The sequence below is a fragment of the Homo sapiens genome, chromosome 18 (genome assembly GCF_000001405.40).
Source record: "Homo sapiens chromosome 18, GRCh38.p14 Primary Assembly".
Taxonomy (NCBI): domain Eukaryota; kingdom Metazoa; phylum Chordata; class Mammalia; order Primates; family Hominidae; genus Homo; species Homo sapiens.
In genome coordinates, this window is record NC_000018.10 from 55,042,283 (window position 1) to 56,195,715 (window position 1,153,433).

General features: G+C 38.4%; 1 protein-coding gene, 14 long non-coding RNA genes, 2 other non-coding genes and 2 pseudogenes across 76 annotated transcripts, besides 34 other annotated features; 9 read left to right on the forward strand and 10 right to left on the reverse strand.

The window, feature by feature from the left end:
• Window positions 27,501-27,730: an enhancer, noted in NCBI's record as "active region_13351". NCBI's record gives its function as "activates an Ori minimal core promoter by ATAC-STARR-seq in GM12878 lymphoblastoid cells {active_cell/tissue: GM12878}" and the evidence as "EXISTENCE:reporter gene assay evidence [ECO:0000049][PMID:35858748]".
• Window positions 36,768-43,310, reverse strand: LINC03035 (long intergenic non-protein coding RNA 3035). The gene is made up of 2 exons (XR_935478.3): window positions 42,539-43,310; window positions 36,768-36,998 (listed from the first exon to the last, which is right to left on the reverse strand). It is a non-coding gene; the product is annotated as a long intergenic non-protein coding RNA 3035 (long non-coding RNA).
• Window positions 43,311-63,621: 20,311 nt separating this feature from the next.
• Window positions 63,622-82,024, reverse strand: LINC01929 (long intergenic non-protein coding RNA 1929). Its single transcript, NR_110743.1, has 3 exons — window positions 81,838-82,024; window positions 74,672-74,801; window positions 63,622-66,371 (listed from the first exon to the last, which is right to left on the reverse strand). It is a non-coding gene; the product is annotated as a long intergenic non-protein coding RNA 1929 (long non-coding RNA).
• Window positions 104,264-104,363, reverse strand: RNA5SP459 (RNA, 5S ribosomal pseudogene 459; annotated as a pseudogene).
• Window positions 172,132-172,718: an enhancer, noted in NCBI's record as "NANOG hESC enhancer chr18:52881645-52882231 (GRCh37/hg19 assembly coordinates)". NCBI's record gives its function as "activates a minimal SCP1, AML or CMV promoter by ChIP-STARR-seq in naive H9 embryonic stem cells {active_cell/tissue: H9 hESC(naive)}" and the evidence as "EXISTENCE:reporter gene assay evidence [ECO:0000049][PMID:30033119]".
• TCF4 (transcription factor 4) lies at window positions 179,903-593,675 on the reverse strand. Of its 46 annotated transcripts, NM_001243226.3 has the most exons (21): window positions 593,421-593,675; window positions 589,016-589,106; window positions 544,763-544,854; window positions 542,998-543,070; window positions 421,794-421,855; window positions 418,737-418,833; window positions 361,172-361,236; window positions 308,592-308,721; window positions 308,077-308,126; window positions 237,269-237,374; window positions 233,337-233,470; window positions 227,549-227,681; window positions 219,184-219,251; window positions 217,667-217,745; window positions 215,033-215,109; window positions 212,215-212,418; window positions 192,266-192,401; window positions 190,227-190,389; window positions 186,565-186,794; window positions 185,939-186,079; window positions 179,903-185,748 (listed from the first exon to the last, which is right to left on the reverse strand). In NM_001243226.3, the coding sequence occupies exons 1-20, from the start codon at window positions 593,613-593,615 to the stop codon at window positions 185,943-185,945; spliced, it is 2,322 nt and encodes a 773-aa protein (NP_001230155.2). In that variant the 5' UTR covers window positions 593,616-593,675; the 3' UTR covers window positions 179,903-185,748; window positions 185,939-185,942. The 46 variants fall into 46 exon arrangements, with proteins under 46 accessions (NP_001230155.2, NP_001356500.1, NP_001356496.1 ...); NM_001369571.1 differs by lacking the exons at window positions 589,016-589,106; window positions 593,421-593,675 and adding an exon at window positions 547,015-547,529 and having other exon boundaries at window positions 190,239-190,389; NM_001369567.1 differs by lacking the exons at window positions 589,016-589,106; window positions 593,421-593,675 and adding an exon at window positions 547,015-547,529.
• Window positions 192,376-192,670: an enhancer, noted in NCBI's record as "tiled region #5538; K562 Activating DNase matched - State 12:CtcfO". NCBI's record gives its function as "activates a minimal TATA promoter and a strong SV40 promoter by Sharpr-MPRA in K562 cells {active_cell/tissue: K562}" and the evidence as "EXISTENCE:reporter gene assay evidence [ECO:0000049][PMID:27701403]".
• Window positions 198,948-199,057: an enhancer, noted in NCBI's record as "active region_13352". NCBI's record gives its function as "activates an Ori minimal core promoter by ATAC-STARR-seq in GM12878 lymphoblastoid cells {active_cell/tissue: GM12878}" and the evidence as "EXISTENCE:reporter gene assay evidence [ECO:0000049][PMID:35858748]".
• Window positions 207,321-207,370: an enhancer, noted in NCBI's record as "active region_13353". NCBI's record gives its function as "activates an Ori minimal core promoter by ATAC-STARR-seq in GM12878 lymphoblastoid cells {active_cell/tissue: GM12878}" and the evidence as "EXISTENCE:reporter gene assay evidence [ECO:0000049][PMID:35858748]".
• Window positions 207,381-207,440: an enhancer, noted in NCBI's record as "active region_13354". NCBI's record gives its function as "activates an Ori minimal core promoter by ATAC-STARR-seq in GM12878 lymphoblastoid cells {active_cell/tissue: GM12878}" and the evidence as "EXISTENCE:reporter gene assay evidence [ECO:0000049][PMID:35858748]".
• Window positions 221,858-222,137: an enhancer, noted in NCBI's record as "active region_13355". NCBI's record gives its function as "activates an Ori minimal core promoter by ATAC-STARR-seq in GM12878 lymphoblastoid cells {active_cell/tissue: GM12878}" and the evidence as "EXISTENCE:reporter gene assay evidence [ECO:0000049][PMID:35858748]".
• Window positions 224,480-224,589: an enhancer, noted in NCBI's record as "active region_13356". NCBI's record gives its function as "activates an Ori minimal core promoter by ATAC-STARR-seq in GM12878 lymphoblastoid cells {active_cell/tissue: GM12878}" and the evidence as "EXISTENCE:reporter gene assay evidence [ECO:0000049][PMID:35858748]".
• Window positions 225,979-226,208: an enhancer, noted in NCBI's record as "active region_13357". NCBI's record gives its function as "activates an Ori minimal core promoter by ATAC-STARR-seq in GM12878 lymphoblastoid cells {active_cell/tissue: GM12878}" and the evidence as "EXISTENCE:reporter gene assay evidence [ECO:0000049][PMID:35858748]".
• Window positions 226,259-226,308: an enhancer, noted in NCBI's record as "active region_13358". NCBI's record gives its function as "activates an Ori minimal core promoter by ATAC-STARR-seq in GM12878 lymphoblastoid cells {active_cell/tissue: GM12878}" and the evidence as "EXISTENCE:reporter gene assay evidence [ECO:0000049][PMID:35858748]".
• Window positions 226,669-226,718: a silencer, noted in NCBI's record as "silent region_9473". NCBI's record gives its function as "represses an Ori minimal core promoter by ATAC-STARR-seq in GM12878 lymphoblastoid cells {active_cell/tissue: GM12878}" and the evidence as "EXISTENCE:reporter gene assay evidence [ECO:0000049][PMID:35858748]".
• Window positions 226,920-228,119: an enhancer, noted in NCBI's record as "CDK7 strongly-dependent group 2 enhancer chr18:52936433-52937632 (GRCh37/hg19 assembly coordinates)". NCBI's record gives its function as "activates an origin of replication core promoter dependent on BRD2, BRD4, P300/CBP, MED14 and CDK7 cofactors, with strong dependence on CDK7, by STARR-seq in HCT116 cells {active_cell/tissue: HCT116}" and the evidence as "EXISTENCE:reporter gene assay evidence [ECO:0000049][PMID:35650434]".
• Window positions 280,126-280,505: a silencer, noted in NCBI's record as "silent region_9474". NCBI's record gives its function as "represses an Ori minimal core promoter by ATAC-STARR-seq in GM12878 lymphoblastoid cells {active_cell/tissue: GM12878}" and the evidence as "EXISTENCE:reporter gene assay evidence [ECO:0000049][PMID:35858748]".
• Window positions 308,091-308,786: an enhancer, noted in NCBI's record as "NANOG-H3K4me1 hESC enhancer chr18:53017604-53018299 (GRCh37/hg19 assembly coordinates)". NCBI's record gives its function as "activates a minimal SCP1, AML or CMV promoter by ChIP-STARR-seq in primed H9 embryonic stem cells {active_cell/tissue: H9 hESC(primed)}" and the evidence as "EXISTENCE:reporter gene assay evidence [ECO:0000049][PMID:30033119]".
• Window positions 309,165-310,531: an enhancer, noted in NCBI's record as "VISTA enhancer hs1537". NCBI's record gives its function as "enhancer in: forebrain[5/6]" and the evidence as "EXISTENCE:transgenic organism evidence [ECO:0001131][PMID:17130149]".
• Window positions 309,418-310,257: an enhancer, noted in NCBI's record as "OCT4-NANOG hESC enhancer chr18:53018931-53019770 (GRCh37/hg19 assembly coordinates)". NCBI's record gives its function as "activates a minimal SCP1, AML or CMV promoter by ChIP-STARR-seq in naive H9 embryonic stem cells {active_cell/tissue: H9 hESC(naive)}" and the evidence as "EXISTENCE:reporter gene assay evidence [ECO:0000049][PMID:30033119]".
• Window positions 380,112-381,566: an enhancer, noted in NCBI's record as "VISTA enhancer hs376". NCBI's record gives its function as "enhancer in: neural tube[8/12] | hindbrain (rhombencephalon)[8/12] | midbrain (mesencephalon)[6/12]" and the evidence as "EXISTENCE:transgenic organism evidence [ECO:0001131][PMID:17130149]".
• Window positions 396,566-397,343: an enhancer, noted in NCBI's record as "OCT4-NANOG-H3K27ac-H3K4me1 hESC enhancer chr18:53106079-53106856 (GRCh37/hg19 assembly coordinates)". NCBI's record gives its function as "activates a minimal SCP1, AML or CMV promoter by ChIP-STARR-seq in naive H9 embryonic stem cells {active_cell/tissue: H9 hESC(naive)}" and the evidence as "EXISTENCE:reporter gene assay evidence [ECO:0000049][PMID:30033119]".
• On the forward strand, window positions 410,251-440,658 carry TCF4-AS1 (TCF4 antisense RNA 1). Its single transcript, NR_132985.1, has 2 exons — window positions 410,251-410,428; window positions 440,441-440,658. It is a non-coding gene; the product is annotated as a TCF4 antisense RNA 1 (long non-coding RNA).
• MIR4529 (microRNA 4529) lies at window positions 436,939-437,016 on the forward strand. Its single transcript, NR_039754.1, has one exon. It is a non-coding gene; the product is annotated as a microRNA 4529 (primary transcript).
• Window positions 446,117-446,809: an enhancer, noted in NCBI's record as "OCT4-NANOG-H3K27ac-H3K4me1 hESC enhancer chr18:53155630-53156322 (GRCh37/hg19 assembly coordinates)". NCBI's record gives its function as "activates a minimal SCP1, AML or CMV promoter by ChIP-STARR-seq in primed H9 embryonic stem cells {active_cell/tissue: H9 hESC(primed)}" and the evidence as "EXISTENCE:reporter gene assay evidence [ECO:0000049][PMID:30033119]".
• Window positions 467,266-467,784: an enhancer, noted in NCBI's record as "NANOG-H3K27ac hESC enhancer chr18:53176779-53177297 (GRCh37/hg19 assembly coordinates)". NCBI's record gives its function as "activates a minimal SCP1, AML or CMV promoter by ChIP-STARR-seq in primed H9 embryonic stem cells {active_cell/tissue: H9 hESC(primed)}" and the evidence as "EXISTENCE:reporter gene assay evidence [ECO:0000049][PMID:30033119]".
• Window positions 467,266-467,796: a biological region, named in NCBI's record as "NANOG-H3K27ac hESC enhancer GRCh37_chr18:53176779-53177297".
• Window positions 467,747-467,796: an enhancer, noted in NCBI's record as "active region_13359". NCBI's record gives its function as "activates an Ori minimal core promoter by ATAC-STARR-seq in GM12878 lymphoblastoid cells {active_cell/tissue: GM12878}" and the evidence as "EXISTENCE:reporter gene assay evidence [ECO:0000049][PMID:35858748]".
• Window positions 539,899-540,493: an enhancer, noted in NCBI's record as "OCT4-NANOG hESC enhancer chr18:53249412-53250006 (GRCh37/hg19 assembly coordinates)". NCBI's record gives its function as "activates a minimal SCP1, AML or CMV promoter by ChIP-STARR-seq in naive H9 embryonic stem cells {active_cell/tissue: H9 hESC(naive)}" and the evidence as "EXISTENCE:reporter gene assay evidence [ECO:0000049][PMID:30033119]".
• Window positions 543,872-543,947: a tandem repeat, named in NCBI's record as "transcription factor 4 repeat instability region".
• Window positions 543,876-543,947: a repeat instability region, noted in NCBI's record as "repeat instability region; expansion of the (CAG)n trinucleotide repeat is associated with Fuchs' endothelial corneal dystrophy (FECD)". NCBI's record gives the evidence for it as "EXISTENCE:polymerase chain reaction evidence [ECO:0000082][PMID:9302263, PMID:26200491]" and "EXISTENCE:Southern hybridization evidence [ECO:0000078][PMID:9302263]".
• Window positions 547,495-547,724: an enhancer, noted in NCBI's record as "active region_13360". NCBI's record gives its function as "activates an Ori minimal core promoter by ATAC-STARR-seq in GM12878 lymphoblastoid cells {active_cell/tissue: GM12878}" and the evidence as "EXISTENCE:reporter gene assay evidence [ECO:0000049][PMID:35858748]".
• Window positions 547,617-563,172, forward strand: LOC105372126 (uncharacterized). 2 transcript variants are annotated; one of them, XR_007066381.1, is made up of 4 exons: window positions 547,617-547,693; window positions 554,798-554,881; window positions 556,656-556,708; window positions 562,694-563,172. It is a non-coding gene; the product is annotated as an uncharacterized LOC105372126 (long non-coding RNA). The 2 variants fall into 2 exon arrangements; XR_935479.3 differs by lacking the exon at window positions 556,656-556,708.
• Window positions 585,564-586,063: an enhancer, noted in NCBI's record as "H3K4me1 hESC enhancer chr18:53295077-53295576 (GRCh37/hg19 assembly coordinates)". NCBI's record gives its function as "activates a minimal SCP1, AML or CMV promoter by ChIP-STARR-seq in primed H9 embryonic stem cells {active_cell/tissue: H9 hESC(primed)}" and the evidence as "EXISTENCE:reporter gene assay evidence [ECO:0000049][PMID:30033119]".
• Window positions 593,512-594,064, forward strand: RPL21P126 (ribosomal protein L21 pseudogene 126; annotated as a pseudogene).
• Window positions 622,995-800,117, forward strand: LOC105372130 (uncharacterized). 5 transcript variants are annotated; one of them, XR_007066382.1, is made up of 9 exons: window positions 622,995-623,274; window positions 637,230-637,277; window positions 742,617-742,692; window positions 744,304-744,374; window positions 746,331-746,479; window positions 749,435-749,616; window positions 788,102-788,190; window positions 795,549-795,595; window positions 795,967-800,117. It is a non-coding gene; the product is annotated as an uncharacterized LOC105372130 (long non-coding RNA). The 5 variants fall into 5 exon arrangements; XR_935487.3 differs by lacking the exons at window positions 622,995-623,274; window positions 637,230-637,277; window positions 795,549-795,595; window positions 795,967-800,117 and adding an exon at window positions 788,382-788,680 and having other exon boundaries at window positions 741,523-742,692; XR_935488.3 differs by lacking the exons at window positions 622,995-623,274; window positions 637,230-637,277; window positions 749,435-749,616 and having other exon boundaries at window positions 741,523-742,692; window positions 795,549-800,117.
• Window positions 679,015-679,804: an enhancer, noted in NCBI's record as "NANOG-H3K27ac-H3K4me1 hESC enhancer chr18:53388528-53389317 (GRCh37/hg19 assembly coordinates)". NCBI's record gives its function as "activates a minimal SCP1, AML or CMV promoter by ChIP-STARR-seq in primed H9 embryonic stem cells {active_cell/tissue: H9 hESC(primed)}" and the evidence as "EXISTENCE:reporter gene assay evidence [ECO:0000049][PMID:30033119]".
• Window positions 711,101-712,300: an enhancer, noted in NCBI's record as "P300/CBP strongly-dependent group 1 enhancer chr18:53420614-53421813 (GRCh37/hg19 assembly coordinates)". NCBI's record gives its function as "activates an origin of replication core promoter dependent on BRD2, BRD4, P300/CBP, MED14 and CDK7 cofactors, with strong dependence on P300/CBP, by STARR-seq in HCT116 cells {active_cell/tissue: HCT116}" and the evidence as "EXISTENCE:reporter gene assay evidence [ECO:0000049][PMID:35650434]".
• Window positions 720,956-721,250: a silencer, noted in NCBI's record as "tiled region #1296; HepG2 Repressive non-DNase unmatched - State 24:Quies". NCBI's record gives its function as "represses a minimal TATA promoter and a strong SV40 promoter by Sharpr-MPRA in HepG2 cells {active_cell/tissue: HepG2}" and the evidence as "EXISTENCE:reporter gene assay evidence [ECO:0000049][PMID:27701403]".
• LINC01415 (long intergenic non-protein coding RNA 1415) lies at window positions 732,319-739,443 on the reverse strand. 3 transcript variants are annotated; one of them, NR_145452.1, is made up of 2 exons: window positions 738,673-739,443; window positions 732,319-737,748 (listed from the first exon to the last, which is right to left on the reverse strand). It is a non-coding gene; the product is annotated as a long intergenic non-protein coding RNA 1415 (long non-coding RNA). The 3 variants fall into 3 exon arrangements; NR_145454.1 differs by lacking the exon at window positions 738,673-739,443 and adding an exon at window positions 738,406-738,468; NR_145453.1 differs by lacking the exon at window positions 738,673-739,443 and adding an exon at window positions 737,867-738,139.
• Window positions 790,687-791,886: an enhancer, noted in NCBI's record as "P300/CBP strongly-dependent group 1 enhancer chr18:53500200-53501399 (GRCh37/hg19 assembly coordinates)". NCBI's record gives its function as "activates an origin of replication core promoter dependent on BRD2, BRD4, P300/CBP, MED14 and CDK7 cofactors, with strong dependence on P300/CBP, by STARR-seq in HCT116 cells {active_cell/tissue: HCT116}" and the evidence as "EXISTENCE:reporter gene assay evidence [ECO:0000049][PMID:35650434]".
• Window positions 808,289-808,789: an enhancer, noted in NCBI's record as "H3K4me1 hESC enhancer chr18:53517802-53518302 (GRCh37/hg19 assembly coordinates)". NCBI's record gives its function as "activates a minimal SCP1, AML or CMV promoter by ChIP-STARR-seq in naive H9 embryonic stem cells {active_cell/tissue: H9 hESC(naive)}" and the evidence as "EXISTENCE:reporter gene assay evidence [ECO:0000049][PMID:30033119]".
• LOC107985183 (uncharacterized) lies at window positions 810,591-818,607 on the reverse strand. The gene is made up of 3 exons (XR_001753452.2): window positions 818,348-818,607; window positions 817,726-817,761; window positions 810,591-810,665 (listed from the first exon to the last, which is right to left on the reverse strand). It is a non-coding gene; the product is annotated as an uncharacterized LOC107985183 (long non-coding RNA).
• Window positions 815,806-816,305: an enhancer, noted in NCBI's record as "H3K27ac hESC enhancer chr18:53525319-53525818 (GRCh37/hg19 assembly coordinates)". NCBI's record gives its function as "activates a minimal SCP1, AML or CMV promoter by ChIP-STARR-seq in naive H9 embryonic stem cells {active_cell/tissue: H9 hESC(naive)}" and the evidence as "EXISTENCE:reporter gene assay evidence [ECO:0000049][PMID:30033119]".
• A 2,096-nt stretch (window positions 818,608-820,703) lies between the features above and the next one.
• On the forward strand, window positions 820,704-825,370 carry LOC105372131 (uncharacterized). 2 transcript variants are annotated; one of them, XR_002958213.2, is made up of 3 exons: window positions 820,704-821,031; window positions 823,302-823,449; window positions 823,581-825,370. It is a non-coding gene; the product is annotated as an uncharacterized LOC105372131 (long non-coding RNA). The 2 variants fall into 2 exon arrangements; XR_935495.4 differs by lacking the exon at window positions 820,704-821,031 and adding an exon at window positions 821,070-821,251.
• A 14,035-nt stretch (window positions 825,371-839,405) lies between these two features.
• Window positions 839,406-877,917, reverse strand: LINC01416 (long intergenic non-protein coding RNA 1416). Its single transcript, NR_110755.1, has 4 exons — window positions 877,880-877,917; window positions 856,055-856,145; window positions 855,723-855,921; window positions 839,406-841,387 (listed from the first exon to the last, which is right to left on the reverse strand). It is a non-coding gene; the product is annotated as a long intergenic non-protein coding RNA 1416 (long non-coding RNA).
• Window positions 850,298-850,895: an enhancer, noted in NCBI's record as "NANOG-H3K27ac-H3K4me1 hESC enhancer chr18:53559811-53560408 (GRCh37/hg19 assembly coordinates)". NCBI's record gives its function as "activates a minimal SCP1, AML or CMV promoter by ChIP-STARR-seq in primed H9 embryonic stem cells {active_cell/tissue: H9 hESC(primed)}" and the evidence as "EXISTENCE:reporter gene assay evidence [ECO:0000049][PMID:30033119]".
• Window positions 877,918-953,928: 76,011 nt separating the features above from the next.
• On the forward strand, window positions 953,929-983,819 carry LINC03092 (long intergenic non-protein coding RNA 3092). 2 transcript variants are annotated; one of them, XR_001753453.3, is made up of 3 exons: window positions 956,360-956,427; window positions 975,446-975,497; window positions 981,120-983,819. It is a non-coding gene; the product is annotated as a long intergenic non-protein coding RNA 3092 (long non-coding RNA). The 2 variants fall into 2 exon arrangements; XR_001753454.2 differs by lacking the exon at window positions 975,446-975,497 and having other exon boundaries at window positions 953,929-956,427.
• On the reverse strand, window positions 961,331-1,148,980 carry LINC03069 (long intergenic non-protein coding RNA 3069). The gene is made up of 9 exons (NR_148972.1): window positions 1,148,482-1,148,980; window positions 1,145,996-1,146,068; window positions 1,139,067-1,139,192; window positions 1,017,822-1,017,922; window positions 1,014,260-1,014,377; window positions 1,013,623-1,013,772; window positions 985,515-986,658; window positions 983,059-983,113; window positions 961,331-961,622 (listed from the first exon to the last, which is right to left on the reverse strand). It is a non-coding gene; the product is annotated as a long intergenic non-protein coding RNA 3069 (long non-coding RNA).
• Window positions 999,996-1,054,033, forward strand: LINC01905 (long intergenic non-protein coding RNA 1905). Of its 2 annotated transcripts, NR_146510.1 has the most exons (4): window positions 999,996-1,000,062; window positions 1,007,798-1,007,895; window positions 1,046,133-1,046,301; window positions 1,053,793-1,054,033. It is a non-coding gene; the product is annotated as a long intergenic non-protein coding RNA 1905 (long non-coding RNA). The 2 variants fall into 2 exon arrangements; NR_146511.1 differs by lacking the exon at window positions 1,046,133-1,046,301.
• On the reverse strand, window positions 1,037,112-1,037,312 carry LOC124904363 (small nucleolar RNA SNORA73 family). The gene has a single exon (XR_007066477.1). It is a non-coding gene; the product is annotated as a small nucleolar RNA SNORA73 family (small nucleolar RNA).
• LINC01539 (long intergenic non-protein coding RNA 1539) lies at window positions 1,041,074-1,095,254 on the reverse strand. 2 transcript variants are annotated; one of them, NR_040026.1, is made up of 9 exons: window positions 1,095,024-1,095,254; window positions 1,080,011-1,080,247; window positions 1,078,996-1,079,164; window positions 1,063,245-1,063,331; window positions 1,060,409-1,060,547; window positions 1,047,903-1,048,021; window positions 1,045,357-1,045,478; window positions 1,042,923-1,043,107; window positions 1,041,074-1,041,668 (listed from the first exon to the last, which is right to left on the reverse strand). It is a non-coding gene; the product is annotated as a long intergenic non-protein coding RNA 1539 (long non-coding RNA). The 2 variants fall into 2 exon arrangements; NR_040025.1 differs by lacking the exons at window positions 1,047,903-1,048,021; window positions 1,060,409-1,060,547 and adding exons at window positions 1,079,341-1,079,675; window positions 1,087,519-1,087,691 and having other exon boundaries at window positions 1,080,011-1,080,206.
• LOC105372132 (uncharacterized) lies at window positions 1,095,296-1,107,924 on the forward strand. 4 transcript variants are annotated; one of them, XR_935498.4, is made up of 3 exons: window positions 1,095,296-1,095,661; window positions 1,096,320-1,096,433; window positions 1,107,572-1,107,924. It is a non-coding gene; the product is annotated as an uncharacterized LOC105372132 (long non-coding RNA). The 4 variants fall into 4 exon arrangements; XR_007066384.1 differs by lacking the exon at window positions 1,107,572-1,107,924 and adding an exon at window positions 1,100,590-1,100,947 and having other exon boundaries at window positions 1,095,312-1,095,661; XR_007066385.1 differs by lacking the exon at window positions 1,107,572-1,107,924 and adding an exon at window positions 1,097,506-1,097,752 and having other exon boundaries at window positions 1,095,312-1,095,661.
• Window positions 1,148,981-1,153,433: the final 4,453 nt, after the last annotated feature.

Here is a 1,153,433-nt window from a genome sequence, read left to right on the forward strand (position 1 = left end):
CTAAGGGTTTGAATATATTTTATTGATATATTTTGAGCTGCCAATATATATGGAATTGTGGGTTTAGCTCACTTCATTTGTGGAAATTGTCTGCCATATAATCAAATAGGCTGAGGCAGTCCTCACTGTCGAATAAATTGGTTAATCTAATTGAAAAGGAGGGACTCCTCCCTAATTCATTTTATGAGGTCAACATCATCCTGATACCAAAACCTGGCAGAGAGACACAACAAAAAAAGAAAACTCCAGCCCAATATCCTTGATGAACATCAATGCAAAAATTCTCAGCAAAATACTGGCAAACCGAATCCAGCAGCACATCAAACAGCTTGTCCACAATGGTAAAGTCAGCTTCATCCCTGAGACGCAGGTCTGGTTCAACATATGAAAATCAATAAATGTTATTCATCACATAAACAAAACTAATGACAAAAACCACGTGATTATCTCAGTAGATGCAGAGAAGGCCTTTGATAAAATTCAACATCCCTTCATGTTAAAAACTCTCAATAAAGTAGATATTGATAGAACATATCTCAAAATAATAAGAGCCATTTATGACAAACCAACAGCCAATATCATACTGAATGGGCAAAACCTGGAAGCATTCCCATTGAAAACTGCACAAGACAAGGATGCCACCTCTCACCACTCCTATTCAACATAGTATTAGAAGTTCTGGCCAGGGCAATCAGGCAAGAGAAAGAAATAAAGGTTATTCAAATAGGAAGAGATGAAGTCAAATTGTCTCTGTTTGCAGACGACATGATCCTATATCTAGAAAACCCCATCATCTCAGCCTAAAAGCTCCTTAAGCTGATAAGCAACTGCAGGAAAGTCTCAGGATACAAAATCAATGTGCAAAAATCACAAGCATTCCTATACATCAAAAATAGACAAGCAGAGAGTCAAATCGTGAATGAGCTTCTATTCACAATTGCTACAAAGACAATAAAATACCTAGAAATACAGCTACAAAGAGATGTGAAGGGCCTCTTCAAGGAGAGTTACAAGCCACTGCTCAAGGAAATAGGAGAAAACACATACAAATGGAAAAACATTCCATGCTTGTGGATAGGAAGAAAAAATATTGTGAAAATGGCCATACTGCCCGAAGTAATTTATAGATTCAATGCTATTCCTATCAAACTACCATTGACATTTTTCACAGAATTAGAAAAACTACTTTATAATTCATATGGAACCAAAAAAAGAGCCTGTGTAGCCAAGACAATCCTAAGCAAAAAGAACAAAGCTGGAGGAATCACGCTACCCTCCTCCAAGCTATACTACAGGGATACAGTAAGAAAAACAGCATGGCACTGGTACCAAAACAAACACATAGACCAATAGAACTGAATAGAGATTTCAGAAATAAGACCACACATCGACAACCATCTGACCGTTGACAAACCTGACAAAAACAAGCAATGGGGAAAAGATTCCCTATTTAATAAATGGTGCTGGGAAAACTGGCTAGCCATATGCAGAAACCTGAAACTGGATCACTTTCTTATACCTTATACAAATATTAACTCAAGATGGATTAAAGACTTAAGTTTAAAACCCAAAACCACAAAAACTCTAGAAGAAAATCTAGGCAATATCATTCAGGACATAGCCATGGGCAAAGATTTTATGATGAAATCGCCAAAAGCAATTGCAACAAAAGCAAAAATTGACAAATGGGATCTAATAAAACTAAAGAGCTTCTGCACAGCAAAAAAAAAAAAAAAAAAAAAAAAAAAAGTACCTGTCATCAGAGTGAAAAAGCAACCTACAGAATGGGAAGAAAATTTTTGCAATCTACCCATCTGACAAAGGTCTAATATCCAGAATCTACAAGGAATTTAAACAAATTCACAAGAAAAAACAGCAAACAACCCCATCAAAAAGTGGGCAAAGGACATGAACAGACATTTCTCAAAAGAAGACTTTTATGCAGCCAACAAACATATAAAAAGAAGCTCAACATCACTGATTATTAGAGAAATGCAAATCAAAACCACAATGAGATATCATTTCATGCCAGTCAGAATGGCAATTAAAAAGTCAAGAAACAACAGATGCTGGCAAGGCTGTGGAGAAATAAACACTTTTACACTGTTGGTAGGAATGTGAATTAGTTCAATCATTGTGGAAGACAGTTTGGTGATTCTGCAAGGATCTGGAACCAGAAATACCATTTGAACCAGAAATCCCATTACTGGGCATATATCCAAAGGACTATAAATCATTCTATTATAAAGATACATGCACGTGTATGTTTATAGCAGCACTATTCACAATAGCAAAAACATGGAATCAATCCAAATGCCCATCAATGATAGACTGGATAAAGAAAATGTGGTACATATACACCATGGAATACTATGCAGCCATAAAAAGGAATGAGATCATGTCTTTTGCAGGGACATGGATGAATCTGGAAGCCATCATCTTCAGCAAACTAATACAGGAACAGAAGACCAAATACCACATGTTCTCATTCATAAGTGGGAGTTGAATAATGAGAACACATGGACACAGGGAGGGGAACAACACACACTGGGGCCTATCAGTGGGGCCGGGGAGGGAGAGCATCAGGATAAATAGCTAACGCATGTGGGGCTTAATACCTAGGCAGTGGGTTGATAGGTACAGCAAATCATCATAGTGCACATTTACCTATGTAATAAACCTGCGTGTCCTGCACATGTGTCCTGGAACTTAAAATTTAAAAAAATAAAATAAAATAATCGGTTAATCAAACTTACTTTCTGCTAGAAAAATAAAATCTAAGTTTATTTTAAAAATTCAAATGAACATGCTAATGTCACTTTGTGACAGTCTTTACATTTCTCAATTCTGTTTTCAATTCAATCTATAATAGGTAGGGAGATGGACAGACAGACAGCACAATGCTTTGCTGTGAGCTTTTCACCCTGAAATAAAATGCATCCTTCAAGATTTCATACAGCAGCGATTTTTTGCTTGGATCACAAAGGACTGTCCTTTAGAAGTGAGGTATTTCATAAGGAGCTCTTTTGTTTTATTTCCCAAGGGGTTTTATAACTTTTCCAATCATTTTTATGCACTGAAGGCCTTTATACAGTAGGGCAAGAAGATCAGGATAAATGAAAAGTGTGCATTTATTTGGTAAAGTGAAGCAATTGCTAAAAAGGAGGTAGGAAAGGAGACTAGGTTCACCACAGGCCTCAGGAGGATTAACTGCAGGAAAGAATGTGATTGAAGGTTGTGATCAGAAGAGTGATTCCCTTGAAGTTATCCATTCCCATGCACCCTCCGGAAAGCTTTAGTTTATCCCTAAAATTGAAGATTATTGTTTAGATAAAGAGTTGGCAAATGACAACCTATAAGCCAAATCTGATCTGCTGCCTGTTCTGTAAATAAAGTTTTATAGAATAAACTATATTCATTTACTTATATGTGGCTGCATTTGCACTGTAACAGCAGGGCTGCCTAGTTATAACAGTGACTGTATTGTACTAAAAACCTAAAATATCTAGCCCTTTACAGAGAAGTTTGCCTACTCTTATTCTAGATGTTATAAAAGTGCTGTACCTTCAGGTCAGAGACAGAGAAAGAGAGAGAAAGTGTGCATCTTAGATTGGGTTGGTCAGCGTAAAATGTGCTAGCTAACTGAAAAAAATATGTGGAAAGATAAAGAGAATAACAATTGGCAACAAACCATACTGGCACTATATCTAACATAAAAATGAGGAGTCCGTATGATAAACAGGCCCATGCTAAATCTTACAGCCAAGAGAATTATATATGGAGGGAATAGGCCTACGAATAATGCTTTAGTCAGAAAGAATGAGTTATTAAAACACATGCTATCATCCAAACCAATATAAGGGTAAATTGCTCCCAATCACGTGGGCATTTCCCCTGGAAGTCTGCAAGTAGCAGTAGGCAGTGAATGAGATCCTTAAGCAGGTTTTAATAATGGTCGATGTCTTCACTAATGTAACTAATTGATTCAGATCTGAAACGCAAGCTCAGTAATGTAATCTAAGTGGTATTTAGTTTTCTAACGTGGTTCTGATTTCTCAGAACAGACTAGAGTATGTAGGTGACCTCCACCAATTTTTTCACTAAAATTTATTTTGACTCTTAATGCTGTCTTTAAATTGCCATATAAACGCTCTTTAAAAAACGGTGTCAGCAACAACAATAGCAACAAACACTAACACTCCACTTATTCAAACAGATTAACTAAGGCTGCGATTCTTTTTACAGATATTAGAAATCTGACTTTCCTATGGGTGTGGTAAATCCAGCCAGTCCAAGTCCTAGCATAGGGTTCTAGAAAAAATCCTTTAGTGAACTGAAGATTTGGTTGAATTCACTCCATCAATTAGAGCATTCTCAACATTTATTAAAGACCTATCATGTATAAAATATTGGGTATATCTGAGTGCAGTGTGATATATATATATATATATATTTTTTTTTTTTTTTTTTTTTTGAGATGGCATCTCGCTCTGTCACCCAGGCTGGAGGGCAATGGTGCGATCTCGGCTCACTGCAACCTCTGCCTCCCAATTCAAGTGATTCTCCTGCCTCAGCCTCCCTAGTAGTTGGGATTACAGGCGCATGCTACCACACCCAGCTGGTTCTTGTATTTTTTAGTAGAGACAGAGTTTCGCCATGTTGGTCAGGCTCGTCTCAAACTCCTGATCCCAGGTGATCCACCCACCGCAGCCTTCCAAAGTGCTGGGATTACAGGCATGAGCCACCGCACCCGGCACATTTGTACTGATTAGAAGAAATTTTTGGTAAAGAGATTCTTGATTCAACCCCCAACTGAATTATGAAAAAATCAAAACTGAGAGTACCTAAATTCATAGTCTTTCTCTCCAGAGTTCAAGTCCAGTGTTCAAGTGTAAGCAGAGACTACTTCCCATTTCAATATTCAAAATTGAGTATAATTAACATTAAATGCCAGGTATAAAGACAGAGAGCTCCATAGACTTCAACATACTCTAACATTGTTTTCAAATTTACTAAATAAGAAAATTTTTTTATATCTTTATTTACTTAGCATTTGATACATCAGACATGGCCTAATTGGGAGACAAAAACCATGCAGTAATTTGAACAAGGACAGTGTAATATAAAGAACCATTAACAGAGGGTTGGAGTAACAGGGACTTCATTCGTAAGAGTTAAAGAAGACAGCAAAGAATACAGAAGTGATAGATAGCAGGAGCAGCCACTGTACCTAGGACTGAGCTAGAGAACCCATGGAAGTGCCCTGCCCAAACAAGGCTAGGATACTGACTTCACTGAAGAGAGTATCGCTGCGGCTCACTGGACAGCAAGAAGTAGCTGATGTGTCATGTAGGCAGAACTTGCTGGACATCTGTCCTCTGAAATCCTGCAGGAAGGTGCTGGGCTTGAGAACTCACTGCAAAGTCACCCAGGAAATTGGTGTGGGAGGCCCTTCACAGGCCTAAGCCTTGCTGTCAGCACTCCACTCTGAAGCCTCAGAGGAGGTTCCAGGAAGCTGCTGGCTGCTGTGGCTCATGTTAGGCAGCAGGAGCTGGGATATGAAACAGCCTTCCTTTACAGGAGCAGGCACTGAAGAAATTGTACTCTTCACAGGAATTTAGCAAGGAAGGCACACCAGAACACAGATGAAAAACTCCTTTTTTCCTCCAGTGTCCTGTGATTACCCCCACTCCCATATTACAACACTGAACATTGCACCAACTGACAAAAGAGAAATATTTACAGAGCCCACCTTCATGATTACAGAGCAGGCAAAGAAAGACATGCTTTGAGCTAAGGGGTAATACATCCATAACTGGCATGCTTAGCTTTTGTGAATGTGCTGTAGATATTCATCAGTGCTGAAATGAGAATTTCATAGTTGTCCATTTCTCCACATAGCACCACAAATATACTGGGAAGGCCTTTGCTAACCATTTATTCAATGAGCATTGATTGAGTGCCCTTGCTGAGCCTCATATGTTCTCAGAGGTCAGGAGTAAAAGACAAAAATTTATAATCTGGCCACAAAAGATTGTACAATTGAGCAGAAGAGATAAATGGGTAAGTATCCAGATACAATGAGCTGAGCACAGTATCAGAGGTGTGTATACACAGTGCACAGTGCCCGTGAACCACAGAGAAGAAGCTAAGTCTGCCCTGGAGGAGTGAAGGGTAAGGATGGACAACGTCTTGTGCAGAGAGGATGGCCACTTATTGCATCTTGAAAGATGACTGGGAGTTTTCCAGGAAGACAAGAGTGAAAAGTCCTTCTCTCCCAGAGTGCAGTACATGCAAAAGTTCAAGGTCATAAAGATAATGAGTTATTGGCTAAAGGACCAGTAGTTCCCTGAGGCTGGAGACTGCCATGATTGCCAGCAGCCGAACTGGAAAGACCTCATTTTGATAGACAAACTAAGACTTGACTTTAAAGATTATCCTTTCTCCATTTTCTGAAACATTTTTTAGAAAAATATACTATTTTCATTTGTCGTCCTGGAGAGTGAAAATGATAAAATGAATGCTTGGATCTGTACTTTCTGGAGGAATCAGATTGAATGTAAACGAGAACAAACACCATTAAAAAAGAAGTGGCTTGCTCTCTCTCTTTTATTTTTATTTTTAATTCAAATGCGACTCTGGAGTGCAACCATCATAATATATTGGAGAATCAGAACATCTGAGCCACATCACTGATTAGCTTGCTTTTCACCCAAAGCAAAGGGAAAAAATTATTGATGAATTAAATAAATGAGTCATTGAAAATGACTAAGCATGCAACATTTTGGTAAGTATGTCATGGCAACTGTACTGAGTCATATTTCAATTCTGAACTACAGTGGAGGGAAATACAATTTCCTCATTCTCAGCTCTGAATTTTAGAAGAGCTAATAAAGGTTTAACGTTATATTATGAAGACTTGAGGAGCTGCCCAGAGCAGAAGAGGAGGAAAGTCTCCAAAGACTCGTTCTGAATGTGGGGAAGATTCTGTTTTCTTCTTTTCTTGGCTTCAGGGAAAATGTGTCTTCTGAACATAGTGAGCATGGGGAGGAGGTTTAGCTCATGGGTAGAGCAAGCAATCATCTCTATGGTACAGTTTGAAAAATAACCCTCTCCTCACAAACACCTCCCCAAAATAACTTGAATGCCTTCCTCCATTTCCTGACACTTTGCCATGTGATATACTTCTGCATTATAAATATTGATTGAGTGATTGGATTAACTTACTGTCATTTCCAGAAATCCCCTGCAAAAATTAAAAAAAAAAAACCACAAAAACATAGACACATTGGATAGTAATGGCTAACATTTATTGAGCACTTACTAATTCAGTCCATGTCTGAATTATTAAAAATAATAAACTTATTTAATCCTCACTGTGAAAAAGTTCCTTTTAGTAGCCCCACTTTCCACATGAGAAAGCTGAAGCACAGAGAGATTAAGTAATTTTCCCAAGGTCACACAGCTAGTACATGTTAAAGCTGACACATGATGGTAGCCAGACTTCACTCTTCTAAGATCTTGTAGTGACCCATCACTTGCCATTAGAACCTTAGTTAGGATTACATTGTGAAAAAGTTCTTTTCAGTGCTTATATGAGCCAAGTACTGTCCTAAGCATTTTATACATATTACTCTATATTCTCTTCAAATTTAATACTCTGCTAAGATGGGTAACAGTTCCCTGTATTTTATGTAAGAGAAAACTGAGGTGCAAAAAGATGAAGAAATGTTCCCCAAAAACTCAGTTGTTAAGGACAAGGGCAAGATCCAGGTCCTAGGTCTGCCTGGTCCCCAAGCCTACAACTCAGGAGATTGCTCAGTTCTACCAGCCAGTATCCACTCACCCCAAAGTATCATACATGGTTTGCCATATACATTCTTATTTCTGTACATTTTAGTGGAATTGCCAGATTATCAGGTGGCGATATAGTTGGAAGAGGAATGCTAAGTAATTTTCTTAAAGTTGTACTTGCATAACAAGCCATTGTATTTGTTGGGGCTTACAGTAATTATGGGAGGGAGGGTTTAAAGCCCCACTGAAGCAATCTCTTAGGACTATTCATGTTTTCAGAGTGCCCATTCCCATCTCTCTGCTTTCTCCTTTCTTTCCAGCTGAGGGAAATTTCCCATTCCTTCCATAAAGCAATTTTGACTTCTCTACTTCAAGATATTTACTCCCCCTGTGAACTCATAAGCTTTATCAGTAGACCCACCAATTTGATAGCTATTGTGTGTGTAAAAAGAAAAAGAGAGAAAAAAAGAGAATAACTTTTAAAGCATCTACCAAGTGTTGGGTATAATGCTGTACTGTGTAGATATATATCTCATAGATTCTGAAAACATATTTCTTTTTTCACATTAATGTCTCTGAAATTGGGATGCTTTGCACAATCAACTGTGTCTAACAATTGCTGTTGACCAGCCAGTAGTCATGATATAACTGTGTCATTATTCACTTACTATTTTGGTGGAATAACAGGAAAATCCCAATCCCTTGACATCCAATACAGTTAACACTTAAGAACCATTTGAAGAAGGAATGGAAGTTCCGAGTGCTTGAAAACTTTCTATTGAGACCCCAGTATTAAACTTGCACTGAGTGAAAAATTTTGAGTGAAAGTACCATGGGAGAGCTCTCATACATAAGAATGGAACATTCTTTCTTTTATATATGAAAGTGGAACATTATTTCTGCATCACCATTGCTTTTGCAGGCCAGGGGGTGATGTTGTAGGGAAAACATAAACATCAAGAACTCTGAGTCAAAAAGAGACAAAGAAAGATCAGATGAGAAGAAATCTAGGAATACTTGGCCAACTTATTTTTCTTGTATTTTCCCATTTTTATGGGCCCAAGAGTCATATTTTTTTTAAAAAAAACCTATGTCTAAGTAAGTTTTAAAAAACTCTTTGAATAAATAGAAATTCTAAGAAACAAGAAAGATTGTATTTCTGGGATTAATTGGCAGCATATTTTCTTTATTAGTGAAATATAACATAATAATGCTACTTGCAATCAGTGATATCTTAGATTTGAAGAATGTCTTAGTTTAGACTGCTATCACATTTGTGTCTTAGACAACAAATGTTTACTTCTCACAGTTCTGGAGGCTGAGAAGTACAAGATCAAGGTCCCAGAAGATCTGGCATCTGGTGAGGGCATGCTTCCTGCTTTGCAGACAGCCATTTTCTTGCTGTGTCCTCATATGGCTCAGAGAAAAGTGAGAACAAGCTCTATGTCTCTTGTTATAAGGACACAAATCCCATTATGATATGCCACCCTCATGACCTAATAACATTCTGGTATGGTTTGGATTTGTGTCCCCACCCAAATCTCATGTTGAATTGTAAATCTCATGAGATCTGGTTGTTTAAAAGTGTGTAGCACCTCCTCATTTTTTCTCTCTTCTGCCCCAGCCATGTGAAGATGTGCCTGCTTCCCCTTTACCTTCCACCATGATTGCAAGTTTCCTGAGGCCCCTTCAGCCATGCTACCTGTACATCCTGTGGAACCATGAGCCGATTAAACCTCCTTTTTAAAATAAATTACCCAGTCTTAGGTATTTCTTTATAGCAATGTGAGAACAGATTACTATACCATCACAGTGGAAGCTCAGTTTCAACATATGAATGTGGAGTTGGCAGGACACATTTAGCCATAGCAGGAAAATATAATATACCTCATTTAATTCTCACAACAGCCCGAAAATCTACTGTTTGTAGGAAAAACATAGACATCAAGAACTCTGAGTCAAAAAGAGACAAAGAAAGACCAGATGACAAGAAATCTAGGAATACTTGACCAAATTATTTTTCTTGTATTTTCCCTTTTTTACAGGCCCAAGAGTCATATTTTTTTAAAAAAGAAAACCTATGTCTAAATAGATTTTAGGTACCATCGTTCTTAGTTTACAGAAGCAGCAGAGATTGCCAAGCTAGAAAGAATTGGAGTTGAGATTGAGCCCAGGTCATGCCAGACCCACACTCACGACTTTTGTTATCCCATGTGGCCAGTGGGCTTGAGGTTTACCTCTTATCGGTTTTGAGGTCACTAAACAGTTTCCACTTCTATAAAATGTTATAAAAACACCTATGCCACAGAGCTGCCTGGAGGATTGAATGTGGCTAGATTTCACAACCCTTCCAAACTAAAACTACAAGAGACACCATCCTTGTTGTGAATTAGCAACTGCCACATGAAGGCTCTTGAAATGCCTGCCTTTTGTTAGAGCATCATTAGACAAGTTTTTATGTGAATATCCAATCACAACTCAGTGAACAGCATTTTGAGAACAGGGATTTGTTGTTAGAATGAATTTGTATTTTTATAGCATCCTATGCACATAATTGGTATTGAATGGATATTTATCTAAATGAATAAAATAGCATTTGAAAAGTTGTGAAGCATTCAATACTATTGATGTTATTCCCTGTGAACCTGTTGGAACAGAAGACAGGCTGGGAACAGCATATGTTGGTAATGATTTGGCTGCAAAAAGTGTGAGACTTTTTAATAAAACTGTACTAGACCACATTCTCTCCCATGATGATATTTATGACATTTTAGGTAGCAGGAGAACAAGACTCTTGAAAGTAGAAATAATGGAACTAGAGATAGAACACAGAATTGGAAATGGATTTTTTAAAGAATGTGTGGCTAGGAAGGAGTCCCACTTGCTCTGTGATACATGCCTTTTTGTTGTGTACTAAGTCATCTGAGACTCTATAGAAGGAGCTTTTGTCCTTAGAAAGCAATTTTCAGTCAAGTTCCAAAATAATGTCAAACAATTATCTTTTTAAATACATGTTTATGTATTGTAATTAACTTTAGAATTGGTGTTTCTAATCCCCAGTGCCAAAGAAATTCCCTGGAAGTAAGTTAGTTATTTAGGGAAGGGCATTCATTCTGGGCCTGTAAATTTTATTTAAAATTGAGCCATCTTCCTGCTGTTTGTTTAACAGTCCCTGTGTTGTTTGCAGGAAAGTAATGCATCTCCCTAAATGCACCTAACTCACTATCAGCAAATGAGTTGGACACAAGGGCCTCGATATGTAATACCAAGAAGAAATTTGTATACATGAACACATGCCGACAGTGCAGAATTTTTTTAGAGCAAAGATGTATGTGATTTTGCCTTCTGGAGCTTCTCAGCCCAGGTTAACACCCATTCCATAGAGAGGGTACCTTGAAGCCTGCATGGAGGGATGCTGAGCAGAGAGACTCCACAACTGCTCCGATTTATGGAGTACTTAAAAACTAATTAATTAATAGGGAGGTGGGGACAAAGGTTTTGTTTCATAATTCTGATTTATTGCAGACAGGGGATACACATAGAAGAGAAGAAAGCTGAGTATAGAATAGAATTTGAGGGATGCTCCCAAGTCCTGGAATCCCAAATTCCTTCCTTATTCCTTTGCCTTAGCTTCCAAATTTTCTACCATGAATATCATTCCTTTGGATAAGGTCCTCTTTCCTAAGAAAAAGTGATACAGAGGGCAGATTATAAAGTTTTTTTATCATGAAGTCCTGAATTGACCTGAACCTGTTTCCTGTATAGTAGACACAGCGCTCTTTCAGACGGGTTCACACATTACATATATTTTTTTACATTAAAGTTTAGGATTAAAAATGGTGTGGGAGAAAGAGAACTGATCCAGTTGGGGAAGGATTCCACCCTGGGAAGCACGAGAGGCTCCCATGTGCCCAGAAGTGCATGGGGTACAACAATGGGAGAAAGTTGAGCAGCAAAGAAAAATTCGATTTCTTTAACAATTGTGGCTGGCTCAGAGGTTTCACATTCTTTTAAAATGACAATATATACTTCCAAAGAATGACTGTTGTATCTTAATTGAGAGTGTTGCAAACGTAATGTAAGGCAGTGGGAATTCATATCATCTTTTAGTAGGAGGGTCAGTCATGACAGCAAATAACAGCCACACACAACCCCAGCCTAACTTCCTGGATTGCAGAATGCTCGCAAAACCAATTACAGCGGGCTGCGCCACATTACAGAATCCAAACGCTATAACCAATTGTTATAAAAAGAAAATTGAGCCACATGCTACAGTTTTTTTTTCCTTTCCATTAAATCATAACAGAGTATCTTTGGCCTAATGTCCCCTGTGAGACGGGTTGGGCTGATTTGTGTAGAAATTCTCACTTGACAAGCAGCTGTGAAGGCAAGCTTGCCGGGTTGACAGGCAGAGCAGCGCACCATCCACCCAATAACTCAGGGACAAAAAGCAAATCAATAGACATAATATTGCAAAACACTGCAGCAGGATAAACACAGCTCTCACATCTATTTGATTTTTCTCCCTCATCTGTCAACACAATTGAGAAGTCGCACTTGCTAATTGTCTTCAATTGGCAGACTCCACCGACTTTGGCGCTGCGACACTGGTTGCCACAGTCTTTGCCGCTCGTAGTCGCTAGCCTGGCGTTCTTGGAAGCGGCCTCCATTTTGGGCGGGCTGCGTTCATCCGCACGACTTCTCTCTGTCTGGATGAGGCACAGTCTCCATTATGCAGTTCTCTCATCATTAGCACCGACTGAAGAATCTGTGCCATGTTCTCTGTATCCAAAATATTTGAGGGAGGCAAAGAATCCCAGGAAGTCAATGAAAATGCGCTTCTATTGCCAGCTAGCATTTGCAACTGCCAGACTTCCTTGCATTCAAATTAGATTACCCAGCAGAGAAAGGACAGAGAGGGACTGGTTTCAAACTAAGCTTTCTTTTGTGACTAAATGGCTGTGTTTAAAAAGAGGACACTTGATTCACTTTCTAAGAGGTCATGCACCATCAGCACCCTTGTTTGCCCCCTGGAAGATTGTAATGTCATCCACAAAACTTTAAATTCCTCAAAGACACAACAGTGAGCCCCTTGTCCTCCATGCACCTAGCATAGCGCTCGGCAAAGAGTTGGGTCCTGACAAATACTGGCCATATTGACCCAGGGGTGCTAAAACTACACAGAAGAAAGGAATATTAGCCCGGGAGCTCAGGGGTCTGCAATTTTCTAGGAGGAGGGTAAGACACCTGTATCCTGCTGTTGCTAATATCCTGGTTTGGTGTTCAGGTATGGCACAATTCATCCCGTCTGTTTGGCGGTGGTTGTCCAAGGTGTCTTTGCAAAGTCATAAAGTAGATCTCTAAGAACTTAGCAAATAATCCAGGTATAACTGGCTTTATAGGTGAACCAGAAGTAGGCAGTCCTGGCATCCATGGTTAGAAGGTTAGCTGAACTCCCCCCATACCACCTTTCAAAGGCCTTCTCACTAACTGCCAGGGGTACTACTGGGAACTTTCCCTGCTCATGTATGTGCATCCTTCACACTCCTGGGGTCATGGAACAAGAACTGAATCTCCTCCACTTTGCAAATTAGTACCTCAAAACATTCAGTTCTCTCTTGGCTGCTTCACTTTTCTCAGACACCTTTGCCTCATGAGCTCATTCTCTCTTTCTCCTTCTATCTCTATCTACACACGCACACACGCATGCACGCATACACACACACACACACACACACACACATTGCCTCTTTATTACGGACAATTTCAAATATACCAAGTAGACAAATGTGTAAGTAACCTCCATGTATTCAAACCCAACTTCAGCCATATCAACTCATGGCTAACTTATTGCACTGATTTTCCACTTTTCTTCTCTTACAGTGATATCATTGTGAAGCAAATCTCACATATCATATTATTTGCACATGTTTTAGTAGACTGTATATCTTTAGCAAGTAATTAAGTAACATCTCCAAGAAACCTCTAAGCCCTTAGGGTTTTGGGCTTCCTGTTTTGTGCTTTCTTGATACCCTGCTTGCTCCCGACTAAAACGAAATTGTTAGTCTGGCTGTTTCCAGGTTGTCTCCCTTGCTCGATGATAGAACCACGGAAGCCTGAGCTCACCTAACAGATAGAAGCTCACAGAATTGCATCGTGTTGAACAGATCAGCACCTCTTGTATGTACCACAGACTGCATGTCAATCCCCTAACAAGTAAAGTCACAAAGCCAAGTGAGTCAGCCCCTTTCCCAACTCCCTTTGAAGCAAACCATGCAGATAGTGTGAGAAAACAAATTACAGTGTGCTTTATACACTCTTGGTTCTTGAGTTTTTTGGTTTTTAAACTAGCCACTGTTTTAGTGCCTGGCCTTAAAGGCTGTGGGAATCACCAGCTCCATTTCCCAGCATCCTGCAGAGGACCTCATGTTTTCACACTTCTGATCCAGGCACTGACTTTTCCTGCCAGACAACACAGCTTTAGATTATAAAATCCCAGCCACTGAAACAAACTGCTGCCCATTTCCGTGTAGATTTCTCAGCTGCAGAAATTATTGTCTTTTCAGACAGCACTCATACATTTTGTCAGTAAGTAGCCACCCTCAGCTTTCATTTTTGATGGTAAAATAATAGAGAGGAGGAAAAAATGGGTTTTATGAGTGTTCAAAGTTTTACATTGCAAGTCTGATTCCTAATTGTAATTTTCCTGGTCGTAATTCTCCTTAAGTTTTAATACATATAAAATGACTTGGCTATAAAATCACAGAGTGAAGAACAATTTTGATCTCCATGTTAAAATAACCATTTTCAGAATAATCAGGGAAGCCAAATGGTGGCTTTTATCTTAAAAGTTTTCATAGTGTCATTTTATGGAATAGAAAAGGTTGTCTTCAGACTGGAGACATCTGAAAAATAAAAATATATTTTTGTGCTTAAAAATCATTGATTTGAGACGGTTGTCCATGGGACAATTATGTAGAGAACCCTGGCATAGAAAAGAAATAATATGATTTTTTGAGACCTAGGTTCCAGTGAGGAATGTGCCACAAAATAGCTCTGACCTTAAACCCTAAATTACCTTAGTTCCTTGGGTCGAGAGTTAACAGATAAAATAGAAGATGCCCAGTTAAGTTTAAATTTCAGATAAACAATGACTACTTTCTTAGGATAAAAATGTCCCAAATGTCTCTAGGATAAATCTATCCTAAAAAATTGTTTCTATAATTGTATAATTTTACTTGCTAAATCTTGCAACTCTACCTGGGTCTCATCGTCTTCAAAGCCCTGCAGCCCCATTCTTATCTATCCTTTTTGTTTTCCTTTATCAATTTACAATAAGTATTTTTGCTCATCTGAATTTAACTGCTCTTTACGTTGTTAAAGAAATGCTATTTATATTTTCCCATTAATTTTGCAAAGGTGTTTTGAATATCATATTCTTCCTGAATATAATAATTTCTGGATAAAAATCTCAGAATATTAGAATGTATATATTTCAAAACAAATGATCCCCAGTTGTTTCAAGGTTATAGAGTTGAAAACAAAGAAAGAACTAAACCCTTTCCTTTTATGATCATTTTCCCTTAAGTAAACACAGCGTTACTAGCATTACTAGGCTTGATATCCCTCCTCCTGCAATCCTAAGAACAGAAAGGTGATTTGAGCCCAATAATTATTAGTAAACTTCATGGTTAATAAGAGAACATAGATTCATGGCCAGAGTCTAGGGAAAAAAAAACAGCTTGGTACATTAACTGCTTTTTTACTATTTAAACCATGAGGCTAGTTGGGTATTTGTTTACAAACAAGTTATACCTGAAAAAAAAGTTGGTCAATTTAAAAAAATACAAAAGACTGTGTTAACTTTTACAAGTAAGTTTGAATTTTATGGGTCTTACATTCCATCTGAGGCAGCCTATATTAGTGACACTTGTGATCAAGTATAAACTGTGCTCATATATAATGTCTTGAGAATTAAAGAATAAATAGCAAGATATTTTTTTAAGGCCTGATTCATAGTTTTCCTTATCCTCATGTATATTCTTTGTGATTCTCTTTTAGTCAAAATTTATATCTTTAGTGTTTGGGCTTCTAATGAGCTATAGAACAGATTTTTTTCTTTGAAATCTGTATTTTTCACAAAGCTAATGGAAACCATATGTGATTGTACTAATTCTAGTCAAAAATTAAATATGTTTTTGTCTGTTTAGTCCTATTGGAGAGAACGTTATTGAGGCATCCTTGATCTTGTATTCTAAAGATTCAAAATGGAAATCTAAACCTCATCAGGACAGGTGGCAACTAACAAAGTCTTTCTTGAATTCTTAGTTTTAATGATATTTTAAATTCTGTCGGTACCTCAGGCAGAGAAGGATAAAAAACAAGCACAGTACTGATGGTGTATGAGTTAATGGGAAGATAACTGATAAAATTAAACCTTTGCAACCTGCTGAGCTAACCCAAACTTGCTAAGCTACTAGAACATTAATGAGTAAGAGATCTTAATTAAATTGTTTGTAATTAACTCTCCCAGGAGTAAAAAGTGTAAAAGTAGTGAAACTAGAATACCTGTGGCACCTAAATTCAATAAGAAAAGTAATTTCAACCCAAATGACATGCATAGATGTATATAAAATATATATGCATGCATGTATATCAATGCCATACAAACTGTAGTGATTTATTTTCTCTTGAAATTTTTCCAAGCTACATTTTTAGAAGGTTGATATTAATATTTGTTATTTAGTGCAAATAATGCATTCTGTGTTGTCAGTGACAATGCTATGTCCTAAAATAAACCAGGGATTTCAATTAAAGGTACAATATTTTCTATGTAAATTTAATGAGATTTAGATCATCTGTGATCTAATTTGTCATAAGACAAATATACACACCGAAAAGACCTGGTTAGGAAGGAGCAGCTATGTTTAACTATGTACCAAAATGATCTCTTGCTTTTCCAGGGGATCAATGCAGCCATTCTAAGGGCAGTCATGCAGTCCAACTCTATGGGTAGCCTGGTATGACCATGAGACAGGTGGACCATAACCGCTTGAGCCAACCAAACTTACAATATAATCTGATTCATGAATGGCTTATTCATGAGCTCAGGCATTGCAAGAGGTGCTGAGATGCAAAGGTGCATAAGACACGGCCCCTAGTTTATGCACCTTGCAGTCTAGTGGAGTTAAGGGGCAGAGGGTAAAAGTTTCAACCAAATGAGTTCAACTTCTTAGAGCTTATTTTCATTTCTGTGTTTCTTTTCACATTCCCATTGAAACTGCATGTGCTTATTACATGGAAACTTTAAAAACTTGATAAATTAAAATAAATGATAATATACATGAATGTATTTTATTAACTGTAAGACCCTAATGCAAATCTTAATATTACATAGGTGTGACCTGATCCACCCACACCATCTTTAATCTTGACACTGGGGTAGGCAAGTAGCCCTCAGACTTGCGTAAGCCTGATTATGTTTTAAGAAACAGAATATGGAACTGGCTGACTGGCCTGACATTGGTCCTCTTCCCACTTCTCACCACCTTTGCCAGAGTGAAATTCACATGGCCACCATCTTCACTGTCCAGGGAATCCTTTAATATCATCTCTGTTCTATTGAGGTCACTGGACTAGTCCTTAACGGATATTTGAGAGTCAAGTGTGACCCTGGGGAGCCATGTCTTCTCCATTCATGTCATCATTACTTTTGATCACAGAGCTGCCTTTTGCATTCATTACCTGCTGGTTAAAGTAATGTTAAATTAGAGAGCAAAAAGTTCTTTGCAGATTTCAGGGCATCATTTCACTAATACAAGGAGCAGCTGACTCTCAGACAGCAAAAGAAGCAGCCTCCTCATCCTTCTCTTCCCTCCACTTCAACAGGTGAGCAATTCCCCTGTGCATTAGATCAGCTACTGACAAAACTTTTTGAGTTATTATTTTCTCGTAGCAAAGGAGACTCCAAGGTGAACTCCATGCTGCAGAGCTACATTCCATTTTATTTACTTACATTCACTCTCAAGTTTCAAGAGGGTGTGCGTCTCTATAAAACCAGTATCTTGGTTGTCAGGGGTTTACAAGGCTTTTCTGCGTTCCAAGTTCACAAATTCCAAAATCTAGTCAAAAGCCTATGTTCCTCCATGATTTTATATTCCTGGATCATCTTATCCCCAATCCTATGGTTTCCAGGCTGAAGTTTCAAGCTATTTTTTTCTCAATGTATTTTTCTCAGGAGGATCTTTTGCCCCTGTTGAGTGTTTAAACATTTCCCCACTTAGTTAATATACCCAACTCTGAATTCTTCCTCTATGAAATTGAGAAAAATATTTACTGACTCCATTGAGTTGTTGTGAGGTTGAGAGCCATCATCCATGTACAGTATTTGCAATGGTGTCTGCCCCTATCAACCATTAATACCCTGCATTCATGTCTTTTGCATGTTTCTATTTAGACATAAAGGCATACCTTGGAGATATTGTAGGTTCAGCTCCAGACCACCCCAATAAAGCTAATATCATAATAAAGCAAGGCACACAAATTCTCTGATTTCCAAGTACATATAAAAGTTATGTTTTAACTATACTGTAGGCTACCAAATGTGCAATAACATTATGTCTAAAAAAATACATACCTTAATTTAAAATTACTTTATTGCTAAAAAATTCTAATGATTATCTGAGCCTTCAGCTAATCACAATCTTTTGCTGATGGAGGCTCTTGCCATGATATTGATCATGGCTGACTGATTAGGGTGATGGTTGCTGAAGGCTGGGGTGGCTGCCGCAATTTCTTAAAATAAGACAATGATTAAGTTTGCCACATTGATTGACTCTTCCTTTAATGAAAGATTTCTCTGTAGCATGAAATGCTATTTAATAGCATTTTTCCAACAGTAGAATGTTTTTCAAAATTAAAATCAATCCTCTCAAAACTGCTATTGCTGTATCAACTAAATTTATGTAATAAATTCCAAATCCTTTTTTGCCATTTCAACAATGTTCACAGCATCTTCCCCAGTAGATTCCATCTCAAGGAACCACTTCCTTTGCTCATCCATAAGAAGCAACTCTTCATCAGTAAAGTTTTATCATGGGATTGCAGCAATTGAGTCACATCTTCAGCCTGTACTTCTAATTCTAGCTTTCTTGCTATTTTTACCACATCTGCAATTTCTTCCTCCACTGAAGTCTTGAACCCTTCAAGGTTATCCATGAGGTTTGGAATATATTTCTTCCAAACTCCTGTTAATGTTGATATTTTGACTTCCTCTCATGAATCACAAGTGTTCTTAATGGCATCTAGAATAATATATCTTTTCCAGAAGGTTTTAAACTTACTTTGCCAAGATATATTAAAGGACTCACAATCTATGGCAGCTATAACCTTAAGAAATGTATTTATTAAGTAATAAGACTTAAAAGTCAAAATTGCTGCTTGATTCATGGGCTGTAGAATGGATGTTGTGTTAGCAGGCATGAAAACAACATTAATCTTCTTGTACATCTTGACATCTAGTTGACATCTAGTCAGCTCTTGGGTGCCTAAATGCATTGTTAATGAGCAGTAATATTTTGAAAGGAATCTTTTTTACTGAGCAGTAGATCTCAACGGTGGGCTTAAAGATTCTGTAAACCATGCTGTGAACAGATGTGATATTCTCCAGTCTTTGTTCTTCCATTTCTAGAGCACAAGCAAAGTAGATTTAGCATAACTCCTAAGGGCCCTGGGATTTCCAGAATAGTAAATGAACATTGGCTTCAACATAAAGTTACGAGCTGCATTAGCCCCTAACAAGAGGGTCAGCCTGTCCTTTGAAGCTTTGAAACCAGGCATTGACTTCTCCTTTCTGGCCATGAAAGTCCTATATGGCATCTTCTTCCAATAGAAGGCTGTTTTATTTACATTGAAAATCTATTGTTTACCTGTATCAAAACATCTTATGTACTCCATAAATACATACACCTACTATGTACAAAAATTTAAAATAAAAAAATTTACAAAAAGAAAATCTATTCTTTAGTGTAGCCACCTTCATCCATGATCTTAGCTAAATCTTCTGAATAACTTGCTGCAGCTCCTACATCAGCACTTGCTTCTTCACCTTGCACTTTTATGTTATGGAGATGGCTATTTTCCTTAAACCTCATGAATCAACCTCAGCTAGCTTCCAGCTTTTCTTCTGCAGCTTCCTTACCTTTCTCAGGTTTCACTGAATTGAAAAGAGTTATAGCCTTATCTGGATTAGGCTTTGGCTTAAGAGAATTTTGAGACTGATTTGGTGTTCTATTCAGACCACTAAAATTTTCTCCATATCAACAATAAGCCTGTTTTGCTTTCTTGTCATTTGTGTTCCCTGGAGTAGCACTTTTCATTTTCTCCAAGAATGTTTTCTTTGCATTCACAACTTGACTAACTTTGGTGCAAGAAACTTAGCTTTAGGCCTATCTAATCTTTCCACATGCCTTCCTCATGAAGCTTAATCATTTCTGTCTTTTGATGGAAAGTGAGAGATGTGTGACTCTTCCTTTAGAGGCCATTGTAGGGTTATTAATAGGCCTAATTTCAATTTTATTGTGTCTCAGAGAATATGGAGGCCCAAAGAGAGGGAGAGAGATTGGGGAACAGACAGTCTGTGGAGCAGTCAGAACACACACCACATTGATGGATTAAGCTCACCCACCATCTTATACAGGCCTGGTTCATGGCACCCAAAAACAGTTACAACAGTAACATCAAAGATCACTGATCACAGACCATTAACAGATATAATAATGAAAAAGTTTGAAATATTGCAAGAATTATTAAAATGTGATACAGAGACACTCAGTGAACAAATGGCACTGATAGACGTGCTCAACCCAGGGTTGTCACAAACCATCAATTTGTTAAAAAATTCAGTATCTGCAAAATGCAATAATATAAGGCACAATAAAATGAGGTGTTCCTGTGGTTGTGTAGTTGATATTTAGTGTGTCAACTTGACTGAACCATAGAGTGCCCAGGTATTTGGTTAAACATTATTTCTGGGTGTGGCTCTGAGGGTGTTTCTAGATAAGATTGAATCAGTATACTGATTAAAGCAAATTGTCCTCCCCATTGTTGGTAGACATCATCCAATCTGTTGAAGGTCTGCATAAAGTATAAGACTAAGTAAGAAAGACTCTCCCTGCCTAACTGTCTTCAAGTGGAGACATGGATCTTCTCTTGCCTTCAGATTGGAAATCAGACTGGAACTTGTACTTTCAGCCCTCTTGGTTCTCAGGCCTTCAAGCTCAGACTTACAACTATATCATCAGCTCTCCTGGGTCTGGACTTCTCAGCTTCCATAATCTTGTGAGCCAATTCTTTGTAATACAGATGCTAATATACATAAATTATTTTTTAACATATGTCACCCCATTGGTTCTGTTTCTCTGGAGAACACTGAGAATATAATAGTGGAGATTTCCTCAGACTTTTGCATGAGTTCTTTATTATTATTACTGTAAATGTATTTTCCAGACAGTTGTAAAATCTTTGATCTTATTAATTTTTGAGTTTGACTTTGTAAGTTAAATATTTGTATGTAGTTACCTACATTTCTGAAGACTTCATCTTAGCATCTGTGGAGCTGAGCGAAGCAATTCTGGCACTTTTCTAATGACTTCTCTAGTTCATCATCCTGTATTTAACTTGTAAAAGAGAGTTTTTCCAATGATCTGCCCTCTGATTATTTTTTCTTTTCGCAAATTTTATCACACATAACATATATAAAGAAATGAGTCATAAGTGTTCACAAATTTAAAGTCAGCACACCTGCATCACAAACACCCAGATAAAGAAATTAAGAAGGAAAAATAAAAACAGAATCCCAGAAGTCCCCTTGAGCCTGCCCTCAGGGTTACCACTCTTCTGACCTGTAACAGTCTAGATAACATGGCCTGGTTTTGAATTTCATATAAATATAATCATACAACCATGTAGTCTTTTGAGTTTGACCTCTGCTGCTCAACATTATGCTTGTGAGATCCAGCCGTGCTGCTTGTAGCTTTGGCCTAGTAATTGTCATTGTTGTAGAGTATTCCCTTGAATGAATTAACCACAATTCATTGATCCATTTACCTTTGATGCACTCTGGGTTTTGATTCCGTTTTTGATGGTTGTAAATAGTGCTGACATGAACATTCACATAAATGTCTTTTGTGAATGTATGTGCCCATTGTTGCTGGATGACTGTCTAGGAGTGGAATTGCTAGGTTGCAAGACACTTCCGCTTTTTATCTCTTCTTTTAATATATTTTCCTTCATAGGTTTCCTCAATTATGAGGTTATCCTATAAACATGAGTAACTTTAATTTTATATTCCCACCTCTCTGCTGTCTTAAGCACCAGCAAAATTATACGTTAGTTATAAAGAAAAACATTGCTCAGGACTCCAAGTCCTTGGCTTTCATCCCTCCATGGCCTGCCACCCTGCTGCATCCTCCAGGCAAGGGAACACGACTTCCAGCTACAAGTTTGAACTCAGACACCTATCTGGTCTCTTTCTTACCTGTGTTGCCTGGCCACATATGAAATATAAAGATTAATTTTCTCCATGTAGTTAAAGGCCTGGGTGGTGGGAGGAAGGAAGGGCAGAGTAAGCGTCCGCTCTTTCTGGAAGTTTCCATCCTAGTTCCTCTCTGGGTTTCTAAGGTGTAGGAAGGGTTTAAAGATAGAATGGAGTGCCACCATAGCAGGACAAGTCCTAACACCCGCCTGCCTTACCACACCAGCTGCAGGAGAAAACAGTTCTAACAGGGAGACAATTTAAAGAGGAAACGGTCCCTACATGCAGAAGAGAGAGCACTAACCACTCCACTCCTCCCTTGTGCCCTCACCCCAAATGTCGTGATGTGCGTGTGATTTTGACCACTGGGGCTCCTCCTTGGGTAGAGGGAGGAGAGTGTGCACCACTAGCCCATGGTTCCCGGTGTGTCAGGGCTTATCTGGGACCTCAAACTTAGCATATCTAAAACCAAACCCTTATCTTTTCCCCAAACCAAATCCCCTTTCAGACTTCTCAGTTTCTGTCAGCTGTAACATCACAATCATATTCATCGAAACCTTACAAACCATTTCAGATTATTTTCCTTTAATCAGTCAACAAATATTTTTGATTCTTCTTCAGAACTATTCATCTTTAAAGTGACTTTTGTGTCCCCTTGGGATCATCTTTTGTTACCTCCCAACTGGATTATTGCCAAAGCTTTCTGGGACTGTCTCACTGACTCTGCCCATCACCCCATCTGGCTTTGCTGCCATCTTGATATTAAGCTTTCTAAAAGGGTGACTTCCTAACGTTATTCATCTTACTAAAAACCTCTAAGGCCTCCATCAGAGGAACAAGAACTACTGTGAAGTAATGGACATTGAACTGACAATGAGCAACTAGAATTTATATAACGAAATAACTTTTTTTGAAAAAAGTATAGTCAGGTTACTGTTGAATAATGAAGTCTAGAAGAATCAAGACTAGGAAGACCTAAATTTAACCCACTTTATTTATTTATAATTTTTATTTATTTATTTATTGAGATGGAGTCTCGTTCTGTCACCCAGGCTGGAGTGCAGTGGTGCCATGTTGGCTCACTACAACCTCTGCCTCCCAGGTTCAAGCGATTCTCGTGCCTCAGCCTCTGGAGTAGCGGGGACTACCACCGTGCACTACCAAACCAGCTATTTTTTTGTATTTTTTAGTAGAGATGGGGTTTTGCCATGTTGGCCAGGCTGGTCTTGAACTCCTAGCCTCAAGTGATCCCCTCGCTTTGGCCTCCCAAAGTGCTGGGATTACAGGTGTGAGCCACCACGCCCAGCCCCAAGATAGTTCTTTAAACTGGAGAATCAGTCAGTGCTTTTGGGTAGCCACCGCACCTGACCTGATTTAACCCATTTTAGAACTCAAGTGTATGAAACACTTTAGAAAACAGTTTCAGCTGGGCATGGTGGTTCACGCCTGTAATCCCAGCACTTTGGTAGGCTAAGGCAGGCAGATCACCTGAGGTCAGGAGTTCAAGACCAGCATGACCAACATGGCAAAACCCTGTCACTACTACTAATACAAAAATTATTAGCTGAGCATGGTGGCATGCACCTGTAATCCTACCTACTCAGGAGGTTGAAACACGCAAATTGCTTGAACCTGGGCAGTAGAGGTTGCAGTGAGCAGAGATGGCACCACTGCACTCCAGCCTTGGCAATGAAGTGAGACTCCACATCAAAAAGAAAAGAAAAAAGAAAACAGTTTCAATTGGAACAGAAATCCCAACTGCAGATTGCTTTGAAGTGAGTGAAGAAGAGCCATCTTTTGGGCAGCTAGAATGCAGGCCTGAGGAGGACACTAGACAATTAGTTTTGAATAATGCACAAAAATAAGCATTTTCCTTCATGGAAGCCAAAAATGCATAGTCTATTACTACCCCTCTTCAACTAGCACATGAACCTTAGCAGCTGATAAAATTTATCTATGCTTAAAATAGGTAATCCCTTTTCTGTCCCTACCATGTATGTCCAAAGCTGACCCCGGTAATCAATCCACTCCCTCCTGGTCAGCCTCTATGTGGTCAAGGTCTCCCGCTTGGTACATTGCTCCTTCTCCATTCCTGTTCCACATTCCATCATAGACACAAGCATATACGTGAGATGCCACTAGGAATTCTGAAAGGAATGAGAAAGTATACCTGGCCTGACTAACCCCTCCTTTCTCCCGTCCATCTTTTTACAAACATTTGGTATCTACTATGTGCTGAACACATTACCATGCATTTTTTCAAAGGTGAAAGTAAATATTATATAGTTTTTATCTTCACAGTACTTACTCTGTATGTTATGGTTGAACTCTCTCCCTCACTCCCCTCTCTCTCTCTCTCTCTGTTTCTCTCATGCATTCATACATGAATGCATACAAGACTATAATATTGGGATTAAATACGAATTGCATATTGTCTCCATTTCTATTGTGCCTTGTATTATAGGGTCAAGTAAGTGTTAGAATGATTTGAATCTACTGGGCCTCATTGGCCTTAGCCTTCTGCAAGTAGAGCCTTCCTCCCAGGGAATTCAGACAGCTTGGGAACCCCAAGCAAGATAGAAGTGGAGAGAGACTAGAACAACAAATAGAAGTGCCAGAGGAGGCAAACAGAAAATCTGGTCCCCTTTTGCATACATTTTCTATATCGAACCAATGTTTTAACAGCAGAATGCTCCAAAGGGCATAGATTGGTGGTGTGGCCTCCATTTCTCCTGAAGGCTTTGTTCTTCCAGACTACTCAGTCTGTTGTTAATCCTCCTGCAGACAGTAAATGGTCCAGGTAAGGGCTTCATTCGTGGCTGCTTTTAAGAGATACTGAATGAGAGAGTCCTTGGGAGGTCAACAATTAAATCTAGATACATGAAGATGACAGAATAGGACAATAAATATTTGGGAGCTTGCTAATTTGTGAAAGTGTCCTGCTCAGTTCCATTTGGGCTTCCTGAGAAATGTCTAGACCACAGCTGGACACCACATGGGCCCAGAGTTTGATTTCCTTGAACAGAATTTCAACTGTAATACAGGCAAATAAGCAACTATGAGGACTCCTCGGAGGATACTTCCCATCCTCCATCTCTGAATGCTAGGAACACAAAAGCCAGAGGTTGGAGGAAAGTAGAAAGTAGAGATTTTATTTTATTTTATTTTATTTATTTATTTTTGCCATCCAAGGGATGGAATGGTATAACAGTGTTGCTAGTTTTTAATGACCATACAATTTTTGATTCTCCTCCCATCAAGAAGTGAGATCTTTGAACCCTCCCCTTGAATCTGGGTGGGCTTCTGTGACCACTTTGACCAATTAAGCATGATGGAAGCAATGCTTGTGACTGCCGATGTTAGGTCATAACAGGCCATGCAACTTCCACCTTGTGCTCTTGGAATACTCATTTTGGGGAAAACCAGGACCCCTGCAAGAAATTCAAATAATCTGCAGCTACTGTGCTGCAGATGCTAAATGAGAGGGCTTTGTCAACAGTCCCAGCTGAGCCCCACTTTCCAGCCGTCCCCACCAAGGCACCAGACATGTAAGTCAGGCTGTCTTGGCTCCTTCAGACCAGCCCTTCTGCCAGCTGAGAACCACTTATTTATTATTGGTAAATGCTGGGTATGAAAAAAAAAAACAACCAAATGAGCCCTGCCTGAATTCCTGAACTATGCAATCCATAGGATATAATAAAATGGATATTGTCTTAAGCTTCTAAGTTTAGGGAGGGTTTGCTATGCAGCAATGCTGCCCGGAACAGAAGGGCGCATGGCCTGAGGGTAAACTGTCAAAGGTCCTGCTGAGGGTGATCTGGGATGGAGAGGAATGATTGTTCACAAGTTGATGCTGCCAAGTGGGTCTGAATTGGAGGGCAGGGAAGATAAGGATGCTCCTCCATTGGCTTTTTTTTTCTTTTACTTTTTATTTTTCTTTTTTAAGATAGGGTCTCATTCTGTCACCCAGGCTGGAGTGCAGTGGCAAGAACGTGGCTCACTGCAGGCTTGACCTCCTGGGCACAAGGGATCCTGCTGCCTCAACCTCCCATGTAGCTGGGACCACAGACACATGCCGTCATGTCCAGCTAATTTTTTTTATTTATCTATTTTTTGTAGTGATTGGGGTCTTACTTTGTTGTCCAGGTTGGTCTTGAACTCCTGGTCTCAAGAGATCCTCCCACCTCAGCCTCCCAAAGGGATTACAGGTGTGAGCCACTACACCCAGCCCCCACTGGCTTTTGAAATAGGAATACTATCAAAACCCTCACACTCTTAACTCCCTATTGAATAACAAGCCTCTACTGAAGTCACAATAGGCAAGGGTCCTGACAACCTATTTTGTGGCCCCACTGTGTTACTTAAGGATTGTATTAGTTGACTAGGGTTGCCATGACAAAATACCACAAACTAGGTAACTTAAGCAACATAAAGCTATGATCTTACAGTTCTGGAGGCTAGATGTCTGAAATCAAGGTGTCTGTAGCGTTGGCTCCCTCCTAGGCCTGTGAAGTAGAATCTGTTCCATGCTTCTCTGCCAGTTTCTGATGGTTTTCTGGCAATCTTGGGCATTCCTGGGCTTATGGAAGCTCACCCCAGTCTCTGCCTTCATCTTCACATGGTGTTTCTGTGTGAATATCTATGTTCAAATGTTTCCTTTTTATAAGGACACCAGTCTTACTGAATTAGAGCCCATCCAATGACTTCTTCATAACTCAGCAAATTACATCTGCAATAACCTTATTTCCAAATCTGGTCACATTCTGAGGTACTAGTATTAGGGTTCCAACCTATGAATTTTGGGGGCAATTCAACCCATAATACGAGCTGCGTAATCTTGTACTATTATGGAAAATAATAATAAACCTCCGCTATTAGCTCAAAGAGATGCTGAGGGAGTTAAATAATCTAGGTAAACTGGAAAAGGCTGTGCATTGGTTTCAATGCCGAAATCTCCCTGCTCCCACCCTGAGCGACGCAGCATGCGAGGTGTGAGGTGTGATGTCCCACAAGCCAGGTGCTCAGATGCTGTGCCTACATGAGGGTGTGGGCTGAATGGGAGTCTCGGTGGCATTTTGCAAGGGGATTTTTTTGTCTGGTGTTTCTGTGCTGCGTGGGATGGAGCTCATTTATGTTATTTTCACTTCCTACATTAGCAATGGCAGGTGCACAGTTATGGAGAACTTCATCCCTCCCTGTCTGCTTCAGGGGTTTGTGTGTGGTCAAGTGGGACTGAAGAAAAGTAGCACACTCAACACAAGGGGTACAAGACAGCAAAGAATTCCATCCAGGCTACTTCTCTCATGCTGTCCAGCTGGGACAGGTCACAAGAAGGGGGTAATATTTTAGAGATCTTAAGGCAGGGATCTCAGAGTCCAGGAGACAAAGATGACTGCTGAAATTCATCACCTGCAGCCACTTCTCTCCTTCCTCAGCTCACTCTCAATGGACACTTGACCCATTACCCCCGGAGCCCTTGAAGCAGATGAACACAGCAGCAGTGTGTCCATGACTGCCAGGGGAGAGATGCCTTGGGAAGCCCTGTCAGAGGGGCCTGAGTTTACAGGAAAAGTCTAGTTTCCCAGCAAGGGAGACAGGCATTTTTTACTCATTTTATCAAGGCCAAGTTGATTTGGAACCAGTGCCCACTGATTGCCTGAATGGAGGTCAGGACTGTGTCGAAAATCTGGGCACATTTCCCTTTAAGCATTTGCACGTTCCATATTTGAAAGCCAAATCTGAGTCCAGGGACAAAATCTGCTTTAGTGAGGGCATCTGGGTGTCCTGGGATGAGATTGTGCAAAGCAGCCCATCAGAATTCCAGGCCCTGGGATCTTCCATGAAACCTCCCTCCGGTTTTACTGGGATAAAATGAAGATGAGATGACTGAAACCAAAGCTCCTAGGGAAGGAGAAATCTCAAGGAATAGTGTATCAGCTGACATTCTCTGGGGCTGCTATCTCAAAGCCTAAAGCAGAGAAACGGAAAAAGTCTGCTCCCCGGTAAGAAGAAAATCACCAGTTTGAATTGCAGAATATGCACTCAATTCACCCTCTATCCATCATACAGATGGGCATCTCCCTGCAGCTTTGTCCTGTCTCTTTTGCATCCTTCCCCTCCCCATGCCTGTTCTCTTCTCCTCTACAATTATGTTCTTGACTCTATGTGTGTCATAGAAAGAAATAAAATTTCAGGTTTAGGAGCTGGGGTTCTCAAAGTATGCTCTGAGGTCAACCTACATCAGAATTACCTCTTAGGATAGAGAAAGGCATCAAAAATCAGAGTTCCCAGCTCTGTCTTAAGCCTGTAGAAAAAGCAATTTCTGGAGGTGGCATCTGTTTAGGTTCTTGGTATCAAAGTGCGGTCCGAGGATCAGCAACACCAACAGCACCTGGAAGCTTGTTAGAAATGCAGGCTCTCAGGCGACATCCTGGACCCACTGAGTCAGTGACTGCATTTTAGCAAGCAAGCCCTTCCCTCCCCACCGCAGGTGAATCCCAGAGGCATTTATGCATATTAATGCTAAAGGGTCTATTAATTATCTGACCCTCCAGACCCAGAGCTGGGTTTCCCACCCAACCCTGTGGTCTTAGTAGCAAGACAATGATTCAAGAGACACTTTGGCCAGCTGCCCTCGATTTCCATTCTATTTCATCTGGATTAAAATAGCAAAGAAACTACAAAGCAGCTTCTTGGGACCTGACTTGTCAGCATCGTATCTTCCCTGCCCCCACCCTGACACTGTCTTTAGACTTCACATTTCCTGATTTGCAAAGCACAAACAATATTTATTATAGCACCAGTGGAATCTTTGCGTGGAATAAGAGACCCAGCTTTATCCATTCACATTTGGTCTAGCACTTCTTTTCGAATATGGCCAATATTATTTCTAGGTGCCTCACACTGACCTTTCAGTGAAGCACTCGTATGTGTATAAAATACCTATGAAGTGATAAAAAGAAATTGATGGTTACTTCCAGGGAAAGAAAGAAGGTGGCTTTGAAAAATGGGTGGGTGAGATGTCTTCCTGTATTCCCATTTGTAACCACTGAGGTATGAACCTTTACCAAGAAAAAATAAATTTAAAGTAGAAATCGAATTGAAAATGATCCCATCTCTTAATTATCCTACTCAGAGACATTTGCCAGCTCTCATTCCTCCTGCATGGTTGTGAATGTTTTTGTTGGTAAATCAACCGTGCTTGTATGTCCCCCAGCTCTGGATGCAGAGCCAAACATTTGCGTATCGATTAAAAGATGCATTCTTGGAGGTGAAAAGAGAAGAAATTTGAGGGTGGAGAAAAAGGAAAGAAAAAAGAAATAGCATATACGACAACACAAAGATTTAACCTAGAAAAAACTAGAAGCTTAGGGGAAATTGGAAATTGTATGATAGGCTTCTCTACTTGTCCCCTTCTAGCTTTATTTATTTTGTTCCAAAAATCATGACATGCTGCTAACAGAAACTGAAGTGTCTAGGGTCACCTGAAGCTCATCTTCCTTGAATGGCTTCCCAAATGTTGCCCCAAATCACTGTTATACATTCTGGGATCCATGGAAATGACAATAAGACCTCCAGTTACCATTTTGCACAAATATTGAATGATGTGGGATATAGGACAGGAAAAGGGTAAAAATAAAGTTACTTTCTGGACCTTCTTGGAAGAAGTCCCAATCTCATGACTTCATTTTGAAATGGCAGGAAAAACAAAACACATTGAAATAGGGTTTCAGTAGCAGCCCCAACTTAGACGAATGCACAGAGAACTGCTGAAGTGTTCAAAATACTGCCAACTGGCACTTACATATGCAAATGAGTTACAAATGTGAGGGTCCAAATTTTGGGTTATGTGTGCCAGGACCGAGGGGACAGAGAGAGCATGTGTCTATTTCCAGACTGCACCTTTTTTAGAAGCTTATTTCTACATTGTCAGCTTCCCTGAAACCTTTATCTCACATTTTGAATGATAAACATATTTTTAATTCTATAACCTGATAGACATTTCAAAGAGACTATTCTGTGTATCTGGAGGTGGTATCTTGGTTTAAAGAACCACAGTGTTGAACAACATGTCTCTCATCAATAGCATCATTTTTTTTTTTTTTAAGATCATCAAGGTCTGATCTGCTGGCAAAATGCTTTTGCTGAAAAATAAAAATGTCACTAGGACCCAGGGTTTAATGAAGATGCACTAAAAAAGATGCACTACATTTTTATTCTCCTCCAAGAAAATCTATTATAGTGTTTCAAAAGTGAGATGTCATCCTCAAAATGTCTTTTTCTTCTTGGCTTCATGTACAGGAGTTAAGCCAGAGCTAACTCACAAAGCGCTTCCTTGGTTTCCTCACTCCCAAATTGCTGCTGCTCGCATCCCTGATCTAGTCACACACTGGGCCTGGCTTTGCCCTGGGAAAGACAGCGCATCGACCCTCCTGCTGGGTGGATACTCACCCCAGTGACCAAGGTCCTTCCCAACTGCTGGGTCTCCTTGTGGTTCTCTGTTCATCTTGCTCTGTACCTGTCTTGCCCTTCCGGGTCTCCTGGCTCTCGCCTATTTACAAAGTACTGGGTTTTGCATCTAGCCTTATCGCCTGACATTTATATCCTGGTTTTTATCTGTACACCTGGCCTCTGACCTGCCCCTTGCTCTAAATATCATGCTTCACAGGTGCCTTGTCTGGCCTGCTGACTCCTTGGTGACTCAACGCCCTCTCAAAGCTCTATCATGCCAAGTTCTTGCATTAGAACAATTGTTTCTGATTCCCCTGGCTGCATCCAATTGGTGGGCATGCATAACCTCTGATTCAGTTTAATCCAGTCCAGAGTTATTAAAAAAGCAGATTTAACCAAAGCAGTACCTTTTTGCTAGTTACTGTACTGAAGTCACAAACACAACAGAGACAAATAAAGAGCAACAAAATCCTCAAATAAACATACATCTAATAAAAAATTACAAATAATTAATATGTGCCATCATACTTGAGCCATGAATAAAAAAGTATTTCATTTGGGGAAAAGGGAAGAGAGAAGCTGCAATGTCCACTTTCTGCAAGTCTCCACAACAGAGTGTACATGAGAGGGAAATGAATTCCAGGCTCTTCTTGCCAGAAATGCAACCTGTCTTCCCAAATTGAAGTCCCACGCTTCTCTTACCAAGAACTGTGCAGGGACTGGGATTTTACCCTACTTAAAATAAACTAGATTGTTATTGTTTCATGCATATCAGCAGAGGAAACAAGACTCCAGGGTCAGAGACAAAGGACTTTATTACTCACAGCAAAAGCTATAGCTAGTTGTTCATTTTCTTACAGGCTCCCCAGTCTCCTAGTCCCATGCAGGCAATGCAAGTGCCCATCATGGTTGCCTGCATATGCAGTAGGTTGCATCATAAGAGAAGCACACTGAGCTTAAGGGACTCACCATTAGCATGCAGAAGCAAGCCTGCTTTGGGGGGAAAGACATTACCTCATCCTTCAAGGTTGCTCATTGCTAATACTCTGAGAAACATAAGTGTCAAGTATCTTGATCAGAAGTTATTGGGGCTTTGTACTCTTGGCATACTCAGCAAGAATGTGCAGGACTTTCAGGGCCCATGGTGGACTGCTTCTCCCACTGCTCTCAGCTCTACTCTACAGAGGCCCTGCATGCACCTGTGCCCGGCCGTGGCTCATGGTCATGCTGTTCCTCCTCTGTGAAATGCTGTCTGCTGAATCTCCACCCAAGGGGTGTGATCATTCTTCAAGGATCTCTGCAGAGATCTCTTTCCCCTATGAAGGCTTTCCTGAATCCTCTTCTTCCTCTGAGAAGATGCTTCTCCTGCATCCAAGAATGTGCATAGCATTTGCCATGTTCTTTCTTTTCTGAACATTAACTGTATACATGTCTGACTCTCCTCCAGAGTGGAAGGGCCCCATGCAGCCTTATGCCACGTACAAGGCCATGAACATATTAGACAAACAAAACTGACCATGAGAGAGACACATGGGAGGGAAAAATGTTAAAACCTAAAGAAAAAAATTATAGATATATGCCTTTCCAATTTTGCTTTCTAAATACCATTCCCTAACAAAAAGAACCAGGACTATAAAAATTTAATTTTAGAAAAAGAAAAACCAGGGCTCCTTGGAGAAGTGGTTGATTCTAAGTTCGAGGCAGGGAAAACACAAGATAAGCCTAGAACATCTTGTGGTGCCATAAAAAGAGGGTCTGAGAAAGAATGGGGGCATTCGGAAAGAACTCAGGAGGCAGCTTGCAGGATTTCCCAATGGCCAATGCTGGAACAACTTCAGCAACTAAATAAATAACAATAATATTATATTACTAGCATGAGGATGCCCAAAGAATAAAAGAAATATTCATGAGTCCATACTGATATAAATAAATGATAGAATAAATAAATAAAAGGAAAAAAAAGGACAACTCTTTCCTACAAGATAATTCCAATTAATAAATGTAGAAGATATGATGAAAATAGAAAACCCCTATCAGAACACTATAGTAATCATCACTGTAGGCAAGATTCACCCATGAACGCTTATACTAGCAGGCAAAAGTTTAAAGAGGAACAAATTTTGGCATAGTCTCAAAGTATCTTCCCAAAAACAAGAGGGAAAGTGATTATTTACAGTGGCGAGACCTAGCAGACATCACCTAACCCAAGCGATCAATGATAACATCACTGACGTTGTGAAAGGCACGTCCTCCCTGTGGCTTTTGTTCCCAAAATATGTGACCTAAATCTACTCATGAGAAAAAAGTCAGACAAGCAAACTGAGGAACATTTTACCAAAAAAATCACCAGTTCTCCTGAGAAATGTCAAGGTTGTAAATGACAAAAAGGACTGAGGAACTGTCACAGATCAGTGAAGACTAAAAAGACACAACAGTTAAAGAGCAATGAGATTTTGAGCACATCTTCCGTTCCAAGGGGGCTGCATTTACTGAGCTCTAGCCTGAAGTGGTCAAGCAGGAATGCGAGCCTGGTGTAGCCAAACCTTCCATTTTTTCAAAGAAGTTGGGAATCCATTTTTTAGATGTTTTATTGAATACTGGCAGCTGGCGGGGGGTAAAGACGTGCATGAAAAAAACTGGTGAAATTCTAATGAAGTCTATAGTGAGTGTTGCACCAATATAAGTGTCTTAGTCTTGATAATTGTGCCATGATTTTGTAAGATGTTAGCATTAAATGTGGCTGGGGGAAGTGTATGTGGCAAGTCTCTGCAACATGTTTGCAACTGCTCTATATGTCTAAAATTGTTTCAAAATTTTAAAAAAGTTTTAGAAAAACAATATAGTGAGAATTTATGGATAATATTGCTAAGCACTTTATATATATTGACTCTATGATGAAGATTATCGGGTACCTCCATTGTACCCATTTTATAACTGATGAAACTGAGGCACAGGGAGGTTAAGTAACTTGTCTAAATTACCCAGTTAATAAGGAGGGAGGCCGAGATTGAATCCAGGTGTTCTGACTCCAGAACCTGTGCTCTTAGCCATGTTGCCTTATTGGACAAGGGCACTGTGGTTCTTAGGAATAGTGTTTTGTTTTTTCCTGAGTTTTCCAAGCTCCAGAGTAGAAGTCATTGATAACTGGGAAGCTACTATGTCCCAAGCACATATATAATCTCCAAATCATTTCAGGAGGTCTGTCATCTTATTCTGATTTTACAGATGAAGAAACTAAGGCCCAGAGAAGTATGCCAGATGCTACTTTTATTTTATTTATTTATTTATTTTAGAGTCAGGGTCTCACTCTGTCGCCCAGGCTGGAGTGCAGTGGCATGATTACAGCTCACTGCAACTTTGAGCTCCTGGGCTCAAGTAATCCTCATGCCTCAGCCTCCCAAGCAGCTAGGACTACAGGCACACACCACCACGCCCAGCTGATCTTTAAATTTTTTGTAGAGATGGAATCTCACCATGTTGCCCAGGCTGGTCTCAAACTCCTGACCTCAAGAGATCCTCCAGCCTTAGCTTCCAAAGTACTGGGATTACAGGAGTCAGCCACCATGCCTGGCCCAGACATTGTTTTTGATAGTACAGTCTTTGTTTTTCTACTGTCTTCCCAAAAGCCAGAGTTACAAAGTCTGAAAACTTAATTTTCCAGAGTCCGGGGTCAGTGGGTCCCTGGTTGGATTCCACCCAGGAGAGCCCTTGTGTGGGATTGGCTGCCCTGTGGCTGCAGCCAAGCCGAAGCACAGACTGCAGGCTGCAGATGGAAGGTTCTGCCTGTGGTTTCCAGGAGGCTTCCAAAGAATGACCTCGTTGGCTGAGACCAATGGAGTCAGCTTCCCTACAATCCTTGTGTTTCCAGAAATCTTGGTATTTACTTTCCCAGACTCTATTTCTGCTTCAAACCTGATAGGCATTTCCCAACTGAGGATGTTAAGTTCCCCTGGCCTGTGAGCATCACTATGACCGAAACTCACCTATCAGGTTGGACACCTTCAGTTACTCCAGCCTGAACTGAGCTGACTTTTATTACCGACCTCCCTGACAGTTTTACACATTGTGATTCTCCTGCTCCCCAGCAAGGACAGAATTAGAAGCATATAATTCCACGGATTCTCCCAATTCCCTTTTTCTACTGCTGTGGTTCCAATGCACATCATCCTCAAAGCCAAGTTGATGGCGACAGGCAGCCAACATCAAGTTCAATACTCACACGAAGGAACTTTGTAAACTTTACAAACTGCAAAGTGCTAGTAAAAATTAACTCTTCTCTTTGATTGCATGAACCACTGTCCAATTTTGTCCCTAGAAACCTGGCTCATAAAATGAAATTTAAAAGGATATATTTACTTAGTAATTAATGTTAGGAAAGTATCAAACACAAGCTCAACACATTAATAGGTGTGGATCTCTAGCGATTCTATTTAAACAATACTAATGTTGCAGATTTCGGTTTACTCTGTCAAATTTGATATAAGCAGCCATTTCTGGCAAACGTTGCTGATATTCAGTTAATATAAACACTAACCAGGTCTTCTCTTCAACAGGAAGAGTTTTAGATTGAGTTTGATGGGTACAATACTATGTGGAAAATAATAAGAAGACGAGGAGAAAGCAGAGTTGGAGCAAAGAGCAACTTCAAAAACAGGGAGTGATACCTACTGTCGCAGGTCATGGCAGAGCCATAATGTCCAGAGGGAAAGAGACAGATGGTACACAGAAAGATGGAAGGGTGCACATCTTCCATCTGAGGGGGCTGTGTTCATTGAGCTCCAGCCAGAAGTGGCCAAACAGGAATGTGGGCCTAGTGTAGCTGGACATTCCAATTTTCTCAGAGAAGTTGGAAATCCATTTTTAAGTGCTTTATTAAAAACATTCACACATACATGTGAATATATACACATATATACACACATATATACATTTATATATTTGTATATCACATATATAAATTATGTATCACATTTATATAAATATATATTTAAATATCACATATATAAATGTGTGTATCTATATATACACACACATATAAATTTATATCACTCTTAAAATATTGGCAACTAAATTTTATTTTATTAATAAATTTAATAAATAAACTTTATTAAATAAAATAGGGCCTACAATGCAAAATACATCTGCAATTTCTGACTTTATGAATATCTTAAGGTTTGAGATATATTTATTTAAAGAAGATATAATAAAAGGACCATTAGGAGACAGGAAACTGTGGATGAAAAGAATTATCCTTTCTTAAATATTTGCTAAGCATTGTATTAGGCTCAAGGCATGCATTATTTCACTTAAAGGAAGAATGCTATTAAGAGTCGGGGTGGAAAGCAAATAAAAGAAGGAGGAAAGAAAAAAAGTGAAAGGTCCTGACAGAGCGTTCTGGAATGTCACATTCATCACTGCAAGGGTCAGCCTACAAGAGAAGCTCAGGCCTGACTGAGGAAGCGATTTCTAGGGCAGGAAAAGCAGCAGCCTTCTAATGAAAACTTGGCTAGTGTGTTTATTAATTTATTTCCTTCACATGTTTACTTTTATTTTTAGAATAACTGATATACTTGGAATCCTAATATATCATCCCTTCGGGAATTAAAGCCTGTAGCTTCCTGTCTTCAAGGCTCTGATTAAATTTAAACGAAGTTCATTGTCATGTCTTGTCCATGTGTCTGCGACCTGGAGTCCTGGCCCGTTAGTCTCTCTCCCCATTACTGCTGCCCTGAAGGGCTCCTTCAGCATGCAGCAGGGAAGCGGGGCTTGGTAAAAACAGTCCAGGGCCACTGGTGGGGTCAGGTCCATGGAGGGAGTAGGATGTATGCCAGCCACCCTAGCCTCTCCATGGCAACCCCACTGTGGAGAAGTGGATGGGACCCCCAGCCCACTCTTCACCCCTAGTGCCTCCTGTCTGATTTCATATTTAATGCTGGGGAGTGCATCCGTTTCCTAGGACCGCTGTAACAAAGTACCAAATACTAGTGGCTTCAACAATAAAATGTTTTATTGCAACAGAGGCTAGAGCCTGAGATCAAGGTTCGTCTGGGTTGGTTCCTCCTGAGGCCTGAGAAGGAATCGGTTCCATGTTTCTTCCCCTCGTTTCTGGTGCTTTGCTGCCAGTCACTGGCCTTCCTAGGCTTGGAGAATCATCACTCCAACCACTGCCTTCTTCCTCACATAGCCTTCTCCCTCTGCGCATGTCTGTGTCCGGATTTCCCTGTTTTATAAAGACACCACTCATAACTGGATTGGGACCTACCCTCCCTAATGACCTTAACTTAACTAATTACACCTACAATGACCTTATTTGCATATTGGGCCTCATTCAAAGGTACTGGGACTTCAACCTATGATTTTCGGGGGACTCATTCAACCCATAACAGGGAAGAAGTCACTTGTAGATGCTAGAGACAAAATAGAAGTTGCAACCCTGAGAAGAGTGACTAGGGTTGAGGTTCACCGCAGTTCTGAATTATTCCAGGAGAAAAATACCAATATCTGGGAGTGAGAAACAATTCAGAAGCTCCCCGGAGCTCCTGCACAGTCCAGGGGCATTGGGAGAGCCTTCCAGGAATGAGCACTGTCTCACCGCGCAGCCACAGGGCTGTCTCTGGTGCTGAAATGCCCTGGCCTCCCTTGCCTAGCCCACCTTCCCCTAAGAAGGCACGACAGCCACCATTCCTGCACCCAGAACAAACTCATGAAGGGGCTGAGTGCTGCTCTTCTGAGAGCTGATACGGCAATTCCTCCACCCCAGGTGGTTGTCAGCTGGGAGGAGGCATCGCCAACAGCCTGCTTCGTGTTTAATTTGGCCAGCTCTGTAACACATCTCTTACTTCTAGCTATTTGTCTTAAAGGAATGGATAGGCGCTTCCACATCAAGCCACAAAAAAATTCGTCTCTAGTCATTACGTATTTATTTTTAGGCCTTTTGAAGTGAACTCTCTTCTCCATCAGATGCCCCTAACTAGTCGGAAACTGGGTCCCTGCCTGCACTCTGTGAATTCCTTCCGGAGCACTCCTTTTGGTTGCTTCCAAGCAGAGCTGAGGGAGGCGCCTGGGCAGTAAGACAAACAGACCTGGGTGGGCTCCAAGCCCTCTGGCAGCGCTCTCCCAGCCTCCCTGCTTTCTGAGCTATCACAAACTCTTCCAAAATCATCCCAGCCTGCTGTCATAACACAGACCCAGCTCGCTACTCACTCAAAAGTACAGCATCTAGACATGCTTCGTGCAGCCCAGAGAATCCCTAGCAGCCAGGAGAACCACATGGGATATTCTTACATCTCACTCCTGACTTTGGGCCAGAACGTGCCTATATTAATATTTCAATTACTACATGCAGTTATCCTACTGCACATCTATAGCTATGCCCAGGGCAGAGAGTGTTTGACCTATAAACCTAGTTCATGGGTTCCCATTCACATTTCTAAGCCAGACTCTCTTAATTTTGAATTTGAGAGCGTTCAATAGGGAACAGGGCCAAAGTTTATCTTTCAGATCCTACCTAAAACTTTAGTAATACAAATTGATAATGCCAACAAGATGTAAACTGTTTGGATTCATTTCTTAAGATTTTCGAAACAAAGTACCATATACTGGGTGACTTAAAACAACAGAAATTTAGTCTCTCACAGATCTAGAGACTGAAAGTCCAAAATCAAGGTGACGGTAGGGCCGTGCTCCCTCTCAACTGGAGTGGGGAAGACTTCCTTGCCTCCCTCACTTCTGGTGGTGGCTGTAGAGCCTCAGTGTTCCTTGGCTGGAAGCTGCACTGCTCCAGTCTCTGCTTTGCTATCACATGGCATGCCCCACTCTCTGTTTCTGGGCCCAAATTTCCCTCTTCTTATAAGGACACCAGTTATATTGAATTAGGGCACACCCTAATGGCCTATCTTAACTCAATTACATTTACAAAGATCCTACTTCCAAATAAGATTATATTTATAGGTACTAGGGTTTAAGACTTAATACATCCATTGGGTGGACACAATTCAACCCATAACACTATTTGTCAGTAAGAAGATGATCACTTCCAAAAACACACATTTAAATACTGACAGTAGGCATGCAAACTAAAAACAACTGGGCTCAGATGACCCCAATGGCTTCCTGTTATCTACATAATATAGACATAGCAGTGTCTATGCACCTCATCATTCTCATCTTCTGGATCTAGCTGATGTGAAATCTTATCATTTTTGTGAGCACCTATTAGGCTTTTCTACCTCTGAGACCCATTCCTTGGAAGGTATTTTTGTTTTTGTTTTTGTTTTTCTGTTTTGTTTTCACACACCAACATCTTTTGAGATCTCATTCAAATAATATTTCTCAGCTCACACCTGTAATCCTAGCACTTTGGGAGGTTGAGGCAGGTGGATTGCCTGAGTTCAGGAGTTCAAGACTGAACTGGCCAACATGGTGAAACCCTGTCTCTACTTAAAATAGAAAAATAAACAAATAAATAAGTTAGCCAGGCAAGGTGGTGCACATCTGTAGTCCCAACTACTCAGGAGACTGAGGCACAAGAATCCCTTGAACCCAGGAGGCGGAGGTTGCAGTGAGCCAAGATCACATCACTGCACTCTAGCCTGAGTGACAGAGCAAGACTCTGTCTCAAAAAAAAAAAAAAAAAGAAAGAAAGAAAGAAAGAAAGAAAAGAAATAGTATTTCAGCTTAAGCAGTTAGAGTGTCTTTACGTATGCTGAACCTCAGTTATCCAGGTATTACTATAGAGCACAACCCAAAATAAGAAGGGGAAAAGACCATTTAGTAAAAACCACTCTAGGTATTAAAAAAAACCCTCCATTTTTATGAGCTGTTCTAATAAGTTTGGGCAATTGGTTTTCTATATCTCAACAAAATGAAAGAATCAAATTTAAAAAGGCCATGGTGATGTTGGAACAAATGGATATCCATATGTGGAAAAAAAAATGAACCTCAAACTACAACCTTTACATCTCATACAGAAATTAACTCAAAATAGATCATAGATCTAAATGTAAAACATGAAATTATAAACATTTTAGGAGAAAACATAAAAGAAAATTTTTATGGTATTGGCTTAAGCAAAAAGTTCTTAGCTACAACACCAAAATCACCATCTATAAAAGAGGAAATTGAGAAACTGGACTTCCACAAAATTAAAACCATTTGCTCTGCAAAGGATAATGTATAGAGAATGAGAAGAGAGGCTTTAGACTGAGGGAAAATATTTGCAAATCATACATCCAACAAAGGACTTATATGCAGAATATATAAAGAACACTTAAAACTCAACAATAAATAAGCCACCTATTTTTTAAAATGGGCAAATAATTTGAAGAGACACTTCACCAAAGAAGATACATGGTTGGCAAATAAGCACTTGAAAAGATACTCAACATCATTACTCATTGGGGAAAATGAAAATTCAAACCACAGTGAAATATTCCACCACACCCATTAGAATGGCTAAAATTTTAAAGTACTCCCAACACCAAGTGATGCTGAAGATGATCTCTCATATATTGCTGGTGAAAATGTGAAATGGGGGCCAGGCATGGTGGCTCACGCCTGTAATCCCAGCACTTTGGAAGGCCAAGGTGGGTGGATCACTTGAGGTTAGGAGTTCGAGACCAGCTTGGCCAACATGGTAAAACCCTGTCTCTACTAAAAATACAAAAATTGGCTGGGCATGGTGGTGCATGCCTGTAGTTCTAGCTACTGGGGAGGCTGAGGTGGGAGAATCACTTGAACCCGGGAGGCGGATGTTGCAGTGAACCGAGATCATGCCACTGTGCTCCAGTCTGGGCAACAGAGTGAGACTCTGTCTCAAAAAAAAAAAAAAAAGAAAAAGAAAAAGAAAAAAGAAAATGTAAAATGGCATAGAAGCTCTAGAAAACAATTCCTTAAAAAGTTAAAGCATACATGCATTTACCAGGTGACCCAGCAAGCATACTCCTGGGTATTATTCTACAGAAATGCAAAACTTCACATAAAAACCTACACAAATAGCAACTCTATGTATAATTACCCAAACTAGAAATAACCCAGATGTCCTTCAGTGGAGAATGATAAGCAAAGTATTGTATATCCCTGTAATGGAATACTACTCAGTAGTAAAAAGGAATGACTTCTTTATATATACAACGATGTGTATAAATCTCCAAAGGCATCATGCTAAGTGACAGGAGTCAGTCTCAAAAAGTTACATACCGTGTGATTCCATTGATATGACATCCTCTAAAAGACAAAATTGTAGTGACCGAGAAGAGTTCTGAGAGTGTCAGAGTTTAGGGGGAGGGGGAGGGTGTGACTTCAAAGGGATGGTACAAGGGATATTTTCGGCAGCGATGGAACTGCTCAGAGTCCTGACAGTGGCAGTGGTTGCCCAACTCTACACACATCTTAAAATTTATAGGCTTGTATACCCCAAAAAGTCAATTTTGTGTATGCTATTTTAACAAATAAAATTTTAGGAAACTGCACTGAGCAGCTAGAGATATGACTTTCCTGGTGGTTGTTGATAGCTGATAGGCTAAATGAGAAAGAGGATACTACAGCCATCCTGGACTGCAAAGTGAAAAATTAAGCAGCCCAACACATCCCCACAATCCTGTGGTCATCCTTGCATTCCCGCACAGTGAAGACATGCTGCATGCTAATTCAGTAGTAATGGTAGCTACATTGTTTCAGCATGGAATTTTTATTTTCTGAAAAATAAATGTATGTATGTGTGCATGTGTATGTTTCAGGATTTCATTGATTCACTTATGTGCCTTTAGAGCCAGAATTTCCATAGGACAATTTGTGACAATAGATCCTTAGGCCAAGATGTCAAGGTACTAACTCAGTGTGATTTATACCACCAATCTGGGAGAAAGGAAGTCATAAGCCAAAGAAAACTCTAGGTCAGAGGCAGGAGACTCTGGTCACCTGAATTGATTGCATGGACTCAAGGGTGAAGCACACAAAAGGCTGTAAGAAAAGTGTCCCAAATGGGAGCACATGAAACCAGAGGATGTGCAGCCATGGCCAGAGTCAGTCCTGGAGCAACTCTTTCCTTCTTCCCTGAGCCACCTGGTTTGCTCTCACTAGACTGACAATGGGATTGGTTTTGTTTTTGTTTTTTGATTTTTTAATAAATGGCAGTCTCCTGCCAGACTGGCCTGGAGGAACACAGTAAATGTTTTTTTTAGCCAATTTCTATGCCAAATGACTAATATTAATATTTTTAACTCATAATAGGATACACTTCATTTCTTGACAAAACTACTTATGAGGAATAGCTCAGTTACTGAGAAAGCCAGATAATTGATATGTTTCTGTCTCTGCCTTGTCATTTCTATAATGGCAGGATAATGAAGTATTATTTAGCTTAACACAATCACTTGAGCTTCTCTATGGTCTTGGAAGGAATAGACACAAGCTAGGAACCTTTTTAAAGTATAATCAGTTTCTTATACAAGATTATATAAATAAAAAGTGGAATTAATTTAAATGACAAGTGACCCATTATTTATCTTCATTATGTCCTAGGACTGGTGGTTCCATGGAAATGAGTCAACCAAGAACATTTCGTTATTATAGAGACTGAGAGAATTTAGAGTAGATCTATATAAAATAATCTTTTAAATAAGATTAGGGTTAAAGTGCATTATGAAGCTTTATATATTTCATAAGACAGTAAAACTCAGTTAAGTGGGAGAAAAAAATAAAAGTAAATAACATTTAATAGGACAAGGATAGTAAGTCAGAGTGGACTTTTCATTGACTCACATGAGGTCTCTGTTTCAACTCCACCATCTGGCATTTTGCATTTGTCTCTCTGCAACATACTTTCTAAAGGAGTGGACTGATTTTTAACCAAATTCAATACCCTCCCTAAGGAAGAGTAATGAGATACAACTCCAATCCCTTTTGCAGCTCAGTTCTTTTCTTGCAACAGCTGATAAAATCCTGTAAAACAATCTTATAAAGAAATTGTACCAATTTGTTTTGCAAATAACTGCTTAATATTAATATTAACAATATTAATATGTGTGTGAAATATTATGTGTATGACTGTGGCTTATTTGCAAATTAGGTTTACTACTGTATCTGTGAACTGGGAATCTCACTTGGAGTAAGTACATTCTGTATTTTAGCAGCCCTTTCCACATGATTAGGGACAAATCTGTTGAAACAAACAAAGAAATAACAACTTTAAAACTTGCCAGACAATTGGAGGAATGTAGATTTCAGCTATGGGACAGGATTCCCAAAGGGTTAGTGATTTCTCCATAACTAGATGATTCTTTATAACTAATGGTTGGGAGAACTAGTGAAAATTAAAGCAGAAAAAGTGAGTTGTACCTATTGGAAAATCAGAGTTTCAAGAAGATAAATAAATGAATGAAAGTACTGGTGATTAATCTATACCAACAACAATGAAGCAATTGATAATGAAACATTTCAGGCTCTTTAACCAAGTTATCAAATAAAATCCTTCTCCAAGAGGTCCATTAGTTAGGATGCAGCCTTCATGTGGTCCAGTGGGATTGTTGAGTGGGAGCATAACTTGTGTTCTCTACAGAGATAGAAATAGTTACACTTTTCAGGTCCAGGGTCATAGCAAAGGAAAGAAATAGTCATCAAACATGTCTTCAAAATGAATGTAAATTCCAGGAAGTGTAAGCTACAAATTGTGAGGCATGAAATTGCAAAGGGAAAGTTACTGCAAGGGAAGAAAGGTGTTGATTGTTCGAGACTATAAACTGCGGTGCAGTCATGTTAATTAGGGGTTTCCACTAAATTTTCTGGGTTATTTTGAAAATGTGCAAATGTGGCACAGTATACCAGTTTGATCTTTTAAACTGAATCCTAGAATTAGAATAGTAAACCCAGTGAACATAATGCATCTGAATTTAATAAAACACCCAAAAGTAAAGTGTTTCCCTAAGATGTGATTCGAAGAATTGGATTGAACTGGGTGGGATGGAGGCCAGTCACAGAAGTGGAACTTTGGCCAGCGGTCCACATGCAGTGGGGAATGTAACCACCCACTGTGAGGAAGTGGGGAACAGCAGAATAGGGTGAAGGGCTGTTTACACCCAAATATTCAGGAGTGGTTTTGAAAGGTTCCAAAAGTATATATATGTAAAATAATTACCCATAGAATGCAAAATGGGAACAGAAAGCTGTTAGTTCCTTAGGGATGGCAACAAATTTACACATTCCTTCTGGACAGGGCTATGGAAAAGATGCAAATTCTATATTTTAACTTAATCTATCCTTAGCCACATCACCCCAGTTCTGTATTCTTTGAGTGCTTCCAACAGCCTATCTTATTATTTATACTTTGAACCATGCCAGTTTACATTTAATATTATTATCTCATATGTATTGAGTGCTTACACATACAGGGCATTTTAAACTTATTTAATACTTACTATAGCACTATGAACTAGGGATTATTATACTTAACTGGTTGAGGAACAGGGGCTTCAAGACATGAACTGTCCACAATCACACAACAGGTACTACTCAAACCCCAGCAGTCAGCCTCCAGAGGCAAGACCCTTACCCAAAACTTCCCCTCATTCTATTATCTCATTATTCCATGTATCTAGTGTTTTTTTTAACATTTAGATAGTAGTAAAATTGTTATCTATCTTGTCCCTGTCCTCTTTCATGTAGGACAAGCCACAGATATTTCAAAAGAACCCTCAGGCAGAATGTATTCTCTTATTAAATGAATGTGAGGGATCTGCCTGCTCTTGAAACCAAGTTCTGGGGTAAGGGGGAGGAAGCAGGCTTGAAGAAGCACCTAACGCTTTCTTAAGCACTGTTGGACTCATCTGTGAAGGGCAAATACCTTCCAGGGATATTGGAAATCCTGTGGGCGTGAAGGGCCGAAAGAGCCAAAGAGGGGATGTGGGCTTAAAAGAGCCTTTGGAATAAAGCTCTTCTCTTCAATAAAACCAACATGACATAAATTGGTTCTTTGGATCAAACTTCAAAATGGAGCATTCAGCAATGTCTCTGATCTTTGTAACATGTTTGAGTTTTCAGCTGTCACTCCGTGTTCAGCTGCTGAGGTCTCCAAATGTGATTGGGTTTTTGCCAGAAAATAATTGTGCAGGTCCATTCATAGCTTCTTTCCAAGTGAGCTCTCTGTTCACAGGAGAGGCATGTTGTTTCTAAATAAAGTCTCCATCTTATTAAATTCTTTAGCCTATGGTTGTTGGTTTTGGGAGGGTTCTTTTTCCTAAGTGGAAAAAAAAAAAACAAAAAACAAAAAAACTCAAGATTTCTAATTCCTAGAAAAAAAATCCTTGCTCCTGACTATCCAGGATTCTGTGCCCATGTTTTCTAGTTGAGACCATGAGGGGAGTTGAAAACCCCCAGATGAGGCTGTTAGCTATAATAGCATTGAATACCTTATTGGCTTTAAATTACTTTTGGAACCAGCTCTAATCAACTTTCCGAGGATAGGCTTTCCTATATTCCTGAAGTTTAAGAACATGTTATTTTACCTAATTTAAGCAAGAATCCCATAAAAGCCAATATGGCAATATGCTCTCCAAATGGTTTATTGACCTCAGCAACTTTGGGATTATCTACATGTTCCAAGAGCCAATAAAATACTGAATAGAGAATATTAAGGTAAACTGATTAGAGAGACAGTGAAATTTTCTTCTACACCCCAAATTATTTCTTTTACAAGTCAACTCCAGAATGTATGAACAGAGATTTATTTCTTCAAAGAAAAAGAATTTTCTAAGTGCAGCTCCCCCCAGGAGGGATTAAAAGGCTTTTAATTGTTATTAATAATAACTTAATGTGAACGAATTGTGGGCAATGGAGAAAGTTCGCGTAGGAAAGAAAAAGAGAAAAGATCCTAATGCATTTCCCTAGCAGTTACGGCAGAGTAGATTATAGGTCTCTTGGAAGATGTGTTTAAGTGGTATTTAAGATGAGAGATAGTAAAAGGTACCACTAAAGGAAAAGCACCAGTAAAATAGGCAATTTGCCTATTGCACAATTTTAGGTCACTCTTCAAACAAGACCATTGGTGTCATTCACTTAACTACCAGGAAGCCTGTATACGTCTACAGTTTCAGTGATGACAACTGCAGAATTTGAAAGTGACCAAAGAAGTTAGGCTATATTTGCTGGTTAATTTGCAAATACTTGAGTGCCCTGCAACACCACAAATTCTAAAGGTGAGTCACAGAGGCTCTGAAGTCAAATCTTGAATAGCCTTGCAATTGCCCATGCAGTGCCAGGCTGGAGTTTCTCCACTAATCAAGGGAGTTGAATGGGAACAGAGCACACTAACGTTTGGCCAAGGTACAAGCATGTTTACTTTATGATTTTATCCACCTCATAGAAAACCTTCCTGAATTTATAAAGGACAGACAGAAGAATTACTGGTAATATCTTCCCTTCCTCATAAATCCATGGATAATCTCCAATTCTATTTTCTTTGGGATGGAGTTCCTGGGTCAAGGGTAATGAATGCAATTAAGGAAATATTCCAACTTCTGAAGCATCCGGAAGAAATAAAAAAGAGCTGAAGAGTCATTTGTTGATTATGTATTTTCTATTTCAATCTTTCTCACATATCCGCCTCTTAGCTCACTCCCTGCCGTTTTAGTGTGGTTATCAAAAGCAGAGTTTGCAGGATTCAAGCCCAGCCAAAGCAAACAGACCAAAAATTTAGGAAATGATTTATCTTAATCCAAGGGTGGTAATCCAATTTATTTGACTCAAGTGCTTTAAATTTCATCAGCTAAACCAGCAGCATTAGAGTTTGTCAAAATGATATTTAGTGAAAGCAGTCCCTGCAGTGTTGGCCACTTGTGAACAGAATGATTTTCATCTTTGAAATACACATGCTATTCTACCTTTTCATGCTTGTGGCTAGCAAGCAAGGCTGGTGATAAAGAGGTTGAAGCCAACTGAGAGAGTTGTCTTTCACTGTAATGTTCTGCATCCCCAGCCCCAACCAGTCACCTCATAAATGTAGTCACTAATGAAAAGGGAGTGAGGGATGGTGGGTGAATTGATGCATGTCTATCTTCAGAAGTAGAAAACTCCCAGGCCAGGGTGCAATGCACTTTCCACAAAGATAGTATAATATTTAAATGGAAGGGGAGATTGCTTGGTCCTTGTCCCTGATATTAAGCAATACGGAATCTATTAAGTATCTTACTTCTCATCCACAATACAGAAAAAAAATTGAGATCGTGTCCCAGATCTTACAGATTGTTCATCTGTTTGTACTTATGGAAAACTACTTTCATGGCTTTGAAAAGTAACAACATAAATAAAGTAGCATCAAATAGGGCAAAACAGCTCTAATTTAGGAATCCATTGACCTGAGTTCTAATACAGCTCTGCCTCTAATTATAGATAGCTTCCATGATTAAGCCCCCTTACTTCTCAGAGTCCAGGTATCAAATAGATTCCTGAAGTCCTCATAATGACACTTCCAGCGTTAATTAAAGCAATTTCTTTATGTTCAATGCATACCACTAGATTTCTATTACTATCATGTTTAAGAAGTCAAATTAATTTCTATGGTGGTCAAAAATACAGAATTTAAGCATTCCCTAGCCCACAATGGCATGGCCAATGGTGCCAGAGCAGTGGTGAATTAATTTGGCTTTATTATTTACCCCCATTCTTCTACACCTTGGCCCATTGGCCAAACCGGTCCACTTCCTGTTTTACTCAATAAAGTTTTATTGGAACACAGCCATGCTCATTCTTTATGGATTGTCTATGGCTGCATTCCCATAACAACAGCAGAGTTAAGTAGTTGCGACAGAGACTGTATGGCCGCAAAGCCAAAAATATTTACCATCTGGTTCTTTGCAGAAAATGTTGGCTGGCCCTGTTCTACACTTTTAAATCTATGTTCACTATCTTTCCATTGGAATATATGCTGCTCCTCTTATTTTTACTTAGACTTTTGGTTTCCTATCTAACCAAGCATATTTGACCTCACCAATGTTTCCAACTCTTTCTAGCATTTTTATCCTAGTTTTCCTTGTTTTCATATTCATTATAGGGTCATCCTTTATTTGTTCATACAATCCTTTTTTTTCAGCCGAGACTCATTTGTCAATTTAATATCAAGCAATGTTCCTCTCTTTTAAACCTTTAAAACCCTCTTGGAAAGTTGGTCCTGATGAAGGATTTTAATGACAATGACTGCTAGTTTAATGCATCCTTAATCTGTGCTGCATTACTTCCTAGGGCATTTGTGATGATAGATTGAAAATTGTTCAGGGTCAGAGACTAGGTCCTTTGTTTGTTACATTACAATACAGAACAGCCTAGAATCCACAGTATTCACAATGATCTGTAAATTACTTTTGCTTTCTGTCGTGAACAGTTCTCCATGAGTTCTCTTACTGGTCCCCAAACTTGGCCTATCCAAAAACATTTTCAGTTCTAAGCAAACACAGTCTTAACACAAGTTTGAATGTGTTGCCTCAAAAATTTGGTAGACTTCTTTTACAGAGCTTTACAGAATAATCATTGTACACAAGTCTATGAAAGAGTCTTGTTCTCAGTTGACAAATGAGGAAACTTTAAAAGTTTTGGTCTTTACTAGGACACTTGGTAACCTCTAGTTTATCAGATGTAATTTGGTCATAAAGCATGACTCATAGCAGCTTTCAATTTGATAAAAGAAGATAACCAAGATTGACTTAAAACATTGCAGAAGAATGCAAATGTAGTTGGAAACATAATCTACCATTGCATCATTCATCACTGTTGTTAGTCTGACTGTCTTGATGCCAAAGATACACACAGTAGTTCCCCCTTATCTGCAGGGGATATGTTCCAAGACCCCCTAGTAAATGCCTGAAACTAAAGATAGTACCAAATCTTATATATACTATATTTCTTCGATCTGGTAACTGAGACAGCTACTAAGTGGCTAATGAGCAGATAGGATACACAGCATGGATCTGCTAAACAAAGTGATGATTCACATCCCAGGCAGAATGGAGTGGGACAGCTCGGGATCTCATCATGCACAATTTAAAACCTATGAATTGCTTATTTCTGGAATTTTCTATTTAATATATGGAGATCGTGTTTGACTGTGGGTAATTGAAACAGTGGAAAGCAAAATCACAGATAAGGGGAGACCACTTGAAAAGAAACAACTTGCTTTTTCTCCAGCATGTTTGAATTTGGTCCTTATGAAATTAGCTTTGGAGCTGTAGACACACTTGAAGTTTTACAAATATTCATTAAAATAGATAGACACATACAAATACCACTGACTCTACAGCTGGAGTTGTATTTCAATCATGGAGATGTTCTTCACAGGTACCTACTTTTTCTCACCTAGTGACAGAAAGGTATGCTTGTTGATGGCGGCAGGTAGTAATTATCTTTGGGAGCAGCACTGATGTATAGGAGGATTGATTCTGTAACTTTGGCCACTGTGACCGAAGGAGCTCAACAGATGATGTGACCAGACTGACTCCAGGGTTTAATAATCAAAGAAAAGATATATTTGATATCTGATATTTTGGGCATTCTCTCACAAAAACAAAAGTTCCTTTTTTTTTTTTTTTTTTTTTTTTTTGAGACAAAGTCTAGCTCTGTTGCCCAGGCTGAAGAATAGTGGCATGATCTCGGCTCACTGCAACCTCTCCACCTCCTGGGCTCAAGCAATTCTCCTGCCTCAGCCTCCTAAGTAGCTGGGACTACAGGTGTGTGCCACCACACTCAGCTAATTTTTGTATTTTTGGTAGAGACAGGGTTTCACCATGTTGGCCAGTCCGGTCTCAAACTCCTGAGCTCAGATGATCTGCCTGCCTTGGCCTTCCAAAGTGCTGAGATTACAGGCATGAGCCACCGTGCCCAACCACAAAAGTTCTTAAAAGTAGAAGTGTAATAGTCACTCCACAGTAGACATAACAAAATTCATTACAAACATCTGAGTGGGGAAAAAGGGGTAAGTAGAGATTAAAAAAAAAGAATAGGGACTGCTGATGTTGTAGAAATATCACAGAGTCTATTACTTGTGAGATATTTTTGCTGTATCTTATCCAACAAAGCAGTTACTGTATAAGTTCGAGAGATAAGAAATTCGAGAGGATATTCAATCCCAATGCCAATCTCTCCTCTACGGAGTCAAAGTGGAGAGTGAGGTAACTCATCTTTATGTGAGCATCCAGAGGCAGCACTGAATATTTGTTTATTAGAAAGTTGTTAGATTTTTCTTTCTCCTTGGTCCAAGTTCCACCATTTATAACTATACACACACACACCCACACACACACTCACACACACACACACACACACTCACACACACACAAAACCCTCCCAATGTTTATGAGTCGGAGGTTTTAGTGAACCTCTGACTTTATGCAGAGCATGGTCATTCATGATACACTGTTTCCACTTCTACTCTGAGCCACAGACTGTGCCAGGTGCTGAGGATATGAAGAAGAATATAGCATAATGCTGATTTCCAAGAGTTCGACACTAATTGCAGAGAAAGCGAACACCTAATTGCAATCAATGGAAGTGCACACAAAGTGCTATGGGTGTATAGAAAGCAGAAAAGATTTCCTGGAAGGTGTCTCAGATAAGCTGCACCTTGAAAGATAATTAGGAATGTACTCACTGGAGAATGCAGTGAAAAGCATTTCTGGACATAAGGAACAGTATGTGCAAGGGCATGGAGACCTAGGAGATGACACCACAAGGTGGAAGGTCAGCAGATGGCTTGAGCTGAGGTATGTGATTAGGAAGACTAAAAGCTAGGACCAACCTCAAGTAAACTGGAATGAATCAGAAAAATAAAAGTCTTTGTGCTTCTCCAAAGAAGTTTTTAATTTTGTCCACCAGACAATAGAGGTCCTTAAGCAGGGATTTACCTTGAACAACTTTACATTTTAGAAAACATTTTTAGGATAAGTAAAGAATATAACTAGAATGTAGAAAACCTAGAGAATGAGTCCAGTGAGAAGACAGACTAGTACAGATGAAGACTGATAGACTATATTGGTGGTGGGCACCAAGCTAGTAAGGAAAGAAGAGAAAAGATTCAAGAGATATTTAGGTAATAGGATCAACTGCAGCTGGGGAAGCACTGGGTGCTGGATGGTAAGGCAGACAGTGAAGCTGAGGATGACCATAGTTTCCATCTGGGGTTACTAAGTCATAGTATAATAAAAATGGGCAATAGAAGAAAGAGGAATGAGGAAAACATTAATTGGTTTGAGGTGTTTTGAGTGAGTTGCCACTTAAGGATGTCCAGTTACAGCTGTCTAGAGTGAGTTGGAAATATGGGTCTATAACCAGCAGAGAAAAGGGTGAATATACTTATTTGAGAATTGACATTGTTTAGTGGTAGCTGAAGTCATCAGAGCAAGTAAGATCCTCAAGGAGCATGTGTAGAGAAAGAATGAGAACAAGGACTGAAAATTACAAATAAATCCCTGAGGACTATGAGCTATTGAGGAAGTGAAAAAAAAAAAAAAAAGAAAAAACAGAAAAAGAGAAGAGAAACATAGGGAACTTTGAAGTAACATATACTGAAGTTAGAGAGGAGAATTTTAGGATAATGTCATCCATTGTCAAGCTGTAAATGATTATATAGTTTAAATGAGACAAATACTGTAAGAAGAAAATTAAGAAGCCATTGGTTTCCACCCACAAAAATTCAGAGCAGATGATAGTGGTGTTAGAATATGATGGGGATTTGGCAGGTGGGGGGCAAGAGCCAGATTGCAGTGAATTGAAGAGGGCAGGAAATATGGGAAAATAGAGACAGGATCTGAAGGCTCTTACATGATTTCCAGGAAGCATGTGTTTTGAGCCATGAATTCAAACACCAAACACACTACCACAAAAGGATGAAACAACAGGTACCAAGTGAAAAGAAAAAGGTCACATAGGAGTTGAGGGCTAGAGGGTAAGCTCTGTGCATCTAGAGGCCATGATTTATGTGGCCTTTGCAGGGCAAGCCTCATGGGTGTGCAACCTGTGCAGTCACACAGGACCATATGTTTAGAAGGGCTCCATGCTTGGTTTAATGTTCTGCTGTCAGTCACCATCTTGAAATTCTTAATGATTTTTGAACAAGACATTCCCATTTTTATTGTGCATGGGGGCCTGCAAATTATGCAGCCAGTCCTGGGCCTCTGAATCTCCTGCTTGGTCCAAAGCAAAACTGATTGGTATATAACTTAGGTGATCTACTGATCCATGGATATGAATATGTTCAAAAATTGAGCTCATTGTCTCTTTTTTATTTGTTACGCTAAGAGTACCCAGACCCAATTTTTCCTTTAACAATGACATAATAATTCATAACATGTCTTGACCAATTACTACATGCAAGACATTGTTCTATATACTTTATACCTGTTAATTTGTGTAATCATTGCAACAATCCCATAAGTAGGTATTATTGTCTCTATAATAGTAGTAGTGGTTTTTATTGTCATAAAAACACCTACTCATTTAAAGATGAACAAATGGAGGCAGAGCATAGTTAAACAACTTATACAATTCAGAAGGGGTCAATCTGGAGTTAAAACCCACACACCTAACTTCCAAGTCTGTGCACTTCACCAAACCCTTTCAGTCTTTATTCCCAACTTTTCATTCATAGTGTTAGATATGTTTTTGTCACCTTTGTCCCTATTTACTTAACATAGTCCACCACCTGAAACCTGCCCTGTAGAGAGCTGCTGCAATGCTGCAGGAAGAAGACATCCTTCTCCACATGAACCTTCAAAGACATCCTGTGTGAGGGCTTAGGGATCCATAACCTATTTAAAAGTCAGTGGTCAGTGCATACATCTCTCCCACATGGGAAATAATAAGAGCATTGTGACGTGGGCACAGAACAAACATGGTCCCATCCTATGGTCTTTTTCCTGTCCCCTTTCCCTTCCCACTACTCACATAGTTGAGTATCACCAGAACCTTTACTCCTCTTCCAGAAGGGTTGAGTTGAGGTTTGCATTTAGCCCATTCCTCATGCATCTGGTTGAACATTTGGTCACTGTTCAGAGAGAGTTGTACAGTGACTTCTCTCTCCCAGCCCTCCTGTTTCCTCAGATGGTTTAAGTAAGTGAGATCACCAGTAAGATTTGCAGCCCGAGTTCTGCTAAGAGGGTCTATCAGCGTGTGTCTTTGACACAAATCACTGCAGATATAAAAGAATAGAGATGGGAGAGTGGACTTTCAACTTTTCTTATCACTGGAAGTTTTTGAGGAAATGAATCTTTGGCAAAACCCAAATATGCAAAACAATAGAGCAGTATTATAGTAAAACAAATTTATTCCTTCAAAGCTTTGTCACTATTTACTCCCTATGAAGTCAGCCAAAGTGGCAATGGGAGAATGTCTAGAAACATAAACACTGTTAGTGTTTGAGTGAAGTTTGTAGATAGCAACGTAAGACTTATTCAGCATCCATGTGATGCTAATCACGTATTTTTAAAAATTCTGGAGCAGCAATTCAAATTTTAAAATGTGGACTTCAGACTATAACAAAAGATCTCAAGTCCATGCGGAGGAGAAAAATGACAAAGTTCCATACTTACAGCTGTCTTTCCGGGAAAGGTAAAAGAACCAAAATGTATTGGACTTGACAAAGTGCTAGGTAAACAAAGCCATGAGGATTAAGGTTTAGGCTCCAGTGATTAGTAGGGAAGTACAGGATAATAAGCACAGCAGGATGTCCCTCAAGGTGCTTCAGACTCCGGCTGTGTTTATTATCCCATATCAGTATGGAAATCTATGCCTGACTACATTTATGGTGTCATTTAGAACTTTAAAATAGGCACTTATTCTCAGAAAAGGGTTACTAAATTATTCACCCTGTAAGGTTTTCTTGATTAGCATAATTCCACCCATTATCTGCCTTATCAAGAATACCTTTCCACTGTAGGGCATGTGCTCCAGAGAGACGTTCAGGGGTACAATTTCATGGCGTCACGTCAATCCTGAGATACCCACCTTTCGCTAACTTGAAAATAAAATCCCCTTTTATAATTTGCAAAGTAAACTTCTCCAGGTTGACACTTTTCCTGTTGAGGAACACAGTGAGGGATAATCTGTATATTCTTCCCCTGGTTTTCTGCCAAATAGTTTACTTTTTTTATGACCTTTGATGTTAACTTTTTACTTTTCAAAAGGAGAATGCATGACTATCAATGGGCAGAGCCTTCATGTGGAATTTGGGATTTTTTTCATAAGTGCTAAGAAGGCTACGTAGAGAAGCAAGTGTGTGTTTAACTAGAAATGGGGTGATCAGAGGGAGAAAGGAGGCCATGGGGGTCTCATCACTTAACACTAATGGTGCCTCTTCCTGGGAGCTTTTGCGTACTCATGCCTTCATTTCTTTATGCTCATCCATGTCTCTTAAGCACGCCAAGAAGTTTCTGAGCCCACACTAGATGGCAGCATGGTTTACTGGTCATGTGGGCAGAGCCAAGGCCCCAGCAGCCTGAGCCCACATGATGCTCATCCTTGCTTTCTCTCTCTCTCTGTCCCTCTGTCTGTCTCTCTGTCTCTCTCTCTCTCTCACATGCACACACGCACACACACGCACACACACACACACACACACACACACATCTTCTAAAGGGTCCTAGCTTTTCCAATGTCATCTGCAACTCTATCTGGCAAAGTGGGTAAGAGTTGGAAAATCCCCCTGCAAATTGAAGCCATCCCTTCCACTGCACTGTCGGTTTGTCCAAACACTGAGAAAGGACTTTAACTTTGTGCAGCCCTGTTCCTAATCGCATCATCTGGATATCTGTGGTTTCACAAGGTGAATGAGGTCGCAGTTGCTTTATGTTTACTTTGTGAACACCAAAAAGGTCCTTTCGGTTCAGTCCACGCAATCTGCACTCTGTGTGTGTTTGAATCCAAATGCTTCTCTTTCAGAATTGAATATTCCATTTTAAAATGCCTTCCAGTTGCACCCAGGTTCAGCGTTCCTGTCTCAAAAGGAATGTGGAACGGGACCTCTACTCAGAAAGGGAGTGCCCATTGCAGTTTCAAGGGCTGAAGTAGGGGAATCTGACCATAGCATTTGAGAGCTGAATGGGAGCTTAGAGTACATCAAAGTCAGTCAATCTCATTTGACAGATAAGGAAACTGAGACCCAGAAATCTTGACTTGCCTAAGGCCACACAGCTCGTTAGAAACAAAGCCAGGACTGGAAAACTGGTTTCCTTATACTCTGTCCAAGGCCTTTCCCATTGCCCCAGTTGTGATTTATAGAAAGTCATAAATATAGAGCAGATGAAACCCCAGAGCCCTCAGAGCCCAGCTGGTTCACCCCCTGCCTACCCCACCCCCAACCAGCTCCATGAACCTCCATCCAGCCACGCTTGGACCCACCCATGTGCTCCATATCTCTGCCGCCAAAGTCCTCCTCCATGGCCAGGAAGGAGGAGGGATAAAGAGAAAGAGAGAATCGATATTCGTTGGGAAATTGGATTGCAGATACAGAAGTACTGAAATATTGCAGTACTTCCCTTGGCATTTCCTCTTGACCAGAGAAGGAAATACCAGAAATCTCATAAGCGAACCAATTTGGGCAATTTTTTTATACTCAGTATTCATACATTTCACATTTTTTTTCTCCAAACCTTTGAGTACTAATTCAAACCGTCCAGCCTCCAGGCCCCCTGGAGATTCACCTATCACTAAATATTGTTGATTTGCAAAACACACGGATTCTTTTTCTAGAACAGGCTCCGCTTTCATAGCTTTCTTCAGACGCTGAGCCTTTTCCCAATTAAGCGATGGCCCAGCTTCTCTCTGGTTAGGATTACAAACAAACACCACCACCCTTCTGCCTGGGCTCCAGTCACCCCTCCCTTCACTTTGACACATGGTTCTTTTGATCTCAACCCCAGACCATAGCAACAGGCTCCTAATTACTCACCAGCCATAAATCATGGCAGTAATGTGCTCCTTGCTAAGGAAAAGTAGTATTGTTGAGCCATCGGAGCCTGGAAAACTGGGTGTGTTTAGTGTTTCCAAAAGCAAAGCAGTCAGGGAAGGAAGGCAGGAAGAGAAAAGATGCTTTAAATGTTTGTAGAAATAGTTGCTTTGATGTTGAGCCCTCTCCCAGAGGAAGTCAAGAGTCTGCAAACTAAGTCTATATTTTTTCATATTTGGAGAGGTAATAAAATCCATAAGCCCTGCTAGAGGCAGGTGTAAGCTGGGCCTCCTAGAGTGAATACAAAGGAGATGTCCAAGTACTCAGAGTAAGCAGCACAAACATGCTTCTTGCTGTCTATCTCTTAATTTTGTTAATTTAATTTTAGTCACTCACTTGCATGGGAAATCTTAGTTCCTTCTTGTCCTTATGGAATAGTGGTTAATCTGGTTAGGTTTGACATTTTCACTGAGAAACTCTCTGGGAATCCCAAATTATTATTATTTATTTTAAGAGACAAGGATCTCCCTAGGTCGTCGAGGCTCGTCTTGAACTCCTGGACTCAAGTGGCCCTCCCACTTCAGCCTCCCTAGTAGCTGGGACTGCAAGTGTGAGCCACTGCACTCCCAAATTATTTTTTAAATTTGACCTGGACCAGGATGTGCTACTGAGTCTACACAAAAACCAATAATTCTAGTAAAACTGGTCAATGTTGGTCTGATCTGGGGACAGGTCACATGAACTCATTATCATCTTGCTAATGAGGTTTCTGGGTTTAATTGAACTGGAAATCATTCTTTTTAAATTTCAGGATGAGAAATACTGTATAAAGGCTAAGAATAACATATGGACATCCTTCCATTGGTCAATTCTCAGAAACAAATACAAAATATTATGGATTTTTTAAAAATTTAATTGTGTTAACGTTAGACATTCTACTTGGCTGTAACATACAGACAACACTGTGCTGGATAAAATTGTGAGATTTGTCTTTATTCAACAAATATTTATTGAAGATCTACTTTGGGCTAAATCCTGGGGTTATGACAGCTAAGAATTCAATAGCAGACAAGATTAATGTTATTTTTGCTTATATGGTACTTACGTCTAGAACAGGGTTGGCAAACATTTTCTGTAAAGGGGAAGATAGTAAATATTTTAGGCTTTGCAGGTCATACAGTCTTTATCACAACTTCTCAACTTTGCCTTTATAATAGGAAAGCAGCCATGGGTAATACATAAAGAATTAGGCATAGCTGTGATGCAATAATACTTTATTTAAAAACACAAGAAGTGGGCCAGATTTGGCCCATGGGCTATTCTTTGCCAACCCTTGCTCTATAAGGAGACACCTTTAAGTTTAGAGAAGAGGAATCACAGAAGGCTATGAAGGGCAACATGCCTAAATTTGTGAGTTCTTGGAAGGCCTTCTAGGTCTAGTGATCACTACGTTAAGACCTCCTGTGTTGGTAAAAGTCAATCCAGGGAAGTGGACTGGGGAAGAATATTTTAAGGATTAGGAATGGCATGTGTCACTATTTGAAGATAAATCACAGTTGGGGAATGGAAAGAAATTCTGGATCACTGGCTTGGGGGTGGCAAAGGTAAGGTGAGGCTCGAGTCTGAAGCCAATTAAAAGGTTTGAGCAAAATAATCGGAGATCAGACACGTACTTCAAAGAGATCACTTTGGCGCTTATATAGCAAATCTGTTCAGGATCTTTCTAGGAACCTCATTCCCTCCATATCCAAATGGCAGCAGAAAATGCTTTACTGCTCTTTCCTTTTACTCCTTCCTCCCTGGGAGCAAAGGTGCTCCCAGAAGCAGCTAAACACAGTTCATGGGAATCTCTTCCCTCAAACATCTATATTTTCATAGGAATTGAAGCCATGGTTTAGTGGGTGAAGGTCTGATGGTGGTATTTTAGGCAGCAGTCCTTGCAAGATAAAGAATTTCGTTGAGGGAGGAGATGAGAGAATTAGAGCAACAGCCCCCGTGAAATCATACCACCCAGTCATTTTTTCACCAAAGCATAAGAATCTGCATATGAGTTCCTTTTGGGTTAAGTTTTCTGATCAAATTATTCAGTTGGACAATTAGCAATAAAGAGATTTTACTTTAATGGTGGGACCAAGGTTAATATCACCAGTAATAGGGCAGACCGATACTGTGAGCTCCACGATAGGATGCACTGAGAAGCATACAACATCATTACTATGATATTCTTACCAAAGATGCATGACCTCATTCTAATCATGAGAAAATATCAGACAAACCCGGATTGAGGAACATTCTACAAATTAAACAGCACGTCTCCAGAGTGTCAAGGTCATGACAGACAGAGAAAGGCCGAGGAACTGTCACTGATTAGAGAAGATCAAGCAGAACTGACAATTAAAAGCAATGTGGTATCCTGGACTGGATCCTGGGATAGAAAAAAAAGACATTAGTGTAAAAACTGGTGAAATCTAAGTCAAGTGTGGTGGCTGTCCCTGTAGTCCCCGCTACTCAAAAGGCTGGCATAGGAGGATGGCTTGAGGCCAGGGGTTTGAGACCAGCCTGGGCAACATAGTGACTTTTCTATAAACAAACAAACAAACAAATAAATAAATAAAACTGGTGAAATCTAAATAAAGTCTGTAGGTTAGTTAATAGTATTGTGCCAATGCAATTATCTTGGTTTTAATAATTATGTTATGGTTATGTAACATGTTAACATCAAGGGAAGCTGTGTGAGAGGTATGCAGGAATTCTGTGCTACTTTTGCAACTTTTTGTAGTCTCAAATTAGATTAAAATAAAGTTTTTTCATAAAAAGAAGTGAATAAACTTCTTATTCAAATAATCTTGTTATATTCTGCCATTCTAGACAGGAAAGACTGTTAATAAGTGTTTCCTTGTCAAGTTATTAATTTCTCCACTAAAAATGAATGATGATTGCCAAGTTGCTTTTAGATTGTTTCAGGTCTCAAAGTGCTAAAAGTCATCATATGAAAAAAACCAGAGAATCATATTACTTAATTAGTCACTCATATGGAATCTGCCCTTCCTTCTGACAACACTCTGCAGAAGCTTCCCCATCGAACACCACTTCTACCTTTCTCTTCCTCTGGCCTTGGGCCAGTGCTTAGTCGCTGCTATTAAAAAAAAAAAAAAAAAAAAAAAAGGGGGTTCCTTGCTATCTTGTAGGGTTTGTGGAGTATTAGAGAGGGTCTGGCACATTTTTTGGCAGTATTGTAAAGTAGAGAGCCCTGGATAGGGAGTCAGGAAATTGGAATTCTTGTCTTAGCTCTTGAGCCTTGTAGTCTTGGGTAAATCATTGACCCTCAGTAAAATCAGATATTTTCAGGCAAGATCTAGATAAGTGAGTCTCATTCTTGGCTGGGTATTGGAATCATCCAGGAAGCATTTTTTTTTTATGCTGGTGCCTGGGACCCAGTTAAACCCTGATTTAACTGTTTTGAGGTACAGCCGAGGCATCTGGAGTTTTTTTAAGTTTCCAGGATTGGTATTAACAGGTAGCCAGGATTGAGAACCACTTATCCAGATGATCTCTAAATTCTAACCTAGGGTTTACCAGTAATTATTGTTCAAGCAAGATGAGTCAACAGAACTAGGTCTTGAAAAGTATTATATCTAAAGGAATTCTGGCTGTGGGAAGATAAAACTACAGTTAAGAAGCACTTTTCCATGATTTTTCAAGACTGTTGTTTGTGCCTGTCTGATGCATTATCATCTTAACTAATGATTTACACCATGAGTTGCAGTATTTAGCTTGTGGCATATGCCGTAAGGAAGATTAAAACAACAACACCTTTATACGGATGCCTCAGAACAGGGGTGTGAATGTCCTACCCTCAACCCGTCAGTTACCTTGTCCTCTTTCTGTAGTCTTCCAGGCTTCCTCCAGCTCTACGGTCCACAACACTATCTACACCTACCAGAAATCTACACTTACAATAAAGCAAAACAGCTGACACTGGTGACGTGTGTCTATTTAGGTAGGCTGAGGGAGAAAGAGGAAGAAAATTGCACTGTTTAAAGTAGCAGTCCCCAACTTTTTTGGCACCAGGGACTGATTTTCTGGAAGCCAATTTTTTCCATGGACTGGGAAGTGGGGCTGGCGGGGGTGGTTTCAGGATGAAACTGTTCCACCAGAGATCATTAGGTATTAGATTCTTATAAGGAGCACACAACCTAGATCCCTCGCACTCACAGTTTACAATAGGGTTTGTGATCCTATTAGAATCCAATGCTGCCACTGATCTGATGGGAGGTGGAACTCAGGTGGTAATGCTTGCTCGCCTGCCGCTCATCTTCCGCTGTGCGGCCCAGTTCCTAACAGGCCACAGACCAGTATTGGTTAGGGTTGGGGACCCATGGTTTAAAGGATAGCAAGAACTGAAAGCCAGGGTAGCAAACCCAAATGCTTCTGGGAGGACAGACCACAGGGGAGCTAGAGGGCCGTGGAACTAGAGAGCTCATGACTCTCCTAAGGACCACTTCTCCTCTGCTCCAGGCAGTTGTGGCCAGGGAGTATGTTGGCCCAGCAGTGCCAGAACTTTAGATCTTTAAGAAAATTGAGAAATCCATAATTGATTTGTAAATGCTGAAAGCCTTTATTGTTATTATTATTATTTTAGAGATTGAGTGTTGCTCTGTCACCCAGGTTGGAGTGCAGTGGAACGATCATAGCTCACTGTAACCTGAAACCTCTAGACTCAAGTGATCCTCCTGCCTCAGCTTCACAAGTAGCTGGGACTACAGGCTTGTGCCACCACACATGGCTAGTTTTTAAATTTTTTTGTAGAGATGAGGTCTTACTACATATCCCAGGCTGGTCTCGAATTCCTGGTCTCAAGTGATCCTCCCACATCAGCCTCCCAAAGTGCTGAGATTACAGGCATGAATGACGGAGCCCAGCCAAAAACCAATTTTTTAAATAAATATAAACACTGTGTAGGCCAAATGAAACAATTATGCAAGCCAGATCCTGCCAGTTTGCAATCTCTTTTTTAAAGGTTAAAAACTGTGATAGTAGAGTTGCTGGCAAAATTCTTACTGGTGAAGGAGGTATTTTGTTTCATTTGGGAGATGGTGATCTTATGGGAGAGTCTCAGTTGTCCTAAGACACACTGGACCCTCCCAGTACAGTCTTACGGGAAGGGAGGATATTAGTGCCTGGTGGGATGGAGTCTGTGTAAACTACTGAAGTTCCAGACGGTGACATGGTGAGAGCAATTGGGAAAAACACAGCACAGTGTCCAAGCTCAGGGGTGGCTTAGGCAATTATCAAAGGCCAGGGCAGCCCATTTGGCAAGTAGGAGCTTGAGAGTCAAAGAGCCCAGAGGGCAGGGGACAGACAGCCTTGAGTTAGGTGACTCTGAGATGTTGTCAGTGCTCTTAGAACAAGACGCCTTCCAGTGGATGGTGATATGGTGGAAAATTCTAGCAACTCAGGAAAGGAGGGAGGAAGAGAAGAGGAAAGGTGTTCTGACCCCAGCCAAATGGGCTAGGATTCAAGGAAGGGCTCAAGTCCCAGAAGAGGGGATCAGATAGGGTATAGGATGGATGGGAGCAATATGTCAACACTGACACCGAAGGAAGCACAATGCAGGCTTTCAGTTTGCCTGATGGCAACAAAGGCAGTTGGACTGCCCTGGCTCACCAGGAATCAAATCTGTCAGGAAAGATTCTTAATGACAATCCCTACCAGTTGGGAGACTAGGATGGTAAGTTATTTTGGCCCAGCATGAGGGGTGAATTTGGGTGTACAGCTGCAGCTCATTCACCCATTTAGCTGTGGGGAGCTGAGAATGAACAAGGCAGATAAAATGGAGCAAGTCCTAGTTCTCCTGAAATGATCTCAGATGGACAGGTGCCTACTCTGCTTGTGTTTGAAACACTGAGGGAAAAAAATCAGAACCTTCCTGTCATCCACAGTGCCAGCTCTATCCTAGGTCACTGTGCACCTTCAACTTTAAAAATCTATAGTCCTGCCATGGTGGCTTATGCCTATAATCCAAGCACTTTGGGAGGCCAAGGCAAGAGGATTACTTGAGACCAGGAGTTTGAGACCAGCTTGGGCAACATAGTGAGACCTGTCTCTACAAAAAAATTAAAAATTTGCTGGGTGTAGTAACTGTGGTCCCAGTTACATGGAAAACTGAAGCACGAGATTCACCTGAGTCCGGGAGGTTGAGCTGCAGTGAGCCATGGTTGTGTCATTGCACTCCAGCCTTGACAACAGAGTGAGACTCTGTCTCAAAATAAACAGTAAAAATTTACTTATAGATCTGGTCTTGGAATAACACAGAGATACACCTCATATAGACTATTTCAGAAGCACATCAGGGAAGTTCTTAGTCACTGTATTAGTTCATTCTCAGGTTGCTATAAAAAACTACCTGAGCCTGGATAATTTATAAAGAAAAGGGGTTTAATTGGCTCAAGGTTCCACTGGCTGTAAAGGAAGCATGGCTGGGGAGGCCTCAGAAAACTTACAATCATGGTGGAAGGTGAAGGGGAAGCAGGCACATCTACATGGCAGGAGCAGGAGGAAGAGAGAAGGGAAAGGTGCTACTCACTTTTAAACAACCAGATCTCAGGAGAATTCACTGTATCATGAGAATAGCAAGGGGGAAATTCGCCCCCATGATCCAATCCACCTTCCACCAGGCCCCTCTTCCAACACTGGGGATTACAATTCAACATGAGCTTTGGGTGGGTACACATATTGGTTTGGGTTTTTGTCCCTGCCCAAATCTCATGTTGTGGATTTTTCACACTTTCCAAGAGTGAGAGGAAGCAAATATGGACTATTGTCCTTCAAAAGAGACTAACATACTAGCATCATAAGAATTTACCCAGTTTTCTTAGTGACTGTCTTCTACAAATTCCCATCCACCAAATAAATGACAACTCCTTTTTTTTTTTTTTTTTTTGGGGGGGGACAGAGTCTTGCTGTGTTGCCCAGGCTGGAGTGCAGTGGCGCTATCTTGGCTCGCTGCAAGCTCCACCTCCTGGGTTCACACCATTCTCCTGCCTCAGCCTCCCGAGTAGCTGGGACTACAGGTGCCCACCACTATGCCCCGCTAATTTTTTGTATTTTTAGTAGAGACGGAGATTCACCGTATTAGCCAGGATGGTCTCAATCTCCTGAACTCGTGAGCCACCCCCCTTGGCCAACTTCACTTTTATGCTTGCTTTGATTGACCATGCAGTATGCCATAGTGGTAAGAACATAATGGAAGAACTTATCTATGAGTAACTTCTGGCTTCATTGCTTATTTATTGGAACATTTGGGGAAAATAACTAACTTGTGAGCCTCAGTTTCCTTGTGTTCCAATGAATTTAACAACATCTGCTCCATTTACCAACTTCACAGGGTAGTTGAGAGAATTAATGTGATAACTTGGCTAAAGAAATTCACATGCCAGCAAGTGTCAATGCAGAGGGGCTAATTCTCCCAGAAAGGATAGACCTAAATTTCTGGGTGGTTAGAAAAAGGATTGAAACTACATTTTTATTTGGAAGGCAAAGCTCAGCTAAAACTTCGATGTTGATTCTCACCTGGTGGCAGTTCCTCAAGAGCAGATTCCTCATGGGAAAAAATATTTAGGTTTTTCCAAAGGGGATAGGGTTTTGCACAATGCTAGCCTATGTAAATGTAAGATCTTAGTCCTTTGATTTCCATTATACTTAGCATTCTTATTTGTCTTATGTTAACAAAGGTGCATGTTATAAACAGGAGGGACTTCTGATGCTGCTTTAAATCTGGTGTTTTTGTTTGGTTGGTTGGTTGGTCAAAGTGACTTTCACAATTAAAACCTTGAGCCTGACTCTCTCTTAGTGACTCCATTCCTTTGAGAGACTTCAAAGGAAACTTAATAGAATCATGGCATTTGAGCAGGAAATTCAAAGAAATGGCAATCAAACAAGAGGCTTATTTTATTTTTTGAGAGAAAATTTTACAAATTTCATCCTCAGTGGTAGAAACAGTTTTGTTGGCTTGACTGCAGCTGTGATAAACAGAGCACTCCTTGCTGTTTTGCATGTAGATGTTTATGCATGACCAGGGAAGTGCTGAAGCATTCCTCGTTAACTCACACACCTACAGCTTTCATAAAATCTAAGTGAAAACAATCAGTGCAAAAGGTTTGAATTCTGAGTCATATATCAGCATTCTCAACCCAAGCTCCACATCATTTAGTGAAAATGCTGTTATTTCTTCGTAAAACATTACTGTTTTTTTTACCTGCCTCTATTTTTCCATAAGCATTGTTTCTCCCTGCATTTAAGGAAGAATTTGGTATGATGGAAAGCACTTTATTATTCTTTTCGCTAAACAAAATTGGGTTGACTCCACTGTTTACAGTTTGTATGGCTGGGGCAAGGTATCTTACCTGTTTTCTACTGTAAACTGGATACAACCTCAGAGCCTTTCTCTGAGGAATGAGAAGTCAACATGTGTAAAGCGCACGGGATATCATAGTGAATGCTCTATAAATAATTTCTCTCTGGCTTTTTTTTTTTTTTTGGTCTCCTAACATCTATTCAAGCTTTTATTTCATTTTGATTCTCAGTTCTGTTTCTCAAATTTCAGATCAAGGATGCTTTAGAAGTAGAAGTAGCCTATTACAACATTCATCTTATGGGCTCCGGGAAAACACCGGGTGGGGCCAGAAAGCTGAAATGATTTCCCCAAGATGAGACAGAGAGTCTCAGAGCCAACCCATGGTTCCTGATTCTAAGACTAGTGCTCTTGCTATTAAAAAATATTCAACTGTTTCTTTAACTGATTAGCAGAATTTATTTCAAGACTGCTTTGCCTAAAATTATCTATAAGACAGTTACATAAGCCTTTAACTCTAATTTCTTAATACCAATCCAGGATCTTTTCAGTTACTGGAGCTTCACTGTACTGCTATCTTTAGGGTACACGCCAATAAAAAATATTTGTCAGAGGTTATTTACAAGAAGTTCTTTTGCTACTTTGGTAATAAATTATTCTTAGATCCTTAGATCATACGCAGTATGGGCCAACCCTTAGAGCAATTATCACAACCACAAACTCTTCTAAAAACTGACATAGCACCTGCTGAGCAAGACTGCCTTAGGAAATTCCTTATCCATTCTTTGGCTACAATTCCCTACTACATTTTGGCCTCGGCTAATTGGACCAGAGGGTGAACACCTGACCAAAGGCAAACATTCCATTGGCTGGTCAGCATCCTATTAGGAGGCCTGAAATGAAAGCTTTGACCAATAAAAATCAAGATAACAGGTCCAATTAGATTCTATCTCAGAGTGAAAAAGAGTCAAAGTCAACTAGTTTCTAACAAATGCTGTGATCCACACTTCAGATTGGAGTCTGTGAAATATGCACCAACTTCAAGACAATTCCGTGGTAAAACTGGAAAAAATTAGTCATTAAGACATTAGCCAGGATGTTAGTGGTATGAGAGGATATAAACATGCAGCCTTGAAATTAAAATACATAGCCTTTAGGCTTTGACCTAGATATCTCAGCAAAGTGAACAAAGAATAGCATTAAAAGTAAATAAAAGATTGAGGCAGGAGGATAGCTTGAAGTCAGGAGTTTGAGATTGGCCTGTGCAGTACAGCGAGACCTCTTCTCTACATAAAAATGTTAAAATTAGATACAAATATAAGCCCGTAAATAATCTTTGATCTTAAAATTTCTAATTTGGAAAAGTGTCATTTGTATGGTGTTCTATATTATTAATGGTTTCAAACTTTAATCAGAGATATCTTTCCTTTTCAGGCAAAGCACACACCATGAAAGATACTGCTAAAAGTTTTTAATATTGCCAGTAATATTATCAAGGTAATTAAAGGGCTTGTAATAATATTTTGTAATAATATCTGAATATCTTAGTGATTAAACTTGGAAAAGCCAAACTAGATAGAGAATGACACTGAGAAGAGTAGATAGCACAGGGTCCAAGGTCAGGCGTGGTTCAACAATTGTCCATAGAAAGTCTTTGTTTTGATCAGGATATATGAGTTGGAAAATTTCGTGATCGTGGATGAAGTTTTCTTTGTACTTTCATGAAAAACTACCATTTAAAATTTGGCAGATGTTTAAAAATGATGATTTTTTTAAAACTACCATACTAGACAATGTCATTTGTAAATCAATGTGTAATTAAAACATTTTGAAAAGATGCCCATACCAGACCTCCAGATTTTCTCCACATTTGAGTAACTTGGAATTTGATTTTCTTCATAGCCTGTTAGCCATTTTGACTGAAACAGGACCACACCAAAGGCAAAGGCTGGTTGTTTCAGTCCAGAGATGTGCCTCCATAGAAGAATTACTTTGAACAAATCTTAATAGATTTTAGGAAAATATTTTAAAATCAACTGTTGGAGAATTTAACTATTTTCAGATGAACAGTTTATTGCTTGATTGTTTTTCCCTTCTTATTCTTCCATGTGGTTTTATGCAGAAGTGATCTGGTTGTAAAATATGAAGAGATGGCAATAAACTCATTTGGCATTATTTGGATCAAGCAGCTGGTTGACTTAAATCAGTTATATCACTTCTGTCCACCTCCATGCGAAGCACTGGTCCAGACCACCATCTCCCTCACCTGGGTTACTACAGCAGCTCCCAGCTGGTCTCTCTGCTCCTCTTCTCACTTCTCCAATCTATTCTCAATGAAGAAGCACAAATGAAAAAATATTAATTGTATCATGTCACTCGCCTTCATTCATTTAATGAGCCCTAATCACAACTCTTTAGCTTCCTGCCACATTCAGAGTAAAACAATTTCCCATTCTGGCTTTTAGGGCCATCCTTGATCTTGCCCTTGACTCTTTCCAATCTTGACTCCTCTTTCCCTGGGTCACAATCCTCTAGCCCCACTGGGCTCCTCTCATTCCACCCCTGGAGCACACAAGCTTTTCCTCACCTCAAGGCTGTGCACATGTTCTTTGCTCTCTCTACTGATGGTCTCTCCCTTTCCTCTCCTTTTTTTCTCAAAAAGAAACCCCTCTTCTTTTCAGGATAATGTCAACTCTTCAAGTAAGCCTTTAGCACCCAGCTAAAAGATCCCGTCCATCTCAGTCCCTTGCTGGTTATCTTCTCAGCGCATATCACAATTAAGAATGGCTCTATTGCTTTATTCTGTGTTATCCATGGGAGCTGACAAATGTCTGTCCTCTTAACTCATATCTTCCCAGCATCCAGCAGAGTGCCTTGCCCATGGTAGGTATCTAATAGGTATTTTTTGAATTAATAAGTGAATGAACAAATGATATTTCTTTCTGAAATCTTTGTCATCAATCTAATCTGAAGATTGGGGATATTCTAAATACAGTTTAAATAGCCTTATATTTCTTATTCTCAGAAAATGGCCAAGATATACTTCTGGGGCTGAATGGCTAGACCTGTTTTCCTATGGGAGGGTATGGGGATTCTAGCCATGTGAGATAGCCCATATTTTCCATCTTGTGTCATGCCAGCACTCAGCAGTTTTTATCCCAGTCTTAGTATAGCCCTGAAATCATGGGAGAATATGAATACAGTGAAGTTCAGATGGAGGGTGGCTCAGAGTAGGTTCCCTGGACTAGAGTCCAGCAACTAAAATCCAACTAGTCAGGCCAATGGCAAATGGGCAGCTCCTGGGCACCACGCAGGTTGCTACAAAGAACTCAGATTGAGTTTAGGAGCTACTCAGAGGAACCTGGAACACAACACTGCATCAGCCTGGAGAACACTTTCAAATGCTGAGAGCTTTCCTTACTCCAAGGGCATGTTTGTGAGCTATACTATCCAACCCCCAACCCCTCATACTTGGAGAGATGTAAATCTGAATGACACTTAAGCTCTTTCTCTCTCGTGGATATAGACTGAGATCTTCTATGGGCAAATCATTTTCTAAAGAGGTATGTCATTTCATAGTTTCTTCCTAGATTTGAGGGGATGATGCTATCAATTGTCCCTTAGCCTTTAGAAGAGAGTAGCCTAAGTTGAAGAGTTGCTTTTGTCATGCTAACCAACAGCCAAAGCAGCAGGAATTGTGTGATTGAGGGGAACTTCAGGCAGCCCAGGAGGTGCAGGAGTTTATATTCTCTCTCTGTGGCCTACTCAAAGGACTTTCTGATACATACACCTCCAGGGGAGTGGATAGAGTTTATCACATAAACTCCTCTAGGGAGGATTACTTAGGTAAGACTGGAAACTCAGAGGATCTGAGTAGGGCCAAAAGCCAGAAACTGGTACTCTGAATTATAATCCAGATGTCCAGTGGGAAATGCAGCTTGGGAGAGACCTGCACAAAAGTCCTCCAGCATTTTTGTAGTTTTTGGATCGTTTACTTTAACAAGCTCTTCCCCCACTGCACTCCCACCTCTACCTTTGTTTGTTCAACCTTTCCTATATTGACTTTAAATTAAAAATAAATTTTACAAAACATAACACAATAGAGATTCGATGGCTAAGTGATCACACAGCATTTGCCCCAAAGAATGAAACAATTAAAATCCCATCAGTCTTGATAACGTTTTGTACCGTGATGCTAGACTTCCTGTTGCTTTGACCTCTCTCCTTCCGGCATCCTGTCCGGGGACAGAAATGACACCACAAACGTTTCCTGTGCCTGTCCTCTCCACTTCTGACCCCTCACTACATCCTCTCTCCATCTATTTGGAGAGCAATGATTTGGTTCCTTTGGAATTCCTCCCAGTTCATATATTTGATGACACTTGTTGCTAATTTGGGATGCCGACAATGCAGGCAAAAGCCCGGGCTGAGCTCATACCAGCCTTTAGCCTCCTACGCCACTAGCATACTGGCAAATTGGAAATGCAATATTCTTAGCTATTTTTGGTCATAATTTGTTGTGGGATCCCTTCTCACTGCAGTCTTCCTGAGTATCCTGGATATCTGAAATAAATTAATATCTTAAACTCTTTTAGATACTTTTTCTGTGCCCACTCATTTTGAAAACACCTCTTGAAGTATCATAAATCAGTGTCCTGCTGTGCAACTGTGGGAAGGGTCCTCTGGACAGAGGCTGAGGTCAAGGACTCCAAGTCTGGGACCAAGGAGCTACCATCTTGCTATTTGCCCTGGTGCCATAGGAGCCTTCCTTTTCTTCCCCAAGCATCTCATGTCTGTAGAATTAAGATGTCAGCCCATAGCATAACAGCCAATGGCCAGCCATGCTTAATGCTGTGGTCTGCAGAGCATTCAGTACATTGTTGCCAGCCAGAAGATATTAAATACAAGTCATGACCATACTACCATAGAATAATAATTAAAAGAAGATGAGTTCTGTTGCCTTCATGGTACTCTCCTCCCCATAATTTAGCAGCTGATGGGATTGGGAAGCCAGGCCAGGTACAGAAATGGGGCCCCAGGTGCTGTCTGCATACCTTCCCTGCACCAGGAGGCCTTGGTTCTGAGCCCTGTGCTGTCTGCCTGCTGGCCAGCTGCCTGTGGACACCCACAGATGCCCCCCTGCTGCTCCAGACACACCACTGGAATCTATTCCCAAACAGCACATGTTGGGTTCACATTTTCATCCTCTTCCTTCTTAAGATGAAATCTCCCATTTTTTCCTCTACTGAGAGACCCTACTAACTTACTTTATCTGAATCCACACCTGAACATGATCACTTACCTTTCAGAAGCCAAAAATTAATTACTGGCCTTGCCCAAATCTGCATATCCAGAGCCTAGAAATGCTAGAAGTATTTTGCAAAGTGCCTGGCACAGAGAAGGCATTGACTATGTGGCTTACTGAAGGGAGGGAAGAGACAGAGACAGGAGAGGGAGTAGGAAAGAGGGAGTGAGAAACATTCTAAAACCCAGAGACATTCTAATGTTAAGCCTTCCTTGGGTCATTCCAAGCCTTTCAAAGAGACCTACATCTAAGAGAAAACTATGATTTTACCACCTTATGTGGTTATGTGCTTTTATGACTATCAAAGATATGGAGATGCCAGGAAGAACAGATTGACAATAGCAGCAACAAAAGCAGTACCTAAGAGTTATGAGAACTTTTTGGGAGGCACTTTGAAATCTTTGACACGTGTGGACTCATTGAATTTCCAAAACAATGTCATGGATATAGTGAGTAATACTGTTATAGCTATTTGATAGATGAGCAGATGGAATTTAGAGAGATTGAGTAACGTAAAAGTTAGGAAGTTGGAGGGGGTGGTGTTGAATTAGATGTCACATCTACTTAGGGGTTTCTTTAGGTCTTCTCTGAAGGTTCTATGACCCTTCTCCATGGTTCCAAGTTCTCAGAATGTGAAGAAGGCAGGCTCAGTGTCATCTTTTCCTGCTGTCTTAACTTGAATGCTTTATGATTTGATACCCTGAATCCTCTTTGCAACTCTACTTCGGTTGGGATCTCCTGGTGCCCAGCATACCTGTCTCCCTAATCCCACAGCCTCCTGAAACAGCCACGTTCCTTCCCTGTATTGCCTCCTCGTCTTTCAGTGGGGGGTGACAACAATTCAGGCTCTTTCAGTTGGGTGCCATCAAGGCTTTTGTGAGTTGCTGCTATGGAGACAAAGCACAGGTACCGTTTCCATTTGCCACCAATTGCTATTAAAAGACAGGCACGGGATGGGAGCCCAAGATGTTCAGTGAATCAACCTGGAACTTACCCCTTTTTGAAAATTCTAATAGAGGGTAATTCAAGCATGTTTGTTGGTGAGCCATCTGCCTCAGGGACCAAGCACAGGTTAGATAATTAAACTCAACCTGTTCCTGCATGGCTGTCTGACTTACCATTTACCTCATTTCAGACTACTCGCCTCCAAAAACCCACTCTCCAAACTGGTTAACTCATTGTTCCCCCAAAACACCTGTCCTCCCTTCTTATTTTTACTCATGCCATCCCATCCACCTGGAATGCCCTTACTTTACTCTCCCTTTCCAGATCCTTATCATTTTCTTCACAATATGTTCCCCAATCACCTTGCTCACAATGATCAGTCTCTCCCTTGGATTCCAATAGTAACGAATTCTATATAATTTGTCTGGTAATTAATCACATGCTGCCTTACAACATTCTACTCTTACCTTAAACTGTTATTTAAATCTTTAATTTTAACATAACTGTTTCCATATGTTTGTCTTATTTCCTTAATTGGAATATAAGATCTTCAAAGGCAGGAGATATATTATACAATTGTATCCCCTTTAGTACTTGGTATGGGGCTGATTGTTCATCTTTTTTTTTTTTTCCTTTTTTTTGGCAAGTGGACAGCCAAAATTATAAAATTTCAGCCAATTACTTTGGTAATAATAGATCAATAATAGTCAAACATGTATGAATGAGTGGAGAACGTGAGACACTTTCTAACCCAGAGAACTGAGGAATGAGCAGGAACAAGAGGACTTTTAGGAGTCCACTGGCCATATCTCTTTCAGGAAGCTTTCAGTCTGCTTCCTTTCTTCCAAAGGAAGACATATAATTCTAGAAAAATGCCTCCATAATTCTTCGTTTGTCTCTCTTTTTCTCTTCCCCATCCCTTCCACCTTGCAACATGCATACTTTATTTCTTCTCTTTTTCTTTCCTCTTGAGTACTCATAAAGACACGTCCTAATGCTTTTACTGTGGCTGTGACATCTTCCTTTGCTACTCAAGGCCAGGGAGTTTGAACCCTCATTGCACAAAGAAATAATTAAAAAGACCTTAATGAAATTAGTATATGTGGTAGGCAGCCTCTGTGATGACCCTCAAGGACCCCAGACTCCTAATATACACACCTCTGTAGAGTCACATTCCTCGAGTGTGGGCTGGAACCAGTGACATGTTTTTAACAAGTGGAAAATAGCAAATGTGATAGTATGGCACTTTCCAGATAAGGTTCCAAAGAAACTTTGGTTTCTGTCTTGCCTGCCTTCCCCGCCTCCTTTCTCTGAGCCTTCCCTCTAGGGGAAGTTCCTCTAGGGAACAACAACTCATATGTTGTGAACAGCCCTGGGAAGAGACCCATGAGGCAAGGAACTGCCAGTCCAAGGGCCCCGAGGTCAGCTGTGGGAATGAGCTGGGAAGTAGATTCACCCCAGTTGAGTCCTCACGGCCCTGGCCAACACTTCATGGTAGACCCTGAGCCAGAGAACTGAACTACGCCACCGAGATTCCTGACCCACTCTAGCTGTGAGATTGAAAACATTAGATGTTTTAAGCCACCAAATTTTCAGGTAATTTGGTATGCAATTAGATAACTAATACAGTATTTAATTATGGTTAACCATTCAGAAAACAGGCAGGATCATCTGAATGCCTCTAATGATGTTTATAACATTTTCCTTTTGTAAGCTTGAAAAACATAGATGGTTCATTTCAGACAGAATAATTGAGTTGATACTAAGTGGTTGGTCCACTTGCTCCATGTTCTATTGTCCGTCTTTGATCACAGTGAGTCTGGCTGATGATTAGCAATAGATCCAGAGCTGGGCCAAGATTTCACAGCTAGATAGATGTCTGATAAACTAAACAGTGTGGGACAAGTCACTTAGCCTGCTGTAATTCTCAAGATGATCAGGGAAAAACTGGTATCCTCAGTGGCTTAGTCTCCAAAGTTCAGCAAAGTTCTAGTAATTACTCAGGAAAGAACTAAGCTTTTGCTTCACTATTTGAGATTGTACCTTCCCTAGTCAGGATAAATCTCACTTGTTTAATGGACAAACTGGGATCAGCAAACCATAGCTCATAGGCCAAATCTACACCACTGCCTGTTTTTGTAAATAAGGTTTTATTGGGACATGGCCACACCCATTTTTAGATATGCCTGTCGCTGCCTTTGTACAGCAAGGACAAAGTTGAGAAGCTGCAACAGAGTCAGTGAAAGCCACAAAGCCTAAATTTTTTATCATCTGACCCTTTGCAGAAAAAAAATGTGTTAGCCCCTGCTCTAAGACAGTGAATTGCAAACTGTATTTGAAGGAGCACTGTTTCTACCAAATGGCATTAAATGTTACACGGGAAAACAATAGATAGGTTCCAAATGTTGGGAAATACCAGGTCATACAAAGTTAAACAAGTTGTTTGCTGCAGAATTTCTCTGAGCTCTTACTAAAGCTCCAAGAGGAGGATATGGAATGCTGCATGTTTTACAATTTTTTGGACCATAAAGCTCTTCATTTCAGAGAGCATCCCAAGAGACTAGTGTCCAATTTCCTGGGAAATGCTATTCTAGTGCTATGAGAGCAGCAGTTTTCAAAGCATTGACTTTGCAAGATATGGAGTAGACATAAGCATCACCAATTTTTGACTTTTAAAAACATCCACAACACTTGGAAAATACACAAGGAAACGGCCTTACTAATCGTGAGCTCAGTATACAACGGACATTTGGAAAGTCAGATAAATATAAACATAAAGTTGCTTGCTAGTAGCAGGCTCTGTTTTTGCAGAGCCAGACACGCTCAAAAAAAAATCCTAAAGTTGAAAGGAGAACAACCTGATATTTTACTTCAGTAGGTCTCAAATTTTCTACCACAGAGCCGCCATATTTCATGCCATGAGGTCTCTGCCTGGGAAGAAAGAAGGTCTAGGTTTTAACAGCCAATTTGGAAAAAAATATGGGTTTTACTACTAAAATTTACTAGTCCAACCTTTGTTCCAGAAATCAGGAACACACTTCTAGAGCGCCAAAAAGATAATGGTCACAGGTAGCCAGCCATGGACCAATGACCAAGGTTCAGACCCATGTTATAACTTTTCCCCCCACCATACTATCCTGCTCGTGGCCTGTGGGACACATTTTCTGGATGACTGGCCAGGCTAGGGGCCTAGCCCATAAGCTTGGGAAACTGCTAGCTTACTCACAACCTTGTCTGAATCAGCACAGGATAGGGGAAAAAACACCAGAAAGAGTTTGGTGAGTTCAAATGAAGACAATAAATTACAAAGTAGGATGGAGAGGGAGATGTTTCCTATTGTCTCAGAACCATGGTCAAAGTCCAAAGGTGAGCTTGAGTTGTTGGTGATAAACATGTCTCCATAAGGTTTACTAGAGGCTCCATCTCTGAACTATCCCCAATGAAATTAAGAAAAGACTTGAGTTGGGGATGGGAGAGTGGTAACATAAAGTTGCTTGCTAATAGCAGGCTCTGTTTTTGCAGAGGCAGCCACATTCAAAAAAAATCTTGAAGTTGGAAGGAGGACAACCTGATATTTTACTTCAGTAGGTATTTGGTGAAGTGCATGCTAGTGAAGAAAGTTTTTTCTGTCATGTCTTTGTAGTTGTGGCTAGTGGTGGTGCCTCTCTCTCCTCAAAACCAAGTAAGGCAATCTCCAAGGGAATCCTGAATAGATGCTGAAGGTGACTCTAAGAGACGTAGGCTGGCTGGATACATGCTAAACTGCAGATTTTGAGGTCTTCTCTGATGAGAGGAGTGGGGCATTGAGAGAGGATACTAGGAAATGAGGGGTAATGCACACTATCCTTTTTATTTCCTGATGCCTGCTGAGGTGAGAGGAGAGAAGGGTGTGTACTAGATATATGTCACCTGGAGTTTTGGGAAGGTGCATATTTGAGTATAGTAAATAGTGTTCGCTTAGAGACCAGAGATTCCTGAAGGTAGTTGCTCTAGGTCAGTAGCCCAAGACAGCAATGGCTTGTCATGCAATATACCTGGAAATGAGATATGGGCAGCCCCATCCCATTTCAAGGCTCTGTGGACCTGGGAAATACAAAAGAGGACTCCAGTGGCTCCCATAGCTCCATGGGAAGCAACATGGAAGCTGATGATAAGAGCCATAGAACCATTCAGGATGACCACTGGACCAAGCAACAGGAGACCCAGCACAGACAAGGAGTTGGAGATGTTTATCACTGCTCAAGGCCAATATACAACTGCCCTCTCTGGTGGAGGTGGAAGTTCCCAGTGATGGAGGGGGCCAAGATGAAGCTGAATGCTGTCCCTCAAACACACCACTTCTATGGAGGCTGCCAATGAACTGAGAGCACCAACCTCAGAAAGGACTGGCCTGAAGCAGAGCTCGACCAGGACAGCTTCCTCCCACCACACACCAGTCCATCTGTTTCTCATCTGCTGACCATGCCACGATGGGCCAGAATAGGATTCAGGAGGCTTCTGAAGTCTAAAGAAAGGAATTCAAAGAGAGAAGGAAATATGTAAGTACACGAAGAACAAACCACCAACCTTCAAGCCACTGGAGTCACAGACTGGGGGAGTCAACATTTGTGGGGGAGAACACAAGCTCTGAATCTGATTTGAGACTGAAGTATCAAAATACAAAAGACTGAATCTTAAATAACAAAGTGAACTGTTCTAATAACCAAAAGTGACAGGAAAGTTAGAGGAGCAGGCCAAATTGCTGTTAAGGGAGTTACTTTCCAGCAGGAAAGGTGGGTCAACATATCCTCGTTGAAGGGGTTGTCATTGTATAAGTGTAAAACTGTTTCATTTTTATACCCATAACAAGTTGAGACTCCCTAATAAATTTGTTACGTAAGGTAAACACTTTGGACAGAACTTTAATGCTTTCATATTTCTACTGCTTTTCTTCCAAAGGATTCTGAAGGCAACATGCCAATATTTTCCCCATTCTGCAAATTAGCACACGGAGAGAGTGGTGTTGGTTATCAAAGGGACTCAATCTATCTACAGCCTTCTGTCTCATACTCATATCATGAGGCGGCTCACTCCCCCTCAGACCCAAATGTGATCTGTTTTTAATTGGGAACAGAACTTTTCAATTCTTGAGCCCAAAACAAATTAAAAAGTAGAAGAAGGAGGAGGGGAAGGACAAGAAAAAGGTTTGCTTTTCCCCTAATTTGAGAATCTGTGATTTCTCACTGGTTTTATCAGTACCAAGATTTTTTGTTTTGTTTTGTTTTGTGGGTTTTTTTTTTTTAATGATTCTTTTCTCTTTTTTTCACAGTTCTCTATTCAAGACTAAATTTATCTGCTTTAAAAAATCCATCTGGCTTTTGTGTTATGGAAGCCCACACAAGCCTGCACCAACCGTTCTAGAAGCAACAAAGAGTTATCAAACGGAGTAAGTTTCAAATGAAGGGACAGCAAGTTAATTAAGGCCTGAGTTTCTTAATAAGGAATGAAGCACAGTGGAGACTTGAATGATGCCAAAACACATGAAAGTTTCAAAGACTAAAACAGTTTGTGAGGAAGAAAAAAAGAAGAAGTGACTTGGACAATTTTTTAGGTTCTACCCCCAAAATAAATATATCTATTCCCATTTGTATCAACAGACAAATGTAAATATCACTCAAAGAATCTCAAACTAACATTAACATGAGAATGAAATATAAATAATTCTGAATGTAAAGCCTAAGTATAAAACATAGTATAAAAAATGTAAATATAATAAAACTAGGAATAACAACATTGCATTACGTTGATTGTTAAGAGATTGTCACTGGTTTTCTTCAGAAACTTTAGGCAGATTTTCCTCTTCTATACTATTCTTGACAAAGTATAATTTCTTTCAACCAATGGATGAACAACGTCCAATAAAGTGAAACCTTTCTGCAAAAAAAATTATTTTATTCAAGTGATCCTGGTGCTAATGAGATGCATTGTTATTAGGCTTTATTTTTAATATTTTTATATCAATGTTAATGGGCAAGAAAAATGGGGAAAATCTCTTAGGAAAGATCAATATATTTCTAAGTTATTGAAAAGCCTGTAGATTTAAAATGTGCGTAATATATTCCTGCTATACTGGCATGATCTAGGGAGAGGCCCTACTAAACTAAGAATTAAGGGATCTGAAAGCTCATTTCAATCCTGCCTCAGATGTTTTCAGGGAGATGCTTTAGCACATGGTACCTCAGTTCACTCCTCAGAACAAGGAAGCTGTTGATAGCCACACCAAATCCTGCATGCCTCTAGGAAATGAATTAAGAATTCATGTGTGAAATGTTTCTTTGAATTTTATAATGAAATGGCATCTTATAATTGTATGATATGGCAAAGTGAAATCAGGGTGTGGTTATGTTGAAACGTTTCTGTTTCTTTGGCTAAACCAAAGATAAACAAGCAACTTTTTCTGAAAGCAGACTTCCTTGGGGGAAAATCAAATTGTTGCAAATTATAGAAAGGGAGAGAAGACAGGGAGATGGATGGAGAATTTTGAGGAGGGCATAGACCAGACAGGCTCAAAAAGCTCAGTTACCATCCTGTTAAAATATAACCCACAAAATGTTACACCATAGCATTCTTCACAGCCATCTGCTTCTGCCATCAACTTTGATTCCCACAAACAGATTTCAAAAGTTGAATCTGGCCCTCAGTGAGTTTAGGAACATTCAGCAGGACTATCTGTATGTGATCAGAAAATTCACCAACTCTCTATTCCTGTCTCCAGAAACAATCTATCTCTCATCCTTTCCAATTAAGGCATAACATGGTCTTGTAATTCCTTGTAGCTTTTCACATCCTTCACAGGGCCTAGCAGAAAATTTAAATATAGTTTGGACTCCCATCCTTTTCTCTCCATCTCCACTTCCACCCCTGCCCCCAGGCCTACCGTGTCAAGTCATCTTTCCTCAGCTGGATGACTGCGATAGCCTCCTACTGGTTTCCTGTCGTCCACTCTAATCTCTTTCCCACAGCCACAGTGAACTTTGTCCAAAGGAAATCAGATTGTGTACTCCCCTGCTTAAAACCTTCCAATGGTTTTGCATTGCACTCTAAAAAAAAAAAAAATCTAACTCCATATAATAGCTGCCAAGACTTTATATGTCAGTTAGTCATTGCTGCATAACAAACCACCACAAAACTCCATGTCGTAAAACCACAAAAATTATTTATTTTTTATGTATCTGCTTAGCTGATATAGGCTGGACGTGGGCTTATGCACGTATCTTTGGGTTTGGTTGGGGTTCTATTTCACATAATTCTCCTTCTCTTACCCGCAGACCTTATGCTAATAAGCCAGTCTTTTAATGAGGATTTTTTTTTTTTTTTTACAATATTGACAGGCAAGCATGATCTGGGAGTGGATTTACCCACTAGGCATAGAAAGCACAATGACTAGGGCCTGCAACACTTTTAGGAGTCCAGATAATTGCTTTAATTTTACATTATTTTAAAATCAGGAGGAAAACTTGAATACAATATTAATGCATATTTACAAATAAATTCACTAATATATTTGTCTTTATACCAATGCAGTTTTAAAATATATTTTTGAATTTTCTTTATGGAGGAAGTGGCCTGGAAGGTAAAAATGCTGAGGACCACAAAGCTCATAATGCAGCCTTGCACAATCCTAGTTAATCAAACTTGAAGCATAGAAAACTCATTGTTGGTTCTCTGTTCTCTTACTTAAGTAAGTCATGGAACATCATGAAATGTCAATTTCCTCCCTAAAATAACACGGCGGTAACTGGCAAGAGATTCGCCTATCCTTTATAAAAGTAGAGTACCCCAAACACTGGATGATTCCTCCTTATAGTCATTAATTTGCTCTACCCTGGAACTCTTGGCTGGTTTTGCTTATTATGAGAGACACAATTTTAAAACAGTATTGTTCTAGGTCTGTCATTGCCACCATGGGTCATAATATAAAGGAACAATATGGAGAGTTACTTTAGTCCTGTGCAAAGAACAGAGGAAGACTTTATTCTCCAAAGTTTTATACCACTTTCCAGGAGTCTCCTTTACATTTTAATTCTATAAAAGTCCCATTCATATTATCAATTCTATTAGGTTTATAGAAATCTAATGCTGGCCAAACATCATGAGACTCAGAGGGGACGCAAAAATAGAAGTTACTGTTTGAAGAAGAGAAGCAAAACAACTCTTCCTCTGTAAAGATAGTTCAAAAGTAAGAACTTTCTTTATCTTGCATAGTCTTGTCATTCTCACAAGAATAAATGTTCTTAGTGACCATCTATATATATAGTTATTCCATCCATTTTAAAAGAAGCTGTGTAATTTTTTTAGATCACTGTACATAATACATTCCAATGTTAACTGTGTCCTTGTGAAACTCTAAATTAGCTTTATAATCTTTAAAGTATTTTGACATAATTCTTTGCTTTTTTAATGGATAGTTAATTTCCTGTTTCCATGTAACCCTTGATGACTCTGTGAAAGCTTGGATTACTTTTCCTCTCTAGTTCCCAAACCACAAATGGGAAAAACTGCAATCCTGCAGTGGCCACATCACCTACCTAAATATTTTCACAGATTCTGAGATTTGTTTCCTTGCTGAACTGGGAGAGAAACTTTCATGGCATTTTACCCTCTGGAATATAAAATTAATTTAATCTTATCTTTGTTTACACATACTTCTTGGTACCCAGCAGTCCTAAAATACCTCCACGGACTCCATAACAATATGACTTTTCATGGGCTCCATTTTTGGGGTGTCCATGTGTCTTGTGGCCCATGAATTGTAGAAAGCATTTCTTCTTCCCTAACTCTGAATCTCATGCCTAAAATTTCCTAAACTTAGGCCAGTCATCTATTCATCCCTTCATCATACTTCTGAGCATAACACTGAGATATATCTTCAAATAATACAGAGGGAGATTTTGGAACGCCCAAGCATGTCCTCTGTGGCATCGACTCCTGGGCAGGAAGCGTGGGTGGCCCGCTTAGGGTCACCTGTCAGGGTGTCTGGTCTAAAAGAAAAAAGGAAGAACAGGCTTGAATCTCAGCAAGGCGGCCTCTTCCTCTCAGCTGTCTCTTTCATTCTAAGGAAAGGGTCTCTGATTTACCTGGTGGAACTAAGGTAGTGGTTGTCAAAGACAGGCCCTGAGCCAACAGCGATAACATCACCGGGAACTCATTAGAAATACATATTACTGGGCTTCACTCCAGACTTCCCAAACTGGAAACTCTGAGATGGGGCCCACTGACCTGTGTTTTAACAATCCCTTCAAGTGATTCAAGTTTGAGAATCACGGGACTAAGATGTTTTTATTAAAACTGAAAGTTGAACCCACAAATTTTTCACTTGGCCCCACCAAGGCCTTATTCAAATCTGTGCTTCCTGGTCCCTATTAGATAGCTCTGTTGCAGGTGCTCGCTGCAACCTCTGCCTTCCTGGGTGGGGCACAGGTAGTGTCAGAAAAGGATCCTTGTAAGATGCATGCAAAGTCGGCTTCAGTAGCCTCCTGTATTTCCATTCAGGACTTCTATCCTTCAAATTCCCTTCATGAGTTTATGTTGTGCTCACAACCCCCAAATCTCAGTGGTTTAAAACCACAGGGATTATTATCAATCATACCGCATGTCCAGTGTGAACCAGTGGGAGAAGGGAACCTCTGTCCATTACGGTGATTCCCACTGTGGGACCCAGGCTGGTACCAACTCATATCTTGCCTGTGAATGTGGCAAAGGAAAACAGTATGGCAAGGTACAGAGTGGCTCATCAAACTTCTGTTCAGAAGTGACACACAACACTTCTCTCCCATGCCATTGGCCAAAGCAGATAACATAGTTATGCCTGGTCTCAATGGGGCACTAAAGTTTAATCCTACCCCAAGGAGAAGAAGTGTCTATTACCAAAAAGTACTGCAATCTTACTCCATCCTCCAAAGGGCTATACCGTCAATGTAGAATTTCAGACTCCATGCTGGACAATGGAAAACCGTGTTTGTGTGTGTGTGTGTGTGTGCACACGCACTCACACACATGCACATACATGTGTGTGATGTTGAATGGATCCAGGATGAAGAGGGATTCTCTGGGAAACCTACTTCCTGTTGGCTCTTAAGCATAGTCATCGGGCCAATTTCATAAAGGACAAAAAACAGTCACATTGATGGAATGCCATCTAAGTGCTGGCTACTATGCCAGACCTTTTCTATTCATATTCTCTCTCAAGCTTCACAGAAACCTTATGCAGGAGAGAAAGGAACTAACCTTGTTCAAAGAAGCCAAGGCCCAAAGCAATTTAGTAACTTTGCTGTAGTGACAGAGGATATGGTAGCACTAGGATACTAAGTTCTTGAGGACCCACGAAGCTCGATCTACTCCCAGGAAAACACAGAGCTGAAGGGGAGACATCTCTCTCCCATGTAACAAAGAGAATCATTGATTCTTCTGCTGACCTGCATGTTTCTGGTGATCCCCACTGGTGCAGAATTGGCCTCTAGTCATGGTATACAGATCAGTCTTAGTCCAATGTGATTGTTACAGGTTGAACATCCCAAATTCAAATCCAAAATCTGAAGTTAACCAAAATGTGAAACCTTCTTTTATTCTTTAGAGACAGGTTCTCACTCTGTTGCCCAGGCTGGAGTGCAATGTGATATGATCAAAGCTCATTGCAGCCTTATACTCCTGGGCTCAAGTGATCCTCCTGCCTCAGCTTCCCAAGTAGCTGGGACTACACATGCATGTAACCACATCCAACTAATTTTTAAATTCTTTGTAGAGATGGGGTCTTGTTATGTTGCCCAGGCTGATCTTGAACTCCTAACCTCAAGCAATCCTTCCACCTTGACCTCTCAAAGTGCTGGGATTATGGGTGTGAGCCACAGTGCCTGGCTAAAATTCAAAACTTTTTGAGCATCAATATGATGCACAAATGAAATACTCACTGGAGCATTTCAGATTTCAGATCTTCAGATTTGGGATGCTCAACCAGTATAATGTAAATATTACAAAGTTTAAAAAAATTCAAAGTATTTCTCATCCCAAGCATTTCAGATAAGGGATATTTAACTTGTACTATCAAAGTGAAGCTGTTTCTCCCCTATGAGTACAAATTTTCAGGGTTTTAATTGAGAAAGCAGTTCTTCAAATAAAAGTAGAGAAAACTTTGTTATTTTTACTAATGAATATCAAGAAGTCTACTCAAATCTAGAGTGTCCCTAGATGAATAAAACCAACAAACCCTAGCTTAATGAAACCATGAACTCTGCCATTTTAGAAAAATAAAATAAAATAAAATAAACCACACTTTATAGCTTTATTTGAGGGAAGCCCTTTGATTTACATTATTAGTGGTATATCAAAAGAAAACTTCTTTAGCTGTATTTCACCTTCAAAAGCACTGCACAACAAGCAGCAATAATGCACATTAGAGTGTATCACTGGTGGAGAAACTAAGAGGCAAGGATATCCAAGAAACAGAACCCTGCAAATCAGGTAACAAGCAGCTAACTTTGTCAACTCAATCCAAAAGTGCTTACCTCACTCAGAAATGGCACCAAAGCCCTTCATGCAAACGCATCATGAAATTATGTCGATGTGATGCTGAACTCAGCAGCTCCATCAGCAGGACACCAGCTGACTTCAAATGTCTCCCAAGAACACCATGAGCTAATGACCGTGAATGCTATCCAGGGTCAACCCCACAGCATCCCAGGAGACAAACACCAAAAGCCCAAGAAGGATGTAATCTTTCAAAGAGTGAGTCACACTCACTGAAGTGGCTATATGGCATAGAGACAACTAAATATTTATTGTTCTGTAATATTCAAACTGTCACCATTAGAAAACAATTTCCAAGAAATTTGTTGGTTTTTATTACCAAGCCCATTATAAGTACACTTGGAAGAGAAAAAGTCTTACTAACTGAGGAGAAATGCCACAATAACACAGCGTTGTAGTACAATCATGCATTTTTCATTCAAGCCCTAGGAGTGACTTGTGTTAACATAATATGAGCTTGGAAGATCTCAGATGTAAGTTATGGAGCTAGCATAATCTCCAAGTCAACTGCCTATAACATATTCATTTCTTTACAAATTCTCTAAGAATGATAAATCCAGCCTGACTTTAATTACTATGGCATCTTTCTATATTTTCAATAACATACATATATAAATCCTAAAATCCAACAAATAATAAAGCAAAAATCACTGAATACACATACAGTGTACAGTTTTAGGGAATACTCTGAACTGGCTGATAGTCCTATCATTAGCTTGTTACGATCTACAAGCTCAGCCTATAATTTTTCCTTTACTGCACTTTAAACTCCCTCTCCATCTCAACAATGATGCTGAACGTGTTCATATATCACATACAGTATATCTCTTCATGTTTTCCAGATGGTATTGGATAAAATGGAAACAAAAGAAAGATGTCGCAAAGAAAAATAGATGTTTTTCTACTTTCATTCTTAACACAGCTTCTCATCTGGTAGAGAAAAATACAAACCCACACAGAGCTGATGGAGAATCTCTAGAGATACAGTTCATTTTGAGGAGATACACATTGGATCCATAGGTTCAGGCTTTTCTTTTGTCCTCAGCCAATCTCAGCAAACTAAGGGTATGGATTTCCTGAACTCGGATGTACGGTATCGTTGGCTTGTGCTTTCAGCAGCGATTTAGTGGAGTGGTTTGGATATAATTAGACTCATTCCAGTATTTGTCCCTACAATGATCCCCATGCTCCAAAGAAAATATCCACAGTTACAGCAAGTTAGTTTTTTTAAGGTTAGCATTTATAGACCCTGAGACATTTAAAACATAAAATTATCAATTTTGAACAAATCAGAGAAACATTTGAATAAGTTATTTGAGAAATAAAAATACTGAGTTAGAACATGACTTTTCAAAAATTACCTGGAGATTTGACTTTTCTCCAAGCAGGTGACCCTGAGATGATTTTTTTTTCCAAAAAATTTGGATATAAACACTTACGACTTACAGGTCATTTGTGAGGCAAACACACAAAATTTAATAATCTTTGAATGAAATACATTGCAAGGATGGTAAAGAAAATTAACTTATTTAAAGAGGTGATAAATATTATGCACAATCAGTCCCTCTCGTTTCCATGTAGTGTTTGCCATTTTGTTTAACTCACATCCCTGGAAATAAGTTGGGACTATTTACCAGCCACGATGGACTACAAATATGTGCACACACCCACTCTGCATTTCCTATCAGGGCTTGTTCTGATGGTCGGGGGTTGGGGGTGACTCTCATGATCCATCAGCAACACTCACTCTAAGAGCCATCTGTCCTTTTGGCCAGTGTCTCCCCATGTCACTTATAATCTATCTTGGTTAGTTCTTGCTGCTGTAACTAAGTACCATAGACTGGTTGGCTTATAAACAACAGAAGTTTATTTCTCACAGTCCTGGAGTCTGAAAGTTCAATATCAAGGTGCCAGCATTAAGGTCCTCTTCCAGGTTGCAGATTGCTCTCTACTCACTGTGTCCTCACATGGTTAAAAAGAGGGCAATAGTGCTTTCTAGGGCCTCTTTTATAAGGGAACTAATCCCATTCATGAGGGCACCACCCTCATTAATTTATCACTTCCCAAAGGCCCCACCTCCAACTACCATCCCAATTAGAGGTTAGAATTTCAACATATGAATACAGGGGGGCACAAGCACTCACTCTATAACATCATCCCAAACAAACGCCCGAGGTGGGTTACAGGTGATCCTTTTCTGGAGGCTCTCTGAAGCCATCTGCTAATGCACTCAGGTGAAGAAAGGAATGACTGGGACTCTCAAGGCTTCCCTGAGTCCATTTATAAAAACCTTCACTGTGAACCTTACCTGCAAGTTGCTTGGCCCACGCATTGCAAGGCCCAGCCTTCATAGAGAGACATCATGGAAAGTGAAAGTTGGATTCACATTTCTCTCCATTACAAGTTGTTATTGTAGCTTGTTATAAGCTACAATAACAAGTTGAGCTTCATTTTATCATCTGAAAAATGGGATAATAACTCATACATTAAAGAGTTCTTCTGAAGACTAAGTGGGATAATATTTATGAAAGCACAAAATAGGAAGTATCTGGCATATGATAGATGTGTAAGAAATGCAACATTCTTTCTTTTAGTCAATGATAGATAGTTTTCCAACAATCCCCAACTTTCTTTCAGTGACTTAAGTTTTTTTCAGGCTCCTCTAAAAGGTGCTCACAATCAACACTACTAAAATCATGCAGTATCAGAGCTAGAAGAGCCATCAGACACAGTGTAATCTTGCCCCACCCTATGCATTTGCTCCTATCCACATATCTTGCTCAGGGAGTGTGAAGGCAACTAATCTGGATGCTGATACAACATTTGCCCCTCTTTATGATTTTTTTAATGATTTGAATAAACTCAAGCATTAATCAAGATAGAGGAGCATAGCTCATCAGTATAAGTTTCATGTATGGTTTCTTACAAGGGAGCTAGTGTTTATTGAATACCTAAACATCCAAGTGGTTGTTTGGTTGTTTACCCATCCAAATCTCATATTTAATTGTATTATAGCACCCATAATCCCCCTGTGTCATGGGAGGGACCCAGTGGGAGGTAACTGAATCATGGGGGTAAGTTTTTCCCATGCTGTTCCTGTGATAGTGAATAAGTCTCATGACTTATCTGGTTTTATAAAGGTCAATTGGTTTTATAAAGGGCAGTTGCCCTGTTCACGCTCTTGTCTGCCACCATGTAAGACATGCCTTTGCTCCTCCTTCTGCCATGATTGTGAGGCCTCCCCAGCCATGTGGAACTGTGAGTCCATTAAACTTCTTTTTCTTTATAAATTACCGAATCTTGAGTATTTCTTCATAGCAGTAAGAAAATGGACTAATACACCTACTATGTACCAAGTACTAAATCTTTGTCATCCTATATAAGCATCAGGACACCCTTTTTACAAATGTTACATATCTTCTGTTGTTTTGTTTTGTTTCGTTTCGTACCTATTAAGAACACAGTGGTCATGTGGTCAGTAAGTGACAGAGCCAGGTTCAAACCCACATATGTATGACCCAAAACCTGTATTCTTTTCACATCCCTCATGGCAGAGCAATGGCAGAGAAATAACTCTCAGGGATAGATAGATGAGCATAGAAACAAAAATGGAAGTAGAAGTTTCGAAAGTAATAAAGGTAACAACTACCAATGATAGGCATAGCTTTAGGGTGTGTTGTTTCAGGAACTATGAGGATAATTTGGAGAAGATAGAGTTCTTATCAGAAACCAAACCACCCATGAGTGGAAAACAAATCCTGAACTTTGCTAACCCTGAACAGAATACAAAGGTACAGAGAAATAAACATAAACACATAAGAAAGGAGACAGAGCATTTATGGAATTAAAACCAGATTGGTAAATAAATAAATAAAACCAGATTGGTTTGCAAGAAGGATGTATGCTGTATGCAGAGCTACTCTTAATGGAAGCAAATCAATTCTCTTATTACGTTGTTGGGAGGAAAAGATGAAATGTTCTCTGAGAACCCTTTGAAGGGGAAAGCTCTATAAAATGTACTGATTCATTAGTTTATTGAAGAGCGCTCTGGATTGAGAATCAGAGAGATGGAGATCTAAGCCCTCCCGTCCGCTTGGCCTCAAACTTGATGTGTGACCTCGGGTCACCCACTTAAATTTTGTAGTCCTCAATTTCATCAATAGCACAATTCAGAGTTTGAACAAAGTGGTCCCCTACAGCTGTAAAATTTTGTCCCAGTTGCTTATATTATTATCCCAGTTACTGCTGCCTGAAAGACACATACATCTAAGGAATCCCTGTGCCCCTGGATTCCAGGGTGATTGAGAGCCAGTGCCGAGGTTTGTTCCCTCAGCATTGTTCCAAGCAAGTTCTAAATTTGCACATTGTACAGAATCATGAGCGAGCACACACACACACACAGAGAAAGACAGATGGCAACAAACAAACTTGCTAACCTTTAAAAAGACTCCAGTCTGGCTACCCCAGCAGTCTAGTGGCAAGGATCTGTGCCCAGAGGAGCAGAGACAAGTGAAGAACTCCCAGGCTGCAGGGCTCAGGTGCTGAACATGCAGCAAGCTTTGCCCCCTGCCTGGAAAAGAGCAGCCTTGTTCCTCCATAGCAACTGCCTCAGCTCACTGGGGTCTGTGAGCAACAGGAGCCTGAAGGAAGACCCCGTTTTCTCTTGTTCCAGGATTATTAAGGGCCAAGGAGCTTCTGTGAAAATTTGGAAGAGAAAGGAATCCCAAATAAGAATTTGAAACAGACTTATTTTATTTGTTTTGTGGAGTCCCAGTCTGTTGATGGGTTTTCGTGGTGTCTATATAGTCGGGTGATTGCTAAGTAAAGAGGTCAGAAATCATGCCCCTAAATAAAGCATCTTCCTCTGCAGGATGGGGTCCTTGAGGGTCTGTTCATTTCTGTTGAGCAAAATCTTCTAGGAATTTGCCTCAAGGAAAGAATTATTAAACATTGGATTCTGGCTGGCACAGCGGCTCATGCCTGTAATCCCAGTGCTTTTGAAGGCCAAGGCAGGAGGATTACTTGAGCCCAGGAGTTCGAGACCAGTTTGGGCAACATAGTGAAACCCTGTTTCCGCAAAAAATAAAAATAAAAATTAGCTGAGTGTGGTGGTGCACACCTGTAGTCCCAGCTGCTCGGCAGGCTGATGCAGGAGGACCCCTTGAACCCAGGAGTTTGAGGCTTCAGTGAGCTATGATCATGTCACTGCACTCCAGCCTGGGTGACAAAGTGAGACCCTGTCTCTAAAACAAATGAACAAAAAAAGAATTCTACAACAAGATGGACTGGGTATGTGCTATGGGTTGAATTGTTTTCCCCCTGGGAAAAGAAAATGTTGCTGTCCTACCCCCTAGCACCTATGAATGTGACAGTGTCTTATTTGGAAAAAGAGTTGTTGCAGATTTAATCAAGTTAAGATGAGGTTATGGCCAGGTGTGGTGGCTCATGCCTGTAATCCCAGCACTTTGGGAGGTCAAGGTGGGTGGATCACTTGAGGTCAGGAGTTCAAGACCAGCCTGGCCTACATGGCAAAATCCCATCTCTACTAAAAATACAAATTAGCCGGGCATGGTGGCACGCACCTGTAGTCCCAGCTACTCGGGAGGCTGAGGCAGGAGAATCGCTTGAACCTGGGAGACGGAGGTTGCAGTGAGCTAAGATCATGCCATTGTACTCCAGCCTAGGGGACAAGAGTGAAACTCCACCTCAAAAAAAAAATGAGGTTATTAGGGTAGGCTTTAATAATCTGAGATGACTGGCATCCTTATAAGAAGAAGGAAATTTGGATACAGACACAGGGAAAATGCTATGTGAAGACACAGACACATAGAGACACAGAGAAGTCAGCCCTGTGAAGATGGAGGTGGAGGTTGGAGGGATGTGGCCACAAACCAAAGAATGCCTGGGGCTGCCAAAAACTGGAAGAAGCAAGGAAGCCTCCTTCCCTAGAGATTTCAGAAGGAGTACGGCCCTGTAACACCTCGGTTTCAGACTTCTAGCCCCCAGAGCAATGAAGAAATAATTTTCTGTGGTTTTAAGCCACCCAGTTTTTGATACTTTGTTATGGCAGCCCCAGGAAATTAACACTATTTATTTTTCAGTTTACCAAATTCTAGCTGTGTGACCTCTGGACAAGTTCCCTAACTTTTCTAAGGGGTCAGAGCCTCATCTGTAAAATGGAAACAATGATAGTACCTGCCTTATAAAGTTGTTATGGAAATGAAATAATAAATTTAGCTAACTGATTTAATAATTAAGTTCACTAAACATGGTATTGGCACATCGTAACAGCTTATGTATATGTTTGTAATGGTGACAGTGGTAATGATGAGTTTACATTGTTTCCTTTCAAAAATCGTCAATAATGATAAATCTTCACTTTTTAAACCAAGAAGGCATTTGAAGTATATTGAATTCAGGCTGAATTACATTGTTTTAAAACAAAACCATGAACTGACTTTTATATAGTAAGATTGGGTATGAAAGTGTGAAGGCATTTGAAAAGCCCACGGTGCCAATAAATACAGATCAAAATGGCCTATAACCAAATATATAATTTTTAAAAGAGGCAGTTATACTAGGGAAATTTGTTCTCATGAGTGGTTTTCCCATGTGCTACTCCTGCTTCTGAATTTACAAAAAGGCAGGTCTGCATCTCCTAGGCCAACAGTTACAGAGAGCAAAGCCTGACCTCGGGAGAAGTTTTGCCCACTGTCCACGCCCACCTTCCATATGGATGTCGCTCACCCTCTATACCTGGTGTCCCTAAAGTCCCTAGAGAAATGCAGAAGCCCAGCAGGTTTAGTTATGGGTGTTAGTGAGAGTGGAAACTGTTTTACTTTAAGTAGTAATGTTTCTTTCTGGTGAAACAGTATTATTTTAATTTTGGTAAGTTCTTTTCTGATTGTTTCAATAATTGAAAAACCTAGTTATGTGTACATTCATTACCTGGTTTGTACAGGTGCTTTGAAAGGGTAAAAGGTTGTATCTTCCTTAAGAAGAAATCATTACTCTAACGCTGCAAGAAATACATCCTTTTAGGCTGCTCAGCAGGGAAAATTATCTTCAATAAATTACCTCTTGAAAACCACCTTTCCTAAACTCCTCTGTTGAGTGTGAGAGGGACTTAACAGGGATGAGAAGAGTGCCACCCTATTTACAGTCCCCAGGCTGACGCTGGACAGAAGGCAAAACTCTCATCGATTTTCGACTAAGGACACAAAGTGAGAAATTTGAAGTGCTTCCCAAGCTCAACAATTAAACTATGACCAAATGATCACTATTTATTGAGCACTTACTCCATGTTTAGCTCTAAGCTGTGGGCAATATGACTCATGTCTTTTGTGCTTTAAAGAGAAAAATAAATAAGTATTGAGCACATACTATGTTGTGGTTTAATGTCAATCTTTCCACATATATTGTCGTGTGTAATTCTCTCAACATGACATGAAGTATGTATTATAATTCCCATTTTATAGGTACAAATAGAATGCATAATTGTTAGCTCTCCTAAGGCATATTGAGTAGCAGATTCAGGATTTGTCTACGAGTCTTCACTGTTCCAAGCCCTAGATCTTTGCATGACTTTATACTGCCCAGTCTTGTAAAGTACCCAAGACTTATGCTTTAAGATAGAAAATATAAAATAAGATGCAATGAAGGGTCAGGCTGTGAAATTCCTCCTGTTAAATGCAACAGGGTTTGGAGAAAGGAGAGAACTAGATTAGGTACAGGAGGTGGAAAGGTGCATAACATTGATAGAATTGCGTTTTTCTGTCTAATATCAGGATCAGTCACTTGCTTCCCAAGTCAGCAGGAGGAAAAATAAAGTCTTCTTTTAAAATGCTTGGGATTTTAAGGTAAATCATGGAATAATTTGGAGATCAGGGCGTGCTTGTTTACATAAATGTTTATCATCTGTATTTTTTAAAATGTCTAGGCCAAAGGGCTTTGATCTGGTTATGTTGAGAGATAAAGGACAATCTCTATGTTAAAAATTATAACAAAGGTAAGAACACAAGACATGTAGGGAGTCACAGATGAATTTATGTATTTGTTTAATTGATCACTCATTCATTCATGTATTGAAACACATATTTCAGAAACTTCTATTATAAATTTTTGTCATTATTTCCTTTGTTTGGGAATATTTTGAAATCTGTATTTCAGATTCGGAGTATTTTGAAATTGCAAGCCCTATTTCATATTGTTCATTTTTATTTTTTGTTATATTGTTTAAAATGTTCGTTCAACATAAACCATCAGCAAGATGTCTACATGACTCTGATCTGCTCTGCCAGATATGGAACCCAGGCTCACAGAGGTATTTTCTTAGTAAGGTTTATTTTGAAGAGAAGCCTCAGTCTTCTCTCTTCTTTTTCTCTGTCAATCCTTCAGGCCCCGTGACCCTCAGAAAAAGCTTCATTTAAATTCCCTAGAATGGTACCATATAAAATCTATAAAAATTTCACAGTTGAAAGATTTAGTAAAGAAATACTCCACACACAAGAATAAAGGAATTCAAAGGTTTTGAAAAGTTACTTTTTAAGGCCTGTTTGTTATTATTATTGTTACTAGTTTAATGACAAAGATCATGGGAAAATTTTCACTCTCTGGAACCAAGCCTAGCAACTAAAATGAGCAATGAGACAGATACAGCTACAGCTCAGTACTGCACAGAGGTTGAAGAGCAGAGGTGAGGTAGCTGTTGCTAAAGCTGTACCTACTTATACCTCAATCTTATGTAATAATTAATAGATTCCCATACATCACAAGGCAGGGCTGTCTCCTATTTTTAGATGAGCTTATTAAAATGTAGTTTATTGAGGCTTCACTTCAATGTACAAAATAAAAGCACCTATGTCCTTCTTAGATCTGGCAAGACCAAGACTTTATCCACTTTATCCATGACTTTATCTACTCTGTTGGTTCATTCATTCATTCTTTCAGCCAACAGATATGCATGGAGCACCTCTGCTGAGCTAGGGAGTTGTAAGGCATGGAAGACATATTAGCAGATAAACTCTCCTAGAGGTGGCCAAAGAGTGGATGGAAATAGACACCATCAACAAGATACATTAATATAAGTAATATAAGCCCTTCAGATAATGGTTACTGCTGCAGAGAAAAATAAAATGAAGGAGATTAGAATGGGACATGATTGGTGGAGAGAGGGTTCTCAAGGAAAGCTGCGTGGGAAAGATGACATTTCCTCAAGGACCTCTTTGAAGGCAGTGTCCAGGAGGTGTGAGGAGAACGCCAAGCAGGAGCCTGAGATGGGCGCATGCTTGAAAAGGTTCATGGGACAGGAAGAAGACCCGCGTGGCTAGAATGGAGTGAGCAAGGGGTCATACCATGGGGCCCTCTAGCTCAGTAGAGGGGAGTAGGCTTTTCCTCTGAGTGAAATGTAAATGGGCTAGGGTTGCCAGGCTTAGCAAACAAAATCCCAGGACACCAGTGAAATTTGAATATCGGATAAGCAATGTGGTAGGCAGATGAATGGCCCACCAAAATGCGCATGTTCTAATCTCCAGAACCTATTCCTTTATATGGCATGTGTTCCCTTATATGGCAAGTGGGACTTTGCAGATGTGATTATATTAAGGGGCTAGAAATGAGAATAATATCCTGGATCATCTGGGTGGGCCCAAGGGCATGATACGGGTTCTTAAAATGTGTGACAGAGAGAGAGAGGCAGAAGAGTGAAGGAGGAGATGTGTTGGTCCAAGCAGAGGTCAGAGTGACTGGATCACTGCCCTTGAAGATGGAGGAAGGTGTTACAAGCTAAGAAATTCATGCTGTCTTTATAAACTGGAAAGGGCAAGGAAAACAATTTTGTCAACACCTTGATTTTAGTGCAATGAGACACACTTTGGACTTCTTGTCTGCAGAGATATAAGACAATATATTTGTAGGGTTTTAAGACACTAAGTTTGTGGAAATCTGTTACAGCAGCAATAGTAAAATAATATAAAAAACAAATAAATTTTAGTGTAAACATGTCCCATACAACTTTTGAGACATACTCATGCTAAAAAAAATTGCTGATTATTTATGTGAAATTCAAATAACTAGGCATCTCCTATTTTACCTGGCAACTCTATCACAGAGGTTCAGAAGCTTGACACACTCTGAGTTTCATGGCAAAAGGATCACTTTGGCTGCTGGTTTGAAAACAAGGAAGGAGGGCAGGGGACGAAGCAGAGAGATCTATCAGGGGGATACCGCAATCATCCAATCATCCAGATGAAACACAGGGGTGGGTTGGATTAGGGTGGCAGTCATGGAGGAGGTGAGAAGCTGTGGATGCGTCTGCATATCTTCTGATGGGCTCTCTGCGGAAAATTGCACTGAGGGAAGTGTTTTCACATTGTTACTCCCTTTTGCCCTGCAGCCTTCTATTTCCTAGTATGTGAAATTCAGTCTTGCACCTAAAACATGTATCTCCAGTTACTGAAGCCCAAAAAGAGGAGAGCATCCTGGACACAGAAAACAGAACTAACCCATGGTACTTTCATGTGTGCAGGGGGCGGACCATTATTTTCATTCTTTTTCTCTTGTCTCCCGACCCCAACCCCAAGCTTGTGAACCATTAGGGAATGAACACCTGGAGCCCTTATTAATCTGTGAATGTTATTCATCTGTCTAATAAGCAAAACTTTTTTTAAATTCCAAAAGACAGTATTTCTGTTTATAAGGGGTTTCCTTGGTAGAACTACCTCCCCATTACATGTTAGTCTAATCTACAGCAAAACTTGCTGGCTTTGTCAGATTGTCTGAAGAGCATCCTTCTCTCCTCTGTTCTCTCCTTGAGGATCTTTTTTTTCTGACTTTTCCGAAGGCTTAGGAGCCTGAGTGGCCAAAGAGCTAGAATAAGAATTATTTCATGTTGCCTGCAATTGTTCTCCTGGTGCATTTCACTGGGAGAGTACACTGCATTTTTATTTGCCTCTGCTTTTCATTTCACTCATGCAACTAGACTGTTGGTGACCTCTGTCACCAAGATCCTACTATCCAGGGAAGAGGTGAAGAATCATACGAATGAATTCACTGGGTGGGCTGGGTGAGCACACACAGGTTTCCAGACATCAACTTTATCAAGGTCTATAGATCTTCCCATTTGAAGAGGACAATGGGCTCAGACGCAGGTTTTGAAATAGACAAGTGAAGGTTGAGTCTAATCTTGGTCTATTTTGTGGACAGAGAAAATGAAGAGACAGTGACTACAATAGGCATTGAAGTGATTCACATATTTTCCCAATCTATTCCACAAATATTTACAAACTGCCTACTTTGTATAAAGCATTATACCAGTTGTTTAAGAGGTGACTGAGTCATGATCCCATCAGTTTTATACAGAAAGCTTGCAAATTACTAGAATAATCCCTCTATACATACGTGTCTTCATCCTAATCCCTGTTCTCATCTTTAATACTTTTCTCTTATTTATTTTTCTGGAAGATCTGTCAGCAGACCTACAAGTCATGACCCCACTCAGGGCATCCATACAAGAGTATTCCTGTGATACATTCTGAAAGGTGTGCCTAAATCAAACAGATTCTCCAATCCAACAAGATTTTCTTACCAGTCAAGTCGGCAACTATAGGACATTTGTAAGGTACCCAAAGCTTGGGTACAAATAAAAGGAGGATAGGCAATTTTTTCCCCTTTAGGGACTTGTATTATACCAGAGAGAACAGAATGATCAATAGAATGCAATCACTGGAAATGCACACAGGCAAACACGTTAATTCCAGTCACTGGAAATGGAAAATGAATGGAAGAGAGGTCAGTGCTACGTGGGGAAACAGGAGAGAGGTTGGAAATGGAGATAAGATGCCTTGTTTTCTGGGGCCAAGCAGCACCCTTCAGATGTTCAGCCAAAGAACTTACTTGGACATCTCCCTGACCGTGAGTTGTTGAGTTGGTTGGACCTTCATTTGCATTGCTGCCTAGGAGAGGTTATGTCTGAAATAAACTAGTGGTCTCTGGGAAGTCTCATTGTGTGTGCTGATCTTCCCTGGGAGTGCTCTTGACAGTATCCATTCACAAGTAACACCCCCACAGGTCACATAACAAACCCAGTAACAAGTCATGAATTTTGGCTTTCTGATACAACCCCGGTGCTAACATTTCATGTCTAGCCATTTACTTAAAACCCTGAAAAGGGCTCGAATCATCACAGCACTTAACCATGTATTTTTTTGAAAAAGGGTTCCCTCCCCAGGTCTGTGCAGTGTCACACATTAGCACTCTGCTTTCTTGATTGCCTTTCTTTCTCAAAATATGGGTAAAGAATGTGCCAGAGGCTGCAACACTGGGGAGTTTCACATCCTCTGTAAAATGATCGAGAGTAAGCAAGTGGAGAGCTTGAATTGGGGCTTCCCAAGCTATCCAGGCAGGCTTGCCTCTTGTGCTCCCTTCTCACCCCTTCTCTAGGGCACCCCACTCGCTCTAACATCCCGTGAAGCCATCAAATGTGGACCAGATGCAGAAAAGCATCCTTACCGACCTCCTAGCTTTACCTAAAAAATTACACCCACATATGATTCTCCTTCGCTCCAGCCCCTGCTTCAGTCATCTTGCAAGTCATGAAGTGATGGTTTAGGCCAGAGCCTGATGTCTTCCATCGCTTCATTTCCTGACTCCTTCAAAGCCTTGCACCTGTGTTCTGTCCACACAGGAGGTTTAAATTAATAGCAGCCTCACAGAGGATGGGTTGGCCTCCCGGGATTTTTAATGAATTTTTAAATTGTAAGGCTTTAAATCGTAACATACTTTCTTCGAAATGGTCTGTTCTCCGGCACATCTGAAAATGCTAAATGGAAAGCAACAGTTTTTATCTGTGTTCCGTTTTTAAAGAAAACAGAGGATGTGACTTAAATGCTTGAGTATTTGGAGTTGGACATTCGAGAAAAAGGTAAGAGGTTTCTTTCCTAGGAATTCTTAGAGAGTGGCTCATTTCTAAATGACTCAAACCTAGACAGATTTCGTGGCTGTATCAGAGAAACAAAACACCCAAGTATGTAATGAACATTTATAATAATATGGCTCTGTAACAACAGATTTACTTTTATAAAAATCACTGTTACACATAAAAGTCTGGAAATGAAAAAACCATGTGAAAGGTTGTGTTTTGTGGACCACCCAGTTCAATATGCTACACTCTTGTGGGCTTTTTTTTTTTCCTTCTTCAATAGACATTTATTGGGCATCTTTATGTGCTAGGTGTGGGGATTCAAAGATCAATAAGAAGCAGCCTCTGCTTTTATGGTATGTATAGCAAGGGTTACATTTGCCTCTTATAACAGGAAAGCTGCAAAAGCCTCAGGAATCTCCTCTGAACTCTGCATGTTACAGATGGGGAGATCAAGACTGAGAAAACGTAAGACACAGATAAGCACACAAAGGTCCAAATTTTCAGCCTCCTATATTCTGATTTGGATATTTCTAGAAAGCCCAATTATGCTCACCAAAGACATGAGTGGGTAAAGTGGAAAAAGCACAGAGAGGAATGAGGAGCCCCAGTGTTCACCCACTTTGGCCACGAATCTGGTGCATGCAAGGAACCCAGTCAGTCTTTCCTCCCCAGTGATAAAGATTCCCTACAGGGTTTTTGGAGATGGTCAGCTAGGCCTTTCCCCTGGAAATGCTGACTTAGTAGTTCTGGATTGAAGCCTAGACCTCCAGTGAGGCTTATCTTTAAGGAGCTTGCAGAAACACTGAAGCAGATAAGCTCTAACCTTCTCGCTATAAGAATATTTTAAAATAAAGCAAAATCAAAGAAGATGTGGCAAGACAAATATTTGTGTACAGCAAGGTTCTTGCTTCTAAAGCATGAAAGCTTTTACCAAGCTCTGTTTCTATGATCAATATACTTTGCCTGCTGATGTGCTCAGCTTCCTCTGGTCTTCTGAGGAAAACCATTCACAATCACCTACATGAAGGACTCCTAAAATGCAGAGAAACTTCCAGGTACCGGCAGACCACAGCTTATTATAGAATGATGTTACTCCATGTAAACATGTGTCCATATGGGCATGTGGAAGAAACATATTTATATGTCTACATCTCAGTAGAGAGACAGATATATTCCACCAAATTCTGGAAATTTCACCTGGCATACTAAATAGGCTTTTAGGAATTTTGTTGTCATTGTCATTGAACCTAAAAAAGTAAAAATTGTACTCACATCTTCTACTTACTTTCTAAGGTGAATGGTTAGTGTTTGTATACATTATTTTAATACATCTAATGTGCCTAACAAAAATGGGTAGAAACCGTCAGTTAAAAGACGTTGGATTGAAATTAGAAATGTCAACATAGGGACAAATTTGTGAACACATCTAGTTAACAGGCTTTGGACTAACTGATTCTTTTGCATTTTGCCAATGTAGAAATCACAGATTGAGGGTTTTGCTCTGTGGTCCGGTCTCAGCACTCCCTCCATGAGAAAGTCAGAGGCATGCACACACCAGATGGGGTACATTTGATCATCATGCTAGAACAATTTGTAAGCAATTAAAAGAATTTTGTTCTGTTTTGTATTCTCTTCCATTTCTTTGAGTTGCAGAATTAAAGACATCGATTTCAGATATGAAAGAAGAACTGACTGATGATGTTATTCTGGAAGTGTTTAGGCCTGAAATATCTGACAAAGCCAGGTGATGGCTAGACAGGACAACCAGAGAGACAAGAGACTCGAATAATTCAAGCAAAATCAAATTCTTAATGCCTAAGAATGTGTGTGTGTGTGTGTGTGTGTGTGTGTATGTGTGTATACTTAGTTCTTCTGAATTTCTTATCTAGTTTATATGGATCTAATTGTTTATTCTCCCAACAGATAATCATTGACCTCATCCTCTATGCTAAGGCACAATGCCAGACGGTGTTGGGATCCCGAGAAGATGGAATAAAGAGGTAGTGCCTGCTCGTAAAGAGGTAGCACTCTATTCATTACTTACATTTTCTCAACTGTAAAATGGGCATGGGAATGAAAGAGAGGTGGAATGAGCAAAAATCAGGGAACAGCTCTACTCCCAGTGTGGCCACTCTCTAATTGTGTAAACTGGCCCTCAGTTTTCATCTTTAAAATAGATAAAGTTTCCCTTTCAACATCAAGAGTCAGTGATCCCATGCAATACAGAGGATTTTGTGAAGAACAGTTTAAGGATCTCAAAGATACAGGAAAATATGGTCAATGTCATTACTTTCTTGGGACAACTTTACACTGTCACTTTGCCTGGGCAGAATGGGATATTTTGGGTTGTTAGAGATGGGCTTTTTTTTTTTCTTTGCTTTGCTTCTCCTTCCTTCCTCTCTTCCTCCCTTCCTTCCTTCCTTCTTTCCCTCCCTCCTTCCTTCCTTCCTTCTTTCCTTCCTTCCCTCTTTCCTTCCTTCTTCCTTTCTTTCTCCTTCTCCTTCTTTCTATTTTTTCTTCCCTTCCTTTTTCCTTTCACTCTTTTTTTTGAAAGGAAATGGAAGAAAATTTATCCTTGTCTTATCTCTTTAATTGTTTCTGAAGAAGTTCTCTGGCTCCTTGTTCTGGTGATTATGGTTGTTACACTGCAAGTTCCCTATTAATCTCTGGACAGGTAACAGTGCTGAGGGAAGACTAGCCTCCAGAAGCCAATTTTACAATTTAAACCCCAAGCAGAAGTGTTAGATTTAAAATTCTGAGCCCAGCACAAACCTCTTCATTTTCAAGTTCATTTACCCTTGGCAACATGCAACCTCCTGTTACTAAGAGGGGAAAAAAAAGCTTTAAAAGGCTCATTTAAAAGGCTGAGGAGCCTTTTGGGATCTCCACAAGCTCTTTAAAAACATATTTTGATGATACAAGTGTAAACAAATCAAAAGCATATGGATTGAATTTCCCTTAAATTACACAGGATTTTAAAAATGATGGGAGGGTGGAAATGTGTTTGGAAAAATATGTTTTTGGTTTTACTGACTCAGAAACATGCGAATGAGCTGAAGCTTTGACAGACCCGAAATGACGGCGGGTTTGTCCATCATCTGTCTTTGGGGTTCTTTAGTTTTTCACAAGGCTTCTCTGGTTTTGTACCCAGGGAATAGATATTTCTGTTAGTGCAGCCACACACACACACACACACACACACACACACACAAACACACACACGGTGGGGGAGAGAGAGAAGGAGAGAGAGAGGAGAGGGGAGAGGGGAGAGGGGAGAGGGGAGAGAGGAGAGGGAGACCAAAACCACACATGGTGAATTCTACTTTTCCCTTGAGCTAAAGAGCCCTATTTCGTGGTATTTGGCAATGTGGGCTCTTCTTGTACCAGTCAAAAGGATTAGTGTTCATTTTATAAAACATAAGTCTCTATAGGGCTGCACAACCTGGACCCAGGTGCTAATGTCAGCATCTAGGCTGACTTTCTGCAGCCTGCAAGCTGGTGTCACCCCAAAGCCTTTGCCTGAGGTTCCTCAAAGTCCTCTGGAGAGTCATGTTGTCATCATTACACTCCCTTTATCTTCCAACCACAACCCATGTCTAGCCGGAATGATGAGGGTCAATAACCCAGGCCACTGCCTCTGAAGAGTTGCTAATGTCGGGATTTCAGAATGAGGGGACAAGGGCCAAGAATAAGCAGACAGAGAGAAGGGTGGTGGTGTCTTTATGAACACCAAAGCTTCATCCACAAAGCAAAATGTTGGGACCTGTGATTTAGATGCATCTATCCAGTCCTGAAGGAAAATGTGTTAAAATTCTAGACACTTGCTCTTTTCTTTTTTGCATGTATATAATCCAAGAGTTGCAACAATCCCAGAGAACTCCCGGACGATTCCTGGAGATGCAAGGTGGGCTTGGAGGACCAGGATCCTCTGAAGATACTTTCAGCCATCCAGTTCAAGGTCAAGTGAGCCATCAGAATTACTTAGAGACAAAAAGAGCTCTGTGTTTCCATCTTTGCAGAACTAGCTAAGAAAAATAGATCAGGCTGCTCTGAAGAACCTTCAGTTTGGAAAGTTTAGTTGAAAATGTGTGATCCCATGAGAGCTCAACTTACCTAAGGTAAAAAGAAACTTCGCATCATTTTTCTTTTTGAGAAAAAATATCTACAAATGTGCCTCTCTTTTGACACACATTCACCTAGAGGAGTTCACATTAACCACCCTCTCCTCCTTTACTTTTTGCTTCAGAGGAGTGATGTGAGAATTTACTTTGGAAAAATAAAAGGCTCTTCAGTAAAAATAGCTGCTACTCCATTTGTGCCTCTAGTCCTACAGACTCTGCTCCCTTGCTACAATGGTGAATGTCTAACTGGAGCATAATTTTAACAGCACAATTTGCATTGCCTCGGCAGCTGTCTGCCACACCAACTCTATGAAATCCACCCACGGTGTTTGACTCAATTACCTCCTGCAGCTGCGAATTCCACAGGTTGACCACACTCTGCATGGAAAAGTATTTCTTTGTATTCGTTCCAAATTTATTAGCCATTTGAACCATTCCTTTGAGTGACTTGTATATTTTTAAGTGTTCATGTATCACCATTTTAGGCCCCAGTCCCATTGGCCTGTATTTCATATTCAGCTCAGAATATTAGAGTATGGTCTTCAAAGGATCCATGTAAAAGCAGACCTGGTGTGCTGACCCCTGCTTTATTTAAAGGTCTCATGCCATAGACTTCCTCCCAGCCTCCCAGCCCCACAAATGCATGATCACAAGCATACAACAGAAAAGTATTTGAAGGACCTAGAATGGAGCAGTTCAAAACTTCTTCCATGTTAGAAACATGAGTTGGGGGTCATACCTGACACAAAGGGACATCTCTACAGGAGGGAAAAATATTCTTTTACAGATAAAGAAACTGAGTAGAAGAGAAGTGCGGTCGCATCCCATAAGTCACAGAGATACAACAAGCACCCAATCTGCAAACTAGGTATCCTGAGGACAAGTCCAAGGTTCTTGCCTCGTACAGAAAGTTCTATGTAAGAAGGTAAGAGCAAGATTCATGGATAAAGAAGTTGATGTTCCCATGGGCCAGTTGGAATGGATACTCAGGTCTCCCTGCAGTTAGGCCCCCTGGTCACCATGTGCCTTGCTTCTCTCCCTGACAGGTGCCTGTGAATGCGCTATAGAGAATCCTAGGAGTTCCCCTCTACTAGACTAGGAACAGGCTTCAAAACAAATCCACAAATATGGAGTTCCAGCATTTTCACTTGATTTGAAAAGCGATGTTTCTCAGCCACTTCAAAGTTTTTTGCCTCCCTATCATCAGCCTTCAGGTGAGACCACATGGATGTCTCACCCTCACCCTCGACCTTAGGTAATCTCATGTTGTGTAGTTCCTTAACTTCCCTCACTAAAGTTTCTCCTGTAAACTGAGCGGATGCATAGGATAGGCTGCAAGCTTTCACATGTAGTGGAGAGTGCTCCAGATTTGTAGTCACAGCTTTGCAATTCCAGCTGTCCCACTTCCCAACTATGACTACAGGCAAGTTCCTGAATCTCTCAGAGCTGCACTTCCTCTATTTCAGCACGGCGGAAAGATGCCTAACTTGCATTGCTCTTCCATCAGTGATAGTGTAGCCAGGCATGCTTAGCCTTGCGGTCTACCCGTGACAGATAGATAAACAGATGATAGTTAGATAGATAGATAGATAGATAGATAGATAGATAGATAGATAGATAGAGAGATAGATAGATAGATGATAGATAGATAGATAGATAGATAGATAGATAGATAGATACTGACCTTTTGCAACTTTATGCTATGGTTTAATAAGTGGTGCTAGATGATGCTAAAGGTACAACAGACTTTCACATCCTACTGCTTCAAAGGAGTGGTCCAGCTTATTTAACAGCCTCATCTTAAAACTACATGTAGCAGAGACAACACCCTAAACTTAGGTCTATAGCTTAAACCTTTATTCACAATTAATGTATGACCCAAGTTTAACTGTTCATAGCATATACAAAAACAGGGTTGTTTGGTTAACAGAAAGGAAAGCTTTATGCCAAGACACCTCCCTCCCACAAAAAGAGAAGAAAATGCCACTTGGAAGCGAATTTAATAAAGATATGTTAAGTTGGGCACATCTGCTTCCATTCCATGTCAAGAAATTACAGTCTGCACTTGCATTCGGCAATTTATTCTTTTTCTAAAAGTTTCTTTGCTGTCATGTACAGACTATGTTTAGGGTTTAGTGTTTCAAGATGGTTTTGCTGTATAGGAAATGAAAACAGCTATGGGGTATAGAGAATCTATTAATCTTTTGCATTTCTAGGACTGGAATTTCCTTTGCTCTTTTTGAATAATACAATTGTTTTAACCACTTTTTTCACAAATTCTGAATCAGGGTATTGTTTCCTGGTGCTAAGTTAAAAACCCGTCATCAGCAGTTCAGAAAATCTTTGAAACATCCCCGAGTAACATGGTGTCACTATACCCTGAAAAGGTCTTTGGCCTTTGTTTCCAACACCAGCTCAGTGCCCCAGTTGGCTTTGGGCAAGACACTGAGCCACATTCTGCCTTAGATTGATTGTCTACCACAAGAGAACCTTGGGGCTCCATCCATGCTATCTAGCCTAGTGTTGACATTCTACTCTCTATAGTGTGGGATTCATAAGGCAGCCAAAGTTTTGCAACTTCTTTTTTTGTGACCATTAAAAAATCTAATCATTTGATATAGTTTGGCTGTGTGTTCCCACCCAAATCTCACCTTGAATTTTAGTTCCCGTAATCCCCACGTGTCATGGGAGGGACCTGGTGGGAGGTAATTTAATCATGGGGACCATTACCCTCATGCTGTTCTTGTGATAATGAGTGAGTTCTCACGAAATCTGATGGTTTTATAAGGGGCCTTTCCCCCTTTTGCTCAGCACTTTTCCTTCCTGATGCCATGTGAAGAAGGACATGTTTGCTCCCCCTTAGGCCATGATTGTAAGTTTCCAGAGCCCTCCCTATCCCTATATAACTGTGAGTCAATTAAATATTTTTCCTTTATAAATGACCCAATCTCAGGCAGTTCTTTGTAGCAGTGTGAGAATGGACTAATACGTAGTTCAATATATTTTATCAAAGCATTCTTAACTTAGTTTTATATCTGTTTACCTCTATGGAATTGAGTTTATGACATTCTACTAGTAACAATAGAAACAAGTCTATGTAGTTGTAGATTTGAATTTAAATTTGGATACCAACTTTGGCCAAGTATGCATTGAAAGTAGGCCAAAGGAAAATGCCTACCCAATCTGTCTCAAAAATGATGCAATTTGAGGCAGACCTGGAATTTTTTTTTTTTTTTTGAGTGTCTATGTGCTCAGCTTTGGACAAGTCTAGACCCCTTCACTGGTTGCATCAGCTTGAATAAGCTGCTTAGGCTTTCTGCAGATCCATTTTTTTCTGAAAAAGAAAACAAAAAAGGTTATTAAGATATAATTGGTATAACACACAATTCATCCACTTAAGTGTTAAAGTCAATGTTTTTTGGTATATTTACAGGATTGTGCAAACATCACCACAATCGATTTTAAAACATTTTTATCCCCTCTGAAAGAAATCCTGTACACATGAGCTACTTGCATTTCCACAAATCCTCCTCCCTAGGCCCTGGAAACCACTAATCTACTTTCTGTCTCTTTAGATTTCTCTATCCTGGGAATTTCATATAAGTGGAATCATATGATATATGACGTTTTATGACTGGCTTATTTCACTTAATGTAATGTTTTTAAGGTGCATCTATGTCCTAGCATGCATCAGTACTTCATTCCATTTTATGGCTGAACTGATGGACATTTGAGTTGTTTCCACTTTTTTGGCTTTTATGAATAGTGCTACTATGAACATTCATGCACAAGTCAGCACATCCATTTTTGCATCTACAAAATTGTTTTTCTCACATGGCTATTTTGATTATTGGTTGATTTATGTAAAAACACTGGATGAATTATTTGAAAGACAAATTCATCAGCTCCCATATCATCACCTGATTTTCTGTACTTCCTTGATGATTCCACCTTTGCTCCAGGAACTCAGGAATTTTCAATCTTTGGATTGTCCCTTAATTTTGCACTCTGTGCTCAATCAGTTTCTGAATTCTTTTAATATCTGGGACATATCTTGAATCCATGCTTTCTTTTCTTTCTTCATGGTTGTCTCTTAAATTCAAAGCCTCATTTCTGGCCAAATGTGGTGGCACACATCTATAATCCCAGTACTTTTGGAGGCTGAGGCAGGAGGATCACTTAAGACTAGTTCAAGACCAGCCTGGGCAACATAGCAAAACCCTGTCTCTACAAAATTTGAATTTAAAATCTAGCCAGGCATAGTGGCACATGCCTATAGTCCTAGCTACTCAGGGGGCTGAGGCGAGAGGATCATTTGAGCCCAGGTGTTCAAGGATGTAGTGAAATATGATTCCACCACTATACTCCAACCTGGGAGACAGAATGAGATCCTGTATCTAAATGAATAAATGAACAAAGCATCATTTTTTTCTAACTGAATATTGAGTCACTCCACTCCCCAAGTTCCCTTTCTTTCTTCTTTTTTTTTTTTTACCACAAATCTTTAGTCCTGATTATCAAGTATGTTAAATCTTAATGACTCCTTTGCCCAAACTGAAAGGTTCACTATACTAAATCTTTTACCAAGTGCAAAATTTGCAAGCCACAAACTTAGGTACATAAAAGCTATAAATTTGATGATTTTTCTATGAATGAACTTAAATTATCTTTTAAGCCGCCATTTAGTCTACTGACAAAATCTAGCTATAACTAGGTAAATTCAGACACACTGGTAATGTCTCAGTCCTTTCGGCTTTGAAATCAGTGTCTTAAGGTTTGGCCTCTCCTCACCTTTCCTCTTGGCTGGCAGAGACTTACATGGCATTGAGTGAGGAGGGGGCCACATCTAGCCCACAGATAACCTCTATGTCCACAACCCTACTAAGATGTCTCCTGTACCATTTGCTCTCAGCCACTTCCACACCCATCTTTTAGCCTTTCCTGCTTAGAACTGGCTACTGTCCATCCTTCTCTAAGCCCACAACCCATATTGTCATGAAAGGCTTCTCTACAAGGCCTGTTGCCCTTTCAACTTCCGAGGCAGTGAGTCACCTGACCATTTGTCTGAGATTTCTATTGTCCAGCCCCCACCTCCTCCCCAGGTTGGTGGGAAGGAGTAGCACCCCTTCACAAGGAAGAGGCCACATTTTAGCTGCCTTTGCTGTCTCCTTAGCTCCTCCTCTACCAGCTCTGTCAACCTCTGTTGGGGCTATGCAGACAGGCCATTGGACTTTTTACCAATTTTCTTTTCTGTAAGTTTTTCTTCTATTATCAATTGAAGGCTCCTATTCTTTCAGGTGTTTCGTTTTTCAAAACACCCATCTCTTGGGAATTCAGAGCTGTGGATCTCAAGTCTTTTCTATGAGTCTCAAAAGCCCTCTTTGGACTCCCATCCAAGCACTAACCAGGCCCCAACCTGCTTACCTTTGAGATTGGGTGCATTCAGGCTGGTAGGTCGGTAGACACCAGGAGCCCTTTTGGAATGGCTAGTTCTCAGGCCCACTTCATTCCAAACACTGTGCTCCTAACAATTATGGTAAGCTGTCTCCTGCATTCTGGAGGGTGTCAAGAGCTGAAACCCAACAGCCAACACTGTAGGACTCTCCAGAGCCTGTTGGGGTACAGGAGAAGCAGGAGGGAACTCCTGGTCAAAGTAGCTCTTCCAGTTATATAAAAGTCACTATCTTTTTATGTTTAGAGCCAGTGGTACTCTGACCCTGTCTTGCCAGGCTGTCTGATTTGAAGAGCCTTTACTGATCTCTGATTTGGCTTTTTCTCTGCAGTAAACCCTTTGGAAGGTCAGCAAGGGCTCCAAAGAGGACTGTCATATCTTAGAACACTCCAGCACTAGGTCTGCCTCTGCTGGTGCCTCTAAGAGCTGGGCAAGGGTCTTGGGGACCAAATCCCTGATGGTTAACCCAGGAAAGTGAAAGCACGGGGTGTGTAGTACATTCTCAGGAAAGACATGTAGCAAAAACTCATTGTAAATATTAAAATTTGAAGATAAAAAGAAGTTATCACAAGAAGACCCCATTGTTTTCACTGAGACAAAAGTAGACAAAAGTTGAATCCAAGTTCACTGTCTGTCCTCTGAGGAAAGAATAATTAAATATAAGTAGAAAGTAAAAGGACATGATAGTCAATTCCATAAAGAGGAAATAAGAAAGCCATGTAAGATTTTTAGCATTTTTTTTTAACTGGCTACTTTATGCTATTAATGGAAAAAGATAAAGGCTATAATTGCCTATAATCATCGTTGTGAATTCAGAAACTCAAGCTTCTGGTGAAGTTGGGTTTCTGAATATTCAAGTTCTTGCTGCTATCTTAAAATGGGAAGGATCTGAACTGATTGGAGCAAGTGAAGAAAAAATTTTAAAATGTTTTTTTTCCCCTCTGTGTGTCCTTCTAACTTCTAACATAATTAAAAGGATGAGTTTATTTGGCAAGAAGTGCTGCTCAAATTTAGATTTGGTTCTCTCAAAGAAAGAGACCAAAATTGATTTTTTTTCCCCAGAGTTAGAGAAAAATGAAGCACAAAGATGATATATTTTGCATATTTATTTGCAAAAGATACAATATTCTTATGCATATATATATATATATATTTTTGTCTTGAATATGGGTCGTTGTAAAAGGAAAGTCATCTTGCAGGATTACTTTATTTGGTTGTATCCCTTTAAAGACTTAAGAGCAACTTTTTATCCATATTATCTTGTGATAAATCCCCTGAAATTCCCTGCTAAAACAAGCCCCACTGATAGCAGATCAACAGGCTCAGCCTTCTTAAGTTTTATTTTGATTAATCTCTAATTCATTTTAATGACCGACTCCTTTATTCTTTCTGATGCTGGAATTTCTTATCATCTTAATATGCTTACATCTTAATCCACTCATTTCTTCCTTGGTTGACCATAGCCTGCACGGTTTCTGGAAGCTTCTTTTCTTCTCCATCAGCTCACTATCTGCTGAACATACCCTTAGAGAATTTGCTTTGGCTTAGTATTTTGGGCACTTAGCTTCAATCTCTGTAGGTTTCTAGTTTGAAGAAATCACTTTATTGGGCTTTTTTTAAATTTTAGTTTTTAGTTTTGTGAAACATTTAATATGCTCATTCCTGCATTTGTGTTTAATTGTCCTTTTCCTAAGGGACCACGTTTCTCCCCAGTTAATGTCTAATGGCCCATTTTCAGGGGCATCTGCACCACAGAGGCAGCAGCTGATTTAGATTACACCAGAATTTTCTCAGCAGGAACTTCCATTGACCTAAGCATCCCTTTCACAACACTGTCCCTAGCACAGCTACAAGCCAGTGGCCATCCGGGCCCTCAGCCTCCTTGCTTTAATGAGCTGCTACTTATAATTATTTTAAACATTATTTTAATTGCTTGAAGCCATTAAAAACATACACTCAGCATTTGTGCATTTTTGAAAGAATTGCCAGAGTCTCCTCAGACCAACATTTCCACTGACACAATATGACTTAGAGGGAACATCAAAGGCTTGCAAAGGAGACCACTGAAAAGCATTCTTGCTTCTCCACCCATCAGGGCTCAACATTGTCTAAAAATAATGTGATGTCCACAAATTGCTGGCTAACTGCAGATCTTGTGAACTTTGGCAAAGTTGGCTAGTGCAAAGTCTGAGGAATTGGGGGTTTGCTACTTTTAGGGAAGAAAACCATGGGGCCCCTTTGCTAAGATGTTGGCCTCACATTACATTACAAAAGAAGCAATAGAGTTGTGATCCAAAATCTGTACTTAAAGCATTGGGTTCACTCTCTAAGGCTTTGAAGGAATTTAAATGTGTCTCTAGGAGAAATGCATGAAATTCTAGTATGACTAGCTTGGATCTGATTTCGAATTTGGAAAATGGGATACAATATGCAAGGACACCTTCTGGAAGGTTCCAAATCTTCACAGAAATTTCAGCTTGACATAGCTAATTGTGGGAAGAAGGATTATGAAGGAACCATTTTGTATGCCTAGCATGTAACTCAATACTTGGCAATACGTAGTAGTTAAATGGGTAAATGAATAAATGATTGAATGAGCTAAAGTGTGCAACAACTTAGTGCAAACTGAAAATCAAACTAGTTGTGAATTTATCAACATGCCTATTTTTTCTTGCTTTCCTCCCTTATTTGGAGTAGTAGTAGACCTCTCCCTACCCACAATTTAGCCCTCTACCAATAACCTGGACCCTATCCACCCCTACTAGATCAAAACCTTACTCTAAGAATGAATCTTTTCCCCCTGCATCTTCAATGGCTCCCTCTCTCATGTTCACATTCTATGAAGTCTACTCCCTTAATTTCTCTCACTGCTACTGCCTTCTCTGGGACTTCCTTATCTGTCCATTTCAACTATTTCAATGTCTCCTAAATAAGCAGCAGCTCCGAGACTGTAACCAGGATCCGGTTTCTTTCTCTGTCCTTCTCAGCTCTGCCTCTTTGGTGTTGGTTTCATTCTTCACAGGCTCTTCCCTTAGAGTCACAAGTGGCTGCTAGCAGATCTCCAGGCACTTCTGTCCTTGTCCCATCTAGTAGGAAAAAGGAAGCATTCTCCCCAGTATCTCCAGGAAAATATGGACAAGTTTTTCTTTCACAGGTGTTCCATCAAATACTTTCCCTTATCTCTATCTCTGCTCTGCTCATTCTTTAATCCCTGTGGCCAAGGAGGGGTAGGATACACTTACTGTTTTGAGCCAATCAGGCATCACCCCTAAAAGTAGAACTAGGGACAACAGTGAGCAAACTCACACAGAGAAGAGGGGACAGGCAAATTCCCCAACAGGAAGAAAGGTTATGTGGATGGGAGAAGGAGGAGGGATGCTTGGGAGGCCAACAAAATTATCTAGCGCAGGCGTCGACAGGATAGGATTGATGGTAGGGTCTAAGACCAGAAGTTTGTTTAGATAGAAATGGCAAGAAAGAAGCCACAGCCAGAAGAGTTAGTAAAGGTTGAAACAGCAGTCAGAGTCTATTAGCCAGAGCGTGTAATAAATCAAGTTGCTGTGTGGAGAATGGGTTAGCCTGAAATGGTGAGTGGAGCCATGCAGGGATCCTTGGCTGGAACAGTTGGCCAAGGAGGAAAAGTATTAGTCCAGTTGGCTGTACCTCCTGCCTTCTGACGGGAATGTGAGAAGCAGGCAGGCAATTGATTTCCTCTCCAATGGGAAAACAACAGCAGCAAGTTATCGAGCAATTTTCAAATGATCATGTACAGTGAGCTGGCAGCTAAGGCAAGTCCAGCATGACTGCTTCTTATCTCCCAGGTAAATGGACTTAATGTCTTTGTCAGAAAGGGGTGAATTCAGAGCTTTTCAAAAAACATGCAATGTGATCCATTATTTATCAAATATATTTATGTTTTAGATCTCATATATATCTAAACTGTTATATAATGTTATATAATAACAATTATTTAATAATTGATCTGTCTGTAAACTTTCGCTAAGAAACTAAAACATTTAATAAGATAATTTGTCACTTATTTCCTCTTCTGCTAGATAGGGCCCTATATTATATTTTAAAAATGAAAATGCTGAAAAAACTCAGGGGTGGAAGAAAGATCTAGACTGGTACTCTCTTCATCAACACCAGTAACTGAAATCAGTACAATATGTATTTACTTTCTATCAACTTTAACAATCCTTCTAGCCCTAATAAAAGGCAAAGGAAAGATTCAGGAACCTGAAGGTTTGGAGGAGACTTGGCTGTTTGAAATGAGCAAGAGGAATGAAAATCCTAAAAAAATAGACTAGAACGACCTAATTCTTTCCTACCCACTCCAACCTACAGCATTAGTCTAGGTGGGGTGAGGTGGGAGCCTGCAAAATAACACAGCTCCTACTTCGGGTCTCAGCATGTGCTCCCAGCCCAAAATCCTCCAAAAAGAATCTGATTCCATGCTGATGGGTGAAAGATGAGAAACACAGTAGCTTTCTGGTGGATTTCCTTATGTGTCTGTTCCCAAGCCAATTGTTTGAAGATTTTTCTTTTTTCTTTAATGTTTAGTACATCTTCTTTAGGCTTCTTGCCTTCCATGGAGGGGAATATACCCAAAGATGGTCCAAGTGGCTGGGCACTTAACTTTTCATTCTACCGAGTCCTTTGTTTCATTTTAGCCAAAGATCAGCATTGATCTAGGTTATTCCCAGCTGTGCAACAGCTGTGCAATTCAAGAAAACCACACTGGGCTCAGAAGGCTGAGCAACTTTATTAAATTAAGGGGGAAAAGGGGGAAGGTTGGGGTTTCTTCTCTCCCTTTCAACATTTCCCAAATAATTCTGCCCAGTATTAATGACATCATGTATGGTAGAACTCAGGTTTCACACCTCTGCAGGATTTAATGAAAGAGTTTCATTTCTATTAAGATAAAGAAGCCATACAGATGAAAACTTGCTCATGCTGTTTTAGAAATGGAGTGGGGATGGAAAAAACTTTTCATCTGTTCCAGCATGCAGGCAAACTCTCAGCAGACAATCTCTTTTTCCCCCAAAGTCAGAGACTAGATGGGCTCTTTAAAGAACTGAATTTAGAGATTGAAAGAGTGCCCTTCAAATTGCCAAGAATTTATGGTAGGCAGACTACCTTAGCGCCCTAGTAAAATGCTCCTTTCTGGGTCCAAAATACATGGGAAAGTTTTAGAAAGGGCCTTTCTAATGTACTTGATTAATAAACCCATTAGGGCCCAGGAGTGGTAGCTCACGCTTATAATCCCAGCACTTTGGGAGTCCAAGTCAGGCAGATTACTTGAGGCCAGGAGTTCAAGACAAAATGGAGAAACCCCACCTCTACAAAAAATACAAAAAATAGATGGGTGTGGTGGTGCATGCTTTCAGTCCCAGCTACTTGGGAAGCTAAGGTAGGAGAATCAACTGAGCCCAGGGGGGTCAAGGCTGCAGTGAGCCATGATCACACCACTGCACTACAGTCTGGGTGACAGAGTGAGACTCTGTCTCAAAAAAAATAAATAATAAAAATAAACACACTAGGAGGTGTCTAAAGTGGATTTATGCTTTATTTGCAATCGGTTATATACAAGGTTGACACATCAAGGATATATTTGTACCAATTACTATTAACCTAAAATGAAATAAAATGTCTAACCTATAAATTTATAAAAAAGTAGTCACTCCTCAAAAGGTAGATATTCAGCTGAATTTTTTGAATTGGATAATGCTATTATAACCAGTATAGTAAACAAGATTTTTCACACTTGAACTTCACCTGAAGTGAGAAGTACAGAGCAGACATAGTTCACAGCCTTCAAGCTATGTTGCCATCTCTGAGACCTTGGCCTACGTTTTCACATTAGCATTGGCACGTTAAAATTGTTTCTTACTTGGCAATGTCAAACACGAACACTTGAAAATCACATGGAATATGAAATGCAATATTTTATCGGCAAAATCTCCCTTCCAATAAACTTTTGAATGAGATCATTGGAAGCTTAGGGGGGTAAGTAGAATGACTGATTATTTTCTAGGAAACAAAAATGCCATCTTTTCCATGTGAAGGCACCTTCATGGGTAAGATGCAACCTATGAGATATTTAACTAGAAGAGAGGATGGATTTGCTTCTAAACCCAACTGAAATTTGACTGGTGCTATGTGCATTGCAAGGTAGATAGCTGGATTAGGGGTGCAGCCTGTGGCTGTGGAGGAAAGGTTTTGACTGGTCCTTATAGGAAATAAGCTTGTTGCTTGGGACTAATTAATACTCATTTGTTAATCAGTCTATGCATCTATTTTTTTTAAAAGGAAACAGCCATCTTGCTTTGAGAATCCATGACTATTTTATAAGAGAGATGTGTATAGGGTGACTCACAGCCCCGAGTTCATTTTACAGTTACCACAATGATAAAGTCATATCTTTTTCTTGTTTTGACAAGTGAAATTTCTGGTGGACAGAGGAAAACAGTAGTGAATATCTATGTTTTCAGCCTGACTTGCAGGCTGGAGGCCATTTCAAACTATTCTAATGTATGCATCTCTCTTTCCAAGAGTTTTCTAAAAGAGAATGCTTAGGCAATTCTTAACATTAAAAACACTTTCCTTATGTTCCCCAGTCAGCACTTATCTTTTTATTGAATGTTACTTTATTTAATCGCCAAAAAAAGTATTACTTAGTATAATGATATACAGTCAACAGAGACTGGGTTCAACTGTATGATGATCCCAGCTTCTGCCATAAATGACCAGTCACACACCCTTTAATCATGGTTCCAGAGTGATTACTGCTTGGTCCTTTGGGTGGTCTGTGGATAAGTAATGAATGTGCAGGTCAGTCTTGAGAATCCAGATGGACGTTGCCTCTGAACCCTCACCCACATCTTATACACCACTTCTGAATGACTCCTACCCACCTTACAATTTTTGACATCTGTGTTTTCCAGGCCCACAGATGTTCAGCAGTCCTGATTCATTCATCTGAGTAAAACAAAATGAGTCGGGATCTCACCTAGTGTATTTGACCCTGCTCTTTGTTTCTTGTAACAAGTGTATTGCATTTGTGGATTTAAGGTTCCCTGATGTCTCTTGGGGGTAAATTAAGGGCCAGACTGAGTGACCTGACAATCCAGGGGAAAGCTACAGGGTGGTATTCCAGGGAAAAGTAGAAGAGAAAGTCTAAACTCAGTGATTTTCCAGTCACTAGGCAATTAGGAAAACAAAAAAAATTACCCTATGCTCAGGTAAGGAAGAAATCTAGAAGGAAGGGCTCTTGGGAAAGATATAATTGTCTTGTTTAATAAGGCTTTCTGGTTTGAGGTCTGGTTGGGTCAAGCTGATGTCCAGGAAACTGACCAGAACTGATGAAACAAAAATCTAATTTGGTAAGAACTGTCCCATGAAGGAAGCACGTAGGAGTGGCTCAGAGGCAAAAAAGAAAAAAACCCATGAACAGAGCAGTCCACTACATCTTGCTTATTTAAGAGGCCATGAGCCACCTTCAGTGGCTCTTGGTGTTAGGGTTTCCTGATCCAGGGCTCCAGAGCCCCTGAATAAAGGTAGATATAAGCACCCCAGCATCAGGGAGGCCAGAAACAACATTGTCAATGCATCTGGATTAAACAACCTTTGTGACCAGAGCTAGAATTCTACCTTACAAAGAGACTTGCTAACGGTCCTATTCTGCTACACCAGAGCCAGGTGTGTTTCCTAGGTTTACGAGAGGAGGCAAGGCTTCAGGATGAGGATAAGAGATATCCTGGGCTTCCGGAGGCTGGAAAGGCTTATTACCTCCTCTAGCAGGAAGTTTACTTGTTTTTCCAAGAGACGAGTGATAGAAGGAAGTTGGCTTTTATTTGTTTGTAGTTGGTAAAAAACTTTGGCAGCTGATCTAGTTATCACCTGAACATTTCCTTCTTCCCATCACAATATGAGCAAGCCATGGAATGATTACTGCTTGGTGCTTTGGGTAGTCTGTGGGTAGGTAATGAGCATGCAGGTCAATGCAAAAGCCCTGATGGACATTGCCTCTGAACTCCCATGAGGAGTAAGCCACTCAAAGACTTACAAAGCAGAAGACTTCATTGTCTTCTTTAGAAGTTCCCCTATAAGCTTAGCTCAGAAAAGCTTAGCTTAGTCTTCTTTAGAAAAACCCTCATGTGAATCCGTCTGGTCCTGGACTTTTTTTGGTTGGTAGGCTATTAATTATTGCCTCAATTTCAGAGCCTGTTATTGGTCTATTGAGGGATTCAACTTCTTCCTGGTTTAGTCTTGGGAGGGTGTATGTGTCCAGGAATTTATCCATTTCTTCTAGATTTTCTAGTTTATTTGCGTAGAGGTGTTTATAGTATTCTCTGATGGTAGTTTGTATTTCTGTGGGATCGGTGGTGATATCCCCTTTATCATTTTTTATTGCATCTATTTGATTCTTCTCTCTTTTCTTCTTTATTAGTCTTGCTAGTGGTCTATCAATTTTGTTGGTCTTTTCAAAAAACCAGCTTCTGGATTCATTGATTTTTTTAAGGGTTTTTTGCGTCTCTATCTCCTTCAGTTCTGCTCTGATCTTAGTTATTTCTTGCCTTCTGCTAGCTTTTGAATGTATTTGCTCTTGCTTCTCTAGTTCTTTTAATTGTGATATTAGGGTGTCAATTTTAGATCTTTCCTGCTTTCTCTTGTGGGCATTTAGTGCTATAAATTTCCCTCTACACACTGCTTTAAATGTGTCCCAGAGATTCTGCCAGAGGTACAAAGAGGAGCTGGTACCATTCCTTCTGAAATTATTCCAATCAATAGAAAAAGATGGAATCCTCCCTAACTCATTTTATGAGGCCAGCATCATCCTGATACCAAAGCCTGGCAGAGACACAACAAAAAAAAAAGAATTTTAGACCAATATCCCTGATGAACATCGATGCAAAAAATCCTCAATAAAATACTGGCAAACCGAATCCAGCAGCACATCAAAAAGCTGATCCACCATGATCAAGTGGGCTTCATCCCTGGGATGCAAGGCTGGTTCAACATATGCAAATCAATAAATGTAATCCATCATATAAGCAGAACCAAAGACAAAAACAACATGATTATCTCAATAGATGCAGAAAAGGCCTTTGACAAAATTCAACAGCCCTTCATGCTAAAAACTCTCAATAAACTAGGTATTGATGAGATGTATCTCAAAATAATAAGAGCTATTTATGACAAACCCACAGCCAATATCATCCTGAATGGGCAGAAACTGGAAGCATTCCCTTTGAAAACTGGCACAAGACAGGGATGCCCTCTCTCACCACTCCTATTCAACATAGAGTTGGAAGTTCTGGCCAGGGTAATCAGGCAGGAGAAAGAAATAAAGTGTATTCAATTAGGAAAAGAGGAAGTCAAATTGTCCCTGTTTGCAGATGACATGATTGTATATTTAGAAAATCCCATCATCTCAGCCCAAAATCTTCTTAAGCTGATAAGCAACTTCAGCAAAGTCTCAGGATACAAAATCAATGTGCAAAAATCACAAGCATTCCTCTACACCAATAACAGACAAAGAGAGCCAAATCACGAGTGAACTGCCTTTCACAATTGCTTCAAAGAGAATAAAATACCTAGGAATCCAACTTACAAAGGATGTGAAGGACCTCTTCACGGAGAACTACAAACCACTGCTCAATGAAATAAAAGAGGACACAAACAAATAGACGAACATTCCAATCTCATGGATAGGAAGAATCAATATAGTGAAAATGGTCATACTGCCCAAGGTAATTTATAGATTCAATGACATCCCCATCAAACTACCAATGACTTTCTTCACAGAATTGGAAAAAACTACTTTAAAGTTCATATGGAACCAAAAGGAGCCCGCATTGCCAAGACAAGCTTAAGGCAAAAGAACAAAGCTGGAGGCATCACGCTACCTGACTTCAAACTATACTACAAGGCCACACAGTAACCAAAACAGCATGGTACTGGTACCAAAAGAGAGATATAGACCAATGGAACAGAACAGAGCCCTCAGAAATAATACCGCACATCTACAACCATCTGATCTTTGACAAACCTGACAAAAACAAGAAATGGGGAAAGGATCCTCTATTTAATAAATGGTGCTAGAAAAACTGGCTAGCCATATGTAGAAAGCTGAAACTGGATCCCTTCCTTACACCTTATACAAAAATTCATTCAAGATAGATTAAAGACTTAAATGTTAGACCTAAAACCATAAAAGTCCTAGAAGAAAACCTAGGCGATACCATTCAGGACATAGGCATGGGCAAGGACTTCATGTCTAAAACACCAAAAGCAGTGGCAACAAAAGCCAGAATTGACAAATGGGATCTAATTAAACTAAAGAGCTTCTACACAGCAAAAGAAACTACCATCAGAGTGAACAGGCAACCTACAGAATGGGAGAAAGTTTTTACAATCTACCCATCTGACAAAGGGCTAATATCCAGAATCTACAAAGAAATTAAAACAAATTTACAAGAGAAAAATCAAATAATCAAAAAGTGGGTGAAGGATATGAACAGACACTTCTCAAGAGAAGACATTATGCAGCCCGCAGACACATGAAAAAATGCTCATCATTACTGGCCGTCAGAGAAATGCAAATCAAAACCACAATGAGATACCCTCTCATACTAGTTAGAATGGCAATCATTAAAAACTCAGGAAACAACAGGTGCTGGAGAGGATGTGGAGAAATAGGAACACTTTTACACTGTTGGAGGGACTGTAAACTAGTTCAACCATTGTGGAAGACAGTGTGGCGATTCCTCAGGGATCTAGAACTAGAAATACCATTTGACCCAGCCATCCCATTACTGGGTATATACCCTAAGGATTATAAATCATGCTGCTATAAAGACACGTGCATACATGTGTTTATTGCAGCACTATTCACAATAGCAAAGACTTGGAACCAACCCAAATGTCCATCAATGATAGACTGGATTAAGAAAATGTGGCACAGGTACACCATGGAATACTATGCAGCCATAAAAAAGGATGAGTTCATGTCCTTTGTAGAGACATGGATGAAGCTGGAAACCATCATTCTGAGCAAACTATCGCAAGGACAGAAAACCAAACACCACATGTTCTCACTCATAGGTGGGAATTGAACAATGAGAACACTTGGACACAGGGTGGGGAACATCACACACCGGGACCTGTCATTGGGTGGGGGGAGGGGGGAGGGATAGCATTGAGAGATAAACCTAATGTAAATGATGAGTTAATGGGTGCAGCACACCAACATGGCACATGTATACATATGTAACAAACCTGCATGTTGTGCACATGTACCCTAGAACTTAAAGTATAATTTAAAAATTTAAAAAAAAAAGAAAAACCCTCCCCTCTCCTCTGGAGCTTCCCCTCTTGTGCCCTATTATTTTGTTTGTGTGTGTGTGTGTGAGAGAGAGAGAGAGAGAGAGAAAGAGAGTGAGAGAGATGAGGGGTTGGGATAATAAGTATGTGCTCAATGATATCAATTCAGACCATCTTCTCTATTAGCCTAATCTCTACCTTACCTGAGTCATTTCCCAAAATGACTTCAGCCTGGCTTTCATGAAGTTGTCAGAACTTGTTGAATCAAGAAAAATTAAACTCATACAACCCACACACACAGGCAGACATCTCTCTTCCTCCCTCAGTCTCCACGAATGCTCCTGAACACCTAAGTGCTTTGCAAGGACATGATGCCTGCAGACACAGCAACTATGGATGTGGTCTAGTCTATTCCTTATCCTAAAACTATGGGGGATACAGGTAGTCCTGGACTTTTAAAGGTTCAGGGGCTGCCATGCTGTCCTTGACTTTCCTATAATCTGCATTTTGAACATCTGACCATTAAACACAGATATACTTGATCTTTCTCCAGCCAAATGCAGTCTTTCAGTATCAGCGGACATAGGCGGATTGTAGCTTACTGCCACACTGCTCCTCAGAGCCTCAATTGCTGTGGGAGTGGGGAGTCCAAGAGGGAGACTGAGAACCTTACCCTCCACCTTCCAAACCCCCCTCCCCGCAACCACAGACATTCTCTCAGCCCTCAGCTGCCTCAGGCAGAATTTCACTCACTCCTCAGTCCTGCCCATTGGACCTTCACTGAAGCTCTGGACTGGCTAAATGTGAAGTCTATTATGTCAGGTCACAGCTAGGACAGGGTCCTCTTTTAGCCAGGGTGCCCCTCCCCAAAGCAATGCCTGAGACCAGGGCTTGTCAGACGTTTCATTTGGGATGTGTCTTCAGGGAGCAGCCGCGAGCAGTGGGAGAGGGAAAGACAGAAAGAGAGAAAGAGACAGCAAGATTGCCCTGAGGAATGGGCCCACTGCAGACCTCATCACTCCATGTGGGGCTCCTGAAAATCCCTGTGAAGTAAGTCTCAGAACCAGCTACTTGACTGATACAAAGGACAAGCATTTGTCTGGAAGCTTCTATCTCCCATTGGCAAAGGGTTGCTCCATGGAGTTTCAACTCCTGTCACTTTGATTATTCATGTATGAGAGCTAAACCCATATGCACTCCATGCACCATGGTGTCACAGGAGTGCTGGGATCCACATCAGACAGGCACCGGGCAGGCTTGACATGAGGTGCTGAGAGCTCAAAGCAGGTTGGAGCCTACAGGGAACTGATGCCATAGAGGGAACCAGGGGTGACGCCAAGAGGGTGGGAGGTGGTGCATGAGAGGCTTGGAATAGACAGGCCGCCCCCCATCTCACCCCTCTGCCCTCCTTCTACCTCACGCCTTTCACCCCCCACCATGATTCTGAGGCCTCCCCAGCCATGTGGAACTGTAAGTCCAATTAAACCTCTTTTTGTTCCCAGTTTGTCTTTATCAGCCAGCTTGAAAACAAACTAATACAATAAATTGGTACCAGTAGAGTAGAGCGTTGCTGAAAAGATACCCCAAAATGTGGAAGCAACTTTGAAACTGGGTAACAGGCAGAGGTTGGAACAGTTTGGAGGGCTCAGAAGAAGGCAGGAAAATGTGGGAAAGTTTGGAACCTCCTAGAGACTTGTTGAATGGCTTTGACAAAAATGCTGATAGTGATATGAACAATAAGGTCCAGGCTGAGGTGGTCTCAGATGGAGATAAGGAACTTGCTGGGAACTGGAGCAAAGGTATATCTTGCTATGTTTTAGCAAAGAGACTAGTGGCATTTTGCCCCTGCCCTAGAGATTTGTGGAATTTTGAACTTGAGAGAGATGATTTAGGGTATCTGGCAGAAGAAATTTCTAAGCAGCAAAGCATTCGAAATGTGACTTGGGTTCTGTTAAAAGCATTCCATTTTAAAAGGGAAACAGAGCATAAAAGTTCAGAAAATTTGCCGCCTGTCGATGCAGTAGAAAAGAAAACCTCATTTCTTGAGGAGAAATTCAAGCCGGCTGCAGAAATTTGCATAAGTAGCATGGAGCCTAATATTAATCCCCAAGACCATGGGAAAGATGTCTCCAGGCCATGTCAGCACAGGCTCTGAGGCCCAGGAGGAAAGAGTGGTTTCCTGGGCCGGGCCCAGGGTCCACATGCTGTGTGCAGCCTAGGGACTTGGTGCCCTGTGTCCCAGCCACTCCAGCCATGGATGAAAGGGGCCCACATAGAGCTCGGGCTGTGGCTTCAGAGGGTGGAAGCCCCAAGCCTTGGCAGCTTCCACCTGGTGTTGAGAATGCAGGTGCACAGAAGTCAAGAATTGAGGTTTGGAAACCTCCAACTAGATTTCAGAAGATGTGTGGAAACGCCTGGATGCCCAGGCAAAAGTTTGCTACAGGGGCAGGGGCCTCATGGAGAACCTCTGCTAGGGTAGTGCAGAAAGGAGATGTGGGGTCAGAGCCCCCATACAGAGTCTCTACTGGGGCACTGCCTATTGGAGCTGTGAGAAGAGGGCCATCATCCTCCAGACACCAGAATGGTAAATCCACCGAGAGCTTGCAATGTACACTTGGGAAAGCTGCAGACACTCAATGCCAGGCAGTGAAATCAGCCAGGAAGGAGGCTGTACCCTGCAAAGCCATAGGGGTGCAGCTGCCCAAGCCCATGGGAACCCACTTCTTGCATCATTGTGACCTGGATGTGAGACCTGGAGTCAAAGAAGATAATTTTGGAGCTTTAAAATTTGACTGCCTGGCTGGATTTCAGACTTGCATGGGCCCTGTAACTCCTTTGTTTTGGCCAATTTCTCCCATTTGGAATGGCTGAATTTACACAAAACCTATACCCGCATTGTATCTAGGAAGTAACTAGCTTGCTTTTGATTTTACAGGCTCATAGGCAGAAGAGACTTGCCTTGTCTCAGATGAGACTTTGGACTGTGCACCTTTGGGTTAATGCTGAAATGAGTTAAGACTTTGGGGGACTGTTGGGAAGGCATAATTAGTTTTGAAATGTGAAGGCATGAGATTTGGAGGGGCCAGGGGCAGAATGATATGGTTTGGCTATGTCCCCACCCAAATCTCAACTTGAATTGTATCTCCCAGAATTCCCACATGTTGTGGGAAGGACCCAGGACAAGGCAATTGAATCATGGGGGCTGGTCTTTCCTGTGCTATCTCATGAGAGTCAGTAAGTCTCACGAGATCTGATGGGTTTATCAGGGGTTTCTGCTTTTGCTTCTTCCTCATTCTTGTCCCGCCACTGCTGTATAACAAGTGCCTTTCACCTCCTGCCATGATTCTGAGGCCTCCCCAACCACGTGGAACTGTAAGCCTAATTAAACCTCGTTTTGTTGAAAAGGAACTAATACATCCTGTCTCAAAAAAAGAAAAAAAGTGTTCAAGTTTCTTGAATAGAAAAGTATAGTAATCCACTAATATTAAATAAATCTAATTTGGGAAGTGCCACTAAAATATTGGCATGATAGTCAATTCAGGACCCCAAAGCGATGTTTTACTAAGCAGATTTCGTTAGCTGGGAAGTAGCTGAGGCTGGAGAAGAACTCCATATTACCATGCCATGTGGAGTGTTGGCACATTGCAAATGAAAGATCTGGCTTAACAAGGACTTAGGAAGCCTGCCCTCTTATCCTAACACTGTCCCTGACAAATAGTGCCTTTCAGAAAGTTATTTAGTGTTTCTGGCCTTATCTACCCATCTAGAAGATAAGGAGTTTGGGCTACATTATCTCTAAGTCCCTTTGACCTCCCGTATTCCACAATCCCCAATCCTCTCTGTTCACACAACATAGGGACATGACAGGGATATTAATCAATTATAGTTACTGACCAAACAAGAAATCTCAAAACAGGTTTGAAGAAAGGCAATGTTAACCTGTTCTGAGTGTGTTCATAATAAAGAAATACACTCAGACTATCAGCTACCCTGACACATTGGCTTAAGAGATGTGTTACATCTGGGACTTGCTAACTGAAGTCAGCAAAGACTTTCTATTTCCTTGAAAAGACTTCCTGAAGTCATTTTTCACAAGGTTCCAACTTTCTAAGATGTTCTGCCATAAATGCTTTAGCTGTCAGCAGGCATGGAGCCTGCCAAGTTTGGCCTCCCCAGGACATTCCGCTGGTTCTCCCCTGCTCCAGGGAAGTTGAGCACCATGTATGTTCCCACCCTTTGGGAAATACAAGCCATTCTCTCTCCTCCTTTGTTCATACACTATGAGTATCGTGATCGGTCCCAGTGCTCTCGAGCAAAGCTTGGCTGGGCTAGGCACACTCTCCACATACTCTTGTCTGGAGACACAGGAAGTTGCTAAACCAACAACCCTGCTGACTATTGAAAAATCAATATGCACGAAATAGAAAACAGGTCTGTTATGATGAACAACAGAAGAAGAGGAGAAGTGAAGAATAATGACAGATGTCATTATTGGAGACGTTGCAATCACAGAGCATATGAAAACCAAGTCTTCCTCAGGTGCCCCTCAGAACATTTTTGGTCTGACCATTTACTCGTTCATACACACCCTTTCATGTGCTGTATTTTTCAGCATCATTACATTTTAAAGCCCCTGTTTTAAAGACAAATTTGTTAAACCAGTCAGAGCGAGAAACAATCAGCTGGCCCAAAAGATGAGAGAAGCCCAAACACATATTATTGATGGAACATGTGAAAGAATGGGGGAAAATTGAACTTTACGTGGCTGTAGAAGAAATTGAACAAAAGACCCAGTTGGCTTCTATATTGGAGAGATTATCATATATATTTCCTAGGGATTGATTACCAAGGCTAGCTTTGTTTCAATGCTGAGGATCCTGGTAAACAAAAACAAACATGCTGAAATTACTCTGCATCCCACTTGGTCTTAGGTAGAAGATATTTGCTTACCTTTTATTTTGTAATAGTAAATAAATAAATGGGAGACTGAGGCTATTTCTATCTGTGTCCCCAGTGCTAAGTGCAATATCTGGTAATGGCCATAGAGTAAATGAATGAATGAATGAATCAGGTACAAAAATTAGACATCTGTCAAGTGCAGTGACCCACGCCTGTAATCCCAACATTTTGGGAGGCCAAGGTGGGAGGGTTGATTGAGCTCAGGAGTTCAAGACCAGCTGGAGCAACATAGCAAGACCTTGTCTCTACTAAAAAATTAAAAAGATAGCCAGGTGTGGTGGTGCACACCTGTAGTCCTAGCTTCTTGGGAGGCTGAGGTGGGAGGATTGTTTGAGCCTGGGAGATTAAGGCTGCAGTGAGCTCGATCATGCCACTGCACTCCAGCCTGGGTGACAAGGGTGACCCTGTCTCAAAATAAAATAAAAAATAAGACTTCTAGCCCCATCGTTTTTTACACTCCAGCACATCATTTCCCCTCATGTTTTCATTTCTGACCTGCTGTTATAAGCAGATAATCACATTGGATGAAATAATACTAATGGTGAGATTTCTATGTGCAGAGTGCTCATGGCTCCATCACTCTTACCATGCGTTTGTTAGGCATCCTCCACGCATCTTCAGGAGTTCTATCTGCCTTTGAAGCCAATGACTTGCATGTGGAACATGGCTGCTGTCTGTAAACTACAGCCTCAGTATCACTGTGCTTGCCCTAATTGGGCTAAGCCGTGGACATCTAATCACTCGCAACATCTTGTGATTTACCCAAGCAAATGTCTCTGCTATGCAACACCTTGGGGTTTCCTCTAGTGCCGCTGTAATCAGAAACCACCAGACAAGATTATACACTCTTATCTCTTAGACAGGCAGCCATAGCTGTAGTTCTATCTGGCACTTACGTTTGCATGATGGTTAGTGGACACCGCGTCCATTTTACATACACAAGTCTAAGTTTTCCGCAGAAAGGGATAACTCCTCTTTCACATCTTTCAATGCTCCCTTGGCCCCAGCAGCAAATCATAGCACAGCATCTTTGTAAAACAGACACTCAACAAACACCTACTGAGTTGAAGAACGAGACAATGTTGCTAAACCCACACATTGTCCCTTCAAAATGGAATTTTAGCACTGACTTTGCCTTGCCTTAAGCCTGTTCCTTGGTGCTCTACAGGTCTGCAGAGCTATGTTTCAGAGAAGGTGCCATCTGCTACTGCGAATTTACAGTATCTTTCAGCAAATATGCAAAGTAAATAGGGAAAGCAGGAACAAAATTTCTCCAACTAAAAAACTGACACAGCACAAGTGTTCTCCGAAGAAATATTTTCCATTGATGTGCCCAGTCTTAGGTGGAATAATTCCAGGTACACCTTGTTTCACCCTGATGTCTACCTTCTGAAAGAAATCCATGTGAAAATATAGCTTTTCAACTGATCTCTGGTTTCCTGGAGTGATTCTACATTCCTTGATCATTCAGCTGAGTGAAATGGAGGAAATTCAGTTTGAATCTTAGCCACTCATTCCATGGGTCCATGGAGAAACTGCTAAGTTTCACATGCATAAATTTATTACATTATTAGCTAGTCTATGGACTGCTTAGGGAATATCAAGGATGCTTGTACACACATAAAGTACCTATAAAGTACATTTTGAAAATAATGCCATGTTCTGAAAATGAATCTCTCTCAATTAACTTTTCCAAACCACAGCTTCCTGGTGGCTTCAAATCAGTATTAGGTCAATGTCAAATACTGAATCTAAGATTTAAAAATTGACTAAGACTACCCTTCTCTCTGTGAATATATACTTGTGAATTTTCTACAGTGTCTAAGAGCATGTTCTCTGGAGTCAAGCCCACTGAATTCAAATACTTTTTCAACAACTTAATCCTAGTGAGTCCTTGGTAAAAGTTCTAAGTTCAAGCTTCCATGTCACGATCTGTGAAATGTTGATAGTAATAGTCCCAACCTCACTAAATTTTTGAGAAATTTGCACTGGGCAATTGCATGTAAAGCACTTAGCATATATTCAGTATAGTTAAGTCTGTACTTTTTAACAATTATTCTTATTAATAAAAACACACAATTTTAAGTACCTACACATGATTTTTATGATTTTTAGTAAAGCCTCCTATCCTAAATAATGGTTGTCTTAATCTAGCATCCTGTGACTTAGAGACATACCACTGTTTCTTAGATTTACAAAGTACTCAGAGGCCACAGGAAAGTACTTTCTATGTTTATCATTTATCTTTGCATTTTGGAGCTAATATTGGGTCCCCGAGATCTCCACAACACTCAACTATGTGGGAAGAAACCCAGATGGAAAAAATATTCCTGACCTATTGAAAGGTATGGTTCATTTGAACTTGGCCAGCAAATGATAGAGCTATCTGACCTATGACATCTGCCGAATTTCTGTCTCATCTCATATAATTCCTCTCATCCAGAAATAAGAGGCAACTTCAAGCACAGGTGCAGAAAATCATGTCAGTCTCAAAAACCTGAACTGACATGTTTGCATCTGCTTTCTTCCAGAGGAATCTTCTAGATAGTGGGGGCAGATGTCACTTGGGAACCTTTTGAAGATTATCTCAGACTCATTCTCCTTTTGAACACCTTGTTATCACCACAGAGAATCTCACAGTGTAAATGATTTCTAACAGCCTTTGTAGAAAATGACACAGTCTGTCCTGAGAGCTGTTCATGGAATTACTGTACCTTGTGAGTGGGGGTTGAGTTTGGTTGATACTTAAAAGCAGCAGAGGCTCAGGGTTCTCAGATTTGTACATTCAGTTCCTTGGAAGATAGTAAGAGACTTTTCTCATTTTTCCTTTTGCTTCTTTGGCTTCTCTTTTTTTGCCCTTTTTCCCAATTTCTTTTTTAAACAATCAAGAACACAAGTAATTGTCACCTTGGTATTTAAATTCAGAGATCTAGAAGGCTCTTTATTCTGGGAAACACGTAGGCTGAGCATTCCTGAAATGGAATCAACGAAACCTGTGCACTCCCAGGTGTGAAGAGGTAATTGCAGGTGCAAATCGGCAATGGCCTGAACAGCAGGCAAGTGAATGTAATAAGCAAGCTGCATCCAGACGCCTTGGTGCTGCTTTTTGGAACTCGTCTTTTTACTTGAATTCATTTGCATTACTTCAGCATAAGATGTACATAAAGAAACACTCTTTATATATTCCACCAGGCTCATCAGTCTATGACAGGAATTTTGCCTTCAGCTAGTCCAAGTAACTCATAGGTGTGTGTGTGTGTGTGTGTGTGTGTGTGTGTGTGTGTGTACCCGTGCCTTCAACAGCAAAGATGAGAGGTGGAACATATGGTATCAATGCTCTGGCTTGGATCTTTTAACATAAGGACTACTTGTTTGAAAACTCTGTCAAAATGCAAAAGCCTGAATGATTTCCAGAACTCTTGGGCCACACATGGATTTTAAAAGTGAAAGTCAAGAGGGTGTAGGGGAGGTGGAGTGAGCCTGACCCTGATGCCTTGCCTGGGCTGATGAGTATGGCGCTGCTCTCCACAGCATTTCCTCTGTCTTGCCTTTCTCCCACGCACCACGCTTCCTTCTCCTGCTTTTCTCCCTTTCTATTTTCTCAAAGAAAATTAGAAGGGATTAGCCCGGTTGACAAAGACAGAGAGGACAAAAAGGAATTGAGAAATTCTCCAATGTCCATTTTGTCTCCAGCTCAAAGTCTGAGCAAAGTCAAATGCTTCCTATAATGTTAAGGATAAAAACAATGGGGCTGTGTCCTATAATTCCAGCAATTTGGGAGCCTGAGGTGGAAGCATCTCTTAAAGCCAGGAGTTCAAGACCAGCCTGGGGAACATAGCAAAACCCTGTCTCTACAAAAAAACAAAAAAATTAACTGGGCATGGTGATGCATACCTGTAGTACCAACTACTTGGGAAGGTGAGACAGGAGGATCGCTTGAGCCCAGGAGGTCAAGGGTGCAGTGAGCTGTGATCACACCACTGCACTCCAGCCTAGGTGACAGAGCAAGACTCTGTTTCTTTAAAAAAACAAACAAGCAAACAAATAAATAAATAAATGAAAATAACAGGACGCTGTCCTTTCAACTGCATCTCAGAAGAATCTATCATAACCCCATGGACATAAGGAGTCTTGCTTCCCCTGGCCATAGCCTGCTAGAGGTTGGGGATACCATAATAAGCCTGGCAGCTATTTCTCACCAGAATTGGAAAGTACATCTTATGTCCAATAGATGACAGAAAAGAATTGCATCGGAACCCCATGCAAAGATGTTCTAAAAGGATATGTTAATTTCCTTTTGCTGCTATAACAAATTACCACCAATTTAATGACAAAACACACAGATGTATTATTGTTCAGATCTAGAAGTCAGAAGCCCAGCAGGGGGCTCACTGGATGAAATCAAGGTGTTGGCAGGGCTGTGTTCCTTCTGGAGGCTCTGGGGAAGAGCCTGTTTCCCTGCTTTTCCATCTTCTGGAGGTCACCTGCATCCTCGTGCGCATAGCCACTTCCTTCGTCTTCAAATATTTCTGACTGTGATCCTCTTCTGTCTCCCTCTTCTACTTTAAAGGATGCTTGTGACTATATTGTGCCCACCCAGATAATCCACAATAACCCCCCAACATAAGATCAGCTAATAAGCAAACAATTCTACGTACAAACTTAATACCTCTTTTCCATGTTTCCACAGCTTTTGAGAATTAGGATATGAATATCCACATATAAAACATATCCACAGCTACTGAGAATTAAGACATCACGAACATCTTTGGGGGAACTCTTTATTCTGATTACCACAAAAATAGAATAACTCAGAAATGCAAACTTACAGAAAATTGAGACATGCCAAAAAATATGGCCACGAAGCAGAGATAAGCCACAACCTAATATTTCAATATAAGCTAAAGAACATTAAGAAAACAATAGAAGCAATGAAAGAGACTTATAAATTAGAATTAGGAAAATATTAGAAATGATATGGCTAAGTGACAGTGAGACATTTTTTAAAATGCTAACAGAGCTCAAGAACAAATGAGAAAGAAAACAAAAAGCAAAGGAATAAAAAGGAAGTTTCAGAAATTAAAAGGCCTCCCTAGCCAGTGTTGCTAGAAAGAAAAGTTTAGCTTTGCCAGGGGATGCTAAGACAAAGGAAGCTGAAATCAGCCCATCATACGCACCCTACCTAATTAGCACACCTCTCCACCTGCTCCTTCATTACATTTCCCCGTCAAGAGCTCATCACAACCTGTTTGGGAGTGATATGGTTTGGCAGTGTCTTCACCCGAATCTCATCTTGAATTGTAGTCCCCATAATCTTCACATGTCATGGGAGGGAGCTGGTGGGGGACAAATGAATCATGGGGTCAGTTACCTCCATGCTGTTCTTATGATATGAGTGAGTTCTTATGAGATCTGATAGTTTCATAAGAGGCCTCCCCATCCTTCACTCTGCACTTCTCCTTCCTGCCATCATGTAAAGAAGGACATGTCTGCTTTCCCTTCTGCTATGATTGTAAGTTTCCCAAGGCCTCCCCACCCATGCTGAACTGTGAGTCAATTAAACCTCTTCCCTTTATAAATTACCCAGTCTCAGTTATATCTTTATTAGCAACATGAGAACAGTCTAATACAGAAAATTTGTAATTCAGAGAGTGGAGTGCTGCTGTAAAGATACCCGAAAATGTGGAAATGACTTTGTAACTGGATAACAGGCAGAGGTTGGAACAGTTTGGAGGGCTCAGAAGAAGATAGAAAAATGTGGGAAAGTTTGGAACTTTCTAGAGACTTGTTGAATGGCTTTGAGCAAAATGCTGATAGTAATATGGACAATAAAGTCCAGGTTGAGGTGGTCTCAGATGGAGATGAGGAACTTTTGGAAATTGGAGTAAAGGTCAGTCTTGCTATGTGAAGGGAATAGCAGCATTTTGTCCCTGCCCTAGAGATCTGTGGAACTTTGAACTTAAGAGAAATGATTTAGGGTATCTGGCAGAATAAATTTCTAAGTGATGATGTGTCCAAGAGCAAGCAGAGCATAAAAGTTTGGGAAATTTGCAGCCTGACAATACAATAGAAAAGAAAAACCCATTTTCTGGGGAGAAATTCAAGCTGGTTGTAGAAATTTGCATAAGTAGTGAGGAGCTGAATGTTAATCACCAAGATAATGGGGAAAACGTCTCCAGGGCATGTCAGGGACCTTCATAATAGCCCCTGTCATCACAGGCCGTGTGGCCTAGGAGGGAAAAATGGTTCCTTGTGGCCTAGGAGGGAAAAGTGGTTTCCTGGGCCAGGTCCTGGGACCCCTTGCTATGTGCAGCCTTGGAACTTTGTGCCCTGCAACCCAGCCACTCCATCTGTGGCTAAAAGGGGCCAATGTACAGCTCAGACCATCTCTTCAGAGGGTGAAAGCCCAAAGCTTTGGTAGCTTCCACATGGTGTTGGGCCTGTGGGTGCATGGAAGTCAATAATTGAGGTTTTGGGACCTCTGCCTAGATTTTAGAGGATAAATTGAAACACCTGTTTCCAAGTAGAGGCGGAGCCCTCATGGAGGACCTCTGCTAAGGCAGTGCAGCAGGGAAATGGGGGATCAGAGCCCCCACACAGAGTCCCCACTGGGGCACTGCCTAGTGGAGCTGTGAGAAGAGGGCCACCATCCTCCAGACCCCAGAATGGTAGATCCACCGACAGCTTGCACCATGTGCCTGGAAAAGCTGCAGACACTCAATGCCAACCTGTGGAAGCAGCCAGGAGGTGTGCTGTACCCTGCAAAGCCACAGAGGTGGAGCTGCCCAAGTTCATGGGTGCCCACTGCTTGCATCAGTGGTAACTGGATGTGAGACATAGAGTCAAAAAATATCGTTTGGGAACCTCAATGTTTAATGACATCCCTATAGGGTTTTGGACTTGCTTGGGGCCTGTAGCCCCTTTGCTTTGGCCAATTTCTCCCATTTGAAATGGATGTATTCACCCAAAGCCTGTACTTCCATTGTATCTAAGAGTAACTAACTTGCTTTTGACTTTACAGGCTCATAGGCAGAGGGGACTTGCCTTGTCTCAGATGAGACTTTGGACTTGAACTTTTGAGTTAATGCTGGAATGAGTTAAGAGTTTTGGGGACTTTTGGAAGGGCATGATTGTGTTTTGAAATGTGAGGACATGACATTTGGGAGAGGTCAGGGGCAGAATTGTATGGTTTTGCTCTGTGTCCTCACCCAAATCTCATCTTGAATTATATTTCCCATAATCCCCACATCTGGGTGGGAGAGAACCAGCGGGAGGTAATAGAATCATGGGGGCAGTTATCTCCATGCTGTTCTCGTGATAGTGAGTGAATACTCACAACATCTGATGGTTTTATAAGGGCTTTGCGCCCCAGTTCACTCTGCACTTTTCCTTCCTGCCATGATGTGAAGAAGGACATGTTTGCTTCCCCTTCTGCCATGGTTGTAAGTTTCCTGAGGCCTCCTCAACCATGCTGAACTGTGAGTCAATTAAACCTCTTTGCTTTATAAATTACCCAATCTCAGATATGTCTTTATTAGTAGCATAAGAACAGACTAATACAGTGAATAGGTAAGAAACTTGGGGAGGCAGGAGAAAGGGGTATGAATATTGTGTTCATTGCTCTCCTGGGGTAGCCCTGCTCTGTGCTGCCAGGGATGTCTGGTTAGTGGTTTCTCCCCCATGCACCTGTATCACTTTTAGCTTTGCTTTTCACAATCTGACATAGTGTTCTACTCACTCTTCTGCTATACCTTTGAGAAAAGAGGTATTTTCAGCCAAATGAGAAGAGAGATTTTGCCTCGCTCATCAGTGTGACTTCAGGAGCTAGTAGAATGTTCTGTACACATTACATTGCATGCACTGCACACACAACTACAAAACAAGTATTTAATGAAAGGGCATTATCAGCATATAAACTAGACTGGAAATCCAGCAGCTTGACAATAAACTGCATTTTAGGTACCCTGAGATCTGACCTCTGAGAACAGCAGTGACCACCTTGGAGCTGGCACTTCCTGGAATGCTTTGCTGCATTACACATTAAAGGTATATGCTCAGGGAGTAAAGGAAACAGAGCTTAATGAAAAATACCTCTATCGAGGCCAAGCCAAGAGATAGGTCAGGTCTATATCCATACAGCTAGTCTAAGGCTGAATCTCAGTTTCTCAGTGTACAACCAGCAACCAGTAGAAATAGGCTCCACCCCAAAGTGGCCCCAGGCTCTCAGCTTCCTGGCTCACTTTTCCACTCTCCGTGGATAGTATATGCCTGCCTAAAAATTTATAAAAGAGGTTAATAATGAAGCAGGGTACAGAGGTCACCTCTCAGGCTGCCCATATTTTACCTCATAGGTAGTTGCCTTCAACCATCTACTAGGATTTAGACTAAGGCATTACATTTTAAACTAAGAGGGAAAGCTCATCAGTCAAGAAAGCATTCATTGAGCACCTACTGTGTGCAAATCCCTGTTCTAGGCCAGAAGGGCAAGCAGAAATAAATCCTTAAATAGCAAGGTAAGATTGAGATGAGGAGGGCAAGGTAAGGCAGACATTTTTACTTAGTACTGTTTAGGCCAGGTCAACATTTTCTGGACAAAGAAATTGGCAAGTGCATTAGGAGATTTTTCAAATTCTAAAATTTGTATGTAATGGCTTCAATTTTAGGACTGTGTCCCACTGAAATAAATCAACAGATGAAGGTTTGTAAATAAAGATGGTCATTGCAGCATCATTTTATAATATTGAAAAATAGAGATTACCTAATCAAGTTGCACATTAAGAATAGGCAAAATTCTGGGAAATTCATATATAAAATATCTGTAGCATTTAAACCATAACTTTTTAAAAAAGCAAAATGGTATAGTAAAATCAAATGAAGAAAGCAAAAAACGTTTAAACACATTATAGTCTAAGTTTTGCTTTTAAATATATTTTGCAGAAAAAGCTATAATATGTTGAAATTATAATACTCATTATCTCAAAATTATGGAATCGTAGATAATATTCTCTTTCTCTCTCTCTCGCTCTCTCTCTCTCCTTTTTATCTGTTTTCTAAATTTTCCATGATGGGCATGAGTTGATTTTATAACCAAGGGGGAAAATGAAGGGATAATTGCCATGTTAAGATGATGACTAGAACTGCCTTACATTCTTTCACTCCTTTAATAGCTAGAGACATAAACAAAATTATTTTTAAAAACAACAAAAATATATCAACTGCAACAAAGCAATGAGTAACATAATGCCTTGAACTTCAAAACTGATGGCCTAAGAAAGAAACAGTATATTTGAGAGCAGGGATTCAGGAAGTTTGTCCTAATGTCACCCCCACTTCCCACCCCCAAAGTCGTATTATTTTAGGTTAAAAACCCTGAGAAATCTTGCTAATAGTCCTTCTGATTTAAAAAAATCATAGAGAAAGATACTGAATCATAGCCTAATCTTTCCCCACTTCTGACTAGTGGAAGGGGGAGGAGGGGACTAAAGAACTAAAGAAAAGGAAAGAGTGGGGTTGTCTGTCCCTGTGAGAAATGAAATTCCCTAGGACTCATGTTGAAATCAGAAAGAACTTAAAACCTGAGAACATTCCCTTGTGCGAGTGGGATGAACAACAAATTTAGGTAGAATAAACTTTTGTATGATATTTTAAGACTATCTCAGAGAAGAAAAGAAATTCAGGTATTTTTTAAAAACCGCCTGCCTCTACACTGCCATTTGCCCAAGCTACACAAATGTGAAAAGTAAGACATACCCAGCCCTCAGCTTGTGTCTTAGAAGGAAGGAGAGAGAAGAGAAGGGAAACAGAGTTAAGAAGTCAGTCATGCAATAATAGAATTAATAGAAGCTCGAGAGAGAGCTGCCCAAGCATGAGCAATATAGAGAAAAACAGCAAGTCAGTAATCTCCATCATATCTCCAGCATAAAAGCTACAAAAAGAATACATGATGAAAGTGTGCATAAAGATCACAATCTAGAAGAAGAGGCAAGTCAAAAATAATTAAATATCTTTGTAATTGCTTAGTAACAACTAAGACAATTTAATAGCAACACAAAATTGACAAAACAAGATCTCGAAGATAAGATGTTAAAGAGAACAATGAGAAGAAAAGACAGACTGTAGAACTAAGGAAATAAATTGAAGATTAAAAGAATACCATAATAGATACAGGAAATAAGAAATAGCAAGAAACTGAATATTACAGAAAAATCTACCAATAACATTAAAAAAGTTAAGATTAGAGGTATTGGATTATAAAATTACAGATGAACATGCATGAAAATAATTAGTATCTCTAAAGCATAAAAGCCAAAAACTAGAAGACAAGATACATTAATAGACACAATATAAGAAAATTGCCTTAACAAAGAGCATATATCATGTTACCAGAAAATCTGATAAGTAACATCCAGCACTACAATCTCTCCTAGTTAAGCTATTGAAAATCAAGAATAAAGAATGATTTCTTCGGGCATTCAGCTAGGAAAAGAAAATAACTTACAAGGGAAAAGTATCAGACTTACTTGGAGCTTCTGCAACAAATGCCAGGTGACAATGGCATAAAGGTCTTAGGCCAAGACTGACCCAAGAATACTGAAACTAGGTTATCGGTCATCCAATTTAACTGGAAACCAGAAAAGCTTTCAAAACTGAAACAAACCACAAGCCTTTCTCAAAAATAAATTTTATCTTCAGAACATTTACATTTTATAAAATTCAATTAAAATTAATTTTAATATTTTAAATAAACCATGACATCTCTATCATTACTTCATTTTAAATGTGTTTTATATTTCTATCTATATGTATTTATCAAAAAAACTGAAATCAGGTTTATTGATAAATATATAGCTAGAAGGATGGAAAAGAGGGAAAGAGAAGACACAAAGTATCAATATCAGAAATGAAAAAGGGAGTCATCACTACAGAGCCTACAGATATTACAAAAATAATAAGAGAATATTATAAACACCTACATGCCAATAAGTTAAACAACTTAGATGAAACAAGCAAATTCCTTAAACACAAAAACTACCAAATCTGATATAAAAAGAAATGTAATAATCAAATAGCCCTATATATATTAAGAAATTCAATTAATTATCTTAAAAATTTCTCCTAAAACAATCAGGACCAGATGGTTTCTCTGGTGAAATCAATCTGATAATTAAAGAAGTAATCAAACCAATCCTACCTAATATTTTTCAGAAAATAGAGAAGGAACACTTCCCATCTCATTTTATAAATTAACACTACCTTGATATGAAAACCCGATAAGATATTACAGGTGAACTTCAGAACAATATCCCTCACAAACACACATATATAAATTATTAATATTAGCAATTTTAAATCCAGTAATGTATAACAAGGATAATACATTATGATATTGATCCCAAGAATGCAAAGTTGTTTTAACATTCAAAAATCAATGTAATTTAATACATTAACATATTAGAGAAAAAATATGATCACTTCAATAGATCCAGGGAAATCACGTGACAAATTTAATACCCATTTATAATAAAAATGCTCAGCAAACTAGGAAGAAGAGAAAATATCCTAAATCTCATAAAGAACATCTATAAGAAACATAGAGCTAACAGCATACTTAGTAAAGACTCTATGTTTCTTCCCTAAGATTAAGAAAGGCAAAAAAATTTGTATTGACCACTTCTATTATTATTGCTTTGGAAGTCCTAGCTGGTTCAATAAGCCAAGGAAATGAAATAAAAAGCATACAGATTGGAGAAGAGCAAGTAAAATTGTTTTTATTTGTTGAAGATAATGAGGTGTATATAGAAAATCCCTTCAAATCCATTTTTAAAGTGACTAGCACTAATAAATGTATTTGGCAAGTTTGCATGACACAAAATCAATATACATGAATTAATTACATTTTATATGTCTACTTAATACTGACAATAATCAACTGGGAAGTAAAATTCTTAAAAGCTACTACTTACAGTATATCCCCAAAACATAGAATATTCAGGGTTACATTTAATAAAAAAAAATGTAAAACTGTACTAAAAACTATAAAATATGGCACTGAAAAAAAATTCTAAAACCTAAATAAACAGAGATTATACCATGTGTATTAATCCACTTTCACACTGCTCTAAGAAACTACATGAGACTGGATAATTTATGAAGAAAAGAAGTTTAATTGACTCACACGTCCATAGGCTTAACAGGAGGCATGACTAGGAGGCCTCAGGAAACTTACAGTCATGGCAGAAGGTGAAGCGGAAGCAAGGACCTACTTCACATGGTGGCAGGAGAGAGAAAGTGAAGGCGGAAGTACCACACATTTTTAAACCATCAGATCTCATGAGAACTTACTCACTATCACTACAACAGCAAGGGGGAAAGCCACTCCCATGACTCAATCACCCCTCACCAGGCCCATCCTCCAATTTAACATGAGATTTGGATGTGGACACATGTTAACGGATCAGAAGACATCATTTTAACACACTTTTTAGTTTTGAAATAACTTTAGATTTGCAGAAAAGTGGCAAGATTCGTAGAGAGAATTATCATATGTGCTTCACCTAGCTGCTCCTAATGTGAACATCTTACATGACTATAATAGACTTATCAAAACTAGATAAATCAACATAGATAGAATAGTAATTGTATCCATGTTGTATTACAACACTATTAACTACAATAGTACTACAATACTATTAATTAAAGTGTAAACTTCATTTGGATTTCACCAATATTTCCACTAATGTCCTTTTTCTGTTCCAGAATCCAATCAAGGATACCACATTGCATTTAGTAGTCATGTCTCCTTTGTCATCTCCAGTCCATGAAAGTTTCTATATTTTTGTTTTTCATGATCTTTTAAAAAATAATTTTCAGGTATTTGGCATAATATCCCTTAATTTGATTTTTCTAATGTTTTCTCTTGAGTAGATAGAGCTATGGATTTGAGAGAAGAATGTCACAAAGATGATGGGCCATTTTTATCACATCATATCAGTAATACCTCATGCCAACATGATTTACTACTGGTGATGTTAACCTAGATTATATGGTAAAATGACGTCTGGAACAATTGGATTTTCATATGTATATATCAGAGGAACCTTAAACATTACCTCATATCATGCACACAATTTAACTCAAAATGGATTATAAACCTAATAAAACTATAAAACTTTTAGATGAACACATAGAAGAAAATTTTTCCAAACTAAGGTAGGCAAAAAATTTCTTGGATGGGACACACACACTCACAGAGTGAGAGAGAGAGAGAAAAAATAAGTAGAAGAAAAAAATTGATGTTAGACTTCTTCAAAAAACTTCTACTCATCATATTCACCTGTAAAACAATAAAAAGGCAAGCCAAAGATGGAAAAAATACTTGCCCTACATATATTTAACAAAGGACTTCTAGAATAGAAAGGAAAAGAAACACCTTTTACCACTCAGTAAGAAGATTTTTTTAAATGTTTTAACAGAAGAAAGGTTTCAACAATCACTGCCAAAAGAAACTTTTTAAATGGCCAATAAGTACAGAACAGATGCTCAACATCATTAGTCATCACAAACTAAAAATGCAACTAGCTACTGCTACATACTCAATAAAGTAGCTAAATTTCAGAAGACTGACAATACTATGTGTTGACAAGGATGTGAATTACTAGGACCTCTCATGCACTTCAGGTGAAAAAGTAAAACAGTTTGGCAGTTTCTTAAAAAGTTAAACATATGCTTATTTTACAACTTATCAATTCACACCTAGGTCTTTACCCAAGGGAAATGAAAACACACATCATAGTAAGACTTGTTTAAGGATGTTTATAGCAGTTTTATTTATAATTGCCCCAAACTAGAAACAGCCCAAATCCATCAAAAGTTGGATAGATACAAACTACTAAGATAAAGCTACATAATAGAATTCTACTCAAGATAAATAGAAACAAACTCAAAAACCTGTTACTGAGCAAAAGAAGTCAGACAAAAAGAGCACATACTATATGATTCCAATGATATAAAATTGTAAAAATGACACATCTAATCTATAGTGACAGAAAGCCGAGCAGTGGACACCTGGGGTCTGGGTGAGAGAGTGGTGTTGACTACAAGAAGCATAAAAAACATTTTATAGTTATAGAAATGCAATATATATAAATGAAGATGAAGGTTACATAGGTTTGCATACTTGTCAAAACCCATCATAATCACACTTAAAATGACTGCAAATAAAGTTGAGTTTTACAAGTCTATTTGTTCCATAATACACATTTTAGAAACAAGAATTGGGTTTTTTTTCAACAAGACATCTCATATAATCACCTAATATTATTGGAACGTTGGAAATCAGCCATGTAAGCCAAGGCCTTGTATGTCTTGGGCATCAATGAGAGCAGATAGCACATCTCTGGTGCACATCTTTTATATCACGTCTAAGCCTTACTCTATAATTGAGTTTGCTGACCCATTTGTTCTCAGAATAGTCAACTCTACCAGCCATATCCCTGGATTGATTGAACACACCCTACTGTCGGAAAGTAACCTTGAAGTTGAGAAATGTGTTTCAATGTGATTTGGCGAAGCTATAACATAGAGAAAACATCCCCCTTTTTTCCCACTATACTTTCTATTATTAAAGTTATTTTTATGACAGACGAAACCAGGAAACAACTCCTTTTTTTCAACCTTCTCTGTCACCCTTGGCCTTCCAAAGTGTTGAGATTACAGGCGTGAGCCAATGCACCCAGTCCTTCCTCATTAATTTTAATAATGCAGATAATTTCATGGGGCGGTTGTTCCATAGTTTATTCATAGGTTGAAAAGCCAGAATGGTACTATGAAGAAAGAAATCTCAACCTATGAATAAACTATGGAAAAACCCAAGCACACAGGAAAAGATAAATTAATTCCTATACTTTTGAACACAGTAACTTGATCATAAACCTTAGTGGAATGTATGCTAGTGACAAGAAGATTTTCAAAAAATATAAAAATACTGAACCTTATTTAATAATTTGATTGTTGGTAATGATATCAAAAGAAGATTTCAAAACTATGTTCTATGTATTCTAAGTACAGTAGATAAGCACATATACTGATATGTTTGGGAACAGAGCTTCTGCCTATGGGAGAAGGGAGAGACAATATAAAATAAATAAAATAAAAATAATTTTAAAACCCTGTGGTATTTTTTTATATTGGAGGTAATTTAAATACACACACTCACAGACACACACACACACACACAAGTTCTGCTGACCGAAATTACCTGCAGGCAATGGACTTCAGTAGCAGTGAGACACTTAAAATTCAGATCTTGGTTCCTAATTACCATTCTTTATTAAAAGGATAAGGTATCAGTGGGAAAATGGCAGACAACAGGTCAGGGGTAGGAAAAGTACAAGGTCACCCCAGAAATCTGATGTTATAAATCAAAGACTGTCTCAAAATCAGATAGGACAGGTCAAAAACAGTCAAGATCCAACTTGAAGAAGCTCTCATTAACCAAATGTGTAAAAAATTGAGCATAAAAAGGGAATTGTGGTAAAAAGTTATAGCATCTTGAATAAAGAAAAGAGTTACAGATTTATAATGATGCTATAAAAGGGATTGAAATAGCAGCTAAAAATGCAATGCAGTCAATGGAATAATTAAGTCTGCCAGGGATCATTGGTGGTTACCGAAAGCATCAGATGAAAAGCTATAGGAGAACGGGTTATACAAATAATTTCAAAATATGACCCCAGAGTTGAATTATTATTTCCAAAGTGGAAGAAGTGCCTTTTCAATGGAAAAATCAGGTAAATACCACCATAATCAAGTATTCAAATTTAGCATCACTGATTACGGGACAAACTGGGATGAGGTGCCGCCTTAAGGGAGGCAGTGGGAGTTACACAACAACCCTCACGTAGTTCTCCTGTCCAATTTGCTTGACTTGTATCTAACCATAAATGCTGGGAGATATCCTACCAAAAAAGAAGGGGGTCCTGGGATCTTCAAATATCTTCATTTCATGAATATTAAAGGAGTTAAAAAATCATGACAACTAAATGTAATGTGTGATTCTAGATGGGATCAAAAATAAAACCATATTAAAAATTATTGCAAAAATGAATGTTTGACTATGAACTATATTTAATGTTGTTATTACATCAATATTCCAATTCTTGGTTTGATAATGACATTTTTGTTTTGTAAGAAAATACTGAAGCATTTACAGGTAGACAATCAGGATTTCAGGGAAAGTTTCTTGGTGTGTTGGTATGACTCTTGGATTAGTAAATCAGATGGAAGAAGCTATCCTGGAAAATGTATAAAATGTGTGTCATGAATGCTACACCACAGAGTATCTAATTATCTGGAGAGATACCAGTGAAATAAAGAAGGCTTCTGCTCTTGATAAACTAACCAAAAAGGAAATGACAAGCAAACTAATGTACAAGAGCGTAAAAGGAAACACAAACATCATCAATGAGCGTTATTACACCCTTCTTTTACCCATTACTGTGCTAAATTCTTAAAAGTATAAAGCATGGAGAGTGACTGTGAAGAGTTTAAAAGTCCAGTTGGCAAGACATAACTTTTATGTACACATGAAACAATTTAAAAGCGATGCAAGACGCCATGTTCTGAAATGCCAAATTCTGTGGTTTGAACTAAAAATGTAATAGGAATTTTTGGAAGGAAGAGATCAATGTCAGATGAAGTTGCTGGCAATCGGGGCTTGTGACACATTAAAGCGAGTACAGAACTTGATTTTAGTGCAAGAGCTACCCACATGTGTGCCGAGGAAATTCACTAATGGAGAGTGTGTGATTAAATCCAGATTTCATTCATCAGAAGATCTTCTACAGAAGGAGAATTTTAAGCAAAATTTGAAGGAGAGATGGAAATTATAGGAATTGCTAAATATATGTTAGAGAGGAAGTAACCTCAGGGATCACCTTTTCAGTTTTATATTTTTATGACAAAAAAAACCTCAGGTCCAGAGGAAGTCTATAGTTTGTAAGAGAGAAAGGGGAGATTGTGTCAAGGGCAGGAAATCAGATGGGGAATACAGAGACCTGTTAAACTTTGGCAAAACATTCAGCATTTCTAAACCTTTTGGTATGTGGCATTTTTCCAACACAACAACACAACTTTGGCAAAACATTCAGCAACTCTCTATCTTTGGGCTGTCTTCCATAAGGATAATGTGTCTAATCCCCTTCCTTTGAATCTGGGCTCCCCTATGGACTTGCTTGATCAACTGACTGCAGTAGAAATGACATTGTTGAACTTCTGAAGCTAGGTCATTGAAAGACTCATCCTTGGAACCCTAAGCTTTCATGTAAAAAGTCCAACTGCTCAGAGGCCACCATGCTGTGAGAAGATCAAGCTCCACTGTGGGGTCTTGGAGGATAAGAAGCATTACAGGAAGAAAGAGAAAAGCCAAGGATCCCCAAGGCACCAGACAAATGACTGAGGAAGCCATTTTGGAAGTGGCTTCTTTAGGCACTGCCACAACTGATGTTATGTGGATTGGAGTTGAACCATCAATCCAAATCCATCCTGAATCCCTGTCCTACATCTCTGAATAAAATAAAATGGTTCCTTTGAACAACTAAGCTTTGGGAAAGTTGGCTATAAAGCAACAGATAATCAAAAAGCTCATTTCTAGTGTTCCTTACAACTCTACATTTCTTTGCTTTTATATATTTCCACAAGAAAAAAAAATGTGTGCAAATGCTTGGTTAAATGTTAAGCAAATAGAGGGTAACAAGTTGGTTGGGCAGGATAGTAGTTTGTAGCAGAAATAATGGGAAGTGTGTGGAAAAGAAGGAGATGCCAAAACTTATACCACACTTTCGAAGGATATGGGACCTTATTTCTCATCAGCAAAAATATCCTTACTTCCCTTCCATCCATGTAATTGACAGTCCCTTCTGGGTCTAATTTTCCTTTTTCAGAATAACTGAATAATGACATTTGTTCTCCCTACCTCAAAGAGTAGTTGTGATAGCATAATATACCTGTCATCAATGCTCAATAATTTCTAGCTTTCTACTTTCCAGGCATATGGGTGAGTTTGCACCCCCTGTCCCTTTATGATGAGTAGGGTCATGTGATTAGTTATAACCAAGGAGTTGTGAGCAGAACTAACCGGGACCACATCCAAGCCAGAGCATTGAATTATCAGTTCTGGACCTCCCAGAGCTCTCTTTCCCTCTGGCACATTATCCAATAATCAAGATAGTGCTGGCTCCATCATCCTGGATTCCTGAGTAAATCTGATGTTTGCAGAGCTCTGCCAACTTATAATGGACATGTAACGGGAATGAGAAATAGACATTTGTTAATTTCAGTCATAGAGATTTTTGAGATTGCCTGTTACTGCAACATAATACAGGCTTTTCTGACTGATGCACCAAAGGAGATTGAAAATGTTCAGGGAAATAGCAAGCAATACAAAGTGTGAGATACTGTTGTTACAAAGGATAGGCTTTAGCAGGGAAGCAACCCAAGTGATCCATGCACTTGTCTGTTACAAGATTTTGTAACTCCACCATATTTAACAAGTCATCCAGTTTTTCTGAGTCTAATTTCTCTGTGTAGATGATGATGATGATGAAGATGATAATGATGATAATGATGATGACAATAGCAAAAGTATCCACTATTTGTTGAAAGCCTATTGTGTGACTAGAAATCATTGTATATATGATTTCTAGCAGAGCATATCTGCAGAATGGGGATAACCATCCCTGTCTTTACAGATGTAGAAACTGAGGCTAAAGAGAGTCAATATGATGTTCTTTTTCTTTCCAATTTTTAAAATTTCTAGCTAGGAAAGGAAGTCCAGTGCTGTGGTAAAGAAAAGTGAGGGTCTTCTCTATTAAATTCATATAGAATGTGGCAAAAGTTCTGAACACATTATATGCTTGCTTTCACTGGGCTTTTAAAACCAGCCAACACAGCTCTGTGTCCAAATCATCTGGTGCCCATGTGTGTCAATGTGCGTGATTCCCTGTGTCCTCTGAGGATGGCACAAATATTAGTTGCTTAATATGAAAGAGGCAGGAGCTGGGAATAATAATCCTCAGTTCCAAGCTGGCTTGACTTCACCTTCATGGGCCCCAGCACAGTGCCACCCAGGGCCTCTTGGAGCTTTAAAATCATCAACGGAGGCTTTGGCCTCACTCAGGAAATATGGGGGATGGCATCGAGGCTGCAACACCAACCTGATTAAGTACATATGGTAAACTTGAACAAGGAAGACATTCAAAATATCGTTGGCCCCACCCCAAATTTGGGTGGCCCTAAACACCAAACTCAGCCTGGAACTTGCGTTTGTATGCACAGGTCTTAAGTTAGGGTATGTCAAATTCATTTCAGAGTGTTTCAGGCCGGTCTAGGACATGAAGACATTTGAAAAAGTTTGGGGAGAGGACAAGAGAGGCTCATACTGATGGTTCCTGATGGAATGGCATGGATCTGAACAAAACTTCGCTGGCTTATTCTGTCGCCCTCTCCCTGAGACCCCAGCACAAGCATTTCTTCTTCCTTGATAATCAACTCCCTGCCCCTGCATCTTCTGTCAAGTCTCACCCTAAGTTTCAAATGTCTTCCTCCCCTTCGTCCTTTCTCCTATGCCTCTGAAATCCCTTGTTCTACTCTAAGACATCACAAGGAAATAAAGTCTCCCTGTCCATATGCCTGGTCTGAGTTCAGAACTTCTGTGTTTCCATTTCAGGTCTTCCTTCCCACAGTCATTCTCCAGAGTACATCGTCATCACATCCCATAACTTACTTTGGCTTCCTGAACATAAACAGACATGTTGCTCATTTACTCATTTAATTAACATTAATTTATTGGCCACCTAATGTGCAAGGCACTGAGCTTGGCATTGGGCATAGCCGTGAATTATGGATACACCATCCTTGTCTTTATGGAGCTTACATTCTAGCAATGCCCTATTTTCCTCATCTTCTCCAAACCCTCCCACTCTCCATTCCCCAAGTAATCCTCCCTTTAGTTAGGTGTCAGCCTTTCCTGGGGGAAATCCTATAAACCTCCATCAGTTTCTCTTAGCTCATATCTTCTCTTTTAAAAAAGAACCATATCCATTGAGTGTATTATATACATAGTATGAAATACACAGGCAAAAACTTCACAGGCAACGCAGAAGGGGAGGAGAGAATTAGACTCCAAACAAGGAGCCCAAACTTCTAATCAGTCAGAATCTCTCTCTCTCTCTCTCTCTCTCTCTCTCTCTCTCTCTGCCAGGCACTATTTTAAGTGCTAAGGATACAAACAAGAAGATAAGGCACTTGTTCTCAAAGAGCTTAAGTCCTCATAAGGGGTCTGTTAGATTGATTGTGGCTTCAATTTTTTACACTACTTTCACCTGTGCCCTTTGGTAGTGCCCTTTTACACTGACTCTGAGTTTGGTCTTGGGATTTGTCTTAGCTCTTAGGCTGTGGCAGAGGTAGTAGTGACAGTTTGACAGTTCTGAGTCTAACCTTCAAAAGGCCTTACACACTTCTATGCCATCTCTCAGATTCTGTCACTGTCATTTAAAAAAGCCCATGGTGGCCTACTGGAGGATGACAGAAAACATAGTGGAGAGGCAAAGTACCCCAGAGGAGAGCTAGAAAACCTTCTGAATTGACAGACGAGTGAGCTCAGACACAACACGAAGAAATACTCTGATAAACCACAGACTTATGAATAAGAAGCAATATATTATAAGAAATGCATACTGTTGTAAGCCATTGAGCACTGGGGTAATTTGTTATATAGCAATAGCTAGCTGGTACAAGGAGGAAACAAACAAAAATCATGTAAACAAGTTAATAAGTCATATATATTCCAGTATAAGATAAAAATGAAGGCAAATTTTTTAAAAATTGTATAAATGGCCAGGCATAGTGGCTCATGTTTGTAATCCCAGCCAGCACTTTGGAAGGCTATAATGGGAGGATTGCTTGTGGCCAGGAGTTTAAGACCAGCCTGTGAAACATAGTGAGACCCCATGTCTACAAAGAATAAAAATTTTTAAAATTATCTGGGCATGGTGGCACACACCTATAGTCCCAGCTACCTGGGAGGCTGAGGTGGGAGGATCACTTTAGCCCAGGAGTTCAAGGTTGCAGTGAGCTATGACTGTGCCACTGCACTCCAGTCTAGGCAACAGACTGAGACTGTATCTCAAAATATATATATATAGTATTATATATATATAGTATAATAGTAAAATATATATACCATATTATATATAGTATAATAGTAAAATATATATACTATATTATATATAGTATAATAGTAAAATATATATAGTATATTGTGTGTGTGTGTGTGTGTGTGTGTATATACATATATGTATATGATAAAGTGATGGAGAATGATTGCCAGGGGCTATGAAGAAGTAGTAACTTAATTAGGATGGTCAGAGAAAGCCTTATTGAGGAAATGGCATTTATGTTGAGATTTAACTGATAAGAAGGAGACAATCATGTCACTGTTTGAAGGGAATTCATTTCAAAAAGAAGGGACAATGAGATGGGTAGATATCCTAGTTGGGAAGTTGAGTAGGCATCTGAAGCTCAGGGGAGAGAACCAGGCTGGAGACATAAATGTGGAGTCATAGGACAAGCTGGGACCACCTGGAAATAAATTGCTGATAGTGAGGAAAAAAGTCTGAAGAAAATGCCCTGGGGGCATTCCAGCATTTGGAGGCTTGGGGGAAGAAGAGGAGCTGGCAAAGTGATTGAGAGTAACAAGTTCATGAAATAAGAAGAAAAATTTAAGTGCAAGCTGCCAAAGAAAAAAGCTTCAGAAAGGAAACGGTGGCCATTCATGTCAATTGCCATCGAGAATTCAGATAGTATGAGGATGGAGAGTAGGCTTTTCAAGATGTAGGTGACCTAAATAAGTGATAGCAATTGCTGGGGATTGTTAGAGACAAAAAGCCCTATTAAATTAGTCGATGAAAGAGAGGTAAGGAAGTAGGGCAGAAGTTTTGGGAGGATCATAGGAGGATTTGGAAGATAGTCAGATAGTCATATTTATGGGGTTATTTAAAAAGGGGATCATCAGATACTTAATCATGTGGTGATGAATAATAAAGTTGATGAAGGAGTCTGACGATATGAGTTATATTGAGACTGTTCCTGGACAACTGAAAACTGAAAGAACAGGAAAGTGAAGCTTTAGAGCATCTAGCTTTGCCTGCACCTGGAGATGTGATATGGTTTGGCTGTGTTCCCACCCAAATCTCATCTTGAGTTGTAGCTCCCGTAATCTCCACATGTCATGGGAGGGACCAGGTGGGAGGTGATTGAATCAAGGGGGCGGGGTTTCCCCATGCTGTTCTTATGATAGTGAATAAGTCTCACAAGATCTGATGGTTTTATAAACGGCAGTTCCCCTGCACACACTCTCCTGCCTGCTGCCAAGTAAGACGTGCCTTTGCTCTTCCTTTGCCTTCCACCATAATTGTGAGGCATCCCCAGCCATGTGGAACTGTGAGTCCATTAAACCCCTTTTTCTTTCAAAATTGCCTAGTCTCAGGTATTTCTTCATAGCAGTATGAAAATGGATTAATACAAGATGTTATGGCAGCAGGTAGCTTGCTGAAATTAAAGGCCCTAGTACAGCCCGTCACACCCTTAAGGGAAAGGGCTGACTCATGAGTCAGTGCTGCAGATGAAGACTTTGAGGTGGTTGGTGGCATCACTGCTGAACTATCTCATTACCCAGCCATGTGGCTTTCAATAAATCCTTAAATCTTCTCCCTCTATAAAATGGGATATTAATATTTTTTCTCCAATGGCCAGTATTCTTTAAGCTGCAAGGGAAGAAAAAATCTCTAATTGGTTTGGGCAAGGAGAAAATTTATTGGCTCAAGTAAAGTTCAGGGGTAGCTCTGATTTATAAGGGGATCTCAAAAGATATGACAAGTCTCTCTCTCTCTCTCTCTCTCCATCTCAACCTCTCTCTTTTTCTGATACAGAAAAATTATTATATACAGAAGAATTATATTATGCATTATTGTATGTGTATACATATATAATCTTTTGCATTTAATAACTTTATTCTTGAAATAATTTTCTCTATTGGGGTTCAGAGCAGCTCTAACATAAGTTATCCTTACAGTTAGTATTGCCAGAGGAAAAAGAGATTTTCTTTCCCAATGATGCCAATTCAACTTCTGGGGTTGAATATTATTGGCTGGTTTGGAACATGTCTAACCTTGATTTATACACAATGTTTAGGAGGATAGACTATACTGATTGGCTAGACGTAATTCCTGTGTTCACACTTTACTGTTTTTTTTTTCTTTTTTTAATTGTCGGATTGTTTATAAGCATGCTCGGAATGACCCAGGGTCTGGATTTTGAAATCAGTTGGCCTTGAAATCAGAGTGTTCTTTCTCTGTCCAGACTGAAGGCTGATTGGAAACCTGTGTTTCACACATTCAATAAATTATAGCAGAAAGAATTCTGTGTTATTTGCCAAATGTTTTCATGAGAGAGTTTTATCTAATTAACTCAATATCATAAAACTGTTAAGTAATTTATGTGTGTTTTAATTTTACAGCCTGAGTAACATATCTGTGGGAGAACATAACAGATCAATGGCTTGCAGACTCGTGCAAAGAAGACGTGAGGGAAAAAATATTTGCTTAAAAGACTATGGATTAGCCCCTGTCTTAAGCTTTTCCTTCTGTTTATCCTGCCCTAGATAGAAAAATTCTCAGTCCTACCCTCTGGCAAATTCATAGATCATCTTTTAGAAGCCAGGAAGAGGACCAGCCACTAAAGCTATTTGGAACATGTCTACCACAGTGCCCCAACCCCAAAAGGTCAACCCAGCTTACTGGCAATGACTGGCTGGTTGATGGAAAATAACAAGAACAGAGTCATTCTGACCTATTTCATCTGACTAAATCCTTTGGTCTTCTCTGAACTTCAGGCTTGGGCTAATTTACAGTGTGATGAGAAGAATCAGAAGACACACCTGGGAATGGGTGACAGTAGGTCCAAACAGGACAGAAGGGACCAGAATTGGAAATCCCAGTGCTGTGTCTGTGGGAGTGCTTCAGGCAGAGGGTAGGAGAAAAGCAAGTAAGGGATACAATCACTGGAGCAATCACTGTATTCCAGGTACTGTGTGAGGTGCTAAGAATTGCCTGATTCCTGCCTTCAAGAAGCTGAGAAGGGATGGATAAGAATGATGTGGCAAGGAGACCAAAGGCAAATCGGAAAGCATGCTTAGATGTCCACGGGAGCACTTAGAAGAGCACCTAATCAGATCAGAAGGCTATATGGAGGGAGAAATGTGCTTCAAGGCTATGCTGAGATCAAAAGCGGTGGGGAGAGATGCCGGGCAGATGGCACAGCTTGAAGGGAAGCATGGTGCCATGAAACAGCTAAATGCACTCAGGCAACAGTCGTTAATTAGAATGGCTTGAGAGCTTTCTTCATTCATCCTCAGTGTTCCCAAACCTACTAAAAATCCCCTAAAACCGGGTCAATGCTTGTATAGTTTTAAAAGTGTGTGATAGATAACTGTCATGCAAAGTCCTCACTAAGAACATTTGCTTAAGTAAGCTGCAGTGTTGACTGGAGCAAGAAAGTGGCTGCAGACATGGTCTGAGATGAGAGTCGAGAAATCTCGGCAATGGCTTTGTGTGCTCCCCTAAATAATTTGAACTTCATCCTAAAAGCAATGAAGAAGCATGAAAGGATTTTAATTAAAACATCCTGGGATCAGATACACATTTCACAAAGATTGCTCTGGCAGCCTGGGGAAGAATGGGTGTGATTGTGAGAATTGAAAAGGAACAAAGAAAAGGAGTCACAGAGTTCTGGAAGGTCATTTCAGTGAGGCAGGCAGGAGGTTGTGAGGAGAGCCAGAAAGAAATGGCATCAATGGGACTTAGCCCTTCCTTGGATGTAAATGGAGAAAGAGAATCTAGAATGACTTCGATAACTAGGTTGCAATGGAGAAGAAACAGTTTAGGTGGATATATGACTTCCCCGTGCTGCTGGTAACAAGTTACTATATACTTACTGGCTACTACCATCAACAACACAAATGTTATTTATGTTCTTGAGGTCAGGAGTCCAAAATGGGTCATTTCAGTGGCAAGGAGAAGAACAGACATCTGCAAAGGGCACTGACAAGAAATAGCCACACTTAGGAAGAAACCCAAAAACTGAGGGAAGGAAGAGGGGCAACCATTAGGAGGAAAAAGGAATGACATCAGTATCAAATATCAGATAGGTCAAGTGAGGCAGTAGCAGAAATGCACCTGTGGGCTAACAGCAACTCAGAAGCCATGGGCGACCTAAAGAGAATTAGGAGAGGAAACCAGATTGCACGAGGGTAGCAGATAAAAGAGCCGTGAGCAAGGTACCTAGAGACAGAAATAAACATAGCCGATTCCTCCATAAAATTTTCCATGAAATATTTTAAACATGAGAAAAGTATAGAAAATAATTTAAAAGTACCTACTTACTGGCTTTTTCAAAGCTTAACATTTTGCTAGATTTGTTTCAGATGTTTTAAAAACAACCGAAACACTACAGATGCAGTTGAAACCTCCTATATGACTTTCTTTTATCCTATTCTCCTTTCTCCTCACTCCCGTGCAGCCACCATCTTGAGAGTTTGATATTGATCATTTTGTGCATGATTATGAAACTACATATATGCATAAGAATATATATAATATTGTTTTGAATATTTTCAAATTTTATATAAGTGGTGTCAATGTGTATATCATTGGGCAAGTTGTTATTAATTCAGTATCACATTTTTGAAATGTAATTATTGAGATATATATCACTAGTGCTCTCATTTTAATTGCTATATAGTATTCTATTATCACTATAATACAATTAGGAGTTCAAGACCAGCCTGGGCAACATAGGTAGACCCTGTCTCTACAGAAACTTTTTAGAAATTAGCTAGTCATGGTGGCACGTGCCTGTAGTCCCAGCTACTCAGGAAACTGAGGCAGGAGGCTTGCTTGAGCCTTGGAGTTCGAGGCAGCAGTGAACTGTGTTCATGCCATTGCACTCCAGACTGGGTGACAGAAAAAAAAAAAATTCTTTTTTTAATCCAAACAATTTCTGTAGGTTGATCTCATAACACACAAACTTGCAGAACTGTCTTAACAGTTGAACTCTCTTAACAGTTGAATGGCATATAAAATCTCTCAGATTTTATATGTAGAATATTGTATCATCTGGAACAAAATAAAATCCTTGTTCTATTCAAATCTTCACTACCAAATGCTATGCTTATTTCTTTTGTTTGTTTTGTTTCTTTCATTGCATTGTCTAAGACCTTTGTCACATTATTAAGCTGAAGAAGTGACAATGCCCTGTCCCTGACATTTATGGGTGTGCCTCTGAAATTTCACCATAAGGGCCACTTATCCAGCTATTGTTTTGATAGATACAACTTACTCTGGAAGTACTGAGAATTTTGCTCAAATCAAGCAACATATGCTAAATACATTGTATTTTTTTTTTGCATCTGAGAGTATAATTATCCCTTCAATCTCCAAATTATGTGCATTACATTAATACTTTTTTTTTTTTTTTTGAGACGGAGTCTCGCTCTGTCGCCCAGGCTGGAGTGCAGTGGTGCAATCTCGGCTCACCGCAACCTCTGCCTCCCGGGTTCAGGCCATTCTCCTGCCTCAGCCTCCTGAGTAAGTGGGACTACAGGCGCCTGCCACCACGCCCAGCTAATTTTTTGTATTTTTAGTAGAGACGGGGTTTCACCGTGTTAGCCAAGATGGTCCCAATCTCCTGACCTCATGATCCACCTGTCTCGGCCTCCCAGAGTGCTAGGACTACAGGCGTGAGCCACCATGCCTGGCCTACATTTTTTAACATATCCAAACATCCTTGCACTTCAGAGATAAACTCTACTTGGTTGTGATGTATTTTTAAAAATACTTTCAAATTTATTTTGTATCACTCTATTTAAGATATTGTTACCCCCACCTCCCCACAGAAACTGGGATTCATTTGCCTGCCAAGTAACAAACAACTCTCCATGAGAATGCAGGTTTTGATCAAGAGGCATTTTATTGCGGTATTCTCTAAAGCAAGTGTCCCCTCCAGGGAGAGTGACAGGAGGGTTTTATGGGATGATGGAGAGGGGAGAGGGTGTGTCTTCACATGTAGGGGAGGAATCCCATTGGTGCAGATGCAGTGAGTCTTCATGGCAGCCCAAAGGTGGCATGTTATGGTAATGAGAATATAGCTCCTCCCAGGGTGGAGACTTCAGTATAGTAATTAGGAAAAGTTCACTGGGGTTCATCTGTAAATTGCTGGCATCTGTCAGGAGCTGGTTCCAGCAGACTAGGTGGCTGCATTCCACACAGGGTTTAGGAAAAGCCGGGCTGCATAGCAAGAGGCCGTAAAACAGGCTGATTGCTCAAGTTGATTAAATTCCTATAGTCCCTGGAAACCCTCCCTGCCTGCTTACAATAGTTTCTTCTAATTTTTTAATGAGTGTCCTATAACGGTCTTTTCCATTTTGGTGATAAGGTGATATTAGCCTCATAAAATGAATAGGGTTGTCATGCCCTCCTTTTTTCTAATTGAGTAGCTGCCTCTTAAACTATGTATAATCTGGAGTTTAATTTCTTTTGTTGAGGTGTTTTTTAAAAATTTCATTTTAGATGTTTTTAATTTCCAATATCTCATGCTTTTTTTATATCCAGCTATTTTTGTTTCATTTTCACTTGTTTTAGTTTCATAATTTTTATTTTTGTTTTAATAGATGTTAATGCTTTTGGATCTTGTGTGTGTGTGTGTGTGTGTGTGTGTGTGTGTGAGAGAGAGAGAGAGAGAGAGAGAGAGAGAGAAACAGAGAGAGACAGTGTCTTTCCCCAGTTGCCCAGGCTGGAGTGCAGTGGCACGATCACGGTTCACGGCAGCCTCAACTTCCCAGGCTTAGGTGATTTGCCTCCCATGTAGCTGGGACCACAGGCACACGCCCCCATGCCCAGCTAATTTTTGTATTTTTTGTAGAGATGGGGTTTCTCCATGTTGCCCAGACTAGTCTCAAACTCCTCTGCTCAAACGATCCGCCCATCTTGGCCTCCAAAGTGCTGGGATTACAGGCATGAGCCACCATGTCTGGCCTGTATCTTTTTATTTTAATTTCATCTGATGTGAATTCTGGATCAACCTGATTTTAGTTCTTTATTGTTTTATAGTTTTGGTGTGCAGAATCATTCTGAGTGAGAGGTGTGTGTATGATTCTCTCTTATGTTGCCTCTTTATCTTTCTACGTTGCTTTCACCTGGACCCCAGGTTCAGAGTCAGACTTAGACACTATAATGACATTTCATGAGATGTCTCCTATCTTGCTTCAAGCAGCAAGACTGACTCTGCCCCGCATCGAGCCCCTTGCATCCCCACTATCCCTCTCAGAAGTCAAACTCCCTGCTGTTGTTACCTGCTTCTAGAACCCAGGACAGAGCAGAACTGTGGCTTCAGCCCCGCTCTTACCACTTAATGTCTCTGTTCTTTCTGATCCATGGAGAATTTTATTCTGTTCTGAACCCTAGTAATAGTTTTAACTTTGCATTTAATATTTTATTTATCATTATTATATTTTGAGCTGAGAGGCTACATCAAATTATGAACTTCCTGCGATGCTTTGAGCGGAAGTCAACAATCACTTTTCAAGAACCACAAAGGGAAGAGAATTGAGATGCAGTAAATTGAAAGGGATGAGCGGGTGGGCTTTTGTATGTTTGTTGTTTTTTGTTTGTTTGTTTGTTGTTTTTTGTTTTTTAGTGGGGAAAACTTTGCTAGCACATATATTAAAATGGTGAAGAATTGAACATGCTGTAAACTGAGCAGCTTCTTAGACTTTAATGCATATGAATCACCGGAAAGTTCTTGTTAAAATGTCGACTCTGATTTAGAAGGTCAGGGATAGGTCTTGAGATTAGATATTTTTTTCTTTTTTCTTTCTTTTTATTTTTTAAGAGTTGGCATCTAGTTCTGTCGCCCAGACTAGAGTCCAATGATGCAATCACAGCTCACTGACCTCAAGCGACCCTCCCCTCTCAGCCTCCCAAGTCCCTGGGATTGCAGAGTGAGCCAGCCATCACACCTGGCAGATTAGACACTTCCTCTATTTTTTATTTTATGTATTTATCTATGTATTTTTTGAGACAGAGTCTCGCTTGTCGCCCAGGCTACTTTGCAGTGGCACTATCTCGGCTCACTGCAACCTCCACCTCCTAGGTTCAAGTGATTCTCCTCCCTCAGCCTCTCGAGTAGCTGGGAGTAGAAGGGCCCACCACCATGCCTGGCTAATTTTTGTATTTTTAGTAGACACGGGTTTCACCATGTTGGCCAGGCTGGTCTCAAACTCCTGACCTCAAATGATCCACCCACCTTAGCCTCCCAAAGTGCTGGGATTACAGGTGTGAGCCACCGTGCCCAGCCAGATTCAACATTTTCAACAAGCTCTCAAGTGACACTGATGCCACTGCTCCCTGCACCTCACTTTGGATAACAAGGGCTTAGAGCAAAGATCAAGTAGAAAGAGAAAGGCTGGAGATACTTAGAGCAAAGATCAAGTAGAAAGAGAAAGGCTGGAGATACAGGGAAGCTAGGGAACGGTTAATAAAGCAGAGTCACTGATGAGACAAATAGGTGAAGCTGGATATGAAGTATCTGCAGCCAGCCAGAGGATCAGAGTGTGCTGCTTTAGGAAGGCTGAACACAGAACCTGTGTGCCACTCTTGCTTGGTGCTGCCTCTTGGCTGTTGACTCCCAGGATCACAATGTTAACTAAAGCCTGAAGGAGATTAAAGTGACTGAGGGAGATTTTTGCAGACATGGTGGAGCTGTACCTCCTCCACAAATGCATCCAAATTCTGGTGTTTCAAGCTGGCTGTTTCAAGAGGCCTTACTGATCTTGACCTGGTGAGAACTGTAGAAGGAGGAGCAGTGCTTGCTAAGGTAGTAACACCTTCCCTTCCAAGTGGTCAGTAGTTCAGCAGGAAAAAGGTCAACATGAGTTACACTATTTGGAGGAGTTCAGATGTGGCCTTTGAAAAGATGAAAGTTATTTTTATCTTTTTTTTTTTTTAAAGCAACTGGGGGAAGCCAGAATTTATATTAAGGGATCAGGATATTTTAGGCAATTTGTATTCATGATTGTAAATGTGTTGAGATTCAAAAAATTACATTGTTTTCATCCCATCCCAAGTTTGAAACCAACAGAGAAGTAGAAGTTAGACAGACAGAGATAAAACTTTCCCTTTTATCAATCTTAAAAGGTAGGATGGAGAAAGGAAATTTTATGCTCGTGCAAAAACCTGCACAGGAACAATCACAGCAGCTTCATTCAAAATAGTAAAAACTTGGAAATAACTCATATATCCCTCAATAGGTAAATGTTCAAACAAACTGTAGCCCATACACATCACAGCCTACTACTCAGCAAGGAAAAGGGGCAAACTATTGACACACACAGAAACTTGAACAGACCTCCAAGGAATTATGCTAAGAAGAAAAAAAAAGCTAATCTCAAAAGGTTGCATACTGTATGATTCCATTAAATAACATTCTTGAGATGACAAAATTATAGAGGTAGAAAACAAATTAGTAGTTGCCAGGGGGTGGTGGGTACTGCTAAAGGGGGTAGAAAGAGGGCACCTTGTGGTGATGAAGCAGTTCTGGATATGGATTTTGGTGACGTGTACACATTCTATGTGATCAAATTGTGCAGAATTATACGTCCACACACAGGAGTGCATGTAATACTGGTAAAATCCAAGCTCTGTGGACACTATACCAATGTCAATGTCAGTTTCTTGGTTTTGCTATGGAACAATGGCTGTTCAAGGTGTTACCACTGGGGAGGCTGGTAAAGGGCACACAAGGCTTCCCTGTACATATATATATATATATAAAATATATATAAGTATTTATATTTTATATATCTATATATAAATAGATATATATAATATATAATATATAAAATATTTAATATATAATATTTAATTTCCCATGAGTCTACAATTTTTTCAAAATAAGTTAAGCTTAAATTTTACATTAAAAATTGCACACATAATCAAAAGGAAAACAACAAAGTAGGAAAATATTTGCAACAAATACAATCAAAAATCTTTTAATATAAAAAGAGCTCCTACAAATCCTTTAGAATATCTCAATCCCTCTACCCACCTACCATGGAAATGTGAGTTAAATATGTAACTAGGGAATTCACAAAACAAAATAATAACAATAAATTACCTAGAGACATTTAAAAATCTTTAATTTCACAAAGAACTATCAAGGAAAAGATCAATGTATCACTTGCAACCTACAAAATAAGATATCATTTTTTAATGTTTATTAAAAAACAAATTCTTCGTTTCCACTTTTATTAATATTTATAGTGTTAGTATCAAAATATGGGTATGCTCATAATAGCGGTGTAAACTGGTACAAACTTTCAAGAAAGCATCTTGCAAAATACTCAAAAGATGTTTCAGATTTTTTTGTAAAAAAAAGAATAAGTAGCTAGAATGGATGGTATTGCTTAGAGCAATGGTTCTCAAAGTATGGGGTCCCTGAATCAGCAACATCAGCATCATCTGAATACTTGTTAAAATCCAGACTCTTGGTCCATATCCCATAGCTACTGAATAAGGCTATCTGGAATTGGGTTTAGTAATCTATCATTTAACAAATCCTCCAGGTGATTCCCATGCATGCTCAAATTGGTGAGCCACTGGCATAAAGTAAGAACTACAACAATAGGACTGAATGCTCTAGAGTAAATCCTTCAGTGTAGATAAAGGAAGACAAGAGATAAGTGTTGTCTCCAACAGTGACCTCTGAGAAGTTTCTTAGTGCAGAACAAATCCCAAATGATGGATCTATCATTGCACCTGTGCACCAGTGCAACATAAATGTAGTGTTACGGGGAAACCCAGCTCACTCTTTCACTTTTTTTTTTTTTTTTTTGAGACAGTCTCCCTCTGTCACTCAGGCTGGAGTGCACTGGTGCGATCTTAGCTCACTGCAGCCTTTGCCTCCCGGGTTCCAGCAATTCTCCTGCCTCAGCCTCCCGGGTAGCTGGGATTCCAGGCATGAGCGACCACGCCCAGCTAATTATTTTGTATTTTTAGTAGAGATGGGGTTGCATCATGTTGGCCAGGCTGGTCTCAAACTCCTGACCTCAGCCAGCCAAACTCCTGATCTGCCAGCCTTGACCCCCCAAAGTGCTGGGATTGTAGGCGTGAGCCACCGCGCCCGGCCCTAGCTCACTCTTTAATCCCATCTTGAACTTCCAGAGAAGCGAAGCCTCTTCTAATTCCCCCAGGGCACAGTTTATGTCCTTTCTCTTTAAGTTAAAATCTTTGTTTCCACCTCTATTATCAATTGCCTTGTATTAGTTTATTTACATATCTGTTTATTCATTAGACAATAAATGCCTACCTTTATTTTTGAATCCTATTTACAGCTGTGCTTGAAAAAATAGCAGATAAATATTTGTTGAACTAATGAATACATGTGAAAAGTAGCAATTACTTCTGACTGCAAAAAATAAGGGGAGGCTTCTGAGAGCATTAGACTTTGAGATGATCTTAATAATTTTTGTTATTACAAAACTTACAAATCCCAGCATTTTGGGCGTCCAAGATAAGAGCATCACATTAGCCCAGGAGTTTGAGACCAACCTGGGCACATAATGAGACCCCATCTCTACAAAAAAATTTAAAAATAAAAATTATCTAGGCATGATGGTGCACACACCTTTAGTACTAGCTACTCCGGAGGCTAAGGTGGGATGATCGCTTAAGTCTAGTAGTTCAAGACCACAGGATCATGACACTGCACTCTAGCCTGGGCAACAAGCAAGACTCTGTCTCAAAAAAAAAAAAAAAAATACTGTCTTTTGGGGAAAAAAATAATTGTACATGTGAAACAATAAACATAAAAACTGATGTATGTGTTTAGGGGAGCTTAATTTGAAATGCATCAAAACTGTGATAGATGAGAGATATGTAGAGGAATGGATGAATATATGATAAAAACAAGTATGGTAAAATTAGTAACATTAATGGTACAGTCTAGGTTGCAGGTCAGGACATGCTTGTTTTATAAATAAAGTTTTATTAGAACATACCTATATGCCCACTCATTTACATACAGTCTATGGTGCATTTGCACTACACTGCTGCATAGCTGCAACAGAGACTATATGTCCAGCAAAGGCTAAAAGATTTACTATTCAACCCTTTAAAGAAAAAGTTTTCTCATATCTGTCCTAAGCAATGGGTATAAGCTGTATAATTCTTTTCACCTTTCTGTATGTTTGAAAATTTTAATAATAAAATGTTAGGGGGAACATTTTAAGAACAATTTAAAGCAGAACGTGATTGAAAAGCAAATTGAACATAAGTAAATGCCAAAGGGCATTTGGACAAGATTAATAGATACTGAAATTAATATTGATCATCTTATGAAAGAGGCAACATGGGAAGGATTGAGTGTTAATAGAATTAGAGAGAAGTGGGAGGTTTTCCAAGAGCAGTGAATAATACAAGTATCACAGGATACATTGGGTGGGTACTTGCTAGTGTTGACTGCACCCAACCCCAACCCCCATTCATCCCACCCATGCTTTCATCTAGACAGCACCATGCAACACAAACACACCCCATCAGTGTGTCAGTAGATCTCCAGTCATCTACACAGGAGATTTGGTTTTGTTTTTCTTGGGAGAGGTGGGAGAAGTTTTAGAGAAGAGAGAAACTGAGAAGGGGAGAAAAGCAGTTTGGGCCATGGTAATGTCTGTATGCCTTAGTTCCTTGGGCTGGTTTTGAGCCCCCCAAGAAGACAGAGTTTGAGAAGCAGAAGCTGCTTTACTGGGTCTGGTGACAGAGTGTGGTACAATTTAGGGAGGAAGGCTGCCTCTATCATCCATTCTGGGAAAAAGAGCATTTGAAGCTTTTTGGAGCATCTTAATCCAGCACATAGAATCAATATTGAGGTTCTCAGGAAGAAACTGGCTGTAGTGAAGATTTTCCAAGTGTGTGGTGGGCAGAAGTGATAGACAAATCAGTGCTCATGAGAACCAAAACTATCTATACCATGGACAGCCTAGACACAGAACAGAAACCATCCCTTACTGTATACAATAATGTGACTTTCTCTCTCTCTGTCTTCATTAGTGTGGCTTTGTTTTTCCAGGAGTCTCCTGCCTGGGCAAATAGTTTGATTGTTGATTAAGAATTTCCTAAAGGGGTCCTGAAAGACCCTTCAACTCTTCAGTGAAAAGTATCATCAGACCACTTACATCCTAAGATTCTTTGAATCCTATGCCTCAAAATCTTCAGCTTGCTATTCCCACCAGAGTCTAGTCGGCTGTATCTTGATCTTTCCGCATTGCTAATTAAGGGGAATTTGAAAGACCCACCTGAAACCAAACTTCTAATTCTCAAAAAATTCCAACCTTCCCTTTCACCTTTGGAGATGCTACCAAAGCTTTATGAGGTGGAGTTCTCCCTTTCCATGGTAAGCAATCAACTCAGCTTTGTCTTATCAGCAGGCTATGTTAGTGATATTTGGGAAGCCAGCTTTCAACTCCAGAGAGAGAATATGAGCAATACAGAGTAGATACCATTGCTACCACTAATGAGTTTATGGGTATCCACAACTTGGTAATTCCCAGGAATGATGGGAGTCACTTTGGGGATGGGGGTAAGACTTCTACTCACGGTTTATGCAGCTATGAAGTTTAGAACTCTCAGTGTAATTTGTGGCCCTCTTACATGAAGATCTTCATTGCCATTAGTATAAATTCCCAACTCTTTAGCACGTTTTATTACCCATATAAAATGTGGCCCTGCTCTCTTCTCAGCTATAATGCTTACGCGGCCTCCTCCCAGTTTTAACACCTAAAGTCTCATGTCCGAGAAAATCCCTAGATCCAGGCAAACTAGGACAGTCAGTCACCTTATTTCTTGTAATCTTGCCATGATTACACACCAAAGGGAGCTCTAGATTCTGACAGCTCATGTTTGGGATCCTCCACTCACCAACAGGGTGACCTTGGGCATGTCACTGAACTCATGTGTCCAGTGCCTTAGTTTACTAATTGGTAAAGTGACACTAAGAGGAGCAACTGTTTCGTGTGGTTGTTGTAAGAATGAAATGAGATACTACTGGTGAAGATCTTTGAATGCTTGGCACATAGCAAATACTTGAGAAATATTAGTTCAAAGAATAATTGGCTAATAATATTTAGAACAATTCTGTCTTGTTTATAACTTTGTTTTCTGGCTTAGCACCAGGACTGGCACAGAATAAACTTTAAAATATGCCTTTAAATAAATGAATAGGCTGGGTGCGGTGGCTTATGCCTGTAATCCCAGCACTTTGGGAGGCCTAGGCGGGTGGTTCATTTGAGGTCAGGAGTTTGAGACCACCCTAGCCAGCATGGTGAAACCCCATCTCTACTAAAAATACAAAAACTAGCCGGGTGTGGTGGCGGGCGCCTGTAATCTCAGCTACTCAGGAGGCTGAGGCAGGAGAATTACTTGAACCCAGGTGGCGGAGGTTGCAGTGAGCCGAGGTCACACCACTGCACTCCAGCCTGGGTGACAGAGCAAGACTCCATCTAAATAAATAAATAGTAAAATAAAATAAATGAATAATGATTATTATCTTTTTTAATTTGGTTCCTCAAACATGCACTCTGTCATCTGGGAGCCTGTGCATTCTGCAGTGTTGTCTCCTCCATCTGGAGCACCCTCCACTATTCAATGCCCGACCTTCTTTCCCTGCACTTGACCTTTGGCCTATCTGCCTGGCTAACGCTTGCTAAAGTTACAGGTTTCAAATTGAGCATCACTTCTTCTAGGAAGCTTTCCTTGAGAACCAGCTATGCCCAGACTGAGGGAGGTGATGCCACGGCCACCTGCACCCCTCATTTCTCATGGCAGCATAAACCACTCTTTATGGAGTGCTTAATATTTGGTCACCCCATAGATATTAAACTGCAAGAGGGCAGCAATCAAATGGGTCCTTTCACAATTTCTTTCCCAGTGCCGTGCACATTTTGGCACTCAAATACATGTACTTTGTAAAAAGGAAAGGAGGAAATGCATTCAATGAATTATATTTAATTACATTCTCCCAGCTTTGTTGGACATTTTAACAAGTTACTACACTACCTGCCTCTCACTGCAAAACAAGGCTAGCTCTCATCTCAGGGAATTCATTTTCCAGTTCTCGAACAAAACATGGGAAGCAGGAGAGCAGAGACTTGGAATAATTTCTCTATTTTATTCAAAGTAAGTTTATTTTAAAAGGCATCTAATTTGTAGAATGATTTTTCTTCTTTGGAATTTGGTTCTAAACCTTTCTAGTCTAGCATTATACATATCGATTTTTCCTGGCGACATCACACTGAAATCTGATTAGCACCAGATTACAGTATGGCCCAGCTTTTTAAAGAGCCTTGCAAACCAAATCCTAGGCAATGGTTCAACTGATCTAAGTGGGCCTCTTCAAGGAAGCCAGTGAGCGGGGATGCTGGAGTGGCAAACAGAGGAGTTAACTTGTGATAATACTTGCCCAAGCCTTGAAAGTCGAACATCTGCTTCTTGGCCTCAAAAGTGAAACAATCCAATAATTACAGTCCTTGGTGCTTTTTTTTTCTACCTCAGGAAACATTTTGCAACTAACTAGCAATTTCCAAAAATATGGCTCAAGCAACACATCTCCTTATCTCCTTGTGTAGGAGAGGGTGTGAGTTGTGATGAGACAGGGGCTCGTTATCTTAGGGGGCTCTGGCAAGGTGCTCTGGAGGACAGCTTTTAATTGGGTAAGCGTGTGATATCTAGGTCTGGGGCTTTGAAACTGTCTTGCAGGATAGATAGCCAAGGCCCCATTTCTAAGTCTTCTAGTTAGTACAAATTGCAATGGCAAGCCGGGTGGGCAGGAAGAGGGATGAGTGGGGAAGGAAGGCTAGTAAATAGCTTGGCATTTTCATACCCCTCTCTGGGAGCTGAGAGTTTGCTTTCGGTTTTTCAGAGATCCCAGGTTTTTGGAACCTGTTCAGGAAGAAAGACAAGAATTCCAGGTGATCAGCCCACTCGTCACTATAAGTAGCAGGTGGCCAGGTGTGGGGACTATAAATGCTGCCATCAGTCATGGCACCCAGTGATTGCACGATGGTGGGACACTACCAACAAGGCAGGCATTCTCTCTGCTTAAACCAAAGAGAAAGAAACGTTACGATTGAATTGGATTAACTTCTGCCTTGGTGTCAGCCCCGAAATAACTTACAGGTACCCACATTCAGAGCCACATGAAATATGGATCCTTCTATAGTGACAACCGACCTGCCTTCTGTCTTGATTTCAAGACCTTGTATCCATAGCAGTAATTCTCACATTTCAGTGAGCATAAAAATCACCTTTGAGCTTTTAAAAACTTAGATATTGAGATTCAGCTTTGTAGTTGCCTCTTTCAGGCAGTCTTCCCTGATTTCTGAAGCCTCTCTTTTGGGCTCTCATAATACCCTAGGAAAATCAAAAACAAGGAAACTTGTCTATCTTCTCATATTGTCTTTAGAGCACTGCCTCTGACTAATATTAGCCAGCAGACATATTTGTCCCAAGATTTGTTAAACTTACTCCACAAATTTACTAAGGTGCATAAAAACTTTCCAGGGGACATGCATGCAGGGATAGTTAAGGGAGATGATTTCCAAAACCTTAACTTTCCTGGGTGCCCTAAGCTGGCTCTCATTTCCCAAGTCCATTTCTCCCAAGTCACAAAGGAAAATGGAACGAACCACTTGCCCATGCCAAATCTCACTGTGGTGCATAACCCCAAAGTGTAGAAACCTGCAGGGCATGAAACAAAGAGGGGACAAGTGGAGAATGCAGACTCACGAGAGGGAGTGTTTTATGAAGGCAAACTAGGGGAGTGTCGGAAATAAATATTGAAGGCTCATAGCAAGACTCTGTGCCTTGTCTTTCTTTTGAGAATTAAAATTCACGAGAAACACGGTTGTTTGGGGAACACTTATGTGAACTGATAAATGAAATCAGATTTTTTCTGAAAGTGGATTTGATTTGGCTGATGAAATTGCACAATAAATGTGGGCTTTATTAGCTTACATGATGGATACTTTGTGTCGTTTTTTTGAGCTATATCTGAAGCCTTGGTGAAAAGATACTTGAAGCACTTTAAAAAACAAGAGCATTTTTTAATCAACGAGATTGTATTGGCTTAGGTGTATTGAAATTAACAGTATTTCCATTTTCTCAACTTGTTCTGAGAATAAACAAGATGCCTAAGTGGCAGAGTATCAGGTGTAATTACTAAGAGTTTTTCGATCAGACTTGGTAAAGCCTTTTTGGTATATTTCCCAGAAACTAGAAAAATAAATAACTCTAATGACTGGGTAAGGAACTCTTTTACAAGTCAGGTGGCTTCCAATTCTATGCTTTCATCACCACTGAAGAAGACTTAATCGAATTGTCAGCTGAGAGATCATTAGATGTAATTTTTGATGATAGATCCCTAAACAACTTCAAAGGAATTCAGAGAATTGAGGAATGCTACTGTAGCAAAACTCTTCCCATTCCCACCTACCTATTTATGTGAGCAAGTTTTCTCAGTGCATACGATATAAAAAGAAGAGTAGGAATCGATTATGAATACTCAACTATTAAACCAATAGGCAATATCTATCCATGGACATGAGAAAACTGGGAAAAAAGAGAAACTTCTGCATATTTTGTTAGACATGTTTTCCCCATGGATTTTGTTTTTACCATTTATATATTAAAATTATTAATATTTATACTGTATACATAATATTTTTCTCAGTTGTATACTAGTAATAATTCTAATAATAGCTCAATCCAGTATAATTTTATGAAACTATTAGGGCATATTGGTGACGTGAAATAAAAATAAACTTCAATTTTCTACACATTTTTGATGTGCGTGTGTTTGATGAGTAAAGACTTTTAAATATAAAAATATTTTAGGTTAGGGAAAAATGTCTATCAGAATTTGAGTGGAAATATGAATTTAAGGAGAAAAGGTGTGTTGTAGAACTACATTTTGTTCAGTAAGAGTTTGTTGACTATGTTTTAAAGGGATAGTGGTGGATATTAAATTGCTGTCATGTTTAAATTCCATATGATATGCTTAAAAGAATGAATAAATTGCTTTATTTCAAAATACCTGTATTTCTAATAAGTTAGAAATGTCAATGTCTTGAACTACTTTAAACTTATAATGCAAAATTGTAGATGTCACCTGAAAAATGTGCAAGAAAACTGTCTCAGTTATTATTTCCTGTGTAACAAACCTTCCCAAATCTTTGTGGCTTAAAACAACAATCATTTTATTTGTTCCTTACCCTGTGGATCAGGCATCTAGGCTGGGTTCAGCGGGGAGGTTGTTCTGCTGGCCTTATCGGGGATCACACATGCAGTGCAATTATCTAGCAGTGACATAGTCTAAGATGGCCTCACTTCTATGTCTGAAAGTTGATGATGGCTTTTGGCTGCTCCAAGTGGCCTGTCATTGTACAGTGTTTCAGACTGTACATCTTTATCTGGGTAAAGAGAGACACAGACCTCCTGAAGTCTGGCTCAGTCTTCCACATTTTTACTTCTCTTCATTCTAATTGCTAAATCAAGTCAAAAAGCCAGATGAGAGTCAATGGATGAGGAAATAAACTGTAGCTCATGAGAGGAGGTACTGAAGTCACATGGCAGAGGAGTGGGAGCACAGGGATGAGAGGAGTTACTTTGGCCATCTTTGCAAAACATCTACACTAGGGACATTATCTTTCAAGCTTCCTTTAGGGGCACTATAAACAAAAGTGTTTGAAGACCACAAGCCAAATTCATTAGTGATAAAAAGTGAGAAGTTTTGTCTTTCCAAAAACCAATAGAGTTTTTGGGGACTATGTCTATGACCTACTAACTGTGATCTCAGAATTTAGTTTCCTCATCTACCATATGAGGCTAATATTAGGACCTATCTAATTGGGTTGATGTAGAAACTAATGAATAAAAGCAAATTCTTATAACGATGGTATATGTTAAAAGCTCAAGAAATCTTAGCTGCTATCATCATTAATATCACCATCATCATTGCCATCATCATCATTTATTTTGTTCAACCTATTTCTAGGCAATATCCCATCTACTCAAAAATTCATATACTAGGGAATGAATGATTTCATTGTGATTTATATTTTAATTTCTGGCTTAATAGAAGGCTTGGGTAAATTATATTCCTGACCCCAGGATAAAATAATAGAATATTTGAAATCAAGGTCGTTTCAAAAAAGCTGAGTTTAACCCAATAAAGACATTTACTTCTCACCTGTTTAACAGTTTAATATTGGAGTTCAGTGAGAGCTTTTCTCCACATGAGGATTTGAGGCCTCAAGTTCCTTCCATCTGTGGGTCTGCCATTCCAGCCTGCAGAAGGGAAAGGAGAGAGTGAGTAAACCTCAATCCTTTGGCTCAGGATTGATGCCAACTACATTTGCTCACATTACATAGGCAAAACTGGTCAAATAGCCACAACTGGACACAAGGGGCATTTGGAAAATGTAGTCCCTGAGTGGGGGCTCATTTGAAACAGTAAGTGTATATTATTAAAGGAGAAGCATGAATTTGGGTAATAAGCTAGGGATCTCTGCCCCAAGTATACTGCTCCACACTCTTAGCCATTTATAATAAATTACTGTCTTGAAATGTAAAGTGTCATCTCTGTGAAAAGCAGTGGCAGGCATGGACCCATATCCACATGACCTTTGCTCCAAGTTGTCAGTTTCAGAGATAGGGATGTTCTTGGGTCATTCCATCTCCTCATTCTTTCCTTGGATTAGTGCATTCAGTCTGCCATAACAAAATACCACAGACTAGGTACATGGCTTAAACAACAGGTATTTACTTCTCACCATTCTGAAGCCTGGAAGTCCAAGATCAGGGTGCTGGCAAAGTCAGTTTCTGGTAAGGACCCTCTTCTTGATTTGCAGATGGCCACCTCCACTATGTGCTCACATAATCTTTTCTTTATGCAAGCAGAGAGGGAGAGAGAGAGAGAGGGTTCTATGGTGTCTCTTTTTATAAAGACACTAATCCTACTGGATCAGCCTCCTGACCTTATGACCTCATTTAACCTTAATTACTTCCTTAGAGGTCCCATCTTCAAATATAGCCATACTTGGAGGTTAGGTCTTCAACATACAAATTTTGGGGAGACTCAACTTTTCAGTCTGTAACACTCCTAATATCACTTGTGAAAGAGATCACCATCTGGGGGCAAGAGCTGACTGGAGCCACAAGACTTCAAGGGACCCATCTAACTAACAAGCCATGTGACCTTGGGCAAAGCCTCAACTTACTGTTTTATGAAATGCACCAGATGAGCAGTTGGCTAACTTTTTCTGTAGACAGGCAGATAGCAAATATTTCTGACTTTGGGGGCCATGCAGTCTCTGTCACAACTACTGTCATGGTGCTCTGTCACTGTAGCTTGAAAGCAGCTGTAAACAATACAGCCAGTCCTCCATATCTGCAGGTTTGTGGGGACTGTATTAGTCTGTTTTCATACTGCTATAAAGATATACCTGAGATTGGGTAATTTATAAAGGAAAGAGGTTTAATTGACTCACAGTTCCACATGGCTAGGGAGGCCTCAGGAAACTTACAATCACAATGGAAGTCAAAGAAGAAGCAAGAACCTCCTTCACAAGGCAGCAGGAAAGAGAACCTATGAAGGAGGAACTGTCAAACACTTATAAAACCATCAGATGTCATGAGAACTCACTCACTATCATGAGAACAGCATGGGGGAAACTGACCCCATGAGCCAATCACATCCTCCCCTGTAACACATGGAGATTATAGGTCCCTCCCTTGATACATAAGGATTACAATTTGAGATGAGATTTGGGTGGGGACACAGAGCCAAACATATCAGGGATGAATTACTTTTGAAATGAAGACCAACTTTTCTAGCTTTGAAGCACTGTATGGCCATTTGACTAAGTTCTGGTCAATTCTATATAAACAGAAGGGTTATGTGGATGCTTCTAGGATCCTTTAAGAGAGCCAGTGCCAGCCCTTGGCTTCTTGCTCTAGCCCCTCCTCTTTTCTGCTGGCCAGAATGTGGACTTGCTGGGCTGAGCCCCAGAGGTCATGTGATGACCTGGAGGTAGACAGCAGACACAATGGGACATGAAAGTAGAATACTTGGGATCCCCTACATAGAGGCTCAATCCTACCAACCCAGCATTTCCCATTCTGGACTCCATGAATGTAAGAGAGAAATAAATTTTCATTGTTTCCAAGCTGTTATTTTGTGACTCATGCTGCTGCTTCAGAACTCCCTGCCCTCTTTGAGGAGAACAATTCTCTATTGATGAGTTCTTGGAGGCTGTTTAGTTAAGTGTTGCCCTTCACTTCTCCCCATCATCAGGTTGTGAACGTGGTTATTAGCTACTCGGAGACCCAGATTTCTTTCTGTTCATCCACCTGACTTCCTGCTTAGTCTGGCATCAGTACGACCCCTGTTTCCCTCCACCTGGTTGGAGTGCTGGTCAGCACAAAAAAAAGCCTGTGGGTGCTGCATGACTTAGAATAGCAGCTATCAACCCTGACTACAGATTAGAATCAACCCAAGGACTCTTTTCTCTTTTTTTTTTTTTTTTGAGACAGGATCTCGCTTTGTGGCCCAGGCTGGAGTGCAGTGGCATGATCTTGGCTCACTGAAATCTCATCCTCCCAGGTTAAAGTGATTATCATGCCTCAGCCTCCTGAGTAGCTGGGACTACAGTCGTGCACCACCATGCTTGGCTAATTTTTTTGTATTTTTATTAGAGACAGAGTTTTACCATATTGGACAGGCTGGTCCAGGCTGGTCTCAAACTTGTGGCCTCAAATGATCTGCCTGCCTCTACCTCCCAAAGTACTGGGATTACAGGCATAAGTTACCACACCTGGCTCAACACAGGGACTCTTAACCCATATCACCCCCTAGCCCCATCCCAGACAAATGAAATCAGAAGGAAGTGGGGAAAAGGAGCAAGAACACTAATTTTATTTTTTTAGTCTTTCCAAGTGGTTATAATGTGAAGTCCCACATAAGGCCATTGTCTTAAAGGGAAGACAAAGTAAACTACACTCAATACATTTCCAGAAGAGACTCACAATGGCACAGAGCAGGTACCTATTTACTGATCACCTGCTTTTGAGAAGGGCCTCATATGAAGAATATCTTGGCATCATAACACACCCTTCTGTTAGATCTTGTATTAGTGTCCTGGGGCTTCTATACCAAACAACCACAAATTAGGTGGCTTCATACAGAGAAATATATTCTTTCCCTGTTCCAGTGGCCAGAATTCTGCAATCAAGGTGTTAGCAGGGCCATACTGCCTCTGAAGGCTGTAAGGGAGAACACTTCTGAAAGAGTTAGTTTTATGTTACAACTTGGCTAGGCTACAGTACCAAATTATTTAACCAAACATGCATTTAGGTGTGGCTTTGAAGGTATATTGGAGATATGGTTGATATCTTCCACTGGTTGACTTTAGGTAAAAGAGATTACCCTTGTTAATACGGGCAGGCCTCATTCAATCAGTCCAACGGTCGTAAGAGCCAACACTGAGATTCCCTGGAGGAGAGATTCTTCCTTAAGCTTGCAGCATCAACTTCTTGCCTGAATTCATAGCCTGCTGGCTTGCCCTATAGATTTTCAATTTGCTAGGCCCCACCATCACATGAGCCAATTTCTTAAATCTCTCTCTCTCTCTCTCTCTCTCTCTCTGTGTGTGTGTGTGTGTGTGTGTGTGTGTGTGTGTGTGTGTGTGTGTGTATCCTATGGGTTATGATTCTCTGGAACATAACCCGTAAGATCCAGAATGATATCATATCTAGATCCTTAATTACATCACCAAAGACCCCTTTCCCAAACTGTTTTCATTCACAAGTTCTGAGGATTAGGACTTAGACATATAGTCTCAGGGGCAATCATTCAACACACTCCAACCCTTTTATAAAACCTTTATTTAAAATCTGATTTTCCTTTTCTCTTGTTCAACTCCAATTCCCCAGCTGTGGATGTTCTTCCAAGATTAGTTTCCAGGCTACTGAAGATGACTCAGATAGAGCATATGGGGAAGATAATGATCTCATCTTTAGTAGACATTGGGAAGAAAAGAAGCGAGGTGGGTTTGTAGCTGTCCTGTTTTAGTGGCCCTGGCATGATCTTTGGGCAATAGATGGAAAGGGCAGCAGCTGGAAAGAGGGAATTCAGCTGCAAGTCAGAGGACAGCTCTGATGGAGTCGTCATCAAGATGACTCCTAGACCCAGTGTGGCCTTCACAAAAAGACACTCAAAGGATTCTCATGAATAAATGGAGATAGCTAGCTAGCTAGCTAGATTAAAAGAAAACTCTAACTGCATATATTGTGAGTTACCTTTCCAACAACTAGCCCTGACACCCACTTTTTTATCCTACAAGTAGACAGCCATGTCCTCTAAGAGAGGCCCAGCTTCATCTCCACTTTCCAGAAATACATTTTGGCTGGCCTAGTAATTCTATTCCCTAAGCCAGTGATTGGTTCAAAAATGCGCATATGAGAGCATTCCACCCAATGAGATGTAAGGGAAAGTCTTCTGTGATAAGGCTGTTTTTTGTTTTGTTTTTGTTGTTTTTCAGTTTTAACAAATGTCAAAAAAAAAAAAAGATGTCCTCTTCGCACATTTACTGTTCAAAAATAAATAATAATTCAAACACTCAGGCAACCATCAACCAAGTGAAAAAATGGCACTAAACAAGTACCCCAAGAGTCACCTGTGTCCTGCCCCAGTCTCTTTCTCTCCCTCCCAGAGGACACCACTGTATTAGTCCATTTTCATGCTGCTGATAAAGAAGTACCTGAGACTGGGTAATTTATACAGGAAAAAGGGTTTAATGGACTTACATTTCAACATGGCTGGGGAGGCCTGACAATCATGGTGGAAGGCAAGGAAGGACAAGTCATATCTTACATGGATGGCAGCAGGCAAAGAGGGAGATAGCTTGTGCAGGGAAACTCCCCTTTTTAAAACCATCAGATCTCGTGAGACTTCTTCACTATCATGAGAACTGCACAGGAAAGACTTACCCTCATGATTCAATTGCCTCCCACCAGGTCCCTCCCACAACACATGGGAATTCAGGATTAGATTTGGGTGGGGACACAGCCAAACCATATCAACCACTGTTCTGTTTCTTGTGATAATCTTCCCTACGTGTTTCGGTTGTGTGCCATTTTCTGAATGCATTCCCAAATATTGCAGTTTAGTTTCGCCTGGTCTTTGAAACATATATGGATAGCATCATACTTATGTGTTTGTTTACATGTGTTTTGCTTATTATTTTTGTGAAATTCATCCATTTTGCTGCATAGGATTCCATTATGCCAGAATTGGGCAAACTAAAGCTCATGGGCTACCAGTTTTTTTAAATAAAGTTTTTTTTTTTTAATAACATAGCCACACTCATTTGTTTACAGGTCATCTATGGCTGCCTCCAAGCTACAATGGAAGAGAGCAGAAATGGTAGTTGCAACAGAGACTGTGTGATCTCAAAGCCTAAAGTATTTACTCTCTGGCCTTTGATAGAAAAAGTATGCCTATTCCTCCATTTCTGACCATTCTACAATTTATTTATGTATATTACTGTTGATGGACATTTAGAATATTTCAAGGTTAGGCTCTTTGGTACTACAGCTGTGGTCAGTTTTGTATATGTGTCCCAATGTACATCAGCAAGAGTTTCTGTGGCACATACCTAGGGATTGAATTACTGGTTAATACACTGACTTAGAAGAATACATTCAACTTTACTGGGTAACATCAAAATGTTTTCCAGAGTGTGGTATCAGTTTACACCACCTATCAACAATGTACTAGAAATTCTGTTACTCCTGTTCTAACCAATGTGTTCTATCATTATACTTTTCAGTTATGTTCATCTGGTGAGTGTGCAATGATTTCTCATTGTAATACCACCTTCATGTAGCATTTTGGTCTGTGAGTTGTTTACTTTCTTTTCCACTCATCTGTGCATTTAAGAAGGGTATTTCTTTTTAAGCCAGTTATCCAAAATTTTTAGTTGCTTAAGGAAGAATGTAAATTTAGGTATCCAACCTAACATATCAACAGATATAGAATATTATTGTTCTTAACTTGTTTGGTATTTTGCAACCTGTGGCCAGAGGCATTTTAACTGATATGCTCTGCCAGTCTATACTTCCCCCTGAGAACACAACAAAATCCTGGTTCATGCTAAAAGTCTGAATTGGCGTCTATGGGTCAGTCATCTAGAAAGGATTCAAATGCTGACCGTCACAAATCCTCAAAGTTTTAGGCATTTCCGGGATCTGCTGGTGATCGTGGCCAAGGCTGTGGTGGAGCAGAGTTACAGAAAATTAAACACTGAAAGTGAATGTACTAGTCTGTTCTCACACTGCTAATAAAGACATACCTGAGACTGGGTACTATAAAGGAAAACAGGTTTAATGGACTCACAGTTCCACATGGCTGGGGAGGCCTCACAATTATGGCAGAAGGCAAAAGAGGAGCAAAGGCATATCTTACATGGCAGCAGGCAAGAAAGAGGAGAATCAAGTGAAAGGGGTTTCCCCTTATAAAACCATCAGATGTTGTGAGACATATTCACTACCATGAGAACAATATGGGGGAAACCACCCCCATGATTCAACTATCTCCCACCGGGTCCCTCTCACAACACATGGCAATTATGGGAACTTGAATTTTCAAGATGAGATTTGGGTGGGGACACAGCCAAACCACATCAGTGAGTACAAAGCTTCCACCAGCAGAGCAGTCAGCATCTGGCTCCTTTGTGGCACCTACATGGTGGTGAAATTGTCCTTGCTGAAGCAAGCAATGACATGCACCCCATGCCCAAAGGTCACTCACTTGTCTTGACACTGCTGCTCTATTCTCAGCACTTGGCAATGTCGAGGACTCTTTCCTCAAAATGATCTTATTTCCTGGTTTTATGACGCCATTTTCTAGTTCTTTTTAGTCTACGGCGTTTCTTGTTATTTGCTATATTTTCATTTAAATGTTGAAAAGCAAGTGACCAGAAATGACTGACTTATACTTCCCACTTCACTGTCCACTATCAGCCACTTGTCTTCTATTTTATTATTTTTTCTTTTTTCTTCATTTCTCCTCTCCGCCACTCCCCACCCAGCACCCAGATTAAAGTATTTACACTATTCCCATAAATACGTGTGCATTTTTGAAAGCCATTTCACTTGTTATGCTATTTTTCTATATTATTCCACATGCTTAAACTATTTTAAAAGAGATGCAAAGGGTGGGAATAATAACAAATAATTAATAATGTACTATAAATAGCATGGTGCAATAGACATCTCAAACTTTCTTCTGCATCATTCTTCCTTCCCTTCCACATCATTTTACTTAGTGAATATGTTTTAAGAGCTTGTTAGGTCCCAGACAATGGGCTGAGCACTGGTCAGCAAGATGACTGGGCCATGTTCTCACAGAGCTAATAGTTTGGTGAGGAAGATAATCATTTAATAACTGATTATGCAAACAGCAAAGGAATTAGAGTTGTGATAAGCGCTGCATGAAGGTTTAAATATGAAACAGAAGACCCCAACACAGTTGGGTAGGCAAGCATTGCCTATGACAGGGGTAAGGGTCTCTAAGCTACAATTTGAAAAGGTAAAAAATGCTGTCTTAAAGACAGACAGAATTCTAGGGCAGAGCATCAGGGGTGACTGTTGGGGACTGAAATGCATATGTTGAAGTCCTAACCCCCAATGTAACTGTATTTGGAGACGATGCCTTTAGGGAGATAATAAAGATGAAGTAAGGCCATATGATGGGACCTTAATCAGACAGGCCTGATGTCCTTATAAGAAGATGAAGAAGGCCGGGCACGGTGGCTCATGCCTGTAATCCCAGCACTTTTGGAGGCTGAGACAGGTGGATCACGAGGTCAGGAGTTCAAGACCTGCCTGGCCAATATGGTGAAACCCCATCTCTACTGAAAATACAAAAATTAGCTGGGCATGGTGGTATGTGCCAGTAGTCCCAGCTACTCAGGAGGCTGAGGCAGGAGAATAGCCTGAACCCGGGAGGCGGAGGTTGCAGTGAGCCGAGATCATGCCACTGCACTCCAGCCTGGGCAAAAGAGTGAGACTACATCTCAAAAAAAAAAAAGAAGAGGAAGAAGCACCAGAGGGGATCTCTCTTCACGCACACAGAGGAGAGGCCGTGTGAGCACACAGTGAGACAGCAGGCATCTGCAAGCCAGGAAGTGAGCCCTCACCAGAAACCCACCCTCATGCTACCTTGATCTTGGACTTTCAGCCTTCAGAACTCGAAGAAAATAAATTTCTGGTGTTTAAGCTACCAGTCTGTGGTATTTTGTTATGGCAGCCTGCGAAGACTAATGCAAAAACATACTTTGAATCTGAAAGAAACTGGACCTTTTAAAGTGAAGCATTAGCTGCAGCCTGCCCTTGGTCTTCTTTGCTTATTTTATGTACTTACCACGTCCTACAGCAGCAGTCCTCATGTTTTTGGCAGAATTCCTTTACCCTCTTAAATGTATTGAGGATCCCAAAGAGCTTTCATTTATGTGGATTATAACCTTTAATATTTACCATACTAGAAATCAAAACAGAAAAAATTATAAACTTTATATATTAATTTAAAAACTAATAAACCCATTATATATATTTATATGTTTTATTTTTATTTTTATGTTTTTTGATGGAGTCTCACTCTGTCACTCAGGCTGGCATGCAGTGGCGCAATCTTGGCTCACTGCAAGCTCTGCCTCCCGGGTTCATGCCATTCTCTGCCTCAGCCTCCCGAGTAGCTGGGACTACAGGTGCCCGCCACCACCCCTGGCTAATTTTTTTTTTTTTTTGTATTTTTAGTGGAGATGGGGTTTCACCATGTTAGCCAGGGTGGTCTCGATCTCCTGACCTCGTGATCTGCCTGTCTCGGCCTCCCAAAGTGCTGAGATTACAGGCGTGAGCCACCACACCCGGCCTAAACCCATTATATTTTTAAATGAGACAATTTTAAATGAAAAATAACATTTTTCAAAACAATAACTTAAGAAGAATGGTATTACTTTACAGTTTTATAAATCTCTTTAATATTTTACTTAATAGAAGACAACTGGATTTTCATGTCTGCTTCTGATTTCAATCTGTTGCAGTATGTTGCTTTGGTTAAAAATTTGAAGGAAATCGAGCCTCACACAGATACATAGTTGAAAAGGGAGAAATATTTCATAGCATTTTCAGATCATTGTGGGTATTCTATTTTGATACTACACCAAAACTTGACAAGTGGTAGTTTCTTAAAAGTTAGTTGCTATATAGACTCTGAAACTATATCAATGAACTTTATACTCTGTTACATTTAAATCCATTGGTCTATCTTGAATATCCAATAAATCTTTTAACCATGCGTGAATATGTAGCATCATACATTAGTCCATTTGAGAAACTGTGTTGCTGAGCTATGCTGAACTTCCAAATATTGACACATTTTATTATACCACTCACAAAAATTACATTTGTTAATATCATCACTGAATTCATCAGCAAAGATTTTAAGTATTGGGAAGCTGTCAAGCTCACAGCAATAGATACAAGTTTTCCAAAATTTCAGAGTGTTATTTCACAATATTATTTTGGGTTTCCAGGAATTAGTACCAGTTCAGAGCCGGTGTCCAGTAATCCCAGAAAAGTCTGATTATTTCTCCTTCCTCAGTGCCTGGTCACCCTGGTAAATGGCCATGAATCTTTTTGGGGATGTCTGAGAGGAAGATTAATAGTATAAATTAAATTTTGGCAGTGTAACAAGGTCTTTCCTCTGGCCTTCTCTTCACTCAGAGAACTCTGGGTCATTGTACGGCATCAAATCTGGGAATTGAGTGACTGTGACTGTTTTGATGATTCAAGTCAGACTTCAGTTCTCTGGACCTGGGACATTTACATTTACACAGATTAGGTAAGAATCTAGCAGATTTCCCATTGATTTCTCCTCTAGGGACACCATCAGCCATGATATCCAGTCAAGCTGCCAACGCCATGGGTCTCTGTAAATCAGACTGTTCTAATGACTGCTTTGACTCCCCTGTCCATTATGGTAACCTTGCCCACCTTGCCTTTGGCAATTAAGTGCTGCCTTCTGCCTCTTTTCACCCCTGGATTCTGTCCTCCCCATGTTGGGGATACTGGGACTTCTCTCAGGAATTTATTTCTCAACACAGTGGTGAAGGTTTTCATGTCCTCTGGACCCTCCCCAAGTGGGTGAAGAGATTTTACATGACAAATCCACTCTAGCATTTCAATTTCCTTAAGCCTATGAATACTTTCCTCTGTAGGATACCAAGGAAGTTCTGGCATTTCCACTTCATTTAGTGCAGACCAATTTTGAGTCCATATTTTGGTCAAACAACCAAGCAAATAATTAGAACCATTCCTAGCCACTGGAGCTACAAAACATTCTATTTGTATTGTCTGCTTAGTAAGTCCATATCCATTTATTTGGCCTGATCCAATTCCATATTTCTTCCTCCTGGATTCCACATCCTTAAAATTGTTCCCATGCATATTCCCCAGATTTCCATCAATATAATTTAGCAAAATCATCTAATTCTTTTGGTGTACATTGCACCTCCTCACCCTTTGGAATCTGCTGGGGCTTGAGCTTGCTTAAAATAACTCTAAAAGCAAAAAAGGATGGCGGGGGCAGGTTCTGAGATCAGCAGGGCCTTGCAAGGCAACTTTCTTAAGTAGGTCATTATAAGTTCTTCAAGCAAGAAAACACTAACCCCAAGGCAGGAGTGGAAGCACTGCTTCTACTGCCAAGTAAGCTTGTTGGGAACATTTAAGGGAGTTCAGGAGTTCCATGCATCTAGCTCCATCAGAATGTCCCCATCCCAATTTTCAAAATCCCATTTCTTCCCAATCATGCATGCCCTGACTTTAACAAAAGAGACTCCTTCCTAGAGGCTGGAAATTTGATTTGCTTTGCAATTCAGTTACCTGTAGGGTTAGGCTTTCTTCTGGTTTTCAGATGAAATGCTGCAGGAGAAAAGGTTTCTTTCAGGGAGGCAGAGGAGCTTTCAGATCCCTTATACAGACATTGAACTGTAAATTTAAAGCCCTGAGCTCATCTTTTTCTTTTCTCCAAGTTCTCTAGCACAGTTAGAAACAGTTAACCAACCCCATTATATTTCTTATTTTGATTACAATGTTTTATGCTGTGAACTATTAATACTTAGTCCACCAGAATCTTGACTTTCATCAGCATTTAGTTACCAGCTATCTACAAGGAATAATTTGCATAACTGTTTCACCATTACATGTCATCAGATATGATCCACTGGAAACAGGATCATTAACGCCTTTGCATCTAATGAGGTCAGATAATTGATTCCAGAAAACTCAGAACCAATTGAGAAAATTCCTCATTAATATTCAGCTTCCCCTGGGCACTCTCAGGGCAGCTGGTTAAGCCATTCTCTGTAAGGTTTACTGTCTTTGAACCTGAAGCCTCTAGTCCACAGGTCAGAGCAAGGACAGCTGGAATCCACAATCATGAGCTACAGAGCAGGATAGACTGAACCAGGTCAGCTCTTGTCTCTGACCTTGATGGTGTGGATGCCCTGCCATCAGCCTCCCCACTGAGCCCAGCTCACCTAGGGGGAGAGGGAGCTTCTAAAATGCAAATCGCATCAGATCACTACTCTGCTTAAACTCTTCAGCAGCTCCCAGTGCCCGAAGGACAGTCCAGACTCCTTACTGGTATGAGGATCCCTCCTCCTCCCATTTCTCCTTCCATTGACACCAGGCTCCCTATTGTTAGGCCATTTGGAATTCCTTGGTGTTCCAAGAGTGGAGGAGTCAGTGTCACACTTTATTTTTTATTTTTTCCTTGACTTTTTCATGTATGGCAATTTCATTCTTTTCCCCTAAGATTAATTTCAATTTCAATTGCTGTTTTCAGAGTGAAATCTCCTCTGACATCTCTGCTTCTTCCCCAGTCCCTAACTCCACTGGTGTTGCGCTTCAGTACTCTCCAAGCACCTGGGGCTCCTCTCCACTAGAGCACATTCCAATTCTTTCCCATCCCAGCCCTCTCGCCGCAAGACTGTGTTCCTCCCACCCTAAGACTGTGTCTTCTCCCAAGACTGTCAGCTGCTTAAGGGAGGGTTAGATCCTGATCACCTTTGTCCACCCAGCCCTTCCTCCGCAGGTGCTAAGCAGAGGTTTGTGGAATGAATGCACATTTGATGTGTCTGTTTACAAGCTGCGGTGACCTTGCTGAAGACGATGCTAATGGGGGCACCAAATGAAATATTTCTCCTGGAAAGTTCCCTGGGCAAGTTGGGAAGAGAATCTGCTTTTCCTCCTGGCTATGCCAAGTGCTGTGTGGCCTCCAGGAATTCAGAAAGAGAAACTTCCACATCGTGTTAGGTGCTGGCAGAGAGGATAAATGAACACATCTTCATTAATTCGTTTCTGCCTATTGGGTGCTTCGGGGATTAACTCCTCATGAGCTTTTCAGGAAGGAGATGCCCTCTGTGGGCCAGGGCCTGTGATGCCTGAGCTCTTGTATTTACCTTTGCTTTATTATTTCCTTTAGAAAGATTTTGGTATTAAATGGCTCTGCATTGAAATCTCTCTCCCGCTTTTTTTTTTTTTTTTTTTTTTTTTTTTTTTTTTGAGATGGAGTTTTGTTCTTGTTGCCGAGGCTGGAGTGCAGTGGTGCAATCTCGGCTCACTGCAACCTCGGCCTCCCGGGTTCAAGTGATTCTCCTTCCTCAGCCTCCCGATTAGCTGGGACTACAGGCACACATCACCATGCCTGGCTAATTTTTGTATTTTTGGTAGAGATGGGGTTTCGCCATGTTGGCCAGTCTGGTCTCAAACTCCTGACCTCAAATGATCCACCCACCTCAGCCTGCCAAAGTGCTGGGATTACAGACATGAACCACTGCACCCAGCCTGAAATCTCATCTTGATCACTTATTGGAAGCATGATCTTAGTACCTGATCTAATGTTTCTGAGTCTTGTGTTTCTCTGGAAACCTCATTGAACTGTTGTGAAAAATAAGTTGCTTATGAATTCTAGCATTCATCTCATGCAGCAAAATTTTGGGCCCATTTAATGATTTCAGGATCAGGAGTCAGATGGCTTAAACTATACTCTTATCCTTCCCTGCCATTTACCTAACAATCCCTCTAAGCCTCAACTTTTTCATAGGTGGTATGGGAATAAAAATAATACCCAGCCAATAAGATTATGTGGTTAGATAAAACAATATAGCAACTGGGTTTAGAAGAGGAAAAATGTTATCTTTTATTATTGTACTTTTTTAGAGATGGGGGTCTCATTATGTTGCCCAGGCTGGATTTGAACTTCTGGGCTTAAGCGATCCTCCCACCTCAGCAGGTGTCCCCACCTAGCTGGGACTACAAGCATGCACCACCATACCTGGCTTATTTTTTATGATTTAGCTCATTGAGATGGACATTTTTAAATGCATGTTACGATCAAAAATAAGCATTCAGAGATTCCAGTGGTTCCTCTTTTCATTAAGCTGTTTGCATGTTTTATAGCTGCAAGAGATTTAAGTTTCTTTTAGTAACAAGTTTGCCTTCTTCCCGGTGCCCACTACAGTGGTTTTGATCCATGATCTAAGGTCCCAGGACGTTATTGCACTGGTTTCTTGTTTTTGTTTCTCTGAGTTGATGGGACGATCATAGGCAGAATCCAGATGATGGAAAAGATGTGTTTGAATTAAAGAGAAAGAGGAAAACCCTGGTATGTGTGAAGGTTCTGGGAGAGACAGGCTAATGGGGTGCTTGATAATCTGATTGGAAAGAAGCCTGCAGAAGCTGCATTGCAGAGGAAGAACATCATCAGAGAGGGAGGTGGAAGGCCTGCAGTCACACAAGGGGAGCCATATTCTGGATGAGAAAGGGCATTAGACATATTTTAATCCAAGCCAGTGAATCCACCCTCTAAACTCCAGACAACACCAGCAACTTTGGGATCATGAAATGTCTACTGGCTTTAACATCAACAGACCTGAATTTGCCTCTGAGTTACTTTGCCCTGGTCACCTGCACTGACCACAGCCCTCAGAGGCTGGCATGGTCTCTCTCTAAGGTGTGGAGGATAATACTGATTGCTTAGATTTGCAGCGAGGCTTGATGGAATAATGTCTGTGGAAGTGCCATCATTGTGGAAACAGAGCTTTCATGAGGTTGAGATTGCTTGAACATGTTCCTTATAAGTGAGCTCCTTCTGTTTTCAGATTTTTCTAACACTAGGTAGGTGGGAGTTTCATTAAATGTAGGAGAAAATGGGAAATCATAGTAGAATCTGGGAAGATGCACAACTTGATCCAGATGACTTCCCACCTTTGAGGACAGAATTGGGAGTGGGGGTGGGGGCCAGGGAAGACATTGCAAATAGAGGTCATTGCTGCAGTCCCGTGATTAGGGCATGCATGTGTAAATATTCACACATCATACAATCTCTATGTGATGCACTGACACGTTCTCTGTGTCAACATGGATGGAGCACAAGGCAGGTCTTATAATATTTACTCCAAGATGTAGGTGCTATTATCCACATTTCACAGCTGAAGGAAATGGGTCTGTGGAGTAGCTTGTTCAAAAGCATATATCTTGTATGGTATTAGATGGTCAAAGCCCTGTGTGAGTATAAGCTTATACCTGTGACATGAAAAATACAGGAAAGCGTCTATTGCTTTACTGCTGTTAATAATTATCAGTGTGATTTTAAATGTCTTTTGGAACAAAGGTTGGTAAAAATTAAGGAAATGGCATTGCCTCCTCCCACCGGATGTTTTTGTCCAGGCATCCTTTCCTTACCACACTCTGTAGATCCACTCTTCACACCTGCCTAACTCAAAGGCCTATCCCTGTCTCTTGTAAGTGCTCTCCACATTTCACGACCTCTTTCTTTTGTCTTTCTTTTTGAGATGGAGTCTCACTCTGTCACCCAGGCTGGAGTGCAGTGGCACGATCTCCGCTCACCACAACCTCTGCCTCCTGGGTTCAAGAGATTCTCCTGCTTCAGCCTCCTGAGTAGCTGGGATTAGGGGCACAGCCACCACGCTTGAATAATGTTTGCATTTTTTGTAGAGATGGGGTTTCGCCATGTTAACCAGGCTGGTCTCAAACTCCTGACCTCAGGTGATCTGCCTACCTCGCCCTCCCAAAGTGCTGGGATTACAGGCGTGAGCCACCGCGCTTGGCCTCCCACCTCTTATTCATACCAGCCAGCTTCTCCCCTCCTTCATGGAAATTTCCATATTGAAACCTCTCCCTCATCCTGGCTATCATGCTCTGTAGGATACCCCAGCAATCTTCCTAGTATCAATTACTCCCTGCCCAGTTCTTCATTGTTCCTCTATAGCCCCCGTCACTTCCATTTGCTGTTTTAGTTGCTCACACATACCCTTGGGTTGTAGACCTCTGGAGGGCTAAAGTATCATTTTATTGACATAATGGTATGTTGCAAAGGGTTCTCGGATAGGGAGGCAGGCAACCAGAGTTCCTTTTAGGGCTTGGGCATGAGCTTGAGGGAACTGTGCAGATCCAGCTAAGTTCTCAAGGCCTCACTTGCCTTCCCTTTAAAATGTATGGTTTGGCCTAGATTTTCCTATACATCCTCAGAATAATCAATAATACCATGTGGATATTTCTTTTCTTTCCTTTTTAAAATTTTTGAAACAGGGTCTCACTCTGTCGCCCAGCCTAGAGTGCAGTGGCGTGATCATGGCTCATTGCTGCCTCAACCTCCTGGGCTCAAGCTATCTTCCTGTCTTAACCTCTTGAGTAGCTGGGACCACAAACACAGGCCAACACACCTGGCTATTTTTTTTTTTTTTTTTTTTTTTTTTTTTTAGAGACAGGGGTCTCACTTTGTTGCCCAGGCTGGTCTTGAACTCCTGGGCCTCAAGTGATCTCCCACCTTGGCTTCTGAAAGTGCTGGGATTACAGGTGTGAGCAACTGTGCTCAGCTAGGATGCAGATATTTCCATCCTGTACACGTGAGCTTTGAATAACTCTGTAAACCCCAAAGATCAGCCAAGGGTTTCCAGGTATTGTTGCTTGGGTGATGGGAAAGTGATGCAAATGAGAAAAAATGCATAATCATCATTTAAGCTACCATAATTGTCTTCCTACAAGTCTACTTCTTTACAGTGCAGAAAGGCTTGCCATTGTTTTAGGTCCATTATCTTCTCTGCCTGCCGAAATACTCCTCACACCTGGTCACTTTTACAAATATCCCATCTTTTCCGGAAGCAGCTGCAGTGTCTCTCTCCACCACTCCCCAGCATGGTTTGTTCCTACCTTCAGGTAATTATTGTGTTGGTCATATAGATGCATCTATTGCCTTCCAACCGGACTTACAGGTAGGGATTGTTGCCTTTTAACTCCCCCAGTGCTTTTGACTTGATCAGCACTCGATAATAAGTCAATTGATAAATGGATGATGTGATTATTTAAATTTTTCAGGTTATGGGTGCTGTTGGGTCTCCTCTTGGTCCTTTTCCATTCCTGTCTTCTCCTTACTGCTGCAATACCTTTTATCAAAGAGCGATGGATTTTTGAGAGATGGTAATAAATGGGAGGATCTGTAAAAGGAAAGTCAATTGATTTTCTACTATAGTTCCTTTGGGTGGTGTGTGGATGTGATTTGATAAGACCCTGAGATCACGGGATACTGAGATCACGGGATACTGTGCAGACTCGAATTGTGCTGCCCATTTAGCACTTAAAATCTAAGTGGGCCAGACTCATGGCAGTGTGGGCTCCTGAACTGGATTTCAGAACAGAAAAAAAGGATATTAGTGGATAAACTGGTGAAATTCGAATAAAATACCACTGCTAATGTCTTAGTTTTGACAAATGTACCATGGTTATGCAATGTTTTACCTTTAGGGGAAACTGGGTGAAGGGTACATGGAAATGTTATGTATTATTTTTGCAACTATTCTATAAATCTAAAATTATTCCAAAAGACAAAGGTTATTTTTAAAAAAGTGGGTGGGCCAGAGTGAAAATTTTCAGTTTGGCTAGCAGACTCTTGCTGCGTGAATATTCTCACATCTAGTTATATCCCAACAATTTGTAGAATAGGTTGAAAAAGAGAACTGCAGGGAAGTTTAAAAACTCTCCTGTAAAAGATTCATGAAAAGGCAGTAGAAAAAAAATAAAAGCAAAACAAACAAAAAACAAGACTGTGGGCAGCTGGTGGGGGAGGCCTAATATTAAAGGTGGGAAGCCAAGTGGCTGCTCAAAAGGTGGGTCAGTGCAGTGACCCTGGGCTCAAAATCAGGATACTGGCTACTTGTTTTAGCCCCAAGAACTTGAGCACATCACTTTGCCTGCATTTGCCCATCTTTGAAATGGTCTCACTGAGACTCACAAATAAAGATATATAAAATAAAATAATTCCTTACAAAAATCAAGTTTTCCTATTCTCCAAAATTTTGTCATTTTTTGCTCAAGAACAAAAGAGTTCCTCACTCGTGGGCTGGTTATGGTCAAAAACCTCAAAACAGCAAGTCTGATTCTGCATGAGCATTTTCACTTTGCACTTGGCAAGTTTCAGCTTCCTCTTAGAAGAATGTTCATGCCAATGCTAAAGCCATTTGACTTCTAAATATAGTGTAACAGATGTTAATAGGAACAGTATTATTTTCTGTTACACAAAGGGTCTTTCTTTAAAAGCCAGACACCAGCCCAGTTCTGGTTAGGCTCAACCATTTCAATCAAGGTAAATAGGATTGTTTTTTTCCTTTCCCAAGTATTGAAGATTTTGGTATCTTACACCAGATTTTCTTAACTTGACCCATGAACAAGTATCCATGCCTAGATGCTAGAGAGATTTGTCAAGGCCAGGCACCGTGGCTCATACCTATAATCCCAGCACTTTGGGAGGCCAAGTTGGGAGGGTCACTGGAGTTCAGGAGTTCAAGACTAGCTCAGGCAGAAGAGCAAGACCCTGTCTATAGGAAAAATTTAAAAAAATTCGCTGGGCATGGTGGCACATGCTTGTAGTCCCAGCTACTCAGGAGGCTGAGACAGGAGGATCATTGAGCCCAGGAGGCTGAAGCTGCATTGGTAAGATTGTAGCCACTGCACTTCAGCCTGGTTGACAGATGGAGAACCTGTCTCTTAAAAAAAATAAAAAAGTTGAATGTGACGTTTCATACATATATCCTTTTCCCCCCCTCTATGGAGTGGTTTCATTCATCTTCCAAGTGTCCAAAACTCAAAAATGGCAAGAAACACTTGTGCATACACACCACTCCATAGCAAAAAGCCTAAACTATAATTGTTATATTTAGGTACAGATTCAGTAATCTTAATATCTAACACTCCAAACAAATACCCAGATACTGGCTGCCTGGTTGATTTCACTTTTTGACCCCACAACACCCAGCAACTCTGAGGGCTGCACCTCAATGCACATTGGCTTTTAACTATTGCTTTCTCATAGCTGTGACACTGTCTTCCTTTCCTGAAAACATGTGGATTTTCACTTGAGGCACTTTTGTTCATCAAACCTTATCGATTTAAATGATCTCTCAAGAATACCAAAGTGACTCTGGCTCTTCTTGCCCTTCTAGTCCTTTAAAGACTGGCCATGTTTCTTTATAACACAGGCTGTGACCAGTGAGAATGTGGACTTGTAAACCATTTGAATGAGAATGCCTTATGGAACAAGAGATCTTCTGGCTGGCAGAGCATGAAGCGTCCCAAGTGCAATTTAAATGTGCGATCCTGGTGTGATTTGAATATATGCAGCACACTAGTTCCTTCTGTTGATTTCAATGTCTCCCTTAAAGGGGCTTACACATGAAATTTCTTGGGCTGTTCCTCAAGAGAAAGGTGCTCTACAGATGAAGCCCAGAGTATAAATTTCACTTGGTTTCAGATGAATGGACCGAATTATGAGGCTAAAAATGATTCCCTATTTCAGCCCCTTTGGATACTCCTCCCTTCTTCATTTCTAAAATTACTGTGATCTTAACTTCTGGATAATACTTTAGGTTCTCCAGCAATTTAACTTCCCTTTGAAAATGAACCAAAATGTAAGATTAATGTACCTTTTAATGTGGTCCTCTAAAAGAGAACAATGTTAATAGACACTACACAAGATACTGTAGGGGTGCACAGGCACATTCCCCCCCACCCCTTTTCAGTAGTAGTTATATGATCAAATATAATACTAAAAGACTAAATGCTTGTGGCTCTTTTATATATATTTAAAACACACAGTAAGAACATAAGAACATCTCAAATCATTTAGAAGGTAAAAGGGGGTTATCAACCAAAATCTTTGGAAATTTCATAAAATTTAAATATCTGCAAACAGTCCAACCAAAAACGAAAAAAAAAAAAATCCCAACATTTGGCTATGGAGGGCACTTCACATGTGAACCAAATGGCGTTATAACATTTTCCTTCAACTAGTCACTAAACCCAATTAGAAAGAATACAAGAGCAATATTGGAGACATCCCCAAATACCACGTACTTGATTAGAACATTCTGTTATGAAGCGCTCAGCTACCGCGGGCTTTCCTTTACATTGCATACATTACTTTACATTTCTACAGTGCAATGTTGAAATAGCCTCCAAATTTTGCAAAGTAGATTGATGTCCATTCTACAAAAATATTAACTTACAGTACATAACACTGAATAATTTTAATCTGTACATTTTTTTCCTTCCATGATAGTTGACACACGTCAGTTTGTACAAGTTAGAAAAAAACATCTGGTTGTTTACATCTGGATTAATAGTCAACAGAGGCAACCAGAAGTGGTGGGGCGGATGTAGTTTGAGAAAGTATAAATACAGTGTTAATATTAACTGTAGTTAACAATATTCAGCTTTTAACAAAGTGATACAAAATAAATCATCTTAGATTTTTGACTGAAAAGATCTGAGAATGTTCTGCCAAACAGCCGACCAACTGGTGCAAAAGGTTAAGGCTGACTTGACTTAGCAACCTGCAGCACAACCGAAAACACTGGTGCAGTTCAGAGCTCTTCAAATGCATAGCTTCAGTGTTACACACACATTAATTATATTCCTTCAATTAGTTAATCCTCTAGACAGTTTTCTTTTTGTTTTGCATGCATCCCGTTCCATTTTCATTAAGGGCATCTCTTCCTTGATCAATCATGTGCTTTGCTTTTCAATTTGTTTTTGTGATTTTTTTTGTATGTTTTGTTTGTTAAGCTGTCAATACCTCCAACACTTGGAAAATGAAATATAGATGCGTTTTACTTACAGAAGAGAATCATAGCTATATGGACAATGCAAAATGAAATGAAACAAGTGTCAGAAACAGTTTATAAAAATGGCACATTTATTGCTACAGAACGGTCATGTACATGACTTCATCGAATAACTACAGATGGGAAACAGGTAATGGCCTTGACCAAGCTGGGTTTGTTTTTGTCTTGAAGGAACTCCAGCACACAACCTGTTTGGACACTTCTACAAATCAGAAATACACCAAAAACATGAAAAAATCGAGGCACTCAGCCACACATTGAAAACAAGGTGTAACTGTTTATCTTTTTTTTTTTTTTTGAAATGTTTTCCCTTTTTTTTTTTTTAACAATTTTTTTAAGTTTTTAATGCTGCAGCTATGTGTACAGTCGCAAAAAATTTCCCCGCTGCGACCTACAACTAAAAACAAAAACAAAAACAAAAACAAAACAAAAAACAAACAAAAAAGCTACCCATACAGTTTCATCTTGGTAACACATGGTAAAATAACATCTTTTAAATAGTAAAATAAAGTAACAAACTTTTACTCATAATGATTCCAAAAATCTACAAAGAAGAAATATTCAGAATCTGACAATTTTTTTGTAATATTCATGGTATAAAAGGATTGCTCCTGCGAAAAATAAGCCAAATATATTTTTTATTTTTAAATTTAGTTTTTTTTTTTTCCTACTAGGGTGTACTACAGTCTATTTTATAGCAAAAGAGCACTAGACAAACAAAGCTTTATAACAAAAAGCCAGGCACTGATACATGGTAAATCTCTGCTTTTTTTTTTTTTTTCTTATCTTCACTTAATTGCATCACAAGTAACAAGAATGAAAAAGGCCACAGTTCATATATTTTCACCATTACATATGTCTATAATACTTGAAATGAGTATGGCAAAACCAGCACTGCACAAAGATGAGTCCACTTCAAGTCCCATGAGAAAGAGCATGTCTCTAAAGAAAAACAAACAAAACCAAAGCAAAATAAAAAGAGAGGCCTAAAGGCCTTGGTGCCCCATTGTGTTGGAATTCATCATATTCCATCTTGACTTTTTTGCTTCCAGTCAGCCAGCAGACTAAATTTTTGTGCTTGTTTATGCTGAAATTGATTCATTCCTGACTCAAGTTCACTTTTGGACACAGATCATATTCTGCCTGTTGGATGCAAAAGATGAAAATCCTCTTAACTCCAAGTCTTGGTTCGACTCCCTCCCCACTCCCCAACCCCTCATCAAAATCAAGATCACAAATAAAAAAAAAAATTCAGAAATAGGAAAAAGTGAAAAATAAAAAGGAATCGGAAGACTGAATCAGAACCAGTTGCACCACTGGGTGGACTGACAGTTGTATAAACATTAGTGTTCCTTGCAGCTACACAGAAGACAAATGGTAAAAATTTCTAGATGAACAGATCCCTATTCTGCATATTCATAAATTACTTGAATGTGGAGGTGGATCAACTGCTCCAAGTTGCTTTTAAAGTCCGAGTTTCTGAAAGAGATCCCCAGCCTAAGTGTCGTCATACAGATAGCGTAGTATGGACCCTTTTGAAATTTTTGTATAGTACTTTAATCTTAACTGTCTTCTGCTGAACTTCATTTGAAAATCCAGTGCAGGATACCAATATCTTACCTGGGTTTGATAATTACAAAACAACAACAATAAAAAACACACTAAAAAGGCCACATTCCCTTTTTTTCTTTTTTAATGGGGATACAACCCAATTAATATGGATAGGTGCAGATTATGTTTCTCCACCAAGCAAAACCTAGCGAGCAGCTTTCAGTGGCCGTTAGAATTTTCACTTATTTCCAAAGGGAATTCAACAATAGAGGTATTGCATTACTGAGTAATGAATACATCAAAGCTGGTGAACAATAAATTGCAGCTTTTACTCTGAGTGAGAACAAAATATAAAGCACCAATTTAAAAAATAATCAAATGACTACAATTTACTTTTTTGCTTTGTTTACAGATTTGAAAAACTTTAATTCAGCTCTATTAAGCACCTTTATGATAACATGTATCAAAAGTGCCATTCTTAAAATGTACATCAATGCAGGGAGTGTTTCCAGTTCCCTAAAGAGTAAACACCGTATTTTCTTCTGTACACTTATCCTGAATGTGATCAGAGTATACCTGCTTCCTATATAATATTGTTCCTAGGGATACCCGCCTTGGTAGACTATACAAAATGAGTGCAGAATGTACCACTAAAAGGAAATCTTTAACATACGGAGGGAACAAATACACATGGTTTTCATTATTCAGGGAGGAGGAGAGAGTATACATTATTGTCTTCCATGTCCTTCTCTGAGCCTCTTTGTTCATACATTTCACAGGAAAGCCCCAAAATAACTTTTCATGAAGTTTGATTTCTGCTATTCTCCTAAGGTTTTAATCCACCTCCACATTTTAGGAACTTATCAACAAATCAAAGTTATTTTAGTTTTATCGCTACTGAACATATTTACAGTTTTTCAACACACACACAGCTAATCAAAATGTTTATGGGTTTGTAAAAGATGACCACGTGGTAACTATCTTATTTGTTCTTACATTTTCAGAAATGAACATAAAATTCTGATTCTTGTAGCTATTTCATTTAAATGAGACTTCTTTTTAAACCACAGTTTTTAAAAAAAAACAAAAACTGATACAATGTATTAAAACACATAATAACAAGAGTCTACATGTAAAAATATAACTTTTACATACACAATTTCAAAATAATGATACGTTTGCCATTTGTTGCATAAAATTTACAAATGTATTTCATTACTATATAACTGGCAAAACAGGAGAACAGATGGAACATTTAGACCATTTCAATGGATTTATGGCATTTACTCAGTGCTGATAGGTGGAAAAACTACTTGAACAGGGATTTTTTTTTTTCTTAATACATGCCAAGAATTGTGTGGCTGTAAAAATAGAAACAAGTTAGAGACAAAAGGATGCTGACAAATACTTAACTAGGAGCACTATTTGTTTACTGCACTATACACCAAAGTCAATCATTATAAAGATTCACGATGGAAGTTGGTTCAATTGTGCCCAGACGTCAAAGCTAGCTATCTGATGAGTCGCTGTGCCATAGCTTGATCTATGTTTCTATCAAATATGGTAAGTATAAACTTCATTCATACTGGCCAGAGAAATACTGCACTACCCCTCCTCAAAAAAGTGCAACTTAATGCTTTAGGACTTATAAGGCTTGTTATAATGCTGCATGATGATTGAATATTGGCATTTTTCAGACGAAGGAGGAGGCAGTTAAGTCATCTACATTTTAGTAAACCCATTTTGAAAAAAAAAATCAAGAAAGCAACAAAATCAATCAGCTCTGTCACACTACTTGCAATTTTCTCATTTGACGGTTTTTGAACTTTACTTGTTTTTTTTGTTTTTGTTTTTTTCCAAAAATCTGACCATGTATTCAGAAACGCCTCACTGCACACTACTTCGGCTACACAGGTAGGTAACACTTTAATCATTTTGTTAAATCACAGCCACTTTGATTATGTTATGTTTCCGATGATATAAACATTGGAAGGCACAGTGGTAACATTGTAGCATTCTAACCTTGTACCTCTGAAAATCCCAGAATAGGTTCACAAACGCAACATTACAATTCAGACAAACTCTTTTTGCCATGTCTTGGTAATGCTGCTTGTAATATCTACACATGATGTGACTTTTAAGTCCTGTGTTCCCAAAAGACTGGAGAAACAACTTTCTACTTATTTATGAATGAGAAGCAACATCAGGGTCAGCATTTCATCCTGCACTACCCCTCTGGAAGCAGAGTTGGCACTACAGGTTACGATAACAAACCAGGGAAAGGGACAGAAATAAGACCAAAAAAAAAAAAATCCATATTTACAGTAAAATCTTTCTTTTAAAAAAGTTAATCAGTACTATTTTTTTACAGGAGAAAAAAGTCTGAAACAAATGAACAAAAGCTTACCATAGTCACTAAATTTTTAATATATATTTATATATATATTTATATATATATTTGTCATAGGTCTATAAGATCCATCTGTTCCTCCTACCCTAAGGAATGGCTAATGTCATCACTTCGTTGTCATCAGGACGTTTGCTGGTTTTGTTACTAGGGCAGCCGAGCTTCCCCTAATTCAATATCCAGTAATTATAAACACTAGCTGACTTGAATACCAACAAAAACGTTCATGTAGTTTTCTTCAGAAGTACACTTTTTCATTATTGCAAGTTTACAATTTTTTTTAAATTAAATATTTTTTTTTCAGACTTACAAATTAATTATATTTTTTTTTTCCAAAAGAAGTTTAGGCACAAATGCATTGTTCCACAGTGTGGAAAGATTGCCGTTCAGTCTCTGGGCTGTGTCTCAGCCTGTACATACTGCTTTGCACATTCTGAATGATATGTTAAAGAAAGTCGTCCCTCAAGTTGCACTTTTTTCTTTCTTTTTTTTGTTTTTCTGTTTTTTGATAATTGGGAATGCTGAAACCTCTTGCGTCTGCGATTCATAACTACTCAGACTTGTCTTATATTACAAAAATGGGGGTTAAGGAGAAGTGTTTATGTGGGTTTAAGATAATACAGCTGTTAAGGAAGTGGTCTCTTGTTTTAATGAAGCAATGTGGCAACTTGGACCTGAGAAAGGAAAAAAGAGAGAAAAAATTCATTAATATATTTGTAACAGAAAAAGTATGCTTTTTTTAAAAAAAATTCTTTTTCCATGAAAGAAAATATCTGTCAATTTGGGTGAAATTCACTTTTATGGCTGATACACTGATGAGAGTTTTGAATGATCGATCTCAGAAATGGCTGAAAACAAACTTGCCCTTTTACATCTGTCCCATGTGATTCGATGCGTCTCCCATTCCAGGGTGTGGGCCGGCCAAGGAGAGAGGGGGAGGCTCTGAGGACACCTTCTCTTCCTCCCTTCTTTTCAGACACGCAGCTTTCGGATTCAGATTCCTTTCTGTGGAGGATTAAAGCACAGAACCTTTGTTTAATGCTGAGGCTTCTGGCAGAGGGCAGCAATGCACTCTTCTTGCGTGTCTGACCTTTTTCTCAGTGTTTATATTACAGAACAAAAGGAACAGTTACTAAGTACTGTGGCAATCCATTTGGTCAGTCACTAGTAAAAGGTGAACTGCATGTGAGTGTGTACAGCCACTTTACAGTAAGCAAAGGTTGGTAAAGCAAATAAACTAAGCTCAAATTACTGAAAGGATATAGGGAAAGTTGCAATATAATCTTAGTTATAAGAGAATCCCACAACTTAATTACAGGAGAAAGGGATGCTGCCTTATGGATTTAGACACAGTCTGCAATGGAAACAATTCTTTGGAATGATGCTTGAAAGTCTACTGTCTGCCACTGCTCAAGACTGGCGTGCCCATCTCAGCTTGTGCCTGCCACAAGCTCCTCACGAGCTCTGCAAGGAGGCTGGCCTGCACTGACCTCGGACTTGCTGCTCCAGACTGAGGATGACGGCCACCGCCTGGTGGAGGATCAGGAGCTTGGTCTGGGGCTTGTCACTCTTGAGGTGGAGCTGCACCATGCGGCCGAGCTCTTTGAAAGCCTCGTTGATGTCACGGACCCGCAGACGCTCTCGGGCATTGTTGGCCATCCTCCGCTCCTTCTCACGCTCTGCCTTCTGCTCTGGTGTCAGGTCCTCATCGTCATTATTGCTGTGGGACAAAAGGGATGCAACATTTTCTAATGGTGTGGGGAAAAAGAAGGTGTCTACATTACTTTGTTTTCTTCCAGAGTTTTCAGGGAACTTTTCCATCTTATGCCATGTTTTTGGCAGAATTTTTATATCCACTTGACCTTGGGATTGGTTTAGATGGCTTTGACAGTTCACAATACACAAGATATTTGGTTTTCTCGCAGACATTAAACCCAAACCAAACAGGTGAGGGTGACGTAGATTAAAGTTAGAGTGCAGGGTGTGCCCATACTGATACAGGGGGGCAGAAAGGGAAAACAAAGCTTTTTTTATTCAATGGGGTTACACTCTGCAAAGCAGGCATTCACCAACTTACGCCTAGCATATGTTGCATAACCACGCTTCAAAAAGACTTTATGTTTATACTTTATTTTTTAAATATATATAAAACCTTTCATACCGTGACATCTGAAATCTAGGGGAAACAAGTAATTGAAAAATGATTTTGATAGGTCAAAAAAATACAAGGCAGCTTAACAGGAGTAAGAAGAAAGGCCTATATGTAAGACACCAGAGCAATGGGAGTGAAGACAGTGAGGCTTTTATTCAGGTGTCCCCATTACCTTGCTTTGAAGGCCTGGTCAACCCACTATGTGAGTCTCATTTTCTCTATGTATTAAACAAAAAGTTACAAAAACATGACTTCCATGGTCTTTAATCTTATAGATGTTTATGATCCACAGAACAAGTTTGGGAAACCTGAACTGATATCAGTCATGCAAAACGATTCAACAAACCAAACACCTGCAGCTTATGAATGACCATGACCTCATTGTGAGTCAAAAATGAAGCCAGAAAGCTGGGTGCAGTGGCTCATGCCTATAACCCCAGCCTGGACGATATAGTGAGACCTCGTCTCTACAAAAAATAAAAAAAAATTAGCTGGGCACAGTGATGCACACCTGCGGTCTCAGCTACTCAGGAGGCTGAGGTGGGAGGCTCACTTGAATCTAGGAGGTGGAGGCTACAGTGAGATGTGATCAGGCCACTGCACTCCAGCCTGGGCAACACAGCCAGACTCTGTCTCTTACAAAAAAAAAAAAAAAAAAAAGCCAAAAGGTAATTTCTAATTGTGAAAACCAAAATATTCCATGATTCATAACAAATGCATGGCCGGGCCCAGAATAGTCTGAAAAGATAAGATCGGTTCTGTCCATTTCTGAGTGTTACAGTGACAAATTAGAAACTTTTGAATGGAAGGCAAAGAGGATGATGAGCCACCTGGAAAGCATATCATATGAGGAAGTCGTCACAGCAGCAGGGTTCAAATATTCCAAGGGCTGTCATGTAAAAAAGAGAAGTGTGCACGACGTCTTGTCTCAAGAAGGCAGAGCAGCACGTGCTATAAAGCTCTGAATGACTATTGTGAATAAACATGAGTGAGGACTTTTGGGGGGCTTATGAGAGACACAGAAAATGAAACAAACTTCACTGAACATCAGTAGACTCCCCATCACAAGAAACTCCATGGAAGTGACTAACAATTAACCTAAAGGGTAATTTCACACATTGGAAATGTTCACAGAATAAAGATGATTAATCACAACATTTCGGAGTTGGAAGATGTGGGAAATTATCTACTCAATTAAATGTATATTTAATGAATGCTGGTTTAAAATATATGACTCTGATGTTCCATTTTGGAGAATCTCTGGGTAACTTCCAAGTGGCAATAAGGACCAATTACACTTGAGAAGCTCCAATCAATCAAAAGTGGGAGTGGTATTCTTCGGTTGCAAGTATACGTTACACATAAAGATAATGCACGTAAGTCAAGAACACTTGGGTGAAGGAGAAAAGTTAGGGGCAAGGAGGATGACACCACAGAAGGATGCTGTAAGACCAGGCTCCTCTCTCTCCATAGCGTAAGCGCCTTTCCAGATGGCACTGTCTGCCACAGGTGTGTATGGTAAACATGGAAGTCAACTGAGTCCACTGGAAAAGGCCCTCTTTCTCTGCCTTCTGCGGATCCCTCCTCTGCCCTCACCCCCAACTGCTGCCAGTGCCAAGGAAATCAGTAATGATTAATTCACTCCTATATTCTACTATGCAAATAGGCTGTAAAAAGCAAATGAAAACAGTCTCTGCCAGGCCTGTCCGGAAGCTGAGCATTTGGGTGATATTTTTATACATCCAACAAATGCTACACCTTACACAAAGGAGACTGGAAAATAGGAACTTTTCTTCCAAAGATTTTCAGGCTAACGACCAATTAGAATTGGTTATTCACTTACAAATAAACTAGTTATGCAAATAAAACTGCCTAGATTTGAAAAAGCACTGCCTTATAATACAGTTTTGGAGGCATACATAAGTAAATGTCATAAGAGTGACCTTTTTAAATAAGAAGGTTCTCAACAGCGAATGAAAATGTTGTTCCAAAACTTCAAAGAATCCATTAACATGCATAAGTTTGGCCACAATAAGTTAAATTACCAAGAACTGACTGGTCTAACACAGAAGCTGCTAAAGGTATGAAATCCCCTCCTTGGGATTTCTTGCCAAAGTGGCCAAGAATCAGAAAAAGACAACAAGGAAGGAAAGGGGTTATCTAGAAGTATTCGGCATTTTTAAACTTGTGGCAAGACACGGAATTTATCTCAATAATTACAACAGCAACATAAAGAGGCAGCATGTTCTTAATTCACAAAAGATTCCAGATAGAACCTTGAGAACCACAGCCTTTAGAAGGAAAGCTGTAGTCTTAGGACAATTGGTTGAATTTGTGAATAAAAACAACCTCAGGGAATTGAGGCAAAGTACACGGGTGTTGGTATTCAAAAACCATCTGATTACCAGATTAAAGTTCAAGGAGATATAGATTTGAATTTAAAGATAGCAGATATTTAAGAAAACCAGACAGAAGCTATTTTCCTGCAGTTGTGTTTTCTGTAGAAAAGAGTGTCCAGGAAGAAAAACCATAAACAATTAAGGTATTACTCTTATATACATCAGCATGTTTAGGATAAATCTAGGAAATTATTTTCTTACTTTAGAGGTAAGAAAAGAGTTATAGTTGGCACATACATCAGTTGAGTTTTTAACATGGCTACAATCTCTTTTTAGAAATATTATAGACACAACATTTCTGACCAAATTTGTAGAATAAGTATAGTTTTACAAATAAACTGTACTTGAATCAGAGACAAATTTTTTCACTGTGTGTCATTAGCATTGGGTCCAGATTCATAAATGCCAAAACAGTTTAGGCTCCAATAGAGTACAGGTATCTGAAACGATACTTTTAGTACTTCTAGAGTAGGCCTTTAATTTTCTTTTCAGCTGTAAATTTACCTGCCAGGAAAAAACTGAATAGTTTCTTCCCGTTCTGTTCACTTCATCAAAGTCCAATAAAGGAATTAAATGAAGCGACAGTATTATATACTGTTACCTAGATCTTGACCTAGTAATTGATTTGATATCCTTCTTGTCGTCATCTAATTTCTTGTCCTCCGAAGATTTCGTGTCTTGCAGGTTCTCATCACCCTCGTCATCGGATTTGATCTCAGAGCTGCCAGAGGAGACACTCTGCCCCTGTAGTCCTGGTGGCATGCCTGCCGAAAAAGAGAAATCAGGTGACATGTACACCACAATCTCACTGCCTGCACACCAGATTGCAAGGCTGCCAGCAGACAATTCATACTGCTGAACTGTGATCCTTCTGTCACTTTTTTTTCCCCCTGCTATCTGTTGAAGTTTCAAAAAATGCACCTGCAGAAACAAGTTTTCCCTGCATTGGCTCTAAGGTTAAATTCTATTTTGCAATCTTTTGGAGTAGATGGTAATTTCACTGTCTACAAAACATCAACTTAATTGCAATGAAAATCATAATCATGAAAATCACACAGCCAATGTTCTGATTAAGAACCCAAGTAAATATCAGCTATTATATTGAGTTTCTTCCATATGCAATGATTTAATAGAAAAATGTCCTTAAAATATAATTCCCAGGGAGTATGCTAAATATGTGCAGTCAAGACTTCAATAGGTACCCTAATGATATTCTGAAATTAGGCTTCTCTTATTCTCAAGAAGTAATCAGCATTTTAAAATGGTACATATGGAAGGCAGTTTGCTACTCATTTTAGAAATTTCTAGCTTTATCATTGCTCAACTTTCCAAGTCACACTGCATTTTAAAACACGACCCTAATGTAGTAATTTTTTTAAAGGTAGAAGCATATCTGTCAAGTATTCCTCTTTATTTGTAATCTGTGTATTCTAGAACCTTGCCACTCAAACTTTGGTCCATGCGGCCTCATCATCTGTGAGCCCATTAGAAATGGACAATCCCAGACCTACAGAAGTGGAATCTGCATTTTAACAAGATGCTCAGGTTGTGCTTATGTGCAGTTTGAGAAGCACAGGTTTAGGACAAAGAGGGCAAAATCCAAAGCCTCCTGATAAGAAAGGTCCTGGCCAGTTGTGGTGGTTCACACCTGTAATCCCAGCACTTCGGGAGGCTGAGGCGGGTGCATCACTTGAGGTCAGGAATTCAAGACCAGCCTGGCTAATGTGGTGAAACCCTGTCTCTACTAAAAATACGAAAAATAGCCAGGCATGGTGATGCATGTCTGTAATCCTAGCTACCCCCTGGGAGGCTGAGGCAGGAGAATCGCTTGAACCTGGGAGGTGGAGGTTGCAGTGAGCTGAGATCGCACCACTGTACTCCAGCCTGGGCGACAGAGTGAGGCTCTGTCAAAAAAAAAAAAAAAAAAAGTCCATAAAATGATTATTATTCATAAAAAATGGGCAGACATACCCATACATATAATTGACACTCAGATCTGTACAATGTTGAACAGCTGAAAAAATGCCCACATGTATTCCTGTGGCAATGTTATCATTTTTATATTAAATGTGAAGGGACTGAGAAGATGTTATCTAAGCGACTCCTAGTCAGCTGGCCAGCAATAGCCCAACTTCCTGGGGTCATGAAAAGCCGCTCGTAATCACCGGTATGAGGCAATCATTAGAGGGCTAGATGACTCAAGAGCGAAAATCATGCAACCAAGCTCCATTTTTTAAATGCACCTATATTTCCTTCCATCTTAAACAACAAAAACAATTTCCTTCCTTCCTATTCATTTGGAAATATCATTTTCAGGCCACAACTAACCACATTAGAGGACCTGAATGAGAAAAATGTGGAAATAGCTAAAATAAAATTTCCTCTCATCAGTCTGTGGCCTCATTCCCTGCTGATATAGGACCAGGATTTCAGAGGATGTTTGAGGAAAACAGTCCCTGGAGAAACACAATTAGCGGGCGAAGTTCTAAATACTTTGCCATTTCCTTACCATTTTTGTGCCCAATTTGATTCCTGGGTTTCTGCCAGTGCTTCTTGAGGGATGAACACCAAGAGGCTGGGTATCAACACTGGTCCTATTGTGAAAGTGAGGTCAGAAGTGCCCTGGTGAGGCCAACCTACCTCTGTAAGGGTCCTGGGGTGGGTTCAGGTCAGGGGAAGTCGCAGACTGGACAGGAAGCTGTGGAACCGGAACCTGGTTTGGCAGAAGAGAATGGCTGCCTCTCAGGGCCACGCCATCTTCACGATGGGTCCCCACCTGAAAGGGCGAGAGGAACCAGAGAGGTGAGCAGGAACCGGAGGTGCGACAGCTATTTCCAGAGGCCAAGAGGACCTGATGAAGGCTGGCTTTTCAAAAACCATACTCCCAAACGCGTTTCACTAGAGGGCGCTGAAGGACCGCACATGCACCTATAGTTCCCGGCGAAAACACTTAACACTCAGTAAGATGCCGTGCTGTACATTCAGTGACAAATATGGCAGAGTAGCTCAGGCAGGTAAAACGTCAAATTGCCTCCCAGGGTGCTGCAGTGGAGCGCACTGATTCGTACCCATCTGTCTTCTATCATGTCCGCCAACAGATCTGACAATTATCTTAATGCCCATATGCTTAATTGTGAGCTTCTCAATTCCCCCATTGCTATCGGAAATCCTACAGGAATTTCAATTTGGCATTCGACTTTCATTTCAGGGGATAAGATTCTCAGGCCTGCCATTTTTTTTTTTCCATAATGCCAGCTAAGCCTCTGACAGCGGAAGCTACAGCAGTATGGGACACAGCCTCTGCTTGGTACAAATATAATAAAATGTCACCTGGCTTTCCAAAACTGGCAGCCCATTCCAAATTAATGTTTACTGTATTTCATCAGCTGCTGAGTTCCAAATCCAAAGGGGGATGGTTTCTGCCAATGCCACCACACCGGAAAATGTACCAATAAAGGTTTTATTAAACACACCAGTAATGCCATCATTGCCATGCAAGGAAGGATGTTTGGACATTTTTCCATTTTTTTCCTCACTATTCTGACCCTAGAAAGACACCATATTGTAAATACTCTTTATGCTTCCAAGAATAAAATTATAGAGTACAGCATGATTACTTCATTAAAAAAATACTGCTGAGCTTTTTATTAACTACTACTATCGACTCTGGGGTCCAGAGACATTGAACTTGTGGCACTGAGACAGCAACTGCCTACTTCATAGCACATGCCTTCAAGCGAAAACATGAAGCATTTGTCAACTAAGAGGACAATCAGTAGTTCACATTTTCTTTTCTATTTCCAAGTATTTTCTTAGCCTATGGTTAAGTGAGCATTTACACAGGACGGTGGGTCTAAAACACAAAAAATTAACCATACATTTATACTGCTATGAATCAGGTTTATTTTTTTTTCCAGTCAAAAATATGAAACCAGAAAGGAGAATCATCACTCTTGTGTTACCAATATATTTTAAAAGGGTATTTCCAAAGAATGCATCAACAATAAGTATCTGAACCAACAACAAATTCACAGGACCTAATAAGCACATGCTATTTAAAGGCAGCCATGTATTAAGTATCACCTATAATATTTTGCTTTTTACTGAAAATATATTTAAGTAATTGATCCTGAAGTATGCCATTTTTATATTCATGTGTGCATGTGTGTGTGTGTGTGTGTGTGTGTATGCACTCCAACTTTTTTTTAAATTTTGGGTGGAGATGATCACATAAATCATATTAATTGTTTGGATTCAAAATACAGCAAGAATAAGACAACACTTGAGGCTTATGAGCCTCAGGAAGTATAAATGAATGTTTCAGCAGAGAGATGTAGGAAGTCCAGCACTGCTCCCCGGTGCCTGTGTCGCAACACAGAACTTTCTGAATGGTGGTTATTTGGCCTCTGTGGGGTGCTTCAAATGTACTGAGACTGATATCTCCCAAAGAAGCCCATTCCATTTTTACCACAAATTGGCCTCTTTGTAGATTTCACTCACTGATTCTAGTTTCAGCTTCTAGAGCTCTGTGGCGTTAAGTACAAACCTTTTTTTTTTTTTAAACATATTCAACCCTGTTGCCTGCCACACCACTCCTTTCCTCTGTGACTGAAGTCTGCTCTCTTATAGGCAGACCACGCCCACCTGCTCCAGCAACCATTTGTAACTCACTCTCTTATATATTTTAATTTTTATTCAGAAGCATGATAGCTATTTTCCATTGAGGTTTTGATTTGCTATTTTTATATTCATGCATTAGAAAACGGATTCAATCAATGATTATCCTTTCAATCTAAGATGTCAACTTGTAAGCATGAATTTTTACAGGCCTTGATCAAATGGTGGCTCTTTATGTCTGTCAATCAATATAAACCTAAATAATTCTTCGTGCTGATTCATATTTATTTGTATTCCCAATGGATCTAATTTCTTGAATTTCTACAAAGGATGACTCTAAGTCAAAATCACTGAAGGTAACCACAGATTTGAGCATAGAGGAGAAGTGTACTCCTATTTCAGAATCATTAACACTCTCAAGATTTCTTTGCAAGCATCTGTGACATAACTTAAGAGTAATGTTTTGCTTTTTACTTAAAATATATTCAGTTACTGCTCCTGAAATTTTTTCCCTCTAGATCACATTGAGGTAAGTTCTCAAAAGAGAAAAAGAGAACCCATGCAATCGTACATGACAACTGGTATGTAATAGGTACATAATAACTGCAGACAGAATCATGTGTTTTGACTGAAAATACTTGCATGTTATATAGAAATAATAGCCTGTGTAGTTCAAGAACCCCCTCAAAACTCAAGCTATCTTCAGTTACGGTGATCTTTGTCTCTATTTTGTTAAAATCCATTTAATTTTAAATCTTTCCCCTATACAATGACTGTAAACTCTTAAATATTATAAATATATCTGAGGATATAGTTGTTCCAACTACATTTTTGTTTGGATTTTAGGCCCATATGTTACCTAACTCCATCTATTTTCTATAGATCATCTTAAATAATATCAATCATTTTCCATAAAGAATGTTAGAGACAAAGTTGTTCTGACTTTTTTTTTTTTTTTTTTTGGAGACAGAGTCTTGCTCTGTCACCCAGGCTGGAGTGCAGGGGTGCAATCTCCGTTCACTGCAACCTCTGCCTCCCAGGTTCAAGCAATTCTCCTGTTTCAGCCTCCCAAGTAACTGGAATTACAGGCGCCCACCACCACGCCGGCTAATTTGTCGTGATGTTTTAAGACTCCCCTTGTGTCTATTCCAGGTCATGTGAATGCCCTCTGATAGGTCCAGAGCCATGTAATAATGAGCTTGATTCTCCAGGATAGGATCAACTCCATTGCCTGTGGCTGTGGAAGAGTATTCCAATTTGAATAATTGGCTTGGCTTTGCTTGTTTCCTTGGCCACAGATGGCATATTCTAACCCTGTTTTCTTCTCTTTCAGAAACATTATTTCTGGTCACATAAGAGACAAGGGAAGAAACACAGTGGACTGTCGGCACAAATCCATCGCTAGAATAACACAGAAATAGATGGAGAAACTCACACTGTTCTCTGTATATACAAGGGTCAGGGATTTGCCCACTGGCATTAAGGCGGCCCATTCATAGAATGACCCATGTCTGCTTCAAAATGAGCTGGGGCATCCAATGATCTTGGCATTCTGAACTTAAATACGTCATAATGTGACTAGGAGAAAGGAGATTCCCACAAGTCAATTCTAAGCATGACATTTCGTCCCTATTTTTAGAAAATCCATACTTCGTTAAAGCTCTATTTTGATAACCTTTTCATAGAGATAACAATAGTCTAAAGTTAAAAGCCAGCTTATGAAAATTTTATTAATACTCATTGTAAATGTGAATCTTCCCATAGTCACGTATAATGCAGTTTTAGTGATATCTATGCTAAAAATAGAAGATAGAAGTGAAATTTAAAAATTATTCAATGATTATTCATTGATTGATCAGAGAATGCATTTACTAATTTAACAAACATTTTCTAATCTAGCTCATGCCTGTCACTTTGGGAGACACTGGGGATAGAATGAGAAATAACTCAGATGTGGTCCTGGTTTTTGTGGAACTCATAATGATTCTTGGGGGGATTTTTGTATGCTGATCAATTTAGTGGGGTAGTTTTAATAGTAAGGAAGAGAAACCTATTTGAGTTTGTTCAAATAAAAGATTTATCATAAATAGTTTTCTGTAGCTTAGGTTTTGGACTCAGAGAGCTCTTGGGAACCGAATGCCACTCCTCGCCTCTGCTGGGCTATTCAGCCTCTCTCCTCTCTCTGGGGGGACCTCTGCTTCTCTCTGGCTTCTGCCCTCTCATGATGACAGATTGGACTCTTTCTTCATGATACCTCTTGGTGCATTCTTTCTGGTTCTGTACCTCCTGCTAATTTCCTCTTTGTCTTTGTATTTCTAAGCTCAGAATGCCAAGATCACTGGATGGCCCAGCTCATTTTGAAGCAGACATAGGTCATACTATGAATGGGCCACCTTAATGACAGGCATTTTCCCGGTCCAGAGAGCTACAAACGAGGAAGGGGGGATAAGATCATGTAGTCCAAACACAGGCGGCTTGGCCTGTCCCGTCCACATATTGACTGGTACATGTAGGTGTAAATGTCTGAGTTACATTGTATCTTAGGTCAAATTATATTCAAATTCCAACACAGCTATTTGAATTCTCCTGTGTGAATTTGTCAATGGAAATAATTAAATGTCATTAGATATGCAATAATTATTTTGAATCACGTAAGCACCATATAATTTTAAATAACCTTAGTTTCCAAGAAAGGGCTTGACAAACTGATAGAAACACTTTTAAATCACAGAACTTAGACGTCGAGGGCTTGGAGGACCTTGGTTATATATCAGTTAGGTCAAACTCTTCATTTTACAAAGAAAGCTAAGGCCAAGAATGGTGAAGTGACTTAAGATCCAACTTTCGATGCTTAGTTGGAGATCTAAAACAGATTTTGAACTCAGAAAACTTACAACACTGAACAATTATATAGGAGAGGGGAGGAGAGTTAGGGGGCAAGATGCGTTTATTTCCCAGAGCTTTTGTTTTAAAACAGTGTGTGTGTGTGTCCATACATGTATACACACACCTAGGTACAAGCATATAACATACATATATATACGTACATATATAGATAGAGGAAAATCATTTCCTTTTTCTTTATTGCAGGGGGAAAATCATAGTTCATTAACTCAGGCCAAGGCCAAGATGTCTAACTAAATTATAAAATTTAATATTTGCCACGATCCCTCCAACATAAACAGATTTAAAAGACATGCAGATTCAAATTAGGTGGCTGTTGGCAAGGCTGTTTTTATATGGAGATGCATTCAGCATTGTGGTAAATATCCTTGTCCTTATCCTCTAGCTAACAACAAACACCACAAACAAAAAAGACATTCAATATTTTTGCTCTCTTTGTTTCCAGGGAGTATTGTGAAAGTAATTATTCTGTTGTATTTAAGAGGCCTATTTCATGGATGGGAAAATGTATTAAATTTCATTTGGCAGTTATTCAATCCTAGTTAATGTTATCTCCAGAGATAACTGCTTCAAAACAGGCTTTCAGACCTCAGTCACTTCTATTCTACCATAATCCTTCTAAAAGAGTATACAATGGGAACTTTAGGAAACTTGTCATCAGTTTCTAGACCAAGTGATAATGACACAAAACTGGATATACTATTATAAACATTTTGGTACATCAAAATTAAAGTTTGCTATTAATGGCATCTGGTTTCCAATTTTGGACATAGATTTTTTTGGTTTTTAGAAAGAAGAACAACAACAAAATGGGACAAAGACAGAAGTCCTGGTAACTGCAACTTACTGTTACTTTTCTCTGTTGTTTTTCCATTAACACAAAAGAAAAGCTGATGGGTTTTCACTGTAATTAGAAACCCATTGATACAGAAAACAGTTTTGGTGTCTGAACTGTAATCTCCCCATGAAATATCAATTATACATGACAGTTGTAGAGTACTAGATTTCAGTTTCAATTATCTTGCCAGACCTCTGTCATATTAGAGGAAAGCAAACTTATTTTCTCAAATGTGCAAAACACCATTTAGTACAAAAGTGCATCTTTTAAAGAGGTGGGAAGCGGTCATGCAAACTTTTTTAATGGCTCACAGATGGGAATTAGGAAGTTCATGGAATGGCAGCAGTAGATAGATACTGTGAGGAACAACACTAGAGGCACAGAGGCTCTGCAGAAAACAAGACCTACCTCTAATAACCACCTGTTGTGGGAGAAAGAGCTAACATCTGGGACACTCCAACCACAAACATAATTTCCATATTTCTCAGTTTAAAAAATTATCAGATGATTTTTCTTTAGTACATGTGATTAAACCTTTAAGAGACTTTTCATTAACATCAGATCTGGATTCAATTCTTTTGTTTGGATTTTTACTTGATTCTTAACATGTATGTCGGGAGAAGATTTCATAACTGTCTTGAGAACACCTACATTGTTTTCCAGAAACATCACAGCTTCTCTTATGTTCTGTATGAAATGTAAGGTAATTCCTTATTGTGCAATTCTTGGAGATTTATTTAATATTGATTCTCCAGATAATAAAGTAATTTTCAAGAGGATTTAAACATGATCTAAATGATCCTGACCTTGGCAGTGCTTGTCTATCATATGATCAGCTGGGCTGAAACTCCCCTGGATGTTCACCAAAATGGTTAAATGAATGATTCTATGATATAGTTCAAGAAATGCAAACGGATGTGAGCCGACCTCAGTTCATCTTTCTTGTACTAACTCATACGTTCCATCTATTAAAACTGTTTCATTTCTCTCTTCTGTGTCCCACACCCTCAATTCTCGACATCATTTTCCTATACAGTGGAAACCATAACTGGAGAGAGCTCACCTAGCGGGGACACTGGCAGATTAACAGAGCCCATTCCTCTATCTCTTCCTTGCTCCACATAGCAGGCTAGTAAGTAGATGGTATGGAACTAAAGTTAATCCATCCTAGTGAACCAAACATATCTAGCACAGAGAATATGGTGAAGTCTAGCAATTATGTGTAAACAGCTTTTGTTTAAAGGAAAAGACAACTGGACACTTGATTTACACTTGGAATTCTGAATGCCTGAAGTGCAAGCATACCTGTGAGAGTGCACAGTCATGCTGCTGACCTCCACACAGTTTTTAGCCAGTCCAGGTGGCCCATCCCTAAGGATCCCTAGGGATTTACCATTACCCATTGGCCTTTATTTCTTAAATGCTTTTCTTGTTATTCAAGTAACACATGCTTACTGTAATATATTTGAAAAGAGAGTAGAAGTATAAAGAAGCTCACCTAAACGAATGAACCATTTCTTCCCCATCACTTTCCAAATACTCATCTTTTAAATGCAATATTCTCTCTCCATCAGTTGATGCAATATTAAGGCTTCAGCCTGGCTCTTGCTTGCTGTATGGATCCAGTCTAAGAGGTCCACCTTGTGCTGATGCATCCTTCACCTAGACTCCCAGGACCAATGCAGTTCCCTCCTATTTTTAAATTCCTCACTATCAATGTTCAATTACCTACGCATGGCCTCTCATCTGCTGGGTTAACGCCCACATCACTAAGGCTTGAGCAAAGCCCTCCCTGCTCTGTCTGCTGGGCTAGTTTTTTCCTCCTAACTCACCAACTGCTTCTCTTTTATTAGCCTCACAGATCCCCTCACTCTCTGACCCTTCAGGGCTGAGTGGATCTCCAGAAATCTCCACTTTCTTGTCACCTCACGAGCTCACTATGCATTACAGACACCACCCTTAAAACACATTCAAGGTCATTGTTGAATGGTGCAGGGCATAAACTTCAATAAGTTTGTTTTGCTGCCATTCGTAAAGCCTATACTTGTCTCCATTTGTGGGCATCCCATCCCAAGGACAGGAACTGCACAGGTCACTGCACGGGAGTGTAATAGTACAATGTGCAGTTAGATGCTTAGCAAATGATGACACAAATGCTATGGATCTGTGAGACTATGTCTGAAATTTAATTGTTTGATATTGCCAAATATACATTTAGCATGTTTCTATCAAATAAACATTTCACTTAATTTGACAAGCGCCTTATGAAAGTGTACTATATGCAAGGCACTACATGGGCATTTGCAAGGAAAAATAAACACGTCTATGACTTTGCAGGCACTGATTTTTTTTTTTTTTTTTAAGATGGAGTGTTGCTTTGTTGCCCAGAAAGGAGTGCAGTGGCATGATCTTGGCTCACTGCAACCTCCGCCTCCCGGGTTCAAGCGATTCTCCTGCCTCAGCCTCCCCAGTAGCTGGGATTACAGGCGTGCACCTTTACGCCCAGCTAATTTTTGTATTTTTAGTAGAGACGGGGTTTCACCATGTTGGCTAGGCTGGTCTCGAACTCCTGAACTTGTGATCCTCCCGCCTTGGCTTCCCAAAGTGCTGGGATTACAGGCCTGAACCACCGCGCCTAGCCCAGGCACTGATATTTTAATGATGGGATAATATTACTATACAAGGCAAAATACGATGAATGTCATAAAGGAGTACAAGGTCATGTAGGGTTTTAAAAAATGATGAAGTCATACCCGTTTAGGAAACCAGGGACTACTTTAAGAAGAACATGACATTTTAGGCAGGTTTTGAGTGATGGGTCGAATTTTGATATAGATTATCCAAATATATTTTTAAAGAGCTGACGCTTAACACAACTAAATAATATCCCAAATTTAAGTGAAAATTTCATTTTATATCAATAAGTGGCATGATTTAGATACTGTGTATGTGTGAAGAAGCAAGCAGCTAAGGACTGTGTGTTAACATGTGTTTTCATATTGTCAGACTACATATTTCTGACAAAAAGCAGATTTTTGTAAAGCCCTTTGTAAAGCTCAATGGCTTTGCTACAAAGTGAACAACACAGGGCATTTTGGACACAAATGGTACCTCACTGTATGTGTGTATTATTGGCCCAAATGATTCACTCTTATTTAATTGCCATGAAGTCTTTCATCTCGCAGCTATACAGTAATAGTTTCCATATGACCAGTGGCTCTGCTATAAATAAGATCAAAAGCAGAAGAAAGGATTTAATAAAAGAAAATGACATTAAGAGTAGCATTAAATCAGGGGAAAAATACCTATATCCAACTCGTTTTTTGTTTGTTTGTTTGTTTGTTTTTTGAGAATAAAGCACCCAGAGTACTAGGCAGTTTCCCCAATATCTCATGAAAGGTCTTTTTGCAAGCAGTAGGTATCTGCAGAACCCATTGTGTGCACCTTAGAGTGGCAATGATTAAGTTGTGAGGGTACGTGTGAGGGGTAGAGGGCAGAGTGTCCCATTTAGAGTCAGGTTGGAGAACAGGTAATAGACCAAACGGCAAATTTCACATGGTAAAGAGTACAACTGCAATGTGTCAATGGCAAACGTTCACCCATTTCTCTGTCCTTTTCTGTTCTATTTAATGGAGAAAGACTTTTTGGTAATTCAGAGTTTCTCAGAGAATCATAACATTGCTCAATGCTAGTACATGAGTTCTGAGAAAGGAAGTTTTTTTTGGCAAAGCACAGTGACTTGATATGAAAAGCCAACTTCCCAAACAAATTTTCTTCTAGTTCTTAAAAAAAAAGTACAATGTTAATCTCTATTCCCGACTGGATAAACAGCTGCTAATAACCTCCAGCTCCCAGGGGAGGAGGCTTACTTCCTTTCATCTTCAGACTGGTGGATACCTGACGTGCACTGGCCTTTAGTGGTTCCACATGTTTTTTGCTTTGCTTTTTTTCCAGACTGCTTCGGTACGGGTCTTGCCAAGTCGGGTCTCTTTTCCCCCTTTCCCTTAGATTGCATCCAAAACCTTGGAAGATATAGTCAGTTATGGTACTGCTTATTTGAAATAGTAGTTCTTTTACTGTTGGTGTGTTTAAAGAGGAAATTCAAACACCCAAAGGAGACTAGAGCGCCTTGGGCTCTTGTATCTTGAAGCCCTGTGAGAAAAATGACCATTTTAGTTCCTTTCATACTGAGCTAATTATTCACTTGAGGGCTGGCTATGTTCAAAAATACTCAATTTCTAGTAGTATTGCTAGTGCACTTACTTATTAATACTTATAGCCGTGTCCTAAATAAAGGAGCAAACTTCAACACTTTTTCTTCTAATAGGAAGTGCCCTGCAGAAGATTCCAGAGCCAGTCGGCCTCTGAAGTCTTTCTCACTTGCTCTTAAGCACCTGCTTTAATGGTGACCTCAGTTCTATATCTCAAGGTTTAGACATTTTGCAAAACAGCTTTTTAAACAAATACCAGCTGTTTCCCATCTAGACTACAGGGGGAAAATTTTGGGCAGCTTACAGAAACATTACCCAGAGACTACCATTCTCCAATAACTTTCACACACTTTCAGCTCCAAAAGAGACCCGTCCGTGTGCAGAAGCCAGGGAGAAGGCAAATGTGAAATTAAAATGTGGAAACTCAATACCGTGGTTTTTGACAATGTGTCCAATTAACTGCTTTAAAATGAATGTGGCTATTGTATCAGGACAATGCTTCCCTAAAGATGTCATTTCACTAATATTGGACAGATCTTTTGGTTAAACTCAACTTTATAGTTCTAAGATGATTTATGGATATAGAGGAAGCTATAATTATGCACAACTGTGAATGTCAACCAAATAGGTAGAACCCTCGCATTACAGAAAATGTAATGCTACAGCTTTTTTTCAGTTCTCACTCCTAAAGCTGCTTTGCCTAAACCCTCTTCTTACTATGAACCCATTTTCAACTTCTGTTTTCTAAGCAATTAAGATACTTTTGATTTGAAAAATTTACAGCCATAATAAAAGTTAAAATAACACAACGGCCATGGAATGTGAAAAAATATAAAATGGCCAAGGCCTAATCTTGGCTTTTAAACAGTGCCAAGTTGCTCCAGTATTTTCTGTTTTGGTATGAATGACATAACTGAATTACTTCATGAGTTGCTACTTTAATTCCTAAGGGTGGAAAATTCCATGAGTTAACTTAATTTGGATGTAAAAAATATACATGAAAGCTCGCTCTTCCTGTGGACTCTCATGTGAAATATTCGAGCCAACTGCTGGAGCTGCCGTGCTGTGGAGGGGCTTTTCACCCAATGCAGCCCTGGCTGGCAAGCTGCAAGGACTGGTATCATCAGGCAGTTTTCTTACTTCCATTTAGGTGCATGAGCCTTTATTTTCTGTTTTTGGTTTTAAATCATGTTTATTATATGGCTCTGAAACGCCTTTTCTATCCTGTCTCTAATTGTTGAAATTCTATGTGGACTCGAATATGAGCTCAATGGCATCTTCTCCGGGAAGCTTTTCCTAGCGGTCTGAATTGCTCCTTAGGTCATTTCATAATTCTACCTTGCATTATAGTTAGACCCATATTTGTATTATCACTCTACCAGGATAAAAGGCCTGTAAGATCAGATACTTTCTTTTACACGTTTATGCATCCCCAAAAGCATCTGAAGCACAGCAGATGCAGAAAGAGTGAATGAACATATGTATATTTTCTAATATATACAATATATACTTTTCCCTCCAGAAAATCTGCTTTCCTGAGAAAATAAGGGTAATATTGCATTTTTTTAAATGCACAGTTGTGCCTATTCCAAATTATGGATAGTTTAAGATTATGTCCCTGTAACAGTTCATTTAAAAAATGATGATCACTGTGCTATTAAATGTGTCTGCCTGCCTTTTCCTCCACAATTTAAGAAGAAAACCATGTAAGGATGTAAGAATATGATGAGGTTATAGGGTCTATTTTAAATACACGTGTGTGTGTGTGTGTGTGTGTGTGTGTGTATCTTTTATATTTTAAAACTGGGAAAGACAAGGTTTTTGTCTTTGATTTATTTAAAATTCATGGCTCCAAGATGCTAAACACCAGAGAACTAGGATTTGTTTGTCCTAGGTGCAGAGAGAGCAGGGTTTTGAGGTAAACATCCAATGCCAGACTGTTTCAACATCATAGAGTCTGAATTTGAGTAAAATATGTATTCATGTGGAGAGAAGGGGAAATACCTAAGGTGGCCAACCATGTTCACATATGGGCATGCACAGTGTCCTCATCACTTTTCTTAGGGGCTGCTGAATAGAGCTTAAAGGATCTTACTTCTATTGCTGTTTTCAAAATCTTTTGACTTTTCTTTAAATTAATATAGAAATATCAAATGGTAAGCTCAAGGATTCTCAGCTGTTATCACTCATCCATGGCTAAAAGAATTTCTTCAAGTTCTTTTACCTTTCTGTCCTTTTTTTTTTCAGTTTTAAAAAAATAAAGTATGATATTGATAAAGTTCAAAACTTTCGGTTGAGGTTGCTAATCTGCTCTCCGAAATACTTGATAGTTGTGGAGATTAGGAGAGATGACAGAACACTAGAGAAGGCAAATATCCTAATTTAAAGAAAAACAAGATAGTAGCTATTGAAAGATGATGTTGACCACCAATAGCTTGGGTGAAATTCTGTAACAGGGTATTTAGAAAATAGTTTTGAAAGTGCTCTGAAACACAGGAATGGCCTCTCAAACTCAGTTTGGTTCCACCAGAGCAAGGCATTCTGGACAAGCCTCATTTCCTGCTTCACAGTGAGTGCTGCATGCCCGGCTTCTGTGACAACGCTACGGACAAAATGAGCAAAGGTGGGCCATACGGTGTATAAGGAGGGAGACAGAACCAGCTGAGATTAAACTCAAAGGATAGAAGACAGCACTCGTGTAGAAAGAATGTCTGTAACACTGAGCCTCATGGCCTTCTGGTCAATCCCCTCCCCTGAAAATATTGTATTGGTGGCTTTGATGTGGGCATTAGTCACACCCATCACATTTGCCAGCAACAGAGATGGCAGAGTATGTGACTGAATGAGGGCTTCAGGGAAACCATTAAACAGGAATCAGACTGAGGCTACAACATAACATTCAATGGGGTTTCATGAAGTTTTGTACAGACACAACAAAAAGTACACAATGAGACTGGGGAGATAGGTGGCTTATGGATTTCAGTTGATTACAAATTGAATATATGTCAGCAGGACAATGAAAGCATCAAACATAGCAAAACAGGATATTGTTAGGTGGCCTTAATGAAGATACAAGGTACTGAATGGGGGAGGAGATAGATCCACCCTAGTCCACTTGATCCTTTCTTAAGCACTGTGTTCAGTTTGCGGTTCCACACACTAAAAGGTTCTTGTGGAGAAAAAGGCATCCTTGCTAAACTAGGGAGAATGCACTGGGAAGCAATGGAGTTCATGACAGGGAGTCCAAACTTTTTTTCAGGTTAAATATTTGAAGATAGTGATGTTTCGTCTAGAGGGAAAAAACACTCAGCAGACTGTCTTCAAATAACTGAGTTTCTCAAGTGCTTGTTGGACTTGATTTGTGGGCAATTCTATTGGGCAGAAACATAAGGACTGTAGAAAAAAGCAAATTTGGGCTGGACCTAGGAAGAACTTTCAAATATTTGATGAAAATGGACTTTGTGGGCATTTGGAGCTAGTCACCCTTGAAGGAAGGAGGCTGATCAAGACTTGTTGACTGCTTGGCAGGAAATCTGTAGGGAGATTTCAGTAGAGATAATCTCTTAAATTCCCTGAGAGTCCATGGGAATAACTGCTTAGAAATGAAGTATGCACTCAAATAGACACAGAACTTTATGGAATCAAAACCTGTGAAAGCCCAAGAGGAGCAACTGATAAATTGATAAAGATCAAAACTTTCAGTTGAGGTTACTAATCTGCTCTCCGAAATACCTGATAGTTGTGGAGATTAGGAGAGATGACAGAACACTAGAGAAGGCAAATATCCTAATTTAAAGAAAAACAAGATAGTAGCTATTAAAAGATGATGCTGACCACCAATAGCTTCGCTGAAATTCTGTAACAGGCTATTTAGAAAATAGTTTTCTATTTTATCAACTTTATCAACTGAAGATGCTGATGCCTCTGTTGATCATATCTTTGTTGAAGAGGCCCACATAGAAACAGAATCTTCTGACTCCTGCTGCTCCCATGACTATGTACCAATAACTGCCACATCACATCAATGCCCACTACCCTCTCTTTTTGCCAAATATTACTGGTAGAGCTAAATAGCAACTCATTGCAGGCAGCCTAGGGCCAACTACAGAGTTTTCTTGGATTTCATTAGTTAAGTCAGAGTAACAGAATGGTTTCTAATTTCTACCACTCACAGTTTTGAAATGGTTATGGTATTAGGGTAAAGAGGAAGTCGGCTGAGCAGTGTAGGATATAGCACAAGGAGTGCTGGTCTGCTTGCTGTTTTGTCTGGTTTCCTTTTTTGTGTGTGTGGCAGGGTCTCTCTGTCACCCAGGCTGGAGTGCAGTGGCACAATCTTGGCTCACTGCAACCTGTGCCTCCAGAGTTCAAGCAATTCTCCTGCCTCAGCCTCCTGAGTAGCTGGGATTACAGGTGTGCACCACCATGCCCGGCTAATTTTTGTATTTTTGGTAGAGACAGGGTTTCACCATGTTGGCCAGGCTGGCCTCGAACTCCTGACCTCGAGTGATCCACCCGCCTCGGCCTCCTAAATTGCTGGGATTACAGGGGTGAGCCACCGTGTCCAGCCTCTTTTGTCTGGTTTCTAATTCTACTAGTGAGTACCCATGGTTTGGTCACTTCCCCTTCCTAGGCCTTAGTCTTCAAAGAAGGGCAATGGGCTGATTTCCAGGGTACTTTTAGAATCTAAAATTCAGTGGTCTGAGCTCTTAACTATACAAGGAAAACTAACTGAAGTTGTTTGTCCTATGAAGCCCTAAGAGGTAAAAGTTCTCATGTATATAATGTCAGTTAAATAAAAAGATACCACTTTTCCTAAGGAATGCTCTTTTGATAGACTGCATTTAATCCAAAGTAAAACAAAAATTGTTACTGAAAAGAGGAAAACTGGGCAAAGATCCACTTTTATTGGTGATTTCTGAAATGGGTTCCACATCCCCCACCTGCAGGACTCTGAAGGGATGCTGTGGAGGACAGGTGTGTGGGGTGAGTTGCACATGACTCCCCCATCCCTAAGTCAACTGGAGATGACCACTCCTCTACTAAACAACCATGTGATCTTTCACTACTGGATAAGGGTCAGGCCCCTGGTCTTTTAGAGGGCATAGCAGACTGGCAGGGAGCAATCTGCTTAAGTACACATCTTTTCCTACTAGCCTGTGAATTCCTTGAGAGCACAGAACCTACACTTGGTAACCACGGATAAATGTTATTGAAATGAATAAATAGACTTTAAACAAGAAGGATCTGAGAGCTACACTAATGCGATATATGAATAGTAGAGGGGATTTTTAGCTCAATGATCACGTAGTTGCTGACTCTACCAACAAATAAACGGGAACACATAGAGTCACATAAAGACAAGTTTGATGTGGGTTTTGTTCTTAGTCAGTTAAAAAAGCGGTTAGGTCATTTGAAACGCTTCTTTTCAGGCCTCATCTGTGGATGTGAATACTGAATGAGTAACAGAGAGAATTCTATCTGGAAAATTGCCCTTTCCATAATTTATAAGAAATCTAATCATTTAATATCAGGATTAATCATGGAGGTCTCTGAGGCAGAGAGGGAATCATACTTGGTAAGAGTTTCTAACTAGGGTAGTGAAGACCTGGCTATTTCCTTATTCTCCCACATTCAGAGATTTCTGCTTTAATTTTGGAAGAAAAGTGGGTGGTTATAGTAAGAAAAATAACTTGATAACTTAAAATTTGCTACCTCAAGGACCCTGGTAGGGAGAGTTCACACCTCTTAGGCACTCAGCGCAAACATGTTGGTTTAAGAATAAGTGCATAGATAATGTGGGTTTTAATCCAAGCATGCCACCACTTTGGAGGGAAAGTTCTCTGTCTATACATTTGGGAAGAGAGCTGCTCTGGGAACCCAGCCATGGAATACCTGGAAACTTCTTTTGCCAACCAACACTTATCAAGTTTTGAAAATCACAAGCTCCTAGCATTTAAAATAAGTTCTGAAAAGGTGTTCTCATAGATAATCTCTGGAGAGTATGCCTGGTAGTAAAAAAGAGCATTGAATTTGGAGTTGATGTGCTTGAGTTTAAATCCCGCTGCAGGACTTGAGACTAACTGCTCAAACTTCTAAGGCTCACTTTACCGACACCTGAAATGACCACTATTATCATCCTCACTGGGCTGTTGTGAAGACTGCCTAAGACAACACATGCAGAGCGCCTAGCAGAGGGGCTGCCAACTCACACTCACAGAATGTTAAGTTTCCTCGTTTCTTTTCTCCCGTTTCTATGGATGATCTATTTACAGGGGTCGGGGGGAGAGAGACAAAATATAATATGTGAGACTCGAGGAATTTACAACAGTTGGTAAGGCAGAGTCATATCTATAAAAGATGCACAGCTATGCGGAGCTGGTTAAGATAAATATCTAGAAATGGTATGATTCATAGGGCTGTAAGAATAGAGAAAAAAATGGCTAGCATGAGTGGGGTAGCAAGGGAAGGCTTCCTGGAAGAAGAATGATTTGAGTCAGTGCTTTGAGAATGGGTGGGTATTAGGTGTACAGAGATAAGCAGATAGGGCTGGACAAGACAAAGAGATACAAAAGTTCCGAAGGAGAACATACAGGGTGAATTCTGGTAATATGCCCAGCCTTGTCTTGCTGGAAGACTTGTTGCAGATTGGAAGAGCTCAACATAAGGCTTTCGGTAAATGGTAATAGGCTTCAAATGCTGAGCTAAGGAATTGGTCTTTATCTTGTAGAAAATGGAAAGGCAGGGAAGGTTTTTGAGCAGGAAATAAGCATAGCTCAATAATATCATCCAGAGAGCTTGCAAGTATACAAACATTCGCTCTTGTGTTATGAGCCATGCCGCTGTGAAAAAAAAAAATCCCTTTCATTATACTAATACTTAGTAAATCACTGAAGACCTACTTCAGAACTCCAAGGAAAACATTTTATGAATCAAAAGCTAAGGACAATATGTTAGCAATTAAATGAGATAACATAACAGCCGAGGCAGAACCACAGTTTTCCCCACCACAACTTCAAGCTGCTGCAGAAAGAAATGCTTATATCACCTTCCAAGTTATCAAGCCATTTTGTTTTGATTTTTGGAAGGCAGGGAGAAAGGAAATGAGAAGCGTACGGAGGTCGAGAGGATTCAGAGCTGTCTACTCTTTAATCAGAAGGAATTACTGAGGAGAGTTAGAAAGGCGATGTGCTCAATACAAAACCGGGACTGGGATGAGTATCAAGTTACTGCAACTCGCTTCCGCCCAGAACAACAAACGAAGGTGTGTAGTTGGGAATGAGACTCTCACCAGTGCTCTCTGCTGAAGTTTCCGGTGCATACCTCCCACGGCTACTTTATTTACTGCAGCTGGCCAAAGTTTTATAGCCTGTTTCATGTATTAAAATTCAAATGTGGAAAACATTACCAGTATCCTCCTTGAATTTTTTTGTTGTTGTGGGGAAGGGGGATGAGGTTTTTTTTTTTTTTTTTTTGCCTTCCCCTTAAACTTCCTTTTTATTGTGGAATGTATCAAATGGTCAAAGGCTAACTTCAGACTGATTAAATTCAAAAACTATTTCCTTTGTTCTTATGTTTTTGTTTTAAAATTCATACCAGTTTGCACGGGAAAGATAGGCCAAACCAATCCTTTTCACACACATTAGTGTTTCAGGCTGAGGAGCTCAGATTCTGGGGACACGTTGAATGGTTTTCAGGAAGAAAGGAGAGAGACTGCAAAACCCCATTTGGTTCAAAGGGCAGCAGGGTGATGACATGCCATATCTTTGGAGTTACGCTATGATCTGCTTGGCTCTGTGGCTGTCCTTGATTGAATATTAAATGTCTTCAGAGGAGAAAACAGGAACTTATCCTTATCAGCAAAACTGGCGGCTTTATTGCTTTTGTGTGTGTGTGTGTGTGTGTGTATATCAAGATCAAATTAAAGGGGTTTCTATGTAATATTGGCTAATTATTTCCTTTTTTCTACCGTTCTATTCAGTCGTCTCACTTTCGGTTCTACTGAGGTCAGTCCAACTTCCCATCTCCAAAAATAATTCTAGTCTTTTCCTCCCATCCCACCTCTGAATCTGACTCAAAAAGGAGTCAATTCAAAGGTCAAATAGTCCCCAAAAGTATTTATGTATAGTTTAATATTTAAAAGAACCACTTAACCTACATATGGTATTTAAGAAAAACTTTACATATTTATGGAAAAAATAGTCTCTGAAGCAATGCCCTGGGTGCATGTTACATCCGTTTAACATATGCAAAATGAACACAGCTACAGAAATTAAACTATTTTTCTGTTGATTGAGAGCAGATATACAGAAATGGTTATAAGTCACAGATCTGGCTTTTAATAAAGCCAGATTTCTTAATTAAAAGCAGTATGTTTAAACATTGTAGTTAGAAAAAAAAGAGCTGTACAAACGAAAATCTCATATTATATGCATCCCAAGTGTATTTAACACATTACCTGAGGCCAAGCTAAATTAAAATCTAGACTTTTCTTTTGTAAACTCTAAGCAACTGCCATGAACATATAAACAATTTTTATTCAATGATGAATTTTTAGGGCAGAGGTCAAGGGAAAGAAAAAAAGATTTCTCTTTGGCATTCAAAAATATCTTTCCACATTTTAGATGTGAGTTCGTTGCTTCTATTTATAAACCAGTATTTTTGGTTTCAAATTGGTTGCAGATTTCAATACTACACCGTTCAGAATGGTACTCTTAATCTTAGACTTTTATTAAGAGAAACTGAAAGATGGACAGGAGAATACTACTGAGCAAGAACTTAAAAGAACCTCATAATAATTTGTATGTATTTTGCATTTCCTTTTGGGACCATGCTTAAACGAGAAATGCTACAGTGATAATGGAAAATATACCTTCATCCAAGCAACTTTTAGCGAGCCTGTAAGGGGCAAAATAGGACACTAAGGTGCTTAGAGACGAGGTAGAGCTTGTGAGGATCAGAACTACAGAGAATCACTGGTCAAGTTACATTCTCCACCACTCTGGTCACCTCATTAATTGTCATCACTTAATATTCTATTAAGAAGAGTCTCTGAATCTTCATAATCATCCTCAAAAAGAATTATCTCCAAAATCCTTTCAAAAGTAATGAGGAAAAAAATCACAATTGTAATATGGACAAATCTGCTTAAATATAATTCAAATAAAGACTTATTCTAAATAGGTAGTAGTAAAGCTACTCTATTAAATTACACAGTCACATGCAATGTATTTATACAAATAAACATACCATATATTTCTATCTCCCAGACTCAGAATTGACAGACACTATTTTGGCTTCTTTAATTAAAAAAAAAACACTAATATTTGAATTACTAGCAATGTCATATTATAATATGAACTCAAATTGTACACTTTGGCCAGGGTCACCAAAATGAATAATTTCAAACACCAACAATGACCCAGCAATTCATCCTCAAGGGAAACATGTGTCTGCACAAAAACTTAAACATGAATATTTATAGAAGCATTATTCATCATAGCCAAGGAGTTGGAACAACCCAACTGTGTAATGTGGTATGTCCATACAGTGAAATACTATTTGACAATAAAAATGAATAAAGCTCTAATACGTGGCAAACTGTAGAAAAACTGCAACAGTCATGCTAAGTAAAAGATGCCAGTCAAAAAAGACCACCACATGTTGTATGATTCCATATATTCAAAATATCCAGAATAGGTAAATCTATAGACATAGGAAGTAGACAAGTGGTTGCCAAGGGCTGGAAGTGGAGGGATGGGGAATGACTGCTTAATGGGCAACGGGGATTCTTTTCTTTTTGCAGGGGGCAAAAATATTCAAAACCTAGACTATGGTGATGGTTGCACAACCTTGTAAATACACTAAAACACTTGAATTGTACACCTGAAATGGGCTCATCGTATGTTAAGTGAATTATATCTCAATAAAGCTGATTTTTTAAAAAACAGCAACAATAGTATCTATATCTGAAATTCTAACTCTATATGATAACTATAGAGTCTATAAATTTCATCACTTACCATGAGTGAATGTCTGTTGGCTGAAAGAAGGCCGGTTCCATACCCTGAGCCCAGACCACCCATGGCTCCATTATGAGAAGGTCCAATGATTCCATGCATGTCCCCATGACCACCAGGCATAGCTGTGGATGGGCCCACTGCATGGTTCCGGAGAACATGAATAGCATCATCCAGTCTTTCTAAACGATCTTCAATTCGGCTTTGCTGTTGGTTAACAAATGATGTAAAATTTGATTTAGTTCAAAAGGGGTGCCTAAATTATACAAGTAAAATTTTAGTCGACAAAAAACACACTGTGTTTCTAAATACATGTTTCCAATAAAATGTATTTCCTTAAAACAATAATACAAATAGTGTTGTTTCCAGAAAACTGGTAGAACGTGTTAATGTTAAAATTATAGTGTTATTTTTCATGAACAAACTAAATTCAATAATTATTCCAGGACATTATAACATACATGTGCTATATACGGTACTGCCTTTTGAAAGGCAATTTAAATTTATTTTAGAAGAGAAAAACATTCACTGAATTTAAGGAACTTTCTGGCAGGTATTAAGTTAAAGAGTTTTAAACAATTACCACTGGAAAGATGACCTATTTATAGTTTCTTAATTAAATTCTTTTCCTGAAGGTATATTTCTTTGGTCTTCCCTGTGGTATATGACCCAGTGCTAAGTACCAAATCAGAGACAGGGAAAAGCAAATGGATGATAATTTCTTGTTGAGTTTTTACCGGTGTTTCTGGCTTCCTGTCATCAAAACCAGTGGGTGTGTGGTGGTATGCGTGTAAGGGCCTCAAAATGGTTACAGAAAAAAATTATATAAATTCTGTCAACTAAAGTAGTATAAGATTTTAAGACTGAAGAATCACAAACACTTGAATCAACTGTTCACTGGGGGCATCTAACTGAGTTCAAAGCCCCAACTATAGCATAGAATTCGCAACTTTAAACCATTAAAAACCAACCAACCTTTGTTCATCCTTGCCATTAGGATTCTAGTTTTTCACAACTAGACAATGCGTATAGTTTTTAGTGAAGAAAATGTATGTATTCATTTTAAAGGTATGTATTCATTTTAAAAACTGATCAATAATGATATCAAATACCACTCTCCAGTGTACACTTTAAAATATACCATCTCATTGATCCTTGTTTCACGTGTGTATGGGCAGGCAGGGAAGACATTATGATTCCTTCCGTACAGACATGAAAATGAGGCTCAAAGACACAAAGTGAATTAGTTACGTAGTGTCACACTGCTAGGAAATGGTAAAGTCAGAGTTGGAATCTAGGTCTTTTTATTTTAAATCTAGTGACTCTTTGCACTAGATCATGCTACAATTGACTTTGATTTTGAATCGGCTGTGCAAACAAGTGTACCAGCTCTATTGCATGAGAAAAAACATTTCTATTTTATACTGACAGGAAGAATGTGTGTCTAATATAGTAGTCTATGGTACAGAACATTCTGATTTGGTGGGTTTGGGAGTTAAACTACCTCCCCTAGACTGCTAGCTTTGCTACGTATTTGGCCTTGGAAAAGTTACTAAACCTCTTGGAGTGCATGCTTTCTAATTTATAAATATGGGAATGATAATACATACTTACTTCTGAGTGTAAATGTATGCAGGAAAAGAAATCATACATGTGCCTATCACAGTTTCTGGCTCACAGCTTCCTGGTAGAGACAGCAGTTTCTGCTTGTAAATCTCTTCTTCAGTGTTCAGAATTCAAACAGAATGGAAGCTGTGGCCCATAACTATACACCCCGTCTTTACAGTTCTATAGTTGGACGAAGCCTGGTTTTGATGAATAGGCCCCAGAGAATAACTGATGAAGGTAAACACTAAAACAACTAATTATGTGGATGTGGTCCGCAGATTAATTGGGCTGGGTAGTGCATATATGTTTCACTGTCTGGTTTCCTTTACTGGTTAAAATGCATAGCTGAATGATTCATACACTATAGCAAGGAAGAACACAGCAAAGGAGGGAAATCCACCTTTGCTTTTCTTTTCAGATTTTCCTTAAGATTAAGCTGAAAGGGAAGAATATAAGACAACACTAAAGCAGATAGATAAATCTATGTCTTCTTCCATGTGTCATCTCAAGATAGGAGGGAGAAAAGAAAACCTCAACCCCGAGGAACTAAAAGGCTCCTCTCCCTTACTGCTATTCCTTCCCGCTAAATTCATGTACAGCCTAAATGCTGCACAACCAGCATTGTTTCCTGCATATTTCTGGCCCCCACCATCATGAGGAGAGAAAGACTGAAGTGTCAGACACTGAATCATCATGTGAGTATTTATAATAATTAACTACATCCATGGAAATTTTCAGCAATTCACTCCTGGAAGAGTAGGCATTTCTCTACCACGAAGGATACCACTGGGTTTCTACGAGAAGGAAAGCTCCTGTAAACCTGTTATTCTGGAAAGTAAAGCAGAGGTAGAGGGAATCAAATGTTCCAGGTATAGGACCTGGCTGGAGTTCCAGCACTCTGATAGCAGGAAAGTGATTTAATCATTGACAGGGATCTTTCCTAGAGATGGGGAGAAGGCCATTGCCCTTCCAGGATTTTATCTGCTACTAGATATTTAGAGCCCTGGGGCTGCCATTACAGTAGTATCTGGGTTCCCATCTCCAAATAGGAGCAAGCATAGGCTAATGACTCTGGCTCCCGCAAACCTGTGTGCTTAATGCTGACTTAAAGTTACTAACAGGGAAAATCAAAATCTTGGAGAGTAAAGGAGACTGAACAAGAAAGAACATGACCTGAAAATGGGTGGGACAGAGATTAGCAAATGAGACATACCAAAGAGTGTAAGGGTCCTTCATAATTAGGAGACGATGAGGCCTGTCCTCCATTTCTAGACCAAACAGCTGTGCCTGCTGATATTAAAGTGGGAATTACAATCAGATCTAGACACATGTAAAAAGACGCTTGCCAATATTTTAAACAGTCCTTTTGGAAATGGCAATGGCAATGATGATTTTCATTTAAACAACAACGTAAATACATGTAAACTTCCCATATAAGAATTTTGGGACAAGGAAAACATTTTAAATGTAAAATATGTAGACTTTACATAGACTCACAATTCCCCCAGGCTGGCTGTCTCCTAAAAGAGAACATTTAATTGATTCTGAATTTTGGTAAGAAGGGTTCCTGTGGAAGAAAAACTATCACCATGGAATCAAGGTACTTTTAAGGGTACAAAAATGGGATTTTGTTAGACCTTCATGCAAGGCTAGTTTATGTTAAACCAAAATTCTCGCACCAGTGGAAAACAGCTTTGCCACTTGTTTTTAAAACAATCTTTAGAAAAAGATAAATCTTGAAAAACTTTTTAAGGGAATAAGATTAGTTATCAGTGATCCACTAAGCCAGAAATTTAAAGTCAATATACAGCAATGACTAAAAGTTTCTTCTGAAGAAAATAATTTTTTTATGATTCATTAAACTTGAAGGTAAAAAAAGATTGCTGTTAGAATACATATTACATGTCTAACCTACAAAATAAAAAACACTTTAAATGTAAAATAATACACATTCAGTGTAGAAAACTTGGAAAATACATAATTCAAAAAAGGAAAAAATAATAGCTATGATCTCACTGAAATCTCATGCCCCGACACTGTTAGCACTTTTAAAATCCACTCTTCCTGTCTTTTCTGGGTGTGCATGTATATTTTTATGCTAAATAAAAATAGAATATTTTGTTCAATTACTTTTCTTGACAGAATTTGGACAGAGCCGTCGGTGTGAAAATAGCAATCTGTCCCCATATTTGCATCTTCATAAAAGTTCTTTCTTCCTAACATGTGGTCTTCCATGATGCATTACCAAGACCCAAAAAGTGGCATCTCTAGCCTTGTTTCTGTGCCTTTCACTGAGATCATGCTACTCAGGTCGAGGGAATTTGTGATGTTTTCTAGAATGACTGTGCATCCTAATTTTTCTTTCCCACCATTAATCTAGAAATGGATGGCAGAACTGTGAGCACCAGATTTTTGTCCAAGCTCTGCTATTACCACTGGTAATAAACTCAACAACTCAACTCCCTTTTTGGGACTCAGTATTCTCATCTGTAAAATCAGGGTATCAGACTACATTAGTCGTTCTCAAACATTATGATACCATAGAACATTTCTTTTTCTAAATTAGAAAATGAATAAAATGAAAGCTACTTTGTTTGAAATGTGGAAACTGGAGTTCCACCTGCTCAGATTCCTCTATCCCTTGTTGTATCTCTTGTTGTCTCGAAAGGGGGTTACTGACAATTGAAATCATTTTTCAGAGTGTAAGAATCTGGTACAGAACCCGAGGAGTACAACAATACTGAACTCTAGTTTCTATTTCCACCAGGGGGAACGTTTGATTATCCTCTTAAAATCACCTCAATCGCTTCCCAGTTTCAACGCGGTCTCTCTGGACATAGAGACTTCAGAATCCCACTGCCCTCTCTATTCTGTGATCTTCTCATACCACGGAGGCTTGGAAGAGGTTGACATTAAATCCCAGCTAAGCCATGGCCATCATTTCTGAAAGTTTTGTGGCAATGTGAAACCTCCTGTCCTCGACCAAGGAGCTGAGTTTACACTGGGCCATGAGAGCTGCATGCAGGAAATAACAAACGCAAGTAACTCCACTATAAATTACAGTAAGGTAAGGTTTCCATCAGGTACAGATGTGATTTAGGTTTTGTTGCTGTTGTTTTGTTTTTTTAATAAGCCACCTGTCTCCTTACCAAAGAGCAGAGACATGAACCAAGGAAGGCTTTCTGGAAGCATTTATATTGGAAAGACAATGAGTCTCTTAAACGGACCCCTGAAAAGTGAAATTATTTACTGACATAATTCTACAAATTATAGTTATTCAATTTGAAGCCACAGGTCATACGAATGTATTATACTTTGAAGTCAAACATCCCTTCTACCCCACACAATTATTTCACAATTTATTTACAAAATTATAGTTTTCTCTAAACATCCCAATGGCATGTACTTTAAAGAGGGAATTTGGAAAGCCTGAAATTCCTGCAGGAAATGATCCATTTAAATAGTCTATATTTGATGACTATCTAGTCTATATTCATATTCATGACTATATTAACTGAGTTTTTTTCATCTGAGACGTTTTATTGGAATACATTATTCTGCCGTTGGGTGTCTTCTGCAGAGCTAAGAAAAGTGTAAGAAATACATTTTCCATATGCCTGTATATTTTAAAAAGATAATCTAATTTTTAAGAAAAGGTTTGGATGTAAACGACTATACTGTTATCTGGTAATTTGTCTCTCCCACCCTTTGTATTTGTCTGTTATAGGAATGTTAAAGCTTTGGGATTTGGGGGGAAGTGAGTTTCCACCTACAAAATCAGGAAGTACAAGGGGGGAATCATTCTTATAAACTGTTATATGATGAAATGGGATTTGAAATACACTACCTGAGAGAGATGGAGGAGAGCCAACAGGAGTTGAAGGGTTTGATGAAAAGCTGTTGTTAGTGTGATCTGGAGAATAGATCTTAAAACAATAAGGAGAAAAAAAAAACACCCTCATTCATTAAAATAATTCACACTTTTCTAAACTACGAAGTTGTCAACGCAATTCATTTAGAACTTACAAGTTACAGCATACATGTAATAATCAACTACAGTACCAAAATTGTCAAATGAAGAACTTAACAATTATTTTAATTTTTCAAAACAAGAATTACTGATGTGGTATGGGATGGTGGGAAAAGAGCCAGGCTGGGGTCAGCAGACTTCAAACCAACTCTTCGTTCCTACTGGCTGTGTGGCTATGGGCAAGCCAAGCAGATACTTTGAACTTTCCTTTCCTCATCTACACAATGAGAGGTTGAACAGGATCATTCCTAAGATATTTTGCCACTCTTTTGCCAGATCTAGGCGTTTGATTGCATAGCATCAGAAGGCCCAGATGAAACAAAAACTTTTACTTAGGGCACAATGCTAATACAGTGTGAACTTTTTTAATGCTCTCAATGGTAAAAGCCAACTGAAGAGACAAAATCTTAGAGAAAGAAATCTCCACTTACATTTATTTATTTATTTGATGGAGTCTTGCTCTGTCACCCAAGTTGGAGTGCAGTGGCATGATCTCAGCTCACTGCAACCTCTACCTCCCAGGTTCAAGCGATTCTCCTGCCTCAGTCTCCGGAGTAGCTGGGATTACAGGCATGTGCCACCCATGCCTAGTTAATTTTCATGTTTTTAGTAGTGACAGGGCTTCACCGTGTTGGCCAGGCTAGTCTTGAACTCCTGACCTCAAGTGATCCTCCCACCTCGGCCTCCCAAAGTGCTGAGATTACCAGTGTGAGCCACACTACCTGGCCCTCCACTTACATTTCTAAATGACCATGTTTAGCTTTTGACTAAAATACCAGATATACTCTCTGAGACAATGAAGGTATGCCATTTTGTCATCAGGGAACATGCAAGAAATGTTCAATTTTAGCTTTCTGGCAGTAGGTGGGCAAAGCAGAGAAGCTGAGTCCCCCAGGTGCCAATTATGTGACAGTTCTTCATGGACCTCAGTTATTGTCTTTTTTTTTTTTTTTTTTTTTCAAATGCCTCTTTCAAAGTGTTTTAGAACTATTCCTTGCTAAGACAGTCTTAGCTGGTCAATGTGCACCCATATTACTTTAGAGAAAAATAAGACATCAGTATAAAAAACCTATAAACCCAAAGACCAGGAGAATATTCCCACATCCATAATTGAGTGCAGCTTAGTACCATTTTGAGGATGAGAGAAAGAGACTATATACTGGAAGCTTCAGAGCCTTCTCAAATTTTCCAGTGACTGTTATGCAAGAAAGCTAGCATTTTCCAAAAATCAAAGCTATTTGCCATTCATTTTCTAAAATTCCAAATGTCCACTTCTGATTAAAGTTCACCCTTTACAATGGTACATATGGAGTCCAAAGTCAATATTTCCTCACCGAAGCAAGTGCTTTCCCCAGAGCATCTCCAGTCTGGGAGCTGCCGGCTGCCCCGCTTCCTCTATTTGCTGCAAAAACAAAAGGCAGAATATGAAAACCAGGCAGTGAGACGTCTAACAATTTTCTATTCCTGGTCCATTTACTCACAATTTAATTGCATTTTTAATGCTAATTACAACACATTAATCTTTAATTAGCATTAATTTGTTTGCTGAGGTAGATGTCAAATATATTCATGTTACTTTTTTACAGATAAAATATAAACCTGACACCTTGGTTTAAAGATAAAGTGGTTTCCTTGCTATGACTTTCCCCTTGCTGTTGATGAGCTGGTGAATGTAGCAAGCTATGTGACGGTCATTGCTGACAAGTATAGACTACTTTCAGGTCTCTGGAGTCCTCAGAGTCTGGCTTTTCTTTATATTATTTTATAGTAAATGGAATTATCTTCACAAATAACTTCCATCTGTTTTCAAATAAATAGAAATTTGATACATAGCAAAACGGGGTATTCGTCTCACAGTCCTACAGTACACCAAACAAACAAACAAAAATTTCCACAACAGGTCTGGCTAACAAGGAGAGAAAATATTTTTAATGTTTTAAATAACATATATTCTCCACATATTTAAAAGTCTGTGTTCACACTAAAAAAAGTGAACTGGTATGCTACTAAAAGTCAATATGGCCTCGAATTCCAGAGATAAAGTAAGTCTACATATTCATGAAGCTTATCTCTACTGCCTTAAACACTGGTATTTTTATCTACAAAAGAGAAGAACAAAGAGTATTGTGAATAATAAAAGACATATATTACAGTATACAATTCAAAGCCAGCTTTCTTTAACATGTATCATTGGAAGGTATCTTGCCTTTAGAACTAAGTGATAAAATGGGATTTCCAGGATTCTTGTGGTCTTCAGTATTAACAGAATGCCTAGCACTTGGGGTATGTTGTATTTACTAAAGCCTCAACATTAGCAAATAGACATAGTATCTAAATAAAACCTATTAAAGTTCTGAGGGAAGATTGTTTTTCACTATTTTGTGAAATAAGAAAAGGAAAGGTTAAATCACCCAATGAATCCAAGCAAAACTTCATTAAACAGGTATATAATTTCAAAGACTTTCCAGCCCCATTCTTGAACTAAGAGAGCCTTCTTTCTTACAAATGTGTTGTCATCACCTTCCACACTTGTAAAATGCAGTAGTGGGGTCGGATCTTCAGTGGTCCAATTCTATGGCTTTTCCAGGTCATAATTTAATTCTCCTGACCTCTGCTTAGCATAGCTAATTTATGCTTGTTATTTTCATATATTTATATGTTGAGTTTGTCAGATGAGTTTTCTTTTTTGTTTTGAGATGGAGTCTTGTTCTGTTGCCCAGGCTGGAGTGCAGTGGCACAATCTCGGCTCACTGCAACCTCTGCCTTCCGGGTTCAAGCAATTCTCCTGCCTCAGCCTCCTGAGTAGCTAGGATTACAGGCACACGCCACCACGCCAAGTAATTTTCGTATTTTTAGTAGAGACAGGGTTTCACCATGTTGGTCAGGCTGGTCTCGAACTCCTGACTTCATGAACCACCCACCTTGGCCTCCCAAAGTGCTGGGATTACAGGACTGAGTCACGGTGCCCAGCCGATAATGTTTTGATATATACTTTATTTGGTTTACAAAACCCACACCCATATTTATTTGTTAATTGCTAAAATACTGAAAGAAATCTGGCACATGATAAGAAGAACACAATTATCTCGTGACAAAATAAACTTCCATATCACAAAGTTATGATATTAAAATACATGAGTCATTAGTACTCATGATAGGTATTGTATAAGCAAGTTCTTTGAAATGAGGGTCTGACATCATACAATTGGACCACTGGGAGCAGCTCAGATATCAAGAGTATTAAAAATATTTAATATAAGATAAAATACAACAAATTATATCTAGTGTGAAAATGAGAAGAATTTCTGCATTAAGGAGTCCTTTAAAAACTAAAAACATGGATTGCAGGCATGCACCACTATGCCTGGCTAAGGCAGGAGAATCGCTTGAACCTGGGAGGCGGAGGTTGCAGTGAGCCGAGATTGAGATTGCGCCATTGCACTCTAGCCTGGGCAACAGGATCAAAACTCTGCCTCAAACAACAAGAACAACAAACAAACCTAAAAACCATTCTAAAGAGAAAATAATAATGATGTGAAATATAGATGATACTAACCTTTTTTCAGTATGTATTACCATGGTATTTGGGGGTACTTATCTTTTTTTTTTTCCTAGAAGCGATATTTCTTTTCATTATTATATACCTAAAAATTAGATCTATCAGTCAAAATAATCTGTGATATCTGCTTGATTTGAATATAGATTTTCACAAAAAGTTCAGAGCTACATTGGAAAAATCACATTATCTAACAAAGAACCTAAGCCAAAAAAGAACAAGATATTGCTTCACTACAGATAATATCTGCTACAGTAGTGGCTTTCAAAAGATTAATTCTTCCTTTAAACAACTTTAAAATGAAGATTACAAATAATATATATATTTTTATGAAACTAAACAAAGTATTGAAAACCAATACAAATATTTTAGGAGCATTTAAAAACTAAATATATACGCCCCAAAAATCACACGTTAGAAGAGGCAAGATATTATGACCAATCTGATTTCTTTAGAACTACACCTTTCTAACTAAACATTCTATCAGTGCCTGTTTTATGCAGGGAGATATTATGACTCAGGAAATAGAATTAAAAATAGAATCAACTTCTTACCTCATCGCGTCATGAAAATATTTCAGAAAACTACAAAGGCTACCCATGGAAACCACTGATAAGAACAGACTATTTTTTAACATGAAGCGATTTTACCTTGCAACAGCTGGAGTGCCAAACCCAAGGGCTTAAATTTCAAAGCAGTTTACTGGGGCCAGTTTGCCCTTTCACTTGGAATGCCTTTTGTTCTGGTCCAGGAAACACTGGAGAAGCTACATTTTCTAGATTGCCTGAACATGTTAAGCTACATGAGTCTTTCTCTTACAGATTTCTCTTTTTATTTGTGTGACAGATATAACAAAGGGTATAACTGGAAAAGAAATATATTTTAATTCTCAAGTGGCAGAATTTTTTTTTTTTTTTTGCATTGAGAAGTGGGCCATGTTTAGCAAGATACATTAAAGCTGAAAATGTGGGTTTGATGTAACAGGACTTGATTACTCTTTGAGGCCCAAGATTTTTGTCAATTCATATTAGAGATGATCAAAATGTCCATGTAACAGAAAGATGAAAACTAATGCATTTGCTTGGTAAAGACTTTATCGATTTCTAATTTTGGCTCTAATCAATTTATCTTGCCCAAGAGAAATATAATCAGTCCCTAAGTAGAGCTGTAACATACAAATATGAATGGAAGATGAGCAGTTATTAAGAGGAACTGTAATTTTTGTAGGAGGCTTCGACACTGCCTGCCACCCAAGTATTGTTCAGATGGCTTGAACACAGGTGGTGTTGCTGGCTAGAAGATGAAGCAGAAAGAAAGGTTTTGTATCTTGGGTTACATGCTAGACCACCCTCTGTCTCAGCCTCAGCTTTGGGGAAATGTTCATTCCCATTAGAACACACCCTCAACAAAACACTGGGATGAGTGGTGCCTTGGGATCAACTACTAAAAATCAGAATTTGGAAAATGTGTTGCCCCTTTAATGCACACCCATCATCTAAGGCTGGGAACATCATGAAGGCATCAAAAGAATAAGCAGCACAATTCACACTGTGTTTGCCTGAGAGAAGATGACTGCTTTCAAAGTAGGTTTTTCTAAACTGTGTCCGAGTGACCCTCGTGTTATTAAACCATTAGAAACAGCATAACAATGCCATGTGCTTATCTATAAAGATGACAAAAAGAAGGAACATTTCCAGCACTCCTACTACAACCATTTTAAAATACAAACGCAAGTATATAGACTACAATGCACTATTTTTTAACAGGAGGGATTCCTAGGAATTCAGGGGGAAGTTGGGCTTCCTGATCGTGCACAGGAAATGGAGGAGATTTAAATCAAACTAGTTTATTGTTCTCTGCTGGTGGTCTTGGTAACTAAGATGCCTTCACATTGCTGGATACAATTCTTATTACTCTTATGCTCTGTGCTTGTTCATCGCCTGACTACTTCAAGGCTCAATATTCTTGTAAAATATAAAGTGAACATTATGTGACTACTCTAATAATAAAATTACTGTGAAACCAAGTCCTCAAAGAGAAAAGGACATAATGTTTCTACTAGACAAGCCACATACTAACATGTCATTCGAAGTTAAAGTTCTAAGCCAGATTAATTCATGAACCAGATAGATATTCCAGGGTAATCTTTAGCATATGGTGTATTAAATCAATCTTGGTAGTCTGTTCCTTCAACCCTGTTTGGTTTGAGGTTTAAAAACGTGGAAAAGACCACGTATTAGAATGCAGGCCAGTTAAAGACTAATAAAACAATAATAGTTATTATAACCATTATGTTAGTTATATGACCAGTTCTCTCTGAGGGCAAGGGAGTGTGTGTAGCCTCAAACCACAAAGGGTCACACCCTGTGAATGTATACAGATGGTATGTCCCAATGGGGAGACGACGCATTCTCACCCTTGAGCAGTCTCAGTGGTCTGTGCTATGGTAGGAGGTCCTCTTACTTCTTTCCATCAGGAAGGGCTACTGGATATTATTGCAAATAGGAAGGAAGTATGTGGCTAACCAAATGTGTATGGTTAATATCCTGCAGACATTCCTATTCTCTATAGCTGGTATCTAATAACTTACTACACTTCCTCCTCCGTATGTATGCTCAGATGCAGAGGCACTGAACTGCACTGCTTCTGAGAATACCCAGTGGCATAACATTGAAAAAGTTTGAAGAACTGAGTAGAAGGTGCTGATGCTGGTAACTCCCAAAGACCCCTGACAGCTTCTTTCCTTAACTGGGTGCGCCACCAGCTGAACTACTGTGAATCCATGCTGTGTCCCATACATTATATTCCTCTAATTGGAGGGCTAATTAGATGACCTTTTCAATTCAGAAAGGTCTAATATGATCTCCAGAGTTTGCCAGCAAGGCTTGAGAAAAGTAGTGGACTGTATGCAATGAGTAAAATACCTTGTTCTACAATTCTCTTGAAAATCCATGGATGAATGTGTCATGAAAAAAAAAAAATCTCTCATTAATGTAATCCAAGTAAGCTTTATCCTTCTTATGGATTTCTCAAAAAATGATATTGGGTATTATAGGGCAAAAGAAAACAAAACAAGAAACACCTGGTCACTCCCCCAAGCCAAACAAACAGCAAACCTCAGTGGGCATCTTCCACCTTTGAGATGCAGAGAACAGAAGAAGAAAGGGAATGTGGTTACAGAGAGGTTCCCTTCCGAGAGTTCTAGAGCTTGTATCTCACCCCACATGCACTGCGTTGTTCTAGTGTCAGTTCAGGACAACTGCTGACCACCAGAAAGACATATTATAACATGACACTGAGACGAAGGGCAGCAGCCCTCTTCTGAACTGAAAAAGCAGCTTCCTAAGACATCAACACCATGTATGAAAAGACTGCACTGTCTTGCAACTTTTTACCAGGAAAACGTGAAAAATGTGATGTCCATGTGTTAGTGCTCGAACCCCATTCTTAAGGCATTAGTATTGCTTACAGTCATTTTCTACAGAATCGTGTGTAATCTCAAACATGTGTCAGGCTATGTGTTCCCTATTTGCCAATTATTTAATTAGCTCTGTTTGTTCTTTGAGATACAGGCAACGTAATATTTCTTTACTTCCTGCGTTTCAGAATGAGTGAGTATATGCCAAATATTTTCAAAAGTCTGCAGATGTATCCTATTAATCCATACTGTTTGTTAGGGTAGTATCACTAACATCAGAAGAGAAAGCTTCTCTTCTTGTTATACAGACACGCTGCCATCACTGACTTCTACCACACTCAAAAAATCAAACCAAAGCCTAAGAGAACTTAAGTGTGAAAAAACATGGGCCACTCAGACATCACGCAATACTAAGGCTTATTATGCTTAAATTTTCCTCTGCATTTTCACGTACGCAATTGGTGAACATATTATTTTAAAGAAAAACATTCTAGAATGTTCTCCCTTAAAGTAACCTTAAAGTAATATCTGTATCTATGCATAATAATAAAGGTTTGCTCCTCCAAAATGCTGAATTACCATGTCTACCTATTTCCTTAAAGATTATGCATCTTTTTCTCATTCCGCTAGTGGATTTTGACAAGTGCATCCATTATTGTAAAATAATGTATGAAATAAATTTCTAAAAAGCCCTTTTCTGGGTTCTAAAAATCTCATACTTTTGTTTTTAAATTATAGCTCCTTTATTATTGTCAAGACCCTTAAATAAGGCCCTATGGTTTTTAACAAGTTAAGTCTATTCTCAGCATATAGAAGTCACCTATTGCTCCACTCTGGCTAGACCAACAAGTAGATTCTCCTGTTCATCCACAAACTAATGAAGATGACCAGCTAAAACCAAGCAAAACTCATTCCCACTGAGAGCTGTGGCTAAGCTGTCTACAGCTCATGGAGATAACCACCCTATTTCCTGATATGTCCCTTCCAAGTCATAGTGCCTCTCTCTCAAGAGGACTGTTTTGCAAATCAATCAGAAAAAGTTTTTTTTCAAACAGAGCCTAAGTATGTTTTCCTCAACTCAAGGTTCTGCTCCACCTTCATACCTTCCTAAAAAAGAAAATTACTCAAACCACAAGTAGACAGGAAATCTGTCTTGTAAAAGGATGAATGACCGGTCATCCTTCTTTATAACCAGACCTCATGACTGCAGAAAGGGGCTTTCCATTTGTCAAACCACACTGAAGTGAAATATGCTTTTCTCACTCTTTCAGTTCTGCACTGCTTTCTTTCTTCTTGTTTTTCAAATCTGCCAAAACTGCATTGATAGCTAACAAACTTCCCCATGTGACCTCTGTCTGTAGCTCTCCAAGGTCAAACTGATGCAACATATTTGTAGAAGCTTGGTTAGGAAAAGTTAAAAAAAATGGAAACTCTCTCCTCAATTTGCTTCTTAGACAGGATAGCGGAGTGGAGAGGCTGCGAGATAGCTCATCTCAAGTGTGAGATATATTATTGAATACGCAGGGAGGGCATTATTGAGGCAGAAATTATATTTCCAACATTTCAAAACACATCTCTCCTCCAACATCAAAAACTTTCCTACATAAGTGATTCACGCCACTTCCCCAAATTCTACACACTCTCTAAAGAAAACAAGTGCAAAGAGCTAAGAGGACTCAACAGCAGCATTATTCTGTTGCGCCATCTTCTCTCAAAGACATACACTGAGTATTCTCCCCACCGACGCTCTGACAGTGACATTCAGGCCAAGCAAGGAGTTAGTTTGAGCTATAACCGCAGAAAGTGACTACCTGAGAAGTCTGAGGTTTTAATAAGACCCTGGGGCACTAAGCTGTGCTGCTCATCTGAACAACAAGGTGTCAAAGCTGGTTCAGAAGCAGGTAGCTATCTCCCCACCAACTCCACCTCTTCCCTCCAGGGGCAGCTGGACATCCAGCCCAGTTCATTCCTCAAAGTGGGAATACTGACTGGGGAACCACCTATGGAAAAGACTACAGTGAACATCACAAGAAATGAGAGGATGATGGCTCAGTTCATGGGAACAGCATTCTTCTTGGACCTTAACTCATTAGTAAATGTCCTTGGTAAAAATTAATTAATTAATTAATTTAAAAAAGCAGCAAATAATTTCTGGCCAACTGATGCCCACGCATCTCCTCTCTCATAAGTGAACAAATACTTCTTCCCCTCTGAGGGACTCCACAGTGTCACATTCTCCAGGAGATTAACCTCATGTAGTTATTAGCAGTCACCTGAGAATTTCACATTAACCAGTCCTCGGAAGACAGTGGCACATCATGGATAAGAGCCTAGCACAATGACTGGAATTTTGGGAAGTGGTCAATAACTACCATTAAGAGCTATTCTGCTTTGTAGCTCACTAGTCACTGATGGCTCATCTTATGACTTTGTTCACTCTTTTTGAATGTGAGGAACAAGATAGTTTTGGTCTGTTTGAACCCTTGTTCAATCTAATGACTTGCAACGTAGAACGTAGCTAAATTTCAGTGTCTTGTGACGAAAAATATGGTTATGCTCAAGCCAGTGATTTTACTTCTGTTTGGTACATTTGTGTGTTCATTCTGTCATGTGACTAATATTTAGTGCCTAATTGCTATTCAGTTATGAAAGGGAAAAAGAGGTCCTTGATGATTAAACTCTGACACCAATTGTTGGTATCAGAATTGGCATTTCTGTGACTCACCCATTATACTGTCTGTCCCGTTGGCAGGAGGCGTACAGGAAGAGGTGCTGTAATGGTTTGTACCACTACGATGGAAAGTGGACATCGGAGGAAGACTGGAATTGATGTCTGCTGAGGAGTGTGATGGATAGCTCTATAGCAAGAAGCAGAAAAAGGTGGCCATATTTAATCATAAGGTATTTAGTGAGTTATTTTCAAATACTTTTCTCACAACTCTCTATTTTACAATGGAGACAGCTTTTAGAATTTCAAAATAGCCAAGAATATATCTTGTTTAGATCTGACAGCTTTCATTTTTCAAATAATAAGTTATACAGAAACATAGCTTGGGTTTGCATCAACTGTGGAGGGATATAATGGCAATGAGGGACATTGAGAAATGATCACAATCTCGAAATCTACAGATTACTGCTTAAAATCATCTCCAGGGTTTCGGCAACATAAAAGACCACTCTACTATTAATTTTTTTGTGTGGCCTATTGATCAAGTGAAAAAGATTCCACTATATAATGAATAAAACAACATTATGATCCACAGGGCTTATATTACATTTCATCCTGATCTTCTTGAAACTAAATGGCAAAGACTAACCAGTCTCAAATCTTCTTCCTCCCAAATTAAATTTTTTTGAACCCCAGCAACAATAAAATTTAGTAAATAAAAAATTTAAAAAGCACTAATGGTTAAATATCTCTCTTACTCATCAATATGTAACTATTGACTATACTGAATTAAATTAGGACCACATGACTTATTTTGGTTTGAGTACTTTCTTTCCATGCCCCACCTACAAGCAATCCTCACATAGCTGGCAATGAAAGAACAACATCTTTACAGAATCACTTGGTTTAAGACTCTGCTTTGAGTTTAATTATTATATTAGTTTTCCAAATAAGCTGTGTTTCTTGGGTATGCCACAGTGCCTGTAAGGTGGCAAATTAGTTGCAATCCACCCATCTGCTTGGGAATGAACAGCTCACTAAAATGGACATAGTAATTTACAAAAAAGTGCTGAGCTATTTTCAAGATAAAAAGCAGCTTCAAAAGTTATTCTCATAGGCATCTGAATGTGTTATGTAAAGGCAATATATTAAAGCTAAAATACACTTTTTCTTCATATGCAATATATTAATGGATTATGAGTCTTTATTATATCATTATTGGAAATGCTGTTAAAAATTGTTTATTTCAAAATAAGAGATTGAATATGATGCTGATAGTCACGGGTATTTAAAACCCAAGCATTTGCTCACGAGGAATGAAACCATAGTCTCTTGAGTGTTGCCCTGTTTACTCTGTGAGATCCGTCTTGAATTCTACCTCTTTCTTGAAGAGTCCCTGACTACCTCCAACTCTTCCACCATCTCTTCTCTCTAGGTCCCTAATGCACTTACATTCTGCACTATTGTCTTTAACACTTAATTATATTTGGCCTTTCATTTCTTGCTTTTTCTAATGTATTTTCACCTGTATTGTAAACTCTTTAAAGGAATAGAGCTTATAGTTCTGCATCCCACAACTTGTGGCTAACTACTGAACACATAATTATACTATACGCTCAATGAACAATTGGTTATCAGTCAGAATTTAATAAACAGTGGATTGAAGTATAACTTATTTGAGAGCCAACTAGTCTAAGGAAATGAATCTACGTATTAGAGGTAGGATTTTCAAAGACGCATGAATGTTTTTGAAAATATTACCTCTGTATGACCAAAATAGCCCAACTTAAAAGACTTCCGTAAAAAAGTTGAGATGATGCCTTTAAATCTTTCCAAGTTCCTGAGAATGCCTTTCAAATTTTTAAATTCCATGGACCTCTTTCTTTCCTTGACCCCAAAATTCCTTAGGCCACCTGTTAAACTCATTTCTACTTGCCACCTAATGAACACCCAAGGTAGTCCATGGAATTTTCTCCAATGAAAAATATAGTGGGCCCATTCCATAGTACAGCTATTCTGAAAGCTTAGCAGGGATAGAGGTATTTCTGCTATAGAGGTAAGCACTATAACAAAATGGAGGAAAAGAAACAGAATGTGGAAAAAAGAACAAAAAAAGAGATGACTAACTTTAACCTCACTTCTACACAGTCCTATTCCATGTGGAATTTCTGAAGAACAGACGAACTACAAATCTGCCTGAAATGTGCAAAAATCAAAAAAAGAGGAGAAGAATTATAAATATTTAACTAACTATAATAATCAGAAGATGAAACAAAACAGATAATCACATCGGTGAGAATCTTTGGGCCCTTTTAACTTTATGTAAAATGGGCAGTAATTTGGGATTTGACAAAGGGTTAACGCTGAGTTCACAGAATAAAAAGAAAAATTAATCCCCATAGATTATAAAGGAGTGAACCAATGGAATCCATGTAAATCAGTTATTTTTAGAGACTCATAGAAAATTAGTTGTTGAAATAAACTAACGAGATTTATAACTAGATTATTTTACATTAAAAACTATCTTGAAAACTACTGTCATTCAGAGATGTAATAAATACACCACAGAGAATAATGTCTCTTTTAGAGGATTTAGGGATAAACTATAAGAGGTCCTCTTAGTCTCTTACTCCAGCTATTACTGTCTTTCCTGCTTGCTACAAAGGACATGAGGAGTGTGACAAAGTGCGAGGCTTTACATGCCCACTATTCGTTCATTTTAACTTATGATGCCCAAGAGTCCTGTATTTCGTGTCTATTAACAGAGTAATTGTTGGAAATGTTTCCATTACTGATATACTGGTTGATAATTCAAACATTAGAAAAATATAATAACTGGTGCACATAAATAAGAATAAAATCATGCTTTGGGTTTGGGCAGGATTTCACAACCTTAGCACTACTGATCTTTTGTGCCAGACAATTCTTTGCTGTGGAGGCTCTCCCATACATGACGTCATGTTTACCAGCACCCCTAGCCTCTACGCACTGGATTCCAGTAGCATCTAGCCCCTAGTTGTAACAATGAAAATGTCCCCAGACATCACCAAACGTTCCCTGAAGGGAAAAACTGCCATCAGTTGAGAATTACTGAAGTAAGGGTTTATGTTACAAAAAAATAAAAGAAAACAGAACTTCCTTTAAAGGAAAATTCCAGACTCCTAGGACTGTTTCGCCCTGTAGTGCAAAGACCATGCCTAAATCATGCCAGACAGTGAGGACTCTATCCTGTTCTTAAAAAGAACTCTGCCAAGTCATTCCAAACATAAAATCATCTACAACAACCCATTCCAAACTTTAACCGCAAACTCCATTCATCTGAGTGATTTTGTGTGGGTATGTGTAACACAGTAATGATTAGCTGTGGGATTCTGTTGGACAGGCTAAAACTGTAAAGGGGATTTAAAGACTAAACATCAGTAACTTGACAGTCGCTACTGAAATATGTGGATCTTAAGCTTTATAATTACACATTCTGTTATAACATGGCATAAAGTGATGAAGGCAATGATGTTTTTAAAATATTTTATCTTTACAGATAATATCAACTTGGCCAAATTATACCCCAAATAATCCAGGAACAGCGCTTAGCTTTTTCTTAAACTATCCCTTTGTTCAGTATGGGGCTAGCCAGATGCTAAGAATAAAATTATAAGGAACTACCATTATTTTCAACTGAAAGGACACCAACTGCTACTATATATTCAAAGTATTGTCAGTGTCAGATTCTTCTAAGTCACTTCAGTAAAAGATTTTCACATGGTTAAATACTGAAAGTACAATGACAACTAGATATAATAATTCAATAGTTTCACTAACAGTGGGAAAATTCATTAGTATACATTGCAAGATAGCTTATTCATGTCTCCTTTAAAACAAAAACTCTACTCTCTGAAATCTGTTAACTGTTCAGATGAAAAATGAAAATCCTGTGTTTCGTGATAGGTAAATGGCATTGCAAATATGGCTTCTGATATAGCCTACTGGGTTACTACTTCAAAATGATATTTTCTCTCTAGTTCATAATATTGTTTTGGTTCTGTAAAATTTTTTCTAAAAGGAATATAGTTGGTTTCCATTTTGAAATTATACTTTTTGTGCATGGAAGCACATTTTAAAGCTACTTCCCATGCAGTGAACTGGACTAGGATAAAATCAAATCGCCTAACTCAAAACTCTTGAGCATGATAGGAGAAGAAAGAAAGAAACACAGAAGGGAAGAAAAATTAATGTCAAATGGGCAACTCTTAAAAGAACTGAAATTCCAACATGCGGTATAGTGCCTAAAACTTTTATTTGTAATCAAAACTTTCCTTGCTCATAGGACACATACAGTTTTGACCATGAGTTCCCACAGAAGTGGAAAATGATGGTGCAGAAATGAAAATTTTAGCCAAAACGGATTCTAGCATAATAATAGTTGATATAGTTGATATTTCTCTAAGCTTTCACTCTAATATCTCCAAATAGGAGGTGGGAAAAGAGAAAATTTGAAAATAAGTCATCTGCTATTTACTGGAAATGTGCTGAAATGTGAGATAGTTTGTGATTTACACATTCAATCTTGGGAGGTGATACAAAAAGGCCAATACCATTTCCACTGTCTGCCTCTCAGGAATGTATAGGCTAATTGACTACTTAGCATCTCTACCACTAGGACCAACTAAATACGGATTTTCAAGGATATCAGAAATCTTAACTTCTGGAATTTTTTTGATTATTGGAGTAGGAGATCAGATCCTGTTTCTTATCTGTACTGGTTGAGCAAAAGAGAGCAAAGACCACATGAATCCAGAATGATTTCCTTTATCAGAACAGAGAAAGAAACCTAAGTGTAGATATGAGAAGAAGAAAAAGGGGCAAATGCAAGATGAATAGTAGTGATGTAAGTATCACCTGGGATCACTGGATTTCCCATATGCTTTCGCATTTGTAGGATGTGAGGTCCACATATTGTTTAAGCTATGTTCTTGCACAAGGGATTCAAGTTTCATCTTATCTGCATCCCAAATCTCACTCAAGATCTAGGCTCTTTCCTCTCTTTAATGACAGACTTAAGTTCAACAGTGGATTCTGGGCTGTGGTGATATTTAAGGCTAGAAGAAAGTCAGCTGAGTTGTTTCCTCCAGGATAAAGAGACATACTATGATAGATGAATGTAGGTGATGGACAGAGTGGAAATGTTTAGTAATGAAAGACCTAACATTCTAGAGCCCACCAGTTTTCACCTGGAGTGACGCAAAACACAGTATGAGTGGCAGGCTGGGATGGGAATTAAAGTTAAAATACTGAAAAATGGGAATCTGATCTATGTAGAAACCTCATGGTTTCTCTTACTGATGGAAGTCTACAGAAAATACAAACTCCTTCTTTTGGATACATCACAACAGGCCAAAGCTGACATAGGCCAGTCAATGGGAAATGAAATGCTCCTGGGTGATGCATATAATCTACCGACTGTCACTCTGCCCTCTGCAGTACATCTTTTGAAACTACAGATAGAAAAAAAAAAAAAAAAAAAAAAACCAGGAACCACCATGTTAAGATTCTACAACTTAAATAGGTATCTATTTATGTACCCAAGGAAGCTGACATTGTGATAAAGAAGGCACAGAGCAAAACACAATAAACAAAAGAACAATGCCAGAGAGAATCTGGAAGAATTTACAAAGGTGATTTGAACCTGTTATGTCTTTGATCACAGAAACAATACAACTTAAGAATAATGGGTGTGTGCCATTTTTGCACTTATTTGCAGAGTCCTTGTGTATATGCATGGAAAGACAGAGGACGAGGTTTAATCAACTAGCTGTGACATTCCCGTTACCGTGTATGTCTGCCTTACCAAACGTTCATGTGGATGCAGGCTACAGTAGCTGCTGGACTGTGGAATATGAGAAGAGTTGCCCAACATTCCTGCATAGCCAGGCTGATTCATCCCACTGGAGGAGCTCCAAGGGTCACTGCTGTGATGGCCATCTGTAAAGGACAAAGACAACCATGACTTTCTGAGGCATTCAGCCTTGCCTTATAGAATAGGGTTTTTTCATATACTTGAAAATGACTGCCTGTTGTGTTATTCATCTTTGTGTTGGTTAGCTGATTACATCAGAAGACAGTCATCATTTCTTCCCAAGTGGCTCTATATTGTCAAACAAATATAAACACTTAAAAAAGTTAAAGTGTTCTTGGTAAAAATTGAACTGTAAAAGAACAACAGAGTATATTTCTACCATGAATTATGTCAAGTCGCAAGGTAATTACTGCTAAAGGAAACATTTCTTAGAAGTCTTCTAACTGTTTTTTCTATGAAAACCAACTAAAAAGTTAAATTGTTCCTAAACTTTGGGGTGAAAAGTACTTGAGAAATTACAAAGTTGACAAGTTTTAAAAGCATGTAAAGAAGTATTAATTTTAAAAAATCTCAGATTGAAAATGTTTAATTTCATTTTTAACATATACAATAAATAGAATTAAAGTTGGAATTATAATTATATTACGGCATGCAGAGAAGATGAATCTCAAATATATAGTTCTTAGGATATTTTATTTTTATTTTTTGGTGTATAGGTATATAGCTATCTTAAACCTTCAGTAGCAATCCAAAGGGTACAAACATGCCCTAGGTAGCTATTATATTACAGATATTTTTGAGAGTCTCTGGATTTTATAAAACGATTTATGAATTATAGAGGTTTAAAATTATATAAAGTATCTTTCAACATAAGGTTAACCTTTTGTTAACATTCTTATTAAAAACATCCCTACGGATTTTTTCATTCTCTGGGCCTATTGGCCTACAGGTTATTATTAATGATTGCTAATGTTTAGGTTTGGTTTCCCAAGCCTAAGGGAAAAGATGATCTACATTACTGCTAAATTCATTCATTTTTTCTTTGTTTCAATAGTTTAACAAAAAGTATTGAGTACTAGGTATACACTAGGCCATCAGCTGGCTGTTAAATGTATAGCAGATATTGCTTCCTTGAAAATAAGATTATTTTCACCATAACATTTTATATAGTAAAGGCCTATTAAAAAGTTAGGCAATAGAAAAGTTAAATCTGACACTGTATTTCGTGAAGCTCTTTTTCATTGAGTTCTTAAATCCGGAAGTTAGAATTTTGTAACTGGACTCATTTCATATTGGGAGGAATAGTTTGCAGATTCCTCTCTTTAAGAACCATGCAAGCAAAATCATGTCTGTGATTTTGACAACTTCAGAGTTTTAACTAGAAGATGGAAATTGAAGTTACAAATAAGAGGCCACAGTAGTGAGTTTACAATATGCCCCAGACAGTTTCTGAACATCTTTCACCTTAATTGCATATTCCTTCAAGTCTTGAATTCTCAGGGCACCAAGTACCCCTCTACTGAAAGGAAGCTGATGTGGGACAGGACCATGATGCAACTGTTTCTGTGGCCATCATGTGAAAACACATGATTTTTTTTAAAGTTATCATTCATGTACTTGAGCTTTAGTCCTTAGATTACAGAGGTTTAAATGTCACCTTAAATTCAAATATGAAGTTCAAGATCACTAACATTTTAAATAGATGGCACATATGACAAATAAATTGAAAACATATATCACTAAACAAGAGTCTCCTGACAATGTGATACCCTGGGTGGCAATGCGTTTAGGACTGTTAACACAGAGTACTCTGCTTGATGCAGACTTATAAAAATACATATTTTACATAAATTATGCTTTTCACAGTAAATTAATATTTATCACATCCCATGATCTTGGCATAATGTTCTTTTGAAAGAAAGAATAGAATTAGATGTGTGCAAATTAATTGTGCTCATCAAAAATGTCAACTCAATTTTTTTTTTTTTTTTTTGCTTTTCGGGTATGCATATGCAGATAAACAAATTTGTTCCCCATATTTTGTGTGGTCTGCTAGGGAAAGGAGCCTACTGATATAATCTACCTGGCCTCTCCTGCAATGTGCACCCTTCCAGAAAGCCACTTTCCTGGGCAGATAGAAAAAATATATCCTTCCGTCAATGTTTTCAATCGAAATCTGTTTTGAGTGATGGATCCTTGAGTTGCCAATCTCTGTAAGCTCCTGTAGGACAATATCTCCCACTGCTCACAAAACAGGGGACTGATGCTGAGGTAGCTACTGTTTATAACTGAAGGTGATTAGCTTTTTGTCACGGCACAAAACGCACCCAGGTGACATAGCCTGCTGTGTCCCTTTGAGTTACACCTAGGACGGGTCACAAAGTTAAAGGACTTCTGACACACGGGCTCTATTATGCGTGGAACAAATTCTCTCTATTCCTAACAGAGCCATTCCATCCAATTTTATAGATTTCCATGGAATTTCACACGTGAACTAACAAACTAAAAGAGCTAACACACTGAAGGGAAGGAAGATTAGTATCTTTTAATGAGAATGATTTTGAGTGTGTCCACTATATCAGGCTGCTTCCCTGGTACTCTTTGCCCCAAATGTGCTCCCCTTCCTGTGACATGGCCCTTCCTAGAGATGCATAAAGAAGGAAACCCCATGGCCCGTAGACAAGGCTTATACAAATAAGGTTTTCACACCTGGGCAAAAAGAGTTAACATTTTGCACACAGGGGTTCTTGGTAAATTCCACATCTAAATTCAGGGCATTAACTTGGTAACAAGATAATTACATTAGAAAATAAGTGCCACACACATATCAGGATGGAGCCCTTAGGGGCATCCTCCAAGTGGTTCATTCTTGAAGTAGCTGCTATCATTTCAAACATCTTGGTCTTTTTAAAAAATTCATTTATTTATTTGTTTGTTTATTTATTTATTTATTTATTTTGAGATGGAGTCTCGCTCTGTTGCCCAGGCTGGAGTGCAGTGGTGCAATCTCAGCTCACTGTAAGCTCTGCCTCCCAGGTTCATGCCATTCTTCTGCCTCAGCCTCCCGAGTAGCTGGGACTACAGGTGCCCACCACCACGCCTGGCTAATTTTTTGTATTTTTAGTACAGACAGGGTTTCACCATATTGGCCAGGATGGTCTTGATATCCTGACCTTGTGATTTGCCTGCCTTGGCCTCCCAAGTGTTGGGATTACAGGCGTGAGCCACCGCACTCGGCCACATCTTGGTCTTTTTTGAGCAGCAGAAAGGTATACGCTATCAGTAGCAAGACTACAAGCTCAGGGTGGGGGCACACATCCATGTATTTAAACATACTGGACAATTCCATAATTTCCTATATTTGTCTTCTCCCCCAAAAGTTGGGCCTTTTATCCTAAACCAGTTACTATGTTGGGACAGAGCTTTCACCATGTAATATTCCAGTCTGTGGTAGGTTACTTCATCTTGGACCCTTGTTCTTACCTACAAATTAGTAAGTGGGTGAAAATTTTACATAAGGTTATACATTAGGCCAACTTGTTCCCAGTTGGCTAAATCCAGGATGTTCAAAACATACATGGAGCTGAACCACTTCTAAACAAACAGCTACATCGTCTTGGGGATGGTGAAGATGCTGAAATGGTTGGTCATGAGTGGAAGACCATCATAAGCATCGGCTCTAAGTGAAGCAGATCAATCTAATCTTAACCCATTACTGCTTAAAGGGGTTTAATTGTAAAGAAAGACTTAGTACAGTTTTAATTAATACATCAATTTTTAAGGAATTCAATTCCTAAGAAGAGCATGACTTCAAAAATTCTACACTTGCCTACTATTCCATTTCTTCTGCCCCATCTGTGACATTAAGTGACCCAGGAAAATGCTATCCAGTGGCCTTTCCCTCAGAAGCAGCAGCATCTTACCTTGCATGAAGAAGGAGCTAGGGAAAGTGCTGGTTGCTGGTTTGGAGGAAGGATAGCCTGGCGAGTCCCTATTGTAGTCGGCAGTGCTTGCTGATGGAGCATAGACCTGAGGAGAAAGAACCAACTGAGTTTTGCTTTTTGCATTGACCACAGCAGCCCAAGCTCCATTCTTATATAAGAAGTAGGCAGAAAGTGCTACATTTCTACCCTTTCCAGTTTAAATCTGAACAAACCCTAGAAACAGTGCCCTTTCCGAACACACTAAAACAAACACAACAAAACGAAACAAAAGCTCGGTGTATTTGTGCGAACAGAAAATAACCAGGTGTGTTATATTCCAGTTGATGTAAACCATGTCTAGTTGTAAATACACTGTATAATGCCCATAGGGTAATCCTGTGAGTCTAAGCACTTCTTTCTTTTTCTTCTAAACACAGATGGCCCATAAGCATGTGAAAATGGTAAAAACAGAAAGACATGCATCAAACCTCTTTCAAATGGTAGAGTAAAAACTCTACCTTTCAATTAAAATTTTCACTTTTACAGAGAGGAGGTAGGGAGGGGGGAGACAGAGAGAACACAAATGAACTATCCAAACCACAGAAAGTGATAAATATATCTTAGAATATTAAATTCCCATAGTGTCAGCTTTTTGCAGAGATGCATGAAAAAGGCCATTAAAAGCCTGGATCTACATAAGACCACCAACAATCAGTGTGTGCATAGGAAGCGGGAGGAGGGAGCCCTCCTTTTTCATGCTTATTATATTTGTGTGTACAATAAACTTAAAAAGTGTGCCAAAAACCTAATTTACTTACATTCATTTACTAATACTCATGAGACTTGGGAAACCAATTCTTTATACAAATAGCCTGTGTATTTTCTTGTTTATGTTTTTTTTAAACAGGACAGCATAGTAGAAAAGCACAAATTCATAAGGTATAGTTTAACTTTAATTGGTTTTCCCCCTTGCCTTTTCTGCTAAATATAATTTTTTTTAATCCCCATTTTCTTTTGCTCTCAAAGTTCCTCTCTCCAGATGGTCAGAAAGACTGAAACACTGTCATCCTCTTGATGAAAATGGATACCTTCCTGCCTCCATTTTGAAGCAGGCAGCGGCTCACAAAATTGGCAGTGAGCCTACAGTGATATTCACAGGTCACAGTAAAAGGAAAAGAAATTCACCAATAAAAAGGCAAGTGCAGGGTTACCAAAAAATAACTCTCATTTTTTTTTACAGTGCACATCGAATAAACACCCCAGAAAAATTATATAATTGCTCTCAGAACACCATGAATCATAAACTAAGCATTAATACAAGGTTTAGGATTTCACAAAGGATAGGTCCACAGAGACAGATGTGGGAAAATATGCATCTACATCCATACATCAAATAAATGCTACACATGCCCCAAAGTGCCCTTGAAAATTGGGAGGTCCTGGAGCTTTAACAAAACAAAAACAAACCAGAAAAGCCCACTCGCACTTCAGAAAACAGGGATTTTTCTTAAGGCACTAATGGATACAAGCCCTATATTTCACTGGACTTTATTTTGTAATTTTCATCACATTTTAAATGTATAAACAGTGATTTGCTTCTATTTCCAGAGGGCTTACAATAAGGAAAAAAAACTTTTTTGAGTATTTTTAAGAAACAAAGAATAAAACTTTGGCTAGGAATCCAAAAACAAACCAATGATCTAAGTTCTGTCAACCACATCTCAGAATTTTCTTGAGAACTATTAACTAACAAAGAGTTTGTGAATTACTACTGAAGGTATTTAGAGAAGGTCTTGAGAATAATCTAACAAGATGAAAGAAACATCACAGGAAAAAGGGAAACTGAAAACTGACGGAATGATTGTAGTGTGACTATAATATATCTACACGCTATTAGCCTGACAGCAATCTGGCCTCAGTATTAACATAAGCTAAGTGTACTATGGAATATACCCAAATTTCAGAAATCAATATATTTATTATAAAACTAAAAAGAATCTCCGACCCATATTATTAAATCATCTTATGTTTTAAAACAATTAAAATCAATTCTTTTCATATATACTTTAATTTTAATTACATATTCTATTACATTATCCTTAAACATATATATCATTATGTCAACACCATTTGATGACACCTAATAAGGTTTATCCTTTTTCTTTTTTTTTTTCCAATTTGGATAGAATTACTTGGCATTGCTTTTGGAAGATAAGGAAAAATCTTTGGTTAATTTTGGTTATTTACAAGGAGGCTACTTTGACTATGAATTATAATCAAGCTCAAATATCTAAGAGTAGGTCACTTACTCCAAATTCATAAATATTGGCTGCATGGAGAAGAGTATCTATGGAATTGAAATGTTTTTAGGATATATTATAGTATGTAATTTCTATTTTTCTGCTGTTTTAGCCAATTGAAGACTTTTTAGATAACATGAAACTCTTTGTTAATAGGCAACGGACCACTGTTTATAGTTTTTTATACAGACAATTTCTACATATTTTATACATTTTCTTTATATCATAATTTACAAATCAGATACAATGTTATTCATCTTCCATTTAGATACTTTATCATTCTTACCTCAAAAGTTATTTTCAAGGTAAGATCTCTATATTTTTGTTTATATAAATAAATAAATATCACATATAACTATACTTTTTTAAAGAAGGGAACCAACAAATTTTAGTTCAACCTCCCACATTTCAAATATAAGAAAACTGAATAATGAAATGGTCACAGAAACATCACTCTTATTTTTCACCATTTGATAGGGTACTTTTTTTTAGAATGGTGGCGGAGACATAGATGGTATTTATGAAAACACCATGATCATAATTTTCACAGTTCAGTTTATCTCTAATGGTTTAATTTTTCATAACCTGGATGACCAGTGAACTGCTTCATTACTTTTACTTCAGTCAACTCTTTTGCCAATTTCTCAATCAAGCTTTCAAAGTATGGGTTTCAATAAGGTATTTAATACTGACATTAAATTCAATAAGAAAAGCTCATACCCATTCAGTTTTTAGTATTATTATTCTAAGTATATAGAAAGTTTAACAACACAATTGTTAAATAAAATAGCTTTATTTAATCAATAGAATAATAACAAACATCCCAGATCTCTTCAAAGAGTTGGAATTATTTTTAATGACTAACACCAGAAAATCAGTCCAATCTAAAATGAAATAAAAATCCCAAATTCTAGTACCATGTACTAGAGTGACCCCAATGATAAAATATGAGGAAAATCTAATGAGAAACAAATATCTATCCTTGAATTTTTCTCCAATAATACGCTTAGATCAAGGTGACTGTTGGCATTCTGATTCCTCCCACAAGAGTAATTGAGAAGTGTGAAACTTTTGTTGCCGAATTGGAAATGGAAAGACTTGGTGAAACTCATAGGTCACAGCTCTTTTAGTAACCTATTTGTTGAGTAAAAACTTCATGGAAAACTAGTAACACAGTATATTTAACATGCAAAGTTAGCGCCATTATCTCTTCTCTTCTAATTCTGAATTTAGCAGACAATCATACATATAGAAATCCTGAGTTTAACAAAAATCTCTAGATAACACTGAACCTTGAACTGACCAAAGTAAACAAAAATGTTTTCATTTTACAGATTTAATTTTTTTTTTTTTTGGTAATCCAAGAAGTATTACTATGGTACATTAGCTGTTCCATTCAATGTTTCCAACTATTATTTCTGCACTCATCAAAGAAAAAAAAATTTAATTTATTCTAAATAAAACCTGTGCCTAACAGAAAAGAACAAAAAGCAAGCACAGAAACCAACAAACAAAATGAAACAAAGGTATGCCTCCTACTCTTTTCCTTAAGAAGCTCTCATTTTTACTGGTCTTGGCATATCGGTTTCACTTACGGACATTTTAAAATAATAATGATTACTCATTTGTTTAGGGCCTCTTGTGGAACCACTTTGGTGGCAAGAGTTCCACATACATTATATCTAACCTTCATAATGATCACACAAGGTGGATATTATTAATAGTATCTGCCCTATTTCACAAGGCTGACGTATCATAAGAAGGTCAAGTGTATTGGCCCAAACCAGCTTGGGTCTGACTGCAAATTCCACCATTTATTAACTAGGCAATCTTGGACCAGTTACTTTTAACTCTGGTCCTCAGATTCCTGCTTGTAAAGTGGAAATGACAATGCCTGCTATGCAAAGTTGTTGTGAGAATTAGATGGTATAATGTGTGTAAAGAAACTAGAATGGAACCTGGCACAGATTAATCATACAAAAAACATCAGACATTAGTGCTGAAGTCTTGTTGCCATTGTTTGTATTATTTGGACAAATGTGACTCAGGAATGTTAAGCTGTCTTTCCAGGTTGCACATTTTTCAAGGGGTAAAGCAAGGATGTGAACTGATCATCAAAGTCTATGTTCTTTCCATTAAAAAATAATTCCTTGCTTTTAAAGGGCAAAAAAGGTAAATAAAACCTATTTTAAGCTATTAACATTAGGCTATACTTGGGTCATAGTTTATAGAAATACTCTTGTGGCATCTGATAATGACCTTTTAAGAAAATAAAATATCGGCCAGGAACGGTGGCTCATGCGTGTAATCCCAGCACTTTGGGAGGTTGAGGTGGGTGGATAACGAAGTCAGGAGTTCGAGACCAGCCTGGCCAACATGGTGAAACCCCATCTCCACCAAAGATACAAAAAATTAGCCAGGTGTGGCGGCATGCACCTGTAATCCCAGCTACTCAGGAGGCTGAGGCAGGAGAATTGCTTGAACCTGGGAGAAGGAGGTTGCAGTGAGCCGAGATCGTGCCATTGCACTCCAGCCTGGGCGACAGGGCAAGATTCCGTCTCAAAAAAAAAAAAGAAAAAAGAAAAAAAGATAATGTCATAATGCATGTTATGGTGAAATCAAGTACTTGTTAAGTAACCTGCTTCCTGAAGGGGAAACCTTAAATCTGAAGGAATAAAGAAAAGTGGCTTCATATCACATCACCATGTGTGGTTGGGTGGTAGCCACCTGATTGTCCAGTAGACCTTTACCACTCCTCCACGTTACTACCCCCTGGTGATTCTGCAAGTACCATCTGCATATATACTTTCCAAAGAAAAATCAGTTCAGAATCACTGAAACGTTGTAATTGAGGCTTTCAGACCCTTCAAGAGAGTTACTGTATGTTCCATGGAAAGCAGAAAACAGCAAAGCAGAATGGAGCCACAGACGCCCAAGTACTGGCTGGGCTCATTCAGTGACTCAGGCCTTGGGAGAGTTCACAGATATCCTCAACTGTGACAGTTAAACACTCAAATGCCAAGAGTTTACTGAGTGCCACTGATGTCCACAGAACTACCCATGTACTTTGATGCTTCTCTCAGCATCTACTGGGGAAATATACTTGTAGGTGATTAGCTTACTACTCAAGAAGCTGGGTTGGACCCTCAACTCTTAATATTTTTTGAAGGACATAGGCCTCAGTAAGAAAAATGAATGGTTCCAGTGCAGTGATACGTCCATATTCAGAAGAGATAAGATGGACCCTGTAACTGTCCTATGTGACCAAGATAAAGACATTGCTAACTAATCCATAAAGCAAGGAGAAGATGTACTCAGAAGACACAGCATCCGGACAGTACATACACAGATTTGGCAGATTACTAGAAATCACCCAGCTCTGGAGTCTGACCAATTAGGTTCAAATTCCAGCTCTCACAATTCCTTGCGAGGACATAACAAAGCAATTTATCTCTCAGAACTTCAGTTATCTTATTTGTCAAATGAACCATTCTTGTGAGGATTAGGGATAATATATGTCAAACATAATTCTTAATCTGTCATGGGCCCTCAATAAATGGGATTATTAATTCTATCTCATAAGAGGTACTCATTGCTTATAATTATTTTTAACAATGGGTCTAGAAAGCTGCTGTCCAATCAGTAGCCATTAGTAATATGTAGTTATTTGAATTAAACTCAACCAAAGTTAAATAAAATTAAATGTTCTGTCCCTCAGTCACAGTAGCCATATTTCAAGTTCTCAACAGCACATACAGTCACTAGTTACCATACTGAACATCACCAACACAGGACTTTCTCATCATCACAAAAAGGTCTACCGGGGAGTCCCAGTGTAGAGTCATGTTCATCCATGAGGAAGGCACTGGGCCATGTTTGCCACTCGCCGTCAGGACAGCTATCACAGTAAGCCTAGCTCATGTAAGACTTGCTGTTGCTTTAGGCTGGGAAAGCAGGAACTCTTCTGGAGTGCTAGTGGGAGGGGCAAGTTCTAGGTATCCCTGCTACCTGGCATATAACTGCTGTTCAATAAATGTTGATTGTAATGAATGGCAGGATACTGGTATCTTAGCTTTATTTATTATATTTAGAGTCCTGAGTACTATTGCATATTTCTTAAAGTCTTTTTTTCTAACCATCTGCCAAAATACTTGCAAGTTGTGCCAAACAACACACCATGGAAGAGTATCTATGACCCCAGGTTTCTGGATATGCAGGAAATAAAAGGAAGAAACTCTTAATCCGCAATTTAGTCCTTGGCCTCTAGTGTTTTTGACAAACGAATTACAGTTAGACATGGTGTGATCACTTTTTATGGACAATAAAAGCTGAATATGTTTTTAGCTTTTTTGCTGTAGTTTTTACAATACTGATAATTGTAATTATCAGTATAATTGGGTCTCTCTATTCTATATTCTTTGTTTTTAGTACTATTTGTCAAAATCTTTTTCTACCTTTTTTTTTTTTTCAGATGTTCCTTTCTCTTTCATGTTACTTTCACATCTACTGCCCTCTGTCTTGCCTCTTGGCGTCATCTTTTTAAAGCTCGAATGAGTTCAACTTCATTTTGTAAAGGAGTCAAAGGAAGAGGTGAAAGGACTTACGCCAGGGCCTGGACAGAGCCCAGGCTCCTGACTTCTCTGCCAGTTCTCTTAGCATTCTCCTTCCTAAAGTCTTTCCTAAGTAGCTAACTTAAAGATTCCAATGGGCAGTCAAACAGCATGAGAGATTAGTCAAGAAATGGAAGAAGTAGAGTTGTGTAATGCACTGTAAGGCGTCAAGGCAGTTAATCATACTCAAAGGCACAAGACAGTGCAGGTGAACAGTCCAAGACTGCAAACAACCAAAAACCAAACCAAACCACAGGATTAAAGCTCATTCACCTCACATATTTTCAGTATTATCAAGTCAAGGAATATTTACTAATGGAGGAAGAAGAATCCTCCTTCACGTCCAAGTGATGGTTAAAGGGCGATCTCCATTATCACATAAATAGGAAATGTGCTTAGAAATAACACATATATGTCTTCAGTATGCTGACAAATAAGAGGGTATTTCTTATAAGTGGAAACATTTCACTGGTGTAAGCTGTTAAAATTGTGACACTTTTATTCTATCTAAATCAGTTGGAGTATTTAAAAGAATTAACTAAATAGTTCTAAGTGCCCCAAAACAATTCATGGTAAGAAGAGTTTTACTCCTCAAATTCTCTTTATTGGTAGTCTGAAAAAAAAAGAGTATTTCACAACTATCAAAAAGTGTAAAATGTACCACTTATGTGTATGATATTCATATTTCATTTTTACTAACTGAGCAATGACCCATCTTCCGTCTACCAGAATGCACCACAAAAATCTATGAAAAAGAATATATGTATTTCCCCAAAAAGAAATTCCCTGAGCATGTTAATATATTTAGAACACAAACCACTTCAAGTATACATCCATATCTATACACCCCATCACAAAAATCGCATAATTTTCCCGGCTTCTAAATATCAGCTGAGTCATTATTCATTCATGAGTACATTAAACCTGGGGCTAAATCCTGTAAATAATTTCAGCCAAGAGGCGTTTTCCCCTTCTCATTCACCAAATTTCCTTTCCCGTTTTAGGAAGTCACAAAACGGTAAGAATTTCAGTCCCCTTCCTTGTCTGTAACTGTCAATCAAATTACAGAACGGAAAAATGTCAAGAGGATCCAGGAGACGGCACCAGGAAGCAGCAGAGACCTGGGCGATCCACAAAGGAGCAGGAGAGGCCTGAGCAGGCAGGGATGGCCAGAACACAGCCCTGCACTCCTCTACCAGTGCACTCAGCCTGCAGCAAGCTCAGCAAAGGCACAGTAAAAAAAGTGAGCCATGCCAATTTAAGTGTGTGCCTTCTGCGTGCAAAGCACACCAGGGGTTACAAAAACCCTGGCGTTCTTCATGGCTAGGCAGCTCTACCTTGTTCTTTCTTCCCTTCATCAAAAGTCAACAATATCCTCTTATGTTTTTCATATAGCTGGCTGCAGTATATTTTTCAAATCAAATTTCAAACTCTAAATAAAAATGAGTTGGTAGCCTTTGACATGTATAGAAATTTACAAGGGGGAAAAAAAACCCTGCTTCAATTAAAACAAAGGAACTTAAGACAGAGCCACTAATAATTAGAAAGAATAATATTACAAATTAAATCTGCAGAGTGGCTCACTATTTTGGAAGTATTTTCAGTGAGTTATTATTCCAACTCTGAGGCAGCAAAACTGCCAGGAGAGATGTGAGTGGACTCACTCTGCTATGACGTCATAGTGATGTTATCATAGCTATAGAACATTTGAGATTTAAGCTATTTTCCAATATTATCCTACTGAATTCCCGCAGCCATCCCAGTGACATAAGCAGGGATCACCAACGAGAAAAACAGAAAAGAAGTCATTTTCAGAAAAGAAGTCATTATTTATATCTGTTTACACCTATCAGCTCTATTGCAGCCAAACTGTACATATACTCATTTTGCTTACATACTAATCCTATTGTTGCATGATCATCCCAATTTTATGGCTAAGGGATCTGAGGCACAGAGAGGTTAAGCAACTTGCTTAAAGTCACACAGCTAATAAACTGGCAAAACTGAGATTCAAAACCACGTAGTCTTGTTTTGGAGTTTGAGTTTTTAAGTACTACAACCGTATCTCCTGATAACTAAGAATTCTCTCCGCGGTGCTCATGGACTCCTACCAAAACCCAGCTTTGTAGAGTCCTAAGTCCCCTATACTGCCTGGCCATTTAGCAGCCTAGGGCTGTTTTGCCCGTAGAGAAGAACACAAGATCATCTCAGTCAGGGCAGCACAAAGGAGGTTCTTGTGTGTTACTGCAAGAAGCAGGACCATTCATCTGTCTTCCAGACATGAAGTTGAGCTAAGATGCAGCAGGTATTAATACACTTGTTTAATATTACTAGAGACAGAGAGAGGCTAAGTAACCGGCTGAGAGTTACACTAGGGTTTAGTGGTGAAACCAGACCCACGACTAAATATCAGCACACTAAACTGATTAAAAACCACCATGTTATTATCTGAACTATTAAAGCCAAGTGTAAATACAGTCTTGTCTATGTGTACTAGCCTCTGGCTCCAAATACTTCTTTATATTTTTACACCTGCATTTCTCTTGCTCTTGGCAATAACTGAGCAGACACTCTATGTTTCCTATTACTTTCAACGTGGTGTATCAGACGAATGCCCACTGCCAACATTATGAGTACCTTGGCCCTAGCTGAGAGTGCCTTAAACTGATTAAGTTACACCTGGCTAAAGATCTCTTGAAACACTTAATTGCCTAAAATTTGGTCCAGGTGAAACCCTGACTTCTTCCTGGTTACACTCCTTATGTTACTTATTCATGTGGGAGTTGGCTTCATTACCAGGCTCAGGGTTGGCACAGATAAAAGACTGCGGATGCTAAGCACATCACAACTCTAATATGTTCTAAACACTTAACTAAGTTGTTTCCAAACTTTTATTTACCAAATGCATTGATGTGCATGTGAAGAAATTCAAGGTAATGTTAAGGAGAACCTGATATATTATTTCAATTAAACATTATTGCTTCTGGTTATCTTAAATCTTAAACAGATGTAACTAAATTATTTCTATCTCTGTTTACACCTATCATATCAAATTCATGATTGTCAATTATGTCTAACAGATCATCTCACATCTCAACACTTTCTCCTCCTTTAGCAACCGACTGCTTTTTGTTTTAGATGACGACTACTGCTTCATTAGGAGGTGCTGGAACATCAAAATAGGTTTGGTTATATCTGCCAAAAAATAGCTTTGTGACCTCTGAAAGCACTGTTTTATCAATTAAATGAGGGCAGCACATCTTCCAGAGGAAAACAAATTCTATGACTCTACAATAAAGACAGAAATTAATTTTAGGTTTACTCCAATGTTGATTGTTATTTCTTCTATACCCTATTGTACATTAAGAAGGCCTGCTAAGGATAGCCAGTTGCAGAAACAATAAGGTAAAAAAGGCATTACCAAAAAAAAAAAAATGTGCAGGTGTGCTTGGACATATGTGTGTGTGCATGTAATGCCGGGCACAGAATAGGCTCAAAACTTTACTAAGTGCATGCATGCATGAATGAATAAACACACCACACATGGGATACACGTCAAACTAAGAATAACATCATAACACAGAGAAAGATAAACATTCATTGGTTCTGCCAAAATATATTTTAGTGCATTCCACTTCTCTAATGTGTTTAGGGCTGAGCTTTCTTTAGGATATGGAATTACCTATAATGGTCCTAAAGATTTTAAGAGCACCATTCCCTACCCTTTTCCCTTTGAATTCTAGTCCACAGGTTGATGCCTGAAGCCTAAAGCTGACATCCTTAAGAAAGGACTTAAGCTCAAATAACTTTAGATGCGATTGGAGTGAACAAGTTAATTTCATTGCTGCAGACTTTTGTCAAGGTACATTACCAAGAGGGGTAAAAGCCTACATCCCTGAAAGAGTTTCCACAGTCACAAACCCACTTTTCATCACATCTCCAATCACTCCCTGTCTTTGGGAAATGCTGTCACAGTTTGTCAGCAGTAATTACACTTCAGGGCAATGAGGTCTCAGATCTTTTCCCAATAATCAATTTTTAGAAAGCATTTCTGGAAAGCAGAGAAGGTATGAGGGTATTGAGAGGTTGTTACAAGAAGGGAAAGCAGTACAAAGAAAAATGCTAACTACATTATAGTTTGACCTTTTGCATACAACCCTAAAGGCGCTCTTCTTATTTCTCCAGTCCCAAATGTCTTTAGTGCTGTGTTTGTACCTAATAAGCACAGACAGCCAAAAAGCCATCATTCCTAAGTACCTATTCCTTCTCAGGAAGCAAGAGCGATCAGGAAGAAAGTTGCATCAGACACAAGCAGAAAGTCACACTTTGAAGAGTCGACATTCAAGCAAGAATGAAAAGACAGTGAGGCCAAGATTCTAACAGACATAAAATGATAATAATAATACTCAAAGAAACATTTCACAAAATACATAGGTACTTCTCTAGATATATTCTTTGATCTTGAACTTAATTACGTAAAGCAAATTTGACAAAATTCTATCATTAGTCATTATTAAAAGTTCACATCTTCATAGTATTTTAAATCAAAAGGACTTTTCTCATCCATTATCTTCTTTAATCATCATTTTGAGATGGATTATCTGTCTAAGTGGTCAACCATGCTACCCATCTTATACATTCAGGAACATAAGCTTGGAGCGGGTTAAGTGCCTTCCTTTTCCATGAGTCACAAGACAGAGTAAGGGCAGGAATGGGGTTATAACCTAGGTCTTTTCATTTGAAATCCTCAGTCAGAAGTTAGCACTTGACCAGAATATCCTTCCAAATCACCTACAGTCTAAGGAATCTGGTGGACAACTTTTCATATTTGTTAAAGATATCTAATAGTGCTAAGTAGAGTTATAAATGAACTCTGCTGTGCTTTGAAGCATCAAACTTAACTCTGGGTGCTTTAAACAGATGCCTTCATCTTCTGCTTACCAAGAGAATTGTTATGAACAGTGAGTTTCCAATCTGGTAAAGTTTTGAACAGGAATCACTGCCATGGTACACTGTAAAATTGTTACCCCATCTTCCCTTTCATAAAGCTGAAAAAAAGTACGAATTATCTTTTTTCTGTCAAAACATATGGCCCTAACTACTTTCAACTGAAAACAAAAGCATGAAATAATTACCAAATGTATGACTCTGTGGCACAGATTGAAATGAAAAAAATAAGTATGCAAGTTGTCAACATCTATGTCCAATCAGCTGCTTCTCTGTCTGTTACCCATTCAAATGCCCACCCTCTTCCCTCCTGCCCGGGGCAAACTTTTAGGTGAAATCAACCAGCAATATTTCACTAATTTAACTCAGAGCAGAGCTTTTAGCTAGCACAAAGCTAGGTGCTTTGGTAAATTACATACAAAAAATTAGAAGGGCAGAATTTTCACTAGGAACTAGTTGGGAGATTTATGAAGTACAATAAGCAACTAGAAAATGTGATAAAGTGAGTAGCCTTTTGTATAAACCATATGAGCTAAAGAAATGTAAAGGAAGTTATCCTATAGGGTTATTCAGAAATACTTCTTAAAGGAGGTGAAAGATGAATTAAGAAGGGCAATAATATTCCTGAGATAGGACCAGAAGACTAAATGATCAACATTAGTTAGTTCACGACTTCAGGCATATTTAAAATATAATTGAGTTGGCTTTCTCTAAATATTTAAATTTTAGGTATTTTTTCATTTGATCTAATTTTTTCTTAATTCAAAAAAATGTGCTACTGGCTACCTCAAATATTCTTCCGGAATGAGGAGGGCATAAATACATGTGAACAACAGCAATTTCTTTAACAATAAAAATTATAGTAAGAATGACCCTTTCATATTTCTTTCCAAGAAATGTAAACTTTGCTAACTAAATTACTTTGTTCAATAATTTTGGATTTTCAAAAATAGAAATGTAAAACCCATACAATTGCTTAAAATTGAGAAGCAGTTTAAAATTCTCAGTGTTGATGAAATTAATGAGAAAATGTCTTTACAAGAAGAGCAGCAGTTTTACACAACAAAAGGCTCAGGATTATTTCTGTCTTTTTTGTCTTCCTTGATAAATTAGCATCTAGTGAGAATTTAAGAGAAATATACAGACAGGTTAAAAGAAGCAAGGAATGTTTCCTATTTTTCTTTTTCCTGGTGGAGAAACATTCATTAAAGTAGATAGTTCTTTGTTTACATAATTAGGAAATATTAGGTCCTCTGTTTGGAACTTCCTAATCTATAAATAGACATGAATGTGTGTGTGTGTGTGTATACACGTATATACATGTGCGTAGATACATATATGTATACATATATACGTATATATGTATACATGTACATATATGTATATACACATACACACATCCATTTATTTACCCACATTATACATCTTTATACGTCTATATTTACACATTATTTACACACATTATACATATATACATACATATGTGTGTATAGCATATATGTATGTGTATGCCTGTGTGTGTATATAACATTAAAATTAAAGGTTTATAAAGCCTAGAAGTAGGGGGATAGGAAGGAACTGCTTAATGGATACAGAGTTTCCTTCTGGGCTGGGGAAAATGTTTTAGAACTAGACAGATGTGGTGACTGCTCAACATTGTGAATGTACTAAATATTACTGAATGGTTTACTTCAAAATGGTTAATTTTACATTATGTGACTTTCACCTCAATTAAAAAAACAAAATAACACACAGTAGTGGGCCCTTAAGTTACATGTTGTCCTTCAGAAAAAAAATATTAGCAAGGGCCCATCTGTAGGCAGATGGAATTCTAGTAGAGAGGACAAGATGATGGCCAAATTTCTTAAGCAGTAAGCCTTGTTATCAGTTGCTACATGGAACATTTAGGTAAATAATGTAGCTATTATTAGGAGAGGAGGCTGCCTTTCCACTGAAATAAAAACTGCTCTCTTACCAAAGTCACTCATGCTCTCTTTGTTAGCAAACTCAATGTTCTTCATTCCACCAAGAAAATCAACCTATGATTTTTCCCTCATTGCCAAAATGTCTTAAGAGAGCCAAATGGCTATAAATAATGATCCCTAATGTGCTCTACAGAGCAGGAGACATCTTTCTAGATTTGGTTCTATCGTTAATAGATAGAGGTTCTTAACCTCTTTCTCAATCTTCAATATTCATTTGAAAAATGTAGTTCATAGCATTTGCCACTGCAACAAGACACTGAGAAAACACTGAAATAGTAGGGGCCCTAAGGTATTTAATTTGTAGAGCATGTCCAGTGCCTGAATGATGCTGAAAATATTTTTTGATGTTGATGAACCTCAGTGTTCTTAAACAGAAAGTTTCTTGACATGTGGATAAGCTATTCAGCTCTTTTTTCCAGTAAGTCCAAACAGGATTGTGTACTAATAGTATAATATGGAGAGGAATATGGAACAAATATTGGGGAAGAATGAGCTCAATTTTCATTAAATGTATTTCATCTTCTAAACTTTCCAAGGACTTTTTTTTTTTTTTTTTTTTTTTTTTTTTTTTAGAATTCATATCTTGGCCAGGCATTGTGGTTCACGCCTGTAATCCCAGGACTTTGGGAGGCCGAGGTGGGCGGATCACTTGAGGTCAGGAATTCAAGACCAGCCTGGCCAACACGGTGAAACTCCATCTCTACTAAAAATACAAAAATTAGCTGAGTATGGTGGTGGGTGCCTGTAATCCCAGCTACTTGGGGGGCTGAGGCATGAGAATTGCTTGAACCCAGGAGACGGAGGTTGCAGTGAGCCGTGATCGCGCCACTGCACTCCAGCCTGGGCGACAGAGTGAGAATCTGTCTCAAAAAAAAAGAAAAAAAAGAAAAAGAAAGAAATTCATATCTTATATGAATTATCCAGGTCGTATCCCCCGATAAATACTACGGACTCCTTAGGAGCAAAGATTGTGGTTTAGAGCACATCCAATACAATGGGTTGCCCAAAGCAAGCACCCAATAAATAGGAAACAAGGAAGACAGCCAAAGTAGAAGAGAACCAGTCCTTTCCTTCACTTACAAAGTTTAAGCAGCAGAATTTTAGTGTTGAAGGGAAGTATACATCATGCACCCTTTTTCAGAAAAACTGTCCTTTGAATCGTAAGTGGCTTCCATAGGTGTTGTGCGTGGGGTGAACTTCTGGCCTTGTACCAGGAAGAAGATATCATATGGAGATGACCCAGATGTGAAAGGTATCACGCTGCAATTCCACAGTTGTCCAGCACTGGGTGTGCAGAATTTCTCAAGAAACTCATCGATGTAGAATTTACGAATATCTCTGACTTGCTATATTTATCTACACCTCAGTTTCTGCATCCAGATTTTCTTTTTATTTTACTTTTATTATTGTAGGGACAGGGTCTCACTATGTTGCCCAGGCTGGTCTCAAACTCCTGGCCTCAGAGAATCCTCCTGCCTTGGCCTGTGTCCGGATTTTTAAAATAACAGTTGCAAGAAATTATAACAAACCAAGAGTCAGTTTATGACTTTAATCTTCCTCCCAAAATTCGGAAACATAATCAGAAGTCACAGGCAAGTTAAGACTATGCATCATCTTTGATGGTGTTTCCTATTTCCACTGGATGGAGAATCAAAAACAGGTTGGACTGACTTATAAGGAGGCACAATCCAGAATGCAAACCTCAAGCGCACTGACTGCTTGAAAAACTCTCCCATTTCACCTGCCCCCTAATTCTTTCTGTTCTTCATCCCGTTGGCCTACACTGCTCATTTTGCCCTTTGCATGTGTTGTACCATGTGTTGCTGTCTTCTGTTTTATATTTATGATCTGTTTTCTGAAATCTCCCAGGCTGCAGGTGTGTCATTCCTTACCTGGTCACTCTCTATGTCTGGTAGATAAGATAATTGATGCTCATTTTCCGGTGATGAGGACGATGATGATGACGATGATGGAAAATTATCTTGCAATGCCTGTTCTCCACTTCTTTACCTTCCTTCCACACTCACTACTTCAATGAAACTGCTCAAGACCTCCTGGATGCTGCAGCCAAATGTCACTTCTATCTTTCAGCAACATCTGACACTGTTGACAATTTCCTCCTTCTGGTCAGATCTGCCTCCCTTGGCTTCTCTGACTCTAAGTTTTCCAGGTCCTCCTATCCGTCTTGACTTTTAAATTCAATTACTTCTCAGGCATACCCATTTGAAAGGCTCCTCGTCACATTCATGATAAAATCTCAACTCCTTAATAGGGCTCACAAGTCGCTTTTTGATCAGGCCACTGTTTACCTTTTCAGTCTCATCTTTTATGTTATCCTTTTGTACCATAAGCTTCTGGCATTCTGAACTACTTCTGGGTCACCGGATATGCCATGCTCACCCCTGCTTCCAGTTATAACCCTTGCATTTTGCCAGCTTAATTCCCATTCATCCTTGCACTTCACTTCCTCTAAGGCCAAATGTGGACTAGTTGTCCTTTGTATATCTACCTTAAGGAGCCTGTACACCCCAATCAATGCATTATCAGTCTAGGTTTTAATAGTCTGTTTGCCTATCTCATGCTTGTCTTGTTCAGGGTTATATTCTAACAGCTCACTCATAGTAGGCATTTGATAAATATTAGCTGAATTACTTTATTCTGTCAAACTTCTTGCCACCATCTGAGTGAAGGAGTTAGGAAAAGTACATTAAAGTGTTTTTTTTTTTTTTAAACAACCAAAATAACTCCTCCTGAAATAGGAAAGATGAAATCTACTGCCTCTCTGTAACTCTCTGAAACTGATAATCTCAGGCGATAGTGCTAGTCCAAAGAACAGATACAGGATTTCATCCAAGTGCATGTCAATGACTTACCATCAGTGGAAGAAGCCTGAAGCTCTGGCTATTTTTGTTCCTTAAATTCCCTGTGTTCTGCTCCTGTACTTAAAGCCAGATGCAGAGGAATCCCAGGATTTAGAATCTCTCATGTTAGCTCTCTTGAGTGCAATGTGGGAAAGAGAATGAAAACTTCCACTGCTTAGAAGTCTGCAGAGCTCAGGGATAAAAATGAGCAGGAACTCAAGTCATGGTGTAAGGGTGAGAGTCTATGATCGGGCTTCTACTATATGGCTAAGAGAGGGCGTCCTTCATCTTCATCATGTTTTACCTGCAGTGGTTTTTGGCTTCAATTTAATAGCAATATTGTCTTTGGAGCCAGTTTCTTAAAAATGATACGTTTCTTCTGTTATATGCCAGCCACATCAAAGAGGGCCACATCAGTGTGACTGCTCCTAAGGTGAAATAATCTGTGGTGTTTTCTAAAATGGTCTGAGGTGAACAAACCAGGTAAGAAAATGCTAAGATTTGCATTTCCTTGAAATGCAATGTTATTTTTGAGCTCCTAATTGAAAAAATTTAAACTGCATATAATTAAGTGTGGGGGAGTGCACCAAGGTGGCTCACATTTAGGCACATGGTAAACTGATTTGCCGTTGAACTAGAAGGCTAATATTAGGAATGGGTGAGCCAAGCCATGCTTTGTGTTTGTTCAATGTCTCATACTATTTTTCAAACGTCATGGGCTCAGCAAAACCCAAAACACATTTTCTCAGCACTTCTCTCTATTTTTCAACCCATATGTATTTCGAGAGAAGCTTAATTCATATGTTTCTGATTTCTTTACATGCAAGTCATCAGAATGTTGTTTTGTAGGAACTATTTGATGTCCAGAAAGCCTGTTGAGTCTTTTCTTTGAGGTTTTTTTTTTTTTTTTTTTTTTTATCCCTTAGGATCAGGAAGCCATGATTTCCAAATAGAAAAAAAAAAAAAAAGGAAAGAAAGAGTAAAAACACTCATCAGAATCCCCAATATTTTTTCCTCAAAGGTTCAAATTTTGTTTAACAGAGCGCATAGAGTCTGAGTATAATTCTTTCATTGGCAGGCTTGTATCATACTGTATTTTCCTGCTCCTCATTGACACTGCCTTTCTTGAAGTTAGTAATGTCTTCCTTGTGGATACAAAAGTACAAATTTGCAATGTATGAATAACAAGAATAGATCTTAAAGGGAGGTGGTGAGCTAGCTCTTCACACACTAAGTGAATGCATTCTGTAACGTGCTGTCAGGGCTGAGGGAGAGGGTCTGGGTATTAAGAGAGAGGAAAGTAGTTAGCTCCTCTCCAAGAGAGTCCTGTGAAAATAAGCACAATTTTTCACTCCATTAGGCATTGTGCTGGCATCCTCTTTCCTCAATTTATAACTGTAACTCTCTGATTCAAGTGTGGTCTGATGGTTGTTTGCGTGCATTACAAATTATAATATAATTTTATAAATATTTCTCCATTTGTGAATAACTACAAACAAAAAACAAAAACAACAAAAAAAGAAGCAAACAAAAAAAAAACTAGCAATTTTTAGGACTTCCAAGGACAGTTTGAGTATCCCTACATTGAAACTTTTGGCAAAAGTGGTATCCCTTTTTTAAAAAATAAGGTTTAAGACACTATATATTACATGTAGGAGGGCTTTTATCTTTTAACATCATTGATGTCTATCTAAATTTGATCATTTTAAAAGTTGTCTTGAATGTAGTAATATTTTAGAAGACTGAATCAGATTTTAATAGTAGTGGACAGTCTTTTTTTTAAAGGTGCTGTATATAAAAAAGATTGGCTCCTCTGCAAGCTTTCCTAAATTTCAATCTGCAAACCAAATTGATGTTGGGCACGAAGCATCCAGTCGGTATCTAACACTATCTCATGCCTCTGAAGTGTGTCTCTACAAATATAAACCCACATTTCCCAGCAGACTCTTTGTCCTCTGTGAGGGTAGCCAGATTAGGAATGCTGGTTCATCTGAGTGAGAACTGAAAGATTTCTACCTATGCTTCCTTTCAAGGCTGAGATATCTCTATTCCCTAAAACTCTTTTCCATTTTCCCATTTCAAAACCAGAATGGTGTTAGGGCTGAGAAGATTCAAAACAGTCTTCTCAAATCAAATATCTCTCCAGCACAGCTGCTGTTAAGTGACCCACCATGTTCGAAGACAGGCTCACAACCCATATACTACGGTTTTTTTGCTATGAGCCCCCAATACTATATATTTCAGGAAAGCAATGTTTTTAGAAAAAAACCCCAGCAAATTAAACTTCTCAGTATATCACTCTTCAAACGTAGCTAATAGTGGCATGAGCAGCAAACAGAAATGTTGTCTTAAGCTATCACACTGAATGATGATTTAAGGGTACATATGTGTGCATTAAATATCAGGCAAATAACCAAATAGCTACTACTAAAACATGTGACTAGAGCAAATCACTTAATTGCCAGTTGCTCTGAATTCAAACGTATCTCTGAAAACACTTATCCCATTGTATGAAGATTATGAAATAGCAAAATAAAATTGTCATCAAGACTGTTGAAAAAGTGATTATTTAATACACCAATCTCTACATCATAAGGAGAAAGTTGGAGCAAAGAAAAAAAAACTGTAGCCTCATGAAGATATACATTCAGTAACCATTATAAAGATACGGCCAATTTTCTCTCTAGAGTCGATCAGACAGACATTTCCCTACAATTTAGGTCAATAACTTAAGTTTTTTAGTTTCTACTACCTTTTGATAAAGATCAGCTCTAATATAAAGATAAATATGAAGAAGTATGTCAAGCAGTGTGATTAGGTTTCAATAGCTGGCCTTCAAAACTAAAAATTCATCTCACATTTAAAAAACTTTCTTGGCCAGGTGTGGTGGCTCACGCCTATAATCCCAGCACTTTGGGAGGCCGAGGTGGGCGGATCACTTGAGGTCAGGAGTTTGAAACCAGCCTGGCCAACATGGTGAAACCTCATCTCTACTAAAAATACAAAAAATTAGCCAGGTGTGGTGGTGGACACCTGTAATCCTAGCTACTTGGGAGGCTGAGACAGGAGAATCGCTTGAACCTGGGAGGTGGAGGTTGCAGTGAGTCGAGATCGCACCATTGCACTCCAACCTGGGCAACAGAGCGAGACTCCATCTCAAAGAAAAAAACAAGCTTTCTTGGGGGAGCATGTTTCTGCTTTTTTTTTTTTTTTTTTGGGTCTGGTTTGCTTGTTTTCAGTTTAAAAGAAGGAAGATGTTAATGGCAGCATTTACTCATGAGATACCACATTATTGTTTCAAATGGTATAAATTCCTAATTGTGAGTAATATTTTGAAATGCAATAGCCAAAGTGAAAAAAGTCAAAACCTCATGGGCTGCCCATCTTAGAACAGATTACCAGACAGGTAAATTTGAAAGCATTATAGAAAGATGTTACTTTGAAACAACAAAAAAAATGTTGCTGGGTAACATTCAAAGTGCCTATAATGTTCTTTTCTCCTCTTTGCCTCTCACCATTCCCCAATAGTAGACCCTCCCTTGGCATATTCACAGATGCAATCCCTGCTGAGCCACAGTAATGAGGAGTACCCCCTACCATCACAAATTTAGTAAGAGAGAAGTCACTGTGCATGGGAGATGAGTCTCCAACATCTTCCTTCTGAAGGGAAATGCTCATAGAGACACACATGCCTCACTTGCTTTTCCATCATCTTATGGCCTGGGATGTACAGAAAGATGGAACCCCAAAGAACTCCTATCCATTATCATCATCTTCCTGTCCCTATGCAGCAGATGCACAGATTCCAAGAGGTGTCTTAAATGAAATACACACACATACAGATATACACACACACACACACACACACACACCCCACATTAATCTCTATTGCTGCTATTTTTCAGCATCATTTCGATGTTTAACAATCTGAACTAACAGCCATTTTAAAACATGTCCCAAGCTTCTGGAGGGAATCTGCCCCCTATGCCAACCATTTGTTTCTTAACTGTGGTACACTTCCAACCATCTTGATGGACTGACCTGCTCTGGGACTGAACAGAAGAGTGGACAATTTTTTGTTTGTTTTAATTGAAGGTCCTTAATGTGGGCCACATGTTCCTGGCGGTCATTTGGAAGGCAGGGGCAGGGAATGCAAAGTGGCAGGGAGTTGGGGGTGGGGGAGGGGTAAGTGGGGGAGGGGCTGGATGATGAAAAGACCAGTTCCACAAGCGAAGCACATTAGCAACCCAGAGTGGAAAGGGCCGGAAGGAAAACCCACCCACCTCACCCCTGCGTTCATTCTATCAACCTGCAATTGCTGCAATCAAAACCATATGTCGGTTCTTCCAGATCTTTCTCACAGGACAAACATGCGAAGGGCCTCAGGCCTGGCGTTGCCATCAAATGGTAATTGATACCATATGAGCCACAAAATAGAAAAGCACATGCAAACAGCAACCACTCTCGCGGCACCCTCCTCCCTCCCACCTTCCAATCCCCTGCTTGGCCCCTTGAGAGGGATGAAATTGCAGGTCTTGCCGGGCTGCTAAGTGCACAGTGCACCATGAAAAACAAGTGTATGTGGCTCCAGTAACCACCTGTAAATCAGAGAGAAAGGAGGGTCCACTAGCCAAGAGCTCGTCCCAGAGAACAGGCGAAGGCAAAAGGTCACTCTGGGTTAATACAAGGTCATCGATCATGGGGGAAAATGAGCACAGGTGTGAAGCAGATCACAGGCCCAGAGCAGGGAATGACCCCCCTGGTCCCTCAGCACATCCGGCCTGGAGAAAGCTCGTTACCGCTAAGCCACATCTGTCTTCCTCCCCTCCCACCAGTGAGATAGTGGGAAAGTGGAAACCACTCCCCAATTACAAGGCAATTAGAAGAAAAGTGACCCCAATCCCGTATCTGCTGCTCTCCTTTTCTGAAGCCCTTTTGCATCCCATTGTTCTCACAGCAGAAAAAAAAGTCAAGAAAACCCGCTGAGCTGGGGGTTCTGCCAATTGCTGGTTGAATGTAATACAGTAGGTAAAATCCGTCTCTTATTTCCACCAACACTGACAGAAGTACAAGTAGCATACGGCTCTCGCCTCTGCATGTATATATTTTCTTATTAACTCGATCGGGCAGAAATTTGCAGAGATTTGTTTGGATTTAGAAGTCACAACAGAATGTCAGTTTCACAAACCAAGGCTCATTCTGTGGTGAAATGTACAGCTCTGGACCCAATCGTTCACCGCACACAGCTATTTGTTCCAATTCCTCCAGCAGCCGCTTCTGAACAAACAACTAACTTATTCTAAACACACGCAACGGCTCTAATTTTTCTTCCTTCCCCCTATCCCATTATATGTGATATTCTAGTCTTATAGATCTTATGAAGTTTAAATATTTTCCAGATGGGCCTAGGGAGCACAGAACCGTGTAAACACTTTAAATTATAAAAGGGCCAAGTAAACACTTAAAACAGAAGAGGATGATGATGAGATTCTTCTTTTGCAAACAGTAATCTAGTGAGCTAACACCAAAAACTGTAAAAAAAAAAAAAAAAAAAAAAAAGTGGGGGGGGATTCGGGTGGGGGAGAGTTATCAATTCCCTTTCTCCCCCTCCAAAACTCTTGGAAGATGAGCTGATTCATCCTCGTTTAGGTTGTATCTATTTATATCTTTTCTAAGTAAACCGTTTCTGAGAAAAAAAGATGATTTAAGCTCAATTTACAATTCAATACATCACAATGGTAAGAAACAAAACCGTGGTTGTAACCGAATGATAAATTCCACTGTCCTGCAGAGGGAAAATTAATAAGGCCTATTAACTCCGTCCGTTTGCCCTGATCCTCAGCAGTCCTCTATTCCTAAAAGTCTGGCCACAAAAGACCTGAACAAGGTGGCACTTGCCAAGGACCCTCGGCCACGAGGCAATCCAGGAACATTCGTAATGACAGTCAGCACCAATCCAAAAGAAAAGGACGTGAGCAGATGAAGGTGGTAAAGTAACCCGGGCAGAGCGAATTAAAATGAAAGTTCTGGTGAATGCCAGGGAAGACAGAAGTAGTGCAAAGCAAATGGGTAACATACAAGTCAAAGCAGCACAGTGCAGCCCAAGAGGTGTCAAGTCAGGCAGGCTCAGGATAGACCACTTTGGGGAGACTCTGACCTTACCTCTGCTTTCCCTTCGTGGTCCAGGCAACATAGCCCTGTATCTGAGCATCTGCATTGTTTAAATTTCATCCTGTGGTGTTGTTTGCTGATTGGTCAGACATGGCTGACAGCATCAGAACTTCAATCTGACACACAAGGAGCAAGCAGGACCACAGCCCAGAATTCATAATGGGAGGGAGAGAGGGAACTTCATGCTGGATATATGAAACTCAGACCCGCAGATGTCCGCTGTGAGGCCTGTGGCTGGCCTAGGGGTGGGAGGGCCTAGGATGAGACCGGGAGGAGGGCATGAAGAAGGGGAGGTGGGACAAGCCCAGCCACCCAAATGACCAGGCATGAGGCGTCCCCTGGATAAAGCTGCATCTGGAGCCCGTTTAGCAGCTTCCTTCTTGCCACTCCCAGTTCCTGTGACCTCCTGGGAATAGAGGAGGTCTCCTTCCCTGAATGCCTCTTTTACAGAATAAAAGTGGTGTTTTCAGTTTGGGGCAATGCATTTATTTCTCAAAATATCTGACATTTTCCCAAGTAGAGAGAAGCTACTAAAGAGAGCCCAGTTGTCAAAAGCATCCCATCCAGATTTCTCTTATGGTGAGGAATGGCCTCCAATTTAATGGACTTCCTTAACTCTTTGATAGCAGTAAAGCAAAAAAGTAAAGGAAGAGACAAAAAGGTTGAAGGTGTTTAAGACGTGGCAAGTAAACTTGCCATAGAAATAATGAAAACAGACAGAAAAGAAAGAAAATAGCTTGCAAGTGGGAGAGGAAAGAAGAACCTCCTTCTCTTCCTACTTCCAACCTGGCTCCCAGTACGTACACACACACACACACACACACACACACACACACACACACACCCCTACACACCTGACCCAGCTACTGGCAATGGGTGCAACTGAGTTTACCTGATGTAAAATGCAGGATCGCTTTCCCTCCTGAAAGTTTATATGTAGGATTATCACCTCCAATTAAGGGTCAGTGTTAGTCTATTTAAACTTTTGCCTTCGTGTCCCTACTACATAGAATCATGACTGCAACTCTAGGGAGGAATATCAGTCGAATATAAAAATCCAAGCAGACTTCCTAGGGCTCAGCAAAGAACATTACTTGCAATTTTTCTCTTTCCCAATTTCTCCTTTTCCAGAATTCTTTGTTAGAATTTTGGAGAAGGTATCATGGATTCTGTAATAATTACAGAAGAAGAAAAGATATAAGGTGAAGTAAGGACAACAGTGCAATAAAAAAAGATGGATAAAAGTGGCAGGATTTGAGGATAAAATAATGGCTGGAGAGATCAGGTTATTAAAACAAACAAGTGAAATGGACAGAAAAAAGGAAGAAGACCCTTTGGCTGAGGGGAAGGAAAAGGTTAACACGACATGAAAATCAAGATTTAATAAAAATTAATCCTTGAAAACACCATCACTGATTTAAAATCAATTTGAAATAGTGAAATAGCAAAGCAGGACAAAATAAATCCATCTGGTTTAAAATAAAAGAAAACCTCTACCACAACCTTCTCACCTCTTCACTTCCAAAAAAGAAAGAAAGAATCTCATTTTCCTTTCTACGGTGTAAACATTAGTTATATGGCCTAATTTTCTAAATAAAGCTGGAAAGACAAACCAGTGAAATCCAAAGAGTTAAGGAAAGGATATTAGCATAAAGGAAATATATATGAAAATTAGAGCAACAAAGCAGCAGGAGCAATAGATATAAGTAAAGCTAGAGGGTCAGTGTGAATGGCGGAAGTTGTGAATAGGAAAAGAAGCCCAGAAGGAAGGAAGTGGCCAAGGTGGTCTGCATTTCATTCAGTGAAGAAGACGGTATGAAAGAAACATACTAGGCAAGCATACAGAAATGACTGAACACCAGAAAACATAAACAAAAATATAGGAATTCGATGTGAGAGTAAGACAAATAAGCCTAATGTAACAGAGATCAAATAGACATTGGAAAAACAGAATGCAGTTTGTCAGAAGCATTTAAAAAGTGCCTTAAGATACATAGAATTATAAATACAGTTTTGCTAAAGGTATGCTAAACAGCACACCTTTACAACCACTATAGACTGAGGAGATTATATGAAAAACAATATCATGCATTTCTTGAATCTACTTCCTAATTAAAAAAAACTGTCCCAACTTCCAAGATCCATTTACGATTGCATGAGACAACAACGAACATATCACACGAGGGCAGAATTCCTTGTCAGGAATGAACCTAAGTAATGCAAATGGTAGTTTTTTGGGGCACATTTCATTATCCAAGACATTCAAGGTATTAAAGGAATATTCATGCAAGCACCTCACCCAAGACCAAAGGAAATCTTTGGTCCTTATTCAAAAGGTTCAATCTACTCATGAACTAGATATGGGAAGGATCAGTTGAGAAAATGTGATTTAAGAAGAGAGCATTTGTAGCATTAGCTCTGAAAGCCTGAACCGCCTTTCAAGCTCCTGGCCTAGTTTTTAACTCAGAAGAGGATCAACTTTGTTTCAATGATAAACCAATAATTGCATATTTGGTGGAAAAGTCTACAGCTCTGTCAAGCAGCAAAGGAAGCATGGTGACAGCAGTTTCAGGTGACGGGACACAATAAAAACAATGAGGAAAGAAAATGTTTGCTTTTTCTGTCAACTGAGATGTCAGTACCCATTAATAAATCTATCTGCTAAAGCTACTCTTATTCATGTGGGACATCACCAATTTGAAGTAAAATAAATTATCTTTAATTAAATGGAATTGTCGTCTTCCTCCCGCTATCATCCCCAATTATTACATCCTAATCAGCCTTTTAGGGAGAAGGCAAGAGAGAAGGCTGAAAGGCACATTGACTATAAACAATTTCTCTTTCTGTCAACTGGTAAAATTTTTAATTTTAATTATTGATTATAACTACAATTTTTCGATCTAAGTAATGAAAACCACAAAAATTCTGTCACTTACAGGGGGAACACTGTACATGGTCACTTCCAAATTTCCTTTAACTCTTTCTCTGTGAAAATTTCCAAAAACCAGAAGAAATCACTATGAACTAAGCAAATTATCTATTTAAACCTAATCTATTACTTTTATTTCCAGTACAAAAGTACCAGTTTCAATTAATACTCCAGAATGCACAGCACTAACTGAATGCCAGCTAGGATGTATGTTTTTGGTTGTTAAGCTTTCAAAAACTAGGATTACGGAATGGTATCAATTTATGTTTAGACAAGAATGGTATATACACTTTAAATATTAAGACATGTAACTGGATAAATGGAGGTGGGTGATCTTATTACCAATGCTTACGATTTCCTCTGCCCCAGTTTTCAGCTCCCCTAATTCTCTTTTTTTGTAACTTCACCCAAATTCTAACAAAAGCAATGTGTATTTTTAATCAAGTGATTCATATGAAATATATGCTATTATCAGTTTCCATACTGATAGGATAATGCCCTTCAAAATAAATGATGAAATCAATAAGTAAATGAAGTAGTGTGTCACTCCCACTCCAAAGATACAGAGGTGAACTATTTTCCCAAGAGTGACAAAGAATGAATTTAGGAGCAACTGGGCACACCTTCATTTACCGTGCCCCTTCCGACTCTACTCCCAACAACCAGGTTGGATTTTGTTTGCTTCACTTTTTGTTATAACTATAGACTTTGCAAGGGAGGGTGGGGAGTTTTCACCTTCCATGTAACAACAAAATCAACCACTGAAATTGGGAAGTGAATTATTAATTATTTGTTCTACATAGAAGATAAATGTATCTAGAATAAACAGGTAAGGGTGTTGACTGTTTTCTGACTGCTTAGTGTTACTTTTAAAAATGTAATTTTTTCAGGGTGTAGTACTGTTTTCATTTAGCATGCCTTTGAATTGCCGCCTACAGAAGTAAAAAAAGAAACCACAGCTATACAAGCCTGCTGACTTTCTTATAAAAGAACCAGTTTTTAACTTGTTTATACTACTGATTCCAAATGAATTCAAGATGGTGGCTAGTTAAAGAAAGCAAGCCCATGCCAGGGAGTTTGATCAAAGAACTTCAATTCAGCAATGTTCAGTTTTAATTGACCACTAATTAAGCTACATTAGTCCAAGAAAGGTCTGTATCACTTTGAGTAATAAAGAAAAGAATTAATTTAACCCTGTGTCAGTCAGCTTTAGTAAATTCATCTGAAAGCAACTTCTCAAACGACAGGCATGAAAGAGGTGTCTGGTGTTAAATGCCAAATGTGGTCTACAGAATTCAGAGAAGACCAGGAACTCCGTTTTCAAGGGTATTTGTTACTTTGCTAGTGATGTCACCTTGCAGGTATAATTATCTTCATTACAGATACAAAGATGTCAGCTTTACTCCCTGGGTTGCAAAGGGTTGCTTTAAAATTGGATTCAAAACATGGCATCATACCAGCCACAGTTTTAACTTTCCTGTATTCTAGACAAAAATAGAGTGGATTTGCAAAATCATGAGAATTTTCAAAGGCTTGGAACTCTCCTTCTGGGAAAAGTGAGTTGAAGACTGGGTGGGGGCAGGGGGAATAAAACAACTGCAATAACACCACCAAAAAAGCTCATTATAATTAGGAACCACAAGCTATGACAACCATGACAGCAGCATTCAAAGTCCATGTGTTAAAATAGTTCATTTCTGAAAATCCAGTTGCAAAATTTTTATTTTCCCACACATTGTACATCAAAATTTTTTTATCCACAATTCTGATTTAAAAAAAGGCTTTTAGGAAGAGGGAAAAAAATTATAAAGCAGCAACAAACTCCATTTCAGGATTTAACATCAAGATGTAAGATATAAGAAAACACTGCTTTAAAACTTGGGTGTTTATGACTGGTAAAGTCCTTCACCTTAACTCAGAGGTAAATGACCTATGGTCTTATGACAAATGTCAAATAGTAAAAATATGTTTACATTTTAAAAGTAAACCCAAACGTCAATGGTACGCTGGCTTCTATTTTATATTAATTACCTCTGCCCTCCAAGCCTGCATGAAGAGCATTGGCTGTTGTATCACTGAAAGCCATAAGGGTCAAATACTCTTGAAGAGGTGTACTCTGTGGCCTCAACACACATTATATTTCGTCTTAATAGTTTCTGGCAACCAAAGACTGCATTTTCTACAATAGTATTTAATAAATAACATTTTTAAATCATTCTGCCGGTACTCATTAAAATGCACTTGTTTGTGAAATGCAATAGTTAGCTCTATGAAACCAAAATATTAATGCAAATTGGAATTTCTAAGTTTAAAGTGGTATTTGCATAACAGGAACTAAACGTGGCACAAGCTGAAAGAGTGCACAGCACACAAATGCTTCTCAACACCATAATTATTACAAACAAAATGATGGCTTACATATACACCATTAGAAGCCCAAGGCATCTGCCAGTCTGTGTCACCATAGGCTTCCAGTGCTCCCAATGTCTAGACTGTAGCAACGAGAGGATGATGGGGAAAGCTCTGGAATTGTCTCACCTGTTAAAGTAGCACAGGTACAAGGCACCAACAATCTCATTCCCAGTGCTTAATAATAGCCTAGGGCTAGCCCATTCATCTGTTGCCACCTATGGTTATCACTGAAAAGTAATTAATATGATTTTGAGTGCATGTATGAATGAACATGGTCTTCAGCACTACCAACGCTAACTGGGCACATTTGTCCAACTCAGTGATGCAGGAAATGGAAAGATAGTATGGATGTAGGTATGTACTTACTTAAGTACTACTTAAGTGACACAACTTTATAACAACACAAAGTCAGGTTAGGGACTAAATGACTGCTAAGGACAAGATGGACAGACGTTTTCATTTACTATGAAAAATATTTGGATTATGTGAGTAAATACATATTTTTAAAAAATTTTAGATCCAAGGGGTATACGTGCTTGTTGTTACATGGAATATTGCATGCTGCTGGGGACTGGGCTTCTAATGTACCCATTACCCAAATGGTGAATATTGAACCCAATTTAACTTTTGATAAAATACTACTTTTTACTAAAACAGCAAGAGCAGAGGCATGAGCTCTGTAAAATTTGGCAGACACCAGCTCTCTCGGGAGCATTCTACCCAAAGGTCTTGTCTAACTGTATGTATGGACATATGCCCGTATGGTGGATGTGACACATTCATTAGGCTGCATAAACATTTCTTGGTTGTCTACAATATGCCAAAAGGTCTACAAAGATGCATTAAGACATGGTCCCTTCTGGAGGGTATCACTGGCTGGAAATTCAAGGTCCCCATTGTGTGCAGACAGGCAAAGGGCTGTATCCTTTGAAAAGTTTGTGTAACTCAAGCTCTAAATTTAAATTCAGTTGAGATAAGCATTCAGTAAAGTGCTACAAGGTAGCATTAAAATGTCAATTCTTACATCAGATATTTGACAATAAAGCTAAGAAAAATGTAAAAATATCCTATTGGAATATATAGCAGCAATGACTCTATTCTGTCATGACCCACATGATCTTCAGCAAGTTTTAATCCCTCAATGCTTCCATTTCCCAGGCCAGCACCTCCCCATGGAACTTTCTACAATGATACAAATATTCTGTATCTGTGCTAATACAGTAGCCACTGATCATATATGAAAACTCAGTAATTGAAACTTGGCTAGTGCAACCAAGGAAGTGATCTTTTTAAAGTTTTATTTAATTCTCATTGACTGACATCATTTATTTATTATTATTATTATTATCATTATTTTTAATTTTAGAGACAGGGTCTTGCTCTGCTGCCCAGGCTGGAGCACAGTGGCATGATCACAGCTTGCTGCAGCCTCAGCTTCCTGGGCTCAATGATCCTCCTGCCTCAATCTCCTAAGTAGCTGGGACTATAGATGAGCGCTACCATGCCTGGCTAATTTTTTTTTTTTTTTTAACTTTTTCTAGAGACAGGGTGTCCCAATGTTGATCATGTTGATCTTGAACTCCTGGGCTTAGGCAATCCTCCCGCTTCAGCTTCCCAAAGTGCTGGGATTACAGGCATAAGCCACTGTGCCTGGCCTTCATTTGAATGTTAATAGCCACATGGGGCCAGTGGCTACCTCACTGAACAGGCCAGGCTTTGCCTGTGAAATGGGATGATGACTCCTGCATCACCTATCTTACTGAGGTGCAGTAACGATCAAATTAGAACTGGGTTGAGAAAATGTCTGAAAGAACCGAAGCTTACAACTGTATTTTACTGGATATTAATTATTGCTACAATATTTTCTGTAAGCTTTATTTTAACTGTAAGCCACTTTCCTAATAATTAAAAGTCACAGTAAGATTGGTTTTATACTCCATAAATGTCTGAGTTAAATACCACACAGGCAAGCTTCCTGAAGCATATTCTAAAAACACTGTGTAAGCAAGTTATTGTTCTACAATTATTCAGAGGGACATATGGACTATAAGAGAAATACTGAGAGTGCAACACAGATAATCAATGATTGATCAAAAAAAGGTCAATACTCCCTCAAATAGTTTCACTTACAGGAAATTCATGATTTAAAAAAATTACCATCTTCCAGAAACAGAAATATTCAAATAAAAAAATTACCATAAAAATAGTAATCTTTATTACTTGTCTGGCACACAAAAAGAATGTTAAAATTTTCTTTTCAGTTGCTCACTTTGAGTACAGACAACGCTGTACAATAAAAGGTGGAAGACAGTTCAAAATAAATGCCAGTTTAGGGCAAACTTATAGATGGTTACAGATGTGATGTACAAAGTAAACCTAAACACATCAGTGTGATTTTACTAGAATGTGTTGTACCAAGCTGGACAGGGAAACAGGAAGAGTGAAGTGCAGGGTCTGAGAATGCCTGTGGGAAGGAATTGAAATTCCATTAGCTAATGGGCTAAGCAATAAATGAAAGCATATCTGTACACCAAAGATATACTGCAAATCAGAGCTGCCATTCCCGTGCCCAGCCTCCATATCTACTCTCATTAAACCTTGGAGAACTTTGTATATCATGGGGAGGAAATTGAAGAGTGGCTCAAGTTACTGTGAGGCTTGGCAACTAGCTCCAAAATGTGGCACCTAAGGAGTGAGGTCTAGAAGTTGGCAGATGTAAGACTCAGCCACCAGATCCTGCCACCTTCCTCCACAGGGTGCTACAGAAGGCAACTGAGGTTTCAAAATCACTTCCGTATCATGGCCAAGAATTATCCACATTGAGGAGAAGCGCAGCAGTGGCAGGGAGAGAGGTCCCCAGTTGTGAGGAGGTAAAGGAGTTGCATTATTGGGAAAGCTGGAAAGAACATCTTCAATGTTGGCTTTAAATTTTAATCTTTTCTTGATAACAGACGATATGATGTTATGATGTTAATGATGATGTAAACAATGTCCGTAATGCCAAAAAACTTAAAACATAATTATTAATTAGTTTCTTTATGCTAATTTCTTCTTTCCACTTTATGTCCTGTAGGGAAAAAATGGTAATACACTTCCTCATTTAGGATGATTCAAGACAAACCAATAGTTACACTGATAGAGGGTTCTAAACATTTTAAAAGGTAAGACAAATATATGTTTAGGGTATGCAGACATGTTGTGTTACTGACTCAACATATTCTAACAGCTGCTTTGAAGCCATTCCAGTTGGTTCACAAATAATGTACAATATTTAATACACTATAAAATCTCACGTTTTCATGGTAAAACGTAGAAATACCTGGGCAATGCTATAGTGTGCTATGCCAAAACAAACAAACAAAAAACAATGTTTTGGAAACAAAAGAAAAAAGGAAAGAAAAGAAAAGGAAAAGGGAAATAGAAAGGGAAAGAAAAAAAACAAAAAAATGTTATCCTCTATAAATGCCTCACAATGCCAAGATTTAATTATGGAACTTATTATGACATTATTTAATTCTTAAGGTCCAGATATATCACTTTGCAAGCAGGACTTCCCAACCTCAGCACTTCTGAGGGTCTGTCTTGCACGCTGTTAAGATGTTTAGTAGCATCCCTGGCCTCCAGCCCTAGATGCCAGTAGCAAGCTCCTGCCTGACCCCCACAGTTGTGACAATCAAAAGCGTTTCCAGATATTGCCGTATGTCCCCTGGGGAACACCCTGTTCTAAAGATATATGTTTGTAATCTTAGTCTGTCAGCAACAAATATCCACTTTGATTTTCTTAAATCTTCATATAAACAATGTCCATCTCGAGGAGTATCTTCTTTCAACTAAACAAGGAAATAGCCATTGACACCCATGATCACTTAGTATGTGATAGTCTGACTTTGTGATCTTATGGCCCTCCATAGTCTTAGCCTCTAACTTTGACACAGGTAATGTATGTTCACTCTGGAACTTTTAGAACCAACTCTATAGCAGTCTTGATTATGTGACAGCAAATATTTTATCATTTTCAACTAAATGTTCTGAACTACATGCAATAATCAAAATAATACTCTGCAGAAAAATTTCTGAGGAATAAACAAGTTTGAGTAATAAATAATTGGCATTATCTATTACTGTCTAGTTATGAAATCTATCCATCTATCTACCCACCCAACCATACTTTCTCCAATCCAGCCATACATTCATCATCATAAAACCTGTCATGCTTTCAATTCTGATTGAGTTACACAGGTAAAAAGCCTAGGACTGGCCAAAGAGTTTAATCTACATAGCTCCCTATTGGCAATGCATCTGTGAAGACACTGTTGTCTATACATAATTCCACATCAGGCCAGCCATATATTTTATATACTACATCATCTAACTCGAAACAGGAAAATATCTTAATGTATAAATGTGTTTAGGTTTTCTTAAATTGGTTACTTTGTTAAATAGGTAATCTATTGAGAGATGCAAGATTCTAATACGGATTATCCTGAAAAGGTAAACATTTAAACAGACCAACTGAACCCAGGAATCACCATCTAACTTTAAAACAGGTTAAATGGATCTTCAACATGAAGATTAAAAATGTATTAAAGATTCCAAAAACAAGTGCTAGCCTAAAGCTACTTAGCCATGATCTATTTGTCCTTTCTCATCTGTTTTTCCTTTTTCGTCATCTAAAGATAATGGAGGAAAAGCACCATAAAACCAAAACTTCCTTCATAAGAAACAATTCCGTATGGTTTTGCATTTTTCAATGTCATATCTGAAAGGTAAAGCAGCTTCTCTAGTCTAGAGGTTAGGATATCATAATGATTCATGTAAGTCATCTTTCTTGGGGTTAATTAAGGAAACTGAATCCTAAATGATTTTATCAGCAAAAGTGACACTGTAAAGTTGGGCCAAGAGGATCTGCTATTACAGGAATCCTTTAAAATGTAAACGCTTTTAACAATCATGCATCTATTTCTAGCAGTTTTAGCTCATTCCCTGGAAGCATGCAAGAGGTGTGCTGCACTTTGCAACCTCTGGGAAGTAGGATTACCAGATTCACATCAACACATCTAATTTTACAGTTACCTTATTTAAGTTTTTAATACGGCACAGGTCTTTTTCTCAGGTGTTAATAGAAAAATCAATTTTAAGTCACAACAGCTGTGATCATTTTAAATATCACAGCTGTCATGAGTTGAAAATAACCAATTTGAGCATACAAGTTTCTGCTGCAAATGTAAGAAAGTGGAAATGTGATGGAATTTTATCTTTTACTCCCTCTGAAGCTGAATGTCTAATACAATAGTAGAGTAATAACTTATTGGCTTTAAAATAAAATCAGGCTCCCATTTCTTTACTGACCTAGCAAACAGATGGCTCAAAAGAACAGAGAAGAACATCATTTTTAAGATACACTCCTATGGCAACTGTGGAACATGTTTAATTATGGAAGTATTAACTCAGGAAAGAGTGAGTTAAATAGTTGATATCAAAATTGAGAGTTCATTTATGTAAACATTTTGTTGTGAAGCCGGGGGGAGATTAAGTGGGATCCATGCTACATATTAAGTGTTATTAAAATCTAGGAATTTAAATTATTACACAGGACAAAGTCTAAACTGATATGAGAATAGTGTTAACTAGTATCTTGCAGAAAATAATGGCATTGTATCTATTTCTTTGCAAACTCAAACTAGCCACTGGATGGCATGAAATAAAAGTTCCTCTCCCTTCCCCTTCAATCCAAATTTAATGTCATTACGTTTCAAAGACTATAATGACATTCCTAAAGAACTCAAAATTTAAAAAAGAAAAGGAAAGGACAGGGAAGGCATTATTTATTCTACTGGCTGAAGAAAGTTTAGATTTCTCTGTGTGAAATGAATTACGGACAATGAACACCCAAGAAATTCTAGAATTATAATAACAAACAATTATTGCCACCTATGCTCCAGGGGAGAGCCGGGCTCAAGTGTCTGAGAAATGATATTGCATGATTAATACAAGGAAGAACTCAACCAGAAGAAAAGTATAATCTTATACCAAAGCCTTGGTAATGTTACACAACTTTTTCAAAATGTTTTCAAGGTCTCCTAACATCCTGGCTGATATATAAGTAGAAAATAAAAATTTAAAGTATTTTCATCCCAGATCTTCAATCCTACTTCAATGAGTTTGACATTTCCCTCCCCCCCTTACAAATTCACAGAGTAGAGATAAAACGTTGGCGATATTTGCAACTAAACAACTTGTATGAAAAAAGTTGACACCAATCCCCACCCCATTTGGCTTAGGGAAGCTTAGTGCAGCAGGTAGAGGGAAGCCCTAATATCCCATATTATTTGCATATTAATTTCAAAGCGACATGAAAAACACTGTAGTCTTTTAATCACATCAACACACAAAAAGGCACTACAAAGTGAAACTACACTTGTTACACATTTATCCCAACCCCCACATCACACAAAGGAAGCCTAAGAAAACAGCATCCATCCAGCTCCTTTAATGCTGAGCCTCCACTTCTGTAATAACAGGTGCAGAAATAATAATGTGCTGGCCAATCAACTTTTTCCTCTGATTTGTCAGTTTAGCTTAATAATGCCATTAGGAATGTAAACATTTCTGCAATTTATATTTAAAAGTCAATAAAATAATGGGGTGCAGAATTTATCCTTTTTAATTTTTTAAGTAATACATTTGATTATTTTAATCACATCAGTACTTAACTGGATAGGGTTTAAATACGCATGTAACATCAATTTAATTTGTTTTATTCGTTAGAAAAGCTATTGAGTCATACAGTATTTATTCTCCTTAAAAAAAAAAAAAGACCACACATTCTAGGAGAAAGGGAGTACAGGGCACTTGTATCTTGCTTCCCTTCTTGGAGATGGGATTCTGGTGCCTTCCAAATGTCTTTCAGTAGGAGCATTTTAAAATGGTAACCAAAGAGGTGAAGATCCAATACACACACTAGATGGCTGACAATAAAAAAAAGGAGTGTTTCCATACTGTGGATAAACTTTATTGGGCTACAGTAATAGGACTGTGGTTGGTAAATGCATCAACTATTTTTAAAATGGTGTGAGTTTTTCCCAACATAGCAATTCCCACTTAAACAGGATCATTATTGGTGCAGTCATTCAGTACTCTATAATTCTCACCCTTAGGTTTGTGGAGGTGAAAAAGCCAAGTCAAATGTTAGCCTCCATTGTTAACATCCCCTATTCATTTTCAGGACAGCTACAATGGAAGCAGCTGGAATTCAACTCTCCCCACTCTCTCCCACCAATTACCTCAACATGCCCTCTCTCAAGATGAGTGTAATTTGGTCTCTAGGAAAGCACAGAGCTAGGTCCCTGGAGGATGCCAGCCAAAGCCTGCATTTTTTTTGGTTGAGCCTGAAATTAGACCATCATCTACACTGTTCCCACCTCTGACTTCTCAGGTGTTCAAACCCACTCTTTAGCCCCCCTTTTTTAGGTGGGGAGAACGGAGTTTAAAGTAGTATACTCTCCTAAACAGAATGTTAGAGGCGTAGTGTCTCTTTTAAATCTTTTTGGATTAAATACCTCAATGAATATGTGCAGATTTCTTTAAGAAATTAGGAAGAATAGGAAGAAAACTAGGTAAACAGAAGCAACACAGCATTTAGAGACAGAAATATCAGAAATGTGAACTCTTAAATTCTAATCAGAATGTGGTACTGTGCCATAAATACATCTGCAAATAAAAGGTTGTAGTTTGGAACCAAGTCATGGATCTTTAGCACTGCAAAAAGGAAAGTCTCCAAAGTTTAAGTGGAGTTCATGTATAATTCTCAAACCACTTTCAAGCTCAAAACCAGTAAATTTCACCTTAAGTATTCTTCAGAAGAAAAAAATTGTTTTGCTTAATAAAATGCCATGGTATCTATATACCTAAAATGATATGATAATGTGCCAAATAGTTTATTACAGAATTTGAAATGTTATAAAGCCTACAACTATGGACATTTTCTGAAAATTCCAAGTATAACTTTCAGTAGATCACTTCACACTAAAGGAGACAATTTTATACAAGTATCTTTTCCACTTTTGTCACTACTGATCTCTTTTTCCTGGTATACAAACAACTGCTTTTTTTTTAGGACTATGATGATTTCCTAAATAGATTATAAATGTTTTATGAATATACAGATATCCCTTTTTTTTAAGTAATCAATAATGTTTATCATATACAACTTTAGCCTGTGTCATCTTAGAGTTATGTTTGAAGTATTAAGGGCTAATAAAGTGCAATTAAACATATAAAAACTTGAAAAAGCTTAAAACTAAAATTACTTTTAAACTATGTTGACTGTGAAAGATTATTTATTTTGTAACTCTGATAATATTGGAGGGGGAAAAAAGGCCCAGTAATCTTTTATGTGTCCGCATACTGAAATTCTCACAGGTACAAGGCATGCATTTAGGTCAGCTGTGCAGAGCAAATATATGTCTCCACTGTATTTTCTTCTTAAGGCAAAAGTAAATCTGAATTCTAACAACTTTTACAATTGCCAGAACCACATCTAAAATCTCTAAATTTTCTGAATGAGTAAACAAGAGATTCATTTAATAGATCCCTGATGGCAGCATGTAGACCATGTATTTGACCTACAATAGTGATTCTAAAGAACTTAGACTGCAGCATTGTTTTTCTTAGTGGCAGAGCAGTAATAGAAGTTTCAAGTAGGCTTGGAAACACACACATACAAAATTCATATAATGAAATATGACAGTGTCTAAAATCCAACTATGATCAAGCCATTAAAAGATAAGTTATAAAGGAAGACATCACTTATTCTCAAGCCTCCATCGTGGTACTACAATTTAGTAGAAACAAAACAACAACAAAAAAAGCCGAACAGGGGATGTAATGCAAACCACATTTATAGTGGAACAGGAAACAAATGATTCTTCAGCACAATTTCCTGTAGATCAGTTGGAAAGGTATTTAAAAGACTGCATCAACTATTAGATCTTTTTTCCTGACCACTTTTCTCCCCAACCCTCTTTCTCCTATGCCAATGTCCTTTCTCCTAATTCTGCCTGCAATAATGCCATCACCCAGCGACAGAAGGATGCTTTACCAACACTATATTTAAAATGCTTAGACCTAGCAGAAATTAGGAACTAGATAAAATTAACCAAAGATGTAACTGATCCATATTTTTTCCCTGAGAAATTAGCCTCACAGAAACGTTCAAACTGGTATCTGTGAATCTCATGCAGGGATTTTGAAAATTTAATCAGAGGCAGGAAGGCAAGATGTAGCCACAATGTCAAGATTAAGTGTCTGGTGAATTTTTATCAGCTTAAACATAAAGAACAAAATCAACATAATTTTGTTTTAAAGTAATGAAGCATAAAAAAAAATTTCATTGTTATTTTTAAATGGGTAAATTAAAGTGCCAACTATATTTAAAAAATAAGCTCACAAAAAAGCAGTTTTTCCTACATGCTTTCTCTTTGATATGTTTTATTTTATTGAACCAGTGGGGAATTTAAAAATTTGATTACTTTGTGGCCTAAGCAAATTTTTGCTGTGTAATAGCAAGTAAACAGCAATTAAAAAAAATAAAAGCATTTATACTGGCTGCTTTCATTTATAATCATGGTTCTGAAAATAGTAAGTATAAGAAATATATTTTTAAAATGCCAAATGTAATTTGCATAGTTGACACTCTACTGGAAACTTTAAAACCCAGTGGCTACCTATGTCCTATGTGTGGCTGTTCCAACCAACTGTGAGGTTTGGGGGGAAAAAAAAGAGCCATATGTAAAATGTACTGAAAAATGTTATTAGTGGCGTCATTTAAATATTGATCTTTTTATCTTAGCACTTCCTGTGATAAATGAGAAAAAGCTACACTCTTCATACCCCAATTTTCAGCTTTAAAAAATTTAGGTTGCTGACTGATATTGTCACTTATTTACAGGAAAACTTTCTTCTAAGAATAGAGAGTTTCCCAATTGAGAGATTCTGATATTCAAATATTCCTAATTTTTCACCTTAAGCAGGACTCGTAACATTATTTTATTCTTTGGCCTTGATATCAGAAATAATTAACATCCAGTTTCATCTCTGAACTTTATGGACTTGAAAAGCTGCATAATATGACCAACAGTCAGAATATAAACATAAAAAGCTCATTACCATTTACTTTCCGAGATTTGATGATTTGACAAATAACTATTTCAAAACAACTACTTTGAAACATGGTTTGAAGCTTGTTAGTATAAAGCAAAAAGAGCAATTACAATAATTACAGGTTTCTCTCTACGGTTTAACACATGCACATGCTGGCGAGAGCTGATGATGTGATCTTCAATTACCATTACGAGGACATTTCGCCACTTTTGTTTTCAGTTTTATTTGCCATAATTTTATCTTCGTGGATATGCTATAATATTAGATATGTGAAATTTGACCAAATAATCACTTATTAAAATTCTTCTTCAATGAACATGCAAGAAGCCATAAAGATCAAAATTTAGAGCTAGAACTACACTTATTGGAGAGCAGGTAATGCCTAATACTTCTTATAGCCTTAATAAGGACAGACACATTGGCACACTTTGATACAAGCTTGTATTTCCAACACAAAATAAGCTACTGATTTTCTCTGCAAAAAAAAATCTGTTTCGTAGTTCAGAAGTGGTGCTTTAATTTTTTTTAAGCTTAGATTTGGATCCGTTAGTATTTAAACCTCTAATGCATAGAGGAAAAAAAAATCACAAAAATTATTTTATCAAGTTCATGAAACTCTCACCTGAGGAGAAACTGATTTTTAAAAATACATTCTGGTTTATATCCAAAATTTATTCTTTGATAGCTCTTGTGTTACGATTTTTTGTTAAGTATTTTTTTCAGAGTCCACACTTCTGGACAGGTACAGTTGTTCACAGAAACAAGGAAAAATTTTTTTGTGGGATATGGACATGGAAACACTTCATAACTTAAGGTAGTAAAAAAATTCACGTTTTTTTCGTTTGTCCTAAAATATCATTGATTATATTTCTGCTAGAAAGTTAGAGGACAACTGATTTTACAAACCCTATAGTTGCCAGTTCATAAAAGAAGAAACCATAATTCTTGTAATGCTTAATTATATTCTTCCCACAAGCTAAAATCACTGTGTTTTGGAATGATTTTCCATTTTTCTTCTTTTGTTTATTCACAGGGAAAACCTGCTTCCTCTGGCCTCTCTCAGTTCAGGGAGTTCAAACTGAATTTAAACAAGTAATTGACTTGTCACTGGGAAAAAAGAAGGAATTCAGTGCTGTGTTCTCTTCAGAGGAAAACTTGTGCAACAAATAGCTGACCACACTTAACTTCAACAATTCAGGTTCAAACACACATTGGTTAGACATGCACATACACACAAAAAAGCATAGATATTCAACCTCCAAACGATAAGTAAAACTCAAGAAATGTAAAGTCTCTTCGATAGGCATTTTGAACAATTAACGCATGGTATATACAATCTCCACAACATGTCTGGCACCAAATCAAAAGCCACTCAATGCAGAATTAGAGCCAGCAGAATACACACTGTAGAATAAACAAAAATCTGCTTCCTCAGTGTATGCATGAGGGCATTTTAAAAAATGGTATAGAATTGGCCCCTTCCTTGGGACACACACAACTGGACTTTGCTGTCTGTTTCATAAAGCTAAGATGGACAACTGGTAGCCATCCGCAGTTTCAAAAGCTTTCTGCTGGTGTTCCAAATGGCTATTTTTTTTCTAACTATAATGTGTGTACAATTTGCCTCTTTCTAGTGTTTGAATCAATAGAGATACACATCACCAGATTTGTTTTTAATAAACGCCTTAAAACAGTTCCTATAAATACATTTCCTGTGACAGAGCGATCTTGATTTTATGAGTACCATCCTCTCAAAAAAAAAAAAAATCTAACAACCAAAATATTTGGCAACTGAGAGGGCATATTAGTGATATGATGTCATATTCAGCATTTTCTTACGGTGGAGGCAACTGGCAAGCTGTGGGAATGGAATACATATTTTTGAAAATTCCTTTTGGCCAAAAGGGAGTTAAAAGGTACAAAACTTAAATTAAAATTTTGTCAGTTCAGATATTTAAGATGCAAAATTAACAATTAACATGTAAAAGTCACATCATTGGTAATCCTGAAAGATAAAAACCATGGAAACTTATATTCTTTTATAATGTAAGTCTTTCATTACGGATAAGGGCTATCTAATCCCTGAATCTGCTTCAGAGACACTTTTGCTTACTGACTACGATGGCATCATTCACAAAATTTTCATTAAAAGTGCTTTAAAATGAAAGGTGCTGAATAAGTTATGTATGAGAACATCTAAAAGATAATAGGCAAAAGTCTTATCTATATATGAGTAACTACCAATTGCAAATCATGTACTTGTTAAAAAAAAAAAAAGATGTTACATAATCCCAATATTTATGTTTACAGATTTAAACACTTTGATCAAATCACAACGAAAACCATTTGTTTTAAAATTATATTTCCCTTACCACACTTAACTATTTTAATTACACCGTGCTCTTTTTTAAAAAAGATAAAAATAGGATAGCGCTATGAACTTTTGATGATTTACTCGTACTTTTCAAAATAAAAGTAAACGATATTATTTCAAGTTGCCCATTCATAAAACTGGCTTCTTAAATGAAATTATTAATCTTCTGAAACTGCACCTTCAAACAGTTGTGTATATGTATGTATTACAGAATATGCTCATCTAGAAATAACCGTTATGCATGCATCTGTATGTATATACACTCACAGGCATATAGCAGCACATACACATGTTTAATTCGTTTGCGCCAATTGCTACAGCTGAACTGGGCCTTCCTGAAAGCTCTGATCTGTCCCCTTTGGCCCAACTATCCCTGATTAAGATCAATCCAAATGGAAGTTCAAAGTACACAAAGAGAACAGTTTATAAATGGCTGCTTTTCACTTTTCTCTCATTCTTCTTTTCTATTTTAAAACAATAAATTTTTGCTCCTCTATCACCCAACAACTCTTCCCGAGAGCCCCACATACCGATTTGAAAATATTGAAATCCTTTTCCTTCAGTGGGCCCAGACGAAGGAAAAAAAAAATAAACCTCCAGATGGCAAGTATAAACCTTCTGCTGGGGTTATGCACAAAATACCAGACACATTTTTTTCTTAAATAAAGCGTTTCTGTTGGAAGGGGGGGAAATTGAGGGAAGAAGCCACACAGCACAAATAACTTATGACAATACTGTTATATGCATGAATGAACCCGTTTGTTTTTCCTTCCCCATTTTGGCTTTAAATATATATCTAAGCTTATATAATCTACTCCTTAATTTGATCTCTCAGTTTTATGTGTTTGCTCTATTTTAACCTTTCAGGTTCTCTCCACTCTATCCACTGCACTCAAGCTTCCAACTTAGTAAGACTTTAGATATCACAAAACCTCAATCCAGGGAGAAACTTACCCCAAATTTCCTCTCAGCCTAACTTGGGCTTTCTCAATTCTGCTTCTCATATCTGCTTTTCCTTTCTAACAGTCATTTGGAAGGAATAAGAATTTTCCAAAACTCTTTAAAAAAAAAAAATCATACCACCTCTCAACTTTACCTGACTGCAAACTTTCGCTCTAGGATCCACTCTCTAAAGCTCTGAAAGCATCTATTTTTCTACTCTGGGGGAGGAGTGGGGGGAAAAAAAGACGAAGGAGAAGAAGTAGGCAAGAAGAAGATCTTAGGATTGGCAAATGATAAATATTTCATGGCACCCAGGAAGGTGCGGCAGTCCTGCACAACTTTGCAAACAATGATCACCACCTAGGATGCTCATCCCTGCGACAATAAAACTTGTCAAAAATCCCCCTCGCAGCCCGCATTCGCTTACCGCTTTCCCATTATAGTAGTACATCAAAGAGTTGCCGCCCATGCCCGGGATTGTGTATGCGCAGTACATGGTCTCGGATTCTTTTTTCTCCTCAGTACCACTCTAACAACTTTTATTTCAAACTCGCTGTCCCTTTTTTCACAACAATTCCTTCAGTTGCATTTTCCCATATGGCCGGGCCAAGCGTGGTGAATATGCAAAGCAGGAAGAGACCATTCCTGGCGGGCGGGGGAGGCCGCGGCGCTGCTGTCAGACGCTCAACTTTGCGCAGCGGAGCTGGAAGGCAGCCCGGCCCTGATGGAGCTCGAAATCCTAATGCATACGCGAGATCGATTCAACTTTTCCGAGGGGTTTTTATTAGTTCCTCGAATAATGCCGATTCTTACAAATTTCTGCAGTCTTCACTTTTTTCTTTTTCTTTTCTTTTTTTTTTTCCTTTTTTTTTTTTTTTTTGTTTTGTTTTGTTCTAGGCACCCTTTTCTTCTCTAAAATTTCCACTCAACTGCCTTAGGGTAAAAGTGGAACAGGGTCCATTATTGAGCAGAATACAAATGCAGTTAATTGACTCCCCCTCTCTCTCTCTCCCTCTCTTTCTTTTTTGTTTTAATTTGATTAAAAAGCGAGTGGCAGGAAGGGAATCGTATGATGCACATCTAATAACTCTGCCATCTGTCTCTGCTGCTGGCTAGCTCCCAGCATTGTACGCAGCTGCCTGAGAACTCGACTCGGAGAAAGGGGAGGGAAAGGGGAGGGAAGAAAAAAAAAAAAAAAAAAAAAAAAACACCACGTCTCTGACCTCGCTCAAAAGGAGAGAGGGGGCAGTGTTTTCTGACTGCTTGGTCAACAACCTACAAAACGGGGTTGCGGAATGAAACAGAGTAGCAGTGCGGCCCGCCCCGGGCTCCGCGGGCCCCGGCCTCCCCGGAGCTGGTGGGAAGCGCGGCCGCCCATGAACTTCACCTCGCCCCGCCGCAGACAGCCGCATGGGCCCAGAGCCTACGGAGGGGCTGGGGCGCTGCTCCCCTCGCTGGCGCTGGGCGCCCCAAGGGCGCACGTTCTCCACTCTGGAGTTGGGTGCTTTCACTGTAGCTTTAGACAATCTACTGCAACTTCACGCTATTTGCTGGGCTCTAAAGCAAGTTTATTGGTACCTTCGAACCGACGAATATCTTACAGCTGTCAGTTTCCCCAAAGGCACCCCTGAGACCACATTTTCAGAGTTTTGCAGCATCCCCGCAGCCCAGTATCTGTATAAATATTTTAGCAAACATCTCATGCACATTTTTACTAAACTTCGATTTTGCTAAACTTTAAGAACGTGAAAACCTTTGTTCACCTTTATTGATCACAACTGAACAATAGAATCCTTATAGATGGCAAGGTTTCTCACAAGCAAGTTGATATATTTATTTATTGTCTTTTAAAAATATTATACCAATCAACAAAAAGGCGGGGGGAGGTACAAAAAAAGGAAAGAAAGAAAGGGAGGGATGTGGGGAGAGGAGATGGGCTGACTTGAGCTTGCCAAATTCAGAGCATCACAGGAAAGGAGGGCCTCTGGGAATTGATCCCAAATGAAACTAAATCATTTGCATATGCCGAAGCAAATGCCACCCGAGCATACATCTATTCTCAAGAATCAACTTTAATAATTCAAAGCACCTATTTCCTTACAACTCAATATGCTAACAAAACACATACAGTATTAATAAACAAGGAGGAATAGTGGTGTTGGTTCCGAGGAGCAAAGCCCGGGCTAATGGTGGAAAGTTTCCCCACTCTCTAAAATAAACACACACACACCGCACATCCACACACACGTATCGAAGGCCCAGAGGTTTGTCTAACTCACTTGCTCTGCATTTATTCGGAAGGTCCCCAGAGGTTTGTGTAAACAGTACTTGAATTATAATCACACATTTCATTCAAATTTCATGCTTTGAGGATTTTTTCCTCATTAGAACAGTTAGTTGTCAATCTGACAGGATCACATTTGTAACCTTTAAACCACCCTCACTGCTTAATACACAAGGCCAGGGTACCCACCTACCAGAGGACAGTATGTAAAAACCACCACTTAGAAAAGAGGCTGGAATTTAAAGAGATAAGTTGGGGAGTTTCCTGGTTGTTGTTTCTTTGTTGTTTCTTCCCTTATTGAGAAGGCTTTTCTAGATCCTAACTTTCCATGGGTAGACTGCTAGAAAGATCTCTAAACTCTTTTGATAAACAATCATTCTGCTTCATCTACGTTAAATACCTTTTCTTACCTATTTTGCAAACATATAAATGCCTTCCTATTAATTATGTAAATATAAACCAAATTGTCATGGCTTAATGAGCTACAATTCCTATTTTTAAAATTGAAGCTCTCATTTCTTTTAATATATTGTTAACATGTGCATAAATAAATATTTTTAATCTGATGAGGTGAAATCGATTTTTAAACCCTGACAATTCAGCACATAAGACTGAAAAAATTAAAATGAGACTAGAACATTAAGCTTCTGGGCTTCATTGCCTAATGGAAACGAGTCTAAGATTTCAAAAGCACAAATTTACAATGATTAATAAAGATATAATGCTTTGAAAGGTGATCTACGAATTATAGCCAGTGAGACACTGAACGTATTATCATCCAGTGATGTTTGGTTTTGGTTTGCTGACCTTGGAGTACATTTCAATCACAGAACTCAAGTCAGTGGCTTGTCAACTGAGACATTTCTGCGATCTCAGCCTTTGAAGTTTTCTTTGTGACAGAAATATCATCCATGATAAATTTTTAGTGTGATGCGTGGGGAGTTAGAACAGAAGTATAAGAACAACTGAAGCTATATGCATAAATCCATGTGTTTCAGAATAATTTTAAAGAAGTCTTAATCTTAAGCAGCCAATTTTTACAGGACCCTGAACTAGTCTACTGCTTGTTTCACAGACACAGTTTTCACAGTAGTGTATAACTGGACAAGTTACCTTGCCAGCAGTAGGTAACTTGGTTACCTACTTGGTACCACCCCCACCCCCCATGCCCAGCCTTGTTATCGCTGAAATGATGGGGAATGATGGTTAGCCACACTATACAGAAAGCCACCATCCCTCTCTGGTGCTTAGACAAAGCACTATTGAGGACACTGGGGGTAGGCAATGAACCCAGTTGTCTTTTTCTGCCACTTTTGGGGAAAAAAATTCTTACCAGCAAACTGTCTAGAAGTGTTGACCACTTAAATGAAACCCACACGATTCTTATTTTCTTCTAGAATCTAAAGTTTACAGTTCTTTTGTAATTTTCCAAAAAGTCTTTGACAGATATATTTGAGGTGAAGCAGAACTGACAACACACACATACATTTGTTATAAGAAACTGGGAAATATTTGACCTAAAACCCCCAATGCATTGGCATAGTATTACCTACAAGGTAGATGTTCAATAAAAACTTGCCGAATGAATGAATAACTGCATTAAAGAATAAGTAAATATTCAGAATCTACATCACTTGAATGAAGAGCTATATTCAACCATTTCATGAACAATTATTTAGTGATTCCCAACTTTGGGTTAAGCTCCATTTGGGGACATGCACAGGGTTCACAGACATGTCAATTTTCTTCCTGAGAAAATTGAGAAAAGAGAGAAAATATGACTAAAGAATAATGCTTTAATTGTGAAGGCAATCGCACATACATTAAACAATTAGATAACAAACTATTACAGGGTAAAGAGCTGAACTATCCACTCGACCACAGAGCTCATTAGAGTAGATTCTACCTTTATTTCTGAATAATGATAATATTACATGGTTACTGCAAAGTGCAAATAAACCTAATGAACATCTACACACACACAAACTGCCCTGCATATTGCAGTGTAAGGCAGGCAACTCAACAAATAGAAGCTGAATAAATGAATGAATGAAGAATGGTCATATGGAAGGAATTCCCATTTTTCTCCTCCCGAATATAACTTGGTAGAATTTGAACAACTCCATGTTTCTGTTTAAGTCACTGAACACGGAAAGTTGTTTTTTGTTGTTGTTGTTTTGTTGTTGTTGTCTTTCTTTTTTTCAGTATAAGACATTGCTTATTTCTACAATGCTGACCTCTTTTGCCTAGCATGGCTGAATTAGCTAAACATCATATCCTAAGGAAAATAGTGATATTCATTAATATACAATGATTACATAACATAGTGTGAACAAGCCAGCCTATAAATTAAATAACCACCTCAGGTAAACATCTACCCATCAAAAAGATATTTGCTAATAAAACGACACTTAATACATGCACAGTACAGTGACACACAATTTAAAGAACATATAATAATTGCCTTCACTTATTTAATCTCCATAACTAGTACTCTGTGGCAGGTATTATCATTCCCACTTTAAAGACAAAGAATTAAGGCTCAAAGATCCTTAGATGACATTTTATAGATCAAAAGCTACTAAGACACTGGAATCAGGGTGTGAGCAAAGTTATTAAATCAGAGCACTTAAACTTGAGGGTCAGACACATCTTGATGAGTAACCTTGCTGCTCCCCAGCAGTGTGACTCTGGCCAAGCTGTATCACAGGTTTGAGTGTTAGTTCCTTCATCTAGTTAATACACAGCTTCTTTTGAGGCTTAAATGAGAGGACACCTAGTTCAGAGAATCAGCAGCATGTTATAAAGGAGAGTGCATTTCCTTGTGTCTCCTCTGCTGTTTCCTCTATGCAAGAGTGCCTTAAAGAGCAGCAGCAAAAAAAAAAAAAAAAAAAAAAAAAAAAAATCTCCACCTAAAATAGACTTAGGTGAAGTCTGCTAAAATGGAAAAAAGAATTATAAAAATACAGCACCATGCTAAACTCTTCCCAATGGAGCAAAGATATTCAATCACAAATCTTTTTGGAGCACCAAACACGACTGGCCTGAGAATTATGTATGTACTTAAAAATATAATTTCTGCTGATGTGTTAGTACTCAAATCTATGTTCTCATCTTTAAACTTAGAGGAATAGTAAATGTTGCCAAGCCAAGGAATAGGAGGTTACCCTTGTCCATTGAAAAAAGGAGTATAGTTTATTTAGAAGCTAAACTAATTGGTATTTTTTGCTCTCCAGCAGGAGTCACTCCTAACAAAAAATTTAATTCATAAGCTAAATTAAGGCTGATGTTTAGTTAGTAGATGCATATATATGGAATGTTATAAAAAATTGTAATAAATGGTGATAGCTTAGACCCAACAAAGGATCCATGTGTCATATTCAACTTAAAACTGCAATGACAAAAATCCCTAATAGGTATGAGTACAACTTCATAAAAGATCTAATTACTAACAGGAGGACGCAGACAGACAGACACACACACACAGAATTTATTCTGATGACAATAACTTGAGACAGCCTTGCAATTTAATAATGAACACCAACAAACCTCTTACGTGTATATTCCCATATTTCTTTGTATTGAAATCTTAAGACTATGAAATAACTGTTTTCTTATTAAGCAATTAAGATTTTTACTTTTTCAATTGGGATCCTAATTATTTTAAATTTTTTTTCAATATACACACGTATCTGGAGAAAATATTTATCTCAGATAAACACACTTATCGGATAAGTAGAAAATATACTTATCTGAAGTAAATCCATATTACACCAAGAAGTCAGATAAAGCACAAATCATCTCAATCTTTTTAGTGGCATGAACTTATTTTCTTGGCATCATTTAGATATTCTCAGGTAAAATACTTTTAACTATTTACATGGTTCAAATATGGACACATTTAGTTTGGAAGATGCTTTTATCACAGAAAAGTATCAAAATATCAGCGTAAACTGTGAAATCTAATTTTATTTGTGTCTTTTTTAGTGACTTCCTATGTTATCTTGAATTGGTTATTTTTATATGGCCTGGGTTCATATGTAGACATTCAAATGGTTTATCACATGATCAAATATTTATTTTCTGAGTGACTGGTCAGATAGCTTGTATTCATATTGATTATAAAGTAATTCACATTGATTACTAAGGTAAGCAATGGGTTGTTTTTTAACTAGATTTTTGATCCATAAGTAAATATTTGACTTCTACCTTTCTGTGGCACTATTTCCCTTTAGAAGAAAGAAGAGACTTCTCATTTTGCTTTATGTGGCATTATAAAAACTCACACAGACATATATGGTTTGGAGAGACAGCAGCATGCAAAATAGATGCAAAAACCAGATTCTCAAATTTCAGTATACAGTGAAATCTGATCAGATTCATTTCCCCACTTTTCCACATATTTTCATGTCTGAGGTAAAGAATTCAATGAGTATGCCATTATCTACATGAACATAACATCTTCTAGGAAATTCAACAAACCAGAGATACAAAATGGCATCACCCTGCAAACAAGGTAAAATGTAGCTAATAGCATTATGTGATATGGCAAAGTGTAATACCAAGTAGCAAGACCAGAATATATAGATTTTTAGGTTTAATTACACTGGAACCTACACATTTGACTCAAAGTGAAATTCACTTCTTCCTTCCTCAATTTTTTGCAAAGTAACTGCAAAAGTCATAAATTTACTACTAAATCTCTCAAATATTAAATGAAATTAGGCAAACATAGTGCAATTGACACATCTGAAGACTAGATGTGATTTTTATTTAAGGAGAAAAGACTTCATTATGCCTCTTATTTTTCCCCAGGCCGTCAATCTTTTTCCCTTGGGATAAGTGGAATGTTCTTAAAAAAAAAAAAATAACAAACCCTTATCCTAACCCAGTGTAATCCATAGCCAGTCTCCAAGTTTGATACAAAAACAAACCATTTCTATTTTGGTACAATGAGGAAGCATCACACTGGACAATGTAAAAACAGAGATGGAGGAAGTTGACTCAGATTGCTGCACTTCCTAGATGAAGCTGGTTAGCGAGCTTACCACAATCACCTGAGTCAAATGAAATTCGAGGACAATTGTTTTTTTCCCTCAAAATGGTACACGTGTAAATGAATTCCCAAAAAGTTAGAGGGGAAATCCTGGTTATGTTTATTTGTCTGGATGAAGGATGATAGTTGAGAAACTTTTAACAAAAAATGGATGGATGAAGCTGACTGGAATCTCAGCACAGGATGTTCTCAATTTTAAAAAATTTGTGAATAAATATCAGGCTTCCCAATGCATTGCTCGATAATCAGAGGGGAAATGTGATTATTACAATGAAAATGGTTTTCATTCTAAATGAACTAATTATCTAGGGTTTATTAACCCTCTTTGGGGGTGAAGATTCTAGCAATTTCCTGAGGTTTCTAACTGTTGATTACCTTTGTTCTTTCACATCATGGAGCAATAGGACAACTTGCTAGGCAGAGAACAAACAATTGTCAAATACTTTAAATGGCCACCTCTGACAAACGGAATGAAAAGAGTAGGTATAAAGGAAAAACAAAACATAAATTTTAAAATGCAAGTGAATGACCATACAGTGAGAGCATCCAACGTACATCCATCACTGAAGTGCCTTTTCAAGTTCGTGTTTAGCAGATCTAAGTTCCCTCAAGGCCAATCGATAGCCTAAAGCTTAAGCAGGTCATTGGTCCATTCCTAATCTAAATATGGTGTTCTTTAACTCAAAATAAACTTGAATTTTAACGACTGAGTTTTCAAAATAAGCACTCTCTTCATTCTGTTAATCAAAAGCACTTATATACCCACCCCACACATAAACACAGACACGACCAGGAAGGAACAGGTGAGACAAGTTTTGCATCATCTTCTATTAAAAGACAACAACTTAGAGTAAATCCCACGAGTAATCTAAAAGACTTTTTTTAAAGAGATAATGTGCAATTTTAAAAAATTCTGGGTTTTCATTAAATAACAGTGAAAGAAATTCATAAACTTTTATTGAGCATAAACAGTACTAAAATAAGAATGATTTGGGAAAAAAATTGATATTGATAAATTTTGGCTTTTAACATTAACCCAGCTGAATCAGGTATGGGTGATGAGTGAGAAAAAGTACTGTGGCAGTATTGGTCTTATTTCCTTCATTTATGGTTGGGCCAAAAATTGATGTAAAAGTCATCAACTAGCTTTACTGACAGCAATGCCAAAGGCCAAATTATGGTGCTTACCAACCAAAGACATGAAAATTGTCTCTATTTGTTTGACAGGGGTATTTGTTTTCAACAATGTCAGCACTTTGACCTCTTCAGGCATGATTATCAAATGCATTTTGAACATAAAACAACTTTAGCATTTCTAAATATGAGTCAAAAGGACAAACAGGTCAACTCTCACCCTTCCCTCTAGTTGAAGATATCCCTTACTGCCGAGTGGGTTGTGTTCTCTAACATCTGTTCAAGAACTGAATGCCACATTCTTTATGGGGTCTGGACCTGTATCTACTTAGTACCATCATATAGTAACTGTGTTGTGTGCAAGGAAATGGTACAGAACATATGATAAAGACAAGAGTTCCTCAAGATATACCAATTTTGTACATGGGCTGTGACCTTCAAACTTGCCAGCAATGTTGGATTTTTTTTTTTTTTTTTTTTTTTGAGATGTAGTCTCACTCTGTTGCCAGGCTGGAGTGCAGTGGCACGATCTCGGCTCACTGCAACCTCTACCTCCCGGGTTCAAGCAATTATCCTGCCTCAGCTCCTGAGTAGCTAGGAGTACAGGTGTGTGCCACCATGCCCAGATAGTTTTTGTATTTTTAGTAGAGATGGGGTTTCGCTACGTTGGCCAGGATGGTCTCGATCTCTTGACCTCGTGATCCGCCTGCCTCGGCCTCCCAAAGTGCTGGGATTACAAGTGTTAGCCACCACGCCTGGCATGTTGGATATCTTTAACTAATCAACTGCTCATATGTTCTGCAATAAACATATGTCTACTTTATTAAAAATCTAAATGTATTGTGTCCACTACATTTTCTTTTTTTTTGAGACGGAGTCTCGCTCTGTCACCAGGCTGGAGTGCAGTGGTGTGATCTTGGCTCACTGCCACCTCTGCCTCCCAGGTTCAAGCAATTCTCTTGCCTCAGCCTCCTGAGTGGCTGGGATTACCAGCATGCACCACTACCACGCCTGGCTAATTTTTGTATTTTTAGTAGAGACAGGGTTTCACCATGTTGGCCAGGATGGTCTTGAACTCCTGACCTCGTGATCCGCCCGCCCCGGCCTCCCAAAGTGCTAGAATTACAGACGTGAGCAACTGCCTGAGTAAGTTCTAGCTTTGTAACTTACCTGCATAAGTTCTAGCTTTGTCTAAATCTGTTTCCTTATAAACCAATAATTTTCAAATAACTATGAGTTAAATTGTGACCATATAACCTTTGTTCCAATCCCTAACTTCTGTGTTTATGTTTTTATTATAATGTAATATCTCTGGCAAATAAATCTCTGAAAAACATAAAAACAATCAAAAGTTGTTTCTCCAGTTGACCAAGCAAAACTCCACACGGTCCCTGAGATTTTCAGGGAAGAGACAGACAGAAGCTGCTAGACAGAAGCTCAGTGGAGTATCTGTGGTCCCTGTGATTTTCAGGGAAGAGACAGACAGAAGCTGCAAGACAGAAGCTCAGTGGAGTATCTGTGGCCACTGTCTTAATCACACCAGATCTGCAGCTCTCTGTGATCCAGAATCAGGTTCTGTAGTCACTTCCAGATAAGGACTATATTCTAGAATATAGGATTCTCCAGCAAAGTTCAGTGCCTTGTTAAATAAACTAGGCATAGGCATCTACCTTGCTGCTCCCAAATATCTTAAATTTCTAAACAAAGATGATAATTTAGCTTTCTTTGTCCTGTGCTCCAACAATATAATCTGCACACAATAGGAGCTCAATCACACTTTGCTCATTGAGTGAATGAGGAACAAAAAGAGATTTATTTCCTTCCTTTCCACAACAACAGAAATCATCATGTCCACAGAGAAGAGAGTTTGTCGGAAAAACACGATAGCCAGCTGTAACTTCCATTTGAGAATAAGTCTTCATGAAATGGGAAAATGAGCATATTACTAGCCAACAATTTTCAATAGAGCTATATCTACTTTAGACTGATAAAACATGCACACAATATGAGGACCTGTTCCCCTAGTTTCCAAATGTTCTAATTATTATTTTTGATTTCATGAACCTGGTCTGTCCTTTACCTAGATTATAATCTGCTGAGGATCAGGGATGAACCAAATTTTATTTGCTGTCCTGGCAGAGAGTGTATTCAAAAACATATACAATTCACAGAAGAAGGGGGCGTGAGGGATCTAATTTACCTTCCTTTCTCTTGTATAGCGTGGCTACTCTCTCAATACAATAACTAATAATGCCAACAACATGCTAAAGGCATAAAGATGGACACATCTATTGTCACTTTTGAGAGGTGATACTGTTATGCCACTTATTATGTGTGATGCAGACTTCTGTTTGTTTCAAATGTTCTTTAATTTTTTTTGGCAAGTCATCTTTACTTATTTAATCTATATTCTACTTTGAACATTCAATTATAAACATTTTCTTAGAGGGACACCATATTCTATGGTTAAATATTATTTCCTGATGACGTAGAAGAAAACAAAGGGAAGAAACAGGTGCTTTCCATGTCATTTCCACATATTTAACTTCTTATTTGTTGTCCTTTCCAACACATTCCGTTTATCTAGATTTGAGGCAGTACAGAAAAAAAAAAACAGCTTAAAAAATTATTTTGTTGCATTGTTAACAGAAATATATGTTCATAACAAAGGACCTCAACAACAATTACAGTAAGCCAGGTGGCTGATTCCATCTGTATATCATATATTACACTGTTATCATGGACCACATGATTACATAATTTAGGATGCACTTGCTATCACTGTATTTTTAAGAGTCATATAAGCTCTGTGTTTATTAGTCTGCAAGGAGAATCAGTGGTACCAGACCCTTATAAAGCATTACAAAATGAACTCTGATTTGTACAACTACATGTGGCCATACACACTTCGGTGCAAATCTTTCCAATGGCAGAAACATTGGCCATTGCTGTCCACCTTCCAGGAGGCGTGGCACTTAGTAGGTGTGCTATAAATATTTGTGAATTTTTCAACCTCGAACTTTAAGCTGATTCAGTGCCAAGTGAGTGAAAACTTCTGACTCACGTCAGTGTTTCTTTCCCTTTGAGGAGATATAGACTCCATTTGACAATATGGTAGGAATTATACTCTGTATCACCAGTTACTTCTGTGATGTATACACTTGATGAATATAATTTTGTTGACTAGAATTCTAAGAGAAAGGCACTAAAGTTTTATAAAGGCCAATTTGAAATAAACTTAAGATCTAAATACACAGAAGCCCACATCTTTTATGAAACAAGCCTAATCGGTCAAGTCTACCAAAAAATTTACTAAATATATGTGAACAATTAAATAAAACCTTTCAACATTCTTAACAAAGAAATATTTTGTCTGAAAGCATATTCTAAAATAAGTTATCATTCTGGATGTTTTAACCTTTTTTTCTTAAGGTTTCCTAACTCATTGATATCAAAGAGACACCTGGTAGCAATGCTATAGTTAAGTATCTGTCTGGGTTTCCTTCATAATTCCTAATTTTCAGATACTTGTAAGGAAATTGCCAGAATCTTAAATGTGCTATACAGAGTTGTCTGTAAAGATGCAAATATCATTTCTTATTCTCCTTATATTCCTTTCTTTCTACAAAATTTCAAAACTGCTCAGTCATTTTGAATCATACAGTGTATAAAAATAGACTTTTAATACTTGAGATATTTTATCTCTATTGTCTATGGCACTTTCTCCCACCAGAAAAAAAAAACAAAACAAAACAGAAAAACAAACAAAAAAAACCCTCAACTCACCTCCGCATTCCCCAATATATCTTAATTTCTTTGAATAAAATGCAGGTGCTTCATTTCAAATGGGGTCCAAAGACTGACATTTAAAGCTAACATCTTAATAAGTGGCTATGATGCTTAACATGTTGGCATTCACAGCACTTCCACTTGCCCCATGTAAGTAAAATTGGGCCATACCACCCTACTGTGTATTACATCTAATCTGGATTCTGTAATCTCAATTGCGATTATCCCTTTTGTTGTTTTCAAGACTGCAAGTTCACAGTGAAGTTGAAAGGCAGGACGAGGTTTATTTTATAGTGAATATTGTTTTTGCTCTCTGTTGTTGAGTTTGAAGCACAGCTGTGCAAAGTAGTTTCAATGAACCAAGGAATGGTCCCAGAACAACCAGCTCAGAACTTTGCCCTGAGTTCACAAACTATAGGCTACATGATAATTATATAAACTCCTCCAGAACTGTGACCCCTTTCATGAATTTTTAGCTGGATCTGTCTCAAGTAGTATTGATTTACATTGATCTCAAGGGTATTTTTTTTTCTCTGATTTTTACCCAATTTACACAGCAATGAACAAGGACTCAGCCTAATTTCATTTTCTATGCAGTAACTAGTGTTATTTGCATTCCATAAATGAAATGGAATGTGGGGACACAGACTAAACTGCTAATTCAAATAAAACCATAATATTAAGAGCATTATCTTTTATAAAAGAAACACAGTTTTATTTAGTAAAAGCATTATTCTTAATAGTAAAAACAATAAAACATCCTAAGCCATACTCTACATGTCTTAAAATACCCCGAAATAACTTTTATAAATAACATATAAGTCTTGTATTTATAATTAAGTGTGCACAGTAAATGCACTCTTTAGGTATAGTCCAATAAATTATAGGAGAAAAAATTCTGCCATAGTTTCTAATCAAAATCTCCAATTGCATAATTCCAAGATAAAAATGAACCTTAATTTAAAGCATTAAAAACTCTGAGCTAAGACCCCCAGCTTAGAAAAGACATTCCTTTCAAAAAAAAAGAAAACAGCATAACCTCTTACCTACTTAAAATTTATTCTAAATAGGAGTCAGTGCCTTCACCTTTCTAGAAATGAGAGTATATGCTTCAAAATAATAATTCAAAAATAAAATAAGTGATACCAGTAATTTGGGTTGTCAAGTTGAATTAATAAATTATTACTGGGCCAACCTGGAACCAAAATTATCAATCGTTCAAAATAATTCATAGTCTGTTCTAGGAAACATCTTAATCCTAGCTTAGAGAAAAGTCACTGCTCAGGAACACCTTTCTTCAGTGACTAAGAAGCTCAGAGGCACTCAATTTCTAATGTCAAAGATACCCATTTAAATGGCTTAATATCTAAACATATCCTGACAAATTATTCAGATCTTACTTTTCAAATGTGAGAGCAAAGGGAAAGTTTGGCAAATTGGTACTATGTTTTAAATTTAATCATAAAATCAATTCTTGGGAATTGCAAATAATGTCTTAGAAGTCAGCTGAGGACCAGATTTGGCCACTGAATGCTCTGTGACGCTCTTGCTGAAAGACAAGAACAGAACACACACATTCAAGCAGGAAGTGTGCCGGCCACAATCATGGGACTCACACCCAGGGAAACCTGTCCTTAATTTATCCCGTCGTGTGTAGATTTGGCAAGGATCTCCAAATATCATTTACATACCATATGCCCTGAATTACCTAGGCACAATGGCTGTGGATAAATATGTTTCAGGTCTGACTGTTTGCTTCCTTTTATAAGTTTTGCAGCTTTCATTTCATTTTTCACATTGCTAAATAATTTAATGTAATATTGCGTGTTGTAAAAGAATGTTGTGTTAAATCAATAAATAGTTCATTGTGTCCTGTGATAAGCAAATAAATGCTCCTGAGGTAGGTGACCAGGAGACATTATTTCTCCTATGAAAGAATCAAAGAAGGGAAATCAGCTGTTTATGCTTTCAACTCATTTTAACCTTTGCCTTTTTACTAGGCATATAAATGCAGGCATTCAAAAATAAAGAAGACAGAAATCATACAGTCTGACTTATGTGAAACATACAGAACCGGTCAGCAAGTTTTCATGTCTAAAAAAGACCCCTGAAAATCTATTCTTGGTCATTCTTGTATTTGTTCTTCTTACAGTTTACAGACATTATAATTACTCTATGCCTTAGTTTCCCTCTCTTCCATAATACAATGGTATTAATAAAAAATGTAGTCATATTTGTGTAGATTTTCAAATGACACTTAGATTAATAAAAATGTATACTTAAACTAAAAAGATCAAAAGCCTAAAAAAAGGCTTGGAGCAGAACTACATACATATTTTTTGTTGTGTACTATAAATTTGACTGTATAAACTTCCAATTAAAAATGACATTCACACCATCATTTTTGATAGAATTTTGCACAGTAGGAATACTCATTAATGCAGGGTAATACAGTGTGATAAGCAGCTTAGACATCAAAATAGTAAAAAGGAAAAAAAAAAGCCAGTTGGTCTACTTTTTATATGAGTAAGATAAAACTTAAAAAATTAAATACCTGAAGAAATTTGAGAAAACATTTATTGGCATTTTAAAATTATGTCAAATCAAGAGCATCTATTCTCTTGTCAGTTTCTACTTCAGAGATCTCAATTCTAATAAAAAAAATCACATTTCCATCCTATGTTTGATCATGATACATTAAATGCATTTCAATATTCAAAATGAATTTAAATATAATTTTAATACTTTTACTTATTCTACAATTACCCTCCTAAATAGAGAGTATGTCTGTGTATACATTTTTTTTTACTACTATATGAAGTATCTGAAATATTTCAATTTTTTTCAGCATTGGTAAAAGAAAGGCAAAAGCCCATCAGCTACTAACCATGTGCACGTGGGTCATTTTATGATCTTTAACTAGAAAATACAAAATGATCATATAATTATCTATTGTATGTTAAAATAAATGGCAAATGAGGTTTGTCCATATACTAGGAGAGAAATAAATAAAAGGCAATCGAGTAATTTCAGAGTATTATCAAACAATTTTGCTTTCTTTAGGGGGCAAGAAAAAGAAAGAAGCTACCATTTGAAGGCCAGCAATGAAAGGGTTAACAGACATATGCTGTATAATTAGGAGATGCATTAATGATTATGAATAGTAAATGATTTGGTGCAAAGAAAAAAATTTTAGTCAAAGGGACATGTACCTATCTTACATGTTTATTAGTAACTGTATATAACTAGAAAATTCTGCTATTAAGAATCTTGCATTATTGGTGTAAATACTTCCAAGGGTACATCAAATTGTAATCTTTCATACGACATCCATCAAACCAGGCTGGAGATTTTGACAAACATTAAACACAGTAAGGAGGCAATTATGTATGCATGATTTAATCTGCAACTAATTAATATGCAAATTTATTCATATGTTAGTTACTAAATTAAAAATGCAAAGAAGCCCTTATGGTGATTCTCGAAATTTTGCACAAACAGAACATTTAAAATGTAAGAAAAATGAAGTTTTTTAGAAAACTATAACACACTTTTAGTGTCCCCAGAACCTGTTGCATTAAGAAGACTCAAAAATATGTGTTTAAATACTAGATAATAATTTAAAAGGTGTGCTAATTTTACGTGAGAATGTGGGAACAGAAAGGTTAATCAGAATTCTCTCGAACTCTTAAGAGATACACTCTAATTACCAGACAAATGGTATTCTATTTCTAAGCTTCCTTCCCTGCTTTTGGGTTGTCAGAAGTTGGTCATCTTACTGATATCTTATATAAATGGTTAGGAGTTTTGAGGGGAATAAATAGTATTTGAAAGCAACCAGATATAATGAAAATTTAGGGTAACTCTGAGACCATTTGGTGTTCACTAAACATACAATTCGCTCAAGATGGCAACTCGCTCTTTTTGCCTTTGGGGAACAGCTCTTTGCAAACAGAGAAATGGGAGGAAAATCTTGAGAGAGGCTAGAAATTCTACCAAACTCTCTTCCAAATGAATCTTCAAAGAAAATAATGTGGCTAACCAAAAAGCAACAACCTCCCAAAAAAGCAGAAGGTAATTTTATCTGAATTCAATCTGGCTATTTTAGTCCTACATTTTCCAGACAGTCCAAAATTGATTTGAATCCTGTATGTGAGATGAGGGGTGCGGAGTGGTGATAATTTAAAAATATCTTTGGGTGTCTGTATACAAGGGAGTATCCCTTCAAGTGCACTATATATTATTCTTTGGTATTATTGCCTTATGCCAGAACCTGATTCCCCTAAGACTGCCTAGTGATCAGCAGTGAGATTTTGTATGGATCACCTCTCATCTGTTTACCTTTTTCATCCGACGTCCGATGGCCATGTACATACACACAAAGCTCCTGGAGCTGGCTCTTGGAACAGCTGTACTGGCCTCAAGAAATCAACACAAGTCAACTGTATGAGGAAGCACAATAACAGCATCTACGGCTCTTCCTAGGGCACTGAACTCTCACCCATGTTAAAAAAAAAAATCACCATCAGTCTCGCTGCTGCCAAGTGACACACAAAAAGGAAGTTAACCATTGGCTGTGACTTGCATTCACAGTCTGACTCTGATTTCCCTGCTTCCCTTAGCCCATTCTGATGCCAAGCGGACTACAGCTTGCCCATTTCATTTCGACCACGGCAGCCAAAAAAAGCACTGCCCCACCGTGCGACGACAAGCAGTCTGTTTTGATATTAGTACCTCAGTATGTGATAGAAGAGAGTCAGATGTCCTCAAACTATGTGCCCTCCCCCGAGGGACTCTCTCCTGGCCCTCCTTGGCCAGAGAGATGGCAAGCGTGCCACAAATCCTTAGCTTTGAAAGCACAGGGGACGGAGAGGCACTATCCGCAGGCTCAGACAGAAATGGCCATGAGTGCCTCTTCTTCCGGGGAGAGGATTCAGGCCCTCCAATTCCACACTCTAGTCTAACTGGAAATATTAACTCAGATTCTATTCACTCCCTGCCAGCATACAAAACACAAACTGAATTACATAAGAAAAAGAGTCATTTTCTTATATAATTAAATTGTAGTAAATGCTAGTAAGTAAACATCAGGTTTCCTTCTTTTTCTTTCATGAAAGACAGAGGAATATATGGGGTTCCCGAAAATTGATTTTTTCATTGATTCTTAGGGAGGAAGATGAGAGTGAAGTATTCTCCCCCCCACAACAAATTCTGATTTATTTGCTAAATGTACGGAATCTGACTGTAACCTGGTTTAACCTCTGAATGTGCCTTGTAATGTTCTAGTTCTCTCCAGCACTAATAGATCATGCTTTTTATAATTCCAACGAGGCATCGTCAGGTGAGGACTGCAATTGCTGGGCATTTCAAAAGTCTGAGAGTACCCTGGGCATCTTTAATTTTTACAGGTGACTCAATTTTTGTTGTGACCAGAACTGAACATAAAGCTTTTAAAAGCTTAAATGTACACATTTATGCATTCATTACACAGTGTTAAATCTAATTTGTTCTTTTTACTGTCACAGGAAGCACATGTTTAAAGCAATCTGTTTCCTCATGTGAATGCTTTCCTGTCTGTTTAAAAAAAATTGCGACACACTTTACCCTGAGTAACCAAGAGGTGATCATAAATATCCCTAAATAGCATTAAACAGATATGAAAGACATTAACACTTTCAGAATGCCAAAGTAGTATTAAAAAAAAATTCTAACAGATGCTCCTAGGTCAAAAAGTGAAATGTGTGTTTCCTGAAAAAACACTCTCATCAGAATCATAAATGAACTGTGAGTGGAGAAGTGAGGTGTTGCTGAACAAACCAGGATCCTTTTGGTGAGGAACACGGCAATCCACTGCCAACGTGTACTTGCCATAAAAAGCCAAATCGAAATGGAAGTTTGATGAAAACCAATATCCTTTGTAATCCACAAGGTGGCAATGACTACAAATGAGGGGTGGCTAAATCGGATCTATCGGCTTTCCAGAGAAAAATTATCTCTGTGAACTGAAGCATCAGTCCCTGTTCAGGGTGTACACGGAAGAAGTTCAGGGCTCATCAGCCAACAGGGACTTTTCCCGAGGAATCTAACTCAGTGCCTGGTTTTTCTGCAAATTAAAATTGGCTGGGAAAAGACATTCATTGTGGAATGTGGAGACCACGCTTCCGCTCACACCTCCCCCCTCCCTACTTTCAGCAGATGTTTTTTTCTTTAAATGCAAGAAGAGTTAACTAAATCAGCCTTTATATATAAAAAAAAGTGTTTTAAGTTTCTCATAGCCGATGATCAAAAATACCTTTTCTTTTGTGAATTCAACAGGGGCACTGAGAAAAGATACATTATAATGCGTCAAAGGCTACAATCTAGCCATTCTTTGACTTTACCTTAAAACATCTGTACAAATATTCCTGCTCAGTGTAAGAAATCTACCTAAGCAGTCCTAAACAAACTGAACTCTGTTTACTTTATAAAAGAAACAGACTGCCACACAGGTCTACCTAGTCCACACATCTTCATCTTGCCAGGCAAAGCTAATATCTTAGGCCTAACCTTCAGTTTTGCGGGGGGATCTATAGCCAGCCCCACCAAGGGGCTGTGCATCACTTGGGCAGACCCGTTCCCGGCCTATTAGAGAATACCACTGACACAAAACAAAAGAAAAAGCACGTATCTCCTTATCACTTAGAGGCAAGGCTGATTTAGGCATAAACAAATTATTGGCCAAGGGAACCACAGTATAAGCAGCTCCGGGCATCACAGCCGATGTACCAGTTCAAAAGAGAGAAGATAAAGTATTTCCAACACAAACTTTGCAGACCACTAGGTCTAATGATTAAAAGGGCTGACTACGTGTCTTGGTTTGATAGAGATGGGTTTGCAGAGCCTGGGAAACACAGGGAGACCCTGTCTCTACCAAAAAAAAAGAAAAAAATTAGCCAGGTGTGGTGGTTGTGAACCTGTGTACCCAGCTACTCAGGAGCCTGAGGTGGGAGGACCGCTTGAGCCTGGGAGTTTGAGACTGCAGTGAACTATGATTGCACCACTGTACTCCAACCTAGGTGACAGAGCAAGACCCCATCTCAAAAAAAAAAAAAAAAAAAAGCAATATTACATAATTTCAGAAAAAGCAAGTGACCTCTGTTAGGTAAAATTCTTTTGAACATAGCTGAGACCCTGGTCTTAGTTTCTATTCTACTGCTAACTACTCCTAAGTAGGCTGCCATGTTAGATTTGTTTCTCAAATGCCAAATGAAAGGTAGTTACCTTGTTACTGATAATAGCATGACAGTGCTTTTTATTATGTGTAACAATAGTATGTAACATTCAAGGATATTACATAAATGCATTCAAACCCCAATGAGTACTTATTTTACAAATAACTGTGTAGCTAGGAAGTGACATAGCCCCCTAAAAACCCAGTTGATCAGATTTCATACTCTAACCACTATATTATACTGTCTTTGTTTACACAGATGCTCCCCTGGACTGCCTGGCATACTGATTTGCTTGGGCAAAAGTTATAGGACATGACTATACAGAGATACTGATGATCACTCTACAGTGAAATGAAATTTCTGAATATTAATTTATTGTAGATAGTCAAATACTTGCTAACTTAATGACAACCTTGCTGTAGAGAGCTTTTTGGTCTACAGAGTGTCTGAAACGCTAGGCAGCATAGACAGCACTATGGTTAAGAACACAGAAACTTTAGAGACAGGCTGCCCAGGTCTCACTCCCAGCTCTGCCACTTACTATGTGTGACCGCAGACATGTTTCTTCACCTCTCTGTGTCTCATTTTTAAGTCTCTTGAATAAACAGTAGTACCCATCTCACAGGATTTTTATAGGAATAAATGATTCAATAGATGCAAATGATGTAATAGTGTACCACTTAGAACATGGAATAAGTACTCTGGCATGGAATAAGTACTTTGATAAAGGTTTGTTATCAGTATATTGACACCACCTTATTATGCAGGCACTATTTTATACCTGCTTTGTAGACAGAGAAGCAGGTTTGTGACCTAACCAAGGCCACTGGGTGTGTAAGTAGAGGCTGTCAGACGTTATACTTGAAAGGTCTTTTTATGTCTAGTGCAGTGTTTTTTCTACCTTGCTACACCACTTTTACTACTATATTCATTCACTGGAAATATATTTCAGAGTAATACGCATAAGTAAAGCAGTGAGTCTGGTTTCTATAGGACAAAAAAAAATGTATCTAAAACATATCCCTCACTCTCGTAAAGGTGGTGACAAGTGAGTAAGGGCAATCAGCTTAAGGGACAAAAGTCCATGTGTTACACTTTGTGGGTTATTTTATTTTTCAAATGCATGACTTTCTCAAAAGGCTACACGGTATACTCTTTAAAATGCTAAGGTTATTCCTACAAATTGTGACGCAAGTGACACAAGACTGCAAATTTCATTAAACGTGAAGAATCTCAGTTGAAAAGCTCCACGATTTAAATAAGAATACATAGAAGAAAAAGACATGTTCCATGTTACATGGTGTGTCTAGTTTTTAGCTGCAATGAAAAATACTCTTTGAATAAGTATAAACGGAGAAAGGAATGAATGAATAAATGAACATGCTTTTTTCCCCTTCTACCTGGGCACTCCCAGCTTGTTACTGTCGGGTTTCACTTACATCAATATTGGGTGAAGTTACTGATATATTTACTAAAGGGAAAATGAAATAGCATTTATTTGTAAAATAATTACTGACTGCAGTTTGAATTTTGTAATCCCAACTGTATCTGTTAATAATAAATATTTTTAATTCCATTTTCTTTGCTGTTATCAATTAAGCCACAGATTATATGTGCCAATGTCTTATACACCTCTAAAAATAAAATTCATATTAAGATACATGAGGGACCCCAAGGTTCTGGCAATGCAATTTCACTCCTGAATCATATGCCTGAGTATTAAATGGCAGAATTTCGAATTTATTTTATGTAACAATACTTTCAAATAGTACAATAGATACAGAACTGTGCTTTTCTACTTGACCAAATCGTTTAAAAAATTTAAACTAACTCAACAAGTCTAAATAATCAGGCCATAAACATTCTCCTAATAAATTTCAGCTTTAGTAGTAACGCAAAATGAGCTAAACACTGCTGCCTCCTTAGACAATTTTTTTCTTATCCTTTAACGTCTTGAGTTATTAAACTTTCTTAAGCTAGAGCTCCAGTTTTTATACTCCACTTGTTATTAAATTATTTTGTACTTCAAGTTCGTTTCATAAAAAGCAAGCCAGAAAATATTATTGTACTGTGTTAATGTACCTGAGCACCTGTGAAACAACCCAATTCTCCAAACAGGGTTACTTGAAAACATTAATGCTAAGAATCTGCCACCTACTTGAAACTGCTTTCTCATAGCAGCTAATGATATAATGATATACTGTGCCAATCGGTAGAATGAAAGACATTACAATATTATTATAAGCGTAATTCAGGAGGCATATTTAGAATGATATGGGCCATGGAGGGAGGAGGCTCCTGTAGACACTTAGGTATTCTTTCTCAGATGCCATCAAAATAATTGTTCCAAAGTAGCATTTTCCTAAAATCCCTAATGGTAACAGTGACACTTTTTGTATGTGTATGTGACGAATGACACCAGTTTTCATGATTAAATGTACTTGCAAAGGTCATTTTTATGAGAAAATATAAGTCTTTCTAATATGGCTCCATGTTTCACAAAGGAAATGCCCTTTAATCACTGCCAACATATGGCAACACACTGAGAAATTTTCTTTACAGTTTGCTATGAAGAGAGCTTCACTACGAAATGTTCCTATTTCCTGCTCTACGGAATAATCAAAATAAATTTAGTGAAATTTAACACACACACAGTTCCTCTTCTTATTACTCTGGAAGTAAGCACTTATATATCAAGTTTCATCCCTAGTGGCTTATTTATGATTAATTCCTCAGATGACAAAGTCAGACAAGAGACAAGAGTGGGTGTCACTAAACCACTTAAGTAGAATTCTTAAAATGTTCCTTTCAAAATACAACTTGCACATTCTTTCAGAAGTGAAATCTATCCATCTCACCAAATCATAAAGCATCTTTATTTTCAACCCTGAAATTTTACAAAATGCAGAAACTTCTGCACTACCTTAACTTCTCTGAAGAGGGAGTATATGCTCAAGTAAAGCATCAAACTCCTCAAATAGCTCTACACCTATGCAGCAGCTGCAACTTAAAAAAGAATCACTCACATGCTGCTGTTTCCAGATAAAATAATTAAGTATTTAAAACTATAAGTTTTGCACCACATTGTATAAAAGCTCCTATTCCTTTAAAAGAAGCACACTCATACACATGGGTGCACACACACACGCGTGCACACACACATCCGGGGATAGTAGAAATTGATCAAGGCTGAAAATCCTGTGCTATTGCTTTGAGGTGCAATTTTATGTTCAGTTTAATAATCCAGTGCAGTTATGTAAAAAATCAAACAAAAGCCAAGACAAAGCAAGTGTCTGTCAACAGCCTGACAAGTATGGATTCTGCCTTAAGAAAATACAACTTTGACAATTCTTGAAGAGACTCCTTATTCTTTTAGGATTACTGCCACATCTTCTAAGAGAATCTTATTTAGCCCTCCAATTCCTGATTCATTACTTTCAATGAAAACCTTTAGAATTATTCAAAACCAAGAAAACATAGAAAATGCAGAAATTGTCAGTGATCTGGAAAAAAGGAGAACATTTTGCTATGTTAGCAAATAAAACTATTTCAATCAATTAAATTTTAAAAGTTAAAAAATGGTATTCAATCAAATTATCAAGGCATTTATCTACATTATTTCGTAAATATAAATTCACAGTTAAGCTGGATGCCATAGAAAAAGGTTTTATTTTCAAAATACATGCAAGCCCTGTTATAATTCTCTCTGGGTAAAGCAGCCCTGCAGTGGTTTCCTACACTTCTCAGTAATTTAAACCACTCTCGAGTCCAAAACTTCACACCAAAATATACTCTTCAGTGAAAATGATAAAGTTCAAAATAGCAGTTCCCAGAAATGTATTTCTCTTTTCTCAACAAGTCCAGTTTTACACTAAATGCTATTATTGTTTATGTTAGCAGCTGCTAACATCTTAACGAAAGTCCTGATAAATCTTAGCATGCAAAATACTATTTTGAATACTTGATTAAAAATAAAAACACATTGGAGAGTAGGAAGATACATCAGGCACCACTCCTTAGAAGAGATCACTGAGTAGAAAAATGGGGTGCTGCTGGCCAGGAAGGCTTCTTTCTGGGGGAAGGAATGAACTGGTGGTGTTTTGTTTGAGTGTTTGGGGCATACAACCTTTTTGTTTGTAAAGATAAAGCAGGAATAGCTCAAAAATACACAAACCTTTCATCCACAGTTAACCTTCATGCTTGTCTTTTCCTTTATATTTCTTCTCTCTTTCTATCTAAAATATGCACACCAGAAGCCTTCTTTCTTAAAGGGTGCAGGATTGGGCTTCAAGGCAGAGAAGAGGAGGATAGTGGATGAAGGAGCTCATTATTCCAAAATTCCAAACAAAAATTCAGAAATCCTTGAGCAAACTTCTGGGATATTAGAATGCCTAATAGTATGTATGTTGAGTATGTGCAAGCCTCTTGTGTGCTTTCTGAAAAATTTTTAATGGAACAAAAGCCTCCAATCAAAACAAATATAAAGATTCTCCTATATTTTTTCATATATCAGCAATTCATAAAAATCATAAACTCTATAGTCTCAATGTGTAATAGAGAAGATAAGATTGGTTTTCACAAAAAAAAAAAAACGCACATGCTGAACTAGAAGTCTGGTTTAGCAAATTCAGCATTAACTGCACACACACAAAAATACTTTCTCTGTCATGAATATTTTCTCAGCTTTCACTGTTCCCCATTGTCATGTTATATATGCCGTGTAAATTGTGTGAATAGTTTTGTCCTATTTGAGATGACTTAATTGTGCCACTCTTAACCTCCTTCTTGCCTAAACATTAATAAGCACAATTTTAATATCCAAACCTCATATTCCAATATCTTTAATTAGAAAATGGGCACACTAAGTTTAAAAGTGAATACTGAGAGCTATCTTAATATTTTAAACACTTAACAATTATACTTCTTCACAAAGTATCTATCCCTGCAGGGATGAACCTTGAAGAGTTTCCTCCTTTTACGTCTTACCACACAATCGGCTACTTCCAGACTTTCCTAAAAAGGATAGAGCCCAGATGGCTGATATTTCGTTCACTTGTGATCGATATCATATTTCAATAAAACTTTCATCTTAAAGAAAATTGTATTATTACTTGTTAAAATTTGTTGACATGAAAAAGCATCGTTCTGATTTCCCTATGATCAATTTCAAAAGTGATGTAGGAAATTATATATTTCTGAGTTCAGTACTGATTTTTTAAATCATACATAATTTCCAGCCCACTAATAAGGAAAAAACAGTTTACCAATATCTCTTTTAAATTGTTTGTGATTTCTTCAAGCACCTGGGATAAAAGGGGTTTTCCCTAAATAGCTCAAGATATGGATTCAACATCATGTTTGAAATCTTCAAATAGGAAAGTTTTTATATAACACAAAATACATAGGACATTTAAGGCCATTAGCATTACTCATTTTTCTTGATACCCCTAATAATTGCTTCTGTAAAGGAAACTCTAATCCATACTTAAATATTTCATTTTATTTAAGAATTCTTTCCTTATGAAAATTGGTGAACCTAATATCTAATACACATTGTTTTTATTTTTCAAACCTACCTACTGATTAACTAATGTCACAAATATTCTTGAAGCGTCCAAACCTTATTTTAGAATCTTTATAGTAGTAGAAATTGTTTATCTTGGGATCCATGTGTCCCAAATTATCTCTGACCACTTAAAGTTTGCCAGGTCCTCCTGAGTTTTAAAACAAAACAGACACACAAAACCCCTCTGTACTTTAACGTAGAAAAAAGACTTTACTGAGAAGTACAGCTTTAGGAAAGATCACTGGAGATGAGAGGTCATAAACTATTTCTAAGGATAAAATATCCTATTTCCAGAAAAATCTGATGTTCAAGAGATTCCAACTGGGGTCATGGTGAGACCATCATTAAAGATGCAAATCGGATTACAAGTGGAGACAAATTCCACCAAAGTCTGAAGTAGAAAGTTTGTAGTTGTTAACAGTTTCTGATAAAACGTATATAATTTTGAAATATTTCAAATTCTAAGATAAAAGTTTTACATGTTTACATGTTGATGGGCAGAATAAAGTTTCCAAAAGATAATGCCTTTGCTTTGTTTCTGTGTTTGATGAAAGTATCTTAAAACAGCACAATATAAAATTTTTTGCTACTTTCTAGATTTTAGTACTTTCATGTTAATTTCTGTTAAGAATCATAAATCATTTTTTTCCAACTTTAATTTACTATAGTACATTTTTCTGTGTATGAATTCATGATTCAATGTGTATGATTATTAGGTTATATAAAACAAATTTGTTGAAATGAGCAGTAAAGTTGCAAAATATTGAGTTTAAGATGAAATATGGTTTGAAATGGAAAACCAAAATGTAGAAATCTAGCAAAACAAGATGTTCTCATGTAGATTCAAGAGCTTAGACATGCAAAATAAATTCTGACATCAACAAAAGACAACACTTTATTACTAAGGTCTTCGCAAAAAACGAGGGCTACGAGAAATTGGGACGTGACTAAAAAGAGCAACATACTAAAATACGAACCGAGAAGATAAAAATGTACTGCAGTAATAAGCAGAGCTCTCGTGGGCAATTAGATAGCTGTCTTTCACACAGGCTTTCCTTTAAAAAAAAAATCACCTTAGCAAGTACTGGTCTATGTGCACTAGAGGGACAGGCTTCCCCCCGACACGCTGTGCTTGTCCTGTAGACCCTGCCTGGTGGGTCTTCTGTTATCCCACCATCGTGTCATACTTCCACAGTGACGTGAGGTCTCTAGGTGCAGCACACAGTACAAACACACATTCGTGGATCCTGCCAGATCCATGGCATGATGTCTGGCCAGGCCTACGTTTTCTCTCTCCCACAGATGCTGCAGTGTTTTCAAAACAGGGCTAGGCAATCCCCTCTCTCTCCTGATTGCCTGGGAGGAAGACCCAGCCTAATGGCGGCAGAAGTCCAGTCTCTGTACCACAGGCGTGTCACAAATAATACCTGATGATGCAGTGTCACCGTTTAAGTTTTCTTCCTTTTATTATAAGGGAAAGAGAGGGCCCACTTCAAAATGGGGGGTAAAGTGAGTTGCCACAACAGATTGTGACAGATTTATTACTATTTGTCATGGTAAATATGTATCAAAGAAAACATATAAGTGTCTTATGTAGTCATAATCACTCCAAAGGAAACCTTTTATTATCTCCAATCTTTTAGTATCTGTTATACAAATACTCATACATACTGAAACAATTTAAGAAGTATCTCTTATCAAATAGTCATAATTTTATTTGAGCTTTAAAAAAAGCATGGCAGAGGTCTAAAAATATAGAAATACAGATCTGCTACTAGAAAAGTGTGACCATGTCTACTGCAGACCTTTTTTGGAATCAAGTTAAAATAAATATTTTGTGTGGTGGTAAGCCATGTGGATCTTGTTGTAAGTAATAAGCAATTGATATTTACAACAAAGCTTACATAAACTAAGTTAAATTGCTATGAAAATAGAGCTGGGATTTTTTTAGGTAATGAGTAAATGGATGATTAAATTATAAAATTACCTAAACTTGTTCTTCTTGCTCAAAAAATTGCAATAAAAATTTCATTTTGAATTGTATTTTCTTCCTCCTTATATTTCAGAAAAAAGGCTATTCATCAAAATGTTTCATAAGGACCATGAAAACATTTAGTCAAGATAAATCTTCTAAGAAGAGTAAATCCTAAACTGACCACTAAAAACAGAAAATTAAATAGAATAAAACTAAATTCCTAATTCCCAAGTTTTGTTTATTGGGAAAGAAAGGAAAATTATTTTTATATTTCTGAATGTATCACGACATAGCAGCAACACCTAAATTGTCTTAACAGCAAAGAAAACACTGTACCAGTAAAATTTTCTAAAGGGGCCAGTTAGCTATAGGGAAATACTTAAACATTTACAACGAATTATGAAAATTGTTGTTGACAGTGATTAAGCAGATACATACCATCCAATGCCACACCAATGCACTCCTTAGAAATTGTCTAGATTTCTGCCTAATCTTAGCATTGGATAAAACAAGTTAATTTGAATATGAAGCATAAGGAGGGTATGATAGCTTTAAGTTTTTTATGGCTTTTATAGGACAGTTATTCCATTGTTTCAGAACATTCAAAGGTCCACCAAATGCATTTAATATTGTCCATATTAAGTTCAGGCATGTTTAAAATGTAAACAGCTGTTAGGACTGTATCATTTGAAGTTGTCATAAAACCTATTAAAAGCTAAAGTTTCATCAACATTAAATCCACCCCTAACTTCAAGCTTAAAATATGCTTATAAAATCCTTTGGGCATATTAGTCAATTTCAATACAACACAGAAATTCAAACAATAAACAACTGAGTACAATTTTAAGTGACTTATTGCTAGTTGAAAGTGACTATACACCATTGGCAATCTTATTTACACAATATTTTTCTATATTTATGAATAATTTTGTGATGCTTCTTCAACATCACCAACTCTATGATAATCAGCATACAAAATTTACTCTTTTTCCTGATAAGACTTATTCTGATATATTCATTTAATAATTGTTTGGATGAGCTGAACTGAAATCAAGTCAAATACACAGGTGTTTGGGTTAATCTAATCTTAGCACATTTGCAAGACCTATTATTCTTCTAATACATTAAAAATGAAATGAAACTAATATGCAAGCATTGATTGGTAATATACTTTAAGAAATCTAAATATGATTTTATATTAAAGTATAAAAACAATAAGTCTCAGCATTCTTTTCAAAGAATACTAGTACTCTACAGAATTAAATCAAAACTTTATATCACAGCAAGGAAGAATGAAAAAAAGGAGGAAGGATAAAGAAACAAAGAAAGAAGAGAGGAAACTATGTTTTCATTTTATATGAGGAGAAAATTACTAGAAATGGACTAGTCCTAAATAAAATTAAATACAATTATCTAGGAACGTAAGAATTCAAAATATGATATCATGTATTGAGTTGTGATCACAACCAACTTTTGCTGTACTAGGGACCTGGGGGTGGGTGGGGGATATCAGCAACTTCTGCATAGAGCTCCAGCTGTTAAAAAGACCCAGAATGCTCTTGGTTACAGCTGACTACTTCTAGTTGTCACCTGGTAGTAAAGACACAAATGGCTACTGATGCAGCTACCTTTGCAGCCTTTATTCAGCAACCTCTCCAGAAAATAGAGACATTCTTCCTGCACTCTGGGCTGAAACCCATGTAAATTTTTCCTAAATCCTCTCCACAAATCTCCTTTCGCATGCAAATCCATAAATCATCATAATACTGACAAAGAATTTAACCAACACATGAAACTAATACTCATTCTCTTGCAAGCCCTGTACAGGTAAAACTCCTCAAACTTCAGGCACCTTTTCAAGGCTCTCTTTAGAGCTTAACCTGCTGAATATCAACATAACCACCCAGTCTTCCAGGATGTGCAATTAATCACTCCAATGTGGGTCAGGTGGCTGGATGTGCAGGTCATTTCTACCTCATCCACCTTCTAGATAAACGTGCTGCTCTGGGCGCATGGAAACTCATTTACTTCTATCTCCTTCCCATCAATACAAAACAGAACAAAATAAGCAATATACAAAGCAGAAACAAGCAGTACTTACTGAAGATGGCAAACCTGGAGGAACTTTTCGAACTTTCTTTGTCTGTACCTCTGAAAGAAAATGAAGATGCTTTCAGCTCCCAAATGCCCATTTTCCTAACTAAGATAGGTTAAACCACAAAGACTTCTAGATGATACCACATTTCCTTAAATCATTACCTTAGCAAACTGTAGTTACCACGATCACATTCGATTCTAGCAGAAATCAAATTCTGCTTTGTTCATAAAAATGAAGATATTTAACTTTTTGCTACTTTGATCTTTTAATAGCTTCCTTATGGGTGCAGCTAAGAGAAAACTAGACATAAGCAGACACCAAAAAAGTTCTGCTACCATAAGCTGTTAACGTACCTACTCAGTGTACTAGGGGGGAAGTCTCCAGGCTGACAACTGAGCCAAATTTTATGGTTTTCTTGGGGTGGGAGGTAGGATGGGGGGGCGATATTTTAAAGAAAGAAAGAAAAAAAGAAAAAGGCATAATCATCCCTCAGGCATTCAAACAAAGGAATACCTTACCCATGGCACTACTGTGAAGAGGCCTCCTTCGGGGATTATTGCTAGAATACTGATAGTACTGGGAACCAGGTTTGGTGGGCGAAAGGGTTCCTGGGTTGCCCATATCCATGTCACCTCCAAGGAGACTCTGCTAAAAGGTTAAAAAGGGAAAACAAACATATAAGGTTAATTTTTTACTTTCACCACCTCCCAACTGATTGTTAGTACTTAAACCAATGCAATAAAGCAAACAGCATCTGCTAAGCTGAGACAATTAAAACAAAACAAAAACCCAAAAGAAAGGCAGTCTAAGAAGCTATCACAAAGTTTGTGAATTTTTAATTCTTTACTTTTAGGAGGAAAGTAGATGATTCCCTTTAAACAATATTTTTTTAAGTCTTTTAAGATGACTCACGTTTTCATTTCACAAAACAAATGGCATTTATATAAGACTAATGTTTCCTTTCTCTAGACTGAGGCTCATATCTGGGAACTATTCATCCCCTTCCTTAACAAGAAGAACCTCATTTTGTGAACGCACACAACTTCCCCTGGCTGCATACACTGGGGGTAAGTGTAGCCTATGAACTCGACTGAGAACCCTGCCTCTCTGTACCGCATATCATGATTCTCCACGAACTGACATAGCACCCACAGAAGAGAAAATGCCAACTGAACCAAGAGGAAATTCAAATCCTCACACTAACTCTCAAAATTACAGAAATAGCAGATATTCCAAGCTAACAGCCACAAAGGACTTCAGAATGCCCTCTTGAGGTCTATCGGAAGCTAAGACACATCCCACAGATTAAACATTTACCTGAACACTAGAAAACTTCCACAATAACCTATCACAGTGTGACAATTATTAAACTTCTAAAAATGATGACATCAGAAAGATTATATAATATTACATTTTCTAAAAACTACATAGAAACTTACCCATAATATATAAATCGCTTGATTATACTCTGCATTGAACACATTGTTCTTTTAATTATTCTGATATGCAATAAAACAAGAGTAGATAGTACCATTTATATTAAGAACAAATTTACTATTTAATAAAGAAATTTTAAAATTAAGTACTAAAAATCTAACTTTATCGTTACTTGTAATCAACTTTTACTGACTGAACTAATTACTGTCCTTGATAAAGTACAGAATGTGTTTTCCCTAATCTAAATTCTAATCACCATGTCACTCACAACAGACTTAGGGATGCTTCACTAACACACTATTCACATGCAAAATACTCTAAATAGGCCAATTATGACTCTGCCCCTGTTCCCTGGTTAACCCGCTGAGAACTGAAAAATTTCACAAGGCAGTCACCAACTAAAACAAAGGGTCCTTGTTTTAAATTAAGACAGTCTTTTTGATTCCTAAATAGCTCAACAAAGTGGCATGTCTTCTAGTGAAAGCAGTTGGTCAAATATGACCCATAAGCTGGAAAATCAAAAATTCAAACCTCCCCTTTCCACCGCCATATAGCTAAATATCATAAAGAGAACCTCTCTATTCCAAGGGGTTTTTCTGAGTGTTGGATGAGTCATATATAAAGGACTAATCAGCTACTGACAAGCTCGCCTTTACTGATTCCAGTTTAAGACTTTTTCAAGAGATATGTAATAAACATTACTTCAAAATACAACTTCAAGGATGAGATTTCAGATTGAAAGCACATTTTGAGTAATAAACTCATTGCTAGTATCTTAATGTTTACCACATAAATACCTGATAAAACCAGATTTATCAGATAAAAATCTGACATCTGCATGCTCAACTATTGCCTCTTTTGAACTTATGAGACATATTAAAACACTACACAATGACAAACTAAAACATAAGGCTTATTATAATAAAGTTTTGCATAAATCAGAAATCTAGTAACAAATAATTTATCATTTAGGAGTGGCATTCAAAAGTTTTTGAATCTCAACCTAAATTTCACTCTTCGCATTTCTTATTAACAAAGAAAGTTACAGTGAAGTCTGTGTCCAAGTTTTCTTTGAAATTTCCATCAATAAAGCTGTGAATGATTTGAAATCACAACCTCCTTACAGTTTGGTAAATCTACGAATGAGTCTTCATTTCATTGGAAAGAGGAGTTTGAAAATAACTTTGTATTCTAGACACAAATCACCCCTATTTCTTCATTTTTCTTTCTCTAGAAGTATATTAAATATTCAGAAAACGGCTAAGCAAATATGTTGAAATGCTTGCTTGTGTTTTTAAATGAGTTTAACCATTGGTTAATTCCTCTTGGTCCTGGTGGCAAAGGTTTTCACTCTCAAGAAATTAAATGCATTCAAGGGGTCAACCTAAAAACACACACTTGCTATACTGTCTTTTAGCAGCATTCACAATAGAGCTGTGAAAAATATAAAATAACTACAAAACAGCTACAGGCTGTGGTTGACCTTATTGTTGTTAACTTAAAAGAAAATAATTTCATGGGCCAGTCATAATAAATCACGCATCCAACTCTTACATATGCAGGCGCAAGGACTATGTGCAGTAACATAGCACTAGGACCAGATAGCACTTACAAACCTTTAGTGGTTCCTGTTAATCTTTATTTTTTTCACAAAGCACATTCCTGTTTCTTTCTCCTTAGACCTGTTTGTTCCTATTTCTTTCTCACTTGGACAATAGAATCATTCTTCTAAAGCAACAAAAATAAACATTTCCTCACATTTAAGGGGGCCCTAAACACCTCCTTAGGGAAAATGAAGATAAAAATATATGTGTTCTTATTGTAGAGTATACTTATAAAGCGAACAATGACCATTTACTATTGTCTGGCCTTTACGTCAGATACTTAACTCTCTGTAGCAATGAGAAAGATAAATTTTCCACTGGCTGAAAAACCTGAGTTTATGAATTTTAAAAAGTGAATGGCGTTTGATTTAAAGTAAATTAAATTTTGCACAAAATGGATAAGGTATTTGTTTATATTATGAATTTACCTGCATATATAGATATAGCTCTGAAGACAAGTTTCTGCTTAATAAAAGTTAAGCTTGAAAACTACATCTACTTTCAAAATGGGCAAATTCATCCTGGCCTTAAATAGGATTATAATGGTTTTAGGTTTTTCACATTGTGCAAGCTCATGTTCTGCGGTTATGCTGGGTCCCAGTAGTAGGCTGCCCGAATCTGCCAGGAAACACTGGAGGCAGATGTGGCATCTGGCAGAGCTAACCTGTAAATCTTAAACCCATAGTTTAGCATTTTGCTTAACTGTCCACAGTGTGATGAGACAAGCCCTTCCCCTTACTCGCTCCTAATTTTTTTTCCCAAAAGACCTAAAATACTGTAACCAAAGAATAAAACACACTGACTTTATCAACCAGGTTGGAATGTTTTGGGGTTCACCCTCTGCAGCCAATTCCCCTGCAAATGGCCATTCCTAACTTGGCCATTCAAATCCCCAAATACAGCACTCTGTGAGTGTCTTTTTCAATTAAAATTTTGTTGTTTGTTTTACATCGGATTTGTTTGTTTTACATCAGATATAGGTCTCAGAATGTCTTTCGAACACATTCTCAACCCTGCCCCCATTCCTTTTCAGGGGAGCTTCTTAACAGCCTTGATCAACCACTGAACTTTGCTTATACAACCAAGAAAGCAAACCATGAATTAAACTTGAGTAACAGAAAAGCAGCATATATCTCAAATTAGATTTATAACTGAATGGTAATCAAAAATAGAACTCACTGCTTGAAGCTTAAATTATCAACTTTTTTCTAGTTAAACTAAAATCATCTTGCTCTGAACTATTATTTCATTTCAGTCAGCACTTTAAATGTAATGGGTGGGTGGTACATTTCTAAAAAGGAAGATTATATTTACACTTAATTATAGATATGACTGAGATCAGAGTACGATGAATACTGCTTTTTTGGCTTATAATTAATGCATCTAATAGGTGAATGACCTTGAATTTCAGAGTTGGAAACTGGAAGAGGGGAAAAAAGAAGTAGGAGAAAGAAAATCTCTGGAGAAAAGCAAATGTGCCCCTGGTTTCTCAGGGCTTTCTCGATTCTGCGTCACTCCCATTACGTTGTGATCCGGTATCAGACACAACATCTTGGGGGGATGTTGCAGAACAGAGAAAAGCAGTCTCAGATGAAACCAGATTAAGCTCTTTTTCTGAACTATTGCCAAATGCTTGTGAGTCTAATTCATGTTTGGGTATTCTAGTACTCACACAGCTGCAATTCCATTCTTTCATCACAAACCTAAGTGATGTATAGTGGCTTTGTATGGTGAACTGACTCTATAAAGCCAGGATTTTTTAAAATGTTAATATGGAAAAAAATTCTGAACCACTATAAAACTTATGAATGCAAAATATATGTGTAGGTATCTACCAGACTTTGTGGCATTAAATGCAAAATACACATTGAGTGAAATTACAAGTTAGATTTGTTTAAAATACCTTTTATCACAACCTAGGTCATTTCTACATAGCTAATTCTGCACAGAATCGGGTTTTCAAAGACACTGCTGAATAAGATTCCTAACAGCCATGGGGAAGTTTCTGTAAATCCCTGTCGAATAGTTGCTGCTGAATGTGCCATTCTGACCACAGAAGGGCCATTGCTGACTTACTACAGTAGCAGGAGGGGGGCGATAATTTTGCTGCTGTTGGCACTTACTCTGCAACCTAGAATATATCTCGCACCAAAGGGCAATGAAGAACACAGTATTTCCACCTGTCCACTTTTGAACTTCAAAGCTCAAAATTGAAGGTCAGTCTTTGGACAGTCTTCTTTCCTGATTCCTGAAGGTCCAAGAGTACACCTTTATAATTTATTTTTATTTCTGTCCTATGCTTGGTTTCAACAAAAGAGGACTTGGGTAACTTACAAAGACCAAGATATCTTGCAAATCAGGGACTTAAAAAACTGCTGTGCTGCAGAGAAATACAAATTACTGAAATTATTATTTAGCAAACATTTTTAAAGGTTTTTTGTCAGTGTTTTTTATTTCTACATTAAACATATCATGCACATTGTGTCTGTAACAAGTCAGAAGTAGAAGTCAAATCTATTAAGGAAAGAGGGAGGGCTTTAAGGTCAGACCAATCTGGTTGAACCTTAGCTCAAAGAAATACAGACAATGTATTTGGGGGTGAGTTATGCAACTGCTCTAAACCATACTTTCTTCCCGTGTAAAAAGGGACTAATAAGAGCTCTATCATAGGGTTATCAGGAATAGATGAAACAACATATGTAAAATGTTCCGCAGAGCCAGGGTCCAGCACAGAGCTTACCTCTTTCTTATGTCCCACACAAAACAGTCCCATATTACAATCCACTGATTATTATTGAAAAGATGCACCAAAAGTTATGAGTGATCATTAGATTCTCTATTTTCAGATTAAAAAGTACAAGCTGTGATAATAATTTGGAAAAGTTACTATAAAAAGTTAAAAATGAGTTATATATGGGAGTCTACATAACAAAGATGATAGCCTTATGGCCTAGAGCTACACTGGCAACAAGAAATGACTAGGTTTTTTCCATATTTAATAAAGAAATTGCCCAACAATCTTCATAATTAAATTTAAGTGGCCATGTTCCTGGAAATGCCACAAGGATGAGTTCAGTGGCTCCTTTAATTTTGCTTTTGCACGCATGAGCAAACTGCTACTGTTAATTCAACTATAGGTAAGATCAAAACTAGTTACAGTTAACCAACTAGATATACAAAAATAAGAAATGTGTTATATGCGATAGAATTTCATAAATCTTGTGATGTTACATTCGAACTCTTGCTACAGTATTGGTCACTGATAAATAACCTCAAATATGGTTCAATTTTGTGTTTTGCCACTTACGAGGGTAATTATAGGCATTTAATGAATTATTATGTTATACTTATCAAGCGTTGTTTTAAAAAAAATCTTTTACTTCTCCATGACATCACAAAAAAATAAAAATAAATGAATGCACTCCATAGGTTTGGTTGGAAATGTACGTAATTCCCAAAGAAATCAATTGCCTTAAACAAAATTATTTATTTTAGTAGTGATTGTATTTCACCAAACACTCAAAAATTCAAATACATTGTCTTTCCTTATAAGGAAACACACCACCTTATATTTAAATGTCATAATGTGATGCAAAGGTTGCCATGGTAACTAGTACTTAATGTATAACAGAGTAACAGTCAAGTAAAGACTCATGCATTTTGGTATGGAAATTACAACTGCCCAAGGGTTGGCCAGGTTTACGCATATACCTATTTGACTCTCATATTTTTAAAAAAGAATATATTATTTATTGTATACACTAAAGCGAGGAGGTTTTTTGATGGTTTCTGAAAATCCATTCTGGAATCCCAGGTCATCTATTATATATTAAAAGGGGGATTATATTTGTTGGCGGGAAGGTAGAAATTTAGCAAAAAGAAAACATTGAGACAATCAGTAACCTATAATAAAAAATGGATTTGAAGAAATCTTATGTAAACAATACAGAATTTAAGAAAACTATCTTCTTTGTCAGTTTAAGCTCCTTCTCAGTTCAGGAAGTTCATTTAATATATAATTCACTATGTAGTGAGTTGATATGCTATAATCACTACTTGCCTTAAAAATGTTTCCTTCAGCAATTTTGTGCCAAAGTAAAAATAGAACAATTTGAATATGACCTGTTAACATACTAGGGAATTAGCAACACTTTTGCTATAAATATAAACAAGTAGCTATAATAAATGTGCTGAAAAATATATTTGGCCAGGTTGCTATTTTAGCAAAATAAAGGCATATCAAACTGTCACAAGTCAGTCTTCATCATATTGGGTGGAAGTTCCATTTCAAGGTTGTTGTAAATATCTGCCCCTCTGAGCAACGATATATGACAGCCATTTTTATGTAGGTTGGCCTCCCTGGAAACAGGAACCAGGGTCATGTGGCCTACCCAGCACCCCACATAAAGGCTCAATTATAGCCTAATGGCCAACTCTGTAAGATATCACTATAACAAAGTGTCCCGCTAACAATCTGAACCTGTAAATAAGGTGACACCTCCATCACATGATGGGCGGAAATTGAGATTATCTGGAGAAGTAGTAAATGCTCAATGTAATCTTCAACTCATCCTGAAATTATTTAAGTCCTGACATTCCTTCCAAAGCTATGCACAGCTTCAAGCCAGTCTGCACTCGATGAGCACTAACTCTTTCCCTCCCAAGATTCTTTCTTGAATATCTGACCAAGAGTATATGGCGTAAAGGTCAAACTAGAGGATATGGCAGCTAAAAGAGGAAATGACTTCTTCATGTTTTAACTTTCTACAGTGCCTGGCGCAGAGACCTGCCATGGCACATGCTCACTAAATATTGAAGTAAATGCAGAACTAATGCTATTGATCAAATCGAGGTCTTAAATAACTACTGTGCTTCTGTTTTTTAGCATAAATCTTATCTTTGAGGCATTCCAACTACTACTGCTGCTCATCATAACCACCATAGTATTAGCATAGGTAGTAATAGTAGTATGAGGAGGAGGATGGGTGGATGTGAATATAAGAAGAGTGGCAAGGACGGTAGGTATAGCAGGAGCAGCAGCAGCTACAAGTCACAGTGTCTGCTAAGTGCCAGGCACAGGTGCAGATCCTTTACATGCTAACAAGGCAGATGCTACAAACCCCAATGTACAGATGGGGACATTCAGAGTGGTTATGTGACCTGACCAATGCCATGTGGCTGGCAAGCAGTGGAGCCAAGCTGGGAATTCAGTTAGGCTTGACTTCAAAGCCTATGCTAGTTCTCTGCTCCACACTCACCCGCTATCTTCTGTAAACTTGTTTTTTCTCCCTCTCCCACAACCATTAGAAGGCTCATTTTTAAGTCAAGAGCTTATCCTAAAATTTACTTCATAGGAGCCCATCTAATTAAGTAGGGTCAGACAAGCCCTGGTGTGAGTGCCACTTACCCCCTGGATAATCCTGGACAATCTGTCTAACCTTGGTGGGCAAAACTCCTTGCCTGGGAAATGTTGTATAAGAGTGCCTACCCATGGTAAGAATTCAGTTAGATAATACAAAGTGCTTAGCAAAGTTCCTAGCACTTACTGAGGCTTAATTGTAAGGAGTATATTTAAATATGTTGTACATTTTAAAATCTTACTATATACTAATACAGAATGTGTTATATTATAATGTAAGTTTGGAAGAAATGATGTGATGTATGGTATATAAGTCATGCATAGATAGATTATATATATTTCTAATAGGCCCAAGACATGTGAGGCTGTAGAACAGCATGCCCGCTTGGACAACTGAAATTTCAGTTCTTTAGTCTGATCCTCCCAATATCTCCACCTCTGCTCTCCACAGCTGCCTGCCATTCATCTTTAATCTTGATCTCCACAATGGGGTCAATCATCTTCTCTAAAAAGTTTCAAATTATTTTTCTTTTTGTTTATTATTATTTCTTTTCCCCCAGTCTTCTTTCATTTCAGTCCTCTTCCTTCTAGACGTTTCCTTCCACTTCATCTGAAAAATTCAACTGTTGTAACATTTATAGCCTTGTATGGAAAGTAACTCTTTTTCCTCCTTTCTAATCTGTGGGATCCTCAAGCGCAGAAAGTGAACTCTGATCATCTTTGTATTCCTGGCATCCAACAGGGTGGGCCCCGGTACACAGTATGCCCTCAGTAAAGGCCAACTGGATAAAATAATTTATTAGCTATGGAAGATGCTTGCATGATTTCAACCATCCCTAGTATAAATATGCCTTCTCCATCTCTACCCAGTAGACACGTAATTCCTCCATCTCTATATTCAGTCTTGTCCTCAGCGTTCCTCCTGTGCCTCTGGAGTGGTTTTTAAGAACATCACCTCATGAATGCTTCATACAAAACATAAAATTTGATCCTTAATATGCAAAAGGCTCAATGCCTCTTTTCCACAAAACTTCTGCTGATTCCTAATTACACTCTCAGTCCTTTAAAGTACATTTGAAGAGTAAGAACTTGTAATGTCTGTGAGGAAATCAGTTGTATGTTTTTCTAGACACATGATGGCTTACCTTTGTTCTTATCTATGACAGGTTTGGTTGAAAATGGTTAAATTTCTATAGTACATGGGGCTATTAAATGGTTCATCATTCACCCAAAGGGCCCGGTTCTAAAAAGAATTTGGAACAGGTGGGATAATGCAAGCCCTGCCCAGGAGAAACAGATTCAGTAGTGCCGTATTCTTTCAGTAGAAGAAACATTGCAGGAGAGAGGACAAAGAAATGGCAAGAGAAGGGAATGGTTATTGTGGGAACATAGCATATGAAATAGGTTAGGAGAACTTAAAACAGCTGGCTAAAAAAATGACTTCCCTTAGTAGGTAGCAAGGAAGTCTTAACATGACATTGAGCACTTGGAATCTACCTTCTTAACTACTGACAATAGGCTGGGTCAGCTAGGGTCAAAGCCACAAAAATAGCCATAGGAGACTAGAGACAGAACTTAGATAATCAAGACAACAACTTAAGAATTGAATTAAAATTTTGGTGTGTTTCTTCATAGGAAGTGATATGGCCCCATTTTTCTTAGGCTACACATGCATCAATTTGAACTCTTCCAACAATGCCAACTTTTCCAGAATGGCACCATTAAATACCTAAAAACAATCTTCTAACACTGAGGTCACCAAACATTTTTCTTGAAGGACCAGATAGAAAATATTTTAGTCATTGCTGGCCATGTGGTCTCTGTTGAAAACACCCAACTCTGCCATTGTTACGCTAAATCAACCATACATAATATGTAAATAAACAGGTCAGACAGTGTTCCAGTAAAATTTTATTTATAAAAAGAAGCTGTTGGTTGGATTTGGCCTTAAGCCATAATTTGCCCGCCCCCCACCCTTTTTTTTTTTTTTTTGAGAGAAGTCTCACTCTGCCACCAGGCTGGAGTGCAGTGGCGCAATCTTGGCTCACTGCAACCTCCAACTCCCAGGTTCAAGCGACTCTCCTGCCTCAGCCTCCCGAGTAGCTGGGCTACAGGTGCATGCCACCATGCCCAGCTAATTTTTGTATTTTTAGTTGAGATAGGGTTTCACCATGTTGGCCATGATGATTTCAATCTCTTGACCTCGTGATCCACCCGCGCTGGCCTCCCAAAGTGCTGGGATTACAGGCCTGAGCCACCACACCTGGCCTGCTAACCCCTTTTCTAAAAGAAAGCTACAGGACATATTCTCAACATTTGATTGCACTGCTGGGATAGAAATGTCATGAGATTTATGGATGCTATCTTCAGACTTCCCTCTCCCCATCATCCAACCTCACCTAGAACACTGGTGCACTGTGGACAGAATTGGCCTTCTAAAATCCAGAGCTGCTCCTGTTCCTTCAAGGAGACCAAACTTCAGAGCTTGAAAATGCTGAGCCCCCAGCTCCACCCATAGCCAATCTAGTAGTAGTCTACCTCCCAGCCCTCTCTTTCCTCTTTCACACATTTCTCCACTAAGATGCACCGAATACCTACTATGGGCCAGCCACTGTTCTAGGCACTAGGAAGACAGTCCTCATCTGTCTCTTCCCTTCCCTGCAGCCTACCTATAGTCAGAGTCACATGGAATTGCTCACGGTTCCCTAATTACTCTCTTGCTCATACAAACGTTTCTCTGCACTTTTACAAAGGCTAACCCCTCTTCCTGGAAGACCCTTTCTTCCCATTCCACAGCAGAGAAGCCACTTGCAAACAACCATGAGGACTGGTCAAATGTCATCTCCTTGAGACTCCTTCCCCAGCTATGCTGGGGAGGTCCACTCCTCTACCCCGGGCTTCAGGCCACTCCCTATCACAAGGCCTTGGCATTACAGGCAGATGTGGGAGGGAATGTCCTCACTGTTGAGTCCCAAGCACCAGCCCAGGATGCCACTCAGTAAAAGGCAGCAATCATACAAATAACAGCAAATATCTATACAGTGTTTGGTATGCCTCAGGCTGTTGGCTATGCAACTTATTTAATATGAAGAACCCCTCAAGGAGGGGATTCTACTAATACTGCTTTACAAATAAGGTGGGCTGAGGCAGAAATAACTGAAGTATCCACCCGAGATTATCTGAAAAATATTCGAAGATGCATGAATAACCAAACTGTGTGAATTCCACTGATCTTTCTTACATCTTCTGGACTCACACTGTTCCTGGAAATCTCACATCTGAAATTCTCAATAATCAACTCATGCTTTTCCTGAAATCACATGCTTGGAGCCTCCCAACTGTCTTCTCCTGTCTTATCTCCAATGACTGCTAGTTTCAGAACTTCAGCTCTAGTCAAAAGAAAATGGCCAGGTGTAATGGCTCATGCCTGTAATCCCAGCATTTTCAGAGGCCAAGGTGGGAGAATCACTTGAGCCCAAGAGTTCAGGAGTTGGAGGCTGCGGTGAGTTATGATCGCACCACTGCACTCCAGCCTGGGCAACAGAATGAGACTTTGTCTCCAAAAACAAAAACAAAAAAAAAAGAGGAAGGAAGGAAGGAAGGAAGGAAGGAAGGAAGGAAGGAAGGAAGGAAGGAAAGAAGGAAGGAAGGAAGGAAGGAAGGAAGGAAGGAAGGAAGGAAAAAAAAAAAGAAGAAAACATGTATCTGACCCTGACCTTTGGACTCCAATGTCCCTTCCACACTGAAACAGGGACTGTCTCTTTTTCGAAATCCATTCCGAACTTGCTTATTCCATAAAATCTTTGTAAAAATAACGGGCCTCCAATCATTTGGTTTACTCAATATTCACACACAAAACATTATAACCAGCCTTAAATGCTTATGAGAAAGATGCTGTTAAAATAACAAACAAGCAAATAACTTTACAGAGTTAGAATAGGACTGTGATCTTTAAGTTTCCTTAGAGTAATTGTAGAGCATTTGCATTTATAAATATTCTATTTTCTCTCCACGGATGTAAGACAGAAATATTCTTATTATGTTTTCTTATATTTCTCATTATAAATATATTTAGATATTCAGCATACGACACTGACTTGCTGAACTAGTTCACAAGCCAGTTTAACAAAAATCATGAAAGGATTCAGCAGTATAAACACTTCTAAAAGACCGAAATAATCTTGTATATCAATTTTTAAAAGAAAATCTTTTCACACAAATATTTCCCAGGAAAGTATTTGCATAAATGTGATTGGATGACTCAAAATTAAAGGAGACTTTAATGCAAATTCAAACAAATTCCAAAGAGAGAAAAATGGATAGGGTAGAGAAGACACAAATTCTAAAGCTTATCTGGAATATTAATGCATGATAATAGTTAAGAAAATTTTTACAAAGATGTAAGTTGAGAATATATACATTTTAAACAAAGTAAATTAAAGCAATGTGCGGCTGCTGCCAGATCAGGAAATATTACAGAAAGATTTATGGCGAGGCTGTCATTGAAAAAAAAATCAATGAGAAAATGATAAATTATTCAATAAATGGTAACTAAAGTTTGTTTAGCATTTAAGGGGAAAAATTTACGTTTTTGCTTCACACTTCATACTAAAATATGTTTAAATGCAAAGGTTAAAACATAAAAGCCTGAGAATAAAGTACAAGCAATTAAGTAGAGATGGCCTTTGTTAGCTATGACATTAGAGCTAGAAAAATTAGAACATATTGGGACCCAGACTACATACTCGTTTTTCAAAACATTACCCAGCTGGGCGTAGTAGCTCATGCCTGTAATCTCAGCACTTTGGGAGGCCGAGGCAGGTGGATCATTTGAGGTTAGGAGTTGAAGACCATCCTGGCCAACACGGCGAAACCCCATGTCTCTACTAAAAATACAAAAATTAACCAGGCGTGGTAGTGCACACCTGTAATCCCAGCTATTAGAGAGGCTGAGGCAGAAGAATCGCCTGAACCTGGGAGGCGAAGTTTGCAGTGAACCAAGATCTTGCCACTGCACTCCAGCCTGGGAAACAGAGCGACACTCTGTCTCTAAATAAATAAATAAATAAATAAAAATAAATGAAAACATTATCCAAACCATACAAAGTTGAACAAAAATCTTTCTTAACAAATATTTAATGAGAAGATACTCCTAATAAATGAAAAGCTCTTACATTGTAATAAGAATAAAACTAAATAGACTGGGGAAGAACATGAACCATTCCTTTATAAAAGGAATGAATTTGAAATTTGGCAATAAATATATGACAAGCTATCTGGCAAATTAAAATAAGACAAATTTTCAACTGCCAGTGAGGAAGTTCACTTTCATATATAGCTAATGGGAATGTAATCTGGTATAAACTTTCTGGAAGGCAAGTTAAAATGTACTGCAGAATATTAAAAGCATATGCCTTCTGACTTAGAAGTTTCAAGTTAAAAATTTTAACTCTATGGATAATATTGGACAAGTGTACAAAAATACATGTGCATAGATGCCTATGGTAACATTATATCTGTGAAAATTTACAAAAGCCTAGCAGGAGTTTTATTAAATTAATGAAGATATATAAAATAATGTGGTAAATTTACATTTAATGAAAAAGCATGTTTTTAAAAGTAGCTTCTGTAGCACATGACCTGTTTTTCTAAAAAGTATCTTCAAGTTTAACCATTCCCTACAATTCCTCCATCCTCAGTCAAATCATGATGTTCATCAGAATATTTCTCATTCTGGCAAATTCTGTGGTTTATATTTGTTATAAAAAATATAACCTGAGTAACTTCACAGAGTCCTCCAAGGGAACTTTAGGTAGCGGCAAAAGGCAGAATGAAGATTATCTTCATTTCAGAAATCTCTCTTGAACTTTGTTTACTGCAGGATAAAGACTAAGGTGATTATATCTGTGCATGCACACACCAGGTGAAAGCTGCCAGGGGAGTCTATCAGATATTCAAGAGCCTTCTACAGAATGTACTGAAAACAAATCTTTCAAGGTCTATGTATATGAGACAAGACCACTTGACTGATTTTTAAAAATGTATAAGCTAAGTTGATTTTCATTTTCCACATGGAGACTGTCATTATTTATAATTTACTAATGCACATTAAAAATATATAAGGGCTGGGCATGGTGGCTCATGCCTCTAATCCCAGCACTTTGGGAACTGAGGCAGGCAGATCACAAGGTCAGGAGATCGAGACCATCCTAATACGGTGAAACTCTGTCTCTACTAAAAATACAAAAAATTAACGGTGTGGTGGCATGCACCTGTAGTGCCACCTACTCAAGAGGCTGAGGGAGGAGAATTGCTTGAACTCGGGAGGTGGAGGTTGCAGTGAGCCGAGATCATGCCACTGCACTTCAGCCTAGGCAACAGTGTGAGACTCCATCTCCAAAATATATATATATATATATATATATATATATATATATGTGTGTGTGTGTGTGTGTATATATATGTGTGTGTGTGTGTGTATATATATGTGTGTGTATATATATATATATATACACACACACACACATATATATATGATGGCTGGGCTTAGCAGATGTGTAGATTCTCCTATTGCTGGGTCCCACTTTTCTGTTAAGGCTTACTTCCTTACTGCTTTTGCCCAAATTATTTCTTGTAGAAGCACTGGATAAATGCCTGCATTGCTGTCGAGTGAGAACAACTTCAGAGTGGGTCAATTCCACAAAGCAGAGTGGCAAAAGCAGTGATCATGCTGTTTTCCTCATCTGCCAAAAGTCAGCTCCCTAATGCTCTCCCCCAGCCAACAATGGACCTCAGAGCGAGCCCATCAGCCTTTCAACTGAATAGGCTTTGAGGCACAAACAGGATAAAAATCTAAAGTTTTGGCTGGGCACAGTGGCTCATGCCTATGATCCCAGCACTTTGGGAGGCCAAGGTGAGTGGACCACCTGAGGTCAGGAGTTCAAGACCAGCCTGGCCAACATAGTGAAACCCCATCTCTACTAAAAATATAAAAAAATTAATGATGCACGCCTGTTATTCCAGCTACTGAGGAGGGTGAGGCAGGAGAATCGCTTGAACTCGGAAGGCAGAGGTTGCACTGAGCTGAGATAGTGCCATTGCACTCCAGCCTGGACAACAAGAGCAAAACTCCATCCCAAAAAAAGCAAAACAAAAAACAACAACAACAAAAAAACTATTTTTGTGTGGGACGAGCTAATTCTAAAATTGTTTATAGATATAGATATAGATATAGATATAGATATAGATATAGATATAGATATAGATATAGATATATAAGACATATATAGACCATGTGGATAGGCCTTCTTTATTTTATAATTCTAAATCTTCTATGAACTGAAAGAAGGAAGACATTTATTTGAGGGGTTTAAAAACCATGAAAAGTGATTCTTGATTTATTTGTTATTTGGCTTTTGTTTTTCTTCAGAAAAGGTAGATATTTATTTATTTGTTCATTTGAAGGTTCACAATCTTTCCCTCAATTGAAAAATTCCAGAAGGTTTGAAAGCTGTACTTTGTGACAAAACCTGAACTAATGTGAGAATATCTACGTATCTATAATTTTTGTTTTTGTCTTACTAGGTGTATCTATTCATATGTTTTGCTATAGAAATAATAATCTATATATACATTGCGGCTGTTTCAGACTTCACTGGAGAGTTACACAGGACATGTTATATACACCATATTAACTTCATAAAATGCAAATGATTCTTAAATTGTGAAATACCTATGGCCCCAAGGGTTCTAAATAAGAAAATGTGGTGTTTAACAGTCCTTTTCCTACAATGTGCTTAAAGGCATGGCTTAAAAGAAAATTTACTACATCAATCATCTTTTAATTACTTTTAGAGATAATGTCAACACCTAAACCTATTTCACGAAAAAGTGTCTTTCAATTCCCTTAGAATATTTGCACCCAGCCTGCTCAATTTTGGCACATGTATTTGAGCACAGCCAGTTTGTCCAAACCTAGTAGGTCCTCTACAGGAAGACAGTGTAGCATTTTACTTTATTGTTTGCCATAGGGTCATTTTTTTCATTGCTGGTGAGCATTTTCATATGTTTGCTCCATGGTCATTTTTTGATTTACTGCAGAGCATGCTTATACACAAATTTCCATATTTCCATATACATATACATTTCCATACGTATATAAGCATGATCATAACTATTAACAATTTTGGTTGTTCTGATTTGAAAATCACTTACCTGGACATTTAATTTTAAGTGTTATTTGAAGAAAGTTCTATATACCCAAAATAATTTATGGTTCAATCACCCAGGTTTTACTCACATGGTAGAGATGAAAGTCATCTCCCTTAGGACCCAAGGTGATCTTTGCTCTGTAATACGTGTTGCACATTCAAAGCCAAATTCCTCTAAAATTTTTCAGCACACAGCTCTAAAATTGTCAGGGCAATCTGGTGTAGACCAGCTGTGTACATGTGCTCATGGGTGTGATTAATTATGTGTGCTTATGTGTATGCGAGTGTGTGTATGTGTAATATAGATATAAAAACAATTGATATTAATTAGCTTATTTGCATACTTTCTCCATCCCAACACACACAAACCTATCTGCCATCCTCCCTCCTTCTGCAAACATACAGTACAAGTCTTGGAAATTCTATTCCTTTGCCTGAATGGCCAATACTGGCTAAAGGGGTTGAGGAAATTATAATGTATCAAGAACATTTTCATAGTTCAACCAAGTTGCAGGATTCTGCTGTTTGGTGGCCCCTTCACCAATGCAATGTAGGAGTGCCTATGATGTCTTTAGAGGACATGTACAACCTATAAGGTAATTTCTTCCATAAACATTCTTGTCACATTTCAGCAACTATTCTAAGCACTGAAGATAACTGACAAATCAACGTCCTCCTCATTTATGAATGTGCAGGAAAACATGAACCAGGAAATATATTAGAAGAGTAGGATTTAAACAGTTGCCTCTTCTAGTGAAATGAGTGAAGTTTGCAAGGCACCCTCTATATTCAAACAGAAGAAAGAATGTAAAATACCCCACAAAAGCTGTAAAAATGTGCAAAAATGAATGATTAATAGATAGTTAAACTCTAGATAAGATTTAGTAGGGAGAAGAAGCTTCATTAAACCAATTTACTTATGGCTATTTTGCAACCTCCAATGAAATAATCATCAATAGATCCTAAAACAAACAGGTGAAAGACAATGTAAAACTCTGTATTAGGGAGATCTGGTGGGCAGCACATGAACTCACTGAACAATCTAAGCATCTTGAGAAATGAATGGCCACATACTACTTCTTGAATGAAGCAAATAACATATCCAAGATTACCCATGAAAAAACCTCATAGTGTTTTCAGCCGGGCGCGGTGGCTCATGCCTGTAATCCCAGCACTGTGGGAGGCCAAGGCGGGTGGGTCACCTGAGGTCAGGAATTCGAGACCAGCCTGGCCAACATGGAGAAACCCCGACTCTACTAAAAATACAAAAATTAGCATGGTGGCACGTGCCTGTAATCCCAGCTACTTGGGAGGCTGAGACAGGAGAATCACTTGAACCCAGGAGGCGGAGGTTGCAGTGAGCTGAGATTGCGCCACTGCACTCCAGCCTGGGTGACAGAGGGAGGCTCTGTCTCCAAAAACAAAACAAACAACAACAATAACAAAAAGTCATGAGAGTTATAGATGTTATGTTAGTCTCATTCTCCCCATTAACCCAGCCTCACCTAGACATTCATACACTGCAAACAAACTTGGTCTTCTTAAAAAAAACAAAAAAACAAAAAACACAGTGTTTTAAGAAAGTTTTCAAATTTGTGTTGGGCCGCATGTGTCCTGTGGGCCATGGGTTAGACAAGCTTGCCCTAAATGCAAGTATCAGCTTACAGGAAGTATGGAGAACAGATGAACATGGTGTATGACACCACAAAGAAGCAATAAGCCAAATCCATAATGTGGGCTTTCTACAGGAAAATGGACCCAGTTTAAATATTTAAAAAGAGGGAGACTGGCCATGTTGTAGATTTTAAGAAGACTTCAAAGTCATGATAATCAAATGCAACGTGTGAACCTGGTTTGGATTCTGATTCAAACATGCCAGCTGTAAAAAGGCATTTGTGAGACAACTGAGGAACGTCAGTTCTTAATGCTATTAAGAATTCCTAATAGTCTTGCTAGCTGTGATATGGCACCATGGCTATGTAAAACAAAGGAGGGGGCTTATTTGTTAGAGATGCTTCTGAAATATTTATAGGTGAAATAATATGCTGTCAAGGCTTTGCCTTAAAATATTTCAGGAACATAAAGTGAAGGGGATACTATATAACAAAAGACTGGGAAAATGGTGACGTCTGTTGAAACTGGATAATGAATACATAGTAGCGCATCTTATAATACTCTATTTTTGTGTGTATTGAAACCTTCCCTAATGAATAAGTACAAAAAGTTTGACATGTCAATAACATAAATCCTACATGTTTTGAAACTTAAGGAAAGAGATTAAGACTCAAACTGTCTTCTCAACACCAGCAGTGGGGTTAAAAATCTACTGATTCCTTTAAGATTTACATTTTGTCTCTTTCTCAGTGTAACAGAATTTTTTAAACTGCCATAGAGACACACTCCTTGGAGACACCAGACTGAAGGTCAAGCAGATGGTCAGAGAAAGAACCAGAAGTCCCACTTGATTTGAGGACAAGGCTACAAATGTGTCCCTTTGGCCCCTGTGCCACAATGCCAGTTTCCTTTTCAAGTTAGAGGCGAAAGTGGCTGAGGTCCATGAAAGAGGATCAGGTAGCACATGACAGTCCTTGCAAGGAAATACACATTCCCCACAAGCACATCAAGATAACCAACTTCATACACTCTCCCTGTGAATTCATGCTGCCCTCACACCTGCACAGGTGCTCATCAGGAAATTTTAAAATATTTAAATATTCTAATTTTGGCATTAAGACAAAAAAAGTTGTTGGGGGGCGCAGATATCAGCAGCTGTATTTTTTAAGCTGACATAAATAAAAATGTATTCATTAAATGTTTATAAACGTCAAAATTCAGTAGCTTACTAAACCGGGTTCTTTAGCTACTGCTGAAATATCAGCTTGTCAATCTGCAGAAAGGAGCTGGGCATTTTTAGCTTTCAATTAAAAAGTGAACATCAGAGTTTTATTTGTGTGTGTGTGTGTGTGTGTGTTTGAAAATGCATTCTGCAATAGATCAAAGGGAAGCTGCCACTGCCTCCAACACTAGTCTCAGGTACCAGCCTGGCCATCCCATCGTGGAGGGCAGGCCTTCATAGCTGGAAGGCTGCAATAGCTTTACCCACAACCAGCACAGTCTGACCCCAATCTCAATATTACGTTAAAAAGAGAAGGCCGGGCGCAATGGCTCATGCCTGTAATCCCGGCACTTTGCGGGGCTGAGGCAGGAGGATCGCTTGAGCCCAGGAGTTTGAAAGCAGCCTAAGCAGCACAGCAAGACTCAGTCTCTACAGAAAATAAAATAGAAAAAAAATTAGCCAGGTATGGTGGTGCACACCTGTGGTCCCAGCTACTTAGGAGGCTGAGGTGAGAGGATCACTTGAGTCTGGGAGGTCAAGGGGACGGTAAGCTCTGATTGCACCACTGCTCCAGCCTGGGCTCAGTACATAGGTAGGTAGGTAGGTATGTAGATAGATAGACAGATGATAGATAGATAGATAGATAGATAGATAGATAGATAGATAGATAGATAGACAGACATATAGACAGATAGATGTAACATAGAAACACTCAATTGACTGAACAAAACTACAAAGAGCTTAAGTGAGCACCTTAGCCAGTCCTCCTAATTCAAAATGGGCCGCTCACCATGGCGATGTTTTTCTCAGAACAAGAACTTTAGGATGCTCAGACTGTACATATAGTGCAAATGACAACTCTCCCCCCCAAAATTAGAGTGCAGTGATCTAATGAGGCCTCAAAGCATGAAAAAAAGGATGAAAGCATCTCCTTAGATAGGAATAAAATCAATTTGCACAAAAAAGAGACCAACTAAAAAGGTGTGGGGGTGAGGCCACGAAAATATTAACTAAGAGCCAGTTAGTAAGTAGGGAAATAATGAACAGAGAACAGGAGAGGGAGAAGGAAGTGAAGTAGGTATGAGTTAAACTGTAAAATGTGTTTCCTTTACAAAGTTTTTGAGAATGTTTTATACTATGCTATATACTTGTGTGGGGGGAAATGTTATTTTTCTTATAACTTTTGCATTGAATTGAGACATTTCAAGTGACCTGCCCTGATTCAAACCTGAATGTCTAATATAATTCCAAATGAACATGTCATGTAGAAAGGCTGTATCAAAGCTTAGACATATATGGTGTGACTAGCTATTTTGGTATTATTGAGGTCTCTGGAGGTATTTTTATTCCTCCTCCACTTTGGCCACTGTATGCTTCTTAATACCTCCTCCAGGAGGCAGCCAGTTATACCTCTTCATTAGTTTGTGATACTTGGTCTTGGTAGAAACATGATCAGAGGGCAGGAAAGAGTTTGAAAAAAGAGGCTAAAATAATCTGGATGAGGGGGCCATAGGGCCAGTAGGAGTCTTGCCTGTCGGGAGTCAGAGGAACCTGGGATCCAAGCCTCCTTAGACAAGACACTTAACTCCCCACAGCCTTGGCCCCTTCATTTGTGGACAGGAGACATTCACTGTACCTACTCAAAGAGATGCTTGGAGAAATAAAGAAATCATGCCTGTGGAGACTATCACATATGTTAGTACAAAAGGAGTGCTTCGGTGAGAGCCAAGGAAGCTTTGTTTGTTCATTCACTTATTTTTTTTTAAGTGCCAACCAGGGACCAGGAACTTTACTAGATACCAAGAGCACAGCAGTCAACTCATGCCTACATTTACAGCATGGATTTTAATCAATGACAACACTTCCGCTGGGAAACACTCCTCAACACTTCCACTGGGAAGTCTGACATAGAGACGCCTCTCCCCAGGTTCCTCTGCACCTAGCACGTGTCTCAAACATGCATGGAACTGAAATCCACCCTATGCTGAAATTATTGTCACAAGTCTCTATTGTTACCCACTTGCTTCCACTCTCAGCTGTGAGGTCCTGGAAGCTGGGGTTTTGTGTCTCTGGCACTGAGGGCTGCTTATACATAGCAGATGATGCAAATTTAGCCAATGGATTAATGGAGAAATAAATGAAAGAATAAATAAATAAAATGACTTATAACCTCTCAGTTTTCTAATTTATAAAAGGAGAATAATAGCATCTCCTTCCTTATAAGGTACTGTATTTGAAAGCATTTAGAATGTGTAAAGTTCCATATAAAGGGGTTGGCTTGGGATGGTAGATTAAACATAAGCTTCTACTTTTCCTCTAACCTCATATGTCATAAATGATACTGGGTGTGTGTGTATGTGTGTGTGTGAATTTAGAAGAGATATACATGCCAAATAGTGCCAGAAAATAAGGAAGAGTAGCTTCGGTGGAATAACAATTTTGAATTATTCTTAAAGATAAAAGTAGATGGATTTGCTCTACAGAGGAAAAATAAATAAATCACAAGCCAAAAAGCAGCAGCCAATCAAGAAGACTGCAAAGAAACAGCTAAATCTAGGATGCTCCAATCCCAGGGTCAATACATACATGGAGCTGGAGTGGAGTGTGATGCAATAATCGGGTGATTAATTGGGGTGCTACATTTAGAGCTGCAAGGCAAGCCAGAACAAAAATGTGACAGAAAAAGGGGATACAAGACTTTAAAACTCAAATTTTATATGTAGCCAAACTTGCCTTCAAAAAGGTGAGCTAACTACAGGCAATTTAGAAAATGCAAAGACTCTGAAAATTTATACCCCCACACTTCTGAAAAAAATTACATAAGGATATATAACTGTATAATGACAAATCAACCCAAAAAAACCCAGAACAACATGGTCCACAAAAATTAGCAAGATGGGGCAAGGAAACGCTAGTAGACTCTATGTGACTGTTGATGCAATTTAAAACGTCAAAAAGGAAACATATCAACCTCAACATGAGAGGTAAAGGGGAGGAACAAAGGGAGAAACTCAGTAATTAAAAATGTGCTAACACTCTCCGTCATCTTTTTTAGGAAAGATACAGACACCAAACAGATTTAGACTTTAATAGAGATATATAATTTGAAATATGTGAGTTAGAAAGGCAAGAATAACTTTCACAAGAAATAAGATGTATAATTCCTGCACCATTAGAAAAAAAAAGACCTTTTTTTAAGCAGCAAAAAATATAAAACAAAGGAAATGTGATCAAGCCAAGGAAAAAAAGAAAATTAAACTATGTTTATTTGGATATTATATTCCTCAACTAAGTTACAGTGGCTGTCACATTAGGCTAGAAAAATGTAAAGCTAAATGCTGTGTATAACAAACCATCAAAAATAAAACACAGAGACTATGAAAAATAAAAATATATAAAAAATATGTAATATAAAATCTACAAAAATAAAGCATGTAGAGAACATTACTATACATTGAAAGCCAATCTAAGGCAAAAATGTAAAAAAAGAAAAAAGTTGGATATTTCATACTGATGAAACCTATAGTCCACCAAAAATATAAAATATTCCTGAACTTCTAATCATTTATGATACAGCTTTGAGATATATTTTTTAAAATATAAATACCCTGAGCGGTTGGTAAATCCATAATCAAAGTAGAAGACTAGAACAAATATCTCTCAGAAATTTAAATCAATTAGAAGGACAATAAGTAATAAAAGGTTTAATATATTAAAATAGGGAAAATAGGCCGGGTGCAGTGGCTCACGCCTGTAATCCCAGCAGTTTGGGAGGCTGAGGTGGGAAGATCAGTTGAGGTCAGGAATTCAAGACCAGGCTGGCCAAAATGATGAAACTCCATCTCTACTAAAAAAAACAAAATGTAGCCAGGTTGGTGGCACATGCTTGTGATCCCAGCTACTTGGGAGGCTGAGGTGGGAAGATTGCTTGAAACCGGGAGCCGGAGGTTGCACTGAGCTGAGATCGTGCCACTACACTCCAACCTGAGTGACAGAGTGAGACTCCATCTCAAAAATAATAATAATAATAATAAAATAGGGAAATAGTATTCATTATTTTCAAATGCATATGAAATGCTTAAAAAAAACTAAGCATTTTTAAAAATCCTACTAGATTACCCCCAAAGTAGGAAATATCCATGCCATTTCCCCACTCAGAATGCAATAAAATTAAATAGTAAAAACAAAACAGTAGCACTGCCAACATGAAAAACATTTTATTAAAGTGGGACTGTGAAAACAGTGTTTTAAGTAACTCTTGAACTACACAAGAATGCAAAATAACATTTAAAACAATACACAAATAAATGATAGTGATAGCTGTATATAAGAAAATCTAAGGGATGCAGCCAAAGCTGTAACCAATGAAAAATAATGGCCTTAAATTGCAAGATGTAAAAATAAAAATTAAATGAACAAAACATACAATATAAAAAGCTAGAAAAAGTGCAACATATTTAAATATGATGAATTAATAAAATTTAAAATTTACTAAATTTAGATAAAACAAAATGTAGATTATCAATGAAACCAAAAGAAGGTACTTGAAAAAAAAAACCAAAGAAAACACACAAACCTCTGGCAAGTGTAAGGAAAAACAAGAAGAGAGAAAACAGAAATCAACATAATTACAAAATATATTTGCTAAATAGATAAGGAGTTTTTTAAAACAAGAGAAAGTATGTATAATTTTATGTAGCAAATTTTAAAGTCTGGAAAATGGATGTTTTCTAGGATAACAAAAACTATCACAATTGAAACACAAAGAAACAGAAATGGAAAAATTAGTAAAAAATCCAGTTCTGAAGTACTAGTCTTGCCAGGCGCGGTGGCTCACATTTGTAATCCCAGCAGTTTGGGAGGCTAAGGCAGGCAGATGGCTAAGTCCAGGAGTTCAAGACCAGCATGAGCAACATGGCGAAACTCCGCCTCCACAAAAAAATACAAAAATTAGTGGGATTGGTGGCATGTGCCTATAGTCTCAGCTACTCAGGTGGTAGAGACTGCAGTGAGCCATGATCACACCACTGCACTCCATTCCAGTTTTGAGGATAGAGTGAGGCCCTGTCTAAAAAAAAAAAAAAAAAAAAAAAAGTCCCATGCAATTTCCCCCAAATATCAAAAATTCCCCTCTTATATAAGCTATTTCAGGACATAGAAAGAAGAAAGAAAATTTCCCAATGCATTCAACAGGAGCACATAAAGCCAAGATGTCAACTAGGCAAAGCAGCACACAAAAAAGAAAATGACAGGCTCCTCTCAAGGTAGAACCTTGAAACAAACAACATCCCTAGATAAGACGGGATACAAGGAATTTAGCCACCAAATTTCTGAGATAAACCCTGTTTCCATTTTATATTAAACCCTGCTTGGCCATTTCATGAAAATTTTAAATAAAATATATAAATATAAAAATTTAAATAAAATAAAATTCCACATAAAACAACAAAATAGACTTTTACTTCAGGAATTTTGAGAGGATGATTTAAAGTTTATACACACACATGCACACAAGCATACACATATATTTCTACTATATACATATATCTCTTTAGTTTGAACACACACATTCATTTTAAGAAGTGGTGGATCATAAGAAAGTTTTCTTAATCTACTAGATGCCTACAGAAAACTTATTTAATAATGAAACACTAGAAGATTCTTTGCTCAAGTCAACAAAATGCGAAGCTGACCTGTATTCCACTATTCTCTTAACACTCTCCTGTAAGTCTTTGCCAATGTACTAGCACAAGGAAAATATAACAGAAAGACACTTTAAGAGACAACACTCCCAATATTTGCCAATGATTTTCTTCCTAAAAAATCTTAAACAACTAAAAAAAACTACCAGAGGCTAGTAAGAAAGTTCTGGAGTTACGGGTTATAAGATTAACAGACAATAAAAAAGACAACTTTCCTATACCTCAGCTAACCAATGAAAAAATCATAATGGAACAAAAATACAGTTTAGGAAAAAAACACAAAGAATAAAATTAACAAAAACATTTAAAAGTATGAAACTTGACTGAAGCCACAAAAGAAAATTTTTACAAATAGGGAGTAGGAGAGAGGGAAATTCTCCTAAGTAGAAAGGTTCTATGTTATAACTAAGGCAATGATCTCCAGATTAAGTCCTTTTATATTTTACTCAACATTCTCAAGTGTCTGATATTTTAAGAAAGTATCCATGTATTATTTTTATTATATTTTCTTCTCCTTTTTTTTTTTTTTTTTTTTTTAGACAGGGTTTCACTCTGTCACTCAGTCTTGAATGCAGCGGCGGGATCTCAGCTCACTGCAACCTCCACCCCCAGGGCTCAAGGGATCCTCCCACTTCAGCCTCCTGAGTAGCTCAGACCACAGGCATGCATCACCACACCAGGGTTTTGTCTTTTTCTATTTTTATTAGAGACAGGGTCTCACCATGTTGCCCAGGCTGGTCTTGAACTCTTGGGCTGAAGAGATCTGCCTGCCTCGGCCTCCTAAAGTGCTGGGATTACAGGTGTAAGCCACCGTGCCCGGACAATAATATTTCTTAGAACATGAAAATAAGGAAAAGAAAATACTATGCAGTTTTATCACAGTGCATTTTGAGGCCTGCAAGAAGGGGTGGCTCATTGGGCCACTGGGGAGTGCCTGAAACTAGGCTAAAATGTTAGTTAACTCAGAATCAGGTCTAGAATCCAGAGTCTGACCTCCAACCCAATTCTTCTTTTCATAACATGACTTCAAGTCACTTCTTTGTTTCCTGCTCAAACCTAAGTATGCAAAGAGGAGGTGCCATTTCTCAACTATCACAAACTCACAACTGGGGCTTTCCAAATGACTCTTCATAGTTTCAGTTCTCTTCCACTTGCATATATCACATCCGACTTTTCCAGACTTCACACTGGCATGCCAATGTCCCACATTCTTATTGCACAGTCCGGTTAACCTGTGTGGACACCTATTTGATGGCTGTAGGAAAACTCTTCCCAAGAACCTCAATATGTTCCTGCTGTTTAACCTGAAGCACAGCATATAGTTTCTGCCACCAAAATAATTAATCAAGCCTTTTTTACAGATGGTAGAGAAACCATTCCTTCAAAACATCATTTAAGGGCTTAGCTTTCCTGTGAAAATTTCAGCAGGAACTTGCTATCTCCACCCTCTCATTAACGTGGCCAGTAGGAAAGGCACAGCACACTTGAATAATGGCTGAGGCACTAAATGGTGGGTGTCATTACACTGTAAACCAGGGCCCCACACTTTCAGAGCCATTGCCTACCTACCAGTTCTTCCCAGAGCCCATCTTCTTGTCTATATTTTCCAACTAAGTGACTCTCCATCAACATGTTATGACTGAGTCAAAGCGTCTGATTCACTTGATGAGCTTGATGAGGTAAAATGTAGATAAAGATGCCCAATGGAAAGCAAAAGGTTTAAGAACCTTCTCTGGTGGGATGGCTTGAGCCCAGGAGTTCAAGACCAGCCTGGGCAACACAGCTGGCAACTCATTTCAATTTACTACCATCACCCCCACCAGTCTACATCTCCCTTTACCTTATAATAAATATGACAGGTACAAAACAAGCCACTCTTGGAGATAATTTCTAAGAGCTTCCTCTACCTAATGGACACGTTTTTCTTGGAATATGGAATCAAATGATTCATTTTATCCTGTTATTATCAGGAAAAATATAGACCCAGACTCAAGCACAAGTGGGAAGAAATGTTATTTTAAGTAGTTGTACTTACGTTTAACTGATACAAATAGCCACTTGGCCTACCCCAGAAAGTTTTCAAAAAGCTTAATGAAGCACCATAGCCTTTATGCAGATTAACCTGGCTATTTCAAAAAGGACTTTAAACCCCATCATGTTACCACTGTCCAGGGACCCAGTGATGGGTCTGCCACATCTATCATCCTTTTAAAGAGAAAACTTCATTTTACTTGTGGCATTGAACATCTACAAAAATAATCCAATAAATGCTGTTACCATTTGAAATCAAAGGCAATTCTATACTGTGTTGAACTTGTATTACTTTGTGAAACAAGACACATTGCCAGAGAGTGAATCTTTGCCACCATTAACTACTTTGTAGCTCTAGAAAAGTTACTTTATTTCTTCCATTCACGCTATAGAATAAAAAGACAATGTAACATTTTATTAATGTTACTGTGCCATTTTGTAACTTTTTATTAATGTTACTGTGTTATTTCCTTTTAATAAGTTAAAAGAAATACGTGGTTTTAATACCTTGTTTTCTTTTAATATAAAATTAGGCTTTGAAAACTTAAAAAAAATAGAAAGGCTACCTTCTCTTCTCAGCAGGAAATTGCAAAGACTAATGTCACTAAAGTTATGAGTTGGACCAAAATGAAAAGTTTCCCTAAGAATACTTGACCCACAGATTGAGAAACAACGACCTCTTCAAAGATACTGCCCACTCTTGTGCACCCAAAGTTGAAGATATGGTATAGCTTGGCTAATAACCATCAGTTTAAAAATAATATTAGACAACATTTACTGAGCACAGTCTGTAATTTAACACACTCTTATAAGTGTCTTACATACATTAAATTATTTAATCCTCACAAAATCATATGAAATATGTGCTAATGTTAATGAAGAAGGTGCTCACATTATTTAAGACACTCTTCTAAGTGTCTTACATACATTAAATTATTCAATCCTTACAAACCCTATGAAGAAGGTGCTGATATTAATGTCAATTAATAGATGAGGAGACTTAGGTATAGCAAGTTTAAATACCTGCCCCAGGCTAGCCATGTGACTAGTGCAGCTAAGAAGTCTGATTGAAAGGCTACATCCTTCTCCCCTACCCAAGGCATCCATTTAGTGTGACTTTGGTCTCCATATAGTGGGACAGAGCAACCGAATTATGGATTATCTAACATAAAGTCAGACCTTTTCTCTTCTCTTACACATGGTACACAGAAAACTATACTACTTATTATCAGCTCTAGAAAAAAGCCAAAACAGTTTTGACCCGGAAGATTTAAAACTAATCTTTGCTTTCCACACTTGGACGCACTAGCAAGAACAGGTTAATGCAAAGAAGAAAGTGTTCAAAGAGAAGACGTAGGGAACTTGGTCTTTTCAATAGAGGCTAGTTTGAGAACCACAAAAGTTGTTTGAACAAAGGTGTCAAATAAGATGTCTCTTACAAAACTAGCCTAGCACTAAAATCATCTCAACATTCTATTTACTAAAGATGTCACACTCTCAGTTATGTGACATTTTCTGACATATTTCACTTCTATTCATTAGATGACCTCCCTGTTTCAAAGAACATATTTAATCTAATTGTGATTAAGTATACCAGTAGCAGTTATTTATATTGAATTATAAATGTAGAAAAGTGTGAAGAACTTATTTCTTTTCTTTAAAAGGTAGCATCTTAGCAGGGGTCGGGTAGGTGGAGGGTGCGAAAGGAAGGCTGAAAAAGAAGCAAAACATCTAAATCCACATAATACAGAACACAGAGTAGTTTATTAACTCAACAAGCCCATTGAGCAGGTTGTACATTGGACAATGTGCCTGCACAGATGAATAAGAAATAGTCCACTGAAGCCTCTGAAGTGTAGGGGAGGAGCTGAAATCTCAGGCAAGAATTACATCTCAGGGTAGCAGAGATGCAGCAGCTCCAGGAGCCCTGGGAAGGGAGTGTGTCCCTGGGAAGCAGAGGAAGCCTCCACATCAGAAAGCCTGATTGAGAAAAGTCAGGGGATTCACCAGGAAGAAGAGGAGGGAGGAAGGGGACCAGCCTCCAAGTGCATAGCCATTCCCCAGGAACAACGAACATTTCAGTTTTTGGGGTTTTTTTTGGTGGAATAGTTAATTCAGTTAATTTACTCGGCTTGATGATCATTTTCAATGCTCTCATTCCAGAATGCTAAAACACAGGACTTAAAATACATAATTAATGATGTCTAAGTCAATTTAGCTGCTATAACAAAATACGAAAGACTGGGTAGCCTAAACAACAAGCATTTACTTCTAACAGTTCCGGAGGCTAGAATTCTAAGATCAGGACCAGAATGGCTGGATTCCAGACAAGATCCTCTTTCTGGAGGGGTTGGGGAGAGAGAGGGTCTCAGTCTATTGCCCAGGCTGGAGTGCAGTGGCATGATCATGGCTCACTGCAGCCTCGACTTTCCGGGCTCAGCTGATCCTCTCACCTTAACCTCCTGGGTCACTAGGACTACAGAGGTATGTGTCACCACATCTGGCTAATTTTGTTTTCTTTTTTTCAGTAGAGACAGGGTTTCATCGTGTTGCTCAGGCTGGTCTCGAAACTCCTGGGCTCAACTGATCCTCCTACCTCAACCTCCCAAAGTGCTTGGATTACAGGTGTGAGCCACCACGAGGGTCCTCTTTCTGATTTACAGATGACCATCTTCTCGTGGTATCCTCACATGGAGAAGAGAGAAGGCTGGCTAGCTCTCTTCCTTTACTTTTCTTTTTTTTTTTAAATTATACTTTAAAGTTCTGGGATACATGTGCAGAATGTGCAGGTTTGTTACATGGGTATACACGTGCCATGGTGTTTTGCTGCACCCATCAACCCGTCATCTACATCCGGTATTTCTCCTAATGCTAACCCTCCCCTCGTCCCCCACCGCTGACAGGCCCCAGTGTGTCTTCCTCTTCTTATAAGGACATTAATTCCTTCATCGGAGGTCCACCCTCATCACCCAATCATCTCCCAAAGGCTTCACCTCCTAACACCATCCCACTGGGGATTAAGGTTTCAACATATGAATTTGGGGAGTGGGGATAGGACACAAACAAGCAGCCCAAAACGATAAATAAAAGAGTAACGGAAATGTCAGGTATGTAATAAATGTCAGTTCCGTATCCTGCAGTGCTATGCTCATGCCCCACTGTGAGCAGGGATGCTCATTCGCATGGTGAAAACACTCCCACTGTGGTCAATCTCAAGCTACCAATGGTTTAACAAACAGCCCACGCAATGCCTAAATATTTAAACTATTAACATCTATCCTTCATACCACAGATTGTGAGTCAGTTTTAGGTCTTAAAAACTAAATTGCTTCAGGAGCTGGTAGGAAAGTAGCGTTTCAGAGCTATTCATTTGAATATTAACCCGTTTCCTGTGTGATCTAGAGGATACTTTCCAATCATCTTGCCCTCATTTATCAATTTTAAAATTAAGTTAGCATTATGTTATTCTTGACATCTTTTCTAATTAGGGTCTAACACAAAATATATCTCGATTTTTTTAAATCACATGTTAATTAACTAAAAAATAATAATTAAGATTCAACTCTCTTCTCACCCCATCAGTTTCAAAGTAAAGAATAGCACGAAATGTCTTGGGAAATCATTATTAAATCTAAAAATGTTATTTACAACAGCATTTAATAATAAGTGAATATGTATTAAATTTACATTCTTACTGCATTCACATTAACGAGCTTAAAGATTTCACCATTTTGTTGTTGTTGCTGTTTTCTAAGAAAAAGCTAAATCCAGATTCATATTTCAAAGGTGAAAACACCCAGGTTTGGAGAACTATCACAACCAGGCCAAGGTCTCAGTAAGCCACTGTAACATTAGCTGCACTGACAGCTTTTAAGCTAAGCTTGCTAACTAAGTACAGGCCTATGCTGCAATAGCTGAGCCTGCTGCTTTGGCATTCTCAACAACCACAGAGTTCACTAAATATGACCAAATGGTGCTACTGCAGCATAAAGTGTGGCATATATTAAACCACATGTGACAAGTTGGGCTTCTGTGCCTTGTGAAATCACCTATGAATTTAAGTGTAGTAGGCAGAAGACAAGTGTAGCATTCAGAAATACAAAGCAAAGGGAAACCAGCTATGTGCACTTACAGAAATTCAAGTTTCTCCCTCAGAAATATCAACAAAAGATGTGTAGAGTATCGGTTTTATACTCAATCCCGCTTTCATTACATTGCATGGAATTTAGCAGCAAGAATGGGAGCGTCAGGCTACCCAGGTTCTATCTAGTTCCTAGCTGAACTCTGAACAAGCAACTTATGTCTTCTTTTTACTCATTTGTGAAATAAGGAGCTGGATTTGATGATCTTTAAGGTATCAACAAACTCTAGAAGGGTTTTTTTTTTTTTTTAAAAAAGGAAATTCTAAGTGATTTACTAAAAACTTTGACTAGTACTGGACTAGGTGAGAATACTTCTGGCTTAGAAAATGGCAAAGTCCCTTGACCTTCCTTGAAAAAGATATCTGACATTTTGGATACAATAAAACAAAAATAATTCTATAGAGAAAAATTTGATAAAAGCTCAGGAGTGGAAGTTACTGAACTAGAATATTCCTTCTATATTGGGATATATATTTGCATGCATTTCTCTCCTTCCTCAGTGGGCATTAAGTGTGGAGTTCTGGGAGGGTGAGCTCCATGCATGAATTGTCTTCCTAAAGCAATTTGAATCTTTCAAAGTGATTAAAAAGGACATCACAGCTTTAGTCAGCATTGAAACAAAGAAGTCACTTAGTCACGTAGCCTTTCTCAGTTAAAAAAAAAAAAATCTTGCTTCCTCCCCTCAGAATTGTATTTCATCACCTATAAGATGCCACTGAATGTCAAAAACATCATTATCTATTTCCTACCAAGAGAGGAAAAAAGTTGCCAATTGAATTGGCATACCATAAATTTCTGAGATGTTGAAATGTGAAAAAAAAGTCTTAGAATTAATTAAATATGGAAGCCTATGACTTTATCCATAGTTTTCCCAGAATGTTACCCAAAACCATCTTCCAAGGGGAATCATAAGCACGCAGGTGAGTCATGTGTTTCACCTGACCCAATCCTCTCACTATCCTGATCACCTTGTTTTAATACTAAAAAAAAGGAAGTCATTTATCATCTAATAATAAACATAAATAAGAAAAAAAGAGTTAACAGAAATTAAATGTGTACTTCTCAAATGCTTTCTGTATTTATTATTCCCTTCAAGTACAAAGAATTTCTGTCTTGTATGTGCTATTTTGGGAGTATGTTAAATATTTGTGATATGGCTAAAGGCTACCAGGGCATAGTCTCCTTCCTCATTACCTATTCTGATAGTTACAAAACCCTGAAGCTAGAAGGAATCTCATACACTATATAGGCCAAGCCTTCATTCTGCAGAGGCAGAACAGAGCTTTAAGAAACAGCTACTTAGGATTTGAGTTAGGACAAGAACTCAGTTATCTGACCTAGTCTAGGAGGTCAGAACATTCTGCTGAATTCATCTATTATAATCTGTGAGCAACAACTTGGAAAAGGAGTTGCCTGAAATTTCTCTATCTACTTGCCTGAAATTTCTCCAACCAGTTTAATGACGCTACCTTTCGCCAATACTATTCCTCAAATAAGCCCACATCTGTAAAACACTAGAGTATAAACAGTCTGAAACAAATTACTCAAGGCTTCTCAGATCTTCTTTTTCACCCAGGTTCAATGATGAAGGCTTGCTAAGTTGCAAATCATCAGAGGGGAGAACAATGCAAAGCAAAGAAAGAGTAAAAGCAATTTATCCAATACCCACACACTGTCCCTTTCTAAATCAAATGTTCAAATAAATGCAAAGATGTATTTTCCTCCTGATAAACCTAGGATACCACTAAATCACTTCCAAATATAGCAAGCACCCCCATCCTGCAAGCACAGGTGACTCGACCCACACAAAGCCAGCTTGTCTGCATATTGTACCAATCCCAGTAGATGCTCAAATAGAGCTTCATTTGAAGACACTACGACAAGGCAAATAATTAAACATTCAAATTCCCAAGCTGATATCTGTATAATAAACAATCTACCCATCACAAAGTCCACCTTGATATCTCTGGCTTACAGGAAATGTCCCAAAGAGGCAGTCCACGTTACTACGGGGTTGGCCATACATTCCATGCTACTGCATAAGAGATTCTGGAATCTTACGCTAAAAGGGCAGTGTCAGGCCTGGCGGTAAAAGAAAAAGAGTAACCCTCATCCAAACTACACACATCCAAAGCACTACTGTCATTACACAAGCCAAATCAGACATGAATGATGTGACCCAGCATTCAGGCTTCAGTGTAACCCCACCATGAAACACTGGGTCTACCTTGAAAATGAACTTCTCATCCTCTTCCAAGTGCTCAGATGAACTGAAACCCCACGAACAATCACTACCAAGAAATAGCACTTCCTACTGGCCTGACTCTTCTGACAGAGAATCTCATGTCTTCCTCTACTAAGAAAGACTCACAGTCACCTTAAAAAGTGACTTTTTGGTCATTACACCTCAGCCCAAGATGGTCAACGGGTTAATATTCTTTTCTGATCTCTTCAATTATGCTGCCTAGAAGTCTGAGGGTTGGCAGGCAGGGCAACCTTGTCAGAGCTGCAGAGAGCTCTGCAGATGTCTCTGTTGTGTTCACTCAAACTGAAAAGGAGAAAAGATGGCCCTCTGACAACAGACAGCTGTCAATTAGATGGCACGCTCACACTCAGTAGGCCAATGAGCGGCAGTGGAGGTGACAAGTGCTTGGCTAATCAGTGTGCCTATAAAAAATCACAGCCCTTCCCTGCGCCACTCACACCAGCACATGAGGTGACAGCATGTGTCGTCTTCAACTGCTCCTGTTCTCCCTACCCCCAGTGTCATCAGTACTGTGAGAAGGCTCAGGTCAATGCAATATGCCTAGAAACAAAAATCAGACCAACAAAAACTGGCATAGGGAAAGAAATCCCTGCAGCAAAATCACCCAAAAAGGGAAATACATTGATACACTAACCTATTCAGAGCTGGTTCACATTGATACTGAAAGAAGACAACCCATTAGATGCTGTTAACAAAAATACTATCAGAAAAGAAGAGCCAAAAGAAGAGCCAAAGTTATCCATCCACCTGACCTTTTTCCCATCCTCCATCTTGTCTTTTTCTCCTCTAGCCACCAGGGGGCACTTTGGGGCTAGCTCCTTGAGGACACTGGAGATTCTGAGCTTTCACAAGTACCTCAATATTGGCGGTGGGGTCAGTGGATGGGGATGGAATGAATCAGAAAGTAGAGCTAAAGGAGAAACCTAGGGATTCTGTAGAGCAGAAAGGTGAGTTCCCAAAATCTTCAGCTCAAATATACCCCTCTAATCTAATCACTAAATGCTGAATTCACTAAGAAACTACCCGAGCCCGACAGATTTTTACTCACTAATGACAAAAAACAACCTCTCTTTCCTCTTTCTCCCTCCCCCTTACCCCCTTTCTCTCTTCCTCTGCCCCCACCCCGTCTCACTTCTCTATTGGTTTCTAAAAGAGCAGCTGATTGGAAGTAGAGAAATCAGGAAGAAAAACAAGGGGTGGCAGGGGGATAACTGGTAACTATAGAGTCAAATTTGTGGCTATCCACCTGCAGCACAGAGACAAAACAGCATCAGCCTGTTTTAGATAAAGATGAATTTGAACAAAATACAAATACATTTAAACTTGACCCTGATTTAGTTGGGAACTTGCATGGCCATTCTATGCCCCAACTACTTTTATTCAACTCTTCTTCTTCACCTATGCCAAATAAGAGGCCAATCTGCCTGCCATACCCAAAAGAAAACCTCCAAATGTTTTTCATAAAATAACTTTTTTTGTTAGATGGTTTCTCTCTTGTCACCCAGGCTGGAGTGCAATGCACGATCTTGGCTCACTTCAGCCTCTGCCTCCCAGGTTCAAGTGATTCTCCTGCCTCAGCATCCCGAGTAACTAGGATTATAGGCGTGAGCCACCACACCCTGCTAATTTTGTATTTTTAGTAGAGATGGGGTTTCACTATGCTGGCCAGGCCGGTCTCGAACTCCTGGCCTCAGGTGATCTGCCCGCCTAGGCCTCCCAAAGTTCTAGGATTATAGGCATGAGCCACCGCGGCCAGGTAAAATTACTTCTAAAAGACCACTGAAGACTAAAAAGGTCAAGTGGAAAGGTAGATATCAGGGATTAGAGTCCTTCATCTTTTGCGAGTCAATGAAAGAATTCACAGCAAAGTTCTGCTCCAAGGCTTGTCCAGCCCTGCTCAAGTTCTCAGGGCCCTAGAGGCTCCCAGTTTCAAGGCAATCAGGCCATCGCTACTGGGTGCCAAAGCTGCAGAATGTCCACACGGCCACTGCCATCAGCTCATTCCTGGAAGACAAAGCTGCCTTTCTTCAAGGGAAATGTAAGGAGCCATTCAATCTCAATCTGCATTCATGACCAACAAGCTGGAGTAGTGCCAGAACAGAGCCTGAGACTGGCCACCAACTCTCCAACATCAACACCTACACCACATTAGTCAAACCAGTACAGCAGGCCCTACTCCCAGCGCCTCCCAGGTACCTCCAGAAGCATGCTGGGTCCCCACCCAGGGAGTCCCCACGGCTCCGCTGAATGACTACATTGCCAGAATGCCAGGCCAATCTGCTGAGTTCATTAGGGTTTGGGACACACCTGTTCCCTCCTTTGCCATGACTCTTTCAAAGCTATAATACCATCCACTTAGACCCATGGACAGCAAAATACGCCAATATCACACAGCCATGGACATTCAGACCATTTCGTATTCTTTACCACCATTCCAGCTAGTACTAGAATGGGTATCTTCTGACCGAAAGCTTTTTCCCTCTTGTGCACTCTTTCCTAAGCATAAAAATCCAAGGAGCACAATCATAATTTCTTGGTCAAATGCCAACTTGCAATCTACAGTTTTGTAGTTTTTCTCAAATCTCATCAAGTACTAGTTTATTGACTACAACCTTTCATTGTTAATTAAGAAAACAATGCTTACCACAAAAAATAAAATAAAATAAAATTCAAACAATACAGGAGCATATCAAGGAAAAAGAAATATGTTTCAATATATGAAAAGTAAGGAGGTCATTCCAAGCAGCCCTACTCTTCCCCATGCACAGCCTCATAGCAGAGATAAGAGCAGCTCCCGGAGTGCTGGCTACTCTGCTATCTCCTTAACCATCTGAATTTCTCTTTCACCAGTTGAAAAACCAGGAGGGCTCAACCCTCTGTCATTGAGTCTCCACTGTTCCTGAGCATTTCTGGGGAGACTGGAATATAAGGGGTGCTCCAGTTGAGTAGTAACAGCAGCCACATCACAGAGCCAAAGGAGGCACTGGTTTGCCAATGTGTCCATTTCCTCTTAAAGACTCGGATACACACAGGCACCATTTTTACACTAGAACAGAAAAAAGAGGGAGAGAATCATTTCTAGAGAGGAGGAAGTTATTATTAAGAAAAAGCCTGGGCTATAGAGTATTAGGACTGTGGAAAGGTCTGACCACCCATCCACCCTTTGAAAGTCAAAGGGTAGTTCATGGGATCCTCCCACTTATGGCTCCAAAGTTTTTAATCTCTAAGTTCATTCCACATTTTCTCCATGGAACATGATATAGGTGTGGGCTCATGCTTCTGGCAAATGGGCCTTCTGAGAATCACATCTACTGAAAATACAGCATTGCCTGCCCTAGTAGCCTGGCTCAGAGTTTGGGTCTAACCAGAACAAGGGAGGCCTTATCAGTCCTCTGGGGGCTGAAGATAGTCAAGGCTCTCTCTAGTTTCATCAGGGACGACTGACACCCTACCTTACACACTAGCTTCTTAGTTATTGCAAAGCTTTTACATATTTAGGGAGCTTTTCCATCAAAATATTCTGGAATGGCTAGAGGCTCAGACATATTAATGATATCTGCACACATGTGCTTTTTATCCAAGTTCACAGCTCCTGGTCACTGAGGGTAAACAGTGTTATCAGTGATTATTATGGATTTAGTCAAGTATATTTTATTCCTGTCATTTATAAGCACTTGTGTTGGCTGGTATTTACAATGTCGGGATTCTGTCACTTTGGCAACCTTCAGAGACAACATTTTTCCAGTGTTACAGTGACATTTCAAAAACTCAGTATTTACAAGCAAACGACACCCTCTGGCTCTGTGACAGTATGATTCAATGGTAGCTTAACAAAGGGACAATCGTCTAGAAATTTCCTCAGGATGTGTTTCCGGCTGCTGCTGGCTATTACTTCATGGTCTAGGTGACCTTTTGCTCTTTGGAAGAAAGCGGGTACAAAGACATCAAAGGAAAACTTCCGTGTTACAGGCTAGGAATTTTACTTGTATTGTGTGGCTGTGTCTGAGCAAGGTCTGCTTGCTGTGTGATGACGACCAACCTCAACATCTCTGAGCTTTAGTTTTCCACTTGCTACAAAGCGGCACTGGATGCCAGATGATGTCTAGGTCCTTTCTGACTCTAACATTCTATCTTTAAGGATTTCAATGTTATAAATAAAAGCTAAGTCCACTGTCATTCATTTTTTATGTCCTACAACAAGGTTACAAAATTAAAATCATATAAAGTAAACATGAAGAGGAAAAGCTTGATCTACTCAATGCATCCACTTCTTCCCAGTTCTCCCCATCCTCTGCCAAGTTGTACCAGGGAGAGTGAAGGAGAATGAAACTTGGGGGATGAGATGTGGCTGGTGTTGCACTTCTCCCCTGAGCTTCAGGGCCAGAAATTTCCAGGAGGACCATGGTCCTTTTCACCACAACCAGAGAGTAGAGGTACCACTGATGGGCAATAGATAGCATGGGCGGTACGCACCACGCTATTGCAACTGGTACTTACTTACAGGAAACATTCAAAATATTCTTTTTTGTCTATGTAAAGACAATGCTCCTGATATACAGATTGCTAGGTTCTTCATATCCTCTTTAGAAATGCACATTTTTTCTCATTGGCAGACAGAGGTCTCAGCCTGGTAACTAGGTAAGTGCCTCCATGAATGATCCCTAAGTTAATAATGAATAGAGAGCTGGAACCATCTATGAAAAGACTCTGTGGGCTACTTGCTATGACACAAAGCTACACCAACTTTATCCAGTGCTAAAGAAGTGACAAAGAAAATGCCAAATCTGGATCCAAAGGAGTTTGTTCCCCAGTCCCATCTCTGCCTTCAGAGTGAAAACAAATCTCTCTAAATCTCAGTTTCTTTATCAATAAAACTGGATTAAAAATAATCCCAGCCTCGGCTGGGCACAGTGGCTCACAGCTGTAATCTCAGCACTTTGGGAGGCCGAGGCGGGTGGATCACGAGGTCAGGAGATTGAGACCATCCTGGCTAACACGGTGAAACCCCATCTCTACTAAAAATACAAAAAAAAATTAGCCGGGCATGGTGGTGGGCGCCTGTGGTCCCAGCTACTCGGGAGACTGAGGCAGAAGAATGGCATGAACCCGGGAGGCAGGGATTGCAGTGAGCCGAGATCACACCACTGCACTTCAGCCTGGGTGACAGAGCGAGACTCCATCTCAAAAAATAAATAAATAAATAAATCCAGCCTCAGGGGTCATTGGCATGGTTAATTTAAGTCAAGAAATTTGCATGGAAGTATTTAAATATAGTAAGTTACATGCTCACATACAATTTCTTACTATTGCTAGTTCATTCATTCATTCACTCATCCATCCTGTGACTCTGGAACAAGCACTTCCTGGGTGCCCCTGTTAGACACTGCAGATAGAGACGGCAAGCCTAGCCCTTGCCCCTAGCCTTTGCCCTTCTCTGGCTGTAGACAGTGTGATGACTGTGAGGAAAAAGAAGTGCTCCAAAGGCTTCCTGAGCACAGAAGAGAGGCAGCTCGCTCTGCCCTGGTTATAACATCCAGGGTCCCTGAATCTTGAACAAAGCAGGTGAGTTAGCTGGTAGAACAGATGTAAGGCAAGAAGAAGGGGAGGCAAGGCAAAGGTATTTCAGGTTCTTATAAAGACAGAGAGAACCGTGAAAGAACTCTTGAGGGAACTGCAAGCAGCTCAGTAGGGCTGGAACATGAGATGTGAATGGTGAGTACGAAGGCTGAGGCTGCAGGCAGAAACAGGGGCCAGGATACCACCATGCTAAGGACAGGCCCCAAAGCCAAGGAACAATGTTTTGTGGAGACTGTCACTCCAGCAGCAGTGGACAGGAGGCATGTGAGGGAGAAGGTGGGTAGAGGGATCAGAGCAGCACGGGCAGCCACGGTGGTGACTGGGGGTCTAGGAGGCAGCAGCAGATTTATTGGTATCTTGCAAGCAGAATTGATGAGATCTGGAAACTGAGGACTTTTGGAGATGAGGGAGACCGAGCAGTCTCAGATGGTGGCTGGGAGTCAGTCATCACACCAAGGGACACAGATGGAAGAACTAATCCCGACGGACTGAAATCCAATCAATGGAATTCAAATTCAAAAGCACAATACCAAAGGTGAATTATCTATTTTTCTCAACTCACAATTTGGTAATTGCCAAATTTTACTCTGGCTTCTTGAAAAATAAATCCAAACACATGTAAGAATACGAATTTGGAAAGTGATAAATACTTCCAGATGTGGTGGCTCACACCTATAATCCCAGCACTTTGGGAGGCCAAGGTGGGAGGATCACTCTGGCCGGGAGTTCAAGACCAGCCTGGGCAACACAGCAGGACCCTGACTCTTAAAAAAAAAAAAAAAAAAAAAAAAGAAAGAAAGAAAAGAAAAGTCATAAATACTAAGGCCTCATGGTTACTATACTATTAGCTGAAGTCATCTACCTAGAGAGCATGTGAGGATCTTCAGTGGGACACAGGGTGAGTTTCCTAATAAATATCTACTGAACACAGAAAGTCAGAGTTTGGTAGAATGTATTATTGTTGAATGTTCTAAATGGTCTGATTGCTGGTTAAGGCTCTATACAGCTGATTTAGGATAACTACATTTTATTTCTAGAGCTATATGTGTAACTATCTAGAGGAAAGATAAAATTATCTGTACCAGTTGGCTAAGGAAGATATATTAGATGGAACTCCAAAGGAGCCTCTGATCTTGGCATCTATGAGCTTCTGAAAGGTACATTATAAAATTTTAGAGGCTAGTACAATTACCTAAATCATAATAAGATAAAAACCTGCTTCATAATGACATATGGATGGAGACAGTCTGGAGTCCAAAAACTGATAGGGTGTGTGTATTATCTGCAAAAGGACATTAAGAACATGTTCTTTCGAAATAAATCAAAGAATAATCCCTCCCTCTATACATAAAACTCCAAACTTAAATGTTCTTTCCGGTGACAAATGGCACCCAGGACTTGCACCCTCAAAAAAGACTCAAGCGAGTCTTACGTGGTCGCTAGTTGGGAGTAGCATTCTGGGGAAGAAGTTCATGTTAGTGCCTTCTCTTTGGCTGAGACAGTTACATGGCAGAGATGCAGAAAGACTCCTTGAGGGACGATGTCATAGCAGTGGCAGCTGTTGACATTCTTCTTTGCCACATGTCATTGTCCATACAAATCTTTTACCACCACTGATGTTGTATTGTACCAGTCACTCTACACATGACAGTTCTGAGCTGCTTAGCTCAGTGTGACAAACACAATTCACAGTTCAAATGTAATAGATAATATATATTTCCACAGGAGTGAACCACATCCCAGGGATGGGACTTCAAAGCAGTGGCAGGGTGCAAGTTAAGGTGTATTCCCCAACTTTCATGAGTTTTGATCAAAAAGTTTGTTTACAATTCATAATATATATATTTTTTAATTTTCAATATTTTTCTATATGACAAAACTGAAACCCTTCTAAGACTTTAAATTCTGATTCCCTTAGGGTTTGATATCTTACTTGTAAGTGATGACCCTCTCTAGGACTCAGCCCTCCATTCCGTGAAACCTGGCATCTCTGTGAACCAGCAGTGGGGCACAAAATACCCTGGGAGAACACAGAGTGAGCAGAGTCTCCTGGGCCCAGGTAAGCCCAAGTGGAACCAAACGACCACTCACTGACTTGAATCAACATTCCTATCAAAAAAGAAGAACATTCTGCCAGGCGCGGTGGTTCATGCCTGTAATCCCAGCACTTTGGGAGGCCGAGGTGGGCGGATCACTTGAGGTCAGGAGTTTGAGACCAGTCTGGCCAACATGGTGAAACCCTGTCTCTACAAAAATATTAAAAAAAAACTTAGCCAGCCCAGGTGGCACACGCCTGTAATCCCAACTACTCGGGAGGGTGAAACAGGAGCATCGCTTGAACCCAGGAGGCAGAGGTTGCAGTGAGCAGAGATTGTGCCACTGCACTGCAGCCTGGGCGACAGAGTGAGACTTCATCTAAAAGAAAAAAAAAAAATCTTTTTTTTTTTTTTTTTTTTTTTTTTGAGACAGAGTCTCGCTCTGTCACCCAGGCTGCAGTGCAGTGGCGTGATCTGGGCTCACTGCAACCTCCGCCTCCCAGGTTCAAGCAATTCTTGTGCCTCAGCCTCCTGAGTAGCTGGGATTACAGGCATGCACCACCACACCTAGCTAACTTTTTGTATTTTCAGTAGAGATGGCATTTCGCCATGTTCGTCAGGCTGGTCTCGAACTCCTGTCCTCAAGTGATCCACCCACCTCGGCCTCCCAAAGTGCTGGGATTACAGGCATGAGCCATCATGCCCGGCCCAAAGAAGGAAATTCTTTATTTAAACATGTAACTATTTTCTATCCTGACTGGTTGTCAATACTGCTACTACAAGCCAGGCATGGTGGTGTGTACCTACAGTCCCAACTACTCAGAGGGCTGAGGTGGGAAGACTGATTCAGCCCAGGGGTTTGAGTCCCACCTGGACAACATAGAGACCCAATCCCCAACAACCCCACAAAAAAAAAAAAAAAAAAAGAATATCACTGCTTGATTTTCGATTTTCTACCTTCTCTATAACAGTCATCACCTCATATTTATCCGTGACTTGATCCTATGAAATCATCTACTTTCTGACTTTCAACAGAGTCTTTCCTCTGACTCTATGTTCACTTTGGGACAGTATTCACCTCTAACCACTCCCTCGGTCCAGTTATACACAGTTCATCTGAATAGCACAAAATGTTGTTTTGTTTTGTTTTTTTAACTAAGAAACTATAGATAAGGAACCTGCTTACTGTCTTATAACAGTGTGTGTGTGTGTTTCATATATATAGACATACATAATTCAGATATATACGATATATACACATATATGTTTCCCATATAGTGGGCAACTTGTCTTTTTGGATTTTTTCTATGAAAATATAAAGCAAAAAAATTCTTCTTGGTTAAATCACTATATATTGGCATGATTAACTCACATGAAGACCTATACAGATACCTTACATAACTTAAAATAAGTTTAGGCTCACATTTTTATATCGGTAAATATTTTACTCTTATTCCTTCTTTGGATAAAAAACTATTTTGCAGACATCTATTACTGACTCAATCTTCAACAAGTATTAAGACTGTTGGCTGGGTGCAGTGGCTCATGCCTATAATCACAGCATTTTGGAAAGTCTAGGTAGAAGGATGGCTTGAAGTCAGGAATTTGAGACAGCCTGGACAACAACGTGAGACCCTGGCTCTACAAAACATAAAAAAGTTAACCAGCCATGGTGGTATATGCCTGCAGTCCTAGCTACTCAGGAGGCTGAGGAGGGAGGATTGCTTGAGCCCAGGAGTTCAAGGTTGCAGTGAGCTATGACTGCACCACTGCACTCCAGCCTGGGTGATAGAGTGAGATCTCGTATCTATTATTTTCTTAAGAGTAAGTGTTAAGTTATTTAATCCAATAGGAATTCATCTGCATATGCTTTGTATGGCCTACTAACTCATTTCCTCTTCATATTACTTCCTATTCTACCATTATGATGATCAAATGGATCTCAAAGAAGTTTGTAAAAATCACAAGCCACAACGTGAGTTATAAATTTGACCCCAATTTTGTAACCTTTGCATGTATTTATTTAATAATCACTTCAGAGTTAAAGCTGCATGTTAGGGTCCTTTCCCTTTGATTTTATTCTGTTCAGATTCTCAAAATGTTTGCTTCATGCAATTTGCATAATTTTTTTAATATGTAAAGATGAGGGGAGAAGGAAAACAAAAGTGAGAATGGATGAAAGTAACTTACCATCAAAGTACGAGGAAAGCTAGCTACTCAGCTAAATAAAAATAACATATTTAGTGATTTGTAATGTAAGAATAAAATGAACTCACTTGGGTCTCAAGAGGTCTGCAATATGATCTTTGCAAAAGGTAGCTTGCCAATTTAATTGAGGCAGGAGTTATTTAATTTTTTTACAGGTATAGTTTTCAATAAAACTACATATGCCTATAATACTGCAATGGCAGATGTGTCTCGATTATTAGAGGTGGGCTCGAGGGAATACATACAATGGATCTTGAAATCTGTAAGCAGCTGTTTGCAGGGGGCTGAAATGATGGGGAGGGCATTGTTCCACACACACATGTTCTTTAAGTGCACCAATATTTTGTTATTTTACTGCAGGTATATTACAGAGATGAAATTTAATAACTTACTGTATACAATGCCAATAAAACTAAAAAGATTCAGTGCCCTGCTGTTCATTATCATGGTACAAATGAGCTCAGGATATTCTGTGTGCTTGCACAGTAAAACCCCAACACACAGAGACCCCCCCATGTACAGAACTCTAGAGGGTGGGTCCTGCCTAATAACCTCAATGATACTCCTACATAATTATTCCGAAGCACGGAATTGTTATTGTCGCAAATGCATATAAACATGGCTTTGAGGTAGCTTGAAAATAACATATATCTGGTATTCAAGTCATAGAAATTGTTCATTGGAAGATGTCTTCTAAAAGGAGAGGAAAATGGAGATAAAGGGTATGTAGCTTTCATTAAGAACCCTAAGAATGCTAACAGTGATAATATATTCTATTCAACGAGATCTGGTGAAGTGCCGGGCGAAAGTCGCTCTCCCGCCAAAATGTAACTTTGCCCTTTGTTAAGTACAAGAAATGTCTGACAAAAATAAGTGCCATACTATGAAAAAAGCAACATTTGCATGTTGGAAATGCTAAGGCAAATGCAAAGAAATATTCTTGTCGGTTTCTGTTTTCTCCTCCCTATGAAACTACTTCTATGAGATTAGAAAACAACACGCTGAACATGAAAGGTCCATGCTTTAGGAAGCTCAGTTGATCTGTGAGTGAAAGCACATGTAAACAAACCCACGTCAATATCCACAGAGCGCACACAATTTTTCAAAGAATGGGGTGCTTCAATTCTAAGCAGGTTATCACTATCAGGCACGGCAGCAGACTCAACGATATATGCTTCTTTTCTAAAGTCTTTTTTTCTGAAGTCCTTAATAAGTCCATTACTTCAGATTACAGGCTTCTGTTGCTATCTTTCAGTGTTGCCAATATTTTAATTTGGGGGTTCAGTTTTAAAGAGTTTCAGTAAAAAGCTCTCAACAATAAAATAATATCAAGCATGACGTTCAATAAATATTTCTGTCATTTCACATTGAAACACTATCCTGATGTTGAATTTTGAGTATACTGCCTTTCTTACAGAAGGAGGCTATAGAGCTACACTGATCTCTACATGATATGTAGATACGTTTCAACATTAAATTATATCAGATACACCTCAGCATTAAATCAATTATTTCTTTAGTCATTAATTGATTTTTCCCCTTTGTCTTTACACCTATCAGAAACATAAAGATGAAGAACTGTAGTCCTAATTGCTAGAAGCTATTTTAAAAACGCTTAATGGTTTTCATAAGAAAAGAGAAGTTAATCCCATGATTCTGGTGAAATTTCAATTTGGATACTAGGAGTCCATTTCTTCGGTGTCTCATAAATCATCTCAAAGCAATTTCAATGGCTTTTTATGCACTAACTGCCTGAACTGTTGTTGTATAAAACTTGCCTATGCTCCTAGCACATATTCTGTTGTTTCATATATTTTACTTGAGGGCTAAATGCCATAATCGAAAAATTATTGGGGCATATTTAAGAACCTGCTAAAGGTATTGTTTCAGAATCTCGCTGTATGTAGCTCTTGTGTTTTTGGAACAATAATGTGATCTATAATGAATCCAAATTTATATAATAGCAAACCATATTCTGCCTACATTGCACAAAAAGCAAAGCCAAAACATAATCTATACATTTTTAAGAAAGTGTTCACGCTGTTGCTAAAATGTGAATTGGCATATTCCACCCCAGCCTTTTCACAGGAAATCCTCATTGGTTTTAAGGAAATTGCACATGCTAATTCTGAGGATGTTACTGAATAGATTATTCATATAATCTTTTTTTCCCCCCCTTAAGGCTGGGCAGTCAGGAACGATGCGATCTGCCCTCCGCTATGCCTTTCCCTACTGACTGTTCAGAGTTCTAGCTAACCCTGAACGGAGCTGAGTGCAGCTACTCTGTTGTAGATACTGTGTCAGGCCCAGATCCCCCAGTGGGCCTGGAATCGACCAGACAGGGTTTTCTAGATGAGAACTAATATGGACTTCTGAGCCTAAAAACTCCTTCATGGGCTTAAGTAGCAGGGAACCCAAGTTGGAAAGCACTGGCTTTGAAACAAAACATCTTAGAGTTCAGAGTCTGGCTCTGAAACTTACTTGAAGCAAATGATTTGAGGTCTACTTGCTTTACTTCTCTGAGCATCCCTTTCTTAATTATTAAGGGACAATAATATTAACCAACTCAGAGATTTATATTGGCACCTAATACTAGTTACTCAGGCTTCCTTTAGATTAAGCCCAAACTATCTTTTAGAAATTCACTCATTTTGACATTCACTATCAACCATGTCTGGATTGTGCAAGGACTGAGGCAGGGATTATTAGCTGATCCCTGATAGCGCAGCTTCACAGAGCACCACAGCAACCCCCTCGAGTCGGCCAGTCAACTACTGATGATCAACCTTGTGAGATGTTTACTAGCAATTATAGAGTGGCAATATGAGAATCAGAGAAACACAGCTAGGGGCACAGAGGTTGTTGCAAGGTTCCAAATTTCACCAAAAGAATACTGAAGTTTAGTTTACAAGGAAACATGCCTACAATTACCTCCCTCCTCTTACAATTAAAGCCTCTCTGACCATCAGCCTGAGCCATAACTACTTTTCTTATCAATATACCTTAAGAGATTTCAAGAATACTTTAATGCTTCCAACATCCTCCAGGTAAGGAAACATTAGAAACAGTAATTGTTATGACACTTATATAAAATATGAAACATGAAACTGATAGTGTTAAAATGAATGATGAAAGAAACTGCCCTTTTATAGAAGAATACTAGCTATAAATGTGGAAGGAATGATGGAATTTTAAAAGAATCACCAGTTTGAAGTCTTCAGTTGAAATAACTGATTCAGGCAAGGGTCATCAATGTGTGCTAAAACTATTAGGTCAAAGGTTGTTGGGAAAAAGGGGTATCTGTCCATTGCTAAAGTATCAATACAAAGACTATTTGTTAATTGCAGATGGGGAAAGATTCCTTTACAATGGAACAATCCAGTGGTCACCACTTTTGCCAAGTGATTAAAGTTAGCATTACCAACAGCAGCATAGCTCAATATTCTGTTGGAATGTAATTTGATATACACAGCACCCCCAATGAAGTACTCCAGCCGAAAATGTTTAACCTGAACCTGCATAAACCTTTAGAACTAATTTTAAATTTGTAGGCAAAACAAGTGATGAACAAAATTAAACAGCACCACAAGGAAACGAAATCTAATAATTCTAGAAAGGGGAATGTTTTATAGGACAGTTGGCCTGGTCTCTTTAAAGTCACTATCATTCAAACAAACCAACAAAAAAATTACTTGGGAAAATCCCAAGCCCAGAAGTTTGAGTCCAGCCTTGGCAACATAGCGATACCCCATCCCTAAAAAATAAATTACACAATTTAAAAAAGAATACAAATAGAGGAACAGCTCTAGTTTAAAAGAAATTATAAAGAGACATAGAAATCAAATGACACGCGTAAATGGCATTTTAGTTGCCTTTTTTAAGAAAGCTACTGAAGACATTTGCATGAGGACAACTGAAGAAATCTGAATATGGACTGAGATTAAGAAACTACTGTTAATCTCTTTAGGGATAATAACAGTATGTTAGTTAGGCAAATGTCTTATTTTTAAGAGACATGTACTGAAAAATCTATGGGTGCATTCTTATTAAATCTGCAACTTAAAATGGTTGGTTCACTGAAAAATATGTATTCTTATACATATTATACATACACACAAGAAAATACTGTATAACAAATACAAACAACTGTTTAACCTAAATAGCAGGTATGTGGCATTCATTTTATTATTTTTTCAACTGTTCTGGATGCTCAAAAATTTATGCTATGTAAGGTTAAAAATAAAAATAAATAAATAGAGCTCGATTTTCCCCGTTAACATCCAGGAAGCTGCTGGTGGGGATAGAAGGGAAGGTATACAAGATCCCTTGGTTTTTCTCCTGAGTATCTAACACACCACTACAGGGTCAATAAGTATTTCTTAACCAATGCAATGAAAGAATGGACCCATTCTCCCCTTTGATAAGTACCGGCTGACTTTTGAAAGAAGGGTATATACCCATAACAATCCCCCAAAATGAATAAGCCGCTGCCCGAAAAATACCGCTCAGGGACACAGCTGCGATGACATATATACTGCAAACTCAGGCCCTGTGATGTCTGAAACTGTCACAATTTAAAATATCCTGTCCTACCATTCACACTGCTACATTTCAATGTTCGGACCAGGATGCTGACCTTTGGTTCCAACAACACCTCTGCCAGAACCACAGATCATCTATAATTCCCTCATTCAGGCCTTTCCAGATATACAGGCCTAGAACAGTGAAGTCACCAGGTGAATGAGACGATTCAACCCCCCAAAAAGTCAGAGTGGGTGTCTCTCCACGGTATGACTTTGGTGTCCTTCCAGAGCCTGCACAGCATGTTAGAAGGAAGAGCTTCCAAAGGACTTTTTTGGGAGAGTGCAGTTTTCTGGTTTTCGTAGGCATGAAAAAGATGCTCACAATATGGTTCATGTACATTGCTATTCAGACCTTACTCCCTCAAAATGGCTTCCAAAAGTGATGCTGAGGAAAGAAACACTAGGTCATTGCAATTTTTGCCCTGCTAGGCACATGGTACACATTCAGGATAAAGCAGACATGGTCCCTGCCCTCCAGGAGTTTACAGAATCCTGTGGAAATCAGCATGCAACAAACACATAAAAATGATGGCAAATTTTAAAAAGCACGATGAAGACAGGTGCTAAGGCCCTGCAAGGGAGAGCTTCCCAGGAAGGATGCATAAGACCTCGATGGATGTGCTGAACACTCAGGATAAACACTTAGGCATCTTAGTAAATTAAAAAGCGATGTGTATTTCTGCTTGCGCAAGGCCTAATTGGCCTCAATTGCCAATTTCGTAATAAACAAAATAATTTTGTACGGTTTTCACTTACATCCTTTCTATTTTGACTTTAGATAAGAAAAACTAAAAGAGGCCAAAAGTTTAGAATTAAGTCATTTGTAATACCTATTGAATCAAAAGTAAAAATAACAAGACAAAGAAATCAATTCTGAAATGTGAAATTCATTTTGGAATCAACTACATGCTTAATTTCGATGAACCAAAAATGAGCAAGCCTATGGGCAAACTAAGAAAATATGTTTCCTCCCTGGTCTCCAAGTTTCTGGAAATTAACAACAACCTCCTAGATTAGGTCTAATTCTTAAATTCCATTAGTCATTTTAAGATGTAAACATTAAATAACTGTATCAGCAAAGTCCTATTTGATCACTTGCTGAAGAAGAAAAAGAATTTGGATGAGGTTAAAGCCTTGGACTTCACTAGAGAAAACAAGATATGGGCTGGGACATTCAGTTGTGGAATTCTATATAAAGATTTGAAGATTTTCACTATATCACTAATTTTCACTGCCTTTTAAATGAAGTTCATATGCAATATATTTCCATGCCTTGAATAATCAAATTAATGCAAAAAGCCTAAAAGCATTTTCAAGGTCATATGTTGAACACAAGTCATTAATACAGGGTATATTTCTACAGAACATTCTAGGAAATGATAAAACCTAGCTGCACATTAGAATAACCTGGGGAGTTGTCAGAAAAGCACAGGCCCAGCTCACAAGATTCTAATTTGATTGGTCTCAGATAGGCAGCTTTCTTTCTCTCTCTCTCTCTCTCTCCCCATCTCTCTCTCTCTCTCTCTCTCTCTCTCACACACACACACACACACACACACACACACACACACACACACACAATACTAAAAATGAAACCATGGCTTTAGACCTGGGCTATATCCCAGAAAGAAAATACAAACAATTCCTGATAATCAACTCTAAACTTCCATTTAAGGGGAGAAGTAATAACAAGTATTTGTTTTGATATCATCATCTCATTAAAAAAATAGATTTTAGCAAAATTTAAAAGTTTGCAAATCACCCAACATTCTATTCAAAGCAGCAAAAAGAAACCAAAACAAATGACATTTTTTCCCTTCTGGCATTTGCAATGATGCCCATTAAGTTTTAGTTATTGGCTATTATAGTATTAAGGTTGGACTAGCTTGCAAAAAACTTTATTCCCACTCATTTTCGTTTCTGTCAGACTTTCCATTATAAATTTCATTTTCTCTGCCAGTTAAAAGGAGTATGAGGTTACCATTTGGCAAGAACATGTTAAGCTGGGTGTGATTTCTGTACCCCAATTTGATTTAAATTAGTTTTGTCATATTTAGTAAGAACTCAAAAAAGTTCGTTTGGCTACTTTTGCTTATCTATTGATTCATTTTCAACACAATTTTAAAAGTCTCAAAAAGTCACCATGTTTATTTCTGATAACTTCAGGTGGAAATGCATTAATGAAATAATATCTCATTACTATTTTTAATGAAAACAACTTAATTGCTAATAAAGAACCTGCCGGCTTTCATTCTTCTGCTAAAATATATCCATTTAAAAAAGCGTCATATGTCCATCAGTATTAGTGTTAAATCCTTAGGAGAAATCTAAAATATATATCTATTTTTAACTTGATATATTTCTGAAACAACACACGTCTCACAATAATAATGTATTCCTCCAGGACAGCGCTTTGCTACCTGTTGCTTACCACCACTCTGTCTCTACACCAAACAAAAGGCTATTGAGACTGGAAGAAGCATGTTTCCATATAGCACTGCTCACCCCTTTAAGTCCATAGGATACACTGTTATAATACGATAAAGCAGCTTTTGGAGCTCCTTAGGGCACACCATCTGAAGGTTTCCTATTCCGTATCTCAATCATGTAGTAAACAGAAGAAAACAAAAGCCTCCCCTCCACGAGTCACTCACCTTGTCACACAGTGGGGAATCATTTCAGCTGTGATCTGCTATTTAGACTTGAAGCCCAAGATACTGAGATTTTGCCTTTCTCTTTGGTTTGCATAGCTGATGTTGTAGACAGGGATTCAAATAACAATACGGCACAAGAGAAACTGATTCACTGGAAGACACACTATGGTCTGTTCTATTCTCAAATTTCACAGAAAGCAGAAATTCATACTCTGTACATTTTTCATCTTCAGTCCCTATTTTCCCTCTGTCAGCAAATTTCCAAAATTTCACTTTTATTTATCCCTAAGTAATCACACTGTTTATGGAGATTGCTGCGACCACGCTAAGCACAGAGATAGTAGACTCTTGCAAGACTCACAACCATGAAGCACAAATTAAGAATGAAGGAATCTCCACACTCCACGGCTACATTACGAAGGCTTTTTAAGAAAAGCATATGCAGTCATAGTGCTATATACAAAAGAATTTTCCTGGACATTAATGCCTCAAAACGAACCTCCCAAGGCCCAGAAATTCAGCCATCACATGCCAATCCATCCACCTCTCTTCCACCCTCTGCCCCTTTCCACTTCTCACCTTGTGTTTGGAAAAAAAAAAAAATTAACTTCAGTTTCACCCGAGGGAAGTATTCCCCACAAACGGAGAAAGGAGGGTCTGTGTTCTGCACATACACAGACAGACTCACACGGTCTGGATGATGCTTTCACAAGTTAAGGGGCCTCACGCTTACTCAGCAGAGGAAATCTTTGTGTCTGTGAGGAATCACGCCAATTCCTATTAGTAAGAAAGGATACAGGGGTGAGGAAGCCTATTCTCTCAATGACCAGAAAAAGGGGCCCAGCGAAAACAGAGACCTCTGCCATGACCATCTGCAGAAAGGAAGGATGTTGTCAACTTTCTTCTCCCCAAAACTCTAATGACCTCCGCCTTGACCCTCAGAAACCAGACCCACAGGAACACGGTCTTCTGCAGGAACTGAGAGCTTTACACCAGAGACACAGCACTCAGAGGCTTGTCGCCCAGGCTATCTAGCCCGAACATTTGCACTCACATTCCAAAGATGTTTCCGTTGCGCTGGAATGGCTGTAAATTTCTTTCCTGCAGAATTCTTTCCAAACAAACTGCCATGAACTGCACTCCGGCAGGAGCTCTTAACCAAGCACTGTTCACCTCAATGCAACAAATCTTTCAGATGCCGAATATGACTGAATTGGTGGCTGGGCCAAGGGAGTAAACTTTAAAAATGCAAATATATACAGGGAAAAAACAAACACACCAACCCACCAGAAGTCGTACCTTCCTATGTCTGGTACGTAAAGGAAACTTTCCTCATAGGCTCGATTTAATTACAAAAACAAAACTTTGCTTACATTTTTCAGGGGTATATTAAATGGGCTGTTTAAAATAAAATTAAAATAGATTTTTTTCCCCCATCAAGAACATCAGAGGGTGAGAGAGTTCAAGAGAGTAAGCATCCCCTTTCCAGCATTTGAAAAAAAAAAAGTACATTTTGTTTGCGTGAATAATAAAAACAGTAGAGAGCTCTGAATATTAAAGAGGATTATTAAATTCCATCAAGAGTTTTCCAAAGTAAGAAACCAATGCACTTATAAAAAGGAAGTATAAATTTTTAAAAAAGATTTTAAATACATGATTAATACTGATACTGAACTGAAAAAGAAAGCATCTATAAAAACTCAGTTGTCTTGAAACAAAGCTTATACTTTTAGCTATTGACAGTATTTTTAGAAATAGGCTCTCTCTGGAGAGTTTAAAGTATACAAATGCAAAGTGCCCAGAGACACAAACACACACATGCTATACCTTTGTATTACACTGGCATTTTATTATTTAATTAAAGTACTCTTATTTTTCTAGCTCACGCATGCTTCCCTTGAGACGGCTTTGCTGTTAGCCTGCTGGCCTTGACTTCCAGCCAAAAACAATTCAGAAACAAAAAGGGACAACAAATCATATTTTCACAGACATTTTTATCCCTCAATACAACCCTGTTTTCACACAACATCATACAGCCCCTATGAAAACTATAATTTAGGGCAATAGCCACCCGAAACCCAGGGTCTGACACATGACTCCGCGAAGTATTTCCTGCGTAAGAAATTCTTAAGTTCTTAATTGCAAATAAACTCTTTTAATAGAACCACTTTCACCGACATTGCTGGTTTGCAAACAGTGCCACTGGTACCGGCTGATGGATTAAAAAATAAAAACAAGCCCATGAATGTAGTTCTGATACAGCAGCGATCTAAAGATGAGGTGTTTATTAGTTCTAAGCTCTGTGTTATTTCATTACTTAAAGAGAGAGCCATCATCTGACTTGCCGGTGCATCTTTGGTGTCACAGTTTAAAATGCATCATCTAATTTAGAAAACAAACTGATTTACCAGGTTAATCCTCTCAACCCTTCCGCAACAGAGATTCTCACTTACCTGGTGGCAACCCTGTAAGTTTGATTCTCTCCCATAAGATGAGTATGAGCCCCTTTCTGTTTTACCTGCCAAGAGAAACGACAAAAAAGTGTAAATTGTGTTTTTCCTTAAAAAAAAATCTCCTCCAGGTAACAGACATCTACTGCTCTTCCCCGATGTTTACATACGTAAAGTAGGCACTACTGGCAATGTATGCAAGCAAGAGAGGGAATAACACTTCCTCACTCTGGCTATGATAAACTGGAAAAAAATATCCTTCATTCCTATTCTTAGCCAAACTGCTCCACACTTCCAAAAACTGTCATTCCAATGGCCTCCACTTTCTCTAACAAACAAATCGTAACTCCTTATTTTCACTTTCTCTTGCACAAAATTTAAACAATTTCATTTTTATTTACACAGCAGGCAAATTATCTATGTAATGACCCTAGCCTAGTAATTCCCATTGATTATATTGACACTTAATAGTGAGGCCAAAACTAATCAATCACAGGCTCTCCAGATGGTGAATTTAGCAAAGAAACTATTCAAAATTCTGAGTCTCTCTCTCTCTCTCTTTTTTAAAAACTCCCTTTCCCAGGAGTGAACCCCATCATGATCAAGATGATGATGGAATTTACATTTGGGAAACAGGGCTTTTGAAAAATTGCCTACTCTGAACCCAAGTTCAGATTCCACCAATAGACCCAGCAGGACAAGGGATCATGGAATGTGAATGTCTTGTTCCAATTCTAACAACCCAATTTTTATCTGTAGACTGCTCTACAGAGATCTATAGACCCTTCGATGCTATTCGGCCACATCTAAGAATAAAATCAAGGGTGTTCATTTGTTTCTTTTTAAAGTTTAACCCCAATAATCATTAGGGAGGATAATGAAATCACATTACAAGAGATCTAAGCAGTAGAGTCCAGATAGTGACATGTGGAGAATCATTGTAGAAATCTGTCCATACCAGAACATTAAAAGGGGCTAAAAGAGGCAGGCAGGTGCCTAAGACCCCACCCCACGCAAGTCTAAAGGATACTTCTTTCGTCAAGACTGGAGCTTTACAGTAATTGTACTTGATACATAGGACTACAGTATTCCTTTTTCCAACAGGAAAACTCTAAACTTGTATTTTGAGAGGCTGAATAGATTTCCTTCTGAAGTTTACAACCCCCAAGTTTTCCCCTCTCAACTCAACACGAATGCTAAAAGTAACAGTAGTCTTTTTATCTTTTAGGTCAATGGCAATGGCAATGTTATTAGAGTATGCCTTCCTGACCCCACACAAAGAATGTATCTTTGATACATTTATATCCATAAATTTTTCTATGTGGTCAAAAGGGTATCCTGTATCCAAGTCATTACATATATAAAATGGATGGTGGTTTTCAAAGAAAGCCAAACCTAAGTCTTAAAATTAACCCCGTTTCCCAGTATTAACTTTTCTACTGATTTTAATGAATCTTAAAGTTGGGAAAACACCTCCGCCCCATTTCTGGTCTAGCGCTCAGCGCAAAGTATAAAATCAATGCCCCATATCAGTTTCAATTTCAGTGAAACAAGACACCATCGCACAGACTGTCAGTCTTAGAAGATCTAACAGAATAACTTCCATTGTATGAGGATTTTGCACTGAAGAAAAGATAAATTTATACTTGTATCAGCAGTGTGAATGGTCACAAAGACATATTTACTCATCTGTGTACATCAAATTTAAGCTACTTATACCCTTTAACTTCTCTCTATAAATATTACTAACAGAAAAGGCTCGACCTTCATGAGCTATCAAAGGACGCGTGTCCTTCCTTAAGCTCTTGCATCTAAGAATGCTTCAATATCACCATTACATCACTTACTTTGATGTAATATTCACTTGTTTAACAGGTAGATAGGCAGGCAGGAAGCTGGGCAGGTAAGGAGGCAGGCAGAAAGACAGAAAGATGGATAAAGTAGAATCTGCTCTGACTTCCTAAGAAACTGAACATCTAGTGTCCTGTTTTGGTAATTTCTAAAAATCCAAATTGTAAAATACAGTTTAAGGAAGAAAAAGCATCTATTTTTTTCTCTAGAAGGAATTCCTGAAGCTATCCCCTGTAGAATTTCACCACTCAGCATTATTTCCCAACTTGACTCCAACACACAGAACAGGAGGGAGGAATCTTTCTGCCAGGATTTGCCTCACTTATAGATATAAGTTGGGCTACTCCTTCCATTATTTTAAAGATAAAAGGGCAGGATTTTAAAAGGAGAGAGAGAATAAGTAGGAGAAAAACAAAGAGAGGAAGAGTGGAATGCAAAGAGCAAGAGGTAGGAAAAGAAAGAGGCAGGAGGGAGAGGAGGAGGAGAAGAATATGAATTCACGCTGCAGAGTCCCCAAAGTACTCTTGGCTACATGGAACCCAGCATTCTTTACTATCATATCAGATACAGACTGCTTAATCTTAATTTTGCTTGTTAAAAAATATTTATCCAGATACAAAAATAAACCCACTGCAAATTACAAGTTGTCAGGGTTAAAAATCTACTCCTGTTTGTGTGGGGGAGGATAAGAGACCAGCATAGACATGAATCATTCTCAGTAATTTGAGTGTTTCCATGACATCAATGGGCACCCGTCCAGGGCTCTGTCGAAGTCTGCGAGGTACCAAAGAGGCAGCACAGCCAGCAGGAGGCTGGGAGGTGGACTTTTTTTTTTTTTTTTTTTTTTTAAGGATTATGCTCCTTGTAAAGATTTCATCTGTAGCATCCACTTTTACCATCAAATAGATCGGTCCAGAGATCATGAACAAACACATTTCATTCTGATAGTGTAAGCTTTTAACTTTATTACATCTTTTTGTTCCCCAATTCAACTATAAATCTGCCCTCAGAGCCAGAACCCCTGTTTGGGAGCAAAATAATCAGGCACTGTGGATAAAGCCCACGCACCTTCTCAAACATAAAATCGCGATTCCTATCATTTTTTTTAAAGACTAAAAGCAGCCATTTTAAAAGGACACCTCAGTTTCTAGAAAAGAAACTATCTTTTGTGTAAATTATCCATTAAAAATTAGCTATGGTCTTGATGTTGATTTTCTGCTTAAAATTCACTTGGAACATTTGTTTCAGATAATAAAATTTTCAAGAGCGCTGATAACATGTTTGAGTAGGATCCTTAAGTAACTATCTGTGCTCATGAACACAAAAGCTCTTAAATATCTGTGTTTACTCTATGTCAGGCATGGATTTTTGTCACTTATACCAACTGGCTGGCGCGGACAGCCTCTTTCCTCCTTTCTCCATTCTTCACCACCCGCCTCCCCCCATCCCCACAACCACAACGGGGCTTTGAAAGAGCTAAAGATTCTATTTTTCCAATATTTAAAAGAGATAGCAGTGATGAACAAACCCGGCGCGTTCACTGCGGAATTTTCGAGACAACCCTCCGGTACTAGAATGCGACAGCCGCTGCGGATATTTTTTGGCACAAAGACAATGGTGGCAGTGCCAAGCCCCATGGCTAAAACTACTCAAAAGAGGCATAAGGGTAGCATTAATCGCTCAAGTCTTTTACTGCATGGAGTACTGTTGTCCATATTTTTAAAACTAAAAGTACCCGTTAGTAACATTTGTTGTATGCCCATAAAGATGGGGTTGGTGCGGGGGGCGGGGGGAGATTCTGAAATATATACCAGAAACAAATCTTGTCAGGCATTTGATTCATTTTTATACCTAAAAGGACCAAATGTTAAATTTTGCTGCTGGTGACGATTTGCCGTGCATGAAATGAATATGACCTAATGGAGTACACGAAGGGCTGAATGAAAGCTATAGAGAGGATTTCATAAACTAAGTCGACATATTGGCTAAACAACTTTCTTCTGCAAAAATGATGTATACAAGGGAACATGTAATACTATGTCACAATTTTTTAAATTAAACAAGGAAAACGCTGTAAATGAGCAGACACAACATCCGTCAATCAATCCTTCTGGAGACAAAGGAGATCAACATGCAGCCCCGTCTACAGAACAAGTCGGCATCTCCAGTGAGCAAACAGTCCAGGAAGTCAACATGTGTTCTGTCCAAATCGAACCCGTCCGCTGCTAAAGCCTATATTTAAATTTGATTATTAAAAATGGCACCAAATGGCAATCAATAAAGGATTCACTTGCTTCCCCTGGCCCAGAAAAACTAATATGAGCAGGAAAGGCAAGCAACTTCCATATAAAAAAAAAAAAAAAAAAGTCAATGTTTTGCTGATCTATTCAACAATCTTTTATCTTGCTGTCCCAAGAAGGAGCAGGAAAATTTGCTTTTTATTTGAGGGTGATATGGTTAACAAATGTCTATAGAATTTCAAATTGAATATTTTTATATTCTTGTATTATCAGCCATTTGACTTCCAATTTTTCTTCCGATACATCCATGGTATCCTATTGTAAGGGAACTGGGTGACAATGAAAATATTACATGAAGGGAAAAAAATGATCTCATAAATCCATTCCACTCATAGGGATACTTCTAAGAAGGATCACCTTTGGTAGATTACTGCCCCTGGATACACATGACAGTTCTAAACCACCTAGAAAGAGCTAGAGACAGACGAGCAACTTATCAATAAAATGATTTCTAGAGATAAGCTCTAACAGAGATGATCCCTCTTGTGGTTGACCAGTAGGATAATAACAGGGTCATGTTTGGTTGTGTAGCCTTTCATTTGTAAAATGCCACTTTAAAAATTATATATAAATGGTAGGTGTTTCACCCACCGCTGAAATAGATTCATCTATATGGGAGAATATATCATCCCGTGAAACGCCTTGATGAAAAATTATCTGATGCTGCAGGACAACACCAAGCAAGGCTGTTTCACTGTTAATCCTCATTCTGGGAACTGAAGAATGAGCCTTTTGTTCCCTGGCATCAGACTAGGGAACTCATCATAAACATGTTTGACTCAGAATAAATTTCTGTCCCCATCCCCAGTCCCATCCATCTCTGATTACCCTGTGAATCTATATATATGTAGAAAGGACTAGTTCATTAAACAACAACTGAACTTTTTAGTAGTTCTGAACACATACATGAGGTTATTATTTACAGTCCTTCATCGTTTCCATGCCTGCCTTTTCCTTCCCTGTCCAAATAAGAATAGCTGTGTCCTTATCATGTATTAACCACTGCTCAAAGCTCTACATAAAATGATTCATTCAATCTGCACAACCCCATAAGGCAGGTAATAGAAACACCATTTTGCAGATGAGGAAACTGAGATCTAGAAAATTGCCCACAGCCACACAGGTACAAGTGACAGAGCCAGGATTCAAACCCTGGCAGTTTGTTTGCCCAGACTGTGCTCTTAGCACTATGCTATGCTGCTGGTGTTTAAACTCTGGGGGAAAAAAAAAAAAGTATAAATAAACTAGAGGCCCGACACTGAAGACTCTCAAATCCCAGAGCTCAAAACACTCATGAATTTGATATGAAATTAATGAAAGTGTCTTATAGGCAATGATAATTTACATTTACATGGTGTTTTATTCCTAAAAGGTCTCTAGGTACTTTATAGCTGCACAAATGATACACATGGATTCTGTGACATCTTACAATAAACTGCCACCATCTCCGCACATTAACACAAAGCAACTAATTAACAAAAACATGGCAGAAAACTGCATTTCTACACCTCTATGTGAAGACTATGTCTTTGTATTAAGATGTACAGAAGAGTAAAAGTAAAAATATAATTATAATACAGGACAACCCAGCATCACTCAGTGTCATCTATAGAATAGTGATCCCACAACGGGCTCCAAAAACCAAAAGGGAGACTAATTAAAAGAATCTACGAACTGTTACAAGCTATTGCCCTGCCCCCCAACAGATTTACATTGTATCTAGCATGTTAAAGACTCTTGAGAAGTACTGCAGTTAAGACATTTAATTCAGGGTTTTCTTTTTTTTTAATGAGATGGGGTCTCACTATGTTACCCAAGGTGCTCTCTAACTCCTATGCTCAAGGATTCTTCTGCACTGCTCTCCAGAGGAGCTGGGATCACAGACATGAGACACTGTACTTGGCTTTCAATTTAGTTTTATACAATGTTTCCTAAACTGACTTGAGCATACATGCCCGTCCCCATCTTTTTTGTGTCTATTAATACAAGAGCTGATGACCTTTCAGAACTACTATTATTTACAACTTAACACTAAGAATATATCAGGTTACTATATATTTGTAGTTTTCTATCAGATAAATGATGTAGGTTCAAAAATTAAATTTTTATTTTATTTAAATTGATATGAAAACATTTTGACTATTTAATTTGCTGGTTTCTATTGGCTTATATGTCTTACGGTAATCTGTGGCCATGCAGGTATAGCTTCATTGTTCTGACTAGCTAGTCAACTTTACTCCTGATCCCAGTTTGGAGGTGAGACTCTGGGTTTACAAAAAAGCAGAAGCTGACATTATTCTTTCAATTTCCAACATTTCAGAGAAGAGTACTGGTTCTCTCCTACAGAATCTTACGATACAGGGACAACTCTGCCTTCATCCACAGTCATTTAAAAATCTAAATGTAAAATAAATTTGTGCTAAAAGAATTACAACTCCATTCCAGCAAATAAACTAGTCATCCAACAACCTAGGAAATCCTATAAAGACAAATGGGGGAAAAGGTAACTAACTAGGCACATAGCTTGTATGTATCAAGGGATAATGAAAAATGGGCAGTAAACCATTTTTTTCTGGAAAAGACTGGCATTAACTCTCTCTTCCGCTGATGTTCTTTTAGTCCTAAAAATAGAATACTCAGTAATGGCCTATAGCTCTGATCCCACTGGAAATTGGGGAGTTTTGGCTGCATTTCATCACTGATTCCCCTCATCTCATCTAGGCATTGTGCTGCCTTTAACACAGTGTGGGTACTGAAACCCCAGATAGTATCTTAAGGTGCCACCAAAAGTCTTCACTTCAGGGCTCTGCCTAAGTGAAGAATTTCAGATTCTATATTCAATTCTCCATAGAGCACTTATATTTGTAATGCACTATCTCGCATGCAAATTTAACTTACATTATTTAAGGCAACACACCCTAAAAGCTCATTAAATGGGCATTTTAGTCCATGTTTTTATAGACGAAGTCACTAAAATTAAGGGTAACCAGCTCATATAGTTAAAAAGGCTGCACAGATATGAAGTGGTGAAGTTAGCACACAGACCTCCAGTTCCAGTACCAAGGCTTTCCCACAATATGCCACCTCCGTTTGGAGTTTTCTAGATGTATCATTATTAGTGCCTACTGTAGCAACAACCATTGCCTTCTCACTACCGTAATCCTCTCCCCAAATAATTTAAACTCAATTCATAAAGTCAAAGAGTTCTCAAGTTCCATGATGGATGAAAATGTCCGAATCGATAAGCATTTTGAGTGAACATCCTACAGTCCATCAAAAACTACCTTTTCAGTGCAGAATAAAAATATTGTCCTAGATGATTTCACATGGCCCAGACAACAACAACCAAAATCAGCCCCTCACTTGGCATCCTGCTTAGGAGAAGTACACACATTATCAAATTAAAGCACATGAGTTTTATGCTTGATTTTCCGAACGCAGGAAAATCTTTCATTGAAAATAACACTAATTCCACAGAGTGTGCAATTAATCAACATAATCATGGGGATAACTTAGCTGTTTGGGGAGGTGTGTCAAATAACTCTTTAAGGCCACTAAAGTACCACTTGAACCACCAAAGTAATGATTTTCTGAATCAGCAATTTGTACAAGGGTCCCCTAGAGACCTGAAGGACTAAGGGCAACCCTGAAATCACTCAACTTACTTCTAATGAGTAACTTACCATTGGCTTTATGTGAATAACATCTTCACAGTGATGCCTACCCTATCTTATATTTTTACTGCAGTTTGAGTCTATGATAATTGGATATAACCAAGGCAATTAAGGACTTGTGTGGTCTTAGAAAAAACAGCATATGCATTTGAAAGCTTATTTTTTATTCAAAAGAACATAATAGTTTTTCATATAAAAATGAAAAAAAGCTCATCTTGCAATACATGCTAAAGGTGTCAAAAGCACGCAGAAATAAAATATTTTCACTATGTTCTTAGGCAGAAGGAAGACTTGTGATGAGATGGTGAGTGTGGAGAAAAGCAATTTCCTCAAATTCAATTCATGGCTAAGAAACCTTGCTGATCAGGAGAATTATCAGCAAGACTTTTCCTAAAAACAGATTCCTGGGTTCTCTTCTCCATGGTACGTGAATTCGGTAGAGTCTGGCATTCTCTCTTTTTATTTTTATTTTTTTCTTTTTAAGACAGAGTCTCACTCTGTTGCCCAGGCTGGAGTACAGTGGCATGCAGTCTCAGCTCACTGCAACCTCCATCTCTTGGATTCAAGCAATTCTCCTGCCTCAGCCTCCCGAGTAGCTGGGATTACACGCATGTGCCACCACATCCGACTAATTTTTGTATTTTTAGTAGAGATGGGGTTTCACCATGTTGGTCAGGCTGGTCTTGAACTCCCGACCTCAAGTGATCTACCTGCCTCAGCCTCCCAAAGTGCTAGGATTACAGGCATGAGCCACCATGCCCAACAGATTTTTTTTTCTTGCAAATAAAATTCCACTGGTTATTCTGACCAGCTAGGGAGACAAGCAACCAATTTAAGTGATAGGCACAGCTCTATAGGTTACATTAGCTAAAACTCCAATAGACCTGGTAACATGGTAGATAACAAAAAGTAGATTACTACTAGCACTCACCTATTTACGCAGAGTTTTTTAAAAGACAAGGACTTGTTGATCCCCAAGGTCATTTCAGACAGTTACATTTCATGGGTTAGAGAAACCTTTCTCTGGCAGCGTGCTAGGCCTTTAAATGTGCTCATCTCCAATAATGAAGGCTGTTTTTTTTTTTTTTAAGAAATCGATTTTACATTGCCAAATCGATTCCCCTAATAAACAACAGTATCCCAAAATATGAGAATCCCGGAGTTTTGTTAAGGTTGCTCCTCATTGATCAGACCCACTGGCCCGCTGCTCTGAAAGCATCTCTCTTCTATCTCAAGAGTGGATGTCACCTTTAGAATCCAGGATCCAACTCTAGTGAACCTGACCTGGTTCGTTCATTTAAAAGGGTCCTTCTACCCCTTCTCTGTCCACGTTCTGTGGAGGCATGACAAGTCCACAGTGAGGGAGAAAATCCGGTCCTTTCCCTTTCATTGGAGGAGATGGGTGACATTTCTGGCTGAATGTAATAGAGACAACATCATCTGGGCAAGACTTTGGTGCCTGGCTAAATATTTTGGAATTTATTGGAAAATATGAAGGAAATCAGCAGCCGCATTTCACCACACAAATCACTTTTAATCATAAATTATATGCTGCTCACTTAACTGAATGTTCCACCAGAGTCTTAGCAACAGTCAATGTAAAAGATAAAAATGATACAACTCTAAATAAGCCACAGTGAGATGGAAAAGAGAGGAAAAGGTTTGTTTGTTATAGAGTAGTCTACATAGGCACTTAGTTGTCTATATAGAAAAATTATGTATTTTAGCACCATGGTACACAGGTGATGGCCTTAACTTTCAAGCTAAGTTTACAGTGAACAAGAATATAACAATGTTCATCTCTTAAACTATACACATTGGATATGATACTCAAAACTACATCAAAAGAATGGGGGGGGACATGACAATGTTATATACGGTATATAGATATGTATAATACATACATAAACACACATATATAAGTGACATTTTTAACCCCAGACAGAAGATAATCCAACTGCCATTTGTATACGTATCTGTAATATATTAAATGATCATTTCTCTAGCCTTAGCACTGAATACAATTGACCTATATCCCCTAAACATGCACTACTGAGAGAAACTGGAGGGGAGTGGGAGGAACAGCCCAGAATTGAAAACACATTCCAAGGAAGACAAAGAGTAGGAAGATTGCTAACCATTATATTTATAGAAGAATGATGTTTTCCAGCCAAGCCTGCTCTTCAAGATCAACTTCAAGAGAATGGGCCCATAATAATAACCAAACTGCCAGATACGCAGGGCCACACTCCCCAGAGTCCAACCAGCCTGCAGCACTAGTTATTGTTCAAGGAAGGGGAAGGTTGGTAGATGAATGGTCCCATGCTGCAGTGTTTAAGAGAAGCCTCTCAATGACTGAATCTAGGAGCATGACTCAATCAAGAGAGGAAGGTGGGGAGCACAGGAAGGAAGAGGAGAGGCAGAGGGAAGGATGAGAGGGAGGAAAAAGAGAAAAAAGAAAGCAGACAAGGAGTAGCCAGAAGAATGACCTCATCCTATAAAAAGTATGCAAGAAAATAAAATGCATTACATATACTATGTTTACAGACCACAATTTTTAATCCTGAAACTTGCAAAAATTATCATCTGAATAGTGGTGAATGAGGCCTAAAAAACACAATATAGGGAATTTAATATTTGTTGGGTGCTTTCTGTGTAACATGTGCTGGATGCAAGAGAGTCAACAATGCACATTATTCTCAAGGAGGTAAGAGTTTAGATGACTAAATACCAGGAGTAACACAATGCTATCCACCAGTAAGGGATATAATGGGAACCCAGAGAAGCACCAAGAAAGAGCACCCAATACAACCTCATTGAAGACAAGGTGGTAACAGGAGAGACATGTATGTGAGATTTCATGCAAGATGACATTCTAACAGAGGTAATAAGGACTTAATATTTGTTAGAATGCAATTCTTAGTTATTTGACAATGTTAAATCAAAGTAAGTAAAGACTATTAAGTAAAAATTTATATCATTTATCCAAAACAAATTTTAAGGTAACTGGAACCTAAAATTGCAAAGGGGAAAAACTGAAAGAAAAGAAAAGAAAAAAAAAACGTAGATGACATTTCTGCCCTTCCACAGCTCTAAGTTCTTTGATCACTCCACGGTTGGTTTGGAAGTTTTTATGGCTTTTGCTTACAAATTAGAAAAATTTGCAATGTAAGACAAAAGAACTATAAAAATCTAAACTGCCTTCTCTGTACAACAAATACCAAACTGACTCCATCAAGTCATTTAATTTCAGAGATACACAGAAATCACTTATACAAACTAAATTATTATAAAGACTTTGATGGAGCCTTGTCAACAAAAATTGTTGCTATTTTTAAAAGACACACTCATTACACAGAGCCCTGGCCTTCACTACCAGGACCCAAGGATGCTCTCCACCCAGGCAATGGTAGAGAGGCTGACACTCTTCCTCTGTAACTGCCCTTGTATAGTTTAGTCCTGTGTCCTGGGAGTAAAGAGACCATCAGTGATTTGTTCCTTTAACATCTCATACTCTATAAACAGCAACTGCAAAAGCAAAACAAAACAAAAAATATTTTACTCAAACTACCATTCTCAATGTCTGCCAGTGAGCACAGCTTAATTTGGTTTGCAAGGAAACCAAAAATGCTTTTATAAAGTATTATGATGTAAATATACTCATTTTCCTTGGCAAAGCAAGTGAAAACTATCAACCAACCATAACAGGAATTTTTCTACTAGGGATTACCTACCACATCCATTACAGACAAATAATCATATTTCAAAATTTCAATGACTTATCTATCCCCTTTTAAGTTCTATTCCCAACTTAGTCCAACAAGAATACTTCTCAAATACAATCAAGGCAAGGGGAATATGAAAGCAATGAAAATATGGTTAATCGTGATATACAATCAACCACTTAAAAAACTCAAGAGTATTACACACATTGCATGTTATTTGAACTATCAGGACTATCTATTTACCAAAAACACACCCAAAACAAAACCTCACCTTTATTTCCAAATAAAAACAAATTAACGGCCATACTCAGTATTAAGCTACAACTTTATAATCATGGTAAATATCTGATCAGTTGTATAAAAATAAATTGAAACAAAACAAAAAACAAAAAAAACCCAACCTTGAAAAGTAAAAGAAAGAAAGAACCTCACACACCAGTCAGTTCCTATGTGAGCAGCCAGCAGAGGGCGCACATGCCCCAACAAGAGCCGGCTATGGCCAGGCACTCCCCAAACTTATTTAGTACTAAGTCTCACCAAATCTGTATGGGGGAGGAGGGGTACAGTCAGCCGATGAGTGGCATTGATAAAACTAACGTGCTCAATTTAGGATCAGTAAGAAACATACATAAGTACACTTTAGTATTAAATACTGACTTTAACAGATATTTCTTAGCTGCTCGATGGAAAGTTGTTCATTAAAAAGATTTGTACAGAAGTGAGCTTCTGTCAGTTTTCAAGGCCACAGTAGTTTTTATTGCCCTATCTGACCTGTATGAGGACTTATTTGTAATGCAAGGATTTATGGAATTAAATTAAATATTAAATTTCTAACATAATTAACACATATTTTTGTGAGTATATTGAATTACACTTAGCAAAGTCTCTTTTAGTGTATGTATATTTCTGTGTGTCTTATACAAATCTATTAATTAACTTTTGCAACCCTAAAGCAATCAAATATGTAGCATTTAAAGAATAAATTGAGATACATAAGTTCCTTATTTTCCCACTGGTTTGTGCTTGATTGATTACTTGTAAATTGTCTATTCTGTGTCTCTATATCACAATATTTGCTTTGGGGTTTACAGTAGGTTATACCAGAAGAGTACCTCACAGCTATGTATGTACACACACATATAGGTAGGGCACTGTTTATTCTTTTAAAGAAGTTTTCCTACAGATGCAAAAGTCACAAATTGTTCCTACTGTTTTCCAAGCTTGTTGAAACAATAGCACAAATTGAAAAAAAAATTAACTCATAAAAGCACCAAATTAAAATGAACAAAGACTACATTATTTACTTTTACAGATAAAAATTAAATAGTCCATAACACATCCAATCTCTAATTTCAAATAGGTTAGAATGAATGGAAGGTCTGCCCCTAAGTTTCAAGCTAGAAAGCCTGGTAGGATAATTAGCTGCCACTGTCCCTCCACCTAAATGATCATTTCACTTGATCTTAGCCAAAAGGCTAAGAAGCGATTCCTAAATGATCATTTCAACCTCACCTCTCTATTCACGAAACAAAAACAATAAAGCCAAGTAACATTTCCATCATAATATATATATTTTTTAGCATCCTTCATAAACTTGAGAGAACTTAATTTATAGAATCTAAAAACCAGGTGGTCTACGTTACATGTAGGTCACAATAAATAATATGCCTCCTTTGGCCAATATGGCTGCACCATTTTTGCCTAAGTTAAAATGACGATGTTTCATTATTCCTAAGCTCTCAGTTCTGAAATGTTTACACAATCTGTTAAGTCCAGGGAAATTTAAATGACTTTGACATGCAGCCTGCTAAGGCCAGTGACGGGGATAATGCCTCTTTACGTGGGTAAAATTTTGTGGCATATAGGTCACTCTCTTAAGGGGAATCAACTGTGTGTCTCTTCTTTGCACTTCTACCACAATCCTTCATCCTGCAGCCTGGAGCTGAGAGTGAAATGCAAGAAAGGAGCCGAGTGCTCAAAGCAAAAATCTGCTTCCAGGACAATCCATTATATCTGACAAGTTAAATGTTCCATGGTAGGCCATATGGCATCAGAGCAGGCCCGACGACGGAAGAGGGGAACTCAGCAAATGCATCACAATTAAGGAGTTTGGCTACAGACTTTACTTAGAATTACTTATTTTTTTTATCAAAGTTTAAATGCAGTCCCTCACATTTTCAACTGAATCCCTTTGATGAGACCATTTTTCAAGAAGTGTCACAATTTCTTTTCTCATCCCGCGACTGTGGACACTTAAATCTACAGGTAAAGGTAGACATGGCCATTTTTACCAAATGGAGTTTCAAAGATGAGGACCTGCAGCTGCATTTTTAAAACGTCTTCAAGACAAATGCTATGTAAGCCCTATCTGCTCACTAGATTAGGATATTTAAATGAAAGTGATCATTGGATTAGGGCATTTAAATGAAACTGATAGAACATTAAGTAAAACTAGTTTTCAATATTAAGTCTAAAAAATCTTAAAACCTGTACAGTCAGAACTGACATATTCTCGTTTCTTCTGTGGTTTACTTATTATCTATCAAATGAATGAATGGACTGGACTGACTCTGTCAGTCTCTCCTCCTAGCATGGCACCAAAAAGGAACTCTGTACATCCTGCTAATACCATGTCCCAGAGACAAGTTTTATAAGCTCCCTAAGACACTCTGATGATTAAAACTAAGTTGCCTAAAATAATATTTGTCATTAGGGACAACGTAATGTAAAGATTTGTACTTAATCAAGATATGCATTTATTACATTAAGGCAGAGGAAGATAAAATTGATAAAATCACTGAAATAGTTAATATTATGCTACAGCATGTTACCACTCATTTAAATTAAAAACAAATGTTTTTATTTCTCCCAAAGAATTCTCGGGGGAGAACTGTACCTATAATAAAAACTGAAACAGCTTTCAGTAGAAGTATCCAAACTCATCTGCTCCAATGGTAATTTTATCAACTCCTTTACTTCCTGAGGATGATTTTCTTGAGCAAATGTGTGTGTGTGTGTGTGTGTGTGTGTGTGTGTGTGTGTGTATCTGTGTGTGTAGTAATAGGTAGATTCTAAACAATAATGATTATCGTTTAAGTATTCACACTGGTTTGCAAACATGAAATTCATAATGATTAAGAGAAACATGCATGAATTTTTCCAAAAGAGAAGATGTTAAGATTCATTTCCCTAAACTATTTTCATTCTCTATTTCTCCAGAGGGTCACTATTTCCCTCAAATGCATCGCTTTTGCCTTAATTAAGGATAACATTGCGTCAATGAGCCTGTATATACTTTATAAGAATGAGTCATTTTGCTTTATGTTGAAACTTATGAACACATTTTTTTCTGGTGGTCTTAAACTTATCATTTGTTAATAATCTAATGTAACATTATATTTGCATCTCCCTTATTTTTAAATATGAGATGATTTACTGAATTATAAAAGATGGTATGTGGGGTATGAATTGGTCATCTGCATCCTGTATTAACAATCAATTGTTAAGAACTGTTATGACTCCTTATATTTCATTAAGTGCTTTTCAACATACATGCTCAAATGAGCTTCCTCATAATCCTGTTAGGTAGATACCATAACAATTATCATTTATACTTTCATTCTGAATATGAGAAAAAAGGGATACTTGGTGGTTAATTTATTTGCCTTAGAGCACACAGCTATGAAAGAGAAGAGTCACATCTTTTGCCCAGGCCTACCTAAATGTCAGCATTATATTTTGTCATGCCATACTTGAGGAAGTAGGAGCATTAAAAAGATACAGTTTTACTTATGTGCAAGTTTATAGATTATACATTTTTACTTTTTATCTAAGAAAAGTAGCCAAATTCTTTGGTGTTGTGTTAGTGCCCAGTTTGAAAAAGGACACACCTGGCACATAATTACACTTGCCCACACACACACATACATACATATTTATAAAATGTAGCCACATACACCTCAGCACCAACAGAGTGCATTGGGCCATTGTGTACTGTAGATCCTATTTCTGTGTATCCAGATCCACACTTTTATTACTAATTAAAATGTCCAGATGGTAAAATAACACCTGATCCGAGGGGCTTTTAAGTACAGTAATTGTCAATGCTCAACTCCTACCTTGTTAACAAATTGGAAAAATTGGCCTACACTGAGTTTTACACATACTGTTTCCAAACCATCAGTAAAATGTAGCTGAAACTTTAATAATGTGGACAGAAAATGCCTACATTAAACTCAAGAAAAAGATCTGACATTCAAATCATTACCACTGGAAGAAAGCTTATGGACTCCAACAGAAGGAATGTCATATCATAGCAATACAATTGGGTTTTACCAACAAAAAATCTACAGTAGAGGGAAAGAATGACGTTAGAGGTATTCAACATCCAACCATTTCATGAGGCCCTTTCTTTACACCTTTTGTTTTGCAGGTTCACTAAATGATAAACAATTCTTAAAATATATTTTGTCTTGTCAAGTGTTTTTTCATTTTAATGTATGGATTCAGATCTTAATCATAAAGCAAAACCTTTATTATCTTATAGGGTTTTTAAATATACAGATTCCAGAGTGACCCCTGAAATTCAGGTTAGGCAGTGGCTCATGAGTAATATACTTAGGGAAATCACAAATGCTTTTAAAATGTTTAAGCAGTTACTTCCTAATCCTAAGTGGATTCTTTTTTCTCAAGCAAACATTTTTGCAAATATTTAGGTTGCTTTGATACGCAAATGTTCTCCCAAACATTTCCACCAGCCAGCCACTGAAATCTCTCCACAGACCCCAACCAATGGGAAAGTTTGCAAGGGAAATATGAGAAGCGACTGAACGGGAATACTGGCAGGAACACTGGCTTCGCTGCCCACAAACAAATGTTGATTTTGTTGCAACACCTGAAACAAAACATCTGGGTGTCTTAGTGGAACCCCTTCTTTAAAATTCTCAGTCATGGGGCTGTAATTCTCATTGACTGAAGCAGTATCTTCTAGGGAGGGTAAAACTGATCACCCACAGGTTTCCTATTACAGAGTTCAATAACTCCAGTAAATGTGGCTTGCTGCTGGACAGTGGAAATCCCATCACTTTAAAAAGAAAATGCCCACAGGAATTAACACGTGCAAAACAGGAAACGGAAAAAACAACAAACAATGCCATGACAAAGGTCCCAAGCCTTACAGGTATAATAAAGGGAAACACTTTCAAAAACGTTTCCCTAAAGGAATACACCAGGGGAGAAGATGTCTCTAAAGTCATCTTTATCATCAGCTCAAGAAATAATTCATGAAAATGAAGGTTTTCTAGAAATAAAAACAAGAAGGTGGCACATTCAAAACTAACTTGTCAACACAGCATGATTACCATGATTATGTGTAAAAACAATCTCCAATACTCCCTTTCCCTTCCACACTCTACTCCAAAAACATCTTCTAACCCGCTTTTGGAAATAATGGGATTCCTTGATCACGGGACAACGAATCACCCTGAAGTTTTTCTCCAGTTTACTCAGTCACATAAGCCACCAGAGGCTAACCACACTGACAACAAAAGCAAGTCCCAGGATTCCGGGGGCTAATACCATGCTAGGCATTACTTGGGAAGTTATGAGTTGGTATACATCTGTGAATTTGGTGGGAGGAGAAAACTAACAGTAAATTTATCAAAGCCAGTGGAACGTTCAGCGTTATAAAATTACAAGGATCTGCTTCTCGGCGACTAACCTGCTTTTTCACTTCTGCCATCACTTCCTCATTTACACATATTAGAAGCTGGTCAAAGATTTCATTAGATGTGGTTTTGACAATAACAGCAAAGTGCCTAAAGCCACAGATTTTTAAATGAGCCCCAAATTCAGATTTGGGGGAAAAAAGAACCAATCACAGCAGAAAGCGCTTTAAAAGAAAAAAAAAAAAAAAAGAAACATTATCTTGAGCAGTTATTCTGCACTTAGTTGTACTGTGTGAAAAGAAAATAAAAAAAGCTCTATAAAATGTCAGAATTAACCTATCGTTTCAGATTGCTTACAGGTGAAATTCTACCATCTGGATGGGCAGTTTGCCCACACAAAAAAAGAAATAAACTAAAAGGAAAAAAAAAAAGTAAAACCTTCTTTTGCCTGCTATTTTACCACAATAGATTTTACAGGAGAGAGGACAGAGCCACCATAATCTTTAGACATGGACACACACACATTTACACACATGCCTGTGTACACACACACAGGTTCATGTACAAACTGTGACAAAATAAAAGTTGGAAGAAGCAAGAGATTGAAATAAAATTCTGTTTCTTGGAACCCCAAGAGTTTAACAAGGAATGAAACCCAGTCATTCTTAATCACATACAAGGGAAAAAAGATTTATTTTAAAATTTTCGTGAAATAACTGATGATTCTTTCTGTTTTACTGAAATACTCTAAAAAATAAGGCCCCGCATATCAAAGTTTCTCTCTTCCCTTAACAAGGCGTATTATAATCTTTATTTATGCTGGGCTAGCAACTTTGGGAATTACAATTTAACTTTAAATAAACAGGAAACTGCATCTTAGGAACTCCCAGAAGTCATTTTATTCATCTGAGAGTGAAAATGCTTATAAACGTTATAATTTATAAAGAAGTACACTTCTATTTTCCCTTTTTCTTAATCATTATACAAACCTTTTATTAAAACATCTGCCTCAGCAAAAAGACCAGTTTTAATAATCATCATTTTTTAACCTAAAGATCAAATAGAAAATGAAGTCAGACTCTGTTTAAGTTTTTCTTTCTAACCTTGAGGGCCAGATAGAACTTTCAGTTTAACTTCAGGCTTGTCTGTCAAACATGGTACCAGGTTGGCATCAAGTGTACATTTGCCAACCTAAAGTTCCACATTTTGAAAGCAACACACAGAGGCTTTCATAAATTAACAGCTCTCTGTGTTAAATATTTGTCGATATCTCTGCTCTGGGGTTTCTGGGTTTCCATTTTGATTGCAGAGTGTCTCCTAAAATTACATTTGAAGAACAACACTAAACCAGAAGTGTTGAGTGAGAGAATTATGGGCACATTCTCAAACTCTTACACTAAACCACAAAGGGAATAGATTAAAAAGAAAAAGCACAAAAAAAAAAAAACCACTATCATCCAAAAAAAAAAAAAAAAAAAAAAACCCACCCTGAATAGAGAAATCGAATACTTGCTTTTCTTTCGACCTTATGGGTAGCACGCCGAGGGAGGCACCAGAAGATCTAAGCCCAAATACGTGATGAAGAGTCGCCAAAAAGCATGTGGATGAATAAACTGTTGTGGCGTGAATCTGCCAGCCAGAGGACAGAACACAACATGCTGGGGCTTGGCTGTCCTAACATGTTTTACTATGTACATTTAAATAGTCTTGAAAGGGAAAAGGAAAGAAGGGAAAAGGTGGAGGGTTTGGGGGGTTTTTTTTAATATTAAAAAAAAAGTTTGCCAGAAATTCTCATACTTGGGTCACAAATAAAAGTACTTTCCTATTATTAAAAAAAAGAGAATCTAGTTCTTAGGCTAACACTCATCACATGTTTCCTATGATGGAAATTTAGGGGGGTGGTTTAAAGAGTTAAAGACTCCCTACCATTAATTTGCATCTGGTGCTTTTAGTGTGTGTGTGTGTTTTTTTCTTCCCTGAAAAGTTGGCAGAGCCGCCGATTTTCCATAATGCAAGCATTTGGGAATTGTGAGCGGAATGAAACCGATCCAATCTCCTGACTGCGACATGAATTTTCATTAATTACAACCTTGTCAGCAAAAGCATTATCAAAGCTGAATATGAAAATGCTAATGAGTCCTCATTTGCATATTTTTCTTTGTTGGAATGTCATTAATTATTACATTTTATGATGATGAATGCAGCTGTCGAAGCTCTCCGATGCATAATTAGCCATCAGAATGCCAGGAGCCGATCAGCATTTTTGGGTGAAAAAAAACAAATTTCACTTCCACTCTCCCCCAACCCAACACCACCAAACACACACACACACACGCACATGCTCACACACACACGCACACACAGACTCGGAGCCCTGATGATGACAGTCCTGAGGCCGGACTTTGGGGGAAGTTGAAAAGGGCTAGGTTAAAGCAAATTTATTTTTGCCTTAAAATTATTTTGTTTTTAGGCGATAATGGTCTTATACAATAGAAGCAGTTCTTAATAAAAAAAAATCGTTATTCCAGCTTAATTAATGCCACGCTTAATTATAACACCATGATGTCAGCGGTTTTAATTAAGTATTGGCTCCGTTACAAAAAAAAATCCTCACTGCAGTAAGAGTCACAATACACAGAGTTGTGCAAATCATTTCTGCGATATTTTGGTCTTCCGTGGTTCACGAACTATTCAGATATTAACAGGCAGCATTAAAACTCCACGCACACACGCGTGCGCAGGAGAGGCACACGCGCGCGCGCACACACACACACACACACACACACACAATCAAGCAAAGGGGAAAAACCGTACTTTCCTACTACATTACTTGGACAGACTTTAGAGCTTACCTACTTGACCACTTTTTTGAGCTAAAGTGTAAGTGAAGATGACAAAACATAGCTCATCCTCTCTCAGCCTCTGGGAACGGTGTTTATAAGTAAAAAAAGAAAAACAACACAGAGCAGATGGGACCATTACACATGACCAAACCAATCAATCACAGATGAAGGGCCCAGGTGCAGCGCAGCCGTGCAACAACGCACCATTTCACAGTCTGTCAGACACACACACACGGTCGTCCATGAGTGACCCTCCTCAGCTCCCCCCGGACCTCATCTGGGGCGCTGCGCCCCTCTCGCCTGCCTACACTCCAACTGACGTCTTCATAATCGCCCTGTCTTTCTATCTGCTTTGGCTCCTGTAAAGAGAGGAGGATGGAAGGGGTGGTGACTGGGCGGAAGGGGGGATGGGAGGGGAGATGAGGACAGGGGCTCACATCATTGTCACTTATGAGGAGTCCGGTCTTCCTCCTTCTGCCATCCCCATGGCCCCTCCCTCTCCAACCACCATCAGAATCGCTTTTCTAACCATCATTACGCTCATTAATTTTTAAGGGTGACTGCTTGGCTGCGGCACCCCAACTGTCTGCCATTAGAAATAGAAATTTTGTGTGTGAGTTTCTTGCCTGTGAGGAAAAAAGATGTGTGTCACTCGACAAAGTCATGATTAGATGGAAATGTTAGAAATTAATTAATTGGAAGTGGGTAGGAAGACTTTTCTTAGCCCCCTCCAGATTAGTTAACATGAGACTCTAGTTACCCACAAGCTTCCAAGGAATCAGCTCTGTCTCAAGATTTTGTGTCTTAAAGAAATTCCACAGCCTTTGGCATCCTATATCACAAACTCATCCAGGAATCACTGAACCCAAATGAAATTGTACATTTGTAAGGGTCACAAGCTTACACTGGCAACATAACTGAAACACCAACTTAAACACAAAGTTAGGGACAGGCTCCCTGCTTTAAACTCAGAATTCCTAACTCACAGCCTAACTTTCTATGGCTTGCAGCTTTCCTTTCTTTAAAACAAAACAAACAAAAAGCACAAAAATATCAAACAACAACTAAGGGGGGAGCAGAGAAAGACAGTAACCAATAGAATCAAAAGGATAATACACAGCACTGAGGCCCACCTACCCCATTTGAAAAAAAACTTCATCACACCACATCAGAAAAAAGCAGATTGGTTTTATTGATCCAATGAATTATTTAATCATGTCTTCTTCCTTAAGTCTAGGTAATTTATAACAGTTTTTGAGATCTTTTGATACAGTACAAATATTATAAAGAATCAACTATATTTACTCAAAATATTGAAAATGGATACTTTCCCCAGCTTTAGGAGATGCCTGCTCATCCGAAGAGTGATTGAATGTTCTCGACAATTTATAATTTATTTTGCCTATTTAGAGATGAGAAGGAGTTTAGGAAAGCACTCAAACCCTCCAAAGAACAACTATATGACTGCAAAATAGCTTAAAGGATTTATGTCCCAAAATGCTCATGACATTTTAGGCATTACTGAAAATTTACACTAAGAACAAGAAAAAGTTTAATCAAAATAGACCACACAATCCAGCCACTTTAAGGATTAAGTCAAGTTGTCATTTATGTGAAGCTTCATGTAATGGTGGAAAAAATGAAATAGAGTACAGGCTAAGTTGGGTGAGAAAGTGTCCTACCTAAAATCTGCATGCCATTCCATTTACAGGCAAAGGCAATTTTACACAACACTAGGCAGATTGGATTCGTTGAAATGAAAGCTTTGTCTCTTAGCATGGGCCCTATCATCAATTCAAACATATTTTCAGAATGGTTTGATGATGCACTTGTTTTTGGCTTTTTTTTTTTCTTTTGAGGATTCAGTATGCTTCCCCCAGCTCTTCACCAATGAATTTGTCCTTTGGAAACTTTTAAGTATTGAATGAATCTTTCCATTCCCCAATGGATCCTATAATTTTTATGCTTAGTCCTTGTTAGCAAGGAACCTCATATCTGAAGTCAAGGAAAAAAAAAAACAGAAAACATATTAACATCTTCCATAGCTATGTAGGAAGGGATCACCTTGTGTTTTGAATGAGTATATCTTTTCCTCAAGGAACAGACTCTACACATTTGCATTAATAAATTTCTATTTTCAAGCTCAATAGAAATTGCAGTACAAAAAGCAGATGTGTACGTTGGGCTCTTTCAAATTAAATTTCCAAAAGCAGAGCCTATTCTAGCTCAAGATCAAAGGAACTAAAACACGATCTCCTCCCCCTTCCAATATAATTACAGAGATTTCATTTCTTTTGTTACAATGAGCACAACAGGTAAATCTTAAACCTGAGGGATAATGATCAGGTGCTACAGCTCAGCTTTGCTGGGTGGCTCAATCGCTCTGCTCAGTGCCCCTGCTGTTTAAACTACCACTCTACAGGAAGATGGGAAATGCCTAGTGCTCTACTTTATTCTTGGAGATTTGTTTCCTTTTCCACATCAAGACTACGCAGAATAGCTCTGAGATGGATACAACCCATTTTACAGCAGACTTGTTTCTAAAGAAGGGACATGTCCATCCTAAAACACAAACCAAGACAAAAAATTTTATATATATATATATATATACACACACACACACACATATATTTTCATACGTGTCTTTTATTGGTAGGCTACCTAAAAACCCTTTTGGAAGGATATGGGGTATAAATAATAAATAAGTGAGAACTGACATGGTTGTGAAATGTCATATCCTGGCAGTCCTATAAAAGGACAAGACCCTAGGGAGGCAGAAGAAAGAGATGCAGCCACAGATCATCCAAAACTGAGGTTCCACAGAAAATCTGTTCCACTTCAGAATGATTAGCATCATCTACTTCTTTGGGGAAGACAGGTGAAGAGAGAACCAAATTTAAGTCAATACCCACAAAAAGAGTGAACTTTGGGCAAGCACACCCTCTAGGCTTAAACATCCTTGAGAGCAACTGCATTCTACATTTGTATTTCCATCTCCCTTTTAAAATTCCTGGTACCTCATTTCATCCTTTGCTGCCCATAGGCATCTGTTCCCCTCTAATTATTTGCCATTTAGAAAAACTCTGCTTAAATTCCTTGTGCATCTGTCCCTTGCTTAGTGTATATTTGTGATGTTTCAATATGGTGCTTGATTTTAGAGCAGCCTTGCATGTAAGTACAAAAACTTTTCCAACCCAGAAAAATATTTCAATACCCTCTCCCCTAAAGAGTATGCACAAATTAAACACTACCAGTATTTTATAAAATAAATATGTACTTCTATATATATCATACTAATATACAAACATATACAAACACAGACACACAAAGACACAAACACAGACACACAAAGACACACACACACACTCCTCAAAGCTTCTAGTGTGTCTACCAACCAGTGTCATCACAGTATAAATTCCAGTAACAATGTTCTTTCCCAAAATACAGTCTTTTACTTTTAAGGAGCTAAGGTTTCCTAGCTCCTGAATTATTTTTTGGTCATAGATGAAATAAAACACTATTTTGCATGAAGATATCATTTCAAGGATATCTACCTCTTGAGAATATAAGGGGGAAAAAAACTTTAAAAACCAGACAGTTCAATAGCATCAAAAACCCCAAATCCAACAGGTTTAATTATTTCCTATATCTCTTCTACACACCCTTCCTTCTCCTTGCCCATTCCTTCATTCTTCCAGCTTCTTTTCCCTTTTCCATACTCCATTCCTTAAAGAAGAGGTACTGGATGAGGGGAAAACATTGGAAGGGGAGCCTGGAAATATGGCTTCTAAATTTCAGTTCTGCCAATAGCTAGCTGTATGAGTGTCCATTTTCTCATCTGAATTAGAGTAAATGATTCCTCAGCTCCCTTGAGAAATAGTTACTATTAACTACATTAATAATAAGAATAATGATTTTCCCCGTGCCAAACACTTTGCAGTGTAGTGAGATGATTAGCAAAGTGGATCTGAGAGTCAAACCGCCTGGGTTTGAATCCTAGCTCCAAACATCATCCCTGTTTCCAATGAACTGAGAACCCTGGCAAGTTACTAAATATCTTGATGCCTCCATCTTCTCATCAATGAAATAGGACTAGGAATAACATCTACATCATGCTATTGTTGTGAGGAACAAATAAGTGAAGACACTGAACGCCCTCAACATTTGTATTCATTCCTTCTCATCTGTCTCCACCTACAATGAAAGTTTACAGAAAAGGGAGTATCTTATGTTCACCACTATATTCACATAACCTAAAATAGTACCTGCTATTTGTATGGAATTGGTAAATGAAAAACTGTTCAGCGAATGAATGAATAAATGAACAGACCAAGAAATGTGTTTTGTTCATCATGAGAACCAATGATTCTAAGACTAAATACTTAACTAGGTGTAATTTACATGGGATTTTGCATGACCTCTGTCTTCAGGAAACTGATAATTTATTACGTGAATGAAAAGTGCAAACAACTATAAACAATAGAGAAAAATCACATTAGAAGTACATAAAAGAAATACTTTGCCAAGTCAGATGAAAGACAACTCAACTCTGAGGGATGGAAAGTCAGTTCCTATTCCATGATTCCACCAAGAAAACTCTCTGAAAATGTCAACAGTGACCACTAAAGTGGTTAAAGCCAAGAGACACTGTTGAGTACTCATCTTCCTTGATGACCAAAAAAGACACACCCATCCCCTCCTTCTTAAAAAACTATGCTTAGCATAGCTTCTATAACATCACATTTCCCTTCTCTCCCAGTCCCTGGCATGCTCTTTTGTTCTCAATTGAATGTCTTTAAATCTTGAAAATCCTTCTACTGCTAGGCTCAAGGCCCACCTGTTACTCAAGACTCCATAAGCAATCTCATACCATCAACTGGCATCTCTACAAACAGCTCTTCAACTGCAGACTCTCCACTCAGACATCTCTGATCTGCACACCCTTAAATTCAACTGTCTACTTCATGTCTTCACTTGACTGGTTAAAGGTACCTCAAAATTAACACCAAACTCATGATCTTCTCCTTTCGACCTAGATATTTTCTAACATTCCTGGGGTTTTACAGAAACTAAAGAAGAAATGAGGTTACATTTGTTAAGAATCTCCTATTTCTTAGCTTCTCTGCTAGATGCATGCATCTTATTTAATTTTCATTACTATGCTCTATCATTATCTTCATTTTTAAGAGTATTAAAGCTCAGATAAACCACCTCCATTTCATCACAGAGCATGGATTTCAGGCTACATAGCTCAAAATTAAGAGGATAAACAATGTTTGGTGTCAAAAAACAATCTTAATCCCTTAGTTGGAGCCTTATTGCCTTGAAGGGGTTGTCACACGGTAAGCTTCCTGACTCTTACTGGAGAGAGATTTTGGTGAACTGATGAGAGGTCTACTCTGGAGAAGGAGGAGAAGATATATAACATCTTAATAGAGCAAAACAGACAACAAAAAAGAGAAAAGTTACAGAAAATAAATATAAGTGGGAAAAAAACTAATTAAGCAAAACTGTAAAAACCGAGCATATTAAATATATTTTGTCAATGAAAAGTTACAATGATGCAAATTTTTTAAATGCATAAATATATCCATAGCAAATATAGGAAAAAAGAACCATCAAAGGCCCACAGACGGCATATAAGTGAAATGAAGCCTTAGCAGGGTTGTCTAAAGTGAAAAAAACCTCACCTAGTAGTTGAATCTCTCTGGCCAGGGCCCTGGGCCATCCACACAACACCAGGACCAGAAATTTCATGGAGTCTTCTCCTCTATTCTCCTTTGTGGGTCCCCACAGAAGTTCCAAGTCCTGCCACGTTTTTGCCCAACATGAATGACTATACTTCACACCTGGCTTAGGACAAAACATGTTCCCTTCCCATGTACTAGGTGAAATATCAGACTCTGGGATTGCTCTCACTCAAGAAGAAACTTCCATCTCTTCCATGAGAACTCCTAAAAAGCCCATTTGGGGCCGAGCACGATGGCTCACGCCTGTAATCCCAGCACTTTGGGAGGCCAAGACCAGCGGATCACAAGGTCAGGAGATCAAGACCATCTGGCTAACACGGTGAAACCCCATCTCTACTAAAAATACAAAAAATTAGCCGGGCATGGTGGTGGGCGCCTGTGGTCCCAGCTACTCGGGAGGCTGAGGCAGGAGAATGGCGTGAACCCGGGAGGCGGAGCTTGCGATGAGCCAAGATGGCACCACTGCACTCACTCCAGCTTGGGGGACAGAGCAAGACTCCATCTCAAAAAAAAAAAAAAAAAAAAAAAAACAATTTGGTCAGTTCATCAGTGAGTCCTCATCAATCCAGGTGACTTGCTCCCCACCTCCAAATCCTGAAGATTCCACTATTTAGGTCTTGACATGATCTATCAGAAACTATCACAGTTTGGCTTACTCAGCTATTCACAGACACGTAATGGTTGCCTGTCTCCTTGGAGTGAGGACCTCTGTGATTGGAATTCCTCTTTTTGCATATGGACGACTGGGGGTTACCAGACAGAGGAAACTAGACATGTTGATGTTAAATGTTACGTGGTATATTTTTAAATATAATATTAATATTAGAACATTCATCTCTCTGTATTCACAGCTTCAGACCTTTGATGTCTCCAGCTGTCAGGGAAAAATACTTTTCTGGCAGAGGGAAAAGTAGATCAGGCACTCTTATCTCTATCAATCACAAACAGATCCCGTTGCATTTTCTGGCTCACTGGAGAGAATTTCTCCCTTCCAGTACTTGCCATGCCATACAAACTATGATTTGTAACAGGAAAGGACCCTGAGTAAGTGGGGGGAAGCAGAATGGATAAAAGGCTGTTCACCTTTTAGCTCTCATCCAGAGGCCACAACCCTGGCAAAGCCAATAATTTCCAAGTTTTCCAACAGCAAACTGGAAGAGGCAGATTTTTAGAGCACAAACAATTGCATTTGGGCTCCCAATTTAAAAATGACACTTGCAAGCCACACAAACCTCCAAAGCAGATGCCCTACTGAAGATACATGGGTGACCCAAGATCACGCAGCTACTGAGCAATGACATTAAGGAATCAAACCCTACTGGGACTCCAAATTCCCAGCTCTTCCCATGCCTGCACTTATGAAGACAGAAGCAGAAAGCAGGAAAAAAAAAAAGAGTAGTGAGCGAAACAGAAGGCAAGTTAGACGTTTTTAACATTGTGGATGTTGAGGGAGACAGGTTTTAAAAGACAAAACGAACAGGGCTAGAAAAAAATCATGGAATTTGCTGTGCCACTCTAGGAGATGCCAAACTGCCTTGGAAACTAAGTAGTTTTTTGGGAAAGTTGCTGGAATATATCATACTGAGGTATTGACACATAGGCCTGAAGTGGGTCCCAACTTTCACATCATCCCAGGAGATTTGAAGTAAGTGATCACATTTCGCCGAGAAACCACACTTTGATAATCACTGCCAGAGAAGAGAGGATCCATTTGCACATTTTGAAGCAAAGGGAAAAGGAGTCAGGGGAAAGACAGATGATGAAAGAAAATAGAGTTATGAAAAGAAAGGTCCCAGGAGACACAAGTTAGAAGAAGCTGAAAGATGCAAATGCAGAGGGTTGTCAAGAGAATAAAAACGAAGCACATTTTCTTCTAAGACATGGGGGAAAAAGGAGCCAGTTGGAGTTTAGTTGCAGCTCTTCTAAGATCACCTACCTCAAATCAAGGAACACATCTGAGAAACCTGACATCTCATCTAAATTTGTGGAACCCCTACATCCCTTTGATTCCACCTTCTTTCTTGTTTTTTGTTTTTTCAGACGGAGTTTTGCTCTTGTTGTCCAGGCTAGAGTGCAATGGGGCGATCTCGGCTCACTGCAACCTCCGCCTTCCGGGTTCAAGCAATTCTCTCGCCTCAGCCTCCCGAGTAGCTGGGATTACAGGCACCTGCCACCAAGCCCAGCTAATTTTTGTATTTTTAGTAGAGACGGGGTTTCACCACGTTGGCCAAGCTGGTCTTGGACTCCTGACCTCAGGTGATCCGCCCACCTCAGCCTCCAAAAGTGCTGGGATTACAGTTGTGAACCACCGTGGCCGGCCTCCACTTTCTTTCTTACTTCTCTCCTTCTCTGAGGACTACCTGACCCATGCAGGGCTTTGTATTTCTGACTGAACGGTGAAGACTTGGAGTAAACAAGATGGCAGCAGGCGGTGATGAGAAAAAAAGATGAGTTGGACCCAGGTCAGGAGAGGAGATGAAGCGTTAAGACTGCAGGTGCTGGTGGTATCTCTCAAGATCCAGTGTTTCTTCTATTTCAATAAATTTTACTGTGGCACAAACTGGGTTTCAAAATCACTCATGGAAAATGAGATAACTAATGTCGGGGGGGTCTTCCAAAGAAATGGCAACTAGAGAAGCAAGAGGACATAGGGAGCTACCAAAAGGCGGTGCACGGATATCTCTGAAAGTCAACACTGTGAAAGTAATAGCACAGTGCAATGGGAAATTTAGGTTTTCAGCATTTAAAAATGATAATCTGGGCTGGGCAAGGTGGCTCATGCCTGTAATCCCAGCACTTTGGGAGGCCAAGGTGGATGGATCACTTGAAGTCAGGAGTTCGAGACCAGCCTGGTAAACATGGCGAAACCCTGTCTCTACTAAAATATACAAAAATTAGCTGGGCCTGGTGGCACACGCCTGTAGTCCCAGCCACTTGGGTGGCTGAGGCAGCAGAATCACTTGAACCCAGGAGGCGGAGGCTGCAGTGGGCCAAGATCATGCCACTGCATTCCAGCCTGGGCGACAGAGTGAGACTCTGTCTCAAAAATAAATAAATAAATAAATATGATAATCTTCCTTTGCAGCGCTGAACAGAGATTTGTACTTATTCATCCTCTTCATGAAGTAAGTAGCAGGGAGGAAGGAGAAAACCTAGCCCCACTGAAGACTTACTGTGCTTCAAATCTTACACTGGGCACTTTACCCTATACAACCTTGTAAGGTTGGCCTTGTTATCTCCATCCCACACACACAGAAAGGGAGACTGGGGAGTTTAAGTGCTTGAGCCAGGATGCAAACTCACATGTCAGTGAGTGTGGAAACAGGGTCTCCCAAAAAGTAAACAAACTAGATTCATCATCTGTCAGAGAAACTCACTCCTCTACTCGCCCCTCTCCACTGAACATACATGCTACACCGATTCTACTTTAATTCTGATTCTCTAAATTGCTTCTAAGTGCTTTCCTAATATTTTGCTCAAATTTATGAAAGATTGTAAACTACTATGGGTGTAAACACTGACCTGAATTCCACAGAGGAGTCTAATTCCAGGCCAGCAGTGTGCTTGGCAAATACAAGTCCTCACCAGATGCACATATTTCTATTAATAAAGCAACAGGTCTACACTCATCAGCCTCACTTATCACTTATTAAAAAATAATGATGACAATATTTTCCCTTGATTTTGTGACCTGTAATCATGCTTCTTGTAAGGTCTTTTTAAAAAGATTCTTGCTGTGGTTTAGCAGTGTGCTGAAATACATGTTTTTAAAAAAGTAAAAAAAGTGCAGTAGTGAATTCGGTAGTCATATCATCTCGATAACTTATATTTATATCTAATACTTCTAACCTGTCACATCTACCTGTGTTGCCCACCAGAGAAATAAAGTCTGATGGTTAAGAACACATGTTGCAGAGTCTGGCAGAACTGTGTGCTAAGCCCAAAACATACCAGTGACCAAGAGTGGGTCCTCCATCTGGATTATTTTAACCTTTCTGTCCCTCCTACCTTCCTTATGGGTAAAATGCAGATAACAAATGCTCCTCACAAACAGTTGCTATTAGATAAAATTTGCAAACAGCAGCACAGTGTTTGGCACATAGATAACTAGCAGCTACTGTTCCCAGATTAGGATAATATCAATAAACATGTATGGGCTTTAGCAATAAACATTACAGACACTGTTGGACAAAAGTGACTATCACTATTTACAATTTAGCGTTAATGGACCACGGATTTACTTTGCTGTTATGTGGACAAGTAAGCTTTATATTTGTACCACAGATACAAAGACCAGACATTGATCTGGACTGTTTTGAAAATACATGCCTCTGGTGATATGGACTGAGAGACCAGAGAGCCAGGAGATTAAATGCCTCGCCAAATATACCCAACTGTGTGTGCTGCTGATGACAGCAATGTCTATGCAAGAGGCGGCACACGTTTTCAACTTTACATATTTGCATTATGTTACGAGGGAAACTATATCACATTAGTGGCTCCCCAGGCTTTTCACTTTTGCTATTCTATTTTAGTTCCAAGCAAGCCTCCTTGGTTTTATGAGCTCTTCTCTCTGCACCTTTCTCCCTGCTTGTGTCCCTTATGTGCCCAATCATCCATGCGCACGACACTGACAGAGCCATTTCCTCTTCAGCTGTTACCCTTGAGTAGTTTTCCAGTCCTTTGTAGGCTAACACTTTAAGGCATAATTCCTACCCACTTGCAACTTTTATTCTAAAGGAAATAAAACAAATCAGCCTAAGATTGCCAGAGTAAAACAATTTTTTCAAATGCTTGTCATACACAAAATAGTCTCATTCAATGGTCTTAATGTATAGGGCAAATAAACGAAAGCAAATCTTCTCTATTCACTATGCTCAACTACATTTCTCCTTTTGCTTCTATGCACTGACTTCTAGTATCCTCTGCTCTTTATTAATTCTGCCAAAAAAAGTGTTCATTGTAATAAAAACTCCTTATTTACAATAATTCATCTTGAGTGACAAGCAAATGTCTACTTCAATCACTATGTAGAATTTTTTTGTTTGCTGGCTGCATGATAAAATCTTGAGATGTTTCTGTTATTGTGATATTGTTCAAAACTTCAAGGAAGAATTCTGGTTCTGGTAATGTGTTTTCAAACAGCAATACAGGACATTCTTTTTTTTTTTTTTTTTTGAGATGGAGTCTCGCTGTGTTGCCGAGGCTAGAGTGCAGTGGCGCGATCTCGGCTCACTGCAAGCTCCGCCTCCCAGGTTCACGCCATTCTCCTGCCTCAGCCTCCCAAGTAGCTGGGACTACAGGCACCCGCCACCACGCCCGGCTAATTTTTTTTTTTTTTGTATTTTTAGTAGAGACGGGGTTTCACCCTGTTAGCCAGGATGGTCTCAGTCTCCTGACCTCATGATCTGCCCGCCTTGGCCTCCCAAAGTGCTGGGATTACAGGCGTGAGCCACCGTGCCCGGCCAGGAATACAGGACATTCTGATCACCTCTCAAGTATTCGTGTGTGTGTGTGTGTGTGTGTGTGTGTGTGTGTATTTTAATTTTTGTAGGTACATAGTGGGTATATATGAGGTATATGAGATATTTTCATATAGGCTTATAATGTGTAATAATCATATATGGGTAAATGGAGTACCCATCAACTCAAGCATTTATCCTTTATGTTACAAACAATACAATTATACTCTTCCAGTTATTTTTAAATGTACTATTAAATTATTATTGATTATAATCACCCTGTTGTGCCATCAAATACTAGATCTTATTCATTCTTCCAACTCTTTTTTGGTAGCCATTAAGGTCAAGTATTCTTATTTAACAAATAAACCTTCTACTCTTAAGTTCTACTCTGGTGAACTTGAAATACTGATTGCACTAAACTGTAGCACCTTCTCTCAAATGTGGTTTGCTTGCTTGCTTAGCCCAATGCCTGATGCAATGTGAGTGAGCAATAAATATAAATGATAGGTAACCTTCAACTTTACCTGTAAATATGTTGAGTTAAGAATAAGTCTATCTGTAGTTATCAGCTGAGGACTGGAAATGATTGCAAACTTATTTTTATTAAATAGTCTTAGATTTGGCTCCATGATATTGGCAAATGCTGAGTCTGTAACCATTTGGACTACACATACTTCTGACCCATTTTCAAAACCACTAGTGCCATGTTTACTGTTTGTCTCTTCCCCATTTGAATAAAATCTCCACAAGGGCAGGCATTATTTTCTGCCTTGTTTCCTGAAGCCAAGTACCTGACACATAGTGCTGAGTATGTATTTGCAGAATGAATGATAAACACTGAAACATGGCTTGTACAGCCCTTCATGAGCTGGCTCTCATGTTCATGTAGAGCCTACTCCTCATACCCTTCCTCTTCCAGTGATGGGAAGGAGAAATGCACAGTCCTCTCTCTACTTGTAGCCTTCTTTAGATCTGGCTGCCATGACTCAAACACGCCTCCATCCATTCCCATGCCAGCTCCCTCTGGCTGGCTGTTTTCCTGATCACTCAGATCTGAACTTAAATGTCAACTACCCTGAGTTTCTCTGTGCTATGTCCCTCCCTGTAAGGAGCTCCCACAGGACCCTATATTTCTCTTGGCCTGTTCACTACATCCTGTGTCTTACAGCAGACAAAAAGCAACTCCAAGTATGTGGTGATAAAGGGTGTATCTCCAACACCAAGCTGTGCAAGTATGTGACACAAGTCTGATGCTCAATAAGCATCTGAGGAATAGACTTAATGAATGACTCAATACTATCTATGAAAGAATCATAAGAAGCACCTACCTACATCCAGAAAAACTGATAGTAATCACTACATGATACAAGTCAAATAAGCTTACAAACAACATAACTTAAAATCCAATTATGCAATATGTTTTGAGTCTTTCCAAAAGTTATGGGTATTCTTGAACCATTAATAGTGAGATATGCCTTCAAATAAACCACCAATCAAGATTCTGTGATTAGAAAAAAGTTCCTGGGTAAAGAAATGGTTATTAACATCCAGAGAAATAATTTTATATGATTAATAATTTAACTACTTTATTCATTAAAATAAAACAGCTTTAATTCCCCGTAAAGGTTACATTTTCAACTTCCCCAAAATTCTCAATAAAAGCAGGTTTTAATAATTTCAATGGTAAAATGGTATTCTATGATGTAAGAAAACAAGTAAATAAAATTTCTAAATTCCATACATTTTCTTTCTGTTTGGGCCACATATTACAAGACACAGAGGAGACATTAACCAATTTTCTCTCTGCATCTTAATTTTCTTAAATATACAGAATTCAACAGAAGCACAAAAGAAGCAAAATGAAAGATATATGAAATCTAAGAGGTGAAGGTCTACCACCACAGTCAAAATGTTAGCCGGGGACCTCATAGGAGCCTATGAAATTGCAGTGCTGAGCAGCCTGAGGTCAGGTCTGTATCCAGAATGTGAACAAAACATTACCTGTATGTGAAAAACCCACACAGACAAAAACAGTTTTATTATTCCAAAGGTCACTGGACATACAACTAAATATCTTTATTATCCACGTCACTATTTTACAGACTGAACAGCAACAACAACAACAACAAAACTCATAAAATCAAACAACTTGGAGTTTGTATTTCTTTTACAGAACAGACAGCCTTAAAAAGTCTTTGACTGCACAAAATAAGTCCTAGAAGATAGCAGAGATAATATTAGAAAGTGTAACAAAATCACCCAAGTCCCTGAGAAAAACATTCATGCCTACAACCAATATTGAAGCTAATTTCTTAGCATCCTTAGCTATTTCCCTAACCATTTTGCATAAGGCAAAGATTCCCACTTCACTGTTGCTTGGTCTTAGCTACACATTACAAAAAATAATGAATGGGGGTTCTTTTCGAAATATTTATAATGCTGACTTCCCTCTAATTTGGCTTGCCTTTTTTCTAAATTGGTAAAAATCTGCTAACCCTTTTTCCTTTAATACAAGAAAAATCACACCTACCACATACGTATGATGTTGAATTGTGAATCTACAGCAATGAAGGTTTCATTCACAACATTATTATAGAAGCAAATCTTTAGGGCCAGTAGATTAAATCTATCAATTTGATGAACAATTAAAATATAAAAGAGGGATAATTTCAGCCCATTCTCTCTCTCAATGGAAATATGCACGATTTTAACATATTAGAAGTTATCCATTTTCTTTGATCTAAAAATTATTAATTTTTTGCACACAAATATCTTAGTGGTAAATAATTAGGTGCTAAGTAGGTGATGATTCACTTTTCCTGAGTGAAAAAGGATTTAAAAATAAGTATTGAGTTCAAGAAAAAATAACAATTTTGAAAACAAAATTGACAATTTTTTGAAGCAATGTGTAGGTCAGAAATTCCTGTTTAAATAACAGAAGCCTAGATCCCAGCCCAGGCCTCTAAACACAGAATCTCACAGACGGAGCCCAGGCATCTGCAGTGTATGAATGGGCCACATGTTACTCAGATGCACAGCAAGGTTGAAGAACTGCAAAGTGCAATCTTATTTCTCATGGGGTTCAGGAGTCCTGGGCAGACATCTCAAGAATGTCACTCATCAGATATATGTCAGATATATAAGGCATCAGGAAATGGTAGACTATAGTGAAATTCAAAGTAAATATAGGTTTAGGCCAGGCACAGCGGCTCACGCCTCTAATCCCAGCACTTTCGGAGGCCAAGGTGGGCGGATCACTTGAGGTCAGGAGTTTGAGACCAGCCTGGCCAACATGGTGAAACCCCATCTCTACTAAAAATACAAAAATTAACTGGGTGTGGTGGTGCATGCCTGTAATCCCAGCTACTCAGGAGGCTGAGACAGGAGAATTGCTTGAACCTGGGAGGTGGAGGTTGCAGTGAGCAGAGATCATACCACTGCACTCCAGCCTGAGTGACGGAGTGAGACTTCGTCTCAAAAAAAAAAAAAAAAAAAGTAAATGTAGGCTAAGATTGACCACAGCTGCTTCCTAGAGGCCTCTGCTCAGCCCCTCACTCTCTCCTCTCATTAGTCACTCAGCCATTGAGGTGGGGTTGGTATTGCTATGATTATAGTTGTCTCGCACATGTTAGTACCCCCTCAATAAGATGGCAAACTCACCCAGGGCAGGGACCAAGTCTGACAGTCCCCAGAAGAGTGATCTATTCCCAGAAAAAAAGCCAACCAAACTGCAACTCACTCTACATAAAGAAACGCAAATGTGAAAAAAGAAAGTGATGTAGCTCAATGGACCCTTCTCCATTGGATGAAGTCTAACAGCTTTCAGAGACACCTGAACATGGAACATTACATATGAGAATCAAGGGACCACGGGAGTCTGTTTCAACTAAAAGACACCACCTGCAGTCCTGGTAGGAAAGGTAGCACTGGAGATTAATTTTACCAGAAGACTTTTGGCCATGGGAACAAGGACTACAGGACAAAACTGTGTACTGGATGAAAGTTTCTTCAGCCCTCTCCTACACACTCAGAAGCAGCTTCTCTGAAACATTCCATACTCCAGTCCCACACAGCTGTTACAGTAGTATCTGAAGGTGAGAAGAAGGGACCGAAGTGAAGCTCCCTCCTCATAACAGTGTTTGCATTAATGAGTATCTTAAAGTATTCTTTGAACACTAAGCAAAGACAGATTAATGCTGAGAACAGAAATTGAAAGGTGTTTTTAGTAAGCCCAGTTTTGCTGAGCCCTAAAATTGACAGAGGCCAAGAGAAGGGAGTGGGTGGTTCAAATAGAGATGGGAGTTATCAGCCTGGGATGGAGGTGTGTGCACCAGGGCGGGGCAGTGGTTGAAAGGCAGGGGGTGGGAAAATGAAGAAAGGAAAAAGTACTTTTGAAAGTATAGCCTCTTGCTCAGGGCAAAAACTTCATGAATTCCAAAACAGTAGGAGGTTGAGGGGTTTGCAAATTCCTTCGTGGCCACTGGTGGGGAGCAACAAACAAGGAGTTTTGTTTGCAGCACAGGGGATGGAGGAGAGCTTGGGAAGAGAGGGATCCACATCTGAGGATAAGGGCAAAAAGCAGGCACCACGCTGAGGACAGCACAGCACACTGAGCCAGCAACAAAGGAGGCTGCCCCTCTCCAGACCTTTGCCCATCAAGTAGCTGGTTAAAAGCAAGACCAGGGATGATGAACACACTGAAATCAATGCCTGGAAAGAGGTGGGGTTGCTTATATGAGTGAGGAAGAAGTGACTTCAAAAACCCTCAGAAAGTATCTAGCTTTTCCATCCCAGTAGTCCAGGATCTAGCGCACTCCCTGGCACTAAGAAGCATCCATCCAGTAAATACTGGCCCAATCAAGGACTCAGTGATCACCTAGGACACAAAAATCATCCTTAATAAGCACAGTAAACATTCAACGCTGGGCATAATGGGTAACTCGAAAAGAACTTAGCAGGAAAGATGTCTTGGTTATTCAAGGCCACTTAAACGATCATTTTTCTTTTTTCTTTTTTGAGACGGAGTCTCACTCTGTCACCGAGGCAAGAGTATAACGGCATGATCTCAGCTCACTGCAACCGCCGCCTCCTGGGTTCAATCAGTTCTCCTGCCTCAGCCTCCCGACTAGCTGGGACTACAGGCACGTGCCACCACGCCTGGCTAATTTTTTGTATTTTTAGTAGACACGGGGTTTCACCATGTTGGCCAGGTTGGTCTCGAACTCCTGGCTTCAAATGATCTGCCCTCCTCGGCCTCCCAAAGAGCTGAGATTACAGGCCTGTTAGCCTGATAGCTGGAAATTTCTTACTGTGTGTCTATTCTTACACAGCATAACTTTGGGGTGTCTGTTTATTGGATTTATGTCTGAATACGCATGCCTGTTTCCACTCTGGGTGGTGAGCCACCACGCCCAGCCACAATCATTTTTCTTTAAGTATTCTATCTTACTTCCTTTAAGGACAAGTTTCAAAAGGGCTAGTCTAACAAATTAACTAGATAAAAACACACACACATGAAAATATTTCCAGCCTTTCTAAGTGATGCGGGTATGTTTTTCCTCTTCTTGTTAGCTTCTTTGTTCTCACTTCTTGAAGATTTTTAGGTGACTACCGCTAAGCTTTGGGGTTTTTGGGGTTTTATTCATTTTCTTCTTCTCACCCCTTGATCACCTGTTTTAGCAGGATCCTGATTTCTTTTGTATTTCTTCATTCTCCCCTGGGAAATTTGTGTCTGTGTCTGACATCTGTCCCCAACCACCTCCTCCTTTGTGAACACTGGGGTGAAAATTTCATTTATTTTTTAGCAGTGTCTCCATCGTCCGTCAATACATTACCCTTTCTCTGTCTTCCAGGCTTGACAAACCACTTTTCAGGCCCCTTCTTCAGGTACTTTGAGAAACAGCTCATTATTATTTATCATGATCTCATCGGTAATCTTTCTTCTTTTTGGCACTCTTAATTTGGGGATGTTTTCTGATATTCTCAACATCTTCCTGTAATCATGCCAGTCTCCTCTATAACACTTGATGTCAACTGTGCCTCTTTCTTCGTAAGTAATTGCTCTGTGCTCTCCAGTTTTCCATCCTGTTAGCCTGATAGCTGGAAATTTCTTACTGTGTGTCTATTCTTACACAGCATAACTTTGGGGTGTCTGTTTATTGGATTTATGTCTGAATACGCATGCCTGTTTCCATTCTGGGTGCTTTTTCCTTCACTACTTGCTCCTTTCCCCCTTCCCCCCTTATTCTTCTTTATAAGGTCTAACCATCAAGGCCAACTTTTACATTTTGTTTTGAGGGATAAAAAGGCTGTGGTTCTGCCTACACATGGCCTGCATTTCTCAGTGTTTGAATTAATGGCTCAGATAATATTTGCTATGAAAAGCATCATTTGATGACCAAATCCAGTGCAACAATCCATTAGGTCCCAACTCATATGTGTGCTCCAAATTTGCATAACCAAATCAAGCTTCCTTGCTCTTTCTTTCTCTTCTCTTGTTTGACCACAGACTTGCTGAAGCTTCTAGCTGGATTATCACATGCTCTTAAAATACTCTCCCATTCTCCACTTCCAATCATATCCTTTGTTTCAGATAAAACTTAATCAACAGGGGTTTTATGTAAGTTTCCATTTGTACATAATGATAAATAGTTTAAGCTATATTCAGTACATTCACGATCACTATTTTTCTTTCTTTAACATACGCAGATAAATCACATTCTATCCACCCTATTATTTCCCATGATTATGTCCATGTTCTGGCAGTCTTTACTATCTGAGAGACAGAATTTAACTCCTTTCCCACTACAATTTTTGTAACCTTTAATTATTAACCAATATTAGCTTTTCTCAAATTTAAACAATACAAAATAGAACAGCTTGAGCTAGATGGTAGATACCACCCAGTAAATTTGTTATTTTCATTATAATGAATAAAAATAGTAAAATAAGTACTACTACATATTATATATAAAGTAACATATGTATTACATAATCGTATAATAAGTAAGATACAGAAGGATTTTGCTCCTTCAATGTGGATTAGACTAAGGGTGCTACAAAGCAATATTGAGTAATATAGTCACAAATCAGTGGAAACTCTTCAGCAGGCCACAGCATAGTGTGCATTTGTGTGCTGCCCTATTCTCCAAAAAGAACGTTGTCATACCCATTTTAAATAAATGGGAAGTCAACTGAAACTGACTTCTCTAGGATCACTAAGAAATCGCGGTGATCCAGTCCCATGCGCTAATTGGTAATGCTTTTAAGCACATTTCACTGGATTTTCTTATAGCACTAATGTTTCTCCACTGACACAACTTAGCAGGCAATGTATTTACAGAACTATAATAGCCTGAAAAGAATTAACAATGAACAATGTGCAAAATAGTCCATTACAAGCTTACACTTTAAACAAGCACTTACAATGAAGATTAAAAAAACAAAAAACAAACAAACAAAAAAACTATCTTGGCTATTGGGTCATTTTCCAGGCTACTAACTGCTAAACCATGTGCAGAATGTGCTTCCAATTTAACCATCCAGATTTTCTAAAAAGGCAGATAGCTTTGCTCTGCAGGCAGAATCAAGTTGGTCTTCAATTTGATTTTTAAAACAAAGCAGTTCTACAGAAAACCACTAAGCTTTTGCTACAAATGATCAGAAAAAGAATGAAAAGGGGAAGTAGGTTTTATTTTAAAGACCCCAATTTGTCCATCCATGTAAATGAAAAATATAACTTTATTTTATTTTCAAAAAGGGTGACAGAGAAATAAATTCTACAGCCCCATCAGTTTCTAAGGATTATTGGCCACAAGTCTCGGCTCTTCTGAGACATAGCATTGGCAATGGGTGCCAATGCAAAAAATAACACATAGGAAGTCAGGATGATTTTTAAAAGCTACAGAGAAAATCTGCAGTGCTTCCTAACTAATAAAGCACCTCTCAGGTCTTATAAATAATTGGATACAATGAAATCTGAGATCTCAGAATGCATAGCTTCCCTCTTCCGTCACACCGGATCAAAACCCATATACAAGGAAATGACCGGAACAGAAGCCAGGTGCATAGAAGAACTTTTGCATTTCCACAAACGTGCAAAGAACTTTATCACAGTACAGAATGAACACATGAAGCTCTGCACCCTTCTGCAGCTCTAGGTTGTAACCAGCCCAGAGTCTACAGAAATCCTACACACTGGTATAAATGAACCAAGATGGACTAGCTTTTTAAATATACCATTCGTACTTCTTGTGGGTGTGACCAAACAGAGGAAGCTGAAAATGGTTTGTCCAGTGGGAAGTCTGTAGCTGCAAAGTGTGCTGATGACCCTGCTGGCTTGTCACCATTGTGACGTTTACTATAAAAACAAGTCAGGTTCATCTAACCTTGGTTCGGGTCAACCTGGACCTTGTATGGGGTCCCATTGCTTGGTTTTAAAACAGGTTGTTGGATACTAATCTATGCCCTTCCTCTGAGTATGCCTAGCTGTCAGGTTACTGTCCAACAATGGAAACCTGTTCTTAAAACTCCCCTGTGAGCTCACACATCACCCTCCAGATAGCTTGTTTATCACAAGAATCATGTTCCTGAAAATTTGCCATGAGTCTAATTTTCATAGTCTAATATGGGCATTCCTTGGCAAGCGGTTTGTAAAGCAAACAGTTACCTCTCAATCTATCATTAGTGTTAACCCGAATTTTCACATAACCTTCAGCACCTGTATTGAGTAGCTGGCTCACTTTGGAATTTTCTGCCTTAAAATTAGGTGTAGGTAAAGAGACATATTTTCAGGTAATTTTAAGCTTTTGTTGTTGTTGTTCTTGTTTTAGTTCTTTTCTCAAGAGACCCAACAAGGTAGCCAGTTAACTATCAGTCAATGGCAAATTTAGTAATCATCATATCCTATCTATTGCCTGGTAAATTTGGGTTCATCACACAACTCAAAATCAAGAACCACATTTCCTTCTTCCATTCGTCACAGATGAACCACTTGCCTTAAACTTTCTCTCCAGAAAGAGATACTGAAAGTATTCCAGAAAGAATACTGAGAGAAAGGATCCACAATCACAAAAATAGCGCCATTAACTCCTTATATGCCCTACAATAGTAACAGGGAAAAATTACTGAGTGTTGATGATGTTCTGGGGATTCCTCTATGCATTATACATGCATTACCTCATTTACTTCACCCAACAATCCCAACAGATGGATTTTATAATATCTTCAACACAGAGATGAGGAAACTGTGACTCAGAGAAAGCAACTTAGATGTCACCCAGGTAGTAAAGGGTGGGCAGAGCCAGGATATAAATCCAAGAGTTTGCATTCCTAAGCATCACACCATCTCACTTCCTATATCAACAGAGTGAAAGGACAGAATTATTGCACATTTGCAGACCAAAACCAACATGAAGAAATCAGACGAGGATACGTATTAAGTCCCATTCTACACAAAGATGTGGAAGCCCTGGATGTAAAGCAATTAATGTTAAAAACACTTAATGATTTTAGTGGACCACAAGCTCCATTTTCAGTCAATGTTAAAATATGAATGTATACATGGAATCTTAGACTGCATTAACACTAAAAATGAGAGCAGATCCACTATTGATCAAACCAGATCTGGAATACTAGGGTAAGACTTGGATTCACCACTTGGAGGGAAAAAGAGATGAACTAGAACACAGCAGAGGATGGTGACCGGGAATACAAGGTGTGATTAAACCATGTTCTACAATGTGTTGAAAGTTTTCCAGTTGCGCTTTTGAAGGAAGCCAAGATTAGCATCCTTCAAAACATGTGGAAAGAGAGACAATACACAATACTAGTTAGCTTCAGAGGGAAAAATGAGTATTTCAGGCTGACAGCTACAGAATTGAGAACTTTCTAAAAGTTAGAGCTGTCACAATGCAACAAATTGCCTTGTTGGTGGTGGTTCATGTCTCTCTCTGGGGAACTTATCTACTCCCATGACTTCAACTATGAAATATTAATATTGTGTGCCAAATCTGCAATCCCAAACCCAGAATCACAAATCTGTCCACCCACAGACATGTCAAAAATTCATTATTTCCAAAACTGAACTGACCACCTTAATCCCCCATGACCTACTTCTCCTCATATATTCTACATCTTAACAAATGGCACTGCCAACCACCAAGTGGCCCAAGCCAGACACCAAGAAGCCAAGGACGACCCCTGCCTTGCCCATCAGTTACCAAGTCCAACCATTTCCATCATTTTAATATCACTCAAATCCATCCTCCTCTTCATCTTCATTGTTCCCAGTTCAGCTCAATCTCATCATTTCCTCTTGGAATTGCCTTAATCACCTCCTGAGTAATCTCCTTGCCCTCAAGTTGCCTCCTATTCACAGTTGCTTGAGTGTCCTAAATCATAAATCATATCATGGTATCTCACTATTTAAAATCAATCCTTGAGTAGTTTACCACACGCTTCATTGAAAATCTGACATCTTCCACTCCTAAACACAAGAGACCCTTCATTTCTCTGGGGCCAGGATTGTATTCCAGCTTCACCTGTGTATTAGAGCATTTTTATACTGCTATGAAGAAATACCGGAGATGGTACAATTTATAGATTTTAATTATAATTTATAAATAATTATAATTTATAAAGAAAAGGGGGTTTAATGAACTCATAGTTTCACATGGCTGGGGAAGCCTCACAATCATGGTGGAAGGCGAAGAAGAAGCAAAAGCACGTCCTACATGGTGGGAGGCAAGATAGCATGTGCAGGCGAACTGGCCTTTATAAAACCATCAGATCTCGTGAGATGTATTCACTATCACAAGAACAGCATGGGAAAAACCCACCCCCCATGATTCAATTGCCTCCCACCAGGTCCTTCCCACAATATGTGGGGATTATGAGAGCTACAATTCAAGATGAGATTTGGGTGGGACACAGCCAAGCCATATCAACCTGTCATCCCTTCCTCTGTGGTACTACATCTCATAGTCATCTCACAGAATGACTTCAGTTCCAGTATTCCTATTACGTCTTCCAGCTCCCAAGGCTCTGCTCAAGCATCTCTACCAACTGGTAATTTTCTTTCCATCAGGATAGTTCTAACCAACTCACCTTTAAGATGAAGCTCAGGCATTACCACGTATATTATTAAGAAAATTCATGTTGATCCATACAATAGCCATTCCTAACTCCCTCCTCCCTTGCCTGTCTCTTGAGTCAGAGACCCAACCATGGCTCTAAGAGTTCACATTCCAAGCTTCCCTTGCAGCTATGAGTAGATGTCTGCTAGAGGTTTAGCCAATAAGTTGTTAGCAGAATCCTGCTCAAGGCCACCAGATTCTGGTAATGTTTTTCCCCCTTCCTGGATGGAATAGGATATATGTAAGGATAAATGTTACCCTAACCTCTGCCTCCCCTGCCTCCTTTAGGGGACTCTAATGTGCTGTGTGAGGCTCAAGAGCCAGCTTGCAAGAAAGAAATGCAAGAGGAGAGGAAAAAGCTGAAGAATGAAAATCAGCATGCTAAGGAGGGCAGAATGGGAAGAAAGAAACATTGATTTGCTGAACTCACACAGGCAACCTCCTGCCTCCAGACACCTCCTAAAATGAAGGGGAAAAACCCCTTTGTTTTACTAACCTACCATTGTTATCAGGTATTCTATTAGTTGCAGCTGAACCCATGTTTAGCTGCTATTCCACCTCTGGGAATTCTTTCTAAATTCTCTACAAAGGAGGCAATGCAGTGGTGGGTAAGGACAAGGCTTTAGAGTTCAGCAGATCTTGCTTCAAATCTGGATTCTGCCACTTACCAGCTACACAACACTGGGCAAATAACCTAATCTCTCTGATTCTCAATTGCCTCCTTTGTAAAATGGTAATGACAATGTCTAACAAAGAAGTTTATTATAAGGAGCAAGCAGGATAATATGTGTAAAGTACTTAGCAAGTGCCTGGTACACAGTGAGTACCCAAAAATCTTAGCCAGGCCAGGCGCGGTGACTCACGCCTGTAATCCCAGTACTTTGGGAGGCCGAGGCAGGCGGATCACTAGGTCAGGAGATGGAGACCATCCTGGCTAACACGGTGAAACCCTGTCTCTACTAAAAACACACAAAAAATTAGCTGGGCGTGGTGGTAGATGCCTGTAGTCCCAGATACTCAGGAGGCTAAGGCAGGAGAATGGCGTGAACCCAGGAGGTGGAGCTAGCAGTGAGCGGAGATCGCGCCACTGCATGCTAGCCTGGGGACAGAGCGAGACTCTGTCTCAAAAAAAAAAAAAAAAGGAAAAAAAGAAAAAAAAATCTTAGCCAAGCTGGACACAGTGGCTCACACTTGTAATCTTTGGGAGGCTAAGGCAGGATGACTGCTTGAGGCTAGAGGTTCCAGAGTAGCCTGTGCAACAGAGCGAGACCTTGTCTCTACAAAAAATAAAAATAGAAAAAATTAGCCAGGTGTGGTGGCACGTGCCCACAGTCCCTGCCACCAGGAGGCCAAGGAGGGAAGATCTTAAGCCCAGAAGTTTGAAGCTGCAGTAAGCACCCCTGCACTCCAGCCTGAAGGACGGGGTGAGACCGTCTCAAAAAAAAAAAAAAAATTAGACATTATTATGAGGAAGCTGATGGTGGAGTATCCCTGATATGTATGCAACAACACCCTGGGAACACATGGATTATTTCCCCAACTCTCTGAATTGTAATTATCTGATATCTACCTGATTCTTTTATTAGGATGTGGGCCAAGTTGAAAGCAAGAAAAGTAGCATGCCACTATCTAGTACCTAACATAGGGCTTGCAGATCACCAGCTTCCCAAAAGTACTTGCTGGGTGAATGACTGTACGAACCAAAGACTCATTTGAGTATTGAAGTTTATCATTTTGGGCAGCTTCTAGAATAAATGGAATTTATATAAATGGCTTTAAAAAATACATATACTGAGGACCATATGATTGCAGACATATCGATAACATGTTAATTTTATTTATCAAGCAGCCAATGAAACTTTTAAAGCAGTAAGATAGTCTGCTTTGCTTTCACAAATATATCATTTGCCCTTTCCCTCACTGCTGTAAGGGAGCACTTCCTCTATGTCTGAAAATGAAGACAGCTAAGATATGAAGTGTAAAAACTGCTTATGATACAACCAAAGCCAAAAACTGAACTTGGGATCTATGTTTCATCTTCTCTACCCCTTCCAACGTAGCCACTAGAAAAGGCTTTCGCTCTGAATATTTACTTGTGATGAACTTATAAAATGAACAACCCTATTGTTTTGTGGGGGGATGATATGGGGGGGGAGGTGGCTTCTTTGACAAGTAAACTGTATCTGAATATTAGAATGCACTAAAATATTGTTTCTATGCAGTGTTTTGCCACCTACAGTCAAACCCATACAAAATACTATTGTCTAGGAACGCTCTCTAAATGTGACTGCTAAAATGTCACCTAATCACAGTGACCATGGAAAATAATATTTGTTATAAAAACCAGTCCTCCTTTCATCATAAAGGTTTTTCACGTGTAGTGGGAGCACTTTATTTTTCTACAGGCGGGAATATTCCCTCACAGTAAGGAAAGGTGATCTGCTCTGATAAAACTTTAACAGGTGCTGAAATTTATATATTCTATTACAGCCTTACAAGCCTACACCAATTATTAATTATCCGCCTAAATGTATACTACTTTACACATCCTGCTCTTTAACTAGAACACTCAGAAAATCCATTGTACGTTGCCTGACTAACGGACCATGTCTTGAACGGCTAAATGGCCTAGCAAATGCAAAGATTTTCCCATATGTACACTTTACAGTGTTAATGTAGACCCACTGCCTACACAAACCAACTGCATTTCCACAACCACATTCCACCTTGAGGAACACAGGTGACTTAGGGGAGGCATCTATCTGTGGACAATATCAGCAGATTAGAGTCAGTTTATAGAGCAGCTTCTCTAAAGTGCTTGCAAGCAACATTACCGTGTAGTTACTACAGTTGTAGAGATAGTGAGTACTCTCTCTTATTCTGCTCTGTGAATATTTCAAAGAAGTCACATAGAGGCTTTTTATGCCAGAGCAGGTGTGAACTCAATTCCACTCTTAAACTAGTATCAGCTCAGCTGAGAGAACAGCCGTAAATTTTTATTTCAGAACCAAATGAAACTCATGAGGGTAAGGGGCAAAATCTCATTAACTATTAAAATGTCTTGAAAAGACTGGGAGAAGGCAGCTTCTTTTATTCTCAATTGGTGTTCAAACTATACCTACGACTTTGCGAAAAATGGAAAATGTAATCACACAAAAGTATGTCTATTTAGAACTGTTTTATTTCAGGAGAAACAAAAAAATTCAGAGAGCTCTCCCACCCTCTCCTGGCCACATCTCCATGAGTTAGGTCAGTAACAGAAGCAAGGAAACTGAGATTAAAATGAAAAACAGCTTGTTCAAAATCACACAAAGATCATTTCGTAAACTATTGTGTACCAGGTTGGGTTTTTTTTTCCTGGTTTTTCTCTAGCTAACAGGGATCATCCACAGCTACTGAGGCGGTCTGCCAAGATATTTAAGATCTGTGCTCACTGCATCTCAATTTCCAAATAATATTTGTAAGACCATCAATAAATAAGGAAAAAAACTTAAGCATGAAAAAACATACACACCATATAAAGTATGAATTTAATCCTGTCAGTAGACCAATTGTTAAAGCTTTCAAAAACACGGATATTAGGCTCATTTCCAATTACTCTGAAAGTTCTGAAGGAGACAGGGTCACTAATAAATTTTCTTCCATGATTTGGTATTGCCCAATTAAGTGCAATCAGTTACACATAAAGAGTTTATGCTTATATTTGAAGCATTCAGATTTGGCTACTGAGCTGTTAAGAGTACAGCTTGGTCTGAATAGCCAAGGTGAGGAAAAGGCACGGCCAGTCAGTAACCTAGTAATTTCGAGACTCAGAAAGCCAAGCCAATGCTGATAATACAAAGCTAGAAAATCTTACTTTGTGATCTATCGCTCTAAAATTAGCTTTATATGTGTCTCCTTTTCTCTTATCCTTCAATTTTTCTGTCTCCCCCTTCTCCACCAAATGTTATCAGATATTACACACTTTCTATTTTCATTCAGCTTTAATATGGCCCACGAGGGGGTGGCATTTAATTAATCACTTCCACGTTCTGCCAGAATTCACTACATGATGCTCAAGTTAGCATATCACTTTTGCCAAGCTGATCGGACCCAATGAACAGAAAAACAGACTAGATAACATAATAGTAGGTGTAATAATAATTTGCATTAACTGAATTTTAGGGCCAGGTGGCTTTACGTTATTTCTTTTAAACACAGGGCAACTACTTAGATGAGAAATTTCATCACAGTGCTAAAGAAACTTGCCCAAGGTCACAGAACTGGAGAGTGGTGAGCTGGTGCTCACAGCAATGCCCAGCTGACCACAGTGCTCTGCTAGGTCCACCATCCACCACTTCCCCCATGTTAGTTCTCTTGTGGCATTTTCAACCTACGTGAAAGCTTTAAATGTTTTATCTTAAACATAAACAATATAACCAGCTGTATTTTATACTACTTTCAAATGATGCTTCCTTGCAATTTTTCCTATTAATAAATGTGTCAAGGAATTAAGGAGTGATTAATAAGCAATCATCAAGAAGATGAAAAATGTTCGAGCTGTGTCTATTAACCACTTAGAAATAAATTTAATTTAATCTCAACCTATGCTCCATATATTTTGCAATTGTTAGTTCCTAGGCCTCATATTCCGCAAAAGAAAAGAAAATGAGATCCACTGAACACCTCCTTTTACTCAAAACAAAACATGTTTCCTTCGGATTCAAAAACTCTTAAGAGTAAGGGGAATGAGAGAATAATCCAATACAGAGGCAACATTCTATACCAAGCGTCTGTGGAGTAAAGGGAATGAGAGAATAATCCCATATACAGAGGCAACATTCTATACCAAGCATCTGTGGAGAAGAAAGAAATGAAGTGGAATAGGACTGTCTCCAAAACATTCCCAAGAATATGGAAGGTATTTGTAAAACTATCTCCTTGATGAAAACCATGGTACCTTGTAGTGACTCCATTATTCAGATGACCTACAACACAGGCAAAGAAATCTGCATTTGTCAGTGGGTTCTCCCTAGTCTCACCACTCAAACACCACACCAGGGTGTTCTTGGCCTTGTGTTTAAAGATGAAACTTGAGAACATTTAAAATGGAGAGAAACATGGCTGTAGGCAAATATTTCACAAAAGGGAGCATCTGAATCCAACACAGCTGTCCCCAAAGAGGTACTTATTTTATAGGATTACTGTTTTGTGGACTGGCTAAAAAAGAAGCCTTTTCATTTTGGTCTTGATGTTTACAGAAGTGAACATTCTATACTACCTCCACCTGCTCCTGCCTTCTGTTCCAATCTCTTTAGAAGGTATAGGTATTTTAAAATTGCTACCACCCAAAACCCCAAAGTCTATAGATTTTTCCATTCATTACCCAGACGAAAATGACAGATGACCAGTGGTTAGCCTTGCAATGCCCTAACAGTTACACAGCAGAGCACAGTGATTACAAAGTGTATCACATCACCACATCTTTCTCAGTGAGCCTGGGAGGGGTGGGCCAGGCTGGCATCCCTGTCCTCACCTGGGAAACCAGAAAACGGGGGCTCTGAGGAAATTTGCCCAATGTCCCATCACCCATCACTAGGAAGTGAAAAGCCAAGAATTATGCTGAAGTGACCCCTGAAGACCTAGAATCCACTGTCCCATGACACCCTGTAAGATGTGCACTGCTCAAAACAGCTCCTTTGCTTCTTTGGTTCTAAGAATATATAATGTGAACAAAGAAAGCAGTCTTATTTTTATTGAGGATGAATACAGCACTTAAGGTGGACACAGAAGTTTCAAGGATGTGAGGTTCAGGATTCCCTAACTATACTGATGTTATTCTCCTGAAGCCATGGAGTAATGAGAGGTTTGAGAAACACAAAGTGTTTAATCGCAACCCCGCCACCCAAGATCCAGTCCAGAAGTAGGGTACTGGTTAATACTGTCACAGACACATTTTAAGTATAGGGCTTATGCAAAATTCAGAGAAACCATCTTCCCAAGGAAAGACTTAGAGAATTGGCTGGGCACAGTGGCTCACACCTGTAATCCCAGAACTTTGGGAGGCTAAAGCGGGAGGATCACTTGAGCCTAGGTGTTTGAAGATGCAGTGAGCTATAATCATGTCACTGTACTCCAGCCTGGGTGACAGAGTGAGATTCTGTGTCTAAAAAGAAAGTAAGTAAATAAAAACATGAAAATAAATAAAAATGTAAAAACCTAGAGAAAAACTTTTTCTACTAAATAAAAGCAGCACTGTTTATTTCACATCCTGGTTACCTTTAATGATAGATGGTCCTTCCCCCTGCCTCTGTTCCAATGGGTCTGATTCATGACATGAGACTGTTCAATAGGGTTGGGAAACTTCTGGACAAAAGTTGGATCCAGCTCTCACCATTTCATCCAGTCTTGGCATGTTGTCTAAAACTAAATGTCTTTTGGCTGCACCTAATCCTCCACATTAAAAATCAACAACTGCAATTGTGTACATATTAAAAGAAAATAGAGGGTTTTCTCCCCTAGGCAGTAGGCATTCTTGTCTGACTGTTTCATGGTGACATGGCAGGTTGCTGGAGGTAAGTTCCCTGGAAACTGTTTGGGCAATGGTCCAGGAGAAAGATCTTTGTCTGTCACTTGTAGCAGCATGTCCCAGGGACGTGCTCCAGGGTGCCAGGCCTGCTCTGGATGGGTGCAGCAGGAGACACTGGGAGTAAAGCCTGGCCTTTGGCTCTGCCAAAGACCACCCAGGGGACTGGAGAAAAGAGTGGTTGGTGGCTGGAGCTACAGGCCTGTTGCGTGACAAGGGTGCCCTGGACAGGCTGGCAGAAAGTCAAGCCAGAGACCTAAAAGAGAAGGTCCTGGGGAAAGCAAAGGTAAGGAGAGCTGGCTTTGGCTGGTTGCTGCCTTGCTCAAGGGCTTAGGACAATGAAGACACAGGCCTTGAAGGTGAGATGCAAACAGCAGACCTCACGCTCCTTCCCATGCAAGACGCTCATGCCTGTACTTTCTCCATCTTCCTCTTTACAGTATCTTTTTTCCTACTCCATCTTCCTCTCTAATTTGCTGACCAGAAATTAGAGCTGAGACATCTTTTTATATATTTTTATTACATGAAAGTTAAGGCCTTGTTCTTAATTTTCAAAATTATTAAATAGAAAATTATATATTTTTCTCTTTAAAAAATTAAAGTGTGAATTGAACACTGCAAGTTAGTAAGCCCAGTATGAGTCCCAAACTTGCTTCTCTCCTGTCTATTTCCCAGGCTGCATTCCCAGCCCTGCCCCAACCTCTGCAGCTGGAGATGGCCTGGGTTATGGGGAAGCAGTGTGGTGGGGAGACACCACTCAACTCACCCTTCCCCTTCTTTCTGCATCAAACCTGAACTTGACACAAGAAGCTGTGACCCCCATCTTTAGACAATGAGGGGAAGGACAAAAGAATCACAGAGCCACCAGCCCTGACATCACTGAGCTGCAAACCACTTCCAGCAGGGACCTACCACCAGATTTCTAGAATGAGAAAAATTATTCTTAAGCCATCATTAGTCACATTTTCCATTACTTCGAAGCAAAAGCATTCCTACCTGATACAAATTGCTTTTTACTTTTATGTGAAGCTTAAATGATTTATCTTCTCTTTGGGTCAATAACTTTCTATGTGAGAAATCTTCCCCTGGTATTTAGAAGGTCTATACATCTCTGTTGGCCATAGTTTTCAAGTAACATTTTTCTGTTTAGAAATTCTTCTAAATGTTATACGACTTGGATTAGTAAACCTAGTTGGACTCTAAAAGTGTTTGAGGACCACAGCATTAGCTGTGCTATATCACAGAGTAGGCCGGAAAGGAAACAAGACCAATGAGAGAAGAATGGAAATGTCCTCTGACTGGACAAAAGGAAATCAGTTATCTTAGCTCAATACCAGAAACGCAACTTTTTTCAATGGCCTTTCAAATTATTTATAATAATAATAGTAATTATTATTATTATATAATTACAAAAATATAAATATAGTAATAAGTATTATTATTATTAGCAATGGGGTCTCTCTCTGTCACCCAGGCTGGAGTGCAAGTGCAGTGGCACAATCACAGCTCACTGTAGTGACCTCAACCTCCCAGCCTCCAGTAGTCCTTCCACCTCAGCCTCCTGAATGTCTGGGACCACTAGTGCATAAAACCACACCCAGCTAATTTTTTTATTATCTGTAGAAACAGGATCTCGCTATGTTGCCCAGGCTGGTCTCAAACACTTGGGCTCGAGCAATCCTTCCACCTTGGCCTCCCAAAGTGCTAGGATTACAGGCATGAGGCACTATGCCCGACCCAAAATATTATTGATTTTACTTATTTCCGCTTATATATAAAATAATCTGTGGTGTACTGAAAACTGAAACAGGCCACACTGTAATATGGCCCGTTTCCTATCTTGGCAGAATATTTTGCCCAGTCAAGGATATAGTCCTATAGAACAAAATGTGAATTTCTATATGACTGGCTCTGGTTTAGGGTCTTCTTCTTGGTACAGTAAGGTATAGGCCTAACTTTAATGTATGGGCTTTTCATTCAACGTTTAAACCCTATCTATCTAATTCCCTGATTCACTCGACAGTCATTTATTGAGGTCCTACAACCTCTATGCTAAATACTGATCTATGCACAGAACTTTTCTCCTGGTGACTCAACTTAATGAGTTATTATTTTATTTATCCCCAACCAATCCAATTCCTTAGCTATAGATCTGGAATCAGCTGAGATATAAAAGGAATATCTATTTTAGTTAGGCTTTAAAGAATTACATTTGGAAAACACATCACTGGCAAAGTCACTTGAAGGTATTCATAAAATAGAGATGAATGGATTAGAAAGAACAATAAAACATCTCCAAAGAGAAAATATAGTATAAGGATAAAATGACATATCAGAAAGATCAATGGACCATTAGATAATAAAATTATCTCAGAGATCACCTAAAGAGCTGTTCCTCCCTCAACCTAAAGATGTGAAAACGACCTGACCAGAGGACCCACAGGCAGCTGTAGCAAAACAGAATAGAAAACTCAATTCTTGGCTGGGCGTGGTGGCTCACGCCTGTAATCCCAGGGCTTTGGGAGACTGAAGCAGGCAGATCACTTCAGGTCAGGAGTTCAAGACCAGCCTGGCTAACATGGTAAAACCCCATCTCTACTAAAAATATAAAAATTAGCCAGATGTGGTGGTGTACACCTGTCGTCCCAGCTGCTCAGCAGGCTAAGGTGGGAGGCTCACCTGAGCCCAGGAAGTTGAGGCTTCAGAGATCATCCTACTGAACTCCAGTCTGGGCAACAGAGAGAGACTCTGTCTCAAAAAAAAAAAAAAAAAAAAAAAAGAAAAGAAAAAGAAGAAGGAGAAGTAGAAGAAGAAAGGAAGAAGTAGAAGAAAGAAAAACTGAGTTCTCCTGACTCCTGACTACCAGCCTTAGCTCAACAATCAAGATTGCTAAAAACACCAGCGATGAGGCTCAAACGAGTCATACTTGTTAATATTTCAGGAGGGCATTTTAAATTTAACATTAAAGAAATGAAAATTCCCAAAGTAAAATCAAATAAGACCACAATTAATAATTTCCTTTCTCAGAAATTACTTGTGCCACATTATAAGTCCAACACTTAAGAGTTGATGTCGAGATAACATCAAGCTGAAAGGTGTTATTGGAAAAAAAAAAAAAAAAAAGAAGCACACCAAGATGTCCCTAACTAATGAACTAGCAAAGGGGCCTGCTTGTATCACTACCTAATTTCGCTGCATTTAAAAAGTGAACTAAAATTTCTAGAGCTGACATCTATATTCACAGTTCCGTTCTTATGAAGTTACTAAAGATTATTTGACCTTTGGAACTTTCAAACATCAAATGATTGCCATTATTGTACAGGTTTTACTATTTTCTAATACTCACACTTCTGCAAAGAACAAAATATCTAACCATGAAGTCAGGTAACATCTCATTCGTGCTTTGAAAAATTATGTTTCTTTGTAGTCATGCTTTTCCTTTGTACATTAAGGCTTCCAAAAACACTTTTCCTAGTAAAAGCTGATTCATTGGTTATTCTCTGTTTTACAATGAAGAGTAAAACTCCCTGTATTAGCATGTACTCACATTTGCTGTTTTACAAGAAGACTGTGGCACCTGCTTCTGCCACTGGGATTTGAAAACACTCACAACACTTCACCTTTATGCTGGGCTAAACTCAGGGTAGCCATAAACACTCTGAAGTAATACAAACCTAAATATTCCTGCTAGGCAAACGGAGCGGTGGAACCGAATTATAATGAGCTAGCAGCTGTCACAATATGACCACAGTAACCAAATCAAAATATCAACCGCTAACCCAGATGAGATTCAAAGGTCATCCTGTAAGCCAGCAGCTTTCTTCAGTTCTGCCTGAAACCTCAATCTAATCCAGCAGAAAAATGTTCTGCTGAGCTAGGTTAGAACCCAGCTACCCTATGGCGGTAAATTATTTAATGCTCTGGGAGAGTACCATGAGTAGGACTAGAACCAAATACCACAGTAAGGAAACTGAACCATTCAAAATGGGCCATGTGAAAGCATAGCCCCGATGCTGAACTAAGCTGTAGCCAAATGTACAAAAGTATCGCTTTTCACACCCTTCAGTCACAAATGCATGTATGTAATTTTATGGGGCAACTTGCTCACTTATCCTCAATCTAGCTTTCAATCGATGCTCTGGAATAATAAAAGGAAAATGGAATGCTTAGCTCCTTCCTTGGAGCAAACAGTTTTAGCTAGAAAATATATTGTCTACCATTGTAAAAATATCTGGACAATTACCTGCAAAAGTTTAGTGCTTGACAAAGGAAAAAAAAGTTTTTTTTAATGTCCATATTCTTTCCATACACTTCTTGCCAGGATTCTCAAACTATTCCATAGCATATAAATAACCCTCTTAAAAAAACAGAGGAATTAGACTCATCGACCCTTTCTACCATTAGCATACTCTGAAAGGTATCCAATGGACCACCTAGGAAGGTTTCATCAAATTGTTTAAAAACTGCAATGAAGAAGTCTCCAATAGGTCCAGTGTACATTATAATCATTAATAATGATAGGCAGTCACAAGGAAGAAATGATTTATTTTCTCCAGATATAAAACAATGCATGGAATTTCAACTAAGGCAAAATGCAACCTGGCATGTATCTACACAATGAAAGCAACGAGTGAGTTCTTAGTAAATGTCAGGTAAAAGTATATGAATTGGTCAATGTAGGCAGTCAGTACTGACATCTCTCAACCCTGCCAACATCAAAACAAACACAAAGGCTATTCACACCTATTTAAAAAAAATTTAGGAGCTTGCTTTTTGTTTCTGTTAGTTAGGTTCTTCTTTAAAACACTTACAAGTATCAACCACTAAAACCCTGTATGACAACTATAACCACAGACAGGAATACAGAACAATCTTATAAACCAAGAAACGTCATTAAGTCTTCTAGCATGATACATACATTGTGTGTATGGGTGTACATGTGTGTGCATGCATGTATAACCACACATGGGTGTTTTATTTACTTTAGGGATTCACAAACTATCAAATAGTGCATTTTTCCACACACACAAGATTATTTCTAAAAGAATAAATTAAAACAAACATTTTATTACTTTTTTTTGAGATGGGATCTCACTTATTGCCCAGGTTGGGGTGCAATGGCATGATGTCAGCCCACTGCAACCTCCGCCCCCTGAGCTCAAGAGATCCTCCCTCCTTGGCCTCCCAAGTAGTTGGGACCACAGAAGTGTGCCACCACGCCTGGCTAAGTTTTTGTATTTTTGGTAGAGATGAGGTTTCACCATGTTGCCTAGGCTAAAACACTTTATTACTCTTATAATTTATATCCCACTTTGCATAAATGTGAAATAGAGACACAAATGAACTAAGTTTTGGAATTTCAGTGCCAAATAGAAGTATTATGTTTAAAAATCTGTAAAATGCAAAACCATTCATGTGAAATCAAGAAGTTCAGAGTTGTAATAATGGGTTTCATTACCATAGAGGTTATAAACAAATATACTAGCAATGCCTGTTATCATTTCCCTAAAATTGTATACTGCCATAAAGAACAAAATACATAATTAATGATAATCCACTCTCAAAAGGAAAGAGTAGTCCAGTACTTTTTTCTTTCTTTGCAATAAAATAAAACCTTACTAAATGAACAGTTCACCAAAAAAAGGAAAAAAAAAAATCAGGTCATCTGCAGTTAATAACTCTTTCCTATAAAATTAGTGTCACTTATTTCTGTAGCAGACGCCTAATTCAGTCACAGGCTTGATTGATTTGACAATAGAGAATCTGCTCCAATAAAGTGGCTGATTTATTTCTGATGCTATAGCTTTTACCCTGATGCGACATCACAGCAGAATTAAGCCTTTGAGACAGAAACAAATACTTTGTAGTTTTAACAAAAACCAGTTAAACATTCTGAAAGTGGAGACTGGAGTGTTGTCAAACACTTATGCTAAAGTCTACTACCTTCTTTTGGTAGAAGGAAAATATCCACAAAGGTCACAACATGGGCTCTGGGTCTGGACACAAAGTGCGGTTTAGAACACAGCATATATGCTATGAGTTCAAACTGTCCCCTACACCAATAGATCTTACTTTGTTTTTATTATCATTTGTAAATTAATTGTCGTTAATTTCTTGAAAATGATCTATCTTTTCTTTGTAAAGCTGTAACATAACACCAAATATGGCTCATCTGAAAAGTGGTTTCATTTTAAATAAACAGCAGCTTGGGCAAAATCAATGAGAATCTTTGTTCCCCGAATCTAGCCTTCAGATACGCAAGCCAATCAAGAAGGCATCGGGTGTGTGAGAAATTATAGCGATGGGAAGTTTTTAATGCAGCATAAGAGTCAATTCTCTTAAAAAAATTATTCTTCTCTAAACTAAAAATGTAAGGTATTTCATACTTGTTTCAATGTCTTTTTCTCCCTTTTCCATTTTTTTTGCATACCGCGCAATACCCTCTCGCTCTGAGGGTGACTTCCCTGACCCCAGTCTGACACTGCGCCGTTAATGTCAGATAAACCATTTAGCCCAAGCACAATTCTTTTCTGTGCAAAAATCTGCTCGAGGTGGAAAATGTAGCAGTTTGTAAACAATAAAGAGCCATGTTTCAAACCAGACAGCTTATCTAACAGAGAAGTCCTTTCACTGGGAACAGTGGGTGGGGGCCTCGTGGACATAGTAGCATTTCCTATCACAATGCAGGAGACTGTCTTGGTCTCCATATTTAAGAGTTTAATGGGAAGGAGGGCAGACAGGATAAAAGAGCAAAGCTGACATGGATTTGCAGCCTAAACAACAACTAAGTGAAAAGAATCAGCTCTCTCCGCTCTAGACTGTCAGGCCACTTATATTTTAAATACTATTTGGGTTGAAAAACTAATTTGATTTGTAAAGCAGTTGCCCATGAGGAAACATGAACAGAACAATCATTTAATCTGTTTGTACTGCTTGGTGTATTCTGTAATATTAATTTATCAAGTTGTTCTTTAGAGTTAAAACTTTTTTCACATAGATAACATAAGCGTCTCCCTATGAGTATTTATTTATTCTATTTTTCTTACTGTAGCTCATTGGAGGATCATTTTAGGATCCAAGGAAGTTAGTATATTATTTAGGTGCTACTTCTCAAGACTACATTTTCAAGTGAATCTTTTATTCTAAGTGGTTGTGTGGAGATGAATAGAGAAGCAAGGGTGTTAGAAATAAAATCATAACTATTGACACTGAAGAGTCAAAAGCTGCCTTTTAAAATCTAAGTTGATAAATATATCTGGTCACCTGTATCTACATATCCTGAGAACAAGAAACAATGCACCTTTCTATCAACAACTGATAAAGAACTGGGATTCCTGCTTGAGTTACAATGTTAAAACGTAAATATGAAATTTACTACTTTGAAGGCAAAAATAGCACAAAAATAAGAACATTCTATGACCAAAACCAACTTTGTGGTTCTCAAAGTTGGTAAGATACTCAAAGGCACGAACATATGATGTTACCCATTAAAAATAAGTTGCTAGTATTTATCTGCTTTGACTATTTTGTGTTAAATATCTGAAATCCATTTAGATGGATTTGATGGTGATTTTTCAAAGAATGCCTGAGATTCAAGGACCTGAAGTAACTGGTATAGCTTCCAAAGCTTAAAATCATGACATTCTTTAGAAGCATTTGCAGTTATGGTCTCAGAAAAATATAATCATCGCTGTGTGTGTTTCCTTGGAGTGTTGTCCAACAGATTGTACCAAGAAATTTAACTTCACTTATTGACAGATTCTCAAGAGAATTTGGCCAGGTTGAGAGATTTACTAATATTGTTAAGAACTCATGTTTACTAGAACAAAGATCTTTTTTTTTTTCAATCAAAACTAAAGTAGCCAGCTATTGGGACCTTTTAAGCCATTAGGAATCATCTTTTCATTGCTCAAGTTACTGCTGTTAAACAAACATCCCTACAGGGTAGCCAAAAGCAGAAAAACATGCTGAGGATGCCAGGATGAATGGCATGCCGGAGATTCACAGACAGCCTCAAACTAACAGGTAACTTGCTTTAATAAAGCAGGATGGGGTCTGCCTAGGCCATTAGCACTAAAGTTCATGCCTTGATAAATATACAATCAGATTTTACAATTCAACTTGAATGCACTACTCTGATTTAAGCACACTAAGCCCATTAACACCATTTATTTTCATAACCCCTTTAGCAGAAATCACAGTTAACACTGACTATATATCACTGCCAACCAACAAGCCCAGTGATATTTTTATTCTAAATATTCACCACTTTGACTTCATCTACCTTAACTTAGGAAACTACTGATACAACATTGAAACTGTGGTCCGTGCTTTAGGTCTAAGGAAAACAAAATTTCCACATAGATTCAGTATCACTAAAAGCATTTCATTCCATATGCTTGTAAAACTTAATCCTTAATGCACTATTACCAAACACAGACTGCCAATCCTCTCTGCAATTTAAGATTATTACAAGTGAACTGACTAAATATCCAAGTTTCTAAAAGCAGAACCTCTGTCTAGGACATGGTTTTACCTTCTATAGTAAAACTTGAGCATTCAAAAAGTGTAAGTTAATTTAAAATGGGTCTTACTTTGTATTCTGGAATTGACAAAAGGTGGAGAGAGATTGTCATGTGACCCAAGGTCCCTGCTGGTCATGTGGTCATAGGGAGTCCCATCTCCATAGTTCTGTAAATAAAATGACAGTGTAAGTTATTATTTTATATTAATAAACAGCACATAAACAAACATAGCTCCACTACCAAAACTTCTCCCCTCCAAAGAAATTGGAGTCCACTATTCCCTCCCTGGAACTTCACTAGAAGGAATCTGCACTTTCACAGGTATAGTGGCTAAAAGAAAGCTCTAGAGTCTACGAAGTCCAAATTTTCCTCATAATAGCTGAGAAATCTTAGGAATAATAATAATGGTATCAACTGCATGGAGTTGTTGACATGATTAAATAAAATAGTGTATGTAAGACACCAGACACATACAAAGTATATTGCTTATGTTAAAAATTATTATTTTAATAAGGCCACATTAAAGCAAAATTGTGCCACAAGGGAAAATTAGGCATAGCATGCAATGAATTGCTTTTCAAAGACCAAGATAGAGCCATTCAAACAATAACATTTGGTGTTAGGATACTGAAGTTTCAATGTTTTATTATAGTTACTATTGTGGTATTGTGGTTGTAAGAGAACTAGATTGTCACATAAGTAATTAACACATAAGAAAGTTAAGAATATTAGGGTTTAACTAGGATATGAACATCAAAACATTAGCATAAATTAGCATTTCTGGAGTTGGACAAAGCATGTCACAAAAAACAACCAGTTGTAAGGCAGACAAATTTTGACAGAAATATTTCATTATTACAATCAGCTTATTGTTTTAAGGGGAATTTAAAATTAAAACAATGTTCTTAAGCTGTCCAGTTACTTAATTTTAATGGGGAAATTTGATAACGCAATAGGAAAGAGTTAAAATCATCTATACTACATGGTTCAACTTTCAGTCTACTAAAGTGCATAAAGTGACCAAAAAGGGGGGAAAAAGTCATTCTGCTCAGCTGGTGGAACTGCCCATGAAAGTCTAAGTCAAATTTACTCAGAGGTATCGGTTGCATGTGAGCCAAAGGGCAAAATCTGCCCACACAAAAGAGAGGGCTGCTGCATGAACAAGGAAAAGACACATCCCCTCAACCTTAAGGAAAACTACCCCGTTCTCAATCACCTTTCCTCGTGTATAACAATTAACTTGCCTGATACTGTAATCTAATTCTGCCAACATGTCCATCTATAAAAAGAGGCTACATTTTAAATACCCATCATAGTACACTCACTCACTCTATACCAGGCATTGCATAATGCTAATTATCACTTATTAAGTGTCCTCATCCTAGATAGTGTACTAAAAGCTTAATATATATTATCTAATTTAATCCTCAGCACAGTGCTGTAAGGTAGACACTATCCCCATGTTAAGATGAAAAAAGAGAGACCTTGAAAGTACGCCTGGGTATAAATCTGCCACAAATGATTTGTCTCATGCAAACTTCTGGATTTAGAAAATATAAATTACACAAAATTGGTTTGAAATTATTCACCAATATATTCCTTGAGAAAAATGGCAGGACAGCTAACAAAAACCAAAAGCTAGTTAGTTTTAATCCTAAATTAAGATGATTCTAAACAGACCTTGTTTTCTGAAACACAATTAAAAGTACCATGTGTACTGAATGGATAAATCATAAGAAATTGTGAAAATCTGGATGAACTAAACAATTGAGGGGAGTTCTATGATCTCCACTTGCTGTCAAGGGGAATGGATTTATTTCTGCAAGTGCAGACTGTAACATGAGGAGGAGGAAAGATTTCCTCAACCCATCCATATAAAGCATTAGAATGTCAAGCTCGACAGCTGGTGTAAGGGCTCACAAAGTTACTGGTAAGCTTAGAGATCCTGCTGTACCCTGAACACTAGACTAAGGATCACAATGCCAAGGACAGGTGGAAATGTCTAGCTCTGACTTGCTGAAATGCCCTCATTTTGACAGCTTGATTACCTTCCCTGCCTCTTATGCCAAAATGGAACCTTCCCCCAACCCAAATTTGTGTGAACACTTACAGTAAAATGTTACCCTCCCTGCAGAATGCTTCATCTATATATATATAGCTGGTTGGGAAAGGAAGACATGCTGGTTTTACCATGTACACGAAGTGTACTTTTAATCTGGGGCATTGTATGTACATCATAAAAACTGACATGGATTTTAGAGGGCCTAGCAATGATTCAGTTAAAGAAATTTCATACAAAATCATGAATATTTAAACTGGAAGAAACACAGATGATCCTCTGGATCTACTTCCTCATTTTGCAAAATAAGAAAATGAGGACCCAAGAGGTGAAATGACATGCCCAAGATCATATACATACAAGAAACACGTATTGCTTAACCACCCACCCAACTCTTATTCCATGGTCTTCCTATTACATTCCTATTACATTATATTCCTTGGGTCTTCCCCAAGAAACAACCAATGCATGTAGGAAAACTGTGGAGAAGAATAGCAAAAAGTTGAGGGCAAATAAATGAATGATCCATCTAGTGATCAAAGTCCCTACTGGTGGAATGATAACATGTCTACATAGCGAAATCAACTCAGATTCAGTACGTAGATTATACTGGTAGGATAGAACTTCATAGTGTATCTTTGGGATTATTCAGTAGTCTATTCACACCAATACCTTATAGGGATATTAGGAATTTTTTTAAGTTTTTCCATCTACAACAAACAGCATTATGTAATATGGATCAATAACTGACAAAAGAAAGACCAAACATGTAACGAAGGAATTTTCTTCTGGTTAGCAGAAGTGGAACAGGTGTCAAATTGAATAACAGCATCCAATAAGAGAATGGGGGAAAAAAATTCCAAAGTCAAGCTGATCCTCATTAAACTTAGTATGCACATATATGCGTGTGTGTTTGTGTGCGTGTGCATGCCCATGCCTCTGTGTGTGTGTGTGTGTGTGTGTGTGTGTGAGAGAGAGAGAGAGAGAGAGAGAGAAACACACCTTCTGTTTGTCAATTTACATATGTGGGATGTCTGGTTGTGGGAGAAAAGATTAGATATACTTACCCTGGACGGGCTTGGATGTCCTCCATTCCCCCAGGACCCTGAGCTACTTCTGTCTTCTACATCTAGGGACAAGAGAAAAGTTCTTTAGGCTTTCTTGCAGTAATTTTTTCTTTTTGTATATGCACTTTCAAATTAATGTTTCAAATTAATCTCCTGTTGCCTTTAATTAAGAACCAGGCACCGGGCTACCATGATGATAGTGGCTTCTGACCCATCTACTTAAATTAACTCATTTAAATTCACAGTAGAAATGAACTGGACCCTCAGGAACCAGAGGTATAAACATAAAAATTACTTCCATCCTTCACAGTGTTTGATAGCCTCAGTCTTTATAGATGTGAAACTGTACTTAAAGTTTTATTACAATCTTTTGGATAAAATAAGTTTAAAAATGCACTAACATAACTTTAATGCAAAAAAAGTTAAATTAAGGTAAATATCCACACTAACACCTTTAGCATCCTCGCCATAATGCTCTTGGATCCTTTTTGTTCCATAGCCCAGGCTTATCACAGAAGACACCAGACATGCAACAGAAAATGAGACTGAGAAAGTATTCAGTAGTCTATTTCCACCAGCACATTACAGGGATATTAGGACTGAAACAAAACTTTTTTTTAGGTTAAGACAATACTGTCTCTGTCTTTCCTTTTTTTTTTAAACTAGACATACCATTTGGTCTATAATCCTTAATCTGGGTTTTGATATGTGGAAATGAATGTGGTTATTCCATTATAAAGCAATGTTTTGTTTTGATAGATGACAGTGAAAAGACCTACATGAACCATCGAAAAGTTGGAATTCTAAACTCAATACCAGCAAAGTTTTAATGCTGAGTAGATTACGAAATGTTCCATCCACGCTCCAAATGGCAAATACGCAGGATGGAAAGTCTAACAGCTAAGTTACCATATTAATTGCTTAAAACATAAAAGTGTTTTAAAGATCAGTTGCTCTATATTTAGAAATGGCTGTGAGATTTTTGATGAAAGGGCCTTCATAAGTATAAAAAGTTTCACTGTTATATTATTTTGATCACGGCTGATAACAGACGGCCATCACAAACACCCTCTGACAGAAGTGGAGGAGGAAGTGTGAAACTAAGGTTCAGGAGACACAATCCCATTTATTGTGTTTCCTCACATTTCAGTGATACTGTTTATTCTCTTAATGCTCTACTGTCATTCCTTTTATTATTACTGCTATTTTATTATCAGCAGAAGTAATCATAGTATAATTAATTTATTTATTTTGGGATACAGTAGAGTACATGGTGTTTCAGAATATCTTAAGAGATAGAAAAGCAACAACAACTAAGTTATTACCATTAAATTAACTTCTCTTTTTTTTTTTAATGACAAATATTATTTCACTTCCTTTTAGTTGGTGCTTCAGCAGATAACACAAACTGCAAACAGATGTCCCCTATGGACAGTTTAAATCAGTGCACTGTGAGCTTCAAGGCATGTCAAGAAAGCTCTCGGGACTGCACCAAGCCTAGAGAAAAGGTGTAAAACCTTCCCCAGATCTGCTGTTTAACAATCCAACATGCTGGCCTATCCTGTATATGTTGAACTGAAGCACACAAAGAAGCTACTTACAACCCTCTGGGATTCGCACATAAATAAATTTTGTAGCCTACACGGTTCTCTTAATTCTTAAACAAAAACCAAATATTTTCAGCCAAAATAAAAAGTGTATAAATAACAAAATCTCTCAACCACTGCAAGCTTTTAAAAGTCTGGCGCATCTTGACTTTCTTTTCACCTATAACAGCCAGCTTGGATTCATTTGAGAGATTTCTCCTCTTGAATTTGGCCAAAAAGTAATGGAGGAACAGATTTGAATCCCTATAAGTACCATAAGATTTCAAATTGTTTGGACTCATTTTATCTTTTCAATTTTAAAAGAGGATTTTAAACATGAAAAGTAGGCAGAGACTTGGAGGAAAGAGGACGCTACTGCCAGGTCAGTGGGGCTTTTGCATCCCAAAGGACATTTGGCAAAGCCACCCAGGAGACAGTTTTGGTTGTCACAATTTGGGTGTTGCTAGTGGCATTGATCACACAGAGGCCAAGAGTTGCTATTAAATATCTCATAATTGCACAAAACAGCTCTCCACAGTAAGAAATACCCTGTGCAGGGCACAGCAGCTCACACCTGTGATACCAGCACGTTGGGAGGCTGAAGCAGAAGGATTGCTTGAGGCCAGGAGTTTGAGACCAGCCTGGGAAACACGGCAAGATTCTGTCGCTACAAAAATTTTTAAAATTAGCCAAGTGTGGTGGAACTTGCCTGTAGTCCTAGCTAATTGGAGGGGCCGAGGCAGGAAGATCCCTTGAGCCCAGGAGTTCAAGGTTACAGTGAACTACGATTGTGCCACTGCACTCCAACCTAGGCAACTGAGTGAGACCCTGTCCCTAAAAATATATATATATATTTTTGGTGTTCTGACCCCAAATAAAAATTGTGTTGAGATTGAGAAGCCCTGTGCTAGAGCAAAAGGAATCAAGTTGGAGAAAAGATGTATTAAAATTTGATTTATAATTTAGTAAGAACTCTTATTAAATACACAGTTTTTCTTATGCACTTTAAGCTAGACTTGAGCTGGAATGTACCAAGAGACCTTCATATACATCTTCTGTCCACAGAAAAAAGGAAAAGTAATGGTCAACCAAGCAGCCTGCTAATTAGCAGGCAGATAAAACACATCAACACTTGAGTATTCCCAACTGGGCAATTTCAAAAGCGAGCAATCCACTAATTAAAAATGCTGGAAGTCTAGCTTTTTCAAAGCAGGTTAAATACTGGCTGGGTTCCTTCACAAATAGATTCCTGACCAATCGGATCTGACTGCTCTTTTTCCACCCTTTCCCATTTCCATCTTTCCCACTTCCTGACCTCACGCTGCTGCACCTTTCTTTCTTTGATTGCTCTCTGTTGAACAGGCTTCCCCTTCCCTTGGTCTCCTGCTGGATCTCAAGGATGAGGACAAATCACTAGCTCTCCCAAACCTAATAAATAGAATAATCATATGAATTCTAATTATATTTTACCTTTGAAAAAAATCTATAGGACCGGTGCTCATTTATCCATATCCATAGAAGACACTATAAACTAGTGTTTCCATAGCATGCGCAATGGTAATTCATAATGAATGTAAACATGTTACTTTGAAGTCATTTTCTTCCATCTTCCCTCTCCTTGAACTTTGTCAGGCCTGCCCCTTAGTTAGCATTTCCTCAATAACTATTCCAGTGCACCACCAAGTGCATTTCAAAGTGTATCCGCCACCTGAATCACCTGTATGCCCATTTTTAAATTGGCTTATTAGGGTCCGTCTCATATCTACTCAGTCTGAAACTCTGGGGGTGGGGCTGAGAAAACTGTTTTTAACAGGTCCCCAGGTAACTTTTATGCACACAGGAGTTTGAGAACCACAGGACTACTCCACTGTAACACAAGACAAATGCATGCCCCACACCACCAACAGCAGCCTCTCTCACTCCATATCTTAAAATTGCTGTCTGGGTTGCTGGTTTCAGCAGCATTCACTATACACCTCCATCACATGAGCATCCAAGAAGTTCTTGTCCAGACTCATTTTCATGTAAACCTTGCACAGGGCCTACACCTGGCCATTCCTTACTCCTGCTAGGGTACCAGGACACTGCACGGTCTTTTATACCACCATGTTTTTGTAACTGCTATTCCTTCTGCCTAAACTGTTCCTCACCTCTCAAAGAAAGAGTAACAGCTCACATGTGGTGAGCTTGAATGTATGTCAGACACTGCGCTAAACTCTCAAATGCCTTACTAGTATTCTGGTTTTATATATCTGAACTGAGGCTCAGATGGGTTAGAAAACTTGCCCAAGGGATCAGGAAATGGCAGAGCTTGGACACAAAAGGAGGCTGAAGCTCTGCCCACTGCTGTAAAGACTCCCCAGTAAGAATGTCACATCTCTGTCTAACCAGCTGAACGTTCCCTCCTGTCACTTCTCCCCACGCAGAGTGAATATATTTATTTGGGAGTTTATACCCAACTCTTGTGTCCACAAAAGATTACAGAAACACATACAACACAAAATATACGAAATCAATATTTGAAGGACCCAAGTGACTGCAAAATAAAAGTAGCAGAACAGTAAGGCCAGAGGTATGATGAGTTTATCAAAATGCACACAGTGAAGGACTGGCTATTTGCTAGAAGTGGGTCAAAACTTTAGAAGCTATTAAGTAGACAAAGCAGAGAGGGAAACAAGATTGACAATAACCATCAGATAAAAACACACAAAGTGTCCAGGAGAAGCATACCTAATCCTGGTATTAAGCCAGACAGAAAATATCTGTGAGCTCCCAACACAGAGGACAGAATATCCCATAGCAGCCCATAGTATCAACAGTAGGCACAATGATAAAACTTGTATGGCTGGCTCAATACGATAGTTCAGCAAGTACACAGAATTTATTATCCAAATAACCATGTGAATATATATACAGCTATAGAGCTATATACTTATATCATACCCAACTGTGATGTACGTTTATTATAGGAAAGAAACATACTTGACACAAATAACATCTTGTGTGGTACTGTACAATGGTGGGCTCATTAGTTCTTTATTGAAATGAGTTAAAACAGCAGAAAGTGAAAAGTAAGATAATATTGTGGTATGAGAAGTGTTTACATCTAGAGGTGAGACTAAACAATATACAGGAAATAGATGTGTGAAATCCATTAAGGCAACATAGTGACAAATGAAAAACTGCCTGGGATGAAGCTGCTGAATCTATTTAGTTCTCGCCCCCCCCCCCCTTGTTCTATTGCCACCCTTTTTCCAAGATGGGAGAATAAAGAGAAAGATATTACCCCGGGCAAAAAGAAAGGAAGAAAGCAAGTAGATGATAGAAATTCCTGTTCCAAAAGACTGAAATGGGCTCAGTTCAAGATTTTTCTAATTTCTTATTTTACCCTAAACCAAGATAGATTTAGTAACTCTTCCATGGGATTGCTGGCTGCTTTAGGAGGCAATCTGAAAATCCACAAATTTTCATCTTATTTGATTCATTCTGCATGAGTCCCCTCTACAGTGTCTGACACATTGGTCGGGTGCAATGGCTCATGCCTGTAATCCCAGCACTTTGAGATGCCGAGGCGGGCAGATCAGCTGAGGTCAGGAGTTTGAAGCCAGCCTGGCCAAAATGGTGAGACCCCATCTCTACTGAACATACAAAAATTAGCTGGGCCTGGTGGTGGACGCCTGTAATCCCAGCTACTCAGGAGGCTGAGGCAGGAGAACTGCTTGAACCCAGGAGGTGGAGGTTGCCGCGAGCCAAGATCGAGCCACTGTACTCCAGCCTGGGTGACAGAGCGAGACTGTCTCAAAAAAAAAAATAATAAATAAAGTATTTGACAGATCAGTGCCAAAACACAACAGTTTGGGCAGAACTATGACCAAACACTCTATTTAGGGGAAAGATGTTCAGACATAATTCTTACCTTCTGCGATTTCCCATCCACATTCATTACACTTGTAATCCGATTACTCAAAGCTCCACTTTGCTCTTGTGGTCAGCAAGATCAAAACTATCAGACAGACTAGACAAACTTTAGAAAACACAGCACTGGGAGTTGGGATAAAGAGCTGGATTTCAGCAGGGACTCTGCAGTGACCAGTTCTCTGGTCTGAGCAAGTCACTGGCCTCTCCGTACTCATTTTTGTGAACTACGAAATAAGCAAGTTTGATTTCCATTCTTGGAAATAGGGCAGGCTAGTATATTTGGACAACTCTCCCACAGAAAACTAAAAATGATGGATAACAGTTTTTTGAAAAATTTTAAAATACTGAGCAGACAAGATAACAAGGAATCAGGGAGCCAAAATCAAAGTGAAGGCTGGAACCCAGGGAAGAAGAAAACACATTTTTTGCCCTGGGGACATCTGTCAGCCTTGAAAATGTAATGGCCTCTTGAGTCAAGGAGAACAGAAGTGAAAACCCAAGACATACCCCAAAGTCAGTATTCTAACAGAAGATAAGGGGATGATAGTATTTGCAAGATTAAGGAGTTATTGTTAAAGTAAATGAATTAACTAACATTTGTTAAACACTTAGGAAAGTACTTGATCCGTAGTAAATATCTACCATAGTCACCAGTATTTATCATGAGTGCCTAATTTAATAATACCCTCCAATATCTAAGAAAATCTGAGCCTTACATTTTTATGACTCCTTGTTCTGCTAAACAGGTCAGTGATTTTTAAATACTCTCCTGGATCTTAGAAACACCCAAAACGTTTAGGTTAAACAATCCTACCTTCTCCGTGACCCTGTATAACACTATCAGAGTAAGAATTCAGTAAGCATTAGATTTATTCAGTGGCTTAGTTTACCATTAGAGTATTCTCTTTATATCTCAGTGTACTTCTATGTGTAATACACAAATGACATGTTGTCAGAAGTTATGTATGCTGATCAGAGTCCCAAGCTAAGAACACAGACTAAATACCATGTAACTTTCAGCTTGATTTGAAATAAACAAGTATGAAAGTTACCTAGATTGATTTGACGTAGAGCTGTGTAGTTGTCCTTTCTATACTCTGAGCCTACAACATGCCAATCACCCAGGACCCTAGAGTTTTATGAAATTAGAAAAATGCCTGAAATGGTATTTTGCATTGCTCTAAGTCTACAGATTCCTGCTCTTGTGGAAATATATTGATTTCTTAATAAAAATTTCAACACATTCAGAATGCGTTCAGAGATAGGATGTCAAGTTCTTCCAGGAAAGATAATCATTCTGAAACACAATGAAGTCTACACTGCCTCAAAACCTTCTTCCTGCAACAACAGACACTATTAAATATCCTCTACACCATTATGGAGACTCACAGACTGCGTACATCTGTGGCTCCTACTAATTTCCTAGTCCAGGAAGAACCCTTGGCTGAGCCCTCACACAAACTGAGATGGCATATGCTCTCCGTCAGTGCCAGATGAATTTAGAGTTCAAAATATTTCATCAGCAAAGAGCGTGTTAAGGATGTGCACATTTTCATTAGCACCCAGTATAATAAGAGCTCTAAGTAGAGTAATTTGAAGTCAAATTTGAGTACTATTACAGACATAGGAAGAGTTGAGGAGATTCAAATATTGACAGATGATGTCCACACAAGCATGATTGTTTCTGTTTTCTATTAGACATAAGAAATGGTGCTTCAGAATGAGTGATCTGGGCACTAACAAGAAACTCGACAAGAAGCTTCCAGCACTTCCCAAATCTGACTAAGCAAAGGATGAGGGTTGTGTCAATGCTTCCCACACAAATGTTAAGATGTGTCAGGCCAGGTGCGATGGCTCACGCCTATAATCCCAGCACTTTGGGAAGCCGAGGCAGGTGGATTATGATTTGATTACTCAAAGCTCTACTTTGCTTATGTGGACAGCAATCAAAACTATCAGACTAGAAAAAGTGAGGCCAAGAGTTCGAGATCAGCCTGGGCAACATGGTAAAACCCATCTCTACTAAAAACACAAAAATTAGCTGGGCATGGTGGTGCACACTTGTAGTCCCAGCTACTCAAGAGGCTGAGGCACTAGAATCACATGAACCCAGAAGATGGAGGCTGCAGTGATCCAAGATTGTGCCACTGCACTCCAGCCTCGGTGACTGAGCAAGACTCTGTCTCAAAAAAAAAAAAAAAAGATAAGTCAAATATAAAGAATACAGACCTGGGCTTTCCATTTTCAGATGACTGCTGTCAACCCTGGCTTTCTCAGAGCTAATGGATTTCCTAACCAAATAAATCTGAAACTCAAAGGTCAAGCATGAGATCATCTTAGAGTATTTTTCATATGATAAGAAAAGTTAAAGGGTAGATATGCTGGTGAGAAAGTATAGTAGGAAAAAAGTGTTCGCAGACAATTACTGCAATATTTTAGCCTTAATTAACATCCAACTTAAACTTCCATTAATAAGTCCTTTAAAACAGTATTATTTTCCTTAAGTTCAAAATAACCTGTTTTTCAAAAATGAACACTACATTTCTGCTGCTTAAGATATGGAGTTAATTCCATTGTGTGCTGTCATAAACAGGGAAAGCATCTTCCTATAACATAAAATTCAGATAATGAGAAAGTAACAAAATGAAGTGGGTAACTGTTATGTTACAAATATGTCAGTGGTGTTCCTTATATTGAAACTCAGAAATCTTTTTGAAGCTCAAGGTGGTAAACAGTTACATTATGCAACTGAACCAAACGTACATTGAAGCCTTTATATTAATTTATATATTTGGAGGTGTCAACGATCATCTAACTTGAATTATACCCTAGCTTGAATATATAATGTGAAATGCTGAGAGATGAGTGCCATTTAGCAACCTTTCAAGTGTATGGGACTGGCTAGCTGGGGTCTTCCTCTTGAAGAGAAGTTAGTCGTTTGGGGATCCTACCTTTTAAAGCAATATCCTACAAATAAGAGCCATGAATAACTCAAGCAAGAGTATAACGTGAACTATATATACCTTCTTTGACTTTTCGAAATGTGACCAATCTAAAAGCACTTAAAAATCAGTCTTAACTAAGACAGTTTTCTTGGAGAGTAAACATTGTGAATTGCGTGAGAATAACAATTGGAAGTAAGTTACCATATCTGAAGACTTTGAAAAAAAAATCAAAGTACCATCTAACTTCAACATTACACAGATAAGTTTCAAAGTACTTAAATAAATGTGAAAATATTGCAAGGAAGTTTTTAAGTAGGTGTTTGGCACCTCCTAAAGACATATCACCTTCTAAAGATATATCACAGAGTGCAAGAAATAAAAGGTAGATACTTTAGAAAACAAAGTGTTAAACAACTAAGGAATACATTTAAGAATATGCTTCATTTCCTAATAAAACTGAATATATACCTCTGATAATGTCTACATGTAATTACGTGTGTATTTTTCAAACCATACATGTAATATTTATAGTGCAAAATCCATAATATTGTAATGACTTCAGATATACAAACTGGTATTTAAAATGCCTATTTGGTAAATAATTTATTGAATTTATTCTTGGGAGAGGTTAGCCAACATGAAACATGGAACTGTTTCCTCTTTTCTTCTTTTCTTTCCTGATACCTCTTTTCTCCCGAGGGTGCCATTTGTGAGGTTCTGAGAAGGGGAGGCTGGCTTAATTGAAATATCTGTAGGCTGTAATTGCTCTGCCTAACCACAATGGTCTACTTCTCCCAAACGGCATTCTTTCCTCTTGCTTTCTCCTTTTTCTTCTATTTCCTTTTATACTTTAACAAAATCTACTTCTCCTGTTTGTTTTATTGTCATTTCCTATTCCAGATGCTTGACTAATATTGGTGAAGTCAATAGTTTTACATATTCAAAACTCCTCCCTAAAATCCAGTTTTCCACCACAACCCCTTTTGCTTAAAATACTCACTCCCATAAACTGATTTTCATTTTACCCTTTCAACATGGCAATCCTTCCACCTATGTTTAACACTGCAGCCTATGACCTGGCAATGACAAATGATCAATCTTGCATGTTATCTTCAGGGGTCATGTCTTAGTTTTAGGCCAATTTTCTCTGTACTTAGGCTCAAATGTGCAAACCACACTATATTACTCTGCAAAACATCAATGAGAAGGCTTAATTAAGTAACACTGACAGATAAATCCATTTCTTTCATAGTAATCAAATCAAAGCAGGTTGACATAACACAGGAACTTAATGCAGTTATTCCCTTGTAATTGGAAAAAGGCCCTTTACTTCTCATTAAAGCAATCTTCTGGGTACTGGCATAATAAGGAGGCTCAGAGCTTTAATACTGCCCTATAAAAGTCTCAAGATACAGACCCCTTAAGCAAACAAGCCAGATTATCTAATTCCTTGATCACAGCAGAACACGCAGTTCCTACTGTTTTAAACTACTAATTCTTTATCTCTCCTACAATTAAAAAGAGGTAAATTAGTATCAAACACATATAATGAAAATCTGTAAAAATGCATAAACTGTTTACAGTTGTATAAATCTACCTCCACATGTATTTGAAGGGAAGCAGTCTATTAAAATGAATTTGAAATACTTTACACATCTGAAATTGTAATAGCTTGGATCACGGGAAAATCTATTTTACTCCATGGGCTCAATAGGACATGTATTGCCTAAATTTACAGTGTGATACTTAACCATACAGTACAACCTTGTTCATCAGAATTGTAAGAGAATGAAAGTTTTAGTAAAGCATTTAATTTTTGTGGTACGAAAAAAATATTAAGTCATCCGGTCAACTGTAGGCTGCTCTTATTCATCTAAACTCCAGAAAAAATGCGACAATATTATACCATGTTCATATCCCCAAACTAAATAAAATAAATTTCCACTCTTTCAATTCCAATTTTGAGGGTGTTTCTATTACTTATTTATTGGTACCTGACCAATCTTGAAATGATTCCAGCAACTCTTTCTAAAAGGATAATTTATAATCTAGGCACTACATGGTGATCTCCAAATGGTGGCTGACCACCCAAATACTCCAAGGAACCTCATAAAAAACACAGATATCCTAACCCCACCTGGGAACTGATCAAGAAAAGATCAAGGGTTGAAGTCAAGGAAAATGTATAATTTTTTCATTCTTCCCATATTTTACATTTTTATTTTTTTTAAGTTTTGGGGTTTTTGTTTGTTTTGTTTGTTTGTTTTTGAGACAGGGTCTCGTTCTGTCACACAGGCTGGAGTCCAGTGGCACAAACACAGCTCACCACAGCCGCAACCTCCTAGGCTTAGGAGATCCTCCCAATTCAGCCTCCCAAGTAGCTGGGACTGCCACACCAGGCTAATTTTAAAAGTTTTCAATTACAGTGCAGTTATAATTATATAATATGTTGCTTCTGAACCATGTGTAAGTTGCATCAATTATATCCTTTTGCACCTTAGTACTTCTGTGTGCACTTCCTAAGAACAAAAACAGTACTATTATCAAAATCAGAAAATATACTGTGGGTACTTAGATCCAATCCATAATCCATATTCCAATAGGGAACTTCCTCCCTCTCCGGTAGAAGACAAAGTCCAGGATCATGCACTGCACTGAATTGTCTATCTCTTTTATCCATTTGAATCAGACATAATTCCTCAGCCTTTTCCTTCTGTGATATTAGAATTTTGGAAGAATACAGGCCAGTTATTTTATGGAAATGTTTCTCAATTTGGGAGGATCAGATGCTTCCTCATGATTATATTCCAGTGGATATAATACTACAATAGTGGTCTGGTGTCCTTCCCAGGACATCACTTCCAGAGCCCCTTGATGGCATGTTGGTCTGCCCCTCATGTGCTATGCCAATTTTGATCACCTGGTCAAAGTGGCATGCAAATTCTGCAATGTATGATTATAATTTGTCCCTGTTGAACTAATCAGTAACCTATGGAAAGATTCGTTAAGAACATTCAAACTAATTTTTAAGTATGTGCTTATTGAAAAAAATTAAAATACAAAAATGTATAAGGTAAAAAGTGATAATGCCCTCAAGTCTCACTTGTACCACTCTTAGACAAGCGATAACCCATCACAGCTTCCTATTTCCTTACATATCTTCACGTCTCTGATCAACTGGTTTTGACAGCCGCAGAAATGTAGGGCAATAAATGCTAAACTTGACTGAAGTTTCTGTTCTATTTGAATTGGTAAGAAATATTCTTCAATCGTTGATCATCTAGTGACATTTCAATGGAGACAATGATTAGTTGTAGCCCTGTGACCTAGGTGGGAGTGGGGAGGGCAGGAACAAGAATATATTTAGGCATATTTTACTATTAATTTTGAAGGAATTTGGCCAAGATGAAGACAAGATGGACTGATCCACTTGTGAATTAATGCAATGTATAAAGGCAAGTTAAAGAATCAGTTTTGGAGCCATGCTATCCTAACAGGCTATTTGGTGCCTCCTCCCACCACATTCTGTAAACCACTGTGTAAAAAGGAGACCTGCCATTTCAGAGGCACTTCCCAATTAAATTCAAATGCAGAGACAAGCATACTCATGACACAGAAAAATTTAGTGTGGTTTCCATGGGCTGACGTACAAAAAAAAAAATTGGAAACATCTAAAATATTTTAGAAGGGGGAGATAAGTTGAGTTGCCACTTTTAAAAGAATATATTCCCACATTTAGAGAGCAGGTATACAAATGAACTAGCCACCTCACAAAGTGAAGAGTGAAGGGTGACCCCAAAAAAGACTGTGAGAGGAACTTTGCCATTCAATACAGCATAAGCATACCATACAATATTGAGTGAGTTAACTTGTTATAATCAATATAAGGTAGAAACAGTCCCTTTAACCTTTAGATGAAGCCCTCGTTGTTTTTTTGTTTTTTGTTTTTTGTTTTTGTTTTTTTTTGAGATGGGGTCCTGCTCTTCATCTAGGGTATATGTAGTGCAGTGGTGCGATCAGGGCTCGCTGCAACCTCAACCTCCCAGACTCAAGCAATCCTCCCACCTCACCCTCCTGAGTAGCTGGGACCACAGGCACACACCACCACACCCAGTGAATTTTTTGTAGAGACAGGGTCTCACTATGTTGCTCAGGTTGATCTCCGACTCCTGGGCTCAGGCAATCCTCCCACCTCAGCCTCCCAAAATGCTGGGATTATAGGCGTGAGCCACCATGCCCAGCCTACAGCCCTTGTCATTTTATAAACTGAACAGTGCTGACATATTTCAACTGTGATTTATAAAGGCTGAGAAAATGTTCCTCACAATTCCACTTCAGCCAAATGCCTGGCAGACATTGGCAAAGGTTTCTCTTACTTGGGCTTATAAATGTGTGTGTGCATGTGTGTGCATGTGCCTGTGTGTGTAAAATCAGCATACACACACACACGATACACAAACTTGCATTTCCTAATAGTTTCTTGATATCAATGATGGTGTTTAAAACAGTTCCCATATGTTACAACTTGTTCAAATGATACCTCCTTATTTTCTATGAAATTGGTCAGAGGAGTCTGACTGGTCATTTGGTCTCACGATAATGTAACCACAATTTTTAATTATGCTTTCTGCTTCCTATTTTTTATATACTCATCTCATTTAAAATGCAATATCTGGGATCATTTAAAGTATAAAATTGGGATCAAGAGAAGTTACCTACCTAAACACGAGCAGACTAAAATCATTTTTCAAAAGAGGAAAAAACAAAAATCACAAGAAAATTGGTAGATGCCCTATATAAAAGAGGCTATTTTGCATAAGACATACTTTCACCCTTTCATGCTATTACGATTACCTGTTTAATTCTAACAGAGAATAGAATACTTGCTAATGTTCACAAGGAATACTTGCTGAAAGAAGAAAGGTGTACGGTGTTATAATGACTGAGTTTTCACAGCTAGCAACGTACATTTTTAAACCATGTCAGCAATGAAAACAAAACTGTGAGTCTCCCCTCTGTGTGTCCTTTTTCACAGGGCAGTGCCCAGGCATACTGCAACACCATTTCACCACCAGGGCACACGCAGTTGCCATCAGTTTAAGAAACGCCCAGGACTTTGCTAGCAGGACAGGTCTATGACGGAAAAATGGACCAAGGTTTCCTCTAAACCATGCTGCTTCCCTTACTTTCACTTTCAGGTTCTATAAAACATGTTCACTACTGAAGTAGTGAAAATACATCTGCCTTACTTTACTAGTCCAGCTGAAAGAGATGAGAACGCATCAACTGATGATTTCTTAGGTTTAATCACATCAAATTCCTGGGAATAGGCATTTTTGGTTCTAGTAGGTCTGCAACTTGGATGCATCCTGCCTTTTGCCCATCTGATAACTAGTGGAATACCGGTCAGAAAGAGATGAGCTGCTCTGAGGTACTGGTCTTACCAATTCAGTAAGTGGAATGGTAAAAAGCTGTAACTCTTCCTCAGGAATGGAAGATATGTCATTAGTGTGAAAGGAGATAGAGGCAAAGACCTGAAGAATGACGATAACCAGACATCTTGAGAGAAAACAAGAAGCAGGGAAGGGGTTCCGGGAAAGCCGGAGCTGTCAGTAGAGAATAATGATTTATCTGATGAGATTAGCAGACAGTTTGATTAGAAAAGATGCCTTTTTAACACAGCAAAGATTGCAATGTTACTTTAAGATTTGTTGTAGGAAAAAGCCGTGCCTGCCAAATGTGGTCTGTAACAGCACAGGCTAGCCATGAGTGATACAGTGGGAAAATAGCCACTAAGCCAGATTTTATTTGATTTGTACTGATGATTTTTATTAGAATACATGGATCATTGCTTCAACCTTTCCATGTAAAACCAAATCAAATTCAAAAACTCACACATCAGTCACCTAACCTTATGTCATTCCTTCTGCTTTACTCAAGTTGAGCCACATTTCAGCTGATCTGTCCCCGATAAATTGTTCAGCTACTCAAAACTGTTGGGCCAAATTCTGGGAGGCAAGTGGTACACAAAAGAAACCGCGAAATCTGCAGTTACAAGTAAGAAACCTACAGAAAAGAAATACTGCAAGCTTCCGAAATGCAGAATGAATTCAAAACAATATACAGCCATGCAAAACAAGACAAAATGAATTATCCTTATTGTACCAAATGAGTTGTAATTTGTTTGTAAAAGGCCCCCACTTCCCCCAGCTTTTTTTACTTAAGCCCTTTTCAATTCAAGACACTGTAAAGAATTTTGCAACCAGAGAAAGTCCACAGTTCTGTGGCATAAGGAGATTTAAACTGCAACAAACAGTTTTAAAATTAAAAATGTTCAAACTTTAAGGTGAAAATTATAAATGTTAAATATTATATTGGTGGGAAATCTCTGTATTATTTAGAAGAATTGTTTCATTAAAAGGAATGAAGTTTAATTACATGAAATATGGCAATGGGTTTCCAAAGAAAAAGTGCCAATAATCTACTTCCCACCATTTCTTTACCTTTTTTGTTTTTGCATTAACATTTTCCCTTTCTTCCTCAAACATTGCAAGTTTCATTTTAAACCTGTAACCAATACTTATGTCCATTTCTAGTTAACAAATCAGTTCCATCTTCTGATTTCCTTTAGTGTCCCAAACCACTCTGAAATGCAAGTTATTATTTTCTCCTCAGAGAAGGTAAATAACTTCCCCAATGACAGGCCATCAGCAGTCCAATGAAGACATGAAGACCCAATGTCTTCATTGGACTGCTGATGGCCCGTCACTGGGAAAGTTATTTATATGTGGCTCATGCTCAACCTCTGGAAGACACTGGATTTTATCAAATACCCAATACCTCTGAAAACTAGTGGTCACCAAACTTGCAGGCCTCTGGTGTAACCCTCTGTGGCTAAAGCCAGGCTATGTTTTCACCAATCCCCATCTCTTTCTGCCCGTGACCACCTAGGAATCTGAAATTCCCCATCTTCCTTTGCAGTCATGGGATCATATGACTAGGATTTGGCCAATAAAATGTGAGCAGAAGTAATACTTGCCTTGTCCAGACCTGGCCCTTAAAATTTCCCATGTAATCGTCTATGCACCACTCTCCTTTTCCTCTTTGATCAGCCTGATGCCAATATCTAGTGAACTCCAAGGTCCTAGGGGATAGCAGACCTGAGCCATGGAAGAAGCCAGGCTAGGACCAGAGCCCACCCACGTTGCTCTGTGACACCGGAGGGTAATAACCCTCTGCAGTGTTAAGCTACTGAAGTTTGGGGATTGTTTGTTCCAGCAATTAGCATACCCTGACTAATGCATCTTCCAAAACAGACTTCCGTGAATTCTGGCACTATGATTCTATCTTCCAAGTAAAGCAAACATACGCAGTTAGAGCTGGCACCAGTCAGAATTCTGAAGCAGGGGAAACTGGTCTTTGAACTATCCTTCTTTCCCTTTCAGACTTGTTTTCCCCTCTTAGCATTTCCTCCCTCTGAGCACCAAATGTTCTCAGGCTGCTCAGTCTCGTCTGTCTCAAGAAAATAGACACAAGATATTCATTATCCATTCTTTCTCTTAACCATTACCTTTTGAATACCATGAGCTGCCTGCTACCTGGGAAATTCTGAAGAACATCTTTAACATCTCACATTGAATGTATCCTCATCTGTAAAATGGGAATGACCGTATTTACCCTCCAGTACTGTTGTGATGATTACAGATAACAAGGAAAATGTTACCATGGAACCTGGAACACAGTAGGAACTCCAAAAAAAAAAAAAAAAAAAAGCGGGGGGGCGGGGGGAGGATATTATGTGTATTACACTTACTGTTATGGTCATAGCATGATATTTGACACCAAAAGGATACAAAATGTACATAAAATAGGACGCTTTCTCTCTGAAATATATAATCTAGATTGGGAAGAAAATCTTACGAAAATAAAATACAGTATTTGGTTACTAAAACAAACATAGCAGAATTTTTGAGAAAGGTGAGTTATATGGGCTAGAATCAACACTTGCAAGGTACTGGTGATTTAGGACAGAGTGATACTAAATTTCAAAGGGGCCTAACAGAAAGGTTCATGATTAACCTAAGGGAATAAACTGCTACACCTCAACATTTTTCATGTCACCTTGTGTAAGGCGTGGCCCTGTTCCCGGTCTCTTTATTGATTCAGTTATTAATTCTGTGTCAACCCTAATACAGATGTCACTAAAATCAAACAAACCCTAGTATCACAGTGGTGGGGGACAAGGATTGATTTTACTTTGTACAAAATCTGGCATAGGCCAGGCGTGGTGGCTTATGGGCCGGGTGCAGTGGCTCACGCCTGTAATCCCAACACTTCGGGAGGCTGAGGAGGGTGTATCACTTGAGGCCAGGAGTTTGAGACCAGCCTAGGCAATATGGTAAAACTCTGTCTCTACTAAAAATACAAAAAATTGCTGGGCGTGGTGGCAGGCACCTGTAATCCTAGCTACTTGGGAGGCTGAGGCAGGAGAATCACTTGAACATGGAAGGCGGAGGCTGCAGTGAGCCAAGACTGTGCCACTGCACTCCAACCTGGGCAACAGAGCAAGACTCCATCTCAAAAAAAAAAAAAAAAAAAAAAAAAATCTGGGATGTATGTAATTTGGAAAGAAGGAAAGAAAGCAGTGGCATCCTGGTGAGCTCTCCGGCATTATATGTGTATTTCTCTAACTCCATTTCAATTTTGTAACACACTGGTAACTCGGAACTGGCACAATGTTGGAAGTATTTACACCATGGAAATTGGCAAAAATGACCAATAACGGCTTTTATTCTTTGAAAAAGAGGTTATTAAACATTTACCACCACATCAATGAAAACAATCATTCATTGTGAGGTATTTGTACTCAAATTGCTTCATTTAACTTTCACAGCCATTACTCAGGTAGACTGTATTATCCTCATTTTACAGATGAAAAATCAGGCCTCACAATGGTAACTGATTGGCAAGAAATCCTGTTGTCTGTGCTCCCTGCACGAAAAACCAGGATGCTTACAAAAGTGAAGAACACCTGGATTTCTTTTTCTCAGTATATCGAAAAGATATTCCCATGAAGACAGAAAGCTGTACTTTAAAAACATCTAAATTCAGGCAGTACTCCTCCCAAAACCTTTAATTTTCTACTCGGCTTCATTTTGCTTCTCTACTCATGTAACTCTCCACTTAATCAATATATACTTCATTTTTACCACCCTGACTCCTAGACGTCCAATTCAACATTTTGGACCTATGTCCTTCCAAGAATAATCCCTTACAATGTCTCAAGAAATAGACTTATGCCTAATGACTGCGATACGTTATGAACAATCTTTAAATCAGTGATTCTTCATACACCTGTCCTCACCAAGGTAGTCTATTCCATCTTGGCCTGAGCTACAGTTACAATGAGCAAGTATGGGTTTAGAAAGAGCTGGGAGATTCCTTGAATTCAGATGAGGTTTCTGATATTTATTTAATAATGACTGTTGTCAACAGCTAGCATCAGGATTGGAGAAGGGCCTAGGGGTGAGAAAAGCCTGAAAACTTCAACAGGTATCAGGTGCAATCTGAGATACAGTGGATCTACTATATTAGCAAGGACAAAATGGTTCTTTGTACCCCTCACCTCTGACACTTCCATGTCAACTTCACCCTAAAGCAGGCTTCTCTCATGGTCATAGGATTCCAGATCTACTTGCTTCCTCATTGACTTTCAATGGCAGCAAGTTCAGTCTATAAAAGAGCAAAATTCCTGCTGAACTTTGTCCTGATTGGGACCATCATGGAACAATCCCTAAAGCCAAAAAATACCATGCATGGATTTGCTTAGGCCTGGATGACCCGAATTAATCACCGTGATGAGAGGGATAGGATTACCTTGATTGTTTTAGTCCAGTCACAGTAGTCCACCAGGGATGTAGTGATCCCACACAAATCACACAGATAGCACACACTGGGGAAGGAGTAGAGTATACAGTAGTGAGACAACCACAGGTTGGAGACAGCGCCCCAAGAACCACTGGCATATTAATAGTGTACAGTGTATTGCTTAAGAGGTCTTTGTGAACAGACATGCAAACTCCCTCCTTCAGATACTTCAGTCTTCCTATTGATGTCAGGATTAGAGCAACTTTCTTAATTGTGAACATCAAGGTCATCCTGATAACATACCCTCACGCCCTCGTGTTCTCTCTTCCAGTTACCTTGATTGCCTTTGACAACACTCAAGTACTTCATTGGCCCTTCTGCTGCAGAACTTGAACACGTGGTTCTTCAAATACAGTACTTTCCTCCCAACTCCCACCACTCCACTTTCCTACTATGACTATTTCACTCCTCTATCAACTCAGCTGAATCATCATTTCCTTGGGTCAGCTTTCCTTGTCCCCCCTGACTAGCAATAAATGTCCTCCTCAATCAAGTGTCTTGTCCTTCTCCTTCATTGGACTTGTCATAGACGTAATTTTATATTTTTAGGATTCTCAAGTAATGTCTTGCCCACTGAAGAAAAAGCTGCATAAACACAAGGGATGTGTCTGGTTTGCCTTCTATCCCACCCTCAGTACCCAGCACGGGGTAGGGGCAATAAGGCACCCTCGGCGACTCTTGGTGAAATGGATGGCTGTGTCTTTAGCCCCTCAAAGGGGCCGTCCATATATCCAAAATGCCAGCTGAATTCATAAAGTTACGAACCATTCTGCAGTGCTCCTGTGACTTTGAGAAGAATACCTAACATGATGAAAATGTATAATGAGTTTTCATCTTGTCCACTGTTAGCTAGAGAAACTACAACCACAGGTATGCTATAAAGGTTAGTTTGGCACAATACATCTTTTCTCCATAATTTAAATACTCATTCGTTTCACAAATATGCAAGTACAGATTAAGATTCAGCAAGAAATATGCAGATCAGTCCTCTTAACACATTGAAACACTTCACTTGCCAGTCACATGACCAGATGGAGTTAATGTACAAGTCTCAAGCTCAGTGATTTCTATAGTAAAAATGCAGTGAAACAGTCAGACTTCATGTATGCCTTATCCCCTGACAGAAATAATCTCTTATATGGTCATTGTAAAGGGAAATATTTGCCTCTTTATGCTCACTTTGATATGCACCCTAGTGATTTGATACATATTATATAATCATTGGCCTCAGGACAGAGGAGAAAACAACTGTTACCTCTACAGTGAAACAGCTTTCTGTGATCAGGTGATAGCAAGATACAAATTGGGTTAGGCATTCTGCGTCACTTACTTGGATGGCAGTTATAGCTCAGCATTTTTTGGAAAACCTTTCCCCTATAACTTCCCCATTGATGAACAAGAGTACCATTAATATTTAAAGTTCTGCTTCATTTATAATAACCAGAACCACCACACTAACAATAAATATCCTAGAGCAGTTTACTGCTTTCAATTTTTCAAAGCACTTTCGTGCACAGTATTTCATCTTCCTTTACAACTTTATACATCAGAGAAAGTCAGGGCTTGGTCCAAGTCCTCAAGGCAAGTTATTGGAAAAGCTGGGAGGAGAACCTATAATTTCTCCTTTCAACCTCTTTCCAAACTGCCTCTTACCTATTTTCTTATGTTATGAGAGAGAAGTGACATCTGCAGAAACTGGAACTCCAAATTTGGATGAAAGATGTTCTCTGTAGAAAAAGTTATATTTCCTCTTTCAAATTAATTATTCAGAATCCCAATTTCCTAATTATAAGGGCTTTTCTTTTGGGTTAAATATGCCCCACAGAAAACCGCAACGGTTTAAATTAATACTGACTCTGAGAAGCATTTTAAATTCATTTTCATAGACTTTTTTCCTCTTCCTCTACCCAGAAACATAGAGAATATGTTTAAATTAAAGATGCATTTGAGAGATGACAATTCATATCACTTTGTAAGCCATACCTGAAAATTCTCCAAGGCAAGAATAAGTAATCAAACCTATTAACAATTCACCTATGAAGAAAAGTGCTGCTGTAAATAATGAGTTTAGGCAAAGTCTATAGTTCAGTCCAAGTTGCTAAAATCTCGTCTTTTTCTTAATTGTGCATGGCAGTGGGGCCCATAAGTAAACTGAGTGCGGGCCTTGGAAACCAGTCCTTGTGTGGACAGAACATCTATTATAAAAGCTCACTCACATGGACTTAAGCATATGACTGTACCCCATGTGTTGTGGTAGAGAAAATAACAACAGATTTAGATAAATTTTAAAAATACAAACATGACTTCCTTTTTTATTCAGAATGTGAGTTTATCAGAAGATACAATGACACTGTTAGTTCTGTTGGTCCAATATCTATTTTTCTCTTCTTCCTTCTTAGTAGAACGTGCAGCAGTTTTTGGTATAATTGCTATTTGTTCACATAGCCACCACTCCTCCTAGTGGATCAGGAACAGGTGACCTCATTTCCAGTTCCAGAGGGAAACCCCCAAGTCCTACAGCCAATCACACCCCTTGCCTTCCCCAGGCCAGATACTGGTTTCAAAATGAGCACTAAGACACAAAGGTGCAGCCTCTACTGGGTTCTTGGAAATATCTCCCTACTCCAAGGAAAGAGACACATCAGTAGACGACCACTTATCCTCTTTGATGATTTTTCTGTTTGGATGTGATGCCCAGAACCAAAGCAGGAATTTCCTTATCATTCCTAGGATGAAGGCAGTACACGGAGGAAGGAAACCACCAGAGATTTTGGAATAGGTAACGTAATGTAAGACATTTCCCTATGTTTAAGTCCATTTGAGTCAGGGTTTTCTTTTGTTGCAGCTGAAAACATCCTAAAATAAACAGTAGATCTCCCCCTCCACCAGCACCCCAGTAGGTTTATGAACTTACTGCTCACTGAGGTTCTTTAACAAGAAATACCAACTCTGGATAAATCTAGACTTCATCTATCCAACGGCAATCCTCTCCTGGCCACTCATTTTTGTCTAAGTCCACAGAAGCATCATTTTCAGGAAATGTATAAGTTACATGCTGCATAATTCCCCATTTAACCCTTCTCTGATCTGTGCATGCATCTTTGCTCTCACCTCTCCTGGTCCCTGTGGCCCTCACATGAATAGAATCAGCCAGCAAATGCCTAATGAGCACTTAGCACAGGTAACGTTAATGGCTACAAAAGGTAACTAAAAAGCATTTTTTCTTTTGGATTTACCAATATCATACCTACACACATGCTACATACACAGACTAAGGACTGCAGAATTTTCCTCATGTATTTAGCTATACGCATTTTTCTGGGAAGACAGTCTACAGCTTGCATTGGATTTTCAAAGCAGTCCCTGACTTGATGAAGGTTAAGAACCTCACTCTGGATCAGCTACCATTTGGCAAACCACACTGTCTGGATGTGTCACACACACAGAATGTGTTCCCCAGAGCTTCATATTTCTTGCTTGAGGCAAACCATCTTTAAGTATTAATAATACTGAAGTTTTACGGTATTTTGGACTAAATAAAATTTTGTGGGCTCTCCTGGAGCCTCAAAGGCCATTTATATTTTCATTTCAATAGAAGGAAAAATAAATCCTACTACTTAGAAATATGGGACAGAACCTTTCTGTTTGTACCTCTTCAAATAAATTATGAATCCTGAGCTCAAAATTTAGTTGAAGAGACAAAAAGTATATTTGAAAAATAACTAATACAGGGAAAAAGTTTTAAGTTTAAGCTACAAATGGTAAATAAACACCAAGGGATTGTTACTGAAATAGTTTTTGAAAAGGAGACGGAAGTTTCCTTGAAGCAGGACTCTTAAGAAAAGGCAAGAAGGAAAGCCGGGCATGGTGGCCATGCTGCCTGTAATCCCAGCACTTTGGGAGGCTGAGGTGGGCAGATGGCTTGGGGCCAGAAGTTGGAGACCTGCCTGGCCAACATGGTGAAATTCCATCTCTACTAAAAATACAAAAATTAGCCGGGCGTGGTGGCGCACACCTGTAATCCCAGCCACTCAGGAGGCTGAGGCAGGAAAATCGCTTGAACCCGGGAGGCGAAGGTTGCAATGAGCCAACATCACACCACTGCACTCCAGCGTGGGTGACAGAGTGAGACTCTTGTATCAAAAACAAAAAACAACAACAAAGAAAAGAAGACAAGAAGGAAATCAAATATTGGAGAGCACAAAGAAGTGAATTCCAAGGTGTGGCCAGAGAACAGGTGAAATCGTAGAGCCCAGGTAGCAAAGGGTAACGCTTTAACTCAAGACGCATGGAAAAATCAAGACCAGTCTTATTTCACTGAAGAGTGAGTCTAACAAAGTCATGAAAGGTAAGAAGATCTGGGACTTCTCCATAGAAATGCTTCAAAACATTTTACTTGACCTCACTCAATGTAACTAACTGCAGCCTTTGCCAACCCCCTCCCCTCCTTTCCTCTTTTAACTAGCACGTCTCATAATAAGGACCTGAAAACAGGTTCCCTAACTTCAGCAAAGGTGCCCACTCCAATCTACTATGAGCCACTGACAACTGTCACTTCTCCATACAAAAATCTTCAGTGGCTCCCTATTGCTTTGGGTATAAACTTAAAATTCCTTAGGCTAGCATTTAAGGTGCTCAGGATCTGTGTGTACTTTCTTCTCATGTTACTTTACACTGGCACTTCCTTCTGTGCCTCAATCACACCAGACTCCTCACCGTTACCTAATATATCCCTGGCTGTCGAGTCTCGTGTCTTTCCTCAACCTGGAAAACATTCTTTCCCACACAACAAATGCATGAAGAATGAATAAATAAATGCATAATGCCATTGAGGAAACACTCACACACAGATATCAATCAATCAATTACATACATACATATATTTATATTTGTTGGTTGGTATCTTTGTTTATTGATCCCCACCAGGATGCAAGCTTCAGAAGGACAGGAACTCTGGGCACCTATGAACCAGGGTTGACACCAATGCCTGGCTAAGGGCTCAATGAACATTTGTCATGTGAAGAAGTGCATTTATTAAACATGAAAATTCAGAATCTTTGTCACAAAAAGAAAACAGAACCAAATTCATATAATTTGACAAAATAATCATCAATAACTAAAAGAATGTTTTTTAAATGGTGATAGAAATATATTATTACAAGATACAATATAATAAGTAAGAAAGTATTTTTTCCCAGCAAGAGATTCCATTGTATGCTTTATTTCTCTAAAACACTGAGTGAGGGGATCGATAAAAAAAAAATAGACAAGGATGGGATAACAACTTGATTTGAAGCATAAAAATTTCTATGAGATGAAATTCACAAATTATTACCCCTTTAAAATGTAAAACAGATTTGAAATGGCATGACTTGACTACCTGATATATAGTTTATTACTGGTTTACCCAAGGGATTGTATACAAAGCTCTCCATTTTCTTAAAAAAAAAAAAGTAGAACCAGCTGGTAGATATATACAGTGCCCTTCAAAAGCCCCTGTTAAAGCCACAAATAATTGCAAAACTTGTTCAAATCAAATGGACAATTTATTTTATGTATGATTTTGCAAAGCCTTTACAAATATCCATGGATGGCTTTGCACCCCATTTGAAAGGATTTGCTATAAAACTGCACTGGCATAAACAAACAAAACTATTCTCAATATTTATACTTATAACAGAAACCTATGAGGTTCTATATTCAGTTGTGGTCATGAAAATCCTTACTCCCTGGGTTTTCATTGGCTATAGTCTAATATACAAAACAAACAGGGTTTTCCGTTTAAATGTGACACACATACATTCCGTTTTGGTGTCCGTATTTCAAGCATTTTTCAAAAATTCAGTCACAAGGGAGAAAAGCAAAGAGATGTATACATTTTAAAACATACCATAGCCTTCTGTAATATAGAAACGATTACATAAACAGGAGTGAAATTGGTTTTTTTAAAGTCTTTCCTCCAAGTTTTTGGCCCCAGAAGAGGTTGAGAATTAGGAGATGGAGAAGAGAGGGAAAAAAAAAGGAGTATTGGCCAGTAAAATGCCAAACAAAGCAACTGAGCTAGGATAAAAATTGAAAGGTGCTTGCCAAGACAAAAGCACAACTTAAGCTGCAGCTCTGTCCTCCCAGAGACTACACAGGGCAGGGAGCCTGATGCTACTAACCTAGGGTTTCTAATGATTCCAATCCTGCATCCTCACATCAGAGGACAGGAAGGAGAAAGCAAACGGCTGTTCAAACAGCCATCACCAAGTAAAACAAGGGACACTCCCTTGGCTCCTGCAGCTTAGGTATGCCTCAGGAACCTTTTGTTGTTATTGTTCTCTTTTTTCTCTGTCTCTTTGTAATTCAGAAGTGTAGCTTCCACGTAAAGAAGAGAAGTCAAAGGGAGAAAAGACTTTCTTTACAAAACAAGCTTTCCAAACACACCTGTCCCCTATTTTGACGATTGTGTGTACCTGTGCTGATATTAGAAGCATGATCTGTAATCCTCCAATTTACCCCACAATTTCCTGTCACCTAGAATCTCTGTGGCAGTTCATTCTCTAAAGTTCATACAAATACGAATCCCAAGAGTGTGGTTGGGGACACATGACAGAGGCTGGTCCAGGGCCACCACTCCCAGTGGAGCCCAGGAATCTGCAGTTACAAAACACATCCAGCATATCAGGATGTGGGGGCACCCACTTTGAGAAGTACTGGGGCATCAGTTAGAGCCACAGTTTTCCTAATTCCAACTGTCCCTCAGATCTGGAGCACTGTTGAAAATACATATTCCTGGGTAGCTCCAAGAGATACTGAAGCAGATTCTTCTAGATGGGGCCCAAAAGTCTGAATTTCACCAAGCCTCTCCTCTGCCCACCCCTTGACCTCCCCACATACTGTCTGATGGCAGGAAGTGAGCTGTAATCTCTTTCAGGCTCTTTGGGAGGCACGTTGCCTACAAGTGCCACGAGCTGCAGTTGAAGAGAAGATAATAAAGTTCAGAGCCTCAAGTACCAGGCGAGTATCAGGGCAGATGTTAGTCATCACCCCAAACAAGAAAAGTGGACCCACAGTGCACCAAGAACTCCAGAGAACCGAGTGGTATAAATGATGAAAGTACTGATAATCTGAACTCAGGAGGGGAAACTACCAAAAAAAATAGCTGAAGACCAAACAAACAAAAAAACAAAAGAAACCTTTTATGAGGGAAAATGATTTGCCATTTTCCACAAGGCAATCTGCATCCTGAACACAAATAAATGCACCACACAAGAGGATGTAATTTTGAAACAGACCTAGAAATCCTCAACGTTGCTTTCAAATCTCCCCCACAGGACTCACCAACACTCAATGAGAGTCTGTTCTTAAACAACCTGAAACCACGAACACCTAAGCACATGTGAAATATCAAAACAAAACACTTCCCCCACATCCCAATCCCGGCTCGGTGATGAAAAGCAGTCGTCATTTGATTCAATCAGACCACATTCAAAGCAGGTGGTTCTGAGCATTATTTGAGCACACAGTGCCAGCTCCTTCTCCACACGCACCAAAATACATGCGGATACTTTTTTAATGACACATGAAGAATTAGAAAGAACGGTTTCAAACCTTTTTGTGGGTAAAATTTAATCCCCACATTTTTAGTTAAAAAGCATAAAGAATATCTTACTGAGAAAATGTGCCTCAGAAGAGCAGCAAAGCATAAGGAAATACCAAGAAATTAAAATAAGAGTTGTGTGAAGTCTTCATATCAAAGCCAGTCAAAATGGGATTTCTGCGGTTATTTTGCCTCTCTTTGGCAGGCTCCTTTAAAAAGGCAGATTCAAGATATTTTTTATTTATTTAGATATATTTATTTATATTTGCAAATTAGATGCCAAAACAGCAACAAACGTGGGCTAGAGAGGCACATATTTCTGAACTCCAATCCCTTTCTATTTATTAACTATATGGCAGGAGTAATATACTTAATCTTATAGCTCAGTTTGCTCATCTGTGAAATGGGAATAATATATACTGTTTGACAGATTAAATGAGATTACTGATGTACTATACTTAGCAGAGTATCATACACGTTGATATGAATAGTACATGCAAGTGTTTATTATCAACAACTGCTGAAATTAACCTTTATTTGACAAAAATAATTTAGATAGTTTGATTTAGAATGGAGCAAAAAAAAAAAGAAACTGAATAATCACATAAAATATGACTTAATAACTTATTGTGTAGTTCAGGCACGTTAGCAACCTCATTAAAGGCAGACACCATTTCCTCCACTTTCTCCATAAGGCCAGAGAAAGGAATACGGAGATGACCTGACCATTCCACATAAGTAAGTGCTTAACAAATTCTTCAATTTAAAAATAAATCCCATTTGGACTGCACCAGTATTTTTACAAACATCTTCAGTGCGGTATAGAAATGTTGACATAGAAAAGGAATGACTGAGAATGCTATTTAGTTGAGAGAGATTAGAGAAGATATTGGAACAGTATTAATGGAAAGGTTAAGAAAAAGCAAGGAGAAAAAAGGAAGTCTTTCAAAAGATGATTTTCCATTAAACTTCAGTTGATTATGGGGGAAAAAAAATCCAGGCTATTAGTCTGCAGTGTTGGTTAATAGTTTTCCTTATTTTGAGAAAACAATGAAAACTAATGAGTTACATCCAGCAGCTTTAAAAAATGAATTCTGTGCATAATTCGTAAGCCCTTCACCACATGCCTCTATGCAGTCCTTCTTTTAGTTAAGGTTTCAAATTAAGGTTATTATTTATGAGAAAAAGTTGGAGAGACATTAAGAGCTATAACAATACCCCCAGACCATCATGGGGGCGGGACGGCGGTGGTTCCATTCACAATGAATGGAAGACATACTCCAGGCCAAATATTTAAACAGGGGTGCAAAGGATACACACACAGCAATCCGCAGGCACCTGTCACTGCAAAATTCAACACTGACACAATCGAAAGGGCATTTATGTTCACAAATCAAGCAATTATATCCCTAACTATCCATCTGCATATGCAATTACCCAGTCTGTTGCACAGAGAAGCAGATTTTTGCAGGTGTTTCCTTACCATCTTTCCTTCAAAATCCAGTTGCCCTTTATGTCCCCAAATCTGGGCACATACCAGTTCTCTAATTGAATCTTCCTGGCACTATGGTGAGGATCAAGTGTTATGTTTTCACATACCGCGCTCACACACAGAAGATTTTGTAATCTAATCAGGCTCTTGCTCCTGATCACCACTTAACTAATAGTTTAATGGGCTCCGTTTACACCTTGATGTTAAAGCATGTGCAATGTGCCTCATGACTCCTTTGATGAATCTGTTCCTAGGTTCTCTGACACATTCCAATTTTGCATATGTACTTTAAAATCTCAGCGTTAAAACTCTGGTATGCCAAGTAAAGTTAAATAAACAGAATGACAAAGCAGTAGACAGAGAAAATGAGCATGTGTGGTTGAGGGCAGTGCATTTAATCAAAAAGGAGCTTTTTTGAATTTTGGAATCATAGAAATTCAAATTGCAAAGTGTTTTCTATACTCAGAACTTGTTAAACATTTTGTTCCGATTGGTGCAAATTGTGCGTCTGTGCAGTCCTATTATACTTGAGAAATCAATAACTTCTCAGCCCTGAGGAAATCTAGGGACCGGTTCCCCTTTATGTCAATCTCAGACCTAAGTTAATCTCAGACTCAGCTTCATAGAATCTGAGGAACAGGACATCAGATGGCATCAAATCCAATAATCATCACAGGAATAGAAACCAAGGTCCAAGTAAGTGCAAAGATATACCATGTCTCAGACTGTGCTTAAAGGATTGATTCTAGAACCTTCTTATGTTTGAGAGTATTTCTAACTTTAATTTCTTCACTGTATGAATTTAATGTTCATGTTCTGCTACACAATCATTTATATGCATGCTTCTTTAATTTCCTAGATTTTCCTGGATGTACAGTTAAACAACAAAGTCTATTTAAAATAGCAGTAATTTGCAGTTCTAGAAAAGAGAAAAGTTGGGGGGTCAAACTTCTTTCTTCCTTACAGAAGCTTCTAAAAACATAATTAATATGTTCTTTTTAACAAATATTCTACACTACCTTTAAAGCATTGTTATTTAGATTTGAACAAGACACAGATTATTTTCTACTTGCTGTAAATTAGGCAAGCCTGCCAGGCAAGGAGACAACCAAACCTACAGCTCAAGTCTCCTGACTTCTTATCTTCATACCAAGGATGAGATATTGCTGGTCCTGAGATAGATCTTATTTGCCCTGCACAGGATTCTTGGAAATGTTAACTGAATGAATGAGGGGGCACGAATGCCCCAGTTGCCCTAAACTCACCTCTCCTTAACATCTGCTTCACTCATTCATACTATCTGGCTAAAGCCCAAAGTCAGGTGCATTGTCAAGGCTCTGCTCTATACTCACTGGTCACCACTGTGACCAAACTGTTAAGAGGGTAAGAGAAGGAGACACATACACATATCCACCAACACCTCCACCCACAAAGACAGGCCTCTCTTGGAGAATGGACAAAAGCCATCGATAGAGCCAATTTCACATCTCCATTGACATAGCTACCAATATCTGAGAAGATATAGCTATTATTTGGTATTAAAATACTCGGGTAGAGGACCTCCATATCTGTTCACATGTTACCAGTAGTATTTTTCAAGACGACAGGACAGTCAGCATGAGTGGCACAGTGACCCTAGAAAACTGTCCTAAACAAAGTCTATTTTAAAAAACAAGAAACTAAATACCATTACCAACTTGAAAGGCCTTAATTTAAAAAACCTTTTGGGCTGAGTTAGCATTTCACAAAACTCTTCTGCAGAATGTTCCACATGGGAGGTATTTCATGAAAAAAGGAGTTCTCTGGTCAAAGCAATTTGGGAATCATTACAAATAATATCACTCTCTAGGGGTGTTTTACAATATTTAATGCAGAATGGACTGAAAATAAAATTTCTATTAACATGTCTTGAAACAAGCTTTTTTTTAAAATGCTGGTCTACATTATTCTTTCAGAAGGCTCAATAGGAAAAGGGAAGTAATGTAAATGATAAATTACTGTTTTCTGAATTATATGAAATACATTAAAAGCAAATAATGGAATATAGTATAGGCTTCAATATTTACACATCTCCTTGATAATTCTTGAACACAGAAAAATGTGGGAAAGTTAATTTATAAATTACTTGATGAATCTTATTAATATATTGTTTACTTAAGTTTGTGTAAATTAATACAAAATTACACAAATACACAAAATACATATCCCAAGTAAAATATCCAAATACCAAAATGCCTTTGTCTCTCTGCAAAAGATGTGACAGTAGGTTCTTGCCTTCAGTTTTTGTAGTCTACAGTTTCTGTAGACTAGTTAAGCTAGTCCTTAATCCAATTTATTTCCCCAGGTCAAAGATCCTGCACCTGTCCCATCAACCCAAATATAAACAGCAAGATATATTTCACATACATTGAAATAATGTGAGGTGGTGAAACCAACAGACTTAGAAGATTGAAAAATATTGGACTTGAGGTCACATTTGATTTTGTAAATGTTTTCCTCATTTTTATATTACTTTGCATATACTCCCCTACTTAAATATTATATTCTTAAATAACTACTCCAGTTGGCATTGACAGCTAGATTTTTACTTCTCTGACCAAAACACAGCAATGTGATTGAAATATTATGGACACACACACACACACACACACACAGATTAGTCAGGCATGTACAACCAGGAAGAAAAAGAAGTGAAGCAATTTTAGTCAATACAAGCTCTTCTCCAACTAATAAAGTAACCACAAACTGTACATATATTCTATTTGAGAAAAAAAAAAAAAGAAATGAAAAACTGTGGAATCACATGAAAGGTGGTTTGGATGCACACAGAGGAAAAATGGCCAGTGAGAATAAAGGGACTTCTCAGCTAAATAGAGAGTCTTTTAAGATTAGTATTATGATTTAAGTCTACTTCAAAATGGTTTCAGCCTTATTAAAATTACATTAAAACTAGCCCTGATGCATTTGCATTTAAAGGGTTGCCTCACTCTACTTAGCAGGCGCTGAATTCAGTCCCCATTGATTTATAGTATTAGGGCACTACAATCACAGACATTTTTCAGGATAAAGGACAATAATACCCTGACCAAAAGGGTTTAAGGATGCAAGTCATCAGGAATGTGAATAAGAGAACTACATTTATTTGCACAGCAGAACACATTCACCTGCAACATTAAAACAACCCAGAGAATGCTAGACAAGGGAATTACTCTTCTATTACATGGAAGCCTTACCAGTAGGACCACATTCAATCATGAACATTGTACCCTTGTAAGAACATAAATCTTGAAAAGGAAAGAGATAATAAACTATTTTGTTATTTTAAAGCATCTCAGTTCAAGTTATTAACTTTGATCCTTTCAATCCTATACTAATAGAAAGGAGTACCTTATTGCAACATCTATAAAGATCTGAAACAGATAATGAAGCCTTTCTTTAAAAAAAAAAAAAAAGAAATCTACACAAAGAAACACAGCTCAAAGAAGTGGGAGTCTTTACTCTCTTTTAAAAGACTATAAATGCATTCTTAGGTCTGGTTCTTTAATCATCAAGAGCTCAACCACAGGGTTACTGGTTTATTATTTTAACCAATTCACAACCTGTTTGATTCAGACTGTTGACTCATTTAAGCCAATAGATAAGTTGTTTCAGTGTTTTGCACCAAGTGACTTATCAAAAACCTACATTAACATGAGAGAATCAAAAGCCAGAACTAAAGTTCCCATTTCTGTCACACTTAGCCAGCCCAAAAAGTCGGTGGAGAATATAAGAAGGTATTTGGGAAAAAAAAAAAAAAAGAAGGTATTTGAGATACAAAAGTTGGATACTTGGCCACTTATTTCTACTCCAACTGTAGAATAATTTAACTTTTAAATCTTGTCCTAAACATACATAGATGTGAAAGAACTTTAGAAGTTCAAAGTGTCACATAAAATCATTATATTCATTTAATTATGAGAGTTGTTCAGCAAGTACAAGGTTTTATGAGAGCTAATTCTGTTCTACAGTTTAGTTATTAAAAGAAAAATGTGAAGCTAAAAATTCCTGGGCTGCAAATAAATATACTTTTAAGGACCAATGTTTTTAGGAACAACCAAATCAGTTTTTGGAGATGTCACACTTTGTACATTAGTTTCAATATCAACACAGAAAAATACACATTTAACAGGCGTGACAAAAAAGGACAACAAATAAGATTGATGTTGTAGAAAACAATGTCAAAAAATTGTATACTAGGCAGCAATTCCTTTAACAGCAATATAATCTAGACCTAAGAAAAGAGCCATTTTCCACCGCTCTTTAATTATGAAAAGGAATTTATGTTCATTTTTTTAAATGTTGATTTCTGAATCATTTGAATAATTCACGACCTGTCCTTTACATGGAGGTGAGTGGTGAGGTCTTTTTAATTGAGGCAAGAATCATTTCCAAGAGTCGTCTGAGTTCTTCTGCATTTTTCCCTTTCCTAGGTTTGGGCATCAGGAGGTATCTTCAGGTTCTCTCTTCGTCTGCTTCCTAGTGTATAGCCACAAGCCTACTATACTGTGATACATAAAACCCAGAGATGTGGCAAATGAAAGTGGGAGCAACAAAACTACTACAGCGTAAGCCTGTAATGCAAGGCGGAGGAAGGAAAGTAAATGCTTAAAGTTTTCATACAGCTAACTCTGTTGATAGCTGCCAAGTAAAGAACCTAAATTCAAGTGCTTTATAATTGTTACAAATTGTGCCAAAGTACAGCGTGTTACAATAAATTATGAAGCTTATCTAAATTATAAAAGTAATTAAACTTTCCTCAGATACTCATAACTCTGCCCTCCATAAATTTTCTGTTCATTGCATATTCAATACCTATGTGTTCCAGTAAAACAAAAAAACTAAAAAAAAAAAAAACCAGAAGAAAGAACAATCTCCTAAGAACGATGATGCACAAATAGGCATACAGCATAATCTAAACTGCAGAAATGCATGAACAGTTCCTCTCAAGATCTTCAACCATAACAAATGTTAATAAAAATATTTATACTAGAAACAATTCTCAGCTTTTTTGAAGTTTTGTTTTCCTCTTATTATTATAGACATTTGTTTTAACATGAGTTTTCTCCTCCATCCCAACATTTCCTACTGCTGCATGATGCCATAAATCTTTGTTAGCATATTACTGTACAATCTGTCACAATAATAACAAAAATAATGAAAGCCATAGTAACCCAGTTATATAGTCCTTGCCACTTGCAAGAGTCCCAACTTCTTTATATACTCTAAATAGTAGAATATATACAGGATCCATCAATTGCTGAAACACAGCAGTCTACAATGGAATACAGCTGCTGCTGAGAATCAAACTGAACAAGAGCTGTAAAATTACAAAAAAAAAAAAAAAAAAAGTTTAAAGCCACAAGAGAATATATGGAGGATACCATTTCCAAGTTTAAATTTAAAGAAAGACCAAAAATGGCATCCTGATACTCGTAAGGCAAAAAAACATCGTTCTTTCTAAAGGTTCAACCATATTTCCACTGGGAGCAAATCAGCCGAGCAGGTGTGTTAGTGATGAAGGAAACCCTTATTCTATTATAAATATCTTCAATAATCAGCAAACATGATGAACAAATTTTTTAAACACATATAGGTTAAAGAACAAGTTTGTCAAAGGTTCCCAGAATTTTGTTTGATTTTTGTTTGTGTACCTAGTTTCTGAATCCTAAATTAGGCACTTCTATTTCAGTACATATTCCAATTTAACAAAAACATTTATTTTATAAACAGAAAAGGAAATGAGCTTGAATAAGATATATTTATGCAATTACCATATCTAATAGTCAATTACATGTCCTTATATGAACAGATAAATAATATATGCACATACATTTATCAATCTTGTCTATGAGGGAAAGAGAGAAGAAATTAAAAGAAGAGCAAACTATTATATACGGCATGCAGTTTTCATTATTTCATATTTGCATAAGGGGATACAATATTTGTCTTCAATAAGGCTACAAATTACAAATGATTAGTTCAGATCTTTTTAAACCAAACTAAAATATACAAGTTATTAAGTATATCATTCAACCTAGCAGTTATATTTGTTATAACTATTTACCTTATTTTCCTTATTTTATAAATTAAAAGCAGGAGGAATGTTTGAGTTCATGTAAAGCTATTAAAACATTAATTATTTAAAGATCAAGTTAAATGTTTTAAAAACAGAAGACCTCACAATATCCAGCGGGGGGAAAATTATGAGAAGTGAATGAGAGAACAGAAATCAGATCAGATGTACTGTACTTTAAAGTATCCATTAACTAAAGCTACATGAAATTGGAAGGGGAAAAAAAAACCTCTGACATCCACATGAATACCAAATTAATTCATTATGATCAGTGCTACTACAATGAACACAAAATTAATTCATCACAGTGGAATACACAAAGCACTACCCACTTGTTATACCTACTGACAAAAAATAATAGGACGATTATCCTCCACCAGGGTGACACACGTGGCCATGGGCACTGCCAGCTTGTCAGTCACACAAGTGTTTCCTTCCCTGGGAGTCTACACCAAGATATTTTTACAAGGAGGCTCTTTATCAACCACATTAAATGAAGCATAAGATGTGAAGACCTAAATTACCAATGGTTTTCCCTCCTGCTGTTGCTCCCTGCCAGGGCTGGGTCCGGGGTTAAGCAAGTACAGCACCTGGGGGCAATATTTAAGGGGGTGCTCACACACTCAGACTTCTGCAAGCGATGGCCCTCGCCTTACACAACCCTGACAGTGAGTCCCACAGCCCTACACATGGTAAGCCTAGACTTTAAAGCATAATCACCTCCCTTATTCAGGGGCCCAGGGTTTCTGCCATACCAGAGTAGACCAGCCAGTCCTAACACCTGCCAGTGTCATGACCATGGTCAGCTGTCTTCTCTAAGGCAAGCGCTCTGGATGTCAGTTTCTTGAGAAAGCCTTATGTAAACTTACGAGCGTGAGACCAACCATCAGGGTTCTGGGGTCTACCACAAGACTTCGCCATAAGATACGGAAAAATCAAGATGACTTCGTGAATCCCCCCTTTTTACCTCCTCTGAGTCTCTAGTGAAGAGAAATGGCTGCTGACTTTTGTTTCCCACGCCATCAGAGATACAAGGACCTGGCACCTGAACCTCAGGGGCTCCGTCTACTTCCACTTCTAGCACCAATGGCTTAGTGTTGTAAGAGTGTCTTTGCTCAGTAACTTCAAGGGGACTTAGCAGGTGGAAAGTCACACGTAAGACAGGAGAGAAACCTTTCCTAGAGAGGATGAGTTTCTCCTTGGTAATGAGAATGTGATGTAATGTATCTTCTTCCTTTTATTTGTAAGTACCCCTTAAAATACCCCTTAAATCCCTGTGGGCAGTTAGGAAGTAGAGTTTTCATGTACCATCCAGAATACAAGATTACACTTATGGAAATCTTTCCTCTTTCCCTTGACATGGTGAAAGTTTTTGTTTTTTAGATCTTCAACGATGGGTTCATCTCAGACCCTTTTCCAGAACAGGTCCAAGAAATGCAAATGTTAGCCAATGTAATGAAAGGCACCCATTTAATATCACAACTTGCTAAAGAAGAAACTTGTTTACTCAGAATTTTTCTTGGAGTATACAGGGACTCAAAAGATGGATGCTCCTTCCTTTGCTAAACTGCAATTTTGTTCTTCATCCTTATTACTTAGCCTTTGTGGGGTGCTCATGCTATACCAACACATCTGCACATCACAGATGTGATACTCAGGTAGGAAGAAACAGGAATCTGATACAACGTGAGAGCCTAGCATTCTACTCCCACCTGAGAACAGGGTACCAATAAATGTGAAAGCCTTAGTAGAGGCAATACGTTTAAGCTCTGTGTGTGTGGCTAGGGAGGCACAGTAACAGAGGAGTTTTAGCACAGGGTAAAGCATATTCTAAAAGAAAACTAGACTTTTTCAGCTAAACCTAGCTCCATCTGTTTATGTAGGACAGAAGTACTCTAACTTGACTGTACATTAGAATCAACTGGGGAGGTTTTAACTACTCCCCCCACCAACAATTTAATTGGGGGTGGGGTCAAACATCAGTATTTATTCTCCAAGCTCCCCAAGTGATTCTAATTTGCAGCCAGGTCTGCAAACCACTGATATCCAGGCCAGATGGCCATATATCCTGTACCTGGGGAAAGAGCATTTTTACTGTGAGGGGACACAAATCAGTGAATAGTTTCCAAGCCCGGCTGGCTATCTGAATCCTACTGGGAGCTTTTATTAAAATACGGACTACCAGGCCTTGCCTCTAGACCTACTGAATGGGAAGCCCAAAAAAATGAGGTTCAGCAATGTCTGCATATTTTAAAAACATGGCCAGGCACAGTGGCTCACGCCTGTAATCCCAGCACTTTGGGAGGCTGAGGCAGGCGGATCACACAAGGTCAGGAGTTTGAGACCAGCCTGGCCAACATGGTGAAACCCCATCTCTACTAAAAATACAAAAATTAGCCAGGCATGGTGGTATACGCCTGTAATCCCAGCTACTCGGAGGCTGAGGCAGGAGAATTGCTTGAACCTGGGAGGCTGAGGCTACAGTGAGCCAAGATTGTGCCATTGCACTCCAGCCTGGGCGACAGAGGGAGACTTTGTCTCCAAAAAAAAAAATCTTCAAATACATTTTGATTGTCATCTGGGGTTAGGACCACCGACCTGGATGAAAGTCAGAAGCTCTTACCCCTAACTCGATTGCCAACAGAATGTTTCATGTTTAGACGAGTAATCTTAGCCTGCAAAGAATTAGGAATAGCAGGGGAAAGGAGTGGAGGAGGGGAGAAGTATTTAAGAAAAAAATAAAGAGAAAAGAAATTTAAGTGTCCTCTAAGCACCCACAAGTCTGCTTCTTAAAGTGCTGATAATGAGCAGTGTGTGCTGAAAAGACCAATGGAACTAAATTCTGAACCAGTTCATTTCGGCACATCCTGTTTATACGACTATTTAATGAGTCATTCAGCCAGGATGATTTTCTGTCTGAATATGTTAATTGCCATTTTTTTCATAGCTCTCTATTAAACAGTACAGATAAAATAGGCATGCTCATGTTTTTAAGCGCTATCAGCCTCTCACCCTCAAGAGAGTGGGCAACAGGAGTAAATAAGGGAAAACTTTCTCTTTTTTCAAAGTGTTTAATTCTTTTAACATATATTGGCATTTGGGACCCCACTTCAATTCAAAAGCATATGTTAGAGTTAGCATTAAAGTGAAAATGAAATGAGGTGGTTCTCCCCCATATGCCACTGGCTTCATTATATCACAAAGAATGAGCTCAAATAACAGGGCAGCAATGTGAACCTTCTTGCTGATAAATTCTCCTACGTTTAGGTCAGTATGGATATTTGGGGAAAGACAAGTGATAAAGAAACAGAAAAATTCTGACTCACTCTGATATTCCTTTATAAATCAATGTATAATGATGATGATTATTACTGAGAACCCTGGAAGATCTAGGAAATGGGTGAAAGGTCTAGTTAATGTTTAATGAGTGATTAAAAGAATTCATTTTTATATTTCATTTATCCCTAGAGGATGCAGAATTTAGAAATGTAAATTCCAAAACAACATCAATGCAAAAAGTGAAGCAATAAACATCAGTGCAAAAAAGCCATATTTTCATGCACATTATCACTTAATAAATCAAGCCACTCTTAGTATTCATTTTAGCATTTATGCAGTTTCCAGTGCCTTAATTTTAAAGAATTTACATTAAACAAATTACATATGATTATACTGCATTCGGAAGGGAAAAAAAAACCACAACCAACCTTAAGGCCATAACAATATATTTTATTTTTAACGGCTTTGTTTACAAATATTAAATGGTCAAATCAATAGTGTTCTCAATGGCTTTTTGACATCTCAAATTTTTCATAAATGAAAATAAAGCAACTGAAAAGATGAAACTCTAGTGGCAAAGGTTTATTGGTCTTTGTACCTCATTAAAAGGACTTTTATAAATCACGTTTGTTCTTTTGAGTAGCAACTAACACGGCTGAAAAGGACAGGTTGGGTTTTAAAAGAGACAGATATGACCTAAAGGGAACACATTTTACTGTAGTGAAATAAACTGAGGAAACAGTTAGCAGATTAAAAACCCCTTGAAAGGAAGCATCATCTTTGGGAGAAAAAAAAAAAACCTTCGCTGAAGAAAACAGCTGGAAACAGGAAGCTTTTGGGCTTTCATCCTGCCTGCTTTGATTCCACCGCATCCCCATATCATGAAAAGGCAAAGAGACTGATTTCAGCTGTGTCTTCTTTCAACAGAAGAGGGAAAAGGCTTTGTGGAGTGTGAGCAACCCCATCCAGAAGACCCCCGCCCACCCTAATCATACAAACACTAACAATGAAGTGGAGAAAGAGAAATGGTGATAGATAAGTAGCAACTCAGAAGTAACATTTTACAGGCTGTAACAATGGAAGGAGAATATTTGTTCTAAATTAATTGTTTCTCTCAGCAATTCTCATATGAATTTGCAATCCCCTAAGTGAAAAACACTAACCAAGGTAGATATACTAACTATGACAGGTTTTCTCTCTCTTTTATGCCTTTCTAACCTGGAATTTCCAGGAATGCATGACGATGAAAAGTTTCTATTTCTGATATCCACCACATTGTTGTGGTCATTTTTCTTCATTACAGAGAAAAGGAGTAGGTGTTACAACCCCTTATGGTCTGAAATCTAAAGTCACTGAATTCTGGTTTTCACTAAATTTAGATATCTAAAGTCACTCTATTTAGAGATCCAAAGACCAATAAACCTTTGCTCACTGCAGTTTCATATGAGAGGTCCTTTTGGTCATCTCATCTAGATTGTTCCTCACTGCTACCTTGAAAATATTTGTATTCTCATGACATTTAAAGGACAATGCAGCATAGTAAAGGAAAACTTGGATGAGAAGCTTACATCATCCTTGGTAACTACATAACAAAGCAGCTCAATAAACAAGATCATACAAATCTAATACACCCAAGTCACAATTTATTCTTCTGTTGCTATTTTGGGATGCCTTTTAAAGTGGGGATTACAAAGCTAGACAATATAGGGGCACATAAGTGTAAAACTCTGACTTTGAAACTGCAACCGATGTCAATATAAAATTACTATTTTATTGAGGTATCTCTCATGCTCTTCACAAAGGAGAACTGATTTTCACACAAGTTAAGGAAAGGAACTTATATTCAAGTTACATACAAGTTAAGGAATTAGCTAATTCATTTTTCTAAAACTATTCTTAATAGACAGGAAAATTTCACAGCATAAGAGGTTTCAAGCAGGATATGTAAAATGAATATTAACTTCATCTTAATCGACGACTTAAAGTAGGTATCCTGAGATATTCAACCTTACAGTGGAATACTTTGATTCCATGGTAACACTTCAATTTCTAAAATATCTACAGTTGACACTTGGTATGTGCCACCTCCTTACCAATGGATATGAATTACTTTTGATTTATCCTTATTCATTCTAAATGTCTCTTTTTGGAACTGCCTTAGTTACTAGTGCAACATTAGTATAACTTTGAGAATCCTCATGCAAGGTTATTTTAACAGGATACACCGCTAAAATAAAAGTGATCCTCACCAACAAAACAAAATAATTTAGTTATTTGTGTCAAACTTTGAAGGTCTATAGAAACAATGCAGTGGATATCAGAAATAAAAACATTCTATCATCATGCATTCCTGAAAATTCGAAGTTAGAAAGCCGAAAATTCGAAGTTAGAAAGCCATAAATTCAGTCTAGATTCTCCATATTTTGGGCATCATCAATTTCATCATCATCATCATCATCATCACTAGCCATCTTCTACACTTATGAACAGAATTTTCACATATTATTTCATTCATTCTCAAAAGCAACCTAAGAGGAAGGCCAAACAGGCATACTCCTCCTCATAGAATAGATGAATAAACTGAGCCCAAGAGGGTAAACAGAGATTCTACTGACAGCATCCAGATCTCTGACAGAAGTCCTTGTGTTATCCACGAATAAGTACCTAACTCTGACTCATAACTTCCAACAATACCTAGAAAAATAACCAGCTCAAGAACCGCAATTTTCAGGTCAAAGTACAGAATTTTTGTTATTCCTAACACATTCTTGGGGAACTCCGTTTCTTTAGGCAATATGGCCCTGTAGACTTAACAACATACAGGAGGGAGCAGAGATTGGCACAGTCAACTTTTCTTTGAAATCTATTCTAATGGCCGGGCACTGTGGCTCATACCTGTAATCCCAGCACTTTGGGAGGCCGAGGTGGACGGATCACTTGAGGCCAGGAATTCGAGACCAGCCTGGCCAACGTGATGAAACTCCATCTCTACTAAAAATATAAAAATTAGCCAGGTGTGGTGGCACATGCCTGTAGTCCCGCTACTGAGGAGGCTGAGGCACAAGAATCGCTTGAACCCAGGAGGCAGAAGTTGCAGTGAGACCGATCCACCTCACTCCAGCCTGGGCAACAGACTCTGTCTCAAAAAACAAACAAAAAAAGGAATCTATTCTAATTGCCCTAATGTACTCCTATCTCTGCTGCTCTCATATGTATTCGTTCTGCAACACTTACTGATCATCTATCAGGTAGCAAGGACATTGTCAACAATATAAGTCTGAATCCATAAATGCTGCTCCCATGAACTCTACAAAAAGATAAGAAACGTATACATGGGAGAAAAGAGAACTCACATCTGTTGAGCATCTATGAAGACTAAACCATTTCCCAGCTCCTTCCTTGAATGCTCACAACAGTTACATGAAGATGAAAACTGAAGAGTGCTAGTTACCAGTAACTTTTGTGGCACTAGGCTCTCCTATGAAAATTAGAAATCCTACTAATATTTGAGTAAAACTAGCTAAACATTTCAATCACTAAAGTTATCACATGCTAATAAGTATAGACACTGTAATTCTTCAATGCTTTAGAGAAAAATATGATTATACCATTAACAATTTAATCTTTTCCTAGTCATTTTAATCTGCCAAGGCTTTGATTTAGAAACAAAATAGAGGAGGCAAATCACTGTATTGCCGAACATTGGTATCAATACCAAAAATAAACTGAGGCACACATACAAAAACTGACAGAGCTATAACATTCTCGCTCATGCATATTCGCTGCCCCTCTCTGCATCTGCCCCATACACAGTGTGCCCACACTGCCTCTAATTTGTGTTGTCTGTTGGCAAAATGGACTGTAGTACCAACTTTAAAAACCAATCGAAGTATTAAAACAAAACAGACAACCTCTCCCATATTTGGCAGAAAAACCGTAATTCAAATGTTCCAAGCCTCCCCCAAGAACAAGCAATTATAAGGTGCAGAAAGGCAATGGCTTTAAAACAACATGCTAATCCTAATATTAGTACCTTGAAAAAAGGAAAACTGCCAAGATGCTGGAATAGTGCCCAGTTATCCGTCTTACCTACAGCAATAAAACTGTCCTATAAATGTGAACAAGACAGTTAGGATACATTTTGGGGTTAGGTTATTGGCATTTTTTTCCACCTCACCATTCCCTAGGAGAATAAGCCTGACCTATGGAAGCAAAACACAGCAGATGGTAACTCAGCCCAGTACCAAGAGTACTTAGTCAATCCAAATAATTCACACAAAACTGAAGCAAGATGTTCAATGATTTATGGCGCTAATTTCACAAGAAAATTATGGAATCCTTCTCTTCAATAGAGCCACCTTTTTATTGTCATATGCTGGATAGCTAACTAAAGTGTCTAAAAAGCAATATATTATTATATTACTATCAACAATACATAATAATGACATAATCATTAATAACATAATAATTATTATAGCTAACACTTATGCTGGGTACTCATGTAAGTAATTTACAAGAAATAACTTATTTAGTCCTCAGTATGATTCTATGAAATAACTACCGCCACTGTACAGATAAGAAAACTGAGAAAAAATAGCAACCGGGCCGGGCGCGGTGGCTCACGCCTGTAATCCCAGCACTTTGGAAGGCCGAGGCGGGCGGATCACGAGGTCAGGAGATCGAGACCATCCCGGCTAAAACGGTGAAACCCCGTCTCTACTAAAAATACAAAAAATTAGCCGGGCGTAGTGGCGGGCGCCTGTAGTCCCAGCTACTTGGGGGGCTGAGGCAGGAGAATGGCGTGAACCCGGGAGGCGGAGCTTGCAGTGAGCCGAGATCCCGCCACTGCACTCCAGCCTGGGCCACAGAGCGAGACTCCGTCTCAAAAAAAAAAAAAAAAAAAAGCAACCAGAACAAATAACTATGACATGGAGAACCAACCTTCAAATCTGGGAAACATACACCCAGTCCATGTGCCTAACTAATCCAACAGTATAGGAGTGGGTTTAATCTAAAGATTACTGCAAAAATGAAAAATAAAATGTATTTGCAGGAAATAACACTAGACCTGGATTCAGCTGACCTGACTTGTTCACTGTGAAACCTCAACAGAGACACCTCTTTGAGAAATGGTTTCTTCATCTCTGAAATGGAGTGAATTCAAAGCTGGAAAGCTTGTGCTTCCAGTTTTAAAGATCAGATTCTAAGGATAAAGCCTAAATCTGAGTTTTGCTTAAAGACCAGAACACTTTTTATCATTGTTCTAGATCAAGAAATACTGATGACCTGCAGTGGAAATCAAACAGCAGCAGTTTCTCTCTGGTTCAATGATCCTCATCCCACGTGATTCTATCATAAAACTGTACTTCCTCTCTTTGCAGAGAGGATTAGGCTACTTACTAATAAGTGTAACTCCAATAAACCTAGGAGGACCTGAGGCTGCTACTTCCCAGTTCCCAAGTCAAGTCAGGCTTTTGATAATATATTTTATTTATACACACACATATATTCAGATGGAATCATCCAATCAGCTTCCTGATTCTAAAACTGCATTTTCTTTCTACAAAATGAACCCAAATGTCCAAAGGAAAACCATCAGCTAGGATAATACACACACATTAAAATGTCCACATGCAACACACACACACACACATATACATACCCCACACACAAAAATATTTCCACAAGCAAGCATGCATTCATTTATTTAAACATAATCACAGTACTCACTCTAAGAGAGGGATAGGTTTTAAGATCTCCAGCAGATGCCTGAAACCTCAGATAGCACAAAATTCTATATACGCTATGATTTTTCCTATGCATATATACCTATGATAAAGTTAGTTCATAAATCAGGCACAGTGAGAGACTGACAACAATAACTAAGAGTAACATAGAACAATTATAATATACTGCAACCTCAGCATATGATCTTTCTTTTTTTTTTCTTTTTTTTTTTTTGAGATGGAGGCTTGCTCTGTCACTGAGGCTGGAGTGCAGTGGCACAATCTTGGCTCACTGCAACCTCCGCCTCTCAGACTCAAGCAATTCTCCTGCCTCAGCCTCCCAAGTAGCTGGGATTACAGGCGTCCACCACCACGTCTGGCTAATTTTTGTATTTTTAGTAGAGATGGGGTTTCACCATGTTGGCCAGGCTGGTCTCGATCTCTTGACCTCAGGTGATCCGCCCGCCTTGGCCTCCCAAAGTGCTGGGATTACAGGCATGAGCCACCAGGCCTGGCCTTTTCTTAAGTGGGGAACTTTGCCCTTGTAACTTATAGGATGCACTTCATGGCTTTCTTTTGGCATATCTGAATTGCCAGATTCACTACTTTTGTGCTTTGGGGCCATAGTTAAGTCAAAAAAGGGTGACTAGAACCTGAGCACTGCCATAGTAACAGTCAATCTGAAAACCTAGAGGTGACTTATAGGCAGGGAGTGTCTGGAGTGTGAATCTGCTGGACAAAGTAAGGATTCATGTCCCGGATGAGATGGCAAAGGACAGTGCAGATTTCATCAAATGGCGAGCAATTTAGAACTTAGGAGTTATTTCTGGAATTTTCCATTTAATATTTTTGGACCACAGCTGATGGACAGTAACTAAAACTAGAGAAAATGAAACTACAGATAAGGGGGGCGGGGGGACTACTGTATTCTAATTATCTTTTTTGCCTACCTAGGGGTTCCATATTTTGATGCAGTTTAGTTGGATATCAGGCAACTACACATGGGTAGACAAAGAAATGAACACCTTTGCACCTGAACAGCAACAGCTAAGGGGACACACACAGAGGGAACCACTGAATTCTAACCTTGGCTGAAACTTAATTGGGTGTGGATTGGGGAGAAGATTTCTGGGTGTATTGTGTGTGCTGGGAGTAATCTATCAAGTATTGATTGGGTTCAAGTGTTGGTGCTGAGGAGTTACCCTCAGCTTCTCCATTCCCCTAAAAATTCTCTAGGCTGAAATAGCCTTTCTAGGCATTCACTCAAGTAAGGTGGAGAAACTGACCCATGTAACCGGGAAATGACTACAACCAGGAGGAGACACTGAGGCTAATGTGTTGCCTATAAAGTCTCATCCTCAAGTTGATGCTATCCAAGAACAAATAACAGAACCAGTGCGGGACAGGGAGGCTTCCTGACCAGAGGACCAGCAGCAGTGGAAAAAGGCAGCCGGGGAAATGTACCCCCAACACACACAATATACCCCAAAACTTTCTCCCACCCCCCACCAACAAAATGCCTCTGGCAAATAACACCTTATTATTTGATATGTGCAACTGCAAACTCATTTAAAGTAAAACTAGAAGCACCTTTAGAAAACTTTGCTGCTTTAAATTGATCTATAACCTACTCCAGGTCTACCCGCCCTTTCTTTTAACCAGGCTGCCATTCCTAAATTTTCCTCCGTTATAGCAATTCTACCACCACCACTTCTGAAAATGGGTTTTGAATGTTAATATTTTGTTGGATTTTCAAATGTAATGATTATTTCTAACAAGAACTGAGAAACTGCTCCATTATATTTCTCCTCTCTAAATTTGATCATGCTAATAGCTTAAAAATACTCACTGAGCAGTTACTATGGGCTGAACACTGTTCTCAATGTTAGATGCATTCACTCATTTAATTCCCATAGCCCAATGAAGCAGGGACTTGTATTATCCTCATTTTACAGAGAAATTAAATAACTGTGTTGCCCCAGGTTACAGGTAGTAAGTGGTCGAGCTGAGATTTAGAGCCAGAATCCATGCTTTCCAGCCCACCCTTCCCAGCTCACACTTGCTCTTTAATTATAAAATACCAGAAATCGGCACAGTAAACATTGTTGCTGTGCACCTCCTTTTATTCCTAGGAACACTTAATAACAAACTGCAAATAACAAAACCGCAATACACGCTAAATGCTACAAGGTTTCATTTCACCATCCCTGCAAGAAATTTGCTTACTTTTAGAAATTATGTGCTGACTTTAAAAAATCCAAACAAAATGTAAATCGTATTTTTATTAACTGTTAAACAGATTATCTGAAACATTAGAGTAAATCTCCTCTCAAAAATCATAGCAAGACTCCTGTATGTTATTAAATCTCTTTACATTTTAAACAGGAAAAATACTCCATTTCTGAGTCTAAGTTCCTAGCCCTTCAATAATCCACACTAAAAATCAGATTAATTGGAATTTAAATATATCTGTGTGTGTCTTATTTCTGTAAGTCCTTAAGGAACATTATTGTCCACTGTTATCCCCAAGTCTTGCGGACTTCGTAAAGGAGTACTAGACACAGGGCAGGTTTTTAAACCATTATATAAAAAAAAACTTTGATATAATCTAAGTTATTCTCTTCTCTGGTAAAACTGTAGCTACCTAAAAGCAAGTAGGTACAGCAACATAAAACACTCACACAGACAGACACACACACACACACACACAAACACTCAAACACCACCACCACATACTCAGTTAAGATGCTGGTAGTATCGCTACTTGTTTTTTCAGCTTTAATTCACTGTGTTGAAAACTACTCAGAAAATATTTGATGTCTCTCTTGACAGTACAGCATGTAGAGGCAGCCCCCAGAATTATAAACCAAATTGCGTTTAAAAAAGAATGGACTGTTGAAAGAATGATCCCCACTAAAAATACAGTTTAAAGGCAACTAAGGTCATCAAGAGTAAAATGGCTAGTGGCTTAATGTGACATCCAAAATGATTCCCCCAAATCTCATCCCCTTTATACTAAAACAATAGAGGGTTGCCTCTAATAAGTTAATATCATTCCTCAAAATCTTTATTGAGAAGCACCTTTAGACCCTCAAATCTGCCTCCCAGAGGAATTCCATCAATCCAGACATTACTGAAGTTCTGAGCCAAAAATAAAGGGAAAGGGGCGGGGGGAAATCACAGGAAGTTAAACTGTTAGGACTGCAGCCAGGGAAATTCCTTTGATAATCAAGCCCTACCTTCACCCTGAAGCGTAGCTTTCAAGAGTTGAAATAATAACTTTCTTTGGAATTCTTCATCCATGAAAATGCCTGGGAAAATGATCTAAAGCAATAATCCTAAGAAATAACCAAGAGAAATGAAAGCAAAACCAAAGATTTTTAACACTGGTCTTCCATTTTCTGACACTGCTTTTCATGTTTGTCTCCTTCAAGTTTCTACTAAACCAAGGCCAAGTCTCCCCCTGATGTTCTATGCAGCACCACTTACTGAGTAAGACTGACAGTAACCACATTTTCTGACTCAAGGTTAAAGGTGCACATTCATAAAGTAAAACTCCAGATATAGCGCTCAGTCTGCCCCTTAGACTGACTGAGTCACAGCAGAGGATCCAGAATGGTTTCCATTCCTCTATTTCTCCGTCTAAAGAGTCATGACATTTTCAGGCATTTTGGTAGAGATAGCAAAAAAAAGTTAGAGCTTAAAAAAGCAGAAATGTTTATAATATTCCACATTACTTTCTCATTTATATGTGTCCAACCTGACAGAAATTTGAAACCAAAATCCTGAACCATGCATTTCAACCTAGAAGCCTTTGTAAAAACCCCAGTCAAATATGTCCAGCAATTCAAACTTCTAAGGATACAGAAGTCGATAGATCAAACATTTTAATCAAGAGTAAGCTTTTAAAATACAAGTTACATAAATATTTACCTCTGCTGTCCTCTTCCATATGAATAGGAAGTAATAAATTCCCCCAATATATCTGGTGATTAAAATTCTAAAATACTACTTCGTAAACTTTTAAAGTTTGTGAACTGAGACCTCCACTTTAAAAGGCCTTTCTTTTAAGGGGCCTTCCTTGTTACTCTCCTGTGCTCCATGGAAACAGAACATGAGTTAATGATGACCGTAGATTTTAATTTATTTGTATATATCAGTCAGTAGAAGGGGAAATGATACTGGCTGTGTGTTTATGAGCTACATTAGAAATTTGAACAATAGCAGACCTTTTCTGAAACAAAAATAAAATATGAATCAACAAGATCTCTGCCAAACAGAGGTCTCAGGACAGCCTTGTTCAGTCTTCTGGGAATCCCACTGCAATAAGCACAATAAAAGCAGGACGTGCCTCATTTCCTTCAACCGTTCAACATGCCTCTCTTGGAGATGTTTGTAAATTTCCTTCCTTTACGCATCAAGCTGGCAAACTGTCGTCATTTCTTTGGGGTAATAATATCCTGTTGATGTCTGAGTAGGTCTGTTTTGATTGTTTCTTCCACATAACACATATACTTTTAATATCATTTTCAACACACAATACACGGAATTATTTTTCAACATACTCGAACACAGTTCAGCAAAGTATAACCGGAAGCAATGAAGGGCAGAATATGTTAATAAAATCCTAGTTTTATTTTTGGATTTGCAACTTAGATGTAGGTAATAGAGTAATTCCAAAAGTTTAAAAAAAAAAAAAAAAAAAGCATTCTCTGCTGTTTAGGAAGCTGAAAATACTTACCTCTACTATTTTAATAAGGTATATGTTTTCATTCAGTTCCTATACTGGAGTATGGGGAATTTCACATAGCAAAAGTACCAAATCAGCATTAAAACACTGACTTGCAAAAATGGCAACTTTTATTTTACTGGATATACAAATTGTACCAAGTACTTTAACAACAGAGTTCTAAATTCATTCTGGAAGTAAATTATGCTTCAAATCCAGTCAAATACCCTGAGTGATTACAAATTTTTATCTAAATAAATATTTTTTTCAAAACTTAAAATGTATTTGGACCTGACAGTATATTTCTTGGACAAAGAAGTTTTACCTAAACTAAATTATTCCTGATTGAATTGCATTTCTCAATAAAGTTACATGACATAAAGGGAGAAAATTATACACAGTGACAATTTTTTAAAATAATACTCAAAAAGTAAAATAAGACCAACTCTCAACTAATGTAACTTGCACTTAGGCAGACATTCTGGTCCAAAGACAGCAAAAACTGATTTGTGAAATACTAAAAATAATTAATCATTGCTGCAAAGCACTAGATTTGGAGCTAAACTAAATGGCATGTACCATTCACTACAATTCCAGATAACACCTTATTTTACACATGTAATAAGAATCATGAACATGAAAAACGTTCAGTGTCATTAATCCAGAAAATGCCAATTTCTAAAAGAACACAACCAGATACTATGTCGACTACCACGTTAATAAGATAAAAATAATACAAATTGGCACAGCCTTCCTAGATAGCAACTTGGCAAGATACATAAAGAGCCTTTCACCTAATAATTCCCTAGGAAACTATCCTAATAACATCCTTGCAAATGCAGACAAGTGTTTATGTGCAAGGAGTTTAAGATGTGGTCAACAGTTGCAAACTCTTAAAATAAATTATGGAAGATCCATGTGATGGAATATTACGCTGCCTTTAAAAATCACACTTTCAAAACATTCAAGGACATTGGAAAATATTCATGGTAAAATATGAAGTTTAAAAGCAATAAACAAATTTCATGTTATGTTTTTAAAAACCAATGGAAGATAGAATCTACACAGTAATCAAAATATTAACATTGGCTATCTCCACAATGAGGATACGTTACATTTTAATAAAAAATAAAATAAAGGGGTAGGTGTGTGTGTCTATGCATATATGTGTGTATGTGCATATATAGCTGTATATATATGTGTATGGTGTCTATAGACAGATATTTAATTATAGTTTCAAATTTCAAGGATCTCATAGTCTATTATTAAGAATTTATCAAAATCGAGTGGGAGTGGTATATATAGATGAGCCAAGAAGGCAGAATGCTGGTAAATATTGAAACTGTATGATGGTGACACAGAAGATTATTCTACTACTGTGTATACATTGCATGTGTTTAAAAATTTTTCAAAATAAAAAGTTAAAAAAATAATTAAAAGGCAAGAAAAAATACAGTAGCATCATAAGATCAACCTTGAAAGAAATACTGGTACTTCTGAATGAATAGCTAGTAAGATTTCAATAGGCAAAGTAAGTGCTTAAGGGTAGCAGGCAGGATACTGAGCAAATAACACTGAAGAAAGGCAATGACCTTCAGGATCAGGCCAGTGAATAACTGGTAACAAACTCATGGTATCTTACTGCTCCTTCTAGTATTAGATGAAATCCCCTGATAGAAGATAAAGGGGCACCATCTTTTGGATTTCTGTCAGGGTGTAATTCTCCTAATAAGTGGGCATTTCACCTATGCAAATCTTCACCTGGCATGAAGACGATAAAACAGCGTCACTGACTAGTGCTGACTTCAGGTCCCACCCTTGGTCACTGAAGGAAAACTATTCCTTTTACTGGACAGTGATTTCTGCATAATTCCCATGGGTTCTTTATTCTCACTGGACAAAACCTCTCTGAGATCTAGGCATGATGAAGAGTGGAAAACAAAGAGCTCATTTTTAAAACCCTCTACTCATGTCTTATCATTCCTAGCCCTCAGCTTTTTTTTTTTTTTTTACATCAATAGCCCATCTCCATATAAATGTCTAATTTTGCAACACTTTAGGTGCCACAATGACTGTGTGAATGAGTCAGAATATGCATTACCAAATAGTGAAAGAGTGTAGTTTTCCTAACCAATATCTATTTTTGAAAAAAAAATTTTAAAAGCACATTGCTTCTTATAATTTTTCCATAAATATCTAACTACTCTCAAAGCTACCATTTAGACTACAAATGCATCCTTCAGTTTGTTAAAGAAAATTTCCATCACTTGCAACTATAAATTTGGAAAACGCAATAACCTTTAATGGCATACAGGATATGATTTTGCTTTCTCATATTTAAAAAAAAGCTGCTTATTCCTGAAGTAATTTTTCAGAACATATATAATTTGTTTTATAATTTTAAAGCTGATCCCCAATGTTTGATAATTCTCTATCTCTTCTTTCTCTGTGTTACAATCCCAAAATCTTTTAGTTCTCTTTGAAAATACATATGCATTAAAGTTTGAGGCCAGACAGCCAGCATATACTGGTAGTCTCTGTTAAGGCTAATTGAGTTATCATAAACATGCAAATCCCTTTGTATAGAGAAGCCTGGCTTTTCTTTGCCATCTAAGATGAAACTATAATCTATAAAGATAAGCAAAATCTATGTTCTTGATTTGCTTTGCATGTAAATTCTTTCACATAGATAAGCTCTTGACATGTATTCCTCTTCTGAAAGATCAAAGATCATTCTTCAAAAGCCAGGTTTCTCTCCTATCTTCCATCTCTTCTCAGATTTCTACTGTATCTTTTCCCCATGGCTAATGTTCTCTGAAGAGAACCAAATTAATGAACACTGACATTCTTCATACCTATTTTAATGGCATCCTGTGGTGACAATGCAATAACAGGACTATTGTGGCATCGAGCAACATGGTCTCCAAGTTTACTTCCTGACAGTGACTCAATCACTGAGCATGTGTTTGAAATATTATGCATTCATGCATGCACATGCACATCCATGAGCATACACACACATCTATCCATGCACACACACACACACACACACACACACACACACACACACACCCCAATCATACCTACCACCATGCTGGTCAGTACCCACAGCCAAGGAAAAGTAAAGGCCTAAAAACTAATCTAGAAGATGTAAACGTGGTAACAGTTAATTCAAATAAATCATTAAATATAAAAATTTAAAGAAATACACAGCTGCTGATTATCTCAATTCTTAAACTTTGTTCTTACAGGTTCATCACAATTAAAGCCTCTTCCAAGGTGAACTCTGCTCAGGGCAGCCGCAGCATTTGATTTTTTTTGGACAGAAGCTTTTGGTAAGTAAAAAGCAACCAATAAACTGAGGAAAAACATATGATTTAATAAAAGGAGCACACGTAAAAATATATGGATGCACAAAGCAATTGATGTATATTATTTACTCTTTTTTTACAATATTTATAGAATAGTACAATTTTTATATAATGCATACATCATCTGATTATGAATAATACATGTGTAATATATGGTTTATTACTATTAAAATTATTACCATATAATGGTAATTGAATTTGTGCCAGGCATAATGCTAAGCAATTAATAAACATGCTCATTTGATCCTGCCCCACTCTATAAAGACCTATAATATTACTTTCTTAAGGATGAAAATAACTTCAGCAAGATTAGGAAATTTGCCTAATTTCAGAGGAAAACACATAAACGTAAAGCCATAAGACAGTTACCTGTTCTTGTTCAGCCCTGTATCCCAACACTTAATGTAAAGATGGAGAAACAAAGTTAAAAGACCTAAGAAAGTCAGGCAAGTAGATGAGAGAGAAAAAAGTCAGAGAATCCAAGGTAGGAAAACAACCCAGAGTATAAAACTCACGGAAAAAAATGGCCTCACCAAGTTAAGTATGGTCACACTCATTTGTTCATTCATCAGGCATGTACTGAGTGTTGACTATGTTCTGGTCACTGAACTACGTGCAGACACATGGCTGGGGTGCAAGTTCTGAAGACATGATCCTGACCACTCCAAAAACTACAGTTCCGTCAGGAAGACTAAGCATCTCAGCAGCTGTGATTGCTGGCATATGCCCCAGCATACAAGAGGACAAGCTGGAGGGACAATCAGATCAGTCTTCTGTGTTAAGAAAAACTCCCATGAAGAGGTAGACATGAGCTGAGTTTTGAAAGAGAGTAGGAGGTATAGAAGAAGGCTGTGTTCCAAAGTCCAACGCTTCAAAGAGGTAAAGCAGTAGAAAGGTCAAAGCCAATCACACATGCTACTGATGACGTTTTGAGGTGGAATCTTCAGAGAGTGTTGTGGAAAGAAGCCAGATCATGGCACATTATATACAGAATGTCGTGTGAGAAAACTTGGCTTGAAAAGGACAGAACAAAATGAAGAGAAAAGTTAGTCTCAAAATTTGGAGGGGGGTGGGCGTATTTAAATTCATCTTTAAATTTAAAAATCCATCTTTAATTTTAAGATAGGAGAAATGAGCATATTAAAATGCTGAAGAGTCAGGAGAGAAGAGGAGGTTGGTGATTCCGGAGAAAGACTCCTGGTGAACATGCCCTTAGATGTAAGAGGATGAAGGTAACAGCTATTGAGACTAGCAAATATAGACTTGATTAAAAAGTCAGATTGGGTTTAAAAGAAGTTTCCAGAAAATGGTGGTGGTGGTGTGTATGTGATAAAAGACAAATTCCAAAGGTGTGTGTAACAGCGATCATTCAGTGATGACTTACGGAGACAGGGCTGTAGATGGAAAAGATGACTGGACGTGAGTTTGGAAGTCTTGTTTGTTTATTTTCTAACTGTTACCTTGAACAAGTCATTTAACCTCAACCTCAGTATCCCTGACTCTTAAACAGGGATGACAGTTCACTTAACTTTTTCTATGACATATCTGAAAGCACAGAAATTGGTTCATGGAAAATGCTCACTAAATCTTAGTTTGGTCTTATCTAAATCTAAAATAATATACTGTCTGGTTTTTTGGGTTTTTTTTTAAAGGTTTATAAGCAAAATGAAGGGAAAGCTACAGCTTCCCATTAGGTGAACCCAACCAGAAGACTGAGAGAACGAGAGAAAGGCAGTCTGATTATGCAACTGTAGAAGGTTAGCCTCTTGAGACACAGAGCAGGATGGAGAGTGATCCGGAGGCCTGGATGGAGAAAAACTAAGTAGGAAACACGATGGTGAGCATTAGAAGAGGAAATGACTGTAATCTTCAAGAGTGTGGTCAGGGAAGGCTTTCTGATATGACATTTGAGTGAAGAGAGAGATGAAGGACCCAACTATGGAGAACCTGAGTCAAGTGTTCCTAACAGAAAGGATAACAAATGTGAAGACCCTGAGGTGGGAGCTTGCATGGTGCATTTGCAGAACACTAAGAAAGAGTGTGGCTGGTGTAGAGTGGGAGAGAAAGCAAATGATATCACAGAGGTACCAGGGAAGCCACATACCATTTTAAGGTCTTTGGCTTTAACTAAATAAGGTGTAAGGTCAATGAAGTGTTCTGAGAAGAGGAGGAATAACATCTGAATTATGTTTTAAAGATCACTGCTCCATTAAAAAACAGACTAAGGTCAAGGGCTAAAGCAGGCAGTCCAGTTAGCAGACTATTACCAGAGTGCTACAAAGTCCTAGCAACAGAGGTTAGGAAAAGTGGTTGAATTCTTAAAAGTCAGAACCTTGTGGGAAACGGTTATAATAAGAGCTCCTAATGAATAACACCATCCTTCACCCATGATTTTGTGGAGTTTCTTAGCACCCTGATACTGGACTATGCCACATGACACGCTTTGACCAATGGAGTATCTGCAAGCATGATGTAAGCAGAGACTTAAAAAGTGCTTACTCATTTGATCTTGCTCTTTTGTGCGGCTGGGTGATTTTCTACCATGATGTGAAGAACCCTGAGCTATCCTCTGGAGGCCTAAACCACATGGAACAGAAGTGAGCCAATTCAGTTGATGGCTCCCTAAACCAACCAGGCCCTCCTGTCCACCCGCCATCAGACTGTATCCTCATGAGTGACCACCATTGACATCAACAAGAGAACCAACTGGCTGAGCTCAGTCCAAGCAGGTAAACTACATACAGATTTGTGTGCCAATAAAATGGTTATTGTTTTAAATCACTAAGTTTGGGGAATGTTTGCTATGCAGCGATAGATAATAAATATAAGCTAACAACATTTAGGAAGACTTTAAATGTACAATATAAGAGAAAATGGAGATATGAATAATTCCCTAGAGGTTAAGTCTGAGAAATGAAAAAACTAAAGGTGTCTTCAAATGAGATGGGAAGGCTGAGGAAGAAAGTAAATCAAATGTAAAACCCAGAGGATTTATAAACATCCTCAGTGCAAGCAAAGCTACATATACTTCTGTTTAGGTATAAGCAGTAAAGCAATGGTGACTCCTCAGACACACACAGCAGCTCCAATCAGGGAAGTGTGAGAGTCCAGGCCCTTGCTGGTTAGAGCTTTCTCCATCTCTCTTCTGTTTGACCTTGCATTTCAATTTTTGCCATGACCAAGAAATTGAAAGTAACAAAAATTACAATAAATAATCATTTATGTAAGTTTTCATATATCCATTATTCTCCAAATAATACTTTTTGCACAGTAACTTTTCTGCCCATCATTTATCCTAAATGATTACATGAATTAATGGCCTACCGTTAAGTACTTATTGAAACACCTTGAATGCCTGCTTCAAGATTTAGATCTTGAAACTAGCTGTGGTCTTTATATGCAAAATCTCTAATGACTTCTAGAATGCATGGAGTTTATCTTCCTTACATTCCCAGCAATATGATGATTTGCTGTCTGTTATATAAAATGTTTAAATATTTATAGCTAATATGAATTCATCAGGTACAGTTAAGTAGAGCAAATTTAGTTCTATGAAACTACACAATTTCACAGAAACAAAATTTCAAAGACTCTATCAAGAAGCTATAAAAACTGCATATTAGAAAATAGAAACAAAAATGAAAAAACGTGTGCAAAGATACAGAAATAACCAAAATCACCAAATATGTAGGAGAGACTTAAGTAAATGATGGTAAGTCTAACAGTTTAACACTGGTCATTAAAAAATTCAGAATGTAAACTATTGGAAAACATATTCTGTATATGAAAAAATGACACAGAAAAAGAACACAAAAGTATGTAAGCACTGAATAAGAATGTTTTAATTGCTTTTGATCATCCAACAAAAATTTTTTTAACCGTGAGATAACACATGTGAAGCAAGGATGAATAACCCAGAAATATGAAAATTGTGTGAATATATACGAAGGGACACAGACAAAAATCAGTTTATCAGTAACATAACAGTGTTTTTAAAAAGTCATTGGAGGATTTTTTGCTGTAAATCTGTTTAAGTGTATAAAATCTGAAAGAGAATAAAGAAGTGTGACGGGGTCCTTGTATTTTTTTGTGTGTTTTCTCACAATTATCCAACATTTTAACAAGCAGAGGTGTCACGATAGCATCTTGAAAAGTAAGATTTAGTTCCCTATATTCTTACATATTTACACATATCCAAGCATGCCACACAAAAAAGAACATTCAACCCAAACTCACCAGACTATTATCTGAATGTCACTAGTCAATGCTCTTCAATAGTCTTCAGCACAAAGAGGGAAAAATAGGTGGAAACAGGACATTATGAAAGTAAATTACATAAGCAACATTAGCAACAACATAAGACTCCCAACAGGATCATGAATCTTAAAAAGTTAAGACATGTTCTGGCCAGGCGTGCTGGCTCATGCCTTAATCCCAAAACTTTGGGAGGCCCAAGGCATGCAGATCACTTGAGCCTGGGAGTTCGAGACCAGCCTGGGCAACATTGTGAAACCATGTCTCTACAAAAAAATACAAAAATTAGCCATGCATGGTGGCCCACACCTGTATTCCCAGCTACTCAGGAGGCTGAGGTAGGAGGATTGCTTAAGCCAGGCAGGTCAAGGCTGCAGTGTGCCCTGATGGTACCACTGCACTTCAGCATGGGCAACAGAGTGAGACCCCGTCTCAAAAAAAGAAAAAAAAAAAAAAAGATGTGTTCTAATGTTGAGAAACCATTGTACCAACTGTCCCCATTTCCTCAGCTGTCAAACAGATGGGATCTGAATCTCTCTCAGAGATACTTTGGCAAATTTGAGAAATATAATAAAAATAATTATTTCAGAGCCTAAAATAAAGCCTATGTAAATTCATAATATGGAGCATTGACCAGCCATAAGACAGAACTGTGCTACTGTGCACACAACTCACTTACATGCTGAATTGAGATACTCTAGGACCTTCACATTCTTCCTGCATTTCCCTGCTTAGCATATGTGTAACTTCATCTATGGTTCATTAGCAGTAGTCTTCATTGATGTCATGAATAAAGAACCCAAGAAAATCCAGGTAAGTGTCATTTCCCAACTGCAAAAGCAAGTTGTTGAAAGTACTCCATAAAAAATATAAAGTACGAACTGTGGTTGCTAAATGATTCTAAAAAGAAGAAAATGAAGCACTTCACTTCTTTCTTCACACTTTAGCAGGGAATTGAAAATTCAGTTTAGTGCTATAAGAATCTTCTCATCCCTCCACCTTCCCATCCCCTGAAGACCTCCCCACACCCAGTACACAAATACACTCATCAACAATTGAAAGCAATGCCATAAATGAATAATTCAAATTGATTAAGCTACCTAAAATGAATTTTTATTTCCATTGAGGAATAATAATTTTCCTAGAAATTCTCTGTTCAATATAAGGCCAATGATAGCATAAGAATGTCTCTAGGAATCAATTTATTCTTTCAAATTTTGACCTTTAGAAGACCAAATCAAAGCAGTATCTTATCATCTCGGCATTGATAAAGTACTGTAAAATAAAGCTTGTCTATAAACGCATTGAGTCACTTAAATAAAAAGCAATATGTTTCACTTCTTCAGCTATATAAATATAGATATGTATATATAAAAACAAGTATCATCCCACATCCACATATATATGGCATGTGCACATGGGAAGGATCGATGATGTTTATAGATGTCTATATGTATTTATATAGAGATATACATAGGCTCCCAAGCAAAATGTTCGTTGTTTTTAAATTCTCTGATTTTTGTTGGTAACAGTTATTTCTTGTTAACCACATAGTAAATATGAGACTATCACATTATGTAAACCATGCAAAGCTGATTGAGTTACATTTTTCCCTGAAAAACATATTCTGTGAATTTATAAATGAAGATGCAACTTTTGAACCGGAACACACGGCTTTATTTATGAGCAAAGAACTGGTTAAAGAAAATGTGATCATACAGAAAGGGCAATGGGCAGGTTAAGGAGAAAATACCAAGGGAAAGCCTGCCATTCATTAGGCAGGAATCATAACAGAATTGTCTGACATTGCTCCACAGTTTTATTCCTATTACCAGTTAACCATAAAATTTATGTAGAAAGATTTCACTGTGAAATCAGTGTTCCTTAAGCCACTATAGGCTTGTGACATTTTTTTCTTTCAGCCTATTCGTCGCAATTCAGAGTCTAATTATCCAGTTTGTGAAATACCTAGGCCTTGGTATCTTTTCCTTTTCTCAAATTTCTTATATGGCTTCTGCACTATGTCTTTGTGATAAGGCTGAGGGGGGTCAGAAAAATGGTGACATTCCTATCAACCAGCATTGCTACTTACTAGGAATTCTGGAAGCGAGTTTATTTGGAAAGACTGAAACAGCTGTCTAACAATTTTCCCCCAGAAACAAAAATAAATGGAATTATCGTTTCCTAACAATAGATTATACATCATGCAAAAATTATGACAAATCGGATTCAAGTAGGAGTATTTTTAGCATGAAAATAACTTTCTTCAAACAGTTATAGTAATAAAAAATAATGAACTTAACTCATTACCTTAAAAGCATGTTATGTAAATGTTATCTTCTAGCTTCTAATAAAGAATAACACTTTGATTTACATTTCATGCACTGCAATGACCTTCAATAGAGATGTCAATAAGCCTCTTTACTGCTTTACAACACCAAAAGCAAACTGTACACATTAAGTCAAATCTCATAATGCAAAACCTTCTTTCTCCCATGTGTTTGCTACCTACATTATACGTTATCCTCCCAAGAAAATCACACCAGAACTGTCGGCTTACTCTCACCTGAACTTTATTTCTCCAGCTTCCCCACAGTGAGTTGACTGATAAAGGCCATGTGCCTTCTGCAAGGCCATCCACCATTGCTCTAAAAAGTGCAGGTTACTTTAATAACCCTTTTACCTTTGATAGAGTATGACATACACAGCACTTATCAGATGCAATTAGGTTTATAATAAATATCTAGACAGAAAATTTGCTTAAGACACGAGTCCTCAGGATTTGTCATCCTCTTTCTAAAGTCTCATTTTTAAAGGGAGTTTTTAGAAAGCTAACTAACTACTGGAAGACCGCTGCCTTCCTGAACCAGTATGGTTGGATGTGTGGCTTAAACAACATACATTTACAGTCCTCTGGCTTTAGACTTGAGAAGAAGCACCCATGAACAGTCGGATGGAAACAGCTACCATCCCCACGGCTGGGGAAACAGGGAAGCGGTTGGGTTTCCAGAGCCTGTAAGCTCAGAGAGACGTGATGAGGAAGAGACACCAGCAGACTGGGGCTGTTATCTCCAAGGAGGTTAATTTTAGGAATGTAGACAAAACTAAAAACTGGAAAAGACTGATGTTACCAGAGTGATGATAACAAGAACAGGAAAGGCCAAGTTCTTCCTCCTCTAGCCTTCTACTCTCCCTCCAGCGCCTCCTATTGGTAGAGGCTGACATGGAGACCAGCATACCTCTTTACAAAATATATGTAGTTAGCCTCAACATCACAGAATATATTAAGAAAGGCAGATTTGCAGCGTCCTAAAGTTTAACATGTTAAAAACTGTGTAGTGAGAAAAAAATCTGCACAATAAAATATAGGGAAATATGTACTCATAATTCAGAGGGAAATTATACTTTGAAAAACATTTTCACCCTATAAAAAATACAAGTGGAGTCTAGAAAACATCACATTTGACAGTTATATAAAATAGAATATTTCTATAAAATAGGTGTCAACACAAAAGATTTGTGAAGAGATGTAAAAGCAGATGGATGTAATAGGAAATATTGTAAGAAAACTAAAAATGCATTAACAAAATTAAAATTTGCATAAAATTGTAGAAAAATTGTCACTGATGTAGACGACAAACTTGAAAAGTTCTCTTACAATAATACATGGAAAAAAAGAGATAATAATAAAAGAGGGAGTACTGAAGATCAAAGATGAAAATATCTACCATAAACACACAGTCATCATGAATCGCTTATGCATGAGAAACATGTATTATTTTGTGGGAGTGTTTAACACATCTTTCTAGGTTCAAAAGAGATCTAGTTAAGAAAAAACTTTAAAAACTGAAAAGCAAATTAAAATGTACACTACAGAAAATAAGCCACATTTCCAACTATTACAAATATAAAAATAAATCTCATCTGAAATACTGAGAAATTCCTAAAATATCATTTGTTGGGACACTAAGAGTATAAGAAATTTTAAGACACAGAAAATACACTGTTTCTTTACTGGCCACACTTTAATAAAACTAGAAAACAGTTATGAAAATTTTAAAAGCTAAACTTGATAATCTCTTTGAAATTTAAATGAGAGTTCAAGTTAGCTATTGTATTAAAAGGAAAAAACTGCCAAAATAACTTCAGAAACTAGTAACACAGAGAATATTACATTATCAACAAAACTTATGGAATGCAGCCAAATTTTTACACAATACAAATTCATGATCTGGAACATAAGAGTGAAATAATTTAACTCAACAGTCAATTTAAGGAAAATGACTTCTATAAAACTGACCCAAGAAAACAAAGGAATAACAAATGTTTAATGAATTAATAAATTAGAAAACAGAAAAACCATAGTAGTTAAATAAATTCAGGAAACACTACAGCACACATAACCCTGGCAGGTCTTATCAGTTTTTTAAAAATGCAAATACAAAAAAAGAAAAAGAAAAATATATAACAATAAGTATGAATTTATTTAAATAATCTAAAATTGCATACATATTTTAAATTGTATGTATATGTGTACAGATATAAAGACTACCACCAGGCAATACAATCAACTGTTACAGTACTTAACTAATAAGAGGGAATTTTTGACTTTCCCTTTTTATTTTTTCACTATTTGCTAAATGTTCTGCAATACATAGTATCTCTTTTACAATTTTTTTAAAAAAATAGCCCAGGCAATACAATCGACTGTTACAGTACTGAACTAATAAGAGGGAATTTTTGACTTTCCCTTTTTATTTTTTCACTATTTGCTAAATGTTCTGCAATACATAGTATCTCCTTTACAATTTTTTTAAAAAAATAGCTTGAAGGGAAAGGATTTTTCTGTGATGTTCATGCCAGACAAATAAGAAAATTTTAGTTCACACAGATTTAAAATGAAAAATACCACCAATATTCCAATTGTTCTAGTACCAAAACTAAAAGTCAATTATTTTCATGAAACTATCTGCAAACTTACACTTAAATATTCACTGAAAATTTAGAAGGTATTGCCGAAATCAATCTTTCCAACATGCAGATTTAATAATTTTTAATATTTACATAGAAAAGGTCAGGCATGTTATTTTGCTGCCTCTACAGTGTGAATAGACCTAAATGAGGTTTCCTGATATCGGATTGAGTATACAGAAGAAAAATGATTAGTTCTCTTTATAAAATATGTAGAACAGGCAGCTCTTCTACTAGATCACGTCCTGTTGGTCAAGAATGTTTTTCTGCAAGACTCAGATATATTGTTACTATATGGTATTCATTAATAACCACCTTATTAATCAAATCTTACATTTGTGCTGAGTGTATATTCTTCAAGATGCTTTCATACACATTATCTAATTCAATTTAAAAAAAAAACTATGAGTTAACTAGGTCAGAAGTAGAATAAAAACATTCTTCAAACATTAGACTTATAATGGTGTTTCATGAAAAACCAAAGGTATCTTGCTAATCATTTTCAGATATTCTTCAAGTGTTCTTTTCTTTAAATGAGCCTTTCATGGTCAAGAAGACCATGATTATTGATTAAGTAATCAATATTGATTAAGTTATTGATTAAGTAAATCTGATAAATCTGTATAAAAATACAAAGGCAGTCCCCTTCATCATTACAAAATAAAAATCTATTGATGAAGGACTATCCCAAGAAGTATGCTAACCACCCCTTAGGCTAGTTCTGCCTCTCAGCTGGATTTTATACATCCCAAGCACTACTGTGGTGGTCATTTGGCAACTGAAGGCCAGAGAATAATTTCCCATCTGGTGTGCTGCTCTGAGTATCCCATTCAAGGCCTAGTCTCTAGAAGTTTAAGAATAAAAAGTAACCAAAGAACTGGGAACAATGGTCAATTATCTAATTAGCATTTCAAAAGACAGTGATAAAAAGGAATAATACTCTGAGGCCCACAACTCAAATGAACAGCTGTGTGTGACAAGATCAGTTCATTAAGGCTTCAGAAGTTTTCCAAGCCCATCCTAGGTCTTCCTCCATCTCTGGCTTCCTACTTCTAAGCATGTGTATGCCTTTCTTCTAGCTACCCACCATATCCCCTTTCCCCCTCTCTCTCCTATCTTACTCTAATCAGCCCCCTTTAATTTCCTATAAAGCTAGCTTTCTTAACTACTATATCAGATTTAGGTACAGTTTTAAATGTCTCCTGTGTTTTTTTCACATGCCATGTTCCAATCAATTCTAAATCAAGTGAGTTTACATTTTGAATCAAAAAAAAAAAAATCTCAATTACATGACATCGCTTCTTCATTCCACGTAACCTTTGATTGATTTTTTTTTCCTGAAGGTTAATGACTCTCTATAAAGAAAAATACTCTTCTACCCATAATGAAGAAATACCACACTCTAAATCAAAGACCAGGTAGAGAGACTCCCATTTCCTCAATTTTATTTTGTTGCTTAGTAGTAGAGAAAAGTAAATTCGAGGGCCATATTTGTGGTAGAAATCTGAAATGTACTATCATCTTCTCCAGTATAATCCTGCAAAATACAATTAACCCCATTTTATAGATTTGAAAATGAGACACAGTAAAGTTAAATAATTCATTAAAAACTGAGTTTCAAACCCAGCTGTCTTAGGCACAAGAGGCAAAAGAGGTCCCTCAACTGTGCTACCTTCCTATTAAAATACATGATTAAAAAGGCTATCACTAGTTAGATTAACAGTGAACCCAATTTCCACACCTCTGGCCCAAAACTTGCACATGTAGCAAATGACGCCGATTTACACAGAAATGGAATAACTCAGTTCATTTCCGCCTTGCCCTCGGCGGAACCTAGGTGCTGGATATCCATGTGGGCTTCTCTCTACAATAAGGCTTACCCCAGTTTCATGGAAGAAGAAAGAGAAATGAGGCAAAAGAAAACAAGGTGGTAGTCATTATTACTGATAATAATTCTCTGGAAACACACTTTCTTGAAGATACAATAAAATTACCATCAACACCCTTGAGCTGCCAGTCTCTATTCTTAGTGTGTGTGCTTTACAGATACCAGCATTGACATCAGGCATCAGGTAGCCACTTATAACATTTCAGACATCCTTATCAACTTACAATATTTGTGTGTGTCATCAGTAGCTATGTGCCATCTTTGAAGTTCCACTGGACTCAACAATGTATTTACAGAACCACAAAGGGGAGAGAAATGTGCCCCACTTCAGGAAACAAAAACAAAAAATGTACTCTACTGCTCACATCACACTTGCCTATCTAAAAAGGGTTTAGAACTTCACCCTTCACACATTCAGAAACATCACCATAATCCAAACCATTAATATCCAGTGCATAACCCAGAGGTCTCTATAATATACTATGGATATGTATAGCCTTATCTGGAAATACTCTTTAATTGAACCTTTGTTCATTCATAACCAATAACAGTTCTTACATTATTGGTGATTTCTAACATCTTCTCGAGTCTAAGATATTCTAAGAGTACATAGATAACAAGAGATCTAGCAGAGGTTACTCCAGTAAAGGTTACTCTGGCTTCTCATGCTTGGCACTTATTTTACCTCTGACACCACATGGGGCAAGATTAGTTTTGGGAAATTCTTTGTCTATGGAAGGCTCAAGGATTGATCCCAGGAAATGTTCTGTTCCACAGACAGCAGAAGGATTTTTAATCCAGAATCCTTGCAGCAATCCTGAGAAAAGGCACTGTGAACCCTTGGGCCCCTTTCATTACTCTGAGATGCTTTAAGGCTTTCAGATTATTTACCAACACCAGGCAAAGTCTATGGCCAGATCTAACCCTCAACTGGATCCTAATTGATTTTTCCAGGCAGTGTGCCTTAACCTTTGCTGGGTCACAAAATCCTCTTGCTACCCAGATAAGCTCCACAGATGCTTTCTCCCAAACATAAAGGGGTATATATACATTTACAGACACCTCTCTCCATGAATTCTAAGTCAAAACTCCTGGTCCAGGCTCAATCCACCAAGATGTTAGAACCAACCTATCCCAGGGAGTCTGGACAGATATTTTTCACTCTAGAAGCGTAAGCAAGGCAAAATTGTGCACCACTTAGACAAGTGTTCCTGTAAACAATAAAGAAAGGAGGAGATAGGTGAAAATAGTAACCTCACGCATCTGTGCTTCCCTCTGCCAAGAAGTCTGCAAAGCCCACCACAAAGGTCCCCTCACTCTAGCCCGCATCCTTAAGGCAACACTGACCCCATAACAAACATCGCCTTCACATACATGTCTACAAAACTGCAACGGCAGACTTACCACCATCGTGGTGGGTCAAAGAGAGGTTCATCTAAATCAGGTGAGCAGAGGGAGGGACTGTAACAGCTATCTGGAAGAGTCTTTGTCCTGTGATAAAATCCACCCATTACTGTTTCCTCTCCAGAAAGAAAAATAGTAAGGAATTGTTTATATGCATACAAGCACGTTTCTCAATGAATAGGAAATACGGAGGAAGCAGACCAAAAATTCACATCCCTGGTTCTTCTAAGGCCTTGTAACTACCATAGATCATTGGAATTCATCATTTTCTTGGTGCAGATTCAACAAGGTGACATGTCAAACACACAGAGACAAAATGCACGAGGTATTTTTTCTCTAAATATTCAAGGTACCAGCAATTAAAAAGCATAACACCACGTGCATGATAAGCTCTCAATAAATACAGGCTGAATGAATGAGATATCAAAGTTATTGAAAAAGAGAGTTCTTTTTAGGAAACCGATGTATATCCAACTTGAAAATCCAAGAATTTTTTTTAGATTGGCCTCCCCCAAGATTTTCAATTGCCAAGATAAAATTAAAACTGGTAAACAACAAGAGGAAGTTATGAAAAGTGGTCAAAAACGTATTTTCTGTTATAAAAAAATGTTTTAAGTATAGACACACCCTAGGAGCAAACCAATTGCACTGAGCCTGAACTAATTAAGCTCCTACAGTCCACAGCCAATTTGGGAGAAAAAGAAGCCAGAGCTAAGATATTTGTACCTACTTGAAGGTAACCTTGAAACTCTTTTGTTGAATCTTTAGAAAAAATTTGTTACACACAAAAAAAACCAAAAGTGTATGACCGTATGATTCTAATTAGCAGAGAGTGAGAGGGTTAAAGTTGAAAAATCTGTCATAGAAGACTGCTATTTCTCCTACCACTGCAACTTCAAGAGCACAGAACTGGTTTCTCCATGATCTGGAAGCTGCACGATATTCTCTGGACACTTAAAGAACAAATAATTTAGAGGATGGCTATGTTTAAGATCTTAGGTATCTAATGTTTGGTAAGTAATTTGGTGGGGGTAAGAAAATCAATTTCATTTAATAAAAATGAAGTCTAGAACTTCACCCTTCACACATTCAGAAACATCACCATAATCCAAACCATTAATATCCAGTGCATAACCCAGAAGTCTCTATAATATACTGTGGATATGTACAGCCTTACCTGGAAATACTCTTTAACTGAACCTTTGTTCATTCATAACCAATAACAGTTGTTACATTATTAGTGATTTCTAAAATCTTCTCGAGTCTAAGATATTCTAACAGTATATTTTTGACAAGATGTAAAAGCAAAAATATGCTAAAGCCACAGACTTGGATCTGTGTACAGCTAATGTTCAGAATCCACAGAAATTGGACAACACCAAAAATACTACATATAAGTGACTATAGCACTAGTGTCATTAAAGGAAAGCTGACCCTAAGCTACGTTTCTCCAAGGAATTTATGTCTCTTCATTATTGACTATTTGAAATTCCAAAAAGAATCTGAATGAGTAATATGGGTTGTTGTAATTTTCAGTGTCTTTCCCATTTTTTACATTTCTTTTTATTCTGATGTCCTTGTTTCAGTAAAATCTCATTCTTGACTATCAACAACAACAACAACAAAAGACCTTGGCTGGACACAGTGGCTCATGCCTATAATCCCAGTACTTCGGGAGGCCAAGGTGCGTGGGTCACCTGAGGTCAGTACTTCAAGACCAGCCTGGCCAATATGGTGAAACCCCATCTCCACTAAATATACAAAAATTAGCCGGGCATGGTGGCAGGTGCCTGTAATCTCAGCTACTCAGGAGGTCGAAGCAGGAGAATTACTAGAACCCAGGAGGTGGAGGTTGCAGTGAGCCAAGATCGTGCCATTGCACTTCAGCCCGGGTGGTAACAGCCAGACTCGTCTCAAAAAACAAAAACAAAACAAAACAAAGCAAAAACTCTTTTTAGAAAGTATGAAACATTTAAAACTAAATATCTTATTCTTTAGATATTTCTGATTTTGATACCAATAAAATATTTAGCTTCCTAAACTCTAGGAAAGCTACAGTTTAGATTTTCTCAGCATCTCATGAGTAAACAGTTCTACCTTTCATTTCTACTATGATATTTCATCCTTAAAAAATATAGTGTGAATCATTTCAATCTCTGACTTTTATTTTTCTATAGGCAAAGAAGCAGTGAGAGAGAGAACGAGAGAATGTATGAACGAATGGGGTCTTAACCACGATTATTAGATCTCACCAGTTACAAATAATCAAGTTAGTTATGCCTCCAATTTTTTTTAAATAAAAAGGAATGATACAGTTAGCATTTATTGTTTTAGATCAGTTTTCAAGGCAATCTTACCTAGATTTACTTCCTGCTGAGCTAAAATCTCTGCAGGGAATCTGTGAGTAAAATTATCACTGACATTAGGAAGGAAAAACACTGGCAACTCCGCGATGGCTACAGTAACACATTTCTAAAGGGAAGTAAATTGCCAATGTTTACTCTTGACCAGGGAGAAAGGAGCCTGTCACTAGCACACCATGCTAGGAGGAGGACACCAACATTTTAAATATCTAGAACATTACAAAGCCCTCCTTGTGGCCATTTCTGCAGGTGATTCAGTTAACACTCCTTTCATGGCACATGTCCTAGAACTCAGACTTAGAAAAGGACCTAACGCAGTTTTGTGTTGCCAAGCACGCAAGCAGAGACTGCTGTTTCTGAGATAATACGTTAATTTCTGAAGAACAAAAGGTTCAAACCTGACTACTCCAAAATAGCAACCACTAGGCTGCACAAGACTGTGTAACTGATTAGGGCAAAATAACCTGCCAGTAAGAGGCAAAAACTTTGTCATGAAGACATTAAATAACTTTGCATCCACTTTCATACAAAAATTGAACGGCAATTGTGGATCTGTACAAAGAAGCCAAGCAACAAAAAATGGGGACTAAAACAGGTGATTGGAAGGAGAAAGTCTATTCTGAATCAAAACTATGCTATGCATCTTGGCTCCGTGCACTTTAGGTTTATTTGCACACTCTTTTTAGAAAGAGTAGGGGGTTGGGATTCAAGGCGGATGAAAGAGTTATTTATGAACAGACGGGACACCAGGATGGGGTGGTAAGAAAGCTATGGAGGAGTGTCTGGACTTGTGGATAAAGGAAGAAGCAGACATATGGGGAAATCTATATAGAAGAAACAGAGAGAGTGAAGAAGAGGCTAAAACAGGCAGATGGCTGGACGGTAAAGGAATAGCATTATGCGGGGGCTCTGAAGGAGGGGAGGTGGCCCTGAAAAGGGGGGGGGAAACAGCTAAGGGGGAAAAAGAGGGTCAGGAGGTGACTGCTTAGAAAGTTTTTTTGAAAGTTGCAAAAATTAGATATGGATAAAAATATTTTAAATATATATTTAAAAGCCAGGAGGAAAAAAACAAAATGAAAAAGATATCCACTTAAAAAATATATTCACATGAAAAACAGTGTTCAAAATTAACAGCAAACATTTCTGACAGAAGTGTGAAGAAATTATAACTAATAAAAACTACAGATCTATAGAGAAGGGTCCTCTTGAAACAGACATTCTATGAAACTACCACTAGACTGCAAATGACACTCTGGTACACCTTTCTGAATTGCATTCCTGAAACAGAGTAGGCATTTTCTGGGATACCAGAGCATTTTCTTTTTGCATTTTTTTTTTTTAATTGAGACGGAGTCTTGTTCTGTCATCCAGGCGGGAGTGCAGTGGTGTAATCTCGGCTCAGTGCAACTTCCGCCTCCCGGGTTCAAGCGATTCTCCTGCCTCAGCCTCTCGAGTAGCTGGGAGTACAGGTGCCCACCACCACACCCAGCTAATTTTTTTGTATTTTTAGTAGAGATGGGGTTTCACCATGTTGGCGAGGCTGGTCTCCAACTCCTGACCTCAAGTGATCCACCTGCCTCAGCCTCCCAAACTGCTGGGATTACAGTCATGAGCCACCACACCAGGCCTACCAGAGCATTTTCTATACCATCTCTCGTAACACTCATTATGCTGGATAAAAAGTATTTGCTTCCAGCTCTAAGGATAGGTACTGTGACTTATTAATCTTTATATTCCCAGTGTTTACCATGATGATTGGTATAAAGAAAGGATCGCTAAGTAGAGAATGGGGGAAGGAAAATAATTAAAAGTTACCTTATAAATCCCAACAAAGATAGCAAAATAGAAATATAGAGATATGGATGTATACACTGTATATATATAAACACACACATACATATAAATCATGCATGGACACATGAGGATAATTTTGCTACTACTATGGCTACTACTATTTTGTAGAGGAATAGTATTTCACTACTAATATTCAGCAATTTGCTAAATGTGATCAATATTCAGCAGATTAATAAATGGTATCTGTGTTATTCTATCATGTGAATGACTCCAGTCCTCACTGGATGGCTCAGAATACCAATAAAGCCTAGAAAAGTTATAAATTGTGCTTGGGTATGTTCCACTTTCCAAGACTTATTATGGAATTCATAAGCATTTAAGAATAAAGACCCTCTTGAGACAACTAATACAGACACACTTTGCTTAGTCTGATAAACATCAGCCATGACCAATCAATACTATACTCAAACATGGTGAATATAATCTGGCATATCTGTTTAGAAATTTTTATTTCGGCTTCTTGCTTAAATACAAAAATAGCTGTCAAAAATATAAAACTTGCATAGGATGCAAATGTACCAAATTTGTATTTCATTGAATAGTTAGGGTTTGCCACCACAAATGGCTTTAAAGTCGGATTTACTCCCATTACTAAATTCAAAGAAATAAGAAGGTAATTAGGAGTAAGCACAGAGAAGTGGGTCATTTTAAGCCACATAAGGTCCATATATCTTAGGCCCACAGTGTTATTTTCAAAAAGGAATCACCTAGCTTGTACTTCATGAAGTGAATCTTCAATGAACAACCATCAGTTCTGGTGATATGATTAAATATGGATTAAGGAGTTAATAGTCATTGCCATCCTCATCATCATCATCATCAACACGCCATGGCTAGATCCCCAATCCTTAAACCTCAGGTGCCATCTGCCAAGTCACAGCAACTTCTAAGGAGCTGTCTAGTGGGCCCTTGGTGGCTCTTCCAAACCAATCTCTTCCAAATTAAAGTGAGGGCACAAGGGAGCTAATTTCTTTTGGAAGGCTGGTACCAAGGAAAGCTGAAAAGCCACCAAAGGAAGATAGAAAACCGTAATATGACCACTTCTGATAAGTACTGTCAAACCTAAACATACAAAGATGTGTCCTATTCTCTCACTAGTTTCATAGATTTGGAATATAAACAATGGAGCTGCAGGTCATGCACACTGCAAACTTCAAGAGGCAGTTCTAGCTTAAAGGATGGTCCCATCAAAGGCCCTTCTAACCCTAAAGTTCTATAATTCCACTGATATGCACTGAGTTCTACTCTGAAAAGGCAATTCCTGTCCCTTTACTCTTCGAAAGAGTTCACAGAAATGCCATGACTGCCTGGGATTGGTCTCCTATCTAGTAATAAGAGCTCTGAATTCTAATTTAGGTTCCATCCACACTAACCGGCAAGCATGTTTCCAAATTCCACATTCCTTAACTTACCTCTCTGTGAAATGGAGACACAATAGCTGCCTTCTTAATAGGGATGTACATAAAGGTATTATAAAACATGGAAAAAAACAAAAAATCACCAACACAGTGTAGTTATATGACATAAGTGTTACTATTTCTGCTCCCCATATGTTTCCATTCTGCCCTCCTTTCTATCAAGTGGCACAATGGAACAAAATGTGGTTCAAAACAAAACAAAACACCAGCAGGACTACATGTTTAACTATCCTTAATATACTTCATGTTCAAAAATACAACAAGAAACACCCCTGATTAAAGTCTGCCAATCAACAACCGCAATAAAACCAGCCTCCCAGGGAGCGTATGGCTGCAGGGCATGCAACCCACCTTCCCCCATTATTACAGGCAGGCTCAGGTAAAGCACTCTGGCTTCTATCAAAGGGCACATCAAAGAGCAAATATGTACCCTCACATGTTTAGAATTGCTATAAAACCTGAAAATGCAAGATCAATGCAACAGACCACGGGGACCCATAAAGCCCAGAGGAAGTCAGTCAGGGCAGGGTCTACCTGGTTAATGTTATCCTGAGAGGGTGGGTTCTCTGGGCACACAGCTGGAACCCATTAGAGCCTCCTCAGCTGCTCTCAAGATCACCTCATAGCCTCAGCTCCCAAAAGCTGCAAGTCTGAGCTGGAAATTCATAAGACAGTATCTTCAAAGATAAGTTTTCCTAGACCTTCTCCAACCTTTCTTGACGTTTTTCACAATGAAACATTTAGTGAAAATGTAACTGTGAATTTCCATGTAACAATGTCTAGCCTCCTTCCAATACACAAAAACAGTACAACACAAGTTTCTTAAATGACCACTAATAAAATCCCTTCAGTACCAATCATTTTCTGGGGCCCAAATAAGGTATCAGACTGTTCTTTTCATCACCATGTTTCTGTGTTCTTCTTCCCTGTACCTCCACCTCTTATCGTCTCATCTACCTTTCCCTTGTTCTTTCTTTTAAGAAAATACTTACTGAGCATCCACCCTGTGCCAGGCACTGAGGACCCAGTACAGGTTAAGTATCCCTTATCTCAAAGGCTTAGGATCAGAAGTGTTTTGGATGTCTAATTTTTTGGGATTTTTGAATATTTGCATATACATGAGGCAACTTTGGGGTGAGAACCAAGTTTCAACATGAAATGTATTTTATGTTTCATATGCAGCTTCATGTATACCTTACACACATGGGCTAAAGGTAATTTTACAAAATATTTTTGATAATTTTGTGCATAAAACAGTTTGCGTACTTTGGAACAACAGAAAAAGCAAAGGTGTCACTATCTCATGTCAGTGTTCAAAGGTTTTGGAATTTGGAGCATTTCAGATTAGGGACGCTCAACCTGTAATGCTTAAGACTGGGCCTTCATGGAACTTACATGGGTAGTGAAAGGGAAAGCAATGCAGAGACACACCATAAATGAATGCACAAATAGGTCCCATAGACAGTAAGTTCCATGAAGAAAAATACAGCAAATAAGGGCACTGGGGGTGCTTTACTGAGGAAGAGACACATAAGTGAGGGATGGTAGACTTGGGAAGGGGCTCCAAGCCCCTCTACTCCCTCGTCAGTTGCTCCCTCCCCTGTCTGCACTCATCAAAAGACAAAGCTTAGGCTTCTGACCACTAGAATGTCCACCCAGACTTCTTCACTGTTTTAGAGAATAAGACACAGCAGAGTAGCGGCTGGGACTTAAAAGAGTTGCCTTCTTTCCTTCTCTGCAACCCTACTGCTCTTTGTACAAGCAAATCAGGACTCTTCTCAAGTGAAACTGAAAATTCAGCTTAAAAAAAACCCCTTTTCAAGACTGTGAAATCTACCACATCGGTAGCTTTTAAAATATCATGATGTAACTTTATATTCCACTACATGCCTGTGAACATGTCAACAGAATGACACAGTGGTGAATGAATGAAAAATATCACGATGTAACTTCATATTCCACTACATGACTGTGAGCATGCCAATAGAATGACACAGTAATGAATGAATGAGAAAAACTAACAGTGAGCACCTACTATGTGTCCAATCTATTCTATCTCACCCTTTCTCACAACAACAAATGTGCACAGGGAATTCTTGTCATCATCATTTACACTGAGAAAACTGAGGTTCTGTTTCCATTCCTTGTGCCCTTTCACAATTCCTTATAAAGGCACTTTACCATAGCCAACACATCCTGGTTAAACTACAGAATTATAATCTGCATTAAGGTTACCAATAACACCACGTGAGACACTGTGTTCCAGTAGTCAGCTAAGAACAGTCTTAAATCATTTCAGGGTTCGTGCTCTCTTTGTTTTAACTCCAGTGTGATCTCTACTGGTGTATTAAAGTCATGAGTTAGCAAACTCTTAGCAGCGGACTCAGCCTATGAAGATATAAGGGTCTGTCATAAATTGTTAAGGTGGGAAAACCTTAGCAGTCTTTGAAGAATTCAAACTCTGCACTAAAATGAGAAAAAAACCTGCAGCGACCATTTTTGTTTTACTTAAGTATAAACAGCAGTAATGGGAAGGAAAATGTGTAAGCCTAGATTTTCAGAACTGCTATATTAGAAACAAAAGTTATACAAATTCTTTTTCTGATTATTATAAGGAAGAAAATTATAACACTACCAAGCTTTAAAAATTAGTTTTCTTACTCTTTTCATTGTCTGTGAACTCTACTGGATCAATTGAGAAAATGTGGCAATAAAATATATTTTTTCTTGGAGGCAAATCCTAAAACAGAAAGCAAAATCATCTCCTTTTTGCCAAAGGCACACACTAATTGAAACAGAAATAAAACATGAAATGGAAAAGAGATAAAGATACAAAGTTATTTCTTGGTCCAATTAGTAGGTAGAGAGTTAAACAAATTATCAGTTCAAGGCATTCTATGAGTTTCAGCATTAAAAATCAGAAGTAAAATAGCTGTAAAACAACATGCACCTGGTCTTGATAGTAGACTCAACAGCAATTTCAAGAAAGTAATATTTTACATCTGGAAACAGTCCGATGACAAATGAGAACAAACCAGTAAATTCATAAAAGGATCTTACTGAAGATTTTATTTTTTTAAAGAACAGTGTTTCCACATTCTCAATCTGAGATATATTTTACATAAAACTGTACTTCATACTCTTCAGCGGACTAGCCTGGACCCAATATAAAATAACTAAAGTTGCGTTATTTTTCACAATTCATGTTTCAAACAATCCCCTACATTTCAAAGTTATAGTACTCCCATTGGCAAATATATAGAAACAACATCAATGCTAATTTTTTTAAGTTTTTCACATCATGGTCTTCAAGCATCCCAAAGAACATTTTAACTATTAATAAATCAATATTTTCCTACTATAAATTACAGAAAACAATTACTCTTGAAAGTTCTAGAAACAAAATTCCTCCAATAGTCAAACGTACATTCATATTTAACAACAGTAAGGGTGGGAGGAGGAACTGTGATGACCTCTTTAAACCTCTTTCAGCTTCAGACCATGAAACCATAGCTCTATAGGAACAAATCTACAAAAGAACACAATTATACTTAATACAAACACAGTAACCTAGTGCCATCCTAAAAGCATACTTTCAGAACTTGGTGACTCTGCAAAAACATACTTGCAGTCAACACAAAGAGTTATTCAGAAAAACGTATCGGAAGATAAAAAATGTATAGTTATTAGAATGTTGCCCCAACATATAAGACATATGACAATGCTGTATTCAAACCATATTATTAGAACTATCACAAGACAGATTTCCAAAGACTGCCGATAGAAACAATAAATACATTCAACAAACAAATGTTTTAAAATTTCTGAGGAGTAAACATTATGAGTTTCATTGCCAGTAAAACTGAATAAATTTGCTCAAAGAACAAATTTTGTATGTATGTATATTACAAAGTATGTATCTTCCATCATACTTTTAAAAGTACTTCCAGTTTCTGGCCGGGTGTGGTGGCTCACGCCTGTAATCCCAGCACTTTGGGAGGCCGAGGAGGGCAGATCACGAGGTCAGGAGATCGAGAACATCCTGGCTAACATGGTGAAACCCCATCTCTACTAAAAATACAGAAAATTAGCCGGGTGTGGTGGCGGGCGCCTGTAGTCCCAGCTACTGGAGAGGCTGAGGCAGGAGAATGGCATGAACCTGGGAGGCAGAGCTGGCAGTGAGCAAAGATCACACCACTGCACTCCAGCCTGGGCAACAGAGCGAGACTCCGTCTCGGAAAAAAAAAAAAAAAAAAAGTACTTGCAGTTTCCAACTGGAAAGGCTTTACAAAAAAGCCAACTATTATTTCACCAATGTTTGCAAAAACTAAAAACAAGCATTCTGATGTTCTGGCCATAGAACCTTCCTTTCTCAACTAGTTCCTTCCCTTTTTGCCCAGCTTTTAAAATGATGGAATGTTGGCCGGGCACAGTGGCTCACGCCTGTAATCCCAGACCAAGGTGGGCAGATTGCTTGAGCTCAGGAGTTCAAGAACAGCCTGGGCAACATGGCGAAACACCATCTCTACAAAAAACACAAAAACTACCAAGGCGTGGTGGCACGTGCCTGTGATCCCAACTACTCAAAACGCTGAAGTGGGAGGATCACTTGAGCCCAGGAGGGGGTCAAGGCTGCAGTGAGCCATGATCATGCCACTGCACTCCAGCCTGAGTGAGAGTGAGACCCAGTCTCAAACAAAATAATAATAAAAAAATTATGCACTGCTAAAGACTGCCATTCCTATAAAACAGAATAAAATGTGTGTGTACGTGTGTGTGTATAAGTTTGTTGCGGAGTGTGTCTTTACATTAGTTGCAGTGGTCAAGGATCTTAAGAATTAAAAAAGGTTCTCATATTTCAGAAGCTATTTGTGGCAAGGCTGGTGGGCATTTTGTCATTCAAAGGGACAGGCTATTGAGGTCTAAGCCCCTCCTATATAAAGAGTTCCACTTCCCCTCCCAGCCTTCTATGGGACTTATGCACCCAGGAAGGATAAATAGATTTTTAATTCACAAGAGAATGCACTGCTCCTATCGTACATGGTGAGTGACCCAGGCATGAAGGTATGAAAGTTATCCTGTCATTGGCCTTTGTTTGCTAGTCTGGATTTTGCTAGTCTGCGCGCGCGCACACACACACACACACACACACACACACACACACACACACGTCATTAGTTCAAATCAAGAGAAAAAGGGCAAAGGTGTCAGGAGTGATTTTGTTGCCACTAGCTCATTTGATTTGCATTACTGGTAAATGAGTATGCTATCATTTGCCTCTGCTTTGCTTGACAGATGTCTATAATAAAATCAATGTGAAATGTATTCTTGAGGGGTTTTTAGTCCAGCCACAATAATACTGAATGTAACTCTAAAAGTATAATCCACCAGTACCCCCTAAAAGACAAACTATATAAAATAAGTCTTGATCATGCTCCTAGACTTTCTCATTGATTGGGGACATTTTTCCTATGCAAAAAGACTAGGATCCTTTCAAGGCTCTCTTTCTAAACAGATTAATATTTATCCTTACTATTTGAATATATGTAAAACTTTGTTCTAACAAAGAAGTCTGAATGTAACACTGTAGTTGGGGCCTGAGCCAGAAGACTCCACAGCAGGAAAGTTTTTAAAGGATTTCTTCAGTCTCCGGAAGGAATCCAAGACTAAGGTGACAATCCAGGTCTACCAAAGACAGAGGTTTCCCAGGATACTGGACTTTTAGTGTTGGTCATCCTACTGACATATCAGTGCCTTACCCTAAATATTCAATTCAAAGGGAAACAGAACAATTATAGCAATGTTAGACGTATCTTAGCGAGTGATCCTTCAGCAAACAGCAAACACAAAGATGAACACCAAATCACTCTTCTGTGTATTCTCTAGATGGCTGTATATCTATCTTTAAAAAAATTGTAAGATTTTACAGGCGAAAATGAAAGAAGGAAGGTTCGGTATTTCTGACAGACATTCTCCAGGTTCACGAGTCCATTTCGTATTTAATATTACACTCAGAAAAAGAAAGCAAATATCCACATAATAATTGATCTTAGAAATGAGAGGGGATTTCTAGTCTCAGCAATATGATGGTTCAAATAATACACTCCTCCAAACACACTCTCACACACGTGCGCGCACACACACTCCATTTAAAAAAAAAAAGCCTGGATAAAACATGATGAGAAAAAAGTTAAATACATACCCAAACTCAAAAGAAATGGAATTCTGAGAGGGAATTTACAGCCAGAACAAAAAACACAGAACTGGAAACATTAGCAGATCTATGGGCCCTAAGGGATAGGGGCTGGAGTTTTTAAACCCACAGAGGCACAGGTCCTAAGACCCCTGCACAAAGCCAGAGATTTGGAAAGGCTACTGATTCTTATGTCACTGATTCAGGGAAATGGCCAGAAAACATGTCTGGCAAGGGCTTTGGTGGGCAAAGAAAGAGTTGCCTATGAGTAATCCAACCCTGAAAACTTTTCCATATGCAGTTGCAGAATCTAAATTTATACTATTTGCTTAGTTTGGGAACCACAAGCCATAAAATTAATGTAAAAACTAATGCCAAACCAATGAAATTCCTGAGAAATTGGCAGAAACTAACAGAAAACCACTTTGTAAGAACTGTCCCATAACCCAGAGCACAAACTTCCAAAGGAGACAAACATCCCAGATGAAGATGAGCTCACAATCAAAAATTAGAAACACACACAAACTTATCCACTGTGGACAAGTCAGTAGACACACAAAGGAGGATTAGTGCCCCCAAGATCTTGACAAATAGAGTAATTTGAAAGAGATTTTTTAAATGATCATATTTAAAGTGTTAATACAGACAAAAATAATGTACATCATAATGAAAAGATAAGTTTGAATGGGAATCAAATAGAACACCAATAAATTAAAAATACAGCCATTGAAACAGAGCTTGAATTATACAATACACGAGACCAATGAAAGCTAGGTAAAGTGAAAAACAGATCAGAATAAATTACACAGAAATCGTTCATTTATTCAAAAAATGCTTCCACTTGCGCACCGGACATCCATTCTGAGTCACTCTTTCAAATGCTCAATATACGTTATTGAACAAAACAGACTATGGTCCTCAGAGAGCTTATATTCTAGTGAATGAAACAGAGATGCAAAAAAAAAAGTAGACTATATTAAATAGACATAAATAGACATAATATAGAATGAGAATTGTCCAAAACCTTCTTAGAGGAGTTTCATTAAAAAAACAGAGGAGGAGTAAGGAAGAGGCAATACACAAATACTAGTTGAGAAGATTTCAGAATTTTTGCAAGGTATGAAGTCAGCACATTGAAGAAGCAGACTAAATAAACAAAATCAGATGCAGACATATCACAGGAAATCTGCAGAACCCCCAAAACAAAGGGAATATCTCAAAACAAAAAAAACAGAATATTGTTTTCACTAATTATGATATTTTGTCTAATAGAGTAAATGACTGTTCACTATCTGCCCAAAACAAATTTAACACATGAACTTGATGACATCTACTTTGACTGCTTACAAACATCTTTACTTATTTGCAGGTCTTCATTACAGAGAAATATAATTAATGTTTTTTGGCATGTTGTATAATCTGATACTCCTCCCACAGTTTGCCTAATCAAGAGTAAATCATAATATCTGAGGAGTTATAAAAAACATTATTATTACATATTTGCAAAAAATAAGAGAAATTCCTGGCATATAAACTTAGTATTCTTCATAGAATTAGGCAGTTTTATTCAGTTAACAAATATTAAGTCCCTACTCCACAAGCATTAACACTAAGACATATAAATATCACACAATTGAGAAAGCAAAGGGCATAACTTTTATTTCACAAACATCTATTTTGTGAATAAACTATTGTTTTTTGATATTTCAGGATTTCGTCTTTATCCACAGGCCTTCATTCAGTCTTTCCACTTCAAAAATTCAATCGCTGACTATTACTTTGAAAAGGATAGTCCTATATTTATTTTGTTCAAATTATTTTATTTTAGAGAAAAATATACAACAAAACAAAGAATATATTTTAAGAATAAGACTTCAGCCATTGCTAAGGTAATTGTGTGTTTGTGCCCATGTAAAAAAATTATCTCTTTCATATAGTGAGTTCCATAGTATACAATTTGAAGACCACTGAATTAGAAAATACTACCATGTACGTAATAATGACAGTGTAAAGATCTCTCTTGCCTTCTATGCCCATAAAGTGATACATTCCTGTTAAATGCTCTATTCTTGATTTCATTATACACATTATTATCTTTAACATCATTTAACCTTCACATGGCATTTTATACTGCAAATTGCATTTTTAATGTAGTAATCACAATTGTAGGATTCCCTTTTTACACTATTTATGTTATCCTAGTTCAGCTAGTTTTAAATAATCACAATCACTATAAATTAGGAGATCATGATCTCATTTTGATGAGGTACACATAAAACATTTAAAAACACGGATACCAATAATAAGTGTAGTTTATAGGATAAGGTTTACTTATTCTGTATGTGAACTGAAAACTCTCAACATCAAATTCTCTTTTCTTAATAAAAATCATGTTGATGCTACAACATTAGATTTTGGCCCATAACTAAACCTGTCCTTTAAATTCTTACACATATATATCCTAAGCATATTTCTCTGATACAAAAGTACATTTTTCAGAGAATGCAGTTAAATAATTTACAATAAAAATTTACTTATAAAAGATCAAGAAAGACAATCTTATCTACCAGAACCTTTGCTACAAAACTGACAGTATCCTCACTTACAAAATAATGCAGTTGTGAAATATTCATCTGCTTATTGGATCAAGATGGATCATAACACATTCATCCCTGATTATGAAGCCACACTCATCCCTTCTGTACTTATTTGTCTCTTCAGCTGATTCAGCATGGCAAAGGAAGGGAGAATACGACGTTATTTAACACAGTTAGAAAAATTATTAGATAATGACACTCATATACAGTTCCTCTCATGCTTGACTAAGAACAACTAATACCACTGAGAATGTAGATTTATATTTACTACCACAGCAGCAATGGAGAAACCCGGAATACATTTGGATGAATGTGTTGATAGCTGGTACAAGATTCTATAAGCTTTTATATTTGAACACAAGCAAAGAGTAAGTCCAGTAATTGTGCATATCTATAAATGTGAATGTGTAAAATTAGGTGTAAAACTGTGAACACAAAACTATATGATGTTATAGTATTCTTTACTTCAAAAGAGATTTAGGAAAGAACTACTAAAGTGTGTGAATATAGTGGCAAATAAAAGTTTCTTTGTTTCTGAGTTTCCATGAGTATAGTTCCCATAAATGCCATCAACTGAATGTTGGAATATGAATAAATTCATACATCCACATAGAATCTTAAAAGTTAATTTTCTTGACTCATTTAAACACAGATCTTCATATGGCAAGGGGGTTGGAGTAATAGAATCTCTGTATCTTAGGTACTGAATTCTAACTCTTCTATTACTTTGCAGATTTTAGGAAAAGAATCTATAAACTGGCACCCAAAATGTACTGTAAAAGATACAAATGAGTCAACCAAGAAGACATGTTTCATATTCACTACATGGATGAAAAACTTTGCAAAATACTTACCAGTAATAACATTCTCTTATAGAGACAACATAATCCAAAAATTAACCAACATTTTCTTCTGATTTTATTTGCCCACCATTTAGATTTTTACCCTCCTACAGATAGAACAATAGCCAACACACACACACATATATGTACACACAATCTGCCATGTATTAGCACTGCAATCATGTCCACACTAACTAAATATATTTTCATACATTTATGAAGGCAAAATCCAATGGAAAACACAACATTTTAAGAAAGTCTATCACCATCTAATCTGTAAAATACATTTAGAAAAACTCAACAGATACCGTTTTAAATTTACAGGCACAATTTATGAGTCTATTAATTAAACATCTAAAACTCTTAACTTAGAATCAGTTGGGAACACCCATTTGTCTGTTGATGATATGGAAAACAAATCTCCCAGGCACTCCCCATTTACTGTCAAGCACTAAGCAAAGAGGTTTGCACATATATTCTCCTTTTAGATCACAGTGACCTGACTGTTCCCATTTTACAGAGGCTCAAAGAAGTTAAAATTGTTTGGACACAACCATTCTAAATTAAATGGGATGAAATTAGTATCTTTGTAACAGTGGAGACAATTATATTTACATTTATATTTACATCATCATCACAACCCTACTGGGGTAATGAAATAAAGAGAAAGAACCTAGTCTGGATCCTACTTTGCAGCTATATACCCTGAGGCAAGTTATTCAAATTCTCTGAGCCTCATTTTTCTTAGATGCAAAATGGGGATAACATTATCTACAAGGTTGGGGAGGATTAAATGAAATTAAATGAGATAATACACTGCCTTGGCTAATGCCTGGTACAAGGCAAGTGCTCAACAAAGATAAGGCTTCTCCTTATCTTCCCTAACAAAAATTTGCTTTGACAATACACCTAGAAAGTAAAATGCTCTCCTTTTCCATTAGAAAGCAGCAGAAATCAGCCATAGTCTGCATTCATCAAACCTGTCAAGCTGTTCAACGTCCATTATTCTTTTTTATTATATTTAAGGCACTTAAAATAATCTCCCAGTGATTTATTCTCCTTTTAACTAGATGCAGTAATTAGAATATCTTTTATGATACAGCAGAGTTTTCATTTCAGTCAAGGTGTAACTGTTTTAGAAAGCCACCGTTCACTGAAGAATATTACAACCCAGAAACTAACTGCTTTTATTCTCATCTTGAATAGAAGCACAAACACAAAATGAAGAGGATACATAGTGTATTTCTATAGCTGAAAGACGAAAACGCTCAAGCATGCATGAGCCAATAATTCCCAAAATACCTTTCATGAACTGAAAAACAGATATGTATGTTGCCATGGCATTCGGCAAAATTAATACATTTGAAATTTGGATTATGTATGGAAGAAAAGTCTGGTAAGTTTTTTTTTCCTTTCCCATAATGTTGGCATATAACCACATTTTTTAAAAGAATCACCCAATATATAGTTCCCAGAAGAAAAAATAAAGAACAGCAAGAAGTTCAGTATATATTCAGCATCCCAAGTAAATGCAGAGATTATGTATTATTACTTGTCAAATAGAGGATTGCTTTACAGTAATTCTGTTGAATATTACAAGAGTGCTGACGACATGTATGTCAAGATTCCAGCCCTGGCTCAGTCATTAGCTAGCTGGATTAGCCTTGAGTAAGTAATTTAATTTCTCTGGGATTCAATTTCCTCAATTGTAAAATGATAATTTCAATGATAATATTTGTTATGCACTTCCTGTGTGCAAGAGCTGTTTTAAGTACTCCATGTATGTTTATTCCCTCATTCAATCCTCACAACATACTAGGGGGCTGAGTATCATTATCATTCCATTTTTGAAGAAAGGTAAACAAATCACAGAGAAGTTAAATAACTCACACTAAAGTGGACTCCCCTGCTCTTTAAGGATTTTGCTAAGTTCTCTCCCCATTACTTAGAGATAAGATCATTTCTAACATCCCTCACAAGAATAAAACCCCAAGATTCTATCCTTTCTCTTTTGAGGACCATTCTTCATTCTGACTTCTCGAAATTCTGTTTGTCTTCGTGGCCTCATTGTAAGGCTCTTGGGGTCAGATACTAACTATTATATATTACAATACCACAAATAAAGACAAAACTCTGTAAGAATAAGCAAACTTGATGGTTTGTAAGCAAATTCCTAAAAACAGTAGCTGAATTCTTATGATGCAGAAATTAATCACCTGCTGCCCTATGGTTCATAATCTAACACTTTAAAGAAACCAACATGCACACCTACGAGTTAACTCAAAAGACTGGCGTCATCAAGCAGAAAATGACCAGATCAGCACTCGGAGAGCGGATACAGGAGTTTCTTTGATAACATGTGAACTTACCAGTGTTTCTAGAGTACTACCACAGCAAGTACATGAAGTGTCTACCTGTAGATGTACATCATGCACAGCCAGGTGTTACGAACAATTGTGCATGTGATAAACTGCTAGAGGTAATAGACAGTAGTGATTGCACACAGAAACTCTAGAAAGAGACTAAAGTGCTGACATTCAAATCCTGGCTCAGCCAAATAAAAACTCTAGGACTTTGGAAAAGTGAACCTAACCTATGTATGCATCAGTTGCCTCATCTGCAAAACAGGGATCTGCTACTTCACAAAACAGTTGTGAAGACTGACTTACAATATGGAATATGCATGGAAATGAATCTGTCACATAAAAAATGCCACTTAGTATTCTGTGTGTATGCATACATAAAATTCTCCTCCACATCCGTCTATGTAAACATTTTTTTGATCATTTACGACAGATTTGTCTTCTAGTCAAGCAACAGGTACCAAGGAAATGAACCTTGGCTCTTAAACTCAGCACCAAGTTATCCCATTCACTTGTTTTGGTTGTTATTGTTTGGTCTGGGGTTTTTTTTGTTTTGTTTTGTTTTTGTTTTTTTGAGACACTGTCTCACCATGTTACTCAGGCTGGAGTGCAGTGGCGGGATCTCAGCTCACTGCAACCTCTGCCTCCCGGGTTCAAGCAATTCTCCTACCTCAGCCTCCCAAGTAGCTGGGATTACAGGTGCCCACCACCACACCTGGCTAATTTTTGTATTTTTCAGTAGAGACAGGGTTTTGCCATGTTGGCCAGGCTGGTCTTGAACTCCTGACCTCAGGTAATCTGCCTGCCTCGGCCTCCCAAAGTGCTGGGATTACAGGCGTGAGACACCACGCCCGGCGCCATTCACTTTTTTATTCACCCACTTAATGTATTAAATACTCTGTGCCAGACAATATGCTGGGAACAAGGGATACAGCAAAGATTAAAGAAGATGCGGTCCCTGTCTCTAAAAAACCTGTCTACCAGCAAGACGAGATTTTAAAAAATAATTTCACTCATAGGTTCTGGTATTTTTTTCCCCCATAACTTAAGAGTTTCATTCAGGGCTGCACACTGCTTCCTATCAATTTCTGTTGACTTTTAAAATCCAACATGACCTCCTATACATAAAGACATTTAACATTTGAAAATAGAGACGTAAGTGCAGGGTCCAGTGGCTCATGCCTGTAAATCTCAGCACTTTGGGAGGCCGAGGCAGGAGAATGATTTGAGCCCAGGAGTAAGAGACCAGCCTCCGTAACAAAGTGAGACCTCGTCTCCACAAAAAAAATTTTTTAAATCAGCCAGTCTTGGTGGCACGGGCCTGTAGTCCCAGCGACTCAGGAGGCTGAGGTGGGAGGATGGCTTGAACCTGGAAATTTCAGGCTGCAGTGAGCTATGATGATGCCTCTGCACTCCAGCCTGGGCAACAGAGAGAGACCCTGTCTTTAAAACTAAATAAAAACAAATAAAAATTAAAATACAGATGTAGAAACAAGAATAATTATGAATTAAATATTTAAAAGTAAAAGAATCATAATGAAGAGTTCCAACAAACAATATTATTTTTACTGTATTTGCAAAACCAATGATAAGTCAGTGTTTCCAAAAATATCTTCATTATAAGCATTAATAATGAGAGTGACCAGAAAAGCAGAAGCACCGAAGTTGTAGTGGATTGTATTTCTATTTGTTTTTCAATAACAAAAGAGGGCCTGGAGAAGATATAAAGAAGGATAAAGTTTAACTTTTGAAAATCTACAAATGGGTTCCCCAAAATTAACCAGATGCACAGCATGTTCCTATGATCAAGTATCAGCAACCAAAAGTAGGTGAGAAAAATAATAAATTTTCAGCTTTGAAGGCTGTAATAATATCACCATTATAATTCATCCCAATATATCAACACAGGCTTTACGTTAACAGACTTACTTTCAAAAATAGACATAGCACCACCATAACATTTCTTACTTTCAGTCTTTGGAAAGAATGTCAGGGAAAGCTCCCAGCACGTGTTTCCATCAATCAGAGTAAGTGAAGGGGAGAAAAATGGAGAAAAAGAAACAGGGACAGAAAACCACAGATCCTGCATTGTGTGGGCTGAGGAAGAGTTGAGTTCCAGCTCCTGAGGAGAAAACATTCTCCAAAGTTCCGCGCCGATTCCAGACAGATTCCCCACAGCTGTTGAGTCACCAGTACTTTAAAACAGACAGAGCTTTACTACAAATCCACTTAAGCAGTTTTTAAACTTCAAACACCTGATTTGCTGAAGCAAGGAAGACTTCCCCTCCCATCTAAAACTGCACTTCAGTGTCATTGCACTATTCCTATTCAATGTTATCACTGTGTCTTTTTAAAACATGATGGCATAAAATAATATTCTATGACAGGATTCCTAAAAGCCTGTGACTGGATGCATTTTGAAATCACACTATAAATTATTCTGGGAAGACAATTTCTGTCAAACTGACAGCCATGTTATATTTACAATAAAACATTCTGATGGGTTAGATGGAACTGGTCACTTGTTTGAAAACATTTATTAAAATTTCTAGTTGTTTTGACAGCCTGAAGATCTAATCAATACAGAGCTCTGTAGCTCACCACCTACAACTATGACTGGTGTCTATTTACACTCATTGTGTGAAGAGTGTAAGGATCAAGAAAACTACTTGAAAGGCTATTATAATAAATAAGTCAATAAATAAACAGGTGCACACTTTCCTAATAAAGCCTTGTCTATATTTACATTGTAAGACATTTAATACTTCCTAGGCCATCTTTTTGATGAATTGTTTGAAACGTTGTAAGAAAACTTTTGCCCTGGGAAATTCAGTTCAGCCAAATAGGCTGACTGACAACGCTGTAAAATGCTCGCTTTGTGACCTGCTGCTCTGGTCTCAGGCCTCTTTAGAAAACAAACTGCCATTTTCGCAGTGATTCTGTGATATATAAAAACAAAGATGAGGCCATAAAATAACAACTCTATTTTATCAATTTAGACCAGAACTTGAATTCCCATCTAATGTCATAGCACTCATATTCTTTGCAACCAGGGAGCTGAAAAGAAGTTTTGTGACCTCACCAACCCCATCCTCCCCATTTCAAGAACGCAGCCAGCTTCTATGTGTTCAGATGAAACCCTTACTCCGCTCAGTAATCTGAACAAGTCTGAGTGATGCTTTAAAATGTGAATATGTAAAATTTAGGTTAAGATTTGAATCCCAATTCCTTGAAATAGAAAATGTGTGAAATGATTTGCTGGGCATATTGCACTTCGTTTATTTTAATGATTAACATGTGGATTTACTGCTTTGTTTTCTGACAATTCTGAAAGGGAATCCCAGGGAGGAATCACACTCCATCTAGGTGGTAATCTTCACTTAGGTGGTAATCTCCTAGCTGTGGTCAGCAACTTAAATGATTTGCAAAATAATTACGTTCTGTAGCCACACAGATCTTGCCAAGAATGGAGTCAGAATAATTTATTCCTTCTGGTTCCTGGTGGCATGCTAGCATATGCTGAATAAATTTTGACCCCAAATGCCTACACTGTCCCCTGATTTTGATTCCTCTCACTAACCTCAAGGATATCTTTTTTTTTTAACTCAATCTAAAACTACTAAACCAATGGTTTACATTCTGCCCCTTGCAATAAATTAGTTATGTGTTACTTACTGATGTGGATACATTCTGAGAAATACATTAGGTGATTTCGTCATTGTGAGAACATTATAGAGTGTACCTACACAAACCTAGATGGTGTAGCCTGCTATACACCTAGGCTATATGGCATAGCCTATTGCTCCAAGGCTACAAACCTGCACAGCATGTTATTGTACTAAATAGCCACAGGCAAGGGTATCACAATGGTATTTGTGTATCTGAGCATATCCAAACATACAAAAAGGTACATTTAAAATATAGTATAAAAGATAAAAGATTGTACACCTATATAGGGCACTTGCCATGAATGGAGCTTGCAGGACAAGAAGTTGCTTTAGGTGAGTCATGAGTGAATGGTGAGTGAATGCAAAGGCCTAGGACATTCTTGTACACTACCGTAGACTTTATCAACATTGTACATTAAGGATACATTGAATTTTTTTTTTCTTATTTTTCTTTCTTTGGACAGGCATGGTGGTTCACACCTGTAATCTCAGCACTTTAGGAGGTCAAGGCAGGTGGATCACTTGAGCTCAGGAGTCTAAGACCAGCTTGAGTAACACGGCAAAACCCCGTCACCACAAAAAATGCAAAAATTAGCTGCACGTGATGGCACGCACCTGTGGTTCCAGCTACTCAGAAGGCTGAGGGAGGAAGATCACCTGAGCCCAGGAGGCGGAGGCTGCAGTAAGCCAAGATCGCACCACTGCACTCCAGCCTGGGTGACAGAGTGACCCTGTCTCAAAAACAGAAAAAAGATTTTTCTTGCTTTAATAAAAAAAAAAAAATTGACCTTAGCTTACTCTAACTTTTTTACCTTATAAGCTTCTTAACTCTTGTAAAACTTTTTGACTCTTTTGTAATAACACTTAGCTGAAAACAAAACATACTATATAGCTGCACAAAACATTTTTCTTTACATCCTTATTTTATAAGCTTTTTTTACTATTTTTTAAACTTCTTGTCACAAACAAAGATGCAAATGCATACATTAGTCTAGGCCTACATAGGGTCTGGGTCATCAATATCAGTCTTCCACACCTTGTCTCACTGGACAACAACAGCATGGCGCTGTCAGGGGCAACAACAGCATGGTGCTGTCATCTCCTATGATAACAAAGCCTTCTTCTGGAATCCCTCCTGAAGGACCTGCCTGAGGCTGTTTACAGTTAACTTTTTTTTTTTCCTGGAAGTAGAATGAGTACACTCTAAATAATGATAAGAAATATAGATAGGAATTTTTCAGCTCCATTATAGTCTTATGGGACCAAAGTGGTACATGCAGTCCACCACTGACCGAAACGCCATTATGCAGTGCATGGCCTTATTAGCTTACTCCCGGTCCAGATGACTGTTTTGAAAAGCAAGAACTATATACAGATAATATCAAGTCCAATAAATCATGCCCTTGCCTAGCATGACCAATACGGTAACTGTGGATATATCTCCTGGATTCCAGAGGTAAATACTATTCATTGAAGGACCATTAATGTAGGAACTTTTAACATGAAACACTTGTAGAAAACTATAAACTATCCAAGTTATATATCTCGTGATTTCTAGAAATCTTACTCTAACTTCTCTTAGACACACATCAAGAGACTCACTCCTTTCTAATTTGTGTTTCTAAAAGTGAACAGAATGAAACAAGTGCTGCAAGCAAAAAACTACGTATAATAATTATTTTAATAGTTTCCTTTTACATAGTAGCATGCAAACTGGTTGCTACTTTAATGTCAATATTTACAAACTTATTTTTCTGGACTCCTCAAAGTCAGTGACTTTATATTACATTTAGTATAACATGGGCCCGTTTACCATCCCAGCACTATTTATTCTAGTTCCTGACCCCTTATTTCACTGCCAACAATGCGTTCCTCCAATCCCTGTTGCTGATTGGGATCACATGGACTCCCTAACGGTGAGTTACCAAGCTGCAGATAATTTAGTAGGTACAAATATTTCAGTTACAGTCTCTTCTTTGGTAAAATTACACTGGCCAGAAATTTGGTCTTGTGTGCATGTAGTACAGCGCCACATATACGGACTGCGTTATATAAATAATGAAAATTAAATTACAGGATTTTAGGGACACATTCCAAACAATCCGTTTTCCTGCCAACTACACTGGGCGCATGACCAGCTGTGGAGAAAAGAATGTCCTCCTCTTCTTAAATCTTTATGTAGCCCTTTTCATTGATGGTGATAAAAAAGGGTTGAATCAGCTGTTACGCCCAACCTTCTAAAATATCCACATCAAAATCTTAACACTTATCCCCAAAAACCTCTCTGTTTAACGTTTAGGGCTGCATGGTTCTGAAAGAAATGTCCATTCCCTCCCTGCTTCAATGTGACCAAAATGCCAACACCAAACACATCCTCATGTTATTCTTTTTTTTTTTCTATGACACGAAGTCTCACTCTGTAGCCCAGGCTGGAGTGCAGTGGCGCGATCTTGGCTCACTGCAACCTCCGTCTCCCAGGTTCAAGCAATTCTCCTGCCTCAGCCTCCCGAGTAGCTGGGATTACAGGCACCCAGCACCAAGCCTGGCTAATTTTTGTACTTTTAGTAGAGATGGCATTTTCGCCATGTTATCCAGACTGGTCTCCAACTCCTGGCCTCAAGTGATCTGCCCACCTCAGCCTCCCAAAGTGCTGGGATTACAGGCGTGAGTCATATCACCCAGCCCTCTTTACATATTATTCTTCAAACACCTCAAAAATCATTCTCCTGCTGCATGCTGTGGCTCCTGCAATCAATCACAGCTAATACTTCTGGTGCTTTCTGTATGCATCACTTTACACGGACTAGCTTATTTACTCCTCGCAAATCCATGAAGTGGACACTCTTGCCATTTTACAGATGAGCAAACTGAGACTCAGAGAGGTAGGTAAGCTTTTCCAAGGTCACAATGTTAGCGAATGGCAGAGCCAGGCTTCAACCTCAACGGCCTGACTCCGGAACCGAGCCTCTTCAGCACCACCCAGGACTCCTCCAACCTGTCCTAACCACAGTCAAGTTCTCAGGTTTCCATCTCCACGAGAAACTTCCAGTGTTCCTTCCGACTCTCCATGGCTCTGTACCTCTGAGTAATCTTTCACCGTCTCTCCTGCACATGGATTATTCCTGCACCTCATACTTGCCAAGTTACGGTCCTCAATTTATTTCAAATATGCTTCAGAATATCTCGTCCTCCTCAAAAGCCTAGTGGAAAATAAGATGAAGGAAATAGGACTTTTTTTTTCCTCCTCCTGCTCAACTGTGAGGGAAATAAGATTTAAAAGAGCACAAGGAAAAGAGAGAAAAACAAACTCCTGGCTTCTACTTTTTCTGGTAAAACAGGAAAAACTATTTTCAATGCTGAATTAGGCCCCAGACTGGTAGACTAAAAAATGTCAAATGACAATGACAATCACCATTTTCAGTCAGCTCCCAGGAAGTCCACAGTGACATATAAATATCTAAAATTCAAAGGTAACTCTTGAACACACTTTCTTTCAACACTCATTTACTGAAGGTTCTCTAAGTGCAAAGCAATCCTCTATTTAGCTCATTCAAATATCCCATTCCATCTAGGATTGCTTTTGGTCTATACGTCTCCAACTACAGTGTATGCTTCATGAGGTCAGGTACTAGTTCATGCCTATCTCTTTATTCCTTATAGAAACTAGAAGTTCACACCCAGAAATGATGGCTGAAATAGAACTAAATTGATTTCTGTTGTACTTACAGTAGTTTATGAATAAAATTAAGGTCATTAATATATAATACATAATTTAAGTTTAATCTTGACATGTATGACATGGGAAAGATGTTACACTCATCTTTTAAAATTAGCTACTACACCTCTTTGTCAGCCCCAAGATGAACTTACTCTAAAATGAATTAATTACTGACTTGTGACCAATTTTTTCAATGCTAAGAAGACATTTTTTGAGTGATTTCATTCATGCTTAAGCAACACCACCTTAAAGCACTGGGCTTTTATTTTTTCAGTCGCCAAGAGGAGAAAAGGCCAGGCCACGGGACACACCAGTGCTGACTGTGAAAACGCTGCAGAAATGAAATGTAACTGTACCAGGAATACTGTTTTTATACATCGCTTAATGGGCAAAATGCCACTGAACGCATGGCTGCAGTTCAATTGACGTGTTCTGCCATCACCAACAGCTGCAGAACCCCCGGACTGAACCGCAGCCTCCCCATTAAAGCTCGTTTCATCCATTGTTACTCATAATATGATCTAAAGGAACATTTACAGGATCTCATAGAAAGTTTAAATGTTGTTTGATGAGAGTCATTAGACATTTAAATCAGAAATGAATGGCACAGCAAGAGAAGCAATCACATACACCTAAAGTAGAGCACAAAACTTACAGGGTTTTCTCTCTACTCGCTCACTGCTCATATTTGCACTTGCGTACATTATAGGAAGAACAGAAACCACAGAGGGAGAAAAAGCACAGAAGTGTCACATACTGTTTCAGGTATATATTCCCACTGCTCAGGAGCCCAGTGGAAGCACATCCTATGGTATCACACACACAGATCATTTCTATAAGAGTGACTTAGAGACAAACAGCAAAATTCCACATTTGCAACCAACCAAAGCACTTAGATAATTCTGAGGAAAAATATATCATATATACATACATAGCAGTCACTTCATGTCCTCTTTTGGTGGTTTTGTTCACTAGACTTCATTTAGGTAACAACGTTTGCTTCCAATAAATCCTCAACATCAAGACTCTCAGAGTACTTGACAGAAAAGAAGGCAAGGGAACATGGAATAAATGATGACTGTGACTTCGCAAATATACCCCTCAATACCCAAGAGCATTGCTTTAAAATTGGGATTTCCATCTGGGTATACAGAAGTGGTGCCCTAGAATACATAATGATACAGGATAAACATCAAACATACGTCATCCTGAGTTTCAAGTTCATGGATATTCTTTGTTCCAGCATGCAAATAAATTTCAAGCTTTGGGTGGCAATTTTCAGCCAAGTCCCCAACTCCCTGTGTTTATGTATTTACTCTCTGTCTTTAGTTTGGGTGGTAAAGTTTACGAAGCTCAGCAGTCTGTCTTGAACACAGCAGATCAGTAAATATCCAGCATGAGTAGTATGATGTATCATAACATTCAAGGATTTGGGTGTGGTGAAGGTAGCGGCTGCTATAAGCATATTTAGGAGATCAAAGACTTAAAAACTGTATTAAATATGCAAGTCCTAAAATAAGACTCACAGAATATTAGGATGTTATAACCCTAGATAGTATCAAGACCAATTCAATGAATCCAATTTTTCCACTTACTTTAAGAGAAAGAGAAAGGTATGTAAAAGATGATAGTCTAAAGGAAAAGAAAAAAACAAGCAAGCATCTATCCTGGTCTCAAAGCATATTGCAATCATATTCATTATTAAATTTTTGAAAATACATAAAGAAAAATTAGTTAGATGGTAGTGATAAAATTATCTAAAACAAAACATAAAGTCACTCATAATTTTTTTAAAAAAGATTTGCAGAACAGATTTAATGACTAAAAGAAATCTCAAAGTCAGCATAGTATATTGAGATGACAGAACCCTAATTCTACTTTTAAAGGATTATAAACATTATATATTAGACTCTTATGGGTAATGCCATTCCATTCTGTGCTTAACTATCTCAGTAAAATTTAGAAATGTATTTTCTCTTTTAATTTTAGGGTGGAATAGGAGGAGGGGAGAAAATAGAGCATCTATTGAGAAAGCAGAAAAAATTTGAAAAAATTTAATTTATTAATAAACACTAGTTTATTATAGTTTATTAATAAAACACTAGTTTTATTAATAAGGGTACACACTGAATTCTAACTTCCCTATATATTCTTCTCTGGTTTACAGTGAATGGAAGTAGTGGTTTATTTCTTTGTAATCCATGAAATTCTTATATTTTTTATTTTCTGCCTTATATTCGTGTGTACTCCTCTGAACATGACTTCTCATGTATAAAACTGAAATAATCAAATTATTTCTGAGGATTTAAAAGTATTAAAAACATATCTGTGGAAGTACTCTGAAAGTTCAACAGAAAGCACAGATATTATCACACTCTTCTTTGAAGGAAGCAAGCGGCTGCCATATACAATGTGCATGTACAACCCCAGGGGGTGCCATGCAGTGGCCCTGGCATCACCTGGAATTTAAACATCTTCCCCAGGCCCCAGAACAGATCTTCATATGCATTTATTTCTCCATAAAGGTTTGTGAAACCAAAGTGAATTCTGTAACTTCACCATTTTAAAAAGGAAACTAAATGAAAATGTTAATATAAAACATTAATAGAACAAATAGCAGATGCTGCCTATTAATACAAAAACATGAGTGACAGGGATCAACAGCAGGCTTTTTCCTTCCCTTTCTTTATTCAATTCAAAAAATACTTTGGCTTGATATCTTAACTGCAGGTAATTTTTTTTCCTGACCCATACTCATACTTAGATTATGTTTAAATAATTCACCAGGAAAATATGTTTTGAAGAGCCTAGCTCTCATTCATATTTCTTTTCCAAAAATTTTTTGTCCTTCCATTGAACTCTGGAGGCAAGTGGCTGACTGTATCAATCAGCATATGTTCTTAGGTTAACAATAATTTGTCACAGCTAGACACTCAACTCACAAAATGCAACCTGTAAAAATGTGAAAATCTCATACTACAAATTCAAACAATGCGAATACTAAAAAGAAAGCTGCCTACCCAGGCAGGGAAAGCCATCAGTTTGACTACCTGAACTAGATGTGACTCTCCAACAGACTGAGAAGTTTTCAAATTAATTTGGTCACTACTGTAACCATATATCCAGGGCACAAAACACATTAATTCAGCTTAGAGGGGTCGAAACCATAAAATGGTAACATTTTCAGAAATACGACTTTTAGATCTAATAGAAAAATATTTAGGGTGAATAGTTGATCTGATAGTACTGCTGGTACAGATTTGCAAAAACTATGAACATAAATACACTGTACATAATGCATTCCCTCAACAATCTGCCCACTGAATATTTTATGCATATTGTGTGCGTTCTCATAAAAACTGTTGTTATCCAATTCCTACAACTGCCAGAATTAAAGCCATAAAACTCTCAGTTAAAACTGAGGTAGAGAAGTCTCTAATCCTTCCTTCTCAATATGTTATATCAAATGTCTTTTAGTAACTGCATTAGAAAGCAATTACAGCTTAATAGCTGTCTAAATCCATTATCGGTGTACATTTAACCTTTCAATATTTAAAGATAATATTTAATTTGAGCAAATTAATGGACTGCCTGTGAGACCAAATACATCTATTTAGTCTTTCTGGTTTCCTATCAATGATATTTCTCTTTAGAGACTGGGTCTTGTGACAAGAAGTCTGGTAAGAATGGAGTTCTTTCTATTTGTAGTTTAAACAGATATTAATAAAGGAGAAGCCAATCTAACCCCAAATGAGAAGTAATGTCCTTATTAACTGCATGTGTCTTCTGCCATTAACAAAGCTGCTTTTAATTCTTTGCAGATTAATTTGTATCATTAATAGTTAAGTGAGCTTATATACCTTTATCTTTCAGTGTGATTTTTTTTTCAAATTCCACATTGTTTATTCTCTTTGACTTTCAAAGGAGTGAGTGGTTTTCCAGAATAGCATTTTTTTCCACAATGCTCTGTATCTCACATCCCCTGCTCAAGAGCAATAGTGTTTAAGAACTATGATAATGGCTTCCACATCTCAGTTATATTTGATGAGACTAGATCAATCAGTAAAAATGCCACTGTAAAAAGAATAGAGCCTAATTTCTCAATAGTATTATATTCATAAATGTAAATAAATAAGATATTAAATTCACAATAGTAGATATGCAGCTATCAATAAGCAAATGCAAATTCTCCAACTGAACAGTTTCATGATTTAAAGACTGTTGCACTGAGAATTTCTTTCTTTCTTTCTTTTTAAAATAGAGATGGGGTTTCACCATGTCACCCAGGCTGGTCTCAAACTCCTGGGCTCAAGCTATCCACCTGCCTTGGCCTCCCAAAGTACTGGAATTACAGGCATAAGCCAATACACCAAACCACATGGAGAATTTCAAAGGGAACTTTTCCCATTGTATAATAAATACACATGTGTATATTACCTTTATTTTCTTAAATAAAGGTTAAAGTTACTCATGTTGCTAATTAAAATAAAATTACCAAATCATCATACCTCATTACTGTTATTCAGTTCAGTTCATGAGCATTTAGCATCTACAAATCTGTAAAACTTAAGAGAATTCTGTTGACATTTTAGTCACATTGACAGGTTAATATAATCTAAACAAAGTACTTTAAGAGTAATTTAAAATTTAGCTTGTCCCCATCACTTACTTCTCCCATTCCCAACTTTATGTAAGTCTCTGGGAATCTAGGAACAACCCCCTATTTATTGCTCATCATCCAAAAACACCTCTGCTTTTGCTATACCCATCTCCTAAAAATGTAACTTCCATTTCAAAGGACCATTGGATCAACTAATTCATATCGGTATGTGTAATTCCTGTTTAATGCAATGATTTTCTTCCATGAAGTATGGCATCAGTTGGATTTTTAATACTGCTTCTTTATCCAAATCGATGCTTAAAAGCATCTAACGTGTTCTAGTTGCCCATAAACTAATGCAAACACACAGACACACAGACACACAGACACAGACACAGACACACACACACAAAGTAGGGAGCAGTAGTGTACACCTGTAGTCTCAGCTACTCAGGAAGCTGACACAAGAGGATCACTGGAGCCCTGGAGCTGGAGTCCAGCCTGGGTAATATAGGGAGATGCCATCTCTAAATGACAAAAACAAACACAGAAAAAGCCACACTAATAGAAATTACTGATAGGAATGGAATGATGATTGCATTTATTTATTTCATTTATTTTATGATTAAAATTCTGAAGAAAACAATCCAAAAGACAATTAAAATGTAACTTATATCAAGGAGGAAAATGAAAAAAAGAAAAAAATGTTCATAGCTGCTATCAATTTTTTTCTTGTTCAAAAACAAATCTAAATATATTTAGAGAAAATACATTCACATGGTTCAAGGGTCAAAATAATACAAAAAGTTATCTATTTGGAAGTCTCATCCCCATCACACTATTCTTTACTGCCTTCCCCACCCCTACTCAGGTAACCACTTTGGTTTCTTGTGTTTTTTTAAATGCAGATACAACAAAATATAAGCATATATTCCTATTTTCCCCCTTTTTACATGAAAGACAAATTGACATGTAAACTGAAATGACAGTTCAGTCTGACATGTCCAGACTGAAGTAATCACATGGAGTGGGAATATTTAAAAATTACATGAGCTGGGCTGAGTTCTTTAAATGCCAGAACTTGGGGAGACCAAGGTGGGAGGATCACTTGAGGCCAGGAGTTCCAGACCAGCCTGGGCAACATAGTTTGATTCAATTTCTACAAAAAGTTTAAAAATGAAAAACTAGCTGGGCATGGTGGCATACACCTGTATTCCCAGATACTCAGCAGGCGGCGGTAGGAGGATCACTTGAGCCCAGGAGTTCGAGGCTGCAGTGAGCTAGGATCCTACTACTGTACTCCAGTCTGGCAACAGGGTGAGACTGTCTCTAAAAAAAATCAAAAACTAAAAGAAAAAATTTCTGAGCCAGTAGAAACTTGTATCTCCAACCAAAATGTAGAGGTTCCATATAAACTACAGTTTATTTTATGATGCTGTATCTTCCAAATCTGAGTATGTAGGAAAATCATCATAAATCCAGCAAAAAGTAAGCCAACCTACTAAGAACTCTAAATTGGAATATTTCTACTGTCATTTTCCCATTTGAATCTTATTAATTTTAATCAGCAATTATGAAACTAGAAAATAAGTAACAACAATGGATCTCCCTAGTAAAATGTCTATAAAATCAACAAAATAATTTTGAATTACTTATGCCCATACAAAATCTAAGTATTTCTCAAAAATAAAATTAACAACACTAGAGTCACACATCCTGATTATAAAAGTATATGGATAAGCTTGAAAGATGCCCTTTAATTTCTTAATAGATTACATTGGGCCAATCGAAACAAGAATTAAAAATCAACTCATTAAAACGCAGATTCTGTTAGTTATTGTTATCGTTTTTAGGTATGGTTTCCATGGGGCATTTCTCTTTGAAAGGATGTGATATACTTATTTAGGTCACTCTCCAATGGCACAATGAGGCTTTATGCTAATGATCAATAAAAAAGTGACTTTAATGCATTCTAGTACTCACTTTCCTAGATGGGGAGATTGGTTGCCTGTGTGACTCTTAATGGCAGGCAGGAAGAGAGAGGGCTAAAGAAAAAGCATACATTTTGAGAAATATGGCAGTAAAGTCATTGAATAGACTATTTCTGGATAAATACAGATTTCTGGATAAATAAAAAGTATGGTTTGTATATATCTCCCCCCTAAAAAAAAAAAAAAAAATCAGTCTGATCAAGGATCAATCCATACACCCACTAGGCATTCAACCATGAGACCGTCAACATCAAAGCCAACTAGAACACGTTCCCCAAAGCAAAAAAAAAAAAAAAAAAGTAATTGTAAGTTAGACTTCTGCTTGTGGCTATCAGAAATGTTACCTTAATTTGGCCTTAATGACCCATAATCACTTTTAGCATATGCCTTTTAAGACTGCTATTATTCAGCTTGATCTATGATATAATGGAGCAGAACAGAACTGTAGGTATAATTAAAATAAGTTCCTGTAAAAGTGGAATATGTAGTACGTTGCTAATGTGTAAATGAATAAATAACATAATTAGGTGAAATGAAGTGCACTTATAAACACGGATACTTAAACCGAATCATGATAATGTTGTGTGTACATGAATATATTCTTTAAAAAAGGTTTATTAACCAAACAGTAGGGCAAGAAATACAAAGAAACTAGGACCTATAAAATTAACACCAGTTAACATTGGCTTCTGAATATAAACTGATAAAACACAACTTAAATTACTTGTAGCTGTCAAAAATGTTAAAAATTATCATAGGGTTTTTTCTTTAAAAAAAAAAAAACTTATTTTGGTAGAAATCAAATTATAAGTGACCTAGTGCCTTGATTTGGGCTCCAAAGTTTTATGCTTGGTGCTAAAGGGTGGTTTTGTAAAATTAATAATTAAATAAATCTTTTTTTCCATTCCGTAAATGTAAATAAACCTGCCTTACAATTAAACAGAAGCACCTTTCTGGTTGTACTAGGAAAAACATGAATGTTAACATTCACCCAAAAATGCTGCCTCCTGAAGCAAGAAAAAGAAGCAGACAAGCCCAGCGCAGGGGGTGGGGAGTATAAAGTGCACATGTGGGGCCTTGATTCAAAACACAGCTGCTGGATCTAATTTTAGGCCAACTGGCCTTGCCATTGTCTCTTAACAAGAAAAATTTCCCCACTGAATATTAGAAGCTGTAAAATAAAAGCACATAATAATATATATTCATTAGTTAACTTATCTTCACCATTGCTGTTTTATATAGAAAATATGTAATGCAACCCATCACAGAGAAAAAATTAACCAGGGCTGTACAGACGATTTCCGTAAATGAAGTTTTATTCCAAACAAATGACCCATGATGATCCAGAAATACATGGACATATATGCAGTGCGTAATGCAAGACTAACTCACATGTTCAATAAAAGAATTCAAGTATTTGTGAGCACTCCATATATGAACATACATGAATGAAATTACCGACTTTTCATAATTCTAATAAGGGTATTAACTGCTAACATTTATTGAGCTCTTAGTATGTGCTAAATTTAGGGCTCAGTGCTGTCATCAGAAGAGTTAATTCAATCCTTACCACTCTAATGGCAGGTAGGTCCTTTGAGGAGCACCATCTTACAAATGAGGAAATTCTATCCGAAGCCACGTGACTTCTCCAGCATTTAGGCAACTGACATATGTGGACATCTACCAGTAAGAAGGCTTCTCTGATCATGCCTAGGCAACTGACATATGTGGACATCTACCAGTAAGAAGGCTTCTCTGATCATGCCTAGCCATCTCTTTGAGGAAATTATAAATAACAGTATGGCACAATCTCATATACTCCCAGGCTCTTAAGTAATAAAGTCATGATAAACTTCACATAAGTGCATCCAGAGCATTTGCTGCCACCATCAAGCAGGATGATGAAGTATGTGTCTATCTGTGAACTCCTTTTTTTTTTCAGAAGGGAACCATATAAAAAGTCTGTACTGTTCATAAAGTGATCACTACATCCTTATTCCTAAAACTGTAGCAAAATATTGAAATTTTTATGTAAGATGATTTTCCTATAGAAATGTATCATATCTTTCATTAGATTCCCAAAGCATTCCATGGTTCTGAATATGTTCAAATTCCCTGGCTTTCATTGCATGGCCCTAGCCAAACTTTGAGTATCCCATCCTTCACCTGTCTTCATGACTCCAGTTATAATCTTACAGAACTACCTATGATTTGTAAAGTTCACAATTGCACAGACATTTCCCTCAGCTCAAGCTGCCTTTCAATCTTCTTTTGTCTAAGAATCCCTACTCATCCTTCAAGACCCAACTGCTCAAACTCTGTGCAGGTCTCTTGCCTAGCTTCCCTCTACTCCAATGATACAGATTTCCTAGTGGTGCCCTATACATACATGCTTCTAATTGAGAACTTATCATACAATAGGATAATATTTTATATACATGTTTATCTCCTTCAATGTGAGTGCCTCGAGATCCAAAACTATTTTATTTCTCATTTTTTCTATCTCAAGCTTTCAACACAGACCTCCACACATCTCCATAGATGGCTCAATACATTGGCAAAATTAATTAATAAGTGAATGTGTAAACAAATGCTACAAAAATAATCAGTTAAGGACTCTGTCTAACACAGTGCTATACGATGCAAAATTCCTAAGAAACAATCTTTGTCCATAATGATCTTCCTACTTAATATTTATCTAGTGATGTATTTATACCCATCCTGGTTCCATAAAGAATCTAATCTATTCCTTATAAAATGTATTTCACATACATGACATGTTTCTCATAACAATCTTCCTCTACTTTTAGTTTGTGTTTTAATTTTTAGATAGCTTGTCTGTTAACAAGAATAAGACATGCTCACTCCAGTATATTAAACACATTAAAAATATGAAGAAAACAAAAATCCCTCATACAAGAAAACTGTCCTCATTCATTGTTTAATTTTTCTCATCTGTAAATTCCAGGACCTCAAAGTGATGTCCAGAGCAATAAAAAATTAGTGAATGAAAAGCCTGATCTAAAATAAAATGTCAGTTTTTCAAATGAATAAATTCATTAAGACTTAAAGTATATTGTCCAAGATCACATTGCTGATGATGGAAAGGGCTAAGAGGGGAGGCCCTAAGATACATTTCTTTCATCTAGGGGTCTACAAACTACAGTCCCCTGGGCAAAATACAACTACTGTCTGTTTTGCAAATAAAGTTTTATTAAAATACAGTAATGCTCATTGGTTTCTTTGCTGTCTATAACTGGCTTCATGCTACAACAGCAGAATTTAGTATTTGCAACAGAGAGTCTGTGGTTACAAAGCCAGAAAGATTTACCATTTGGCCCCTCTCAGAGAAAGTTTGCCGACCCCTGCTCTAGTCCACATCATTCTACTTTCAGAAACATGTTTATTCTCTAGTTCTTTACTGAGGAAGGATGATTTTCATTTTTAAAAAATGTCCTTTATAGATACCTATATAGCTAAGAGGTAAAATGGTAACATTCATAACATAAGAGACTGAATATTAGCATGAGGCTTTTTTAGCTTTATAAAATCAAACCACGGAAATGTATATTTGAACCAGTGTCCTGCCAGTAACCAAAATATACAGCAAAGAAGGCAAGAGCCAGGGAAGGCCCTAGGGAAGTTCTGGACAAGAAGTTAGTTCCCCTCACAACTGGGCAGCCCCCTCTCTATCTCCCCAGCAGTGTGTCCCCCTGACTTCCTTGTACCCTCTGGCCTTTGGTTTGGCCAAGGGCACACCCTACCAGTCCAATAAAACCAACTCACCCAATCACATTTTCCATATCTATTTCACCTTCTTGATTTTTGCCATAACTAAGTACTAAATGTACTTGTATATGGTTAATATTTTTCTTTATAAATAATTAACTTAAAAAAATAAACAACTTAGCCTTCTACCATAAATAATATCTATAAGTCCAGGCCTAGTTGTGCTAGTTACATTTTTTCTAAAACATATTTAACCAGAGATAGGTAGATAGACAGGCAGATACATAGATACATAAATTATACATACATACATAGAAAGAAAACAGACTGACACAACTACTGGAATAAAAAATGCTTTGGGCCAGACACAGTAGCTCACACCTGTAATTCCAACACTTTGGGAGGCCGAGGCAGGCAGATCACTTGAGCCTACGAGTTACGGACCAGCCTGGGCAACATGCTGAAACCCTGTCTTTACAATAATACAAAAATCAGCCAGCTGTGGTGGTGCACTCCTGTGGTTCCAGCTAGTTGGGAGGTTGAGGTGGGAGGATCACCTGAGACCAGGAGATTGAGGCCTCAGTGAGCCGTGATCACACCACTGCACTCCATCCCAGGCAACAGAGTGAGACCCTGTCTCAAAAAAAAAAAAAAAAAAAAAGTCTGCGTTTTTTCTTTCTCTGGCTAATAAAAAATATCCATCAACAATTTAATATTCCATTGTGTAACTTCACAGAGAGTCCACTTAATCACTGATTGTTTAATTTTTCTCATCCGTGAATTCAAGGACCTCAAAGGGATGCTCAGAAAAATAAAAAATTAGTGAATGAAAGCTTGATCCAAAATAAAATGTCAAAAATGCCCTGCACTCTCTAGAACTTGACATACATATTATGAGTAATACACATGAAAGAACTTTGTGAACTTAAGGAGTTTGCTTAGAGAAGAAATAAGGCAGCAGATATGGAAAGAGTTCTCTCCTTAGAGTTCAAACTCCTGGACTAAACTTAGGCTGTGCCCTCCACAAGGTATGGCCTTGGCCAGCCTAGGGGAATCTCTGAATCTCAGCTCCTCTTCAGTGACTCGGGGATAACTAGATTTCAGGGCCTAACATACGATATTAAGGTAAGAGAACGTGACATATGGTGCTCAGTGAATGTCAGTTCTCCAACCCCTGATTTGGGCCAATATTTTATCCAGCAATAAATACTATGCAAAGTGTATTTGCAAATGCAAAAATTATAATATCATCAGAAATTTTTATGACCTTGAAAATTCATTAAATGAATAGAAAAGACATGTAGTGGTTTCCAATGACACTATGACTAAATTTAAAATGAGCATGATCTCACAGAACTATCATTCCTATTAATCAGCAGATTCTATTCAAAATATGTATGTTTATGGAATCATTTATTAAGCAAATTCAGCACGCACTGAACCAAAGAGTCTTGATTAAACTAGGAAATAAAAGAAAGTCGCCGTGAGAAAGTGGCATTTCAGATGAGCTCTGAATGGAATCAGCCACGCAGAGTGAGAGAAGATGTGTTCTACTGCATGTGCAAAGGCCCTGAATCAAGAAAAAGCTTGACAAAGTCCAAAGCCTAGAAGAATCCCAATGTAGCCAAACAGTATACAGCAGCAGAAGGAAACCAAATGAGGTTGTAGAGGTACCTCAAGTCCATATTAAGGAGAACAGAAGTTATTCTAGGCACTATGAGAAAAACATTGAAGCTGGGAGAAAGCATGCTCTGTTTGACTTTCTTATTTAAAAAATCACTCTGGTTGCTGTGAAATATGGATTCAACAGGGAAGAAGTCAAAGTGCAGAAAGTACTTAGGAGGCTACTAGAGTAGACCAGGCAAGAAATGATGGTGTCTTGAACTCAACTGGTGAAAGCAGATGTGGAGAGCACAACTCACAATTATCATGTGAGATGGTAACACAAATGATAAGGTCAAAGTGTCCGGAACTGGTTTAATCATCTAGGTGCATGGCAGTGTCATTTCCTATATGCAGAAGCCTAGGGAAGGTATACATTAAGGAGACAGAAGAAAATCAAATATAACATACAGATGGCTCTACAAACTGACTCTGAGATGCACAGATCATACTGGAGCAATATATACGTGAGCTGTCATCTTGGAAACAAGAGATGACTTAAGAAGATAATGTACCAGAGAATAAAAGTAGACATGTACTGGATGCCTACTATGTGTTAGAAATGGGCTGAGTGCATGGCAAGTGTTATGTTAATGAATTCTCCCAACAACCCTATTTCTATCCATTTTACAGTGAGAAAACAAGGTCATATTGCTAATAACCAGATGATAACAACTCAGTCTGATTCCAGATTGAGGCACTGCACCAAACTGCCTCTCAATAGAAGAGAAAAAGAAAGCCCAGGTAAGATCCCCAACATTTCCTCTTCCAACAAAAGAGAGGCAGAAAGAACACTAGGAGAGGAAACTGTGTTGTGCAGAATCTAGAAGCACAGAGTTTCCATTTTTTTAAAAAGAACATTTTCTCTAAAGTTGCTGGGAAGAATGGGAGTTATAGGTAATCTTAGCACAACTAGTTTCATTGGAATAAATGGTGACAGAAGTCAGACTGAAAAGGGTTAAAGAGTAAATCAGAATTCTGCTTCCAAAAGTATGACAATACACCCAAGGCCTCTCACACTACAAAACAACCAATGTTCAACATTAAAAAAAAAAAAAATTCTCCAAAAGTATAAATGCAAGAAATAAGGAAATCTTGAAAGCACCAAAAAATAAAACAAAACTTGAGTTTTCAATACTGAAAGGTAGGCACAAGAAGCAGGGATGCTCTGAGAGCAAATGCCAGTATCAGCACTGTGATAAGAAGACTAGGACTCCCAGAGTAGGAAAGAGACTATGAAGCAAAAGCAATTCCTCTCTGGAGAAAGTATTCTCACTTTAGACTCCCAGATTTTCATAGATTCAATACCCACCAGATGTGAATTCATAAGCATCTCACAAAAGCAAAACAAAGAAGCTTAAGTGAGGGTTAGTAGAAATAACAAGACTACCTCAAGCCCATGGAATTTAAGCATTGGATTTGTTAGAAAATATCTATAAAATTGCATAGTCTATTTTACAATTATTAAAGAAAATGTAGCATATATACACAATGGAATACTATGAAGCCAAAAAAAAAACCAGAATAAAATGATGTCTTTTGTAGTAACATGGATGAAACTGGAGGTCACTATCTTAGGTGAAACAAACCAGACATAGAAAGGCAAATATTACATGTTCTCACTCATAAGTGGGTGCTAAAAAATGTATAGACATGGATGGCCAGATACGGTGGCTCACGCCTGTAATCACAGCAGTTTGGGAGGCTGAGGCAGGCGATCACGAGGTCAGGAGATCGAGACCATCCTGGCTAACACAGTGAAACCCCATCTCTACTAAAAATACAAAAAAAAAAAAAAAAAAATTAGCCCGGCGTGGTGACGGGTGCCTGTAGTCCCAGCTACTCGGGAGGCTGAGGCAGGAGAATGGTGTGAACCAGGGAGGCGGAGCATGCAGTGAGCCAAGATCATGCCACTGCACTCCAGCCTGGGCGACAGAGCGAGATTCTGCCTCAAAAACTAAAAAATAAATAAAAATAAAATAAAAATAAAAATGTATAGACATGGATGTAGTCTATCAGTGGGCAGAGAGACAACGGAGATCCGGAAAGGTAGAGGGGCAGGAGGCGGGTGGCTAAGAAATTACTTAATGGGTACAATGTAGTCCTGACTTGACCACTGCACAATCTATGCATGTCACGTTTTGTACTTGTACCCTATAAATTTATACACATAAATAAATACATATAATACAAAAACTGTCATAAATACAAGAAGAACTTAAAGACAGAATCACAAAAATGAACAAGAAATAAGAAAGTATTTAAAAATTAGTAGGCATAATTTAGAGAGAACCAAATGGAACTTTTAGAAATGAAAAAGTAAGCAATGAAATAAAAAAAATTAATCATTGCATTAGATAACACGTTAGAGAAACCTGAAGGGAGAATTTGTAAACTGGAAGATGGGTCTAAAGAAATTACCCAGAATGCAGCAGATACAAGGGGACTGAAAATATGAGAGAAAAGTTAAGAGAATGAAGGACAGAAAAGAAGGTCAAGCACACATGTAATCGGAATCCCCAAAGAAGAGAACAGAATGAATAAAGGAGTCAGAATATTTAAGGAAATAAAAGCTGATAATTTTTCTGAATTGGAGGGAGACATGAAGCCACAGATGCATGAAGAACAATGTAGACCAAATAGAATTTTAAAATTCACAAATAGATACATTACAGTAAAACTGCTAAATGCCAAAAAACAGTCAGGGAAAAGGGTAGATCTACTAGAAAAGAATGGCAATCAGAAAGATACTGAACTTCTTATGAGCCACAGGGAAATTCAGAAAACAGTAGAATAAAACCATCAGAATACTAAGAAAAATAAAATGCCACTCTGCATATTTAAAACATAGCAACATGGAATAACTGAAAACAAAAAATTAAAAAACAGATATATAGACAAATACTACACAAAAGGGAAGTGCAATAATTATACCAATATCAGACAAAACAGAGTTTAAGATAAAAGGGCAGAAAGAGAATAGCCACATACAAACTGAATAAAGGGTTTAATTAACCAGGAAAATATAGTAATTCTTAAAATGAATGCATGTAATAATATAATTTCAATATGTATAAAGTCAAAATAGAAATACAGGGAAAAATTTATAAATTCATCATCATAGCAAATTATTTCAATCTACTTTTCTCAATAACAAATATGTCAGGCAGATTTCGAATATTAGCAAATGTAGAGATGACTTTAAGACACAATCAACAGAGGTGGGTGGATCACTTGAGGTCAGGAGTTCAAGACCAGCCTGGCCAACATGGTGAAACCCAGTCTCTACTGAAAATACAAAAATTAGCTGGGTGTGTTGGCACACGCCTGTAATCCCAGCTACTTGGGAGGCTGAGGAAGGAGAATTGCATGAACCCAGGAGGCTGAGGTTGCAGTGAGCCGAGATCGCGCCACTGCACTCCAGCCTGGGAGACAGAGCGAGACTCCATCTCAAAAAAAAAAAAGGACACAATCAACAAGCTTTAATTTCTGGACACATATAGATCCCTGAATTCATAGAGTACACATTCTTCTGAAGCACACAATGGAACTTTTAAAACTGATTCACAAAATTGGCAACAAAGCAAGCCTCAACAAATATCAAAGAACTGTTGCCATACAGAATAGTTCTCTGACAACAATTAAATTGTAATAGAGGTCAATAATAAAAAGATAAGTAATACATTCATTTGTAAAATTTTGAAGGCACCAAAAAATATTGCAAGTATCAAAGAAGAAATCATACTGTAAATATTAAAATACTTATAAGATGATGAAAATGTAATAAATTAAAACCTATGTAATACAGTCACCACAGTCATCAGAGGGTATTATATTGCCTTAAATTCTTATATTATAAAAAGAAATTATGATAAATTAGTGCACTAAGTAGTCAACTCTATTTAGAAAAAAAAAAAAACAGAATAATAAGCCTAAGTACATAGAAAGCAGGAAATAACAAAGATTAAAAATTAATGAAGTAGAAAACACACAAGAAAAATAATCCACAAAGCCAAAAGTTGGTTTGAAAAGAGTAATAAATAAGAAAAACTTCAAATTAGCTTGATCATGAAAAAAAGAAGGAATACATAAATAAAGTTATGAATGAAAAATGAAAATTATGGAGTCAGCAGAGATTAAAAAGCTAAGAGAATACCTTTGTATAACTTTATGGTAATAAATTTTAAAATGTAAATGAAATAGAGAGAAAACTGACATATATTACATATATATGTATACAACACACACATCTATACACACACACATCCATATAAGTTTATATATATATTTAATTGTTAAAGTATCTGCAGAAAAAGTAAAGCTCTCACTCTCAATATTATTATATTTAAAAATTATATCAGTGGCTTAAAATCTTCTTATACTAGGACCAATTTTACAGATAAGTTTGACCTAATTTCAAAGAACAGATTGTTTCATCCTTATTTAAGACTATTCCAGAGAATACAGAGTGAGAACACTTCCTTATTCTAACTTTGTAGACAAAACTAGACTTAGAAAGTAGGAGGAAAAAAATATTATATGCCAATCTTACTTGTAAGCATAGATGTAAAAATACTGAAGAAAATATTTGAAATTGAGTCCAGGACAATATTTTTAAAAGAGTAATGAAGCTACATCATTAATTTCATCCACAAAATGCAAAGGTGGCTTACCACAGGAAAATATACGGATGTCACTCACGACATTAACAGATTAAAGGAAATAAAGAAGTCATCATTTAATTTTATGTAGAAAAAGTATTTGATAAAATTCAATACCTGTTCATGATAAAAACTCTTCATGAAATATGAATAGAATGAAACTTTCTTAATCAAGTATCTATCAACATCAACATCACTATTCATGGTGAAAATCAGGAATAAGACAAGATAATCAGTATTGCCATTCCTATTTAACAGTGTACTTAAGGTCATATATAGCACAGTAAAGACAAAAAAAAAAAAAGGCCAAGTATTGGGGTTTGAAAGGAAAAAACAATAAAATTGTCTTGAGTCACACATGATGTGACAGATCTACAGAAAAAACTCTAAGGAAAACACAAAGACATTTTTAGAACTAATAAGAGAGCTCAGCAACATGGCTGAATATGAAAATTGATATACAAAAATCAATTGAATGCCAGGTGTGGTGCCGGGCAACTGTAGTCCCAGCTACTTGGGAGGCTGAGGCAAGAGAATCACTTGAACCCAGGAGGCAGAGGTTGCAGTGAGCTAAGATCACGCCACTGCACTCCAGCCCGGGCAACAGAGTGAGATTCCATCTCTAAAAATAAAAAATAAATAAAAATTTTAAAAAAGACTTTCTATATACAAGTAACAAATAATTTGAATAATTAAAAAAATATACTGGTAATAATAGAAACAGAAAAATAAGGTACTGAAGAATAAATCATCAGAAAATGTAAAACTTCATGGAGAAAATTATAAAACTATAATTACGAAATTACAGCTAAAAAATTATAAAGAATTGTTTTGAGATATCAGACACCTAAAACAATGGAGATATAAATGAGTAGAGATAATCATTAAATGCATAATAATTCTCCCAAAATTGATCTTTAGTTTCCATGCAACTTCAATAAAAATGCCTCAAAGGGTTCTCAAAGACCTTGACAAGCTGAATTTTAAATTCACGTAGAAGAACTCAGGCTCCACAATAGCCCAAAGTCAAATGTGTACATATGGGACACGAAAAGTGGGGAGGAAGGGCTTTACCTAACAAACAACAAAATACAGTTATAACATTTATTATAATGTGATACCGAGGCAAGGTAGCCAAACTAACCAAGTAGAATAAAAGGCCCAGAAGGAAAGACCCCACAAATACAGGAACTAAAAATATCACAGAAATAGTATTGTGAATGACTGGAGAAAGGATGGACTTTTCAGTACGTGTGAATGGATTTCCACACAAAATCAATCCCAACTGCATGGAAAACTTAAATGTGATAGGCAAAATTATCAAATCCTTTTCAGAGGAAACATACAAGAGAATATATGTACAACCTTGGGGTAAGAAGGCTTTTCCAACCCTTCAAAATAATTACGTGACTATCTTAAATTTAAGGACTTTATCAAGAGCTACCATAGAGAGAGTAAAAGTCACAAAATAAGAGAAGGTATTTGCAGCATGTATGACTAATAATTATCATCCAAAAATATATCAAGAACACCTAGAAATCAATAAGAAAAAACAAATAACCCAATAGAAAATGGGGGCGGGGTAGATTCCACAGAGTGGACATGAATGATCTGAAATAAATATATACAAAGTTGTTTAACCGAATTATCAAGGAAATGCAAATTAAGACCACAATGCGGCCCTGTGTGGTGGCTCATGCCTATAATCTCAGCACTTTGGGAAGCCAAGGAAGGCAAATTGCTTGAGCTCAGAAGTTCGAGACCAGCCCGGGCAACATGGTGAAACCCCTTCTCTACAAAAAATACAAAAATTAGCTGGGTGAGATGTGTGTGCCTGTGGTCCTGCTACCCGGGAGGCTGAGGCAAGAGGATAACTTGAGCCCAGAAAGTCGAGACCAGACAGTGAGCCGAGGTTGCAAAACTGCCCTCCAAGCCTGAGCAACAGAGTGAGATGTGAGACCCTGCCTCAAAAAAAAAAAAAAAAAAAGACTATAATGGGATACATTTTCTATTTTATACCAGTAGACTGCACCAATAGTAATCCTTTATGCTACAGGTGGGAGTGCAGATCAGTAAGAATCTTTAAAAAACAACTGGACACTATCCTGCCATGCTGGACTTTCATGTAACTCTACAAACCAACAATTCTACTCATAGATATCCACTCATATACCCCACAGAGAAAGTCTTACACATGTGCATCAAGAGAAACATACAAGAAAGTTTGTAGTTCCAAAAAAGAGGAACACAAAGGTTCATCAACTGGAACATGCATAAATAAACTACAACCTATTCATCAGCAGAGAAAATTAACATACACCACATGCAACAACATGGACAATAACATACCAAGTGAAAAAGCAAGTAGCACAAAACAATCTATCAGTTTTATAATCCTCCAAAACAAGCAAAACCAAACAACATACAGTATTGTTTAGGGATACATATGCCAGTCACAATACTACTTTAAAAAGGGCATGAGAATGTTTCTCTCTGGCAGGAAAGATAGGGGAAGGTGGACAGGGAACAAACCCACAGGCCGGCCAATGGATCTGACATTGCTCCAGTACTTATGTTGGTGGTGGGTTCATAGATGTTCACTCCATTATTAAGCTTCACAACTTACATTTGTTACACAGATTATTCTGTAGGTATCAAGTATTATAAGATAAAATATGTTTTCTAATATTTGCTTGGGGTTAAATTTTGAAGCATGCAGTAGCAGCCTGTGTAGAAAACACTTAACAAAAGTCTTGCTAGGAAGGAAGTCAAGAAAGAGGCTATGGCCAGAGGGGAATGTGAATGAGAGGTAGAGGGTGTTTTTTTTTTTGTTATTATATGTTTTGTTTTTAATTATGAAATAATTCAAGCATAAAGAAAACACACATCATAATTCAGCCTCCAACCCATCCCCAGCTCTGTCAATCTTAATATTCTATCATATTTTCTTTTCAAAAAAAAAAAAAAAGCATTGTAGATGCTGTTGAAACTCTCTGTGTCCCTCCCAAAAGAAAGGTAATTAATTATAGTTCATTTCGTTTTAACTAAGAGTTACTAAAGCATCCCTGGATGCTGAGAGGTACTCTCTAGGAGGCAGAAACAGGACCAAGCACTGCCCACTTATCTCCACACTATGCTACCAATTCACCTGCAGTGGGCATGTGCTTTCAGGAGTTTTTTGCTTGGTATAGACAGTTCTATGTTCGTCTTGTTTCAGCACCCTCGTTTGAAGGACACAAAGAGCTCTAGGGTCATAGAACCAACTCTCACTAACTGACACAGATATCAGGATCCAACCCATGCCCACAGTATTACCCCAAGTCTCTAACTAGCTGGTGTAACCAATAATGGAAAGAAAAAAAGTAATATTCTGTTCTTCAACTTCAACAGAGAATAATAGTGAAAGAATGGTGATATTTTTCCTAAAATGGACTAACAAGTATCCTGAGTTGGGAGGTGACTTCCAATAGTAAACAATAAAATAACTGAGAAAATGGAGTGAGGAGGGAGGGGAGAGAGAGAGGTGGTCAACAGAAGAGAGCCAAATGGAATGTTAGCCAGGATTTGTAAAAAGGGGAAGCTTCATTTTGTTCCTAATCAGGAGTTACCAGGTAATTTCCTCCCTGTGACAAAATGCAATCTAACAATACTGCTGCAATCCCAGATAGAATACCACATAAATTAAACCACTCTCCTAAAGTCCACCAACAAAGACATTCAGTAACTTCTGTGGCTGTGCTACCTGATACCTGACCACAGGCAGGAGAAGTGAATTCAATTCAACAGGTCTAACTAAACCATCATAATGTTTACTGCTCATAAGAACATAGGCTATAAAAAGCCTAAACAGGGCTAGGCTCGGTGGCTCACGCCTGTAATCCCAGCACTTTGGGAGGCCGAGGTGGGCAGATCACCTGAGGTCGGGAGTTCGAGACCAGTCTGACCAACACGGAGAAACCCTGTCTCTACTAAAAATACAAAATTAGCCAGGTGTGGTGGCACATGCTTGTAATTTCAACTACTGGGGAAGCTGAGGCAGGAGAATCACTTGAACTCGGGAGGCAGAGGTTGCAGTGAGCTGAGACCGCGCCATTGCACTCCAGCCTGGGCAATGAGAGCTTAACTCCGTCTCAAAAAAAAAAAGCCAAAATGGTACTGAAGACCATTCAATAAGACCCACTTCCACCCCTGTACCCTCGCAGAATTGCAAACTCAATCTAACTTTTCTCAGAAAATAAAAGAGCACTTCTCTAGTTAGTGCTTGGTTGCTAAAAAGGCAGTGGCTATCACACAGCTGAATTAGGTCTCATAATTACTGTCGGAATGTATAAAGTATGGTAGATTTTCAAGTATTAGAAAGTTATAGGAAGTTTCACCAAAAAAAAAAAAAAAAACAAGTAGCCACTATGAATGCTCCCCAATGACCTAAAGGTACAGATTTCAAATAAAGTCTACAAAGTTAATTCTCCAACTTTACCACCCACACTGTAGAACCAGCAACCCTGTCTCTCACCTAAACTTCTGCAAAAACTTCACAACTGGTGTGGGCCACCCACAGTGACTCCCCTTTGGGTCCATGTCCCAGACACAAATCTGATTAGCAGCACACTGTCAAGGCTCCCTGTGGCTCAGTCTTGCGGGATCTGACACCTACCAACCCCCACCAGCCACAGCGGCTGGAATCATGCCCTACCTGTCAGCCAAGCAACCTCCATCCACTTAACTCCTCCTCATCTGTAAGACCACAGTTCACCTGGGCTGATCTCTGAGCCCTTCCTGACTGCTCCCCTTGATCAGATATCCCTATTGCAAACTCTTCTCAGGCCACACACCTCTCAAATGTAGTACTTGACCTTCTTTGGCTGATTATCCATTAATGTCTGTGTCCTCCATGTAGGCAACATCAGAAACATGCCTGTCTTGCTCATCATTTTATATAGAGCTGCCAAAGTATTACCTGACACATGGTAGATGCTCAATAATCATCTACTTAATTTTAAAAGAATATTTTACTGTGTATCAATTTAAACACAAATATTAACATAATTCAAGTGTGGGGATAAAAAAGATAAGCATGTATATCTAGTGTCCTAGAAGTAAATGAGTACCATCTACACATCCAAAATTTTAATTTCTGCTCAAAAAGGACGAATGGAACTTAATTCTCATTGCCTCCCAGACAACCTCTGACACTAAATTTCAGAGTACATTCCTAACACTACACTTCAAGGGCCAATTTCCATAAGCATTCAAATCCATTCGCCTTCCTTTATATTCACATAGAACATGTACACATATACAGAGATTTTAGGATTTCCGTTTCAGTTAGAAATGTGAAGTCTGTACTTGGTTATATTTGAAAAGTGTCCTTTGAAAAAGTATACTTGCATATTTCAACATATTTTATTTTATTTTATTTTTGAGACAGAGTCTTGCTCTGTCGCCAATACTGGAGGGCAGTGGCGCAATTTCAGCTCACCACAAACTCCACCTCCTGGATTCAAGCCATTCTCCTGCCTCAGCCTCCCGAGTAGCTGAGATTACAGGCACCTGCCACCACGCCCAGCTAATTTTTGTATTTTTAGTAGAAACGGGATTTCTACAAAATAATTAAATCATGTTGGCCAGGCTGGTCTCAAACTCCTGACTTCAAATGATCCGCCTGCCTTGGCCTCCCAAAGTGCCGGGATTATAGGCATGAGCCACCCAGCCTGGCCAACATCATTTATTTCAAAAGTACCTTCTTTGAATTACTGTAGAACTTTTATTTAACAACTGCAACATAATGTCCCAGTGCTGAAGTTGAAATTTGTTGTTCTTTGTAGCACCATAATTTCTAGCACTATAACTTGTATCTTGGCTCTCAAAAAAAAAAAAACTTTCACTGAATGAATGAATGAATGAATGAGTGGACGAATGAATGTGCACATAAGTAAATTAAAGGTAATAATTCCTAATAACTCTATCGTTACTCCAGTGAAACACACTCACACTGAAAAAATAATAAGAACATGGCATGCATTCATCCACTTCCACTTTTCTGAAGCTTTCAACCTTCTTTAAACAATCAAGCCTTAAACAATTATGGACTATCTCTCATCTTATCCCAATTCTACCAAAATTACTAAGGATTAAAGTGTAGAATTCCCTTACAAGTGGGACACTACAAATATACACCCCATATAAAAGAGAAATTGTTCAAAATGAGCCAGAAAAAGAATAATAAGATGTTAATAAAATCAGGGGAAAATTAGATGTCAGAAGAAAATTAATCTTGCAGTTAGAAGTAACTAGATTGAAGAATCACAGTGGCCATAAGAGAACAGAAAAGCATTCAATGGTTTGGGGCACTAGTGGACAATAATGTCCAAGAGGGCACATAACAAAGAACAATTATTCAAACAAGCATTAAAACTGACATCGTTTAATATTTCTTTTCAAACTTACAAATTGGGTTATGTATGAAATTGGATATTCAACCTGGAAATATTATTACCACCTGCTGACCAAAGCTTTGAGTTTCAGGTTGTAGGGTTGCAAAATATTTCCAATATAAATCCTTTACTTTTTGAAAAGTGAAGAAAAAGGTTGAGGAATTCATAGGTTCTTAACTGAAATCTTTTACATGAGTCTAGAATATCCTCTTTGTCATAAATTTTTTTTTTTACTCTATACCAAGCACAGTCATTCATTAATAAATTCTTCCTAAGCCAATATCAACCATCATTTGAATTTTTGGCTTCACTATGGAAATTGGACACACATGCTAAGTTAAGATACTTGCAGGTCACAGAGAGAAAGACACTTTAATCTGAACAATATTTGGGGGAAGGGATGGTATACACATACACACACACGTGTATTTTTCTATTTGTGATGTACTTCTGGTCAGTTTCATTAAAAGGTATATCTGGCCACTTCACAATGTTTTTACAAATATTACATTAGTTTTTGCTAAGATCACGGTATCTCCGGAAAAGTTTTAAACGCATTTCTCAATATATAATATGGCAAAGATAACTATCACATTTCCATTCCAGCTTTTGACCAAACAATGTGACACTGGTCATGGTGATGCCAGTGATGATAATAAAAATTATAATGATGAATTTTTGCAATCTTAAAATGTTTTAAATACAGCAGTATTCCTTTTTAAAAAATGTGAAAACCCCTCTTGAATTGTACTGGTGAGTTTCGATTTTGTTTAGTTTTGAGGTGCAGCCTTTAAGATTCTACCACTTCCTCAATATGAAACAGCTACTTACCAGCAAACATTGCAAAAGAACCTAGATTTCCAGAATTTGGCTACATGAACAATTTTCTCCAAAGCAGCTTCATTTGGCTCAAGAAAGTTTCCACTGCTGAGTGATATTATAGGAAGAATTTTGGGAAGTAGGGACACAAAATCTTCAATTTCCATCCCGACACTACCATTAAAAACATATACTTTTGGATGGAACTGGATTATAATCGGTAACACCCCCGAGTGAAACGCAAACTCAGTCAAGAAAATAAACGGCAACCAAGACAGGGGTTTTTGCCTGGAAATCATCCCATGTGTCTAGACCAGAGTTGACTCCACTTTAGAGCCAAGAAACTTCTCTTTCTGGGAGCTCTCTTTAATCTACCCTTTCCAGTTTCTTTCATCTGTGCTTGGTTCACAGTGATCCTGATATGCACGCTCAGTCTCACTACCTACTTGTCAAAATTCTACCATTCCTTCAAGGATTAGAATTGAGTTTTCCATGAACCCTTCATTATTAATTTCCCCATGAAAGAAATAAGTTTTCATTTCTCTAAACTCCCACATTATTGTGTCTTCCCAATGCTAGATGTTAATCACATTTTTACTTTTCTATTTTCTCCTGTTAGAAGAAGCTTGTCCAACCTACAGCCTAACACAAACTCGTGAACTTTCTTAAAACATGAGGTTTTTTTGCAAAAGTTTTTCAGCTCATCAACTATCGTTAGTGTATTTTATGTGTGGCCCAAGATGATTCTTCTTCTTCCAGTGTAGCCCAGGGAAGCCAAAATATTGGACACCCCTGTGTTAGAATATATGCCCTCTGAGAGAAGGTTCTCTCTTCCATAAAGCCCTCTATGTCCTCTAATTGCTAACATGGAGATATGAGAATAGCAGGTACTAAATATATATATATATTATATATACATTTATATATTTATATATGTATATATACATTTATATATTTATATATACATTTATATATTTATATATGTATATATACATTTATATATTTATAAATGTATATATACATTTATATATTTATATAAATGTATATATACGTTTATATATTTATATATGTATATACATATTTATACATATATGTGTATATATACATATATATATATGATGATCCATCAATCAGAATTAGACTAGATAGATGAAAAGCTGACTAGCTAGATGCAAACAACATCCCATCTCCATTCCCAACATATTAAAACCCAAGGGGACAAACTGAAGCTATGCTACCAGTCTCCAGATATAAATATAAATAAAGATACTTTTCTAACCATAATCATTATCAATTTTTACTCATCTTAAGTGAATATAAAAGCAATTACTGACAAGGTATGCCAATTTGCATGTTTTTCATGGCTTGCTCCTCAGCATTTTACACACTGTATGAAAACTGGATTGTCCAGAGTTTCAATAACCTGCATAGATGCTAGGTCTTTTTGCACTTTACCAGTCCTGTAAACACCCCATACTTAAGTCTTCACATGGGAAATTTGAGATTAAAAACCTTCCATTTGGATGCCTTGCAATTCAGCTAAGTACCCCCCAAAAGAATGTTTAAATGAATGGAAGATTAAAGCAAAGCAGAACATTCTAAGGGGTATCCTGTAATGGGGCTTTGTCACCACCTTCTCTGTTTTTATTGAGCAAGTGGTCTTTTCCCAAGGAGCAGAAAGTTTATATGCCAACCATCAGTCCAGTTTAACTATTTGAAGTTTAAAATGTCAGAGAAAAAAGTTTGTAATGGAAATGCTGACAGGCCATGAAGTAAAAAGGCACCAGCAGGTGCTGCTGTAACCCAGGGTCATAATTCAATCAAGCTGGATTTTGACGTCATCCGTTACAGAAAAAAGCCAAATGGTTTATGAACAGCACCAGATCCCCCAAGATTAAATTACAGCCCTGATATTTAATCATGGGTCTTACTTTGTTATTTTTAATAACACAATACATTTTAACAGTTATTTGTCAACTGCCTTGGCCAAATTAGAACACGTGATGACAAGTGGGCTGGATTACAACGTCCATCTTTCACAATCTCAATTTTTAATAATTTTTTCAGAAATGGTAGATTATACACATTTTTCCCTTCTTAAGAAATATACAGTTGGTACCATCGAATTGAGTCCAAGCCTTAATTAAAAGCAGCATGAGGTCTTTGACCAGAGGGTCAGGACATGTGTATTTGTGTCCTATTACAGCCAATAACCAACTGCATGATTTGGGCAAAAGACTTTTAACCCTCCCGAACCTTGGCTCCTTACCTAAAAAATAGAGCATCTCTAAAGTCTCTTATAAATGTAAATTTCCATAAATTATTTACTTGAAAAACAATATTGTGTCATTACTTTGGGATTCCCTGAGGATTTGAATGCAAACTTTTTATAGCAGAAAAGTTGACGGATTTTGTATTTCAGCTAAAATTACTTGGATCAAAGAGACATTCTGGCACATGAGAATTTATAAACTAACATTTTTAGAGGCAATGTCAGCATCAGCAAGTGAAACAGGTTCTTTAAAAAGTAACGTACAAATACGGCTGCACAAATACTGCCGCACATGTGAAGGGGTGTTTGCAAAACAAATCAATAAAGGCACATCCAACAATGGATTGCAGTTAATAAACTACATATAGTAATTACCACCAATGCCAGTCCAGAAAGTCATTCATTAAATGTTAATTGTCACACAAAAGTACAAAAGCACCCATTTGAACAATCAATCGTGTGGCTGCACCTTTAAATAAAATACTTTCTTACAGCCCTGAAATTCACCCACATAAACTGATTTTAAACACACCTGGGTATTTGATATGCTGATTAACTGGGCCTTTATCTTTGAAATGAAAGTAAACATGACAACCTTTTCAACATTTTCACTATTCCTGCAAGTCTAATATAAATATATATATATATATTTACCTATATATAACTTATAACAAAGTGTTAATCTTCTCCAAAGATTAAATTATTATTTCTCTTATATCTCTCTCCTAAGTATTAAGAGAGATATGGGTCAAAAGTATCCACATAAAACCCATGTGCATACCTTATTCCTAGTCAATTGGCTCACGAATGTACAAAATGGGTAGCTCACATATAAGCTAATAAACCTGGTGGTCAGTTGTGAAAATTTTACCCAGAGTAATAAGAAACCAGTAACAAAAATAACCTTTTAAAAAATCTGTAATGTATTTTACATTTTCTAATACTTAGCACTATCTAATTAACTTGGAAGAACAAACACCTGGCCATAAAAAATAGCTCATAAAATACAAAAAAAAAAATAATAAAGAAAGGGCAGATTTTTCTGTTCCTACTTAGCTTCATTTTCATGCTATGTCTGTATAAAATCTGACTTATTCAACTTACATATAGATTCTAAAGGTTTGGCCAAGAACATTTTGGTTTAAGACTTGTAAACTGAAGAACATTTCAAAACACACCATGTTCCTTATTAGGCAACTTAAGATCTGTTATCTTGGCTTATGGGAACAGATCTAAATAGCATCATAATACTAAACGTTGAAAATCACAGGCCTGGGGCCACCAGGACTCAACTCTATGACTTGGACGAGGTTGCAAACTTCCAATATAAAATGTAGTTTACCATTAGGAGTAAATGTTTGATCTTTAAAGCTTACAAAATTACTTTGTTTATCATAGCAGATGAAAGCAAAAAGGAATAATTTTAAGCTCAAAACAAAACTGTTTATATGACAGTCTTTACTGCTCCATGATTCTAAGCATTTAAGACAGATTCGAGCAATTAACAGCATAAACTTTCATTACATAGTTCTATTATATATGTTTATGTGACTTGGCTGTTCATCTGTTATTTAAGTGATTTCCTCATTACAATAGTAGGGTAAGGATAATTTGCTGATGCTGTCAAAAATGTTAAGCATTTCAGTTTCAACAGTTCTTGGATCCCCACGCTTGTTTAATGCATTTTATTTACTTAAGTCAGTGTCAAATAGAGTACTGCTTCTGCCTTCTGAATTTAGAAAATGTAACATTTTAAGCACATGTCTGGTAACAGACATATCAAACCTTCAAAACTGCTTATTTTAGTGATGCAGATAGAATTGAGGGTATTGTTCTTGAATATTAAGTTTCAAAGATCTAACAACGAACTGCAAAACTTTTTTATATTTAAAGACAGGAGATCCTTATTTTTTTACATATTAATACATCAGGCTTGGTTACCTCAAATTCTGAATTGATTAGCTACATAAAAACATGTTTTCATTGGCATCCATGTAGACTATCAACTTACAACAGAATGAAAGCACAACTTTTAAAATATCTACTGTATTTTCTTAGTAAAACTAATAAAGATATGAGAAAGACATATTTAGTCACATTGATATCTGTCATAAATTGGAAGGGTAGTTTATTTGGATACAAAGGCGGGAAAAATAATGGATATGGTTGACATCATTACAACATTAGACACATTTTTAAAAATGCTATCTACCCTAAAGATCACAGATAGCATTTCGTGCGAAGCCTCAATATCACACTGTTTGCCTATATAATCTTGCAAAAATGAGCTGTCTGATGTGTGTGTGTGTGTGTGTGTGTGTGTGTGTGTGTGTATAGAACTCAGGACTTTGAGCTAGACAAACCTGAGGTTAAAACCTAATTTCATTATTGGCTGCCTTAAGATCCAGTTGTTTAACATCTGTCTCTGTTTCCTCAGCTATGAATACAGGATAGTAGTAATCCTTGCATCTCATTAGGTTCTTGTTAGGATTTAAAAAATACAACAGGTATAAGGTACACAGCACACCTCTCTAACACACTGAGAAGCACTGTGACATGCTCACCCACACTATTATTTTACCCAACATCATGCAAAACAGTCACAGGGAAGACCAGGCAAAAGAGAATGATCAATAATCCAAAATTCAGCTCCAAACCTAAAAAAGTTTTCAGAAGGCACATGCATATACAGAAGCATTTACATGCACAAATATCAGCACACTAATCCTCAAGCCCCATTACGCAGTACAAAGGACAGAAAGACAGCAGTGAGACCAAGGTTATTTCCAATAAAGGATTTGCAGGGCCATAGAGAATTAGCAAATAAAAACTTGTTTTTTAAAATAACAAATAAGAAAGCACAGTTTGGAACTCCTTATCTTGGGCCTCAGTTTTCTTTGCCTGTATAATGAAGGCACTGGGCAACATTTCTAATGGGTTTCTATACCCAAAATTCTGTGATTCTAACATAATGGGTTTAACGCCACTGTACTTCTTTTAACCTGTTAAATTACTCTGCCCTTTACAAAAAGCCACAGAACCCTTATGAATTATACCATTTACGATTTTAAGGGTGTTTTCACTCACTTATACACACACACACAATATTAAGCAGCTCTCCTCAACAAATATCTTTAAGGGGAAACCAATTTTTTTTTCATGCCATCACTATGAACTCAAAACTAATTCAGGATGTGACCACGTTAATTTTCTGTATCATACAAAACTACCCACCGGACTGATTTTTTTCCGCCTCAATGAATTCACTAAATTGGCATATTATGTTGGTGTCATGTGGATATAGGTTAGCTAACTTAGGTAAATTTCAGGCAATACTTTCCTCTTCCAAAAATGACCCACAACAGAGATGTGGTGTGTTTTAACGCTGCTCTTAATTGTTCAAACACTCGTTCATTTGACAATCTTTTAACAATACCTGAACACCTCAGTAAAACTAAACAGTCACAGGGGAAAAAGCTCAACTTTTAAACTAAGGGAGAAAGATGTAGTATCTGTCATAGACCAGCAGTAAATACATGTAACAGATGTGACCAGACCTGATCTAACAAGTTCTTTAGAATGTATCATTTTAGTGGCCCAACTTTAAAACGACTTTTTAAAAAGATGTCAAAGCTAGGATGTTTATCTTTTCCTCACAAGAGTCAAAAGTAACCAAATAAACTGTCCTTCTGCTATATCAGAAAATTAAGTCCATACTCATCAATAAATTATAGACTCTTTAGATGATTTTCTTTTTTTGGTAACTTAGGTATCCTACTTTTCAATGAGAATAATTTTCCAATCATCCAGGCATGTGGATGCTTTTAGTTTGTTTTAAGATCAATGATATAACGGATATTAAATCCCTTTGTTTAAGTTACCATATAGGTTATAACTATTTCTTAAAAATAATTCCAGAGCCCACCAATTTTCCCTGTTAAGGTCATCGAAGCTCTGAACCATCATGGCTGAATTGTTTTAGTGCTTTCTGCTGAACACCTGCAAACATCAAACAAAAACTGCTAGTCCTTTCCTGGGTTGACAAAAGCCTTTCATGTGAAAAATGCTCCCTGGGAATGTCAGGCTGTAGCTCAGGTTACATTCCATTCTCCCTAGCAGCCTCACCATTTCTTAAGGTGGTAGGAAAAACCATGTTTGTGAAATGAAAGATTAAAGGGAATATGGCCACACTTTATTTTTATTCTCACATTGCAAATCACTATGGAGCATCCTATATTAATGGAATCAAAAGCTATTGGGAACTTTAAGCATGAATTATTACCATGCCTCACTTTGAAAAACCATAGCTGATTTTTCAAATAGGAACAGTCTACTTATAGTTTAGATCTTTCCTAAATCCAAGTTTCAAAGCAATCCATGAAAGGGACATCTGAGTCCACTCAAGACAATGGATATTAACTTGAGGTAAATTTAGAAAATTATTTCTCTCTCCAAAGTTTCCTAGTTGATCCTTCCAATTAAAGGGCAAAATGCAGTATTCATGATTTTTAAAATGTATTACGCTTTTTAAAAGATTTAACTCTTTTAAGTGGAAATACAACCCGTTTTCTTAACTAACAGCCCTGTGTTCAAATACTATCTTGATAGAGGAAAACTGAACACTCCAATCTGTACCCTACATATTATAATCACCATCATACTACATGAAATGAATACCCTGCATTCTCATTCAGGCTGCCAGAATAAAAGGACCATTACACTTTTTACCCTTACAAGTAAACATTTGGTCCTGAAAACACCATTTCTGGTACAACGTAACTTAAAGTTCCACACCTTCAAAATAATCACTGTGTATGCATTAGAAGCAGTGTAACATGACTTATTAAGAGTGAAGTCTCTCTCCAGGTTTGCATGCATGAACATATGTGTGTATGTGTATGTGTGTATGTGTGTATGTGTGTGTGTTATTGTCTTCAGAACTGTGTAAGTGTTGATATATCATCACTTACCAAAATGCATTAATACATATTCAACTTATTAAGCCTGTACTCTCTATAAACATTTAAACATCACAGCAAGAACTTTATTTAAATGTGAACATAGAAAATGGATCAGACATACAGTTGTCTTTTTAAATGTAACACAATCTCATATTTCTAAACACCTTACTTTATTAAATATCTAATGTAATATACTTAAGTTATTCTAAATGCATATTTTCACAACATTGCAAACTAGTTTTTTAGCATTGACTTTAAAAGTAGTCTATCTCTGTGTCTGTCTGACATAAGCTACTTTTAGATTGAAACTGAATACACATTTTTAAGTTAAGTCATAAAAAAATTACTGTCAAAAACAGTTAGTTTTGATCTTGTCTAACATGAAAAATTAATTTGCCCACAAAAGATACTTGTCCTTACCTTTACATCAAACATGCATATTAATATTTTCCATCTTAAAAGTTGCATAGAGGATACCATACAGAAATTTAAAGATATAATACTAATATAAAAACTATCCCAAATCCCTAAGTGGAAAACATAACCAGGTCCAGGATAGTAAAACACAAACATATTGTCTGTCAATGGTCCTTTTAATCAATGTGCACCAGAAAACTAAAATAAAAATACAAGAAGCATCTCACATTTTTTAAAACAAGTTATCGAGACACAAATTCCCTAAACTTAGGCAGGCAATAGAAGGAGAAGGAACTTATTTGGAAATGAGCAACTTTTAAAGCCATTAGTTTTATAAAAATATACCAATTATACAAATCACATAAGTGAACAAACTTCTTTCATTGCTATAGCACCAAATGAATATTAAAAGATGTTAAATTATATTCATAGTTGACAGACAATTCCACTGGCATCTCACAGTTAAAAGATGTCAACATTTACCAGTCTGACTTAAGAATAGTACTTGGCCTAATGTACTGTTATATACCATTGCCAGAACTCCTAAAATACTGCAGCTGTTTAACAAGCATAAATGGACTTAAGCCACGGACTTAAAGGATAGCAGGCAACAATGTATAACTTTTTCTTATTTGAAATTCATTGGATTAAAAAAAATACATTTTAAATGAATATTTTCACTCTGCACTTTTAATAAGAGATATTCGAATAGCCCTGTAATAAACCCCTCCTTAGATTCCAGATAATCACTGTGCACACAGATTCCTTTGTGAATAGTGCTAGCATCTTTTTTAAGCATCACCCAAAGATCTTTCATTTATAAAACGTAAAAGTCCTTCCAGATTTGCAACTTTAAATACAGTAAAAATTCATTGCACAAGTAAATCGTTAGGGAAAAAAAAACAGCTAAAGCATCAAAAAGGGTATTTTAAATATAAATGAATTCATATTTAGCCTCTAAGATTAGCAAGAGGCTATTTACAGCTATGGTTTACTACATAGCATTCATTTGCAGAATTAAGTGTTCATTTCTTTAAAAGGGTTAATTGTATACAGTACCTAATAAATGATATTATTTACAAGGGATTTTCCCATTTTATGAATGTTAGAGATTTTTTCCCCTTATTTTCAAATAGAAAACATTAATTTATTCCCCATGTTAACACTGGTCTTATCTTCATGTGTTTGATTACAACTGTATTAGAAAATTGCTCTTAAATTAAGTGATGGAATTTTGAGAGAGTTTCCTTGACTTAAAAAAAAAGACCTAATTTTAATCGCACAAGATAACATTTTGTGTAAGTTATACCACTGATGGGTAATGCAATAACCGTATGATTACAGGCTAAAATTCAATGACTTTTTCAGAACTCTTCAACAGAGCCAAAAACATACAATTGAGTAAATAAACAGCCCAGAACATTTAACTTAACACTAAGAAAAGAATTTACATACTTGAGCCAGTAAAATGTCCACTTGCCAAAGAAGTTGGTCCATTTTTCCCACTGCTCACAGGAGGTGAAAACATCTAAAAGAAACAAAGAAATATTACAGTTGAAAAGAAGACACTTGTGCCTTCAGAGCTCCTCAAAGATCTTTCATACTGTTACCAAACAGCTTAGAGTTTATGCTAAGGGTTTATTTAGTAAAATACATCACCATCCAACTTAAAACTAAAAGAGAAACAACATTACAGATCCCACCCCAGCCCCCATTATCACTCTGTTCTTTCTTTTTCCTCAGGTTCATTAGATGGCCAAGCAGTACTACTGCTACATTTGGAACAAACACAGTCCCCATAATGTTATCAAGATTCAGGTTGGAGGCCAGCAGCCTCTCTAGAAAAACACTAGTTTCACCAAGGAGAAGAAAAAAGTTGTTTTGTTTTATATTGAAAACCTTGGCCATAAACGTGGCAATGTCCATTTCCATCTCGTATAGGATTTGCCTGTCATATGTGAACCCAAATAAAAATAAAAGTGCCACCTGCACTAAATTCTCATTTCGTCTCTAACAGGAGAGCAATTTGAAGCAAGACTCTCTCTCTCTCTCACTCTCACTCTCTCTTTCACTCCCTCTCTCTCCAGCATTTATTTCGACCCTAATTGGTTTCCCTCTTCTTCGACGTATCTAGTGGATAATGCACACCTTCCCTGAGTCAGAGCCTGCAAAAAGCAAAGGAACGAATGGAGAAAGTGCAACAAGCAGAAAGGGGGCTGCAAAGCTGCCTGCCTAGGGCTACGTTTCCTGGCAAAACTTCCGAAAGCCATTTCTCCAAAAGAAGGTCTAGAAGAGGAGGAGGAGGAGGAGAAGGAGGAGGAGGAGGAGGAGCAGCAGCAGCAGCAGCAGCAGCAGCAGCAGCAGCAGCAGCAGCAGCAGCAGCAGCAGCAGCAGCAGCAGCAGCATGAAAGAGCCCCACTTGGAAGGCGGTTTGGATTTTATTTGTGTGTTTTGTGGATTCTTTTTATTTTGCTTTACAAATGCATCTTACACCAAACTCATCTGGCATTAAAAATGAATTCATTCTCCTGACATGTCTGGGACTTGGTTTAGGAAAAGGAAGCAAAGGGATGGAGAAGGACCAAGTACAGCCGTAAAACTCCACAAGTGTGTCAAGTTCCGCTTTGTGCTGATCCTACGACTACGAAATTTACCAAAACAGTCCAAAAGGTTCTAAAGAATGTATGCTCAGCATATCCATACTAGTTTTAAGAATCCTAGGAAAAGATGTAACTAGGAGGTAAGATGTAAGGAACAGGTCCTACCAATCCAAAGCATCATTAGCTTAAAACTTTAAAGAGACAACTGGGTCTCCTATTTTCTATTTTCCATTTCCAAAAACAATAAATAAAACGAAGAGTAGTGTGCAAAGTATTAGTAGTCTCAGTGTTCAGACATGGCCAAGTTTTAGGGGTGGTTTAGTTTTAGGGGTGTCTATTTTTGCTTTCCACTGGGGTGAGATTCCATTATTTGGGGTAATCAGTGGGTAGGGAATTGAAGGCCAGTAATAAAACTCAAAAAAAAAAAAAAGCCTGAATCTTCCATCACACCACAAAATTATAGTTAAAAACTTGTCAAAAAGACCTTCATATTTACCAAGGATTCAGCCAATTAAAAATTATTACTGTCCTTTAGATTCCTACTGGTTTCTAGCTGAAGTGTTTGGGTTTTTGTTTTGTTTTTTTCACAGCTGTTGTTAGTTTCCACCGTTCTTTCTTACCGCACTGAAATCCAGTAAATCACTCAGCTCTTTGTCCGTCCCTAAGGCAGCCATTCGCTGTTGGTGATGCATTTTAGCAAAATCACACAAACCTAGAAACATGGAAATAACCGCAATCAGAAAATCCAGTCCCAATCCTTGGAGAAAACACAATCGGATTTTTGGAGACTGGGGGGTTGGGGGTGGGGACGTGGGGGCGGGTGGGATTAAGGTGGAAAGGAGGAAGGGATGGGAGACTTGTTGTTGGGTTGGGTTTGGTTTTGTTTTTTTAAGATGGAATAGGCAGCAATAGCAAAAAAAAAAAAAAAAAAAAAAAAAAAAAAAAAAAAAGCGATATTGTATTTCCAAAGAGACGATCAAACTGGTAACATCCACTATAAAACCAAATCAGGGAAAGAAAAAAAAAAAGCCGCTCTTCAGCGCATCATTTTATGCAACAGGAGGTAGAGCGAGAAATGAATGGATCACAGAGAAAAGAGAAACTACTGAGAACGATCCGATCTCAACTTTCCCCCCACCCTGCACCCCACCCCCCTCGCACACTCACACTCGCACACGCACACACACTCGCACACACCACTCCCCTCCGCTTTTCAAAGTAGCTATCAAGAAATTAAAGATGAGCGTCTCTGGAGTGAAAACACGTCCAAAGGGGGAGGGGTGGGGTGACAGGGTTGGGGGGAGCGGAGTGGAGGGTCGGGTCCTCTAATTGTCCAGCACCCTAATTTGTGAAAGAAAGGGGTTATAAAAATTAAAGTCAGGCCCCTGGCAAAGTCCTCGGTCCCTCCGAGGGGGCATCAAGGGGAGGGGCGGGGGGGCTGGCGGCGAGGGGGAGGGAAGCGGCGGGAGGGGAAGGGGTGTCTCTTCTGGGAGCGCCGGGCGCCGGGAGCCCGCGGCGCGGGAGGCGCGGAGCCGCGTGCGGGGCCGCCGAGCCCGAACCCCGCGCCGCCGGGCGCCTCCGCCCCGCCGAGCCCCGCAGGCGCCGGTACCTACCGCCCGCGCGCGAGAAGGGGCTCTCCGTGCACCGCCGGCGCCGAGGCGGCGTTCATGTCTAACCGCCGCCGCCACCGCCGCCGCCTGCTCCTGCGCCCGCTCCCGCGCCTGCTGCCTCCCCGCCGCCGCCGCCGCCGCCGCCACTACAGATCCGCAGACACACAGCCAAGATCCCTGACTCTTAACACCAACTCTCTTCTCCGGGGAGGGGAGGGGACGGAGGGAAGGGGGGAGGGGGAAACACGCCGAGGCGCACGGAATTGCAAGTTCAGCAAAGAAATGGGTGGGGGGGCTCCGGCGGGGAGACGCGACTTGCTCCGGGTCGGGCAGGCTAGGATGCATCCCCCTCGCACCCACCCCGAGGGGAAAAAAAAAAAATCTCAACACCTCCCCCGCCTCGCCAAAAAATACAAACGAAAATTCATCGAGCACCTCATTTTTCCTCAGATCGTCAGTTACAATCTGAAGCCTGAACAGTTCAGTTTTTGCCCGTTGCATCCCTCGGAGGCACTTTGAAATTTATTCGAGTTTACATCCCCTCACTTCTTTCTTTCTCTTACTCTCGTTCCCTCTCACTCACACATCCACACACGGCAAAGCAAGTTTATACTAGGCTGCAAATACACGTGATGCAAAAAGACTTTGCCAAGAGGAACAATATTTTTCTTTTTCGTCTATAAATCAAGCCACATTTTCCTGGGGAGATTTTCGTTTCGGTAGTTTTGCGTTGGGGGCGAAATCTGAATTGCATACTTTCTTTCCCCTCCCTTTTAAGTCACAGAATAGTATAACTGCAAACTTCGAAAAAAAAAAAGGGCAATTTTTGGGGGTGGATGTTGTTTTGTTTTTGCACTTGAGTTCCTAGGCACGCTAAGTCCCTGTTCGCCAGCACTGTAAGTTTTTAATTCAACATTTACCATTATAGGCCCTGCATGCTCTTAAAACATACTTTTTCACATCACTTTTTAGGATAAAATTTAAGCTTCATAATTCTATCGTTTCGTAATAACAAGCGTGCTTTATCCGGTATATGCAACATAAGCTATTTTAACGTGTGTTTGAAAAAAAAAACACACATTCTACAAATCCTGGTATTGCTAGATGTGCGAGTACATACACAAAATGCATGCACACACTTTTTCCCATTGGCAATTATTTAATAGGTTGTCCCTTTTGTTTTAATAAAACATCGGGATCGACATTTTAAAAATTAAATTCAATTACAAACAGTTTACTCTGACGGCAAATTGAAACGTTACCTTAAATGGCCACAAATATTCTCACAATATTCCAAGGAAAGAGACTTTAAAAAGAGAGACAAAAATCTTCTGCAAGTACTTAGTATCTCACATGTGTATCCCCAAAAAGTATTTTAACTGGTACTCAGTCCTGCTCCAGGGATATCCACAGATTACAAGATTATGCACCTGGCTCTGGTTTTTGCATTTTCCACCATAAAACTGCAACAAAATTCCCTCCCCCAAAAAAGAAATCATTAAAAAAAAATCCAACAACTTTTTCTTATTGTTTATAAAAAAAAAAATGAACACAGGATAGTTATAATTTTTCCTCAAACAATTCTTGTTGGTGATTTTTTTTCTTCTCTCATAAAGTCTTAAACTTGTTCCAAGTTTAGAGGTGTCTCATCATCATCATCCTCCTCCTCATCATCATCACCATGGACTCCCCCGTGGAGTCACATTGATAATAATAGGTTTCCCTGAAAGATACATTGTAATCCATTCACATCCGGGAACTGCGGGCTTATAAAGAGAAGGAGCTGCGGCCGCGGCTGCTCCTCCAGACAATGACTGGGAAGGGGCGGGGCGGGAGCAGGCGACCATAGAGTGGTAAACAGAGCGCCTAGAGAGGCGGCCAAGATGGCGGTGCTGGTCGACCACGCCTCCTCCGGGAGCGGAGGCGGGTGGCTGTTCTCGGGTAGGCGTCGCGCGTGGGGCGGCACTGTGGGAGTTCCCGAGGCCGAGGTCGTTCGCAGGCCCCATTTCCCTGCGCTCTTATTCGTGTTGCCGCTTCTTGGCCGTCCTTGCTCTTTGACACAAAAGTGTAGTTTCGGCACAAATTTACAAATTAAACTCCACAGACTTCCGCAGGGAAGTGAGATACCCCCAGGTCTCCCTGAGGAAGGCTCGGGAAAGACTGGGCCGGCCTCACTCACAGTAAGCCTGACCCTGGGTTCTCCCACTGTGTGGAGCCAGATTTCTCAGCGAGCCTTGGGCGGCATGGGAAAAGGCCTCTGGGCCAAGTTGGTCCTAGGCTGGAAGAGGGATGTGGGTCCTCTCCTCCAACTCCCCCACCCTATCTTCTTATAGAGCGCTGGAAGTGTGTGAACTTTCCAAGTCCAAAAAGTCTTCACTTGGCGAAGACCTTCATCTATTGCTTTGTAGACTCAAATGTAGTTTGTGCCATAAGCCACGACTGACTCAACCCATTTCTGGCCAAGCAGTTACCTTCTGTAGCCTGTTTTCTGGTCTGTGTAAAGCAAATAACGCCCACTTTACGAATTTTATAGTGGATACAGATAAAGATGAAGCCACCACGAAAGAAATAATTCCTTTTCATCTCTTAATTCCTTGCTAAATCAACTGATACCGCTAACCTAGCCAATGGAATTTTAAATGGAAATTTCCCTACTCCAAAACAATAGCTTTTAGTCTTTGCAACAGAAAAGCAAGTAATAATAATGACAGATAACACATGTGTTTACTATATGCTAAACAGTGTTCCTATAACTTCACAAATACTGGCTACTTTAAGCCTAAGAATAACCCTATGGAGTATGTATTACTACTGTAATTTGTATATTGGGCAACAGAAGCAAGTAAAATTGAGTAGCTTGACCCAAGGAAGAAGTTTTGTAAGTGGTACAAACTTAACTAAGTCACACAACTATATTGAGTGACAGAGCCCACCTTTGAAACCAGACAGTCTGTGATAACAGTCCACATTCAACCATATTCCTATATACCATCTGGCAGTGGGAACATCCTAATCTCCATTTGCTGATAAAAGTTTGTGGCAGTAACAGAGTTCAGATCAATTTCGGCGATCTTTTACTTACATGTAAGTTTTTACAGAACAAGAATTAAGGCATTTATTGGTTGTTTCCTGTACATTCACACATGGTGAAGATTCCTGTCTTCCATCCCCATTCGGTGTTCTCATCTCAAAATAATATCTTACATTTAGACATTACTTTTTGCTGCATTATCACAAGCATCATCCCCAATTCTCAGAGTTAACCCCTACAGGTTCTGCTTAGATGATGTAATGAAAAGATCACAAACGTTGGGTTAGGAGAAATTCCACTGGCTCTACCTCTAGTCATTCTTTGAACTAAGGCCCAATGTCAATGTCTTTTGCTGTAAAATCCAGAGGTTAGATTAGATAATCCAATAAAACCCCTTCTAGCTTTTAGGTTTTTAAGACTCCTCATTCCGCTGAATTTCTTTTTTTGTTTGTTTGTTTTGTTTTGTTTTGAGATGGAGTTTCACTCTTGTTGCCCAGGCTGGAGTGCAATGGCACGATCTTGGCTCACTGCAACCTCCACCTCCCAGGTTCAAGCGATTCTCCTGCCTCAGCCTCCCAAGTAGCTGGGATTACAGGCATGCGTCACCCCACTCGGCTAATTTTGTATTTTTAGTAGAGATGGGATTTCTCCATGTTCATCAGGGTGGTCTCAAACCCCTGACCTCAGGTGGTCTGCCCACCTCGGCCTCCCAAAGTACTGGAATTACAGGTGTGAGCCACTGCACCCAGCCCCCTTCTGCTGAATTTCAAGGGCAATAAATAATCTATCCAGAAACCAATGATAGGATGAAGTTTGGGATCTAAAGGTATCCAATTGCTAGTCTCGTTGCTTCTTCGTTTTTTGACCCTACAATCAGAAAACCAGGGAACAACCCTTCGTATTTTAAATTTCAGGGACAAATGTGGGTGTTTTGTCTTCTTTTTGTTTTTGTTTTTCCTTAATTATCAGAGAATAAATACTTATTCTGTCACAGAATTGTCACAGAATGTTATACTTAGAAGATTGGAGGCACCTAAGAAAAGGAGAACCAAGAGGGTCCTGTGAAACTTAAATAAAAAAGGAGGGGTAGTAGGCATGTTTTGGGATGCCTCTTCAATTTGCAGACTCCCTTGCCTAGGAACCTGTTCATAAATCCTCATATAGAAGTATGTCTTAGTCAATTCAGGCTGGCCAAAATACCACAGACTGGGTGACTTCAACAGCAGACATTTGTTTTTCACACCCCTGGAGGCTACAAAGTCTGACATCAGGGTGCCGTCATGGTCAAGTTCTGGAGAGGGCTCTCTTCCTGGCTTGCAAATGATTACCTTCTCACTGAATTCTCACATAGTGGAGAAAGAGAGAGCTTTGGTCTTTCTTCCTCTTCTTATGAGAACACTAATGCCATCATGGAGGCTCCCCCTTCATGATCTCAGCTAACCCTAGTTATCTCCCAAAGACCCCACCTCCTAATACTAGCACATTGGGAATTAGGGTTTCAACTGAATTTTGGAGGAGACACAAACATTCAGTTCATAGCAAGGTAGAACTTGATGGGGGTGCCACATGACTCCTTCTTGCCCCAGCCCCACCAGCCCCAGCAGATTGGACCCCAGGAGCGAAGAGGAAGAGATTGACCGTAGCCTATGGTGAGTGATGGATCACGCCCATCTTGTAGTCAGTGGGCCAGACCTGGTCCCAGCAAGCTAAGCCATGTGAGAGCCATGGTTATAGGGAAACAAGAACCATGAGTAAGCAGAGGAAACTGCTCTTCAGATAAGAGAGAACGGTCTTGGGAGTTCCAAGAAAAGCAGACAAACAATTAAGTCCTAGAGATTCTTTCCCAATTACTATGAGGAGTCCAGTATTCCCTGTCCATGAGATTGCTAATTCCTGCAATGTTCCCCTTCCCCAGGTGAGCTAACCTAAGTACTTTTCTGATCCTTACTACTAAAGAACTTAATACAAAAAAGATTATTTACATTTCAACATTGTCAACACTGTCATTAACATTTTTTTCTAAAGTAGTGACCGCTATTCTAGGGGGTAAACTAAAAAAATTTGCTTCACTCACACATGATAGAGATCCTATCTGATTCATTGTGCCACCTATACTCAGAACAGCACAGACAAGTGTCATTCATTCCCTTTTCTGTCTCTTTGTGACCTTGGGCAAGTTTCACATTATGTCAGATGTAAAAAAAAAAAATTATAACTATCTTAAATACCTTACATGACTGGTTAAAATCAAATGAGATAATGTAAATGAAGGTGCTTTGTAAATGACAAATTTCTATCAAATATAAGGCATCATTATTGCATGAGCTGAATTAATGCCTAAAGATAATGCTTCTTTCACAGTAGTATGGAAGGAGTGGCAAATATTGATACCCCATATTTGCCACTGGATTCATAGACAAAAAACATTATATGTTGAAGGGTACTTGGTCTAAAGCCCTCATTTGTAGTTGAGAATGTCAGGGCTCAAGTGGGATGACTGGGCCAAGGTCATGTCGTTAAGGAGCGGCATAGCCAGGCAGCCCTCTGGTAATCCAGAATGCCCTACCATTCTCCTTCAAATTCCATCCAGTTTGTTCTCCCCGAGTCCCACCTGTGTTAAAATAAACAAGCAAATAGCGCCACAAACAACAACAAAAATTTCCTCTCTGATGCTCTAATGAAATTCATCCAAAGATGCAGCAAGTAATTTTTGAGCATCTACCTTGTGTCAGCAGCCATTCTCTCAGGACCTGAGGCAAAAATGTAGGAAAAAAAAAATCAGAATGAAATAAATGTCAAGGGCAGTCTTGATTGAATGGCTAACTCACAGTAAGCAAGATATAGCCTGTGGCAAATGTGTAGAAAGGGAAGACTATCCCAGCATATTTTTAGGTTGATAAGTCAAATGGGTATAACTAACCAGCTAGGACCTCAATCTGGAGCCCTACTCACACTGTAAGTCTGAGTCAGAAAGGCAGCTGGCAACAGGGATGGGGAGAGCTTCAGCCAGTTTGTGTGAAAGAAGTCCAGAGATTTATGACACACACAGTCCTCTACACACCCCAGGGCCTTTGCATATGCTGGTCTCTTAATTCTTTCCGTCACTGTTCACAAGGCTAACTCCCTGTCATCCATCCTTCTGGTCTCAGCTTAAACATCACCTCCTCCTACAGACCTTCCTAACTATTCTGTCTAAAGTAAGTACTCAATCGTATTATTCTCTGCCATAACATTAGCTTAGGGCCACTGTGCCCAAATGGGATCCTCATGTTGATGCATTTCCTTTTACATTGACCAGCTCCCTCATCAGACTGTAGACTCCATGATGCCAGAGTACATGAATCTTGTCCACTCCATGTCTCTACACCCATGCAGTGCCTGGCACATATAAAGTATTCAATAACTATATGTTAAATAAATGAATGAAGAATCTGTCTGTACCCTCAAGATGCACACTTTACCCTAAAAAGTGCAGCTTTCATATTTTTTCCAGTTTTTCTTGGGGTTTCATTTTAGCTTGATTTCATTGTTAGTAAATGTTGCTGGTGAGTTTGATTTCCAGCAGGCTACTGACTCCTGTCGCTTAAGCTCTAGACCCTAAAGATGTAAGTACAATAATTGCCTTACTTTACCAAGCCATGGGGACAGTGTCTTCATTATTTTTAATACAATACAAGGTGCTGTCATCGTACTGCTTCACTATTATAACATTTTAACATTTTACAGAGGAGGAGACTGACGCAGCCGCATATGGCAGAGCTGAGATTTAAACATAGGTAGACCATGCTTCTCCTTACAGCTCAGTGACATGTGCCATGGCTTTAGGTCATGGACAACTGCAGGGAAGATCTGCATGCGCTGAACTTTAAACTTGCAGCATACACAAGGGAAGGCAGGACCACCCAGGTACAGACAAAATACTCTCTAGCTGACAACCTCATTTCTTCTCTGGATCTCCATTCCTGCCCTAGTCTCCCACTCTGCAAGTCCTCCAAAAAATGACAAAACCCTTAAAATAGAACACTCAGACTGCAACAGAGAAAACAGTTTTATGATTAGAAGGAGCCTTCTCTGAGGCTGCCACTAAATCTTTTGAGTCTTATTTAAATTAATGTAACTTCATGGACACTAAGAATGAAAGATTGTCAAAGATGCGTTTTTCCCTTTTCCTTTCCCAAACCCTCAAAACACCTAAAAGTAGGAAAAATCAAAATTCTGCCTTGGCAGGATTACGATTCAATTCACTGTCTTTCCTCAACACCTTGTACCATTATTTCTGCATGGGTCCCACTGTGCACAATTATTGGTTTATTATGTTCTCTGTTTTCAGTGCATGTTCCCCCTTTAAAGGTGAGGAGCAGGTCTTTGTATCCTTAAGACCCAACACACTGCGTAGTGCATAAGTATTCCTCCAGGAATGACCCAGAAAATTAAGCAATTTTAGAAATCAAGTCATACATAACAGATTGATGTTTAAGATAATAAACCTTCCTTACTAGACCTAGACATATACAGAGTAGAATTTAGATTTTGCCTGCTTTTAGATGGTTTGGGAGTTTAGGAAAAGGAAAAGGAAAAAAATAAAATTTCAACAATCTTTCATTCTGAGTGTCCATGGAATTTTGGTAATTTAAAGAAGACTGAAAAAGATTTAGTACTAGCCTTCTAGAAGTTTCCTCCTAATCATAAAACTGTTTTTTCTATTGCAGCCTGACTATTCTATTTTAAGGGTTTTGTCATTTTTTTTGGAGGACTTGCAGATTTCTAGGGCCAGAATAGAGATCCAGAGAAGAAATGAAGTTGTAGGCTGGAGAGCATTTTGTCTGTACGTCGGTGGTCTCGTTTTCCCTTGCATGTGCTGAAAGTTTAAAAATCAGCATATGCAGGCCAGGTACAGTGGCTCGCCTCTGTAATCCCAGCACTTTGAGAGACCGAGGTGGGTGGATCACTTGAGGTCAGGAGTTCGTGACCAGCCTGGCCAACGTGGTGAAACCCCGTCTCTACTAAAAATACAAAAATTAGCCTCGAGTGATGACTCACGCCTATCCCGGGTACTCAGGAGGCTGAGGCAGGAGGATAGCTTGAACCTGGGAGGTGGAGGTTGCAGTGAGCTGAGATGGTGCCACTGCACTCCGGTCTGGATGACAGAATGAGACTCCATCTGGAAAAAAATCAGCACATGGAAATCTTCATTGCATTGGCTGTCACTTAAAGCTATGGCACATGTCACTGAGCTGTAAGCAGAAGCTTGGTCTACTTTTGTTTAAATCTCAGCTCTGCCATATGCAGCTGTGTAACCTTGGATCTGTACCTCTAAGCCTCTCTTTTCTCATCTATTAAAAGGGTATAATGCTCTGTCATAAAATTATTATATCAAATTAAATATAAAATACTGGCAAAAGCACTTAGCTCATTCAACAGTTGTAACCTAGTAATTAGGATACATATGCTTTAATGCCACATTTTTCATATGTCGACTAAAGTGTTAAAACTCAGGAAGTTTGGATCCATTAGCTTTTTTTCACAATGTGTGGAACCTTTAGAATCGTGCATGTGACAACAGTGATCAGATGTGCCTGAGAAGAACACGTTTCTTTAATGGTCATGAAATTGATTTAGATCAACTTTTTGTTTTTGTTTGTTTGAAGTGAAATGGCATAACGGAAAATACTAACTTGCATCATAACAAGAGTATTGCTGATTTACAAAAGTCTTGTTTCAGCTGTATAATATACAGTATAGTACATGCATACTAGGTTATCATAAAAAAAAAAGTTTATAGCCACTGCTCAAGTAGATGGGTGATATGGTTTGTCTCTGTGTCCCCACCCAAATCTCATGTCAAATTGTAATCCTCAGTGTTGGAGGAGGGGCCTGATGGGAGGTGATTGAATCATGGGGGCGGACTCCCCTTGCTGTTCTCATAATAGTGAGTGACTTCTCATGAGATCTGGCTGTTTAAACGTATGTAACCCTTCCCCTTCGCTCTCTCTCTCCTGCTGTGCCATGTGAAGATGTGCCTGCTTCCCCTTTGTCTGCTGTGACTATAGGTTTCCTGAGGCCTCCCCAGCCATGCATCCTGTACAGCCTGTGGAACTGTGAGTCAATTAAACTTCTTTTCTTCATAAATTACCCAGTCTTAGGTAGTTTCTTATAGCAATGTGAGAACAGTCTAATGCAATGGCCCTCATTGCTTTGCTAGCAAGGGTATTCATGAAGTCTATTATGGGATTATAATGGAGAGGAGAAAAGAAAGCTAATCATCTTTGCATTCTATTTCTTCTCAAACTGCATGATATTTCAAACCCGAGAGCTGCTTTCCCCCTTCCCTCTCCCCCAAAGAAAAGGAGATGGTTAAAAAGGCTGAGGTGGGCGGATCACCTGAGGTCAGAAGTTCAAGACCAGCCTGGCCAACATGGTGAAAGCCTGTCTTTACTAAAAAAATACACAAATTAGCTGGGTGTGGTGGTGTGTGCCTGTATCCCCAGCTACTCAGGAGGCCAAGGCACGAGAATCACTTGAACCTGGGAAGCGGAGGTTGCAGTGAGCCAAGATTGCAGCACTGCACTCCAGCCTGGGTGACAAAGCAAGACTCTGTCTCAAAAAAAAAAAGGTAAAAGTTTAAAAAGAGTAAATAATATAGAAGGAATGAAAGAAATTTTGGAAAACAGATAATCTTTTGCCTATTCCAAAGTGCAGTAAAATAATTGCACTTAATATATCTAATCTGGATTTTAAAATCCTCCAAAAGCTGCCCTCCAACCCCCTCCCCACCTAACTTTTCCAACTTTATTTCCATATCCTCTCCTAAAGGAAGTCTTTGCTCTAGTCAGTTAAGCATAGGACACATGACATTGAGGACACAAGACATTGAGCAGTTTGTCTATGAAAAGCACTATGCAAGGGGCAATGAAGAATTCATTCAAGATGAAAAACTGGGGCCCTTAACTTCCCAGCCTTTACATGCTAATGGGTAGGCTAGACAAGAATAAATCACCCAAACCCCTGACAAACTATATAGAGAGTTATCAAGTGGTAAAATCATGCCGTAAAACTATAATGCAAGGAGTCATTGCTATCAGCTGGAGAGATCTTAGAAGGCTTCTTAGAAGAGATGAGACTAGAGTTGAATCTGGAAAGAAAAGTGGTATTCCCATGAAGCAGATAGAGAGAAAAGAATGTCCTGGGCTGAAGCATTAACTCTGGCAAAGATGAGAAGGCTAGAGAGTAAGGATCTTGTTAGGGTTTGTGAGAAGAACCAAAAGACTAAACTGTTAAAACCCAGCAAATTTGGATCCATTGGCCTTTTTTCTATTTTGTATTTTTTATTTTTTTATTATACTTTAAGTTCTGGGATACATGCACAGAACGCGCAGGTTTGTTACATAGGTATACATGTGCCATTGGCCTTTTTTCACAATGCATGGAACCATTAGGATGATCACATGGTGGCAGTGATAAGATGTGCCTGAGAAGAACATTCTGGAGGCAACATGGAGGATGAATTAAGGTAAAAAGAAACTGAAGGCAGAGACCAGTTAGAAAGCTACTGCAGTTCACTTAACTACTGCTTATGAGATTCTGAAATAGGGCTGTGGCTATGGCCATGAAAACGAGCATTCAAGAAATGCTGTGTATAGATTAGCAGAAAAGCCATCAGGGTTGCGAAGCAATAGAAAAATCAATTCAAACTGGCTTAAATGATAAAGGGCTTGCAAATCCAAAAAGGTTTAGAGCCATCAAATACAGCTCCAGCTTCATTTCTCTACTTTTCTCTCAACTCAGCCCAATTTTATGTCAGGCTAACTCCCTCATGATACCAAGATGGCTACCAGTAAAAATGGAAGCAATCACTCTTTTGTTTGCCTCTAGACGGAGATAGCTGTTGGTGCCCCCTGAACCTTGAAACTAAAGCCTCAGCTGAGGTGAGACTGGACCATTTTAGGAATATACTTGCCTTTGACTCAAATTATGTCATGACTGGTTTACATTCATCCCTAAGTAATTATGTTGCTGAGACTCAAATCTATCAAAGCCTACCCTTGGAGCTGAGTGAAGATTATCCTACATAATACCCAAGGCTTCTCAACTGGTGGGGAGGGAAGATGAGTGTTGAAGAGAAAGCTCAAGATTTTCCAAGCTTTCTTGGCATCTGTGCTACAATGCATTTGTTCTCAGATATTTCCTTCCATGATCCAACTTCCCTCTTGCAGTTTCCCTGTGCAGGTTCCAGCCTTCCATCAAATCCACCTCAATTCTTCCCTCCCCTCTGAAGTCTGCTCTGACTTCTTGACCTTCACCCATCACTCAGTGCTCTGAACTCATTTACTTATTATACTTAACACAAAAACTTGAGAAAAAAAGAAAGCTGCAGACTGGGTGCAATGGCTCATGCCTGTAATCCCAGCACTTTGGGAGGCCGAGGCGGGCAGATCACTTGAGGCCAGGAGTTCAAGACCAGCCTGGCCAACATGGTGAAACCCCGTCTCTACTAAAAATACAAAAATTAGCTGGGTGTGGTGGTGGGCACCTGTAGCCCCAGCTACAAGGGAGTCTAAGGCAGGAGAATCACTTGAACCCAGGAGGCAGGGATTGCGGTGAGCCGAGATCGTGCCACTGCACTCCAGCCTGGGTGACAGAGTGAGAGTCTTATCGCAAAACAAAAAACTGTGGTACAATATATGTATGATAAAAAGTGAAAAACTGTACAGCTCGATAAATTTTTACTTATATATACATCAGTGTAACCACTACCCAGATCAAGATATGAAACATTTCCAACAACCCAGAAGGCTTCCTCCTTCTGCTTCATAGTGAATACCCATCCCATTGAACTTCTGTTGCCACTGATTAGTTTTGCCTGTTCTTGAACTTGGAACATCATCCAGTGGAATATATCATCCAGTGTATATTCAACTCCATGTGGCTTCTGTCACTCATTGTATCTGTGAGATTTGTCCATGTGGTTGCCTGTAGGAGAAGGCTGTTTTTTTTTATTGCTGTGTAATACTCCATTGTAGATATACAACAATTTGTCTACTCAATTTTCCCCAAAATTTAGGTTTTCCAGGTTTTGGTTACTATGAGTAGAGCTGCCTTGAACATTCTATATACATATTTTTGTGGATACAGCACTTGTTTCTTTTGAATATGTACCTAGGATACACCTATTACATGCCTAGAATTGCTAGGTCACAGATAGGCACATTTTAGTTTTAGTAGACACCAGCAAACTGTTTTCCAAAGTGGCTTTACCAATTTGCAATCATACCAGCAATGTATGAGATGAACATATTGCTTCTAATATAAATTATTATGATGTATAGATTTATATATTGCTGCTGCCTCCTCAATTAGACTCTAAACCTCTAAAGGGCCAGTACTGTCCTAGAGTGCTTCATTGTTCCAATGTCTAATATTGTGTTCTACACAGGGACAGTGGAACCGTACACATGGACTCCAATATTATCCACTTTGTCCATTCTCACGGGTGTGAACTCTGGGCAAAGGAAGGTTGTTCAAATGTGCTTTCCACCTCAGCTACACCTGGACCAGAAGTGGTCACCCTCATGTACTCCTAGGCCACAGTATACAGGCTTTGCCACCCAGATAGGTTCTTCTACCCTCTGGTGGCATTCCTCTTTGGGACCATTGGAGTGCAGTTGACTGTCCTTATTTGGGGGTTCCAACATCTGTGGATTCAACCAGCCACAGATCAAAAATACTGTATTCAAAAAAATTCTGTATTGAACATATAAGACTATTTTTTGGCCATTATTTCCTACGCAATAGAGTGTAACAAGTATTTACAAAGAATTTACATTGCATTAGGTATTACTAGTAATCTGGAGATGATTTAAAGTATATGGGGGGATGGCACTGGTTATATGCAGATACTGTGCCATTTTATATCAGGGACTTGAGCACCTGTGGAGTCTGATATCCGCAGGAAGGCCCAGAACAATCACCCTCAGATACAGAGAAATGCCTGTATATTCTTTCCAATAGACCTCAGACATGACCATGTTAATACAGTAGACAGGTTCTAACCACGTTACACACTCAAAAGAAATAAGTGCTGTATCCACAAAAATACATATATAGAATGTTCAAAGCAGCTGTGCTCATAATAGCCAAAACTGGGAAAACCTAAATTTGAGGGACAATTGAGTAGATAAATCATATAATCTACAGTGGAGTATTGTATAGTAACCAACAAGATGCCTGTCCTTCCAGAGGGCTCCTTGAACCCCTGCACCATCTGCCCACCTCTTCCCAAGTGACCAGATTCACATTCCAAAGGATCTTGGGAGAGGTGGCCTTTGAAGGAACTTAAAAGGTCTTTCTGTGCCCTTTCCCTGAGGCCCAACTGGACTTCTGATTTTACATTCCATAACTGAGAAAAAAAAAAAAAAAGGAAAGGAAAGTCTGATTCAAGCTGGGTGCGGTGGCTCACGCCTGTAATCCCAGCACTTTGGGAGGCCAAGGCGGGCAGATCACTTGAGGTCAGGAGTTTAAGACCAGCCTGACCAACATGGTGAAACCCTGTCTCTACTGAAAATACAAAAATTAGCTGGGTGCGGTGGTGGGCACCTGTAATCCCAACTACTTGGGAGGCTGAGGCAGGAGAATCACTTAAACCCGGCAGGCAGAGGTTGCAGTGAGCCGAGATCATGCCACTGCACTCCAGTCTGGGCCATCAGAGTGAGACTCTGTCTTAAAAAAGAAAAAAAGAAGGTCGGCTTCAAGGTGACAAGTATTCACCTACTCCCAAACCGGAAAGTGATTGTAAACTTCTCTCATGGAATAAAAAGGCTTCAAGTTCTTCCTCACTGTGCAACTTATAAGTCACCTGTCTAGTCATTAGGGATTTTTAAAATATAAATGCGCCAGTGTGATAATTATGGCTCTGTGATTTTCTTTCGTTTCTTTTTCTTTTTCTCACTTAACGGGATGTCATGCCATGTTTTCACATCACTATACATAGGTTTGCCGGATTCACGTTAATGCCTACAAAATATAGAAAATATATAGCACTATCACACTTACTATGTGGCAGGCACATTTTAAGATACATTTAGTTCTCAGCACCACCCTATATGGTAGGTATTATATACACTCCCATTTTATAGTTGAGGAAACTGAGGCAGAGAGAAATTAAGTAACTTGCTCAATTAAGTAACTTGCTCAAGATCATAACATTAGTAAGCTTTCAGGGTCAGGGTCAGAACCCCGGCTGTCTGGCTCTGGTATCCACGCCCTCAACTCTCCTGCCCTTGGCTAGGAGATGCCTATACCACAGCTTTTTTAGCCATTCCTTTACTAATCTTGTTCCAATTTTTAATCTTTGTTGGCATCCGCCACTGACTAGCACATTCTTGGATGCCTCTCCTGCCTCACAGTGATGTGTATTTAGGGAATTAAAAATAACTGCTATAGTAGCTTACCTCAAAATTAAAGTGATTATTAGATAGATGACTCTCCTTTTAAAAAGTGTTTCATATTCCAAATCTCAATAAAAATGACTTTTCGATTATCAGCAGCATTGGCAAGTTCACATTACATCCACGGGCCATTACCATCAATAATTGAGAACACACACACATGCTAATCAATCATTTACTCCTGCTTCCCATCTCTCTTACATGGTTTTAGATGTTGTCTATCTTAGTCTTAGAATTGAGAAACACAGGAAAATTTATCACCCTTTGTAGTCCAAAAAATTGTAATTGCAGACACAACAGAGTTTGATAAAGTTGCAAAGAGGTGGAAATTATGCTGAAAGATTTTCCAGAATCACTAGGTATGATTTTATATTATAGCAACATTTCATTGTCTACTAAAGGCAAAATTTCCGCCCCTTCCCCAGAGCTCAGGAAAAAGGGAAACCAAAATGAACATAATGTAAAATGTAATAGGTGATGCTTCCCCATTCAATTCAAGATGAAAGCTTTACAGTTGGGGGACATAGAAAGATACTAGATTTAGAGTAATATACCTGGGTTCAGATTTTACCAGCTTTGTGACCCTAGAGCAGCTTTTCTTAACCTTGGCACTATTGATATTTCAGGCTGGAAAATTCTTTGACGTGGAAGTATATCCTGGCCATTACATACAGTATGTTTAACAGCATACCTGGCTTCTACCCACCAAATGCCCGTAGTCACCCTCTGTGCCCCTCAAGTTGAGGCAACCAAAAATGCTCCCAGATATTGCCAAACGTCCCTCAGTAATTAGTCACCCTGGCTGAGATCTAGGCAAAGCTCTGAACTTCTCAGAGGTACAGTTTATCCATAACGATGAAGATTATTTTATTTGCTTCATAGAGTTATTATAAAGAGCTCATGTATTCGTACCAGTTTTATAAATTATGAATTGTTACTTAAGAATTAAGTTAGGTATTATTATTATTATTTATTGAGCTCATTCTATTTTGAAGAATGCCAGATATGATCTGAAATATAGAATTGTCAAACCCAGAATGTATTTCTGTGCATACTTCTAAGAGAGATTGTTAAAATAGTTAATAACAGGTGGAACAGGCGACACAAACTCCTCACTATTGTCCATAAACTAATAGTAAAAATGACTCCATTTCATAACCACAGGCTGCATCTCTGCTGCTGGTTAACCCATTTAGAAGAGAGCTGCTATCAACCCCAAGGGAAAACATGTACACAGAATATATAGAATAGATGCTTACTGTCCCTGTGAGCAGAGAAAAACACCACAGAGAGCATGTCTCATTTGTTAGGAGGCCAGGAGATCATGGCACAGCATGGGAACAATTCCTCCTGAGGAGAAAACAATTTCTCCGAGCTCTGGGTTGAATAGCTCTATGGTCCTCCTATGGGGCTCATCATTCAGAACCTTGAACTGCTGTGACAGATCCTCACGTCATCAATGTCGTGTCTTTGGAGCTCCCTACTTGACCCAAAGCATCCATGGGGTGGATTCCTTGCGCCATTCTTCCCATAACTGTCACTGGCACATAGAACAGTCCTTACTCAGAACAAGCGTTGGACACATTTTTATTGAATGACTGGGTAATTATTATTTTGCTATATCTTAACAACAATGATTTTTTAAAAGCACTAGATATAGATTCTGCACACAAATATTGAGGGAAAGTTTTAACTCTGCCACTTCATCAGTTTTTTGTTTTTTTTTAAAAAAAGCCGATTCTTCCCTTTTTCTGCCATTCTCCCACCCCCACCCCAGAATCCTTGGAGAAACTGCTCCATTGTGTGTCAAGGACACACACTAGGAAGTTTTTGGTTTGGGTTGGGGCAAGTTTCCTTCCTTTCCTTGTCTTCCTCTTTTTTCTTCCTCTGGTGGGGGTGAGATGGGCCTTGCTGTGCCTTCTGTTGGAAAGTTACGGAAGGGTTAAGAAAGGAGGGAGTGCAAGAGGCCTGCTTGGAACTGGCTCTGGTTCAGCTTTTAACAGAGAGGACAAAGAGGATCTTTGCTTTTAGCGCATTGCCCACCCAGTTGCAAAGAGTGAAATGTTGCAGGGATTCTGCATGGTGAGCAAATGGCAGAGTGTGTGGCAAGACCGGATCTCACTAGGAAAGGGGACAAGGAAAACCTCCACATCTCAAGTAATGGATAGATGAAAAACCAACTTCTGTAAAGGATCAGCAGTATCCTCAGTTGCAAGAGCCCCATGTCATCACCTGGGAGAGCAGAGTGGAGTTATAAGAAGGTTGGTGGTCATTGGTAATGGCTACTAGTTAGGGACAGCCTCCTACTTGCTACGACTTTTCCAGTAGAGCCAGGGGAATGGGAAGAAGTGGGGATGGTCGGCAAAATCACTGAAGGCAGGCCATTGAGGGAGGTAAGCTGACATAAGCATTGAGGACCAATCTTGAAATAAAACAATTGAAATTCCAGCCCTTTTCCCTTTTTAGGTTATTAGAAGATTTCAGATGTACAAGCACAGACCCAGGGAGGACAGCTGGAACACCTCACTGGGGTCCTGTTGAGGAGAACTGAGATTGCAGAATGGGCACCCTAAGTCACACAAGAGCATTCATCTCAAGAAAAGGGGGAGTCAAGACTGGTAACCCTGGCACCATAACATGGTCTGGAGGTTGGGCCAGGTAGCAGTGGGTGCTGGCATTAGCACAGCATGTGGCCTAGACTGAAAACCCATCATACCCAATTGCCCTGTACAGTGGCACATTTTAGGGAAATAACAGCGTATGTGTGTGAGCTGAAAGAGCCGCAATCTTGGATCCTAAGTTTGGGGCACCACTGTGGCCTGTAACGAAACTTGGTCTAGCAAGAGCATTGTACAGATGAAAAATTCCATCCGATGGTGTGAGCTGAGTTTCAAATGGTGACATTGTGTGGTGGAGCAGAAATAAAGGTCAGTGGGCTGATTAGACTCTGAGGTTCTCTCTTCTAGAGTTGGAAGGTGGACTGTTCTTCAAACTGAGTAAACTCCTGAGATATATGTTTTGGGGGAAGGAGGTGGTCTCAAGAGGCAGACATTGAACATCTATCTACATTGGACAAGTGGAGGTAGGAATGATTAACTGGAAACATAAAAAAGACGGACTTGCATTAGTACTCCAAGTTGATGAAGGAAATCATACCAGTTGCATATGCATTTTTCATACACTTACATAAAGATGCGGCTACAATCACATATAGTTTCACACATACTCCAAAACCTGATGAGGCAGATATTAGTACTCCGCATTTTGTACATGAGCAAATAGGGGCAACAGAGGCAAATAACCTAAGAAGCGGTGGAGCCACAGCTGAAACAGGTTTTGCATTCCAAAATATGTTTCACTTTTGCTGTGCTGCTTTCAAGAGCAGTGGTTCCCAAAAAGTGGTTCTCAGACCAATTGTGTCAGTATCAGCTGTGAACTTATTAGAAATGCAAATCCTTGGGTCCCACCCATACCTCCTGATCAGAAACTCCGGGGTGGGCCCAGCAATCTATTTAACAAGTCCTCGTGGTGCTTCTGATGAATGCTCAAGTTTGAAAATCACTGCTCTGAAAAGTGAGATTATGCTTCTGCAGTTAGGGTGCTTCCCCATTCCAGTCCCTAATACAGTATGAGATTCAATAACGGTAACTACCCTCAAGCACTTACTATTTGAATAAGTAGTTGCTTGAGCGACACATTTCTAACCAAGGAGATGAGAGAAGATGAGAGTAAAATAACACACACTTTCTTCCTTTGTCTACACATTTGGTCTAAAGTTACGGGGAACATCTTTATCCCATTACTTTTGAGAGTGTGAAAATGTGATGATTGCTCTTTTACCCCTTTCTGTTCTTCCACTGTGGGAATATTAACGGAAATGTTTCTCTTCTTCTCTGTTCTGAGCCTAATTCACAGCCCAGAACCATAACTCAAAGACATAATTTGAAGCTATCTACTTTCTTTCAAAGTGCCATTGTCATTTTATCCTGGACACAGGCTAGATTTTTGTGAAAGTAATAATATGGATTTATAACTCAGCAATGTTTTCATCTGTGGAATTATTTTGTCAACCCAAAGTTTGGGGCAGATAAAGGTAGAAATTTCATTTCAAACAACAGGTAATATCTATAACTTAAGCAGGGTAAATATTTTTCCAGGCAAAACAAAACAAAACAAAAACTAGATTAAAATAAACCAATAATCAGACTTGATCCTGATGAAAATCGTATTTATTCAGTAATACTTGTTCTCCTGGTGACAACTGAATGACAATTGAAATGATGGAGAATATTTCTCTATTGTAATGATTATATTAAATTAATTCATAATATTTGCTCAATAACATTGTTTGCATATACTCCCATGGCTAGGAAAGTGCTACCTAGTTCATTTTTCACACATCAAAATCTGGTAACTTGATATCATTATATTATCCTCCCTAGAAATGCTGATGGGGTCTGGTCTGCACATCTCAGAGGGAAGGGGGAATGAGAACAGTGGGTGACACCAGGCACCATATGTTCGGCAATACCTACAGCACAGTAGGCACAATGGGTAGAGGTGAGCATGTTCATGCCTCATCTCTTCATTGTTGGGGGATGTGATAAAAGTTACGTTCAGATTTTATTTATTTTCCAAGTATTGTATTTTCTCTTACGCTTTTCTAAAAAAATAAATTCATGGCACATCAGAATATACTCCCATCTTCTCGAGGAACCTGTAAACCAGTGGAAGTACTTTTGATTATCTGACAGTGTCTAACAAAGCATCTGATAAAAATGTGTTGTTCTTAAAAGTCAGTAGGTCAAACGATCAATTGAATTTGATGCTGAATTTTAAGATAAATTTTCCAACAAATTATGAGAAAAAGGTGTGTATAAGGTGGAGTGGAGATTTCTCCCATGTTACAAGGCCAGTGGATCCAAAAAATGATAATTTCTACTGTTAACCCTGCTCCAGGCTGCCTTTCTTCAGCAAATTTAGTCTCCTAAGGGAACTGCCAAACAATCAACAGGACAAAACTCAGGAGAAGCTATTTCCTAAGGGACTAAACAAAGATTTTGGAATTACATGCCTTGAGTCCTAGCCCTAGGTCTGTCAAAGAGCTTCATATGCCACTGTTCACACGTTCCATTTTCTAGTTTTTAAAAATCAGAATAACTATATCATCTCCCATTCTCAGCACTCAATTAACAATGAAAAGGTTGTTGCGGATCCAAATGCTATCATTCCGTCAATAATGATAATCATAAGGATTTAAAATGTGCTAATTCCATTTAAGGAATGAATTCAAGGAAAGAAAATGCCAAGATTTTTTCAATGTGAGTTAACAGCAGTGCAGACTGTAGAATGCCACACTCAAAGGTGTGGGCTGTGTTTATGCTTCAGTTACATTTTCACTAGACAAATACAATTTCCCTGCCCAGCTTTTCATTCAAGTGGTGACTCCTAACACCTGTGAACAAATGTGCTTTGCCCTGCTAATGCTGATAAAAACTACAAATCTGTCTCCTTCACTGTTGATCTACAAATGGAAGCTGCGTGCCACATGCTTCGTCTCACTGTAACCTTAATGGAAAAGCAGCAGGGCTGTTAGCAGAATTTCCTAGACCACAAAAAGATAATATTAATTCAAGCACTTTAGGAAAATTCTCAAAATTTATTTTCTTCTCCTTGATAACATTATAGAAGATTTTAATATACTGATATTTTGAGGGGTTAAGTACTATGGCTTACTAGCAATGCAATTTATTAAACAGTCACGTTAAATGGTCAACCATCTTAAACTCCCACTCCCAATAGCTTTAAAGATTTATAATGCAGGGAGAAAATTAGACCGATCTAGCATCTTGCCACAGTATTTTTTTTTTTTTTTTTTTTTGCAATATGGGGCTTTAGTTGTCACAGGTCAAAATGCCATCTTGGAAATAAATGGACCTTGAGTATGTTTTAGAGGAAGGCATTGAGTTAAATACGCATCTCCATTCCAATTAGTCTGTATGAGCCATTTAAAGAATAAAAGAGATGAGCACATTTATTTTTGGTTCCACAAAATTCTGCTTTGTGACTTGTCTCAAGATTTGCATATTTTTATAGAGCATGTTAGGCAAAGAAAGCACTGTGCTATGGGCCGTGGGAATAATGGTGACTAAGACAGCGTCCCGCCTTCAAAGAAGGTATTATCCTTTTGAATATAAGCTCCCAAGGGCAGGAGTCTATTTTATTCATTGAGAGCCTATAATACACCCTCAATAAATAGTTGTGAAACCAATGAATAAATGGTGGGGTGGAGTGGGCGGTAGGAGGTATGGACATTAATGTATACAAATGCCAGTAGCTAAATTGGAAAAAGGTGGGTACTTTGGACTAAATGCTTGTATCACCTCAAAATTCATGTGTTGAAGGCTAATCCCCAATGTGATGGCATTTGGAGGTGAGGAGGTAACGAGGTCAGGAAGGTAGAGCACTCAGGAATGGAATTAATGCCCTTATATAAAGAGGAAGAGACACAGGCTCTTTCTCTCTGTTCTCTGCTATATGAAGATACAATGAGAAGACAGCCACCTGCAAACCAGGAAGTGGGCTGGGCTCTTACCAGACATCAGATCTGTCCATACCTTACTCTTGGACTTCCCAGCCCACAGAACTGTGAGAAAAAGATGTTTGTCGTTTAAGCCAACTGTTCTGTAGACATTTGTTACAGCAGCCCAAGGTAAGATGGTCGGAGAAGGCTGTGCTAAGTATGAACTAAATATGCCAGTGGTCAGCCATATATTCTCAATGAAGCCACTGCTGCTGGGAAGACTCATACGGGGGGCAGGTTTTTCATGAAAATCCTTGAGGCAATAGTCTAGGAGTGTCCTTCACCACACACATATTCAGAATTTGCTTTCTGAATGGCATTTGCTGGGTGCCTGATGAATTCAGAGAAATGTAATGAAGAGAGATGCTGTTCCCACCAGCAGTTTTCAGGCTCTGAGCAAAGGTGAGGCAGCCTCAGAACTACTGAAACGGGTGTGCTTATGGCTTGTGTGTACAGAGGAACGTGATAGCTGTGAGCACCAGAGTTGCAGTAAAATTGCTGAGTCTGAATTTTAAAACACAAACAAAAAAGGCAGGAGTATCATGACATGAACATGTCATAACCCTGAAGACACAGATGATATGTGAACTTGGCTCACTCATTCTGTTCCAGCCACTTTAGACTCTGCATTTTCCCTAGCATAACAAGCATCCTTCCTCAGGGCCTTTGCACTTGCTGTTCGCTCTGCTTGGTGCACTTTTTCCCTAAATATCTGCAGGGCTCCTTTTCCTACCTCTGTTGGGCCTTTCTTCTAATGTTACCTTCCCAGAGAGGCTTCCCTAGTTACTTTGTTTGATATCACAACTTCCACACTCACCCCCTGTTTGTTTTCTTTTTCTCAATAGCACTTTTCACCATCTGTAGTACCATATGTTTTACTTATTTGCTTATTTTTTTTTTTAGTCTTCTCTGCCAAAAATATAATCTCCATGAAGGCAGGGTTTTTGTCTGTTTCTTCACCTAGTAGCACCTAGACCTGTGCCTAGCCTGTAACAGGCACTGGCCAAATATTTTTGGAATGAGTGAATGAATAGAACTTGGATCCAGAAAAGTAGATTTTATAGGTCTACATGCCAAACCCTGACAAACGTGTTTGTAAAAACCCATCATAAACATGCAGATGAATGCATTTATATAGGTGCAGAGGTCAGGAGGAATATCCATTTCCCTGGCCTAATGTTTTCATGCAGAGGGACTTCTGCCAGGGTAACCGACCTTTTCCCTATGCCTTACTCCTGCGGGTTAATTTGGTTTGAGTTTGGTTGGCATTTCTGAGCATTTTCAGTGCCTTGTTGGACTCCTTTGTCTTTGGAGGATGCCACAGGACATGGAGGCTCTGATCCTTTTGTTCCTGCACTCAGTTTGGAGTAGACCTTTGCTGTCCAGCTCTGTTGGTGACTTGGTGAGTGTTTCATTGATGAGTGAAGTATTAGGGAGATTTCTGGGCCACTAATCAAAAGCCACATTCTCTCACCATCTGTCTGACTCCTGGATCTGTTTTTCCATTGATTCCAAATTCAGAAGATGATAAAAAGGGATGTTATATATTAACTACTTAACAGCTACAACAGGAAGATATCCATCAAGATGGAAAGATTACACCCAGGGAAGTGGTTCACATGGCAGCCCAAGACATTGCAGAGGGAAGAGTCTGGGAGAGTACAATTTAACCGCAAAACTTGGCTCTGCCTTTTGTGACATTTGTTTTGCTTTGCAATTTCAACAGCATTTTACATGAGCTGGATTTAATATAATTGATGAAAATGGAACACTACCTACCATGTACTGAAACGCAGCAATTTTGCCAGTACAGTAGGTACTGATGCCCCTTCTTTTCTTATGGTGAAGAGTTAGACAGTGGGCCCAAGAAAAGCTTCCAAGATTCATTGACACTTACCAATTTCAAACAGTGTGGCACAACACTAGCTGACTGAGAAATAAGAGCAGAAGAGAGAGCATTATGGTGCACAGGAGTTTGGCATGAGGCAAGGCTTTGGGGAGATTGAGATTTTAATCCACAGAGTCAAAAGCTGCGGCTGCTGCTCCAAATCTTGCTTTGGTAATAGTTGCAAGATAAGCAGCTGATTGGGCCCAGACTACTCTGGGCTGGCTCCATCTTACATGACTGCCACAAACAGCTGCAGGAGTGTGACAGATCACAACACTAGCATTGTACCTCAAAATATGCTTGTACCCTAAGGCACAAGAACTGGTTTGACTTACAAAACTGATCTCAGAGTTGGGATCAAAGTTTTTCTACCACTCTACTATGAGTTCATGATCGGCTCCTTTTTCTTCCTAATCACCATCTGCTACCCTGCCAAGGCCAATTTTTCTTCAACTATCACCACAAGATTCTATCCATGACACCCTACCTAGAGCCTTCCACCCTTTTACAAAACCAAAGCTATATAGCACCATGATTATAACACAAGTTAATGATTTTCCGAAGTTGTCATAACAAAAAGCATAACATTGCTTTCCCCAGTAGGATTTAAATCAGTGCTTTCTGACAGAAAGATAATACAAGACACGTGTATAATTTGAAATCTTCTAGGAATTACATTGAAAAAGTAAAAATAAGCAAGTAAAATTAATTTGATAATATATTTTATTGAACATAGTATATGCGAAATATTATAATTTCAACATAAAATCAATGTAAAAATATTTTTATTTATTTATTTATTTTTTGAGACGGAGTGTTGCTCTGTTACCCAGGCTGGAGTGCAGTGGCACAATCTTGGGTCACTGCAACCTCTGCCTCTCGAATTCAAGCGATTCTCTTGCCTCAGCCTCCCAAGTAGCTGGGAATACAGGCACTCGTCACCATGCCCAGCTCATTTTTTTGTATTTTTAGTAGAGATGGGATTTCAGCATGTTGGCCAGGCTGGTCTCAAACTCCTGACCTCAGGTAATCCACCCGCCTTGGCCTCCCAAAGTGCTGGGATTACAGGTGCAAGCCACTGCACCCGGCCAATGTACAAATTATTAATGAGCTATTTACATCTTCAGAAACTGGGCTGTATCTTATAATACCACTTCTCAATTTGGATGAGCCACATTTCTACTGCTCAGTAGCACAGATGGCTAGAGCCTACTGCATTGGACAGGGCAGACTGAGGTGTTACCTCACATTTCTAGGGGGATTGGGAATTGGGAATGATGGGCACTCTTGAATTGAGTGAGAGTTGCTTCGGGATATGAGGGGGGAGAGTGAGAAAGCAGGAATGGAAATGCTTGAGGACCAACGTAATGAAGTGAGGTCTATCTTTTATTTTATTTGCTTTTAAGGAATTCCATATCGTGTTTGTTGCCAAAGCTTATCTGACATTGAGCAAAGTAATATGTTGAGCCTCAGTTTTATCATAGATTACATGGGAACAATAATAATGTAAAACAATAATATGATAAAAATAATCATGATATGTAGCTCACTGTATTGTTGTAATGAAAAAAAAACATGGGAAAGTGAAACACTCCACACTATTAATAATTTATTTTGTGACAATTTGGCTGTTTTATTTTTTTAAATTGTATACATTTAGGAGGTACAGGTGCAGTTTCGATACAAGAATATATAGTTAGCCAGGCCCGGTAATCCCAGCGCTATGGGAGGCTGAGGCCGGCGGATCACCTGAGGTGAGGAGTTCAAGACCAGACTGGCCAACATGGTGAAATCCCATCTCTACTGAAAATACAAAAATTACTTGGGCGTGGTGGTGCGTGCCTGTAATCCCAGCTACTAGGGAGGCCGAGGCACGAGAATCGCTTGAATTCAGGAGGCAGAGGTTGCAGTGAGCCGAGATCATGCCACTGCACTCCAGCCTGGGCAACAGAGCAAGACTCTGTCTCAAAAAATATATATATATTGTTTAGTACTGAAGTCTAGGTTTCAATGTCACCATCACCCCAATAGTGTACTTTGTACCAATTAAGTAATATCTCATTGCTCATGCCCCTCCTACCTTATTTCATATTCTTAAAAAGTAGCTCTGTTGAGGTGTATAAGTGTCAAATATATTTGACATTCAATAAACTGCACATATTTAAGTGTACAATTTAATATGCTTTGATATATATATATATGCCCATGAATAAGAAAATGCACATGTCACCCCAAAAGCTTCCTCATGCCCCTATGTTATCCCTCCTTCCCAATCCTGCCTTCCACTTTCCTTGCCTCCCATCTCAATCCCCAGGCAACCAATAGTCTGCTTTCTGCCACCATGAATAGTTGGGATTTTTTTTGGAATTTTATACATATGGAATCATACAGTGTATATTTTTTGTTTTATTCTTTTGGTCTGGCTTTTTAAACTCAGAATAATTATTTTATGATTCATCCATGTTGTTTCAGGTGTCCATAGTCCATTCCTTTTTATTGCTGGGTAGTATTTTCTGTATTAGTCTGTTCTCACACTGCTATAAAGAGCTAAATGAGACTGGGTAATTTATAAAGAAAAGAGGTTTAATTGACTCAGTTCCACATGGCTGGGAGGCGTCAAGAAACTTACAGTTATGGCAGAAAGCAAAGGGGAAGCAAGTACCTTCTTCACATGGTCAGCAGGAGAGCAAGAGCAAAGGGGGAAGTGTTACACACTTCTGAACAGCTAGATCTCACAAGAACTATCACACGAACAGCAAGGTGAGAAATCTGCCCCATGATCCAAACGCCTCCCACCAAATCTCTCCTACAACATTGGGAATTAAAATTTGACATGAGATTTGGGTCGGGATACAGCGTCAAACCATAGCATATTTCACTGCATGTATGCCACAATTTGTTTATCCATTTACCTGTTAATGGTCATTTGGGTTGTTTCCAGTTTTAGGCTATTATTTATTTACTTATTCAGGCTGTCACTCAGGCTGGACAGCAGTGTCATGATCATAGCTCACTGCGGCCTGGGCTCAAGTAATCCTCTGGTCTTAGCCTCCCAATCACATACCACTGCATCCAGCTAATTTTTAATTTTTTTGTAGAGACGAGGGTCTCACTGTATTGCTCAGACTGGTCTTGAACTCCTATTCTCAAGTGAGCCTCCCGCCTTAGCCTTCCAATGTGCGGGGACTACAAGCATAAGCCACTAGACCCAGTGTGGGACTATTACGAATAAAGCTGCTGTGAACATTTGTACACGAGTCTTTGTATGAACATGTGCCTTCTTTTCACTTAGTTACATATCTAGGAGTAGAATGAGTGCTATATATGGTTAGGTGTGTGTCTTAGGAAATTGTCTCACTGTTTTCCAAAGTGGTTGTACCATTTTAAATTCCCACTGGCAGTATAAGTAGTGTGTAGTGTGTAAGAGTTCTAATTCCTCCACATCCCTAAAGCATAAGATATGGATGATCATTTTAATTTTAACAATTGTAATAGGTGTGTAGTAGTGTTTCACTGTGGTTTTAATTTGCATTTCCTCATTGACTAATATTGTTGGATCTTTTCATATGATTATTTGGCATCAGTATAAAGGTCTGTTCAAATCATTTTCTCTTTTAAAATTGGGTTCTTAAAATTTTTTTTGAGTTTTAAAAGTACTGTATATATTCTGGACACAGTTCTTTTATAATACATATAATCTGGAAGTATTTTCTAGCAGTCTGTGACTTATCTTTTTATTCTCTTAACCATGTTCTTTGAACAGCAGATTTTAATTTTGATGAAGTCCATTGTACTAATTTATTCTGTTTTGGATCATGCTTTTGGTATGGTATCCAATAAATCTTTGCCTAATCAAAGGTCACACAGATTTTCTCCTAGATATTCTGTCAATTTAGCTTTTCCACTTAAGTCTGTGACCCATTCTGAGTTAATTTTTATATATGTTCCAAAGTATGAATCAAAGTTATTATTTTTATTATTATGATTTTGCTTAAGGATATCCATCATTGGTGGAAAAAAGTGAGTTTTCTTTATGTGTGCATCTATTTTTGGACCCCCAACTCTGTTCTTTGTCTGCATTGTGGTAAATACCTCAGTGACTTGATAATAAATTAGAAATATTTTGTCAATTTCTACATAGCCTTCTAAGATTTTCATTGGGACCATGTTGAATCTATAGATTAATTTGGGGAGAATTGACATGTTAACAGGTCTTTGATGAATGAACAGGCTATATCTCTTCATTTAATTAGATCTCTAATTTTTCTCAGCAATGATTTCTAGTTTTCAGTGTACAACACTTGCACATTTTTGTTAGATGTATCTATACATGTACACTTTATTAAATTTAAATTTCTAATTGTTCTTAGTATATAGAAATGTAACCAATTTTTGCATAAGTTATCTTGTATCCTGAACCTGGCTAAACTCAAACTTGCTTTTTTTTTTAAGATTCCACCAGATTTGCTACATAGGTGATCATGTCTTTAGAACAAAACAATTCTACTCCTTCATTTCCAATCTTGATGCCTTTTATTCCTTTCCTTGCCTTATTACATTGGCTATAACCTTAAATGCAATGTTGAATAAAAATAGCAAGACCATCTTTACCTCCTTCCTGATTTTAGAGGGAAAGCACTCAGTCTTTCACTATTAAGTGTGATGTTAGTTGTAGACTTCCATCAATAACCTTTATCAGATTGTGGAAGTCTTCTTCTATTTTTAGTTTGCTGGGGAGTTTAGTTAGGAATAGATGTTGGAATTGTCAACATCAAATGAATTTTCTTTAAAATTTTGGTTTTAATATGGTGAATTATACTGACTGATTTTCAATTGTTAAAACCAGCCTTGAATTCCTGGAATTAATTCCACTGGATCATGATATATTGTCCATTTTATGTAATGTTGAATTTGATATGCTAAAATTTTGTTTAGAACTTTTATATCTGTGTTCATGAAGCATATTGGTCTTTAGTTTTGTTTTTTTATTGTGTTAAGAAAACTTCACATAAAACCTACCCTCTAATTAAAGAAGTTTTTCAGTGCACATAGAGTATTGTGAACTATAAACTCAATGCTGTACAACAGATCTCTAGAACTTGTTCATCTTGCATAACTGAATCTTTGCACCCATTGAGCATCAGTTCCCCATTACTTTCCTTCCCAGCCGCTGGCAACCATCATTCTACTCTCTGCTTCTATGAATGTAACCATTTTACATACTTTATATAAGTTGAGTTATGAAGTATTTGTCCTTCTGTGACTGGCTTATTTCACTAGCATAATGTCCTCCAGGTTCATCCATGTGGTCACACATGACAGGATTTTTTTAAGGTTGAGTAATATTCCATGGTGTATATGCCACATTCTCTTTATCTGTTCATCCATTGATAGAGATTAAGATTGTTTGGATGTGTTGGCTATGTGAATAATGCTGCAATAAACAGGAGATTGAATATCAATTTGAGATCCTGATTTCAGTTCTTTTGGATATATACCAGAAGTGGGATTACTGGATCATATGGTGTTTCTATTTTTAATTCTTTAAGGAGTCTGTATACTGTTTTCCATAGCAGCTGCACCATTTTACCATCCCACCAACAGTGCACAAGGGTTCCAATTTCTTCACATCCTCACCAACATTTATCTTTTCTTTTTTTAATAATTGCCATCCTAACAGGTGTGAGGTGATATCTCATTTGCATTCTCTTGATGACTAGTCATGTTGAGCATCTTTCATATACCTGTTGTCCATTTATATGTCTCTTTTTGAGAAATGTCCATCCAGTCTTTTGCCCATTAAAAGTACTTTTTCTTGCTATTGTGTTGCAGGAGTTCCCTATATACTTTTTATATTAACCTTCTATCAGATATATGGTTTGCAGACATTTTATACCATTTGGTAGGTTGCTTTTTCATTTTGTTGTTTTCTTAGCTGTGCAGAAACTTTTTAGTTTTATGTAGTTCTACTTGTCCATTTTTGCTTTTGCTGCTTGTGTTTTGCTGTCATATCTAATAAATCATTGCCAAGACCAATATTGTGAAGTTTTTCCCCAATGTTTTCTTCTAGGCATTTTACAGTTTATGAATTTGTAAAATTTTAGGGGCTGAAAAATTACATTTAAATCTCAAATTTTCCTGTGTAAGGTAATGGTCCAATGTCATTCTTTTGTGTGGGTATATGCAGTTTTCTCGACATCATTTGTTGAAGAGATTGACCTTTCCCCACTGTGTTTTGTTGGCACCCTTGTTAAAGATCAGTTGACTGTATATGCATACCTTTATTTCCAGGTTCTCTGTTCTATTGGTCTATAGATCTTTTTTATACCAGTACCATACTGTTTTAATTACTGTTGCTTTGTAATATATTTTGAAATCAGAAAGTGTGATGCCTCCAACTTTGTTCTTTCTCAAGATTTCTTTGGCTATTTGAGATCTTTTGTGGTTACATAAGAATTCTAGGATTTTTTTTTCCATTTCTGTAAAGAAAATGCCATTGGAATTTTTATAGGGGTTCCTTTGAATCTGTAGGTCACTTTGAGTACTATGAACATTTAAGCAATATTGTCTTCCAATCCATGAATATGGGATAGCTTTTCATTTATTTGTGTCATCTTCAATTTCTCTCATCAACATTGTGTAGTTTTCAGTATACAAGTCTGTCACTTCCTTGGTTATGTTTATTTCTATTTTATTCTTTTTGATGCTATTATAAATTGGATTGTTTTCTTAGTTTTCTTTTTTTGGTAGTTTGTTACTGTATAGAAACACAACCGGCTCTTTAATGCTGCTTTTGTATCCTGAAACTTTAGTGAATTCATTAATTCTAACTGTGTGTGTGTGTGTGTGTGTGTGTGTGTGTGTGTGTGTAGTCTTTAGAGTTTTCTACATGTAAGATCATATCATCTGAAACCAGAAAAAATTTTACTTCTTCCTTTCCAGCTTGGATGCCTTTTATTTCCTGCTCTTGTATAATTGCTTTGTCTAGAACTTCCAGTACCGTGTTGAATAGAACTGGTAAGAGTGGGCATCCTTTCTTAGTCCTAATCTTAGAGGAAAAGTTTTCAGTTATTCGCCATTGAGTACAATGTTAGCTATGGGCTTGTCATATGTGGCCTTTATTATGTTGTGGCAAATTCCTTCTATACTTAGCTTTTTGAGAGTATAATTATAGCGTTCATTATATTACAAAAGTTTTGAATTTCATCAAATACTTCTTCTTCATCTATTGAAATGATGATGTGATTTTAAAATTCATCATTCTTAGTGTGATCTATCACATTAATTGATTTACATATGTTGAGCCATCCTTGCATCCCAGGGATAAATCTCATTTGGTCTTAGTGTGTGATCTTTACATTTCTAAGAATCTATCCATTTCTTAAAGATTATCCAATTTGTTGATATATACTTGTTCATAATTGTCTTTTATGATTTTTCTTATCTCTTTGTATCAGTTGTAATGTTTCCTCTTTAATTTCTGACTTTATTTGAGTTTTCTCTCTTTTTTGTTAGTCTATCTAAGGGTTTGTCAATTTTATCTTTTTAAAACATCAACTCAATTTCATTGGTATTTTTCTACAATTTTTCTTTTCTCTTTTTTTTTTGTTTGTTTTTTTGAGACAGGTTCTCCCTCTATGACCCAGGATAAAGTGCAGTGGCATGAGCACAGCTCATTGCAGCCTTGACCTCCTAGGCTGAAGTGATCTTCCCACCTCAGCGTCATAACTAACTGGGACCACAGGCACATGACACCATGGCTGGCTAATTAATTTTTTTTTTTTTTTGTAGAGACAGAGTCTTGCCATGTTGCCCAAGCTGGTCTCAGACTCCTGGGCTCAGGCTATCCTCCTGCCTCAACTTCCTAAAGTGCTGGGTTTACAGGTGTGAGTTGCCTTGCCTGACCTCTATTCTTTATTTTGTTTATTTCTGGTCTAATCTTTAAGGTTTTCTTCCTTCTGCTAATTTTGGGCTTAGTTTGTTCTTTTTTTTTCTTGTAATGTCTTTGTCTGGTTTTGGTATCAGAGCAGTGCTGGATTCATAGAATGAGATTAAGGTTATTCCTTCCTATATCATTTAAATGTTTAGTAGAATTCACTAGCAAAGCTATCTGGATTTGTGGTCCTGTGGTTTTGGGTTTTGTTTTGGGTTGTTTTATGTTTGTTTGTTTGTTTGTTTGTTTTGGTGGTGAGATTAAGGAGGTTTTAAAGTACAAATGCTCTTTCTTTAATATATACAGGGGTGTTCAGATCATCTTATCTATTTCTTCTTAGGAAGCATTGGTCATTTGTAACTTTTGAGAAATCCTAACCCATTTCCTCTAACTTGCCAAAATTATTGGCACAAAATTGCTAATCATATTAGCTTATTTTCCTTTTAATATTTATGGAATACGTAGTGCTGTCATTCTCTTATTCCTGATACTGGTAATTTGTGGCTTTTATTCTGTCTTTGTATGCTCTATTTTGGATAGTTTCTATTTCAGTATATTCAAGTTCATAAATCTTTTCTTTTACAATGTCTAATCTACCATTAATTTCAGACATTGTTGTTTTCAGCTCTAAAAGTTTGATTTGGTTCTTTGAAAATATATACATATCCCTTCTATGTCTTTGCCTAACTTTTAGAAGAAATGGGATATAGTTTTAAAAAGTGCCTTAATGTCCTTGTATTATAATTCTATCATCTATGTCACTTCTGAATCAGTTTCAATTACTTAATTTTTTTCATTCCTAATTACTTGTTATATTTTCTTCCTTTTTGACATACCCAGTCATGTTTGTTTCCATTTCAGGCATCTTGAATTTTACTTAGCTGGGTGCTGGATGTTTTTGTATACCTATAGACCTTCTTAAGCTTTTTTCCTTCCCTGGAGTGTGGTTACATCATTTGGAAACTGTTTGATCCTGGAGGATTCATATGGTTAGGCTTTGTGTCCCCACCCAAATCTCACCTTGAATTGTAATCCCCATAATCCCCACGTGCCAAGGGAGAGACCAGGTGAAAGCAATTGAACTGTGGGGGTGGTTTCCTCCATGCTGTTCTCGTGACAGTGAGTGAGTTCTCATGAGATCTAATCATTTTATAAATGTTTGGTAGTTCTTCCTGCATTCATTCTTCTTCCTGCCACCTTGTGAAGAAGGTGCTTTGCTTCCCCTTCACCTTCCACCATGATTGTAGGGTTCCTGAGGCCTCCCCAGCCATGCTGAACTATGAGTCAATTAAACTTCTTTCCTTTATAAGTCACCCAGTCTTGGGCAGTTCTTTATAGCAGTGTGAAATGTTCTAATACAAGGACCTAACTTTTAAAATTTGTTAAGTGGGACCAAATCTGTGCTTAATTGAGAGCTAATATTTCCGACTAACAATGCAAGACCCTTATGAATACTCTGCCCATCGTCCTCTAAATTATGAGGTTTCTTTAGACTGGCTGGTGGTTATAGACACTATTCCTGGTCTTGTGAGAGTACTGAGTAATGTTCCTTCTAATCCTTTCAAATGGTTCATTCCTGGACCATAGGTTGTTTCATTACATGTGTTCCTCAGTACTTTGCTAAATACCTTTTGGTCTGATTCTCTGTTCTACGAACTCAGGTGGCTTTGGTCTTCCCCACTTTCAACTCTGTCTCAACTCAGAGAGCCTACTGAGTTCTGCTTAGGTTTTATCTTCCTGCACTGCAGATCTGAAACTGCCTTAAGCTATTAGGCTGGGCAATCATAGGACTCCCCTTGCTTGTTTCTTATCTTTTAATGATCAGTATTCTTTGTCGTCCATTGCCCAGCAAAGTGAAATTATTATCTCATATATTTTGTCCAGTTCTTTTTTTTTTTTTTGGTTCTTGCAGGTGGCTGGATAAATCCAGTCCATACTCTTCATCTTGGTTGGGAACAGGGTTTCTTTCCTTCTTGCAACAAACATTTATGTACCAGACAATGTGATTTTCCTTAGAAAATTATAATACCACTTTTGTAGTGGCTGAAAGAAAAATATTATTGTTGATAGAGTGGGCCAATAGTATGCACAATCAGCTATTGTGATCTGGTAGTAATACCAGAAATCCTTATAAAAATAAAGAAATCAGAGCTTAGTTATCTATAATGTTGATTCTAAAAGGTTACGACTCTTTATGGAACATAACCCAGACTCTATCTTACATTTCTTCATATAGTTACACTAGCTGTGGGACACAGGTCTCTAGGCCTTCATTTTTTCATCTAGAAAATGGGGATAATTATAGCAACTCCTCATAGGGTTCATAGTGAGGAATAAATGAAATAGTATCTGCAGTGCTATTAGATTCAGGCCTAATGCACAGTAAATGCTCAAAAAGATTAGAAAATATTTAACATATCTTTTTCTTTTTAAGTAATAAAAAAGATACTTTCTTTAAACTTATGGGGTACTGCCTGGTATATGGGGTACTGCCTGATATATATATTATATATAATATATAAAAATATATATATAATATATATAATATATAATATATATAAAAATATAATATATATTATATAATGTACATTATATATATATTATATAATATTATATAATATATATATTATATTATATATTATGTACATTATATAATATTATATAATATATATATTATATTATATATTATGTACATTATATAATATTATATATAATATATATATTATATAATATACATTATATAATATACATTATATAATATACATTATATATTATATTATATAATATATATTATATAATATATAATTATATTTATAATTATACAATTGTATTTATAATTATAATTATAACATATAATATATAATATAATATATATTATATATTATATGTTATATTATATATTATATTATATAATATATATACACTATATACAATGTATGTATTATATTATATATACACTATATATAATATATACATTATATATTATATATACACTATATATTATATATACACTATATACTATATATACACTATATATATTATATATACACTATATATTATATATTATATATACACTATATATTATATATACACTATATATATTATATACACTATATATTATATATACACTATATATAATATATATACACTGTATATATAATATATATATACACACTATTATTTAATGTCCAAAATGGTCTACATTCACTTTATCCTTAGCCCTCATCCTTCAAGATTACACACACACACACACACACACGCACTCACACACACACCCTCTTCTTTTCTTTTATGTAGACTTAAGAGTAACTGTGGCCGGGAGTGGTGGACCATGCCTGTAATCCCAGCACTTTGGGAGGCCAAGGTGGGCAGATCACGAGGTCAGGAGATCGAGACCATCCTGCCCAACAGGGTGAAACCCCGTCTCTACTAAAATACAAAAAATTAGCTGGGCGTGGTGGTGTATGCCCGTGGTCCCAGCTACTCGGGAGGCTGACGCAGGAGAGTCGCTTGAACCCGAGGCAGAGGTTGCAGTGAGCCGAGATCACATCACTGCACTTCAGCCTGGCAACAGAGCGAGACTCAATCTTAAAAAAAAAAAAAAAAAAAAAAGTAACTGCTTTGTTTAGTTTATCATAATAGTGATATTCTAATTGTAGGCATCCATTTTCAGAGTTGGACATGCACTTAGTGACTATCTTATCTAATTCCTGCTTTGAATGAAATTGCAATTTAGAGAAAGCAAGTGATCCGCCCAAAGTCATAAAGTTGGTTGCTGATGAAACTGGGTCTCCAGATTTTCCATCCAGATGCTCTTTCCACACAACAATGTTACCTCTCTTTCTCATTCTCTAGGCCTCTTTCAGTTCCGGCAAATACTTTGATTGACAAATAGGAATTTCACAGAATATTATACATGCATTTGCACGAGAGTTCTCTATCAGATTTAAAAACTTCTTTCTCCACTCTGTGTGTGTGTGTGTGTGTGTGTTGTGGAGATGGTGGGAGTGGGGGAAATGGGAAAATCTAACCAGACACAATGTAAACCAAATTAGTTATTACAACAGAAAACCATAGAGTGGCAGACAAGAGATTCCCAAGTCCATCTCACTCATTTTATAGCTAATAAAATTGTGAATTTGGAAATTTAAGTGACTTGTCTTAGTTTGGAATTTGAGTAAGTTAAATTTTGGTCTGAAATACTTTCCATTAAACACACTGTCTTTTGTTTTTTAATAGTGTGTAACTTCTTGGATAGTTACCATGGATGATTATAATAATGTGTGGTCACTATGTCAAAATTTCTATAATTTCTTTAAAGAAATTCTTTGAGAAGTTTAGATCACCACACAACTTTAAATATTAACACTATTAGTTATTTATACTTTCTTTTTCCCTTTTATATTTAACATACCTCAAGAACAACAAAAATAGTTCTTAAAGCTTTAGCATTATGATCGTAGTGTCTACAGAAATAATAAACAGAAAATGTATCTAGAATTAGATTTTGGCTTTAGGATATGTTTGTAAATAAGACACATTTTTTAAACTGTATATATGTTTTTACAACATTCAAATCATCTTGCAATGGAAGTATGAATTTTATTACATCACAAATGAATACTATGTGAATGCAAAATTGGATGCTGTTTAATCTTAGACAGTCTGGTTTTTAGAATAATTATGTGACTGAAATTGCATGAATAATGATAATTTGTTTGGTAGTGGATCGATATTTTTTTTTGAAAGTGAATCCATCATTTTCTTTAACACGCCTGATCCTTGGATCCTTGGGCATAAATTTTCGGTACAGCACATGGGGATTTAGCTATGTGAGTCCCATTAGTGTGAATTGGAGTTTTGCAGCTAGATCCATGAGCTGAGCAGTTGCTTTTTAATGTTATTTTAATATTTAATGGTTATTGCAGGGCTGTCAAGCTGGGACTATTTCAATGAGAGAGATTTCCAGAACTTATGAGAGAGATTTTAAACATCTATTCAGAGGATATTGCAATATCCTTTATTAGAAGAGGAAAATTCTTTAGAGAGAAACCTCCCAATTCAAAAGAGAGTTTCTCTTTAATTGTGGCAAATTTGAGAATGAGATAATACATTTCTTATTTTTATTAGAATTATCCAAAGGATTTATTAAATTGCTTTCATCAGGTAACTTAGACATTAATTTTGTGAAGTTTTAGTATTAGATAGAGTGAGCAATAAAGGGGTTTTTATTTTTGTGTTTGTTAATGGTCATTGTTTTCATCATTAATTTTATATAAATTTTTTAGTTAATTGGTACTCTTGGTTTTTCTTAAAATTCTGTAGGCAGAATTTTCACAGATCATTGTATTTGAAGAGACCTCCACGAAGAATCAGCAGTTTTTACTGCAAGGTAGATTATTTAATAATTTCAGAGAAGGGTCTCATTATAAGGGACACAAGGCTGCCTTCCTCTCACTGGGCATCTCCCTAAATGCCTGGTGGCCCTCAGGAAGTCAGTGCATGTTCAAGTGTTCTGGAAGAGTAGGAACATCTGGGCTTCAGTCCTTAAAACATATCACATATTATTTTGATCAGTTTTAATAAACATGAATTCTTATGTCTGAGCTAGCCCAAGAAATCAGTCAAAGTCACCAGGGAGAAGTTGTGGAAAGACCCAGATTAAAAAAAAAAAAAAAAAGAATAGCCATATGTATCCATCGCTTATCCCTTTTTTCTCCTGAAGCTCAAACTTTCCTTCTCTTCTTTGACTCCACTTGTCAACCTGTGCAAGTTTCTACATTCTGAAAACAAACCAACCCTTTCTCCAGGCAGCTCTCCCTCTAGCTATGTTCTTACATCCTTCGTTTCATTTACTACCCAACTCCTTGAGATAGCCATCTAAAAAGCACTTTGTCCCTATGTCAGGTATAGTAGGTATTAATCGTACCATTTTGGCATTTATCTTTTTAAGTACCTCTCTGCAACATGCCACAAACTCTTCAGTGTCAAATGCCTGACCCTTCCTCATCCTAGTACCAGTCCTCACTCAATAATGTCTTGGAATGACTCCTATAAAAATAGCCGACTTTTTTTTGGTACAAAGTACTACAGATTGTTTCTAGAAATTATGACCATAGAGATAAATATTTTCATAAAAATCATGGCTTTCTATATTCAAAGTCTGGTATTTTAGAGAATAAAGAATTGTTTTTTGAAAGTTGAGGAATTTTCATAATAGTTTGGAGTATCAATTATTAAAAATCTTATACAAATATTTCATAATCCATATACAGTTATACAAATGTTAATCTTTATTAATGTTATTGTTGCTGCTCAAGCTACAACTTTTTTTTTTTTTTTTGAGATGGGAACTTGCTTTGTCGCCCAGGCTGGAGTGCAGTGGCCTGATCTCGGCTCACTGCAACCTCTGCCTCCTGGGTTCAAGTGATCCTCCTGCCTCAGCCTCCTGAGTAGCTGGGACTACAGGCGCACACCACCATGCCCAGCTAATTTTTGTATGTTTAGTAGAGACGGGGTTTCACCATATTGGCCAGGATGGTCTCGATTTCCTGACCTTGTGGTCCACCCGCCTTGGCCTCCCAAAGTGCTGGGATTGCAAGCGTGAGCCACTGTGCCCAGCCAAGCTACAACTCTTAAAAGTACCACTGTTAAAAGTATTGCCATAAAACTGTTTTTAAAAGAAAGTTGTCCCACCGATGAGAGAATTTTAGTCCCAGCAATGTAAGTTTATTTTACCTCCCAAAGAATGTATTTTCTGATATATTTTTGTAAATATTTTTGTTGATGATATGAAGTCTTTTGTTTTGCTATCATTGTTTTTGCAGTAAAATTCAACAGTTTTCCTTGACCTCTACATTCCTATGATTTTTAAAAAATAGAAGAAAGGAAGTATTTTTTATTTCTTTCCTTTGATATATCCATCCAAATACGATTTCTCGTTCCACCTTCATAAGATGTGTTCTTTTCACTGAATGTAATCCTGGAGATAAACTCAGATTCAGGCAAGTGGACTGGCAGCCTTCCATAGTGGACTACTTTATGACAGAGAATAGTATTTCCGTCCCTTTCCTATTAATTTCTATCAAAAGCCTGCTTTACTTTCTTGTTTCCCAGTGGAACTATTTCTATTTGATTTCAATTAAAAATGAAATGTCAGCATTTCAGGATGTGTTGTACTATTTTATGGTGCACACTATTCCAACTCATTAGGGAGAAGGCAGCATATTTGGAGGAAGCCCAGTTGGGATGGAAAAATAGATGTCTGTTTCACATTTTCATTAGAAATAGAAATCAAAATGTATTTTATCACAACCACTACTTAAAGGAAGAATCTGGGCAATCGGTTTTCCAATTCCCATATATTCACTATCTTGAACTTACCTGGAGGTTTCCTTTATTAGATCATATTTTCCATATTCCCCAGCTAAATTTATCTAGAAACAATCTCGCCTTCATTTCTTGTCTGTGAATACTATATCCTGTTGAAAAAAAGTTCCTAGAGGTTGGTGAAGTAGTTAGAGCTGTTAAAAAGTTGAGGACATCACAGGTGGAATTTTATATATGTTTGGTGTTCCAGGAGCAAACTTCCATGCTTCAATTTTTGACAATCTGAGACTTGACATATAAAAATTCAAACGTGTATGAAACTTCAGGAAAGTTAGCATCACTCTGTTTCTTCTTTCTCAAAGAAATGGGCATATGTAGGTAGTTATGGAAATGCTTTGGTAGTGATGACAGCTTGACCAGGAGTGTAAAAGGTACGATAACAGGATCACTTCTAAAAATTTCAACAAGATATCTCTAATATTTCCTGAAGTACCAGCATCCATCTGGAAAATGAAATGTCTTTCCACTTAAAGGCAAATAATATAATTTTTCCAGTTTTCTTTTTTGTAAGAGGAAAATGATAAAGGAATGTGCTTTCTGACTGTATCATATTTGACAGTACAGAGCACATAAACTGGGAGAAGCACAAATTGTGTAGGCAAATTTCACAGAAAATTAAAATCACTAAACACTGAAATAATCGGGCACCAGCTTCTGTATATGGACAAAAGCTTGAACAAAAAATATACTGACCCTTTCTTTGGTGCCAATGTTCAGCTAATCGATGTGATTACAGTGTGAAGGCTTGAGGTGCTGGGTGAATGGTTAATGTTGCTGTTCAACTTTTGCAGCCCTGCCTCAAATTGAGTCAGAGATTTTTTGCTCAAAATGAGTGGTTCTAATTTGGTAACTCCAATGGCTCCCTTTTCACAGTTACTTGCTGAGTGTACTGCTGCTGAAGGCTGTGTGTTCATTCTATGAACATGTCCAGAAGAATGTTTTTGTCAACAAACATATTGAGCATTGACTGAGTGCTAGATATTGTGTGGAGTGATAGAGAGAAAAGCCATAGAATTCCTGGGAATGCAGGCATTATGGTGCAGTAGAGGAAACAGACCAATATATACATACATGAAAAAAAGTCTCATAGATGTCCCAATAATGGCTTCCACAGGGTACAATGGCAATGCAGGAAGACAGTGGCCACGTGTATTCAGAAGAGTCAAGAAAGGCTTCATAGGCTGGGCGCAGTGGCTCACACCTGTAATCTCAGCACTTTGGGAGGCCAAGGCGGGTGGATCACTTGAGGTCAGGAGTTCGAGACCAGCCTGCCCAACATGGTGAAACCCCCGTCTTTACTGAAAATACAAAAATTTGCTGGGAGTGGTGGCAGGTGCCTGTAATCCCAGCTACTCGGAAGGCTGAGGCAGGACAATTGCTTGAACCCAGGAGGTGGCAGTTGCAGTGAGCCGAGATCATGCCACTGCATTCCAGCCTGGGTGACAGAGTGAGACTCCATCTCAAAAAACAAAACAAGGCCGGGTGCAGTGGCTCACGCCTGTAATCCCAGCACTTTGGGAGGCCGAGGCGGGCGGATCACGAGGTTAGGAGATCGATACCATCCTGGCCAACACGGTGAAACCCTGTCTCTACTAAAAATACAAAAAATTAGCAGGGCGTGGTGGCAGGCGCCTGTAGTCCCAGCTACTCGGGAGACTGAGGGAGAAGAATGGCGTGAACCCGGGAGGCGGAGCTTGCAGTGAGCCATGATCGCGCCACTGCACTCCAGCCTGTGCGACAGAGCGAGACTGTCTAAAAAACAAACAAACAAACAAAGAACAGCTTCATAGAGGACATTCAAGCCACTAGTTTTTAATGAGGATCATTTCAAGGCTGACAACTACCTGGCTTCAGGACTTGGTGGTGATAGTGACCTTGACTTCCTCTCTTGCCCCGTATATTCAGAAGGAACACTAGCAAAACTTCTCTAGGAACTGGATGACATTAAGAAGGAAGGCTGAACTCTCATGTGTACATATGGGAATTTGAGAGAGGCACTGCTTTCCTGGCATCTGGTTTGGCCACTAACATCACAATGATGCATCTTCCAATGAAAATCCTGCTGTTCTTATTTCTGTGTTCAAATTTCAGGCTGAATTTGACAGAATTTAATTCTTTTTAAAAAAACTTTTTAAAAAGTTTTTTAATTGATGTACCACTTAATCTTTTTAATAATCTTTTTTTCACTAATATAGAGTTAACTTATTTTTAAATGTTGTGTTTAGTGGGCCTCCTGTCTTTCATTATACACAGAAAAGCCTTGGAAAAAAATTAAAATACCAGATAATGTCCATTAGTGATGGTCATTGGAAAACACATTCTGTAGGCATGATGTTATATAAAATAAGTATGATCATGCCCTAGGTTGATGTGCAAAATATTTTTCTAGGCCAGAATTAACCAAAACTTCACACCCTTGAAGGAAGCTTTAAAATATTTCGATCAATTTCTACAAAAGAACCATTATTTTGTATGTCTTTGTTTTGCAAAAACACTCATCTGGTTTAAGATAGCAATTTGTATGCATTTGAGGCTGACAAACGGACATCACTAGTTCTATGAAAAGAGTGCATATGTAGTAAAATGCCAGACTAGACAGAAACAAGGAATAATCCTCTAGAAAAATAGACATAAGTCGACAGACTTCAAAAGAATTGAGAACACAATTGTTGCTAAATATTTCTTTATACATTTATAAATAAGTAGTAAATAATTTCATAAATGCACAAAGTTCCCATGTAATAAATATTGTATGCAATGCAAAATTCACAATCTTATATTTTACATAACAATCTTATAAAAAATAATATTTTGTGTGTGTGATACTTTCTTATTTCAATGTGAAAAAAACTTTCATGATTCTACAAATGTCTGGAAAATTCATGACAAGGCCTGTTGATATATTTGGTATGCTGACAAGAAGTCCTAAGATCACTATCAATTGAGACACTCCTACTGTCAAGTGGAAATGTAAAATTCATACCAATATTTATAGCTCTCTGGCAAAGCATTGGCTATTATGCCTCCTGGATATACCAAATTAAAATATCTGGATGGTGATGACGAATGAAAGTTAACTAAATTTAGGGAGGTCTGCAGTGTAAATCATGCTCCAACAAGCCTAAAAACCTGGTGGCAAAGATCATAAACATAATACCAGGAGATGTTTGACAGCCTCTTCCTGAAAGTAAGGTATAAGATACTATGGGGCTTGGGTGCTAAAATACAACAAACTTATTTCATAAAAATGGCAAAGATAAGAAGATTGCTGAAACTCAGAACCCGGGTGAGTGAACGCCTGTGTGCAGCTGCTATAAAACTGGATGATTCTAACAGTTGGACAAGGTTGTGGAGCTATAGTATTGTGCTTGAAGCCAGCGTAGAAACTACAAAGCTGTTCTTCGTAGAAGTACAGAAGAGACCAACAAAGGCACAGGAGTGAAATCTATCTAAAAACTTTTATGTAAAATCACTCTCTTAAACTAAAGTCTTGAACCATGCACAATTGAAATGTAAGACAGACATCACTATTCTGGTTGCTATAATCTTGGACCACGGGGCTTTTGTAAAACAAATGATTTCTAAGTGCTTAAGGTCAAAGTGGAAAAAAAAAGGCATTTTATCAAACTTATTCAAAGGGAGAAAGATCCTCCAAGGTGAATGTCATGCCCTTGGCTCATGTATCATTCGTAGGGAATTCTTTGGGGCCTTTCTAAGATTTCACTGTATGTTTACCTCATCTGTGTAATTTAAACCATTTTGAGCACCATCTGAAGACATTTGTGTCTTCAGCTAAAGTAAAGCAAAGGTTTGTTTTTTAAAAATTACTATATCATTAATTTAAAATATAAAGGGCTGAAAATAATGAACTAACATCTCTGAAATTTTATATAGAATAATAATGTGTTAGATAATTATAACATTTAATTACTTGAGAAGAGCGTGCTTTCAAAGTTGTATACTACTTAGGGGCATTATTGAATTCACAAAATTTTACTACATTAACTATAATGGCACTAAGTTCTTAATCATTATCATGAAAAATAAAAATGTGTTGATTGCATACTATTTCAATGGCACTGTGCTAGACACTGGGAATTCAAAAATAACATAAAGGCCCCTGACCTTAATCAATGATATGCTAACTGAGACTACCAAGCCCATGGCAGAAAAGAAAGGAAATATGTCAGATGAATTACAAGTGTCAGAAGTCCACTGAAAGGGATAATCATTATAGGCTGATTTCTGGAAAGCTTGTTGAAATTTAATCAACATTCAATATGGCTCATTTATTCATTCTATAAAGAGCTATTAAATGTTTATTGTGTGGCAGAAACTCTTGCTAGGAGCATAGCATGCTATGCCTCTTTTCTTTTGGAGTTTATAACCCCAAAGAGGAGGCTTTACCAAATAATCCATAACACAGTGTGTAAAAGAAATCTAAGACTATGAGACCATATAAATAGAGTGCTGACCTAGTTTGATGGCAAGGAAGGCTTCTTGGAGGAATTTGACTTGTTTTCTGTAGGATGAGTGGTGATTAAATGGACAGAATTGGGAAGAGGACTGATGCAGATAGGAGCATCAGCATATGCAAAGGCTTTGTCCTATTTGAAAATAGCAAAGGAGGCCAGAGTGGCCAGGAAACACAGAAAAGAAGGAGCACAATGCAAGATGGCACTGGGTCAGTACATACAAGGCCTTGTTGGACATATGCAACATGTTTATCTTTATTGTAAGAGCAATGGGTTTTTTTTTTTTTTTTGAAATAGAATCTCACTCTGTCACCCAGGTTGCAGTGCAGTGGCATGATCTCGACTCACTGCAACCTCTGCCTCCTGGGTTCAAGCAATTCTCCTGCCTCAGCCTCTTGAGTAGTTGGGACTACAGGCACATGCCACCATACCCAGCTAATTTCTGTGTTTTTAGTAGAGACAGGATTTCATCATGTTGGCCAGGCTGTCTTGAACACCTGACCTCAGGTGATCCACCTACCTTGGCCTCCCAAAGTGCTGGGATTACAGGTGTGAGCCACCATGCCCGTCCAAGAGATAATGTTCTTAGATTGGTGTTTACAAAACATTTGCTGCAGGGTGGAGAAAAGATGGTGGACATGTTAGAATGAAGGCAGGTAGACAAGTTAGAAGATGGTACTGGTAGTCTGGGGAAGAAATGATAATGTTTTGGGTTAGGGTAATGCCCTACAGGGATGAAGACAAGTGCACAGAAACTCTTGACAAATGACTAAGCTGGTGAAAGGAATCACTTCTATCTGCTGCAAATACATAGACACACTTAAAATATATAGCTGAGCTGGAAAGCAAAAGGGAAATTGACGCATGTCAAAAACAAAGCCATTGTTGCAAGTTGAAGATTCAGTCTATTGAGTTCTGAGAGTAGGTGAGTGCCTTAGGAATGATGTTTAATGCCTGTCTTGGTAGTGGAATTCATCCTGGTAGCAGCAGTTATTTCGATTTGCAGTTGTTCCAAAACTTGCATAACCAACCTCGTTGCATCCCTCAGAAACGCTAGTACCAACAGGCCAGCAGACTCTGCTCAAAGGTATTAATTCCAATTCTGCAGGGCCCTTCCTCCAAGTTTCTAAATGTTAGTAATTCTAATCTCATCCTTTTAGTCCCTTAACCCTAGTGGGGTAGCATCCTTCTGCAGTTCCTTCCATGCCTCAATGCCCTCTTTTTGCCCTGATTAACAGTTCTTTTTGTTGTTGTTGTTGTTTTTGTTTTGTTTTGTTTTGAAACGTAGTCTCGCTCTGTGGCCCAGGCTGGAGTGCAGTGGCACGATCTCGGCTTGCTGCAAGCTCCGCCTCCCGGGTTCAGGCCATTCTCCTGCCTCAGCCTCCCGACTAGCTGGGACTACAGGCGCCTGCAACCACATCCTGCTAATTTTTTGTATTTTTAGTAGAGACGGGGTTTCACCATGTTAGCCAGGACGGTCTCCATCTCCTGACCTCGTGATTCACTCGCCTCGGCCTCCCAAAGTGCTGGGATTACAGGCATGAACCACCGCGCCCGGCCAACAGTTCTTTAGGTTAATTTTTGTCTACTAACATAACTGGTGTGTCTGACTGGACCCTAACTGTTATACAGGGAATAGAGACAAGAATCAAAAGGCAATATTCAGGGAGACGATGGAGTTTTTTGAGAGTTGAAGAGCTATATGTCTTCAGATTGTAAAGATCACACCAAGTCTTAGGTAGGATGAATAAAAGCAAACCCAGGTTTAGGCTCAAGGTTATTCAGAAAACATCAAAGGCTATCAGAAGGAAAGATAGATTACCTTCAAAGAATGATGCTCTTACAGAAGACTTCTCATGATCAGCAGATGCCAGAGACAATGAAAGAGCATCTCTATAGTACTGCTGGAGGGTAACATCCTGATTTAAAAACTACATATTAGTTAATTTGGCTGAAATTGATAATGGATTGAATATAGGGTGTGAAGGACAAAGAAGTATCACAGAAGGCCAGAGTTGTAGTTTATGGATTAAGCTCATTATGCCATTAACTGGGATAGGGAATATTGGAGGAAGATCCTGTCTGAGGGAAAGAGACCAAAGTCTCACACATGTTGGGTTTTAGATGCCTTTGAGATCTCTAGGAACAGATGTGGAATAGGTAGTTATATATGAAGGTATGAGGTCATAGGAGAGGTCCAGGCTGTGGTTGTATATTTGAGTCTTTGGTCAGTGGATGGTAAATGAAGGTTTTCTTATGTATTAGTTATCAATTGCTGTATAAGAAATTAACCTGAAGCTTAGTGGCTTAAAACAACATTAAGTATTTATTATCCTCACAGTTTCTATGGGTTGGGTATTTGGAATGTGGCTTAGCCAGATAGTTCTGGCTTACGGTCTGTTCTGAGGTTTGAGCCAAGATGTGGACTGGGCCTGCAAGTCAGCAAGTTCCTCTAAAGGATTGACCAAGCCTGCAGTATCAGCTTCTAAGGTGGCTCCCACATGCCTGGCAAGTTGGTGCTGGCTGTTGGCAGGAGGCCTCAGCTTCTCTCCATGTGGGACTCGCCACAGTCTGCTTGAGTGTCTTTATGATATGGGGGTTGGCTTCTTCCAGAATTAGTGATCTAAAAAGAGCAAAGTGGAAGCCACAGTGCCCTTTATGACCTAGTTTAAGAAGTCACACACTGACACCTCTGCCATGTCCTATTTGTTGCAAGCAAGTCACGAATTCCAGCCTATATTCAAGGGGATGGGGGCTCCACCTTTTGAAGTTAGTTTTGTTGGAGGATTTGTGGACATATTTTAAACCCAGAATACCTGGGGAGATACTATAGCATGAGTAAAGAAAGAGAGGCTAGAGCAGGGGTGGGCAAACTTTTTCTGTAAAGGGCCAGATAGCAAATTTTTTAAGCATTGCAGGCCATATGGTCTCTGTCACAATAATTCACCTTTGCTGTTGTAGCATACTTAATGACAATACTTAAATGAATAGGTATGTCTCGGTTAAGCCCAAAGTAGGTCTGTGGGCTATAGTTTGTCAACCCTTGATATAGAGCATAGCCAGGAGAAACAGCTGTATACAAAGGCTAAAAACCAAACCAAAACAAAAAAGGCACAAAACAACAACAACAACAACAACAACAACAACAACGAAGTCCAGGTGCAGCAGGGAAGTTTAGGATCTAACAAAAAACATAATACTATAATTTAGGCTGGGCGCAGTGGCTCACACCTGTAATCCCAGAACTTGGGGAGGCCAAGGCGGGCGGGTCACCTGAGGTCAGGAGTTCAAGACCAGCCTGGCCAACATGATGAAACCCCGTCTCTACTAAAAATACAAAAATTAGCCACGCGTGGTGGCAGGGGCCTGTAATCCCAGCTACATGGGAGGCTGAGACAGGAGAATGGCTTGAGCCCAGGAGGTGGAGGTTGCAGTGAGCCAAGATTGTGCCACTGCACTCCAGCCTGGGGCAACAGAGTGAGACTCCGTCTCAAAAAAAACAAAAACAAAAACAAAAAAAAAAACTAGAATTTATATGAAACAGTTCTATTAGCTATTAATGTCTCTGTTTTATTCACCTTTTTTCTTTTACTAATTTATAATATTTTACATATTTGTTTCTGTTTTTTTAGTTGTGAAAACTGAGGCTCATGTTGTTTTAGAAACTTATCCAAGTTAGAAGTAGCAGGGAATTTAAAACCAAATCTGTCTGATTCAAAGTTTATGTTCTTTCCATTTCAAAAAGAAAAAACATCCCATCTAGTGTGGAGGAATAGGTGCAAGCATGGTCAGAAAGATAGTTTGGGCCATACTGAAGGGCATTGGATGCCACGGGCTTTGTACTTTGGTGATGGGTTTTGAGCAATAAGTTGTGAGTCACATGATTGCAATTTTATCCTATATTAAACTGACAATGGTGTATTTATGACCTTGTGGTAGGGAGTAACAAAGTGAGGGATATTGAGCAAGAGGCTGATTCAATAATCTAGACAGGAAATTGTTAGGATCTGAACTTGAAAGATGTTAATTACGTAGAAGTGATATTGCACAGAAAAGTCCAACTGAACACTGGAAATAGACTGTTGAAGGAAGAACCAAAAATGATCCTGAAAATGGCAGCTAGATTGATAAAGGAAGTCGTAAGGGGGTGCTGTTTTATGCAGAAATTATGAGTTCCTTTTTAGATATATTGAATTTGAGATGCCAGCATGACATCCAAATGGAGGTGTATTAGAGAAAAAACACATGAGAGTGGTTAGGGCTGGAGATGTGGTTTTATAAATGTACATGCTGGCAGAGTTCTTGGAGAGAAAGAGGAACCATGGATTATGAATACTGAGAAGCAGCCAACTTTAGAATGTTGATGGGAAAGGAGACAGAGGAGCAGTGCAAAAGATTAGACAAGAGTCAACGCCTTGTACAGTCTCAGCAAGAATCTCAAGAAGGCAGGGCCATGCGTGGTGGCTCATGCCTGTAATCCCAGCACTTTGGGAGGCCGAGATGGACAGATCACTTGAAGTCAGGAATTCGAGGCCAGCCCAACCAACATGGCAAAACCCTGTCTCTACTAAAAATACAGAAGTTAGCCGGGCATTGTGGTGCATGCCTGTAATCTCAGCTACTTGGGAGGCTGAGGCATGAGAATTGCTAGAACCCGGGAGGCAGAGGCTGCAGTGAGCCAAGAATGTGCCATTGCACTCCAGCCTGTGAGACAGAGTGAGGCCCTGTCTCAAAAAAAAAAAAAGAAAAGAAAAAGAAAAAAAGAAAAGACTCTCAAGAGGGCAGGCCAAGTGCTGTGGAGATGTCAGGGAGAGAGGTTAGAGAGCTAGAAACTACCGTTATGTTTGGCCATGGTGGCCATGGGAGATCATTTTTGGTTTCAGTTTCTACTAAGATGCTAAAGTAGCCCAAATGCTGGTTCCTACCTCCAAGGGCCTCCTGGAGAAGCTCGAGTAGCAGTTCTCAACCCAAGTGCATGTTACAATGTCCTGAGAAGTTTTAAAAAATGATGGCTGGCTTTCAACTGCACCCTCCATCTTTGAGTAATTTGTCAAAATGATGAAGATGAAGGGAAAGAGGAGAGGCACCTGTGGTATTTTCTCCAGCCTTTTAGAAAACATGGTGTTGTTCCTTTGGCCGCATAAGTGCCAATCTACAAGAAAGGTGATACTGTAGACATCAAGAGAATGGGCACTGTTCGAAAAGGAATGCTGCACAAGTGTTACCATGGCAAAGCTGGAAGAGTCTACTGTGTAACCCAGCATGCTGTTGGCATTGTTGTAAACAAACAAGATAAGAGAAAGATTCTTGCCAAGAGAATTAATGTACATATTGAGCATATTAAGCACTCTAAGAGCTGAGATAGCATCCTGAAATGGTAGGAGGAAAATGATCAGAAAAAGAAGGAAGCCGAAGAGAAAGGGATCTAGGTTCAACCGAAAAACCAGCCTGCTCTGCCCAGAGAAGCACATTTTCTGAGACCCAAAGAAAAGGAGCTCGAGCTGCTAGAATCTATTCCCCATGAATTCATGGCATGATAGGCATAAACTAAATAAATAAAGACCTTGGGATGGTTAAAAAAAAAAAGAAAGAAAGAAAGAAAAAAGAAAAAAAACGATGTCTCAGTCTCATCCTAAGAACTTCTAAATTAATTGGTCTAGGAGTGTGGCTTGGGCATTGAGATTTTAAAAAATCTCCCCAAGTAATTCTAATACACAGCCAAAATTGAGACTTATGGCCATAGAGGAAAAATACCAAATTATGGAGAAAATTGTGGGAAGTTCCTGGGGTAATAGTAGCTGTTTTGAAGTTGTGTGTGTGTGTGTGTGTGTGTGTGTGTGTGTGTGTGTACCTTAGGGGGAGACATATCTGAGACCAGGGGTGGTGCAGCACTTCTGTGGGAGGTTAACATAGGAAGGGAATTTAGGAATTTTGCTCTTACTTTTCCAAACATTGCTTTGGGACGAATAATACCCAACCTTCTACTTGCAATGACTCTGATGCTTCAAACATAAGAGCAGGGCAGCATAAAAGTCTTGATCCTGTGAGATACTGAGAAGAACAGGTGTAGATTCACTAAACTAGGATCGCTTTTCTACCTCCTTTTTTCCATCTCAAAATCTGCAGATCTGGGGATTTACAGCATTGGAATGTCTCTTTTTTTTTTTTTTTCGGAGTCTCCCTCTTTCGCCCAGGTTGGAGTGCAGTGGTGCAGTGTCAGCTCACTGCAACTTCCACCTCCCGGGTTCAAGCGATTCTCCTGGCTCAGCATCCTGAGTAGCTGGGATTACAGGCACGTGCCACCATACTCGGCTAATTTTTGTATTTTTAGTAGAGATGGGATTTCACCATGTTGGTCAGGCTGGTCTCAAACTCCTGACCTCATGACCTGCCCGCCTCGGCCTCCCCAAGTGCTGGGATTACAGGTGTGAGCCACTGCACCCGAACGGAATGTCTCTTAATATGGTATCCCAAGAAGGGCAAACAGTAAAATCTTGACGAGCTGTTCTGTGGAACGAGGAATGATTAACTTTGGTTTTCTGGGGCCTCCACCAGAAAACTTTCCACACTAAGTCTCATTCATCCCACCCCTACCCCCATACTAAATACTCTGATGAGGGCTGAAATCCGGCTTCTCCCCACGTACACTGCCTGATGCCCTCGTGGGGAGATGAGTTCACAGTCCAAACTAATAGGTCTTATCAGGAGCACAACTATTTCAAAGGAAAAACAAACACTGGATTACATAGTTCATCAGAAGCAGCATTGTTAGAAAGACAAACGATTTAAAATTAGCCTAATAAAAATTCTAAGACATAAGAAACTAGTAGTAATATGAAATAAGAATAAAAAATATACTCAAGCAGCTATATTAGGTAAAAAACATGATAGCTGAAATAAAACTGTAATGAGATAAATGGCAGAATGAATACAACTGAAAAATAAATTAGAATTGGAAGAAAGGATTGAGGAAAGAATGAAGGAAAGTACAAACAAATTACAAATTTTTTTTAAAAAGCTATACAAAGGAAAGAAATAATGGTTATAAGTTCTGGCTAATAAGAGTCCAATAAAAGAAGTAATAATGAAAAGAAAACATGGAAGGAATACATTTCCCACAATTTAAAATACAAGGAAGAAAGACTTCAAATTGAAAGAGCCCTTAGAATAACAGATAAAGAAAACCTACAAGGAAACATATTTCAATTGAATAGTTTTGAAGAAAAAGAGAGTTCTAAAAAAGCAGATTACATACAGAGGAACAGGATCAGATTGATATGATAGTTTTTGAAAAACAATTTAAGAAATAGTGGTTTTTATTTTTGTTTTTTGTTTTTTTGTTTTCGTTTTTGTTTTTTGCCGGGCATGGTGATGCATGCCTGTAGTCCTAGCTACTGAGAAGGTTGAGGTGGGTGGATCACTTGAACCCGGAGAGGTCCAAGCCACAGTGAGCCACTGGCCATAATAGTGCCCCTGCCCTTCAGCCGGGGTGATAGAGTGAGACCCTGTCTCAATTTAAAAAAAATAGTGGTAGTAAAAATATTTAAGAAAAATAATTTAGAACTTGGAATTTTGTATCTACCCAAACTGTCATTTAAATATGAGGGCTAGATAAGAATATTCTCTCATACATAAGACCTCAGAAGGATCCCCACTCAAAGAGCATTATCAAAAAGAGTTTTAGATAAAGCACTTAAGGAAGTGAAGAGACAAATTCAGGAGAAGCTGCAATAAATATATGAAGTAAAAGTGATTTAATACTTTGGTAGCTTTTTATCACTGCTATTGTCTTTAAAGCATTACTAAGAAGAAAATAAAATTGTATATCCATAATAATCTTAAAAAGTATGAAAATATGAAGTAAAAGTGATTTAATACTTTGGTGGCTTTTTGTTATCACTGCTATTGTCTTTAAAGCATTACTAAGATAGAAGAAAATAAAATAGTGTATCCATAATAATCTTAAAATATGAAAATCTGGATAATGTCAACATAATGAGAGTTGAAGGGAAATGAAGTATATGAAAATGTCATATAAACACCCAAATACAAAAACAATCCAGAGAATGGATTAAGAAGACACATAGAAAATATGGGAAATAAATTAAGTGGGCTGGGCATGGTGGCTCATGCCTGTAGCTCCAGCACGTTGGGAAGCTGGGGTGGGCGGATCATTTGAGCTCAAGAGTTTGAGACCAGCCTGAGCAACATGGTGAAACCTGTCTCTACAAAAATTACAAAAATTAGCCAGGCCTGGTGGTACGTGCCTGTAGTCCCAGCTACTCCAGAGGCTGAAGTGGGAGAATCGCTTGAGCATGGGAGGTCAAGGCTGCAGTGAGCTGTGATCACGCCATTGTACTCCAGCCTAGGTGATAGAACAAGAACCTGTCTCAAAAATAAGCAGACAAACAAACAAATAAGTGGTAGACAGATGTTCAAAAAATTTAAAATTTTAATAAATAGAAATGGACAAAAATGTAAATATTGACAGATCAGGGAAAAAATATTTAAATTAGATAAAAATAAATAGACATTAAAATTTTTCAAAAGAGCATTTTTAGGGATACGAATAGTGAAAATTAATAAAAATGACCTCAAAATACATAAAGCAAAGTTGAAAGAGGCACCCCAATCTTTATGCTGGGATGATATCAGAGGAAGGTGAGTAGGGAGCCTAGGTCTTTATTTCTGTTGACAGTAATGAAGCCTGCTTCCCTGGTGGTGCCAGTAGAGACCATGTAGGGAGGCTGAATTTCCACCTCAACCTGGCAGTAATGATCTGCCCATCCCTTCTCTACTAGGGTGATATTAAGGAGGCCTAGTAGAGAGTTAGGTCTTCACCACCACCCATTAGTAATGAGGGCCCCACCATGGTGTCAGTGGAAGACACCAGAGAATCTTTAGTGAGGCACCCCTACTCCTCCCTTCCAGGCAGATATCAGTGGAGGCCTCATGGGTAGCTGAACCTCCCACCCTTCCCTAACAGTAATAAGGAGCCCTTACCCCTCAGGTATCAATGGACATTTAAGAGAAACCTAGATGTCTACCCCCACCTGGCAGTAATAACACACCCTCCCCACACACACACACATATTTGCTTGAGTGGTATGAGAAGAAGTTGGCAAAAAAAGAGGCTTAATGCAATCCAGAGTCTCATAAAGTAAAATTGAAAATGACCAGGTTTCCAATTTTAAAATTGCTCATCAGATCAAGAACTGGGCAGATCTAATACTATATATATATATATTTTGAGACGGAGTCTCACTTCGTCACCAGGCTGGAGCACAGCGGCGCGATCTCGGCTCACTGCAACCTCTGCTTTCCAGGTTCAAGCAATTCTCCTGCCTCAGCCTCCCGAGTAGCTGGGATTACAGGCGCGTGCCACCACGCGCCTCTATTTTTAGTAGAGACGGGGTTTCACCATGCTGGTCAGGCTGGTCTCGATCTCGTGACCTTGTGATCCATCCGCCTCGGCCTCCCAAAGTGTTGGGATTACAGGCATGAGCCACCGCACCCGGCCTATATATCCGCACCTGGCCTATATATATGTTTTTTAATTAAAGGACAATTGGCCAGGCACGGTGGCTCACGTCTGTGATCCCAGCCCTTTGGGAGGCTGATATGGGCAGATCCTGTGAAGTCACAAGTTCAAGACCAGCCTGGTCAACATGGTGAAACCCTGCCTCTAATAAAAACATAAAAAATTAGCCGAGCATGGTGGCATGTGCCTGAAATCACAGCTACTTGGGAGGCTGAGGGAGGAGAATCACTTGAACCCAGGAGGCGGAGGTTGCAGTGAGCCGAGATTGTGCCACTGCACTCCAGCCTGGATGACAGAGCATGACTCTATTCCCCCCAACACCTCCCCACCAACAAAAAAAAAAAAAGAAAGAAAAGGACAATCAACTGATGTAAACATCAAAATAACAAAGATCTTTGAATTATCTAACAAAATTCTAAAGTAGCCATCTAAGAGTTTTAGAATGCTTCAGTGAGAAACTATAAGCTCACTTGAAACTAATAAAATAATAGCCTCGACAAATAAATAGAAGATTGTAAAGATGAACCAAATGAAAATTCTAGAGTTGCAAAATATAATAGCTAAAATAAAAACTTAATGGATGGACTCAACACTAGAGTGGAGGAACAGAGAGGAATGAATCAGTGTACTGGGAGATGAAACAATCGTAATTATCCAATCAGAATAACACAGAGAAAATAGTCTGGAAGAAAAGAAAGAACAGAGGTGAACAAAGATGCAGCGATCCATGTAATTATAACAAAAGATCTAAGTGCATTTCATCAGAGTCTTGGAAAGAGAAGAAATAGAATAGGGCTAAAAGGAACTTACAGAAATGATGACTGAAAACTTACAAACTTGGCAAAAGACATACACCTATGGATTTAAGAAGCTGAGCAAAGCCCAAACAAGATAACCACCCCCACCCCTAAAAAATGCACACCAAGAAACATTGTATTAGTTCGTTTTCACACTGCTGATAAAGACACACCCGAGACTGAGCAATTTATAAAGAAAAAGAGGCTTAATGGACTCACAGTTCCACGTGGCTGGGGAGGCCTCACAATCATGGTGGATGGTGAAAGGCGTGTCTCATATGGTGGCAGACAAGAGAGAATGAGAGCCAAGCAAAAGGGAAAACCCTTAAAAAACATCAGATCTCATGAGACTTATTCACTAACAGGAGAACAGTATGGGGGAAACCGCCTCCTCCCACCGAGTCCCTCCCACAACATGTGGGAATTATGTGAGCTACAATTCAAGATGAGATTTGGGTGGGGACACAGCCAAACCATATGATGCATTATAGTAAAACTTCTAAAACTAGACAAAGAAAAAATCTCCAAAGCAGCAATAAAGAAATGACAACTTAACTACAGGAGAAAACAGTTGGAATGACAGTCGATTTCTCATTAGAAACCACAGAAGCCAGAAGGAAGTAGCACAACATATTTCAAATGTCGAAAGAAAACAGCTGTTAACCCTGAATACAATATTCAGTGAAAATATCCTCTAGGAATGAAGGGGAAATCAGATGAGGGAAAATGAAGAGATTTACCCTAAAAGAATGACTAAAAGAAGTTCTACAGACTGAACGAAAATAATAAACCTTGGAACATAGTAGGGGAGAAAAAACACAGTAAGCAAAAATATGGGGTAAATACAAGAGACATTCCTTTTCTTGAGTTTTCTAAATTATGTTTGATAGCTGAGGCAAAAATTGTAACAATGTCTGGTGTGGTTCTGCATGTATGTAGAGAAAGTATTTAAGACAATCATGTTGTAAGTAGGGAGAGTAAAAGGACTTAACCTGGTGAAGTAACAACAGTAGAATGTGATGTTATAATGATATATAATGAAATGCCTAGAGTAACCACTAAAAAAGCTGTACAAAGAGCTATACTCAAAAACACTATAAATAAATCAAACGAAAAATTTTAAATGTCCCTGTAAGCCATAGAAAGGAAAAGAAAACAGAGAAATGAAAAACGGAAAGGACAAACAGAAAATAAAAAATATAAAATGGCAGATTTAAGCCCTAACATATCAATTACACTAAATGTGAATGGTCAAAACATATCAATTACAAGTCATAGATTTGCCTAGAATGAATGATAAAATTGATCCAACAATGAGCTCTCTGCATGAAACTCACTTTAAGTGTAATGATATAGATGGTTTGAAAGTAAAATAATGTAAAGTAATATATCATACAAATATTAATCAGAAGAAGTAGGAGTTGGCTATGTTAATATCAGATAAAATAGACACATGCAATTAAAATGAACAGGAATAAAAAGGTAAATCCACCAAGAAGACACAGCAATCTTAAATGTGCATGCTTCAAACAACAGAGCTGAAAAATTTGTGAGGCTGAAAAATATGTGAAGCAAAAACTGAAAGGAGAAATAGACAAATCCAACAAAAATTATAGTTGGAAACTTCAATACCTTTCTCTCAACAATTGATAGGACTAGATAAATATCAATTGCATAGAATAACTCAACAACAGCATCAACCAACAGGATCTAATTAATATTTACAGAACCCTCCACTCAAAAAAAGCAGAATACCTACTCTTTTCAAAAGCCCACAAAATACATACCAGTGTGAGCCACATCCTGGGCCATAAAACAAACCTCATCAAATTTAACATAACTGTTCTTTGACCACAGTGGAACCAAACTAGAAAACAGTGACAGAAGATAACAGGAAAATCTCCAAATACTGGTAAATGAAATTACAGATTTCTAAATAACTCACGACTTAACGAATAAGTCTTAAGAGAAATTTAAAAAATACATTGGACTGAATGGAAACAAAGTGACAACATATCAAAATTTGCGAGGCACAGCTAAAGCAGTGCTGATATGGAAATTTATAGTGCTAAATACATATATTAGAAAAAAAGTCTAAAATTGGTAATCTAAGTTCCCACCTCAATAGCTTAGAAAAAGAAGATTAAAATAAATTCAAAACAATAATAAGAAATAAAATAATAAATATAAGAACAGAAATCAATGAAATGGAAAACAAAAAATGATAGAGACAATCAATGAAACAAAGGGTTGGTTTTTTGAAAACAATAATAAAATTGACAAACCTATAGCATGAATGACAAAGAAAAAAGAGAGAGAGAACGCAAATTACTATTATCAGAAATTAAAGAGGGAATATCACTACAGACACTGCAGGCATCAAAAGGAGATAATAAGCGATATTATGAGCAACTCTATATACACAAATTTAACAATTTAGATAAAATTCTTCAAAAAATGCACCTGCCATTAAGTTCCCCAATAAAAGACAGATAATATGAATAGCCCTATAACTATTGAGAAAATTGAATTTGTAATTAAAGGACTTCCTCACAAAGAAATCTCCAGGCCCAGATGGTTTTATTGGAGAATTCTACCAAATGTTTCAGGAAGAATTAACAAGAATTGTATACAAACTTTTACAAAAAAATAGAAGAGGAAGAGACACTTTCCAATTCATTTTATGAAGCTAGTATTATCCTGATACTCAAATAAGATAAAGACAGTTTGAACAAAACAAAAAAAAAATTACAGAACAATAACCCCTAGGAATAAAGTTGCAAAATCATTAAGATAATAGAAAATAGAATTCAGCAATATACAAAAATATTTATGTATCATGATCAAATGAAGTTTATTCTAAGGATGCAAGGCAGTTTTAAAATTCGAAATGAGACAAGGATGCCCACATCACTACTTCTATTCAATATTTTATATGGAGGTCCTAGTCTGTGAAATAAAGCAAGAAAAATAAGATAACTTAAGAATTCGAACAAATAAAGTAAAGCTTTAATTGTTTGTGTAAAATGATTGCTAACATAGAAAATCTCAATTTACAAATTATTGGAAATAAATGGAGAGTTTAGCAAGATTAACATACAAACAGTTTTAGTTCTATAAACGCACAGCAAGCAACTAGAAAATTAAAGACAAGATATCACATGCAGTGTTGTCAGAGAGAATCACATCTCTAGAAAGAAATCTAACAAAACATGAGCAACATTTGTACAGGAATTATAAATTCTCATTGGCAGATATTGACAGAAACCTACACAAATGAAGAGATGTATCATGTTTATCAATAGGAAGAGTATTATTGCAAAGATGGTGTACTCTCTACATTGATTCAATGCAATTCCAATAAAGTTCTAAGATGGATTTTTATGAAAAGTAATAAAATCTTTCTAAAATTTATATGAAAGAATGAAAAGCCAAAAGTAGCCATGGCACTCTTGAAGAACAAGCAGAGAGAGGGGAATATGTCCTGCTAGGTGTTAAGGATTATTAGGAAATAATAGGAGATAAGACAGGATTGGTCCCAGCAATAGTGTACCTAAGTTAACAGGTACAAGAGTAGATGCCCAGAGGACACCTAACAATGGGACTTTGGAACTTGATAGAAATGGCAAATGAGATAAGCAGAGAAAGGCAAGGATGCCTAATAAATGAACCTTGAAAGATTGTTATTCATTTGCAAAAAGGTACTTTATACAAAAATAGCTTCAAATGAATTAAAAACTTAAATTTAAAAATTATAAAATTGGAAACCTTAAGAGAAAAAAATAGGTGAATATCTTTTATACCTTGAGATGAAAGATTAATTAACCCATTTTGTGTTTCCCCCGAGAAATGAGCGCTGGCAACAGGCTGCACTTTTTTTTTTTCTCTAAATGGGAAATGGGTTAGACAACACAGAAAACTGATTATAAAATATAAATAACTTTCTGTAAATTAGAGATAAGAATTTTGTTCACTAAATATACTTTAGTGATAATGAACAAAGTTCAAATTGGGTGAAGATATTTGCAATACACACAACAAATAAGGATTTAATTTGAGGAATATGTAACTAAGAGCTACAAATCAATAATACATTTCAAAGAATTGGTAGTAAAATGGGCAAAAGACATGAACAGACATTTTACTGAAAACACTCATGTTCACTAAATATATAGAAAGAACTTCAACATCATTAGTGATCAGGGAAATGCAAATATCAACATCTTACTTAGATAACATTTTGTATCACTTTCATTGGCAAAGATAAGTGTGGCAATATCAACTATTGGAGAGGATATAGAATCCTCTATTTACCATTGAAGGGAGTGCAAATCATTTTAACCACTTTAGAAAATAGGTTTGGTGGCCGCACATGGTGGCTCACGCCTTCAATCCCAGCACTTTGGGAGGCCAAGGCAGGCTGATCACGAGGTCAAGAGCTCCAGATCATCCTGGCCAACATGGTGAAACCCTCCCTCCCCTAAAAATACAAAAAATTAGCTGGGCATGGTGGCATGCCTGTAGTCTCAGCTACTCAGGAGGCTGAGGCAGGAGGATCGCTTGAACCCAGGAGGTGGAGGTTGCAGTGAGCCGAAATTGCGCCACTGCACTCCAACCTGGTGACAGAGCAAGACTCTGTCATCTCAAAAAAAAAAAAAAAAGAAAAGAAAAAAGAAAACAGATTTGGTGTTATTCCTTAAAGTTGGACATTTACATTCTTCACTCCTGCGTATTTATGGGACCATATTCAAGAACAACTTTTGCACATGCACAAAGATACATAGTGCACTCTTCAAACAGCAAAAATAGAAAACAGTCCAATTGTCCATTAACAGGAGAGTGGTTGAATGCACTGTGTTATATTTACAGAATGAAATATATTTTAGTTTATATAAATGAATTATAGTGACATGCAACCATATGGATGAATGTTAGCAATATAGTAAATGAGAAAGCTTACAAAGTATACTGTAAAAATGACTAAAAGTAAAATATGCTTTTAAGGAATGTATTTTGTTTTGAATTTTGTACTGTGTGTATGTATTATCTATTTTAAAAAGTGAAAAGTGAAGAGATGCTGCTCCAATAATTACCATAAAAGACTTTGTAAGAGCAGTATTTTGTTCTTTGGATCTCGAACACTGATATAGTGGATTATGTTTGTAAAGGTAAAGGAGCCTGCAAGGAAGAAAGGATTGAATATATATATATATAGCAACAATAACTGATGATGGGCAAGTTCAAGTATGTGAAAGGAATAGATATAATCAAGACTGAAGGGACCAAAGTGTTGGCCAGCTGCAAGAACAGAAATGGTGTTTCTTCCAAGTTTCTGGAAAATCCATAAGCATAAGTTTAATATTTTTGATTCTATGCTTTATTTTTTTAAAATTTATTTTCTTGAGTCTTTTTGGTAATTACTAGAATAATATTTCTGTAATGATTTGAAATACTTATTAATTAGGTTAGAATTCATTGTGTGTGTGCTTTGAAACATTTCAGAAATGAAATGATTTTAATATTTAATATTTAAATTTAGTATTTTTAGTGTGAATACTAATACTGAAAAACATGTATGTTTTGATTTTTTTGGGCTTTGTTGTAGTTTTCTCTAATAACCTACCATAAAGAAGATGATGAGTTTAATTGTTTTCTTTTGATATTTTTGCTGTTGTCATTTCCTGCTTAGTTATGTTTTGATAGATTCTCTAACTCTTATCTTTACTGAAGCATTTAAAATGTGGTGTCACTTTTACTAAGGAGTTATGCCTACAGGCACATATATATAGAATAAGTTAATTGCACACTCAAAAATAATGTAAATTATTTTACCACATATTGTTCATGGGCCATATGTGTTAAAATGCTGAGAGTAAAAATTGTGGTCATGCTGGAAGTGGAAAATAATCTGCCTATTCCATTCAATGTTGCTCCAGATATTAGAGTATGGAGTTTCGTTGAGTTCAAGTTGCCTACCAAAAAGATGAAGTAAGTGGGAGGAGCACAGGAGCTTTAGGTTAACCTGTACTCCCCAAAGCACAGCCTAAAGCTGCCTAGATCCTCCGTCCCATGGCCATTCCTCGTGTGCGACATATCCCTGGATAAGTCTTGCCAGAGAAGGTATATCTGAACAAACTTGCAAGTAGAAAAATTTCATCTTCTTAACTTTTTGGCACCTAGGATCTACCTCCTAAAGAAACATCCTCTGAAGAAAGAAAAAAAATCTCTTAAATCTAGGAATATGTAAATTTCAATAAGTTTAAATCATTTTCCCTCTTCCATGTGTCTGTGCATTTTGATACCTGCTATTGTGGAATGAAAAACTTACCTCCCAGATAAAGTTATTCCAAGCAGCAGACAGCCGCAGCAGGTGGGAGAAATTTGGCAGGAAGAGGAGTTGGGGCGTAGGAGCTTGTATTGTATCCCATAAGCTGATACCACATGCATTATGTCATGGGTGTCTGGACTCTCACTTGTTTGGGCTCCAGACGCCTACATCTGGGATAGAACTTTTTTCTTTTGGAGGAAGAGAGGGGCAAAAAGTGATATATTTAGTCCCTCCTCGGCTTTCAGAATGAAATCTAATTAGCCAAAATAGGAATTCTATAAGCAGCTTAAACCCAAATGGGAAAGCCACGCAGAGTGGAAAGCTAGATCAGATGAGTACAAAAGATTAAAGAGACATAGTGATGTCCTGTGGGATAAAAATGGCAAAACCAGAAGATTTTACACTTAAGCTGAAAGATGAAATAAGAATAAGAAAAGGATAAAGGCAAATATCCTTTAAGCAGATTCACATCAAGCAAAACACTCAATCAGGAGGTTGGCAATGAAAGTTACGAAGAACAGTAGAATGTTTTCATCTACTGGATACATTTGAATATACAGACTCTGATGTTTCAGGGTAGAAAAGAACTTCACTGAAGGAATACCAGCATCACTATCTTTCTGAGCATTCTTTGCTTAGAGAATTGATACTGTAAAAATTAATGGAAGACCAACATAATAGTAACATTTAAAAAGATATTGTTATGTAAATAGCAATTTGCATAAAAATGTAACACTAAATTTAAACTTTTACTAATACTGCCATATTTCACATTTCCCCTAAAGGCTTTCAATGGAGGAGAAATAGCGCTCTCTCTCTCTCTCTCTCTCTCTCTCTATATATATATACACATGTATATAAAATAGCTATATATTTTATAAAATAATAAAATAGCTATATATATAATTTAATAATATACTGATATATGAGTAGAAGAATGAGTACCACCATGTTGAGTATCTTATTTATAGAAATCTCTCTTCTCTGATTTGTGTGTGTGTGTGCACACATGCAAATACATGTTTATATCTTTCACTGTTTCATATATTAAACATATTACACACACACACATAAATCTTTGGGAAGAGAATGAATATAGCAAGGCAAATCATTAGTAAGAAAAACATTGATCTGGAATCTTAAATTCAGCTAAGAAAAATCAAAAAACAAAAACCATTAGCCATAAGATTCTGCCACTCAGCTCAAAGATTTATGATGTGCTTCAAGAAGAAGAAGGAGGCCACTAAGCACCTTCAAAAGGTGATAGAAGTAAAATTGAACTGTAGTGGGTTTTGAGCTACAGACCAAGCAGATCTTTAACAATGCCTATGCATAGGGTATAAGAATTGCACCTGCTAGGTCACATGGGTCATCCATGCACCTGGAACTACCACCACCTCTGATGGATGGACACTAGCACTCTCTTTGAAAAATGCACACATACATGCCATTTTCCTTTTTTCTTCTCCTTATGGCCTATCCTGAATATTGGGATTCCCACTCACTGTTCTCCTGCCCCACCTTTACAAGCCCTCCTGCTCCCCCACTTTCTGCTGAGAGCCAGTGGGGAGGGGAGATCTCATAAGAGACATGCACATTGTGATCAGAGAGAAGTATCAGCACCCAGCAGCACTCCTCACTCTAATCCCCTCCCTCCAACTGCTGCCGCTGTCCTTGTCCGGAGCTGGTCTCACAGGTGCCATCACTGCTTCCTCTCTGCACCTGGTGCACACTTGTAGAGTCGAGTCATGAGTTTGGTTGCTCTTCTGAGATGTAGGAGAATCTCACACCAGTCTTTCTTGCTCAGCATTACTACCGTGTGTATGCACAGTCTTTCTATCTCTCAGGGATCTCAGTAAAAAGAAATGAGGCAGGAAGGACAATGACTTGAGAGCTATTCTCTCCCTTTGAATCAGCCAGGGCTCAGTGCATGGGACAGAAACTAACCCACCACAGGGCTACAGCTCCTCAGGCCACCACTAGAGCTAGGCTGGAAGCAAGAAGCCACCTCTTCATCTTCAATGGCCCCTCATATCTGGGAAGCTGGAGAGTGGCCCCCAAATCAGTGACATAGAAATTAGAAACCACTACTGATGGTTTCCTTGCTCAATTTTTGTATTTCCCCACCTTCTTTGGTTGTGCGACTTTAAGCACCTTCCTGTGGGGTGAGTATACTTCCCTACCCAAATGGCATCAGGCTTGGCCATATGATTTATTTTAGCCATTGAAATATGAGTGTAAATGGCAATACAGGTTGAGCAACCCTAATCTGAAAATCCAAAATCCAAAATGTTTCAAAATCCCAAACTTTTTGAGTGCTGATATGACATCACAAGTGGAAAATTCCATACCTGACACCTTTGCCTTATGGCGATTCAATGTACACAAACTTTAGTTCATGCAGAAAATTATTTAAAATATTTTATAAAATTAAACTCAGGCTATCAGTTTAAATGTATATGAAACATAAATAAATTTCATGTTTAGATTTGGATCCCATTTCCAAGATATCTGATTACATATATTAAAATATTCTAAAATCCAATAACATTCAAAATCTGAAACACACCTGGTCTCAAGAATTTCAGATAAGGGATACTCAACCATGATGCCACACCCACACAGAAGTTTTAAGAGCATTACTTGCTTTAGCTCTTTGTCTTCATCCTCTGCCATGCCAGTTGCATGTCTAATAGTGGCTGTGTTTTAACCACGTCCTGAAATGTAGGCAGGTAGGAAGGAACTGCAGTTCTGTACCCAGCCTACTCCTGACATGTGATGTGAACTAGAAATTAACCTTTACGTTTGTAAGCCACTAAATATTTGGTATTGTTTATTACTGAGGTTGCTTTTGGTACCTTGAGAGTGGGTCCTGGATGAAGTGAGATTTTTTTTTAAACTTTGGGGGAAATAATAGAAATTTAGAAAACTATTCTTTCAAAACATACTGTATTGTAAAAAGGGGAGAAATAAACACAGCTTTTAACAAGAATATTTTTTAATGATGATTTTCAAAGATTTTTGGTAGCAAAATCTTTTACTCAAATAGAGACACTTGAGGACGAAAGGCATGTTCCTTCATGAAGAGGGTGGCCTATTCTGCTGTCAATCATCCTTTAAAGAGTGAGATTCTACAACAGGAAGTAAACGTTTGGAAGAACGATGATCAGAGCACTCCTTCTCTCTTGGCCTAGACTCTACAGAGTCCAGGCATACTCAAGAATATTTCCAGTCTCATGAGTCATGCCAGCAGCCAGGCTGAGAGGCAACTTGCAGCCTGGAGATCCTATAAGGATGACCTGGGGGCTATGGGTTCTGAGAGTGATCAAAAAGAATAGTTAGTTCTCACTCACTTTCTGTGTGCTGTTCTCCTTTCTTTTCCTGAAATCTTTAGCTAAGTCTTGTGAGCCTCATCTCACTGGTGCGGTCGAAGAAAATTAAGGGTAACAAAGGAAATGGAAGTTCTAAAAACGATCTGAGATGGGTGGAACGAGGTCTTGGGGAGGGATTTAGGTTGGCTGTGTGTTTCCAGGCATGTGGAGGCACAGGCTGCATCTTGGACAGACGAAAGAACACAGAAGATACCAACCACCTCTCATTCCGGGAAATTCTCTTTGACATACTGGAAAGAATAAGGAAACTTGAAAGTGGATGGAGGGCTGCCTGTTGGGCAGGAGGGGTACTGTGTTGTTGAAATGTAGATGAGCAGATATTTTGATAAGTTCTTCCATTTGTATCTCCAAGTTGATGAAGGTTGAGGATATAGCAGAATGAATTATTGGCCCTAGTACTTCACCCATGCCTCTATGTTTTGTCATATAAACATAAATGTCCTTCCCACAAAAGGTATAGTGTATTTATGCACCACTTGAATTTGGGCTTGGTCCTGTGACCTGCTTTGGCCCATGAGATGGTAATGCCAGTGACACAACAGGGGGTTGGAATGTGCTTGGACAGCCGGGCTTGCCCTTTTGAATTTTTGTTGTCCCATGAGAGGAACATGCCTGGGCTGGCCTGTTGGTCTGAGGAGGAGGATGAGAGAGGTGTGGAGCAGGGCTACCCCACTTACTGACTGAACAACAGAAAATAAATACTTGTTGATACCACTCAGATGTTGAGGTTGATTATTATGTAGCAATAGTTGACTAATACTGACAGATACTTGAATTATAATTCAAAAGTTCAGCAGTTGCTTTAGGGATGAAGAATGGGATAAAGACAGAAAACTGTTCTTTTTCTCAATAGACTGAAAGGGAGATGTCTCTGCGGGGAGTAATAGGTGGTTCAAGAGGAGAGGGATGAAGGCAGCCCACTCCCTGTGATAACCTTGAAGAAGAGAAAGGCAGAAGTTTTCCCAGATTTTATACATCTTGGAGACTAGCGCCTTCATGGATGAAGTGTCATCCCTGTAATTTTCCACGGATGAGTCAAGTCGAAGTGAACAAAACTGCAGATTTGAAGAGAAAAGGAAAGAAAAAAGGCTGACAGGAGGAGAACCACAATCCTAACGATTTCACTGCTATAGCCTTAAGACTGGAGAGGAAAGGTTTCTGGGCAAATAGAAACCTGGGGGAGGTACCTCAAAATACCCCCATCCCCCAAATCCTTATATTTCTTTTCATCTGATAACCCATCCAATTGCAAAAATCATTTGCTACCTTGCTGAATTTTTGCTCATTAACTATTATGTATTCTCTTAGAGGCAGATTGGGCATTCATATGAACCACACTGGGCAAATGGCATCAGGGGTCAGGGGTGGTTGGGGTAAGGGAGAAGCAGTGCTTTTCTATGGTGTGGCCCTCTTGTTTTTTTTTTGTTTTGTTTTGTTTTGTTTTTTCCTGGAGTGCAGTGGTAAGATCGCAGCTCACTACAACCTCTGCTCACTGCTGGGTTCAAGTGATCCTCCTACCTCAGACTCCCCAGTAGCTGGGACTACAGGCGGGCACTACGACGCCTGGCTAATTGTTTCTCCTTTTTGTACAGACAGGGGCTTGCCATGTTGCCCAGGCTGGTCTCAAACTCCTGGGTTCAAGCAATCCTCCCACCTTGGCCTCCCAAAGTGCTGGGATTACAGGCATAAGCCACTGCGTCCGGCCATGGTGAGTCCCTCTTTGATTCTCTTATTGTTAGAGAAAAAAATGCTTGTTAAACCCACAACTGAGGGATTCGTGTGAAGATCACAACAGACGAGTGATGGAGACCTCCCTTCTGCTCCCCTCTAAAGCCAAAGCATCGAAGTGAACAAAAGGGGTGATATGAAGCAAGTGAAACTCAAAGATGAGTTCCAAGAACAGAAATAATTTGATATTTTCTATAGACAAGGCATCACTGTTTTGAAAGCTGATGCCATTGTTGCAGAAAAATAAATTAGCACCTGCTTTATTTCTCCAAATGAATTAATCCCAACTAAGATCACATACAAAAGTGTTGAATGCACTATTAGGCACTGAAAATTTCACATTCAGAAAATATATATTTAGAGGGTTTTTGTAATAGATTTATTTCAAAGTATGATTTTGAATAAAATAAATTATTTTATTTGTTGTATGATATTCCAAATTGCTTGAGTAAGAAAAGGAAAAGAGAAATCTGAGATAATGAGATTTTTTTCTTAAAAAAGGCAGATGTGCCAGAGTTTGTACATTAAAATGTATAATCTGGGGGTATTTTCCAAAGTAATCTCTTAGGGAGGTTACACACTTATTTAGGTCAAACAACTTGACTCAAAATACTAAATACTCTTCCCATGTAGAAATGCTTTCAGGGCTTGCGGCTCATCATTATGAATATCCTTAATGATGGCATATGTTTAATTTTAAGGATGAATTTCATTTCTGAAAGTAGCTATCAGTTATTTTGAGTCAAGTTTTTGGGTGACCCAAAATAAAAGTTTTAGGCTGAGTTCCCGCATACGTTTAACATATTGTCTCAGATGCGTCTGTGGAATGAGTGACTACTCCCAGGGAGACTGACTTCATATGTTGATATATTGGATAAAATGAAATGAGTCTCACTGTGTAGTCACACTTTGTATCTGAATCAAAGGAGATCAATGATCATTTATGCAGCTTTTCACTTCTGGGCTTTCATTTTTCTTCTTTGAGTTCAATATGATACATCATTGCCCATCCTATCTTCAAGAAGAAAGCTAGTGATTAGGATGCAAGGTAAAAGGAGAATGAGTTGCTCATCTCTTGGTTGGTAGGAAAGGGAAGAAGCTGGCACTATGTGGACTAGGGGACTGGGAGAACTGACCTGGGAGTAGGCTTGACCCTGAATTATCTAGAATAGAGCCCAATTCTCATTTTCCAAAGGGACAGTAAATTAAGGCTTGGGTTCAGCAAGAATTGGTTTCCAAGGATAGTTTCAATGTGTTGGTGGGGTCAGGCAGTGGGGGGAAGACCACAGCAGAAAATCCACAGGAGAGCAGGGAGAAGTATAGGAAGGAGGATTCACCCCCCACAATTAGACATTAGACTGACCTGCAGAGGAAACACGCATATTGATTGGGTGGGGAAGCCAACATGGAAGCGCCAAGGAGAATGGAACAATATGGCTGGAGGAGGAAGAAGGTTTGCCTTAAGGCCCAGATTTCATCTGGGTCCATTTAATCCTGGGTCTTTGGCAGCTGAAGAACTTTCAGATTCGACCATCAGACATTTTTTTGAGCTCTCTTTATACACTAAACACTGTTCTCATCACTGAGGATACAAAAATGAGTGAGCCCCTAGACTAAAAATCTATTTCAAAGGGAAACAGTTAAGTATTTACTAACTGGACCATATTGCAATTCAGTGTTTTATTAAAGGGCAGAGCAGAGTAGAGGAGTCTCTCTCAGGCTGGGCATGCAGTTGAGGGTGAGGGAAGAAATCCCCAAAGCTATGACAGCTAACCAAAGTCCTGAAATACTGAAGAGGAGTTATCCAGGAAAAGAAGTGGAGGAGAGGTGTTTTAGAGAGCACGTGCCAAAAATGGAAGGTGTGAGAACGTGGTGTATTCTCGGAATTCAATGCAAATAGTTTAGTATAACTTGGGGGTGGAATGAAGTGGGGAATGATGCTGATGAACATCTTAACGAGTGCCCGCCAAGGGGTTTCGAAGTTTTCAGCAGGCAGGTCTCAGCAGCCAGGGATCAGGCTCCCAATTTACTTCTCTGCCTGAGATTGGCTCAGCTTGATGGAACTGAACCTGTGGGCACAGGGTGTAAGTGACTTCACCTGGGAGAGGCTGGCTAGGCCTGAGGATGGTATTTGGTTTTATCTTAGTAACTACTGAGAATAGTATAGACCAAGTTATGTTTCTCTATGAAGATTTCCATTTAAACAAAATAAGTGAGTTGTCTTGATTTAGTGTTTTGGCTATTTACTGTTTCAACACATTAACTTTTAACTGAATGTCTGCCAAGTTTATGTGTGATGGCTTCATCTACTTGAGAGATTTGTAAAATTAAGAGAATATTTGAAACTTAGATGCTATTTGACGATATTTCAAAATTTCTCTGAAGATTTGGTACCAGTTCCAGTGCTTTCCAACATGAGGTTTATTAAAAAAAACTTTAAATTTTGCCATGTGGTGTTTATTTGAGCTTTTTAATGTACAGACAGTTGGACTAGAGTTCATGAAATATTCCAAGTTCATTTTGTGATTGGTTGCCCCTTTATGGAATTTTAGCAATATAAGCAGGAGAAGCCAGTTAAGTTTGAAGGAGACTTGCCAAGGTCATTTCCAAGTTTATGTGCTCTGGGGTTGGGAATTGAGACTGGATATTTTATTGAGGAAATGCCTTTTCTCTATGACTGCATGGCTATTGTTCTGTATATTAGGAGGGCTTATGTGTTCTGATAATGTTTTAATAACAAATGATTCTGAATATTTCTAAAAGATTGTTTTTCCAAATAAACCTTAAAAATTATTTACTAACTTGTTACTTTGCCAGCTTTTCAATTTTCTGTCATTAAAGAAATAAATGCAGACAACAGTAGCAAATTGCAGCAGCATAAAACCCCTTTGTAATACTACTTTCTACAAAGTTGAATGGAGAATAAAATAGAATGGGATATACTAGATAGAGCAAGTAAATAGTAAGTATATTGAACATATTGAAACTTGCTTGGAAAATTAAAGAGTGATTCTCAAATGATAGTATTTTAGTCTGCAAATTTTCTGAATAGTAAAAATCAAAACAAAACTACAACACTAAAAGCATTCACAGCTAACATATAACTCAGAAACAGTTCCACAGATTTTTTTAAGCCTTTTTTGGTGACACCCCACCAAAGGAATAAGGTCCCCATTCTTCCTGTTCTAGAATTTTCTCAGAGTAGAGGAGAGTGGCAGATCTTTTCTTCCTGCTGATCCCTCATGACCTCGGAATCACTAATACGAAGAGGGTGGAGGATTCTAGGGGACTTCCTCAGACAAACTGACATAATGAGAGCAGTTTAAGTTATAATCAGGGTATCACTTAAAAATGTAAATAGCATGCAGAAAGCTCCCTCCATCATTTTATATATTTTGTGAGAATGTCTCCTTTAATTTCGAGGCCAAAAATGCTAATTTTAACACAAGTCATCAATGCTTTTATTTGGACTGGCAATAGGATATTGTTCTGACCAGTAGAAGAAGGCAAAGACAGTGTGGGGGTCGTCAGTTTTCAGTAAGCAGCCTTTCACTTGTTCTCTCTAGTTTTATCAAAATTCTTCAGCCATGGTGGAAGGTCAACCACATGTTCCCAACTCCAGAATCTTTGGGGATTCTGGGTTAATGGGAAAGAAGTAGTTTCCCACACAGTGGTGTTTATGGTGGAGAAGGGTTGAGGGGATCTGGGAGTTCGGTGTTCCTTTGAACACCTAGAACTGCTTGTGTTTTCAGCAACTCCAATCCTCAGTTTTTCTATGGCTCAGGGGGGCTAATTGGCTTACTTCTTGTTTATTTCCCCTTCTACAGGTGCCTAGTTTTTAACTTTCTCCTCTCTGCAAAGTCATTTGATACTTATCCTTGTTTTCAAGCCTCCAACATATTACTGACATCTCTTGGGCTACTGTCAGCTCCCTTCTTGGTTCATGATTGCTATGACTGCATTTCTGTTATTTTAAAAAAATCCTTTATTATCATTTTAATGGAGTATTGGAGGGAGCTGAAAGAAATGTGTTCAATCTCTTATGTTTAACTAGAAATCTCTAAAGCATTTTCTTTAAGAGACGGGGTCTCACTCTGTCACCCAGGCTGGAGTGCAGTGGTATGATCATAACCGCCAGCCTCAAACTCCTGGGCTCAAGTGATTTTTCCACCTCAGCCTCCCAAGTAGCTGGGACTATAGATGTATGCCACCGCTTCTGGCTACTTTTAGTATGTATGTATGTATGTATGTATTTTGCAGAGACAAGGTCTTGCTATGTTGCCCAGGCTGGTCTCAAACTCCTGGGTTCAAGCAATTCTCTCACCTTGGCCTCCCAAAGGGCTGGGATTATAGGTGTAAGTCACGGAGCCTGGTCTCTAAAGCATTTTTTTTAAATTTCAAGGTGACATGATGGTCATTCTCTTTCTCTTTTCACATCAGATTGCTGCAAGGGAGCTGGTTTGTACAGGAATGTGTTTTTCATCGATGTAGGATGCAATTGCTTGGGTATGTCCAGCAGAAAGTTGGAGTAGGGTATTTAAATGATGTTCTGAGAACCCTCTTGGGAAAGATGTCATCCAAAGGGCATAACAAGCTGAGCAAAGTTGGCCCAGAAACAAAGACTTAGATGTCGGAGGAAAGGGGGCTTCTGAATAGAGCAAGAATCTATCTTTTAAATTTATTTTCTGGCCCAGCCATTTATAGACTGTTATGTGATTCTTATTGGGAGAATAATAACTAGAAGCTTAAATGGAAAGCATTAAACTCTGAGAAATATTTGGATACCAGGAGTACTCCTTTAGAGCCCCCATTAACCCAGTTCAGTAAGGAGACCAACATACACCCTCAACTTGGCCACTAGATTAGTGACATGTGCTTAGTGGTCTGGAATTCTGGGCTGTAAATTTTGGGGAAACAGACCATGTATCCCTTGTTTCCTGTTGTGTCCCCAGAATCTAACACAGTGCCAGAGAATCAATAAATATTGGTTGAGTGACTGCTGGAACTGGTAGCCCACAAGTTCTTGTCATCATAAGAAGTAGACTTCATGGCAGAAGCAGGAGAAGCACCCAGAAGTGCTGACTAGGAAGGGAATCAGCTGGGCCACTGGAGGTGGAAGGGATGTGCTTTTGCACAGCTTCCTATCAAGCGTTTGCAGGAAACCTCATGGAGTATGGTCAGAGAAAGAGAGAAAGGAACTGAGAAACCATCAATCGCAGTGGGCAGATCTTGTTTGCAAAAGGCCTCCTGGGATCTCCTAGAAATAGTCAAGTGATATTTATCATGAAGTTTCAGTTTATGCAAAAGCAGGAGGGAATTGGAGCCATTGAAATACAGGTTATTAACTTGAATGTAACATAAACCACCACTGATGTAGCTGGGAAAGACATGAGTTGCCCAGTAGTTTGAATTATAATCAGGATCCAGGTTGTGGTAGCTAGACTTCAAGATGGCTCTGATAATCCTTGCCTCCTGGTATTCATGCCCTTGGGTAGCCTTACAACCCAATTTGAATGGGGCTAACTTGTGTAACCACTAGGATATTGCGGAATCAGGGTCTGTGACTTCTAAGTCTAGGTCACACAAGGGAATGTGGCTTCTACTTTGCTCCCTCTTTTGGGTCAATTGCTATAGGAGAAGGCAGCTGCCATGTTGTGAAGCAAGCAGCCCTACAGAGAGGCTCCCTTAGCAAAGACCTGAGACCACCTGCCAACAGCCAGAGAGGAACTGAGGCCTCCTGCTAACGGAGGACCCAGTTGACATCCTGACTGCATCCTCATACGAGACGGTGAGCCAGAATCACCCAGCTAGGCCACTCCCAAATTCCTGACCCACAAAAACAATGAGAGAACACATGTTTATTGCTTTAAGTGCCTAAGTTTTAGATCAATTTTTAATACAGGCAGAGGTAAATAATATACAGGGAAATATGTATCTATGAAGGTGACCAGGTCCCATGTGATGTAAATTCAACAGATAATGCAAGATTTTAATATTGGCTAAAAATAGCAATGATGAGAATCTATAAAATATAGACTCTGTGCCTTTACTATATATAGCAGAGATTCTTGACTCTGCTTTTGGGACACCCCAGTGTATCTCAAAGGCTGAATTTTAATTTGCTCAGATATGTGAAATAAATGACTGCCTTGTGATTTTGGATGCGGCAGCTGCAAAGAAAACCATGAGTAAAGCAAATAACTTCACAACATGGCAAATATTAGCATTCTTTACTAGTGCAGTATGAATATACAGGACACCAAGATGTTGTCCTTTTGTAAACAATTACCAAGGTGTATGTGTGTGTGTTCAATACACATCTACTCATCTACACGATATATTTAAAAAATTGTTATGGTTTTATACAGCTCACAAAGCACCATCACTCATTTGATTCTTAAAAATCTTTCCCATCAATCTGTGAATTAACCTAGGGAGAGCATTATTATCACCCATATATAAATAGCAGAAAACAGGCTCTGCCAGCAGCCTCAGCAATCCCACCTGGGGGGCTTAGATTTTGGACAACCCTCATTAATGGGACTTAGTCTGATCATACAGTCTGATCATAACTGTTAGAGGCTGCCCTGACCCCATATCTCTCTTGTGTCCAATTAGACATTGTACACAGGGTCTTGGGTACTATCTACTCCTTATATACTCTCTTTGCACTTCATTGACAGCCTGTTGACATTCCTTTTCATCTCATCATGTTCACTCTATCCTTCCTCCTGAAGTTTAATCTGTTTCCCTCCCCAGGACCATAGCCTCCCTCATTTCCCCTTTCCCTTACCTTCATATATACCTTCTCAATCTCCAAGACACTTAATTTCTCTCTGTCCAGTGGTTTTCTTCTCCATAGCCTTAAACATAGAGGCTCTTTGTTGGACCACCTCTGAAATCTGTTCATTTGCACTCTCGTTGAGCATCCACCCTCTTTATGCTATCCTGTGAAGGACTGAGTGGGCTGACATAACACAATGACAATTCTCATTGTCAAGGAAAGAACACCCTGGAGGGAGAAAAGATGTGTAATAACTAAGGCTGGGTGTAATAAGTGATAAATGTGATGGGGTGGTCCAGGCAAGATGGTGAAGGAGGATTTGAGCATTTCCAGATGAGGAGATTAAGAAATGTCCCATGGAGGCTGGGCATGGTGGCTCACACCTGTAATCCTAGCACTTTAGGAGGCTGAGAGGGGCAGATCACTTGAGGTCAGGAGTTTGAGACCAACCTGGCCAACAGGGTGACACCCTGTCTCTAATAAAAATACAAAAATTAGCTGGACATGGTGGCGCATGCCTGTAATTCCAGCTACTCAGGAGGCTGAGGCACAAGAATCACTTGAGCCTGGGAGGTGGAGGTTGCAGTGAGCTAAGATCATGCCAGTGCACTCCAGCCTGGGTGACAGAGTGAGACTCTGTTCAAGAAAAAAAAAAAAAAAAAAAAGCACCATGGAGATGGTAACATCCACATCCGAACTGGGCTTTGAAGAATGAGAAGGATTTTGTTAGATGAGAATGATGGTGTTGTGGGATGGTGCTGAGATGGATGAGAACGGCAAGGAAAAAAGCAAGTGTAAGCCAAGAGCTTGGAAAGGCTGCTGCACAGCTGTGAAGAGCCTCGGGACCAGACTTCAGTTCGGGGCGCATGGGATTTAGAAGAACAAGACCTAGGTTTGAATTTGATTCAGCCACTAAATGGCTGTGTGAGCTTCATTTCATCTGTAAAGTTAGCTGTGAAGGCAAGATGAGAATCAGGTGGGTGAAAGTATCAGGGAAGTATTGGCAGAAGGAAAACATTCAACCAATGTTAGTAAAATGCAGAAGAAAATTAGTTTGGAAAGACAGGCTGAGGTCATCTTATGGAAAGCCTTGCATGTTAGGCTGAGGAATCTTAGACAGTGGGAAACTGTTGATAACCAAAATGAGAATTGGTGAGGATTTCAATGGCATGCAAGATGGTTTGTGGGAGTAGACTTTGGAGCCAGGACTATTACTAAGGTGATTGTAACAAGTTACCTGTGAAATTATAAATACCTGAACTATTCTGGTGAAGGTGGGAAAGGAAAGAAGGGACACATGCCCAAAGGAACTATAATAGAAAAGTCAGGAACACTTGGCAAGAGCCAGGATTCTTCCTACATTTGCTTTTGCACTTAGGCTGAGGCTGAGAAGTACAAGTCAGGTTAAATTCTTGTAATAATGGCTAAAACAGCAACAAACACTCGTTAAGCAACTGCTATGCGTCGGACACAGTTCTAAGCACCATCAGTGCACCATCTCACGGAATCCCTCACAATGGCCCCGGAGGTGGGTACTAGTGTGGCTACCAGTTTACAAATGAGGATACTGAGGCTTGCAGAAGTTAAAGATGTTGCCAAAGTCGCATCCCTACACAACAGCACAGTCAGGATTAAAATCCAGATCTGCTTGACTTTAAAGCCCATGCTCTTAACCATTACACTACCTCCAAGTGCAAAACCAGGGTAACTGCATGAGTACGTATGCTTGCATTTACCCAATCCTGACCTTGTGCTCTGTGCTCTATAAATTGTTGGAAGTTTAGGGACTAAAGATTACCCTTCCTATACTTCCAGAGTTCAGGATGATAAGGGATACACAGAAGAGTGACCATTCCTAGGCAGACAAAAATATTGACATTTTAATGGGATGCAAGTGCCAAGCAATGCTCACAATACAGTGTCTGGTAAACAGAGGTCTCCTCTATTCTGTGCGAAATCTAAGCTTTCAGATATGCATGGAGGTTTGCCTTTAGGAAGAAATGGCTTGGTCAAGAAGGCTCAGTCCATTGACTCAGGCCTACAGTTTATCCATCCAGGAGGAGCAAGAGGAGTGACCACCTGGCCACTGCTCCTTCAGCGTTGGTGAGATCCCGCTGAAGTGGGGTTAGGAGGACAAGCTTTGCTTTTTCATGCTGATCGGACAGGCAGGGAAAAAAACAGAGGGAGGAGACCTTTCCTGTTTTTGAAGCACATTCAGGACCTCTGCAGGTGAGTTTGGCTAGATATATTTCTGATAGAAATCAAGGAATGTTTGTTTTGGGGGTCCACCACTGGGCACAGGGAGCAAGGTACAGATTAAAAGTCTTTATCCAGGATTTGTATTATGTGCAACACACTGAGAACCCTACCTCCTTCTAGGACTCAGGACCCACTCACACTTACATCAGAGAGCCAGCCTCCTCCCTCAGGAAGAAACAAACACTAGAGGCTTTGTCACCCCTCACCCCCATGTTCTGTGGACTCTTCTTCCTAGAAGGTTGACAAGAATTCTTCTAACACATATATTGCATAGTGTCTATTACTTCAACAGTTCTGCCCGGAAGGTATTTTTATAATCATCTCCATGACTTCATGGAGAAACTGAAGCTCAGAGAATTTAAGTGATTTGCCCAAGACACAGAGAAAGCATGTGGTAGAGCTGGAGTTCCAGCCCAGGTCGATATAGTTTCTAAGCTCACACTGTTTCCCCCACCCCTCTGTGCCTTCCATTAACAGCCGCCATGCAGGGAGCTGGACACTATGCTGAATGCTTTGTCTGTATTAACTCCAAACTTCACAACAACCTATATATATATATATTTGCATTTTATATATATATATATATAGTATAATTATACTATAAAATGGTAGTACCTTCCATGTTATACTCTCTCTCTATATATATACATATACACAAAATGGGAATGATAGTACCATATTATACTATCATTCCCATTTTCTAGATGATGAAAACTGTTCATTGAGGATAAGTACCTTACTCAAGGATGGGCAGCTACAGAAGGATACAGCCAGAGTTGGAAAGTAAGTCTGTTAACCCCAGGCCTGTGGATTTTCCACTTACTCATGTTTTGACTGACCTTCCATGACCACTATAATAATGTTTTAGACATATGTATAACATGCCTGATTTTTTTTTATTTTTTATTTTTTTTAGATCAGCACTTGCTTCATTGCCCAGGCTGGAGTGCAGTGGCGCGATCTTGGCTCACTACGACCTCTGCCGCCTGGGTTCAAGCGATTCTTGTGCCTCAGCCTCCCAAGTAGCTGGGATTACAGGCATGCCATCATGCCTGGCTAATTTTTGTATTTTTAGTAGAGACAGGGTTTCACCATGTTGGCCAGGCTAGTCTTGAACTCCTGACCTCAAGAGATCCACTCACCTCAGCCTCCCAAAGTGCTGGGATTACAGGCGTTAGCCACCATGCCCGGCCTTGTTTGTATTTTGTGGGTTTTTTTGTTTGTTTGTTTTGTTTGTTTTGAGGTAGGGTCTCGCTCTGTCACCCAGGGTGAAGTACAGTGGCATGAACATGGCTCACTGCAGACTTGACCTCCCCTGGGATGATTTGTATATCTCCATATAGATTATCTATCTATCTATATCCCACTTTTAAATAATGTTAATGTTTATTCTGTGACTTTTTGGTGGTGATTCATGCAAAATATAGACTAATTCTCTTTTTGTGCAAACTGTTTAGAAAAGATTGCAGCCTTCTACATTAATTTTATAAGCTCTATTGCCATAGAATCATTATATGGGTAGGAGCCTTGAAATGACTATTGCTATGTCCCCCTAACCCTGTGTACAATGCACTCAAACTAGTTCACAAAATTGCCTTTTCTGGGCAGAGACAGCTAAAAACACTGCGATGAGGACACATTATTTATACATTAAAACCTGTTAGTTGAGAGCCAACTACTTTAATATAGTTTAGTGGTTCAGCAAAATTTCACAAAGCATAGAGTTAAATAACCAAAACGATTTTCATAAATAAATGAAAACCTCTGTATACACTTAGTACTCAGTTTTAACAACGAATGTATGTGCTGACCTGATGATGGAGTCCCCACGATGAGGCATACTTAGGTAAGTTCTACCAGAGCTTCCTTACACTCATTTGTCTTTATGCCTCACATTTTTATGGCATCACAGCCTTGTTCTAACCATAACTTTTTGATTCTTGAAACATTTCCTTTGAGCAAGTGGGAATTACCATTTACAACAGCTTAACTGAAAATTAAATTAACTTTATATGAGGTAAAGTAACTTCTGCAAGATTGTGTAGAATAAACATAAGAAATCAGAGGTTTCTTGACACGTAGGGAGATAAAAATTTGTTCCTGGTATATTTTATTTTATATGGTATTTATGCTAAAAAGCCTGCATAACCTGAAGAAAGTACATGGCATAAAAGGGGAAAAAATAGTCATTATCAAGTGACATATCCCAAAAGAAATCTGCTAGATGATATAATTTCTTGTGATACCAGAAATGTTCCAGAAGACAATTCATTCATTGAAGCTGTTGTCTTTGTAAAATTATGATTATGGAGAAATAAATCTGTTGCCTCCCCACCACTCAAAAAAAAAAATTCTTAGAAGTGAGGACTCTCTCTGTCTTTTCTGACCACTTACCCATATTCATTTGCCAGCAGCAAAGACCAAAGTGAGGAGGTCAGAAGGTCAAAGGTGACAAACTGGTTTCATAAAGATAAGCGCTCGGATACAATGAAGTGACCAGTGACACCACATACATTCCATAGGGCAAAGTACAGTAAAGAGTCTTGGGACACATGAGCACCCCCAGCCAGGCCTCTGCTTTCACAACTTTTCCTTCTGAAAGGTGGGACTCTTTTTCTTCCCGTCACGGTTAAGGATCTTTATCTCACATTAGGGACAGAGCATTTGGCACATTTTAAAATTAGACTGAAACTTTCAGTATGTCAGTGATCCCATCCTGGACTAGAAATCTGGAGCCTCCGTCAGCTCAATGGCAGCTTTTCAGGCAGAAGAAAGAGAACCTCATAACACTGCGTAGGTTACAGGTGAGCCCAAGGCCAAGCACCAATTGGCTTAAGGTCTATTACTGACTTCACTGTCACTGAGCAGCTCTGTGCCCTTGGGATGCCACTTTGAAGCAGGAGAATAGGGTCTGGAGGCAGGGAACCTAAGGCCGATTCACGCTGACTTCCTAGAACTAAACCAAAAAGAAAACCCCAACTTTCCAAGCCCACGTAACAAAAGGACCAGAGGCTACTTCCTTTGAAACCTCCCCCTTTTCTGTGAGGCAGATGAAAAATTGAAAGTACCTCTGTTTGGTCCCCTCCTGCTCCTGTAACCAATTGAGAGGTGACAGCATGCTGGCAGCCCTCAGAGCCCTTGCTCGCTCTCATGCCTCCTCGGCGTCCGTGCCAATTCTGGCGGCGCTTGAGAAGCCCTTCAGCCCGCCGCGGCACTGTGGGAGCCCCTTCCTGGGATGGCCGAGGCGGGAGCCGGCTCCCTCAGCCTGCGGGGAGGTGTGGAGGGAGAGGCACCGGCGGGAACCGGGGCTGCGGGGGCGCGCTTGCGGGCCAGCTAGAGTTCCGGGTGGGCGTGGACTTGGCGGGCCCTGCATTCGGAGCCGCCGGCTGGCCCGCCGGCCCCTGGCAGTGAGGGGCTTAGTACCCGGGCCAGCAGCTCCGGAGGGTGCGCCGGGTCCCCCAGCAGTGCTGACCCACCGGCGCTGGGCTCGATATCTCGCCAGGCCTTAGCTGCCTCCCCGCGGGGCAGGGCTCGGTACCTGCAGCCCGCCATGCCTGACCAATCACCTGTCTGTAAAACAGACCAATCGGCTCTCTGTAAAATGGACCAATCAGCAGGATGTAGGTGGGGCCAGATACGAGAGAAAAAGCAGGCTGCCCGAGCCAGCAGTGGTAACCCTCTGGGGTCCCCTTCTACGCTGTGGAAGCTTTGTTCTTTCACTCTTTGCAATAAATCTTGCTGCTGCTCGCTCTTTGGGGCCACACTGCCTTTATGAGCTGTAACACTCACCGGGAGGGTCTGCAGCTTCACTCCTGAAGCCAGCGAGACCACCAACCCACCAGAAGGAAGAAACTCCGAACACGTCTGAACATCAGAAGGAAAAGACTCCGGACACGCCGCCTTTGAGAACTGTAACACTCACCGCGAGGGGCCACGGCTTCATTCTTGAAGTAAGTGAGACCAAGAACCCACCAATTCTGGACACACAGTCAGGCTGGTTGTGGGCCAAGTCTTCATTTGCATAGGAGTATAACTTTGTAACTTCTCTTCAGCCTCTAATTGGTCACTTTCCACAACCAATCAGATGATTGCATAGGGTGTAACTTTGTAACTTCGTTTTGGCCTCTGATTGGCCCCCTCCCACAACTAATCAGACTGACAACAGGCCACTACTTCATTTACATAGGGTGTACACCAAATAACCAATGGGAAACCTCTAGAGGGTATTTAAGTCCCAGAAAATTCTGTAACCGTGCTCTGGAGGCACTTGCTCAGCCTGCTCCCACCTAGTGGAATGTACTTTTGTTTTCAATAAATCTCTGCCTTTTTTTTTTTTTTTTTTGCGACGGAGTCTCGCTCTTCCACCTAGGCTGGACTGCAGTGGCGCTATCTTGGCTCACTGTAAGCTCTGCCTCCCAGGTTCACGCCATTCTCCTGCCTCAGCCTCTCTAGTAGCTGGGACTACAGGCGCCCGCCACCACGCCACGCCCGGCTAATTGTTTGTATTTTTAGTAGAGACGGGGTTTCACCATGTTAGCCAGGATGGTCTCGATCTCCTGACCTCGTGATCCACCCGCCTTGGCCTCCCAAAGTGCTGGGATTACAGACGTCATCCACTGTGTCCGGCCTAAATCTCTGCTTTTGATGCTTTATTCTTTCCTTGCTTTGTGCCTTTTGTCCAATTCTTTGTTCAAGACTCCAAGAACCTGGACACTCTCCACAGGTAACAGCTTTGTCTGCCTGCTCTTCATTTTCCACATGCATATAGACTAAGTGATTTCTAAGATCTTTTAATCTCAACAAGTTTGTAATTCTGGCTGTAAACCCCGGAGTGGGGAATGACGTAAGGAAATATGGGTAACGATAATGTTAATGTAAAACACTATCAAGGCATCTGAATGTAGGAGACAAATGACTTGTAGAATAATATGAGGAGTTTTTCTTTTTGCCAAGAACAAGTAACAGGGACCAGACTTACCATCCCATATGCAATAACTTGAAAACTAGACAAAATACGCTGGGCATGGTGGCTTATGCCTGTAATCCCGGCACTTTGGGAGGCCGAAGGGGAGCGGATCATTTGAGGTCAGGAGTTTGAGACCAGCCTGGCCAACATGGTGAAACCCCATCTCTACTGAAAATACAAAAATTAGGTGGGCATGGTGGTGCACCCTTGTAATTCCAGCTACTCGGGAGGCTGAGACAGGAGAATCACTTGAACCCAGCAGGTGGAGGTTGTAGTGAGCTGAGATTGTGCCACTGCACTCCAGCCTGGGCAACAGAGCAAGATTCCATCTCAAAAAAAAAAAAAACAAAACAAGACAAAATATGGAAAACAGTAATTTTGAAAACATTAAAATCAGGCAACAGACCATGCTGAGTGTGTGGAACAAATGAGGTGAGGTGATTGCCTCAGTGTATTGCCTTGATATTGTCTGCAGGGCATGCTGCAGGCTGCAGGAGCCGGGGCAGAGCCTGATTGTCTCCCTGAACTTGGTGGATGGAGTTAAAAATCCAGGGAGGCCGATGTGACTGGGCTGAACACAGGACAGGGGAGAAAGAAGGGAGAGAGATTTAAAAATTTGCAGAGGGTCTTTCTTGAATCTTCAGCTGAGTATTGATCAGTTTGTGCAGGTGAAGAAACATCTGAGGCTGAGGAAACAACTACCGGATAAGAGTAAAGGGAACAATCTTCAGAGCTCACGTGGGGCTTGGTCTAGCATCTATCCCCCCAAATCAGAGCGGACAACCTCATAATTCATAGGGTGTTGGGTCAGTAACTGGACAAAATAATCCCTAGACTAAATGCTGCTCTCATCCCACCTGACTAAGCTCTAAAGGAAGACCCAAAGTATTCAGATTTTTAAGTAACTTAATTATATCTCAAAACAAAGCCCCCTCCCAATTTTTATAGAAATATAAAAATACCCAGCACCCAACATGATTAAATTTGTAATGAGTGGCATCTAAGAAAAATTACTAGGCATTCAACAAAACACACATACACACACACCCCAAAACAAAAAGTAGGTTGGTACTTTTTGTATTTTTTTAATTGAATTGTTAACTACCAACAAATAATTTTTGTATTAGGAACTGAGTATAATTTCCAGAATGGGATCACATATTTTGATTAATTAGTTTTCTCAATATTTCAAAGGTAATGCAGTAAAGGAAGGATAATCTTTTCAAAAAATAGTGCCAGAACAATTGGATATCCATATGCAAAACAATTAACTTCATTCCATTTCTCACGGTGTAAACAAAAATTAACTCGAAGTCGTCTTGATCACCTGGCCTCAAGTGATCCTCCCATCTTGATGTCCCAGAATGCTGGGATTACAGGATCATAGAGTCAAACTTAAAGTTAAACATACCATCAAATTTAAAGCTATGAAACTTCTAGAAGAAAACATAGAAATTGTTTTGATCTTGGACTAGGCAAAAGCATTGTCCATTAAAAAGAAAAGATAAATTAGGCTTCATCAAAATTCAGAACTTCTGCTGTTCAAAAGACACCATTAGAGAATGAAAAGACGAGCCAAAAACTGGAAGAAAATATTTATAAATTTTGTGTCTGATAAAGGCTTTGTATCCAGAATATATAATGAACTCTCAACTGTTATTGGTAATTAATAATGCAGTAAAAAACTGGCAAAAGATTTGAACAGAAATTTTTCACCAAGGAATATATATAATGGCAATTATACACTCCACTATACAAGTAGAGTGGCTAAAATTAAAAAGTCTGACCAAACAAGTGTTGATGAGGATGTGGAGCAAATGGGACTCTCATGTACTGCTGGTGGGAAGGTAAAATTGTGCAACCACTTTGGAAAACAGTTTGGAAGTTTCTTAAAAAGTTAAACATACATCCACCATATGATCCAGGCATTCTACTCCTAGATATTTACCCAAGAAAGATTACAGACTTGTAAATGAAGGTTCGTAACAGCTTTATTTGTTAACCCAAAGCTAGAAACAATCCAAATATTCAAACTAATTGTGATATATACATATGAGTATAATTGAAATCTTATCAGCAATAAGAAGAAATGAACCATTAATATGTGCTACAACATGAATGAATCTTAAAATAACTAAACGATTATTCCTGTTTTTCTCTTCTTGGATCCTGTTTTGTGTCAGGCATTGTGATGTAAATTCTATCATAAATTTTGTTGTAGAAATATGAATGGTAAATGTAATGATGCCCTTAAGATGTTTATAGCCATTGTTGAAGACAGACAAATAAATGATCCATTATAAAGGAGATAAAATATTTAAAAGCCTTTAATGATTTGACTTAAGAGCAGTTTTTAAATGCCTCGATAAATGGGTTTAATTGATATTTGTGTCCTAGGAAACTGAGTCCATAGCAGGTGATCCAGAAATATTTGTTGATTGGCAATGGATGAATGGATAAAGAAATTGTGGTGTATATACACAATGAAATATGAGTAAACTTTAAAAAAGAAATTCTGTTATTTGTAAGACTGTGGATGAACCTGGAGATCATTATGCTAAGTGAAGTAAGCCAGATACAGAAAGCCAAATGCCACTCAATCTCATTTACATGTGGAATCTAAAAGTCAAACTCATAGAAGTAGAGTGTAGCAAGGTGGTTACCAGAGGCTGATGGGAGAGAATGGGGAATGGGGAGATGTTGTGCAAAGGGTACCAAGTTTCAGTTGGGCAGGAGGAATAAATTTTAGAGACTGATTGCATATCATGGTGACTATAGTTAATAATGCATTGTATACTTCAAAAATTGCTAGAAGGGTAGATTTTAAATGTAATAGTCCCCAAAATTTAGCATGTAGAGGAGTTGTTAATTGGCTTTATTTAATCATTCCACAATGTAAACGTATAAAGACATTACATTGCACCCCTAAATTTATACAATTATTATTGGCAATTAAAAATGAAATTTAAAAAATTTGTTGATTGAAGAAGATTCCAGTCACATATGTTGAGTCATATAAAACATAATTGCAATGTATTATATTTGATAATTTATTTAATGAATATTTTTATTTGCTACACATAAAAACTACAAACTTAATTGTCAGAGCCCTTACCTTTAAGTCTACATAGTAGATCACAAGTAACAAATAATAATAATATGATAGAATGTGTATACATGCTAAGATAGAAGTTCCCATGAAGGAAGGAGCAAACAAGAGGATTGGAATGAGGATAAGTTGGTATGGGAGATATCACTGCCTCGGAACTCAGGGTATAAGGCTGCAACTCGCTCCTTATACAATTGCTGCACAAGCAGGAAGGCGACTTGCCACAAAGCCCAAGGCAAGAACCCTGTTACCAGAATCAGGGGTGAGATAACAGGATCAGCAGCAGCTCTGAAGCCTTTGTCTCTAGCTCCTTAAATCTTCCTCTCTTCCTCCCCACCAGAGACAACTCAATTGTTTCTAGAGTTTCAGGTGAAAGATTTTGGTCCCAGTTTTAGGTATTGGGAGTGAAATTCAACTACTACATCAATGGACTGACTCTAATTTTTGAGAAAACGTAACTTCATGTTGGCAATGTCTCTATCAGAACAATATCAGGTGAGGTAGAGTGAAGATACAAAGTAGAGGTCCGAAAGGGTGTGATATGATTTGGTTCTGTGTCCCCACCCAAATATCTTCTTGAATTGTAATTGCCAGATGTTGAGTGGGAGACCTGGTGGGAGGTGATTGGATCATGGGGGCAATTTTCCCCATGCTATTCTTGTGATAGTGAGGGAGTTCTCACAAGATCTGATGGTTTTATAAATGGCAGTTGCCCCTGGGCTTTGCATGCTCTCTCTTGCCTGCTGCCATATAAGACGTGCCTCTTTCCCTTCCACCATGATTCTAAGTTTCTTGAGGCCTCCCCAGCCATGTGGAACTGTGAGCCAATTAAACCTCTTTCCTTTATAAATTACCCAGTCTTGGGTATTTCTTTATAGCTGTGTGAGAATGGACTAATACAGGGTGCTATGTGAGCTATCAATCAATGGCACTGGAGCCATCAATTTTGACTGCAGCCAGGGTCAGAAATGGTTTCAAAGATGAAGAAGTTCTGAGTTGCATCTTGAAAAGCAAATAAAATTTCAACATGGGAAAACCGTGTTCAGCCAGAGGGCTTATTACCTGTTGGAAGTTCAGGGTGCTCAAAAAAAAACGAGGTATGAAGAAACATAATTTGTTGGAGTAAGATGAATGTCTATGTGATACACAGAAGAGAATAAATGCTTTTGTCCAGCATTTTTAGTTAATACAATATTCTGCTTAATGAAATAGAGGATTGCTGTGTATTTCATTCATAGATTTCAAATTATAATAAAACACATTTGTATCAGTTAGAATTCAGTTGTAAAAAATGAACTGCTCCATGGATCTTAAGCAGAAAACAGTTGGGAAGACTGGAGGAGACTCCAGGTTGACTAGTCTGCTGGGTCAGGGGGTAAATGTAACACACCATAGCTTACATGCATTTTCATTTTATGATGCAGGAACTCTAGAATTTTTCAGTGCCTCAGTTTGCCTAGAATTAACACATATGAGACACCCCAGAAATGTTGAATAAATGAATGAACATATGTGAAGGTCAACATTCCATAAAAGTACAGACATACTCATTAATAGAAATTTCATTTCTTAATCTCCCAAGAGCCTTGCACAATGACTTATACATAGTAGGCAATTCATCAATATTTGTTGAATGAATTTCAGAAGAAAGCAAATAAAGTTGATATTTATTTCTGTGGTGATTTCAAATAAATCAAGTCCATTTTTGTCATTCTTTAAAAAGGATGATGTATATCTAACCTTGCAATCATGTCAGACATGGTTAACAATACGATGCTGTTTGCATAATAGTAATTCATGATAAAAGCAGAAGTCCTTGTTTTTTAAACCCAAAAGTGATGTCAAGGAAAAAGACGTTTAAGTCATTGAATGTTGCTATCTGTTGGTTTAAGAAATGTGCCTAAACACATCTGATCTTATTCAGGTTGGGTGGCTGCCTCAACACATACCCAGAAATGGAGGAAAACACTTGGCTAATAACATCCTAACTCCCCTTAATGTTTTTGTTTACTCCAGCCTTGCATGACCAGCAGCAGGGTAATTGTGTTAAGTCTGGGTAAAATAGTTCTCATCACACAGACCCCCAGCAGGGCACAGGAAGTTAGTTTAACTAAACTGTATCTATTTTGGAACAGAAATACACAGGCTGAAATAAAAAGAGAGAAAATCTCTTTCACATTAAGGACATTAAAAAGCCAAATGGACTTGGCTGGTGGATGAGTTAATCTAAGGTGAATGTCACCACTTAAAAACTTCTTATTATTTAGGAATTTTGAGAGTCATCTTTACATATATATGACATATCTCATATGATATGATAGTATACATAATGTGTGTATATATGTGTATATCCATAAATCAAATATCAGCCTTTAAATATTTTTTGAAGTAATTATTTTGTAGCACTAGGAAAAAAGTTTCAAAGTCTATTTGGAGGAACATTATCTCTAAATACCCTAGAACAGTGTCAGAAACAGCCATTGAACTAGAAGTCAAAGCAAAACTACACCAAATGATGTACTCTGGCTTTTTCCCACTTCCCCGAGTGATTTCATCTCCTATTCTAAAAATAGGATAAAATGGAGATGGCTTCACGTGCTTCCACCTCCCACATATGTCCCAATCTTCTCCATTTGGATTAGAAAAAAAAAACTCTGCTTGCAAATGAATCGTTAATTCTATAAGAAGCCTTCTTCTGTTTTCCTGCACAGGTAACATTTTGTTTTGCAAGTAACAGAGTCACTTCGTATTTTGGGCTTGGCTTTTTTTATATATATATAATAAACCACATTGCTCATAAATATGAGCAACACTTTGGGTTGTTTGTTCCAATTTGTTTTCCTTTTTTGAATCGATGCACTTCAATCTTTGCTAATGTTGAAAAGCTGACAAGCTGGCCCAATTAGGTGTCGCTAAAGGTTCAGACTTTGATAACCTGTTCTGATTGTGTGTGTATTTAACTTCTACTAAGGCTCTGAATGAAGATAAGTTCTCTATGACTCTGTTAGAAATTAGATAAATTGGAATCAGATGATGTCTACAGAACTGAGTTTCTAATAAAGGAATTTGTAAACACCCCATTCCTCTCTCCTCACTATAACCGAGGGATTCATGAGGGGAACTCACCAGTGTGCCAGCTTTTCCAGGAACCTCTGAGGCTTCAGTGTCACTCCTATCTTTCATAAAGGAAAGGGGCTATTATCTGTGCACTATTTTCATTAGGAATACAGTGGGAACATCTTTATTAGAAACATAGCGTGTGCTTGATGTGCTCAGTTGTGATAATGAGGGGAAGGGTGTGAATGAGAAGATAAGAGGAGCAAGTATTTAACTGGAAGCATTCCACCTGGCTTCGGCTTCATGTTATTTAATTGGATGAGGAACATTTTCTGCCGTGAAAACAGCCAAATGTCCCAGATTGGGAGTCGAGAAGCCAGGATTTGAGGACATCATCGATAGCAATGCTTCATGTCCCTCTTCCTCCTCCCTAGGGGTGGCTTACTAACCTTAACCTTTAAAAGAGCACATGCACTGCACACAGGACATTTGGGAATATAAGAACGACGTAGTTTAGGTGGAAAAAGCACGGTCGTCTTTTCACTGCCAGACATGAACGAAATTGTGAACTAGATAAATTCTATTTTCAAGCCTTATAAGGTTACCTCTCTGGATTTCTCTTCCACTTTTAGCACCTCTAGGCTTAATATCTATGTATTTATATATATCTCTCTCCCTTATAAAAACTTAACTCTCCTGTGTCCTGCTCCTTCACATCTGTGCTAAATGATGTTATAAATTAGTAGGTTTATCAGATTTCGTACGTATAAATAACTGGATGCCTGGGTAAATTTTCATATCAGATACACAACAAATAAAATTTTAGTTTAAGTATGTCCAGTGCAATATTATTCCTTGTATATCTGATTCTAATTTAACCAGAGGGTGCTTTGTATTGTATCTGACAATCCTAAAATCCTGTATTGTATCTGACAATCCTAAAAATAATTTTTCTTTTTGAAAAATTTTTTATTTCTAATTTTTATGGGTACATGATAGGTGTATATATTTATGGTATACATGAGATATTTTGATACAGGCATGCAATGTCTAATAAGCGCATCAGGAAAAATGGGGTATCCATCACCTCAAACATTTATCCTTTTTTGTGTTACAAACATTCCGCTACTACTCTTTTAGTTATTTAAAAATGTGTAATAAATTTTTAACTGTAATCACTCTGTTGTGCCATCAAATACTAGATCTTATTCATTCTAACTACATCTTTGTACCCATTAACCACCCCATTTCCCCTCCCCCCATTAACCCTTCCCAGCCTCTAGTAAACATCATTCTACTCTCTATCTCCATGAGATCAATTGTTTTAATTTTTAGCTCCCACAAGTGAGTGGGAACATGTGAAGTTTGTCTTACTGTGCCTGGCTTATTTCACTTAATGTCTTCCAGTTCCATTAATGTTGTTGCAAATGACAAGATCTCATTCTTTTTTTTATAGCTGAATAGTATTCCACGGTGTGTATGTACCACATTTTCATTATCCATTGTCTGTTGATGTACACTCAGGTTGCTTCCAAATCTTGGCTCTTGTGAATAATGCTGAAGTAAACAGGAGTGCAGGTATCTTTTCGATATATTGATTTCTTTTCTTTTGGGTATATACCTAGCAGTGGGATTGCTGGATCATATGGTAGTTCTATTTTCTGTTTTCTGAGAAACTTCCATGCTGTTCTCCATAGTGGCTGTACTAATTTACATTCCCACCAAGAGTGTGTGAGGGTTCCCTTTTCTCTACATCCTTGCCAGCAATCATTATTGCCTATCATTTGGATAAATGCTATTTAGCTGGGGTGAGATTATATCTCATTGTAATTTTGATTTGCATTTCTCTGATTATGAATGACGGTGATCTTTTCATATACTTGTTTTCCATTTGTATGTCTTCTTTTGCAAAAGGTCTATTCAGGTCTTTTGCCCATTTTTAATTTTTTCCTATTTATTTGAATTCCTTATATATTCTGGTTATTAATCCCTTGTCAAATGGATAGTTGCAGATGTTTTCTTCCATTCTGTGGGTTTTCTCTTCAGTTTGTTGATTGTTTTATTTGCTGTTCAGAAGCTTTTTAACTTGATGTGATACTATTTGTCCATTTTAGCTTTGGTTACCTGTGCAAAGATACTCAAGAAATCTTTGCCCAATCCAATGTCCTGGAGAGGTTCCCCAATGTTTTTTTAAGTAGTTTCATAGTCTGAAGTCTTAGATTTAAGTTTTTAATCCATTTTGATTTGATTTTTGTATATAGTGAGAGATAGGGGTCTAGTTTCATTCTTCTGCACGTGGATATCCAGTTTTTCTAGCACCATTTACTGAAAAAGCTGTCTTTTCCCCAATGTATGTTCCTTGGCACCTTTGTTGAAAATGAGTTCACTGTAGATATATGGATTTATTTCTGGATTCTCTATTCTATTTTGTTGGTCTATGTGTCTGTTTTTATGCCAGTACCATGCTGTTTTGGTTACTCTAGCTCTGTAGTATAATTTGAAGTCAGGTAATATGATTCCTCCAGTTTTGTTCTTTTGCTCAGGATGGCTTTGGCTATTCTGGGTCTTTTGTGGTTCCATATAAATTTTAGTACTCTTTTTTCTATTTCTGTGAAGAATATCATTGGTATTTTGACAAGGATTGCATTAAATCTGTGGGTTGCTTTGGTAGTATGGACTTTTTAACAATATTGATTATTCCAATTCATGGACATGGAATATCTTTCCATTTTTTGGTGTCCTGTTCAATGTATTGCATGTGTTTTATAGTTTTCATTGTAGAGATCTTTCACTTCTTTGGTTAAGTTTATTCCTAGGTGTCTTGTTTTATTAGCAGCTGTTGTAATTGGAATTTCTTTATTCATTTCTTTTTCAGATTGTTCATTGCTGGCATATAGAAATACTACTGTTTTTTTATGTTGATTTTGTATCCTGCAACTTTACTGAATTTGTTTATCAGTTCAAATAATTTTTTGATGGAGTCTTTAGGTTTTTCCAAATATAAGATCCTATCATCTGCAAACAAGAATAATTTGACTTCTTCCTTTCCAATTTGGATGTCCTTTATTTCTTTCTCTTGTCTTTTTGCTTCTGCTAGTACCTCCAGTACTACGTTGAATAGCAGTGATGAAAGGGGACATCCTTGTTGTGTTCCCAGTCTTAAAGGAAGGGCTTTCAGTTTTTTCCCATTCAGTATGATGCTAACTGTGGTTGTCATATATGGCTTTTATTGTGTTGAGGTATGTTCCTTCTATACCCAGTTTTTTGAGGGTTTTAATTTTATCATGAGGGATGTTGAAATCTATCAAATGCTTTTTCATTATTAATTGAAACAATTATATGTTTTTTTCCTTCATTCTGTTGATATGTTACATCACGTTGATTGGTTTGTGTATGTTGAATCATCCTGGCATCCCAGGGATGAATCCCACTTGGTCATGATGAATGCTGTTTTTAATGTGTTGTTGAATTTGGTTTGCTAATACTTTGTCAAGGATTTTTCCATCAATATTCCTCAGAGATATTGGCCTACAGTTTTCTTTTTTGATATGTCTTTGTCTACTTTTGGTATCAGGGTAGGCTTCATAGGATGAGTTTGGAAGTATTCCCTCTTCCTCTATTTTTCAGAATTGTTTGAGTGGGATTGGTATTAGTTCTTCTTTAAGTGTTTGGTAAAATTCAGCAATGAAGCTGTATTGTCCGTTTTCATGCTGTTGATAAAGACATACCCAGGACTGGGCAATTTACAAAAGAAAGATGTTTATTGGACTTACAGTTCCACATGGCTGGGGAGGCCTTACAATCATGGCAGAAGGTGAAAGGCATGTCTCACATGGTGGCAGGCAAGAGAAGAGAGCTTGTGCAGGGAAACTCCCCTGTTTAAAACCAGCAGATCTTGTGAGACTTATTCGCTATCATGAGAACAGCATGGGAAAGACCTGCCCCCATGATTCAATTACGTCCCACTGGGTCCCTCCCACAACACATGGAAATTCCAGATGAGATTGGGGTGGGGACACAGCCAAACCATATCAGAAGCCATCAAGTCCTGGGCTTTTCTTCTCTGGGAGGCTTTTTATTATAGCTTCAATCTCATTTCTTGTTAATGGTCTATTCAGATTTTGGGTTTCTTCATGTTTCAATCTTGGTAGGTTGTATGTGTCTAGGAATTTATCCATTTATTCTATATTTTCCAATTTATTGACATAGTCACAGTAGTTTCTAATGATCCTTTAAATTTCTGTGGTATCAGTTGTAATCTACTTTTTCATCTCTGAGAAATGTGGTGGTGGGGGGTGGTGGTTAATGGCTGCCACAGGGATAAGAGGGAGGTGAAGAGAATGAGGTACTGGCTCTTCCTCCAGTGTTCAAGTGGAGAAGCTCTGTTTTCATCTGAATATTGGCATTGGGCATTTGATTTCACTGGATAAAAGTCCTTTGATTCTAAGAAAAGAAGTCTGAAAATTGCTGGTTGGCTTGACTCTCTTGTGTGCCTCTATAGATCCACTTCTGTCTTTCTTTACCCTGCTCTGGGTCCCTGGGGACAGACTATAGGTCAGTGGGCTCTCTCGCCCTCTGTCTTCTATAGAACTGGGAAGAGATTGAAGGTGGGCAGAGAGGAAGGTGAGGCCAGGGTATTTTTCCTCTGGCTTTTTTCCTACAGAAAAAAATTCAGGATTTTTTTTTTTTTTTTTTTTTTTTGACAGAGTCTCTCTCTGCCAGCCAGGCTGGAGTGTAGTGGCGCAATCTCAGCTCACAGCAACCTCTGCCTCCTGGGTTCAAGCAATTCTCATGCCTTAGCCTCCCAAGTAACTGGGACTACAGTGCATGCATGCCCCACACTTGGCTGTTTGTATTTTTTAGTAGAGATAGGCTTTCACCATGTTGGCCAGGCTGGTCTTGAACTCATGACCTCAAGGTGATCCACCCACCTTAACTTCCCAAAGTTTTGGGATTAGAGGCCTGAGCCACCACACCCAGCCAAAAATTCAGGTCTTTTAAAATTTTGTGTCAAAAGGAATTCTCTTAGCTGCAGGTAAAGAAGAACCCAACTCACTTGGCTTATGCAAATAAAAATGTATTTTTCTCACATACTAAAACTCTGGAGGTGGGAGCAGCTGGCAGCATTTCAGTGGCTCAATGTCTGGCCAGCATCTCTGAGATCTCTGTGATATTTCCCTCATCGTTAAAAGATGGCTGCCCAAATTCCAAAAGCAAGTACATATTCAAGGCAGAAAGGAAGAAAAGAAAAAATCTGCCATGTCCAACTCTTTACTAGGAAAGCAAAAGTTTCCTTGAAGTTTCCCTGTAGACTTCATTTACGTTTCATTGGCCAGATCTTTGTTGTATGATGCCCTGGATGTAGAGGGTGCTGGGAGCTTAAGTGCTGTATTTAGTTTTATCAGACTCTAAAGAGTGCAAGAGAGAAGGGAGTTAGGAATGGTGTTGGCTTAATCACTTAACAGTGTCCAGAAGGATTTTGTTCTTGACAAGGAAAATCTCAGAAGTCAATGTCTCAATCCTAAGGAATAGCTTGTTCATGGAATAAGTTACAGACATTCATGAAATATTTAAAGTGAGGGTATTTGATCATGGTCCCTAAATGTATACCATGTACCTGACTATATCTATTCTTTAACTTTGGTCAGAACTTGAAAGGCAGAATAACCTCAGTGGCTTAAGGCCCTGGTCAAATGACAAATTGCAAATCCATCCATACCCTCTTTACACTTTCATTTTTTGTTTGTTTATTTCCTGAACATACAGGCAAAATCAGGGTAATACGAACACAAAATCATGGAAAAAAACATGGGTCTAGAAATTAATCCTATGAGTCATCTATTTTACCCCCCACATTGCCACAAAGTAACTATGTATTAAGAGAGTTTTGCCTGTTTGAACCCCTCTTCCTTATCTATAAAAAGAGGGTTATGGGCCGGGCGCGGTGGCTCAAGCCTGTAATCCCAGCACTTTGAGAGGCCGAGGCGGGCGATCACGAGGTCAGGAGATTGAGACCCCGGTGAAACCCCGTCTCTACTAAAAATACAAAAAATTAGCCAGACGCGGTGGCGGGCGCCTTAGTCTCAGCTACTCAGGAGGCTGAGGCAGGAGAATGGCGTGAACCCGGGAGGTGGAGCTTGCAGTGAGCCGAGATTGCGCCACTGCACTCCCCCCTGGGCGACAGAGCGAGACGCCGTTTCAAAAAAAAAAAAAAAAAAAAAAAAAAAAAAAGAGGGTTATGCTGGACTAGTTGATCATTTTGTTCAACAAATATTTATTGAGCATCTGCTATGAAACATACCCTCTAGGTACCAGGGTTTGATAGGGTGGTGATGATATAGACAAGGTCCTTGCTCTCAGGGAGCTTACATTCTATTTGGCAGAGACTGACAATAAGAAAATAAACAAGCAATAAAAGGTAACAGTGAGTGATCAGTGCTATGCAGAGAAACGAAATACAGTGATGTGACACTCAGTGCACAGGTACCTATCTCAGATAGTGTAGTCCCAGGAGGCCTCTCTGTGGAGGCAACGTTTAGGCTGAGACCGGAAAGTCAAGAAAAAGTCAGATCCTGAATTACAGGGTTGAACAGCTCCAGGAAGAGGGAGCTACAATAAAAAGGCTCTAAGAGCGATCACACTTGGCATGTTTAAGGAAGAAACAGAAAGCAAGGGAGATATTGAATTTAATCATCACTGCATTTTTCATGACTATAGTTCCCATCTGGAAATGCAAATTTACAAATTAAAACATCAATAACATTCTTTCCTAGGATAACTGAGGATCTCTCTGCCACAGACTTAATGCTCCTGTGCATAAAGTGAGTGTGAAGTTTGAGAATGTTGCTCTGGTTGAACCTGGTGGTGAGTTTCAAGTCTCTGTGTAACTGATGGAGTTTCATAGAGAGCCCATGGCTGCTGCTCTACCTTTTACAGCTCTATCTTTCACATGTCTGTTAAATCATTGAAGCCAGATGCAGTGGCTCACGCCTCTCATCCCAGCACTTTGTGAGTCTAAGGTGGGAGAATCACATGAGCCCAGGAATTTGAGACCCACCTGAGCAACAAAGTGAGACCACATCTCTATAAAAACTACAGAAAAATTAGTGGTCCCAACTACTTGGAAGGCTGAGCTGGGAGGATTGCTTGACTCCCTAGAAGTCAAGCCTGCAGTGAGCCAGTATGTATGATATATATATATACACACATAGACACACATACATATATGATGTACATATATATACACACATAGATATATGTAGATACAATCTACATATATATACACATACCTATTATCGCTTCCTTCCTTTCATTTCTTCCCACTGATTGCCTTCAAAAATATCTTGTATTACACATGGTTTCAGGTATGAAGATGAATGAGATGGAGCACACAATGAAATAGATCTAAAAATATATGTACATATATATGTAGATCATATGTGTATATCTCATTGATCTCTAATACTCTAAAGAAAATTAATTCCATGGGTCCATTGTCTTTGTAGTGCTCATTAGCTTACTCTCCACTACTTATTGTTGCTTCTATTTGCCCTAAGCTTACTGCCCCGCTCTTTTTAATATCCTGGAAGTGATGATCTAGGGCATTAGCTCCCTAATACCAGTTTGTAAATTAAGCACCCATCTATGGACTCGTGGAGGTCCCTGATGAAGTTCACACCAGTCAGCAGCAAAATGGGAAACTGAGGCCAGAGAAATGATTTTTCATAAAGCTAAATTTATGTAACTTCAAAATATTTGTTCTCTCTGAAATAAGGTCCCATGTTTTCTGCATTTTAAGGGTTTTTGCCACAATGACATAATGTAAATGATATTTCTTTTGAGAAAAATAAACTATTTGTTACCTTATATCAGAAACCCATTTTTCCTTCTAACAGAACTCATTGGGCCTTGAAATCCAAGGGCCTGAGCACCAAGGAACTGGTCAAAGCCCATGCATGCATGCCTACAGAGCCTTATATTGTGTCTCTTGTCAGGAACCCTATGAATATTAACCCATTCTTCCATGATCTGAGTATTAATGGAATGGAATGTGTGTGTGGGAAGGAAATTTGATTTCAAGGCTTCAACTCTGTTATCTGTTCCATTTGCAAAAAGCCATCCCCATTGATAACTCTCATTTGTGTACTTTTGAGGGTTTGCTCCTCATAGCTCTGCTTTCGTTATCTTCTAAAATGTATTTAATACTGAAATAAAATACAGCCGTAGCTTAGATGTATGATTCACTCTAACAAACATTGTGTGAATTTTTATCCCCCTGAGCTTCTTGGAAGTGTTATTACATAAGATAGTGGCATGGATGTCATCTTACCTATGCTTGCTTGATAAATAAATGAAACTTTTTTTTTCATCTCTGCTTTCTTTCTTCTGTCTCCTTATTCATCCATTTACTAAGTACCAATTGAATGCTCAATCCTGACATCAGGGCAATCCAGATCCTTCTGAGGGATGCACATGCAAAACAAATGACCTACCTGAGAGGAAAGAGGTGCACCGGACACAAAGTGGGAAGACCCATTCCTTCTGCCTGGGGAAATCCATAGAGAAGAAATGGGCAATCTGACAAACTTCCCATTCTCTATGCCCATTTTTGGGAGGGAGCTAGAATTCTCCCATCTCTTCTTGGCAGCAGAATTTGGGATTAATATCATGAAACTGTGAGTCTGAGAGATTGGGATTGGATTGCTGCTATCCAGTTGTGTGACCACTAAGATCAGGCCACTTAAGTTTTCTATGTTTGTTTGTAAACCAGGGATAACATACCTATTATCACTTCCTTCCTTTCCTTATTTCTTTCCACTCTTTCCTTCAAAAATATCTTGTATCACACACAGTGTCAGGTATGAAGATGAATGAGATAGAGCTTGCCATGCACACAGGGTGAGATAGATCTAAAAACAGAGAAATTACAACACAACCTCTGAGTGCCATTTTAGAGGAATGCCTGTCTCACAAAGTTACGGGAAGGCAGCAGGGAAATTCTTGTGAAAGTATTTTTGAAAATCAGGCATACAACATGGATGAGCTCATGGTGGTAGTAAAGGAGGAATTGGATTAAGGGTGAGATGAAGGGCTGAAGACCAGCATATAAAACTCTAGAATCCTACTGACCACCTGTAGGGACTTTGGGAAAAATATGTCCACTGGGAAGTCAATTCATTACTCCTAGCTGGTTCCTAAAATTATCAATTTTTATGTTAAGTTGGCACAGAGGAATATTAGCTTTAAATGCTTAAAAGGATTTATTTATTAGAGGCTGGGCACCGTGGCTCATGCCTGTAATCCCAGCACTTTGGGAGGTGAGGCAGGTGGATCACTTTAGGTCAGGAGTTTGAGACCAGCCTTGTCAACATGTTGAAACCCTGTCTCTACCAAAAAATACACAAATTAGCCAGGTATAGTGGTGTGTGCCTGTAGTCTCAGCTACTCGAGTGGCTGAGGCGCAAGAATTGCTTGAACCTGGGAAGCGGAGGTTGCAGTGAGCCAAGATCATCACTGCACTCCAGCCTTGGCGACAGAGTGAGACCCCGTCTCAAAAAAAAAAAAAAAAAAAAAAAGAAAAAAGATTTATTTATTGGAATCAAATCCAAAAAAGCACTATCAGAAGGAACTTCAACAGTAAAGAAATTTCCATATTTTCCTTGGAAAGTTGCTCTTCCTTGAGTTTACAAAGATGTAATGCAGTCATACCTATATTCCCCTCTGGTCATCTCCAAGCTGACTTTAGCTTGAGTGCATCTTCAAACAAACATTGTGATTAGCGTCATGGAATTTTCTCTAAGAGCTATCACCACTCATGATGAAAGATTACTTTTTTCTGGTTTATTATTATATTGTTATTATCAATCTGGTTCTGGTGGAATTTCCACCTGTCCACTCTAGTGGGGCCGAATCACAGGCACTGGAAATTCTTGGGTTAGAGGTTTTTAGGCAGAGTCCTCGTGCCACCAGCACAGGGAAGGACAGTTTGAAAGTAGACAGGGTGTGGTCCAGCTCCACCTGTGTGCTCCCTTTGAGGATTTCCTAACTCTCTTCAGTTCTCAACACACCTGAGGACTTGCTAGAACACAACAGGAACTGAGGGGAAGGGATGCTACTCTGTCTTTCTCATGGGTCTCAACTATTTTTGGACAGCTAGCGATCTTTATCTATCGACAGTCTTTTCAGAATCTCAGCTCTCAGCCTCATTAGGGAGTCTGAGGAAATGTCTGGACAGAGACAGCGTCAGGAAGCCCTGCGTGGAGTTGGACTCTCCATCTTGTTTTCTGTTTTAACTCAGGCATGGCTTTGAACTCTCCGAGCTTCATTTTCTTTAGCTGTCAGCAGACATCATATTATACGTCTTGTGTACTCACAGACGTGTTGTAAAGATCAAAATGAGATAATCTGTGGAGCAACATGTTTGAAAAATATATAAAACATTATATAAACCTTCACATATAAATAGAGTGTTTAGTCACACTACTTCATGATTATATCCCATATAATATAGACGTATCCGCGGGCATGCAGAAACTTGCTGTATCCACCCCCTCAATGTAAACGGTAACAGGCATGGAGAGCACAAAGGTGTTTTCATAAAGCAACAAGATGTCCTGAAGTCCTGGGAAGGAAACTACGTTCTGTATCAAGGGCCTCATGCCCCCTTCAGTAAAGATAATGGGAAAAATGGTTGGTCTACTATCTCCCATTATCCTAGATGGTCACCCAGTGTTAAGTCATTCTCCGGTCTGGTTTAGCCAAATAAAGCACAGAGATCGGAACAGAAGTAGAGAAGTGAACCTCTGTCTCCTGCCCTTCTGACTCTCTTTGTAGGACTCCCATCACCCCATCCTTGATGAGCCCAGGTAAACATACTTTGAAAACCCAGGCCCAATACACAAAAAGAGATGGTTAGTAGTTTCCCTTTCTAGCCCACTTGCTTTATATTACTGTAGTCATCATCCTACTAAATGTACACCTTTTGGGCCGGGCGCGGTGGCTTACTCCTGTAATCCCAGCACTTTGGGAGGCCGAGGCAGGCGGATCACGAGGTCAGGAGTTTGAGACCAGCCTGGCCAACATAGTGAAACCCCGTCTCTACTAAAAATACAAAAATTAGCTGGGCGTGGTGGTAGGGAGCCTGTAATCCTAGCTACTCGGGAGGCGGAGGCAGGAGAATCATTTGAACCCGGAAGGCGGAGCTTGCAGTGAGCCCAGATCACGCCATTGCACTCCACCCAGGGTGACAGAGTGGGACTATGTCTCAAAAAATAAATAAATAGATAAATGTCCACCTTTCTTAAATGCTATTCTTTTTTGCTTCTCTGACAGCTGGGCATAACTTTGATTTAATATTTATTCCTGTAGACTCCAAGTTTTAAATATCTGATTAGCCTTGCAGACTAATCTTCTTAAAGGTAAGGTCTGATTTCTATTTGTATCCTCCACACTTTGAAAGGGTCTGGAAGGTTTCTCATTCATTGAACAAAAGGATGAATGAATGAATGAATGAATGAATGAATCTAAATTATTTCAGTGGAGTGTTCATGTTTGATTTATGGGTCTTTTTTCTTTACTTAGTTCATTTCCTTTCTTTGTTTCTCCCAACAGCAAACTGTTTGTAGCAGGCCCTCAATAAACATTTGTTTGGCTAACACATGAATTGTGTATTTCGCTGCATTGGGTAACAATGGGTAGTGTTATTCATCTGGTCTATTTCCATGTCTGCTAACGCTGGGAATTATCTTCCTTCACTGTCAGCTGACCCAAGAGCTACCTGTACTCCTAAAGTGGCTGATAGTGCACTGACCTGAGTGAGGGTTTCAGGAACGTGGCTCCGTTTTTAGCCATGACATTGAATCATGTCCTGGCCTTAAGCAATTGCTACCCCATTCATTAAATGAGGGTGGAGACAATCTTTCCCACTTTCTTAAAGATGTTATGAAGATTAATGAGGTAATGTCTGCCAAGCACCCTGGAAGAAAGGTGCTAAATACTTAGTATTATGGTGACTTTGCTTTCAACTGTGTTACCCATTGGTGCTCATTCAGCAAGATGGGAAAGTAGGAGAGGGACTGAAGCAGTGGAATTTGAGAGAAGGGTTCATGGCCCTTTTCTGAGCACTGCTGATTACTGATCCTGTGCGCGGGTCATCCTTCTGATTCCAACTCTTCTGTCTATAAAAGGTTGCCATAACATAGCACTTAACCAGAGTCAAAAGCATGTGTGGTAAATTAACAAATTTGTTCTCGTAAAGTGGATGGGTCCTTGGATAAAAAGCTTTGTAAAGCCACAAGATACTATTTCAGTCCGAGGTTTCTGTATCTCTGCCTCTCTTTCAAAAGGATATTCACTGAGCTTATCACTTTCTCAGGATTTTTTTAAATTACCCTTAACTCAGTCTTTTATGTACAGCTGTTTATTTCTATTGAACTGCTTTGTTTCCCTCCAGAGAGGTTACTGTTTGAAATTTCTGTCATTTTTCTGTTTGTTTGCTTATAAACTAATAATCCAACAAACAGTCTTTGGACAACAGTGTCTTTTTTATAGAGGCATTATTTTTATAAGTCACAGTGCTTTTGAAATGTGTTTATTTATTAATTTATAAATGCCTCTCATCACACATTGCACCTGTGTGACTTATATTAATTAGAATAATAATGCAATGAGACATGAATAGGCTGTTTGTACCTTTGATTTCAGTGGTGTTTCATTTAAACCCAATGCGTAGTATTTGAGAATTGGATTGTCAACTACAACTCAGAAGAATACAGTAGAATGAGAGCAGTCTATGTTATCCTGTGTTTAGGAAGATTTTAGAATTGTACTAGATAAATGTCATCCAGAGTTTATACTAATTTTAAAATAAATAATATTAAGTCAATTATAATAAATAATATATATCAATAGTATATAATTCTTTGTACTATGTTTTTCTCCCTACAAGTAAAGCATCCAAAATGCAAGATCTGTCAATGCAATGGCATATTTAGTAATATACTAATTCAGAATTTTGAGTTTAAGCAATCAGAAATAGTTGAGTGCTTATGTTGTGCCTGGCACAATGAGTTAGTCTACTCACTATGACTTACCAGGTAATTGCTTCACCTAGACTCCAGTGTTGCAATGGAAAGACTGAAACAATTGGACAGTTATCTGGATCAGGGCACTTATTAATTTGTAAGAAAAGGAAAGGATTCATTTGTCTGAAATTGCCATCTTGAAGGTTTTCATTGATCTAAGATAAATTCCACCTCATTCCTGCAGACACAGACTTGTTCTGAATTTAAAAGGAAGAGATTGCTGTTTTTAAAGACAAAAATTATAAGGCTGGGTGTGGTGGCTCATACCTGTAATCCCAACACATTCAGAAGCTGAGGAGGGATAATTGCTTGAGGCCAGGAGTTCATGATCAGCCTGGGCAACATCATGAGACCCCATCTCTACAAAAAATAAAAAGTTGGCCAGACATGGTAGGCACTCATAGTCCCAGCTACTTGGGAGGCTGAGTTGGGAGGATCGCTTGAGCCCAGGAGGTCAAGATTGTAATGAGGTATGATCATGCCACTGTACTCCAGCCTGGGCCACAGAGTAAGACCCTGTCTCTTAAAAAAAAAAAGAAAAAATTATATTTCTAACCCCAAAGATATATCAGTGTACTACTGATTAGCTAAAACAAACCCATAATTTTACAGAAAATTGAAATGCTGAAATATCATGAAGTTAAATGATTGCCCAAGGTCACATGACCAGTTAGTAACAGAACTAGGACCTAAGTATCCTGTTTTCTGGTTAGTAGTAATACCAGCTATATTGATTCAGATGGCAATATCCAGACAATAGCTCCCACTCATGAGATGACTGAATTAGGCAGTAGGCAGACAGAGGCCAGGCACTGGATACAGAGCAGATAACCTGGTTCCATCATGAAATAATTATTTATCTTTAGGAATGTTCCCAAACTCTTCAGTTTTCTCATCTTTCATATTCAGAAATTTTACTGGTTAATGTCTAACTTCCCTCCTAATTCTGAGATTCTGGTTTAATGAATAAAATTGAACCAGAAAATGGATATCACAGATGTGTTTGCACACAATCACATCCATTTACTGTCTACTAATATATCCTAAAAAATACAATAGTTGTAAAGTCTGATACAAGTCAAGTATGTAATGTCTCTTGAGCCGAATTCTCCTTCACAGAAATACATAGTTTTTTTGGTTTTTTTGTTTTTTGAGACGGAGTCTTGCTCTGTTGCCCAGGCTGGAGTGCAGTGGCACCATCTCGGCTCACTGCAGCCTCCACTTCCCAGGAATATGTAGTCTTTTGTTATGGAATTTGGTTATAAGGAGTACAACAGAAGTCACATTTACTACCCTTAGGAGTTTCCATAAGCTAATGCCCATTACTAATACCTAATACCCAGTAACTGGTATGTCCCAGATACTCTGCTAGGTGCTGCTGGGCACCAGAGGTATTATAAAGCTTCTGCATCTACCCATTTTGAGCAGATGCAATAACATGAACAGTCTTTATCTGATCATCCCATCTCGAATCATCTCACATCCTCAAGCCATAGTATTTAGAACTAGAAAGAGGTTAGTGGTTTTCCGTTGCTCATCATTCATTTTACAGTTGAAGAAACTGAAGCCTTTTATCTGACAAGTCAGCTTTACCCCTAGCAGAATGTATACAATATTTTTAATATATAAAGATATATATTTCACAGTCACAGTGTTACACAGGTAGATAATCTTTTCCCTTCGTGGTTCCACACAACTGTATTTCATTCTAGATACAGGTCTTTGCATTTGGTGTCTTCTTTCAGAGTGCTTCTTATCTCCCATGGCTGACATTTTGATGAAAATCTTGGCTGACAGAGGAAAATATGTAGAGGTCACTAATCTATTTTGTTATAAGAAATCAAAGAAAATTATTTTCCGAAGTTTTCATCAAATATCTTCCATAAAACCAATAATGTTAAAAAATGTTGGTGATCTGATATACATTTAGGTTGGTTGGAAGGGGTTTCTTATTTGGAATATTTAATTGGGCATGAACTACTTGGGGTATTCTTGTCTACCGTAGTGGGGTCACAGATGTGCTCATACTGTATTTTATGTAGAAAGAAAATATAGCTTCTATATTTTCAACAAAGTAAGCTGCTTTTTTCCTTAAGAAACCACACCTTAATCGGTCTCAGGAAACTTACACTTATCAATTAAAAATAGGTCAATGTCTTCTGGTTTAATTGGACTCCTTTCAGTCCAATTAAAGTTCAACTCCCTTTGTTTCCATGGTCTCGTTATACTTGATCTCTGTAGGAAATCTGCCTCATTCATTATCTTTTCTGCAATTCGACACTGGTAGGGAGGTCTGAGTGTTTGACTATATGCACCGGGTAACAGAGGAGTACATACTTACACTTCCTTGTTTGGGAGTGGCTGGATGGTTAACTAGTGAGCTGGCTTGAGCAGGGTCCTTGGGCATCTTCTGATGCTGGTGACGGTGGCCTCATTCATTTGCATCTGGTGTCTGCATGCACTGCAGCCTCTTGTGCTCTCATTCCAAGCATCCCTGGGTCCTCTACTACCCTCTGCACCTCTAGGACTATCATGGCAGCAAGGAGAACTTCTAATTTTTTGCATTCTCTGCCTCAGGGACATTTATCCAAGCCTCCTCTTACCATCACCTCCATGTTGAGTGAAGTGTCCAGCCAAAAGCTTAGTACTTCCAGGAGCCCTAGGCATCCACCAATTCTGATGCTTTCAGACTTCTTCTGATCCACCCTCATGTTTCCATGGCCATCTCCCCAGCTCAAGGTTTGGTCTTGAGGGATGTGGGACAGCATTTATTTTACTTGTCTGTCCTGGCATTTGATTTTTATTTGACTTTCCCTAAGTCATGGCCTTCTCCTTCTGATTTTATCCTCATGACTCAATCCTAAAAACTAGCTAGTGTGCAGAGAGAGAAACCAGCATCCCAACCGAGGAACACAAATTACAGGGCATTTCCAAATCAACATGTCTGCTTCCTGTTTTATAGACCTGTATAAAGCCTCCTCATCCTTCTCCTCCCTGTCTCACTCCCAAACAGTTCTTATCCCTTCATCTCTAATTTCTTTCCTCTTGCCTTTTTTTCTCCCCCTTACTTTTCTCCTTCTCCTCTTTTTTATTCCTTCACCTCCTTCTTTTTCTTTTTCTTTTTCTTTTTCTTTTCCTCCTCCTCCTCTCACTCTCTCCCTCTTTCTCTTTCTTTCTGTCTCTGCTGGGAATACTTGTGAAAATCAGTTTACATTTTTCATCTTAGTTTCTCCACCTCTTAAGTAGGGAAAGGAAAACTGAGATCAATTTTTAATTTCTCTGGAATCATAAAGGAATAATTAGTTAGCAGTTAGAGATTATCTTGAACAACTTGGATAAAATTAACAGCACAAGTATTATTAATATTGCTCAAAGTATCAGACTTTGAAGAGGTTGTAGGGGCAATGGATGACTCTATTACAAAGAATGCACTTAGAAGATGGACAAAGTGTCTCCTGACCTGGGTTTCTAAGACCAAAGAAGGTGGAGAGAAACTCAACAAGTATGCAAAATTATCCTTACCTAAGGAATACAAAAACATAGTTATCTACTTTATCTGAAAATATGTTTATCAGTCATTTTGTGAGATCTATTTAAAAAATTTTTTAAATAAATCTAAAACATACATACGAATATGTACACATAAAATTTATAGCATAATAAATTATCTCACATTGAACACATCTATGTAACCAGCTCTCAACTCAAGAAATAAACATGACCAGGGCCACAGAGGTGCGTTGTCTTCCCCATTCTAAGCACTACCACCTGAAGGGAACCATACCCTGGTTTCTAATGCCAAATATTAATCTTGCCTGCTTTTAAACTTGATTTGGATAGAGCCATGCAATGTGTACCCTTTGGGGTTTACCTTTTGCTCAGCATCTTGTTTATGAACTTCATTCATTTTCCTGTGAGTAATTGTGGTTCATCCGTTCTCATTGCTGCATAAAGTTGTTCCAGTTTTTTGCTCCTACACATAGTACTTCTATACACATTCCTGTATGGAGCTTTTGGGGAACACATATGTTCTCATTTCCAAGTATACTTATATAGATTTGAAAGACAAAGTAGAGGTCTGTGCTGGGAATATAAATTTGGAATTTGTCATTGGAATAAAGATGATTAGAAAGGGATAGATTGCAAAGGATTTAGGTCACAGCCATGGCAAAATTTGAAAGTTAAGTCTTTGAGAAAATAGTTACTAGTGGATACAACTTCTCATTGCATTTAAAGTACCAGAAGGATAGCATCTTTGAATGGCCATCTGATGTCTCTCTTTCCTTTTGTGTTCTCCCCAGTGAACCACCTTCGGGTTTATCCTCTTGGAGACTGCCAAGTTGCAAACTTTCCCCATCTCTGTCGTTTGCCCCCACAGAAACATATCCTTTCCCAGTCAGTACTCAGGCTCTGTTACTTGGTGTCTTTCAAAAAGTCAAAGAATATCTCTGAAACTAATCTCTTCAAGTGAGAGATAGAGAAAAACCAACCCTACAGGGGATGTTCCCAGGTAATACGGGAGCATTTGATATCTATCTATCTATCTATCTATCTATCCATCCATCCATCTAATATATCTATCTATCATCTTATCTACCTATTTGTCTATCCATCATCTATCATTTTTATCAGTGTAACCTAAGCTGGTTATAACAATTCACACATTACAGAAATATATAATGTAGAAATTAAGGTTTCATGGAATTTCTTCAATACTCTCATAACCACTGATGTGTATTATTGTCATACTGTTTTCTATGTTGTTGCTGTTTCAGCAAAAATGGTCACCACACTACTTAAGCACTATTCTATAACTTGCTTTATTTACTTACTGTAGCTGGGCTATCCTTCCTTTGTATAGCTTTAATAATTACTTAAGGGATCTAGGTTTGATAAACCAGTCTTCATTAACTAATTCTAAATGGCAATTCTTATGGTTGAAATTTCGGAATAAGTAGCAAGGGAAGATAAAACCATAGTAGTCCATGAAACTGAAATTCTGAGGGCTGGCAGACCATTTATCCATTTTCTCTATGCTAAGCTGGAGGTAAGATATTAAACTCTATGGCTTTTTCCTTACCAAGCATTAGTTAGCACACAGCAAATTCACAAATTTTAATCTTCACTAAAACTAACTGCCTTGCATGTTATATTTTCTCTTGAATTTATTGAATTAATTAAGTTGGCTCATTGTTCTTGTTTTGACCCCGTGGTCATTGGAGGTTATTATTATTTCTATGTACTAGAGAATATGTCTTTGTCCATTTTGTGGTCAGATCTGTTAGCGGAACCAAACCAGTAGTTAGTGCTTAGATTCTGGAGTGAGAGGGCCTAGGGTTGCATCACAGCTCCAACACATTCTAGCTTTGTGACCTTGTGCAAAGGACAGCGGGTTTTTTTAACCTCAGTTTCTATATCTATAAAATTGGCACAACATATAACAGCATTTACCCTAAAAGATGGTGGTTGTGGGAAAGGCTAAAAAATGAAGGCTATTTTCTTGTCTATTGGTAGCTTTCATGGTAATCTTTAGCATTTTCAAATTCACTGGTCAGGAAGCATAGCTCATGAGCTACACAGAGTAGTCCATGAGGCAGGACACTGCAGTGATAAGGAGGGCAGCCTCTGAAATCAGAATGCCTGAATTCCTCCTGAGTCTGCCAACTCCTTGCTTTGTGACCTTGAGGAAGTTCTTATTCCTCTGTGCTTCCTTTTTCTTATGTGTAAAATTGGGTAATCATTATTTTATCAGAAGATAACTGAGACAATTAAAAGATATGTCAAGTAAATCATTTAGAATTGCATTGTTCAACATGGAAGCCACTGACCACATGTGGCTATTGAGTATTTGAACCGTGGCCAGTCCAAACGGAGATGTGCTGTATGTGTAAATGACACACCAGATTTAGAACATTCGGCAGAAAAAAGGATGTAACATACCTCATTAATAATTTTTTAATTGATTACGTATCACAAAGATAATGTTTTGGATAGACTATGTTAAAGAAAATACAGTATGATAATTAAATTTACTTCTTTCTTTTAAAAAAATGTGGCTACTAGTAAATTTGACATTCTCTATGTGGCTACCATTTATCACTTGCATTATATGTCTTTTGGACAGCTCCAGTCTAGCGTGTGGCAAACATTCAAAACTGATCAGCTATTGTTTTAGGGGACTTCTTCCAGGTAAACAAACAATTCTTGTTTGATATACCTGTTTGTGGTCCGCTTTTCACTCTGACCCCATAGGAAAAATCATCGTGATATCATAGCTGTAGTAAAGGTGAGAGTTTGATATGGATTTGGGGGAAGGATTGTCCTGAATTTTGTTCACTGATAGAAATGCTTTTGGTGTGATCAAATCAAGGTTTTTCTCCAACAGTGGACTGAGTAATGATTGCAAACTAATTACAGCCTGCATATTGCACTTTGCTTTTCAGTAACAGCTTTCTACCAGCTGTTTCCTTTAGCAGTTGTTCATTTCAAGTAGGTACCAATGCTGTTGGAAGTGTGGGCTGCCAGAAAGCAGTTTCAACTCTTTGCTTCAAATTGAAATCTGTATTTTTTTTTTACATATTTTTTTTTCTTAACGGCCCTTCAAAATCTACATAACTCTAAGGCTAATTTCATAGCACCCTTTCTGGTCTCTTTTTCAGAAAAAAAATCTTTTGAAGATTGTACACAGAATGGTACAAAATCTCAAGTTTAATTAAGCTTTAGCAAAAATATCCTTTAACCACTACATTTGTTTCTCGCTTTATTCCCTCATAGCCTGCAACGCTTCTGAAGTATACTTTCAAGTAGAGATTCAATAGAGCCATTTAGAGTAGTCGTTACTGTAGATTAAATAACTATTCCCATCTGGCTCATGAAATATATAATCTGTATTCCTCTCTGGATAATAAATACAGTAAGTAACTACTTACCATCCCTTAGACCATCACTTTTGTCTGTTCCGGTGGGTTTTTCTTTATTATCTATCAATGAGGTATTTTCATTAACGCTTTCCTTACAAAGAAACATTCCCTATGGGCTTCTTTCTACAGAGAAAGGCATTATCCTGGTTCCTCAGACCCCAGCAGGCTTCAGATGTCTAATGGTGACGAGTAATGATTGGTATTTATTGAGCACCTACTGTGTAGTAGGCACAAAAACATAGAGACAATGCTAAATGATTTGTATACATCATCTCATGCAAATATTTTAAAAAACTATTTGCGGGGCATTCTTATGCTTTTAGAGTCTAGGAAACTGAGATTCAGAATCCCAAAGCCTGTAAGTAGCTAAACTGAGATTCTAATCTAGATTTGTTTGACTCTGTATTAGCTTTTTCTCATGCTGCTAATAGACGTACTCGCAACTGGGTAATTTATAAAGAAAAGAGGTTTAATGGACTGATAGCTCCACATGGCTGAGGAGGCCTCACAATTATGGCAGAAGGAGAAGGGAAAGCAAAGTCACATCTTACATGGTAGCAGGCAAGAGGCCTTGTGCAGGGGAACTTTCCTTTATAAAACCATCAGATCTTATGAGACTTATTCACTATCATGAGAACAGCATAAGAAAAACCTATCCCCGTGATTCAGTTACCTCCCGCCGGGTCCCTCACATGACACATAGGGATTATTATAATTCACACTGAGATTTGGGTGGGGACACAGAGCCAAACAAAATCAGACTCCAAGTCCAATGATCGTCACTTCTAAGTCAGGGGCTGCAAATGGGACTGAGCACCATAGGAGCTAGATGATACATTGAGGTGTGGGAACAGCACATGAACACTTGTATTTCGATATATGTTTACTTATCTTTTTGAAATTTCTATGCTTACATATGTTTTACAATGTATAAGATAGATCAGTACAACATCAACTATAAGAAACAGCTGCAAAAGCCTGGGTGCAGTGGCTCACACCTGTAATTCCAGCACTTTGGGAGGCCGAGGCAGGTGGATCACGAGGTCAGAAGACTGAGACCATCCTGGCTAACATGGTGAAACCCCGTCTCTACCAAAAAAAAAAAAAAAAAGTATAAAAAATTGGCTGGACGTGGTGGCTGGTGCCTGTAGTCCCAGCCACTCAAGAGGCTGAGGCAGGAGAATGGTGTGAGCCCAGGAGGTGGAGCTTGCAGTGAGCCGAGATCCCGCCACTGCACTCCACTGGGTGACAAGAGTGAAACTCCGTCTCAAAAAAAAAAAAAAAAAAGAAAGGAAATAGCTGCAAAAGTTTACAGGTGTTGGGAATGTACTCTCGATTTTTTTCTTTTCTGATAAGTTTTCATCTCTGCAAAAAAAAAAAAAAAAAAAAAAAAAAAAAAAAGGTCTCACATTTTACCACAGCCTTGGAGGAACTAACGAGAATTGCACCATCCAAAACTGTAATGCATGAAATGTATGGTGATAATAAATATGATCCAACATTTAAAACTTTTAAAACTGATCTACATTCTTTGTCCTTGTCTTTACTATAACTTAAACAAACATTCATGTATAAGGGGGTACATTCCCTTGGGGTTAACCACATTTTTCTCACCTTCGTTCCTAAGTAAATGGATGCTGTAGCCACTTCTAACCACTGCTGCCTGTTCCTACCACCTATTCTCAGCTCACCTTGGACCTCTGCTTGCTTTACTGCTTACTTCTGCTTCCTGGAATCTGAGATGAATAATTGCCCATGTTGCAATGTTGCCACAACCATGCTGGCCTCAACTAGGCAAAGAAGACTATGATGCATTTTATTGCCTTGGGCTCTAGGTATCTTCATGCAACTAACACAAGTTGGCTTTCTGTGCAACAGCCTTTATTAAAAGTTAGTGGCTGTGAAGAGAAGCAACTAAATAGGACTAGCTCCAGAAACCAAGGGAAAGGGAAAAACTTTGCCTCCTTGCCTTAAGAATCTCACAGTTTTCTTCTTTCTTTTCTTCCTCCTCCTTCTCCTTTTTTTGACTCAGAGATGCAGAGATAGAGAAAGATATATATATGTATATGAAGAAAGTCCTCTCTCTCTCTCTCCATATATATATGGAGTCCCATATATATATATATATATATATATATATATATATATATATATATATATGATTTTCCTAAAGAGGAATGGAAGTTACATTGTGAGATATTGAAGAAAGACCTCTCCCTCTCTCCCTCTCTCTCTCTCTATCTATCTATCTATCTATCTATCTATATATATATATATATAGCCACATAGAGAGAGAAAGAGAGGGAGAAAGGGAAAGAAGGAGAGGTCTTTCTTCATATACATATAGAGAGAGAGAGAGAAAGAGAGAGAGAGAGAGGTCTTTCTTCAGTATCTCACAACATAATTTCCATTCCTCTTCAGGAAAATCTTATCTCTAGCCCACTGGCATGGTCTCACATCTTCCCACATCAGGATAATCCATGTGTATAATAATTAACAGTAGCAAAAGTCCACAGATGAGTCACTGAGTCTAGAATAAGGACTTGAACAGAACCACCAGGGTGGGATTTACATTCCAACTGTGGTTCTTGAAAGCCTTTTCCATGAGCAGGAAGCAAAGATTTGTGCCTGCCCTTCATCTAGTGTCATTTTGGTCTCCTGTGGGGAATTCTTGGTGGGCACATGCATACACACACACACTTCTCCAAAGTAAACAGTAATTCTCTAAGGTGGTAGAATTTAAACCCACACTAAAGAGGAGAATCATTATTTGAAAACCATATTGCCTGAATGATTATCCTTGCCATAATGTAGAGGTATTTTGCTTTTTGTTTTGTTTTGTTTTGTTTTTTTGAGACGGAGTTTTGCTCTGTTACCAGGCTGGAGTGCAGTGGCGTGATCTTGGCTCAGTGCAACCTCTGACTCCCTGGTTCAAGCGATTCTCCTGCCTCAGCCTCCCAAGTAGCTGGGATTACAGGTATGTGCCACCATGCCCAGCTAATTTTTGTATTTTTAGTGGAGACTGGGTTTCACCATGTTGGCCAGGGTGGTCTCGATCTCCTGACCTTGTGATCTGCCTGCCTCACCTCCCAACCTGCTGGGATTACAGGTGTGAGCAACCGCACCCGGCCTATTTTGCATTATTTTGCAGTCCTTATTTTCTCATATGCCACACCCATTCTATCACTTTCACTTTTATCAAATTTAACAATCAATTTTTTTTTTTTTTTTTTTTTTTGGAGATGGAGTCTCACTCTGTTGCCTGGGCTGGAGTGCAGATTGTAGTGCGTGATCTGTCTCCCGGTTTCAAGTGATTCTCCTGCCTCAGCCTCCTGACTAGCTGTGACTACAGGCACGTGCCACCACACCTGGCTAATTTTTGTAACATTAATAGAGACAGGGTTTTGCCAGACTGGTCTCAAACTCCTGACCTCAGGTGATCCACCTGCCTTGGCCTCTCAAAGTGCTGGGATTACAGGCATGAGCCACTTCACCTGGCCACAATCACTTTTTTGATACCTAGTTTGAGTCAAGTCCTGAGATACTGAGTTGATTTCAATAAACAGTGCTTATCCATAAGTATCTTACACGCTCAAGCAGATAGACAGATATACATAAGTTGCTAAAACAGTGTGATTTGTTGTGTACTTATGTGCAAAAGGCTTTGCAAATATTGAAAAGAAGCAAGATATTTTTCTTGGGGGAGTAGAAAATGATTTATGGAAGAGAGAACAGTGGTGCCAGGGTTAAATGAACATAATAGATTTCACTGGCAAGGGATGTAGGACAGAGCACTTAAAGTAAACCTTGCTCCTTGCTTGTCTGTTTCACATTTTAAATATCCCATTTTCTATCCATTTGTCCAAAATTGGCCCATTTCAAGTAGCATTTCTAAATTGGATTTTTTTTTCCATGCTGGTTGATGCCTTTACCATTCATTTGAAAGTTTTCCTATTCTACCTAGAGTTAGTTTTTTTTCAAGCTACATAGCCATCATCTCCCCAAGACACATTATATAGAAATGTACATAATCACATATATATGGACAAATGGCTCTTTCTAACTCCCTAGCCTGGGGATTTGCATATGGTAGACATTCAAACAGGTTTTGTTGATCACAGTAAACCCAAAGTCCCAGTTTGTATAGAGAGCCACATCCAGAGTTGAAGACACTGAGGTTGGTATCATATTTGGAAAAAAATGCAAAATAAAAACAAAAGGGAGCAGCATAAAGCAAGCCAACAAAAATATTCCCCATGCACGCTTGTCATAAGCCTCACTCTCCTCAGGAATTTTGCAGGAATCACTGATTCTCATGGCTTTTGCTATACATCCCTCCATAAAGATAGATGCTGCTGCTTCCTCCGTGTCCCTAAAGAATTTGTCATGGAGTTTTGAGGGACAACTGGAAACGGGGGAAGGAGCCCTCATTTGCTAGGATGGCCATGACAAAGTAGGACTGACTGGGTGGCTTAAACAACAGAAATTCATTTTCTCGCAGTTCTGGAGGCTAGAAGTCTGAATCACGCTGACAACAAAGTTGGTTTCTTCTGGGGCCTATCTCCTTGGCCTTCAGATGGACAATGGCTCTCTGTGCCCTCACATAGTCTTCCCTCTGTGCATGCCTGTGCCCTGATGTCCTCTTGTTGTAGACACCAGTCATATTGTTTTAAAGCTCATTCAAAAAGCTTCATTTTAACTTAATTGCCTGTAAAGACCCTGTGTCCAAATACTGTCACATTCTGAGTTAGTGGGGGTGAGAACATCAACATACGAATTTGATGGAACACAATTCAGCCCATAACAGGGACTAAGAGCCCCACAGCAGGACTAGAAGATAAAAGCAAAGCAGTGACTAGAGCCCATGGGGGATTGTAACAGGGACTGAGTCAGGGCCACAACTGGAGATTCATGGGGTTTACTGCAGTAATTGGGAAGCAACAAAAGAAATCCAAACACAGTGTTAGTGTTCAAACCAGAAGAGAGGGTCCCAAACTCCATTTCAAGAGTCTCATCTTGTAACAGGTGCCGGTCAATCAAGGTATTGCCAACAGTCACCTGCTGGGTAAATAGATGGTGAGGCTGGGTGCTGCAGTACTTCTGATCTTGATAACAGGCATGGGGTACAGAGAAATGAAGTCACTGCATCAGGAGTTGAGGGCTTGGTAACCTAAGAAATGGGCAAAAACTGTAAGGCCACAGGGCAGAGAGGCCATGAGAGAGGCAAGGCTATTCATGCAAAGGGTTAGCAGCAGGCCTGGCAGGCTGATCAAGCAGGTGGGGAGACAGAGGCAGGGCAGATTCCCCAGGAAGCAGTATAGAAGAGAGAGCTTTTCATGGGACACATGGGACCAGTCCTGTGGATGCCCAGTGAGCTTGGAAAGCTGCTGAGCTGGTTCTGGGGAGGTGGCAAGACTCAGGCACTGAGACCATGAAGTGGAGTGGTCATAGCATTAACTGTTTTCAAAGATAGGTCTCCTTTTTAAGGCCAAGAAGTCGGCTTAGTGAGAAGATGGTGGAGTTGACAATAGTTTTGAGTTGGTGAAGATTATCGGGCAGGGTAGAATCTTACAATTTGCATATAGTAGACATTCAAACACGGTTTGTTGATCACAGGCTTGCGTTTAGAGCAGTGGTCGTCAATCTTGAGGATGCATCAGAATTACCTGGACGACAAGTGAGACACAGGTTACTGGGCCCCACCCATAAAGTTTCTAATTCAGTAGGTCCGGAGTCAGGCCTGAAAATTTGTATTTTTAACAGGTTTTTAGGTAACGCAGATGCTGTTGGTCCAAGGATCAAACTTCGAGAATCACTGCTTTAGGTGCAAGGTTTTCAACCCTAGACATACATTAGAATCACCTGAGAAGCTTAAAAAATATATCGCCAAGCCTAGGCTACATTCCAGACCAATTGAATATAAATTACTAGGTGTGGGACCCTGGCATTAGAACTTTTCAAAGCTCCGCAGGTGATTCTAATACAGCCATGTTGGAAAACAAGTTGTATCTTGATTTAGTGGGAAATTATTTGGATATTGGCGTTGGCTAGTAGCATGTATTATGTCATATTCTCACTACATAATACCACAAAGTTTAGTATCTTATGCCACAATGTAAAGTTGTTCTCTGTGAGTTAAAACAGCTGCCATTCATCAGTCCTATACCCCTTAACAGGTGGAGGTGGAGGAAAAATCCCACGGCCATTGACCAGCATTGAAGGGTCATGTGATATGCTCCAATGAGAGCAAAATCACCACCAATTTTAGCAGCAAGGAAGTTATTTGCTGCTTAGCACTTACTCTACAATCACTGTGCTGCAAACCAAGAAATAAATATAGTTTAGTAACGTAGAGAGCAGTAAATAACACATAAAGAGTGAGAATTGCTTTAATTTCCTCTGTGCTAGTCCCAAAGTCAGCAAATGTTCTTGAGCCTCTTAAAGGGGGCAAAGGATTTGGGAGACTGGCTTTGGCTGGTGCTTTTCAATTTGATTTTCCTTTATGGGTTGAAAAAAGCCCCCAGAGAGAGGTATTCATGTGAAACTTAAACGAAAAATTAATGCAACTTTAGGAACCAAATTTATGACCCAGTGCCACACTTTCGATGGTTTACTGAGCTTGCCTCCCTTCCTGTTCCTTTTCCCTTCCCAGGAGAACCCACTTTTGGTCAGATCTCATCTCTTCTTCCTTTGGCCACCTGCTGACAAGAGCTGGTGTAGGTCCATGTTGTTGGTTTCATTTTTCTTGTGAATGAATTATATGTGTGTGGGCATGTGAAGAAATTCAGGCTGGAGAAGTGGGAGGAGAAATACACAAGGAAGGATTACTTGACAATTACAGGAGGCAAACAGAAAGATATGCAGTCTTTTTTCTGCATGTGGTCATGGCTCCACGGTCACCATCTCAGAGCTTTGAGGGGTGCTGCTCTGAGAATAAACGCAGAATAGAAAGATGATCCCGCTCAGTCTGAATTGACTATCCCCAGAGAACATCTTGTTATATGAGATAATAAATGCCTTATTGTTTAAGTCAGTTGAGTCAGGGTTTCTTATTCCTTGCAGCTGAAGGCACAACAACTGATACATTTGGTTTCCTGAGCATGTTTGTGAGAGTTAAGCCCAACCCAACATTTGCCAAGATGGAAAGATATTATAGAAAAACCAGTATATCATATTGCCACCCTGCTTTACAATTCCTTACAGAAACTGTTCTTTAATTTAAAAATAACTTCCTGTCCTACATTTTACTTTTTTCTTTCCATTTAACTTAATCTGAGCAATTATCCTGACAGATTTAAGGTAAAGTACTTCATTCATATAATAAAATTTGATTGACAGTTTTAATGTGTGGAAGAGGTTTAGATGTGACTTTAGCATTAATAAGCTTTTAAGCTTTACATAGTACAAGCCAAACATACGTTTAGAAAAATGGATCCAAACCATGAAAGTCTCCCTAAGTATTACCAAGAAAAATTGTCTCCAAAATTACTCTTAGTCGCTGTGAATGTTCATTTTTACATCTTTCATATTTATTTATTAAACTTTTGTGAGGTGTTATTTATATACAGTAAGATGCACACATTATAAGTGCACAGTTTAAGTTTTGACAAATGTGTATATTCATGTAACCACTTATCCAATCAATCAGCCCAGAAAATTCCCTTTTGCTTTTTAGGGGTCAAACCTCCTCACCCCACCCTCAGCCTCATACCAAGCAGCCAGTATATCACTATAGATTAGTTAGGCTAGTTCTTTTATGTAATAGAATTCAACACATAACACTCTTTTGTGTCTGGTTTACTTCTCTCAGCATAACATTACTGAGAGTCTTCCATATTGTTGAGTGTATTACCAGTTTGTTACTTTTAATAGGTGACTAGAATTCTATTGTATGAACATACCATAGTTTACTAACCCATTTACCAGGTGAAGGACACGTAGGTGGTTTCTAGTATTTGGCTATTACAGACAAAACCACTATACATTTGTGTACAAGGTTTAGTGGATATATTTTTTTCCTGGGTCATACAGTAAATCTATATTTAACTGTGTAGGAAACTGCCAAGCTGTTTTCCAAAGTAGTCCTACCATTTTCTATTCTAATCAGGAGTGTATGAGAATTCTTTTGTTTGTTCTTTGAGATGAAGTCTCACTCTGTCACCCAGGCTGGAGTGCAGTGGCGCGATCCTGGGTTCCAGTGATTCTCATGTCTCAGCCTCCCAAGTATCTGGGATTACAGGCACCCGCCACAATGCCCAGCTAATTTTTGTATTTTTAGTAGAGATAGGGTTTCGCCATGTTGGCCAGGCTGGTCTCGAACTCCTAACCTCAAGTGATCTGCCCACTTCAGCCTCCCAAAGTGCTGGGATTACAGGTATGAGTCACCAGCCTGGCCTACATTTTTTTTTTTAATTTTTGTGGGTACATTGTAGGTATATATATTTGTGGGGCACATAAGATGTTTTGACACATGCAGGCAATGTGAAATAATCATGTCATGGAAAATGGGGTACCCATCCCCTCAAGCATCTATCTTTTGTGTTACAAACAATCCTATTACACTCTTTTAGTTATTTTAAAATGTACAATTAAGTTATTATTGACTATAGTCACATGGTTGTGTGATCAAATAGTATGTCTCATTCATTCTTTTTTTTTTTATTTTGGACCCATTAACCATCCCCACCTCCTCCCCAGTGCCCCCCCGCCCCACCACCCTTTGCAACCTCTGGCAACCATCCTTCTACTCTCTATGCCCATGAGTGGATATAAGTTCTTTTTCAAGTATATGTATAGCAAATATTTTTCCCGTGTGTGGCTTCCTCTTCATCCATTTTCTTTTCTTTTAAAATTTGAGACAGAGTCTCGCTCTGTTCCCCAGGCTGGAGAGCAGTGGCATGATCTCAGCTCACTACAACCTTCTCCTCCTGGGTTTAAGCGATTCTTCTGCCTCAGACTCCCAAGTAGCTGGAATTATAGGCACCCATCACCACTCCCAGCTAATTTTTGTATTTTTAGTAGAGATGGGGTTTCGCCATGTTGGCCAGTCTGGTCTTGAACTCCTGACCTCAGGTGATCCGCCCACCTTGGCCTCCCAAAGTGCTGGGATTACACGCATCAGCTACCGTGCCCAGTCTTTATCCGTTTTCTTAATGATGTCTTTGAAGAGCAGAAGATTTAAATTTTGATGAAGTCCAACTTACCAAATATTAAAATAGTAATTGGTGCCTTTTTGTATCCTTTCCAAGAAATCTTTGCCTACTACAGAGTCATGATTATTTTTTTCCTAGATGTTTTCTTCTAAGGGGTTTATATCCAACATTTATAATGAATCCTTGCAATTCAATAGAAGTAAAACAGATAACCCAATTAAAAATGGGCAAAAGACTTGAACAGACATTTCTTCAAAGAAATAAAATTGGCCAACAGTCATATGAAAAAAGTGCTCAACATCACTAATCATCAGGAAAATGCCAATTAAAACCACAATATTACCTCACATTTATTAAGTTGGCTATTATCAAAAGGACAAGAGATAACAAATTTTGGCAAACAAACAAACAAAAAAATTACACCAAGATAAACTTGTACTACCTTGTTATAACATGTATGAATAGGATCTACTCTGAGGTGCTAAGAAGGATAAGACATCAGTTTGAAAAGAGCCCTTGTGAGAGCAACATTTCTGCTAACATTAAAGCAAGAAAAAACATCAAACTTACGGTGAAGCTTGGATTTAGGAATGGTGAAATCATTGATGCTTTACAAAAAGTTTATAGGAACAATGCCTCAAATAAATCAACAGTTTATGAATGCATAACTCCTTTTAAGAAGGAATAAGACATTGTTGAAATGAAGTGAAAATGAAGCCCATAATGGCAGGCCATCCACATCAATTTGTGGGGAAAAATTTAATCTTGTTCATGCCCTAATTAAATAAGACTGATGATTAACAGCAGAAACAATAGCCACCTCCACAGACATCTCAATCGGTTCAGCTTACACAATCCTGACTGAAAAAATTAAAGTTGAGCAAATTTTCCACCTGATGGGTGTCAAAATTGTTGCACTCAGATCAGCTGCAGACAAGAGCAGAGCTTTCAATGGAAATTTTAAACAAGTGGGATCCAGATCCTGAAGCATTTCTTCAAATAATTGTATCAGGAGATGAAATATGAGTTTACCAGTATGATCCTGAAAATAAAGCACAGTCAAAGCAATGGCTACCAAGAGGTGGCAGTGGTGCAGTCACAGCCAAAGTGGGCCTGTCAAAAGCAAAGGTCACGGCAACGGCTTTTTGGGAAGCTCAAGGAATTTTGCTTCTTGACTTTCTGGAAGGCCAATGAATGATAACATCTACTCATTATGAGAACATAGCCAAAGCTTTAGCAGAAAATCACCTGGGAAAGCTTCACTAGAGAGTCATCTACCGTGACAATGCTCCTGCTCATCTATCTCATCAAACAAGGGCAAATTTACAAGAATTTAAATGGGAAATCATTAGGCATCCATCTTACAGTTCTGATCTGGTCCCGTCTGACTTCTTTTTGTTCCTTAATCTTAAACAAATCTTTAAAGAGCACCCATTTTTCTTCAGCTAATAATGTAAAAAAGACTACATTGACATAATTAAATTCCCAGGACCCTCAGTTCTTTAGGGATGGACTAAATGGCTGGTATCATCACTTACAAAAGTGTCTTGAACTTGAGGTAGCTTATGTTGAGAAATAAGTTTATAATTTTTATTTTTATCTTTTAGTTCTATTTTCCATGAACTTTTTGAAGTCACTTTATACACACACACACACACACACACACACACACACACACACACACACAGAGAGAGTGGAATTTTATTCAGCCTTAAAAGTGAATGAGACCCTGTCATTTGCCACAATATGGGAAAACCTGGAGGGTGGACATGGCTAAATGAAATAAGCCAGATACAGAAAGAAAAACATTGCATGATCTCACTTATATTTTATATGAAATCATTATAATTTTATGTTGCCTAAGCATCCATTTTGAAAGTAGATTCAGGTTTAGCATTCTTGTACCAGGACAGGGCTCAATTACCATTGACTCAGTTTCTAGTTCTACATCACACAAAAATGGCTTAAGCCAGTGGCCAGAGATAAGAACTTGAAGGTGTCTCTCCTGACTAGCTGACTGGGCTCACCACCTTCCTGTCACTTACTTTGAAGGAGCCATTAAGATATTTGCCCATGAACTTAGTGTGACCACACCCTATTCTTCAATATACCCAGTTAATTGTAATGTTCTCTTCTCTCTGCCCGCCTGTACTGCCTGAGTTTTCTCTCTCTCTCTCTGTGCCTCTGTGTGTGTGTGTGTGTGTGTGTGTGTGTGTGTGTGTGTGTATGCAGTCACTCTCCAGGGTCTGTAAGTACTACAAACTCTAAAATGTTCACATTGTAATTACATCATTGAAGCTGTCCCCACAATCTAACACCTGATGGTGAGGACACCCCAAAGGGACCCATGCAGGTGGTCCCCTTCTGGTGTTCTTTTGTGGCTGCTGGTAGCTTCTGAGGACAGTAGCTACCAGCTAAGTGGCTAAACTCTGTTTTATTCAAAACATATGTGAACTAGTGAAATCAGAGGTGGGGATGGGGAGGAAAAATGGGGAGATGTAAGTCAAAGGATACAAAGTAGCAGATATGTAGGAAGAAGTCTAGAAATCTAATGTATGAGGACTACAGTGAATAAAATTGCATTGTGTTAGATTTCAGCTGCTCTTTTGAAACACATAAAAAGTAACTATGTGAGATGAATTTCCTTCACTATGGTAGCCATTTTACTATTTATGCATATCCCAAGCCAAGGCAGGATTGCTTGAGCCCACAAGTTTGAGTCCAGCCTGGACAACATAGTGAGATCCCAACTCAACAAAAAATAAAAAATTAGCCAGGTGGTGTGTACCTGTAGTCCTAACTACTCAGGAGGCTGAGGCTGGAGGATTGCTTGAGCCCAGGAGTTCAAGGCTTCACTGAGGCAAAATCACACCACTGCACTCCAGCCTGGCTGGCAGAGTGAGACTCTGTCTCAAAAAACAAAAATAAAATAAAATAAAATAAATCCCATAACATCATGTTGTAAGCCTCAAATACACACAATAAAATTTATTTTGCAAAAAAGTTCCTTCTAGAAGTTTTATGGTTTAGCTTTTATATTCAGATCTATAATCTATTTCAAATTAAAATTTGCATATGTGATTATATAAGGATTGGAATTGATTTTTTAAAATATGAATATCTAATTGTTTCATTACAATTTATTGAAAAGAATATCCTTTACCCATTGAACTACATTGACACTTATGTCAAAAATCAACTGAACATACATGTGTGGATCTATTTCTGGGCTCTCTACTCTGTTCCATTGATCTGTTATTCTATCCTTATGCCCCTATTACACTTCCTTGATTAGAGTATTTATAATAAATCTTAAAATCAGGTAGTGCAATCCTTCCAACTTTGGTTTTCCTTTTTCAAAATTGTTTTAGTTATTTTAGGTTCTATGTATTTCCATTTAAGTCCAAGAATTATCTTGTCAATTTTTTTAAAAAGATGCCTGCTGGAATTCTGATTGGAATTCATTGACTTTATCCATCTATGTGGGGAAAATTGACATCTTACCAATATTAACTCTTCTCATCCATGAACATGGTATATTTCCCCATTTATCTAAACCTTATTTTAATTTCTGTCATCAATATTTTTGTACTTTTTAGTATATACAAATTTACATATTTTTCATTAAATCTATTCCTAAGTGTTTTACGGTTTTTGATGACACTGAAAACTATTTTCCAGTTGTTTTTTGCTTATATACAGATACAATTAATTCGTATGTATTGACCTTCTATCCTACAACTTTGTTACAATTACATTTTGATGCAAAAAACTTTAAACAAAGAGCACAGTTGAAATGAAACCATATTAAACATTCATGTACCCACCATCTAGAGACCAATTATTAACATTTTGCTATATTTTATTTATCACATATATATCCATCTATTCTTCTATCTTACTTTTTTTGGTATTTAAAAAATAAATTACAGGCATCAGTATATTTCATCCCAAACAATTCAATATTTGTATCATTAACTGGAATTTAATTACTCTTTTTTTTTTTGAGACAGAATCTTGCTCTATAGCCCAGGCTGGAGTGCAGTGGCTGGCACAATCTCAGCCTCTTCCAAACACCATGCCTCCTGGGTTCAAGTGATTCTTGTACCTCAGCCTCCTGAGTAGCACGGGTTACAGGCATGAGCCACCACCCCTGGGTAATTTTTGTATTTTTAGTAGAGACGGGGTTCTGCTTTCTTGGCCAGGCTGGTCTGGAACTCCTGGCCTCAAATAATCCTCCTGCCTCAGCCTCCCAAAGTGCTGGGATTACAGGAGTGTGCTACAATGCCCAGCCTCAATTACTCTTTATATTTTCTTTAAGTAAAATATACCTGCAGTGTAATGTATAAATCTTAAGTGTACTATGTGATACCTCTTGACAAGTACATAATATCCATGTTCTCTGTTTTTTTTTTTTTTTTTTTTGAGATGGAGTCTTGCTCTGTTGCCCAGGCTGAAGTGCAGTGGCACGATCTCGGCTCACTGCGAGCTCCGCCTCCCGGGTTCACGCCATTCTCCTGCCTCAGCCTTCTGAGTAGCTGGGACTACAGGCATCCGCCACCACGCCTGGCTAATTTTTTGTATTTTTAGTAGAGACAGAGTTTCACCGTGTTAGCCAGGATGGTCTCGATCTCCTGACCTCGTGATCCACCCGCCTCGGCCTCCCAAAGTGCTGGAATTACAGGCGTGAGCCACCGTGCCCAGCCTCCGTGTTCTCTTATGTTCCTTCTAAGTCAATCTCTGCTCCTAAACCCCCAGAAGCAACTGCTGTTTTGACTTTAAAAAAAGAAAAAGAAAAACCTATATATTAGTTTAGCCTCTTTTAGAACTTAAACAAATATATTCATGTAGTATGGATTCTTTTGGGGAAAGTTTCTTTCCATCAGCATCATGTTTTTGAGTTTCATCCGTGTTTTGCATTCAGCTTTTAAAAAAATTGCTAATAGTATTTCGTTGTATGAATATGCCAGTGTTTGCTTATTCATTCTCCTAATAATGGACATGTGTTGTTTGCAATTTTTGGTACCATGAGTAAAACTATGAGCACTCTTGTACACGTCTTTGGTAAAATATGCTTTAATATCTCTTGGGAAAATACCTACGAGTGGAATTGCTAGAATAGATCTATGTTTGGTTATATGAGAAACAGCCAGGCCCATTTTCCAAAGCAGTTTTAACATTCTACACTCTCACCAACAATGTATGGAATTTGAGGTTGCATTACATCCTTGCTAACATTTGGTGTTGTCAGTCTCTAATTTTAGCCATTTCAGTGGGTGTGTAATGGTATCTCATTGTGGTTTTAATTTACATTTCCCTAGTGACTAATAATGCTGAGCTCTTTTTCATGTGCTTTTCTTTGTGAAGTGTCTGTTCAAGTATTTTTTTCGCTGATTTTTAAGAATTTGGTTCTTTTTTGTTTTTGAATTGTATGAACTCTTTATATTCCCTGGACACCAAAACTTTGTCAGATATTTGTTTTGGAAATATTTTCTCCCTTTTTTTTGGCGTGCCTATTATCTCCTTAATGGTATCTTTTGATGAACAGAATTTTAAATATTTGGATGAAGTGTAATTTATGACATTTTTCTTTTATATTTATTGTCTTTTGTATTCAAGTTAAAGAAACTTTTCCAGATTCCAATCATAAAAGTATTCTTCTATGCTTTCTTCTGTAAGCTTCTATAATACCTTTAGGTTTTATATTTTGGGCTATGATTTATTTCTAATTAATTTTATATACACTATGAAATAGGAGTTGAGTTTCCTTCCTTTTTTTCCATACAGACCTACATTTATACTAGCATCATTTGTTGAAAGTCTTCCATTTCCCCATTTAATTGCTTTGGTACCTTTGTCAAAAGTCAATTGGCTGTATAATTGTGGGTCCATTCAGGACTCTATATTTGGTTCTGTTGATCTATTTATTATTTTTATGCCTCTACTACCCACTCTGGATCACTGCAAATTTACAATAAGGCCTGAAGTAGTATAAGTAGTAGTATACATCCTCCAAGTACTATAAGTCCTCCAACTACTTTTTAAAGGTTGCTTTGTGCATCCAGGTCCTTAGCATTTCTGTATGAATTTTAGAATCAGCTTGTGAATTTCTATTTAAAAAGATTGATGAGATTATAATTGAGATTGCTTTGACTATGTAGATCAGTATGAGAGAATTGATATCTTAATACTGATCTTTCCAGTTCATGAAGAGGGCATATCTCTCCATTTGTTTAGGTTGCTTTTAACTTATCTCACCAGTATTTTGCATTTTTCAGCAGATATGTCTTCTCATCTTTTGCTGAATTTACTTCTAAGTCATTTATGTTTTTGATGCCATTATATGGGTTGTTATTTTAATAATTTTTATTTCAAATTTTGCTTTTCATATTGATGGAAGCTAGCATATAGAGACATAATTGATTTTTGTACATTAGTTTTGTATCCTGCAAACCAGCAAAATTCACTAAATGATTCTTGTAGGTTTTTTTCGCCTAAATCCTAAATCTTAAATTTCTTAGAATTTTCTGCAAATAAAGTTTTGCTTGTTATCGTGCAGCCTGTATGTCTTTTATTTCTTTTCCTTACCTTATTGTACTGGCCAGAATGCCAATACAATGTTGAATAGAAGTGATAAGAGTGGGCATCTTTGTTTTTTGTTGATGTTAGGAAAAACTCTTCAACCTCTCACCAATAATTATTATGTTAGCTATAGTACTTTTTTTGTAGAGACACCTTTTTCAGGCTGAGGAAGCTCCCTTTCATTCCTAGTTTGGTGAACTTTCATCATAAAAGATGTTGAATTTTTTCAAATGCTTTTTCCACAAATATTAAGATGATCATAGGTCTTTCTCCCTTATTCTATTAGGATAGTGATTTATGCTGATTGACTTTCAAATGTTAAACCAATACACTTCTGGGATAAACCACATCTTTTCATGATATGCTATCCTTGTTTGTAGCTATATTCTATTTGTCAGTTATTTTAAAGATTTTTTCATTTATATTAATGAGTAGAATTGGCTTAAATATTTTGTTTGTTGTTTTTTAATTTTTTTTGGTGATGTTAAAACATTTTTCTCAGGTTTTCATGTCCTGTAAAATTAGTTGGAATATGATTTTCCTCCTTTATTTTATAAAAGGATTTGTATAAGATTGGTGTTATCTCTTTGTTAAATATATGATGAACTCACTAGGGAAATAATTTGGACCTTGAATTTTCTCCAGTGAAGGATTTTGATCATGGCATTAACTTCATTAGTAGACATACAGCTATTCAGATAGCTTATTTCTTCTGGAGTCAGCTTAGGGTAAATTGTGCTTTCTAAAAAATTTATCCAGTTTGTGTGAGGAAAAAAAAGCAAAAGTAAGTGCGAGTAAATAATAAGCATAGTAACAAAAATCAGTGAAATAGAAAACAGACACAAACAGAAAACTAGCAAATCCAAAAGTTACCTTTTTGGAAGATTAATAAACTTGATAGAGCAGACAGAGAACACAAATTATTATTATCATGAAAGAAAGAAATCTATCTATCTATCTATATATATATAGACATTAAAAAGATCATAAGATGGATTATACCAACAAATTTGACTTTAATTTCCTCTTAAATTTTGGTCTTTGATTTTAAGTCAAGTTTTGTCTATGATGTAAGGCATGGTTCAAACTTAATGCTTTTATATATGGATATTTCCCAGCATCATTTATTGAAGTGACTGTCTTTTCTCCATTGAATCACCTTGGTAACTTTGTTGAAAATCAACTGGCTGTGTATTTGAGGATTTCTTTCTAGATTCTCTCTTCTATTCTATTGGCCTATATGTCTATCCTTATACCATTATCACACTCTTGATTACTACAGCTTCCTGGTGAGTCTTATAATTGGGGAGGTGTGGATCTTCCAACTTTGCTCTTCTTTTTCAAGACCATTTTGGCTATTCAGAATCCTTTGAAATTCCGTATGAATTTTAGGATGGGTTTTGCTATTTCTGTAAAAAAAAAAATACTGTTGAGATTTTGATAGGGATTCCATTGAATCTGTAGATCACTTTGAGGACTCTTGTCAACTCTATATTAAATCTCCCAATCCATAATCACAAGATGTCTTTTCATTTATTTAGGTCTTTCTCAATATTTCTTTCAGTGATATTTTGTTGTTTTCAGTGTACATGTCTTGTGACTCCTTAGTTTAACTTATTCCTAAAGTATTTTATTCATTTTAATGCTATTATAAAGGCATTGGTTTCTTAATTTCTCTTTCATATTGTTCATTGCTAGCATATAGAAATACGATTAATTTTTTGTGTTGATTTTGAATCTTGCAACTTGCTGAATTTGTTCATTAGCTCTACCAGTTTTGTGTGTGTGTGTGTGTGTGTGTGTGCTTATTCTTAGAGTGTGCTTATTCATATCATTTGTGAAACAAAAGTAAGTAGGAATAGAAGGGAAAATACTCAACATAATAAAGATTGCGTGTAAAGAAAAAGACCCCACAGTAAACATCATAGTCAATCACAAAATACTGAAAACTTTTCCCTTAAGATCAGGATCAAGACCAGGAATAAGCATTCACACTTCGGTTCAGCATAGTACTGGAAGTTCTAGCCAGAGAAAATTAGGCAGAAAAAAGAAAAACAAGTCATTCAAATTGCAAAGGAAGGTGTGAATAAATTTAAGTCTTATCATCTTGTTTAGTTTTTAATTGTCTCTTCTATTTTTTGTTCTTCTTTTGCTTCTTTTATATTTTCTTTTGAGGTAATCACATAATTTTTAGTGTTCTATATTACTTATCTATTGGAATCTTAGCTATACATTTAAAGTTTGTATTTGTTATTCTGGGACAAAGAGTAGGCATTTTAACTTATCAAAGTCTATTTATAGTCACTGTTGTCCCACTTTCTCCTTCCCACTTCACACCTGATTCTTCACACTTCCTACTTCCCAATTCTCACATACAGTTCTCTCTTTCCATTTCCCACTTGTCTCTATGCACTTCACACGTCACATTTCCTACTTACCACTTCACAAATATAATACTGTTATGACAGTATAATTCCATTTACCTACATTTTTTGTCCTTTGTGTTATTGTTGTCATATCTTTTCAAACCCCACCATACAATGTTGTTTGTTTAAATAGTTCTTTTAAAATAAATTTGTAAGAAGGAACATAATATTTTATATTTACCCATTTATTTCAAATTTCTAATGACTTTCTTTCCTATATACCTGAGTTTTCTTCAGCTATTATTTCTATTCAGCTGGAAGAATAAACAGTATATAGAATTTCCTGTAGAACAGCTCTGCTTGTACAAATTTTCTCAGCTAACATTTATATAAAAATATATTACTTCCCCTTCATTTTTGAAGAACATTTTAATTGGATATAGAATTGTGAATCTTTTTTTTTTTTTTTTTTTTTTTTACTTTTACCACTTTCAAGGTGTCATTCTTATATCTTCGGGTCTCTTGTGTTTTTGATGAAGAGTCATTGCCATTCTCATATTTGTTCTCCCATAAGTGTTTTATTCCCAGTGTCTTTTCTTCCTCTGGATTCTTTCAAATTTTTCTTTTTTTGATAATTAATGAATTGTCTATGATGTGCCCATATGTGGTATTCATTGTACATAGCCTTTGTGCAGTTATTTGAACTTCTTGGATCTTCGGTTTGACATTGTTCATTAATTTTAAGAAAATCTTAGCCATGATTCTAAAAAACATACTATCTTATTTTCATTCTCTTTTCCTTTGGAATCTCCTAGGCTATTTGATATTGTCCCACTGGTTCCAGACTCTTCATTTTTCTTCACACTTTTATCTCTGTTCCTCAAATCAGGTAATTTCTCTCAATCCATCTTCAACTCACCTAGTCTTCTATAACCTCTAATCTGCTATTTAGCCCATCTAGTGAATTTTTCATTTTACTTATTGTATTTTTCAGAATTTCCATTTGCTTTTTAAAAGCATGATTTACAGAAAAATGCTCAGATCTTAAAAATATCATTCAGTCAGTTTTCATAAGTTGTCACCAAGATTCAAAATATTTGCATTACTCAGATAGTTCTCCTGTATCCCACAGTAGTATCCATAAGTTATTTTGGATTATTCTAGAATATCATTTAAATGGAATTATACAATATGGATTTTTGTGTGTATGTGTCCAGATTCTTTCAGTCAGTGTCATATTTTTAACATACATTAATGTTGTTGCATGTAGCATTATTTCATTTCTTTTTATTACTGAATAGTTTTCCATTGTAGGAATATATCAGTTTCTTTATTCTATTGATGGAGACCTGAGCTATTTTTAACTTTTTACTATTGTGAATGAAGCTGCTACAAACATTTTTGTACAAGGCTTTTAGTGGGAATATATTTTAAATTCATTTAGAGGAATACACATTCTGAGTTATAATATAGAAGCATGTTTAATTTTTTTAATTAAAAATTTTATTTTGGGCCAGGTATGCTGACTCATGCCTGTAATCCCAGCCCTTTGGGAGGCCGAGGCAGGCGTATCACCTGAGGTCAAGAATTGGAGACCAGCCTGGCCAACATGGGGAAACCCTGTCTCTACTAAAAATACAAAAATTAGCCAGGCACTCCCCTGTAATCCCACCTACTACTCAGGAGGCTGAGGTGGGAGAATCACTTGAACTCAGGAGGTGGAGGTTGCAGTGAGCTGAAATCTTGCCACTGCACTCCAGCCTGGGTGACAGAACAAGACTCCATCTCAAAAAATTTATTTTGAGATAATTGTAGAATATTCAGTTTGAATGAATCTCTAATACAGAGAGGTTTCATTTTAGAACATTTTTATTTTTTAAATTGACTAATAAATATACATATTCATGGAATACATAGTGATATTTCTATACATAAAATGTATAATGATCAGATCAGGGTAATTAGCATGTCCATCACCTCAAACATCATTTCTTTTTGTTGGGAACATTCAATATCCTTCTAGCTATTTAAAACTATATATTACTGGTAATATATTAAATATATTCTAATATCATAATATATAATAATAATATACTATTAAACATTACTGCTAAATATAGTTACCTACAGTGCTGTAGAACAATAGACCGTATTCCTCCTATTTAGCTATAATTTTGTATCATTTAACAAATCTCTCTCTGTCCTTACCTTCCCCCTATTCTTTATTTCTATGAGAGTAAGTTTTTTTAGCTTCCACATATGAGTGAGAACATGTGGTGTTTAACTTCTGTTCCTGGTTTATCTCACTTAACATATCCAGTTTCCCCAATGGTAACATCTTGCAAAATGATGGTACAACATTATATCCAGAATATAGGCATTGATGCAGTCAAGATACAGAACAGCCTATTCACCACAAAGATTCCTCATGTTTCTCATTTAAAACAGCATTCACCTTCCTCCTTCCTGCTCAGCCCCTATTTCTAGCCCCTGACAATAATCAGTATGCTCTCCATATTTATAATTTTGTCATTTCAAGAATATTACATAAGTTGAATCCCACAGTATGTAACATTTTGGGATTGACTTTTTCACTCAGCATAATCCTCTGGTGATTTATGCAAGTTGTTTTTTATCAATAGCTGATTCCTTTTTTAGTTGTTGAGTAATCATTCATATGTTTAACTTTTAAGAAACTACAAAATAGTTTTTCAAAGGGGTTATACCATTTTACAATTTCCCCGTAAATGTACTTCTAATTTACAGCTTTTATTTCTCCAGTGAGATTTCTTATCTATTCACTCATTAAGACCATATTTTAAACAAATTTTTTGAACACATTTTATTTTCATTCTTTAAACATATTTATAATAGCTATAATATATATAGCTATAAAAGCTATGTTATAATAGCTTTAATATGTTTATCTGATACATAATATCTGAGCCATGTTAGGTGTAGTTCTATTGACTATTTTTACTTTCTTGATTGTGAGTCATATATTCCTTTGTCTGCATATCTAGTAATTTTCATTGTATTCTGGACATTGTACATGATATTAGATTCTGTTGTTTTCCTTTGAAAAGTGATGATTTTTGTTCTAGTAGCAACTTTAATTACTGGCTTATCATGCTGTATTGTGTAAGCTTGCTTTATATTTTGTTATGATTGATTTTAGCCAAACCCATGATGTTTCCCAAACTCCCTTTACTTGATGTGACTGTCTCTGCTCAGCAGATCCTGTCAGGACTTGGTTTTATTCTGCTCTGGAGGGATTGAAAGTGGGATTTGCTTTAAGACATAGGTTTTACTTTTATGGTACAGCCTTTCTGATGTTCCAGCTGGATGCCATATGACATGATATGGTGTTAAAGAGATTTCCACACTCTGACTGGGTAGACAATTCAACTACCACAGAACTACTCAACTTCTAGTGTGTCTGTCATTCTCTTAATACTATAAGCAATTGCTCTCTTGTAAGCCTAAAGTAGTTTCACCCTGCATCCTTGGCCAAAAACTTATAGGGGAACCCCATATAGACTCTGGAGCTCCTTACTGGGCCTGTTTTCATCCTTTCTAATGTCCTGCCTTGCACATTTCAGTCACTCCAGCTGCTGCTGATGCTTATCTCTGCCTTCCTCACTTCACTGAGACCACTTTACTTATTTTAGATTCTAGCACTCTACACCACAGATGAGAAGGTGTCCCACAGCAAAGGTCTCAATTGATTGTAGAGCTTCCCTTGAGAGTTACCTAGTGCTCAAGGGTCATAGTCTTGCATTGCCTGCTTTCCGATGTCTGGAGTATTTGTCCAGTTTTACAGTGGTTTAACATAGGAGGGCTAGTTTGCTACCAGCTACTCAATCATGGCTGAAAGTAAAAGCTCAGAGTTCACATTTTTAACCATTTGTTGAATATTTTAAGTAGTCAGTGTTATTTATATAAAACTCATATCTATTTTATGAGGGCAGAGTAAAAATTGCAGGCTAAAGAATAACACCATGCAATTTGAATTATAGACTTCAGAATTGTGGAGTGAAAAGGAATATTTTTGCAGTCATTGATTCACATGTTCTCCTGTAATGAATGAGGAAACAGGTCCAGAGAGATTAAGTGATTTACTATAGGTTGCATAGATTGTTCGTGATTTAAAGCACCTGCTCATAGAGACAATAAATATCATAAAGCTGTACCATGTTAATGAGTGGAAGCTGCTTTATCTTTGCACTGTATATGAAAAACAAAAGATTCTAATGCTAAGCATTCTAAAACTGTAAAGACTGCAAAAGGAATGCTTAGCCTGACTACACTGCTTCCAAGTTTCTAAAATTCCTATAGTCACACTCTTTTACATAAAGCATCAAATGTGCTAATTAGAAAAGATTCAGATCTACAAAACAAAAGGTCTCTACTAGGCAAAATTATAAGTAATAAATTAAAATTCTTCAAATAATTCTGCTTTGTCCACCACTCCTCCCCCAAAACAGTAAATACTGTAATTTTGACACCTTTTGAATTTTTGAATTTGACATAAAATAAAATCTATATCATTTTGTAAATTGGTACTTCAATTTTATTCATTAGTTTTTAAATAAACGCATTGAAGGTAATTTTATTTTTATTTTTTTTCTGGTTTTTTTTTTCTTTTTTTTTTTTAAATAACTTTAAGTTTTAGGGTACATGTGCACATTGTGCAGGTTAGTTACATATGTATACATGTGCCATGCTGGTGCGCTGCACCCACTAACTCGTCATCTAGCATTAGGTATATCTCCCGATGCTATCCCTCCCCCCTCCCCCCACCCCACAACAGTCCCCACAGTGTGATATTCCCCTTCCTGTGTCCATGTGATCTCATTGTTCAATTCCCACCTATGAGTGAGAATATGCGGTGTTTGGTTTTTTGTTCTTGCGATAGTTTACAGAGAGTGATGATTTCCAATTTCATCCATGTCATGAACTCATCATGAACATGTCATGAACAAAGGACATGAACTCATCATTTTTTATGGCTGCATAGTATTCCATGGTGTATATGTGCCACATTTTCTTAATCCAGTCTATCATTGTTGGACATTTGGGTTGGTTCCAAGTCTTTGCTATTGTGAATAATGCCGCAATAAACATACGTGTGCATGTGTCTTTACAGCAGCAATGATTTATAGTCCTTTGGGTATATACCCAGTAATGGGATGGCTGGGTCAAATGGTATTTCTAGTTCTAGATCCCTGAGGAATCGCCACACTGACTTCCACAATGGTTGAACTAGTTTACAGTCCCACCAACAGTGTAAAAGTGTTCCTATTTCTCCACATCCTCTCCAGCACCTGTTGTTTCCTGACTTTTTAATGATTGCCATTCTAACTGGTGTGAGATGGTATCTCATTGTGGTTCTGATTTGCATTTCTCTGATGGCCAGTGATGATGAGCATTTTTTCATGTGTTTTTTGGCTGCATAAATGTCTTCTTTTGAGAAGTGTCTGTTCATGTCCTTCGCCCACTTTTTGATGGGGTTGTTTGTAAATTTGTTTGAGTTCACTGTAGATTCTGGATATTAGCCCTTTGTCAGATGAGTAGGTTGCAAAAATTTTCTCCCATTGTGTAGGTTGCCTGTTCACTCTGATGGTAGTTTCTTTTGCTGTGCAGAAGCTCTTTAGTTTAATTAGATCCCATTTGTCAATTTTGTTTTTTGTTGCCATTGCTTTTGGTGTTTTAGACATGAAGTCCTTGCCCATGCCTATGTCCTGAATGGTAATGCCTAGGTTTTCTTCTAGGGTTTCTATGGTTTTAGGTCTAACGTTTAAGTCTTTAATCCATCTTGAATTGATTTTTGTATAAGGTATAAGGAAGGGATCCAGTTTCAGCTTTCTACATATGGCTAGCCAGTTTTCCCAACACCATTTATTAAATAGGGAATCCTTTCCCCATTGCTTGTTTTTCTCAGGTTTGTCAAAGATCAGATAGCTGTAGATATGTGGCGTTATTTCTGAGGGCTCTGTTCTGTTCCATTGATCTATATCTCTGTTTTGGTACCAGTACCATGCTGTTTTGGTTACTGTAGCCTTGTAGTATAGTTTGAAGTCAGGTAGTGTGATGCCTCCAGCTTTGTTCTTTTGGCTTAGGATGGACTTGGCGATGCGGGCTCTTTTTTGGTTCCATATGAACTTTAAAGTAGTTTTTTCCAATTCTGTGAAGAAAGTCATTGGTAGCTTGATGGGGATGGCATTGAATCTGTAAATTACCTTGGGCGGTATGGCCATTTTCACGATATTGATTCTTCCTACCCATGAGCATGGAATGTTATTCCATTTGTTTGTATCCTTTTTTATTTCCTTGAGCAGTGGTTTGTAGTTCTCCTTGAAGAGGTCCTTCACATCCCTTGTAAGTTGGATTCCTAGGTTTTGTATTCTCTTTGAAGCAATTGTGAATGGGAGTTCACTCATGATTTGGCTCTCTGTTTGTCTGTTGTTGGCGTATAAGAATGCTTGTGATTTTTGTACATTGATTTTGTATCCTGAGACTTTGCTGAAGTTGCTTACCAGCTTAAGGAGATTTTGGGCTGAGACAATGGGGTTTTCTAGATATACAATCATGTCGTCTGCAAACAGGGACAATTTGACTTCCTCTTTTCCTAATTGAATACCCTTTATTTCCTTCTCCAGCCTAATTGCCCTGGCCAGAACTTCCAACACTATGTTGAATAGGAGTGGTGAGAGAGGGCATCCCTGTCTTGTGCCAGTTTTCAAAGGGAATGCTTCCAGTTTTTGCCCATTCAGTATGATATTGGCTGTGTGTTTGTCATAGATAGCTCTTATTATTTTGAAATACATCCCATCAATACCTAATTTACTGAGAGTTTTTAGCATGAAGGGTTGTTGAATTTTGTCAAAGGCCTTTTCTGCATCTATTGAGATAATCATGTGGTTTTTGTCTTTGGCTCTGTTTATATGCTGGATTACATTTATTGATTTGCATATATTGAACCAGCCTTGCATCCCAGGGATGAAGCCCACTTGATCATGGTGGATAAGCTTTTTGATGTGCTGCTGGATTCGTTTTGCCAGTATTTTATTGAGGATTTTTGCATCAATGTTCATCAAGGATATTGGTCTAAAATTCTCTTTTTTTGTTGTTTCTCTTCCTGGCTTTGGTATCAGAATGATGCTGGCCTCATAAAATGAGTTAGGGAGGATTCCCTCTTTTTCTATTGATTGGAATAGTTTCAGAAGGAATGGTACCAGTTCCTCCTTGTACCTCTGGTAGAATTCGGCTGTGAATCCATCTGGTCCTGGACTCTTTTTGGTTGGTAAGCTATTGATTATTGCCACAATTTCAGATCCTGTTATTGGTCTATTCAGAGATTCAACTTCTTCCTGGTTTAGTCTTGGGAGAGTGTATGTGTCGAGGAATTTATGCATTTCTTCTAGATTTTCTAGTTTATTTGCATAGAGGTGTTTGTAGTATTCTCTGATGGTAGTTTGTATTTCTGTGGGATCAGTGGTGATATCCCCTTTATCATTTTTTATTGCGTCTATTTGATTCTTCTCTCTTTTTTTCTTTATTAGTCTTGCTAGCGGTCTATCAATTTTGTTGATCCTTTCAAAAAACCAGCTCCTGGATTCATTAATTTTTTGAAGTGTTTTTTGTGTCTCTATCTCCTTCAGTTCTGCTCTGATCTTAGTTATTTCTTGCCTTCTGCTAGCTTTTGAATGTGTTTGCTCTTGCTTTTCTAGTTCTTTTAATTGTGATGTTCGGGTGTCAATTTTGGATCTTTCCTGCTTTCTCTTGTGGGCATTTAGTGCTATAAATTTCCCTCTACACACGGCTTTGAATGCGTCCCAGAGATTCTGGTATGTTGTGTCTTTGTTCTCGTTGGTTTCAAAGAACATCTTTATCTCTGCCTTCATTTCGTTATGTACCCAGTAGTCATTCAGGAGCAGGTTGTTCAGTTTCCATGTATTTGAGCGGTTTTAAGTGAGATTCTTAATCCTGAGTTCTAGTTTGATTGCACTGTGGTCTGAGAGATAGTTTGTTATAATTTCTGTTCTTTTACATTTGCTGAGGAGAGCTTTACTTCCCAGTATGTGGTCAATTTTGGAATCGGTGTGGTGTGGTGCTGAAAAAAATGTATATTCTGTTGATTTGGGGTGGAGAGTTCTGTAGATGTCTATTAGGTCCGCTTGGTGTAGAGCTGAGTTCAATTCCTGGGTATCCTTGTTGACTTTCTGTCTTGTTGATCTGTCTAATGTTGACAGTGGGGTGTTAAAGTCTCCCATTATTAATGTGTGGGAGTCTAAGTCTCTTTGTAGGTCACTCAGGACTTGCTTTATGAATCTTGGTGCTCCTGTATTGGGTGCATATATATTTAGGATAGTTAGCTCTTCTTGTTGAATTGATCCCTTTAGCATTATGTAATGGCCTTCTTTGTCTCTTTTGATCTTTGTTGGTTTAAAGTCTGTTTTATCAGAGACTAGGATTGCAACCCCTGCCTTTTTTTGTTTTCCATTGGCTTGGTAGATCTTCCTCCATCCTTTTATTTTGAGCCTATGTGTGTCTCTGCACGTGAGATGGGTTTCCTGAATACAGCACACTGATGGGTCTTGACTCTTTATCCAATTTGCCAGTCTGTGTCTTTTAATTGGAGCATTTAGTCCATTTACATTTAAAGTTAATATTGTTATGTGTGAATTTGATCCTGTCATGATGATCTTAGCTGGTTATTTTGCTCATTAGTTGATGCAGTTTCTTCCTAGTCTCGATGGTCTTTACATTTTGGCATGATTTTGCAGCGGCTGGTACTGGTTGTTCCTTTCCATGTTTAGTGCTTCCTTCAGGAGCTCTTGTAAGGTAGGCCTGGAGGTGACAAAATCTCTCAGCATTTGCTTGTCTGTAAAGGATTTTATTTCTCCTTCACTTTTGAAGCTTAGTTTGGCTGGATATGAAATTCTGGGTTGAAAATTCTTTTCTTTAAGAATGTTGAATATTGGCCCCCACTCTCTTCTGGCTTGTAGGGTTTCTGCCGAGAGATCCGCTGTTAGTCTGATGGGCTTCCCTTTGAGAGTAACCCGACCTTTCTCTCTGGCTGCCCTTAACATTTTTTCCTTCATTTCAACTTTGGTGAATCTGACAATTATGTGTCTTGGAGTTGCTCTTCTCGAGGAGTATCTTTGTGGCGTTCTCTGTATTTCCTGAATCTGAACGTTGGCCTGCCTTGCTAGATTGGGGAAGTTCTCCTGGATAATATCCTGCAGAGTGTTTTCCAACTTGGTTCCATTCTCCCCATCACTTTCAGGTACACCAATCAGACGTAGATTTGGTCTTTACACATAGTCCCATATTTCTTGGAGGCTTTGCTCATTTCTTTTTATTCTTTTTTCTCTCAACTTCCCTTCTCGCTTCATTTCATTCATTTCGTCTTCCATCGCTGATACCCTTTCTTCCAGTTGATCGCATTGGCTCCTGAGGCTTCTGCATTCTTCACGTAGTTCTCGAGCCTTGGTTTTCAGCTCCATCAGCTCCTTTATGCACTTCTCTGTATTGGTTATTCTAGTTATACATTCTTCTAAATTTTTTTCAAAGTTTTCAACTTCTTTGCCTTTGGTTTGAATGTCCTCCCGTAGCTCAGAGTAATTTGATCGTCTGAAGCCTTCTTCTCTCAACTCATCAAAGTCATTCTCCATCCAGCTTTGTTCTGTTGCTGGTGAGGAACTGCGTTCCTTTGGAGGAGGAGAGGCGCTCTGCTTTTTAGAGTTTCCAGTTTTTCTGTTCTATTTTTTCCCCATCTTTGTGGTTTTATCTACTTTTGGTCTTTGATGATGGTGATGTACAGATGGGTTTTTGGTGTGGATGTCCTTTCTGTTTGTTAGTTTTCCTTCTAACAGAGAGGACCCTCAGCTGCAGGTCTGTTGGAATACCCTGCTGTGTGAGGTGTCAGTGTGCCCCTGGTGGGGGGTGCCTCCCAGTTAGGCTGCCCGGGGGTCAAGGGTCAGGGACCCACTTGAGGAGGCAGTCTGCCCGTTCTCAGATCTCCAGCTGCGTGCTGGGAGAACCACTGCTCTCTTCAAAGCTGTCAGACAGGGACATTTAAGTCTGCAGAGGTTACTGCTGTCTTTTTGTTTGTCTGTGCCCTGCCCCCAGAGGTGGAGCCTACAGAGGCAGGCAGGCCTCCTTGAGCTGTGGTGGGCTCCACCCAGTTCCAGCTTCCAGGCTGCTTTGTTTACCTAATCAAGCCTGGGCAATGGCGGGCGCCCCTCCCCCAGCCTCGCTGCCGCCTTGCAGTTTGATCTCAGACTGCTGTGCTAGCAATCAGCGAGACTCCCTGGGCATAGGACCCTACGAGCCAGGTGCGGGATATAATCTCGTGTTGCACCGTTTTTTAAGCCTGTCGGAAAAGCGCAGTATTCTGGTGGGAGTGACCCGATTTTCCAGGTGCCGTCCATCACTCCTTTCTTTGACTCAGAAAGGGAACTCCCTGACCCCTTGCGCTTCCCAAGTGAGGCAATGCCTCGCCCTGCTTCGGCTCGCGCACGGTGCACGCACCCACTGACCTGCGCCCACTGTCTGGCACTCCCTAGTGAGATGAACCCGGTACCTCAGATGGAAATGCAGAAATCACCCGTCTTCTGCGTCGCTCACGCTGGGAGCTGTAGACCGGAGCTGTTCCTATTCGGCCATCTTGGCTCCTCCCTCTGAAGGTAATTTTAAACTTACTTTCTAAACTAGTATATAGGTATAAGTCTCAACTTTTTGATTCTTATTTTAATGCTTGTTTTTATTAACCTTCACTTAGATGATTGCTTAATGTATCAATAGGCTGTTCCTTTAAATATACTTTTGTCATAGTGATATCTACTATGGTATATAAGTACCCTACAGCATAATGCAAAAGGAAAGAAATGTAAATTTGAGCATTTTCTTTTTCTTTTTTTTTTGAGACAGAGTCTGGCTCTGTTGCCTAGGCTGGAGTGCAGTGGCATGATCTCAGATCACGGCAACCTCTGCATCCTAGGTTCAAGCAATTCTCATGCCTCAGCCTTCTGACTAGCTGAGACTAAAGGCACATACCACCACGTCCCGCTAACTTTTTGTATTTTTAGTAGAGATGGGGTTTTGCCATGTTGGCCAGGCTGGTCATGAACGCCTAACCTCAAATGATCTGCCTGTCTCAGCCTCCCAACGTGTTGGGATTATAAGTGTGTGCCACCACGCCCAGCTGAGTTTGAGCATTTTCTTAAAAGATCACCCACAGATAAACTGCTAATATAATTTTTAAAATACTGAGAAATTAAGAACAACTGCAAGTCTATAACATTTACAAAATACCCACTGTGTGCCGAGGACTAGATGTTATTTTAGAAATTAAAAAATCTAATAATGGAGAGAGAACATTGTAAAAATAACCAGTTAGAAAATGCAATGAAAAAATAAATCCCATATGATACTCATAAAACCTTATGAAGCTAGGAATTAGGAAATGTGTAGACCCTCTATGAAGAAGACAACTTTCCTAAAAGACATTAAAAAGAAAAAGGGAAAGAACAAATGTTCATAGGTGGGAAGGCTCAGTATTGTACCAATGCCAATGTTCCCCCACAATCCATTTTTAGATTCAATACAGTTCAACATCATAACATCATAATGGAATTACATTTTGGACTTGTCATTACTTAAAATTAAAAGACAAATTACACTGCCAAAAATAAAAAGAGATGCCAAACATTGAAGATAAAAATTACATTATATTTGAGAAATGACTAAAAATTTTAAATTTATGGGAGTCTTTGCAAACCTTGATGGAAAAATATGAATAATCCATAGAAAAAACTAACAAACAACATGTACAAGCAATTTACAAAATGACTAATAAAAGTATTAAAAATCATCTATCTCACAATCTAAAATAGAAACATTTAATAACAGAATAAAAATGTTCAGATACCAATTTGGTAAAGGTGAAAACAAACAACTTAATGTTGGCAAAGGTTTAGGAAAATAAGTTCTTTCATTTTCTTGGCCAGAAGTGTGATTCAATTTAACAAGATGGCAGTAAACCATCATATTCCCTTTAACTGAGTAACTCAACTTTGGAAATTTATATTAAGTAAATAGACATACTCCCAAAGATTTCAATAAAATAGTGTTCATAACAGACTTATTTATGACAATGAAACTTTGAAAGTTTAAAAATAAGGTGAAATATATTTATGCATGGTCTATATTTATATAATGGGATGCCAGACACTTTTTCAAGTCATTTGAAAATATTTAGGGGATAGAAAATGTTACTTATAAAGTTTTTTATTCAATAGTATTAAATTTATTTGAAAATATAAAAGCTGGCTGGGTGCAGTGGCTCACACCTGTAATCCCAGCACTGTGGGAAGCCCAGGCAGGAGGATCACATGAGGCCAGGGGTTTGAGACCAGCCTGGGCAACATGACAAAACCCCATGTCTACAAAAAAAAAAAAGCCAGGCATGATGGTGCCTGCCTGTTGTCTCAGCTACCTGGGAGGCTGAGGTGGGAGGATCGCTTCAGCCTAGGAGATCAAGGCTGCAGTGAGCTGTGATCACACCACTGCACTCCAACCTGGGTGAGAGAGTAAGACCCCGCCTTAGATAAATAAAAAATAAAAATAAAAACATAATAAAAAATATAGGCTGAGCAGGGTGGCTAATTCCTGTAATCCCAGCACTTTGGGAGGGCGAGGTGGGTGGATCCCTTGAGATCAAGAGTTAGAGATCAGCCTGGCCAACATGGTGAAAATTAGCTGGGCATGGTGGCATATGCCTGTAGTACCAGCTACTCGGGAGGCTGAGGCATGAGAATTGCTTGAACCCGGAGGTCGGAAGTTGTGTTTGAACCCTGGGGTCAGTGGTTGCAGTGAGCCGAGATTGCACCACTGGACTCCAGCCTGGGTGACAAATCGAGACATTGTCTCAAAAACAAAAAACAACAAAAAACCTCACGTGTGTGTGTGTGTGTGTGTGTGTATAATGCTAATATGCATAAGCTACCAAAAATCAAAATGTTAACTGGGCTGCTTCTAAGGGGCATGTTTATGGATTTCATTTTTCAGATTATCTTCAAAGACATATTAATTTTGTAATCATTAATTTGTGCAAAGAAGAGTGAATTTATACAAATATGCATCTATAATACAAATCACTCTAACAGTTGAGATATGTATTCTTAGAGGGACACACAGAATCATCAAGGGCAATGATTCTTAAGTAGGCTGTGAATTTGTCCCACAGGGGACGCTTGTCAATATCTGAGGACATTTTTGTAGTTACAACTAGGAGAAGGAGGAGGTTGCTATTGGTTTCAAGTGGGCAGAGGCCAGGATATAGAATGCTAAACATCCTACAATGCCCAGGCCAAAGACTTATCCAGCCCAAAATGTCAATAGTGTTGAGATCAAGGAACCCTGATGTAGTGAAAAGATCATGAAGTTAGGATTCTGAGAACTGCATTTCTCTCTAGAGTCTATCAGTACCTTACTGACTTTGAGAAAATCACTTGCGGGGGCCGGGCGTGGTGGCTCACGCCTGTAATCCCAGCACTTTGTGAGGCCGAGGCACGTGGATCACGAGGTCAGGAGATCGAGACCATCCTGGCTAACACAGTGAAACCCCGTCTCTACTAAAAATACAAAAAATTAGCCGGGCGTGGTGGCAGGCGCCTGTAGTCCCAGCTACTCAGGAGGCTGAGGTAGGAGAATGGCTTGAACCCGGGAGGCAGAGCTTGCAGTGAGCCGAGATCGCGCCACTGTACTCCAGCCTGGGCAACAGAGCGAGACTCCATCTCAAATAATAATATAATAATAATAATAATAATAATAATAATAACAATAATAATAATAATGAGAAAATCACTTGCAATCCTGTGTCTCAGTTCTCTCATCCATAAAATGGAGCTAACAATATTCTTAAAGAGGTTAGATGACTGAAAATTAGATTGTGAGAATATGTAGAGATAACAGATGTATGACAGTGTTTTGGAGGTAAATCCTATTTGAGAGTAGGAGTACTCACTAGCATTATTTTTTTCTCTTTGCTTTGAAGCAGGCTTACAAGGATTTAAGTGTTGGATAAAGGTTTTGAGGACTGTGTGAATCTGACTCTGATTAAAATGTATCTCCTGTCTTATGCATTAAACACATGAAAGAAGAATTTCCTGCAGCCCATTACAATGGTCATTAAAAAACTATGATAAATTTCAAGCACATATTGCCCTACTCTCTTTATTCTCAACTGGGAGTATTTTGAAACTATAGAAAGAGAATTTCTTTCCTACCTGAATATCCGGATCTCAGTTTTCTTGCCTTTTTCATTCTAAAAATTATAAGTTCTTTGAAACTAAAAACATTTGTCATTTTTAATAAGAAGATGCTAAATTTTTTAAAAAGGGCTTTTGTGATTTTTATTTAGAAAATCTAGAGCCAAAATTTTAGCATTTGATGCTTTATGCATTCACTAATTCCACCTAAGAAATTCTTTATTGTCCATTAAAAATTAGGCTAATAATGTTTACTTCATGGTCATCAGTATTAAATCCAATTAGACAAATAGACTATGTAGGACAGTACCTGAAATTGAGACTTGATGTGAAGAGTTAGCTCTCAATGGCTTCCCATTGTCCTTAGGATCAGAACCCAGTCTTTGACATGAACTTCTTTAATCTGGTTTCTTTTGCCCTCCTTTCCTTCAGGGGCCACTCTTCCCTTTCTACCAGGGAAGTTCCTAATCATTCTTCATGTGTCACCTGAAGGTCACTCCTCCAAGAGGATCTTCTCCGTCCTCTAGATTAGGTTAGATTCCTATCTGCAACCATAGCATCTTATACTTCCCCAAACACATTACCTTTACAATTGATTATTTCTTCAACGTTTGACTTCTCTTTCTGACTATAAACTAAGGTGGAGAAAGAGGGAGTAGAATCATATATACGTTATTCATTGCTGCATGCATATCCAGTCCTTGGATCCACATCTAGGGCATAATATGTTCTCAGTAAATACTGAGTTGAAGGGAGCAATGCATGATATGATTATAACCCTCCAAAAGTAATAACTGAAAGCTGATTCCTTCTAATAAAATGAGATATTTAATTTGCATACAGTTTTGTGGCACCTGTAACAATTGTGGCATGTGGGTTGACCTTGGACAGTATGTTGGAATTTGCTTAGGTTGCCAGAGCAGTGCCTAGAGCCAGAGGGGAGGGAAAGATGGCAGTGGAGAAAGCAGTATGGGGCCCCCAGGCCTTGGGAGATACCCTTCAGGGCTCACATTCCCTAAGGCTTTGCCTTACCTGCAGGGTTTCTGGCCAGCAGAGTTCGTATGCCAAGATGGTCCTGTGGCTGAAACAGCACTCCTGCCTGGATACCTTATGAACCCGTTTTCCATCACTTAGAACATTATCAAATTTTTTGTTACCATCAGGAAGCTATATTCTGGAGGTCTCTTCATACAGTTTCTTGGAGTAAAAATTTTTGAAGGAAATTAACTTACATTATTTTGATTAGAAATTAATAATGATTATCAAATCTATCAGAGAAGGTGGTTGTATTAATCTGTTCTCATGCTGCTATAAAGACTGGGTAATTTATAAAGGAAAGAGGTTTAATTGACTCACAGTTCTCTGCAGGGCTGGGGAGGCCTCAGGAAACTTGCAATCGTAGCAGAAAGGGAAGCAAACACATCCTTCTTCACATGGTGGCAGGAAGGAGATGTGCTGAGCAAAGGGGGAAGCCCCTTATAAAACCATCAGGTCTTGTGAGAACTCACTCACTATGACAAGAAAAGTATGGGGGAAACTGCCCCTATGATTTAATGATCTCCACCTGGTCCTGCCCTTGACCTGTGGGGATTATTACAATTCAAGAGGAAATTTAGATGGGTACACAGAGCCAAACCATATCAGTGGCTGAATATCTTTTCTCCTCTCCAACAACATACTCATATGATTTGGGGTCCTTTAGTGCCAGCTATCATCAAAACTAAGAAAAAAGGGCCGGGTGTGGTGGCTCATGCCTGTAGTCCCAGCACTTTGAGAGGCTGAGGCAGGTGGATTGCTTCAGCTCAGGAGTTCAAGACCAGCCTGGGCAACATGGTGAAACCCTGTGACATATATATATATATATATATATATATATATATATATATATATATATATATATATAGTATAAATATATATATGTATGTATATTTAGAGAGAGAGATATGTGTATATATAGAGATATATGTATATATGTATGTATATTAAGAGAGAGAGAGAGCTGGGTATGGTGGCTCTTGCTTATAGTCACAGCTACTTGGGAGACTGAGGTGGGAGGATCAATTGAGTCTTAAGACATTGAGGTTGTGGTGAGCTGTGTTCATGCCACTGCACTCAGCCTAGGTGAAAGAGTGAAGCCCTGTCTCAAAAAAAAAAAGAAAGAAAGAAAACAAAAAAATTGAGAAAAAGAACTACATTGTTGGTGTAAAACTCAACTCTGTCTTAAACCACACAACACAAAACCAAATAATCTTGTACTACTGACTGATCCTATCCCATTCCAGTTCTCCTCATTGAGGGACTTAATTTTCAGATGTACGTTTTGAAAGTTGACTACCTTTTTACAAACTTTTATTTCCTTATTTATTTTCATTTTTAAAACATGATGATATTGTTTTAACTGTATTTATGTCCTAAAATAAATACAACTTATACTTCTATGTACAACATATAAAACCAGTTTTTAATTTACTAATATGTTGAGTTTCTTTTTTCTTTTTTTTTTTTTTTGGCTCTGTCACCCAAGCTGGAGTGCAGTGGTGCAATCACGTCTCCCTGCAACCTCTGCTTCCCGGGTTCAAGCAGTTCTTCTGCCTCAGCCTCCCGAGTGGCTGGGACTACAGGCGCATGCCAGCACGCACAGCTAATTTTTGAATTATTATTATTAATATTATTTTTAGTAGAGACGGGTTTTCGCCATGTTGGTCAGGCAGGTCTCGAGCTCGAGACCTCAGGTGATCCACCCCCTTCAGCCTCCCAAAGTGCTGGGATTATAAGCTTGAGCCACCGTGTCTGGCCAACGAAAGTGTTGAGTATCTATTTACAATAAAATTGCTTACTTAAAGCAAATGAATGAGAAACATACTAAGTACAGATCATCTGTTAATAAAACAAAAATTTGAAATTGGCATATGAACGATTGAATTTAGGAATAGAGTGTTGTAAATTTTTTACAGGATAAAATACTTCCTCCTGGCTTGTAAGCAATGTGATGGGCACTTTATAACTAAAGAGAGTTTAGGCAGCATTTAAATAATCTAAAGGTCTTCATGATCTTTTGTTTCCTGTTGTATCATAAGCACTACGGCTGTTCTAACTGTAGGATCTGAAATCCTAGACCCTGGGGAGTAAAGGGTATCCACTCTTCCCCAACAAATCCAGACATTGACATATAGTGACTACCCTATGTTCCCATGTAATTTACTATTTATATGGTTCAACCTGTTATGTTAATAGTGTTAGAGACCATTTAAGGCTTCATAAAGCACTTAACAAATGGGTAACACAAAGTAACAAATGGGTCAGTGCTGAAGAGTTGTTGACAGTAAAATCACATTCTTTTGTAAAATACTACAGGGAAGAATTGGGCTTTAGAGTCTTTATTTAAACTTGAACTCTCTTTATTAGCTCTGTAACCTGAGGCAAGGGACTTAACCTCTTAAAATGGAAGTTTCTCAATCTATCAAATGAGGGATAATATTGCTTGCTGTGAGAATATGTGAGATAATACGTAGAGTATGTACAATTACATGGCTATTGTAGTTGGTTGTTATTACTACTACTAATTGTTATGGGTTGAATTGTATCTCCCAAAAAGACATGTTGAAATCCTCACCTCTAATACTGTATGTGACTTATTTGGAAATAGGGTGGTTGTAGATGTAATTAGTTAAGGTGAGATCACACTGGAGTAGGGTGGGGCACTTAATCTGATATGACTGGTGTCCTTATAAGAACGAAGGGGATATGAAGACAGGCACACAAGAAGGATGCTGTGTGATGAAGAGGCAGAGATTGGAATGGTGCAGCTGCAAGCCAAGGAACCCCAAGGATTGCTGGCCTCCTGGAAGAGACAGGAGAGAATTCTACCAGAGTTTTGGAGGGTGCATGGCCCTGTTGGCACCTTGATTTCAGACTTCCAGCCTCCAGAACTCAGAGAATAAATTTCTGTTTATTTTCGCTATCCAAAGTACTTTGTAGCAATAGTCCTAGGAAACCAATCCAATGACACTAAAGCTATAGATTTCACAAAACAGAAATCACCCACATAACAAATTCTTCCCCTTTCTCTTTTTTCTGCTTAACCCAACTTTCCTAACACCTCCTTAGTTCTCCATGCTCCTCTTTGTACTCATTTTATTTTTCCCTTATATCTTTTCTTTTTTTTTTTTTTTGAGACAGAGTCTTGCTCTGTCGCCCAGGCTGGAGTACAGTGGCGTGATCTCGGCTCACTGCAACCTCCGCCTCCCGGGTTCAAGCTATTCTCATGCCTCAGCCTCCAGAGTATCTGGGATTACAGGTGCGCACCACCACACCCGGCTAATTTTTGTATTTTTAGTAGAGGTGGGTTTTCACTACGTTGGCCAGGCTGGTCTCAAACTCCTGACCTCAAGTGGTCAGCCTGCCTCAGCCTCCCAAAATGCTGGGATTACAGGCATGAGCCACTGCACCTGGCCCCTTATATCTTTTCTAAGTTTAAAATCGTATGTTAAAAGACACTGGCTTTAAAATATGGTTTAAAAAAAGCAATTTAGCAAACAAAAAAAGCCCACCAACTAAACAACAGGACAAAACAAGAAAGGACCATGTGAGAGGTAGAAAGGGTAATTTTGCTAAGCCTGAAGGTTTGGGAAAAGAATAGATGAGTGAATAACATGAAGTAAATAGAAGTTGGACATGAAAACCATTATTTAGATGAGTACACAAATGAAACCTTCCCTTAACCGATTCTCGCAAGCCTGTGTTTAGGAAGGGAATTTTTATATTATAATTTCTACATGCTGAGTATAGTATAGAAACTAAATTTCTTCTCATTTGTTTTTCGAGATTAGTTTCTAAATTTTGTTCACTTGTGCATTTTGGAAACATTTGGGTTAGTTTTCGCAGGACAAGTCTTAACCCTTTCATAAATGAACACATGAGAATAGAAGGGTACTTTTTTGCCTGTCTCCCCAGGAAAAGTAACTACAAGCAAGACACAAAGTCTTACGAGAAGGGACAAGGCAAGCCCCTCAAGCAAATGATTCACATTCCACTCTTATGCTTCCCCTAAATCCTGGAGTGTTCTTCATCTTCAACTTCCCAGGTTCAGACTGGCAGTTTGGATTCCTTTGGTGTCTCTTTGAATCACTGGAGGATTTAGTCTTGAACATATGAGCTGTGGGAATATGCAGTGTAGATAGCAAATTTACATACGTATATATTTAATATATATTAAATTATTAAAATAATTTAAACATATTTATATGTTTAAATACATATAATATGCATGCGTATGTATATATATGTTTTTAAATTGTATTATTCTGATCATGTAATTCTAGTCCCAATTTACTAAAAAATACTGGTTTGATTTTCTTCTTTATTTTTTACTTTTTCTTTTCTTTCTCTGCCTCTATCTCCCCACTTTATTTTTCAGGAAAGGATGGAAAAGTAGGGGTGGAGGGCGAAGAGGTTGGAGAGGAGAAGGAGGCAGGGCCTGCAAACAAAATACATGAATTTAACACTTAATTATAGTTAAAGTAAGCACTATTTTGGGTCATAGGAAAACATGCTCAACGCTTCAATATAAATATTTGTAAGGGCATTGCCTACCATTTTTTATAATTATAATAAAAATTATCTTATGGTACAGCAAAAAAATTACATAAGACTGATTACTGTCCTTGAGATATCTTTTAAAAAATCAAGTATGTAGGCAGATCTAGGAATTTAAAAAAATACAGTATGCTGCTGTATTGACATCTTAACATGCAGACAATCAGATGTAATATACAAGTTTGCCTTAATTTCTGGAACATGTACATTCTTGAAAACTTCATTATTCACTGAACAAACACTTATTTGACACTTCGCATTATTTTAAGGGCCTTACAAATATTTAGTTATTTAATTTTTCTAACAATTTCATGAGTTAGGTATTATTACGCTGTATTTTAAGACAGGGAAACTGAGAAACAAAGAGGTTAAGGAACTTACCCAAGGTCACACAGCCAAGTACGGGACTCGAACCCTGGCAATCTGGCTCCATGGCTGTGCCCTTAACCACTGTGCTATGCCACATCTCACAAATCACATTTTTATTAGTCAAAATTTTTATTTCTATTTTCTTATTAGGAGAAATCCCATGGTAAATTGGAAACACAAAAGACCATTTTGTTAAGTGGATTTTTACCCATCAAATTCATCTTACATGAAAACTACTTTTTCATGATGGTTTCTCTTAAAACAAGATCTAAGTATAATTTCAAATATTATCTTTGTAATAGATACAAAATGCAAGCATACAGAATTTTCCCTTTGACATAACAAATAATTTTGATAATCACATACAGCAGACTCCTGTCTGCCATAAAGATGCAAAGCCTTATATCTGAACTTTGTGTTTAAAAATTCTAAAATTTCTTTGGCATTTCTATGCTTCATTTGAATCATGCAATATGTGATATTAAGAAGTGCTGGCTCTCAGTTTGGCCCTTTCTTTAAGAAAGGTAACCTTATCCACAGTTCTCATTTTTTTCCCTTCCCCTCTGGGTTATTTTCCTGTGGAGTAAGGGAATCATCAAGGAAGACTGCCACGTGGTAACAGAGAGCAATTTCAAACACACCCACCAGTGATGATCAGGCCACCAATGATGAGGTGACTTTCCATTTATGACTCGATAAGGACAAGTAGTATCCTTGTGTACGGATAGTGCATGTTGTAACATAGAAACTGAGAGCTCGGTTTTGAATCCAAGGCAATTTTGACTGGCTGCTAGTGCAAAAATATGAATAGTTACACTTGCAGCCAGATGACAGAGAGATGATACACATCTAGTCATATCTATATATGAAAAACCTTGTTTGGGGAATTTATAAAAAAATCACCAGAATTTCCCTACAGTTTCTAGGTGTTTTCTTTCCTATGAAACACACACAGATGCTTTTCTGTTGCTCTTGGACAAAAAGCATATGCAATGAGAACGTGTATGCTTTTCTTTCACTGCACATGCTATTTTAATGATTGGAAGTTTAGTAGAATTGCTAGGATTTGTTTGGTGCTGGATATCTTTAGGTATAAAAAGGAGAGGCGTCAGACACAGAGCTGGAGAGACTGATCTTATTCATCAAGACCCAAATTTTTTTAAAAAAAGTATTACTTTCCCTCTATGCTGTCTCCCCCACCTCAAAGAAACAACATCCTAAAACCACAAACCCTTATCTCCACTCCCATAGGACTGTGGGAGTTAGATGACTCAGGTCTTCAAAAAGAAAACACAACATCTTAGAGAACAAGCTGTTTCTTTTAGTTGGAACAACAAGACAATAGCAAACAATAATACATAATAATAGCCAAGGTAATGCCATGAGCATATGACCTCACTCCCATTGTGATTTTCCTTAAGGACTTTTCTGGGAAGGTCCCAAGAGCAGATTTTTCTAAACAGCTGTGCAATATTCTCCAGAAAGGCCCAGGTCTTTTACTTCTCCTCTTTTCATGAGTGCACTGTGATTGGAAGGAGACCAACTGAGTGAGGGTGTCATCTTCAACAATCACCAGGCTTTCACTACAGATTTCAAAAGAATGTAGCCCAACCACAGTAAGCCCTGATACAGGAGTCCTGAGAAAGATCCATTGGATTTTTGAATTATAGCTTCAGTTCTATAAAAAGTAGCAACTGTACCCACTGACAAAGCAGGCCAGTTCTCCAGTAATTTTAGCCCATGGTGTGTTACTTCTCATGTTGGCAGTTACCCGCTAGTGACCTGCTTGCTCTGGTTTTAGTAGTAGCTTTGAGCTGAGCTGGTTGATGTTGATTGAGGTATGAGAGAGGACAATTTTCAACTGCTGAAATGATGCAATGATGGCCAAGAATCAGCAAATTCCTTTCCTTCTTGAGGAGATTGGCTATTGGTTCATTTATGGCTGAGAAATTGGAGATGATCATTTCTGATGAGTCCTGGGAACACTAGTGACATCTGGGCCGCTTGGATAGTCTAGGACTTCTCCCTCCAGGACTGCTAATACCACAATGGGCAAGGTAAGGAGGCCGACATTCCTGCAATGGCCCATAGCCAGACTTTTACAGTTGGTCTCAATCTGATCAAATATAGGGTTCCTATGAGTCCTCACCCAAGAAACAAATACAGATACCATTTAGGTCAATAATAACCCTTCTGTTTGGGAAATTAAGCATCACCTTCGTTAGCTATGGGGCCCCATTTCACAAAGCATGACTGTGTGAACTGGTCTGGGTGTTGCAGGTTGATTTTCCCAGGAAGCAGACATTGAGATGGAGGTTGGCATGCAGGAATTTATTAGGCACTGTTTTGGGATCAACACCTAGGGGAGGAAAGGTAAGGAGGAGTAGGGAAGGATTTGGAAGGAGTAGTTGGGTTGTGATGCTGTCTCAGTGTAGGCTTCAGCCAATCTTATGGAGTCTGGAGGATGGGAAGACCCTTCAGAGTTTCCCATATTGGGATGAGGGGCCAGACATCAAACCCCTACTTCGGCCTATTGATTTGGGGGCAGAGGCCATTAAAAAAAATACTCAGATCTGTGTTTGCTGCCGGAACTGGGGCTGTGTATAACGTGGAAAATTAGATGGAAGTCAAAGGTGAACTTGATAAGCTCAGAGAATTTACTGGCATTTTCAAAATACATTGGAGGGTCAGAAGCAGGAAGGTGATGAAGTGATGCAGGTACACAATATAGAGCCTTAACCTGTACAGAGAATGGTTGGTGTTTACTATGCATAGGTGTTATCATGGGCAATATTCTAGGCATCATAATTAAATTATTATTTGTAATATGATTAAATTTTTAAATTCTTACAACAACTTAATGACATATATATAACTGTTCCCATCTTTTTACAGTTGGGGAAACTGATGCAGGGTTTGTAGACAGTAAAGACAAGGTGCTACCTTGGAAATCTGGACACATGGCCCAGGCTCTTGACCACTGTCTTATATTGGCTCTCCTGATGCACTTGCCCTTGCCTTTCATGCATGCCCTTCAGGGTTACATGTGACTGGACTCCATTAGGGTGGAAGAGGGTTAACAGAACTTGCAAACAATGATGTGCAGAAATGGAACAACTAGAGTGGGACTATGTCAGGGTGAGGAGGCCTGGTACTGGGAGAAACAGGATCTCATGATCCTAGAGAGGATGAAATCCAGGGTACAGGTGAAGGAATTAAATATAACAGGAAGGGACAGGATACTTACGGAGTAGGAATAAGAATAGGTCTTGTCATCTCTTAAGGACAGATAATGTTTGGCTGTGTCCCCAACCAAATCTCATTTTGAATTGTAGCTCTCCTGATTCCCATGTGTTGTGGGAGGGGCACAGAGGGAGATAATTGAATCATGGGAGCAGTTCCCCCATGCTGTTTTCATGGTAGTGAATAAGTCTCATGAGATCTGGTGGTTTTATAAGGGATTTCCGCTTTTGCTGGGCCCTCATTCTCTCTTACCTGCTGCCATGTAAGACGTGCATTTCACCTTCTGCCGTGATTGTGAGGCCTCCCCAGCCACGTGGAACTGTGAGTCCATTAAACCTCTTTTTCTTTATAAATTACCCAGTCTCAAGTATGTCTTTATCAGCAGCATGAAAATAGACTAATACAAGGACACACTGATGTAAATTTCTTTCATTTATGTGTCAATCACTTCCATCCATAATGTTGTTCTTGGTCTACTCTGGAGTCAGGCTTCTTAGGTTTGGCTGTTTCTAGCACAACTTTCTGAGATTCCACTTCTTCATCTATAAAATAGGATGGGGATTGAATAAAAGAATTCATCTGAAGTGCCTAGTACTGTGCCCAGTGCACCTAAGGCCCTGAATAAATAATGCCTATTTCCTCTCTTTAGTCATCCTCTGCTCTCCCCCATTCTATCTTTCTGTATATAATAGATGTCCGGTAGATATGTGATGATTGGCTAGGTCAAGTCTAGTCCTGTATTAATGTCTACATTCCTGTAGGCTCCATTAGGAAACTGAGCAAATTAACATATTCACAAGTGTCCCTTCATCTCCTTCCATCGAGGAGCAGCTGGTAACTAACTGCATTAGAGGCAAAGTCAAGCCTGGTGTTGACAGACACAGATTCTGCACGAGCTTTAGCAGCCGTGTCAGCACTAGACACCCAAGATGACAATTAGGAAAAAGAACAAACAACTTCAGGGAAAAAGTGTTCTTAAAAGTAGTGAGCGGCAGAGTAAACAAGCAAACAGATATAAAGGAATCAATCACTCAATCACCACTGATAGCCTGCACTGTCTGGGGGATATTATCTGTTGGATGCAGCTGTGGAAAGGTGATCTCAAGACTAGCTTTGGATTCCCAGGCCTGTCTTAGGCCCCTTCTCTAGTCCTAAGAAAAATCATTTCACCTCCTTTTTGCTTTCAGTTTCATTAATAACAGCTCACCATTATTGAGCATGTACTATATGGCAGGCATTGTTTGATTTTAATTGTAACTGTAAAAAGGAGGTACTATTGTTTAGTTCAAAGGCACATGTGGGGAAAGTGAGTCACAGAGATGTTGAACAATGCTGGCATTCAAAGCAGGACAGTTTGGTTCCACAGTTCATGTGCATAAACACCAAGCTTTATTGTCTCTTATGTGCTCAAAGGACAAGTGAAACTTCACAAAATGAGTGAAGCAAATTTGTTATTGAGTGTTTGGAACTATGCTTGGAGTCCTTGCATTTAAAGGCTGAACAATGTTAACAACTGTTAAGTGGGAAGGGTAGACTAACTTCTTCAAGTGCTTGTAACTACAAGCATGGTCCTGATGCATTTCAGTCTATTAGATGAAGTGACCTAATCTATCCTTAATACTGTATTGAAAATTACGATCGGGGATTCGTACATTGCTCATCTCGAGCTGGTGAGTGCCCAGAACAGTTTTCTTTATTCTCACAAGACTAGAATTTAATGGAACCAGCCCTCCAACTACCATGAAAGCTTCAAGACGAGGTACAACATCAGTGCACACCTGCATGTCATCAGTGAAGTCATTAAGTGAGCAGACAAGAACAGCCTGCCATCATGCCTGTTTATTGTCAACACTGAAGAGGTATTGACAGTGTTGAGACAGGCTGTCACTGAGGAAGCTGAGATTGAATCAACAACCAGCAGAACATCCACCCCAATGGAAACCCTTTCCTTGAGAAGCATCAAAACAAAATGTACAGAGGGCCCATGTATTCAGGGAATCTCCCATTTTGCTTGCTCAGACACAAAGGACATGGGTTACATGAAAAGCAGATAAAGTATTGCATGGCTGCATGAAGAAATGACTGCTGAGCTGAGTTAAAACTCAGAATGTAAGTGGGTTCAGCATCTATTTCTGTGATTTATTTATTATTTATTGAATCTTCCATCCCTCATATCTACACATCAAATAGGGAACACTAAAAAGCCATGTTATGGCCAGGCGTGGTGGGTCACACCTGTAATCCCAGCACTTTGGGAGGCAGAGGAGGGTGGATCACCTGAGGTCGGGAGTTCGAGACCAGCCTGACCAACATGGAGAAATCCCATCTCTACTAAAAAAAAAAAAATACAAAATTAGCCAGGCGTGGTGGCACATGCCTGTAATCACAGCTGCTTGGGAGGCTGAGGCAGGAGAAGTGCTTGAACCCGGGAGGCAGAGGTTGCAGTGAGCCAAGATCGTGCCATTGCACTGCAGCCTTGGCAACAAGAGCGAAACTACGTCTCACTCAAATAAATAAATAAATAAATAAATAAATAAAGCCATGTTATGACCTTGTCAAAAGAGCAGCCCATTTCCTGTTCTTCAGAACGTATTAAGAATTCACAGCATTTTTGGAGGAAGCCAAGCCTTACTCTCAGAAAGATTGCGTTAATTATGTGGGCATATTTTTAAAGGAATTGATCCTAAATGGATCACCAGCATTTTAGAATGAACATTCTTAGTGACATAAGCAACTTAGTAGATTTTGAAATAGTAAATAATAAAAAAAAAAATTCAGAGTAGCTGAGAATTCAGGTAATGTGGAAGAAATAAGGAAAATATATAATTTATTTCCATAACTGGAGTAAATGAGAGAAGAGGAAACAGAGAGAGAGCGAGCGCACGCACAGATGTGCACATTCCACTTGTGCATAAAACGTGTCCCATGTTAGCTTGGATTTCCAATGGATTAAGGGGATCCACAGTAGGTCAGCCTGTTCCAGATCTTATGGAATATAGGTGCCTCCTCTATTGTTAGAAGTTAGACTCTGCCAGCAGTGGAGGGAAAATTTTAAACACAATTACACTATCGAGATGTCTAGTCAAAGGCCTAGACCAGCCTGGCCTGAGATGATAGAATCAGAGATGGGTCATAAATCTCTGGCTGCGTCAGAGCGTTATTTGGATGCAGAATGAGTTGGTGGCCCTGGATGCGACAATAACTCCTCAGGGGTGATGGATGAGCCAGACTGACATCAGAACAGGTGAGAATATTACAAGGAATATTAACAAGAAGCTTGATGGAAGAGCCCCAGCAATCAACTCCATGGGAAAGGTTTAATTCAAATCATAAAAGACACTGTGGATAGCAGATATTTTTCTATCTGACCAATTAAAAAAGGCAGGCCATAATTGTGCACTGGTAACCTCAAAATTGTTCTAATAAGTCTATGAAATACTGTGTTATTAGAATTAAAATTTGAGCTTTGGTTTTTTTCCCAAATATTTGGTTGACTAGGTGACTACTCTCTAAATTACTGGTTGCTTTCACTTAACTACATATCCCTACAATTCATAAAGCTGTTATTGATCATAATCTTACGAAGAAGAACAGGGATTAGTTATGTTGATATGATCTGTCTGGTGTCTAGGGAAGAGTTAGTCAAAGTATGAAGCCAAATGGCACCTGAGGCCATAGTAGATGTTATCCTGTAATTCCTGTCTTGTTTCTTTCCTCCCCTTCCCTCCTCCCTTCCCCTCTCCTCTTACCTTCCCCTCCCCTTCTCTTCCCTTTCTCCTTTATTTTCTCCCTTTCCTTCTGCTTCCTATCTTTCCCTACTTCCTCCACAATTTTATCCAGTCTTCTACTCCTTTCTCTTCCTTGTCAACACTCCCTAACTTTTGGCTGTCTCCAGGCTTCCACAGGCATCACTTTGTGTCTCTGATATGACTCAGGGCTGAAGTTATGGCTGAGCTTTTAATGATTCTGAATCTCTTAGTATGGAGATTCACCTGCCTCTGGGGCCAGAAACTTGTACTTTTTGCAGTGCTGACCATCTGAGATAGGGCTAAGGAAGGATGGAGGCAACCATCCCAGACTATAGAGCCATCTGCATGGAAATGGTTGTGAAATATTGAGAGAGTGAACTGCCCAGCTGCTAAAGTTAAAAAGAATGTTTAATAGACACATGCAGGATATATCCTAGGGTTGATTTTTTCCCCTAAAATGAAGAATCCATTTCCACCTCACATTAAGTCTGAAAGCCACTTTCCTTGCCAAAAATGAAAACAAAGTATAAGACACCCATCTTATCTCTTCTGGAGCAGGCAGAACACATTATATGAGGGCAGAGCACAGAGACAACTAGCAATGTCAATAAAGGCTCCAATGAGAGAGACAAGGGCAGGGAGAGAGACAGACAGGGAGGGAGGGAGATAGTGCACGAAAGAGGTAACAGAGCTGCGGTATTGTATAAGTAGAAGTATAAACAGCTGATGTCAGACTTTTAGCACAATATGCATTGTAAGAAGCCAACTGTTCTAATGCTGTTAATAAAGACCTTACTTGTGTCATCATTGAGCAATGGAATAAGTAGAACATGCAATGGAATGCAATATAGTGTGATAAGGAATCTGATAGGCAGGAGCAGCATCCCAGCATGGACCAGTGCATGACAAAAAAGAAAGTGGGCACCTAGAGGAACCTGGATGAAACAAGAGAAATCCAGGCTTTGATCAGAACAGTGATGATTCTCTAGTAGTTACTGATAATTCCTTAATGACAGGAAATTAAGACGTGATATTCAAAATCCAATCCGGGTCCTGTGTAGTTTTCTGTATATAATTATGCTTAAGGGCCAGGCATGGTGGCTCATGCCTATAATCCCAGCACTTGGGGAGGCCAAGGAGGGAAGACCACTTGTGACCAGGAGTTTGAGACCAGCCTGGTCAACAGAACAAGACCCAATCTCTACAAAAAATAAAAATAAAAGTAATAATTATGCTTAAGATTATTTCAGAGCAGGAATAATCTTCTCAAACTTGGCTATACTTTAGAAACCATCAGGAATCTTTGATTCCTGGGCCTTAGCTCAGAACCATAGAATCAGAACACCTCAGAGTGTGAGCTGGCCATTAATATATTTTTTAAAGTCTCCAGGTGATTCAGTCAAGACTGGAAATGATGGTTATAAAGTAAAGTGTATTTTTATTTGACTTGATAATGTGAGATCAGGCCTTTGCAACAAAATTTTTGTTGTTTTCATAAAGTACTGAGCTGAGCAACCCTTTCCAAAGTGGGTCCCATAGAGCACCAGGCCTTTGACATCCCAGAGAAAAATAACTTATTATTTGGTCAAGAAGTCTGGGAAGACGATGTACTCTGCCTCACAATGCTTATTAGCATGTTACAGGCTCTGAGAAGTCCTGCAAAATTGAATTCTGCCTAATTGAATACAACTTCCCCTTTAAAAAAGAAAGACTATTTTTTTAAAGAGAAGTTTTAGGTTCACAGCAAAATTGAGAGGAAAGTATAGAAAGTTCCTATATAAATGCCAGCCGCACACATGCACAGTTTCCCCCATTTTCAACACCCTCTACCAGAGTGGTGGATTTATTACAATGGATGAACCCACATTGACACATCATTATCACCCAGAGTCCACAATTTACATTAGGGTTCGCTCTTGGTGATGTACATTCTATGCATTTGGGCAAATGTGAAATGACAGTTATCTACTATTGTTTGTATCATGCAGAATAGTTTCACCACCCTAAAAATCCTGTGTTTCCTCTCTTCCCTTTACTTTTGGGGAATACGTATTGCCACGTAGAACTGGTATTCTACACTTGAAAATCATTTTAGGGAAATTTACTTCTGAGTATGAAGACACAGAATGAGTGGACTCCTTTGGGAGTTGCAAGCATGATTCTGGGGCCAGAATGGGCAGACCAAGAAAGCCCCACAGCCTGAAGCTGGTTCAGGTGGTGATTTACTTGGGCTGCCAGGGTTTGAACCCTGACTCTGACACTTACCAGCTCTACGTCCTTGGGCAATTGACTAAATCTCAGTGTTCTTCAGTTTCCTCATCTGTGAAATGGAGAAAATTACATTTAAAAGTTTGAATATTAAATTAAATAAAGAAAAGCACAGCAAGGGAATTGAATGAACATTCACCAGTATTAAAAAGTGGAAAGCACTCTAAAGTTTTATTACATTTCTAGTTTCCTATTAAACATCATGACTTTAATGTCTCACTGACTACTCAGTCTCAGCAAGATTAAACCAGAAGTTATTTGATTTTTTCATTGAAACAAGTTTCTCTGCTTGATTTTCATATTTTTCACTCTAGTACCATCATTCTTATAGTCACTTAATCTCAAAATCTTCCTGTCATCTGTAAATTCTTTTACTTCTTGCAGTTTGAATTTAATCTCATTTCTGCTTTCTTAATTTTATTCACAATAGTCATTGCATCTACAATTCACTTTCTATTCCTGGTGCTCTCCATTCAGTACCAGGAATTTCTTTAAACCTGAACTATTGAAATAGTCTCAATTAGTTTTTCTTTTCTTTTCTTTTTTTCTGAGGCAAAGTCTCACTCTGTCACCCAGGCTGGAGTTCAGTGGCACGATCTCAGCTCACTGTAACCTCCACCTCCCAGATTCAAGTGATTCTCCTGTCTCAGTCTCCGAAGCAGCTGGGATTACAGGCGCCCACCACCATGCCCAGTTAATTTTTTCTATTTTTAGTAGAGACGGGATTTCGCCGTATTGGCCAGGCTAGTCTCAATCTCCTGACCTCATGATCTGCCTGCCTCAGCCTCCCAAAGTGCTGGGATTACAGGCTCGAGCCACCGTGCCTGGCCTAGTTTTTCTTTCTTCTAAGACCTCCAGCTTAGCAGTAGCAGGTTAATCTAATAAATGTCTTCAGCTATGCATTTGAAGTCCTGATGCCCAAGGACTTTACAGAGGAGTGAGCAAACAAACAGGTAAACAATTGCTAGCCTATGTACAATGATGAAATTTTACAACATGCTTTGTGAGTGTGAGTGAATATGGGTGAAATTGTGTGTGTCTTCTTGAGTGCAATCAATTTTCTCTGGGGAAGGAAGACTTCAAAGGGGTGTCGTTTAACTGAGTGCTTACATGGCAGACCTAGTGCAGGTGCGTGGGAATGATAGGTTAATCTGCTTTCCTTTCACATTTCCATGTGGGTCCCAACCCAACCAGCTTAACTCAGACCTCAGTAATCTTTCCCATTAGGAATCCAATTATTCTACTCCCCATTTTCCGTATATGCCTTGGCCATATACAGACCTCTCTGCTCATTCCATTTTCTCTGCTGATAATGCTCCCTTCCTCCACTCTGTCCATTTCATTCAAAAGACATCTGTTAAGCTCCTCTAGCATCTGTATGTTTTATGTGTTGAGGCACTCCTCAGATTAACAATAGAGGTGATCAGTATCTACCTTTCAACTTGTACACATCTGTGTCAATGAGATATTGTGTTTGGCTGTTACAATAGATGTTGTGTTTGGCTGTAACATGGACTAAAAAATAATGGCGAAAACAAGAGATGGCATTTTTTCTCTCATATAAGCAGAAATCTAAAGATAAGCAGCCTACAGCTGGGATGGTCAGCAGAAATCTTGGCTCATTCTAGTTCTTTGACTGTAGGCTTAAAGAAAGGCCTTTATCCTCATGCTGAAAAAATGGCTGCCATAGTTCCAGCTATTATATTGGAGGTCCCATGTATAAACAAAGAAGGAAAGTAAAGGGGCAAAAGGAGCTGCCCAGCTGAGTTAACCCCCTTTAAAGAACTTTCTGAGAGGCCCCAATTACCAGAATTGGCCTTGGACTTGGGCTTTCCAGGACCTGCCCTGGCCCTCCCCTGGCTGTGTCCTCTGCATTGAGGCCACTAGACTAAAGAAAAATGCCCACCAAGAGCCTACCCACTTCTTCTAGAGAATGCTGTGGGCACTCTGGAATTTTAGCCCACTTGTAGGTCTATGTGGGCCTCTTTCATGGGTCCATCCTTCTAACAGCAGAATGTGCCAGTGGTGCACACACCCACAGGCTAAGAGGAGATTGTACTTGGGAGGCAGGTGGGCAGAAGTGGATGAAACTTGGACTTGAGTAGTGGAATGTCCATGTGCATGTTCTTGAGTCCCCTTGTTGTATGGGTTGGAGTTGAGGGTAGAAAGAGAAAGGACCCAGGCCACTGGACTGAAAAGCCGCATGGCTTGGAACTTGAAAGAGGTGAGTATTCCAGGCCTTCCAGATATTATGAAGATATACTAGTCACAGCAGGGGTATAGAAGCTATTCTATTCAACAGCATGGGAACTCAATTTATAATCTTTAAATATTTAGGCATCTAGTATATGGACCTCTATTTGTAGCCTTGTGCCTGTCACACCAAAACCAGGGGAAGGAAGGCTTGCATGTACTCATTTCCATTTATAACTCCTTGACCATCACATGTGCGAGGAAGTGCCGTTCTCTCCCTCTCTTTAAGCTGGAAGACAAGCAATGGATATGAGATATTGAGTAGAAAGTCAGCATTTTATGCCATTTGGGTTTATGAGGGAGATTGGAAGAAAAGTCTTAGCTTTATCCCAAAGGGATTGGCATTTGCATCCCTATTGTAATAAATGGCAAATATAAAAACAGAATTCACAGAGTAAGATGCACAGGTAATTTTGAGTATACAGCAATTTGGCAGCAGGCCTTACATTAAGGATAAAGATGAATATTAAAAACAAAAAAACAAAATCCCCAAAACTTGCAACCCATCTAAAAGGAAGGTGTGTGGATGTGTGGAAATGCAGAACTGGAGCACCTAAGAGAACTGATAGTGTGCTGGCTCTTGGAGGGGTAGCCTAGGACACCCCATTGGTCAGAGAGAAGGTGCTGTGATAACAGCTTCCAAGTGGTCAAGAGAGGAATTCAGGGTGATGAGGGGTAATTGAGGTGTAGGGAGCTGCAGTGCAGGGAGGAAGCACCGTCTAAACTGACGCATGGATAATTTGATTGAGTAGGCACTTGCATGTTAAACATTCTCATTTTCACTGGTAGAAGTTAGTCATGAGCAAAATATTTTTAAATAAAGGTTACAGTAGATCCAAAAGGGAGCATTTAATGTGGTTTTGGATAGTTAGTATATAATAATTTTCTTTCTGTCTGTTGATCCCTTGGGTAATTGATGTTAACAAAAACAACCCCAAAAGATATATAATCTGCAAACATCAGTAATAAATGTTTGTGATTTGTGAACCCAGTGTTAGGACAAACTGAAAAGAACACATTTCCTTAAAAAAACAAAAAGCTTCCAATGCTGGTGATTCTTTAATAGAGATGTTCTAAGCAAGAAAGACAATCTCTCTTTGTACTTCTTTGGTGAGGAGAACAGAAACGCAAAGTGTCAATAAGGCATGGGTATTGGATAAGCCGAGAAGCTGAATGTCTTGAGTAAAGATGTGTTTCTTGCATGAATAACTTCCTAACAATCTGCTGAAGGAGTGATTTTGTATCAAGCTGAAACCCCAAACCAGCATCATTTTAATTTGCCAAGCACCTGTGAAGGAATACAGCTGCAAGGCCATGGGAAAACAATAGAAACTGTGACAGTTCATTAATATAAACCAGCAACTAGATTTATTTGGAAAAGTCATTGATATAGAATTACCCTGGAGGATGCAATGGCATTCCTGATGCAGGCCAGCAAGCAGCTAACTAAGATTATAGATGTGTGCACATCATTTGAAACCGAACAGTAATTTGGTAACTATTACGATTTATTGTGTATGTCAAACAGAATAACAAATGTGTAAAGAGCCGTGATTGCTTCAGGAAAGTTAGGTTTGTGTTGCATTCAGTTGTTTGGCTTTTTTGCATGCAAAGTTATTTTGTTTTGGAAAATCAAGATAATGGTGTTGCCTCTAAAATGATTATTTCTGGGTATAGGCATAGAAGGAAAATATGAAAGTACACATTCTTGTCTAACAACTCTGAGTCTTAGTATAATGCTGGTAACAAGTTCAAGAAGCTGTTTATTGCAATCAAATCATCGCAGTCTTGTGTCATTGGTGACCACAAATATATGAGTTATGGTAGGTAACTCATAAGCAACTGGCTTGCATAAAATGAAAGGCATCAGCAGATCTGGAGGCAGAGAAATGGATCTGCTAACCACTTACTTTTATAGCAAACAGTAAAATGTAACCGTAAAAAATGGGAGGAAAGCAAGATTCTTTCATATATTTAAAGCATCTGGGAAAATCTTGGTGTGTGACATAAAGGCAATATGCCTGTTTCACGGAACTTGTTCCCAGCCATGAGACAGGCCACATGCCTAATAATATGGGAGCTAATGAAGAGAATGCCCCCACCCCTTAATGTTTTCTCTTTCAATGGAAAGGAAAACTCAACAATCCTCCAGCTAATTTCCTTAGTTGGTTTTCTTAATCTTCTTACCACCAGTAGTTAGATTGCCTGGTATTCTTATAATCATTGGAAACTGATTAACCTGAAGAGCTGGTTTTAAAGAGTTAAGTTTTATAGCGACCACTGAGGACTTGCTGACTGGGTAGTGATGGGTAGGGGGCTTCTCTCATGGGCACCATAACAATATATTGCCAACCACTGGGGCCAATGCCATTTTCATGAGCCCCCATAAAAGTGGTCATTATATGATGGGGTTGGAAAGAGGCATGGGAAATGCACCAAGAACCTGTGGGATAACCTGTCGCTGAGTGGGAACAGTTTACAGACCAAGAGCATCTCCCTGGCCCTTGAAAGTATTGTCTTCATTTTTTTTGTAAGATACTAAATCTCTTTCTTACACTAAAAAAATATTTAAAATGATCTAAAATCCAGGATATTCCTGATTTGAAACAGAAAATTCTAAGATTTGGGTTGAGAATGTGGGGGGATCCATTAAGAGGCTATTTAAATGTATGACTGTAAAGGACAGCTCATTAAAATCTCAGAAATTGAAGACTAAATTATTTGTACTACATTGTTCTTAATTTTAACACCACTTTCATCTTCTTTTCAAGCCCTCTGATCCTAAAAGACGTTTCCAGTGTTTGGAGCTGCAAAGTGCATTCTGTCCAAGGGCTGGTTCTCATTTTGTTAAATTCTCTAATGGCATTGCTCAAAGACATAACTTGTAAACACACACCAGAATTTTGTTTCTTTGTTTGGTTTTCACATCACAATTGAAAAACATTCTGAAAATATGAAGCCGTTATAACATTCTCCAGGTTCCCCTATAACAATAATGCTAAAACATTCAAAACAAAGGCAAATAACATAATTAGTAAGGGAAAGATTTTGAATTTCAAATAAGATTGCAGCCACCCCATCATCTTTGGGCCTTCAAAACAACTAGACATGCTCTGCTGTGAACTGCAGGCACTGCCCTTGTTTTTGCTAACTCATTCGAACACCTTTTGTGTGGGGGAAAACTCTGTGTCTGGCTAATTTGTAAAAATGCAAGTCCTGAATTGCAAATCCCCCTGACATTTTGAGGAAAAGAAAACATGGGATGAAACCTAGAAACCAAATTTGGTGTATGGACATAGTCTATTTAGATTTTACCTATTAATTGGTTGACAACATTTCCAAGTTTGGAGTTTCACATAAAAAAAAATCAGATTTCCAGTTTTTTTGTTTTGAAAAATTAGAAGATATCACGCCTAAGCCCACCATTCTTTATTAAAACTCTCAAGCAGAGGGGAGGAGCAGTACTCCTTAGGTGGAGCATAGCTCTCTGTTAATTTTTCCAGTGACTTTTTTTTTTTTTTTTTGAGACGGAGTCTCGCTCTGTCGCCCATGCTAGAGTGCAGTGGTGCAATCTCGGCTCACCTCAACCTCTACCACCCGAGTTCAAGCGATTCTCCTGCCTCAGCCTCCTGAGTAGCTAGGGTTACAGGAGCCTGCCACCATGCCCAGCTAATTTTTTTTTTTTTTTTTTTTTGTAGATTTTATTAGACATGGGGTTTCGCCATCTCGGCCAGGCTGGTCTTGAACTCCTGACTTCGTGATCCACCCGCCTCGGCCTCCCAAAGTGCTGGGATGACAGGCATGAGCCACCACACCCGGCCAATTTTTCCAGTGACTCTTGATGCCAATTTCACTCTGATTTCAGCAATTTACACATGCTATTGGGACAGATAATCAGTGTTACAAGCCTCACGTCTCCAAAAATGGCCCAGTGCCCTATTCAACACCAACCACATAATTTGTGAGGCCTGGTGCAGAATGCAAATGTGGGGCCTCAGGTTCACAAATTATTAAGAATTTCAATATGGGGCAATTCTTTTCAATTCACTATTTCAATGGTGACAACAGAGTGTTAAACTCAGTATGGGGTCCTATGTGACACCAAGAAGCCAGCTCTGGACATAAGAATAGCTTTGGATCCACTCTGACAACTCAAAAACTATGTTCAGTGGTTTACTAGAAAGGTAAATAATTCTATAAGACTCATGCCTGTAATCCCAGCATTTGAGAGGCAGAGGCGGGCTGATCACCTGAGGTCGGGAGTTTGAGACCAGCCTGACCAACAGGGAGAAACCCTGTGTCTACTAAAAATACAAAATTAGCCGAGTGGAGTGGCGCATACCTGTAATCCCAGCTACTTTGGAGGCTGAGGCAGGAGAATCACTTGAACCCGGGAGGCGGAGGCTGCAGTGAGCCAAGATTGTGCCATTGCACTCCAGACTGGGCAACAAGAGTGAAACTCCGTCTCAAAACAAAAAAAAAAGAGAAGAAAAAAGAAAGTGAATTCTAGAAGAACAAATGGGATCATACTATATTTAACACCAGAACTTTTTCAAAAGATAATTTTAATGTAACTTGGAAAATATGCTATTATTAGTACATTAGAACACCTTATTCTCTTAAACTATATTGCATGCTATTCCATTTCACATATACATAAACTTATTTAACACAGTCTGAAAAGACAAACAACATTATTTTCAATATTTTGTTTGTGGGTTTCTTTTGCTATTATACATCCCCATTGTTGAAATAAACATGTCCTTTGCCTAAGAGTCTGTCTCTCTAGATCTTCTCATGGGCCTTTTAACCACAACTCAGTTCCTGTTCAAATGTCACCTTCTCAGAGAGAAACTCCCTCTGTCATTCTTTTTCTTCCTAATTTATTTCATAGCACTTATCAGTATCCGAAATTAAATAACACGATTCGCTTATTTGTTCATATAACTTTTGTGAGGGCAGGGATTTTTCTGCCTTGTTCATTACTATATTTCTAATAGTGACACCAGCACTTTGTCATGTGTGGGGATGCAGGAAATATTTGCTTAATAAATGAGTGAAACCCTCCAATACATTTTTTCTCTGTAGGCTAGAGTTATACATTGTGGAAATGCAAAGTCAAAGGTTACACACAGATAATTTTTTGCCAGATAGTAGCAAATTGCTTTACCAAAGGTTGTACCAATTTAGATTCTCACTGACATTCTTGTTTCCTCTCACTCTAGTCAACATTGTTTTTAGAAATACTTTTCAATCTTCAGCAAGTTGTTATATTTGCATGTCTTTAAATATGGCATATATTCATGGAAAATAGCTAGTTTTCGCTTGTATGAGGTTGGTGGGGGGAAGTGGATGGAGGCGTCTGGTAAAATGATACACCTCCTTGCTGTGGAATGTACTGCACCAACTTGGGCGTTTAATGCCACCACACCTTGGTGATGGCTGGAGAATTCATCATCCCTTCTCTGCCAAACAACATCCTAGTCATTCTTCGTTCAAGGACCTGCTCAGAGGCTGCCATTATTCCTATGAAGTCTTCATTCCTCCCCGTTCCCCCATCTCACCCAGTCAGAACCAACCACTTTTCCTCAGTGTTCCCACAGTACGACCACAGTGACTCTACCTAGTCTGACTTGGCCAGCTGAAGGCTTGTCTGACCCTGCCTTCCACACAGTGCCTCCCACCTATCTGTAGTGTCTTCCAATGATAACAAAACACAGCATTCTTGAGACCCAAGGGCACTTTCTCTCTTCAGAGAGTCTGGCTGACTAACAAGCTGCCAAACTCTCACTCTACTCTCTTTGGAGTGCTCCCGCCTGACCTGGCCCCTGAGGGTGCTGAGCACACGGCCATAGAGATAACACTAACATGGAGCATAGTAGCGGGTCAGCCCTGAATGTCATCAGCCTCCAACACTCCCAGGCATGAGGAGGCATTTTAAGCCCACCTGGGGCTTTTGTCAGTACTTTATCTGTGTCACCCATATCTCCTCAAAGTATGGGAAAACAAAACCACAGTGGCTTATCAGGAGTCGTAATTCCTTACATCTCCCTTATCACCTAAGATTACCCAATCCTACCAGAGCTTTCAGGGATCTGTGTGGAGGATAACAAAACCTCTCAGTAGCAAGTGGTCTTATCACCCTAGCAGCCCTTGAAGGGTCGAGAGAGGCTTTAATTTCTACCCTGGTATTTTTCCTGATATACTTTCCACTTTTCTAAGAGGCCTGGTCTTATAGCATAGTTTGATTGTCTTTAGAAAACTTCTAGCCTCAAATTTCTATGGCTTGTAAGTTAGGAGCAAGTATGTAGCCACAGCTGTGATTTAGTAAGTGTTTCCTATGTTTCAGTCTCAAATTGATCTCATTTCATCTTCACAACTACCCTGGGAAAAGATACTAGTGCCATTGTATATAGTTTTAGAGACGGGGTCTCACTGTGTTGCTCAGGCTAGTCTCAAACTCCTAGCCTCAAGTGATCTTCCTGCCTCATCCACCCATGTAATTGGGATTACAGCTGGGAGCCACCACACCCAGCTTAGTGCCATTTAATAAATGAGGAAACTGAGGCTCTGAACAAGGAAATGGTTCTTCCAAAGTCACACAACTTTTAAATGTCAGAGCATGAATCTGAAGCCAAGTCTGCTATGGACTGCCAAGCCTAACATAACCACTGTGCTAGGTAAGAGGTAGTACTGAGTAGGGGTTAGCATGCTGGATTCTGGAACCTGGCTGTCTGAGTTTGAATTTTGACACTGCTGTTTACTAGCTGTGTAACCTTGGGCAAGTTACTTAACTTCTCTGTCCCCCCAGTCCCTCACCTATAAAATTAGATTAATAATACCTATTTCATGGAGTTGAGAAAAAACACACACAAATATACATACATCCTCGGTTCAGTGTCTACTCTATAAATGACAGCTATTACTAATTGATTTCCATTATCAAATGGAACCTGCTGCCTCTTTGAAACAAGGTAAAGAAGAATTAAAGCAGTTACCCAGATGAGTCAAAAAAAAAAAGTCAATATATAGAAGAAAGGAGAAAGACATAAGACAAAATAGCAGTGTTCATGTTTGATTGGTTGCCTTGTTTCTTCTTTCTTCTATTCTTCCTTTTTTGTGGAAGTATAACCATTTCCCTTTTTCTTTGAAAATAGAGGTCTGTTCTTCCTTTGACTTTCTACTCTAGACTTCTCATTACATTGGGAAAAAAATGTACTGCAATACACAGAAATGTAATTTTAGCCAACATGCACTTTTCTCCTCCATACCTCCCTCCTTCATATGCACTTACAGACACATACTTACAGGCACACGTGCATACACTGACACACACACACTCCCGCATAGACACCCATCCAGACATCACTCACACATAGATACAGACACACTGATGCCTTTTGTTGGCATCTGAGCTCAGGCTATTCCACTCCCACAAGGATTTTGTGCGTGTATGTGTGTGTATGTGTGACAGAAATCAATTCCTCACTTGTTATCACAGGTGCAGTGGCTTGCTTTCATGAAGTTAAATATTTGTCTCCCTCACAAACTCCTACACTTTCAGGTTTGGGAGAGATCATTAAAGTCACCTGGTCCAACCACCCTTCTGATGTTTGAATTGCCTCTGACAACATCCTGGCTAGATGGTAAACTTGTCTACATTTGAACGTTTCGAATGACAAGAAGCTCGCTAGCTGCCAAGAAACTCAATTTCATCCTTTTCATCTTGTTAAGATCTGTAGTCAAAGGTGGCGCTGGTGCTCTAACCCTTCCAGCTTAACAGGGAACATGTATTTTAATCAAGCTGTAGAATCATTTTTGGTAGGAAAAGCCATTTTCAAAACATCTGATAAAGGGTTAACGATGCTACTGCACAAAAAGAACTTTCAAGTTATGAGAAAATGACAATGACTCCAATTTTTTTAAAATGATAAGAGACATACAGAAGAGGAAATACCAATGACCAAAATGTATGTGGAAGATATTCAACCTCAATAGTAGTCAAATAGATGCCAATAAAAGCAACAACTAATCCTTTGTTAGAGTTTAGATTGATGAGGATTAAGAAAAAAAGACCTTTGATTAAACTCAGCATTGATGATGAAGATGTAAATGGGGGAAGGGGCAGTCTCTATCACACCTGGGGATGGTGTAAACTGATTTAAAACAGTGTTTCTAAAAGGCAATTTAACAATATGGATCAACGTTTAAAATGGGCAGGTACCCAGAAATCCCATTTGTAGGAGCCTTTTTTTAAAAAATTTATTTAGGAGATTTTTCTTTAGAAAATAATTGAAGAAGTGTGCAGATATATAGGTTTATGTATGCATATATGTGTGTATGTGTGTCTGTGTGTGTGCCTAATTGTGTTGTTGCTTTACCAAAACACTGGAAATGATCTAAATGATTAAGTAATCATGGTAGAACTATGCAATGGTATACTGGAGAGCTCTTTAAAAAGATGACATATAGGCTGGGCGCAGTGGCTCGTGCCTGTAATCCTAGCACTTTGGGAGGCCGAGTCGGGTGGATCACGAGATCAGGAGTTCAAGACCAGCCTGGCCAAGATGGTGAAACCCCGTCTCTACTAAAAATACAAAAATTAGCTGGGCATGGTGGCGGGTGCCTGTAATCCCAGCTACTCGGGATGCTGAGGCAGAGAATTCCTTGAACCCAGGAAGCAGAGGTTGCAGTGAACCGAGATCGCACCACTGCACTCCAGCTTGGGCGACAGAGCGAGACTTTGTCTTAAAAAAAAAAAAAAGATAACACATATAAGTTTTCATCAACAAGGAAAAAGATCCAAGACTACTTTTGCATGAAATGCCACGTTACCAAACAGCATGAATAGTATGGTCTCATTTACATAAACTTTATTTTTGTAAATATATCTTAATCCCAAACTCAAGTATAAAAGAACTAATTATTTATATATGTATGTACATATAGATATATAACAGCAGATATATATGTATCAGCTTTTTTGAGATATAATTCATATATCATAAAATTCACGCTTTTAATGTGTCCAAATCAGTGGTTTCTAGTATATTCACGGAGTTGCGCAACCATCACTGCCATCTAATTTTAGAACACTTTCTAAATGACCTGTAAGAAACCTTGTAGTCTCTAGAGGTTATTCCCCATTCTTCCCTCCCTGCTTCTTGGCTACCACTAATCTACTTTCCTTCTCTATGGATTTGCCTATTCTGGACATTCCTATAAATAGAATCATATAATATGTGGCCTTTTGTGACCATCTTTTCGCTTAGTGTAATGTTTTCATGCCCCATCCGCATTTTAGCATGTATCAGTACTTCATTCCTCTTATGGCCGAATAATATTCCTTTGTATCGATAAGCCACATTTTGTTTACCCATTCATTAGTTGGTGGACATTTGGATCATTTTCACATTTTGGCTATTATGAATAATGCCGCTATGAAAATTTGTATACAAGCATTTGTGTGGATGTATGTTTTCAATTCTCTCGAGTAGATACCCAGGAGTAAAGTTGCTTTGTCAAATAGTAACTCTATATTTCACATTTCGAGGAACTTCCAAACTGTTTTCCAAAGTGGCTGCATCATTTTACGTTCCCATTAACAATGAAGAAGCGATCTAATTTCTCCATGTCACCTATAACGGTTGTTTTATGTGTCTTTTTGATTATAACCATCGTAGTGGGCGTGAAGTGGTTACATACAAATGTTTTCAATCAACACAATTCCAATTCCAAGCCTCTTTCCCTATGCATTAGGATAAAATTCAAATTTTGTAATTCTTGGGGGCCCATCTTCTACAGGCTTGTATCAACATGGAAAGAATCAGAGGAGGAGATGACCAGGAAAGAACAGTAAAGAAATGTTAGGGTGGGCTAGACAGGAAGTCTCAGGAATTAATTTTTGATTCCAGGTCATCATGCCCCAGATCAATTTGCTTAATAATCAAATTGCTGAACTTAGCTATTTACCAAAAAGTATGTTTATTTCAACTCTTACTTACAGCAGTTTTTATTGAGTGGGATTGTTTTAACAGATTTGGAAGATTCTATAAAACTAATTAGTTGATGGTTTTTTGCTGTCTTCATAGCAGTATTTTAAGTCACGTTCTGTAAGTAAATTGCTAATGGTCATAAGGTGGTTTAACTTTCTTATTAAATGTTAAATATCCAGAAAATGTATTTCCTAATTAGGTGCCAAATTTCATATATATATATTCTGTTCATATTATTTTTGTTTGAGTTGGTGTCTCACTATACTGCCAGGTTGGTCTCAAACTCCTGGGCTCAAGTGATCCTCCTGCCCCAGCCTGTTGAGTAGTTGGGATTATAGGCCCAAGCCAACACATCTGACTTCATTCAGTTTGTATTGATTTCTTTCAGATCTTGTAAAAATTGCTTTCTGCTTTGCCACTTTTTTTGTTTCTTTTGCCAATTTTTCTTTCACCCATCCTTTCACAGTTTTTTGATTTTAAACCAATTTATTTTTAATCTTTTCTTTACAATTCCACATTTATAGTTCATGTATATCAAATTTGAAGTATTAATCAATTGAATCATTACATGCATCCTGTTAGAAAACTTCAATTTTTTTGAACAGTTTTACAATTTCAACTCATATCTTTTTATAAGAGCTTAATAAGTCAATATCCCAACTGCTCTTTTTTAGAAAACAATTTTTTTCATTTCATAGAATTCAAGAAATTTTGAAATTTTTAATATGAAATTTCTTGCAAATCACAGGATTTGTTGGGGTTTTTTGAAGTTTTAGGTTTAATCTGGTTTATTTTGGATTTAGTTGAGGCTCAGTGCAATCATTTTACTAAGTGGTTTTACAGTAGATTTGTCAGACCAGCTTAGCTGAATATCCATTTCATGTGTGATTCAAATTTCAGACACTGATCATTTCTTAAATGCTTGAAACACATGCAAGATATCCATTTCATTAAGCTGATTTATGTAACTGTAAATTTTAACAAGTACAAATGGCAATATAGCATGCATTACTTTATAAAAATAACCTATTTGGATCTTGAATAGTTAAATGTTCATGATTAGGTGTCCATCATATGAATTGCTTCCAAATCTACTTTTTTAGTAAACATTTTTGGAGAAAATTGCGACTATGTTTATAGTATTATAGCATTCTTAAAATTAGATTTTATCTGAATATACTTACTTGGGCATGACCTGTTAGTGCTGCTGCAAACTGAATAAGCAGGATGTTTATTCTTAGATAGTGCCCTCTGTGGAAATAAGTTTCGGTTAGTGACTAATCTAGGATGATGTAGAAATGAATCAATAAAAAGGTAAATCAAAATGAATTATTTTGATTTCAGATCACGTGGTTTCCTTTAAAGTTGACTTGTAAAATATAACTTCCTGATAATGATAGAAATGAGGATCTGGTTAGAGCTAATATCTGGCAATAAGTTGGAAAATTCTAAAATGAGGCTTTATACCCATAGGTGTTATGCTGTAGTGACACAATGGGCATATGACTCACTTTGGGAATGACAGCAGCTCCTTACCCAACACAAGACGTGAAACAAGGGCAGTGACTGCTGACTGGAGGTGATGAAAATGAAGATGGTATTGTGGGCTCTGATTCTAGGAAATGTCCATAGATGCAGATAAGGCTGCTTAATTCTGATGTAAGGAAGAGACAATGAATTAATTCACCCCAGGGACCTTTGTGTGGATCGAATTATGTCCTCCCCACCCAAATTTATATGTTGAAGTCCTAACACTCAGGACCTTGGAATGTGACTGCATTTGGACATAGGGTCTTTAAAGAGGTTATTAATTAAATTAAAATGAGATCATTAGAGTGGGCCCTAATCCAATCTGGCTGGTATCCTTACAAGAAGAGGAAATTTGGACATCAATATACAGAGGGAAGACCACATGTAGACACGAAGAGAAGACAGCCACCTACAAGTCAAGGAGAGAGGCCTGGGAAGAAACCAACCCTGCTGACCCCTTGATCTGTGATTTCTAGCCTTCAGAATTGTGATGAAACTAATTTTTGTTGTTTAAGCCACCCATTCTGTAGTACCTTGTTATGGTTTTCTTACCAAACTAATGCAATCTTAACTTCAAATACTGTTTTATGACATTGAGTTGCTGTGGAATGGATTTTATTTTATTTTATTAATTTTTTTGAAATGGAGGAGTCTTGCTCTGTCACCAGGCTGGAGTGCAGTGGCATGATCTCAGCTCATTGCAGCCTCCGCCTCCTGGGTTCAAGCGATTCTCCTGCCACAGCCTCCCGAGTAGCTGCTATCACAGGTGCACCACATGCAGGCCACCACACCTGGCTGATTTTTGTACTTTTAGTAGAGACAGAGTTTCACTATGTTGGCCAGGCTGGTCTTGAACTCCTGACCTCAGATGATCTGCCCTCCTCGGCCTCCCAAAGTGCTGGGATTACAGGTGTGAGCCACTGCGCCCGGCCTATGGAATGAATTTTAATAAATAATTATAAGTAGATATTTTTTCATTTTAAGACACAAAGCAATGTCATTAGAATCTCCTCTTGGGCAGTAGGTGTCAACGAGGTGGGTTTGGTTTTCACTGGCAAAGTGCAAGAAGTCTCCTGCAGGATTCAAGGACAAGCATTGCCGTTTGCTTGTCTTACGCAAGGCAGCAGGGTTTAGGCAGTGCAGAGCTATGGTTATAAATACAACCTCTGGAGTTCAAAAGCACCGACCTCACTAGGTCATTATGAGGCCTAACTTCATTAAGATGTCACACAGTGTCTGCCACACCATGAATGCTGCGTAAGTGGTAGCTCTTGTTCTTATTCATGGAGTCAAAAGAATTGGAGATGAAAGTGACTTTCAAATTTATGATTACTGTGAGCAGTAGTAATGATAAACTAAACAAGTAACACCGAGAAATTAACTAAGTTATAGTGGAGATGTGATAGTTGCTAGCCTTTGAGGGGTAGCCCATACCATTTGTTACTACCTCTTTTTCTAATTTAACAGCTTCCTTTGATATCTGTTCTCAAGTTCTTTTAAACCTTAACTGAATTTTCACCCTTGGTCTCCTCACACATCCTTTGAGCTCTTTCAGTGCATTGTTTTCTTCAATTGAATCTTGAACTCCTTACATCTTCCCTGTTCTAACCTCCAGCACAAGAATCTGACTCAGGGCTCAGTTGTTTCCTAGAGTCCTCTCTATCCAGAACCTGTTTGAACAAATGAAATCCTCAATGCTTCTACCTTAGAGGAAGACAACGCCAACATAAAGAAATTACAGTGTCTTGTGGGTTACCTCAAGACCTAAAATATGATCAATTTATAGCTTTTAAGCCTCAAAGCAATCGTGACCATATCCAAGGGTGGTTGGTGTTCTGCTTTAGTTCATGGCAACTTTCAGCTTCAATCTTAGAAATCCAAATTATTTCTGGTTTACATGGGAGGTCTCATGTTTTTCAGAGACTTTGGGGAAGCAATCCATCTATTTTTGTTTTGTTTTGTTTTGTTTTGTTTTGTTTTGTTTTGTTTTTGAGATGGAGTCTTGCTCTGTCGCCCAGGCTGGAGTGCAGTGACGCGATCTCGGCTCACTGCAACTTTCGCCTCCTGGGTTCAAGTGATTCCCTTGCCTCAGCCTCCCGAGTAGCTGGGACTACAGGCACGCACCACCATGCCCGGCTATTTTTTTTGTATTTTAGTAGAGACGGGGTTTCACCATGTTGGCCAGGCTGGTCTTGATCTCCTGACCTCATGATCTGCCCACCTCAACCTCTCAAAGTGCTGGGATTACAGGTGTGAGATACCGTGCCCAGCTGGGAGCAATCAGTCATTCTGTAAATGAGTTCGATTTAAATTTACTTATATAGTGAAACAAATAATTTTAAAAAATCAACCATTTTACAGCACTTTTCTTTGAGATGCCCACGTAGTGGGGATCAAGGGCAGAAAGGTTGGGAAAATGAGCTTTAGGTTTCTTTCTTCAACTTGTCCCAAGATGTGTCAATGGAATGAAGACCTGCCACGGGCTTGCTCTGTGAGGAGTTTAGGAAATTAACAAACTTTATACCATCTCCACCCCCTGCCACCCCCACCCCACCCCCCGCAATTCTTCAGCTTGAGTGAGACTGCTGTCGCTAGAACTGCAGTCTCATTGATATCTCATGGTATCCTAGCTTCAGGACCCAATCTTCAGGGAAAAGCCAGCCACTGGCAGCCAGGTTTGAAGTATATGGAATTTGGGCTCAGCATCACTGCTTTTCTGTGAGTTCTGTCCTCCGGAATTGTGCAGTGCACAGTATACACCACTATGCTTAGTAGCCCTCTTCCAACTCTGGCTTAAGTGCCCTGGCTCTCTTTGAATATCTTTCACTGAATACCTTGGCCCTCATCTTGCTTCCTGGTGACCCAGACCCTCTCCTGGGGAACTTTCTATGGGCTCTTCATCCCCTGCCCAGGAACTGATATGCTTCCCAACCCTGTCTCTTTTCTTTGATACTTATCAGTCCTTTAGATATTGGCATTATAAAACGTTGGACTAATGTAAAAAACCGATTTATAAGAAGTTGAGGATTATTGCTGATATAATAAATGTATATCAAACAGTACAGTGCCTGACTTTGAATAAGAATTCAGGGAGAGTTATTATTCTTATTGATTCTCAAATTATAATTTTTTTTTACTCTTTATTGTTTTACCAATGTTATTTATTTGCCTTTTAACAGAAGTCTTCAGGGTAAAATGGCTTGACTGAAGAAATGAATGTCTAAGAGTAGAAGCTGTTGATTTGGGGGGAAATTTTCATATAAGAATGATATTTCAAGGGCAGTTTAATCTTTAAAACATGACTTTTATCTGATGTGTTGCAACATCAGGAGTTTAGCTATTAGGTGTCTTAGTCCATTTTCTGTTGCTATAATAAAATAATGCAGGCTTGGTAATTTAAAAAAGAAAAAAAGTTTATTTTGGCCCATGGTTCTGAAGGCTGGGAAGTCTAAGAGCATGGCACTGGCACCTGCTCAACTTCTGAGGAGGGCCTTCTTGCTGCTTCATAACACTGTGGAAAGCATCACATGGCAAGAGAACAAGAGCATGTGTATCAGCTCAGGTCTCTCTTCCTCTTCTTATAAAACCACCAGACCCATCTTGGAGGCCCCACCTTTATACCTTATCTAATCCTAATTATCCTTCAAAGGCCTCACCTCCAATCAATGTATGAATTTAGGGATTAAGTTTCTAACACTTGAAATTTGGGAGACACATTTAAACCATAGCATTAGGTAAATGGCTCCTTTTAATGAGTAGAAACATTGTATAGTGATGTGGTGCTTAAACTCAAGAGAGCATTAAATGATGGGGAAAACTTGTTAAAATCCAGAGTCTGGTCTGCACCCCCGATGCAGGAGTCTGGGGTGAAAATGGAGAATTTGCATACCTAACAATTTCCTAGGTAATGTTGATGCTTCTGGTCAAGGGACCACTTTGAGAACCACTCACACAGTAGAAAGAACAGTGGGTCAGCCAAGGAGATATGTGCTCTAGTCCAGTCTCACTCTCCCAAACATGTTGTGAGATCCCAAGCAAGTTTCTTAATTTTCCAGGGCCTCGGTCTTCTCACCTGTAAACCAGGAGATAGATTGGACAGTCTCCACGTTTTCCTCTGGCTCACATTCGTCCCCATTCAAATTCTGAGCTACACACAACATGTGTGTGGTGTCTGTCCAAGAGGGAGGAGGGACCAGCCACAGCCTCACTGGAAGCAGCGTCCTTTCTTTGTGGTGACCCTCATTATATACATAGGCTCAGCTTCTTCCTTTGGTGGGGCAATCAGGGGAGAATTTTCTCCAGCTGAGTGTGCCCTGACAGAACAGAGGTGAGAGCCCAGGGCCACTGATGCTGCATCCACCGGACTTCACTGCTCTCCTCATTCAGGTGTCCTGAATGAGGTCATTATGGGCAAAGGGAGTGGAGCATGGAGTGATGGCAGCCACTGAGGCAGGGTGGAAATCTCTGAGCCAGCCTTCTGCTAAGAGCTGCAGGATTTTCACCAAGCAGAGCACTGGATGTGAAAAGCAAAAGAGAGGGGAAACTTGCAAATGGGGATAAAAGATGCCGAATGGTACAGAGTGCTCCCTCCTGCCAATGATGTTACTGCTGCATTTTGTCCAGCTGACTGAAATACCTTTGGATAAAACATATTGTGTAGATTGAACTTTGCAATATTGTTTTATTGTAGGCATTCCATTCATCCACCTGGCTGCAGAACCAGTTTTTATGGGATTTAAAGCTTCCATAAATTGGAGGAATGCTGTTTGAGAAAAATAATACAAAATTATAAATATAATATCAGTTATAGGGCCTTAGAAGGGACAGCTGCAAATGAGATACTTTGAAGTTTCTGTTTCATTAGCTTTGGTGTAAATCCACCTCTACCTCCACTCATTCATTCATTTGCTTCATTCAGGCTACAGACACTTATTGAGCATCTACTAGATGCCAAATTCTGTGCTGCTGCTACAATCCATTGAGACTTTAACACCCACATGGAATACGCAATTGGGAGAGAGTGAAGGAGTACTGAAGGCAAACTCAGGGGCTACACTTCACAAAAATAGGAGATTTGGAATTTACAAAGAAGAAGAGGAGAAAGAGGAGGAGGAGGGGAAGGAGGAAGAAAAAGAAGAGGAAAAAGAGTAACAACAACATAAAGCCATAAGTCAAAGAAGAGTGTAGGGTTGGATGATGTTTTTCAAACATTTTTGCCTGTGACTTACACTAAGAAATATACATCTACACAGTGACCAGCTAATGCTCCTCCCATAATTCACACACAGATGACTAAAACAGAAGTTTCACAGAACAATATTTATCTTTCGTGAGGCACGCTGATATTTTCTTTTTAATTTCTATTCATTTATATTATTTTCTGTATTTTTCACTTAAAGACATGCCAGTTGTGGCCTACTGGATTGATTTTCCTGCCCCAGTTGAACACAGACAGGAATAGAGGTCCTTCGTGCATGCATGTGGATTGTGGTTACTGAAGGGTCACAGGAGACTGCACAGGAGGAGGGGACAACTCACGACAGCAGAGTGGGGGCCACAGAGCCAAGGGCAAGCACGGAGGCCCAGGAAGGAAGGATGGAAAAGATGGTGCTGAGAACCTGGAAGTGTCGTATTGAGAACAGAAAACGTACAGGCCATTGACTGAACATTCTGCTTGTTAATTACATATTTTGGGATTTTGAAGAAAAAGACAAAATGTGTAAGAAGCAGATTAAAATTAGAAACATGAGCAAGAGTAGGTGGTGGGAAAGTTAAATGTAAGGAAATAAACTGTTCCAGGACTTTTTTTTTTTAAAGGCTTTTATTTCAAGGTCAGAAAAATGTCACGGAAGGAAAAAAATTATTATTTATTTAAAAAGAAAACTGAAATGTAAAAGATATGACAGAACTCTTCGGGAGGTAGAGAGAGTGAGGAAGAAAAGTGAGTACAAAGCAGAGAGGAAGAATATTGTTGCAGAAAATCATTGGTTCTAATTCCCAATTTCTGCCCAGCATTGATGAGGGAGGTAAGTCATCTTCTGTGGAGTGTTTTTTTCTGAAAAACATGGGTAGATGTATGTAAAGTAACTAGAAGAAGAGAAAATACTGTACAAACCTAAATTCCCATTTGTTAAGCAGCAGTAAATCTAATGTGACTTCATAGGTTCTTAAGGATGTGTGAGGAGGATAAATATGTGAGACTATCTTTTAGATAAGAATAAAGAAATAAAGCAAATGGTACATGATATGCAAAAAGGATGGAATATTTGACAATTTAAGGTAAACATTAAATGGAAAACACAAAATTCAAACAGCAGAGGAAGGCTAAGGGAAGACTCCTTTCACTTCTTTTTCCTTCTCCTTTAATTTTTCGTCTTTATTTCCTCTCTCCATCAGACCCTCCTCCTTCTTCTTTCCATTCCTATTTTTCTTTCTTCCTGCTTCTCCTTTTTACAAATTTTTTTTTCAGTGGCATGATCTTGGCTCACTGCAACCTCTGCCTCCTGGGTTCAAGCAATTCTCCTGCCTCAGCCTCCTGAGTAGCTGGGATTACAGGTACGCGCCAACGCGCCCGGCCAATTTTTGTATTTTTAGTAGAGACAGGGTTTTGCCATGTTGGCCAGGCCAGTATCAAACTCCTGTCCTCCGGTGGTCTGCCTGCCTCGGCCTCCCAAAATGCTGGGATTATAGGTGTGAGCCACCGGACCTGGCCCTTTTGAAAAGTTTCCATCAATGTGTTCATAAGTGCCCCTTATCTGTCAGCCATACATGCAAACTTAGAGCACAGAGGTTACAGAAGACACAGTTTGGTCCGGAAGAGTGAGACACATTTGCAAAGTGCCATTTGAGTGCCCAAACTGAGGAGCACAGGTTTGTAGAAGGTAGAAGCCCCCCTTGCTAATAACCGAAGGATAGGTTGGCTCTGAGTAGCCAAGAAGCACAGACAGCGATCATTCCTGAAAAGGAAAGATAAAGGCTACAGAAGTGCAATTCACTTTTGAAGAATAGTTTACATGGACAGAATTATAACATCTATGTTGGGAAGTTGTAGATAAAGCCAAAAGGAAAATTTTGGCCATTTCTCTTTCTGGTGGTCTTCAGAATGCCGTGAAGACCCTCTGAGAAATTTTGAGTAGAATTTTGACAGGCATCACCTTTTAAAATGGAGTTTTATTTGCCAGAAAGCAATGTAGAAGACAGATTGGAAGACTAGAAGACAGTCCGGAGGCCCCAGAGGAAGCTAATGGTCTGAAATAACAGCTTAAGAACAAAGAACTGTGAATAGTTGCTCACCTCTGAAAAATTCTCGAAGGAATAGGTGATCATTGGGTTGAAGACGAACAGAAGATGATAAACTTGGAAGATAATAAACTTAAAAGTTATGCCTTTCTTATATGGTAAAAGGACTTTCTCCTGAAATGCAATAAACTTGAGATGACTAGGTATGCAAACAAACAAAAGTAGTTAGGGTTTTCATTCTGGTTTCTATAAATATCCCCAATAACTCTCTTGCTAGTTTCCAATCTAAAATTTTCAAAATCATGGTTTTTTTTTTGTTGTTGTTGTTTGCTGGTGGAATTAGTTTTTCTCTTTACTATTTTAATTTTAAAATCAGTATCATTTCCCTGAATTTGTTTATTAAATGCTCTAATTTCTATGAGGGTTAACTTAAATGAAACCTGGGCTTATTTTTTTCTTACATAGTTGACAAAAAAATGGCCAAGGTTAGATCCCTGTTGCCTCAATAGATGAATTTATCATTTTAGTTCCTATTTTTCCACCTTACTTATCAAGTCCATAAATATATCATTAAAGACATGTTAATGCCATAATGGAATCCAGATACAATATTGTTATATCTTTCATTAATTGATTAGTCTTATTTTAAAAATGGATTTTTGGATTTACTTGTTTTTAGTGAAATATATAGCTCCCAGTGATCAGTTCTTCTTGTCAAAGTTTATTCACGTCAACTGTTAAGAATTCATTAGAAAATGTTAATGAAGATAAGGATTAAACTCAGTAGTCCCTAGTTTCTGAAATTTGCATTTTTTCCTACCCCCGTCCTCCCCCAACTTTTATTTTTTGGAAAGAAAATGTTTTCTTATATTGTTCTGGTATGTATCTCTCCCCTTCTCCATTATTTTTCAAAGACTGTTGACATTGGTTTTGTGATCATACCTCTAAAGCACTTTAAGCATCCAGAGATGTAATTTGTTTGAGCCTGGAGATTTGAATGCAGTCAACATGTTTAGGTGCAATCATTGCTCCAAGCTTACTTAATGCTATTTATTCTGTCTATTCAAGGTTGATGATCATGATCCTGTAGTGAGCACATAAGTAAAGTAGGAGTTAAGCAGTGTTGCTTTCCTTAGAGTCTTTTACCCAGAATAACATTTAACCTATTAACAACCCTATGGCAGGGGAATGAACACGCAATGGAAGCTGGAGATAGACATCTGGGAGGCCTCTGTAGGGTAAGTGCTTGCTCGCTGAATATCAGGCCTCTTTTATCCTAAAGGAGATCTCAGGGGCTTCAGCTCTTTCTTGTTCGCCTAACTATAAACATAAGTCATTGTAGTGTTGCCCTGTAGTAAATTCCACACACTGATAGGAACCTGTTTGGGCTTTAGCTTATCTTTTTCTGCATTTGTTTTGATTTCACTATAGATTGTTAGCTACTTGAAAACACTCACTCTTTCTTAGACCACTTTTTGTCACCCTAGTTCATAGCAACCCGTATTTGGCACTGATGATGGACATGCCTGTCATATTTTGATTAAATTATTTCTTAATGAAAATTCTAATAATTATTTTAAAAGCTTGGACATTGGAGCTTTTTGGCCTAAAAAAACTCTTTATATAGAAGCGTATCTTTGGTTATTAACCTTTCCCTCCATTTTCCCTAATACACACAAATTCCTGTAAATGTCTTGCAAATTCTGCTTGGCCAAACACCATCTTAAGAGTTCAAGTGGAAGTTTAGGATCACATTTCTATTATATCTTTGGAAACTTGGGCAGTCTGGATTTGGATGCCGCAATTAATCTGATGAACATTTGATTTTTAGAAAGGTTTACTATATACTTCAGATTCAATGGTAAAACTGGAGCTCAAAGAGAGATAAGAGATCAGAGAATCACAGTGGAAAGAAAAAAAAATTACACACACACAAAACCAAACCTCAGAGGAGAGGCTTAGCCTGGTGTGTCATCACATTTGTCTTGCAGAAATGAATGGTTTAATAGATCCTAGAACTCGGGTCAGCAGGATCCACCTGCTGATGGAGCTCTGGCTGTTCTAGGGTGGGCCAGAGTGGGTGAGACACCTGCTCATTTAAGTTCCAAAGGTTTCCTGAGTCATATTACAAACACATTCCTGAAGAATTGCATTGAGCTGCTTTTAAAGCAGTTTATATCACTGCAGTAATGGGTAAACTAGCTATTTTGACACATTGTAAAAGAATGTTTTTGAAAAGAGAAACACTAGTGGTGAAAACAGAAAAATGATTGAGGGACGTTGCATTGTAGCTGCACTCAGTGTTGATGTAGGTGTTTAAACAGCCAGTTCCCAACTCACTATTTAAATACCTATATTCTGAATTAGTTATTCACCAGGGAGAGATGTTGAAGAGAAGCAAAAATGATACAATTAAGTTACAAATATAGGAGATACAGTCCAAAATATCCCAACTGTCCTCTTTTTCTTCTTTAACGAGTGTCATTATATTTTGATGTGTTTAATAATACGGCAGAGGTTAAATGAAACATGAAAAAGGGATGTACATTAAAATTGAGATAACTCTTCCTTCAGTGAAGTGGAACCCAGCAGATGTAGCAGCACACTGTAATTGCTGCCTGTTTCCTGTCAGTCTGATTAAGTTGCATTGTCCCAGCTCCAAGTGTAAGAATCAGTGGCTTCCCATAGGGCACAGCATGGGATGACGGGCTGAGACAGAGGCATAACTACATGCACTCCTGCTTCTCCTGGTAATAGTGTAGACATACAATATACATTGATGACATATAAAGTCAATAGGCTGTGTAGTGCATTAGGAGCACACGATAATCTATCTTCTTGGAGTTCCATCCCAGGAAAGCCAAATCCACAATAACACCCTGAAATCTAAGGCTCAGTGGACTAACCTACTAGGTCCAGAGTCAGTGACTTGAACATTCATTTTTTTAAAGAAACACATAGATTTAAATGTAATCTAAATTTGGCCAGAGCTGAAGCCTGCCTATTGCTTTTCATTCCCCCGCTCCGCCCCACACACTAACTGTGTACTGTGTTTTCTAAACCAGCCAGTCAATCGACAAGTATTTATTGGGCACAAAAAGAAGTCCAACATTGTGCTCGGATTTGTAGGGGATAGATACCAGACAGTTTATGATCCACTTGGGAAGACAACACTAACGTAACATGAAACAGTTAGAGCGCTATTAAGAGATACACTGTGTGAGCCAGAGTTCAGGGAAGGGACAGCTTGGTGTAGCCTGGAGTCCTGTGAAAGGGGCTTCTTGTGGGTGGAGCTTGAACTAGGCCTTGAAGAATAGCCAGAGTTTACATAAGGGATGGGGGAGAGGGAAGCTCTCCCCCAAGCTGTGAAATCATGATGACTAAAACTGTCCAGGTTGAAAAAAGCTTGGGAGACCTTAAAGAAGTAGGTCTAACTGTAGTGGCTGATATACGAATAAAGTTAAATAAGGATTTATTGTGAGAAATTCCAATAAAGGTACCACCCTGCAGTGATCTTTCACCTTGTAGAAAAAGAAATACAATAATGATAGCTATCAGTAGAAGCTCTCCATTGATTTAGTCTCACTGACAAAGTCTCTGAGGAGGAAGGCAAAGTGCATTTTTGTATTTAATTTAAGAAAAGGCATTGGTGGCCAGGCACTGTTCACGCCTGTAATCCCAGCACTTTGGGAGGCCGAGGCAGGCGGATCATGAGGTCAGGAGTTCGAGACCAGCCTGACCAACATGGTGAAACCACATCTTTACTAAAAATACAAAAATTAGCCGGGCGTGGTGGCATGCGCCTGTAATCTCAGCTGCTCAGGAGGCTGAGGCAGGAGAATCACTTGAACACAGGAGGTGCAGATTGCAGTGAGCCGAGATCATGCCATTGCACTCCAGCCTGGGTGACAGAGTGAGACTCTGTCTCAAAAAAATAAAAATAAACAAATAAATAAATAAAAGGCATTGGTGGCAATGCAAGGGGTTGAAAAGTAGGAAGAAAGTAATCATTTGATTTGGATATTTGGTTCATATGAACTGATCTATTTTTTTTTCTGATTGTGTTAGAGAGATGTGTTGATCTCATGTACATAGAGCCAACACTGACATACAGCGAGTAAATCAAAATATGCTATCTCACGTGACTGTAAACACTTTGGACTCCTCACCTAAAAGAGGATATAAGGATATTTAGTTCTCAAACCTGCCGTCAGTGTGCTTCCTTAGTAAGGCTGGGAGAGGAGGTAAAAACTATATGTAAATGATTCTAATACCATCTAGATAGGACTAAGAGGACAGTGACTAAGGAAATTCAGAGGAGAGAGATGACTTCCAGCTACCAGCAATCAGTGCATACAATTTCTTGTCTGCATGTTTAAGTTTGACTTCGAGCTCACGTCTTTAGACAGTATGCTTTAGTTGGGGGCCCTGCAATCAATTCCTGGATGTCAATGGAGATTCGACTTACTAACTTGAAATCTAATGAGAAAATTTTAGGTCTTGGATAAAGAAAAAAAAAATCAGCCATTCAATTGATTATTAAGGCTGTGTAATACCTTGAAATAACTTTGAAATAATCGTGGTCCTTTAGATGTCTAGAAAAGAAATACTTCCTTTGACTTGTTGTAGACGCGAAGTGACTGAATTGAAATTGAATTAAGTAGAGTCATGTGTATAGAAGCTCAGATGGAAGGGGGCCAGGCTGATTTAGATATGCTTAATGCTGACAACCAGTTTCCCTGAGTCTCACTGTTTTTCCAGCTCATCCTCCTCCAGTGTGACTGGAGGAATTCCAGGGACTCTTCATTAATTTCCAACTTTGCACTCTCAAGAGAGTTCACCTGTGCTTGCGAATGCAATGCCACTGGCTTCCATGTGGCACCAGCATTTCTCCTTGTGCTTAGCGCTTGGCACTGACCTTGTGGTCCTCTTTCTTCAGCATGCTGCTCGTAAGTGGCTTGATCTGATGGCCATGGTCAGCTGACAGGATCAGAGTATTAGTCCGTTCTCACGCTGCTTATAAAAACATCCCCAGGACTGGGTAATTTATAAAGGAAAGAGGTTTAATTGACTCACAGTTAGGTTAGGCATGGCTGGGGAAGCCTCAGGAAACTTACAATCATGACAGAAGGGGAAGCAAACATGTCCTTCTTCCCATGGTGGCAGAAGAGAGAAGTGCCGAGCAAAAGGACCAACATGATGTGACTTTACTCTTTCTTTAGTGGAATGTACCTTTCTAAGTTATACTAGGTCCTTCTTAAATAGATGCATGACAGAACAAAAGACTCTACTGTCCATATAAATCATACCTGCTGTTTTTAAAATCATGCTGTCTTCTTACATGAAGTAAGGCTAACATTTATTAGGAGAGTCTAGGTATCTGAAACTTCACTTGCTTAAGAGAAAAACACAAAAGCATAATAAAAAGCGATGATGCTTTGTGTATGTAGCAGTGTTGACACTTTTTGCATTATCTATGAAGCATGTTGAGCATTATTTTATTCTTTTGGATAATTCAGTATCATTGATGTAACTACCTTATGACTCCATTCTCACCACTGAAAAAGTGTGGGTGATGTGAAAGTGTTGGAAATCTGGGGGAAAAGATGACAACATGCTGGGACCATAATCATGAAGAGCCTTGGTATCTTAGACTTTAGGAAAATAAATGTTAAAAAGTGAAAGAAACAATAAATACTATGCCTTGGCCAAAGTTTCTAAAAGAGGGATTATTAACAGGCAAGTGGATCTTAAAAGGGAAATCCTGATGATAAGTAAAAATTGCTTTAAATGAAAAGTTGAGAGCCTTTAAAGACAGAAAGTGAGGTCATTTTGAGATCAGCTGGAGTCATGAAGACCTGGATGAAGTTCTCGCTTTCTCTTCTACTCCTGAGGTTACCGTAGTGCAGGGTTTCTCAGGCATGGTCCTAGTGACATTTGGGCCAGATAATTCTTTGTTGTGGGTGGCTTTCCTATGCATTATAGGATTAGCAACATCATTGGCGTCTATCCACTACAGGCCAGAAGCACCCCACTCCCCAGTTACAATAAACAAAAACATCTCCGAACATTGCCAAATGTCTTTTAAGAGGTGGGGGACAAAAACCACCTGGTTGAGAATCACCACTTTATGCAAATTACTAAAAAAAATGTATTTTTAAATACAGAACTATTCTTCAGCAATCGTGCTTAAAACTAGAGCAAACATTATAGCTAGGGAACTAAAACTAATAATTGGGAAAAGGGTGAATCGATCACATTAAATTATTTCATGTTTCTTACAAATTGAAGATTTTTACATAAAATCTCCATATCAGCTGGTAATCTTTGTAAAATGATAGAGAGTTTTGCAAGCTATGGCATGGTGGGATTGATAAAGATTCATGGCAAAATTACATAGCGCATCATTACAGAGGTGACTTAATTTAGAAAAGAAAGTATAATTGTAGGAGCTAAGATGGGTTTACAAGAATTAAGCAAGACAAACAACCTAGTTGTTTTTTCTTTTATTTTGCATAGATTATTAATTTGAGAAGTACTCAGACACCAAATGGGTGTACTGCAATACAATTCTGTTGTTAACCACCTGGAGTTAGTGTCAGACTCACAAGTAAAGGGTTCAATCCTTCACAAGATTATTCTCACTTCAGATGCCAGTTCTAAATGGTGTCTCCTGGGCCACCCATGCTTCTGATAAACTGGCTACTAATCCAGGAGGTCACCATGATGCCATTCGGGGATCAATAGAACAACTCACAAAACTCAGGAAAGCACTATACCTATGGTTAGTTTTATTATAAAAGATACACCCAGGGCAAAGTCTGGGAGGGACCACAGAGCTTCCATGCCCTCTCCATGGAGTAGGCCTATCACTCACCTGGTATATCAATGTGTTTACTGACCAGGAGCCTCCACTGGGCTTTGGTTTTTATTGGGGTTTCATTAGATAGGCATGATTAATTAAATCATGGGCCATGTGACTGAACTCAATCTCCAGTCCCCCTCCCTTCCCTGGAGGTCAGGCAAGTCAAAAATCGCAATTCTCTAATCATGTGACCAGCCACCATCCGGAAGCTATCTAGGGTCTCACCATGAGTCACCTCATTAGCGTAACAGAGCTATTCCTGTCATTCAGGAAATTCCAAGGGTTTCGAAGCTCCCTGTCAAGAACCTGGGATGAAGACCAGATATTATAACACCGGTAGATTTAAGGAGAATTTTAAAAATCTAGGCTCTCTTTACTTTAGTAAGGTAGTTGATAGAGTGTTTCTACCTTGGTGGAAAATACATAAAATATTGACTACATAAGAGGATGGTCAGTGAAATTTATAGTTAGTGAATCATTATATCCAAAGGTTTTTAATTAATGGATTAACCTGGAGGAATAAAAATTAAGTTGGGCCAAAGAAAGCATGCCTGTCAAATTTTCAAATGATATAAGACTATGAGGTATAGCTAACATTTTGGCAAACCAAATAAAAATTCAAAAGCATTTCACACTTAAAAAGAAGTGCGAAGACAGATATCTTCATAGTCACCAAAGATTCAGTCTTCATCTCTCTTTCTTCTCCACCATCTTTCTTTTCATTCTCAAAATTACTTCATCATCCAAAATAACTACTGGAGCTTCAACCATAACATTTACATTCTAGGAAGGAGGAAGAAAGAAGGAAAAGGGAGAAATGGGTATACCTCCCACCTGCTTTAGTTCCCATTAAAAAGCCTTTCCTGAAGTACCCACAAACTTTCCATTGTAACTTATGGCCTTGAACTTAGTCACTTAGCTGTAAGAGAGGTTAGGCAATACAATTTTTTTTTTGACTGAGCACAAGGCTGTTCTCCCTCCAAAAACAAACAAACAAACACACACACACATAATCTTAAAATGGTTGAAAAGGGATAAAAACTAACAAAGTGAAATTCAGAAAATAAATGAAGATAAATAAATCATCATGATTTTATACTGAAATGAGTTAAAAATTTAACAAGCACAATTTTAGTGTAAATGCAAACATTTTCTAAATATAGTACTAGCAAATTAATATAGTAATGTAAAGGAATTGTAATCATCAGAGTAGGAATTATTTTAAAAATGCAAAAGTGGTTTAATATCTAATTCCAATTTGTCACTTCTGTGCTCAAAATTCAGCTACATTGGGTCCTCTCTTGACATAGGCAATTTTTTTTGTTCTCATTCTTCAAAATTATAAGCAATGCTGCAGTGATACAAACAGTGCTGCAATAAACATCTGTCTATATCTTTTGGAACAATTTATAGTTATAATTCTTGAAAATAAAATTGGTAGGTCGAATTGCAGGCATATTTTTACTTTGTTAAATCTGGCTATTTGCCCTTCAAAAAGACAGTGTCAATTCACAATCTCTCAGCATTGTGTGAGTGCTTGTTTTTCTATAATATTACCTAATCCTGATTATTATCACGTTTAAAAAGATCTTTCACAATGAAATAATGGAAGAAAAGTGATAGTTCATTGTGGTTTCAATTAGTATTTCTTTCTTTTTTTTTTTTTCTTGAAACGGAGTCTCGCTCTGTGTCCCAGGCTGGAGGGCAGTGGTGCAATCTCGGCTCACTGCAACCTCTGCCTCTTGGATTCAAGTGATTCTCCTGCCTCAGCCTCCCAAGTAGCTGGGATTACGGGCAGGAGTCTCGCTCTGTCTCCCAGGCTGGAGTGCAGTGGTGCAGTCTCGGCTCACTGCAACCTCTGCCTCTCGGGTTCAAGTGATTCTCCTGCCTCAGACTCCCAAGTAGCTGGGATTACAGGCACCCGCTACCATGCCTGGCTTTTTTTTTTTTTTTTTTTTTAGTAAGAGACGTGCTTTCACTGTATTGGCCAGGCTGGTCTCAAACTCCTGACCTCAGGTAATCTGTGCTCTTTGGCCTCCCAAAGTGCTGGAATTACAGGCATGAGCCACCGGGCCCGGCCTACTATTTCATTAGGAATAGAACTGTCATCTTTCAAATGCCTACTTGCTGTTTTTTTTCTTTTCCATTGATCACATCTTCTTGTCCATTCCTCCTCCTTTTACATCTTTCTCTTGCTGATTTGGAGAAATACTTTCTATACTAAACATACTTTTTCCAGTTAGTTATTTACCTTTAATCATATATAGCATGTTTTTCTCTAGGGAATCTTTAAAAATTTTAGTTTTAAAATTTATTCCATCTTTTTCTCTTTTTCTTTGTGGCAACTAGTTTTAGAATCATGCTACAGAAAGGCTTCACTACAATCAGAGTAGAATACGTGTTTAAATGGTTACTTCCAGTATTCTTTCCTCTTTAAAAAAAAATTTAGGCCGGGTGCGGTGGCTCACGCCTGTAATCCCAGCACTTTGGGAGGCCGAGATGGGTGGATCACGAGGTCAGGAGATGGAGACCATCCTGGCTAACACGGTGAAGCCCCGTCTCTACTAAAAATACAAAAAATTAGCCAGGTGTGGTGGCAGGCGCCTGTAGTCCCAGCTACCCGGGAGGCTGAGGCAGGAGAATGGTGTGAACCCGGGAGGCAGAGCTTGCAGTGAGCCAAGCTCACACGACTGTACTCCAGCCTGGGCGACAGAGCGAGACTCCATCTCAAAAATAAAATAAAATTAAGTTAAATTAAATGCTTAATCCATTTGAGTTCTGCCTTTTTGAATGGTATGAGATGGCTTTCCCCCATAAATATTTCGGTATTTTCCTAATGCTTACTGAAAATTCCATCTTTGTAATATATTAAAGTCACATTTATATCTAGAAGTAAATTTTAGCATAAATGTTTAGGACCTATATGAAGAAAATTATAAAACTTAAGACCAATTAGTACAACTTGAATAAATGGAGAGTCATTCCATATTTTGACACTGGAAGGATCAATATTACGTGAGCTTCCATTCTTCCCAATTCATGTATAGATTAAATGCCACTCCAAGAAAAGCCCAGTAGAATATTTTTGGAACATAACAAAATGATTTGAAATTTCATCTGAAATAGTTAACCAAACCAAGGAGAATAGGAAAAGAAAGAATTATGAAGGGAAGTTAATTTTATGGCATAGAAAAATATAAAGGTAGAATAAATAAAATATAGCAAGGTGATCTGTGCAGAAGGAGACAGGCATATGGACAGAATAAAAAGCCAAGAAATATAGTGGTTTCTGGGGGCTACAGGTTGGAGAGATGTTGGTTTTTTTTAATTAAAAGGAGAAAAGAAAAGAGAAGCCAAGAAATAGATTCTAGTATTAGTAATTGGTAAAAGAGCATTTCAAAACAGGAAATGCATAAAAATAAAAATTATTTATTTTTTTTAAAATGAGGGGCCTGAAATATTGTGATCCAGTTACTTCAGTAAAAATGTAGTTAGATTTTTACACCATACACATGGATAGCTTAGAGAGCTAAATATAAAACAATACAAAACCAACAATAAGTTAGAAAAAATCTGTAGGTGAGTGTGTATGTGGTATTATCAAAGATATGGCCTTTCTAAACTTTCAGATAAAGAAAAAAATCATGAAAGAAAATTTCCCTATATTGCATTATATAAACTGTAAAACTTTCATACATCAAAATACCTTATACCAAAAATACAAAGCAGATTACCAGCTGTGAATGATATTATTAATATTATAAAGATTAATAATTAATAATACCCAATCAACAGAAAAATGGGCAAAAGAAGTGGCAGGAAAAATATAAAAAATATATAAAAAAGAAAGATAAATGACCAATAAAGACAAAAATGTCTTCCTCACTACTAATCAAAGAAATTCAGCTTAATGCAATAGGGGTAATTTTTATCCCCCAATTTTGCAAAGACTAAGACATAATAATGGACATTTTTTTGCAAAGATGAGATAAAAAACAAACAGGTATTCTGCCAGTGGGCTATAAATTGTTTCTGGCTTCCTAGAGGGCAATTTGGCATATACTTCAAAAGCTTTAAATATTTTTTTCCATTTCTACTCAGTAGTTCTACTTTTAGCAAATTATTTTAAAGAAATAAATGTATGTTTAATCTATCTATCTATCTATCTATCTATCTATCTATCTATCTATCTATATAAATGGCTCACTATAGTATTGTTTTTAAAATTTATTACGAGCTATTTAATACATACAAAAAGCACGAAGATTAATGCAGTGAACATCCATGTACCCAACTGATATAGTTTGGCTGTGTCCCCACTCAAAATCTCATCTTGAATTGTAATACTCCCCATGTGTCAAGGGCAGGACTAGGTGGAGATAATTGAAACATGGGGTGGTTTCCCCCATACTGTTCTTATGATAGTAAGTGAGTTCTCACAAGATCTGATGGTTTTATAAGGGGCTTCTCCCTTTGTGCAGGCTCTCATTCTTCTTTCTGACACCATGTGAAGAAGGACATGTTGGCTTCCCCTTCTGCCATGATTGTAAGTTTCCTGAGGCCTCCCCAGCCATGCTGAACTATGAGTCAATTTAACCTCTTTCCTTTGTAAATTACCCAATCTTGGGTTTGTCTTTATTAGAGGCATGAGAATGAACTAATACACCAACATCCAGAGAAAATATAAATCATTATTGATAGAGATATACCCTTTATTCATCTTTCCCCCAATGTCTTTACTTCTTTACCTCCAGAGATGAATGTGGTGTTCATGATGTGGCATTATTTATTACAAACTTCCTATATGTCCAAGCTTGAGGAAATTAATTAAATAAATTATGGTACCTTTAAGTGGTGAAATATCATTTATTTAATGAATTAAATATTTTTATTACAATTATAATACATATACATTATTAGACATTTAGAAAAGTAGAGTCTCGAAACAAAACTAAAAAATCACTCATGATTCCTTCAACCAGATGTAACCATTTTAGCTTTTGTGCCATCTAATCTTTCTTAATAGATATAATTACATATTATTTAAAAAGTAAATGCTGTATATACAGTTTTATAATTTTCTTTTTCTCTTAATTCATTGATACAACTTTTTTATGTTATAAAATATTATTTTAAAAACAATTTAGCGGCTGCATTGTACTTCATTGTTTAGGTAAGTATTTACTCTTGATATTTTTGTATTATGTCAGTTATTTATTATTATAAATGAAACTGCTATAAACTTCTTTGTAGCTAAATATTTGCAATGATAACTATTTATTAGGTAAATTTCTAGAAGTGGAATATTTTGGTTTAAAATTCTAACCAAAAGCATCATTCTTTGCAGAATATTTAATGGCATGATATATTGCTACATGAAAAAAATTGACTACTAAACAATATATGTAGCATATTTGCAAATGTTAAAAGATGTATGCAAAGCGATGGGGGTGAACTATTTTTATTTGCATCTTTATGCTTTTCTGAACTGTCCAGTTTTTCTACAGCAAGCATACATTACCTTATTGATCAGAAACAAAATAATAGTTTTTAAAATAATTGAATAAATATTGAATAAACCTAACAAATACCAGGGTCCCCGGAATAGTAGCTTTACAATTGTCCTTGTGAGAAAGACCTGAAGGTCTTAGTGAGCCACAAGCTCAAAGTCAGCAAGGTATTGAAGCTGTTTAAGAATAAAATGCCCGGATTACATTGTTAAGAACAAAATGAAATAAGAGTACTTCCACAGCCTAAGTCTGTGGGACTATAAATACCACAGTGTATTCTGTAGAGATGATATAGTGTGTTCACATAAGTAGGACCAAGTTGCTTAAGGGGATCAGAAGCTGGTATAAATTACTGGGCCCAGCCATCCAGAAAAGCAACAGGAATTGATTATATTGCATGTCAACAAAAATCTACCATTACTGGGGATGCATGAAAATAATTTTTTCATTAGGCTTCTAACCCCCTTCTTGGCAGCTTTCTCTTTTGAGAGTGGAAGTAACTAATAGTCTGAGTCTCTGTGTTGAAGGAGGAATGACAAACTCAAGCTGAATCAAGGCTATCATTTCACTCCATAGGAATACAATCTGGGGGATGGGAAATTCAGACTTTCAAGAGGATGGTTAGGGAAAGGTAAGTGACAGCACCATGATTGCAGTTGATGTGCTGTTTCAGAACAGGCATTGGGAGAGAACTCAGTCCCCAGCAAGAACAGGTTAACCTTTCAGGGAATGGCGGGAATCTAGTACTGTAGTCACGCTTGAACACAGCAAGGTTTACACTGCACAAAAATAAATGTCTATACCTAGGGCCCATACTAGTGTCATTGTGATAATCAAGATGACCAAGAAATGTAAAATATCTGTATTGTTTTTTACTAAACTCAGTTTTTATTTTGAGTTACCATTCTGCCAAGTGCCAGAAAACCTAATCTGGTTAATCTCTGCTAATTGGATGACGTCAACATTTTCCTCCTCATTTTCGGTCAATTCATAGACACTTTGGGGCCCCATTTCTCTCCCATGCTCTGTGGCAAGGACCTGCTTGGTTCTGTACACTCCTTCTCCCCGGGATAGAGTCTGGCTCTGGTAGCAGTCTCATGGTTGTTGTTCGTTTTCCAGGCTCTGGAGTCACAATTGACCCGTGAATTCCTCACCCTTTGTTCCTCCTAATGATGGATTCTTCTGCTCCACTTGTCCATCCAATGTTGGACCCTTGGGAATTCCCAGATGTCAGATCCCAGCAGAGTCCCGATCCTCTCACCCCATCTACAATGGGTGGGCACCAGTGAATCAACAAGTCTTCCTTAACAGGAACAATTGGTCTATTGCTGTCTTATTCTTATATTAGCATATTATATATAGAATAGTATTGTTCTAATATAAGAATATAATATATAGAATATTATTTTTATAATAGAACAATATTGACATTCTATAGTATACTGGGCAAAACCACAAAATCTGATTTCCTCCTTTGATTTCAAAAGTTCAGTAACCTAATTGCATAAAGATTCGATAGAAATATAATTTCTTTATTAATCTTTCTTGAAGTGATTTAAATTATTTCAAAGCAAAAGGAAAGATAGAATGTAAAATTGGGACATCCTTCTGGTATTGTTATCATGAAAAAGAAAATTCAGAAATATATGCAAAATAAAGCCACCTGAAAAGTGTAGCAAATAATCCAATTCTTTAAGGAGCAGACAAACTATGAGAACAGATGGACAAACCAAAGACTTACAATGTCTATCAACTAATAAGCAGACCAAATTACCGGCAGATGCAATTTGTGTCATATTAGGAAAGGATGAGTTGACCGGGAATGTATCCCAAAGAACAGTAACAATTATTGTAATGAAAGAGAAATGATGTGACATCAATAATAGAAAATTGGTACTACCACTTAATGTGAATTTCACTGAGCTCAGTAGCATTTTTTGACAATATGAGAAAGACACACACAGAAAGAGAGAAATAGGGAGATTATCTATCTATTTATCTGTCTATCTATCATCTATCTGTCTGTCTGTTTAGAGTCTCTCTCTCTCTCTCACCTATTGAGATACTAAAACAGAACCTGTCCATAGGGGTGGCTTAACTAGTGTTTGTTGAATGAACACAATGAAACTAATGTAAACTCCACGTGCTCCAAATGAAACTTACAGGAGAGTCCCCCTTTAAACATGTTAAGTTAATTTAAACATATCCTTCTTTGAAAGGAAACCACTTTTGTTGCATGCAGGAACTTCTTAGGTCCCATTTGCAATTTTGGTCCTCACCTGGGATGTGCTTGCTGGCCCAATCTGATGCTTATGACTGGTTCCGATTAGTTGATCCTCATATATTGCTCTGGCTGTTAATAACTGTACTGTGAAGAGCATCCCTGCATCTTTATCAACCAAAAGAGGTCTCTGATGTGGAGGCACAGTAAATCAGCTAGGGGGAGATGGACACTGAGTTGACGGTATTGGAAAAACTGCCTAGCTATTTGAGGGAAAAATCAGATTCTTAACTCACAATGCAATAAAGTACAAAAGCAATAAAGACTTAAATGTAAAAACAAGCTCATAAAAATGCAAGTAGAAAAAAATAGGTGAATATCTAGGTGATTTTCTGTAGAGCAACATAAAAAAATTAAAAAATACTTGATACATTTATCTAAATAAATCTTTAACATTTTTATGTATCAAAAATCATGAATAACATTAAAATGCAAAAAGTAAAATGGGAAAAAACTGCCACAATTACAACAAAGGGCTGATACGTGGGGTTTATATAAATACAGTTAAAAAAATTAAGGCCTCAATAGAAAAACAGGCAAAGGACAGTAATAGATAGTTCACAAAAGAGAAAATGGCTAATGAACATCTGGAAAAGCTGTTCAATGGCAGTAGCCCTCCCAAAATACAAATAAAACAACAAGATCTTTTCTTTAGCCTATCAAATTAGAAAAGATTTGTTTTTTTTGTTGTTGTTTTTTTTTTTTGTTTTGGCTGTGGTATCAGTCACTATGACTAGAGGCATTAGGAGAGAACAGCTCTCTTCATCTATTGCTGCTTGGACTGAAAACTGCTAAAATCAATACGACAATATATTTCAAAAGCATTAGAAGTATTATATGAACCTAGTAATTCTTGTTATAGAAGTCTATCTTAACGAAATAATCTTAAACTCAGAGATTTATGCACACAGATTTTTGTTTAGCATAATTTACAATAGCAAAAACTGGGACTCACAGACACTCAACAATAGAGAATTCTCTATTGTTTCTTAAAAAATGATACTAATATATCATATTGGTATGATATAAAATTAGACAGTCACTAAAAATGTTACAGATCCTTTTTAGTTACATGGGAGAAAATAAATATAAAAACAAGAATGCACAATTTTATACTCCATAGGTTCGTACCAAGGCTAAAAAAATAAAGGGTAAAAAGACTGAAAGAAATCATCAAAATATTAAAAGTGGTTAACTCTTACTGGTGAGAATAAGGGTGTTCTCGTTTGCTCCTTTATAGCTTGTTCTCTCATTTTATACTAAATTGTCCATAATGAACGTGTATTACTTTCATAATCAGGAAAAAAAAATCATTATTTTCAAAGAAAATCTCCAGAAGTAATCTTGCCTTTACCTGGTAAAAAATATCAGAGGAAAACATTTTGATGAATTGTTTCATAGTACTTTTTAAAGCAGGATTTCGCAGTTCTATTCAAACATAAGTCCTGAAGTAATAACTAATTTTTGGCAGGGCAGTTAGTAAACAGTAACTAGGCAAAAATTGTGTCTTAAAAAATGATTAAACTATTAAAAAACACTAAAGAAAAAAATCCCTTATTTGTTCAAGATTTAAGTAAGAACAGAGACATTTCTGTTTTATTTACACCTTCATTATTAACTGACTTAAAAATTATACAGGGGGTATTTTGCTTCAGCCTTAATTTCTTGCTGTTTCTGAAAGTGTTGTTGTTTGATCTCAAGATCAGGAAGACTTATGATGTGGGGATAACTTTCCATAACCATTCTCCTCCACCTTCCCAGACTTCACTGCTTGCTTTTATAACTGTCTGTCCTTTCAAGGAAGTAACTGAAGATTCACATACTCGTGAGAATCCAAGTCTATTCCCCAGAGCCAGCCCCAGGCAAAATTGTTGAAGAGCTGAAGTTAGTGGTGCTCCCTATCCTGCTCTCAAATGCTTTAATTAAATGAAACATTGCTAACTCTGTTGAGTATCTGCTACATATCAGGCATTCTGTTAAGGACTTTCACCCATACTCTTTTATTTTATCATCACAAGCGTCTTGCAAGGGCTTATTTGTCTCATTTTAAAGACGAGGACTCAGAGGCCCAGAGAGGTTAAGAAAGTTGCCCTTGGTCACACAGCTAGGCACAGTCACCATTCAAATTCATAGCCAGATCTGTATCATTTGAAAGCTGTGCTTGCTCTCACTGAGTGGGATCAATACTTCGTAATAGTCTTTCCATGCCTTTTAAACTCAATCATACAGATAGTTTATCCGCTTTCCAACTAAAATTCAAATTGTCCTTAATTTGAAACAGTCTAAAGCTTTTCAGTTTTCTTCTCAAATAATAGAAGCTTCCAGAAGAAAATGGATATCTGCCTAATTATATCTGGTAGCTCTATCAGTTTAAACAGAACCTTATTAAAGGAATTTCAGCACTTTTCAGTTTTCTCAAATTGTCACACCTTTCACCAAACCACTTCATAGATAACAAGAAAATTCACGGGCTTGTCTTTCTTTGGGCTTAACATAATTTCCCCACTAATCTAAAGATCCCCCCAAAAGTTAATTAATTTCTCAGATTCCCTTGGTAACTAATCGAGAGTTTAAAACATTAATTCTCAAAGAATTTTTGACTCTTTAATCAATTCTAATTCTGTCCTAAGTAGCTATATGCCCTCAGGCAATTTACTTTGGGCCTCTGAGATACAAATTTCTTGTCTGTAAAAACCCGAATTAAAAGTATCGCCCTTCCTCTTGGGTTGTGGGTAGAATTAGATGAGATAATGTAAGTAAAGTTCTTGATACATGGGGGGTGGGGGCGGGAGGGCTCAGCAAGGCACACCTTATTTCACACGTGCCTCTCCTTTGCATATTCATGTGTCCTCTATTTAAAGGCCAGTGTGTCATACTAAGGGTTTTCTCTTTCTTTTTCTCCAGGACACATTATATTTCCTACTCCTTAACTCTCTTCTAAGAGACCTTGTTTGTCAATCATGTACTTATGCAACTTCTCCATTCTACATTACACTGAAGAACAAGACCTAACAGGATTTGATAAAACCAGTAACAGAACACTCTTCCATCTCCCTATCCACTTCCCCCTTCCCCTCCCCCCAAAACCAAAACCAAAACCAAAAAAACCTTACAAACAAACGGGGGGAAAAAAACCCCAGTGTGACAGAGAAAACCCAAAAGTTATCAATTCAGTAATCTCCATTTAGTGTTAAAAAAAGAATGTCAAAAGGGTAGCTTGCAAGTAAGAATAAAAGAGGTTTTTCATGACCAGCTTTTCCCATTCTCTATTATCCCTCAGCGGCAGCTTTTGGTGTCTCTGGTACGAGGCAAGGTGTCGAGGGGGGCCATATTAACCCCCTGTGAATGCCTGGCCGATAATTAACATCTTGGGTCCAAGAACCGATACAATGAGCTGGGGGAACGGAATCTTTCTCAACCAGTAATAGGTAATTGAACGCTTTTGCTGATTTGATTATAAGGAATAACTCTCGGTGATCAAAACCAAAGCTGGGTTAAAATCCTAAAGCTGGGGGACAGCTGAAGCACCCACTTCACGACTTAACGTTTCAGGAATATGAATTCTATGTTCAGAAAATTTCCCCACACTCTTCTTCGCTGGCACATTCACTGATGTAGAAAATGCCAGGAGCCCCGGGGGTGTGATGTTTCCGGTGGATAATGTCTCCCGTTCCCTGCCCCGGGGCCCAGACAGTTGGTGCTTAAGCGTCTACAATGTAGAGTTTCCTGCATTTTCCTCGGGCCGCCATTTGTCTACTTGTCCCATCCAGGACATCTCCCTAAATAATCTCTAAGTGGAAAAATCACGGTCCTCTAGGAGATTTATCCGGGAACGAACGTGCGTGGGGCAGTTCAAATTCCTGAGCTCAGATTTCGTTTCCCGCGGTCAGATGGTGCGGTCGGTGGGGCCCGAGGGATGCGCACAGCTGTGCCTGAGAGGTGCTGCTCTCCCGCCACCGAAGTCGCTGGGAAATTCTGCTGCACTGAGACATTTTAATGTCGGATGTTCTAATCCTGCGGGCAAAAAAAAAAAAAAAGTTTGAACCAGGTACTGGGCTTTTGTCACGGTGAACCCCACCCGCGCCCCGCGCCGTCCCTTCATTCACTCAGGCGAGGTGGCTTGGATTTGCACCTCGTTGAAGAAGCCTCCCATGCGACATCTCCGCCAGCACCCCGCGCGGACTTGGCTGGGCGGCGGCGGGGAGTCAGCTTGTCACCGCACGGCGGCCGGGACCGCAGCCCCTGGGTGCGCAGTGCGCCTCTCGCTGCGCCCTCCTAGAGCGCGGGTCCCGTGCCTGTGCCCGGCGCGACGCGATCTCCCTGCTAGTCGGGCTCCGCGTGCTCCCCGCGCTTCCCGCAGCCTCCGCGCAGCCCGCAGCGCCCTCCAGCCCCGCCTCGCGGCCGCGGGAACCCGGCGCCTGCAGCCCCGCCCGGAACCGACCGCCAGGCGCTGTTGCCGCCGGCCACGCAACGCGGGGCCTCTGCCTGGCACCAGCCCCAGGTGCCTTGTCTCGGGTCGTGCTGTCGCGCGACACTGGGGACCCAACAGGCCGCCGGCTACTCAGCTGGCCCCGCAGCTTCCCTGCGGCTCAGCGGCCTCCCACCCAGGAGAAAACCACATTTGATGAGAGTTTTGAATCAAGCCGAGCGTTCCCCCAGATGTTCAGCTACCTCAATTTCTAATGATTCCACAATCCCTTGTGATTCATCTCTTTCCTCCTAAGGGTTGCCAATGGCTCAAAGTTTAGACTTGGGATATAAAAAACGCTATTCACAGCCTTATTAGGAGGAGTAGGTGGGGAAGGGGAACTGGATACTGAATGGATTTTTTAATCTACGGAGAAAAATCACTCAACTGAGACCCGGCCTCTTTAATTTTCCTTTCTGAATCTCAGTGACTTCCTCTATAAAATAAAATGCAAAACAATGATATCTCACCTGCGTCAGAAAGTTGGTCACATGGTCTCATGAAGTCTCTTTCAAGGCTAAGATCTCTATGATTTTGTGATCAGTAGATTGAAATTTAAGATTAGAAACAGGTTATTTCTTGAAAGCAGTAAATGGAGGGCATTATGTGTGAATCAAGTACCAGAAGCAGGGGGTCTTTGTCTCTCCCTCTCCCCAGATGGGGCAGGGTCTCCACACTCTGAAATGTTAGTGTCAGTAACACATAATCAGGAAGTCGAATATGCGGATTATCTAGTCCTTTAGGATTCTTTGCACCATTGATTCTTTCCACTAATATTGATAACCCAAAGTTAATGACATATTGTGAGTTTCTCTTCTTTGCCTTCATGTTTTCAATCCTGGAGACAGAAAAAGGAACTAATTCTCTTCTTTTAAAACAAAAACAAAAACAGAAAAAATCAATCCCATTGATCAATGTGGAAAACCAAAGACCCAAGACTCCCCTGTGCCAAATCCCTCCCATGACCCTCCACTGTGATTCAAATTGGAGTGTTCTGGAAAATGCCGGTTCGAATTGCAAGGAGGCAGAATCAATCTCTCTCTCTCTCTTCAAAGGAGACACAGGCTCTTCTCAGGGACATTCCCTTATGTCTTTTTGATGCAGGAGGTTTAAGAGTCTCCATCTTAAAGCCCGCTGAGTTGGCTGAATGCTGACTTTAGGTGCCCACTATGAGCAGTGTAGTGCCCAGTCCTCAGAAAGAATCTAGAGTATTTTTACAGAACGAATTGCCTTTGTTTACCTTTCTGAATCATTTCATGCATGTTGTTGTTTTTGACCCACCCTTTTGCTAGGATACAAGAGCCAACCTTCTGTAAGAGGGGGAGAAAAAGAAGGAAGATGTGTGAGCTCCCCCTGGTGCTTTCCCGCATTCAGGCCAACTGAAAGGAGCTGCAAGGAAACACGTCTACACAGGCATCAGGAAAAAGAAAATATCTGGATTATTTCCTTTAAAAAGGCCTGTTTCCATGCTGATGGGCCTCAGAGCAAGACTTCCAGGCTTCGGGCCTGAATTCTGTATGTCATCTTAGGAGGAATTCTTGCCTTGTCAGAGAACGTGTTTCTAAAACAAAATTTCAAGTGGGGGATTTGCCAAGCTGTCCTGCGGACAGGATTACTCTTGGAATCAAACGGGATTACTTTTTGTCCAGAATTGTTCCCTTTGTTAGGCTAGTTATTCTTTGACTGAATAATTTTCACACACTTCTCTTTGTATGTGTTGACAGCACAAAGATATCACAGGAATCTGGTACCAGCCAATTTGACTGGTGGTGACTTTAATTCCAGACAATATCTCCTATCCTAATAATAACCTGTATTCGTAATGGCCTCTTTAACACTGGGGGTCAGGGACTTCTGTGGACTCCAGTCATCTGTGAAGATCGTCGGGGAGATTTCACTCAGTCTATTCAGTATATCCAGTATAGTGGCCTGAAACAATTTATCAACGTGTAGTCAGTCAGTCCTGCTCTTGGTCCATACAGTGGAGAGTCTAAAAGATGTGTGAAATACATTCCCTACCTACACATGGGCAAATCACTTAAAGGAGCAAACTTTAATGTTCACTAACATAGTTAAAATGGATGGGCCAACATTATCATGGTTCTTTCACCTCCTAAGTAAATGCAAAGCTTTTCTTCACTCCATTTTGTATGTGTAATTTTGATTGAGTGGGAATCTTGTAAAGCCAAAAATGGAACTGAAAGCCCACTCATAAGACCATAAGTTTTTTTTTTAATTTTTAATTTTTCTTTTCAGGCAGGGTATTGCTGTGTCGCCCAGGCTTGAGTGCAGTGGTGCCATCATGGCTCACTGCAACCTCTGCCTCCCAGGATCAAGCGATCCTCCCACCTCAGCCTCCTGAGTAGCTGGGACTTACTGTTGTGCACCACCACAGCTGGCTAATTGTTAGAATTTTAATTTTTATTTTTTTGTAGAGACAAGGTTTTACCATGTTGTCCAGGCTAGTCTTGAACTCATGGACTCAGGTTAACCACCTGCCCCAGCCTCCCAGAGTGCTGGGATTACAGGCATGAGCCACCACGCCTGGCCAAGACCATAAATCTTAATTAATCTAGTTCATAGTCTCAAATTCATTCTACTCTCTGATTTTTATTTCTCCCAACTTACTGTGTGCACGCACCCCCCCTTTTTAATGACATTTCTCTGATTTGCACTGCCATCCTCTCTCCTACTTCAGTGATCCAGCATCCACAATTCATTTTGTCATAGGTGAGGCTTACCTCTTTCCTGTCAGTTCTTCACCTGTACAGATTGCTTCCTTTTCTCTTTTTGCACTTATTGTTTGCAACACCCAATGACTTCTTGTAGAGAGCCCAATTCTGTAGTTGATAAAACCCACACATGCACGTATGTTACATCTGGCTCGGAATTGGAAGCTCCATGGAGAAAGGAAATGGCTTTTGTTTCTTCAGTATCTTCACACTCCCAAATGTGCTGATATCTTTAGTCGTTCTTAGCTAAATGAGTCAATTGAAATAATAATCTGGAGGGATTTTTTTAAATCTCAAAAATTTTCTAAGTCCCATGTCTCTTAAATGAAAAATTGTCAAATGAAGGAGCCATTTTCAGGATTTTAATTTATGTATTAATGGTACTCTACTTCCACCCCAAAAGGATTTAAGGTGAGCTTAAAATATTATGAAAATAAGATAAGATTATTAATTCCATCCATGCAAGCTCTAAAATCTTCTATTTCTAGATACTAATCTAAACAATGAAGAGGTTATTTTTTAAAGACAAAAGGTGTGCTTTATAATATCTCTCATTATCATGTTAAGAAAAAAAACCAAAAACACAGATAAAAAATTTCAGAAATATTTTTGCGTTTTCTTTGCATATCATACACATACACACACACACATACATACATACACAGTCACACTAGAACTGTACTGGCAGTGAACATAGGTTGTTTAAAGTATAGCTATTCAACTGTCATATAAAGTGAAATCTATATTTTCTCTCTCCCTATATGACTATATATTTAACATCTCTATGCATATGTGTGTGCATACATATGTATATGTTATATACACACACTCCACATTATTATTTCAAAGGGGATTTTGCTCCTTCTGGCTACCAGCAATAACTAGTCAATATTTACACTCTTGAATATCGATGACATCATGCATACACAGGAAAGCTGTGGAAAACATCTCCATTTTCAAACAGAGTTTTAATTATTTGTAAAGACTTCAATTGTTCACTAATGTCATGGATTGGTCCTCACAGTGTGAAGTGCAACTGCCCAGATCCCCCACAGTATTATAAATAGTCTTCTAAAGCCGGGTTGATTGATGTTTGGCATAAAACTCTATTCCTCTGAGCACATATATTCCTTCTGTTCACTATTTTCATAGAAAAATACCAGGGCTGATTTTTTATTCAAATCTCCAATTTATGCAGGGTTTAAACTACTAAATACTTAAAGCCGTTTTCAGATCTTTCCCCCCTTTTCTGTTAGGTAGGTAACTAAATCTTTGGCTTCAATGCAAATAAGAATTGGAGATTTAGCAGATTCCTGTGGGGGAGAGGAAGAGTTTATTAATTATATTGAGAATCAAATAATATGCTTCTTTGACACTAATGTTCCATCTTTCTCCACCCCAAGTATCCTATGGGACAACTTTAAAGCCTTTATCAGGGTCTAAATTACTGCATTTATGGTTCCTTAGAAGTAGGAATTTAATGAATGGCATTCTGAGTTGAAGAGAGAATTTGAAGGTTTAAGCTGCAACGGTGAAGCAATTTTTTTCAAAGTATGTGGCAGGGATTGTAATATAAAACATCAAAAAAAGCACAATAAAATACATTTTCATGAGTGTTAATAAATTTTTAATACTGATGAAATGTAAATTTTTCCTTCATGACCCTTATCTGCATTTGACAGAGTCCAACAGAAAATTTTAAGTACCTGTTTAAAGCAATTTACAAGATACTGTGGAGATTCCCAGCAATAAAGAATGGTAAGTGATCTTCTTAAAAATTTTTATATTGACAATATTAAAACCAAGTACCTTATCCAGATTCAACTGGTTTTGGCCAGTGCCTGTATTGGTACCTTTATCAAGAGTGCATACTTACTTTATAGGCTCTATATTAGAAACAAATTCTGCTTGAATACAATTCTGAAAGTGCTGTTACCTGATGGATAGCAATAATTGTTAATTATTATATGATACTTATTACATGCCAGACACTGTGCTGGGCACATTCCATGTATGATTGCATTAAGTTTTTGTAACTATAATCTTCTCTCAGTATCTGTAGGAGACTGGTTCCCGGACCCCCGCAAATACCAAAATCAGTGGATGCTCAAGTCCCTGATAGAAAATGGCATAGTATTTATATATAATCTATGCACATTTTCCTGTATACTTAAACTATCTCTAGATTATTTATAATACCAGATATAAGGTAAATGATATGTAAATACTTTCTATAATGTGTTATTTATGGAATAAAGAAAAGAAAAAAAGTCTGTACCTGTTAAGCACAGACAAAATATTTCCCCCATATATTTTCGATTCATGATTGGTTGAATCTACAGATGTAGAACCTGTAGATATGGAGGATTGATTACTCCACGAAGGAAATTATATTATTATCACAGTTTAAATGATGAGAATTCTGAGGCATAAAGAGTTAAAGTGGTTTGCCTAAACTTACCTGCTTAGTAAGGATAGGAACAGAGCTCTTAGGATAGTGGACAGTCTGACCCCCCTATGCACTACCTTAGGAGTCAGTGAACTTTTTCCATAAAGGAACAGAGAGTAAATATTTTAGGGTTTGCAGGCCATGCAGTCTTTGTCACAACTATTTAGCTCTGCCACTGTAGTGTGAAAGCAGTTCTACATAATATGTAAATAAATTGTGGTGTTCTGTTCCAATAAATCTTTATTTAAAAAAACAAAAACCAAGTGGTGGGCCAGATTTGCCTTATGGGCCATAGTTTGCTGGCCCCTCTGCTATTCTATTCTGCCTGCATCCTTGGTGCAAAGAAAACCAACCAAATGGACATCACGTTGGAACAGGTAAATCTCTGTGCTGGTTCTGTCTTCTGAGTAGGCAAAAGCAGAAGATGTGAACTGAGGGCCTCAAAAACTGCCTCCCACCTTGGCATTTGACCCTAGGCATCATTGTTGGACACTTTGGAAGGCTCCAGTTAGAACATACTTATAGGCTGGGTGTGGTGGTACATGGTTGTAATCCAGGCTACTCAGGAGAGTGAGGTGGGAGGATCTCTTGAGACCAGGAGTTTATGTTGACCAGCCTGGGCAACATAATGAGAGCTTGTTTCTACAAAAAAACAAAACAAAACAAAACAAAAACTTAAAAATTAGCCAGCGCGGTGGTGTGCACCTATAGTCCCAGCTACTTGAGAGGCTGAGATGAGATGATTGCTTGAGACCAGGAGATGGAAGCTGCAGTGAGATGTGATCAGGCCATTGCACTCCAACTCGGATGACAGAGCAAGGTCCTGTCTCTCTGAAAAAAAAAAAAAAGAATGTACTTGAAAGGATAATGTCTTGCATTAATGTATGTGTCCTAATTATTATTGCATTGTGGTTTACTAGTACTATAGTTAAGCTGGAATCCAACTCCTGAATTTCTGGAGCCCTGAAGACCACTTAGTCTTACTCACAAGGTGAGCTTTCTTCGTTCTCTAGGAATTATTGGAGCCCCAAGTTACACTTACTGCAGAGCCTATTTTGTTTAATTGAAGTTTTAATCTGTTTCCCTGGATCTGTGTGGCTGAGATGGTGACTCACTGGTTTTCTAGTCCACTGGCTTGAAGATACGTCTTACATTTCCAAGTCTCTGAACCAGATAGGCCAAGGATTAAGTCTCATCCACCTATTGGCCAACTTTTCTGGTGCTGGCTGCCTCTGTGGAATTCTATTTCCACCTGCTCCTAGATCCTTCATTACCACAGTGCATCCATGGCCATGTGTTAGGAAGTAGATACTATTTCCCCTGCCAGTGTCAACCCATTGTGCTCCCCATCAGATGCTGTATTCTTCAGGACAAATCAAACTTCTTAGCCACTGAAGCTTATCAGGAGCAGCCAGCCAGGCCCAGTGGACAGATGAAAGCCCAGTCTCCTGGGTCCTTTCAGCTGGCTCTGTCCAAGGTAGGCCATGGGGCACAGATAGCAAAATGGGGTGGGGTCAAGAAAGCAAGCTCCCTTACCCTACAGCTTTGCCTAAAGTGAAATATTTCCTTTCTCTCATACTCAAAAGCTAAATAAGATGACTATAAGAGTATTCTTATTATAAGAAAATTGCACAAGGATTTGGCCTGACATTTCTCTGAAATATCAGAATAATGGGAATACAGTTTTGGCCTGACTAGCAAAATTTCAGATGCAATTTGGTGAAAGAAAAACCAAAATGATAGTTGATAATTAAAAAGAACCAAGGTGAAAACTTAGCTGTCATATGACCAACAATGCTTTCTCTCCTCTTTCCATACAAACATCTTTTAAAATCAATTTTTATCAAAAATCTCAGTGATTATTTTGTATTAAAGAATTAAGTGGATTTTTTAACCAGGAGGAAAATTCTCTAGTGTTGGGTTTAATCCTTAAATACCAATCAACAATTCTTTTAAAGTTCTTTAAATCATCACAAGATGAAAGAATTCTTTGGATTCAAAGCCAAAGAAGTAATCCCTTGTCTTGTGTATGACCAAAAAGAATGATTGTAAGCAATGAGCCCTGCTTTTAAGTAGATTATAGTGTCACTGGGAGATAAAATTGACATATGAGAGACAATTATAACAACTAAATGGTATGGCAGTCATAGTTTATGAGTTTAGAGTAGAGAAGGATGACTAAACACGGGAATAAGTGCTTTGCAGAGAAGGTTGGGTTCAAAGTGGTTGACAGGAAGCCACTGATGGTTTTGTATGAGGGAATGACCCAAATGTCAGTTCCTTGAGGTTAGAGGTGCCTGAATCTTTTTGATAACTCAAATAGAAGGCACACGTTGTGGCATAGAATACGTGCTTAAGAAAAGTTCTTTTAGTATGAAAATGGAATTTTAAGGAGATTAGTATGTGGTGCAGACCATATGTTACAGAGATTGAAATTAGAGAAAAAAAGATGGCAACCTTTTTGATGACCAGTAGTGTGTCTTGATTGTTTTTGCCAGTCAGATGTGTAACAGCTACCAGTACTAGGTAAGCTCTCGAGACATATTGAGTAAATTCAGCAAATTAGTCCTGGACATCAATTAGCAGGTTTAAAAAATTGTCTTAATATTCCAAAAAATGTGAACTCCAAATTTAATACAAGGAAGTTGATCTCCTTTCTTGAGTGAAATGAAGGAATGATTGTATGCTGTACTTTCAAGGAAAGTAGCATAGTAAAAAAAACTCACGGGCATGGGGGTCAGACAGATCTCAGCAAGGAACTTGGCCATATCAGTTGTTTGTTTGTTATTAGCTGGGTGAGCTTCAGTGAGGTCAGTGTTCTATGCTTCAGTTCTGTAACTTGAAAAATAGGGACAATGATGTATAAAATATCAGCACAGAATCCGGTACAAGGTAGATCATTCATAGATACTAGATACTCATTTCATTTTTCTTTCTCCTCCTATAGAATTGAATGGAATGTGAATCTACACTCAGGTGAAGCCAGGGTATTTTGAACGTCCCTACAAGACTGAAGCACCACTGGGAAATAAGTAATAGAGATGCCATCATTGTGGAGGTCATAATGCTTGTCCTGAACACGAGGGGTCTCTAGTGGTGAGTACAAAGGGGAAAGCTCTGAGCACTGAGTAAGCCTGGTGGAATATTCACCATTAGTGCTCAAGAGGCAAAAGGAAAGAAGATAGTATTAAAAATAAATAATAAATAAAATTTAAATGCAATGGAAGGCAAACGAGCAAAAGAGACCATTCATTATTGTTGGTCAATAAAAATATACAAATTCTTTAGATTTTGCAAAGTCATTTCATTACACATGGACGTATTTACTAGTGAAAATGGGTCTTAATGAAAGCTTAAAGTGAGCTAGCTCTGTTCAACTAAAAATGAGTTTCTTTTATTCCTCATGTGAACAAGAAAAAGGGTCTGTTTAGTTAAGCAGAAAAGTACTGGGAAACATTTGCACATGTTGTTTTTTCTGCAGTGGGGGAAACAAGCTTAACAGAGGATTGAAAGCTGATGCCTCCAAACTGTAAGGAGAAGTTTGTGAAGCCTAGAAATTTTCAAAGGAAATTGGCACACAGGCTGTTCTCATGGGCAACAGTAGGTGGAACAATTGACTGAAGTCAAAGTAGAGTTTCTTGCTCCACAGAGACCACCTTTTTACTGCTGGCTTCTCCTTTTTATTCTCTTTCCCAGTCCTTGTCCTGGATGCAGGAGTTGCACTGAGAGAAAAGTTGCAGCATCTCCTAAGGCCCTGAGGTGCATTCTGTGATGGTTCATTCTTGGCTAGAGTGGCCTTGTCCTGGAAATGACTATGTAGCCTCCTCCGAACCCAGATCAGTGCAGCGCACTGGAGTATCAGCTTTGTTTGTGATCTATCAGTTTTTTCTTTTTCTTGCCACTGTCCACATGTGATCACCTCTGTCTTTAAAATGAAACTGCTGAGTGATTTGCCAAGGTTGCATGAAAAGGCAGATTGTAAAGCTAAGATTAGAATAGAGGTCTTCAGGCTCCAGGAGTTTGTTTCTGTAGACCAGTGATCATCAACAGATAGGAGACACAACTTCTCCACCTCTCTGCCCCAACTCGGATAGAATGTCATAATCTAGGGGAAGAGAGTGTAGTTTCGAAAAACACTTAAAGAAAAAATCCTTCTAAGTACCTACTGTTTTCACAACCAAGCCACCCAAAGTTTTCTGTTCAAAATCTTCTTGGTTAGGGGACAAGCAAATGTTGAACGTGGTACTAGTGACCATGTGGCTGCCACAGGGACCATGGCTTCAGAGACACAAAGGAAAGTGAAGACTGAGAAATATCCCCTGGATTTGCCAGATAGGAAGCATTTGGTAATCTTTAAGAGCCTAGTTTCAGTACTGCAGTGAAAATGGAAGCCAGGTTGCAGGAATTAAGAAAAGAATAGATGAGGAAAAGTGCAGGCTTGCATGAAACAGAGAAGTAAAAGTATGGAAAGAAATTGAATTAGAACGTTTGGCAGGATCAAGGCTTTGTCTCCTGGCCGACTGGGTGGGGAGTCCCCACCCCCAGTTCCTCCATCTCTCTCATTTTGTGCACTGTTACTTAGCAGTTTACATAAAAAGGCAGAGGGGTTATATCTCCATACATTGATATATTTAATATATTAATAGATTTTTTTTTCTATCCTTGAGGTAATTGCATTTCTTTACTTGTTTCCTGAGGACATCCTCCTGATCTCTGCAACCCTCCCTTTTCCCTATCCCAGGACTAGACAGCTAGACAGTGAGTCACCCAGAACAAAGGCTAAAAATATTTGAAAATCCTCTGGTCTTAGTGTAAATCAGAAAGATTTGAATGCATACTTGTTGAGTGAGTTTTGCTGCCTTTAGAGACTAATCTAGTTCAGAGTTTTAATTATATATCCCCAGGGGCAGGGTAAGAGGAGGGGGAGAATGCACTATAGAAATAGAGAGCAGGAGGTGAAGGAACTACAGATCTCTACCAGGGAAGGCACTCTCTGTCCCCAACCCTGGTGAAGTGCATGGAAGCCCACTTAGCACCCAGCTGCCCTTCTCACTGACCATGAGTAAGAGCCATCTTTGAGCAGCATTTAATATGGCACTCTAGAGCTAGGTTTGTGTATTCCCGAGACCCTGCCCAGGCCTCATCTATCTTACAACAACCCTAGGTGTGGGGCTTAAGGTGGTGATAACAAAAAAAAAAAAAGAGGAAGCCCCTGCTTCTCTCCAAAGAGGCATTAGCTGGAGCTAGACTGAACTCTTCCACAGGACAAGGAAAGTGGTAGAAGACACTATCCTGTTATGTATGTCTTCATGAGTAGAAGTGGGTCTTTCTCATTGTACTGGGCTATTCTTGAAGGCAAAAATAATATCTTTTTACCTTTGCATACTCAACAGCTGGATAGTACTTGGCATAGAGCTTAATTAATGTTTATTGGATGACTAAATGAGCAAATGGCTGATTGACAAATACATGAAAGTGAAAATATTTAGAGGTAGGAGGAAGTAGCCAAAGAGAGAGACAGAGGAGAGGTAAAAGATGTTAGTAGAAGGAAGAATGATCGTTTAAACTGAGCCGAGCAATGATCGGGGCAGAAGAGGTTGAAGAATAGATCCAAGTTCGTTCAGAGCTTGGAAAAAGGGATGAAATGAAATAAGGTTAGTAGTCTCTGATATGTTGAAATGAAAAAAAAAAGCCATATTCTTAATTGCCTTAGTTAAATTTAGTTAACACTAAATTTATCTTCTTTATAGTTCTATTTCTGACCATAATACATGCCTTATACAGTTGACAGGTAAGAAATAGTCAAGATGGTCGTAGCCTCCATAAAAGATAAAGGCACAGGGCTATAATTTAAGTCTTTTGGTATTCATATATAGAGAAGCATGTCACCACCACCATTAGATAACTCTCTTTATGATCTAAAGACAGAATTCTGCTGTAAGAGTATGTTCCAAGTGCCAGATAGAATGTGTGCTCTTCTACTTTTGAGAGTGGTTTCATGTTTACTCATTCACTAATTTTTCACTCTGGGCCCTGTATTCACTCATTTAGAGGCACCAATTCAGCTCCTCTTCTGTGGAGAGACTACATGGGTGCTGAAGAAACAAAGACACAACGCAGCTCCTCTCAAAGGAGTTCAGAGCTTAGCAGGGGAGACAGAACCATGAATGCATAGTTACGCATCAATGTGCTGCACGAGCACTGAAGCCCAAGCACAAGCGGCCTGAGTCCCAGTGAGTCTAACCCCTCCCCATCCTGCCCTCCCACACCACAACCCAATCCATCCTATTGACTGCCTGCTTTATCCCCCATGCTGCTCTCAGCCTGGACACTGTATCCAGAATCCTGGGCTCTAGCAAAGACTGGAGCTCTGAAGCTCTCCTTGGTTCTCCCAGTCTCTCTCCCAGGAGCTTAGATCTTGACTCCTCCCTGGTGAATACAGCTAGACCCTGTGCTCTGAATTTTGCTCTACTCCAATGCCACTTTGTTCCACTTGTTGTTCAATCCTAGTTTGATCTAGACAAGACCTTTGGACACTAGCTTTGGACTGCCTGACTACTCTTGCTGGAGGCTGTTCTTAGCATTTCTCTCAGATCTTGTCCTCTGTTCTCATTGAAGCTCTCTGCTCCTTCATGCAATGTCTTGCTTTGAGGTCTCCCAGCTTGTCTCAGGTTAAAGTCTGTCCAATATAGCTTTGCCCCTTAGGCCTACACTGTCATGATCCTTGCGGATACCTCTTTTGGCAGGGAAACTTCCTTAGATCTCTCCAGAAGGGAGGAGCAAGATTTTGCTTCTGTCAGGGATAGCCCATATACTGAGGCCTTGTGGGCCTACAAATGCAGTCATTAGCATAATTCTTCTTTTTTTTTCCTTTTGAGACAGGGTCTTACTCTGTCTCCCAGATTGGAGTGCAGTGGTGCAATCTTGGCTCATTGCAACCTCTGCCTCCTGGGCTCAAACATTCCTCCCACCTCAGCCCCCTGAGTAGCTGGGACTACAGACATGAGCCACCACACCCAGCTAATTTTTGTACTTTTTTATAGAGATGGGGTCTTGCTACATTGCCTAAGCTGGTCTTGAACTCCTGGACTCAAGCAATCCTCCTGTCTTGACCTCCCAAACTGTTAGGATTACAGGCGTGAGCCACTGTGCATGGCCCATTCACAGATTACATTATAAGAAGCAGAAGAAGACTAGTGAGATATGAAGTGACGTGTAACTCACTCACTAACTCTACCATGTGGAAGTCAAATGCTTTGTGTTCACTTCAAGGGAAAGTATAAAATTGTGGATTAAATAACTTAATGAAATATATATGTATATGCCTGTGTGTGTGTGGGTTTGTGTGTATGCATATATTAGTGGGAAAGATGGAAATGAAAATCAGTATTTCTTAGTCTCTTACTTTAATTGTTAGGTCATGCCAATAAATTTCAACATATACTTTTTTGGTGTGATAGGGTTATTTAATTTAGAATATGACAACGTTTAAGAAAAAATGTTCTTTCTGTAATATTACCCCTTGATTTACTGAAGCTTTAGGATTACTTTTGTTAAACTCATTTGCCAATATGCCTCTCAATGTTGTATTTCTCTGCAAGAATAACAGCTTAAAACATAAAAAGACACCACAAAAAAGAAGAAAGATGATCTTTCAAACCATTTTTTTAAATTTTTATTTATTTATTTATTTATTTATTTTGAGACGGAGTCTCACTCTATAGCCCAGGCTTGAGTGTGGTGGTGTGATTTCGGCTCACTACAGTCTCTGCCTCTCGGGCTCAAGTGATCTTCCTGCCTCAGCCTCCCAAGTAACTGGGAATACAGGCATGGCCCACCAGTCCCAGATAATTTTTGTATTTTTGCATTATTATTATTTTTTAATAGAGATGGGGTTTCACCACATTGGCTGGGCTGGTCTCAAACTCCTGACCTCAAGTGATCTGCCCGCCTAGGCCTCCCAAAGTGCTGGGATTACAGGCTTGTGCCACCGTGCCTGGCCCCAAACCATTTATTTTGGAGGCAAGTGTGCTATTTCAAAATCAGAGTACTTAGTTTCAAGCCTTCAATTCTGTTAAAAGATAAATAAATAAATATATATATTTTTAAAGTAAGCAAAAATAACTTCTTTATTGTAAACACAGTATTACTGAAAATTCAAATAATTTTTGAGCTGATGGAAAAATAATTGTGAATCATCAGTTTGTCAGATGTCAACATCAGCTCAAACAAATTTGGACTGACTTCTTAACAGGTTTCTGATAGCTGAAGTAGTGGAAGTCCAGAAGGCAGATAGGGAGGAACAAGTGTAGATAGATGACCGGTTTGGAATAAATGGCATCTTGCTGCTGAAACAAGCTTCACACGTTAACCAGCAACCGTGAGGTTCCTGACTTTCCTGATCCCCAGGAGATGCTTACGCTAGGGATAAATTTCTATGTTGAAGCATTTGACAAGCTTTAGTTCCTGATGTCTCACACTCAAGCCTTACTTTATAGTCACATCTGTTAGTTTAAAGCATTTTTAGTTTATTGAAGAAGGCTTCACAAAGAAAAAACAGATGATGAAAATCTCATCTGTCAAAACTGTTATTAAAACCAGTAACAGTGTGAAATTTTGTTTAAATTGAAAGCATCATTTATTTTTATCAAACATTTTATAAACAATCACATTTGAGAAAGATTTGGGGGACCTGGAGAGCCCTCAACAAAATGCAGCTCATTATGTTGCTTTGTTTAATGTGTAGCTTTGAGATGGCTGGGGCTGCCTCCCTTTATCTTAGTGTGAGCCCGGAAGGGTGAGGAAATTACCAAGGAGCAGGGGCTCGCCCACCTTGATGAGGGAGAGTGAGCAGGGAAGAGGAGTAGCCCTTAAATGGAGGCTGAAAAGCAATATTGTGTTGGCAGACAACAGGAACACCTGACTGGCCCTTTTCTGATGGATTAGGTAGAGTGACATGGCCTGAACCTTGAAGCCCCTGAAAGAGTTTAGGAAAAATAATGAAAAAGAAAAAAGAAGAAAATTCATGGAAAGATTGAGTAAGGCTTCGTTTCTTTTCCTCTCTGGGTAGACAGCTGACTTCGTGCTCAGATCTGCTACTGATATCAAAGGGTGTTTCACGGCCAGAAAGAGTAAATGACACCCTTAAAAAAGAAAACAAGATGAACATCAAATCCATTTAGTCGAATCTTCATTCAATCCAGATGTTTGGCAATGTAGAGACAAAACATCCGCCACTTTGCTATTGTGTAGACTTGGCCTTAGAATATACAAAAGATCCAGTTTCACATTCTTAACTGGGCTCATAGTTCTTTGGCTGTTTGGTATTAGCAGCTTGGAAAGAGAAAACACGTCTAAGGAAAGTAGAACAGTGTAAATCTGAATGATTTGTCCAAGCAGTGACCTTTCCTTCCTTTTTCCAGGTGATGCTGTACTTAATTTTGTCACACTTGGAGATCATCCCCTGGGGGCCAGCAAAAGTTTCCCCATGGGGTATGGGGTACTGGAATGGGGGCACACAGGGTGTTAAAAGGCTTTCCAGATCCTCAAGTTCCCATTCACACTCTTTCCTAAGGCTGCCTGGTCTAAGAATGGGTCTAGTTCTTCCATATCTGCCCTTTCTCAAGCCCTCCTTCTTCCACCTCTAAAACAAAACAAAACCAAAACCAAAACCTTCTCTCTGGATCCCACTGGGAAGTGTTCCCCCAACGTGTGCAGAATCTTCAGCACAACCAAAAAAGGGACTTGAGAATCTTTGAAGCCTACTAAAATCAAGACCTCAGTCTGTGCCTTATCTGCCTGTATTGCACAATTTCAAAGAGAAGAAGGTGAAAATTATATATTTACTTCCCAAATACCAATATTGTGTTTTCTAGAAAAAGGATCACATATTAGTGTTAAGTTTGTATTTATATTTTGTGAACATTTATTCAGGGCCGCAGAAAAAACATTTTCATTAGCTTTTGCAAGATTATTGTGTACTTTAAGCCTCTATTTTATTTTTACTATAAGCACAAATATCCTGGTCTCTACTAGCCTCTTTTCTGCTCACTTATTTATTTAACTTTTGCCATATACTTATAACAGAAATGTCTTGTTGGTTCTACTCCTTAAAAATCCATTTAACAACACTAATTAATGTACTTTTTGTAAGTTCTGAACTTCCTGTGGCCCAACCCTTTTTCAGAATTGCTGTTGATTTACTCTGAACCCTGCATCGCTCTAGCTATAAGCTATATTTATCCATGGAAACAGAAACTAATTGGGAGAAAAATCATTATTTTTTTCATTAAAAGATGCATTTCCAATAAAAATTTATTACATTCAATCATGTTTAAATCAAAAGTTACATTTATGTTTGATAAATTGTGGATTCACAGCCATAATAATTCAGAAAAAATTTTGATAGTATTCGGCATATCGTTCATTTTTATTTCAAGAAGTCACATGAAGTAAAAACAAGGTAAACTTTCCCATTTGTATACATATTTTTGTTGCATAGAAAATTGTTTACTGAAAAGTTGAGCAAAAGACTTTCAAGCATATATTTGTTAAGAAAAAAATTCATGAGAAAAATGGAATGGAAATATAAGATCAAGGGGAAAATGATACAAATTTTCCATTAAAGAAGTGTTTGTCCATGTATTTTATAAATGTATGATGATGGTTATGGAATTCTGCTGTGTATCAATTAGAGTCCTGGTGGAGATCAGGTGACACATTTCAGTTAGAGAAACTGAACTGAGTTTACTAAAAGAAAACTTACAAAGTGAAATCTAATTGGGAGTGATGGGGGAGGGACAGCAAAGTCCTGAAGGTGTCACGGGAGGGAACTGCCTCCAGTTCCTGGAGAACATGGCTGTAGCTGAGGAGAGAGCTGCATTGTAGTAGCTGTGGCTTTTGGTAGACCAAGGGGGCAAATCTGTATTCTAGAAAGAAGGAAATCTGGGGTATCTGACCAAAGTTTCCACATATCCTCTCGTCTCCAGCTAGCGCCCCCCATTGGTGAAACCCAACCCCTGAGAAGTGGTGATAAACCTCAGGCTTCTACTTCCCACTCCCCAGCTTCACCTCTCGCTTCCAAGCTAGTTCTGTTGAGGTAGAAAGGGAAAATGATGTCATGATGTGACCATGCAGAGCTAGCTTGACTCCTCACAACTCTCTTCTGGGTTTTCTGATTGCCCACAGAGTTGTGTGGAAGAACAGGTGCACTTTTCCAGTATGCCTGAGAAGGACAAGAAAATTAGCTGAGCAAAGACTAGGTCTTGGGACAAAAACTGCATGCATTGATAGAATGCAGAAATTCCAACATCTGAAGCCCGGACATTCCCACCCTGAAATCCTGGCTCAATGTTGTCTCCCCTAGAACTCAAACTTCACTCTGGAGAGGAAAAGCAGAGGACAAACCTTAATGTGACTAAGAAAACCCTAAATTGGCTAAAATGACCAGATTTAAGTTTCTAGTATTACACAGAATAGGGATTCAAATTAGATATTTCTCATCCTTCAAGATGCATCCTTCAGGACTTCCATGAATTCTTCCCTGTCTTCATCATTTTCTGTCTCCATACTTCTGTTCCAACTGTTCAGTGATTATTAAATTAAAAGTGTTTGTGTGCTTGGATTTCCCTCTTAACAGGGTAGATGCTGTGTCTTATATTAGCTGAGGAGAGAGCTGCTTTGTGGTAGCTGTTCATGGGATGGAACTGTGTTCTAGAAAGAAGGAAATCTGGAGAATGAATACCCTGACCCCAGTCTCCACTTGTTCTCTGCTCTATGTGCCTACTGCTTAGTGCAATGCCTGTCATGTAGTAGGTTTTCATATTTTAAAAAATTAGGTCAGAACTCATGTTCAGTAGGTACTCATGTTAGTGTTCCTTTTTTAATCTGTGGTAATGTTACTGTTCTGAAGCCTACTTTGCCTGATATTAATATAGCTATTCCAACTTTCTTATGATTCATATTTGCACGGTGTATTTTTTTCTGTGTTGTTACTTTTAATTATCTGGGCCTTTATACTTGAAGTGAGTTTCTTGTAGACAATGTATAGTTAGGTCTTGATTTTTCACTCATTTCAGTGATTTATGATTTTTAACTGAGAGGTTAGACTATTTATTTTTTAATATGATTGTTATGGTTAGGTTAAAATCTATTATCCTTGCTCCATCTGTTTTTTAAAAGACTCCTTTTCCCCCCTCTCTACCTGTCTTATTTTACTTATTTTTTAATGTTCCATTTTATTTCCACTACTAGCTTACTAGCTACACGTAGCAGTTGCTTTAGGGTTTACAAAACACATCTTTCACACATCACTGTCTATCTCCAAATCATATTATACTATTTCACATATAATGTAACAGTCTTACACCAGTATACTTTGATCTCTCAATCCCATCCTTTCTTCTATTATTATGCATTTTATATCTTCATATTTTATAAACCGCATAGTCAGTTGTTGTTTCTGCCTTAAACAGTCAATTATTTTTTAAAGAAAAAATTTAAAAACAGGAAAAATTTAGTCATTTTTATTTCTCCACAAATTTATCATTTTAACTGCTCTCCATTCATTTTAGTAAAGTCAGTTTCCATCTGGTATCATCTGCCTGAAGAATCTCCTTTAATTTTTTTTGTATTGAAAGTCTGCTGGTAAAATATTCTGTTTTTATTTTTCTTAAGGTCTTTATTTCACCATTATTTCTGAAACATATTGTACTGTGTATAACGTTCTAAGTGGACAGCTGTTTTTGTCAGTTTCTAAAATATTTTCTTTTAAGAAATCTGCTGATAGCTTTATCTTTTGTTAACTTTTTATTTTTTATTTTTTAATTTTCTTTATTATACTTTAAGTTCTAGGGTACATGTGCACAACGTGCAGGTTTGTTACATATGTATACATGTGCCATGCTGGTGTGCTGCACCCATTAACTCGTCATTTACATTAGGTGTATCTCCTAATGCTATCCCCCCCACCCACCCCACAACAGGCCCCGGTGTATGATGTTCCCCTTCCTGTGTCCAAGTGTTCTCACTGTTCAATTCCCACCTATGAGTGAGAACATGCAGTGTTTGGTTTTCTGTCCTTGCGATAGTTTGCTAAGAATGATGGTTTCCAGCTTCATCCATGTCTCTACAAAGGACATGAACTTATCATTTTTTATGGCTGCATAGTATTTCATGGTGTATATGTGCCACATTTTCTTAATCCAGTCTATCATTGTTGGATATTTGGGTTGGTTCCAAGTCTTTGCTATTGTGAGTAGTGCCGCAATAAACATACGTGTGCATGTGTCTTTATAGCAACATGATTTATAGTCCTTTGGGTATATACCCAGTAATGGGATGGCTGGGTCAAATGGTATTTCTAGTTCTAGATCCCTGAGGAATCGCCACACTGTCTTCCACAATGGTTGAACTAGTTTGCAGTCCCACCAACAGTGTAAAATTGTTCCTATTTCTCCACATCCTCTCCAGCACCTGTTGTTTCCTGACTTTTTAATGATCGCCAATCTAACTGGTGTGAGATGATATCTCATTGTGGTTTTGATTTGCATTTCTCTGATGGCCAGTGATGATGGGCATTTTTTCATGTGTCTTTTAGCTGCATAAATGTCTTCTTTTGAGAAGTGTCTGTTCATATACTTTGCCCACTTTTTGATGGGGTTGTTTGTTTTTTTCTTGTAAATTTGTTTGAGTTCACTGTAGATTCTGGATATTAGCCCTTTGTCAGATGAGTAGATTGCAAAATTTTTCTCCCATTGTATAGGTTGCCTGTTCACTCTGATGGTAGACTCTTTTGCTGTGCAGAAGCTCTTTAGTTTAATTAGATCCCATTTGTCAATTTTGTCTTTTGTTGCCATTGCTTTTGGCGTTTTAGACATGAAGTCCTTGCCCATGCCTATGTCCTGAATGGTATTGCCTAGGTTTTCTTGTAGGGTTTTTATGGTTTTAGGTCTAACATTTAAGTCTTTAATCCATCTTGAATTAATTTTTGTATAAGGTGTAAGGAAGGGATCCAGTTTCAGCTTTCTACATATGGCTAGCCAGTTTTCCCAGCACCATTTTGTTAAATAGGGAATCCTTTCCTCATTTCTTGTTTTTGTCAGATTTGTCAAAGATCTGATAGTTGTAGATGTGTGGTATTATTTTTGAGGGCTCTGTTCTGTTCCATTGGTCTATTGGTCTATATCTCTGTTTTGGTACCAGTACCATGCTGTTTTGGTTACTGTAGCCCTGTAGTATAGTTTGAAGTCAGGTAGCATGATGCCTCTGGCTTTGTTCTTTTTTTTTTTTTTTTTTTTTGAGACGGAGTCTCGCTCTGTCGCCCAGGCTGGAGTGCAGTGGCGGGATCTCGGCTCACTGCAAGCTCCGCCTCCCGGGTTCACGCCATTCTCCTGCCTCAGCCTCCCAAGTAGCTGGGACTACAGGCGCCCGCCACTACGCCTGGCTAATTTTTTGTATTTTTAGTAGAGACAGGGTTTCACCGTTTTAGCCGGGATGGTCTCGATCTCCTGACCTCGTGATCCGCCCGCCTCGGCCTCCCAAAGTGCTGGGATTACAGGCATGAGCCACCGCGCCCGGCCTGGCTTTGTTCTTTTGGCTTAGGATTGACTTGGCAATGAGGGCTCTTTTTTGGCCCCATATGAACTTTAAAGTAGTTTTTTCCAATTCTGTGAAGAAAGTCATTGGTAGCTTGATGGGGATGGCATTGAATCGATAAATTACCTTGGGCAGTATGGCCATTTTCACAATATTGATTCTTCCTATCCATGAGCATGGAATATTCTTCCATTCGTTTGTGTCTTCTTTTATTTCGTTGAGCAGTGGTTTGTAGTTCTCCTTGAAGAGGTCCTTCACATCCCTTGTAAGTTGGATTCCTAGGTATTTTATTCTCTTTGAAGCAATTGTCAATGGGAGTTCACTCATGACTTGGCTCTCTGTTTGTCTGTTATTGGTGTATAAGAATGCTTGTGATTTTTGAACATTGATTTTGTATCCTGAGACTTTGCTGAAGTTGCTTATGAGCTTAAGGAGATTTTGGGCTGAGATGATGGGGTTTTCTAAATATACAATCATGTCATCTGCAAACAGGGACAATTTGACTTCCTCTTTTCCTAATTGAATACCCTTTCTTTCTTTCTCCTGCCTAATTGCCCTGGCCAGAACTTCCAACACTATGTTGAATAGGAGTGGTGAGAGAGGGCATCCCTGTCTTGTGCCAGTTTTCAAAGGGAATGCTTCCAGTTTCTGCCCATTCAGTATGACATTGGCTGTGGGTTTGTCATATACAGCTCTTATTATTTTTAGATACGTCCCATCACTACCTAATTTATTGAGAGTTTTTAGCATGAAGGGTTGTTGAATTTTGTCAAAGGCCTTTTCTGCATCTATTGAGATAATCACGTGGTTTTTGTCTTTGGTTCTGTTTATATGATGGATTACATTTATTGATTTGCATATGTTGAACCAGCCTTGCATCCCAGGGATGAAGCCCACTTGATCATGGTGGATAAGCTTTTTGATGTGCTGCTGGATTCGATTTGCCAGCATTTTATTGAGGATTTTTGCATCAATGTTCATCAAGGATATTGGTCTAAAAATTCTTTTTTTTTGTTGTGTCTCTGCCAGGCTTTGGTATCAGGATGATGCTGGCCTCAAAATGAGTTAGGGAGGATTGCCTCTTTTTCTATTGATTGGAATAGTTTCAGAAGGAATGGTACCAGCTCCTCCTTGTACCTCTGGTAGAATTCGGCTGTGGATCCGTCTGGTCCTGGACTTTTTTTGGTTGGTAAGCTATTAATTATTGCCTCAATTTCAAAGCCTGTTATTGGTCTATTAAGAGATTCAACTTCTTCCTGGTTTAGTCTTGGGAGGGTGTATGTGTCGAGGAATTTATCCATTTCTTCTAGATTTTCTAGTTTATTTGTGTAGAGGTGTTTATAGTATTCTCTGATGGTAGTTTGTATTTCTGTGGGATCAGTGGTGATATCCCCTTTATCATTTTTTATTGCATCTATTTGATTCTTCTCTCTTTTCTTCTTTATTAGTCTTGCTAGCCGTCTATCAATTTTGTTGATCTTTTCAAAAAACTAGCTCCTGGATTCATTGATTTTTTGAAGGGTTTTTTGTGTCTCTATCTCCTTCAGTTCTGCTCTGATCTTAGTTATTTCTTGCCTTCTGCTAGCTTTTGAATGTGTTTGCTCTTGCTTCTCTAGTTCTTTTAATTGTGATGTTAGGGTGTCAATTTTAGATCTTTCCTGCTTTCTCTTATGGGCATTTAGTGCTATAAATTTCCCTCTACACACTGCTTTAAATGTGTCCCAGAGATTCTGGTATGTTGTGTCTTTGTTCTTATTGGTTTCAAAGAACATCTTTATCTCTGCCTTCATTTCGTTATGTACCCAGTAGTCATTCAGGAGCAGGTTGTTCAGTTTCCATGTAGTTGAGTGGTTTTGAGTGAGTTTCTTAATCCTGAGTTCTAGTTTGATTGCACTGTGGTCTGAGAGACAGTTTGTTATAATTTCTGTTCTTTTACATTTGCTGAGGAGAGCTTTACTTCCAAGTATGTGGTCAATTTTGGAATAGGTGCGGTGTGGTGCTGAGAAGAATGTATATTCTGTTGATTTGGGGTGGAGAGTTCTGTAGATGTCTATTAGGTCTGCTTGGTGCAGAGCTGAATTAAATTCCTGGATATCCCTGTTAACTGTCTTGTTGATTTGTCTAATGTTGACAGTGGGGTGTTAAAGTCTCCCATTATTATTGTGTGGGAGTCTAAGTCTCTTTGTAGGTCTCTAATAACTTGCTTTATGAATCTGGGTGCTCCCATATTGGGTGCATATATTTAGGATAGTTAGCTCTTCTTGTTGAATTGATCCCTTTACCATTATGTAATGGTCTTTTCTCTTTTGATCTTTGTTGGTTTAAAGTCTGTTTCATCAGTGACTAGGATTGTAACCCCTGCCTTTTTTTTTTTTTCCATTTGCTTGGTAGATCTTCCTCCATCCCTTTATTTTGAGCCTATGTGTGTCTCTGCACGTGACATAGGTTTCCTGAATACAGCACACTGTTGGGTCTTGACTCTTTATCCAATTTGCCAGTCTGTGTCTTTTAATTGGAGCATTTAGCTCATTTACATTTAAGGTTAATATTGTTATGTGTGAATTTGATCCTGTCATTATGATGTTAGCTAGTTATTTTGTTCGTTAGTTAATGCAGTTTCTTCCTAGCCTTGATGATCTTTACAATTTGGCATGTTTTTGCAGTGGCTGGTACTATTTGTTCCTTTCCATGTTTAGTGTTTCCTTCAGGAGCTCTTGTAGGGTGGGCCTGGTGGTGACAAAATCTCTCAGCATTTGCTTGTCTGTAAAGTATTTTATTTCTCCTTCACTTATGAAGCTTAATTTGGCCAGATATGAAATTCTGGGTTGAAAATTCTTTTCTTTAAGAATGTTGAATATTGGCCCCCACTCTCTTCTGGCTTGTAGAGTTTCTGCCGAGAGATCAGCTGTTAGTCTGATGGGCTTCCCTTCGTGGGTAACCCGACCTTTCCCTCTGACTGCCCTTAACAGTTTTTCCTTCATTTCAACTTTGGTGAATCTGACAATTATATGTCTTGGAGTTGCTCTTCTCGAGGAGTATCTTTGTGGTGTTCTCTGTATTTCCTGAATTTGAATGTTGGCCTGTTCATTTTTTAATAATGTGAAGTTTTTCCTTCCTTTCTCTCTCTCTTTTTCTTTCTTTCTTTCTCTTCTTTCTTTCCTTTCTTTCTTTCCTTCTTTCTCTTTCTCCCTTTCTCTCTCTTTCTCCTTCCTTCCTTCCTCTTTTTCCTTCCTTCCTTCCTTCTTTCCTTCTTTCTCTCTCTTTCCTCCCTCCCTCCCTCCCTTTCTTTTTTTTTGACAGGGTCTCACTATGTCACCCAGGCTGATGTGCAGTGGTGTGATCTCAGCTCACTGCAACCTCCACCTCCCGGATTCAAGTGATCCTCATGCCTCAGCCTCCTGAGTAGCTGGGATTACAGGCATGCGCCACCATGCCTGGCTAATATTTGTATTTTTCCTACAGACAGGTTTTCACCATGTTGGCCATGCTGGTCTGGAATTCCTGGCCTCAAGTGATCTGCATGCATTGGCTTCCCAAAGTGCTGGGATTACAGGCCTGAGCCACCACGTCTGGCCCAATAATGTGACTTTTTTTTTTTCTCTCATTGCCTTTATGATATTTCTCTTTGCATTGTTTTCCAGCAATTTGATTATGATATGTTTTGCCTTCCCACCCCCATTTTGCTTGGGGTTTTTTGAACTTCTTGGAGTTGTGGATTACAGTTTTCATCAAATTTGGAAGTATTTTGGTCATTCAAATATATATATATTTTTTATTTTTTTGGTCTCTCATTCTACTTGTCTCCTGGGATTTCAGTGGCACTTATATTTGACAGTTTGATTTTTTCTCTCAATCAGTGAAGGTCTTTTCATCTTTCTTCTTTTCTCCCATGATGTTTCATCTGTCATTTTTTATCTTGTTATGTCATCAAGGTCATTTATTTATTTTGATTCTGCAGCATCTAATATTCTGTCAATTTCATCCATAAAATTTTCATTTCAGATTTTGTACTTTTTAATCTCTAGAATTTATATATAGTTTTTTTGTATCTTCTATTTTGTTTCTTATGTACATGCTTTTCTTTAAATTCTTGTGCATATTATGCATATTTATAATAGCTGTTTTAATGTCCCTGTCTGTTAATTCATCCTCTCTTTCATTTCTGATTCTGTTTCTATTGACTCGTTTTTCTTCTGGTATGGGCCATACCTTCTGATTCTTCACATATTGTAATATTTAATTTGATGAAGGACATTGTGAATTTATATTTTGGGTACTGGATTTTGGTGTTTTCCTTTAAAGAATATTAGACTTTGTTCTGACAGGTAGCTAAACTTCTTGTAGATCAGTTGGATTATTTCAAGATGTTAAGATTTATTTTTTATGGCAGATCAAGATTAGCCTATACTCTAGGAGTAATTTAGGCTAATTTCTAAGACATAGCCTTTCTTGGATCTTTTTTGAATTACATATTCAAAAATCTGTCTCCATTCTAACTAGTGGAAATTAAAATTATCCCTGGCCCTTATGTGAGCTCTGCGAATTTTCAAAAATCTTGTATAACTTCATAGTAATTGTCTTTTCCCCAGAAGTTGTTCTCATGTGTGGAGTTTTACCCTTTACATACACAGATTAGTATTCGTCAGAGGCTCAAGAAGACCCCTACTCAAATTTCTGGAGCTCTTTCTCTGTGTAGCTTTCTCTTCTCTGATATTCTGTCTTGCAAATTTTTAGCTACATCTGCCACCCTGAATTGTGATATCTGTCTCTTCAATTCAGCAATGATATGAAGCTCTGCTTGAATTTCCCCTCCCTGGGCTAGAGGTTTGCAAATTACTTCCAGGCAGAATGCCGGTGTAACTGAAAGACTCACCTTATTTTTTCTTTTCTTTCCTTTTCTTTTCTTTTTTTTCTGCAGAGATTATGGTCCTGTGCTGCCAATTGTCCGATGTCAGAAAGCTGTTGTTTCATATATTTTGTTCAGTTTTCTGGTTGTTTATGGCAGGAAGATAAATCTGGCCCCTATAACACTTTCATGGCTAGAAGTGAAAGTCCTTGTGTCATCTTTGATTTCTCTTTTTTTTCCCTTTGCTTCCACATCCAAGTTGTTTTTATTCCCTCCCAAGTTCTATCACTGCAACTTCTCTCATTTCTGTCTTCTGAATAATCACAAGTCTTTTACCTAATCTTTCTGCTTCTAGAGTCCATGCCTCTAATCAAACCATCAACTCATTATCAGAAGAATCTTCTTAAAATTCTTGCAATTATGATTTAAAAATCCCCTTAAAATCTTCAATGGCTCCACTATGGTAGCAGAGTAATTAAGAATTTTTAATATTGGGAGTAAAGCAATTTTAGGCTTTTCTCTTTTGCTTTCATCTCTCATTTTACCTACCATGATTTCCCTCTGCTTTCCTTCCTATCTTACCTTTTCTACTGTGTTTTCTCTTCCCGATATAGTAAAATCCTTTCTATTTTTGTGACCAGGAGAAAATAGTATTTTCTTTTGCAATTCCTTCCTGGATCAAATTTCTTAGGCATTTCCTACTTTTCTGAATTCTGAAAGTACTTTGTTGACATTTCTCATGACACTTTTTACTCTCTACAACTTTATCATAGTCCTTTATGAACACTACTGTTGACATCAAGTATTGATGGTATGTGCTGTGCTTCTTTTTTATGTTTTACTTTCTATAACAAATGTTGGCAATGAATTCCATTGACTCGGTGCCTAATAAAATTTTGCTAACAAAATTATTGCCTATCTTAACATCTTGACATCTTCGTTCTTCAGGTCTGTTGCTTCAACCCCAGAAGAGGAGCCTAATGCTGACCACTCAACTGTGATCAGATTTAAAGGCAACTCTTCCATATCATATTCTGCATCATATCACCATTATCACCATTGGATATCACACATCATATTCACATCACTAATTTGATACATTAAAGACAAATAATTCGATTATCAAGTCATACTTACTGTTTCTCTTTCTTCTACTTTTATATTTGCCAATATTTTTAAGTATGTATTTCATTCTCATTAGATTATCAGCTCTATCCAAATAAAACTTTGATTAGTCCTTTAGTACAGTGCTTTGTATACACAAATAGAGGTAGAATAATATCATTATGATAAGCCTATTTTGTGTGTGTTTTACATAAACATACACATACACACTTTGGCTTACTGAGCAAAGGACATCACATGTTAAGGACTTAATACACTTAAATATGCATACACATATCTATGTATTATGTATGCCTTTAGATAGTGATCAATATATGCGTATTTTATACAAAAATGGAATGTAAATGAGAGTCAGATGATAAGAAAGCAAAAATTTTTTAAAAATTGAATGTAAAAATATTGGGATGTTATTGAATATTAGCTGCTTCATATTAGAAAATAACACTAGAATATTAGCTTTAATATGTACAGCATACATCTGACAGAGATACTTTAGTTTTAGTGTCTCAAATTATAGGGACTCAATTATCTTCTCTAGAAAATACTTGTGTCTCAATCTCATTATCAAAAGACTTTCCACATACTTTGCCTAAAATTACCTTTTCTTCATTTTAATTATACAACTCCAAATCACTTTCCCTCATTAGTATTTGATAATTATAAGCAAAGAAGCAAATATAAGAACAAGAAATACATAAGAATGCAGTCATGCATTTTCCCTTCTTTCTGTTGATAGCACTGACTTCATTGAGATGAAGTGTATTTAATTTCAATTCACTAAATGACCGCATTCATAACTTGAGTTCATTTCCATTTTAGGCTGATTTCTTTCAAATCTGATTCGATATGCATAATTTTTCTTTAAGCATACATAGCTACATTCTTTTAAACTTGTTTTTCATCTAGAGAAGGAGGGAGAAGGAAATTAACATTTATTTTGTATCTACTTTTGACACAGCCTGTTTTTGGCATTTGACATATATCATCTCATTCAGTTCTCTCCTCAATCCTGAGAAACTGAAAATATTATTCTCATTTTAAAAATGAAAATCTGATGGCTAGAAACTAACATGCCCAAGACTGCTTAATTAGGAAAAGGAAGAGTCAAAATTCAAACAAAATCATCCTTTTTCTTTAATCTTTTTCTTTCTTTTTTTTTTAAGTGGCACTACATTGTCCATTTTCAGGCAAAGATTTTGCAGAAAAATCATAGGAGGCTGGGCAGTTAATAATTTTAAAAATCATATTGTTTTATCTGTGGTGTAAGTGTGAAGTCCTTATGTTAAAATGCTTATCAGAACATGACACTTGAACATGTTCCATGTTAGAATTTGGGGATGTCTCAGAATTTGCTGAAGTATGAATGTAGATTCAAAGGGAAACATTCCAAAACTACATTGTGAAGTGATTTCTCTTTTTATCTGAGCTCTCTTTTTTTTCTATTTTTTTTTGGACTGTGATAAATTGATCCAAAGAGCCCACTGAAATTAAACTAGATGAAAACCATCAGTGCATTTAACAAAACCCAGAAGTATGTTAGGTTTGGGGTGACAACCAATGGAGAATGTAAGCACACTCACTTCCACTGCTAGCAATTTGGTTTCATCTACCATGCCACAGGTTTCTCCAGAAGCCTTGCTTACTGGAGTTGTAACCTGCCCCTTTTGGAATTATTAAAACTCTAAGCATACCATTGGGAGACCGTAGATTGTGTATGATGATGATATTTGTTGTTTGGTAACAACATTATAAGCATGAGGTAGTATATAGCATGTATTAAAATTGACTCCAGAAAGTGTGAATTATAATCTCACATTAACTATGTGAGCTTGGTCAAGTCACTTAATTGATCTCTAGTCTGCTTTCTCGTTCATAAAATAAAGATGTTGAACAACAAAATCACCAGTCAAGTTTTCTTTTTTAAAATATTTTTCCCTAAAGAGATAAAGCAGTAAGTGAATGTAATAAAAAATATAAATGATGCAAAAGAAAATACAATAAAAAATAATTCTCCATTCCAGCTTCCTAGTCCTTCTCCTTATATGCAATTGCTATTGACAGATTTTGTGCATGTCGACACACGTTTTCTATGCATTTACAACCAGTTGTTATAGGTATATGTGTGTGTATGTATAACTTTCTTTTTCTTTTTAACTCAAATGGGAATATACTGTAACTACTGTTCAGCTGAATTATATAAAATGATACATATCTTGGAGATTTAAATCTACTTTATTATTTTTAAAAGAAAATACAATAAAAAATAATTCTTCATTCCAGCCTCCTAGTCCTTCTCCTTAGATGCAATTGCTATTGACAAATTTTGGCATGTGGACACACATTTTTTCTATGCATCTGCAATCAGGTGTTATAAGTATATGTGTGTGTATATATAACTTTCTTTTTTTTTTAACTCAGATGGGAATACACTGTGACCACAGTTCAGTTGAATTTTATAAAATGATGCATATCTTGGAGATGTAAATCTACTTTATTATGTTTTAAAGTTGCATAGTATTTCATTGCATGGATGTGCCATGATTTATTTAATCAGTTTTCTATTGACAGACATTTAAGTTTGCCACAATGAACATACTTTTATGCATTATGTTACAGGCCTGTATAGGCAAATAGATATGTAGAATGAATTCCTAGAAATGAAATTACTGTTCTAAATTAATTTTAAAATGAGTTTAGAATAATTCACGCCAGAATTTTTTAGCATAGGAATCTCTTTTTGAAAAGATCATACATATTTATAAAAGTCAAAGAAATAAAGAACAATAAAAAGAAGAAAGCAAAATTTATTCTAATACACAACTAAATAGAAATCACCACTTTTTACATTAGATGACTATCATAACAGATATCTATTAATGCTTTTGTAAAAGAAAGCCAGATAGATAAAATAATTTTTATTTTAAAAAGAACCATGGTATGATAATTTTAAAAGTATATTACACTTAACTTTTATTTGGATCCAGCAGGATAAAAAGAAACTCAGGTGGAACTGAAGGAATCTCTCACACTTTAGATAAGTGTTTCATTGCCACAAGAGACATTAGTTTCCAAAAGTTCCTTCCAAAATTAAAAGGAAGATTCCCAAAATACTGAGGATTAAATCTACTCTTACACAATGTTCTATTTTGTCTTCTGTCCCCAGCAAAGTTTTGTTAAAAAATTTTAGAAAATTTTGTTAAGGCCTATCACTTTACAATCTATTCTGCAATGATTATTCCCTTAGTTTTTAAGCTATATTTCTATATTTAACAGATTTAGGACTCATCACATTTTTTTAAAAAACATGGTTCTTCTATCTTTAATTTTTAAATTTTGATTTATCTCTCAGTTACCTAGATTTAATTGACATTGTTGTTTTTCAACAAAGAGTCATATTACTATTTTTTTCTATGTGCTTGAATGATTGAGAACACGATTCAGCAGTTTTATAGAAAAGGGAAAAATTTACCAAATATAATTGTTTTAGGTCTCATTTTCCCTCAGAATGTTCTAGACATTACTATCTTTTAGAATGGAGAGTTGTAGTGGAAACTGTCTTACTCTTGTTTTACCTTACACCTTGTAAATGTCTTGCTTTGTTATGTGGATGCCTAGACATTTGTTTTTTCATGTTAAAACTCAAAAATTTAATTTGAATACATCCTGATGTAATTTTTCTTCTGTATCAACTTTTCCAGGAATATGGTATACGTTTATGACCTGCATGCTTACTTCTTCCTTCATTCCAAAGAGATTTTTGTATTATATTTTATAGTACTTTCCCTTTTTATTAAATTTTTTTCTAGTTCAACATTAATTACTTTATATTGAATCTTGTTGCATTTTACATCTATTTTCTTATCTTTAATGCATTAATCTCTGTTTCCTTTGTAGTTTATCTTTAGCTTTTCCTACCAACAATTTAATTTTCAGGCATGTATAGTTTTCTCTTGCTGTTTTTAACATTGCTATTAAATCTATAATGCTATTTTTTGATTCTCAACTTATTTCCTCAATGGTTAGTTCCCTTTACTTTATATTTCTATGTTTTATTATCTATTTCTTCCCCAGCTCCTATTAAAATTAATTCATGTCATTATTAAGTTCTCTTCTTCCTTTCATTGTGTTTTTTATGAGATTTAAAAGTCTATCTTCTATTAAATTTAAATGCCCAGTTCACTCTACTTGCTATAGAGGACAGCTATCTTGTTCCATTTTTGAAATTCTACCAGGAAGTGCATGAGCCTTTATTATGCCTGTGTTCCTACAATTTTCCCAGGTTGCTTGCTCATCCCCCTCGATATGCTTCTATCTAAATTGAGGAATACTCATGGGATTTTCAAAAATTTTGTCTTAGGTTTTCCCTAGTTCCATTTTTGGGCAGTGAAAGGTTGGTGATGAGCAATGAAGAACAGCATTGCCATCATTTATTTAGTTCATTAACCACGACATTTGAAGATGTGGTACCCAGTTGTTACTCCTTTCTTTGACTGTTTGCTGCTGATACATGTTTTGCAACTTTGTTTTGAGAGTTATCATATATATATATATATATATATATGGGCAGGGGGATGTTTTAATCTGGCATTACCTTTTATGTAGAAATACTCTCCCTTCTGTGTTGTGAACCAGCTTCCAAAGTGGCAGCACCATTGTACCTTCCACCTATGTAAACCCAAAACGCCAAATGTTTTAATCTTTGGCAATCAGATGCATAACAATGTTATTTTATTGTTTTAATGTACAGTTCTTATGAATGAGGTTGAGTGGAAATTTGTTTTCTTGTTGCTTTATAAGAGCTCTTTATTATGGAAAATCACTTTTGCAAATACTTCCCCCAGTTTGTCATTTTTCTTTTGGCTTTGATTATGATGTTTTGATTATGTTTGTATTAATTTCTAATTTTTATGAAGTCAAATGGTGCATTTCTCTTATATTTTTTAAGTGTTGTGACTTACTTAGAAAGCCCTTCCTTAGTCCTAGATTTTTAAAAAATCCAGAAGCTGAAAAAACAAAGATTACTCATCCCTCCTCACCCCCTCATACACCTGCTAAGCCTAAATCCATGAGCAAGGGGCTTAGCATATGTTTTAAAAAGATTTCCCTGGTTAAAACTTACTGGATCTGATGGTCTCTACTGTGTCTTCCAAATATGACATGCTATGATTGTAAGTGATACTTCACAAATAGAAGAGCGACAGACATTTTGTGAGGACGAAAAAGCACCACAGGCATTAATTTTTTTAAAAAGTTGTTCTCAGTCCAGGACTTCATAACATATAAAGATTTACAAAGTATGACATATTTCTATCATTTAGAGGAAACCAGTAAAATATAATGATTCCTCTGACTGGAGGACTTTATTCAGATCAGAAAAGAAAAAAAGATAGTTACTCTCTTAACCAGAGGAGCGAATAGCTTTTGAAAATATTAATAGTGATTTGGAGAATAATATGAAACAAGAATGGGTTATTGCTAGATTTAAAGCCAAGCAGATCAAAGGGACCAGAAAAAGAAGAAGGGGGAAAATAAATATTTTGTGTAGCTTAATTGTTACTGTTATCTCAGAAACACATTTTATCAAAAAGAAAGAAAAGCCTTGTTAAATTATTGCAGGCATGTGCCATCCCATCTTCTGAAGGGGTTCTATTGAGTTAGACTATTCTATCATTATTGAGGATGTTTCCTAAACAGGATATCTCTTCTGTTCAAAATGATAAGGTGGAGAACATGTAGCCACATGAAATTATCCAAGTGGCAGAATATTCGCATATAAGATAATTTATAGTTCCCCATAAATGTTGTTAAATCTGGGACCTGTACAATGATGAGTTATGAATTCAGCCCTTGTTAATGTTTCCTTTGCAATATGTGGTGGGAAACAGCTATTAAAAATACTAGCGTCACTATTTATTCAAAGGTTCCACATCACCAGAATAAACTGCCCAAGAGGAAACATCTTGTTCATAACGATTTGAAATACAGAGCTTAAAGTTTCATGCACTGAATGTTCAGCTTTATAATAATAAGGAAGCATTCATAATATATGTGTGACATTGTTAGTGCTAAACATATAGCTAAATATTTCATGAAAGGGCTATTGTGCACTTGATTTTACAATAAACAGTTAAACCTCCTGGAGTAGATTTGATGCAAGTGGAATGTTTGCTTAGATTTAGCACAGAGAAATAGTGTAAATAATTCATGGGGTGTAATTCGACTCAATATTTTTCCTGGTCTATGAAGCATATGAACTTACCTTTTTTTTCCCCATTTAGCATTGCTGTCTTCTTAAGGTTGTAGGTCTTTTTGGTTTGTAATTCACCTCTGGGGTCAATTTGAAAATAAATTAAGATTAGCTGAAGAAAATATATGCCTTTTTCATTACATAGTGTTGAAGGCATTCAAAAGAACCACCTGCCACTTTTTTTAATTCAGAAAAACATGAAAAAGAAGACAGGTAAGGAAGGCTGAACTCAAATAGGATCCACGATTCCTGTTCTTGAGTGGCAAAGGTCTTTTCCTCTGCTAAATTAAATTAAATTTGACCCCAAACTGCTTCCATATGTAGAAACTTAACTAAGAGTATATTCTTATAAAAAGTAGCTGAGTCTCGCCAATTGGCTAAAGCAGCTGAGCTTTAGCCAATCAGAGGTTGCCAACTGATCAGAGCATTGACCATGTAAGGCAAATTCTGAGCTGTAACCAATCGAGCTGTTCTGTATGTAACGTCCTCTTTCTATTAATAAAGAAGGCCTGTCTACATTGCATGAAGGTTCTGAGTGCTGCGAGATTTATGAATTGGCCTTTGCTCATATAAACTTTGCAGAATTTAATTTGTTTAATGTCTTTCTTTTCTCTTTTTGAGTCAGAGTTTCTCTCTGATGCCCAAGGTAGAATGCAGCGGAGCAATCAAGGCTCACCGCAGCCTGGACCTCCTTGGCTCAAGCAGTCCTCCTGCCTCAGCCTCACGAATAGCTGGGAGCACAGGCCTACGCTGTCATGCCTGGCTAGTTGGTGTTTTTTAATTTTTTGTGGCGACAGGCCTCACTAGTTGCCCAGGCTGCTCTCCAACTCTTGGACTCAAGTGATCGTCTCACTTCAGCCTCCCAAAGTGTTGGGATTATAGGTGTGAATCACTTACCCACCACTTTTTTTTTTTAAGTTTGTTATTGGAGGTAGGGTCTGAAGTAGACCTCCTGCAACCCTCAGGTCAGAAGTAGTGAGTGACCAAGTGGAAGTACCCACCAGGCCCATTGTGCTCACTGATCTCTTGCAGCAACTGGGGCAATGGGTGAGTTCTGTCTCAGGTTCAAGCTCTATGAAGTTGTGTTTTGAAATATCTGAGTTTATTTGAGCTTTTAAAAAAAATCAGACCTGGGTTCAGAAGTTGCAACAGAAACAGGACAGGGTCTTATAGGGAGGCCTCAGTTGTCTAACTGGGTCATGCAGAAACTGTACTGGGTTCAGTAAGTAGATAAGGTTACTAAAGTACAGAGAATCATGGGTTCATTTGGATCCAAGAAGGCCAAAACTCCTCCATTTGAAACTCCAGCTAATTTCATGTATTAGAACTATGTATCCAGAAACTGATTTTCTACAGAAATGGGTGAACTTTACCAAAGGTAACTTAGAGTTAGAGTAGTCACATTGAGGCAACTTCTTCAAGGGGCAACTTCTTCGAAAGGCAAAGAGGTGCATGTCTTTACAGTTACAACAGCTAAAAAGATCAAGAGGACCTCCTCCCCAAACTGAGGGCCCCCAAAGGAAAGAATCCTATGGCCTGAGATGTTTGCCTTTAATGTAAGTGGTCAGGCCATTGGAAAATAAATTATCCACTTTCACAACAGCCATCTGATGGAAACATTCATTTTGGCCTGGAATGTTTCCCCACTAAAAAACAATAATCAATCTCTTAGAAAAAAAATTCCTATGGCAAGAGTTTCAAATTAAGTTCAAAAAGTTCCTGTGTCCAAACTTACCTAATAAACACTTGGACGATTTTCAGAAAAACATGTATAAGAATTAGTTTTTTTGTGTTTTCTCTATTCAGTCCTGTCTGCTTCTCCTATGAGGACCTCTCAGTTGACTGGATCCCTCTTTTTTTTTTTTTAGACAGAGTTTCGCTCTTGTTGCCCAGGCTGGAGTGCAATGGCATGATCTTGGCTCACTGCAACCTCCGCCTCTGGATTCAAGTGATTCTCCTGCCCCAGCCCCTCGAGTAGCTGGGATTATAAGTGCATGCCACTGCACCCAGGTAATTTTTGTATTTTTAGTAGAGATGGTGTTTCACCATATTGGCCAGGCTGGTCTTGAACTCCTGACCTCAGGTGATCTGCCCACTTCAGCCTCCCAAAGTGCTGGGATTACAGGCGTGAGCCACTGCTGCCTGACCAAATCCCCTCTTCTTAAACCCCTGCTGACTATATGCTCTGTCAACTCTGTCCACCTCTTTCTTGTTGTCATGATATTTACTATGCCCCCAAACTCTTTTTTGGGAAAAAACCCCAACTGATTCATTTGTCATTCAATCTTGAAAAAAAACAAACAAATAAACAAAGGCTGAACTAGTTTCTGACTGTAAGGCAAGATTAGAAGTATCCATGCTGAGTCCAGGCATAGAAAATGCTTATATTTTTGTACCTGGCAGATGGCTAAAATTTTAGAATGAAAGCTATATGATCTGTTTCTATCTATATGTTTATGTATGCCTATATGTATGATATATATATGTGTGATCTTTTTCTATCTCCTAATGATATTGCCAAAACTAAATTGTGAAAGAGCTCTATTTAATTGGCTTAAAGAAAAATATATGCTTATATAAATTAAATGTCCTCTCAGAAAAATAAGAACTAACCCAGATGCTTTCCAAATTCATGTGGTTTGAATAATCTTTCATAAATAAGAATATTGTTGGTTTGATTAAAATAGGCATCTCTTTAGAGTTGTCATCATTAAATGGTACAGATGCATGACTTTTCCTACCTACGTTTACCAGTAAAATAAGCTTTTTATTTCTGTATTTTAAAGTTTTTCAGCAAGAAAAATAACTTAAGATGATGGCTAGCTATTTAATGTCTTTTTTAAAATTAGAAATCCAAGCATAATTGTTAAAAACAAGTGAGTTAAATAGATATAAGGAAAATAGAATTCCTATATGAAAGACATCCTCCCTATACTACAAGGTTTAAACATTCTTAGAATCAAGAATGGATAGTTAAGGCTGAGAGAAGTCTTTATAAACAACAATTTAAATCTCAGGTCTAGCCATAAATCCTAATAGGGTAGAGATGAAATTTTGCCTTCTTTACAGTTTCTTGTTACAAAGAGACTGAAGATATTTGGGACTATTAGTAAACGTGTTCTGTGCCACACTGACAAACTGTGCTATGAAAAAAACACATGCTTCTAGAATTTATGATTCATAGATTTTACAATCTGCAGATTTCTTGTGTACAGACAGTTCAGTATTGTTTACCTCTTATTGTCCATTAGAAATTAAGGCCACTAAGGATTAAGGATTCTAGTTCATATATGTAACTGAAATTACTAGGAATAAAGGAAATAACTCTATTCAAATATGCAAGGAAGGTAAGGTGTGCTTTTGGCAAGGAAATGCTATAAGGTATGAGGGGTATTGTTTGTTATGGAAAAAAGTGTAATTTTTGTCCTGAAGTAGAATGACCGGTTGCTTTAAAATAAGAAAGAGGAAAAGTATGAAATAAAAAAACTAAATGGATAAGAAATTGTAGAAAGCTTGTGGAAGATGAATCTTGTGAAAGGAATTTTGTGTGTGACCAAACTGGCTAAGATTAGAAGGGAATCATTCATAAGTTTTTCTAAAAATTAGCACTAATATCAAAAGTACATTGATGCAAAACCAGAATTTGGTCACCTCTGTTAAAACAAAGTTTTCATAGAGTATTGGTCTGCTTATAGCAGGAAATTGTTGAAAGTTTTTCTTTAGCTTTTAGGTAATCCGCCTAGGAAACAAAGATCCTGTGTTTTACCAAGATGATTTCCTGTGCTTCATGTTGTCTTTATTAGGCTTTTGATCACTTAAGAAACTGAGTCCTGTCTATTGAAAGCGCTAAGGTTTTTCTACAATTATGTATCTTTCTGAATTTGCCTTTGAAGTCTTTTAATTAAATAAATGACTATTGCTTTCACAGTGACCTGTGATTCTATTTTAATCAGCTGTTTTAAAACCTTGATTTTTTTTGACAAATTTCCAATATTAAATTCTAAATTATTTTTTGACCTCAAATTAACTTTGGGATTTTCCAAATGGTCTCTTGGAATATCTCAAAAGGGTATCTCTCCTTATAAAGAGTTATAGTAAACTAACTGGGCTTATTCGACATATTAAATTATATGGGCAGCATTGTCAAATAATAACTAATACCAAACCTTTTTTGAGTTATATTTACATCAACGTGTTATTAATATGTGTTCTAGAAATTACATGAAATTCCTAGAAATCGGATTATACCATTGAATTGGGTAAAAATTCCCAGAACTTTAATGAAAAAGACTGATTAGTTTTATAAAACTGCTAACCCAATATCAAGCAGGACAAGAATACATTGAATACCAAGGAAATACTTTGGGGGATTTTCATGCTAAGTCAGCCAGTATGAAACTTGATTAGATATGCAATTTGAATGAACTCCACAAAATTGATCCAAGTCCAATTACCTATGATAACCTACTTAATCAACAGTGCTATACCCCTAAGTTGTAGAAATAAAACTGGTATTTAAGGTGATGTAAGTCCAATGTTAAGTGTGAGGAGCCTGGGCAGCTGCCTGGTCCTTCCTGAGTCTTCAATTTTTCCATTATTAAAAGCTCTGCACTCTATGACTCATCATGAAATAAATAAAATGATAAAAATGATTTTAAAAAGTGATGGGATGACTGTTCTAAAATTAATTAAATGGTTTGTAACCAATGTTTGATTTGTCAAATCCATAATTCTGGTAAGACAATAAAAACTTCAGGTGATACATTTCTAGCACCTGTTGGATATTTGAACACTTACAGATGGATTTTCTTCAGTTGCCACTTTCCATGCATGTTTTCTGCTTGCCTAAAAGATTTTCCATGCAGGAAGGCTAATGCTATAACAGTAGCTAAATGCTTACTAGAACATATGTTTTCCTTATGGGGCATTCCTGGAGAATTTTCCAGTCATAGAGGTACTCATTTCACTGGACAAGTTGTAAAACAGTTAAGTAAGGTATTACAAACACAATGGTATTAAGCAAAGCTAATAGAATCAATTGTATTACCTTGGTAAAAGGTATTACTGACTGATGGCAATCAGACCTACCCTTAGTGGAAAATACAGATTAACTCCTTATGAAATAGCTACTGGAAGGCCTATCCTCCTAATAATAGAAGCTCACATGTCTCCTGCTCTTACAAACTCTGACATGACACAGTATTGCAAGGCTTTAATGCATTATGCCAAAGTACTAGAGAAAGATTGCCCTTGAACTCCATTGAAGGGATCATCCTAAGTTTTTCTCTGTAGCAAAATTTTAGGGCCTCGAGTCTTGGATCCTTGAGTTGTGGGGCTTCTCTCAACTCAAAAAGGCACCTCCAGACTCTTACAGGCTCACTGGAGACCTCAAGGTAAAACTGACCGGAGAGGTTTCTCTTCAGAAGCAGATGGCATCCTAGATGTTGACAGCTTTCCCAAAATCACAGATCATCAAGACTTCTCTCTTCTGTCACTGTAAGATCTTTGTCCTCTTTCTCCTTGTATTTGTTTTCTGTTTATATGTGGCAAGATAATGTGATAACTAAGATTTCATAATTGATAGCTTCTGCAGGGAACTTAACTGAATGCTGGGCAGATCATGTTAAATCTAAATTATTATGTGACCTTAGAGATTCTCTGGTTCACCCTGTAACAAATTTCACTGATATTCCAAGTGTGGCTATCTGTTCAAATTGCTCATCTGGTCCTTTATGTAGGGTTAGGTTTTTAGATTTATGGGTTCAGATTCCCTGTTTAAATCTAAGAGTAGACAAAATCTATAATGAGGGTTTTGCAGTAAAATTATGCCAGAAATTGACTGAGAAAACCAAAGTAAAGATAATTCAACAGTTTGTAGACAAATTAATAACATTAATCCCTTAATTGTCAGTAGCCTCCAACCATGCAATGATTCAATAATGGAGCCTTAGATAAATATTACTAGTGCTTCCCTACTGATGACTCTTAATGCATAAGACATCCCACAGGGATCTGTCTGTTGTGCCCCTCTAGGATATATTTTTATCTGTGCAAGATTTAATAACAACCATATGTGTGGGCAAGTTCATGTCTCAATAATTAAAAAATAAAAAGGACCAATGTGGATTAAGGATCCTAATAATAGTGTCACTCCATAACCAATTGGAAACTTCACATTGGTCTAAACCTCGTAATTTGTAGTATGAAATAAAGAGGAATTTGCCAGAAGGTATAAATGCCTCTAAATGGGCATCTTTTGGCAGAATACTCCTTTCTTGGTTTGGTATAAATGTAAATAAAGTTTGATTAGAAATCTATGTTAAACATTAGCTACTATAGCTGACTCTACTGAAAAGGATATAGTTATCCAGCAAACTTCTTTAAATTTTCTTGCTTGAGTTGTTTTAGATAACATAATTGCTTTGGACTATCTGTTGGCTGAATGGGGGGAGTGTGTGTGATAGCTAACACCTCCTGCTGCACTTGGATAAATACATCTGGTATGGCAGAAACTCCGTTGCAAGAAATCAACAAACAAGCTACTTGATTAAAACAAGTAGATTCCTTTTCTGGTTCATTTTTGATATATTTGATTTTGACCAGTTCAATCTGTGGGGGCCCCTGTTAAGGAATATACTTCAATCTCTCAGCATTATTTTCTGATAACCATCATAATAGTCTCCCTGAGGATATGTGCCATATCCTCTCAGGAGGTTTAAATGTTCATATGTAGCCATCCGTTGTATGTCAAATGGTCTCACTACAGTTAGAAAAACAAAAATATGAAGAGAATATAAAGAGTCATCCAAGTGACTTGTTGTTGTGAAGTATGAATCTCATACTGAGAACAAACAACCATTGTTATGGTGACAGAGGGTGGCATCAATGCCCAAGGTTTTGGTCAATCTCTCAAAATGGAGAAGGAGACCAAAGAGGGGAAATTGTTTTAAATTAATTTTGGCTTAAAGCTGTTTCTGTATGTAACAACTGCAACCTAACTTAAGAGTATATTCTTGTGATAAGTAGCTGAGTCTCAGCCAATCATAGCAGCTGAGCTTCAGCCAATCATAGCAGCTGAGCTTCAGCCAATGAAAGGTTGCCGACTGATCAGACCACGTCCATATAAGGCAAACGCTGAGCTGTAACCAATCAAGCTGTTTCTGTTGTCACTTTATTTTTCTGTCTGTAAATATGCCTGCCCACATTGCTGGGTAGAGGAGGTTCTAAGTGCTTCCCAATTCATAAATTGTTCTCTGCTCAAATAAACTCTGCTAAATTTAATTTGTCTAAACTTTTTCTTTTAGCATGTCTGGCTTCTCTCTCCTACAAGCCAAACATAATTAGGCACAAGATTAATTGCAAGACATGAAAGGAAAAATGTGATGACTTAGGGTAATCATGGCATAGGATAAGTTGCACATTACTAATTTAAACTATGACACTCAGGGCCATCCCTGGGGTTGTGTAGGGTTCTACGCCCCTTCTTTTAGCATTTGTGTTAAAGCAATTAGGTACCAAAGAATATCGTAAGAAGCCTTGAAAGGAAAACATAGAAAAATGTGAGGGGGAAGCCCAGCCATTTTTCCTAGTGATATTGAAGGCTTTGTAGACCTTTGAGTTGCCAAGGCCATCGTCCTCTCACCCACCAACTTCTTTTGAGAACAATTCTTGACTAATTTCCTGCTCATCATTAGTTAAGTTATTAGAAACATAAATATGTGTTTCCATTTTTAATGATTGTTAAACTATAAAGAGGTTCTTGGTTATTTCCTTTCTTTGATTTGTTCTTGATATTTATATATATATATATATATATATATATATATATATATATATATATATATGTATTTTTTTTTGTTTTTGAAACAGGGTCTCACTTTGTCACCCAGGCTGAAGTGGAGTGGCATGATCATAGCTCATTGTAACCTCAAACTCCTGGGCTCAAGCAGTCTTCCTGCTTCTGCTTCCCAAGTAGCAGGGACTACAGGTTTGTGCCACCATGCGAGGCTAATTTTTAAAAAAACTTTTAGTAGAGATGGGGTCATGCTATTTTGCCCAGACTGGTCTTGAACTCCTGGTCTCAAACAATCTTCCTGCTTTGGCCTCCAAGGTGCTGGGATTACAGGTATGAGCCACCAGGCCTGGCCTAATATTTCTTTTGAATGTAGCAAAGCAAATCTTATTTTAAAATTTGCTGGCGATAACCCATTCACTAAGTGTAATTTGAGTTATCAGATTTTTTTTTTCTAGTGTGGATTGTATGCAATAGGCTTCTGAGAGAATGATTGCCCTGTTCTTCCTCCCCTACCCCAACCACACAGACACACACAGAAGGAGAATGGTCCCCAAGTCTGCAAGCAGGAAAAAACCTCAACTGAAGGATACAGAACCTTAAATTAGAGAAGGGGAAACAGTTGTTTAGGAAGATGTCTATATCAAGACCACTAAAAATTTAAGATTATAAATGAGTGCTACAAAAATTCTTTCTTATCTGCCTTTGTGTATCCAAGGTAGAGAAGGGTATAATGAAAAGTGTGTTTCCTCAGTGAGCATCCTATAGTTATGATGCAATTTTCAAAAGCTCTGTGAGCCAGAAAATGTGAATTCTAGTCTCGGCTTCAACACCAATTAGCTGGTGATTTTGGACCATTTCCCCTTCAGTTTCCTTGTGCATAAGCTGATGGAGCTGGTTATAAGTAATTCTAAAATCCTTTCCAGCTCTCATCTCCTGTTGTTCAAACAGAGTGTTATCTGAGTTTCAGTCTGAGGCGTATCAGAAATGAGCCAGAGTTGAACTACCAGATTCCATGGAAGCGAGTTGCACTCCTTATAATATGAACACTCTCTCCACTGGGCATGAGCTTGCTGAGGAGTGACAAAAGTTTCTTTGCTTGACCAAACTTAAGTCTCTTGAAACTTGTCCAAACAGGATCATCTGCCTCTCTGTTTTACTTTTCTTTCCCAGTAGCCAAAAACTAGGGTTCTGAACAAGTTCAGAGGCTCACCCACCTCTTTCTGAGTCACTGCTTTCTAAGACAACACTCTGATTTTCCTTGGAGTGTGTCCATTCAGGCACTGACCAGTATTGAACCTATTTAGCTTATAAGACCTGGCAGTTTCATAGCCAAAGGTGGATTGAGAGGCAGTTCATCAAAGTTCAAATCATGATAAGAGATCCGGCATGAAATGGGAGGCTGGACTTGCCAATAAAGGGAGGTATTCTTTTGGGAAAGGTTGGCATGTTTATGATTCTTGAGGTTATGTGAGCTCAGTTTTTCCCCTTAAACATCTGCCACAGGTGCTGGGGAAACACTGCTTGTATTTTTGTATGAACATGGTGTAAATAATGTCCACTTTCAATAAACTTTTAAAAATGAAACAGCTGCCATGCAGGGCTTAAAAACAACTTGTGACTTCCCGCAAGTCTGAGAGGACGTTATCACTATTCTCCATTTAAAAATGTTACCCCTCCTGTCACCTTCACCATGGGTCTATAGCCCTATAAAGTTCATAGCCCTCGACTCTGTTTTTCACAAATGCATTGCAATGGCTTCAATAAACAAATAAACCACTTTTTCTGTCTTCTTGGAGGAAATGCTGAAGCTGGAGCATTTAGCACTGTCCTGGTGAAAACACTCTATGCCTTATAATTAAAAAAAAAAAACAAACAAACAACTCTGGTACTCAGGGGGAGTAGGGGGAGGCTTTCAAAAATGTGTGTAACTGCCTCTCTTTGTATGTTGTTTGTCATATGTTGTAAGCCACAACAGCTAGGACTTTATCTTCTAAATTCTTCTATGATTCCTGAAGATTTGGCCTTGGGCAAGGAAGCAATCTGTAAAGCCTGTGCATGCAGTACATATTAAGTGTGAGTTTTCAGGCACTTATACATGTTTTCTTTCTTAACCACACAGGATTTTCTTTTTCACAATTCCAATAGAGTTAAAGGCAGAGAAAAGTTTTCCTTCTATGCAACAATAGGCTCTGCGCACATCCTGGGAGCAGATCTGTAGCATCCGAGAGACAATGGGGTTCTATTCTCACTTTTAATAGAATGAATGTGGTTTACTCTTTAAAGATTTTATTTCAAAAGATAAGATGTGAAATGATGGAACAAAAATAATCCAGAACATTTTGCATGTTATGTGATTTTTTGGTGTGTGTTTAAAGACTCTTAATAGCCACTAGATTAATTGGTTGAGTCAAAGTTTGTTTATGCAGATTACCAGTTTACCACTGTTATCCTGGTGAATTAAGGCCAGTGGTTTTCAACCAAGGTAAATTTGCCCCCCCAAGGGACACTTAGCAATGTCTGGAAACATTTTTGGTTGTTACAACCGGGAGAGAAATGCGACTGGCATCTAATGGGTAGAGGCCAGAGATGCTGCTAAACATCCTCCTGCCGAACACACACAACAAGGAACCATCCTATTGAAATGTCAAAATTGAGAAATATTGGGGAAAAAAGTGACAGCGAGCACAGGGTTGAAGACCAAGAGGTTAAAGAGGGCATAGGGGATCAACTTGAAGAGTGCCATCTTCAAATGCCAGTTCCTGGCCCATCATCAAGCAAGAAAGAGAATCCTTCTTCAAGGATACCATAATAGAGTTTTACACAATAGCAGAACTGATAACTGATGACCTCACCCCACTGATTGGCCCAGATCCCTATGGTGTCTCTACCACTCCTTAAGCCATCTCTACTAGGCAGATCCTGACATCCACGAAGGATAGTTATAGAATTCTCTGAGTATTTCCATGGTTCACTCCCTTGATTTTTTAATTATTTATAAGAATATTTGTTTATAAGAAGATACAAGCTAATGATGGCCATTTAAAAAATACAGAAAGTATGTAAAGTCAGACAGAATCTTCTGTCTAGTCTTTAATCATTCCCCCATTTTGCTAATGTAACATTATTCAAACCTATTTACAAGTAGTTTTACTTCCCATTTTACCTCCAAATACTGCAATTATTGTGAAATTTTTTTATTTAACAAATATAGCACTTTTTGATCTTAAATCATATAGATTGATCTTGTAATTTTTAAATTGGCTGTGTAATATTCTGTAGAATAAATGTACCATAATTTATTCAACTATACATCTTCTATCGATCTGTTCTTTCAGTTTTTCTTTCTGTTATAAACTGCAAAAATAAACACATTTGTACATATAATTTCAAGTACTAGTATTTTTATCTATTTATTAGTACTCTTATTTCTGTTGGATTCCCAAATGGGATGGCTGGGACATAGATTATGCATTTTTTTCAAAGTATTACTATTTTTATTATGGTATAGAGTTGTACTTTATATATTAGCTCATTTTATAGTAAAAATTTTTTATTTTATGTGCAACTGTAGAAAAACTGCTGCATTTTGTTTTTCTGTAGAAAATAGTAAAAATGATTACATTTCCCAGGCTAGCCCAACAAGCTCATTTAAACCAAATAGTACCTGAATACACTATACACTTATAAATATGGTTTGATTTCTTGGATCCCAGGGAAAACTTTAGTTTCATTTATCGAAACAGCCATGTTTTTCTTTAAGTTACGTGAAGTGAAATTCCTATTAATCTTCCCTTTTAGTCTTGATTTATGCCTGATTATTTTTCTTTATGCTAATCCACAATCCATAACAAGGTTTTTGCTGTTCTTTTCTGAAGGACAGATACGATATGGTTTAATCTGCTTGATAAGGTACCCATACCTATCCAAATAATGAAATATCTTGGTTGTTATTAAAGCATGCCCAATATTTGGGCAAAACCAGAACCTAATAAATTTCCCTGTCCCCTAATACACACAACTTAATGGGAAGCCATGAGGAACAGGAGTAAAGTGATAAAACTGGCAAGTGGATCAAGAGAATTCTCAAACCAGAGGCAAGAAACATCTAATCAGGATTCAAAGACAGAACCGAAGTTCAAATAGAAAAAGGGTGGTTTTGCTTTTTTTTTTTTTTTTTGAGGCTGAGTCTCGCTCTGTTTTCCAGGCTGAAGTGCAGTGGCGCAATCTTGGCCCACTGCAAGATCTGCCTCCCGGGTTAGCATGATTCTGGTGCCTCAGCCTCCTGAGTAGCCGAGATTACAGGTACCCGCCATCATGCCAGACTAATTTTCTTATTTTTATTAGAGACAGGGTTTCACCATGTTGGCCAGGCTGGTCTCAAACTCCTGACCTCAAGTAATCCACCTGCCTTGGCCTCTCAAAGTACTGGGATTACAGGCATGAGCCACTGTGTCTGGCTAAAGGATGTTGCCTCAAGGATCAGGAGCTAAACTGGCTATCAGAGCTCCTAGAGATTATGCATTTCTAACTCTTAACATTACTGCTATTATGTTTTTAGAAGTTGTAGTGATGTAACCTCAATGAGTACTCATTTTCCCACAATTTTGGCAGTAAAAGTTAGTCAACTTCTAGATTATTTAATATCATCCAATACATTCTTATATCATAACACTATAAAATAGCCCACTATTGTTTCTTGTATCATGTGCAGATATATATGTGTGTACACATATATGTATATTACAACATTTATTCCTTTAATTTGGACTTTATATATGATGTGAAATAAAGGTCTAATTCTTATTGTTCAGAATGGAAAACCAAACTAGGCTCAAACTGATTAAATAGTTTGAGCCTATCTCATCGCCATAGATTTGAAATTTGATCTTTATCATATACTAAGTTTTCATAATACCAGTATTTGTTTCTGAGCATTCACTTATGTTAATTATTTTCACTTCTGCCAATACCATACTGTTTTGATTCTTGTAGCTTTATAATAAATTGTGATATCTACCAAGGCAAGTTGCTCTTGTTTTTTTTAATTGTGATAAAATATACATAATATAAAACGGACCATTTCAACTATTTTTAAGTGTGCAGTTCAGTGGCATTAAGTACATTCATGTTGTGCAACCATCACCATCCATCTCCAGAACTTTTTCACCTTCTGCAGCTGAAACTCTGTGCCCATTAAACACTAACTCCCCATTCCTCTCTCCTGCTAGCCCCTAGCAGCCACTATTCTACTTTTTGTCTCTATGAATTTGACTACCCTAGGTACCCTATATAAGTGGAATCATACATTTGTCCTTTGTGACTGGCTTATTTTACTCAGCATAATGTCGTCAAGGTATATCCATGCTTGCAGCGTGTGTATTACTTTCCCTTTTAAGGCTAAATAACATTCCATTGTAGGTATAAACTGCTATTCATTCATCATACACAGATTTTTGGGTTACTTTCATCTTTTGGCTATTGTGAATGCTGCTGCTATAAACATGGGTGTATAGTATTTCTTCAAATCTGTGCTTTCACTTCCTTTTGGTATATATTTAGATGTGGAATTGCTGGATCATATAGTAGTTTCATGTTTCATTTTTTGAGGAATCACCAAGCCACTTCCTACAGCACCTGCACCATTTTACTTTCCCACCTGCCATGCACAAGGATTCTCATTTCTCCCCATCTTTGCTAATGCTTAATTTCTATTTTTTTAAATAATAATGTTGTAGTAAATATAAAGTGGTATTTCACTGTGGATTTGATTTGCATTTTCCTAATGATTGGTGATGCTGAGCTTCTTTTCATGTGCTTGTGGCCCATTTGTGTATCTTCTTCAGAGAAGCGTCTATTCAAATCCTTTGCCCAGTTTTCAACTGGGTTGTTTATTTTTGCTGTTGTTTGTATTAGAGTTCTTTATTTACTCTGGAAAGCAATCTATTATCAGATAGATGATTTTCAAATATTTTCTTCCATAATTTGGGCTGCTTTTTCACTCTGTTAGTGTTCTTTAATGCATAAAATTTTTAATTAGATGAAGTCTATCCTATTTTTTCTTTTGTTGCCTGTGCTTTAAGTATCATAGCCAAGAAATCATGGCCAAATCCAATGTCATGTAGTTTTCTCCCTATGTTTTCTTCTAAGAGTTTTATAGTTTTAGCTGTTCTATTTACGTCTTGATCCATTTTGAGCTAATTTTTGTATGTGGTTAAGGTGAGGGTTCAACCTCGTTTTTTTGCATGTTAATATTCAGTTTTCCCATCACGTTAGAAATGTCTGTTCTCCATTGAATAGTCTTGGCATCCTTGCTGAAATTCATTTGACCATATCTGTGAGGGTTGAATTCTGGGCTCTATTTTGTTGTGTGGGGCTATATGTCTGTCTTTGTGTCAGTGCCACATTGCTTTGACTATCACAGCTTTGTAGTAAGTTTTCATCTTGTTTTAAAATTTTACTTATTTCTCAAAAATGTCATGGCTATTCTTACCCATGTTCTATTCAGGTTGAAGTTTAGAATAAATTTGTCTGTTGGGCTTTGGAATAATAAATAGAAAAATCTGGGAATAATTGGTAGCTTCACAGTATGGCTTTTACTATCTAGGATCACAGCTGTTCTCTTTTTTTATTCAGATTTTGTTATATTCCTATATAAAGTTTTATAATTTTCACCGTCTTGCATATTATTAGTTTTGTTAGTTCTTATTAGTTTTTCAAATAGATATGTTGATCTTTTAATGAAGTTTTTTTCTCATTACATTTTCTTATTAATCATTTTTGGAGCTGACAAAAGATTGTGTTTTAACTTTGGTGTTTTATCTGATTATCTAATTGAACATCTTTATTTGTTTTAATATTGTTCCATTTTTTCTCTTGAATTATTTGGATATATTAGATTATAATATTGCCCACAAATAATGTTGTCTTTTAAATTCTAATACTTATCTCATTAATTGCTCATGTCTTATGATGTTGGCTGGTGCCTAGTGCATAGCATTTCTTAGCAGTAGTCATAACAGGCATTATTGTCGTTTTCTTGAGTGTATCTAATGTTCACCAACAAGTACGATGGTAGCTACAGGTTTCTGATTGAGAGCCTTCATCCAATAAGAAAGTATTTTCCTATGTTTAGAAAAAAATACTGAACTTTACCATGTAATGTATCAACCTGGATTGAGATAATCATTATTTTTATCTTTAATTTCTTAAGGTGCTAAATTGTATTCTTATTTTCCTAATTTTGAACCATCCTCATGGTCCTGGAATAAACCTTCCTTGGTCACTTTGTTTTGCATTATAATGCTTTACTAGATTCAATTTAATAATATGCGATTTAAGACTTTTTGCATTTATATTCATGAGTTAGGCTGATGCATCATTTTCTTTCCTGTGCTCTGTTGCTATTGGGAGTTTTGCTCACTTTCTGCTGTGAGTTAGACTCTTTTTTTTTTTGGCTATGAAATACCTTAAGTAATAGAAATTATTTGTTTTTGAAGAATTAGTAAAACTCAAAACAGGAAGGTGACCCATTTCTGTTTCTCGAAGGAGTTCTGTTTCTTCAACTATATTTTTAGTGCCTTTTCTGGTTATTGGTCTAGTTACTATTAAAAAACAAAACAAAACAGAAAAACCTTTCTTGACTAAATTTTGAGCATTTGCATTGTCTTAGGATATGATCCACTTTATCTACATTTTCCAGTATATCTGCATAAACCTTATACAGTGCTGTCTTACGGTTTTAAAATTTATTATACCTATATCTAAACCTCTGTTCTTTTTCTAATATTATTTGTTTCCTTTTTTCCTTGATTATATTTGCCATAAGCTAATCTGTCTTCATCTAATAATCCTTTGTTTTTATTAGCCAACTAAACTAATGATTATTTTTTCTATTTTAAATATCTATCTCTATCTCTATACACATATCTGGTAATATTATTTTTTTTTTTGGTTAGTAGGCTCATTTGTTCTTATTCAGCTTCTAGAATGTGCATTTAGTTTACTTATTTCCAGTCCTTTCTTGCTTTCCATGAAGTCCCAAATGCCCCCAAATATGGATGTGTAGTGTTCTCAGTATCATTATTTTATAAATAGTATGTAGTATCAATTATAAATTTCTTTTAAATTAAAGACCAATTTAGGAGATGTTTTTATATTTCCAGTGGATAAATTTTAATTTGTCCATTTTCTGTTGTTAATGTTTAGTTTCATTGCATTATAGCTGTAAAATATGGTTTGCATGATTTCTACTATTGAAACATCTCTTGAGAATATTTTTCTGATCTAATATATTGTCACTTTTATAATCATTCCATGGGTATTTGAAAATAATGTTTATTCTGCTGTTTTTGTTACAGAGATGTCTATAAATTATTAAATCAATGTTGTTAATTGTGCTATTCATATCTTCCTTTTGGGAATGTGATTATTCTATCGATTTCCAAGAGAGGAGTATTAAAATTTTTCATCATGATATTAAATTGGTCAATTGCTTTCTTGATTTCAAATGGATTTTTTTTAAATGTAGTTTGATAGTTGAATATTAAATGCACTGAGTTTATATCTTTTTTATGGATTATACTGTCTTTGTCTTATTTAATGCATCTTGCCTTGACTGACTATAATGTTGCCATCCCTGCTTTCTATTATTAGCATTTGTCTACTATATCTTTGTCCATCCCTTAATATTTGATCTTTCAGAATCATTTTGTTCTAGACATATCTCTTGGAAGCAGATATACCTGGATTTTGCTTAAAGAAAACCTAATCTGAAATTCTCTGTCTTTAAATTGAGAAATGTATCTGTTGCCATTTACTAGAAAAATGAAAACATTTGGTCTCATTCTGACATCCTGTTTGGTTTCCTATTTTTATGTAAATTAGTTTTTACCCTTTCCTGGTGTGATCAAGTTTCCTTTATTGTTATTTTTTCATTTCCTGGTTTGAAGGGTGTATATATACTACAACTATTCTATTCACCCAGTGCTTATCCTTATTTTTAAATAACATATTTAAACATGTTTCTTTCTATCAATTTCTAACATTAGTCAGTATCTTTTACCTCCTTTTAAATAAGGCAAGACTGTGAAACTTTACCTCTTCCTTCTTGTCTATTCCACGACTTCACCGGTGTTGACATAGGCAGAAATTTTGTTTCAACCTTGTATTGATTTTTTAAACATCTTGCCTCTATTTTACAATGAATTTTTTCAAAATAATTGGACTAAACAGCACCATTATGAATCTTTATTTTGATCTAATTGTAACTTTTGTGAATTCTTAACTTATCATTGTCCCTTCACTCTCATGCTTTCCTCCTCCTTGGATTCCTTTTTAATTTTTCTGGCATACACTCTTAAATAAGATTTTAGAAAGGCTTTGTGGGTGGTGCATTTTCTGAGTCCTTGAGTGTCTGCAAATGGCTTTATTGAGTTATTGGGAATAGAAATGGAGAACCCACATCTTTTTCCTTCTGAACTTTGAAGCTATTTCTCTACTATATTTTAAGATTCTAATTTTTGTTATTTTTTGAGTGAAAAGATGAAACAGGTGTGCAGTGACTTATTTAGTTGTCAAGCTACTATACTTTAGGTACAATATTAGACTACAGGAATTCAGAGAAGGTAACACTGATCTATAAATGAATGTCTGTGGGAGAAAGGAGAACGGGGTGACTACATTTGCTTGGAGTAGTCTTTTTGCAAAGGAAACATTTAAGACGGGTAGTGAAGCAAAAGCAGAAACTTACAAGATAATTTATAATCTCATCTTTTTCATATTCTGGTTCTTATATTAAAATAATAGAATTATTATAGATTAAATAAGTTTAGACTATATTAGAGTTACATAGAATTTGAAATAATTATGTTTTCCCCAAATATAAATAAATCTTATTCCTGATCTAGTATCTAAGTATATACTTTTCCCTTTATTAAATTTTCTAGGGCAGAGGTTGGCAAACTAAGGCCCACCACTTATTTTTATAAATAAAGTTTTATTGGAACAACTATTCTCATTCACATATTTATTGTACAACAGAGAATTGAGTAGTTGTGACAGAGGCTGCATGGCTCACAAAGTCTAAAATATTTTCTATTTGGCTTTTTACAGAAAACATTTGCTGACTGCTGTTCTATCTAGGATATCATCAGTGTGTAGATGATCAGAGTTCATGTCAGTGTTCCTACAAGCCAATGAAGGTAGGATTCAACAGTAAGTCTTGACTTCCTTAAGGTGTCTGATGAGTGCGTTTATGCAAGTTCAAGAAACAAGTTTGGCTATATTTTGTATTAAAATTGAAGCTTATCTCTCAATCGTGTATAATTGTCAATAATTACTTGCCCTTTAAATGAGTTTCTTCTTTCCATTTTGTTTCTTTCTCGTGTTCTAGGCATTGCGCAATTCAGCCTTGCGGTTTTCGTTTCTTTGACTTCGTGATGTGAGGGAAGCTGGCATGTTTTCTAATGTGCTGTTGTGTGGGCTTGGGCTGTTGATTGCTTTTGGCCTAGGTGCTGTGCAGAGCTCCAAGGTTTGGCTTTGTAAACGCTGCCTGGCAAAACGGAAACATTTTGTGAAATTTGACAAATGTCACACACACCCGCACACACACACATTTTAAATTGCAAAATTCTCCCCTTGGCACACAGTTTTCCCCGGGTTTTTATTCTTCATAATAAATCTTTAACCATCTTCGTGTCTATATGAGCTCTTTAGTGGATGGACGTGCTTTTGCTTTGATGAGACTTGCAGTTAAAAAGCCCTTGGTTTCCAGGATATCCTTATTGTTTTTCTTTTCTCAAAAAATTAATGTGATATTTTATTCCAATGAGAAAGCAGTCTTATTTCATTTCCAACTGCTTTCTCAGACAAAGATTCCCACCGAAAGCCATTCTCCAACATGGGACCCCTAGAAACTGACCTCTTGGCTTCTCTCTTCTGAACTCAGAGTGAGACACAGGGGAGTGGAATTCAGAGAAAAACTGGGTGAATTAAATTCTTTTCGTGCATGAGTTAAAGCATCTAAGAAACTATAATATGAGTGCTTAATCTCAAGAAAAATCTTGGTATATTTTAGTACATTTTCCTTCATGGGTAGCTAAAAGCACTTCACAAACAAATCATTGACTTTAGAATGAGGGGACAAATATGATTGTCCCTAGGTCACAGATGACATTAAATCCTGGGGAGGTAAGCTTTTGCTTAAGGTCATTCAGGGTGTCAGCAGGGGTGAGGCGGGCTTTAATTTTATGGTTGGGGTATCTGTTTCAAGTCTTCTGCCAATTTTAAGACATGCCTCTGGCTTAAGAAAACTCTTCCAATTTGACTACCCTAATTTGCATCCCTCTCTGGATTTCCAGCTCTACTTTCTAGTTTCCTGGCACTCTAATTACTCAGGCGTTACTTCTGACAATGACCCCCAACTCTCATCCCTTCAGCTTGACTCCAGGGTCCTCGCACCTGTGAGCTACCGTCCCTGGCAGCCTCGAGTAGACGGGCTCGGCTGCCCTATGCATTGAGCAGAGCCCTTCCTGGTTCAGACCTTTTAGGGCAACAGCAATTTGGCAGCCTTCTCTAGATCCAGGGTTGCAAGAGCAATCAGGCCGAACGGGACTGCTTCAGCCATACTGTTGAAACACATCATATTGCCTGGAGAGCAGACAGTGCCATTCAGAAACTCTAAAGAGAAAATGTAGTGCCTTTATTTTGTCAGTTACAGATCTGGCTTTTCTCCTAAGTCTCCAACTGTCAGAGAGAAAAAGAAACTAAGTGTTCGATTCCATAATTTTAATAGTGCCATAGGTTATGCTCAGTGTTTTGGGGTGATTGCTTAGAATGTCTCATGGAAATGTTAGGGCTAAAAATGTGTGCTCCAGAGACAGATTGACTGGGTTTAAACCATGGGGTTGCCTTTGAGTCAATCTGTGGCCTTGCACAAGGGACAGGGACACTCAGCACTTCAGTTTCTCTGTGTGTAAACCAGAAAAAAATCTACCTCTGCACCACCCAGTTTGGTAGCCACTAGCCACATATGGCTACTTAAACTTAAATTTAAAGTAGTTCTTAATAAAATTAAACACTGTTAATAATTCAGTTTCTCAGTCACACTAGCCACATTTCAAGTACTCAGTAGCCACAAGTGGCTAGCAGCTACTGTACTGGAGAGCTAAGAGATTAGAACAGTAGACCACTGCTGTCCATCATAAAGTTCTGCTGGATTGCACTGGTCTACATCACAGGGTTATAATGTGGAGTAAGTGAATTATGCAGCTAAAGTGCTTAGAACAATGCCTGGCAAGTGGGAAAGATTCAATACGTTTATCACGATCCTACTCTTTCCCACTCCCCTTCAAAATGGTGCCCAGGTGTACTGGAGAAAGGTTAGAGGTACTCCACTTTCTGGTTCCTATATTTTTACTAATGCTTTATTTCCTGTGCCACTTTGTAAGTTTCGATGTCTCAAGGATTTCTTATTTTGTAAAGAAAGACACCACAGCAGAATGGCTATGAATGAGTGTTTTAAAGCCAGACTGCCTGTTTTGAATCCCAGTTCTGTCACTTGAGTAGCTGTGTGATCTTAAGCAAATGATTTATTCCGTGTCTCAGTTTCTATATATATGAAATGAGAGTAATAACATATACAATTGAATAAAATTCCTCAAAGGTTGTTGGGAGATGAACTTATGGAAGTAAAATACCTTGAATCGGACCTGGCACCAAAGTTCTCAAAAAGTATTATCTCTCATTAATATTAAATATTAGTATTTTTTTCCTGTCCTCAGCTCATCCTCAAAATGGCAATGGAGACTCCTGGGGGAAATGTATGACTTGGCTTCTTGGTGGGGAGAGTTGTCGGAGTACTCCCATTCATCTGGTCTTCGGGGTGATATCCTTTGTCTCTCTCTCTTGTCTTCTGCAGTGGATGGGATTGGTAGTTGATTTGTCTTGTGGTTTAGTAAGTCTCAGCATGGCTAGGGAGCTACAACCCTTTCTGGCTACATGGTCTTTTCATGGCTCTCGCTGGTGCTACAGACCCATCGTATCCCTGCCTTACCTTCCTTTGGTCTCTGGTTGGGCAGTCACCCCCAGCATCCATCCCAGCAAGTCTCTCTCCATCTCATCATTGCTGGCCCCTGGGCATTCCACCCTTTTCTACCAAGCTTTTAATTCCTTTGGGGAGCCTCAGAAACTTCAGGGCTCCATCCGTGCTAGATCTGAAACAGAAGGTAGAACAAAAGCTCCTTGTCCTCAGTGTTCCCTTCAGTTTATCTAACATATCATTCCTATTCCCCAGTGATTTCAGAAATTACCCCATTCTACCCTGGCAAAGGGTCTCAGACCATGTGGATCCTCTTAGACGACGAGGCCATGTAAGACAGCTCCCAGGAAAAATGAGATTTCTCAACCAGACATTCCTTAAAACTGACTCATTTCAGAGGTTCTTAGGATCCTCTGGCTCATCATTGCCACTGTGGAGATTCTTTGATAGTGACTCCACCACCCATCGCTTAGTCATGACTTCAGGTTGGAATCAGGCTTCAGGCCTGTGTATCCAGACATATCAAATGACCTTATGCCCATGAGTTCCATTCTCAACTGTTTACTGGGATTCTGAACCCGTGCAGTAGACATACCAGTGAAGAAGGGTGAGAGATAAAGGCATCAAATACCATGAAAGTAGAGTTAGTACGTTTAGCCACTGCTTGAATGCAGTAGGCAAGGAAGAGAAGATTCAAATCTGACTCCATGGTGTTGAACCTGGTGATTGGGAAAACCAGAAGTTTATATGCTGTCTTCCCAACTGAATCCATTCTTGAAGCACAGAGCCCAAATAGTAGCTGCTTACTACACCCTTGCTGATGATGAACTGATGGAGTTATTTGTTTTTCTAGGTTCTGAGGAGGCAGGACCAAGAAATGGATGTTGATGTTTAGGAGACTGTATGTAATATGTAAATAAAATGGTAATTATATAATGATTAAAATTATAATATTCAGGTAATAATTTGGACATCTTTTCTATGACATCAATAATTGAGTTTTTCAAATAAAACTACAAGTAATTGAAATAAGGCCATTGTGGAAAGCAGTGTGGCAATTCCTCAAAGAACTTACAGTAGAGTTTTCATTTAACCCAGCCATCCCATTATTGGGTATATACCCAAAGGGATATATATACCGAAGGGATATAAATTATTCTACCACAAAGACGCATACATGTGTATGTTTATTGCAGCACTATACACAATAGCAAAGACATGGAATCAGCTGAAATGCACATTGGCCATTGGATAAAAAAGTGTCGTACATATACACCATGGAATACTATGTAGCCATAAAAAAGAGTGAGATCATGTCCTTTGTAGCAACATGGATGGAACTGGAGGCCATTATCCTAAGCAGACGAACAGAGTACAGAAAACCAAACACTGCATGTTATCACTTATAAGTGGGAGCTAAACAATGAGAAGACATGGGCACAAAGAGGGAAACAGTAGACACAAGGACTTGAGGGTGGAGAATGGGAGGAGGGAAAAAGTAAAAAAGCTACCTATTGAGTACTATGCTTAGTACCTGGGTGATGAAATAATCTGTACACCAAACCCCATAACACACAGTTTACCTATATAAAAAACCTGCACATATACCCCGACCCTAAAATAAAAGTAAAATAAGACAAAACTGGACATGATGAAAAAAAAAAAAAATCAAAGTGGGTCCTCTGGCCAGAAGCTGTGGCTCATGCTTGTAATCCCAGCACTTTAGGAAGCCAAGGCGGGAGAATTGCTTGAGGCCAGGAGTCTGAGACCAACCTGGGAACATAGCGAGACCCTGTTTCTGCAAAAAATTTTAAGAACTAAGTCAGGCATGGTGGTGTGCGCCTGTAGTCCTAGCTACTCAGGAGGCTGTGGGGGGAGGATCCTTTGAACTGCAATGAGCCCTGATCACACCACTGCACTCCAGCCTAGGTGACAGAGGGAGACCCCGTCTCAAAAAAACAAACAACAACAACAAAAAGGAAGTTATTCCCTTTAGGAATAATATATACTAATTTTTCCTTCGTGGCTGCATGAAATAAGTTGTTATATCATCATCAGTTAAGAGTCCAGTATGTACCCAAGAAAGGGGAAGTTGCCTTTCCGTGTCTTAAATGAAGATTTGCATGGTATTTAAGATTTTGGAAGAGGATATGTCCCTAGATGCGCCATGAATATTACTTGATGATGACAAGCACTTGATGAATAATTTTTGGAGTATTGTTTAAAATTACAAGGATAGTAGTAATTATAGATCCCAGAAGCAGAAAAAAAAAGCTTAATTATCAGATTTAAGAATAAGAGGTTACTCCTCATAGAAAAGTGATCATTTTTAGTGGTCGTGGAAAAAATGTTCAAATGACTAAAGGAACATATGGGGAACTACCAGCAGACCAATTCATGTGTTGCAGCTATTTAACTGAATTACAAATGCAAAATGCATTCTTTTTCCAGTTTCGTTCCATTTAAACCCAAATGGCTATGTGAAATGGTGTCATACACCTGGTGAAAAGCTCTGCTTTTTAAAAATCTTATCGCTTCACCAAAATGCCTGGTGTTGAACCAACAACAGCGTTCTTTTTGTATTGTTTAAACGAGTTTAACCACTTTTCAGAATATTCACTTCTCGTTTGATGGAAAAACTAAACATCAAAAGAAATTTAATTTAACCCTCCTTTTCCCTTCATGGATCTATTGACATCAATGATGATGCTAGCCATCATTAGAAAAGTAAATGAGGATGGCTTTTTTTCCTCTCTTAAAGCCAGGAAAAACAAGCAGTGGAAAAATATATAATTTTTGTTATTAGAAGTGGAAGCCTATGTTGTAAAACAGTAAGAAGCACTCTTCGAAACTGCTAAGAAAATGTAACCAGGAGTGGAGGATTAAAATCCACAAATTACACACTTTGAATTATACTTGAGAGTGCAACAAGAAGAAAAACACAAACAATTTTTAGCTGAGGAGGAAAACAAGCTCTCTTACAAAAACACGTTTAATGTATTTAGGAGCACTGGCTATATTTAGTTACGATGAATTATATAAATTGGACAGTGCAAACTGTTGGCCTTTGAGCCACATCTGGTACCCAGTTGTGTGTTGTTTGGTCTACCCACTTTTCCAAAAAATTCTTATTGGCTACCATCATTTAAAAATTGGGAGCATTCACATAAAAATCCAGATTTTTAGTTCTCTTGGAAAAAAGGATCTGGCAGTACTGGGCTTGTATTTCTGCAAGGTGTCAGCTACCAGATGCTTCCTCTACGGCCTCTGAGATGCACTCATGTGACTTCAGAGCTTGGAGGGAGGATTCCTGGTTCTGAGGCTTTTACCGGTGCTATGCTCCCCTTGGGTGTCTGAGACAGCTCTTAAGGTCAAGCTCAAGCTACTAAGACATTAAGATTTTTAGAGATACAGAGCTATGCAAACCTAGTCTTGATTTGCTATAACTAGATTTTTCTCAGTCTGAGTGTGAGTTACCTTCAGCTATTCATATTTGATTTTTTTTTGATAGAATTAAACAATCTGAGATTATCATTTGATGGCTCTATTCACAATTTACTTCTGGACCTATGCAACTCCCAGGTGGCCTTTAAGTGAAATCACTTAAGTACTTCCTACAACCTAAGGGAATGCAAAACTACAAATACAAGTAGATTACTAAAGCACATGTGTGGTTCATAATTTGTATCTTCTGTTCATTTTTATCATGCATTGGAATAGTTTAGAGTAGGGAAGCTGGAGGAGTGCAAAGGGACACTTTAATGACATGGCATGAGTCGACATTTAAATAAGATTTATTAATTTATTCTTAACATTAAAAATTGGGGAAATGATAAAATGCATCCTGGAGTTTAATTTTACAATGTGGCTCCATATTCATTTGAAGAATTATATGATTCTAGAATGTAATAATCCAATAATAGATATGCATTACTGTGGAATTGCCCCCATTTGTATTATCTGTATTGCTAGCCAAGAATATGCATAACTATTAATAACACATGACCAATTAGTATTATGAATTAGTGAATTAACTGATACATAACCAGAGAGGCTGCTCATGCACTTTAGCATTTTAAGTATTCTTTCAAGAACAGCTTCCAACTATTTTGTTATGGGAATCCTAGGGCATAAAAAATTCAAGTTTATTTTTTTAAAGAAGTGATTTTTGAATGGAGTGAATTCCAAAAGCTGAGAAACTTTTTTAAAAAACCAAATTTAAAAATATTGCATTTTCATGACCTTTCTCTTCATGAGTAACTCAGAAAATTTGATTCAAACTTTCCAAAATAAATTTGTCTTTGGCTTTGAGACGAAAGCATAATAATTTTCGGTTCAAAAGGAGCTGTTGGAGGACATTTTTTTTGACACCGTGAGAAAGGAAAGAAATTAGGGCCCCAAATAGAGTACTAGTTGTTGGCTTAATTAGGGAGCAGGGCTGTGGTGCCATAATTGCTGAACATGATGCAACCACAGCATCCATGTTATTTAGCTGCTAAATTTTTGACTTTCTCTTCCCAGAAAAACAGAGATCTGTGTTCTGAATGGAAAAATTCCTACTGATGCCAGTAAGTGAGCCATCCATCTATGATGTGTCTATGGGGAAGAAAGTGACATGAATGAGTAAAATAGAATATATGCTTTAAATCATGAAAATTGAGTCCAGATGGAAAGGTTAGGAGGAAATGGAGTGGAAAGGTGGATGAAGAAGAGTGAGAACTCATGCAGTCGTTGCGACTTGGTTGACACTTCCTTCCCTGTGACTACAATTCCAAGTTCAGTACTCCTGAGCTTTTATAGATGGATGAGAATATAGGGGGAAGAAACAAGAGGAAGGAGTTTTCTGAAATCTCGGTGGAGAGGAGGGAGAAAAAAGATGGGAAAATGTTACAAGCATTCTGTTCATGTTGTATCACTTAGTGCAGTCTTGTCTTCCCAGCCCACTAGTCTGGAACAAGTCAGTCTCAAACATAACAACAGACACTGGGGAGCTCTCCAACAAAAGATCACCTCCCAAAGAACAGGATGGTGTCGAAGACTGAATGCCAGCCTGAGGAAACAGAAATACTACAGAAGCACGCCAGAGCCTGCAGTGTCTCCTCGCTGCCTCTCAATGAACTGCTAAAAGACCAAGAACTCTGCTGAGAGATAAGAAGAGGGGAGGGTGTGCTGCAGGTGGTGCTGGGAGGCCCAGACCTTCTCCTGACATCTGGGGCTGGCTACAGGAAACAGAAACATCACCCAGGCCTTGGCGCGAGACAGGACAGAGGCAGATTGTGACTCAGATCTGCAGGTGGAAAGTGGGCCTTTCGTTTTCTCCTAGGGGTAGAGCAAAGCCAGAGGGCTCAGTCAGAGGAAACCTAAGGCAGTTCATGATCCCTTCAACTTTATACCATTTCCTCAAAACTGCCTCCAAACAGTGGGCAACTGGAAAGGTGGTCTGACCTCCAGTGATCACACAGTATGCATTATAACAGAAGGCTGTCACTGTCAATTGCATGGCTCCCTCACTATGCATTCCTTCTATCAATTTACGACAACACACTGTAGTGAGTACCTGCACATTGCTGGGTATTTTGGCAGACATTGATAGTAGATGAATAACACCTGGTACTTGACCTTGAGACGCTCACTGCCTAGTGTGGGGAACCAATGGTTGCAATATAAAGTATTAACTAGAGGGATAGAGGACTGCCTGAGGATCTCTGCACTCAGAGGAAGGGCCATGAGATCAGCCAGGACAGTAGGGAGGCAGTGACTCATGAAATTAGCAAGTGGTGAGAAGAGGGCAGTAGATTCAGCGGCTGCTAAAAAAGGTTACTGAACTTTTTGTTTCATCAATGCCAAGAAATTAATCTGTTTTAGCCTCTTTCATGGCCTCTGTTTGAAATTTTTTAACTTTTTTTTTTTTTTTAGATTTAGGGGTACAAGGACAGTTGTATTGCATGAGTATATCATATAGTGGTGAAGCCTGGGCTTTAAGTGCACCTATCACCCGAATAGCGTACATTGTACCCACTAGGTAGTATTTCATTTCTCACCCTTCTTCCACCTTTTGGAATCTCCAGTGTTTGTTGTTCTACTCTGTATGCCCATGTGTACTCATTGTTTCACTCCCACTTATAAGTGAGAACATGTGCTTTTGACTTTCTGTTTCTGAGTTGTTTCACTTAGGATAATGCATGTTCCTGTTTTGATTCAGTCAAAATCCTGGGGTCAGCACTGACAATGTGATTAACCCCTGTCCTAAATTCACTGCAGAGGAACTGCTCCCATATGACTACTTATTACCACCCAAGCCAGAAACCACAAAGATATTCTGACCTCTCCTCCTTCACTCCCCACCAACTGGTGAGTAAGCTAGTCACCAAGTCTTGATTCTACTTGCAAACATCTTTGGAAGGGATCTCTCACTCCACACAGTCTCTGTCATTGCCAAGTATACCCATTACCTCTGCTCTGTCCTACGGCTCATCATTCCTCATCTACATGCTGCACCAACCTCCTAACTCCCATTCCTCCCCCTCCTAGTTCACTGCCATAGCGTAATCTTTCTATATCACGGATCATATTGTGTCCGAAATTGGTGGGTTCTTGGCCTCACTTACTTCAAGAATGAAGCTGCAGACCCTCGTGGTGAGCGTTACAGTTCTTAAAGGTGATGTGTCTGGAGTTTGTTCCTTCTGATCATGTTCGGAGTTTCTTCCTTCTGGTGGGTTCGTGGTCTCGTTGGCTTCAAGAGTGAAGCTGCAAACCTTCAAGGTGAGTGTTACAGCTCTTAAGGCAGCGCATCTGGAGTTGTTTCTTCCTCCCGTCCGGAGTTGTTCATTCCTGCTGGTGGGCTCATGGTCTCGCTGGCCTCAGGAGTGAAGCTGTAGACCTTCGCAGTGAGTATTACAGCTCATAAAGGCACTGTGGACCCAAAAAGTGAGCAGCAGCAAGACTTATTGCAAAGAGCAAAAGAACAAAGCTTCCACCCTGTGGTAGGTGACCCAGTGGGTTACCACTGCTGGTTCCAGCAGCCTGCTTTTATTCCCTTATCTGGTCCACCCACATCCTGCTGATTGGTCCATTATACAGAGAGCTGATTGGTCTGTTTTACAGACAGCTGATTGGTCTGTTTTGACAGGGTGCTGATTGGTGTGTTTATAATCCCTGAGCTAGACACAAAAGTTCTCCAAGTCCCCACTAGATTAGCTAGACACAGAGCACTGATTGGTGCATTCATAAACCTTGAGCTAGACACAGAGTGCTGATTGGTGTATTTACAATCCCTTAGCTGGACATAAAGGTTCTACAAGTCCCCACTAGACTGAGGAGCCCAGCTGGCTTCACCTAGTGCCTCCTGCACCAGGGCCGCAGGTGGAGATGCCCGCCAGTCCCGCCATGCACCCGCACTCCTCAGCCCTTGGTGGGTTGATGGCACCGGGTGCTGTGGAGCAGGGGGCGGAACTCATCAGGGAGGTTCCGGCTGCACAGGAGCCCATTGCTGGGGTGGGAGGGAGGCTCAGGCATGGCGGGCTGCACGTCCCGAGCCCTTCCCCGCAGGGAGGCAGCTGAGTCCCTGTGAGAATTCGAGTGCCGGCAGTGCTGGGGGACCGGGTGCACCCTCCACAGCTGCTGGCCCAGCTACTAAGCTCCTCACTGCCCGAGGCTGGTGGCGCCCGCTGGCGGCTCCGAGTGCGGGCTCGCCAAACCCACGCCCACCTGAAACTTGCGCTGGCCGGCAAGCGTGGTATGCAGCCCCGGTTCCCGCCTGCGCCTCTCCCTCCACACCTTCCTGCAAGCTGAGGGAGCTGGCTCTGGCCTTGGCCAGCCCAGAAAGGGGCTCCCACAGTGCAGCGGCGGGATGAAGGGCTCCTCAAGTGCGGCCAGAGTGGGCACCGAGGCCGAGGAGGCACCAAGAGCGAGCAAGGGCTGCGAGGGCTGCCAGCACGCTGTCACCTCTCAATATAACATTTCTCCACTGCTTAAAATCTAATTTATCCCTGGTTTCCTACTGTAAACAGAATAAAATCCTAACTTTTTAGTATGATCTAAAAAATCCTTTATGACATATTTAAACAGACACCACCAAAGAAGATATAGGCATGACCAATAGGCATGTGAAAAGACACTCAACATCATTAGTCATTCTGAAATGCAAATTAAAACCACAGTGAAATAGCACTACACAGCTATTAGAACGGCTACAATTAAGAAGATTCATTGTATCAAGTGTTGGCGAGGATGTTGGGGAAATGTAGGAATGTAAAACTGTATGGTAGGAATGTAAAACAGTATGATTACTGCTGGTAGGAATGTAAAACAGTATGATTACTTTGGAAAATAGTTTGGCAATTTCTTATAAAGTTAAAGATATATTTACCATGGGCCCAGCCATTCAACTCCTAGATATTACTTAAAAGTGAAAGCTTTTGTCCAGAAAAAGACTTGCACACAAATGCTCATGGAAAATTTATTTATAATAATCGGAAGCTGGAAGCAATCTAAATATTCATTAATGTCACATTCATTAATAGTGAGTGGATAAACACATTCTTATATATTCATATGATGGAGTAGAGCAATAAAAAGGGATAAACTATGGATACCTGCAACTCTATAGTTATACTGAGTGAAAGAAATCAGACAGAAAAGGATGCATACTGTGTGTATTGGTTTGCTAAAACTGTCATAACAAAGTACCATAGACTAGGTAACTTGAACAACAGAACTTTGCTTTCTCAGAATTCTGGAGGCTAGAAATCGAAGATCAAGGCCTTGACAGTGTTGGTTTCTTCTGAGGCCTCTCTCCTTGGCTTGTAGAGGCTGTCTTCCCACTGCGTCTTCACACGGTCTTCCCTCTGTGTCCATGTTTTCTCTTCTCGTAAGGATTCCAGCCATGTAGGACTAGGGCCCACCCTAACGACCTCATTTAACTTAAATATCCCTTTAAAGATCCTGTCTGGAATACAGTCACATTCTGAGATACTGGTCTGAGATACTGGGGGTTAGGACATCAACCTATGAGTTTTGAAGGAACACAATTCATCCTATAACATGGTGTGATGACATTTAATAAAATTTTAGAAACTGCAACCCAATTTATAGTGACAGAAAGCAGATCAGTGGTTACCAAGGACAACAAGAGGAGTTAGAAAGAGACAGAGGTCTGGGAGAACTTTTGGGGGTGATGGATATGTTTGCTGCCATGTTTGTGGTGATGGTTTCTTGGGATTATGCATGTATCAAAAGTTATTGCATTGTACACTTTAAATTTTAATATGCATAGTCTATTGTAAGTTGATTATATGTCAGTCAAATGTGTCATTTGACAGAAATGCTTATTACGATCTTACCTTCACATTCCTCTCTAGTTCTAGATGCAGCTACTCAGTTTTAGGCATCATGTGCCTTCACTATACTGAATTCTTACAGTTATTTGAAAATTGCAAATTTTCTCATATTGGCCAGTAAGACTCTGCAGATATTTCTTCTACCTGGAAATGTCCTTCTTCCTTCTCTGCTTAGTGAATAAAACCTGAACATCAGTTTGCAGATAGTACCTATCTCCAGGGTCAGCTAACTGTCCGTTCTTCCTGCTTGGATTGCTTTGTTACAGTACATAGAATATGTCTTTTGGGGCCCGGCATGGTGGCTCATGCCTGTACTCCCAGCACTTTGGGAGGCTGAGGTGTGTGGATCATGAGGTCAGGAGATCGAAACCATCCTGGCCAACATGGTGAAACCCCGTCTCTACTAAAAATACAAAAAATTAGCTGGACGTGGTGATGCGCACCTGTAGTCCCAGCTACTCAGGAGGCTGAGGCAGGAGAATCGCTTGAACCTGGGAGGCAGAGGCTGCAGTGAGCCGAGATCACACCACTGCACTCTAGCCTGGGTGACAAAGTGAGACTCTTGTCTCAAAAAAAAAAAAAAAAGAATATGTCTTTTGGCTGTTTATTTTCTTGTTTGTATCCCATTAGGTTAAAATTTTCTTTTGAGTTTAGGCACTTTTGTCATTTTATGTATGTATATAATTTTTTTTTTTTTTTTGAGACGGCGTCTCACTCTGTCGCCCAGGCTGGAGTACAGTGCTGTGATCTCAGCTCACTGCAACTTCCATCTCCTGAGTTCAAGCAATTCTCATGCCTCAGCCTCCCGAGTCGCTGAGATTACAGGCGCCAGCCACCACACGCGGCTAATTTTTGTATTTTTAGTGGAGATGGGGTTTCTTCATCTTGGCCAAGCTGGTCTCGAACTCCTGACCTCAAGTAATCTGCCCACTTCGGCCTCCCAAAATGTGCCATAATATATTTTTAAATAAAACTTTTGATTTTGGAATAATTTTAGATTTATAGAAAACTTACAAACATCATACAGCGTTTCCATTATACCCTTTACCTAGTTACCCTTATTAGGATGATATTTTACATTACTTTGCCAAGACTAAGTAGCCAACACTAGTACATTGCTATTAACTTGACACCAGATTTGGTTTTGATTAATTTATCTTTCCACCCATGTTCTCTTCTTGTTCTGGGATCCAATACAAGATATCACATTACATTTCATCCTCGTATCTCCTTGGTTTCCTCTGGTCTGTGACAGTTTCTGAGTGTTTTCTTATTTTTTGGTATATTTTTATCCCCAGAGCTACATAATGCCTGGCCCCTAAAAATTTAAAAATATGTATAGCAAAGATTCATGCTGCCTACTATGTGTCAATCATATTGTTAGTATCTGTCAGAGAACCCACTCATTTAACCCTCATAATAATCTAGAGGTAGTTGCTGTTATTATGACTGCCTTAGCAGATGAAGAAGTTGATGCTTAAATAACATAAACCATTAGCTAGCTTGGCTCTTAACCACTATTCTGCAACTAATACATGTTTGTTAGATAAATGGATTAATTAAAAGCTGCCTTTTTCTATAGGTTGAATTCAAGGAATGATGAAAATGCAGAATGTACACAATACTAGACCTTCTTAAGAAAAGTGGAAGCATTGAATTCTGGGGTGACTTTCTGGAAAGGACGAGGTTCTGGTCCTGGGTTGGCTGACTGCTCTCTGCCCGGTGCACCCATCCCCGCTACCTACAGTAGCCAGAGTTAGTCAGTGTGCCATCTGCCCCACCATCAAGGAGAAGGAGCTGTTAGGAAAGACAATGAGTTTACTAACCCATAAATGTGAAGTCCAAGACACAGGTATTTATGATAAGGAAATGGTCTGCAATGCTGAACTATTTTACAGGGCTCATGGAAATAGCCCAAGTCCTTGAAGACCAGAAACCAGCTGAAACATGACACTGAAAAGCTGAAAGCAAATGCAACGTGTGCTTTAAATGAGAAAATAGGCAGGGCAGCTGCAGTGATTTCTCTCTGGATACTTTGCAGATTCCTTAAAATAAAATGCACTGTTCCTTTCGTGGCACTTCAGCATGTCCTCGATGAAAGGAGATCTCTGGGAATCTCCCTTCACACTGAGTAAGTGGTAATACCATGTCAATTCTGCAAAGTCAGTTTTTTTTTGCCATAAATGTGAAGTCCATTTATGATAAGGAAATGGTCTTATCCTCTGTTTGTATCATAATTAGGAGGACAATGTTTTGCAGATGGATAGGGCAAGGAACCTGTCATGCCAAAAGAGAGCAAAAAAGTCAAAGGATAAAGATAATCTCACCATGAAAAGAAACAGAAATAACTCAGTTGTCTGAGCATTTCCTTGGAAGATGCCTATCTGGGTTACATCTCGATACAATGGGATTTCTCCTTGGCCACCTTGCAATGACCCATGTAATGTGGGGAAGCTAAGACAATTTAGAAGAGGACTCTCAGCCGGCCTCCGCCCCCTACCCTGGTCTTACCGTTCCTCGTGTATTTTTAAATTACCCACAGGCCCAGGAGAATCTTAATTTATTATTGTGTAAATTAATGGCTATTAGTAATTTTGACAGGTGAGACCATGGCATTAAAAGTTGTTACATAAAGGGGACCATTTAGTACAGATGTCAGGGGACGCCGGGGAAGGTGCTGATGGCCAGATTCTTGGATTTGCAGAGCTCAGGTGGCACCCTGTGCCAGATCCCCACCTTATTGTGCTGTTAATCATTTTCTGGCGTTCTTCCACTAATGGCTTTCTTTAGAAAATGGGAAATGAGTTGGACTCAGAAGCATAAATGACAGCCCAGATTGTCATTGCTTTTCACAGCCCACATAACATTCTATGATTCTATATATTTCGGGTGCAGAGAATTATCATCATGGTTGAGCTCAGTGCCCAGTTTAGGCATTTAGTTCTTTCACCTTTTTTTTTTTTTCCAAAAAATTGAGTTCATATTGGTTCGTGAGTAAATGTTTAATTATGCCCTCACATTCTTCTGAAAGTCACAGTTACAATGATAAAATGAAATAATAGATGTGGAAACCCGCTCATGCAACCTCTCTGTTGTGATGCCTTCTCTTTCTACCATTTGTTGTAGGACATCTGGAAATTAAAAACATCGAAAAGAAGGAAATAAAAATTAGCTATTGTCCTCTGCCTAAGAAAAAGCACAGAGATATTTTAATGTACATATAATATAGTATTGTATTCTTTGGACAGTGGATAGCTTATCTAGATGATAAATTGCTTTCTATTTTGATTTAAGTTGTATATATATTTTTCCCCTATTAGAATGAAGCTCTTTGAAAGAAAGATTAGTTTCCTATAACAACTGTTACATTTTATTTAATTTATACAAGTGGTGGAGATCGCCAGTTACTACTGAATATTCATTTTTTTCCTTTCTCCTCAACAAAGAATACTGTTGGATAACAATGAATCCAGTTAAAAACAAAAATAAGGAGCCACCTTTTGCAGCTTTCCCTGCATATAGGAACCCATTAAAAAATAAGTAGAAGTCGTTGGGTAGAGCTTCTTTATTTTTACTCTCTCTTTTTTTTCTCTTCCTGCCTGAGATTTGAATGTATTAGCTGGAGCTCCAGCAGCTACTTTGGAACCATGAGAGAAAGGCTGAGAGAATTGAAAGATCTTTGTCCCTGACATCCTGAATCAGTTGCTGAACTAACATCAGCAATTGTTGACTCAGACTTTTAGTTATATGAGAAAAATAAGCCCTTGTCTCTTTAATCTACTGTTTTGCAGTCTGTAGCCAGCAACCAAATGCAATTCTGAACTCACACCATCATACCACTTTATTTCAAAAAGGATTTGTGGGAACAGCCAACTCCTATTCATACACCATTGTATTTTTAAAAGCAACTAACACAGTGTGTCTTCCTGGTGGTAGGCATTCTATAAATGTTTGTTGAATGAGCTCTAAGAAGATTAAATTCAACCCCATCAATAAGATCATCTTCCTCCACTCTCTTACCTACATTATTTCCTTGAACTCAAGTAGTCACTTTTATTTTTTCTTCAAGTAGGAGATTTTTATGGTTCAAATCTACAAAGGAATTCATTCTGGGAAACATTCAGCTTGGCTCTTTATTTTAGGATAGTCTTCATTTTGTCGCTTCTGCTGTTTTATTTCTCATATTTTTATGTTCATGTGCCTATACCATAAAAATAATACATTACAATTGTTCAGCATGTTTAGCTTATCAGAAGCTCATTAACTCTTTTGTTCTCATTTTACCCACACTCTGGCAAGTGATCAAAAAATATAATTAGCCCTACTTTGTATAGAAAAACCTGAGACACAGATAGTGTAAGTGACTTAGTTTCTAAAAATATAGTTGAGATGAGACCCAAAATCTCTTGCCTTTCATTGCTAACTAGTCTCTTTTCTTAAAAGATGTCAAAGTGAGCCAACTCTGCTCAGTTTGTATGGCTCTCTGGAGCACTGTGTTAAGTAGGATTCTGAAGCTATGTTCAGGCTCCACAGGCGAAAGGGCAGTAATCATTTTAGCAATGCCTGTTGCAGTATGAGTAGTGAACAGAGAGTTGTCTGTGGTGACCCAAATACCTTGTATTCACAATTCTATATCTATACCAAGATGAATTTACTTACACACATGAACACACACACACACATTGCTAAAAGCTAAAAGGCATCTCATTCTTTAGTAGGATTTGCTTGATCCCAGTGTTTTTCTGCCAATCTTTTTCTGCTCATTTAGATGCATTCAGTTGAATTTACATATTCATGTAATGTATATACACACACACATAAACTGTGTGTATATATGTATATATATCTTTATGTTACCTTTTATTTTTTTGTGCCTCAATTTAGATAAGGTTACCCAGGGTAAATCCTGCATCTATTCTAAGTTTTTAAATTTAATTGTAAGTTTTTTAATTCTTAAAAACAGCGAGTTCTTTATTGAATTAGCAGAATAACCACATGATCACATTGTGTGCCAAGGTAAAGTTTTTGATGACAGTATGCTTCCAATTAGCTGGATAATGAACAGTGTGGTATAGTTTATATTTGATCCCACCTGGGAGGGAGGAGATGCTACACAGCATCTTAAGGCCTCTTTCAAGAATGTAAGTACAAAGCAATAGGCCAGAGGTCAGCACACTTTTTCTGTAAAGAGCAAGATAGTATACATTATAGGCTTTGCTTGCAGGTCATATGATCTATGTAGCACAGCTACTGAACTCTATAATTGCAGCTCAAAAAGCAGCTATGGCTCAGTAGTGGACAATATGTAAGTGAATGGGCATGGCTATTTTCAAAAGGAGGGCAGGGAGAACTCATTCCACCCACAAACCTAGTCTGTGGACCTTGGACATAGGAAACTTTTCACTGCAGAGGGAACTAAAAGACTAGGATGCTTCCCTACAAGGAATTTATGTGAACTTTAGTTTATTATCTCTGCATACCATGAAACATGATGATGATGAAGATGATGATGATGATGATGATGATGATGTCTAGCCTCCAGGGTTGCTATAAGGACTAAACGACTTGATTATGAGTGCCTCTAGGTGGCACTTTATTGGGCTGAGAAGTGGACACCACAGTTGACCATTTGAATGTTTCATCCCCAGCAGGGCTCTCACCCCATCCATCCATCTGTAGCAGGTGGATTGAGCATTTGGGTGCCGCGGACCAGGTGGAGATGGCAGCTAATGGGAGAGCGAAAGTTCCATTTAAGAAGCGGACTGTTGTTCACCTCCAGGCCACTGTAGTCATGTGAGAATGGAGTCTCTTTTTTGCCAGGTCTTCCAATTTTTCAGGAGAAGATAGAAATCCACATGTTAAGTAGAAATTTCCAATTTTAAAGAAGTTTAAAACTTTGGAAAACTATTTAAAATTTTTAAAAAATTGTGGGAGCTAAAAACAATCCAAGTATGAGGGCTGGATCAACAGAGGCACCGTTGTGTGTCCTCTGGCCACTATTCCTAAGTGTCCAGATATTAAGGAGGAAATGAAATTTTTCTAGGATGTGCAGCACATGTCCCATGCTAAAGCACTAAGCCCTCTCATACTTTAATCATGACAACTCTATCCATTTACTTGATATACACCAAAGAGTGTGTCCTCTGTTCCATGCACTGGTCTACAAACAGGGCATCTAGCAGTAAAGTAGGCAGAAAAAAACCTCTGCTTTCGGCTGGGTGCAGTGGCTCACACCTGTAATCCCAGCACTTTGGGAGGCCGAGGTGGGTGGATCACTTGAGGTCAGGAGTTTGAGACCAGCCTGGTGAATGTGGTGAAACCCCGTTTCCATTAAAAATAAAAAAAAAAATAGCCAGGCATGGCGGTGCATGCCTGTAGTCCCAGCTACCCAAGAGGCTGAGGCAGGAGAATTGCTTGAACCCAGGAGGCAGAGGTTGTGTGAGCTGAGATCGTGCCAGTGCACTCCAGCCTGGGCGACACAGCAAGACTCCATCTCAAAAAATCCCACAAACCTCTGCTTTCACAGAGCTTTTATTCCACTAGATTGGCAGGTTTGCAGTAATATAGGTGGAGAATGACATTTAGAGGAAGTGATTCTAAGGACAGAATTACTTATTCCCAAAGTTGCAAAGGGTGACAGAATTATTAGGAAACATCAAGGATTATAACAGGAAGGCTACATATGAACTGCAACAACAACAACAAATCACTGGCTGGCTGAGCTCTGGGCTCACTAAAGATAAATGAGAGAAAACCTGGTACATTTCCAGGGAAGGTTTTAAGTCAGGTACCAGGAAGAACTTCCCAATAGTTAAGGCTGTTAAGCAGAAACAGGTGGCTGAGTTGATTGAGGACTCTTTCCTCTGGAGAACTTTAGGAATGGGACAGGCAACATCTATCCAAACATATAGTCTCTCTTGGAGGCAGGGAGTTGAACGTGAGCCAGGGGTCTGAGTACTTCACTGGAAAGGTTTTAAATTTCTAAATTTCTTACTTTGGCCTATATAGTCATTTTTTTTAAAAAAATTTTTGGTTAGAAAGGTCTCTTCTTCCATAGATCAAGCTACATAGATGAGCTCATCTGAGGAATGCATTTTTTAATTTTAGCACTTTCTATAAATGGGTTTTCTAAACCCTAAGCTGAAGTTGTTACCACGACGGGGAACATGGAGATAATTTTTCATTCTTTCATGCTATGCTGAATGTCAGCAGTAGCAGCTCCTAAAAATAATCATACCTTGTATTTCTATAGCACCTTTCCCGGAGGTTCTCAAACTGCTTTGCAGACATCATGTAATTAATCCCTATAAAGCATCCTGAAGACAGTGGTATAATATTAAGTTAATATTTGTCGTGTATATAAAGGTTACACATTTTATACTTACTTACTATACTGATCTTGTGTTCTGTGAACTCTACAGCAGGCATAAGGTTTGCTGCCAAAAAAACCACGTTCTGATGATTGTGTTGTGAGGTCTGACAAGCAGGAGAGATGGAGAAAATGAGCTGCCGTATTTGGGGAAGTAAAGGGGAATTCATGCGTGGGCTGCTGGAAGTTTGTGAAAGTTTAATTTCTTTCTAGGGTTCATGAGGAGCTATTATAGGAATATGAGAAGGGGATATGGCAGGAGGATTTTAACACTCCTGCAAAACAATATGTATGGCTTATTTGAACGAGTGGAGGTAAATGAGGGAGTTGAAGACGGGAATGAGGCAGGCAGTACTATCAGGTCGTTAATGTTCATGTGCCAGGTCCCCTTTCTTTGTCCTCTTCTCCCTGCTGTGCCACGCAACTTCTCCTTGAGACACTTCTGCGTATTTATAACAATTACAACAAGACCAGATCTGTAGTTAGCTGTAGACATTCTAGTATGAATTTCAGCAGAGACAACCTCTGCCAAACATTTTGCCAGTTTAAACCTCATCTCTCACTTTGCAATGAAAGGATTAAATGAGTTAATATATGTACAGCTCTTAGACTAGCACCAGGCACATAGTAAAGGTTGGTCCAAGTCATGACTATTATTTGTGAAAATGTCAGACGTCATTGAGCAGGAGTGGCAGTATACTGGGTCTCCACAAACATTTATGCACTCTTGAAATCAGGCCTCATGGGTAGCCTTCAGCTCCATCTATGCATAAAACTGGTCCTGGCAGTGAACACAGCAAAGAAGCTGTCATCATGGCCCCAGCAGGTGGCTGGAGAATTGACAGAGCAAAGAGGGAGGGAGATCAAATCTGAGGAAGTTTTCTGGGGAAGCTGGCGGCAGGGTGCGGGGGATGATGACAAACTGGATAGAGAGAGAAAAAGGAGAGCAAAACTCTGGAGGAGACCCCGAGGTCCCAGCTTGGAGGGGTGGGCACTCGGCTACTGTGGAGCACCATGTCCAGGTTTGGAAAGGGAAAATGTTTACGTAGGCTCCAGCCAGGGCCCAGCCCAGCAGCCTGCCTGCAGGTTTACAGCTGAACATTCCCATCATGGCACTCTTCTCTGGAGTGGCCAACAGGAGGGAACGGCCAGGGACATTCTCGCCAGCCCAGAGGTTCTGGTGCTGCCCTTGAGTGTTTTCAGATTGGCAAGAGCTGTCTGGTGATTTTCCACTGGCCAAGTCACTCTTCCACGCTCATGGACCTAAAATTTAGCATTTGTCCTGGCTCCAAAACTCCTCTCATTGGCTCTGATAATCCTTTTCAAACAAGCTGAAGACTTAGCACCAAATCCACTTTCAAGTGTGAACAAGGCTTTGAGTAGTTCCAGATCCTAAGCCTGAAGTCTATTGTCTGTTTTTAGTTGATTTTACTTGAGGCACCTAAGTTAGCCTTGACTCAGCCTGAACAGAAAACACTCTTGAGCAAAGGCCCAATGTTATGGAATTCTGCCCTTGGCACTAAAGCTGAAGCCTTAATGGAGGCATTCAGCACGTCCTTAGATGCATTGATTCTGCCATGCGGTGGCCACCTATGCTTCAAGGCCACCCAAGAACATAATGGACAAGGTTTTCTCATGTGTATTATCTGCAGGAAGAATATTTTCTTTAAAAAATCTAATTAATTTTTAAACAAGAAGAGAGCTAGCTGCCTTGAACATTTGATTAAAAATGGTCATTTTAAAGATATTTTAAAAAATTAAGATTAGCCAGTCATGTGATAGATACCAATATTTGTGTCTATGATCCAATATTAGTCTCTATTCGAAGTGGGTGATGCAAAGTTGAATGTTAAGTTTTCCTAAAAGTTTATAAATTCTACCACTTTTTTATTTTTTTGCCTGGAAATGTATATGTTCTAGCTCAATAGTGGAAAAGAGAAAACTGGCCCTATGTGGAACTGACTGAAGTTTAATAAGTTGAGCAGTTTTCTGCCTCCTGGCAATCCTTCACTAGAATGGGAATTTCTTGAAGGTTATATTAGTGAGACATGTTCTGGGTGCAAGTGAAGAAAGTACAATTTCAACTAGCTTGAGCAAAAAGGGGTATTTATTGATTCCACTGGGAGCTGTAAGGGGATGGGCCGTCCCTATACTTTTCTGGCTCAGGGGTGCAAACAATACTTTCAAAATCAGGCTCTCTTATTCTCTCTGTGAAATCTTTTTTCTATATTGAATTTTTCCTAGGCAGTTTCTCTCCACATCTTGGCAAGGAGGGCTACCAGCCTTTTCTGCCTTCTATCACTCCTACTGCTTAATTAAGAGGCTGGGCTAGTTTTGTAGCTAAGGAAATGAGGAGAAATGATGAGACTAGGGAAGCAGGTTTGGGGGTGAGCAGGCAGCTTGAATATCTAGGGGCATAGGTAGAGAATGAGAGGAAGAGATTTGATTCAAGAAAGCCCAATCTGAGCCCTTTCCAGGACTGATACTGAGCTTAGATTTGATTGTCTATTATTAAAACCATTCCCTTCTATCAACGCTCTTAACCCCCTCATCCCTAAGGGGGCTACGCTAGAACATGATCCCAATATTTTGTCAAATGTTTTCTGGGTACATGACCATACCAAATAAAGACTATATTCAAGCTTTCCTGGCAAGTATGTGTGGCCTTGTACGTTCTGGTGTCTGGGATATGAGTGGAACTCCTGCCTATATTTTCTGGGTCATACCGTTAGGGAAGGGGCATGCTTCCTTTCTCTTTTCCCCATTCCACAGGCTGGATATGGACACAGTGATGCCCCATTTTGGGGATGCAGATGAGGGCAAAGTCTCCAGGATGGCCAAACAACAAGAGAGAAGGAGCCTGGGGCCTGGACTCCATGTAGCCCCACAGCAGACGAGAGTCCTGATGACTTCCCAGAGGAGAGCCACCTCCTAGCAGGCATGAGAGAGTGATAAATGTGAAAGAAAAATCATCTTTTGTCTTACTCAAGTCACTGCTACTTTAAGTTTCTAATTCATGCTCTGAGCCTATATCCCAACTAAAACAGTGAATCAAAAAGCTTTCACAGAAACATTTGGGCCAAGCAATCTAGAAAGTGCAACATTGAGAACTGGGCTGAAATCTAAGAGAATTTAGATTATCTCAAATAATTAGTTTTTTGGCATTCAGAAAAAAATAGCTTAAAAATAGAGAATGATAAAAATAATTAATTGCACAGTCTGAGAGAATGGCATTTACAATGCATTATGGAAATCAGTACTTACAACGTTTTTTAGCTGGAAGGAATGTGAAAGTTTACCTGGTATCATTACCTGGCCCAACCACCTAATTTTAGAGCAGGGTTTCTCAGCCTTGACACTATTGATATTTTGGGCTGGATAATTCTTCATTGTTAGGGCCTGCGCTGTGCATTATAAGATGAGTCGCAGCAACCCTGGCCTCCACCCACTAGATGCCAGTATTACCAACCCTCCAATCATGACAGTCAAAAACATCTCAACACACTGCTAAATGTCCCTGGGGTTGTGGGGGATTGGCTCCCAACTGAGAAGCACTGTTTTAGAGATCAGGAAATTGAGATCCAGCCAGCTTAGGAGTCAGATTCCTTCTCTATGCTGCTGTCTTCATGCAAGTTTTGAAAATGCTAGTCTTTTACAATACTGATCTAGAATTTAGGAAAACATTAGAAGGAAAATTCTTTAAAATAAAATTTAAAAGAGTGATAGCAATAGCTGATATTTATGAAAATCAAGTTTGCTTTGACATCGTCTTACTTAACCTTCACTTATAACTCTATGGACCAAGTTTCTCCCATTTTAAGTTGAGGAAATGGAGCATCGTCAAGGTCAAGTAGACTTACACAAGGTCATACAGCAAAGAACCAGTAGAACCTGCATTTAGACCTGGCCTTGAACCCACTCAGCACTTTAATATAAAGTGAATAATAAGCAAAGCATCTTTCCGTGTTGAATCAAATTACCAAGTCAACAAAGGCAAGTTGAATATATATATGTCTGGATAAGTTCAAATTTTCTTTAGCCAATTTATATATTCTCTCATTCAATAAACATTTATTGAATGCTGACTATATGCATAGCACTGAAGGATAATGAAAAGATAAAATAATTTCGATTTATTGCCAGATGCTGATACAAATTTTACATGCATGTATTCTTTGATTCCTTACATATACACTAGGATATTCGTTCTATTATTATGATCATGTTATAGATGAGGACATAGAGTCATCAGGTGTTGATGTAACTTGCTGAAAGTCATGCAGCTGAAAGCAGCATAACAAGGTGTCAGATCCAGGCAGTTTGACTCTGTTAGTTTTCTAGAGTTGCAACAACAAAAGACTACAAACTGGGTGGCTGTCAAGAAGAAATTTGTTGTCTTCCGGTTCTGGAGGCTAGAAGTCCAAAATCAAGGTGTCAGCAGAGACATGCTTCCTCTGAAACTTGCAGAGGAATCCTTTTATACCTCTTCCTAGCTTCTGGTGGTTTCTGGCAATCCTCAACATTCTTTAGCTTGTAGCTGCTTAACTCCAATCTTTTCCTTCATCATCATGTGACATTCTCCTTGTGTCCCTGTGTATTCACATGCTGGTCTTAAAAGAACACTAGTCATATTGGATTGGGGGCCACTTAACTCCAGTCTGACCTCATCTTAACTAATTACATCTGTAACCACCCTATTTCCAAACAGGGTCAAATTCTGAGGTACTGAGGGGTAGGAGTTAGGACTTCCAACACATCTTTTTTGGAAGAGACAATTCAACCCATGACAATTCTTAATTAGCACACCATTGTGCCTGTTTGTAAGTATGATGGAATCCTTGTCCCTAGGGAGCTCACAGAGGCACAGGAAATAAGGCATGTGAACAAATAATCGCAATAATACAAATGCTAGAGTCACTTCATTGGTGTCATAGGAGAGGTAAAAACAATGAGCTGTGGAAGTTTGGAGAAGGTGGAGAGATTTAACTGAGTCTGTGGAAGGAGGTGGTGATGGGTAGACCTTTTCCAGGAGGTGATGGGTAGGCCTTTTCCAAGATTCCGTTTCCAGAGAGTCACAGGAAACTTGAAGGGAGGTTTAAGGACACACAGAACTGCATTCATACAATGCATGGGGCTGGGAAAACTCAGGACTGGTTCCTAAAATAAGGAGCTACCCAATAGTACGTAGAGTCTACACATAATGATAGTAGGAGGTCAGAATATCATAACTTTTCAGGATCAGTACTTCATGACACCAACTAGAGTAGCTTTTTCCTTTAAGGAAGGCAACATATTGCACAAATGGAGTTACCAAAGCCAAGAGATGTTAAATGACCTGCCCTGTTAGCATAACTAGTTAATGAAGGAGAATGGTGAATTGGGGACACATTTTTTTTATCTCTCAATGAATCTGCCTGTTTTTTTCTCTATCATAAAGCTAGAACAATAGATTGGGGAGGCATCATGAGTGATTGAATGCCAGGCTAAGAGTCTAATTTAACTGAGTTACACAATGACAATGTTTGAACATGATGAAGTTGTCATCTCCAAAGACCCATGGGTAGACAAGGTGCTGTATGAAGAATGGGGCCAGGAAGAAAAGGGCAGGAGCTCACAGAGGCTCAGGATGGAGGTAATAGGGGCTCAAATTGCCATCAAGCATTGGGAGTGAACATGAGGAAGTAAAGAGAAGAGTCTTCAGATAGAAAACAGAAACCCTTGAATATTTGAATGTGAGGGTCAGGAGGTCAAGAAGACTTTGAGGTTTGGGGCCCTAGAGATAATGGCAGTGCCACCAACACAGATGGAGAATTCATGGGATTGTAAATGGTGATCAGCCATGCAGATTTGCCTGGACAGAGGCAAGGCAAATCAGAGGTGGAACTTTCAGTGCTAAAAGCCTGAAAGTCCCAGTCAAAAGTCCTGGGGTGAGTTGGTCTCCCTAGAGGAGAAGCTGGTTTTTGCTTTCATTTTATTTTTTATGGGGATAATTAATACTAGATTTAGACTTATAAAATCTAAAAATAGGACAGGAATCTTAATTTTTTTTTTTCAGCTCTAAACTTCTATGAACCTATGAATACAGCTAAGATCACCTTAACTGGCTGCATTTACAAAGTTGAAGAATGGTAGAATCAGCAATGAATGAGTTAGTTTTGGAGGTTAACATACTGGAAGGTTCCTGCCTTTAGTCAATTAATTCTTCAGATCTAAATCTCAGCCTGTGACTCAGGCCTCCCAATGTAAGCCTTACCTGCTCTTCAATTTGCTGTTTATTTCACAATGAGAAGTTTCTGTAAAATCACCATGTTTCTCTTGCTTGGATGTAAAAAGAATTGCAAGGCTTTGACAACACTTTTCCTCCTTTGTTGTGAGCAGATCCTTGATCTAAGAGTTGTTCATATCAAATCTGCCCTGAGGGTTTGTCTGCGGAATGTCTGCTAAATGAGTCACCAGCTCCTTATTCACATTCGGACTAGAAAGGTATGTTGGAAGAGCTCCTGATTTCCCAGGCTTTTCCTGAAACTTAGTTTAGATAGTAAGAAGTAATTTTTCATTGCAGTGCACATGAAATTAAGCATGCAATTGCCATTATTAATGGGTCTTGTGCATCTCATTTCTCCCCCTACACAGTTACATATACACATGCTGGAAGCTGAAGCTGTGTAGGTTGTTCTATGAGAATTATAAAATCTGTAATCTGTCTCTTGGGTTGCATGCACAATTCATTTTTTTATTGAAGGAAAACTGAGCCTTGGTCTCTGACATCTCAAAGGGCTTGCCCAAAAGAATTTCTTTCTGGTGTAAGTATTTGAGTCTTATGTTCTATCTTTTATAATATGACCATGTCACCAAAATATGCTAAAAAATGCCAATAGCACTTTCTTCTGTAATTTTGCATATTCAGCATTGACCACATTCTGTTCATCACCTCAACACATCAGGAATTAATATCCTCTGTTTATTTATAAATTACCATCTTTTCATGACAAAAAAGGTCTTCCATGGTGTTTTAGTTATGTGTCTCAGTGATGTGGGGAGATATCTCTTCTAGGGATGTAACAGTTTTGGTCTTTGATGCCTGAATTTTCCTAGAAAAAAATGTTTTAGCATTTTTTTCTCTTTTAAACTAGGAGTGGGAGTCATTAGTGCTCAGTAAATATTTCTGGTGACCTTGTCTGTTCTCACCTTATCTTTGTTGGCCCAGTTTGGGGCAGTTTACAACTTTAACAGAGGAAATCTGGATTAGTTAGAGTAGGCAAAAGACATGGAATAAAGAATAAAAGAATCAGGAGTTGCTGACTTTTAAAAGCAAGAAGGCACTGAAATTATCTAGCATTAAAAAAAAAAAAGAAGAAAAGAAAAAAATCAATGACCAGGCATGATGGTGCCACCTGTGACTTAGAAAGGGGGCTTACTTATATCCCTTTGAGCACTTTTGTGGGGTTTTCTTGGCAAAATTGATAGTGGATAGAAGCCTACAGGTGAAAGCCATTACTTAAACCATGAACTTCAGCAATTCTTCCAGCTTAATCATCTGGGCAGGCTTAGCTACCAGATCTTTTTGATGGGAGCACATCCACCCCCAGAAGGCCAACACCGTTGCTCAATTAATGTTGCTCACAGCAAAATTCTTTTGTTTTATTTTCTATGTGTCCCAACCTGACAATAAGTATGACTAGCATAGGCTCAGTAAATAGAAAAACGATGGCAAACTGAAGCAGACATTTCTTTCTAACCCAAAGAGACTATAAAAACTCTTGAGATGTTTGGTTGTCACTATTTTTCCTCCTAAAAAAGATTTTTTCCTATGGTCCCAGTTTCTTTTTGTTAAGAATTTAAACTTTGAAATATGCTCGACCGTGGAGTAAAATCCCCTGAACGAGTCTCTCCAGCTGCTATCGATGATTTTGCAGCCATTCAGAGACGTCTCCTCCAGTCTTGAAAAACTGCCTAATTTGGGGTTGGGTCTTACGTGCCACCCCATTTTGTATTTTCAGTGTCACTTTTAACAGGCTTGAAGACCATGACATAGAACCGCAAACTGAGTGCTCAACATAATGCTGGTACTCTCTACGCACATAGTCTTTATCTTTTGTGGCATCAGGTACGTCTGCACAGCTGCCCAAGATGAGCAGGCAAGAGGCTAAACTAAGCGAGAGCTAATCCACCTGTCACACTGTTGCTGCAACTCTTCCAGCGTGTTTACAACACCGTGGTCACTTTGAAAGCCCTCAATACAGAAAGCCATTTGTTTCTTATAAATGCATGTTTAGATGTAGAAGAAAGTAGCACCTCTCTAAAAAAAAATCACCCAGCAGAATACCCTGTGTAGTCCTACCATGTAGGCAGACAGCTGCAGAAAAACAGAATATTTAAAATAAGGTAACAAAACAACAGTGCCCTGGGGACGTTCGCTCCTCCTTAAGTATGTAAAACAAAGCATCTTAAAGGCTTAGTTTTATAGACATAGAGTGTTATTGAATTCCCAAGGACACTGTTCTATGCATCGGATGTGGCATGGGTATATATTTTTTTCTTTGCGAACTTTCTTTATTGAAGGTTTGTGCGACGGTTCAGCGGAAATTATGCGGCATCTTGCCTCAAAGAGAGCTGCATTAATGTGCCAATGCCCTTTATTTAATGCACTTTAAAATTCTGACGCGCCTTTTAAAAAGTATGAGTTGTGTTGGGAAAGTCTAATCACCGTTCTGCATGAACGGAAATGTGCTATTTTTGTAAGGGTAGTGCTGGAGTCGGGTTTTAGCATAAGGGTGTCTCTATAGTACAGATGTCCGGAGACACTGGTTCGTTTTGATGCCCAAATCAACCAGCTAGAAATGTTACTTCTGCCGAAATTAGTCAGAGGAACTTCAGCTAATCATCATTTAAGCAATTTGGGACTGAAAACTCCTAAGACTGGAGGGAATATTTAGAATTAATTCCTCAGAAACTCAATCTTGAGGGCAAACTTTCTTTGCACTCTGAAGCATGCATCTACGCCGCAAGATTATACTGTGTGCTTGTAATGACTTCATACAGATTTTTTAGAAGTCTCTTGGGATACTGTAGTCTTGCTTTGCTAATCGAATCCATTTTCCTTTCGTTTCTATCACGCACCCATCCTTCTCTCTTTGGATCTCTTCTCATTCCAAACAGTGTGTCCTTTTAAAAAGTGTTTCATTAAGGTTGAAGTTCCAAGGACATCACTTTCTCTCTTTGAATAAAATGTGCCTTCTTTTTTGAATGCAAGCTGCCTGTGCCCTGACTGTATAATCAAAACAACGGGAAATACACCCAGTGCACGCAGGCAAAATTGGTGTGTGAGTGAGTCTCTTGGAAATATCTAGTAACAGGTGCAGTCAGATAGGCTGGCAAAACGGTCTGTTTTTATAACAATTACTAATAAGAAAATAAACGTTAGGTATGCATTATTAAAATATCTTGTGATTTTTTTCTACTGAAAAAATAAAAAAATGTAGTTACCAATTCCATAGCATTCAAACCCATAATAAAAAACATCTGACTCCATCTTTCCCAGTTTAAGCACTCCTCTGTTTATTTTAATGAAATTTGCATATAGATGTTTGTTTTTGTAGGAGGAAAATATGTACAGTTTTTACCCAAATCTTTGTAAAATCTGTGTTGTCTATCAAGACAGTAGGAGATTCTTCTATGTGTGGTTTTTGATGACTGTGCGATCATTTATTGCACACACTCTGTATCCTAAAGAAATTTCAATTGTAATAAGCTAGTAGGCATGCATACAGTTTCCCCTTTTCTAATAAAAAGAAAACAATTTGTCAATTTTTTGGAGTTTTAAAGATTTCTATGAATAAGGGTTCTGTACAGTTGTAGGAATGACTCAAATGCACTTTGGGAAGGAAAATTGCTTTGCAATTCTTTGAGTCTTCAAACACAGCCACTGTGTTAGGAACTTCTGATTGCTAATTTGCCTGCACGCAGTCTATATGGAAATCTGATCACTTACTGTTATCCGCTGTATTTGTGCCATTTTGCTTCGAACCTGAAAAGAGAAGGAAAAAGTTTCCTTTTATAACTAAGAGAAGAGCATATTATGTGTTAGAATCTAGGCACTTTTTTTTCTTAAACTTTGGATTTTTACATGTGAATTTAGTGTACCACTTTTGCTGCCATCACAAGCCAAAATGTCAGGTTTTGTCTAAAGAGGGGATAGGTGTGTTATGGAGATTTTTACAAGTTGAAGACAACAGAATTTTGGGGAGGGTGTAGAGTATAAGTACTTGAAATGTATCAGGAGATTGGGGCGGGAAGGAAGGAACAGGGAAAAGCACAGATGCAGGGGGTGAGGAGAAAATCCATATCGTTAAGTGAAAATGGTTAAGAGCCTTACATTCTAATGAATGCCTTGAATTAACAGCACGGAAATGTGAAGATGTATTTGCTGGAATGGAGTTCTAATTTGACACACTCTACAGGATTTCTAGAGATTAAGGTTTAGAAAACTTGAAAACGACATGGGTCCAGATATCATCAATGCTCTAAAATAGGAAAATGACCACAGGTGAGAGGAAACAATCAATTCTGATCCTACTTTGACAGAGAGAGAGAAAAAAAGACCAAACAATTACTTCAATTCTTGCTGTCCATAAAAGCTCTCATCACTCCCTGCATTACTCGCAAATGTTCGCATTCGATTTAAATTCTGAATCACTAGAGCTATGGTGAGCCAGCAGCATTAAGCAGGGGATGGGGAACAAAGTCCCTTTAGGCCAGTCACCTGTTAGGTTTGGGGTAAAACAGAAATTGAAAAATTACTTTCCTCTCAAAACATTAGAGTAGCTCCAAAGCATTGAGGACTAAAACTGTTGCAGAGTCGTGTGTGTGTGTGTGTGTGTGTGTGTGTGTTTGTGTGTGTGTGTGTGAGAGAGAGACCAATGAAACAGAGGACAGAGAGAGGAAAGAGAGGAAAAAGAGTTGTCAACATGAATGAAATTGAAGAAAGATTTCCCTAAAGAATATATATATATATATATATATATATATATATATGTATTCACATATTAAAGAACATATGTGAAACTATATAAATGGAACATAAGTATTTCCAGCCATGGAATTAAAAACACACACATATTGTGTGTATATGTGTATGTGTTTTTTAAAAATTTTTTGTTAGTAGTTTTTTTGGAAGGAAAAAGGAAACAAGTGCCATTTTACCAGCTATATCATCGTATTCACAACCACCAAGCTGAGGTATCCTGACTGAGCCAATTAGCCTCGTTTAGTTCTTCATTACCCCGCATTGCTCGACCTGCTTCTGTGCATAACAGGGTTAATCATAATGAAATGAAATGAAATCATTTGATTTTATTAATTTCGTATATAGTATGTCCTCCAGAATTCTTACCAATGCTAGGACATTAGGGAATACTGCTGTGTGCTAAATTTGCTCCCTCTGCTGGCTGTCTCTGAGGGAATGGCAAAACTACTGGCTCACACATACACAAGAACTATTGTTTGGGAAAACACACACACACACACACACACACACACACCACACCAATTTGTCCTCAGGGAAACAGTACCAGTGCATTGTGAGTTAGCTCTGTGCTCTTCTGACACTGACACCAGTAGCACAACCAGCGCAACATTTTCTTCCCGGAATGCCTTGGCCACTGAAGGAAAATAAAAAGTTGGGAGGGATTGGGAGAGAAGGGGAGGCTGGAGCAGGAGGTGAGGCTTGTTCTGTATCTAAGGCTTAGATAAGAACACTGCCCCTACCTCATCTCGGGAGCTTATTTCATCTTCATTCCTTGCTGATACCTGTCAAGTTCCCAAAGGAGGGTGGGAGAGCTTTATCCTACCAGTCTTTCCCACCATGAAAGCCATTTGATACCAATAAGTGCATCACGTTTGGTTCCATAGGACTAGCTGGACAGGAGACGGGTCATGGAATTAGTTAAAAAGCCAGTGCCCATATTAGAATTCCTAGATTCACGCAATGTAAGGTAGTTTATATAAAATATGTAGAGTTAAAAAGAACAAGAGTTAATTTTCCCAAATGAGTTAGAAAATTTGAAAAGAAATAGGGAAACGCCGTGATGTAGTTTTGAACCATGCATAACATTTCCTGTGAAAGGGCATTCTGTTTAGTAATGAAAGTAGTTAAATAGATGGTGTTCCAAGCATATTTTATTTTATATACCAACCTAGAAATTGGAAAAAATCATGCAACTGTAATAAGATTTCAACAAATGAATAGATCAGATTAACCTAACATAAAATGTGTTTTTTCTTGAAGTTAGGGAAAAACTGCCTTTCTCTCTGAGATACACAAAATTATTTCTTGCCCTTTGTGAAAAGATTGAGTTAAATCGTAGCCACAGACTTGGAACCACCAGGAAATTTTTCAAAAAGAAAAAAAAAGGAAGAAAGAAAGGAAGGTAAGGAAGGATGGAAGAAAAAATGCTATCTATCAATGTAAATTCTTTAATAAAGTTTCTTAATGTACTTGATCATATGACATTAAATTCCACTTTTCCCTCTTAATGACTTTCTTAGAGAAAAAAGAAAGCCACAATCAGAAAAGATAAAGAGAATAAAAGAAATGAGTCTATAAAAATCTGAATAAATGGGAATTTATACGTTATTTAATGTCAATCTGCTCCAATTTTTATGTTTGTTATCTGTACCCGCCTGCATACCTGGGATTGCATTGAATTGTTTTGGTATCGAAATATACTCTCTTGCCTTTGAAATTCATGCAGACCTTACTTGTCCTTCAAAAAGGAAAGCATCCTGTTTTGGTTAATGGGCTTTAAAAAAACAACAACAAAAGTAAATTGTGATAGCAATTAGGCTCCTCAGTGAGCATGCTCAGTGGGTTTCTCCTGGTTGCTAGGCAACCGGCTGAAGGTGTGTGGCAAAAGAGGGCCCCAAATGTGAAAACATAAGCACCTTTGGCATAGGTTTCATCCAGTCTAGAAAGCCATGTGCATTTACTTAATTAATTATGGGATGTCCTTGGGTGGGTTTCCTGCATTCCCTTTCCGCACTTGGGGGGAAAGGTGTGGGGGTAAGGAAGGATTACAGAGTGGAGGATCAAGCAGGATGGGTTCAAGAACCACAGTGAATCCTTCCAGAAACGGCGTCGTATCTAAATTGGGTTGCAGTTTTATAGTGTGTGTGTGACCATTTATCTTTCATTTCGGGAGTCGTAGTTAGCTCTTAACCACCAAGCTCGGGCGGCTCAGTATGTCACGGCACCGTCCTAATCCCACCCTGGATCAGCGTAACAGCGCACATCGGAAATGTAAGCTTCGCAAATAAATCCATTTTCACGTACTCGAGTCGTATAACAGAAAATTTCCAGTTAAACCACATTGTTAAATTAAAGGTTGCAGCCCATATTCAAAAGCCCATCCGCAAGCTCTGGGGTTCTGCTGAAGAGGCACTTACAGTAGTTCAGAGAACGATGCAGTGAAGTAAAAATGAATCAACTTTTAGAAACCACACAAAAAGCTTCGTCTTTGGTGAGTACAGTGCCATCTGCATCAGCACCTCTAAGTAGCAACCCCACCAAACACCTGGTTCGGTCCACAGTGACAGCTCACTGTCTCTCCAGTGGTAACAATTTAGAGGCAGGATGCTAAACAAGATATATACATGATGTCAAATATTGGCTGCACACATCTAAGCCAATCACTTCTAAATAAATTAACCATGGCACTGCCTAATACGATCCACCTGCTTTCTTCCTTGCGTTGTTCCAGACCCTACCTGAACCCCCCTTTGATTAAATGTCAAAAGCTTGCCTTGTGCCTGCAGATTTCACTGAAGGCGGATAACAGAAAGGTTCCTCCTGTGACTCCATAAAACTGAAATAAATTCCACTGGCATCTTGTAAATTTTTATTTTCTACAATGACTGCAGGCCCCATCTGCGGCCCAGCTGTTATTAGAACGGAAAGCGTTGGCCCTTCTGCATTACAAAACAGCATAGAACAGTAATTGCCAGTGGAAGAGATTAAGTGTAGACACTAAAAATGTTTACTCGCAATGAATATGCATAACGATGGGTAGGAAACAGCACTGGAAGATTAAAAAGAGAGAAGGGTTTGTTTACAAGGCTGGGAAAAAAAAAAGAGTGGAATGTCAGTTGGCCCCGAGCCTGAAATAGGAACGAAAAACCTTTGGGCAAGGCATTAGGGAGAAAAACAGATGGTTTGTGAACCTTTTATTAGATAGAAAAATCATTAATCAAGCCCAGGCTGGAAATGGCAGGGTTTTTGGTAGTTCATATTTTAGTTTATTTTTTCTTAAAGTGACAGTATACTTTTTTTTTTTTTTTTTTGGTCTTTTTGGGACAGTCATCTATGGATAATCTGTCAATAGGCACTGCATTTGTATGACATTCCACATTAAAGCCAGCTTCATTTTAAGGTAGTGTTAGTACTCATTTGTTCTACTGAGAAAATTCCTCCAAAGGGTTTCACATTTCGGCACCTGTTTTGCCCATATAGCAATTTAAAAAAAATTGCAGCATGAAATATTTTTTTTTCATTCATGTGCCATTCCTTTGCTTTGGGAACTTGGAGAAGAAAATGGAGAAGAGGAAACTTTTACATGTAAGGCTTTGCTCACTAGATTGATTCATAGCACTTCAAGAAAAATATGTAGTAACAATAATTACAAATAGATTCATCTCCTGAGAGGGAATCTATGCCATTTCATTGGAAAGAGTCATCAAGAGGTTGGAAGGGACCCATTTGAAACTATACTTCTTATAAAACTAATCTGTGCCCTTTGGACTCGAAGATGTTGAACTTTACATTTTTGTTAATAATGGTAGTGAAAATCTCAGGGAAAAGTATATCCTAGAGATTCATAAAATCCTGAAATTAATCATGCAAAGCCCCTTATTTGCTATTAGCCAGTCAACAAACCCCAGGAAAGAATGCCAGGGGCATTATTATTTAAATTAAATGCAAGTAACACTTTTATATCCACAGCGTGTATGTATACCTAAACATATACATTTATATGAACATACCTATACACACACGTGTGTGTGACTGTGTGTCTCTAAGTGTGTGTATGTGTGAGCTACTGACTTCAGGAGTGAGACAGCAGGGTGGAGGAATATCAGAATAAAATTGCCTACAGCCAGACTCAGGGTTAATCTTGATATGCAATCCTAAGGTTTTGCCGTGATTTGCCACGTGCTTGAAGCTGGTAACTCATTTCTACTTTGGGAAGCTACTCTCGATCTTAACGTGAAATGTTCATTTTCCTGCTTACTTTATTTAGTATTGGGATGGAAAATTGACCTCACCTGGGTTGTGACTCCTGGAGCTAAGCATTGTTGATATAGGACTTCCATGATTATGAAGTGGGGTGACTTCTTTTTAAGGAATTACAAAGTACTTGGAAAGAATCTCTTTCATGTTTTTACTCTTTCAGTCAGAAATATTTTTAAAATAACTTTATTCAATAGTAAATATCACCAATAATGCCAGTTATTCTTTGACAAAAAATGCTCCTAGATAATACATTGGTTTCCTTTTCTTATTTCTCATGACAGCAACTGTGGAAGTCAAGGCCAGAAATCACTCACTATATCATCTGATATTCCTCTGATCGTTATACCTATTCTCAGTGTTAAGGAAATGAGACCAGTTGAAACGTCCACATTAAAATAAGAAGAAGGAGAGAAGGTTTTCTAATTGCAGGTCTCTGTTCTGATCCCATTACCATCTCCCTCTGATTATCATTCTCCTGAAAATCTTAGCTTCATTCATACCCCTTCCCTTCCCTTAGTTTCCTTTATGAACTTATTTATCTTCATGCAATTTGCCTGCAGTTAATGTCATCGTTAAATAAAGAATGCCATAAAGGAACGAGATCAGCAGTGACCTTCTGCACAGTTTCCAAAGCCTCGCCAACCTACCTCCGTGTCCTGGTCTGACTTATGGCAGAAACAGAAGTTCAAAGACCTGGCTGATATGCTCCGTTAAAAACCCTTCCACAACGCAGTTAACATTTTCTGTTTTCTGACTTTCTTTTTCTAAAGAGATGCTTAAAGCAAAAAAGGTTTCCTGCCACAAAAATGACATTAATATTTCGTAAATCAAGAACTAAGATAATGTTTTGGCTGCTACAGAGACGTTTACCTTATGTCGTTTATCTAAATGCTTTTCGATTAAAACATGACACAATTTTTGGACTGTTTTTTACCGGAAAAAACAATTCCAAGAACTTTCTTATTTCAGAGCCTAAAATTCTTTAGTATATTCCTCATCAGAATTCACTGTGGAGTATACAGCCTTTTAGCTCATTCAGAAAGTCTTCCCAAAAAACAAGCCTTTGCCAAAGATCATTTGAGTGCACTAAATCAAATAATCAACTAAAAGTCAAGAAGAAACCTTCAAATGAAAACCATATAAATATGTTTGTAAACTTTCAAGTAACTGCAATGTCAACAATTGTATTCCCCAAGATACAATTCTTTTCTATATTGACCTATTAAAAAACTCGATTCGTTCAAAGAACAGATTTTTTTGTTTGTTTTAAAAAGAACAACAACAACAAAAGAAACCAAAACTTTAGAAATCAAAGAAGCCCTCTTGAGTGAGCATCTGCTGAAGGAGGTATTAAAATCACAAAAGTGGTTATGGATTTCAAACTTTTTTGCAAATTTGAAAAATATAGGGAGGAATAAAGTGTTAGAGGTGATGCTGATTTCCTAGTATCATATACAAATCTGTATAGTACTTTTTTTCCCACAAAGTTGCTTATAATCAAACATTTTATCTCCAACCCTGTATTATCTCATTTTATTTATGGTTAATACCTTTTTCTTTTTCTTTTAGAACCGTAAGGGTTCTACCAATTGATTTTGACTTTGGGAAGGAAAATACATTTATGAAGCAACAATTTCAAAACATCGAGGGGAATAACAGTTACCAAAAGGTAGCATTAAGATTCTGCCATAAACAATTCCACAGCAAACAGAAGACTAAAATTCAGGCCAAGCTGCTTCTCTGGAGAATAGTGAAGAACAATTTCTTTTCCGACTGTGTATACCACAGAAGAACGGCCCACATAGTTCCCAAGTCCTGGACTAATAACTCTGAAATGAGCTTTCATCCGCAGATGAGCCTCCTCAAAGGTTGCGAGAGGCTGATGCTGGCTGAGGCTGGAGGAACAGGGCAGGAGGACAGGGTCTCGCAGCGAGTACACAATGGTCTGTGTAAGGAAGAGTAGCTAGGATTGCTAACCTTGTGTGTATTATGGCACATCATTAATAACAATGATCAAAAGAAAGAGGATGTCTTAACAGCTGCATTAAATTATTAGGGATACTGGCATTTTAAAATGATTTCAGGGTGAGACAATAACAAAAAAGCAGCTACATATAGAATGGGTCACGTTATAAGGCCAGAGAGTAATTCTCAAAGGTAAAGCACTTGTGATCAAACAGAGATTCTTTTTTTCTTTCATTTATTTTTCCTTGCATTTACCGAATTTGTTGAAAGATATTCCTCACCATACCACCTGATTGAAGGAAGCTGCTTCAACAGCACTGTGTTCTCTGGAAGATATGGGAAATATGTAATACAAATAAAAAGTACATATGTTTATAAGAACAAATGAAAGACTGCAACAGCCTATAATTCCATTCTAACAGTAATTAAATATTATAAACTCCAGTTTTGAAATGAAAGTTGTTATCATAGACACAAAGGATTTTGAAACAATTGGACTTGGACATAAATATTTTGTATTAGTAAAAAACAAAGCACAAATTAGAAGCACACATTTTTTATTCTATCCTTAATGGAAAAAAGGGAAAAGATGAAAAATAATTTGAGTTGTGTAGCATTGAAATATTTGATTTTCAAGATGTTTTATATGTATTCTCTTTCTCTTTTTTAATTGGGTTTAAAAAGTCATGATTAAGTGATTTTACTGAAGTTATAAAATTGATGTTTTATAAAGTATCAGAGTATCTGATGAAAAGGTAAAAAACCAGTCAGTGATGGGGATGCTTGCATCTGTAAACCAGATATCTGAATGTTTTCTTTGCTGTATGAAACTTTTGGTCCCTGGTGTAGATATAACCTGGATTTCTTTATTCACTACTAAGAAGCTATGAAAAGTTTCTTGCTCAAAACTTTAGAATGGAGGACAAGGGCTTCATAACTGGTTACTAGTACAAACTCAAGAAAGAAATCCTTCATGAAACACTTTCAACTCATACCTTACACAGAAAGAGCATTATAAGGATAAGTTCAATTTTTCCTCTTAAAGTCAGGTATTTTGGGGTTTCTTTTGATCCTTGATACAGACTTAAAATGGACATCTGTGTCCATGATGATAAAAGGGAAGTAATACTTTCAATTTGGATAACCTTGATTTTGTGATTGTTTTGGGAGAAGTGCCTTATCTGGGTCTATTTTGGCAACAGTTGTATCCATTTTGGAGGTACCTCTGTTGGATGACTTTGTTGAGTGCTATCTCCCAGTTTTTACTATAGATGTTAGAAATGAGCCTCTGGACAATTAAAGGGAAATCCTTCCCATTAACGTTGCTGACAGCCAGCTGCCATCATAGTCTTTGTAACTTCTGGCCATCACAGTATTATTTGTGGGACAGGAAAAGAGCCACTGGCACAAACGAACTTAAGAAACCATCCCTACACTGCCTCCTGTGTTCCCTGATTTTTGTAGTCCCTCAACTCCTGCACATGTTTTAACATACCAGACCTACATAACTGCAATGAGCTCAATTATCCTGCATTTTCATGGGTTTGTTAGTTTTACTTTGCAAGTGTGCCTGGGCAGAGTTTTAATAAACATTTCATTCTTCATCAGTATTTTCTAGTCCTGGTAACATAATAAAAATTATCAGTGGGTTTATATTTTAGAAAATATTCAGATGAAAGGAACTCTGACCAACTGTGTGAAAATCTAGGAGTGGAATCAGACTCCTGCATTTTAATAAAGCCCTACTGGTCATTCCAATGCACAGCCAGATTGGAACACTACCACCTTATGTTGTCATATGAACCAGAATGTATACACAGTCTTAAAATATGGGCGGGCTGAATGTTTTGGTGCCCTGACTCACCAATTCAGCATGGAACATTTATGCAGTGAATGGTATACCACTAGTCTGAAAGAATTAATACACTTCAAGGAGTGCTCAGTTTATACTCTGAGCCTAACTTAAAGACCCAATAACTTCAAGCTCCTGGAACAAGGGCATAGTTGTCAGAATATACATGAATATTTAACAGATATAGTGGGAATATCCAAAATGACTTTGCAATATGTCCAAACAGCTTTGCCCTGTTGATTCCATTTGCTGTTTTTTGGCTGTAGTTTGAAGACTTAGCAGGTGCTTTCTACACCTCACTTTCCTCATCACGACTAGAGCTGTAGTCTCTGAGGAATTATTTGAATTCAGAGAACTGCTGGGGCTGCAGAATGAACAGCCATGTAGCCCTTTAAAAATACTATGTGCACCTACAGGTCAAAATGTCTTTAATTCACATTCTGCAAGAGGCTGCATTTTCATTCCAAGAACGACTTTTAATTTTTTAAAAGTATGTTTTCAGAATGGAAAAAATGTGGACAGATAAGGTCTTCTGGGGGAGCTGATCATCCCTGGGAATGACTTGGAATGAGTTTTCCTGATGAGTTATGGGAGCATGAACACATATCCTGTTTTCCTTCTCAATTCAGAAAGATTTTCACATAGATCCCTGTTTGCTCCAACTCATTCATTCTGTTTGCAGTCCTTTTGCTAAGACATCTGAAAGGAAGCATTGGCTTAAAGGTTCCGTCCCAGGTGGGATGAGGATTTCTGGAAGGACAATTCTTGTTGAATGTTATAATTGTCTGCATTTCATTTTTCCTTTCTAAGGAATTTCAAAATAAGTGATCCATTCTTCAAGTCCCAGATGTTGTTGTAAACCAGAATTTTGGAACATTTGAATTAAAATTCAATCCCCCAAAGTTCTGCTGAGTCCCAGCTCTCAAACCAAACACTGACAAAAATGTATTTGTGCAATGGTTCACATGACTTCCTCAGTGCACCGCGTCCTGGGCTGTGTGACTCAGTCCCAAATGAACTGACACACCATACTGTAAATTTTATAACAACCAAACTCCAGGACACTAGAAATGACTCCTTGGTTCATAGTTTTTGAAAGACTAAAGTTCTGGAAACATCCTTGAATATTGATTTTTTATGACTCTTAAGCTATGTTGTTTTCCTAACAAAACTCTCAAAAAAAAAAAAAAAAAAACCCTAAAATGTTCAAGTCGGTTAAAAAGTTTCCTGCATAGCATTGGCAGCCGTTTCAGTAAGACTAGTGAAGAACACGTGTCTTAGGGGATGGGGATTAGTCATTATTATCTTGTCCAAATTTAAGCAGATTATTTTGGGAAATGTAAATATCCATGATTTAAAAGCAGTTGAGAGACAGGCCAATATATTTAGCAAAAAATGTTTTCAAAGTTTCATATGAATCTCCGATGTTAGATTTTCGCGGATACAAATCTCAGTTTTCCATTCCCCCTTCTGCCCGCCATTCATTCACCTGTGTTTGTATAATGGAAACCAGTTATACAGCTCTGGTTACACATCTGTTTCATGCATGTGCAATTACAAGCCGTTTTAGCAACTAGTAAAACTACAGGTGTCTGGGTTTTAATGTAACCGTTTAAAAAGAGCAGTTCATGGGCCTCTGATTATTATTTTTTATAGCTGGCAATGTTCCTAAAGTAGACTGCCAGCTCAAGGGTTAAACATAACTCTGTTTCTCTCCCATCTGGTGGAATCTCTGAAACCCATTTGTAAATTAATTTTTGAAACTTTGAATCCATACTGCTGCATACAGTTATTGTATTCTGCACAGACAGCTTGTACTGCTGCTTTACATGGCTCCAACAACAAACAATTAACTGGATTTTGAGTGGTGGATGCTAAAGTCATTAAGTACGTGTATCTATTTGGCTTGCTAACTCCTATACCATAACAGAGACCACAGTTACCATCAAATCACTTTGATAAATAATGTTGTCATGTAGTTTCATAACAGCTGTAGAATGTCGATCAGTGCCTTCTTAATCAGAAGTTCAGTTCTGTATAAATGAAAAATTTCACTTGGAGATCTCTCTTATTTTTTTTTATTTTTTTTATTTTTTGAGACTGAGTTTCGCTCCTGTCAAAACTCAGGCTGGAGTGCAATGATGCGATCTTGGCTCACCGCAACTTCCGCCTCCTGGGTTCAAATGATTTTCCTGCATCAGTCTCCCGAATAGCTGGGATTACAGGCACCCACCACCATGCCTGGATAATTTTGGTATTTTTAGTTGAGATGGGGTTTCACTATGTTGGCCATGCTGGTCTTAAACTCCTGACCTCAGGTGACCCGCCTGCCTCGGCCTCCCAAAGTGCTGGGATTACAGGCGTGAGCTACTGCTGCGCCAGACCAGATTTCTCCATTTTTAACCTCTCTCCATTTAAGAGCAGATGGAAGATGAAAGAGTTCTAAGAACTATTTTAACAACTACTGAAATTCATTATTTGCCAATAAAATAGTCCAAGAATAAATTCGTCTGCTCTTAGAAGAGAAAGATAGGTATGTAAAAATATAAGTGGAGAGAATTGATTTACAGATTAATTTCATTAGACTAAAATTAAGATTTCAAATTTTTAAAAAATGCTGTCCAGCACTCCCAAACTCAACACACATGGTAGCAGGTACAAGTCAAAATCAATTACAAATTTGAGTTTGCTGCACTGTAGTAAAGATAAGTTGAGCTGCTATATTTAAGGCTCTGGTGACATTTCCATTATGAATATAAGCATCACTTTTCAGGGATTTATTGCTCAGCCATAACAATTTTTAGGCACGATCAGTTATGAAATTGTAGGACTTGGCTTTCAGACCAGATATTTTTATTTACTTCTTTTGAATTAAGGAAGAGTTTAAAGGATGGAGAGAGTAGAAGCATGGTTACCAGAGGCTGCGAAGGATAGTGGGGGGCTGGGAGGAAGGTGGAGATGGTTAATGGATACAAAAAATTAGCTAGAATGAGTAAGACCTACTATATGATAGCACAATAGGGTGACTATAGTCAATAATAACTGAATTGTACATTTAAAAAAACTTAAAGAGTGTAATTGGATTGTTTGTAACTGAAAGGATAAATGGCTAAGGGGATGGATACCCCATTCTCCATGATATGCTTATTTCATATTGCTTTCTGGTATCAAAACATCTCATGTACTTCATAAATATAGACAACTACTATGTACCCACAAACGTTAAAAATAAAACAATTTTTAAAAAGAAAAAAGAAAGAATTTAAATGTTCTGGATGAATGAAAACAAATTAACAGTAAGAACTATGAACATTTCCTTTGTTAAATAAAATTTGGCCATTTCACAGAAGCATTGAAAACTGTAGTTAATTTCTTGGTAATATATTTTCATTTGCCCTTTATTCCTAACAGCATGATGATGTTTCTATGGCAGAGATGAACCTAGAATTGATGACACCCCAAACACTTTCATTCTCCATATGCTAATTATTACTCAAATTAGAGAGAGAAAATTTTCCTTGTGTTTTATGATAGGCTTAAAACATAAAATAAGTGAAGATTAGCTTTCTAGAATATGTAAAAATTTGACTCCAGTATTGTTTTTGAATAATATTTTAGGCAAGTCAAGCCCCTGGTTAAAATCCTCAGCAGTGACTGTTGTCTTCTAAAGTCCTAATTTTCAAGGTGTTCCAAAATCAGTTCCCAGCTTACTCTTCATACCTCAGCTTTCACTAATTCTCTTTATGAATCCTACAGCAAACCTAGACTCCCTGCCCTTTGTCAGGCACATCTAATTTACCTACCCTCTTCCTTTTTCTCTCAACCCATCTCTATCTAAATCCTTCCCATTCTCCCAGGCCTACTTTAATTATAAGCACCTCCAAAGATGTTTTCTTGATCCTTCTTACAGAAGCATTTTTTTCCTCCTGAACATAAAAAAATTGGGGTTTTTGCAACAGCTGTTTATGTGTATGTTATTCACAACCTATTTCCTAATGAGGTGCTCACCTAAGGTTTGTTGATCACATAAATGCATGAATGAGTATCTGCTATTGAAGACTTACCTACTTTTGGATTTATGCTTTCTACTAGGATCAAGTGATAGATAAATAACAGAGCATGACATATAAATATGTTAATATAGATACATATGTTAACACTGTATCTTTAGGGGATCTTAGCCCATCCATAAATAAATAACATTTGAAACAAAGGCATAACAGAGGCAAAATTGATTTGCTTTAGAAGGTCATCTTCCTCTCATTCATCAAGGCTACAAATGTAGCTTTGCCTTCTGTCTCAAAGCCATTTCCATGGTTGTGTATCTGAAATGTACATATCTGTCTCCTGCGCATCCTGCCCCACATCATGCCTGGACCATCTCTGGACCACAAAACATTTTCCCAAAAGGTCTCTTTGATTCCAGCTGTCATGGGCTGTCAGGATGAACTTCCTAATATGCTGATAAGAATATGTCAATCCCCTGCTTAGAAATCTCTAGGTGGGGGATTGACTACTCACAAAGTAAACTTCTGATCTACAAGTAAAATTCAAATCCCTTAAGGTGTCATTCAGTGCTCTCAATCATCTGCTTTCAATGTTCCCTTCTGGCTTCATCTCCTCTGGTCTCCACCACATGGCTTATGCTCATTCTCTTGGCTAACTTCACCTCCATGAAAATGCAATTATACTTCCTTCTTGTAGACTGGAACACTCTTCCTCACTTTCCGCCTATCCTTTAAAGCAGTGGTCTCCAATCATTTTGGCATCAGGGACTGGTTTCATGAAAGACAATTTTTCCATGGACCTGCTGGGTGGGGATGGTTTCAGGATGAAACTGTTCCATCTCAGATCATTAGGCATTAGACTGTCATAAGGAGTGCACAACCTACATTCCTCACATGCACAGTTCACAATAATGCTTCTATGATAATCTAATGTCACCACTGATCTGACTGGAGGCAGAGCTCAGGCAGTAATGCTCACTTGCCCGCCACTCACCTCCTGCTATGCAGCCTGGTTCCTAACGGGCCACAGACAGGTACTGTCCATGGCCCGGGGATTAGGGACCCCTGTTGTTTTAGGTTTGACTTTAGTGCTCCATTCTCTGCCAAGTCTTCTGTGATCCAAGTGGTCAGAATGTATTGCATTTCATTTGGATTTTTGTATATACCTCTATTTCACTGTACCTAGACCTATGGTGAGTAGCTTGTATTTTCAACCCTACCAAATCACTACTTCTAGAAAACAGGAACCATGACATCATTATGTTTATGTATATCTCTTTGAGCTAGTAGTGTCTTCTTATATTGCTTTCTACACAGTAGTTAATTGCCTTGTGATGAATTCAACCACACCTTTTGGGTATATAATATACCTTAATGAGAATTGTATTCCTAGGATAAATAAATAAATAATTTCAGAAAATGCTAATCAACAATTATCAGTTAATCATGTGCTTATAATTGATGAAGCATTGACTCATCAGATTTGAATCATCAGGTAGATTTTAGTGACTTATCTGTGTTATTGTTTTCTTAAATAAAATATTTTGAGTAACGAGGGGGAATAAGTTTGATTTTTTTAACTTCTAAATTCTTTTTTAGAATTTAGGACAGTTTGGAATTGAATGGTCTCTATATTGGTAAGTATAATAAGACCTTTAGTGCTGGTAGTTTTATTTAAGTTTGGAAACTCAGGTGGAATAAAATACTTATGGAATAAGTGATTACTTCATTCTCCATGGTAATAATCTACCTTTCAGAAAAGGTCAAAGAAGCTCTTTTATTCATTTTTTTATTAACCTTTTTATTTTAAAACAAGCTCCTTTTGTAAAGAACAAAAGTAGGCTTGAATTTTACTTTGCTGGTTGTCTGGACTGTAAAAATGAAAGTATAAACCAAGCCACCAAATGAAAAGAAACAGGGGGTCTCTTTCATTTGGAAGAGAAATTGTAAAACACTGCTCACACCAGGCATGTATTCATTTTTGTATTTCAAGCATTTAAAAAGTTGCTAGTGCAACTATAATGTTTTAAATACTCAATCTTTAAATGTTTAGCCTTTTTCTGAGGCTGAGAATCTGCATTGTGAGATGGGTAGCTCCTTCTCAAGATGCAAGACCCCCAAGTGCTTTTACATAGAAGCTCACTTATTTTTTACTATTCCCGAAGGAGGCATTCTAGCACATGTCTAATGTCAGATTTCTACAAAGGGCAATTGAACATTGTCTGTTAGCCTGTAGATGGAACAGAGCTCTCTGATGACATTGAAGGGAAGGGTGGGGATTATCATAGCTTGATAAGCCTGGAAATTCTGCCGGATGGCATTTGGCAGTATGGAAATGTGCTCAGCTTATCTTACAGACAGGAATACAAAATTCAAAGAGTGAAAATGACTTCTCTAGATAGAGGCTGATCTGGACCAAGACTTGTAATTTTCTCAATGCCCAGTGTTTTTTCATCACCAGCCCACTCTTCTCACTGTTCCAGATGTGGGGGTTTTCCTCCTTGGTAAACACTGTGATCTATCCCTTTAATTGATTTTGTTCCCTTCTGAGCTTGGCAGCAAGTTGGAGGTAAGCACAGCTGCATGACTGCTGAGCATGCTCCAGATGCTTTCAGATGGAGACAGAAGCTCTTTTATCCTGTAAGCTCCAGCTGAATCGGGGGCCAGAGGTCAGGACTACCTTTACACATTTTCTTTAACGTCACCAGCCAGCTTTGCTGACAGAATTGTATGGCTCCCCATGTCCTAATTCAAGAGAGATTTATTTAGCAAGGGATTCCCGGTAAAGCACAGCATGTCGAAAGTATCCCAAAGCTCTATAAATGAGTCAACTAGACATAATTGAAAAGAGGGTGTTACTTTTTGCATATTCTCTATAACAGTGCTGTCCAAAAGAACTTTCTGTAATGATGGAAATATTCTATATTGGTGCTGTCCAATATGGTAGCCACTAGCAATATATAGCTGCTATATCCTTGAGACGTGGCTACTGTGAATGGGGAGCTGAATTTTAATTTTAATTTTATTTAAATTAAAATGGTCACATTTGATTACTACTGCCATATTGAACAGAGCAGCTCTATATAAATGTGGTGGATGTGTTATGGCACAAAAGAAGTTTTTAAAATGGTGGTTAGTTATTAGCCATTTTTCTCATATTTAATAACTATATCTCCTCATTGATAAAAACCAGTATAATGGAGTAAATAATAACAATCCATGTGATAATATGAGTGAGAGAATTACTCACTGAAATTACAGTGCCACAGACAAATAGTGAAACTGCTTGCAACATTGCTACTACTGTAGAGAGCCAATCCATGTCTTAGAAAAGCCAAAACATGTGGAGGCAGAGGAATTTGATTTGAATTTGGCTCTCCCATTTTCGGAGTGATATTGAGCAATCAAAATATTTACTTGTGCTTATTTACTTCTTTTTAAAAATGACCTGTTGGCTTTCCATTTTCTCTTCCTCTCTGCATCACTTAGCTATTACCCCAGTAATACTGCCTAACGAACCACCCCAAAACTTAGCAGCTTAAGAGAACAATCATTTCCTCTTGTTCACGCACCTGAATTTGGTCAAACTGCAGGGACTTGGTGGATTTAGGCTGGGCTCGACAGATGTTGGCACCAAGCTGCAAGTGAGTCCAGCTCAGCTCCATGTGTTTTCTGTTTTCCTGGCACCTGTGGGCCAGCTTGGGCATGTCACTTTCATGTGATGGTGGAAGTGCAGAAGAACAAGCCAAATTGCACAAGTGTATTTCAAATATCTGTTCATTTCTTGTCTGCTAGCATCTCATTAGATAAATCGAGTCACATGGCCAAGCATCAAAGTAGCAGAATCTTATATTCCTCCATGAAGGTGCAAGAAGAAAGTGAATACTTGACAAACAGTTATGTCATTTGATCACAGTCTCCATAAACTCATCTTCCTCAAATGTTTGGCATCTACTGTTTGATAAGTTCAGTGTTCGTTTGTAAAATGAGAATAGTAGTAACAATGTCTGCTTCACACGATTATTTAGGATTGCTTAAGAACTTTGAAAAGGAGCTTTTTTCAAAAATAAAAATACATCAAGTGAACACAATATTTTGAATGATTTTAAGCAATATTCTCCCTCATCACAATTATCACTTCATGAATAGACCAAACTTTAAAAAATTTCCTTAACATAGTCTGGATAATAACATCTAACTTATACCTACCATTTTTTCCATATTCAATCCAATAACTTACATATTGGCATTAAAAAAGGTAAGTCGGTTAACTGCTGGAGTGAATATTGTGTTTGACTCTCCAGCATACATTCCATACCTTCTGTCTCAGTAAAAGGCAGCAATGTGGTTAGAGAAGTGACCTCTAATTAAAGGATGGGCCAGACTGGTATAAGAATAATTCCATCTCCCTTGCAAGTCCTTTGTTTGAGAGAGAATGTGTAATGTGGTTTTATCAAATAAAACCCAGCTAGAGGGTTATGGGAGGCTTGTAAGGCTGTTTCTCTATCTTGAGAGAGTTGTGGGAAGCCATTCTCTCTTTCTCTTACTAAATGTGAATGAAGAAGCAGATTGTCTTAGTTGCTGCTAGTAGGTAGCCTGCAGCTCCAGGTCAGAGAAAGGCTGAGTTAAGAGAATCACAGAGAAATAAGACTGTAGTCCTGATAGGACATTGTCACAAGCGTATACCTTTTGGGAACATTGAATTATGTGATTATTAATTATTCTACTCATTTAAGCTTATTTGATTAAGCATTTTATAGTCTTTCTCCTCTTCTAATTATTCATGTTATTTCATTCCTTCCTTCATCACTCATTTATTCATCCATTCATCTCATAGGAACTCATAAGGGTCCATAGTGTGCATAGCTCTTACCAAGCATTAGGAAAGATGAAAAATGAATTTTAGAAATAATTTTTTGCAATTCTGTGTAAAATTGGTAAGTGAATTTATGCTTTAACAAAATCCTCTCTTTCAAACAACTGGAAGCTACAGATGAAATTTAAAAAAAGATGACCAAGATGATGTAGGTAGGCACCAAAATGGGATAAACATATCTGTGAATCACAGATAAAACAGGATCAAAAAGTGTCATAAGGGCTGAACATGCAGCTCTGCCAGATTCCAACTCTGGAATCAGGTAATGGCAGCTTGGATCCTGTACCAAACATACAGATGACATACTTAGCCAAATGTACAGAGGACATACTTAGGCAAATGTACAGCTTGAATCTAGGAACTGAGGTAAGCCTACCACTTCCTGAAATGAGGTTGGAAAAAGTTACTGCTGAGTCCCTGTCTGAAGTCATAGCTTTATAGGACTCTGTGGGCGTAGGCAGACAACAGACAAAAACACTGCCTCACAACAAGGAGCTGAGCCAAACCATCTGATTATTTGATTTGTTATATCTCTCAAATTATGGTAGAGCAGGAGAAAGGATGCATTCTAATATGAGCTGGATGTTGACTGGGTGTCAGTCTTCACTGCTAAAGACTGGGAAGGGGGAATCCAGGAAGAAAAAGAGAAAGACAAATAGGAACAGAGAGAGAACAGAACAAATTCTGCAGGGGAAAAAGAAAAACCCAAAACAAGAAAAGAAATCTAATGCTAAACAAAATAATCAACAAAATCAACAACCAGAACAAGAGTTAATTTAATGGTGCAGTTAGGAAGAGACTTAGATGAAAATGTTTAGAATGTTCAAAGAGATCAAGGAAAATATTATATTCATTAAAAAGAAAAAGATCATGAACCAAAGTCAGGCAGAGTTGAAACAGGAACAGGAAGATATGCAAAAACATAGAGATGTTGCAAAAAATATAGCTATTGAAATAAAAAATATCACAATAAATGTGATAACATTTACAAATAAATAACTGGTGGTTTAAATGATCATAATAATAACTCAGGTCCCAGCATCAAAGCTTTAAGAAGCAAATGTATCATGTCTTGTCTTCTCTACTTCAGAGCACAGAAAAGGAAGAAAAATTATAACGCTGGCAAAACTTTTAAAAGAAAAGTAAAAGAAGGAAATATAGATTAGTCATACAAGCATAGTTGCATAAATCCTAAATAAAATAATATCTAATTATCCTCTACTGGTGAATTTTTTAAAAAACATACAAACAAGTGATTTACTTCAGGGATTTAAGGATAATTTAACTCCAGAAAATGTACTAAAGTAATTCACATTAGCTGACAAACAGAGATAAAGTAGGTGATTATCTTAAGAGACGCAAACTAAATTGATAAGATTCTGCATTCATTCATAATTTTAGAACAGTAACAAAATACAAAACTCAGAGCAAGTTAGGAATAGAAGAAAATTTTCCAAACCCAAAGGATGAACTTTGAAAAGCCTCGAGCAAACATCATTTATCTGTGAGCCATGAGAAACATTCCATTTTGGTTAGCAAAAAGACAAGAATACCCACCATCAACATGCTTTAGTATTTTACTGGTAGTTCTAGTTAGTGCAGTAAGAGAAGAAAAAGAAGTAACAATTGCACACATTAGAAAAGAATAGAAAATTGTTCTTATTTTAGGTAACATAACTCTTCTATAGAAAAAAACCACACACAAACCAAGAAACTATACAGAAAAATTATTTGAACAGGAGAATTCAGAAAGGTTGTTGGATAAAACATCAATAAACAAAAATTGAATAGTGCTTCTCTTTCATATGAAATATTCAATTACAATATAATTAAAAATTAAACATTGTTTCAAATAATGACAAATGCTATAAGGTACCTAAACATAAATTTAACTAAAGACCAGTAATATCTTTGTGGAGAGCCTTACAAATATTATTGAAAGACAAAAGAATGCCAGAATAAAAAGATAAACCAAGATCCTAAATGAGAAAAGCTAATACTATAAAGATATTAATTCCTATCTCCACAACTAATCTATAAATGGAATGCTATTTTAATTGAAAAAATCTTATCAGATGACTCTAAAACTATTACTGTAACAAACAGCCAAGAATAATGAATGAATTCTGAATAATAATAAAGGAACTAGCTCTACTAGTTCAATGAACAGGGCTCGAACAATTGCTTTTCCATGAAATTATATTTTTCATTACACCAGTGCATACATATAAATTTCAGGGCAGATAAAATATTCAGATGTTAAAGAAAACTACTGCTTTCAGAAAAAAAAATAGGAAATATCTTTGTGAGTGCAAACTATCCTCCTTAAGTAACATGCAAAAAGCATAAAACATATAGGAAAAGATTTAGGACTTCTGCTGTACTAAAATATCAAATTATTACAAACAAAAACATTAAAAGTAAAGTTAAAAATAACAACAACAACATAAGCCATACAAATAGATATTAGGAAAAGATATTTTCAACTCAACAACAAATTAAGGATTACTATCCAGAACACATAATGACATTCTATAAATTATTTTTGAAAACCCAGTGTAAAAATGAGCTAAGGATATGAACAAGAAATTCACAGAATAGGTAACCCAAATGGCGAGTACATACATGAAAGCTTCCTAATCATACCAGGAATTATTGATATTCGAATTCAAACTGATGCAGGGTAGATAAGCTCCAAAACTGGGGCTTAGTCTGGGCTGGTTTTTGGCTTCGCTGGGGAAAGAATTCAAGAGTGAGCTGGTGGTAGAAGAAAACAGCTTTACTGAGGCACCAGCGTTACAGCGCCGTGACTGCTCCTGCAAGGCAGGGCTGCCCCATAGGCAGTGTGTTGAGAGCAGCGGCTCAGGGGAAGTTCGGCAGTCATATTTATTCTCACTTTAAGGGGCAGGCTATTTAGAAATTTCTAGAAAAAGGATGGTAATTTCCAGGTTGTCTCCATGGAAAAGGGTGGTAATTTTGAGGTGTCACCATGGCAATGGTAAATTGTTATGGCTCTAGTGGTCGTGTCTTATGGAGAAGTGCTTTAGGTGCCTCTTCCCTGTTTCAGCTAGTCCTCAATCTGATCCAGAGTTGAGTCCTGCCTCCTGCCTCAAAACCAATCAGATAAATAAAAAGGAGTTTGGCAAATAAGTGAAGTAACAGGAATTTTTAGGAACTGTCCAAATCACTTTTGAGAAAAATGTGTCAGTATCTAGTCAAGTAGAAGAGAATGCTATCCCTGACTCATTTCTACATATGTGTATCACAGGAACTCTCATACTTTTGTACAAGAAAACATATAATAATGTTAATGCAATATTATATCTCTTATTGATATATCACTTCTCCATAGGGAGAACAGGTTTTAAAATTTGGTGTATTTATAGAAAAGATGGCTTTATAGCTTTTAAAATGAATGTGTTAGAGTACTATGCTTTCAATCATTAAAATTTAAAAACATTTTAAGCAATAAAGAAAACAAGTGTAGGATAATACATGCAGTATGATGCCATTTATATGAAGTTTGCCACCACGCAAAAAACGTGCTATATGTTGTTAATGAACATTTATGCATGGAAATAATCAACATCAAGCTGATGTTTACCAGATTTTCAGTTGATTCAGATTTAGCTTAGGGATTACCTCTGGGAAAGGAAACAGGAAAATGAGACACAGGAACAGTATCTGGGCACGGTTCAACGTTTTAATGATTATTGATATTAGTTCTTAAAATTATCAGAAACAAGTGTACAAAAGGGTTAAGATTTTATAAAGCTGGTGAAAGTTCCTTATGTTAATTTTTCTTCCTGATACATTTCATGTAGAAGATAGAGAAGAGCAGAGTGAGATTTTTCCGAGGTGGAGTGATGATTATGGATTTATGAGTGATGAAGAAAGCTTTGGAGTTCAAACGATGTTACAGACTCATGAGGCTTCTGAGCGAGTTGCTGCTCCACTTCACCAAGGGTGCTTTTTTCAACATCCTCTCTTTTCCATCACCTCCAGCCACTTCCAGATTAATATATACTTCTGGATTCAGACAGCTTGAGAAGAAGAAAACCAGTATTTCCAGGCACACTCTTCTTAGGATGGGTGTGACTGGAATTCACTTGTCAAGATTACAGAGACAAAAGACATTTTCAGATGGTAACTGGTAGGAGCCTTAGGTCATGAAGCTCTATGGTTCCCAATTGGAGATCGGCAGAAATAGTTACGGGAGTGGCCAATTTCACCTCCCAATAATTCCGATACCTTCATAGAAATTGAGCAGTTATCCAAGCAAGGTCTATGAAGGCCAAATAATGTTTCCAGTTTCTTACCTTTGTATAGAATTATGTATTGATATGGTTTCATCAGCTACCGCTTATTGTTGAGGGGCTCTTATAACACGGACTCGTATAACATTATAGGAATGTCTGAGCATCTTAGGGAAAAATAATGTAAGATTCTAGTAGCTTAATTGGGAAAAGTTGAGAAGTATAGGTTTGTATCAATGACTTTGAAAAAAAGAAATGCAGAGTGATTTCATGATTTACTCAATCAGTCAGATAGGGCAGAGCCAGGGCATAAGCCAGGTTCTCCTCATGCTTAGTTCAAGGGTTCGTCCCACTGGTGACAGTCCCCCTTTTAATACTGTCAAGTGTTAGGATCAGGTTCTAACTCACTCCAAAACTATGATCTAGGCTGAGGCAACTCTGAATACAGAGGCAGTGTGTTGTAGTAGCAAGAGCACTGCATTTAATGTCATGTGTCTGTTTTTGAGTCCTGGAGATTCTACTTACTGGCATGTAGCATTCAGTCTGCCTTTTCTTTAGAATAGAATTGCACTGAAAAGCATCTGCCCAGGCTGCAATTATTTCTCAGTACCATCGTCTTGTATCCAGATGAGGGCCAGGTGATGTTCTAGTCATAGGATATCAGCAGATGTTATGTGTTTCAGTTCTGGACCAAAGAGCTTAAACTAAGGAATGCCTATTCCAATTCCTCATTCTCCATCTGCTTGTTGGATGCAGAAGATTTGAAGACTAGAGGAAGGTAGAGCCACAGATCCCTGAAATACCTTGTGGAAGACTCTTCATCTACCCAGAACACCGTATGGTGCCATAGGATAATCAAAAAGTAAGATTTATTGTATTAAGTTCTGAGATTTGGGCATTTATTTGTTATAGCTGCTAGCATTACCTTAACTAATGTACAAGTTCCCTGGCTTTTAATGTGTAACTCCTTCCTCTGTGCTTCAGTTTTCTTATTTGAAAAAAAGAATAAATAATCCCCAGATTCATACGGGATTGCTGTAGGTCTCCAAAGGGATGTAACAAGGTGCTTTATAAACTGTAAGGTGACGTTATTATCTTTGAAGCAAATTGAGGGCAGCCACTTAGAGCTCTACAATTTAAATATCCTCAGAGCAAGTATAGGAGGCAGAATAGGAATCTTTCTGCAGCTGCCAGAAAAGGAGATTTAACTTTAGCATTTAACTGCACCACTATCCCTCTGTAAGCTTCACATTTGCTTTTTTATAGTGACACATTTTCAATCAATCAATCAATCAAAAATAATTAATCCATAGTTCTTCAGTACCTATCATGTTCAGGCCATGGCGTTAAGATGCTCCTGATTCTTGTGCATTTAGTTCCAACACTTAATGTTGTCTTCAATGTATTTCCCCTGTTGTGAAGCAAAGGATACAAGGCATACGAAAAATAAAATAAACTTAGTCATAATCCCACTGCAGCGATAACCACACATGGGTGAAGATTTTTCAAGCGCTTTATTTTCTATACTAATGTAAACCTTTTACCACTCTCTACACATTGCTTTGTAAATATTCTTTTTTTTCCACTGAAAATATCATACATGTATTTTCTAAGTTAAAAAATACAGCACTATATACTCATTTTTCTACTGGATATAAGAATTTCACTGTATGGATATTTGATGATATAGTCAATCAATCTCTATGACAAACATTTAGGTGATTTAATTTTTTAATATTATAAATAACACTGCACCTTTTTTTTTGCACAGGTATACATCTTTGCCATATTTGCTTGATAATTTTCTCAGGAGAAAAATCCTAACATTTATATTTCTTTTTTTGTTTGTTTATTTTTATTTTTATTTTATTTTTGTGACAGAGTCTCACTCTGTCACCCAGGCTGGAGTGCAGTGGCCCGATCTTGGCTCACTGAAACCTCTGCCTCCCAGGTTCAAGTGATTCTCCTGCTTCAGCCTCCCAAATAGCTGGGATCACAGGCACGCGCCACCGCACTTGGCTAATTTTTGTATTTTTAGTAGAGATGGGATTTCACCACGTTGGCCAGGCTCCTCTCAAACTCCTGACCTCAGGTGATCTGCCCACCTCAACCTCCCAAAGTGCTGGAATTACAGGTGTGAGCCACTGAGTCCTGCCTAACATTTGTATTTCTGTCTCAAAATATATGCATAGTTTTAAAGCTTTTTATCCAGAGTGTCCAATTAACTCTAGAAATATTTTTACCTTTTTTATTCTCCAATAAGCCCAAGTATTTATTTCTATTTTTTAAAATCTGTACATAAAAAAGTGAAAGGCAATTAGTGCCCTGTGCAGGGTCGTTTGTTCTGGTCTTTCCATCTTAGAACATATTCCCAAGATGATATCCTTTCTCTGGGATATTCCTCACTTCCCTCTCAGTGTCTGCTCTTCCTTCAGAACTGAGCTCTTGAGCACTTCCCTTTCTGCTCAGAGGCTTCCACAAAACCTGGGCACCTAGACTCACTCCATGTTCAAAACTTCCCCTTTGACTTTTTTCGTCTCTCTACTGTTTTCTCCATCAAAGCTGTAATGCCCATGGTGAACATTTACCATGTAAAAATGTAATAGACACCATTATTTAATTGATGTAATTTACTAAACTGTAAACGTCAGATAAGGAGTTAACTTAAAAGGTTAATTTAAGGGTTAGCATGAGGTGCTAACTTACAGCCCCACAGCCTATAATCCTGGTAATGGGTCATTTCAATAGAGATTTTTCGTGATGAAAGACTTTCTAACATTTCAGTTTTGGATGCCAAGGGCTAGCTATACAACAAGGCTTTGCTTATAAGTATTTGGGAATTCATATTTATACCATAGATTGTTTTCCAAACTGCTAAAGAATAAAATCCTAACAGTTCCTTTATGAATGGCTACTTAGTCTGTTTTGTAGGCTAGAACAACCCTAATCAATGAATATTATATTGATCACTTGAAGCAGTTTTCATGATGTACAGGTTATGATCATTGTTCATATTGAGCTTTCATTTCATGTGACAAGTTCTTTTCCAATGTAACAAAGAAAATACAACCTAGCACTCATGAATTTTATAATTCAAATGAAACAGCACAGATAACAAATGCAGAAAATAGTGAAGGAAATGGGTTAAGTATATTTGAAATTAACCTACATAAAACCTCCCAATTGCCATGTTTCAGTGACTGAACCGCACATTGGCTGTTTCTGGTGGGAAAATGCACTCTATCTAGTGTGATTTATTGAGTTGCATCACGCTTGCCACCTGAAAAGTAAAAATAAATTAAAGCTCTCTTAGTATTTATTTTAATCAGTTTCTAGGTAAATACAATTAAATGAGAATATTGAAGAGGACAGTAGTCTTATTTACAATATACTCTGAATATAAATATTGTCCTCGGTAGAATGTGGACATCTGTTATACAAACTGACATGACTTTGTAGGGACATTTAAGCAGCTCTGTTCTTAATTGTCAAGGAAGCCCTTAGGGTTCTTGTTTGTGGTATTTGCAAATTTTTTACAGAATATTCATTATTAAAAATTATCATTAAAGAATCAACCTCATTCATTGTTTTTAGCTTTGTGACTTCTGCTGTGTCTTACCTGGGTCAGAGATCATTGGAATTTGAGTTAGTAAAATGTAACAAAGTCTGTTGATTCATTATAATAATGCAAATAATGAAAATGGCCTATATGTCATATATGTCTTTCATATATGTCACAAATAATTTTATGTCATGTAGAATATTGATGTTAATACCATATTTTATTGAAAAAGCAAGTTACAGATTGTGGTAGTAGCTGTAGGATACTAATACAGGTTCTGGCACCTACTTGGAAGTTGAGGAGTTTTTCTTGTATTCACACAGTAGATTAACACTCAGCAATAAAAGGGAATGTGCTATTGATACATTCAACAACATAGATGTCCACTGATATGTACTCTCTTGCAGATAGACATTTGTGATATTTCTGCTTTTTGGCTATTATGAACACAGCTGCTTAGAACATTCTTATTCCCGCAGTCTTTTATTAACATATGCATTTATTTATCCTCAGTATACACCTAGGATGGAACATATGTAATAGTTTAACTGCATTAGGAAATGCCACACAATTTTCCAAAGTGGTGGTACCATTTTACACTCTCATCAAGGATAAGCACACCAGAACTTTGTGCTTTTACTTTTTACTTTTTGGCATTATACTACGTGTGTAGTAGCATCTCATTGTGGTTTTAATTCGCTAGTTTAATTTGCTGATTACTAGTGCTTTGGAGTGTCTTTTCATGTCTTTATGGACCATTTAGATGTCTTCTTTGGTGAAGTGCCTATTCATGTATTTTGTTCACTTTAAAAATTTGTTTTTTATATTTTTATTACTGATTATCCTCTTAGTATCAATTTATGGGAGTTATTTATGTATTCTGGACATAAATTCCTTATCAAAGATATATATCTTTTCTCCCAGACTGTGGCTTGCTTTTTTTATGTTTTTACTAGTGTTTCTCAGTTTAAAAAATAGTTTGTAACTTAAAAAATGGTTGTAGTGTTTAACCTACTAGGTAATCCATAAGTAGATGTATTTTTCCATTACCTAGTAAAACACATGATAAATAAGATCAACAGTGATTATTTCTGGTAGGCGTTACTTCTGTAGGTTTTATTCCCCCTAAAGGCTAATTATGAAACTGTATCCTACATTTTCTACATCAGTCATTTATTTTCTAGATGATCTTGATTCTAGCAAATGAACATCATGAAAGTCTTTTGCCTCTTTGTTTTTGGTTGATTGGTCATTTGAATCATTGATGAATCACTCAGGCTCAATGATGACAGGATTATCTCAGCTGTCTCTGGGGCATTTCAGAAATCATGCTTCCGGAATTTTTTCTCACTCTTCAAAAAAAATTCTTGAAAATTGATGCTCAGAAATTAAGCAGCTTTCTCCTATAACATCTGAAAGTTTGAGAGACATAATCTGGCAAAAGTGGCAGCGGCACTAGACGAAGTCACATTGGGTCCGTAGGGAAACTCTTGCTTCCAGGAGCAGCAAGGAGTTAAATGACACTGTAGTGACTCCTGAAACATAGCAATAATGTACATGGATGTTGGCTTTGTAGGTAACATAAATATTTTTTTTTCTTTTATTATTATACTTTAAGTTTTAGGGTACATGTGCACATTGTGCAGGTTAGTTACATATGTATACATGTGCCACGCTGGTGCGCTGCACCCACTAACTCGTCATCTAGCATTAGGTATATCTCCCAATGCTATCCCTCCCCCCTCTCCCCACCCCACAACAGTCCCCAGAGTGTGATGTTCCCCTTCCTGTGTCCATGTGATCTCATTGTTCAATTCCCACCTATGAGTGAGAATATGTGGTGTTTGGTTTTTAGTTCTTGCAATAGTTTACTGAGAATGATGATTTCCAATTTCATCCATGTCCCTACAAAGGACATGAACTCATCATTTTTTATGACTGCATAGTATTCCATGGTGTATATGTGCCACATTTTCTTAATCCAGTCTATCATTGTTGGACATTTGGCTTGGTTCCAAGTCTTTGCTATTGTGAATAGTGCCGCAATAAACATGTGTGTGCATGTGTCTTTATAGCAGCATGATTTATAGTCCTTTGGGTATATACCCAGTAATGGGATGGCTGGGTCAAATGGTATTTCTAGTTCTAGATCCCTGAGGAATCGCCACACTGACTTCCACAATGGTTGAACTAGTTTACAGTCCCACCAACAGTGTAAAAGTGTTCCTATTCCTCCACATCCTCTCCAGCACCTGTTGTTTCCTGACTTTTTAATGATTGCCATTCTAACTGGTGTGAGATGGTATCTCATTGTGGTTTTGATTTGCATTTCTCTGATGGCCAGTGATGATGAGCATTTTTTCATGTGTTTTTTGGCTGCATAAATGTCTTCTTTTGAGAAGTGTCTGTTCATGTCCTTTGCCCACTTTTTGATGGGGTTGTTTGTTTTTTCTTGTAAATTTGTTTGAGTTCATTGTAGATTCTGGATATTAGCCCTTTGTCAGATGAGTAGGTTGCGAAAATTTTCTCCCGTTGTGTAGGTTGCCTGTTCACTCTGATGGTAGTTTCTTTTGCTGTACAGAAGCTCTTTAGTTTAATTAGATCCCATTTGTCAATTTTGTCTTTTGTTGCCATTGCTTTTGGTGTTTTAGACATGAAGTCCTTGCCCATGCCTATGTCCTGAATGGTATTGCCTAGGTTTTCTTGTAGGGTTTTTATGGTTTTAGGTCTAACGTTTAAGTCTTTAATCCATCTTGAATTGATTTTTGTATAAGGTGTAAGGAAGGGATCCAGTTTCAGCTTTCTACATATGGCTAGCCAGTTTTCCCAGCACCATTTATTAAATAGGGAATCCTTTCCCCATTGCTTGTTTTTCTCAGGTTTGTCAAAGATCAGATAGTTGTAGATGTGCGGCGTTATTTCTGAGGGTTCTGTTCTGTTCCATTGATCTATATCTCTGTTTTGGTACCAGTACCATGCTGTTTTGGTTACTGTAGCCTTGTACTATAGTTTGAAGTCAGGTAGTGTGATGCCTCCAGCTTTGTTCTTTTGGCTTAGGATGGACTTGGCGATGCGGGCTGTTTTTTGGTTCCATATGAACTTTAAAGTAGTTTTTTCCAATTCTGTGAAGAAAGGCATTGGTAGCTTGATGGGGATGGCATTGAATCTGTAAATTACCTTGGGCAGTATGGCCATTTTCACGATATTGATTCTTCCTACCCATGAGCATGGAATGTTCTTCCATTTGTTTGTATCCTCTTTTATTTCCTTGAGCAGTGGTTTGTAGTTCTCCTTGAAGAGGTCCTTCACATCCCTTGTAAGTTGGATTCCTAGGTATTTTATTCTCTTTGAAGCAATTGTGAATGGGATTTCACTCATGATTTGACTCTCTGTTTGTCTGTTGTTGGTGTATAAGAATGCTTGTGATTTTTGTACATTGATTTTGTATCCTGAGACTTTGCTGAAGTTGCTTATCAGCTTAAGGAGATTTTGGGCTGAGACAATGGGGTTTTCTAGATATACAATCATGTCGTCTGCAAACAGGGACAATTTGACTTCCTCTTTTCCTAATTGAATACCCTTTATTTCCTTCTCCTGCCTAATTGCCCTGGCCAGAACTTCCAACACTATGTTGAATAGGAGTGGTGAGAGAGGGCATCCCTGTCTTGTGCCAGTTTTCAAAGGGAATGCTTCCAGTTTTTGCCCATTCAGTATGATATTGGCTGTGGGTTTGTCATAGATAGCTCTTATTATTTTGAAATACGTCCCATCAATACCTAATTTACTGAGAGTTTTTAGCATGAAGGGTTGTTTTTGTCAAAGGCCTTTTCTGCATCTATTGAGATAATCATGTGGTTTTTGTCTTTGGCTCTGTTTATATGCTGGATTACATTTATTGATTTGCATATATTGAACCAGCCTTGCATCCCAGGGATGAAGCCCACTTGATCATGGTGGATAAGCTTTTTGATGTGCTGCTGGATTCGTTTTGCCAGTATTTTATTGAGGATTTTTGCATCAATGTACATCAAGGATATTGGTCTAAAATTCTCTTTTTTGGTTGTGTCTCTGCCAGGCTTTGGTATCAGAATGATGCTGGCCTCATAAAATGAGTTAGGGAGGATTCCCTCTTTTTCTATTGATTGGAATAGTTTCAGAAGGAATGGTACCAGTTCCTCCTTGTACCTCTGGTAGAATTCGGCTGTGAATCCATCTGATCCTGGACTCTTTTTGGTTGGTAAGCTATTGATTATTGCCACAATTTCAGATCCTGTTATTGGTCTATTCAGAGATTCAACTTCTTCCTGGTTTAGTCTTGGGAGAGTGTATGTGTCGAGGAATTTATCCATTTCTTCTAGATTTTCTAGTTTATTTGCATAGAGGTGTTTATAGTATTCTCTGATGGTAGTTTGTATTTCTGTGGGATCGGTGGTGATATCCCCCTTATCATTTTTTATTGCGTCTATTTGATTCTTCTTTTTTTCTTTATTAGTCTTGCTAGTGGTCTATCAATTTTGTTGATCCTTTCAAAATACCAGCTCCTAGATTCATTAATGTTTTGAAGGGTTTTTCGTGTCTCTATTTCCTTCAGTTCTGCTCTGATTTTAGTTATTTCTTGCCTTCTGCTAGTTTTTGAATGTGTTTGCTCTTGCTTTTCTAGTTCTTTTAATTGTGATGTTCGGGTGTCAATTTTGGATCTTTCCTGCTTTCTCTTGTGGGCATTTAGTGCTATAAATTTCCTCTACACACTGCTTTGAATGCGTCCCAGAGATTCTGGTATGTTGTGTCTTTGTTCTCGTTGGTTTCAAAGAACATCTTTATTTCTGCCTTCATTTTGTTACGTACCCAGTAGTCATTCAGGAGCAGGTTGTTCAGTTTCCATGTAGTTGAGCGGTTTTGAGTGAGATTCTTAATCCTGAGTTCTAGTTTGATTGCACTGTGGTCTGAGAGATAGTTTGTTATAATTTCTGTTCTTTTACATTTGCTGAGGAGAGCTTTACTTCCAAGTATGTGGTCAATTTTGGAATCGGTGTGGTGTGGTGCTGAAAAAAATGTATATTCTGTTGATTTGGGGTGGAGAGTTCTGTAGATGTCTATTAGGTCCGCTTGGTGCAGAGCTGAGTTCAATTCCTGGGTATCCTTGTTGACTTTCTGTCTTGTTGATCTGTATAATGTTGACAGTGGGGTGTTAAAGTCTCCCATTATTAATGTGTGGGAGTCTAAGTCTCTTTGTAGGTCACTCAGGACTTGCTTTATGAATCTGGGTGCTCCTGTATTGGGTGCATATATATTTAGGATAGTTAGCTCTTCTTGTTGAATTGATCCCTTTACCATTATGTAATGGCCTTCTTTTTTATCTCTTTTGATCTTTATTGGTTTAAAGTCTGTTTTGTCAGAGACTAGGATTGCAACCCCTGCCTTTTTTTGTTTTCCATTTGCTTGGTAGATCTTCCTCCATCCTTTTATTTTGAGCCTATGTGTGTCTCTGCACGTGAGATGGGTTTCCTGAATACAGCACACTGATGGGTCTTGACTCTTTATCCAATTTGCCAGTCTGTGTCTTTTAATTGGAGAATTTAGTCCATTTACATTGAAAGTTAATATTGTTATGTGTGAATTTGATCCTGTCATTATGATGTTAGCTGGTTATTTTGCTTGTTAGTTGATGCAGTTTCTTCCTAGTCTCGATGGTCTTTACATTTTGGCATGATTTTGCAGCGGCTGGTACTGGTTGTTCCTTTCCATGTTTAGCACTTCCTTCAGGAGCTCTTTTAGGGCAGGCCTGGTGGTGACAAAATCTCTCAGCATTTGCTTGTCTGTAAAGTATTTGATTTCTCCTTCACTTATGAAGCTTAGTTTGGCTGGATATGAAATTCTGGGTTGAAAATTCTTTTCTTTAAGAATGTTGAATATTGGCCCCCCACTCTCTTCTGGCTTGTAGGGTTTCTGCTGAGAGATCTGCTGTTAGTCTGATGGGCTTCCCTTTGAGGGTAACCCGACCTTTCTCTCTGGCTGCCCTTAACATTTTTTCCTTCATTTCAACTTTGGTGAATCTGACAATTATGTGTCTTGGAGTTGCTCTTCTCAAGGAGTATCTTTGTGGTGTTCTCTGTGTTTCCTGAATCTGAACGTTGGCCTGCCTTGCAAGATTGGGGAAGTTCTCCTGGATAATATCCTGCAGAGTGTTTTCCAACTTGGTTCCATTCTCCCCGTCACTTTCAGGTACACCAATCAGACGTAGATTTGGTCTTATCACATAGTCCCATATTTCTTGGAGGCTTTGCTCATTTCTTTTTATTCTTTTTTCTCTCAACTTCCCTTCTCGCTTCATTTCATTCATTGCCTCTTCCATCGCTGATACCCTTTCTTCCAGTTGATTGCATCGGCTCCTGAGGCTTCTGCATTCTTCACGTAGTTCTCGAGCCTTGGTTTTCAGCTCCATCAGCTCCTTTAAGCACTTCTCTGTATTGGTTATTCTAGTTATACATTCTTCTAAATTTTTTTCAAAGTTTTCAACTTCTTTGCCTTTGGTTTGGATGTCCTCCCGTAGCTCAGAGTAATTTGATCGTCTGAAGCCTTCTTCTCTCAGCTCGTCAAAGTCGTTCTCCATCCAGCTTTGTTCCATTGCTGGTGAGGAACTGCATTCCTTTGGAGGAGGAGAGGCGCTCTGCTTTTTAGAGTTTCCAGTTTTTCTGTTCTATTTTTTCCCCATCTTTGTGGTTTTATCTACTTTTGGTCTTTGATGATGGTGATGTACAGATGGGTTTTTGTTGTGGATGTCCTTTCTGTTTGTTAGTTTTCCTTCTAACAGACAGGACCCTCAGCTGCAGGTCTGTTGGAATACCCTGCCGTGTGAGGTGTCAGTGTGCCCCTGCTGGGGGGTGCCTCCCAGCTAGGCTGCTGGGGGGTCAGGGGTCAGGGACCCACTTGAGGAGGCAGTCTGCCCGTTCTCAGATCTCCAGCTGCGTGCTGGGAGAACCACTGCTCTCTTCAAAGCTGTCAGACAGGGACATTTAAGTCTGCAGAGGTTACTGCTGTCTTTTTGTTTGTCTGTGCCCTGCCCCCAGAGGTGGAGCCTACAGAGGCAGGCAGGCCTCCTTGAGCTGTGGTGGGCTCCACCCAGTTCCAGCTTCCCAGCTGCTTTGTTTACCTAATCAAGCCTGGGCAATGGCGGGCGCCCCTCCCCCAGCCTCGCTGCCGCCTTGCAGTTTGATCTCAGACTGCTGTGCTAGCAATCAGGGAGATTCCGTGGGCGTAGGACCCTCCAAGCCAGGTGTGGGATATAGTCTAGTGGTGCGCCGTTTTTTAAGCCTGTCGGAAAAGCGCAGTATTCTGGTGGGAGTGACCCGATTTTCCAGGTGCCGTCCGTCACCCCTTTCTTTGACTAGGAAAGGGAACTCCGTGACCCCTTGCGCTTCCTGAGTGAGGCAATGCCTCGCCCTGCTTCGGCTCTCGCACGGTGCGCGCTCCCACTGACCTGCGCCCACTGTCTGGCACTCCCTAGTGAGATGAACCCGGTACCTCAGATGGAAATGCTGAAATCACCCGTCTTCTGCGTCGCTCAGGCTGGGAGCTGTAGACCGGAGCTGTTCCTATTCGGCCATCTTGTCTCCTCCCCCCAGGTAACATAAATATTAATAACATGATTTCATTTCAAGTAAATAACCTTGTATTTTGTTCACTTTAAAAATTTGTATCTGTGGGATGTGTCTGTGGTTAGCCAGAGAGCAGCTAGAGCTGAGAATGTGACCCTATCAAGAAGAAATATAGTTATTTCTGAACTATATCTGCTATTACTGTGTCCATCCAGTTTTACTCCATGATGATGGTGTCTTGGAGTAAGAGGACAGTGACTGCTACTGGCATAGACTCAGAGTTCCAAATGGAAGAAAAGGAAGAGGACAAGACTGTGGGAGATTATGCAAGTAGCTGATAGTGATAGCAAACACAAGGATGTTGAATGATTAAAGAGTTCAAACTTGTTACAGCCATTTACTTGACATATTTTGGTAATTTGAAAATCCATTCTCCATTCTATTTTTAATCACTGAATTACTGGAAATGTGTTGGGCCTAATTTAAGTAGCCTGATAAATTTTGCTTTAACATAAACATTTGAGTGCTAGGTGATATTATTGAAGGTTCAGGAGACAGCAGAGTTCGTGAGACAGACGTGATTTTTTGCCCTTGGAACTTAGTCTAATGGGGAAGACACTTAAAAAGTAACGTGAACTGGAATTAATGTTGCCAGGGGAATTTCAGAGTGATGTGGAAGCACATAGCTTGGGTACCTGTCTTAGAGTGGGGTTACAGGGAAGACCTGCCTAGGGAGTGTCACTAAGTGGAACACAATGATAAATAGCAATTAGCCTTATAAAGGGGGCATGGAGAAGTGAAGTCTAGAGAGCAGGGCAAAGAAAGAACTGGTAAAATGTGAAAAGGCGATATTTAGAGAGAAAGTCTCATTTTGCTGGACTTTCAGCGTATTCTGGTTAAAATGTAAACAACATGGTACATTTTCACATTCATGGGAAATCTATTACATAAACCTTGTATATGAATATGGCAAAGAAGTTTCACCAAAAGTAAAAAAAAAAACGCCTTAAATATACATACTTTAAAGTTTTTAATTGATGCCTTCTTACAAATACTTCTTACTAACAATCAGGGTTGGCCACAGTTGGGCCTCACTCCGTCTATTTCTTCTCTCACCTGATCTCCCATGCAGGCACTATGGTTTACTTATTACTGCTTTTCTCTCCCTAATTGTCAAGTTTCCATAAGATTTTCCCGAATAAAGAAACATTAAAACAAATCCCTTAGATTATCCTGGGATTTTGTTTTCAAAAAAAGTTAAAGAAGATGTTTGCATGAATTCCATTCTTTTTCAGTGCCCTAGAGCTGATTCCTCACTTCCATAAGGGGAAATATCAAGTTAAAGAAATCATATAGAGATTACTGCCATAGCTGATTTATTATATTTTTGCCTCTTTTACTTGCAGTATATTTTAAGTAGCATGTTATAATTAATTCCTGTTTTTTTCTAGTCAATAAAACCAACTTTATCTTAAATCCATCTACAGTATTTGTCTCTGAGATGAGCCTCTGTACCTCTCTCTGCATTTATAGCAAATTCATGCTTTATGCAACAACTGGTTCCCCACGGTGCACTGGGTTCACCTTCATTTCTCTGAAGTGACAAACAACAAACAACTTCTGTTTCCCAGAGCAGCTCATACCTATTTTTGAAAGTAGCAGTCTTGAAACAGAAGAGCTTATAAGGCTCAACAGAGAATGAGAAGACTCTGAAGGAGGAAGGGATAAAGGACAATGTTCAAGTGGTTATTTTTTCGAAGTACAATAGTCTACAGATTCTTTGGTTGCTCTAAAAGAGTCTGTGAGTCTTTCCTTTATCCATCTACCAAAAACAAGTGATGTGTTAAAAAGAGGTTAGATACAAGAACCCAGGAATATATGACTGTGTACGGACATACAGAAAACTCAAAATATAGAAGAGAGTAATCTGTTTTACTTTTCTCTTGTAGCTTCTCTATGTTATTATGAATTTATCTACTTCCTGGACATTTAAGGGACATTGCTATAGTTTGAGATAAAAAGAAGATATGCTGACTTTTGGACCTAATTTTTATCGATTTGTAACAGAATAATTGGAGGCATTAGAAAGAACCAAATTACTAGGATGCACAAGGCTTTGTGAATTATCACAGCTAATATAAACTGACTTTTTGGTAATTCTCAGCCTGGAACAAGCCTTCTCCATTCCTGCTGCTGTGTAATGTGGGCAGGTGAGGGTGTCGGATTTTCACGGCACTTTAGGTCTGGTACCTGTAATGCAATTCCTTGAGGCCACCATAATGTAAACATATATAAAGGTGACGAAGAAGAGAGAGGAGCAGAGCCCTCTAGAGAAGAAGGGGGGACTGTATATTGATGGGAGAGGAGGTTAAGCAGGGCATGTGGGCCTGGCATTCCCAGTGGAGGGAGGCATCTTTGGCCAGGAAAGGGGAAAAGAAGCCTTCAGGCACAATGAGAATGTCTGAAAATAAAGATTTTTTTTTTGTAATATAGGATGGAAGAAGGGACTGTCAGACATTGCTTTTGTCCTCCTTAAAACCATTTTTTTTTAAAATTCTGGCTATCAAAGCAATACATACCATCAGAGAAAACACAGAGTATAGAGTAATATAAAAATGTTCTTAGGATTTGGGAGAGGTGGCTCTCACCTGTAATCCCAGCACTTTGGGAGGCTGAGGTGGGCAAATTGGTGGAGCCCAGGAGTTGGAGACCAGCCTGGGTCACATGGTGAAACTGGATCTTTACAAAAAATAAGCCTGGCAGGCATGGTGGCACGTGCCTGTGGTCCCAACTACTCAGGAGGCTGAGGTGGGAGGATTGCTTAAGCCTGGGAGGTTGAGGTTGCAGTGAGCTGAGATCACGCCACTGCACTCCAGCCTGGGTGACAGAGGGAGACCCCGTCTCAAAAAAAAAAAAAAATTCTTAGGAATATTCAAGAATATGTAGAAGAAAGCACCTTTGTTCCAAAGAAGTCACTTATAAAATTGATAGCATAGCATATTCCACTATTCCTTTGTACTATGCTTTCTGGAATTGGAACCAAATAAATGTACCTGACAGTAGAATCTCTTTTTTCTCATACCCTGCCTAGTAACAGTCCCATTGAGAAAACTGAGGCAGCCTTCTACATTCAGTTCAACAGATGGTGATTCTAGATAAAAGAGCTTACTGAGGGGCTTCAGAAGCTCTGACTTGGTCTTTATTCATGTTGCTTCATTGTAATCTTACTGGAGGCATTTATTAATGTCTTTGAAACTTAAACAAATATACCTATTTTCTTCCAGATTAAATTTTTCTATAGAGTTTAAATGTATTATCTTTCTATCCTGGATCAAATCAAGGTGTTAAGAAGCTATAAAGTCTTTTGAGAAAGTAGTTTTCCCTTTTAAAAAAATGTTACACATTCCTCTACTAGACTAAGTGGAGCCACAGCTAAGGTTTGGTCTTGTCTTGCTGGGCTAAAAAAATATGAGTTCACTTCATCTGTTAATGTATCTCCTATGTCCTGAGATTTTGACTTCTGAGGAGGATATGGAAAAATTGCAATCTGTTAAGGAATCCAAAATATACATAATTTAAAAATTTTACATGTCCATGTATGTAAAATTTAAATTTTACATATATATATAATTTTTAAATTTTACTGGTTACATCAATATATTAACAGTCAAGAATAGGGGATATTATTTTGTTAGAAAATGAAGACAAAAATATACCTCTTTTTTTTTAAGAAAAAGTCTCTATCTGGCTTGAATGTAAACCTTTAAGTGGCTTACATTTGGACGTCTACTGATAGATTTCACTTCACGAAGACTTTTCAGTAAATACTCGTTCTTTGTTTCTTAAGAACTTTTATAACTTGGTTTTCCTGTAATTCCTGTAAAACCAGAAATAAAGCTCTGAAAGTTGGAGAGTAAATTGCATCAATAGCCCATAGCACTGGTGATGTACTCCAGGGAACACTTTTTTTTTTTTTTTTTTTTTTTTTTTTACTGGAAGGCATGAATTTTCTAAAAACAGTCACTCTGTCTGCATATGTATCTATGCATGTAACATATGGCACTTGTGAATATATAGGGTTACCTTATTACCATGGGTTACCAGTGGCAACATGTGCACTGAGCTAAATCCTTCTTGGATTTTAATATTCTGTCTATGAGAGATCAGAAGATAGTGAAAATGGACTAGTCTGGCACAAACTGTATGGTATTTTAAATGGACATTTTATATGCATATATAATACAACTGGTGGAAACAGAGCAAAAGATCAAGAAAGCATCATGTATATCTCAACTGAAAAAAGAAAAAGAAATTAGGGAGTTAGCTTCTCCCTGTGCCCTACTTTCTGTGGCCATGCCTTCGGCTCTCTCTGTGACAATCCATTGAACAAGGTTCTTCTAGGCTTCTGCAGCTAGGGAGAAAGCATGTGATAAAGAACAGAGGCCATAAGTGGGCAAGAGTGTGTCTTTTCTCTGTAATGGGAATTTAAATTTAGGGAAATTACTCTGCCAGTTTGATTATTCCACTTAATAAAAAGAATTTAGCCATTTTTCATTCACAAGACTATTCAAGTACAATCCACATTTTACCTTCTTGGCCTGGGGAACAGAACTCTTCTGAATAGAGTACAGAGGGCTAAATACAATATCCCAGAAAAGTAGGAAGTACTCCTAGCAATTTGCATGCAGATAGCTCTCCATTATGCATGAGCTGCTTCTTTGGTTTCGAATGATCAGTGTCTCCGCTGTTCTTTCTTCTCCCTTCTGTTTCCACCATATTGGCATTTCACTGCTCATTAATAATTGTGGGAAGGAAAAAGAGAATGCATTAATTGAAGACTGCATCAATCAATACACAACTTTCCACTGGTGTAAAAGTCTGGTGGCATTTTTAAAAAGGTAGATATTTTTGATTAACATACCAGTGGGAGGTGGGGAGCAGGTTGTGAGTATTCTTCTCCATCATCAGAGAATGAGATAGTCATCCAGCTTTCCTGAGACATAACAAATACCCTAAATAAAAAGTTACAGTAAATAGCAATCATACACCTTTGAAATTTCTATCTTGAAGAGACATGAGGCTGGGTGCAGTGGTTCATGACTATAATCTCAGTGCTTTGGGAGGCCGAGGAAAGAGGATTGCTTGAGGCTGGGAGATTGAGACTAGCCTGGGCAACTTGGTGAGACCCTGTCGCTACAAAAACTAAAGCTAAAAGTTAGCCAGGCATGATGATGTGCACCTGTAGTCCCAGCTACTTGGGAGGCTGAGGTGGGAGGATTGCTTGAGCCTAGGAGTTTGAGGCTGCAGTGAGCTATGATTGTGCCACTGCCCTCCAGCCTGGGCAACAGAGTGAGACCCTGTCTCAAAAACCAAACAAACAAAAAAGAAAAGAGACATGAGAAATAATTTTAGTAGAGTAAAAACAGGATTGACAATTTTCAGATATGTGGCTTAAGTCTAACTCGAGTATACACACAGTATGTTCTCTGTGCATATAGAGAGGTGGATAATTGTTGTGTAATGACAGGATAGAATTAGACAAAGCACCACTTCATCAAAATATTTGATATAAACCGATCAGGTTCTACCATAACTCAAGATGCTTTCTCAGACAAACAGAGCTGCCTGTCATGTGCATTACAGAACTGCCAGTAGGCTCAAACCCTCCTGTCCATTTAAATGGATTATTTGGGGTAGACCGGCTGACCTGACTTGAGACCATTTCCACACATTCTTTGATCACCATGTGCTTCTGCTCTCACATAAGAGCAAGCATCTGTACAAAGTCTACTATGTATAGGTCATAGCATGTGCTAGAAACACAAAGATGTATAAAATTCCTGAAAGAGGCTATTATCCAGTTAGAGGAAAATAAATACAATACTAAGAAAGTGGAATAACAAACAAGATAACAGACCAAGTGCCAAGAAAAAGGTACAGATATTATGTGCTAGTGAATTCAAAAGAAAGGGAGAAATTGCTAAGTATGTGTTGGAATGTTCAATGAAGGTCCTACAGGAAGAAAGAGAATTCGAGTTAGGCTGAAAGAAGAGTTATGGAAAGAGGAGGAAGCATTTCAAGTGAGGAAAATGGCAGACTCAATATCCCAGATGCGGGAAGGGGCATGACATTTTTGGGAAAGAAGGACTCTCCAGTGCTGAGTAGAGCAGAGAGCTTGCATAGGTGATAGGTAGGGAGTGAAAAGAGGGCAGAAGTTCATGACCAGGCTAAGTTGTTGGGCTCAGTCCAATGCACAGTATCTTTAAAGTGCTTGCAATGGATTTGTGGGTCTTTTATTATCTTTAAAATATCCTTTAGGTCAAAGAATGTGGCAGTGGTTAAGGAGAAATTAGTCAGTTGACTGATTGTGACTGTTCCCTGTACTAAATCTTAAAACAGGCCCACAGAGCACTGTTTTGCAGACTATCAGGCCCTAAAAGGGAGAGCCAAGATTCACACCCTCGTTCGTTATGTTCAGAGTGCAAACCTAACCACTACTTGTACCATCGAGGTATGATAGTTATAGAAGTTTGAGTGGAAAGAACCATGGCAGGGATTATGTTATATGAAAAATGATATTTCATCTTTTCATTATTATTAATAACCATGGTGATCGTCCTGCTACCTCCTGTCTGAGCTTTCCAGTCTTCAGCGGGCTTTCAAGTACATCATACCTCTTGATCCTCACAACAGCTCTGTTAAGTAGGCAAGAATTTTAAATTATAAAGTTATTTCTGGGTTCCCAATTATCTGTGCAATTAATCCTGGTTACATATGCAGTGCTTTCATTTGTATTGTCGTAAAAATTATAATGAACAGTTTGCCCTTCTTTTTTTTTCCAAAATAGTTTAAAATTCAGGACAGGTTGTTGAAATTCTCTCCAAAAGCGTGGGCTTATTTTAGCATTGCATTTTTCTCAGATTAAGAACCTCGGTTCCACATCAAAATAAAAGCTTGGATGCCACAAAGAATCATTTAGGACAAGGCACTGCATCTTTAGCATTCCTTAATTATGACCAGATAAAGCGATGCACTTGGAAATCTTTGGGGAATAGGCAGGTGATCTGCTACATGTGTTTATTTATCTAGAATGATTTAACAATTTACAACCATATCAACTCTGGTCTGCCTGTCGTGGGGCATTTTCCAGGACTCTTTGATTTGGTCCACATCAGATTTTCCTTTCACATCAACTTATCCTGCAAGCAGTATACTTTTGTTTTCCTTGTTGCTGAGCCAAAACTTGTCCATACCTCTTGAGTAAATTAAAGATAATGCTGTAAAATGCATGCTTAAAATTCCAGTCTGCCACAGACTAACTTCATTGGTATGAAACTCAGACCCCCTCTTATTAAACACTGTTAAATATTCTCTTCATTTTCAAGACAAATATGAACAGAAACACAACTAAATATGTACTGTATTAAAATCATTGATTCACAATATTTAAATTTTCAGCTAGCCTCCAATTAGCAGGCTTTCCAATATTTGAACAGAAGACCATTTTAATGTAATTACAAACACATTTTAGGCATCTAAATTTTTTGCATAATTAGTTCCCTATTAAACTATTTATGTAGCCCTTTTTCCATCAGAAACAGAGAAAGCAGAACAATTTTATTCCTTACTGTTACAATAATTAACTATGCAAGTAGAACAGCATATTAATAGAGTATAATTTGTTTACATTTAAAAGAAAATTGTGTTAGATTAGCATAGCAAAAGACTATTTCCATATCCAGGCAGTAATATGCAGGCCTAATAGCAATTTACAGTGTAGTTAAAGAATATTATTAATAAAGTAATATAGCGTAATTCTGTTTGCCCCACCATATTTCACAATGTCCTTAATTACAGCTAATTCCATCGAGACTAATTTGGGTGTTATTAAGCAGTAGACACAGGAATCTTAAATATAACCTTTGCTAATAATGAATTTAAAAGTTACCATAGAACTTGTTCTTGTAAAATGTAGGTAGAAGATGAGTATTTGTATTTTCTCCCCAGGGTAAAATCTATAAACATACACAGAATGTAATTGAGATCTGAAAACAAACTTTTCTTGATCCAATGTATTGTTCTTCACTCAATGAGAGGTTTATCGGAAATAAATACAGTGCAGGTGAGATGGGAATTAAGTGACAATTTGGAGTGGCAATATAGAATTATCTTAGGTGAAAATTCTGCTTATTAAAAGCTTGATTTTTTTTTTTTTTTTGAGACAGAGTTTTGCTCTTGTTGCCCAGGCTAGAGTGCAAAGGCATGATCTCAGCTCACTGCAACCTCTGCTTCCCGGTTTCAAGCGATTTTCGTGCTTCAACCTCCTGAGTAGCTGGGATTCCAGGCACCTGCCACCATGCTCACCTAACTTTTGTGTTTTTAGTAGAGACAGGGTTTCACCATGTTGGCCAGGCTGGTCTCGAACTCCTGACTTCAGGTGATCTGCCCACCTTGGCCTCCCAAAGTGTTGGGATTATAGGCGTGAGCCACTACACCTGGCCTGATATTTTTCAGTTGAAAAATGGCTAAACTCCATGATGTGTTAATATTTTTCCTTAAGGGAAATTAATAATAATACCTCTTACTAAAGATCACATTTTACTTGGCACTGTCTAGCCAATCGTGTTATTTTTTCAGTTGAAGAAAGTCAAGCTATTAATAAGTGAAAATTTTCACCAAAGAGAATTCTAGGTTACCAGTACAAATTGTCACCTACTTGCCATCATGTACCCCATCTCACCTTCAGTGTGTTAATAATTAACCTCTCCGTGAGTGGATGAAAATACACTGGACTCAGAAAAACTGGGTGCTATACAGGCATTATCATCAGTCCTCAAAGCAACCCTTGTAAGGTAGGAAATATTGTGTCTCTTTTTCTAGATGAGGAAACTGAGTCTCAGAAAGTTTAAGGGATTTCTAGAGGCCAAGAAACTAGGAAAAAGTCAGTGAAGTTTCTAACCAAGACCTACTGTGGCTTCAAAGTTCAGACTTTACAGACACAATGCTGTTTCTTTTTTAGGATGTATACCTTTGATCTATTCCAAAGTGGGCTGAAAAAAAATTCCTTAGGCTTTGTTGCCTTTTTGGGAGCACTACAGTGTGCTCTCTCTGTTTTGAATTAAGCTTCGATGTGGAACTAGATAATGATGACTATTTCTATTTTCTATGACACCTGTGTAAAAATCGGTACAGGCAAACAATATGATAATGTTCCAATTTCTCCTCTAATATGCCTGCCTATATATATATTTTTTGAAAGAAAAACTGGGATGTTAAATGTGAGTGAAATAGCTCTGGCTAGAATTCTGAGTAGTATGAATTCCAGTCTGCCGTTTGTCTTCTGGCTAATTCAAGATTCAGAATTGGTCATTAATAATATTTGAAAAGTAAAGGCCTGACACTGATAATATTTGAAAATTATTGGGTGTTTAATAGACACAGAGCAACAAATACTTAATTTTCAGGTTGCTAGTGAACATGCTTGAGGTTTAGCTCTTTATTTTCAGACTTGGCTTGTGTTCCCTATCACCTGATCCTTTTTTACATTTTGTAAATTAGAATGGTGCTACCCTTTTGTGCATCTCTAAGGGTGATATGAAAACTGGTTTACCTTTCTTTAGTGGACACTACTAATTAAGTGGTAAGGGACCTATAGGTAGGCTAGATGGTGAGGCAAAGCTGCTCTGGGATGAGGCCACTAGCTCTGGGGTCAGAGGCCCAAGACCTTGGCTCTGCCACTTACTAGCTATGTGAACTTGAGCAAGTCACAATCTCCTAGAGCAGTGCTATCCAATGGAGCTTTCTGCTGTAATGGAAATGCTCTATATCTGTGCTATTCAATATGTTAACCATGGCACCTATGTGGCTACTGAGTACTTGAAATATAGCTAGTATAATAGAGAAGCAGAATTCAAACTTTTATTTAATCTTAGTAATTTAAATTTAAATAGCCTCATATGGCTAATGGCTAACTTATTGGAGAGTGTAGTCTTGGAGCACCAATCACCATGCTCATAAATTAGTGATAAAAATGATTTCTTGCAATACTTCAGAGTATAGCTGTGGGCTTAAATAAGATCATATAAGTAATGTGATTTGTGAACTCTAAGGCATTCCTCAAGTATAAGTCATTAACATAATATTAATGATAATAATGATATCAGTAATGGTCACTGCTTGTACATAGGGCACAAAATAGAAAATCTGAAGTTACCAAGCTTGAACTTTAGAACTGGCTTCTACTTTTCTCCTTTCCATAGTTGTGTTGATCTGTGATCCACACTTCCTAGGGGCAGATGGCAGTCATTGCAAGCTTATTTACATGTACTGTGGGGGGACCAAAGTAGATAAAAAGACAGGGAGTCCAGAGAATTAGATTCTAATTGTAACTCTGCCATTGACTAAGTGTGTAATCTTGGCTTCCACTAAAGCTCCAGGAGCAAATTTTCTATAAGCATTGACCAAGAAAGTTCTCCTAATGGTTTGCAGGCTCATAAAATGTTATCAAAAAAGGGATCCCAGAGGTTATCTTAACCAGAGGTTATCTTAACCCAGAGGTTATCTTATCCTTTTCTTTTTCTAGGCAAGAACGGTGAAGGCTACAGATAGTAAATGACTTGCCCAAGATCACTCGACTAGGTGGTGGGAGACTCAGGCCTGTGATGCAGGTCTCTGTCTCCTTGAAACTGTACTCCAGGCTGTCACTGTCTGCTATCAAGGCGGGCGGGTGGGGGGGGCAGGGGTGCGGGGAGAGCCACTGTTTAATGCCATTGAAGATAGATAGTCAATTGGTTATCACAGATCCCCACTGGACTTAATCACACTTCTATAAGAGCTGTGTAAACCCTTCTGTAATTAGCTTAGCACCATGAGGTAGATTCGTTCATGGAGCACACATTCCATTAACTAGCTGTGCAACTCTGCTTCCACATTTGTAAAAGAATGGGGCCGGAAAAGTCAATCTCCAAGGTCCTATCCGGCTCTGAAATGCTGTAGTTCTAAAACCCATGCACTGAATTTTTAAAAATTGTAAATGAAGTTTTGCTTTATTTATGACAGTAGTTCCTACGAATATCTGAAGAGCAAAGATGCATACATGTGTGAGTCATATTATTCTGTCTGCAGATATTATTCGGTGAACATATGGATCTGCAGACTTCTTGTGAAAACTCCATAGTTTTGGAAGGGCCTGGAATCTCCAGGTTCATGTTGCTGGTCTAGAGAGGCATTGTTCTCTGGGGTCTAACATGGAATCAACCAAGGTTTTATTTTTTGGAGTATCTGACATGTTTCTGTCCTTTCCCCCCCGCCCCCCAGCTGATTGTTAGAGCTCCCAATCATGATTCTACATTTTTAATTTAAAAATTTTGAATATATACTACATGCACAATACAATATTTAGAGTTGTATAAAAGGGGACATGATAAAAAGATACTCTTCCCCCAGGTACCACTTTTAACAGTGGGACCGCCAACCATCACATCTACCCTGTACTGAGGGGTCTTCTGGGAAATGGAAGGTTCAGTGCTAAAACTGAGAAAAATTTCAAGTAAACCAGAGCAAATGTGTCACCTTGCCAGGTTTCCTGATGCACCCAATTCCTGACTGATGACCCAGCAACAGTCTTAGCAGTTGCCCCGACATGGAATTTCAATGGGCACGAAGCAGCCAGTGTTCAACATTTTTCTCAATGACATCTGAAATAAATAAAACTCACCACTCCAAAGGAAAACATCTCAAAGCCTTTGAATATTTCATATTCTATAGGTTTTGGAGGAAAGGGGATAGGTGTTAAAAACCAGACCAACTTATTCAAAAGAAATAGAATCAATACGGCAACTACAATTGTCCAACTAGTGATCTCTAAAGAGTTGGGAAGATTTTATGCATGAGAATACATTATTACTTGATGAAACCAGCCTCCTAAAGAAAAATCATGTGACTCATTTAAAACTCATTTGTTGAAAGGCTTGAAAATGGACTAAAATTGACTTCTGCTTTTAGTAACACTGAATAATGGAATTAAATAAGGATCTCGAGTTGACAGGGCAAAAAACCAATATAACCTAATCACTCCTTTCCATTTTAAATTTCCATAATTTTATGTTTGGGAATAATGGTAATGCTTTCCATTTCTGAGGGGTGAGCAGCTCATTCTAGAATGTGAATGATGTACATTCCTTAATATTTTTCTCCAAAATTAAGTTTCTATTTACCTTTATAAAATTTCATATATAATGTTTTTCAAAATATTCCTCTCTTTTATTGAAAAGAACACAAAATTTTGTTTTTCCCTTAAACCATCTTATTTGAATCACCATATATTCATGGAGTAGCTATGATGTTTAAGGGACTATTCAGAGTGCTGTAGGAAATACTAAAAATGATTAAGAGATTCCCTGCCCTCAAGGAGCTTAAATTCAGGTGCAGTAAGTACCCAAACAGCCATAGGAGCAGGCAACATAAAATAATTGTCATAAAGAAAGTTTAATAAGGAAGGGCTAGTACATCTAATTGATGAGTAGGAACAACTTTAAAAATGGAAATAACAATGGAAAAGGATCTTGATAATGAGTAGAATGTCGATGATTCAAAGCATTAAACTTTAGGTTCAGGGGACTGTGTGATAAGTATTGTTGGACTGCAGTGTCTGGTGTATAGAGAGGGTCAAAAATAAGTTGGAGCTATTTGAGCAGACCAAGGACAATAGGAAGAGTTAGCGATTAAATTCCTTAGTCAATGGGGAGTAAATGCAGATTTCAGAGCAGAGGCATGATATGCTCAGACCTGCATTTCACGGTTTTTCCCGGGCACTGGTTTATAGCATGAACAGGATGAAAAGAGCGTAGTAGAGATGGAGACCAGGAGAGAAGATGAGAAGTGTCAAGAACCGCTGGGCATGACGGATCATAACTGTAATCTCAGCACTTTGGGAGGCCGAGGCGGGTGGATCACTTGAGGTCAGGAATTCGAGACCAGCCTGGCCAACATGGTAAAACCCCTTCTCTACTAAAAATACAAACATTAGCCGAACATGGTGGTGGGTTCCTGTAATCCTAGTTACTCAGGAAGCTGAGGCAGGAGAATCACTTGAACCTGGGAGGCAGAGGTTGCAGTGAGCTGAGATCACACCATTTCACTCCAGCCTGGGTGACAAGAGTGAGACTCTGTCTCAAAAACAAAACAAAACAAACAAACAAACAAACAGAAGTGATGAGAGCCTCAACAAAGGTAATAGGAACAAAAAGGAGGAAACACACTTAAGAGGAATGTGGTTAAAAATCTTCATAACTTGGAGCGCCTGAGTAACAGGAAGTCAAAGGTGACTCAGGTTGAACCTTGACAAGGGGGATTTAAATTGGTGCTAAAAAAGCAGAAATGGGGGAGAAAGATGAAACGTTGGATCTTCTTGGTAATTATTTCCATTTGTATTACTTGATGTTGATATTTTCCTTCACATTTTTTCTAGCTAATGTTATGCCATCTCTAATTTTTAAAAGATTTCCTTTTCTTTTAAATAGATTTTCAGCCCCTTGAAGCTAATTTTTATTGTGGACTTTCTTACTGCTTAGTACTGCATGGACACTTGGTAGTACAAGCTACACAGAGTCTAGATTTACATTGTCCTAGATTGTACTAATTGTGAGCTCTTTCAGTCTTTCTTTTACTCCAAGCAAAATATCAAATAGCTTTTCAAAATGTCGATAGGGTAGTTAGGGGAAGAACAGCAATCACAGATTTTAATATAAAAATTGGCATTATACTCCCAACTTTGTTTAATCAGAAAGAACTGTTATCTAATGGTGCTTTGCACTGGCTTCACGTCACCCTCATTGCCTTAGATATCTCCTGAGCTGTTGATGCTACTAGATCCAACTCTCTAGAACAAGTCAAAATGCGGAGGCTTTCCAAGAGGCTTGGGAATGTAAATGCTTTTATTTTCTCCCTCTCTTAGATTGGTAAATATTCCATCAGCTTGATAGCAAAAGTGTTGTCCCAAATAAAGACAGAGGCTATTCCCTAACTGCAGCTATTATAGCTGAAATCTTCTCAGTCACAATGGTGGCTGACTTAGTCAAATTAGGTGTTTGTCATTCTTTGCCTGGCTAGCAGGAAATTAAGTTTCAGTGAAGCATTTGGGTCACACCCTTAGTATCTAAGAATGATCTCCTCATAAGTTTACAGTATTCAGTTGCTCTGGGGCATTACCTTTTGATTACTTTTTTCATAGAGTGAACATGTTTAAGTCAGCTTTAATATTTTACACAGCTGTTCCAGTTTCAAGATCAGCATCGTTTTGAGTCACGTGGCAACCCTGGCAAAGTCTCCCGTAATGTCAGAGGAGAATCTGGAAAAAATTGTCTGAATGTTTTCTCAAAAGTAATCAGTTTTATTTCTTCAAGTGGGCATTGTTTTCACTGTAAAATAGTATCCAGCCCTGACAGGCGTTAAGTGGTGGTGGCTGCCTAATCTTAAATGGAAGCAACAAAATGAATCTGCCTCCAAAAGAATGCCTTTCTACCAACGTGTTTTTCTCATTCACTTTTTTCTTTCCTTTCACTGATGACTTTCCAGCTGTTCATCGGGTCAGGCATAGTTCTTGCCTGTTTTTCTTTGTAGGCTGTTGACTCTCTGAGACTCACATTTTGGTGGCATACTCTTTTTTTTTTCCTTTGGTATGTTCTCTGACATTTCAACATGCTAAGAAAAGCATTCTACAATTTCCACCTGGGGCAAACTTGGAACATTTCATTCTAAAGTTCTGCTATTTCTAGTTAGTCAAATGATTTTAGAAGAATTTGAATAAGAGTAAAAATCACAGATTGATTGCAGAACCAGCACATCACTTGATTGCTTCTCTCCATTTATATTTTCCAGCTCACACCTGAATTCCATATGGTTTTCACGGCCATTTAATAAAATTTGAAAAATTGCTTTCTCTCTCCTCCCCTCTCCCCCAAAGAGAAAACTACCCAAAGAGAAAAATCAGTAGCCCTATGTACCATTCATCCATTCATTTCATCTTTTGTTGATTTTATAGGAAAGAAGCTATATGAGTGCTTAGCTTTAACTTTATAATTAAAATTCAGAATATGGTACAATTATCTCTGTGTTGTGTTAATGCACATGTCTGTGGTTTTTCAGGTAATCGATCATTTAAATTTGACAACCGTGATCAATTCCAAAAATATTTGTACTCTCCATTTCCCTACTTATTTCCCATATTCCTCTGTCCCTGAAAAACAGTCTGTTGTTATAAAGGAGAACCCATATGAGCATTTGGAACCCTCCTACCCTGAGGGTGATTGGGAAGTCTGTACTTTCATTTTTATTTTACTTTTTTGTACTTTGCACTTTACAGTGTGATTCAAAGTTGCCGAGTCAAATGTAATCTTTGTGCTTACAAGTAAATTCAACAGCTTGCTACTGTTTGTCACAATTTTCATTTGGGCCCTTAGAATCTTGCTTTCTTTTTGTAAAAGCCACATTTTGCATTCATAAACCATTGCATGTTGCTCATTTAACCCTGTTCCCACGCTCCACTCCAAATGCATTACTGAGTGACCCCGCATGTCAGCACTATAGCATTGTACAGTAAATAGAGTGTTTTGCTTCATAAATCAAGCATAGAACTTATAGCCAACTTCAGCATAAAAAAGTCACTGAAATAATATGGCCCAGCTGCAGGAGAGAGACATTGTATTCATAAAGCTAGCCTTAAATTACTGACATTTAAATCCAGATTTGACAAAGCTAAGACTATTTTGGAGGATTCTGAGTAATCCTCATGAAATTCCAAATTTTTCTTTTGTTGTTTTGAAGGATATTCGTTTTTGAAAGGAGAGGTTAGATTCCGTCCTCCCCACAATTATCTTTGATGGTATCAGCAAGGCACACTTGGGTGGCCAGTTCACATAATTATCCAAGTCACTTTGCAAATTGTTTATTTTTTCTTTGGGAACCTGCTCTCTGGGGCATAGCTCTCTGATACTATTGTGTCAATCAGCAGTGAAATGCAAAGGTGATTTGGAAAAATCAGGTTTGGGTTTCTCCCCCATCTAAATCAAATTGAACACTAACATCTCATTGAGGATGTCCAAAGATAGAAACTAATTTTATTTCAAGAAGCAATTTTTATTTCTCTGTTGGAAAAAAAAAGAAAGTCGAAAAGCCCGGCAATCAGCCAGACTTCCAGCTTTCACTGTTCTCTGTTCATTTTCCTTTATAGGTAGCAGTTTTAGCATTCAAAATTTAAAAATACACCAGAAGAACACGTATTTACTGTGCTCTCTCTGAAAGCATGCTTTGAAAATCACCTATAACGGTAACACCCTGTCATTGGAGAATTGTCAACATACTGGCTAGTTTAGGCCATAATCTCTCTATCCAATGCAATTTGCTGAAGTAAATTAAAATTATTCTCTTCCCATTAAATTTCACTCTCCCTACCTCACCAAAAAATCTGTTTTTTAAAGCACAAAACTAAATGCTTATAACAAATGTAATTAAAATAATGTAAGAATTAATGAGATACATGAAAAAGTAATGTCTGTATCTTATTTTTCATGCAAGCAGATTGATATGCATTACCCACTTTGTTAAAAACATTTATCTAGTAACTATAACATGAGTTCGACTTGATTTTTTTTTAATTTAATGTCCTTACTAACAGGTAATTTCTTTGTTCACCCAGGATAGATGAATGCAACTGAATTATGTTCTTGAATAAATTGCCTTCTGGATTTCAACTACTTCTTTTGGAAAGTAGCAATATCTTCAAATTAACCTCAGTTAACACGAATGGACTAAAAAAATTGTTCAAGAATTTATGTAGTTCAAAAATTGTCAGATTTGTGGAAATGAATAATGTGTTTGGATTTTTGGAAGACCTTTACAAATTTTGAACCTCCTGCAGTTCCATTTGGTGTAAAGAATTATACTGTAAACAAGGGGCTCCATCTGTACTTTTGAAATAACTATTCAGTTTTCCATTTCAGTGCTCAGACAAATTGACACGACAAACTGAAAAGCAGAAGTTAGTGTTCAAAGAAGTTCAAGAGTAAACATTTAGTCAACTCGTCTGCTCAGATTGAGAGAGATTCAGTGCACAGGAATCCACAATTCTGAATGTAGGTTCTAGAATGGCAGTGAAGACTGTCAGGGAGTGGACTTTCCAGTTGCCCCAGGTCACATCTAAAATATGAATCTACCTGCAGGGCCCTCACATTTCTAGGTATTTCATATACATTTGGCTACACTTAGGAATGAGAAGAAATATTTGTATTAAAACTTTATTTACTAACTTTAGGTTTTTTTCTGCCCCTTTCACTGCTGACTTCAGGCTACTATTTGGTCTCCATATTTGGCTAAGGGGATAAGAAATCACATTTCTAGGAAGGAGACCAAGGTGGTAACAGCTGTCAGGAACTTTTTTCATAGAACCCAGCAAGGGAAGTTACAGAATGCTGTTTGAGTCATTATTTCAATTCAGCTCAATAGGAAATTACAGATCACCAATGCATAAGGTTTTATGCTAGGTGCTCTGTGATCTGCTTATAGCAGGAGCTTTCATATTTAAACCAAAATTTAGGTAAATATAAATGGAGAGGGAGGAGAGCAATAAGTCCAGACTCCCACAGAACATTTGGTGCATGTCATTCTCCTGATCTCAACATTTTTTCCCCCAGTGCTTTCTATTCAGGCCTGTTGCTCCAGGATTTGGGGTCCAGTCCCAGTTTCTCTTATGATGCCCAAGAGTCATGCATGCCCCAGTCAGACATGCATTCTCATTGAGTCTGCATGAAGCCTTGCACATCCTATGTGAGACCACTCTCATGCCTCTTGCTTTTCAGTAATGCACTTTCTTCTCATTTCCCATTCTTTACATGCTCTCTCCTTTTGGGCCTAATATAAAGCTTCCATTCTTGGTGCAATCATGCCTGCAGTACTGCATGGTGTGGCTGTACTCTCTTTCCATATCTTACAGCACCTATGGTCTCTACCATTAATTTGGAATACACCACGCTTACCCTGGCATTGTGATCTATCTTGTAATATGTCTATTTTTCTCTCCAATGAGATCATGTGTTGTCTGAGAAATCAAAATGTCTTTTTGTTCCCTTTGGCCTGAGTACATAGTAGGCTCTCAAGGACATTTGGCTGATTTAACGATGAAGCATTGTGTGGGAGTCTGTGAAATTGGATAAGTTAACATGGTACATTCCCATGGCAGTTAATCTGTGCAGATTTGTGTTGGATTAAATTCATCAAACTTAGATAAGACTCTTTCTGCTACTGACTGGTGCAGTATTATTTCCTCCAGATGAAAAGACAACTAAATTTAAACCTCTCTAAAGTGTGGAATGCAATTGAAAGCAACTTAAATTCTGAAAATGTTTTATTTATTACAGGAATACTATTAAATTTCTGAGGTTGTCCCTCTCAGTGGAACATTTAATAATTTCTTTAACAGTTTGATGATCTCCACTCAATGTCCTAAAAGAGATATCAAGGAAACTCCGGATGAGGATAAGGGATGGGAAATAGCATTGAACCCATGTTTTTTGGCATTTCATTCTCCCTGACAACCCTGCAAGGTGGATGGAATTATCTTCATTGTATGCATGAAAAATCAAAAATTCAGTTGTCAAATTAATTGTCCAAGGTACACAGAGACAATTCAAGCCTCTCTGTTTTTTATGTCTGTTGTCCTATGCTATCACTATTGCAATAAGAAAGCCTGCACTGTTCTGATAACTGGGTCAATGTCTCGTCAAAACTCCTCATTTCGTTCCAACAGGAACATTGCCAGCACTTTCCCCCATGTGTGGTGCTGTGGCATTTCTACAGATTTGGGAAGTGGGAGTGATTCTGCTGCAAGGCAAATGTGGTTTGGCTCATCATAAGCCCTTTATGTAGAAGGCTTCAGAGTTTTCCTCAGTTATGTTTTTCCCCTTGACTAAAGCTTGCAGCTCTATGCTGTAATCTGATAGGTTCCTTGGTTCTATGTGAGGGGCCATTAAGTCTGAGGGCATGGAACATCAAGACAAGTATCCTAGAGAGGGTCAGGATGATCACTAATGAAGAGCTTGCATGTGAAGCTTCAGCAGGCAAAGTTGGACCAGAGAGACATTTGGTCTGTATTTTGCACTGGACTCATCAGTGCTCATCCATCACACCTCTTATGGGTAGCAGTGCTCTTATAGTTTGGCTGTGGTCATCTTATGGTTTTTGCTTGTTTTGATCATGTTTTGCTCTCATAGGTCTCCCTAGAGTGGACTTGATTCTCCACTTCCCTTTCCTTTCTCCTTTCTCTGATCCATACAAAGCTACCTTTGTTTGTGTTCTAAGTGGCTCTTTATTTTTTCATTTACCAGCTCTGTTGATGCCCTGTCAACTCTGCTAGACTTGCTGTGGTAATCTCACAAGATGGCTGCCACAATTCTTCCTCTCCTTCTGTGCATGTGACACTTCTCTCCTTACAAATAAGGCCTAGATCCCTTCCCCTGAAATCTGGCCTGGCCTTGTGACTTGCTTTAGTCAACAGAATGTGAAAGAAGTGATACTGGACTAGTTCAGATCCCAGCTGTCAAGAGGTCTGGAGGCTTCCACTTTCTTTCTTGGAAGCCAGCTGTATGTAAAAACTCGAACTACCTCGAGACCACTGTGTTGTAAAAAAGGCCTGGCTAGCCACTAGGAGAGACCTTGTGGGAAGAGAAAGAGAAATAGAAACTCAGCCAGCCCCCTTTGTTTCAGCCATCACAGCTGAGGCACCAGACAGCTGAGTGAAGGAGCCATCTTGGATCTCCCAGCAACGATCACGGAGAGCAAAGCAACCACTCAGCTAGGCCTAGAATAGATTACAAAATTGGAGAAATAATTTTTTCGTTGTTTTAAGCCACTGAGTTTTGGAGTGTTTTGTTATGCAGCAGTAAATAATTGAAACAGTTGTTTAAAGCATGCATCCATAATCCACTGTGATATTCTAGAGCTGTGTGCTACAATATGGTATTAGCCAAATGTGGTTGCTTAAATTTAAATTAATTAAAATTAAACAAATGTAAAAATGCAGTGTCTCAGTATCTCTAGCCACATATAAGGTGCTCAGTAGCCCTTGTTTTGGAAAGCATATATGAAACCTTTCCATCATGAAAGAAACTTCTGTTGGATCATAGTCATTTTACATTTTCTGGAACTATATGTTACTTATTTATCAAGAAATATCAATCCTAGGAAATTAGTTCAGTGGAGCGCAAGGCTTTTGTAAGGAGTAGAGACAGCTCCTCTGGCACAGGTGCACAGGTGCCAGGCTAGGTGTCAAATATCAGGCCAAGATGGTCTACCCTTAGCCTGTAGGCAGTGGGAGCCACTGAAGGTTTTTAAAAGAGGGAAATGACCTCAGCTTCTAAATATGTTCTTTGGGAAGGTGAATCTCATGCAACATAAATTTACCTGGGTTCTACACCAAAAGGACCTCTGTTAATCCTGTTAGTCATTTGTTTATCCAAACATCACTTATTGTCAACTGTTGTCTATTTCTTCAATTATAATTTTAACTCACCCTCCTGGGGGTAGGGTAGGAATGGAATCAAGCCTATTTTCTGTCAATGGAGTAATTTGGCAACTCATTATATTTTGACTTAATAGAATTGGCATAAAACACAACAAAAACCATAGTGCTGTTTAAGATATTACAGTTTTCCGCAACATCACTGATAAAGGTACATTATTTACATCTTCTCTAACTATGCCAATAAAAAGTTTTTTGCTATGGGTTCTCTCATTATTGTTTTTAACATGAAGTAAAATAAATGTTCCTTATCTGTGTTGAAACTAAATCACAAACAACCTGGTCTAATATCAACCAAAGAACATAAAATAATTATATTGAATATATATATTATTATAACTGAAAGAAAAGCTATATTTGATTAGTTCAGTTTTGTAGTAATTCTCTTTTTGTAGAATGTTACATAAATCCGCTTATCTCAATTAAAACCAAATAGATCTCTAATAGCATAAACAGTAGGCCTCCTTCAACATATCTCTTTACTATTTTAAAAATAATAGTGCAACAGGGAGCTAGAAAGCTTTTGGCTTCTTCACTTTGAAGCTGCAGATGTAGATCTTGGTATTGGTTCATTCACTGGTGAGTGAGATGACCATGGACAGGTTCCATCACCTATTAGATATGTCTATAGGAGGACCCCAAGGTCCCTTCAGCACTGCATTCATCGATTCTACACTTTCTTATAAGCTCTTCTAGCTTGAGCTACTGAAAAAAAAAAGATTGTTTTGACTCAAGATGTTACCAAAGTACAAAAAGCACGACAACTCTGCTCTTCCTCCCACTGGGACCTGATTCTTTGCTCCTCAAATTAAAAAAAAAGAAAATTCAGGACTGAGTATGAAGACCTACTTGTTGCTAAAGTTTACCCCACCATGGTTAGTTTTGGAATGGTTAAAAGGAAAGAAAAAATAGAACATTTCTGTCTCAAAAAATATTTTTCTGTCTCTGACTCCCTGCCGTGCTCTCATTTTAATGTGTTGGAGGCTAGGTCATTTTCGTTTTTTCCCCCAGATCTTCATGATTGCAGCTACCATATTTATGTAGAGTATCCGCATAGAATTCTCTCCCACACAACTAAGAAGAATTTTTTTTCTCAAAGCCATTTGTTGAAGTAACCATATGGATACTTCTCCCTCCTGTTATTCTGGTCTTGGGACTTTTTCTTATTTGCATTCATCCTTGCTGCCTTCATTCCGTCCATCCACCCATTCATTAGTCCATAAGACACACATGAATTATAGACCTATTCTCATGACACTTCTGTAGGGCTATAAGAAATAAAAGATCACCCAGAAGTATCCTCTCCTGAATAGGGCAGTAAGGTAGCTGGGAAGCTTTCCAAGTCTTAACTTTGGAGGTGTAGATGGAGATCCCGGTGTTGGCTTGTCCAGCATAAGTTTTGTGTCTTTGGACAGGTTACATCTCCTGTAAGATATGTGAAGGCTGTTGGCAGAAGAGTGGAGATTATCTTGCCCTAGAAGGAGAGGAGCCCAAGAACAGCCCACAAGAGGCTCTCCCTCAGCTCAATGCACTGATTTTGTGTGAATGTGGGAGTGACAAGGGGCAAATTAGTTCCCTGCCTGAACCCTCTTTACCCATTGTACCTTGTCCTTATTTCCATAGGCACCAGAATTCTTTTTGTATTTCTGCCACCTTCCCTTTATCTTGCTTCATCTGTGGCTACTAGAAAAACAGGCATCCTTCATTGCTGTCAGACGTATATCATCTATATGTATATCTATCAGCTATATGCATAATGCATCATGTAAAAAATAACTATGTTGAAAGTAGGACGCAATAGATCTACAGAACTGAGTAAATCTCATACATTAGAATATTTTCTTTGCAGTGACTTATAAATCACAATGATCTCAAACATTCAGTGGAAATATCAACAAGTCTGATAGAGCTATTTGAACATGGAAGTCAAATTAAATATTCTACTTGCTAATTGGTAATATTTGCTGGTCACTTGCTACATGCCAGGTATAATGCTAACAGTATGATAGGCATTATCTTATTTAATCCTCTTGACAAGCCTAAGAGGTAGGTGTCTTTATCATCCACATGTTTCAAACAGAGAAATTGCTATTCAGTAACATAACCAAGTTCTTATAGCTAAAAGGAGGCTAAGCCAAGAGTGAAACCCAGTCAGGGTGGGTCCAGAGTTTCTCTCTTAGCCATCTTGTTTCTTTGATCCATTAAAAGCAAGCATGCAAGCAAACAAACAAAAAGGTTCTCGGTCATCTCCTGCTCTCCACCCCTAAGAGGCAACATTAAGACTCAGGTTTATTGAGAACCTTGCATATGCCCAAAAGATCCATCATGATTGTCAGCACAGAATGCTTTGATTCTGACTAGATGCTCATAGAACAAGTCCTTGGAGGGCCATATGAGACCTTGATTCTGGTGTAAGCTCAACCACTGACCAGCTTCGTGACCATCTCTGACCAAATGAGCCAAATGACTGCTTTTGTTTCCTCTCTTTATCTGTTCATAGGACTTTTTTCCTTCACATTTTTCAGCTCACTGTTTTGAAAAGCTGTGACTTGATATATGCAGCCTCCTCTTTCTCATAGATTCTCTCTGTCTAGCCAGACTCTAAGCTCCTGCAGGCAGGAACCGTCTCTTGTGAGATCTGCACCAGCACCTAGTGTTGGAGAGCTGGAGTGAACTAAACTGTTTCGAGATAGTTAATATCTTTTATTTTCTCCATCAATACCTGTCATGAGCATACCTCCCTCTCAGATGAAGAAAGAATTTTGGTGATAAACAATAATTAGTAGATCCCCATCAAGAGTTAGCAGAGGAAATCCAAAAAGTAAACAAACAAAACAGCAAAAGTAATTAAGAGTTGTCAGGCAAGTATCAGGAAGAGGTTGCAGGCCCAGCTGGATGGACACAGCTGGTCAGAGGGTGGAAGGAGCTCACAGCTTGGGGAGATGGAGTGTATGAGTGGGGAAGGAGAAGTGTGACCCTAGAAATGGACACATGAGGACAGACCTTCATGCTTTCATTTGAAAACATTTATTTATCACACCTTATATGTCACTAATATGGTTTGGCTATATCCCCGCCCCGCCACCAAAATCTCATCTTGAATTCCCATGTGTGTGGGAGGGACCTGGTGGGAGGTAACTGAATCATGGGGGCAGGTCTTTCCCTTGCTGTTCTCGTGATAGTGAATAAGTCTCGCAACATCTGACGGTTTTAAAAACAGGAGTTCTGCTGCACAAGTTCTGTCTCTCTGCCTGCTGCCATCCATGTAAGATGTGACTTGCTCCTCCTTGCCTTCCACCATGATTGTGAGGCCTCCTCAGCCATGTGGAACTGTAAGTCTATTAAACCTGTTTCTTTTGTAAATTGCTCAGTCCCATGGTAATTCTTTTGTAAATTGCCCAGTCTTTATCAGCAGCATGAAAACGGATTAATACAGTCATGTACTGAGCTACAAGGATAAATAAGACACAACCTGGTTTTCTGAGGGCTTACAACTGGTAGGGAAGAGAGAGATCTAAGTAAATAAAATCTATCAATCAGTAAGATCAATAAAATAAAGAGGGTACAGATTAACCTGGAGACACAAATGAGTGATCTGCTTCATGGTAGAGGTCAGGCCTGAAAAACCTTATGCAAGGAGAGGCCTGAGGTTTTCACCTGGATAAGAACAGGAGGGCATTCCAGTACCACATGAACCTAGGAAGCTGGCTGGCACAGATACTTGGCTGCAGGGACTTGCAGAGTTGGTTTCGGCTAGAGTACCATATGCCGTTGGTAGAGATCACAAAGATTGGGATGGGGGTATTTATGGGTTCCATATGTCAGTCCATAGGTCAAGAAGAGCAGACAGAAAAGAAGGAATTTGGCAAAATTATACAGATACTTTCTCATTGTGTCAAAACTTGTTGCTTCTTTTTTCCCTTAATTTCAGTAACAACAAACATTTATGGGGCATTTCCTGTATGTTGCACACTGTGCTTAGCTCTGCACGTGCAGTAAGGGTTGTTTTGCAACCTACTCTATAGTTGGAAGCTGGGGAGGATTCAAGGAAGGTGACACTACCTTGTAAACCAAAGGACCTGAAAATCTGTATGCAAAGACAAGAGCACATGCAAGAAATAACTAGACAATGCCATAAGAAACTATAGGGTTAACTGCTGCTGTATCCTGAAAGTAGCAAGGTGAGTAGGGGTACTTTGCCTCTGCAAAGGGACATCTTTGCAACTTAACATAGTTTTCATCTCTAAACACTGGGCTGCTTTAGGGGGCCTGAAGCAACATGGAGATTTGCTTGATGAACATACTGCAGACACAGGAGCTAAATGGTATTTATTAGGTTTGCTCGTCCCTCCTATATAAGCAAGTAATCACATGCTGATGCCAGAGGGTTCAAGGATGAATGAAGTCTAGAAACTGACAGGACATAAATAGTTAACAGTAAAACCTTGGGCCCTCTCTGAACCTTTCAAGGCAGCCAGTAAATTGAAAGCAGCAGCGAGAAAACAGAGCCACTTCTGCACACCCATGGAAACAGTCAAGCTGCCACAATTTGCACAAGGTGCAAGTAACAGATCAGCCTTCCAGAGGACCCGGTACACGCTGCACATTGCGGCGGTCTCACCTCGGTCACAGAGCCTCTGCCTCACAGCTGGGCTGAAGGAATTAGCTTGCATACCAGAATATTAATGTCAGCATCTTTTATCACATGGGTTGGAGATTTGCAACCATTTGAAAAAACCACCAACTCTGCTTGTGATTATCTGTGATTTAGAGAAAGGGGCAAAGTTATCATTTAAAAAAAAGTCTGTCATCAAATCTGTTGATGGCAGCCTCTGTATAAGAAAATGTCACTAAAAGCACTTGGAATGCTTTCTTACTTATAAGCTATCATAACAATGTAAAATTAAAACCAAAAAATAAAAACCACCCAAAATTCTAGAAGGTGCTTTAAAAAGAGAATGAAAGGGATGCTTCACCACTTCTACCCCCCGCCCCCCACAAATCCAACTGGCTATGAATTGGATATCAGTGTAGGCAGAGACACATCATAAAATATTTTTGGATTGTGTGGTGCTATTTGGTATATATTGCCTATCTTGTTAGGATTGGGTAACAGTCCAAACAGGAAGACTCAGGGAAAGGTGGGGAGTAATGGTATAGGATTAAACTGGGGGTAAGTTAGGACTCAGGACTCACTTCCCGCCTTGCTTCCTGCCATGGTCAGGACTCAGGGCAGCAGAAACCAACAAAGTCCAACAGAGAGAAGCCAACTTAGAAACTGGACAAGGTATTCTTCAGGCATGAAATATCTCCTACTTTTGGGACACAGATAATTAAGAACCCAGCCTCAGGTCTTTCAAGTTCTTACTTTTCTGTCACCAAATCCCAAAGTCAAAGCAATTTCTCCCTATACTTCACAGATGCTGTCCAAGGTTGCATCAAAGTCAACAAGAAATGTGTTCTCTGTCTTCTGACAGTGACCATTGTGAGATAGCAGGATGTTCTCATCATACACTCAGTGATGGTAAAAGTCTGTGCTGATAAAACCTATTACAACACAACTATCGTGGAATTTTTTTTTTTTTTTTTTGAGACGGAGTCTTGCTCTGTTGCCAGGCTGGAGTGTAGTGGTGCAATCTCGGCTCACTGCAGCCTCTGTCTCCCGGGTTGAAATGATTCTCCCGCCTCAGCCTCCTGAGTAGCTGGGACTACAGGCACGTGCCACCACACCCCACTAATTTTTGTATTTTTCATAGAGACCGGGTTTCATTATGTTGGCCAGGATGATCTCAATCTCTTGACCTTGTGATCCGCCTGCCTTGGCCTCCCAAAGTGCTGGGATTACAGGCATGAGCCACCACGCCCAGCCTGAAATTTTCTTTAAAAAAAAAGACTTGAAAATAAAATTCCACTACAACTTGTCTCACATGAATAATTTTTGTCTTAAGATCTTAACCTAGATAAATCATTTCCTTAAATACTTCTTAAAGTGAGATGTTTAGTGCCTATCATGGTATATGTCTTAATTGAATCCCTCTCCAACTGCCTTTGTCCTCTTTAGGGATCTCTGCTCTCTCTTATTTGTTACTCATGTTTTTTTAATGTACTAATAACTGAAGCTATGTTCTGCCTTACCTCACCTGACACTGGAGAATGCCTGCATCAGCACATACTCACCTTTTTCCCATCTACAAAAGACAGCAGCTCTGTACACTGCAATTCCCTGTGATGTGCTCAAATTATAGGCTGTGTCACTAAGAGGCAAGTCAACCCTAGTCTCATAATGACACACCATTGTGTGTTGGCATTGTGGTTTAGAACTCTTCCCTGCCTGATCTTCCACCATGTCAGTCAATATTCATTAGCCAAATGTAAACTGAGTGTCTATTGTACACTCGATGGCAGGCAACAGATGATATTCATCTCCATGCTGGTAACACGGTAACATGGAGTCAAATAATATCTAGTGCCCACCATCAGAGAGTGTTAGGTAAAGACAGACACAGAAACAGTTGATCTTAGTGTCATGGTAGTGACATGCACAAATGTTATACAGTGTATGCTGTAATGCCTGGTTGAAAAGCTTCGCTGTAGAGATTAATGGGACTCTGCTGATCTGGCTGTTGAAATGTTCCTGGATCCTTTTGCTCTTCCTCATCCTTCCCTTTCACCTTGTATAGCTCAGTCCCAAAATTTACTGAGTCAAATGGTTTTCTGTCTTTAAACTCCAAATTCCACCCATCACTCTGGACAGTTGACTCATCTTATACTTTGCTAAACAATTCCAAGACTCCCTACCAAGATCCCATGCCTTTCCTTCTCTCTACACCCAATAATCTCTTGGACTTCAGCTATCTTCATATCCTTCAGGCCTCCACGGTAGGACATCTGCTCTTTCCAAGGCTAATTCCTACTGATTTCATTGAGTTCTGCCTCCTTCTCTAAAAGCTCACTGTTCAACTAACTCCCATCTCTCCAGTGTTGTCAATCAGTCTCTCTCTGTCACTTTTTTTTTAAACATGTATGTCTCCCTTAACCTAAAAATATCCTCTCATGTGCGGAGGGTTTTTTAAAACAATGATTTAGATTTTTTCTTCCCATCTTACTATGGCAGGTGCATATTATGCCTCTTAAAGGCTCCCAATGTTGTGCCCATACATGCATATTTTTTAAAGAAAAGATGAATAAATGAATTCCATAAGCTACCTGTAGTTACATAATAATGGTCTAGTGGTGATATAGTAAATAGTGTATAAATTTGGGGCTCAGTATTGTATTCTACATATCATATAAATGACCTTAGAAAAGTTACTTGAATTTTCTCTGCCACAATTTCCTCATCTGTGCAATAGGGATAATGACATTTATCTCACAGATATGTCCATGAAGATCAACTGAGATGACAGATCTAAATTACTTGACATAGTCTTTTTGTCACAGAGTGAATTCCCATAAATGCTAGTTCATGCTACTTGGATTTCAGGAAATAATAGTTCACATAGACTAAATAAAGGCCAAAGTTATAGTAGTTATAAAGCAGTTACAGAGACTACTCTGGCTAAAGTATCATATTTGTTTAAGATATTAGAGCAATACTGGTCAACACATAAGTGACCAATTTACATACAGATATATCATTTTAGCATATATTCAATGAAGTAACATTTTATAATACATTCTTTTGTCTGGGGATTCTTTTGTAGAAAGAGGCAGAGTGAATGATTGAAGCACATTGTTGTTTAATTGAAAATACTACTTTCACCTTATGCAAAACAGAGGCACATTAAATCACTACCTTCAAAAAATGTAAATTCCAGGTCAGTAGAGTCATTTGGGGACAATTGATGCTTTATAGGTCTGGATAAAGAGGAGATGTCTACTCCTATTTCCAGGAAAAATAACATTTCTAAAAGACTGCCATAAGCTCTCATCTGCAAAATTTCATCGATTTGGGACTTTGTCCTTAGGGTAAAAGTAGACTCTTGTTCTCTCTGTTAAGGTGATAACCAAAAAACAGTAGGCCCATATGAAAAGGAGGCATATTTAACATCTTAACAAAGTACATGGTTTTTAAGCAAGGGGCATTGTATATATTTTCATAAAACAACATATTTGCAATGGTAGCATAGGCAGGCATTCTTCAGGCCGAATCTCTATTTCCTTCTCTTACAGCCTTGATTCCCTCCAGGCAGCACATGGTTAAATACATTCCAGTTACTACAGGATTTTGAAACTTAAGAACAGGAAAGCAAAACGAGTAAGAAAGCAAATAAAGAAATACTCTATAAGTCAACCTTTCTTCTTCTATCTCTATACATCATTTCTCCCATACAACCATCTAAATTATTTTAGATTCAGTCAAGGTTAGACAACAAAGTTTAATGAGTCCTCTTGTGAATTGAAAAGTGCCTACCACTTAAATGTATTGAATCTCAGGGCTTCTGTCATTCCCTGATCTGGTCCATAATTGGCCAAAAAGAAATTATTGACACTAGTACTGAGGTCGTTTCTATAAAAATATGAAATCTTATGCATGTAATTTATGTTTGCACAAATCTACTTTTTTAAAAAAGTATCTTATTTATTTATTTTATGAAGAAATACCCACCACCAGAGAGGCAAATGACCTCTTTGTCGTCAAGTCTCACTATTCTCTGTAAAGTCTGTAATGCTTTCCTTGTATAGAATAAAGATCATAGACTTCAGGGAAACATGCTACGTCAATGAAGGCCTTTATTGTATTGTTTCTTTCCTTCTCTTTTGTTCCTTTCCATTTTTTAATATAAATTAACCCTCTCTTCCTTTATCTTGCATGTTTGGATTCTTAACTAGATCATTAACTTTTCAGAAGACAGAAGACAGCAGCCAATATCTACCTCTAACTGACATTCATTTACAGCAAAGACATACTCTGCAAAGAGCAAGACTCCAACACATTGATTCTGTCTCTTGTCTTTTCCATCTATATTGGAAACACCTACGTTTCACTTCTTATTTCTGGAGCCACATTGACTGTGGTCCTGTTGTGGATCTCTATGGATATAGGGGGAAGATATTTCTGAAAGTGATGGAGGGAGATGTCTCTGCCTATTCTTCCCATTAGCCTCCAGCATCACCTACCCCATATGATACAATGTGACATCCAAATGTCCTTGAGGGAACATCAAAATCTATAAAGGCTAGATGTGTGATAGAACATGAAACACAATGGTGTACAAAATGAGCTATACAAATTGTGAATTCAACATCACAATCTTTTGTTCCATTAAAAAATGCTAATTTTTCTTCAAGATAGGGATTACAAATAAAGGTTTATACCATCTTGTGGCAAGTCTACTGCTACTACATAGACCAGCGGTCTCCAACATTTTTGGCACCAGTGACTGGTTTTGTGGAAGACAATTTTTCCACAGACCAGGGTGGGGGATGGTTTTGAGATGATTCAAGCACATTACATGTATTGTACACTTTATTTCTATTATTAGTACATTGTAATAAATAATGAAATAATTACACAACTCACCATAATGTAGAATCAGTGGGAGCCCTGAGCTTGTTTTCCTGCAACTAGACGGTTCCATCTGGGGGTGATGGGAGACAGTGACAGATCATCAGGCATTAGATTCTCATAAGGAGCATGCAGCCTAGATCCTTCCCATGTGCAGTTCAAAACAGGGTTTGTGCTCCTATGAGAATCTAATGCTGCCACTGATCTGACGGAGGCAGAGCTCAGGCTGTAATGCCAGTGATGGGGAGCAGCTGTAAATACAGGTGAAGCTTTGCTCGCTTGCCCACTACTCACCTCCTGCTGTGTAGCCCAGTTCCTAACAGGCCACAGACCAGCACTGGTCCATGATCCAGGGGTTGGGGACCCCTGACATAGACTGTTTCTTTGCCTCCTCCCAGCCATTTCAGCCATGCTATGTCCCTGTGTAAGATAAATGATTTTAGATAGTAACAAGATTATTTTTTAATTTTCCAGAAAAAAGCATCATCCTCATTTCCCATTTCTTTGTTAATCAGGCAGTGAATAACCTGTGGAAAGATTATGCCAATAAGTGACTCTACTAGATCAAGAATTAAATTTTTTTTCCCTTAATAAGCAATTGGGTCTTAGTAAATTCACAAACTGGAATCAAATATCATGGCAAGTTGCTAGCATACTTTACGGTTTATTCATTATTTAATACATCTCATCGAATTTTGGAGCTGGGAGAGAGTTTGAGAAGTCTAGTGAAGTCTTCTGGCCTCAGGGAAGACACTCAGAAATAATTTCAAACATAGGAAGACAAATAATTGCTGATGTGACTCTGCATGGGCTAAAATGGCAAGCACATGGCACTCCAGCCCAGTCAACCTCATAGATACCTGTTCTTTCCTCCCCATCACTATGTACATTTCAACCTATTTTAGAAGGAAATTTATTTCATTTCCTTCTAAAGGAATGTATTTCTTTTTACAAAGCTTTTCTTTGATGTTTCAACATATTGTTTTCTTCCAGATTAAAAAAAAGTTTCATCTTTGTAAATTGTAGGGCCTTTTTACTTGCCTTTCTGTTGTTACCCTTCTCTTAACTATAAATGCTTTGTTTATTTGCATTTGTCTTCATAGTTTGTTTGCTTGGCCTGGTCCTTCTACGAGTTATTTAAAAATATATTGATTTTGAAATATTACTTCTACTCCTTAAAAAAAAAGTAATGCAATCACATTCAGGAAGGCATAAAAAATGGAGAAGAAAAATAAAATTAGCAAGGGTCTCACCATGGTAGGAAAATCCCTGCTATTGTTCCGATATACTCCTTTCCTGTCTTTTTACCAATACAAAATTTTGTATTGCTTATAGTCAGAATTTTTCTGCTCTTTACAGTCTGTATTATAGCAAAAGCATTTTTAAGTTTTTGTTAGTCTTCATAATCATCAAATTTTAAATCATCTCGTTGAACAGCTTTAACATTCTTCTATTTTATGACATTTAAGCGCTGTTTCTATATTTTGTGATTCTACATAATGCTGTAATGAACAATCCTATACATTTACTTAAGATTATTTCCTTAGAATCAGTTTCTCAAGATATTTGCATATCTTGATAATTTGCAAATATCAAGATATTTGCATATAAAATGCATAAATATTTGAGGATTTTAATATGCATTGCCAAATTTCTTTGTAAAAGATTTGTATCCATTCAGATACAATTCAGAGTGAAACAACAATATTTGGAACTATACATTTCTTCTGACCCTCACCATCAAAGTCTATTATACGCTTTTAAAAATTGAAATTTAACAGACCAAAACAATGCATCATTTTTAAAAGTTTAGATTTCTTTTGTTTGTAGTAAGAATAAATATTTTTCGTTATAACTCTTTTCCTTTGTGAATTATCTTTTCTCTGTATTTGTCTATCTATTGACTAGTCATTTTAGGCATTTAAAAATATCTGCTTTCAGTTTTTTAAGAAACCTGAAATGCAGGTACCAGGTCTTATAACTTGAATGCATCTGGTTTTTTCCCCCTATTTTTCAACTTCCACCATGTCCCCTAATTTTAGTTTACTGTAATTCGAAATATTCATTCTGATTTTCAAGACAGCACAGTTTTTCTCTTTTTAAGGAGCTTTACTTCTTTCATGATTTCACTTTGCTGATTTAGTCTCATGTAGTAATTTTGGGTTTTGGCATTATTCTTCAGAAACTTGGCCTGTTGTAGTTCTCATCCACAGTATAGTGCTTGCTCGAGTCTAGGATCACCTCCTAATTAGTTTAACCATGGATTGCCAATCTAGAGTGGCCTGCCAGTCTGATTTCTGTCCCCACTCGTTAATGGAAAGCCCTTTAAGACTGTATAGAATTTAAAAACCTTGTAATTTAGCAGATTTCCTCTTCGTCCCATGACACATCCTCCAGAGTGTTGGGATGATAAAATAATAGGAAGAGCACAAGGCTGGTGAACGTGATTTTGTTTTCTTGGCCACAGACTTTTCATTCCCAAGGTATAACACTCATGTCTGTTAGCTAAGCTCTGGAAAGAAATAATCAGAAACAGGTGATGGCCTCGAAAACATCATGGAATCAGTTCCTGAGCAATTGACTGCTCTCCAAAATGATGCCCGGGGCATGTTTAAGGGAAATTCAAAAGAGTATAAATGTGGCAAGCAGTTCCAAGTCATGTCTGGGGCAAAAGAGGTATCACAGTGCGATATAGAATATTGATTAGGGTGAGCAACAGAACAGGATCTGTGATTTCAAGACTTGCAGGTCATATTGGTATGACAGCCTCCTAACTTCTTAAGCTAGGGTTGTATTATTCTCTACCCTTTGGTCAGTCTCCTAAGAGATGGTCACTGTTTTCTTTTATCCACTTTAAACATGTAAGACGCAACAGGGTTGAGGAGAGAGTGTGGGCTTTGTGACCAAACAGACCTGTATATTCATGAGCAAATGACTTAATGTGTTTAAGACTCAACATCTTCAACTGTAAAATGGAAACATTAGAAATATACTTGTCCAGGTTATTGTGAACATTAGAAGTAGTGTGTAAAATGTCTGGCTCAGATCTTAGCAAATGGTGGGTTTCCATAAATGATATTCTGGCTGCTGTTGCTGTTTTTATTAGTGTATAGGGTTAATCTTGAGCTGTGACCTTGTTATACATCAGAAATTACCCTTTGGAGAGCTGAGCTGAGATCCAAGTGTGTAGAAACTGCTAATTCATACTGCAGTGCTTTTGGCTGGGAGTGGGAAAAAATATTAATCATTCCCACATCAGTGCTGCTTTCTTCAGGGAAAAAATACTTTTGGGTTTTTTTGTATTTTCACTGTATTATATTTTTGCAGGATGTGTAACGTTGATTATAGTAGAAAGGGGAAAGAGAAATTTGCAATATTGCTATTTAGCTATTTGCGGGAGTTAAGAAGGCACAGTGACGGTTTCATTAACCTTTGTACTCCCTGGAAATCATGATAGTGCTATCCGTAATCCAAAAAGTGATACACAGTATCATTTAGCTAAAGGAAATATTCATTTACCATCTATAAACTAGATCTACCCTAAGGATCAAAGTCTTATTTATTAAATTAGAAAACAGACTTGAAAAAGTACTTAAATTCATGATCAAATTCCCCTCCCCACTACTTGGCTAACTTTTAAAATAAATAGAATGCACTAGGAAAGTAATAAGAAAGAAAAGTCATGGATCAATGATTTCAGCCTGATAGTGTAGGCCCCCATATAAAGGGAATGTTCAAACATCCCTTGCCATCACCTCTAAAGATATAAAGCACTGCAAGAAATTCCAGTCGACAATGACTGAAAATAGATTGGCAACCATAAATTAAAATTAAGGAGTTTAAATATGATTTAAAATCATTTAATCTTGATGATTTATGCTGGTTCTCAGAGGCAATTGTTGACTAACACTTATGTTTATTGCTCTTTTGACTTTTTTAAATTACGGTAAACCCAAAATTCAATTATACTCTCTAGTATATATTTCGAGCAATAGTATTGTAAATAAAAAGATAGCCAATTAATAATGTGCCTAGTCTAGCAAAGCTAAATCAAGTATAATACAAAACATGGTGTAACTTGATAGAAATTTGAAAGCTGCAGAAAAGATCCCGTCTGCTTATGCTGGAAAATCTGAAGGTTGGAAATGATGATCACTTTTTCTTTTTAAAAAATTGAAGAGCTCTTTAATAAATGACTTCTAACAGGTTATATAAGTTATAACTTTCTAAGTTTAGAGGTGATTAAAAATATATATATTTGAAAACTGCAACTTTCTAATCAATAATCAAGTTGTGATTTTTAAGCAAAACTCTATTGTTTTGTGGGCTTATCTCCTTTAACATCTCCCACTGGCATATGCTTTGAGAATGATATAGGCCGATCCAGCTGTGTTTTGGGTTCCTTAAACATCTCACACTATTCCTCAAATGTTTGGGGTTTGAGAAAACCCCAAATGCATTTGGCCAAGCACATTTTCTCTTGATTTTTAAACACATGTGGGTTTTATGAGAAATTTAATCCATGTGTTTTTGATTCCTTTACACTTAACTCATCAAAATGTTGTTGTGTAAGGTCTCTTTGATGTCCAAGAAGCTTTTGGAGTTTCTGCTTTTTTTTTTTTTTTTAATGGGATACTTTAATCCTTTTTTCTTAGAAACAGGAAGTTGCACGATGCCAAGAAAAAATAAATGCCTACAAAATACGGTGGTGTTTGAGCATTTTAAAACCCTAGGGTTCAATTTGGTTCAGAATTTGACTGACATAAGTCTCCTGGTCATTAATTTCTTGTTAAATTTGTTGCTTCTTGGAGGTTTTTGAAACAATAAAAAGTTATGTTTTGCTTCAGGAGAAAAGATAAAGGTGGTAAAAAATCACAGAGGGTTTTTAAATGGATGGTGACATACTATAAATGAAGTTAGCATTTTAACCTCTCTGTGTCTACTAAAAGAGGCTCTGTAAATTGAGGATTAAGTATGCCTTGCTCTATATGCCACATCCGGGCCTGGAGAAAGGGTTACAGTGAAAGGAAAAACTCACTCAAAATGTCAAAATAGGGTTGAGCTTAGCTTTCCCAAATGTTGGGAAACAAGTGCATGAGCTTTAATAGCATTTGTAATTCAATGTGTCACAAAGAAATTAGAAAAATGTCACATATACATATATAAATGGGGGGTTATAAAATGAGAAGTGTGTGGACAAAGGAAGGCGTCATGGTGGATTTCTGTGAAATAATAATAATTGTACTTGCCTTCTAGAATGGCCATGAAGTTTAAATTAGTTAATGCCTATAGCATACTTAAGACAGTGCCTGGCACATTGTAGGTGCTCAGTAGGTACGGCTAATTTTATTGTTCAGAGTCAGACTAAATCTAGGTTTGATTCCAGCTCCAGGAGTTATTGTAACCTTGAACAAGTCCCTTCTTTCCTCAACCTCAGTGTCCTCCTCTTTCAGAAGTCCTCTAAGAATTACTGTGAGGTTTATGCGAACATGATATAGCACCTAGGGGTCTTTTATGCATGAATACATGAAATATCACCTGTTTTCTTATGAGGAAGGAATAAGCCCAAAGTCACAGAATTGTGAATCATTGACCAAGGGTTTGAACTCAGTTCTTCTGTTACATAGTCCATGTTCATGCTATTGCTTTTTAAGAAAACAGGTAACACCTCATAAAAATAGAAAGAAAGATCAAGAAATAGAAAGCTGATGGTTTTGCAAGAACTGTCAGGGGCCAATACCTTAATATAAGACCTGCCATTACTTCTTTCTTTGAGGGTCATCCATTTGAAATGTGACAGTCTTTCCAGAATCATGAAGTTAGACCATGTTGAAGCAAAGAAAAGAGTTGTGTTTATGAAAGACAATTTTTCTGGTGACATGGTCTCCATTTTGCCAGTTCTGAGCCTAGACAAGCTGGAACAGAAAGCCTAGGAGTCTTTTTCTGGGTTCTCTTAGTTTGCTCCCTCTTTTGTAAAGCTCATATTTGAGATTAGATGTTAGAATTTAATGCTAGGGGCAAGGAGGACAGATAGACACTATTATTATAGAGACCTTGTTATCTCTCCAATAATATTGTGAAATTGAGGAAATACGTCTCATTAAAATCATTAGCTTCAGCCCATTCTATTAACATCATCAGAATTCGTCTACCAATTAAAATGACAAAAATTTTATCTTACAACGTCTGGAAGTTATCACAAATCATCAGTGCCTCCAGTTCACTGATCCAGGAGACTGGAATAGCAGTGGAGGTCAACAAATACCTAAATAATTTGTGTATTTTACTAGTTACCTGCCTATGAGGTAGATAAGAATTAGCTAAGATTACCTGCCTATCAGATAACTAAGAAATACACAACTCGTTTAGCTATAATCAATTTGTTAAGTAAACAGAGCGGGAAATACTGGCATTTCACATCTCTATGGCCAATTTAAGATCAACCAGATATGAAATTAATAATGTAAATTGATGAGAATTTTTTCTCAAACTACAAAATTATTACTTTGTATTGTACTTTCAAAAACATCTTTTGGGCAAAGTGAGTGGGCCTGTATTATGTTTTATTGGGAAGAAATCTATGCTTATGTTGCGTTTTTGCTTATACTTTGCACAAATCCGTAGACAAAACGATAGTATTATTTTCATTGTAGGTTCCATGAATGATAATGTGGAAGAATAACGTACTATAAATTATTGATAAACAATATGATAGATCGTAGATTTTCAACCAAATTCTCACACTGTTAGCCGTATTTGCTATTTATATATTTATTTAAATAATAGCAACTTTTATTGAACAATTGACATTTAACAGGTACTGTTCTTGGTATATTACAGAAATTAATTCATTAAATCTGCACATGTGGATATTATTATTATTTTCATTTTACAGATGAACATTAACAAAATAGAGTTGCAGGTTAAATTACTTGCCCAAGATTACTCAGCTGGTAAGTGGCAGTGCCTGGAATACAAAGCTTTTACCTAACATATGGATTATTTGAAAGGGTCACCCATTCTATGACTCTTGGGTTATAAGCATAGCTTTCCTCCTTCGCATAGGTTGGCCCTCCATGGATATATGGTATAGAGTCCTTGGGGTAGTGTCTGTGTTTATTTAATCTTTGTGTCACCAAAGGACTAAGCAAGTTTCTTGTCCACAGCTGTTAGTAAGTACCAAATCTCACTTTCTTTTTTTTCAAATGAAAATGTGTCTCTACATTCAGTAAATCTGACCATAAAGAGTGTTTTGCAGAAACATGATGTCCACAGATTTTAATAAGTCATTGAGAGGGTCAAAAGAGCAGACCATTGTCAGCCATCTGGGAGAGGGAGCAAAGAATTCTTCTAAGGTTTGTGCCCAGGGAAAGCCTGGACAGCATGCCTTGGAAATGAATGAATAAACTGAGCCCAGAGCCTTGAATTACGTGGTACTGCAACTTTTCATGATGCTTCTCATCATACTTCTAACCAAACAAACCAAAGATGCAAGTCCTCTCCAGAAAGCCTTACTACAGTATTGAAAACTCAACTCCAGACTCAGTTAAAAAAAAGGCAAGAGAAAAAAAACTAAGGCAACAGGAAGACTAGGTAATTGTCATGCTTCATGGTATAGAAAGCCTTAGAACTTATTTAGTGGTTAATTTCTTTCACTACACTTTTTATTTTGAATAATTTTAGATTTATAGGAAAGTTGCTAAGATAGTATAGACAGCTGCTGTATACCCTTCACCTAGTGTTCCCTAATGCTTAAAATCTTATGTAACCATGATTGGTAAAGTTGTCAAAAGCTAAGACATTGACATTGGTACAATACTTCTGTGGTTTGGATCTTTGTCTCCTCCAAACCTCATGTTGAAATTTGATCTGCAGTGTTGGAGGTGGAGCCTATAAGGGAAGTGTTTGGGTTATGCAGATGAATCCTTCATAAATAGATTAATGCCCTACCTACGTGGAGGTAGGGGTGAGTGAGTTTTCACTCTATTAGTTCCCAAGGGAGCTGATTGTTAAAAAGAGCCTGGCACCTTCCACTCCTCATTCTTTCCTCCCTCTCACCCTGTGATCTCTGCACACTCTGGCTCTCCTTCACTTTCTGCCAGGGGTGGAAGTAGCTTGAGGCCTTCACCAGATAACCAATCTTGAACATTTCTAGACATCAAAATCATGACCCAAATAAATCTTCTTTTCTTTATAAATTACTCAGTCTCAAGTATTCCTTTATAGCAACACCAAATGGATTAAGACAAATACTATGTACTTAACTACAGACTTTATTTGGTTTTCACCCGTTTTCCCACTCATATCCTTTTTTGGTTCCTGGTCTAATACAGGAGACCACACAGCACTTACCTATCTCATCTTCTAGTCTTCTCTAACCTGTGACATTTTGTGCATCTTTTCTTTTTCATCAGTTGCGTCAACTTTTAAATAAACGGGAGTTCTTAGATTAAACTGTTTTATGTGTATGTGTATGTGTGTGCATATACACAGAATGGTCAGGGATAGTTCTCTGGAGGTGACACTGAAGCAGAGACCTAAGTTTAAATGAGAAGAACCAAAGGATGAAAAGATCTAGGAAAGAATTCCAAGTACAGTGGGCAGCAAATACAAAGGCCCTAAGGCTGGAAGGCAGGAAGAAGTGTGATGTGTTCAAGAGTCATGGAAATCCAGGATGGCTGGAGTGGAGTGGCAAGAGGGTAAATGATGGGGAAGAGATTGAAGAGGTTCAACAGGTAGCTAGGGCCATATCTTGTATGGCTTGGAGACCATGGTGCAAATGTAATATTGGTAAAATGATAGAGGCAGGAGGCAGAAAAATTCTAGGTAGACAGGGACGGGTCCGTGGCAAAACCCCGTCTTCAAGCCCCAAAACCTGAAACCTGTGGCTCAAAGTGAGAAGTTCTATCTCTGTTCCCTCATTCAAATGTTGCCTTTTCCTGAACTACCCAGGGCCCGCCTACCCCATCCTGTGCCTATAAAGACCCCAAACTCAGCTGGCAGAGAGGAGAAGCAGCCAGACATTGGGAAGAAGCAGTTGAACATTAAAGAGAGGAAGCTTGAGTTCGGAAGAGAGAGGCAGATAGGCAGCTTGACTTCAGGGGAGAGCGACCTTCCCTTCCCATCCTCTTTCCAGCTCCCTTCACCACTGATAGCCATTTTTATCACTGGACAATATTCTTCACATTCACCATCCTTCCATTTGTCCATATGACCTCATTCCTCTTGGGCACTGGACAAGAATTCAGGACACACTGGGTGCAGGTCACCAAAAAGGCTGTCACCCTGCCTTTGCCCTTGCTGGCAGAAGGCAGCCACCCCATGTGACAAGGCAGGGGGCCCACTGAGTTGATAACACACTGCTCTCTGCAAACAGCAGAGATAAGAGAGCACTGTAACATGCCCTCTGGGCCTTGGGGTCAGAGGCATCCCTGCCTGGACACTGCTGTGGGGCCTGCGTAGTGTTTACACCTACAGGTGCCAAAGTTCCTGCACTCTCTCACTCCAGTTCCTGCACTCATTTGCTCACATGCTCCCTCCCATGAGGGGTAGACAGAGGCAGGCTGAGTAAATGAGGCACCCCTGTTGCTAGTCCCACAAAGGGTCAAGAAAATATCTTGCATCAATATCTTTTCCAGAAGATTCCCTTTGTGCCTTTTACAATAGAAAAAAATAATTCTCCAAAAATTAACTGTAGGTGGAATTAAACCGTGACTACACATATTTAGATATTTCTCTGACCACCAGTACCAATCCATGCTCATTCTTGAGAAGTTAAACAGATACCTGGCTGCCTTCTGAGACTGTCCAGCAATACTTGCTTTTCCATGTGAGGACCCATCTGAACAAGCTAAAAGGAGTAGCCAATATTGTATAGCTCTCTAGGTACTTGATGATCTATTAGCTGTTACATCTTTCATTCCCCCTAGAAACCATTTCTCCACCTTAATCTACCTCCACCTCCATTGCTCCACCAATCAAATTTATGCAAGTTACCAAATATGATAACATTAAAGTGAATCATATAATTATTTTCATGATCTGAAGAAAAGATTGTATCCTTGTAAGAGAAGGGTAAGAAAGTATATAGTCTCAGAATGATTATTTTCTCTCCAAATTCCTTCCTTAAAGTGGCTTGTGCAATCTCTTGATTTTCTTCTGTTGAGCTATACAGTTCATCATCTGAACACCACTCTGTCATTGGACCCTTGTCTTATATATGATAGACAACAAAAGAGTGGTTTGTGAGCCATCGGTGTTGTTGCTTCTGCAAAAGCTGTTGTATAAATAAAATTGGAAAATTTCAAAAGCAATAAGTAAAACTTCAGCCACCTCTCTCAATAGAGCTCTTCAAATCTTCTGTCATCCACAAAAATAAAGGGTATAAATTGGAATTGATTTTTTATGAAGCCTTCATAAAAATAAATATAAACATTTAGAAACATCTGTTGGATGGCTCAAGAATTGTATTTTTATTATTTTTGAAAGAGTTCACCTTTAAAGATCTGGGACCAATTAAATCTGACAATGTATAAAATCAATCAGACATATAGATACACAAAATGGGAAAGGATCATCACAAATGTGCTTTTCTTGTTGATCTTAGGCAACTTCAGCTTTTCACTGCATAGCACAGTAGGTACTACCATGGGCTTTAGAGATATACAGTCCTGGTTTTACCTCCTGGATCTGCCACTTATTCGCTCTGTGACCTTGGATAAGTTACTGAAACGTTTCTAATCTTCAGTTTATAGATTTTTAAAATGGAAATAATAATATTTCTACCATCTAGAATGATTGTGAAGATTAAATGAGATAATTTACATCAAGGGTTTAACATATTTTAAATGAGTTTAACTCATTTTAAATGGTCAATAAAAGTTAACTATTAACATTATTATTATTAATAAAATCAAATATTTATGGTCCTTATTATGTTAAATGCAATATTGCAAGAACTGTAAAGTATTCAGCATAGTTTCCTTCTAGAGAACTGAGACCTTGTCACAAGCAAGGTTTACTATAAGTAGAAGATCTAATAACAAAAATAAAAGGAATTTAGAAAGGAAATTGATGATTAATTGTCAAGGAGCTATAGGGTCAAAAAGGAGACCTCTAAAAGTAAAGATATTCGGGATTCAGAAAGGTTGGGGGGAAAGGAGAGGTATTCTATTATTGTGCTTAAAGACTACACAGTTGCAAATTACATATTAAAGATTGTATTAATAGAAAACAGTTATTGTTAAATGAATAGTTATAGTGAATAAAAGTAAGATTTTGATAAGAGATAAATATGGAAATGATTAACAGCAGTTAACTAGATTAATTAATGTCAATTAAATATACTGAATTCACTGAAGCCTTTACATAAATCAGAACTCTTTTTTTTTTCATGAGAAATTCTTGTAATGGGTTGGAGTGTTTTTGTTAGACTTGATTGCTCCTTTCACTCAGCAACTCTGATCTTGTTGAGCAGTTGTGATAAGGCCAGCTGCATCTGAAATGAGCATGTATCAGTATTGTAACACCTTTAGGTCTATCACCCCTACAAAACCCTTGTCACTTTAGTTTAATTGCAAATTCCCTGGAGAGCCTCCTCTAATGACCCATTTACATTAAAGCTTTTAAATTAGATTTCAATCTTAATTTCACTTGAAATGTTACCCTGGAGTAATCATTCCATTATAAATCATTTTATTTGATTTTATGGAATCCCTCAATTACAAGAGAAGTATTGAAATAAAGTGCAGCTATATTGAGACAAGCAGAGAGACAAAAGCAGAGTCTGTTTGACTTTGGGAAAATGTTATCAGTCAGGGCAAATCTTAGTCATTTATAAGTCACACAATGTCTTACAGTACTGAACTGTGGGATATTTTGTACCAGAGATAATTGGAGTAGTCTGACAGTTTGAATGGATATTAAGGCTTTAAACTTGTGCAGGAAGCATAGAAGAATGCCAAGATCATTCCAGATCAAGGCAGGATGCTTATGTCCTTTCTGGACAAATTGCTGACCCCAAGAGGCCATCTTTAAGACAGAGTGGCATTTCAGAAATTACCTTCCTCTTTAAGTCTGTATTCAATTTATATATATATGTGCTATTGAGTTTCCTTTGATTGACAGCTCCTGTAGTACATATTATTTAGGCTTCACTCTCCGCATGGCAACTTTCCTATACACTTAACATGAGAACTTTCTCACAAGGTCTTTTTTACCTACTTTAGAATGGGTCAAGATGCTTTTTGTTATTTAAAACTATGCCACAATACATTCTTCAGTTAACAGATATAAAAAGGAAAAGAAGGAAAGACAGACAGGACTTTTAATATGGATAAGTAGTAAACAAGTGTTAGAATTGGAAGGGACTGCAAACACAAAAGTCCAACCACCAAATTTTAGAAGAGGTTGCTGAAACTTAGAGTTAAGTTACTTATTCCCTTTGGCTTCAGTAACAATTCTAATTACTAGCAGAGCAAGAAGCATTAACTAGGAACTTCAATGTATTTTTGCTCTATAATGTCAGTATTTCACTCTAACAATACAGACTTCTTTTAAAAATTTCAAAAGAGTTTCCTTAAATTCTCCGAAAAGAAATGAAATGACTGTAAACACCAGCTAACTATAAGTAAGGCGTTGTCATAGGATGCAGATTGTGTCATTTATAATTTTTTTTTCAAGATTTTCCTGTGTGGCCTGACACCAGGTTAATTTTTAAGTAAATGTGCTGCATGTACTTATAAGAATGTATATTGTCTATTTGTTGCATTCTGGGTTCTATTTGTTTATTCATTCATATATTCAGGAAACATTTAATATCTACTGTGTTCCAAGCACTCAACTAGGCAGTGGGGTGGGGACTATAACAGTGAACCAGAAAACAAAAAGTCCATGACTTCTGTCAGCTTGTTAATATCAGACTTTCTGTGGTCTTACTAATTTTTGTTCTTTTTGAGAACTGATTTTCTGAGAGACATGTGTTAATATATCCTGCTATGATTAGGGATATGTCATTGCTTAGAATTCTGTCAGTTTTTGCTTTAATTCCTTCAGCTAAGTTTTTAAGTGAAGACAAACATGATTGATATAGCTCATCAGTGAACTGCACATTTTATGTTTAGGAATGTCCCTGTCTTGATGATTTTTGCCATAATTTTATTTTATCTGATATTAATGTGTAGAGAACAGCTTTCCTTTGAGTTGTGTGAAATATCTTTTAACAATCCTCTGTGTTAAATTTTTGTGTTATTTTCTTTCTTTTAAACAACATACAGGCATTTTTCGTTGTTTTTCTATTTTATTTCAAGCTCCTAAGCACAGCATTTTGTCAGCTCCATTTTTGTTTCTGGTAATCTTTCTACTTTATGCACCCATTTTCCTCTTCTAGTCTGTGTTGAGGATTCCTTAGGTCTGGTGCACAAATATTGTCCTGAGATTTTTCTTTGGATGCCATATTTACTCCTAAATTTATTGTTTTATTTTGAGAATCTACATCTTCCAGTAGCTTCTTAAAAGAAACCATATAGGTAGTAAGTACATGATATTTTATATATTTGGAAATTTTCTTTTTTGGCTTCATTCATGTTTGATTGATAGTTTGGTTGGGTATAGAAATTATTTTCCCTTTGAGTTTTTAATTGCTCCCTTGTCTTCTAGCTCCCAGTGTTGTTCCTGAAAATCTAATGCCATCTGACTCCTACTTCTTTGTACTCAACTATGTTTTTATCTTTTTAGAAGGTATTAGTAGGGCAAACTTTCAAATGGAATAATTGGCTGGCTAGGGTGGGAGGGGGTTTTGTTGAACATACACATTTTCAACCAGTTCCCCTATTTTTAGCCCTTGCTTTATTCTCCTTCTACCATGTTACACTACATCATGTATTTTTATTTCTTGATGACTTTTAGGTTTCTGCCTCACCAATAAGCATGCTTTGCATTATATCATTATCCTAAATTTGTGTGGTAATGTTCTCCTCTGCACTGAGTCAATTATCATTATCATACCTCTCTTCTAACATTTGTTGATAACTTCTTGTTCTCTGTTGTGCCTTCTCCTACTCAATTTGTCTTTAAGGGTTTATATAATTTTATTTCTTTATTTTGATGGAATCTTAGGAAAGGTTGATGCTAAATCCACATGTTCATTATGCTATATTTAAATATTTAATCAGAAGTCCATTGGATATGTTCTAAGAATTTACTTTTATTACTGCTAAAATCTTGGCCAGAATATTTCTGTGAGTTGGGGAGGTTGGTTTGCGTGTGCATGTGTGTGGAGCAGAGGGGTTGGAATGTGTTTTTCCACATCGATCCAGTTTGGTGTATTTATTCTTTTATTTTTATTTCTTATCAAATCCTTCACAGAGGAAGAAACTGAGACTCAGGGATAATAAATCACTAACTGAAGACAACAAAATCATGTCAAGTTGCAGAGTCCATATCTGGCTCCAAAGCAAATGCGCAATACAAATTATATTTATGGGTAATGATTAATTACTTAAAATGACAACAAGTGTGTCTGTTAATAACGAATAGTTTCACCCACCAAAGGTCTGACTTGTGAAGTGTTATTGTTTATAATTTACTTACACTCAACTTTCCACCATCTATTGTTTGGATTCCCATCCTTTGTACTAAGATTTTTATAACAATAGATTTTGCCTTTTTGATTATGGACACAAGCATACATTATAGAGGGTAATTTATGATGAAGAGACAGTTAAATATGATCTAACTAGTTTACCGTGGCATGGTTCCACAATCATTCTACATAATTAACAATTAGAGACATCTGATGAAGTAATGTAGCAGTATAATAGAGAAGCATAGGTCAAACTCACTCAGAGAGCCACTTCCAGCCCATACTGCATCATGGAGACAACTAACAGCTTTCAGGTACTCATATTTTGCATATAATCTTAATTAATTCCTTCTGTGTCCTTTCCATTTTTTTTTTCCTTTTTTCTTTCTTCTTTCCTTTTTTCCTTTCTTTCTTCCCTTTCTTGGGAACTATTCCTTCAAAATTGTGTTCAGGGTAGGCAGGTAGCATCAAATAATTCAGAAGCTTTTGGGTCATTATAAGAACTTTACTATAAGCACTGTACCCAGAGAGTGAATACACGTTTGCCGAGTGAATAAATAAATTGATAGGTCATTGTATATTTATTGGCGCCTTCCATGATACATACAATGTGTTTGTTAGCTGCTGGGAAAATGTGAACAATCCACACAGTGGTTTGTTTTATTTCATCCCAGCCCATATTTTTTAAAACAAGTTACAATTCTTAACAAAGGTTATTTAGTGACTCAGGCTCTCAATACATATATTAACTAGAAACAAATGAATGTAAATATTATATTTTGACTTGGTCAAACAAAGTATTAGGTACTATAAATACATGACCTGAAGTGTTATGGCTATAGAGAATTCTGGGTCCTGCAGGAATGAAAAATGGACAAGGGTTAAACAATGAAATACTTACAGGGAGAAAATATATATAAGGTGCATGGCATGTGCCTAGGATGTGAGATCCTGCTCAATGTTACCCTACAGGGATAGTTAAGTTCAGGGTTGCCAGATCTGATATTCCAAAATAAACTAGAAATTCAGGGGTTTTGGTAAATTTCCTCAGTTTTTAAAGGTTGAAAACATAGCTGAACTGCTTAGTTGCAAATAACAGAGGCCTCTCTAGCAGGTATAAGAAGCAAAGGAATTTATTAAACAGTATAGATGGACACAGGCTCCAGGAAACCAGAAAATCCATCCTAGGATTATGCTGCCAACAACTACACCTACAACGTACTGCAGGGCTAGTCTAGTGAAGACGCTGCCGTTGCTACCTACGGGCATAGACACTGAGTCTCAACACCATTGATGCTGACTACCTTGCTGGAACTCTGCCACTGGCGTTGTTACCTGAATCAGACAGGTTTCCCTGCAGTGCCTATTTCTGAACTGAAGCCTCACTCTAGTGTATTTGATTGGGATAGTCCATATTCTTGCTTCACAGCAGCCTGGCAGGAAGTGTATCTGACTTCTATGTCAGAGAGATAAGTACTTATAAGGAGGAAAAACAAACAAACAAATAAGAAGTGTATTCAAAGGAAATGGGTGGCTAAAAGGTATGACACATTTCCTCGAAAACCACCAATTCAAATTTAAAAAGATAAACACCATGCTTGCCATCAAAACCAAACTTTGTGTGAATTTGCCTGTCAATCATTTGTTTGTGGTCTCTTGTCTAGTGTAGGAGTTTTCATTCTATATATAAAAGTAAAGTAATACTATTAATACATGAAAAAATAATTGAGACAGCTAGCATGTCCTTCAGAACAATGGCAGAGAGTAGACTTCCACAGCTCTAAGCTCATTATCTCAGTAGCTAGAGTCATTTTTAATCTACTCAGATCTGCCAGCAATATCATGTATAACATCATGGCTTGTCTCATATGTGCTTTATATAGTCTTATAACAAAACTATGCTGAAAGATAAATGAAATAATAACTTTCTGCCTAACTCAAATTTCTAAAATGTGGTGCTTACAGCTTAGAAAAGTTTTACTTGAGCAGAAAGAAAAGATGGAATTAATAAACTCAGAGAATAGATCCAAAGCATCCCTCATATATTCAATGACACCCTATTCTTTTCCTCCATCTCCCCTAGACTTTTCAGCAGTTGAGTTTTGAGCTCCACCCTTGCTTCATAGGAATCCTGAATGCATGTCTAGAAAAAAAGTCCTTTTTAAGAGCTCCTCTTTTGAACTATTGCCCAATAAATATGTCATTTTCTACATTATAAAATTAGTACATAGAAATTAATGTGTAGCCATCTTTTACTTATTTACTATAAATTATGTTACTGAAACATCATTGAGACCATGATTAAATTATCATGGCATGGTAAGTTGGCCTTTCCCATCTTGTGGTTGAACTACTCCTATGTCTACCCTGGAGGAAATTTAGGGTTTTCTATCTCCCAGAATTGAATGTTTCCTCTGTGTTTCAGACACTATCCTCATGCTTAGGGAGTAAATGAGTTTTGAAAAGAGAGCATCATATCATCATTGTGGTGTGGTTTCCTGGCCTCAAGACAAGAAAGCGATTACAACCTCTGAATAGTTCTAATGGTGGATTGTTCTTGAGGGCAAGTCTGAATACAGCTTGCTTTTTCTCTAGCCCTCAGTCTTTTACTCTATCCAAAATTCAAATAGAGAAAAGAGATGATTTGTTGTGAATTATTTTAGCAGTAGCAGTTAGCATCAGCTTTGGGAAAAACATTTCTTCAGATTTTGTGACATACATATCTCCTGTTGGTCTGATTTTTTTTTTCACTCATTAATAAATTCTTGGTTAAAAGTTCTGAAGTTTGACCCGCAATCTTGGTATCGTCGTCTTGATGAGTGGCTAGGACCATCAGGCTACACCCATCCTCTTCCCCAAATAGGAGAGCTGATTATGTACAACATAGGCTATCTGCAAATAATTATAACTACTACTCAAGATTTCCAAGAGTGTGTGCATTATGGAATTATCAGTTGGGTTGGCCAATTTTCACGAGGTGCATAGAACTAACATTACAAAGCCTCCCAATGTCATGCCATAATAGAAGCCAGATCTCTTGTGTCAAGAATACCTGACTAGAAAAAAGCACTGTTAACAGATAATTAACTGCCCCCCAAAACCCATCTCTTCTTCCTTTCAGAAGTAGAATTCCTTCAGTGCCTAGCTGGAGGAGTCATTTTTCAGCCTCTTTGCAGCTAGGTGTGTTCATGTGTCTAAAATAATTAGATGTGAGTGCAAGAGATTTGTATAACTTCTAGATAAAATCCATAAAAGGAATCTGCTTACTCTCTCCTTCCTCTTGCCACGAGCTGGAAGTGGTACTAATGAGCTGGCTTTAATCATCAAATGTGGAGATCGTCTGGATGGTATGGTGACAAGACAGAAGGAGTCTAGGTGCCTAGATGGCTTCATGGAGCAGAGTTGTCATACATGTCCTAGACCACATGTCTCTTCACTGCCCTGAGGGAGGGAAATGAATGTCTTATGTTATTTACACTTGGAACATTTTCTACCAAGGAGTTTGGTTTGTAGGTTAATCAATACAGCATGGAATGTAAAAACAATTCTTTGTTTACTTTCCACTATTTTTTCAATTACTGGAAGACTGGATACTATGATAGAAAGATCATGACATATTAATGTTAAACAGATCTGATTTGACTCTAAGTCTTGCAACTTTTGGAGCTGTATGATCTTGAACACATTATTTAGTGTCCTTAAACCTCAGTTTCCTTATCTTTGAAGAGAGTATATTAATAGCTGTTTCATAGGGCTCTGGTGAGTTCAGCAATTTCTGCCACATAGTGGGTATACAATATATTCCAACTATTATGCTTGTATTATCTATTGGAATTAACCCTAAAACGTGACAATTGTATAGTGGTTGTACTTTATTAAAATAGTCTTTTCATTGAGAGACATACATTGGAACATTTACCGATGAAATTAAAAATAAACAACTATGGATTCACCATAATTGGTTTCTCAGCCTCCATTCTCTATCTTATCCAGTCTTACCTTCCTCCAGCCTCTAGATTTAGCTTCCTACATGTTGGTTTTAAGTTTTTAAAAATTGATTTGCTTGTTTTATTATTATTATGTTTTGGGACCTCTTTATAGACTCTGGATAAATGTCCATTATCAGATATGAGATTTGCAAATATTTTCTCTTAGTATGTGGCTTATATTTTCATTCTCTTAACAGTATCATTTGAGGAGTAGGCATTTTTAATTTTGATGAAGTCCAGTTGATTATCTTTTGCTTTTACATATTGTGTTTTTAGTGGGTGTCCAAGTAATCTATGCTTAACCTAAGGTTACAAAGATTTCATCTATATTTTCTTCTAGCAGTTTTATATTTTTAAGTTTTATATTTCTGTGATCCATTTAAGAGTTCATTTTTACATATGATACATATACATATTCAATTTTTACAGCACCATTTGTTGAAATACCATTCTTTCTCCACTGAAATGTCTTTGCACCTTTGTGAAAAATTAATTGACAGCAGATTTGTGGATCTATTTCTGTGCTCTCTGTTCTGTTCCATTGATCCACTTATGTATATTTATGGCAATTCCACTCTGTCTTGAGAACAGTAGCTTTATAATAAGACTTGAAATGAAGTAGTGTAAGTCCTCCAACTTTATTCTTCTTTTTAAAAGTTGTTTTGGCTATTCTAAGGCTTTTGCATTTCCATATGGATTATAGAATCAGCTTTTCAATTTCTGTAAAAAGTCTGCTGTAATTATGATTTGAATTACATTGAATCTATTGATCAAACTGGGGAGAATTGAAATCTTAATATTTAGTCTGCATTTACAGGGCAATGGTACATCACTCTATTTATTTAGGTTATCTTTTTTTCTCCCAAAATGTTTTTGCAGTTTTGGTGTACAATTCTTACACATCACTTATCAGATATACCCCTAAGTATTTCAGGTTTTTGATGCTATTGTAAATGCTATTTTAAAAATTTTATTTTCTGATTTGTAGTATATAGAAACCCAATTTAATTTTGCATTTGTATCTTGTAGTCTATAACCTTGCTAAATTCATATATTAGTTCTAGTAGCTTTCTTATAGATTCTACAGTGTTTTCTATAGAAATGATCACATAATCTATGAATAAAGACAGTTGTCTCCTGGCAATCTGGATTCCTTTTATTTCTTTTTATTGCATGAATGCACTGAGTAGGCCTCTAGCATAATATTAAATAGAAGTGATGAGAGAGGACATCTTTGTCATGCTCCTGATCTTTGGGGAAGTATTCAGTTGTTCAACATCAACTATGTTGTTAGCCATATGGTTTTCACAGATACTCTGTTAGATTGAGAAAGTTCACTACTGTATTAGGACATTTTTGTGTCACGTATATAAAAACATACCTGAGAATGGGTAATTTATAAACAAAAGAGGCTTAATTGGCTCATGGTTCTGCAGGCTGTACAGGAAGCATGATGCTGGCATCTGCTTGGTCTCTGGTGAGTCCATAACAATGCCTTTAAATAAATTTTTTTATTTCATTAAAATTATTGAACTTCTTAGCATAAACTTAATCATAATATTCCTTTATTATTTTTTAAATATCTGTCAAACCTGTAGTGGTGTCACCTCATTCCAGATATTTGCAATTTGTATCTTTTACACTTTTTTCCTCATCAATCTGGGTACAGGTTTCTCAATTACATTGACCTCAAAGAACAGATGCTGATTTTATTGATATACTCTGTTTCCTATTTCACTGATTTCTGTTCTGATCTTTATTGTTTCCTCTTCTTTTTCTTGTCTTGTTTTGGGTCTTACTTGGTCTTTTTCCCCCCAGTCTATTAATGGTCTTAATAAAAAGTAAGGTCTTTGATTTGACATGCTCCTTCTTCTTTAATATAGGTGTTATATTGCTGTACATTTTCCTCTAACTACTGCTTTAGTGGCATCCTACAAATACTGATATGTTTTGTTTCCATTTTTATTCAGTTGAAAATACTTTTGAATTTCTCTTTTGATTTACTCTTCATTGATGAGTTTTTAAAAATGTTTTACTTAGTTTTTATATTTTGGGGGATTTTACAGATACCTTTCTGTTGTTAATTTCTGAATTAGGTCCATTTTGGTCAGAAAACGTACATTGTATTACTTACAGTTTTAAAATTTACTAAGCCTTTATAAATGGCTCAAAGTGTGGTTTATTTTGGTAAATGTTCTATCTGCATTTGAAAAGTGTCTTTGCTGTTGTTGAATGGTACATTTTATATATGTCTATTAAATCAAATTAGTTAATAGTATTGTTCAAGTCTCCTATATTCTTAGTGATATTCTGTCTATATTTTCTTTCAATTAATGGGAGAGGGGTGTTCAAAACTCCAAATGTAATTGTGGATTTGTCAAAATCTCATTGAAGTTCTGTCTGTTTTTGCTTCATGTGTTTTGAATCTCTATTAGCGGGACATAAACATTTAGGACTGTATGTCTTCTTGATGACTTTACTGCTATTTCCTTATGAAATGACCATCTTTGTCTCTTTTAGTAATATTTCCTCTGAAATCTATTTAGCCAGATAATAATATAGGCACTCCATATTTCTTTACTTTTGATTAGTGTTAGCATAGTCTATATATTTTAATCCTTCTACTTTTAACCTAGTTAAGTCTTTATATTTAAAGCTTAGCTCCTTTAGGCAACATATGGTTGGGTCTTGCTTTTTATATCCAATGAGAAAAATATCTGCTTTTTGGTTGGTGGGGTTATACTACTTACATATAAAGGAGTTTTTCTATTGTTGGGTTTAAAATTATCATCTTGCTACTTGTTTTCTATTTGTTTCAACTGACATTTGTTCTCTTTTTCTCTATTTTTCTGCTTGCTTGTGAATTGAGTATTTTGTGATTATTTTGTATCATTTATTAGTTTATTAGCTATAATTTGATAGGGATGTGCATGTGTGTCTATGTGTGTATTTAGTGGCTATGTTAGAATTTTTAGGGCTCTTATGTCTTCTATAGATCTAGTATCATTATTCTTCTGCCTGAAGTAATTCTTTTAACTATTTCACAGTTCTGGTCTTATAGTGATTAATTATTTTAGCTTTTGCATATTAGAATTGTTTTTTAACTACATTTTAAAGTTATTTCTTTGCAGGGCATAAAATTCCACATTGAGAGCTTTTTTCTCTCAGTACTTCAAAGATGTTGCTCTACTATCTTCCGGCTTTGCAATTATTTTCTAATAAGAAACCTGAAGCTGTTCTTATCTTTGTTTTTCTATACATAATGTGTGTCTTTTTTCTGGATGCTTTTAAGATATTTTAATCCCTGATTTTAAACAATTAGATTATGTGGTACTCAGGTGTAACTTCTCTTCAGGTTCTTGCACTTGCGTTAGGTGAATTTCTTGGATCAGGGGGTCTATAGTTTTCATCAAATTTGGGAAACTATTAGCCACACTTGTTAAAATATTTTTTCTGTTCCCTTCTCACTCATTGACCTTTTGGGGACTCCAAGTACATGTATATTATAATACTTAAGTTTGTCCCACAGGTCTCTGATGCTCTGTTCATTTTTTTCAGTCTTTTGTTCTTTATTTTATTTAATTTCCATGGCTGTGTCTTTGAGTTCCACCTCAAGGTCAGTGTGTTTTTATTCTGTTGTGTGGAAAGCAGTTGATCTATTTGTATGAAAAAGAAAATATTGTCTCCAGCTGATGCACATCTCCATCAGAGTGTTGCATGTAAGCAAAACACAGCACAAGCTGGATCTTATCCTCCCTCGCTCCTTCATCTACAAATCTATATAAGGTCAGACCCTATTTTGCAGTACAGAAACCACACAAGTTTATGTTGTGGCCCTGTATATCCTATAGTCCATGAATAAAACACTAGACCTAAGCAGTTGTGTGGGGAAGCCTTAGAATTTTTAGGGAAAAGACATTGGATTTTAAAGCATTAAACTGTTCCAAAGCCTGGAAAAAGAATGAAAACTTCAAATTGCTGTTATGAAATACACATATATTGATATCAAAGGCCCAAAATAAACCCATATATGCACATACACTGAAACTACCAATGATCTCACAAACAAATATTAATGCAAAATCCAAAATAAAAGACTAGCAATAGTACCTAGCAGGATACTAACAAAAAATATGCTCTGGGCAAATGAGGCTTATCTCAAGCATGCAAGGCTGGTTCAATATTACCAAATCTATTAATATAATTATAATAGATTAGAAGAGGAGAACTCTATGATCCTCCAAAAAAGATGCTGAAATGTATTTGATAAAATTCAACATTTATTCCTGACTAAAATAAACAAATGAACAAATTCAATAAAGTGAGAATAGATATCGCAGTAGCATGATAATCACACCCTCATGTATCTTAACCCTCAAACCAACATAATTTTTTTTTTTTTTTTTTGAGACAGAGTCTCGCTCTGTCGCCCAGGCTGGAATGCAGTGGCACCATCTCGGCTCACTGTAAGCTCTGTCTCCTCAGTTTACACCATTCTCCTGCCTCAGCCTCCTGAGTAGCTGGGACTACAGGCGCCCACCACCATGCTTAGCTAATTTTTTATATTTTTTATTAGAGACAGGGTTTCCCCATGTTAGCCAGGATGGTCTTGATCTCCTGACCTCGTGATCTGCCTGCCTCGGCCTCCCAAAGTGCTGGGATTACAGGCTTGAGCCACCATGCCCGGCCCCAACATCATTTTTTAATGATAAATCATTCCAGTGAAAGTCAGGGACAAGATAAAAATTCCCACTATAATCAATTATAGAACAATAAATTTGAGGTATAATAATTGGAATGAAGAAGATAAAGTCATTATATTTAGGATATATTGTTACATCCCTGGAAAACAATCACATGGAAAAATATTACCAGGAAAAGAAATCAGTAAGTTGATAAAACAAGAAAAAAATAGACTTTGTATACCTATAAGTAATGAACAGGAAATATTATGAAAGAAGAGTTGATTTCTAAAAGCTGGTTGATAAAAATTATTTATAAAATAAGTTTATTGCTAAGAATTGTAGGTTGCATTTCCAGTAGCAACAGAAATAATACAAATTTTTAAAATCAACTTAAAAAGAAATGAGCAAAAGATAACAAAGAGCTTCAGAGAGCTATGAAGAAACAAAAGAACGAGAAAAAGAAAAGCATGTTTTCTTGTAAGAAGACAATATTAAAATATGCTAATTTTCATAAATTAATCTGTGTATTTACCTCATTCTCAATAAGTTTATAAGCAAGAATTTGAAAGCATATTTAGTTTGAGAACTAAATATCACAAACTAAAGTTTATATAAGAAAAATGCATTGGCAAGAATAATCAGCAAAATTTTGAGGGAAAAAAAGAGTAATTAAGGAAGACTACATTTACCAATCATCAAATCATATTATAAAATTAAAGTGATTAAAATAGAATAGTAGTGACACTTGATACCAGTAAGCCTCCCTTATGGAGAAAAATAAAACGATATAAACTGCTAATGGGAGTATAGAAGCCTGTATCTTTCATGAGTGGAAATACAGCAAAATTGATCAAAATTGTCAAAGCATATAGCTTTTGTCCCAGCAAGTCTACTACCATATAGTTATTCTACAAATATATTTCCACAGGTTTAAATAATTTATAATCAATATATTTCACAGTATTTTTGAAAATAGCAATGGACTAGAAGCAATGAGAATTTCAGTGATGGTGAACTGGTTAAGTAGTTTATTGTAAATTCATGCAATGGAATCCTAAGTGCCCATTAAAAGCAATGATGCTATTCCATATGTAATCCTATAGCTAATACACATTGTTAAGTGAAAAAAAAATAGACATAAAACATTATATATAGCATGCTATCATTTTTGAAAAACAATGTAACTAGCATTGTTGTATATTGATATGTGAAGATTATCCCTAATACAGAAGAAAACAAGGAATAATTATTAACCTCTGGTGCAGGGAACTGGGTGGTCCAAGGACTTCAGCTGGAGATTAATTTATCACAGAATGTTTGTCTGCTTCTCTTGAATTTTGTATCATATACATGTGTCAGAGGTCTTTGAACCAGAGCAACTCCATCTTGAATAGGAGCTAGGTAAAATGCGACTGAGACCTACTGGGCTGTATTCCCAGATGGTTAAGGCATTCTAAGTCACAGGATGAGATAGGAAGTCGGCACAAAATACAGGCCATAAAGACCTTGCTGATAAAACAGATTGCAGTAAAGAAGCTAGCTAAAATCCACCAAAACCAAGAGAGCGACAAGAGTGACCTCTCTTGTCCTCACAGCTACACTCCCACCAGCACCATGACAGTTTACAAATGCCATGACAATGTCAGGAAGTTACCCTATATGGCCTGAAAAGGGGAGGCATGAATAATCCACCCCTTGTTTAGCATATCATCAAGAAATAAAAATAAAAATGGGTAACCCACAGCCCTCGGGGCTGCTCTGCTTATGGAGTAGCCATTCTTTATTCCTTTACTTTCTTAATAAACTTGCTTTCACTTTACTCTATGGACTCACCCTGAATTCTTTCTTGTGGGAGATCCAAGAACCCTCTCTTGGGGTCTGGATCGGGGCCTCTTTCCTGTAACATGTGCATTACCTAAGTTAAAAGAAATCATTATTTGATTAATAGACTAAAGAATAATGCACACAGTAGGCTAATTTATATTGTCCCTCATTTATTGTGTATTCTAGAATATTAGAAAGCAATGTTTATAAACAGCCTTGATATTTTCTTGATTTATTTTTAGTATAAATGATCTTGTCATGCTCTATTCTGGACACATGAGTTAACCTTCATTCTCCAAGGAGAATTTGAACTCTTGTTCCTTCCCATGACTCCACTAACCTTACTGAAGCTGCTTAACAGTGAGTTATGGAAATCAGCACTTTGGCTAGTTTTCCTTAGGACAGATAGATCTCACCTGGATCCTTATATGTAAATCAACGATCATTTAACAAAATATTTTTTAATCTTAAACCTGTACACTGTAATGTAAGGCAAATTTAAATCTCAGAGTATTTTTATAGTCATTCAATACTGATTTACGGTGTGTGCCTGTGGGATACCAGACTGTCCCCATTTGGAGTTGAGACCAGTGCGGCTTTTAGAGTAGGGTCTCTCCTGAGTTGGAACACAAAACCAAGAGGAGCCCAGTTCTCAGTGGAAGTCAGGGAACCGCCTCCTGCAGAATTAGAGGGAGGTCGATTTCCACAGCGGCAAAGTATAAAGAAAATTTTTTTGCTCCCCTGAGAGAAGCCCCCAAAAGGAAGTAATTCATGAAAAAGGTAATTACCAAGTAAATAGTAAACGTGCTACTTGGCCTGTAAGAAGAATTAAATATATTTACACTTCAAAAAGAAGCAATTAGTGGTAGTTGATTCACTAAGGAAAGTGCCAGACCAGGACAGAGGAAAGAGTGTAAATAGATGAAGACAGAGAGATTTATTATTAAATTAAAGTTCCTTAATTACTGCAAATGTTAAATATGCAGTTTTCTGACATTTAAATGATGCTTTTCACCAAAATGAAAATGAATTGTCCACCTTGGATTCCTACTTCTTAGGCAGCATGTAAATGTCAGTCCTAAATTAAAGTTAACTAGTTTCTGCTATACATTAAAAAAATAAATTAGAATCAATAAACCATTTTCTTAAAAAATTGAAGTCTTTAAAATGTTCTAGTCCAAACATTCAGTCAGTTCCCTAAAAGGAAGAAACTGTCAAAGTTTCCCTTAGGTTTAAGTGTAAGGGGAGACCTCTGTCTCCAAGGCATCATCTGCAAAGCCAAGAACAAACAGGGTGGCAAACCAGGAAGAGAACTCCAGACTCCCAGCTGTGGCCGGTGCCTTTTAAACCTACTCTCTCTTTCCTGGCCTTTCAATGTCCCCAAGTGATTGAAGATTTGTTCTGGTATTAGAAGCACATTTCTTTTTAGGATATAATAGAGCTACCTCTTATGAATGAACTACTGTGTGCTAAGAGCTTAATATATATGTCCTATTTCAGCCTCATAAGAGCCCTCCGAAGTAAGTTTTATGATCATTATTTGATACAACGCAGACAAAATGGCTGACTTTCAGAGGTCAAGAGCCTTAGAGAGAGCTGGGATTCCAACTTGGAACTCTCCGCCACAACATCATACTGCCACCATTACAATACAATGAAAAGAGAACAAAAATAATAAACTTAAAATTTTTTTTAACAATCTGCCCTGAATCATAACTTTAGAGAACACTACAGTCATGTTAAAATATTTCTGGCTGTATAGTCTCCTAACATATCCCAGAGATGCTGGAAGGTAGTCACTATGTGCCTTAGTTCCGGCTCAAGTAAAGGAGGAGAACACCCCTCATATTGTCTTATGCCCAATTTCTGCCTCCAAAGAAATTAGAAGTAGAAACTAAAAGGCAGGAATGGAATCCACAGGCAGATAGCCCAGCACCACGCCCTGAGCCTGGTAGTTAAAAACCCCTGACCTAACTGCTTGTGTTATCTATAGATTTCAGACATTGTATGGAAAAGCATCGTGAAAATCCCTGTCCTCTTCTGTTCCGTTCTGATTACCAGTGCATGCAGCCCCCAGTCATGTACCCCCTGCTTGCTCAATCAATCATGACCCTCTCACATGGACCCCCTTAAGAGTTGTAAGCCCTTAAAATGGACAGGAATCACTTACTCGGGAGATCGGTGAGATGAGAGTATGCCGATTCTCCCAGCTGAATAAAGCCCTTTCCTTCTACAACTCTGTGTCTGACGGGTTCTTGTCTGTGGCTTGTCCTCCTACATTTCTTGGTTCCCTGACTGGGAAGAGAGGTGATTAGCAGAAGCCTGATGCAGCTCCTTAGGCGGCTTAGGCCTGCCTTATGGAGCATCCCTGCAGGAGACTCCGACCAGCCTGAGCAATGAGAATCCAAAGAGCACTCCCAGTTAGGCAATTGCCCCGGTGGAATGCCTCGCCAGAGCAGCGTGTGGCAGGCCCCCATGGAGGATCAATGCAATGGCTGAACACTGGGAAGGAACTGGCACTTGGAGTCCAGACATCTGAAACTTGGTAAGACTGGTCTTTGGAACTTGTCCACTCTGTTTGAGTGGAAGCGTGGCTTGATCACCCATGAAGTGCCTGTACCGGCACTTTGGTTTTTGTTTTTGACTTGACTTGGATTGCTTGAAACTTTGGTTTTGGTTTTGACCCAGCTTGGATTTCTTGATACTCTGATTTTGGTTTTGATTCTGGTTTGGTGTAAACTGTAAAAGTGTGTATGTGCTCTCTTTACTCGTTCTTTGTTTTGTGGTGTGCTTGTGGTGTGAGCATGGTGTTTTGTCTCGAGGAAACATGGGTTAGGCACAAAGTAAGCCCACCCCACTAGGAACTATGTGGAAAAATTTCAAAAAGGGATTTAAAGAAGACTATGGAGTTACTATGACACCAGGAAAACTTAGAACTTTGTGTGAGATAGACTGGCCAGCATTAGAGGTGGGTTGGTCATCAGAAGGAAGCCTGGACAGGTCCCTTGTCTCGAAGGTATGGCACAGGGTAACCTGTAAGCCAGGGCACCCAGATCAGTTCTTGTATATAGATTCTTGGTTACAGCTAGTTTTACATCCCCCACAGTGGTTAAGAGGACAGGCAGCAGCAGTAGTAGAAGCAAAGGGACAGTTAGTTAAGGAACGTTCTCGCTCCACCCGCCGAGGGAAGTCAGTGCCAAAAGTCCTGTCCGACCCAACACCAGAAGAATCATGGCAGGAATTGGTACCAGCAGTACTCCCTCCTTATCAAAAGGAAGGGCTCCCCACTCTCGAGGCCACAGCACCTCCACCTCCACCAGATATCCACACTCCTAGACCACCCAGAGTAGACAAAAGAGGAAGTGAAGCCACGGGAGAAACTCCTCCCTTGGCAGCTCACTTATGGCCCAAGACTGGAATCCAAATGCCCCTGAGAGAACAGGGATATACTGGGGTAGATGAGGAAGGACACATGGTGGAAAGGCGTGACTTTGTGTATCAACCTTTCACCTCTGCTGACCTCCTCAATTGGAAAAATAATACTCCATCTTACACTGAAAAGCCTCAAGCTTTAATTGACTTGCTCCAAACTATTATACAGACTCATAATCCTACTTGGGCTGATTGCCACCAGCTGCTGATGTATCTCTTTAATACAGATGAAAGGTGAAGGGTGCTCCAGGCAGCAACTAAGTGGCTAGAGGAGCACATCCCAGCCGATTACCAAAACCCCCAAGAATATATAAGAATTCAGCTGCCAGGAACAGATCCCCAGTGGGACTTGAACAAGGGACCAGACATGGAGAGGCTAAGATGGTACCGTGAGGCATTGATAGAAGGTCTAAAGAAAGGGTCATAAAGGCTACAAAGGTAAATAAGGTCTCTGAGGTCATCCAAGGAAAAGAGGAGAGTCCAGCGCAATTCTATGAAAGGCTGTGTGAGGCTTACCATATGTACACTCCTTTTGATCCAGATAGCCCTGAAAATCAGTGCATGATTAACATGGCCTTAGTTAGTCAAAGCGCGGAAGATATCAGGAGAAAATTGCAGAAACAGGCTGGGTTTGCAGGTATGAATACCTCACAGTTACTGGAAATAGCCAATCAAGTGTTTGTGAATAGAGATGCAACAAGCCACAGAGAAAGCTGTAAGGAAGGTGAACGCCAGGCCAGGTGAAACACTGACTTACTGGCCACGGCCATTGGGGGAGTTCCCCCGAAAGGACAGGGAAAGAGTGGTTCTGGGAAGAATACGCAGTCTAATCACCCAAGCTTACAACGTAACCAATGCACCTATTGTAAGGAAACAGGACATTGGAAAGATAAGAGTCCCCAACTGAAGGAAAAGCAAGGTGATTCGGAGGAAAAGACCTCAGATAAAGATGAGGGAGCTTTGTTCAATCTGGTTGAAGGGCTATTAGACTGAAGGGGACTGGGCTGAAGCGCCCCCAAGGAGCCCACAATCGGGATTACAATTGGGGGCAAGGACATCAAGCTTTTGGTCGATACTGGTGCTGAACATTCAGTAGTGACCACCCCGGTTGCCCCCTTATCCAAGAAAACCATTGATATAATTGGAGCAACAACAGTTTCCACTAAGCAGGCTTTCTGTCTACCGTGGACCTGCTCGGTAGGGGGACATGAAATAGTTCACCGGTTCTTGTACATGCCTGACTGTCCCTTGCATTTGCTGGGAAGAGACTTGCTTAGCAAGCTGAGAACCACCATCTGCTTTACAAAACAGGGCTCTTTACAGCAAAAGTTACCAGGAACAGGAGTTATCATGGCCCTTATGGTCCCCCGGGAAGAAGAACGGAGACTTTTTCTAACCGAGCCAGGCCAAGAGATAAAATCAGCTCTAGCTAAGTGATGGCCCTGAGTATGGGAGGAGGATAATCCTCTGGGACTGGCAGTCAACCAAGCCCCCGTACTCAGAAGTTAAGCCGGGGGCCCAGCCAATTAGACAAAAGCAGTATCCAGTTCCCAGAGAAGCTCTCGAAGGAATTCAGGTTCATCTCAAGGCGCTTGAAGCCTTTGGAATTATAGTTCCTTGCCAGTCTCCACTGAACACCCCCATCCTGCCTGTCCCTAAGCCAGGGACCAAGGACTACCGGCCAGTAGCCAGTAGAGGACTTGCGCTTGGCCAACCAAGCTACAGTGACTCTACACCCAAAAGTTCCTAACCCTTACACATTGTTAGGGCTGCTGCTGGCTGAGGACAGCTGGTTTACCTGCCTGGACTTTAAAGATGCCTTCTTTAGCATCAGACTAGCTCCTGAGACCCAGAAGCTGTTTGCCTTTCAGTGGGAAGATCCGGAGTCAGGTGTCACTACTCAGCACATTTGGACCCGGCTTCCCCAAGGGTTCAAGAACTCCCCTACTATCTTCAGGGAGGCCCTGGCTCGAGACCTGCAAAAGTTTCCTGCTAAAGACCTAGGCTGCGTCTTGCTCCTGTATGTGGATGACCTTCTGCTGGGACACTCCACGGCAGTCAGGTATGCCAAAGGGACGGATGCCCTGCTTCGGCACCTGGAAGACTGTGGGTATAAGGTGTCCAAGTAGAAATCTCAGATCTGCAGACAGCAGGTACGCTACCTGGGATTCACTATTCTGAAAGGGAAGTGCAGCCTGGGGTCAGAAAGAAAGCAAGTCATCTGCAGCCTACTGGAACCTAAAACCAGAAGGCAAGTAAGGGAATTCCTAGGAGCTATGGGGTTTTGCAGATTATGGATTCCAAACTTTGCAGTACTAGCCAAACCTTTGTACAGGGTTACAAAGGGGGGCGACTGGGAGCCTTTTGAATGGGGGCCTCTACAACAGCAAGCCTTTTGTGAATTAAAGGAAAAACTTATGTCGGCTCCAGCCCTAGGACTACCAGATTTGACAAAGCCCTTTACACTCTATGTGTCAGAAAGAGAAAAAATGGCAGTTGGAGTTTTAACCCAGACTGTGGGGTCCTGGCCAAGGCCCGTGGCCTATCTCTCAAAACAAGATGGGGTTTCGAAAGGCTGGTGACCATGTCTAAGGGCCCTAGCAGCAATGGCCCTGTTAGCACAAGAAGCAGATAAACTAACCCTTGGGCAAAACCTGAATATAAAGACCCTCCATGGTGTGGTAACTTCGATGAATACCGAAGACCATCACTGGCTAACAAATGCTAGATTAACCAAGTACCAAAGCTTGCTATGTGAAAATCCCCGCATAACCATTGAAGTCTGTAACACCCTAAATCCCGCCACCCTGCTGCCAGTATCAGAGAGCCCGGTCGAGCATAACTGTGTAGAGGTGTTGGACTCAGTTTATTCTAGCAGACCTGACCTTTGGGACCAGCCATGGGCAACAGTAGACTGGGAGTTATACGTGGATGGGAGCAGTTTCATCAACCCACAAGGAGAAAGATGTGCAGGATATGTGGTGGTAACTTTGAATGCTGTCACTGAAGCCAAAGCATTGCCACAGGGCACTTCAGCCCAGAAGACTGAGCTCATTGCTTTAACTCACGCTCTAGAACTCAGTGAAGCACAACGCAAGGCAGGGCCCCACTGTTCCGCCAGGCCTACAAGCTTATGAAGATGATCCTTTTGAGGATCTTCAGGTGGATTTCACAGAAATGCCAAAATGTGGAGGTGATCGCGTGTGGATCAAGGACTGGAACATAGCCCCTTTGCGGCCACAGTGGAAAGGACCTCAGACCGTCACCCTGACCACCCCCAAGCTGTAAAGATAGAAGGAATCCCAGCCTGGATCCACCACAGCCGTGTGAAACCTGCAACTGCTGAAACCTGGGAGGCAAAACCGAGCCTGGACAATCCCTGCAAAGTGACTCTGAGGAGGATGACAAGCCCTGCTCCAGTCACACCCGGAAGCTGACTGGTCTACGCACGGCCGAAGCATGAGGAGAATCATCGTGGGGCTCATTTTCCTTATAATTTGGACTTGTATAGTAAAAACTTCCGCTGATTTTCCCCGCATGGAGGACTGCTCTCAGTGTATACATCAGGTTACTGAAGTAGGGCAACAAGTTAAAACAATCTTGCTGTTCTATAGTTACTCTGAATGCCTAGGAACTTAAAAAGGAACAGTATGTATCCCAGGAAATGACCGGCCAGATGTGTGTTATGACCCCTCTGAGCCTGCCATGTCCACAGTTTTTAAAATAAGATTAAGGACTGCAGACTGTTGGGGACTCGTAGATGATACAAGTAAAGTATTAGCCAGAAAAGAAGAAAAAGGGGTGCCCAAACTCATAATCTTGAAATTTGATGCTTGTGCTGTCATTAATAGCAATAAGTTAGGAAGCGGATGTGGCTCCTTTGATTGGAAGAAAGGCTATAGGACCGAAAATAGGTACATTTGTCATGAATTAGGACTGTGTGGAAATAAACGTGGATACCGGTCTTGTGTCATTTGGGCCACTTGGATAAAAAATGAAAAGGATCCAGTCCACCTTCAGAAAGGAAAAAGTGGCCCTTCCTGTGCTAAGGGACAATGTAGCCCCTTAGAGCTAGTAATAACCAATCCCCTTGATCCTCGCTGGAAAAAAGGGGAGCATGTGACCTTAGGAATTGATGGGGCTGGACTGGATCCTCGAGTAAATATCTTAGTTCGAGGAGAAGTTTACAAATGCTCTCCTGAGCCAGTGTTTCAAACTTTCTATGATGAACTACATGTGCCAGTACCAGAAATTCCAGGAAAAACAAGAAATTAGTTTTTGCAATTAGCCGAGCATGTAGCCCAGTCTCTCAGTGTCACTTCATGTTATGTATGTGGAGGAACTGTAAAGGGAGATCAATGGCCATGGGAAGCCCGAGAATTAGTACCTACAGACTCAGTTCCTGGTGAATTCCTGGCTCAAAAGAATCAACCTGGTAATTTCTGGGTCCTAAAAGCCTTAATTATTGGACAATATTGCATAGCTAGAGAAGGAAAAGAATTCATTCACCGTGCTGAACGACTTAGTTGTCTGGGACAGAAACTGTATAATGGTACCAAAAAAACAGTCACTTGGTGGAGTTGAAATCACACAGAAAGGAATCCATATAGTACATTCCCAAAGTTGCAAACCGTGTGGACCCACCCAGAGTCCCACCGGGACTGGACAGCCCCCACTGGATTATACTGGATATGTGGGCATAGAGCTTATGCCAAATTAACCGACCAGTGGGCAGGTAGTTGTGTTATTAGCACTATTAAACCATCTTTCTTTCTACTGCCCATAAAAACAGGCGAACTCCTGGGCTTCCCTGTCTATGCTTCCCATGAAAAGAGAAGCATAGCTATAGGAAATTGGAAAGATGATGAATGGCCCCCTGAGATAATCCTACAATACTATGGGCCGGCTACTTGGGCACAAGATGGTTTGTGGGGATACCAGGCCCCCATTTACATGCTCAACCAAATCATACAGTTACAAGCTGTCTTAGAAATAATCACTAATAAAACTGGCAGAGCCTTGACTATTCTGGCCCAGCAAGAAACTTAGATGAGAAATGCTATCAAAATAGATTGGCTCTTGACTACTTGCTAGCAGCTGAAGGAGGGGTCTGTGGGAAATTTAACCTTACTAATTGCTCTCTACACATAGATGATTAAGGGCAAGTAGTTGAAGGCATAGTTAGAGATACGACAAAACTGGCACATGTACCCGTGCAAGTGTGGCATGGATTTGATCCTAGGGCCATGTTTAGAAAATGGTTCCCAGCGCTAGAAGGACTTAAAACTCTTATAATAGGAGTTATAATAGTAATAGAAACCTGCTTACTGCTCCCTTGTTTGCTACCTGTACTTCTTCAAATGATAAAAAGCTTCATCGCTACCTTAGTTCACCAAAACGCTTTAGCACAAGTGTACTATATGAATCACTATCGATCTGTCTTGCAAGAAGACATGGGCAATGAGGATGAAAGTGAGAACTCCCACTAATGAGTGAGGTTCTCAAAGGAGAGGAATAAGGGAGGAGACCACCCTTCATATTGTCTTATGCCCAATTTCTGCCTCCAAAAAAAGAAGAAGCAAAAACTAAAAGGCAGAAATGGAATCCACAGACAGATAGCCCAGCACTGCACCCTGAGCCTGGTAGTTAAAAATCAACCCCTGACCTAACTGCTGTGTTATCTATAGATTTCAGACATTGTATGGAAAAGCATCATGAAAATCCCTGTCCTGTTCTCTTCCTTTCTGATTACTGGTGCATGCGGCCCCCAGTCACGTACCCCCTGCTTGCTCAATCAATCACAACCCTCTCACGTGGACCCCCTTAGAGTTGTAAGCCCTTAAAATGGACAGGAATCTCTCACTCGGGGAGCTCGGTTTTTGGAGACGCGAGTCCACTGATTCTCCCAGCTGAATAAAGCCCTTTCCTTCTACAACTCGGTGCCTGAGGGGTTCTTGTCTGTGGCTCATCCTGCTACACAAATACCATAAACAAAGTGGCTTATAAATAATAAAAATGTATTTCTCACAGCTTTGGAGGCTGGAAGTCAGATATCAGGGTGGCAACATGGTCGGCTTCCATGGAGGAGCTTCTTTTGGGTTGCAGATGGCTCACTTATTGCTGTTCCCTCACAGTGCAAAGCTACAGAACTCTCTGGGGTCCCTATTACAAGGGCACGAGTTCCATTCATGAGGGCTGTACATTCTTGACCTAATTACCTCCCGAAGGCCCCAATTTCTAATACCATCACATGAGGGGCTAGGATTTCAACATGCGAATTTTGGGGGACACGAACATTCAGTTCATAGCACTATCCATAAAAAATTTCTTTTCTACTTAAATTTGACAAGGTTGGTTTCTGTTTTTTACTGCTGAGCACCCTGAAAGCATGGATCAGGTTCTCCACTTCCAGCTTAAATTGTTCCATGTCTTCACTGAATTCTTCAAGTACTTACAGCAATTCCACATACGTCCATTGAGTGCCAGGCATTGTGCTATGCACTATAAGGATCATCAACTCACTAACAGGAGTCTTTCCAACTGTTCTTCTCCTGAACTGTATATTAATGAAGAAGCACGTATACAGTGATAATATCTTTTGAAAACCCTGACTAATCCTTGCTCACCAGCATTCTTTTATTTCAAGACTTTATGGAGTCTTTTTATGTTAATATGCACTAGGAAGCTTAAAAAGAAAGATAATATGTAGGGATTTCAAAATGTATGTGACATGGAACTTCTTTTATGAGAATCTTTGTGTGAATAATATCTAATTAAAGATATTAGGAAATTCTGGAATAAAAATAAAAACTATAAATGAAAAAGAAGAAAGAATTTAAGAAAGTGTGATAGAGGCAACGGGAATTTAAACAGAAGTGGGGAAAGGGCAAAAGAGAGAAGGCCAGTGGGGAATGAGCTGAACTCTGAGAAGGCAGATTAGTAAAGTCAAAAGTTAAAAAAAAAATTTGTTTCAAATCATTATCACATGCAATAGGCAACAAAAATTCCCCAAATGAAATCTTACAAAGTATTCTTGGATCATAGCATATTGAAATCTCAATATGCCTCATTTTTAATATAATATTTAATAAAATAGAAGAAGTAGCTTAAAGTCACAGAATGGAGTCTCATATGCAAATCCACTTACCTCTGGAGTTTACAACCAAGAAAGTCTACAAAGTGCTGGTCATCATCAGAAACAAACTTACAAATCTTATCTTTGACATAGTGCATCTATAATTGCGATATCATAGGCTATTCTGACCTGTCTCCCTCAAGGAAGCAAGAAGAAGCTAGAGAGATTGAGAGAAGGTAATTAGAATTGTCAACAGCATATAGCAACTTTATATGAGACTTGAATAAAAAATATTTAGAGGAGAAAGAAAGTTTACATATTCATATTTATAAAACTCTTGCTATTGTAAGGGTGATGAGAATTTTCCCTTCCCCTTTAAAGGTTCAAATCTGCTGAAACGAACTCACAAGAGGCAGATTTAACAGGAGAAAAGGCATACAAATTTATTAACATGACGTGTATATGAGCCATGCAAAAAATGACACTCAACGAAGGGCCAGATGGCTGAAGCTTAGATAGCACCCTCTTCAGAGGCAAGAAGGAAATAGGGGAATATAGGCAATTTTGAGAGGTAGCACATGATTTTCAGGGGAATTGAGTGAGCACAGAGGACAGTCAATGAGCTGGGACAAAGTTCCTCTGAATTCTGGGGAGATGGCAATAGATAGTGGGAAGTTGAGGGACAAAACTTCACTGTGAACGAAGATTGTCTTATACAGATAAGTCTCCCAGGCAACCTCTTGAAGTTATCCTCAGAAGAATAAGTGAAAAGAATAGGTGTCTGGGTGTGATGACAACGTATGGTATCTTTTCTTCTCCAGTGGTTAACCTTTCTGGTTACGGAATGAAATTTCTAGAGAGGGGATTTTAGGACAATTGCATTTCTTTTGGAAGAAGTTTTCCTCCGTTAGATAAGGGAACTTCCAGAGAGAGCCGTTCCTGTGCTTGTTGTGGTGTAGGGGTTGGGGTTGTTGGAAGAGAAGGGAGACGGTTAGAAAGTCTCTAGTTTTGAGGCCACTTCTAAGGCCTTCCAATTTCACTTAAATCAAAAGTGCTCAGCATTCCAAATAACCATACTTTGGGGTATCATTCCGGGAACCCCAACACTGTATTCAAGGACCTGTGTTAAAATAAAATCCCGAAAATATGGAGAGTAGAACATCAGTTTTCACATTGAATCTTGGAATAGGAAACTAATTTTTTCCTCCTGTGTTTTTTTCTTGAAGCTTCAAAAAATTGTTTTAGGGAAAATGAAAAGAAATTCTTATTTATACAAATCAATCTATGTAAAAAACTCATCTTTCTTAAGGATTTGTCAAAGTGTGTTTTATGGTGTTAATAATTCTTGAATAAAAAAAAGGATTCCATGATTCACTCATTTGGGATTATTTTTCAGTGACTTTGATATGCTACTGAGCTTCATGACTCTCTACAAGAGGATGATTCTAAATATTCCCAATGAATTATAAATTTTAGCTATTTAGATTCTGTTATGTATCACTGAAATCTAAGAGAAAAAATACATTTTTGAAACGTTTAACAGCTTATTGAGTGTCTTTCCACACACTCTCTCATTTAGTATCCTGACAACAAGCATATCAGGTAGATGTTATTAAACTATGGTCCAGAAATAGCTAGTTATTTTCTCAAGGTTGCATAGTTTGTAAGTGGAGAGGCCAGAACCTAATCCTAGGACTTTTGACTGCATATTTTGTATTCTTTTCATTCCAATCACTCTTTATAAGGTTAAACAAGAGAACTCAGAGCCCTTAGGCTGGTTCAGAACCTGCCCTGAAATTTTCCATTGCTGCTCTTTATTGCAATCCCTTGATACCTGTCTAAGAGAGACCCAAATCATCCTGTGGTCGGTGTAGATACCCCTTTAGATCTGGTCTTAGGAATCACATAATACAGATTTTCATTCTCGGCTATACCTCAATTTGAACAGTTATACCAGAATTTGAACAATAAATGATGATTATTGAAGTGCTTAGTACATCGATGCATGCATGGGAGGAAACACAACTCTGCCTCTTTTTGTTGGGCTTAACAAAATTCAGAAATGACTTCCACAAAGCAAATTTCTCTCTTTTAACTTTCAAACCTGTGTGCACTTTAAAGGAAATTTAATCCACATGTTTCTAAGTCATTTGCACTTAATTTATCAAATGCTGTTTGGTAAAAGCTATTTGGTTTCCCAGAAGGCTTAGGGTACTTTTGTTTATAGGATTTAAAAGCCCTCCTTTCCTTAGAAGTCTCATTTTGTAAGGTTCTCCACTGTACGTAAGCCACAAATGACCCAAACTCAGGATCCCTAATCCTGGATTTCCTAGGAAACATCTTTCGATGATTCTTTAAAGTCACTCTGCTTGGCTTCCATACTAATGTCACAGAGGTGGAACTGTATCCTTCCACTTAGATTTGTCATTTTTGCTGTGGATGCAGACAATCACAGGTAAAGCTAGGCCTTCTCGCCTTTGCAGGATTAACTGAAAAACATCTTATCCTTGAAATCAAGTCTCCATTTCTTCAACATTCTTCCTAATTTTCTTTCCAAAGTTTTCTGGAAAATCTAGTCATGCCAGCAGCCAATATGACTGGCTATTGATGTATCATTCTTGCTTTTGACCCTAGAACAAAATAGCATAAAAAGAAGAAAGAAAAAGAAAACCAGTGGTTTTGCTGCTTAAGAGAAAAATAACAACAGAATTTCTTGTTAGAAAATTGAGAGTTTAATGCCTTTCATAATTTAGCATGTTCAAAAAGCCTAGGGCAAAATGCCTCAGGATGTAGCAGTATTAATAATTATGTGCAAATTTATAAATTTAAGTTAAATTGCTGGTATAATATGCTAATAATTAAGAAAGAGTCTTTCTATAGCATTTTTGTAAGGTCCTTTGCCAAAATTATTTAGACAATTCTTTAAGATTATAATAATTAGCATTAATTGATCAATGCTAGCATTAATTAATATTATCATTAATAAAAACTAATATTTATTAGCTATTTGCCAATGTATCAGAAACTTCAGTATCTTATTATGGTCTCACAGTTATTCTATGAGATAGATGGTATTACGAAGACCATGCATTTATGTGGCCAGAAATTCCACTGGGAATGCCTGGTGTGGATCTTTTGCAGACAGATAGCTTACTATCTTCATTAAGAACAAAAGGCTTTTGGTAAAAGAATAAGCTTCAAGCTTAGATGTTATTCATCCAAGGCATTAAAATTGTTAGAATGGTTCAACTAGAGGAATTGTTGATGGATTTCTCAAGGTATTTGCTGAAGATTAGAAAAATCTACAGCAGGGAAACAGGCTAGAAATAGAACTTTCCTTCTAAGAAAAAATGGTGAAATAGCTTCAATAAACAATGGTTCTCAAGTTAGCTTTAAGCACACCTTGATCATTAATTAATCCATTTTCTGTGGTGAACTCAGACCCCTTCCAATTCTCTCTCCTTTCCCCCAAACCCTACATTCTAGTTGCTGAGGAAAAGAGATCCTCCTTGCTCAGCCAATGTGCCAACTTGTTTTGAATGAAGTATGCAAGCCAAGGGGAGGAGTAGATTTGCAGGGATAATAGAATACAAAATTTTAGATAGTATAGGGAAAGTAAGGTGGTAAAAGATGAGAAATAGGGCAAGAACACCAACTTTGGTGGGATGGACAGAAACATCTAATCAGGAATAAGAATTTTATTTCCTGAGGAGTGTTAAGTAAAACATTGTCCAATATCTTGTGGAGTTGGGGCTTTAGAGTGCCCTCACGCCTTAAATTCTGCTTTAAGCCAGGTGCAGGATAAGAACAGAGGTTGGTCAAATTGTGCCATATATACAGAAATTATTAATTCATTCAACACATTTATCAAGTACCTTTCTGTACCGTGGTCTGTGCTAGATACTAGGGATACTATGTGAATAAAAACATTTCTCCTGTTCCCAAGAAATTCAGTCTTGTGAGGGACATGGGCACATAAATAGGCAAATCTGATATAGCATGAGAAGGGTTAAGAGGTAAATAAACATAGGTTGCTTGAGAAAAGGAGAGGAAAATGCTATTCCCATAAGAACATGTGTAGATGGAAGAAATGTGAGCTTCAGTGGCAGAAAGGTGAGAAAGATTTTGCACCCCTACATGGGAAAGCTCTCTAAAGACCAAGAGGTTCGTGATGGGTTTGGAGGCCTGGGGTGACTGAACTTTTAAAATTGAAGAATTAGAAAAACAATTAGGAATATATATGAGAGTTGCCACCAGCCCAAGAAGAGGACATAGCTGACATGTGCACAAAATTGCACTCTTTTCTAACACTTTTTAGCAGCCATTAGCAAGCATAGAATAGGTTTGTACAACGATGCCCCCCTCCCCACCACTGTTGGTTAAAGAGTGCATTTACTAGGGAGGAATTTTCCCTGTCCCAAGAGGGTATGTGGCTAGATTAGGCCACAGGATAAGGCTTGGAAGGACTGGTTTGTTTTCCTTGTATTTTCTCACAGTGGTGACAGAACTAAAATTGGCCCCATTAAAGAAGAGACCTGAAAGCCCGCTTGTCTCCTCCTTGGCCTAGAACCGAAAACAATAAAATCGCATAATTCAACACTGACCAGGAACAAAAATACCTACTCTTAGGGTTAGTGAGGACTTTCATCACTCCTTGACTTTGTGTGTTGCTGATGAATGAGGCCACCACAGATACCTGGCATGAAGAGTCGGGCAGATTCATATTTTTGAGCTAAAAGCATAACTGTGGCAGCATTTTTTCTTTCTTTGAAAATGTTCAAAGCACCTTTTTGTTGTTGTTGTTGTTAGATGCATTGCATAAGGCCACAAGGCAGCACAACTCCATGAAAACGAGTCTGAGAAGAGGCCATTTATGCTCTGCAGGCACACAAATCAGCCTGTCATCAACACAACATTGCCCCTGACTCCCCAAGCCTGAGAGACAAAACGTTCTGTAATTGGAGATTGCTTTGAATTCGTTTTAATTTGATTAGTAATATCCCGGAAGGCTACCTTAGCATACAGAGATTATGGACAATTAATGCTGTGATCAATTAGATCTAAATTGTTAGTCCATTAAGAGGAACTAACAAGAACTCTGATTTTCAAAGACTTTTCTCCTAATCCTCTTGCCCTAGCACTCCTTATAATGACAGATAAAAGCTCTTCTATTACTCCCATATTATGCCACAAATTTAGACAAATCCATTTGTTTTTGTTATTTAGGAACATGCAACCAGATATCCCAGGTCCAAAGAACATCGAAAAAATCTTTGCAAATGCCACACACTTTCTTTTTATCACCATCATAAAATCAATAAAAATAACCATCAGAATGGCTTTAGCAATCCAGAATATGCAGACCATGTGTGCAGTACAATGACCTATTGTCTCTGGATAAATTAGGTACAAATATCCTCAGATTAGTTTGTAAAAGCTTCAGAGCACTGTCTTCAAAAGGTGCTTGAACTTTAAAGATATGAAGTGAGAAAAAGCAATGTAGAAAAATCCTGACTTCAAAACCAGACTTTGGTCCTTTCTCTTTTTTTCTTTTTTAGTAATAAACTCAGAAGAGTTTTCTGTTAGAGGAATTTTCAGGAACACATTTTAGTTGGCCTCTGTTTATGTCTTTCGTCTTTATCCAGGGCAAAAATATCTCTCTTATATTTTCCAGCGAAATTCTCCCAACCCTCCAGACTTGGGTCACATGCTACTTTCTTCGAGAAGTTTTCCATGATCAACCCAGAAAACGGATGTCTAAACTCCATAGGCATTCATTCACTGGGCCCCTTGAAGTTATGTCGTGATATTTTTCTTTGTCTTAGTTCCCCTTCTCTTCTAGAGGGTAGGAAACACATTGTATACTATTTTCTACATTCTGCAGTATCTGGCATAGTATACTGAGCCCAGAAGGCACAAATAAACATTTGCCAAATTTATCAATGACTTACAAAATTCTTATTAGAAGTTTATTTTTATGGCCTTTAGAAGATCACATTATTTTCATCAATAAGATCAAATTGGAGTCTTAGTAAGATTTAAACTTGTGACCAGTGATACATCAACAAAGAAATGTGGTTGCTCACTTAAGAAGGTTACTGCAGGAAAGATTTTATACCCCATACTTAAAACGATGCTCTTTAAAGCTTTACTCAAGAATAGATGTTTAACACACTCTTGGTAGGAGTTGATATTTAGGAGAATTAACCTAAAACCTTTTGATAATTTTTGAAATCTTATTTTCAGAGAGCAAAGCCTATGAATGTTAACATTTTAAGTATATTTTATGTATAATAGAAAATAAAAATTCCAGGTAAGAGTTTATATTTGATTATGTGTCCTACAACTGAACAACAGTTATTTTGTTAAAAGCAAATGCACATAAATAAGTGCATTTGCAAACCTAACAGCAATGAGATTGAAGGTGATGGAAGAGGTTGTCTGGCTGTGGCTGTGATAACATCCAAAATTCCTTCTATCCAGGTTTAACATTATATCCCCATTTAACAGCAAATGGTCAATAGATGCTAACAATGATGATTTGAAATGAGGGAAGGGGGCCGCTGACAAGACAGATGTGAATAACAGCTTCAGACCAGGATCCCTGAGATTAGGATTTTCATTCTAACATCATCCCATTGGAATTTTTGTTTATAATATTTGCAAAAAAGTAATATTTCATTTTTTTGTTTGACATGTTTACATAAATCTAAGGGTCAGTTGTCATTGCAATACACAACAGGAGGCATACAAGAGGTGTCTTTGGTAAGCTCATGCAAGGAAGTTCCAAGGAAGGGGCAGAGGTTCAGAGGGAAAGATGTTCCAGAAGAGATAGGAAAAATAGAATTCTGTAGGGGCTGGAGGCCTGCATTCCATCCCTGCCTTTCCCATATCACGGAGTTTATATCACTTCATTTAAGACCTTGCAAATCTTTTAGCAGAAAGAGAAAACTTTTTTTTAAATGATGCCAAGAACATACAAAATGTGATTCTGCTCCTAAGCAAACCATAGACTTTGCATATCCTAAAAATAAGATTTCATAAATTATGAAATGAAGTTTTATGTAATTTTCTCTATTTTTATGTTGTCTTCTAAATATTACTCCTACCTAAGTGCGTATTGTTAAACCTTTATTCTTGATCACAACTTTAGAGAGTGTCATTGTCATTCTTTACTTTAGATGGGATAGTTCTCTAATTCCCAATCCTTTTAGAGAAACTAGGGGTAAAAAACTGCGCCAAAGTGCATGGCTAGTTACTACTTAGGCAATTATGTTGTTGCCTGACACTGGATTAAAAAGTCCTATAAAGATTCTTTCTGTCTGCAAATATTTCTGTATTGGTCAACCCAGGCAGAGGAGAAGCTGTTCCTCCAAGCCACCTTGATTTACACATTTTACATATGGCAGTATATTTGGATGTAATTCTCACAAGCAAGGGCATATAGTGCTATCACCACCATTTTAAAGATGAGAATGTAGAAGTTCAAGGAGCTGGAGCAGATCCCTTAGCTGGTTAATGCTAGGCTTGGGAAGGAACTCTAGTAAAGAGGACTTTAACTCCACACAGGGCACAAGAAGTTAATATTGTAGCTCCCTGATGGCACTGAATTTCATTAATTTGGTGTTAATATTTCCAGTGTGAAACATTCTAATGAAGTGTTTACTCAAGGACAGGAGGAGTAGGGTGGAGCCTCAACGTTCTATCCCTAACACCAGAAGAGTCAGAATTTCTTCTATTTAATTACTTGTGGGGCATCCTGCACTGTTGGGAATACAGATGTTATCTATGTAAGAAAAAACCAATTTGAGGAAATAAAAATGTTTCATTCTGGAAGTAATTATTTGCATTGCAGAAGGATTCTTAACGGATTTACATTGTTTCCTTTAAATAGTGAGTTACTTAAATGCATTTATAATATGATTAATCTACAAAAAGATCCGATTGACATAATTTTCAAATGGATCCATTTATTGATTGCTTTCAGAACATATATATTTCTGAAGACCAAGCAAACTGACCAAAGAATGATAGGAAGAAATTAGAGAATTTGAAACTCCTCTTTTGAAGGTAGTTTTCTCTTTTTTCTCAGGGCGGGGAAGTCCCTGAGCAGCCAAAGCACAGAGACCAGCCTTTGCTGGAACAAGACTCATAATGAAATATCCAAATCTCTCATCTTTAAAAGATCTACTTTATGTTATGTATTGGCAAAATTTTCCTCTCTAATATCTCCATCCTATCTCTTGTTCTGCACTAGGGAGCCAAAAAGACCATGTGGCCCTCTTCCCCAAATTATTCAAATACGCACATGAAGACAACTTAGACTCTTAAAAAATCATATCCATTTTGACTGTTTCTCATAGAATATGGTTTCCAAACTCTCCTCTCTATTACGTTTGTCCTTTTCTGGGCAATTCTATTCTAATTGATGAATGTATCCTCTTACATCTAGGGAACCAGAACTGAAAACAAATATAATAAATGTGTTCTGAAGAGCGCAGAGCATGATGTGGACACTACACTAGCATTAATAATGCAGCCCAAGGAAAGGGTTCTTTCAGCCTTAAGCCTGCACTCCAAGGCAAAGAAGTCACTGACCTTGACTTTTTTTTTTTTTCTTTCTTGTTGAGACAGAGACTCGCTCTGTCACCCAGGTTGGAGTGCCATGGCATGATCTCAGCTCACTGCAACTTCCGCTGCCCAGGTTCAAGCGATTATTGTGCCTCAGCTTCCCGAGTAGCTGGGACTACAGGTGCAGATCACCACGCTCTGCTAATTTTTTTTTGTATTTTTAGTAGAGACGGGATTTCACCATGTTGGCCAGGCTGGTCTCGAACTCCTGACCTCAGGTGATCCACCTGCCTTGGCCTCCCAAAGTGCTGGGATTACAGGCGTGAGCTACTGCGCCCGGCTGACTTTGACTTTTGATAGTGGTGAACCAGCATCTTGATATTCAGTCCACGTCTGCCAGTACCATTTTCAATGAGTGACTGTTATAAGACATTTCATTTTAAGGAATTTTCTTTTACATTTGGTCTTAATTCAGAAGAAAACAGAGGTCACAATAAATCAGCTCTGTGAATGTTTACGTGTATGTTGCAAAAGAGACATACGTGTTTCCCATATATGAGTCCTTAATTCATTGAGGGGAATAAAAGCTTGGGGGCATTTGCTGAGGGAGAGACCTTGGACTAAAGCACACACCAGTGGATCGTTTCCGAGTTGTTAAATGACGTGGAAATTCTGGTGAGGAGAGACTTCTGTTTACGATGAAGTTGGTCTGTGTAAAATGTGATTTCAAGATGGCTTTTTGGTGAAAACTTGCTGTTTCAAGCACCGGCTATTCACACTTTAAAATGTACCCTGTGCTAGGCATACATAGGCATATTCAATCACAAACAAGAACTTGAAAATTATGGCTTTTTAAAAATTACAGTGTCTCAGTAATCAATGTGAAGCACAGGAAATTAAAAACATGAAACATATCTAGGTGCTAAAGCTGTATCCAAAATTCTTAGCAAGCAGGGTGACCTGGGATTCCTTGGCAAATGACTTTAAAAAAAATTCTCATCAGACATTTTTAGTTCAATTCAATAAAAAGAGGGTGTGTGTATGGGAGTGGTGGGGGTGGTATGAATCACTCATTTGGTCAGTCATCATTCGTTTAAATCATAGGGAGTCAATAGTCACGGTCAGTTGTAGAACTATCTACTGCAAAGCAGAGACATAACACTAACCAAGCCCCATGAGTCACCTGCAGGAGTGAGCTCCCTGTGAAAAAATGGGATTCCATGGCTCACTTTCCTTGCTTCCTTTATTACCACTGCCCTGTACCCTCGCCTGCCCTTACTATTCAAGGTGGGCTCCTAAGTTTTGGGCCAAGGATAACATAAATGTGGCTCTTACATGGGCCATGGCAGACCTTGGGAGTCAGTCTTGACTGGTACTTGTTTCCATGGAGCCTGGATACAAGATCATGCCCACTCTTAACATGGGGTGCTAGGCAGCCAACATACAGAATCGATCCAGGAATTTGCCATTCTCATTCAGTCCCATTCAGATAACCCATCTCCTTTTAGTGTTCTTCCTTCCCCACCTTTACACTCTTTCAGGCAGACACTTCAAGATATCTTTATTTATCCTAGACCAGTGCATTCTGGTCAACTTCTATCCAAGGGCCTGAAGACTTGGTAAAACTAGGGTAATAGATGAAATATAAAGAAACAATGGGCAACCAGAGAACAAAGACAACACAAAGGAGTCTTAAACAATCCTCAATATCTTCTGTTATATCATTTCATATCTCAATAGCATGAGTTTTTATTGTCAGTGAGTTTGTTCAAGAAAACAAATAGTTGGAATAGGAAGCCCTGTTCCCATTCAGGATATGACTTTTTTGCACTTTGATAGAGTGAAAACCACTAAAGCATGGGTCATCTGTGCAGAACTGTCACCCTTCAGGTGCCGACATGATCAGTAACAGCAACATGATCAATAACAGTGAACCTTACTCAGAAGATGATGTCTTAGTTTAAAAAGTTAATCTTTTTTGTTTTTCTTTTTAATTTTGATGAAGAATATTACCTTTAAAGTTCAGTCACTCTGTGCAATTCTTTCTTTCTTCTTTTTACTTTCCTTCACACCTTCCTGCCATCCCTCCCTCCCTCTCTCCCTCCTTTCCTTCCTTTTCCTATTTACTTGAGAATTTTCTCCCACTCATGAACATTTGGGAGAAGTTAAGCCAATTCAGGGATGACATTTCATGAAAATTACACCTAGTAAGACAAAACATGTTCCGTCTCTTTTTTGGATGCCTGCATTGAAACTAAGCAAATAAACACAGGTGGGAGGTGTCACTCATGCAACAGAACCAACTATACTCCAACATGTACCTCAATATAGCATAGCTATTATTTTCTAGACTGGAAAAGGCCCTGGGCATTTATCTTCACTGTCACCATTATCATTATAATGGTAGCTAAGGTGCTGAGGGCTGACCTGATACCAGGCACATTGTATGCATTACATTACTGAATCTCCAACAACCCTAAAAAGCATAAACTTTTCTAATGTCCATTTAGGTGATGGGGACACTAAGGGTTAGTACAGTTAAGAATCTCATTTAAATGTCACAGTGGTGAAGTGGTGAAGAGGAATTTTAAACCCAGGTCTTCTGGCTTCAGCTCCCTGTTTTAGGGCCTCCACAGAAACAGTAGTAGAAATAATTTCTCCTCCACCTCTGTTAAATAAGCCTTTGTCTACAAGTTCATTATTCCTACCTGTAAGAAATGAGGTACATAATGACATAAATGAATTAGTTCAAGTTCATGTGGCTCCAAATTGGAGGTGCAAACCATTATTGACAAACCACCAGCTAACCACCATCATTCTACATTTCCTGAGGAGTACAAAGGAAGTTACAACCTATCTTAAATCTCTGATGTGCAGGATGATAATTTTCCAGTAAACTAAATCCTGTTCCTATCGGATGATTTGAACATTTCTAACGATTATTACCAATGCCTCCAAACAACATGGACTGCAGCAGCCAATCAAAAGGCTCAGCTGGGTATTGCTTGACTTTTATTTCCAAAAGGTAACTTAGCAGAAACAGAGTAACTGTTCATTATTTTCTGTCATTTTTATATCATTTTTTTGCCATCCATATTGTGCAGTAATTGCAGGAAATTAAATTTGAATCTTGTGACACAAGCATGTTGTGAATATCATAAAAAACACACATGTTCATAAATGGTAAAAAAAGAAAGGTGATAAAAATTACATTTAGGAAACTTTTACAATCTTTCTGAACAATGGAAAAGAACATGTTTTAGGGTTCTTTGTTTAGGTTGAATTCTGAGCTGATGCACTTTTAGAAGGCAAAGTTTTGTGTTTGGTGGGCATGTTTGTATTTTTGCTGTTTTCATTGTTTTCCCTGAGGCCTTTTAAATGGTACACTATGAGCAAGGAGGCAACTGAAATCCCACACAAAGAAGTGGCTTGAGCAAAATTCCCACACATGTCCAGTAACTGCAGAGCCTGTACATGAAGCCATTTTTCATTTACTACATGGGGGTGAGAAAAGACAGAAAATCTTTGTATGTGCTTTGGATTCTGCTTGGCTATGACTCCTTTGTGGCACCTGCTGCTGCTGTCCTTGCTGCCTCTTTGTAGATGAGGTTACTTCCTATCTGATCCTTTTAGTGACATTGTGAAAACATTCATGAAGCTAAAACTTCACATCCCATTCTCTGGTTTGGCGTAGAGTTGGCCTCATCCCTTGACATGGTGGAAAAATAAGTGATTGGCTCCTGGACTTCGGTTTCATTGCTGTCATGAGTTTCATCTCAAATCCAACTTTGACATCAGATTTCTCTGGGTCTGTGATGGTTCTTGGGAGTTTCGAGCAATTTCCTTCTACATTTTTCTATGCTCTGGCAGAAAATGAATCCATGCTAACACAGTTGTAAAATTAAAACCACTATCTTTTATCAAATGGATGCCACCCAGAATTGACAAGTTTTGTTAAGCACCCAAGTCTCTCTACCAACTGGCCAAAATCCTTCACATTCCAACCATCCAGATGGTATTTATGGCCCAGCTCAATCTGAAGCTTTCCATGAAGGGTCTCTGACCACCTCAGTTCACAATAGCTCCTCTTTGAAGTACTTGATGATTTCAGGTTCACTGTTGAACACTAATTGCTAGGATCTTTTGTAAAATTTTCAGCTCTTTTTGAAAATTTTAGGTCTTTATCATCCCTGAAATCCTAAGAATGCTTAAATATTCTTTATCTTCATCCCAAACCAACCCAGATTTACCTTCCCAAACTAGTTCCACTGCCTTCCTTTTTTGTTATTATTATTATTTTCTGAGACGGAGTTTCACTCTTGTTGCCCAGGCTGGAGTGCAATGGTGTGATCTTTGCCCAGGCTGGAGGGCAATGGTGCGATCTCAGCTCACTGCAACCTCTGCCTCCCAGGTTCAAGCGATTCTTCTGCCTCAGCCTCCTGAGTAGCTGGGATTACAGGCACCCACCACCACGCCTGGCTAATTTTTTGTATTTTTAGTAGAGATGGGGTTTCACCACATTGGCCAGACTGGTCTTGAATTCCTGACCTCAGGTGATCAACCCTCCTCGGCCTCCCAAAGTGCTGGGATTACAGGCATGAGCCACCACGCTGGCCTGACTTCCTTATTTTGTTGCTGCTGTTACTACTGTTCTGAATACCAGGCTCAAAATTCTAAGGTCTGATTCCCTCTTTCTCTGTCAATCACCATACCTAATTAATTAGCAAGTTCTATGGATTGACAATTAAAACTTTTTTTTATTTGACTTATTTATTTGTATTTTAAAGACTTTGTCAAAGGAAATCTTATGTGGAAACCTAATAGATAAGAAAAGTCATTCTGAAAATAAGAGGCTGAACTGAGATCCTTGAACCCGCAACTGCAGCCCTTGAAGGAGCCCTCAGAATCCCTGAGGCTGAGCACTACTGGGGGGCGCTATAGCGTTGGGCCTGCATTATAGGGTTGACCTCTACATTTTCGGGAAACAGCATAGGATGGTAAAAAGAACACGGTGTGAATCAGAGTACCTGAATTGAGCCTTGATTTTTTCTATCTGTAAAATAAGATATCTTTTCTACTTATATCCTGGGGCTGTTATAAGGATCAAGTAAGGTTCTGTGTGTGAAAGCACATTGTGAACTGTCTAAGGCCATGCAGATTTAGGGAGCTGTGACCTCTTCTTCCGATCTCCTGGGCTCCATTCTCCTTTTCATCCTGCCCACTATCTAATCTAACTATTGTTTCCATATTGATCTTTCTAAAGCACATTTCTTTACATATCATTCCTTGGCTCAGAAATGTCCAGGGATCACCAGTGGCTACTAAATTAGAGAGCAAGTATCTTCGCTTAGTATGTAAGCCCTTTCACAGTGAGGTCAGACCTCTGCTTCCAGTATTAGCTGCCTTCATCCTTCCACATAAACCCAATGCTCTAGAAAGATTACTTCCTCGCTCCTTCAGTGCACCACCTTCTGTGCCATCCCTCAACTTCTGTTCTGGCTGTCCCATTTGGCATCACTCCTGAAATGCAATGTATGATTCAAGGTTCATCTTCAATACTTTATGCCCAATGAAGTCCTTCCTATTTCACCCCCTACTTTCCTATCCTCCAGATTACCAACAGGAAACAGGGTAAATTCTCATGGATTCCTGAAGTGTAGTATGTAGGTCAGTATAGATCAGGAATAAGAATGTATAAAATTTGCTTGTAAGAGCTTAATCAATTCTTAATACATTCTTGTTAAAATGAAGTGAAATATGTTTGGGAAAGCCACCTTTCTCACTCTCTCTTTTTTTAAGGATAGGTAGGCCTCTATCTGAAGGTATGCTTTCTCAGTTTATGATCTTTTCCTTCTTTCTGCTGAAAAATTGAAATGCAAGAGGATTCTGGCTTGGCAGGTGAGGCCTGCCACACTGGGGTCAGGAAGATCTTGTTTTCCTGAAAGCTTTTATTTCCTAAACTGGAAAGTATGGGTTTCTGTACACAAAAAGACTCTACTTATTTAAAAACACTTCACAATTATCAATATATAATTCAGATTTCAAAAAGAGAAATGCAGGCTGAATTGAAGAACACATTTAACAGAAAAAAAAATGTTACTTTCAGGTATAAAAGAAAAAGGGGCCATCTGCTACGTAGAGGTGCTTGTCAGTATTTACTATGGTGACTAAAAAATCTGTAGAAAATTCGTAATGAGACAGAGTAACTCAACTAGGCATTTAATTTCATTTATTTAACTATGTCATAGAGACCTTAAGTAACTTGTTTAAATAAATAGGCAATGATGGTTTTAAATGATCAAAGCTTTTTGCTCGTAATTATCTACTTACGTTAAGAGTAGTTTTTTAAAAATTAGCTTATATCCTTTCTTGTTGATATCCTTTGTACACTTTATACTTGTCTTTTTTATGAAGAAAAAATCAACTGTAAAGATAAATTTAGTCTAGTATCATTTGAGTGGTTTATCTTACCAATTAAAAAGTTTTGAATCAATAATGTTTTATGGAAGTACACCTGGAAACATGATATTACATGGAAACCCATCTGAAACTTTATGTTTTCCTTTGTCACTTAGATAGAGAAAAATTTTTACAGCACATTCACTCACTCAGGTAACCTTGGAGAACCAATGGTGAAGTAGAATATCCAAGGCATCATTGTCGAGATGGTCTGAAGGCTGGCATGCTCCATTGCCTCACAGGAAATTGACTATAGGTGCTGCTCGGGGAAGAGGCAAATTAAAAAATAATAAGAGAATTTCTTTTTCCGGCTAAGAAGGAATCAGGGATCAGGTTTACCCTACTGCCTCAAACAGTAAAAAACAAAGCAATGCAATATGAAAACCCTGACAAAATAGATAAAACAATGGTTTTCAAAACACTGGATAACAGACAATTAAAGACAGTTTAAAACAAATTAAATATGCCTGCTTTACAATTGCTTCAGAATACCTCCCTGAGAGAGTTTCTAGGTTTCAGCGCAGGAAGAGAACCCAAATAGAGCCTAGCAGTATCTCTAAGGTGAAGGAGGCAGAGCTGAGCAACCAAGGAGGGCAAGAGGTTTAGATTACACAGAGTAGAGTATGTGAAAGGAGAGAGCTGCACAGAGAAGTAACTCCAGAGCTCTTCAGAGGGCTCCCCCCTTAAATAGTCAGCTGAATGCTGATCAGACCTCGTGTGTGAGGAGGCTACTCAAGGCCTTGAAAAAGTTCTCCTGAAATGATTAGCGATAATGATACCCCACACTCATACAGAGTTCACAGTACTACTTGTTCTCATCAACCAGACTAGAGAGTCTCATGATTCACATGGTGCTGGGGGAAGAAACAGAGGGATCTTGCCTCAGTAGTTGAGAATAATTAACCTCAGAATTAATACTGCTAAAGTCCTGCCTAACAAATATTAGAAGACCAGAAAAAATGAAGTTGTTTCCAAATAACTTAAGTATGTTGCAGAACAAAACTCACAAATATTTATAGAAATACAAAAATTCAGTGCCTAAGAAGTAAATTTAATATGGCATTCAATCAAAAATCACTAGATAAACACACACACACAAATATAACCACTGATGAGGAGAAAAAAAATAAATTAATTGAAACAGAACCAAAACTGATGCAAACATTAAAATTAGCTAACAAGGACAGTAAAAGTTATTATAACTACATTCCGTAAGTTTACTAAGTAGACAAAAAGTTAACTAGAGACATAGATATTTGAACTTGTTCATGTACAAATGTCTGCATCACTATTAACAATGTCTGAAATGAAAAATACACTGAATCAGACCTTGCAGAAAAAAAAAAAGATTAGTGAACTTGAAGACATAGTGATAGAGAGTATTAAAATGAAAAGCAGAGAGAAGTCAGAATTTTTAAAAATGAACAGAGCATCAGTGAACTGTGGGAAAATTTTAAGTGACCTCATATAGATATAAATGGAAATCCCAAAGGGGGAAGACAAAATTATTAGAAAAAATAATGGCTGAAAGTTTTCCAAATTTGGTAAAAACTATTATCCTAAAGATCCAAGGAGCTCAATGAACCTCAAGCATAAGAAATACAGAAAAACAATACCAAAGCATATCACAATCAGATTGCTCAAAAACAGTGATAATGAGAAAAATCTAAAAGGCAGGCAGAAGGGGAGGAAAACACATCACATGCTGAAGAACAAAGATAAGAATGACAGCAGACTTCTCATCTAAAATAATACAACTGAAAAGATAAAGGGGAAAAATTCTCTCAAGTATTAAAAGAAAACAAATTGTCAACCTTGACTTCAATATCCAGTAAAAATATTTTTCAAATTTAAAGGTACACTAAATACATTTTAAACATATAAAAGCTGAAAGAATTAATCTACATCAGACCTGCACTAAAAGAAAGTCCTTCAGACAGAAAGAAAATGACACCAGATGCAAATATGGATCTAAACAAAGGAATGAGGAGCACTGGAAACAGCATCTACATTGGTAAATATATAAATGTTTTATAAATGGAAATATATCCCTTGCTCATGGATTAGAGGAATCAATATGAAAATGACCACATTCCCCAAGGCAATATAAACATTCGATGCAGTTATCAAAATACCAGTATCATTTTTCACAGAAAAAGAAAAAAAATCCTCAGATTTATATAAAACAAAACAAGAACCTGAATAGCCAAAGCAATTCTAGACAGAAACAATAAATATGGAGGCATCACATTATCTGACTTCGAATTATACTACAAGGCTATAGTTACCAAAACAGCATGGAATTGGTATAAAAGTAGATACACAGACCAGTAGAACAAAATATAGAATGCAGAAATAAAACCAAATACTTAAAACCAGCTGAACTTTGACAAAGCATACAAAAACATAAATTGAGGAAAGGACATCCTATTTGATAAATGGTGTTGGGAAAACTACAGAGCCACATGTAGAAGAATGAAACTGCATCCCTATCTTTCACTATATACAAAAATCAACTCAAGAGGGATCAAAGACTTAAATCTAAGATCTGAAACCATAAAAGTTCTAGAAGAAAACTTAGAAAAAACGCTTCTGGACATTGGCTGAAGTAAAGAATTTATGACTAAGACCATTAAAGCAAATGCAACAAAACCAAAACTTTATAAAATGGGAGCTAATTGAACTAAAAACTTTCTATATAGCAAAATAAATAACCACCAGAGTAAACAGACAAACTATAGAATGGGAGAAAATATTTGCAAGCTGTGTGTCTAACAAAGGACTAATACCTATTGTCTACAAGGAACTCAAACAAATCAGAAAGAAAATAAGAAACACAAATAATCCCATCAAAAAGTGGGCAAATGGCATAAATAGACATTTCTCAAAAGAAGATACCCAAATGGCCAAACATATGAAAATATATGATAAAATGCTCAACACCACTAATCATCAGGGAATGCAAACTAAAACCACAATGAGATCTTACCTTACCCCAGCCAGAGTTGTCGTTACTAAAAAGTCAAAAAACAACAGATGTTGGTGTGGATGTGCTGTAAAGGAAATGCTTATACACGGCTGGTGGGAATGTAAACTAGTACATCTTTCTTTCTTTCTTGAAACAGAATCTCTCTCTCACCCAATCGCCCAGGCTGGAGTGCAGTGGCATGATCTCGGCCCACTGCAACTTCCGCCTCCTGGGTTCAAGTAATTCTTCTGCCTCAGCCTCCTTAGTAGCTGGTACTACAGGCAAGTGCTACCACGCCCAGCTAATTTTTGTATTTTCAGTAGAGACAAGGTTTCACCATATTGGCCAGGCTGGTCTCAAACTCCTGACCTTGTCATCTGCCGGCCTCAGACTCCCAAAGTGCTGGAATTACAGGCGTGAGCCACCGCACTCAGCCCGGAGATTTCTTAAAGGACTAAAAGTAGATCTACCATTCAATCCAGCAATCCCACTACTGGGTTTCTACCCAAAGGAAAAGAAGTCATTATATCAAGAAGACTCCTGCATGCATATGTTTTTCACAGCAAAATTCACAATTGCAAAGATATGGAACCAACTTAAGTGCCCATCAACTGATGAGTGCATTAAAAAATGTAGTCTATATATGCTGTGGAATACTACCCAGCCATTAAAAATAATGAAATAATGTCTTTTGCAGCAACTTGGATGGAGTATGAAGTTGGAGGCCATTATTCTAAGAGAAGTAACTCAGGAATGGAAAACCAAATACCTAATGTTCTCACTTATACATGATGTGCTCACTTATAAGTAGGAGCTAAGCTATGTATACGCAAAGGCATTCCAAGTGGTATAATGGACTTTGGAGATTCAGAAGGGAGGAGGGTGGGAGGGAAAAGAAGGATTAAAAACTACACATTGGGTACAATGTACACTACTTGGGTGATGGGTGCACTAAAATTTCAGGCTTCACTATTATACAATTCATCCATGTAACCAAAAACCACTTGTACCACAAAAGCTATTGAAATACAAAATATATAAATATATAATATATGTGTTTTAGTTAATATTTAAATCACTTTAAATGATAAATGATTCAAGAAAAAATAATTTAGTGTGGGGTTATAACATATCTAAAAGTGAAAGTATGACAGCAGAAACACAAAGTTAGGGAAAGAATATGCTGATAAGAGTCTAGTATTATATGTGAAGTGGTATAATTTGAATATTTGAACTTGTATAATATAACTTGGTAAGTTAAAGATATATAGCAGATATTTAAACCCTAAAACAACCACTAAAATAACAAACAGTTATAGATAATAGGTCAACAAAGAATATAACAATAAATTATTTTTGAACAATACATTGTTTTGAAAAAATTTTTATGAAGAAAGAAGTCCCCCCCCCAAAAAAAACCCCAAAAAACAAGTGGGATAGATTTAAACTCAATCACATAAAGAATCATGTTAAACGAAATTGGTCTAAATACCTCAGTTAAAATGCAGAGGTTGTCCGGGCGTGGTGGTTCACACCTGTAATCCCAGCACTTTGGGAGGCTAGGCAGGCGGATCAGGAGGTCAGGAAATCGAGACTATCCTAGCTAACACGGTGAAACCCTGTCTCTACTAAAAATACAAAAACAAAATCAGCCAGGTATGGTGTCGGGTGCCTGTAGTCCCAGCTACTCGGGAGGCTGAGGCGGGAGAAAGGCGTGAACCCAGGAGGCAGAGCTTGCAGTGAGCCGAGATCACACCACTGCACTCCAGCCTGGGCAACAGAGTGAGACTCCATCTTGAAAAAAAAAATGCAGAAGTTGTAAAATTGCATTGAAAAAAAAATCCCAACTATATGCTGCCTATAAGAAAGGCGCTTTAAATATGAAGACACAAATAAGATAATAGTAAAAGGGAGGAAAATGATATACCATGCTAAGACTTATCAAAAGAAAGCTGGAATCTACTTATCTACTTACCAAAAGACAACATAGATTTCAGAGCAAAGAATTTTATTGGGATAATGATATTATTTTATTGTAATAGAAGGGCCAATTCCTCAAGAAGGTATAGCAACACATATATTCTGTGTGATGGTTAATTTTATGTGCCAACTTGACTGGGTCATAGAATGCCTAGATACCTGGTTAAACATTATTCCTGAGTGTGCCTGCGAGAGTGTTTTTAGAATAGATTAGTGTTTGTATTGGTGAACTTAGTAAAGCAGACGGCCTTCTCCAGTGGAGACGGGCCTCATTCAATCTGTTGAGAGCCGGGGTAGACTAAAAAGATGGAGAAAAGATGAATTTATGCTCACCTGACTGCTTGAGCTGGTACTTCTGGTTTTCAGGCCTTCAGACTAGGACATGAATCTACACCATGAGCTCAGTGGCTCTTAGGCTGCCTTCAAACTATACCACCTTTCCTGACCCTCCAGCTTGCAGACAGAAGTTTGGGCTTGGTTTCTCTGGAAAACCCTGACTATCACCTTATGTGATAGAATAATTTCTGTCAGTCTGAGGTCCTCTGTTTCCTGCTACCATATCTAAGCTGTTGATGCTTATACAGTACCAATGCATACTGTGTCAGATCCTTGGATCTTCAATGTTGACTGTGCATCTAGGAACCTACCACTTTATATGGTCCTTGTTTCTCTGTTTATGCAGGTTGCTTGTAAGAAGAAAGAGTTCCTCTTTCTTCCTATTTGCCTATACCCTTTAAAGCAAGGATTTCTTGGCACTATTTCTGTGCCATACTCAGGGGCATGGAAATTATGCCACTCTTAAGCACAAAGTAGGACAAAAAATGTTGTTGTCTACAGGCCTATTAGCCAAAATCCACTAACCATTTCTTCTTTATGATTTGTCCCCTCTTCAGAAGTCTACCATGGGCACAGAGATCAGGTTCCCAAGCTCTCAGAGATCACACACTTTAGTCTTCACCTCTCCAGGGTCCTTCATGGAAAGCTACCCTAAACAGTGCTCACCCATGTTTTACTCTCATCATTTTCTTCTCTTTTGATCTTCTACATTTTCCTACCTGGGGAATTTTTTTAAGAAAGAAAGAAAAAGAGAGACACACAGAGAGAGAGAGAGAGAGAGAGAGAGAGATTGTATGTGTCCATGTGTTGAGAGGTGGCATAGTTGTTCTCAAATGTTTTCTCTATGCCTCTTGATTCCCTGTTGCTTTTGAAACACAAAGATAAAATGTGCATCCTTTCTTATTTTATTTTATCTTTTTTTTTTGCTTTTTACTCTGTTATATCCTACCTTGAGATAATGGGGAAAAAATCTAGTGTCTTGAATAGAAGATGAGAAAGGAAAACTAGAAAGACCATGAGAATGACATAATAATGTAAAAAAAAAAAGATACATATACATGGACTATTCCTATTTCTTCATTTGATGGCCATCATAAAAATGAATATTTTATAATGGCAGTCTCATCAGATATATTTTAAAGATCCCAACCATTGCAAACATACATCTCAAGATAAAAAATATGATTTAATGGGAAATCGGAACTAAATGACACCAAGAAGTAACTGGGCAGGTGGATGCTGTGTTGGAAACTCTCTCACATACTGCTGCCACCTTCTCCAACCACAACATTCTAAAATATACATCAACACAAGGCCTTCAAAAGTTGGCAGACTATTGTAAGGCAAGTTACTCAGAAATAAATATAGATATACTTTTAAAAGGTTTCATATGCCTTTTTGCATTATTCCAAAAATGTGTAAATTAATTCTACATAAAATAAGAGGTGGAAATATACATAAAAGGTTAAATAACAGCACCAGGAAGAATATGATGAAATGCTAAGTGAATGATACAGACCATTTTTCTCAAATGGGAGCGCAGAAAACCCTGAGCATCCACAACTTCTTTAAGAAATGTAGAATTTTGTTTAACTATTTCGGTACCTGATTTTTAATTTAAGTTTACAAATGCATGTATGATTATAAATGCATCTTCCAAGTAAAGGTCAACTGACAGCACAACTTACTGTATAAATGCAGATTTCACAGAAGTCCAAATGGAGAAACCTAAAGGTAGAATTGAGTCATAAAATATACATGATAATATTGTCATGGAGACTCAAAAGGCTTTGCATGGCAGGATTATATCTTCACCACAACCATAAGCATTCAAGGAAGTCCCATTCTGACTCTAGGTGTCATTGGATTAGTTACCCATTTAATGCAGGTTTCTATAACACTATCATGTGATCCTTATTTCCAAGTGAACAAGTCAGCATTCCAGAGAGATCAAAGGACATTGCATTAAAGTTGAGTTGTTAAGTAATGGACTTGATTATCTTAATTATCAAATAAAGCCTTGATGTTACCAATGCCAGTTTCATTGCTTGTAGTTAATAGGCATTCTCTGTATAAATAGTATTAAAGTTACACCACAAAAGCAGGTTTAAGTTATAAGTAAGGCTATATTTCTTCCATGATTAAGCCCAATATTACAGGTTTAGTTTCTGCAAAACAGTGTAATCTATCCCGTTTAAAATTCACACTGTCAAATTGAATTTTATTGGTTTTGTGGTTTCGGTGATATAATTGTATTAATACTAAACACACAAAGATAAATGTGCTAATACTTGTAGAGTACTTGGTACAGTCCCTGACACAAAAAGAGTGTTCAATAAGGATTAGTTATTACTATTTTGTGGAAAATATATATTAGTACATCTCATTTAGGATGAGACTGAGGTTCTCAATCTTTTCTTTAAAAGTTCTCTAAACATTACTCAAGTATAGTAAACACAAGATGGGGAGTAACTGCCAGGAGATTCATCTGTGACTGGCGAGATAGGGGTGGGTTCCTGGAAGAGAAGGGATTCAAAGAGATGTTATCTCTTTCAATGAAACACCAGAAAAGTGGTGTCATTGTTATGACAAAAACTTAAAATTGAGGCACAGAAAAATAAGGCACCTTTTTCAAGCCTTTTCATCAGGGCAGTATAAGAACCGCTTTCACTTTTAGTTCTCAGTCGCTAAGACTATGAGTCCTTTCGTTTTTCCTTGTTACTTAAGCCCAAGAGTATATAGCACTTATTCTTTTGTCTTTACATAATGTTTTTGGAAATAAATAACAGTTGATTATATTTGGCAAGCAGTACTTCTTACCATATTTTGATATAATAACTTTTTTCAGTTTGCTTTGGAAATTGACAATTATGACGACATTGAATAGAGGTTAGAGGTGACGTGAATCATCAGGGTAACCTAGATATTTACATGAATGCTGGTTTTGATGAAGCATAAAACTCTTCTTTGACATACACATTATCTCAGTTGTGAACATGAGGACCACATTGCTGTGGAAATGCTGACAACACCTCTCAATCTGCTTGCCAAAAAAAAAAAAGCATTAAAAAAATCAATGTGTATCAGATGTGTTTAAAAGGTATATAGATACCTCATTTTAAAAGAGATCTATATATGTGCTAGAAAAGACATTACACATAAAATATATTCTGTGGAGTACATTCATAGTGGTTGTAGCTCTCCATTTAAAAATCATAACATTGCAAAGATTGACTACAAAACTTAGAAAGATTTGCCTTCCAACTACAAAGTAATGAGAAACCAAACACACAAAACAAGCACAAAAGGAGTGATTATTTAATCTTTTCTTTCCTAGCTATTCAGCAGGATATCTGAGAGGAACTTCCATGTGCAAGGTGAATTAATTATGACTAGGAACTCTAAAATATATATATGTATAACACAAATATATGTTTACATATGTATGTATATCTACATATACATTTCTACATATACATATGTGTATATACACACATGGCAAGTATGGTCTTCTTTTAGGAGCTAGAAAAATCTACTGGGGAAATGAGATTAATGCATAGAGCAAAAGTAAAGAATTCAAAAGAAGATATAACTGTAAATTGCAGCTCCATGTCTCTCAGCATTCTGGGTCACCCTTCCCTTTTGTATCTTAACACCACTTAGAATTCCTCCAAGAGGAGGAGGAAAAGAAACTTCTTTCAGGCAATCCACATTCCTGAATTCCTTGTGCCTGGTCTTTATTCCTTCCTGTGATGCTATATTTTCTACACTAACTGCCCCTGCCCCTCCTAACCTCATGAGTCATTCCCAGGGTATCAAATGATAGCTATCTGCAGGTCTCTCTCACTCTCTGCTTCTCCCACTCTTCCGTCCTTTCCCTGTGCTAATGCCGTTCTCTAGCTGAGCAAGAGCTTATTCCCTTGCTATCTGGGTATTCATCCTAGGGAAGGTCACCAAAAACTCGGCCCCAGTCAGATCCTGACCTGCTGCCACTATTTGGAAGTTTGTTTTTCCTTCTTTATTGGTGGGAGTTCTTCCCTCCACCTCTTCTTTTTCATCCTTTCTTTCAATATTCTCTAAAGTTCTGTCTCCTAGTACATGAGGTGGTGATCCGGGGAGGCTGAACAGCCTGTTATTTCATTATGCAGAACAATTGTCTGCATCATAAAACCAGTCTCAGCTGCTTCCATTCCAGACAAGCCCCTGTGTCCCAGCTTTGTTTAATTAAAATAGTCCATTGAAGTATTTTCCCAACAGTGGAATCCACCCTTAAGAGGAATTTTGCTACTTCCCCTGAGCACAGAAACAGCATTTTTCTTAGTGTTATATAAATAACAGTATTGTAATAGACTGTAGGAGTAATACAATAATAGTAGCACATTGTGTTGCTAGGGAAAAAAATTGTCTGAACATAGAGTTGGAGTAAGGTGGAAATGAGTTGAATGGGTAGGTAGAATTCATATGGCAGGAAGCGTTGAAGGCCAGGCAAGAGTGTTTTATTTGGGAGTGGCAATTTTGGGAGGTACTGGTGGGTTTTGAAGTAACTTTTCCTGGGAAAAATATTAGGCAGATATATTTGAGATTTAATCTTACTGTATATAGTCTTGTATCTTTTTTTCTAGTTAATATTGTTTTATAAGCACTTCACTATATCTTATATGAATGTTCTTAAAAACATGATTATTCTGTGGTGTGCTAGAAATAGCGTGCACTAGTTAACAAGAGCCAGTTGTGTTCGTGGCTCTTCAAATCCACATTGAATGACTTTACTTTGATTGGTAGCTTGAAATTGACCATGGTGGGAGTATTTACACCATGAAAGTTCTTCTACCGGTACCATGCTGTTTTGGTTACTGTAGTTCTGAAGTATAGTTTGAAGTTGGGTAGCATGATACCTCCAGCTTTGTTCTTTTTGCTTCAGATTGCCTTGGCTATTTGGATTCATTTTTGGTTCCATATGAATTTTTAAATAGTTTTTTCTAGTTCTTTGAAGAATGCCAGTGGTAGTTTAATGAGAATAGCATTGAATCTATAAATTGCTTTGGACAGTATGGCCATTTTCACAATATTGATTCTTCCTATCTATGAGCATGGAATGTTTTTCCATTTGTTTGTGTCATCTCTATTTCTTTGAGCAGTGGTTTGTAGTTCTCCTTGTAGACTGGGTAAAGAAAATGTGGTACATACACACCATGGAATACTATGCAGCTGTAAAAAAGAATGAGGTTAAGTCCTTCACAGGGACATGGATGGAGGTACAGGCCCATTATCCTTAGCAAACTAACCCAAGAAACCAGTAAAACCCAGAAAACCAAATACCGTATGTTCTCACTTGTAAGTGAGAGCTAAATGATGAGAACATATGGACCTAAAGAGGGAAACAGCACACACTGGGGCCTACCAGAGGGTGGATGGTGGGAGGAAGGAGAGGATCAGGAAAAATAACTAATGGATACTAGGCTTAATACCTGGGTGATAAAATAATCTGTACAACAAACCCCCATGACACACATTTAGCTATGTAAGAAACCCGAAGTCCTGCACATGTACTCCTGAACTTAAAAGTTAAAAAAAGAATTATTAAGAGTTGATTATCAAGAATCAGGATGATATTGCTTTAGACATAAGATTCTTACCATAACAAGCAGGATTCTTCTGCTTGGATAAAATACAGCAACATACTTATTTTGGGAGCTGAGACATTGTTTATGTACTAGACTGTGAGTTCCTCTAGAACACAGATCACATCTTAATGATGTATTCTTTTTGTGCCCTCCTGTCCCTACTACCCAGTGTAGTGTCTGAAAGATGATAAAATGTTTATTAAATGAATCAATGAGTGAGTAAATTAATGACTGTTATGATCCTTGAATAGGTTATACAAACTAAAATGATACTGCTTTGCAGCACCTCTGCAGATGCATCTGGAGGCAGAGTTCTCACTAAAACCTTTCCAAGAGCTGTTTCAATTATCCCTTCAAGCTTTACTTAAATAATAATTGTTGAATAAAGTAAGAGGCTCGGTGCACCTTTTTCCTAAAAAACAAACAAACAAAAAAACCAATTTAACTGGTAAAAAAAATACAGAGCAATCATTTAAAATGTCTGTCTGAAAATTGTCCTAAGGGCAGAAAGATTAATTTTAAAAAATCTACTAAATCTCAGTAAAAGCTGTGACAGTCTATGGCATCTGAGCTATGATCCAGTCCATTACCTCCACCTTAGCTCAATGTTACAGAAGCTTTGCCCTAGGCATAAACAGCCAAGTAGACAGGGGTTCCTTCTCCCTCCATCTCCAAGTCTGGGCTATGGTTTGATTCAGGAAAGGACAGGCTGTTGGCATTTCTCTCCCTCCAGCCTCACATGTAGAAGCTTGATTCCAAGTAGGTGCACCCAAGACAGCTAGCTTTCCTGATTTCAAAACTTACTACAATGCTACAGTAATCAAGACAGCACCACATTTCATAGGAATAGACATATAGATGAATGCAATAGGAATTGTGAGTTCAGAAATAAACCCTTATATTTCTGATGAATTGATTTTTGACAAAAGTGCCAAGAAAATTCAGTGTGGAGAGAACAGTTTTTTTTTTTTCATCAAATGATTCAGCAAGTACTGAATAACCACAAGCAAAGGAATGAAGTTGACCCCTAACTCACATTATTAAAAAATTCATTTAAAATGCATTACCAACCTAAATGTAAGAGTTAAAACTATAAAAATTTTACAAGAAAACATAAGGCATAATTCTCTGTGATTTTAATTTAGACACAACTCCAAAAATACAAGGAAGAAAAGATGAAATAGAGTGAACATCACAAAAGTTAAAAACATTTGTGCTGCAAATGATACCAGCAAGAAAGTAAAAGAATGGTGCACAGAATGGGGGAAAATATTTACAAAACACATGGGATAAAGGACTTGTATCTAGAATATGTAAAGGACTCTTACCACTTATTAATAAAAAGTTCAAAATCCAATTTAAAAATGGGCAAAGGATTTGAATGAAAATGTATCCAAAGAAGACACACAAATGATCTATAAGCATATGAGTATATGCTCAACATCATTACTCATTAGGGAAATGCAAATCAAAACCGCAATGAGATCCCATCTCACACCCACTGATGGCTAAAGTTAAAAAAGGGCTCTAGTTTCTGGATGTTCGTAATGGAAATGAGCACCCTGCAATCTGGGGCTGATTTTGAGAATGTTCTTTTGGGACAGTTTAATATGAAGGTAGAGATGTGAAGTGAACATAGCAGAAAGCAGCCAGATGAGATGGAGATTCTAAACCTTCTTCTGGAATGCCCAGCATGTCTGAGTCAAAAGACTTTTGGATGACTTGAAGGATACTGGACCCTGACAGTGGCCCCAGCACTGAGAGTGGAGAGTCGCCCAGTTGATGCTTGGACCTATGACTAATGGAGAAAGGACAGTACACATTGGGGCATCTGTAACAAATGGTTTGTAGACCACTAACAAATTAGATGTTTGTAGAAGTAGCAAATACAACATGTGATTGAGGATTAAATAGACTCTTCCACAGGTCAGTGAGGAATCAGTGAAAATGAAATCTCCATGGAATGGTAGCTATAGGCAATTCCAAGGAAGAACGATGGACTCTCATCACAGAATTCTCTATTATTAAAACAACTGGGTAATATCTTAAAACATTACCTAATTTATTTTCATCCTGTTAATTTCTACTGCCCAATGGCCTTTCACATTTGAGACTGAGGCACGCATCCCTTAGGTGGGAGGAAGTGTCCATGGCCAACTGAATATCATGAAGATAATCAAGATTTTGCTTTCAAAAGAAACCTTTATAAAGTGAGTATGTAGAGACAAAGATCAATAAAATTCTGCTTTTCAATTTCAAGAGCCAGATACTTAAGAAGAAAAAAGGTGTCCTGGGTTCAAAAATGTTGTCATGTAAAAAGTCAAACTTGTGAGTACTCAGAACATAGATTATGTATCACATTGAATTTTCTCAAATTTTTTTTCTTGCAATTGTTGACATGGCCATATAATTTTCTCTTTTATTCAGTGTTGAGGTGAATTATATTAATTGATTTTTGAATGTTAAAAAAACCCTTTACATTTCTGGGATACATTCAATATAGTCATGATACATTATCCATCTTATATTTTGCATTAAAGAGACTTGTCTGTAATTTTACTGTATTATAATATCCTTGTCAGGTTTTAGTATCCAAGTTATACTAGCCTCAAAGTGAGCTGAAAAAAATGCTATTTGTTTTTCCATACTGTAGAAGAGTTTCTAGAACTATGATATTACATCTTTGTGAATGCTTAGAGGTGTTGACCAGTGAAGCCATGCGGACCTGAAATTTTCTTTGCAAGGAGATTTTAAATTATGGATTTTTTTTTTTTTTGGTTTGACTTTTCTATTTCCTCGTTTTCAATTTTGGTGAGTTGTAATTTTCAGTAAATTTTTATTACTTTATTTTACTTTATTTGAATTTAATTTTAAATTCTTTTCCTAAATTATTGAGTGTGAGGGACGTCATTGGTTTTCAGGTTTCTCATTTTCTAATGTATACATTTTAAGGCTATAAATTTCCCTCTAAACATGGCATTACCTGCATGTCACAAGTTTTTGAGATGTGCCATATTAATGATATTTCAGTTTGATTTTTATTTTTTCTTCTTTGACTTACTCATATTCAAAATGTTATTGCTTAATTTCTAAACATTTTGGAAATTTTCTAGTTATTGTCCTACTTTTTCCTTCTAGCTGAATTCTACTGTGGTCATAGAACACACTCTGTCTGATGAAGGGAATAAAGATCTCTGCTCTGGAGCCAATTAAACTCCTCAGATAGGACACACCTAAACCCAAATGAGAAAGGACAAGTGAAGACATAAAAAGGCACAAAATCCCAAGAGCTATTCCCCCATTCCCTGGGACAGCACCCCCACCCCCACTCAATCCAGTCCTGCTCTTCTAGATATCCTTAGATAAGTGCTTGGGGAGCGAGGATAAAAAGAACAAAAATATCATCAACCCCATTCTGTCCTACACGGATGCATTAACTTCTTACTTTCAAAAAATGAATATTATTAGCAATACATCTATATGTTTCTGCTGTCTCATTCGCTGTTTACCAAATCTATTTGCCCTCTCTGGTCCTGTTTCTTCCACAAGGACAAGGTGAGTGACATAGTATATAGGGCCATCACTCATAAGATAACTTCTCCTTTTTTAAGGGGCTTGTGACAGAGCACAACCACCCTGTGCTGAAATGTATGCAGTCCATAGACCAGGTGCTACACAGCGTATAAAAAGTGAAAGAGTCCTGTGATCCAAGAGTGTTTTTTTGATCCTGGATACACTTCTGCTATGGCAACAACCCTAAAGACATGGCTTAAGGCTAATCCTGGGCTGTGATCTCATACTTTTTTCCATGTTTTATTTATAAACATTTCAGGAAGACAGTTGACGACAGGGTCATGTGCAGGAGGAAGACTGTTGTGCAAGCAGACTCAGAAACAGGAAAGACTAATTAAAGTTCAGTAGCCTTTCCCAGGTGTATGTTTTCTGGACCTCAGGCATAAAAAGCTGGACCAGTTGCCTCCTTTTCCCAAAGAAATCAAGGAAAAATAAATGTGCCAATGACATCTACAAGGCTTACTAGAAGCAGAAAAAAAGACAAACTTTCTCTGATAGGGTCATGTAGAAAACCAACCTAAACAAGAATCACTAGTATAAGGGCACTTTTTAACCCAACTAATATGGAAAATTGTATAGCTTTTTTGATACTGTATATCATAAATTTGAAATATATATTTTTAAATGCCTTGAGTTCAACTCAGTTTTTTAGTTACTTCCATTTAAATAATTTTGGAACTTTTACATAATTTTATGTAACAGCCTCATAAAAATTCCCAATTTTGAGATATCTGATTATATCTTAACCAGCAGCCTACAGTTACACTGTTATATAATGATCCTTTCAATTCTACAGATAATGCGTTATCTGTAGATAATACATTATATTCTTTGTTAGTTTAAAAATAAGCTAGCAAAATGTTTAAAAATGCAAAGAAAAAAATCACACAATCTTTTTTATATCCTTTAAAAAATAAAACCATATTTTATATAGTTGCCATCATACTGTAATTGTAATTGTGTCTTTTTTCACTTAGCATTATGTAATAAACATTTCCTTAATGCCATAATGTTTTATAATTATCATTCCAATAATTCTATAATATTTCATCTAATAGAAATCATCTAAGTGAATAATTTTTATATTACTAGACATTATTTTATAGTTTTAAAATAAACAGTGCACTAATGAATATTTTAAATAAATACCTTTAGATTATTTTTTAACAAGAAATTCCCACAAGTAGAGTTGTTGGGTCAAAAGGCATGGATATAACTCTTGACACACATGGCGAAAAATTTTGGTGATAGATAGCCAACATCAATTTTTGTCTTCTTACTAGGAGTACCCTTTTTCTATCCCAGGTGTCTATCATTTTCTATTCAGCCACATACTTCAAGGAAACGTGGACTCATCTTCAAGCACAATGGTTAGAAAAAGCCCACCATGGTAATTCCATTCCCACTATCAGTGATTGGCTTAGAAAAGAGAATATGACTTAATTTTATTTAATAATTGGTGAATGAAAATTTGCCGGGGTGATTTCAGGGGATGGTTTCTTAGATGTTAAAAACAGATTTAAGGATAAGACCACCCTTTTTAAAATTTCTGTTATTGGTGGATAAGGATGTGATGCCTAGAACTATAGCAGTCACCGTGTGATGTTGAAGAGAACTAGCTCACAAGCACATGACACAGAAGAAAGACAGAAAGAAACTCAGTCCTTGTAACCTGTTGAACCACTAAATTAACGCCCTTACATTTCTCTCCTTCTGGAATCCTTATCATGTGAAATTACAGGGTTTTTGTTGTTGTTGTTGTGTAAGTGAATTGAATTGGACTTTCTATTATGTGTAATGAAAACTTCCAAAATTATTAATCATATTGTGCAATTAGTTCCCAAAGGGTGGCAGCAATTCTCCTATCAGCAATGTGTTGATGTATGTTTCATAGCAATACACACACACACACACACACACACACACACATATATATATATAAACATCCACATATATACATAAACATATATAAACTGATGGGATATGTATATTTAAGATTTGCTAAGTTAAGTTGGTTAAATTTAAAATGTTATCTTTCATTATTTCTTCTGCATTTCTGTGTTCAATAACAAAGTTGTATTCCAACTGTTAGGTTTAAAGACACAATGCTTTTTACTACTACTAGGGAATAGAGTTGTTTTTGATGTGCTGCTGCTGCTGCTTCTTTTTTTTTTTTTTTTTTTTTTTTTTGAGACAGTGTCTTGCTCTGTTACCCAGTATGGAGTGTGCAGTGGTGCAGTATCAGCTTACAGCAACCTCTGCCTCCTGGGTTCAAAAGATTCTCGTGCCTCAGCCTCCCAAGTAGCTGGGACTACAGGTGTGCACCACCATGCCCAGCTAATTTTTATATTTTTAGTAGAGACGGGTTTTTGCCATGTTGGCCAGGCTGGTCTTAAACTCCTAGCCTCAAGCGATCCACCCATTTCAGCCTCCCAAAGTCCTGGAATTACAGGCCTGAGCCACCGTGCCCAGCCTGTTGTGCTTCTTTATGTTACGAATGGATGACCAGAGCCATTTGCAAAAATTTGAATAATTATATCAGAGGTACACAAAAATTTGAAATAAAATCCCTTTTTTTTTGTTTTTTGAGATGGAGTCTCACTTTGTCGCCCAGGCTGGAGTGCAGTGGCACGATTTTGGCTCACTTTAATCTCTGCCTCCCACATTCAAGTGATTCTACTGCCTCAGCCTCCCAAGTAGCCAGGACTACAGGCACGTGCCACCAAACCCGGCTAATTTTTTGTATTATTAGTAGAGACGGGGTTTCACTGTGTTAGCTAGTATGGTCTCGATCTCATGGCCTTGTGATCCGCCGGCCTTGGCCTCCCAAAGTGCTGGGATTATAGGCATGAGCCACCGTGCCTGGCCTAAAATCCCATTTTATCAAAATATTCTTGATACCATAACCACTGTCCAGCCTTCAAACATTTTTTTTTATTTCTAATAGCTCTAATTTCCATATCTGTTTGTAGGTTCACATTAAAAAGAGAAGGAGCTGGTAGTTCTCATCTCTAGCTGAGCAGTAATTGTATAGGAATATAGATTAGATTTCTTTTGTTTGGTAGTAACTATATTTTTGAGATTATCTTGAATCATAATTCAAGGAATTTTCCAAACAGAACATTTCTAATGTTTTGTATTACAACTGCATCTGTTCTATAAAGAATAGAATTTAAGATGTTAATAACTGGAGGTAGCTATTAAATAAATATTGTCCAACATGATAAATAAATGTGACAGATCTAAAAATGCTACTATTCTTCTAGGAAAAAATTTAAAGAAATAAATGGATAAAATATTTTTTGTTATTTTATAGTCTTTACTACTTATTTTAATGGATAATTAAATACTTATAAATACATTAAATACTTTAATGACTACTTAAAGGATACCTATATCATTTTGAGTAAAAGATAAATATTACAATCCACATGTTTCAACCGCAAAGAATAATAAAGAGGTAGGATGGGATGTGACACGATCATGCCAGGATATAGTGACTCCTGGCCTTTGGGGACACCCTGCGTTGAAGAGAAAATGATCTTGTGTGATCATGCTAACAGGTATGAACTTCTCTGCAACACTCAGGTTACAATATTTCATACTTCCTATCTTTCCACAAATCCACTTAACCTGGCTTGAGGCTGCATGGTCCAGATGGACAGGATTATGTGCCAGCCAAGAACACAGGGGTCTTAAATGGTACCCAGTGAAGCCCACTGGCCTTCCACTTTTGAACAGGAAAGATCCCTGGTTCCAGGCAGTGGATGCCATCCTTCTTGCTGCTAGATTTGGATCGTAATCCTGAAAAACACAATCCCAAACACCATAATCCTGAATTTGAAATCTCCAAAGATCAAAATCCATAAACTGTAATATCACTCACTTTGAAAATCTGGAAAATCACAATCGTAAAATAGTTACATCTTGTTAGACCAACTCTCATGGGCCATCTCCATGCCATTGTCCATAATCTAACCTTGTAATCCACTGCTTCATATGTTGAATTTTCTTTACAGTTTTTTTCTTTTTAGGATTTTTTTTTTTACTACTTTAAATTGTCAGCATTATTTTTCTACATTTTTCTATGCTTTGTATTTCATCTTCATATTACTTACAATACTGGAGGTATAAATTGTGTAAAGAATTTTAGAGAGCTCAGATTCATTTTATGAATTTTTAACAAATTTGGCTCCACCAAAGTGCATTATGATAATGTTGACTTTGTGTTCAAGTATTGTGCATGTATATAAAAATGCTGAGACTTCCTTAATAAATGAAGAGATGTCCTTTTTGTACATCTGCATTTGTGAAAGGCTCGTGATCTGGACTCTTTGGGTGACTGCATATGTAGTGGTGACCCATCCAGTTTCTGATCAATTTCATTAAAAGACTTAAGTGGTTTGTCACCATATTGCAGATGATGGCAGTATTAAGTTGGGTGCACACAATTACCAACCATAGTGATAGGTGATAACACATTTCCCTTTTTGACCAATGTCTTTATGAATACGGTTCATCTGTTCATCTGCCCACAACTGTTATACCCATGCCATTGTCGTTAGTGCACCTGACTGCTCCTGCTTGCAAAATATGTATGTTGCCATTGCCTCTTTTATTCTGTAAAGTGGCCTATGAATGTTCTGTCCTGTTTTTATATGTTTCTCAGATAAGTCCTCCTTTAAAATGTAAATAAATACGTTTTAAAGAAACTTTTTTTTTTGAGACAGAATCTTGCTCTATCCCCCAGGCTGGAGTGCAGTGGCATGGTCTAGGTTCACTGCAACCTCTGCCTCCCAGTTCAAGTGATTCTCATACCTCAACCTCCCGAATAGCTGGGATTACAGGTGCCCACCACCATGCCTGGCTAATTTTTGTATTTTTAGTAGAGATGGGGTTTTGCCATGTTGAGCAGTCTGGTCTTGAACTCCTGACTTCGGGCGATCTGCCTGCTTCGGCTTCCCAAAGTGCCGGGATTACAGGCATGAGCCAGCGTGCCTGGCCATTTTAAATAATTTTTAATGATTTTTTCCAGAATTATATATTTTCAAGATTTTCTTTTAGGGTTTCAGCATTCGTGATTATGGCATTTGGAATTTTGTCTTTCAGGATTATGATTGGCTTGCCTTGCTGCCACATAGAGTGGTTCTCCAGTCCTGCTTCTCCTGAGTGGGCCTGGCATTGCTAGTCTAGGCTGAGATAATTTGCCACTTTTCCCATTTTTACAGGTAGGCAGGCTTGGTACTCCAAGTAGGGCAATTCTCCTGGGATGTCCACTTCTTTCTTGCCCCTTTGAGTCAAGTTACTCCCTGCCTCATATTTCCCAGACCACTGCGCTTGGTGTTGAGATGCGCTTTCTGCTGTGAAGGCCTGTGAATCCAATTACAGCTTTCATCCAGAGTTCCAGCTGCTTTCCTTTATATTCCAGAAATACAATGGATCAGTCCACTGTTTTAGACTTTCCAAACTTCACTAGGTCACGTTGCCAGTGCAATGCTCTTACTACCATTGGGGAGTAGTAGGGAGTAGAATTGGTTTTGATGTGCCTTATGTTATGAATGGATGATCTGAGCTATTTGCAAAGATTTGCATAATCATTACATACATTATATACAATCAACCCACATATTCACTTATCCTAAAGCAAATTGAGCTGAAAACAGAACTTCAGTTTTGAACACTTTCTCTCCCTGCCCCCATTCCAGATCCTCTTATTTCGTGTCTGGGAATGCACCACTACACATTCATGTGCCCAAACCTGAAACTTGAGCATCTTTCCTATCTACTCCTTTCCCTTTATACTTCCCATCTAATCACTTACCAATCCCCATCCTTCTATTTCATTTCTCATATATATATATATATATATATATACATATTTTGCTACATCCTCAACACCTCATCTTATTCATTCATTCTTTCGTCTCTGAATTCCTAATACAGGCTCCTAAACAGGTCTCGCTGCTTGATAATCTCAGCCCCTTCCAACTCATATTCCACAATTCTTTCAGTGATCTTGTAAGAATATAGGTCTTATCGTGTCACTTCCTTCTCAAAGTCCAGTTTTGAGTCCTTCGTGTGTTCGGCATGTGATCTGGACTCTGACTTGGCATTTAAGGCACCATGTGATGTAGCTCCCATCTATGCTTCCAGTTCACCTCCCTCCCATTCTGTTCCCCTGCCATCTTTAATTACTAGCAGCCACCAAATGCACCAGGTGGTATCATGCCTCCTTGCTTTTGAGCAGTTTGCTTTTACTAGGATGCCCCCCTCCTGTACTATTTTTTCTAGTTTCTTAAAAACTCTTTGACTATTAGTTCTTCCCAAATGCATTTCCCATCTCACCTTCATCTATGCCTCCATTGCACTTATCTCCATAACTGCCTTTTGCTCCTATTAGATTATGAGTAGGGATTATGTTTTGTTTTGTTGTCTAACACATATGAATAACCCTAATTATAATGATTTCTTAGCACTTGCATGCTTTTTCACTCAGCCATGAAAATAATGGCTGCATAGTTGCCTCATATATTTAATTTAACATATTAAGTTATTCATTTTAACTCATACTTACCTTATCAGGTAAGCTACTGTTATTTTTATTTTCATTTTGTAAAATGAAGGTGCAGATTGCTTAGGAAGTTTCCCCAAGTTACACAGTTGCTAAGTGACAGAGCCAGGATTTGAACTGAGACATCTGACTCCAGAGGTCACTTTCTTGTTCATGCTGCTTGAGGGCTGCCCTGGGTGCTTGATAAATATCTCATTTGTGGACATTAAGATGGGAGTAAGAACTTTGGGAAGATACTCCTTACCCTTCTAGACCATTTGTACCTCTTAAAAGAGGCAAAATGTTTAAGCTGGTACTGGGACCTTTTCCCACTTATGGCTTTCTCCTCATGAGTCCATAGTGTAGTATGTACCTTCCTTTACTCTCTGACCCTTCGCATGATCAGTGTTTTCTTTCTTAGAACATAATCCAATACCCTTACAATCATGATAATGATGATGCGAGTTAACATTTCCAGGATGTTGACTGTATCATATTAAAAAATTTACCACTGACAGTAGAATAAAGCCCCTATAGACCTTGGTAAAGAAATTTTAAACAAAATTTGTTGTATGTATTCATGCCATAAAGGCAACAATCCCCACTGCTTGCATGCAAGCTGCCCTTTTTGGGATTTTAAGCTTCTTCCTGCTGTCATCGGGATGTAAAGGCTGACTTGATCCTTTTTTGACTAGCCCCAGCCTGCACCCCTCAGAAACCTGACTTAATTTTCTCTCCTACCACCACTCAGTCCCACACCTGGGGAAGCCACAATGCAATTAATAGTTGCATTACTTAGGGAAATTATTCAATCTTGCTGAGCCACAGTTTCTGTCTCAGTTTTTTTTCTGTTGTTGTTTGTTTTGTTTTTTTGAGATAGGGTCTCATTCTGTCACCCAGGCTGGAATGCAATTGCATGATTATAGCTCACTGCAGACTCGATTTCCCAGACTCAAGAGATCCTCTTGCCTCAGCTCCTGAGTAGCTAAGACTACAGGTGCATGCTTCCATGCCTGGATAAACTTATAAAATTTTTTGTAGTGATATGGTCTCACTATATTACCCAGTTTGGTCTGGAAATCCTGGCCTCAAGTGATCTTCCTGCCTCAGCCTCCCAAAGTTCTGGGATTACAGGTGTGAGCCACCCGCTCTGGCACTTACCTCTTTCAAATGAGAGTAACAATTATTCCTGCTTCATAGAGTCACCTCCTCTGGTCTGTCTTCCCTGACCCTGTCATCTCAGGAAAGAATTAACCTCCTCTTCATTTTAGTGCTTATCTACTTTGCTCGGACCAATGTGTGCGTCACACTCTACTGTAATTGTTTGTTTATTTGTCTGCCCCACCTACTGAATAGTTAATATCTCAAGGACAGGGACAATATCATAGTTTTGAGTCCCTTATCCCTAGATCACCTGTTGGACTGAATTTCCACAACTACCACCCACCTTTCTCGAGAGTCTCTCAATTGTAGCTGCTTTACATCCATAAAGCCACCCACATCATCCACTTGGATTTCAAATCACTTGAGTAAAACTGAGGGGGTAACATACTAGGGATCCTACTCACCTTAGACAGGAGAACACAGAAATGCTTCTGGTCATGGTATTCAAGCTTTGTCCCATCAAACCATACTAACCAGGCCATCCTAAGTCTAAGGGATGGACAAGAACTTCTGCTGATGATTCAGCCAAAATATCTATGACATCTTACAAGAGGTTTCCATTTCTACACCAGAATTTAGACAGGAGGTGAACTGTGAGTTGATTTCCGGAAGAGTGGCTCTGAATGGGGGGCGGGGTTGTTGGAGACATGCTGTCGAGAGGTGTCTGAGTCTGCAGAATTTGTGATGATAGCCGGTTCCTTGGATAGTACTCTTCCTCATCCTCTTCCAAATCTCATGGTCTATTACAGCTTAGGTGTCCAGAGATTCGTTTGTGCTGAATATTATTTGGAACATTGAATCAAGCATACATCTTTTTAATAGTTAGGGTTATCCCTCTCTCCGGGGATAATTTCACCTGGGACATTGAGGAAATGGAGCTTGGAGTATGTGCACTTCCTGTCATCAAAGAGAGGAGGAGAGGGCGAGCACATTCCGAGTGTGAGCAAGCGGAACCCCTCCTACAGATGTGCCTTTCACTCTCATTTCCTGCTCCAGACCAACCCTTCGGAGATTATTTTCAGGGAGATCTCCCTCTTCTTGTGAGGCCAGAGACTTTTCTAGTTATAAGGCTGGTGCATGTGACGTGTCTGGGCAAGCATACAGCAAAACCACAGAGAAACCAGGGATTAAAGAAATGAAACTGGGCAAACTAAAAAACGCCTTTTGCAGAACTTCTCTTAAGCTTGAGATAAACACCTCCACCTTCCCTCCTCCCTCTTCAAGTTCACAGTTTATTTTTCACTGTGTTCAGCTTGTGGCAGTAACCTCTACTAGAGAGAAGGGAAAATGAGTTGTCCTAATGAGGTGGCTTCCCTAAGCAGCACAATCCTCTGAGTTCAGGACTGAAAGAAAGTGAGAAGAATCCCTCCTGGGATGAGATCTTAAAAGGCAAGGAAACAACGGCCTCAGTCATTTGAGGATGAGTGCATTTTCCCAGTGGGTGCATTGAGAACCATCTTCCTTCAGGCATACTCTGTGGACTTGTGATTTCGGCACTGGCCCAGTCTAAGTCACAAAGAGCAGACAACTCTGTCCCCTTTTCCAGAAATATCAGACTTATGGGAAGATTTCTTCTGCAGATTCCTGTCTTCTTTCTCTTACCTGTAATGAATCATATCTGAATGATGCTTCCACCGGCCAAGTTCCAAGTGCCATCTTTTCCTTCAAGGAAAAGGCCCATAAGTCCTCTCAAGCGATTCTCAGCCTTGGCATATGCAGTGGCTTCATTCAGATTCCAGCAAAAAGGAATTGGCAGGGCATGAATAAGGGCAGAAGGTAATTGAGGAGCCGGGGCTGGTTTTAAGGCAGTACAGAGCCCAGCTCCACGAGCTGAGCTGGAAGGAATTTGCTGTCTGTGCCAGAGGTCATAAAGAGCTGCTGAGCTAGTTGAGCTTTCTAGTGCTCAGAAGCAAATCGATCAGATGAGCTGCAACTGTGGCTCTGCCACAGACCATGAGCTAATGCAGGCTGTACCCAGTGAGCCAGTGCCGCGGGCACTGGAGCCGGCAGTGGGAGAGGGTGAGCCGACATAGCTAATGCCTAACGCCAGGAGGGAGAGACAAAGGGGCCTCTTCTTTAACACTGTGAATAGCCCCAGAGTGAATACAGCCTTCGACAGCTGTGGTTTCATTCTCATCACCGCTGGGCGAGTTGGGGGTGCTAATTGTGAAGCTGGAGAGCTGTTAAAATCAGACCAGATTTGTTAAAGGAGAGGAGTAAGATGATACTTCAGACCAGTATCTGCAGTGGCACAGGCACAAAAGCCCTATCTCAGGAGAAGGAATGAAAGGAAGGCAAAAAGGCCGTGAGAAAATGAAAGAAGCTGGTTGATTGACCCCTCCTCTGTGTCGCCTCAGCAACTTGTCCATATCATTGTTACAGCACTTACCACACAGTTGTAAGACGGTAAGGAAGATTTCTCATTTATTGAGCTTTTACTATATGCCAAGCACTGTTAAAGGAGTTTAACATACATCATTTCATTTAATCCAAATTCAGAGAGGTTAAGTGACTTTCCCAAAGATGTGTGTACACACACACACACGCACGCATATATATGTGTATGTGCACATTTATGTGTGTGTGTGTGTGTTTGCATGAGCATAGCTATTGAGTTAGTCAGGTTCCAAATCTAGTTTTCCATGACTTCAGAACTAAACTCTCCCCCATTATTACCATTTAGCCTCTTATTTCCAAAGCAGGTACTTTATAATACTTTGTGGATTAATAAGCTATAGTACTGATGGTCAAGAGAATAAGATTAATCAAAGTCATCCAGTTTGGAAATTAAAAAGAGGAACTTTCCTGGGAGTCAAAGAGAAGGACACACATTGGACATATGGTCGCAGATTGAAGTTTTCCGTTTTCTCTCTCTGTAATAGCCCTGGCAGACAGCTAATAAGGAAAACATATTGCAGAAAGAATCTTCTCTTCTCTCAGCTCATGTGATGCAGATTTCTGGTAGCAGCAGAGTTTGCTGAAAACAAATAATAATCTGACAATAGGTAAATTCTGCCCCTTTCATCCCAGTGGAATAAATATGCCAAGGGATCCCCAAATTTATCCCTTTGAGGATGCACTGTATTTAAAGAAAGAATTGAGGAAGGCAGCAAGGAGAGAGTGATTGTCATCCTCAGCAACTGTGAGTTCATGGGATGCCACTTCCCTCCCACCATGCTCAGCTTGTTCAATTGATGAAATGATTTCAGATTGTTTTACAAAGGCAGATGATCATTCATGCCAATTATATAAGGATAGAGGGATCACTGTTACATTTTTATTATAAAACTTCCAACAAGAAAATATTCAAGCTAGCCTATGGAAAAGAATTCATCTTTGAACACAAACAATGGGCAAAACTATTCCTGACAATAGAAAACTCCAGGCCTCTACATTCCTTTTGCCTCTCTGTTTTGTTCAATTTAAATCAAGATAAAAAGATGGAAAGCACAACTCCTTAGGGTGGTATGAAATCCACAGAGGCTTTTAACAAAGCTGTCTAACAACAAGTCAGTTCAGATATTCCAGCCTTTTTGGTATTCCTCACCAAAGAAAGAGCACAAGCAGCTGTTTTTGCTCAATTCTGTGGGATCTGCATGCCAACGCTTCTGCTGAGAAATGAACAGCGTTCATAGGAACACTTCTCCTTGCCTCTTCTCTCTTCTGTGGGCCTTTTCTTCTTTGAACCAGTGAGCTGCAAGCACTTGCATAGTGTTTAACAAGTCATTTAAAAATAATTCGGAAATATCAAAGTTTGTGTATCATTTACTCGCAAAAAGTGAATTTTAACATTTCAAAAGTTACCTTTTAAAAAATTGCTCTCCCTCATAAAATTAAACTGAGTTATCATATGACCCAGAATTCTACTTGTAGGTACATATCGGAGAGAATTGAAAACATATGTTCACATAACAACTTGTATACAAATACTCACAGCATTATTCATAATAGCCACAAAGTAGAAGCAAACCAAATGTCCAACAATGGGTGAATGGATAAACAAATTGTGATATAACCAGGCAATGGACTATTATTCTGTAATTTAAAAAACGAAGCACTGATTCAAGCTACAACATGGATGAACGTCGAAAACATTATGCCAAGTAAAAGAAGTGAGACACAAAAGGTGATATTTTGTATGATTCCATTTAAATGAAATATCTGGAATAGATAAATCTATAGAGATAAAAAGTAGATTACTGGTTGCCTAGGGCTGGATGGGATGGGGCTATGGGGAGTGACTGCTAATAGGTACAGGACTTCTTTTTAGGGTAATACAAATATCCTGGCATTTGGTAGTGATAATAGTTGCACAACCTTGTGAGTATATTAAAAACTGCTGAACTGTATGCTTCATTAAAATTTTTTTTATTTTTTTGAGACTGAGTCTCATTCTGTCACTCAGGCTGGGGTGCAGTGGTGCAATCTTGGCTCACTGCAACCTCTGCCTCCTGGGTTCAAATAATTCTCATGCCTCAGCCTCCCGAGTAGCTGGGACTACAGGCGTGTGCCACTACATCTGGCTAGTTTTTGTATTTTTAGTAGAGCTGAGGTTTCGCCATGTTACCCAGGCTGATCTTGAACTCCTGACCTTAAGTGATCTTCCTGCCTCAGCCTCCCAAAGTGCTGAGTTTACAGGCATGAGCCAACACACCTGGCCTGAACTGTACACTGTAAAAGGGTAAATTTTATGGTATGTGAGTAATATCTTAATTTTTTTAAGTGAAGGGGAGGGGAAAGAAAAAATATTCTAGAATAATAGTAATATAATAAAATGTATTTAATAATAAAATGTTAAATAAAATATTATAGAAATTTCCATGTACCTTACAATTTATGAACCGCAGAGAAGTGTAGCCCATGACCAAATATCTTGTATAATCGACCCTCGTCATTCAATGAGGCAGCATAGCATTGAGATGTTGAGGTTAAGAATATAATCCCTGAAGCCAGGCTGCCCGGGTTCAAACTCTGAACTTACACCTGCTAGCTGTGTGAGCAAGTTATTTAACTTCCCTGGAGGTCTGCTTCCTTATCTGCAAAATGGAGATTCTAATAGCTGCATCATAGAGGTGCGTTTGATGATTAAGTGAGCTAATATGTGAATAGTGGAATAGTGCAGTTTTTTTCTATCATCGTCATCATCATCATATCATTATCATCTTGAGCAGCACAGTGTAAACAATGTGGTGACCTATTTTCTATATTGCATCCAACCTAAATTATACAATTAGCATTTATGTTTAGTCACATATCACTTTATGATTTATATTTAATTTTATGTATGAACCACATCTCTCTAGCATGGTTGTAAGTTATTTGAAAGCAGGAGCCCACATCCATTCTTTCCACTTGTTCTCCATTCCCCAGCATTCGGCCCTGCAGTGGCCCCATACTCAGCTCCTCAGATGCACCAGCTCACTTTTCCCCAGGGTCTGGGTTAGTGGTTAGTTGGTCCCAAGACTACTATTATGGTATGATGTGTACTTCCACCACTGACCACCAAAAGACTGCCAAGCTGACTGTGCAGCAGGTTACAGGAATTTGTACTGCTCTAAGAACCATGGCTAGCGAGTACACTTTAAGTTCCGACCACACGGTGCTAAAGCTGGAGTTTGTATATTGTTCTGGGTCCAAAGAACTATTTGCTGGTGGTGCCTAGGGACTGTGATTTATGAAGCTGGCTAAATTAGTTATTATTTTGGTGCTGAGAGTCCTTCATTGTCACCAAATTCCAGGATTGGAAACAGCAATGTGACATGGAAAATCACAACCACTCTATTAAGGCAAAAATCTTTATATGAGCAGCTCTGATGCAAGAACAAGAAACACACATGTCTGCACTCAGGGCATTCCCTAACTGGCTGATCTGCAGCGGTTAACCTGCAAGACGGCTGCCTCTACTTCCCTCTCTTGGCCAACATAGGCTTTAAAACCCGAGGGTCTGGAATGGTGATTGTTTCCTAAACAACAAACCCAGGGGTTTAGATTGCATTCCAAGAGAGGGAATCTCTGTTTTCTTCCTTACCGTGTTATTTTATTATTACTACTGTTGAAGTCATTTCAGCTACTGTTTCCTGTTTGTTGTAATAAATCAGGTTTGGGCGCTTGGAAAAATAACATGACCAGGAATCTAGTGACAGCTCTCCAGCACCTTGGGAAGACCATAAGGCTGATTGTTAGTGGAGTCTTCCAAAGAATTTGGAGTCTTCCAAACTTTATTTTCAAAAATGGCCCTCCTTTTTCTTTTTCTTTTTTTCTTTGAGACGGAGTCTCGCTCTTGTCACCCAGGCTGGAGCTATCTCAGCTCACTGCAACCTCTGCCTCCCAGGTTCAAGTGATTCCCCTGCCTCAGCCTCCAGAGTAGCTGGGATTACAGGCGCCTGCCAGCACGCCCAGCTAATGTTTTGTATTTTTAGTAGAGACAGGGTTTCACCATGTTGGTCAGGCTGGTCTTGAACTCCTGACCTCAGGTGATCTGCCCGCCTAGGCCTCCCAAAATGTTGGGACTATGGCCATGAGCCACCGCACCGGCTGGCCCTACTTTCTATTCCCAAAATGGATTCCCTTTCTACTCCAAAAATGGCCCTACATGGGCCCACTCCAAGAGCAGGAGGCTGTTGAGAAAGTTTTATTGAGAGCTAAAGCCCAACATTGCAAGGTGCACTTGTTTAGAATTCTTTCCCCCAAATTATTCTGGGCTGATTTGGAGATTCTCTTGCTTCCCTCTGTGTCCTAGACTCTTCTGACTATAGGACAAAAGCCACAGTGCAGGGTGTGTGGCTGAGATGTGCATGATTGTGGAGGGCACTGATTTGAGAATGCTATGCCAATGAGGGGATAGTCTCAGGGTGTGTCCTGTGATCCTGAATGGAAGCCTCAGTAAGAGACAATGAAGGGATTCATCTCTCTACTGCCACATACAATGGTGCTTTTCAGCTTTGTGGCCTTAATTAGCAGTAGCTAATTAATGCTCAAACACCTTGGTGGGGATTGGGAGAGAGGAAACTGAACTAGAGAACAAAGTGGTTGTCTAAAGCCCCTAAGGGAGTAGGGAGGGGATTATGTCCCAAGGTTTCTGGCTTCCTGCTGCTCCCTGTGAGACAGTGTCCCTAATTCCTGCATGGTGGCTTTGGTACAAGTCCTACTGTCTTATTCAAGTCCCTGTAATAAAGTTGTGTTCTGGAGGGGAAAAGCATGGCTTTTATATTTCTCTCTGTTTGCTCTCATGTCAAGCCAGGAGCACTGGAGCAGCCATACTACTCAGGAAATCCTTCTTTTGCTCAGCAACTGAGAACACATTTGGTATGCTTGCCTTTTCTCCTTGTTTATTTTCAGGGTAGTGATAAAAGCACGGAAAAAAAACATGAGGGAAAATCAGTAAATTTCAGTACTATTTCAATACATCTGCAAAGGGCAAACTGTTTAGAATTTCTCTTGCCCCGTCTGAAGTTGGAAACTCTCACCACAGCGGGAAACACAACTATTTTGACTTGGCAAACCAAACCAGACAGCATGCACCTGCAACTATGCGTCCCTGACGCGAGTAGCTGTGGCCAGAGGGTCAGTCTGTTCTCAGTTTTTCATCCAGAAACCACATTCTGCAAATGGAGAGAAAACCACTGTTGGATTAAAGGAAATCCTTGCCATAGAGACTAAGCACACAACTTTAATTAACTCATCATTTTCTAATTAGCATCCCCAGAGCCCTGTGCCTGGGCAGCTTATGTTGCAGAATGTGCCATCAAGCTTTTCCAAACAGCTTTATAAAATAAAGTTTTGTTTTCACAAACATTTCTTTTAAAAAGTTTGGAAAATGGAGGAAAACATTTGAGAAAAGGGTAAACCACCCAAAAGTCATTCATATAAAATCACTTAATGATTTTGGTCTATTTGTTTAGAGTCATTGTATGTATTTTAACTCAACATAGTTGAGACTATATCATATAGAGAAGGGCCTTTCTCTATTTTTTCATTTAATATCTTGTGCAGGCATTCATTTTAGTACAAAATTGTTATCAGTAATAACAATTACTGATATATCAGCATATTGTACTTAGTAGAAGTACTGTAACATTTAACCATTGTTGCTACTTACATTCAAAGTGAACTTTAGAATTAAGTTTCTAGAATTCCTTATAACATTTTAACTTAGAAATTTCATTCAACTTAGGAACTTAACGTTAACCAGTTAATTTCACCACTAAAAAACACACAGACTGTCACATCACAGATTCATTTTTTTTCTATTAACATTATCACCTTGTCTTGCTTATTGTTTTTAAGTGCATAGATACGTGACTTTATTCTCATTTTTAAAAAATGGCTTAAGAAAGAAAAACACTATTTATGCCAGTAAATTCTCCTCTGGCAGACATTTAGGTCAATTTAAAATTTTTACTATGATAAAAAATGGTACCAAAAATTTGTGAAGATACCTTTACACTTATTTGCAAGTATTTCTCCAAGATAAGCTCATGGAATGTGGATGAAAGGGTATCCATAATTTCAATTTTGATAGTTCCTGCCAAGTTGTCCTTAAGTAAGACTGCACCAGTTTACACTTCTATTAACAGTGAATGATAAATTTCTGTTTTCTCACACTGGATGCTATGAAAATTTAAAATATTTGCCAGTCTGGTGAAAAGTACAATTTCAATGCTGTTTTAATTTGTATTTCCCTAATTACAGTGAAGTGGAACATATTTTCCAATGTTTGTGACCATGTGTATTTCTTCTTTGAATTGCCTCTTCGTACTCATTTCTTAATTTTAAGTTGAGCCTACTTTACTTTATATCTTTATATATTGTATATATTAAGCCTTTGTCTGCTATATGCTGTGCAAATGTTTTCTCTCAAGCTCTTCCTTCTCTTTTAACATTGTTTTACCATCTTGCCTTGTTAAGAGGTTATTCACTTTTATGTGGTACTATCATAGTTTTCATTTTTATCTTCTGATTTTCCTCTAATTTTCTATTCTGTAACAATATAGATTAACAACGTTTAAACTTTTAATCTATGTAGAATTTAACTTTTCTGTATGGTGGAGGGAAACATCTTAAGTTTTTTTTTTTTCTATAGAGTATCCTGTTGTCCCAGTTCTAATAAATGAATTGTCTATTACTGTCTAGAAATGTCTTCATGGCCATATCCTAGAACTGTGTGTGTGTGTGTGTGTGTGTGTGTATGTGTGCACATATATACATATTCTTAAACTTTATTTTGTCCAAGATCTAATGTAACATTGTATTTATTACTGTTTATATAATGCTCTGATAACTGGTAGGGAAAATCTATTTTAACTATTATTTTTCAAAAATTTCACAGCCAATCTTTTGTTTTTTCTCTTTCAAATGAACAGTATAATTGGCTCATAGAGCTCCTTTAAAAATATTTCTTTTGAGATTTGGATTGGGGTGTTCCGTATTTTATGTTATTTTTGGGGAAATTGACCTCTTTATAATATTGTCTTTCCATCAAGGCACATAGTGTGTCTTTTCACTAGTCAGGTCATCTTCAAGTTCCCACAATAAAGTTTTATATTTCTCTTCATACAGGTCTTGCATACTTCTCATTAGATTTATTTCTAGGTATGTTAAAGTTCTATAGTGATAATGAATTACATCTTGTTTTTTCATGTCTTTTAAAAATTGCATATTGTTTGTGCATTGACACTGTGACATGGACCTTGCATTGGATTTGGAGAGAGACATCTAATAATTTTTCAGTTGATTCTTTCAAAATTTTGATAGATCATCATACACTTGAATGTAACGTTAAATTAGTTCCTTTAATTGCTTTCTCATTCTTTTTATTTTCTTATTGCATTTGCTAGTTTGCTAGCATAATGTCAATTTATAATAGTAATAGCAGGCAACTTTGCTTTTATTGATACTTCAAGGAAGATTATAAACAAATACGATGATAATGCTTGCTTTAGATTTCTGGTAATTATATGTATTAGGATATAGATGTAATTGCTATAATAGAAAAATCCCAAATAATAGTGTTTCACATTAACAGCCTGGGAGTAAGCAGTGCTGGGTGGTCTAGTAGCTTACCTATGCCATTATCAGGGTCTCAGTATCTTTCTATCTTGCTGCTGTGTTCTAGAAAATACAGAGCTTCTATTTCATGACCTCATAGGGCCATTCCAGCTACCACCATCATTTCTGTGTTTCAGACATCAGGAAGAAAGAAATACAAAAGGAGGGTACAGTCCTTCTTTTTAAGGGCACAGCCCAGAATTTGCACTCATCACTTTTACTCACATCCTATTGAACAGAACCTAATTTCATGGGAACACTTCTGTGCAAGGGAGGCTAGGAAATGTGATTTTCTGTTGAGCAACAAATGTGATTTTTAGTCTTATGTTTGGCTAAAAATCTTCCCACCATGGAAGGGAGGGAGAATAGACACTGGGGAAATTAACAATTGTTATCACATTATATTTATTCATTTTAGGGAATCTTTCTTCTATTCCTCAGACAGTGAGAGCTTTTACTGGAAATTTATCAAATACATTTTTTAGTATTTACTAAGATTATCATAATTTTCCCTCTCAAAATCTGTCAATATTGACTTATAGGTGGAGAAATCATAATTAAAACATTTAGTTTGGGATAAAATACTATTAGAAGATGACTTTTATATATCATTCTTTCAAAGACATGTCATATTTGACATTCATTCTTTTATTTCTTTTCTTTCTTTTTAAAATTCAAGCTATTTTTCTATCCAGGCATCTACTTAAAGGTAAATTATTGTCCATTTATTATCAGTTATTTAAAGTTTGGTAGAACAAAATCCTAAAACTGCTTAGGCTGATATCCTTTTCAAGGAGAGAACTTTGTCAAATTTTTTCATTATTTCCCCTCTCTGTTTAATGGATTATTTAGTGTTTTCACCTCATTTTAGTTAATTAGATAATTGATATTTTCTATTTTCTTATAGTCAAATAGGCCAATGTTTTCCATAATTTTCTGACTTTATTATCTTATTTTGAAAGCGCAACCCTTGCTTAAGTAGTCAACAATGCATGTGTGTATGAGCATTCACTTTTAACACTTTAATTCTTCTGAGATTTATTTTGGTGCATGAGTAACCTAGAAATTTTAATTTTCTTCTAAATGGCTACCTAACTGTGACAATGGCATACATTGATTAATCCATCATTTGCAACTGAATTCAAATTCCTAATTTAATTTATGTTAATTTCTTATATCTCTACATTAGTTTATTTCAAAAAGACTATTTGATCTGTTTCATTGATCTATTCTAGGATGAAAGTTACATATTAAATACTCTTAAATCTTATAGTTTTATAATTTACTTTATAATCTGACAGGGCAAATCCTTTAAAAACTTCTTGGCTCTAACAAGTTTATTTTTCTAGATTAACTTTAGGATAAGTTGGCCAATTAAAATATTCTAAGAGGTTTTGATTAGAACTGCATAAAAATCAAACATTAAATTTGTGGAAAAACAGACATTTTTATAATATTGAATGCTCCAACCCAGGAATATGGGTTCCTGGATTGAATCTCACCATCTCTTTAGGCCTGTGCTATGTACCTCAATAAAGTATTACAATTTTTCTCATAGAGGGCCTGCGTTTTTTGGTTAATTTAATTTCTAGGTTACATATATGTATGTCTAAAGTAAATGGAATACTTTTTCATTATATTTAATTGGGATATTTAGTATTTCTTACATTAAAGCCATCAATATTTGTATATTTTGGGACCAGCCACCTTACTAAGAGGCCTTAGTAGTTTTTCTAGTTTTCTTCTTGAGATTTCCAAGCGGGCAGCAGCATTTTTCTTGTGATGTATTATATTAGATTTTCATTCTTCCTTTCCTTGAATAAGCCAGGTTCTTTAGTTTACAATTATGATTATTTAAAGCAAAACAGAGTTCATTTACAGCATCAAAGACTAGAGATAGGCCAGGACCATGATGAGTCAAGTGAAGCAGTTTCCTCAGATGCCAAATTTAAGGGATGTCAAAAAGCTCACTAATCAAGATAAATAATGTTTTAATGCAATAGTTTGTGTTTTAAATGAATGTGAAAAAAATCCATGATGAAGCAAATACCAAAAATTTAAATATGGGTAAGTTTAGCTAGGAGAACTGGGCTCAGAAAAGCCAGGAGCCAGCAGATGTGGAGATGTCAGTAGCAGCTCTCAGTGACAACTGTACTTATACATGCTGCCCATGGGATGAATCAGCTTTGAGAATGAGAGTGATTGGCATCCTTGGCTAAGGAGAGGGCAGGATTCTTTGATTAACTGTCCCAGACTCCACATGTTAGGGGAAGGTGATTTTCCAAAAGGAAACAGGCTCACAGTTGTCAAAAACAATGATTGTCTACCATGTTGCAGTCCCACGATGCATTTTCTACATTGACCCCATCTCCAGCTCCAACTGCTGTCCTCCACATGTTAGGGCCACACCTCTGAAGAGGCCACATGCCAATGTGCCAACTCTCCTTTGCTTCCTGCTATACTTTTTACTCAAAGCTGCAACCTTCATATGGAGACAGCATAAAAGATATTGATGAAGAAACTCTGGTGGCTTCAAAGAGCACTCTCTGTTGAAAAGGAAATGGCAGTCAAAGCCCTGTTTTGAAAAAACACTAGGTGTCCGTACTTGGGAGGGGACCTCATGGAAAGGCTGGAAACTCTTTCTGAAGAGATTGTTCTGCCTCAAGAGAAGTATGTTTTGGCCACTGATTGTTTCTCAGGCAAATTTAATAGGCTGCATTAGACTGATGAGAATGCTTCCCAAAAGAATTAACTACTCAAACTTAACTTATATATCTTCACAGGCATTTAATGAAAATTTAAATGAATTATATTTGATACAATTATTGATAAGATAGGTTTTACATCTACTATTTAAAATTTGTTTTCTATGTCTTTTATGTCTTTTTTGTTCATCTATTCTTTCATTACTGCCTTCTTTTGTGTTAAATAGATATTTTCTGATATACCCTATTATCTTATTTCTTTTGCTCTATATTTTAAATTTACTTTCTTACTGGTTGTCCTGAGGCCTACCATTAACATTTTAACTTAAGACAATTAGTTTGAATTAATACTTAATTTCAATTGTATACAAAAGTTTGCTCAGGACTCAGGACTCAGCTGTGAATCTCATTAGGGATCCCTTGTCCCTGATGAGATGCTTTTCTCTTGCTTCTTTCATTCTCTTTGTCTTTGGACAGTTTGACTGTGGGTTGGTTGCCTAGATATAAATCTCTTTAGATGTATCCTACTTAAAGTTCATTCAGTTTTTCCTCGGTTTTGCCTGTCATGTAGAACCCTGCCCTGACTCTCCCTCACTCACTAATACTGCCTAGAGGCAGATTTCCCTCCTATGACTTCAGCAATGCTTTGCTTCTGAGAAATGCATTCTTTGGCAATTTTACTGTTGTATGATCATAGATTGTATTCCAAACCTAGATGGTGTAGCCTACCACACACTTGGGATATATGGTATAGCCTACTATTTCTAGGCTAGAGATCCATATAGCCTGTTACTGTATTGAATACTACATTAGTCCATTTTCATGCTGCTGATAAAGACATGCCTGAGACTGGGTAATTTAGAAAGGAAACAGGTTTAATTGACTCACAATTCCACGTGGCTGGGGAGGCCTCACAATCATGGCAGGAGGCAAGGAGGAGCAAAGTAATGTCTTTCATGGATGGTGGAAGGCAAAGAGAGAGTTTGTGTAGAGGAACTCTCCCTTATAAAACCATCAGATCTCATAAGACTTATTCACTACCATGAGAACAGCACGGGAAAGACCTGCCCCCATGATTGAATTAACTCCCACCCCGTCCCTCCCACAGCATGTGGGAATTCAAGATGAGAATTGGGTGGGGACACAGCCAAACCATATCGAATACTGTAGGCAATTTCAACACATATTTGAGTATCTAAATATAGAAAAGATACAGTAAAAATGTGGTATAAAAGATTAAAAAATGATAAAGCTATATAGAGCAATTACCATGAATGGAGCCTGCAGGATGGAAGTTGCCTGGGTGAGTCAATGAGTGAGTGATGAAGGGCTAGGACATTACTGTGCACTACTGTAGACTTTATAAACATTGTGCACTTAGGCTACACTAATTTATAGAAAAACTTTTCTTCAATAATAAATTAATCTTAGCTTATTGTAATGTTTTACTTTATAATTTTTTTAAATTTCTATTGTTTTTTTTTTGAAAGAAAGAAGTAAAACTGTTTTTATTTTATTTGTATTATACTTTAAGTTCTGGGGTACACGTGCAGAACATTCAGGTTTGTTACATAGGTATACATCTGCCATGGTAGATTGCTGCACCCATCAACCTGTCATCTGCATTAGGTATTTCTCCTAATGCTGTCCCTCCCCTCGCCCCCCATCCCCTGACAGGCCCCGGTGTGAGATGTTCCCCTCGCTGTGCCCATATGTTCTCATTGGTCAACTCCCACTTAGGAGTGAGAACATGTGGTGTTTGGTTTTCTGTTCTTGTGTTAGTTTGCTGAGAATGATGGTTTCCAGCTTCATCCATGTCCCTGCAAAGGACATGAACTCATTCTTTTTTATGGCTGCATAGTATTCCATGGTGTATATGTACCACATTTTCTTTATCCAGTCTAACATTGTTGGGCATTTGAGATGGTTCCAAGTCTTTGCTATTGTGAATAGTGCTGCAGTAAACATACGTGTGCATGTGTCTTTATAGTAGAATGATTTATAATCCTTTGGGTATATACCCAGTAATGGGATTGCTGGGTCAAACAGTATTTACAGTTCTAGATCCTTGAGAAATCACTACACTGTCTTCCACAATGGTTGAACTAATTTATATTTTCACCAACAGTGAAAAAGCATTCCTATTTCTCCACATCCTTTCCAGCATCTGTTTTTTCTTGACTTTTTAATGATCACCATTCTAACTGGTGTGAGATGGTATCTCATTGTGGTTTTGATTTGCATTTGTCTAATGACCAACGATGATGAGCTTTTTTTCATATGTTTGTTGGCTGCATAAATGTCTTCTTTTGAAAAGTGTCTGTTTATATCCCTCACCCACTTTTTGATGAGGTTGTTTGCTTTTTTCTTGTAAATTTGTTTAAGTTCCTTGTAGATTCTGGATATTAGCCTTTTGTCAGATGGATGGATTGCAAAAATGTTCTCCCATTCTGTAGGTTGGCTGTTCACTCTGATGACAATTTCTTTCACTGTGCAGAAGCTCTTTAGTTTAATTAGATTCATTTGTCCTTTTTGAATTTTGTTGCAATTGCTTTTGGTGTTTTAGTCATGAAGTCTTTGCCCATGCCTACGTCCTGAATGGTATTGGCTAGGTTTTCTTCTAGGGTTTTTTATGGTTTTAGGTCTTATGTTTAAGTCTTTAATCCATCTTGAGTTAATTTTCGTGTAAGCTAGAAGGAAGGTGTCCAGTTTCAGTTTTCTGGATGTGGCTAGCCAGTTTTCCCAACACCATTTATTAAATAGGGAATCCTTTCCCCATTGCTTGTTTTTGTCAGGTTTGTCAAAGGTCGGATGGTTGAAGATGTGTGGTATTATTTCTGAGGCCTCTGTTCTGTTCCATTGGCCTATATGTCTGTTTTGGTACTAGTACCATGCTGTTTTGGTTATGGTAGCCTTGTAGTATAGTTTGAAGTCAAGTAGCATGATGCCTCCAGCTTTGTTCTTTTTGCTTAGGAATGTCTTGGCCATATGGGCTCTTTTTTGGTTCCATATGAAATTTAAAGTAGTTTTATCTAATTCAGTGAAGAAAGCCAATGGTAACTTGATGGGAATAGCATTGAATCTATTAATTACTTTGGGCAGTATGGTCATTTTCATGATACTGATTATTCCTATCCAAGAGCATGTAATGTTTTTCCATTTGTTTGTGTCCTCTCTTATTTCCTTGAGCAGTGGTTTGTAGTTCTTGAAGAGGTCCTTCACATCCCTTGTAAGTTGTATTCCTGGGTGTTTTATTCTCTTTGTAGCAATTGTGAATGGGAGTTTGCTCATGATTTGGCTCTCTGTTTTCCTATTATTGGTGTATAGGAATCCTTGTGATTTTTGTACATTGATTTTGTATCCTGAGACTTTGCTGAATTTGCTTATTAGCTTAAGGAGTTTTTGGGCTGAGACAATGGGGTTTTCTAAATATACAATCATGACATCTGCAAACAAAGACAATTTGACTTCTTCTCTCCCTATTTGAATACCTTTATTTCTTTCTCTTGCCTGATTGCCCTGGCCAGAACTTCCAATTCTGTGTTGAATAGGAGTGGTGAGAGAGGGCATCCTTGTTTTTTGCCAGTTTTCAAAGGGAATGCTTCCAGATTTTGCCCATTCAGTATGATATCGGCTGTGGGTTTGTCATAAATAGCTCTTATTGTTTTGAGATACGTTCCATCGATACCTAGTTTATTGAGTGTTTTTAGCATGAAGGGGTATTGAATTTTATTGGAGGTTTTTTCTGCATCTATTGAGATAATCATGTGGTTTTTGTCATTGGTTCTGTTTATGTGATGGATTACATTTATTGATTTGCGTATGTTGAACCAGCCTTGCATCCCAGGAATGAAGCCAACTTGATTGTGGTGAATAAGCTTTTTAATGTGCTGCTGGATTTGGTATGCCAGTATTTTATTGAGGATTTTCGCATCGACGTTCATCAGGGATATCAGCCTGAAATTTTCTTGTTTTGTTGTGTCTCTGCCAGGTTTTGGTATTAGGATGATGCTGGCCTCATAAAATGAGTTAGGGAGGAGTCCCTCATTTTGGATTGTTTGTAATAGTTTCAGACGGAATGGTACCAGCTCCTCTTTGTACTTCTGGTAGAATTCGGCTGTGAATCCATCTGGTCCTAGGCTTTTTTTGGTTGGTAAAATATTAATTACTGTGTCAATTTCAGAACTTGTTATTGGTCTGTTCAGGGATTTGATTTCTTCCTGGTTTAGTCTTGGGAGGGTTTATGGGTTGAGGAATTTATCCATTGCTTCTAGAATTTCTAGTTTATTTGCATAGAGGTGTTTATAGTATTTTCTGATGGTAGTTTGTATTTCTGTGGGATCAGAGGTGATCTCCCCTTTATCACTTTTTATTGTATCTATTTGATTCTTCTCTCTTTTCTTCTTTATTAGTCTGGCTAGTGGTCTAACTATTTTGTTAATCGTTTCAAAAAACCAGCTCCTGGATTCATTGATTTTTTTTTGAAGGATTTTTCGTGTCTCTGTCTCCTTCAGTTCTGCTCTAATCTTAGTTATTTCTTGTCTTCTGCTAGCTTTTGAATGTGTTTGTTCTTGCTTCCCTATTTCTAATTGTGATTGGGTGTTGATTTTAGCTCTTTCCCGCTTTCTTCTGTGGGCATTTAGTGCTATTAATTCCCCGCTAAACACTGCTTTAGCTTTGTCCCAGAGATTCTGGCACATTGTGTCTTGCTTCTCATTGGTTTCAAAGAACTTATTTATTTCCGTCTTAATTTTGTAATTGACCCAGTAGTCATTCAGGAGCAGGTTGTTTAGTTTCCATGTAGTTGTATGGTTTTGAGTGAGTTTCTTAATCCTGAGTTCTAATTTGATTGCACTGTGGTTTGAGAGACTGTTTATTATGATTTCTATTCTTTCTCATTGGCTGAAGAATGTTTTACTTCCAATTATGTGGTTGATTTTATGTGGTGCCAAGAAGAATGTATATTTTGTTTATTTGGAGTGGAGAGTTCTGTAGATGTCTATTAGGTCCACTTGGTCCAGAGCTGAATTGAAATCCTGAATATCTGTGTTAATTTTCTGTCTCATTGATCTGTCTAATATTGATAGTGGGGTGTTAAAGTCTCCCACTATTATTGTGTGGGAGTCTAAGTCTCTTTATAGTTCTCTAAGAACTTGCTTTATGAATCTGGGTGCTCCTGTATTAGGTGCATGTATATTTAACATAGTTAGCTCTTTTTGTTGTATTGATCCCTTTACCATTATGCAATGCCCTTCTTTGTCTTTTTTGATCTTTGTTGGTTTAAAGTCTGTTTTATCAGAGACTAGAATTGCAACCCCTGCTTTTTTTTGCTTTGTGTTTGCTTGGTAAATCTTCCTCCATCCCTTTATTTTGAGCCTATGTGTGTCTTTGCATGTGAGATGGGTCTCCTGAATACAGCACACCAGTGGGTCTTGACTCTATCCAATTTGCCAGTCTGTGCCTTTTAATTGGGGCATTTTGCCCATTTACATTTAAGGTTAATATTGTTATATGTGAATTTGAATTTGATCCTGTCATTATGATGCTAGCTGGTTATTTTGCCCATTAGTTAATGCAGTTTCTTCATAGTGTTGATGGTCTTTACATTTTGGTTTGCTTTTGCAGTGGCTGGTACCGGTTTTTCCTTTCCACATTTAGTGCTTCCTTTAGGAGCTCTTGTAAGGCAGGCCTGATGGTGACAAAATCCCTCAGCATTTGTTTGTCTGTAAAAGATTTTATTTCTCCTTCACTTATGAAGCTTAGTTTGGCTGGATATGAAATTCTGGGTTGAAAATTCTTTTCTTTAAGAATGTTGAATATTGGCCCCCACTCTATTCTGGCTTGTAGGGTTTCTTCAGAGAGATCTACTGTTAGTCTGATGGGCTTCCTTTTGTGGGTAACCCGACCTTTCTCTCTGGCTGCCTTTAACATTTTTTCCTTCATTTCAGCCTTGGTGAATCTGATGATTATGTGTCTTGGGGTTGCTCTTCTCAAGGAGTATCTTTGTGGTGTTCTCTGTATTTCCTGAATTTGAATGTTGGCCTGTCTTGCTATGTTGGGAAAATTCTCCTTGATAATAACCTGAAGAGTGTTTTCCAACTTGGTTCCATTCTCCCTGTCACTTTCAGGTACACCAGTCAAATGTAGGTTTGGTCTTTTCACATAGTCCCATATTTCTTGGAGTCTTTGCTCGTTCCTTTTCATTGTTTTTTCTCTAATCTTGCGTTCACACTTTAATTCATTAATTTGATCTTCAATCTCTGATATCCTTTCTTCCACTTGATTGATTCAGGTATTGATACTTGTGTATGCTTCATGAAGTTCTTGTGCTGTTTTTCAGCTCCATCAGGTCATTTATGTTCTTCTCTAAACTGGCTATTCTAGTTAGCAATTCCTCTAACCTTTTATGAAGGTTCTTACTTTCCTTGCATTGGGTTAGAACATGCTCTTTTAGCTCAGAGGGATTTGTTATTACCCACCTTCTGAAGCCTACTTCTGTCAATTGGTCAAACTCCTTCTCCATCCAATTTTGTTCCCTTGCTGGTGAGGAGTTGTGATCCTTTGGAGGAGAAGAGGCATTCTGCTTTTTGGAATTTTCAGCCTTTTTGCACCGGTTTTTCCTCATCTTCGTGGATTTATCTATCTTTGGTCTTTGCTGTTGGTGACCTTTGGATGGAGGTTTTGTGTGGTCATCCTTTTTGTTGATGTTGATGCTATTGCTTTCTGTTTGTTGGTTTTCCTTCTAACAGTCAGGCCCCTCTTCTTCAGGTCTGCTGGAGTTTGCTGGGGCTCCACTCCAGACCCTGTTTGCCTAGGTATCACCAGTGGAGGCTGCAGAACAGCAAAGATTGCTGCCTGCTCCTTCCTCTGGAAGATTTGTCCCAGAGGGGCACCCACCAGCTGCCAGCCAGAGCTCTCCTGTATGAGGTGTCTGTCGACCAATGCTGGGAGGTGTCTCCCTGTCAGGAGGCATGGGGGTCAGGGACCCACTACAGGAGTCAGTCTGCCCCTTAGCAGAGCTCAAGCACTGTGCTGGGAGATCCGCTACTCTCTTCCTAATTTCTATTGGTTTTGGGGCAATGGGTGGTGTTTGGTTGCATGAGTAAGTTCTTTACTGTTGATTTGTGAGATTTTGGTACACCCATCACACAAGCAGTATACACTGAACTCAGTTTATAGGCTTTTACCCATCACCCTCCCCCACCCTTCCCCCAAATCCATAAAGTACATTATATGATTCTTATGCATTTGCATCCTCATAGCTTAGCTCCCACTTACGAGTGAGAATGTATGATGTTTGGTTTTCCATTCCTGAGTTACTTCACTTAGAATAACGGTCTCCAATTCCATCCAGGTTGCTGTGAATGCCATTGTTTCATTCCTTTTATGGCTGAATAGTATTCCATGGTGCATATATATATATATATATATTCCACAATTTCTTTATCCACTCATTGACTCATGGGCATTTGGGCTATTTATTTATTTTTTTTACTTTTTGACTCTTTTGTAATAACGCTTAGCTTAAAACAAAAACACATGGTACAGCTGTGCAAAATATTTCTTTTTATCCTTGTTCTACATATTTTTCTATTAAAAATGTATTTATTTAAAAATTTTTTTTTTTTGTTAAAGACTGGGACACAAACACACACATTAGCCAAGGTCTACTCAGAGTCAGGGTCACCAGTATCACTGTTTTCTACCTCCACATCTTGTCCCACTGGGTCTTTAGCAGCAATAACATGCATGGAGCTGCCTTCTCTAAAATAAAGATTAAAATATAATATAGTAAATATGTAGACCAGTATTATCAAGTATTATGTACTGTACATAATTGTATGTGCTATGCTTTTACACAACTGGCAGTGCAGTAGTTTATTTATACCAGCATCACCACGGTCAATTGGGTAAGGTGTTGCACCATGACACTATAATGACTACAGTGTTTTTCAGCTTCATTATAATCTTATGAGAATGTGTAATGTGGTCAATTCTTGATGGAAACCTCTAAGGATAAAGAGGCAGAATACAACTGTGTTTCACGTATGCTTCTTGATAAAGTATTATTTGATATATAATGGTTTATGACTCATACACCTGATATAAAAATTATAATTTTTATCAGTATAAAGTTACCCTATTATTCTTATTCTGTGACTTTTCTCCTTTAAGACTGACATTTCCACTCTGACTCTCTTTTTCTTAGCCTTTTCTTGGGAATATCTCAGCTTTCCTTTAATTTCCAGTGTACCCAATCTATTTTGCTTTGTGTGTGTGTCTTTGGTGGAGAGAATATAATGGGGTTTTATTTTTATTACAACATGAATATTATGCCTTTCATTAGGAAATTCAATCCACTTTCAAGTGTTGAATTTATTTGTGTGTTTGCCACTGTAAGAGTGATTGTCTCATTGGAGACACTCAACAAATAAATATTAAATGAATGAACAATTTTTGATACTTTGATTTCCCTACTTTCTCTCTCTTCTATTAGTATAAATACATTTTAAATTTGCTCTTGTCTTATGAAGACATCTTGTTTATAATTTTACTATATATAGTAGTTAATTGTAGGTTTTAAAAATATATTTTATTTATGTGTATGTTCCTGAGGTTTATAAGTGCCTAGTCTTTAACCACAATTCTGAAATGTTTGATTGATTTTCAAGCCCACAACAGCCTATGAAGAATAACTAGAGGTCTTCATATCAGAGGCAGAAGGTAAGAATCTGCTGAATACAGCAGCAAAAGCCAGGATAGGTCATCTGTAAGGGTCTTATCTTTTAGCAATACAACTGGAGTTTATAAAACTAGCTTATCAAGAATAATCCATACAGGTTGGGCACGGTGGCTCACACCTGTAATCCCAGCACTTTGGGAGTCTGAAGTGGGTGAATCATTTGAGCCCAGGAGTTCAAGACCAGCCCAGTCAACATGGTGAAACCCCATCTCCACTAAAAATACAAAAATTAGCCAGGTGTGGTGGTGTGTGCCTGTAGTCTCAGCTACTTGGGAGGCTAAGGGAAGAGTGTGACCTAAGCCTGGGAGGCGGAGGCTGCATCGAGCTGAGATTGTGCCACTGCACTCCAGCCTGGGCAACAGAGCCAGACCTTGCCTCAAAAAAACAAAACAAACAAAACAAAAACAAAAAGAATAATCCATATAGTATGTTAGCAATGAAGGAATAATTGCATTGAGAATTTGCTTCCAAAATAAAATTTGAATGAAATATTTGGGAAGTTAAATGTGTCAGATACAATGATCTCAGTCATTCATTATGTAGAGTCCCTAATGTCTTTTTATACTATTTAAGTTACCTGTTTAGGTATCATTATTAGCTCCATGTGGACAGAAACTTGTTTTATACTAAGACATAAGTGACCTGATTCAGGCTGTATTATAATACATATTTCTAAACTACATCTTTTGCACCTACAAAAAATAGGGAGAATGTGAATACCTAGCAGAGTACTAATGTGGATTGTGATAAAAATTAAATGAAATAATCCATGTAAAAGCATTTGGCACAGGGCTTGGCATTCATCACCTCCACCACTTACTAGGTATGTGACCTCAAGACAGTTTCTTAACCTCTCAATGCCTCAGATTTATCATCCCTAGTATACGAATTATCATAGTACTTACCTCAGAGATTTAATATAAAGACCTTAGAGCAAAGCATGGTATAACTTAAGTTCCCAGTAAATGTGAGCTACTATTAGTATTTCAATGCAGGAAGGACCGCATTTATACTCTGGCAGAAACCATCAGAAAATAGTGTTCTTTTTGGACACAAATCAAGAAAACAATAGTTATAATGTGGCCCAAAGCAGGGAGATGGGATTGGGGCAGAAGACTGGTGTGCAGTCTGGGCCTACTCCTTGCCTGTGGAAACTTGGGTAGTCTTCAGTTTCTCATTTTGTATCACAGGGAAAAACACCTAATGCAGATTTGATATGCAAAACTTAAGAGTTACTGTGTATGAAAATGTTCTATAATGCGCTATATCAATGCTATTTAGTAGGAACTATTTTTGATCATTTTGATCATTTGACTGTTTTTATCATATTAGCACCTCCAATCCCATTAGCTTTCCTAACCCCATCAGCATTCAGAAATGGATTCTGTATCTTTGTCAGCATAACCATGATTTCCTTACTTTGCTATTCCTTGGATATATGTCATTAACCAGTCTGGGTACAATTAGTGCAAGGAGTAGAAATGAGACTATATTCTGTGAATTTCTAACTCTCCATTTTGGCAGAACAACTCTGGACCAGCCACTATAGCTGTCAGGGTGATTTATGATTGTTCTTCACCAAGCTGACAGCCGGTGGAGAAAAAGCTTCATGCAAGAAAAATTCCTTATATTTATTCTACCTAGTTTAATACCTGATGAACCACGTTATAAGAACAATTCTTAAAATAGCCTTGAGGAGAGCACCTCCACATTGCCCAGACATACAATTTATTATAGAAATACTGGTGGAGAATGGAGGGGAGATGGTGGTCATGCTGTGAACTTGACTGGCTTACGGACAAGACATTGGTTGGAAAGCTGGCAATAAAAAAAGCAGCCCAATGTACTTTAAATGCTAACTGGCACTCTTCTAGTTGCTCTCAATTTTTTTCTTACAGTAAGCCTTCCTCTTAGGTAATACTATTATCACATCAACATGATTATAAATAAGAATGGAGAATCAATCCAAGAAAGACACAGCATGACTACCTCCAAAGCCACTTAATTTGGAAATAGAAATGAAGAGGTGTACAGTTCATCCTCAGTAGGGTTGCCTATGCTTTGTGCCTTCCTGAAACTTTTAATCACTGGAGGCTGTCATAATCTTCCACATCCACACCGTCCATAAAGCATTTGTTACATATTGACTTATTTTGTATTGCTCTTTAAGGATATGCTATTTGTTCATCTTTTCTTCTCAACTAGATACGGTCTTTAACCTCTCCTATCTCTTCCTCTCAGCCTATAAATATACAAAAGTCTCATCAAAGAACAAACTGACCAACCAAACAAAACCATTCCCTTCACTTCCTGTCTGCTGTATTTACTTCCTTATCTGGTTGAGCCCTCCATTTCCTGAAAGAGCAGGTTACACTCATTGTCTCCGCTTGGCACTCTCTGTTCTCCTGGCTTTGAGGGCACCACTCTCTCTTGCTTCTATTCTACGCTGTCTCCTTTTGTTTTCGACATTTCTGACAATACCTTTTCAGCTTCCTTCTTTGGCTTTTCTCTCATCTCTCTTCCTTTTCCTAGGGCTCACCTATTAACATTCCCTGAGATTCTTCATTTACTCCAATATCTTAAATATGATAACAGGTCTCGAATGCATATTTATATTTTATTTTTTGAGACAGAATCTTGCTCTGTCACCTAGGCTGAAATGCCATGGCATGATCATGGCTCACTGCAGCCTTGGTCTCCCAGGCTCAAGCAATCTTCCCGCCTCAGGCTCCCAAGTAGCTGGGACTACAGGCAGGCACCACCATACCTGGCTGATGTTTTTGAATTTTCAGTAGATACAAGGTCTCACTATGTTTCCCAGGCTGGTCTCGAATTCCTAAGCTCAAGCAGTACTCCCACCTCAGCCTCCTAAAGTGCTGAGAGCAACCACACCCAACTCAAATACATATTTCTAATGAGACATGTTACTAAAACTCAGAATTATGTCTCCAACTGCCTACTGAGCACTTCAAATACAACATATCAACAACAGAACTTACTTTCCCCCCAAACACTCTTTTTTATTCAGCTTCTTGATTGGGAGACCTCTGGAAATTATACTTAATTCTTTCTTTTCTTTCATTTGCTTCTGTGGCCCATTTGATTCTACTCCTATTTCTTGAACACACTGAATTATTTCCATTCCACTTTCCATGTCCTCATTATTGTTCTCATTGCCTTTCCCTTGAACTACCAGAACTCTCCTCATAATGTCTCTAGCCTTCATATTCACCCACCTTCAATGTAATCCTCACCTAGCCCATTTGTCATTAAGGTGGACTCTGAAAGCAAAATGACACAACACTTAACAAAGGGGAAAATCCCTTAATTATGTCATTTTGCAGTTAAAAATCCTCAAATGGCACTCCATTGATTTCAAAGCAAAGTGTCAATTATTTGGGCAAAGTCAGGCACTTTTTTGCCTTGACTCTTGTTTGCCCTTCCAGTGGAATCTGCATGATTCCTCCAATGCATTCTTTGATCCACATTTATGCCCTTTATTGTCACCAAACTTTACATGCACATGTAATTTCCTCTTCCTAGAGTGGCTTCCCCTTATTGTTTGGCCTGGAAATATCCAGGCATATTCTCCCTCAAAACTGCATTTAAGCATTATTCCTTCTAGGAAGACCTCCCAAACCCAGTGTAGTATGAGACAAAACCACAGTATGTGAAATCTTAGGAAACCCTAACTAGATGCCAAAATGATCAGTTTAGTCTAAATTTATTTGCAAACATTAGCTACTAGTAGATAATGAAATAAATCAAGTTATTCTTTATCTATGAAGATATCATTTTTTGAATAAGTCCCCCAAATATGGAGTTAGATGACTCATCAGAGCAGGGTGTGAGTGTTCAGGAAAGCCTGTGCATACTTAGGTCATCTATATGAGTTAGGAATGCAGATGCATAATAAATTGGTTGGGATTTATTAATACATGCACCTGCATTTCTGCTTAAGAAGCTATTGTTTGATCTAACGATGTCCTATAGAACAAGCCCAAAACAAACCAAAGATATTTTCAAGGCTCAAGTATATCGGGCATATGGGAAGCATGTAAATGTTCAAAGAGGATGTCCAGTAATGAGGAATCCAACATTTATCCCAATAGCAACATGTTAAATGCTCCCACTCCCTTCTGACCATTGCTGCTCAAGTGTTTCCTTCTGAGATAATTCCTTGAAAGTGTGTGTACATGACCAGTCTCCATGGCTAACACATACACATGCATGGAACCTAGAAGCATTAAGGAACAACTCTGAGGTCATTAGAAGCTAAAAATACTGAACCTTCACACTTGCCCTTGAGCAAGTATTCTTTAGCAGAAAAGCCAAAGGGATTATAATAAAATGAACAAACAACAAGCCTACTCATAAAGCATGTTATGCTTTATGGATAGCGCCCCCCCATTAAAAAAAAACAAAAACAACAAAAAAGCCCAGGATGATTGCCTTTTACTATTGGAAGGGAGGGGGAATTTTGCAAAAAGCTGCTATTTGTATAAACCTGTGGACCCACCACCCTCAATAATATACAAAATAGAAAGAACTATTTGTTTCAAGATGGTCTTGTTTTTTATTTGTTTAATAATAGCTTTATTGAGGTAAAATTCCTATACTATAAAATTTACCATTTAAAGTATATAATTAAATGATTTTTAGATATTTACTATGTTGTGCAAGTATTACCACTATGTAATTTTTAAAAATCTTTAGCACCCCCCAAAAGAAACCCTGTTATGCAAATAATCATACAGAGTTATTTGCAAATATGCAAATGCTGAATATTTGCATCTCCCCAAATTTCATATTTTGAAGCCCTAATCCACAATGTGATATTATTTGAAGCTAGCACTTTTAGGAGGTAATAAGATTAAATCAGGTCATAAGAGTGGAGTCCTAATCCCATAAGACTGGAAGCCCTATAAGAAGAGAAAGAGAGTCAGATCTTTCTCTCTCTTTCCATGCACACGCACCACTGAGGAAAGGCTATGTGAGCATGCAATGAGAAGGCGGCCATCCGCAAGCTAGGAAGAGAGCCCTCACCAGGAATCAAATCAGTTGGCACCTTGATTTTGGACTTCCTAGCCTTCAGCACTGTGAGAAATAAATTTTCGTTTTTTAAGTCATTCAGTTTTTGGTATTCTGTTACAGCAGCTTGAATTACCAATATAAACCCATACCCATTAGCAATCACTCCCCATGCTCCCCTTCCTCAGTTCCTAAAAGCCACCACTCTACTTTCTATGGATTTGCCCATTTGGGCACTTCATATAAATGGAATCATCTAATATGTGGCCTTTTGTGACAGGCTTCTTTCACTTAGCATATTTCCAGGTTCCATTCATGATGTAGCATTTATTGGTACTTCACTACTTTTTATTGCTAAATAATATTACATTGTAAGGGTACAACACATTTTGTTTATACATTCATCAATTCATGAACATTTGGGTTGTTTTTACTCTGGGACTATTATGAATAATGCTGCCATGAACATTCATGTGCAGGTTTTTGTGTGAACATATGTCATCGGTTCTATTGTTTATATACCTAGAACTGGAATTGCTATGCCATGTAACTCTATGTTTTAACATTTCCAGGTACTGCAAGCTTACTTTCCAACGTGGCTGCATCGTTTCACATTCCCACCAGCAGTATGAGGTTTCCAATTTCTCTGCATCCTCATCAAAACTTGTTATTATCTGTCTTTTTTATTTTAGACGTTCTAGAAGGTGTGGAGTGGTATCTCATTGTGGTATTGATTTGCATTTCCTTAAGGACTAATGCTTTTGAACATTTTTTCATGTGCTTATTGGCCATTTGTATATCTTCTCTGGAGAAATGTTTATTCAAATCCTTTGTCCATTTTTTAATTGGATTGTCTTTTTATTGTTGCATGGTATAAGTTCTCTATATATTCTGGACACAAGTCTCTTATTAGTTATACCATTTGCAAATATTTTCTCCCATTCTGTGCGTTGTCTTTTAACCTTTCTAATGTGTCCATTGAAACACAAAAGTTTTTAATTTTCACAAAGTTCAATTTATCTACTTTTTTCTTTTGTCACTTATTTGTATCATATCTGAGAAACCATTACCTAATCCAAGGTCAGGAAGGATTACTCCTATGTTCTCTTTTGAGAGTTTTATTGTTTTTACTCTTATATTTAAGTTGAATATCCATTTTGAGTTAGTTAATTTTTGTATATAGTATGACATAGGATCGAGAGGATCTTGTTAATCACTTTTTCCTGATATACATCAGCTTCAAATGTGAAGCTATAAATCTCCCTGTAGGTTTCCTGAAAGCCCTCATTATATAAAGCAACTTCTGTGACAAATTTGACTTGATTAATTAATTAATTAGAGACACAGTCTTGCTCTGTCCCCCAGACTGGAGTGCAGTGGTGCCATCTTGGATCACAGCAACCTTCAACTCTCAGGTTCAAGCAATTCTAGTGCCTCAGCTTCCCAAGTAGCTAGGATCACAGGTGTGCACCAGCATGCCTGGCTACTTTTTGTATTTTTAGTAGAGGCATGTTTTTGCCATGTTAGCCAGACTGGTCTCTAACTCCTGGCCTCAAGTCTTCCCCTGCCTTGGCCAACCAAAGTGCTGGGATTACTGGTGTGAACCACCGTGCCTAGTCATGATAATTTATTGAGTGGAGTTCTGTTCAAGATGATGGAGGGCTAACAGCAGCAAAAGCCAGGCTCACTGGCTCTTGCCTGTAATCCTAGCACTTTGGGAGGCCTAGTTGGTTAGGTAGATCACCTGAGCTCAGGAGTTCGAGACCAGCCTAGCCAACATGGCGAAACCCTGTCTCTACTAAAAATACAAAAATTAGCCGGGCATAGTGGTGGATGCTAATAATCCCAGCTACTCTGGAGGCTGAGACAGGAGAATTGCTTGAACCTGGGGGCGGAGGTTGCAGTGAGCTGAGATTGCGCCACTTCACTTCAGCCTGAGTGACAGAGTGAAATTCCATCTTAAAAGAAAAAAAAAAAAAAAAGGAAAGAAAGCAGCAAAGAGAATTTTTTGGCAAGATTATGAGCCAATTTTAAGAGCTTTTATTACATTTCAAATGTGATTTTAAATTCTCAAAGTTGGACAGATAGCAGGGAAAGAATGGTCACAGACTTTTCCCTAATATTTTAAGTTGCTTCAAACCAGTTATTAAATCTTATATGTATTTTTTAAAGACTTATTCCACAGGGGTTTGATTAATTTACACAGACTTCTTCCAAAACTGTATCTAAACCACATTGTTGATATCTAAGAAACTCTATGAGCTTCTTCAAAAGCCCTCTTAAAAATACAACAAAATCATGTTAGCAACTCCAGATTCCAAGTTGAAATCCTCCCGCTTTAGTATAAGAACCATCAGTTTTGAATGAGTCTGGATACGAAAACCTATTTTCCCATTTTGAGGAGAAAATCCCTTTTTAGAGACTCTTTCTTGAATGGATATTTGTTATAACATATTTGGGCTTAGGGCTAAAACCTTTGGTTTGTAAGCTGAGGTTTTCATTTGCACTTACCATCAACAGCGTATAAGTTGAAAAGAATCTCAGGTCTGGTTGCTGTCCTGAGCTACTGCAAAGAAGAAACCACTGAGAATAAGAGCATTTCAATTATTGTACATCACATTTGCTATTTGCTGCCGTTATTCTTCTATTAAAGGAGGATAATCAACTGATATGATATTGTAGATCTCAGTGCCTAGTGCATTGTAGGTCCTCAATATATGTTGATTCTTCTTTTCTTTACATATTTTTGAGGTACAGAAAGAAGTTCTTAAAATGGTTTTTAACTGTAATCATTTTGGAAAATTAGCTATGAAGATGGAAATTTGTGAACAAAGGAGAACTTGCAAATGCCATTTTACTGAGCATGTTACTGAATGGTTATATAAGGAGTAAATATTCTCTCAGCCTTAGTAAGTAAATATGAACCAATAAGAACACAGGTGAGGACTCTTTTCCTAACCAGAATAGATGGCTAAGGTTTACAGGGCAATAAATTAGACTATTTGTATCCAAAGCAATATTGTTGTCACCACCAATTGTAATAAGCATTTTTATAATTTATGCCTTTAATGTGTTTATTATGAAAAAGCTTCTAAGTATATTGCACAAGTGGTAATCTGCTCCAGAACTGGAAATTTGGGAGACTTGGTTTTTGGACTCAGCCTATTCACTATTATTTGGTTGATAGGTTTATTATTATTATTATTATTATTTTTTAAAGGCCTGAGACAGTAGAGACTTTCTAATAAAATATGCTGCAGTGATGAAAATTACGCCATGTCTTTTGTCTTAATATCTATAAGAACACTGAAAATTGGCCTGACAATGAATTATAGGATAATTTGTAAAAATGCATAGTGGTTTTACTATAAATATAGTTTATTTCAAAACCACAGAGATTGCTCACAATCATTGCTCTATGTAACTAGGCAAAGCAATTTTGCAGCAAATAGATGACAAGAGTCATGAAAAATATTTTTTGGACTTGTTAAGTGAGAGCAAAGAACAAGCAGGGGGGATTTAAGTGAGTTAAGAAATGGTTTTCCAGTTCTTACATTAATTTATTCAGGATATGAAAGTGAAAAAGCATTCAAAACGTTTGCATCTAAATCTTAATCTGGTGAAATTTCTTCTTTCAATTACAGTTCAAAGGCAGTTATTAACTACTCATTGTGTGAGGGACACAGGAAAAAGAGTATACAATCCTTAATGGGAATAAGCTTCCATTTTACTTTGGAGGCAAAAATATGCAGAAACACTTTAAGTACAAGTCTCCTAAGGATAAAAATGAATACAATATTTCCTAACATGAAGTTGTCAGGAAACAACTGATTCCAAGTATTACCTACCCGTCCCAGGTGTCATGTGAGGTCACACTTCCTTTGATGCCCAAATCACATAAGACTGAACTTCCACTATACCTCACCAAAGGATGCACAGGACCCCTCCTCCACATGTTTCTAAGGATCCCCAGGGAGTGCTTTCGGGATTCTGTTTTTTGCTGGATTTTGCTGTTTTTAAATTAATTCATTTGTTTATTTTGGTTGGGTGCACTTCCCTTTAGCACAATCCACTGGAACAGCATAATATATGACATCAATACATAACCCTAAATCTAGGTTATTCAGGATTCCAGAACACTGCAGAAGGACTTTAGCAGAACAGCAAGGGTTGCTTCCAGGCATCCCAGCAAGGACAGTGCCTCCACCATAATATAAACTGGTAAATATATGCTTCCATGTCACAACTACAGCCTTCCAGTAACTATCAGACAGGGAGTGTTTAGAAAAGAACAAATATACATCTCCCAAGAAAAAAACTAATATTTAGAAAACATCTTTCCAGAAAGGAATGATCCATGGAGATGCAATTCTACCCACCAAACCAAACAAAACAAAACAAAAACAAAAAACCTATCTTTTACACAATATGTGTAAAGAGTAAGACCTTTCAATTTTACTTTTGATGGACAAAAATGCCTATCAAATGATTTCCCACAAACCAAATAGCAGTTACCCCAAAGGTTAATTCAGATCTCTCCTTCTGGAGAAACTGAAACGAGCCTTAAAATGTGAATCTTCCTTTTTGATCTTGCAGTAATCAAGGTTTAAAAAGTATTAGGGTTCAGATTCATCCAGAATATGCCATTCCCCAAGAAAACAAAGGGGTAGACACTCTAGAGGAAGATGGAAAGGACTGTATCAGATGAGCAGGGTTAATCCCTTCCCAAGCCATTAACAATCTCTGTTGGTCTGTGAATATCGCTCCACCGACCCCCAATTTCTCCACCTGTACTTTAATAATAATAAATCTTATTTTACAGTGTTTTATAAAAATTAAATGAGAAGAATGCATGTGAAAATGCCTAACATGGTGTTTGGCACTGTATCAGTCTGTTTTCACGCTGTTGATAAAGACATACCCAAGACTGAGCAATTTACAAAAGAAGAAAGTTTAACTGGACTCACAGTTCCACGTGGCTGGGGAGGCCTCACAATCATGGCAGAAGGCGATGGACGAGCAAGTCACATCTTAAGTGGATGGCAGCAGGCAGAGAGAGCTCATGCAGAGAAACTCCTGTTTTCAAAAACCATCAGATCTTGTGAGACCCATTTACTATCAGAAGACCAGCACAGGAAAGACCAGCCCCCATGATTCAATCATCTCCCACCGGGTCCCTCCCACAAAACCTGGGAATTATGGGTGCTACAAGATGAGATTTGGGTGGGGACATAGAGCCAAACCATATCAGGCACATAGCTGATACACTCCTTCTTTAAGAGGGTAGAATATGGTATATATTGCATTATTCAGTACTAAAAGAGCTCAGAATGACATTGTTTAACCCGTGGTATTTGCCACCTCCAATCCAAGGAGCCATATTCCAGAGTTACAAGAGAAAGAGAAAACATTTCAAGTTGATGCCTGCGTTTCTAGGTAGAATCACATGATGACTTCCTTCCCGTTATTATAGCCCTGGCTCCCTGTTAGTCAGGGAAGATGAACCTAGAGGAAGTAGAAGGAAGAAGAGTGACATGCAGGAAGCTTCCCTAGAAACATTCTCATTAGCCTTCCTTGGGTCTGTGCCTCGATACACCAGCCCATCATCATCATGATCATCAACACCATTATCATCATCATTGTGCTCTGTAGCAGCCACAGACCTGGCAGTTCTCAATGGCCATTTACAGAATGCCCACATGTGCTGGGCTCTGTGAGAGACTATACAGACACTGGACAATCAAGTGAAGAGTGATTCTGCTTGCAAATGGACAGTGAAGAGAGTGCTTCCCATCCCTTCGTATTTGCCTTTGATGACTAAGAATGAGGCACATTGTTGCCTGTGGAGTTAGGAAAACAACTTTCCAATGACCCACTTTCCCATATCTCTTAGCTATTGCAGCTCATACAATCTCAGGGCTGGAAAAGATCCTAGAAATGATCAGACTCACTTTGCAAAAGGACATGAAAGTCCAGAGAAGCTGTGACTCACCTGAAGTCAGGGAACTCATCAATGAGAACAGGAACAGGAGCCTGGGTTACCTACTTTCAAGCTCAGCAGACTTTCCAGCATACCACCATGCCTCTCTTCTTGAATAATTTCCTGAAGTTCTAAGAAACATGAGTAGAATATACCTGATACTAAAACAATATGAGTATTTCTGGTAGAAGTAGTAAATTGCCTGTTTCTATATTAGAACAATGATTTTATAAAGATTATTATTACTAAGAAGACAAAGAGAATATTTCTGAAATGTTGACAGTTGGTATACTTTTCTGGAATTCCAATTTGCTTTCCTGGTTAAATTTTGGAGTCTCAAATTTTATTATTAAATTATCATATCTTTAACTATTAAATGGTATCTAATTTCATGATTGAAGACAGTAAAGGTGCTAGGTATAAAAAGACAGCATAATCTTTCTAACAGTGCCGTGGAAGGGCCCTTTTGAAGCCAAAGTCTTCAAATGTAATTCAGCCAGAATATACTATGGTATTATGTGTGCCTTTTCTTGATTTTTTTTCCCATTAAAGAATGTTGAATTTGAATGTTTTGTTTTAGACACTCCCAATTTTGGTGTGGGAGCATAGGACTTGAACAGACTGGCTCTAATTCTTTATAAGAAAAAGTAATGTATAACCTAGTAGAGAGCATAGGCTTTAGAGTCCAAAGATTTGAGTTCAAATTCCAAATTATTCAGTTTCTCTAAACTTTAGTGTGCCGTATGATAAATGGTGATGAGAATTGTTTCTGTGGATACTATCTGGGATTAGTACATGTAAAGTGTCTGGGACACATGGGCTGTCATTAAATGGCAGCTAATTTTAAAGCTGCTAAAGGAACATTTTACGTAGACCAAATGCTTCTGATATATTGTCTCACTTCACCTCACGGTTCCACTGCAAGGAAACTCGGGCTGAGAGAATTTGGGCCATTGGCCCAGAGGATCCCTCGGGACCAGGTCATAAAATGGCAGGGACTAAATTAAGATGGGCCTGACTCTCAAATCTTGGGTATTTGTACTATTTTTGGAAACACTGAAATGGCTAAGGGGATGGGAAGAGGAGGTATGGTAGTGAATGTCTGTAGGCCTTTAGCTTTGCAAAGACACAATCCCCTTCCTCCCCCATTCTTTTGTAATTCCAAGATAGAATACTTTGGAAATCTTTGTTCATCCAATGTGCATCCGCTTTTCCATATGACTCTGTATTTCTGAGCAGACTGTAAGTAACTCATTCCAAGCTCAAACCACACACCCCGAGAACAGCACTAAGAAGAATTCAATTGATTCTTGGGGACAGGGGTAGTCTTCCTGCTAACAGCCCCTCTCCCCTACCTTCCTGCCTGCTTGCTGGCTGTTAGCATGTTTGTCTTTTGCACAAGGCATCCAAGTTGACAGGTTGGTGAGGTAATCAATAGGAGAGAGAGCAGATGATTATCACGGGCACAGAAGGCAAAGGTTATCACTACATGTTTTAACTTCTGTTAAAATTTTATGGGACCTGTAGGAGGAATGGTGAGTACAAAATAATTTGCTGGAAAATCCAGAACTAATTAATCTATTACCATATTCCATTATAATACATTTAAACAAGGCACCTACTTCCGTTTCTAAAAGTCATGCATCCAATTCTAACAAGCTGTTTTCCCCTTTGCAATGTGAAAAAATTTTCTTTCTACTATGCTGAAAATTAAATTGGCCATGTGTACAAAAAAACAGACAATAAAGGCCTATGGCACTAAAATCTCATTAAGATTTTTTTTGGTGACAGTGCACAAAATATTATAAAATAATGTGAAATCCAAGTATTCTTAAATAATCTAAAACTGAATGAGATGGAATAGACTCTTTCAGTACCAGAATTATATTTCCTTCAGAAATCCTCTGTTATGGTTAAATTTAGGACCAGGTTTGCTGCACATGTTGATCTAGGTTATATAGTATAGTTTGTGGAGCGTTCATTCAGTCATAAGAAATACAAAGCTATGTCAGCTTTCAGATAATACTAGTAACATTCAGAATATTGTCTCAAACAGTTAAATATCACTACAGAGTCTTCCAAAAAGACTTTTTTCCCTTGATTTATGCGACTCAAATGTTAAGAGCCCTAATGAGCCTTAGCCACATTTATTTGGCTACTTAAAATACTCAGCTTGGTGAATGATTTGGGAGTGTTAACAAGATAAGAAATCAGAATTTTGTTTCACATTAACATTCAAAGATTTGCCTTAAGGTCATCAATCTGATTTATTAAATTTCTTCATGAGAAAACCCAAGGCAATTCCACCTGCCATGCAGAATTGGTCTTACTCTTAGGCAGAGTCAATTTTTGCTATGAAATGATTTTTAAGTTAAGATGTTAGTTTTGCTAACATGGCAGGTGCTCCTCAGGCCTGTGGGCTTATGGGTTTATAGCTAAGATATCATCTTGATGAGCATCAGTTGTTTTGGGGACACGTTGAGGCTTAAGTTTGGAATGCAGAGAAGAAGAAAGGTTTCTTTGGAGACTAAAGTAGAGATCTGTTCTGCTCATCCAGAATCTATCCTTGGCCCTCTGGTAACAGCTCCGCTGTCCCCCTTTTGGGGATTTCGCTCCCCCATTGCAAATACTCCTGGTGAAACTGTAAATTGAGATGTTCTGCCCTCATCAGGCCAGGAATGGGCAAATAACATTAGCCAACATATAAGCCTCTTTCTGGAATTTGAACTTTAAGCCGCATGACAATAATTTTTTAAAATTATTGCTATTGATTCATCCCAGTGGTGGCATACTGAAAAGACTGTCCCTTAGTTCCTGCCACTTAGATCTCTAGAGCTATTCATCATTCCAAGGTCTATTTTCTCCATATTTTATTTTATTTTATTTTAGGAACTACCCCATACCTTATCCATCAATTAAATTTCTCTCATTTAGAAGTAGTCACAGTTATTTGCTGTTGCTAACAACAAAGAATTGTAACCAGCACAGATATTCCTAAGGAGATGTAAACAGTATGGGTCATTGAGAGCCTGGGAAGAAGCTCTACCCAGACAAGGGCAAGAGGTGCACAGTGAGGTGGCTGAAGACAGCAATATACAGCCTTCAGCCCTGCACAGGCTGGTCTACCTTTGATGAAGGTAAAGCCACTCTAATAACATAGACTTCTACTTTTTCACAATGTCCAGTGCCTTCTATAAACTTATCTTTTCTCATTTTTTTTAGAAAAGCCATAGACCATTTTTAAAGTCTACAGTGGAAATATTTCCTTTCTCAGAGACCTTGAAAGCCCAAATAAAATGAGTTTGAGTGTTCTGAATCTTCCCAACTATGAGGGTCTGGAGGCAGGAAAAAGAGAAAAGACTTCATCTTCCCCATAACCTTAATCTTCCCAATTCCTAGGTAAATGTGTATCTATGGTAAATCTCAGGAGCTCTCTTAGATGTCCTGTCACCAGGAAAGTGATCCAGCTAAAACCTTGGGATAGTGTGTGTATTAGTCCTTCTCACGCTGCTATTAAAAAATACCCAAGACTGGGTAATTTATAAAGGAAAGAGGTTTAATTGATTCACAGTTCCACAGGGCTAGGGAGGCCTAGAGAAACTTACAATCATGGCAGAAGGGGAAGCAAACACATGGGGCAGCAGGAGAGAAAAGTGCTGAACAAAAGGGGGAAAAGTCCCTCATAAAACCATCTGATCTCATCAGAACTCACTATCATGAGAACAGCCACATGGGGTAACTGTCCCCATGATTCAATTACCTCCCACCAGGCCCCTCCCATGACACATGAGGATTATGGGAACTAAAATTCAAGATGAGATTTGGGTGGGGACACAGCCCAATCATATTCCACCCTGGCCCCTCCCAAATCTCATGTCCTCATATTTGAAAACACAATCATACCTTCCTAACAGTCCCTCAAAGTCTTAACTCATTCCAGCATTAACCCAAAAGTCCAAGTCCAAAGTCTCGTCTAAGACAAGGCAAATTCCTTCTGCCTCTAAGCCTGTAAAATTGAAAGTAAGTTAGTTACTTCCTAGATACAATGGGGATACAGGCATTAGGTAAATACACCCATTCCAAAGGGGAGACCTTGGTCAAAACAAAGGGGCTACAGGCACCATCCAAGTCCAAAATCCAGTGGGGCAATCATTAAACCTTAAAGTTACAGAATGATCTCTTTGACTCCATGTCTCATATCCATGGCACCCTGATGCAAGAGGTGGGGTCCCATGGCCTTGGGAAGCTCTGGTCCTTCACCTTTGCAGAGTACAGCCCCACTCCCAGCTTCTTTCATGGGCTGGTGTTGAGTGCCTGTGGCTTTTCTAGGCTCATGGTGCAAGCTGTCAGTGGATCTACCATTGTGGAGCCTGGAGGATGGTGGCTCTATTCTCACAGCTCCACTTGGCAGTACCCCAGTGGGAACTCTCTGTAGGGGCTCCAACCCCACATTTGTCTTCTGCACTGCCCTACCAGAGGTTCTTCATGAAGGCTCTGCCCCTGTGGCAAACTTCTGCCTGGACATCCAGGCATTTCCATACATCCTCTGAAAGCTAGGCAGAAGTTTGCAAACCTCAATTCCTGCAGGACCAACACCACATGGAAGCTGCCAAGGCTTGGGACTTGCAACCTCTGAAGCAATGGCTCAAGCTGTATGTTGGCCCATTTTAGCCATCGCTGGATCTGAAGCAGCAGGGACACGGGGCACCATGTCCTGAGGCTGCACAGAGCAGAGGGGCCCTAGGCCCAGTACACAAAAGCATTTTTTCCTCCTAGGTCTCCAGGCCTGTGGTGGAAGGGGCTGCTATGAAGGTGTCTGACATGCCCTGGAGACATTTTCCCCATTGTCTTGGTGATTAACATTTAGCCCCTTATTACTGGCACAAACTTCTGCAGCTGGCTTGAATTTTTCTCTGGAAAATGGGCTTTTCTTTTCTATCACACGTCAGGCTGCAAATTTTCTGAACTTTTATTCTCTGCTTCCTCTTTAACACTTTGCCACTTAGAAGTTTCTTCTTCCAGATACCCTAAATCATCTCCCTCAAGTTCAAAGCTCCACAGATCTCTAGGGCAGGGGCAAAATGCCACCAGTCCCTTTGCACAGCAAGAGTGACCTGTACTCCAGTTCCCAACAAGTTTCTCATATTATTATTATTGTCCATTTTAGTCCAAGCTATTCAACAAGTCTTTAGGAAGTTCCAAACTTTCCCTCATCTTCCTGTCTTCTGAGCCCTCCAAGTCTCTAGGAATTCCAAACTTTCCCACATTTTTCTGTCTTCTTCTGAGCCCTCTAAACTGTTCCAACCTCTGCTTGTTACCCAGTTCCAAAGTCGCTTCCACATTTTTGTGGAATATATCTTAAGAGCAGGGCCCCACTCTCTATGGTACCAATTTACTGTATTAGCCTGTTCTCACACTGCTAATAAAGACATAACTGAGAGTGGGCAATTTACAAAGGAAAGAGATTTAATAGACTCACAGTTCCATAGGGCTGTGAAGGCAACAGGAAACTTACAATCATGGCAGAAGGGGAAGCAAACATGTCCTTTTTCACATGGAGGTAGGAGAGAGAAGTGCTGAGCAAAAGTGGGGAAGGCCCCTTATAAAACCATCAGATCTTTTGAGAATGAATTCACTATCAGGAGAACAGCAGCATGGGGGTGCCCCCATGGTTCAATTACCTCCCACCAGGTTCCTCCTGCGACACATAAGGATTATGGGAACTACAATTCAAGATGAGATTTGGGTGGAGACACAGCCAAACTATATCAGTGTGGCTCAGTGTTTCCCAGACATTAGACTTCACATGCCAGTAAAGCTTAAAAAAAATTAGACTGACTTGCAATTGCTATTTTTTTGTTATACCATATAAGAATATTAAACTAGAAGAAATCACCAAATACCATCACCACTGATACTTAAAGATAAATTTAAAAATAAAAAGCAAGCAGTATATACATTTACACACACACACACACACACACACACACACATACGCACGCACACACCACACAAAATCAACTAAATGAGCTCTAGGAAAATCCTAATTTATATTGTCCTTATTTCCCTAAGTTCACTGTAGAAAAACAAGCCCTGGTTCAAGAAATGGCCAATAGTTGCATGCCTCTGAGCAGCACCCTGGAGGCAGAGGTCTCTCACTTTGAGATTAACCAGATGATACACAAAGGTTTAGCTTTCTTCTTTTCAGACACACCTTTTCTGGAGACCAACGACAACTACCATCACTGATCCAAGGGCTGAGAAAGATTTTGTTTATGTAAACACGTTGTCATGCTGGACTGATTAGGGACTGAACTGGCTTGGTGTTCTTAACAGAAACTTCCACACCCAAAGGCAAAACCATGAGCATATTACACAATGCCCTGGGGTCAAGGCTGTAGAGTCCCTGGGAAACTCTCTTGGCCCCCTTTTCCAGCTCCTTCTGGCCTCTGGTCTCTAGTTTCTCCTTCATACCTGACCTTCACCCCTCTGCTCAGTGTGTTTAAATAGGTGCTTGGTTTTATCCCTAGATAGAGCCCCAAGCCATGGTTCTATCTGCTGTAGATCTTTAGCCAACTCAGCAATACCCTTAACCCTATCCTAAGTTCCAGGAACCTCTGCCCATTTCTGTTATACCCAGGCCTACATTTTCAGAAGGGATTTTGGACAATCAACTTGATCCCTTCTGGCCATGACAGATTGTGAGCTCAATTTGATTGTCTTAGTCCATTTGGGTTGCTATAACAAAATACCATAGACCGAGTAATTTATAAACAACAAAAATTTATTGCTAACAGTTCTGGAGCCTGGGAAGTCCAAGGCACTGGCAGATTCAGTATCTGGTAAGGGCTTTGCAGATGGTGACTTGTTGTTGTGGTCTCACATGGGGGAAGGGAAAGGCAGCTCCTGGAATCTCTTTTATAAGGGATTAGTGCTTTCCCCTCATAACTTAGTCACCTCCCAAAGCCTTACATCTTGATAACTTCAGCTTGGTGGTTAAGATTTCAACATATGAATTTAGGGGGAACACACACATTCAGACATAGCAATGACCATACTATCACCATGCTCTATTCGTGTATTCTAGTGTAAGTCAGCAAATCCTTCATATTACGTCTCTGAATCCTTTCCTTATGGGAGTCAGGAGGGAAAAAGACTGCTAAGCAAGTACTGGAAGCATGCATAGGTGGTCACACAGGTAGGAGAAAAGGTATACACCACTAGCTTTAAATTCAAGAGTAATGGCAGATGAACGCTTGTTGCAAACTTCTGTAGGTCAATTCAAGGAAGCACGGGCAAGTGGAAGAGAAGAGTCAAGAGTAGCAGAAACTAGCAGAAACTAAAGACCAACCCTTTTATCATTACTTGTTCAGAATACTGGGTTGCCAGTGCCTATGTTAAAGTAGTCAGAATTAAAAGGTCCACATTATCTTAAACATGAGTTACGATTTATATTAGCCATCTTAAATTATTCTGCAGTAATAAATTATCCCCTAATCTTTGTGGCTGACAACACTAACAGTTTAGTTCTTCTCCTGTTACATCGTCATTACAGGTTGGCTGCCGCTCTGCTTTACATGTCTTCATTCCAGGACCCAGACTGATACAGCAGCCCCTATCTGGTATATTATTGGTCTCATGGCAGAAGGAACATGGAAGAATCACACAGCGGCTTTTAAAGCTCATGCTGGGAATTGGCATGTGACACTTCCACTCACATTTCATTGGCCAACCACATCACATGGCCAAGCCTAATGTCAATGAGGTAGGGTCAAAGCATGTTTTGAATAATACAATAGACCCCATGAGTACTCTGTTTTATCTTTCTCATTAAATATCTCCTAACAAGTACAAGTGCCAACAGTCTGTACAAATCCTATTACTCTGAAATTATCAGTAGCACGATATCCAGACCACAGTCTTCATAACTCCTTAAGTCTCCAAATCTCTTCCAAGTATACTGCCAATCCTTCAGTGCTCCTCTGTTCTTCAGGGGAGCCTGCTTACAAAATGGCAGACATGCTCACATGTCTGTCAGTGTTTAGAGTTGATAATGCAAGCACAGCATTTCACCACAGCCCTGGTGGCTGAGTTGCAAAATTATTTATGGCTTTCCCATTTATGGCATGCTGCTCAGTTTCCCATGAGTTGCTAGGAAAAATTCCTGATAGCTACTATGAGCCATTGAAACCTATGAGACTTCATTTATTATGGCATAATATACACATTACCTCACTTGTGTTAGACCATATGGAGAGCTCTCTGTTGAATTTGGCATAGTTCCTGGGGTGAAACGGGAACGGATTCTGTTCCTAGTCCTCTTCAATTATGCTGTATGTTGGATCAGGCAGCCAACTTCAACAGATCATCTGGGCATAGCAATCAGTCCTCAGGACAACATCACTGGCTTCACCTATGCCAATGAAGAATAATAAATGTGACATTGAAGAGTGTCTGAGTGGCAGAGAATAGCAAGATCCCAAGAGTGGATCAATAGGGTGCCCTGCTGAAAGTGAGTTTGTGTGTGGGAGTTGAAGGAGAAGCAGGGCATCCCTTTTTCACTCATTCTGGAACAGGATTTGGAAGGAGAGGCAAGAAGCTCAAGAGAACCTGAAAAGCATAGCTAGTTCTAAGCCCAAATGAGCAACTAGCCACAACGCCTTAAATGGAGAAAGGTCCACCCATGGGTAAAGCCGCAGTACACAATCTGCCATGCCAATTTTCCTCTGCTTAAATAAAGGAACAAATGAACACTTGGTCTCTGTAGGCATTGAGGGAGGGAATGTTAATCCCCATAATGTAGATTTAAGGAGAAAAGTGGCCAATATGTGGGTATTTTGGTAAATCTGGGGCTGGTTTATATGATCCAAAGTAGGCTTTGTTTGTTTTGTTGTACACATGATTGGAATTCCTTTGGGAGGCCTTTTCTACTTGGATGGTAGGGGGAACACTAACCGTTTTAGTAATTGATCAGACATTTTACTAATTATTACAATGATTTATCTAATGTAAAAGCAACCACATAAAAACTGGTCTGGAAATTAATATGATAACCTGAGAAAACAATCCTAATAATTTTCTCCTTTTACAATTAAAATTTTAAAAATTGTTCTGCACTTTTCCTGTTTACATTGCCACTCCATCTGTCTATGTCTGTGAATCTCTCTGCCTTTTGCTCTCTCTTTCTCCCTCAAACACACACATTGACCTAAAAGGCAAAGCAAAACTCTTCAATAAGTAAGAAGAGTTAGCAAGTACTCTAAGAGACTTAGTGTGTAACCACAATCCTTCCCCATCTTTCTTTTTCCGCATGGCATCTCCTATGCTTCTCATCTTTATTGAAATGGAACATTAATACTTGAAGAGTTCCCATTGCAAGATATTATCACTAATAATGAGCTGTGGGTGAAACAGACCACTCGCTTCCAAAGACAGTTCTAACTTTGCTGATGGTTGGGTATTTGAAATAAAACCAAAAGATTGGTGCCCATCCCCCCAAAAAAGTCTAATTAGTGTTCGTCTATTGGAGAGGAAGCTGAGCATGCTGCTCCACCACTGCCAAATGAAATTAAGGCCCAATTATTGATAAATGAAGAGTGGTTTGTGCTGGAGCCTGGCCTGGAGTCGCGGAAATACATCTGTCATTTGGCCTGCGCAGGAGTCATTCATGTGTGACATAGCATCCTGTGCATTTATCATGCATCTGTAGATTTTTGTTTTAATTCAGTTAGCTGTCTAACTAGATTCAGTGCTGGATGCCTCGAATGGAGTCAGGATTTGGACTGACAGATGCAATTCTAGTCTGAAATGGTGTGTGACAGGACTAGCTATCCTGCATATTAATTATTATTGAAACCATTATAGGCAGAGCTTTTGCACAAATGGTCGATTCGGTTATCTGTTTTGTGGCTTCTATAGTTAACAATTGCCCAGTTGCTCCAGGGCAGGTAGGAGACATGCTGGATCAATGAACCATTGTTGTTAAGTGCACTTACTATTACCATGAAAATTAGAATGGAGGTGCTTGAAAGGCAGGAATGAAAATGCCCCTGCCTTACCATTATGCAAATTACAAATTCTATAAATGAGATAAGTGGGGAGAGAAACACTTTTCATAAATCTTAACTAGGTAAAAGAGTTTATTAAGTCCATTGTCAAAAACAAATTGAAAACAAACATTTGTTAAATTGATTAAAAAAAAGAAAAAAAGGAAAGCAAGAAAAGAAATGTCTGCCGGGCTGTTCCCAACCTAACCCCTCTACACAATGCTTAGTTTGGTAGCATGCTAAGGTTTAATTTAAAGTTCTTGTCATTTTATCATTCAGTTGCATAAAATGTTGAAAATAACCATTATCTTCAAAAAGAAGCCAGTAATGCAATTCTTATCCAAAGTTCTGAGAAAATATTTTCTGAGGAGGACTTTAATGAGACCAGTTCCAAGGAAGGACAACCATCCTGTCTCAACCTCCGTGGTTCTCCTTTGTTTTTTACATATTTGACATATATCCTAGTTATTCCCCCAACTCTTTCTTATTTCAATCATCCAGTGAACTTTGGTGAGCCCTGCAAAAAACATTCCCATCACAGAGGATTGATTGAGGTAAATGTTGCTGAAACTTACGGTGTTCCTTGCCATTTGCTTATCAACCTCATGTATATGAATTATGTGATCGCAAACTGTGAGTTCTGTTTCTGGCACAGCACAAATTACACACTTTCACTCCTTAAAGAATTTATAAAGTTGCTGAGGATTTTGATACAGCAAAATACAAAATGGTAACACAATGAAATGTACTATTTTGCATTAAAGAGAAAATTCATGGCGGAGTTAAACTAAGAATGATGAATTTGCATCTTTTAAAAAAAATCATATTTGTTAAGGGACATTTCATTTTGGTATTTCAGGTCCAAAGAAGCTTCTACTCTCTTAAATAATTAAAAATTTGCATCTTAGAATAAATGCTTTTTCATCTGATGTTTAAAAATGAGGTGCTTAAAAAGAACCCGGCTTCAATTTAAAAGTTCAATGGCTTGATTATGATATTGGGTTACAAGATTTTCGCTGTTAAAGATCATCTTGAATAAAAGAGCAAATTAGAAAGCAATGATATATCTTGGTATTAATAGATCTTAAAATATTAATAGTCACAATATTCAGGAAATATAAGTAAATTTTGACTACAGTTTGGAAGCTATTATCATTTTTGCGTGATTAGCTACTGCAACTTATAATGTTTGCTTCACTGCTTTATTTCTTTCAATAGCTTTTTTTTTTAATGAGACTCCAAAAACTTAATTATGGCTTATGCAAATATCATTTGAGGGAAAAGAGGGTAATATTAAATCTTTAAAAGCTTTGTTAGGTTAAATGCTAGGAAATTCGTTGTAGGTATTAATGGCATTCAGAGGAAAAATTGAATGGAAGTGAGGGGGGCTTCTGGAGAGCTTCCTCATCCTTCCTTAAAATCACCTATGTGGATCAGTTCTTTCCAACTTTTTTTTTTTTTTTTTTTTTTTTTTTTGAGACGGAGTCTTCCTCTGTCACCTAGGCTGGAGTGCAGTGACGCGGTATTAGCTCACTGCAAGCTCCGCCTCGTGGGTTCACGCCATTCTCCTGCCTCAGCCTCCCAAGTAGCTGGGACTATAGGTGCCAGCCACCGAGCTCGGCTGATTTTTTTTTTTTTGTATTTTTAGTAGAGACGGGGTTTCACCGTGGTCTCGATCTCTTGACCTTGTGATCCGCCCGCCTCCGCCTCCCAAAGTGCTGAGATTACAGGCGTGAGCCACCGCGCCCGGTCAGTTCTTTCCAACTTTTTAATCAAAGATGAGTATTTTCCAAACCTGGAGGGAAAAAAAGAGTTAAAAGAGAGTTTTTGCCTGTGACTTATGTACAGATCAGAAGTCAAATTAAGCCCATTCTTTGCCAAAACTGCTGTAAATGAACACTTGAAGTATGTGGCTACTCTCTTAATAGGCATAATGCAAAACTTCTATTTTTTTATTGAATCATCTACTTTTTTTCTATATTGACTGGATCTCCAATAGTGTGTAAAACCTACAGAAAAATAAACAGGTGAATTAGAGTAACCATCAGGTTTAACTAAGATGCTAAAATTAAAATGTTTTTCTGGGAAGATATGAAGTTAAAAATACGCTACATATTTTTAAAGTACCCATAGCCTACTGAGCACTGCACTTGAAGAATGCTTAATATCATGAAGTTGCCAAATGATACAAACAAAAGTAATGTTTGAGAAGGATGGGAATAAAATGGCAGGAAGAAGGGGAGGACAGGGTCAGAAAAGAAGCAGACAGAAAAGGACAGATTGGATTATATGCCTCTAGAGCAGTGATTCCCAGCTGTCTGACTTTGGACCACTACTAGCCTATGAACATTCACTAGCCTGCTGCTAAAAGAAATAAAAGTTTGGAGAAGGAAAACCTTTTTCTCTACTTTCTTAAGTTCAGTACCTGGAGGCCTGTGAATTAAACTTACAAAAGACAAGTTAATAGGAGAAAAAGAACACAGTTTGTATTAATATTTACACCCATGAGAGTTCACATACAAAAAGATAAAATGCAAACAAGTGATTAGACTTGGGGGCTTATACACCATTTTAACAAAGGAAAGGAGCGTGAGCATCAAGTGACATTAAGTTGTGGAGAAGTGACTAGGAAACATGGGGAGGAACTAATGGAAGATAAGATTTTAGTAAGATCTGTTTATGTAAACTCACCTTAATGTTAACTCTGGTCTTTCATGTTAAGAGCTGCTATTCTTTCTCTTGGGTAAGAGAGAACCTTCTTCAAAGGGAAATTTATGTACAGCTTTTTAGGCAGAAAAGGAGAGGACAGTAAACTCTTCCTGCATTTCTTGATTCTTAATTGGCTTCAGCTCACAATAATCCTTATGCCAAAGTGGCATATTTGAGGGTGAGATATTCTGATCTCCTTCAGAATATAATACTCTGTTTTAAAAAATGATGATACATACTTTCAGTTAACTTAGCTGTCTTTTAGTCTCAGAGTTTGTTTTCTACATTTTCAGCTTTTAAAAAAACTTTCTGTCATGGAAACGTGTTTGTAATCAGTGGTATTCTTTTTCTCTAATGTCTCTACTAGGCAAGGTAAAACCCTGGTGACTTTAATACATTCCTTTGATTGATTTTATTTTATTTTATTTTTTGTTTCAATAGTCCATGATTTCTCAAACAGTTGGTGCAATAGTTTAAATGTTTGTCCTCTCCCTAACACACGTTAAAATTTAATTGCCATTGTCACAGTATTAAGAGGAAGGACCTTTAAGAAGTGATTAGGCCATGGTGGTTCTTCCCTCATGAATAGATCAATGCTATTATCGTGGAAGTGGGCTTGTTATTGCAGGAGTAGGTTCCTTACAAAAGGATGAGTTCAGCCTCCTTTTGCCTCTTTCTCTCCCTCATTCTCTTTTTGCCCTTCTTTCATGGGATGATGCAGCAAGAAGGCCCTTGCCAGATGCCAGCAACTTGATATTGAACTTCTCATCCTCCAGAATGGTGAGCCAATAAATTCCTGTTCATTATGAATTACTCAGCCTGTGGTATTCTAACAGCACAAAATGGATGAAGGCACCTGGAAACAGTGTTCTAAGGCAGTGCCTCCAGAGGAAATATTAATAATAGCCATCTTTATTGAGTCCTTGCTATGCTTCAGACAATATGCAGAGAGTTCCGTGTATTCTCTTTAACATTAATACTGATCCTAACAGATAGACAGTGTTGTCCTGATTTAATAAATGAAGAAAGCAACTTAACAGAAGTTAAGTTGCTTGCCCATGGTGACATAACCATAGGATGACCTTATCATCTACCATTTAAACTGTACACATTTTAAAGTGAAAGACGGCAATATTAACAATTACACCAGGATAACAGATACAGCAAGGTCTTTCCAGGACAACATAGACCATAGAGTCATCCTACAGAACTACTGTATAAGCCAGAATTTAAATCAGATTGCATCTAAAGCCCATAATGCTCTTCCCATGTTTTAAGCTGCCTCTGGAAGTTTCTGTATTTAAATAAAAAAATAAAGAGATCTATTTTGAAGAAACTGAATTCATAGAACTTTATGATACCAAGATACACAAAATAATAATTCAGTCAACAATCCAAGATGATTTGTACCACAGGACGTCTACCACCAATGGTGGTTTTATGAGTGGTGTAAGGATGAAAAGGAGATAATGTGTGTGGGACACGGGCTTGTATCAGAGCTATGTGTTAATGCCTGCTCTTAAGAGAGGAATTCATTTTCCATATGCAGAAGTTAAATGAGTGTAATGGTTTTGTGAGATTCTGACTTCATCTAATGGTGCAGCCAGGACAAAGATAGGGAGAGATTCCCTGGTGGTGAGTTACAGCAGCCAGCAACACAACCCCAGAAATGGGTCTGAGACTAAAAGAGTCTAGCACTATCAAAAAGAAATAGAAAGTCTGGCAATTATTTGCCTTGAATAGGAGCCCTAATATATACTGTAGTTAATAGTGTGTTCTTAACTTTCCCTCTGTTATCTGTGAAAAATGCAGGCAAAAACTGTGTGTCCCAAATAGATCAAGATGATTGTTGGGAACAGAGCTTAATTCCACTAAATCAAAATGATGCCTCATCACTTCCATCTCCCCAATGTTGTAATGAATGAGTGCCATTAAACTTTGAGGTCTACTCCCAATTCTCCCACCTGCACTGTGACCTATAACTTTTTAATTTTGAGAGAAAGGCTCTTCCCTTGCCAGAAAGTGCTTTCTGTTTGTGAAAGAGTATGTAAAACAGCACCAGGTGAAGAATGACTTTTTCACCCAGTCTTGAAACCATCACAAAGAGACAAATTTTGCTGCTTTTGCTTCGTGTGTGAATTTTTTTTTTTCTACACAGCTCTATTCATTGCCTAAAACAATGGGGCCAGTGTTGGCCAGCAAAGAATAGTGCTATTCATGCGCCCTGTACCCTGCACAGTGCCTACACTTGTTAGTCTTGGCTGCCCTGTGAGGCTGGCTGCTGGCAAGAAAGTCGGGTCTATGTTGTTGGATGGTGTAGCAGATCAGAGAACGAACACTGGCAGCCAGATTCCCAGATAACCTCAGCTCCTCTAGAAAACTCTTGTTGACATAAGCCTGTGCTTTGAGGGGTGTCTTGGAATTCCAAGAACTTGGGCCAGGTGTGAGGCCAGGTGGTTGTGGTCCCATTCCAGCCATTCCCATCCTCCTGCTACAACCAAAGCAATTTCGTTAGGGGTCAAATGCCTGGTTTAGGAATCAGACACCTGACTTGAATTCTGGCTCCAGGGCTGACTGGCAATAGGACCATAAGCAAGTCTCTTAACTTCTCTGAATCTCTATTCCATCATCTATAGAGAGGGCATATCAATGCCACCTACCTCATGGGGTATCGTGAAATTCAATGACATAGTATTATGCTATGATTTACATGGAATAAATGTTAGCTATTATTGTCATTAATAAGAGACTGATGTAGTGATTACTGTCACTAATGAAAGATTGGTTTAGGGCATCCTCTCTCGGTAGAAAATTAACCACTGTGAAATCATGGGCAACATCATTGAAGTGATGAGTGACTGGAGGGAGGGGAGAAAGAGGACAAGCCTCAGAACCAGGCTGTGCTTGTAGTGCCAAAGTAAAATGTTTTACACAGGGAAGAAAGTGTACACTGGCAGAGGCCACTCTGTTTGTCTCAAGGATTGAACAGAAGACTAATTTGCTTTCATGTGGCTTATTCCAAAGGACAGTTCCATAAATGTATGCTAGAGATGGTCTCATCAGCCTCTTCTCTAGCTCTCCAACCTAGAGTGAGTGCAGCAGAAAACCTGGACCCTATCCTTAATGTGTGTGTGTGTGTGTGTGTGTGTGTGTGTGTGTGTGTGTGTTTTAAGTGAGAAAGTCTCATAGCTCCTGTTTGATTTCTGTGGGGAAGCAAACTGCCAAATTCAGGCAACCTGTGGAAAACTTGCAGAGGCTCTGGTAGATTCTGGGATCGTCAAGGGCAGGATGCCTGCCTACCGTTCTCTAGAATCACCCCAGTGCAGAGCCTGGCAGACTGCTGGAATTGAAATGTGTTATCAAGATTAGTGCTGCAAAGGAACTGCAATTCCAAATCAAATAAAGTCTAAGAGGGATGTAGGGCTGGAAAGAGACCATCTTTCAAGTTCTTTCCAACCCAAGATGTTGTGATTTTTGAAGCTTTCCTTGCAATAGATGTTGTTTAACTACCTTGTGTCTTCTGTGAAGTTGCCACCATGAAAGCTGGACATGTTTGGCACCCACTTCCCTTGGCACAGTTTATATACTTGTACACTTGTTATAGTATCAGCGCTCTAGATTCTGTTAATGCATGACAGGAAGCATAAAGAGTACTAATCACAAGGGCAATTTTCCAGGTTGTATGTACTATAGAGAAAAGATCATATATACTTGGTAATTATCTTTTCTCCATAGCACATATAACCTGGAAAATATATACTTGGTAATTTAAAATGTATACTTGGTAATTTTAGACATTTTAACCATTACTTCTATGAACAGCAGACTTCACTTGTTATAATCACATAATTAGAAGACATTATTGCAGTTCATAAATGAAATTAATTATAATTTTAATTAAATTTTCAAAGGACAATCTAATAAAAGTAGGATTGATTAGAAAATTATCAATGAATTTACAGATTCATTTAAGACATTTATCTCTGTCACTTTTAAATTTCATTGAAATCTGTTAAAAGTGATGGTAGGTATGCCCACAGTAAGATTTCAATAGTCACCATATTGTTTCAAGAGGTAAACAATACCTAAGATGTGTCTTGGTATCTTTCACTGAGTAGTGAATTTTATCAGTCAACTCCTTTGAACATTGTCTTGAAATAAATTGACAGAAAAATATGACCTGTCCAGCGTTCATTTTGAAATCAAAGTCTTGTCTATTTGGCCAGTTACATTTTTCTTGAAAATGGATTTGGATTTCAGATCAAATGTGTGGCTGAGATAAATTTATTGATGGCCTATTTGAGGGTCATTCATGAAACTGATATAGAGCAATTCTAAGTCCTAGCAGAAGCTGAAAAATGTGTGCAACATTTGTGTCTAAAATAAAAGCTTTGGGGCAGGAAGAAGACCTAGTACACATGCTGGATCTGTTGCTTACAAAATGTGGTTAATATTATTTACATTAGACCCACTTTAGTGGTAGCAGCAAAACCTGCGTAGTTTTCATAGTGTTTGATAATTTTCATTTCACAAATGGAAATGACATCATCAAGAAGGAGGGCCTGTAAATCATGCATTCATTCATTCACTCATTCATTTATTCCACGAATACAAAGCTAGACCCTCTATGCAGGATTTGGTTATAAAAGTTATGAAATAGAGTGATACAGTCAGCAGATCCATTCAACTCTACCCTCAAAGTAAATCCAGGATGCAACCCCTTCTTCTCACCACCTCTGCACTTGCTATTCCAGTCTACAGTGTTTTATCTGCCTAAACAATTGCATTAGCTTGCTAGTTTGCCACTCTGCTTCCACTCTTGTTACAACATAGCAACCGGAGATAGTCTTTTTTTTTTCCTTTTGAGACAGAGGTTTGCTCTGTCGTGCAGGCTGGAGTGCAGTGGCAGAGATAGTCTTTTGAAATGTAAGCAAGATCATTTAAACCTTTCAGTGGCATCAAACCTCACTCATAATAATATCCCAGAGTCTTTCCAGAGGCTGGAAAGTCCTTGTGTCATGCTGCCTGGCCCCGTCTCTGAGCCAACTGCCCACTCTGCTCTCATTCCCTCCTTCCCAAACCCAGTGCATACTTCACTGAAGGTGTCTGTGTCCTTCTCCAAAGATACAACCAAGGCTTGCTCACTTATCCCACTCAGGTTTCCAGTCAAGTCATCAGAACTGAGAGGCCTTCCTGGCCCACCTTTTCTCATTTAGGCCCTCTTCCTTACATAGTTCTCCTTCCTCTCACCACTTTTTTTTCCAGAGCATTTATCATCACTTATATGTATTATTCACACTGTATATTTGTTTATTTTCTGTCTTCCCTGTCTAGAATGTAAGCTTTGGGAGAGCAGTGGCTTTGTGTATTTTATGTATTGCTGTATCCTTAGGGCTCAATAAATATTTGTTAATAAATGAAGGAATCATCCTGCTCTGATCCTTTTAATTTTACCTGGAAAGAAAGAAAGGCAACAAATAATTCCAATAAAGCATGGTAAGAGTTATCATAGGAGAAGCAAAGAGTCATGGGAACAGTAAGAAGAACTAATTGGTTTTCTGGAGGAGGTACTGTTTCAGTTGAGACCTGAGGGGTGAAGTAAGCCCAGGAAGAGAGTTCCAGGAAGGAGCAACAACACCTTCCTCTTTCCCTCCCTTCCCCACCTCCTTCCCTCCCTTCCTCCCTCCTCCATCCCTCTTTTTCTCCCTTCCTTCCTTTTTTTTTGTTCCTCTTTCTTTCTCTCTATTTATTTTATTTAGTTGTAGTCATATCTTCTTGTTCTTGTCATTTTAATTCTTGAGGATGTGATGTGTGCTTCTGGGAATAATTTGGATTGGATAATTTGAACAAGTTCACCTAGGCAAGGTAGGAAAAGTATTTATAAACATGTTAAATATACAGCTGAGTCCTTAATGAAATAAGGAGAGTAAGAGAATCCTCAACCCAAATTAGAAGTACTAAACAAGTGTGACATTGCTGTTATCCTGGGGTGGGGAGGAGCTGAAAATGAGTGCCCAACCCAGGATTATGCAACACAGGAAGACATAATCCATGATGAATGACAGTTATCCGATACAAAAAATAAACAAAAGGATTAGAACCCAAAGAGTTTCAAGTAATAGATTATTAGAGGGATATTATAAAATAATATGTTAAAAATGATTAAAGAAAAAAATTAACAAGTCAGAAAAGCATAAGACATATGAGTAAGAAATAGGAAGCTTTGAAAATAACAATTAAATTTCTAAAATTGAAAAATATAAACATGGAAGGGAAAAGCACAATGGATAGTTTAACCAGATATTCAACATTCAAACAGTTGAATAAAGATTTTCCTAAAGGGTAGCAGAGAGCAATTAAATATTTAAAAGTGGTTAATACACATTGAGGGGAGAAAGAGTGTTTTAATGAGAGTGCCTGAAGGAAAGAATAGAAGAGGAGGAAATATGTGAAGAGATAAGACCTAGAGTTCTCCAGATTTTTTTGTTTGATGGGGTGGGGGTCAGGGGCAGGGTGGACAGTGTCTTACTCTGTTGCCCAGGCTGGAGTGCAGTGTTGCAATCTTGGCTCTCTGTAACCTGTGCCTTCCAGGCTCAAGCGATCCTCCTGCCTCATCCCCTGGAGTAGCTGCGATTACCAGCACCCACCACCATGCCTGGCTATTTTTTGTATTTTTAGTAGAAACAGGGTTTCACCATGTTGGCCAAGCTGGTCTCAAACTCCTGACCTCAAGTGATCCACCCGCCTCAGCCTCCGGAAGTGCTGGGATTATGTGAGCCCCTGCACCTGGCCAAATCCTCCAGATTTGATGAAACACATGAAACGTCAGGATTTGGAGGCCCAAGTGAGATAAGACAACACACAGATACATCTTATGGAAATACCAGAGACCAATATAAAATCTTAAGAGGAAGAAGAAAGAAAGAAAAGACAACCTGTAACAGAACAACCACACTAACTGTAACCTTCTCAGTAATGACAGAAAAAACCAGAAGACAACAGAATAATATCTTCAAAGGGGTAGGGGAAATAACTGTAAACCTATATTTTTATACCCAACCACACTATCATTCATAAATAAGAGTGAAATAAAGAGATTTAGCAGATAAAGGCTGAGTGCTTACCACTATCAGAGCCATGTTGGGAGCAGAAAATAAGGTATATCCATGTGCAATCATAATATGTCTTATGCTTTTCTGACATGTTAATTTTTTTCTTTTAAACATTATTTTATAGTATCCCTCTAATAATCAATAACTTGAAGCTCTTTGGATTCTAATCCTTTGTTTATTTTTTACATCTGATAACTGTCACTCATCATGGATGATGTCTTCCTATGTTTTATAATCTTGGGTTGAGCACCATTTTCAGCTAATCCCCACCCCAGCATAACAGCAATGTCAAGAAGCAGGAATTTAAACTCCAAATGAAAGAATAGGAAGCAAGACGTAGGGATTTAAACTTCAAAGGAAACAATGGGATGCAAACTCATGAGCAAAGAAACCAGTAAATTGTGGGTTTATATAAACAATCAATGATTATATAAAACAACAATAATAATAATTCAAATGAATAATTTGATAAGATATAAAACTAAGATGACACTAAAATGTTGGACCAAATAGCATGTAAGAGGGAGGGGATGGTCAGAGTTAAAGTGCTCTAAGGTACTTGCCATATTAGAGCAGAATAAAAAGATCAGTTAAACTTAGATCTTGTTAGGTCAGGAGACATGTTAAAAAATTAGAAATAATAACTAAAATAATGGAAATAGAATGTATCTCTTCAAAACCAGCAGAGGAAAACATGATAATAAAGAAAACTCAATCACTTCAAAATAAGTTAGAAAAGAAAAAAGGAATAATATAATATGATAAGAATGCAAAAAATAAAGTAGAAAAATATGAAATACATGTGCAATTATAGTAAATCTAAACTGAGCAGTGACAGAAAAATATACTTAATCTGAAAAATTAGGGGATAGCTAGATTAGATAGTCAGCTAACGCAGTAGATTAGAAGGCCCCTGACAAGCGTAAAATTTATAATTATATTTTTATGTGTCTATATGAACATTTATATTAATATCTAATATTTGTTTATATATTTTATGCAAATTAAGCAGGCACTAGATGTTACCATTTCTCAGTGTGGGAAATCAATGTGTCCTAAGGATATGGGTCTGCAGAAAGATTAGCCCAGCAGTAAGTTGGCTCAGCCACCGGAAGAGGGTGCTTCAATGTAGAAATCAATGTAAAAAGAGTTTGAGTTGTTGACTAGGAGTACAACTTATTAGAACTGCACATTTTAAGAAACAGAAGAATAGGGAGATGAATCGAGGTCAAAGCAGTAAAACAAATAAACAAACAGACAAATAAATTAAGAAGTGCCTATAAAAGAGAGAGGAGTTTCACCTTCAGAAGAGCTCTGGGTAGAAAAAAGCATCAACAGTACCCTATATCTCTTTTTCCAATCCAGAGACATTTTGGAAATAACTTTGAAATCTGTTTCCCCAGGTTTGTTTTTCCTCTCTGTCATACCTCAAGAGGAACACAAAGAGTGATGGCCTGTCACTCTGATGCCTCTCTCTACTCAAATGGCAGAAACCAACCAGGTGAGTTGTCATAACTTAGATGAGGCTGGGATAAAAATACACCTTGGAGAGCTAGCTTACTGATGACAGACTGAGAGTTGCTCTTTTTGATTTGAGTGAATTGGAGCTTAAATTCTGTGCCAGCCCATACGAGTGTCTCAAGATGCTTGGGTTAGAAAAGAGATTATATCAGGATTATAAGGTCTTTTGCCTGTCTTCCCTCAGAATTGTCTTTGATTGATAGATAAGTGACCCTCTCCAGCATACTGATTTAAAACTGTAAGTGAAAAAAACAAAACAAAACAAACAAAAAAACAGTTGAAACTTTCATTCAATATTCACTTTGGATTTACCTTTAAAAGCAGCTCAACCATTGCAGAGTTAAACATCCTAATTAATTACATCGTCTGAGAATGCAGCTATTACATGCATCAATGTATTTGTTTTTCATTAAAAGTCAAAAACCCTTCCTTGGTTTCAAAACATAACAATTTTAAAATCCTTAATCCTAAATCTCAAATCTTGATCTTCAATTGGAGTAACTTATACAAACTACTTTGTAGGGTGAGTCTCTCAGCCTAGCCTCTCCTAACCTGCTCAAAAAGGCCCTCCAGCAGGCAATTGGGGTATACTATAGAATCAACCAACAGAAACGCAAAGCTATCTCCACCGTGGCTACAAATGATATCACAATGAGGCGTGCATCTGCTTTGCTGAGGATACCTGTGATTGTTAATAAAGTAAGTGGTAGGAGTGGGGCAGTTTTTCTCTACCTTTTATGATATCTTTCAGTAATAATGACATTGAGCTCCTCACAGGTCATGTCTGTTCATGGCTGACATTTGTTGTTCTGTTCTGATTGGATGATACCTTTGTCTCGGTTTATAAAAGTTTTGAAAATCATCCTAGTCTGAGAAATATTGATGCAATACTATTGTTTTGTTTGTTTTTGATTTTTAGCAAAGCAACTATTGGAGTTTTATTTATAGCTTTATTTATTTATAGCTTCCCCTCACCCCAAGACCAAGGAGTGAGTCCATGGGATTGATTATAAAGTAGATTTGAGTGATTTAAAATCATTTCCTCCTGAAGTCATGAAACCTTTTACTTTCTTTTAATGGTGTTCAATGCATTGTTCTGATCTCATTCTTACCTTAGAATGAACAATTTCCCTGGATACTTTATATTTCCCACAACGGTGACTTTACTCAACATTTTGCCACATATACATAGCCATGTCTGTATCTCAGCTTTGGCTCAAGCAAAGACTTTGAAACATTAATGAAAAATATTAATAAGTGCCTATTGTATGCTGAGCACTTGCTATTTCATGTAATTCTTACATGACATCTTTTACAGGAGAATATCACACAGTGCTCAGATTCAAACTCAAGTCGAAGGCATCCAAAAGCCCAAGCACTGTCTTCACACTTTGTAGACAGATTCTCTCCTTCTTCTTGGATGAGGCTGTCAAAGAACTGGGGAGTAGGGGGATATTCAGACCACATCTTCATGTTCAGTAGAATATCTTCACGTTTTGGAGTGTTAAGTTGGATAGCATCACTTCTAGCCATGGAACTCTTCCAGAAGCTTGAGAACCTGTGAGATTCTTGAGCGACTTGGGACACTCAGAAGGGCCAGGATGAGGTTCAGGGTTGAGCCACTGAGAGCTGGCTGTTCTGAGCTTGATTTTAAGGGAAAGAAGGGGTTGAATTCAAGCTTGCCAAGACCTGGTTTCTTCTATATTCTATCTGCTTTCAACTTGTCCATCTTTATTTATGTAGTGACTAGAGTTATCCTTTTTAGAAACAAACATAATCATACTATTTTCACACTTAATGACTTCTTTTTGAACTCCTTACTCTGATCTTCAATGTTCAGCTGAACTGGCTCCTTTAGGTTTAGTCCCAGTCATTCTTCTTCCCCTCCAACCTCCAACATGCCTTCAGAACTCTGAACATATCTAGGACTTCCATGCCTTGGGGTCACTGCATGTGACATGTCTTCTGCACACCATTTTCCCCCACTATTCTGTCTCACCATATCATCCTGGACATTTTTTACACCATGTTTCTACAATGTATAATTGCTTGCTTATTTATTTTCCATCTCCTCCATCAACTGCAAGCTACGTAGGACAGAGACCATTACTCCTTAAATCATCATGCTTACCCAGAGGCTGCACTGTGCTCAGCACATAGTGAACACTCAGTAAAAACTTGTTGATTGTGTAAGTTAATGAGCTATGCTTAAGAACACTGGTGTCCACAGTTGGACCAAGGTGCAAGGGTCAAGCAGAATTGAGCTTTCCAAGTTTTCACAAACATGCCAATATTAATAAGTAAACTGATTTCCATTCTGAGTTTTATCTAATTTTTCATAAACCACTGCTCCCTGTTAATGCCTATCTATTCTGGAATTTATTGCCAGATGATATGTTATTTAATATGAAGTTGATTTTTTTTATCATAGGTATAATAAATGAATCAATATTAAAAACAATCCCATAGTGTTCCATAAAGACATGGCAACTTCTTTCTGTCCCTCCACCTGAAGAATTTTGAGAACTGCTGGCCTGTGTCACTCATCTGTTACTCCATCACTTCACATTTTACAATAGCTTAAGTGTTCATTCTTATTTTGTTTAAATTTTGTCTCATGGCCTTGAGCACACAACTTGATTGTAAGCATCTTGAAGTGAAAAGTCACAGCTAGCTTTTCTTCTGTCCTCTGAATCCCCCACAGTACCATCCCAGTATCTTGTCACGGAAGATGCTTCACGAATGGGCATTGATTGATTACTTCTCCTTTTCATAATCAGAACATTGTGGCTTGGCTGGGAAGCACAGTGGAACACCACCCTCTATCATTTTTTTTTTTTTTTTGTGAGGCAAAATTTATATGACATAAAATTAAAGATTTTAAAGATAGCAATGCAATGACTTTCAGCACATTCACAATGTTGTGTGATTATTACCTCCTTTCCCTTCCAAAACATTTCCATTATCCCAAAAGGAAACGCCTTGCCAATTACACAGTCACTCCCCTCAATTCTTGTCAACCACTAGTCTGCTTTCTGTCTCTGTGGATTTCCGTATTCTGGATACTTCAGGTAAATGGGGTCATACAGTATGTGACCTTTTGAGTCTGACTGCCTTCACTTAGCATAATGTCTTCAAGGTTTGTCCGCATTGTAGCAGGTGCCAATACTTCATTCATTGCTATGGCTGAATAATATTTCATTGTATGAATATACCGCATTTTGTTTATCCACTCATCTTGATGAACATTGGAGTTGCAGCCAGCTTTTGTCTATTTTGCACTTTCTGTCTTCATCCACTCTACTCTTTTCCATTTGTACTGGAGTTACCTCAGGGAGTAAAACTCTGCAGAAGTCTGGGAGCTATGAATGCTGTCTGCGAACAGACTTCAAATGCTTCCTGAAATTGTAGTGCTTTTTAATTATCAAAAATATAGTGCTTATCAATTTTAGTACTTATTCAGGCTGATACATTTCTGGAAAAGCAAGCCTAAGAAATGAGTTCATTAATGACTTCCACATATACTTTACTTTCATCTGTTTCTACGCTACCCCTAAAATAGTCCTAAGAGATGAAGTGGGTGTTACTATTGCATAGGTAACAACTCCCTAGAGTAAGGCCAGGCCTAAGGACAGTTAGTTAAACTTGGCCTCATGGGGACAGGCTGCACTGTCACATAAATAGACTTATATTCTGGAAATGTTCAAACATGCATACAAATATAAAGGCTAGTTCAATAGACTCCCACACATTTGTCACCTAGTTTCAATAATCCGCATCTGCTGCTCTTATTTTACCGAATATGCTGCTCTTATTTGCCCTACCATCACATTTAAAAAAATTGTATTTGTTGTTCTTATTTATTATTTATTTATTTATTTATTTATTTATTTATTTGTTGCTGGGGTATTTTAAAGATAATTCTAGACATAATATCGTTTCACTCATATGTATTTCAGTCTAAATATCATACGTATTTCAGTCTAAATATCATATGTATTTCAGTCTAAATATCTAGTTTTATTTTTTGAACATAATCACAAAATCATTATCAAGGCCTTCAAACCTCGACAATTCCCCAATATCATCAATTTGTGTTCATTTTTCATGATTGTCCCAATCGTATCTTTTTTAATTGTTGGTTTGTGCAGTTCAGAATCCAGACAAGATTCTAGGAATATTGCCTATGATTAACATGTTCTTATATTTCTTTTAACGCACAACTGTTTCCTCTCTTTGGTGCATTTATTGAAGAGATTGAGAAATGGGCCTATTGTCTTGTAGAATGATTGGATTTGCCTGATTATATCTTTTTAGTGTCATTTAATATGTTTCTCTATCCCTACAAAAATCAGTAGTTAGAACTAGAGGCCTGATTAGATTAAAGTTGATTTGGTGGTGTGGGGTAGAGGGATTTCATAGGTGGTATTGCCTCATATTCTAGTCTTCTCATATAAAGGCATATCAAGGATCGTGTATTTATCCCATTTTCCTTAATATTAAGATTACTCCATGATTTAGTGTTGTGGTAGGTTGAAAAATGGTCCCCCAAACCAAAAGATATCCACATTTTAATCCCCAAAATGTATAAACATTAACTTATATGGAGAAAAGGAGGCTGAGTCTTTGTAGTTGTGACTAAATTAAGGGTTTTGAGATGCAGAGATTATCCTGCATCATCTGGATACCAGATCTGGGACTCAGAGGCCATTACCTGTGTCCTTTGTGAAAGGAAAATATCTTGGGCCCCTTCAAGCTGGGAACCACACAGGGCAAATCTGCCTCCCATTCTACTCAAAGTCATCCCTCTGCTCACAGAGATAGATGCATATTCTGATTGCCTCTTTTGGAAAGACTTATAAGAAACTTAAAAGAATGCAACCATCTGTCTCTCACCTACCTGTGACCTGAAAGTCCCCAGTGGGGGGGCCTTGCTTTGAGTTGTCTCCACCTTTCTCGATGGAACTACTGTACTTCTTACATATATTGATTGATGTCTCATGTCTCCCTAAAATCTATAAAAACAAGCTGTGCCCCGACAACCTTGGGCACCTGTCGTCAGGACTTCCTGAGGCTGCATCATGGGCGTGTCCTCAACCTTGGCAAAATAAACTTTCTAAATTAACCGAGACCTGTCTCAGATTTTCTGGTTTTACAAGTTATAAGTGGGAGGCAGAGGGAGATTACAAAGACACATACAGAAGAGAAGACAGTGTGACCACTGAGGCAGAGATTACAGTTATGCAGCCACAAACGGAGGGAAGCCTGCAGCCAGCAGCAAATGAAAGAGTGGAGGGAACACCCAGAGGGAGTGCAGCCCTGTCAGCACCTTGATGAAGCTGAGTGAAACTGATCTTGGATGTCTGGCCTCCAGAACTGTGAGAAAATAAACTCTTGTTGTTCAAAGCCACCATGTCTGTGGTAATTTGTTATAGACGCTGTAGGAAGCTAGAGTTGACCCTTGAACAATGCAGGAGTTAGGGGCGCTAACCCCCCTGCACTTGAAAATCCAAGTCTACAACTTTTAACTCTGTAAATACTTAATTACTGAGCTGACTGTTGAAATTATTAAGAACTCATATTAAGAACTCAAATATGTAAATAGCCCATTAACACATATTTTGTATGTTACATGTATTATATACTCTATTCTTATAGTAAAGACAATTTTATTATGAAAATGATAAGAAAGCAAAAATGTATTTACTGTTCATTAAGTGGAAATGGATCATCATGAAGGTCTTCATCCTCGTTGTCTTCATGTGGAGTAGGCGAGGAGGAGGACAGGGGAGAGGAGGAATTGGTCTTGCTGTCTCAGGGTTGGCAGAGGCAGAAGAAAATCTTAGTATAAGTAAACCTGCACAGTTCAAATCTGTGTTATTCAAGAGTCACCTTAATAAAAGTATGAGCTAACTGCCTGATTCATCCATTAAAATGTCCCCATCAAGTTTTTCAATACAACAGTACTCCCCAACCCCGCCCCACAACTTATTCTCTGGGGATATGTTCCAAGACCCACAGTGGGTGCCTGAAGCTGTGGATAGTACCGAACTCTATATATACTATGTCTTTTCCTGTGAATACATACCTTTGATAAAGTTTAATTAGTAAATTAGACACAGTAAGAGATTAACAACAATAGGACAATTATAATAATATACTTGTAAGTAAAGTTATGTGAATGTAAGGGGGGCATGGTGGCTCACGCCTGTAATCCCAGCACTTTGGGATGCCAAGACGGTCAGATTGCTTGAGCCCAGGAGTTTGAGACCAGCCTGGGCAATATGGCGAAACCCTGTCTCTACAAAAAAATACAAAAGTTAGCCAGGTGTGATGGCACGCACCTGCAGTCCCAGCTACTCGGGAGATTAAGGTAGGAGGATCAACTGAGGCTGGGAAGTCAAGGCTGCAGTGAGCTATGATTGGGCCACTGCACTCCAGCCAGGGCAACAGAGTAAGACCCTGTTTCAAAAAAAAAAAAGTTATGTGAATGTGGTCTCTCTCTCAAAATATCTTATTGTACTGTGTGCATGGGTAACTGAAATTTACAAAGCAAAACTGCAGGTAAGGGGGGACTACTGTAATAATTTTAGCTGCCATTGATTACTGTTGTCTAGGTTCATTATTTCATTAGCTAGTGGAAAATAGTGATTTTCTAATTCTTTAATTTTTTCTGCATTTATTATGCATGATTCTTCTATATAAAGAACAACTGTATTCCTCATCAACTAGCTGATTAGCCTGAGTTCTAGTCCAAATAGGGAAAGACAAGAGGAATGCTTGAGATTTTTCCCTTAATTGATACACTTTCAGAATAATGAGTTGGTTCCCTAGCAACCTCCAAGGTGATCAATGAGATTTTTTGTTTGTTTATTTTTGAAGTATCATTATGAACTCATCAGTTTTCATATATTTGACAAGTTTCAATTCATTATAGTCATTATCATTTTTGATGCTTAAACTGTCCTATCTGTAATCTCAGGGGAGACCCTCCAGGCTTGATCTGCTTTAGAAAAGTCGAATAATGGCCGGGCGCGGTGGCTCATGCCTGTAATCCCAGCACTTTGGGAGGCCAAGGCGGGCGGATCAAGAGGTCAGGAGATCAAGACCATCCTGGCTAACACGGTGAAACCCCGTCTGTACAAAAAAAAAAAATCCAAAAAATTAGCCGGGCGTGGTGGCGGGCGCCTGTAGTCCCAGCTACTCGGGAGGCTGAGGCAAGAGAAAGGCGTGAATCCGAGAGGCGGAGCTTGCAGTGAGCTGAGATCGCGCCACGGCACTCCAGCCTGGGCAAGGGAGTGAGACTCCATCTCAAGAAAAAAAAAAAAAAAGAAAAGTCGAATAGCCCTGGCAACTGAGTAAAGATGGGGCACTGTGGATTTGAAGGGTAACAATCGATGATGGAATGCTGATCTTCTTCCTGGTCTCCTTTGTGTGAGTCTCATACACACTCTAAAAAAAAAATCAACTATGAAGATACTTAGTAAATCTAACATCTTCCCATTTCTTAATATGGTGACTCTCAACCCTAACTTCACAGTAGAATCCTCTGGGGAACTTCTTTTTTTTTTTTTTTTTTTTTTTGAGACGGAGTCTTGCTCTGTCGCCCAGGCTGGAGTGCAGTGGCACGATCTCGGCTCACTGCAGGCTCCGCCCCCTGGGGTTCACGCCATTCTCCTGCCTCAGCCTCCCGAGTAGCTGGGACTACAGGCGCCCGCTACCACGCCCGGCTAATTTTTTGTATTTTTAGTAGAGACGGGGTTTCACCGTGTTAGCCAGGATGGTCTCGATCTCCTGACCTCGTGATCCGCCCGCCTCGGCCTCCCAAAGTGCTGGGATTACAGGCGTGAGCCACCGCGCCCGGCCTCCTCTGGGGAACTTCTAAAAAATACTTCTGTCGGGAATCCACCCCATGAGGTTGAGATTCACTCCTTTAGGTTAGGGCATTGATATGCTTCAAAAACTGCCCAGGTGATTCTAGTGTGTAGCCAGGACTGAAAACCACTGTCTAATGCATCTAGCATACCTCTGAGATGTTTACTTTTTTAAAAAAACAAGCCCTGGTCTTTTGCCTTCTGCAGGTAAGAGCCTAACATTGATCGCACATGGAGCAAGATTAAAAGGGTGCCTCATCATATGTTTTCTTGCCTCCATATTCAACGAGGATTCTGCCATTAACCACATTACCAGAACTGAATTAAAAAGCAAAACTGGCCAAGTGTGGTGGCTCGTGCCTGTAACCCCAGCACTTTGGGAGGGTGAGGTGGGTGGATCACTTGAGGTCAGAAGTTCGAGACCAGCCTGGCCAACATGGTGAAACCCTATCTATGCTAAAAATAGAAAAATTAGCCAGACATGGGGGCATGGTAGCACATGTCTGTAATTCCAGCTACTTGGGAAGATGAGGCAGGAGAACAGGAGAATCACTTGAACCCAGGAAGCAGAGGTTGCAGTTAGCCAAGATCACTAGAGACACTGTCTCAACAACAACAAAAAAGCAAAGCTACCATCCTACCCTAACTCTAATGCCTTTGTTTGTTATCTGTAGTCCACATCCAGCCTTACCTTCCTGGCCTTGCTTCCTTCTCCAGACTTTGTCTACCACTTTATAACATTTGTCTACAGGAAAATCTCCCTCAATAGATTGTATTTGGGGTTGCGTCTTATCCACCCTTGTAGTCTTACATTCTCATAATGAAATGGAATAGAGATTTAAATACAGTTAACATTTAGTAAAGTTTTCTTTGGTGCAAGAAAATTACCAGGATAATTCTGTTTTATTTTCTACTCTTCCCCTTCATCCCTTCAGCCTGTTGAAGTCTACTGGATAAGTAAATAATTTATAAATTTCCATGCTTTTTATCTGCATATGATTTATATAAATATTCATTTTGCTTCAGTTTGTTCAGTAAAGGCCTCTGGGTAAAGAATTCCAAATTGTATAAAGACGTATAAGATTTAACATGCATCTCAACTTTTAAAAGTTTCTCTTTTTGAATATATCTAGTGATGATAAAGGTAAACAGGTGTTTGAAAACATACTGTTGTGAAGTACCAACCTGGCAGAAAACCTGTAGCATTTATAACGAGAACATAATCCAATTGAATCTGTAATTAGCACTTTTGAAATGTGCTCATTATTATTGTTATGATTAGCTGCAAAATGATGCAGCTTTGGCTCACACCCATTGGAATTTTAGGGTGTGATTCTCGCCCAAAAGCAGTCAGTATAGAACCCAATAAAAGAACTACGTTGCAGATTTTCTAGAAGTCTTTTCATGTTAAATATCCAATGGGGGCTATCAATTAGATGTAAATTATTTACTGTGTCAAAGAAAATTTTCACTTTTGGAGATGCAGATTTTTATGAGACATAACCTAATGATTTGAGAAAAGTTAATACACCCATGCATGGAATCTACTCGGGAAGTAATCCTGGAAAAAAGGAATAGTCATGGTTGAAGAGACATATCACAATGGAGTGGAGAGAATTTTAGAATTCAGAGACTTGTTTTTATTGAACTTCTAAAGGAAGCTACTCCCAGCACTTCTCAGGCCATAGAAGGGTCTGACTGACTTTATCCCTGGTAACTCCCACGGGAAAAGATTTGATTCCCAACCAGCTTGTAGTTCCCTTCATTAACAAACATTTATTGAATCACAGTGCGCTGCATTCAGGGCTGCTGAAGAAATAGGAATGATTTAGTAAATTGGATATATAAAAATAGGAGGGGATCTTGGAGACAATTACAAAGCAACATGTTAAGAGAAAAAGCAATAATTGTGAGCTCAGTGCTAATTATTAAGGGAAGGACCCAGAAAAGGTAATAAGGTATGGGCCAGCTAGTGAGGAAGAGATTTATGGAGAAGGTTCATTTTGATTCAGATTCAAAATAACACCTTTACCTTATTGGTAGGATGGTTAGGAGATGCTCTTTCAATAAGAGAACTGACACAAGTAAGGCATGGACCTGTTACCATTTGAGCCTTGGGTAGGGATGTCCAACCTGTTGATTTGATTAGAAAAGAAGAACTTGCTAGGCACTGTGCTTGGCACATGGTCAATAAGTGTTTGTAGGTGCCCAATAATAGTAGATACTCAAAAAGTATTTGAAGGTGCTCAATAAATATTAGAGAGTCAATGACTTTGACTTTCCTGTCACTCATATGCCAGGAGGGTGTATAAATAACACACTAAGAAAATCTGACTTAAAGCTTCACAATGATTTAGTCCAACTCCAGACAAGATGTACCCGTTTAGTTGCAGTCCTCCATGGACCTTACTCCAGTCCAACTCTGCTCACTTATATTACCTAGTTGACTCTGTATGTCTTTGATTGTATGATTCTGGTCTGGGTAGAGTAGACAGAATGTATGATCTAAGCTTACCCATATGATCATAAGCCTAGATGTTGGGAAGACAATGACAGTTTCAAAAGAAAAGAAAATAAGCAGTTATGGAGGCCGCCTTGCCTTTCAGATAACCTCTTGAAACCAACCCAATAGTCCCATAGGCAGTTTTTTTCTTTTCCTATAGTAACATAGAAATGGACTCTTCTGGTCTTAAAGCTTGAAACTCACATTGGTTTTATCTGAGTTTCTTTGTAAGGAAAGGGCCCTCAGGCCTTTCAAAAAGTGTCAAAGAACAGAAACTCATCATGTAACCACATCCAGCCAATGGGATGTCAGACCCCTCATTCATCATGATTGCCTCATGACCCCTCCCTAATTCCTGTTTTCCCATGCATAGTCACATTTCTTCCCTGCTGTAGAAACCTCTATTTTTAGTTGTTCAGGGAGATGGATTTGAAACTGATCTTCCATTTCCTTGGCTGCAGCACTCGATGAAAGCCTTCTTCTTTGGCAATACTCATTGTGTCAGTCATTGGCTTTCTGTGTCAGGGAACAGCAGGACCTAGATCGAACCCCTGGCATTTCAGGCACACTCTTGCCTCAGTCTCAGAGGTGGTCTCCTGCATGCTGTATCTCTGCAGAGTGATTTTTGTCTCTCATCTGACCCACCATAGTTCTTTTCTTTCTTCAACAAACAGTTATTGAACTCCTATTTACCAAGTGCATTCCTAGAAAATAAACAAGACAATGGAAGCTTCAGGGATCTCAGAGTTTTAAGAGGTGAGCCAGTGGAGGGATCAGGTCTGTGAAGAGCTTGCTTGTACACAGATCTCTCCCCAGAGATTCTGATTTAATTGGCCTGATGTGGGGCAGGCTGCTTACATTTGTTCCCCATAGCAGGTAATTATAATTTGCAGCCACAGTAGAGAATCACTGTGGTTCTCAAGAGTGGTCTTCAGACCAGCAGCAACAGCATCTCCTGATAACTTGTTAGAAATGGAGATTCTCAGGCCCCACCCCAGCCCTACTGAATCAGAAGCTCTGGTGCAGCAGAGGAAATAAAAAACAGTGCTATGTATTTCAAGAGGCCTTGCAGGTGATTCTGTTGAACACTGAAGTTTCAGGATTACTGAGCTAGGGAAATTGGCTCTGTATTGAGATACTAAAGAAAACTTCCAGGTATCCTCTCTCATACCATTTTCTCCATGAAATCCTAATCTTATTCCTTACTATTTTAATGATCTCTTTAGAACATAATTTATTTCCTATTTTTTTCCCTCTTATTTATTTCCATACTATACATATATTAAGGGCCTGTAGGATGCCAACTTAATTCAATCCCAACTCACCAAGTATTCATGTATGAACCCAATCGTGTCATAGGCACATTATGGGACTGTGGTTACTGAAGGCTGAGAAGGGTAGGAGAGAGGGAAGGATAGAATGAGGCTGGTTAAAAGACACATAATTACAGCTAGATAGGGAGAAAAAGCTTTAGGGTTCTATAGCACTGTAAGGTGACTATGGTTAACAATAATTTATTGTATATTTTCACATAGCTAGAAGAGAGGATTTAGAATGTTCCCAGTGCAAAACAATGATAAATATTTGAGGTGATAGAAAGGCTAATTATCCTGATTTGATTGTTACACATTGTGTGTATCAAAATACTACTCTGTAGCCCATAAATATTTGCAATTATTTTATGTCAATTAAAAATATTTTTAAAAGAAAGCTCAAAAAAGTGAAAGTACAACACAGAGTTCCTGGAGCCTTTGAGGAGCTAGGAAATGGAAACCAGGGCACTGTCACAGGCAATGTGCTGGTAGGCACTGCAGGAGCTCCAGGGAAGAATGGAAACTCTATGGGAAATATGGGAAAAGCAATCCTGGACAGCTTCAAGGAGCAAGGCAAACTTGAGCTCAGCCTTCAAGCATGGGTAGAATTTGGACTCAAGGAAGGACACAGGGAATATTAAAAGCAAAGAAGCTCTTTATGACTACCAATGAAGACATTAACCTGACCAGAGAGGAGGATACAGAGCTGAGAGATGGATCGGCCTTCCCCGTGGAGCACTCTGAGACATGTCATAGCTCATTGACATCTCGCAATACAGGTCAAAAAGGTAGATTTTTATTTCACTTACTGTAAATGTGAGTTAGAGCAAATAGGCTCCTGATGGTTAGCTGGGCTGGCTACTTTAGCCTTGCAGGAGGCAGTGTATTACAATGGCAGTAGATGTTTGGGAGTCAGGTGTATAATTTTGGCTTCACTACCTACTGGGTGTGAGGCTTAACCTCTCTGAGTTTTAGTTTCCTCTTCTGTACAGTAGGGTTAATACATTTTCCCTAGGTCATTTCTAACTTTTATATAAGCTCACAAATGTAAAACAAAAAACTGTATGGTAGGATATTTCTAGGCAAATCAATGTATGTTATGGTCCCTCTTGCTTTTCTTTGACTTAAATGGAATCAATCATTGCATTGGATAAGAAGGGAAGCAGTACTGGTTGAGTGAACACTGTGAATTTGGAGGACGTGTGCTGGACCTCAGCCATACCTCTAACACATTGGGTAACCTTGGACACACAACGTGACCTCACAGAACTCCAGTTCCCTCTGTCATAATCTGGAATGATGATATCAATCAAGTGAAGCAGCTATCACAGGGTCTGGAACATAGTAAGTCCTCAATAAGTTCTAGCAATTATTAAAAAAGGAAAGGCTGTCTGCAAACAGGTGATCTCAGAAGGGGGTTTGTGCCTCTCTAGGAAGGAAGCCTCATTGTGGACATCTGGGAGCAGGTCAAGTTCTTCACCTCTGCTTCTTTTGAAGCACCCCACCCCCATGCTTCCCATTAGAAACTTTGCAATCTGTTTTTCAGAAGAGTGGTCAATTATTGACTCAATATTAGAAATGCTGCTCAGAGTACATAATGGCTGACCTGGGAATATCTCTTTAGTTAAATTAACACCTACAAAAGGCTCCAGGCTTGCCGCCAAACCAATGCTTTAATTTTCTTCCTAACACCCAGGTCTGTGAAAAAGGAAAATGGTCAGAAGTCAAAAAATAAATCTCATCTCCAAACTTTCCCCTCTTTCCACCCACCCCCAAATCCCTCCTATAGCCCCAATCCTCATTTCGATTATATCCAAAACCTTAAATGGAAGAATCCAATTAGCTGTCATATTTTCAGCTAATTTACAAATCTCTTAAAAGTTCCAAGTTTAGCTTTCACATTGTTCCGTGGACACCATAAAAATAAAGGCACTGAGAAGCCTTTGGATCCTTGCTCTGCTGAAGCACTTCCTTTCCATATTTTTTGCTTCTCATTTTACTCATTACTTTACACGAAGCTGCAGCTCTCAGGACGACTGCACACCCACTGTAAACCTCTATTATTGATCATGTACTTACATGGTTGGTGGCGTTTTATGTAAGAGGAATAAATGATATAGTTGTTTCTATCCATTAAACTATACTGTTATCAAGGGATTGAGAAACTGCCCTGAACATGGCAATTATTTTCGGAGGTTCTGTAATGTTTAAATATAATTGCCTAGTAATCTTATATTTACTGTGTGGTGGCAAAGTACAGCTAGCTTCATGTTTGCACCTTATAAAACGTAAGGACATTTAGCGTGCTTAATTCTCCGTTGTCTTCCTTCTCCTGGCCTTTCTCTTTCCCAATGCTATATCCCCAGGCATTGGACTATGAGACTTCTAGATAATTCCCAAGTACTGTAATTTTTTTTCCATACTACCTCATCCTTGGAGATCAGTAATTTCCTACTTAGTATGATGTGGGGCTTCCCAGGCTCTGGCCATGGGGAAAGGAGAGATGGGGTCTCTGAGGCACAAAAGACTTTGCATGATTAGTAGAGCTCTGAGAATCAAGGAAATACGCCTGGCAAGCAAACACCCCAGCCCAGAAGAAGCTTAATTATAGTCAAGGGAAACTAGTCCTTCCTTAGTGGCAGTCGCCTCTGCCCACGTGCTTGCACATGCGTGTGCACACGCAAGCACGAGCAAACTCTCATGCATCGTCCATATGTGAATTCTTTTTGGAAGCTCATTTGCTTCTTCTCACTTCCTCCCCTTACTGGGTCCTAACACGGGCACATTTAAACCCTATCCTTTCTATCTTCAGCTCCCCAGACGAGCCTAATCTGACCTTGCTTTAATTTTTTAAGCCATTGGTGGAGAAAGCCTTGAAACTTTTCAAGACCAAATGATACAAATAAAATAACTGGGAGCTTGCTAAAATGAGGCCAGGAGGCTTTTAAACTTTTTACTGAAGTAGAATAGAGCCCAGGATTTTTAGACGTTTTCTGTTTCTCTTTGAAGTTGCCAGGAATTTGCCAGTGAGGTTTTAAATGCGCTTCTACTACTGACTTGCAGGAAGAGATTTCTAGGCTTCTCATGCTACCTCTGATGATTGCAATATAGAATCCAAATGTTTGATTCTTTCTTTCTATAGGATTTGACTTTTCCAACCTGTGAAGGAGGAAAAAAACGGGAATAATATCTTGTTCTATTCCCATAAACAAGATACACAAGGGGAACCCAGAAGATTTGGTTTGGCTTAGGAGAAAGTCGGTTTAGGCTTCAGTGCATTTTAGAGCATCCTAAGGGTGCAGTCTTGTGCCTGCTTTTCCTCATTTGAGATTCAAGGTGTTCTGCCTGGCTGGCTTTCCAGCCCCTGGGAGGCCGTCTGCTGCTGTTGGCCCACAGTCAGAGCACATATACCTTCATTAGCCAAATCTTTGTTCCCCTTTGTGCTTCTCTTCCTCCAACTTAGTAGAAAGCAGCTTTGGAATTTGCTTCTGTTTTTCACATGCTGACTTACAGGAGCAAGGCAGGGTCCTGGGTAAGCATATGGACTCTGGAGTCAGCTGCTTGGGTTCCCGACCCCAGCTCCTTTTTTTTTTTTTTTTTTTGAGACGGAGTATAACTTCACTCTGTCGCCCAGTCTGGAGTGCAGTGGTGTGATCTTGGCTCACTGCAATCTCTGCCTCCTGGGTTCAAGCAATTCACTTGCCTCAGTCTCCCAAGTAGCTGGGATTACAGGTGTGCACCACCATGCCTGGTTAATTTTTGTATTTTTAGTAGAGACAGGGTTTTGCCATGTTGGCCAGGCTGGTCTCAAACTCCTGACCTCAGGCTCCTTTCTTTACTGAACATTTTATTGTAGAAAAGCCCCTTATCTTCTCTGTGTCTTAGCTTTCCCATTTGAATGTTGAGGGTCCTGAAAACAGTGACTTCTAAGGGCTATTTCTTGTGTGAGTTGATTGAATCAATGTGTGGGAAATGCTCAGAACACCACTTGCTCTGATTCCTGAAGGTCTTCTTTAGACTGTCCTTGGCTCACCACATCTAGATGGATTCTATCTCCACTTATCCATTCTTTTGATCTTGGTGACTGCCTCTCTTTATAAGCCTTATCTTCTCTGTGCTAAAACAATTGATTGATTGAATCATAATAATGACAAGCATAAAAGCAGTGAAGCCTTCTCCCTTAGCATTGGGGAGGTGGAGGGGCCAAGCCAAGTGGTCACTTGCTTGCATTTTTCACATTATTAGTGATCTTACATGGATTTGCGTTGGTTTTTCAGGGTTGCCTTTCCTAGATACTACTCAGTTTTCTTTTTTTTCCTTATGCAACCGTACCCCATAAGGAGCTTCTTACCATGAAGCTCCATTACAGTAGGGCAGACCTGGAAACACATGCTTTTGTTCAACACTCCCCCACTTTTATTTTTGCTTTCAGAGAGTCTATGAACATTTTCCAGGCGAATCCACCCACCCTGGTAGAGACCCTCAAGGGACCAGGAACACAGGATCCAAGGATAGGGCAGGAAAATTCCACCTCAATCCCTCTCCCAAAGTTCCCTATTTCTCCTCCCCTATATTCTAACCGTAGGCCTGCTGAGGCCCCAGGGGTGGGATACTGCACTTAAAGCCTTTAAACCCATCAAGATTAAGGTGTTTTTTTTTTGCTGGTCAGCTGAATTTTTCTTATTCTGTTTATTGGGTGGGGGGTGGGGGAAAGAGGCTGTTTTCTAAAGGAATGAAGGAATAAAAGAACAAGAGTGGGTATGGGAGAGTAAGGATAATTTCACTGTTGTCTCAGAGAGTTGAGTCTCAGGGCTGGTAAATTCTCAGATTCGACACTGTATTATGACATAGATCAGCTGTTATTTTTTCAGTCTCAGAGGAAACCTTGAGGAATCTCATTCCTGCAATTGTATTAAATTATCTGCCAATATTGTCTTTTCCACTCAAAGTACTTTCATTGAAACATTTGGCATGGAGTGCAGAAACAGCAAAATCTCTTTAAAAGCTATTGTTTCTTTGAATGTTTGGTTTACCTTTTGGTTCCACAGTAAAATAACTTAATAAATGAAGGATGAGTGGAATTGTTACTATAGCAATCCCCATAGTAACATCAAAATGCCACACACACTCGTGCTGCAAGCCCTGGGCTTTCTCCTAGTCCTCCCACATTTCAGGTTCAGCTTCCCAGGTTAAGCTCTGATGGCTTAAGATGTAAGGATATTATATTAAATCCATTTTATTTCCATCCCCAAGAGTTAATAGACTCACAAAATACCAAGAATTTTTATCCACTTCTATCCTTTGCAGAAAAGTCAGAAGTGAATTTTCTATGAGCTTGACAGTATGTACAAACTGCTTGCATTTGAGTTGCTCTTCCAATTTTAGGTCTGTCCTTAAAAACAATAACAACAATAAACCCAGTCAAGGCATGAATTGCTCTTTGTTGATTTCCATAGTCTTACATAACTTACATGGGGCAGGACTAGGAGAGGAAACATCTTCAGAATGCAGCACTGTGGGAACACACATGTTTTTAATCTCCTATTTTCCAGAAGATAGCCAGAAGGGATCCCCAAGAGGTCACTTGGAAAAGCCTTTTGCCACCTGGTAGAGTTATAAATCGATACTCTGATTAAGATTGCTGTTATTAGGTTGAATGAATGACTGAGAGGCTACGGAAAAATTTAATGGGAGGCAAAAGCTGATTTTGAACATCATGTCGTATCTTTATATAATAGGTGGTCATGCATACATGTAAATATGTATATCACTGTTTGTGCATATTTAGCACAAATTTATAAACCAGATGCTGAATATCAAGTAGTAGATCTGTGTATCCTGTTTCTTAGCTCGTTGTATCTTGAATATTAATACTCTTACCCTAAAGGCAGAAACTACAATTGGAAAGCGATTGTGTTAAATTCAGAACCGGTGGGGCTATAAAGTTTTGCAGCCCGGAAAACTCAGTGAGCTTATTTCCCAAGAAGAAAACTTCACTAGATAGAGAGGAAGAAAATAAAAAATAAAGCACAAGCCATAAAGAACAGACAATTCATAATAGAAGAAATATGATCATTAGTAAACATGTGAAAAACATCCAATGTTACTACTAAGCAAAGAAATAGAAATAAAAACAAGCATAGTAGGATGTGGAGGGGGGCTTCTACTGCTGCTCTGGAGTCAGCACTAGGCCCACAGCCAAAAACAACAGGTGCTAAGTGCTCAACATGTAAAAGAACAGCCAGACCCCAACCCCGCATCATCATTATATAAGCAGAGGCCTGGAAAGGAGGCATGAGGGACAGGATCAACCCTGGGAGTGGTCAGGCAGTGTGGAACTGTTACTCACCCGGGGTCACTCCCTTTTCTCCCAGTGGGCAAGGGAGAGGCTGCCCACTCTCCCCCAGCAGAGGAGCTTCACAGATAGTCACCCATTGAGGTTGAAGTTGCAGACTGGTATTCACTTTCCTGGCTAGAACTCTGCTTCTGGATGAACAGGCTTTCTGATCTGCTGCTGTGCCTATCTAATTAGGGATGAGAAATGCAAGAAAGTTACAAGATGGGGTGGTCAAGGAGCAGCCTGCACTTCCACCAATGGGTATCCCCAAGGATGCATACATTTCTAGTGAGTCATAAGGACACCAGAAACTGTAGCTAGTATTCACATGCTCAAAAAGCCTGCCCAGTGGGTGAGATGATTCCAGTGATGGAGACTGAGAGGAGATACAGAGATTGAGATTAAGCCTGATTTCCCAGAGCAGGAAAGTGTGTCAATGGGAGCTCTAAAAGACCAAAAAGACTACATCACTCCTTGGAAGAACCAGAACCTCAATGCCTGCCATGCAGAGATATCAATGTCTGCTTAGTCTAAATAAGAAAAGTAGTAACACCCCACAGGAAAAATATTGCTATTGTGTCCATATAAGTAGAATGTACTGGCCGTATTCCCTCACACTCCCTTTCTCTGATACAATTGCTTCATGGATATACCTACGTTGAATTGAGATTGCTCAACTAACCTGTCATATAATGATGAGGTATTGTTTGCCTACTGAGCTGTCGTTAACTCTTTAAATACCTAGATTTGTGAGGATGTAGTGAAGGAAGACACACCCGCTGGTTCAAGTATACCTTGGTTCATCGGTTCTGGAGGGAATTTTGTCAGTTACATATTTAAAAACTCTTAAAATTTGGCATGCTATTTGATGTAGTGACTCCTCTTCTATGAATATTCACTAAAGATCTAATCAGAAGCACAAATATATTTAAACAAAAAATATTCATTGCATCCTTATTTATAAGAGTAAAAAGAGGAAACCTGAATTTCAAGTTGGAAATGACTACATAAGTTGTGATGTATCCAAATAGTAAAATACATGCTACCATTAAAATTGTACTTCAAAGACCATTTAATATTTTTGTGCAATGCTCATAGAGTGTTTAGTAAAAATCAAATAGGATAAAATCTGTCATACATAAGAAATAGAAAGGAAGAGTAAAAACATATCTAGTAGCAGAAGACATGTATATATCTGGAAATCCCAAAAAACTCAATGGAAAAAGTACCACAAGTGATAGAAGAATTTAGTAAAGTAGTAGATAGAAAAAAAAATTATCATAAACAACCTTCATATATACAAACTAAAAGTAGTTAGAGGATATATAGAAGATTTATTTAAGATAGTAGTAATGATAAACCTAAGCATAAAAAGAAACAAAAATTGTACAAAATCTATGTGAAGAAAACTAAAAACACTCCTGAAAAATGTAAATGTTGACTTGAAGAAATGGAAAGTCATACCACTTTTGTGGATAGACAACAGTCAGTTCTCCTTTAGTTAATTTATAAATGTAACATCATTCAAAAATACCATTTAGAAGAAAAAATAAGCTAGAGTAGTCAGGAATTCTTGCAAAAGAAGAGCAACGAGTTTGGGAAGGGTTGGCTATATCAGATATTTAAGTACATTATAAAGCCTTTATAATTAATACAGAAGGATATACACACACGAATAGATAGATCAATGAATAGAAATTCCAGAAATAGACCCAATTGCATATGGAAATTTAATACACAATAAAGGTGACATTTCAGATTGGTGGTGAAAAGATGGACTTTTAAATAAGTGGTGTTGGGATAAGTGAATAGCCATATGGAAAAAGATAAAATTGGATCCATTTCTCACATTGTAAGCCAGGATAAATTCCAAAAGACTCGGAGATCTAAATGTGAAATAAATGAAACTATACATGTTTGAAGAGAAGACATGGATATTTTCCTCCAATAGCTAGGATGAGGAGAACTGTCTCAACTACTTATCAAAATCCAGAAGCATTAAGGAAAAAGTTAAACTTGATGGCATTAAAAAAAATACGTTTGCAAGGAGAAAATACTCTAAGCAACGTAAAGAAAAATGACGAATGGGAAAAACTGCAACTTTTATCACAAAGGTTGAACATGTCTAATATATAAAGAGCTTCTAAAAATAGAGAAGAAAAAGACTGCAACTTGGTAGATAAATGGGCTAGGGAAATGAACAGACTGTTTCTTAAAAAAGAAAAGCAAATGGCTCCTAATTATAATATGCTCAGCCTTGCTCCTAATAAGAGAAAAGCAAAATATAATATCCTGTCCATTTCTCACATACCAGATTGGCAAAAATCCAGAAGTTTGGAAAATATACTCAGTTGGCAAAGTTGTGGGAGAGCAGGCACTCTCTTACACTGCTAGTGGGAAGCAAAATGATACCACATCTGTGGAAGGGAATTTGGCAATATCTAACCAACTTACATTTACTCACTTCTAAGACTCCATCATAAGGACACACTGGCAGACGTGAAAAGAGAAATGTCGCCCAGATGCATTCTATATTCACTGCAGCCCAACTGTAATAGTAAAATATCAGAAATAAACCAAATATTCACCCAGAGGGATCTGTTTAAGTAAATGACTGGTAAATCCACGTGATAAAATACTATGCAGTTGTAAAGAAGATTTAAAAATCTCTACAAAACTGCATTGGAACAATCCCAAGGAAAAAGCAAGGAGGAGAAAGTGTTTATGTTATAAAACCATTTATCAAAAAAAGAGGAAATGCTAATATAGACACATATTTGAATAATTGTATTTAAGAAAATTATGAGAGAATAAACTTTAAAAGGTATTTATCTATAAGGAAAGTAAGCGAACAAGGTAGAGGTGGCTGGACATGAGCTTGGCTTATCTGATTATATCTTGTTTTGTTAAGGGGGACTTTTGGAAACTTAAAATATTTTTACACAATTATAGAGAAGTGTTTTTAAAAAGTGATCATTAAAAATCTGAAGCAAAAGAAATTGTTTTTGAGTTGGTAGCCTAAATATACCAAAAGGAATTATTACAAATGATATTAAAACTCAAGAATGTATTTGGTCATCCTTAGGGTGATACTGTTCGAGAACAAGAAGAACAGCAGAAGAATGTTAAACTGTTTTATGTAATTATGTTAGTGATGATAACATTGATACTATTTTTCTGCGACTGTATTTTGTGTGCTTACAGGATAAAGTATGCTATTGACCAAATTATTGTTGCTGTATCTTCTCTTAAAAATATTTTCCAGGTCTGTATGATAAAAAGTACTAGAAGTAATGTCAACACAATAGCAATTGGTACCCTTAACACACAGATTGTGGTTTCTAAATATCATACTGAAATAAACAGAACACGATTTCATGTCTAGGGTAGAAAATAAACAGTATGGATCTGGAACATTTTGTCATTCTGGAGAGCAATGATGCTATCAAGGATAATGGTCATGTTAAAAGGACTCAGGAGACAACTTCAAGAGATTCCTCTGGCCAAACATGGGGCAGTTTAGTATCACTAAGAATAATAGGTGCAACCCATTGAAAACACACAAAACTGTATTTACATTTATAAGTTCACAATGATATTAAACACAAAACAGAAGAAAACAAAAATTCATTGGAATCCCCCTTTGGAGGATTCTATGGAGTCAGCTCAATATGTTGAAAACTGAAAAATGAAAGGAAAGAATCAAGCATTTATCTTGCTTTCCTAAATGAAATTCATCTCAAAGTCATTAGATAGTTGATTAGAATGTTTTCTTTTAAAGAAGCATTTAAACTATATATATAAAAGAAATTATAAAATTAGAATATCACCATTTTGTAACCATTAATGGATTGGGCAATGATCATCAATGGTCACTAATATTACAAAAACAAATAAAGAGAAACAAGACATTATATGCCTCTCCATAAGAGTGCTGCACAATTCTTCCTATAAAGTGTTTTAGACAAAAATCAGAACTCACATAGGATCAAGACTCAGGGATTCTTCACTCTTTTGTGCTCCAAAGGGCTTGGGCAGGCTAGTGAGTCCAATTGAACCCCTTTTGATAATAATATTTTAAAGACATAAAATAAAACACAAAAGTTGGTAAGTGTATTAGTCCATTTCACACTGCTAAAAGGAATATTCAAAACTGGGTAATGTACAAAAGGAAGAGGTTTAATTGACTCACAGTTCCATCTGAGTGGGGAGGCCTCAGGAAACTTACGATCATGACAGAAGGTGAGGAAGAAGCAAGTACCTTCTTCACAAGGTAGCAGGAAAGAGAGAGAGAGAGAGAGTTTCTTCACAAGGTAGCAGGAAAGAGAGAGAGAGAGAGAAGGAGGAACTACCAAACACTATAAAACCATCAGATCTCATGAGAACTCACTCAGTATCATGAGAACAGGATGGGGGAATCTTCCCCCATGATCCAATCACCTCCCACCAGGTCCCACCCTCGACACCTGGGGATTATGGGGATTACAATTTGAGATGAGATTTGGGTGGGAACACAGAGCCAGACCCTGTCAGTAACTAAACTCAATTATGTTAAATACAGTTACTCAAATAATAGAAAAAAATATGTATGTGTATGTGTACACACCTATATATATGATACACACACACACACAATATGTTGGGGCTTCTTCATCAACACGTTCAATAATCAGATCTAAAGGCAGGTCCAATAGCTGCAATAATTTTGAAGTCATGGTAAGATGAAATGATATTTAGGTATATCTTGCAACAGTTGGAATATGATAGGAAAATATGATTTCTATTGATGGCAAAGTCACATATACTATTAAAATTACTGTTGTTTTTTGGCTAATTTTTTAATTGAAGAGCATACTAAATTTTAGTTGGAAGTTAGTAAAAATAAATATGTCATTTTTTCCCCAAGTGTGTCCCTGAATTATATTCATGAATTGTTTGGGGTCTGCAGACCACAGATAATTAGGTCTAACTGCAAATTTACTGGAAATACAGGGGATAGCAGAACATGTTAAATGATACCCTGATTATTTAATTTATCAAAATCCAAGCTGTGGGAAACTATGACGGGCAAATAATCTGGTTTCTTCAACAAATACATCGTAAGGGAAAACTACTAATGGATACAAAAGCTTAGAGATTAAAAGAGACTTAGTGAAATACAACCAGTTGTAATCTAAGAACATTATTAAGATCTTGATACAAGCAAACACACTGTAAAAGATTACAAAACAATTGATAATATTTAAACACTAACTAGATATGAATAATACAATTACAATTTTGTTAATTTTTTTTTTGAACTGGAGTCTTGCTCTCTTGCCCAGGCTGGAGTGCAGTGGTGTGATCTTTGCTCACTGCAACGTCTGCCTCCTGGGTTCAAGCAATCCTCCTGCCTCAGACTCCCGAGTAGCTGGGACTACAGGTGCACCACCACATCTGGCTAATTTTTGTATTTTTAGTAGAGACGGGGTTCTGCCATGTTGGCCAGGCTGGTCTCGAACTCCTGACCTCAGGTAATCTGCCCGCCTTGGCCTTCCAAAGTGCTGGGATTACAGGTGTGAGCCACCATGCCCGGCCTTAATTTTGTTAGTTTTTAAAAATTGTGATAGTGGTATTTTAAAAGTGTTATTACATTTTAAAGACACATACTGAAATATGTAAAGATGAAATTACATAATGTCGGAGAACAGGGATAGGGTTCTAATTTTTTTATGTTGTTCTTTTTTTGTGTGTGTTTTGCAAATTTCCCATACCGATTGAGTAGTCTTTTATGATCATAAAAATGATTATATATATTAAAGCCTGTGTGTATATGTGTGTGTGTATATATATGTATATGATATATATATGTATATGATATATATGTATATGATATATATATGATCTTAGTTCATGCCTTTGAGATGTATATGTATGTGTATGTATATATACACATACATATACATCTCAAAGGCATGAACTAAGGTCATAACAATATATAATTTAAACTTTTGGTAACCTCCAGACATGCAACTAAATGTAGCAGGGAGAAGTGAGGGAACTCTTGAGAGAGAACTTAACCTAGTGGAAGATGGAATCAGAAAAAAAGCCTGGCTCTTGGAGAGATAAGGTTTCCATGTGGAGACAGCATGAATGTTGTGACTCAGATTTGTATTTGTCTGTGGTCCAACTCAGTATGGATCCATGTCTGAGTCCTGTGGGATGGAAGGTGATTAAGGAGAGTGGAAGTAAGATGAGGTGTAGTTAGGTGGACTGAAAATTCCAGAGAACATGGCACCTGCCATTTTGGACCCTCAAAGATGCCAGTGCTTCTACAGCATTGGAATCTGTAAGGAAACTTGAGGGAGATAGCTGCAGGCTGTGAACTCTGGAGGATGCACTGTGAAAATTGTGAGAGATGGGCAATGAGAAATCAAGAGGAAGCCCCCATGTAGTAGCCAAGAAAACTTGTCTATGAGCATATGCAAGATCTTGTCTGGGTGAGAACTTTGCAACAATGAGAGGTTTTGTAATTGAAGGTGAGTGTGATGAGAGGTCTATAGATAAGATCTCATGGCAGATGAGAGGACTTGTGTGTGCTTTAATGCTCTTATGACATATAGATTGTAACTTTCAATGCTGTAATTAATCTGCAAACTTATTGAATTACATAGAAAGTAGAAAATCCCTTTGTTTAAATCAGCTGGGTCTGCCATAACAAAATTCCACAGACTGAGTAACTTAACAGAAATTTATTTCTCATAGCTCTGGAGGTGGAGAAGTCCAAGTGTCGGCCAACTTGGTTTTGGGTGAGGGCTTTCTTCCTAGCTTGTAGACAGCTGCCTTCTTGCTGCGTCTTCACATTTCAGTAAGAGAGAGCTCTGATGTTCATTCCTCTTCTTACAAGGAACCAGCCCTGTGGGATTGGGGTTCTACCATTATGACCTCATTTAACTGCAATTACCTCCTAAAGGATTATCTCCAAATACAGTTACATTAGGGGTTAGGGCTTTAACATGGGAAGAGATACAATTCAGTCCAAGTACCCTTCAAGAGCTCAGCATACAGCAAGTGAATAATAAGTGCAAATGGTAAATTTTTACTTATTCATGGCAAAGTCATATCACCCACATAACAAGGGAGTTTGCCCCAAAGAAATATGACAAGGGCCCAATGCAGTGGCTCATGTCTATGATCTCATCACTTTGGGAGGCCAAAGTAGGTGGATTGTTTGAACCCAGGAGTTCGAGACCAGCCTGAACAATATAGTGAGACCCTATCTCTACAAAAAAAAAAAAAAAATTAGCTGGGCGTGATGGCACATGCCTGTGGTCCCAGTTACTTGGGAAGCTGAGGTGTGAGGACCACTTGAGCCCAAGAGGCCAAGGCTGCAGTGAGCCATTATTGTGCTACTGTACACAAGCCTGGGTGACTGGGTGACAGAGCAAGACTATGTCTCAAAAAAAAGAAAAAAGTATGACAAGAAACAGAGGCTTAGAGAAACTCAGTTATAAGGAGGAATCCTTGAAATAGGGGATGGAGAAAAACTGCATAGAACAACATGAGTTCTAATCCCAAATAGCCTGCCTAATGCCTCCTAAAAACTCTGGAGAGAAATTTGGGTTCTGGGTGGGTTATGATACATAAAAGGGAAAAATTTCTAAATTTAAAAATATCATTAGCAGCCACAAAATCAACAACTCCATCACCTCAAAGGCATCCTTGCTAAAACAAGCTAAGATCCTTATGCAAAATACTACCAATTGCCTGTAAGTAAATAATCAGTCCTCTACATGGCAGAGGTGTGATTTCTCTGAAATAATAGACTCTCCTCTGGAAGTGGTCAGGAGCAGGATCACTGGGAATAGAGGCCCACGTCATAGAACTAGATGGGTACTTGGTGACTTTCTGCCCAGCAATGGAGCTTCTGCTTCTTCTGTTGGTTTCTTCTGGGGTTGAAATCACTGGCTGCTTAGAGGGCAAAGTAGAGACTGGGATAGATTGGGCTGGGGAGGGGAGTAACAAAGGTATGAGAAGCAGGACAGAGATACATGATGCTCTATATCCAGAAACACTAGCACTCATATCACAGCATATTAAAGTGTTAAATGGACCTAGTTTAACAAGTATTTATGGAGTGCTTCCCTTATGCCAAGCCCTGTTCTAGGCTCCAGGGATGTAGTGATGAGCAATACAGCCAAAAATTCTCATCCTTCTGGTGCTTACCTTCTAGACTACTTCTTTACTGTTTAGTTATAATGTTGCTACCAAGTCTTGGAAATATGCTAGAACTCAACCCAATTACCCATGAGGCTCACCTGAGGACTGCAATTGCTTCTTTGGTGACATAATCACAAAAGTGTGACAAAATACTAAATTAGGATTAAAATGCTCCAGAACTTAAAGTTGGCCCCATAGCAAATAGCTGACTTTTTTGGCTCCAACCTCGTAAGTCAAGCATCAGTCATCATTAGCCACATTCACTTTGTAAACTTGTCAGTTTCCAATTTATACACGTGCAAAACCAACATTCTCATAGGCATAGGTTGTGTGCATTTTGTTTGTTTGTTAACCTTGCCTACATTGGGAAGGGGTCAAGCTGATCATTTTCCAACCTGTTTACATACACTCCTGTGCTGGGATGCAACATGCCAAGTCCCATCCAGTATCAGATGCTCACAAAGCCCCCTGGGAATCCAGAGTCCTGTGTTTATAACAGGAAGCATTGACCGCAAATACACTGAAGTCACACTACAAACATCCTCAGAGCTGTGCTCAGGGTTCTTGTTAGAGCTTTTGTATAAAGGAGAATGCCTTATAATTATCTCCTTTACTTCCAGAAATAATCATGAGGCCCAAAACACTTCCTGAATGAAAGAGAACCTGCATTGAATTTTGTTCTGTGGTGAATGGTATGGTTGCAGTATATTAGGATCTTGCAGAAATTGCAGAATTTATTGCCTATTTTTGTTTTGCTGCTTAATGGGATGTTTTGCACATAATAGGTTGAGTCAAAGAATCCATAAATATAGTAGATTCTTATTATTCATGATAGTTATAAAGTCCAAGTCATTGGTCTTTGCTCTTGGGGAAATACAGGGTCATTCTCTTAGGGGAAATACAGGGTTAGATTCCTGCAAGCTACTGTTTACAACATTTTTGTCCACCAGTCAATACATAACGTTGTTTCATGTGTGTTTCTGTTTAAAGACACCTTATTTAATATATGTTGTTGATTCATTAATATTGAACACATGGCCAAAATCATTATAACTCATTCCTAAATGATGCTTATCTAACACATATTTTCTTCATTAGGTACATCCCAGCCTTCTTGCACATAGAAACACTACACAGCACTTCAGCTGTATGTTTGGGGGCCATTTTAAACAGCAAAATCATCAACAGGAAGCAGAAAATTGTAAAAATTGTGGCACTAAATAGACCATGTAAAGGACACATGTTTGCAATAAGAAAGCTGAAACAAGAAGGGGGAGTGTCACCTTATTTGATCCAGCTAGAAACGTGAGTGTGAGAATTCAAATTTTTCACTGCTCTGACCATGTTCATGAGTAATTGCAAAAGTACCTCCAGTATTGATTTTGGGATTAGAAATAAATTTTAGCAAGTAGGCAAATCCCCAAATAGGAAATCCCTGATTCATGAGGATCAGCTGCCTGTAAATGTAGGTGACTTATACCTCACAACACTTAAGGGCAAGGAATGGCACACGTGGAGTTTCTAGTCCTTATTAAATTAAATTTGCTCTGAGCACCCACGTATCTGACTAGTGAAACTAGTTTCATTAACCCTTTAAAAAGATATTGATTTTGTGTGTGTGCTGGGAGAAAAATTGAGGGACATTTCCTTCCTTAGAGTCACCATTATTTCTGTTGTCCCTTTAGTCAGGTGCTGGTATTCCAGCAACACTCAGGCGGCTGCTCCAGGAGGCTGCAGAGGGGTCCTTTTTAGCCGTCAACAAAACTGGCTATGGTCACGCCCATTGGGAAACTCATTGCTGCCTTCAAGGTCAGTGCTGTGCATGTGTCCAGTGTCTCCCTCCCAGCACCCCATAGCAGTTCCTCACTGGAGCGTGGCCCACAATGTGGCCCATTGCTGGAAAGTCTATGGCTTCTCTGTGCTGGAGGAATTCTAAGGAATCTCTGTCTTTCTGGTGGATCCAGTTGTTCCTACGTCTTCACCCCCAAATCGCCAAAGTTCTGCCTCTCCTTACCCAACTTAATGACACTCAAAGTCCGAAGGAGAGTGGGATGAGGAGGATAAAGTCATGAAAGGAAGTTTCCATTTCCCCTACAGACATGGGAGTAAGGACAACTTGAACATTTAGAGATACAGTGCTAACTTCTACCCAGAATGGGAGTAGGGAAAGAAAATGCTTATGCCAATTACTTTTCTTCTTGATAACTCATCCTGGTGTAATTAATGAATGTTAGAAATTGCTTATTTTTAACTTGGTAAAATGTTTCCATGTTTGAGCTCTTAGGTGGAAGTTAAAGTCATCACAGTTCTTTCATGAAAGGAGAAAACTTCTACATAGAAGATGAGAAGCTTCTTTGGGGCAGAGACTATAGTTAGTATTTCTTTAGCACTGTTCATAATGTTAGGATAGGAATAAGCAGAGGTGGTATGCAATAGATGCATTTATCAACACCCAAATACTCTCTAAAGTATCTTCTCGTTTATGTGATGCATCCCAGAAAAATGACATGACCATAACATTTTTGAGAATTGTATCATATAAGATGGGGAATTGGCTATTCAGATGAAGAATGAATGATTTAATCAGTAATCTTTCATTATTTCTATCTTTTATTAGTTTAAATTTCATTATATGTCCTCTACTTTTAATATAAACTATTAAAATGATGAGCAAGTCAGGGAATATTTTCAGATCTGAGAGAAAACTAGTAACAATTACTCTGATCATTGAATTATTCACATGGTCTAATTTTATGTTTTTGGAACACGTCGCTCAAACTATGATCTTCAGTTTTGTCTTCTGAGAGATAAGAATAATAATACCTACTCAAAGGGCAGTTGTGATGATAGATCAGCTATTATACATGAAATTTCATGATAAATTACAAAATAGTATCTAAATATAAAGAGTTGCTGTGAATGTTATTCTTCCCTCCTTTAATTCTTTCTTTTAGTTTTATTTTATACTAGACAAATTTCCTGCATGGTCTGTCTCCTCTGTCATTGTCCACAGGACTCAGAAGCTGTAGGAATATTCAGGCACAGACACCAGACCCAGCTTCATCTCTAACTTGTGGCAAAGGACAGTACATCCTGGGATGGGACCCTATGCTCCCCTATGCCATTTAGACAGAGCCTGGGGAGAGTGACTTCCCAGGGTATCCATGTTGGAATCTCTCATTTGATTCTTATTCAAATGTAAGTCATTCTCCGAGGCCCATATAAAGTCAACCTCATCCTTGAAGCTTTGGGTTTTATTTCTTTAATGTGCTTTGTGTATACATTAATACTTAAAATTGAAATCTGGACAAAAGAAACTGTGTCTCTCGTAATGTAGTGATTCACATATAATAGGTTCTTGGTACTTACTGAATGACGAATGATTGAATCAATTAGCAGATGGATGGATGGATGGACGGATGGATAGATATGTTGTCATCATTCTGTTCATCCAGCTGTCTCAGCATGGCTAAAATTTACCTGCATGTCAGGAGCCTGATATTTCCCTTTTCTTCACTATCCAAATGAAATGGCTCAAGCCTCTACCCATGTCCTCCACACTCTTCCTGAAACCTTTGAGCATTCCCAAGGGAAGGCTGTTGTTCTCCAGGGTCAGTCATTGGGCAGCCTGCCCTAAATTATCTATCTCAGCTCCCATAACCAACATCCTCTTTCTACACTACTTTGACCCAGACTTAAGCACTGCTCTACTCTCTCCCAACACTCAACACATCTCTGGGCAGATCTTAACTAAAGCTTTAAAGATAGAAGTGAATGGTTTCAGCACAGCTCAGAATAGGAAACATTGACAACTGAATATTAATCACCACTACTCTTAAAAGCCCCTCAGTTATCCACTCCACCTGGATGTCTGCATGGCTGTCTTTTCTTTCTAGGCTTCTTGCCAGCCTCTTGCCAAGTTGCTCAGCCCTCTCCAACCACCAGTGAGGCATCAGTGACCAGTTCCCAAAGTCCAGTTAACTTTTTATGTAGTGCAGCTTAGCTCTCTCTCTCTCTCTTTTTTCATCCTATCTTTTAAGATAGCAGGGGCATCGTTTACAAAAAAAAAAAAAAAAAAAAAAAAAAAAGCATATCAGAATATTTTCCTAAACAAAAAGCTATCTCCTCTGAGATCAATATTTTCACTTCTCTGCCAGGCAAAAGTAATGGAAAGTCAGTGTTTTGTTTGAAATAGTAAATATTTCCTGAATTTGTCATTTTTAAAGTTTTTTTCACTTGAGATTTCCAGAATCATGGAAGTTAAACTTATCTCCTCAGTAGCCTTCTCTCTGGTAATAGAATACCCTCAGGACTATTCATTCCATCTACTTCCAGAAGCCATCACCAAAAATTAACTTCTCACCTTCTCGGAATGCCACATTTTAATGAACATTAACAATGGCATAACGTTTGTTCCGTCTTAAACATATTCAGTAACTTATTAATGCATACCGGACACTTGAGTGCAGACTTTTTTTCACATCATAAACATTGATTATAAGAAAAGCTTGAATTATCACCAAACTTTGAGCTTACCAGTTAGTCTCCATCTGTTATTGTTATTTAGGCTTTAGGACAAGAAGTTCAGCAATGTATATGTTGGGTCTACCAAGTCTTCAATCTTAAACTGCTTATTTTTTCCTCATTTTCTGCTTTCTAGATGATCCAGCTCCTCCATTGTCTTTCATGTGAAGTTTTGTCTTGTAACTAATCCCACAGCCCTTTTTCCTTGAAATTGAATGCCCTATCTGCCTATATGCAGTTACTACCATTCTACTCCAGATTTTACAATGCCTCTGCTATGTGATATCCTGGCTCCACAAACAAATTATACAATTTTTATTGGTGGGAGGCAAGTCTCACATTTATTTATGAATCCATCCTGGTGCCTACCCCTGTGCTAAGCACCATAGAAAATACTCAGCAAACACTGTTGAACATTTAAATAAAATAAAGAATTGCTAAAAGTCTTTTTACCATGTAAGAGTTCAATATAGAAGCTTAAAGCAGGAAGAAACTTAGACCTCCCTCTTATGCCAAGTAGAGAATTTGATTAACTTGGTCATTAGTCAATGAATATTGAGCTCTATTGGCAAACAGCTGTCTGTTAAGCACTATGGGAGACACATATGGTAGATAAAGCAAGTTCTTGCTCTCATGAAAGTTAAGATTTCTATTAAACATTTTCCTTTTGCTTCATTGAAAAGACATTTAATTTGTCATACATTTATAAGATATGGGTCAGGAAACACCAACACATTTAAACTCAGGTAACTATATGGTAAACAAAGGTGGAAAAAAGAGGTAGCTTCCATTGAAACATCTAATAATTACTAGCTCTTTCAAGGCTAAAAACAGTTTGTCTCCATGAAGTCACTTTAATCTAGTCCAATTGTTAGACAAAAACATTTTACAATGCAGACATTTTTGGAAGGCAATTGACCATGTATAAAAAACATCTGTATTTTTCAAGCAAGATAGTGGAGTGTTAAATTTTCTGTTGAGGTCAGCTCTCCAGCAGTGTATTTGATGATTTCATTGACATCCTGCTGCAGTTTCTTTTAAGGACTGGTAATTTGAAGTTTTTGGTTTCTCTTTTTAAATTTTCATCACTTCTGTTAGAGACAAAAATATGGGTTCCCCTTACAAGTGATTGTTTAAAAATGTGAAAGTCAAACAAACAATTAGTGTCCTACCAGATTGTCAATACTAATGGTTATGAGAATTGGAATGGTGACCCCAGGACAAGCAGTCTTTTTGGAAACATTTGCAGTGATGGCCTGGAAAATGTGAGGTTAAGAGAATATGAGAGGTAATCTTCTATGGCAGGAGAGCCTGCTTGGAATCTTCCTAAAAAAATAAGCAAAATCAAAGGCCAATCCTGTAAAATTTCCAAAACCCTTCACTGGAGTGGAATATTGCAATCATGAAGAAAGTCGCAGTAGAGAAAAAAAACAAACAAACATAAAGCATCAAATCTTATCCAACTTTTTGACAGCTAATCACAGCCATGTTAAATGTTACTGGGACTAAGAGCTTGAATGGTGTCATTAATGTTTTGGCCTATGAAATGTTGGCAGATAATTTATGTATTTCATGTGTAATGAAGCAAACCATCATACCACCCTACCTAAGGACGTTCTTCTATGAAATCACCTAAGAATTAGATGCAGACGACGCCAAGGCTTTCTGGATACTGGCAGAATCAAGTTTTTTTCTATGCAATGTCTGTCCTCCCAGTCTTGCCCCACAGTAAACACTTCAGCCTCACTTAGGTATAAGCCAGTCAGGGTTAATCCAACTATCCCAAGGAGGGCACAGTAAAAAAATGCCTCATTTGCCAACTTCTGCCCTCATTTGGTTTATTTTGAGCACTTCATTAAAAATAAAATGTATTATCACCTCTTCATTTATCTTCCCTATCCAGAAGGTTTGGCTGAAAGATTGATCTGATTCCAGATACTAAGGAAGTATCACTTTGCAGCCAATCACTCTGGGTTTTCTGGTATCCTAACCCAATGCTTTTAATAGAGATGTGTTTTCCAATGCAGACTCTCCAAATGCTATTTCCTACCAGTGTGCAGAGAGAGGCAATGCTGACAATATTTCTACTCATCTTTTAAGTTACTGGAAGGTGATTCTATAGCATATGGCTGTTAAGTTTAACAAAAGTAGGGGGAGGAGGAGAAAGGCCTGGCCATGAACATTCAGGAAGCTGGACCAGCGCCACCTGAAGGAGCCAGGAGGCCAGGAGGCCGGATGTGCACAGATCCCTGGGAGGAAAAAGAAGCCAGAACAGCTTAAATGGTCAAAGAATCAAATGTAAAGTGAGCTGCAAGGGTCAGATCTGGATGGAAGCCCAAATTCTGAGTCTCCGCATCCGTCCGGGGATAAACTTGGCTCCCAATCAGGGCTGACAATTAGGCCGTACAGTTAATATTTTTACAGCTGTTTTATTAATAACACATACAGTGCATCCAGCCAGGATTTGTTGGAGACACCTCAGGAAAACGAATGATGTAAATAACAGATGGATGTAGAATATCCCTACAAACAGGCATAAAGATATTCCCTTCTTGTTTAAAAAGAATTTAAATAGACAGATTGTAGATAAACAGGCAGACAGAAAGGGGGAGAGAGAGGATTTATGATATTTGAGGTGGTGGTTGCATGCGTTCACATGGCGAAAGACATGGACGTAAACATATACACTCTCTACATGGGAGGAGATGCTCAAAGCTTTGGCTTCTGGAAAAAAAAAATGTTTCATAGTGCAAGGGCTGAGCACCACAGCCTGGGGGCCCACAGAAGCAGGTATGCTGATGTGGCTCCTCAAATAGCTCCTCTGATACGTGGTTCAAGTCCGGAGACAACTTGCATGGCTTGTCCAGGCATGCCTGAGCCCAGCCTTGACCCCCAGGCTGTCCTGGGGCATCCTTTCCTCTTTCTCCTTGTCAATATGCCATTTGAAGACCCAGTGCACTCTTTTCAATTTTGCATCAGAACTAGGAGCAGTGGTATTTCAATCTGAAAAGAGAAATTAAAAATTCAGGATCTTCATGTCTTTTGTTTTCACTCCTACTATTTTTTTTTTTTGTACTGCTTTTTCATGTGCCTGCTGCACTGTGCTCCTACCATACTTTGCAACCAGATGGCTCAGGAACGAAGAACAAAGGCCACTAAAAAGTGGGCGGGGAGAAAAGGAGAAAGAAGCAGAGGACTGAAAGTCAAGGCGAAATCAGAGATGGGAGCAAAGCTCAATTGCTTTAATCACTGATACATTTTGGTTGAATTATGAACCTAGAACAGACACTCTTCCCAGTGATCCTGTATGTGTGCTGTGTGTGCATTGTGGTGTGTGTGCCTGTACCACACGCAGCCACATCTCCAGTCTTTTATTTCACTGGTAGGCATTAAAGCCAGAATGTATTCTTTGATGTATCTCTGTGTTCCCTGACATGTGTCAAAAGTGGCATGAGATGTCTTTTTCCAGAGAGAGAATGGTTGAGCTCAGATCTGGGCACTGAGAATGAGCCCATCTGCCTGGGAAGAAAGTGTGGTTGATTCAGAAGGGCTCAGGAGTTGTATGACCTGCCATTTCACAGTGGGTGACCTCGGTCGAGTCACATCCCTTCTCTCCTTAGTTTCCTCCTCCAGAAATATCTACCCCAAGGGATGCTGGGAGTGTTAAATAGAATAACATGTTATAAACTGGGAAGCACTGTATGAAAAGATTGTGATTATTCTGGAGTATTGCAACTTCTTGCAAAATTTTACAAGTGGCTAAGAGTTGTCTTCGATGCTTTTCTGTGACCCTCCCGACTGTATTTCATGCTTTACTTAGACCCCCAACCAAGCTTGTCTCTCCAGATCATGCTGTACACTGTGAATCTTACCCATGGTTCCCAATTGAACTTACTGTTTGTGTATCATTGGAATTTTATTCAATTATAGAATGACCTAATTGTCATTTAGGCGATTAATTATTTTGCTCGTGAACCATAGAAAGGTTTAATTTTTAATCAGGAATTTCTGCAGTCCCAAAGCCTTCAAGCAAAAGGAATGACTATCTAATGGTGAAATTTCACATAGATCAATGGGACTCAATAACTTTAGAAAGAAAATATTTGTTTTACTTCTAGTCAAGAATACACACAGAAGCCTATTCTGACTCCTGATAAAGTTAAGCCAGCATCCATGCATTAAAGGGGGTATGAGCTAAGAAAGAAGAAAGACTTCATGTGGGGTTCATGAGCGCTTCTGCTGAAACCTTACTTGTACCTTTACATCCTCCAATTGAGCTGAAATTTTCTTCTCACTGCAGTGTGCATAGCTACACTCTTCTTTTCAGCCTCAGACAGTGTGGGGATACTTGTGAAAATGACACTGCTTGATATTTTCATTTTAAATGAAGCCACGTGTACAGATTATGCCTTCTCTGATACTCGTGAGGACTCTGGAAGACACTGAGGGAAATTTGATTTACAGATGAGTAAAATGAAATGCAAAGAGATAAAACGACCCCCTTATCTCCCCGGGCTAGGCAGGCTTTTGAAATGCACAATGCACCTTCCCCTAGTCAAGAGGAAGAGAAATGATTGGTCATCCTCCTTCACATGGAAATTCAGGCAAAAGACCTGCGCCCATCTGTACCAGAGGCCCAGTTACTAACTGATGCTCACAATCTCACGTGTTTGGCAGCAAATCATAAGAAAAATTAAAGACTTGGGAGTCAGCCTGTAAGTTTCAAATCTTGGCTCTCCTGCTAACTCTATGTTCTGAACCTCTCCAAGATTGCTTAATTTCCTCAGTCTTTGTAAAACAGCATCATGATTACCTAACACATAGGGTTGTTGGGAGTGTTCAATGAGATGATGCATGGAAAGCAATTGACACGGTGCCTGGAAACGTAGTAAGTGCTAAAAAATGTTACATGAGAGTATTATCATTACGGCTCAGTGAGCAGGTCCCTTCTATCTTTGGGAATCATAGAATATTAGAGCTGGACAGAAACTTAAGAGGGGTGTTTTTTAAGCCTCTTGACCAAAATCTTTATTAAGAAAAACACTTTATTGTATAACCTAGTACAGAAAAATATATTACTTGCCAGCAAAATGGAAAGTTAATGTTTTTCAGAAATTGTTAAAAACTGGGGCTTGTTTGTGATTGCTTCCGGCATTTACCTCTTTATATTTTTTTCATTTTTAAAAGTTAATAAGCATGTTATAGAGGAACAAAACAATTTCAATACACACACGTATTGAAACAGAAATTTCCTAAAACAAGGCCTATTTTCGCTACTTGTAATACACTCTGATATTTTCTCTTTGGTTGGATTCTGTTTTGTTTTCTTCTAAAATATTGGTATGACCCACTAAATTGTCTTTAAAACCTCTTAATGAGTCACTGCTAATGGTTTGACAAAGCATTTCTTTTCATAGATAAAAGGCTAAGGCTCAATGTGGTTTGTCCAATATCTCTTATATGACTAGGCGCAGAAGTTGGTCTTGGACCAAGGTCTCTGGGCTTCCAATCTTGAGAGACCTAGAGTCACTAAAGGGCACCAAGATGCAAGGACTTGCTTTTGATGCTTTTGTATCCTGAAAGTCTGGAGCAAGAGCTTCTCCGTGAATTCACTGCCACTCAGAACATCCCAACAGATGTGTGTGGGTCACTCTGACACACTTGAAAATTTCCCGAACCTTAAGAAAGATCTGTTTTCCTCACTGCATTGGCAACACAGTTGGAAAGTTACTTGAATGTTTTTCAAAAATTGTTTATAGATTTGAAAACTGTTTTGGATTTGTGATTGCTTCTGTTGTTTGCCTCTTTGTATCATCTCGTTTTTGAAAATTTAATAAACACTTTGCAGAGGAGCAAAATAATTGGTCACACACTTGTGGGTTCCCAGATTTGTTTTACATGTGTATGCAATACAGAGTAACTCAAAACATGTTCAAACCCAATGCATCAAATCATTTCTGATGCTGTGGTCAAGACCAAAGCAGAATGTGAGTGAGCATCCACGGCCCTAGACCACATCACTCACTGGGCCTCTGACCGCAGTGCTTAGGGGACAGATCCTAGCCCCATTGACGCATGTGGCACCATTACAGCCCACGGCTGAAAGCTGGCGTGAAAGGCTCCCTCTGAAAGCTGGAGCACAGTCTGGGGTGCCTTATTGTTGGAGGATTTGCCCAATTTGTGACATCGAAGGAAGCAGCAGCCACTCTAGGAAGCTCCGCAAGGTGGGAACATCTCCACTCGACTCCATTCACTCAGCTTAGCCTCATCCACAAGGGGCTGCTAAGCAGGGGCTGTCTGTTTGTAAAGCAGGTGGAGGTTGATGGATCACCTTTCCTTCTTTGTCTGGCATCTCCAGGAGCTTCTTCCTGTATCTTGCAAACCCTATGAGCCCCATTGTTCATAGGAAGAGGGTTGAAAGCCCTGTGGGTTTACCGTTCCTTCCAAGTCCTTTGTAGAGCATTCTGTATAGAGATCATTGATCTGCTCTTGCTATCTTGGATTACTCAGGTCTTGAATGCTGACATTTGTAAGATGATTTCAGAACAACCTTCTACTTCCATCCCACCTCACTTTCCTTGCAACAATTTGTACCTAATAAGACCTAGTTAACTTGAAGGCATTTTCATTGCTTTTACTTTCCCATGAAGAAGAAATCAGTTGAGAAGGTTTTGTGAAAATTCTAACAGACCTTTAAGTGGTGACAATCTGGTTCTCAGAGAAGCCAAGAGATATGTAAGCAGCCTGAATGTAGGATCAATGTAGGCAAAGCATTTGAGTCATTTAAGCTCCAAATCTGGATTTACCTGAAATCTGTAACAAAAATGGATCAGATATTCATTTTCTAAATCATTCATCTATACATTTATGTCAGATATTTTACTTAACAACACAGTTTAAGTTTTCACTGTACTTCACACTAGACTCAGATTCAGGTTTACACTGATAAAGTGGATTAGCCTGAGATATTTCCAGTTCACATGGGGATATCTGTATGGCTTTGCCACAGAGCAAATGTTCAGAAATCCAAGTCCTGTTGCTCACGGTGTCTATCAGTTGTCCATGGGGAATCATGGCAGCAGATATTTTCTTCATCTTATACTAGGCTGGAAGATTTTGTACACACGGCTAGCTAAAAGCTTGATGTGCAACATCTCCGAAACAGTGTCAAATGAAGAAAAAAAGTTTATCAGTTTGGTACAAATAAACTTTTAAACCAATTTGGCTACATTGGTTTGGTTAATGGTTTGATTATCTTAGTCCATGGCTATAGTTATGTACATATAGGCACTGTGTGAATGGTTTGGCCACACATGCTCCTTACATGTAACTGCCAACTCCTTCATCCCTCACTCGTTGTGCAGTGATTTAGTTACTGTCTCTCATTCCAAACCTGGCCTTCTATGATCTGTTCTGTGATACTGCAACCAGGACTCTGAAAACTAGTTTTCCTTTATTTCCAGTTAGGTTCTGTCAATAGAAGATACTAAAGAAAGAAAGCCAGGAGAAGAAAAGGGACTTCTTTCTTCAAGGTCTAAGCTGTTCTAATAGCATTATTCTGGGAATGGCATCTTCCACTCCTCCTAGTACAAAGAACCTGCTTCCTCATACCCCGTCAAGGAACTGCAGCATCCAGGTACTTTCTCTGCCTCAAAGGTCTGCATCCCATTCTCCATTTGGCCCCTCCTTTGAACTACCAGATCTCCGGCTGGATTGCCTTTTTGTTCTGGAATTTTCTAAATTTCTTTATTAAATTTCCCAGTTGAAATTCCCAATGTGGTTTTTATTTCTCTCATGGACCCTGAATGTACAGTACTTATATCAGGAGTAGTCCCAGAAGAGAGGTCCTCCAAATGGAGTTATGGGATTGGTTTAAATCCCTGGGCTTGAGTGCAATGCTGCACCCTGCTAATGGAAATGAAATAGTAGTATTTTATGGCATGCAGTGGCATCTTGACTAATTGTGACTAATTGTGATAAAGTGCCAATTGAACCAGTGTCTTAGGGGACCAAATAGCTGCTGAACTTGGCCTTCAAGGAAGTAGTAAAGGCAGTGATGATGATTTCAAGAACTATGAGGTATGAGGGCTGCTTTGAATGAACTGGGGGACTTATTGGAGGACAATGACAAGTTCAAGGCTTTAAACTCTCTGCTCAAATTATAGTAAGAGAACTAGAAAGCTTTTGCTCTGGCGATTCCTAAAGATTCTCTTCCTATAACCATAGAGCTGACCTAATTGAGAATCAAACTCAGATTCTTATGTGGATTGCAAAGTCGCACAGACTCACCAACCTTCTTATGTGAAATTTAGGGTATTGACTGGGGAGAAGTGGGACCTTGACTCTTTGGATGTGGCATCTGGATCAATTGAGTCAAAGCTGAGAATCTTGAATCCCCAAATGGCTATGAGCCTCCCTTCCCAGTAGAAGCAGCTCATTCCCCTCTGTTCGAGAAGACTAGTTTCCCTTTGCTTGAAGACCCTGTAATAACCTCACTTGGGGCAGCTGCCTTGCAAGAGAATGCCTATTCTCCTTAAAACTTACCCCAACTACCACTTACTATCTCTACACCTATAACCAGGATCATTTCTTAGCAAGTGCCGGGGGTACAAAATCTGATCTGGGAAGAGCTAGCTTCCACAAAACAAAAACAAGTAAAATTTTGTTAATTTATAATGATAGAAGCCTAGCATGTGTGTGGGAATGACTTCTAAGGGTTAGATGATGGAATGTAACGTTGGATTGAATTGAATTTCTTGATATGAATGCACTTAACAGAGAGTCTGGATTTGCAAATGTTCAGTCGTCTTTCGGTGCCGTTTATACTGTCTTACTTCACTTCCCTCTTACTCTCACTTCCCTCTTACTTGATATAGATTCACCACCAGCACTACTCTATTTTTCTTCTTGAGAAAGAGAAAGAGAGGTCTCTTTAAGTCAGCTCTATGGTTATAGGAAGAGAATCTTTAGGAGCCACCTTAGCAAAAGCTTTCTAGTTCTCTTACTATAATTTGAGCAGAGAGTTTAAAGCCCTGAACTTGTCATTGTCTTCCAATAAATCCCCCAGTTCATTCAAAGCAGCCCTCATACCTCATAGTTCTTGAAATCATCATCACTGCCATCACTACTACCATGAAGGCCAAGTTCAGCAGCTATTTGGTCCCCTAAGGCACTGGTTCATGTGCATCCTCAATTTCTCCAACTACCACCTCCATCTTGTCTTGTTCCTCAACTCACCACAGACTCTTCTACTTGACCATGTTTTTATCCATTTCTCTTTCTCTTCCTCTTCCTTGCTTTCCCTCTCCTTCTCTTTCTCAAGAAGAAAAATACTTAGAGTAGTGATGGTGGTGAATCTATATCAAGAGAAAGGGGATTTATATACTTTAAAGGGAAATTAAACAAAATAAAAGCCCACATCATCAAATTCCAAGTGCATTCATGCACCCTAAACTCCCCCTTCAGATTTCCCACCACAATTTCCATTTACTTCCTTATTCTCATCTTATTTGGATCTTAGGGACAGCTAGGATCTTTCACAAATAAGATAACTGAGGGCTAGAAATGTTCAATCGTCTTCGTGGTGTCATTTATACTATCTTCTATGGTACTTTTCTTCTTTAGCATTACAAATATATAATATTTTATTTCCATGAAAGGTTTGATTTTTATTTATATGTTTGTTTTTTGTTAATAACCTGGAATAGATGCATTGTTTTGGTAGCACAATTTTGGGATAAAATAAATTCAAAGTGGCAAATTAACAATTTCAAAGGGAATTTTCAAATGGAACCTATTTTTAAGCTGAATATTGCCTGTATAATCCTTCAGATAAGAAATGAGGAAGGAAACCAGTAATTAGACTAAATAGTTAAGATCATAGACTTTGGGGTCCGACTGCCTGGGTTCAGATCTCAGCTCTGCCACTTACTAGCTGTGAGACTTTAAGCAAATTATAAGAAACCTCTCTAAGTCTGGGTTTCTTCATTTGTAAAATAGGATCAAGCACATAGTGTTGTTGCGAGAATTAAATGAGCTAATAGGTGTAAAAAGTAGAACAGTACTTGGCACATAGTAAGCTATATATGTGTGAGCTTTGTTCTTAATAGCCTGCTGAGGCCTTTTTTAATCCTGATTTTATAGATAGGACACTTAAAGGTATCAACTAACATGCTCCAACAGCATGGCTGGTAAATGAAAGAGCTGAGGTTTGAAACCCCTCCATTGGATTCTAAAGCCCATGCCCTATCTCTTACACCACGTGGCTTTGCTTTTAATAGTCAAACATACAGGAATGCATGCACCACATCATAGAACCCACAGACTAAATAACTTCCAATGTATGAGAGTTTCATTCACAAAAGTAGCTTTTTTTTTTTTTTTTTTAATTTGGAAGGCATTTTTCTAATCACTAAAGGTGTAAATAAGATTAAATAGTTTTGGACAAAAAAAGATTGAGCTATTGACTGTATATAAGAAAAGAAGAAGAAAAGTGACAAAGTCGGCCTTTCTTCTAGGATGATCCTCCCAAATAAGCCACAAAACTTCCTGATGTAATCTCATCCTTTTTCACTTTTAGTCTCAGAAGTGGTCCCTTGCTGATGTTCTAATCTCTGCCATTTCATCTCATGTTTTGGGGAAAGAGGAAAAAACTCCATTCTTCCATCTAATTTATAACTTATACAAAAAAGAAAGCTTTAAATGTTATGAATTTTTAATTTTTGTTTCATTTAGTTCATTCTCTTGCTGAGAAAAGTGACTGCCAAAGAACTGTGCCTAGTATGAGCAATAAACATCAACACTATCTGCTGCATTAATAATTTAAGCATAAATAATCAAACAAAATAATCTGGCAGGTCCCACAGGTGAATCATACAGAGTTTAAAAAATGTTGGTATGTTTAAACCAGGCAACTTTTAAATGAAAATTTACTCCAGTGTGGACAGAGGTGTGTTAGAGGGGCCACTGATAACATCCATTGATCTTATGTTTTTTACCAGAATACATTCATACCTAACACCTCAATAGATGACATGTTATCCATGGAATCGAGTTCAAAGCCCTCTGTAACGTGGCTATATCCCATCTACTCTGAGCTGATGTTCAGCAGGTACTTTTGATTGGTTGGGCATTCATTCTGACTGGTCAGTAGCCATACCTTATTTTTTTATTAATTGTTTTAAATACCATTATACTTGTTTCCTGTTGCTGCAGTAAGACATTGTCAAAAGCTTAGTGGCTCCAAGCAACACACAGTGAGTATCTTACAGTTCTATAGGTATGAAGTCGAACACAGATCTCCTTGGGCTAAAATCATGGTTTGGGCAGAGAGGTGTTCCCTACGGAGGCTACAGGGAAGTAAGAATCCATTTCCTGCCCTGTTTCTATTTTAGAAGCTGCTCACATTTCTCATTTTGTGGTGCCATTCCTCCATCCTCAAAGCCAGAGCTGCAAAGCAAAGCTTCAAAGCATGTCGCTGCAAGCTTCTCTTTTGCCTCCTCTTCTACTTATAGAACCCTTGTGACACATTGGGCCCAACAGCATAAACTAGGATAATCCCTCTATTTTAAGGTCATTTGGTTAGCAATCTTAATTCCTCTTTGTCTTGTATTCTAACATATTCATAGATCCTGGAGATTAGGACACACACTCCTTTACGGGCCATTATTCTGCCTACTACAGCTATTCATGCAATTCTCCCTGCATGCTTTCTACCGATCTCCCAAACATGTCCTTTTCTGACATCAAGCTGAGCTCCTTTTTGATCCTCAAGGTGAATGTTTTTTTCCATCTCTATGCCTTACCTAATTCACTTCTTCTTTCCAAGTCCTTTTCCTTTTCTTCAAAGCCTGTCCACACGTTTAGGTCCAGCTCAAGTTTCACCTCCTACGTGGAGCTTTTCCCATTGCAGAGTGCTCATCTTGTTTTTGTTTCTGTTTTTCCCTTCTTTTCTTATGTTCCATTAGAATTCCATTACACTAACCCACATGAAATTGCCAATAGTTTTTTTAACTTATGAAAAGAGAAATTGCATATGATTTAACCTAATACTTAATTGTCCACTACTTATCACTTAGTTGTTCCTGAATTAATTTCTATCCATATTTGTTTTTTCTTTCTATTTGAATTGCAATCTCTTTTAAACCAGAACTATGTCTCATGCTTTTTTGAATTACCTTCTACCTTCCAATTCTCACTTGCTCAGAAGATAGTTAGTTGTTCATTCAGTGTTGATGTAGCTGAGCAATGTTTTACCTGCTATGGTTACTTTGTTGAAAGCCACAGAATAACAATCTGGCCGAATTTAAGGGAAAGGATTAACTTGTTAGAAAGATAGTGAACTTAAAACTTCCACAATTAAAGTAATAGTCAAGCAACAGAACATAGAGAGCTAAAATCGCTTCTGAGATACGTATAATATTGACTATGAGTGAGTTAGTATCAGTAGATCTGGTCCTGTGACAAAATTCTAGAATAGAGATTATCCTGGCTTAGGGCATGTCATGTCCCTACTTTGTGAATGGAAGACGTAGCTAGCAGGACACTGTGATTGACAAGTCCATTAGGAGGACCGCATAAAACGTAGGGATAGTAATTTCTCAAAAGACAGCTAGAATGCTCATACCAAAGAAAAGATGTAGAAATACTGGGTAGACAAAATGACCAATGCACATGAATGAAATCTAAAATGAAATTTCTATGCTAAGTGGTATTGTCAATACAAATCCAATAAAGGCAATAGTAAAAAGGGTAAAACAAAACATGAGTAAGGATAGCTTTTAATTTGCTATAGGCTACATCAAAACACTGAACTGTTAAAAAATCGTCCTTATGTAGTAGCAACACCAACAGCCAATAATTATGGAGCATATATTATAACTCAGGCACTGTGCTAAAATGGTGCATGCATTTTCTCATTGAATCCTTGTTGTAACAAGTCCCTGGGTTGAGTTCTGTTCTGTTACTCTTCTTATTTAATGATAAAGGAAGTGAAGCATAGAGAAATTATGCAAGTTACCCACCTTTTATATCTACTAACTGCAAAGGAGAAGCAGTAATGAGGTGAGGCAGAAGAGGTACAAAGGGAGAGATACACCTATATTATTTGGACATCAGTGACACTTGAGACAACCAGGGTTAAGGGAGAGGTTTCAATTGATGATGCATGTAACTAGGCACTGTGTCAGCCTGTGCTGGAGGCCAGAAAGGAGCAGAGGAAAGAATGTCTACTGTCTGGTTGAGAAGGCTGACACTTGGACAAATAATTCCAATTCAATGTAAGAAGCCCTACACTAGAATTCCCTATAATGGTTCAGAAAGAACTCAGAGCGACCCATGACTCAGGGGACAATAGAAAGGAGAAGACGGGGAGAGTTTCTCCGAGAGGAGGTAGATCTTGAAGAATACACGTAAAAAGGTCAAGTTCAAGAAAGCAATCCTCAGGAAATGCATCGAGATGAATGAAAATCCAGAATATTTAGGGAGCTACCAGCAGTGAAGGATGATTTAAGTTATGCAAGTCATGATGAGAATTTGGGAATGAGAGTGATGGGAGACGAGACTGAAAACATAGGTTAGAGCCAGTTTTTAAAGAGCTTTGAGTGCCATACAAGACATCTGCTTTTTAAACCGCAAGCAACGGAGAAGCCCTGGACGTGTTTAAAGCCTCTGTGTTAATGATAAGATCAGATTTGCTTGGGAGAGGAGAGGCAGTTGAAAGCTGAATTGGAGTTGGGGAGGACTTGTGGGTTTCTGATTTAGGTAACTGGGCAAATAAAGTGCCATTGAATTCAGGACAGGATTCTTGAAGGAGGAAAAAATTTGAGGGGAAATAAAATGGGTTTGCTTTGGGAACTTCCTCATGGCAGTGTCCAGCAAACATGTGAAAATGTAAGACAGAACCCAGGAGGCATCAACATTTGTAGAACAGGAACTCATAATAATTAGAAGATTAGAGAGAGAATAGTGGATGAGATAAGCCAAAGAGAGTATGTAAAATAAGAAGAGGGATAAGAACAGGAATTCTGGAGGCACCAACATTTAAAGGGAGGAGGAGGAGGAAGATAAACCAGGCAAGAAGACTCAGAAAGAATCAAAGGGTTAAGAGAAATACAAAGGAACAGTTGTAATAAATCAGGAGAGAAGAAAGTATCAAGAATGCAAGTTGTGACACAGCCTTCATGTAAGAGGAGAACTCAATATTTCCCTTAGGATTTGGCTATTGAAAGGTTATTCATGATCCCACTGGTTAAACTGGGTATGGCATGGTGCAGCCAAAGTCAGATTGCAGAGAGTTGAGTGTAAAAGGCAGTGGAAACCTAGGGGCATGAGGGTGTTTTAATGTGAATAAAGAAGAGACATAGGTGGTATTGGGTTGATGAGGAGTCAGATTTTTAGTGTGCAAGAGGGAAAGAAAGAAGTGGAGAAAAGAGGTTGGAATGTGAATGAAGGGAGAAGTTGCTGTCCCAGTGGGAAGGGACAGATAAAGGCCCAGGTGGAATTCTGTAAGAGGTGTCATAGCTCTTTCCTTGAGTCAGAAATATTCATTTAGCTTCCCCATCATCCTTTCTTCTTCTCTCTTTTTCTTAACTTCTGTAGCCTTTTAAAATTCAATCCTAATATGGGGATTGGAACTGAAATTGGTATACAAAGCACCTGGCACTGTACTGGTTACATAATAGAAGCTTAAAAAATGTTATATCCCTCTCTCCTTTATTTTCCCCTCTTTGGGTTGGACAGTTCCCCTTTCCATTCTCCCTTTGCTCATGAAGAGGATGAATCTTCCCAGAACTCAGCTGCTGAGACTGACATATCAAATAGCTGTGGCACACTGATTGAAAGAAAGGCTTAAGAAATCTTTGGCTACAGCTCCTAAATTTCACCTGTGACAATGAACTCCTATGGAAAACATCTTCATCATGGGGTACACAGAGTTAGCCTGACCACCAGATATTTTCCTTCTCTCTTCTGCAGTCCCATTGTTTCAGGTCAGAAGTGAACAGACAGTGGGTGAGACATGAAGCTCTAGCCAGAAAGGGCTAATGTAAGTACAGGCCAACCTCTGATGAAATAAATGAGGACTGTAATTCTGAGTTGGTCTGTTCCATTTGCCTTTCTCCAATCCCAGGTGATGGCCACAGTGGCAGAACCTAGGAAGCCAAGAAGAAACCAGAGAATGGAGACACATGGCAGCAATGGCAAGTCATCAGACCCAGGATTTCCCAAAGAACACTGGTCCAGGAAGATGCTCTGTGAAAAAGTGTTCCCTGGTCGGAGAAATTTGTGAAACACTTTGCATAATACTTAAAAGAATGTATGGCACATCAAAGGTAATATGCAATAAAAGAATTCATTTTTTTAAAACCAAGCATATGCACAACTTATTTAACTATGGATTCGATTTTTAGATTCATATTTTTTGACCCACATTTGTGGAGCCACATCCATAGAACAGATTTGACCATGCTTATGGTTATCATTAAAAAATTTTTTTAAATTCAGATTGATTTTGGAATTGGTTTCCCATCATAGTTCAAGTAGATACTGTCCCAAACAATCTGAAATCAAGAAATTAGCAAATGGGCTTGTTGTTTGTGGATTTGAATGGATTGAATTCCTACAGCATTGAAGAAAGATATATTTTAAAGCCTATTTTTGGAAAAATACTCTTAGTTGGGTATTTCATTTGATTTGGTACACAGTAGTCATAAATTGCCATCTTTTTCTGCTGTACTTTATCCTAAATATATTCCATGGTATGTTTTCATAATTAACATGCAAATAGATGTATAGTTTATAATTAATTTCAACTGGGCACAGTGAAAATCTTGAAAACCTCAGCATGGAGGCATCTTTGTTGGTAGAAATTCAATGAAATCCCCAAACATCTTTGGTTTTGCAATCCATAATTTGCAGATTATTAATACAATAAATCCTTGTTGTCTGTGAGAGTTGGCATCGTACCCATGAACTCCTGTGTAGAAAGCCTACAAACTAAAAGTCCAAATGGAAAGAAAAAATCACGTGGTTTCTGTGTATGCTCATTACCTGCTTCTGAAACCATAATATCTCGGCCTTTTATAGATCTTATAACAGTCTCCGCAGGAAGCAGCTGCAGTCATTAGCCATAGGACAGACTAAACACACAATCTGCATGGAAGGAGGCCTGGATCAGCTTGGTCTTTCAGATCTCTAATCTCAGGCACAGGAAAGCACCATCAACAGCACCCTTTGTATATATACATAAAGGTAACATATTTTATCATTTAAAGGGATTTGAGAAATTGAAGAGGCCCAACTCTTTTTCTGCCTTCTTTGGTTTGAGGCTTAGATTGCTTAAGGGGCTTGCCCAGGATCACATATCTTGTAAGAGACAGAGCAAGGATTCAAAGCCAGTGCTGGCTTCTGTGTCTCCATTCTTTCCATTCTCCTCCAGTGGCTCTTTTGGGAAGCTGAGGGAGGAACAGCAGCAGAATTGGGTGGCACCTGCCCATGCCCATCATGCACTGAGCATCTTCAGGTCTGGCCATGGACCCCTTAATTCCTAATCCAGAATTCCTCCCATCACTCTTTGCTGAGAAAAGCACTAAAATGGAGATATTTGTTCCAAAATCCCAAATTTTAATTCCATAGAGCAAAGTGTCTTTATTTTTAAATCATCCAACTCATCATAAATTCAGCTGGATTCATTAGAGTTAAAGAATTGACAACACCAAACATTTTGTAACAGAAGTTACTGCTGCTTAAGGAGTTAGGGTTCACCTTTTCCAGAGCTCTTCAGTGCCAACCCAGCACCAATATCCCAGCGTCGCTGGAGGGAATGATGGCGCCCTGCATTTCAGAGAAGATTTAAAACCGAGATCCTAACTGCTCATCATCATTAAAAATCTCCAGGCAGTTTTCATAAGAGCAAGGGGGTGGTTGCCTGAGGTTTTGGCTGACAGTCAACCCAACTAATTACATTCTGTCTACTGTGTCCTCCCGCAGTTTCAATTGGATATGTTTTTTTTTTTATTTCCTGTCCTAATCTGAATGTAGGGTTGCTATGTGTTCTTAAGCAGATGCTGCTGTTCTTGCTGGTAGAAGAGGCTTTTCAGATTTGTTTTTTTCCTCACAGAAAGTTTTTGAGACTTTAAATAAAATAATTCTTCTAAATGTTCCTAAGATCCTGGCACCAAATACATTCTAAATGCAATGTGTGCAGGTAAGAATCTATTTATATTGTTATTTTCCCTCATCAAGTATTGACATGAGCAGACATGCTTAACCCTGAGGTGATAATGTCCTACTTATAGACAGTCAGGTCACAGCAGTGCCCCTTAGCATTCTCATCTCCTCTTCTTACTGATTACACGTTCTCCTGTTGCTCCTATTACTGGTGGATTTCATGAACAACTCACACATTCTGTGGCATAGTTGCAATGAGAAAGTCTTAAGTTAGTGTTCTATCTATCTACCTATCTATCTATCTATCTATCTATCTATCTATCATCTATCTATCTATCTATCTATCATCATCTATCTATCTATCATCTATCTATCTATCATCTATCTATCTATCTATCATCATCTATCTATCTATATCTATATCTCTATCTATCTATGGTGCTGGAAGTCTAATAAAGAAGAAGGAGAAAAATTGTTAATATGATATTTTCTGGTCAAATTCCTCTGTGAATTTCATCAGATGTGGCCATCAATAGCGCAAGATAGAGTTCTTTGGTGGAAAGTCAGGAATCCAGAGGCATGAATTTTATTTCTGCCCTCCCACCCACCTTGACTTCAGCTCTGTGACCTTCAACATGGGCTCCCACCTTCCTGAGACACACAGTGAGGAGAAAAAAGAGGATCTCTAAAACTCTTGGAACCTATAATTTTATATAACTTCACCCATGTTTGAGAGAGAGACGATATGAGCTTGCACATAAAACATTCAAAACAAAGTTTAATGATGGGCTTTCTTTTTGCTAAAATAATTACCAAAAGTTGTCAGATTTTTTTAGTTGATCAGATTAGAAAACAGTGATAATGTTTTGAAAGGCTTGTGCTATATACCAGGCATGGATCTGGGCCTTTTATTTCTGTTAACACATCTGATCCTCTCTATAACCCTTGTTTGTATTCTCATTAGTCTCACATTAAAGATGAAGGAACAGAGACATAAAAACGGTGATTACCCCAACGTAAGAAGTGAGAGAGCCAGGATTCACAACCCAGCAGTCCAATTCAAGAGTCCACACTCTTCACAGTTCTGCAGCACTGCCTCTGTGGGGGACAGGCACTTTATAAATTTCACCTTGCTTCACACATTCATTCATTGTCACAGAAGTAAAAAATGTGGTTCCTTCCCACCTTCATCCTCAAAGATTTAAAAGAGAGAAAAATAGAATGTCTTCTGAAAGTTAAATTCTAAATCTACACTTCAAGAAACAAAGCAAAGATATTCAGAGTAATTAAAAAAAAAAGGAGATGTCCAAATTTGCTCTTTTCAGTCCAGCATGGACCTGATATTTTTAATCACTCTCCCACTTTTCAGCAGGACATTGGTCAAGACTTGAGTCTCCTTTGCCTTAGGGTTCACCCACATTCTCTCTGCTTCCTGGGTGGGATGCCAGGAGAGAATTAACTATCTAAAGGCTAACTTATCTTAAGAAAAAAAAATGCATCATTCAGAAGAGGTTTTGTTGACTTTCAGAAACATTGAAGGTGTGTCCTTGAGTCAAATGTCACCAGAATCCAAGCCAAAGGGGAGGATCGTAAGGGGCAGAATTCCACTTGGTTGTTATGGGTGGCGTGTGTGTCCCTGTCAAGGGAATGCATGTCTTGGGCTTTTTGGCTGGAAAGCAGTCCATCTTTAGACCATATATCTATTTCCCTTCACACTTTCTTCAAGTCTATTAAATTCCCTTCTGATGACTACCTAGCCTGTTACAGCAATGCCGATGGGGGATAAGATGCTGCCCTGCCGACTGCTCCGCTTCTCCTTGCAAACAAGTTATAGGCATAGCCTCGGGAGCTGCAGACACATGAGTCTGTCTCTGACACCACTCCCCATGAGTGTGATTGCAAAGCTCAAATCCTGATCCCCAATACTGAGGGCCACACCTGACCCCATAGTAGGTCCATTATGCAAATGCCCCCTCTCAAAAGTTTCTTTGGTTTCTCTTGATGCTACACCTCTGTCTGTTGGAAATTCACACATTTGTCTTTAAGCCCACTCATCAATGTTATGAAATTTTCTAGGACTCCAGTAGAAAGTTACCACAGGTGTGTTTCTCAATCACAGCTTTACACCCTCAGTACAATGAGCTGCAGTTTTCAGTTGGGAAGAGCATAGTCATGCACATTTATTCCCATGGGTGCATCTTGGTGTTTAGATTCACGTGCGTGCCCCTATTTGCAAGATAAAAACAAGTATAAAATATGAAATTGCAGCAAAATTCAGAGTGTGGAATTTCTATTTATCAGAATGTGATAAATGTCAGGATAATAAGCCTCTCGAGGGAACAAACAGTTTCCTTGAGCACTGCTGCGAGGGCTATTATGAACAGACACTGCCAGGCCATGTGTGAGGCACAGAGCAAAATCCCCCGCCTCTCCTTAGGCTGAGCATCACTAGTGATTTAAAATTCAGAACATCATGACACCAGTGACAAAGGGATCGCTAGAAAGAAGTCCTCAGTGCATTTGAGATATTTCCAGTTCATTGTAAAGAAGAAAATGAATAGATGGCAATTAAAACCAAACTTTATATATCCCAGCTATTGTGTGAAGTATGTACGGAATTGTGATCAGAGAAAAGACAAAAATAACCCCAGCTTGAATTATGTTATGTATTTTAAGAAAAGGATGTGTTTTGAAGTAATTGACATTTCAAAGCTTAGCAGGAATAATTAGTCTTGATGTCACCTTTATTTAAATCAATTTTAGTACAAATCAGAAATTAAAATATTAACCAACTAGCTTGATTGTCTGTTTTGAGTTAAGCAATAAGTATTTAAGTGAAGTCTGAGGATCAAGCACTGTGCTGGTGGGTGAGTGGGTGGTGTATAAAGGTGGTCCCTGCCTGCGAATTCTTAGAGTCTAATAAAATAGATAAAGTTTACACACAAGAAAGTGCTAGAATAAGCAACTTTCATATCCAATATCAGGTTACATCAGTGATTCTCAGTCAGGGGCCATCATGCCTTCAAGGGGACATTTGGCAAGATCTGGAGACATTTTTGGGTGTTTCAGCTGAGGGTGTGCTGTTGGCATCTAGTGGGTAGAGGCCAGGCTTGCCGCTAAACATCCTACAATGCACACGACAGAATTATCCACATCCACTTAACTGGCATCAAATGGCAGTTGGGCTGGGGCCACATGCACGTACCCTACACTACTCCAGCATTGATTTGTACTAGAGAAACAGAGCAAAACATATGTCAGCTGTGGTTCGTTGGTAAAGTCCCCAAAGAGTTGGGGCTTGAAGCTGGGAAGACCAAAACTGTCCATGCTTGTGGGGCCAGAAAGTCCCCTTGTTTGACCACCAGAATTCCCAGCTGCTGCTGGACTCATGGCACTCAGCCTTCGGCTGAGCCTCCTCTTCCTGTTTTGTACTGCCGGGTACATATCAAGGCTTTATTAACATTTAATTAAGCATTTATTATGTGCCAGGCCTGTGTAACCACTTTACAGGTTTTAAATCACTTAGTACTTCTAACAATTTTTAAAGCAGATTCTATTATTATCCCCATTTTAAAGATGAGACAACTGTGGCCCAGGAGACTAAGCAGGTTTTTCTTGTATCATACAACCGGTAGATGCAGAGTTGTTTAAATGCAGGTAGTTTAACCTCAACAACTATGCTATACCGCTTCTCTGTCATATGACTTTTTACCTCTACTAGCAGTAGTGATCCAATTTCTTTCAGATTCCTTTCATAATAAAGTGTGCACCCACAGAAACTCATACTCAGAAGTATGCAGACAGGCAGCACATGCACCCGGAAAATCCTGAGAGTAGATGTGTGCACCCTCCTGTCTTCTGGCTCCAGGAATCTCCCTTGTAATCTCAAGGAAAACTGTTGGCTGGAGGGAAGGCTCTTCTCTCTTCATACCTGAGCTAAATTCTTGATAGGAAGAACTGGACTATTATATTTGAAATCATAGAGCTTGAAATATAGTTGATAAAGCAAATTTCAGATTGTTAAAATAAATTACATACTATTCTACAGTGGAGTTATTTTTAAGCAGTTATATGTGGAATGTGTCCACATCACATTGTTCATTAAAAACCAAAACGATTGTACACCAGTGCATATAATATAATCTTGTTTTTATTAGGGTAAAATTATGCTATTATATGTATAAAAATAAGTCAAGAAGAATCCATGCCAATCTGTCAACAGCAATGGTAGAATTGCAACCTTAGGAGGTGAATTAAAAGAAATTAAAGAACATAAAAAGCAAAAAACTTCTTTCCCGAGTCCCAGAGGAAAGTTGACTAAGATACCATAATCTAAGGGTAGAGATCATTTCCTTGGAGAGCATGCTCAAAGCCAGTCCAGGGCAGAACTGAGGAGTGCAGAAAAATGTGTCTCCATGGAGCTCAGCTTTGACTTCACTGCCTGTTTCGCTACTGACAATACTTCCTCCACCCAGCACCAAACGCTTCCCATCACACTGCAGCAGTAAGAAAGAGGGTATAGCAATTCCATCCTCTCTTACATCTATCTCAAAGAAACTAGTATCATTATTTTTTACCTTGTGGTATATTTGAATTAATGAAGATTCCTTTTCCAAGAATGTTTTCAGGTTTAAACTCTATCTCTCATTGTAGCATGAAGGAATTGCAAAGATAGCAAGTAGATAAAAGACGTACTTCACAGGAGCATCCAGCCTCCTATAGGTAACGATTTTCCTATATTATCCTTTTTATTCAGGTAGATTCAATTAAAATCACACACATTTATTTTCTTTATATACCTAACACCAAACAGTATTCAGGATACCAAAGGGAATATAGAGATATGAAATTCTAGGTTCTGCCATTAAGCAGTTTTCTGTTTGTTTGTTTGTTTTTGAGATGGAGTCTCACTCTGTCACCCAGGCTGGAATGCAGTGGTGCAATCTCAACTCACTGCAACCTCTACCTCCCAGGTTCCAGTGAATCTCCTGCCTCAGACTCCCAAGTACCTGGGATTACAGGCACATGTCACAACGCCCTGCTAATTTTTGTATTTTTAGTAGAGATGGGGTTTCACCATGTTGGCCAGGCTGGTCTCGAACTCCTGACCTCAGGTGATCTGCCTGCCTTGACCTCCCAAAGTGCTGGGATTACAAGCATGAGCCACTGTGCCTGGCCTCATTAAGCAGTTTTTAAAAGTTAGTTGGAGAATAAGCAGATGTGTAAATGAGCTACTCTAGGTGCTATAGTCAAGGGGAGGAGGAGAAGGAGAGAGGTCAGAGGAAGGAGGGTTTATACCTCCTTCAGAGAGTCAATGTTGGCTTCATGACGAAAGAGGTATTGGAGGTGGACTTTGATGGAGGGTAGAATTTTAACAGGTGGGGAGTAGCAGGTGAGGCCAACTTAAATAGTGGCAGCAAGCAGGAAGCCTCTGAAGCAGGACATCATGGGGCATATTCTAGAAAAACCCAGAGAGCAGGATGGCTGTGGCACACGGTATTGTACAAGAAGAGTAGGAGATCAGTTTGAGAAGGGTCAGTAGCATGGTTGTTTACCAGGGTGTCTGAGAAATGCCTGCCTAAAACTGAGTACACATATATAATATTTGCTTCAAGCAACAGAGGAGGGAATATTGCCTGAATAACCTGCCTCTATAACAGACATTTATTTTAAGCCATAACTAACTGATAGGAAGGAAAGAAGGAAGGAAAATATGAGGAAGGAAACAAAGAAGGAAGGAGGAGGGAAGGAGGGGAGGGGGAGAGAAAGGAAGTAATGGAAACTGTAGATACCGAAATGAAGAAGGAATTAAAAACTAGAGTATTTGAGGGGAGTAACTGGTGGAGGTATTGAATTTAGTAACCTTAAAGTTTGAAACCCTCAAGAAATTAACATAAAATTCAGACACAGCCTGGTAAAACTGCTTGGGCACCAAGAAGAAGTAAATTCAAAAACTCTCCAAAAGGACACACCATCTAACCAGGTACAGACAAATCCCTGCTGAAGAAGAGCTTACAACTCAAAATTGTAAAAGTGAGCAAACAATCCTATATGAGGGTGAGTAAAAAGACAGAGGAAACAGTAGGATTAGAACCCCAAGAACATCAGATAACAAGTATTTGATAGACACTATAAAATAAGTATGTTTAAATGATTAAAGACCAAAAAAGAAAGGAAAAGAAAACTATACAAAAAAGATACTATGGAAGAAAAAAGAAAATGTTGATAAAGAACCAAATGGAAGTTGTAGAATTAAAAAATTTTAATCCTTGACATTAAAAATCAAATAAATTAAACAACGGGATTAGATACTGCTAAAGAGAAAATTAATGAACTAGAAGATAGAGCAGAATCTATTTTCTGGACTACCACAACAGAGAGATAAAGAAGTGGAAAATATGATAGAGAGGTTATGAGACTTGGAGGAAAGCATACATCTATGATGAGTCCTAGAAAGGGACAATAGGGTTATTGGAAGAATAGTAATATTTGAAGAAATAATGGCTGTGAATTCTCTTGTGTAAATGGGAAAGACAAATCATCAAATTCAAATGCACATAGATGATATGTCCTAGATGCCTCTCTTCCGACTCTAGCATGAACCAGAATGAAACATGAGGGTTTATTCTGCAAGTTTGACCACAGTATAAGAAAATGATTCAAATAGGAAGTGATGGTATCTGCAGATGAACTGGCTTCTGCCCTTGAGGATTTCCACTTTGTCAGCTTTGATCCTGCCTCTTCCCTTCTCCACTCCCTGTGCTTGAGCTTTGGTGTTTTGTTTGTTTGTTTTTCCACCATACCTGGCTTTTGGAGATACGTGGATTCAAGCCTTCTTTTCATTATGATTAAATACTCATGTCTTTAATTTCAACTGAGACTATATAAGAATTGACAAATGGAAAAAAAATTTTAAACACACCAATACTCCCCGTATTACCAAATCACACAATGCAAAAACAATTTTTTTAATTCAAATTTGGGTGAAGGACAGTTTCAATGGACTTGTCTGGCACAGCTTTTGGGTACTCCATCTTCAAATTATTTTATTCTTTCCTCCACTTCTAAAGTATGTTCTAAATATCCATGTATGACAAATTGTGGAAACAATCCTGGTTTGAAGGTCACAAAAGTTCAGGGCTTAGCTCTGTCACTGTTCTGACCTTGGGAAATCTCCTGACCTAATAACAAGTGTGTTATGGTTTAATTATGCCACCCAAAAAGCATGTGTTGAAACTTAATCCCCAATGCAACCAGTGTTGAAAGGTTGGACCTTTAAGAGGTGACTAGGACATGAGGGGTCTTCCCTCATGAATGGATCAATGCTGTTATCGATAGAGTGTTTTCGTGATAAAAGGGTGAGTTTGACCCCCTTTCCTTTTCTTGCTCTCTTGCTCTCTCACACTCACTTGCCTTTTTATTTTCCTCCATGAGATGATGCAGAATGAAAGCCCTTGCCAGATGTTGGTGCCATGCTCTTGAACTTCCCAGACTCCAGATCTGTGAGCCAAATAAACATCCATTAATTATAAATTACCCAGGCCATGGTATTCTGCTACAGATGCACTAAGCAGACTAAAATGAATGGCAACCTGCTCTGAATGCATGCTGTGAATCAGGCACCATGCCAGATGCCTCATATGCATGTTCTCACTTAATCCTTACAAGAGCACCATGAGGTAGGTTCTCTTAGTAACTCCATTTATAGCTGAAGCCATTGAGGTCACCTGCCCATAGCCAAGTGATTAGAAAAAGGAGAGGCCCTCTGACTGCAGAGCCCAGGTCCTTTAACTGCAAACTCTTTTGGAAATCTCAACCACTTTGACCTCCAGCCTCATTGGCCACTGGTCTTTTGTTTTCTCCTATCTCAAATGAGGCCACCATTACATTAACATTCTATAATGAGTTTGTGTGTGTGTGCCTGTGAGTGTGTGTGAAATTTAAGTTCCAGTGAAGACAATAAGGAATTTGCATCTGCTTCTAGGGAAAATAAACAAAGATACTATTCTACCATAGTTGGAGATAATGGCTGATCATTTATACATAAACATGGTTTTCAAAATTAAAAAATAAAAGCTGTTATTGTGCAGATTTTATTATTTCTACAAATTACCAAAATATTAGTATCTATTAAAAAAGTCAATCAGCTTAGTAAATAAGCCTTACCAATCCAATCAGTTTGAAATTCTACATTAGAAAATTAAGACGTTAGCCCACAGAGAGCTGCCAACTCAGGGATATTGGGCCTCCCTGCAAAGAAAGAATGCTAAAAACATGTACATAGCAGTTTGCAATCTGAATCTTCTACATAGCAAGGTTTTTAAATCACTTGCCAACTCCCCCCAAAACACCCCATAGCCTTCTCATTTACTTCTTTTTGTTTACTTCTTTCTCTTTCTTATTCTTGATGCCTGCCTAAACCCTACTTGTTTGATTTTTGGGATGTAAGACACAGTTCTTATTCTCCTTCTCCTAAGTCTCTCCCTCAGTTGACCAACCCAGTCTGTGGGATATGTAAGCTTCCTCTTCCAAAGTCTTTGGAGTCTATGCAGTGGTTTCCTTTCACTGAGCACTCATTCTTCACTGCCTGTTTTGTTAATTGAGAGTCATATGAATGTAGGAATCAACTCTTTGTATTTGCCACTGTTTTAAACTTATTTTCTTGCATATAGCATCAATCATCTATGAATATGAGTGATATCTACATGTGCATAAATATAGGGCAAATATAGTTGCATGCTCCATATAATTATGTGTACATTTTCTTAGTATTTATTTGGGTTCAAGAAACAGAAATCTACTCTACTTAATTTAAGACCAGAGGGATTTGTTATAACGATACAGGGATATCACATAGAACCTTAGTGCAGGAAGTACAGCCAGTCCTCTGAAGACTGAACTGGGGCCCGGAAAATCATCAGGAGCTAACCAGCTACTTTCTCAGTCTCTTTTTTCTCTCTGGGGCCACATGATCTACCATCTGCTCCATTCTCTTGCTTTTCTCAGCAGACAGTCTCTCTCTGCACCAAGTTTTCATGGGCCAGGGAGCACCATGACCTCTAGTCTCTTGCCTCATGGTTCATATTCTTAAGAGAAAGAATCTGAATGGCCCAGGTCATAGGTCAGGTTTGCAGCCCTGGTCCCCCATCAACTGTAGCCAAAGAGGAGTAAAATCTCATGACAAGACAAGGCAGGAGAGGCCCAGACCTTCAGCAGTGGCAAGGAGTTGGTAGGGGTGCTGTTCGAAAGACAGGAATATGTAGACATATTGCTTTCTTTTAAAAACAATGTTGATCATATACAGTGTGTGTGTGTGTGTGTGTGTGTGTAAAATGAACAAGTGAGCTAGTTAATACTTAAAAATTTTGCTTGTAAGTTTTATGCTAAAGAAAAATGAGAAACGAGTTTTTTTTCTAATGGGAAAATAAAAGAGATTAAGTTGTTAGAGGCTTGTAAGGACAGAGAGATGAAAATAGGATATAAAATTCAATAGAAAAGCACTCTTTTTGAAAATGTTATTTAAGAAAGAAAATTCTGACATCTACATGCAGGGTAGGAAGGCTCTGGAAACAACAGTGGGCAGGCAGCCCATTTGGAGTTTAAATTTTATAATCTTCTGTTCATAATATAGAACCAGACCACAAAGGTTTAAAGAGTGTGGGCTAAGTGTCCCTCACTCAGCAGACAGCAACTCGTTGTAGATATTTAAAGATTAAAAGCAGAGGCAGTTAGTCAACTGTGTAATATTTACTGATTTGAGCAGCTCTACCATACAGACATCTTACACATAAATTTAACTCTTATTATTGTGTTGCCCTTTTCCAAGAAAGGGTAAAGTGGATTTGTAGGAGCACTTAACACATGTAAATTCCCCACTCTTTAAACCAAAGCGCCTTGTATTAAAGAGCTACATAAATTTTACAAGTATTCTGTCCTTTTGAGATCATAGATCTATTCTTTCCTGTACCACAATTAAAGCGATGCCTCTTTGTAAGCCAGTTCCATGAAACTTGTTGGAAGATATCTCACAAAAGACACCGCTTTTGCTAAGTGCATAATTGCACCGAGGATATAAGGATGTGCAGAGGTTCCAGGCTGGGGCATTCTCAAGCCTCTGTCAGCAAAGAGCTCACTGTTTCATTGGCCACTGCAGCCTTCTTTGAACTTTATTTACTCATTTAATGTGCTTCTCCACTTTTCTTAAAACTAGCTTTAAAAAATGATTTAAAGCATGACTTCCTTCACACAGCTAATAGTCCATGAAACAGCTTAGTACTTATAAAGGAATGCTCAAATTGATAGCGAAAGAATCTGAAATGCTATATTTTTCCACTGATAAGATACAACCTAGCCAGAGATCATGTGATTTTTATCTATCTCATCAACAGTATGTTTTCCCAAACTTTGTTCCAAAGGAAGCAAAAGTTGTATTTTAAATTGAAAGTGGTCAGTGCCAAATGATTTGATGGATCAGCTGGAATGATTAAAAATGTATTTTGTGAAAGAGATTAATAACAATTATTTTGACCAAATTCTTGGAAAATCATATAGTGACTGCATACATTTCTACCGGAAAAATAGCAAGTAAGAGATTTAACAGTTTTATCTAATCAGGCTTAGATAGTATTTATGAGAAAAGTTGGTTTCGGTTTGGCAAAGTCAGGTTTGAATTTCAACTGTTTCTAGACTCAATGATTTCAACTTGTGCTATGTGATATCTCCCAAGAGACTAGATATAAAATCATGAGCTTTGAAATATGTTTCCTAAATAATATTCCATAACAGAATTTTTGTTGAGTACACAGTGTTTCATCATATGGTTCTTTGTCTTAATTTATTATTATTATTTATTTAGCTCATCCCTGATTGTTAGACATTTTTATATTTGCTAATCTTTCCCTTATTATAAATAATTCTGTAGTGGACATCCTTGTAGATAAGTAATGTCCTTTAAACTTGTGCCCCTGGCTCCTCTCTCCCTCGGCTGCAGTCAATCTATTCCACGCCCCTGACTTATTAATCATGAAGATCATTCTTCTGGAAACAACATTTTGTTGAAAACAGGATGGTCAGATATTCTGGCTGTGCCCAGAGCCTCCACAATGTAGTTTTAACCTCCTGTTTCTTCATGATTGCCTGGTGATTTCCCAAGGTTCTGCTACTTGAAGTTTGGCTACAACTACCAGCTAATTTTTACACTACAATCCAAACCACTTTTTCTCAGAGGGAGAGGGATTTGTTGGGAGAAGGGAGTCCACCAGAGTCCTTCCTGGAGATCTTTGGAAGAGAAGACCATGAAAGAAAAACTGTTCTCTCTCCAGAGAGAGAACAGTGAGGATGTAATATGTAAACTTTGACAACTTAAGCAGCCATGTTTTCTGCCAGGTGAACACTGGAAGAGGAGAAAGTTTGCCTGCAGATGGAGAAGAACGAGCACAGGTAGAGAGGAGTGTGTGTGTGTGTAGGGTGAGATACAGAGACAGAGACATTCTGATAAACATTCTAACAGAGATGAAAAGAAAGAGAAAGATGAATTGAAGTGGCCCTTCCCTGGATGAATACAAGGAGAGAGGAGCAGCAGGGATGTGGGAGGGGAAATTCAACTCCTGGGAAGTAGTGGAATGAGAAAATTAGATCTGCTCACCTCTTTACTGCTGCCCTGCACACCAAGATCAGAGTTGGACTGAGAAGTGGACCACTCAAACGGGTACATGGTACACCAATGCACAAATGCATTTAAGTGCTCTTAGGAATATCTTACTGACACTGGAAAATCCCCAGGGGTATTCCAATGACACCAGAAATGTCGCAAGATGGAGCAAACTGCATTTCTAATACTCCTCTCAGGGAGACTCTGACATGCGGAGGGAAGGGATTCTTTGGTGAGCTGCTTGGAAGGCAGATGCGTTCCCCTATGAGACATGCTTGAGGTCAACAGATGGTCTTTAAGTAACCTTCAAACGAGACTGGGTCATCTTAAAATCAGGGTTCTCATGGAGCTTGGGGCCAAAGCTGAATTTATTTGGGAAGGAAGATCTTTGAGTGCTGCCACCCACTGCCTTTTCTCTGCCCTTCCCTTCATATAACATCCTATTCTTGTTCTTTTCTGAACATATTTAGAGACCATCAATTTGAAGGCGTGCAGAATTAAAAGCCTGCCTAGAGCCCCCCTCTTTTATCCTCTGGAGGACACCCACATGTCTGGCCTTGAGTGATTGTTTCCTCTTCTATATTTTTTCTTAGGCTCTTCTCTTATCTCTGCATGATGCTTTTTTCAAGGACTAGTTTACATTCTATATATGTTAGCCCAGTGGTTCCATCTAAGCCACCACGGACACCAACCTTGAACCCTCTGCAGAAGAGCTAATGAGAACTAGAGAGGCAACAAATCTGTACTCTAGATGTGATTCCTGCAAAGGCTAGTTGGCACAAGGGCATCCATGCTATTAGCTGGCAGTGAAAAGCAGGTGTATCTCCTGTGGAGTAAGGTGTCATATGAACAGACAACATCTATGGCCACAGGACACTTTACTTCCTCTGGAAGACCCAGACCAGAAAGTTTGCACAAGACGTCTACATTGTCACAATCAGGTGCCATTCTTATTATTTAAATCAACTTCTAAATGGCCACTTGAGTTTTGACAGAAATCTGTTCTAGAATTTAGCAAATGCAGAGAATGAAAAGAAATTCTGTCGCAGAGCCCAGTCTCTAAAGGCAGCAGGTGGGAGCCAGTTGAATGGTAGACACCCCCTAATTCTGGGCTGTGCCCATGCTGCCAACTCCTCAATATTATCATGAAGAGGGCGAAAAGAAGAAAATACATTTGGCAGTTTAAATCAGATAATTATTTTTTAAAAAGGTATGCTGAATATAACTCCCAGGTTTGATCCATCTGTTTAAACTTAAGTAAAAGAGCGTCACTCCTCAACTGACCATGCTACGTGATGAATATGCTCTTGAAATGAATGCTTTCAGATGGTTTCCTTTTATGAAACGTGCACAAAGATGTGTACTGTGGTGGTGGAGTTGGCCTTGTAAGACATCTGGCTACAACATGTGCCTCATTAAGTTACACCTGTAAGTGTGGGGTCATTTTTTATGCCAGTAATATTAATAATAAAGGGTTCATTGAATAGGATTATTAATGGTGCCAGGTGGAGGATGTAGTATTACTTACAGCCTGGTAGGGGATTGGCTAACGTCTCCTCCCACCAACGTTTCTGGTTTCATGTTTATAGACAGAGCCCTCCAGATGATGGCTGGCAATGTAGCCATTGAGAAAATGAATTCTCCGTTTCCCATCAGCAAGAGCATGTACAACAGTTGGTAGAGAATTTGAATGAATCTATTTTCTAATTTTGAATGTATAATCTTGTGGAAGAGCACGTAAGATATTTACCAATTAATTCAAGAAATTAAAAAGTCACTTTCAAAGTTTCACTTTCCCCTAACTTAAATGGAAACTTTTCAGCCCTAGCCATCTCCTATCATTTCTTATTTCAAGAGACATTCATCTCTGCATTTTCCCTTTGTGGTCACAAACTGCAAATCAAAAGGAAAAAAACTGAGAAGAAATCTAAAACCTTTCCTTCCTTCTGTGGAATGTTTGCCTTTGCTGTTTTACAATGCAAGACTTGTAACAGAAGGAAATGGAGGCTCAAGATAGGGCACTTTTTAATGTGCATTATTACAGGTGTTATAACATGTCTGGTAAATTCAAAGTATTGTTTGATTTGACAACCAGATCCCAAGACTTAGAATACCAACTCATGTTTTAGCTTCAGATCACATGCAACTAGAATAAATTTTTAAATTTAACAAGGCAGTTGTTGAATGTTAATTAAATTGCATTTGAGTAATAAAATCCAATTGATTGCTAAGAGTATGCTAAGGCATAATAGAAAAATTGTCTTTTACATATCTTTAGCCATTCATAAATACACACTCACATATCTATTTGTGCAGAAACAATAAACTAATGAAAACAGTTAAAAATCTATTTGTATCGCACTTTACAGTTTAGAACTGATCTTTTTTACATACATTATATTAACAGCTCTGTGAGGTAGGTGGTGGTGTTATCTTCATTTTGCAGAGAAGAAAACTGAAGTTCAGAGACTGATATTCTCAAGATACACACTTAGCAAGTGGTCTCTGCAAAACTGAAACCCTCCCTCATTGAATCTAAACTTTTATGTTGTTCCACTCCACCATCTGTTTCCCCTTTCCCAGCCAATTAACTCCCCTCGAGAAAAATCCTAAAATCCAGGAACGACTTCCACTGCCACCTCATTTTAGTATAAAGACATTTACATAATCTGGATGAATCTCATCGAGTTAATGATGAGTGGAGAAAGACAGCCACAAAGAATACATACGGTACAGTTTCATTTCTGGGAAGTTGAAGTCAGTCAAAACTAACCCAAGGTGACAGAAGTCAGAACAGTGGTTACCTCTAGGGAGAGGGTATTGACTAAGAGCACGAGGGTGCCTTCTGGGGTGTGAGAATATTCTGTATCTTGATATGAGTGGTGATGACTCACATGTATGCATGTAAAAGCTTAGCAGAACACAAGATTTGTAAAGTTTGTTGTAACTCTATCATATATCAATAAAAAATTAATTTTAAAAAGAGCTTATTGCATCAAATATGTACTAAATGTCCCTGAAATGTGTCCCCTTATATTTTTTATTTTGGGAAAAAGAATCATACCCTATTCTAGATTCCCTAGGCTTTCTCATGCCTCTACTATCTGTTCTTATTGTGCCTAGCTATTTCTTCTATCATTAATCATAGTATTTTATAATTGTCTGAATACATGGCTGTCTGTTTCTCAATGGGCAGAGAGCACTTGTTCCTTGTGTCCATGTTCCCAGCATCTAGCACAGTATCTGGCATGAAATATTTACTCAATAAATCCTTCTCGAGCAGTGAAAAAATGGATGAATGGATGGGCCAAATGACTTTTCATTTTGTTGTTTTATAACTCAGACCTAGGATATGGGTTATATTAGGATGTACTGTAAGATCAGGAAATAGGACATCAGATGGGGCTTTCCAAAAAGTCTTGGGTCATTGCCTTTCAAAGCTGGCTATAGTTAAACCACCATCACCACACCACCAATCCAGAGATATAAGCTCTAATGAGACCATTTCCACTGTTGGGATCTGATTGCCTCCTTTCTAGACCTTTCTATTACATGGCTTCCCCTGCTTATGACAAAGAGGAGCCCTCAACTCTATTCTTTTCTGTATTTATTCCTGCCTAGCTCCCAGCCCTTTGTCCAATTCTCTTCTAAATTTCTTTGTAGGGGAAAGTTTGTTCACACCCCGCCCAAAACAAAGAGGAAACCAGACTCCTGCATCCAGCACTCCAGCTTCATTTTTATCAGTAGCTTTCATCAGCCTTTTTTATTTATCTGAGTTCCAAGTTTAGAATGAGTAAATGTCACCATTATCCTAATTTTGAATAGTAGCCTCTCCTGTTGAAGGTTTCCAATTTCTGCTCTGCTTTGTGTTTGCTTCCTAGGTTTGTGGTTTTCCTTCTATCGAGACTGGCCTTTAACATAACTGTGAAGAAAGCAGCTTGTCCTGGGTACCTCCTTTCTTTTCCTTTTCTCCAACTGTTTTATTCTGTGAGTTGCAGATTATGTCAAAAGCACGCCAAATGAGCCTGCCCAATTCCAGGAGAATACTTGGGTTAGGTGGTGCTCTAGTAAGAGAATAGTTGGACTGTGCATTTTATCTTCTTGGCTCAAGCCTACTCAGTTGACTTGTTTACCATTGTCATCTCTACAACCTGCTCTTCACTTGGAGTGAAAATTCTCTAGATTATGTTTCTTTTGAGGGTCTGGTATGAAGGCTCTGTTGCTGTTTTGGAGCAAATAAACAGCCATCAACAAGTACTAGCATTCACCTGTCTGGTAAATGCTTCTGAAGATGGTGATTCTCCAAGGCCATGCCTCCTAAAACACTGTGCTTTTGTTCTGCTCTGATAGTCTCCATGAAGTTGCTCGGGTTGTGTATATATTCAGCACTTTATGGGGTTTGTACTCTTTGTGCTCTGGGCAGAAATACCAGGCAGTCAAATGCAGAAATCATAAAAATGCCCTGGAGGGTCATAGAAGTGATGGGATTTGGGGACTGAGGATAAACCTATCTGCTCTTCTTTTTCCATTTATACTCTTTAATGACTTATCTGGGCACTACAATGGGGGTAAAGAAGGACAGAAAAAAGCAAGTAGGAGGTAAATTAGCACAGAAAAGAGAAGGAAGATATACTTCAAATATAAATGTCACAATTTTGTGTGGTGCTCGTTCCAGAGTCTGGTTAGCCCAGAGAGCATGTTGGGTTTGCTCCCTCCACTCCATTTAAGCAAAACCCTCAATATTTGTCCCACACATCTGAGCTAGGGCACCCTGTGAAGACTGAAGACTATAGTGTCAAATAATCAAGTGCAGGATTGAGAGTCAGAGGGGATTGTATTCAAGTTCTGACAACTTCTTCCTCTCTAAGCCCCAACTTCCTCATCGTAAAATTAGAATAATAATATAAAAGTCACCACAAACCTGTTTTTAAGTGTCAGTTGAGATGTTATTTAAGAAAAAGTACTATAAATGGAAAAACATCTTCAAATATTAATTGTGATTATCCTGCCTCTTGCTGGCTGCTTACAGTAATTCGGAAAATTACTAAGAATTTTCCTTTCACTGGTCAGGCATATGCGAGAATGATTCCAAGCCAGGAAATTATTCTGCCTAGTTAAATGTGGTTGAATGTGTAGGCTGGTGGGGTAGTCAGAGATGGGGGCTTGGGGGTTACAGACAGTGGTATTAAATGAGGTAGTCTAGTATTTTCTCTACTCTGGGGCTAAGGGGTTTCCTTGCCAGTCATTAGGCATAGATCCATTTTCTAGACACCGGGATATTTAGTCACTCTGTGATTCTTCAAAATTGATGGCGGCTAATTCTTAAAATAACACTTTAATGGGTTAACAGCCAATGAAGGAGAGCTATGTTGATTAAACCTCCCTTACAAACATGTTTGATGATTATGAGAGTAAGGCACTGGGTAGATTGCCTTTAGGGTATTGTTAAATCTAAAATGTGTGAAACGTTGTCTGAAAGAGGAACCCAGTGCATTCTCCCTGCTCTGTGCTCCTCCAGCCCTGACTTGAAATGAGACATGGCTTGATTGTTATGGTGGCTGCACAGTCTTTCAGCACATCTTCTACCCTAAAGATGGAGGCAGCAGGAACCCCAGAATGTCAAACCAGGAAACCAAATCCAGCTTGAAGCCATTCTGTTATCAAAGTGATGCTTCCTTGCTCACAAGAATGCCTCCAGGCCAGCAACGCAGATCTTAAGCAGAGGTGAAACCACATCCTCCCAACTTCTGCTTGTCCGGTGGGATCAGTGCACAGCTGAATAGGGTGAGTATGAGAGGATAAAGATGCACAAAGAAAAGAGAGTAGGGTCTGGTAGGTGCTCCAGGATAAGCACTAGAGGAGACTCTATGACTGGAGGGGGCCTGATGAGCCTGCCTCAACTTGCTTCTTCCCTTTGGAAAGTACAGCAAAGAGGAACAGGGAAGAGAAAGGTTAAAAAATCCATTTGTGGATGGATTTTTAAAAAATATTGGGGAGTGAGTCAAAGATGATCTTAGGAACAGAGATTACTTCCTTCTTTTAGCTACATTTTCTAAAAGTCAGGGGGCGGAAGAAAAGGGAAGGAACATTTATTATGTGCCAACTTGGTGCCAGACATTCTGCTTGCACTTTTAACTTTACCTCATTTAAACTTCCTAGGAATCATAGTAGGTTTTTTAATCCCCCTGTTTCCATATGAAGAAACCAAGGTCCGTGGAGTTTCAGTTACCTAAAGTCACATGTGCTGCAGCCAGGTCCTACCAGATGTGCCTGCCTGCAAGGCACTCTACCATATTGCCCCTCCGTGCTTATGACTTCCCTGGTATTTCCAAAGGTCTAGAAATAGGGCTAGGAACATATGCTTTGATATGTTGTTCCTTAGGATTTTCAGGGACTAAAAAAGGGCAAACCAAACATTCATAAATGCAAATTATTTATGTAGATAAACCAAATGCATTTTTGTGAAAATCAATTAAAATTCTACAAGGCAATGCTTTTCTGAACAGTAGTGTGTAACTAACAACTGCTAAAAAAAACTGATCGTATAAATTAAAACCTAGCCCTCAAATTGGGCTGACTTCTAACAGCTTCAAGGTGGCCCCAGGATTTACAAATCGAGTGACCAGGTTTCAGAGACCTCTTCAGGTTCAAATAAGATTTACACCCAGACTTAACACATAACTTATGCCTGGAGATAGAATCTCATTTGGGGTGGGGGATGGGAAATGTGTGTGCACAAAAATTATATTTCATTCTGGGTTTACCCTAGAGGCAATTTTTGGAGTTAAACTACCTTAATATATTTAGAAGAAATTTAACTCTACTCCTGTACAAGTCCCAGCTTTGCTGAATACCATCTTCAAGCGTAACCTCAGTTGTGGGAAACTAAATACGTAAGTGACCAATGGCTAGACCATATATAAAATTAGAACTTTGATCCACAATCTGGAGCAAGCTCTCCAGGAAACCAACCTTTTATCTACTATAAACAACCTAGAAAGCCAGCCTGCTAGAAGTCAGACTTGCAGGAAGCCAGTCTGCTGTCTCTAGTGACAATCTAGGAAGCTATACAATAACTTCTGTAGCAATCAGCTCCAAGTGGCCAGAATTTGTTTAATAACTGGCAGCTTTCCTATTTTTTGTCCCTGTTTCCAACTTAGGACCAATAAGAGGAAGCCAAATATGCACCTCTAATTAATCACATAGCACACCCCACTTCTAGTTAGGCTGCTTCCAACTTTTCCATTTCAACAGGCTCTAATCAGGGCATACCTGAAGCTTTCCCTGTTTTCCACTCTAAAGCTTTCCCATTCCTGCCTGCCTTCGAGTCTCTGCCAAAATTCAGGTGCTTGTGGATGACCCCCTTGCTGTAGCACGCTCTCAATAAAGAGCCTTTGCTTTTCTCTTCTTGTTGCTTTTCTCTTTTTGTTACAACTTGCACAGTTGCATCATCCCATCTTCACGTGGAGCAGCTCCTTTGATATAGGAAAGACTGAAGACATACATTGCACATTGCAGATGAGGAAACTGAGGTCCAAGGAGGTCAGTGATTCTCTTTGAGTAGAACATGGTATAGTCAGGAGCCCACCCCAGAATCACAGGTGTCCTGACTCCTGCCCATTATTTCCCCACTACTCTCTGCTGCCTCCCAGCTGAGCTTTTAAGGAGGTGGGAGGAGGAGTCGATGAGAAATTGGAGTATGAATAGTGATTCTGCGGAAGATAACGCTGTGGTTCCATTCACCACATTTCTAAAATGGGGTGAAAAGACCTCTTTGTTGGAGAGAACAGAACCCAAAAAGTAATCCCCCCTCCTCTTCCCCTGGCAGAGAAAATGTAGAAGTGTCTCTTGGGGTTTATACGTCTTCTAGGCCTGCAAGCCAAAGCTGGTTCTCCACCCTGCAACCAATTTTCAAGAGCAAAATATTTCTTTCCTGTTTGCTTGTTTGTTTATTTGCCTCTTAAAAAGACAAACAAGCAAACAGGAATGAAAAAGAAATCCTAAATTCCTGCTTTTAGGTTAGCCCTGAAATGCATTAATCTCTTTCACTTGATGTAGCTCACTTTCATTCTTCCATTTTAATATCTTAGGGGGAAAAAACCCAAATAACCAATAACAGTTTACAGCTTTGACGCAGAGCACTAAAGTTGTTTTTCTATGAATATAGATTATTACATTTTTTTGCAAAGCAAGTAAACAGATGCATAAAAATGCATTATTTCAGGAGCATAAGAAAACCTGCAATAAGTATAGTGCTTTTAATTTGTTTTTATGATTACTTGTAATTAATTAGCATCAAAAGTAAATTATCAACATTTGAAATTGTACTATGAGATGTGAGCAGGGTACTCCATGAATGATTGACTGGTTCATCTTTATATCAAGGCAGGGAAAAGAATGATCTTTTCTTTGAATTTTTTTTTAAACTATGCTTAAATGAAAGTGCCAAAAGCCAGTAGCAGCACAGAGGAAGAAATTTTAAAACAACTGATAAGGAAGGCCCAGTTTGTCAAATGAAAAATGATGTCAAGGGTTAAAAATGATACACATTACCAGCCTCATAACAGGATTAGGGTTGTCTAAGAATGAAAATTTCTCTTTTAGAAAATATGAATAAAAATGGAATAGCTCTGCTAATTGAAGGAGGTTCACATACTTTCTCCAAACCATCACTTTCAGCCATAAAAAGGAAGACATTTTACAGATGTTGGTTTTTTTTTTTTTAACCAACTCTGGTTGTTTGTCACCATCCCTTTTCCTTTTAAGATTAATGATGAAATTACTTGCTGTAGCTTTGGTCAACTCAAAACTAACCAATAGGTTCCAAGGAGTGATACACTTGACCTCTTTCTGCACCCTCTGACATTTGCTGCCCCAGCGCACTCTGCCCTGAGCTGGTTCTTCCTGAGAGAGTGCCAACAAGAAAGAAAAATGGATATTTAGTAAGCAGACTGTTTTTTTCATCTGAGAAGAATATGTGCAGGGATTTAGAGGACTCACCCATGTCTCTTTTATTAACAAGAACGTACTTGAACTGAGAATTCAATCTCTGCAATACAAATAGAATTCACCAACAGAAGGGAAGGGAGGGGAAAAAATAAGATTAAAAACCCACAGTCTTCCTTCTTGCTTAGCAGCCCTCCTAAGAGTTAGGGGCTTTCACAATGGGATTATGGAGCTTCGAACAAAATTAAATAAAATAAATAGATTCACTTCTAACAAGTTTCATTCCATGGCAGACCCTCAAAAGACACACATTTTTAAAATTATTATTTTGAGAAAGTTATCTGAAATGAAACTCTGGCTGTATTTTTCTAAATAATCCACTGGGAAGAATAAAAAGCGTTCCACGTTCATAGGGAGCTGGGGATAGATTTACACTTATGGTTACTTCAATATTGATAAGAGAATATAAAGTAAACTGCTTCCCAATGAAGACATAGTCAAAGACTCAGGGTCATTCTTGATTATCTTGTCGTCTTCCTCTAGGGATTCTAGTCCAGGTAACTATTCTGTTACTGGTGACCTATGGTGGTTACTAAGGAACAACATCAGAGTTAACAATCCCCAAAGGCAAAGTGTTAAATCAAACCAAGGATATCTGCATTGCAGTTACTGTACTAGAAAAATTCTCTACTAAATCCCACTAAAATAACAAATATTAATCAAAGTTCAAGCTATATCAACAGCATTCTTGCTTAATTGTTGAAATTAATAGTTTATCACAAGCATTGAATTGCTCTAGTCTCTCTCATCCACCACTGCTGGAAGTGGGAATTGGAGAAAACTGAAGAATCCATAAAATTCCTAGCCAGATGATTTTTACACTGAGATTTTCCATTCTGTGTTACCAACAGTGAACACACATTCCCTTTTCCCCAAGATTGCTACCTGCCAAATCTGTCTTTGGGAGGTCACAGCACCCTTTCTCAAATACAGCGTTCAGGGGCACATACTGAGAAGATACTGGTTATTATTTTCAGTGATTGGAGGAAAGTGGAAATGTTATTCAAGGAAAAAACAAGGAGAAAAAACAACGCCATGATTTGTTGAGGAAGTGTGTCCACGTGCCAGGCAGCATTCACTGAAGTCACCAAAAAGGGGGAAAGCCCCTGTTTTACTTCCTATCATTATTTCTATTTTGGAATGTGGGTTCCCGGTAAGAGCATATCTAGGCATTACATTATAAAGCTCTTCTCCTACAGATCCAGTGGGGCCATTTAGCTCATTGGTCACTGGATGCACATCTCTTTTTAGCTATTGGTCCTTGACTATTATTTCTTATACAAATATGTGTGTGGGAGTGGGAGGTGATGGTGGAGTGAATAACTCAAGTCTTGACCTCCTAGATCCACCTGAATATCAGACCCCAATGATGGGTCAACTTTCCTAGCTACAAGGCAGTGTCCAAGCATTCAGTCTACTTCAAGGCCTTTATGATACTTCAGTAGTAGGGTATGTTTGCATGAGGACTAAGACAGACCAAATTATCCTTGATTTATAGTGACTAAGATTAGAATAAGGTTCCAGAAAGCCTAGCAGGGACATCCCTGGAGAATATTATTAAAAAGGCAAACTGTATTTATCACTCCATACTCTTCTACTGGGCCCTCCCCTGCAAATGCTCTGTGCCCTAAGGAAGCCGCATCTGAGGTCCAGGATTCTGGCTTTTTCCTCTCTGAGCAATTCACTCAAGTCTGTAACTCTTGAAATATTCTTCCTCTGTAAAATGGCTCTATCCTTTTACTATACCCTCTGGATTCTGCACAAAAATTTCCAGGTTTACCTAAGATTTTAACTAGATCAACTTAATGCAATAATAGATCATTTTTGTATTGTTGTGTTGCCTGCATGGGTAGCTGATATGTATTCTAGCAGGAGCTGTCTAAATATATTTTAATTTAAAAAAGTGGTCCTCACAGGTGCTAATTCTAATTCAGAAAGGGAGTTATTTGGGGTAGATGAGCTCTTTTAGTGCCCCGTCAACTACACTGGGATAAGTCAGTGATTACATACTCTGAATCTACAAAGTCTTGCCCTACCGGTTGATGCTCTATTAATGTAAGATGCATGATTTCTCAGATAATTGCTTTTATCCACCACTTGATATTTGCCATAGAGGCATGGTCTCAAGAATTGCTTTGAGCAACTGTCTTGTTTAAAACCAACATTGCTTTAAATCTACATATTTTAAAAAGCATAAAAGCATACGAGTCATATTTTACCCATTTCCGATTTATGAAGTGCCTGGAGGCACTTTTTACCATAAAGATTTTTGCAATACAGATATACAAGCTTCCTTCTCCTACTTTAGAATAAATGACTGGTGGCTGAGACTTTCTTCCAAATACTTTTACATAAGCATTTTATAATCCTTTTAAATGTTCCTTTTTACAAAATTTCTTTCTAAGTTACACTTCTCCTTCTTAATCGTATATGAACCTCAATATGAACATTTGAATACTTTTTTCCTTGCTCTTCAATTTTCATACTTCAACTGGTAATTTCCTATACCTTTCTGCTTTCTCCTCTCTTTTCTCCTTTTCTTCTTTTGATGACTTCTGAAAGACACTGATGATAATCTTTCTCATTTCTCCAAACAGTGTTCTTTCCTTGGTGTTAAATTGTAGATAGTTGAGGTATCACAACTTGCTTGACATTGCATCCTTTGCTCTAAGGAATACTAGAGACAGAGAGAATGGTGATAGAGCTTAGGGCTCCATTGGGGAGAAAAATGAAGAACATTTTAGAAAGAGTGTGTGATCTGTTAAAATATGTAGCACTGAAACACATATTTTGAGAGTTAGGAAGATTAATGTCTTTCAATACTAGATACGCAAACTGTCAAAGAACACTTACGGTTCTTCCAGCCTTGATCCTTATGGTTTTGATTGATTGGGGTCATAGATGGCTTCCTTGACAAAATCCTAAAATCATGTCTAGCAAACAAAACAACAATCTGGCAAGGGAATATCACAAGGTATAAATGGATTCGAAGGGCTTCAGCTTCAAAATGCAACTTGATGTGATGGTAAAAGAACTTCCAAGAATTTTAAGTGTGGTTTCCTTGGAGTAGTATTAACCAGTTGCTAGAGGCAAGCTGACTGGGTCTGCTTTGCACCAGAAGTCATAAAATTTGTTCAGGGCTCAGCATGCTATCTGCTGAAGGGTAAGAACCTTTTTCTTCCATTATCCTAAAGAGAAATCTCTGGCATTAAAATTCAGACAGTCATTTACTCATGGTACAATTTTTTTACTTATTCTGATTTAGATAAAGACCTTAATGATATATTTCCATGTTTTTACTGGTATGTTCTTAATTTTGTTTTCCTTTGTTCTAAAGACTAAACCTTCAGTTTCTTTTGTTTTAGTCATTTCAACATTAATGAATATCATCTGGATTAATGACACTATTTAATTGTCTAAGATAGGAATCCTGGACTCATTCTTGCTTAAAACTAATTTATTAAATCTTATAACCTTTTTTTCCACCAGTTAAACTTCTTGTTTGTTCTACATTAAGCAATACCTGAATAGGAGTAATCCATTGGATGCTGTATGTCATCTACAAATTCTGCCCATTGACACCTTTGAGCGTTCTGTCTTCTGGGGCTACAGTGTGATGACATCAAAATCCCTCTTCTGTTGATTTAGGCACATCCAATTCCATGCTCATCAATTGTAGAAGTCAATCCTCATTAGTCAGTTGATTATCAGCTCTTGCCCTTGCAAGGAAATTGGTGAGCCATCATCATCTAGGCTAGTCCTATCAAATGGTGTTGGGTAATTGGTAACCATAGAACCATTCAATTCTAAATTTCAAACATAGATAACTGCATTTTGCTTTCATTCTGAGGATTCAAGGGAACATAATAGATACCATAGCAATCAAAAGCTGTCTTTTAGACAGGATCAAGAACTAAAGGCAAATATTCTAATTTGGTAATCATCCTTATGACCTTTAACAATATTTATTCACAAAAGATTTGTTTTAGGAGACTAATTTATTGTCATTTTGCATTTTAAGGTTTTTTGTGGTGGTGGTGGTGGTATTATTTAGCAACTGGACAATTTAACTTTGGTAACTGTAAGAGCAAGCTGGTGAAAGTGATTTTAGTTAATGTCAGTAGGGCATTATAAATTAAGGGTTTATTACTCTTAGTCCTAACCTGATTCCTTTAAATGAGCAACTTGGATGGTTGATACGAATAAAGAGGAAAGAACACAGGTTTTGTGTCTGTGATATATGTAGATTCAAATTAAGATTCTGCCCCTAACTCCCTGAATTAGTCTCACCTATAAAAGTGAATATTCAAACCTGTATCTCAGAGTTAAACAGTCACAGGTGCATGATAGGAGATCAAGGATAGCTTTCATTATCATTATTGTGATTTCTCCTTCTGTATAATTTCACCAATAAGAAGCCTAGGACTTCATCAGCAGACTAATCTGTACTTGAAATCTCTTGAACCCAGGAGCCAAAAGACTCATACTGTCAAGGTGACATAGGGGTTTGCTGATTCATAATCATCATAAGACCTAAAAGGGATAGTTTAATTTTGATAGGCTATTTTTCTAAGGGTGGCTATTGGCTCACATTATTAGATAATCATGGTTCAATACTGTTCAATTGCTACCTATCAGAGTCATTCTTTCATATACATATGTTGTATTTCTTACTACGTGCCAGACACTGTTTTAGCCATTGAGAAACATTAAGAAGCAGTTTACTTTCATTTTAAATGAACACTTTTCTATAGAAGTTACTGTTTATTCTTGTTTGGTTTTTATCCCTTCTTTATTTACCATTTTCAGGAATAAAGATGTGAGGGTTACAAGTAAAAATATTCCATGAAATTTGCATTTTCTTCAAGTTTAACTGTTTTAAAAACTGTGATGGAAAAACTGGGAGTTCAGGAGGATTGAACCAGAGGCAAGAGCTCTGTGAACACATAATGACCTCCATGATTCAAACACACAAGTCTATCTGTCACCCAAGAGAAATGTTTAGACAGATTAGATACAAATGTGCCATGAATGCACCTTGTGTAGGCAAATGGTAAGACTGATTTTCCCTTTTTTCTTGATTGGTAAAGCCTAGAGAAGTTATCAATAGAACTTCATCTCAAAGGAAGTAATATTTTTACACAGACATACATTGCAGCAAATCCTGAACCTTGCTACTGAGGCACACAACAGTTGCAGATTTGGACACCTCTCTTGTTCAATGCTTGGCTCTGAGTGAGCAACTTCTCTGATGTTATAGGCCCATAGTTTTAAAGAAAATTAGAAACATATAATAAGTCACAGGAAGAGGAAGAAAATTTAACCCAGTGGTCTCTAAGTCCTCCTCTAAGAACTATACCCTAATCTTGCATAAAGATTTACTTCTAATTAACTTGCCAGTTAAGAGACATTCTCCCTTTTTGGCAAAAATCTGACCAAACAATCAGCTGGATATCCTGTCTAGACTTGACTCCAGCTTCTACCCTCAAAAAGGTCTGTCCAGATGCTCCTGACCTAACATGTGCCTGATGAACAAAAATACTTTAGCACAATTGTAGTTCTGTTGACCATTGTCGGTAATGGAGCTAATCAAGAGAACCAGGGGACTCATTAAAACTTTCTGCTGTATATTCATAGGCTGATTCATTTAAGAGAATTTTTGGAGGAGTAATAGGTAGATGAAAGGCTTTAGAAATATGCAGATGACTCAAGTCTCATAACCCTGGGAGTCAGACATGCACGCACAAATTCATAATGTGAAATAGCATGTCTAATGGAAGAACATTCATTAGTTAAGTTCAAAGGAAAGACTCAGATTTCACTTGGAAGAATGAGGGAAGACTTTGTATTTGCTGCTTTTCATTGTGAGCTGAAGAGTTGCCCCAGGAACCTGAGACTTTGAGCCCTTACCCAGGGATGTGAAGTCTGCATGGTACACACAGGTACCTGGGCCTCGTAGAGGGGAAGGGGGGCACATGGGGGTTTTCTGAGATTCATTCCATGCTCCACTCCGTTAACCATGTGCCCTGGCAGGAAGGGCTGTCCACCTGAAGAAAAGGCCATGGAACCATGCAGCCCTAGGGTTTCTAAGTTGGCTCTCCCTTCTGGGCAACTTTTTAAAAATTAAGTTTTGGGGTACATGTGCAGGATGTGCAGGTTTTTTACATAAGTAAACATGTGCCATGGTGGTCTGCTACACCTATCAACCTGTCACTTAGGTATTAAGCCCAACATGCATCAGCTCTTTTCCCTAATGCTCTCCCACCCCTGCTCTCCCCCAATAGGCCCCAGTAAGTGTTGTTCCCCTCCTTGTGTCCATGTGTTCTCATTGTTCAGCTTCCACTTATAAGTGAGAACATGTGGTATTTGGTTTTCTGTTCCTGCATTAGTTTGCTGCGGATAATGGCTTCTAGTTAAAGAAAATGTACATGTATACCATGGGATACTATGCAGCCATAAAAAGTAATGAGATCATGTCCTTTGCAGGGACATAGATGAAGCTGGGCAACATTTTCTAATTCACACAAAGGTACACCGATGCCCTCCTGGAGTTGTAGTATCTGTTACAAAGAGGGATGATCTGAAAGGCTACTTTTGCTTTGGGGAGAAGCCAGATCGAAAGCCAACAGGCTGCTCACAGGAATTTTCCATCTAGAAGTCCCAGAGAAAGAATTGAGATACCAGGCCCTGAAACTGAAGCCAGATAGGAGCATACAGGTTTAAAGCTGTGGATAGAAGGTAGAAGGGGTGAATTCTCTGAACTGATTGCTGAGCTGTGACTATAATGGGTGTAGGTGGCCTAGTTTGTGGGTGGGATGGGAGGTATCAGAGAGCCAGCTCAGTGGGGTCAGGTATAAAAGAGGGGCTAAATTTGGACTGTGTGATGGAGGAAGAAAATGAGGAGAGAGAATTTCACGCAGAGGGTTCACCTCTGCAAAAACTCCATGGGATGGAAGGCTATGGCTTGATGAGTGCACACCAAGACTTATGCAATAGCTGGGACATAGGGCACATGGATGAGGAGGGTCAGGAGCTCAGGAGTGAAGATGAAGAGGGAGAGGAAGGTCAGCTCCTGAAGACAATGCCCATCCTGGTGTTCAAATCTCTCAAATGATTATCAGGATTATTATTTTCTCTTAGAGTGAGATATTTGTTTCCTGTGTGCTTCCTTTTATTAAATAATTGAATCTGTGCAACAAACCAGTTTCCCTTTTTGCTTTGGTTGTTATGATGCTCTGGGCTCTGTGGTAGACAGACCATAATGTGGCTTGCCATGTTTCATTACTATTAGGTTGGTGCAAAAGTCATTGCAGTTTTTGCCATTACTTTCAATGGATCTTGTATTATTGCCCTTGACCTAATGCGATTCCAAGGCATCCATTGTCCTGTGTGTTAAATCACCACTAATCCCTTTTAAAAAGTTGTCAAAATATGAGTGATACATAGAAATAATATATAATAATATCTTCTAGTTGACAACCAAACAGCAAATGGTTCTTGAACACCTCTGATAACTGACTCTATTACTTCGAGAAGTCAGAAGCACAAGATTTAGTTTCAACATTCAATTACCAGCTTGTGACCTACCTGAGAATATGCCATGTGCAGATAACATGTTAAGTAGTAGTACAAGGCATTATATGCAGGGTTAATATTTAACTTATTTCTACTGCTACAAGGTTACTTGCAATTAAAACATTTTAGTTCGTCTCCTTTGGGTGGTATATAACTTGTGCCTGAAGCCAGCTGAGTACCCAGCTTGCCCCTCACATCCCTTCCAACTCTCCCTGAAACACCCACCTCCATTCCCTACAATCTAGCAACTGAGGGGTTAATGCAGGGCACAGCAGGAACCTCTATTCCCAGGACCAGGACCATCATTTGCTCTGGTGAGATGAAGTCTACTATGCTCAGACTTCTATTAAACATTTTGAACATCACTCTTGAGTAAATGTTAGGTGCTAAGTGATCTGTCTCCTTGTTATCATTGCAATAAATAATAAGGGCTACTATTAGCTAATCACTTTCTATGTTCCAATTTAACATTTATAATTAGCCACTAAGATAATCTTTACTAATCTCATTTTACAATTGAAGCAACAGGCTCACGGAGTAGAAATCACTCCATCCAGAGAGGGCACCTAGTAAGCAGAGAATCCAAGTTCCCAACCCAGCTCAGTAGGACACACTCCATGTTTGGGAGAAGGCTTTGTTATCCTGCCTGGGACAGCAGAGAAGCAGCATGGAAAAGAGGGAGGAGATGGCTTAAAGGGTTTGGCCAAGCGGTGTGGCTGGAAGGACAGGGGACCTAAGGCACGTTAGGTGGGTAGTTGAATCTGGCTTACACCCTCTTAACATGTGTTTCTGGGTTCTTCCTTTTTCAGTTGCCCTTAGTCTATCATAAATAAGAATTCAGGAAGTTGCATCCACTTTTTTTTTAGGTCACTAATATACTTTATAGTAAGTTCAGCTACAGCAGAATAAATTGGGGCTTCTTGGTCCCAATAGGCACCATCTGGTTTATGAAACAACAGTGTATGCCCTCTGGATCATTTTCCCTTAGGAAATTCCTCCTTATCTGCTGCCTGGCTGCTAACTTAAGGACAATTTTCATACTTTCTATTCTAATAATTTTGTGCTGTGGATTTTCAGTTTATTTTGTTTCTATTAAGAAGGGGGAAAATAACCTCTTGTAAAACACACACGGGTTTAGTCTGGCAACAAAAAAACATTCTCAGGGCAAGAGAAAGTGAGTATTTCACAGCTAAGGGAAGAATTGAGCAACTCAGATTACAATTGAAAGCTAATGGGAGACTCATGTTGGAAGCAAAGAGGTTTGAAACAGAAGGAACAATCAAAGAGAAAATAGATGCTTTTGTTACCTATGCTTGTTTTTAGTTGTCACCTCTCCTAAAAGAAGTGATGAGCAGGCTGTAATCTGTAGGCATAACATTAAAGCTGAGAAAGCTTTAGGGAAGGGTAGGAATGGTGGGTTATGAGATCTATAAGACTTTAGATTGAAGGGTTGAAATGACAAAGATACTTACCAGTGTTATTCGATGCTGTGGTTTCATAAGTGTCTCTGGTAATTCTGAAAATACCCTCCCTACCCCAACACCCAGGTAAAAGGTCAGTCTATGGCCTTACGAAAATGTTATCATTCACTGCCTCTGGTGGACACAGTTTGTTCTCTTTCTCACTCATATGTGAAAAATCCCGACGCCCTCCCATCCTCCACCTCTTGTTGCCACCCACCAGCCCTTATGTCAGTCCAGAGGCACAAACAACATCATTAAAGGTGAGGAAAAGAAAAATCCAGTACAGATTGGCTGGCTCCCTGGCCTGGGCTGGTTTAGGCAGCTCTTGGCTTAGACACCCTGCCTTCCAAACACAATCTGTTTTCAAGATTCCTGGGGAATTTCAGGTCCAAGAGAAGGTTTGGTGTTAACTTCCCCAAACTCAGTCTCCTTCCTCTCTTTCCACTCCACTAAGGCATAGGGGAGACCCACTTGCCCAGACTCAGTTTTCAGCTTGTGGGACAAAGCTGTGTTCTTGGCTCTAGAAGAAGCTTCTGTTCTCTCCAAGCTCTGTGTTGTTTCCTTTCCTTCATAACTTTGCTCCGCCAATGGGCCAAGCATGGCTCCATTCTGCTCTACCCCCAGAGGCTTTTGGAAATGGAAAAATACAAAAGATGCTGAGAGGTCACATTTAAAGAAGACAGCCACTCTTAATAGGATATACAATCAGAAGTTCCAGAATGCAGGCAGAAGCTATTCCTTTTTAGGCCCCACGATAGCACCAAGTTCTTTCTAGTGTGGATCCTGCAATTGGCAAAGTGCCAGAAAGTGCAAAAAAATAAAAAATAAAATGATAGATGCAATGTAGTTTTTGAAGCACTCTGAAAAGTATTTATCTAAATGAGAAGCATTGCTCCCTTTTTTGTGCATGGCACCATCCTATATGAAGAAGCATCTTACAGCTTTCTGTCTAGTTGGGTGGAAAACTTGTTTAAAAGTAATACATTAGTTTCCTCTGAGATAGGAGAATTACTTGGACTCGGGGTGGGGAGGTTGCAGTTAGCCGAGATCGTGCCATTGCACTCCAGCCTGGGCAACAAGAGTGAAACTCTGTCTCAAAAAAAAAAAAAAAAGTTTCTTGTTCTGTGGTTTCCATTACCCATAGTCAACTGCAGTTCAAGAATATTATCAATATAAGTAAGTAAATCAATAAGATATTTGTAAGAGATCACATTCATATAACTTTATATTGCAGTATAATGTTATTTTATTAGTAGTAGTGGTTTTCAATATCTTATTGTGCCTAATTCATAAATTAGACTTTATCATAGGTATGTATATACAGGAAAAACATAGTATATTTAGAGTTCAGTACTGTTCATAGTTTCAGGCATCCACTGAAGATGTATACCCCACAGAAATATATCCCCCACAGAGAAGGGATGACTACTGTGTATACCTCTTTTTTTGACAGAGTCTCACTCTGTTGCTCAAGCTGGAGAGCAGTGGCACAATCTTGGCTCACTGCAAACTCCGCCTCCCAGGTTCAAGCAATTCTTCTGCCTCAGCCTCCCAAGCAGTTGGGACTACAGGCGTGCACCATCATACCTGGCTAATTTTTGTATTTTTAGTAGAAATGGGGTTTCACCATGCTGGCCAGTCTGGTCTCAAACTCCTGACCTCATGATCTGCCTGCCTCAGCCTCCCAAAGTGCTGGGATTACAGACAAGAGCCACCACGCCCAGCCTATACCTCTTTTTTTAGGTCAGTGTTTTTGAATATGATTCTAATATCTCACTGGGCAGCCCTAGAAACATCATTTTCTGGGTTCTTCTGTAATAGAGGGATGCCCTCAAAGGATACAACAGACCCATTGGTCCCCACCCTAAATTACCCGAGGATGCTGGTCTTTTTCAATAGTCTTGTGGCTTCTCTCATTGCCAGATTCCTTTAATACATTGTTCTGCTTCTTAAACACAGTTCTCAAGGTAAGAGTAGTACCATTTTTTTTTACCTTAATAAACTTGGTTTCTTTACAAGTCAAGATCTTGTAAAACAGTTCTCTTCAATTTTAAGAATGATGGCTGTATTCAGAATGGTTGAGATTTCCAGAAGTTGGATCTTGAGACAAGCAGTGATTTTCAGTATTACCATTCTGGCTTCCAAAAATGATGCTACAGCCACATTCTAAAGTAATATAGTAATAATATTAATATTACTATATAAATATAAACATATATTTATATAAAATATAAATATACATTATATTTATATTTTAATAATTTATATTTACAAATATAAATATAATTTATATTTTATATTTTATATAAAATATAAATACATATTTATATAAAATATAAATATAATTTGCGAATACTAACTCCTTGTTGGTTATTGTGCCAGTTATTTTTTATTATTATTAATTGCTTCTAATGATTATCCAATACTTAAATTAGTTCATTTGGTCTTCACCACAGTCCTCTGAGATATGCATCCTTTCATCTCCATTTAACAGATGAGGTAGCTAGAGCTTACAAGGGTCAAGATCATTATTAAGTCATGCAGCTGGTAAGTGAAGGAGATTTCATTCAAACTCAAACTCAGGTCAGCTGGAACTCAATGGTCCTGGTCCTAACTACTTGCATAGAATAGAAGGCTGGACCAAAAATATGGCTAGTTCTAAAAACAAACAAACAAACAAACAAACAAAACAGCTAAAGATTAATTATCAGAGAAAAAATCATCAGCTTTTTATCAGATCCTCAATAATGACTTAGAAATCCATTAGGAACAATTGACCTAAGTGGATTTATCAGGAACTCTAGTCTGGGAAAAGCAAATTGGTTTCAATTTCCCTATGGGGCAACCCTGACCATAGAGTAGGGGTCATCTGGAGTGCGGTGTTGAGAAAGTTTCTGAAGTAATTGCTAGATCAGTAGGAAAAAGTCATGCATTAGAAATATCTGCTGTGACCTCATTTGGTTGATGGTTTGAACAATCTATTTTATAAAATCATGAGACATCAGGGATTTGAATATTGAATATTAGATGATATTAAAGAATTGTTAATTTTTTAAATGTGATCGTGATATTGTTATTACATTTTGTGAAAGATAAAAAATCAACACCCTAACATCACAATTAAAAGAACTAGAGAAGCAAGAGCAAACAAATTCAAAAGCTAGCAGAAGAAAAGAAATAACTAACAGAGCAAAACTGAAGGAGAAAGAGACACGAAACACCCTTAAAAAAATCCATGAATCCAGGAGCTGGTGTTCTGAAAAGATTAACAAAATATACCACTAGCCAGACTAATAAGAAAAGAGAGAAGAATCAAATAGGTACAATAAAAAATGATAAACGGGAGATCATCACTGATCCCACAGAAATGCAAACTACCATCAGAGAATACTATAAACACCTCTACTCAAATAAACTGGAAAATCTTGAAGAAATGGATAAATTCCTGGACACATACACCCTCCCAAGACTAAACCACGAAGAGATCGAATCCCTAAATAGACCAATACCAAGTTCTGAAATTGAGGCAGTAATTAATAGCCTACCAACCAAAAAAAGCCCAAGACCAGATGGATTCACAGCCAAATTCTACCAGAGGTCCAAAGAGGAGCTGGTACCATTCCTTCTGAAACTGTTCCAAACAATAGAAAAAGAGGGACTCCTCCCTAACTCATTTTATGAGGCCATTATCCTGATACCAAAATCTAGCAGAGACACAATAAAAAAGAGAAAATTTCAGGCCAATGTCCCTGATGAACATCGATGTGAAAATCCTCAATAAAATGCTGGCGAACTGAATCCAGCAGCTCATTAAAAAGCTTATCCACCATGATCAAGTCGCCTTCATCTCTGGGATGCGAGGCTGGTTCAACATACACAAATCCATAAATGTAATCCATCACATAAACAGAACTAATGACAAAAACCACATGATTATCTCAATAGATGCAGAAAAAACCTTCAATAAAATTTAACACCCATTCATGCTAAAAACACTCAATAAACTAGGTATTGATGGAACATATCTCAAAATAATAAGAGCTATTTATGACAGACCCACAGCCAATATCATACTGAATGGGCAAAAGCTGGAAGCATTCCCTTTGAAAACTGGCACAAGGCAAGAATGTCCTCTCTCACCACTCCTATTCAACATAGGTATTGGAAGTTCTGGCCAGGGCAATCAGGCAAGAGAAAGAAATAAAAGTATTCAAATAGGAAGAGAGGAAGTCCAATTGTCTCTGTTTGCAGATGACATGATTGTATATTTAGAAAACCCCATCGTCTCCGCCCAAAAATTCCTTAAGCTGATAAGCAACTTCAGCAAAGTCTCAGGATATAAAATCAATGTGCAAAAATCACAAGGATTCCTATACACCAATAATAGACCAATAATAGACAAACAGAGAACCAAATCACAGTGAACTCCCATTCACAATTACTACAAAGAGAATAAAATACCTAGGAATACAACTTACAAGGGATGTGAAGGATCTCTTCAAGGAGAACTACAAACCGCTGCTTAAGGAAATAAGAGAGGACACAAACAAATGGAAAAATATTCCATGCTCATGGATAGGAAGAATCAATATCATGAAAATGGCCACACTGCCCAAAGTAATTGATAGATTCAATGCTATTCCCATCAAGCTACCATTGACTTTCTTCACAGAATTAGAAAAAAACTACTTTAAATTTCATATGGAATCAAAAAAGAGCTTGTATAGCCAAGACAATCTTAAGCAAAAAGAACAAAGCTGGAGGCTTTGTGTTACCTGATTTCACACTATACTACAAGGCTACAGTAAATAGCATGGTACTGGTACCAAAACCGATATGTACACCAATGGAACAGAACAGAGGCCTCAGAAATAACATCACACATCCACAACCATCTGATCTTTGACAAACCTGACAAAAACAAGTAATTGGGAAAGGATTCACTATTTAATAAATGGTGTTGGGAAAATTGGCTAGCCATATGCAGAAAACTGAAACTGGACTCCTTCCTTACACCTTATACAAAAATTAACTCAAGATGGATTAAAGACTTAAATGTAAGACCTGAAACCATAAAAACCCTAGAAGAAAATCTAGGCAATACCATTCAGGACATAGGCATGGGCAAAGACTTCATGACTAAAACACCAAAAGCAATTGCAACAAAAGCCAAAATTGACAAATGAGATCTAATTATACTAAAGAGCTTCTGTACAGCAAAAGAAACTACCATCAGAGTGAACAGGCAACCTACAGAATGGGAGAAAATTTTTGCAATCTATCCATCTGACCAAGGGCTAATACCCAGGATCTACAAAGAACTTAAACAAATGTACAAGAAAAAAAAAAACAACCCCATCAAAAAGTGGGCAGAGGATATGAACAGATACTTTTCAAAAGACACATTTATGTGGCCCACAAACATATGAAAAAAAGCTCATCATCACTGATCATTAGAGAAATGCAAATCAGAACCACAATGAGATGCCATCTCATGCCAGTTAGAATGGTGATCATTAAAAAGTCAGGAAACAACAGATGCTGGAGAGGATGTGGAAAAATAGGAATACTTTTACACTGTTGGTGGAAGTGTAAATTACTTCAACCATTGTGGAAGACAGTGTGGCGATTCCTCAAGGATCTATAAGCAGAAATACCATTTGACACAGCAATCCCATTATTGGGTATATACCCAAAAGATTATAAATCATTCTACTATAAAGACACATGCACACATATATTTATTGCAGCACTATTCAGAATAGCAAATACTTGGAATCAACCCAAATGTCCAGCAATGATGGACTGGATAAAGAAAATATGGCATATATACACCATGGAATACCATGCAGCCATAAAAAAGAATGAGCTTATGTCCTTTGCGGGGACATGGACGAAGCTGGAAACCATCATTCTCAGCAAACTAACACAGGAACAGAAAACCAAACATTGCATGTTCTCACTCATAAGTGGGAGTTGAACAATGAGAACGTATGGGCACAGGGACGGGAACATCACACACCAGGGCCTGTCAGGGGGTCGGGGCTAAGGGGTGGGATAGCATTAGGAGAAATACCTAATGTGGATGACAGGTTGATGGGTGCAGCAAACTGCCATGGCACATGTATACCTATGTAACAAACCTGTGCATTCGGCACATGTATCCCAGAACTTAAAGTATAATTTAAAAAATGGGGAAATCAAAAATGTGTTTAAAGGAAAATTAAAAACTGTATATATCTACTATGGTTGTAGGGTAAGAGGTAAATTTGGAAGGGCAGTGAAGATGGAGAGGTGATGTCTTACTGCATGCTAAGAGCTAGCTCTATTATAACCTCATCATAGAGCTTACAAATCAAGTCAAGACTCAAAGTAGAAAGTGGCTTGCTCAAAATCACATGGCTAGAAAATAGAAGTGTTTAGTTAGTGTCTGGGTCTTTAAGCCTAACAGATCTTCCACAATACCCACTGACACACTCACAGTTGTAATGGCTCACAGTGAGAGCATAAAGCATATTGAAACACCCTTTATGCTCCTCTGGGTCCAAGGTGTCCTCAAGAATTATGTAAACAATTTAATACTAACTAATCACAAGGGTCTTTTTAAAAACAGTTTAATTGTATTTTAACTACAGTTTTGTGTATTGTAGTTTAATTTTGAGATTAAGTGTAGATGCACATATAGTTCTAAGAAACATTGCAGAGAGAACCTGTGTACCTTTTACTCCCTTTCCCATGATGGTATCACCTTGCATAACTATAGTAGAATATCACAACCAGGAAATTAGCTTTGATACAGTCCACTGATCTTATATGGATTTCATGAGTTTTACATGGCACTAATATGCACGTGTGTGTATGTCTTTAGTTCTATGCCATTTTATCATGCATGTATATTCCTACAATCACCTCCATAGTCAAGATACAAAATAGTTCACCACAAGAGTCCTCACTAAGGGGTGCCTTAACATATTATTTCACTGAACATGAACTACATCACCAGAGAAATTATTGCTGACCTCTGAATACTTTATTTCCTACCTGGATGTGGATTTGAGTAATGAAGAGAATCAGGCTAACCAAAACCAGAATCTGAATCAAAGAAGATGAAAGTAAATTGGTCTAGGTGTATCAATGGCAAAGGAACCTATTTTAAAAAGTCAAGAATACTTTTAAGATGGTATTTTATAAAGATGCATATAATAATAAACTTAAACTTTCACATCTTCAAATAATCAGGTTTGACTTTATTTTTTCCTTGAACAGGTAATTTAACTTCTCTGAGATGGAGTTTTTCATCTGTAAAATATGGATAATCATACCTACTTATGGGGCAACTTTTGAAGATGAAATAAAGTAATATGTTTAAAAGGCACTTTAAAAATGGTAAAGTACTACTACTACTAAAAGGGTTATAATGATTTCCATGAAGAGGAAAACAAGTAATAAATAATTAAGCTGACATCAATAAATGATTTTTGAAGAGAACCTTCCAGGATATACTGTATGGTCAATATTAGCTTATCCAATCTACTATACATTCTACTCCTCAGGCCTACAAAATGGCCATGGATGCTGTTCATGATAATTCAGCAAAGCTGAAAAATTCCTAAACATCTTGTATCTCATCCAAGGAAGAGTCCCCTGAAAGTTTTTAAAACTTGGAGATTGGTCAATTTATGAATGAATATGCTGACACCCAGAGCTATAAAGTGACTTTTGAGCCTAGTATTGGTATTTTTCTCTATTTAAAATCTCTGACATAAGGTCCCAAATACATAGTAATTGTGAGTTTTAGCTTTAATATTTAATTGACCAAGATAGAAGAAAATTGGTGCCCCACAGAATTAGGAACGTGGTAAAGTGTGGAAGCACTGGAATCATGAACCAAAGTTATGAGTCTCAGAACTGGCCTAGCTCTTTCATAAAGCCAATTCACTTAGCACTAGTCTCATGAGGGGCAAATAGGGTTAGCTCTTCCAATTCCTTGGCTGCATACATTTCTATATTACTACTACTTTTAATGGCAAAAACCACAATTACTTTTGCGCCAACCTAATACTAAGTATTTAAACTCTCCTTAGTTGATCTTACACATCATCAACTCCCAGGAAAGTGGAACACTGAATCAAATACACTTCTTGTTCATAAAGGTATATTTGATTTCTACCATGTAATGGAGTTTCATCTTTTAAAACAACTATTATGAATCACTCTCTTCTCAAAAACCTTCCCTCGCCTCCAAACAGAAACCACTCTGAAAGAAGCAGATCTTAGTGAATTTTTGGAAGCTGTGGCCTTGTCTGATAGACTCTGTTTAAACACCACTTTTACATTAAATGCCAAATCCTCAGCTCTATGCACTGCCTCATTAGTTATTAATGAGGCAACATATTTGTTCAAAATTTATGGTTGTTGATTTGCTCCCATCACTGTATGAAATATTAACATAGCATTTGTACTTGCAACCATTTGCAGACATTAGATTGTGCATTTGCATATTCATGAACACTCATAAATGTTTAAGGAGACAGCATAGAAAGCATGGGCGCTGTCAGACAGACAGTAAAAAGGCATATTTACAGCGTTAATAAGTATTTGAGTTTATAGGCCAAAATGATGAGCAACAAATTAAGTGAAATTCTGGTTTGCCTATTGCAGAGACCTAGGGATTTTGCTATTTTTTAAAGCTTGTAAACTTGAAATTCATTTCATAGATGCTGAATAAACGCTTATTGTTTAGTCACAAAATATATGCACTCTGTGCAAAGAACTTCCTAAGAGTATCAGGCTCTTGGAGATTTCATCTCACTCTTTCTGAGATGCAGTTTTTGTCTGCCTTGGGGTTCCCTTCTATCAAAGTAATGTGGGAAGGCAAATGTGTCATATACTTAACCAGAATTATTTTCTGTTTTGGTTCCACAGAGGAACTTGGACAAATGATATGTTTGGTGTAACAACAACAGCCAATGTACTTGACTCAGTCTGTCAATTTATACAAACTAAGTCCTGGCAATGAAAAGGTTCAAGCATGGAGCACTAATGGACAATATGAGGGAGAGGCATAAACCATCCAACTAACAAACAAACGCTTGATTTACAAATAATCCATGCATACGAATGTCTGCCAACATCCCACCAAACCCATTCCACTATAAGAAATCTCACCCCTTGCCACATTCCTAAGAGTCATGGTGAAAAATCTAGACCCTTTTGGAAGTTTTATGGGTAAATGATGGAGAAAGTATTACATTAAATCTCTACCTCACACTATATACAAAAATTAATTCCAAATATTTTAAGAGAATTGATGATGAAAGGAAAAGCTATAAAACTTATATTATGTAAAACAAATATAGGAAAATAATCTTCCTGACCTCAGGGCAATGGGAAAAAAGGAATTAAGCCATCCTGTGGGCAGTATCACTACCTGTGCCATGCCATTGTTAAATGTCTCAAATATCATCTCTGGGTGAATGAATGTGTGAGATAGCTCACCATATCCTTGTACCAGCAGGAGAGGGAGGTCATAGATTGGAACATGGGTTGTAGTTGGCTTCTGTTGCCATGGCCTAATTGTTCTGCTGGTCACTTCTTGCCCCCTTGGCATTACTGCTGAAATCTGCAACTAGTAGATCCATGGTCTTTTCTTTCTTGGCACAGCAAGGATATTCTTTTCCTCTCTGGTGACACGCTGTGCTGCAACTTTTGCTCATTCTATTCATCTATGAGGTCTGAAAGTTCTTTTCATTTATTCTTTAGCCTAGGCAACCTCCTCAACAGGCCATGGCAACAAGGCCACTTCACCATCCCTGCAGTGATTCCTCAGTAATTCACCACCAGAAGCACCATCACCTTCCTTCTGTGTCCCTCCACAAAGCCAGTTGGGACTTCTAGATATTTTTGAAGGCATATTGAACTAGATGGTGTTCTAGGGTACTAATTTCAAGCTGTTGTTCTCCTAACCATGCCACCATAGCAGCAATTTTATTCTGATGCATAGATTTGTATAGAGAGGGTAAGAAATTATTCCATGAAGTGATCCCTTCTCAGAATTTTAAATAAGAAATGGAAAAACTTTCTGTACTCTCAGAGTTTTCATAATTTCCCCTGGGGTAGGAGGGCAGGTGCAGAAGGTGAGTCCAACATGTTTGTATCTGATCTCGTCTCTTTCTGACCCCCTTCCCTTCCATACAATCATCTTGTACCAAGAGGGATGTGCTTTTCCTTCCTCTTTTCTGTGCAGCAATATCCTCTCTTACATCCTATTCTCTTTCCAGAAATACATTGACTCTGCTCCTTTCACTAGGGCTATGGTGGCAGAAAGGATACAGGGAAAAACACACTGACTTTTTGAGAAGAGAATAAAATCTAACCTCCTATGCACACAGCCTTTGATGAGTCAGAAACAACACACATTACACACAGACATACACACACAGATTCACACACACACAGATACACACACACATGTTAACTTCTACTAATGGGAAGAAATTTATTTATTAATTCAACACACATTTGTTGTGACTCCATGTAAGCACAGTGACTCTCATGCAAACACAGTGGTGCACAAACAGGAAGCTATTTTTAAAAATAAAGCTGTATTCTACACTTCAAGGAAAGAAATAAGTAATAAACAAAATAAATAATACTGAATATATCAAGTTATTATAAAATGCTAAAAAGAAATAAGGCCAGGTAAGACCATAGAGAATGATAGATGAATGGAAAAATGCTTTATTGGATGTGGTGACTAGGGAAGGCCTTTATCATAAGATAACATTTAAGCAGGGAACGGAACAAAGATAAAGAAACAGCCACGTGGACGTGTGGTGGAAGATCGTTTGAAGGAGGAGAAGAGCAAGTCAAAGGCCCTGAGGCAAGAGCACACTGGGCATGTTCAAGGTTGGTCATGAAAGCCACTACAGTGGGAGTGCAGGGATGAGTGGGAAGGGAGTGGGAGGTAAGATCAGAGGGACGGTGAGAGGATGGATCATAAGCTTAGATCACAAATTTGGATCTGCATGATTTGGGAAGCCACTGAAGAATTTCTAGCAGAAAGATTATACGATTTCATTTACATTTTCAAGGAAGCCATCTGGCTACTATGTTGGGAACAAATTTAGGTGGCACAAGTGTGGAAGCTGAGAGACCAGCTAGGAGGTGACTACAATATTCCAGGTGGGACAGGCTCAGACTGAGGAATTAGCTGGGAAGGAGAGAGAAATAGTAACATTCCGGGGGAATGTGAGATTTGCATATGGGGTGTAAGAAAAAGAATCACAGTTACTCTATGGTCTGGGACCTGAGCAACCAGAATTATACTGATATGAAGCCAACAGTAGGAGGAGCAATTTGGGGGTGGGGATCAGAGCTCAGTTTTGGGCAGGTTCAGGAGGCAGATCTCAACTGAAGGGAGGCCAAACAAGCAGCTGCATTCTAGAGTTCAAGGAGTAGGTCCAGGCCAGATCAGCAACTAAGACAGTAACTAGCATACAGATGACATTTAAGGCCATATACTAGGTGGGATCTCCCAGGGTGGGATTTTAGACAGAAGAGAAAACAGGGTGGATCTTGATCTCTGGAGCACTCTGATGTTTGGAGGTCATGGGTCTGAGGAGAAACTAGCAAAAGAGACAGAGCAGTTACTGGGGCAGAAGGAAAAGAGAAGAATGTTGAAATAAAGAAGTGTCCAAGGAGGAGAGACTGTGTTGAGTACAGCCTGTCAGTGGGGTGGGAGGAGGAAGAAGAACTGGCTGTTGGCCCTGGAATGTGGGAGCATTGGTGCCTGGGGAGGTCAGTGTCCACTGGGCCTTACCATGGTGGCTCATAGGAGAAAGAAGAGGAGAAAAAAGTTTTGAGAGTAAGTGAATTTTGATAGAGATAACTTTGAGCTTTACTCTTTGGCTCAGTAAGATGGGTTCCTTGGGAGGACAGAACAAAATGGAGAAACCATCTTCTCTTCCTCCCTGAAAAGGGCCTGCCCTGAACAATCGTGTACAGGGAGTACAAGTCCCTCATTCCTCTGCAGCAGCAGGAAATGGGCTCTGTCCAGGCCACTGGACTCCACTGATGTGCTGAATAAGTGGAACTCGTCTTTTTGAAATGAATGCCTCGGGTACGTCCTGTTCCCAGCTCCTTCTCCAGCACCCGCAGCCCCTCGGCTGACATTTCAGAAACACAGCCCAAGCTGAAATGGGCAGCCTGCCCATGGAAGAGATGGGGCAGAGGGAGACTGTGGCCTGTTCACACAGTTTGGTGGAAAGTGAAGACTGAAGGGGCTTGTAAGTAGCACAACTAATAAAGCTCCTATTTATCTAAACCCACATTCCACAGAGCTTCACAGATCTTAGAGACATGAGCTCATTCCTTCTTCTCGCTCTGAGGTAGTGAGTCAGGTTCCTTGAGCTTTATTTTACTTATGAATAAAATAATGTGACGAACCGAGAATCCTAGCAACCTCAGGACCATGGATTTTTCAGCATTTTCAGAGCGCTCTCTGTAGCTGAGAAGCTCACCAGGGCAAAGGAACCCCATTAGTGTATGTTTGAATAAGGGAGACAAGACAAGAATGTTTAACCAAGCAATCTAAGTCCAAATATGGAAATGGGAGACCGGACTGAGCTTTGCATAATGGGTCAGTCCCGGGTTCTGTGAGGATTTAGCCCCTTGGCCTCTCATTCTGACTCCACGTGGGGCAATTTAATTTCTCTCTGCTTCAGCTTCTTTCCCTGGACAACGGAGATCAAAATAGAACCACCTGAGGATACAGTGACATAGTACACATGGGAGACTTAGAGTAGAGCTTGGCACAGGGATGGGCATGGTGGCTCATGCCTATAATCCCAGCACTTTGGGAGGCTGAGGTGGGTGGATTGCCTGAGACTAGCCTGGCCAACATGGTGAAATCCTTTATCTACTAAAAATACAAAAATTAGCCAGGTGTGGTGGTGCACACCTGTAGTCCCAGCTACTTGGGAGGCTGAGGCAGGAGAATCACTTGAACCCAGGAGGTGGAGGTTGCAGTGAGCAGAGATCATGCCACTGCACTCCAGCCTGGGTGACAGAGTGAGACCCTCATTAAAGATATTTGTTAAAATATTTTTATTATTATCATTATAACTATTGTTATTATTATTTAAAGAGGATAAGAGAATATCAATAAAAGAATGAAAACCTTCCTGGCTCATTCAAGCTAGGGAAGAAAAGAATTTTATCTAGAAATTTGGTAACACCAAACAGAAAACTGTTGCTTTAGTTATGGTAACTCCAGCTATTTTAAGAAGTAAAGCCCAAAATTTCAGTGGCTTAACACACTAGAAGATGATTTTTTGATCACATAGTAGCACTGGGCAGGCGAGCTGATTGACAGCCCTCTTCCACACAGTGGTTCAGGGACCCAGCCTGGTGCCATTTTCAATATGAAGCTTTCAAGGCAACTCTGGATGTCATTTCTGTTCCAGAAGGGGGAAAATGCATGGAGGAGGATAAGTCGAGGCATGTGTGAGGAAGAAAGCTAATATACATCAAGCCTAGAAATGAAACATTATTTTCTCTTTCATTCCATTGAGTAGACTTCTCTCAATGTGTATCTCTCAGAATTCTGAGAATTCTCTCAGAATGCGTATCTCAACAAAGGGGGATAGATATCAAATAAGCTGTTGGATATAAGAGTCTAGAATCCAGAGAATAGGTACAGACTAGAGCTGCAAATGAGAGAACAAAACCCTGCCAACGGAAGGTGGAATGCTAGAAAATATAAACCCTGGGTCAGAAGCCACTTCCCAGCCACATGTCTATGCTGTGGAAGCAGAAGTGCAAGTGTTAAGATCCCACACATTCTGGGTGTACCTAAGCATGTAGATCAGAGGAAGATAGCTTTCTTGGTAAGAAAATTCTATATTGTCACCACTTCTCAGCCTTTTGGCTAAGATCAAGTGGAGAAAATTCCTTTTCGGGGTTCCAGGATACAAAAATTAGGGCTTCAACCTAATATGGATTGGGACTTAAATCAAAGTTAATTTGCAAAACAAAGTAATAAGGAAGTAGCTTCTTGCACTGGCCAACTGAAGCAAAAAGGAGTTGGGGGCCTGGGAGTGGGGAGAGATGGAGAGATAGCTGGTGAGACTGAAGCGGGGCAGCTATGGTGGCCTCCTGAAAATAATGGCCTTTGGAGCTTGCGAATGGAAGGGACAGTCTAGGGACTGCACACTGCTGACTTGTAGTGGCTGTGCTCTGCTCACACAGCAGTCTTTCTCTCTCCTCCCCAAGGGTAGATCTAGGCCCTGGGTGACCTGACACTTGTACAATTTGGGAGGCCCTCTGTAAGAGTACAAAATTACAAATACTAAATTTAGTCACAAAAGTGAATATTTATTTAGAACAAGAAAAAGAATCACAACAAATTACACATTTTAAAGGTGACAAATTCCACAGACATCATGAAATCCAGACAAATGACACAATATTTGTATTAAGTAATGGACTGAATCACTTCTATAATACATTTTTTTTCTACATCGTTTGGCTCATCCACCTCAATTTCCATTTCTACGGTTTTATAATACAATTTTTCTAGAGAGAAAGGATAATTTAATCATTCCTCTAGGATACTTGATTAAAATGCATTTTTATTGTTGGTAATTTTAAAATGTGTTTGTCAGATTCACAACTAGTTATTGAAAATATGATGTATATTTTTAGGATCATTTTCAAATTTAGAAAAATTTTTATCAAGTTTCTTGTATGAGCTGTTATAGACGTAATTCCTATCTATAGAACTACTACATGCTTATTCCCTACAAGCACAAGGATTGTAATATAGTCTATTCTGCACAATTCCCATTGAGAAAAGAAGAAAAAATTACAGTGCATTTATAATTTTAGGTGCTGAAAAATTGAGTACAGTTCTGAAAGATCACTTCTGTTTTGATCAGTCATCAATGAGAACTGAATCCTCCACTTCCAATTACGCATATCTGGTCATTTGAAGATATCACACAAACTAGCTTCTGGCTTCATACTCTTTATTGTTTTTCTTTTGTCGACCATATCTTTGCAGCATCGGGTGCTATGGGATACCTGCATTTCACTGTACAACCTTGGACTCTCCCTCCCTCCATGAGCAATAGGAGAACTCCTAGGAACAAGTCTAACACTAGGACTTCCAGCAATCTTGAGACTAAAGCCAGAGGTCACGTGAACTACATAAACTAAATTCCTCCAAATACAAACCAAGCTTCCCACCCCAACTCTCCTTAGCTGAAAGGGTGCTCACAGGTACTCCAACACCTCCTGAAGTGTGTTGGAAGTGTGCCCAAGTGGAAAGCATCAATATACTTCATCAATTGCTAAGAAGATATCATATTGTAATGTTATTAGTAATTCAATTATTAAAATGTATTAGTGTTACTTCATTTAAAAATATGACTATGGGTGGGGCGCAGTGGCTCATGCCTGTAATCCCAGCACTTTGGGAGGCCGAGGCAGGTGGATCACGAGGTCAGGAGATCAAGACCATCCTGGCTAATATGGTGAAACCCCGTCTCTACTAAAAATACAAAAAATTAGCTGGGCATGGTGGCGGGCACCTGTAGTCCCAGCTACTAGGGAGGCTGAGGCAGGAGAATGGCATGAACCCGGGAGGCAGAGGTTGCAGTGAGCCGAGATCGTACCACTGCACTCCAGCCTGGGCAACACAGCAAGACTCCGTCTCAAAAAAAAAAAAAAATATGACTATGGGTGTACCTTGCCTTGACAGAGCTAAGTAGGTGAGGGGTTCCCAGAGCACAAGTGTCATTGGCTTCCTGGTAAAACACTTCTGGTTAACTCCACACTCTCAAATGAAGGGGCATTCAGCACACAGCCTTAGTTAGCACTTTCTTGTTTTGTTGGTTCCCCAGGGCTGCTGTAATAAGTTGTCATAAACTGGGGGGCTTAAAATGACAGAAATCAATTATCCTATTGTTTTGGAAGCTAGAAGTCCAAAACCAAGATATCCTCGGGGTCCTGCTCCTTTTGATGACTCTAGGGAAGAATCCTGGCTTGACTCTTCCAGCTTCTGGTGGCTCCTGGCAATCACTGGCATTCCTGGGTTTGCAGCTGCCTCACTGCAATCTCTCCCTCTGCCTTCATATGGCCTCCTTCTCTGTGTTTCTGTGTGTCCTTTGCTGTCTTATTTAAGGAAATCCAGAGTGAATTTAGGCTCACCCTAATCCAGTATGATCTCAACTCAATCCTTACCTTAATTACATTTGTAGAGATGCTATTTCCAAATAGCATCAAATTCTGAGGTTTTGGGTGTAACACAATTTTTTTTGGGGGGGGCATTATTCAACCTCTTCTAGTTGGGAAGTGAGATGGGAGAATTGACCTCGGTGGCAGGCTGGGGAGAGTTAAAGCTGTACACACAGAAGGGAACACTCCCAGATATCAAAACTGAAGATTGAGGCTCAGAAGTGACCCTAGAGCATTAAGTGTACCTTGCAAGTCTTGGGCATGGTGCTGAACTTCCCAGTCACTGGCAGGGGTATTGACATTGAAGCCTGGAGGACTTGATAGCCTGTGCGTGGCTGGCACCCTGGGCTACCATTCAGTTGCATGGGTGTGTATATTATGAGTCCTATCTGAAATCTGGCTCTGTCCACACTTATCATATCTTTTCTGTTGAACCAGTTCAACCTGCCATCTCCGGAATTTACAGACATGATACAAGACATTTTGTACATCTGAACAAGCTGCACAAAAGACCATTGTCTTTGCTTAGGCCTGTCTGCCCTTGGATCCATTCTTCTCCTGTCTTCTAGGGAGGCATGGGAAGGCTGATCTTTGAAGACTTGGTGATATGTTTAGGCTTTGTGTCCCCACCCAAATCTCATCTTGAATTGTAATCCCCATAATCCCTACATGTCAAGGGAGAGACCAAGTGGAGGTAATTGAACAATGGGGGCAGTTTCTCCCATGCTGTATTTGTGATAGTGAGTGAGTTCTCCCAAGATCTGATGGTCTTATAAGGGGCTCTCCTCCTTCGCCCAGCACTTCTCCTTCCTGCCACCTTGGGAACAAGGTGCCTTGCTTCCTCTTCACCTTCTTCCATGATTGTAAGTTTCCTGAGGCCTCCCCAGCCATGCTGAACTGTGAGTCAATTAAACCTCTTTCCTTTATAAATTACTTAGTCTTGGGCAGTTCTTTATACCAGTATGAAAATGGACTCTTTATCCAGGCTCCATGTGAGAGAGCTCCCAGCTTCCAGGGGGAAGCACTGGTGGGGAATTATAAGGTGGGAGGGCGAAAGGGAGAAGTCAGAAGTCAGAGTATGTCCCTACCATTCCCCAACTTCATGCAGTGACTCTGATCACAGATGTGTCTCCATCTTGACCCCAGATCCACAGACAGGCCTATCTGGTCAAGCTCCACTGATAGGTCCAGCCCCTGGGATCTTCTTTTCTCCTCTAGCCATGGGGTGGTAGGGGCTTCCTGCTGTTGTTAATCCCTCATTCCCCACCAGCACTCCTCGGCTCTTCTGTCACTCCAGTAACCAATTCTCGCATTAAAATCCCTCAATTTTTTTTTTTTCAAGATGGAGTCTCGCTCTGTCACCCAGGCTGGAGTGCAGTGGCGTGATCTCGGCTCACTGCAAGCTCTGCCTCCCAAGTTCACGCCATTCTCCTGCCTCAGCCTGCCGAGTAGCTGGGACTACAGGCACCCACCACCACGCCTGGCTATTTTTTTTGTATTTTTAGTAGAGACAGGGTTTCACCGTGTTAGCCAGGATAGTCTCGATCTCCTGACCTCGTGATCTGCCCGCTTCGGCCTCCCAAAGTGCTGGGTAAAATCCCTCAGTTTTATGCACTGAGATTGGATCCTGTTTCCCTGGCTGAAGCCTAACTAATCGAACTACAAATGTTAAAAGAGGGAATGAAATTTTAATTAATATAAATCATTTTATCGGTTACATTAATAAACAGTTTAAGTCAGTATATTAGTTCATGTTGACAGATATATGCTAACACATATATACATACATGTATGTATGTACGTATATATGCATGCATGCCTGCATGTATCTATGTATGCATGCATGTATGTATGTTTTTGAAGAAAAAAAGGAGGAAGCGGGTTAACTTCCGATGAGAAATAATTGCCGATTTCACTTTTGAGAACTCAATAACTTGTCATATTGATTTCATAAAGGTTAACAATTATGATTTATGAAGAAAACACTTGATTGTTAATCAATTATCCACCATAAAGGATGGTGGCTGATTGGGACCGTGCAGATCAATCCAGCACCAAGAGCATCCTTTCTGTGACAAGTGACCATGGGGCTGGCCGCTAAAGGTGTAGTTTGTCAGAGTTACTCCAAGGTAAAAACTCAGGGCTTTTAAGTACCAAGTTCTTCTTTTCATGTATCATCAAAATATACAATTGATGAAATTTTCCTCTCATTGACTCTTGTGTGTCACATCTTGGTCTGGTTGTCACTCCTCAGCAAACTGCTATCCCCAGTACGTATGGTTTGCAGGGTTTACCCTGACAAAACTATGTGGAAGTCTCAGCTCCTCATCAATGTCCTGGCCTGTCTCCTGCTATCTCCCTGGGGCTTTTCCAGAGCCTTCCTTTCTTTCCTCCTTTTCTAGGCTTCAGTCTGCTGCCTTGGCCTTGATCTTCCATCTGTAGGGGAAGATCTCATCAATAATGTTAATATGACTTAATGCCTCCTTTCCCAGAACTATTGACATGCTTTTTGTGTTTCCAGACAAACAACAACAAAGCAAACAAGCAAGCAAAAAAACTCTAAAGCAAAGGAGATCCAAAAGGAAAATTCCAAATGCCTTGGCATCTGGGTAGGGCAATATTTTGCAGCAAGAAGTCTCTATCATCTCTGAGTCACCATTCATAGGAAACAGCTCAGCCCCTTCGGTAAAAGAACCTAGCCCTTCCCAAACTGAAATGCTAATAACTTCAGCATTTAAAAAACACAGTGTGGTATAGACACTGATATCTCACACCAGTTAAGGATTCATCATTCCTGACACCAGATGGTATTTGAGACATGGGATTCCCCCATCTTGCTCCTTTAGTACTATTCTTTCTTGCAAACAAAAAGCTTTTTAAATGGTGAGTAATTTGTAAAGCATAAATTGGATCATAAATGGATATTTATTTTTACGTAAATCTTGGCAAACTGAGGCAGCTACTTTACAGAGGTGATTAAAATTTAAAAGGCAGCATTGCAAGAAGAAGATAATAAAGGGTCATTATTTACAATGACCATATTTACAATAAAATGCTAAATTTATTTTAATAAATACTAATTTTATATTTATGAACAGTCATTCATAGACAAGACAATAAAAACTTTCATTCCTGCTTACTGGATTTTTCTGTACAGCATATAAATCAAATCCTTCATTCAACACTGCATTCATACTTTGAGCTTGCTATGTTTTATCAGAGTAGTCAAGTCTGTTGTTTCTTAAATCTGTTTTCTTTATAATAAATGACTATTGATTTGGTTAGCACTCAGCTCCAAATAGAGCAGAATAATGCTAATAGTCCAAGAAAGAGAGGAAAATGAGAGAGTATTTTATCAGCATGTTTCAGAATCACAGGTAAAAACCATGGTGGTTAGCAATTTCTTTGTACAGTAACCACTTACAAAGACCTTGAATAAGCGGCTGTTAATAGGAGAATCTAAGTCACCACATTTTCTTCAAGTTCTGACTTTGGGTGACTTCTTTTTTAATTTAGCAAGTTTTTTTACTTGATTATTTTTTTAATAACCTTAACTGATGACAAAGGGAAAGTTTTCCTTTAGGAAAAATTGTTGTGTGGTTGGAAATGTTCCAAAGTTCTGTCCCATTCTTTCTTAAAATAAGGCCTATCCTAATTTTAATCCCAGAGACAATCTTGTCAACGTAGGTTTAAAGAGTTTTTTAAAAACTCACTAGTTTGAACCAATGAGAAAAGTCAATATATGCTGAGATATTATGCCTAGTGTTTCAAGTATTCAGTCAAGAATTATTTGTTGAGCACTCATTATGCACCAGCATAACTATATAACAACATAGCTCGGCCCTAGTTTCTACAGTTAGAACAAGTTGTCAGGAAGGTGGCCTGTCCCTAGGAAATAGCGGAGGACAAAGCCAAGTCAGCAAGCATTTACTGAAGTGCTTAATAGACAATGCAAAAGAATATTTATATCTGTAGACTTAAAGAATGGGTAGGAATAATCAAGACACCAAAAAGCAAACTCTTTCTGATGGGAAGTGGGTAAAGGCAATGGAACTTTGATGCACTTGACCAGAACTCCTGTTTTAACAACTTCTGATTATCGGAACACAGTTGGACCTTAAAGTTAACTCTGTAAACTGAATGAGAATCACGTGGTCCTTAGGGATGAACCTAGGATGCCTGACTCCTGTCTTGTGCTTTCTCTAGCATCAAAAAAACACAGTTTATGAACTGTCACAACCAAATATGAGATAGTACCAATAAACCATGAACTCCTTACCTCAACTTAACTGTTTTCATGGCTAAACAATGACTAAACCTTAGATCTATCCACATTTCAAGAAGACACTATGAATATATCCTTGAAATTAAGCTCAAGCAGGGTTTGTTTCTGAAAAGGCACCATGAATCCAAAGTGTATTAGGCTGTGGCTCCCAATGACTCACATCTCCCAGTAGTCAAGCCCTGTGTGGTCCCCTCCCACATTGACTCTGACTTTGGCCAATGGGGTATTAGCAAACACAATGTCTACAGAAGATGGGTAAGTGTTTGCTCATCACCACTTGCCCTCTTGGAATGCTCATTCTTGGAATCCAGCTGCCAAATAAGGAGGCCAAAACTAGCCATGCTCATGTGGAGAGAGGGAGGGGGAAGAGAGAGAGAGAAAGGGAGAATGAGTATGAAAGAAAGGTTCTAACATTCTAGTCATCTTCTCCAAGGCCACAGATGTATGAGCAGAGTTATCTGGGATATTCCAACTCCAGAAGCCTTCTGACTACAACCATATAAGGGACACTATGTTAGGACCAGCAGAAGAATCACCTTGTTGAGCTTCAGCCAGCTCACAAGGTCATGAGAAAAGGCTATTATTTTAAGTCATCGAAAATTTTATTTTAATCACCAAGATTTGGGGTAGTTGTCACATAGTAACAAATACCTGAAACATCAAGGGACCTTGAATAAATGTGAAGAAGGAGAAGAGGAAGAAGAAGGAAGAGGGGAAGAAGAAGGAAGAGGAGAAGAAAAAGGAAGAGGAGAAGAAAAAGGAGGAAGAGAAGCAGGAGGAAAGGGGAATAGGAGAAGGAAAAAACAAAATTTAGTTCCATACATCTAAAGGTTTATACCCAACAAACAAGTAAACACAGCTTGCTGAGAGATTTTCAGATATTAACAATTTCCTTGGTTTATATTTAACTTTTTAAATTAATTATATTGTTACTGCCCAGTATATGTCTTTACAGATAGGAAATTCCAGAATCAGCCTTCCAGTGGAAAATTCACCCATGCAGATGATCAACTGTGAAATCTGTGTGCAACTTTGTGAAAGAAAATCAAATTTAGAATCAACGGCAGGGCTTTTGGACGTAACTATTCCATCTCAAGGCCCATATTAACTGAAAATTGCTCTGGTGGAGTTATAAGCTGACATCTGCAAAGAATTTTCAGCAACGACTGTTATCTAACACCTGCCTCTCCAATTAAGGATACTGACCTTTTTGAAGTTTTAAGGAAGGGTGGTTTTTTAAATTTGTTTCTCTTTGGTTATTTTAAAATTGATCTTTATATCGTCCTTGGACATCCAACCCTAAATCACAGAGTACACGCTCTCAATTTAATCACATTGAGATGAGTCAAGTAGTCAAGGAAAGGTTGTCAGAAATAGCTTACAAAGAAAGGCCTGGGGTAATGAAGTGTAGGCGAACTAAGAAGCTATCTGAAAGTTGTGCTCCCCTTGGCTTGTTAGCAAATCCTCTACAGTTTCTCTTCTTAATAGAGAACTAACGATGCCTCATGTCTGTATTTCTCAGGGGATTCTGGGAGTTGGAAGAGGCCAACTTTTCCTACCTGCAGTTTGAAGATTAAGGACTTAGAGATTTGTTGAGAGGCTGCTTCCGAGAGGTTACTGATACACTGAGGACAGGAACTACTGACTACTCTGAATGAGGGAAAAACATCCAGTTTGGGGTGATCCTGTTTTGCAATGGCAGCTGTCAGCCATAACATGGTGGGAAATAACGGTAAATAAACCTCCTGTGATTGGCAAGAATATAAAAAAAGGTCGTGAATTGTGAATTCTTAGGTCTACTTGAGAGAAGACATATTTAGAAAAACATCAAATCATTAAACAACCTGCTTTTGAATAAAATCTAAATGAACCAAACTCTTTAGCAAATGTCCATTTTGAAAATTTAGCTTTTTGGTTAATTGTATATTTATAAGTTATATTAGCTTCCTATTCTGCTGTCACAAATCACCACAAAGTGAGTGCCTTAAAAGAACACGAATTTACTATCTTATAGTCTGAAGGTCAGAAGTCCAGAATGGATCTTACGGGGCTAGAATCAAGGTGCTAGCAGGACTGGTTTCTTCAGGAAACTCTAGAAGATAATCTGTTTCTTGCTTTGTCCCACTTCCAAAGGCTACTGGCCTTGGTTTGTGGCCCCATCACGCCCACCTCTGCTTCTTGTCATTATATTACCTTGTCTTCTGATTCTGACACCTCCTGTATCCCTTTTATAAGGACCCTTGTGATTACATCAGGCCCAACTGACTAATCCAGAATAATCTCCCCACTCAAAATCCTTAACACATTTGCAAAGTCCCATTTGTCATGTAAAATAACACTTATGATTCTAGGGTTTAGGATGTGGGACATCTTTGGGGAGCTCTTATTCAGCCTATGAAACAAGTCAACTCTTCCTTTTTTAGCCATGTGGTTCTAAATCTTTCTGATTAAATAATTCAACTTTCCTGACTCATGAATTAAGTACTATGTTGCAAAATATGGAGTCTTTTTTGTCATCCAAGGATTTCCATTGCCCAGAGTGATTAATTTGAACAGTGAGTTTTCACTGTGGAGTATTAAAGATGCAAATGGTGCAAAGCTGTGCTCTAACCAGGAAGGAAAAGCCTCCGATGGCAGGGACAACCTCAGAAGAGAGTGGCCTATGGCAGAGAGCTGCCTAGTGCTGTCTTCCAGTGGGAAGGAAAACTTGGGGCCCAGAAAGCAGGGCTGGGCTTGTCTGGGAGGGGTGTCATCATGGGGAGATTCACTCTTGTAAAATTTCCTCTCAGTTCCACCAAAGCACATCCTAAGACAGACTGCATCCAGAGTAATCACAAGATGTTAGGTGAGGCTTTAAAAATCATGATGTCTAGGCCTCTCACTTTGCTGATGAGGAAACTCAGTTCTGGAGAAGTGAGGAGACTTTCTCAGGGTTTCTAAGCAGGACTGGCAGAGCCAGGACTGGAACCCAGCTCTCCCACCTTGCCACACCATGTTCTTTGCATTCCATGATGGTACTGTCTACATAAAAGAGGAACATATCATTCAGCCAAGACCCAGGGACTCAAGATTCTTATATTCTGATCTTTGATTATGAAAGATTAAAGATTCAAATTTCCTATACCATTTCCTTTAAGTACATGCTGCAGTTTACCTAAAACTGTTCTGCTCACAGCCTGAAAGCAAGGGTCAGTCGTATGGCCAGTGTCTCTTCCCTTCAGACTTAATGAGGGTGGGAGGATGGACACCTTCACTGTCCCATTTTTGTTTTCTTTTGTAGTTATTGCAGCTCAAGAGACCAAGGGAATGCTGACTATTTGACTTGGAGGTTTCAGGAGTCAAATGTGCTTTGATCAGTGTGATACCTTATCTCCAGACATGCAGTTTCACACAATCATCAAATTAATTATCAGGGATTCCAGCTTTTCCTATTGAATCTTCACCAAATTTTAGTGGCTCAATCCCTGCAGGTTGCAATGTCCAGCTCTTCAGCAGTGAGTAAAGACCATCCAGTGGAGAAAGAAGGAAAAATGTAGTTAGTGTTCTAATTGATAGAGCATTTACTTCCTCTGGCCTGGTTCACCTAAACATACTTGTAGTCAGAAACTCATCACTCCCCTAACTAATCCACATATCTATTTGCCAGGCACCTTTTGTACAGCACTCTTAAATCCCAAGAGCTTTTGTGATGGGGATGCTTTTTAAGGAATCCGTCAAGAATTGGAGAGGGGTCTTAATGCTTCCAAAGTCAGCAGCCCATTGTTGAAGACGATTGAAGAGTCCCATCCCACATTCCTGACTTCCATATGCATTCTGACAGTGACATTATTCATGCCAAGGTGAGGTCAGTGGCCGCACACCCCCAGCCATGGCAGTAGAGAGTGGCATTAACTTTGAACTTCACCCTCCCAGCTCAGAGCCAGGGCTACCCTGAAAGCTGTATCTCAGAAGGCTGCACAAAGCGGCAGGTGTTTAAAGAAGCAAAGAGGCAAAGCATGTTGTTAGGAAAAATTGTCCCCAAGCCCTGAATTGGCCTTTTATCACCATCACTCTGGCTTAAAAACCCCTGTAATGTGTGGCTTTCAAAAAGGGGGAGCTAAGTTTAGTGGCTGATGCCCTGCCAAGAGCTTTATAATGCATAGAATAAAAAAAGATGAAACGTTTCTCCAGCTACATTGCTTTCCCCCCCCACCCTGATTCCCTTCCCTGGGGGGAGAATCATAAACACAGACAGCAGAATGACGCCCCTTTATTATTCCTCTGAGCTCTTTCTCTGCAGATGACCTATAGAAGTGATTTAACATAGAACTGTTGGAGTTCCCACACTTCCGCGTGTTCCTCCGGCCGAGGCTGGTTGATTTCTTTGGGGTGTTATAACTATGACCTGCTCCATTAAGTAGCAAACAAAGTCCAGCTGGATATATCAAGCTCAGCTGGACTCTTTGCTTTCACACAACCTGCTTGATTAGGAGAATCGCTGTGCCCTTGTCACACGGCGCCTCGTGCAGTCTGCAAAGATTGGGCTGCCATTGATTTCTGCATAATATGGATTCACACTGCCTTTCCACAACAGCGTGGCTTTCACACCCCACAATAACCTGGCAAGGATTGTTTTTTCTTTCCAATCTTCTGCTGCTTCAGACTTACACTGGAGTTTAGTTCTAAAAATTTGTCCCTCCTAGAGGTAATGTGTGGCTTATTACCCAGCACTTTACGACGCATTAATTGCAGCTTGATTTAGACATTTCCCATTTGGTGACTTAGTTACAATTGTACAAACATGTCATGCTCTAAGTCAATAACGTGGGGGCAGAAAAAGAGCAAAACAACTGTGAATGCCTTGTTCTTCTCATGGGAAGGACCAGGGCAATTGTTACAGTAACATGATGCTATTTGTTTACTGGGAAGGGGTGTTTATCTAGCTCCTTTCCTTAGAGTTGTTATTCACCCTGGACCAGTTGTCTTCAGTAGCCTTACCTTTCATTTCTACGCCTATTTCCTTGTTAGAGAAAAACCCACAAAGCTTAAAAATTAGTTCAGCAAGGTAGAGAAGTTTTATTAAACACGCCAAGATATTTCACATAATATGCCAATCAAGGGGACAAAATATGGCATTTGGTTAGCCAACTCTTACCTTGATTCCATTATGATTTTAATTTAAGGCACCTTTCTTACATGATTAAGGAAGAATGAGTCAGAGTCATTTCAGTGTTATGTACATAGTGATTATTAGTGCCTATAATGAAAAATTGAAAAATAACATAAACTACTGGAATATCCACTGTAGAAATCCAACAATGAAGTTGTAATAAATAAATTATGGCTTATTCATACTGTGGAACAATATTCAGTCATTAAAATGATTTAAAATTATATTTTATTAGATGTTATATTATTTAGTGAGAAAAGTTACAGAACAAGTTTATATTATAATGCCATCCTTTCCCTGAACAACAACAAAAAAATACTCTAAAGCCGAAGGTGGTGGTACACACCTATAGTCCCAGCTATTCAGAAGGCTGAGGTGAAGGCAGAAATAAAGATGTTCTTTGAAACCAATGAGAACAAAGACACAACATACCAGAATGTCTGGGACACATTTAAAGCAGTGTGTAGAGGAAAATTTATAGCACTAAATGCCCACAAGAGAAAGCAGGAAAGATCTAAAATTGACAACCTAACATCACAATTAAAAGAACTAGAGAAGCAAGAGCAAACAAATTCAAAAGCTAGCGGAAGGCAAGAAATAACCAAGATCAGAGCAGAACTGAAGGAGATAGAGACACAAAAAGCCCTTCAAAAAATCAATGAATCCAGGAGCTGGTTTTTTGAAAAGATCAACAAAATTGATAGACTGCTAGCAAGACTAATAAAGAAGAAAAGAGAGAAGAATCAAATAGATGCAATAAAAAATGATAAAGGGGATATCACCACCGATCCCACAGAAATACAAATTACCATCAGAGAATACTATAAACACCTCTATGCAAATAAACTAGAAAATCTAGAAGAAATGGATAAATTCCTGGACACATACACCCTCCCAAGACTAAACCAGGAAGAAGTTGAATCCCTGAATAGACCAATAACAGGCTCTGAAATTGAGGCAAAAATTAATAGCCTAACAACCAAAAAAAGTCCAGGACCAGATGGATTCACAGCCGAATTCTACCAGAGGTACAAGGAGGAGCTGGTACCGTTCCTTCCGAAACTATTCCAATCAATAGAAAAAGAGGGAATCCTCCCTAACTCATTTTATGAGGCCAGCATCATGCTGATACCAAAGCCTGGCAGAGACACAACAAAAAAAGAGAATTTTAGACCAACATCCCTGATGAACATCGATGCAAAAATCCTCAGTAAAATACTGGCAAACCAAATCCAGCAGCACATCAAAAAGCTTATCCACCATGATCAAGTGGGCTTCATCCCTGGGATGCAAGGCTGGTTCAACATACGCAAATCAATAAACATAATCCAGCATACAAACAGAACCAATGACAAAAACCACATGATTATCTCAATAGATGCAGAGAAGGCCTTTGACAAAATTCAACAACCCTTCATGCTAAAAACTCTCAATAAATTAGGTCTTGATGGGACGTATCTAAAAATAATAAGAGCTACTTATGAGAAACCCACAGCCAATATCATACTGAATGGGCAAAAACTGGAAGCATTCCCTTTGAAAATGGCACAAGACAGGGATGCCCTCTCTCACCACTCCTATTCAACATAGTATTGGAAGTTCTGGCCAGGGCAATCCGGCAGGAGAAAGCAAGAAAGGATATTCAATTAGGAAAAGAGGAAGTCAAATTGTCCCTGTTTGCAGATGACATCATTGTATATCTAGAAAACCCCATCGTCTCAGCCCAAAATCTCCTTAAGCTGATAAGTAACTTCAGCAAAGTCTCAGGATACAAAATCAATGTGCAAAAATCACAAGCATTCTTATACACCAATAGCAGACAAACAGCCAAATCATGAGTGAACTCCCATTCACAATTGCTTCAAAGAGAATAAAATACCTAGGAATCCAACTTACAAGGGATGTGAAGGACCTCTTCAAGGAGAACTACAAACCACTGCTCAGCGAAATAAAAGAGGACACAAACAAATGGAAGAACATTCCATGCTCATGGATAGGAAGAATCAATATCATGAAAATGGCCACACTGCTCAAAGTAATTTAGAGATTCAATGCCATCCCCATAAACCTACCAATGACTTTCTTCACAAAATTGGAAAAACTACTTTAAAGTTCATATGGAACCAAAAAAGAGCCCTCATTGCCAAGTCAATCCTAAACCAAAAGAACAAAGCTGGAGGCATCATGCTACCTGGCTTCAAACTATACTACAAGGCCACAGTAACCAAAACAGCATGGTACTGGTACCAAAACAGACATATAGAACAATGGAACAGAACAGAGCCCTCAGAAATAATACCACACATCTACAACCATCTGATCTTTGACAAACCTGACAAAAACAAGAAATGGGGAAAGGATTCCCTATTTAATAAATGGTGCTGGGAAAACTGGCTAGCCATATGTAGAAAGCTGAAACTGGATCCCTTCTTTACACCTTATACAAAAATTAATTCAAGATGGATTGAAGACTTAAATGTTAGACCTAAAACCATAAAAACCCTAGAAGAAAACCTAGGCAATACCATTCAGGACATAGGCATGGGCAAGGACTTCATGACTAAAACACCAAAAGCAATGGCAACAAAAGCCAAAATTGAGAAAAGGGATCTAATGAAACTAAAGAGCTTCTGCACAGCAAAAGAAACTACCATCAGAGTGAACAGGCAACCTACAGAATGGGAGAAAATTTTTGCAATCTACTCATCTGACAAAGGGCTAATATCCAGAGTCTACAAGAAACTCAAATAAATTTACAAGAAAAAAACAAACAACCCCATCAAAAAGTGGGTGAAGGATATAAACAGACACTTCTCAAAAGAAGACATTTATGCAGCCAGCAGACACATGAAAAAATGCTCATCATCACTGGCCATCAGAGAAATGCAAATCAAAACCACGATGAGATATCATCTCACACCAGTTAGAATGGCGATCATTAAAAAGTCAGGAAACAACAGGTGCTGGAGAGGATGTGGAGAAATAGGAACACTTTTACACTGTTGGTGGGACTGTAAACTAGTTCAACCATTGTGGAAGACAGTGTGGCAATTCCTCAAGGATCTAGAACTAGAAATACCATTTGACCCAGCCATCCCAATACTGGGTATATACCCAAAGGATTATAAATCATGCTGCTATCAAGACATATGCACACGTATGTTTGTTGCGGCACTATTCACAATAGCAAAGACTCGGAACCAACACAAATGTCCATCAATGATAGACTGGATTAAGAAAATGTGGCACATATACACCATGGAATACTATGTAGCCATAAAAAAGGATGAGTTCATGTCCTTTGTAGGGCCATGGATGAAGCTGGAAACCATAATTCTCAGGAAACTATCACAAGGACAAAAAACCAAACACCACATCTTCTCACTCATAGGTGGGAATTGAACAATGAGAACACTTGGACACAGGAAGGGGACCATCACACACAGATGCCTGTCGTGGGGTGGGGGGAGAGGGGAGGGATAGCATTAGGAGATATACCTAATGTAAATGACTAGTTAATGGGTGCAGCACACCAACATGGCACATGTATACATATGTAACAAATCTGCATGTTATGCACATGTACCCTAGAACTTAAAGAATAAAATAAATAAATAAATAAATAAATTTCAAAAAAAAGAAGGCTGAGGCAGAAGGGTTGCTTCAGCCAGGAGTTTGAGTCCAGCCTGAGCAACATAGCAGGACTCTATCTGTAAAAAATAAAAATAAAAACAAATAAAATAAAATAAAAACTCTAAATATGCATGTTTTCCAGAAATATATATCAAAAGAGTTTTAGGAAAGTGTATTCCAAAATGTTGCTAAATGTTATCTCTGAGTGAAGAAACCATTAATATTACTTTTAGTAGCTTGAACTGTATAAAATTGCTAAAAGTCTACCACTTTGCCCTCAAAAATGTCATTGTCACATAGTTAAATGTAATTTGTTTCATTGTACTTCTCTGCATTGTATTTTTTAAATCAGTTTTTACTCTTATAATAAGGAAAGTTCGAGGATATCAGGACTCTTTGGTTTAAAATGGCAGAAATCCAACTGAAACTTATTTAAATGAGAAAAGAATGTATGGGCTCTCATAATGAGAAATCTGAAGGATAGAGCTTCAGGTACAGCAGGATCTAGGGACTTATTAATGTTACCAGTGATTAGGGACTTATTAATGTCATCAGTAATTTATTTCTGGAAACTGTCTTTTTCTATCCCTTCTTTTGGCTCCACTTTCTCTATGTTGGCTTCATTCCCCCAAAAGCCTCTCTCCATATGGCTGCAAAGATGTGCCCCCTGCAGTTCTAGCCTCACAAGTGCTTTAGGGTTTAAGAACTCAGAAGAAGCAGGGCTCTCTCATTTCTATCTGTATTGATCAATCCAAAAATTTCTGACCTGACCTCTTTGAGTCATGTGCTCACTTCTGTGGGAGTTGTCAATAGCAGACATCAATAAATTTTTTTTTAATGAATAAGTACCTAATCTCCATAGATTAAACAATTTTGTTTAATGAATAAAAATACCAATCTCCATAGATTCACCTACATTTGACCAACCCACACACCATTTGAAAAAGTAAGAAGGTGTCCTGAGTCCGCTGGAGATTGTCAGGGCTTAACACGCCTGTGCAAGATGATGGTGTTTAGCGGGAATTCACCTGAAACTGTTGATCTGTAAACTTCCAATGTTTGTCTGACTAGTTTTGTTCACTACCTGTCTTCTCTTGAGGAAAGTGGTACCACCAATACTAGAAATTATATTTTGTTATTGTTAATGTTTTAGTGTATACTTTTTGCTTTTAAAGACGTGATCTAGCTAGCAATTTGATAATTATGCAATACTGCTAAATAATAATCCTTGTTCTACGCAGAGAGGTACCAAAATAGATACTCAAATCCTCACAGTGTATAACACATCTACACATTCTGAATAATACAGCTCATTTTAGTCATTAAAAACAATTATAACAATGTTTATGCCAGAATGCTAATAAAGTCTCCAAAACAACAGATTTGAATTGTGCTTTTTCTTTTATTTCCTCATCCATATTTTGAGAGGTCTAAGTGAAAGGAAGGTAGGTATCAGAGAGAAAGAGAGAGAAGAACAGAGGGAGAAAGGAAGAAAAGAAAGAAGGAATGAAGAAAAGGAGAGAGAAAAGGAACGAGGGGAAGAAGGAGAGATAGATGAAGAGAAGCAAAATGAAATCACAATAAGAAGACAAGATGATTCTATGTAATTAAATAATTAAACCTCACTCACCAAGATTTCCCTGAATTGATACATTCCACATTGTCTACAGAGGCTGTCTAAATATTTACATATCTTCAGAAGTTTTTCTAGAAAAAGCAGTTGATACACTAGATTTAGAAGACCAAAAGGAATCTAACTTGTTGGAATGAATAGCATGAATAGCATGAATAAGGCTGGAATTACCCAGGAAGTAAACTACCTAAACCAAATGAGAGGTACTGAGCAGGGACCAATGGGAAAATGAGGCAAAATTGTGTGGGAGGATAAACAGCCTGTCTTGAAGACCATAGTGGGAATTGTGAGCTCAAGAAGACTTTTAAGGAATAAAGTAATAGCATCAGAGATTACTTCTTTAGAGGCAGTAAGAATTAACTGTACATAGGGAAGTCATCAACAAATTGAGTAAAAATTCGGTCATCGTACGTGCTCACTCATAAGTGGGAGCTAAGCTATGGTGATGCAAATTCATAAGGATGACACAATGCACTTTGGGGCCTCACGGGAAAGGGTGGGAAGGAGGTGAGGGATAAAAGACTACAAATTGGGTGCAGTGTATACTGCTTGGGTGATGGGTGCACCAAAATCTCACAAACCACTAAAGAATTTACTCATGGGCAGGTGCGGTGGCTCATGCCTGTAATCCCAGCACTTTGGGAGGTCGAGGACAGAGGGTCACCTGAGGTCAGGAGTTCGAGACCATCCTGGCCAACGTGGTGAAGCACCGTCTCTACTAAAAATACAAAAATTAGCCAGGCGCGGTGGCGGGTGCCTGTAATCCCAGCTACTCAGGATGCTGAGACAGGAGAATCGCTTGAACCTGGGAGGCAGAGATTGCAGTGAGCCGAGATCACAGAACTGCACTCCAGCCTGGGTGACAAGAGCAAGACTCCAACCAAAAAAAAAAAAAAAACTTATTCAGGTAACCAAACCAAATACTACCTGCTCCCCAATAACCTATGGAAATAAAAACATTTTAAAAAGTTGACTGTGATGGCAGAGTTGGGGACATGTAGTAAGTAGTATGGGCAAAGGTGAAAGGACCAGATAGTTTAAAATAGAATAGATATTGAACTTTGTAAACTGAATCTTAAGGAAAATACATATTGCAAAGTAATACAGAAACAACTGGACTGTTTCAAAACCTGGAGCACAATGGACCAGTAGTTCAACCAGTTTTCTCTTTCCGGTTGTAAGTTGCTTGGTGTTTCACAGGAAGACAATGGGCACCTAGCAGGAAATGTTGAAGAAGCAACGCCATGTTTGCATCATTCCCTTCTGAACATACACTGAAATGAAGACTGACTTAAAGACGTGGTGACACGTTTGTGCTATTTGTCTTCTGATGATGTAAATTCTCCCTCGGAGCTTTACCCTAGTTTGCCAATAGGAGCCATTTTGATTGTGAGTTCTGTCAGTTCCTGTTGGTTTCTGACAACTGTAGGTTGTATGGGACTTCATATAAACCCCTGTGCCTTCCCATATTTTGAGTGAGTAAGTCCAGAAATAAATAGGAGGCAACGTAAAAACCTGAGGTGAAAGAATAACTGGGAAATTTAATAAAGAAGAAATGACACGTTCCATTTGAGACTGAAATTGCTTTATCAGAACAAAATCCGATAACATTGAAGCCCGCAGCCTTCAATGCTAACAGTGCCTAACTTCCTTAGATAGGAAGAAATCTACTATCTATTCTGAGCTGGAGTGTTAAAAGAGTTCTATTCATTAAAAAACAAAGCAAAACAAACCAAAACAACTATTTGTCTTAAGGCAACAAATCATTTGATGCCAAAAAACTTTAAAAGGAGTGTTTTTTTTCTCTTAAACTTTATTAAAATTATTTTTTACATCACAAACCTGAATGCTGTTCATTGAGCAAGTATTCTGACCATCCCTTTTAGATTCCCTGGTTTGCAGCTAAATCAATATTTTCTTGAAATGAAAATATAAGTTGAATTCTCCAGAGATCAAAAGTATTCTGAGGAAAAATACCTGTTGTAATTGCAACTCACTAGTCTGATGCCAAAATCAATGGTAGTAACTTTTCTCAGGGCAGGATTCCATTTAGCATGGAGTTACCCTGTCTTCTTTCCAAGAGTAGATGAGGCTCATTTAATCCATGATCAAGGCCAGCTACTATGCAAGGAACAATAAGATTTTACATTAGGCATTTATAGTTTACTAAGTTCTTCACACCCTTGCTGTCATTTATTCAGTAAAATAATGCTATAAATGCCTTGAAAGAGGAAAAACATGGCATAATCTTTTGAACATCACCACAGCAGAGCCCAGTGCATGGATGACATTCAAAAAATATTTGCTGACTCAATCAAGTAAATATTACTAGCCCCACTTTAGAGGTGAGGATATTAAGATCTAGAGAAAATAAGGAGCGCGTCCAAGATCTTATAACAAGTGAAAGGCAGAACCAAGAATCATCCAGCTGTTCTGACTTCAAATTTTAGTATTTTCTTAGTAGAATATGCTGCTCCAAGATTTCCTACACCATCGATTTTGCTGCCTAAGATGAGATGCAAAGATTCATATTCAATTCTATAGAAATAGGTAATATGGTAAACTAATCAGTCTTTTTGAAGACTGTGAGGCTACATTAATGAAAAATGTAAAATAGTCTCCATAGATTCACCTACATTTGACCAACCCACACACCATTTAATTTTAGACTTATTTGATAGGAGTACAATTGATGTTAAGAGTTGATTAATAAGGTGAGATTCTTACAGAGTTTTTGAGAAACACTTTTCTTGAAGAGATGATGGCTATTATTGGGATCCTGACCCATAGAGTACCACTTTCCAGCTTTGCAGGAATAATAAATCCATATTGTTTGGTTTCAGGAAGCTCTATCTCTGCTACAAAATATGCTGCATCATATTTTTAAGGTTTGTTTCAAAACGTTCTGCAATGTCTATAAAAACTTCCCAACTTAGGTAACAATAAGAAAAAGACTCTCAGGCAGGGTTTCTTAAAGTTCAGTGCCTGGGCCAGCAGTGTCACCTTTGTTACAAATACAGATTCTGTTTGTGGCCACACTCAAACCTACTGAATCACAGACTCCGGGAAGTGGAGCCCAACCCCCTGGGTAATACTGATGCACTTTCAAGTTTAAGAACCACTGTTCTACAATACAAAGTACAACTTTTTGGATCCAAGGCTGAAAAAAAAAAGGTTAAAAAAAAAATCTTCCTAGGAAAAAAAACATTCCAAATGGAGAGTGAGAGAAAGAGTGGGGGAATATTGTTCTCAGAGGGAATTACCAAGTGCCCCCAGAGGTTAAATTCCAGGGCTTACATTTCTTGCTAAATATTTCTTTGAGGGCCTAATAAAATATCTCTTTAATGAGTCCTTTTAAGATTCAACATTTAGTATGTAGCGTCGTGCTGATACTATCTTAAGCGATGTATCTGTATCACTAATGTCAGGTGAAATTTTTTCTTTTACGTAAGTTGTCCCTGTTAAAATTTAAAACAACCATTTTTACACATCTAGCATGTTTTAACATTTTGAGTCATATGTTGGCAAAAATGGCTCTTTCAGAAATTGCTATAATTTGATAGAGCTTTAGTAACTGTATTAATTTCTGATGGGAAAATTACAAATGTAAATAAATTATAATAGACTGCTTTACTATTCAGGAGAAATTCTTTACATTCAAACAGTAACTTTATAATGTCAAAATAACCAGTAGTTATTAATCAGTATCTGGACTATGTAAATATTTGCTTGTTTCCATAGTGATTGGCAAGCCCAGATACAGAAAAAAAAAAAAAACCCACACATGTTATCACTTCCTAATAATATGATCATAAAAACACGACTCAGGCCAGACTGAGAGGAGAATAAACAGTATTAATTAAAAGATTTATAAAATGGAGGAGGTGACAAGTGAAGTATTGAGTGTAAAAATTCACAAAGGAGGTAAAATATATCTTTTTCAATTCTGAAAGAAACTTGAGCAACCCTTAATTATCTTTCAAAATGCTATTTAGAATTTTCCAAAAATAAAACATCTGACAACTGCTCAAAGCACACCGCACCCCCACCCACAAAACATACACTTTTAAAGTGGATATACAGCCATGGCTGTGAAGCGTGTTTGAAAAAAGTGAGACTGTTGGCATTTCACTTGAAATCAACTGAGAAGTTCTTTACTAAAGAAGTGAGAAGCTCAAAGCTGTTTTCCAAAGCTTTAGGGGAGTACGGCATATTATGAAGCAGGAGCATTTGGTCAAAGAGTAAATTAGTAGTGTGGTTCACACATTGCACAAGAAATCTACACAGGAACCACAGTTGTCTTAAATAATCAGTCCTGTTAACAGGCCTTTGGTTATGAAATTTCTTCACAAAGCAGTCACCAGCGCAAAGGCTGTTTTTAGAAACACTTTGTTCTTCTGATATCTGCTGGGATAAAGCAGCACCTTTTTTTTTCCCCCTGGAATGATTTCTAAAAATAAAAACAAACACAAAAAGCACAAACACACCATCAAGTAGCAAGAGAAGAAATGAACATGCCACATAAGGTTATTTCAATAGGTGCTTAGTTAAATAGACACTCAAGGGGAAATTGCTGACCCAAGTTCATAAATGGAGAAAAAGTCCACAAGGAGAACTACTCTGAAAGATCATTTTCTGAGCACTTGGCAAGACCAAACCTAAAGCACTGTATTAGGATGGTGGAAAAGTAATTGCGGACTTTGCCATTGAAAGATGATAGTAAGAGAAATCGAAGCAATCACACAGTTATTAGATACTATCTTATGCTATATACATGCGAATATACAAATTGATAAAATATTTAAATGTCATAAAAACAAACTATATAACACATAAAAGAAAGTTCCTCTTAAGGGTAGTGAAGAATTCTAAGAAAATTCCAGCTGGGCGTGGTGGCTCACACCTGTTATTCCAGCACTTTGGGAGGCCGAGGCAGGTGGATCATGAGGTCAGGAGATGGAGACCATCCTGGCTAACATGATGAAACCCCATCTCTACTAAAGTATAAAAATTAGCCAGGCATGGTGATGGGCGCCTGTAGTCCCAGCTACTTGGGAGGCTGAGGCAGGAGAATGGCATGAACCCGTAAATCGGAGGTTGCAGTGAGCCGAGATCGCGCCACTGCACTTTAGCCTGGGTGACAGAGCGAGACTCTGTCTCAAAAAAAAAAAAAAAAAAAAAAGAAAATTCCAATACCAAGAAGCCTTAAAGGAAATCATTAGCAGATTTGACCCTGTAAATCAATATAAATCTTTGTAGAGAAAACTTGAGAAGCAAAGTAAAGACAAGCAGCAGACTGGAAAAAAATATGTGCAAATTTTATAATAGACAAAAGTTTTCTATCCTTAATATATAAAGAACTCTTGTAAATAAATATGGAAAATGCAAATCAGGAAAGATAAAACAATTTAATCTTAAAGATTAAGAATATCCAGTATTGGCTAGGATGTGAAGACATAGGCTCATTTGTAGATTGTTGATACCAATGAGAAGCATTTTTAAAGAACACTTTTGTACCATCTTTCACAATTTAAAATGTACACTGTATTTGGTAGTAATTGGAAACAGGAAACAAACACTCATTAAAAAAGGAATGTCTAGAGTTTATGGTTTATTTATGCAAAGTAAACCTTAATTCAGAGTCATCAAGAATCAGAATACTAAGCCATTTTTAAAACTCTGAGATATATTATTAACTGATAAAGCAAAGCAAACTATTGTAGAAATTACTTCTTAAGAAGAGAATATGATTAAGGAATGGAGGGAAGAAGTTAAGGGAAACTTCTAATTTTTAGTGTGTTTACTTTGCAATCTTTTATAAAAAAATTTAAACTGTGGTAAAATATACATAGCATGAAATTCACCACTGTAACCATTTTAAGGTGTGCAGTTTCGTGGCACTAGGTATGCTGTATTCTCATTATTGTGCAACCATCACCACCATCTATCTCCAGAATTTGTTTCATCTTCCCAAACTGAAACTCCATACCCATTAAACACTAAGTCCCCATTTCCTCTCCTCTAGCCCCTGGCCACCACCATTCTATTCTTTGTCTCTACAAATTTGATTTCCCTAGGTACTTCACAGAAGTGGAATCATACAATTCTTTTTTTCCAGGCTTTTTCATTTAGCATAATATCTTCAAAGTTCATCCGTATTGTGGTATGTGTCAGAATTTCCCTTCTTTTTGAGATGGTTTGGCTGTGTCCCCACCCAAATCTCATCTTGAATTGCAGCTCCCATAATTCCCATGTGTCATGGGAGGGACCCAGTGGGAGGTAATTGAATCATGGTGGTGGGTCTTTCCCATGCTGTTTTCATGACAGTGAATAAGTGTCATGAGAGCTGATGTTTTTATAAAGGGCAGTTCCCCTGCACACGCTCTCTTGCCTGTCACTATGTAAGACGTGCCTTTGCTCCTCCTTCACCTTCCACAGTGATTGTGAGGCCTCCCCAGCCATGTGGAACTGTGAGTCCATTAAACCTTTTTCCTTTATAAATTACCTAGTCACAGGTATGTCTTTATTAGCAGCGTGAAAACAGACTAATACACTTTTTAAGACTGAATAATACTTCACTGTATGCATTCTACAGTCACTTTTAGCAATAAATAGAAACTGCAAATACTTGTGTCAAAATATTTTTTGGCAACAACAAAAATAAATTCCAAGGAAATTAAGTTTTGATTGGAGATATATTTCTCCCATCAGAAAATATTTACTTCCTTGTTTTCACTTACCTGAGTTTGGACTGAACTATACTATTTGGTGTGGATTAAGAATTAAGGGAGGGAGGAGAGAGAAAGAGAGGAGGAGGTGCCAGGAAGACCCCTCAAAAAGGTAACATTGACCCCCAGCCTTGAAGGATGATAGGCATAGCTAGGTGAAGAGTGAGGAGAAAAGGAGAGCGTCTCTGGCCAAGGGAACAGTTTAGGCAAATGTCCTGAGGTCAGAAAGAGGATATAGATTAGAGAACTTTGGAAAGGCTTTGTCCAGCTGAGCAAACAGGAGAGTGGAACAAACTAGTCAGGGACCACATGAAGTGTGGGTTTGTAAGCCATGCGAGGAATCAGGTTGAGTGCTCCAGGCAAGGGGAAGTCAGGGCCATGATTTGAGTGAGCTGATGTGATCCAACTTGCAAGCCAAAAAGAATGATCGTGGCTGCTATATGGAGCAGGGATTCAATAGCACCAGAATAAAAGAAGGAAGAGGTCTCTGGGGGGTCCTGTGAGAGAGACAGGACTGTGAACTCAGGTGATAGCAGTGAAGGTCAAGGAACATCTGAGAGACATTTTTGAGATGACAAATACTTATGTCCTTCCCCTCATGTCCTTATAATAAATCTCTGCTTTTTTTTTTTAAATCAAGGTGTTTATTCTGTTATTTACCACAAAAAGATTCTTGACTAATGATCAGTCTATGCTTTGTCAGTCATCCAAGCCTTGGACTGTGTTGCTCCTACTGCTTGGAATGCTAATGACCCTTTTAAGGTGGAAATTTTCCCGATAAGTCCCTATTACCTTTCCAGGAATTGATCACTGTCTCTATTAATTCACCATCGCACTATACATGCACCTCTGTTTATTGCATTATATTCCTTAGTTGGTCTACTTAGCCCCTTGCAATGCCTGGTACAGATGTTTACTCAATAAATGTTTGAATGAAATAAGGATGCAAGGCTATAGGAAGAGAGGGAAGGGGGAAAGAAGGCAGGAAGGTAGAAGAAAATTGGCTTTTCCTGGTCGCTCCAGCTTTGTGGGCACCAAAGATGGTAGTGGGAACAAATTGGAGATCCCTCTTTAACTGACTGGTTTCATCTGCAGAGGTGACCTTTTAATCAGGAAGATAGGGCACATCAGGGACTCACTCCTCTTGAGGCTCCTCTCCGTTCCTGGGGACTCGGCTGCTTCTCAGACATGGACATGATGCAGGTATGTCTTCACGGAATGACAAGTCCCTCTCACCTCCTCCATGGAATGTTATTCCTTACTGAGAAGTTAGGGGCTCCAACTGAAGCCTCAGACTAGCCTGGAGTCCTTATTCCTTTTCAAGTACAGTCTGTGTCTGCCCCCAGCTTGAAAAGCCTTGCAGGGCACCCATTTGTACCCAGGGCTATTCATCAGAGGCACTAGGTGGGTGAGAGGTTCTCAATGACAAGTGTCATTTACCACACAAGGCCCACCCTGAATGAGTGTGGAGCCTCAGCAGCAGCAGGCAGGGAGTGCACACACCTCCTGGGGCCACTCAAATGAGATTAGGAGAAAGGTAAGTTGGAATCTGCACTCTCACTCACAGAGTGGCATAAACACAAAGAAAGCTTCCAAATGCAACCATAACTAGGGTAAGACTATTGGCATAAACAAGCCAGGCCCTTTCCATCAGGGTTAGACCACAAGCACCCAGCTATTTGGCATCATAGGAGATCAAATATTTGGACACCAGCTGGATTTTTTTCCTTTTGATTGATGTTCTATAGTCAAGGTCATTGCCTATTTTCTCTTCCAAAAGTCAGGAGAAACAAGAGAAGATTAACTGCCCCTGGAGAAATCTGCAGGAAAGGAAATATCTCTGTGCCACTTGGTCAAAGTGTCAAACTTAATATAATGCATTTTATATTATAAATATAGAATTTATTTGTGCTTTTAAGGAGCTCCCCATTGGGTATATACTTTCTGCTCTGTCATCTTTCGTAATTAAAAGGCCACATATATCCAGTGAACAGAGGCCCACGCTAAGACAAATTACAAGTAAACTTGTGTTTTTAAGCCAATGTTGACTCTTAAGGTCCAGCTTGAAGGCTACAATCCCCCATTTCTCTTAGCATGAGAGCAGAACCAAAGGATTACAAGCCACGCTGTTGCACAAGTTTATAACCAGACCCTACAGCTGAGAGTTTTCAAAGAAAAATTACTTTAACAAATATTTCTGAGAACGAAAAGATTCATTTTCTTTTTCCCTAAAAGAACTAGAACAAAATTGGGAGGGGGATGTCCAGGCAGAGGAAATTTGACATCAAAAAAATTCTGCAAAGTAACCACATAGTTTGGGTGTTTTGTGGAGGGCAGGAAAAGAAAAATAGACACAATTCTCTCTCTCCGGGAACTTGCCCTCTTAAACAAAGCAAAAAAAAATATTGATACAGACTCACAACAAAAAGACACACAGACAACTGCACAAACATTAAAAAAATAATTAAACAAGATACCAAAATATTGACAGAAATGGTCCCTTAGACTTGTACAATTTGTTTCTACTCCAAATTTATTTTTCTCACTTTGCTTTTAGGCCAAAGAGATGTGTGGCTGAGAAAGTGCAGAGAATGGCAGAACAAAGAATGGCTGGAGATAGCAGTGACCCCAGGTCAAGGAAAGGGCGGATGCAGGCCCTTCGTGGAGCAAGGCAGCAGAAATGGGCACAGCCCCAATGCCAGAGAAGAACTGAGTAGGAATCCTGGCTCTGCCAATAATTTCTAAAACTTGAGTTTCAGTGCCCTTAATCTGAATAATGGGAGTACTAACAGGCCACTCTGGTTATTTCACAAGATGTTGGATGATAAAAGGAGGCAATAGGTGAGAACATGCTTTAAGCAACCACATAAAGACCTGTGGGAGGTTTACCTTTGGAGCTGGAGGGAAGGCTTGTTCTTTAAGCACTAGCTATTCTCTCCACACAAAGCTGCAGGGTTCTAACATTGTTTTATGTTATGTTCACAATAAGCCCAAACACATCCAGAAGGGAAAGAGCCCAGTCGTATTTTAAAAAAATAAAAAAGCATAAGGCTGTAAAAATTGCTGAAACTTTGCTCAGCAAAGAAGCTATTTATTCAAAGTAAATGACTCACTGACGAGAAAGGAGGAAGGAGCTTCGGAGAAGAAGATTAGTTAGCTGTGAATATAACCCTCCCAGGCTCTCTCCCAACCTTTCTCCCTAAAAGGTATTCTAGCAGGAATGTGTAGTCACTAAGAATGTGAAAGGGGTGGTGGGGTGGTAATCCAGGGCACTGGAAAAGCTTGAAAAATCCCCTAAAGAGAGAATATTGCCTGGTGCATCGGGGACAGGCATCCCTTTTCTTGAAGAAAAAAGGAAACAGAATGCTATGTTCCTTTGGAAAAAGGTAGAAGTCGAGGGGAGAGATCAGAGCCACAATGGCAGGAGTTTTGGGGTCCAGTGACTACTATTTATATCCTCCCTATTACACATTAGCTGTGTGACTCTGGGTAACTAGTTTAACTTCTCTGAGCCTATGGGAACTTGGGGGAAGTAATATAATGTCTCTCATAGGGCTTCAGTGAAGGGTAAATGAGATATCATCTGTAATGTTTATCACACATAGTAGACACTCAAATGGCATTTTTTTAATCAGAAGAGGACTGCAGGATCAGGAATTTTCATGTATGCATGAATTTTTTATTGATAACCATTGGTGAAACATAGCCTCTTATTTTAAATGTGCATAAATATTTCAAAGGTTGTTCAATCAGACTTATACAAAAATACAATTATACCTATAAGTGTAATTGCTAGACAAGAGTCAGTTTGGGAAGCAAGTCAATTAAAATAATATTATTTGGCAAATTGAATTATTCTCTATCATCAAATGTCCCAGGAAAATAGTCTGACTTTTTAAACCATGAAAATAGACTTTACACCAAAATGTATAATGCTGCCAGTGAAGAATTTGAGAACTTTGGACTCACATGGAAACATTGGATTCATTTGTACAGATGTAGCACCTGCAAAAAATAAAAATAAGGTGGGAGATTGGAGGGAATATTACAACAATTTAAATCAAAAGAGAAAGCTCCTGGGTCCTACTCCCAACTTATCATCCACTGTGACAGTTTGTGCTTTGATCTTTTTACATCTTGTTTCTGACTCTGGGTTTGAACCACCGAAGGAAGCACCTGGCTTTTATTTTAGTGGCTTCATTTAAAAGATTATGATCCAAATGTTGGCCTGAATTTACCCACAAGGCCAGAAATGTCAGGATGGCTCTGGGGTCCATAGAGTATCTCCTTGGTGATCCTTGATAGGCTGAACCGACTGAACTGTGCGGAAGAGCAGCTTCACGAAATTTCATTCATCAGTATTAGTTGGGCACTTACTATATGGCATGGATTGCTCTAAGTACTGAAACTCTGCTTCCCCTGAAGCTGGTTCTCCAAAGGCAGCAACAAAAACTTAAAACATGATTCATATATATGACTGTTTGTGAATCTCTTTGAAATACATCTACTTTAAATGACTACACACAAATATAATTGGCGATTTCATTGATTCTAGGGAAGACAACAATGAGAAATGGAGGTAAAATGTGAAATTCAGTTGCCAAACTACCCAGTGGAATTCTCAGTACCTACACACTCTTAAACAAATCACTAAGGCTTATACTTTTATCTTACAGTTTCAAGTTCAGAATATTCAGATGTTTTTCCATATCTGTAAGAAACTGCATTCTTATGTGCTTTAGTGTATTAGTCTGTATTTCATGCTGCTGATGAAGACATACCCAAGACTGGGTAATTTATAAAGAAAAAGAAGTTTAATGGACTCACTATTCCATGTGACTGTGGAGGCCTCACAATCATGGCAGAAGGTGAAAGTCATGTCTTACATGGCGGCAGGCAAGAGAGAATGAAAGCCAAGTGAAAGGGGAAACCCCATAAAAAACCATCAGATCTCTTGAGATTTATTCACTACCATGAGAACAGTATGGGGGAAACCACCCCCATGATTCAATTATCTCCCACCGGGTCCCTTCCACAACACGTGGGAATTATGGGGGCTACAATTCAAGATGAGATTTGAGTGGGGACACATCCAAACCATATAATATGGAGCGCATGAAAAGTTCTATGTTTTAGAGCCCTTGATTCTAATAAAGCAGCCCAGCAAATTGCTTCAATAAGATGTTTGACCAAACTCTGTGGCCACATTTTATTAAATAAAATTCTTAAGTCTCCAATTCTTCCCAAATAGACAAGGGATCCCAAATACAAATGACGTGGGTTGGTTACCTTCACACAGCATATTGTTACCTGGTGCACCCCATTCATCACACAGCCACCGGCCTCATGGGCCAGCACCAGTGCCGCCCCCAGGGCCCTTTGCACAGAAGCCCCTGTGCTTGTGATTTACTACTCTCCAGTTGTTGCCATGAGATTTTTAATAACTTTGTCTCTGAATACATGTTTTGTAACTGGAGTAAAATAAGATGGTGGTGCCTGGGGTTGGGGAGGGGGAAAGGAAATGGGGAACTTGGAGCCTTGGCTCATTCGAGGCCCACCTCCTACAGTCTCCTTGCATTGGCCAGGACAGGCCCTCACCTGCGAGGTGCCCTACACTCCTGGTGCACCCAGCCTCACTTGGCCTCACTCTCCCCACTCCCTGCATGTGATAATGTGGCTCCCTTCTGACCACTTCTGCCACCCTCAGGAGGCCTAGGAGGGTGAGGGTGGGGCATGACAGGGCCACAGCACATTCTGTGGGTAACTGGGCAGGGTGAACGTTTTGCTTACCCCCAATCAGGGGACCTAGTGCATCCCTGGGCTTGGCGTTTGTCATTTGCCATGGGTTGGGGCAGCAAGTCTATGGGTAAGGGGGATTCCTGGCTTCACTTTCCACACTTGCTGGGGCCCAGCATGTAAATCTAGTCCCTGGCAGGAGATGGAACCCAGCAGTTCTCAGCCTGAGTGCCCTCAGTTTCCCTGACTTGCAAGGCAGGGGCTCCCAGGTGCCTCTGGGATCCATACTTACCCTAAGAGTATTCTAGCAGGAGGGAATGCTCCCTCAGGCAACTTGGTACTTTGGGTGCCTCTCTTCCTCCTTAGAACGTTTCTAAATCTGGCCTATTTCTGCCCATTTGTTTGGGGGGACTGGGTCTTGCTTTGTCACTCAGGCTGGAGTACAGTGGCATGATCATGGCTTACTGCAGCCTTGACCTCGCAGCCTTGACCTCTTAGGCTCAGGTGATCCTCCTGCTTCAGCCTCCTGAGTAGGTGGTACCACAGGCACATGCCACCATGCCCAGTTAATTTTTAAATTATTTGTAGAGTCAGGGTCTCCCTACATTGCCCAGGCTGGTCTCAAACTCCTGGCCTCAAGCGATCCTCCCACCTTGGCCCCACAAAGTGCTGAGATCACAGGTGTGAGCCACCATGCCCAACCTGTTTTTGCCTTTTCTGGCCAGCTTTAGAGACCTGCCAGAGAGAAGTCACGAAAAAAAAAAACTGAAAAAGTTTAGAGATTTCACATAGGAGTTAAATGCTCTGACATTTGCATTTACAACTGGGATTGCACAATATAAGGATAAACAATAAAATCTATATGACAAGCTGAGAGACAGACAGAAAAAGAAAGGAAAAAGCTTTATATCTTACTACCTTTAATGGTAATTTTTTCTTACTTTTTAAACAAAGTTCCTCATGTTTTAATCTATCACTAGGTCCTGCAAATTGTGTAGCTGGCCCTGCTACCACTGTCCAGGTAAAAGCTGTGGATGAAGAGTTAGATAAGAGACATTGCCTAAAACAATCACTTCTCAGTTGTTTGCTAAATTTTCGTGAGGACTCAGATCTCTTCTCATGAAGATTTCTGTTTCCTTCCATTTCCAGACAATTACCTAAATTTGTTATAGATCCCAGGGCCAGGTCTTCTTCCCTTCCATTTTTCTGTCTCATATGAACTATTTTATGTGTGAACTTTTCTCTTTCCAGCGTTCCTATGTAGTTGGAACATAACTACTCATAGAAAACGATGACATACTTTTCCCTAATAAAATATATACTCTGCAACTTAAAAAAAACTTATAAATGTTAACACTTATAAAATTATCACCCAAATAGTTTATTCCAAGAATGATCAAAGAAACAGAGTTACTTAAGAAGAAATAAAATTCAAAATATCTTAAATTCTTTACTTGGGCTTTTCCCATTCAATGAAGAGGCTCACGGAAATTCTTGAAATTCCATATGTTCCTTCCATCTACTTCTCTCTTGCACCAAATTCATCCTGCTAGTAAGTGATGGAGATCTAAACCCAAGTAGTTAATCCAAAAGTCATGCTCTTTGCCACTGTACTTGTGTCAATGTTTCTCAAATTTTAGTGTGTAGCATCCAGAATCCAGAATCACTTGGATGTCTCATAAAGACAGATGAATAGGCCCCGCCCTCAGTGTCAGATGCATTAGGTGTGAGATTTTTGCATTTCTAACAAGTTCCCAGGTAATGCTGATGCTGCTGGGCTGAGACCACACTTTGAGAACCACTGACTATGTAGTAGTTTAAATTTTGATGTTAGGTGAATTGCAGGAAGAAATTTCCTCTTCTGGGTGCCCTCTCTTACACAAAGGGTACTTATGCTTGTGATCTTCCTTGCACAAAAGAAAGATATCTGCCTGCAAGTAATTTTCTGTAAATCTTCAAGCATATTTCAGAGCTGATTTAAAATCTCATCTGAGGCCGCATTTCACAGATCATGAGGAGCAAAAGCTGTCAACTCCACCATAGGGAGTGACTTTGGACCATTGCTCCTTTCATGGGTGGCTAAATTTGCCCAGTGCTGCCAAGACCAGGCTTCCTAAAGGTATCAGTTACCTGTCAAGCTGATGTGCTCTATGTGGAGGTGTAGAAAGCAGCCTATGCATTCTTCACCCATTTACCTACTCATTCTTTACCCTTAATCCAATCAAAAGACGACCCACTCTCATAATCAAATCAATCCAGTCAAAAGATGACCCATCTCATTGGGGATGACAATTTACTTTGAAATCCTTTGATGTCATAGAAGTTATTGAGTAATATCAGTCTACTTGGAATCTCCAGTTATACAGAACAATCAGAATTACCAATTGCACTTCCAGAAACTTTCCTGCTTTTTGCTCCAAGAGAATTTACTGTAGTAAATTCTTACTTTAAAGAATGCTCATTAAAAAATAATTTTAAAAGTTTACAGGCAATTTGGAAAAGAAGAGGTAAATGACTCATAATCTCACCACTCTAACAAAACCAATATTGGCATTCTGGTTTATTTCCTTCCAGTCTTATTCCTATTCATCTATTTAACATGGTCATAATTTGTAATTACATTTTCAATAACTCTCTTTTCACTTATGATTATAGAGCATAATAACCTTTGTAATTACTTAGTCTCTAAACATCCACAGCATTTCTACCAGGCAGCAAGAGGAGATACTCAACAGCCATGTTTAAGAGAGAACTCAAACTTTTATATAGATTCCAGGGATTTTTCTGTTTGTTGTTTTTGCTTTGCAGTGTTTATTCAGATGGTTCAGTGCTTAACCCAAGAGGAAGGACCCTTCTTAAGCTCCAGTTAGATATTTCCAAGTTCATAGATCAAAACTAGTGACCTGTCCTTTGATAAGAGTCCAGCTCACTCCTTGAGTTTCACATTCTACTCCTTCACTTTGGTTTCTGTCTTCATAGAACTGGGCAGCAATGCAGTTTCCTGCATTTATTTCAGGGAAGAAATGTACTTTTCTTACTAGAATTACTTCACATTCCTATTCATCCATGTAAGTCCTATCCATCCTCCAGGCCACAGTGATATGGTCTGCATCTGACCCCATCTAGACAAGGTTGAAGCCTCTCACAGGGCACAAATCCTCATCTTCTTGCTGTACCCCATCCTCTTGTTCTTGCTGTAGGTTCTATTGCCCCCATGGAATCTGGAGAACTTCTCTCAACGATCTTTGTCTTCTAGTCTCTGCATTGTCCTGCAGACTGTGCAGTTAATACAAAAACAGGCCTTGGGACTGATCAGGGCATTGAGTGCCCTTTAATAATCTTTAATAATCACCACTCCATTTTTTTTTTTTTTTGAGATGAAGTCTTCTCCTGTCACCCAGGCTGGAGTGCAATGGCACAATCTCGGCTCACTGCAACCTCCATCTCCCAGGTTCAAGCGATTCTCCTGCCTCAGCCTCCCGAGTAGCTGGGATGACAGGCACCCACCACCACGCCTGGCTAATTTTTGTATTTTTAGTAGAGAAGGGGTTTCACCATGTTGGCCAGGCTGGTCTTGAATTCCTGACCTCAAGTGATCCGCCCACCTCAGCCTCCCAAAGTGCTGGGATTACAGGTGTGAGCCACCATGCCCGGCCAATCACCACTCGATTTTAAGAGGTTTTCTGTTAAAAAATTAAATAATTTATTATGTTTAAAAAAATGAAATACTGAGTAGCAAAGGAATGAGTTCAAATAATAAAGATAATAAAGATTAACATTAGCAAACAATAATCACAAAATAACAGAGGACAGCACCCTCACTCCTGTCTTTTCAGAAAAGAGCCTTTGTGAATAAACACACATACCCCTCTTTGCTTTGGCAGTTAATTGCTCCGTCTAGGTGAAAGTGGTAGCATTCTGGATAGAGAATTGTGCACCAACTAGGATGAGCAGTAAAGCTTCATGAAGAAACTGAGAAACTCATTAGCAGTCTGGAAATCCTCTTTCTCTGACTCTGACCTTTCTTTCACTTCTACGTGTTTTCGACACACACACAAACACACACACACACACACACACACACACACATTTTTTGATCTGGCAAGAACTTAGAAAGTCTTTAAAATTCACGCATCCCACCATTTCATGGGAAACATCAGGTTTTCAGTACAATAGCGGGGAACATAAAAATTTGTGGAGAATAATTGAGTAAAATGAACTTTCTAAAAGGCAGATATTAAATTAGTCACTCAGACTGAGTTTATATGTTGCAAAAGTTAAGTTGAGCTATTAAGCAATATTTCAATACTTGTAACTCATAGCAAACTCAAGTTTTCCTAACTGCAGTTTAAGCTGTTTGTCTGTCATCTACATACTTGAATCTGCTGCATTTTTAACTATGAAGACATATTCCAAATTAGCTTTATTTTCTACCATTTGTGGGGGAGGGGGAACAGCCTTATATAAAACAAAGAAAGACAAATTCCGCCTTCAGATATTCACCCATAAGTCCCTCTAATTTCATGTCAACATGCACACATTTTTCTGAGCAAGGAATTTGGCCGAGACCAACCAAATGCTAATTTAACGTTCTTGTCAGATTTAACAAATTATGTGTAACTTGGCGCATATGCTCATCAAGTTTTTAGAGATGAAGAGCATATTTACCCTAGTCAATATTCATATCTTTGAGAGAAGTTCTTTTTTTTATGTATTGTGCTTTGATGTGAGCTCAATATCTCTGCTTATTTATTCTAACGGGATAGCCTTAATTTGACCATCAGAAAATAGCAAAGATTTGCTATCTCATTATGATGTCTCCTTAATCATACCTGAACTTGGAGTAGCGACCTTGATTGGTTAGCTCTCCATTGCAATCTATAACAACCAGAAAATACATATGGGTTGCATGAATTTGAAATCTCATCTGACATCTGAGTAATGTTGATCTTGTTTATATGACAACCTCATTATGGCGCATAATTGCTCAGCAATCTTCTAGCAAATACTGGGTTAAAAACGCCTGGAAGATGCTTGTTCTTCTTGTTATTAATTAGCACGTGTCCACTTCACCAGATCCAGTGCCCAAACTTCATTTGTTATGTTCAGCCAAATGCATGAATAGCTTTGGAGTAATTATTTTCTAACATCAACTAATACCTCTCTGCACATCAATTAAAAATCCTCTTAACAAGGAACTGCATTTTGTTTGAGATCAAATGCCTGGTCCAAAGCTATATCAATCATGTAGAGCTAATTAGTGGCTCTGCTTTATATCATTTGTTTTACTTTATTATTTCATTGTACACTTCCTAATGAAACCAATTGAACAATTTAAAAATCTTTGTTCAATTAATTGAAGGCTTAAAGGCCAGCTACCTAGTCAGCCTTTCTTCTCTTTGAAAAGAAATACATGTGACAGTGGGGAGAGAGGGGGAACCCCATAGATGTGTTATTATACCTATTTACCTTCTGAAGTGCCTGCCGTATAGATGCAAGTTTTAAAAGGTTTATCACCATGCTTATACTGCTTACTAATAATTCATTGCTGACCATACCTTTACGGCATCTCTCTACTTGGTGAGCCATTTCAGAAGGATGAGTTGAAACAATAATGGGAGATGTAGGGCAGTTATTCTTGAAGACTGCGAATGGAAGCTCGCTAAATTATTGTGTATTTCTGTCAGCATTTTATAAACTTGTTGTCCAGCTTTCCTCCTTAGTGCAAAAAAATGCTGAGCTGTGAAAACTGTTTAGTAGCACTCCTTTGGGTCTGGATAGAGCTGTGGATTCCAATACAAATATGAATGGATTAAATGCATACTAACTACCCAAAGTGGGAAACTATAATGAGGGGAAGGGCAAATTCTAGCTCTTTAGAATTTCTGTCTGTTCCTCAGAACCAGGCCTCAGTTCCGGCTGAGCAGGACGGCAGGTGCGGGAGAGGAGCCCCATTTCCCCAGGTGTACAGCATCCCAGCCGGTGACCTCTGTCACACCCAGCCTTCCTTTGGGTATTTATTTTGATTTATGAAATCTTCCAGTGCCCCAAATCTTTGTGCAGAGGTGGTTTCCCCAGACACAAAGCATATCACAATTAATGCAAAATCAAGGGAGTTAATGTTGGTAAAAGTAGAATTTATTTTCTCCAGCGCTGTCGCCTTTCAGTGGCCCCCGTCCTCACAAACACGAATACGTTTTAACTAAACAAAACTGACACATCAGCAGATGTCGGGACTTTCAACAAATGGGCTGTGGTTCTCTCTTTGGTCTGTGCCAGAAGGGAAAAAATCAGGACCAAATTTTCTGAATAGTTAGGCTGGATTAAAAATTACTACAGAGTTGTACTAGCATATAAACTTATGGCATGTATTTACACATTTATTACTTTGAAAATAAACTGATGGGAAGAATTCTATCCAAGAACAGGAAGGATGCGATTTTTTAAAGCTCTTCCAAGGTTTGAAAATACTCTAGAATCACTCGGGGGTAAAGATTAAAAGACTTGGGAATCCCCTAATTTACTCCTTCTTCACCCAGACGTCAGTTCTTTACAATGATTAAGTTACTAACCTTTATTCGTCGGTAATAATTGAATTTTACACCAATTATTACCAAATGAACTGCACTGCCGCAATTTTAAATAGCCCTTTTTGCAAATTATCTCCCATGATTTATATTAATCCTATAGGGAAGGCAGAAAAAAAATGTACGGGGATGGACGGTTTGAATTCAATGTAAATGGATAAAATTGAGTGATAGCTTCTTCTGATTCTGCCAATGAATTTAACAGATACCTTTTCAGCTCTGACATTCATTTAAAAATCTGAGTGGCAAGTCCAAATGTAAATCTTCAAAAGCCTTAGAGGTTAGACCATGGTGCACTCTATTCTAAGAAAAGATAGAGAGGTGGATATTTTACATAAGGTCATTTTAATTTCATTATCCAGAAAAATTTGTGATTTAGAGGGTCAAATACCTCTGTAAAACACCCCTTTTGCAGCTATCCCAGGAACTCATTCACTCACTTTTCCAGCTGATATGGATCTAAGCTTAGGTCCTATTTCTTCCAAGAAGGCTTCCCCAAAGCACTTGCCCTCTGAATTTTCTGCCTAATTTCTGCCTGTCTTTTAATGTTTTTCTCATGTTCCAGCAACTCCTGAAATATTTCCTTATTACTCAAGCTTGTGGTTTCCCAAACACCAGTGATGACAGAAATCACCTGGGAAATGCAGACTCCTAGGTGATTCTCCTGAGATTCTGAATTAATAAATTTGAGGTGGGTCCCCCTGGAAATCTGAAAGAAAGTTCTAAAAACACACTGAGGGAGCAGATGGGTCACCTCCTCTGAATACTTAAGCAATTGTAACATACACCATGCATTTCTGTTCATGATTTTTATTGCTACGTATTATTCTATGATTATTTTATTTATATCTCCCCTGGGAAATTACAAATACCTTGAATGTGGAAAACACTTTATTTTGAACATTTCTACTCCACCGTATCTTCCTAGGAAAGCAAGAATACCTTGTAAATTCTTGATAAGAAATCATTAAATTTAATTTTGAGAAAGGCTGCAGGGGGTACAGCAGGGGACATGAGGGAAGCAGAAGGAGAAAGAAGAAAAGGAAGTATTTTCTGCCTTGTGAAGGTAAGATGTTTATCACACGGTTCTCATAAGACCAAAGACATTTATCGATTTTTTTCTGATGGCCACATCAGAGATTACAATTTGCAGAAATTTCAGAAAACATGGAAAAGCACAACTTTTTTTAAAAAAGAGTCACCAGTATAAGCACCAAGAAATAACCATTGTTCATATTTTGGTGTCTCTCTAATAAATCTAGTTCTCCAACTTGCAAATTACAATTTGCTTCATGGGAAAAGTCCCATGCAGAGTTAGTGAATTTGACCTTTGCCCATGATGGGGGCAGTCAGAGAACTTTATCTCATTTGTGCCTTTAGAGCTTACAGTTTTGGGACCCATAAGCCTGGTTCTAAAATCAAGCCCTGGAAAGCAAACAAGAACAGTGTTATTGTCTGAATGTTTCTGTCCCCCCAAAATTTAGATGATGAAACCTAATTACCAATGTGACGGTATTAGGATGGAGCCTTTTGGAGGTGATTAGGTCATAGTGGCAGAGCACCCATGAATGGGATTAGGGCCCTTATAAAAGAGGCCCAGACAGATTCCTTATCTCTTCCACCATGTGAGGACACAGCTAGAAGGTGCCATCTATGAACCAGAAAGAGAGCCCTCATCAGACACTGAGTCTGCTGGCATCCTCACCTTGGACTTCCCAGTCTCCAGAACTGTGAGAAATCGATCTCTGTTGGTTTCTGTTTATAAGCCACCCAGTTTATGGTATTTTGTTATAGCATCCTAAACAGACTCAGACAAACAACAAATAAATTGTTGCTAAAACCAAAAGGATTAAGAGAATATTCAAAGCCAAAGCAGTTAGTGAATCCTGCGACTTGAGAAGACAACAATGGGCAAGGAATTAAATAGCCAACATGTGGGAATAGTTTGAAAAACTGCTCAAAATTGAGGTAACAGGGGCGAATGTTGGTATGAAAGGCAGGCACATGGGAAACAGTATTAGTTCATACATTAACTTGAGGATGGATTGAAGAGGATTTAAAACTTAAGGGGAAAATAAAATCAGAATTCAAATTTCAAAAGTACCCACTACGAGAAAGCTGAAAAAGTGTTCGTAGTCATAAAGTATTTTTTATATAAAGAGATGAAAGGAAAAATTTTAATCATAGAGATGTTGATGATAAATTGAACTGTTCAGCACTTACATATATATTTGATATTGGATACACTCAACCACATTTTAAAGACAGTACCTATCCTTCCTCCTGCATTCTTAATATAACAGCTTCACAGTTTCCCATAGAGGAACATTATTTCATCAATAATATGCTTGCTTTTGATATGAAGCTTATAATGTCTTCATAATTAAAATATGCTGAGAAGTTGTCAAAGTCTTTGATTTGTATGTGTATGTATGTGTGTTTATTTTAAAAATACATTTAGTCATAGTTCAAATATTAGTTCTCTTTGAAGTTCTCTTGGAACTTGTGGGTCAGAGGGGAAAATCATGGATTCATCTACTAATCAGTGTGTCTCCCTGAATATCAGAGAATGTTTCAAAATCTAAATCTGCACATAAATAAAGGTTTTAACTGTGAGAAAAAGCTGAAGGTATACAAAAAGAAGAAAAACATACCTAAATGTTTTGTCTAGTATTTGTAGTGCTAAAAGGTAATTGTCATTATTTTCTTCATTCTTAAACATTTCAGAGTTCACCGAAAATTTTAAAAGTTTAAGGCAGTGTTTCTCAGATTATTTTAGGTTACCAGTCATGAAAGATTCTGCAGTAAAAAGGGCTCTGAGTTCAAATAAACTAAGGAAGTTCTCCCTCCTATCAGTCACTAAGTTATTCACTTGGAACTTTCCAAATCACATTAGTACATTTAAAGTCTCTGTTAAGTCCTGTAACAAAGACATGTGCTTGCTTCGTCTTATTATTTGGTTCCCCCACATAATTATCCTTTTGGATACATATTTTGACTATCAGTCTGGGTGTTCTTTTTATGAAACACCAGAGATGATATCCTAACTATATAACAACAAATATAGCAGGGAAATGATCACTTAGAAGGGACACTGGCTGTAAACAACCTGTATCACCATATGACTGCATCCTGGCAGCATACTAGAGCTGATCATTCCTATTAAGAACGCCATGAAACTGTTAATTTAATTCATTTGGGGATACACTAGCCAAAAAGACACTAAAATTAGATTTTTCCAATATTACATATTAAATATTAAATTTTGCCTCTACACTAAATAAAAATAAAGGCAATATTGATTTAAATTTTTTTTATTTTTATAGTACTTATGGAACTTCATAGACTATAGATGGATCCTGGTTTAAAATGGTAGGTTAAAACTCTATTAGAGAATCTCTCACCTTTGATATACAAGGATATGATTATTCATACAAATAAAGAGACATAATGAAATAAGCATCAATGAGTAGTTACCATGGAAGTAAGCAGAAGATTCTGGAGAGTGAAACAGAGGCTGGGCATAGTTCAGCTCCAAACTCTGCCCTTACCTTTTAGAGACTACGTTAGTGAGTCCACAAATCCTTAGTAGGGTCTCTAACATCCACCATTCTGGAGAGAAACACACAGAATAGGTATCTGCAATTTTCATTCTTCTGACCGGTGGTGGAACCAGCCTGTAGGAAGAAATGGAAAAAGGTGTCGTGGGTCTGACTCTCAGATGAAGTGAAGGCTTCAGGGCTACACAAGGAATTGCAAGAGCAAGCTGCACCCTAACAGTAATGGTACATGCCCCCTAAATATGTAGATAAAATTCTGATAAAGAATAATATCTCCACTTGGTCGAAGAATACAAAATTTCAGTTAGGAGGAATAATTTCAAGAGCGCTATTGTACAACATGGTGATTATAGTTAATAACAATGTACTGAGTACTTGAAAATTGCTGAGAATAGACTTTAAATGTTCTCACCACAAATAAATATGTGAGGTAATGCATATGTTAATTAACTTGATTTAGCCATTCAACAGCATGTATGTACATATTTCAAAACATTGCATTGTACATCATAAATATATACAATTTTTACATGTCAATTTAAAAATATATATATTTTTAAGTTAAGAAAAGGAATAATATCTCTGAGGGAGCACAGCTCAGTTATTCTAACAAGGACATCTTTTGCATCAGCTAAAGGCTCTAACTTTGCTATCTGTATTCATCCATTTTCATACTTCTATGAAGAAATATCTGTGACTGGGTAATTTATAAAGAAAAAGAGGCTGAATGGGCTCACAGTTCCACATGGCTTGGGAGGCCTCACAATCATGGTGGAAGGTGAAGGAAGAGCAAAGTCACGTTTTTCATGGCTGCAGGCAAGAGGGCATGTGCAGAGGAACTGCCCTTTATGAAACCATCGGATCTCATGAGACTTACTCATTATCACGAGAACAGCATGGGAAAAACCCACCCCCATGATTCAATTACCTCCCGCTGGGTCCCTCCCACAGCATGTGGGGATTATGGAAGCTACAATTCAAGATGAGTTTTTGGTGGGGACACAACCAAACCATATCACTATCCCTCAGACTGCTAAGAAATCAATAGAACAGAGTATTGATTAGGAATTGCCTTCAACTATAGGCAACAGAGGCCTGATTACAGTGGCTTAAAAATCAAAAGCTTAATATTTTACATGGAAGAATTCCAAAGGCAGGTAATCCAGGGTTAGGATAGTAAAACCATAAATTTATAATGCACTCAAGTTTCTTCTTTCTTTTCTGTCATCAGTAGCATGTGACATTTATTCTCAAAGTTTCAGTATGGTTGCTGAAGATCCAGCCATCACATTTACACTCCAGGAAGGAAGGAGGTAAAGAGCAAGAAAAAAAAAATCTCCTATCTAAGTTGTATCTTTTAATAAAATTTCCCAGAAGCCTTATTTAATTACTTGCAAATATATCTCAGTGACGACTACTAGCTACAAATCAAGCTGGGAAATATAATTGTATCTATCAGAGCACATTGCTCCATGGGGAAAAAGAAATCAATGGTCCCTTACTAAGGAAAAGGAGGATAGATATAAGTAGACAACTAGTAATGTTTACTACAAATTATAAGTAACCAGCAATCAAACTGTATCTGTGAGGGAAAAACAAACTGGTCTCAGATTCAGTGGAAATAAAACCCAAATTCTCCAAACAGTACATCAGACTCAATACAATTTCTAAAACTAGGTAAAAATACCATAGCCAAACAAGAACAAAAACAAAACAAAACAAAAAGATGGAAAAGAAAGAAAGGAGAATATAAAGATAAATCAGAAGAAGGAAATTATCGGGCAACATTCAGGAAAAAGTCTCAATCTAGAACAAAAATTTGGATTTATTTGTTTCTGTTTCCTTCCAATGTTATAGTGATGGCTTTTTAAATTTAAATTTTGTTTCATGCTTATGTAAAATACTTACAAAGTATTTTGACTTGGGAAGTCAAAACCATAAATAAAAGGTATATTCAGATAAGTCAAACTTCTATCCCTCTTTCACTTTTTAGGTAATTGATATGGTTTGGTTCTGTGTCCCCAGTCAAATCTCATGTTGAATTGTAATAATACCCATATGTTATGGGAGGGACCTGGTGGGAGGTAACTGAATCATGGGGGCAGGTTTTTCCCATGCCATTCTTGTGATAGTAAATAAGTCTCACAAGATCTGATGGTTTTATAAAGAACGGTTCTCCTACACATGCTCTCTTGCCTGCTGCCATGTAAGATGTGACTTTGCTCCTCATTCACCTTTAGCCATGATTGTGAGGTCTCCTCAGCCAAGTGGAACTGTGGGCCCATTAAACCTCTTTCTTTTATAAATTACAGTCTTGGTAATTCTTTAATAATGACATGAGAACAGACTAATATGGCAATTTAAAAAAATGATTGTCTTCTGTTTTTCAAATAGTTCACTTTATGTCAATATTTAGAAATATTACTCTCTTGTGTGGATGCACCATGCTTTTAGTCAATCTAATACTGTTGATGGACATTTGGGTTGTTTCAAGTCTTCATTATTACATATAATGCTGGAATCAGTAGGCTATAATAAACATCTCTTCAGTTTTTGACAGTGTATCTTTGTGATAGTTTTCTAAAAGTGGGATTTGAAGATCAGAGCTTATGGGCGCATACTTTTTCTAGACATTGTCAAATTCCCTTCCACAAGTTGGTACCGTCTTATATTCCTATCAGGAGAGGGCTGTTTCTCCACAGCTTTCCTAATGCAGTGTGCTATGAAAGTTTGGAATTTTGCCGATTTGAGACACGAGAGATAATATCTTAATGTAATTTTATTTTTTTTAACTTCATTTTCTTTCCAACTTTTATTTTAGTTTCAGGTGTACATGTGCAGGTTTGTACATGTGTAAATTGCATGTCTCAGGGGTTTGCTGTACAGATTATTTTGTCACCCAGGTGATAAAAATAGTACCCAATAGGTAGTTTTTCAATCCTCACCCTCTTCCCAACCTCCACCCTCAAGCAGGCCCCGGTGCCTGTTGTTCATTTCTTTATGCCCATTTGTACTCAGTGTTTAGCTCCTACTTATAAGTGAGAACACACAGTATTTGGTTTTCTGTTCCTGTGTTAATTTGCTTAGGATAATGGCCTTCAGCTCCAACCATATTGCTGCAAAGAACATGATCTCATTCTTTTTTATGATTGAATAGTATTCCATGGTGTATATCTACCACATTTTGTACAACATTTTCTTTATCCAGTCTACAATTGATGGGCATTGAGGTTGATTTCATGCCTTTGGTACTGTAAGAACATATGCCTGTGTATGTCTTTATGGTAGAATGATTTATATTCCTTTGGGTATATATCCAGTAATAGGATTGCTGGGTTGAATGGTAGTTCTGTTTTAAGTTCCTTAGGAAATCTCCAAATTGCTTTCTACAGTGACAGAACTAATTTCCATGCCCGCTAGCAGTATATAAGCATTCTCTTTTTCCCCAACCTTGGCAGCATCTGTTTTGTTCTTTGTTTTTTGGGTTTTTTTACTTTTTAATAATAGTCACTTAATGTAATTTTATTTTGCATTTCTCTTATGAAGAGGAAGGTCAAGCACTTTTTCATAAGTTCAAGAGCCATTTACATCTTTTTTTCCATGAACTATTTCTTCATTTCTTTAGCTCATCCTTCTAGGGTTATTGGTTCCTTTGTTCTTTAATTTGAGAAACTATTCATATATTGGGGACAATACCTTTTGCAATGTCAGTTGTCAACAGACGTAAGTTTTCCCTAAGCCTACAAAAAGGCTGGTGTGGCTTTGACCAGGGTTGAAGCAATGGAGGTGGGAGTAGGGGTGGAATTCTGGAAAACCTTTGAAAACAGAGCCAAGACAATGTCCTGATAGGTTAAAGGTGGGGTGTGTGTGACAGACAGAAAAGTCAAAAATGACTTCAACGTTTTGATTTAAGCATCGGGAAGCCTAGAGATGAAATGACGAATGCTGTGGGCGCAGCAGATTTTACAGGGAAGATTACAAGTTTAATCTTAGGCCTGCGAAGTTTGACATGTTCATCAGACCTCCATGTGGGGGTGTCAAGTAGGTTCAGCTGGAGATTAAAATTTGGAAAATTTCTCAACACAGAGATGGTATTTAAAATCTTGAGACTGGCTAAAATAACCCACTAAGTAAGGTAGAATAAAAAAGAGAAAGGGTCCAAGTACTGAGCTCCAGGGCCTTCGCACAGTAAGAGGCCAGGGAGAAGTGGAGGTGACATCAAAGAAGACTATGCACTTGTGGGGTAGGGAGAGAACCAATAGAAGGTAGAACAAATAAGAAAGTGTGTCCTCATCTGTGTCTCAAAGACATACTCCCACACTATTTCGCATTTACTTGATAGCTTCTCCTTGCACATTTAGATTTTTAACCTATCATGCACTCATCTTTATAAATAGTCTTAGGTAGGGATGCTGGCTTATATTTTTTTCTTCTGCATATGGCAAGCCAGTGTTGCCAACACTACTAGATAATCTCTTCTTTGCCCCAGTGATTTACAGCACTAATCATACTATACAATCATTTCCTGTATATTCATGGACATGTTTTTGAGCTCTCCACTCTATTCCATTGGTGTATTTGTCTGTTCTTGTGCCAGTGCGATGCTGTTTTGATAAACATGGCTTTGTAGTTTATCTTAACATCAGGTAGAGAAAGTTTCCCCTCTTTGTTCTTTTTCAAAGTTGATTTAGGTATCTCTGGATCTTTATTCTTCCAAAGGTTTATGAGGAAGTTTATCAAATTACTCCCCAAAAATTCAATTTGAAAAGAATTGACATCTTTTTACATTTTTGTTTCAATCAGGAGCATGGAAAACTGTTATATTGCATAAGATTATGGTCCATGTATTTTATTAGTCTTAAGTTTTGGTATAAAAAGAATTTTTTGATTAATTCTTGTACATTTTATCCATTTTTTCTATTGCAAATTATATTTTACTTTGTATTACTTTTTTTGCTTGAATATGTAAGTTGACCTTGTACATGGCAACACTGCTCTTTTTTTTAAAATTGTGGTAAAAAGCACATAATATAGCATTTACTATCTCAACCATTTTTAAGTATCCAATTCAACGGTCTTACAATATTCAAATAGTTGTGCACCACATCTCTAGAACTTTTTCATCTTGCAATACTGAAACTGTATACCCGTTGAACAACTCCCCATTTTCCCCTCCCCTAGCTACAATTCCACTTTCTGTTTCTATGTGTTTGACTACTTTAGATACCTTATATAAGTAAAATCATGTAGTATTTGTCTCTTTGTGGCTGACTTATTTCACATAGCATAATGTCCTCAAAGATATGAATACTAATGTCCAGCAAGTTCATCCATGCTGCATCATGTTAAGGATAAGGCATGGAAGAAACCCTACCCATTGGCTGGGTCTAACAACACCTGGCTAGCACAGTAAGTTATATCTGACGGAAAAGAAGATGACTAGAAAAATGGAAGAAGCATCTAGAGCAAAGCAGTCTAATAGAACTTTCTGCAATAATGAAAATTATCTGTAGCAGGTGCTATCCAATATGGTAGCCACTAGACGCAGATAGCTATCACTTAGCACGTGGTTAATGCAACTGTGAAATTAACTCAGTATCAGTTAAGTTTTATTAATTTGTATTTAAAATTAAATAGCCACCCATGTCTGGTGTCTAGCATATTGGACAGCACACTTCAAGAAGAAGCTCTGTATACTGATGAGCTCTGTATACTGTGAGGGCCTGTCTCTGGAAAGGTGGCTGAACACAGGATCACTGCAGGGATCCCCCAGTGAGGCTGCCACAGTTCAAAGAAAAGGTGTGAGTTTACACTTTGTTGATTCCAGAGGAAATAACCCAGAATAGCAAAATTTATTTGGGGGCTGGAATAAAAGGTCTGATCTGTCTACCTGTATAGATCAATCCCCTAAGTCATAGGAGATGAACTGCGCTTAGATCAAAACCATCTTCTTTCTGGAGCTTGTATTATTCTCCCAGGTAGAGCTGGATTCTCTCTTCTCTGTGTAGCAGTGCAGACCTCTACAGCTACATTTATTGCATAGCACCAGAGTAAACAATTTCTTTGGCTGCCTTCCTTTAAGTTCCTTGAGGGCAGGGTCTGTTTTTATATCCCCAGAGACATAAACAATATAAGTGATTTATCAATGTATATGACAGAAAAAGCAGAGGAAAATGTAAAGAAGGAGATATAGATGAAAAGAGGAAGGTAGAATGAAAGGAAGGGAGGGACAGATATCTCTGTAGGATTGCATAAAAATACTCTGGTATTAAAGATAGAACCTCCAGATTCTTACCTGTGTTCATTCCTCTATGTCATGTTAGAATCTTCTATTAAAGATCCTAAAAGGACTCTTAGGACATGACCACAGTGTCACTGTTTTGAGTTATGGAACATCATTTGACCACAAGATTTTCCTTTTCTTCAGTAGCTCAGAAATTTATCTCTAACAGCACACATAGTTGGAACATCAGGAAGTTGTGTCTTAAAACATAGGTGTAGCTAAAGAACAAAGAGATAAAGCCGATTTCTCTGAAGTGATCACCCAGTACTGAAGTGACCCATCATTAAGATCAAAAAGCTGGATACTCAAGTGAAAATTAAATGGTCTAAAGTCTGGAGGACTCTGTGAAGCTGATGAACACGTCTAATAGTGGTAAAAGACTGAGATGAGAAGACAAAGAGACAGGCAGAGGTTTCAGAGATTGAACAGGGCTGAGTGTGGCCAGAAAAGTGTGCCACTGAAACAAAAACAGGGCAAACATATTCTGGAGTTGTCAGAGGAAAAATGAGTATAGAAGGCGATTAGAGGAATTATCTGAAATACACTGAGGATGCCTATTATGACGGTTAGTAGAAATTAAAAGCACAAGTCAGAAAGCAAATCCTGTGGTGTGGGGGATAGAGTGGTGATGACTTACCAGATAACAATAAGGCATAGTGTAGAAGATAATCCGGAAGGACGCAGTACTTCTCCAAACAGATGGAGATTTTCTGCAAGGGTAGAAGAATAATGAGAGTGGCAATGAAGGTCAAAGAACATGCTGCGGTCCTCTCTTTTCCTCTCCTAAGTCACTTGGGCTCCAGGGAGTGAACAACCTCTGCTCTTTCCAGCCCCAGGAGAATCTGTGGCCCCAGGGAAAGCCAAACTTCAGTTAATGCAAGGAGTGTAGTGAGTATTCTTAGAAGACATCCAGGCAGAAGAGGAGGAAATGGAAGAAAGCCCAGTCGAGGTTGGAAATAAGAATGGTGAAGATGGGTTCAAGGAACAAAGGGCAAAGAGTTTTGTAAAGTGGAGCTCCTGTCATGGAGCAGGAGGAAATGCATCTGGACAGATAGTCTGATGACGGTGCCTGGGCAGCCTTGAACTCTGAGTTGAATTCTACAGCCAGCAATGAGCACTCTTCCGGCAGCCTCCAAGTAGGTGATTAATGTGGCAAAAGCTGATGTTTCAAAAAAAAAAAAAAAAAAAAAAGGTTTGGAGTGCTGGGCAGGATGAATGAAATAAGAAAGAAATTTGAATCGAGGATTTGTCCCTCCTGGGGCCTGTGAAAACCCCATTTGACCTCGTACACCAGATTTACAAAAGAAGAGCCTATGGAGCTGTTATCTTTAACATCTTCAATACACTAGATGTGGCTTGAGAAGGCATTGGTTAGGCTCCTCTGAATGGAATCAATTGTTTCTGACCATCTGAGTGGTTGAGGGCAGAGCAGTAGATCATCCAGTGAAGTGATCCGTCAACCCAGACAGCTTAACATCTGAATTACGATGCATGGCCTGATGGGTCACTGCAGTCATTGTCCAGCACGCAACCTTCTAACAGCCAAGTTAACACAGCACATAGCCATGGCATCTGCCTTAAAAGCCTGGAGTGGAGAAAAGGAGTCCTGGCACAGGTCAGTGTCGAGGTGAAACCTTTTATCTTCATCCTGTCACATTATTTGTCATTTCCATATGGGCCACTGACAGCTGTCAGTCAAGTAAAGCTTACCCTGCCGCTGGCAATCTCAAGGCATACAAAAAAGAGACTAACGAAAGCCTGTCTTAATTAGGTGATAATTAAACATTCCAGCCAGAAACCTCCAATCAGTCTGACAGAACACACCCGTTCAAAACATGGTTTTGCAGCGATATTCCAACAGACTGATAAGGTTTTGCCTCTCTGGGAATTAAAAAAAAAAAAAAAAGTTCAAGGTTCATCAAGTATTTTGCAGATTTGACGTGAGGATTAAGCAGGAATAAATATACCTAAAGGGAATCAAGAAACGGGGAGCGTCCCTAGGGAACTGCATTCCTCTCCTCCTGCGAAGACAGTCAGGTTACAACCAGCACCCAGAGGCGCAGTCTCAAAGGTGGAAAAGAAGCGAGAAAGGGCCTGCGTTCTGACAGTGCTGCGCATGCTCACGCCGTGCGCATGCTCAGAACGAATTACAATAGACGCGTTTCTCCCACGTTGCCTCGCTAATGGCGTGGATGGGTACAAGGAGCACTGCGTGTGTACCTGTGAGCCTCAGCTCCTTCTAATTTAGTGACAGAGCTACCATTCTCATCTCCACATAGTATCTCCTGAGTAACTGTCCAGTTCTCAGGCGGCTTAACTCCCACTAAGCCCCGAAGAGATAGATTTTCTATTTTTTAAAACGCAAGCCCCTATAAAGGGATAGACGGTGCTTCTTTTAAAGAGCTTTTAAATATTATTAAACTCAAATTTTCCTCTCTAGCAGGTTCATGGCATGTAGAGTTAAATATAGAAAGAGCGTTTGCACAAAGCCTGTATTTGATTAGTTCCCTTCTTAACTGATATAATTAAATATTGAATTGACCCAGAGTGCTGAATATTACTTTCTGGTGGGACCTGTGCCACCAAATACCTAAAAGCCTTTAGTTGTTTCTTTGCTGCAATGGATCAAATTAAGCTGCAGTTCCCCAGGCCTCATTTGACCTAAAACTGTTTTAATGCTGAAATGCTTTTCCAGGTATCTTGCCAGTTGCCGTTGATCTAAGACTTAATAAGACATCACTTGGGGTTCCAGCAGCAGCCTGTATGGGGCTGAACAGTCTAACAGTGGGGCACTTCTGGAAAAAATTCCTAAGTTCTATTTCTATTTTATAGCTATCACCAATACACAAACACACATGCCCCACCACCCCCAAGAGGGAGGCATTACTTGTAGTACTGGTGTTATTCCTTAGAAATCTTACTACAAGGAACTTAGACATTTTATCTTTACAGCTAAACTCTAACATTAAGAGGCAAATTAAAAAGAGGAAAACTAAAGCCTCTGATGAGCTGGGAGTCAAGGACATCAAGATAGGAGATCCATTAGACTAGAAGTTTCCCATACCATTCAACTCAGGCAGTTTCTGTAGAACCACTCACAAAGATTTAACAATTTTCACCAACCTTATGAAGAGTTGCATAACTCCACTTCTTCCTCTTCATGTTCAGTTTTTCAGGGTCTCCTCCTTTGTTTCTTCTGAGATAAGAACCCAATATCCAATTCTTTAATTTGCCATTCTCAAACAAAAGCAACCACATTTTCAGTCAACTTCAAAAGTATTTTGATGTCACTGTTACGACTCAGTGTGTTTTCCTCTCTTCATGTGATTGAAATCCCTTTGTAAACTCTGAGAAAACTTGTTCTGAATTTTTTAAGAGGTTCAGCATGTTCAACCAGAAAACTTGTTCGTGCAGAACAGGAGTACATACCTCGAAGCTTCTGTTTCTAAGAGTTTATTGCTGGCTGAAGTAAAGGTTCTGATGGCCAGGATCAAATCATTCACCAAGGACACTGAGTGGTTTCTATTGCTGAATCTTGCACTTTGCTTCCCAAATAAAGTGTTTCCACCCGAAAGACCATTTTTAAGGGGCTGCTTCACTGTCTCTTCCTCCCACGCTAATTAATTTTTGGTTTCTAAGTCCTTAGTGTTTCTGCATTTGAATACTTCACTAAAAAACAATTAATCTGCTTGTGTGAAGAAGTGCGGGTCTAAGTACACTCAGATTAATTATTTGCCAAAGACTCTTTCAAATTATCTCTATCCCTGGTCCCAGGTAGTTACTTATCTATAGGGGAGGTGGCATACCTAATTGTAATCCTGATAAATAAATATATGGTTTTGAAGTTTGCTGTTTGTACTGGTCATTTGCCTGTTGGCTGTCAGATCCATTCACACTTCCTTCCCTCGTTCTGCTCTGTAGAGAGCTAATCTCTACAAGTTATAATTCCCAGATGCTCTTGCTCACTGGCTTCCATTAAGGTTAAATCAATGGGCAGCACTGGTGGAAACTGGAGGGTGGGAGGGGAGAGCGGCCCACCTCCTCATCCCTCACGTAGTACCTCCAACAGCTCCATCGTAGTTGCAGCCCATGTCGTGGTCCCAGCTCCCACCAGACTTTCTTCGTAGTTCTAGCTCCCACCTGTTAGTCAATCTGGACTCCCATCTTTTCCCTTTATGACCCTAAGAGTAGCAGCACCTCACCTATTTTCAGCCCCTCCAGCAACTCTATAGTGAATTACTTTTATTAAATTCCTTCAATTGAAATATCTGGCTTGTGCTCTCTTTGGAACATTAGTAATAGAGTTTTATTAATTCCACAATTTAAAAATGTTTTAATAGTTACAATTTAGAAAGCAGGTATAGAGTAAAAAATAGAAATCAATACCACTAAACACATACAGAGAAACATTTCCCTGTGCAGCAGGAAGGAGTAAATTATGCCATGAGGAAACACAAGCAATGTGGATGAGCTGGCCATCTTTGTTTGTAAACGAGGAACACAGGCTGAGAATGCCCAGCCACACATGCCATCAGCAGTGGCACCAGTGAGAGAGCCCAGATCTTCTCCAGCTCTAGCTGATGGGTACTTTGATTATAAAAAGTATGTCCACATTGAGAGCACAATGGAGAATTCAGATAAGTTTCCTGATAACCTAGTCATTAGAGCCTTTGTTCCGGTCATTTCATTGATGACCAAATGTTAGTAACCAACTATAATTTTATAGGCTAGAGTTTTCTAAATTCAGCCACAAAGTGCAACCACATTGATATATAATCTCTGGATTATGCATCCAGGGAGCCTATTTTCCTGGGAGTTACTAGATATTTCTTTCTTCCTCTCTGCTAAAATTAATACCATATCTGAAACAGAGAAGGGGATTAAAAATCACTTGCCTTAATTTTTAAATTTTTAATTATGACTTTAAAAACACATAAAATTTATTATCTTAACCATTTTAAGTGTACTTAACTGTACACTTAAATAGTGTTCAGTATGTGTTATCAGATATATAATTCAGTATATCTTATCAGATATATACTTCAGTAGTGTTAAGTATGTTCACATTTTTGTGCAAGCAAGTTCCAGAACTCTTTATCTTGAAAAGCTGAAACTCTGTACCATCAAACAATTCACCATTCCCTGCCTCCCCCTAGCCTCTAGTAACCACCATTCTAATTTCTCTTTATGAATTTTTCTATTTTAGGTACTTCATATAGGTAGAGTCATACCATATTTTTTTGTGTGTGACTGGTTTATTTCACTTAGCATAATGTCCTCAAGGTTAATCTATGTTGTAACATTTGTCAGAATATCCTTCCTTTCTCGAAGCTAAATGGTATTCCATTGTATGTATATACGACTTTTTGATTATCCATTGATATTGTTTGGATGTGTGTCCCTTTCAAATCTCATGTTAAAATGTAATCGCCAATGTTGAAGATGGGGCCCAGCGTAAGGTGTTTGGGTTATGAGGGTGAATCCCTCATGAATGTCTTGGTGTGTTCTCGTGACAATGAGTGAGTTCTCACTCTGAGTTCACATGAGATCTGATTGTTTAAAAGAGTGTGGCACCTCCCTTTATTGCTCCTGCTCTTGCCATGTGACATGCTTACTCCCCAACTGGCCTTCTGCCATGATTGTATGCTTCCTGAGGCCCTCACCAGAAGCCAAGCAGATGTTGGTGCCATACTCGTACAGCCTGCAGAACCACGAGCCAATTAAACCTCTTTTCTTTATAGAGTACCCAGTCTCAGGTATTTCTTTACAGCAACACAAGAACAGGTTAACACATCCTCTATGCATCAATGGATATAAATGGGTTCCTTATACCTCTTGGCTATTGTTAATAGTGTTGCAACAAACACAGGCATTCAAATATCTCTTTGAAACCCTGATTTTAATTCTTTAGGTATGCATCCAGAAGTTGAGTTGTTAGAACATATGGTAATTCTATTTTTGATTTTTTGAGGAATTTCTATGCTGTTTTCCATAGTGGCTGCAAAATTTTACATTCCCATCAATAGTGCACAAGGGATCCAGTTTCTTCATATCCTCACCAACACTGTTTTTCTCTGTTTTGTTTTTGCTTTTTGATGGTATCCATCCTAAGGGGTATGAGGTGCTATCTCATTACAGTTTTACATTTTTGTTTCTCTAATAATTAGTGATGGTGAACATCTTCTGGTATGGTTCTTGGCCAGTTGTATATTTTCTTTGGAGAAATATGTCTGTTCAAGTCCTTTGCCTACGGTTTAATTTGCTGTTTGTTTTTTTTTTTTTGCTGTTGTTCAGTTGTAGGAGTACTTTATATATTATGGATATTAACCCCTTATCAGATATATGATTTGTAAATATTTTCTCCCATTCCATGAGTTGCCTCTGTTGATAGTGGAGCCGTTTTTATGTGAGGTGTGTTGTTGTTGTTGTTGTTGTTGTTGTTGTTTTTAAACCCTAGTAGCTGGGATTACAAGTGTGTGCCACCGCGCCCGGCTAATTTGTGTATGTTTAGTAAAGATGGTGTTTCACCATGTTGCCCAGGCTGGTCTCAGACTCCTGAGCTCAAGTGATCCTCCTGCCTCAGCATCCCAAAGTGCTGGGATTACAGGCATGAGCCACCATGCCCAGCCAGTGGTGCAGTTTTTATGTTTTTATGTGATCTTATTATCTGTTTTTTCTTTGATGCCTGCGATTTTGGTGCCATATCTTAGAAATCATCACCAAATTCAATGTTTTGAAGCTGTTTCCTACATTTTTGTTCCAAATTTTATAGTGTTAGCTTTCATATTTAGGTCTTTGATCCATTTTCCTTTCTTTCCTTCCTTTCTTTCTTTCTCCCTCCCTCCCTCCCTCCTTCCTTTCCTCCCTCCTTCCTTCCCTCCTTCCCTTCCCTTCCCTTCCCTTCCTTATTTTTTTTTAATTAAAAAAATTTTTTTTTTTTGCTGACAGGGTCTTGCTCTGTCATCCAGGCTGGAGTCCAGTGGTGTGACCATAGTTCACCCTAGCCTCAAACTCCTGGGCTCAAGTGATCCTTTTGCCTCAACCTCCTGAGTAGCTGAGATTACAGTTGTGAACCACTGTGCCCAGCCTGTTTTGCATTTATTTTGTAGATGATGTAAGGTGTGGGTCTAATTTTAATCTTTTACATGTAGATATCTAGTGTTCACAGCCCCATTTGTTGAAAAGACAGTCTTTCCCGAATAAATGGCCTCGACATCTTGTCAAAAGTCTCTTGGACATAAAAGTTAGCATTTACTTCTGGGCTCTGTATTTTATATTTTATTCTATTTATTTATATATCTATCTTTATGCCAGTTCCACACTATTTTGATCACTGCATCTTTGTAATAAGTTTTGAAATCAGGAAATGTGAGACATGAAACTTTGTTTTTATTTGTTAAAATTATTTTGGCTATGCAGTGTCCCTTGAGATTCCATATGAATTTTAGAATGTTTTTCTCTATGTCTGCAAAAATACCATTGGGCCTTGCCTTAATTTATCGCTTACTATTAAAATTATTAAACACTGTTCAAAATCCAGCTTTAATCCACCACCTTCAGAAGCTTTTCATGACCTTCCAACCTTCTGAAACTGTGATAATATTGTATTAATATATTTTGCCTTAGCTGTTGCACAGGCAAATCAATGATTTAACACAAAAGTTTATCTCTGGCTCACATCACAGTCTAAGGCAGTGTCTTAGTCCATTTTCTATTGCTATAGCAGAATAGCTGACACTGAATAATTTGTAAAGAAAATATTTTATTTAGCTCATGGGTTTGGAGGCTGGGAAGTACAAGATTGGGTGGTTGCATCTGTTCAGCTTCTGGTGAGGGCCTTCTGCTGCATCATAACATGGCAGAAAGCATCACAGGACATGAAAGCTGTTTGAGAGACAAGCTGGATTTTATAACAAACCCACTCTAGTGATAACTAACCCACTCCCATGATAACTCATTAATCAATTAATTCAGGAATGGGTTAATTCATTAATAAGGGCTCTGCCAACCATCTCTTAGATGCCCCACCTCTTAATAGTGTTACATGGGGAATTCAGTTTCAACACACGTTTCAA

Excerpts from the sequence above, each read along its gene's own strand:
- TCF4 (NM_001243226.3), bottom strand. The coding sequence starts at position 593,615 with ATGTTTTCTAAAAGGCTGGAGAAAATACCACAGGTGCCTCTCCTCTTT. Across the intron at positions 421,856-542,997 it reads TGGACATTTTACTGGCTCAA|ATGTAGAAGACAGAAGTAGC; the intron begins GTATGTAAATTC and ends TCTTGTCCCTAG. Across the intron at positions 186,795-190,226 it reads ATTACTAGGTCAAGATCTAG|CAATAATGACGATGAGGACC; the intron begins GTAACAGTATAT and ends TTTGTCCCACAG.